The sequence below is a fragment of the Ursus americanus genome, chromosome 3 (assembly GCF_024610735.1).
Source record: "Ursus americanus isolate L20-20 chromosome 3, mUrsAme1.1.p, whole genome shotgun sequence".
Lineage (NCBI taxonomy): Eukaryota > Metazoa > Chordata > Mammalia > Carnivora > Ursidae > Ursus > Ursus americanus.
In genome coordinates, this window is record NC_142129.1 from 39,236,996 (window position 1) to 40,390,428 (window position 1,153,433).

General features: G+C 41.3%; 8 protein-coding genes, 2 long non-coding RNA genes, 1 other non-coding gene and 2 pseudogenes across 30 annotated transcripts in view; 7 read left to right on the forward strand and 6 right to left on the reverse strand.

Annotated features, from left to right (window-relative positions):
• Window positions 1-15,630: 15,630 nt before the first annotated feature.
• On the reverse strand, window positions 15,631-22,575 carry DNAJB9 (DnaJ heat shock protein family (Hsp40) member B9). 3 transcript variants are annotated; one of them, XM_045792857.2, is made up of 3 exons: window positions 22,440-22,575; window positions 19,928-20,154; window positions 15,631-18,949 (listed from the first exon to the last, which is right to left on the reverse strand). In XM_045792857.2, the coding sequence occupies exons 2-3, from the start codon at window positions 20,142-20,144 to the stop codon at window positions 18,498-18,500; spliced, it is 669 nt and encodes a 222-aa protein (XP_045648813.1). In that variant the 5' UTR covers window positions 20,145-20,154; window positions 22,440-22,575; the 3' UTR covers window positions 15,631-18,497. The 3 variants fall into 3 exon arrangements, with proteins under 3 accessions (XP_045648813.1, XP_045648811.1, XP_045648812.1); XM_045792855.2 differs by lacking the exon at window positions 22,440-22,575 and adding an exon at window positions 21,937-22,085; XM_045792856.2 differs by lacking the exon at window positions 22,440-22,575 and adding an exon at window positions 21,792-21,918.
• Window positions 22,212-29,112, forward strand: THAP5 (THAP domain containing 5). The gene is made up of 3 exons (XM_045792853.2): window positions 22,212-22,404; window positions 25,132-25,324; window positions 25,826-29,112. Exons 1-3 carry the CDS (start codon window positions 22,325-22,327, stop codon window positions 26,729-26,731), a joined length of 1,179 nt encoding a protein of 392 aa, XP_045648809.1. The 5' UTR covers window positions 22,212-22,324; the 3' UTR covers window positions 26,732-29,112.
• A 5,055-nt stretch (window positions 29,113-34,167) lies between these two features.
• LOC148110369 (uncharacterized) lies at window positions 34,168-151,373 on the forward strand. Its single transcript, XR_015723904.1, has 6 exons — window positions 34,168-34,281; window positions 69,684-69,754; window positions 129,398-129,456; window positions 129,982-130,033; window positions 141,680-141,742; window positions 151,032-151,373. It is a non-coding gene; the product is annotated as an uncharacterized LOC148110369 (long non-coding RNA).
• Window positions 50,089-89,267, reverse strand: GPR141 (G protein-coupled receptor 141). Its single transcript, XM_045792854.2, has 2 exons — window positions 89,142-89,267; window positions 50,089-52,338 (listed from the first exon to the last, which is right to left on the reverse strand). Exon 2 carries the CDS (start codon window positions 52,322-52,324, stop codon window positions 51,419-51,421), a length of 906 nt encoding a protein of 301 aa, XP_045648810.1. The 5' UTR covers window positions 52,325-52,338; window positions 89,142-89,267; the 3' UTR covers window positions 50,089-51,418.
• LOC123789066 (large ribosomal subunit protein uL16-like) lies at window positions 93,122-95,375 on the forward strand. Its single transcript, XM_087860629.1, has one exon. The coding sequence runs from the start codon at window positions 94,287-94,289 to the stop codon at window positions 94,587-94,589; it is 303 nt and encodes a 100-aa protein (XP_087716755.1). The 5' UTR covers window positions 93,122-94,286; the 3' UTR covers window positions 94,590-95,375.
• Window positions 104,086-104,268, reverse strand: LOC123789705 (U2 spliceosomal RNA). Its single transcript, XR_006778875.1, has one exon. It is a non-coding gene; the product is annotated as a U2 spliceosomal RNA (small nuclear RNA).
• Window positions 151,374-200,562: 49,189 nt separating the features above from the next.
• On the forward strand, window positions 200,563-728,364 carry ELMO1 (engulfment and cell motility 1). 10 transcript variants are annotated; one of them, XM_045792846.2, is made up of 23 exons: window positions 200,563-200,578; window positions 213,210-213,273; window positions 319,563-319,713; window positions 342,954-342,994; window positions 343,926-343,998; window positions 379,991-380,041; window positions 383,990-384,159; window positions 393,475-393,510; window positions 400,553-400,652; window positions 408,269-408,420; window positions 410,546-410,624; window positions 415,978-416,028; window positions 418,781-418,903; window positions 420,552-420,683; window positions 468,714-468,818; window positions 500,641-500,749; window positions 573,596-573,732; window positions 687,465-687,628; window positions 695,218-695,330; window positions 704,728-704,835; window positions 712,415-712,497; window positions 721,508-721,585; window positions 726,977-728,364. In XM_045792846.2, the coding sequence occupies exons 3-23, from the start codon at window positions 319,636-319,638 to the stop codon at window positions 727,175-727,177; spliced, it is 2,184 nt and encodes a 727-aa protein (XP_045648802.1). In that variant the 5' UTR covers window positions 200,563-200,578; window positions 213,210-213,273; window positions 319,563-319,635; the 3' UTR covers window positions 727,178-728,364. The 10 variants fall into 10 exon arrangements, with proteins under 10 accessions (XP_045648802.1, XP_045648803.1, XP_087717022.1 ...); XM_087860896.1 differs by lacking the exons at window positions 200,563-200,578; window positions 213,210-213,273 and adding exons at window positions 223,555-223,725; window positions 307,721-307,882; XM_045792847.2 differs by lacking the exons at window positions 200,563-200,578; window positions 213,210-213,273 and adding an exon at window positions 223,232-223,548.
• LOC123789067 (small ribosomal subunit protein eS21 pseudogene) lies at window positions 286,400-286,666 on the reverse strand (annotated as a pseudogene).
• Window positions 388,398-391,440, reverse strand: LOC148110370 (uncharacterized; annotated as a pseudogene).
• A 33,181-nt stretch (window positions 728,365-761,545) lies between the features above and the next one.
• AOAH (acyloxyacyl hydrolase) lies at window positions 761,546-1,012,305 on the forward strand. Of its 3 annotated transcripts, none has more exons than XM_045792859.2 (21): window positions 761,546-761,905; window positions 850,528-850,623; window positions 866,760-866,826; window positions 885,960-886,059; window positions 902,532-902,591; window positions 907,851-907,921; window positions 914,072-914,132; window positions 922,788-922,858; window positions 923,685-923,733; window positions 924,964-925,012; window positions 927,083-927,177; window positions 946,208-946,299; window positions 964,514-964,596; window positions 979,898-979,934; window positions 980,675-980,749; window positions 988,483-988,655; window positions 995,172-995,230; window positions 995,319-995,378; window positions 996,688-996,784; window positions 1,002,123-1,002,199; window positions 1,011,934-1,012,305. In XM_045792859.2, the coding sequence occupies exons 1-21, from the start codon at window positions 761,770-761,772 to the stop codon at window positions 1,012,060-1,012,062; spliced, it is 1,737 nt and encodes a 578-aa protein (XP_045648815.1). In that variant the 5' UTR covers window positions 761,546-761,769; the 3' UTR covers window positions 1,012,063-1,012,305. The 3 variants fall into 3 exon arrangements, with proteins under 3 accessions (XP_045648815.1, XP_045648816.1, XP_087717028.1); XM_045792860.2 differs by lacking the exon at window positions 761,546-761,905 and adding an exon at window positions 829,085-832,689; XM_087860902.1 differs by lacking the exons at window positions 761,546-761,905; window positions 850,528-850,623 and adding an exon at window positions 851,179-851,378.
• A 12,551-nt stretch (window positions 1,012,306-1,024,856) lies between these two features.
• LOC148110371 (uncharacterized) lies at window positions 1,024,857-1,040,997 on the forward strand. Its single transcript, XR_015723905.1, has 2 exons — window positions 1,024,857-1,033,961; window positions 1,038,779-1,040,997. It is a non-coding gene; the product is annotated as an uncharacterized LOC148110371 (long non-coding RNA).
• Window positions 1,040,998-1,046,977: 5,980 nt separating this feature from the next.
• The window catches only part of MATCAP2 (microtubule associated tyrosine carboxypeptidase 2), a 125,977-nt gene continuing 19,521 nt past the window's right edge, over window positions 1,046,978-1,153,433 (forward strand). Inside the window, exons 1-3 of one of the 4 annotated variants that reach the window (XM_087860906.1) lie at window positions 1,101,042-1,101,158; window positions 1,106,524-1,106,593; window positions 1,123,730-1,124,424. In XM_087860906.1, coding sequence (XP_087717032.1) covers window positions 1,101,042-1,101,158; window positions 1,106,524-1,106,593; window positions 1,123,730-1,124,424 — 882 coding nt within the window. Of the gene's footprint in view, window positions 1,047,059-1,101,041; window positions 1,101,159-1,106,523; window positions 1,106,594-1,114,051; window positions 1,114,186-1,123,729; window positions 1,124,425-1,153,433 lie in introns of those variants that run through there. The other 3 variants (XM_045792870.2, XM_045792869.2, XM_045792868.2) reach the window with 3 other exon arrangements.
• ANLN (anillin, actin binding protein) overlaps window positions 1,052,147-1,153,433 on the reverse strand; it is a 118,235-nt gene continuing 16,948 nt past the window's right edge. Inside the window, exons 1-25 of one of the 4 annotated variants that reach the window (XM_087860904.1) lie at window positions 1,101,072-1,101,212; window positions 1,094,404-1,094,560; window positions 1,091,955-1,092,269; window positions 1,087,572-1,087,957; window positions 1,086,164-1,086,392; window positions 1,084,007-1,084,197; window positions 1,083,617-1,083,724; window positions 1,078,929-1,079,055; window positions 1,075,729-1,075,839; window positions 1,074,907-1,075,115; window positions 1,073,837-1,073,982; window positions 1,071,816-1,071,963; window positions 1,071,027-1,071,162; window positions 1,070,229-1,070,411; window positions 1,068,611-1,068,737; window positions 1,067,896-1,067,944; window positions 1,067,745-1,067,801; window positions 1,067,258-1,067,296; window positions 1,066,970-1,066,991; window positions 1,065,961-1,066,073; window positions 1,064,916-1,064,969; window positions 1,060,939-1,061,025; window positions 1,055,941-1,056,048; window positions 1,054,913-1,055,085; window positions 1,052,147-1,053,457 (exon numbers count right to left, since the gene is read on the reverse strand). In XM_087860904.1, the coding sequence (XP_087717030.1) occupies window positions 1,053,334-1,053,457; window positions 1,054,913-1,055,085; window positions 1,055,941-1,056,048; window positions 1,060,939-1,061,025; window positions 1,064,916-1,064,969; window positions 1,065,961-1,066,073; window positions 1,066,970-1,066,991; window positions 1,067,258-1,067,296; window positions 1,067,745-1,067,801; window positions 1,067,896-1,067,944; window positions 1,068,611-1,068,737; window positions 1,070,229-1,070,411; window positions 1,071,027-1,071,162; window positions 1,071,816-1,071,963; window positions 1,073,837-1,073,982; window positions 1,074,907-1,075,115; window positions 1,075,729-1,075,839; window positions 1,078,929-1,079,055; window positions 1,083,617-1,083,724; window positions 1,084,007-1,084,197; window positions 1,086,164-1,086,392; window positions 1,087,572-1,087,957; window positions 1,091,955-1,092,269; window positions 1,094,404-1,094,560; window positions 1,101,072-1,101,089 (3,417 nt within the window). In that variant the 5' untranslated portion in view covers window positions 1,101,090-1,101,212 and the 3' untranslated portion in view covers window positions 1,052,147-1,053,333. Of the gene's footprint in view, window positions 1,053,458-1,054,912; window positions 1,055,086-1,055,940; window positions 1,056,049-1,060,938; window positions 1,061,026-1,064,915; window positions 1,064,970-1,065,960; window positions 1,066,074-1,066,969; window positions 1,066,992-1,067,257; window positions 1,067,297-1,067,744; window positions 1,067,802-1,067,895; window positions 1,067,945-1,068,610; window positions 1,068,738-1,070,228; window positions 1,070,412-1,071,026; window positions 1,071,163-1,071,815; window positions 1,071,964-1,073,836; window positions 1,073,983-1,074,894; window positions 1,075,116-1,075,728; window positions 1,075,840-1,078,928; window positions 1,079,056-1,083,616; window positions 1,083,725-1,084,006; window positions 1,084,198-1,086,163; window positions 1,086,393-1,087,571; window positions 1,087,958-1,091,954; window positions 1,092,270-1,094,403; window positions 1,094,561-1,101,071; window positions 1,101,213-1,153,433 lie in introns of those variants that run through there. The other 3 variants (XM_087860903.1, XM_087860905.1, XM_045792862.2) reach the window with 3 other exon arrangements.

Genomic DNA, 1,153,433 nt, shown 5'->3' on the forward strand with positions numbered 1-1,153,433 from the left:
GGTGCAGCTCTCTGAAAAAGTTTGGCAGTTACACAACAAAGTTAAACAGAATCAACATAATCCAGCAATTCCACCCCTAGGTATATACCCGAAAGAATTAAATATAGGAACTTAAATACTTGTAGGCCAATGTTCATAGTGGCATTATTCACAACAGCCAAAAGGTGGAAGCAACCCAATTGTCCAGCAGCAGTTAAAGGGATAAGCAAAATGTGGTACTTAAATGCAATGGAATATTATTCAGCCTGAGCAAGGAAGAAAATTCCAACACATGCTACAATATGGATGATCCTTGAAGACATGATGCTAAGTGAAATGAGTCAGTTACAAATGGACAAATGTAGCGTGATTCCGCTTATATGAAGTATACCTAGAATAGTCAAATTTGCAGTGACAGAAGGTAGAATCGTGGTTACGATGGGCTGGAGGGAAGAGAGAGTGGGGAGTTATTGTCTAGTGGGTACTGAGTTTCAGTTTAGGTGAAGAAAAAGCTCTGGGAATGGACAGTGGTGACGGATGCATGACAATGTGAATGTACTTAATGCCACTGAACTATACACTTAAAAAATGGTTAAAATGGTAAACTTTCTATTATGCATATTTTATCATACTTAAAAACTTAAGTCCTCAAAGCATTTTAGGTAACAGAATACCTGACCAAGGTTAAACTTTAGTCTCCCCTCCTCCTTTCTCCATCTGCAGGACCCGCCCTTGAGGCCAGAAAACTTGTAGTGGGGAAGTCCAATGCACAAAAGGCCATTCCAGGAGCACAGTATGAGATGAACCAAATATGCATACGAATCCAAATGAGGAAACGGGACACTGAAAAGGTATGTCTTAATATACATCAGGAATGCCAATCACGCATCCTATGTGTCCAAGAGCAGGGGACAGGTGGGGGTGGTGATGTGATGGGGAAAATGGAGGGACTGAAGGAAAACCCCTGCCTTCCTCACAGTGGAGCTTGTGCTAGTAACAGTTCTACCCTCTGATTTTTCCTACTGTCCCCGCTTCCGACTTGATCCTCTCTTTTATGGCCCTCTCCAAAGGACAAAAGCATGCACAATGTACAATTGATGGCTAACAATAGAAAGAGCAAAGGAACACAGAAGAAAAAGGAAAAACCCAGTAGAATGCTATGCATTTTATAGCACACTGCAGCGGCCAGGCTGTCCACAGCGTTAAAGCAAAGCAAGGCCTCCATCTAGTGGGGAAGCGGAGCTGTCCAATGTTAGTTGCAAATTTATGAAACCCTCCTCCACCCTCCATATTAAATTTGGCAGCTGTTCTAAAGCTATATGCCAACTAAATCATGCTTGACAATCATATTTGTTTCTGGCTACTTAATTCATTCATTTAGTCCAGTAATAGATATTAACAACATTATATTCCCTACAGCAATGCAAACAATTACAGACATTTGTAATGTTCCAGCTTCTGCTGTGTCACAGATGCTAATGCATCAGTGAAACCCAATGAAAAAATCTGTCCCTCAGGGAGTAGGCTAAATAGAATAAAGGTAATTTTTTCTTCTTTACCAGTAATAACGGAGAAAGTGAACAATCTGGCCATTTTGAAAAAAGTCTTTTCATCTTTGGGCAATATGTATTTTAATCCATCTAATTAAAACAAACTGAAACTACAAATCAACCAATATATACCAAGTGATTTTTATAAGAAATAATGGCAAAAGTCACTCTTTATGTTGTAGTTTAATGTGGAAAATTCTTCAAGATATATGAAAATTGGCATCTGACTACCCAAGACACAATCAACAAATAAAATTAAAGGTCTGAGAGTGTAGTCTACACCTTCCTATCACTACTCAGAGTAGCTAGGGGGAAAAAAGGGGGCTGGCTAAATGTGACCAAGTACCACCAATATAAGAACTTACTTGTTCAATGAGTGGTATGCTTCCATGTGAAATGACATTGAATTGAATTTTTCCGTGTTTTTATTATACAGCAGAAGCTGAGGAAACTGTTACAAGTCAACTTCTAATTAAAAGCTTTGGGCAGTTGATAGACAAATGATGATTTTTAAAAACGTGTTTAGAATTCAGTGGAAAGGTGACCAGAAGAAAATAAAATCAGAGAATGGAATAAAAAGAAAGCTTCCAACAAACTGCAACCAGGAGAGTTAAAAAAAAAAAAAACTATTTAGAACCCCAACAGAGGGTAAAGTCATGCTCATTCATGACAATCAGTGCCTACAGATGTCTTCAGAAATGAGAACCGAAAGAGTGAGAAGGGCCTAATGACTTTCACCGAGGTGGGAGATGTTGTCAAGAATAGAAGAGATGAGACTGTAGTTAGCTGGGTATTGCTGAAAGTAGATGCAAGGTGAAGAAGGGATCAGGGAAGTTTAGTGGTGATTATCAACAAAGAGGGAGTAGTGCTATATTGCTGGTGAGGAGATGCGCATAAACTTCAAACAATAGAAATCCTCCAGGAAAAGGACAATGGAGGGTTTTATAGACAAGGTTGTGAAGACTTGAAAAAGTATCTTCAAAAGAATATAAGTGAGCAAAATTCAAAACCGGTATTATGTAATTGGTAAGGAATTTTATTGGGTACAAATATGTTTCATGATACTCTGATGTAAGTACCTAATTTTGCAGATAAAATTAAATCTGGTTTGGATCCCTTACCAACCTGCTGATGGAGTGGTCAATATCATCATTATCGATGTACTCTGCCACCCTCTGAGAAATGTACAGGAATCCTGGGCTAACCAGTGACAGCAAAATGGGGCAGGCCTGGCCTTTAGTTCACATCTGTCATCGTCCTCCACCTGTGCTGCCTGACATTGCCGTTAAGCACTGAACCTCTGTCCTCTATGAGACGCCGTGTTTGTTTCCTACTGCAGGTGTAACAAACTACCACAAACGCTGTGGCTTAAAAACAACACACATGTATTATAGTTCTAAAGGTCAGAAGTCTGAAATGGGTCTCACTGGGCTAAAATCAAGGTCTGGCAGACCTGTATTCCTTTCTGGAAGTTTTGAAGGGAGAACCTATTTTCTTGCCCCATTCTGGCTCCTAGAGGCTTGGTGAATAGGTCCTCCTGCCGTCTTCAAAGCCAGCAAAAGTAACTCAAGTCTTTCTCCAGATACCATTTCTCAGATTTGACTCTTCTGCACTCTTTTTCCCATTTAAAGACCCTTGAGAGTACACCAAGCTCACCTGGACAGCCCAAGACAATCTTGTTATGTTAAAGTCAGCTGATTAGTGATCTTAATTCCATTTGCAAATTTAATTCCCCCTTGCCCTGCACCTGAACAGATGCACAGATTCTAGGATTAACATGGACATCTTTGGGGGGCCATTATTCTATCCACTACAGACACTATGATAGAAGCTCCACATGGCAATCCCCTTCTAGTGCTTCCCAACCTCTTTTTACATCAGAGAACACAGTGGATATGAAATATTTTGTAGCATATTGAGGCTATTTTACAGCAACTGGATAACCCTGTCATGCCCCAGCACAATATTTGGGCAGCCCTGCGGTCTACACTGATCACAGGATTGATCACAGGGGCTCACACTACTGCTATTAAGGCTGAGGCACTCATACACCTGCATGTACTGTCTCCATGGAGTCTTCCAGGGCAGCTGAGTGGGAGGGGAAGATCTGTCATTTAATTTGCCACTCCTACTTCCTCCCATTCTCAGGGGATCACTCTCTCCACCAGGCCAGCACATATTCATCTTCTTACTTGAGCATTACCTTCCCTTGTGTTCCTGTCTCCCCCCTTCCTTCTGTGGGGCAACTCAGTGTGATTCCTTGCTGCTCCTGACACTTGATGAAGGGTTTATTTGAGTGTTGAGTGCTAGAATTCAGCTCAGACTGTCTTCAGCAAAAAGAAGTCATCTTTGGTCTTCCATAACTAAAGACTTCAAGGGGAGTGCTGGCTTCAGGCATAGCTGGATCCAGAGCTAAAAGCCCCTGAAATCCTCTGTGGAAGCTCTTTTTCAGCTCCCACGAAGTAGCTCTTGGCAGAATTAGGTTCACGTCAGTCTTTCTGTTAGCAGTCCCAGGAGAAAAGAAACTTTATAATCTAAACGTGAATTCACTGAGATTTCTTTTGGCCTACTTTATGATCAATTTGAGAATATTCAAGAAGTGTTGGGAAAGATAAAATTCTTTTGTTTATAATTACCAAATTGGGGAAATTATCAGTACACCATTTATTTTGGCTTTAAAATGAAATATAAAGTATATGTTTAGGTTCCTATGCCAAGACACACAGCTCAAAGGGGTTGGGAGAAGAAAGATTCTTTTAACAGTTTTTAAAAGATAAGTTCCCACAGCCCCATTCAGGAAAGAATGTCTATCTAAAAAGAGCTAACACGTGACTTTAACTTCTTAACTCAATGAAAGTTTTTCTAAAGTTCCCCTTTGATCTTATAACTGAGGGGCAGTATCCTAGTTTTCTGAGTATCTAGGATCCATCAGTATCCATATATAAACTGATTTTTATCTCCTTTCAAGAAAAATTTCTCATGAGACAGTATCTCTGACAGTTTGGACATGGTATATGAACAGAAAATTATTTCCTAACACTAAAATGTCTGACAAAAAATGAGAAAAAATTAATAACAAAAGAGATGTTACTTGGGATAAAAAAAATTGCCAGATGATTGTCAGATTCTCAATATCTTCATCAACAGATGTCACTCTTATTTAGTATAGTCAAATAGCTCTATTCAGATTAATCTTTTATGAGATGAAGGATTCTGTAATGTTTCAGACAATCAAATTGCTGATATGTGCACTAAGATGTCAAATTCATTCATTCACCATTTATCGAGTATTCACTCTATAGTAGTCATAGATCTAGGCACTTAACACATACCAGTGAACAAAACAGAGATTCCTATCCTAATGGAACTTCTATTCTATCAAGAGGAAACAGATGATAACATACTAAGTAATCAAATAAGTGCTATGAAAAAAAAATGGAGACGAAGGAGATAAGGAGTGTAGAGGAGGATGGACATGGTGTGGTATTAAATAGGATGGCCCAGGAAGTCCATTGAAAAAGTAACATTTGAGCTAAGGCTGGAAGAAGGTGAAAGGGTTGGCCCTAGGGTAGAAGAGTGGCCCAAACTAGAAGAAACGATTAGTGCAAAAGCCCTAAAGAAGAAGCATGCCTGGCATGTTCCTGGAGGAGTAAGGAGTCCAATCTGGCAGGAACAGAGTGAATAAGGGGATAAAATTAGTGAGTTAAGGGGGAGGGGGTGGGATGATTACATAGGACTTTATAGACTATTATAAAGGATTTAGCTTTTAGTGTGAATGAGAAGGGAGTAAATATAAGCTCTGATTCACCTTAAGAGAAGAATACTAATTGCTGGTTTGATAACAGACTGTAAGGGGTAAAGGATGGAAATTTACCTTTACTCAAAAATCCATATGAGATGATAATGATATTTGCATTGGGGGTGATAGGAAGTTGTGAGATTCTGGAAATAGTTAGAAGGCATAGCCAGTAGGACTGGCTATGGGGTGCAAGTGCAAGAGCATGAAAGGAATTAAGTCACTCCAAGGTTTCAACCTGAACTGGAAGGATGGATTTGCAATCAGCTGAGATGGAATGGATTTCACGTGGAATATCACAAATCGTATTTTGGACATGTTGACAGGAGCTGTACTTTAGATAGTTGAATATATGAACATGGAGTTTAGAAGAGATCTGGGTTGGAGGTAGAAATTTGGAAATGGCAGGTATATTGACAGTTTTAAAACCAATAAAAGAGAACACATAAGTAAGAAGTATAAGCAGAAGAGAATAGAAGAAAGGAAACAGGAAGGAAAAGGAAGAAGAGGAAGGAGAAAAGAAAAAGAAAGAAGTGGAAAGGAGGGAAGAACCAGGACCAAGAAGATGCAAAGGACAAGAAGAATCAACAAAAGAGACTGCAAAGGAGCAACCAATGAGGGACAAGAAAGACAGTTTGTGCTCTGAGAGCTAAGCAAGGAAAGAATATTCACGAGGAGAGTGTTGAAGTGTGTAAGATGAGGCCTGAGAAATGATCAATTTATTTGATATTTGACATCAATTTTGCAAAGTGGAGCTCATCGACAAGAGAACACTGACAAGAAAGTGTGGGTGGAGTGTTGTAGCAAAACTTCTCCAAAGAAGTAGACATATGAAACAGCAAAGTGGAGTCAAGAGAAGAATTTGTTTTTAATGTGGGAGAAATAACAGTAAGTTTGCTCATGGGAATAACTGAATGGAAAGCAAATCTTGATAAGAAGGGAAGAATTTCTGGAGCAATGTATTGAATGCCCTGAGTGACATGATCCTGGGCACAGTGGAAGGGTTGGCTTTCAGCGGGAACATGAAGGGTTTCTTGATGGTAATGGGCTCATGCAAAAGCACAGAAAGTAGATCTTATGCTTTAGAAGGATGGTGGGAAACTTGGGAAGTTCTTTTCAGATTGCTTTAGTGTTCTCAATGAAGAAAGATCACCAGCTATGAATGAATACAGATACATTTGCCTTCGCATTTTTTTCCCATCCGTGTGAAGTTTCTAATTTCCCCAACACTGGCTTTCTATATTCATAATTTTTTTTAAAGATTTTATTTATTTATTTGACAGAGATAGAGACAGCCAGCGAGAGAGGGAACACAAGCAGGGGGAGTGGGAGAGGAAGAAGCAGGCTCATATTGGAGGAGCCTGATGTGGGGCTCGATCCCATAACGCCGGGATCACGCCCTGAGCCGAAGGCAGACGCTTAACCGCTGTGCCACCCAGGCGCCCCTATATTCATAATTTTTATGTCACTTTCCAGGTGGCAAACAAACACAGAGAAGTCAAAGAGCACTCTGGGAATAAGAAAAAGAGGACTTTTGGGCTCTTACTCCTTTTGAGATGCATTGCCATAATACAGGTATTCTATCTTTATGACCAACATCCAACTTTAATCTGGAGCTTCCTAATATTTGTAACAAAGAAAAGCAAGGTAACACCATACACATGTATGTTGCACTTTTAATATAACTCTGCTCAAATCACTCTTCTAATAAATTCCCTCTACTACCCAAAGTGGCTCTCTGAGGACATTAGTTCTAACGCTTCTTCATGGAAAGCTTTTAAAGGTTTATTTTTTATTTTTATATTTTTTAAAGATTTTATTCACTTATTTGACAGAGAGACAGCGAGAGAGGGAACACAAGCAGGGGGAGTGGGAGAGGGAGAAGCAGGCCTCCCGCTGAGCAGGGAGACCGTCGCGGGACTCGATCCCCCGACCCTGGGATCATGACCTGAGCTGAAGGCAGATGCTTAGCTGACTGAGCCACCCAGGCACCCTAGAGTAAAGTTTTTAGAAGTTTACCTTTTCTATAAATGTTTGTTCTTTAATTAGATTTAAAGATATGTCTAGTCCACAGTTTCCAAAGAGTATCACACAGAATTCTTTTACTTAACTGGTCCAGAAAGCTGCTGCTTGAAAAAGGGTTTCTTGTCATAGATTTTAGAAATGCCTCAAACTGTATCTGCTTCTTGGAGATATACAACATAAATTAGCATATTAATGACTTTGAGAAGTCTTAAGATAATAAGGAAACTTTCATAATCCAGTGTTTTCCATACTTGACTATAGAATTCTTACTTTCATTAAACACACATACAATGCACTTTGCAAAAAAACTAGCAGTATTCCTTCTATGGATATATAGTATTCCTAATAAAATCACTAGACATATTTTATTTTTCTAACATTTAAGAAAATGAATGTAACTAATACATTATTGCAGCACAGATTAACCCATGACAACTAACATATACCTCTACCTACACAGGAAAAGAAACAGAGATGAATGGATCATAAACTTCCCTGAAAAGCAAAGAAAGTTTTTCTCCCTGTCTTCTATCCCAGATCTATCTAGGCCTCTATTCCTGATCTATGTGTCAAAAAATGAGAATCAGTATTATCTAAATGACAGGAATGAATACAAATAACCAAATAATGTGCATTAGCAAACACCAGCTCATTCTATTCTTAATTATGAAATATGTAATATAGAACAGGCTAAGGTAAAACAAGAAAATGTAGTACTTTTAATTACCTATATATTAATACATTTAGTTGTAACTAAAAGTCAATTGTTAACTATCAAAGAGTTTTAATGACTTTTCCCTAATATATGTAATGAATCATGTAGTGCCTCAATGATTATTATTATGCAACATTATATTTAAATAATAGAAATTACGTTTAAAATATTGAGTAGTTGAAAGTTCTTGCAATACTGATTTAAACTGCTAATTTAGTGAGTGATAATTACATAATGTGTCACACCCCAGAAAAGATTCTACCATGAGGCATCCTTGGGGCCTCAGCCGCACAGGTTGGTCGGGGAACAGATGAAAGCAATGAGTTGGTAGGGCCACGATTAAGAGAAATAATCCAGATGTTGATTTGATTCCTTACAGGCCAGTAGATAAAAATTCAAAGCCAGTATTCTAGTAAATGAGGATAAATGAGGTTTCACTGAGGCACGATGGGGCAGAACAGAGAGGTGGGTGGCAGAAGATTTGATCAGGTAAATGGGCCATAAAAAAAAAAAAGGAAGAAAAAAATGGAATATAATAGCCTTAACTTTGATGAAAGGGACTTGGATCTCTAATTTAGTGAACACCATGTAGCAAATAATTTCACTCTTAAAATGCCTACGTAATTAACAAATAGAAACTATCCAAGGATATTTTGATACATAGATGTTGAATAGGTGGCTAGGCCTGCTTTCTACCTAAACAAATAGTAGACTAGTAAGGCACAGAATTCAATTTTGTACTTTAGAAAAATCACAAATTACTTTTTTATGGAACTCTGGGGTCTGTTCCAAAGAGTTGAAAGCATAAATGTTAAAACTACAAACCCAAGATTCTACAGTATTTAGAGTGCGGTTGGTTCCTAACTCAAACAAAACCTCAGCCACTATTTGGGGATACAGAGAGAAGATTCTATTAAAAATTCTATCTAAAGTAAAGAATAAATCATAAAGGAAGTAAAAATGTTCAAGACCACTGAAGTCATTATTTTTTCTTTCAGTATTCAACTATTCATGGTATACACATCCTTCCCCTCTATCCTTCCAATTCCTCTCTAATAGAGCACCAGATTTTTCTCCAGGTGTCAGTACTTTTCCAGGAAACCATGAGTTGTAGGGGAGAAGAGGCCCAGCGCATGGTCTTGACTGGCCAAAACCAATCATGGTGGTCATATTCCCCTTGTTAGTGATTGGTCTAGCTGTGGACATGTAGCCACATGAAACATTTCTGGCCAATAAGATGGGAGGGAAAGTTCTTTGAAAGCCTTCCAAAGAAGGTTTCATTGCTCATAACAGCCATGAGAATGAAGCCAACAAGGAGATCAGAGGACAGCTACAAAGAAGCTAAGCCAGATTCCTGGCAAACGCCTAGAGCTGCCTGACCTCCGGACTCTTTGTTAGACAAGAGAAGAAGCATTTTATTGCTTGTGTAAATTTAGGGGTTTTCTATTAGCTGTAGGCATCCTAACAGATAGACCAGATTTTTGGTTTTTTGTTTGTTTTTCTCTAAGTATATACTAATGTAGAAAAAAATGCATTCACAAACAGAAATTCAAACATCACAGGTTCATGTAAAATACAAGTAAGTTTTCCCTGGCCTCTCAGTGCTACACCTCAGAAATGATGATGTTAGCAGCTCTTCTCATGTTGGTCCTTAAAACTGCAAGTGATATATGCTTAAATTACTGGTCTTTGATTTATCAACTTTCAACAGAATCAACTGATTACCTACCACGAAAGATGGTAGAACTAATACACTAATCTTTTCTTCCACCTTGCCTTCTCTCCTTTTTCCTTCCATTTCCCAATACGTGAGGTACATTTTACATAATTCCTATAAAAATGATTAAATCTTTTGGGTATTATTTATAGATTGAAAAATATTTATAATTATGTAAACAACTTAGTTGTAAATTAAGTAATTAGATCCATGAAAGAAACAAAATTCTTATTTTTCAAATTTCCCAAGTGTCAAATTCTAATGTATGTTCTTGATTTCTTTCTAGCTTTCTTCATTCCTTCATGAAGATAAATACTCAGCTGCCACCCTGTCTCTTTTCCTCGTACCCTTTCTTGCACATTGTAATTTAAAGTAAAATTCAGCATTTCTTTCATAAGGGATACGTGGGTAATAATCTTTGAATTCTTGCATTTTTAAAATGGCTTCATTTTTGTCTTACCTTCTGTTAATAATTTATCTGGTTACAAAGTTCTAAGTTCAAAGCATTTTTTCCTAAGATCTTTGACGACATTGCTCCATTCCGCTTCAGCACCTGGTATTATTTTTCAGATGTTAAATTAATTCTTGCTACTCTGTAGGGAAACTTCTTTTAACCCCACTTAGCCAAACAATTTCTTGGCAGCTCTTCCCAACGAAACTCTATACACTGCTTTTCTAGGCTTGGTATCTTCCATCCTCTCTCCCCTTTCTCTCTCACCATTTTGTAATGATTTTTTTTTTTTTGGTGTGGTTGGGGTTGGAAGAGACACTAATCCTTATATTCTCTCACAAGATGAGACCATCTTGCCAGCACTTGCCAGAAACTTTATTACGAAAGTTGGTACTAGGAATAAGGTAATTTTTACTTATGCATATACAAAAAGGAATTAATTCTCAAAAGACAGTGATAAATTATTCACTATATTAGCATTTCGATCTGTTTCCATTTACCTCATTATTTTGCAGACACAGTCAAAGGATATTTCACCAAGAAAATGTATGTATACATATAGGAGCGGGTGTGATTATTCTATTCCTCACTGACTAGAAATAACCTCAGTTTATTACTCAAGTGTCAGAACCTGTTTGATACCACTAGCTGCTAATACTGGTCCAATTAGAAAAGGGTGACACCAAGAATCATTTGCTCTTTATCCTAATAGTCACATTTTAATTTTTGTTCTCAAATACTATCTTTTTTAAAAATACAATTTAGTAACAATGACTAGTTTTTATTTTCTTGGGAGAATAAAGCTTTTCATTTAATTAAATTGTACTGTCCCATTTTGCTTGGTGATGACTTTTATAGGTGTATAGTCCTGAAAAAACAATGTTATTTAAATAACTACAGCAGTGATCAAAAGAAAAGCATGGTGATGAAATGTAGGCAAGACTAAATAAACTCATAATGGGTCTGTAGGATCTTTTTCAGGTCATAGTTAATTCAAACAGATAGTTAATTCAAACAGAATGGAAACACAAGCACATCATTTTTGCTCTAAACTATTACTATTTAATGTGTTCATGCACACGTTCCAAAGATTCATTATGATTTTTTACTCAGTATTATTTAGGTCAGTATTTACCAAAATTTGTCGGTGGCGCACTTGGATATAATTAAATGGTTCCATGGTCCAGTAAATATGGCAAACAATAACTGGTGTATCTGCTAGAAATTCATAATATCGACTAGCATACTGAAAGCTCTGAGAAGCCAGTAACGGTATGTTCTAGAAGTCAAATTTCCAATACATGGGGGCATGTTTTCTCCCCACACCACAAAGCAATGCTCTGGAGACCAGCTGGGCGTCCTATAATTCAACTCACTTCTGACACTAGCTACCTGGAGACATCATCACATCCCACAGGTTAAGGGCTCAGTTAGTCCTACTAGACTGCCCCACTTCAGATGCCAAATGCAAGCCCAGCACATTACTTGTGTATCTGACCAACTGGCTACATGATTGCAGGTTCGCATCATTTCCTCCTCGGGTTTGATTTGTTTGCTAGAGCAGCTCACAGAACTCAGAGAAACATTTTACTTACCAGATTACAAGTTTTATAAAGGATGTAACTCAGAAACAGCCAGATGGAAGAGATACGGGACAAAGTATGGGGACAGAGCACGGAGGTTCCACCCCCTCTCTAGGCACACCACTCTCCCCAAACCTCCACGTGTTCACCAACTGGGAAGGAAGGTTTCTGAGCATTCTCCTTTTGGGTTTTTAAGGAGGCTTTATCACGTAGGCACAATTGATTAAATCATTGTCATTGGCTATTGATTCAACCTCCTGCCCCTGTGCCCTACTTGGAGGACCAGGGATGGGACTGAAAATTCCAACCCTCTAACACTTGGTTGGTTCTCCTGGCAGCCAGCCCCCTCACTGGGTGTGGTCCCAAGGTCACCTCATTAACAAAACAAAAGACACAGTTAACACTCTTCTCACAGGAAATTCCCAGAGGCTTGTGAACTCTGAGCTATGAACTGGGGACAAAAACCAAATATATATGAGAAATATATTATGATCATCTAAATGACCAAATACGTATTTTATATAATTCACAATATTGTACCCACCTATTAAGAAACATATCTGACAAGGTTTGAATCTTAATCCATATTTCATAAAATTATTTAAACATGATTTTTTTGGTAACATATTTATTAACATACTATAGAACACCACTCTGAAGAACACACTATTTGCTACACAGATGGAGTAATAATTGAAACTGCTAAAACCTCTATGTTAAAAATTCTGTCCAGAAATATATCCACTATTATTATTTTCCAAATAATTTCTTTAAAAGCACTTAGTTGGGCTGCCATTCTCTTAAACCTGCTTCAAACAGGTGGAGGAAGCCCTACCGATAGAAACTGGTCCTGTCAAAGTCATTTCTGACGTTTATATTGCTAAGGAAACCCACAATGGTCAGTTCTTAGGGATTATCTTACTGGACCTAGTGGCAGCATTTCACAAAGCTGATCACTTTCTACCTCTTGATAAACTTTTTTTCACTTTCTTCCAAGACAGAAAACTCTTAACGCATTAGCTATTTCTTCTCATATACCTTTGTAGGTTTTTCATTTTCTCCTTGTACTTTTAGAGTACCTGAGGGCTCAGTTCTTAGATTTTTATATATACTCCCTTGGTGCTTTCATTTAGTCTCAAGGGTTAAAATATCATCTGTATGTTGACAATTCCAAAATATACATTTCCAACTCAGCTCTCTCCCCAAATTTCAGACATATCTCCACCCTCTCGACATTGTCTCAAAGTTTGTATGCCCAAGTTGGAACTTCTGATGTTCCTTCTTAAATGTCTTTATCCTGTAGCCTTCCCCATCTTAGTTAATGGCAACTATCTTTCTGGTTCTCTATAAACACAAAGCTTGGAATCATCCTTTTCTCCTCTTTCATGCCTATATCCAAACCATAAGCAAATCTTGCTGGCTCTACTTGAAGATTATGTGTGGAGTCCAAACACTTTCCACCACCTCCACTGCTATCATCCTGGTGCCTTGTGTGAGCTGCACCAATTTCTCATTGTGGAATACTGACATAGCTCGACTGGTGTCCCTATTCCACTGTTGTCTTCTCTATAGTCCATTATCAACACAGCTGCTAGAATGATTTTTTTTAACGTGCGGAAGGTGAAGTCATTATTTGCATACTTCAGCTATCACATCATATTGCAAGGCCAAATTATTTACAGAAGCCAAAAAGCCCTACATAATCTGTCCTGCTCTCTACCCTTACTACCTTTATGGACTCATTTCCAACTACTCTTCCTTGTTCACAGGCCTCTAGCTACACTGGCTTTTTTGCTGTTCCTAGAACTTGTCATACATGCTTCTATTTTCCATGCAAACAACTCAAACCTATGCAAATTCACATTCTCAGTGAGGCCTATACTGACCATCCTGTTGATAACTGCAACACATGCGTGGCCTCCCCGCCCTCCCAATATCCCATATTCCTCCCCTGTGCGACATTTTTTCTGTAAAGTTTATCATCTAACATAGTAATTTACTTATTTACTATGGTTATTGCCTGTCCTCTTGCACTGGAATGTAAGCACTGGCACCCTATGACATTATTACAATATTCAATAAATAGGCCTGCACAACAAATTATCTACTATAAAGAAGTAAAAATAATTTTCCCTCTTCCTTTCCAGGTTCTTGACTGAGGCACCTCTTTCCTCACCCCCTCCCTCCGTAAAAAAAGATGGAATAAAGGAAGAAAAACAAACAGATGCTCAATAATATGTATACCTCCTGTTATCTGTGGAAGATACCCAGAAACACTGAGTAACTCTCCAAAATGGCCCAAGCTATCACCTTAAATACCGTCTCCAGAGAAAGACAAAAGATGTTGGGGTTGAGGGAGCCAGTTATGGAAGGTTTTCAGGTAAAGCACAGAAAACCAGAGTGAGGTTGTTAAACAGGGTTTAAATCCATGCCTTCTCCATTGATCAGTTTCTAGAGATTAGTCATCCTCCTCTTCCTAGTGCAGAGGGAGACACCCTAACAAATGGAGATTTTCCTTACAAATGTAAATGTATTTTACAAAGGGCAACATATTCTTGGTTTTCAGAGCTTCTATGGTGTCTACATTTTTTTTTTAAAGTAATCAGCCTAAAATAATTCTTATGCCTAAAAGGCATATTTTGAGGTGGCGAATTCTGGTTTTCTTCACTAGTTTTACCATAGAATAACATCTGAAGAAAAGTTTGGAAGGAATTTGAGTAGCAAAGTTGAGGTAAGAGGAAGAATATGAATTTGTAGAAGGGTCAAAGGCCTGCAAGGGTAGGGAACATATGTAACACGTATCTACTGTTATCTTCCAGTGACTTTGGTTGTAGTTGATGTACATGTAAATTGCTTCGTCTATCCTTTCGGACACCATCATCAGAAATCTTGAAGCAGGTTAGGTAAGACAACGACCTATGCCTGATTCACTGACGTAATATTTTATCAAAAGTCTGTAATACTACAATTTTATTTTATTTTATTTTATTTTATTTTATTTTAAAGATTTTATTTATTTATTTGACAGAGATAGAGACAGCCAGCGAGAGAGGGAACACAAGCAGGGGGAGTGGGAGAGGAAGAAGCAGGCTCATAGCAGAGGAGCCTGATGTGGGACTCGATCCCAGAACGCCGGGATCACGCCCTGAGCCGAAGGCAGACACTTAACCGCTGTGCCACCCAGGCGCCCCTGTAATACTACAATTTTAAATAATCTCCTAGTATTGCAATTATCTCCTGAATTATATTTCTTCATCAGGGTTGGATGTTGGGGTTTGTCTTCCCTGCTATTGATTTTCTTTAAATGTCTGATATTCCTTGGACATCTTTTATGAAGGACTACATCAAAACGCAGATAGGTGTGAAAAGCAAGTTTCCTCAGCAATTATTATCTATGCCTGCATCAGACATCCATTTTGAACAGAAGCTATGGTTCTGTGTTAAGTTGGCAGGACATTTCAACCAGCAGGCACCTACAAGTGAGTATGTGGGCAGCATGCAGAAATTATCGTTCCCTACATTTGCCCAAGTAAGGAGGCTTTACTCTGGCAGTGGAATGCTGCCATTACTCACCCTCCCCATCCCCAAGTGAAAATTCACTTTGCCTCTACTCTACTTTCTATGGCACCTTAATACCCTCACGAGGAGCCTCCCTATGAATAGGATCATCTGTATCTTTGAAGAGTTATTCTTTAAGGCTTTAGGGTAAAGCCTAAAAACTATCTCAGTAACAGTTTAGCTGGAAGAAAGAAAGGGTGGGGGTTCCCAGGACAATTCTTCAATGAATTAGCACGACTGAATATTGGTCCATTCCTTCTCTTTGTTTCCTCCCATCCCCAACCACCCAAATCTGAGCCTTAAAACTTCTCCAGGATACCTTGGCCGTGGTTCTTTTATTTTTCTCTCCATCCAATTACTTCTGCTTTATAACTCCCTGCCTGTAACATCTCAAAACTCTTGTTTTCCAAGCACTTTTATGAGTTCATTCTTATACTTAGTCATTGGGACCAAGAGAGAGGGGAACAATCATGGCTGGATGATTATATTCAACCTGTCATCTGGAACGGAAGGTACCAGCATTGACATGAATATAAAAACTTTTAGAAACCTACTGGTTGTACCAATATCTTCTTTATTCTGCTTGACAGTGGTCTCTTCTTCCCCCAGTGTGTTCTTTTAATTGCTGAACAAACTTCCATTTCAGAAAATTAAGTAGGAATGTACAAATTTCTAGTTGTCTTTGGGCAACCTCAATTTTCATAGAACTCAGTTTGAAACTGAAATTCACAGCACAAAAATTGCCTAAAATCAACCATAAGATCAGGAGTTAATTATGCCAATTCTGGAGCACCAAAAAAATCTTATGTCTACTATATCTATGGCATCCAATTCAAGACATATTCAAACCAGAAAACTTGAATTACAGAAATTTGTTCAAGACAAGATCTTTTGAAATTTTCATAGGTACAGAGCCTTTGTCAAATAAAGGACAGTAATATTTGGTTTATCCAACATTATTGTAGAATTAGTTTTCTAGGCAGTTCTCGCTTACCCTTGACCAATAAAACCTTGCTTTTTAAACCTAAAATCTACATCAAGCTCTAATCTAGTAATGTCCCCAAAAGACTAAAATTCATGTTATATTTATTACTACTTTGCCTAGAAGGAAAAAAAAGACTGACAGATTTCATGTGTTGATTTGCATAGGGAGTATAGAGCTACTGTATTGGTGATTTTTTAAGAAGTTTTCCATTTTCTATCTGTACACCTACCTGTACAGACTAAAAAGAAAGAGCTATTGAGGAAACTTCTATATTGATTACTGGTCTAACTTCCAGTTGCTTATCTATCAAACCACACACACACACCCCCCACACCCCCGCAGATTACCTAAGTATCTTTTTGATACTCATAAGATTCAGGGTCCATTTTTTCCTTGCAAAAATTATGCCAAAAAGTCAAAAGGGAGATTTAAAAAAAAAGAAAAAGAAAAAGAGGGGGTTCAAATAAATGTTCAGAATGGGAAAAACAAGGGATAATCAGTCCCTGAAGAAAAAGGGGACAGATGCTAATAATATAAAGTTAATTCTGATTTGAAAATAGCTTTTTTTTCCCTTGCCTCATTTGTTCTGTTTGATAGGCTACAGATGATCCTTAGAACAAAATTCAGGGTATGGCTATTTTCTTATTACCAACCAAAAGCAGTAGGTATACCTTTCAGAAAATACTTAAGATACACAAATTTAATAGAATTTCATTTTCTTCACAGTTTTCAAATTAAAGATTGTAATTAACAAATATAGCTTTATGCAATGTCTCTCCTTTTTCCCAATGAGGCCTAAAGAGGGAAGAATACTTGCTCCTAACAAGCAAAAACACCAAATTTATAATTAACAAAATATTTAAGCTACTAAAATTTGTGAAGGAAGGAGGATGATAAGAAAGTAAGAGAAATTACCAAATGGCAACCAAACAAGGCCATATCAGGGTTTTCAGGTTAGCCGAAAGTAACTTCTGGAAAATGGTCTACGGTCAGCATAAGCAGCTGCCTTGTTTATATACCCTCCATAGCTCTAGAATTACGGAATAAACTTTTAACAATAAAATGAGAACCAAGAACATCATATTGTAAATATTATATTTCTTTCACTCACATACAATGTTGTATGAGACATTTACTAGTTTTAATATGTATCCATAGGATTAATACTCATATGGAGTATAATGCAAAAAGTGCCGAACTAAAGAAATAAGTCTATGTGAAAACAAAAGCACACATTTCTTAGGATTTAAAAATATTGCACATAATAAGGTTGCACAGAAATTACTGGCTGTTTTTACAAACAGAATGAGGTATTAGTCAATCTCTAGATAAAGATGAGTGCAAAGAAGAGGAACCACACACACAAAAAAATACATGAATCCAAATAAGACCTAGAGTGCCAACAACTAAGAAAGAAATGTGAAAAGATGTATAAATTAGCTATGATTTCAACACTACAAAATCATTAGCCAGGGACCAAACATGTAACAATCTCTTGGTAATATTTCAAAAGTTTTTAACTTTCTTTCAGCCTAAATGGCTAAGAGCATTACAATCATTTCCTTTACTCCAATTTTACTGCAGAAAGGTATGGTTCTGTGGTAAATATTAAATCATGCCTTTCTGAAGCTTTCAGTGGAAAGATACTGCTATCCTTTGCTGAATGACTCAATTATAGTTTCATATACATTTAGCAACCCAAGTCAGAGATGCTGCAGAGCATGCAATTTTAAATTAGCAAAGGTTTCACTGCAAAAACCATTCAACTTCACACAATTTAAATCTACAATAAGTTTCAAAGTTTAACCTTTAAATATGTATCAGGCGAACTCAATCTTTTCTTGGTAATAAAACTGGCCACGCAAGTAAGCCCAAGGGCAGGTAGAGAAAAAAGACCAGGCAGAATTATAATATCTTTTTCTTAAAGAATCTTTCCTAATCGGGGAAATTAATAATTAGCTATTTCTCTACTGAGTGTTGCTGAATCTGTCAAAAACTCATTTAAATACATTTAATATCTATATCAAGTTAAGTGAAGTCATGCACTTGTCAAAATAGTTCACAGAAAATTGTTTTGCATCAAAGATATTGAAGAAAAGTCAACTAGTTGGGTTTAGTGAGAACAGAAAAATAGTGAACTACTGTCCTGAACAGTCAGTGTATGTGGTAACCATATTTCCTCTTCGTTGAGTGACAGTCCTGCAGTGCTTGCTAGATCCGTGGAATCTATTTTCAGTCTGTACTGTATGCCGATTGGTGGTGTCAAAACCACTAAAAGAAAACATTTTCTCCATATCTTCAAACATGTCATCAAAAAGTCCACCTCCAAAAGAAAACTCCTGGAAATGATGTCTTTGTCTACTGGAACCATCCTGGCGTGTCTGGAAGTGATTCTCAAAATGCTTCTTGGACCGAGTGTTTTGGTTTTGACCAAAAAACCCAAAGTCTTTAAATAAGTCATCAAAATTGAAGTTAAATGATTGCTCAAAAGGACTTCCGCTACCTCTTTGTCCTTTACCGTTAGTAAAAGCACTGTGTCCAAGTGTATCATACTCTTTTCGCCTATTAGCATCTGAGAGTGTTTCATATGCTGAGGGAAATAAAAATACTTTAGTAACTGAATATAATGAAAATTACATATACCCAAATCTCTTCAAATAAGTGAATTCAACTCTCTATTTTAGGGAAGGATTTCACACCACCAATAAAGCCAAAACATTACAAACATAGGAAAAAAGTTAAAATGAAAGTTACAAAAGGTAGGGCCTTTGTCCTATTTACTGTGTAGTATTATCAGCTGTTAGAATAATGTCTGCCCCTAGTAAATATCCAATAAATATTTGTTAAATGAGTGTTACCATTACTTACGAATAAGCATGTGGGCAAAAACTAGAGTTATTTTTCATATTATTTGGATAAAACCATGACTTGTATTCAATAATTTAACGGCCCAATATAACCAATTAAGAAGAATTCAGATTTTTTACTTCCTTACTATTTGAAGTGTTTAACTCCAACTCTCTACTCAATTACCTCCACCCACCATTAATTACTGAATGCTCAGGAGGTGCAATTTGTTTTAGAACTAGTCTTAAATAAAAATTCTTTCATATTTTTCCTTCAAAAGACAAAAGTGGCTTTTAAATACAGACGAAGAAAAAACCCAAAACATTTCAAAGTCTATTTAAATGTTTTATACTTAGTATTTTTATATTTAATCTCCATACTTAGTAAATAACTGTTCCATCTCAGCGTAGAAGTTTTGAGTACCTAAAATTCCTTTTAACATGGAAACAATAAGCAATTTCATAAACAATAGAAGAATGAAGTGATACATTTTCAACATTTTAAGATCTGACAATAAAAATTTATACTACCATTCATTCATCCATCCCAGAATCCAAGTAATTGTGATAAAAAGATAGTCTCAACAATCTCACTTTATTTAAATGTAGACTCCATTCTGCCACCCATCATCACAGTATCTCCAAATACATACACTTCTTAGCTATCATTCTCCTTTACTAGTTAGTATCTGTGAGACCTCAGACATAACCATTTAACTTACCTTCTGCAATCTCTCTGAATTTTGCTTCAGCATCAGGGCTCTTATTTTTGTCAGGATGGTACTTCATGGCCAACTTGTGAAAAGCTTTCTTGATTTGGCGCTCTGATGCTGATTTTGGCACACCTAATATATCATAGTAACTTTTTGACGCCAAAATTAATTCCGTTATCATTAAAATGCAGATTGCAAAGACGAAAACTGATTGGGGAGTAGCCATGTCTAATATCCTAAAAAAGAAAAAGAAATTATCCATGCAGCTAATTTCAAGACTTTTTCTTTTAAAAGAAACCCACTGAACTTTTAGGATACAAGGTATACTTAATGCAGAATCAAAATGTTAAGCATATAAGATCTTGTACTTATTCCCATGTTATTTCATTTTTACAGGCTTTATTATCTCTATGTTGGTTGTAACCTTGTCAAAAAGCAAATGTAATTCAACCAAATTGAGATAAAAATCTTTCTTCGATTTACCTTTTCACTAATACTCTGGTCATACATAAACACAAAAATATTCAATAACTATTTTTTACCAGTAAATACTGAAGACTCATCATTTGTAAAAATTGTAAAAAGGGTGGAAAATCCAAATAATTTTTAAAGGATGTCAATTTTCCTTTCAAGAATTCAAAGAGGATTAAAAGTAAAAGTATTTAATGTCACAGAAAAAAAAGTACATTACCAAGATAACAGCCCAGATTGTCTGAATTGGTAATCCTTCCTCCCAAAGAAAGCACCAACCTCAGTTTTTATTTCAGCAAGGATTGCAAACAGAGAATCTCAGTCTCATATTAATATTGACAATACAATAGAATGTAATGATTTTTTAATTCTAAGATCCCAAATATTTAAACAAAAAAATGTACAGATGGGTTTTGTTAAAAACTCATAATAGAATTTAAGATTTCTCCTAAGGCTACCAGAAAAATAAACTTTCATAGTCTGTACTTTAGATAAGTTACTTATGTTCAAACTTCTCCGTAATCATTAAAATATTTCTCTAACGTTAAAGAAGCTTTACCTAAGAATTCAACTTAGAATTCTGGATAGTATAGATTTAATGACTTGGGATGCGAAACGAATGTGATCCTGTCGTTTGAACTCTGTATTAGTTCTTAATAACCTATGATGACATAACGAGGCTGACGAAAGACACTATGGTTTGTGGAAATTGCCTGCCTTCCTCTCCTGTGGCCTCTCCTGAGCGTAATTAGCAGATGGATTCCTCCTTTCCAAAGAGTTACTCATAGTCACGGGTACTAAAGATCAAGTACAACCTCCTCATTTAAAGAAAGCAAACCAAGCGAGTGCTGTGGACGCCACAAAGACTGCAGGTACTTCCCTAGTCAAAGGGCGAGTCTAAAACTGATAGGGAGGCACATTACTGGTTTAATAAAGGCTATTCCACAGCCCAAGTTTATTATCTGACACTTTTTTTGTAGGCCCACTTTTGTATCATACTGACTTCTTCCCAAGAGCGACCCACGGGACGGCTGCCTGGGCCTTACTCCCCAAAGCCGATGGCCGGTTGGGTTGCACCTTCCAGCCTTCACCCCAAGACGACCGGTACTCGTCCAGTCCGTCCTGGCGCCGCCCTCACGGCTGTTCTCGGCCCGGAGGCCAGCCCTGGGAGGAGCTGTCCGACGCCCGAAAAAGCCAGCGGCCAACCCAAAACACAAAACGCCCTATTCTGTGGTTCGGTCATGTCCTTTTTCCTAATCCCTCAACAACACCAGACAGCCTGAGAGCCTTGAGACGACCGTGGCGGATCCCGAGGCCAGGTCAGTCCACAAAGACCGGCCGAGGCCCAGAGGACGCTCTAAACACCCCTCCCCGCGACCCCGGCCTCATCCCTCATCCGCACCCTCCAACCGCTGCTGCCCCGCCGCAGAGCAGAAGCGCCGGGAGACCGACGACTGGCTCCACACAGCTGCTCGGCCCTGCCCCTCGCCCGAGTCTCCGAGGCCTCCCGTAGCTGGCGCGCGCCCCACTCCCGCTTGCACACAGACCTAGCGCTCCTCCAGCCGCCGCCGCCGCGTCCCCTCTCAGCCCGCTCCCCACTGGCCGGCGGCCGCTGCTGCCGCCACCTCAGGAGAAGACCTACACGAAACGCTTCCTTATTGGCTCCTGCTTCCCCACCTGACCCTGGCGCCCTACGCGCACGTGGAAAACTGTTGTTGCCGCTCAGCCTGTGCGTCACTTCCGACCCCAACCTCCAGAAAGGGCGGTGCTGAAGCCCGCAGAAGCGGAAGTGAGTCGGCGATTGCGGCGCCTTTCCTCTCGGCCGATTTCAGCGCAGGCGCAGTGGCTCGGGAGGCCTGGATTTGCGCTCCACCTTGGCTAGGAGGTTACGCTGCCCCCGTAGCGGGCCGGCCTTTTTGGGGCCGCACCCGAGCGATGCCTCGCTATTGCGCAGCGATTTGCTGTAAGAACCGTCGGGGACGAAGCAGTAAAGACCGGAAGCTGAGTTTTTATCCGTAAGTCGTCCCTGGAGCAGAAGCGTCAGCCTTACCTTTGGGCCACGGTCCTGTGGCGTCTGGGGCTAGGGTTTGAGGTATCTGGAAATTCGTCCTCGGCTCTCCCGGTGTGGTCCTTCACTGCGCGGGAGAAGGACGTGAAGGCTCGAATTCAGTTTATCTAAAAATGTCCTAACTGAGCAAGGTCACGGGGCTGGTGACGAGGCATAGGGGCCTTTTGGGGTGTAAAATAACCCACTTAAAAAAGTACAGTTTGGGCGGTGCTCCGTGGTTTTCGGAGCGTTTCCCCACCGCAGCTGATCTTATGTCATTGACGTTAACCACCATTTAAGGTACACATCAAACCTGCCAAGCGGGAAGGTGCACCCAACAGTTAGCTTACACCTTCTCTGAGTTAGGTTACATAGATGTTCCTTAATTCCATTTTTCTCCCGAGGAAACTAAGGCCTTTCGGAAAGGTTACCTTGAAAGTTTTGTGAGAGAGCCAGAATTACTACCTATCTCCTGCTCAGGGCTCTGTATATACTCTTCTTTCTTCATTCGTACAGAGAACGGGCTAAGTGTTGTGCCGAATTACTACTGCCAGGAAATATTTCCCTGAAACCACGGGAAAAATAATAATGTCAGAGAAAGTCAGTTATAGATTTTTTTCCTCAAAATGTGAATTTACCAAAAGTAGATTTTTTATTAGTTTTTTGTTTCCGTATATAATCCTCGGAGTAAAAATTGTATTAATTTTATTCCCCTAGTAGCACTAGACTTGAAGAAGTGAATTCGTTAAATGCTAACACTGTAGCAAGCTGTACTGTATATTAATTTGAGAATTCACCCTTTGTATGCATATAGTGTTAAGTTTGTACTGTGATTATTTTATGCTTTTTGGGTAATTAATAAGACAGTGAAACAAAATTACCAAACAAAATGAACCATTGTAAAAGTACTAAGTTGTTTAGGAAACCTATTCCAGAGATTGCTTAGAGATTGACCTGCTGAGAAAGCATTGCAGTCCAGTTACCAACAAGTATATTCATAGAGTGATTTTTTAAAATTATTTGGTAACGTAGTGTATAGGAACTATAGAAATAATTTGCAAACAGCATCCTTATACATGAGATTACATGTGAAAATACTGTAAAAGGCATATTCTCATTTTAGATGTAGCAGAAAAGGTGTGAACTTTTCTATGGCTAACAGAATTCAGGTCCTCTGAAAAAATTCTCTTTGTCTTTAAATGCCTTTTCTGGCTACGTCTATATAATTATAACCTGAATTCTTGATGTGTGCAAGGTTAAGGAATTTTCAAACCATGTATGAACATCCTGTCTGTGGTAAGAACTTCCAGAGATAGATCATCTGATTTTCCCACGTGAGGGTATCTGGGTTAAAAATTATTTCCGATAAAGTACCCATACTCCTTTTCCTTAGCATCTTATAATGTTATCAATATTTGCTGGGAAGGAGGGTGAGGGATGCTATTATAAAGCATGAACTAAATGGTTGGGATTGAGAGGGAATGTACAGTTGCTGCTTTTTGGATGAGAAACCTTATGTTACTATTTTTTGAAAAAAGGGTATTAGACTGTTGTCATAAAATCATTGAAAGAAACAGAAATACTATTAACACAGTTTAACTGAAACCTATTTAGACTGGTAAGAAAGTTTTCTCTCCAATTCTGTCATTAGCTCAATTTTGCCTATAAAACACATTTCAGTGTGTTAGCACCATCTCTAAATAAAGGTTATTGTCAACACAGGAACAACACCTATAAAGACCTGTCTTACCTTTCTCTGTATTTTGTTTGATCTATTTCATGTTATAAAATATTTGAGTGTTCTTATAACATGTTTAGTTCTTGTGTCAGTTTTGTTTCAGAGCTTGAATTTTAAGGTTTCCAGTTAGAAATATTAGACTAAATTACATATGGGTAGAATTGAGGTTGATTGTGGTAAAGGGAATGGAATATTAGTAGTTTTACAGGATTTAGTATTCATTGTCCATTAAATCACTTGTTTGAACTAACTTCTTATTTTTAAAACGTTAATATAAATAAGAGCCTAAAGCTTAATACTTCCTTGAATTACAGACAAGACACCGTTTGACTTGTAGTATTAGTATAGAATACATTTGAATGGGACTTTGTGGTTTATGTAGTTCTAGGCAAAATACATAACAAAATAAAAATAAAATGTAATCCACAGAAAATATGAGATTTTATCCTTTGTTGGAACACACATATTTTACTTAAAGGGACTCAAGTTATGTTTTACTAGCCTTTCTTCTTCTTCTTCTTCATCTTCTTCTTCTTCTTTTTATTTTAAAGATTTTATTTATTTAGAGAGCAAGTGCGTGTGCATGCGAATGCAGGAGCAGGGGGAGGGGCAGAGGGAGAGAGAATCTCAAGCAGGCTCCGCACTCAGCGCAGAGCCTAACGTGGGGCTTGATCCAGGATTCTGAGATCATGACCTGAGCCTAAATCAAGAGTTGGATGTTCAATCGACTGAGTCACCCAAGTGCCCTTACCAGCCATTCTTCTGAAAAGCTTTGTCTACACATCTTAGAGCTTAGTCATCTTTACTGTGGAGATGATGTAGTAATGCCATGAAGGTGCTCTTATATGGTGTGAATGGTTGCTTTGCTTTTTTGCAGCACTCAATGCATAGGTTACCTATATATGCAGTCCCGGAATTTGCAAAAAATATAGCAAAGTTTTCCTTTTTTAATTTCAGGTTTCCTCTGCATGACAAAGAAAGACTTGAAAAATGGTTAAAGAATATGAAACGAGATTCATGGGTACCCAGTAAATACCAGTTCCTGTGTAGTGACCATTTTACTCCTGACTCTCTTGACATCAGATGGGGTATTCGATATTTGAAACAAACTGCAATTCCAACAATATTTTCTTTGCCTGAAGACAATCAGGTATTGAAGGCAGAGCATAGGGGAGGAGGGATAATACTGAGCAGGGTGGTAGGTTGCAGGGTGGCAGGTAATGAGGTTAAGGGAGGGAGAGGGAAAGGTGACTGCTGGGAAAACATATTTAAGAAAAAGGAAGACTAATTTATGCTTTTACTAAAAGTTTGATAATTAAACAAATTTAAACCATTAAAAAAATTTAAACTGAAGAACAAAAGGTAACATATACATAAATCATTAAGTTATTAATGTAAGTTAATGATCTAAGATTTTGTTACCGGTCTTTGAGTTATCAGAAATATTTCCATCATGTATTGAATATGCTTAATATTTTTAAAGAAACACTTTAAAGTGTATTTGAGTTGTTACATGCTTAGAACATTTTTTAACTGTGTAAATTTACTTGGCCAATATACTGCTCATAGTTATAATTAAATATTCAGCACTGACTAATAAGAGAATAAGGTTAGTGAGGACATCTTTAGATTTGAAAATATTATTTTCTAGGAAAAAGACCCCTCCAAAAAAAAATCTCAGAAGAAAAAGTTAGATGATGAGAAAGAAGTGTGCCTAAAAGCCAAGTCACAAGAATCATTTGCATCAAATGAGCTAAAGAAAATTACAGTTAATACAGATATCCTCCCTGAACACACAGAATTACTTAATTCATCTACCTTGGTGAAGCTACCACCTCCAAAACCAGAAAGTATACAAAATAACAAATTAACTCTTAATCTGGTTAAACAAGATATTGGAAAACCAGTATCTACTTTGGAAACATCAGTTACCCAAGACATAGGTGGTTTTCATACATCTTTTGAGAATGTAAATTCTACAACTATTACTTTGACAACTTCAAATTCAGAAGATATTCAGCCATCTTTGGAAACCCAAGAAGTGTTTGAAATAACTACAAATCATCTTGCTAACCCAAACTTTACAAATAATTCCATGGAAATTAAGTCAGCAGAGGAAAGTCCGTTCTTATTCAGCACAATCACTCAGACAGTTGAAGAATTAAATGCAAATAAACAATCTGTTATTGCCATTTTTGTACCCACAGAAAATTCCAAACCAATTAATTCTTTTGTGTCTTCTGAAAAAGAAACTGTGGAAAATGAAGATCTAGACACTGAAGACTCCTTACATAAGGATATAGACTATGAGACAGAAGTTCTACAAATTGAACATTCTTACTGCAGACAAGATGTAAATAAGGAACATCTCTGGCAGAAAGTTTCTAAACTACATTCAAAAATAACTCTTCTTGAGCTACAAGAACAACAAACTCTTGGAAGATTGAAGTCTTTGGAAGCTCTCATAAGGCAGTTAAAACAGGAACACTGGCTATCTGAAGAAAATGTCAAGATTATAGAAAACCATTTCACAACATACGAAGTTACAATGATGTAGTGTAGAGGTTTTAACGCTATGACTTTTATATAAGCTTTTTGCAGCCAAACCAAATTATATGTAAAGTGAACTTTTTCTTGTATAAAGTTCTCATCTTTAGCTAAGAAAGTGTTCTAACATCAAAAACTGCCTCCTGTTCTTGTAATGTTCATTTTTAAGAAAAACTAGAGAGTTGTTGGGCTGTAGAGAAAAAGTTTCCCTACTTGGTAATCTTCCAAATTAAAGTAGAGTGAATAAATAAGATGATTCATAAAATGAGAACATGGATATGGTGGAAGGAGCCCAGAAGAGAAATCAGGCTCAGGTATCAGTCCTGGTTCTACCATTGGCCTCAGTCTGTAATCTGTAAAATAAGGGCACTTATTAAATCTAGTCTGTTTGTTTATAGTTTCTCTCCTTTCTATTAAGATACTTTTTTAATAGAATGACTCTTTTATAAGGTAATATATACTTATATAATACTGTATGTTGGCTAGTATTTGATGTTATTTACTATTGGATTATCCTCAAAATTGAATTCTGTGGTGTTTGACTTGTTGATTACAATTATTTGTAATAATAAAGGAAAGTACTCCTTTTATAATTTTATTCCAGTTGAACTAAAATAACCTTCCATTAGCCCAGTTTGTAGGAGAGGTACTTTAAACTTGAAAGAATATGTATTTCAGTACCTTCTATGTAGCTGACCATTATAATACATAGTCACTTAATCTTAACATTCTGTATTATAATTTATAAACCAAAAATTTTAATGAGGTTAATTTTTAAAATGTATCTATTACTATATTTTAGAAATCATAGCTTGCATATGTTTAATGTGTAGCTTTTTAAAATGTGTGCTTTTGTCATCTTTAAATTCCAGAATGATAGAGTAGTACTTGATATTATACATGCCCACGTACATATATTTTATTAAAATTTATAAGCAAGAAACTATAGACATGTGGTAATGTTCTTAGACAAGTAGGAAAGGAAATGGTGATATAAATAAAAATACTGCTTATATCTGTATGAATTTTTAAAAATGCGAAAGCAAAGATTTAGTGGGAACAACAGAAATGTGAAAAATAATGATCTTCTAAAATTGGCAGTTAATATAATTAATGTTGCTGGTTATATTATTGAGCAAGTTCCTATTGGTCCAATTCATACTTTTCTCATCTTTTTTTATAAAAAATACTATTACCTATCTCAGAGGGTTTTGAGAATTCTGTGAGGCGACGTGTTTTTGGTTCTTGAAAATAGGAGGTGCTCAATAAACATTAGTTGACTGCACAGCAAATAGTACTAATTATTTTCATGGTGATTATTTTTGGCCACACTTCAGTTTTTTTTTAGTTTTTTAGTTTTTTTTTTTTTTTTTTTAGTTTTTTTCAAGCTAATAAAATTAATTTATATTATATAAATATGCACTAAGTACAAAAAGTTGATATAGAGATATCTTTATTATATGACCATGGGAGGAAAAAAAACTTAAATTTTTGCATAAATTATATGCAGATAATTGGTAGAATTAATATGTTATTTTTAGGTAGTCCCATGTTGCATTTTACAGTACTTCTTTAAAACAAATAGTGTAGATGAAAATAACTTTGATAAGTCATTATAAAATAATGTTTCAACTCTGTTTTTAATTGTGTACATTGTAATTTCTCTTTGTTTAAAGCTGTAGTTTACTCAGGAATAATTTAAACTAGTTGTATGTCTTCAAACTTAGTAAATTATAAATATGTAAGATATTTTCTTGGCTTGCCTGTATTCAGTTCAGGATGTTTTCAGCCTGTTAACTTCTAAATATATTTGGGGGTTCTGCCCAACTTTATTTCTTACTTGGATTATTATAGGGTCTCTTAGCTAATCTTGCCAATATTTTCAGTCCCTTCCATATCATTCTATATTCTTCTGTCAGCTTTTTACTTCAGCTGTAGATCTAACTGCATCATCCACTCACTACTTAACTTTCCCAGCTCAGAAATCTGAAATTACTCTTGAAAACCTACAGAATAAAGCCAAATTGTTACCATATATGATCCTCTGTGATTTTCTTCATCCTGCCACACTTGGACTACTTAGCATTTTCCACACATGCCATATAGGTGACTTTCTTCATGCTTATTTTATTCCCTAAATTCAACCAGTCAAAATTGCAGCTTTGGTTGAATTTTGTTTCCCTTTTTCCAGTCAAAATTGTTTTCTCTCTGATCCTACAGGGCTTTGTTTTATAACATTGTAACAATGTTTGCCTTACGCTTTTCTATATCATGATATCTATGGCTGTTCTTTTGACTAGATTGTAAGCTTTTTAAAGCAGGGTTTTCATTAATCACTGGTTTCTTTGACAATGTAATTCACTCAATAAATGTTTGGACGAATATTTTGAATTTTGCCTACTTGATTCTTGTCACTTAAAGTCAAGAACCTTCTTACAGAATTGGTCCTTGATACCTTTAGAATGTTGAAGGATAGACGTAAATCTTCACAATCTTTGAAACATTCCATGTCTTCAATGTACAGTACAATTCACCAGTTACCTGCTATGCTATCTGAAATTATTTTCTTGTGGAAGGCTATTCCCACCCCAAAATATTTGCTGTTTTCTATCCTATATAATTAAAAAGTAAGTTCAAATATGGCTACAGAATATATCTCATTCTATATTCTCTTCTGTAATGTGACCTTGTCACTCCCTTACAAAGAGGTGGAATTTATTTCTGTATCTTTTGGGCTATGTGAGTGCTTTGACCAATAGAATACAGTGAAAGTGATAACAGCCAACCAAACTTAGACCTTAATTGACCTGGCACCCTTCACTTCCTCTTTGGAACAGTATCTCTTAGAATGCCCAATGCCCTATAAAATGTGTGTTTTGAGACCAAGCTGGAAAAGCCAAAGCCACATGGAGAGGCTCTAGAAAATGAGATATCAGACATATTAGTGAAGAAGCCAACAAGCGACTCAGTTTCTATCACAGAATCATGAAAGACGGTAATTGAAGTCAACAGATACCTGGAATTGGAGGAAAGAGTGTGAAGAGATGTTAAAAAAAAAATACAATTGTTATTAACAAGCAGCGGTCATCCCACACAGCTTGGCCAGTGTCCCTTTTCTAAACTGTCAAAAGATTGGAAGTTCATTCTCTAGAGAGGATGAAACAAGTTCTTCAGAAAAGATAATGGGCAGGGATACTATACTGAAAAGGGGTATTAAGTGAAAGTTTATAAGCCAAATAGCTCCAACTCTACCTCTATCACATATATGGTTTCCAGAACTATGGCAACCAAGCTTATACCCTCTAGTTTTCTCTTGGGAATTTGACCACCTCATGAAAAAAGAACAAGAAGATTTTACATTGGAGGTTCCAACTGAGTCCAGCTAAGTCACTGTACAGCAGTGATTCTTAAAACTTCACTGCATCAGAATCACTTGAGAAGTTGTAAATTTTTTCATTACCCAAACTGATTCAATTGGTCTGGTATAAAATCTGAGTATCTGTGGTTTAAAAATTTTCTCCAATGAGTCTCATACACAGCAAAAGGTGAGAATTATTGCTTTGTAGTAGAGCTTATGGAAATGACTCATTCCTGAGTACAGAGATTTTCATCAGTGTCCTGCCAAATGACAGTCAACAGTCAACTGAAAGTTAGTATTAAAGATAGCAAAATGAGTAGAAAGCAGCAATTTAGAGAAAACACTACGTAAGTAGAAGAAATGTTAGGGAAAAGAACCCAACTATACTTAACATTTACTGAGAAATATGTTGCATCCTTGAAAACAAACAGTATGTTTTTTTTAATAAAGGAGTATTAATGAAAATAAAAAGAGCTCTAGTAATTTAAAGTGTGGTATTAGGGACACACCAAGGCACATTATTTTTAAAAATCAGTACTTTAGACACAAAAAGAGGATCTTACAGACTTTCAGCAAGAAAAAAACCACAAAGAGCTAAGAATAGAACAGCTTCAAATTTCTGAATGGTTACACTGGAAGCAAGAAGACAAGAGAGCAATAATCTGAAAATTCTGAGGAGAAAAGATTTCCAAAATAGAATTCTATATCCAAAGTCTCAAAATATTGCCTCCTCTGTATCCTTTAAGGCAGCTATTGGGAAATGCATCCTATGGAAATAAGGCCATAAAATAAAATGGAGAGAATGGCTTCTAAAGTTATTTCCTAGATGATAATTTATCATTCAGTTGATCTAGAGATTAGAAATAGGAAAAAGGAAATGACCACAGGCCTAGAAAGCCACCAGTCCAAATTGGAGTAGGTCAGAAGGCTCGAGGATAGAGTTCTTCAAGAAGATGAAGATTGACAGAATAACTAACGTGTTAACACCAGAGGAATCTCACATATCTGGGGTAGAATTGATGGTTGAATTAATAATAAATACAAAGAAAACTGTACAAACAAATCAGAACAAATGTTAACACAAAATATGTAGAAAGGTCAAGCCATTATATCTTAGTACATGCTGCATTTACATAGTCGAAATAGCGTAAATGCAATAACAACACCAATATATTAGGAAGATGGGGTATGTGTGTGTGCGTGCATATGTCTATGCTGGGGCCAGGAGCAAGGAGTGGGATGACGTAATTAAAAAAGCAAAGTTCTCATCAACCATAGTGGAATATCAAAAGATAATGCCTAATTGCAAAAACTTTAAAAATAGCAAATTAAACATGTTGAGATAAATAGGTAAATACATAAAGAACCCAAATATATCATTGGAAAGGGTTGACTTAGGAGCAAGAAATGAAGGAGGACTGCAATTTTTTTGTAGCAAGGCTTATAGAATGCTGACTTTAAGCATATGTTTAAGACTAATGGGTTTATTTCTTTTTTTAAAATAATTTTTTATTATATTATGTTAGTCATCATACAGTACATCCCTAGTTTTTTATGTAAAGTTCCATGGGTCATTACTTGCATATAACACCGAGTGCACCATGCAATACGTGCCCTCCTTAATACCCATCACCAGCCTATCCCATTCCCCCACCCCCCTCCCCTCTGAAGCCCTCAGTTTGTTTCCCAGAGTCCATAGTCTCTCATGGTTCATTCCCCCTTCTCTTTACCCCCCCCCCGCTTTCTTCCCTTTCTTCTCCTACCGATCTTCCTACTTCTTATGTTCCATAAATGAGTGAAACCATATGATAATTGTCTTTCTCTGCTTGACTTATTTCGCTTAGCATTATCCAGTCCCATCCATTTTGCAGCAAATGTTGAGAAATCGTTCTTTTTGATGGCTGAGTAATATTCCATTGTATATATGGACCACATCTTCTTAATCCAGTCATCCGTTGAAGGGCATCTCGGCTCCTTCCACGATTTAGCTATTGTGGACAATGCTGCTATGAACATTGGGGTGCATATGGCCCTTCTCTTCACTATGTCAGACACTTTTCCAATGAAGACATTTACCCTAATAGGTTTATTTCTATTCATCATTTAGGACTGATCTATTCATTATTTTGTCTGGAAAGCCTTTATTTGCCTTTCCAAATGCCCATTTTATTTAATCTATTGGTTACCTCTACTTAACGCTATCATAATACCTATCTTCCAGTATTATTATTGCTTCTTTTCTTGTTCTTATACCCCCAATATAAATTTTCATGCCTTCAAAGTGTAAGCTTTTTACAAACTTTTAAGCTTCATTGTGTAGCACAATTTCTTTTAAGATTTTATTTATTAGCATGAGCAGGGAGAGGCAGAGGGAGAGGGAGAAGCAGATTCCCTGCTGAGTAGGGGGCCTGTTGCAGGGCTCGATTCCAGGACCTGGGATCATGACCTGAGCTGTAGTCAGATGCTTAACCATGAGCCACCCAGGTACCCCTAGCACAATTTCTAATACAAACTAGGAGCTCCATAAATATTTGTCCAGTGAACAACTTGTCATGTACTAAATCATACTTCAGGAACTGCTTTGTTGGGTCTAATTCTGTCTCCACATTGAGACAGTCACCAGATAACCAATTTGCAGCTCCTTGGTGCATTATGGCCCCATTATTCAGGCAGGCTCTGCTAAATTCATTATAATATAAATAATGCTACTTTTATTTTTCAATTTTTTTATGTTTGGAGATGTTACAGCATCCAGTGCCTGCAGTTTGCGATCTATACAGACATTTTCTGATCTTTTACAAAGCTTGAGAACTAAGCTTTGACATGTGTAATGCTACTTTAAATTTTTCGTTGGCATGCTATAAATAGTGCCTAGTAAAGGTGAAGTAGCCTTCCTTTCAGACTTGAGTTTTGTAACTTGCAGTGTGAACTATCCAGGAGGGTCACTAGATGCTCTAAAATTTAATGCAAAATATTATATGTATAGACATTTTTCTGGAAAGAGAACCCATAATTTCTATTATGTTAGGAAAGGGATAAATGACTCCAAAAAATTTAAACAGTGCAATAATACCTTACATTTTACATCGTGCCATAAATCATAAATCAAAAGCTCTTTACATACTTTATTGCCTAAGCACTCTGAAACAAAAAAAAATGGGAAAGCTTCTATTTTAGATTTGAATACATAAAAAACCCACCAATTTAGCTACGTGGAGTAGAACTGAAATTAAAAGGAAAATTGGCCCATATCCAAAAGTGGGCTGGGTAAATTCTACACAGAATTCTTAAGAATTTCAGACTAGTGTTATTACATATTTTCTGAAAAATAAATTTTAATGTTCAAATTACTGTATAGACTATTAGAAAAATAAATCCAGAGATTATGTAAGTACTATTTTGATTATTGGAAAATACTATTATAAGTTCAGTTGACTTGTTTCTTGGTTACTGAAATATAATTCAAAATGAGAAGCAATGGTTCAGGAGCCAATTTCAGAGGGATCCTAATCTTTATTTCTTTCAGTGCATGGTTCAGGTTTTCCATTAATAAAAATGTGTGGTGTTTTAATATGTACAACAGACTAGAATATCATAAATGTGAAATGAGGTTAATTTTATTAAACTTGCTAACTTGCTTAGTCTAGATGAAAATGAATTTCCTGACATAAGACTAGAACATATCTGAACCATGGATGAAGAAGAGTCAATCAGTTCAATGAAGGAGTATTAAAGTATGGGAAGGAGTTTTTGAGGGAATGAGGTGGAGGAGCAAAGGGCCTCATTCAGATTTTCCAAATAATCCCGTCACTAAATAAGAAAGCATTCATCTATTCCTCTTTGGAATATTAAGTAATATGTTAAAGACGTTTGGTTTGCTTTGATAAATTTGGTGCTTTGGAGCTCTGAAACATCTTTTGGCATATCAGCTTGCAGTCCACCTGCAAGTTTAGTTTTATTAACTTGGGGAATGAGAAAATATGGAGGGAAAATATGTGGTAGAATACAGGAGGGGGACAGAGCTGAGACTCAGAAGCCTGAAAAATCTGTCTTGCTTCAGTAATATAACCTAGTCTCCTTTGTCAGTAGGCAGAAGCACATTACTGGGTATCATCACAGAAATGAATTTCTGAAGAAAAGTACTGTAATCAAAGCCTTTTAATGAGAAAAAAGCCAGCCAAACCAGTCCAAGTCACCCCGAGGTAAGCTGCTCCTTCCTTAGCAAGAGCAAAATACTGAGGAGGAAGAGACAGTACTACTAAGAATAGAGAGTGGAGCATCTAGTTTTAAACAAGTAATATTTGGTATGGGAGAAATTGCTTCCAAACTTAGATAATGTGGTCCCACAAATCTCTCTTGTCTTCTTTCATTAATCTGGGCAGAACTGAAATAAGAACTTCGTGGGGGGTGGGTTCTGTGTATCACTGAAGAACCAGTTCAGATGTCACCTTTTCGATGTGGTCACACACACACAACAGTTTTTCACTCCTCTGTCTTCACAAATTCTATTTATATCATTATAACTAGATCATTCTTTGCCGTAATTACCACTTATTTATCAGTCTCTGATTAAACTGCAAGTTAATGAGAGGTGGAGATTAACACTTACTCATCTTTGGCACTATAGAGGAAGAAAAAATTTCTCTGCTGCCTTAGATTCACTGTCTGGGCCTGCAAAACAAATTTGATAAAAGCTAGATTAACCAGAGAAAAACAAACAGTTTATTAGCACATACATGTACATATATGTGGGATAACTCAGTGATGAGTAACTCAAAGGTGTGGTCAGGACTTGGGGCTTATATAGCATCTTTTTTTTTTTTTTTTGAGAGAGAGAGGGAGAGGAAGAGTGTGTTTGCACATGTGAGCAGGGCAGGGGCAGGAGTGGAGTCGGGTGGGCATAGGGAGAGGGAGAGAATCCTAAGCAGACTTCGTGCTGAGTGTGGAGCCCGACACCAGGCTCAGTCTCATAATCCTGAGATCTTGACCCCAGCCGAAATCGAAGAGTCGGATGCTCAACCAACTGAGCCACCCAGGCGCCCCACTTATATAGCATCTTAACAAAGAAAAGTGATAAGACAAAGGAAGAGGGGTTGAGGTCCCTAGGGATGGCAAGCTGTGAGAAGGTAAAAATATGGAAGATAAGGGTTGTTTTAGTAAGGTTTTGTATGTAGCTACTCTGACGTTAAGAGTCTAGAACTGTCTTTGGTGATTAAGAATTATCCTGCTCTTCCTAGTGTAAGGGAGAGCAGGGAGGTTTTTTGTGTCTGCTGCTTCTCAGTTGTCTTCATCTGAAAACAGTCCTTATGTCAAAGTGGTATGTTTTAGCATGACATACTCTGAACCCCTTTAGCATCTAGTAGGTCCTCAATTAGTTTTGGAAAAGCATGATAATAATATGCTAACTCCTGTGGCTGTATTTGAATAATGGATGATGGATAAATTATACTGGATTATGCTTAGATCTAGTCACTTTTAAATGCTATAGAATGCTAACTTAAAAAGAATTTTAAATTGTTCGGTCTCAAAGCCTACTCTAATTTTGTGCTGGTTCTTTTGCCATAATGTGTGGCATCTCAAATTTACCTCTTAACAGCAAATAGAAGAAGCTTAAGATAGTTAAATAAGGATGTCACTCTTTTCAATTTGAGGCCCCACCCAGAAAGTCACAGAATATTTAATCCATGGATTCTCTTCTCAAATGCAAAATGTAGAATGATTTAAAAATAAATAAAACTCAAAAATCTAAAAATACAGTGGTACTAAAGGTAACTTATTGGCCATTACTAAGTCTTCCTTATGTTGGCTTTACCTTAATTCTAAACTGAAATTTTTTAAGTCAAGCCTTTAATTCTATACTAGATAATTATCTTCATCTTGAGTTATTTATCTCTTGATTTGGATTTTATTTTAAGAAGTTTAAACTCTACCTACATTTATTCTATAAGTTCAAAGACCTTCAAAGACATATTTCTAGGTGTTTGTTTCAGTCAGTCATGATTCTCACAATTGAACTGAGAGCATATTAAGTATACTTGGAGCTTTATAGAGAACCTGCCATTTGACTTTATTGCCATGGAATGTTTGCTGCTAACTCCCTTAGAGTGAAACGTTATTTACTGTTCATGATTGTTCTGGGAACTACACTTAGCCATTCAGACTTGAGAAGTCACTTTCCCTGCACTTTAACACAATGTGGCTTTTCTGAATGCTGCATCTTAACGTCAACAATGCTATGCTTCATTTACTGAGCTCCTTGAACCTTACATCTTACATTTTATGAAGCAATTCAACTGTTTTGTCATTCTTAGAAATGTGTCTGTTTTTTAAAATATAGCATCAAATTCCACATGAACTATGGCAAGTTACATTTCTCTGAGTAAGACAAAATGAAACAAAATATAATTTGGAATTATCTTTCCTAAGACATGTGTCTGGCAAGTTTGATTATTTCTTCCTCCTAAACTTGTTTTACTGCATTTCCTCTGTGGAATTTAAAGAGAACCTGTAGAAAATTTGTTTCACACTCATTTTTACAACTCTTTTGGGTTTTTTTGTCTTTTGTTTTTGTTTTTTTAGCTTATGTCAATGTCCTTTTTTATTTAGAAGATTGAAAGTTTTGACCATGATTATCTCATTTTCTTCCTTAAATGTTTGGTAGCAAAATCACCTGGGCCTAGAGTTTTTTTGTGTGTGTAGAGGTTTCTGAGAACAAATTCAATTTTTAAAATAGAAACAAGGCTATTCAGATTTTGTTTTTGATCTTGTGTTTGTATTGGAAAGTTGTGTTTTTCAAAGACTTTGTTCATTTCATCTAAGTTATCAGATTTATTGGCATATAGCTGTTCATGATACCCTTTTATTATCTTTTTGATGTCTGTAGGACCTGTAATGATATCTATCCCTTCTTTTATTCCTATTATTGATGGACCTCTGAGTTAAGTATCATCTTTAACCTCCTTTACATGTGGGAAAATAAGGCATCAGTGTTAACTTGTATAACTTGCTGGCTCAAGATGGCATGATTTGCTATTAACCTCTGATTTGCAGGGGACTACGTTTTTCCGTGTGTATGTTTACCTGAAATACCTCACAAAATTTTATTTGGCAAGCAGTCAAAACTGTAACTGGGATGAAAAATAATACGAGGGAAAAATCAGATCATGTAGGTCTTGGATACCCTTGGCTAGAATAATTCAGTATAGCTATCAAAAATACTTAGAAATATTTCAGACCTAGAATAAATTAAAGATCATAGTTGCTACAAATTGCAGCATTTTATTTATTTTTAAAAATATTTTATTAATTTATTTGTCAGAGCACGAGCATGCACAAGTAGGGGGAGCGGCAGGCTGAGGGAGAAGCAGGCTCCTTGCTGAGCCAGGAGCCCAACATGGGACTCGATTCCAGGACCCTGGGATCGTGACCTAAGCTGAAGGCAGATGCTTAAGCTACTGAGCCACCCAGGCATTCCAGATTGCAGCATTTTAAAGATAACTTTTCTTTTGGAAAGTAATCATTTGGTGATGCAATGCTTAACATTGGTCCCTAGTCATCATGATTCTAGTACTATCATGATGGTAGATGGCTGTCATTGATTTTTTTCCCTCCATGTACAAGCATGTCATACTTCCATCAAGAAGTAGCAGATAGACCTATTCTTCCCCTTGAATCCGGGCTGGCCTTAGTGACTTGCTTAATGAATAAAATGTGACAGAAGCGATATTCTGGGACTTTCAAAGCTAGATCATAAAAAGCCTTGCAGCTTCTGCTTGGGCGTCTTGCTCTGTCTTGGGGAAAACAGTTACAATATAGGAAGCTCACCATGTTCTAGAAGCCATGTGAAGGTGCTTCAGTCGATAGTAGCATTCTAGCCATATCCACCAAAGCACCAGACATGCAAGTAAAGCTATCTTGACCACTCCAGAGCAGCCAGTCTGCTAGCTGAAGGCCACTAAGTGATGTTAGTCACTGCCATATGGAACAGAAGCAGCCATGCCCAAATACCTGACCAATGAAATTTTGAAATATAATAAAATGTTCATTGTTTTAAACTTCTAAATTTTAGGATTGTTACACAGAAGATAACCAGGACAATGACTGTTATGTAAATGGTGGCAAATATCCCTACTATCTAGCTTAATAAAGACATAATGTGATATTCCTGATTAGTTGAGAAAGAACCTGGAAAAATGCCACCATCAAATCTGCCATGCTAAGTGGTATATCCTAAGCAACTTTGTTCTCCCCCACAGCGCTAAGATGGGAATATAGCTTCTAAAATTTATAAAAGTTCTTGCCAACATAATTATTTCAATTTAGCATTATTAACTATTTCTGGTGTTCAGCCAGTAAAGTCTTGATTTTATGTTTAAGATACTGTAATGAATAGGACTTTCTGATTATTGCTTGTCATCTTGAAGAGAAAATAAAAACATCCTTATATTTAATGAAATATTTGAGTTGTAGTGCAGGAGTTGAGCTTTCAGGTTTTGGCTGGTAAGTATACTGGGCTAGCTCAGATTTCAGGATGCTTTGAAACAAATCTCTGTGATTGAATGAATCTGTAATAGAGTATTTGCTTCCTGAGAGAATTATCTCTTACTGGAGTGTTAAAAAACTTTATGTTGGATGCCCATGGAGCCTCACGCAACTTTAGTCTGTGCTTTGCAGCTGCGTTAACCAGTAAGATCATAAACAATGTAACAAAGGTGAATGTATTAAAAAAAAAAATTACTGCTAAATTTAATCAAATCTCTAGTGCTTTTTAAACAACACCCTGGATCATAAATTACTTTTAGTAAAAGCCTAATACCTAATATGGCTTGGTGAGAACTTAATTGAAAAGTGTATATAGAGTAATTGAATATGTCTATTGTGAGTTTTTAATCTTTCTTTTTATTCTGTAATGAATAATAATTGTATAGCAACAGAAAACACAGTCAATATCTGAAATCATTGATTCCTTCTCATGCAAGAATCATTCTCATTAAACAAACAAAAAAATGTAGAGAAATAGTCATCATTAAAGAATCATCTCCTTGGGGCATATTAAAAATCATTATAAGCCTTCAACGAATGCCATGTTTGTATAAAGTTAGCTCTTTTTATTTAGCTTGAAAGTGATACTATCAAAATTGTTCAGATCACTGAAGAAAATAAGAGAAGGTGAACTGGCTCACCTGCCCATTGAAAGGAAACAGTTGAATGACTTAAACTTCCAGCCTTGTTTTTAGCTCAAAAGGGCAATTGTTGAAGTATTTTTCTATTGCCTTAACAAAAGTAATTAAATACAGGGCAGACTTTTTAAAGAAAATGGCTTGTAAACAATAAATCATATCTTTCCTAAAGCTCAGTGGTTATATAAGTTCATAATAATCGCCATTTTAGAAAGTGTTTGTTTCTCAGGATACACATAGGCCTATTTCAGTAGTGGAGTGGCTTGTATTTGACAACCGTTGTGGGCAAATGAGTAGAAAAGCTATCTTATCACTTGAGGCTAGTAAATTATAGAGATATTTTACTCACTGAGCAGACCAAATTGTTTCATGGCTTATGATTACGTTGTAATGCAATAAAAGCCATAATAAAAGCTGTTATTTCTGGTTATTTATGTACATATCAAAAGATACATTATGGATTAGGGGCACCTGGGTGGCTTGGTCGGTTAAGCATCTGCCTTCGGCTTAGGTTGGATTCTGGGGTCCTGCATCAGGCTCCCTGCTTGGTGGGGAGTCTGCTTCTCCCTCTGCCTCTGCCTCTCTCTCTCTCTTTCTCTCTCATGAAGAAATAAATAAAATCTTTAAAAAAAAGATACATTATGGATTATTCCTATGCATTGTGGAAGTTATTTCTCCCTTCCATACGCTGAAGAATTCATTAATTCATTCATTCTTTTATCAACATTTTATGAGCGTATATTGCTAAAAAACTATTCTATATTCTGAGTTTGCAACAATAAACAAACCAGGGAAAAAAAATTCCTGTTTTCTTGAGGCTTACATTCAATTTGAAGAGAGAAAATGGATTTAAAATTTCAAATAAATGTATTATATAATGCCAGAGAGTAAGAGATAGTATGAAGAAAAATAAAGCAAGATATGCAATACAGTGTAATAGGAGTATGTTTTTGGTGGGGTGATCAATGAAGGTCTTTCTGGAGATTTGATACTTTTGTTTGTTTGTTTTTAGATAGTTTGTTTTTGTTTTCTTTTTTTTTTAAGTAAGCTCTATGCTTACTTAAGAAAAAGTTTGAACTCACAACCCCAAGATCAGGAGTCATATGCTCTACCAACTGAGCCACCCAGGCACCCCGGGGTGACCCTTTAGACAAAATGTAAATGAAATGGAGGGGAAAATCATGGAAATATCTGGGGAGAGAGTGTTTTAGACAGAAACAGCAGGTGTAAACTCCTGAGGCTGGACCTTGATTGGTATTTCAAAGAATAGCAAGAAGACCTGTGAAGTTGGAGTGAAATGACCTAGGGAATGATCACCATGATGCTGGAAGAAATGGCCAGTGGCTTTGGATTTTACTGTGTGCTAAGAAGGCATTAAAAAGTTTTGAGCAGAGAAATAAAAGATTCCTTTAACTGCTGCGTAAGCGACAATACAGGGGCAAAAAGGAAGCCCTGAGAGTAATTAGGAGCATTTAGGAGGCTATGGCAAGAAAAGATAGTGCCTTGGAGGAGAGTATGTTCTAGATGTTTTCTGTTTGCTTCTCCAGATGAACTTTCCATCCTTCTCTATGGTGTTTTGTGTCCCAGGAGGCTGGTTTGATTCAGCCAATGGGGGACTCTGGCAGAAACTGGAGGGCAGGAAGAGAGTAAGGAGAGTGTCTGTTGTCCTGGCTCACTTTCTGCAGAATCACAGGAATTGGTGTGTTCCTTTACCCCTAGCTCCTCCCAGGCAGCCCTCTTCAGATGTTTATTCTTTCCAGGTTCTGTGACATCTAGTATTCACCCCTTCAAACCTATGCTAATAAGGGCTCTGAACTGTTGCTAACCCTGAGATTTCATACCATCTCTTGTTGAATTTCCTAACTCTACTTACACCTTTAAATAGTCCCTTCAATACACCCTCAAATTACCGAGCTTTAATGAGCCACCTGTTTCTTGCTGGGCCTTGATGGTACAGAGTGATGATGGTGGTAAGAAGTGGTTGGATTTGGGAGATATTTTGACAGGATCTGCTTAAAGACTGGTTGTGTGCATACAACATGAGATATGGAGAAGGGATACAACTTGCTTTTTCCCCTTAACAATAGGAGGTTTTCTTCCAAGTCAAAATAAATACCTCTATTTTCAATTAATTCATAGAATTCCAAAACATGGATACACCGTAGCTTATTAATTAATCACCCCACTTGACGACATTAAGTTCCTTTATGACTTTTTGTTAATATAAATAATGGTATAGTGTGCCCCCAGTGTATATACCTTGCAGTACACATCCTGTATATTTGTGCATGTGTGGATTTCTTAAGGACAGGTATATGAAAGTAGAATTGTTATACCCAAGAGATAGGTACCTTTAAAACTCCTATAGGTATTTCCAAATTGCTCTCCAGAAAGCAATATTAATATACCCTCCCAATAACAGTGACTTTTACTCTCACAATCAAGAGGTATTATCAAACTTTAAAAAATCTTATGATAAAAATGTTTTGTTATCTTATTTGCTTTTCTTTGAATGCTAGTGTTGTTGAACATATTTCCATGATAGTTGGCCAATGTTTGATGAGGAATATGATTACACAGATTCAAAATAGCTCCCACAAAATACTTATTTACAAAGAGAAAAAAAGAACTTCACAGTGGAGAAATCTAGCAAATATTACCTTAATCAGGTGACCAGGGCACCTGGGTGGCTTAGTTGGTTAAGCATTGGACTCTGGATTCAGTTCAGGTCATGATCTCAGTGTTGTGAGATAGACCCCTGCTTCGGCTCTATACTCAGTGGGGAGTCTGCTTCTCTCCTTTGTATCTCTGTTTCCCCCTCCTCCTGCTTGCACACTCTCATGCTCTTCCTTTCTCAAAGAAATAAGTAAAATTAAAAAAAAAAAAATCAAGTGACCAAAGTGAATGTCATCAGTAATGGGACAAGTCAAAATTGTGGTCCACCTAGTGGTAATGAGATATAATAAGAAAACAGCATCACTTCTGCGGTCTTACTACCAAAGATACATAATATGAATCTAATCGTGAGGCAAACCCAAACTAAGAGATAAACCACAAAAAACTAGTTTGTGTCAAGGTCACAGAAAATAAGGAATGACCAAAGAACTATTCCAGAGTGAAGGAGACAGAAGAAACATGACAGTTAAATGGGGTCTGTGAATTAGATGATAGTCTTGAATCAATATTAACTTCCTGATTTTTAAGTTTATGTAATAATTTGTAGGAGAAAGTCCTTGCTTGTGGGAAAATCTCACTAAAATATTAGGAAGTGATGGGGCAACAGGTCAGCAACTTATCCTGAAATGGTTCAAGAAAAACAAGTCATTTATATTCTGTTTGTAATTATTCTGAAAGCTTGAGATTATTAAAATAACAACAACCAACTTTTTAATATTAGAAATCATAATACATATTCCTCATGGGTACTTCTTTACTTGGCACCCAGTGGACACCATTTATTCTTGTGGCAGACAGGATAAATCTTAACTTGCTTTCTCTTCCCTGGATTTTTTTTTTCTTGCTAATAAAGGTTTCAACAGTCATAAATTACATCCTAGTGGTTAGAGAAATATGTCATCACACTATCTACAAGTCAGAAGAATAAAGCTTTCTGAGAGCTAGTCAAAGGCTGTCATTGGAGAGAAAGACTTAAGTAAGGTACAGATTTGCTCCTCATAAACTCCAGGCTTTTCAGGATTTCAAATGTAGTGAAGTTTCCTGAAACCCTGTCTTAAGAGCATTCAAACTATGGGAAGAGCACAGATGTCCATTGACAGATGAATGGGTAAAGAAGATATGGTATTTATACCCAATGTAATATTACTCAGCCATCAAAAATGAAATCTTGCCATTTGCAACGATGTGGATAGAACTAGAGGGTACAATGCTAAGTGAAATAAGTCAATCAGAGAAAGGCAATTATCATCTGATCTCATTCTTGTGTGGAATTTAAGAAATAAAACAGGATCATAGGGGAAGGGAGGGAAAAATAAAACAAGATGAAATCAGAGAGGGAAACAAACTGAGGGTTGCTGGGGGGGGGGGAGGGATAGGGAATGGGGCACCTGGGTGATGGACATTAAGGATGGCATGTGATGTAATGAGCACTGGGTGTTGTATAAGACTGATGAATCACTGAACTTTACCTCTGAAACTAATAATACACTATATGTTAATTAATTGAATTTAAATTAAAAAAATAAAAATAAAAGGAAGAAAAGAATTCAAATGTTACGCTAATTGGCAGGCATTCAAAACAAAACAAAACAAAACAAAAACAGGTCACCAAAATCCCAATCCTCTACAAAAACAATTGTGTACTCTACACATTTTTTGTAAGAATCAATTTAATTTGGGATAAAAAAATTAGTTGCAACAAACCATTATTAAAATAAAGTACAACAGTCTCTAAATATGAGCTAAGTCAAAAAATATTTGCTTTCAGAATTATTTTTGCTCTTATAGCTAGAGGTATATTATAACAGTATCTTCTCAGCCAACTAATCACAAGAAAACGAAGTTGCTATGAAATTTTTTTTTAAGAAAAAAACCACCAAACCTGAGAATCTAGTGCAGAGTTCTGAAAATGCTGAAAAATTTTTATCTTTACTTCATTTTCTCTTCTCTCCCACCTCCTGTTTTTAAGTATATTAAACTTAAAATTCAGGTAAAAGCTTTGAAAAGTAGATACAATTTGTTACTTTGGGCTGCCACCTAGTGTTAAAATAAAAACATTTGCCTTTCCTTTTTTGCCTTTGTAAACTTTTGTATTGATAGTATTTTCAATATGACAGAAGGCAAAGTTAATGCTATCATTAAAAGATTTTTTAATTTTTTAATTTTTTAAAGATTTTTAAAAAAGATTAATTTATTTTAGAGAGAGAGAGTGGGGGGATGGGCAGAGGGTGAGAGAATCCTGAAGCGGACTCCTTACTGAGTGGGGGAGCCCAACTCAGGGCTCAATCTCATGACCCTGACTGAGATGATGACCTGAGACAAAACCAAGAGTTGACCACTTCTAACTGAGTCACCCAGGTGCCCCAAAGATTTTAAGTGGTCACTACACCCAACATGGGTCTCGAACTCACAAAACTGAGATCAAGAGTGGCATGCTCCACTTCCTCATTAAAGGATTTTTAAAATAAAAATTAAATACATTTAAAGTGTATAACATGCTGATTTTATACATATATTCATAGTGGAATGATTACTATAGTAGAACTATTTAACATATCTCCTCACATAGTTACCATATTTGTGAGGAATATACTTGAAATCTACTCTTTTAGCATATTTCCTGTGTTCAGAATTAAATATAGTCATCATGCATGTGCATTAGATTTCTAAACTTATTCATCCTACAAAGCTACGCATTTGAACCTTTTAACCCAACTTCTCCCCATTTCCCCACCATCCCAGCCTCTGGTAACCACCATTCTACTCTCTGCTTCTATGACTTTGACTTTTTTTTTTTTACCATTCTACTCTCTGCTTCTTTGACTTTTTTTTTTTTTTAGATTCTACATACTATGTATGGTATCTTACATACACACGTAAACACACATATGCACACACACAGTAGACCCTTGAACAATGCAGGGGTTGGGGTGCTAACCCCTTACGTAGTTGAAAATGCATGTATAACTTTTGACTCTCCCAAAACTTAATACTAATAACTTACTTGGAAGCCTTACCAATAACATGAAAAGTTGATTAATACATATTTTGTATGTTGTATGTTTTATATATATATATATATATATTCTTAGAGAAAAAATGTTAAGAAAATCATAAGGAAGAAAAAATACACTTACAGAACTGTACTGTGTTTATTGAATAAATCCGTGTATAAGTGGACCTACTCAATTCAAACCCATGTTGTTCAAGGGTCAACTGTATATATCTTCTTTATCCATATATCCATTGATGGACACTTATGTCGTTTCAATATCTTGGCTATTGTGAATAATGCTGCAATCAACATGTGGGTACAGATACCTCTTCAAGATCTTGTTTTCAATTTCTTTGGATATACCCAGAAATTGGATTGCTGGATCATATGATAGTTCTATTTTTAATTATTTGAGGAACCTTCTTACTGTTTTCCATAGTGGCTGTACTAATTTACATTCCACCAGAAGTGCACATGGGTTTTCTTTTTTCCACATCCTTACCAACATTTGTTATCTCTTGTCTTTTTGGTGATAGTCATTCTAACAGTGTGAAATAATACCTCATTTTGTGGTTTTGGTTTACATTTCCCTGATGATTAGTGACTTTGAGCATCTTTTCATGTACCTTTTGGCCATTTGTAAGTCCTAACTGGAAAAATGTCTACTCAGTTCCTTTGCCCATTTTTAATCAGATTGCTCTGGGTTTTTTTGCTATTGAGTTGTATGTTCTTTATTTTGGATATTAACCCCTATCGGCTATATGATTGCAAATATTTTCTTTCATTTGGTAGGTTGTCATTTCATTTTGTTGATGGTTGTCTTCACTGTACAGATGCCTTTTAATTTGATGTAGTCCACTTTTTTATTGCGTTTGTTACCTTTACTTTGGATGTCAAATCCAAAATTTCATTGCCAAGACCAGTGTCAAGGAGCTTACCCCCTATGTTTTCTTCTAGGGTTTTTATAGTTTCAGATCTTAAATTTAAGTCTTTAATCCATTTTAAGCTGATTTTTGCACATGGCCTAAGATGAGGGCCCCATTTCATTCTTTTGTACGTGGCGGTCCAGTTTTCCCAACCTTTTATTGAGGAGACTATTCTTTCCCTATTGTATATTCTTGGCTCCTTTGTCATAAAGTAATTGACTGTATATGCATTGGTTTATTTCTGGGCTCTTTATTCTTTCCATTGATCTATGGGTCTGTTTTTATGTCAGTATTACACTGTTTTGATTACTATAGCTTTGTAATATAGTTTGAAATCAGGAAGTGTCATGCCTCCAGCTTGGTTCTTCTTTCTCAAGATTGCTTTGGCTCTTTGGAATATCTTATAGTTCCATACAAATTTTAGGGTTTTTTTTTTCTATTTCTGTGAGAAATGCCATTGGAATTTTGGTTTTGCAATGAATCAGTAGATTGCTTTTAGTGGTATGGACATTTTAACAATAATAATTCTTCCAATCCATCTTCCCATGCATCTTCTTCAGTTTCTTTCATCAAGGTCTTAGAATTTTCATTGTACAGCTCTTTTACCTCTTGGTTAAATTTATTCTAAAGTATTTTATTCTTTTTCAGTTGTAAATGGGATTGTTTTCTTAATTTCTTTTTCTGATAGCTTGTTCATAGTAGATAGAAATGGCTAGAAAGTAGATAGTACATAGATATCTAGATAGTATACAGAAAACTGTCTTTTGAATATTGATTTTGTATCTTGCAACTTTATTAAATTTCTTTATTATAATAGTGTTTTGCTGGTCTTTAGGGTTTTCTATATATAATATGTCATCTGCAAATAGAGACAATTTTACTTCTTTCTTTTTACTTTGGATGCCTTTATCTATTTTTTTTTTTCCATACCTAATTGTTCTGGCTAGGACTTCTAACACTATGTTGAATAAAAGTCATTAGAGTGGACATCTTTGTCTTGTTCTTGATCTTCAAGGGAAAGCTTTCAGCTTTTCAAGAAACCACTTATTGTTAATGATGTAAAATACTAGGACAAAATTCAAATAAAGCAGTGGTATCCAGCATCTTCTCATCTGCTGTTCAAAACTGTCTTTCTTAAGGGTTGTCTTATTTGCCCTGTTTTCCAAGGGCTCAACATCTTCCTGCTGTTCCTTGCTTGCTCAGAACTCCTAGCCAAGGCTTACTCAGGCCCCTCTGCTCTCAGCTACTTGTCATCAGACGCAGTCTTCTGTCCCTGATAGCTTCTGCTGGTTGTCCAGATTCCTCTCCATCTGAAGGCTGAGTTGGGCCTAAAGCATAAGGCTTTTAGCAGTTTCAGCATCCGTCCCCACCTTTTCCATCCTGACCAGCACTGCTAATCCTACCCAAAATGCGGTGCCTGCTGATGCTCACTGTGCTTTTACAATGTGTCCCATGTTGAAGCCTCCATCTGGTATATTTTGATATTAGGGCCCAGCTCCTAATCTCTGGAAGTTTCAGACAATACATTTCCTCCTTCGGGTAATAGAACTTGCTCATTTTTCTGAGTTCTGTGCATACCTGGCATGCCCATTCTTTCACAGAAATAGGCTCAGCCAAGCAATGGCCAACGTTCTTCTCAGGGTGCCTAGTTTCCGGTATCTGTGGATGCCTTTTTATATCCTGAGCTTTCTCAGCATTATCTAAGCAACTCCACCATCACTGTGTCCCTTTACCATAGGGTTTTCATTACTAACTATTTCCAACTCGCTGTAATCAGCCCCTATCACAAAGAGAGTTTCCTTGTTCTTCCCACTCCCAGTAAGTGTGAGAGTCCTTGGTCTGTGCCTCGTTTTATTAGAGATTAAGTGGGCAAAATCTGCATAATCTAAGAAATGGCAGCTTCACAGTTTCACCTCACTGACTTCTCAGGAGTTGATGACTGAGAACATCTTGGCTTGGTGCCCTCCTTCACAACTGCTTTATTAGCCTAGGAATGCAGTTTTACAGCCCCATTGAGGAGGATTAGAGGAGGATTTGGAGATTTTCACCACTTCTTGAATCATTCCACACAAAGCTCATTTCACCTACAGGTAAAATAGTTTCTTTCTCCCTAATTTATGTCAGGTTAAGGAGGAAAGGAACTCAAAGACCCTTTCAGAGGAAAATTAAGAGACAAACAAAGGCTGAGTAGAAAGCTATTTAATGGGTGCCAGAAGCAATCTTTCTTTCTATGCCTTAAAAATTGTCATTATCACCTGAGTTTAAAATCTGGTAGATATTGGGGCGCCTGGGTGGCACAGCAGTTAAGCGTCTGCCTTCGGCTTAGGGCGTGATCCCAGCGTTATGGGATCAAGCCACACATCAGGCTCCTCCGCTATGAGCCTGCTTCTTCCTCTCCCACTCCCCCTGCTTGTGTTCCCTCTCTCGCTGGCTGTCTCTCTGTCAAATAAATAAATAAAATCTTTAAAAAAATAAAATAAAATAAAATAAAATCTGGTAGATATTGACCATGAGCCAGTTTGAGAGTTGTGAGGGTTAGGGAAATGCCTTTGTCTTATCAAAAAACAAAAACAAACAAAAAAACCAACCCACATGTATATATTTTTTTAAATTGTACTTACTCTTTTAATCACTACAAAAAAAAAAAAAGAATTTAGAATTGAATCAAGCTGAGGTTAAATATTCCCAAAATAGGGGTGCCTGGGTGGCACAGTCAGTTAAGCATTCGGTTCAGGTTGTGATCTCAGGGTCATGAGCTTGAGCCCCACAAGGGGCTCCATGCTCAGTGTGGAGCTTACTTGAGATTCTTTTCCTCCCTCTGCCCCTTCTTCCCCCACCCCAGCTCACACACATGCACATGTGTGCATGCACTCTCTGTCTCTCTCTAAAAAAAAGTATTCCCAAAATACAGGAATATTTTTTCTGTTCGTAATGTTATAATTGGTAAATCTCCCTTTTAAACTGACTGTGCTAGCTCAGTTGGTCTCAATGCTTGCAGACCCAAAACCTTACTTTTTATCCCAAATATTTGGTAACGCTTTTACCGTTCTAAAACAAAATTTACAGGTACTATAACCCTCCTACAGTCTTATATATATAGTGTTCTAACTAACATAAATAATGAAGGAGAAAGTTATTTATAATAAAGTAATATATATTTTAATGTGTAAATGCTCAGACATGATCACAAAAGGAGACAATATCAGGCAGTCTGATGTTGGCACCTATATCTAGTATCTACCTGAATACAACAGCTACAAATATTGTTTACAGGTGTGTTGTGTTGTATTTTAATGGCACAGATGGTATTGATATTGAAAATGTGCTTTTCCAAAGGAATGAACAACTCTTGGTAAAGTTCTGAGGAAAACAGAATAAAATCTTTCCTCCATATCCATGGTACCTACATTTTGGGAAATTTCAGAAAATTAAAACCACACCAAAAAATACTATGTGTTTATGAAAGCTGAATAAAACCTGTCTAATTATTATAAGTAGATGTTTCATTTCATAAGTCTGGAAGAACATTCAAATACACAGCAAGACGTGATAATTATTTACTATGGAGAGAGTTGTATGCAAGGCAAGAGGTCTAGTCTCTGGCTCCAGCAACAAAATGCCAGTAACACACTCTTATAATTTTGATATCCAAAAATGGCCTGAGAGGCCAGTGATGCCCCCACTCCTGCATGAGATTCATTTTCTTAGCAATTAGAGACAATGAACAGACAAATTGAAAATTTACAATTATATTCTAAATATTGATAAGTTATTTTATATTATGGAATACTGCATCTCTATATTTTGGGTAGTATTGCTTATCGGTCCAAAGAAATAAGCCCTTTATTATAAGATATAATAATACAGGGAAAAGCATAATCTCTTGAGCTCAACATATTTAAAATCTGGAAGAGATTATAATATAACTTATAAGCTAACAGATAGTATGATAGTAAGACACAGATATATAAGAAGAGAAATTTGGTGTAATTTCCATAAATAATTGTTTAGAAATTTTAATATTTTACTATTTATATCATTCTATACTATTTTTACTATATTTTACTGTTTTCTTATTTATGGGTGTAACAAATTTCCTTAAAACTTCTATGAGTCTTAGAAATTTTCTTACAAATGTTTTAAGTCAGAATGAGAAGGAAAAAACTAAGAAAAAATGGAAAAAGAAGACAAATAAGAAATAAAGGAAATATAACTTAGAAAAAAGGATGTAAATTTTAAAACAGGAAAATTTGGGGAACAAGTCTATGTAGCATGTTGCTGCTTTTTCTTCCTCAGAATTAATTTCTATAACCCAGTAACTTTAGTGATTATAAAAACTCATAGGGATATTTCTTATTCATCTGGTAAATTTGTGGATCCATAGAGTATAACAAATAAAGGAAAAAGTCTTTAAATTCTGATCCTTTAATTTGCTGGGAAAAATTTTTTACCTTAATTCATTCTATTCTTCTATTTCTGTTATAAATTACTGTCATTCTGAAGCATGAAACTGGATCAGTTCCTTCAAAATTATGAAACTTTGGGAAATAGTAGAAATATGGGCAAGAAGGGAAAAAAGCCCACAAGCCTATATAGGTTTCAATTTAGCAGCCTGATCTCATAGTCTAAATTACTTTTTCTATATATTTCTCAAAAGTTCTTTTCTTAAGAATATTGTTTTTGTTTATTTAAAGACTCATAACCCTAAGGGTAGAAGGAAACTCTAAAAGAGTGTAACTTTCTGTTTCCAAGGTAAATCTAAATTAACTGTGGCCTAAAACATCTAGAGATTTTTCAAATAACAGGAAGGGAAAAACGTAATCACTTCCCTCAGGAACTCATTTTAATGCTTAGCAGCATATTGGTCAGAGATATTCTTTAACTTATATTTTCACCCCTATTCATATATGCTTAGTAAGCTTTTAAATGATTTTTGGAGTTATTGAGGATGTTGAGTCTGTGTCCTTAAACTTGACCTTTCAAAGAACAAATCTAGATAACCTTGTTATAGCAGAAGGTCACAAGGACTTCTGTTTCTCTTGATTTCTAGATAAGTGACTTCCCACCAAAGTTATGATAATCTAGAAAAGTTTCTTACTCTTCTCCCCCTTTATCCGCTGTTCGTCAGGGTGGGAGTTGAATGGGCATCTTATCTGGTTAGCCAAGTAGAGTTTGTGTCTTTGGGGCTGATTCATTGCCAGGGTTAATTTACCTAAGGTTAAGTAGAATGAAAAGAACTAGAGGGCTGAATTCAATCCAAAGCCTAAAGATAAAATCATGTTTCAAACCGACGAAACTAAAATAAACTGGTGAAACTCAGAAACCATTAGACCCAGAGTGCCCGAATGGGCCAAGTACACCTTTTATATTGGAAAATAATGCAGTATTGCAACTCCAAGTGGACTGAACATCACTAGTCTTTCTATAGGGCTGACATTTTATAGTCCTTTTGTTTGGCCACATTAAGGCATTGTTTTAATCAAGTAATGAAATAACCCTTCCTACCTCTCTATGCCCATTTTTACTCCCAATATAAAGGAATTCTGAATACTGTAGTTTGTGGCTAATGGCACAAGAGGCAATTCCATAGGTCAATTATCTTTTGCTTACAATGGCTTCCTCCAAGAACAAAGAGCAACAAGTCAAAGCAGCTAATTGCTGTTACACTCAAGAAGATTTCATTATAAAATGCAGCAGTGTCGTTACAGTCACGTGATTGTGCCACCGTGTACAGGTAGTAGATCCTAAAGAACTGGTAGGGAAGGAAGCAAACAAAGATGACTCCTATAAAAAATAGGTTTTTCAGCTGGGCCCAGAACTCCTGGTGGGATAGTAAGGAGTGCCGAAGCTTCCGCACCATTGACAGAATGATGAAGATCTGGAAGACTAAGAGAACCACTGTGGTGGCTATGACGATAGTAACTATCATATAGTTGATGACTTGCACATATACACGATCAAGTTCTTTGTGGAATTTAAAACAGTGCTGCTCATCATACACCTGGTGAGTTCCATACTGAGAAGCAAGAACGGGTACCACAATGACAATCACCAGCAGCCACATGCCAGTACTGGCAGCCACAGCATGCAGCTTTCTGTAGAATTCCACTTTGTCCTTGCGCTTGAAGAAGATGAGATACCTAATGACCAGGATCACCACGTAGAACAGGAATGTGAGGTACATGTGGATGTGCAGCATGGCACTCACAAATCTGCAGAAGGGTAACCCGAATATCCAGGTGTGCTTGATGAGATACGTCAGGCGAAAAGGCACTGTCAGCAGAAAAACACTGTGGACTACCACCAGGTTAACAACTGCTGTGGTAGTTACAGATCGGGTGTTCATTTTCACCAGCAGGAAGAGAATGGAGATGATGCCAGCCAGCCCTCCAATGAGTACCAGGAAGTAGAGCCTGGTTAAATGGGGTGTCAATATCGGACTGCAGGATGAAATGTTGTGGTGAGCCATACTTCAGAAGTCACCTGGAAGAGACAAAACACCAGTGTACCTGACAAACTTCCAGAGCTTTGTTCTTCTCTCCTTCTTAGCACTAGCAATGTGATTTTGTCATTTATCTGTTTCTATTCTTATGTACCTTAAGAATAAAGACTATGTCATATGCATATCTGTGTACTCGAGACTGAGAACATAGTAAGTCATTGATTCTTAAGCATTAATAGGTTAAAGACCTCAGCGACAGGCCCCCGGAAGTGTGTGTGTGTGTGTGTGTGTGTGTGTATACATAGTCAAAACAGTTTGCAGAAGGATATCTGGGTGGCTCAGTGGGTCTGTCTTCGGCTCAGGTCATGGTCCCAGGGTACTCTCTCTCAAATAAATAAATAAATAAAATCTTTAAAAAAAAAACAATTTGCTTAAAACTAGATTGCAGACCATCTGAAGCTGATACATGGATACTAGTACTGCAGCAGCCAGTGGGGGAAAAATTACAACAGGAAAGGAAAGTTGAGTGTGTATGTTAAGTACACAAAATATTCTTTTTAAGTATGATTCTAATTCTCTAATTCCTTTCAACTCATCAGCAAATGATTCAAGAATATACATAATTCACTTAGGATACTGATTAGCTTGAACAAAGAAAATTGGCTGAGTCAAAGCAACAACAATCAGTGGGAGTGTATATGTGAATTTCTTGTCATAGTTTTGTTACCATCTAGCAGTGAGACCTTGGCTAAGTTTTCATGGGTCCCACTGAAAATGCAGCATATCTCCCAATTCTCCCATTCCCACACCCTCAAATGCTTAAAGAAACATTATCATTTTTCCTCTGGAAAGATCCTTTCTCTAAATAGTCTTGGTCCCTTCTAACTCATTATACACATTCTAATTTATTATTTATTAAGTGAAAAATTAATGCTCTGTTAATTACACTGATCAAGTCTTTTCATTTTCTTATTTAAATCCCTTCAGTGGCTTCCTATTTCTTTTAAGATTAAAAAATCCTTCCGTGTCTAGAATGTTCTGAGTCATGGCAAAATCTGATCCCTTGAGACCAGATTCAAGAAATAATCTAGAGGGGGGGCACCTAGGTGGCTCAGTTGGTTGAGTGTCTTACTTTGTTCGGCTGGGGTCGTGATCTCAGGGTCCTGCGATAGAGCCCCACATCTAGCCCCACATCGAACCCCGAATCAGGCTCCATGCTCAGTGTGGGGAGTCTGCTTGTCCCTCTGCCCCACACCACCCCCCGCTCATGCTCCCTCTCTCTCTCTAATAAAATCTTTTTTTAAAAAATGGAATGTATATGGGGAAATGAAGGGAAAGAAGATACTTCAGTCACTCCTAGATTTCTTTTTTTTTTTAAGATTTTATTTATTTATTTGACAGAGATAGAGACAGCCAGCGAGAGAAGGAACACAAGCAGGGGGAGTGGGAGAGGAAGAAGCAGGCTCATAGCAGAGGAGCCTGATGTGGGGCTCGATCTCATAACGCCGGGATCATGCCCTGAGCCGAAGGCAGACGCTTAACCGCTGTGCCAGCCAGTGGTGTGGCACAATTGTGTGATTAGAAATCTGTTTACCGACAACAGGGAGACAGGATCAAATTTGAGGAAGAACTATACTTGAATTATACTCTTAGTACTTTTGTAACATATTTGCAGTTAGTTTTACTTGCTTCATGAATGTCTCTTGATATAATCAAAATTACCCAGCAACAAAAATGAACCACTGATGAATCAGAAAAGCATTGTACTTGCATACATGTAAATCATGTATTCTCAAAAGTGTGTTCTGGAGGTGTGAAAAAAACCTTACTTTCTATGTATAAAACATAAACATACCTAAGTACATAAACAGACATAGAGTATAACTGTGGTATTAAAATTTCATAAGGAGGGGAGAAACAATCAGGGAACAAATGGTTAAAAAGGCTCTTTACAAGGTTGATGATTTTTAAAGTTTAAAAACATGGTACTAAATAAAAGATGCCAGCCACAAAAGGCTACATATTATATAATTTCCTTTCTAGAAAATCAAAATTAATGAGACAGAAAATCAATATAACCCAGGGCCTACATTTCAGGGAAAGGGGTTGACTTCAAAGGGGTATAGGAGAATTTATGGAAGGAGGGACTCTTTTATATCGCGTTGGTTACAATTCTAGTTATTTGTCAAAGCTTACCAAATTGTACATTTAAAATTGGTGAATTTTCTTGCATATAACATATTTCTCAATAAAACTAATTTAAGAAAAAACAATAATAATAACCTGACCACAGGGAAGCTCTGCTTTTGCGGGCATGGAATAGAATTTCCATGTGATGCACTTAAAAGATTGCTTCGTGTTATACCTGTTCTATGTGATGTGTAATCTCTTCATTTGTCTTTTATTTTTCCCTTTGAAAAGTAGTTCCTTCAAGTAAACATGTAATTGTATTGTGTTTATATCTGAATCAGGGGTGAATGTGCCATCATTAAGTTCTGTCCATCCTTTTCTTCAGCTATTGAACTAGAATCTGGACTGACTTCTGAAAGAAGAAAGTATAATCAGTCGTCTGTCATCTGTCTCAAATCCTCTTCCTTTCTTATAAACTGCCATGATCTCTCTGTAACAACCAAGCCTGGTTCCAGACATTCCAAGATACTTTGTAAGGTATTACAGATTATAGACACCTTCTGCTTAAATCAGCTAAAGCAGGTTTTGTTATCTGCAATTAACAACCCTAACATACTTGGTTAATTCCTATTTCTCCTTCAAGAATCTACTGAGGCATCATTTCCTTCAGGAAGCCTTTCGTAATCTCCACTCTCAATTTAGGTTGTGGATCATTCCTCTCTTGCCCCATGCTTACTCCCTTTATGACATTTATCACATAGACCATAATTCTCAGTTACCCTTCCACCTTCCAAACAAGACTGACCAGGGAAGATTTGTGTCTTTCTTTTATCCACAGAAACTAATGAATTTTTTAAATTAATGTAAATATTGTTACTGAAAACTAACATACATATGTAGTAGAGTGCTCAGCTGTAAGTATATAGCTTAATGAATTTTAACAAAATAAACATATCCTCACCAAAGGTAATCTCTATCCTGACAAATAACACTATAGAGTAGGTTTGTCAACTTTGAATTTTACAAGAGTTTAATGTCCTTTCTTTGTGTGTATCTAGCTTCATTCACTTAACATTATGCTATGCGATTGATTCATGTGTGTGGTTTTAATTAGTTCATTCTTATTGTGGTATATTGTATGAATATATCACAATTTATCCATTCTATTTGATAATAGTATTATTTTCAGTTCTAAGGCCATTATAAATAATGCTACTCTGAATATTCTTATAAATCTTTTGTAAAAATAAGTATGCATTCTGTTGGGAATTTACCTAGGTATGGGTTTGATGGATCATAGGGTATATATATTTTCCTGGTTTCAAAGTCTATATACCTGGAAATGGTACAAATGTCTTTATTTACCCAGTCAATTATTTATTATAAGATGAACTGTTTGCAAATAGTATAGCTGATCTCTTTGAGACCTGAAAGAAGGTAAGGGATAGTTTCACTTCCATGGAGATGATCCATTACTAGTATAAGGAGCCAAGAAAGTTCTCTAAACAACATCTGCAACATTTATTTGCTGATGCTATTTAGATGTCTCATCCATATACCTTCATTGTTTTTCCTCTTCCCAAAATATTCTATCCTATTCAATCCCCTTTGTGTATCCTTGAGATCTAAACTCAAATTCCATCTCCTTCAGGAGTCCTCCCTGGTTCCTTTAGACATTCTCAGCTGCTTTCTCAAAATGCTTTTCTACTTAAGTGCCTCATTCCTTCCTTCACTGCTCTATTAATTCCCATTTTAATTCTTTATTTGTCATTTGTGTACCAGTTTTTGACATTGGATTTCTTTCAGAAATAACATAGGTTTTTTTGAGAGAAAGAGAGTGAGCGTGCATATGCGTACATGTGCGTGGGGATGAGGGGAGGGGCAGAGGGAGATGAAGAGAGAGAGACTCTTAAGCAGGCTCCATGCCAATGCGGGGCTCGATATCACAACCCTGAGATCATGACCTGAGCTGAAATCAAGAGTCAGATGCTTAACTGACCAAGCTAACCAGGTGCCCCAAATATTTTTTAATAGTAGGCACAAGTTGATAATTGAATGGGTGAAGTAATGGTGAAAAACTGCCTTGACTTTATTAAACATATTCTTGTTAGAGCCCCATTTGGATCTAATCCAGTAACTGATGTCAAGATCCCAGAAATAAACTACAGACCCAGAGCAAACTCTCCTAAGGGAGTGCAGCTATCTCCCTGTTTCTCCATGAACCTCCTTGCCTTGGCAGGGATTTCTTCTTCATCTGTGACTGACCCCTGAAACTCAGCAAGAAGCCTGGCCTCAAATTCAGTTTCCCTCTGCCCTCATTCACTCCCCTGCTTAAAATCCTTCTTTGGTTCCTTTGGCACCTACCATGTCTTATAAGCCCTTTTCAATCTGACCCCAACTTATGTTTCAAGGCATACCTTCTGTTATGCCCACCTTCCCCCTCCCATTTCTTCACCCTCATCCTATGCCCTAGACTTACAGACCTTCATGCCTTTCCTACAATGTTATCTTTCAAACCTCCAGTTTCTTCTCTCTGTAGACCCTTTGTAGACCCCAAATGCACAGCTAGACACTGAGGCTGAAGTCCAAATTCTATGATAAATGATTTTATATTTCTTCTTAAAAAACTTCCCCTGACCTCCCATTGTCTCTTGGAGATGTGTGAACTTCTTAGCAGGCCATGCTAGATCCTTTCCACTGGCTTTCGTAATTCTATATTTAGCCTCTCTGTCACTAGAGCACCAGGATTCCCCTGTCCTGTCTGAATGATTTCTTCATCATTCTGTTCTGACCTCAGTCTACGTACTGTAGAGCTCCTCAGCTTAGCCTGTGGTTTGGCTGGGGGCTATTTCTTGGAAGTTCCTTTGCCAGTGCTTTTTTTTTTTATAATACTTTTTTATTATGTTAGTCACCATCCCTAGTTTTTGATGTAAAGTTCCATGATTCATTACTTGCGTATAACACCCAGTGCACCATGCAATACATGCCCTCCTTAATACCCATCACCGGCCTATCCCATTCCCCCACACCCCTCCCCTCTGAACCCCTCAGTTTGTTTCCCAGAGTCCATAGTCTCTCATGGTTCATTCCCCCTTCTCTTTACCCCCCCTTTCTTCTTCCCTTTCTTCTCCTACCGATCTTCCTACTTCTTATGTTCCATAAATGAGTGAAACCATATTATAATTGTCTTTCTCTGCTTGACTTATTTTGCTTAGCATTATCTCCTCCAGTCCCGACCATGTTGCAGCAAATGTTGAGAAATTGTTCTTTTTGATGGCTGAGTAATATTCCATTGTATATATGGACCACATCTTCTTAATCCAGTCATCTGTTGAAGGGCATCTTGGCTCCTTCCACAATTTAGCTATTGTGGACAATGCTGCTATGAACATTGGGGTGCATATGGCCCTTCACTTCACTACGTCTGTATCTTTGGGGTAAATATCCAGTAGTCCTTTGCCAGTGCTTTGCCCACAAACTTGCGTGGGCCTCGGTGGTCATTGCCCATGACCCAAGGACTGCCTTAATATCAGAAGTGAGACATGGAAGTGGCTTCTGTAGTTGTTTAATAAGGAATCCATGATAGAACCAACATCAGAGACCAGTCTACAAAGTGCAAATCCTAAAAAATTTGTAAAGTCCTACAAAATGGCAGTAAGTAGTCCATGTCCTCATTAGATCTTAGGTCCCAGACCCCCTTCTTTCTAAACAGAAAAGCAGCTACAAGCAACTTGGGATTTTTCGTTTCATTTAATAAACAAGTCATGTCATTGTGTCTTTTGTATAGTGCATAGTGAAGATTCTGAGATGAACAAAACATGTCCCTGCATTTAAATCTCTTTCTATCTGATAGGGGAGGAAGAGGTACATAAATTATTTACAACACCTACCGGTACATAAAAAAATGCCACAAGAATTCAGAAAGGAGGGTAAGTAACTTAACAGACAGTGGAGAGTGAAAGCATCAGAATGTAGTGGCAATAGAGTAATTCTTGGGTACAGATACATGACAGGTTCTGGATCTTAAAGGATGCTCTGAAGTTCCAGATGCAGAGAGGAAGAGATAGAGTACTCCAGCTATAGACAAGAGTCTGAGAAAAAGCATGGATGCATGTTCAGAGAATTACCTATAGTTTGATGTACCTGGAACATTAGGTAAGTGAGTAGAACACAGGTGAATATCTGTAGATGTAGATGAAGCTTGCCAAATACATAGCATGTTGCCACTCTGAGGGTTTCTTATTTTATCCTGAAAATTATGAGAGATGCAAATTTTAAAATATAAAATGCCATTTAGCATTTCAATTCCAAAAGCTGTTTTTTTGTTTTATTAGAGAAAAGATTAGAGGAGGGCAAGACAAAAAGAGTGACACCATTAGAAGGCTATTATACTGATCAAGTTTAAATATCATAAGGATCAGTGCAAGTTGGTACCACTTAGGGAAATTTGCCCCCAGACTAAACAAAATTGAAGACTCTGGGGTTGGAAGGGATTTTTTTGTGTTTCAAGTATGTCCATTAACAAATGATGACATCCTCATATCAAATCAATGATAAAAGAACAGGAATAATCACTGAATATTTTAAGAGAATAAATGCCACATTAAAAAGACATCAAATCCCTCAGGCAAAAGAACTAAGAGACTAGTTAGTTTTCTAAAAGAGAAAAGAGGTAAAAGTAACTTTAAATGTAATTGATACTGTCAAAGAGAAGTGAATGATGAGAAATTTAACTATAGTTGTTATTGAATAAGAGATGTACAGAACCAACACAATTAGTGAGCTTGAAAGAATGTTCAGAAGGATTCTCACAGATGGAACAACAACAACAAAAAAAAACCCCAAGAAATAGAAGATTTAAAAGAAACTCTAAGAAACACCTAGGACATATCTAGAAGTTCCAGCAACATCTGGAAACCACAGAATGGAATGAAATACTCAAATAAATAATCAAAGAACATTCCTTACACATAAAAAAAATAAAATTTTTATGTGAAGGATCTCACCCAGTGCTGAGCTGAATTAATAGAAAAGACTCACATTTGGACACATCAGGATGGGATTTCAGATCACAAAAGATGAACTCATACCCACTTGGATGTCTAACAAACATCTCAAATTTAGTACATCTAAAGCTGAACTCCTGTTCTTTTTCTCGCCAGCTCCCAAACATACACATAAATTGTTCCTCCCAATATCCTCCCAGGCTCAGGTAATAGAAACTCCATTCTCCAGGTGCTTGATTGAAAAACCTTAGAGTCATCCTTGATTCCTCTTTTTCTCCCCAAATTCACCCCAACTTCTTAGCCAATTCCTATCCTTTCTCCTCCAAAATAATCCACTGAGCCAGAGTTTTTTCTATAAAGGACATAACTGAGACAATTGGCAGAACGTGAACAAATTCTATAGATTAAGTAATAGAATTGCATTAGTGTTATTTTCCTGACTTTGAGCATTGTCTGTCTTTATATTAAAAAATGTCATGTTATTAGGAAGTATACACTGTATACCCTAAAGGCATCATGTCTTCAGTGTACTCTCAGATGGATCAAAAAATCATAATATATATTCACACACACGCAGCACATATTCATACATCCATATATATAAAGTGAAAAGCAAATGTGATAAGTATTAAAATGGGGAATCCCGATGAAGAGTATATTTGAGTCCTTTGTACCATTCTTATGATTTCGTAAGTATAAATAAACATTTTTAAGTTAGAAGCACCTAGCTGGCTCATTCAAGTCTTGATCTTGGGGGTTGTGAGTTCAAGCCCCATGTTGGGTGTACAGATTACTTAAAAATAAAATCTTAAAAAAATTATTTCTAAGTTAAAAAATTATGAAAAATCAGAATATGTCTACTCTTTGCTTACACTGCTACAACTGTGATTCAAGTCACATCATCTTTCCCTGGGAATATCAGACAAACCCATGAATTTTCCCTTCTTTGACTCTTGTCTCCCCTACTGTCTATTATCAATTCAGCAACCAGAGTGCTCTTTCAGTGTCATTCCTCTTATCACAGTTTTCTAATGTCTTCTTATTTTACTCAGAGTCAAATCAAAATTTGGAAAGTGGTCTATTAGGTCCCACAGAATTTAAGCCTGACTCCCCCACATTCTCTCTCTTTGATCTTATCTCCTACAACCATCACTTTCATTGGTATATTTTAACTAAACATAGTTTAACTACTTGTTTTTCTTCAAACATCCATGGCATGTTCCCACCTCAGGGCCTTTGCACATGACGTTTTCTCTTCAGGGGTGTTCTTCTCTGAGATATCTGCATTGCTTGATCTCTCCTTTACCCCCTTCATGTCTCTGGCCAAAGACAGTAGAGAATCCCTTCCTGTAAGGGATTCTCTCAGTAATTCATTTCCTGGCTTTCATATTTAAAATGTCAGCGCTCCACTTCCACCCAGCACACCTCATCTCCTTTTCCGACTTTATTATTCCCATGTAAATCCTACCGCATTTACCACTGATGCATCATATATTTTGTCTCTTTGTTTGAATTCTCATTCCCTCCACTAGAATTCAAGCTCCTTGAGGACAAGAAATTCTGTTTTATTTAGTTTTTGACCTCTAGCATCTGGAACAGTGCTTTGCACATATTAGCTTCTTAATAAATAGTTGTTGAATGAATGAAACAAACACTTTAAATGTTCCCATAGAGTAAAAACAACTCGAGCACAATCTGTAAAAGAATTAGAAACAAACCAGCATTAGGCATTTGACATATTAAATGCTAGGGAAAAAATCTGAATGGTTTTGAAAGATGATTTCAAATTTAGAGTTCTGCTTTCAACCAAACCTCCATTCAAGAGAAAGAGAAGAAGAAAAGCATTTTCTGATACCCGAACACTCAAAGTTTACCTCTCTCAGATCCTTCCTGACTTATTAATGTATATTCCAGCAAAATTGAAAAGGATGTACCAGATCCCAAAAATACAGTAGTGAACCAAAATATAAGTGAAACACAATTAAATCTACATTACTGACCATACGAAACTAACTAAAATGGTTTCAGCATGGTGGGGGTGGTGAAAACAAAAGGGAGAAGTCGTATGTTAAGATTCTTGTTTTATTGGGGAGGAGATTAAAGGTAGTATTTAACTGTAGAGAAACCAAAAAATGTGAGTTCAACTCTTGCTGAAAATTAAGAATGGTCACTTGCTGAATAGCAGTTGGTATGGCTTACAAATTATAAGAAGAGAAAATGAAATACAGTAAAGCCAATAAATCTAAGCAAAGGAAGGGAGGAAAAAATAAAAACAAACCAGGTAAATAGATAAATTTAAAAAGAAAACAGTAAGTCCAGACACATCTGAAATCATAATCAATATACACTATAGTGTTTCTCCGATTAATACAAAGAGGAATTGTATGTGTCTCTGAACATACTAAAACCCACTGAACTGTACACTTTAAGATAGTGAATTTTATGGTATAGGGATCATATCTCAATAAACCCGTTATTTAGAAAGAGATGCTATCTGAACTGAGCCTTTGGTAGTGAGGAGGAAAGAGAGAATCATTATTGACAAGGCAAAGAATTAAGACAGAATCAATGGTACTAAGCAACAGACTGCTTTCCTGTTGGGAGCAGAGGAAAGAATTGTAACTCACAGGTCCTGGTTTAGACAGATAGCTCAGTGGCCACGGTGCCAGTGGGTGACCTGGCCAAGCCCATGATAAAAGGCCTGGTCCCTTTGACCTTACACTTCATTCTTCTTTGCTTCCCACTCCATCCCTGGATTCATTTCCTCCTACTGCATTCTGAACAGTTGGGACTGTGGGCAGATTCATTCAATATGAGAAAACAAGTTCTATCCCAGTCATTGTCTTCATAGTGCTGATCACTCAGTTTTTCCTTATGTTTCATACCCATCCTTGCCCCCAGAAATGAAGGATCCATAAATGATGTGTAATTCACCACTGTGCCACCAGGACCAGAGGAACACCTGTGCCAGGGATCAGACGACAACATCACAAAATCTTAGCATTAGAATGAAACCTAGAGATCATGGTATCCAGCACACCATTTAAACCGAGGAATACACTGCAGCCCACACAGGCACCTTTGTTTCCTAACAAGTAGTCACCATCTAAGCCTCCAGTCTCCTGTTCCAGTGCAGAATTGTTTTCATAACATGTGACCACTAAGAAAGACTCCAGAGACCCAGAGAGATGAAAGACAGCTTCTGAGTGGCAGTTCCTTGCTTTAGGCACCCCCAAGAATCCCTCTTCAGGGATATCAGTTAGGAGCCAGGATGAATATCCAGCCCAACTAGAAGAGGCAAAACAATGAGAAAAGGTTGTTGGTGGACAAACGGCTTTCCCTGCCTGTGAGACATCCTTAGAACAGATTATATTTTGTTACGTTTACTGAAAAAAAAATAGGAACATTCACTTTAATCACTCTGGGAAAATCAAGCAGCATTTTATCCAAAATATTTTGAGAAAAGACTCTGGAATGACAGCTCCACATTAGGGATCACCTCAGGGTAGCTTAAAAAAAACAAATCTGTCTAAAATACCAGAAGCAATATGGAAAACAACAAAACATAAATGTCAACTCTACAGAAATCCATTTGACAGAATGATATGCCTAAGTAAATATTTAAAAATCGCCCTGCATTTTTTGTGTGTGTTTGCAGTCTCTCACAGTCCTCATCCTTTGCTCTCCTATTTCTGAAGTTTGAAAGGAATCTCCTGGGTCTTCAACTAAAATTGTAAAAAATGCTTGCTTAGGCAATGTCAAATAAAGTTAGGTCTACAGCCTCACTGATCAAAAATATCAATCCCAACCAACAATAATGTTCTGGGTTTGAGCTATGATTTCTCCAGTTAATTGAGTTGTTAAACACTGTTGACTTTACAACTTCTGCTTACCCATAAGGGAAGTGAGAGCTGATGTCAGAGCCCCATGAGGTTGAAACTCAGAGGCTTTGTGTTTGTACAGAGTGAAAGTTACACTGCTTCATAAGCCACCTTAGCGCACTGTTTACCACATGTTTTCTCCCCAAATAAGGAGCACTCTGTGAGGTCTTTCCATTCCTAGAGAGAGCTTTGCACACATCTATAAGTCTGTAGGTATTAAAATGTGCTATGAAGTCTGAACCAACAGTATACTCTCAGCCCTCAGTGAGCAAAGCCAACAATGAAAGAAAACTGCCAGAACTTTCAAAGGTTCTAAAAGTTCTCCTGTTCAAATTGTGATTTCCCTTCCCATCTAAATACAGCTCTGGAAAAATCATTGACCTCTGCCTTGGAGCCCAATATAATCTGCCAGTGAGTCAAGGTGCTAATGGCCAATAGAACACCTGAGGAGGACTGGAAAATTACTTTAGAGAATGTTGAGCCTCTTTATTAAGGGAAAGATGGCATTTCATTTGAGAATTAACCACCATCTGTGGTAGGAGGGCACCATAGCTTCAAGGTAAATAGGAAATACAAGTTCACTCAGAGCAGAAAGACTTCCCTAAAGAAAAAAAAAAAAAGACTTTCCTCAAGTCAAAGCTGCTGAGAAATTAGCCAGACAATAGCCAAAAATTAGCCAAGGCTCACCCTCCTCCCTTCTTCAGTCCCAGGTACCTCTGAATTTATGCTTTCTTATCAACAGTGGGCGTGTCTATTGAACACAATTTGTTGGTAGTGATAGCTGCCTTGCCTCTGTTCTTGGCACTATGATGGAAATTTCACATACATTGCTTATAATCCTCCCAAGAAGTCTAGGGCATGGGTATTTTTTATCCCGAATATCAGGTGAAGAGATTGAGGCTCAGGGGGTGACTCAGTCGGCTAAGCAGCCGATTCTTGATTTCAGCTCAGGTCATTATCTCAGGGTCCTGGGATCAAGCCCTGCCTAGGCCTTTGCGCTCAGCAGGAAGTTGGCCTGGGCATTCTCTCCCTCTCCCTCTGCCCTTCCCCCTGTGCATGCACTGTCTATCTCTCAAATAAATAAATCTTAAAAAAAAAAAGAAAGAAAAGAAGGAAATTGAGACTCAGGAGAGTTAAGTAACTTTCCCATGGTCACTCAGCTAAAACAGTGGCTAGCACAGAAGCCCAGATGTAGAGTGTCACTTCACTGGGTTGCAGCAGTACAGAAGTCCTCCTGGACAAAAAGTGGACATTCCATCTCTGCTTGTTTCTCCAGTGTACTTGTTTATGTCTCGTGACCAGGGTATTTAAAGATAATTAATTTGAATACTAGCAGGAGACTTAGAGAAGTAATTAAAATAGGTCCACTCAATATTCTCTAATGTCAATAGATATTTGACAAGCAGTTCATCAGATTGCAATGTAATAGAAAAAAAGCTGCATTAAAATTTAACTACCAAAATTTAATTTGTCCTAAAGATAGATTCCTGAGCCCCTTGTTTAATTCCTTTTCACTTTTTGAACTATTGCGTCCTTAACACCCCCCCTTTTTGAGATTGAAAATCATAGAGAGAGATTGTTATGATAGGCCTTGACCAGCTGCTCATCCCCAGAGAGATCTAGCCCAGTAAAGGCCATCTGTACCCATTGATAGGCACAAGGGGATGGTATCTGCAAGTGCCTGCTGGCCTGTACCCAGGAATCCCTGGTTAAAGAGCTGAACAGCTGGGGCACAGCTCTCTCCTAGGAGTGCCAGGCTCGAGTCATGCCAGTTTTGCCTCTGACTGCTCTTTTGCCTGGTTCCTAGTTCACTTCCCAGCCTCCCTAGATCTTGAGCCTCCCCGAACCCCATCTACTTCTCCTTGTTTGGGCACTCCTTTCTTTCCCTCCATGCCCTCCCATTTATTTAGTTGTAGCTTTCTGATCAGTGACCCTCCTAGGACCAGTCAGCTCCTCAGATATTGGTTCCAGCCTGACTCTAAAGTTCTCTAGGGTCTGCTTCCCCAATTATTCCTGCCGGCCCCTGTTTCTAAGGACTGCTCCTAGTTCTCTTCATCCTTGACTTATTTCTAATGGAATCCCTGGAAGGATTCAAGATTTGCCTTATGCTCTTATGCTCTCACCTCTTCCTTTCAGAGGCTGAAATAGAACCCTACTGAAATCCCCAGAGAACAAAATGCCACTAATTTCCTCAGTTTCTCATCTAATTCTCAGCTTCTTTGTTCTTGGTTTGCTATCCAGCTGCCCCTGAACTGCACATTCTAACCATGGCCAAGGTGAGCTCAAGGATTAGACAGTTTAGGCCCTTCTTACAATAGTGACTCATGACTCTCAGATATATGTGGCAAAGGGTAAGTTTCAGTATTTTTGAAGAGAGGAACTAAGCCATTAGGAGCATTTTGGTCCTTTATACAGGAAGACAAGGACTAGTTTGTCTATTAAGCAGAGGGTAAAACCCATGTTAAAATAGAAGATGCTACTAACAATGCTGGATGAAGGAAGAGGCACCGGATATCCAAATATGGATCAGAAAACTTCTTGGCAGGTTGTTGTACAGATAATTCATCACTTAATCTGATGGTCAAATAAGATGACCAATCATGAGATTCTGTGATTGAACAAAGTCATGGGTTTTGAAGGTATCTCTTACTCCCTCTCTTAGCTCCACCTTAGGCTCAAACAACAGAACTACCTACAATAATGCTGGTTATTAACTTCAGTCTTGAAGGGCCTTAAAATAGAATATTCAAAAAGGACTTAGACCTTAAAGTTCCAAGACTGTCCTGGGGGAAAGGTGGCATTCACTAGAGATCTCAAACTTGTATCATTGACTTGGCTTAAATATCTTCCCCTGGATAATGTTTTTTCATCTCAGATGACATGTATTGCTATTAATGTTCTCTATTTTTTTATTATAGCTACAACTGCTATGTACAATGAGAGCAGAAATGCCTTGTCTTTCCCATATTTTCTGAATGGGATGGTGTAGTGAAGTTGAATGGTGGCCAGGCCCCAAAGATATATATCCAAGTCTTAATCCTCCAAACCTATGAGTGTGATTTGATTTGGTAAAAGAATCTTTGTAGATGTAATTGGGGATCTCAAGAAGAGATTTTCCTGGATTATCCATGTGGGCCCTAAATCCAATGACTATTGTCCTTACAAAAGACATGCAGTGGAGAGGCAGGAGAAGAGGAGAAGGCCATGTGAACACAGAGGCAGAGATTGACAATATGCAATCATAAGCCAAGGAGTGCCTGGAGTCACTAAGAAGCTGAAAGAGGCAAGGAAGGATTCTCCTTTAGAGCCCTCAGAGGAAGTGTAACCCTACTGGCACCTTGATTTCAGATGTCTCGTCTCCAAAGCTGTGAGGGAATAAACTTCTGTTGTATTAAGCCACCAAGTTTATGGTAGTTTGTTATGACAGCCCTAGGAAACTAATACAGGTGGCCATAATTTTGGCGTTTGCATTATCACCAGAAGGAAATCTGAATTGTGGCAGAACCTCTGGGTCTGTAATGTCAGAACCACCCACATCTGTGTGGACATGTTCAAGTACAAATTGTGCTGCATACCACAGCCTTCCCAGATTATAGGAGAAAGTTAAGATCATCTGATAAAACTCCCCATTTACAAATAGTAAAGTTTACTCTTCATGCCCCTTATAATGTCCCCCACAAAACCTATCAGGAAACCCTAAAATAGAAGAGTTTTGTGAATCTGAGCTCTGCTTGAGATACTGTATCTTCAGATTCCACACTGTTGGTGGGCATGTGAAACTTAAAATCCTTGAAGTATTTTTATATTCTCCATCACTCTTCTTATCTCAGAAGAACCCACACTTACGTGAGGTTCTCATCTCAGTTCTTCTCTCATTCCTGTTTAGGGCAAATATCATGTTTCCTTTGCCTATAAGAAGCTTTTTCAAGAAGTTCCATGAATGCCTGTCATCATTCCATTTATTTCAAATCAAGGCTGATCAGCAGAAATGACTTTCTAACCCTCATGTTCTCTAAAGCTTCTATTTTATCCTGAATCACCATTCCCTTTCTTCATAACATTTAATACAATGTCTAACTATAAATGTGCCTGTTATTTTGTACATTGATTGACCATTTCCCTCACTAGACAATAATCTCCCATGAGGGCTGTGACCATGACTATTAGTCCATTACCAGTATGATGGTAGGTTTGTAGTAAACATGAAATATTATGTTGAATATTTATTGAATTTAAGGCTTCTCATCTCCCTTATTAGGTATAAAGCTTTTAATGATGGCAACTTTCAATGTAATTGATCGATTTCATCCCAAAGAGAGGAAGCAATACATTGCAAAGCTATGAGAGCAGAGACCTATTTCCTGTATTACCTTTAAACAATTTTATTTAAGATGTAAATGTTTTCCCGAGAGATGTGTAAAGATTATATAGTAATGAATGAGGGGCACAAATAAGAGAAGACATTGTCCTGCCCCCAAGCAGCTTATCATCTACTCAAAGAGGCAGATAGATGTAGTAGAAATACATGAAGGTAGAATGCAAGAGTGCCTTGAGAGCAGACTAGTGGGAGAACAAGCAGAACTGGGAGAAAGAGAAACCCAGAAAGGCTTCACGGGAGAGGCTGCATTTGAAATAGAATTGAAGGATAGGAAGGGTTTGGTAGACAGAGTATGGAAGAAAAGGAGAAAACAGGAAATGTCCGGGGATAGAATAACACGAGCCAGGAAAGACAGACACCAAACTTGGGAAGGTTTGTTTAATGAACAGTGCGGTCTTCTTCGTTACAGCCTGAATACATCGATCAGCAAATAGATGACCTCTGTGTAGACTTTAATTATCTCGGCCTGGTTGTTCAGAGATGTCCTCAATCTACTAATGTGGGGGGAAGGAAGGTGACAGAGGTATATTTGTATTTCTCTTTTTATTGGTTCTATTTTAGACCATGTGCTCTAGACTAGAGGAAAGAAGCATAGCTTTTCTTGTCGTAGATTTGAAAGCAGCTTCTCATCCTCACAAGGCCTCAATCTATATTTTCTGGCCACATTTCCTGCTGAGGGTTATTATGTGTTTAAGAAATGACGTAATTGTTAACCATAGTCAGACACATAATTAGGAAGGCCCCTCTATAATCAGACACCCCTATGGTTTCGACATGTCCTTGTTCCCTGTTAATCACACCCATCATGGAAAATTGAGGCTCACTGGCTAGGGAACCTTTCACATATCTTCCGGGGCACCTTATATAGAGCTAGGTTCTAATAAATGTTTATAACACCCTTGGCCCCGTGGGAAGCACTTTATCGATCTCCAGTCTATAAGGGAAGACCTTCACTTTAATGTTTGGATACAAAGCTGAAGTTCAGCAACTTTATGTCCTCTTTTATAACACATGAGATAAAAGCAAATAAGTAAAGTTGAAACTTCATTCAGAAATAGAAATTCTTAGGGCGCCTGGGTGGTTCAGTCAGTCAAGCGTCCAACTCTTGATTTTGGCTCAGGTCATGATCTCAGGATTGTGAGATTGAGCCCTGCTTTGGGCTCCACATTGGACATGGAGTCTGCTTAAGATTCTTTTTCTCCCTCTCCCTCTGCCCCTCTCCACCCCCTGCTCATGCTCACTCGCTCGCTCTCTCTCTAAACAAAAAAAAAAAAAAAAAAAAGGAAAAAATATTCCTAAGAAGGGATCCTTTAAACAAAGAAATATAATTTGCAGTACACTGGCTTCCTGAGCAACAGAACTAACTCACTAAAGAATACAGAATTTACCACTTTCAGCCAACAAGAAATCATACTTTCATCCACATGTTTATTTTTTTGACCATCCCCTTAAGAAACTAATCCCAAATAAAACAGTGAAATAGGGTAATATTTTTTCTTCAGGGTGCTACGTTTTTACTAAAGCCCTGGCTATTACTTATTCTTATCTTTCTGTCCATCCTAGTCCCTAACAAAACTTATTTTTTCCTGTGTCCTGATTTCTCTCAGCAACATATCACACATGGCCAAGAAAATTCCTAACTAGGCCTTTACGTTCTAAGTCATCTTTCAACTCTTTTGAGAATTTTCTATTATTCCTCCAGAAATGTAATTATCTTTCCCACCTCAATAGTTGTACCACTTTTGTTTCACATCATTTCAAGTTTTATCATAGTTGTCAATTTAGCTCCTCCCTTTCCATAATAAATATATAGACACCTAGGGAAGGAACTATGTTTAATTTTTTTTTTTAAGTTTTCCCTCACAGTTCTTAGGAAGACAGTTTATTGTCTACATGGTTCACTGAAAGAATGAATAATGTGGATGGTTGTGTTTGCCTGCTTCCTCAGATTCCATTTCTGCCTTCCTCAAAACCCATCATTTCCATTTCAGGATCTATGTCATTCTGAAGAAGTTGACTCCATGTCTCAACTCCAAAGATGGGACTCTAATCTTAGGCTAAGGTAAACTGAGCAGAACATTTCATTCCCTAATTCACACCTAATCACAATTATTGGTTCAAGATGGATATATGATTCAGGATGGTCCAGCTGCAAAGAATTTCAGGACTCTTTCTCTTCTTTTTTTATTTACTTTTTTTGTTTGTTTAAAGATTTAATTTTTTTTTTACATTATTTGGGTTTTTTTAAGATCTATTTATTTGAGAGAGAGAGAGAGAGAGAGCGTGGAGGGGCAAAGGGAGAGAGAGAGAAGCAGACTCCTAGCTGAGCACAGAGCTGGACACGGGGCTTGATCCCACAACCCTGAGATCATGACCTGAGCCAAAATTAAGAGTTGGTTGCTTAATCACCTGAGCCACACAGGCACCCCAAGAATTTCTGGACTCTTTCTGGGAATGCTGGGCAAAGGCACGTTCTCTTGCTTTAGAGAGTGGAGTGTGTATATTTGAGACTTAAAAGTGCTGCAGTTAACATACAGTAAGTTCGTGATGTTGATACTGATACTGATACAACAGACAAGTTTAGGTATCTAGTATAGGAAATATGTTCTAATATAGGAGGAAATATCCCAGATTTTGAACCCATCAATGTCTGATAACAACAACACAAAAGTTAGAGTTTTCTTCAGTTTGCATTAATAAAAATGCCATTATTTCCTCATCTGTAATATGGGACCAATAAAGAGATAAATTATGTAGGGCACCCAGCATGGAGCTAGACAGTGTGCAGCTACTGCATAAATCTCAGTTTCTCATTCTTTTCCTCCCCATCTAGAAGTCTTTTTAAAAAACAAACCCCAAAACCAGAAATATATCAATAATGAAAAATTCTTGTAATAACATGTTTTGAAGAACTTGGGATGAGATAAATAATGCTCAGGAAAGAAACTTCATCTTCCAGCTTTCATGAGGGTAAAACTAACCCAAATCAGGACTCACTGAGTTTTGCGAAACTCCTAAGGAAGGCTTGAGACAGAGATCAATGGCAAGCCATTGCAAATAAGGTAACAGCTTACATCCTGTTTCTACACATCAGAGTAACAAACCATGGTGCAACAGTGCTTGCTACAAAAATGGCAGATCAAAACACAAAGGAAAGTAAATTCTTGATTCCTTGGACCAGATCTGTACATTAAAAGATGTTCATTGGAAATTGATTTATTTCAGTTTATTTGGATAAATTCAAGGTTGTTTGGTTTCTTTTTGGATTATTCCAGAAATTGAATTGTTTAAGAAGTTATGTAACCAGCAATTAGTTACCAAGACTTCCAAGTTATTGAAGAATCCTGTTATAAACCTAACACTCTAGAACCTAGTCGACTATAAGACTGAATAGTAACTCTCTTCTAACAAGATATTTTAAATTATTTTATTGTAATGCAAGGAATACTCTATTATTCCCAAATTCTTCTAGAGCCTTATAGGAAAATACAGTCCTTTGGAGTCAAGTTAACTGGCTAGTTCTATTACCAAAAATGCACACAGTCATTCTTTCAATTACTGGGATTAAATGTAGTAATTTAAGTGATGTAAGAGAAAAATAGCCTGAGCCTAGGTCCTAGCTCTGCCACTTATTAACTGTGTAAATCTCTTTAGTTCAAAGTATTAGCCCTCTCAGCTTTATAGAGGACAATAATACATGCCCTGCCATACCCATGGGCTCTCAAGAGAATAGAAAGGGTCCCGACCAACATTTGCCAACAAAACACCTGGCATAAAACCTATCCCTCAGTGTATCTCAGAGGAAAATCTAGAAGCCCAGGTTTGGGGGTAGGTGGTAGGTCGTGGGGAGGGGGGATGAAACAAAAGTCATGCAGAAAACAATAGGAAAACCATTGGCTTTGCTGAATACAACCATATTTGAATTCTGATACTATTACCAATTTGATCTTTAAGCAATTTATTTAATCTCCCTGGGTTCAGTTCCCCCATTTGTATAATGGAAATTATACTATCGATATATATATCACTATTGCAGAATTGTTAAGTGAGACAACAAAGAGATATAAAGGGCCCAGTATAGAGTCTTGCATTAAGAACTTGTTAATGAAGGGTCGCTGAAATTACACAGGATATTCAAGTACAGAAATAAAGTTTCAGTCATGTAAATATATAACTAATGGGTACTTTGAGCCATGAATTGGAGGTTATTTAGCAGCAAGACAGCATGTATTGAAGATGGCATGTACTTAGAGTGATGGAGCAGTTGAAGCTATAGAGTTGGGAACTTCTATTAACTAAGAAGACAGATGTCTTCTCTACACAGACAAATGTAACATTGGCACCATGTGGAATACAGAAAAAGAATTTAAAGAATCTAAACAGCAAAAGAGGAGGAGAAATCTAAACAAGAGATACGCCTTGGATACATTGGCTGAAGTATTTTTTGACAGCTTACCATAAGAAAGCATTATAGATTAGCATCAGAATCTAATGGTATTTTATCTGAATTTCTTATATGTAATAATATTTAATTTAATTGATAACACACTATATATATATTTGTGGCAGGGGCATTATTTGGGAGAGGAAGAAATCAAACCGGAGCAGCCGTAAGTCAAGTGGTAGCTGAGTGTAGCTGGGTAATGGGTACATGGGGGTTCATTGCTCCTGCTGTGCTGTGTATTTCAATTTTTCTATAATGGCATTTTTAGTTGCTAATCTGAAAAGAAAATAATAAAGACAGAAAACATCCCCCCCCAAGACAAACAATGAAAGATAGATATACTTGCATTTTCTATTATGAAGGGTGAATGTGGTTAAATTCAGTGCCTCCAAAGGACACATTGCCAGTGGGGGTCCCTCCAGATCACCAAGTGCTCTCACTTTCTGTACTTAGAACCCATCCTTGTTTTATCCTCTGCAGAGAGGGCTTTGTGAACAGAGAATCCATGCTGTGAAACAAGTGTTGAGCAAATGTTCTTGCGCACAGCAGGCACTCAACATGTTCACTCAATAAGAAATACCTCAAGTAGAAGAAAGAGAGGCCAGTTGACAAACAACAGACACATTTGAGTCCCTGCTGCTGTGCTCCCTGCTCTCACATTCAATCCCCAGGCCTCCCTCACCCTTAGCCCTTAGGTATTTACCACACCCACTGGGAGTTACTTGGGGTGATCTGATCTTTACCATTGGTGTTGGCAGAAACATCTAGTTGGTTTTCTTTAAGATTTTATTTATTGATTTGAGAGAAAGAGAGAGAGAGTGAGTGAGAGAGAGCACAAGCAGGGTGAAGGACAGCGGGAGAAGCAGACTCCCCGCTGAGCAGGGAGCCCGATGTGGGGCTTAATCCCGGGATTCCAAGGATCATGACCTGAGCCAAAGGTAGACACTTAACCGACTGAGCCACCCAGGCGCCCAGAAATATTTAGTTTAAGACTGCTCTTTACAGATACTTCTTTTATCTCTGCCCTTAAAAAATTGTGTTCACAAAGTAAAGTGACCTGCCGTCAATGGTTTTCAAATAAATGAAAATTAAAATGGTAAGATCTTCTTCATCTATAAAATTAGTGAAGTAAAATATCATGACAGTCATCAGTACTGGCAAAGATGAGGTGCCACTGTTCATTAGAGTTGAAATCAGCCCCACATTTCCAGAAGTCAATTTGGCAATCAATGGCTAGGTCACAAATGGTAACCATGCTCTTTGAGGCAGTAATCCCTCTTCTAGGAATTATTAAGGTATTATTAATAATACCAGCAATATGTCCAAAGTGTACAGAGTAGATGCAAAGAGACTGTTGATGGTAAGTTAATTATGCTATATGCATATAATGTATTAAGCCTCTGAAATGATGCTTAAATAAAATAAAAAATTCATGTGATAAAGAAGAGAGGACTGTTTATACACTGATCTCTCCATTATCTGAATATATGTACTTACTGAAAATGACTATATCAAATATTTAAGAGTAGTTGGTTTGGGCAGTTAGATTATGGATGATTTTCTTCCTGTATACTTTTTCAGTGGTTTTTATAAAAAATTTTTATAGTAATAAGAAAACTTCATAATTGTAAAAATTTTTAAACATTAGTTTTAATATTTCTTCATCATGCCGAATTTCTCTATACTTAATTGCCTGATGTTAATGACTTTTATGACAGAAACAAAAGAAAGCCATAGATACACTCAGGTTCGGTGCTATCGCTTGTGCGTTTAATGTAGTTTTCCTTGGCTCAGTTAAAAATCTAGTTTAGAAGAACTCCAACTCAAGGTCATTTGGATGATAAATGAGATACTATATCAAAAGAATCTTTAGGGGCGCCTGGGTGGCACAGCGGTTAAGCGTCTGCCTTCGGCTCAGGGCGTGATCCCAGCGTTATGGGATTGAGCCCCACATCAGGCTCTTCCACTATGAGCCTGCTTCTTCCTCTCCCACTCCCCCTGTTTGTGTTCCCTCTCGCTGGCTGTCTCTATCTCTGTCGAATAAATAAATAAATAAAATCTTAAAAAAAAAAATCTTTATAAGCCTTTAAGTTCTGACAGGATCAGAGACTAGATTCAGATTCAATCATTTTTCCTCATCATGCTTCACTATGGCCACTTACAAAATTACATCCTTAAATCTGGTGGGCTGCTATGGTGGTTTAAATAAGCTACCTCCCAGATCCAAACCCTCTTAGAGGTTACATACTATCTAAGAGGTCATACACACTCCAATGTTCTTTTTCACTTTAGGACATTTCTTTCACATCCAGACACTTCCATCACCATAGAATTCATACTCTGTTTTGCAAGGCAGTCTGTAGCATTGTAAGACAAAAATAATTGCTGGGAAGTTCTTTATTATATTGTACAAAAGTTTACCTCCCTATAACAACCCCATCATAGTTATAGTTCAGTTCTTGGGAGCTTTACAATGTCACTGTTTTTTTCCCTTCTAAATGATATTTCTTCATCAACTGAATATTCCTGTCTTTTCTCTTTTCTGTCAACTTCTGTCTATACCCTTCTGTACTTACTTCAGGCAAGTCAGTAAGATTACCAGCATATTGTAAAATTATAAGCTTTGGCACTGGAGTCCTGCCTTTATCATTTACTAGCTGGGCCGTCTTGGGCAAGTACTTCATTTTCCTCATCTGTAAATTGAATTATTATAATGTTGCATATTTCATAAAGTTGTACTGTTTCACTTGCATGCAGATAATCTACATAGAACCCATCAACAGGACTTGGTATAGAGATGGCACTCTATAAATGTTCATCATGAATGAGGGTGATAAAGATGGTATGGTTTATTTTCTCATATGGCCAGACTGTCTGGACACTCTGGTTAATCAATATCCTTCTTCAGTTATAATGCCGCAACTGGAGAAATAAGCTTGTATAGTCAGGAAAACTCAGATTTGGTGGGATGTGTACCACTTGATCTGGATATTAGCTATTTGAAACTGAACAAGTTATTATTCCTCTAAGCTTTTATCTCCTCATCTATCAAATAGGAATGATAAGATTATCTGCCTTGCAAGTTTGTTGTGAAAATTTAGGAATGATACTACACCAAGGTACTAAATATGTGCAAATCATGGTTCTAAGGACTATATTTAAACACACTTAGTGTGATCATCTTGGCAAGCAGTAAACATTCAATATTATGATGACAGGAGAAGATCTGGGAGGTTCAGAGTGTAGCTGTCTGCCTCTAGGGTGATATTTTTGCCCTGGGCTCAGAGTCTGAGGTTACTCCGCCCCTGAGAAACCCCACACATATCTAACCACAGTTCTGCCTGGCTCCACTGCCAGATACTTTAACAGGAAGGAGATAAAGGGAAGAAAAAGAGAAGAAGCTTGGGGAAGCACAGGGGAGAAAGAGGAAGAGGGAGAGACTGTGGGAGTGAGAGAGAAGTAGGGAACACAGCAGGTGGGTGGTTGCTCTCAGAAAGAGGGAACAGGAGAAGTGCCACTAACACGAGAAGGGGCATCTCTTATTTTCCTTCATCCATGCCCAGTTTTTTTGCAAGAGTTTATGGTCAATCATTATGATTCACGTGAAAAATTTAAAAAAGAACCCTACACAATCCAAACCGTCACTTGCTTTTAAAAAGGTAATGGCATGAAGAACAAAGAATATGAGCTTTGGTATCAGACACACTTTCCTTTTTTTTTTTTTTTTAATAGTTGCATTTTCATGGTACTCATCATTAAACCTTCCATTTGAATATCAGATTCAAAGTGTTCCCTTTAATTCATTGACTTAGATTCTTCTTTTGCCCTTTGTTCGTGAATTCTTTAGCCCTGCCAGAAACGTTAGGGCCCTGTAGGGGAGCGAAGATATTCCCACTTCCTCTTGGTACTTACAGGAGTCTGGAGGATCAAGAAAAATTGTCTCCACTGGGAGAGTTGAACCTCGAGCCTTCTTGAATCTGGATAAATGTTTTAAGAAATATTTTGATGTTCAGAGTCACTGATAGGCCTGAGCCCCCCTGTGCTCTGAGTTTTGGAAGTTTACCCTTCCTAGTCCGTGACTCTCAGCACCATTTCCCCCCTTCTCTGCATCCCCTAGACTTCCTGGCCAGAGTTTAGAGTTAGATGCTACTAGTAATAAGGGGTGTCCCTGTGGCAGTTTGCAGGTGAAACTAAAGAGAAGCCATCACCTTTCCTTTGTAAACAGGATGCAGGCCCAAGGGCTTCTGGAGAGAGCAGATAAGCCATTCTGGAGGAGGGCCTCAGGCTTCCACTGAATCACCCTCCTTGGAGCATAAGCAGCTGTAGTTTTCAATGGCAATTTTCTGAGATGCCAATTCCTATGCTATTTATTTTCTGAAGTTTCCAGAAAAAAAAAAAAAAAATACAGCACCTGCCCCTAATCTTTCCTCTCTCAGCCCTCCTAATGGTGTTGCAGCGCTGATACTCTACATCCAGTCCTTCCCTGTTTGGAACAATGGGAGTGGTTTCAGGTTTTGTTTCATGGTATTCTTGTTAATGCCAGCTACACAATAGAATTGCCTGGAAAGCTTTTGGAAAACATTGATGCATGGCTCCCACTCTGGAGAGGGGCCTAGGCATCCATATTTTTAAAATGCTCTCCAAATATTTCCGGTGGGCATGCAAAGATTAAAAGCCATTGTCTCAATCTCAAATTGATTTCTCAATCTCAGGCTTTGGTTTCTTTTTTGTCAGACTCTCATTTCTTAATAATTTCAAATCAACTTTATCAAGTCATAGAACTTGCTCTATCCCTTCCCTCAACATGTTTTCCCAACACATTGATGAGAAGCAATTTTCAAAGTGGCCTAGGGTTAGTTGGTGTTTTACAGAAGGTACCTGGCAGAAGCAACTCTCAATGCAAATTTAAAAATATAAAGAAATAAAAGAATATATTAAAAGTAAATGATTAAAAAGATTGACCAGGCAGTTTGAAAAATAACCAAAAATGTACTTTTGAAAATGAAAAATACGCCGCATCTCAAAGGACATATTAGACAAAGAAAATAAAAACTGGTGAACCATATAATAGATACAAAAAAATTCCTCAGAATGCAGCACAGAAAGAGAAATATTAAGAGCAAACACACTGTCTACCTTTCTTAGCACTTTACCTATCATTTCTCTTGTAATCTTTACAATAATCCCATAAAGCAGATACTGTCGCCTCCGTGTTTTAGAGATGAGGAAACTGAGGAATAGGAAGGTTAATTAACTTGCACAAATTTACATACCTAACAAGAGAGCCGTTATATTCAAACCAGAGATCCTGACCTCAGTTTTGTTACTCAGCAACTATGTTATGTTCTTATCAAGAACATTGAAATCACAAAAAACAAGTGACGTGGAGGCTAAATTTGTTCTAGAACAGAAGATAAAGCAAAGTAAAGGCAGTTTTTTGAGAGATAATGGCTGAGAATTTTCCAGAACTGATGAAAATAAGCAATCATCAGGTTCAGTAAGTTCAAAAAATCTTAAGCAGGATGAAGAAAAAAAAATCCATATTTAGACACAACAAAGTGAAATGCAGAATACTAAGGAAAAGGAGCTGCTGATGTTAAAGGCAGCCCATTAGAGAAGGCAGAGCACCTAAAAAGAAAATACTTTAGAGAGACAAGTGGCTTCTTATAAGCAGCAGCGGTGGCCAGAATACAGTGGGATATTATCTTAAAAACAATGAGTAAAAATAACTATTGATGTACGAAGTGTACCCAACAAAATTATCTTCCAAGAATACGGGCAAAATGAAGACTTTTGTACAAATAAAAATCGAAAGAGTGTAACACCAACTTATCTTTACTAAGAGAACATGTAGAAGATATATTTAAGGAAGAAAGAAAGTTACACAAGAAGGACAATCTAAGTTACAAAGGAAAAAAATGCTAATCAAAGAAACTGTAAATATGTGGGTAAATTTAATAGATTTTGTATAAAACAACAATATTAATATCTAATTTATTGGGTTAAAATACAAGACAAAACTAAAATACTGGGCAAAAATACCATATAACTTGGGAGGGGGCTTTCTGTCACTGTGTTCTAGAATCTGTGTATTGTTTGAGAGCAAAGTAAGACACTGTTTAACTTTAGGGCTCTTGAACTAATATGGAAGTTCATATTTCTTTGAAAGTTCTAAAAGAAAAAAAATAGAATGTATATTTTCCCTCTATCAAATAAATAAATAAAATCTTTTCAAAGGGGAGGGGAGTGCCTGGGTGGCTCAGTCAGTTAAGCGTCTGCCTTTGGCTCCGGTCATGATCCCGGGGTCCAGAGGTTGAGCCGCTCATCTGGCTCTCCGCTCAGCAGGGAGCTTGCTTCTCCCTCTCCCTCTGCCTGCTGCTCTGCCTACTTGTGCTCTTGCTCTCTCTCTCTTTATCAAATAAATAAATAAAATCTTAAAAAAAAAAAAAAAAGAACGTACATCTTCCAAACTAGTAAAGAGGAAAATTAAATGAAGAAAAAGCAAGTTCATTTGATTAAAAAGAAAAGAGAACAAGGAAGGAAATAAAGAGGGAAGGAAGGGAAAAATGAGACCTACAAAAGGTACACAAATAGCAACAAATTGAAGGGTAGGAATAGATGCACATTTCAGTAATAATTTTTTTAAGTGGACCTAACTCTCTAGTTAAAAAAGATTATCAGACCTTCTGTCTAAAAATCCATTAGAAGCCCATTATTTAGGACACACATTAAATAAAAGAACCTAGAAAGTTTGAAAGGAAAAAGTGATAAAAAGCTACTCCCCGGCAAACACAAACCAAAAATAAATTAATTAAATAAATAAATAAATAAATAAATAAATAAATAAATAAAAAGGGAGAAAAGAAAGGAAGGAATTGATATGTCTATACCTCCATGATTACAAAACAGGCCTGAAGTTCTATATAATGAATGCTATAATAGAAATAGGTGCAGTTTAGGGGTGCCTAGGTGCCTCAGTTGGTTAAGCATCTGACTCTTGATCTCAGTTCAGGTCTTGATCTTGGGGTGGTGAGTTCAAGCCCCACTGGGTGTGGAGCCTACTTAAAAAAAAAAAAAAAAGAACAAGAAGAGAAATAGGTACAGTCTATTGTGAGGGAAAAGGGAGCAGCACCTAAGTCTTTTCAGGGAAGTTAGGGGAAGAATTGAAAGAATTTTTTTTTTTTTAAGATTTTATTTGTTTATCTGGGGGGGGAGAGAATTTAAAGGAAGAAAAGGAAATAAACATTTGGCCAATGTTTGTTGAGCAGCTGCCTATTCGTGGCCCTAACCTAGGGGATTTATTTGCATTCTCTCCTTGTAATCCTTTGACAGCTCTCTACAATAAGAATTATTACCTCCTGATCAAGTGGGTTGCCTAGGCAAGGCTCATGCGTGGCTAAGCAGGGAACTGAATTCAATTCTATCAAACCAGTGAAGTCACCATGTGAAAACTGAGGTGTAAGTATTCGTACGTAGAATTGACAGAAAAAATGGAAGATACCCAGTTGATTTGAAATCCAGATAAACAACAAATAATTATTTTTGTACAAGTATCCCATGCAATATTTGGGACATACTTATACTAAAAAAAAGTATTTACCACTTATCCAAAATTCAAATTTAACTGGGAGTCCTCTATTTTTGTTTTCTAAATCTGGCAACTCTAGGCAGAGGTGAAATGAAAGGGAAGACAGAAGTGTGCTGAGAAATAATGGTGCTTAGCAAAGTCCCCCTCGTGTCATGAAGCGAGATTCCCCTTCTTTCCTCCTGTGACAACCCACTTAAATGTATGAAAAAATATTTATGGACTACTATTTTCTTAATTGTTATTTAAGGGGGGGGGTTTAACCTGAGCTTATGGATGAGGAAGAACATAGGCTGGATTCTTCTAAATAAAAGAATATTATCTAGTGGGCTATATCCATAGAAATATGTAGGAGCTGGGTATAACTTAATATATAAATATTATGTATTAATTTGCATGAAAATATCATTGTGTGATATCCAATTTTAAATTCAGTCATATAAATACTCATGTGCCAGTTACCCATACACACTTGTTTAACATTTCTGCACATTTGGTGAATGGGAGATTCTAATTGAAAATTCCTTTTAACCAAGAGCAGCGGCATAGCGTGTAGTTGGAGAGGTTCAGAGTTGAACATCTCTCTCAATGTGCCCCACCCCGTCCTTCTACCCTCAAGCCACAGATGGCCACAGTCCAATACAGTGGTGATAGGTGATCTTTGCTCTCAGCTGGCACACGATGTTATGCATTGCTAAAAGATGAATCTATAAAAAGGGGATTGGGTGCTGAGGCTGGATAACACAATGTTCTTCTGATGCTTTGGTACTGAATTCCAGTTTCCACATTTACTCCCAAACCCTAACTTTTCAAAAATCAAACTGTAACAAAATGCCCTTTGCCCTAAGTTTATTCTGATCATATACTCTTTCTTTGAAGATTCAGAGGTTAATGCAAGGGTCTTTTTATGCTCTCGAGCCACCAATTCAATAATTTATTAAAATTGAGACATAGGGCCCCTTCTGGAAAAAAAAAATGAGGCATAGGGTATAATGAAACAAATCTAAGGCTTAACACCAGCCCTACCGTAGTGTGGATAACTGAGGACAAGTATTCAACCTCTGAGCTTTAGTTTAGCTAGCAAGAGTTTTCCAGTAAGGGACAAGGAAAGGAAGCACAGAATAATTGTTAGGTAGGCCCTTTGGCCTCTTGAGAGGCAGTTCCCACTACACAGGATCACAGAAGCAGATCATGTGAGGCACCATCCTGATTCTGTCATGCTCAGAAATTGGTAGTTTGTTTAAAATATTTTTGGCAGTTTTTCTAGGCTCCAGACTGTGAGAAATAAATTTCAATGGTTTATTTAAAAAATGAAATAAAAGATAGTATAATTTTTTGGAAGTTTTATTAAAATAAACCACCACAAATTTATATTTACACATATTTAACTATTATATATATTTACAGTTTTTTAATTAACAATTTACAAGTATTTTTTAAAGATTTATTTGAGAGAGAGAGAGCAAGCTGCACACGTGCACGAGTAGGGAAAGGGGCAAAGGGAGAGGGAGAGAATCTCAAGCAGACTCCCCACCCAGTGCGGAGCCCAAAGTGGGGCTTGATCCCACGACTCATGAAATCATGACCCGAGCCAAAATCTCAAGTGGGATACTTCACCCAGTGAGCCACCCGGGTGCCCCCTACAATTTTACATACTTAATTTGATTATTCAAACTATAAAATAGATTTTTTAAAAATCCAAGTTGATTTGGGATTTCTGGCTGCTCATAATCTAGGTCAAGGGTTTACAAACTACAGTTTAACTCCAAATTCTTCCTACCAGCTCATTTTATAAGTAAAGTTTTATTAAAACACAGCTACATGCATATGTTCATGTATGATCTATGGCTGCTTTACCACTACAAGGACAGCCGAGTGATCATGGAAGGGACCATATGACCTGCAAAACAAAAATATTGACTATGATTTTTTTACAAAGAATTTTTTTTTGCCGGTCTCTGATTATAAATCAAAGGATTTTTTTTTCTTTTGTAAGTAAAGTTAAAAGCAATTTATTTATTTATTTAGATTTTATTTTTTTAAGTAAACTCTACACCCAGTGTGGGGCTCAAACCCACAACCCCAAGATCAAGAGTCACACACTCCACCAACTGACCCAGCCAGGCACCCCAAAAGCAATTTATTTAGAGTGATGGGCAAGAATTTATTCATGGGTTCCAATGATGCCAACAAGGCAACAGATTACCAGACTGGATGGAAGCTTTTGTGGTTAGAGGTCAGCTAGATCTGGCTTCTAGCCCCACCTTATATAGATAATACACTGTGAGATTGAGAGGATTAAAGCTTAGCGTAATGTTGGACATAGTAAGTGTCAATAAATGTTCAATCTCTTTAAACAAATATTAAAATAAGTATCAGCTTTTCCCCTATACTCTCTTTCATTTCAGAAGTGAGAGAGAGTAAAGGGGAGCAGTCAGGCGTGGTCACCCTGATAAACTGAGACAATAAAAGTCCCCTCTGTAATTTTGTCTAAGCACAGACAAAAACAAGGTCACTGAGCCACACATGAAGCACCAAACATCCCCTTTTTTAGTTGAAATTAATGACTGCTATTTCTTCACTAAAATATAAAATTGCCTCTGCTTTCTGACAGTGTCCAGTATGGAACAACCCCCTACTTTCTTAGATGCCCCTTCCCCCACCAAAAGACTACACCAAAGCCCAAATCCTATAATAGATTGTTTCTAACACCATCTTACTGAGTTACCCCATGGTTCCCCATGGTGTGTGTTCTCCCTCCCTGCAATGAGTAATAAACCAGAGTTATTCAACTACAGGCATCCCTGTGGTCTTTGACTGAATGCCATTGACAGATGGGACAGTGAGATGGGAATAGTTTTAGTTTGTTTTATTATAAGAATGATAAATTCTACAGTGGCAGTAGGAGGGAAGAAGGGTGATAATTATTGAATAATACTGTGTCCTGGGCATTTTTCACTTGTTAATACTTTTGACCCTTATTATTCTCATTTGAGTTAGATGTGATCTCTTTTATTGACACAAAAGCTGAGGCTTATTAGAGTTGACCAAGGAGTGGGGCATGGCAGATGTGTTTGTCACTTAGAAACATGCAGGGGCTGAGAGGCTCATGACTTTTTATTTTTATTTTTATTTTATTTTATTTTATTTTATTTTTTAAAGATTTTATTTATTTATTTGACAGAGAGAGGCAGCGAGAGAGGGAACACAAGCAGGGGGAGTGGGAGAGGGAGAAGCAGGCTTCCTGCGGAGCAGGGAGCCCCATGCACGGCTGGATTCCAGAATGCCAGGATAATGACCTGAGCCTAAGGCAGACACTTAACGACTGAGCCACCCAGGCGCCCCAGGCTCATTACTTTTTATAAAGAAAGCCTAGCTAAAAGGAATTAAGTTACGTCTCCCCCTGCCATAGCTTCTCTTGTATGTATAGAACAGTGCTGGGCACCCGGGCCAGGATGCAGAGATCGTCTCTCTGAATATTTTAGAAACTTCTCTATTCCTCCTTCTCGGGAGGCACAAGCTCTTGGAGCAGCTGTTAGTTATGTCCTTGCTATTAGCACTTAAAATAGAAGATTACGGGGCGCCAGGGTGTTTCCATGGGTTAAGCGTCCCACTTATGATTTCAGCTCAGGTCATAATCTCATTTGTTGTGAGACTGAGCCCCATTGGACTCCGTGCTCAGCAGAGAGTCTGCTTGAGATTCTCTCCTTCTGCCCCTCCCCCTACTCTGCACGCGTGCTCCCTCTCACTTAAATCAATCAATCAATCAATCATCAATCAATCAATCTTTTTTAAAAATAGAAGGTTAGGAACCCTAACCCTAACCACACAAGGAACTCATTCAAACTACTGCTTCCCCAACTCAGACCACTGGATCAGAATTTATGGGGAGACTTTGAAATTGGTGTTCTTAACAAGTTGATCAGGTAATTCTGACACAGACCACTTTTAGAATCACCGCCTTAATGTAACTGACTGTCACATTCCTTGTTAGGCCTCCAAATTTCACACATCAAGTCTCAGTTGAGAGTCCCAACCTTCTGACCTCTCCGTCTTCCCTGACCTTTCTACTCACTAAATTACCCCAGCGCTCAGAGTCCACACCATCCAAGTCATGCCTGAGTATGGAGGCTGCTGGGGAAAACTCAGAACTGGAAAACAAAATGCACTTTCCTGACCAGCAACAGTGTCCGGGTGACCTTGATCTTTGATTCTGTCATTAGCAGTGTAAAGGAAAAATGATCTAAACCGAGCCTGGAATAGAGTTTTTTGTGTAATCCACTTCAGTCTGTTCTTCTGGGAAGCAATTAGGATTCTTGATAAAAGGCTTTCCGTTTTTTCTAATAAGCCTTAATAGTACTAAGACCTGGTATAGAAAACTAGCTACCTACACATCATTCGGCTAATGATTTTTACTCAACATTATTTTTCTTTTTATGCAATTAATCTAACCATCTTTTTTTCTGTAAATGTCTGCCAAGAGCAACATCTTAGTATTGGCCTGTTTCAGATCTTTTTCTGTGAAGATAATTTGGCATTAAACTTTCAAGTTCTTTTAATTAAATTTTCTGAAAAAATTTAATAGTAAAGATTATTGTACCTACCTCCCACTTATAAGCCATTAAGAAATTTGACAAATATAGATTCTCATAATGACATGAACTTTGCATTTGTTTTACATGGATAAATTGTATCTTTCCAAATGTATTAATGTCTCCTAGATAGAAGGGGTCATAAACACCTTTGAGTATTTCTACATGTCTCTCTACCTGTAATATTATAAAGAGTGAAATAGGTATAATAATGCCTATTTTACTCTTAACATTTTTCCCCCTAAAAACAATTAAGAGAACCTAAAAAGTTTTGTGTGATATTTATTTCATGAGAAGAGATTTGAAACAGGCCAATTTAACAATTTTGCCTCAGGCTCTAGAACATGTTTTTAGGATATATTGTGTATAAAATGGTGTATGGAGAGAGAGACTGGGGGGCCATTGATGAATGAGGAATTTTTCATTCATCAATCTGCCGAATTTTAAAAATTCTTGCATATCTTATCCAAATCCCATCTAAAGATTCTCTAAGTTAGGCCCCTGCATAGAATAAAGTCTATGCTAGATACAGTCACTGCTCTGCAAAGAGATTACAACCTAAGGAAAAGATAAGACCTGCATTAAAATAATCTTAGGCAGTGTGTGATAAATTATAAGAGTGCCATTGTACAGATGTGAAATAATAAGAAATACATACATTTGTCTCTGCCCCCAGTCCCTGACACAGGACGCCCTGACCCCATCTAAATTCCTAAGTGATAGGAGCACTAGGAGCGTCTTCTGTTTCATGGTGGTGATTCTGGGTGGGCTCCCAGATAGCCTCTGGGTGGGGACTGGTCACGAGAAAGACCAAATCCCAGTTAGAAGCTTGGAATTATCAGCCGCGTGCGCCATCTTTGAGAACGGGGAGAGGGGCTGGAAATGGAGTTAGTAATTGTTCATGCCAAATGAGGCAGTCTCCATAATATCCCAAGAGAAGGGGAGTAGGGGCTTTAGAGAGCTTTCAGGTTGGTGAACATATCCACACTGGGGGAGGGGAGGGATGAGAGCTCCAGTGCTCAGGGCCCCCACTCAGACCTTGCTTTATGTATCTCTTCATCTGGCTATTCATTTGTTCCTTTATCATATCCTTTCATAAACTGGTAAACCTTGAGGAAGTGTTTCTGTGAGGTGCTCTAGGAAACTTTGAAGCTTTCATTTCCCTCTGCAACATTGTAATTTTTTCAGTTGTCATCAAGCCTTCAACATAGTTCGCAGGCCAGCAAGCTACAGCCTCTGGACCAGGCACTTGTTTTTGTAAATAAAGTTTTTGACTGATCACAGATATTCGTTTACGTATTACCCGTGGCTGCTTTTGCATGACACCTGTAGAGTTGAGTAGTCGTGACAGAGATTGTACGGCCTCTGAAGCCCAAGATATTTATTATCCAGCCCTTCAAGAAAAAGTTTGCCAAAAAATTTGTTATGGATTCAAGTTAGTTGTGTTTGAGACGGAACCAGAGGCGGCTTGTCCACTTTCAGGAGTGAAGCCAACCAGAAAGGGTCAGAGGTGATCTGTAGATAGATCCCAGGGCAGCAATCAGATGAAGCACACACACTGCCTTGGGCTTATAAAACATGGAAGCACTGCCCCAAGTGTCCCAGAAATCCTTCGGGAGGGGACTGAGCATCCTGTCATAACTTAAGAAAGACCTTGAATGTTAAACACAATTGCGTTATTTTTTTGAGATCCCATTTATTAAGGTTTTGGGTTTTGGACTATATGTGGACTAACCTCAAACCCTAAGGAGATCCAGGGCTATGACTTTACCACAACCTCTAAACAGTTGAACAAATGGTGCTATTTAATGCAGCGTGACACTGCACAGGCATGCTCTATAATTACAACCCAAAGTGAAAAGTATGTTGCTATTTCCTTAACAGCATTTTTTAAAAAGATTTTATTTATTTATTTATTTGACAGAGATAGAGACAGCCAGCGAGAGAGGGAACACAAGCAAGGGGAGTGGGAGAGGAAGAAGCAGGCTCACAGCAGAGGAGCCTGACGTGGGGCTCGATCTCATAACGCTGGGATCACGCCCTGAGCCAAAGACAGACGCTTAACCGCTGTGCCACCCAGGAGCCCCTCCCTAACAGCTTTCTGAGGGGGAGAGGGAGTGAAGGCAGGGACGGAGGTGGGGTGCACTTTTTTGAATAAGGACATTTCAGGCATAACTCCAGACATGTACAGGACTATGCAGGCTTTTCATTAACACTTCTTAAATTTTTTTAAGTCTTAAGATTTAAATTTCCCCAGAGAAGTGAATGAATCACAAACCAGCTATCGTAGCCTGAATTTCTCTTTCAGAAAATGAAATGATTCCTGGATAGAGAAGAGAGGTACATTTGGGTCACAAGTCATTCTCTACCCCATGTAGCTGTGGGGAATCACCAGTGAATGGTGCTTGGATTTTGGCACCATCAATTGGCCAGGCAATGGAATTTAGGCTGAACTTCTTTATTAGGAAGCATAGTGATACCCTTAATTCTATTAGATCTGACTTTTGGATTGCCCGAGAAAGCCTACCATTTATGCATAGTATTCCGGCTGGTACAACCTCTTACCTGGCCTCAGCAGGAAGGGCTGAGATGCTGAGCATGCTGCTATTCCTTGAACAAAACATCACTCTCCCGTCACCCCATCCCATAGACTAGGTTATTGGAACATCTGTAACATGTGAATTAAATTAAACAAACTTCACTCTTTTTTAAAAAGATGACTTAATCCCCAGGAACTGCAATCTTTAGTTGACCAAGTATTTTGAAATCACAGTTGTGTCTAAAGTTGAAAAGAGAAGCAATTTTTGGCCTTGGCAACTGTTCTTAGAGCATTTTGGGTTCTAAGCCTTCAGTATCTATGACACATAATCTGCATGATGGTGTCTTCATCTTTTCGTTCATTCATTCATTCATTCATTCATATATCCATTCCAGAGATGTTGAGCACTTAGTATGTGACAAACATTGTCTCCAAATACAAAGATGAAAAAAAGGAAATCATATTTTTAAGAAAGAGATTTCTGCTTGGGTTAAGTTTGATTATGATTGTCATGACTAATACTATTGTAATCAAAAACAAGATGAGACAATAAGAATATTTGACTAATATTTTGACATAATTCATACTATATTTGAAGACACTTTGCAAAGTAATATCTCAGAAATTTCTGACTAATTACAGTTTTTTTTCTCAAAGTTATTACTTTGAAGGATATCAGCAATTTGTACATATTATAATCTTCTTTAATATATTTTTGACATGTTATTTTGGTCATAATGTGTTAACATCTATTATAGTGTTAGCACAGTGGCTTAGACAGAGTAGACATCCAATAAACATTTCATTGAATTTTAGATTTGGGAAGCGTCTTTAGGAATCAGCCCTGTGGTCCTTGACCTTAATTGGGTTTTGGACCCTTTGAAAATCTGATGAAATATGTGGACCTTTTTTCCCATTAAAAAATAACATAATTACATACATCAGATTTTTGCATACAGTTTTAGGGGATTGGTGGATTACCCTATGTATCATCCATCAACTCCTGCATATTCCATTTTATAATTGATGAAAATCATTCCTAGAATGGGGCTGGAAAATTATGGCCTTGAGGCCAAATATAGCTCATCTCCCATTTTTATTCTGCCTGTGAGCTAAGAATGGCTTTTACATTTTTAAATGGTTTTTTATTACCGTCATATTATCTTCAATTTTGCTTGTTGGCCCGGGAGACCTACACTATTTACTATCCAGTTCTTTATAGGAAAAATTTGCCAACCCCTGGCCTAGAATGGTTAGAAAATATTTTCTAAATCACTCAGCCAATTACTAGAAAAATAGAAGACTAGGATTCATACCATCTGATTCTTCATCTATTGGTCTTCTCATTACTCCTGTTAATCAGTTAAAATATTGAGTAATTGATTAATTTAAGCCCAATAAAAAAGAAAACAAGGAGTTGTAATTCTGGTTCTTAATAAAATTCCTTAGATAAATAATTATGCAGTTATGCAGGAAATTGAAATCCAGGAGTTAAGTGACCCATCCAAAATTATATTATAAATTTATTAAAGGAGCAATATTAAACCCTCAAACTCAAGTTATACATTACTGACTTTTTAAAAGTTTATATTATATTCTATTTCACATATTTGAAGTGTAATACTTCTTGTAAAAAGGAAATAAAGGTATAAAAGCTTAATATAAATTATTTGAACAGATGTTGTTCTTAACTTTTAATTGTGTGATTTTAAAGTTATTTTCAGATTCCTCCTGTTATGTAGTACTGCAAAAATAGGATGAAAAGAATTACATAACCATTATTACACGTCATTTTGAATGTATTTCTTTTAGACATTTCTAAGTACCTGATTACTGTTGATTGTTTTCTTCTATTGATTAGGGCTGCCAGAACAGTTTTAAATCATATGTGAGGATATTACTGGTAATAGAGTTTAAAGATTTTCATAATGAAAAAAAACACTTAAAATAGAAACATTTCAATAATGTGTAAATGCAATATCAAATGCCCTAGAGATCTCTATGATGGTTCTAGCCAAACTTCCTTTTTCCTTTGTCCGATTCTGAAACCACTTTTGTTCATATTTAACCACTTAGAAAAACTAGGTGTCACCTTCAGAGCAGTGTGTACTACGCAGGAAGATGTAGACAATTCTTTCTATAAAGGAAGAATTGTGGTCAGAGTAAATAAGCTAGCTTTTTACAGCAAGACTGAAAATTCTGAATTACAGCTTCATTGGCAAGTTTAGCATGCTCTTTTTACGCATACCTTCATTCCTGAGCCCCCCACCCCAGGTCTTCTGTACTTACCTGAAAAAGCTAGACTTCTCAAGGAGTTGCAGAGATGGGCCACCTGTCTGAATTCCATATAGGATTCTTTTCTAACAGTAAGCCCGCTTGGGTACTCCCATGGTCTGCGCGCACTTAAAAGGCCTGGCCAGTTCACTAAAGCAAAAAGGAAACCAAAGTGTTCTAAGTTCCGCAGAGTGTTAACAGCAACCACAAAACCTCAAGACTATTTCAAACACACTAGCACTGAAAAACCAACCTCTTAAAATGAAAAGTCCAGGTTGCAAAATGGCAGCAAGGCCAATTGCCAAGAAATACTAAGGTTTACTACTGTAAGAATCCATTTTTTAAAAAATTCAAACTGAATTTTGTAGATAATAGGGGAAAAAGTGATATTATCAAAAATGAAAAGGAGAGATAAACTATGTGTTGTGTTTGGGATGAAAGATTATACATATATAATATTTCCTTTAGAAAATGTGTGGAGTTGTTCTGTAGCTCCTTGGGGACCTAGCACTACTATTCTTATAATGCATTTTGGTGATTATATACATATGTGTGTGTGTATATATATATATCTGTCATTGATATATAATATTGACTATGAGAAGAGATGAGTATGTTTGTCCACAGCCTCACTTTTTAGACTCTTAACGTTATCTCCAAAAGAAGATATGCACACAGTCACAGAGATAAACAGGAAGTATTAAAAGAAAAATAAGTTCCTTGGGGCCCCTGGGTGGCTGTCAGTTGAGCATCCGACTCTTGATTTTGGCTCAAGTCATGATCTCAGGGTCATGGGATCTGGCCCTGTGTCAGGCTCTGGCTTCAGCAAGGAGCTGGCTTGAGATTCTCTCTCTCCCTTGGCCCCTCCCCCCACTTGCTCTCTCTCTTTAAAATAAATAAATAAATCTTAAAATAAAAGTTCCTCAGACTGCTCTAATTTGCCTATCATACAACACTATAGTATTCTATAAATATTATAATTATTGTGTAAATCACATGGTAATGTTGGATAGAAATCTGTGGGGTAAAATTGCTGATTTATTAAATATCAGCATTTTAAATATACTCCAATTTTTAGCTCTAATTTGACATTTCTGCATTAAAAAAATATGCAAGTATCAAACACACTGTCCCTGGGTTCTCTCTACTTTAAAGGCCCTAATCAGAATGATAATTTTGATAATTTGTGATGATTTCTGGTCTCCTATACAATGCTGTAGAATATGCTTAGTAAACATTCTGCAGTTTCTGTTTCCTATTGTTCCCATTTCTCATTTTGAGCATAATGTTATTAGTGCACCTGACTTTTCTTTTTTTAGTTTCAAGGGAAGGCCTCTTTGTCTGGGAAGTCTTCAGTTTCTGCAGGTGTGCACTCTTTGTGTTATAGGAGTAGAAATGTTATATGTGTCAAAATAACTCATGCTGGAGAAATTTTAGTTTTTAGTTGTGAGGGAAGACTGTTCCAGACAAACCCACCTGAGAACAACGAAAAAAATTGGATAGAATATGAAATCTATTGGTTTGAAGGCTATAGACAGCTGTCCAGGCAGTGAGAACCTGAAAAAACAAAATCCCCAGGGAACGGGAAGTACAAATGGTGGACCTGATTCTTTTTTTTTTTTTTTTAAGATTTTAATCATTTGCTTGAGAGACAGCGAGGGGAGGGAGTGGGGGGGGAGGGGAGAAGCAGATTTCCTGCTGAGCAGGGAACCTAACACCGGGCTCAATCCCAGGACCATGAGGTCATAACTTGAGCCAAAGGCAGATGCTTAACTGACTGAGCCACTCAGGCGCCCCAGTGAACCTGATTTTCAACTCTAGTTTTCACTCAAGGTATTTCTGATTTGTAACTGGTCACTGAAAGGCGGAGAAATTGAGCAGAAAGGGGTAGCTAGGAAGCCCAGAAGTGAATGACACCTGGTTTTTGGGCAAAATTAGAGTTCAGGGACCACTAAGTAGGTGGTGCCCTTATGGCCAAGCTTTCAAGTGGGCCGATTGTAGGACTACATCTTTGGAGAAGACGTGAACTAGAAATGCTGTGCCATCACAAGGTTAAAGCCCAGTTTCTAAGCAACTAAATTAGTTAGGTAAATAGATAATCACCAAATAGATTAGGGGATTCACCATCATCATAACAGCCTCCCTCCTACCCCAAGCAAAAGTAATATCTGGAGAATGATAACACTATCTAGTAAATTAGCTATCAAAATTTTTACATATAATGTTCAAGTTTCAGCAAATATATATATATATATATTTTTTTTGAAGATATAATTGGCTTTATGAAGTGACCCATGGATCAATCAGCATCCCATCTAACAAGTAGGGGGGAGTTCCTCAAGTTTCAATTAACATTAACAGGCGTGTCAGAAGATAAATCATGAAAAGAAACACAAAATAGAAACAAATGCATATAGAGATCCAAACTGAGGGACTTTATTTTATTTTATTTTTTTTTTTTAAAGATTTTATTTATTTATTCGACAGAGAGAGACAGCCAGCGAGAGAGGGAACACAAGCAGGGGGAGTGGGAGAGGAAGAAGCAGGCTCATAGCAGAGGAGCCTGATGCGGGGCTCGATCCCGGAATGCCGGGATCACGCCCTGAGCCGAAGGCAGACGCTCAACCACTGTGCCACCCAGGCGCCCCTAAACTGAGGGACTTTAAAATAACTGTGATTAATAGTTTGAAGAAATAAGGTGAAATATAGAGAATTGTATATTTTATTCTGGGATCTATCTTTTAAAATTCAAATGGAAATACTGAAACAGAAAAATAAAATAATTAAATTATTGATGGGGGCTAATACACAATGAGACATAGAAGATGGAACTAGAATAAGTCAGAAGAAAATATCAGATTGAAGAATAGAGGAGGGAAGAGAGGGTAAAAATTACATGAAATCACAAAGAAGACACAGGAAAAAGTTCTTGATATGTTCATAATTGATGTCCTAGAAAGAGAGAAGAGAAAGAACTAGGCAGAAGCAATATTTATTTATTTATTTATTTACTTATTAATTTTTCTATACATTACTCAGTGCTCATCGCTGTAAGAGTACTCTTTAATCCCTATCACCTATTTTACCTATCCCCTTACCCACTTCCCCTCTGGTAAGCAGTTTGTTCTTTTTTTTTTTTTTTTAATTTAAATTCAATTAATTAACATAGTGTATTACTAGTTTCAGAGATGGAGTTCAGTGATTCATCAGTCTTATATAATACCCAGTGCTTGTTACATCATGTGCCCTCCTTAATGTTCATCACCCAATTACCCCATCCCCCACCCCCCTCCCCTCCAGCAACCTTCAGTTTGCTTCCCATAATTAAGAGTCTCTTTTGGTTTGTCTCCCTCTCTGATTTCATCTTGTTTTATTTTTCCCTCCCTTCCCCTATGCTCCGCTGTTTTGTTTCTTAAATTCCACATATGAGTGAAGTCATGTGATAATTGTGTTTCTCTGACTTATTTCGAGAAGCAGTATTTAAAGAGGAAATAAAAGAAAGAATTATATAACCCCCTAATGTAATAATATATAAATGGGTGAGCAGTCAAAAACAGTTTTTTAGACTAGATGAAAAAAGTACACATGACTCAGTGTTGATTAAGAGATAAACCTAAAATACAACAACACAAAAACCCTGAAATAAATGAATGAAAAAAAATTTTGAGGCCAGTATAGCTGTGTTTTATATATTTATCAGATAAATTAGACTGTAAGGCAAGACACTTTATTGGCAATGAACAAAGGACATTTTATTATGATATAAGAGTTAATCTTTCCAAAACATTAAAGTTGTAAATTTGTTGCACTTAATAATGAGTTTCCAACTATATAAAGCAAAATAATGATGCAACTAAAAGGAAAATGGACAAATCCATTATCATAGGAAGGTTTTAACAGATGTCTGTTAGAGAGGCACCTGGGTGGCTCAGTCATTAAGTGTCTGCCTTCGGCTCAGGGCATGATCCCAGAGTCCTGGGATCGAGCCCCATATCAGGCTCTTCTGCTGGGAGCCTGCTTCTTCTCCCACTCCCCCTGCTTGTGTTCCCTCTCTCTCTAGTTGTCTCTCTCTCGCTGTCAAATAAATAAATAAAATCTTAAAAAAAAAAAACAAAAAACAAAACAGATGTCTCTTAGAAACTAATATCCCAAGCAGACAAAAATTCAATATAGGTATAGTAGATTTAAACAATGCAATCAATAAACTTAACCTAATTTACAAACCTTATACTCAGCAAATGCAAAATTCACATCAAATGCCAAGCCAATTAACCAAATAATGAATCTGAAAGATATCTTAAAAAATATCAAAAAAGTAAAATTTTACAATGTACGTCTTCTGACAACAGTACAGTTAGGCTAGAAATCAATAATGAAACAAGGTAATAATAAAAACTTCATGTTTGAAAAGCACTCAAACATACTTCTAAATAATTCAAACACTAGGGACACCTGGGTGGCTCAGTTGGTTAAGCGTCTGACTTCAGCACATGTCATGATCTCAGGGTCCTCGGATCCAGTCCCAAGTAAGGAATGTCTGCTTCTCCCTCTGCCCCTCCCCCCATTCGTGCTCTCGTGCTCTCTCTCTCTGTCTCTCAAATAAATAACAATCTTTAAAAAATTATAATAATTCAAATACGAAAAAAAATGAATACAAATGAAAATCAGGAAATATTTTTCTTTGAATTATAATGAAAATTCAACTTATCAAAACTTTTGGAACACAACTAAAGTCAAACTTAAATGCTTTTATTAGGAGTAAAAAGCTGAAAATAACCTCTTCTTCACTGCATCGCTGAAGATCCTGGTGTCAACATGGGCTAACACCTCGCCCGGTGTTACCAGTATCATAAGAACACGCGGTTCTTACAGAAGTCTCACTTTTGCACAAGTGTCCTGGACGCCAAGATCTGCATCTTGGACCTGGGGCAGAAGAAAGCGAAAGTCAGTGAGTTCTCACTGTGTGGCTACATGGTGTCAGATGAATATGAGCAGCTCTTCTTTGAAGCCCTGGAGGCTGCACACATTTGTGCCAAAATGTATGTGGTGAAAAGCTGTGGCAAAGATGGTTTTCACATCAGAGTGGAGTTCCACCCCTTCCACAGCATCCTTATCCACAAGATGTTGTCCTGTGCTGGAGCTCACAGGCTCTAAACAGGTATGTGGGGTGCCTTTGGAAAGCCCCAGGGCACAGTGGCCAGGGTCCACATTGGCCAAGTCATCATGTCTATCTGTACCAAGGTGCAAAACAAGGAGCATGTGATTGCGGCTCTATGCAGGGCCAAATTCAAGTTCCCTGGCTGCCAGAAAGTCCACATTTCCAAGAAGTGGGGCTTTACTAAGTTTAATGCAGACAAATTTGAAGACATGGTGGCTGAAAAGCGCCTCATCCCAGATGGCTGTGGGGTCAAATACATCCCTAATTGTGGCCCCATGGACAAATGGCAGGCTCTGCACTCATGAGAACCTCAGCACTGCCCCCTTCTTATTCATGCCCACCAATAAATCCTACTCTTGTCAAAAAAAAGCTGAAAATCAATCATCCAAGCATCCATTTCCACTAGTTAAAAAAATTAACCCAAGGAAGAACAAAAAGAAACAGATAATAAAAATAAAAACAGATCTCAGTAAAACATAAAACAAATATGTGCTAGAGAAAATAAATCTAAAAGAGGATTTTAAAAGACTAATGAATTTCATAAGTCCCTGGAAAGACAGATCAAGAAAAAAAAATGCACAAAATACCAATATCAAGAATGATTTTTATAAAGAAGGGGCTTAATTATAGATCCCATAGTTAAGAAAATGAAAACAAAAGGATATCATAACAATTTTGGGGTGATAATTTCAATGAAATGGTGAAATAATTTAAAAAGCCATAATTTACCAAAACTGCCAAAATGCCACAAGAAGAAATATAAAATGTAAATAGTTTATTTAATATCTAGTAAATAAATTGAGTCTGTAACTAAAATCCTTTGAGAGAAATTTCCATGCCTGTCAATTTTATTACTCAATTCCTCTAAACATTTAGAAATAAAATCAACCTTACATATACTATTCCAGAGCTCGGAAAAAGAGGAAAAATTTTCCAAGTTATTTTTTGAGGTCACCATAACTTTGACAGTAAATACTAGTAAGAACATTACAATAAAGGACCTAAGAGAGGCCAACTCTCATTTATATAGACAAAAAAACTTCTACCTAAAATATTAGCACAGAAAATCCAGTGATTAAAAAAAATGGTAATAGGGCTGCATGGGTGGCTCAGTCAGTTAAGCATCTGACTTTTGATTTCGGCTCACCTCAATACCTCAGGGTGGTGAGATGGAGCCCTGCCTCAGACTGTGCTCAGCAGGGAGTCCACTTGACATTCTCTCTCCCTCTCTATCTGTCCCTCCTGCCACTCATGCTCTCTCTCTCTCTCTCTCAAATAAATAAATAAAATCTTAAAAAAAGATGATAATATATTATGGCCAGGTGAGAATTGTTCCAGGAAGGCAAGATAGCATAACGTGTGCAAACCTAATGCAGTTCACCAACATAAACAGAATAAAGGAGAACACTCATATGATCATCTCAAATAGAGACAAAAAAATCTGTCAATAAAGTTCAACATCAATTCATGCTTTTATTTATTTATATTTTTTTAAAGAGAGAGAGAGTGTACACCCACGAGCAGGTGGGGGAGGGGCTGAGAAAGAGAGAATCTTAAGCAGACTCCATGCTCAGCCCGATGGGGGGCTCCATCTCACAACCCTGACATCATGACCTAAGCCGAAATCGAAAGTTGGATGCTTAACTAAGTCGCCCAGGCACTCTCATTCGTGATTTTAAAAAAGAAAGCTGACTAAGAATAGAAGGATATTTACAAAATCCTACAGCAAACATCATGTTTCATTTGGAAATATTGAAGGCTGTCCTCTTGATATCAGGGGTAAGTAAAGGATGCCTTCTGTCACTACTTCAATTCAACGTGGTATTCTAATCTAGCATCTATTCTAACCCAGTATGATGAGGCAAGACAATCAATAAAAGGTATAAATATTGTAGGGGTGGCTGGCTGGCTGGCTGAGTGGGTAGGTAGAGCATGTGACTCTTTTTTTTTTTTTAATGATTTTTTATTATATTATGTTAGTCACCATACAGTACATCCCCGGTTTCCGATGTAAGGCTCGATGATTCATTAGTTGTGTATAACACCCAGTGCACCATGCAATACGTGCCCTCCTTACTACCCATCACCGGTCTATCCCATTCCCCCACCCCCCTCCCCTCTGAAGTCCTCAGTTTGTTTCTCATAGTCCATAGTCTCTCATGTTTCATTCCCCCTTCTGATTACCCCCCCTTTCTTTATCCCTTTCTTCCCCTACCGATCATCCTAGTTCTTATGTTCCATAGATGAGAGAAATCATATGATAGTTGTCTTTCTCTGCTTGACTTATTTCACTTAGCATTATCTCCTCCAGTGCTGTCCATGTTGTAGCAAATGTTGAGAACTCGTTCTTTCTGACAGCTGAGTAATATTCCATCGTATATATGGACCACAACTTCTTAATCCAGTCATCTGTTGAAGGGCATCTTGGCTCCTTCCACAATTTAGCTATTGTGGACATTGCTGCTATGAACATTGGGGTGCATATGGCCCTTCTCTTCACTACGTCTGTATCTTTGGGGTAAATACCCAGTAGTGCAATGGCTGGATCATAGGGTAGCTCAATTTTTAACTTTTTAAGGGACCTCCACACTGTTTTCCAGAGTGGCTGTACCAACTTGCATTCCCACCAACAATGTAGGAGGGATCCAGAGCATGTGACTCTTGATCTTGAGGTTGTAAGTTCAAGTCCCATGTTGGGTGTAGAGACTACTTACAAAAAGAAAACCCTCAAAAAGTTATAAGTATTAGAAAGATATAAAACTGTCTCTATTTGCAAGTGACATGATTTTATACATAAAAATTCCAAAGAGTACAGACATACTAATAGAATAAATTTATTAATTTGACAAAGCAAATAGTTACGTGTTAATTTGCAAAAATCAATTGCATGTCACACTTGCAACACATAAGCAGAAAATACAATTTTTAAAATATCATTTAAATTAGCATTAAAGAACATCAAAATAATCAGAAGATCAGCAAATCTTCTATGTAGGACACTGTATAACACTGAGAGAATTTAAAAAGACCTCAATGAATGAAAGACTATACATTACTTTCAAATAAAAAGATTCAGTATTGTAGGATGTCAGTTCTCCCCCAAACTACCTATATTCAATGCATCTCTTTTTTTAATTTTAATTCCAGTGTAGTTGACATAGTGTTATATTCGTTTCAGGTGTACAATTTAGTGATTCAGTAGTTCCATATGTAACTCAGTGCTCATCAAAGTAAGTGTACTCTTAATCCCCTTCACCAGTTTCACCCATCCCCCCACCCTCCTCTCCTCTGAACCATCTGTTCTCTACAGTGAAGCATATGTTTTTTGTCTCTATTCAATGCACTTCTAATCAAAACTTGAACAATTTTGTTTCTGTGGAAGTTGACAGGCTGATTTAAATACTTGTATGATAATGTAAAGGAAAAATGTCAAAAACAATGACATATTTGAAAGATTTAAAATACCAGGTATTGGGGTCCTGGATGGCTCTGTCGGATGAGCATGTAACTCTTGATCTTGGGGTTGTAAGTTTGAGCCCCACATTGGGTGTAGATACTACTTAATAAAATCTTTAGAGAAATAAATAAAATTAATTAATTAAAAAATAAAATACCAGGTATCAAGATTTGTTTTAAATCTAAAATAATTTAGACAATATGGTATTAGCACAATAATACACAAAGAGACCAATAAGTAGTATAGAGTCCACAAACTAATCCACACATATATGGACACTTAATTTACAAAAAAAGGTGGCAATACAGAATAGAGGGAAATAATGATCTTTTCAACAAATGGGGCTGGGTCAATTGGATATTTAAATGAAAGAAAAAACAAATCTTGACTCATTACCTCACACTATACATAAAAATCAGTTCCAGATAGAAAGTTGATCTAAACGAGAAAGGTAAGATAAATAAGACTTCTGTAAATAACAAAGAGGAGTATCTTTTTGACCTTGAGATATAGAAGGAAATTTTTTTTTTTCCCTTAGGATACAAAAACCACTAATCATTAAAGAGATACTAGATAAGCTGAGCTGCATTGAAATAAGATTTTTATGCCCAGCAAGGACATCATCAAGAGAGTAAAAGGGCAAATCATGGGGTAGGAACAGATTTTTATAGTTCATAAATTGACAAAGGACTCATATCAAATATGGATCAGTAAGAAAAAGATAATACAGTAAAGTTAGTATATACAAATACACAAATAGGCAGCTTGCAAAATATTTCCCAATATTATCCCAATAATAGAGACAAAAAACATATTAGTAATTTGGGAACTGCAAATAAAAACTGCAATGGAACACTACTAACTATACACCAGATAGCTGAAATTTAAATAAAATTTAATACCTCACAATTAAAATTTAAAATTTAAATACAGTTTAATGACTCCAAATATCAAGTGTTGCAGAGGATATGGAGTAAATAGAATTTTCATACATTGCTAGAGGGAGTTGAAAAGTGGCACACTAAAGCTGTGTTTTTACGGCTGAACATACAAATGTCTCATGAACCAGCAGTTGCATTTAAAGATACATACCCAACAGAAAATGCATATGTGGGTGTACCAAAAAGTCACAGGAATGTTCCTAACAGCAGTATGTAGAGCAGTCCAAATCTGTAACATCCCAGAGGTCAATCAAAAATAACACATTACAGAAACAAAAGTGTGGAATGTGTAAGATTGCTCTTGCCATGAAAATGAAGTAATGCTACATGCAAAAACATGGATGAATTTTGTAAACATTGTATTACTGTATCATTCCAATTTTTGTATATGTGCTGCCAAAGAGAGCCCAACATTGTATTAATATAAAGAAGCCAGCCACAAAAGAAGTCATTGAGGGATTACATTTATGCAAAATTTAAATACTGACAAAACTGATACAGGATAAGTAACAAGTAGGAGCGGTGACTGAAAGAAGGAGGGCTTCTATGCTATCTCTTGATCTGGGCGGTGGTTCCTCAAATGTGCTTGCTTTGTGGTCATTCATCTGGTGTTAACCTTACAATTTTTGCACTTTTCTGTCTATAGATTTTACTGAAAGAATAAAAGTTTATTTTTAAAAGTGACCCATACTGGAAATGCAGTGCTATAAGTTATTTAACGCTAACTATTTTCACAGTTCTATTTTTTCCAAATAAGACTTCCGCCAACATTCTCTTTTCTTCCTTGAGGCTTCAGATGGAATGTTCTCCTTTTCCAAATTACTTGCATGCTACTGATCCTTTTCCTAGGTTTGATGCTAACACATCCTCTTCCTCCCTTTGAAATATGTTTGGCCAGTGCTTCATCCCCAATGAAGTAAGTGCCAAAACAATTAGCTCCCAAATCCAGTTTAGGAGCTCATTTAGAACAAATTTGCATATGGCATTTATGAGCTTCCTTCTCTTACCTATTGAATCAATATGCAAAGTAAACTCTATTTGAACCCTGCTGCAGATATTCAAAATCATCTTAAGCACATAAAAGGAGTGATTTCCAATATTGGGACCCTGTGTAAAAGTGAGGCTGGTGATGATATCATGTCAAGTATTTAAAGAGCAGGGGAGGGATCTGTGAAGCTCAGAATCTCAGTGTTTGAAGATACACACTATTACTGGAAACACCCTTCCAAGTAATCAATCATCCAGTCTGCCTTCTCATCTTGTGACAGTACTGACATTTAAAGTGACTCATTGCTTACTAGCTGAAATGTCGTATCCTACTACCTACCCATATCCTCAATTCCCCCCCTTATAGCCACAGAGAAAACGCTTCATCCCTTTTCTGCACAATAGCCCTGCAAGTACCTGGTGACATTTGCCTTGTCCAGTCTTGAGTCTTCTCTTCTCCAAGCCTGGGGCTGTGATCTGTTAAAAGAATACTCATGTGGTGCGACTCTGAGTTCCTTCACACTCTTGGCCTCTCTGCTTTCAATACCCTTCAGTTTATTAAATTCTTTCTTCTTAGGGGTTCATCCAGATCTGCAGCAAATGCCTTTAGTGTGCTCAGACCTGTGAAATGATATCTCTTTATGTGCTGCTTTTTTTTTATTTAAAGAACTGCCTCCGTATCTCCTCCCATCCTGTGTTTTGGAACCAAGAGAAGACCTGTGCATTGATCTTTAGTAAGTTTTATTTTGGTGCAGGGTTTTTCAGAACTTCTTAGATCCTAAATCTGACCACTACATCTTTATTCAAGATGTCCAATAGAACAGAACTGAAGTTCAAGGTCTCAACCCATCCAAAAGTTTCCATTTGAGCACCAGTCTATTCATGAGTGTCCTGCGGGAAAGTTATTCTCCAAATATCATACAGCCTGTGTTTCCAGAATGTCGACGTTGTCAACAGAGACCTTGCAAATGCCTGGATGAAAACCACGTGTCTGTGTCAATGAATATTGTTCATCTTCATTCTGGTAACCTATACAAGATATCCCTGTCATAACTTAACTTTCCAGCCACAGGAATTAGGATGTGGACTCTGCAGTCACAGTAGAATGCAAATTGGAAATTCAGCTGCATTCAAGTTTCTCACTTTAACTAGTAAACTAGGTGTCCTTAGACCACATAGACTCAACTGAGCCTCATTTTACTAATTAAGACAAGGGGCTAATGGCTGTGCCTCCACCGCAGAATTTTTAAAAATTTGCTTGTTTTATGATTTGTGTGACCTTTGTCTAAAGCAGTACTTTCCCTTTAAGGTATTCCATAAATTTCAAACTCCACATATAGAATGTTCTGAAACAGAGACCGTCAAACATCCTCTTCAGTGCAGAGGCCCAAGATTTTCACCATTTAATGCATCCACACACTATATTTACTTAAAAAAAAAAATTGTCACCTGTAAAGAAATACTGTTGCAAGGGATGGTGACGATGATGACAACAATAATGATGATGATGATGATGATGTCCTGATCTACAAACTGGGGCTCCACCCTGAAGTGAAGTGTTGCTAGAATAACTGATGTCACTCACTAGGCTTCCTCCAGAGTATGAAGTGTTCTATTTATATGCATGTTAGGATATTATAAAGTATTTTACGGTAGTTGCTAGGGTTGACAAATGAATTTTATGGAGGAACCTCGAATCTATACTTCCCCTCAGCAAAGGACTAGATTCAAGGCTAATGTAATTTTCAGGAAACAAGTTTTACGGTACTATTTTTAAAGCACAGCTTGTTTTCCTAGAAGCAGAGCAGGAGCCCCTGCACTTTGGGAGACCACCTCCTATTGAGAAGAAATCTAATGATATAACTTACGAAGTCTTACCACATGGGGGAAGAATTCCAATCTTCCATGTGTTTATTCACCAGTAATTTACATACATATAGATCTAGTAACTGAAATCACCAGGCAAAAACCTTTATTCCAGGTTAAGCCAGGCCAGCGCCTAATTATAAGCTTCAAGCATCCTGGTCCTGTTTACAGAAATAGTCTTAGACATTTTCTCTTGACCTTCACCTTAATTTCTTTGCTTACCTTCCATTTCTACATCCACCTAGCTCTTGACTCTTTTGCTTTGTCTCCCATTAAGGACCCCCTGCTTGCTTTTTGTAGTTAAGGGTGGATTTGACTTCTTTTGTTCCAGGTAGCCTCCCCACCTGATTGAGCCCTAGCTTGGAACTCATCATCCCTGATGGCTTCCTTGGTTTCTTAACACTCACTCCTCAAGTGAGAGGTTCACCGTTCTGAGAATGGCCAGTTCTTGCCAGAGAAACTTAAGAGACAGTTATAGTGGGTCTTTACTTTAGCTGCCCCTAAAGTTTCATTTTAATTACAAAACAAAAAAAAGTCATCCCATATTTTCCTGTTTACTCAACACGTATGTATGTCTCAGTCCTTATTTGGTTACTGTACCTTTACAGTCATTTTTTTCTAGAGGATTAATTAATTAACTAATTAACTGAAAGTTTTATTTATTTGAGAGAGAGAGAGAGCACGCATGCAAGCGGGTAGAGGGGCAAAGGCAGAGAGACCGAGAATGTCCAGCAGACTCCTTGCTGAGCGCAGAGCCTGACATGGGGCTCGATCCCACTACCCTGAGATCATGACCTGAGCCGAAATCAAGTGGGATGCTTAACCGACTGAGCCACCCAGGCGCCCCTTAGGGAATGAATTTATTGATATACTCAGCAAATGCCTATTGTACCATTGTACTTACGTACCTAATAGCATAGCTCCAGAAGCTGCCTATTAGTTTGATTCTACCTTTCTGGGGAACTTGTCTCTGCTTATACAACACCATAGGCCTCATCATACTGGTCAGCACTCTGCTGGATGATATCGCTTTATTTTTGAGTTCCCTTTGCCTTGGTACACAAGTCTTCCCATTCACACACAATCTCTCATTTGCTATCGTTCCCAACTTGTGAATAAAAACCTTGATTTATCTACCATAATAAAGTCATATGTTTAAGTCAATATCCATATTTTGCTTATAATTTAACAGAAAATGAAGTCTATGAAATTAGGGACTATGATTTATCTACAATGAGTGTTCTTAGCACAATAGCACAAAACACTTTGCATATGCTCAATAAATGTTTGCTTAGACAGTAGATGGATGGATGGATGGATGCTTAGAATGTGCCAGGCTGATATTAAGAATTTCATTTAAATAAATAAGCCCTGGAGATGTGATGTACAGCATGATGAAAACAGTTAATATTATATATTTGAAAGTTGCTAGAAGAGTAAATCTTCAAAGTTATTACAAGAAAAAAAACTTGTAACTCTGTTTGATGGATGTTAACTAGAATTATTGTGGTGATAATTTCACTATATATGCAAATGTTAAGTCATTATATTTTACACCTGAAACCAACATAGGGTTATATGTCAGTTGTATCTCAATTAAGTAAATAAATAAGAATTTCATAATTTTTAAAATATTATCCCCTCAGCAATTCTTGTAGAAGTCATTAGTCTCATTTTATAGATGGGAAAGAAAACTCAGAAATATTGTGGTAACTTTCCTAAGACTGTTGTTAATAAATACTGTGATAACTTGGTATTATGTTAGAGGTGCATTAATGATTATGATTAATAATCCTATTAGCTAGCATCTGTTGAATACTTATGCCTCCAATAAGTATTTTCCTCACATTATCTTATATATTCCTCAGGGAACCCTGTAAGATAGGGCCATTATTATGTCCATTATGTGTGTAGTCTTCAGTGTCACATCCAAACGTGTCCTATCTGTGCATGACCATTGAATTGAGAGGTGTGGAACACTATATTTTCACTCACTCACACTTCTCTCTCCATGGCCAATACAGAAATTGGAGCTTACAAAGAACCTCTGCTTCTGCTTTCCTGGAAACGAAGTAAAATCAGTAAATGCCTACAGTTGCTCCTCCAGTTCCCCATTACTAGAAAGATAGTCATCCAGATTGCTAAACTGTCATCACTAAATTAATTTGAATCTATCTCCCATTAATGATAGGGATTAGGATAGGACTGCAAGGTTTTGACATGCTGTGGTAATATTAAATATATAACTATATATTTGTTTTCTCTTACATGTCATCTCAGGCAATTAAATAGTTAGCTAAATGGGGTGTTTTTATAAGAAAACTCAGCTATGAATTGGGTTCATCTAATATCATTCCTCATTTTATTTATTTTTTATTTTTAAATTTTTTATCAAAGTATAATTGACATATAACATTCTATTAGTTTCGGGTATACAACATAATGATTTGATATTTGTACATATTGTGAAATGATCACCATAAAAAGTCTAGTTAACATCCTTCCCCATACATAGTTACAAAAGTGTTTTTTTCTTGTGATGAGGACTTTGCAGATTTACTCTCTTAGCATCTTTCAAACATGCAATACAGTATTATTAACAATGGTCACCCTTTATTCTTAGATTGACTCTCTTAATTGAGTCTGATGGTTCTCATAGGGTTTCTTCACTTTTTATTAAACTGATAAGAACAGATACTACACTTGATCTTAGCCAAAAGGCCGAGAAGCAATTCTTCACTTTTTAAAAATTTAATTCTCTCTCCTTTTCCACCTGAATAACTTTGAAATTCCTATCCTCCAGGTTGTTTATTCTCTTTTTTCTTCTGATCTGTCCTATTCCCAGAGCTTTCTAATGCATTCTTCATCTTATCTATTGACTCCTTCAGTTCCAGAATTTCTGTTTTGTGGGGTTTTTTTTTTAATTTCAGTCTCTTTGGTACAGTAGTCCTTCTGTTCATTGATTTTATTCTTAGGTTTATTGAATTAATTGCCTTTCTGCATTTTCTGTAGTTTATTGAATTTCTTCGTAACAGCTATTTGAGGATTTTTGGTTTTGTTTTTTGTTTTAAAATTTTTTATTTGAGTATAGTTGACACACAATGTTACATTAGTGTCAAATGTACAACATAGTGATTCAGCATCTCTGTGAGATATGCTATGTTCACAAAGTACAGCCACCATCGTTACCATAACGCTATTACAATCTCATTGACTCTGTTCCCTCTGCTGTGCCTTTTATTCCTGTGACCTATTCATTCCATAACTGGAAGCCTGTATCTTGTACTCTTCTTTCCCTATTTTGCCCACCCCCACCTCCCTTTCCTCTGGCAACCATCAGGTTCTTCTCCATAACAGCTATTTTGAGTTCTTTATCAGTTAGATTGCAGTACTCCATGTCCTGAATAATCATCATCTTCTTTTTGTGATGCCATATTACTATGACTTTTCATAGTGTTTCATGAAATGTGCCTCTGCTGTCACATTTAAAGTAGCAAATTCCTTTCTTATTTATGGAAGGCTTCATTTACTTTGATTCTAACAGTTCAGGAGGCGGGCAATCAGAAGCCTTTCTTTTCATTTCCAGAAGGTGGTGCTATAGCACAAGTTTTTGGTTCTCTTACAGCCCTGACTGTGCTCTGCACCCTTCCACTTGCCACTTCTTCTGCCAGAGGTAGCCGCTGCCAGCTGCCACGCCGCCACCAGCACAATCCCAGCATGTTGCAGTGTTGGCTCTCAGGAGTGGGGCTGCCTCACCCGTTCCTTCCTTTCCTCTGACTCCAGAACTGTCTGTGTCTCACTCCAAAGACTTGTCAGGTTCTCCCATCAGGAGGGCTGGTCCTCCACAAATTCTCTATTTCCCATGAGTGCCCAGTGGTATACTCTCCAGATTACCTTTCTCCTGATAGCAGCAAGTGGGGGTGGGCCATGCTCAGACTCCCTTGGGTACATGGTGTCCTCTGAGGTCCTCCTGACCCACTTTTGGATGCACACGTGGGTGAATCTCCCAGTTGTCCTGGTGTACTGTGTAGAGGCACTTTTGTTCATTTCTGATGCCCAGTTAGTTGTAAATCAAAGGGGAGGGGGAGAAAAGGAACAACCCACACTGCCCTGATGCTGACCTCACTCTCATCCAAAACTTTCCTTTGAAGAGCGATGGCCCTAGGGTAACTATTTTCTTGGTTTGCTCAGAACTTGCCTAGTTTTAGCATGGACATCCCACATTCCAGAAAACTCCTCAGTACTCAGCAAGCGGGGATGTTGAGGCACCCTGCATGTCCGTTCAGACAAGCCTCTAAGATCTGATCCCAGCTCCACACAAAACTGGAGCTCCATGAAAACCTATCAGTCTACAACTCTGTTCTCAGATAAGTCACATTTCTGTTTATTAAATATTCCACCTTCTTTGAAAATACAAATCTAAATGATATTTCTCGGTCCTGGTCAGCCTTTATCCTGATGGTGATGGTGCGGAAAGGGTAGTCGCTCACCAGCTTGGGTGGGACTTGTGAAAAATGACGCTCATTATGTCAGGGTTCCGGCTGCAGGCCAGGGTGCATCTCCTCAGGGGTGCGCACTGGTCTCTGACCAGCGGACGCTGCGTTACAACCATGTACACGTACAGAAGATGAAACCCCCTGGAGCTGTGGTGCCGACGGACGGGGATACCTATGGGCACACCCCATAACATGGCCCGTGTCTCTGGCGGTTACACAGTAGTGACCCCAGCAGGCTTTAGGATCTTTCCTGGATGGACTCACAACAAAGGTTACTTGAGTTTGAATTTTGTCCGCACTGATGCACTCATTCATATTTTGTAGCACATTCACCACTCTTGTGCCCTCATTTGAATGAGCATCTTCCAGAAGCTTGTGTCATGTTATGGGATGCTCTAGGTAGGGGTCAGAAAACGTTTGCTGTAAATGGCCACATTGTACATATTTTAGGCTTTGAGGGCCCTATGAGCTCTGCCACAACTACTCAAATCGGCCGTTTTAAGTCAAAAGCAATCATAGACAATATACAAATGGCTGTCTTCTAATAATACTTTATTTATAAAAACAGGGAGCAGGCCAGATTTGGCCTGTGGGCTGTACTTTGTGAACTTCTGCTATTAACAGAAACAAATTATAATTAGTCACGGGGTTCTAGAGCAACAAATGTTGAAGCAAATCTGGAGAGTGTCATATAAGATCCAGTTTTATCCGTCTTCAGACCACTAAAGATCTCAAATCATTGGAATCTTGATCCAGTTGTTAAACTTTTTTTTTTAAGATTTTATTTATTTTTGCATGCACACAAGAGAGAGCAAGAGAGACCACGAGCGCACAAGTGGGGGTGGGGAGGGGCAGATGGAGAAGCAGAATCTCTGCTGAGCAGGGAGCCTGATGCAGGGCTCGATCCCAGGACCCTGAGATCATGACCTGAGATTAAGGCAGACGCTTAACTGACTGAGCCACCCAGACCCCCATCCATTTGTTAAACTCTTTGGGCCACTTCAGACATTTCAGTAAAGCACTGCCATTCTTACTTGTTGCCCAGGAACTTTGTGGGAGAATAGGTATAGATATTTTGAAATTCATCTGATTGAAAAAAAAAAAAGTTTTTCTCTGGACTGTCTTTGAGTATATAAACTGGACAGGACCTCTAGTTTAAAATGTTTTCCAGAATAAATATCTCATCTGAATGCTGGTCTTAATATTTTTCAAATTCCTCTTTTAACTTAAAGACGCTTGTCTGTTCACCGAGTACATAGCGGGCTTCATAATTGTTCTTGCTAGCCACAGTGCATAAAATCTCCCAGCTCCTCAGAAATTTGCCTGAGTGATTACAGATTGCTTGGAAGTATGAGTGCCCATAGCCCATTATAATCTTGAAGGACACTTTGTTCTGAAATGAATTTTAAGCTGTATGCTCACTCATTTTAAATTTTAGGGTCTCATTAAGCCAGTCAACAATTCTTACCTTAACTGAATCATTACATACAAAATGATCTCATTAAATATAGGCTTTTAAAAACTTACACTTTCAAAGATTTTGAAACCTATCCCCTAATCAATTTCCCATCCCTTTCCTCAAGATGTACCAAAATAAAGTGACCCCTATTTTGGCTACCCACAGGTCCCCAGAATAGTAAATCTATTTTCATACTGTCTGTGCCGTAGTCATTTTAGAGAACTTTGCCATAAGAAAAAAAAAATTACCTTCATTCACATAAGCCAAGTCTAGGGAGAAATCTCATATTTATCACATCAGAGAAAGTTCTTGCAGATAAGACCTATCTTGGGGACATAGTTCAGACAAGTCTCTAAGTTGGCAGGTAGCTCACTGGGGACACACGCATTCGAACCAACTCTGCTTTAATGATCTTACATAATACTCCCATAACATCTGCAGAGGCATCACCAGGGTATGAAATTGTGGCAAACTTTTCTATGAGTTTTTCATGGTATAAACAGTCTAGAGTTGCTATCATAAAATTAACAGTTTCTCTAATAAAACACAACATCTGCATTTTATATCCCACTGTGAGTTATCAGCCCCAGCCAAGATTTTGAGTTTGCCTCCCCTTCCTCAATAGGTACCAGGTACAGGAAAGCTATTCTAAGTTCCAGATTATATAGATTATACATACAGCCATCCACCAGAAGATATTTAGAAATAACCCATATCCAGGAGGCCTTTCACATCCATCTCACACATCGCTTCACTGGTCTAAGAAAAGAATTTTGAACAGTAGATGGTGGAGGCTGATGGTCCCTTCACATTGGCAAACAGATTCATACCCTTATTCTCTTAGACATAAAACCTAACATAGAGAAGGAAATAACATGAAATAAAATGAATTTCTATGAAATACAAAGCCAACCCTAGTAATACTAAAACCCACCCCGACTGGAGTCTCAAACCCCTACTTGGCCTTCAGCTCCCCAAATGCAAAGCGAATACTAGCTTTGCTGGTGGTAGCAATGCCCCAGATAACAATTTTTTTCCATAAGGTCAGAGCCAACCTCTGCCAACCATGTCGGCCTACTGTTTTCTCTGTCGTGAATTCTGGGAGATTTCTCTTTCAATCTCTTAGACCACTAATTCGTGTTTTAATCATGTCTACTTTGCAATCTACTGTTTTCTTTTAAATTTCCAAGAACTCTGTCTTGATTTATAACAGCTACAAATCCTCTTTTGTTAATTTTTGTTGTTGTTTCCCCCCATTAACTCTGCATCCTTGTGTATTTCTTGTGTTTTCATGATATCAGTGCCTCTGTTTCATGTTATTAGTTTTCTTGAAATATTTGAAAATTTAAAACTCTATGTCCCTATTTTTAGTGAGGGTTTAGACTTAAAGCTCTATTGGTTACAAGTCTATTTTCATTCCCAAAGAAGAATTCTTATTTCCCTGCTCTGACTAGAAGTCCTGGCTATGGACTAGTAGTGTTTATTGAGAGGGGGGTGTGGGGATGAGGCGGGGCCGAGTGCGGAAGCCTAAGGGAATAGAGTAAGGGTCCCCATTTCTATTACCCAGATGCTTCTCTGAGAGTCTCTGTATCAGAAATGTCTCTGCAGAAACTCATTCTTGGCTTTAATCCAGGGATAAAGACTGGTGTCTACTGTTCCTTTTCCATTTTTAATTCCCGGCTGTCCCCCAAAGCTGCAGCCTTATCTCTACTTTGCTTTGCCTTTTGGTCCATTCCAGAGTCTCCCCAGGGCTCTTCCTGGTGGGCAGTGTGAGCAGAGAAGAAGCAGGCTCAACTAGCCTAGCTATTTTGAAGGAAGACCTTTAATGAACTACCTTGATGGTTGTCTTATTTGCATTTGTTGAATCTGACTTTAAAATTTGTCTTTGGAGGGGCATCTGGGTAGCTCAGTTGGCTAAGAGACTGCCTTTGGCTCAGGTCATGATCCCAGGGTCCGGGGATACAGTCCTGTGTCAGGCTCCCTGCTCAGCAGGGAGTCTGCTTCTTCTCCCTCTGCCTCTGCCCCTCCCTCTGCTCGTGTGCATTCTCTCTCTCTCTCTCTCAAATAAATAAATAAAATCTTTAAAAAATAAAAAAATAAAATAAAATTTCTCTTTGGGGAGGAAGATCCCATCTGAGATACTTGTCTCTAACCTGTATTTTGGGTTGTATTCTTTTAGCTCTGATTCCTTCATAATTGCAATGCCTTATGACTTATGCTTCACTGATAGCAGACTTTCATATTTTTCCATCACTGTTAGGAATTATTTCTTGTAAATTACATTTTTCAGATCTGTCAATGAAACTTGGAACAGAAGAGAATAGAGGCAAGTGCTGCATCCTTCAACTTAAAGCAGAAGTTCCAAGAGGTTATTTAACCTTGTTAACAAAAGGCAAATCTTCGTAAAAATATATGGATTTACTTACCATTTTTTCCTCTCTCTCTCTCCCTCCCTCTTTTTCTCTCTCTCTGTTTCTGTGAGCTTTTGCATGCATGTGTATACACACATATATATGCGTACATTTTTTCCAAATCTTAAAATAATCTTTTAAAGTACTGGGTCATCAATTTTATGGATGAAGAAATTCAATTAAGGCTTAAGAACTTTCAGTTACCTTGATCTAATTTCAAATAAGTAGGAAGCTTTGTATTATACTTGACCTAGTACCTCCTTTTTTCTATTTTTACCTATTTTAAAGTGATTTGTCTCAACTAGACTTTGAACTCTATCATTTTGGGAAAATGGTTTATTTACCTCTGTCACTGCCTAGCAGTGGCTGATATGTACAGTAGGTACTCAACGCTTGTTTGCTGAATTCAACTGAAGTGAAAAAACCAGGATTCTAAACCCACTATGTCTGATTTCAGAGCTTACATTGTTTTTTTTACCTCACTCTATCATCCGAGCTAACAATTGCTTTAATTCTTCAGAGTTAAGACACCACTGTCTCCCAATGCAAATGTAAGGAAACTGCATTTTCAAGCAATCCCTTCCTCTAGCCTGAGGCATTTTCCCAAGTGATCATTCGCATAGTCAGAGACTGTTCTGGACAGGAAGCTCCAGAAGTGAGTTTTAGAGACTAGAACCCTAGAGAGGACAAGCAGCATGTGTCCTGTTTGCTTTTCTAGTTGGTTCCCTCATGCCACAAAGTTAATATACAAGTTGGAAATATTAACAAGATGTGAAAAATAGAATAATGTCAGGAGAAACAGCTTTGGAGACAATGGGGGCAACCAGTTTAAGCTGAGGCTGCACCAGTGCTGACATTCAACCCTGATCATGACTAGCAACCAGCACTTAAAGAACATCTGTTCCCATAGATCCACCTATGCTAGTGCTTTTGCTTTGATTTAAGAGGAAAACGGAGGCCATACATGCAGGCTTATATGGATATATAAAGGCTGAAAATGGGCCAATGGCATGCAACTTCAAGCATCTTCCCAAGATTGAATCCATGGGCCTCATTCTAAATCCTATGGAGAGTAAAAGATCTCTTTCCAAGGAACATTCTCAGACTTGGGCACGAGTAGCATTGCTTGGCTTCCCAGACTGTAGATAAAATGCAACAGAGTGAGTACCATGAGCACGGTCTTCATTTCTGTTCCAGACTCATTAACCATTGTGATTCTAGCCCTGTGAACTAGTGCATTGATGATGGAGGCTAGAGTAGTCACAGGACACCCACGAGGACCAGGATGTTCAGCAGGAGGTGATGCAAACCCAGTGGATACCTGTGCAGAAAAGTAGTAGTACCTAGACCACACTTGTAGTTATTGTAGACAAATGACGTATCTCGTGGGGGATCCCTCAGAACTTGTGTGGGGAGCCATTTTCTTCATTCCTAATATCATGTCTGTTTAGGCATAGTAGTCTAGCTTACTTAATAAAATAGTTCTGAATTCTAACTGCCCAGTCTGGACACAAAATGTTGCCATTTGCCAGTTGTGCCCTGTATTTACTCCTTAACCTTTCTGTGTTCACAGTACACATCTACAAAACAGTACTTCCCTCAAAGCATCATTGTGAATATTAAATAAAATAAAGGACCCAAACACAGTATAGGGTTTTGTCCAATATAGGCATTAGTTTGTGTTAGCTGTGTTGTTACTGTAATTAGTATTATCATCATCATTTTTTTTTTAAATTTTATTTATTTATTTGACAGAGATAGAGACAGCCAGTGAGAGAGGGAACACAGGCAGGGGGAGTGGGAGAGGAAGAAGAAGGCTCCCAGTGTATGAACCTGATGTGGGGCTCTATCCCAGGACTCTGGGATCACGTCCTGAGCCGAAGGCAGACGCTAAATGACTGAGCCACCCAGGTGCCCCTATCATCATTATTTTTGAGTTCATCTTCATTTGGAGGATTAGACCTGCTCATCCCACTCTACTTTTCATTTTCTCAACACTGTTGGGTTATCATAGACTTCAGAGGTTTTCTTAATAGTCATCTGGATGCAAATGCTAGACTCTCACTATAAATTTTCTCTTTTCCTTATGATAGTGGTATTTGTTGACATTTATTCCTTCACTATTTCCTGCATCACTTATTTACCTATTATTTATCATGTCTACTATATGCTAAGGATTCTTCTAAGAACTAGGTATACAGCATTAGGCTACCCTCAAGGAGCTTACATTCTAATGGTAGAGATAGACAATAAAATAAACCCATATGTAATGTAATGCCAGGTCAATGTAAGAGCTATGAAGAAAAATGAAGCAAGGTAAATGAAGAGAGAGTGACAGGTGATATCAATTTAAATAAAGAAATCAGGAAAAGCAGTCCTTTATTTGTAACAGAGCATAGGGAAGTTCAAGCCCAGGGGCATTAATGAAAGCAGTAGAGTTCTCTGAGGTGAGCAATTAGGAGTCTCATTTTTTTTTAAAGATTTTATGTATTTATTTGACAGAGAGAGAGACAGCCAGCGAGAGAGGGAACACAAACAGGGGGAGTGGGAGAGGAAGAAGCAGCCTTCCAGTGGAGGAGCCTGATGTGGGGCTCGATCCCATAACGCTGGGATCACGCCCTGAGCCGAAGGCAGACGCTTAACTGCTGTGCCACCCAGAAGTCTCATTAATAACAACCAGACAAATTGTTGAGCAGCTAGAAGAATGACAGAGGAAACCAAAAAACAAGATAGCTAAGAAGAGGTCTCCTGAGGTAAATCAAGCCTCAAAGACTACCCCGCAAAGGAGGCCAGCTTTAACTGGATCAGACTGTGGGACAATTTATGACCCAAAGTGTTGTCAAAAACGACAGAGAATTTGGGGCACCTGGGTGGCTCAGCCGGTTAAGCGTCTGCTTTCGGCTCAGGTTATGATCTCAGGGTCCTGGGATAGAGCCCCGCATCAGGCTCCCTGCTCAGTGGGGAGCCTGCTTCTCACTCTCCCTCTGCCACTCCCTCTGCTTTTGCTCACTTGCTCCCTCTCTCTCTCTCTCTCTGTCAAATACATAAATAAAATCTTAAAAAAAAAAAAAAGAGAGAGAAATCAGCTATTAATCAGTGGAGACTAACAGCTAGGTGTGATAACCAGCCTGAAGCTTAACGTGGGGCTCAGTCAAAGAGAAGTGGCTAGAACTGTACTGTCCCTGTGAAGGAGGCCAGAGAAACTGTGCATATGCCTAAGACAGATCAATAGAGATTATATAATCTGAAGAATGGAGAGGGAAAATGACAAGAACCACATGACAATCTTAATAGACACAGAAAAAGCATTTGACAATATTCAACAGCCTTTCATGAAGAAAAATTCAACAAACTAGAAATAAAAGGGAATTTCCTCTGTCGGATCAAAGGCACCTATAAAACTTCTGCAGTGAATATCATAACTTAATGGTGAAAAGCTGAAGGCTTTACTCCTTAAGATAAAGAACAAGACAAGAATGACTGCTCTCACCATCTCTATTCAACATTGCACTGGAGGTTCTAGACAGAATAATTAGACAAGAAAAAGAAACAAAAGACATCCAGATTACAAAGAAGTTGAACTATCTCTAGTTTCAAATGACATCATCTTTTATATAGAAAACCCTAAGGAATATCTTTTCTATGGACAATCCTAAGGAATCCACTATTAAATGAGTTAGGCAAGTTTGCAGGATGATCAACCTACAAAAACTGATTGTATTTCTAGATAGCAGCAACAAACAATCTGCAATAGCATCAAGAAGATTAACATACCTAGGAGTAAAATTAATAAATGAACTGCAAAACTTGTAGTGTTAAAACTATAAGATATTGTTGAAAGAAATTTAAAAATACCTAAATAAATGCAAAGACGTTCACATTCATGGATCAGAGACTTAATATTTTTAGGGTAACCATACTCCCCAAATTGATCTACTGATTCAATGTAATCTTTATCAAAATCCCAACTGACCTCTTTGCAGAAAAGACGTCATGAGGACTGTGGAGTAGAGAACAGGTGGAGGAGGAGGTGAAAGTGGAGGTGGAAAGCCCACTCTACAGGAAATTCTATTCATCTAAGTGAATAGGCTGGGCTAGGCTTGTGGTGGTGGGGATGGAGAGATGTGACTAGATTCAAGACATATTTACTGGGTAAGATCTGCAAAAATGTGAAAATAAACCTAGGGGTAAATAACATGAGTCTGTAAATGAACATGATATTGGAATAATTTACTCTAATGAGCTCTTCAGAGAATAACTGCCAGATGAATCTAAATAAATAATGAGAATTTGCTCATTGACTAAGCTGCAAAGCTATTCTTCAGTGAGTGTTCTGCATAAAGAGCAACATCTTTCTTAATTGTTCTTGGCAACTTCTCAGAAGTTCTCATGTAATTGTTTTATTATGGAGCAGTAAGTCTTGCTGTATCTTCCGAAAACTTCTTCCCAAAGTAAAGTCTTTAGCAGAGAATAGGGGGATAAAACAGCACAGGTGCTCAGGATTCCTAATAAAAAATAGAAAGTCACTTACTCAGAATGAATATTTAACACTATTATATTATTGACTTAAAGGATTCAATAAATGGGGGGTCTGAACTTTGTTTGATTTCAGTTTTATTGAGTTATAATTGACACGTACAATCATAAGCTATTTTTTTTTAAAGTAGACTCCATGCCCAGCATGGAGCCCAATGGGGGGCTTGAACTCGTGACCATGAGATCAAGAACTGAGCTGAGATCAAGATTTGTACGTTCAATTTACTGAGCCACCTAGGTGCCCCAAATGTAAGCTATTTAAAGTGTGCATCATGGTGATTTGATATATGTTTACATTGTGAAAGGATTCTCCCCATCTAGTTAACTAGCACATCCATCACTTCATATATTTGTCTTATTGGGGTGAGGGTAAAACATTTAACTTCTACTCCCTTAGCAAATTTCAATTACACAATATAGTATTATCAACTATCATCTGAACTTTTAAGCCATTTTTTTTCTGTCTCTCTTTAAGATCCTTTCGCAGATAGCAAGAAAGACAAATAGGTTAAGTAGTGGTTTTCTTGTAAATATGAGTTCATTCTCAGGTTGCTAAATCAAACAGATTAAACCTACTGCTGTCAATTTAATCATTTAACTGAGTAATGGCATATTTTAGCCTCATATTCTATACCTCAGGTTTGAGGTTTTTCCATCAGCAAAATTCATCCTTTTAATTTGTGACTTTCATTCTGACTATTGATTTTTATACAATTTATTTAGCCCTGTTTCTGTACTTGTGATGATCTCATTTGAAGCTCATCTTATCAAATATTATTTTAACACCTGATTTTTTGTGTGTGCTTTCAGAATTAGATAGCCTAGAGGGAAAATGCTTTGCTGAACCAATAATAAAAATACCATTTAAACAATTCTATATCATCAGATACAGTTGACATGGATTATTAGAATTTTTAGTTGACTATGGTTATTCTAGGATTTTATATTCACTGAAACCAAAGCTCATGTTTTTGCATTATCAGAAGGAACTACATTATTTTCTACAAATAGTTCCACCAAATTGAATTCAATACTAATATCAAAACTAATGTATTTTTATATTTAACCTTTCTGCTGTAACAGTATTAAAATGTAAAAGTTTTTAATGTGACATGGTTATAGAAATTTCAGGATCTGAAAATTAGGTATCTTTTATGACAGATAACGTTTTTGTTCTAAGAGTTAATTTAGTTTAATTTAATTCTAGGTAAGTAAAAATCAGGAAAAGTTTTGATTAATAAAGTTAAGGAAAGAAAAGAGTAGGTCCTTAAAGGAAACCCTGTGTGGAAATGTTTTTAAATCAAGTAATTTTATAGATATAATATATAAATTATATATGTATGTGTGTATATATACACATACACACATACCGCCATATATATCCATTTACACAGGCTCCAGATATAACCAAGCAAGTGTGACAGACCGTTATGCAGGCTGCAATGAGGCTCCACCTATTTGGATAATCATCCTTTGGCTTAACTCACACTACATATCTTTCCTTGACAACCAAATTAAGTTAGAGGGGAAAGAGAACATTAGCAGTTACTATGTGCTGATCATGGGGCTTGGTCCCAGCTTCATAAATTGATTTCAGACATTTATGACACCAGGAACTCCAACGTGTTTTTTTCTCAGTGAAACTATCTACAATTAGTAATAGCAGCACAGTTAACTCCAAAGATACCAGGCCAAATTATTACCACAAATAAAAAATAATGCATCCAGAATTATAGCAAAAAACTGAGATAGTAGTGTCAAGAAGCAGTTATGATAAATGTTAATAATTACTCACAAATATTACAAATATTTCTCTTGGTGTGTTCCATAGCACAGTGTAAGCACAGGGCACTCACTTTTCCAATCTGGTAGTATTTCAAGGGGAGAGGAGGTATTTTTGTTGCGTGTTCTCATCTTACTAGTCCTCTTTGGAAAAGGGTTAAACTTTAGATGCAGCTCTATAATTCAGTGGGTCACTATCTCTAACGTGATTTGGTCTCAGAGAAGCAGGTGTTTCAGAGCTTGATAAGCTACCCTGTAGGTTATAGATACATGATGGATGGGTGCATGGGTATCTAGACAGAAGTGTCTACTTCCTGAGTACTTGTATGCATCAGATATGGTACCAAATGGTTTGCATAATTACTCCTCACAACAGAACTATTCTCTCCATGTAAAAAGTGTGCAAACAGCAAGGTTTATTATTGTACCAATGTTAAATGGGGGCAGACTAGGAATCCAACTCAGGCTTGTCTGTTTCCAAATCATGTACTTTTAAAAAATCATTACATTGTGCTCTGTCTTATTATATTAACAATTGTATAGGAGATGTTTACTGGGTACCAGTGTGTTTACTCTTTGATCATATGTTGTATGTTTCAAATACATAATCTCATCTGAGCTAGGTATTATTTTACATATGAGGCTCAGAAAAACCAAATATTAGTTTTATGACCACCAAATCCTTGGGCTTCTGTGTTGATTTTCCAAATTCAATCACTTGGAAAATATGATGTCTTTACTCTTAAGAATTTTAATAATCAATGCATAGGAAGCAAGGGGCAGTATCTTTTCCCCACTTTTATTTTATTTTTATTTTTTTAAAAGATTTTATTTATTTATTTATTTATTTATTTATTTATTTATTTATTTAAAAGAGAGAGAGTGAGTGAGAGAGAGAGAGGAGAGCATAAGCATGGTGAGGGGAAGAAGCAGACTCCCCTGCTGAGCCTGATGTGGGGCTGAATCCCAGGACCCTGGGATCATGACCTGAGCCAAAGGCAGTCTCTTAACCGACTGAGCCACCCATGTGCCCCCTTTCCCCCCCTTTTAGATGAGGTAACTGAACCAAAAGGATTCAGTGACTTGCAAATTCTCCTTATCCAGTCAGTGGTAAAGTCAAAATTACAGCTCCTGGATCTGAATCATGCTGTTTCTCTGGAATGCTCCTCACCTGAAGAGACTGTAAGTCAGCTTTCGTTACTCCACCGCCCATCAAGCTTCCTGATTTTCACATTGCTTGTCTCCTGTTGGTGGTCTCCAGGGAGACCGGGAGAATACTACCTGTTAGAAATAGTGTCTGTCTTCTAATATACAGCAAGACCATGAGGGTCTCTCAGCAGCGTGGGGTTTTTCCCCATGTACAGAGTGTGTATGTGTATGTTTTGTTTTTAATAAAAGACACTTTTGGGGGGATAATGTGCTGGCTTAACTTCAGCTTTAAAAAAATCAGTTTTTCTGCTTATAATCAAAACACTCTCCAAAGATGTGTAAACCTGATAACAATCCATAATAAAGGGCGCGGAAACAGAACCTGTCCTGCACATACATTTCCCAAGGCGAGAACCAAAATGATTTGCAAAGCAGGATCTACAGAAAATGCAGTCTCTTCCACAGGCAGGAGAAGTGTGTCTACTGTGAGAATGCAAAGATCTGCTTCCCAAGTGGTCTTGGCAGAGGAGAACACTCCCTCTTATTACCATGACACTGGGTAACCTGGACTGTTAGCTGTAACGGGGGCAAAGTGGGGCCGGCTCCTCGTACTGAGCCAAGTGGCCACTGTTGGCAAGAAAGACCTGAGGAAGCTCACACCATCCTTGTTCCTATGAGGTTTAGTGAAAATAGCAAGTACTTAATCAGGTAACCTGAACTAGTTACCTTTCGTGGTCAGAAAAATGATGATCAGAGTAATGACAACTACAGTGGTGACCTTACAAGGAAGATTGTTGAGAAATTTTAAAGCCACTCTGGGTGTGTGTGTGGGTGTGTGTGCTGTGTGTGTATGAATGTGTATTGTGTACTCGGGCATCAAGCTCACAGCACCGTGTTCATGCACCGATTCACGTGTCCACTCAAACACATGGTAAGGGCTGGCTTCCTACGTTCTTTTTGTTCTGCCCCCTTTCCCTACCTAAACCTCATTTTTGTCCCAATGCTTGGGAGAGCTCTGAAATCCCTTTTTCTATTTTGATTTGAATTTAAAACTCATTTTGGTGGTTTAAAGAAAACATCATCTCTTCTCTTCTACTATGAGAATTATCACTTAGATGTTTCTGTCAGCTCTAAGCAACTGACTTTTCCTCAGTAAACCACTGAAATCGGAGGGTTTCAGGGCTTGGTTATCTTGCTTTTTGAGTCACAGACACAAAAGGCAAAAAAAGAGATAAGAGAACCAGCATTCCCCTGAATGTGTGCTGCTCTCTTAAAACTCGATCTTTTCCTCCTGCAACCTCATCTGCTCATCAGTCCACAGCATTCCCTCATCCCCATGGATATTCAAGAGCTGAGCTGAATTGGTTATCCTTGATGTTAGGGTCAGAGTATGTTTCCCAGTTAGAATGCTTGAAATAGCATCTCTAGGTAATGTCCTCCTTGTTCTCTGCCTCAGTGTCTTTACACAGACTATCCCTTCTGGCTCAGGCTCTTCAGTATCAGCCCTGCAACACTGTCAGCAAGCCCCAGGGACCCCTCAGCCCCTGTCCAATCCCCTCTTACTTAAGTCCTATGAAGCCTTCACATCCTAGCCAGCTGCTTAGGTAAATTGGATCCTCTTATTATACATTCTAACAAAAACCACATTTTTTCAATGCACTTGCCACAGGTTGCAATTATATGCGTGTGTGTATGTGGTTATTTGACAAACATCTGTCTTCTGCACAGCACCATAAACTACAGAACAGTGGAGTTTGTGTGTTTTCTTCTCTGTTATATCACTGTACTGAGTACAGTGGTGGGCACATGTGTGTTTGTTGAGTGAATACAGTATTGGTAATGACCCAGTAGGAAGACTCATTCCCATAAATATTCCAAAGCCTCAACTCCACCTAGGATAATACTGAAATGTCCCCTTAGAAGGGGTATTTGCTGGAACAATGAGTAGAACAGTCAGAGTCTTGGGAAAAATCAAGGATGTTTTTCAGGTCCATCATGGTTTTGTTTAAAACCTATTTCACATACTATGTGTGATGGCAGCTTGTATACAACACCCAGGAAATGGGAGCTGGTCTCTCTGTTCCACGACTGTGTCACCTGCCCTTCTTCTTCTTCTTCTTCTTTTTTTTTTTTTTTTAAAGATTTTGCTTATTTATTTGACAGAGAGAGAGGCAACGAGAGAGGGAACACAAGCAGGGGGAGTGGGAGAGGGAGAAGCAGGCTTCCCGCTGAGCAGGGAGCCCTACGCAGAGCTGGATCCCAGAATGCTGGGATTGTGACCTGAGCCGAAGGCAGACGCTTAACGACTGAGCCACCCATGCGCCCCCATCACCTGCCCTTCTGAGCAACAACAAGCACATGGAAGGAGAAGGGCATCAACCTCTGTAGCTCTTCTGTGAGGTGCCCAGCACTTTGCCTGCACCATTTCCTTAAAGGGAAGGACTGTAATGCTGCTTATTCCACGTTCCCTAAGACACCTCTGTGAGTCTTGGACATATAGCAAGCACTGTATTAACCATTCATTAATGCTTGTCAAAGACATTTCATTTATGAAAATAGGGACTCTATGACATGTGGGCAACTGTGGACAAACAAAAACAATGGGGGCTTATGAGGACATGTTTTACACGTCTGTCACTTAGAAAAGAGGACTGTAGCACAGATGAATTGTGAGAATGGAAAAAAAAATGTGTTTTCTTAGTGCTGTAGGAGAAAGTGTTGAAGTAAAGGCAATTAAGGATGTGTGCTAATCACGGAGATAAGTTCTTGGCTAACTGTGAAAAACTAAGATAACCAAACTTTAATAGGTGTGGATAAGGGGTGCTGATTACATGGCACCTTGCTCCAAAGACATCCCCTAAGGTGTCTGTTTGGCCTCAACATAGGCAAGCCCTGAAGACTTTTTTGTTCAATCTTCAGTCATTTTGAACACCTGGAAAATCTTCTTTCATCTACACCTCCACCATTTCTCCCCCAAATACTAGATTACTTTGAAACAAATCACTGGTATTATAACATTTCATCCATGAATATGTCAATATCTTTTAGGATTATTATACCTTAAAAAGAAAAAAAAGAATTCCTTAGTGTCTTATTCAATCAGTGAGATCTCCCAGTACATCATATAAATGCTTTTATTGTTTGTTGGCTGGTTATTTTTTGTTTTGTTTATTCTCACAGTTGTCTTCTTAGAATCAAATCCAAACAGGATCCCCATAATGCATTGGTTGATATATCCCCTGTGTCTCTTGTAATCAATAGTTTCGTCCTCCTTTGTATTTTTATTTGCAATTTATATTTTGAAGAAAGTGGGTCATTTGTCCTGTAGAGTCTTCCACACACCGCCTCTCATTACTTTGTCAACAGGATATTGTTTTTTGTTTTTTGGGTTTTTTTTTTTGTTTGTTTGTTTGTTTTTAAAGATTTTATTCATTTATTTATTTATTTATTTATTTTTTAAGATTTTATTTATTTAGTTGACAGAGAGACAGCCAGCGAGAGAGGGAACACAAGCAGGGGAAGTGGGAGAGGAAGAAGCAGGCTCCCAGCCAAAGAGCCTGATGTGGGGCTCGATCCCACAATGCCGGGATCACGCCCTGAGCCGAAGGCAGACGCTTAACCACTGTGCCACCCAGGCGCCCCAGATTTTATTCATTTATTTAACAGAGAGAGAGACAGCCAGCGAGAGAGGGAACACAAGCAGGGGGAGTGGGAGAGGAAGAAGCAGGCTCACAGCGGAGGAGCCTGATGTGGGACTCGATCCCAGAACGCTGGGATCACGCAGTGAGCCGAAGGCAGACGCTTAACCGCTGTGCCACCCAGGCGCCCCAGGATATTGTTTAATATGCTTTTCTGTCCCTTGTGTTTCCTATACAGTTGTAGTTAGAGGCTTGGTAGGTTCAGGTTCAATGTTTGGCAAGAATATGTTATAGCTGGCATTTTGTACTTTCTTTTGCATCACATCAGGAGGCACATAGTTTCTTATTGTCTCTCTTTATTGTTATGTTAAAATTGATCAGTAGATTCAAGTGTTGTCAACCTGAGCTTTTCATGGTAAACTTTTTTATTAGCTTTTCACCAAATGATTTTAATAATCTTTGTTGCTTTTTGCCTGGATCCAGTTTTCATTAAGGGTTCTGAAACGTTGATACTCCTAATTCTATCATTCTTTCTGTATTTATCACGTAGAAATCTTTTATAAAGAACATTCTCTTATCAATGGAATATGAATTTGTGTGTGTATGTAAGTATTCTTCATTATAATTTGTACACAAAATGCAGGATCAATGCCTTTTCTTTACCAGTTTTCAGATTGAGTGGGTTCAGTTGCATCTTCTAATGGTGATCACAAGTTTGGTTTTCTTTTCAAAATATCTATGATGTCATGGATTTAAACATGTTTGATATGATTCAACTCGTTGTGGTTATTATCCTTATTGATGGTTCAATTCTCCCATTTTTGAGGCAAGCGGAAACCAATTAAAGTCAGCTCTAGAGTTCTTTTAAACGACCCAATGATTTTCAATAACTTCCTTACTTTCAAGATTGAGGTGTCAGGGTTTATGTTGTACATTTGCTGCCGCAGACCTGGAATCAGCCATTTCTCCAGAGTTTTATTGGTAGTTTTCTTCTCTATTTCTAGAAGCTCTTTATACATGAGGTGATATAAGCAGCAGTATTTTTTCCCAGTTGGCCTTCTGTCTTTTTACTTTATATATGTGAACATTGCTTCAGAACATTGAGTCCTAAGTAGGAAAGTTCTCTACACTCTATAAAGGAATGCATCCATGTTTTCGTCTAGAGTATATGTAATTCACTTTTTAAACTTAAATTTCTAATTAACTTGGAATTTATGCTAGGACACAGTTGAGGGATAGATCAATGTCCTTTTCCAAACGGCTATCTAATTATCCTGATAGATACTTAGATTTATTAAAAGGTCCATCTTGTTCTTTTCTTCTCTTCCTTTTCCTCCATTTCTAAAACAATTACCTATTAAAGCCATTTAGTGGAGTATCCCCATGTAGAACAGAGTGGTGTGGGCTGAGGCTCAGTAGGGTGAGAAAGCTCAAAGGGGAAAGGACTTATACAGGATATCAGAGTCCAGATAGGGTCTGGAGGGCATGTGTGTGTGTGTGTGTGTGTGTGTGTGTGTGTGTGTGTGTTGGGTAATGATGACCCAGTGTTAGGAATCAGAACCCAACAATGGGAGGTAGACATTTACATGTGTGGGAATCAAGGTGTGAAATGTCAGGGCCCCAGCAGAGTGAGGAGGGCATATATATATATATATATATATATATATGGCTGGCCAGGCATGGGGTTGAAGCCCAAGCAGGGAGTGGAGGATGTCTGCGAGAGAGAAACCCAACACGGATTGTCAGCACCCATAGCATGATGAAGTCATCTCTGGCAGGGAGGAGTGTGGCAGCAGTGATGGGGGATTGATTATACCCAGAAGAATTGATCAAACAGGTAAATATGTAAAGGATTTCAAGAGTTGATTATCTCATTGTTGGAGAAGGGAGTCATTAATATAGAATGAAAGAAAACTAAAATTGTCACCCTTCACTGAAAACTAGAGAACAATGCAGAGAGAAATTAAAAATACCTAAACAATTGAAAAAATATACATTAGTGTATTGCAAAACTCATTATTTTTTAAATGTGAATCCTTCCCAAAGTGACTAGTAGATTCAATATCATCCCATTCCAAATTCCAGCATTTTGGTAAGAATTAACAAATGGATTTTAATATTTATAAGAAAACACAAAGGACCTATAACAGCCAAAACAATCTTGAAAAAAAACATTAGAAGAAGAAAAAAGTTAGAAATCTTTAACTAGGGGCGCCTGACTGGCTCAGTTGGTTAAGTGTCTACCTTTGGCTCAGGTCATGATCCCAGGGTCCTGGGGTGGAGCCCCGCCTCGGACTCCCGATTCAGTGGAAAGTCTGCTTCTCCCTCTCCCTCTGCCCCTCCCCCCATTTGTTCATGCTCTTTCTCTCAAATAAATAGATCAAATCTTTAAAAAAGAAATCTTTAACTATATGATCTTAAATCTTATAAAATTATAATAATTAATAAAGTATTTTTATTAGGGATAGAAATATATCTATGGTACAGATTATCTTTAATTTCTCCTTTGCGACAGTTTGCTGTTTTCAGTATAGAGATCTTACATGTTGTTTGTAAGTATATTAGATTTTTTATTCTATTGCAAATGGTATTGGTTTTTAAATTTGATTTTTCAATTGTTTGTTGTTAATACATAGAAATATAATGAATTTTGGGGCACTTGGGTGGTGCAATCAGTTGAATGTCCACTCTGGGTTTTGCTTTGAGTCATGGTCTCAGAGTCCTGGGATCAAGCCCAGCGACCGGCTCTGCACTCAGCGCAGAGTCTGCTTGAGACTCTCTCTCCCTCTGCCCCCTCTACAACCTCCCCCCCACTCTCTCGCTCTCTCTTAAATAAATAAACATTTTTTTAAAAAAAGGAATACAATTAATTTTGTATATTGACTTGTATCCTGTGTGCTTGCTATATTTCCTTGTTAGTTCCAGCGGTTCTTACAGATTAATTTAGAATTTCCTACATATATAATCATATCATCTATGAATAAAAATAATTTTAATTACTCCTTTCCTATGTATACCTTTTGTTTCATCTTAATGTCTTATTGCACTAGCTAGGACTCCCTGTACAATATTAAATAGAGTGGTAAGAATGGGCAACTTTGCCTTATTTCTGGACTTAGGGAAAAAAGCATTCAGTCTCTCACCACCAGGTAGGTTAGGTGTAGATTTTTTTGTGGATATCCTTGATCAGTTAAAAAGCTCCCTTCTATTTCTAATTTGCTGAGAGGTATTGTCGTAAATGAATGTTTAATGTTTTTTCTGTTATGTATTAGGATGATCATATGGTTATTCTTCATTCTATTAAGACGATGAATTACTTTGATTGATTTCCAAATATTAAATTTTGCATTCTTGGGATAGAGCTCACTTGGTCATAATGTGTTATTCTTTTTATATATTTCTTGATTTGATTTCCTACTATTTTGTTAAGAATTTTTCCATCAAGGGGCGCCTGGGTGGCACAGCGGTTAAGCGTCTGCCTTCGGCTCAGGGCGTGATCCCAGCGTTCTGGGTTCGAGCCCCACATCAGGCTCCTCTGCTATGAGCCTGCTTCTTCCTCTCCCACTCCCCCTGTTTGTGTTCCCTCTCTCGCTGGCTGTCTCCATCTCTGTTAAATAAATAAATAAAATCTTTAAAAAAAAAAAAAAAAGAATTTTTCCATCTATGTGCTGATAGATATTGGTCTATAATTTAGCTTTCTTTTAATGTCTGCTGTTTTATTATCAGGGTTATGTTGACCTCATAAAGCTGGTTTGGTATGTTTCCTCATCCTATGTTTTCCAAAAGCACTTGGGTAATATTAGTTTTATTTCTTTTTAAAATGTTTATAGCTAAACCCATTAGGGCCTGGAGATTTCTCAGAAAAAAAGCTTTTAATTATAGATTCAATTTCTGTAAGAGAGATGGAACTATTCACCTTTTCTGTTTAATTTTATGTTATTTTAGATAAATCTGTTGGTTTTTTTCCCAAGGAATTTTTCCATTTTATCTAAATGGTCAAAGTTATTAGCATAAAGTTGTTCATTATTTTTTATTATCACCTTGTCAGTACCTTTGAGTCTTATATTGATGTTCTTTTGTCCTTCTCAATGTTAGGAATGTGTGCCTTCTCTCTTTATTGTCTTGATCAGTCTGGTTTTTTAAAGTTTTTATTATTTATTTGAGAGAGTAAGAGAGAGCACAAGTGGGGGGGGGGCAGAGGGAGAGGGAGCAACAGACGGCCTGCTAAGCAGGGAGCCCGATGTGGGCTCAATCCCAGGACCCTGGGATCATGACCTGAGCCAAAGGCAGCCACTTAACCAACTGAGCCACCCAGATGTCCCTATTGTCTTTATCTGTCTTGACAAAGGTTTGTCAATATTGGTATTCTTTCAAAAACTGTTTTGGATTTATGATATTGTTTATTAATTAATTTGTGCTTTTGTCTTCATTTTGGTCATTATGTATCCCCAAATATATCAGATGCATTTCAATACTCAAATGTGTTAGAGTGACCTGTTCATGCACAGAGGCCAATCACTCAGGAAATGAACTTCTATTTGTCAAAAGTTACAGATTGACTTTCAATAGAAGCTGTTTAACTAACTGCTAAACACTATTCAATTAAGGGAAAAAAACAAAACGAACCCTTTAATAAACAAGAAAATGGATAGAAACATTAATATTATTTGATATTACTTAAATTTTACTGTAAAACCTAAATGGGATAAATTATTCAAATTCAAGCTCTAGGGCTGTAAAAAACATTTTATCTTCACGGTATATAATTTTTCAGAACCTTTTGACTCTTAATGAGAAAAAAGAATCACAGACTTAAACTTTGAGACACTGAAGAAAGTGGTTCGCAATTGTACATTTAAATGTATGCCATTGTTAATTAGTAAATTAGTTTTTAGTTAATTTAATAGGATTTTTTTCCTGAGAAGCTGATATAAAGCTGGTGATGCTTGTAATTGATTATATCTCTGAATTCAAGAAATAAGTATTTTGCAGAGAAACTGAAATTTTCATTAATATTGATGACCTTTTAGGAAAAAGAAGAAACCAAATTAAAGCAAGATGAGGAAAAAATTCTGAGCTGAACAATAATCATGGAAGAAAAAGATGTAGTTGTCAAAACGTAAAAGCTGCTGGCCCCAAGGGAGCCACTTCTCAGGCATGTTTGTTCAGATATTAAAGAAAAGATTATTTCTTTGCTATTTAAATTCCTTTTGATCTTATAAACAGATATAAAGCTTCCTTATTAATATTAGAAAGCTAGCATAATCCCGATACCTAATTCTAATAGAAATAACACACAGAAGAAAAAAACCAAAACACACTGTATGCTCATTTGTAAATGTTAATTCACAAATCCCAATAGAAAATTTAATTCTGAAATATAAATTTCAGAAATTCAATGGTTAATATTAGAATTTCTAGCTATATCATTAATTAGTTGAACATATCTTAAATGTCTTGATGGAATAAGAAGAAGGCAGAAAGCTGAGTTAAACAAAGTCAAAGAAATTTGCTGACTGTAAGTCTCCTCACAACTTTAATTTGTTCAAATACAAGGAAAAATTGTCTTCACTCTTTCCGAACTTAGTTAACCATAAACCTTTTTTTTTTTTTAGATTTTAATTTTTTTTAAGTAATCTCTACACCCAGCGTGGGGCTTGAACTCACAACCCCGAGATCAAGAGTCGCTTGCTCCACTGACTGAGCCAGCGAGGCTCCCCCATAAAACCTTTTTAATGCTAGACATAGTGTACTTTACAACTCAGTTTGAGAAATGTTGAAAACATCAGTGTATGAAAGGGGGATGGATAGCAAGGTGATCATTTTGATAGATGTTAAAACAGCAAATGACAAAAAAGAAAAAGAGGAGTAAACACATTTACATATTTAAGAACGCTTGGAAATTCTAACTGGAGTACTGGTGCAAGAAAAGAAACAACAGAAGCAAATACAAAAAAAGAAAAGAATATATAGTATTACTTTATAATGACTGGTTATCAGGAAAATAACTCAAAAATGTCAACCAGTAAATGTTAAAATCATAAAAATGTTTGATAAGATAATCAGCAGAGAGAAAATAAAAAGTATATTAACAAAAAATTAACTATTAGGAAATAGGTGGGATTAATATCCCATTTTCAATAACCACAAAATACAGAAATTAAATAGTAAAAGAATAAAATTATCATGGACTTACATGAATAAACGATTTAACTCCAATGAATGACATAAATGAAGACTTGGATAGTTAGACAACATGAATCTGACAAAAAGAATATCAAATTATCTAAAGAAATGCAATATAAGAAAAGCAAGTAGAGTTGAGGCATCTGGCTAAGTGTTTGGGGGGGAAAGAAACAATTAGAGCTCCACTTCAAATATTACATAAATATAAATACCATGTGGATTTAAAATGTGATTACCAGGATAAATCATGTAATATTCATATAATCATGCAGTGGGGGATCCCTTTCTAAGCCCAATACCAGAAGCAGAACCCATAAAGGGAAAGATTGATAGATTCAGTTATCAAAATGTTGGAAAACTTTTTTTTTTAAAGATTTATTTATTTGTTTTAGAGAGAGAGAGAAAGCACAGGAGTAGGTTTAGGGAAAGGGGGAGGGACAGAGGGAAAGAATCTCAAGCAGACTCCCCTCTGGGTGTGGAACCCAACGCTGGGCTTGAACTCATGACCTTAAGATCATGACCTGAACGAAAGGCAAGAATTGGATGCTTAACCGACTGAGCCACCCAGACACTCCAGAAAACTTTTTTCCTGTAGCTTCTATGCAACAAAATACCCATGAACATAATTTACCAAAAAACAAAAATATTTTCAATATATAATACAAAGAGTATATATCCTTAATATAAGATCTGATAAGAAAAGAATTAATACAATAAATGACAAAGGTTTTTAACAGACAATTTGGAAGAGAAGAGAAAATTAACCAACTGATATGTGAAAGTAGGCTTTACTTAATTATCAGAGGAACACAACTGACAATGAATTACTATGCTTTACCTATGACACTCTCAATTAAAAAACCTGATTGCTACTAAGTGGTTGAGGTGACGTAGGGCAGGAGAAAGGCTGGAACTGTGTTTTAGTGGGCAGTTTAGCAGCATATATACCAACATCTTTAAATACCTTAAATGCCACTGCGAATGTTTATTCCATGGGAATTTTTAGAGATCTAAAATCTAAACCTTTTAGTGAAAGGTTTAGCTATGGAAGTTTACCACGGTATTGTCATCTGAGTGAAATTTGGAGAAACATAAATGTTCATAATAAGAAATTGTTTAAATAAATAAATTGTACAAAAATAATTTATTCTATTATTAATTATGCTGTACATGAAATTTTGTGGTATGGAAATACTCGCCTGATACATTAAAAGGAACATACGGATTAAGAAACATTAAGCAGAGATTGACAAACAGAGATTAAGAACAGGATAGAGGGCGCCTGGGTGGCTCATTCGTTAAATATCTGCCTTCTGCTCAGGTCGTGATCCCAGCGTCCTGGGATCGCCCTCATCACCCCGCATCAGGCTCCCTGCTCAGCGAGAAGCCTGCTTCTCCCTTTCCCACTCCCCCTGCTTGTGTTCCCTCTCTTGCTGTGTCTCTCTCTGTCAAATACATAAAATCTTAAAAAAAAAAAAAAAAAGAAAGCACAGTCTTTTAAAAAAAAAAGAACAGAATAGAATCACGGAGAAGACAACTCAGATGGATATACACTAAGCTGTTTAACGTAGCTATGTGAAGGTGTTTGGGGTGTCTTGTATTTGTGTTTTTAATTATCTGTAATTTTTTTTTTAACAATCAACGTGCAATGTTTGTAACAATAACAAAAAGAAATAAAATGTGTAATCTCAGTTGTGAATAATAGTACACCAAAATATTAACAATTGTTAGAACAAAAAGACTGTGGGGGCTTTTCATTTATATTTTCATTTATAAGCCTTTCTTTATTTCCCTTTAACAGACAGGTATAACTTCTGCAATCTGAAAAAAAATGTAATTTTTTAAAAAACAACCCCGAGGTGCTCTCCGTTGCCCTCATGATAAAAGTACAAAATACATTAGACTGTATATAATTTTTTTTCATGATTTGGCTCTTGCTTTTACCACAAGCCAGCTCTCTTACTATATCCTCTACCGCAGTCTGAGGCTGGACAGAACAACTTTCAGTTCTCTACAAACAGCAAAGCTCACTCTCCTCTCTAGGCATTTGCTCCTGCCCATATGTCCTCTCCTCTCTTCTCACAACTCCTTTACTGGAAAACCTCCCTCACCCTTCACATGCTGCTTGGTCAGGAGCCTCGTGCATACCTACATCATTTCATTAATCACATATCATTTTCTTTTCTTGTCTTTCTCACTCACCAGGTTCTCAGCTCCTATGAGGAAGTACTTTAATGAGTGATCAACTATTGTTGTCAAAAGAGGTAATGAAATAAGAAAATGAAGGAAACCAGCCTCCATGTATCAGATGCTGCCGTGGGCATCTCATTTATTTTATCTCATTATATGAAGTAGGTATTATTTTGCTCCTTTCCAGATAAGGAGACAAAGGCCCAAAGAATTTAGGAATTTGGATCACCCTGAGCAGCCCCCAGCACATAGTAAATGCTAATAATTACAGAATACAATAACACACATAGTCTATGGTAATTTCTCTAACAGCGAAATGAAATGAAGAATTGAGCTTATTATTTGGATAACTAAAACAAAAAACACCTTGTTATGAGGATGAGGTTGAGAGTAGCAATGGGAATAGGTTGTTTATTTTACTTTTTCCTTTTTGTCCTGAATTATTTTAGATGGCTACAGAGAGGGTCTGGATTCATCTGCATTAAAACCCCTGGAGAATTTTTATAGGTTGAACCAAAACAGAATAATGAAATGAACCCTCCTAGGCAGAAAAGCAAAAGCAGACATGAAAGATGATTTCTCTGAATTTCCCTTTATAGGAAGAACCATGATGAGCTTCTAGAAAATACATTATTGATGTGATGTAATAAGGTGAGCTTTCTTTTTTCTTATTTTCTTTTCAAATAATGACTAATTTTATATTAACTGTGGTATGAAACATTGCCACTAAAGGTTGTTCTCAGCACAAGTGAATTGTATTTGATTTCATACCCTGCCTTTTCCATCTATTTCAATAGCTCTCATGTTTTGTCAATGAGTTTTTATTCATGTCATTATTCGATTTCCAGTTCAGCATAGATTCAATGGATTCAAGAGATTTTTCTTCCCCAAATCATACCCTCTGTTCCCTACACTCTTTCTTTGATTTCTAAGTAATGCCTAGTCAGTTCATGCTTATCTCCATATTTCATTTCCTTCTGCATAAAAATAACAGTCTTTAATTGCGTTACAGTTGAAAAATAGATGTTTCCAAATAATTAAGTATTTTTTTATTTTAAAAGGGCAGCCACTACTTAATATCTTGAAAAATATTAAAATCCACAGCCCTGTTCTCTTATTTTATATACAAATCCCACTTGCATTCAAGATTGTTACTGGAGCACCAGGACAAACAAACTCAAAATCCAATCGATAGAGGGAGAATGGTTCATTAGGGCTTGCAAATATTAATGTTCTTCCCATTTGATTCTTCTCATTATCATTCAGTAATGATTTATTTGTTGTCTATTTAGCATTCAGTTGGCACAAACATAAATACATACTGAGCAAATGTCCATTTTCTTCCTTTCTACAACAGAAAGTCTCATGTGCCAGGCACTGTGCTAGACACAATCTCTATTCTCTTGGAGCTTACAGTACAAAAGGAAGACGGATGAAGTCACACTAATGAATGTTCAATTACATATCAAGATGAGTGCCCTAAAGAAAGGGAATTTGGTTGGAGGAACTTCTCTGGGGTGGGTCAGTCAAGTGGCACACTTGCCAGACCTTTAAACTGTGGTCTCTGGCAAATCCGTAGCCTGCCTAGGCTGCCTGTGATCACACTGAAACACTTTCCCTGCTAAACACTTGAGATAAAAAAACTTGCTAGACCTGACCTGGCCTGAATTTTAAAATTCAGTTGGGAAATCTTCTGCTTCTACTGTTAGCACCATGACACATTATATTTTCAGGTTTAAAATAAGAAGTTTCATCTTGGAGGTGGCTGCCCACCTACCAAGGCATCATTTAGAACATGTAGTCCCGAGTGTTTGAGTACCCATGGCAAAGAAGGGTGTAGGACAAACACCAGAGAAAAATCTTTGAGTGTGTGGCAATGGCTAGGCAACATGGCAGCATACAGGGGCTTTGGCAGCAATGCATGTGTTCCCTCAACGATTCTGTCCTGTTTCACCATTGCTCACAAAGAAACTCCCTTTGCACGCACGTGCACACACATGCACACACACCCCCTCACATCAATGCATACACTTAATTAGAAACATTAGGGAAAAAAGTAATAAAGCAAGGTACTTGAGTCCATTAGGAAAACTTAAACCCAGGGAAGGAACTAAATAAGCAAAATGAAAAATTGGCCTTTTGGCAAATATTCATGGTCAAGGTAGACATTGTACTTGGGAATGATTGACTGGGTCTAAGGTTTAGTGAGTTCATGTCAGGTACTTGATGACTTCACATGGGACGAGTATCATCTTACCAAATTACAAAAAAATACAACTCAGAAAGTTAAGTCACTTATCCAAGGTCACTTCACTTCTAAGTGGCAGACTAAATTTAAACTTGCTTGTTCAGAGTTCTTTTCCCATCATCATTTTAGGAAAAAGATGTTGAAATTAAAAACATGATGAAAAACCCAGAGTTCATCTTGTGATTGCTGGAAAGGCTTATAGAAAGGATCCTGGGTGAGGAATGAAAGGTCTTATGTCCTGGCTGCCAACATAATAGGTCACCACATAAAGGACAAGCCATCCTTCTTTAGAGAGAACCGGTTATTTCTAGGGTAAAAAACAAGGCCCTTACAGACCAAAGGCATGGCCCATGAAAGAAATAATTGATAACCTGGACTTCATTAAAATTAAAAACTTCTGCTCTGTGAAAGACACTGTCAAGAAAAAGAGAGAACAAGCCGCAGACTAGGAAAAAAATATTTGCAAAAGACACATCTGATAAAGGACTGCTATCCAAAAATTCTTAAAATATAACAATAAGAAAACAACTCAGTTAAAAAATGGGTCAAAGACTTTAACAGACACCTCACCGAAGAAGATACAAGGATGGCAAATAAGTATATGAAAAGATGTTCTACATCATATATCATCAGGGAAATGTAAGTTAAAATAACAATGAGATACTTATTATACACCTATTAGAATGGCCAAAATCAGAACACAGCCAAAACCAAACACTGATGAGAATGTGGAGCAATAGAGACTCTCATTCGTTGCTGGTGGAAATGCAAAATGGTATGGCCCTTTTGGAAGACAGTTCAGTGGTTATTTACAAAACTACATATACTCCTACCATATAGTCCAGCACTTGCACTCCTTGGTATTTACTCAAAGGAGCTGAACACTATGTCCACACAAAAATCTGCACACAGATGTTTATAACGGCTTTACTCATAATTGCCAAAACTTGGAATCAACAAAGATTTACTTTGCTAGATGAACAGATAAATAAACTGGTACATCCAGACAATGGAATATTCAGTGCTAAAAAGAAAGGAGCTATCAAGCCATGAGAAGACGTGAAGAAATCTTAAATGCTTATTACTGAGAGAAACCAATCTGAAGTCTTCATACTATATGGTTCCAACGGTATGACACTCTGGAAAAGGCAGAACTATGGAGACAGTGCAAAGATCAGTGTTTGCTGGGGACTTGGGAGAGACAGAGATGAATGGGCAGGGCACAGAGGATATTTAGGGCAGTGTAACTCTTCTGAATGATACTATAGTGATGGATATATGTCATTATACATTTGTCCAAACTCATAGAATATACAACACCAAGTGGGAACCCTAAATTAATCTCTGGACTTTGGGTGATTATGTTGTATCATTGTAGGTTGATTGATTGTAACAAATGCACCACTACAGTGGGAGATGTTGACGGGGGGGGGGGGGCGTGCAGGTGGATGGGTGGGGCATACCTACCTTCTTCTCCATTTTTCCATGAACCTAAAACTGCTCTGAAAAAGATAATAAGGTCTTCTTAAAATAAAATAAAAAACATGGTCTGTATAATATTTTACTTTATCCAGTTCTCCAGTTGATAATCTCTGATCTAGAATCCAGTTGGATGAGTGATGATTTCATTTTTTTTCTCCAAGATATCCTTATGATGTACTCCTTTGCTCTCTCATCTCTTTTCTAGTTTTTATCCTGATTTCTATAATAATGTGAGTTCCTTGTTTGACAAATATTAGTTTATTATCTTGATTCTTCTATTCCTAAATGCATATTGTGATCAATACTGTAATAGCAACTTAGCATTTGTGGAAAGGGAAATTTGTAGGAACTTGTAGGAAAGAAACGTGTACATACTTACTAGTTTCCAAGCAGTTTACTTAATATAGAGAGCATTTAATCCTTATTACAGCACCATAAGTCAATATTATGACCATTTTACGTATGGATAAACAAAGACTGGAAATGAAGGTCGTATAGCTCATGTTCCCATATGCTATTTGGCATGTAGTTATTGCACTGTAACATCTAAATCCACTGCAGTAGGGAGAGGGTGGTATTTAATGATGGTAGCAGTGCCATAATATGACACAATTCAGGGCTCGGTTTTAGGTTGGAAGTTAATCTTCCCACTCCTGTCACCAGAGCATGCAGAACAGTAACCCTGCAAGAGGACACAGCTGGCAGTGCCACGACGCACAGCAGGGGCAGGGGCAGGGGCTGCAGCACCACCAGCCAATTGTAAGCTAAAAAGCAATAGCCAGACAAGAACAACAACAACAACAACAACAACAACAACAACAACAAGCAATAGCTAAGGACTGTGGAAAGGCCAGAAGGGGCTATTCCTCCATAATGAGGTACAGAAGGAAATGGATCAGATTCCCCCAGAACCAGGCCATTAGGCTTGTTGTTTAAGAGTTATTACCAGTTACACAGTGAGTGGGGTCTGGACCCTCTTGCATACCCTTTAGAACTAATCGAATATAACCATAGTTATTCCATCAACTTGTACATGGTTCTCATCACAGAGTACGAGCTAACTCTATAAATTTGATTGTCATCTTCATGAGGGCCTAATTTAGACACCTCTGTGCAGGTGTTTTTTTTGTTTGTTTGTTTTTTGTTTTTTTACCCTTCAGGGGTGCTCAAGTAGCACCAGATGCCACTAGATGGCCGCTGGGAACAGATCCTTGATTTGTTCACCATGATGATCGGGTACAAATGGCTGTTAAGAATTGGGGCCAGGTTGAATTGCTCTGCCTAATTGGGAAGGAAATTATTTTAATGAGACGAGAAGAGGAGGGAAGAAGAGAGCCAGTGGATGCTGTCACGGGAGAAGAAGAAGAGGCTGGTGTCCAGAGGCCATACTGCCAGGAGGTAACTTTAAGAACAGAAATCTCTAATGGGAGGTTTTAAAGTGATTTGCTGTGGAACATCTGATGTAAACACCCTCCTCTGCCCCCAAGGACTCTTCAGTAAAGTCTGCATCATTCCCCAATGCTTCTATCCGTGGCTTCTTAGCAGAGAATTAGCCAAGTGCTGAGCATCTGTGCGGGTGCAGGGTGCAGACAGATGCAAGAGGCTGGGGGAGATGGCACAGCTGGCATAGACCTCGCCTATGGAGGCCATCTCCGTCATCACTCAGAGTTGAGATTCTGATGTCTTACAGGAGGAAGAGGGGCAAGATACAGAAGAAGAAAAACAGAGGAAGAAAGAAGGAAAGAAATGTTGGGGGCAGCCCTGGCCTCAGAGTTGTTTAATTTCTCTTTGGTTGTGCAGAATTTGGGATTTGAACCCAACTCTCTCTGACCTCCAAGCCCTGTATGGTCTACTAAAGTGTAAGCATACAACCTAATCCGCATTTCTAAAAGTCAGCCCGCCACGTAAACTCAGTCCCTGCTGATGGCAAGAAGCAGAGCAAACTGTAATGGTTCCCAGGACACAGTGAAAACACCCAAAGTGCCAGAAAGGCTTTCCCAGCCTCCCCTCAAACAGCTCCAGACTACTGTCTAATCTTACTTTCGATTTCCAGGAACAGCTGTAGTCTGCAGCATTTCATGCTGTCGCTTGTCTCCCTCTGGGCTTCCCTTTTGCTTCTCTTTTCCACCCACCTGAGTCCTTTGTGTTCTTCACGTCCCTGCTTCCATCATCCCACCCCCTTTAGGAGGGCTTCCCAATTCCCTTCCTGATTCTGCTCACTCTCCCATACTTCTGTCGCCTGTCTCAGGTCTGAGGTCGACTTTAGCCATCTGTGCCTTCCCCCATAGACCCAGCACAATACAGAGCGTATAATGGGTTCCCAATAAATAATGTTTACATTGAACTTCAAGACGATGGGTCTCTAACTTTATTTGCAGCTAACCTTAATAGCCCCTAAAGGTTTCTCCTAAACAATAGGAAAATCAGATTTCAGTGGTCTAATGGAGAATTCAAATGCAGCAAACCCAGCATAGCTGTCTTGTAATTGGCACCTGTAACTCCTGGTGCTTGATTTAGAAGTTGCCCGCCCGGCCAGATTATATATTTATATGAGAGACAATTAGGAGGATGAAATGATGCTGGAGAGAAAAAGTTCTATTGATTCTGTTTCCAGCACCTCAGCCTATCAGCAGGGTCTGTGTGCCCGCCAGATCCAGTGCATCAATCACCAGAGGCTTGAGGTTTTTTGAGGTGAGCCACGAGCTCGAGTGGGCACAGTACAGGGGGCCCAATGGTTGCTCGGGTTGCTCGGGGAGATGCACCTGCTTAGATGCCATTGGAATTTCCAATTTTTTTGGCAAAGGTCCTTATACTAGCTGGAACCACAATTCCAGAAGATTCTAGGAGGGGCTCTCTGCACTGCCCTCAGGCTCATAGCTACCAGACCTGTTCTGCAGGAATCTAGAAAAGCAGTGCCTGTCTCTTCCTTAAAGCCTTAATTGGCACAGAGGAGATTTCATCCTCCCCAAAAGGCCACGGAGACCGACAGCAGTGTGGTAAATAAAGCATCCTGACCATTGAAATGGTAACTATTTATCCCATGAGCACTTACACCCAAATGGAAACAAACAAAATCATGAAGTGGTTTATGTCCTTATTTGTTATTGCCAACATTATTCTTTTACAACTACATACTGTTTTCCTTTACAAAGGCCCCAAAATGCTTCTCAGATGTATGGACACTAATATTCCTAAAAATGAGCAGATACTGTTGAGTGCCATATCTTATCCCTGCTTCGACAGGCTTCTTCTCTAAGTTTAGCATCATTTGAAGATGAGGTAGAAAAAGTGGTAAAGGGAGGAGCTAGACAGACAGACAGACAGACAGACAGACAGGGATAAAAGAGAGGAGCCAGAAAGAAAGACAGAGAATGAGACAGACACCAGGAAGGAAAGAAATAGTGTCAGAGTCAAAAATAGAGACAAAGTGATGGATGCACAGATGGAAACACAGAACCTGGCAGAGCAGACTGACAGACAGACCACTACGGCTGGTCCAACATAGCCTTCCCCCTAACCAGTGCCAGGGGTGCCTGGGGCTAAATCATGCCTAAGACTTTTTTCCCTCACAAGCAGCAATCTCTCTGTTTCCAGCCACATCTCCCCCTCTCTTCTCTCCCTCAAAACACATCAGCCCTCTAAGGCTCCTGTGTCCCTCCCTAACTGTGACCCAGTCTGGGGTTGGCAGTGACAAGGAGATGCTTCACTGAGTAATAGAGTAAGAAAGAGAGTCAAGAAAAGAGAACACAAGAAAACAGCTGTGGGGAGAAAAAAGGAAGGGAGAGAAGATGGGTGATATGTAATACGGATTTTCACATTACAAAGTATGCCTGCTGGGAGTCGAGTGGGCAGGGGGTGGGAGGGTTATCTCCTTGCTTCACCAGACTTCCTGGAAGGTGAGAGTGGGGCCTTTTCTGTGCTCCCTGCTTTATGACTCAGGTGCCAGCCATCTGGTGACCTCCAACTTCCCTAACTTTTAGGGCTGACCCTTCCTTTTAATAGTTAAGTGATAGTGGCTTATATTTAGGAAATACACGCTTAAGTTCATAGAGCTCAAATGTCATGATGTCCTGCAACTTATATGCCAATGGCTCCACAAAGAAAGAATAATACAAATAATAAAAATTAAAATCATACATAGAAAAGGAGAAATAAATCAAACATAGCCAAATGTTAACAATTCTTGACTCTGTGGTGAGCATACAGGAAGTCAGAGTGATATTCATTCAACATTTCAGGATGTTTAAATTTTTCATTTATAAGAGGTTGGAATTTTTTAAAAAAATAATAAAAAGGAAGAAATAAGTAAGTAGAAGGCCTTGCCCAGTGGGGAGGAAATCAATGCACTCCCTACATTTCCTCAGGGCTCACTTGCTCTGATTTCCTGTGCCTATTACATTATCTTCCTGTTTGATGGTGCCCCTTTTTCTTCCCCCCACATAGACCCAAACATGGACTACAGCCCCTTCTTCCTTGATTTCCACAAAACTCACCTGCAAGACAGGTGCGTACCATCACTTTGACCATGGGGTAATGTAATGATCCTGGAGCAATGGGGGCAGGCTTACATTGCACACATCATAGGATATACATGAAAATGGATGATTCTTAAGTCAAAGCCACAAACACTGTTTGCCTTTATGGTTTCTAAATAAGTATACGCTTTAACATCTTATTCTTGTAGTAATATTTTCAATAAAGTGAGACAACTAAAGGGTGATGTTTCTAGAACTTCCCTGGCTAGTCCTTCCACTAGGAGAGCCAGCTTTAGTTTTTCTGCTGGTCATCTCTTCTCACGACCCAGCCTCCTCAAGAATCATCCTCCTCCCAGCCAGCAGATTCTCTTTCCTCCTCCATTCCCTCCCTCTCTCAGTCTGCACAAACTCTGAATTCAACTCAATTTTTCATGCAGAACCACTTACTTCTCTCTATATTCTGTCCCCTGCTTCCAAACCTTAGATCTGTCTCGGTGGTAGGAGGGGGAGCTGCATTCTACAGAACCACAGATCTATTAATTCATTTGGTTAAGCGAAAGATCATTTGCCCCCTGAGAGCAATTATGCTAGCAGAGGGCAGAAACATCCATGCCGTGTTTATTTTAAACATCAGTTTAAAAAATTCTTGCTACCCTGAACTGTGGCTTCACCAAAGAACCCTGTTTAAAATGTGGCAAACACTCAGTAGCAATTTGTATGGGGACTTTGTCTGCAAAGCCAGCCACAGAAAAGCAGTCCTGTTTAAAATGAGCTATAAGAATGCTGCTGTCATTGTATTTTCCTGGGTCACTAGCCTGGGAGAGGACAATTGAAACAAAGTAAAGAAGTCTTGCCTCCGCCCCATTTTCCCAGCCTGGTGATCTGCCCAACTATCATTGGGATTTGACTCAACACCCTGGCCGACAGCTCTCTTCTGTCTGCTTCTCTTTGGGGCCTTACTTTGTTCTTTTTATGCCAGGGTCCCATGCCTGTCCTGGATCTCATCTGTTTCTGGAAAATCTGCTTTACCTGAATTGTCCCCACGTTGTCCAAGCTGTTTGGCTTCATGTGAGCTGGACTCAGTGACCTCTGTCCCGCATATGATTTTGCCAGACCCAACTTTCACAGCAACATGAAAACCTTGAGGAACATCATCCCTGCCCTGTTATTTCTTCCTCTGCTATCCCGACTCCTACAAGATGTTGCTTACCAGAGAGGCTTATTTCCATTCTCCACTTTGAAGGAAGCCAGTGCACTCCTGCACTCTCTGCCTTGCTTCTGGAACTTCATACCATCAGAAAGAACTTTAGAAACATTACTGGTCTACGACTAGCCAGAAACACCCTCGTTCTGGACAAGACCACCTTGGAGTCTTTTACTTGCGATAAAATGGAAGCTTCAGGACAGTAAGAAGTAGAAACGTGTTCAAAGGTCTCACTCTCCCATCCCCTATCAAATGAAGTACCAGAGAATATTTAAACAGCACCTGCAGTCTGGATAAAGGGGGGCTTCTTCAGATGCAGATCCTTCAGGCCCCAGATCTGCATGGAACCCCACTGAGTGCATGATGGTCCTTGCAGCAGCCACACTCTGTGAGTAACCAGCACAACCCTTTTCAGGGCAGGGTAGTCTTTTCCAACCTCTTGCTATTGCCATTCAGGCCAAAAGTTATGATCATCATCTTACCAGATTTGGGGCACTATGGGATAAATGTTATTCTAGTTTCAGTAGAAACGTAAAAGCAAGATTTCCAGACAAATGGGTTTTAGTTTAGGGTTTGCAAAAGTTACATGTTCTCATTCATTGTCATTGCAGTTGCCCTGCAGAGGAGCATTTAGACATTCTTGTGCTTTTCCTACAAATCTGCAATTAATAGCCACGGCCTGTTAATCCCGTTTCCCATAACTGACAGGGTCAGGAGTGTACTGAAACACCCACATGCCAGCAAGTGGCACCATTTTGAAAATATCCGCTTTTCTTGAGAACCCCATCCCCATCCTTTTATAGGTATATGACTACACTCTGCCTCAGTGACTGGTCTGGGGTTGGCAACCTCTTCATCCTGGAAATCAAAGTCCTTCCCATGGAATGAAGCTCAGGAGAGACAGCCCTTTCCTCTCCAGAGGGAAGATTTGGAAAATGTTGAGTCCAGAGCCACTGCCTGCCCCTGTGCCGATTCTATGTCCCAAGCCACCCTATAGAAAGAGAGAAGGAACCCAACACGAACAAGAAAAGCAGAGGTGAATGGTACCAAGGGGGCCCAAGTTTCTAGGGTCAGAAGTCCTGAGAAGAACCTTGGGTACGGCCTTCCAAAGGTTCTGCTTTTAAGTTGTGTTTTTCTTTTCTGATGTTGGTTTTGACTTTCTCAAGTACCCTAGCCCTTCCAATAAATATTTTTATGCTTAGGTGAATCTAAGTTTGGTTTTCTAATTCCTGGACTTCAAAGAAACTGACCTGACAAATGGGCCATAATTGATTAATCTTATCTTGACAATTGATATAATTACTATATGCCAGGAATTGTGTCAGGCCTTGAGCAAATGAAAAGAAGTAGGATGGCTTCCATCCTTCCTGTGCTCACAATGTGGAGGTGGGTAGCAGTGCAGGGAACATACCTGCATAGCACTCCTTTCTCTCAGTGCCTGGATTTACCACCCTATATGCCCATGACCCATTCTCAGGATGCTCCAGGACACTCACCCCACAGAAGTAGCAACTGCCCCTCGGCCCCTTTATATTCCTAGTGTTTAGTGCAGTCATAAAGACCTTCTGAATATTTGTTATGGGAATAAGTGAAATGCAGCCATGATAACAACAATGCCACCTTATGATTTTCAGAGCCCTTTCAGATAAATTATCTCAAATGTCAAGAATATCCAGTCCATGGAATCTTTATAGCAGAAAGTTGATGTTTATCAGGCATCACAGACACATAAAAACATCCCGTAAGACCTTCCACTTCCTTCCCTTGTCTTATCTAATCTTAATTTTGCTAAGTAGGCTTCCTTACTGGGAAAAGAATGAGCTAATGGCTGGGAGCAGGAAAGGAACAGTGATAAAAGTATCTGATTAACTTGGTTACGTTTCCTGAAAATAAAATTATTTGGTTTCTATTGAAGATGAATCTCAGGGGCTCAGGTACCTAAGAGCGTGATCCTCCAAAAGTGACCTGAGAGCCAAAGTTCAGGGTCTGCAAAGTTGCAACCCCAACGTCCCATTCACTCACTCATTCATTAAGCTCTGTTGGGTGCCCTTATGTACCAAGCATCATGGTAATTGTAATTGTCGGCACTCTCATGAGTTCACAACCTATTACAGTGGTTCTCAAGTTGACGTATACCCTGAAATCACTGGGAGAGCTTTAAAAAATACTGATACCTGAATCCCACCCCCCAGAAATTGTGATTTCATTAGTGTGGGGTATGATCTGGATATTTGGAGTTTTAAAATGTCCCCACGTGATCCTAAACATTCAACCAAGGCTGAGAACCACTGGTCTAGGAGAGAAAGATGAGTAAGCCTGGGATTATTGGAAAGGGTTTAAACCCATCATGCACTGGGACCCCGTGAGGCCCTCTCCACTCAGGCTTATAAGACCCTGTGCAGCTTCACAGAGGAGGCAGCTGAGACCCAAGGGATCAGGATCAATCAGGTGATAATGTTTGGAAAATGGGAGAAGAATATTCTGAGCAAAAAGAACAGTAAATGTCACAGGAAAGTGCACTGAAGAGAGGTGTTGAACAGAAATGACAGCAAAAGGGAGATAGGAAGTGATAAAAATCACGCTTGATGAGGTGAGCAAAGATCAAAACACAAGAATTGAAGTTTTGAGATGTAATTCTGAAGGCAGCGGGCGCTCGCTACAAAGCATGCTGCAGGAGAACGAAGGCTGGGCTGCGTTAGAGACTGCCCCGCCTGAAGCCGTCACTCATCAGAATGGCTCCGATGGCCACGCCTATAAATAGGGCAGCCCCATAGCAGCAAGGTTAATGTGGAATGGTGATTGTGTTCGTGATTTATTTTTCTTTTTAAAATCTCCTCTATACCTAGTCATAGTGTTTGATATATTTATAGGCTTCCTTTCCTCCCCAGGAGATCAAACTCACTGCACCATCCCGTTAACCTTCACTTGGCATCCCTAAAGGAGATGGCAAGGTAAGTAATATTAGGGAAAATTTTAAAACACTTAAAGTTTGAAAGACTTGCCAGAAATACAGTACAATAACCTAAGAAAACACCAAATTCTGGGGCTGCTTTTTCCTCCAGTTCTTAGGGTCCTATTTACCCGCAAGATGATGTTGTGGAGAACAGGTCAGCTTGGAGCATTTTTGCAGAGCAGGGTAGTGCTGAGTTTCAAGCTAACCTGCACTTAGAAAAAAATCAGAGGGGAATGAAATTGCTTTTTGCTCAGGGAAGCTCGTCCAATTTCAGTTCCAGGGGAAATAGTTAATTCATGAGGCGAGCTGTGAGAGAAATGAATGCACTGGTTCCCAGAGGAAAAGGGATCTGGCCAACTCTCTAACTGCTAATACAAATTTTAGGCTATTTTACATTTGCCCTCATGGGGGAGAAACTAGATATCGCTTATCTAAAACTAAAACATTTTGAGTTGGATCCGACCTGGTAGATTTTTGCTAACTCAGCCACCACACGTTGAGGTTGGCCCATTTATTCGGTTTTGAGTCAGTCAACTGTGTTCCCCAGCAAACTGCTAGCTCTGTCAGGGAGGCCCAGATCTGATTTTTGGCTGCTCTTGCCTGTATAAAGTTCCCTCTCACTTGAGCACCTGGACAAGGTAGTTTCAATTCACTTTCCGTTCCAGCCTGAGTTCAGACAAAGAAGTCAGAGTATGGGTTAGACCAGTGCTTCCCACGCTGTAAGATACCCCCAAGTTACCTGGGGACCTTATGAGGGTGCAGACCCCACAGTCTGCCCTTCTGCCAACTTTTTGGTGGTGATGCTGCTGCAGGTGCAGGAACCATGCATTTTCTCTACCTGTTCTGAAGCTTTGAGGTGACCTCTCCTCTCAAAACCATCTTCCCCATCAACCTGCTTCAATTTCTATCATTAGAGAATCTCTGAGTCTCAAAGGCCTTTTGCCCTTCCAGAGTCTCCTTTTTAAAACACTTTCCCTGGAGGATTAACATTTGATGCTCTCTCAGCTAACAGTATCAGGGATTAGGTTTCAATTGGTTGAAATCCAAACCAAAATAGAATGAGTTAGCACTGTGGATACTAAAAGGACAAAGGCAGCAGGGAATAGAGAAAGGGACTCATTAATGACACAATCTTCCCCAGTGAAAGGGAAACTAACAAACAAATAAAAACAAAGCCACTCTTTCTGTCCTCAGAGGAGTTTCAAACCAGAGGGCGTTACCTAGAACACACTGGAGAGTCATAGCCTTGGAGCTAAAATCCCACTGTGCCCTAGGATTCGGACTGGAGGCAAATTATGTAACCTTCTTAATTAGCTCCCTAATTTGTGGAATGGCTATGACAATACCTATCATCCACCTGGTGTTGACGTGAGGGTTAAATGAGATTTTCCATCTTAAATATTGCCAAGCAGCTAGTATAGTAGCCCCAATAGTCATTCAAAATATAATCCAAATGTAACTAACACAACTGGTGAAGTTTGCAAAGTTCAGATTAGTAGAAGGACTCAAGAAGGACTTTAGGGATCCAGTGATCTCCAGTCTGGGGATGAAGGGGATATCGTTGATCACACAATTTGTCCTGTCAGATCTTGTGTTCTATCTCAGCTCTCAGCCTGGAATGATGTCCTTTCTTCAATGACTGTCCCTGTTGAATTTACTTGTAGAGTTTTCCTCTAGAGAAATGTCGTATTCAAGAAGAAAAACTGCCCTAGCAGTTACTATGGATCCCTGTTGGTATACCTTGCTTAATTAGAAGGCAACACTGGAAATCGATTACTTCACTTGCCAGTTACTAGTTGACCTTGTGCAAATAACTAACTTTCTCAACCTTGGTTTCCTGTTCTGTGAAGTGGGAGGGACAGCAGCTGTCTCAGAGGGCCAAGGTGTGGCTTAAATGAAGGATTGTATATGGCCCCTCAGTCACTGCAGATGGCAGGCCCCCTCTTCCTCGAAATCCCCCGTCAAGATCACTTCAGCCCATGCGACACATGGACAAGTCCCTTGGGAGCAAACAGACCATGCTAAAGATTGATTCTGGCCTGATTTCTTCATTTTCCCCCTAAACTTGAAATGTTCACTCCTGTCCTCTCAACCCTTGCCCACGCTGATGCTGCCAGTTTCCCCCCAAATTGCAGCAGCCCAAAGAACTGTTGGAGAAGCTGAGTTGAATGTGATGTTTTAGGGCTGTTCTTTTTGAACAATAGATCCAAACAGGAAAAATTCACATGTCTAAGGAGGTCAGCATCCCAGCCACTCAACCTCAGGGTGGGAACCACTCCCAGGAAATGCACAATACTGATGGGGGCACAGTGAGGCCTGGAGAGGGGCTCTCCTTCTTCCCCCTGGAACTCAGCTGGCCCCAAGCCAAGAATTGGGAATCAAAATTGCCAACATATGGTTTGTTTCCCAACAAGTGATGTTCAATTAGGCCATGACAATTTTTCTAAAACCCCATTTAATATAAATTTTGTTTTATATGAGCTAGCAGATGGGGTCAGAGGCTGTAGAGCAGAATGTCTGTATGGTACGTGGTAAGTCATGTTGGTAGGGTGACAGGCCCCATGTGTCTATGGGGGGTAGGGAGCTGTTAAAACAAATAGGAAGACAATCAGGACCACCTAGGTATTTTGAAGGTGAAAAACAATCCTAATCTGGAAACCTAGGGGTTGTTAATCTGATTTTTCTCTTTTTTTTTTTTTTTTTTTTTTTGAGCTGGGAAATGCAGTGTGAAGATACAGTGGAATAGAGCACCACCTTTATCAATGCTCTTATCCTCTTGGGGCCTCAGTTTTCTCATTCAGAAAATGAGTTGTGTTTTGGGTCGGAGATGGTGAAGAGATGTCTCCCCATGTGCTAACTCTAACCTGGGGCACTGGCTGCCATGGGGTCTGGCCTGAGAAGTCTGAAGCTCCAGCTGGACTGGTGTCACAACAGATACTTAATATCTGTCATGAGTCTGGGGTAGAGTTGGCCATAGCTGTGCGAAACACTTGCAACACATGGACATTAGATGGTCTCGGAAGTCCCTTGCATTCTTAGTAATTCTTGGGTCTAATTCACCCACCATAGGCTGAAGGGCACAGGCAGAGGAGGAGCCAGAGAAGACTAGACTGGGAGACCCAAGAGAGAGGAGTCACCTAGAGATCACTAGGAGCATAGCTTTGGCTAAAAGACATCTTGAAGTTTGACTTGCCTTGTCACTAAACACCACTCACAAATTCAAGCTCAGGCAATAGGTGTGACACAGAGACCAAAAAACATTTTTTTAAACAACAAAGATACAGGTCCTCATGGTTCCCGGACTCTTGGCACCTATGATGAGTTGAATGGTGGTCCCCCAAAAGATTTTTCCGCTTCCTAATGCCCAGAACCTATGATTTTGAAAAAGGGTCTTTGCAGAAGTAATTAAGTTAAAGATCTTGAGATGTGATCAACCTGGATTACTCAGGTGGACCCTAAATCCAATATCAAGTGTCCTTATAAGAGACAGGAGAGAAGGCACAGGAAGAGGAGGAGGCACTGTGACTACAGAGCAGAGATCGCAGCGACACAGTCAAGGAGGCCAAGGAGTGCTGACAGCCACCAGCAGCTGGAAAAGGCAAGGAAGGATTCTCCCCTGGCCTCCAGAACTGTGAAAGAATTAATTTCTGTTGTAAGGCAACAAGTTTGAGGTGATTTTTACAGCAGCTACGGGAAATTAGTACAGCAGCCTGAGGAGTAATAGTGGCCACAGAGTGGCTTAGGTGGGCCAGAGGAAGAGGCAGGGCAGTGGCTTTGTGGAGAAGACATCAGCCCAGATCCTCACCATTCCTTCCTCCCTCCCATGCCCTCCTTTACACAAGATCTCTTCTGTAGCCCCCATGTAAGCTGTTCCTGCTTGGATTCTTCTGGGGCTTTCCACTCATCTGCCCCATCTTGGCCCTCAAATGGCCTCATCCAGTCCACCCGTCATGCCAGCCTTGACCTTGGCCAAGTTTTATAGTCAAACTCATCTACCAGCTTAATCATTAATCATAACTCTCTTTGTACAGAATGCTCCTGGCCATGTTGGAAAACACACTCTCAAGCTAGATGCCCTCCCCTTTATTACCCAATGACAGCTTACAACTGCATGCAAAATTACTGCCAAGACTACCAGCATTTGGCAGCTGAGGAATGGAGCAAAGGAGGAACTCAAAAGCAAGCGAACTCCCTTTTACCATGTTTGATAAGCATACATCCCTCTCTAATTTGCAGTAAATAATGGGCAAAGGGGTCATTTCTGAAATTTCATCGTTATGGCCTCAGAATTACAATCTATAAGGACAGCGATTCACAGTAGGAACAAGTGGACCAAACCATGAATTTCTTTTGATGCTGTTGTCCTTGCCCTACCTTTTTCAATGCTGTGTATTGCTTGACCATGCTGAGAAAATCTGGATTTCACCATATAGCAGCCCTCTCCACCAACCCAGGAACTTGCATAGTCTCACTTCCACTTTTCGTTTCATGCCCAGCCCCTTGTTTATACTGAGACTTCTCTAGGACAAACTGTCCTGTGAGCTCTGCGTCCCCACCACTCTCACGGCAAGGGGCTAATCTGGTTCGCATCTCTTACTTTGTGAGAGTTGTGGTAAGGAAAGCCCAGGCCGCAGATTCTAGTTACCATATGTTACCATGTGATATCATGTATTACTGTAGTCTACTATTTACCATCTGGGTGATGTGGAGCGTTTACTTAAAATCTGGTTGGCACTGGCTTCTCATCTTTGAGAAATGAGTTACAACAGCTTCCTTACATGATTACAATGAGAATCGACAGGGGTGCCTGGGCGGCTCAGTCAGAGGAGCATCGGCCTACGGCTCCGGTCATGATCCTGGAGTCCCGGGACATTGGGCTCCCCACTCAGCAGGCAGTCTGCTTCTCCCTCTGACCCTTCCCCCTCTCACGCGCTCTCTCTTTCTCAAATAAATGAACACAATCTTTAAAATATGAGAATCAACGTATCTGATCCAGGGCGTGACACTTCTGAAGTCCTCAGGAAATATTAGCTACCATGACTCCCATTGCTATTATTGTGATCATTGCCATTACTGCCCTCCCCCAACGATACATAATCCCTTACGTTCCCCTCCACCATTTCTGCTTGCTTCCATGTGTGCTCATATAATGACTGAGGGAGGGATGAAGACAGGAGAAGAAATGTAAGGGAAAACTTGGTGCCTGCTGGATCAAAAGAGGTCTGAGCCATTCAAGGACTAGGAGATGCATTTGAATCTCAACCTCTTTGATTATCTGTTTCATATTCTGTCCACAGAGTCCTTGTTAGATGGTTTTACTTCAGAAATCACAGCAGCCCAACTGGCACTGGACTTTGTTTCCAAAACCACCAACTGGCATATGAAATAAACACCAGCTCAAGAAACCCTTTTGTTTTGTGAACAATGAGACATGTGACTCCAGAATCACCCATTATGGATAGCCTCAATCCCTCCCTTCTAACTGACACCACCACTGGTGTCCTTTGGCCAAGGGCAGAGGGAAGGACTTCTGCTTCTGTCTCCACCAGCCTAATATTTGTCCACTGAAAGCCCCAGCCTTGTCCACCTTGGCGTGCTGGCTCAGTGCAGCACTTTAAACCATGATACCTCACACTGTACCCCTCCACCGCCTCAGCTCAGACTCCTCCCCTCAACCCGCCCACCTCTGCCCTTACCTCTCCATTCAGCCATGCTCTTCTGTAACTCTACACACCTGGTTCTTGACAAAAATGCAGGTTATTAATATTGCCTCTGAGCTCCTTAGGCCAACTTCATTCAGCCTTCCTGGTTGTTCCCACCAACTTAACCCCAGCTCTATTCTAAGTGGGAGCAAGACTCTGGGAAGTATGCCTGGCCATCCAGGCGGTGCCCCGAGTTCCTCCTGCAATCTCATCATCACCCTAGTCAAAAACTGACTTTCCACCATAATGTCAACCAATCTCATAGAAGTGTGTCTGATGAACTTGTCACATGGCCCCATAAATGACAGATGAGAAAGCAAAGGCACTACCCTTGAGACAGGTAACCCCCTAGGCATTCCCTCCCCCAAGAGGCATTCTTCACAGTCCTCTGTTGGCCAAAACATTGGGTAGGTTTGTACCTCCCCCAAAGTGGGTTATTTCAACAAAGGTCAGTCAGTCAATCAGTGTATTAGTTTGCTAGGGCCAACCTAACGAAGTATCACAAATGGAGTGGCTTAAACAACAGAAATTTAGTGTCTCGCTGTGCTGGAGGCTCAAGTCTGAAACCAAGGTGTCAGCATGCTTGCTGCCTTCTGGGGGCTATGAGGGACCGAATCCTTCCCATGCCTCCAGCTTCTGGTGGTCTTAGGCAATCCCCAGCTTGTAGATGGCGCTCTCCCTGTGTCTTCATGTCATCTTCTTTCTGTACAGACCTGTCTGTGCGTCCAAATTCCCCCATTTTATAAGGACATTAGTCATATTGGGTTAGGGACCACCCTAATGACCTCCTCTTATTTTGATCATCTGCAAAGACCCTATTTCCAAATAAAATCACATTCACAGGGTCTGGGGGTTAGAACTCCACCATCTTTTGTGGAGACACAATTCAACCCGTAACACTTAGGTACAGCATATCCTATTTATGTCAAGGATGCATTCCCAAAGACCTCTTGGAACTTAAAGCTCTCATAATTAACTTTCCTAAAGGAAAAACAATAGTTGAGGGCACGGTGGAAGGACTTATTATCTCAAAATGTATCTATTCACAAACATGTAACATGTTTGCCCTTCCATATTTCTTTTTTCTTCTCTCAGTATTTTCTCTAATATTTCCCTTTGAGAGTTCACTGAATTTACTGCTTGGCCTGTCTCAGTGGTTGTCCGGCTTCTGTAATGACGTTTTATGTAACTTGCACTGCAAAGTCACTGATTTCAAGACCTGGTTTTCAGCACTCACATGAGCCATATGACTTAATGACATCTTGGATGATATTGTTCTGTGATTCGGAAAGCTTTAAATGCTTAAGTAGCAATGAATATTAAAATAACAGCACAAAAGTGACCAAAATATTTTGCAGAAATTCTGGTGCATGGGAACATGAGGGTGACCCACAGTCCACTGACAAAGGAGGCAGGGTGTTGCCATCAAGCAGCCAAAGTGACACTGTCAAACGTGAACACGGCATATAGTTCATGTGCCCCCCTGCTTTTAAATTGTGTAATTTTTTTTTTTTAGTTTGAGGAATGTATTTTTTTTTTCAATTTAGGTAACCAACTGAGATAATTGAGATAACCAATACTTAATCTATAACGGGGTGCCTAAGAGATTCCTCTTAGGCAATATTTTCAGGTCACACTATCTCAAATTCACATAGTTCAAATTTGCATTAAGTGCCATTGGACTGTGTAATAAGCACCTTTACTTCAGTAAAAAGAATCACAGAGCAAAACTGCCCAGAGGAAGAAAGGCAGAGGGAAGCAACATGTCTAGTTACAGGGGCCAGCCTTGTGTCGATTAGGAATAAATGGGTTTTAGCCATGTCTCTGGCCCTTGGTCTTTAAATTATTTATTCCTTCATCCTCTCTGCCTGGCTCTGAAGTCTACTAACAAAAGAAAAACTACCTTTATTATATGATTTTTTTTTTGTCCTCTCCTGCCTCCAGCCACCAAGATAGGCCTTGCTATAAATGTTAAGCTCCTAAAGCAGAATGACACGAAGGTGACATGGGGCCATTGAGTAGTCAGCAGTGCTGTGCTATGGGAGGCCACAGGTCAGGAATCCTGAGACTTGGCTTTCAGTCTTGGCTCTGCCACTAAGTTATGCTTCCTGGAATGATTTGTTTAATTTCTCTGGGCTTCCATGTCTCTGTAGTGAATTGTTTTGTACGTTTTTGTTAAAAGGATGAAAAGCCAAAGACTATAGACAAGATGCACAACTATTTTCTTATGGAGAAAAGCAGCATGGGTCATGTGAAGGGAATCTCAGATCATGAGCCCTCTCTTCTCCCTACTAAATCCATGGTCCTCTCAAGTCCTCAGGTGGAGCTGAGGTCTCATGTGCCACAGGAAAACCCTGGGGCTGCTCTCACTGGTTTTGCCAATGGTCTCATTATGAATGGCCTCACCTGCCCCACCCTACCCCTGCTTTCATCTACACCTTCACCCGGCCCTGGTGGGGAAGGAAGGCTTATCTTTTTAGGACATTGTGCTGACCCTGACTTTGATTGCCTGGCAGGTCCTGGACAGGCCCACCCATTGGCTCCTGAATAGAAGGGCCCTAGGTAGACACGGTGTCCACATTTTCTGAACCAAAACTCGTGATTTGTTTCACGAGAGACTTATGAATTTTCAAAGTAAAATAATTAAAAAATATGAAAATCAAATATTTAATTTAGCCTCTAATTAATTGCCTTAATCAAAAAGGAACAAAATTACATTAGATTCATCTACCTAAGGAAACCCAGAATGAGTCACATGGCCACACACTTCCCCTTTCTGGTGAGGAACTAGAATCCTCTCCTCCTACCCAACTGCTCTCTGTTGCTAATTCCTTAGCCAAGCCCCATTTCTCTTTTTCCAAAATTCTTTCCTCTCTACATAAAGGAAGAAATTAATTTTCAGCTCCTGGAAAATAAACAAAAGGCAGAATACATCTTTTCCCGGTTTTTAGAAATTTCAATTTAAAAACATGTTCTGTTTGTAGAGCAAAGTCTTGTTATTTTCACTCCATCTTCAACAGCGGCGCTTTCCAGAAAGCTTTGGAATTGTACCTTTTGGTTTCATCTTTAACATCTGGATGGGTTTGTTTATGTTTGGTTGTTTCTCATCCTATGAGGGTGGGAGTGGAGAAAGAGAGGCATTCAATACTCAGCTCTTGCCTGCCCCACCAGCACTGGCAGCAACTGATATCAGTAAAGGAGAATGACCTGGGGTTCCAACCTCTGTGAACCAGGTTTCCTCTAGAGCTGATGCAAAAGTCGGAGGCGGGAGGGAGGGGTTGCAGTCAGGAAGACAGTGCCTTGTCTTTGCAAGGTGCAGTGGGGACAAATGACTTCTTAAGGAAGCAAAAAAGGCCTCAAAGGCGTGAGTATCATCCTATTTTCTTCTGGAAATAGTGCTCAGAAGAGGGCTGATGAAGAGGTCAGAACACACAGTTATTTTAGAGCCATTCGACAATTTTTTTCTGTACTCAACCAAAAGGTCATTAAAATTGCCAGCAGCTGATGTTACATGCCAACTTGTTTGCAGGAGAAACCAATTCTTACAAAGCCCTCTTGTCTCTGATCGGTTTACTGTCGTGACAGCTTTCAGATAAGAGGAAGAAGCAGATGTTTCTCACGCTCTGACTTCAATGGGCTTCCCACTGACCCCTCCAGCAGCAGAGATCTGATTTAAGCCCAGTGAGTGCCTCTGAACCAAAGTGCTGCCTCCCCTCTGGCATCTGGTCCCAGACCCCAAGCCTCTCTGGCACAATCAGTGGAACCAGGACACGGTCTCTTCTAAGTTGTGTTTGGTGGGTTTTTTTGTTTTTGTTTTTTTTTTTTTTAACAGAGAAATTATATTTTTCTGGTTTTGAAAATAACTGAGAGCTTGCAGCACTAACTCTCAAGGTGAACTTGGCCAGCCGAAGCCCAGTTGTAGACTCTGTGACCTGCCAACTTGAGTGACAGGCTGTTTACGCTCATTAGGAGACTCTAAGAATTGAAGGCCTCTGGATTTCTTGATTTTGGGGGGATACTTTTAAAAAATAGAGTGTTTTTTTTAAAAAGGGCATCATTTAGGAATCATCCAACTATCTTATGATTCCTAATCTGTGTATTTAAACTAATGTGGAGTTTATCAATACAGTAGAGGCATTGGTGATTAATAGTAGTGAGGAGCCATAAAGGTTCAGAATGTGTAGTCATTTAGAGGGCAGCACAGTACAGTGGTTAAGGCCCAGGATCTGGAGCCAGCCCACATTTGAACCGTGGCTCTGTGACCTTGGACAAGTGACTTGCCCTCTCTGAGCCTACTCCTCCACCTGTAAAAATGGCAGGAGAAAAGTACTTTTGCACAACATTGTTTTGAAGGTCAAGACCCAAGCATCAGTATTTTTCAAAACATCAAGATGATTCTCATGTGCAGCCAAGCTCTCCAGCCAGGGGTACCCCCTGCCTGTGGCCTTTGGCTGCTCCTCAGAGAATGATGAAGTGGAGGAGGCCGGATTCGATGGGACACCTGGTAGGCTGAGAGGATGGCAAGCGAAGTCCTGCACAAGCTTCTCTTCCACAGGCACTGCGTGCAGGGAAGGGGTCCTCTCTGCCCTCGTGTGCCAGGCACAAAAAAACCAAAGTCCTCCAACAGCGCCACCAGCCCAAGGCACAGCCATGGCCTTCCCACACGCTAGGTGGGGTAGCTCTGCTCAAAGTGTACCAACTGCGGAGTGCCTTTTCTGTGCTGGGAGGCTGAGGGCCAGGGAGGTCTGGCAGGACTCCCGCCAGGTGTAGCTTTAGCCACAAGTCTCAAAATTGGGTGCTTGCAGCAGTTTGTAGTGGAATGTTCCTTTGATGACTTCCATATAGCTGTAACCATGCCTCCTCAGCAAATAAGAGCCTCCTCATTATTTCATAACCGTTGATATAAACAATTTCGACTGAATTTGAAATCCAGTTGCATTATCAAGGCATTTTCAACCTAATGTTTGTCAATGAAAGAAAAGTAAGAGCTGTTTTGATTCTTCAAATACCATTTTTAATTATTGTTACATGGTTTTAAGATTTTTATTTGTAACCTTGAGGATAATGGTTTTTGTCAAGAATTTTTAAAGATCATCATTTAAAATCTTGGCCAGAAACTGCATGCATAAAACCTGATTTTTTAGATTCCATGTGGAAGTTTTATACAAATTCATTTTCATAACATAATTATGTAATATAAAAAATTTATTTTTTTCACCAATAATCATGAAGGTACCCCCAAATACCCTCTAGCATTTCCCAGTGTGCTGAGCAAACACTGTTTTCTGTGTGTGTCATGATGGGTCAGGAATCGTGGCCTTAAAGAGAAACTTTTGTGTGAAACATATGCAAGAATGTTTATAGTGAAACAGAAACCACCCAAAAGTCCATCAGCAATACAGTGGATAAATGATGGTGTGCTCATTCATTGGAATAGGTTGCAGCAGGGGAAATCAATGCATTTCAGCAACATGTCAACATGAATGAATCTCAAAACCTTCCTATTACATGAGGAAAAAAAGCAAGTCACCGAAAACCTACAAAGTTCAAAAATAGGCAAAACCAAACAATATATTTGGGGGAGAGAGGATTCATGATATTTTGAAGGGAAAATAGGGCCATCCATTCATTCATTCAAGTCTGCTCAGACCTCAGAGACTTGATGTTTGTTTTTTCTACCTGAATCCCCTTTCCCCAGAGTGATTCGGTTTGTCTTTCCCTGCAATTAGGTCTCTGTTCAAACAGTGCTTTATCTGTGTGAGGTCTTCCCAGACCAACTGACATAAAATCCTGCAAAAGAACATGCAACATACACACACCTAGCAATGTACACATGCATACACCACACACAAATACACGTGCACACATTACACACAAATACACATACATCTCTTACCCGCCTTATTTGACTTTTCTTCATAGAATTCAATACATGGCATACAGATTTGTTTCCTTTCTATCTCACCCCAGCCCCCAAGAGGGCAGGAACTTATTCTATTCACTTCAGTCTCTCCAGCACCCAGAACCATGGCTGGCACATACTAGGAGTTCAGTTAAAATCTATTGGCTCCAAATGAGCATTTATTTAGCACTTACTTCCTCCCAGTCTACCAAGTTCTGCTGCAGGTACAAAATTTAGAGTCCCCAACTTGGGTATATAAAAATGAAACTTCGTTTTGCCATAATTGCATTTTATTTTGTTCTCAAACCCCAATTTTCCCTGGTTGAGAAAAATCTAAAACTTTCCATTCCAAGGCAAATCTTTCCCTTTGGGGTTTTCCCTCAGGCTCTCCTTTCAGTAAATGGCCATTATAATATTTTGTCCCACTCATCACCTGGCCCTTGTCCCCCCCCCCCCTTGAAGATGAGTTAGTTCCCGGGGCATGGACGCTTACACTGCACTGGGAGGGCCCACCTCCTTGTCCTCCTATGCAGCCTGCCGCATGCTGACATCTATGACAGTGTCACTTGTCCTGCTAGATCTTTGTTCATAGACATCTGTCTCCACCGTACCCACTGATGAAATATTTGAATTCCTCCTCCGCTCTCTGCTCTCAGGAGCCACCCACAGTCCTGATTATTTTTGTTCTGACCACATGGCAGCTCCACCACCTGTGAGCCCCTCTGAGGGGCAGAGGCAACTTTTAGATAACTTCCTGAACCACCCAAGAATTGCAAGAGACCCAGGAAAAGGGATGCAAAGGCTTTTCTCTCACACCATCTCATGTCTACTGCACCTTTCCCAGGTTGATCTCTGGCTCTGCTGTCTCTTCAGACTTCACACAGAAAGAAGATGCTCTGAGGTGCCCCCAAACTCAAGGGGAGTCTCCCTGGTGTCTGCCTTCAGCATCCTCCTCTTCCTAGGGAATCATGCTTGATCTCAGCTCCCCACATGACAAAAACAAGATCTTCCATCATCCTGAATCCTTCCCTGTTCTCTAAAAACTCAAGGGACTTTGTCTCTCTCAAAAATCTTTGTTCTGCCTCTATTACCAGAGGTTTTCAAAGTAGTTGACTCTTCAGAAACTCGACTGATTCTAAACCCATCCTCTTCCCGAGCAGTGGATGACTCAGTGGGTGGAGAGCTGGGGGCAACAAGCGAAGTGAGGAAAAGAGGAACATCTGTTGTTTTCTTGGAGTTTTATCTCACCACAGCAGAACCCGTGGCACCACAAGAGCTTAGGAAATGGGTTTATAAGTTTAGGTAATGCTTTATTTATCTAATCCTTTGGGAAATCTGCAGAAGTTTTTTTTTTTCACTCTAACAGATGTTCACTACCTGCAATTCCCATTTTTTTTTGTTGTTTTTAACAATTCTTGATGGAAATATTTGTACCACATATTTCACACCTTACAAATTTATTCAGTGCATAATCCAGAAGAAAATGGCCTGATTTTCAAAAGAAAGTTGTCTTATCAAGAATATTAATTATTACCTCATGCTATTTGATAGTTCCGGGCACTGTCATGGGTTAGGGAAATGGGCAGGGTGGCTTGACTTCTACTACATCCTGGCTCATCTCTTATTCTTTCTTTCACCTCCTTTCTTACCTCAGCTTTTCTCAAGGCTGCTAGCATTTCTGGAGGCCAGGAGGAAGGCCCAGGCACCCTTTCTGCCGATGAAAGATTGTTCTTGCTTTGCCAGGTGTGGTCCTTGGGCCCTGGCATCAGCATCACCTAGGAGCTTTCAGAAATGCAGGATCCTGGACCCCTCCCCAGATCAACTGAATTAGATTCTGCATCTTATCAAGACCCCAAGGTGATTCATGGGCACGTTAAAGTTGAAGAAGCACCACTCCATATTCAGTGCTTCCCAAACCAGACTGAGTCCTGACCTCACTCCCAAGACATCTCAGTTCAGTCCAGGCTCAGATCTGAGCTAACGTCCTACCCACCCACCCACCATGTAATTGTGATAGATGACCTGTGGACCAGCACTGAGCTGACATCCCTAGGTATAGAACAATTCCCAGTATAGGCTGAGCTAGGACAATTGTCCCTCACCTAGAGTCTGGACAAACGGTGGGGCAATAAGTCAGGGAGGCAGCTAATAGGAAAAAGAATGATGGAAAAAAGCAGCCTCAGACACTTTTTTGTACATAAACCCCATCAGTTTTATTGCAATGATAAATCATTGCAATTGTGGTTACAAACACACGTATACTTTTCCCCTGCTCATCCCCCAGATTGTATTTTTGTGACTTATTTTTATCCATGAAATATCCCTTGGTATCTACCATGAATTGCTTTGACCTGAATTGCAATTTTCCCTGGGCTAGTAACATGAGTGTGGCCTGGAGGGGGGAGGGGCAGATGGGATGGGATCAGCTGGGCTCTTCTGACTCCTGTCTGGATCTCATAACTGTAGGTCAGGAGAATGTGTTCTGGAGCTAGACTGCCTGGTTTCAAGTCCTGACTCCCATTGTCACCGAATGGTACAGTACCAGTTTGTTCATTCATTCTCTCTCTCGCTGTTTTTTAAAGATTTATTTATTTATTTTAGAGAGAGCTTGCGCAAGTGGTGGGGGGTGAGTGGAGGGAGGGCAGAGGGGGAGAGAGAGAAACAGACACCCTGCTGAGCACAGAGCCCAACTCAGGACTGAATCCCAGGACCCTGAGATCATGACCTGAGCTAAAACCAAGAGTCAGACACTTAAACAACTGAGCCACCCAGGCGCCCCAGTACCAGCTACTTCAACCTTTGCCTCAGTCTGCTCATTTATAGTACAGAGAGGATCACAACTGCACCCAGCTCTCAGGGTGAGTGTGAGAATTATATGAACTAGTACATGTAAAGTGCTTAGAACCATTGCTAATACATAGAAAGTGCTCATTGTTATTATTATTTTTTAATGATTTTTTTTATTATATTATGTTAGTCACCATACAGTACATCCCCGGTTTCCGATGTAAAGTTCGATGATTCATTAGTTGCGTATAACACCCAGTGCACCATGCAATACGTGCACTGCTTACTATCCATCACCGGTCTATCCCATTCCCCCCACCCCCCTCCCCTCTGAGGCCCTCAGTTTGTTTCTCATAGTCCATAGTCTATCATGTTTCATTCCCCCTTCTGATTACCCCCCCTTTCTTTATCCCTTTCTTCCCCTACCGATCATCCTAGTTCTTATGTTCCATAGATGAGAGAAATCATATGATAATTGTCTTTCTCTGCTTGACTTATTTTACTTAGCATTATCTCCTCCAGTGCCGTCCATGTTGGAGCAAATGTTGAGAATTCGTTCTCTCTGATAGCTGAGTAATATTCCATTGTATATATGGACCACAACTTCTTAATCCAGTCATCTGTTGAAGGGCATCTCGGCTCCTTCCACGATTTAGCTATTGTGGACAATGCTGCTATGAACATTGGGGTGCATATGGCCCTTCTCTTCACTACGTCTGTATCTTTGGGGTAAACACCCAGTAGTGCAATGGCTGGATCATAAGGTAGCTCTATTTTTAACTTTTTAAGGGACCTCCACACTGTTTTCCAGAGTGGCTGTACCAACTTGCATTCCCACCAACAATGTAGGAGGGATCCCCTTTCTCCACATCCTCTCCAGCAATTGTTGTTTCTTGCCTTGTCAATTTTTGCCATCCTAACTGGCGTAAGGTGGTATCTCAGTGTGGTTTTGATTTGAATTTCCCTGATGGCTAATGATTTTGAACATTTTTTCATATGTCTGTTAGCCATTTGTATGTCTTCATTGGAAAAGTGTCTGTTCATATCTTCTGCCCATTTTATGATTTGCTTATTTGTTTCTCGTGTATTGAGTTTGAGAAGTTCTTTGTAGATCTTGGATACCAGTCTTTTATCTGTAGTGTCATTTGCAAATATATTCTCCCATTCCATGGGCTGCCTCTTAGTTTTTTTTGACTGTTTCCTTGGCTGTGCAGAAGCTTTTTATCTTGACGAAGTCCCATAAGTTCATTTTATCTTTTGTTTCTCTTGCCTTTGGAGATGTGTCATGAAAAAGGTTGCTTTGGCCAATGTCATAGAGGTTGCTGCCTATGTTCTCCTCTAGAATTTTGATGGATTCCTGTCTCACATCGAGGTCTTTCATCCATTTGGAGTTTATCTTTGTGTATGGTGTGAGAGAGTGGTCAAGTGTCATTCTTTTGCATGTAGCTGTCCAATTTTCCCAGCACCATTTATTGAAGAGACTGTCTTATTTCCACCGGATGTTTTTTCCTGCTTTATCAAAGATTAGTTGCCCAAAGAGCCGAGGGTCCATTTCTGGGTTCTCTATTCTGTTCCATTGGTCTATGTGTCTGTTTTTGTGCCAGTACCATGCTGTCTTTGTGATCACAGCTTTGTAATACAGTTCGAAATCCGGCATTGTGATGCCCCCAGCTTTGTTTTTCCTTTTCAACAGTTCCTTGGTGATTTGGGGCCTTTTCTGATTCCATACAAATTTAAGGACTATTTGTTCCAGTTCTTTGAAAAATGTCCTCGGTATTTTGATCGGGATAGCATTGAAAGTGTAGATTGCTCTGGGTAGCATGGACATTTTAACTATGTTAATTCTTCCGATCCATGAGCATGGAATATCTTTCCATCTTTTTATGTCTTCCTCAATGTCTTTCAAGAGTGATTTATAGTTTCTAGAATATAGGTCCTTTACATCTCTGGTTAAGTTAATTCCAAGGTAACGTATGGTTTTTGGTGCTATTGTAAATGAGATGGATTCCCTAATTTCTCTTTCTTCAGTCTCATTATTCGTGTATAGAAATGCAACTGATTTCTGAGCATTGATTTTGTATCCCGCCACCTTACTGAATTGCTCTATAACTTCTAATAGTTTGGGAGTGGATTCTTTTGGGTTTTCCATATAGAGTATCATGTCATCTGCGAAGAGAGACATTTTGACTTCTTCTTTGCCGATTTGGATACCTTTAATACCTTTTTGTCGTCTGATTGCTGTTGCAAGGACTTCTAGTACTATGTTGAATAATAGTGGCGAGAGTAGGCATCCTTGTCGTGTTCCTGATCTTCAGGGAAAGGCTTCCAGCTTTTCCCCATTGAGAATAATATTTGCAGTAGGCTTTTCATAGATGGCTTTTATGAGATTGAGAAATGTACCCTCTATTCCTACACTCTGAAGGGTTTTAATCAGGAAAGGATGCTGTATTTTGTCAAATGCTTTTTCTGCATCAATTGAGAGGATCATATGGTTCCTGAGACTTTTCTTGTTGATATGATGTTTCACGGTGATCGATTTGTGAATGTTGAACCACGCTTGCATCCCAGGTATGAATCCCACTTGGTCATGATGGATAATCCTTTTAATGTACTGTTGGATTCTATTAGCCAGGATCTTGTTGAGGATTTTGGCGTCCATATTCATTAGGGAAATCGGTCTGTAATTCTCCTTTTTGATGGGGTCTTTGCCTGGTTTGGGGATCAAGGTAATATTGGCCTCCTAGAATGAGTTTGGTAGCTTTCCTTCTGTTTCTATTTTTTGAAATAGCTTTAGGAAAATAGGTATTATTTCTTCTTTGAATGTTTGGTAGAATTCCCCAGGAAAACCATCCGGGCCTGGAGTTTTGTTATTTGGAAGGTTGTTTATCACTGACTCAATCTCTTCATAATTAATTGGCCTGTTTAAGAAATCAATTTCTTCCTGTTTCAGTCTTGGTAGTTTATAGATTTCCAGGAAGGCCTCCATCTCTTCCAGATTGCTTAATTATTGGCATATAGCTTTTGATAAAAGTTTCTAATAATCCTTCCAATTTCATTGGTGTTGGTCATGACCTCTCCTTTTTCATTCATAATTTTATTAATTTGGGTCCTTTCTCTTTTCTTTTGGATAAGTCTTGCCAGTGGTCTGTCAATTTTATTTATCTCTCAAAGAACCAGCTTCTAGTCCTGTTGATCAGCTCTACTGTACTTCTGGTTTCTAATTCATTGATTTCTGCTCTAATCTTGGTCAACTGCTTCCTCGTGCATGGATTAGGCCTGTCCCTCTGTTGCTGTTCCAGCTTCTTGAGGTGAGAATATAAAAACTGCATTTTAGATTTTTCTATTCTTTTGAGTGAAGCTTGAATGGCTATGTATTTCCCCCTTAGGACTGCCTTTGCAGTATCCCATAGGTTTTGGACCATTGTGTTTTCATTCTCGTTGGTCTCCATAAATTATTTAAATTGATTTTTGATTTCCTGGTTTATCGAGTCATTCCTGAGCAGGATGGTTCTTAGTCTCCAAGTGTTTGAATATTATTATTATTTCTAAACCCAAATAGAAAGGCTTAAGCCACTTTTATTTCCTCCTTGAGCCATTTTCTAGCTGTGAGACCTAGAGTCAATTTTTTTGTCTCTGAGCCTCAGTTTCCTCATCAGTAAAAGAAGATAAGCATGGTGCTTACCTCACAATGGACTAAGAGTAAAATGAGAAGATTTTTAAAGAAGCACCTAATAGAGTATCTGACACATTTGGGCTCTGAGCAAATTTTAGCTCATTTCTCTCCTTTGCCATGAAAACAAAGAGTCAACACAACTAAATATTATGTTACTTTACATGCAATTCCCATTCAAGATGCCAGTCCCAGGAAAGACCTATTCACCCTTCAGGACCCAACCCAGGGTGAAGCCTCCCCACCCTCCCTCAGGGACCCCATCACTCTCTATTCCAACCTCTCCCAAAGCATTTAGTGCACTGGTTCATGGCATGTCTGCTTGCCTGTACATCCCCTAAACTCGGCTGTGTACTGCTTGGGGGCAGGTATCCTATTTTATTCATATCTATATCTCCAGTACCCCACACAGGCCTTACCCAGAGCAGGCTGTGTTTGTGGCATGGAGAGGTGGATGAATTGGTCAGTGGGTGGGAAGATAGGTGGATCGACGAAAGCCTGGGGAAGTTCCTTAGCCCTCTTGACATGGAAAGATATAGAGGCCTATTTAGCTCCTGTTGTTTCACAGTTGTGTTGGATGACTGGAGCTACACGCTCCAGATAAAGAGTGCAGGACTCGACTATGCTATGAATAAGGAACACTTCATTTTCATCCAGGTGCACATACAGACAGAAATAGAAACAAGTTCTTAGAGTTTAGGTGGCTTCAACTCCATAGCTGAAGAGTATGTATGTATTAGGGTTATTCAGAGTTTATATAAACCCTTTAGGATGGTGTCCTAAGTCCTCTCCCCAACCTCTACTCCCAGTCTTCCCTTTTCACTACCTCCTGAGAACTGATCAGTCCAAGAGCATTTTCCAGATGCCCATCTCAGTCAATTGCCCCCTCTCTGCACACTCAGAACACCACTGAATTTTTGTCTTTGCTTTCTATTTTACAGATAAGGAAGTTGAGGATTAGAGAGATTAAGTAATTGGCCCAAGCTCACATAGGTAGTAAGAAGCATAAAGATTTGAATGTGGCTGCATAGCTTTAGAGCAAATGCTCTTGAACACCATGCAGAGAGCAGGGATATTAGGTTATTTTAGCAGGTATGTCAGTAGTACTCTGGAAAAAAGGTGCTGATGTGTTGCCAGAGTAGAGGCTGAAGTTCAAAGTGGGGTCAAATTAACAGTAACGATTATTCTTTCATTAGCACTTTTTCCTACTTGCTACTGTAGGACTTACAACCACTGCCAAGCCTCCCCAGAATCTGCTTATATTGGGGAATCCCTCTTTTTTAAGATTTTATTTTAAGTAATCTCTACACCCAATGTGGGACTCCGACTCACAACCCCGAAATCAAGAGTCACACACTCCACCAACTGAGTCAGCCAGGCCCCCTTCAGGAATCCTTTGAGATGTCATGGACATTAAGGCCATGTTGGTTACTGACACGTGATGGACCTTCTCTTCATCTGTGTTCTGGACACCTTGGATGAGGCTTGTTAATGCTGCTCACTAGTAGGACAGCATCATATTTCCCCCAATTTACCAAAACCATCTTATAATTGAGGTATAAAGCAAGAGAATGCCTGCCTCCTTTATTATTTCCCTTAGGACTCTGAACTCCAAAGCAGTTTTAGATTATCCCCATGTCCCCAAGATTTTAGCAAGACCAAGTCTTTTTGACGAGACAGTCAATCACTGGGCAACTGACCAGTCCCTAGGATGGACCCTCCACTCCCGTTCTCTAGATCTCTACCTTCTACCGCACTCATTGTCCTCCCTCTGTTTCCAGAACCAGACTCAAGGTCTGCATTTGACTTTGAAGCCTCTCTGGACTCTTGTTCCCTGTAAATTTCTTAGGGTAATGACACCACCTTGTATTTTTTTTATGGTTCTTTTCCAAATAAACAGTGCCTCTTTGAACTTCGCCTTATTAATCTTTGTCACTAACCTTGGAGATAGGCAAGCCTGGTGTTAATAACTGCCTCAATTTGTACGTGAGGGAGCACAGACAGGTATTAAGGAAATACAGAAAATAGCATATGATCCCTGAAGAAAGGCCAGGATGACCTTGTTTAGCATAGGTGGAGGTACCTGAGTCACCACACAAGCGTGCTTTTCAACTTCTATTACATTAAAGTCTCTTACCTAGTAGCTTGATGGGGACCAGATGTCCCTTTTCTAAGTTTAGGACAAAATGAAAAGAAACACTTTTCCTGCAGACTTAGAGTCAGTGTGTAGAAAAAGATGATGATGAATACAATGGAATGGCATTAGGAAGTGAAGTTGCAGACAATGGCTAAAATGAGCATGGACTTCCATTTCTTTGGGATTGCTTAAGGACTCTCTGAGAGTATAAATTGCGTGACCACAGGACTTTATCTTGTGATTTTGGTTCTTTATGTCATCCCATTCCCAACGTGACCAGAAGAAACTGGGAATAATATTTTCCAAAGAAGTTTCTGCTCTTCAGAGAAGAGTAGCTTATCTGTTCACTTAACTTTAGGAAATTCTGGGTTAAGAAAAGCTAAACGGGTTGTTTTTTGTTTTTGCAATATTTCTTGTTTTTGCTCTTGGGGATATGAATCTCTATGAAAAGAAAATAATATTTTCTATTTTCTCAAGTATTTGTCCACATAACTCCTTCCTCCCAGAATATTTTTTGTAGGGCCCAATTTCACAAAATGCACTTTGAGAAACATTGCCTTTGATCCAGTGTGTGGATGTTTCTGTAGAAATGTGTTTGCTTCCACCCTCTGCCTGCCCCCCAAAAGGCAGATACAGGCCCTTGAAACAAGGGATGAGAATTGTCTCTTGCTTGTGGGTGTTTCAACATTTTCCTTGAGAATGTCATTGTGTAATAAAATACAGTTTCTCCACCTCACAAGGCAAGGGAAGATGGGGATAAGAATGAGTAAGCCCTGGAATTGTCAGAAGGCCACTTGGAGTTCAATGAGAACATTAGAGACCAGGAAAGAGAGGGGTATGAAAAGTGACATGAGCATAATGGATTTTATCCGAGGTGGCCTCTTTTTTAAAATCCCTAATCTCTCTAGTCTGGCCTTTTTACCCAAGTCTTCTAAGACATACCTTTATCCTAAGCAACCCTTCCTTTTGGCCCTGCCAAGGACTAACCTTTTCCTAGGCAAAACCTTTTGAAGAGGTGGTAGAGTCTGCCCTTGGGTTTGCGACAGCAGAATGCCCAGGAATCCAATTAATTCTGAGGTCCAAGCTCAAATTCCCAGTCCCTGGCCTTCGTGGTTTCCGGGCTCTGTGTTCATTTCCCTGATCAGGCCATGTTATGGATGGAATTTTGTTCTTCCCTCCCCCAAATTCATATGTTGAAGCCCCAGCCTCCACTGTGACTGCATTTGGAGATAGGGCCTTTAGGTAAGTAATTAAGGTTAAATGAAGTCATAAAGGCAGGGCCCTAATCCAATAGGACAGGTGTTCTTATAAAAAGAGGAAGAGACAGGGGCACCTGGGTGGCACAGTCGGTTGGGTGTCTGACTCATTTTCGGCTCAGGTCGTGATGTCAGGGTCGTGAGATAGAGCCCTACGTCGGGCTCCACACTGGGAATGGAGTCTGCTAAAGACACTCTCTCCTTCTCGCTCTGCCCCTCCCCTCCCCCACTCTCTCTCTCTAATAAATAAATCTTAAAAAAAAAAAAGGTGGAAGAGACAGATACCAGAGAGCTCCCTCTCTCTCTATATGTACACAGAGGAAAGGCCATGTGAGGACGCAGCAACAAGATGCCATCTGCAAGCTGGGGAGAGAGGCTTTACCACAAATCAACCCCAGCAGTACCTTGAGCTTGGACATCCAGCCTCCATTATGGCAAGAAAATAGATTTCTGTTGTCAAAGCCACCCAGTCTGTGGCATTTTGTTACAGCAGCGCTAGCAGACTCGCACAGGCCATAAACATCCAAACAGGTCTCTTCAACAATTAGGAGAAATATCGGTGCAGTGAAATTCCCCATAGCCTTCTTCAAAGAAATACATTCCTGGGACTCCTTTTGCCCCATTGATTATTCCTTACTCACTGGCATCTATAATTCAGAGAAATGTTCCGCTGCCTTTGAGCATCCTGTAGAATAAGGATGCTCAACAGGAGAGGCATCACGTAATCTCCACCATAGAAAGACTCCCGCAGGGACCAAAGAACACAGGCAGAGAATTTCATTCTCCTGGCATCTCTGCTCCTGTGCAAACAGGGGTTGCTGGAGAAAAGATTTACCCCACCGCAGAAAATTGCCATGAAGTAATTGCTAATGACTTTCCAACGACTACTGCTTGGTGCAGAGCACCTGCAGCTACCCGACACAGCACAAATCCTGACATTTTGGCAGCATTTCTTTGTCTTAAATCATCTCATTTTCACAAGCAACTGGAGCTGCCAAAAGCCCCAGTGAACAAACACAGCCTGGCAGATGTCACGATGGGACCAAGAATACAAGGTCCTGGAAAGGGGACTGGCAGGCTTACACACCTCCTTAGGTCCCAGGAGATGTAGGGAAGGCAACAGACACAAACTGACCTGCATGTTAATGTCTCCAAAGTCCAGAGACTAGAACACGGGAGACATGGGAGGAGAAATTGATGTGGAAGTGTTTTAAAGGGAAATGACACACTTCTCACCACTCTAACCACTGAGGAGATTTTCAGATTATTCAAAGGCAAAGGCAGCCTATAAACAAGGTACAAGCACATAAAACATGTTTTTAACTGGAAAGAGCAATCCAGAGCTATTTTAAATGCTTCATATAATAGAAATATTTATATTTAAATAGAAGGAAGAAAAACAGTTAATTGGATTCTTTTGAAAGAAGGACAGTTAAAACATATTTTCACAATAATCGGTAGCATCTTGCCCAGGGACACTTGTGTCTCCAGGAGTCCCTCAGAGAGTATGGGAAATCACCCCGTCTGCAGTGGCAACCTCTTGGATATATCCTTTATACTGCTGCTGTGCCACCATGAGTTTTTCAAATGCAGAACCCTTTACGTCATCCCTTACTTAAAACCCAACAGTGGTCCTTTTTTGACCTCCAAATGCAATCTAAAATCATCAGCATGGGCCATGAGTTTCTTCATAATGGCTTTCTGCCTATCCCTCTGCAGTCATCTCCTGGCCCTGGACATCACCCTATAGTATCACTATCCCAAACTACTTGCTCTCTTCATCTCCACAACTTTGCATGTACTGTTTCCTCCTGTACTCTGCTGAGTGAATTATGACTCATTGTTCAAGATATGGTTCAAATTTATCCTTCTTTTCAAAGCTTCTCTGATGTCTCTAGGCCATGTTACTTGCTCCCCCCTCTACACCCACAGAATGCTCCATTCTTCTCTCTGATGTAAGGTTAGTATTTGGTACTGTGACAGTTAGGATGTATTGATAAATGTTGGGATGGTAGGCCCAGGGGGCAGATACCTTTCTTATTCCTCTTTGAACCTTTTTGATACCCTCTAGGCTGAGCACATCATCTGTTGGCCTAGAAAGATATTTTCATATTAAAATATGTAGAAACAAACAAACAAATGAAAAACACAAGGTGATTCATAAAATATCCCAAAGCATATGGAAAAGGTAATGTTTCCTGAAAACTTAGAACAGCATATATATATAAATGTGTTTCAACAACCAAGGAGAAAAGAAAGAAGGAAGGAAGGAGGAGAAAGGAAAATTTTAGAAGGCATTGGCTTGGTGTCTTTAAAAAGACATGGAGGACATGACCTCCAGAAAATAGGATCAGGGAACTACAAGGACAGAAAGGTTGAGATGCAAGAATAGATAAGATAGGAACTTGTGGAACTGGAAGAAAAAAAAATACAAAAAAGCAAGGAATTACAAAATGCAAAAGCAAAACCGAGACTGAATTAGAGCCATAAACAGCTATTTCTCATAGTTCACCTATGCCCACCTGGCACATCAGATCCTGGCTTCTTCCTTCTGCCTGGTCTATGCTGCAGAAGTCCTAACAGATCTTCTGACTTAGCCCTCTCCTGTTGTGACTCTCTACTATCTGAGGAATCTCAATTGAGGTACACGGTGACAGGAGGGGCATGTAACTAGCCTTCTTGAATAGGTAATCAGCTGCAACTCGGTCACTAGATGCCAAAAAGTTAAAGAAAATAAGTCGTCAAAGTGAGAAAAAAGAAAAACAAAAATAGAAATAGTAGTAAAAATAAGAATAGAGATAAGGATTCATTATCTTTACAAAATTGGTATTTTGCTTTTTTAAAGATAGTATATTAGGGATCTGAGTCCAAAAGCAAAGTCAACAAAAGCAAAAGGAAACAAATGGGGCTACATCAAACTAAAAAGCTTCTTTCTGTGCAAAACAAAGGAAATCATAAAGAGAAAGAGAAATCTGCCTGCCAAATGGAAGAAAATATTTGCAAATCATATATCTGGTAATGGGTTAATATCCAAAATATATAAAGAACTCCTATAACTCAATAGCAAAAGCCCCAATCTGATTAAAAAATGGGCAGAGGATCTGAATAGACATTTTTCCAAAGAAGACCTACAGATGGCAATAGATAAATGAAAAGATGGTCAATATCACTAATCGTCAGGGAATTGCAAATCAAAACCACAGTTAGGTATCACCTCATACCTGTTAGAATGACTATTATCAAAAAGACAAGAAGAAACAAGTGTTGGTGAGGATGTGGAGAAAAGGGAACTCTCGTGCATTGTTAGTGGGAATCCAAACTGGTACAGCCACTATAGAAAACAGTACAGAATTTCCTTAAAAATTAAAAATAGAACTACTATATGATCCAGCAATACCACCTCTGAGTATTTATCTGAAGAAAAAAAAACACTAATTCAAAAAGATATTTTTATTCCCATGTTTATTGTAGCACTGTTTATAATAGCCAAGATAGGGAAACAACGTAAGTGTCCATTGATGGATGCATGGGTAAAGAATATGTGGTTTGTATGTATGTATGTATGTATGTATGTCTATATACATATACAACAGAATTAAACTTTGCCATTTGCAATAACATGGATTGAGGCCATTATGCTAAGTGAAATAAGTCAGACCAAAAAAGAGGAATATCATATGATCTCACACATATGTGAAATCTAAAAACAGACAAACAAATAAGCAAAAAAAAAAAAAAAAAGCTCCTAGATATAAAAAAAAGATTGGTGGTTGCTTGAGGCAGAGGGTGGGAATGGGTGAAATGGGTGAGGGGGGTCAAAGGTACAAACTTCCAGTTATAAAATAATTTATGGGGATGTAATGTACAGCATGGTGATTATAGTTAATAATACCATATTGTATATTTGAAAGTTCCTAAGAGAGTAGACCTTAAAAGTCCCCATCACAAGAGAAAAAAATTATAACTATGAATGAAGACAATTATTAACTAGACTTATTACTGTAATCATTTTGTAAGATATATAAATATTGAATCATTATGTTGTAACCCAAAACTAACATAATGTTATATGTCAATTATACTTCAATAAAAATTTTAATAAAGATAATAAGTTATATTTTTATGACAAACACCAGAAAATTTGGAAAATACCCTAAAAGCAAGTATTAAAAAGAAGTAAAAACTATCCCCAAATTACCACTAACATTGTAGTTTACATTTTCCCAAATTTTTTCCATGATAATATGTAAAAAGTTACATAGTTATCCTATACTCATACTCATATCCTACATCATTTCCTTAAGTCCTTCTTGAAGATATCCTATTAGAGTAAATAAATCTAGCTGCTATAAGAGATAAACACAGAAATCTGCATCTAAAATGATTAAAGTGTTTTACTTCTTCAGATCACAGACCACTGCAGACAACAGAGCCATTCTGCTTGTCACACTAAGGCTCCTTTCAGCTTGTGATGCTAGGAGCTCAGAGGCAACATCTTCATCATGCCTCCAAGGCCACTGTGGCTGGGCTTCTGAGAGGACAGGGCTGGAAGAAGTGTGCATCAATTCTGCTGACATGCATGGACTTGATTTCAGTCACAGAGGTAAGGGTCTGACTCCAAAACCAAAGGTGACAAGAAGGAGTAAGGATATAAAATTTAGCTGCATGCACAACACAAAAGGAGACACACAGAGATTGGTGAGCAATAGCAGTCTTTGAATTGTGGATTTCAAAATATGTCCACGAATTATCTGGTACTCCTCCCTTCAAAAGGTAGAGCCTAATTCCCCTCCCCTTGAGTGTGGGCTTAAGTTCTAATAAAGAAATGCAATGGTGAATGACTTCCGAGACTAGGTCGTAAGAGGCATTGCAGTTTACGCCTTGCTCATTCTCTCTTCTTTCTTGAATCACTTATTCTGAAGGAATGCCAGCTGCCATGTCAGGAAGGCACTCAATTAAACAGCCCTGTAGAGAGGTTGAGGTAATATGGAATTAGGACTCCTGCCAACAGCTACCAGCAACTGAGACAGACTTCTTCTTAAAAGCCATGTGTGAGAGGGCCATCTTGGAATTAATCTTCTAGCCCCAGTCCAGCCTTCAGATGATTGCAGCCCTAACCAACATTATGACTGCAACCTCATGAGAGAGCCAAACTAGAAACACCCAGCTAAGCTGCTTAGATTCTGATACACAAAACCCATGTGACACAATAAATGTTTAATATTTAAGCCACTAAATTTTAGAATAATTTGTTTTGTAGCAATAGATAATTAATGCAGCGTAGATTAACACACACAGCATAAGCCTAGGCAAAGTGTCACCTTATCACCAAGCGGGACTTTGGGCCCAGACCCAATATCAAACCCTAAGGAAGCTCAGTGACTCAATTCTTAAACGTGGCAGCTATGAGAGTAAGGGGCAAAGCTGACAGACACCTCCTCCAAGCATTTCCCTTAGGCCCAGATGCATATTCTGACCCTGGAATTATTGCCATGGAAACGGGCAGGTAAAGCCATTCCAAGGGAAATCACACCAAAGAAAAGCAAAGAAGAGGGAGCTGGAATCTGAATCTGATCATTAGGTTCCTGGAGGTCGAAAGAGGAGGCAGCCCCTCACCCCTTTTTCAGAAGTAGCGCCAGGAGAAAGGAAAGCAAATTTTCAGAGAGGAAAAAGAAAAACAGAAAACTTTCCATTCTGACCTGGAATCAAAACCTCTTGTTTCTCAAAATTCTCTACATCTAAGTGCCGGGAGTCATTAAATACCCTTATACTCACATCCATTCACTTCAGAATTCTCTGACATGGGATGGGGAGGGTTCATGCAGAGGAGCTTTATGCCTCCCCTGGAGGCCAAATGGTGTTATTTCCTGGCCTCCTTTTCTGCTTTCTGATAATAAAGCCTGGAGTCTGGTTCAATTCTATGATAGAATAACAATTTCTACAAATAGCCTGTCTTCTCAAGTTCATTTTCACTTAACATCATGCTCTAGTACATGGAGTTACTCAAATAATCTACAAAGTGTTTCCAAATGGAGACCCTGCTAAACTGCCTTTAATGGACAGAGTACTTAGTACATTAATTGTTTATATCCAGCAACAAACATTAACTGCGCAAGTTTGTTACCGTCTTAAGTTCTTAAATGATTTTTTCGATAAATTAAAACTGCCCCCTTTCATTAAATTATCACTAATTACTTTCATCTTGACAGATAGCTCATATTATGCTTTGAGTAAATTATCAACAAATTCTGAATGTAGCTCAAATTAAAGAAACGTTTTACCAGCAATAGCAATTTGGCTATTGCCCAGCTGTCAATTTTATCCCATGTTTAAAAGACTAACTTGCATGGGTCACCTGGATGGCTCAGTCAGTTAAATGTCTGATTCTTGATTTGGGCTAAGGTCATGATCTCAGGGTCATGGGATCTAGCCCCATGTCAGGCTCTGTGCTCAGTGGGGGGTCTGCTTGGGATACTCTCTCTCCCTCTGCCCCCACCCCTGCCACTGCTCACACTTGCTCTCTTACTCTCTCTCTCTCTCTTAAAAAAAAAAAAAAGACTAAGCTTTAAAAAAAAAAAGACTAACTTGCCTGATAGGCCCTTTTCTACATGGATAGAAATAGGTAGATAGGTAGGTAGGTAGGTAGGTAGGTAGAAAGGGAAAAAAAAAAAACAAGAGAGAGAGATGGGTGTACAGAAATAAAAGGCAAAACTGAAACACATGGGAGACACGAAGTCCTGATTGCTGGTCAGAAAGCACAACGCCCTGGGGTCTGAGACCTGGTTCTATGTCCTGCTCTGGCACTTACAATTTCTTCACCCACAGCAAGTAACTGAAACCACTCTCAAGTCCGTGTCCTTGTCCCTGATCAGGAACACCACCATCCCATCCTGCCTGTGGTGTTGCAGTACTTTATGTTGGTGCCAGCGCTCCAAAAGAACCATCCAGAGTGCAAGAGATCATGGGGATGAAGACAAAAAGGCCTCAGGTGGCCTCATGTGGCCGCCACCTCCAATTCCTAACTCTCCACTTCCAAAATTGCTTTTGCTGCTCTAGTGGGAGTAAAAGCAGCTTCTCATCAGGATTCCAGAAGGGTTAGTTCCTTTGAAGCCCACCTCTCAGGGACCGTAGGCCCAGTCCCTTGAGGATGAGCCAGAGAATATTTGCATCAACGTTCATGTATATCGTGGTTCTTGCCTACCTCAAACCTTCACTTCCAGAGTGGATCCAAGCTCCTGCTAAAATAAAAATTAACTATAAAGGTCTTTAGTATCTCTAAGCACACAACAGCCAAGACCCAAACTATGAATAAATGCCCTAAACTCAAACCAGCAAGAGCACAAATTTGTTCACGCTTTCTCCTCCCTCCTCACGTCTAGGGTGTTGGAATGACCTTTGATGACATTTTCCTTCCCTCCAGGATTAATTTTCATCATGGTATCCCAGGGCCTTTCCCAAAGCCACCAGATTTGCAGCATTTTACAGACCCTCCCCCGAGCTGCCAAGACCAGCGCACAGTTAAAGTCCCCAGAGGACATCCCCACTCCCACCTCCCCCAACACAGGACTGTGCACAAAGAGCAAGTTCCCTGCCCATTTTTCCCATCACACCCTCTGCTAACCTGTGACATGGCATTTTGGTCCAGGCATCATCGAATGAATCATGAAGAGTGAAAAAGGATCCCCGCTTCACAAGTAGTTTTCAGCATGGGTGGCGCCTTACCTTAGTGGATTTGTCAACTGCTTTTTCAGGTTCAGGAATCCCAGCAACCTTAGCAGCACAGCATAGAGCTCAAGTAAAACCAGCCAAGAAACCATTCGTGAGATATAAAATGGCAAGTATGCCCGGGGCTGATGGAGGAGAACGCGTATGTGTCATCTTCACCAAATGATTCACAGCACTTCTTTTTTTTTTTTTAAGATTTTTTTTTACTTTATTTATTCATTCGACAGAGATAGAGACAGCCAGCGAGAGAAGGAACACAAGCAGGGGGAGTGGGAGAGGAAGAAGCAGGCTCATAACGGAAGAGCCTGATGTGGGGCTCGATCCCACAACACCGGGATCACACCCTGAGCCGAAGGCAGACGCTTAACCGCTGTGCTACCCAGGCGCCCGTGATTCACAGCACTTCTAGGTCCTCTCAGGATGCTCAGGACCCAGGAACACTCGCATCATCATTGCAACTGTTTGTATAGACAAAATAAGTTTTTCATTGGAAAAAAAAATACTCAGGGAGGATCGATTTCTGTTAATCCAGTCTGAATTTTAGGGGAGCAAGGGAATTCCAGGGAACTGTGGGTTTTTATCACCTGTAAGCAACCGACTGAAGCTACTAGTCACTTTAAGATCCTTTTCCACGAGCCAACAGAGTTCCATCCTCTTTGGCTTGGTGTCGTCAGTCCCGCCAGGAAAATCTCCCAAGCATCCACGCCCACTCTAGATCTTCATACCTGTGCCTCCCTCCATGACCACCTCAAAATGAGGCAGCTTGTCATGTTTTGGGGAACCTGGCTTCAGCTCAGTGTTGCCATGACTTTTGTGACTTTTTTTTTAAAGATGTATTTATTTATTAGAGAGAGAGAGAGAGGGCAGGGGAGGAGGGGCAGAGGGAGAGGGAGGGAGAAAAACTCCAAGCAGACTCGCTGCTGTGTGTAGAGCCCGACACGGCTCGATCTCACAACCCTGAGATCATGACCTGAGCCAAAAGCAAGATCAGACACTTAACCGACTGTACCCACCCAAGCACCCCTTGTGACTTTTTAGTTCCATTGCCACTACTGCCACCACAGACAAAGGATTATGAGAAACCAGATCTATTACTGTCACACCAAATGGTGGGACCAAATAAATTTGAAGGTCCTATAGGAGTGACTGTGTCATATTTTAAAATCAGGATGGGAGTAGGGCTTTGGTCATTTTCTTATCCTAAGTAAGAGTAAGCTCCCTGCTGCCGGAATCTGGCTCAGATTCATGGTCAAAGACCTGGGCTTTGTGGCCTTGAGCTTTCTCCACCTTCACTCCTTTGTTCTGAGCAGTGTGACACTCTGCCTGGGGCCTTCTCAACAAGACAGGTTGCACAGGGGTACACCCAGGGAGTGGGAGAGTAGAACTCTGGGGGGAACCTGGGTAAATGCCCAGCCTGGCCATGCGTGGGTGGGACAGTCCTGAGGCGTGCTCCACAGTTTCTCAGAAAGTTCCTAGAAGGACTGAGTCCCCTTGTGTCCCGCAGCCGCCTCATCTGTGTCCCCTTTGTTGGCTTTCTCACTGTCCTCCCTGCTTCTACTTCCTGGGATTATTTCCCGGGAAGCCCCCTGCACCTAAACTCTTGCCTAAGAGTCCGCATCAGGATGATCTGAAGAAAATAAAGACATTCTTATTTCCTTTATTTTGCTAAGCTGTGCTGGAAACTCACCTTCCAGGGGCAAAGCCGAGGGTGCTGGATGGGTGCCCGAGTCATGGGGAGTGTGAGTGTCAGGAGGACCCTGAAGAATGCCGAGGACATAAGCTGGATCAGCCGGTGAGAAGCCTGGCTAATGTCGACAGATTCCATGATGACAGTTATTAAGAGAAGATAGGCATAAATGTTGCCCTTGCTCCATTTTCCTGCATGGGAACTCCTCAGGGTGCTCCAGGGGCTGAATGCCAACCACGGCTGTGGCTTCCTGCACCCTTACCATTGCCTGTACAGGGAGGCACACTGGGCAGGATCTCTCTCAGTCCGGCAGAACTAGAAAATTCCCCCCCAACACTGCCAGCACCAGCAATGAGAAGGATTGTCTATCTGCTTATTGTTTTTAAAGAGATTTACAGGATGAGAACATTGCTTCTCCAGCTAATGCACACACTTGTCAAGCAAAGAAGAACACCAACAGCCAGGCATTAGAAATGCAGCAGATCATAAAAACTCTGACTTTCAGTGGGACTTGAAGCCCTTGCAAGGGGAGAACTCACCACACAGAATCTAGATGCCAGGAGTCCCGTGTCGAGGGCGTGAGAGCTGAGTGAGGGGCGGCAGCAGCAGAATCCGTGAGCCATGCCCACTGTTCCAACATGCTAGTGACCGGGTGCTAACCCTGGAAAGCACACCGAAATTCGCTTTTCTTTTTGTTGCTCAGTTGTTGGCTATACCTGTGCTTATTAAAAAATAAGCAGACGAAACAGGGTAGTTTGTCCCAATTAATCCTTTCGCCGATTCTACAGATAGACAGTTTAGAAGCTCCTCCTCACTCCTCCCTTCTAGCGTGGGAATAACCTTTGACGAGCTTTGCCTCCATTCAGGCCCTTTTAAAGAATCTTACTGAACCAGGGTAAACCCAAGTGACAATGACTGTCAAGATCCTGGGACCTCAAGGGGTCCAAGCTCCAGGTAAACAGCCACTCTTAAGTTATAGTGTTTCAGACCAATAGAGGATACTTGGGGATCAAGCTCTCAGAAGTTAAACATATTAAAATTAATCGATAAGTGACCAACCACATGTAGAGAAAACAGGGAGAAAGGGACATGTTCTTTATCGCTGGGAAATTTCTTAATGCTGTAAAAGATGAGTAACTGCACTAGAGGAAATTGGTTAATAAAATAAAAATATCAATGCAGTGAAACTTCAGAGTCAGAGAAACCTAGGCTCAAACCAAGCTCTGCCACATAGCAGCCGTGTTCCTTGTGCAATTTACTTACATGGGGCTTCTTTTGAGCTGAAGAGTTGGAACAGTGAGGCACTTGCCAGGCTTTGCTACACTGCTCCCTTATCCACTTGCCACTTTGTTTATGTTAACTCCCTGCCTCCTTCATATGCTTGCCAAATACTATGATATACTCTTTCAGTTTCCTCTCTCCTCATTATTACCTAGATATGCTTTTCCTATTTCATTATGAGCTTTAAAAATAAACACCAGATCACTAAAGGATGACTACTATACGAGGTACCTAGAGTAGTCAAATTCACGGAGACAGAAAGTAAAGTGGCGGTTGCCAGGGGCTGGGGGAAGGAGGAGTGGGGGAGTTCGTGTTTAATGGGTATAGGATTTCAGTTTTGCAAGATGAAAAATGCTCTGGTGATGGGTGGTGGTTGCAAAGCAATATGAATGTACTAAATGCCACTGAACTGTACACTTAAATAGTGTTAAAAGGGTAAATTTTATGTGATGTATGTTTTATCATAATTTTATAACTAGTAAAGAAAAGAAATAAACACCGGACTCACTCCCATGATATTTACCTATAAGATTTAGCAGAATGGAATTATTTGTCACATCCAGACCCACCTTAACATTGTTTTCTAGAAGGAATCGAGGTGGCGAAATCCACACCTGCCACACACTGCCCCTGACCCCCAGACAAGGAGGCTATATGCAATACCCAGCAGAGGGCAGAAGAGAGTCACGATGGCAATTCCCCCTGAATTTTGCTTTTATGATCCTTCTTGCATCTTCTCTAATTTGCTGTCTTAATTAAATGCCATCTTTAAAAATGAACGTCTTCCTAAGATGGCCACATTAGAGGACAGAGGATAAACAACTCTCCCACTGCGTATCTTGGTTAAATTATCACATCATTTAAATGATCACATGAAAATATTTGCTCCGTGCTGGGTTTTCTGGTGGTAACAGGGTTTCAACTTGGCTAGTCTTTTTTGTTTTATTTTGGTTGTATATTATTTACCCACATAATTTTGCAAAGTGCTCTATGAATACTCGTATTGATGTTCCCACAAAAGGGCACTCAGGACTGCACTAAGTCTCAGCAGAAACCCTATTGAAACACTATTATAAAACTGATGGGCTTTGGGTTTGTAGGTGTTTTCCTTCCACCAGCTGAGCTACATTGCCGTAACCAAATATCATAAAAGTGCTACATTGCCAAATATCAAAAAGGAAAATACCTTTCCTTCCCTTCATTTCCCACAACATATTTTCCAGTTATCCTTTATGCCCTATAATTACTTGGAGGAGTTTGCTTTTTGGCTTAAAAGCCTGTTGCCGTTTTATTATTTGAGAACACCAAGGGAATCATTTTCAAGCAAGAGAGCAGCGTTTTCATGACAAGGGTTTTCTCTTCTCTCTTGAAGGAAGCCAGACCCTTTGCTGTCACAGTTAAGGCTGCGGATTGTTTTCTGACTTCTGGTTTCAAACAGCCTGGGAGCAGCATGGATGACATATGGATTCACGAGGAAGGTTTTGGTTGATGGCACTGAGCAGCAGCTCTCTTCGCCTTTTCCCTTGGCTGCTGCTCGGCATCATGTTAAAGCAGGGGCGGCAGCAGTATCTGCCCAGGCAGTTCTGGTTCTTCCATTTATCCAAAGAATTTGGATGCAGATAGTCTTTCTCTTGCAAGCATCGAATAGGATGCAGGTTCCAAATAGCCATTATTATTTCACCTGCCTTGAAATGGGAATTGTAAGCACTCTGATAAATGATTTGAAAGACTGTCTAATTTCCGTAACTACCTCTGTCGGCTGTTAACTTGCAATTTTGTAACATCTAAAATATTCTGAAATTCCTCTGTGCATACCCGAGTGAGCTAACAGCCAAGTGTCCCCTGCATCACTTCTGCCAAAAAAAGGAAGGAAGGAAGGAAGGAAGGAAGGAAGGAAGGAAGGAAGGAAAGAAGGAAAGAAGGAAAAGAAAGGGAAGGGAAGGGAGTAAAAGGAACTATTTTTCTCTTTCTCTGGCGGTGAAAGAATACTGCACTCAATGAGACCAGCATGTGTGAACAATGACTCTTTTTCCATAGAAAAAGAAATAACAGGGGAGTCCATCACAATACACACTAGGTTGGGCTTAATTAATTTAATGTCTATTTCCAGAACGCTTCCTTTTCCTTTCTCAGAATCAAGGTGAGGGAAGAATGGGAGGGAACAAAGATGGGAAGCTGGGAGATTGAAAAAGAACAACAACACGACTCAGGAGCCCAGTGTTGTTTGAGAGGCTGAAAACCCTCTGAGTTGATGAACCATGTGTTGTGTATTATGTGAATAGTTGTTGCAACATAAAGATAGCTTGAGGTCATCTCTAAGCTCACCCTGCTGTACATGGTGATCAGCTGGTTTATTATAAGCTTCAGGAAAGCCAGCTTTCAAGAGGAGTCCGCCACATTCAGGAGCTCTGTAAGAGTTACTTTCATAACCTCAAATCCAGAATTTCCATGAGGACACTCTAAACAAACTGTATAGACTAAATAAACATCGTTGTGGGGAAGGGAGGGCTCCAACGTGGAAATCATGGCGACACATGCATTGGCAGGAGTTGCATGCTACGGTAAATTAAAATGTAAACAGCTCTCCTTGATAGAAAATCCCATATGGGAAATGGAAGCCAGCTGTAGACTATAGATCACATAAAACACCATGTCTCTGCGCTGAGTAGCAAAGCTGAAGAAGGCAGTCCGGGGGCGCTTGTGTTTATCCAGCCTGCACAGGCGAGGGTGAACGTGATGTGTTGAACTTCATTATAAAAGGTGGGTGCACAGTTCCGCAGAGGAACATTCTACTTCGGCTCAGGTTTACAAGCCAGAATTTGTTTCCTTGTGTCCCAGAGTAGAGATGCCAGCTTCTGACAAGGGATGTGAGAAAGCATCTGAATCCATAATGAGTCTTCCCTATATGCCAGACACTAGAAGAGTTTAATTAAACACTTAAAGAGAAAACCAGAAAAAATACAGAAAATAATTTAACAAGCACTGTCTCCAGATGAACAAATGTCAATATTTTTTTTCTCCTTGCTTCAGATCTTTGTGCAGTTGTACAAAAGAGGCAAAATATTCCAGTTAAGATGGAAGCTCCCTTTGCTCTCCTGAGTCCCATTCTCCTCCCTCCCTCCCTGGGGCAGAGAAGCCGCCACACTGCACTTGGTGAGTATCTTCCTCATGTGGATTATGTGACTGCATTACCTCATTCAGTCCTTCCAGCAACTCTTAGAAAAGAATATTATCCCCATGTTATAGATGAGGAAACTGAGACCTAAGGAGATCAGTATTTGCCCACAGTCACACGGCAAGTAGGGAAAAGAGCTGAGTCTCAAATCCAGGTTGCTCTTATTCAGAACTCGTGCCCTTTTTACTGCTTCCCGCATCTGGGGCAGCTGGTCTTCTTTCTCGTGCCACCTGAAGACTGTAGGAATTCTTCCCAGCTGAATCATTTCGCCTCTGTGGATCTTGATTCTTTTTTTTTTTTTTTAAGATTTTATTTATTTATTCGACAGAGATAGAGACAGCCAGCGAGAGAGGGAACACAAGCAGGGGGAGTGGGAGAGGAAGAAGCAGGCTCATAGTGGAGGAGCCTGACGTGGGGCTCGATCCCGTAACGCTGGGATCACGCCCTGAGCCGAAGGCAGACGCTTAACCGCTGTGCCACCCAGGCGCCCCTGGATCTTGATTCTTAAGCTTTACTTTCTGATTTCTTAATGGAATCATTTTTAGATTTTTGCCTTTTTGTAAAGCCTAAACATGAATCCAACCGGAGAGGGATAAAATAGAAGAATTACACTATCTTACGACATGCATTTGGGCATCCTATCTGTTTTTAAATATACCACTGGTTCATGATTACCTTCCTGAGGGCCAACAGTGTATCGCATATTTCACTAGTCCCCTGCCATTAGGGCAGCTATCTGTAAAGCAGTTTTTAAAACCCTCCATGGGTACTTATTATAGCTGTAACACTCAAGAAAAGCTTCCAGAGAAAGGTGGGACAAAAGCAAAGTACAACTTAGATTCAACCTATAGTAGATAGGCTACTATACAAATAGAAAGAAAATGCTTTTGTAAAGCAATTTGATAATATGTATCATGAACCACAAAATTATCCATAATGTTTGACTCTAAGAACTACATTCTGAGACTCTATCCTAAAGAAGTAACCCAAATAGTGGGAAAAGCAACATTCAAAACACTTCTAGTTATGTTATTTATTGAAGTCTGGAAGTGACCCAACGGTCCAACAAATGCTGTTAGATGTACCGTAGAAGGACCCGTTGACTGAATCATGTATTGTCATTAAATTGATAATCTTAAAGAAAAGCAAGGCACCCATCCTCACTTTGCTAATTAGTTGTGTTAAATTTGCCAAGCCGGTTAATCATTCTGATTTTCAAACTTTTCATTTGCAATATACAAAATACTGACATCTACATTAAAGATATGAGAAAATTGGATGGGCTAAACATGAAATAACTTATCCCACTTACTGGCACCGCATAGTACTCAATAAATTGTATCTAATAGAATGATTATCTATGAAAAAGGTGTAGATTTATTGCAATTACTACAAAATAGGTCAGTAAAAGAGACCGGATTCAAATATGTAAGAAGATAAACTAATTTATGTTACACATTTTTTGTTACAATGAAAAATTAGAAGTATCTGATTTGGGATAATGGTATAGGAGAGGCAATATTTTTATTCTACCCTCTTAGGTTCACGTCTTGGACCCTGCAAATTAAATATAAACTTAACACGTTGACAGGGAAACAACCAAAGCTTCTTTATATGCATATGGAAATACACAAAAGAAGTGGCTTTCTGAACAGTGAAGATGGGAGTTTATGCCATACCTAACTTAATGTGGGAGAGGGGGGAGGAGAAGAAAAGGCTTCTATGGGAGGAGCAAATGGATTTCTAGAACAAGTAAGAAAGCTTGTGATAATGTTTAGGCAAGTCAGACTGGCATTGGCCTTTTTCTTCACAGCCGTTAAGAATCCCCTCTCCAGGGGCGCCTGGGTGGCTCAGTCGTTAAGCATCTGCCTTCGGCTCAGGGCGTGATCCCGGCGTTCTGGGATCGAGCCCCACATCAGGCTCCCTGCTCCGCTGGAGCCTGCTTCTTCCTCTCCCACTCCCCCTGCTTGTGTTTCCTCTCTTGCTGGCTGTCTCTCTCTCTGTCAAATAAATAAATAAAAATCTTACCAAAAAAAAGAATCCCCTCTCCAGCCCCACTCCCAGAAATTTCTGTAAAGGAAGGCTTTTTGCTGCATCTATTAAATCTCAAATGTCTTTTGCTTTAAAATAATCTTTATATTAATTCTGGGGGGGCTAAAGGAGTCTCCACGTTGGCATTAAAACACCATCCCCCCTTATATATTAAACAAACTTGCTATAATATTGTTAGGCAGATTTTATAAAGTTTTAAAATAAAGCGGTATTTTCTAGGCTGTTACTTGTGTAATCTGTGACAAAGGAAACTTTCCAATACAGGAGAAAAAAGTACAATCTATATTCAGAGACCATTGCAATGGTAGAAAGAGCCCTGGACTGGCAGCCAAAGGACCTCTGGTCACATGATAGGAACAGGGTTCACCTCCAGTGTTCTACCATCCAATGGACTGGAACCTGCTGGTCCTCAGTTTCCTCACCTAGAAAGTAAGGATGATAATAATGTCTAATTCACAGATTTCTTAAAAAGAACTGAATAAGATCTGTGTAGTTTGAAAGGTCATTACATTAATAAAGACTCATTTGTATTATATTATAATATTTTAATACATATGATCTTATAAATAAGGTGATATTTTATTCATTTAATGAATAAGAGAAGAGGGATGGTGATTAAACCTGAAACTTAAAGGATATATATGTATTCACCTTCAGGGAATGGCAAGCTGACATTCACCCTTAGGCGTTCTGTGGTTATAGCTTACGTCAATGCTGTTGTTTTAAAGACGAACTTGTTTTTTTAAAACTGGAGTTAAGTAAGGGCTAGAGACCTTACTGAAATAAAACAGTAGCTACTTAAGGATGACCTTGAGCACCATGACCTTGCAAAATGAGACTGTTATTAGAGAACATTGCGCTGGATATTTTGGCCTTGTTATTTTCACAGCTCAAACCAGAAATGCCAGCCTCTTAATCCACTGGAGTCACTGATGTATTTATGAACAGAAACTGGCTGACAGTGGGTTCAGTTTTGCTTGGGCAATCATCAGTTAGACATGGGATTTATCTGCTAATTTAACCAATATTTCCTAATATAGCCCCCTCCCCCAAACTATCTATTATAAAGAATTTTCCCCAAACCTTACAGCCTTACCTGGAAAAAACAGTTGAGCCATCCATCAATGTAACTATTAGTATTAACTTTAGAATTGTCCTAACAAGGTCCAAATGAATATAAACATTGGAATAAAATACACTATGCACAGTGATTCTTTTATAATATGCTTCTAAAAATTAAGCTTTTCATGTGGAAATTATCAAATAAATAGCTGTGCTCATTTCTACAGAGATAAATAGCTCCAAGATTTCATTATTTGTTACAAATTTTCAAAAGAATTGGTTAAAACTCATATCTGGCTAACAGCCTGACACAGCCTCTCCTATTTTCCGCCAAAATACATACAAAGGGTTTTTTTTTTCTTTTAATGACAGTCATAATATACATTTTTTTTAAAAGGACTATTGCCAGAATCTGGGAGAAATTTTTCTAACTCCAAAGTCAAATGATAGACAAAGGCAAGTGACCAGTTGGTGCTTTACCTCTGATAATAATGGAGGCTTTCATTCTGAAATATGGACAGATATCCCTCATCCTTTCCCAGCTTCATCCTCTGATTCAGACTCTGCCATGCAGCCTCTGTTCTAATGCCTGGGTAGACATTTTTAAGACAACCAGAAGACCAGTAAACCGTTCCCCAGAGCACCTGTCCTTTCTCCACATTGTCAGAAACTGTGCCCCCCCAGAACGACAGGAGTCCATTACATCCTGGGCATCTCCACTTACTGATGTGCTGGAGAAATAAAGACAAAGGACCCGCATTGGTAACAGGACATGCTAGGGACTGTAAGTTTTTAACTTTCTTCATTTGCTCAGAGTATCAGGCCATCTCAAGCCTGTAGAAGTACACTAAATGAAAGGTCACTAAAGCCTAAGAAGTCCGTCCTAAACCTATATGAAACGTGGTGAACAACTATATAGATGCAGCATAGGGCCACGGGCAGCCATGTCTACCGTGTTAACAATCTCCAAGCCACTATTTATTTGAGGATGTGTAATACAAGTTGTGTGGAGGTAGCTTATAAAAAAAATGCAGATAAGAGAAAGAAAGTATCTTAAATACTCAAAGAAATCACTAATTCCTGAAACTATTTTACTGCAGGAACCAATAAAAGTCATTTTGGATTCTCTGTCATCTTCACTAGCACTACAATACTTGGGTTCCAATCTGGCTTCTCTATCGCCTTGGGCAAATTACTTAATCACTCTGATGTTCATTTATCTGTGAGTGAAATACAGAGGTAAAAAGTCGTAAAATTCTTACAGGGCTGTAGTAAGAATTGCATGGCATCATGTAAGTGAAATGCTTGAATGCTTAGAAAATGGAGACGACAGCCGTGGTTGTAGCAGAGAGGAGGTGGTGGGGGTGATGGTATTTTCAGCGAAACAGAGGGACCATCAAACACACAGCTTTATACAAAGCTACCTGTGCTAAAAATAAGGCTCCAGTAGGTAGATGATGAGTTACTAAATTGCTCTCCAGAGATGAGTGAGAGTCGGCTTCCCAATAACACAACCTCATAAGTACAGGGTAACATTATTTTTTTAATTTTATAGACAACAATGGAATTTCTTTGCTGTTTTAATCTATATCACCTCTTAACATTTTTTTTAAAGATGTTATTTTTAAGTAATCTCTACACCCAACATGGGGCTCAAACTCCCAACCCTGAGATCAAGAATCACATGCCCCTCCAACTGAGCCAGCCAGGAGCCCCCAGTCATTATTACTCCTTAAATCAGTACATGTTTAATGACTGTACTTTCTCCTTCATGAAATCCCTCTTTGTATCCATAGCCGATTCTTCTATTGGGTTCTTGTTCTATTTCATTAGTAACCATTTTAACATATTAAATACAGTATCTATTTTTAATAGATACTGAAAATATTTTTTACCATTTTCTTTTACTTTTGCTTATAGCTTTTTAGAAGTACAAAAGTTTTTAGATTTTTTTAAAAAGATTTTAATTATTTGAGAGAGAGAGAGAGAGGGCAAGCGCACATGAGCGGGGAGAGGGGCGGAGGGAGAAGGAGAACCAGACTCCAGGCGGAGGAGGGGAGCCTGATATGGGGTTGGATCCCAGGACCCTGGGATCATGACCTGAGCTGAAGGCAGCCACTAAACTGACTGAGCCACCCAGGCACCCCAAAAGTTTTTAGATTTTAGATAACATCTGCGGTCCTTCCTTACCTTTACATTTCATCTCGAATTTATGTTTAAATACCTTGTGAGGAAGAATACTTTGTGACAAATAGCCATCTAATTTCAATTCTGTTTACTAACCAATTCATCCCTGATCTTACTGAGCCTCTGTTGTCTCATCCGTAAACTGGGAATAAGAACAGCTCTAGTTCATAGGCCTGTTATGAGTATAAAATGTTCTGATATTCTCACTTCAATGTCTGAAACCCAGTAGACGGTGAGTGTGTTAGCTATTGTCCGTACGTCATTATTATAACTAATTCTTTTCTGTATTATTTCAATCTTTTTAATTAGCATATACTTCTTTTAAAATCATAAAACCACAAAAATATTTATTTATATTATGTACCTACTGTGTTCCAGGTCCTGATTTCACAACAGCATGAATGTACTGAATGTCATTGAATTCTGCACTTTAAAATGGTAATAACTGTAAAACACACGTAAAATAAAATTCACCACTTTCACAGTTTCTGAAGTGCATAATTCAGTGACATTAAGCACATTCACTCTGGTGTGCGATCATCCCCACTATCGAGGTCCCAAACATTCTCATCAGCCCAAAGGGAAACCTTGTACCCGTTAAGCAATCATCCCTTACTCCCCTTTCTTCCAGGGCCTAGCAGTCACTAATCTGCCTTCTGTCCCTATTAGCCTATTCTGGATCTTTCCTATAAGTGGAATCATTCAATATGTGGCCTTTTGTGTCCGGCTTCTTCATTTAATACCATCTTTTTCAAGGTTCATTCAATACTTTATTCTTTTATATGGCTGAATAATATTCTGTCGTATGAACAAACCACATGTTGTTTATTCAATCATCAGTTGATGGGCATTTGGATTAGTTCCACCTTTTGGCTATTGTGGCTAGAACTGGTATGAACATGTGTGTACATGCGTTTGTTTGAGTATGTGTTCTCAGTTCTTTGGGGGTATACATAGAAGGGAGATTGCTAGGTCATATGAAATTCTATGTTTAACTTTTTGAAGATCCAAAGTCTATTTTTAAGTAAAGAAATTGATTGCATAATAATATGAAAGCAGTAGAGAATAATGGAGCCAGACAATTGGAGTTTGAATCCTGGACCCACCATTTGCTAGTTTTGTCACGTTAGGAAACGTACCTCTCTATGGCCCCATTTCCTCATCTGTCATTTGGCATAATAATAATCCCTATCCCCTTGAGTTGTGAAAATTTAGGGAATTAATATATGTAGTATAATTAGAACAGTGCTATAGGCACATGTTGTTACCTATTATTATTTTGATCTGATCCCATTTATGTGTGTGTATGTAAGACTACATGCATAATTCTTTGCATCAAACAATTAAGACTGGTTACCTGTCAGAAGTAGATCTGAAGGATAAATGATAGGATCATGTCTTCTTTTATTTTGTTTGTGTATTTTCTTTCTGTAATGAGCATGTATTTGTTTCACATATTTTTTTAGCTAATGAGGTTTTCTGTTTAAGATGCATTGTGACCCACTCAGTCACTCGCTCAAAACCCTCCAATGATCCTATAGCAAGAGTTCCCAAAGGCCTTTGTGCTGACTGGCCTCATCAAGTCATCTGAAGAGCTTATCAGAAACGCAATTCCCCCATCTAACCTGGCCCTACTGGATGACAATTTCTGGTTAGTTCGGACGTGCCAAGATGTCTGAGAACCACTGTGTCCAAACTCCTTCCAGGACCTGGCCTCTTCCTACCTGCAGGTTCAGCTTCCCCTTTTCCTTCCTAATAAACAGGAACTCCCACCTGTTATAGGGCAGGCCCTTCTATGCCCAGAGCTGTCCTTTGCTTAGAGCACATGCCCCACTTCACTCCAATTCTTTGAATTACTTATCCCTATTTATGCTTCAGTATTCCACCCAAGCATTGTCTCCTTCAAGACCTATTGTCTATCAAATGAAATAAGTCCAGCAAATGAACAATTTCCACTTCCGTGATCTCCCAGACCATTCTGTAACTATAGCTCAATCACATCTTCTCTGCATTATACTCAAACTATCTCCTCCGTGTCTGCTTCTGCTCCCACCCAGCTGAGATCTTGAGAACAGAGCCCATATTCTGTGTAGCAATTCTCCACTCTAGATTCACCATGAAATGATGATTTCTGTTTTATGGTGGCTAGTTTAAAATATGTTTTTTAAACACTATTCTCACATTAACAGTAACTATGTAATAAATTACAGAGCACTGAACAATGGGCCAGTTTTTCCAAATTTGCATTTACTATACGCATGCACAATATTTATGTGTATGTGTGTAAAATACTTCTGTGTTAAAATAACTTATGAAGCCAACATTTCCCAACAGTTAGTTCCTAGAAACACTTGTTTCATGAGCTACTCAGTGAAAAAAGGGTAAATGAATTTAAATATGCTGAAATATCCTACTCTATGAATGTTGCTGACATTGTTGCATACGATGGTTCTAAGAGTTATTTGACTGTGATGCCACTTTGTCAAGAACACTTACAAACCTTCAGAGTAAGTAGAGGTCTGTGGACACACATTTTGAAAAATGCTGAGTGACTTATTCCAACCAGTCCTTCTGTGAAGGTGGCAGTCAGGACAGACACAGATATCATGGCACAGAGAGACGATTTTTGTTGGCATGGCTATACTCTTACTATAGCACAGCCAGAAGCAACAGACACATTCCAAGTATATTCTGTTGGGTGACTGTTCACTTCACCCTTTCCACTCCTAAGGATTCTACTCTGCTTTCACAGGCAGTCCTTTTAATTCAGTGAATAATGTTTTCCCCTTTTGGGGCATGTGTAAATGGATTGCCAACTGTTTTAAAAACCACTAATCTACAGCCACTCTGGAAAACAGTGTGGAGGTCCCTTAAAAAGTTAAAAATAGAGCTACCCTATGACCCAGCCATTGTACTACTGGGTGTTTACCCCAAAGATACAGACATAGTGAAGAGAAGGGCCACATGCACCCCAATGTTCATAGCAGCATTGTCCACAATAGCTAAATCGTGGAAGGAGCCGAGATGCCCTTCAACAGATGACTGGATTAAGAAGTTGTGGTCCATATATACAATGGAATATTACTCAGCCATCAGAAAGAACGATTTCTCAACATTTGCTGCAACATGGACAGCACTAGAGGAGATAATGCTAAGTGAAATAAGTCAAGCAGAGAAAGACAACTATCATATGATTTCTCTCATCTATGGAACATAAGAACTAGGATGATCGGTAGGGGAAGAAAGGCATAAAGAAAGGGGGGGTAATCAGAAGGGGGAATGAAACATGATAGACTATGGACTATGAGAAACAAACTGAGGGCCTCAGAGGGGAGAGGGGTGGGGGAATGGGATAGGCTGGTGATGGGTAGTAAGGAGGGCACGTATTGCATGGTGCACTGGGTGTTATACGCAACTAATGAGTCATCGAACTTTATATCGGAAACCAGGGATGTACTGTATGGTGACTAACATAATATAATAAAAAATCATTAAAAAAAAACCCACCAATCTGTGACGAGAGTCAGGCTCTGGGCAACAGTTAACTGAGACAACTTGTGAAATGATTATACCTTACAAATAGGAGGGAAGAAAGGAGGGGGGTTCTAATTTCTTTATAATATATTTACTTTTAATATCGTGTGTATGATATATATTTGTTTACAGTATCATATTTATCATATTTTCCCATTTAGGTTTTTTTTTTTAAATTAAGGCATAGTTTGGGGAAGTATGTACCAAAATGTACTCCTAATTTACAATTTTGGGTGAAACAAGGACAGAACTTAGCTTCTCCTATTTTATTCATGAAATCTTAGCACAGGAAATGCTATACTATCCATTTATGTTTGTGGCTTCGTATTCAGCACAAAATTAAGTTTTCTGCCTGGTGTCATTTGTCAAGTAAGCTTTTTAAGGCAGTAATTTTCCTGTATCCCTTATAAAGGCAGACTGTTTTTAAAACCAAAATGTGCCACGTTATTCAACAAATTATCGTTAAGGAGAAGGAACAACACGAGAGCTGGGAATTATAATGCTGACCAAGTGCAGAGCAAATAATTTTTTTTGACCAGCATCTTATCTCAAATGCAAAGACTCAAATATCAACTTTGGTAATAATTCAGAAGGTTAACTAACGTTCTGGCCTAAATCTGAAATAAGCATAACTACATTATACACAAAATTGTACATGTGTTGTGTACATGTACTTTTGTGTACAAAGGTGCCCAATGTACCATAAAATATACATGTATCATATACAAAATGATGAAATGCCAGTCTAAATATTTAAGAAATTTTGACTCTGAACAAAATATTTGTTCCAACAATAAATAATTTTAAATATTCGATATCATATATAATTGCTAAATGCTTAAGATTTAATGATGCCTTCAAGATATTATAGGGAGTCCATCTCTCATTGAAATGCTGGATGGAAAAGTCTGGTTGCTAAATCTCTACCTAAAGTCATAGAAGCATTCAAATCATTTTGCGTTTTCAAAGGAACGTGCAATTACCTCTCTTCACACTAGGTGGTGTAGTCAAGACCAAAAAAAGCTATCAAATGGATGAATACATTTGATTTAGCAAGGTCAAAACTAAAAAGCTTCTGCACAGCCAAGGAAACAGTCAAAAAAGCTAAGAGGCAGCCCACGGAATGGGAAAAGATATTTGCAAATGACACTACAGATAAAAGACTGGTATCCAAGATCTACAAAGAACTTCTCAAACTCAATACACAAGAAACAAATAAACAAATCATAAAATGGGCAGAAGATATGAACAGACACTTTTCCAATGAAGACATACAGATGGCTAACAGACATATGAAAAAATGTTCAAAATCATTAGCCATCAGGGAAATTCAAATCAAAACCACACTGAGATACCACCTTACGCCAGTTAGAATGGCAAAAATTGACAAGGCAGGAAACAATTGCTGGAGATGATGTGGAGAAAGGGGATCCCTCCTACATTGTTGGTGGGAATGCAAGTTGGTACAGCCACTCTGGAAAACAGTGTGGAGGTCCCTTAAAAAGTTAAAAATTGAGCTACCCTATGACCCAGCCATTGCACTACTGGGTATTTACCCCAAAGATACAGACGTAGTGAAGAGAAGGGCCACATGCACCCCAATGTTCATAGCAGCATTGTCCACAATAGCTAAATTGTGGAAGGAGCCGAGATGCCCTTCAACAGATGACTGGATTAAGAAGATGTGGTCCATATATACAATGGAATGTTGCTCAGCCATCAAAAAGAACGATTTCTCAACATTTGCTGCAACATGGATGGGACTGGAGGAGCTTATGCTAAGTGAAATAAGTCAAGCAGAGAAAGACAATTATCAAATGGTTTCACTCATTTATGGAACATAAGAAGTAGGAAGATCGGTAGGAGAAGAAAGGGAAGAAGAAAGGGGGGGTAAACAGAAGGGGGAATGAACCATGAGAGACTATGGACTCTGGGAAACAAACTGAGGGCTTCGGCGGGGAGGGAGTGGGGTGTGGGGAATGGGATAGGATGGTGATGGGTAGTAAGGAGGGCACGTATTGCATGGTGCACTGGGTGTTACATGCAAGTAATGAATCATGGAACTTTACATCAAAACTTTACAGTTAGTCACTGTATGGTGACTAACATAATATAATAAAAAATATTATTAAAAAATAAAAAAAACTAAAGGAGAAGACAATTTTAAACTCGAAAACAGGTGTGTATTTGATTAGAATTCCAGTGTATTTGACAAAAAATGAAAACAAAAACAAAACAAAACCACAGACCAAGAAACAGTAAATGAGGAATGGAAATCTTGTTCAAATAGCTCTGGGAATAACAGGACTTCTCAAGGAGTAAGTCACCCACCACCAGGAGTGGCAGTTAAAATGCACATTCCTAGGTCATGCTGCCACACTTCAGAATTACTGCATCAGAATGGTGAGGATGAAGCAGGAACCCGAGTCTGTTTTCTGAACATATACTGGAGTTGATTTTTATGCAAAACTCTGAGAACTGGATTTCGAGTGCGCTAAATCTGTATAGTAGCAAGAAACCCCAGTTGACAAGTTTTTGATGTTCAGAAACTTTTTTTTTTCAGCCTCCTATAGCTCTATCTTGAAGATCAGGGGTTATACCTTTCACTATGAAATCTCCAGGTGAATTTTTGCTAAGTTACTATCACTGCAAGAAAAATCAGAGTGGCAGATTCAGCCCTGTGTGTAATAGAATATTTGGAAAGCAGTTTGAGCTTCATAGAATGGGGAAAATGTATTTTATGGAATGCAATGAAACTGAATCTCTTCTGGGAGGAATGCGTGGTAGTTACATTAGATATTCAAAAGTCGAACCACATTGATCTGCCTTTTGAAGTAATTACATTGATATCTGGAGTTTAAAGAAATGTATTGCTTGTTCCCTGTGGATATTTTCAAAAACCTTTTTTTCTTAAACGAAAGCAGTTTTTTTTCTCTAGTTTTAGTGACAAAGGAAAGCATTTTCCTGAAGTGCAGCTAATTATTGTATAGGAATATGCATATGGGTGTGCGTGTGTGTGTGTGTGTGTGTGTGTGTGCTTTCCAGAACCTCCTGAAATGAGTTTTCTGTTTTTTATTTTAAATGAGATTTTTTTTTTTAGTCAAAATCTAGCTCCTTTAAACTCACTCGTTTTAAGATATTTGTAAATGGACAATATACTAAGAAGAACTTCCCACCATTCTAACTCAAATTGAGTATATCGAATAAAATTTAACCATTTCTTTAAGACTTAGCACAACCCATGGGATGCCCATCTGGCTCGGTTGATAGAGCATGCAGCTCTTGATCTTGGGGTCATGAGTTTGAGCCCTGTGTTGGGTGTAGAGTTTACTTAAATGGGAAAAAAACCCACTTGGCACAATCTGTGTGAAAATGTGTTCTATACAGTGTTGAGAAGCAGCTGTTTCTTCAGGGCTCATGAGGACTATTCCCCTACAGTACATGAAACCAGGCAACTTTGTTCCTTGAATTTTCACACCTACGTTTTATGGTTTTCTTATTTTTTCACCTTACTTTCAATTGTTATTTCATGTTGCCATCAATACGCCAAAGCAGTAGGAAGGACTCCTTTCTATTTACCTAATTATTTATTTATTCATTCATTCATTCGTTCGTTCATTCATTCATTCATTTTGGGGGGGAGCAGAGGGAGAGAGAGTCTCAAGCCCTCTGTGCTGAACCCAGAGCTCAATGCGGGGCTCCATCTCACGACCCTGAGATCATGACGTGGGCCAAAATCAAGAGATGAATGCTTAACAGACTGCAGCACCCAGGTGCCCGGGAAGAGTCCTCCTGTGTCTAATCTGCAGAGGTCTTGGAAGGCTGATAGCCACATTTAGTTTTTAGAAATGTGTACAGAGTGAGGAAGACTAGGGGCCCAGCAGAGTGAGGGGAGGCTGCATTTGTAAAGCGGCAGATCTACTCTGGCTATATTTTCTCGTTCTTGATATCCCAAAAGGTGAAGTTGTAAATGGTTGAATTGTGGATAGTTGAACTCTCTTACTAGTCTTACTAGTCTGTTTTTACTTGTGGTTATAATCATAACATTTATAGAAAAGCTTTGTGGTTATATAAATCCCCTCAAGTTATATAAATCCCCTTGTTTTATTTTTCATATACTAATAGCATAGTGTATTTTCTTTCTTAACAAAAATGTCTACATGCGCTTCAGAGTTTTCATTTCTAAACAAGCATATCTGCATTATTCTATGCGCATGGATGTGTATGTGCATATACACAAATATAAATGCAGATATGTGAATTTCAGTTTAATACAGGGCAGAAAAAGGAGCTCATTCTTCCACAGTGGGAAACAATTTCATATGAATCCCTTTTCTTTTGAGTCATTTTCATTGCTTGCTTAATTATCTTTATCAAGGTCACTAAATGGTAGAAATGCCAACAGGAGAAGGAATAAGGGTGCTTTACAAAGGAACAGTAAGGCCAGGACTGTGACTGTTTGTCTGCTCCCTCTGGGGCAGGGTGGGGGAGTTGGTGAACAAAAGCAACAGTTTCCAAGAACAAACAATGGCATTCTCTGTGACCTGGAGCACAGCTGGCAACACTGTATCCTGAAACATCAGCTCCCTCCCTAAGATGCAAGCTAACTTTTCCTGCAGCCGCTTCTACCAGGCCAGCCAGCATCTCAGACACTTTGGACATCCTGCTTTTTCTTTTTGGTTTTAAAAACCATTCCTTATAATGATCATAAAAAATAGCACTTTATTTTTTTTTAATTAAAGAACAACTCCAGCAAATTTCTAAACCTCTAAACACATGAGGGCCTAAGGTTCTTTTGTTGAGACCTTTATCTGGAATTGCTATATACTCCCCTGACCCTGAGCTCAATGAAGGTGAAGACAGGTTCTGCTTTGTTCAACAGGGTCTTCCTGAGTGGCCAGGGCCAGGCATACAGGAGTCCCACAACATTGTTGATCAACTAATTGACTGTAGTTACAGAAAGAAACTTGCCTGTGGGACGAGATTAAATTTAGCCCATACAAGGATAAGTCAGATCAAAACATTAATGTGTTTATGTTTGTGTCTCTTACAGATTTATTTCCTCTTGTTTCTCCTCATAGAGCTTTGAAAACATATTTAAATTTTATGAGGAGCAAACGACATGTCCCACTATGCCATCTCAAATCTTCTTTTCTGAATTCTGGTTTCATCTTAATTGTAGAAAAAGTAAACACAGGAAAGTATATTTTTAAAAATACCCATAATCTCACTGCCCAGGAACAATAGTCACTCACATCATTGTTGTTTCCTTCATATTTTTCTGTATTTATGTCTTTAATTTATATCTGTGTTCACGTAATTGAGGTGGTGTAAATATAATTTCGTTTCTGCTTGTTTCATGTTCTTTCACAAGCATATGCCAGTCATTAAAACCTCTTTAAAAAGCTTAAGTTTAATAGTCATGTTGTGTTCCGCCACAGACAGATGCCGTGTAATCAAGTTAGATTCATTTCTCTATTGTTGAACACTTAGACCATTTGGAATATTTTATCTTTATGACCATCTAAAAAGAGTGTTTGTGCATATCACGTGCACATAATGTTTGCGCGTAACAGATTACTTTCTTGGAACAGTTTCCTAAAAATAGACTTGACTATTTTTAAGGCCTTTGATTAAGTATTACCATATTGCTTTTGGGTTTATTATAATTTGTGGCTTAAACTTCTACCAGCAGTGACTAGGACTGTCATAGTAGCTCATAGCAGCTACCTCTTTTTTTTTTTTTTTTTTTTTTGGCTTGTGTGCCAGACACTGTGCTAAATGCTTTATGTGTGTTATCTCATTTAACTGTAACCGTAGCGATATGAAGTAGGTATTATTTTATGCCTATTAATAGATGAGAGACTTTTCCAACGTCATACAACCAGATTTGGGAACCAGATGATCCAACTTCAGAGCTCTGGCCCTCACTCTACTGAAGGAATCTGTACCAACGTTGAAAGGTAATGCTGTAGATCCAGTATTTTAATTCCTTGCTAATTTCATGAAAGAAAAGACAACATGTTGTTGTTGTTTCTAAGGTTCATTATTTTAATATTAGCAACTTTATGTGCTCTCTTATTACAGTAACTAGCAGTTAAATTTCTTCCAGTGTGAATTGTCTCTATCATTCGCTACTCAGTGACTCTTCTCCCTTTTTAAAAATATAAACTTTTTGAATATTAAAAATATTCTGGTTTTTCTGTGCCTGTTGATGGCTAAATATTGCTCCTGTGTGGCATACGATTGTATTCGATGTTTGAACTTGTGAAAATTCTTTGTTTTTAAGAAGTCAAATATATTATTTCTCGTTGTGATTCCTTCCATGGCTGATTTTATGCTCTGAAAGTATTCCATATCCACATATCAGATATTAACTTAATTTTTCTTTAAAAACTCTACACTTTCCTTATGTGGATCAACTGCTCTGTTTACCTAGAAAGTCTTGCCGGTAGCCGCAGGTTTCTTCTATTTGTCTGAGACTGGCACTGTTAGAATCCAAGTGGAAACAAATATTTTCTAATATTTCCAGTACTCTAAAAACACAATTCACAGAAATTTGAAGGCAGCAAATTTGTCTGTTCCCTCTCCCCAGAAGAGAAAAACCAACAGAGCATAGATACACATTGCTAGTGATGATGATTTAATACAGAGGATTGGGTTTTGGTCCTGGGCATTCTGCTTTGGTGGCACCAACACAAGTTTCCTTTTCTAGCACTGTAATTCACGTGCACTGGCTCTCGGTATAAGGAGTCAGAAGACTAGAATGACTCGAGAAGTGTCGGTTTTTGAGACATAAGCCCTAAAAGGACATCTTTCCAGTCACAGATATCTGCCTTTTGTGCTAAATCACTGTGGAGCAGTCTTTGTTTACAAAGCATCACACTCTCTGGCGACAACTGCTCATAACGCCACAATTAAGACGCCTTTCATTTTCCCAACACTATTTGCAGATAGTGCTTCACCCAAAAACTTTGAGATTTTTTTCATTCTACTAATTTATGCTGACATAAATGGGAGTATAATACTCTGTTTAAAAAGAACCATAAACATATTTTGGGAATACACTGTAAAATCTGAAGCCTAAAATGATTTACATGCAATTGCCAGTGATTTATTAATTAACAATCAACTAAAGTAGTGCTGATGTTGAAAGGGTAGATTTGCTATTGGTTCCTAAATTCCTTGAACTGCCAGGAAAAGAAAACCTACAATTAGAAGCAAGACGTAGGCAACCATGGTAACAGATCTACTTTTCACAACAAATAAATATTTTTCAAAACCAATTAATGTCCCTTAATGTTTGACTAATTGTTACAAGCACTTCCATGATATCTGTTACATTTTTGAAGAAATGATGTCCACATAACCATGGATCTAGATTCATTAACTTTAAATTAGTTATATGGACCTAGGTTATATTAACATTAGACTTGAAAGCCCTGTGACTGTGTTTTGATCCAATTTCAGACTATTTTATTACGCACATACCTTATCAACAATTAATAATCTGGAAGTTATACAGTGACTTATAATGCACGATGGGATATTGAGCAGTTACTATTTGAAAGGAATAACTGCAATGGAAATCCAAATGGTTTTCCAAATATGAGGAGCAGTCAATCTCCTCCAGCTACTTCTCATACCATAAGACTAGAAGATATTTCACAAATTATCTGGACCGGCTTTAAAGAAACTGAATGCAATAAAAATTACTTCCCAGAATACCCTAATCAGAAATGATTATTCAGAAAAACGGCTAAAATTTATTGATCACCTACTCCACGCCTGAGATTTCCAATCAATTGGCATGGATTTCTCAAGTACTATGTCATCTTCATTTTATGCTTAAGAAAACCAAAGCTTGTAAGAGTCAAGTAACTTGTTCAAAGTCAACCTTCTGATAAAGGGCAAGGCTGGAACTTAAACCCGACCTGAGTTCAGGAGCTGAGCTCTTGTCCCCTAAGTAAAAAATAAATGTCATCCGCATTTTGCCAACCCATCCTAGGTACATGAGTATTAAAAAGGCTGGCTTTTCTATTCTTCCTAAGCTTCATTCAGCCAACAAAGTGGTCAAGCTATCTGGGGAATTGGATTCCATAAAAAGATGCCAGACGTGATCCAATTAGCTAAGAACACCTATTTTTAACGGTAACTAAGATTGTTTTTGAAGGTTCCTTATTTTTGAAAGCCCCTCATTGTGAATAATGTACCACCTTTTGCATAGAATCTTTTCTGTGTGGCAACAGAGATCAAAATAGCCTGGAATGGCTTTTAATAGGATCCTTCTTTTTTGGGACACACGGAATGTCCCTGTGTGACTAATTTATAGCCATTCTTTAAGTAAATAAGTAAGTTTGGACCAAAACTCTGAATACTAAGTACACATTTGAGGCTTTTTAATGCTTGTTCTCCCTTGCCATGAAAATATTGCCAATTTCCTGATTGTGTTAATGTGCTTTATTATGTAAGATGGTATCATTGGCGAAAGCCGAGTAGTGGGAACATGGGACCTCTCTGTACTATTTTTGCAGCTCCTCATGTGTCTATACTTTCAAAATAAAAAAAGTTTTAAACTATTGCCAAATTTCCATCTTGCTAGGGAAATGAACTGCTGGGTTTTGCAGCTGGTAACTTTCATCCAATTAAAGTTCCTCTTGGGGTCTTGGTCATCGATATGAAGAAGCACTGATGTGTGAAATGGGCACAATTTGTTATCATACGAGAACCAACAGAGCACATCCATAAGCCTGCATCAGAGGGTCAGCCACATGCCCTTCTCCTGGTATCTAGCTGAGGGCCAGGCTGTTTTCTGAAAAGCCTCATTAGAAATGAACGTCAGCCTATTGAGGAAGAATCTCAACTGCCTCTACTGGCACTAATCTCCCTGCAAAAAGACAGACTCACCAGGTACAGGATGAGTCCCAGACACAGGTCTTCAGTGAGTTGGAAGGAGTTAGCTATGTTCCTTCGCCTGGCTGCTGCCTCTGGATATTTACTTATACATATCAGTGCCAAATCCTGACAAGGACAGATCACAGGAATGCTGGGTTCTGGGAAGGGAACGTGTAAGAGAGAGAAAAGCAGAGCAATCTTGCGCAGGCGAGCAAGGCCAGTCCTGAGCAGAGCTCCGAAATCTTACAGGGCCCCCCTCATTTGGGGGGAACTGCTCGCATGGTCCTCCAGGAGATCTACTCTTTGTAGGCTGCCTTGAGCAACTAGGAACAGTTCCCAAAATAAGACATTGATTTGAAGGATTGGTGGAGGGTAAAAGAAAAAAAGTGAAGATCTGTTCTGAAGGCACCTGCCTGAAAAGCAGTCCCTGCTTTTTCTTTGTTTATGTAGAAAGAGAGGAGGGAGAAGAACCCTGATAGTTAATGAGGCTGATTCTAGAAGTTCATGGAACTCACTTTGGCCCATCCTGCCCAGAAACACTGCCAAAAAAGGAGGTTTGCCCCAGTTGGTATTCAGAAGAACCTGTTCAAGGTGGCATCTGGAATAAGGTTGCAACTTTGAAAAGATGGAGCCCTCCACGCAGCATGAATTCGGAGGTGGAAGAAGATCTGTTAACAGAATTTGGGAAGACAAATGAGGGGGCAGGGAATACAAGGAACTCTCGCACGAGCCATTTCATAGGCTGCCCCGAAACTGCCCATTCGTCTTCTGCCGTCAACCTACCAAAAGCCCTATTGGCGTCCCTGGAAATAGATTGCTAAATAAGCCTAAGCTTTTTTGGTTCATAGAATTGGTGAATCAAAGGGGCAGAAGATTTATCTTATGCCTCCAAAGATCATTTATAACTTGGCTAAGTGGCCCAGGATAAAACCACAATAAAGGTGATTCATGCAGGAAATCCATTCTGTTGAGGCAGAAATGAAAATCCACATTAAATCACAGTCTATTCTGTGCACGGGAGAATTGAAGTGAGCCAAGCTCAGTGGATTCCCAGGCACACTGAAGGCTGAAAACCATTGTTCTTGCAAAATGGGGGAAATGAGACTCCTTTAAAGTGAGAATGCAGCCTCTAGCTCTGAGAGCAGGGAGGTACTCTTGACCGGGGTGAGCAGTTCAGTGGCCCTGCCAAGCGGGTGTCTGGGACTATATTCCCGGATGGCAGCCAGCCTGGGGATCTATTCAATTACTGCAAGTTCCTTGCCAGGAGGTTTTTATCAGCTGCACTATTTATCAAGACAATTGGACCTAGTACAAAACCCACCTTTGCAAATTGCCATGAAAGGACTGTCTATGTGGCTGAATCAAGGATGTCTGCTGCCTCTTGGCTTTTGAGCTCAACTGTAAAGTTACTGCATTTTCTCCTGGCTGGGATCACCTGAAAAATTTGCTTTCCCCTTTCCTTCACCTTTCCTTCTTGGTCTAGAGGTCTCGTGTATTGAGGGATGATGTAAGTGCCAAGAACAAGCTCACGGAATGATCACAGTGGACCCATTATTTTGCATGTGACTTATTATTCTTTGTGTGACATGTAAGTCTTCTCAGCTTCTTTCCCTTCCTACAGCTGCAACCACATTTCTTCCCTTTTTCCTTCTCATATCTATCTGTTCTCACTCTTGGGCATTGGTTATGACCAAGTGAGATGATTTCCAAGCCCACATCCTCACTTTTCAGTGAGAAGTTGACTGATGCTGCATCAGAAGGCCTCAGTTTTATTGTAAATTAACAAAAAATATAGAGTCTTTTTAGTATATTTAATTTGGGATTTTCCTTCTCCACTGGTTCTTTCCTTTACATTAGCCTTTATTCATACAGTAACATTGCATGTGACTTAAAATATAGTTATTCAGTCATTATGGACAATCTCTAATTTAGCAAGTCGATTGACAGCAAGGGAGTCCGAAATGGAGATAATCTACAAGTGCATACAGATCAGGGTGGCACTTGCCATAAATCATTGGTACTCATCTGTTGTCTTTACTGAAAGCTGACAGTGGCCACTGTGACACATTCTAAAGGGTGGTCTAATTTGCATGTTCCGAGCTGTGATACAGGTAGGAATTGCATCCACTATGTATTTAGCAAAGACAAAACCATCAAAGTAAAGCCCCTTCCCTGAAAATAAGTAAAATCTATAACTTGTTACACTCTTATCAAAAGTGCTGGTGTCCGCATAGGTGATAATAAGCTATCTTGTCTATTGACAAAACACTTGAAAACTGGATTTATGTGAGAATCATTGGCTTTCTTAGAAAATAATTCATGTCTCTTCTTATGCCTAGAAGGGATGCACTGCAAACATCAGCAATAAAGAAGGCTTATTTTATGGTGAAAGCAATCTGGTAGATTGTAGATAGAACACTAAATTTGTCTGGTCATACAAATCTTATGAGCACGAATTAAAACATACTGAATGCATCAGTTAACCAGGGTTCCTACTGGATTTTTTTTTTTTTTTTTTTTTTTGTACAAAAACTGTTTCTCTGGGATGCCTGGGTGGCTCAGTTGGTTAAGCGTCTGCCTTTGGCTCAGGTCATGTTCCCAGGGTCCTGGGATTGAGCCCCACCTTGGACTCCCTACTCAGTGGGGAGTCTACTTCTCCCTCTCCCTTTCCCTCTGCCCCTCCCCCAGCCCATGCTCTCTCTCTCTTTCTCCCTCTCTCTCAAATAAATACAATCTTTCAAAAAAAGTTGTTTCTCATCTCAATACAGGCAGTACTTTGATTCTTTCCCCTTTCAAAGACTAAGGTAACAGGCTGCTGCCCATCAAACTAGATGGAGAGAATTAATTTAATGAAGAGTTTCTATTTAGGAAGAAGCAGTAGGAGGAAAGGGCAACGGTTGGAGCTTCTACCAGGTTGGCTGGTGTTTTACATGCTGGAGAAGCAGCTGGAAATTTGGATGACAGTTTTGAAAGCCCGATGATAAGGAAAAGGTCACTGAAATTGAAATGGTGGGCGGGAAAGTGGAGCAGACCAGGATAATGTGGCAAACCTGAATCATCTCATGCGTGTTAAAGCTTTTAAGGAACTCTTTTCTTTTTGCTTCAAACAGTTTGCTATTCTCTCTAGTGACTACTGTCCCATGAATGGCATAGATTATTTGCCTTTTTTCCCTTCCACCTAAATCAATTCTAAAAGCAATTTTTAAAAGTTCAGTTTATACGATAAAGAATGTTCCCATCAGACCTGAGTCACATTGTGAATGTGTGTCTTTTGCTTTAGTATGTAGTTTTTTTTTTAAGCCAAAGTTGTTCCCAAACTACCTTAGAAACAATGTGTGTATTTACAAAAATAACAAACATTGTAGCTTGGAAAATTCCTTTGGCACAGACAAGAGCCTTCAGCCACAAACGCTCCTGACTTAAAAGCTGAACCAAATAAAACTTGACAGCAAGGCAAAATATTTTATAGGCAAAGTGACATTTTATAATAATGGAATAATAAATGCAGAAAGGAAAATGAACCAAAGTTGAAATATCATCTGAGATCCATTGGATACTAAAGGGATGTGAATCTCATTTAGACTTTTCCTGTTTTTATTACACTAATAATTATGTCTATGACTGACGCACTCTTCAACTTGGAGAACTCTAGTATTTCTAATCACATTGTCACGTATCACCAATCACTTGTCTGTATGAGATCTGGACGATGCAATGCAGAAGCCTTGGTAGCATGCTAAAGTGGATGGATACAGAAAGAAAGTGATGGAAAAATCACAGGACCACTTCATCAAACACTTCAATTTGCAACCAAATCAAGCAATGTTTAAATCAACCTGATGAACACAATCCAACCCAAAACGTATCTACAACTTGACATTAAATCAGATTACCAATGGGATTAATAAAGACCAAGGAAGCTTCCTTGCCAATGTCTCATCTTCCACCCTACTACAAAGCTCAGTGCCATCAGTTTAGGAGAATCAGCAAGGGTCTATCAACCACCTTTCTAGTCCATAGGACAATGGTAAAGAGGGTACAAATCATTGATGTTTTAGTCTAGGAAAGGAGAAATAGTCAAGGCTGGTTTTAACACTTGGGGTTAGATTAGGATGAAGAGAGAGCTAGGATTGCAAGGAAAGTTGGCGTGTGGGTCCTCCCCCAGGCCAGGAGATATGCGTCTGCCTTTCTGAAGTGCTGGTCAAATAAATGCACTTTGGGCTCATTCCAAATGGATGGACTCCAGGCTGGGAAAAGCTCATCAGTCCTCGTGTTCATCACACAGAAACAGATATTTCCCGAAAAGAATGACCATGGTGTAATGCTGAAGAAACAAATCAAGGCAATGGGAAACTCACAGTCATCGAATCAGTGGATAAAACAATGATTTTAGCGAATGTATTAATTATTCATTTGACAGACTTATCATTTAACAGTAGTATTAGACATCATTTGACCTACTTTTCCACAGTAATACAAGAAGTGCTAGAGGACAGTTGGAAATGCTGTAAGCATCATATCTCTGGATATTGCTTTCATTAGATCTGGAGTGGGTCTAGAAACAGGTTTGTTTGTTTGTTTGTTTGTTTGTTTGTTTGTTTGTTTGTTTGTTTTAAACTCCTCAGATGATTCTAAGGATTAGCCAGTTGGGAACCCACTGATCTGAAACAGAGAGTCTCAGTCTCTGTGTTGCCTGGTAGGTCAGAGAGGGAGCAGTGGGGAGAAACCAGAGCTGATGCAGAAAGCATTGGTCATAGCTCCAGTCTCTGTGCCTGTACAGCACAGCTGCTATAGGGTGTGTTGCTGGGGAAGACTCACAACTTTTGCTCCAAACACTATGTTACTGCTTAGAAGCTGTGAGACCAGGAGCAAGTGATTAAACTCCTCCAAGGGATACTTATTACACCTCCTTTCAGAATTGTTAAATGTTCTAAGTGCGATTGTAACAAGGCCTTGTCTGGCGCCCGGTCCATCAACAGGCTTAGTTTCTGTCCTCCTCCCTCGCATATGGTGTAGCCTTTCTTCCCCACCTCCTTTAATGCTAAAAATTGTTTTCATTCTCCACAACCCAATCCCAACCTACACACTGCATGAAAGTTTCTTGACACTTCCCCCACCCCCGCCACCAAGTTCACTGACTTCCCTCCTCTTTGTACTTCCTTGGCCCTTATATTCAGGATCACACAATCTGATACTTAATTTTCCTCCAATTTCTTCATGAGGGCTGCTTTAGTTTTCCTTTGTAGGTCTCCCTGAGCATTCGGACAATGTTTTCTTCATAGAGGTGCAAAAGAATTATTTGTTGGCTGATCATAAGTACCTGTTGGGCTGCTGCCATAAAAGACCTCTAAAGAGGAGGGGGAAACCTTCAATTTTCTGTCGACATAATGCAGTGGAGACCAGCCAACACTGCTATTGCTTCTTGCAGGCATTAGTATTCTGAAATAATCATCAGAATGCCAGTCTCCTTCCACCCCCACTCACTTATTTTGTTGGAAAAATGCAAAACCTGCATTTTCCATGAACCAGATCTCACTGTATGCACAGAGTGAATGCAGTGTCTGTGTTTAGCATCCCAATGTGATAATTATGCATTATGCTTACTCCATGGCTAAATCGTACATTTCTATACTAAAACACAAAGGAATGACTAAATACCCTAGTGTGTTATCTTGCCCTTCCTTACCATCGTGTTTTTTTTCTTATCATCTAGATTGCCCCCTTGCTGAAATATGCCTGTAAAAATAACAGAGAAACTTCAGATGTATATATGACTTAAAAGGTGAGTGATGAGAAGAGGTGAACTGCAGGGACATCTGTGCCAGCAAACACATGAGCATATTGGGAAGAGGTAGTACTCTGTGTGTGTGTGTGTGTGTGTGTGTGTGTGTGTGTGTGTATGCCTGTGGAGAAAGCAGATTTTTTTTTTTAATGAGGAACAAAAGCTGGGTTATGTAAGCAGCACTGTTCAAAACAGCTTGTATAGCAAGAATGGAAACAAGGTATGAATATTCATAAGTAAAATGGAGGAAGCATTCATTTGCAAGGAGGAAGTGGAGATGAAATTTTGGATATTGTTTGACCACAATTTTATCCAGGAAAGTTTAGATGTGTAGATCACATAACATAACATACAAACACAAAACCAACTATCCCCATTGCCTCAATGTTCCCCTTCTTCAACATACTAATAACCAGTTTATTAATATTTCTACACATTATTCAGTCAGGTTGTCTTAAATTTGAGTCTTCTCTGGACACGTCCACTAAAAGTGGAAGAAGACAGAGATAACAAAAATAAGAATCATATACAAAAATTAGCTCCAAATGAATCAAAGGCTTAAATGTAAGAGCCGAATCTATAAAACTCATACAAGAAAACATAGAAATAAATCCTTGTGCCATTGGATTGGGCACAATGGATTCTCACATATGACATCAAAAACATAAGCAAGATAAGAAAAAATAGATAAGTTGGATTTTATCAAAATGAAAAACTTCTGTGCTTCCAAAAGACATTACCAAAACAGTGAAAAGGTGACCCACTGAATGGGAGAAAATATTTGCAAATCATATATCTGATAAAAGCTTTGCATCTAGAGTATATAAGGACCCTTATAACTCAGTAGTAAAAAGTCGATAGCCAAGTAAAAACAGGCAAAGTATCTGAATAGACATTTCTCCAGAGAAGATGTACAAATGACCAATAAGTACATGAAAAGATGCTTAACATCATTAGTCATCAGGGAAATGCAAATCAAAAGCATGAGATGCTACACTCACTACAAGGGCAGTCATCAAGAAGTCAGATAGCAAGTGTTGGTGAGGAGATGGAGAAATGCACGCTTTGTACACCGCTGGTAGCAATTCCTCAAATGGTTGAACATAGAAGTAGCATTTGACCCAGCAATTTCCCTCCTACATATATACCAGGAGAAGTGAAAACATGTGTCTATGCAAAAACTTGTATACAAATATTAATAGCAGCATTATTTATAATAGCCAAAAACATATAGAAACAATCCAGACATCCATCATGTAATGAATGGATAAACAAAATGTGGTTATCCATACAATGGAGTATTATTCAGCCATAAAAAGGGAAGTACTGATTACGTGCTATACCACAGATAAGCATGCTGTGCTAAGTAAAAGAAGCCAGTCACAAAAGAGCACGTATCACGGGATTGCATTTAAGTGAAATGTCCAGAATAGGCAAACCTCTAGAGATGAATAGTAGATTAGTGGCTACTGAAGGTGGTGGAGGGCATAAAAGGGTGAGAGCTGAAAGGATATGGGGCTTCCTTTTATTTTTATTTTTTGTTTTTATTTTTTAGGGATTTATTTATTTATTTGAGAGAGAGAGTGAGAGTGGTAGGAGGAGGGGCAGAAGGAGAGGGAGAGAGAGAATCTTCAGTATATTCCTCAAGGAGTGAGGAGCCCAATATGGGGCTCAATCTCACGACCCTGAGATCCCTATGACTGAGCTGAAATCAAGAGTCAAACGCCTCGCCGACTGCGCCACCCAGGCTCCCTGGGGCTTCCTTTTAAAGTGATGGAAAATGTTCTAAAATTGACCGTGATAATGCTTCACAGCTCTGTGATTGTACTAAAAACCAATGAATTGCATACTTCAAATGGGTGAATCATATGGTATGTGAATTATTATTTCAATAAAACGGTTGCAAAAGAAAAAAAGAAAGAGAAGAAAAAGGAATAAAGAAACATTCACCATGATCTTGGACTCTGTTAGAAAACCCAAACTTTTTATCAAGCACATCTCTATCAATGAAATTACCAACGAATTGAATGATACATGAGAAGAAAACGATCAGATGAAATCTATGTCAACCTCTAATGCATTCTCAAGTCTTATGTACCATGATGTGCCTTTTTAATGATGGGGTCTTACATAAGTGAGATTTTTTTCCCCCTCAAGTAGAACTTTGATCCTTCATAACCTTGCCTTGTAGATTGGAAGCTCAGGGCAAAGTCGATGTAAACTGGCAGACTATATAAGGTAGCAGTAGTCACAATGTTCAATCTCCAGAGCTTAAACTTGGTAGTATTTTTCTTTTCTACATGAAGCCAAGGACAGATGAAATAATCTTCCAGAATTTGATTAGGAAATCAGTGGATCTTGAGAATGAGATGAAAGTTTTAACTTTGGTATCAGTTATGGTAAGGGCAAAAATTAAGTACACTCCAGCCTGTCCACAGTATTTAGATAATCAGCCCAGAATTGATCTGTAGGCCTGTGTTTTCAAACTCTAGTCTATGGAACCGTCTGTGGAGGAAGAGAGTCAAGGAGGGTGTGTTCCAGGTTCTCCATCCGGAGAAGCTCCACTTTTACCTGTTCTGAATACGGAGTTTCTGCTTAAGGAAGAGGTTCCATGGCTAAACAAACAAGTGTTGAAACATTCCATTTTAATTCGCAGAAGCATCCCGAGCTTTCCCAGCCTCACAAGGTTTTTGGCAAAACATGAGTCAGGTTAAGGTTCCAACTTCACTCACAGAGGAAATCCCACCAGTTCACAGAAGCCCTGCTTCCTGTAAAGGACCTCCCACCCCAAATATGTATCAGAGTCTCCTGGAGGCATTTTGCACACACTCAAGAACAAGTCACCAGGTATTCATTTAACAAGCATCAGTTTTGTGCCTGAAACAATGCAGTTCTCTGCCAGGGGTCAGGTGAGGACTTCCTGCCCTGCCCTCACCCTTGACCGTTGGTCTTTTGGTTAGGCAGGATTACTACTTTCAATGATGAAGGAGGGAGAACTTTCCAGTCATTTTCGACCAGCTACTGATAAAGAGATGACAAAACACCTGGAGGAAACGTGATCCTCCCTAATTCTTTCAACACAAACACATAACAAGATGTGGCTGTTCAAAAAAAAATCTAAGGGGCACCTGGCTGAATCAGGGGAAGAGCACGTGACTCTTGCTGTAGGGGTTGTGAGTTCAAGCCCCACATTGGATTACTAAAAAAAATAAATAAACTTAAAAAAATAAAGTATACAATTTAATGTGGTTTGTTTTTTTTTTTAATCTATACTGCCTTGGGTCAGAGATAAAGCTAGGATTTTCAACATGTAAGCTTTAGACTATGGAATTTCAAAGATTAATGGAATTTCATTGTTTGTAGAATAAAAGGGCTTTTGAAAATCTAACTTAAAACGAACCATTGCTGGTTTCATGTGGCATCTAACTAGCAGTTTCTGACTTGGCCTCATCCAGTGTCCCACTGAAACACCCATGGAAACTCAGAGAACAATGAACCCCCAGACAGACAGCTCACCTATTATTAGCACACGTGTGGCACCTGAACTAACTCATTAGTGGAGTTAATATTTGAAGAGCTGAAGCCGCATTTGCTGGAACCAACAAAGTATTTTGTGATTGAAAAAGCCTTATCCCTCTCACCCTGGCTCAGGGAACTGAGTCTTTCCCAGTCATAACTTGGATAAATGTTCTGCCTTCCCCCCATCAGGAGGGGAGGAAACCAACCTTTTTAGATCAAACTGGTTAGAAAAGATTAGGTATTTTTTTTTAAAGATTTTATTTATTTATTTGACAGAGATAGAGACAGCCAGCGAGAGAGGGAACACAAGCAGGGGGAGTGGGAGAGGAAGAAGCAGACTCACAGCGGAGGAGCCTGATGTGGGGCTCGATCCCACAACGCCGGGATCACGCCCTGAGCCGAAGGCAGACGCTTAACCGCTGTGCTACCCAGGCGCCCCAAGATTAGGTATTTTGATTTTGTCTCTATATTTTTGGCAATATTGCTTCTATATGTGTTTGGCCAACACTATGGTGAAATTATCTTAAATTATGATACAAGGAATTCAGTTTTGTTCACTGATGCATGTCTAGGACCTAGAACAATGCCCTGCAAAGAGTAAACACTCAATTAATATTCCTTGTTTGAATGTTTGTATGTAATTAGTTTTTAAAAGTCAATAGGACCACAATTAACTTCTAATCACACTTGTACTTTATTTTTTAAAGAGAATTTAGGTATAACATTCTTTAATAATGGTTAAATAACTTTATGAAGAATTTTATCATGAAATTCCCCAAGCGCTTAGAGAAATACAGGAGTTGGTTGAAAGAAGGAATACACATTTAACAGCAAGGGAACTAAAATAGCCTTTGTTTATTAGTGACCTTCAAGGAATCAGCCCTGTGTCCTCTCCCCGCCTAACCAAAGCAAGTGTTAACAAGCCTCCTCATTTGCTGGAGCAGAGCTGGGTTCCCTGTCAATGCTGCTGACACGGGAAGGAAAAAGAAATAATTACTTCTTAAAGCCATGCATTAATTTAAGCCCTTGGGAAAACTCAATTTGTGAAAAATAAAGCATTAAATGGGAACAAAAGAAATACTGTGTTTCATGTCAGAATAGAAAGGTTAGAGACGGGAACTCAGTGAACAGAATGAAGTGTGTGGTAACACAGTGCGCTGAAACCGATGGGGAGACCAACCCCACACTGCAGGGTGGCTGGCATGCACCTCTCTGCCTGTGAATGGGGACGTTACACTCTGCACACCACTACCACTGGCTTCCCTCTGTTTAGACAAGGTGCAGAATGCTCACTAACCTCCTGGCAACCTACTTGTTTTAGGAAGGACATTCATATCATGAGCACTGATTGGAGGTTTAAGTGTCCATGAAGTGAAAGGTAGCTCTGAGGCTTTCTTTATCCTTCTCTTTCCAACCCTGCACCGAGCTCCTGTGATTTCTATATCTAAATTACTTTCTTATGGTAAGGCCACCAGATCATAAGACAACTGCCCCTGAAAAGATCCCCTTGAAAAGATCCTTTAGATCCCAAGAGGAGGGTCGGGCCATGCCACGCCACAGAGGGCTACATGGGGAAGCACCAGGGTTGGTCAGGAGGCAGAGGGAGAGGGGAAAACTGTGAGCCAGAGCCTTTATTGTGATTTCTGTAGGAAGACATGGGCCTGACATGATAAGCAGGCTTAGGATTGACTAGTTTGGATAAGTTCAGTGGGTTCTGGGGCTTAGGATTTGTCCCTAGTTGTCTAGTACCTAGTCCTGGGTTGATCAGGGCACGTGGATAGTGGCCCAAAGTGTGAAAGCCAGAGGAAGGGCGGGGGGGGGGGGGGGTGAAGGCTCTGGATTGGTTGGTTTGCATTTGAAAGGCACGCTCAGGGGCCGGTTGTTTCCTCTCTCTAAGAATTGGCTAACCCTGGGAATGATAGTCCTTCCAGGTCAGCCAGGTCCCAGATGTCTAAGCATCAGATTACTGAAAATAAAAGACACAGTTAATACAAAAGGCACTTGCATAGATTCAGTTTACCCGAGTTGTAAACCAAGCATTTCTCACTTGGTGACTTCCATTACAATGTGAAACTCCAGTATTGGAAGGTCGGCCTACCTCTAAATTCAAACCCATAAAAAAGGGTTTCAAACTGGATATGAATGAACTGCTTCTATTGCCAGGGTCCATCCTCATCCTTGCCCTGGCCATTTGCCCTATCTGAGTACTAAGAAAAATACTGCAGGAGGACGCTCTGTGCTTTATTATTGACCATTAACTTGTCACACCGTGAAGGAAAAGGATGGTTTAGAACTGCTGATAAGAGCAAGAGGATTTTCTCTCTATCACAAGGTGGGAATCCAACCTTGTGCATCGATAGCAGAAGCTCTCTCTTATCACTCAATAGAAGTGCAGAGCTTTGGAGAAATGGGCCTGCAGGAAATTACTTTCATGAAGGAGAAAAAAAAATGACATCAGGTTATTGGTCCCAAATGGCTCGTCCTAACCTCCAAAAATAAAATACAGATGAAGATGTCAGGAGAAGGGAGACATTCAACCACATTTAAAACCAAGACTTTCTACCAGCCTATTATTGGAGTTTGGAATGAACACTCTCTAGCACTAACGCTGATGGAATTGGATAGAAAAATACAATCAGTGGCTCATTCAATGAATGCATTTGCCTAAGGTGGGAAGTGCTTGCCTTCATCCTGCCCTGGCTATTAAAATCCAAAAGGGGGTGTATGGATTTTTCGTCCTCTGGGGTGAATAGGCAAGCAAAACAAAAACAGACGCAAAATATGCCCGTGGAAAAAAAAAAGTGTTACCAAGGGATAAAGAATGCCAAAACAAGATGCTGAGAACTCCAGAGGAAAAATAAGCCTCTGAAATGACTTTGTTTCAGAAACCGAAGGAAATTGTTAAAAACTGTCAACCTCAGCAGGATTAAAGAAGACATATCCTTCATGAAAAAGCAGAAAAAAAAAAAAAAAGGAAGAAACAGAAGAATCTGAGGTGCAAAAGGAAATGGATAAGATAAGGAAGGTATTCAAGAAAACGAAAAATGTAGTAACGGCAGAGCCCAGAACCACAACAATTACTGGGACAAAAAACGAAACTGCTAATTCTGAAAAGCAAATCAGTGACAGAGACGGAAAGATTAAGAAACTCTTCAGGAGGACAGAAGAAGAGAATAAAGAAATTAAAAAAAAAAAAAAGACAAGAAAGAAGATGATAAGTGTCCAGGACAGAAAATAGAGGCAACAGAATAATCAGATGGTGTACCTGAAGAAAAATCAAAGGACAGAACAAGAGCAAGCCCGAATCAGACGTAAATGTATCATACTTTCAAAGACCAGAAAACACTGGGGAATTCAACTCAATTGGGTTTACCACATTTCTAGAAACTTAGATACATACTGACAAAATACTTGCTTTACAAGAACTACAAGAAAATGAAAAACAAGCCTATCAACTGAAAAGTGGGTTATGTGCAAAAGATAAAAATCAGGCTGTCCTTAGCCTTCACTTCTGTGACACTAAATGTTAAAGACAAAATATTGACAGGGTTTTGAGGCAGAAAATTGAGATGTAAGAATTTTATCGTGGGGCGCCTGGGTAGCGCAGTCGTTGGGCGGCTGCCTTCGGCTCAAGGCGTGATCCTGGCGTTCCAGGATCGAGTCCCACATAGGGCTCCTCCGCTGGGAGCCTGCTTCTTCCTCTCCCACTCCCCCTGCTTGTGTTCCCTCTCTCGCTGGCTGTCTCTCTCTGTCAAAATAAATAAATAAAATCTTTAAAAAAAAAAAAAAAAAGAATTTTATCGTATGTGAGGTTGTCTTCTTGCAGTGTGAAGTCAACATAAAAACATTTCCAGAGTTGTAAAGTTCTGGAAATATTAGCTTTTTACCTTTTTTTTTTTTTTTAAAGAGAGAGAAACGGAAAGAACTGAAGGCCGTAGATTTAAAGTCAACCAATAATGATAGGCAGCACTTAGTTCAAATAGCTGTTGAAAATTTAGTTGCAGTACCAAATGCAATTCTAAAATAATTTTTGACGAAGGTTTCTATGACCAAAGAATGATTTAATTCTCAAAATCTTAATCAAAAACTTCAACTTGTTACAAAATCTAAGAATTAGGGTGATTATGGTAGAAGAAAAGGTTTTTAAATTCCGCATTTCATATAAGGAAGACTCAGAGGATTGCTTTTCATTCTTGATTTTGATGTAAGAAGATTACAGTGTTTTCATGTTTATTGAAGAAAACCTTAAAGATAGCCAACAGCAACACAAAATGCACAATATATGACCTTCAAATCAATGAAGATAAGTGCCGACATATTACGATGTGATCCTAGTTTTAGTTTTAAAAATGTCTATGAAAATCTATATGTAACATGGCAGGATATATTTTTTTTTTCAATTTTCACTGTTTTCTAAAATGGACACATATTAATTTTAAACATCGAAAAAATTTTTTAAGAGATGTCTCACATATATAAATGAAATAAATTCATTGGCATTTTCCAGCCAGTTTCCATGAGCAGCATTTGTTTGCTTTGTGCAATTTGCCATCAGAACTGTCTTTATGTGCAGAATCAATTGAACATCCCGTGAGAAAATGGGCTTAGTGCAAACTTCCAGGTGTACTTTTGGAAAAAAACAGACCTGCATCACTTTAAACAACACTTTGCACATCAAACATCATTTGCACAACATTTGCACTGAGGTTGTAGAGAGGGTTCTTTTCTTTAAATCCTAGAATGGCAACTACTCATGTAATTTCATTAGATAGTGATCTCTTTCAAGCCCAAGATTATTTCTGTTTTCATTCCCACTACCCAGCCCTGGGCCTGGTGATATGTTTGTCACATTCGAGTGAAATGAAATGATGTAAATGAAATTGTTCTGCCAGATGACTGTTGCCGTCACCATGTTCATTCTCCTTATTGATCAAAAGGCACAACCTCAGATTTCTTGAGTTGCATATTGAGCCATTCCAAATGATTCCTTCCTCCGTATTTTTTTTAAAGTTTACTCACACCTGCAAAACCCAGGTGGTATTTGTTACTATATATGCTTTTAATTACCAGTAGCTTAAATGAGCCATACTTGTGCAATTGCATTTTCTGCTTAAAGTTAAAACTCTTTTCCCATCATCTGATATTATTTAGGTCCTGACTTTTCTTCCCCCAAGTTCTATGGAACTGCATTAATTTTATTTTCTTCAGAAAACTTGTTTGAGCTAACAATTTAAACATGGCATGCCTTTTCATACCCCCAGGCCTTTGCTCATGCTGTTTACTTGGCCCACGTATCCTTTTCCCCCCAGCATATTTATACTCATCTGAATTCAGATATCACCTCCTTGATGAAGCTTTCCTCCACCTATGAGTTTCCACTGCACATTGTGCAGTCATAAGGTTTATCAAGTAGCGCGGGGCCTGTACCTCCTTCATAAACCCCATTTATGGAGAGTTGTGTGCAAGGCCCTCTCCCAGACTCCCAGGATATAACATCGAACAGGAAATGGACTATGACACGGTACTGTCTTCATGGAGCTCCAATGCTTATCTAATAAGATAACGATTAGTTTTGACAAAGCCATGATCAAAGTAGACAGAATGATATTCATAGAGTGTGTGTGTGGGGGGGGTCTACTTTACATAGGTAGTCAAGGTAGACTTTTTGAGGGCAAACTAAGGCCACAGTCCAAAGTCCAAGGAGGAGCTGGACATGTAGAAACCAGGCAACTGCCTTCCCAGCAGAGAAAAGAGCAGATGCAAAGGTCTTGAGGAAGGCACAATCTTGCTCTGTTCAAGGAAAAGAAAAAGTTTAGTATGTCTGAAGCAGAGGGTGACAGTCACCCACAGGGTAGGAGAGTGGCATGAGCTGTCACTTAGGGAGAGGGACCCAGGTCATGATGGCCCTGCAGTCAGTGGGAAATTTTGATTTAATTCCATTAGTCAAGAGTCACCATTGAAGAGTTTTAAATAGGGAAGTGATATTACCTCGTTTTTATTTTTAAAAGAAATGAAAATTCTTCACTGGGGAAGTAAATTGGCATGAGACATATTTTGGGTGGATAGTAGTGCCATTTGCTGAAGTTGGGAAGAAGGTGGTGCAAGCGGTGTTGGAGCAATTGGGTTTTAGACACAGTATGTTTGAAGGTGGAAGAATCAAGTAGGTAGGTGGATTTATGAGCTTGTGGTTCATGGGACATGTCTGGCTCAGAGATTTAGTTTGAAAGATATTCTCATATGCATGGTATTTAAGTCTATGGGATAGGAATGGATTGCTTTGAAAGGAACCAGAATAGGACTCAGGCCAAGTCCTGAGGCAACCAAACGTTTGGAGGTCAGATGGAAGAGGGAAAGCTAGCAAAGGAGCTCAAGAAGGAGGGGCTGGTAATGTTGGGGAGTGTGATTTGAAGGAAAACGAAAGGGAAGTACTTGAGAAGGAGCAAACAGCCCAGTGTGTGGAATGCTGCTGGGAGTGGAGTAAATGAGGACAGATTTCCTTCTGAGCCGATACACCCCAGCTGGTTGGTGGCTTGTCCAAAGCAGTGTCGATGGGGTGTCAGGAATAGAAGTTAGATTGGAATGGATTGTCGACGGGACCGGGTGGAGGTGGGGAAGGAGAGATGATAAGGGAGTCGCTTTGGGAGAAACTTTGCTATGAAGGAGAGCAGAGAAATTACTTTCTGCCTATCTCCACAAGACATAGGTTTTTGAACACACTACAATACTTCTTTTCCAAGACTACTCAAAATATAAGAAGAATCATCTGACCAAATAGTAATATTTATAATAAATAGTGTGAGTTGAGAGAAGTCTTCTGTTAATCATAGTACTTGTTTTGTTAGTTTCTGTTCTATCCTACACAGCTAAATAAATAATAGCTGACATCTTAGAAACAATTGAAATTTGCCAAATAAAATAAATGATTTTTTTCAGCACTCGTAACAGCCCTATGAGGCAGGGGCTCTGACTACCCCATCTTATAGATGACGAGTCCAAGTTTTGGAGAGTTAAGAGATTGCATCAGACCAGAGACCTAGTAAGTGGTACAAGCTGGTTTGGAACCTAAGTTCTGACTGCAGAGTATGCATTCCTAAACTTTGCAAAACAAGAGTTGGAGATAAGAGAGAAGGTATTAATGACATAGGATAAGAGAGAAGGTATTAATGACATAGGATCAAAACTAGAATCTAAGCCACCCTCATTTACAGAAAAATGGTCTTGTCTGTTCACTCATAATTTTGGTAACAAGATGAATGCCTTTGTTAAATAATCCTCAGCAGTAATGTAGATAATTCTGCTGGTAGCTGAGAATAAATGAATGGAGGCCTTTGATGTGATCCCTCTACCCACCCCCCAACACACACACCTTTTTAATGCAAGCAGGAAAGAGATTTAGGAAATGCCATCAACGTCCCACTAAATCTGGAATTTTTAAGACTTAATATTCTAAAGTTCTCTAACATTATGCCCCAAACATTCATAAAGGAAGTGTCTGAGTAGAAGTAGTATGTCCTTTATTTATGGGATTTATGAAAATGTGCTTATAGCAATAACTTCTAGGTATGTTTAAAAAAAAAAAAAAGTTGGTTCCCCAAACATATGACTAACCAGAACCCACATTCCATCAGGGTTTAAGGCAACATCCAGGTAGAAAAGTTGAGTCTCGCCCATTGCCTAAAGAGATCATCACATATGTACATGTAAAGAAGACAGAGCTGGTGTGTGAGCCTGTGCTGGATGAATGCCCCCTTAAGACAGAACCCACTTGGCTCTCCAAACCAATAGCTGTGCTACTCATTGGGAGAGCAAAGAGACACAACTCAACTCTAATAAATGTTTAAGGCACACATCCATGCATTTAGTTATCTCACAAATGGTTTTGAGTTTTTCAAAGCATGTAGCATTGCAAAAGAGGCAGTTCAATCTTTTGAGGAATTTATGATCATCAGGAGGAAGATGAGTTCCTTGGCTTACCCGCCAAGTGCCACAGGAGTGATAGACACCAAAACAAGGTGGCTGTGAGAACAGAAAAAAAGAGTAGTGAATAGTGTGAGAGACTGCAAGGCACAGGTGTAATATAGGTTGTTTTTGTTTAATTTTTGCAAAATTTTCAAGGAAATATGTTGCCCACTGTTTAAATTGCAAAGAGAAGAAGTAAAACAAACATACAATTCATTCTCAGGGAGCACTGGTATTTCTGGGTATGCATTTATACAATTGAAATATAATGTACATATAAAAGTCTGTCTCTTTTTTTCATTCAACGATATGTTGTGTTTCCTGTCACATTATATAATTTTTGACATCATTACAAATTCTTCATATATACAGGCCATTTTAATGAGTGTTTAATACTCCATTATATGGATAAACTGCAACTTATTTAAGCACTGCCCTTTTTTTTTCAACTTTCTATTGTTGTAGCTTATAAGATGACTTGGGATAAACACTTCAGTGCTGACCATGTTTGTCTTTTTCTCTCATTATTTTAAGTATACAATACTAGAGTGAGTCGGAGTGCCTGGGTGGCTCAGTCAGTGCCTGGCTGACTCTTGATCTTAGCTCAGGTCTTGATCTGAGTGTTGTGAGTTCCAGCCCCACTTTGGACTCCATGCTGGGCTTGGAGCCCACTTCAAAATAAAAAAAATTAAAAACATCGCCAGAGTGAGTGACACTTCTGGATCGAAAGACAGGAACATTTTTAGGGCTCTTGTTAAATTATTTTCCAGAAAGACTGCAGCAATTTCTACTTCTTCAAGGAATTTACAGGTGTGTCTGTCTCACTAAACTCTAGACGACCAGAGTCATCATTTTAAAAATATATATATTTATGAGTTCGATGAATAAAACAGTTACACATAGTTATTTGAATTCTTTGAGTTCTTCACTTAAATTCTGTTAGTATTCCATCGCCACCTGCATTTTCCCTTTTATGAATAATCTTTTAATATCCCTTGCTCATTTGCTTTTTGGAGTGCTAGCATTTTAATGATGTGTTTGAGTCCATTGTATATTAAGAATCATAACCCATGATCATATTTGTAACAAACATTTCCAAATATTTCCCTCACTAATGGTTTGCCTTTCAATTGTCTTTGCTCTCTGTCCGCAGGTGGACAAAAGCAGAGGCAGAGACGCATGAGAGCATCCGATGCCTTTGGAAGAGGAGGATTCAGGTGGGTGTGGAGTTTCTGGACACATGTGTGCCTCTGTCCTGGCAGATGAGTCTGAAAAGTGGCTGTTAAGAGCTATGTATGGTTCGTAGTTTGGATTATTGTTCATATACAGTGAAGAACTATTGGAGGCTTAAGAGAAAGAAAAAAAAAAAGGAAGTGACAAAATCAGCCCCATCTCTTAGAAACGGAGGTCTAGCAGTAGGGAAAAGGATGAGTTGGAGGGGACAGGGACCATCCCAGTCTATTCCTGGACTGTTGACAGAGCCTCGTCCAGTGATCTCCTATGGTTAACTTACAGGACTTTATCTTTATGCTTCAATTTGAATATTTACATTTAAGCTAAAATAAAGAATGGAGTATAAGATGGAAATTTCTCAGAGAAAGAAATAAAATAGGTAAAGATGAGTGAAGATATCAAGGAATTGAAAGTGTTTGTGAGGCTGACATGAAAGGAATACATGACTTTCTTTTCTAAAACGTGCTTGTTTGGTGAACATATTTGTCTAAATCCCAGAAATTATCTAGAAAAGGGGGAGAGATAAAATCGTAAGAGATAGGCTAGCCTGAGAGCAGAAGGCATTAAGTGTTAGAGTTTAGAAGTATCTTTAGGTGATAGGTAACCTTTATGTTTTAGACATAAATAAAGTAGCGTATTGGGAACATTAACCTGGGAATGTGTAGAATGGATTGAAAAGAGGGAATAGAAGCAGGAAGATCAGTTATAAGTTTATCGCTTTGATACAACGTTACTGGAGGGCAGTTTGGTGATATGTAGCAACAAATAGAGAACATCCATCTTTTGATCCAACAATTTCATTCCTGGGAATTTATTAAAGAAATAATAGAAAAAGCGTTTAAAGTTGTATGTGCAAAGATGCTAACTGAACTGTCATTTATAATAGAGAAAAAAATTTTAAAACTAAAAATCCAACAATAATTCATAAGATGAAGTACTATAAAATTGATTAAGTGTCATGACACAAATCTGTATTTATTAACCTTGAAATGGTTTCAAAATATATTTAAATGAAAGCAGAGGGATGAAAATCAGTATATTTAGAATGCCTCCACCTTTACTTTAATCATATATATCATGTCATCCTGTTAATGCTTGTAGAATTGTCATCTCAGTGGTGGTTTCTAAAGCAAACCTTATTTAGAGTAAATTTCACCAAATACATTAGTCAAATTCCTCTCTTTCCTTCTTCTAAGGAATGAAATAAAATCAGATAGGGGCTAGGGCTTGTTTATATACAGTCCCTGATCCACACTGGCACCCCGCATATCTATGCCTGATGTTAAATTAATGCCAGTTCCATGTTCTGTAGGTTTGTAATATACAGTAATAGACCAGTTCTGTTTCATTTCAATAACTGCAAAGCTACTTTTCCCCAAATACAATTGATCATCTGATAGCCTTCAAACTCAAATCTTCAGCAGTCGCCATAAGTCAGCTGTAGAAGTGTGGCATGGATTTCTGTTGTAGCGGAGTGATCACGGTTCTGGTTTGAGAAGTCTGCTTTCAATCCTCATCCACCACTTTATAGTGAATTTGGCAAGTCACTTAACCTCTCTGAGTCTGTGTTTCATCCTTAAAATGAGGATAATAAAATATCTTTCCTTTAGTTGATGTGAATTGAACACAAATGAGAGCCCTTCCTTGACTTAATTTTTGTCTCTCTAGATTAGGAATTTCAGACAAGGAATATAAGTGCTAGACTGTTTTACTTTTTATATTAATTAAAAGTAACACACCCAGGGGTGCCTGGCTTCCTCAGTCAGTTGAGTGTCTTACTTTTGGTTTTGGCGCAGGTCATGATTTTGGGGTTGTGGGATGGAGCCCTGTGACGGACTCCATGCTCAGTGTGAAGTCTGCTTGGGATTTTCTCCCTTTCCCTCTCCCTTCCCCACTACTCCTCCCCCTGCTCAAGCTCTCTCTCCCTCTCTCAAATGAATAAATAAATAAAATATTAAAAAAAAAAGTAAAATACCAACAACCCACTATCTAAAATGCTGAAATATGTTTCCTTTATAATTAGTCTTTTTAGAATAAACCACAGATTATTTTCCTCAAATATTACAAAACTTTCCTATTTTCATAACTGTACATGCAAACTAGAGGATCTCACCTTAATTATGAGTATTTAAGATAAATAATTATGTTATTCATGTAACCTACCTCAGATTTATAATCAAATTCATAGTCTATTTTCCAGAAAAGAAATCCTACCTTCTTTAGGTTCATCAAAAACATTTTGCTCATGGAAAAAACATGCTATTGGAGATTTTTGCCATCAGGCAAATATATAAGGATTCCTACTTGCCTTTACTTTCCCCATTCATGCCCCCAGTACTAGACTCATTAGGGGAACAAATCCACATACTTGAAAGTGAGTAATTACTGTTCTTGGTCATAAACGCTGTTGTGTTAACATGAGATCTAATATTGTTCTTCCTCCTAATTTCACCTGAGTATTTAGCAAAACATTTTCTGTCTTTTTTTTTTAAATGATTTTTTATTATATTATGTTAGTCACCATACAGTACATCCCCGGTTTCCGATGTAAGGCTCTATGATTCATTAGTTGCGTATAACACCCAGTGCACCATGCAATACGTGCCCTCCTTACTACCCATCACCGGTCTATCCCATTCCCCCACCCCCCTCCCCTATGAGGCTCTCAGTTTGTTTCTCATAGTCCATAGTCTCTCATGTTTCATTCCCCCTTCTGATTACCCCCCCTTTCTTTATCCCTTTCTTCCCCTACCGATCATCCTAGTTCTTATGTTCCATAGATGAGAGAAACCATATGATAATTGTCTTTCTCTGCTTGACTTATTTCACTTAGCATTATCTCCTCCAGTGCTGTCCATGTTGCAGCAAATGTTGAGAACTCGTTCTTTCTGATAGCTGAGTAATATTCCATTGTATATATGGACCACATCTTCTTAATCCAGTCATCTGTTGAAGGGCATCTCGGCTCCTTCCACATTTAGCTATTGTGGACATTGCTGCTATGAACATTGGGGTGCATATGGCCCTTCTCTTTACTACGTCTGTATCTTTGGGGTAAACACCCAGTAGTGCAATGGCTGGATCATAAGGTAGCTCAATTTTTAACTTTTTAAGGGACCTCCACACTGTTTTCCAGAGTGGCTGTACCAACTTGCATTCCCACCAACAATGTAGGAGGGATCCCCTTTCTCCACATCCTCTCCAACAATTGTTGTTTCTTGCCTTGTCTATTTTTGCCATTCTAACTGGCGTAAGGTGGTATCTCAGTGTGGTTTTGATTGAATTTCCTTGATAGCTAATGATTTTGAACATTTTTTCATGTGTCTGTTAGCCATTTGTATGTCTTCATTGGAAAAGTGTCTGTTCATATCTTCTGCCCATTTTTTGATTTGTTTATTTGTTTCTCGTGTATTGAGTTTGAGAAGTTCTTTGTAGATCTTGGATGCCAGTCCTTTATCTGTAGTGTCATTTGCAAATATCTTTTCCCATTCCGTGGGCTGCCTCTTAGTTTTTCTGACTGTTTCCTTGGCTGTGCAGAAACTTTTAATCTTGATGAAGTCCCACAAATTCATTTTATCTTTTGTTTCTCTTGCCTTTGGAGATGTGTCATGAAAAAAGTTGCTGTGGCCGATGTCGTAGAGATTGCTGCCTATGTTCTCCTCTAGGATTTTGATGGATTCCGGTCTCACATCGAGGTCTTTCATCCATTTGGAGTTTATTTTTGTGTATGGTGTGAGAGAGTGGTCAAGTTTCATTCTTTTGCATGTAGCTGTCCAATTTTCCCAGCACCATTTATTGAAGAGACTGGCTTTTTCCCATTTTCTGTCTTTTTTATGTAAGTCTTAAGAACCATATCAAATTAAAGCCTTAAAATTGTCAATTAATAGTAAAATTACTACTCTGTCTTTAAATGATCTTTTCACATTTAATCTCTCCACCCCCTTTTTCCTTGGAAATGAAAGAAGAAGAAAAAAAAGAGATAAGGTCATATTTGGGGGCAAGCATTATAGGGTGTTGACAAAGAACTGCAAAAACTGGGACATTGTCTTGAAATAAAATTGATGGTGTGGTGGATTTTTGAGAGTTGAAAGTAACCTTCAATCAATCCGGGTCCTAAATCCAAAAAAAAAAATCAATGCATATAAAACTACAGATGAGCCAAGTTTCTCTAGGTATATATGTCTTTGGAGAGACCAAGCTGGTAGATGAGCTGAGGTGTGCTAACCCCCTGAATTGTATGTGGTGACCCAGGAGGGGAAGCTGGAAGATGCAATTATGATTCTTGGAGATGATGTAAGGAAAAATGTGGAAGAACAAAATGGCTCAGGGTGTCTAATTAGTGTGTCATGTGCCTGGACAAAGAGGGAACGGTGTTTCAGGAGAATTCTGAGTGCTCTCTAGAGGGTACAACTGAGTGTTCTGTAGACCAAAAGGAGAGCTTTTTAAAAATCCATTTAAATGAGGCATAATTTATATACAATAAAGTTCACCTTTTATTTAGTTTAAAGATTTTTATTTTGAGATAGTTGTATATTCACACACACTTGTAAGAAATATACAGAAATATTCCTTGAACCATTTCTCCAGTTTCCTCCAATGGTGAAACTAATAAAATATCACAATATTGAATATTGTGCAACTGTTCTGCACTGTATTGATGTCAAAGTCCTGATTGTGACATTGTATTCTAGTATCATTGTAAAATGTCATGTATAGTATACGGTACTACTGTACTGTGCGATATCACCACCAGAACATTGATTGACATTGACACACTCCAGATAAAGAGTGCCTCTATCACTGCAAGGATCCCTCTTGTAGCCCTTATACAGCCACACATCCCAGCTTCCCCCACTCTCCCACTCCACCATCTCTGATCCCTGGCAACCACAAATCTGTTCTCCATTTCAACAGTTTGATCATTTCAGGAATGGCATTTAAAGGAATCAGATGGTATGTAACCTTTTAGGGTAGGATTTTTTCCACTCAGCATGATTCCCTGGTAGTTCATCCAAGTTGCTGTAAATACCAATAGTTCATTCCTTTTTTATTGGTGAGTAGTATTCCACTACATAGATGACCCCAGTTTGCTTACCCAGTGAAGGACAAACGTATTAATTTTAAGTTTATATTTCTGATGAGTTTTGACAAATTGATACACCCATGGATCATTGCCATAATCATAAATGGGACAACAGTAATGAAAATATATGTTCACATACAGACTACATGAATGTTTGTAGCAGTTTCATTCATACTAGCTAGAAACCAGAAGCAATCCAAATGGCCAGCCGCAGGTGAATACATAAATGAATAAATAATCTATAGAGCACAACACCACTCAACAGAAAAAAGGAATTACTGAGGTAAATATCACACATAGTAAAAGGAAAAGACCTAAAAGAATACATGCTCTATGATTCTATGTATGTGGATTTCTAGTAAAGGTAAAGCTTTTTTACTGTCACAGAGCAGATCAGTGATTGCCTGGGGCTGGGTGAGCCAAGGGGAAGGATTGATTGCAGAGGGGCACAAGAAAACTTTTCATGGTTTAAGAGGACATATTTTAACCTTAAGCTGGGGAGAATCTGTTAGATTCTCTAGAATAGAAGAAAACAAGGAAGTGCTGAAAAATAAATTTGTTTATGGGGCATAGTAAAAAGAGTAAAGTAGGGATAATAGATGCCCAAAGAACCAAGGTTTAGAAGAATAATGAACCCCAAAGGTGAAAATAGAGGAAACTTGAAAGAAACTTATCAAAGCTTCAAACTGTAGAAAGCTAATTGGAGCATTGCAACACCAGGGATGTGAGTCTCACCTACTTGACATCAAGTTTGTAATATGCAGATCCTCCCTACTTGGCTTGTGATCTTTACACAGATGTGTGCCTTGTTCTTCTCTGGGTCCCCAAATAAAACTTAGCCCTGTAAATGCAGAAGGAAAGATTATGTAGCCCGCAAGTATGGAAATTCTGCAGGAAAATTGACAGCAAAATTCTCTTAATTCCACTAATTGTTAAGACATGAAGTTGAAATTACCTCCAAACGCAGAAAGCGAACAAGAAACAATTTCTTTGTTTTTCTTGGTATTCTTTCATGACAAAATACACTGTGATTTTTTCTACCAATGCCCTGCTGGGAGCCCTCTCCATTCCTCCAAAAAGTATGTAGTGCTGATATAGCAAACGGCATGCCCAGATGGAAATAAGATCTTTTAGCCCAATATATATCCCCAGATCCCCCCACCCTTGAAGGAGACAGAACTTTCCTTGTTGTAGGGAGAAAGACTGGGAGGAAAAACAATGAAAGACAATAGGATTGGAGATACGAGTTCAGTCTAAAAGAGAACATAAAAACAGAGGTCCAAAGCCAGGTGAGAGTAGGGGGGAAGGTAGCAATTCCAGGGAGCCTGGAGGTGGGAGAGAAGTAAGATATGGTTACTGGAATTCAGAACTGGGGAAATAAACTAAAGTAAATAGGAAGCAAGCCGGAATTAAACTGTAAGTGGGAAGACTTATTGGGAGGTGCTAAAACCACTGGGTAAAAGATCATTGTGGAATAGGATATTCACACACTGCGAAGTATCCTACCACACATTTCTTTTTTTAAAAGATTTATTTATTTATTTATTTATTTATTTATTTATTTATTTATTTATTTATTTATTCATTTATTTATTTGAGAGAGAGAGAATGAGAGAGAAAGAGCATGCTCCAGCGGGAGGGTGAGGGGGGAGGGAGAGAGAATCTCAAGCAGACTCTGTGCTGAACATGGAGCCTGATGGGGGTTTCGATCTCATGACCCTGAGGTCACCACCTGAGCTGAAACCAAGAGTCAGAAGCCCAACTGACTGCGCCACCCAGGTGCCCTCCCAGGACAGATTTCTTATTAATTGTAAAGGGCAAATGCACTTTTTCGCTGGAGTGATCTAGTTGTGGTGACACTTTAAGTGGTTAAAGTTAGTACCACGGAGAGTGGCATAGCCTGACAATGCATAATACTGTGATGCAGTGTCGAGTGCCCATGCCACTCTACCAAAAATGATTAACCCAAAGCTCAACTCCTACAGAAAAAGTACAAAGGTTAAAGGGGGCAGTGAAATGACACTGTAAGAAGTGAAATGACACCATAAGAAATGAACAAATCCAGAGTGTGAGCTATTCTCTAAGAGGGTTTGCCAGGGCCCTGCCCCTTATTAGTAAGAATGATTAGAAATATAGGTTCTAGATAGGAAGAAGGGGACATATTATCTCCTAATACTGTAGGCCATAGATAAAGTTAATGGACAAGTTAGAATCTGGATGACTAAAGAAGAAACCTCAGATAGACCCTTAGACCCAGTGCTTAACAGGAAAAAAATTGGAGGTTAAGAACAGGGTCTCGTTATATAGCATTTGTGGAATATAAGTAAGAGGGGGTGAAAGGAAAAGGAAAAAAAAAATAAGAGGAACTAGTGAACCCGAAAAATCTGATCCTCATCATAGCAGAGGGAGCCCCTTAGTGGGGTGTCATCCAGAACCCTAGTATTCTTACCTAATCTGTGGATGGGGGGAGACACTGGGTGTCTGCATCAAATCTGAAAAGACTTACAGAAGGTGGACCAGGGACTTTGGTCCCAGATATCAACCCCATGAGCACAGACATGGCCTGACAGTAACAGAGCAAAGAATTTCCGGTCTTTGCTTTGTCATTGGATCAGCAGTGAGATAGATGCATTTGAGAAAGAACTGACAAGACCCCAGGCAGTATTAATTGTTTTTAATGGTTACTTAATTTATATGACAGTTAATTTTTTTAAAAGGTGAGACTGGCATCCTTCAAGGGAACGATGGCTAAGATGAGAGAGATTTGAAACCATAGGATGTGAAAAGGAGTTAGAGTAACCGAGAACATCTAATCTTCAGGAGAGAATGTTTAGATAGAATTTGATGTCTGTCTTCAAAGATCTATCTGTAAGGTTATCTCTTGGAGGAAGGATGTGACTTCCTCCATGTTAACTGCAGAGGGCAGAGCTGGGACCAAAGGTTACAAGGAGGTGGCTTTGTCTAATTGCTGTGCAAGGGGAGACACAGAGTTCCCTATTTACTTTTGGAACAATTATGACAGCTAACATTTACCGAGTGCTCACGATGACTGAACTATAATTGAAATCTTTATATGCCTTAGCTAAAAAGTTGTGGATCAAATTCTTAGTTATCATTACAAGTGCCTCAGAGCATAATTTAGTAAAGGCTCCATTTACTAACTGCTTATTAAATTACTTCATTTTGATAGTTACCCTGTTTACTATTATATCATTATCATTTTACAGATGAGGAAATAGAGAAGGTAAATTACTTTTCTGAAATATCCTATTTTAAGTTATTGGCTTATAATAGTCTGGACCCAAGTCTTTCTGCTACTAATATTGTCTCCAGAGGTTATGCATATAATAAGAGGTCAGATCAGGGCTGTTTGTTAGAAATATAAGCCACTGAAGTGAGCCACTAATGAGAGCCATATGTGTAATCTTACTTCTATTAGTCACATTAAAAATGTAAAAAGCCTGGTTGGCTCAGTTGGTGAAGCATTGGACTCTTAATCTGCTGGTTGTGAGTTTGAGCACCATGTTGGGTATAGAGATTACTTGAAGAAATAAAATCTTAAAAAAAAAATTAAAAATGTAAAAAGAAACTAGTGAAAATATTTTAAATTATATGTATTTACATTTTAACCCAAGACAACCCAATTGACTCATCACATTTTAAACTATTATCATTTGTTGAAATGATGTAATCAACATAAAATTATTAACAAGCTATTTTACACTCTATTTTTCACACTAAGTCCTGTGTGCATTTTACACTTACAGAACACCCCAGGACTAGCCACATTTAAAGTATTCAATAGTTGCTTGGGGCTCTTGGCTGCTAATGAACAGCCAGCACAGGGTTAAAATTTAAATCTCCTTGGGGGAGGGGGTGGGACTGCAATTTAAAGAGGTGTTTTGCCTTCTACCTTAGATTCCAGTGCCTCCCTGCTCCAGATTTATCTCCTTTGCCAGTTTGAAGGGAATGCATTAGTAACCGCCTTTGTCTTTTCCGGCAGAGCCAATGTAGGTATTTCTGATTTTGGAGAGGGCAGGTGTTTCTCCTGCAACCTTCCAACGACTGTTATTTCCCTCCTGGCAGCTACGCTGGAGGTTAGTTAGTTAGTTAGTTAGTTAGTTTATTTATTTATTTATTTATTTATAGATTATTTATTTATTTATTTATTTATTTATTTATTTATTTATTTATAGATTATTTATTTATTTATTCGACAGAGAGAGAGAGACAGCCAGCGAGAGAGGGAACACAAGCAGGGGGAGTGGGAGAGGAAGAAGCAGGCTCATAGCGGAGGAGCCTGATGTGGGGCTCGATCCCGTAATGCCGGGATCACGCCCTGAGCCGAAGGCAGAAGCTTAACCGCTGTGCCACCCAGGCGCCCCAGTTTTTTAATTTTTGCTTTGAAAATCACTGAAGTAGGTTGCATTAAATAGTGTACCCCAAATACCAAACTGAGGGTAGAAAGTCTTGCTTTATGCAAAGTTATGCCAAGTTAGGGAGTCCCTGGTTTAACTAATTAGAAATAAACCGTGTAAATGCATAGTTGACTATAAGAGGGAGGAAAGGTTCTGTTATTTTCGCCACGCTGCTCAAGAGTAGAGGCAGAGCGTCAGAACAAATACATCAGCCTTTTAAAAGTAGCTTTAAAACAACCCACCGAAGTTTCCCCTCGAAATTCCAAGCCAGTTGCCAAAAATGAAAGCATATAAAAAGATGCCACGCGCTCTCGGCCTCCCGGAGGTGGCGCTATGACGGTGACGGAGTTAATTAGTGCCTGCAAAACGCCGCGTGTGAGCTCATCCGAGAAGTCATGCTCTGCACACATATTATTTATAGCCGATCTGAGGCGTGCACGGTGTTTGACATTTTCCTTCTTTTTAAGTAGGGGGACTTCAAAAAGTCGTGGGCCCCCTTCTCCCCCCAACCCCCCACAGGCAAAGTGCAGTAGGCAGGCTCCAGGGTGCGGGCGGGAGGTGGAAGCGCCAACCACGCGTGTCCCGGCGCAGGTGCCGTGGGCGGCGGCGGCCACTCCGCAGCGTCCGCTTGGGAGGAGAGTTCGCGGTTGATCTTGGGATGCCTTGCAGATGCAAAATGTGTCTCTGGCCAGCAGGAGGAAGGAAGAGGAAGTGAGAGCAGCGGCAGCCGGCGGCGCAGCAGCCGGCGGATCCCTAGTGTAAGTGCGTGTGCGCGGGCGAGGATGGGCACGGGATAGAGGCAGAGCCACCCACACCGCCGCGGCCCTGAGCTGGGGGACAGAGCCTCTGGACCCCCTTCAGTGGTCACGGGTAGCCAGAGCTCTGGTCGCGGGGAACGCGCGCCGCCACCGCCGCTGTCCTGCGACCCCGGGCAGGTTCGTAAAGTTTCCTGGGCTGGCGCCGCGCCCCCGACTCGCTGACCTCAGCGCGGCGGGTGAGGGAGCTGGGGCTGGGGCACGGGAGGAGGTGCCCTGCTCTGGGGGTTCTCCGGGCGCCGCGGAGACACTTTTGTTTCCTCCCCGGGGGCTCCGCGGCTGGAGAGGGGGTGGCCGCGGCGCTCTGCGGGGCGAGGGCTGCGGGCGCTCCCGGGCGCTCGGCAGTTAGGGAAGTCTGGGCAGAGCCTGGCGGCTGGTGTGGGAGTGGGAGTGGGCGCGGGAGACCGAGCGCAGGGCCCCGGGCCCGGGAACCCGCCGAGAGCATTTGGCCGGGGCTGGCTGGTGGAGGCTGCCGGGGGACAGTGCTGCTGGCGCGGGGGGACTGGGGACCGGAGAGTGTGGGATTTGGGGGTTGGAGACCCGAGAGGCTGCGCCGGAGGAGGTACTGGCGGCTCGGACTCTGGCTTTTCTCCGGTACTGGCAGATGGGAGGGAATCCCTCGGCTAGCGCGCTCCTGGGAGGGGACAGCGATGGGTTAGAAGGATGGGAGGGCCCGAAGGGGCAGGAGGGGCGGCTGGGGCGGCTGAGACCCTCGGGGGAGACAGTTAATACCCGCCTACTGGGGACATGCCGGGGTCACCCGCTGGGACCGGGAACGACGGCGGGGGAGAGGGGCTTCGATGGGAGATCCCGGCTTGGAAGGGGGGAGCACCCGGCGCGCCTTCCGGGTAGGGGGCAGCCGAGCTCTGGGGGTCCTGGAATCCGGGCTGCGAGCGGCGGCGGAGATCGCAGGAGTAGCTTTGAGGAAGAGGAAATACAGAAGTCAGCCGGCCCGGGGGTGCGCGCGTGTGTTTGGGGTTGGGAAGTCCGTGTTGTGTCGCGGGCGCGCGCGAGGGCGGCGAGCGTGTGAGCGAGTGAACGTGTGTGCGTGTGTGTGTGAGAGAGAGAGAGAGAGAGAGGGAGAGAGAGAGAGAGATAGAGACTGCGAGGGGCTCCAGAGCTGGGGACTTCCCGCCAAGTGAACCTCTCCCGCTTGGGGGCCGCTTGAAGTTGGCAGCTCCGGGCAGAGGTTGTTGGCGGTGGGACCTGTGTTGACCTAGAGCTGCAGGGCTTGGCCTCCCCCAGTGACCTGGCCCCGGGGGCCTCTGGACAGCTCCTGGGACTCACTGAGCATATTCTGTGATGCCCTGTGCCTCTCACCATGGGCCTGCTAACATCCCTGGCCATGAATGATGCGGGCTTAAACCCTTGTATTCAAGATTTCGGAGAAGCTAAGACAAGGATTTCTGCCTCGGGAGGCAGAAGCTGCAGGCTCCCGGTTTAGCGCTGCCCCTGACTTGGGTGTGGGTGGAGGAGGTGGGGCAGTGGAAGAATTTAGGAGTTTTTTGTTTGTTTGTTTGTTTATAAAATAAAAGTAATTAATGATCTGTATTTATGCATTCACTCTTTGAGGGTTAACTTTGGAAACTAGAGGAACTTAACCCCACTCAGGTTCACTTTTAGATAAAAAAGGCTGGCAGCAGCTATTATTAAGGGCCTCTCCTGGTCATGGTTTTTCATATCTCCCCTCCATATCTACTTCCCAAGGTTATTTCAAGGATTATCCTCCCCCCATTTGCAGAACCTCAGAAGCCTAGATCCCCTGCTGTCATGTGGCAGACTTTTTTTTTTACAGTTGCCCTTCTGAACCTCTGCTCTTTACTATGGTACATTTCCTCTCGCTTGAGGGCTGTGGTTAAATGTTGCCTTTTTTCCTACTACATTTATTACTCATTTTTTTTTTTTTAATTGGATGGACTGGTTGTCTAATTGGGAAATTGTGAGGGAGTGACCTGGAGTGTTGGAACTCTGCAGGGGGGATGGGCTCAGGAGGGAAGGGAACTGGGGAAGAAGCTTAGTAGATATCAGGGAAGTGGAGGTTGTGAAGCAGGCCCAGGCCTGAGTCTTGTGGAATTCAGGAGCAGGCATTGGGCTACAGGGTGGGTGGTGTTATTAATGGTCATATCTTCACCCCCATCCCCCATTCCCATGTCTTATCTTTCTGCTTATTTTTTTAAGATTTATTTATTTATTTTAGAGTGAGAGTGCAGGAGGGAGGGGCAGAGAGGGAGGGAGAGAGAATCTCAAACAGACTCCCCACTGAGCCACTGAGTGGGGAGCCTGAGGCCCAGGCTCCAACCCACAACCCTGAAATCATGACCTGAGCTGAAACCAAGAGTGAGACTGAGTTACCCAGGTGCCTCTCTTGCTTTTAATTGCAGCCATCTGACAAGCTTGCATTCTTTTTTTTTTCAACAACTTCTCTCCTCAGGGCCTTTGCACGTTTTACTCCTTTTGCACCAAGAACGTTTCCCCACACATCCAGATGGCTCATTGCCTTGCTCACTTCAGGTCTCTGCCCAGTTGTCAGCTTACAGGCAGCCTTTCCTGATTACCTCATGTTAAATAGCAACCAGCCTCTCTCTGGTCCTCTTGTTTTCCCGCTTAGCACTTATTACCCCCTGGCATTATATATTCATTTGTTTATTTGATTATGTCTGTTTCCTCCATTAGGATGGAAGTTCCATGAGGGCAGAGGCCTTGTGTATAGGTCCAGAACCTAGACTGATTCCCAGCAGAATAGGTGCTCAATAAATACTTGCTAATGGACTGAATAAGAGATGCCTATTATGGGAAATATACCAGGAAAATATTGCAGCATCAGTGGCAAGTGAACCCAGGTAACAGGCTTTTGTGGTTTTTTTTTTTTTTTTTTTCTTTTGTCCTTCCCACCATGCCCAGCCACTCCTCTTGCAGACCCTTTGTGCTTGAGCCGGACTCAGAATTTTAGCCTGAAGAAAGGAATAGAGAGGTGATTCCTTGGGAGAGTGGAAAACCAGTACAACTTATTGATAATGCATAACCACTTCAGATCTGGTGTTTGTTTTATCATACTCCTTGGAGAAAGTCTTTTCAAAGCATGAGTTGCTTTAGCCAAAGAAATACTCCCCTAGGAAGAAAGGCATTACTGTGTGTGCAGTGAAGTCAGAGATAGCCTCTGTGTCCCGCTCTGCCCTCCCAGAAGATGGAGGTGAAGGCAGAGGAGGAGAAGGGGGTAAGAGAGGAAGGACAGGGAGTCAGAAAGAAACTGGGTGGCAGATGCAGGGGAGAAGACAAATGAGAAATGTCTAGAAGGAAAATAAGATAACAGATCAGGGGCTTCTATGGTGCTTCTAAATCATAAGCATTTATGAAATTACAGTATTGAAATAGGACAATACGTAAGTGTTTTAAAGTAATTTACCCCCTTTGGGTATTTGGTGTGAATGCGTGGGGAGAGGTGGAGGAAGGGGGTGCTTTGAAGTCCTTGTAGAGAGGATGTGGCTGGGGCTGTGCCAAGGGGCTCTACTGAGTGCACACTTTGCTTACCTTATCACCTTTCTGAACACTGAAGGTTTAGCTTAGAGCTAATCATTTTTATGGAGGACATTTCCTGTCCTGATCTAAGACAGTGCATACCCTTAAGGTTTGTAACCGAAGCCTGCAACCACTTTTTAATGCCTGAAACCATCCAAGTGGGTAGTTTGGTTTTTTTAGTCATTCATTCTGTTGAATTGGGAAAAGGTGGGGAATTGCTCAACGCTCTCTGCATCACAAAGCCTCAAGTGTTTGCTGCTAATTACACAACTCCAGCTCTGCTTCCTTCTTGTCTGCTAGCGTTGTTGAAGTTTAGGCTTGCAATCCAGTGGATCAGACTATCAATTTATCAAGTCGAAACAGCAGTTTAAAACATGAAGTGGAAGAAAGTACAATGGCAAAGTAGAGTGTTTTACAAAACAGACACTGACTCTTAATGTCAAATGTATTGCTTAATGTGGTAAAAAAAAAAAAAAAAGTCTGGTTTAGTAATTCTGGAGGCTCTAGGAATCTATCTTTTCAACCAGTTTGCCAGGGATTCTGATGAAAGTGGTTCACAAGGCCATATTTTAAGAAATAATTAGCTGCTCCCACCCCTTACCAAATGCTATTGGTTTAATCTTCTGCAAGAGCTGCTGTTTACAAATGTTCAGTCAGATGCAGCAAAAGCCTCGGCCACGGACTTAACTTTTAAAATGCTCCTGCTGATAGAACTTGATGGTGTGGCAGGTCGTGATTCCACCATGTTGGCAAACTGGAAATCCAGGTGGTGTGTTTGTCACCTGGCGATTTGGAGAGGCAGCGGATTCATCCGAAAAACTTTTATCTTACTAAGAATGAAATGACTGAATGTACTCTTTTCTGGCCAAGTTTTAGTTCAGAGCTTGGGAGGTCTTTAAGCTTTTCAGGTGTTTGGAACTAGACTCTGCTCAACTTTTCCTTGTTTACACCTAGTATTCCCCATACGCCTATTTTAATTACTTTTGGACGTTTGCAAAGACAGTAGTCACGTTTTCTGGTGGCAACCACACAGGTGCTATGATACATAATTAGATAAAACATTTTAGGTGACTTGGGCTTGGGACAGGCCAACCAAAGAAGAGAAAGGATGAGAACTTGAGCTCTGTCTGAAACAAGGATGTTGAAGACCAAACACCCAGGCGACAGAGTGTGGCTGCCATGAAAACCTTTGACTGGGCCTGGCACCACGTTATCGGGTACAGCAAAGCCACCCCTGTGTGCATCCCACACACGTGTTGCAGTTTGCAGTCCTCCAGGTGATTTCGGTTGTCTGAGTGTTAACAATTAGAACTTACTTATAAGAGCCAGCTCTGAAGCCCCAAGAATGCCGTTAGGATGCAGGATGAAGTGAACTGTGTTTTCCACCCTTTCCAGGATAAGTGCAGGTACAGTTTGAGCCGAGTTCTGTCACCCACCTCAGGTGGGGTAACGGTGAAGTATCCAGTAGGAATCTGTGGGAGAAGGAATGCTGGCTCATCAAACAGAATTAACCACAGCGACAACCTGGCGTAGCGCTGACTGGAGAGATTAGTCACATGTATAAATAGAAGGAGATGACGATTCTCAGTCAGTGTTCTAGGCCCCCACAAACACTGATTTCCAGAATCTGAGCAGGATTATTATTGGAACCTCAATTTTAGGAATTGAGGCTACAGTTTTGGCTATTTTAGTTCTCACGGTTAATTCAGGGATCAGAACTTTCCTCAGTTAGAAACGTTTACTACTTGCTGGACTCCAGGACTGCTGTGTGTCTGGTGGGCTGTGAACCATGGTTCTTGAGGGCACCATGTTTCGGTAAGCCCTGACCCAGCATCGTCCAAGAGATCTTGGAGTCACAGGATCCATGTGAGATTTCCCTTCTTGCCTCGACAGCTGACACCCTTCTTCCTGGAATGCTGCTTTGGAAATGGTGGAGAACAGGCAGTAGAGTGTTATTATCCTATTTTATAGATGTGGCTTAGAGGACTGAAATGTCATGGGGATCGTTGGAGAGTATATCTGAGCCCACACCCAGCTTTTTCAGCTCTCCCCCCCCCCCCCGCTGTTCTTTTCCCAGGCACCCCAAATGCCTGTACTGGTGATTTTCTGCCCTTGTTGATTCTCCTCCCCTGGCCTGGTGTGAGGACAGGACCCCCGTGTCGAGCTATGCTACAGTGCATCCAGGGAGCCCTTCACTCCTGTATGCTGGTAGAAATGCTCTGGGTTCCAATAGATGTGCTCTGGGTTGCCATGGCTCCCAGGGAGGTATCTTCCACCACTGAGGCTGAGTTGGGCTGAGTTGGTGCCTCTCTTTGGATATCTCATTCCAAAGCTAAACTTCTTAGCCTTGAGAGAGTTAGAGGATCCTTCTCTTGGGGACAGCATGCCCATCACCTAAGCTCATGATATTGAAGCATATAAGCCAGAATGGAATTCATTAATCAAAAATGAGAACAGTGTTTGCCAAGGAGAATAGACACATATTCTTTAGCAAACACTTTCTTCCCCCCTCTGCAGATGAGTCATGGTAAAAGCAAAGGCATGGAACCAATTGGTGGTGGGAAGGGACCAAGTGGGGGTAGGGAATCTTTTGCTATTTCTCCAGCCCTGTAGATTAATACCAACGAAGGGGACCAGAGACTGGAGTCTTTAACCAGGGTGATTTCTCCCTTGGGCGATGCCAAGGCTACTGATTCTGTTTGTTTTCTACTTGCAGGCTATTGTCCCTTCTACGTTGACCCTTGATTTCAGGTAGTCTCAGCCTCAGCGCTCTTGACGTTTGGGGCTGGATAATTCTTTGTTGAGGGGGATAGCTGGTGCGTTGTAGGAAATACTAGCTTTTTCTGGCTTTTACCCTCTAGATGCCAGTAGCAACACCCATTGTTGATAACCAGAAGTGCCTCGAGACATTGCCAGTGGTCCCCTCCAGGGCAACCCCTCACCCCCACCCCCCTGGAGAACCATTGTTTTGTTTTCTTGCATAAGTTAAGACTAATGGTGTGCTGTCAGACAGGCTAGACTTGACAGCAATTATAAGTGCCCCAGTTTTCTCTTTCCTTGCTTAATCCTTAGACCCTAATGTGCTATATTCTCATATAGGTGGTCTCACCCTGTATGTTCTTTAATTTCCTCTAGACCTTCGGATTTCCTCTGGAGCTTCCGTCCCTCCTGTATTACCATTGTCTTCCTAACCCAGCTCCGTTTTGTTTAAATTTCACATGTGTTCCTTCCTGGTCTTCTGTGGCTGAAGAGACCGATAGCTAGTGATTTTATGTTTGAGTTCCACACAACGTCTAGAATCCTGGCCACCGGTTGCTGTGTTAACCATAACCTTGGCATAACGGGAATATGGGAAAGAAACGAGGGAGGTGGTTCACGAAGCTCAGTGTGGCTCATTCAGAGGCCTCTATCACCAGATTAAGGGAACGTCTGTGTGGAAATGAGTTAACGGGGTGAAATGCCTCCTGCTCTGATTGTACAATGTACCTTGGCTAGTTGGTAATAGATATTGATATTCCATTAGTGTGACCAGGACACTGTACCGGGCAGGGGAAAAGCTTTTGGGTGTGTCTCTATGTGAAGTCCTTTCCTGCTCCATCCATTAGATTTCTGTCCCAATCTTGCCACATTTATTTTCTTATGTAATTATCTGTCTACCTTTTATTTACCTTCGATGTCAGGCTGCAGTGGTAGCGCAGAGCAGCATCTAGTGGCTTAAGCAACACAGAAACCCTACCGGCTTGTGTACCGGCCCTGTGTCCCCAAGGCCGCAGCCTTCTTATAAGTCACAGCCCTATAAGCAGCCCTCCACCCTTCCTTCCGCCCTTTGTGCCTTTTTTTTTTTTTTTTTTTCTGAGTTTGCAATTGCATTTAGAGAGCCAGCATTTTGTGCTGTGGGGTTCTGTGGCTGAGCAGTACTGGATGAGCTATATTTTCCAGGCTGCTACACACAATTACCCTTAATTTTGAAGAGTAATGCATTTCAAAATAATTTTTTTTTTCTGTTTTCAGGCTCTTTAATCCAAACGCAGAGCCACAGCTGGCTTTGCCCAGGGCCCTGAAAAGGCATGTGGCTTGGGAAGTAGAGCTAGTGGAAGGACTTTGGTTAGATTGTATGTTTTTGGCCGAGTGAGGAGTGAATTCCAATAACACTCAGTAAGGCTGGTTTTTTCTTGACTCCTGACCACCTTCCCCCCTTGCCCTGCCTCACCATTTTCATAGCATTTTTGTAGTGGACCCTGTGCCTTAGTTAGTCCAACACTGGGCCGCTCTGTGGGAAGTGACTGAGTACTCAAAAATTCAGATTTGGGGGAAGGGGACTGTCTTTCATACACGTACTAGTAAGCATGTGTGTATGTATATATGAGAGAGAAAGATATACACGCACACACATCCATGCAGCTCTCCTAATAATGAAAGGTCTTTAAAAGCAAAGAAACTTATTATATCAGCTCCTAAATCCCATTTTCTCCAGTGCTTGTCATATTTATAGCAGGTTTCTACAAATCTCATTAAATCAAAACCTTTATCAAGAAATGAATATGTTTCTACCATCTTTAGACTTACTCTATTGCCAGAAAGTGACTTCAACTCATTAGGACAATTACTGTCCATTCTTCAATCAAGAGTTTGGGGAAACATTTGTCTGGGTTTATATGAGAGATGCACGATAAAGATTTATTAATTGAAGTATTTAAAAAAAAATAAATGTGTGGCTTACACTTAAAATGCATATACATGTTTTCAAGTTGAAATATTGCTAGGCTTACAGCACCCATCATAATACATTATTTACATTATTCATTCATTCATTTATTCAACTATTTTGATTGCATTTTATGCTCTATAGTTAAGGCACTGCCTGCACATTATAAGATCCAATTCATATGAGCAGTATGGAGAGGGGGGCTGTATGGGAGACAGACCCACTAATAGATAGTCATAATGGAGTGTGATAAATGTATGTGAGAGTGTTTGCAGATCAGAGAGGAAAGAGTTCACAATGAAGTGACTTTAAGAAAGATCTGGAAAGCTGAGTATTAAAAGAGAACAACATGATGTGTCCAAGGAATATAGCAATCAGGATAGTCAGGAGAAAGTCTGGAAGAGGCCTTGTGTCAACTCTTCTGGGAGCTGGGCATTTGGATTGAGTAGAAAAGTAAAACAAAGGATTTTAGGGAAGAAAAAGACACAATTGGACGTCAGTGAGCAATCTAACTCCCAGGGCAACAGAAAAGGTAGGTTAGAGGGTGTGGCAGGAAGGAGGTGCCAAGGAGAGATGGAAGCTGTCAGCTCCTTCCTTCTGGGCCTACCTTCACAAACACTCAATCTTGGTCCATTGAATAAATAAATAAAGCATGGTGCTTGCTGTGTAAATGCAACTTAAAAACAGGTCTCTTTGCCCCCATCTTCTAGTCTGAGTAGTGGACCATCCTCTTCCTTTAAGGAGACAACTTCTGGAGACCCACTGGCTGGATGTAAGTCAAAGAGAAAGGATGTTGACATTGATGGGGAAAAAAAAAAAAAAGATCTGGTGGCTGATTGGATTTGGGAAGAAGGGAAAAGCAGGAGTCTTTGAGTTTTAAAGCTAAATGTATCATGCTTGGGTGAGGGTACAAGTATCTTTTTGACTCTACCTGCTGACCTACTTATTGTAAGTTAATTATTCTCAGCCTCAGTTTTCTTACCATTCAGATACAGATAATCTAAGTCCCTACCTCTTGGAGCTGCTGAGGGCATTAAACAGAATAATGATCGTAAAGTAGGGTACCCCCAAAGCAGTGCATTGGATTTGCTGAGGTTATTATTGCTAATTCAATAGTTGCTATTCAAGTGTTTTATTCAAATATCTTGCTAAAATCCTTTAAAGACATGCATTTATTTATTTATTTATTTATTTATTTATTTATTTATTTTTTAAGATTTTATTTATTTATTTGACAGAGATAGAGACAGCCAGCGAGAGAGGGAACACAAGCAGGGGGAGTGGGAGAGGAAGAAGCAGGCTCCCAGCGGAGGAGCCTGATGTGGGGCTCGATCCCATAACGCTGGGATCACGCCCTGAGCCGAAGGCAGATGCTTAACTGCTGTGCCACCCAGGCGCCCCCTAAAGACATGCATTTATTATTTCATCTTCTCTATGAGTTGTAAGTAGCCCAGGAAATTCCTCCGAAGATTTTTGCTAGACTGTTTGATTTATGTAACTTTTCCTCAAGCACACAGAGAGGTAGACTGCTGAAATACAGGTCAGGGAAAATTACAATCGATTGTGAATTAAAAGAACTGACATAATGAATCCTATTAGCAACCTGAGGACCTAAAGAAAAGCTCTTGTAAATAGGTCTCTATCTCCCATTCACTTGGAACTAACCTGGGGTTTCGCTGTTTTATTTTATTATCATTTTGCCTTGTGCAGAAAGAATGGAGGTTGCTAATGGGACTCTTTCCTTTTCCTTGAATCCAGCTTTCTGGCGGGGCTGTTTGCACTTGCTCAATGTGGATGGAAGGCCAGTGAGAAACCCCCAGTTAGCAGAGTACTGGTGGAGGAGCCATTGGCAGGAATTTAATTCACTCATCTAATCACTGGGTTTCGTGCAATTGTGCTGCCTACTAAGGAAATTTAGTCGTTTCAATAACACTTGGTAAACGTCTCTTTTTGAATCATTTGGAACATTCCAGTAAATGGGGGACTGTTAATGTTCATTGACAGGTGGGCGGTAGTAAAGTGTTAATCTTTCTTCTTTGATCTGAGCCTATCAACCTAATTAGAAAATACTCTGGGGGGAAACAGAAAAATAAAGGTAGGATGACTATAGTCCTGAGTGTTAGACCCGGTATAGATCTGTTGGCCCAGCATAATGAAGTGTACCAACTTTCCCTTTCCAACGTGTCTCAGGTTGGACAATTCATTTGATAACCACCTAAGTAGAAGCCACCTGTTTCCATTTCTGCTTATTCTTTCCGGCTATTGCCAGTTTGTTTGGGTGACTTTTCTGCTTTATGTGCCTTCAGGAAGGCAACAACTAGCTTACAGACTCACCAGCTCATTAAGCAGTAGCTCATGTACCTGTCACTTGGTAATGGCTTTCATGAAGTGGAAGGAAAACAAAAAATCAACCTCAATACAGACATTAAACTGCGATGAGGTATGGATGTGCAAGAGAACTGTGCCAAACGGAAACTACTTCTCTAAACTTGTGCTTTGAAAGAGTGTAGCTTCCCCCGTCCACCGCCCCAACTACTATAGTCGTGAAAAGTCACTCATCTAATCACTATATGCAAATCTTGTTTGGTACTTGACAAATTGCACACTTTTTTCAGTGTAAAAGTATTTTCCGGTCACTGTCTCTTCTCCCAAGTAGGGTGTAAGTATGGGTTGTTCAGGTGCTAGATTGTCAACTGTGTGGCCATACCTCTACGCTATGTATTAGGACTGGCGTGTAACTGTACATAGGATCTGAGGTTAAATAAATGTTTGAAGACCCATAAAAAGATTTATATAGTGAAATACAGATATACAGTAATCACTGGAGAATTATATCCAGGCCAGACTACATATCAGTTTCACAGTGATTCAGACATGTTGACTTGCCCTGTACCCATTTTACAGATGAGGAAATCTATCTGTCAGAGAGGCAGGTTGCCCAACATCAGGCAGATCCAAACCAATGCTCTTTTTTGCAGCACACCTAATGCGAACTCTCCTGTGGCCGAGTCACCTCAGTCTGTCAAATTCATTTTTGCTTCAGTTGAACCTGTTATGTTGGGACGTTGTGTTGAGTGGCCGTGCTACTTGGTGAAGGATGGGGAACAATATGCCATGAGAGCTTTGCTTCGGGAGCAAGTGAGAGAACATCGTCAGGGTCATTACCTGAGCCAGGGCTGACTGCCAGCAAGATGGCAGAAAGAAGAGGGCAGTCATGGTGGATTCACTTATCTTCCCAGGAGACACTGTTCTGCTGTCATAGAAATTGTGTTGCGATCATTGCAGACTTGTGTAGGGCCATTTTCAGTCTTTGAATATGTTGCTAATGATTCTGGCATATGGAAGGGCCATGAAACAGTCTGAGAATTGACCCCTGGAGCTGAGGACGTTGAGGCACATGAAGAGGTTCAAAAATATAAGAAGCCAAATCTCCAGGTTTGTTGTTATTTCAAAATATATCTTTCAGACAACAAACAGGCTTTAGGGTAATTGTTCATAACCAGATCAATGCAAGGCCCAGAGAAATGGCACAGTAGCAGTTTTAATATTGAGTTTCACTCTTCTTTCAGACTCCGGGAATTGCATTATGAAGAGTTGGGCTCATCCATTTGAAGTGATAAGTGCCAAAGAAGGTATCGAGTATCCTATACAGGGGAAGGGAAACTACCGTAGGACTTTAGTCTTCAGGTTACCAGAGAGACATTGGAGCCCTTAACTTTTAAGAGAGGGGTCAGGGTATATTTGATGGCTACCATGGGTCTAATCTTGATTCGAGCATTTCCTTTTAAAATACTGTTTAATTCATGTGTTTATCCACAAATATTTATTGAGCACCTGCTAGGTACCATGGAGGGAACTAGAGGACACATGAACCATGGTGAGCCTCCTTCCTACGAAAAATAGCAGACATGCTGCTGCTGCCTTGGGCTGCTTAGATACTCATTAGCAGAGGAGAGGTACATTGATCAAACGATCACACCGAGGAATGTGACATTTAAGCTGGGCCCAGAGCTGGGGAAGCAAGGTGCTGATGTTGAAGGGATCAGTGTAGTCAGAGAGGGCTGGGGGAGGGCGGGCTTCAGTGGGGGAAGAGGAGTCCCTGCAGATGCCTAGTGTATGTAAAGAGCAGGCATGGGCATTGAAGGGACCGAAGATCAGAGCACCCAGGGCTGGGAGCACACTAGGCCGAGGAGGAGGGCTCCTGGGGATCCGTGGTCTGGGTCTTTATCAGAAGAGTAGTGGAAAGTCACCAGAGTGTTTTACCCGAAGGAGTGATGTGATCAGTTGTATGCACTGTGAAGGTCTTTCTGTCTTCAGTGTGTAAATTTTACGTTATTTAAAATCATTCACAACGTGACCGCACTCTTACTACGTTTAGAATCTAACAGTTTCTAAAAGAATCAATTTAGTCACTAGTGTCTCCTTCAGATTTTAAACAGCAGCTTAACTGAGTGATTTAGCATGGATGTCACCACTACTTAAGAATGATACAGTACCTAGTTCTGTGGTTCCCAGACTTCCAGATGCCCAAGCATTGCTGGGGGCCCAGAAACTGCATTCTGGTAGGTCCCTCAGGTGACCTGATGCCCGCGGTCCCGTCTCCACTTTGAGAAACATCATACCCAAAATGCTAAGGAGTGAAAAAAATATAAACCCTAAGGCAAAGCATTGCGCGGCCGCCTAGAGGAGGGAGCCTCTGTTCCTGCCTGGGTTTTAACTTGGACCTGTTCTCTCGGTCCTGCAGGGATTTTCTTCTAGTGCACCTGAAATGGATTCTAAATCCTTTGAGTTTCTTCTAATTTATTTCCTAATCCTTTCATATGCAGCTGTTTTCTCAGATCTGTGGCTTATTCCCTCTGTGTCTCTGATATTTCACTTTACATTTTGTCGCCATTTCAATAAGAATCTTTTTACATAAGTCCCAAATGAGGTTATGAGGCACAGAGGTGGTGGGGAAGGCCAGCCGGACGAGGAGGGGGATGAGAAGCCCCTCCGTGGATTTGCTTACTTTGCCCTGCAGAGCGGGAGGCTGAGTGTGTTCTGGAGTTCCGCCAGCGTGAGACCAGTCCGTCCATAGTTCCCGTAAGAGGGGACTGTTTTTGGCTGTTCCCCAGAGAGTGTAAGAGCCCAGAATTCCTGCTCAGGTGCAGCTGGGTTGAAATGACTATCAAGGGCAGACTTAGAGCAGAGAAGAAGTCATAGAAAAGGCATCAGACTATTTGGTGGGAGAGCCGAGAGTAAAAGTGGCCCAGACCCATATCTCCCTCTGGTCTCCATGACACAACTTTGTAGTCACCTCCTCTGGGAACCTTTCTTGATTTCCTGGTATCCTCCCCTAGGACACATAGAGTCCTTCTCTGTGCTGAGTAGATGGGAGGTTCCGAAGGTGCATATCCCCAGTGCTGAGCCCATAACAGGCGCGCTCAGTGAATGTTTCCAGAAAGAAGCACTATTATCCATGCATGTGAGCACTGTGTCCTACAGTCCGTTTGGGAAGAGCTCTTAAAAATGGCTTCTTTGTCCCTGAGTGAGGAGCCCAAGGACACGTGGTTCAGGGATGTAACTCTCATTGTACCCAGTTTTGCTGAAGACCAGTCCTGCCTGAGGTCCCCGTGACTGAGGCGTGGGCTGGACAGATGTCTGAGGCTGGGGAGGCGAACGGCCGTGGCTTTGCAATGCCTAATCCTGTGGTGGCAACGGTCAACGCCTTCCTGTGCTTCCACTGCACCCGAATCTACCCTGGATGTAATGAACTTTCCAGAGGAGGAAACTAATGTTTTGTCATTTGTATTACTGTCTGCAGAAGTACTTTTTACCTCCTGTAGCTACTTCTCATTCTCTCCTAGTCACCGTAAATCCTGTCGGGCATAGATATTAGAGACCATAACTTGTAAGAATGTAGAAAACATTGCTTGGCTTAAACCCCGAAACTTCTCTCCCTTTGTGCCTTCATCCACGGTTCAGCCAGTGTTGAATCTGGAGAGGATGTTTCTCTCTTCCTTCCTCTCCAGTGCCTGTGGGCGACCAGGCATTCGTGACACACACTGGGGGTTGGGAGCCCTACCACATATGTGGTTACCCACATTTCATTTATTACAATCTGAGAGCGCCGTGGCCTTGATAATTTATGTTTCTAGGCTATAATTGCACATTATTTTTCTAGCAGCTATCAAGGGTTTCAGCTAGCAATTGAAACTTGATAGGTGTCACGGCTCTTCATTGCTAGAATGATTAATCCTGATGTTCCAGCGCCGAGCCAAGCCCATTTCTTTTAAGCCAAATAGCACACACACAGTAAACCCCAAACTTCTGTGTTCTGAGTTCACTCCGAAAGTAGAGCATATTCAGGCCTTTGGAACCACATTCTCAGATCTTCCACAGCCCCTTTCTCCCTTAATAAAATAAACAAACAATGACTTGCTTTCCCAGTGTGGGCATTCTGCCAGTTGCTGAGTATGTCTGTTTCGATGATACATTCTGGAGCTGGAGAATAACCACTGGATGGGCTCCGGGACCTACTGGGTTGACTGTGAGATAGATCTGAGGTAAAAACCTCCACTGATCACCTGAATTCCAGAAGCACCTACTCTGGCTGGTGAGTCACCAGTCACATTTTGGGTCTCCTGGTATTAGCGTCAGTCAGAGCCCGTGTCTAGTCATCCCCAAAAGGTCTGATTCTTTCCTTTTCCCCAATTTACATCCCTCCTAAAGAAAGGCTGGAGGTCCCTTCATAGGAAGACTAGGAGAAGGATTAACAATATACATTTTTGGCATTCTACCAGGGTCTTCCTCAAGGGGACCTGGGCTCCCCTTCATTTAAGGGGTCCGGGGTCTCTAAACTGCTTCAAGCCTGGGGATTGTTGGAGAGGTCATGACTGTGCTTATGACTCAGGTCAGACTTTTGTCCACTTGACTTCCAGATTTTCTGCTTCTACAGATTAAGTAAGAATTTGGTAGGTTTCCTGTCTTGCCTTCTAGCAACACTGTGACTGACTAGCCAAGACCAGTATTCTGATTGGTCTTTGACTCTGCTGTCCATATGGTAACCGCACCGCACTGGAAAGTGCTTGGAGCCCCTGACCGGCTGGAGGGCTGACCTGCCTGCTCCCTTGGACACTTGGCGGAACTGCCTTGGGGGAGCACTGAGGCAGAGGGGCTTCACAGCCACACGGATGGAGGTCGAAATTACTCATCGTGTACTTGCTGGGGGCAAGATTCATTAAGTTCTCATGACTCCTGTTTCCTCCTATTGGAATGGAAATGGTGCCCATGTGTTGTTGCAATAACATGAAAAATGTCACCAGGGGATGGAGTTCTTTGGCCCCAGCAGGTGTGCAAGAGACGTGAAAGGGTATAATGCTTTCTGAACCTCTTCTCCAGAGCTGCGTGTTCAGGCCCATCAGATGGTTGGAAGGGATGGAATTAGGAGTCACAAACGGATTCCCAGGATGCACGGTTTGTGGCTAGCTTCCGACAGCCTTCAGGTTTGCTGAAGACTCTGAAGTATGTGCTCGATTTTAACTGCTGTAGAAAAAAAAATGCCATTTTATTAGAACAGGTTATGCCTACAAAAAAATTTCGCGTTTCCTGCTCTCTGCATTATGATTTAGATTTCAAGTTCACTGTGTTTTCCAGTATCGGAGTTTGATTGCTGGGTCTTCTCTTTCTCTCTTTAGAGAAATAAGTTGAGAAATAAGGTGACCTTCTTAGTACCCACCTGATGCTGTGGGGAGTCCTGTTTGTGGGCCCCATTTGTGGACTTCGTTCTTGAACTCATTCTTCAAACACTCGATGCCAGGGACATGGTGATACACGGGGAGTGACTGCTCCCTCCAGGGAAGGGGGGGCAGCAATGGACACACCATAATTCAGTGGGACTAATACCCCCATTTTGGCACCAGTGACTGTTGCTATTGGCCAAAGGCATGCTTTGTGGAAGATGTACATGGTGAGCTCTGTAGGCTCCGGTGGTCCAGGCATGAAATTCAGGATCAAGAGGCCCAGGTCTTAGTCACAGGCTGATACTGAATATAATCCGTGGCCTTCCTTGGTTGCCTCGGTTCTCTTAGCTCTATAATGTGGAAGGAGGGTGCTCGACAGGATGGAGAGATCCCAAGAAAGAACCATGGACCAGCTGCTTCGGGATCATCTCAGCACTTAACACAATTAGAAGCTGGGCCCTCAACATCAGAAATTCTGAGTCTGGGCAGGTTCTGGAATTTGTATTTACACAAAGACTCCCGGCCCTGGATGACTTCTGGTTGCGCTTCTTTCCTAGAGCTCCATTCTTCATCCTTTAAAACCTAACACCCTTCTTCAATGTCTCCTTCAGAAAGCCTTCTTGACCTCTGACTGATTGGCTCTTGATAGAGAATTCGTTCATGCGTCTGTCCAAAAAAATGCAAACAAAACTCATCAATGTGTGCTTGTGTCCGTTTCCGTCTCCCCTGACGGCTCGGGAGCTCCTGAGTGTATTGATGGCAGTGCCTTCGTCATCATGTCCTCTGTGCCCTGCTCACGGGCACAGAGAATGTGCCCAAAGGGGGATTTTCAGATGGCAAGACAGGAGAGCAGTAGACTGCACAGCAGCCCCTCTTTTGCTGCCTGTTAGCACTCCTAGAAGAGATTTCAGGGATGTTTCAAACAAATCACTCCAACATATTTGGGATTGCCCATTGAATTTCTTAATCCGTGCCAGCCCTTGCTCCCAATATCTGCCTGTTCGGGAAATGCCTGCATTCCTCCTGTGGCCTCGAGACCCCAGGGTGGATGTGGAATGGCTGAGAGAAGCGAGGACGAGAAGATGAGTTGGAAACTGACAGTTTAAACTCAGGTGTTTTGCAAATATAAGTACTCCCAAAATATTATTTGGCATTCGCCTCTCTTTACCTCCTCCCTTCCCCAATTGAAAAAGACAAGCAACAATACGTGGGCCCAAATCCTCCTGCGGACAGAATGGAGTCACACTGAGAAAAGGGAAGTTGATTTCCTGGTTGCCCTCCCACTCACCGAGTTCTGGGTGGCGCCATCCCACACTATTTGCATCACTGAACTCCACACACTGCCAAGACTGCATCTTCAATTTAAACATTTGGAGGAGGATAAAGAAAGCCTGAGGGAAAAAGGTAACACTTCACCATAAGTGGTGCGTAAGCGCTGTACATCGTATGTTTTACTTCTGCTTTTGGATTAAGGACAGAACGTTAATTAAAAAGTAAAAAACACATCTTCTGAGCAGCAATTAATTTGTGTTTGCTCTGCTTTCATCTGTTGAGTCTTTGAATTTTTGAACACATAAAGGCTTGAAAAATCTCTCCTAGGGGTCTTTCCAGCGCGCCTTCCCATTCGATTGTTTTGATCATTAGGCTGCATATTGACTTGGAAAGCAACCAGTGTTATAAAAGGAAGTGTCGTTGCAAGGTTCTGGCGTCTGATTGTCATCTGGATGACACAGATGTGACAGGGCTCTCAGCATATACTCTCTTGTTCACCGGTCCGGCCCAATCCTTGTCCAGAGTCCAATGTTCCGTTTAGCCAGGACCGCTAAGAAGTGACGTAACTGGATTCATTAGCCTGAGTTCTGAAAGCTCCTCTGAAGAGTTATTTTTGTATCATACAATTTTAATTTTTGGGGACAGGCTGTACCACTTTCCAGGTGCCAAAAGTGATCACTTAGATTTTTTTATTAGGTACTATTTTAGCTTCAAAAATATTTTATTTTTTATGGACTGCTTTGTGTCTTTGACCCAGTTCTCTTTTCCCTGGGATGTGTGTCCTAAGAGGATGAGGTTTATGATGTTAACAATACCTGGAATATTAATTCCTCTCAAATGAAATCTCTGTCCCCATCCCCCTCCCAACACACACACACACACACACACACACACACACACACACACACACACCCCACACATCTCTTCCCAAACATGCATCCTTCATATTGATGTAATGTGTTTGGAGCACGTATGGGGAAAACTGATTTTTCTCCCTTTTTCAGTGGGAGAAAGAGTAGACAGAGGTCTTGTGCGACACAGCTGGAGTAACCAAGGGCTCCTGATTGGCAGACGTGGGCCCTGTGGTCTTCGCTGCTCCTCGTGGCAGGACGTTGGTACTCCTAGTAGCTGTGCTGGGAAGGAGGGACCACAGACCTTGCAGAAATACGAGAACGTGCCATTTGCAGATGTGAGCTGTCAGCAGCCATCTCCTCAACTGTAATTTGCTACAGCCTAGAAATGAATAAGTGACAGCTATTAAAAGGGCTTTAGAATAATTGCAGTTAAAAGTAAAGATATTAATGAAAAGACATTTTAGACTACCACTTATGCTTACTTCTATTCATGAAAGGGCTGAATGTTTGCGGGCCATAAAATGTTTACAAAACAGAATCCTTGGTCATTTTATTTATGACTAGTCTACAGTGTTCTTTATGCTTCCCCTCCCCCCCCATCTCATAGTGGCTTTGGTTTTGCTGACATCTGAAGGAGGGCGGTATTACATTGGAGTGAGCTGTGACGCATTTTCATCATTGGTCTCTGCCAGCGGGGTGAGGTGACTGGGGGCTATTTCATCTGAGGTGTCAGAGTTCTTCACCATGTGCTTTTCCTAGGGGGAGGGGGTGGAGCAGGTGCTCTTGTTCTTGGCTGGGTGCCATCATCCTCTTATGTGCTTTTTGTGAGTTTTAGCTTTAGAATTTGAAGAAGTCTTCACCCAAAATATAGCTTAAAAAACATCTCCCTACCTCTCAGCTAATGTAGCACATTCTGGAGATGCCCTTCTATTCTGTAAATTGAACTGCAGTGGTTGTCCATTTTCACAAAACATTTTGTTCCAAATAAGTACACACATTAATTTGCTTGATAGAGAAAAAGAGTTGAAATATCTGAACTTTAGCGAGAGTTCTAAATGCCATTCTTGCCTTGAAAAGTCACAGAGTCAGCTCCATGCCCTTTGTCTTCTCTGATTTCCAGCTGCTAAATGATTTGAACCTAGTTTTAAAAAGGCCTAGTTTTGATAATCTGAACCGTGATCCTTCCTTAGGGGGATCAGGTTAGCTTTGGAAAGTTTAGTTTGTGATTTTTCAGGAGAGAAGATATAGAATATTTTATTGAAAGGATCTTGGAGATTCCTTTTTTCCCCAAAGATTTATGTATTTATTTCAGAGAGAGAGAGAGTGTACAAGCAGGAGGGGCAGAGGGAGAGGGAGAGAGAATCAGAAGTAGACTCCACACTGAGCATGGAGATGGTCGTGGGACTTGATCTCATGACCCCGAGATTACGACCTGGGCTGAAACCAAGAGTTAGCCACTCAACCGACTGCCCCAGAATCTTGGAGATTCTAAGTTAATGTTTCCCTGGCTATGATATTGAAGAGGGGTTAGGTACTAATGCTGGATTTTAAAGTATATTTAAATAATTGTTTATTCATTTTAATATGTATTAGAAAAAGTATAAGAGCATCAAACTATGATTTCACAGATTTTTTTGCATAGGATGAGACTAGGATGCAATAATCTTTTTTAGAAGATTATTTATCTGAGAGAGAGAGAGAGAAAGAGAGGGGAGAGGGAGAGGGACAAGCAGACTCTGTGCTGAGCATGGAGCCCCACATGGGAGGCTTGATCCCAGGACCCCGAGATCATGACCTGAGCTGAAACCAAGAGTTGGATGCTTAACCGGCTGAGCCATCCAGGCATCCCTAAGATGTGATAATCTTAATATTAAATATAATAGGGCTGGAAAATGGTCCTTGAAGGACAAGATTTTGGGAAACGCTGATGTAATCCAAAGGCTGCCTTTTGCCTGTGATGAGGCTAGGCAGGGATCCACTTGCCAAAGCCTGCTTAGTGGTGAAGCCGAGACTAGAATCCAAAGTATGAGACGTTTGTGAAGAGTAACAAGAACAGCTAACATTTATTGAGTGTTTACTGCGTGTGATGCAGAGGGATTTACGTACATTATGTGATTTTATTCTCACTGCAGTCCTTTGCCTGAACTGTTAATATTCTTATTGTATAGATAAGAAAACTCAAAGCTTAGAGAGGGCGAGTCACTTGCCCAAGGTCATAGAGCCAGAAAGGGGCAGAGCCAACCGGAAAGATGGCCTGCACAGCTGCTGATCTTAGGTCAATGAGAAGCGTTAACATCAAAGACGACCCTGGAGAAGGGATCCTTTTGTTAGGAGACTTTAAGGCCTGTGGAGCAAATATTTATTGAGAGCTTAGCATGTGTGAGGAACCGCTAGGTGCCAGGGGCCCAGAGAGCTGCCTGAAGACTCTGGTGAATTAAGGGTTTGGTAGCCTCACTGGAGCGGGGGACTCCCGTAGGACTTTCCTGGGGAGATTCTCTTCATATTTTTGCATGTTAACTGCTGAGGAGCCTGCAGTCAGAAACCTGTTTTCTTCGTAATATTGTTGGTTGTCAAACACAGTTAACCACAGGTTCCCTTTTTCTCCAATAAAACCTATTACATTTTGCAGAACCAATATTCTGTGGAGCATGCCCTTGGGACCTAACCTAATCCTTTTAAACTCATTTTACACATGAGAAATCTGAGGTCCGTGATGACTTGGCCAAAGTCAAAACTAGTCGTTGGCAGAGTTTGTGTCATTTACCCACTCATTCGACCAGTATCCATCCAGTGTCTCCCAGGGGCCAGGCATTCTAGGAATTGGGGCTTAGCAGTGAACAGATGGACAAGAGAAAGATATATGAAAACAAATCGATAATTTTAGGTAACAGTAAGTCTATGAAAATTGGACATTTTTACTTTTTCGGCATTCTTTTCAAGACAGAAGGCATGCCCTTTTCATCTTTGTTTTCTCAGTTTCTAGCACAGGGCAGGAATGCATTTTCAATAAGTATTTGTTGAATAAATAAATGAGCTGTTGATGATTTGGGGTCTTTCCTATTATGTAACAAAATGGTCCATTGAAAAAAATACCAGTTGCTGTTAGTTGTGGTGTGTATTACTCTTCGGGAAGTTAAAAATAAAATGTTCTGGGAGGTCTGCAGCCTGAAGTAGGTTTCTTGGTCACCCCTGCTAAGAAGCCCACGTCTGAACAGCATCAACTTTAGACAGTCATTAGACAGATACTTTTTTTTTTTTTTAAAGATTTTATTTATTTGACAGACAGCCAATGAGAAAGGGAACACAGCAGGGGGGGTGGGAGAGGAAGAAGCAGGCTCCTAGCGGAGGAGCCTGACGTGGGGCTTGATCCCAGAATGCCAGGATCACGCCCTGAGCCGAAGGCAGACGCTTAACGACTGCGCCACTCAGGCGCCCCCAGAAGACAGATACTTTATGAGAGAAGCCATGTCTGAAAATCATCTCTATAGGTTTCTCAGCATTGGTAAATTGTTTCATTGCCTAGAATTTTCAGACCACATCTGTTTTTTGATTCCTGGGCTTTTGGCCATGTTGTTAAAGTGCCAGAATCTCTAAGGCTCTCCCCAAATTGCTAATATCAAAAGATTCCTGAGGAGTATATAGCTTGTTCAGATACAGCGGAGGTGGGACACAGGATCTTATTAGCTGGCTGGTCCTTCATGGCTTGAATTAGGGCGTACCTGTGGGCAATCTGTCTGGTGATTTTTCTGAACTATAGAGCACACTGTGGCCTTCTGAATCTCTGCCCATGAATGCTGGAAAGGACTAAATGGAAGGATGCTTTATACATTCAAGCATTCGAAAAATGGCTGATGTTAGTACAGTATGAAGGTTGTATGAGTCCATTGGACTAGAGGTTCTGAGCTTCTCAGGTGGTCAGCACCAGTAGGAAGGTCTTGTCAAGAAGGTCAATAAAGCAAATGGCTTTCCCACTTGCATAACTCCTTCTCTAAGGAATTCATGACTGAGGAAGACCATTCTGCTATGGGGGAAATGATGGTCTGATACTGGCACATTCATGGCTCTTGCCACTTTGCCTTGTCCCAGGAAGAAGGGAAGTGCCATGCTGGACCTTGCTCTGCATTCCTCAGGGGACTCCCTGCTGCAAGGGACCCCCACCCATGAGGTCCACCAGTAGAGGCCTCAGGAAGCACTCACCCAACACATCATCTCAAGCAGATCATTTCATTTAGGCGGGCATTTCAGAGAAGGGCATTTTAGTGGTTAGAAATGCAGCCTCTCTGGTAGAGGGCACTTATAATTTAAAAGAAGAGAAAGGGAAATGAATCTGACACCGTCTGTCAAATTCATTTCTAGGTTTCTCATGGAAATCTAGGTTTCCCCAAGAGGGTATTTCCCTGAGAAGGGATTATTTCATTCTGCATGGCTCTGTGCATCACAGCAAAATCAGACATCTGTTTCTCGGGAAAAGAGTCAAAGAGAAATTGGGGTATTTGAGAAATAAAATAAAATGGAAAGCTGCAAGTTTTATTTAGCCTCAGAAGTGAAAGCAGGTTAGAGGTTAGGTCAAGAGACACAGGCTTAGTTGTATCTGTAGGAGTTTCCTGTAGGCTGGAAGAGGAATGTCGGACCAACAAAAAATGATGAAATGATGGCATATGTTATTGAAGGGAAATGGTGGATGTTGTACCCCTTCCATATTTTAGGTAAATAATCTGTAATGTAGAAGACATTGGTGCAGGGTAAAGAGTATGGTACTTAGAGCTGGAAGGAGCCAAGCCTGAATCCCACCTTCTCCATTTATAGATATGAGAATTTAAGCAAGTTATGTGATAGTTTTGATTCACAATTTCCTCATCTGTAAAATGAGGATAATACTACAGACTTCTAGAGGATGTTATATGATGCTTAACAGGCTTGGCACATAAAGAGTACCCAATAAATGGTAGCTTTTATTATGAACTATAAATAGAAAAATATCTAAATAGTGTCCACCACACCTGGAGTGGAGCTCTGAAATGCCCTTTGGAGATGCTTTCAGACCCTGTGACTTGATTCAGTATGGCATCATGCTTATCTGATTTTTTTTTTTAATTTCCCAAGAAATCTTATATTGAATTATTGCACTGTAAGAAAGAAGACATTTTGGAATTTGCACAGTCCATTAACTAATTCTAAAACCCTTTTCCAAAATAGGAAGGCAGGTGTTGCCTGCTGCATCTGCCTATTTGTACACCTGTTTCAGCATTTTGAAATCCAGCAAAACATTTAAAACCACGAAAGCCAATTGCTTCACGACTAAACAAAATTCCCTAAAAGTGTTGTGTGTTCCTGTCAACAGCTGAACGCTCCAAAAGAGGCAGGAAAACCACATGAGCTTCTTTGTTAATGCTGTTGATGTGTGGAGACTTGTATCAGGTCCCTTAGGCGAAAAAGAAGCACAGATTTGGGAGGGGGTGGGGATCTCAGATGAATTAAGCCAATAACACTCGATCTCTTGGCCAGAGAGATGTAAATTCTTTGTCTAAATGCAACAGAAATAAGGCTCTCAGGTCTGAAAAGACTTTGATAAATAATGCCAATTCATTGCCTTATTGAATTTGTTTCTCTGGATGCTATATACGTAAATGGGAATCGATAAGTATTGTTTGCTTGCCTTGTGAAATTGTTTCACATTGGGGTAAGGATGAGTCTGTGGTGTTGAAATAGAGGAAAGCCAATTTTCTTATGCTGGGATTGGCTTTAATCTTATTAGCCAGATGTTCCAACCATTATAGCTAACCAGTCAGACTAGGCCACAAAATCTCAGTTGCACAATATAATTGGATTGTGAACTGCATTCTTTAAAGGTCACCATTTGTATGGGACAGAGGCACCTCTTGTCTGCATTTTGGGAGCACAGGTTGGCTCCCTGGTCTCATTCAGGTCAGAAACACCACTGCCCGTCACTCTCGGCCCCGGCTCCTTGTGGTTAAATCCCAGTGCATTGGTATGCTCCAAGCACAGGGGCCAGTTTTGGCCAATGCAAGTGGTTCACCCCGCTGCCTGGCCCTCTCCTGCCTCTGTTTATGAGGCGCGGCTCTTTCCTCCCTGCCTGCTGGAAGAGCGTGCAGAACGATCCGTTGCAACTCCCGATTTCGATAAAGCCTTTACTTTTCCATCCTTTCCCTTGGCAGCTCCATCCATTTGCTGCGTATTCAACTCTGAAGAAGCTAGGGTTGAATTGAGGCTATAGTTTCAGAACGGCCTGGAGTTTAGAAGGTGTGATTATATTAGAGAATCTCCAGCCTCGAGTTGCTTGGCTTTGAAATCTGGAGGATTACACTCTCCTCACAGGGCAAGATTTACGGCCTCTGGGGAGACAGCACCGTGGCCCGAATGAAGTGTGATATTTTGACTAAGTGCTTGGGGAGGTTGCTGGATACAGAGCAGGGTAGGTTTCTGATGGGTGCAGGCAATCTTGAGCCCTCCTGGGTGATAATTACGAAATGTGTGAGCGCGAGCAGATGAGAAATCTGTGGCGGGCAATATAGAAAGAGTCGAGTTGGCTTAAATAAGGAAACAGGGAAAAGGAGCCGTTTGAGAGAGAACTTGGCGTCTCTTTGGTATTTGTGTCTGTTTTTCTCTTGAAATGGGCTGATGTGTTGGCAAGACGCTTCTGGCTGTTGTCAGAGATAGGAACATCTGTGCTCCTTTGCAGAAAACTCGGGGTTCTAAAGTGTTTGGTGGAAACTCCGTAACTGCCACTCACTCTGTCTCCTCATTAAGAAGTTAAGCCTCTACTGCTCAGAGTGTGCTTTTCAAAGGAGAGCTTGGCTTATGGCTCTGGGCTTTACTTTTGCACAGCACATGGCAGAAGAGAGTTTCCAGCTATGAAATCCAAGGCCAAGGCCAGCAGATTCAAGTGTGCAGACTTGAGGCAAATCAGTTTTCCTGGCTTGGTGGGAAATAAGAATGAAAAGATGCCAAGTCAGCAAGGTTTTTGTGACACAGGCCAGCAGGCGGAGCCAGCAAGAGGTGTGGCTAATTCTCAGAAGGCTTTGCTTCAGCCACTATTGTTAGGGGTACCTGCTGTTACAGTGATCCCAAAATATCAGTGAAAACACATTAAGAGTGTAGTGATTGGTCACCTCAAAGTCCAGTGCTGGTCAGTGGGGTCACCCTAGGCATCAACACCTGGCCAGCACACTCCCTGTCTCCTGTCTTCCTTTCTCCAAAACTCAGTCACAGTGACTGAAGGTAGAGGGGATTGAAAAAATGGGGTTTAGTGATGCGCTTGTGGAAATGCAGTGGATTGATTCAATGCATAGCATTGTCTCTACCACAGCCCTAAATGTTCTTGCCGAACAGTTGTGGATCCAGGTTTTGTGGGGCCTGAAGCTTAAGCAAGTTTGGGGCTCACTTTAGAAAATGATGCAAAGTTAGGTACAAAAGTGAATATTCATTTAGAGTGAGATGGGAAGGGATCCGTGAAGGGAGAGGCCATGCAGGTAAAGAATTCTTAGCGCCACCATAAATGCAGCTCTGTTCCTACATGTCCAAGTATAAACTGTATTTTTCCCCAGCTTGCAATGTAACGAAACTGTCCTTGCTCAATGCCTAACCCCCTCCCCTCCGCCACAGAGCACTTTGTGCTAGACGGGGTGTGCCAGGCCACCTACCTCACACTGCCTTCAGAGTGAGAATTGCGGCAGCCTTTCTGGGGAGCCACTTGGCTCTGTGCACTGAGAGCCCAGGACCCTTCATGTGCTCTGACTCAGTGGTGTTACCTCTCCTCCTCCGTGTGCTGCAAGGGGCTGAGGGCTTGGGTGTGGAGGCGGATCCAGAGTGATTGTAAGCCAGCCACCCACTGTTCACTCCCTGTTCCTTAATTTTTCCAGACTGAACATTCCCTGCATGGGTAAAATTGGCATAAACAGAGCAGGTGTTGCTATCATGATTAGTTGGGATCATGCATTAAAGTGCTTAGTGTAATGCCCAGAACTTAGTAAGAGGTTAATGCATTTGGTGTATTTTTATTACCATTCAGACTAGGCAAAGATTTATGTTTGAAGATGTTCAATCTGCATTAGTCACATGTAAAAAAAATGAAAACACTCTGATGACAGGTAAATGCTTGAATTATGTCATCATACGATGGACTAATACAATAATTACAGATGATGATAAAACACTTTATGCAAGGGAAAAATGCATATAATAAGTGAAAACAGAATGATATGAAATTATGTAAATACTGAGTAAATTAAAAAACACTGAAATAATGAAAATGTTAGCATTGTTCATTTCTGGATGATAGACATGACTAAACTGTATTCTCATCTTTATAGTTTTCTGCATGTCACAAATTATATATAATTATTTAAATAATGATATTACCGATCTTCCTTTATGAATAGCAATGTTGCAGCCTTAAATTTGCCTAATATTTACTGTTTCTAAAGGGCTGTCACATCTCATTTAATCTGCACAACGGCCCTGAGAGAACAACAAAGAAAAAAAAATTTGTATTTTTAATGGCAAACATATAAAGCAAAGAAACCCATCCAGCCACTGAAAACTGAATTTATTGAAATTTCCAGATAGCATAGTCACTTCATCACCTTCCTTGAAATTTCCATCTCCTTCCTCATGTTCCCCAATTAATTCTGTTCACCAAGCACTGTAACAAAGGTAAGTTACCACTCTCTTCTCAATTAATATGGTTTTCTATTTAGATTTTTAATTACAAATATTTTACAAGTATTGGTTTGCATTATTTTTTCATGGAAGTTCTAGAATAGAACTTGGAACCTTCGCCTTGTTCGATGAGAAAATGCTTTCTGCATTTCAGCCAAGGAGTTGAGGAATCCACACTTCGGGTCTGAGGCTGTCTGCTTCCTGAGCAGCTGCCTGTGCTCCCTGTCGCCTGCGCCCCTGCAGCTCCAGCCCCTGGGGCTGCAGAGGGGGGTGGTTGCAACAGTCTCTAGGACCATAGGGACCGGCACCTCCCCATCAGCTCATCCTGGATGCTCTTCGGCCCTGGCTGCCTGGTGTTCTGTACCTGGCTTCTGTTTTGTTCCAAGTGCCAGAATCCTTGCCAGAATAATCCATTGAGAGGGGGGCCTTTGGCTCAGACCGGACCCTCCTTCTGGCCGTAAAGGCCTTCTGCACAAGCTGACGTTTGCTTCCCACCAAAGCCTGGTTGACTCACGTCTCCTTATAAGACCTGTGTGAAGACTTCCCTGGTTCCGACTACCTGCTTGTACCTGAGCATATTGTGTTCCTAGATTTGCCCTCTCCACACTTGGCCCTGCCTGATGCTGCCTGCTTCAAGTCTGACCTGTGGGTGCTGACCCGGTTACTTGAGCTAACTCAGATGCATCCTTGGCATCGATATCCAGCAGGTAGAGAATTCCACCGGTGCAGAGTGGACTCCCTCCCAGCTATGGAAGCTGCCTCTCTCCTTGCTTTCGGCCTTGCTCACGCCAGGGACCTGGGCAGATCCAAGTCGAGGTTCTGAACTCTCCCATGGGTCTTACCTCCCTCACTGCAATTCACTGGGCTAGGCCATCAGATACTGCACTTTGAAAATACAATGTGTTTTGAAGTTGCTAAGGGCTTGGAGGACAGCAGAGTTGCAGGCTGCTGGGGGTGCTGGAAATTGGGTAAGCAGGGTGCTGATCTATACCTAAGGGTAGAATCCTCTTATTTTAACTGTAGTTGAAAGTGTCATTCAAAGCAGTTAAAAATATGTTGCATTTTCTACCTGTAACAGTTTCAAGTCCATTAAAATATCCTGGAATAGAAGTTTTCCTGTCTCTTCTTAACAGGCAGGTCAGGTTAAGTGGAAAGTGTGGGCAGGGAAGAGAGTATTCAGGGAGCCTGGGTTGCTATGTTAGATTCCTAGGGCTGCCTTAACAAATTGCAACAAATTGGGTGGCTGGAAACAAATTTGTTCTTTCACAGTTCTGGAGCTAGGAGTGCAAAATCAAGGTGTTCGCAGGGCTTTGCTCCCTGGGAAGTCTCTAGGGGAGGATTCTTCTTCGGCTCTTCCAGCTTCTGGTAGTTCCAGGCATTTCTTGGTTTGTGCACATGACTCCTGTCTCTACCCCCATCTTCATATGGCTGTTTTCTTTTTGGGAGTCTCTGTCTTTGCAGGGCGTTTTCCTCTTATAAGGACACCAGTCATATTGGAGTAGAGCTCACCCCAATGATCTCATCTTAACTTGATTCCATCTGCAAAGACCCTGTTTCCAAGTAAGGCTAGATTCATAGATACCAGGGATAGGGCTGCAGTGTAACTTTTTGGGAGTTACAATTCAACCCATAACAGTTGCCTATGATCCAGTCTTGCTGTACTCACTCCAGTGGTGTGGCCACCTGCAGGACTGCTTGGGGTCTTTGCTTCCTTGGCTTCAAGTGAGGGTAATAATAGTGGAGGTAATAATAATGGAGGTAATAATAGTGTCCTCTAATAGAATCGTCGAGAGCACTAAATGAGATAATGCTTAGGATCAGATCTGGCTCATAGAAAGTGCTCAGTAGGTGTTAGCTTTACGGCCAGTTACTTCCAGTCTTTTGATTTCATAAGCTGGTCCATAGAGAAATTGAGGAAGTGAATGAGTCACACACATAGTAACGCTATGGTAAAGCAGAAGGTTAATTCTTTTGGAGCTCATCTGCACACAAATTTTGATCCCAAGGTTGTGGTCAGGACTGAGTTTGCCCAAGTATTTGCTTGATCGAAATCTCCTATGCTGCTCTTTAAAGTGAATGCAAAATGACTCTTAGGTAAGTTCTAGAGAATCTAGGCCTTGAGCTGGAACGAGCAAATGTTTCTATCCTTCCAGGGTCTTTCCGTAAAACATGAGGCACCATTCATAGGGTGGCCTGTGTGAATGGCGCTGCTGCTGGCATTCCAGGGGTCATGGCCTGGGCCGACGTTGTGAGGTGACTCAGGGTTCTTTGCGGGGTTATATGGCATTGGCAGGTCACACAGCCGTAGCGTGAAACTTGAAACATATTCTGCTGGCTTAACTCTTTGATGGAAATGGGATTCCCAAGGTTCTAAACCATAGCCCATAGCTGTGCAGAAAAGATACATATATTATCCACCAAGGTAAAACCTAAGAGTTGATCTCAAGTCAAACTCCTGTTTTCTTCCCCCACGTTGTCTTTGTGAAGTTTGTGTCATCAGTTTTATAATTGGAAGGACATCTGACTTGGAACATAGATGCTACATGTTGAAGGCCTAAATAAAGCTTAGCTTTAGATTGAAGTCCAATAAAGGAATTATCTATAGTTCGTTCACTTATTTCTGTTATAAGTCGTTGCGAAACTGAAAATAGAGGCTTGAGTTTGCATGCTCATTTAGTGGTGTGGATCATCTGAAACGGCGATTATTAAGGAAGATTGTAGATTTCATTATGGAATATACTTTGAATGTAATTTTATGTGGGTTTATTGATGTTCTGGGAATTTTGTTCTGATATTTGTTGAAGATGTGCTGTAGCTATTTGGTTTATGAATTGTTGAGGTGCTGTTTATTTTTAATATACTCTGTTCTTTCTTCTTCCCAAAGCAAATAATCAAGAATTAATGTTTAACTTTAAGTGAGATTCATTTACTTTATATTGAGAGTTATTATTACTTTAATTTATGTTCCTTTTTCCTTGGAGTTCTGATGTCTTTTGGAAGATAAATCTTTTCGTGTACTTTTTTGTATATTAATTATTTTTCTTTTCAGTATTAATTATTACAACCACAGCAATGAATGTTATCGCACAAATTACCATATGCCAGTCACTGTGCTGACGGCTCTAGATAGATTATCCTTATTATTTAATTTTATATCAATACTAGATTTTTAAGTAGTGTCTGTTAGAATTCACATTTTATAATGAGGATCTGAGGCCTGGGCAGACAAACTTGCCAACATTGTAAGTGGTGGAGCCAGGGTTTGAGCCCTGATACGCTGACTTGGGGTCCCATGCTTCTTAACCCTGTACTTTTCGTATTGCAGATACTGTCAAATCTTTGTATTCAAGAAACTGCAGATGCAATCCAGAATTTTTCAGTGATTCAAAAGGCCCCTGCATTGTCATGTACTGTGAATTTTGGACCAGTAGATCGATTCACTTTGCTTAATTTGTTTTGGTCAGGTTGACATTATGCTAATTTGCACAGGCAGTCACTGAAAGCAGTGGGAATATCCCAGGCAGGCTCTGGGTTGCAGGGGGAAATTAGCATGGATTTAAGAAATTCAGAGGTTTCATACATAGATAAACCTGAGCATTGACTCATTGTTATTGAGTATGTGTTTCCAAACAGAATGTTACTTGCTTTTGTGTAATAAATAATACCAGGTCAAATCAACTTAGATAACTGGTTTAAAAGTTAAATAGGTTTTGTTTTGTTTTTACTTCAGGAATTTCTCAAGGCTTTGAATATATGCTATGTGCATTGCAATCCTCAGGAGAGAAGAAAACACTGTTAAGTGTTTTGGCAATGTACCTGACAATTGTTTGCTTGTTTATTTGATCTTATTTTATTCTGGCAGCTAAGGTTTCTCATAATGCACTTAGGAGGTGTTTAGATTTTTGCGGTGTACCAGTTAGGATGAATGTGATTGTAAGTAACAGAAGACCCAGTGCCAAGTGGCTTAAGCAATAAAAGCTTATATATGTGCAAAGGTTAGAGGTATAGTGAGACGTAGAATTCGTCTAATTCCACCACCTAGGATTTGGTTTCTTTTTTTATTTCCGTCCCTGCCACAGTTGAACTTTGGATCTGGACCTGGGATAGCTTCCCCTGGCAAATGAACAGGGTGGTGACCAAAGAAGGCCAGAAGAAAAATCCGATCATTTTTAGGAAGAGTGAATGGGTGCATGGGTGCTTGAGAGGCGGCCAACAATGGTCCACCATGGCCAGTGACTTGGATGTGCCTAATTTAGATTAAGGAAGATTTGATTCCAGTTTTTCTTTGCCTTGTATGTGTTGATATTCTACATGTGACGTATTGCCCCCCCCCCCCCCGCCAATATCTGTGGTGAACATTTCTGTGGTTACCTCTAAACACAGAAAAAGTTTCCAGCAGGATACTCAGAGGTACGGGTGTGCGTATTTCAGTTTTCCATGTGTTAGTCCCATAGATCTGGTACGACATTAGTGTTGGCTGCTAACATCCATTAAAGTTTGTAAGTTTTCTTAGCAAAATGAGTGCTGTAATGGCATTATACCCATTCAGTGCTATGGGACTCACATTTACACTTAATATGATTTTGATGTGAAAGTGTCCTGGTGAATGTAGAGTGACTTCTCTCAATTTACCCTTTCACTTTACTGCTTGTGTGTTTTCCCTCAGTTCTCAGAAAAGTGCTGACGAGTGTTTTACTGAATGACAGGTCAGGGACGACGAGAAAAGGAGAACGTGGGCTGTAAGTTTGCACGTCACACCGACACTCATGTTTTGGCCAGGGGGATTTCTTCTGAGAAGTGAGAAATGCCTTCAGTTGACTCGGTTCGTTTGCTGCTTGCCCTATTTATTTGCCGTACTGCACCAACAGCTATTTCCTTCTATTTTTCCGTTATCGGTTGAATGCCTGCTACACGCGACAACGTATTTTGTGTGGATTCTAGGTTGATCGAGACTTTCTTTAGAAACACAGCTTTCTTGGTCTTGCAGTCTGGTCAGGGAGAGGAGACAAGCACACAGATAACTAACACAAAGGATCAAGTGCGAAGGGAGGCTCAGAAGTTCTAAGAGGTTCGGAGGAGGGAAAGATTCCTTGGGAGCTAAGGAGTCATGTGTGAGTGGGGGAAGGAAGAATGGCGACTTCAGACACAGCAAGTGTTAGCCAAAGGATAAGTAATCTAGTTTGGCTAGAGCCTAGATGTTGTGAGTCAAAAAAGAAAACAACAGCAAAAAAAAAAAAAAAAAAAAAACTGGTTGAGTCACGTCTTGTACTAGTGATATATTGCTGTATAACAGTTACCCCAAAACTTAGTGGCTAACCCAAGAGGCTTCTATGACCCCTCCTCGTTTCCATGGGTCATGCGTCCAGGAGCAGCTTGGCTGGGCAGTTGTGGCTCAGGGTCTGTCCTGATGTTGTTCTCAGATGTCAGACTGGGGCTGGAACATTTGCTCCAAGGTCGCTCATTCACATGGCTGATAAGTTGGTGCTGGTCTTCTTGACAGGATGGCTGGCCTTCACCAGAGTGAAAGTTTGACATAGAGTCAGTCAAGTGGCAGCTGTATCCGTTTTATGAGCTAGTCTTGTAAATCACACAACATCATTTCTGAAACATTGTAAGTGTTAGAAAAGGCCAGTTTAAGGGAGAGGGGAACTAGGTGTCACCATTTATAGGGAGGAGTGTCAAAAATAAATAGAGGAGTTTCAAGGAACGTGCACAGATATTTTAAAAGCTATACTGTTCTTGAAAAAAATGACAGAAGCAGAAATGACAGTTGTATTGCTGTGATCTTTCTTTAGTTGTTTCTCCATAGTCTTTCCTCATATTAGTTGGCATGCTAGACTATTTTGATTGGTAAACCGTGGTATAAATACTGTCTTAAGTATGTTTCCACCTACTAACCTAGTTATTTAGAATAAAAGTTGGTGATTGATTCAAGGTATCTTGTGGCAGAAACTTACTACAAAAGGTAGTAGATAAAGCAGAAGTGGCTCGGGCTGAGGTGGAGGCAGAGGGGCGCAGCCTCCCCTGAGCACCCAGGAGGGCCCCACAAACACCTTGACCCCTGAGAACAGAGCTCTGTTTGAAACACATGCCATAGATCCTTCCAGTTCCTTTTTGTTTTTCCTTAAGAATTCAGTTTGTTCTTTGGAAGAGCTCTTTCCTATTTGATGATTTAGAACTGCTTTGTAAAATGCATTCTAAGCGTAAGAATTATTTCCAGTATTTTATATAGATGGTTGGGCCGTGGCATTGAACAATAGTATTGTTCCATTCAAAACGTATGTTTTCAGGTGGAGGTGGGAGGTGGTTGAAAGTGAGGAAGACGACTTTAAATGGAATTTTCGCCTCTGTGGAGCACATATTAGTTAAGCACATACTTGGGACTGAAACGAAAGGGTGGTGATTAGCAATGAGAGACATGAGCCACGATTCCCCGTGATATCAAAACTGAAGCCATCCGTGATGACGTAACCTCAAAGTGTCACAATATTACTGCTGGAGTGGGAGGCAGAGTTCTGAGAATAGAGACGATGTGTACTTTTGGCAAAGTGTTTTTCATAATTACCAGAGGTAACAGGAAATTTTTATGACCCAGATAAAGAAAATTGTGCTCATTAGTCATATGCATATTAGTTTTCTCAACGTAACAATATACTGCTAAGGTCCGTCCCCTGAAAAAAGCCATTTTTTTTTGTACACTGTGTGCAGGAAAAGAGACCCTTTAATAGAGAAATTGGAAAAGTAGATTACATTACCTCTCTTTAACACACTTAAAGGGAAATCGCCAGCAAAATTAAATTTTATTTGAAGAAATTTGAGGATGAAAAGCATGAAGATATTACTTTTTCTCTACTCTGACCTTCCTTCCTTCCTTCCATCCTTCCTTCCTTCCTTCCTTCCTTCCTTCCTTCCTTCCTTCCTTCCTTCCTTTCTTCCTCCCTCCCTCCCTCCCTCCCTCCCTCCCTCCCTCTCTCCCAAGATTTTATTTATTTATTTCACAGAGAGAGAGGCAGCCAGTGAGAGAGGGAACACAAGCAGGGGGAGTGGTAGAGGAAAAAGCAGGCTCCCAGCAGAGGAGCCCGATGTGGGGCTCGATCCCAGGGCTCTGGGATCATGCCCTGAGCTGAAGGCAGATGCTTAACAACTGAGCCACCCAGGCGCCCTTGACTTCCCCTTTCATTGCTGTTACCATGAACTTTACCCACTTGTTCTTGGAAAAGAAAGAACATGGAGCTTGCTGCAGAGATTTCTTTTTAAAATAAAGAGGTGTTATAGTAAACGTAGAAAGCCTAGAAGACACTAGGAGCTAGTGGTTAACGCAAGAAAGATGACTGCATTTGTTTTCTTTTCTCTCTCTCTCTCTCTCTCTCTTTTTTTTTTTTTTACAAAGATGTGTGTATGGAAGATTATTGTTCTTTGAATTCATCCATTAACAATCACTATTCATACCTGTGGGATTTCCCATTCAGAATATCGGTGAGGTAGAATTAGTAGCTCTATCTCCATAATTATTTCTTAAAATGGTTTTCTAAGAGCCAGTAAAATGCTATGCTACTTCTCCTTCCTCCTTCCTGTTGTGGCCGCTCCAGGTTTTATTATGAAAATGTACGCGTGGGAATAAAAGCCCAAGCTCTTACTTAGCAGAGGGCCTGGCATGGAACAGTATCAGTAAACAAGAATTCTTTTCTTCCTTCCCTTATCCTGATGCCTTCTGTGCTGCCCCCATCATTGAAGTAGGGAGACCATCAAAAAGTGCTAGAGTAGAAGTCTTATGGATAGCATCCTTTTCTTCATTCAGCCAAAAATCTTTCCACTATGTCTTCTTCCCTCTGCAGCTTTATCTGTTTCTCCCCAACATGCAACCCACTGTTTTTTATTTCTTCACCAAAATGTAAGTCATGTTGCCGTCGTTGAGAGCTGGACCTGCAGGCCCAATGATGGGATCTTGTTTCTCTAATTGTACTAGTTTTCTCTTGTTTGAGTGAAGAAAATTATTAGATATTTGGATTATTGTTCATTCTGTTTTCATTCCTATATGTCATGTATGCATTCATTTCTTTGTTCGGCAAAGCATTTATGGAAGGCCCACTGTGTAGGGTTGCATGTGTGTTGGGGTGGGGCATGGTCATGGAGACTGCTGTGACCTAGACAGCCGGCCCTTGGTCCCTGCCTTTCAGTAGCTCCCATCTGGTGGAGAGGTGGAGAGACAGACATGTAAATAAGTAAATACGTTTTGAATAAGTGTTTATCCAACTCCTGCTATGTGCAAGGAAATGACTCGATTTCATATAAGTACCAGGTTATGCTAAAATTGACCCTTTCTTTCAAGGGTGTTCATAGTTTAGTACAGAAGAGAAGACACATCTCTAATTTAGCAACAATTTAGAGACCATTCTTTATGTCAGTCACTAAACTACTATAGTTGGGAAGTTCCAGTTTATTTTCATGTGACTTACATAAAATGGCCCTTAGTATGCAAAGAAAGTAAGTATCTTTGGAGCTGGAGTACTTAGAGTGGGAATTGAAGAGGAAGTGGGAAACAGAGTGGTTAAGAATAGTTGAGTAGTTAAGGGCTCTGAACTCTGGGAGTCAGGTATATCTGGATTGGATCTTGGCTCTATAACTTAATAGTTTTGTGACTTTATGGGGGGGCAGTTAATTACCTTTCCAAAGTTCAGTTTCCCCATCTACAAAATGGGGATAATATTGATAATACTGTGGCAAATTGTATTTTCCACAGATGGCCAAACCAACATTTCTCATTCCGCGTGTTCTTACAAATGTCACTTTGACAGTCATCTCACTTAGTAATAGGGTTTCTGTCTCTTCTCTTTGATCTTGAGGGGAAGGTTATGACCATCTTGACCGACAGAGTGTAGCAGAAGTAGTGTTACATGACTTGCAAGGCAAGATCATAAAAATGCTATGCACCTCCATCTTGCTCTTGGAGGTCAGCCACCATGCTGTGAGGAAGCTCAAGCCACTCATGGAGAGGCTCAAGTGGGAGGAATTGAGGACCCTGGCCCACAGGCCTGGCTGAGCTCCCCGCTGACAGCTAGCACAGCTTGCCAGCCACTTAAGAGAGCCATCCTGAGTGGATCCTGCAGCAAGCCCCAGGTGAGTTGCCCTGGCTGACTCCACATGAGACATAGATTAGCCATGCCTGCTCAACCCTGCCAAATTGTACTGTCATGAGCAAAATAAATGATTGTTGCTGTTTGAAGCCACTAATTACTGGGACGGTTTGTTACACCGCAATAAATAACCAGGACATCTGCCATGTAAAGTTGCTACGAGAATTCAGTGAAATGATGCATATAAACCAGCACAAAACTAATGCTTCACTAATGACAACTCTTTTCATTATTGTTACTGGTTGAGACGATAATGGAAATCAGCATTAGTTTGAATCATTTAATGAAAATCAGCATTAGTTCAAAGTGAGGTCACAGTCTGAAGTTCCCCCCATGAACTTCTGGTATCTGGTAGGTTTTAGGGAACTTGATTTGTTCACTTTCTTGTCATTTGCAAAAATTGTTGTGTGTCAGCTCCCCAAAGTTCTTTTCTCCTGGGTTTATGATACTGATTTTGCTACACTCTGTCCTCCTTTGAGTCAGGGTTTCCCTCAGACTTTCAGTGTCATGACCGGATTTGTAATCAATGTTTAAATTTCCAGAATATTCTGTGAATGCTATGCTCTTGATGTTATTAAAAAATATTTTTAAAATTGTGGTGAGAAACATAACATAAAATTTATCATCTTAACCATTTTTATGTGTACAGTTCAGTGGAACTGAATATTGTTGTGCAACAGATCTCTAGAACTTTCTAGAGTGAAACTCCATACCAACTGAGCAGTAACTCCTCATTCTCCATTCTCCGTGCTCCCATCCCCTGGCAACCACCACTCTACTTTCTGGTTCTAAGAGTTTGACGATCTCATGTGAGTGGAATTGTGCAGTATTTGTCCTTTTGTGACTGGCTTATGTCACTTAGCATAAGGCCCGCAAGATTCATCCATGTCGTGGCATGTTCTTCGGGTATAAAGACATTTTGCAGAATGTGCTTCTTTTGAAGGCCGAATAGTATCCCATCGTATGTCTGTCCCACAGTTTATTTACCCGTTCATCTGCCAGGGGACATTTGGGTTACTTCTACTTCTTGGCTACTGTGAGTCATGGTGCAGTGAGCATGGAGATGCAAATATCGCTCTGCTGTTATTTTTCCCACCTCCCCCCAATACCAGGATCTCATTGAGATGCGTTTTAGAGAGGTAGAGGCTTATTTGTGTTCACTACCATTTTTTTCCCAATAGATCTTAGAGAGTCACACATCATTTAGATAGCCGAGGTGCCCAGACTCCTCCTGGGGGCTTCATCAGCATGGCTATCTGTTGTGTAACCTGAGCAAGATTAGAGTTACACTTCTCTTTGCAGGGTTTCTCCATGCTTTCCAAGCAGTTTCACAAGCATGATTTTATTTAACCCTTGCTGAACGATGACTATTTCTTTAATATGGGGAACATGAGGATACAATTACGGATGTAAATTCCGTGCAGCTGTGGGTCATGTAGTATTCATGTTCTCTACCAAAGTAGATTTCATTTACGAATAGATTTGACGTAGTTTTTTTACTTTGTTTTTTAAATTAATAGGTGTTATTGTTTTAAGAGAGGTTTTAGGTTTATAGAGAAATCAGGCACTAAGTACAGAGAATTCTCATACGCCCCTCTCCCTGCACAGGTTCTCCTCTTACGTCCTGTATTAGTGATGTACATTTGTGACCGTTGAACAAATAGATGATGCGTTATTTTTAACTGAAGACCATAGCTTACATTAGAGTTCACTCTTTGTTTTGAACAGTTCTGTACATTTTAACAAATGTATAATGTATGGCTGCATTGTTACAGTATCATGCAGAACAGTTTTACTGGCCTAAAACTCTCCTGTGTTCCATTTTTTCATCCCACACTTCTGCCCACCCCCACGCAGAGCCCCTGGCAACTCTTGGTTTTTTACTCTCTATAGTTTTGCTTTTTCTAGAAAGCCATATAATTGGAATCAAACTGCGTGTAGCCTTTTCAGACTGACTTCTTTCACTTAAAAATATGCATGTAAGACTCATCCTTTTGTGTGTGTGGCTTGATAGCTAATGGCTGAATACTATTTCATTGTGTGGACTGACTGGTGTTTATCTGCTCACCTGACGAAGGATGTCTTGGTTGCTTCTGACTTTTGGCTATTATTAATAAGGTTGCTACAAACATTGGGGTGTAGAATTTTGTATGGACAAAAGTTTTCAACTTATTTGTGTTAATCCCAAGGAATGTGATTGTTAGATCATATGGTGGAAGTATGTATAATTTTGTAAGGAACTGCCAAATTGCCTTCCGAAATGGCTGCACCATTCTGCATTCCCACCAGCATTAAATTAGACATCCTTTTGGTCTACATCCTCACTGCATTTGGTGTTGTCAGTGCTTTGGATTTTAGCTATTCCAATAGATATGTAGTGTTATCTTATTGTTGTTTTAACTTGCAGTTCCCCGATGACATATAATGTTGATCATTTTTTTCATATGCAACCCGGTTTTAGCTTTTACTTTAAAAATTTTCATATTGAGCTCATAATAGACATACAAGAAATTTAAAAAAAACAAATGCATATAGAGCCATCCCTTAATCCAGCTTCCCCCAATGGTAACATCTTACTGAATTAGAACATTATCAAAACCGGGAAATTGACAGTGCACAATACAATGAACTAGACTATAGACTTTGCTGGGATTTCCTTAGTGTTTTGTGCACTGATTCTATTTTTGCGTGTGTTTCTAGTTCTGTAGAGTTCTTTTGCTTATGTGGATTCATGTAATCACAACCACAATCAAGATATAGACCGTCTGTCACCACACAGACACGCCCTAGAGCTCTGCCTTCATAGTTGCGTTCCCTCCCCCCCCCCCCCACCGAACCCTGCCCTGCCCTAGTCTCTGGCAACCACTGTTCAGACACATGTTTTTAAATATCCCTGGAATTATTGATCTAATTTTGTCTCTGCATCAGTATAATAAGAGGGTTCTTGATTGATTGATCTTCCTTTTGACTGTTGATATTTATGGGCCTAGTTTCAGGTTAGTTAGAATGAGTACATACATCTTCACGTACCTTTTGGAACATGAATATTTTCTTCCTAGAATTTAGGTATAAAGAAATTTTGCAGGCTGTGTTACAAAGTTTTGAATGGGTAACAAAAAAGAGGGCAGTTTAGGGATCTTGAGTAAAATGAGAACACTGCAGGAACTTGGGACAGGTTTGACTTTAATATGTGTGTGTCCAGCTACAGATTCTAAAGTATAGTCATTAATCCTAAAAGCAGCAGATGAATTTGGCTGGGATTATTATGTGATAAAAACTTCACCAAAGTTTCATTAGCAAGTTTCTTTAAGTAAAGATTTATCTTGATTCATTTAAAACATGGTTTAAACTTACCAAAACAGGGACGCCTGGGTGGCTCAGTCGGTAAAGCATCTGACTCCTGGTTTCAGCTCACTCAGGTCATGCATGATCTCAGGGTTGTGAGATCAAGCCCCTTGGGGGATTCCGCACTGAGCTGGAGCCTGCTTAAGATTCTCTCTCTTCCTTTCCCTCTGCAACCCCCTCCCCCACCTGCTTACGTGCTCTCTCTCTAAAAAAATTAAATAAATTTACCAAAACATAATTTACAAGTAATTTTTCATAAGAAATTCCAACTGGTAGTTACTAACTAGCAAATGATACCACTATTTGACAGTAGGAGAATCATGGGAAAGACAGGATGAGATGGAAGGAGGGAGGGAGTCAGTGTGTGTGTGAGCCCATTTCAGGCCTTGGGATGTTGTTTGACAATAGTGCTGGAGCCCATAGAAGACATTTATTTAGCATATTAGGGACATTTTAATCTCTCAGGTTTCAAAAGGGAGAAAAATGTACTTGGGAAGCCTCTGGAGATTCTTCTTCTTCTTCTTCTCCTCCTCCTCCCCTCCTCTCCTTTTTCTTCTAGAAAAAGGAAGCATGGCATGTTGTATCTTGGACTTGGTAGCATCCACACTCCAGCCACTGGCTGCTTAGAAGGGTTATACATGCCAGGAAAGTCAAATTTATGCCCGGAGGTTATTAAATAATTAAAATCTACAAGCAACTGTATTTTATAATTCTAGAGCAGTTTCTCAGCCTTAGTGCTATTGACATTTTAGGCTAGGTAATTTTTTGTTGGTGGGGAACTGTTCTTTGTATTGTAGGATGGTAGCAGTGTGTCTGGCCAATACCCAGTGGAGTCCACTAGCCAACCCCCCCCCCCACGTCCAAGTTATGTCAAAGAAAAGTGTCTCCAGACATTGCCACATGTCCCCCAGGGAGCAGCAAAAGGGGAGTCACCCCTATCTGAGAACCACTGATTTTATTCATATATTTTCACACGCACATATCCTTGAAAAATATATAGTATTATTTTCTAATTTACATAAATGGTGTGGTATTTATGTATTGTCCTGCATCTTGTTTTGTCCATTTGTTATTATGTTATTATGTTTCAGCCATCAATGTAAATACACTTTATCCCTTAAAGTGCTATATATTGGGTGTATCTGCATGACATTTTATTTATCTATCGATGGACATGTAAGTTTCCAATTTTGCCATAAAAAAATTATTCCTTGATGTGCCTGGGTGGCTCAGTCGGTTGAGTGTCCAAATCTTGATCGCAGCTCAGGTCTTGATCTCAGGGTCGTGAGCTCAAGCCCGGTATTTCACTTCACACTGGGCATGGAGCCTACTTTAAAAAAAAAAAAAAATATTCCTCAGTGAATATTTTTGTCTGTGCCACCCTGAGCATGTATGTGATTATTAGAGATATTGAAGAAAAGCCCCACTGGATTTATTCAGCTTTACTCTTAAATTACCAAATTGTTCTCCAAGCAATTTTTTGTTTTGTTTATTAATTTATTTACACCCCCAATAAGAAGTATATGTCATCCTATTTACTCCATAATCCTACCGACACTTGATATTGTGAAATTTTTATTCTTTGCCCTGAATATCTTGGTGCCATGGTATCTTATTGCTATTTTAATTTACATTTTCCTGATTACTAGTGAGTCATCAAGTTTTAAACTGGAAGGCCCTTCGGGATCTTCTAGGCAACTACATTTTTTTTTTTTTTTTTTTTAGTCAACTACATTGTAAGATGAAAAAACAGTACTAAGAATGTATTTTTACTTCTTTTATGTGACTTTTATTTGCTAAGAATTTTTCTGTCTCATTGTTTTATGTCCCTTACTTTGTGGCTGAATTCAGCATCAGATCAAATGGAAACCTTTCACATTTGCAACGAAGGTGGGAAATGTGTATGTAGAGAAAAAAATAAAAATGTTGATAGTATAGATTTACCAGCCACCCCAAGATGATGGCTGTTTACTGAACCGATTGTGTTTGGCACGGGGCCTAGTCCAGGGAGGGCACTCAAGTGTTTGCCTGAATGATGGAATGAACCCTGAGATGTAAATGAGCTGAAGTCAAAGTCCTAGGAGCATTTAAAAATACCCTTAAAACCGGGTTCTCTCATCTCTCGCAGCTTGAGTTTTATTTCCTGAGTCTGCCCGTACCCACAGTGGACCTAAGAATTACTGATAAGGGGAGGAAGTGTCGACATTTTCCTTATTAGGATGGGTTTCCCAGTGAATTTTGACCCATGCTCCTGAGGGCAAGTCGTCCTGAGGCCATCCTCCCAGAGGCCAGCTGATAGGCCCAGCAGAGTTGACCCTCTGGGGTAGAGCACTGTCCTCCTAGGGACACGCAGTTTCCTCTGGAAAGGCCTCTGGAGACTGACTGGAAGAGGTCCAGCCAGTCTGCACTGTAACTGCCACGACACTAGTAAGCTTATCTTCCAGACAGCCTCATTCCCATTAACAAGCCCAGCATCCCGAGTCCCAGTAAGTACGCCAAAAATGATTTCAGTGCCCCACGCACACGCAAGTCTAATTGCTTTGTGGTTGCATAAGATGCGAAATGAAGGAACAGTATTGCCTACAAGGAATGCATTTGTGTTTGTGTGCAATTCAGGGCATCACAGATATTTGTGTCAATCAAAGCAACATGGAAATGTATTTGTTTTACTTTGTGATTTGGAAGAATAACTGCACATAATCAAGCTTTCCCTAGAGTTAAACTTTGTGGCTTATTTTTGTGCTAAATGATGCACATAATGCATGTTAATATTTTGTCAAACTGAAAAATATTTCTTGCTGAAAGACACTCTGTTTATAAAGCTTTTTAAATCTACCACATGGAGGATGCTATAAAGTCCTGTTTGTGTTTATTTCTTTTGTGATCCTTGTTTTGGGTAGGCATCTGTTGATGACCTACTATGGGCAGCACACTGTCCCAGCTGCAGTAGCTGGAAAGACAAGAGGGAGGCCCTGTCTTTCCAGCTTTTGGTCAAGTGGAGATAAAGACATGCAAACAGATAGTCACTGTGAAAGGTGATAGGTACCAGGTGATATGGGGCAGAGAGGAGGAACTGGATAACCACTTTAGGAAAGTTGCAAGTTTCTCACTGTATCCTGAGTAACGAATGTGGATGTGACAAAGAAGGAGCCAGGGCTGGGGCTGAGGCTGGGGGTGGGTATTCCAGGCAGAGGGAACAGTATGTGCAAAGGCTAGGAGTTGTGAGAAAGCCTGACATTGTGGGGAGAACTGTTAGTTATTATTCATTCTTGTTGTTTGGTCTGAATGTATTAAAGACACCCATGCCCTACTTGTGGGAATAATTCATTCAGATAAAAATCCCATTATCACCCCAGATCATGCTATCTAACACAAGCGTTTTAGTCCCCAGCTGGTGGCCCCCATTACCAATGCTTCATTGATCTGGCCATAGTGATTTCTCTCCAGGGAATGTTTGCTCAGCAAATGCCTTCTTCCGGCCAATTTCATAGAGTCTACACTTTCAGTGAGGATACTGATCATGTGCCCACTTGCATTTTATTCAGAAGAGATGAACAAGTTAAAAAAGAGGGGAAGAGATTTGAGCCAAGTAATCACTGCTTTTCTTTTACTAGATTTTGTTTTTTTCATCAAGTCACAATTATCCAGCTATAACCTCAGTCTGTTTAGAACTAAAATTTGAAGTCTGCCTTCCAGACCCTAGAGAAAACTGTGGAAGAAAAGATCTGAGAAACATTTGGGACTGGCGTGTGTGGGACTTCCTTTTTAAAATATGTATTGAATTCAGAAACTGCTCCCTTTCCGCAGAGAAGCTAGATCTCCACAGTGGTTGAGTTCTGGGCCCTGCTGTTGGGGAGCGGGTGAACGTGGCTTGGGTAGAAGACAACCCCTATGGAAACCACCTGGAGGGCTTGGGGATTTATTATTGACTAGATTATTACTTCCATTAAAGCAGGGAAGCATCTGAAGACCCCCCCCCCCCCCCCCCAGAGATGTCATTATCGAGATGAAAATAACATGGGAGCTGTAGGGATGCCTTGGAAAGCTGAGGGCGTTTGGGGGCGGTGAAGGGTGGAGAGAGGACCGTTATGCGCAGAGAGCAGCAGCACTGTGGAAATAATGGTGCGCCCTGCTGGAGAGCGCGGGGCATGCGCAGGAGCGCCCTGCAGTACTCGGCGTGAGGGGAAGATGGAGGACAGGAGGCGCCTGAGGTGAAGGTCAGAGATCCTCCTTGGTAGGAGTAGGAGGAGGTGGTTTGTGGAACAGTGAGGACAGAAGGTGCTGGTTCAGACCTTTCCATGCCTTCCTGAAATTGAGTGAGTTTCCAGACTGATTTGAGAAGAAAACTTATAATTTGAGATTCCTTCGCCCGCTTCCTTTCCCTCCTTCCCTCCTTCCCTCCCTCCCTTCCCGCCTTCCTTTTGTAATAGACTTTATTTTTTTTTATTTTTTAAAGATTTTATTTGAGAGAGAGAGAGAGAGAACGAGCAGGGGGGAGGGGCAGAGGGAGAGAGAGAGAAGCAAACTCCCCGCTGAGGAAGGAGCTCCATCCCAGGACCCCGAGATCATGACCTGAGCCAAAGGCAGAAGCTTAACTGACTGAGCCACCCAGGTGTCACTAGACTTTATTTCTTAGAACAGTTTTAGATTTACAGAAAAGTTGAGCAGATAGGACAGAGTTTCAATATACATTTCCTTTTCTGCACACAGTTTTTCCTGTTATCAACATGTTGTTTTAGTGTGGCTTCGTGAAGGAATTAATGAATCGATATTGATACATTATTATCATTAACATCCGTAGTTTACCTTAAGATTCACTCTTTGTGTTGTACAGCTCTACGTTTTTATTTTTAAAAAAGATTTTATTTATTTATTAATTTAAAAGAAAGTGAGAGAATGAGCGGGGGAGGAGGGGCAGAGAGAGAGAGAGAGGGAGAAGCAGAGTCCCTGCTGAGCAGGGAGCCCAAGACGGGGCTCCATCCCAGGACCCCGGGATCATGACCTGAGCCAAAGGCAGACGTGTAACTGACTGAGCCACCCAGGCGCCCTCTATTGTTTCGACAAGTGTATAATGTCATGTAGCCACCAATATAGTATCATACAAAATGGTTTCACTGCCCCCAAATCCCCTGTGCTCCGCTTGTTCTTCACTCCTCTCCCCTCGCCTGCACCCCTAGCCTCCAAACCCCTGGTAAACACTGATCTGATCTTTTTATTGTTTCTATAGTTTTGTCTTACCCAGAATGTCACATAGTTGTAATGAGACAGTCTATAACCTTTTCAGACTGACATCCTTCACTTAGAAATACTTATTTAAGACTCACCCAGGGGTGCCTGGGTGGCTCAGTTGATTAAGCAACTGCCTTTGGCTCAGATCATCATCCCAGGGTCCTGGGATTGAGCCCCTCGCCTGGCTCCCTGCTCAGGGGGGAGCCTGCTTCTCCCTCTTCCCCCTGCTCGTGCTCTCTCTCTCAAATAAATAAATTAATTAATTAAATCTTTTTTAAAAATAAGACTTATCCATATTATTTCATGCCTTTATAGCTCCAGCACAATTGCTGGATTGTATGTTAAGACTAAATATTTGGCTTTGTAAGAAAGTGCCAAACTTCCTTCCTAGGTGGCGGTACCATTCCTCCTTGCTTTTTAATTCCCACATGACTTCAGTTTGGGAATAGAAGTCAGGGATAATTTATGGAGAAATGCAGGTGCTACTTAGGGTGCAGCACACTGACTCTGAAGTGCCTGGAGGAGTGTTTTCTATTACATAGGATACAGTAGCAGAAGACTTGACCAACAGTGCTTTTACTGTAAGGACATTTATTGTTTACTTAAGCAGAAGTCAGGAGCAAGTACCTTCAGACTCATTAAATAACTAAAGGATGTCATCAAGGACCCAAACTCTTTTCTCCTCTTCCGCTTGCACACTAAGTGTGTTGGCCTTTTGTCTTTTGCTTGCACTTCATAGTCTCAAGATGGCTGCTGGAACACCAGGCATCACACCCTCACATGCTTAACAGGAATAAAGAGGAAAAGGAAACACCAATAGCTCTCCTCTTACTTTTTCTCTGCCATCAGAAAAGTGACTGTTGGCAGATTTCCTCTGACATCTTATTGGCCTCAGATGGGACATATAGTCACTCTGGCTGCATCAAGGCCAGGAAATGGCTGTTTCGGATCCCTCTAATGTTTGACCAGGCCTCACCCACCTATCCATTGGACTGTTGCCACTTGTCACTTTTTTTGGCTTTGGTTGTCATTCATCTGTGATGTGGTATTGGAGTGTTCTCTCACTTTCAAAGTGTGTTTCCATGAGCCCTGAGTTTCTGAAGATGAGCTTAAGGGTTCCTGCTGGGAAGGGGAGTGGGGATAGAACAAGCCAGGTTCTGGCGTCCCACTTCTGGACAAGCATATACTTCCAGCTTCCTCAGAGGTTAGGGCCCCTGGAGGGTTTGCTTTGATAAGGCTTTGCAGCTAATATTAAGAGTGAAAGCATCCTGAGTTAGATGACAGTGAATGTCTCTTTCAATTCTAAGAGTCAGATTTTTGGACCAAGGTGAAACAAGGCTATTCTTCTCCTAAGTGCTTTGTAAAATCCTTGGAATTTTTGTCTTGAAACCTTTGCCAGATGCATATGTCGAGCACCGGTTAGAAGAAAATTGGTTTTGTCCTCTGTCCTAAAGGAGGAGAATTTTGGTTTAAATCTTACTTCTTCCTTGACAAGGAAATGGTCTGGAGGTGGTAGATAAGAAGATAGTCAGCAGCTTGAGTGTTACCTCTAAAAAGTAAAAAATTTGATCTTTCTTAGTCTTTTCAAACATAGCTAATCAAATATCCTTGAGTCATTGGGGAAAAGGATGATTTGTGTTCTCTTCTGTCCTTTCCTAACTCCTGTCTGTGTTTATGTGAAATTTGTGGCCTTTCAGATGGGCATTTTATATTTGATGTTAGTTATTTTTTTTGTGTGCTGGAGAATGTTGTGGGCTATTAAAATATATTTGGTTAAAATGCTTTATAATCAGCATTTATGCACTGAAGTGATTTTATGAAATTTTATGGAATATAGAATACATTAAACAAAACAAAGCTAGGTGTGTGCTCCCTGAGGGTGAATGGGTGAATCTGCTGCCGAGTGAAGCTGACATGTTTTGTTTTGTTTTGCTTCCTTCCTTCCTTCCCCTTTCCCTTTCCTTTCTCTCTCTCTTTCTTTCTTTCTTTCTTTCTTTCTTTCTTTCTTTCTCTTTTCTTTCTTTCTTTTCTTTCTTTCTTTTCCTTCTTTCTTCTTTCCTTCCTTCTTTTCTTTTCTTTTCTTTTCTTTTCTTTTCTTTTCTTTTCTTTTCTTTTCTTTTCTTTTCTTTTCTTTTCTTTCTTGAAATAACTCCAGTAGCTTCGTGATTCACATAGCACACTGTGATATATGGACAGCATGCTGATGCTGATTCTAGCCTGGGTTCCTCCCATGAACCTGGGCAACCTGTGCCTTTCTGGTGTTACTGGTACAGTGTTTAAATAAAGAAACCCTGCTGTGTGCAAGACAAAGGGCCTCAGTTCTAAGTGAGCATATGCTTTCTGATGTTTCATGTCGACATGTGTCATCTCATTTACAACGCATAACTCCCTCCAAAGTAAGTGTTATCTCCTTCTGCAGTGGAACACAGTGAAATACCAGACTTGTGCCATATTGAATAACCAAGAAATGGCAGAACTAGAGATGGAGTCTACCCAGAAACCTGAACAGTTGCCACGAAATCCATTGCCCTGTCCTTCCAAAATAATTGGCATGTCTCACATAAATGCAAGGGAAAGAGAATTATTAATTTTTGGAACACTTTTTTTGTGCCAAATAATTTGCGTATTTTAAAATGTTTACTCCTCATAACAATCCTAGGGAAAAGAGAGTTTATGGTGGCATGTGGTATGAGGGTTACAGTATTATTCCCATTTTATGTCACAGCAAACTGAGGATTGAGAATTGTAGAGGAGATGTGTCCTCCAAGGACACATGAAAATCTGCTAAGGATGTTGGAGAAAGGGTACTCCAGATAATATGGCTTCGGGCTTCTGTGGATTTATAAAATCGCCCCAAAGCAATCACTTAGCTTATTCCTATGACTGATGGCACGCTCATGTGTGGTCCAAAAGGGAGGTGAATGTTTGTCTCCTGGAAGAAAAAGATAAAAACTTCAGCCTTTCCTCCTTTCCTACACACTTTCACAGGACTCGGGATGCCCCTTTTTGCCCGTATAGGGCTGGCATTGTGGCCAAAGCGGAGGGCGTGATGTGCTGGTGTGGTGTAACTCTTCACAGGGCCTTCTGAGAGTGGGTTCATGCCCTGGTGAAAAACAAATTGGTGGTCCCTCCAGTGAGGACTCACTGGCTGAAAATCTACATAAAATTGAGATTGACATGCAACAAAATTGCCTGAATACACCCCCCCACCTTCCCCAAGTCTTCGGAGAGAATCATTTCCCTCTTGCTCTTCTTTCCCCCAAGAAGTTTGTTGAGTGAGTTGAATAAAGGGCTTGATCCTAGCCCTCATAGTCATGTCCTGGCAGAGTGTGGTGTGCTAATGACATCCAGCAAGACAGATCAAAGAGGAACCAGAACCTGGAATGGATGTATGTGCCTCTTGGATTGAGGCAGGTTCCAGATGGGAGGGCAGAAACCATTGGAGACTGAGGATCTTTGTCCAGCCAAGTGGCAGAACATGGTATATCTACTGGAGGGTCTCAGGGGCAGGTGTTGGACGGTTGCCTTGTTAGGTCAGTGAGGGTACCTATGAGCGGTTGGGTCCTTGTCCCGTTAAACTTTAGCATTAATGAAGCTGGGTCTAGACTGGCTTCGTCTGGTAATTCAGTACATCTGAAATGGAAAGTCAGTTCTGGGTTGGAACATGCCAGCAAGGTGGGGATGATCCTTTTGGGAGGTCAGTCTTAAGCTGAGGGTGGTGGCTCCCAGAGAGGAGCTAGAAATAGAAAGATTTTCTGTGCCTCTGGGGATGGATATGGGGGCCCTGGGAAGTAGTGAGGGAGGGACTTACACACTGGGCACAGACCTGTTTAACAGCTCTATCAGGGGACCGAGTCTAGGAGAAATAGAATCACAGTGCCACGGTGAAGGTCATCCTTTATTTCTAGTTTCTGAGTGGAATTTATGGAGGAAGGCGAGGCTGACAGTAGCAGCAGTACACAAGAGTCTGCCTGTCTTCTCCCTCGCCTTTCTTTGTCATTCCCTGGGGGAGGAAACTTTTGCCCTTTGGTTTCCTTGCTTAGAAAAGTTTTTTTTTTTTTTTTTTTGTCTCAATTGTCCAAGAATCCTATGTCAGGAGGTAAATAAAATAGTGGAAACAAAGCAGGGAGATAAACAACGTTGGTGAAGTCAGTCCCTTTTGGATTCCCTACCTGAGTTTCCTTATCCTGTTTCTTGAATTAAATAGTGAAAAGAGCTTCAGAAGAAAGAACATTTGATGTATTAATTAAATGCTTACATTTAAATGAATATGTGATTGGGTTTTCATGTAAAAGAAACTTTAAAGTACTAAAGGTAGGAAGGGAAAAGAAAAATGAAAAAGATATTGACCTCTTTCCATTCTAGGTGACTGAGAATACAGTTCAAAAGCCCTTTCCTGCTTTTCATGTATTTACACATCTTTTAGAAAGGTGACCCTGGGGGCAGAAAAAAGTAGGACATATTTACTAGTATCTGTTGTGTATCAGGGACTGTGCTAAAGTTTGTATGGATGTGAGCTCATTTAATGCTCACAAAAGTCCCAGTGAAATGTGTGTTACTGGCCACGTTAGTGAGAAAATTGAGGCTCAGAGAGGGTATGTGGGCTGCCTAAAGAGAAATCACTGGTAAATTGACCCACGGGATTCCGACCCTGTCTTCACAAACATGCTGTCCGTAACCCTGTTGGTGTGTAGATGCTGCCGAATGGGACTGTCTTCTATAGCCATTACTTTTACTGTACATGTTCTGACATTGATTCAAAGGTGAGCTTGAACTTTCTTTCAGTTTTCTCAACCTTTGATAACTAACCCTTCCATCTTGAGCATGATGTATTTTAAGCATTGCTATTCAAAGGGATAGAAAAGTTAAGAAATGAAATTAAGAAAGTTTATACTGTGAGAGGCCATAAAAAAGTATTGTGAACTTCTGTTGGATCTTATTTTATTTCTTGTCCTAATATATAAGTAAATTGAAATTCAACTGATTATGTATTTTGCAGACATTCCACCTTATTTATTAGAGTTTAAGACTATGCCCAATTTTATATATCCAGCCAGTTTCTTTCTAATGAAAATTCCTATCTTCATTCTGTACTATTCTGTCTTTTTTAGGGTTCAGCTCTCGTATTTGGGTTAATAATCTTCATAACATGATGCAGTCATTTTTTATTTCTTCCTTTTTCTTGTTCAGTGAAAGCATTTGATGCTATGAATTTTCCTTTTAGTACATTTTGCCTAAGTCTCTTAGGGTTTTGTATATAGCATTCTCAAATAATTAGTCTCTGGCCAACATTTGTTGAACACCAATGATATTCTAGTATAAAGGAAAAATAAATATACTTAAAACTTGAAAATAGGCAAATAGGGGAAAGGGTGACTATGTGTCTCTTCAAAGTCATCCTAGATTATTGGCACTGCCCAAGGATTATATAATTCTCTAGATGTGTTGCCTTTCTTTGCTTTTCTTTTTACTGTTTTTTTTAAAGATTTTATTTATTTGAGAAAGAGCACAAGCAGGGGGAAGGACAGAGGGAGAGAGTAGTAGACTCCCCACTGAGCACAGAGCCCCACATGGGGCTTGATGCCAGGACCCTGAGATCATGAGATCATGAGATCATGACCTGAGCAGAAGTCAGATGCTTAACTGACTGAGCCACATAGGCACCCCCACTATTTCCTGTTGGTTAAGGTATTTGACAAGTAGGTAAGTGTAGATGAATACCTATAGGAAATGGTGCAATGCAAATGATTCTTGTCCATTAGAAAAAATAATCCCCCAAGATATAATTTTGCTGCCCTGCAACGCATTACCCAGTTTTGTATCTACTTCAATGATTTTATTTCAGCAGTCCTTTCAGTGACTATATATAAATATTTCTCTTCTCCTCTAATCCTCGGAAACAACTTTTCTATCCCGTTGGCGTTCTCACTGAATTAAATACATCTTTAATATGTATTCACCTTATATTTGTATGAGGGTCATGTTTTAAATGTTTTGAAAATTGCTTTACACTAGGAAAAATGTAAGAGGCTTTCACCAGTGTCAAAAAGACCCAGAGCTGGGCAGTAGTTAGAATAGTAAGCCTGATATTACAGGAACTATTGTAATAGGGGAAAAAGAGGACCGGGCTCAATTCCGAATGCAACAAAAGAAAGTGGAGATTTATAGCCATGCATCAGGGAGGGGGTCAGTGGATGGAAAATTACTAAGAGGAAACATCAAGAACAGGGGATTCTTGTGAAACCAACTCAACAGGATTCTTGCTGAAGGCAGACCATGGTGATTACCTATCACCTGGGGATAAGGGAGGATGAGGAATTTGGTCAGATACTGAGGGTGCGAATTCTCTCTTAAACTGATTTAGCAGGATTCTTGCTAAAATTGGACTCCACAGGAACAGAGGTGGAAGGTCATGGCTGGGCTTAGTTAAGCAGAGGACTCAGGAGCTTGACTAAAATTTGGTCAAGTAGAGAATCCTTGTCATATGCATAATGAAACTTAATCTTCATATAAATCTTAGGTGAGCTTATCATTGTCTCTAACTGTACTTAGGAAGAAACAGGCTCAGGAGTGTTCAGGTGGGTGTAATGTAGAGACACCAAGTGAGCCCAGGTTTATATGAATCAAGATCAACTTCACCATGTTACTCTGAGGAGTCACGTGCTTCTCACCGAGAAGAGCAATGACAAAGTGTGACCCAAGACAGTGCACAAAAGTATATGGGTAAATAAAAGGAAGAAATAGGTGAAGGGCAAAGTTTGAGATCACTTACAAAACAATGATATTATTGTGTTTTTCCTCCCCGCAGGTCAAAATTAAAGTGTGCAGAATGTCTATGCAATTGTAGAATTAGATGGGTTGTTCTTGGAAAGTCCCTATGTCCTGCCTCAGACTTGACTATTTCTCAGATATATAGAGAGAAGTGGTTTCAAACAAGAAGTAGCAAAGGTGCTTGCTTTACATTAACAAAACAAAATGTTGGGAGAGGAGAAGAACGGTGATTACTTCTAGACCCTGGGCAGACATTGGGTTTTCATCTTTCACTATGGAAACGTACAGTTCCAAAGCTTAGCTTTTTAACACTGTGGGGTGTTTTCAGTTTTTCTTGAGGATCTCATAAAGTTCTCAAAACAAAATTGATTATAATTCACTTTACTTAAAATTTATTTTTAAATTTTAAACATGAGGGGTGTGCTATGAAATTAAGTCAGCAATATGCTGCTTCAAGTCCAAAATCACTGGAAAGGATTAGGGAGACATAAGTGGTAGGTGGTAGCGAGAGAGGCAAGGATGAACAAGTCTGAAAACATCTCTCTCTCTCTCTTCCTGTAAAACTACTCCCAGCTATGCCCACAGAAATCACTGCAGCAGGTAACGTCAGGAATGCAAATATAATTAAAGTCCTAGGGCTGTAACTCAGCTCGCTGTGGTATCCATCTGTAGCTGCAAACTCTGTCCTTGAAATACTCTACTAACCGGGTTGAGTGTAACTTCCCTGGGATTCCAGATTAGAGGTTGGGAAATTGGTTTTGTGTCTGGAAGTGCTGAATCAGCAATACCTACTGTTGTTATATTATGGATCCTGATTACAGGTACCCCCCCCCCCCAATCCATTTAATCCAAAAGCCCTCTGGGCACTCCTGATACTTTTCTCTCCTCCACTTCTCACACTCCTGCAAAATCCTGTGGATATTGCATCCCCTGCTTCTGAAGAATCTGCCGCCTGTTGCCTCTGCACCGTTCCTGCCCTGGATGAACCCTCTTTGGCCTCTGGTCTGAAGATGACCTCAAGGGTCTCCTAACGTATGTCCTTCCCTCTGTTCCCTGCTTCTTCCCCTCTGTAAATGGGTTCCTCTCCTTGTTGTAAAAATACCTATATGATCTTGCCAGTTGTCTTCAAACCCTTTAGTGGTTCCCCAGGGCTTATAGACTCTTGCTGAGCATCCAGAGCCTTTCTGACCCAGCCCCCCGTCCACCTCGTTCTCCAATCTCCCCTCTCCTAGTGTTCACCTTTGCGCCAATCTGATCTGGAATCTGTTTACATCTGCTTCCAGGCAGAACATGCAGCTCTGTTGAGCCAGCCATTCCTGTGCTGGACTGCTTCCCTCTCAGCCTGGACTAGGTCAAGCATCTCCTTCTCCACACTGCACTGTAGCTGTTTGTTTACAGCATTTCTATAGGAGACCATGCTGTCCTCTGAGGGCGGGGCAGCATCCTATATGCATTGGTGTCCCTGTGCTTAACCAGGAGAGGCTCCCCAGAAATGTTTGTTGCTCGAATGAATGAATGAGTGAAATGGGGCCTTTCTTGAATGAAAAAACTTAATGCAAATAACCTCCGTTTAGCTCTGGAGAATTTGTGTGAGAAGGATCTAAGGTATTCTGTTATTTGTCCACAAAAGCATGTCATCTCTTCTTTCTTTTCTTCTACTTTATCCTATGTCTTTATATAAATGTATCTGTATAAATCAGTTGTCATTACTATCACTACAGTTCCCTCAAAGGAGGAGACATGTACACTGGAGTAGAGAGCGTACAGACTGAGATATGCCCAAGCCCTCCCTAGGTCAGCCTGACTTTGGAGTGGGCAGGCAGTCTTCATAGACATGTGCGGATTTGACCACCAAAAAAACAAAAAAAACCCCAAATCAAAAAAACCCCAAAACAAACCCAAGCTGGATGAAAAAGAAAATAAACGTCACCAGCAATGGGACAAATCAGAATCAGGCACCACCTGGTGACATGCAAGGAAAAGGATGCAGCTTCACTTTTCCGTGATTTTCCTGCCAAAAACTCATAACCTGACTCTAATCACAGGAAGCATCAGACAAAGCCAAACTGAAGGACGTTACACAAAATAAACAGCCTGTAATATTAAAAACTGTCAAGGTCAGAAAAATCAAGGAAAGACCTAGGGAGGTGTTTTAGGGTGAAGGAGACCAAAGAGACATGACAACTGAAAGCACCTTGTGATTCTGAATCAGATCCTTTTGCTGTGAAGTACATTTTGGGGACATTTGGTGAAATTTGAATGGGGTCCAAGGAGCAAATGTAGTATGTATTACATGTTAATTTCCTGATGTTGATGGTTATGTTGTGGTTATGGAGAAGAATGTTATTGCTGTAGGAAATGCACACTGAAGTATCAGTGAGTGGTGGATCTTGGGATTGGCAAGTTACTTTCAAGTGGTTAAGAAAGAAAGAAGGATCTTTGTACTATAGTTGCAGATTTTTTTTTTGTAAATTTGAGGTCGCATCAAAATACATTTTTTTAAAGGTTTATTTATTTGAGAGAGAGAGCAAGCATGTGCACAGGTGTGGAGGGGGAGGGGCAGAGGGAGAGAATCTCCAGCAGACTCCCAGCTGAATGAGGAGCCTGAGGCGGGGCTCGATCCCACAACCCTGATATCATGACCTGAGCCAAAATCAAGAGTTGGACACTCAACTGAGTGAGCCACCCAGGTGCCCCCCAATAAAACATTTTTTTTAAAGAAAAAAGTCAATAAACAAACTTGGACTTGTCCCCATAGACAGGTTGTCCTTATGAGATGTGACCCTTGGTGTATTTATGGTGATGGAATTGTGCTGAAGAGGGGCTTGGTTTTCCTTGAGCTGAATTGGAAGTGAAAAGGTGGTGAAGTTGAGGGGCATGGCTGAGGCCCAGTCCACATCCTGTGTCATCGTCTCCCCCACAACCAGCCCTCAGGAGGTCTCCTTACCTGAAAACAGGCTCAAAAGACAGACTGTCAGCTCCAGGAGAGCAGAATTACCTCCCAGGGGTAGGTGCAATTGGCAGGTTTCTAGCGACTGGGGAGCAAGATGCCAATTTGATGATGATTTACTGTGAGAAATGTAACCAAGGCCACTGGCACTCTTTGACGAGCAGATTTCCTTTGTATAGCAGACTTCAGGGGAAGCTTGGTGGTAATCAGGAGAGTGTGTGATAAACGAGGAATCACAATGAGAAGAGCTGGCCAGTGGGATCAGGGTCCAGAGGCATCCTGTGGGGGGAGCCTGATTCCTCCATTCTGCCCGGGAGTGTCACGGTTGGCAATGGGACGTGGAGGCGTGAATCTGTGGCGGGGCTTGTACTCCCTTGGGTAGAGCTGGGGAGGCTTCCCAGACTCCAATTTTTGTCTGCTTTCATGGTTGGCCACCTCTCAGCTTCTGACTGATGTGTTCATGCTTTAGATATGGTAATAGCCTCAGCCGGGATGTAGACTCTTAAATGCCTTTGCCTGTCTATGATTCTGTGTTGGCTCCTGGGTTGATTTTATATGTTCACTCTCAGAGGCATAGACTATTCTATTTGAGTTCCTTTGAGGTTCCCCCCTTGCCACTACTGGCCATGTGGGAACTTGGACTAGGAGAGGCTGCACTCTAGAATAGCAACTTCCCTTTTGCTGTTTGTTTTTTTTAAAGTCTGGAGCCATGTAAAAGGAAGGAAAGACTTAAAAAAAAAAAAAAAAGGCTTACCTTCTTGGAATATCTTGTTATCTTTAGAGTTCTTTAACTTCCCTAGGTTGCAGACTTTCTTTCAGAGATTTGGCCAAAATAGATACTTCTCCCTTTTGAGAACAATGTGCTGCTCCACTGTGAACCAAAGGTATTCAGCTTTTTGGGGCACAGTCCATGTGGGGCTGGCTGTTCTGTGTGTGTGGTGAAGAAAGCTCACTTTCTATAGCTGAGTAGTGCTCTGTTAGGCGTGAGACTCCCCGGCCTCTTATCCCCACTTCTCTGGAGTGTTTGCAGTTCCTTCTTGAACAGGTGGTCACATCTCTGCCAGGGCATTTTAAGACACCTGGGTACTTAGCCCTGGAACTTAAGGTTCCAAAAAGCTCCATATGTAAAAGCCATATGTCTCTGGGTGGGTGTTGCATGAGGTTGCCCAAACCTTGAGGCTCTTGAGTGCCAGAGCCTGTTTTTGAAGAGTTGCCTGAAATCTGAAATGCAAGTCAGCCTGCAGAAAGCAGCAGTGGTTCTGTATGGCTCATTAGTTAGAGACCAGCCAAAAAGGGTCTGGGTCCTTCTGGGAGTGATGAAGGGCTGGACGCTTTCAGGCATGAGCCCATATTCTTCAAAGGATGGATGGAAGGTGGTTGTGATTTTTACAGAGGAAGAGCATGTACGTGTATAGATTGGCTCGCACTCGTCTAACGTTAAGGGTCCTCAGTTTAGTGTAATTTTATATTTTGTTTTCTCCTTTGCCCATGCCATGATTAAGGCCCTTCACACAAATGCTTTTAGATATGATAATCGGGGCACCTGGGTGGCGCAGTCGTTAAGCGTCTGCCTTCGGCTCAGGGCGTGATCCCGGCGTTATGGGATCGAGCCCCACATCAGGCTCCTCCGCTATGAGCCTGCTTCTTCCTCTCCCACTCCCCCTGCTTGTGTTTCCTCTCTCGCTGGCTGTCTCTCTCTATCAAATAAATAAATAAAATCTTTAAAAAAAAAAAGAAATGATAATCAGAACATGCCTGATTTGGCGTTTCCACACCGTGGGAAATTGAACCCCAGGTTCAGTTGGGGATGGGGAAGCAGCGTCTACATGGTCACCAGGTCGGCTGCTGAGCTCTGGTGCGGCCATCTGTGATCTGTGGTGGATGTCTGCAACCACATCATCTTTTCATGTGAAAATGCTACCTCATGGAGAGCACTTAGCACCTGGTGGACAAACACAAGAAACTGGAGGGTGGGGTGGTGAGTGTCTGCAAGGCTCAAGGAGAAGACTTGGTTTCCATTTGCAAACAAAGCAAAACCGAAAGCCCTGAATGAATTCTGGCACTAGTCTTTGCCATCTGTTTGATTTTTTTTTTTTTTTTTTAACGGGGTCAGGGGCTGTGATGAGTATTAAACTCTGTGGGCCAGAGAAAGGATTAGAAATAGAATCACCTGAAACATGCTATTCAAAGCAGGTAGGGCCTGTGGTACGCTGAGGGACCTATAACTTTCACTTTCATTCCATCCCTGGGCCTCCTTGCATCTGGGAGTCAGAGAATAATAATAAAATAAAGGCAGGCAGTAACAAGAAATGTGATCCTTGGGGTACCCTCCTAAGCTGTGCCTCTGTCAGTCAGATTTCCTATTTGCTGGAAAGACTTCTGCCCTTTCCAGCTCTGCCAGGCATTCCCCTCAGCGAGGGGGCATGAGCTGGGTGTGAAACTGATCCCTCCTCTTGCAAGTGGTGAGGCTGACAGCTGTATAAGGAAACGCTCTTTGGAATGGGCTTCGGGTCTCTGCTCCATCAAGAGGCAGACTTTTACTCCCAATGACAGCTGCAGAGTACAGATTTATGGTGGGGCACTAGCTCTGAATCCCAATTACCACTTGAGTTTCCCTGCCTATGGTGCATTTTTACAACTTACCACTGTGATGCCCAATATACAGCCGTCCCCAGTTACTAATATTTCTAACCAAATGATTTACAGAATGAGAGAAGAGGTGATATATACTTAAGGCTCATTGTTCTTTGTGAGGTGAAAGTGCTGGGGAGTTTGCTCTGCATTTCAAGAGGTATGAGAGTCAGCTGAGATGGGGAAGGCTAGGAGATTTTGGAAGCTCGGTGACACCTGCGGGGCTGTGGAAGACATGTTTTTCTGTTTACAATAATTAATTTTTGTTTCAGAGAGCGGCTGAGAGTTAAAGGATTTTGGGGGACGGTTGTATTTCATGCTTTATGCACACCCATAGGTGTACGTGGTAGCGTTCGGTTCTGCAACTCTTGACGGTCTATTTCCTCTGTTTGAAGGATGGCTATGTTAGCTGTTGTAAGAGCAGGATATTGAGGGTCCGGAGACCAGCGTGTCCCTGGAGCCCATGCTGTTGTCCTTGCCTGTTAATGCTCCACAGGGCAGGAGGATGAAAAGTGTATCTTCCAGCTTGACAATCTGTGGCTCTTGGAGACTTGCATAGCCGAGATGTTTTAGCAAGGGATTGAAATGTACAGGTTTCAAGTAAGGACTTCTTTGAGTCTGTTAGAGGAAATCCACGTGTCTGTCCACATGCACGTCACAATGGAGGAAAAAATCTCAACGTTTTAAAATAGATCTTTAAAAACATTACCAACACTACTTAGTGCTTTAAAAAAAAAAAATCCTCCTTCTGAACTTTGAAAGTCTTTTTCTTCACACATAAAGGAAAGGTCTTATGTGGCTGTTTTGCTTAATGTGGGCTGGTTTTATTTTGGACTCTTTGAAACCCAGCGTGAAGACTAAAATTCTGTGTGGAGAAGTAAAAAATGAAAGGAATGGCGAAGTTTTGGTTGTGCTAAATTAAAGTGACAAGGTACAGATAACAGGGCACGGCTGTGCCCACAAATTAGCCCTCTCTAATTTGCTGCTGTGGAAAGTACTGCTTTGGTGTGCATTGTAATTTCTTTCTTGAATTAAAAGTTTAGAAAGTCTAGTTTGCTCAAAAGCAAAAACCTGAAAAACGTTAAGCCTTTCAGTTTTGAAATGGCCCATGGTTCCCTATGTTCAAGGAACTGTTTGGGCAAAATCTTGCTTCAAAAATATGTAAATTACATGGTTTTATTTTTGGAAGCCACACTGTGTGTTGCATTATTTTGTCTGTGTCTTAAAGTTAGCCTTTTCCAAAGTTTTTGTCTCAATCCAGGATGTGTTTTGTGTTGAGCAGGTGGCAGCTGTATTTTGTGTGATAACTTCTGTAAATGAGGTACCGTATCATGTTCGGAGTGGGTTTCTGATGGGGAGGAGGTAAAGAAGACCCAAGTTACTTTCTTCAACTTGCATGTAGTTCTAGGCAGCAGCTCAACATCGATGGGGAGGGGGGATGGCATTTGGTTTCTCTGACTACAACATGTCCTACCCTAAATTACAATATTCCTGTACCCCAAGGTCAACTTCCCAGAGGGTTGAAATGTCACTCTGTGAGATGAATTACCATATTGTAAAAAATTGGCCACATAGACTGTGGAATAAGACTCAGGATTGTTTATTACAATACTGTGAAAGGGGGTGCCTGGGTGACTTAGTCAGTTAAGCTTCCGCCTTCAGCTCAGGTCATGATCCCAGACTCCTGGGATTAAGTCCCACATCAGGCTCCCTGCTCAGTGGGGAGTCTGCTTCTCTCTCTGTCCCTGCCCCCTGTTTGTGATCTCTCTCTTTCTCTCTCTCTCTCTCTCTCACACACACACACTCTCTCTCTCTCAAATAAAATCTTAAAAAAAAAATACTGTAAAAAAAAAAAAAGCAGTTCATGATAATTTACCTTTTGTTTCTAGTTTCTGTGGGTGTTTTCTCAAAGAGAGACCCACTGCTTCCAGATCAGATGGTCCATTCCTGGGCACTGGGCACTTTCACCCTCATGTGAGGCTTTAATTCATCACACTTAGACGGTTATGGTGTTTCCTAAATTGTGTTCCATAGGTGGCTAATAGATGCAAGGTGGAAAGTGTTTCATGGTCGAATAGATTCGGATAAACAAAGCTGACATTGCTTTACTGAAAGACTTTTCTGGGCCTTGAACATGTATACATGCATGTTGTAAATTGTCGGGACAGTGAGTGAAGTGGACATCTGGCAGAGGAATATGTTCCTAAGTGCATCCTTGGGGAACACTGCCTCAACTTTTTGTTCTACCTGCCTGTTATGGGTTAAATTAGGTCTCTCCCAGAAAAGATATGCTGGAGTGTTCCCCTAGCCCCCAGTACCTCAGAATGTGACATTATTTTGTAATAAGGTGTGATTAGTTAAGATGAGGTTAGACTGAGTAGGGTTAGCCCTAAGCCATTATGACTGGGACCCTTAATAAAGGAACTACTAGAAGCTAGTAGACAAGCCTGGGATGGGTCTTTCCTGAGCATCTTCAGAGGGAGCATATCTCTGCCCACACCTTAATCTCAGACTTCTAGCCCCAAAACTGTGAGACAACATATTTTTGTTGGTTAAGTCACTCAGTTTGTGGTGCTTTGTTATGGCCACCCTAGCAAACATTGCCACTCTAGACTTGAGCTCGGTACCTCAGGCTTCTTTTCAGGATGGGCTAGAACCACATCCCTAGTTCTAGAAGCTTCCTAGCCAAGCTACTCTCTGATCTCTTCTGAATTGGGGGTTCCTTCTTTGTACATGCTGTTTGTGGTACTTCCATTAGGGCCTGGCCTTTCTTCCCACTCACCTGGAACAGTGACCTCTAGTTGTACAGAGGAATTATCTAGAAAGCTTAAAAAAATACTAATGCCTAGGCCCCACCTAATTAATTAGAATCTCTGGGAGTAGGGCTCAAGTATTTCCTTTGGAAGTTTTCTAGGTGATTCTAATGTGCACGCAGGGTTAGGAATTACTGAAGGAATCAAGGGTTAAGCTGTGAGTGTATGTTGGGGGGTGGGGGGTCCAGGTGATAGAGGCACCAGCTACAATTCAGCAGGGGATGGTGGGTCCTTCGTTGAAGCCAAAGAGCTGGGTTTGAACCCTGGATCTTCCACTTACCTGTGGTGACTGTGTCAGAGTCCTTTAGTGGCTCTATATTGTGGCTTTCTCATTTATACAGTAGGAATTATAATGCTACCCAGTAAGGCTGCTGGGATTTGTCTTAGCTCAGGCTGCTATAAAAGAATATGATAGATTGGTGGCTTTAAAACAACACTAATTTATTTCTCACAGTCTGGAGCCTGGGAAGTCTAAGATCAAGGCATCTGCACATTTGGTGTCTGGTGAGAGCCCATTTCCTGGTACATCTTCTTGCTGTGTCCTCATATGGTGGAGGGGCCAGCTGAGCTCCCAGGGGTCTCTTTTATAAGGACATTAATCCCATTTATGAGGGCTCCACCCTCATGACCTAATCACCTCCCAAAGACCCCCACCTCCAAATACCATCGCACTGGGAATTAGGTTTCAACATAGGGATTCTGGGAATGTGGACATTTAGTCTGTAACACGAGGGTTCAATGAGATGCATTGAGTCCAGGGTCTGGGTGATAAACATTAAAGACTGTTGGTAAACTAATCAGGAGACCCTGTGATCCTCTTTTCAGTGAGTCTCCCATGGCAAGAACAGTTTGTCCCTGCAACCTTATGTCCTTTATCTAAACCTATCCCTTGGTTACTCTTTCTTATTCCCCCCTCCCTCCCCAACCACCTGCACATTCGGTTGGCTTCCAAAACAAAGGAAACCTGCATGCTCATGCTCACACCCTCTCGTCACAAGTAAAAACCATTGGTTAAGAGAGCATGTTTATTCCTTAAGGAAGTGGGCTCCAGGCTGAGGATGAGGTCACTGTGGCCCATACCACCGTGGGCTGCAGGCATTGCTTTTATAGGTGGTCATTCATAGCCAAGAGTGGGCAGCTAAAGGATGGCATCTGAAACACTGCCGAGGAGTCCTCCAATTGAAGAGGAGCCTTGATCTTCAGTTAATAGGTAGCTTAGCCTCTTGTAAGTGACTTCTGGCTCCTGGCTCTGAATCAGAATTTAGTCTAGGAATGCCTGCTGAATCCAGATCTCCAGGGGTTGGACCTGGCATGTAGAGTTTCAAAGCTCTACAGGCCATTCTGATGCAAGGATGAAGTTGCCACCTTCCATATTCTCTATGTATGTATTATTATGTGTGTGTGTGTATGTGTGTATGTGTGCATGCATTTTGTCACGTGAAAATCTAAGCACTCCTTCAGTGCTTCATTCAACACATGTTTATTAGGTGTCAGTGTGTGCCAGGCTCTCTTCTAGATGGGATATGGTGGTGCACCAAACACTCATGCTCATTTGAAGCTTCTTTTCTAGTGAAGAATCCAGAACATAAACAAGTAAACAAATGCCTGAAATAATATCAGACTTTGAGGAGCACCAATAAGAAAATAATGTATGGGAGGCAGGTGGGGAAGGACAGGACACTGTTTTGCTTAGGGATCAAGGCAGTCTTCCCCAAGGAGGCAACATTAGAACCTGAGTAAAGCGAGGGAACAAGCCACAGGGGAATATGATCAGGTGGTGGTGGTGGAGGGGATGTTCTAGGCGGAGGAACAGCCCTGTGCTTGGTGTGCTGGAGAACAGCAGGGCCAGTGTAGCTGAACTGGAGAGGGGCAGGGAAAGAAGTGCAGAGAGGGGTGGAGGCCAGACCATAGAGGGTGACAGACTATAAATAGGGCTTGGAATGTTTTCTCAGTGTGATGAAATGCAAGGTTTTAGGCATGAGAGTGACTTGATCTGATCTATGTCTTAAATGGATTATTCTGGAGAATGGACTACTGTGGGCCAAGGATCCCAGAGTCCCAATGAAGCCAGCTAAGAGGTAGATTTTCAGTCACTGTCCAAGTAAGTTTATGCATTTGCTGCTGGAAAAATATTAAACCAATTCTTAGGCAGTGTTGGCTATGCTTAGAACTTCAAAACAATACAAAGTATAGAGTGTATGCCTTTTACACTTTGTCAAATAATTCTGTATATTTTTCAATATGATATCTGCAATGCTATTTCAACAACACCATAAGTTCAAACAAATTTGCGTTCATTTGCATTCCTATCTTTTTTCGTGTGTGCAATCCTTGCTAGTTTTATTACGGATTACAGTAAAAGAGGTAATTTGTCGGGGTCAAATTTCTGAGGCAGGCTTTTGACTAGATCTAGAATTTAGTGTTTTTCTGACAAATGGAGAATTTCATTTTCCTGCAATCTAATTATTTTCATCACTGTCATTTGTAAATATTATATCTTTTCTAATGACTGGTGCTTTTTATTTGCATCTGTATCACTTTATTAATCTTTTTGAATATAAGTCATTAAATGTATGTTATCGACTAAATGGTTGTGTCTCTCCGAAATTCATATGTTGAAATCTAATCCCCAGTGTGATGGCATTTGGAGGTGTGGGGCCTTTGGGAGGTGGTTATGTGGGAGAGCTCTACCCTCATGAATGGGGTATGTGCTCTTATAAGAGGCCAGAGAGCTAGCTCACTTTTTCTTTCTGCTATGTGTTGTTGAAAAGGAGAAGTAGGCAGTCTGCAGCCAGGAAGAGGGTCTTACCAGAATCCAGCCATGCTGGCAGCATGATCTTGGACTTCCAGTTTCTAGACTGTGAGAAAAAAAGAATTCTGTTGCTTATATAAGCCACCCAGTCTATGGTTCTTTGTTATAACAGCCCAAATGTACTGAGACAGTGTGCATATTGGCATATGATTCATTTGCATTTGTTTTCAGTTTGTATGACCAAAATGGGTATTGACATTCCATGAATTGTCTAAGCAACATATTCTATACAAACCATAAGTAAAATATAGAAGAACCCAAAAAACCCCCACCCCACCTATATGTTTGAAAATTTACCAAAAACTAGCATAATTTTATTTATTTACTTATTTGGAGGGTTATTATTTATGACAACTATCCCACATCCGTGATCCTCTCCAGTCAGAAGTTCTTTGAAACCATGTCATTGGCCTTGGCCAGTTGGAGGATGGAGTCATCTGACTCACCCATCCTGCAAATGGCCCCACAGGTAGCGTAGGTTTTAAATTGGCTGTTGAACCTGCCTGTTCCCTGTCAGCCTCGGTCATATTCACCTGGATGGACATGAGGTCCTTGGTGCCAGTGATGTTGCTGGCAGAGTATTTCTGTGATATATGGAGGTCCATGAATTCGCCAGCATCCTTCTGCATGTTGAGGCCATACCTGCTCCCACCTCTGCGAGCGCAGCAAGGAAGAGCTGCATCCCCATGGCCGCCAGAATGAACATTATTTTAGATGTTGCCTAAAATAACCTTTGATTAGACACTTTTCATGTAACACCTTATCAGATAAACAGGGAAAGTACTAGAAACATTATACTTGGTAATAAAAAGAATAAATAGATAAAAAACAAAGATGAGCCCTCAAGTAAAAACTCTGAAAATATAATAAAAAAATAGAAGCCATTGAAACTATGTAAGTAGACTCATTTGTGAAGTGTTTCAAAATTTTTGTGTCAGATGCCTGTAACATAAATGACAATTCATGAACTCACTGGGCAGATACAATCATAACCAAGTATTTAAAGTGGACACCCTCATCAATGGGACAAACCAACTGCATGAGCCTCCTGATATGAGGTATGACACCATTCCTGTCATATTTCTGCCAAAAATTCATTACCAGAATCTCATTGTGAGGAGACAATACATGGACCCAAGTAGAGGGATATTCTACAAAATACCTTTTGTAGATTTTACCTTACTTTTCAAAAATGTCAAGGTCAGAAAAGAAAAAGAAAGACTGAAGAACTATCCTAGATTGAAAGGGACGAAAGAAATTCTTAGAGCTCAATGCTGTCAGTGATTGTTGATTAGCTTCTGACCAGGGAAACAAGCTCTGTTCTTTATGATAAAGGACATCATTGGGATAGTTAGTGAAATTTGAATAAGGCCTATTGATTTTATAATATTGTTATCAATTTTAATTTCCTGATTTTGATAATTGTGCTGCAATTATATAAGTGAATGTTCTTGATCTCCAGAAATACACATTGAAGCATTTAAGGATACAGGAGCATCACGTTTGCAATTTTCTCATAGATAGTACTGGAGGAGGAAAAGCTCTTTTCCTCTATTCCTCCAGGTTCTCCAGCTGGGGCCCTGTACATTAGACTGACAAAAAATGGAATAATGAGAGAAAAACAAACAAGCCTATTAGCATGTCCAGCATGCATATACATGGGAGAAACTCAGTAATGGGTAACTCAAAGGGCTGGTTGGAACTTGGGCTTATATAGCATCTTAATAAAAGAAATAATACGTTTTAGAGAAGTGATAAAGACAGAGGAAAAGGGTTTTAGGCTTAAAGGTAGCAAATATAAGAAGGTGAATATGTGGGGCAACTACTGGAAGATAATTTAGTAAGGCTTATTTGTGCAGGTGTATCTCAGTGCCATCTCAGGTGATAAGGATGTCCTCGTCCTGGTTTGGGAAGCAGGGGACACCTTAATGGGGGAATTTATGTTCTGTTTTCAGGCAGGATGGCAGAAGGCAGAAAGCTCATTCTGTGTCTGCTCTTTTAAAAATTGCTTTCGGCTCACAATAATCCTTATGCTAGAGTAGCACATTTTGGGGGTGGCATATTCTGAATTCCTTCACTGTCCAAAAATAATACAAGAAAAAGAGATAAATCTGTGATAAGATGTTAGTATTGGGGGAATCTGGGCAAAGACTATATTTCATATTCCTATTGGAATTTTTTGGTGAATCTTAATTTATTTCAAATTATGAACTCTAAGTTGAGTTTAGGAGTTTATTTTCTGCCAATTTCAACCCCCCACCCCAACTAGTGTTTTCTAAATGGTAGGAAGAAGACTTCTTTTTTTTTTTTTTTTAATGTAAGTCAGGTATTTCTGAGATTGCCTTTAATATTTTATCAACTAGCTAAAAACATTTCAGACATCATCTTGTATCAATAGAGCAGTGTGAGTCTTGACATGCCAAGAGAGCCAGTTAGAATAAAGTGGACCAGTGGGAAGTATTTTTCTTATGCTTGATTCTTAAATAGACTTAAATAGTCTCAAATTCTTGAATGGAAAACTAATATGTAATTTAAAATATTTTGCTCATACTGATTGTAAACCTGCAGATTGGTCTCCTTGTTTTGAATGTGTTTTAAAAGAGGACATAAAAATTGACTAAGAAGTGAGAAATCCACTGTAGAGGGGACTTCCTGAATAGTGAGAGTGATCAAGTACTGGAAACTTGTCAAAGATTTTGTCCACCCTGTAGACTAGAAATAGGCAAGAATACTTGATTTCTCATGTTCTACACGTAAAATTACCTGGACATGGGTCTGTAGATGGTTCAAGCTTTGACTTCTAAAAACTTTTGTAATCACATAAATTCATATTTTGGTTAATCTTAGAGCCTACGTGGCGTTGAGAAATCACCCACTATTATTATAAGTAACTTGGGATTCCCTTGTGAATTGTCACTTAAGAAGTAGTAGCTAGTTCCTGCCGTTTAAATTTTTAGTGGTACAGAGTTGTAGATTACTGAGTACTTTTATACAGACTTTTGTCCACTTCATGAAGAAGAGTTTTATAGCTTTCACTCTGCGCTGTCTACTGGAACTTTGATAAAATGGCAGTCCAGGGGTTTTAATCATTATGGCCAGTCTACCTAGAGTAATGGTACTGTTTTTGAAAGAGCAGTTCTTTCCTTGTTAGTACTGATCTAATGAATAGACAAAGGCTGTGAAGTTGGGTGTTATCTGGGGTCTGTCCTCACTCTACAGCAGCTCTGTAGTCTTAAGTAAGCTCTCATCAAACCTTACTCTTCACGGATTTTGTATTTGTGAATTCACCTACTTGTGAGTATTTATTTATAATTCTACATCAGTGCTTACAGTGCTTTTGCAGTCATTCACAGACATGCAGCAAACTGAAAGTTTTACGCTGCTCAGGGAGCACACTGACTGCTGAGGTTGAACAAGACAACACTCTGCCTTCTTGTTTCCACTCTCCTGCTGTAAACAAGTGTCCTTTCATGGTCTGTTCATTGCCATGTTTTTCACATTTTTATGCTTTTTGTTTGTGATTTCACTCTTTAAAATTAGCTCTAAGTGTAGTGACAGAGTGCTGTCTAGTGCTCCTAAGTGCAGAAGGTTGTGCTCTGCTTAAGAGAAAATGTGTGGGTTAGATAAGTCAGGGGGACGTTACAGTGCTCCTGTCATGGGTTCAATGCTAGTGAATCAACAATATATATTAAATCAGATGTCTTTATTTTTATTTTTTTAAAAGATTTTATTTATTTATGTGACAGAGAGACAGCCAGCGAGAGAGGAAACACAGCAGGGGAGTGGGAGAGGAAGAAGCAGGCTCCCAGCGGAGGAGCCTGATGTGGGACTCGATCTCGGAACGCCAGGATTACGCCCTGAGCCGAAGGCAGATGCCCAATGACTGCACTACCCAGGCGCCCCTAAATAAGATGTCTTTAAACAGAAACACACATAAAATCGTTTATTGATTGGCTGACAAAAATGTGGCCAGTGGCTCACAGGAACCTAACTCTGTATTTCCCCTAGGAGTAATAGTTTAGCATTTGCCAATTTAGTGTTCCTGTTGACTTTATAGAGCATAACTACTGCAGATAGAGAGAACGGACTCTTTATTTGATCTCTCTGAATTTTAGCTTCCTTATAGGTAGGGTGACCACATATCTTACTCATCATACAGCCCAGAATGGAAATAGTTTTCTGGATCATTGGGTCTAACAAGGACTGTCAAGCAAACTGGGTCATATAGTTATTTTATCATAGGTAATATGGAACTTAAAATAGCTAATTTCAGTAGCATTCAGCAAATATTTATGGACTATCTCCTACTTTCCAGGTAGAGCATGAGGTAGGATAGAGCCTGACCCTTTCTAGGAAGAACTAGTCGCTGAAAAGTAATGAACAAGGAGAGAATGAGGCAAGATAAGGTCCTGTAAAGGAGTCTAAGAGTAATGGGAATCCACTGAGAGATTTTAAGAAAGAAAGTGATAAGACATTATAAAAGTTCTCTGTAGTTTAGGAATTGCAAGTGGAGGGGGAGGAGCAAGTGAATCCAAGGGACCTGTCAGGAGGCCACTGCAACAGTCCCAGCAGAAGTGATGGTGAAAGTGGAGGTGGAAGAAAACTGGAAGAGTCTGTTTGACCTTTTTAGGTGGTCGGATCTGTTGGTCTTGATGGTATATGAATGTATGGAATGAGAAAAAAAGCTATCGGAATGATTCTCAGATTATGTGAATAGAGGTCCATCTTCTGAAAAGAGAAATGCTGAAGGAGAAACATCATGGTGAGCAGAGTCAAGAATTTAGCAAGTTAGATATAAGTGTATTTACATGAATACATCTATAAATTTTAGTCTCCCCCCTTTTTATTCCTGGCAATAGCAATTTTTAAAATGATGTTTGTTTTTTTCTTCCCTTCTCTTTATCTCTGTGAATTTGTGCATATTGGCGTCCAAATCTGGTTACTATTCTTTAATTTTCCATATCAATTTTCTGAGCATTCTTTCGCACACATTAATTGGAGGTCCATTAATGCCCCATCTCTTCGGTTCTGCCACTCTTTGCAAAGGAGTTCTCCTGGTCCAGGTTTTCGATCTGCTTCAGGCTGCCCAGGAGAGACAGAACTAGGGGCCACATCTGGGATCTGGTCCAGGTGCCCACACAGGCCAGCCCACGCGCTCCGACATTGGCCTTCTAACGGTGTGCACACACCGAGCTGAACTGCTGCTCCAGGCTCCCTAGGCCAGCATGACTGTGGGAGCTTTTGTGGGATTTTCTCTAGACCCTGTTTTTGAACTTGGGTTCTACTTCTGACTTCTCCTGTCTTTGGGATCTATTGGGAGGAAAACTTTCCTCTACCCTTAGCTTCAAAAGGTCTGGGTCCTACCATTTAACTGACCATAGACAAATTAAGAGGCAAAAGGGAAGGTTTATTTACATGTGCATGCAGGAGTACCCAGTACTGGGTAATTTGCTGAATACTCAAAGGTAAAGGTTATGTACCAACTTAACAAAAAAGAGGTGCTGAGAACTTCAGTGAGAAAGTATGGAAAGTTCTGTTGGGCTTTTTGATGCTAAAGAACAGCTAAATTCATACTTCCTGGTGCTAAGGGTCAGTCTTCTCCCTCAAGTGGGGTGGGGGGGGGAGTCGGTGCCAGTGGAGGGTGTATTTTCTGGAGTCTCTGCGTAAGTTTAGATAATTTTCTTTCTGTGGCTGCTGATTGTTCTGATGTTTTCAGTTTAAAGTAGTTTTAATACCACTTTGGTGGACTGTTAATTAATCCCTTTAGACTCTAGGTTTCCTTTTCTGTCAGGACAAACCCTACTCATCAGAGTCTAATTAAAGTGGATGCTGTAAGTGAGGGATTCTAGATTCCTTTTTTTCCTGTAGGTAGAGCATAGCTCCTCTATCCCTATGCAAATGTATCCACCTTCTCTTCCTTGATCTACTCTGCCCATCAAGGAGTATTGGAAGGGGTAACCCTGCTCAGGTCACAAAAGGTCACTCCTCCTCCCCTTCAGTGGTACTAGGTCACCCCTCATTTGCATAACTGTGAGGCTGCTGTGTTGACTCATCTCTGAAAGATCTGCTTCTAGTGATTTATCTTTGTCCACCAAAAGACAGACACTTGGTCTGGCAGTTTCCCTTTTTTGAAACTTGTAAGACCTGCCACATCCTGTGGATACAGAGATTTTTAACTAATGTGTAAGTAAGAGATGCTGTGAATTATAAGTTCACAGATTCCTTGCAACATTTTGATCTTGGATAAATGAAAAATGCTTAAAAAACAGTGAACATGAGGTCAGGGCTTTGATCAAAGGTATAATCCTAAACCTTTGCTAACTGGTTCAGCCCTTCCCTTTCGAGCTGCATGAATCAGTGCTTTTTGGCTAGGAAACATTTGGTATCTGTTTACTGGTTCCTAAACACAGAAAGGCTTCTCTATTTCTGTTACCAAGTTTTCAGCAGAGAAAGGAGTAACCTGTTAAGATGTGATTGTGTGTGCTTTTGAGTACTGCTTTGTTTCCAAGGAGGGGAAGTATTAGAGGAATCAGGGAGATAGGAACAAAGAACCAAAAATTACTTTGTAGAAGTTCTAGATTTTTTAAAAAATGACTAACTAATGTTCCCTTTATCTGGCAAGTGGTAAGGATGCCTCAGATACAGTATATTCAGCTTTTAGCAAGACTTCCAAAAACATATTAATAAGTTCTTGGACAACGTGGAGAAATGGGAGCTGGCTGCTGATACAGTCAGACACAAATGGTTGCATAACATCACATCTTCTGCCGCCACCTCCTCTTTCCTTCCTGGACTTCTTGGGTGTCCAAGGCTCTGGCCTTTAGCCAGGACTCACTGGTATACTGGTCATGGCCAGCATCCCTTATGATTGGTCATCGTGGGCCCTGTGCTGGTGTTAGATATTTTAAGTGTGATCTCAAGATATAATAAACTAGAGCTCTTGGGAAAAGCTGGCCAAAGCTGGACTAGGGCCAGACTGGCTCCTTGGGAACTTCATCCATGGTGCTCACACCCCATATATAATTAAAATGAAAATCATAAAATAAGTGTCAGGAAATCCAACACAGTGCACATTTTCTCATGATGATGACCTTGTATTTTTTAGAACCATTAAGTAACAAATAATGTTGTATTTTCTCATCAATTGGATGCTCTTGCTTTGTTAGTGCCTTAAACACGAGGCTTGGTTGAACTCCGAGTGGGTCTTCTAAAGCAGCAAGGAAAGGAGAGAACTGGGAATCATGGATTGATTCTATTTACACTTTGAGCTTCTATCAGTAGTTGCGTTGGCTTAAAGTGAGTAAAAATTGTTTGCATAGCCATTAAGCGTTTATGATAACGTGTCGAGTTGTTTAAAAGAAAAGCACTGCTTAAATTAAAATAGCACCATGAACAAATAAGCCTTAGACTTCTTGTAATAGAAAGATGAAGCATAATCCTCAACAGAGGGATTTACCACAAAAGTCTAAATTTATTAAACTGCCACTTTTGCATATTGGTTTAGTCAGATTGTTTGCTTTTGGCTTTGGGGTAAGTAAGTGCGCGCTTCCCAGAGCAGACCTCCCCGAGTGCCATCTTCAGTTTTATAGCTGATTCTCTTGCTGTGAGGTGAGGCGCTGACTTGAAAAGCTGGCAGCATGGAGGGTTTTAGGTGAGGGTCTTTCAGGTGGTCTTTCCCTCGGGTGTCACGGCACACGGGGACTGTTTCTCAGCACTGAGGGTGAGATCAGAAGAGTAGAGGGGAATGTTCCTTTTACAAGCCTCAGCCACCTGGGCTGGCTGTGGCTACATTTGCCATCATTAAGAGCCTGCCTGACTGGGGAGATGATGTCTCATGATTATCGCTCTCTTCTGCTCAATGCCAGGTTGAAAAAGGGAGATAATTATGAAAAAAGACTGCTGAGGAGAGGTGCCAACTGCCAGATCCCTTGACGAGTGAGGGATTTATCTAGAAACACAGCTGAAAATACCCATTAAATATGTAAACTGTACTGAAGGGATTGGCAGAAAGGAGAGTGGCCATTATTTACTGAATTACTGCATTTTTATTAGTTTGGAATATACTTACATATGTTTCAGTTAGCCCTGGGGAGGAGAGAAAAGTTTATTAGTTTGACTCAATGTTATAAAAAGTGTTATTAAGTGGCTATAATTTCAAAAATGAGATGTGTAGGTTAGGGGTGGATAAAAAGGGAAATCTATGGAAAATTCTATTTTGGATCTTCCTGGCTTTGTGATTTCAGGACATAAAAACAATGACGGCATACTGAACATTTATTATGTGCCCATGTGTCATGGAAGCGCTTGGCATCATGTAATCATCACAGCAAACGTGTGAGAGCAGTACTACCCACATGTAACAGAGATACTGAGGATTACGGGATTTGCCCAGAGTCACCCTGCTGCTTAGTGATAGAGTCAGTTAGTGATCGTCACCTCAGACATTATGGTCTTAATCACACGATGCTGTGTTTGTTGCCTCAGTCACTTTTCTTGTAGCTTCCTTATTTTTAAAATGCAGGGACAGGACTAAATTATTTATAATAAATTAGTGAGTTTTAGAACTAGAAGCTCATTGCTTTTTTTTTTTTTTTTCAACCAAACAAACTGAACAGACCCAGTGTTCATCCTTTACTCACTGCAAAAGGTCAAGATAATGACTAAGTGGTAATTTCTAGCAAGTATTGTAGCAAATGAAGTCATTTCAGGATTTTCGTTTTGACAGATATTTTTATTATTTTAGTAATGGGGACATGGAAAGAAGGTACTTCTGAGCCTCCATCTCCGTTGCTTTCTCATTTCTCTCTGTATGAACCTCCGCCCCACCAACCCCATCGTCCTCGGGAGTTGCTAAATAATCACGACAAGCCATCAGCTCATCCAGGGAGTGATGAGTAAATGCAAAGGGGTGGGTGAGAGAAGGGAATTTCAGGCAAAGAATAAGAAACATGCCAGTGATGAAGAGAACCAGGAAGAGACTGCATTTATTCTGTGCTTTTCAAATGTGAAGGTTATTTAACTCTACCTCAGTAGAAAACATGCTCTTTCCTTCTTTGGGAAAGAAAAGATTTATTCTCTAGCAGAGCATAGATTGTTCTGCATCATGCAGTTTGTGGAGACGTAGCTACTTTAAATATATACAAGAAAGTTTAAAGGTACTTCCATTTTGTATTAGTATAGGAATGTCTCATTCGTTTCTTATGCTGAAATCTGGTGTTTCACATAAGTGGATTTTCTAGGTAAATAAATACCAACACTTAACATTTTTATTTTAATAAATTATGATAGAATTTTACATTTTTCTTAAGTATACCATATAGGCAAATGAGGATATATAACAGATATGTAGTGTTTAATGAAGAATTATAAAATATTAATACATACCCACCACCCAGCTTGAGAAATAGAACATTACCAGTACATTTGAAGCCCTGATCCGTTTCCCCTCCCTCACCTTTGTAACCTTTGTCCTGAATATTTCATTCATGATTTTTTTTTAATTTTTAGGGTTATGTAAATATAGACAATGCATTTTAGAACTTTATAAAAATGGAATTATTCTTTTTGAACTTTGCTGTGATTTGCTCAATGCTAACATTGTCTTTCTGATTTCCACCCATATTGATACATGTAGCTGTAGTTCCTTTTCACTCTTTATAGAGTATTCCATTTTATGAATATGCCACAGTTTATTTTTCTCAGGATAGACATTTATTTGAGTTGTTTCCAGTTTCTTGCTGTGAGGATGATGCTATGAATATTTTTGTATAGCTCTCCTAGAGTAGATGAATAAGAGTTTCTCTAGGATGTATACCCAGGAAAGGAACAGCTGTGATGTAGGGGGTTTACACACCTACCTCTTTACTAGGCAATGTTATCATGTTCCCAAAGTAGTTGTGCCAAATTAAATTCTCCCCAGGAGCACATGAAATTCTTGTTGCTCCACATACTTTCAACACTTGGTATTGTCAGATTGTATAAATTTTCTAGTCTCAAGGATGTAAAATGGTATTGCATTGGGGTTTCTTTGAATTTTCCTAATTACTAATGAGGCTGACCATCTTTTCATAGGTTTATTGACCTTCATGTTTTCTCTTTCATGAAATGCCAACATGACTTTTGGTTGCTTATCCTTTTCATATTGATTCATTGGAACTCTTTTTATATGCTGTATAATAAGTCTTTGTTGTCCTTATAAATGTTACAAATACCTTTTCAGTAAGTGATGTTAAAAAAAACAAAACTTAACCAACTAAATTTTTAGATCTCATTGGCCTTATTAAACCACTCATGAATCAGGCAGCATCCCATCTAACAAGTAGAGAGATTCTCTAAAGAGCTGTACAAAATGCAGAGTTTTCATAGGAAGGAGGGTAGAGTAAGAAAGTTATTAGCAAAAGAAAAGAAAGAATTGTTTCAGGTAAACTGGGTTGTCCTACAGATTACCTAATCTTGTAGTAGATCCATGAGAGAGATTACCTCATTGGTGCCTACTGGAAAATTCCTGACTAACCATTTACGATTACATTTTGGGGGAAATTGAATCTGCAATTAGGTTGGGTATTAAGTCCCAGTTTGGAGACTTGATCGAGCGTAACTGACTCCATCTTAGGCCTGTGGTTTTCTTTTTAACGGTGGTTTATGTTTGTTATTACATTTTTTCTTACGGTACCTTTTGATGAATGGTTCTTAATTATTTTGTAGATGAATTGATCTGTTTCTCTATTTTTTGGGCTATTTGTATCTTTCTTAAGAAATCCTTCTTACCTAATGATAAAATTAAGATATTCTTGTATATATATATTTTCTAAGATTTTCCTTTCTGTTCATTTATACTTAATCTCTGGAATTGTTTCATTTTTTTTTTAATTTTATTTTTTTTAAAGATTTTATTTATTTATTTGACAGAGATAGAGACAGCCAGTGAGAGAGGGAACACAAGCAGGGGGAGTGGGAGAGGAAGAAGCAGGCTCATAGCAGAGGAGCCTGATGTGGGGCTCGATCCCATAACGCCGGGATCACGCCCTGAGCCGAAGGCAGACGCTTAACCGCTGTGCCTGCCACCCAGGCGCCCCTGGAATTGTTTCATTTGATGTAGATTGTGATCTAGGGCTTGAGTTTAATAATTCCCTACATTGTTCCGGTGCTATTTATTAAATGGTCCGTCTACCTCAACACTAGTCCGCAGTGTCCACTTTAGCAGTTATTAAGCTGTCATCCGTGGGTCGGCCCTTCTCCTGCCTTACATATCCTTGTTGATGTCTTTACTGTATTGTTTCCTTTTACTCAGACTTTTATGTCTCTCCATCTATTTTGGGGTATTTAAAATTTTTCAATGAATTTTATTTTATGTAGAAAGCTCTTGTAAAATTTTGTTTGATATATTCCTATCTTTATTATTATTATTATTATTATTATTATTATGAAGTGTATGTTTAAAAGATTGTTCTAATTCTTTATTGCTGGTGTATAGAAATGAAAATAACTTCTATGTATTGATCTTACATTAAGAAACTTTGACAAACTATCTTATTAATACTAATAAAGTTTCTGCTAGATAATTATATCCTCTGAATAATGACAATAATGACAAATTTGCTTTCCCTCCTGAACCCTTTTTTTTTAAATGAAGATTTATTGATTTATTTATTTGACACACACACAGAGAAAGAGAGAGAGAGAGAGAGGGAGAGAAAGGGAGTGCAAAAGCAGGGGGAGAGGAAGAGGGAGAAGCAGGCTCCCTGCTGAACAGGGAGCCCGGTGCAGGGCTTGATCCCAACCTGAGCTGAAGGGAGATGCTTAACTGCCCCATCCCTCCCTAATCCTTATAATGTTTGTTTTTTTTTTTGTCTTACTTTGTAGGCTGGGATTTCCAACACAATATTTAATAGAGAGGTTGTGCTATTTGACATTTGTTTTCAATTTTAAAAGGAATGCTCAGTGATTCATAAATGAGAATGATGATTGCTGTGGATTTTTTTTAGACATTCTTTAGGAAGAAAGTTTACCTCTATTCCTAATTTGTTTAGTTTTCTAAAAGGCTTTAAGAAATTGTGATTGTCTTGTGTGTTAGTGATTCTGATGTCCTATTTAGCCATGGCAGAAGGGAGTTAGATTTATTATCAGTGATTGATGATGATGCCTGCAGTGGAGGTTAGTGTAGATGAGGAGATAGTGGGAAATAGTATATGGTTGCTGTAGTTTATTTCTGCTTCTTTTATATGCTGTAAAATAATTTCTTGTAAAGTACTGCATTTCAGCTATTATTTCTAGCTTTGTTTTTGTTTTGTTTTGTTTTGTTTTTGTTGTTCAGAGTATTCTGATTCCATGACTGTGACTGGAACCTGGGTCCAGTGCTCATTTTTTTCTATTACAGTCTGGTGATACTTATTTTACATCATGCTTAAGTAACCAATTCTTTCTTCTGTAGTCTTCCCCAGGCTCTCTAGGTCACACACTTACTGAGTTGAACCTGTTACCTGCTATTTTTCACTGTACTTCTGAGGAATTTCCTTAAAGTGTCTAAGAAATAAATGGCTTACCCCCAATCTAATCAGTATATTGATTTATTAGTTACTCATTCACCAGATATTTATTGAGAGCCTACTGTGTGACTAGAGGTAGAATGGTGAAGAGGACAGCATCCCTGCCTCACAGTTTACACTCTAGAGTGAAATTATGATAATAAACAAATAGGTGAGTTTATAGTATGGTGCAAGGTAGTGATAAGTGGGGAGTAAAGGAGGGTGAGGGACAGAGAGGGGAAGAGGGTAATTGGGAATGTATGTGTGCTGGCATGTGTGGCAATTTTACTGGCATTGGGTTATGTAGAGAAGGCTTCTGTGAGGATATGCCATTTGAGTGAGTCCTGAGTAAGGTGAGAAAGCAGCTATGGGAAGTTGTGGGAACAGTGGGTGGAAAGCATAGTATTTCTGAGGAACTTCAAGAAGTCCCATGTGGCCAGAAGAACATGAGCCAGGAAGAGTAGTGTAGGAGATGGGGACAGAAAGAGGAAGAGACCAGAAAATGTTGGGCTTGTAAAAATTCCTTATCAGAGAGATTTTGCTTTCATAGTCTTACTGATGTAATGGAACTTTGTAGGTATAAAGTATTTTAGTAGCATCTGCTGTCTTTTTGTTCTTTTATCCTTTCAATGATTTCTTTAGCCTGTTGTCTGGTTGCTGAGAATAACAATGTAAAGGCCTTGTGAGTAGCAGCCTGGGTTTCCTTCACTCTTGTGTCAGGATCTACAAGCTCCATGATTGCTGGAAGAGAGGCCCTTATAAATATTTGTGAAATGAGCAAAGAATCTCTCTTTCCCCTTGGAGGAGTTTGGAGAATGCTGTTACTTAGTTGGGGCTGGTTCTTTGCATCAGGTTGGGAGATGTTGCTATTCTACAGACTCTAGAGGAATGAACCCTGGAAAGGGCATGTATTAGCAACGTGTCTTTCCAGCCTTGAGTTGCTCTATGGATAAAACTCTTCAGTGTGAGGTGGAGAACTCTCAGTCTGACTTCCGCTCTTCAAAGAGAAACATACAATTTAGATAAGTGCAATTGATTCATACACAATCCCATAACTTTGTCTTATTTCAGCTACTGTTTTGAATATTAGGGGTTAAGATACTGGAATGAGTCTGATTGATTCTGAGCTGGGTCTTAACTTCTGTGCTTCAGTAACCTATTCACACGATCAGATTATGTGACAGTATTTGCTGACCTACCTCAGAGATCCTATGTGTGACGAAATGAGAAAGATGTTGGAAATTTGGTTTGTCTATTTTAATATATGATAAATAGTTAATGCTAAAGTCTGATAGACAATTGTTATTACTAATACTTGTTGTTGTCGTATGCAACACGATTTAACTTTGAAGAAAAAAATACACTGGATTTTCCATTCCTAAAGGATGTGACTATAGTTTCTTCCTTTGTCTTATAGAAGAATGGCACAGGTATGAAAATTCAGAGGCAAAAGTAAGGCAACTCTTCCTAAATTTTCCTTCTCATCTAGTCCCTTTGATTATGATAGGTTTTTCTGCTTAGAATTCAGAAACAATTCCTGGGTCATTTTAATAACCTTGGAAACCTCATTGGTGGAAAGGACCTTGTTAGTGGGGAAGAGAAGTGAAATCTTAGTCTGGCGATTCATTTATTAGATGTTTTCTTATCAATATAATTGTAATCTTTAGTCGGTCATACAATGAATATTAACTATTTTACACTTTTGTACTTATGAAGCTTAAAGTCATTGCACATATTTGGTATGATGACAACATGGGAAGGAAAGTGGTGTTCATGGTGATACTTTCTATGTCTCGATATTCCTAGAAAAGGTAAGTGATGAGTTGGAATAATTGTAAGCAACTGAGACAAGAGTCTACTATTGAGGAAAAGAATTTTCAGACTGTCTGCATTGATTAACTAGTTGGTGAGCTCTTCAGCTCTCCACTTTACCTCGGAAGCCACATTTTCTCCTGTGTCTTCACACTGGGTTTGAACTTTTATAATCACTGAGATCAAAGTTTTGGTCATAAGAAATAATGACTGAGATGAGTAGTTTGTATTTGAGAATTGGCTCTTTGGTGGTTCTGCAATAGATGATAGTTTTCTCTTCTGCTGCTTCTAATGAGGAGAGCTTCTTCTGGGACCAGTATTGAGCAGATCTCCCGCTGCCCTTTATGTCCTGCTGCTGCTTTGGTGTTGGCCAGCGCTAACTAGCAGGAGCTTGGATACCATCTCTTTCCTGTTGAGCTCTGAAGCTCCTGGCTTCACTCCTCCTCGCCACACTTCAACATGATCCCCTGCAGCAAGCTTGCGAATTGATTCACAGAAACAACTTCTTTCATTTCCAGGTGCTCATTTGAAGGACTCTTCACTCTGTGAAGTTTCACAGCCTTTGATTACCGTAAGACTTTAGGACCACATCAGAGAATTTAAAACACAAAGTAAAATGTGGCCTGATATTAGAAGTTATTTCAGTAAAAGTGGATGTGTTTTCCAATCCATGGGAGGAGACAGGAAAACTACTATTGCTTTCCCATTCCATGTAGGCTCAGATAGAAACCTGTGCGGACAAAGAGCTTTTTATGCGGTAAAAGCTAAAAACGTACCCACATTTCTCACCTTTCAAGTTATGACAGTCATTCACAACTGTCAACTATGAAGATGTTTTGGATACCATCCAGAGATCGTCTTTAACAAGACATATAAGAATTTATAGAAACTTTTTGAGCTTTCTCAAGAAACTTTCTGACTGATCTTCAGTAGGATTCACTTTCTGAATTTTTTTTTTTTATCAATGGTGATAGAAAAGGGAAATACCCTGAGCTGTCTTGCACCTGAAGGACAGGATGTGTCTACAAAAGCACTCTACTTTGCTCCCCTTTCTCAAATAAAACTTACAGAATTTTAAAATGGTGAAATGACAGAAAGAGCAAAGTTGGTTTGACTTGAATTTTTCTTATTTTAATTACAAGGATTAAGAATTCTGGAAAAAAATACCATAGCAGAAATAAAGACCAGAATTAAAGCATTTAAGCATGCCTTATAGAACTCATGTGTTATTTTTCCTGTTCACTAATGATTTTTAACACAAGCAAACATGAAAAGAAAGTATCTTTCTCCAATTGGATTAACATTTAGTTGAAAGCACAAATGGTCAAGTGTGAGGAAAACTCTTCAGGAGATTCCTAATTTAAGCGTTAAGTATGTTTCAACATTCTAGATTTTTGTCTGAAGCTTGGAACACTTTTAGTCATGGATTTAATACTGTATTTGGCAGAATCAATGTTAGACACAGCCATAAGAAGGTCCCCTGAGTATCTCCAAATTCTCATTTTATATTAATAAAGACACAGACAAAGACTATTTGGAGAATTTGATCCTAATGGAAAAATGTATTGAATGTTCCAGTTTGTCTTGCTGGGAGGATATCATCCTTTGACACCGCAGTGGCCCAGAGATGGGGATGTATGAGAGCATTCTCTGGCCTTCTGTCAGGAGGAGACTCTTTTACATCTGAGAGACTTATGGCCTAGGGCAGAGTCTTAGAGCTGAATTAAGTGAGGGATTCTTGAGGGATCCGGATTAAATACAGAAATACTGATTGGAGTGGGTGGTGGTGGTCATAAGCCATTAGAGTCCTCCCAGGGTATAATTTTCAGAGAACCCTTCCCTGGCCTCTTTGGTTTCCTACTCACTCTGTTTAATTCCTTTCCCCAATTCCCAAGCACTGGAGATAACTTCCTTTCTCTTGCTACTTTTGCCAGTGTTTAGATCTTATGGTATTTTAAATTCTGAGAGCTTAATCTTATCACTTCTCGAGATTTTTCAAGAGTTATTTTTCCCCTTCAAGTAAGAAATGAAAGGGAAGAAGTAAAAGGAGTAGTAAATGTGTTTTAGAGTGACTTCAGGTAGCTGGGGGCAGAAAGGAAAAATGGAGAGGAAGGGAGACTAAGTTCCATGGTAAGCATTTGGCATGCTAGAGCAACCGAAAGAGGGCCTGAGGGACTGAAATGGGATTGGCATGTGCGGAGAGAGAAAGGGAGAGTAAGAGTGAATATGAAAGAAGTCTGGACAGGTGGGCACTGGTTGGATTATATAGGCCTTTGTGGACCTGTTAAAGACTTTGGATTTGAGCCTGAGTACAGTGGGGAGCCATTGAAGACACTTGAAGAGAAGAGCCGTTAGAAAATTTTTGTGGTTTCCACTTTGGTGGCTGTGTGGAGAAGATACTGGAGACTTGTTAGAAGAGTCCAGTTGAGAGAGATTGTTTTAGCTTAGGGAATATCAGTGAAGATGGAGAAAGTGGGATAGATTTGAGAGAGTTTAGTTGGATTAGTGGTGGATGAGAAATGGCAGGTAAGAGAGAAGGAGTGTCAAGAAGGACACCTGGGTTTTTGCATGAGTAGCTGAAGTCCTTGTGTTACTCAGGGAAGACTAGGTCCTGCAGTGGTAACAACAGCCTCAAAATCTCAGGCCAATAGCGCACAAAGATTTCAGTCATGCCAAGTGAGCTACACATCCAGGTGAGCCTCCAGGGCAGCTGTCCTGTAAACTCAGTGATTGGACTGCCCACCATTTTAACACATTTGGGTCCACCAAATTTGCTGTGACAGGGAAAAGAGGACATGAAAGTTCATGCACGGACTCTTCAGTACTTCTGTCACTTCTACTCACATGTCATTGGCCAGAGTAGGTTATGTATATGGGTATACCCTTTTATTTCAAGGACTGGAAGTGTAATCATCTCCATTGCTCAGAGGAAGAGGAGAAATAGAAAAGCCGGTGGAACGCTCTACCACAATCCCATTTTCTGATATGGAGAACTCTGAAGCAGGAATAGATTCTGGAGGAAAGAGTTTCGTTTCAGATATGCTATTTGAGGTGCTTGTGAGATAATTAAGTATCTGTATCAAGTAGGCAGGTGGCTATTTGAGGAGGAAGGAAGGAAAGAATGAAGGAAAAGAGGAAAGGAGGTAGAGAGGAAAGGAAGGGGGAAGGGAGGAAAATTTGGGTTTGTATATATATTTAAAATATATGTATGGGATCGTATGAGATTGCATAAAGACAGTGTCTACAGAAAGACTAGGATGAAGAAACAAGCCCTTTATTAGTTAGTTACACTAAGCTATAATGTGGGTACACTATGGGTCATTGTGAGAGTCTGCCATTTTATACTGCACTGTCTGGGCGGAAGCTTGGTCTGAACATAAAATTCAATGTCACCTTCCCAGCACTTGGAAGGATACCTTGAAAGAGGTAGTACCTGGTAACACCTTGTAGGAGGTAGTAATTGATAAATTATATTATATTACATGTTCTTTCTGGTCAGCTTTGTGGAGATAGAACAAAACCAATCACTTTTCATTCAGCGAGTGTATCTTAACCAGTGTGTCCAGTCATGTAACCATCACCACAATCAAGATACGAACCATTTTCATCACTCTGAAAAGTTCCGTTGTGTGCCCTGTGAGAGTCAAACCCCTCTTCGCACACCCTGGTCACCACTGATGTGTTTTCTGTCAATATAGTTTGCCTATTAGAGAATTTCATATAAAGGGAATCATACAGTATGTGTTCTTTTGTATCTGGCTGCTTTTCTTTAGCATAAAGATTGGCAAACTTTTTCTTTAAAGATTCAGACAGTAAGCCTTCTTGTAGGCGATAGGGTCTTTGTTGGAAGTACTCAACTCTGCTGATTACGGCATGAAAGCAGTCTTGGAAAATATATAAACCGAAGGTACGCAGCTCTGTTCCAATGAAACTTTGTTTACAAAAACAGGCAGAGGGCCAGATTTGGCCTGTAGGCTGAAGTGTGCTGACCCTTGATTTAGCACGATACTCTTCAGAGTCATTTCTATTATTGTGTATAGTAATTTATCATTTTCTATTGCTAAGTAGTCTTCCATTGTATGGATGATATTCCACAATTTGTTGACCCATTCCTTAGTTGATGGCCATTTAAATTGTTTCTAGTTTTTGGCTTTTATGAAGTTGCTATGAACATTCACTTACAAGTCATTGTGTGAACATAAGCCTTTGTTTCTCTTAGGTAGATACCTAGAGGTGGAATTTCCGGGTCATATGGGAAATGTACATTTAATATTATAAGAAACTGCCCAAACTGTTTCTTAAATGAGACCTACCATTTAAAGATTTTCATTAAATTTATTTATTTGAGAGAGAGAGAGCCAGTACAAGAGACTGAGCAGGGGGAGGAGAGAAAAGCAAACTCGCCCCTGAATAAGGAGCCCAACTCGAGACCAGTCCCAGGATTTTGGGATCATATCCTGAGCCAAAGGCAGACACTTAACCGACTGAGCCACCCAGGTGCCCAGGAGACCAACTGTTTAACCAACAATGTATGAGAGTTCTAGTTGCTCTGAGTTCTTGGCATTGTAGTGAGTGTTAAATAATATTAATAAATTAAAAATTAATAACTTAAAGATTAATTAAAATTAATATTTGTTAATATTTAAATGTTAATAGATATAAATGAATCAATGAAAATATATTGGGAATATTGTCTAGTGTCAGATGTTTTAGATGTGATTTTTTAATGACTACTTCTTCTTATGGCTTTACCATAAATTATTAAATAGATGTCCTATTATTAAACCTTAAGACTTTTAAAAATTTTCCTGTTGAGAATGAAGTAGTCCCCATCTGTGTTCAATACTGCACTTACTGGGTAAAGGTACAGAGTGCAATTACTCTTTACTCTTCTTGACATGTCGTTACTTGCTACAACATGTACCTTTCCTCGTCGGTTGATCTGGGGATTGGGTTGAAATCCTATGGAAATTTGATGAGCCTAATTTAATTCCACTTTTGTGTGGGCAGCCACCCTACCTCTTCATGGGCATGTCAAGGAGTACCCTCAGGCAGATCCTGGATTTTTTCTTAGAAAGGTATTTTGTGTCTCTTGGTCCCCCAGTAATTTGTGCCTTAGCATGTAGCTAAATGAATTTTTGCCTGGACAGTCTATAAGTTAATGTCTGAAATGTCTATCTACCTCAGGTCTTTGTTTTTTTTTTTTAAATCTCGGTCAAGTTTTGTAAACTTCTACTTTAAGCTGTGTAACTTCCCAGTAAGCTGTCTTATACCTAAGTGAATTGATTTGCTATTTAGGTTTTTGCCAAAATAAGCTCATTAAATGCTGGGGCCTGATACCAAAAAGTCATTATTTCAGTTTTGAGTACTTGTTCTGAGGCTATATACTTAGACAGAGCTAGATGTCAATTAAGATTATTCCTTGTTAGTGGGAATAAAATCATGTTATCGGCTTATAAAAGAGTCCCTCTGTTCTTTGTCTAGGGTTGTAGGAATGTATATTCAACTCTTAAGTGGAAATGTAAAAACATAGAGGCCATCAGGACATTCCAGTTTTACCTGACCAGAAGTTATGCTGAGCCATGGGGTACTTTACCTGCAGAGCTCTCAGAGGTAGGGTCAAATTACAGGTTCTGTCACAGTGTCGAGAATTAAGTCTGTGTTGAGCCTGAAAGGCTCAGCCATAGATTCCTTCCATGGAGTCAAAGTCAGAAGCAAGGTTACTAAGTCACCGTCAATATTACGTTAGTACCAAGTGGGAAGGCACAAAAGGGTCCATAATGGAAAAGTGCCTAAAGCCTCCTTCTTCCTCATGAACCATATTTGTTGTAAACCCCTGGAATTTCAGAATAATAGAGCTAATATTGGCTGGCTCTCACCTTGTGCCAGGCCCTGTTCTAAGCATTTTGTGTGTATTAAGGTCAAAGGAAGTTCAGTGTAATGGTACAGACACAGGCTTTTGGGCTGGCTAGATCGTTAACCAGCCAAGTTAGTGGCTGGTTTCCTCAGTGACTGCATTTCTTCATTTTTAGAATGGGGATTATGACAGCTCGGATGTCCTAGGACTGTTGGGAGGACTGAATGAGTTCATATACCTGTATGGTTCAGGAGGGTGCCTGGAGCTTCGTAAGTCATATAAACACTAGCTGTTACCATCATCATCTTAATACTAATCTCAGGGAAGCTGTGAGATAGGTCTGTGTTTTCCCCCATTTTACAGTTGAGTCAGCTGAGGCATAGAGAGCGGTTATCCCAAGGCCACAAAGCTAAGAGGCAGTGAAAATAGGATTAGAATACATGCAATCTGAGTCTAATCTGTGGCTGTAACTGCTGAACTCTGATGCCTCTCAATTTACTAAGAAGGAAATGGCCATGAATTTTAGGTGTAATCTGCAGTGAAGCAAAGAGGCCCATAAGGAAGAGGTGAGGAAGAGGAGTGTCTCTTGTACTGTTGGCTTGGGCTTCACCACCGGTTCCTCTGGATGAGTGTATACATCTATTGACTTGATGGTGGTCAACAGATAGGCCGAGAGCGTATCTTCTATTTAGAGTAGTCCTACTTCAGCAAATGGTGTCGCCATCTCTTCTGTTAAGTAAGCCAGAATCCTGGGTCACCCTGAACTCCAGCTTTTCCCTCGTTTCTATATCCAGTATCATTAATTCCTGTTGATTCGCATTTTTTAAATGCCTCGTAAATCCTTCACCTTCTCCATTGCCAAGGCACTATATCAGCCCAAGCCACTGTCCTCAATCTCTTTCTTACCAAACCCCACCAGTCTGGCTATTCTTGCTGCATTCCAGTGTGTTCTACCAATAGCCTAAGGCAAAATGCAAATCTTATAATCTTATGCCCTGGCCTAAAACATTACCCATTTTCACATTCAAATCCAGATCTGTCCAATTTCAAAACCTGTCTTCTTTCTTATGCCATCTTGCCTCTATAAAAGTTTGGAGCAGTTAGCTTTGATTTGAAGAGATGAAAAAAGTAAGATTCTTAGGTGTCGAGTAGAATCAGGTTTTCTTTGACCTCATTCATTAAATTCATGCCTCAGATAATTAGGTCCTAGAATCTGACCCCATTACAAGACCTGTCAGCAGAACTCAAGTGTTCCACAAAGATTTATAATATCTGACCTCTTTTCTAGGCAAGGCAGAGTATATTGTAATAGGAAAGTGATAAGATGCATGACAGCCTTTTCTAATTCTTTTTCACAATCTCGTTCACTAATCTAGCTAGCTGGGTTTTAGTGGGTTTTTGTTTGTTTGTTTTGTTTTTTTGGTTTTTGGGGTTTTTTTTGGTATGTGTTTTTTTTTTTTTTAAAGATTTTATTTATTTATTTGACACAGAGAGAGACAGCCATCGAGAGAGGGAACACAAGCAGGGGGAGTGGGAGAGGAAGAAGCAGACTCCCAGCTGAGGCGCCTGATGTGGGGCTTGATCCCAGAACACCAGGATCACGCCCTGAGCCGAAGGCAGACGCTTAATGACTGAGCCACCCAGGTGCCCCTGTATGTGGTTGTTTTTATTATGATTGGTTTGGTTTTTGCCTGACTGAGTCTTTATCAATGCAGATATTAACAGGTTGAATACCAAGTTTGCTAGAACTGAGTGCAGATAAAAAAGACTTTTTTAAAAAAAGATTTTATTTATTGATTTATTTGACAGAGAGAGAGCACACAAGCACAAGCGGGGGGATTGGCAGAGACAGAAGCAGAAGCAGGGAGAAGGAGCCCAATGTGGGGCTCCATCCCAGGACCTGGGGATCATGACCTGAGCCAAAGGCAGACACTTAACCAACTGAGCCACCCAGGTGCACCTAAAAAAGGCTTTAAATTATCAACATCCTGTTCATTTACCAAAGTAAATTTTAAAAGGTACTCAGCAAACTGCCACACTGAATTAGAAGTCCCTCTGTTTTCTTCTTGTCAGCTTTTAATCTCCCCTCTTCCCAGGGCACACAAACTTAGTGTAAGGAACCTCTCCCCAGGGGAAAGTGAAGAGGAAATGAGCTTGCAACAAAAAAATCCATCCAGAACGTGATCCTCGGGTTGGCAGTAAGCAGACTGGCAACTCCAGGGTATAATCAGTAATATCGGTTTTCAGGACATAACTGCCGGCTATCTTTCCCCCGGTTTGTACTAGTTTTGTTTTCATTTTTTATTTTTTAAATGAACGTGGTAAGGAATTTCTAGATTCACATACATGCCTATGGAAGAGCAATCCTTTTGTTCACCAACAGCAAACCCTGGCCCACTGGATCCACTATGATCTTGGTGTTTGTGTGAAAAACTCTTCAAAGTGTGGCCCCTGTCCATGCTGATAGCATGTGCCCTGACAACATTTTATGTTAAGGCAAATTGCAGCAAACTTGTGAGGGAACCCAGATAAAAACCAGAAGAGGAGATTTCTATCATACAATCCTGGGAGTCTTGACAGAGCCTCCCAAGGTGAAGGAGAAGAGAGAGAAAAGTCAGGTTTTGGTTTTTGTTTGTCTTGCTGGGGGTGTGGGCTTATGCCTCATTACTGGAGGGATAAGCTGTCTAAAGCCCTGAAAATGGAGGAAATTCATGTTTTCGAATGGAAACTTTCCTGAGAAACATTTCAAAGTTCTGTCTAGAGGCAGGATGTGATACCCTAGTAGTGGTGCTGTGTCACCATTGGCCACAGTGCCTTGGTTCCTGCTAAAACCCCAGCTTCTGGGGAATGGTGGGGCCCAGGTCAGGCAAGCAAGCTCATCAGGCCCCAGGTATCTCACGCGTCCCCTCTGCCAACTTGCTGGGGGAAACATTGCCACTGTAGGGCTACTCACTTGGAAAACAGGACAGCGAGGTTGGAAGTCATTCTGCAGGGCTGCAGTGACATGCATCTGGGAAACTGTGCAGTGATAGTGGGGCAGGTCCCTCTCAGTGTAGAGAGCACCCCTTCCATCCTTCTTGAGGGATTTTTAACATCTAGTAGCTGAAGACCACACCCACTTGTCCTTGGAGAGAAAGGATCGAGAAGTCGAGTCCCTGTCACCTCTCTATACTTAGAGAGCTTTCCTGTGAGACATGGGTCTGGGGAGAAAATAGAGTCTGTTTTGTTCCATCAGGTTATCTGGTCAGGCATTTCTGCCTTTGAAAGGCAGGTGGATCCTTCCAGAATCTTAACACTAACCTTCCCCTTCCAATTCTTCCCAACCTAGTCACTCACCTAGAAAATTGTGCTCATCTTTTAGAACCCAGAAAAAAAAAAGGTGACCATATCTATAAAACCTCCATGGACTTGAAACCAAGTTATCTTTCCTATCTAGTGTCAGAAGAGTTTGTCCAGTTCTGTTATGATGCCAAAGGGAGAAAGAACCACCGTGCGGTGGGACCTCTGTGTGTTTCACTAGGGAGGCTACAGGGGGCTGAACCCAGGCACCCCATGCCTGCTAAATCAACACTCACTAATACTACCCTAGCTGGCCCTGTTATCATTGCTTTCTATGTTTAGTCTTCACAACATCCTATGAGAAAGGTTCCACTGTTGTTCCAGTGTCACAGAGGAGGACATTGACGGCTGGACGTGTTATGTAACTGTCCCAAGTCACAGAGCTGTGGGCATGGTGGGACTCAGCTTGACACCCAGGCGGCCGTCTGACCTCACGCTCACTCCGGCTCGTGCTCCTCTGGAGGATTAAACGTGAAGGACTGAGGAGGGAGAGAAGGGCAGGGGCTCGTGCCATCCTGTGTGTGCGGTGCTGCATCCTGTGTGCGCTGCCGTTCAGAATGACTAATTCTGTGCTGAGCTGTCAGGTGGCAGCCTATGGAGGCACAGCCCAGCACTCCGCCTTCTGCCAAAGGCCCTCACTGCTCATCTGATGCAATCGAATTTCCTAGAGTGGCCTTTAAAGTTCGGCTGTTGCTGGAGAGAGAGGGAGAAAGAAGTTTCACATATTGTTTTTTGATCAGCAGGTTTGGAAACTTTGAGTGTTTGGCTCACAGGATGGTGGAAACGCTCCAGCATTTCCTGTGGCCTCGAGTCTGGGTTCTGAGATAGAGAGCTGGGCCCAAGCTTTGCCTCCTCCACTGGGGAATGTCAGCACACATCATGAGTGACAAGCCTTGCCTGCCGGGAGCAGGGGAGCTGGGGGGGCAAGAGGGGAGCAGTCAATGGCATTACGACAACTGAAAAGGAATTTGAAAAGCAAATATACAAAAAAACCAGAATAAAGGAGGAAGTGTGTGCATTAGTTGGTAAAATAATGAACTTTCCAGTTGAGATGCTGATTCCCAAAGTGCAAGAGAGCTCCTAGAGAAGGGCAAAGAACCAGCTGCTCAGCTCCTGTCTCCCTCTTGTTTCTGACAGAATTTCTTCAGGAGGAAAACAGATCTGGAGTAGGCCCTATTCTCACTTCTGAGAGCCTCTATTTCTATTCCTGTCCAATGAGACAAATGAAAAGCTGCTGCTCAAAGAAGTGCCTGAAGGTTTTCTGAGAAAGGAATTCTGGATTTTAAAAATGCATTGTTGGCTTGAGTAATCCTTCACATTTTTTTTTTTTTAAATCTCTGACTTTGCTTTTAAGGAAAGAGCCATTCATTCATTTATTCATCCAGTTGTCTGAAAACTATTTATTGAGCTGCTATTTGCCACACTGTCTCATCAGGACTGAAGTGCTGAGATGAATAAGACCTATGACCCCCACTCTTGGGGGACTCATAAACTAATAGCATCAGGTATGGAAAGGTGTTCTGACGGTGCATCGCAAGCGCCTAAGACGACGCACGGGGCAGTTGCTTTTTAGCTTGGGTGTCTGTGGGGTCAGGGAAATCTCTCGGAGGACCTGGCACAGGAGATTGGCTTTGAAGCCTAGGTGGGAATGTTTGAAGCCAACCCAAGGGTGGCAGGGAAGGACATTCCAGGGAGAGGGAGTGTTATGAACAAAGGCAGGAGGCACAAGAATTTGCCATGCCCAGGAAACGGCCAGCAGTTTGAGGAGGAAAGAAAGCCGTTACTTGTCTCGGTGCTTTTCCTCTCCACGCCATAGAGCATGGCACACCTGTAGGTAATCCTCACCTGGCTGGTCTGGGACTTGCCTTCTGTATGCAGTGCTCCCCACAGCCCCTGCAAAAGGACTGTCGATGATCTTGAAGAAAAACCTATTTGCCGTGACTGACAGAGTTGTCGCGTGCATACTTGGGAGTGGGGCTCAGGGGTGCAGTCGGCAGGGAGGGTGCACTGGTGGTGCTCAGAGGCAGGTGGAAGCCAGGCTGTGATATAGACCCTGTTTATGTGATATAGGCCCTGAATCACCATCCAAAGTTTTTTTTTTTTTTTAAAGATTTCACTTATTCATTTGAGAGAGAGAGTGAGCGAGAGAGATAAGGAGCAGGGGGAGGGGCTGAAGAAGAGGGAGAAGCAGACTCCCCGCTGAGCAGGGAGCCCGATGTGGGGCTCAATCCCAGGACTCCGGGACCATGACCTGAGTGGAAGGCAGACGCCCAGTTGACTGGGCCACCTAGGCGCCCCACCATCCAAAGTTTTAAAGGAAGAAGGGAGATGTTGAGATTCAAGCTCTCACAAATACAAATATTCGATTTCTTCTGCTGTTTATCTTCTGCTTGTTTGCACAGAAGTTGTAGCTAATTTACTTTTTACTGTCCAATGTGAATTGGAAAGAGTTGCTCAAAAGAATTAGGCTGCTTTCGTGGAGATAATCCCATAGACGCAGGTTATGATAATTCAATATGGGACTAAAGGAAAGAGTTTTCTCTACCACTTTCCACTGTATATCTGGCCAAGACTATTCAGCACTTCTTTTTTTCCTGAGAAACAAAGGAGGTAAATGGTCTCAAAGCTTCATTTCCCAAAGTGTGTCCCATGTGAAATTGGTGCTGCAAGATGTTCTGCGAAAAAAAATTTTTTCTAGAAAGATACATTTGGGGAATATTATGTATTGCATATGAAAATTTCCCAGTACACATATTTTACATTAAAGGCCCAAGAAGCCCTATAGTAAAGGCACCTTTTTAAAAATGTGGTATAGTGATTAAAAGCATGGCTGTGGAATCAGACAGATGGGGCTTGAGTTCTGGCTGGGCTCCGTATTTGGATATGATATCTTGGGCAAGTTACTCAGTGTCTGTGCATCTTAGTTTCCTAGTCTGTAAAATGGTTTAGTAATGGTACCGATTTCATACAGTTGTACAAAAAGTATATGGTACATGAACTAGTTGTTTCCGTAATTACCTATTATTTCATTCTGTTTCATAAGAGATTTAACTTTTTCTTTCCTTTCTTTTCCTTTCCTTTTCTTCTTCTTCTTCTTCTTTTTTTTTTTTTACATTACATTACTTAATATCCAAAGGAAGTAGTGTTGTGTGGGAAATGCTGGGCTAAGGCTAATTCCTGAAATGCTTGCGTGACTCCTGGATGCAGACCAGGAAAGGAAAAGAAGCTTTAAGGCAGTGAAGGCTCCATCAGAAATGTGGTCATGCAGGTATCTGGGCTCTAGAACTGGTGGATAAAATATCATTACTATTTGGCTCCAAGGTCAGATTGTGTAACTTCAGTGTGTGTTTTGTGTGCCAGTTGTCTCTCAAGGGACTGGCAAGTTTATAACTTGGAGCAGTAAACAGATATGATAGGGTTGATGTATTAGTTAGGAGCTTTTCAATTACAAGTGATGGAAACCTAACTCAAACTCACTTAGCATAACAGGGAATTTATGGGCTCATATATCTAGGAAGAGTATTAGGAGAGCTCAGAGAATGGAAGAAGACGTGTTAAGGAGCCTGGAACTCAATATATTAGGACTTGTCCTCTTTTCCTCTCTCCTGTCTCTCTTCGCTGCTTGTCTTTGCTTCTCCTTGGCCCGTTCCTTCTTATCACCAATGGCCCTTCCCCACACGGAGGAAAGAAGGCTGCCAAAGAACTCCCGACAGAAAGACAGAATTCTTTCCTTCCACGCCTCATAGAGCGAGCCCCAGAAATTGATTCGCTTGAATCATGTGTCTGTCCCTCGGACCAGTCAGTCGCTGTTGCCAGGGAGATGGGCATTGTCATTGGCCCCACACATGCCCACTCTTGGTTCTGGGACAGAATCTGCCACCTCAAGAGAAGAGATGGGAAAGCTCCCTAGACGGACAAAAACCAAAGCTACACGAGTTCACTAGAGCTGCGAGTGAGGGAAAATGCGCTAGAGTAAAAGGTTACAAAATTGTCCTTAAGTGGTAGCAAAGTTTTCATGTTTTTATATAAATTCCCTTTTCTACTGATTTTAGCAACTTAAAAAAAAACCCCACATTTTTATCTGTTAAGTGATTCTTGTTCTACATCTCATCTGTCCTTTTTTTTTTTTTTGGCAGTTAAGATATTATATTGATGACTATTACTGCCCGCTTTGCAAAGTTGGTCCATATAATATGTTTTTATAAAAGCAAGATGAGAATCAGTCACCTCAGTGCCCTGCTTTTCAACCAGGGATGATTTTGCCCCTCAAGGGACATCTGGCAATGTCTGGAGACATTTTGATTGTCTCCAATTTATAAGCAATCATTTGATTGTGTAACTGGCGTCTAATACTGGTCAGAGGCCAGGGATGCCCGCTAAACCCCTTGCAGTGCCCAGGATGAGCCCCGCAGGATAGAAGTATCTGATCCAGATGTCATTACTGCTGTGGTTAAGAAACCCTGCTTCAGTGGTTTCAGGGGAACAGACCTAATAACCAAATTATTTCTCTACATCTTATGGATTAAAAAAATGAATTTTATTTATTTTTAAAGGGCTTTTGCTTTTGCTTTTGCTTTTTTTTTCTTGATCGTATCAATGTATGAGAGTGTTATTTTGCCCACATTCTCACCAATCAATAAATGTTTATTTCTTACCAGTGTAGTAGACAAAAAGGTATGATTTGCTCTTTTACTTTGCATTTCTCTTATTACTATTAAGGGCGATCTTTTGGGTACTTATTGATCATACATTTCCTCTTGTGTGGATTACTTTGTGTGTGTGTGTTTTAGGTTCTGCAAGGGTCTTTTTTTTTTTTTAAAATATATTTATAAGTGATCATTATTAAGGATATTTATACCAGGTTGCAACAGCTATTGCAAATATTTTCTTGATTGTTTATTATTTGTTTTTAAATTTTTATGGCGCCTTTTGGAATGGTCAGATTTTAAGCGTCTTTGTGTCAAATCGTCAGCCTCCTCTTTATGCTGTCTTCAGTGTTATATTGGTTTGCTAGGGCTGCCATTACAGAGCACCAGCATGACCTGGATGAGTTCAACAAGAGAAATGTATTGTCTCACAGTTCTCGGGGCTGGCAGTGTGAGATCAGTGTGGTGGCAGGGTTGGTTCCTTCTGAAGCCTCTCTCCTTGGCTTGTAGATGGTCGTCTTCTTACTGTGTCCTCAGATGGTTGTCCTTCTATACCTGTGTCCAAATTTCCTCCTCTTACAAGGACAGATAGGAATACGGTCCATGCTATTAACCTCATTTTAACTAAATTACCTCTTTAAAGGCCTTATTCCAAATACAGACATATTCTTAGGTACTGGGGATTAGGACCTCAACATTTTCAAGGGAACACAGAAGCCCACAATCATGTGAGAGGGGCCTCCATCACCTTGGGAATATGTAAATATTTGGGGGAAGTTATTCAAACTTGCTAACCCCCCTATTCCCATTATCATTATAACTTATTATTTGTCACCAGTAGATAATGCTGGCCAGTGGGGCAGAGGACAGTTTTCCTGGGGAGGAAGGAAGGGACAGAGGAGTTGAGGCAAATAATTTATCCAGCTGTTTGGTGTTTCTTTCCCATTGATCTGCCTTTTGGCTTCTACTGGCCCATCTGTCAGGCTCTTTCAGTGCAATCGTGGGGGCACACAGTTCACCAGGGCAAGTGTGTTAGTTTTTCCATTACACAGCTCCTATAGGAATGTCCTCTTAGGCTGATTTTTTTTTTCTCTCTCTCTTAATAGAGTTTGCTGGTTTAACAGAAAGACTAGAAATAGGATAAAAGGGTTTAAAGCCATTACAGGGACCCAAAGTGAAAACTGTATGGGAAATTAAGGGGAAAAAAAAAAAGATCAGGTATTTGGGAACTTTAGGCATCCCAAGACCTAATCAGATAGACTAGAAAACATGTAGAGATGTAACAGATCTTTAAGAGACTACAGTGAGGTGAGCTTCAAACTCAGAGATGTATAGAACTTTGGGCAAAGAACAATGTGTAGAGACAGATTTTTAGATGGAATCAAGACCGGTTTCTCTCCGTTGTCTAGGAAACGTGGCCCAAAGCTAAAAAGAGACATTCAGCAGAATGATAAAGAACATTTCTACTTGCTCAAGGGTCATGGAGTCCCATCTAACTGACACGTAGACTTCAGTAACTAACTCCCAGATAAAAAGCGACTCCTCCATCTCTCACGAAATTCACTCAACTATAAACAAGCCATTTGACATGCATATTAAGGTTGTGGAATCTTCCTGTTAAAATGGGAATAAAGTCAGTCAGTCAGCAGGCAAGCAGGGACATTGTAGAAGTCTCCACCCATTTCCTAGTTGCCTCCAGGGACTTGAGAGTTACCTTACAAGACAGAATGGTTGGAGTGTCTAGCCAGCTGCAGAGACTTCCCTTTAGAGGCTCTTAAATTTTAGTTTGCATAAGAATTATTATATCAGGCTGTTTACACAGATTTACGAGCCTCATATTTACTGGGCAATTTTGACAACATTAGGCTCAGTTTTACTGCTGGTGGCTCTGATGAGCTAGAATTAACTGTTCCTCATGCAAATATAAATTCAAGAGGATAAAGTGTGGACTTCTGAGGATAACGATGTGGACTGGATTATTCATTCTGCAATTGTGCAGCTGACCCTACCCCACGGGAGCCCCATCTGTGCTGTTTGTTAGTGTGGGCAACGCTGATGAGGTCTAATTGGACTTGTCAAGTAAATTCCCAGGGGGACTCCCCCTAGCCTGTTGGCTTTCTCAATGGCTCCTTTGTACACTGCTGCTATCTTATTCTCCACAGAGACTCAGGGAGAGCCACATCATTGTATTCTCACCTGTTGAACAGGTTTGGTCTCAACAGTCTTTGGGAAATAAATACCAGTTAAAGGGGAAGAAAAGCACTCTTGGTTGTTGATTCCTGGGTGGTTAGATGACCCCTTTCAGTGTAATTCTAGACTGTTTTGTGTAGAGGAGGGAAGAAGGGGCTCAAAATGCATTTTAATTTTCATTATGTATCCTCTTGACCCTCAAAATTGTGTGTTCTTTGTTTGAATAGTGTTACCTGATATTTATACAATCTATTTTCACATTAGAACCTGTTTTCTTAATTCTTATTCTAGGGTGTATAACTGATCTGGAGCCTGAATTGAAGTGATGTGGTATAGACATAATACATTGTCTGTAGAGTTCTCAAGTGAATAAAAGAGCATACATACTATGAAGAAGACGACCCCAGTACAGATCGTCTACTTGTATTTGCATACATGAGATTTCATGATTATTTAACAAAGTCCCTGTTGTAGAATATTCAATTGTTTTTAAGTTTTGGGAATCATAACCCAAACAGCAATTGTCATTGTTATAGTTAAGTGAATAATTATTTCTTGAGGAAATATTCTAGAAAAGTAAAGTAACTTAGAGAATATGAAATTGTAAGGCTTTTGATACAGTTTGCCAAAGTACCTCTGGAAAGTTGTACCAATTTATTCTCTGAATAGATGAGTATGGACACGAGCTTTCTTCTTTAGGAGTCATAAACCAAGAATGTCAAGAGTCAAGAGTATGGTGAATGAACCTCCCAAGTTATGATCCAACTGCTATTGGAACTATTTTTGCCCTTATTTGTTTTCAGCTGCTTGCCTATTTCAGGAATATGACAGGCCTGCACCTGCCTCAGGGCCTTTGCACTGACTGTTTCCTTGGCCTGCAACATAATTTCTCCAGATGTTCTCCTGGCTCACATCCTCATGTCTCCCAAGCCTCTGCTCAAATGCTGCCTTCTCAGTGGAGCTTTCCCAGATTTCCCTATTTACCATTGTACTTCTGCCCCTCTCACACAGATACGTTCACACACTTCAGATGCTCCTTCCCTGCTGCATTTTGCTCCATATCCCATTAGCTGTCTAACATCTAGATTTGCTGCTGTACCCCCAGCACTGAGAACAGGCCTGGCACAGAACAGGTGGGGCTCAGTAATTGTTTGTTGAAGGAGTGACTGAACCACTGCTTTGTAGGTTTGCTTTTGCCGGTTAGCACTGATTAGCCTCACAGCAGGCATCCCTCATCATCCTCTGCCAAAGAAGCAGCAGTTTTGTTTGTGTTCATTTCTGGTACTTGTCAGCTCGGTGAAGTTAGTTATTTCTATAACTGCCGGTGTTGTCCAGGCAGCCATTAGTAAGTCTGCCATCTCCTTCATCTCAGTGATGTCCAGCTGCCACTGAGAGGCGGGTAATAACTGACAAGGCCTACTCTGGTCTGATAAAGAGCTAAAGGCACATGTTTGATCAGAATCTTCATACACAGATCAATTTCTGAGAAGAAAGGACCAAGAACCCAATAGAAAAGGGACAAAAGATTTGGACAGTTCAAAAAAATGTAGACATGGGACTTTGCCTCCTTACATTCAACCTCACATTAAATACACATTAAAAGTACATGTGATATTTTTTTCAAAGCATCAGGTGTGTAAATGTTCAGTCTGTCGGTGAGGCTGTGTGTAAATAGGCAGCCTCTTCCATTGCTGGAGGGGGTGTAGATCGGTGCAATGCCTATGGAGGGATGTCTGGAAATGGCTATCAAAATTTAAAACTGCATATGCTCTGGATGCCTGTGTGGCTGAGTCAGTTAAGCAGCAGACTCTTGGTTTCAGCTCAGGTCATGATCTCATGGGTCGTAAGATCAAGCCCAGAGTCGGGCTCTGAGCTCAGTGCAGTCTGCTTAAGATTCTCTGTCTCCCTTTGCCCCTCCCCTTCAATCAATCAATCAATCATTCTTTAAAAACATAAAATAAAATAGAACTGCATATGCTCTTTGACCCACCAGTTTCACTTCTGTGCATCTATCTTAAGGATGTATCTGGACATGTGCAAAATGATGCATGCATGGGGCTCTTCACCACAGCCTCATTTATAATAGCCAGAAGTAGGAAATCACCTGAGGGCCCAGGTGATAGAGAACTAGCTCATCATATGGGATACTTCCATATAGAGAACTACTATGCAGCTGTAAAAGGAGCCAGGATCCTTTATTTTACTAATATACAATTATGCAAAATAAAAAAAAAAGGTATGGAATGCCGCCTCTTTTTTATAAAGAAAGGGGGAAATGTAATATATTTTTGCATTTTCCTTACATACATGAAGCCATGCTGGAGGGACATACAAGAATTGGAGAGCTGGAGAAATAGGGGTAAAAGTGGATATTGGGTGGATGTTAACTTTAAGAGGAGGGAGATTCTACACTGTATTTTCACACACACACGTAAGTTTTGAATCACATGAAATGTCTCACCCGTTCAAAAATATTAAGTTAAAGATCATCCTAGAGACACAGGCTAATCAGGGAGAGGCGGCGGAGGATTATCTTCCTTTGTGAACGCAACACTATTAATTCCAGTGAGAATTCAAGGTCTGTTCTGAATGCTGCACCATCCGCCTCGGTCAATTTGCTTCCTCCCCTGAAGGCGCCGTGTGTGAACTGGCCTTGGGGAGGGAGCGTGTGTGTGCATGTGTGCGAACCTCGGGGCATTTCTCCTTCCTCATGATATCCTGGTTGCTATAGTGCGGAGCTCTATTTGTGACACACAGAAAACACTTTAAAGAAATGCTGCTTCCTGACCATGACTTCCTGGGCAATCTGTTCTTCCGGAGACTGTTGAGCGCGAGAAGTTTACGTGTGTTTCTGGACAGAGTGAGCCCAGCTCATTCAGAGCCTGGGCACCGTGCGGAGCCCACCCCGCTGGTAAGGGACACGCTGTCCCTTGCAGGGGCCGCTTCTCCTGGCGGCTTTGACTCTAGGGCGTCGGCACCTTCCCCTCATCTGTCTTCTCTCCTCAGCAGTGGCTGGTGGTGCCGTTGGTGCCCTGTGTGTTCTGCACCCAGAGCCGTTTCTCATACCTAAAACCACCAGTGAAAACAGGAAGTGATGAAGCAGAATTCACCCTGCATCGGCACCGAGCAACTTTTCTTTCTTTTTGTCATTCCTCAGTAGGGGTAGACACGTGCGGCCGTCTGCACCGTAGGATTCCAGTTACACCAGCTTTGGACTCTCCGGGCTTACCATGCCGCCGCCCGCGGACATCGTCAAGGTGGCCATAGAATGGCCGGGCGCCTACCCCAAACTCATGGAAATCGATCAGGTCAGTAAGGCCGGCAGCAGCGTGGGGTTATTTGCAGTCTTCTGTTTTGGCGTTTTCACAGACTTTGGATGGTTCTTCCTCCCCCCACCCCGCCCTTCTCTCCCTGGCTGTGTTGAAAAATCTGTGCAATAATAGTTGCAGTGTAGTTTGATTTCTGTGCCACATACAGTGGCGATGGATGGGGTTTTTATATTCGTTCAACGTCGGCTCAGATTGTGTCAATACAGGGTTTGTGTCTGAGGCTGGGAGAGAGGCGGGAGGGCCTAGTGGACGGGGCTCTGGGAAGTGGACACGGTGGAGGCTGTCCCAGCCCTGCCTGGCAGGGGCTCATGAATATGTGCAGATTGTCTTATTATAGCAACACAGAACTTAATTTTTTGACTCACTTTCCCCTTCAATCTTTTCAGAACCCAACAAGTGCATTATATTAACAGCTTAACAATGAGATTATTATTTCTATAGAAGGACTCAGTCTTGCATCCCAGCCAATTATAATTTTGTTATTAGTGTAAAATGCACTGTGTGTTCAGTGTATTGTCTGGCATGTAATAACTACTCCATAAATATTTACTGAATGAAAAAATATCCAGAAGATGTTTTAAATGGCCTTAAAGGGCGTCCTTTAGCTTGGATCTTGACAATCTTTTGATGTGGCTTTGATTGGATTTGATTACAGGTTATCTCAGGAAGGTTACTTATGTCATTCCAGAGCAAGTGATTTAAGGGGGGAAAAAGGTTGAGACTTAACGTACACTTTGGGTTTCATAAAGCAAATAACGTAGGATTCTAGATGGCTTTCAACATTTTCAAAATTAGGGTACCATGGCAACTCCACTTTTTATTTATGCTCTCAATACTCTTTTATGATTATGATCTATACTTTTTTGCCCCCAGTCAGATTTTATTATCTGGCTGAAGACTACTGCAAGAGTTGTATGGCATTATGTAGATCCAAAGACTCATTAAAATAAATTATAAAGGTCGAATCAGAATTAGTTGGGCTTGAGTGTGAACGTAAGAAAGTGTAAAATTTTAGGATTGTCATCAAAAAAGGTATCATCAGTCCCTCTCATCATTGTCATTTTATTTTATTTTTTTAAATATTTTATTTATTTATTCGACAGAGATAGAGACAGCCAGCGAGAGAGGGAACACAAACAGGGGGAGTGGGAGAGAAAGAAGCAGGCTTATAGTGGAAGAGCCTGATGTGGGGCTCGATCCCATAACGCCGGGATCACGCCCTGAGCCGAAGGCAGACGCTTAACCGCTGTGCCACCCAGGTGCCCCCATCATTGTCATTTTAACTGCTCTCTGAGGTAGTTTTTGTGAGGCTCTAGAAGCAACCCGTGCAGATATAGAAGCCCGTATCGGTAGTTTTATCTGCGTTTGTGTCAGGTAACAGATGTTTGTCCTTTCTCATGTGCTGTTCGAGAGAGGATATGAGTTGAATTTTAAAATATGTCTGGGACTACTTGGTGCAGACTCAGTATACTTAGGATTAGGTTTGGCTACAACTGAGAGAACCAATGGCTTCAAAGAGAAGTTGGCTTCTCATACCCACATGGGCAGTCCTGGGCTGGCATGATGTTCCAGGTCATGGACTCAGGCCCCTTCTGTGTTGTTGCTTTGCCTTCTCCATCTGTGTGGCTGAGGACAGTTGCTTGGGCTTCACCTGGGAGCTCCCTGGAAATGCAGAGTCTCAGACCCCACCCCAGACCTGACCCAGAATCTGCGTGTTAGCTAGATCCCCAGGGAACTCCTGTGTGTAGTTAAGTTTGAGAAGTGCTGAGCTGGATACCTGGTGCCCAAGTCTGAGTCTTATCAGAATCACCTGGGGCACTTGTTTAAATGTTCTTGGGGACCCTCTGCCAAGAGATGCTAAATCAGTGGTTTAGTAAATTTCTTCCTTTTCGTTCTTCCTTTTCATCTGGGAACTTCTTCTGTAAGACAGCAGCTCCTGATAGACATTCCTAGGGGTTTGTGGAGTCTGTGTCCTGTTCTTGCCTTCTTGTTTTTTGCTGTGTGTGTATCTTGATACTTTTTAAAAATTATCTTTTATATTTTAGAACAATTTTAGATGTACAGAAAAATTGCAAGGATTATATTGAGAGTTTCCATAGACCCTTCACTCAGTTTTCCCTAATGTTAAGATCTTAATGTAACTGGTACATTTCCCCAAACTAAGCAATTAATAATGGCACGTGACCGGTAACTAAATTTCAAACTTTGTTTGGATGTCAGCAGTTTTTCCGCTAATGTCCTTTTTTCTGTTCCAGGATCTAATCCAGGAATGCCCGCCGCACTGTAATATAGTCATCATGGTTCCTTGGTCTCCTCCAGCCTTTGGTAGTTTCCCAGTCTTTCCTTGTTATTTCATGGCCTGCTAGTTTTGAGGAGTAACTTTATTTCAGTACAATTTCAAACAGAGAAATGGCAAAGAACTTCTGGCTACCTTTTATCCAGATTTTTAAATTATTAGTGTTTTGCTTCATATGCTTTGTCGTTTTCTCTGTTTTCTTTCTTTTTAATACATATCTTTTTTTCTGAACCATCTGAGGGTGATTTAAAGGCATCACCTTTCTTTACCCCTAAAAACTCAGTGTGTCTTTCCTAAGAACAAAATCATTCTCTTACATAACCATTATCTCCTTATAAAAGCCAGGAAATTGAACATTAGTTCAAAACTATCATCTAACTCCAAGTCCACAGTCCGTATTCAAGATTCATCACTTGTCCCAAAAAGTCCTTTATAGGTGTTTCCCCAGTCCGATATCTCTCTGAGATCATTTATCATTACATTTATCGTCCTGTCCCTCTGGTCTTCATTGATCTGGAATGTTTCCTTAGGCTTTCTTTATCTTTTGTGAGCTTGATAATATTGTAGAGTACAGGAAAGTTTTGTGGAATGTCCTTCGGTTTGGGTTTCTCTGGTGTTTTTCCCCCAGGTTTTGCATTTTGGGGGGAAATGCTGGAGAGATGATGTGTGTCCTTCTTGGGGCCTTGTATCAGGAGGTACGTGATGGTTCCTTGTGTCATTCTTGGTGATGATTCTGGTTTTACAAATGCAGATATTCAGGTTCATGGAAGTTAAGTGATTTGCCAATCCATGGAGACCAGGACATAAACCCAGGCCTCCCTTACTCTCAAGACTGAACTCTTAAACAGTGGGTTAAATTGTGGGCCTCCTGGCATTGCCTCACACAAAGAGTTAGAATCCCAGCCCTTGATGGCCGTGCAGCTGCTGAAGTTGGAGGGACAGCCTAGCAGCAGTGTTGGTGTCAGGTGGTGTTTCTTGATCACGTCAGACGTTGGCACAAGAATTAGAAACGTACTTGCACATGCAGTAAGGACTTAAGCGATGACCGTCACTTGGGTTTTCTTCTAACCTTCTCCCATGTTCCGTGAGCGTCATATACCCTGCCTCTCTCCCGTGGCACATCACCTTTGTTCAGAAAGCTCTTTGTCCCCTTTTAGCCTGGGTGGCTGCCGTTTCACTAAAAGGTTATTTCTGGAGGTTGGGCTAGGCATCGCTGTCTTGTGTTCTCCTAAAACTTAGAGTGTCCTTCCACTTGTCACCTTGTGTTATCACCGAGGGTTAACTTAAACCAGTGGTCTGACTCTATCTGGAGTGTGCCCAAGAATCACCCAGGGAGCTTGTGAAAAAGGCACAGTCGCAGCCCAGCCGCAGAGATGTTGATGCCGTTGGCCAGGGGTGGGGGCTTTTCACCTGCTTTGTGATGAGCACGCAGTGAGTTTGATGTGGGGACTCCCACACCTCCTGATCCAGGGGCTCGTGAGAAATAGTCAGGAGTCTGTCAGTGGCCTTATCTTTGAGTGCTGTTTCTCTAGTGCCCGGAGACCTGTCCGTCCTTAATACATGGATATTTAATTAATGGATAACTGGGAGAGGGAGCTTCCTGGTGAGTGGGGATCATTTCTGCTCAGCCTTGCTCTAACCATGCCTGTTTGGTTCAAGGGGATGTCTGCACGGACTAGACTGGTTTGTCTTTTTTCTAAATTGTGAGGAGACATTTCTGTGTTTCCACTCAGCAGGAAAAGCCCTGAAGGGCTTTCTACAAGTGGCGCTTGTGCTGCCGAATGAGGTGTCGGAGGAGGTGTAAGCTCTCCCGCTGGCGGCTTCTGCTTTGGCCTTCGCTGTCTGTTGCTGAGTTTTCACCCTCAGGAGCCACTTGAGGCTGCAGTGGGCGGTTGGGGGGGGCACACTGAGCCTGAAAGGCTCCCACCCACTCTTCGGGTTATCTCACTGTTTTCTGCATGGCGTATTGCTCATTCAAGAGCGTGGAACCCTCACCACTCTGACAAGAGGCATCTGCTGAGAGCTAGTGTGGCCTAACGGATGCCCTCCAGGCTCCAGGACACTGAAACCTGGATGGGAGCCCTGGAGCCCCCATTTCTGTAAGAGCCTCACTTACCCCCTTTGAGCCTCATTTTCTTCGTTTTGTTAAAGCTGACATCGTAATTTTCCACTTTCATGATTGTTGTGAAGATTAAAGGAAACGTGTGAAAAGAATTGGACATGGCCCGGCTCAGAGTAATAGCTCCGTAAAGGCAGTCCTCATTGCTGCTAGCTTAAGCACGTTCTCATTCAATTAGAAAATGAGACGCGAGGCGCCTGGGTGGCTCAGTTGATTAAGCGTCTGACTTCGGCTTAGGTCGTGGTCTTGGGGTCCTGGGATCGAGCCTCCTGTCTGCTTCCCTGCTCAGTGGGTAGCTGGCTTCTCCCTCTCCCGTTGCTCCTCCCCCTGCTTGTGCTTTCTCTCATACTCTCTAATGAATGAATACAATCTTAAAAAGAAAGAAAGAAAGAAAATGAAATGCCCTGGTTTTCCTTTTTACCCGCCCTTCATCATGAACAGTTCCCTCACTTTCTCCTTCTTTCTCTGCCTAATGTTTTTAATGTTTAGGAAGGAGAGACAACACAAGAGTAAGTAAGAAGCATCGTCAAGCAGTAAGGGAGAAAGCTAACTGGACACACAGCCAGTTTGTATTGTGGAATATTCACTGGATCCCTAGCACTCCTCTGCGATATCGTCTTCCATTCCTTGGCCACTCACCAGCATTCTGGGCAGCAGCTGTTCTGTTCCTGCACGTGCTCCTCAGGCCTCCAGTTGCTCCTGCCTCTGCCCTGCCCCCGCATGCCTTTCTTTCCGAGGAGTACACGGAGGCCAGAAAGCCTCCACTCCTGCCTGTGCCTCACAGCTCCTCTGCTGATGTGCTCGTACGCCTCCACGGAGCCTGTGACGCCTTTGTCTCCTGACGTCCTCTTTCCCCCCCACTGCCAGCAGAGGCGGGAAGAGGTGGTCCTGCTTTTTTCCCAGGGCGTTCAGTCTGCCCCAACCCCCGTCTCTTTGGCTGTTCACCAGTAAGTTTTTCTCTTCTTACCTTGGAAGACCCTTCTCTCAACCTAGTAATTCTCTTGCTAGTGTGTGATTTATTTTTGCTTTTCCATTCCAAGTTGATTTAAATGTTGTCAGTATATGCCGCCCCTGTGTGGCATCAGTAGCTACTTAATCTCAGGATGAGTAGTAACAACTTTCTCCTCCCCGGAGCTGCCTCTGATGGCCACAGTCTCTTCTGCTTTGATAAATCAAGTGGTCTTCACTCCTCACTCTGTTGGTCACACTTGGCAAAGCTGCTCATTCTTATCTTCTAGAAACACCCCCCTCCCTTCATTAAGCTGCGGTTCTGAGATTCTCCCACTTGTCTGATTAGGTGTCGTGCGTTTCCTTCATGATTCCACGTCTCTCCTTTTTTCTAAATCTGTCCCAACCTCAATGCTTAGCCCTCTGGTCTGTGTTTACTATGGATCCTCTTGGTCTGGATTCCATGTTTTCTCTGGGCTTTAGGTATAATTTCTATCGAAGGTAATACCAGCTCTGTCACCAGCCTGCCTGACTCGCGGGCCACCGTTCTTCTCTGTTTGATGGATATGCTATTCTCTCTATAAACCTTCACGTGCCAACAGAACACAAGCAGGTGGTTGGTGAGACTGCCCAGACGTAAACCTGCAGAAAGGCGGTCTCGTAGGTGTTAACCAACTTTTAGAACTTACATCATGTAGAAGACGGATGGATTAGATGTGTTGCTTATAGCCCCAAACAGATCTACTCCATCCTGCCCATATAAGGAGATAGAGCCCACTTCTACTCAGGAAAAGCTAGCACAGGCCATCTGGGTGGGGAAGGGGTCTGGATCATCTCTATTATCTGTGCACCAGAAAGATACTCAGGAAGACTGTTAGGTCTCAGGTTCAGGCCCAGAAAGGATGATGGGGAGAGATACATGGTTTTCAACCTTAGCTGGATCCTTCTCAAGGATCCTTCTCAGATGCTTCAGGGGTGAGGGGCGTATGCAGTGTGCTTCCAGGCTCTCCATGTTCATTCCTGCAACAGCAGCTTGTATTGACCTCTGTCATTTTTGGATGCTTTGGGGAAAGAGTTTGTTTGAAGAGAATATGCCACAATCGAAAAAAAAAAAAAAAAAAGTCATGGAGATGATTCTTGAGTGATCCTGAGACTTGAGTCAGATTGTTTAGCTTGACTTCATGTCCCGTTCCATGATTTCCCTTCATGTTATCCAGGGCTCACGGGATCTGCAGGTGTTATGTGCAATTTTCAAGTACCATCTTGCTTTAGAGAAGCTGCCCCTTTAGAAGTGTGTCCCTGTGCCTTTATGCGCTTGTTCATCTCTTGCTGCTTCTTTCTAAGAGTAAACCTGCTTGGATTCCTCCTGCCCTTGTGTTCAGCTCTTCATTCCTTTAGATCCTGGCTTTGCGACGCACTGCCCAGAGCCTCCTTCCTACTCAAACCGTTTTTTGTGTGTTATCATGCGGTTGTTTCTCCATCCTTCTAATTTCTTATACCATTTCCTTTGCCTGTAGTATTTATTCAGTTAATATATTCTGCACAGAATGTTACTTACATTTTTTTTAATGTACCCATGTCTTTAGAAGTAGATTATATGCTCCTGGTGGTCAGCCTGTGTTTTATGCACATTTGTATGCTATGATCCCTCACATTGATTTCTGTTTCTGTGTGGATCTGCTTTAGGTCTGAACTATGAACGGTAAGGATGAGGGTAAAACATTGATACTCTCCATCCTCCAAACAAAAATTATAGTATTACCTACCCATATATGGTTGGGGATTTTATTTCCCTAAAAGAAACCTAGATGATGTGTTTTCAGGCAAGCATGTACAGAATGACTTCCTGCATTTCCCCCTCAGCTATCCTATTTCTGTAGTCTATTTAAGATGTAATCTAATATGTATAAATTGGATTTACCCAAGACTTTCCTGAAGCTCGTTAATTGCAAAAAGTACGTTTACACTGTTGTGCTTGACTTTGGAGTAATGACAGCAGCAGTAGTGATGATAGCATGGACGACGAGACCAGAACATACGATGTGCCAGGCAGTATGCTAAGTGCCTTGCATGGGGTATTTCATGCCCTTACTATAGCCCAACAAAGCAGACTGTAGACTCCCTAGTTTGTAATTTTTCACAAGTTCATTAACCTGCCTCAGGTCACACAGCTAGGAAGCTCCTGGTTTGAATCTAGCACCACATGATGCTAAAACCCAGGCAATGTCTACTAAACCATAAATCTGTTTGATAGCTCTTTTTTTAAAAATTTCATTTCAGCTTTTTCAAGGTATATTGACATATAAAATTATAAGATATTTAGAGTGTACATCACAATGATTTGATGTACAAATATACCGTGAAAGGCTTCTCCCCCATTGAGTTAATTAACACATCCATCACTTCACATATTTATCTTTTGTGTGTGTGTGTGTGTGTGTGTGTGTGCGTGTGTGTGTGAGAATGTTCAAGTTCTACTCTCTTAGCAAATTTCAATTATACAAGACAGTGTCATCAGTTATAGTCACCATGTTATACATTAGGCCTTATTCATCTTGTGGATGATAGTTTGTACCTTTTTACCAGCCTCGCCCTATTTCCTCCAGCCTCTCCCCTCCCAGCCCCTGGCAACAACTTTTCTATTCTCTGTTTCTGTAAGTGTGATTTTTAAAAAAAAATCCACATATAAGTGATACCGTGTGTAGTATTTGTCTTTGTCTGACTTCTTTCACTTGCCGGGTAGTACTTTTTCAGATTCTCCATCTCTTAATGCCCCCTCCCCAGTCGACCCCACCGTTAACAGCAGCCTGATTTGAGCAGACACATACACCATTGCCAGTTTGCTTACTCCATCCACTCATGATGTGATTTCCAGGGACGCATTCTGTTCTGAAAGCAAAGATGGTATTTTTTTTTTAAAAAGTAGGGAAAATGTGGCAAGTGACCTGGGTTACTACAGAAGGAGCCCACCTGAAGCGAGACGTCCTTTTGAGCCGGACACTGCTTAGAGGCAGTTTGGCTTGGTGCTTACGAGCATGGACTGTGGGCAGACTCATAGGGACTCAAAGTCTGGGCTGTCACGTAAGAGCTGTGTGACTGGGGACAGCCTCCTGCTTTGTAAGGAAGAATTGGCAATATTCATACATCCTTCCTAGCATTGTGGGGATTCAGTGAGATAATCACTCAACACTCTGCTTCATAATGGTAACCATTAGGAGTCAATTATGAATTTTTCAGAGTGGTACATAGAAGAGAACAAGGTTTTTGTGTTTTGGGTAAGATTGGAACCAATAATACAAATGTCCCCGTTAAGTGCATTAAAGCCAGTTCTGTAGCCTGAAAACCCATAATTCCCTTGACATTTAAGTATTGACAGCCTGGTGAACTAAAATGACAGCTGAGCTCTAAATAAGAAATTTTGAATTCAGAGCTTTCAAGATTACATAGCACACAGAATACACAATAGGAATGTACTTAATACCACTGAACCATGCATTTAAAAGTGGTTAAAAATGGAAATTTTATGTTGTATGTAGCTTCCCACAATAAACAGTTTCAAAATTCCAGAGTGTCAGGAAAATGAGACTGAATTTCTGGAATGGGAGGTTCCAACCTTGCATGGCAAAAATTAAAAGTCATGTGATTTTCCTAGACTGTTCTTTCCCGAGCAGTTGGATTATATCAGGATTTCTCAGCCTCAGCACCACTGACATTTTGGACTGGATGATTCTTAGTTGTGAGGGCCATCCTGTGCATTGTAGGATTTAAGCAGTATCCCGGCCTTACCCAATAGGTGCCAGTAACATTCCCTCCCCCACTTAAAGCCGCCAAAAATGTCTCTAGACATTGCCAAATGTCCCCTGGGCAATAGACAAATTTCTCCCTTGCGGATGGACTAAATCAGCGGTTCCCAAGCTTGGTTCTGCGTTGAAATCGGGTATGAAACCTATTGAACATACGGACAGGATTATTTGTAGGTACAGTTGGAGGCCCAGGGATTCCTGTTTTTATCCAGCTGCCCGGTGATGCTGGTGCTCTAGGACCCAGATTTGCAAATCACCGTCGTGAGGCCTTCTAGATTTCTAATGCTCTGTGCTGGCGACCCCTCTGGTTCCCATAGTAGCCTTCAGCGAGTGCCTCATGCCTTCATCAGTAAAATGGTCCTACTAATTCCTCGCCCTCCTTGCTCTCGGAGAGTACGAACACCACCTGCAGGAGCTGCTTTTGTTCCACGTACCACAGATGCGCCAAAGCCTGTGTGCTGCTGTGCTAGTTTGTGATGTCGTAATAAGGTAGAATGACACTGTGACAGGAAGAGTCATCCCTCATCTGAGTTTTGCACTTGTTGGCTTCGGCATCATAGCAGTTATTTCTTAAACTTCCTTTAAAATAAAGTGACCGGGCTACTTCCCTTTCTGGTTTTAGCTCTTTCTCTCTGCGTGACAGAGTCTATCTAACCTCATAAAATAGAGTTTGCTGTGCTTTGGAAGAGAAAGACAGCAGACATATTTCTCCCCTCAATCAAGAGCTCAGTTTAATTGAGCAAGAATGAAGTCTAGCATTCTGCTTTTCCTTCTGAAAATGAATTGCAGATTTTAGATTGTTTTCTAGGTAGATTTCAGCAGGGAAATCTCTCTACAAGGGGGTGGCTGTGGTGAGAGGAACGTGCTTTCCTTGTTCCCACCGTGCATTCTAAATGTATTATTACATTTTGTTAATCTACTTTATAAAGATTTACTTTTGTCCTTCCATCAAAGCCATCCATAGTCAAAAGACAACCAGATGCCTTTTTAGATAAGATATATCCATTTTCAAAATGATTGTGGGGGTGCCTGGATGGCTTAGGTGCTTAAGTGTCTGACTCCCCTTTTTTTTTTTTTAGAGATTTTATTTATTTATTTGAAAGAAAGAGCGAGCATGCACAAGGAGGGGGAGGAGCAGAGGGAGAAGCAGACTCTCCACTTAGCAGGGAGCCCGATGGTGGGGGAGCCCTCGATCCCAGGACCCCAGGATCACTACCTGAGCCAGAGACAGACACTTAACTGACTGAGCCACCCAGGTGCTCCAAGTGTCCGGCTCTTGATCTGGGCTCAGCTAGCGATCTCAGGGTCACCAGATCAAGCCCCACCTCGGTCCCACCACAGGCTGCGCTGGGCATGGAGCCAACTTGATGTTCTCTCTCTCTCTCTCCATTTGCCCCTCCCCCCTCTAAAACAAACAAAGAAAAAACCCCCAAAACCAAAATGGTTGTGGATGGGTCATTACTGTGAGACAAGTTTATGGTGATCTGTTTGGATTTATCAGCCTCATCACCATAGGTGCTGGTCATTTCTGGCTCACTTTTTCCTTGACCTCCTGACCCATATAAACAACTGCCTATCCGCCCATTAGCCTTGCTCATCTATATGTCCCTTGCTCCACAAACTCAATATATTCAAACTGTCCTTATTGCCCCTTCTCCAAAACCTGTGTAGTTTTGCTTCAGAATCTTCATGTTTTCCTCGTCCCAGTGATAGATGTGAATATACACCCATTTTGCTGAAGCTGAAACCGTATGTCCTAGGCTCTACTATCTCCCTTAGCTTTTCTGTCTGATCAGTTATCTCCAAGGACTTGCCCGCCTCCGGTCCCTCTTCATCACATTTGCTGCTGCTGCTCTGGTTGGCCCTGTTCTCTCTGGGCTGTGTGGAGGAATGGAGAGAGAAACAAGGGAGGGCTTAAGCATAAGTGTGGCACATATCCCCCAGAGGGCAAAACTTTAAAAGAGAGAGGACAATGTCTACACAAGCAGGAGATTATGAGCACAAAGTAGGCAGATAAAAATTGAGGAATATATGAATATGGGAAAGAACCAATTAGAAATCTTAGAAATGGAAAATATAGGGGCGCCTGGGTGGCACAGCGGTTAAGCGTCTGCCTTCAGCTCAGGGCGTGATCCTGGCATTATGGGATCGAGCCCCACATCAGGCTCTTCCGCTAGGAGCCTGCTTCTTCCTCTCCCACTCCCCCTGCTTGTGTTCCCTCTCTTGCTGGCTGTCTCTATCTCTGTCGAATGAATAAATAAAATCTTAAAAAAAAAAAATGGAAAATATATACACGGTAAGTGAAATACAAAAAAAAAAAAAAAAACCCTACGAAAGATAAATAAAAACAATAAAATGCATAGACAAAGTAACCCTAGAGTAGATTTGGCTAAAGAGAGAATTGATAACTTGGAGGATGAAAATGAGGAATTTATCCAGAACATAGCCCAAAAGATGAAAGAATGAAAAATATGAATGCGAAGTTGTCTTAAAAGGGTACATTAAGAGATTTTGGCTTATGTCTAATTGGCAGTCCTACTAATAAAGAATGGAATGAATGGTGGAGAGGCAATATTTGAGGAGATCTTGGCTAATATCTTACCTTTGTGGAATTGAAGAGAAATTACACAGTGGGAGAGAGCTGGGGCTCTGAACTTGTCTGGTTGGATGAGTAGAGGCTCTGCTGTGAGGAGCTGTATGGACTTAGTACTTCGTCCAAGAGCCACAGGAAAAGGAAAGGTTTATAAGCAGAGTATCGCCATGGTATGATTTATACTTTTAGAAGATTTCTCTGCTGAAATCCACTTAGAAAGCAGCCTAAAATCTGCAATTCATTTTCAAAAGGAAAAGCAGAAGAGTTCATTTTTGCTCAGTTAAACTGAAATCTCAGCTGAGGGGAGAAATATGTTTGCTGTCTTTTTCTTTTTGTTTTGTGAGAGAGAAAATGAAATAAGATTAATTAGGCAGTCCTCGCAATAGTCCAGGCAAGAAATGATATGCTGTGGCTTAGGATAGTGATGAGAGACAGAAAGAAGTGAAACGTATGTCTCATCAAGATGTATAAGAAGATTAAATTAACAGGAAATTAATGATTAATATGAGGAGGGGTGGGAGGGAGATGGAAATGTTGATGATTTCAGGATTTCTTGTGAATAGCTGGGCAAATGGTTGTGGCAGCTATCACGACAGAAAACACTAGTGGAGGGGTATTTAGATGGACTCAAAGTCCAGAGCCTTTCAGATGGGTTCAGGAGAATAAGGCAGGTATCTATATAGCTGTACCTCCTTTCAGATTTTCTTTGGGTTTCAGTACACTTGGCCAATTTGTCCACCTGTGTGTTCTCTCAGCCTCCAGGGCAATCACCTATCATTAGAAAATGCACATTTGATTATGTCACTTTCCTGCTTAAAAGCTTGTGATGGGTCCAAATCATCAAGAGTTGTTTACAGGACTTAGACATCTTTCGCCTCTCGCTTTCTTCTTTGTTCCCTCTCTCCCATTCGTGCATATTACATTGTCAGCTTCTCCGTTTCCCACACGAACATCCATTTAGCCATGACTTTGCATTCACTATACCCTCAACGAAAAGTGCTCTGAGCATCTATTTTTAATTGCTTCTCTGTTCCCATGGGCAGAATAAAGAAGAAGGTTTAGAGAGTCACCTGTGAGATTGACTTGGTGGGGCTGACAGATAATCGGAAGGGCAGGGAAGCTGTAATGTTGATTGCAAGCTTATTTTCTGGCTAACTGGAAGAAGATGAGTAAAAGTTGAAAATTGAGAAAGAGAGTTTTGGGGTAAGGTTTGAGTTCGAGATTATGGAGAGATAGACACTCAAGTTAAAATGGCTGAGACAGAAAGGGACTATAGGCAAGTGAGGGCTGGAGGTGTGGATTTGAGATTAAGGTGAGAAGGGGACCCAAGCACGGAGAATTCTTCTACTGGATATCAAAAGTCTCAGGGTTGGGGCTCAGTTGATTGGGTGTCTGACTCTTGGTTTCAGCTCAGGTTGTGCTCTTATGGGCTATGAAATCGAGCCCGGCACTGGGCTCTGCCCTCAGCAGAGAGTCTGCTTGAGATTCTCTCCCTCTGCCCTTTTCCCCAGTCGTGCATACATGCATGCATGCTCTCTCTCTCCAATAAATAAGTAACTCCTAAAAAAAAATGGCTTAGTGTTGGGGCATGTGGGTGGTTCAGTTGGTTAACCAACTGCCTTCGGCTCAGGTCATGATCTCAGGGTCCTAGGCTCAAGCTCTGTGGGGAAATTGCTTCCCCCACTCCCTCTGCCCCTCCCCCCTGCTCATGCTCTCTCTCTCTCTCTCTCTCTCTCTCTCTCTCTCAAACAAATAAATAAAAATTTTTTTAAAAAAAGTTCAGTGTTACCTTAGGATTTCATCATAATTTATGTGGATAATGCCTGATGCAGGGTCATCTACTATTCTCATGGTAGTGCTAAAACATCGTGCCTTTAATTGTATTTATCATGAACTCACTATGTGCCAGTCTGTCCATAATTCCAGCACCCTTCCCCTTGGCTGTTAACTTTGGGCACTTGGGCTTGTTCTCAGTGACCAAGACACCAGATGTGGGCTGGAGTTAAAGAGCAAGGCTTCTGGAATTATATAGGTCTAGGTTCAAATTCTGGCTTTGTTCCATATACTTTGAAGCTTCGAGCAGCTACTTAATATCTCAAGATCCTCATACAGTTTTCTGTTTTGTAAAATAGACTTAGTAATACCATCTTGTAGGAGAAATATGGTAGTTGCCCAATAAGTTGCTACTACTATTATCATTAATATCAGAAAGGCTGGCCAAATGATAGATAATAAAAGTCTGAGTTGGTGATATGTCAAAGGTAGTAGGGTTTTAGAAAGTGTGTGAGGTCGTGGCCCTTGTTTGCATATTCCAGACAGTTCCAGAAGAGCCTGTTTTACTATTCAAGGCTATAGTTTAGCTTTAGATTGTCATTGTCCCATTCCTGGGACCTATATTTGAGAATTGGAAGCCCATGTCCTTCACTGCTTGCTGGCAGATGTCTTAGCACATCCATTACTATTCAAGAAAGAAGGACGAATTGGCATTAGTGCATCCACTCATGAAGAAGTAAATCCACTACATAGTGAAGAGAGTCAAGAAGTAAAAGGGGGGGGGGAACTGGAAAAGTAAACTCACTTCTTAAAACTCCCTTTACCACCAGTTCCTCTCAGTGTGCTTTTGACTGCTGTGTTATATCCAATCTCAGTTTCTTTGCAGTTGATAAGCCTTCATAATCCTGTGTTTAAATTGAACCTGAACCTTACTTTGCCTTCAGAGCTTTATCTGGCTTTCTTGTATCTCACCAGGTCTGATAATACCCTATCCATTGGGGTTGACAGTCATTTCCGTTTATCCTACTAAGCCTGCCTGCCTTTTAAATTTTATTTATTTATTTATTAAGATTTTATTTATTTATTTGGCAGAGAGGGAGAGTGAGAATGAACACAAGCAGGGGGAGTGGCAGAGGGAGAGGGAGAAGCAGGATCCCCTCTGAGTCTGATACAGGACTCAGTTCCAGGAACCCAGGATCAAGGCCTGAGCCAAAGCAGATGCTTAACTGACTGAGCCACCCAGGCACCCTGCCTTTTAGATTTTAAACCATGCACATAAATACTGTTCACTTCCACAAATGAACTTGACACCATTAGTCTATTTCATGTGAGTGAAGATAGGCAGACCATAAGACCTGGCTTGGTTTGCAGTGTGAATCCTTCATTTTCACATAGAGAACACTTGGTTGCAAGTGTGTGGTGGAGTAAAATGGTATGCCAGCCAGTGGAGAGTCATCTGGGCGTACTTCTTGGAGAGGACAGATATTAAGGAAGGTTGAGAAGGATATGGGAATTAAGAAATTGTTGCTCCCTGAGATATTGAAATTTGGGGAAAAATTGTTTCTTGTATCTCCAGCAACATTGGTATCAGGACAATATAAAATGGTCCAGGACTACGAAGGAGAATCACAGAAGATAACCGATATGAGTAGTGCTTCATTTTTGCATTGTTCATTTTTATATTTTTGTCACTTTCTAAAATTTCAGTTTCTCTTACAATCAAAGAGAAATACAGGGTCTGCTGAGAAGTATATCAGAATATCTAAGAGAGAAATGTTTTATCACTTGTCTTTAACCCACTAACACATGAGTGCCAATGATTTATGTCTTTGCTCATCTATGCAGTCCAGTGATTTTTGTGACACAAAGATTGTACTTTATATGCTAAAATGTATTATTTAATTAGTTTCATGAAGCTTGAAACAAATCATTGTAAGGAAACTATTTTTGAAATGAATCCTCATTTGTCAAGGAAAAGGTGGCATAGTCCGTCATCTTCCAGTTTTTAAAATTAACATGATACACAGGGTTTTACTACTCTGGAGATGTCGTTGTGAGCCCCTTTGTCACTTCTGACAATTCCTGCAGTCTTGTGTCAGTGAGTCACATTGGAACTGTTGTCAAAATACCTGCTTTCCAAGAACCAGCTAAATTTTCCCCAGAAATGTGTGGTTTTTGTCATTCTCCTGTAGATTATTTAGGCTGCTATTAGGAAAACAGAGGAAGCACACCCCTCAGAGTGTATCAGATTCCTCCTTGCTAAAGGTATATGGCTCCGAAGCATGGAGAGTTGTTATAGGGCTCATTGGGGTGGGGGGGGGAGATAGAGCTGTTCTAAGATGACAGGTGTCATTGACACAATGTCAGGAAGCACCTCCGGGAATGAGGCTGGTTATTGTACATTAAAGTTTCTCCAAATCATATTGTAGGCTAAGTCATAGTTAACATGCGTTTCCCTTCTCAGAGGTGTCCTGACGTTTGGAAGCTGGGTTTCTTTTCTTCCTGGGCCAACATTACTCATAACTGCCGTGCAGAATATGTTCAATGAATTTCCATTTATAAAAGCAAAGTAGAATCCCAAGTGCTGTGCTGTATCGCCTCAAAGTGTCAGAATAAAGCATCTGTCACATTCTTTTAAAGCATTGGAGAAAAGCGTTTTAATAGTCTAGGCCAAAAAACTTTTAAGTCTTTGTGGAAAACAGTTTTGCAATTAAAGGACTGTAAGGCGATGGCCATATGGAAGGGCCGATGCATGGCAGGGATTGGGGATTGCTTCTGCTTCCCTCTTGCTCCGTTCCGTCTTTAGCTCCTGCCTGAGTTTCAGCGGCAGTCAGAAAGGGACCAGAAGAAAGGGAAAGAAGCTAAAAGTCTGAAAAAAGAAGATGTGTTCTTAATCAAACAGTATGCATTAATTGCATGCCGTGCGGGGATCAAGCAGCCACTTGCCTGGGAGGTGACCGAAGGGGTCTCCAAGGTGGTCTCTGCCTCCAAAGCAAGTATGATCAAGTGGGCAGACGAAATGAAAATGAGCCGAAGGAAGAAGAACGGGAGGCGATGAGAGCCAAAGGCAGCAACGGGGCTGGAGTCACTCAAGGAAGAAAGAGGAATTGGGTATTCATCCATGTATTTGTGTAATCAACTTTTTAAAAAAATACCTGCAGAGTGTCCCAGTGGTATATGAGAATTGAAAGAGCCTACTCATTGGTACGTCATGCAGAGCCGTACTCTGTCCTAGGTGCTGTCTCAGAGGTTTTATTCATGCCGTCTCAAGTCAGACTCATGACACTGTAGTGTGTGAAGGACTGTTTTTGTTTTCAGAAAAGAAGACGGAAGCACGGAGGGAAGTTGTAAACCTAAGGTTACAAAACCTGGAGCTGCAGAAGTTTGGGGGTTCAAGCCCAGGAAGTCATTTTCTAAAGTTGTTCGAGAGCTCAGAGTTGAGGGAACATTTCCAAAAGCGGGGAGTAGATAAAAATTCAGCATTCTAAGTAGTTTTCTGATGTCCATTAACTTAATGTCATCACAGAAACATCCCCCCCACCCCACCCCGGGTCATTAAAAACATTCTAAACGAATGCTGTTTCAGTGAAGCCAGTTTTTCTTTCTGGGGGTTGTCCATTTTAGGACAAGTGTGTGCCTGAGAAGTGACTGTCAGGGGCAAGAACTGCAGCCCACCATCTGCAAGTGCTCACAGGCACGTGGTCATATCGGCTGGGGGTGCTGCCCACCTCCACAGGCCGGTGTCAAGGCTGCAGCGTGGGCACCAACAGGCTTAAAACCCCCGAGGTGAGCCTTTGGGCTCATCAGTCGCCAGGCCTCGACCAAAGGACAGGAATAGGCGGTTAAATAGGAAGTGTGCTCCTCAGAGGCATGTCAGGGAGGGGAGGCGGCTGCAGCAAACCGGTGGGGCTGTCTCAGGGAAGGAGCCCGGAGGCAGGCTGGACTCTGCACCACCCCCCCGCCCACCGCCCAAAATAAACAAGTAGGGATTCCCAAGGATGTTTCTTCTCGGGGTTCTCTGATGCCTTACAGGAACCATGTGGTTTGGGTGGGAGAACCAATATTTTAAGAGATAAAAGGGAGCCAAGAGGAAGATCTGGTTTAGTAAGGAAGATGAAGTGTTAAGCCTGAAGGGATGACGGGACCCACGTGGACCCGCGAGAGGGGTTATTGGAAATGCTGGAGACAACCTTAGAAGCGGGGTCAGAGTGAGAGGTGTGAATTCAGGAATTTATGATACTGGCATTTCATTAAAAGCAAGGGAGAGATAATAAAAAGGAAAGCAAAGGACCAACACCCACTTTAAGGACCAGAGAGAAGAGAATGTTGCCAGAGACAGAGATTAAAAATGAATTGTTAGGGAATTTGGCCATTCTCAAAAATCTAGCTGATTTTATGAAAAGTAGATCAACAAATCTTTTTTTATGGGAAATTTGCTTTCTGGACTCACTGCCTTGGGCAAATTAAGTTAAATAAAGGAATTATTTTGGAGAATAAGAGTTAAAAGTAAAAGGGAGGAGTAAATCTTAAAAAACAAAAAAAGCTATTCCTTGACTATAACTGTTGGCACATCGTACTTTGCCAATCAGATTCATATGGAAACGCATACTTTGTTTGACAAATAAAAATATTTCTGCCAACATTAAGATTTTCCCGGAATAATATAAAATGAAGAAATACTTTCGTATGCTGCAAGATGACCTCACCATTGCTAGGGAAGGAGGGAAAAAGAACGTGGTGGTCTGAGGCCATCCCTGATTCCCTGCATGTTGAAATCTGGTAACTGTCTGACCCTCCAGGTTATCCTTAAAAACATTCCTGCTCTTACCATCTCAGTTCACTGCTGAGGCCAAGAAGATAGTTTTGACCTTCAAAACAGAAAGCTTAAGGAATTTACAGTTTTTTAAAAATAATTTTAAGTAGGCTCCACACCCAGCGTGGGGCTCAAATTCACGACCCTGAGATTGAGAGTCGCATGCCCTACTGACAGAGCCAGGCAGGTGCCCCAGTTATGATTTTTTTTGATTATGAAAACATACTCAGCTAGTTAAAATAATTTTGTCTCAATATTCTAAATCCAGATATATTCAGAGTGTAGAATTTTATTTCTAGTTCTTTTAGGTTTTTGAAATCACAGAGAGAAGAATCACTTTTCAGCCTTTTAGACCACATTTTCTTTTCTCCTGAGCCTTTTCTCTCAATGAGGTGAAAGACAGATTGTTCATCGGGTCTACTGAAAGCTATCAAGATGTCACCCTACTCTCAAGTCTTAGCCATCTGGGCAGACAGGCAGAAGCCTCTTTTGTCGCCTGAGCAAATGTTAACTAAAACACGGGCAGAGCTGGTGTTTGGCTTGGAATTTAAGTCAGGCAGAGAGCTCGTGTTAGACTGAGGGCTGTATAAAGGAAGTGAGAAAAGCGGTGACATCAGACTAGCATGTTCTGCTTGGGGCATCTTGTTCAGTCCTGTGTATGGTCATGCTGCTCACCTGTGTGACCTTGCTAAGGGATGGTGACAGTCATTTGACTGGTATCTGTTTTATCATCTGTTGAATTGCGCTCGTCAGCAGCTAAGCTTGCTCAATGCTCTTCCAAGCCATCAATCACAGAACTCCTTCTAGCGTTGTCTGTGCAGGGAGTAGTGACAGCCTTCACGTGTCTAACCACTTATGGCCAGCAGCTGCTTAGAGCCACCCGGGGTAGTTTACATGGTAGGAAGGGGGATGTGTGCTAATAAATCCAGGCTATTCTTCAGAATAGTTTGCTTTATGTTCAACTTTTTTTTTTTTTTTTTTGGTTTGTTTTTAACAGAAAGTGAATGTGTGGATTTTCCATTAAATAGAAATGTACTGAGTCTCTTTGTAGATTTTATTAGCACCTGTATACTGTGGTAACTAGTACTGAAGGCTGGAGATTAAATAGATGAATTAAGATTTCTTGTTCTCAAGGGACAAGAAGATAAGACAGGCAAATAAAGATAAGACAGATACAAAGTTTTCAGGAGTGATTTATTTAATGTGCTAAGTACATAGAGGGAGTGATCTCTGTGTGGTTGGGGAGATAATGGACATCTGCTTGAAGGAGGTGGCTTTGACATGGATATTAGGGATAGTAAGTGTTCATTGTTAGAGCTGAAACAGAAAGAAGGAGAGGGACATTTCAACAAATGGTGTAAGGTGAAAGTATGGAAGTGGGATTTTTTTGTTTTTTGTTTTTTTGGTGAATCAGAATCCAGAAACATGGGCAACATATACAACATTAGTAGAAAGTTTGACTGCTTGAGCCCAGATCATGGAAGGCCTCAGATGACAAGTTAATGAAGGGACTTATACCATATAGGTAATGGTCATTGGGGATCTGTGGAGGAAATTAGAGCGACAAGAGTGACCTGAACAGAATTTGTAGGGAAAGTCTGATTTTGTCTGGTTATGGTCCTTGTAGGGGTTGGAGAGCAAGAAACTGGAGATGTGGAGACTTATTTGGAAGGATCTAGTGATGGGGTCCTGAGAACTCTTAATAATGGTGGTGGTAAGGTCTGGAAAGGATAAAGGGGAAAGAGGTTGTGGAGGAAATAATGATGAAACTCAGTGTAAAGTTGTATATCACAAAATAGGGTAAAGAAAAGGGAAAGGCAAAGATGAATTCTCTAGAAATATATGTGGGAAAAAAAACTGCCCAAAGTAGGCAAGTCTAGTGTCAGAAGTCATGGAAGATAGGAATGAGAGTTTGATGTGCCGGTGAAACATTTGACTGAAAATTTGTGGTGAGCGGTTAGTAATAAAGAGCTGGCACTCAGGAATGGTGCTGGGACTCGGGAGGCAGAGTTAGAGGTGACGACACTGGGGGAATGTTTGTCTGATAGCAGTAGTTGGGACGAGGAATGTCTGTATTTTAGAAGAGTAGTTAGGAGGTGAGAAGTCATGTGAAAATGCTATAGAGCCTTGTAACTAAGTTGACCTGTAGAGTGAAGGAATGAGGGCTAAAGATGTTCCCAAGCAGGAATGGTGCCCTGAGAGCAAGGCGTCATGGTGGGGGTGGGGGAGCTTTGGGGCCAGGCTATTGTTGGGGCAGATTGGTGGGTGAGCGTGATGGTTTTTGTTTGTGTCTTCCGTAAGATGCCTACAGGAAAGTCAAATGCTATATCTAGCAAGCTGTCAGGGATTTGCAAGAGAGTATTTGGGGCCCGAACTATATATATGCTCAGGGCAGTTGAAGTGAATGAGGAACTGACCGATTAGGTAAAAGCGGAAGAGACAAGCACAGAAATTTGGTGTTAGGTAGCTGGAGGCAAAACAGAAACATATGAAGGCTCTCTTGGATTATATTGAAGGTTTATTGTTTTAAATGCTAGGAAACTGAAAGAAATACTACAGGAGCTCTGGAAATACGGTTTCAAAAAGAAGGTAGTGGTAATAGTGTCCAATAAGGTGGCCTAATTGAGGGAGCTGAGGATTGAAAGGTCATTGCAACTAGCTTCGGGTGTAAGGGCTAATGCTTCGTTGGAACAGCAAGAAGAATGGAGGGGGCAGTGTGGGAAGCGGGTCCTGGAGCCAGCCCCCATCCTCACATGACGTTCAATTTAAGTGGCGAAGTCTGCATGATGCGTGCATTATGTTCAGTTAACTGTGATTCCTTTTTTCATTGGTAGTTTAGAGCTTTTCTGTAATCTTTGTTAAATTTCTGAGTTCCCCTGTGGTCTGTACTGCTTTCATATATTCAACTGAAGAATATTCTAAATATAATAGTACCCCATAGACTGCTGTCTTTTCAGATTTGTTTCCAAATCTATGAATCAGACCTGAATGAAAAATCTAAGAAATTCCTCTCTGATACCTCAGTGAAGAAGTCTAATTCTGGGAGCTGTTGTTTTAGATGCGTTCTCCTACGTCAGCCGCAATGCTTTCTTGGTCTGATCTGTTGTTGTGGTATAACTTAAGGCTGACACCCAGCCCTGTGATTTAGATTTCAGTTTTGAGGGGGCAAAAAGTAAGAGGAGGGGGCTTCTTGAAATACGATTAGCCTGGAGAAGGCTCTGACAGTTGGAAGTGCAAAGTCATCTTCTGGGCAGAGTTTTGTTCCCAAATTCCTTTGTTATCCGGTTGTGAGAAACCTTTGCCCCTTAACTCACTGCTAAAGCCATCAACAGTGGACAAGTTCTTACGAAGCCCTTGGCTTGTACAACAGGTAAGTTCATTGTAAAACCCAATCTCCATTTCTCATCTCATTCTAAAGGAGACCAGCTCAGGATGTTGGGATACCCAGGTACCTTTCCACTCCTCAGTGATTCTATGTGCCCTTTCTTCCCACTGGGTTTTTAGTCAGCCATTCTTTTGATCACATGGGGGTGGACTCAGTCACAGAGGCCAGACCTCTGGTGGCAGGGAGTTCATTGGAGGAATACTGAGGACCAAGCTTTTAGCTGGGGCTGGAGGCCCTTAGAAAGGACTGTGAACAGTGTTCAGAATTCACCAACAGGGCAGATATAGTAGCATCTTGGCCAAAGGCAAGGACGTGAGGAGAAAATGGAACCTATTCCGTGATATGAGAAGGTAAGAAGCCAGAACCCTCACCCTTTTTTGAATTTTTTTGCTCATTCAATTAATTCTCATTTAATTTAATTCTTATAGCAGCCCTGAGGAGTGGATGGGTCCTGTGCCCATTTTACAAATAAATTGGTTGAGGTTCAGCAAATTAAGGAAATTGTAGATTACACGGCTGACAAGTTAACCGAACTAGGATTTGAATCGGTTCTGCTTGATTCAGAATTTCTTTCCCCATACCATATTGCTCTTCAAAGGGACAGAAGCAGAACATGTTTATATGTAGACAGCTTTTTGTATGTTTGTATCTGAAAATCCAAGACCATGTGTTGTATTTCTTTGATTTTTCTTCCCCCTTTGTTTCTTGTCTGTGATTTGTCCTTTCGTTTGACACACTACCGCCCACCCCAGGGGACAGACAGGGTCTGTTTGCATCCAAAGTAGAGAAGTTTCAACTTCCCTGGGTGAGCTGTGTGTGTGTGTGTCTCTCTGCTGCATTCCTTCTCTGGGGAGGCAGGCGGAGCACAGCTGTGGCTATTGGGCCCAGAGCACAGCTGTAGTCAGCCGGCCAGTCGACACCGCGGCACATGGTGTCACGATCTCATTACTCAAGTGTGTCCAGCTCAAGCTGCTGCATGATTGGCTTTGGTCAGGGCCACGGTTAGGAGAGGAATTCTATGCACTTGGCAGGAACAATTTCGCAATGCTTCATATTGCATTTGCCACACGTTCTCGTAAAAATATCATGAACCCAAGCTTGTTTGCATAAAGCCAAACTGCTGGTTGCCAGCTTCATGTACTAATCCCGAGGAATTCTGGTTATCATTTGACCTTGGGGCTTTTGTTGCCACCATGTTTTCATCTTGATTTTAACACAGCTAAGTTAAATATGATGCATATTTTGTTCAATTAATAACGTTAAGAATAGAAAAGAGGACCACAAGGTCAATAAATCATTAATGTATTTGGTGGTGATGGCAGTAGATTATACTTTGAGAAAAATAACCGACTTATTGACAACAGCCAAGAATAGCAAATGTAAATTCTCCTTACTTAGATATCTTTTTATTAGGCTTCTTTTTCTTCTTCTTTTTATTTGAAATGATGAAATGAAACTAACAGCATTTCCCTTTTTTGCTATTTTGCAGAAAAAACCGCTGTCTGCAATAATAAAGGAAGTCTGTGATGGGTAAGTATTACTTAGGATTCATCTGAGTTGCTTCAGTCCAGAAATTGAGAAGCTAATAAAGTATTCCTGAGCAATTATAAAATGTTATTCCTAACATGAATTACTATGTAAGATTTACATGCCTTCTTACACCAAAAAAATTACTGTTGTTCCTCAAAGAGCAGAACGTGTGAAATGGCTGGTGAATGCACACTGGGATCGGTTTTATTTATTTTGAAAAGTTGTGGTTCATTCGTCCTACTCAGCAGGGAGCCATCTGAAGTTCCTGAGGTTAAATACACACCTCGTCTGATATAAATTGAGAGGACCATTTAGGTTCCCATAGAAGATAAAAGAATTAAAAGACAAGCCCGCGTGTAGTTTGGCTGCAGGAACTTCCTGGTGTTGGAGCTTTCTGCCTTGTCTTTGGCCCTAACAATCCAAAGGAGAAGCACATAGAGAAGTTGCATGAGGTTTTTCTGCTTTCAGAATTAGGAAGCGAGTCTTACTTGGAGTTTATTTAAGACCTGGGATACTTAAGGGGAATGTTTCCATCTGCAGCAAGCGTACTGATTGGGGGGTTGTAGAACATGGAGGGAATGGGAATGAAACAGTTATCAAAAATTTAAATCCCATTCCCTCTTTCTGCTCCACTCCTTCAAAATGGGGAAGAATGTAACTTTGTATTTAAATACCCTGGCTCAAAGACACAAAGACGAAATATTCCAGGCACTAGGCGAATAAGACCAAGAAGATCATGGTGATCCTCAGTAGGAGATGGTTGGTCAGACTAATGTCCTTTTGTTTTAGGAGCTGCACTGTGCTGGGGGGGGGTGTTGGTGTGGGCCCAATTCCAAGGGTAGGGTGCTCCATTCATCTAACTGTGTCATGCTGTAGAAATGAAAATGACCATCCTTTGTTTTTCTGATCAGTTCATGCTTGTGTTTTTAAGGTGGTCCCTTGCCAACCATGAGTACTTTGCACTGCAGCATGCTGATAGCTCAAACTTCTATATCACCGAAAAGGTAGGTCAACCACATTATTTGATCTGGGGCACTCGTATCTAAAAAAATGAAAACATGACTGATATTGCCTCTGTTCAGGACTAGACGAGACATAGTGGTCTAAATTTTAAATCCCTACTGTCCATGAAAATAGAGGGTACAGAGCAAACAACCGGTACTATAGTATTAACAAGGCAACATGCAGCCCGTTGAAGAGTGAAGACCAGACATGTTTCTGTATCCCGTTTTGGGAACTACCCTTGCCTTCTGACAGTGAATTCACAATAATTTTTCTTTCTTATTCCTTGGCATTTATTTGATATTTAATGACTCCTTTCTCAGACTTTTTGTTGTTGTTGTTGTTGAAGAACAGTCTCTAAGTCCGGTTTAAAGTGGTTGAAACGTGACAAGAAACCTTTCCAAAGGTGGCATTGTGTAGACATGGAGTGTTCTATGGCTCCTGAGAACTTGCTTTCTTCTTGGGTGATTTTTTTTTTCTTTATTCTTTAGGAAGCTTGGAGGAGAGGGAGGGAGTGGTAAAGACTACAGTTGTTCTGGCAGCAAGTAAAAGCAATGTCTTAGGGAGATCCTTGATAGGAGAAGGGAAAGCTAATATGGGCCAGGCCCGTTTATGGATTTATTCCTCAAGTCTAACCTGTCTAACGCAATACTGGCTTTGGATAACAGATAAGAAACTGAATCATAGAAGTCCGATGGCTTGGCCAATATCTCAGTGGTAGTAAATGATAGAATCAAAAAAGGAAGTCCAAACTTGGTACTTCTGTCACTTTGCCTTTTGGAAATTTCTAGAAGAGCTTAGCATTTAGCTCAGTTTTATGGAGAATTCACTGAAATAACATAGAGCCAGTATTGTCCTCGTGGAACTTTATAACCTTGTGGGCTTGGTGGGGAGGGAAGGGTCAGCCCTGTGAACAGTTTTCATTACAACAAAGTGGTCAGTGCTGGGACAGAAGTGAATACAAAGTGCTCCTGGTGGAGGGGGCAGTGGATGACCTCAGGCTCCAGGCTTTCTCCTCCCAAAGAGCAGTCCCTAGAGTGACTGTAAGTTTACCCATGAATCAAGTGTGGTGCAAGGTGGAGGCAGTAACAAGGGTCCTGTTGCTCTGTGAGGGCTTGCTTTCCCCAGAGGAGTGTGTGTGTGTTGAGGGGAGGGGGTTTAGGTGGGGGAGGGGCTTCAGTCCAGCCCAGAGGGAGTATAGCCAGAGGCCTGGAAATGCTTCTTAGAAATTGCTTTGTTCTTCCCAGATGGACCCTGGAATTTTCATAACTGATCATGTTTTCCTCTTCATACTAATTGACAGAAAGCTGAGAGTAAACAAGTAGACTAGATTTCCTGGCCTGTGTTGTATTTAATTTTGCTTGTTCCTTTGATTCATTCCACAAACACTTAATTTCCTGTCTTTATTTTCCCTTAGCTTCATTTTCTCAATATTTTCCATTTATTCTATACTGCATTTATATGCTCTGCATACTATTCTTTGTGAGATAAAGAGGATATAAATAAATAAGTTAAATATTTGCAGTTAATGTATTGCTGTGGCTATCTTTCAGCAGAATTCTGCCTCGTTTCAACTTGGTTAGCCTTTTAGAGATATTCAAATATTTCAACTTTTGTGGTATTATCAGAAAGGCGCTTGGATGGTTTTCTGCTATTTGGCGCATAATATAAGAAAGTATAAAAATTATTAAGTGATGCAATTATAGGATAATAGAAGTTATAATAGGGTTTTTTAAATATCACCAATTAGTGGGTGATGATATCAATGTTATTGGCTGCAATAGCATTAAAAATGAGAATATAATAGAATAAGTCACAGCACATCACCTATGTTGTCCGTAAATCCTTGTGTCGTACACACACATACACAATACATGTATATTGTGCTGGGTTTTTCCCCTGGGTTGTGGTAAAACCACAACCAAAAGTCATGGAATCACAAATATCCCAGCTTTTGATTCATCCGTATTGGCTTGTGTCCCCTGGGATTGTCCTGTCTTCTGTCCTCATTGTCAGGAGACCTCAGTTTACTGGCGATGACTATGATGAGACTGAAGGGAGAACCTTTCAGATATGTACGTTTTCAGATCCCACCCCCAGAGACTCAGACTGAATCGGCTTTGGAAATGGCCTAGGATTTTACATTGTTTTACAGCTTCCCTGAAATTCTAATGTGGAAACCCCGGGACTTGGAGGAGTACAGGACTGGGGCTGCTTTTTAGTACCAGTACCCTGTGTACCAGACTGTGCATCATGAACAGAGGTTATGCATGAAGTTTGACTTAGGAGTGTGTTTGTGTGCAGCCAATTCTTAAAATAATTTAAAAATTCAAATAATATTTATGCTTCTGTTCTAATTAAAATTAATGTATACTCAGAAAATTAAAACTACTCAGAACAGTGGGAAAATTGTTATTTTATCAGGCATTCCAGTAATTTTTTTTTTTTTTAGAAAATCTTGTGTTGCCTGAGGAAACTATTAATGTTGAGTTTGAAAGGGACCGCCATCTAAGTCTGTCACCCAGTCTGGCCATCTTCAGTGGGCGATAGCAGAGATTATTCTTCTATTAAGAGTTTAGGGAGTGAGAAGACTCATCTTCCCAATCATTGCCCTTTGTTTGTAAATAAAATGTCATCACTCTTCCTCCCGCAGCTGTTCCTGGGCACAGCTGTGTGTGCATGTGACACAGAACTCAACTTGACATGCATAGGGCAGGGGAGGGACCTCGGATCCTGGGTCACAGGGGTAAACGTGGGCTGCCTCCAGTCTGCTGTTAGGTCTGTCTAGGTCCTTGCAAGTACTCCTATAAATAGAGCCCGTTTTCCATTTTGAAGTAACGTATTTAGTATCATCTTGGTTACTTACAGCCCAGTGAGTTGTTAGGTAATATTTGCATTACCATAGTAACTGGTGACTAATTTTTGAAACTTATGCATTTTCTTCTTAGTTACTGATTTTCACTTGCATATGAGGTGGTCTCCCTCCTTCTGCCAGAGATATAATATCACCTGTAATTTTAAAGGAGAAGAAAAATTCTCCAGGCTCGACAAGCTAACACATTTTGCGACTGATGGATGGGTGCTTGGGACTCTCTTCTAAGAGACTCGGGGAGACACCTCCCCTACTTTTCTCATGTTAGCCAAGCATATTTTCCAAAATAGTCTTCATTTGCTTATTGGGTCATTAACTTTGGTTTTTCAGTGCAGTGGGAGAGATTGTCCTGTTGTTGGGTAGCACTCAGCAAAAGCATTGCATGCAAATGCCTTACAGAAAGTTAAGTCAGCTACTCACAAGTTCAAATTCTGCCCCAGAAACTTTTATGTTTCAGGGTGATGGAGGGGGGGAGGAGATAAAAAATAAAAAGTGAATTGTGTATCTTTTTTTAGCTTTATTGAGGTATAATTGACAAATAAGATTGTAAGATATTTAAGTGTACATCATGGTGATTTGACATATGTATACACCGTGAAAGGATTCCCCCCATATAATCAACACATCTATCACCTCGTCTATTTATTTATTTGGTGGGAACATTTAAGTTCTACTCTCTTAGCAAATTTCAGTTACATAATATAGCATTATCAGCTATAATCATATAGTTTACATTAGGCCCTCGACCTTGTTCATCTTGTAGCTGAAAATTTTTGTTCTTTTACCAGCCTCTCGCTATCCACTCCAGCTCCTGGCAACCACTTTTCTTTTCTTTTCTTTTCTTTTTTTCCCCCCAAGATTTATTTATTTATTTTAGAGAGAGAGAGTGTGTGAGTGGGGGGAAGGGCAGAGGAAGAGAATCTTCAGGCAGACTCCCCACTGAGCGCAGAGCCTGACACAGGGCTCCATCTCATGACCCATGAGATCATGACCTGAGCCGAAACCAAGAGTCAGACATTCAAAAGACTGAGGCACCCAGGCGCCCCAACCACTCTTCTACTCCATTTCTATGAGTTTGACTTAAGTGATACCATGCAGTGTTTGTCTTTCACCGTCCCACTTACCTCACTTAGCATAATGCTTTCAAGGTCCACCCATGTTGTTGCTAATGGCAAGATTTCCTTCTTTCCCATGGCTGAATAATATTCCATCGTATACATACACCGCGTATTTTTTATCCATTCATCTGTGGATAGACACTAAGGGTGTTTCTGTACCATGGCTGTCGTGAATAATGCTGCAGTGAATATGGAAGTGCATGCGGTCTCTTCAGTAGCCTATTTTCATTTCCTTTGGGTAAATATTCAAAAGTGGGGCTGCTGGTTCATATGGTAGTTTTATTTTTGAAATTTCTCCATACTGTTTTCCCTCTTGGCTGCACCAATTTACATTCCCACCAACAGTGTATGAAGTTTCCCTTTTCTCCACATCCTGGTCAACACTTATTGATGTATTTGCTGATGGCCATTCTAACAGGTGTGAAGTGATAGCTCATTGTGGTTTTGGTTTGCATTTCCCTGAAAATGAGTGATGTCGAGCACCTTTTCATGTACTTGTTGGCCATCTGTATGTCTTTGGAAAAATGTCCATTCAGTTTCTCTGCCCATTTTTTAAGGGGATTGTTTGTTTTTTTTGCCATTGAGTTGTGTGAGTTCTTTGTGTATTTTGGATATTAACCCCTTATCAGATATATGATTTGCAGTTGTTTTCTCCCATTCCGTGAGTTGCCTTTTCATTTTGTTGTTGGTTTCCTTTACTATCAAGAGGGCCTTTTAGTTTGACATATCCCACTTGTTTATTTTTGTGAATTGTACGTTTAAGTATTCCAGTGGAATTTGTCTTTCCCAAAACAGTTTTATTTATTTGACAGAGATAGATACAGCCAGCGAAAGAGGGAACACAAGCAGGGGGAGTGGGAGAGGAAGAAGCAGGCTCATAGCAGAGGAGCCTGATGTGGGGCTCGATCCCAGAACGCCGGGATCACGCCCTGAGCCGAAGGCAGACGCTTAACCACTGTGCCACCCAGGCGCTCCCCAAAACAGTTTTATATAGAGCGAATGCTAAGCATTTCAGCTCATTATCTCCTTTCCAGCAGGTGATGCATGTGTTATTGTGTCCATTTTACAATGCGGGAGACGAAAACGAGAGAGGCCAAGCAACAGGTTGTTGAGGTCATGCACATGGGCAGTGGTCAAGCTGAGGCTTGGACCCAGGTGATCTTTCTGCAAAGCTTTCTAGGTCATCTCCTGGAAACTCTTAGTCCCCACTGCCTGGGCCCCAATTTGTTCATGATGCCTTATCTCTCTCTACTGACCCCAGGCCAGTGATCCTGATGGTAACCAGCTCAAGAAAATTAATGCAGGAAGTTACAGCCTGTGAGCACAGCTTCAGTCTGTGGCTTCTTTATTCCCTAAGAGGATAACTTGGAGGAAGTTGTAATAGGTAGTCTTCCACTCACGGGGGATTAGCAAAATACAGTTGACCCTTGAACAACATGGGTTTGACCTACACGGGTCCATTTATACATAGATTTTTTTCTTTTTTTATACATACAGTACAGTTACTGTAAATGTATTATCTCTTCCTTATGAATTTCTTGATAACATTTTCGTTTCTCTAGCTTTATGTAAGAATACAGTATATAATACATAATAACATACAAAATATGTGTTCATTGGCTGGTTATGGTATTGGTAAGGCTTACAGTCAACAGTAGGCTATTAGTAGCTCAGTTTGGGGGGAGTTAAAAGTTACATGTGGATTTTTGACTGTGGTGGGGGTCAGTGTCCCTGACTCCTGTGCTGTCACTGGTCAGCTGTACATTTTCATTTGCCTTTGGTATGGATTGTATGATTGTCTAAGGTAGTATTATTGCACTAATACCGTTCTTTTAAGGGAAGTTGCCTGGTCATCCTTAACCCTAAGCATGCAGAGAGCATGGGGCATGATGAAGGCTGCCGTCAGTAGAGTGTATACTCTACTGTTAACCCCTACTACCACCTGTTTCAGAATGTATGAAGTATGGTGATACTCCTTGACAGGATCTTATTTAGATGAATTCTTATTGTGTAGTAACAGAGATGACCATGACTCATTTGGGCTCTCTCGGCAAAGGTGGTGCCAGCAACCTATGGGAAGGAAATGAGGTCATTTGAGGGGCACCCCTTTTTATGCCATTTTCACTTCCCAGGTGCTCTCGGTTCTCAGAGGCCTTGAGCCTCCCAGAACGTGGGCAGATAGGGATTGTGTCCCTGGGATTTGTATCCCTTGCCCAATCAGGAGACCACTTGATTATCATGTGGCATTCATTTCAGTTATCATGCATTGAGTCCTGAGCTCCACAAAGAGCATAGTGAGAAGAATATGTTCCATTCTCTGCATTTGTGACCTCAAGGTCTAGTGGAGGAGATAGTCTTGAAATGGGCACAGGTTTTGAGGAAGGGGAGGAAAGGGCCAAGTAATTATAGAAGAGAAGAGGGAACCAAAAGGGTCCTGGAGCAGGCTAGCTATGTCTGACCTGAATTTGGGAAATCTATTCCTTCAAAGACCGAACTCCCTTTGTGAGTTTTAGCACCCTGGCTGGCCAGTTTAGGAGTTACTTGGCTGGGGGAGCAACTGCCATGAACATTTGTTGGATGATTGTTATGTGGCAGTTTCTCCCTGGCAAGAGCTTCACATGTACTGTTGTCTTACTGCATCTTAAAAAAAAAAAAAAAAAAAAAAAAAGCCTATGAACCAGGTTTTGTTGTTACACATTGCAATTTCCAGAGGGCACAACTGAGGCTCAGGGTAAGTGAGCTGGGTCTGGGCCCTGGAAGACTGATTCCAGAGCCAGCGTCCCAGGCTATTAGGCTGTTCTGAGACAGGCAGGCATTTCGGCAGTTCTCATCATGCCATACCATGAATGGGAGGTATGCCAGCTCTCGGTGCTGGAGATCAAAGTAGATCTTTCCATCCTCTTCTTTTGCCTCCCCGGTTTCCTCTGCTGAACGTCCTCATTCTACCAGCTCTTGGTCCTCCAGAAAGCGTTTGATACATACACCTTTGACCTAGTAACCCAATTTGATCGGCATTGCTGAATCAAGTATTTCGCCTCAGAAATTTCGCAAAGGTACACACGTCACTAGTAGAGCTTCTTTTCCATTTGGGACAAGGCTAGTGAGCCCAAGGGTACTGGTTTCAAACTCTGTGTGGGACGGCCAGCTTCATACAGAGATGGTGGATGGCACCTCTGAATGGGCTCAGCTAACACAGGGGCACATATCTCTGCTGGTCGCTATACTGAATTAGAGCACGGCTGGCTCAAGAACACCATAATGAAAACGATACAAATTTGTATGTATGCCTTGGGTAAGTTTTATTTCAAACGTACCCCTTTTTGTGTGATGGACATAGGCTATCTAATAAGAGAGAGAGTAGGGGCATTTGTGTTAACCACATCTTCCTGTTTCGTGTTGGTGTCCTTAAGCACTAGACATCTCACGCCAACTTGGTTCATCTTTTAAAAGTGGTTAAAATTTTGTGGGGTTGGAGGTACTTCTGAGAAAAGATTGGTGAATTTTCTTCTGTTTTAAGTGTAATGTGAAAGTGTAAAACTTTTTGAATAATAAAACTACAGGACAATAGAATTAATAATATTTTTCAAACTGTAGATCATCACTCATTAGTGGGAATGAAATCATTTTAGTCAGCCAGAAGAGCTTTAAGAATGGACTATAAAAGTGTACAAAAATATCAGTCTATTATATGTGTTGTTCTGTGAAATATTTGCTTCTCATACATTCATAGATAATACGTGGATAGTCTAAGTTTTTCCCTTGCCTTGGGGTCAGAAATGTTTGAAAGTCACTGAAAAATCATTACAAGGGAGGGTTAACTAGGGAGAATAAAATACAAGACTGTATTTAAGTTTAATAGTTAAAGAAAGCCTCACGTTTGGAGTGTGCTCTTCCCTGAAGAAAGTAACACACATACACAGACCACCACCACCACCACCACCACCACCACCAAACAAAATACAGAGCCAACTGAGGCATGTCTTTTCCTGGGGAGCTGTCCTGCTCCTGGTTCCTGGGAGGAGCAGCTCTATGACCTGGTGCCGTGTGTCCTTTTCCTGTTGCCCACAGCTAATGGCTCCAGGAGCTGACACCTTACCCTAGCTGGGCCCCCATGTGTTCTCTTCTGGGAATCTGAAATTGAGAGGTGAGTGGGGTGATGGTGTTTGCTGGAATGGGTCCTATGGAATCACATTTGATGGCAGATAAATCTTCCTGCAAGCTTGGTGGACCGAGCTGTAAGGGCACAGAGTAAAACCAGCCTGCAGGAAGGATTGAGATTAAGTGGGGATGAAGTCTACTGAGGGAGTCAGAGGAGCTGGAGAGGGAGAAGCTTCTCATCCTGATTTCTCTCTCTGCCTTCTGTTTCCTGTCTTTGCACCCCTGTGAGAGGACCTGCGGGGGCCTTTCAGTCCTGCCCCTTTACTTAAACCACTTTAAGTTGGTTTTAGTTACTCTTGATCAAAGAACTTTCACTAGGATTGGCATCTTAATTTGAGCAAACCAGAACCCAGGAATGTTGTAAATTTCCTGACCCAGCCACATTACACTGGCTTTTCTGCTGCCTGTGGTATAAGATTCTAAATTTGTTCAGCAGAAGCCACTGTTGCTGCCTCTGCAAGCCTACCCCTCAGCCAGGTGTGACCAGCACGGGCCACCACCTGCAGACCTGGGCCAGTGCCCCAGGCCTGGCTCTCAGCAGGCAAGAATGCAAAGAAAAATGTTTCTGCTTTTCACCTTGCCCTGTGCCTTCAGCTCCCCTAGGGCTCCTGACTCCAAGCATTTCTCTCGTGCTGCCCCTTTGCTCTCTCCCTTGTCTTCCCTCACAACCTGGTGCCTGCTGTGGACTTGTTAAAGACTCCACATTCACACGTGCCTTGCTGCTGAGTTCTTTCTTTTTTGACTTGTGATTGAACCTGACTTCTGTTGTGGATGCTCCTTGCCCTAATGGCTGCTGGAATGCCTGTTACCAGCTTTTGGAAAGCACTGGACTCTACTAGACAGGCTACTTGTACTGGATCTGCCAGCTCATAATCCAGGTCTGTCAAACAGAAACAGCCATGCCAGCAGGAAATAAAAAAACACAACAACAACTATGTATGCATATATTCAATAAAAGAAACTTGTATTGATTTTCCCTATGTGCCAGGCACTGTGCTGAGCTCAAGATAGTTCCAACTTCTTGATTTTCAAAGTCCAGAATGGGAGAGAGACAGATAAGTATTTACCCCAAATTAGCCAGCTACAATTTTAAGTGTCACAAAGGACAGATGAAAGCATCCAGACCTAATTTAGCCTGGAACAGGTGACATTTAAGCAGAGATCTAAGACAAAGGTAAAAGGGGAGGCACTTAAAATGGGCAAGATGTATCTAGACAGTTTTTACAGAAGCCTCAATTGTCAAGGCCTTGTAAGGCCATAAGAGGGATTTTAACTTTTTTTTTTTTTAAAGCGGGCTCCACGCTATGTGCTATGCGTGGAGCCCAACACGGGACTTGAACTGAAAACCCTGAGATCAAGACCTGAGCTGAGATCAAGAGTTGGATGCTTAACCAACGGAGCCACCAGGTGCCCTTAGGATTTAAACTTTATTGTGAGAGCACCAGGGAGCCTTCAGAGGGTTTTAAGCAAAACCATAAATGATTGGACTGCAGGCTCCCCTGGGCTTAGTCTGAATGCACCATATGGGAAGAGTGGTCAGCCTATGCTAGAAATGATCAGAAAACCATTTATTATGGAGAGGAAAGAAATGCAAGGGTAGTTTGAAATATATCTAGAGACTGACATCAAATGCTGAGTGGCACTCTTGATTCCAAGGTGAAATGGGACCAGATAAGAATCTTCTTGAAATGTCTGCCTTTAAAAAGCTTGCTATCTATTAACCTTCTTGATATCCTGGCTAAGGTTAATAATAACACATTGCAGTTAAATAAAACTGCTCTTTTTATTTATTTCCGTATCTTCTTGATGAATTTGTTAATTTACACAGCCAGATAAAATGTTAAACTTACACTTACCTGACTAACATTCAATTTTAACTTCCCTCTTGGGTACTCCTAATTTAGGATGTAAAAATTTTCAACTTATATTCATAGGCAAATAGGTAGAAAAAAATCTGTAATAGATAAGGGCATAGGAATACAAGAGGGAGAAAATGATTTGCTCAGATTTGACAGTTAAACATGTGCTGGGGGAAAGATAATGAAGTGCCTGATTTCACAGTTTTCAGTCTGGAGGTAGACTGGATTGACACCAATTGATTATTGTGAGGGGTCACGTTTGGAAAGATTATTGGGAATATGATTTTTGAGTCAATTAGGTTTACGCTTTGACCCTGTGTTTTTGGACCTATATGATTCAGTACACATTAAAAAAGATCTTTTAAGTAGAATCTGAACTCTTCTGCTTTATTTTTTAAACATCTGACTCATACACCATAAAATCTGCCCAATTAAGATATATGCTGCAATGGTTTTAGTGTATTTATGGTATAACATGTAGTGCTTTACTCTCTAGATAATAAATGTGTCCCTTCCCCCCTGGGGTATTTTCATTGTCCATAACTGCAGCTCTCAGACTTAAATGTAGATCACGTGTTAAATTAGAGATTTAGATTCAGTAGATTAAGGCTGGGGTTCGAGCATTTTTAACAAGCCTGGGTGGTCCTAATGCCATATTTGAACACTACCACTGGAAGTGGGAGCAGCTTCTGGATCTTTCCCCTGATTCCTGCCTATGATGAAAACCCATATTACGAATTCTTACTGCCTTGTAGGCCTGTGTGCTCCCTGAACTGGAGGCATCATTCTGGTTGGTTTCTACTGTTGCTGAGAGAGAATGAGGTCCAACCTCCTCACTTCCTTCACCTGGCCATCAATGTGCATCACAGTCTAACCCCATGCAACATTTTCAATGTTGCTGTCTTTCTCTTGTTCCCTCAGCTTTAGACAAGCTGCCTTAGTGTTCTCCAAATAAACCTTGCTCTTCGAATTTAATCCTGCTCCTCCTGCCCCTCCCTCCCATTGTGTTTCAGGTACAAGGTAGGTGTTGGGGGTAAAGACAGGAAATGACATACTCCTTGCTTCTGGGGAGATGACTCTTAGCAACAAACACACATTGGAAACAGTGTTATTAAAATAACCACCACTTCAGGACAGCTGACCTCCTCTTCAACCAACCCTAAGTTGTTTGAGCTGGAAGAAACCTTGACTACTTGCCTGAAATAATCTTTTTTTTTTGTTTTTAGATTTTATTTATTTATTTCAGAGAGAGAGAACGTGTGTGAGTGTGTGCACATTGGGGGGGGGGGCGGGGAGTGGGGAAGGGGCAGAGGGAGAAGCAGACTCCCCACTATGTGGGGAGCCCTGCTCTGGGCTCCATTCCAGGACCCTGCGATTGATCATGACCTGAGCCAAAGGCAGATGCTTAACCAACTGAGCCACCCAGGGGCCCCTTGCATGCAATAATCTTAACCAGAGTTTTGGAGATTAGTTTCTTAATTTAGTCCTTTTGTGAATTTCTTCCCTTCTCTACTGCTGTCAGAATCATTGCTTCTTTAGGTTACTGTCTCTTAGGTTCATTTGTTAGCTAATCAGAACCTGCATCTCTTTACTGTTGCCTTGAACTGATATTTAACTATTTGTGTGCTGATTTGTATTTCTTCTCTGTGGGCTTAGAAATGCCTTGCAATCAAAAACTGTGTATTCCACCTCTAGATCCCCATTACAGTGTCTCACCTGGTTCCTTGAACAAAATAAGTAGGTGTTTGAGGACTGTTTGTTGATTTAATGTGATGCAGTTTTCTTTGCAAATAGAAAGTACAATTAGTCTCTTAATAAATTATGTATGATGTTGGTTAATTCAATTACCAGAATATGCACATACACTTTCAGATTATTTGCCGTGGAGGAATTGTAGGGTGAGTAAATGAATCTTACTGCTTCTCTTGGAGTCTTAAATCAGTGTTAAAAAGTTTCGACTGGCTTTTGGTCCCCCACAGCTTATTATCTTTTCCAAAATAAGTACAGTATATACATTCTCTCTCTCTCTCTCTCTCTCTCTCTCACACACACACACACACACACACACACACCTATACTTAGTTGGATATCAATTAAAAATGTTTGAAGATACATGAGTTTTCATAAAATAATAAACCAGTTGCATGGATTGAAGTACTTCCTGTTTGGAATAAATGATCCATTTCTGAGAATGTGGTCAACCTAAGGAATTTATCTCCAGTTCACAGCAATAGCCATGGGGAGGGAAAGTAAGAGCCCCCCCGCCCCGTACCTTATATTATACAAATAAATCTTTATTGTGTAGATAATCAGCCAGTAATCCAGTTTCAAAGTCAGTATAATCATTTTTTCATTGTGGCAAATAACAAACTCTAAAAAATCAAACTGTATTTGTGAATGATAATTTACCCTTAATTATGTGATAGTTCATTTCTGAGAAAGTGTGTTTTACTTTATCTCACTGTGGGGAACCATTAATATTCATGTGGCTCACCCATCTCAAGTTCTTTATTTCAGGCAATTGGCTCTGAGGAAGCAGTGGTTACAGGAGAGCAGAGAGAATGCTAGGCTTAAATAAATACTTCAGAGTTTCCGTGAAGGAAAATAGGACCCATGACTTAGGAACCTTGTTGGCATTCTCTACCCCACCCCCCACATACTCTTTTTCATTAAATGAAGGAGAAGCTTAGGATAGTCACACTCCACTGTGGTGACCCATTTTCCAATAACCAGTGAACCACTGAATGCAACTCTTTGCAGTTGGCATTACGTGTACATATGGTGGAAACAAGTCACCAAGAACAGAGGTTGGAGCAAGAATTTTGACCAATACAAAGAATGCTTTGAAATAGGTCATCTTGTATTTGCTTGTGTCTTAGTCCTTTCAGGCTGCTATAATAAAATACCATAGACCGAGTGGCTTATAAACAACCAAATTCTATTTCTCACAGTTCTGGAAGCACCTTCATCTTGGTGGATTTGGTGTCTGGTGAGGGCCTCGCTTCTTGGTTCGTAGATGGCCATCTTGTCACTGTACCCTCACATGGCAGAAGGGTAGAGAAAGCTCCCTAGGGTCTCTTTTATAAGGGCATTAATCCCATTCATGAAGGTAAAAGCCCACCTTCCCAAAGCCCCACCTTCTAAAACCATCACTTTGGGCATTAGGATTTAACAAACAAATTTTGGGGAGACATAAACATTCAGTCTGTAACATCTGGCCACATGCGAACCAACAGTGTTTTATAATCATCCCCAGACCTTACATTTTGAGTTTCTTCAAGTCAGGAACCAAGAGATTATTAATATGATTAACATTTAGATTTTATTAGACCTATTAGATTTTTCCCAGTTCTGCAGATGAAGACAAAAGGCTGGCGTTGAATGATGGGCAGCATGATAGCCATAGGGTGCACCTGGTATTTGATTGCTGTGATGTTGTTTGGGATAGGAATGATAGGTACTATTTCTTCCGTCAGCCCTTCTCAATCCATCAAGCCCAACTTGTGAAAATTGAAACACACACCACTTATGAAAGTTGAAACACACACCCCCGTACACACATACACACACACACACACACACACACACACACACACACACACACACGCATACATGCCTCGGATTGTCCTGAATTTTGCTCACAAGCTTTCCAGCCCTGGCATTGGGCTTTCACCAGCCGTTGCCTTTTCTGGGAATGTCATCTCACCTCTATCCTGCTGTTTTGCTCTCAGTGACTCAAACTAAATTGGCAGTAGACTTTCTGAAGTTTTCTGTAAAAACATTTTTTTGGGTGGTTTTAGAATTTCCTAATTAGAGTTCGGGAATTGGATGGGAGCTATCATTTTAAATCATTTGGTGCTTTTCCTCTAGGGAAGACTTGGAAGAATATATACTTATTTCAGGATGAAGGGGGGAAAAAAGCCAGTCTAAGTTGAGTCATATAAATGAGAGGGTGCAGGAGAGAGGAGGTACTGACTGCCATCAGTATTACTCAGATGTCAGTGGTTTTATGACATGTTATTTAATGTTTACCACTGACTGTTGGATAGAGGCTATCATGCTGATTACACAGGCAGCTAACTTTTTTTTTTTTTTTTGCTTAGGCTCCCTAGCTTGGGTTTGGTAAGATAGGACTGCTTCTAGAATTGCAGGCAAAGATAAATGCCAGAGGTCATGATAATTCCATGTTCTCTAGTTCAGCTATTAAACCAATGAATAGATTGACTCAAGTACTCAAACATTTAACTGTGTAATGCTCAGATACAGAATGAGTGACACACTCTGAAGGCAGGCACTTGCTTACCAAAAATGGCCCGGAAACACTAGAATACTCCTTCTAAACAAAGCTAACAACAATAAAAAACAAAATCCGATATCAGTAGAGGAGAATGGCTCTGAGACTCTTACAATGTGTTCCAAAGCCAACAACTTAATTGCAATTTCCTAAACACAATCTCATTTGTGTTTTTTATACTTCAGAAATGAGGTTTATTTTTATCTAGATTTTAGACTATGTTTCTCAAAGTTTTAGGATGGAAACACAATATAGACATCATGTGTTTGTGTCAAAGGATAAAGGATTCATGAAACATTACTCACTATACTACTTGGAAATTCTTTTTTGTTGTTAGTTTTAGTCTGTTATTTTCTGTATTATTTTTATTTTTAAAATGTTTGCTAGGACCCATCAGGATGATTTAGTGATTATTAATGGTGTGATTTTTGAAAACCTTTTTATTACAAGGTCAAGGACAAAGTTAGATTTCCTCACCTTTGTTATCCTAATATCTAGAACAATGCTCAATAAATACTTGTTTCATGAAAAATGAATACCCACTACAACAGTAAATCAGTGACCCAAGGGCAGACTTGAGGGGTGAATATGAACAAAGATCAAAAGAAAAAAGAGAAATAAAAAAAGAAAGAAAGTTAGATAGACAGACTGGGGAGAGAGCAGAAGAAAGATATCTTAACCTCCACCTGCTTGCAACTGTTTTCTGGCTGTGACAGTGGGTGACATAGGGGTTCTAGGTTGCCCACTCTTTCCACTGTGATCACAGTTTATTTACAGTACTAATTACTGTGTGACCATTTCTTTTTAATCTCCATTCCTCCAGTTATCTATTGTTGCATCAAAGAAACACCCCAAACTTAGAAACATAAAACAAAAACCCATTCTCAGTGGAAATGATTAGTTATACTCATTGATGCTCTGGGTCAGGGATTTGGATGCGGCAAAGCAAGGATGATGCCTTGCCATTGCTTGATGATGTCTGGAGTCTCATTTGCAAAGACATAAATATCTGGGGGATGGAATCATTTAGAAGCTTCATCACTGGTATGTCTAGCCTCTGGACTGGGATGACTCAAAGGCTCAGCTCAGCTGGGACTGTAAACTGGAGTGTCTACATGTGGCCTTTGCATGTGGCTTGGGCTTCCTCATAGCATGTGTCAGTGTTCCGGGAAGCTCCCTGAGAGGGTACTTCCTAAGAGCCAGTGTTTCAAGAGAGCCAAGCAGAGGCTGCATGGCTCTTTGTGACCAAGCCTCATAAGTTCTCCGGAATCTTCTGCTATATTTGATCGCTTGAAGCTGAATAAGCCTGCCCAGATTCAAGGAGAGTGGGCAGGAGACCTTCCTCTCTATGGAAAGAGTGGCAAATAACTCTGGGGCTTTTTAATTAAACCACTGCATGCAACATCTTTTTACCTTTCTCTTTCAGCGAAGAGCTGTCAGATAAGTTTACTACCTCCCAGAAGTTATTCAGAGATTAAACTCTGCCTTTTCACTGTTGCTAGATTTCAACGCCTTAAGCTAAGAGGAAGAAGAAAACATAAAGTAAGAAAAGTAGAAGAAATTTTACATTATTAAAACATAGAGCAGCAATGAGACGATTTTCTACATTGGTGAAAGATATAGGAGGAGGAAAGATCTATTGCTTCTCTTTCTTGGGGGGGGGAGAGGGGAATAGTGATTGTGTAAACTGAGGAAGTGTTCACAGGTATTTAGAGGGACTCCATTAGGCACATTGATATTTATACCTTCTTCTTTTGAGTACAATTTTGGGGGATAGATTCACTTCCTTTACCATACATGAAGTTTAAAGTTAAAAAATAAAAACGCTTTGTTACATCAGCTGGTTTTGTAAATTAGTAACTACTCTTCATTTTTCAAAGGTAGTCTTGAACTTGGTGCTGTAGCTAAAGAGAAAGATCTGAAAGAGACCTGGTGGATTAGTAGCAGTCCTATCAAGTCTCAAACTGGTGCAGGTTAAGTTAACCTTGGCGATCAAGCACGCTCTTCATTTCTCACTCCTATGAGGAAAAAAAATAATAAAAACCAAAAAATAGCTTTAAAAATGATTCATTTTGTGATCTTATTTAAGATTTTCCATTTTATTAAGAGATGAATAGGAAGGGATAGCTTCCTCTTGCGTTACGGTTGTTTAAAATGTATTTCTTCTTTTTTGCCATTCTTTCTCTGCTCCCTAATGTTTATTTTTTTTTTCTCCTCTGACCCTGTTTCTTTCCACTGATTTTTTTCCTTTCTGTCTGTGACTTCATTTTTCTTTCCCTCCATCTTTCCATAGTAACATCTTTAGGTTATTAGCCATATTTTATTTTATTTTATTTTATTTTTTTTAAAAGATTTTATTTATTTGAGAGCAAGTGAGAGAGAGAGAGAGAGAGCACATGAGGTGGGGGGAGGAGCAGAGGGAAAAGGAGAAGCAGACTGCCATCTGAGCAGGGAACTGAATGTGGGACTCAATCCCAGGACCCTGGGATCATGACCTGAGCTGAAGGGAGACGCTGAATCGACTGAGCCACCCAGGCACTCCTGTTAGCCATCTTTAAAAAAAATGTCTCTTCCTGATCTCTGTTCATCTACTTTTTTTTCTCTTCCTCTGTGTTCAGATGTCCTCTCTCTTGCAACTTCAGACTCGCATGCCCTGTAGTTAGGTTTAGATTTTTAGATATAAAAAAAATAACAAGGTGCCGCTTTGCTAATTTAATACAACTTATATAAAATAGTCCTTTTCCATTATTTGCTGCTTCTCAGCAAACCAATATGAAGTATCAAATTTCATTTAAAAAAATTTACGTAGAGTAAGCACTTTTGAGACATATTAGAAGAAGAGTAAAAATTGTTTAAATGATCACAGTCCTGTTATGCAGTGAAAACTGACATTTTAGTATACATACTTCAAACATAATTTGAATTTGGGTGTGTATTTGTTTTTGTAAAATGAGATCATATCTTACACATTCTTTCATAACTTGCATTTTAACATAATACATAGTGGACATCTTAACATGTTGTTAGTGTATATATTCTGTCCGTTTCATTGTGTGATGACAATTAAAATGCTTAATGCCAGCAAGACAGTATGCAAGGCGCCTAGCCCATGGTCATCCCTCAGTGAGTCATATTTCCTGCTTATTTGTCAAACTTCCTTCATGGCTGAAAGTATTCAACTCAATTTTAAAATCAGTTATTTTTGTTTGGACTTCTTACTTGCCTTTTTTCCTCTTCCTTTCCCTCTCTTTTTATTTTTTAAAACAATGCTAACATGTCTGTTCTTGAAACTGAGTCTTTTTGTAATTATTTCACTGTTTCCTTACAAAATTAAAGTTTAACGATGAATCAAAGAAACTGGGGCATCCTGCTTATGCAGTCCATTTATTAAGGACCCCAGGCGCTTTAATGGGTGATTTCATTTAAGCATTCAGGGCTCACAGAGGTCTTAGGGGCTTTGGGGCTTTACGTTACACAGCTTCTGAGTATCAGTTTTGGTACTGAAACCAAGATCTTCTATATATTTGTGAAGAAAGTTCCATTTCAAGGGTTTTCAGAGATGGTTCAGGAATTGCAGATGTATTTGATTTATATAGCCTTTTAAAATATTATTTTGAGCATTTTAAGCATGAGTAAAAGAATCAACATAAACTGTAATAATAGCTTCATCATTTTTAACTTAAGGTGCCGGGGTAAATTGACTTTAAACAGACCTCACTAGGAAGCATTTCACTTCCTCCATACCTGTGCATATATTTAAACTTCTTATAAACGTGTCTTTGACTGGGAAGGTTGTACTGTTGTACTTTAAATCAGGCATGAATCCATCCATTCAGGCAAAGTCATGAAGCAAGTGCAGTGCTGCTGCACCTGGGAGCTTGCTCACAGAAGGTCATGGTGGGTCAGGAGTAGGGCCTGTGTCCAGTAACAGGTGAAAATTCAATCTTATTCCATGCCTTTCTGTGAGTTTTGAATATTTTTTGTCTGACTTTGAATATTTATTAGGAATAAATGAGAGTTGAGATTAGATGTGAGGTATATAGATTTGAAAGAAAAAGTGTCACATTGTACCTTTTCCAAGCATCTGGAGAGACTCCTGAGATTTCAAGGTAAACTCCCATGAAGAGTTACCACTGACAGGTAGATACTTGTGTGCGGTTGGCAGAATCTAAGGTGGCTCCCAAGATACCCACCACTTAGTGTTGCATGCCCAGCATAACTCTGTCTCTTTTGAGCACAGTCTGGACCTGGGAATATGATGGGATATCACTCTTGTGATTCTGTTACACCGTACGTTACAAGGGATTTGCAGATGTAGTTAAAGTCCTTAATCATTTGACTTTGGCTTCATCAAAAGGGCAATTATCCTTGTGCACCTGACCTAATCAGATGGGCCCTTCAATAGAAGCTAAAGCATTGATCAGTAGGGGAAGAAAGGGATAAAGAAAGGGGGGGTAATCAGAAGGGGGAATGAAACATGAGAGACTATGGACTATGAGAAACAAACTGAGGGCTACAGAGGGGAGGGGGGTGGGGGAATGGGATAGACCGGTGATGGGTAGTAAGGAGGGCACATATTGCATGGTGCACTGGGTGTTATACACAACTAATGAATCATCGACCCTTACATCGGAAACCGGGGATGTACTGTATGGTGACTAACATAATATAATAAAAAATCATTATTAATAAAAAAAAAAAAAAGTTATAGAACATAAAAAAAAAAAAAAAAAAAAGAAGCTAAAGCATTACAAAGACGCTCTCCTGTTGGCCTTGAGAAGGAGCAGATTGTCATGTTGTGGAGAAGTCTCCAGGAGAAGGATGTGAGAGCAAACTCTGGTTGCTGAGCATGGTTCACGGTCAACAGCTAGCTAAAAAATGGGGGGAAGAGGGATCTTAAGTCATACAACCGTAAGGAAACAAATTGGCCAACAACTAGAATGAACTTGGAAGAGGCCTTTGAGTTGCAAATTAGGATTCAGCCAGTCAACACCTAGATTTCAGCCCAGTAAGACCCCAAGTAAAGGACCCAGCTAAGATGTACTTGATTCCCACCCCACAGAAACTGTGACATCATACATTTGTGTTGCTTTACGCTCCTGAGGGTGTGGTAGTTTGTTATGCAGCAGTCGAAAACTAGTCCACTGTGGGAGTGTATCCGGATTGTCTCCACATTGAATAAGATAACAAAACACAAAATAAGTTGAATGTGGGACCTTGTTATATTATTGTGATAACATCCACAATACCAGATATTGAATTTTTACGTTAATAAAAAAGCCTCCTTGTTCCTGTTGATTACCTTAATAAAATACACATTTATAAACCTAAGCTCATAAAACATGTTAATATTAATACACTACCTCTTTGTCTATTTTAGCTTCCGAGGCATCATCTGAGGGATTTTTCCCCCCTTTCTAGAACAAAAGGATTTCATTATTTGAAAACCACTGGCTTGACTAATACGCACTTTTTAAAAAGACTGCATTTTGGTTGTTTTAAGAATGTGACTGTTGGCAGGGAAAAGAAGAGCAGGATTTTGCAAGGCTAATTTATAGTCAGCACATTGTTTTTAAATATATGTTTATCCTTAATTATTCCCTCATTACAAAGTAATGCATAGATGTGAGAAATGCAGCCACTACTTTTGATTCAGACAGATGCGTTTTGCTCTACTGATACTGTTGTTTAGCAGAATTCATACTGTTGTTTAGCAGAATTGTTTAGCAGAATGATAATTTAAAACTTTATAATCATGCAGTGTTTCAAACATACCAAAAAAGCACAGGAAATGATGTAACTGACACCCATACACCCAACCATCTAGATGTTAATAGATATTAATAACTTGCCTATTGCTTCAGATTATCTTTGAAAAAAAAAAGTGTTGGTCTGGCTAAAGCCCTACTCTGTCATTTTTCCTGTTTCTCTTTCTATTCCTCCCTCACTGGAGGTAAATACTGACCTGAAATTGATGTACATTATTTTCATGCATGTTTTATAGGTTTTCTACCTATTTATGTTTTCATGAATAATATAGAGAATTGTTTAGCATTTTAAAATTTGAGTTATTGTTATCATACTGTAGGTAACATTTTGCTATTTAAGGTTTTCAACCAAAGTTATATTTTTAAGAAGATTTATGTATAATATCCCATGGCATGAATAAAACCCAGTTAGTAAGCTGTTGTTTCCCCAGTGTGGTTATCACAAATAATACTGTAGTGAATATCCTTGTACACGTATTCATGCGACCTCATTTCAAGGTTTCCCCAGAAGAGAATGTAGAAAGCCCTTGGGTTAGGGCGCCTGGGTGGCACAGTCGTTAAGTGTCTGCCTTTGGCTCAGGGTGTGATCCCAGCGTTCTGGGATCGAGCCCCGCATCAGGCTCCTCCACTGGGTGCCTGCTTCTCCCTCTTGTGTTCCCTCTCTCGCTGGCTGTCTCTCTGTCAAATAAATAAATAAAATCTTAAAAAAAAAAAAAAGAAAGAAAGCCCTTGGGTTGGAGGGTGTGTCCATCCTTAGCCTTCCCAGGAATTGCCCAACTGCTTTCAATCATCCTACCGCCACCCATAATGTAGAGTTCCTATTTCCTTCGTCCTAACCAGTGCTTGCTGTCCCAGTCTTGCCTGATGTTAGCCACGTGGATGGGGGTGCCATGCGGCTTCTTGTGGCTTCTTGTTAATATTTCCCTAACTGCCGAAAGCTGAACATATTTCCTATGTTATTATCTCTTCAGACCTTACCATTTTCAAACTGCCTGTCCGGTCTCTGTCCAGCAGTGGGAGGGGAGTCTTCTGTTGTTGATGGATAGGCGCTCTTCATAGGATGTGGACACAAGTTGTTTTTTATATATCTCCACTTAGTCCATAGCTGTTCGTTAACTTTTCTATGGTGTCTATTGTCAAAAAGAAGTTTAAAAATCATTTTAATACAATCACATTGATCGTTTTTTCCCTTAATTGCTTGGGTTTCCCAAGTCTTGTTTAAAAGCACTTTCTTTAGCCATCTGTCAGAAACATAGTCTCTTGTGTTTTCTTTTGAAAGCTAGAAAATCTTGATTTTTATTTAAGTAGTGTGTGTGTGTGTGTGTGTGTGTGTGTGTGGATTAGGTAGGCATCTAATTTTATCTTTTTTGTCCTAGCACCATTTATTGACAATTTGTTGCCTGTCTTCCCACCTCTGCCAGGAGTCAAGTTTTCTCAAATAAAGGCATCTCTGTGGCTCTGTTTTGTTCCTTACCATACAACTTCGTCATTTACAAGTTGGTCACAAAACTGGATACCTAGTAGGATGAACCTGTCTTCTTTTTCTTCATCAAAACCATCCTGCCTAGTCCATACTGTGCCATTTATATGTATTTTAGCATCAGCTTTCAAATCCTGTTAGGATTTTAATTAACATTGAACTAATTTATGGATTAATTTTGGGGAAAAATTGCTTTCTTTCGGATATTTTTTTCCTTAAGATTTTATTTATTTGACAGAGAGGGACAGCCAGTGAGAGAGGGAACACAAGCAGGGGGAGTAGAAGAGGAAGAAGCAGGCTCCCAGAGGAGGAGCCTGATGCAGGGCTCAATCCCAGTATGCTGGGATCATGCCCTGAGCCGAAAGCAGACGCTTAATGACTGATCCACCCAGGCATCCCTCTTTAGGATATTTTTCTATCTCATCCATGAATACAATATATCTTCATTTTTTAGAATGTTTTTTCACCTTTTTCAATTACTGTCTTATAATTTCTTCCTTTAATTACATTTAGTAAATATTTTAGTGTACATTTAGCAAAATGTATGCCTAGGCACCTCATAATTTTGTATCCATCATAAATTATATCTGTTTTTAAGTGTTTCCATTGTTTATAGCTTTTTATGTATTATTTATTGATCATTTGCTGTTTATAAGTTATTCTGTTGAGCTTAATTAATTTCTGCAAACACTTCAAAACCACTGAGATGTATTTACAAGTCAGTGTATTTCCTGTTTTTTTTTTTAAGATTAACAAAATTAAGTATCAGAGAGATTAAGTAACATTGAATATGATTGCATATGACTAATTGTACAGCCTGGATTTTAACTCAGTTTTATTTAAATCTTTACCTTTTGCTAAAAGCCATGTATTAAATGGCTTTTTAAATCAACCAGTGTTTCTCTGATGTATGTCATCTTGTTTCACAAGATCTTTTTATAGTGAAAAACCCAAAACCTCATTATAGAGTCTCTATGTGAAAAAAGGCATTTAATTCACCAAGTAGTTGTCCCTTCATACCAATTAGTTAATTCATCTGGATTAGACACATTTATGACAGAGAATAAGTCTATAAACGAAATGCTTTCTTTGGCAGTTATTTTTGGATCAACTCTTAAGGAAAACACCCTTCGTAATTGAATTGGCACGATCTTGTTTTTGCTGACGACGTCACTGGTGCTTTCCACGAAGGTAGAGTGAGTTCCCCCACCCACCCTGACAAGACAGACAGCTTCTGGAGACAAGGCCTGGATGTCTGAATGCGGTGTGGGTGCTCCAGTGAAAAAGGCAGAGGAAAGCTAAAATGCAGATGAGTTTTTAATACTATTTAAAGGTTTGACTGTTTACTTACCTCCTCTTACATCTATTATCCCTACTAGCTCCTCTAGAAGACTCAGTTTAAACTCTGATTTCACTCCTGGTGCAAGGAGGGAGAGGAGAGGATGGCATGAAGGCAACTCATGTGGATTCAGACCAAAGCCCACTCTTTCTTCGGTGTGCACTGCTGGGTACTTCCCCTGCCACGCCCAGTCTGCAGCCTGCTTTCCTAGGGCAGCCCTTCCACCTCTTTTCATCACAGGGCTCTTCTCTTAGCGCAGGAGCAGGCGAATCTCTGGGAGTGGTTCTGGACAGTCTCCTGAGCTGCAGAGCTCAGTTGTTGCAGAGCTCGGGGGCTGTTTGTGACTTCGCTCCTGGGCCCGGGAGGCCTGAGGCTGTAGCTCAGGTGAACACTGTGGTGGAATAGAGCCCATTTCCATCCAGGACACCCTTGTGGACGCAGGGATTGATATTGGAGCATGAGCAAATATATCTCAATTCTCTCTTTTTTAAAAATAAAGATTTGAGAGAGAGAGAACATGGGGGGCAGAGGGAGAGAGAGAGAGAGTGTGGAGCCCTGTGTGGGGTTCGTTCTCTCCCTGTGTGGGAGCCCTGAGATCCTAACCTGAGCCAAAACCAAGAGTCAGATGCTTAACTGGCTGTGCCACTGAGGCACCCCTCAATTCTCTCCTTTAAAAAAATGCTAAACGAGGGGCACCTGGGTGGTGCACTTGGTTAAGCATTCTACCATTAGTTTCAGCTCAGGTTGTGATCTCAGAGTCATGATATCGAGCCCCGTGTCAGGCTCTGCACTCAGCACGGAGTCTGTTTGAGTTTTTCTCTCCATCTCCTTCTGCTCCTCTCCACTGTGCACTCTCTCTCTTTCCCTCTCTCAAATAAATAAATAAATCTTTAAAAAAATGCTTATGCTTAATGATGCATGTGCCTCATAGTAGGCATGAAAAAATATCCACTTGTTGACAGAAGGTTGTAGAATAGGGAAGGGAAGGAAAGATGGTTTGAGATTTATTTGCATTTTGGGAGGAAGAAAGGGACTGTATTTCTGTCTTTGAAGACATAAGTGGCTTTAGTTTACAGATATATTCTGGCTCTCACTCCTTATTATGATTAAAATACCCATTCCATTCATTTAAAAAGTATTTCTTGAACACATTTCACCCACCAGGCACTGTTTTAGGCACTAAGGATGACAAAACGTGAAGATGCCCACTCTTCTCTTGCATATGTTCTCGTGTGTGTGGACACAGACGGGAAATTTTTAAAAAATGAGCAAGGCATTTATTTTCAGATTGGGGTAAGTGGTATGAAGGAAGTAAGTGACGTCTTGTGATAAAGCTCTGGGGGTAGAGTGTGGTAGGGGTTGCTATTGAGGTTTAGGCTGCTAGGCCAGCCCTAGGATACAGGCTCAAGAATGGCTCAGAAGTATGACATGGCTTGGTTCAAGTTAACAAATAACCAGATAAAAATAAAATAAAGCTACAAGAGTGTGGACGTGGTTTTCAGCAGCAGGACCTTAGGACCCTTGTTTTTCTAACATTGTGAGCCCCGAGAATAAAACTTATACCTCCTCTCTAAGCAGTGATTCTCCTGTAAGGATTTGTGCTATCCAAGGTTAATGTTTGGGTTCTGAGTCTTCATAATGGTGTAGTGCCAGCTCTAGGGCAATCCGTATCTCTCTGCGAGGCCCTGGATGTCCATCTGTGAGCTTTGGCCAGGGTTGCCATGAGGCATCAGGAATGTCTCCCTAATAAGACTTTTAAGCCAAGATTTGAGGATAATAAGGAGGCAGAACATAACATTTCAGGGAAGGAACAGCCAGGATGAAAGTCTGGAAACATGAAGAACTTGCTGTGATAGGGAACACAAGGGAACAGGATAGTGAGCTGAGGGGTGGGAAGTGGATCCAATGTGATTGGGAAGGTTGGCTGGGGCCACATCAAGCTGAGTCTTGTGAAGCATAGTAAGTATTTGGATTTTCTTCTAAGTGCAGTGGAAAACCATGATTTTCACCTGGGGTCCATGAACTTATCTAGGAGAAAAGTTACAGCTCTGTGAGAATGTGCAATTTTGCATTACTTCAATCATGAGTGTAGGCAGGAAGCCATAGTAGTATAAGCAGTAACTGTGCCAATGTTACCAGAAAAAATCATAGTATTTCCATTTATTACTGTTATTACAGATACCTCAACATGTCATTTATCATCATTACACTTAATTAGAAATTATGGTAGTTACTAGACCTTATAATATATCTTGTTGTTTCATTCATTAATACAGGAGTCAACAAACTAGCCTGTGGGCTGAATCCAGGCTGCCACCTGATTTTGTAAAGAAAATTTATTGGAACACAGCCAATGGCCATTTATGTATGTGTCATTGTTGCAGACCTTCTGGCCTGCAATGCTTAAAGTATGTACTATCTGGCTCTTTCTGGAGAAAGCTGCTGATAACTGCATTGATAAAGCAGAATGGATGTTACTATGATACAATTTAAAAAGTATGTGTGTAACTATTGTTTTTTTTTTTTTTTTGCAAGCTTATGCATTTTATTTATGTAGTTAAAGACATTATTCAGAGAAGCCATCCCATAGGCTTCACCAGATGGCCAAAACCTCCACGATCATGGGGAAAAACAGAAAAGGCGAAGAATCCCTGCACTGCAGTGTCCTAAAACAGATGAACACAATGGCCTGATCCATGTTTCCTTTGCTTCGGATTCTCTTCCCCCTTCTTTGTCAGGCAAATTTTCCATATTTTCAGTGCCCCTTCTTTATGAATGATGTGTTGTGTGCATATTGTGTGTAAGACAGAGGCTTTTTTAGCACTGTCTAATTTAATCCCCATGCCAGTACCATTTAGTTGAGGCAACTGTCTTTATGTGGCAGTGAGGCAGGCCCAGAGATGTTGTCCTGTGCATATGTCATTCATTTAACAAATTTCACTGAGCACCTGCTATGTGCCAGGTGCTGTGCCAAATGCACAGGTGACAAAGCTGTTAATGGCGAAGCCATGCTTTGAATCGGTTCCTTCCGCAGCCAGTGTGTAGGTGGGTCACACCACAGCAGGTTCCACTTGGGGTGCCATGTGACAGCATACTATCCGCTTGAAGCCAGCCAGCAAGCTTGGTCACTTCCCCCTCCCTGGTGTCTCCAGTCCCCTTTGTTCCACAGCTCTGTGCTACAGAGGTGTATGTCTTGTTCTCTCTCTCTAGTCTGTTGTTTGCACTAGCTCTGCCTAGAATCAGCCATGAAGTCAACATTTTCCCAGCTGTCGCAGCATCCTTGGTGATCCCTGCCAGTGCCCTTGGAATGGCCCTTGAAAAGTGTGTGTTTCGCAAGTGTGCGCTTCTTTCCTGTAAGTGGAAAGAGAGAATCACTTCTCTTCTCCAGAGCGTTGTGGGTTTCTGGGGCCATAGGCTTGAGCTTGCCAGCAACATTGTAAGCTAGGTTTAAACATCTGCATGGGACATTTAATTGGGGGGTAGATTAACATTGATGGCAGTGGAGAGGGGCTGGGGATCAAGTCTGTCTCAAATGGATGACAAAACAGGACTGCAGGGTAAGGACTGTTGCTGTGCTCACTCCAGCTTGCTGTGGTTCCTTCTGTCAAAACCAGGGAGGTTGCTCTCTCCCCCAGAAACATAGATCATCTTCATTAGCTGGGTTGGGCAAATACCCACAATAACTGGTATTTTTCCTTCTTTCTTTCCTTTTTGCACCTGTTGTGAGTGAAAAGCATTGTTCTTGTAGTTATCTACATGGGCACCGGTATTTTTTTGGTGTATACACACGTTATATTCCATCAATTTGCACTCATACTACAATAGTATTTTGCAACCTCCATTTTTCACTGCACAATATAATGTGACATGTTCGTGTATTATTAAACATTCTTTTATACCAGCACTTCAGTGGCTGTATTATATATCATCGGCCTGCCTAACCATATTTACTTAAATTTTCTTTCATATTAGGGAAGATTTGGGAGATTTTGTGTATCAGTCAGGGTCCCATCAGGGTATAGAAACCATACCATTATTTGAACAGGAAAATTTTATTTTAAAAATTGGTAACTGGTAGGAGCTGGTTAACTGCCAGGAAAGGGGTAAAAGAGAACTCTGATGAGTCCAGAAGAAGCAGTTGTAGCAAATCAGCTGTGGCCTTTAGTCTGAGGAGTAGACAGTTTGAAAACTAAAGACCAAGAGAGGGAACTGCCCTTCTCCCCAAGGCTCTTCAAAGAGAGCCTGGCTGCCACAGGGACATCACCACCATGGTAAAGGATGCAGGCCTGTGTTGGACGATAGAAGTGAGTCTATTGCCGGCAGGTTGAGTAGGCAGAGCTGTAGGGGGAAGTAGGGCAGGAGGCCTGAGGGCTTAACATTAAATAATAATGGTGGATGGAAAGAGAACTGCCCTGTTCTCTGACCAGGCAAGATCATTTCAGTGCCCTCTACTTAACATTCTCCCAGATGGCAAAGGGGAAATGCCTGGGTTCAGCTCTAGTGTCCCTAAGTGGGGCCAAGGAAGCTGGGTTTTGAGATAAGAAACAATAAATAATTGGGATATTTGGATTTGCCGTTAGTGTTTTTCTCCATTATAACCAGTACTGCACTAGACATCCTTTGTAAGATGTCTGCATCTCTGATGTTTCTGTAGGACAAATCCTTAGATTTTAATTTTGAACATTTTTAAGGCTTTTGTTAAACATGACAGAAACACCCACCAAAAATTTGGCCATATTTACTCTCTTTCAAGTTATGTATGTGAGGAAAGGCATATATTTTTGTCATAGACCTTAAGGCTTACTAGCTTTTCAGATCTTGGGTTCTTGTATTAGCTTGTTACCTTGGAGACTAGAGATGCCCGAGGCCAGTTGTCCTGGGGCTGGAGACTGCAGGCTGACTCGGGAAGTGCCAAGCCCTCCAGTGATGGTGACGGAGGCAGCAGTGTGATGCAGGCATCCTTCATCACCTCAGCCAGCCTCCTCCATTTCACTGCAGCTAACAGATTCATTTCTCTGAAACATCCCCTTCATCATGATCAGTCATTTTGCTCAAAAGCCTGAAATGTTTCCTCTTTGTTTGTTGTGCTGAGAATGAAAGAGAAGAGAGAGAATTGACCTTTGGCGCTGGGCCCCTTGCCCCATTCTGTTGATGAGGAAACTGAAGCCGATTGACTTGCCCAGGGTCACATGGGAAGTTCGCTGGCTCAGGCCCAGGCTGGGCTTCCTTCCTTGTGACCCACTGCTCTCTTCGGACTCCCAGACCCCTATCGGTCCATCGTGTTGACACCCTTACTGTTCTCCCAGGGCAGTGCCTATACTGAGAGGCCTCATCCCCACTGGTGCTCACAAATATGCCCTCGTCGGTGCTGATGCCACTATCTGGGTTGCTAAAATTGTCCCCCTCAGCTTCTGTGCTCAAGGGAACTGCCTCCTTTCACTTCAAGGCTGAATCTAAGGCTCACCTCTAAATAATATCCTCCCATTACTTCTTCACAAATTGGACTCAGTCAGTTCTCATCCTAGGGTGTCAGAGGGACCTGGATATGGATTGGATTCAACCTCAAGCTTTGGTCTCTGGGCCTGGACACCAGGTGAAGATAGGTGTGTGCTCATTTGTGCCACGTGAACTTGGCCAATGAAGCAAGCAACTTCCCTGCCTTACTGAAAGGCTGCGTGGTTTTCAGCAACAGCGAACATCTAATAGTGCATGTTCCTTTAAGATAAGACAAAATGTTCTTCTCCAGAAAAACATATTGTTCTTCATCTCTGTCTTCTACAAGTGGTTGATTAAAATGCTAAGGGGGACAGGCATTCTCCCCATGTTCTTCCCTTGGGGCTCACTACATCCTTGTTGACTCCCTGGGCTCCTGCAAGCTGTCTATCCACTTCTTTCCACTCCTTTTACCTGGGTCTCATTACCGATGGAAAGAGAGCAAACTGGTTCCTGTGCAACAGGCCCTCCACCTCCATGGTCTGTGTTTACACACCACAAATAGGTAGTTAGTGGATATCTTTCTTAACGCCTGCCTTGTTCTTCCTTCTCTCCATTTTGGGAATTGTGTACAGGAAGCCTGGGTGCTGTGAAAAGTAAAGTGATGGAAGAAAAGCAACCGAGAATAGAATCTAGTTAGGTGCCGGGAAATAGAGTAGAAGAGAAATCAAACCCAAATCCTTCAATTAATGGGTAGAGATGACCTGCTCAAGTTGTCTTGGGTGGTGGGGACATGGTCCCTGATGGTAAGCGAAACTGGGAAAGGCCAGAATGTTAATTACAGGAAATGTGCATTTAGAACAGGTTGCCACCCCTTCTTTCTTATCCCTCTTCCTCACGCACCGCCTCTCAGTCTTTTATTCCTGGTTTCGGAGGTTCAGATTTTATTTTAGGGTATTTCTGACATCCCTCCTCGAATGTTAGACCGGTAGTCCTCTGTCTGGAGGCATCGCTCTGTAACCTAGCAACCAGTATATCATGCACTGTCCTCTGCTATTTCCTTCAGCCTGAAGATTTGAAGCTCACTCAAATGGACACACAAAGGACAAAAGGGATCAGGTTTACATGCAAAATCAGTATTTGTGATGATTGAGTAATGGATGTGAAGAACAGTGTTATTTAGTAGTAATACATCCAAGGTGAGGACCCTGTCACATCTGGAGAGAGAGAGAAAAAGAGAGAGACAAAGACAGAGAGGAGGAGAGCTGGAGCCAGCAAGACGACTCTGGAGCTGCCTGCCCTCCAGGAGTCTGGATTTGCAGGGCTGTAAGCACCCTCTCCCCCTCTGACCTTCTCTTTTCCTTGCTAAGTAACAGGAACAGGGGTACCACTTGGATTTTTGACCAGGGAATAATTCTTAATTTGTCTGGCTGGAGAGAAAGTTGGCATACCGAGAAAAACAAATTTCAGAGGGAAAAATAGAGAACAGTGACATTTTTCAGCGGGATCTTATTATCCAACCCACACAGAAGCCGAGTCGCTGAGCTAGTTCTGTGAAGAAACACAAAGACATCCTATCGAGACAACTGTGAATGTCAGGGGGCTAGTCCAGTCTGGAACTGCTGGGCGTGAGTCACTACGACAGCGGGGCTTTAGCTGGCTTTCACTTGGTCACTTCTCATACACTGTGTGCAGTTGGGACATTTCCCTACACAAATGTTCTTGCTGCTGCTTTTCTCCTCTTCATTTTTGAGGAGCTGGCATTAGTCTTGTTTGCCTCAGACTTATTTCCTTGGAATTCAGAATACTTATTCTAAATGTGCTCTGTAGTCTTATGAATGAGGCTGGGGTGATTCTAAACTTTGTTGTGCATCCGAGTTATTTGGGATCATAGTGGAAATGCAGCATCCCAGGCCCCTGAGTCAGTGGCTCTGGGTGGAGTGAGAGCCCCAGCAACCAGCATTTTCATGTGCACCTGTGATGACCCTAAAGCAGATGAACTGAAGGTCGTGCAAAAAATGTAAGATTGCAGACTGTTTTCTCAGAGAGGGGCGGGGGCAGTTTCTTGGCCTGCGAATTGATGAATGCATTCTTCATTTTTGCAGAATACCCCTTTCCATCGGGGGAAGGAGTTGGCCCATTCTTTTCTTTTCTTCCCCACATGTTCTTATATGTCATTTAGTGGTGGTGGTCCTTACCTAGCTCAGGAAAGTGACCCTAAGCTGGTTGAACGCTTGCTGGATTGGCCCTGTTTACAGCTGCTCCCCAGGGGTCACCAGTACAACCTGTTGATGAGACAAAGCTGGCCAGTGCATTGCTCACTGCAGTAAGGGAAAACACCGCCAGACAAAGCTTTGGCAGTGTCTCGGCAGGTGGAGGTCAGGTATTGGCCAGGGTTCAACTAGAGATGCAAAACCAGTTGGAGATATGTGCTAAGAGGTTGATTGCAAGGAATTGGCTTGTGTGATTGTGGAGGCTGCCTGGGCAAATCTGAAATCCGTAGGGCAGAACTTCAGGAAATGTAGGCTGGAACTCTGGGGTAAAGGCTGAATCTGCTGTCCCCTGGTAGAATTTAAGGCTTTTCAATCTATGGAATCAGGCCCAGCCAGCTTACCTGGGGTAATCTCCCTTACTTAAAGTTAACTGATCATCAACTTTAATCACACCTGCAAATAACTATACAGTAACACCTAGATGAATATTTGGTTGAATAATTGGGGATGGTAGCCTAGTCAAATTGGTGTATCAGAAGACTATCATAGAAAGTAACATCAGAGTTTATTGAGAATTGGAAGTTTGATTTAGGTTGGTCTTTCAAAGCATGTATGGATCATGGTACACCAGTCCAGGATTCATGTTAACAGCAGAGAATTTCTAATTGAGAGATTCAGAGAATCTTTGGATGAAAAATTGATGTTTTGCACTGAAGAGTTCTTATAAGAAAATTCCTGTACTCCTTTCTAATGAAGGAAGACATACCACTTTTGTTCCCAAAGCATGAGCCTTGTGATTCTCTTCCTTACTTACGGGTAGAAGTGTTAAGCACAATTATGTCTGCCTCAGAGAGAGGATACATTCATGGACAGCAAATCAGAGCTGGAATTTCACGCCACATACACCTGCCCCTCCCTCCTTAAGTGGCTAAAGACCAGTCTACCTCATAAGTGTCATATCTTTCCATTCTTTGTGCATCTTAGGCTTGTAAGTGACCACACAGGACTATTCTCTGTTCTATGAGGATGTCTTGTCCTTTGCACTGTGCTGTTTCTTCTTTCCTGGGAAACCCTTGCTTATAGATTAAAAGGCCCTTTTGAACTTCACCTCCACTAAAGGCCTCCACTGAGTATCCTCTTCCTCTCCTTGTCACACATATGTGCTTGTACAGTGCTGGTCACCCACTGTAGAGGCCATGGCTTTTTCATGGTGCAGATATAACACCTCAGTCTTCCACTTTATTCAATTTCCAGAAGACAGCAGTTAAGTCTTATTTAACTTTGTATAGCATCTCATGTTTGGCCAGGTGAGTAATAGGTTTAGACTTTTATTCAACAAATATTTATTGAGCTCTATCCATGTGCCAGGCCACAGGTATTCTCTGTTTTAGGAAGAGTGACACAGCATCGACTCACGGAGGTGACATTCTGGGGATGGAGGGAGACACGCGCGGGTGCACACACACACATACACACACGTACAGCGCTTACTGAATGCTTGGAGGACTACATCAAGGAATGCCTCTCCAAAATTGAGGTAGAGGCCCAAGAATGATAAAGCAGCGAGTGCCGGCCTCCCAGCCTTTGGGTGAAACACACTGTGGGGCACAACTGCTTTGCCATGTTGGTGTGTTGATAGAAAATGCATACATTTGCGAATATTTGTTACTCTGCTCGATACAGGCTACTGAATTTAGGGTCTTAGACTTAGGATAACTTAGATTATACTATTATTTTTATTATAGAGAAGCTAGCTAAAAACAAAGATGTGCAGCAATGTACTTTTTGGGTGGTATTTTTCTACCTAATAATAAACAGCCAACTTTATTTTTTTTTGAGTGTTTGCCACGTGCCAGGCATTGTTCTGAACACTGTAAATGGATGATTTCAGTTGTATCATGTGATTTCAGCACAACCTCAGGAGACAGGTACTGTCCCCATTGTGTAACTGAAGGAGCTAACACAAGGGACAGCTGTGTCACTTGTACTGGATTCCCCGGGTAAGAAGTAAAATGCGGGTCACATCCAGACTGTCTTGCCTGGAGACCCCGCTCTGACCTGAGGCTCCACTTGGCGTGGACGGAATTTATGGCATCAGGGCAACCACCAGCCTTTTCCTTTGCTGCCCAAGTTAACATCCTTCGGAGGGTGGAAGGCGGCATCAGTCAGGGGGAGAAGAGTGTCATGTGACTGATTCTCCTGGTTGAACACAGCCCCCGAAGGGCCTGGTCGATGCTGTCTTTCCCTTTGGGGCTCATCCACCTTTCTTCTGGGACTTTAACATTTTTCATGCATATTTCATAGTTCTTCTACGTATCTGCTTTTATTCCAAAATGCAAAACACTGTTTTAAGAACAACTCTTTTAGGAAAGAGAGAAGGCGAACGAACTGCTGCCCGAGGAGACACAGGCAGAGGGATGGGAGCGGCTCTCTGTCTGACAGTGGCAGTCACTCTCGGTTTGAGCTGGTTCGAGGCCAGGCTTGGCACCTGTGTCACCTGCAGTTCTTACTGTTCTCTAAGCAGCTACTTGTTCTCCCCGCTTTAGGGAAGAGCAGACTCACATCAGAGTGGTTAAGTAGCTTGCACAGAGCACACACATCCGGTGGATGAGGAATTTGAACCCAGCTCTGCCCATCACTGGTTATCACACTGCTTTTGTTTTCAACAAACAATCCTCAAGACCCTTTCTTCAAAGAACTTGTCCCTTGATCCCAGAAAGTTAGGAGCCAATGTTGCAGGAGTCAACATGGGGGCCAGCTGCTTGATTTTACCCCAGTTATGCCCCCACCCAGTGTCCTATCTGTGACCTCACAGGGAGCCTCTGAGACTCCATGCTTAACTTCTTTGCTCTCATGGATATTGACCAGTTGATGAGGATAATGTCCCTCTGAGGATAAAGGCAAGAGCTTGGTCTTCTTCCAAACGGATAGGGTACAGCCTCTGGTGTCGGATCTCCCCCTCCCTCCAGGATGGGTTTACATCTGCCTTCCCCCTCCATGATGTTGGGCAAGTGTCTTTTCTTTAAAATGGGCATGGAGTTGGGGGTACCTGGCTGGCTCAGTTGGTAGAGCATGTAACTCTTGATTTCAGGCCTGTGAGTTTGAGTCCCACATTGGGTGTAGGGAATCCTTTAAAAAAATCTTTTAAAAAACGGGCATAGGATTATTATGATAGTTAAATAAGCATGACAGCAAAACCCAACAATACTTCAGCTCAGGGCCTTCCAATAAATGTTTATTGCTATTATTAGGAATCCCTTACCCCCACTCCAGATTTCCATGAGGAGACATTATCCTAAATCCTCCTGGCCGCTTTGTATCAGCAGGGCCTCTTTTTCTTCTTGACTGGCTTTTTGGGAAGAATAAACTGGGCCCCTTTTTCCTCTGGGAAGGAAACTGCCTTAGGTCCTACCTCAACAGGTCTGCCAACCTGAGGGCCCAGTTAGCTGTCTGCTGGTTCTCACTCTGAGCCTTGTTCTCCGTAAAAATTAATAAAGGGGCTATTTTAGGTTTTTCATCTTCTGACTCTGTTCTTTCTCAGTTCATTTAGAGCCTGGGCAGGAAAGAGGTATGCTATGTATTCCACTTCCTTAATATGAGTCTTTGCTGTCTTCCTCTCCCATTCTCATAGAGTCACAGAATTTTAGGGTTAAAAGATTTTTTAAATGACTGAAATTAATTTCACCAGTCCTGCCCACTGGTGGTCGTTCAGCCCTTGCTGGACCCTTCCAGTAATGAGGAGCTTGCTTTCTTAGGAGGCAGCCCTGGGTGTCTGGTTGGGGGTGGGGATGCTCTAGATTGGGCTGGAATTGCCCAAGGGGGTTTGGATCTGGCAGAGTGGGGCTTTCCGGCCATCCTGCGCTCGGTATAAAATGTTCAGATTAGGTTTTCTTTGGGAGACAGTACAGGCCTGAAGCCTGCTCCCTTTCAGGTAGTTATTTTAGAAAATTCATTTTCCAATGTGTAGTCAGAATTGGCTGAGGGAGAGAGTGAGTGTTCTATGTGCTCTTGGCATCTTATCCTGAGAAATTTCCCACTGCCTCAGTGTACCTGCTGAGCACATTCTAGCTTGTCGCTCGTCTTGAATGATGCAGGCGAATGAGCCTCATGGCACTTTATTAACTTCCTGGCCTCTGTGCTCCAGAGTGGGGCATGTGCTTGTGCGACTCCCATCAGGTCCCCTCCTGAAAGCTGAGTGTGGTGCGTACTCTGGTGGCAAGAAATAAAACTGCCGGTGAAATTCTACTTCAATGCCAGAGATGCTCAGTGACAGCTTCCGAACGCTCACCTCAAATTTACCTGCCCAGTGCAGGAGAACTGATTTGGGATCTGTTTATTTATGCTGCTTGTTCTTAACATTAGGGCGACACGCAGGGGGCACTGGGGCAGCTCAGTAGGTCAAGCGTCTGCCTTTGGCTCAGGTCATGATCCCAGGGTCCTGGGATCGAGCCCCACATCAGGCTGCCTGCTCAGTGTTTTTTTAATGTTTTCATAGATTTGTGAAATCCTCACCACAATCAATTTTAGAACATCTGCAACACTTGGAAAAGAAACCCTGTAACCATTAACATTCATTATCCTTAGCCCCTGGAAACCACTAATCTTTCTGTCTCAATGGATTTGCCTATTCTGGACATTTCATATAAATGGAATGATAACACATGTGGTCTTTGTGTCAGGATTCTTTCACTTAGTGTAACGTTTTCAAGGCTCATTCATGTTGTGGCACGTATCAATACTTCTTTTTATTGCCCAATAATATTCTCTTGAATGGGGATACCACATTTTGTTTATCCATTCATCAATTGATGGACATTTGGGCTGTTTACAACTTTTGGCTATTTTTTTTTAAAGATTTTATTTATTTATTTGACACAGAGAGAGACACCCAGCGAGAGAGGGAACACAAGCAGGGGGAGTGGGAGAGGAAGAAGCAGGCTCATAGTGGAGGAGCCTGATGTGGGGCTCGATCCCATAACGCCGGGATCACGCCCTGAGCCGAAGGCAGACGCTTAACCGCTATGCCACCCAGGCGCCCCAACAACTTTTGGCTATTATGAACAATGTTTTTGTGAGCATTCATGTACAAGTTTTTGTGTAAATGTATGCCTTAATTCTAGCAGAATTGCTAGGTCGTATTTTCTAAATAACCTTTCAAACTTGCTTTTTTTGTTTGCTGTTCTTGAGTCCTATATTCCTATTCTTTGGATTTATATTCACTTTTGTGCTGAATGCTGCCTATGACTTGATATAAAGTTAATACATCTGAGACCCAGTTTAAAGTTCTTTGTAGAAATAATTAAAAATTACTCAATAATTTTGAAAATAAAGTGATAATAAACTGAATCATAAGAATTCTTATTATATAGTGTTACTACTAGGTTATTTTTGCCTTTGCTCTCTTTTTTACCAAGCTTCTAAAATTTGAAGATTTACAAAGATTTTATTTTTCTTTTCCAGAATCGCAATGAAATAAAAAATGGCACTATCCTTCGATTAACCACATCTCCAGTAAGTTGATCTTAGTGTATAGCTTTCCAGTAATTACTTTGCTCTCTAGTTCTGCTATATGTGATTATGAGATGTTAATTTTTGAAGGTGACTTGAGCGCAAAACAGAAGGTCTCTGGAATGTCCGCACATGCAGATTCTGGACTAGCAGGAATGCCCTTCCTTGTATTTCCCATTACAGAGGAGGAAGTTTTTATTTCAGGTTATGTGCAAGTAAACTGACACTAAAGTTTGAGTTTGGTAGTCATTTCAATAATTTTTCTATTACAGGTGGGATAACTCAGCTCTGCTGATTGGTTTTACCCACCTGCCCAACATGTCCACCTAATGCCATCTGAGCAAATTTGGTCAACAAACAAAGCAAACAGAACCAAAGACAGCCCATTACTTCTCTTCAAAGTCAGGGTGTGTCTACGTGTAAAAGTGAGAGAGAGTGTTTAAGCATTTTCTAGTTTTGGCCAGTTATGATGACGATTCATAATAATGTAGTTTGAGAAATGTTTGCCCCTTAATCTGTTTCATTGACAGCTGATTCTAGATAAAGCACTTTCAAGTCTCCCAAATAAAAGCTGCTAAATGAAATGCTATAGAATACTTGGATTACTGTAGCTGGTTGTGTTGCTCATCTCCATCCTTCTTACTTCCTTGTAGATCCTTTGGATAGTAACATTAACATATTTAAACTAGATTATTTCACAGTGCAGTTTATTGCTTTCCTAAAAAATAATCTGCACAAAATACACCAAGTGTTACTATTTTCACTCTGCATATGTGACAAAAACTGTCTAACTCTTATTTTCAGTTTCCACTGAAGCCATGTGGTAGGCTAAAAATAAATTTAAAAATAGGGAAAAGCATCTGGCTAAAGTTAAATTGTGGGTACTGTAACTACCACACATTCTTCTTGTTGAAAATTACATTAGAGAGGCTTAAAAACTCCTAAACATTTTACCCAATAACATCTTGAACCTAAGCAGGGCGACAAGCGCTACAGAATGCATGGCTGGCGTTGGCCAAACCGTCTTTTGATGCCTTCTTTTCCTCTTACTGGAAATGATCATTCATACTCATTTTTCAGTGGCCACATGATGAGCTGAGACATTTTTGTCTGACTTAGCATTGACCTTACTTTAGTCAGCGTGAATTAATGCTAATTTGACCTTTCAAGACCATGGTTTCCGCTGGTTTTTGTAGTTTCTGTTTATCCTGTTACAATCGCTCATCTGCTGGCTGGGCAGAAAGAGTACACCTTGCCTTTTGTTAGGTCTTAGAGTTGGAAAGGCTCATTTTTTTACACCGAGATCTTCTCTAAGCCAAAGAAGTTAGTTCTTTTTATTTTTTTTTTATTGCCATGGGTTCATGAACAACATTTCCACAATGTAAGCCACTCCTCAGAAGAAGGTTAGGTGTTTGGCAGGGCGAGGTTTTTCAGTATCCCGAAAGTCTGTGCTCTTCAGGTCGTGACCTTCACATTCCCAGCACGGTGAGTGGTGATACTACAAGGCAGGATCGTAAGATGGGGTCCACCTACAAGAGACTGGTTTACGTGTTCTAAAGAGCATGTAAGCCTGAGTCATTGGTGGAACTCTGAAAATGCTGATGTTTGGGCCTCTACAGAGAAGCCGAATTATGGTATCTAGAAAGGAGGTCCAGGAATCTGCATTTTAAACAAGCATTATATGATTTGGTCTAGAACCGGGCATTATTCTATAAGCAAGATATTTTGGATCTGTAAACTTCACTTGTTGTTAGTAGATTTTTTTAAAAATTATTTTATGTTTAACTGAAAAATATGGGTCAGCATATGCTAACTCTTTCACTTTTTATGTACACATAAAAAATGTTAAAAAATATAACCGTCTCCATCAACTTTGCTAGGAAGTGTTAGTGTACCATAAAGAAATGAGCAAATGGTGTTAGAGCATAAAAATGTTCAGTTCTTTCATCTACCTCGGCTGAACTCTATAGCCAGACAGAGTGCACACACACCTACGTGTGTATGCATGTGTGTGCACATACACGTGCACACTCTTGCTTTAGGTAATGTGCAGCTGCGCTGACTTCCGCCTCTGTGACCTTGGGCAAGTTACATAACTTCTCTGCGCTTCAGTTTGCCGTGTTCAATGAAGATGATGATGACACCGACCTCATAGGATTACTGTGTAGATTAAATGAATTCCTTCATGAGAGTATTTAGAACGGTGGCTCATAAAAAGCCCCAGGTAACTTTGCTGCTTTTATTACTAGTATTAGCAGCACCAAACACTGTTAGTTAGCATTAATACTGACAGTGAGATAATCTTTGAGTACTCCTTATTATCATCATCTGTACAGTAAATGCCAACATCTTGCTTGGAGAAAAATGTATTTTTTGAGGAATTCACCCTCAAATTCATCCACATGGGTTAAATATATGTTAATGCTGTATGTCCATTTGAAAATTGTAAGAACAGTATATCTTTGAGTGATTTTAAAAGATGAAGTGATTCTTGCTCAACTCCCCATTCTCCCTCTTAAGAACATGGGCATTAGGGTTGGGTGATTTGTCAGTTATCTAGGGATCTGAATGAGTAGAGAGAGTTCTCATTCTCCTCCTTCCTTCTCCCCCTTCTTATTTCTGATGCAAGGTGTCAGTTGGTGGTTGTAACTATGATCGAGACCACTGTATGTCTCTGACCAATTGGCGGGGGGGCATGGGGTTCATTCCTGTCTTGGTCCCTGGCATTCGTTTCCCTGTTGGGTCCCCTTCTCTCCTAGGGGCTACTTCCAGTGAAGCGAAGGGGGACCTGGACAGGGAGGGAGAGAGGGGTCCTTGGCTGTGGAGCTTGTCGGGGCGGAGAACCTTTGGTCTCAGTACCTGTGTGAATTCCCTTCCTTCCTTCTGCAATCTTTTAAACCCATTATAGCTCACATGGGGCTCCTTGGATAGTTCTCATGAGTTTCTGTTCAGAAGATACCTCGCTGTTGGGGACAACCACCCCCTCTTCCCCTTTCTCTGAAATATAAGAAGCTTCAAAGGAGAAAGCAAGTGCCTAAGAGGGAGAATAATGAGGATGGCAATGGCACATGGCAGTTTTGAGTTAAATAATAAGTACAACAGATGTTGAGTTATTTCCATTAAGCAGAAATACAGGCAGAAAAATTTAATATTTTATTTTTCTTCCTGTCCGCCCCAACTGAAAAGTAGATATGAAAACCATTACTGGATGAATGAGAAATATAAACTGCAAGTTATTATCCAGAGGGTCAGCTCCTCCAATATATTTCCATTTCTTCCTGCCCTGCCTGTAGTAGCCAAGGGCAGATGCCTTAAAAAGAAGTCTAATTTTAGGCAAAGCGGCTAATTTGGTTTCCAAATTATTTTGTTTTATATTTATGCAGTAATTAGCCAATACATGTGAAACACATGGTGTTGAAAAGTGAAATTTATAAGCACCACTGTGTTGTGCTGGAAAATTTTCAGTAACTGGGAGAGATTATTTGGGCGTCTAATGAAGCTTTTGAACACGGTGTGTAGGCAGTTATTACTCAGAGTATTGACTGAGCAGGTGAATGTGTTGCATAAATTTGTATAATTGTTTAACTAAGCAAATAGCTTTTTGTCATTTGTAGATAATAATTTTACTTAAAAGGTAAACATTTCCCCCATTTTCCCCTCTTTACTGCCACTCCGGTTCTGTTTCTGGGGCTTTATTGTTTTTGTGCTCTTGCTTTCCCAAGAGTTGGAAATATGGGCTCTGTCAGGAAGGCAGTCAATTCCCATCATGAAATTAACAGCCATTGCCTGAAGGTGGAGTCATTAGGGTTGGAAACCTTTCCCTGGTATAGAGTATGCATATGGTCTTGTGCTTTCGGCCTCTGTATCTTCGTTTTTCAACGAAACGGTAGTTTTTTGTCTGTTGTGGTTTCCTCTGTGAACACTCTTCCCTTTGTTTTTGTCCTCGATGAGGCTCAAAACGCCCAGCAGCTCCATGAACGAATCCAGTCATCGAGTATGGATGCCAAGCTGGAGGCCTTGAAGGACTTAGCCAGCCTCTCCCGGGATGTCACGTTTGCCCAGGAATTCATAAATCTTGATGGCATCTCTCTCCTCACGCAGATGGTTGAAAGCGGCACCGAGTAAGCATCTTTCATTCAGACTTCGAATCTGTCCTATTTTTTCTGGTATTCTGGGTATTTGTTACTTTCTTATACTTGCCATTTCTAGTTTCAAAGACCAGAAATTGACCCCCCCCCAAAAAAAAATCCTTATGTTTCAAAGTCTTAGACCAGGTCAAAATAGCATCCCTGAAGCAATTTTTCAAAAATCATCATTTGAGGGGCACCTGGGTGGCTCGGTCGGTTGAGCGTCTAACTCCTGATCTTAGCTCAGGTCTTTATCTTGGGGTTGTGCGTTCAAGCCCCATGCTGGGCTCTGCACTGGGCATGGAGCTTACATTAAAAAATTATCATTTAAATGATGAAATGTATATCCTTAATTATTTAAAATTAAATACAATAAATGTTTATTAAGTACTACATACAAAGAGTGAAAGTTGGTAGAGTTTAAGAAGATATGAGCTTTGCCATTAAAAAATGTATGGTGGCAGAATTCAACTGCCATATAATTCCTTCTGAGAGCGGGGAGTCCAGAGGTTGGACCAGTTACAGCTCACATAAGCTGACAGAGGGGTGTCAGTGAATGGGCCTTGAAGGAGTTTGAGTTCTGTCATGATCAAGAAAGGGATGGCTGCCTTCCGGCTCTGCCCTCACATGGTCTTTCCTCTATGTCCACTCATTCTTGGTGTCCCTCTGAGGGTCCACGTTACCTTTTCTTATAAAGACACCAGTCAGATTGGATTAAGACATACCCTCACAGACTTATTTTAACTTCATCCCCTCTTTAAAGGCTCTGTCTCTAACTACTGTCCCATTCTGAAGAACTGGGGGTCCAGGACTCAACATATGAATTCAGAAGGGACACAGTTTAGCCCATAACACTCATCAAAGGGACTGCCATTTCTGCTTGAGAAGAGAGTGAACGCTGATGCTATGTATTTGTTTTGTCAACACTATTACTTATTATCTGTGTTATTGCCTTGCTCTGTAATGCATCTTGACGTGTAGAGGGGCCCCAGAAAACCACTACTCCTCAGACTGAGGATTGAGGAGGCATGTCTGAATTCTTTCTCCATGTTGCACGTGGATAACCGGAGAGGAGGTTGACACTGAATGTACTTTATGTGAACCGCAGTCATTGAATTCCTTTTTTTGAAATGGGTATTATAGTTATTAGTATTTTAACAATTTGTAATCCATAAGCCATGTTGATATGTTCCATGCAGCTGGGTTTCAGACAAATAAATGACTCAAGGTCAGATCTTGGCCGAGTTCTGATTTGCATTTATCTCTTATGCTTTCCCATTGCACTCTGTTACGGGAAGGAATGGTGTCTCTCTGGATGACGTTTGCTGTCCTCACTGTCTCACATCAGTTCAAAGTCATGCTACTTTCGGGGATGGAGGAAGAAGGCACTGGTACCATGCGGCCTCCTGCCTTGTTCTGCTGGGTCCTGCAGCTCATCTTAAGAAGCTGCTTATTTGATGCCCAGCTATTTTTCAGGTCTTTTGCTCAGATTAAAAAGATAAGAGGAAGGCATTTTTCTTATAAGGAAACCTGGCTTCTCAGTTAAACTTATAGCAAGACTTTAATTAATTAACAGGAAACTTTGGGAATAGAAACTGTACAAATTAAATAGATCCTGCAATTTGGAATGCATTTAGTCATGACTTCTGGGCAGATTTCCAGCTGGGGAAGGCAGAGGTTGCCTAAGTAAGACCTGTGGAAATTTTTAGGAAACACTGAAGAAATGTAGCTGGAATTTTTCCCCTTACTTGGAGCCATAATGAGATTCAAAGATTACTCACCTGCTTGTCATTATTCCAGGCTGAGCTTTTAAAGGTCTCTCTCTCCAGTTGGTCCCAGGAGAGGCCATGGGGCAAAACGAGCAACACAGGAGCAGTGGGAGTATCACTTTGGCAGAGCACAACGTTTAAAACTGGAATTGAATTTTTCCATCCTTGTGGAATTTTGAAATTCCATTCCTAGTTTAAGCTTGAAACATATGCGTGGAAGCAGGTGAGGCTGTGGGGAAACATGTCGGCTCCACCTGAGCAAGGCAATGGTGTCAGGTAAGGAAAGTCAAGGAATAGATAGTGTTTTTTCAAAGTGGATATTAAGAGACCTCTCAAGGGGTTAATATCCAAAGCATAGAAAGAACTCATACAATTCAATAACAAAAATAGCCCAGTTAAAAAATGGGCAGAGAACTGAATAGACATTTTTCCAGAGAATACATACAGATGGCCAACCGGTCCTTGAAAGATGCTCAACATCACTCATCATCAGGGAAATGCAAACCAAAACAACAATGAGATGTCAGCGTACACCTGTCAGGATGACTGCTATCAGAAAGACAGGAAATAACGAGCGTCGGAGAGCATGTGGAGAAAAGTGAACCCTTGTGCACAGTTGGTGGGAATGTAAATTGGTGCAGCCACTCTGGAAAGCAGTGTGGAGGTTCCTCAAAACATTAAAATTAAAACGACCATATGGTTCAGCAAATCAACGACTAGGTATCTAGCTGAAGAAAATGAAAACATTAATTTGAAAAGATACACACATTCCTGTTTATTGCAGCATTACTTACAATAGCCAAGATATGGAAACAACCTAAATGTCCACTGATCACCGATGGATGAATGGATAAAGAAGATGTGAAATATAGGTATAATGGAATATTACTCAGCCATTTGTGACCACCTGGTTGGACCTAGAGGGTATTCTACTAAAGTAATGTAAGTCGGACAGAGAAAGGCAAACACCATGTGATTTCACTTACATGAGGAATCTAAAAAACAAAACAAAACCAAACCCAGACTTATCGTTACAGGGAACAGATTGGTGGTTGCTAGAAAGGAGAGGGCTTGGAGGGTCAGCAAAATGGGTAGAGGAGATCAAGAAGCACAAACTTTCAAGTATTAAATAAATAAGTCACTGTGAAGTAATGTACAGTACGGGGAATATAAGCTATAATATTGTATTAACTTTGGTGATAGTAAGTAGACACCATGGTGATCATTTCACCATAAATACAAATGTGGAATCTCTATGTTGTACACCTGAAACTCACATAATATTGTATGTCAGTTACATCTCAATAAACAAAACGGTCTCTCAGAAATGACATATTTTAATTGAAAGAAAAAAATCGTACCTGCCACCCTAAGTCCAACGTAGTGAATAGCACTGCTTTTCTTGGGCTTTCAGTGAAACACCGTGCCCTTAGTCTATGCCTCTACGCACACAGTCCAGTGGACCGTTTATCCTGTGTCCTTCCAGTGCTAAACAGAAGAACAGGGGGAACATTTCCAAGAACGAAAGGGCAGGATTCTTATAGTTTCCTTCCCACTTGGCTATGTGACAGGAAAATTACGCCGTTGGAATATGAGTAAGCTGTAGCACCACCCTGGGCAGAAAAGTCAAGAGAGAAAAAAAGTTAAATTCATGTATTTACAAAAAACTTAAGACAGTCTTTTGAATTAGTTTTCTCTCCTTAATAAAAAAAAATTATTTAAAAAATATAAGTAAACAGAGGAGGAAAAATAAGAATCATTTGTAATCTGCCTTCCCAGAGACATTTTTAACATTGTGGTGTATGTCCTTTTTGTATTCTTTTATTTTATTTTATTTTAAGATTTTATTTATTTATTTGAGAGAAAGAAAGTGAGAGAGATCACAGAGGGAGAGGGAGAAGCAGACTTGCCGCTGACTGAGCAGAGAGCCCGATGCAGGGCTCAATCCCAGGACCCTGATATCATGACCTGAGCTGAAGGTAGCCGCTTAACTGACTGAGCTCCCAGGCGTCCCCTTTTTGTATTTCTTTTAGATATACACACACATGCACAGGCTTTGCAAAAGGAGAATTAAAATGTTCACGCTCTTTGTTGCCTGCTTTTTGTACCTAATAATATTTCCATGTAATTAATATTATTTCCATCATCATTTTTGTTGTTTGTATATTATTTCATTTTAAAAACTTTGCTGAGGTACAGTCGAGGTACAGTATGATAATTTGGAGGATGTGCACAGTATGATTAACCATTCCACTGTTGTTGGACATTTCCATTGTCCTGGGGTCTTTTTCACAATCGTGAACATTCTCTAATCAGTTTTTCTTCTGGTCAAAACTTTGTGAATATTTAAAGTATTTTGTTGGAGTACAATTCCTGATTCAGAGGATATACACGTTTTAAAGCTGTTTTAAAAAAAGAACAGCCCCGTAGCTCGCTGCAATATCCTCATTTATACTTTAACGCTCATGGAGGAGTCTCTCCATTTCTAACACCCTGGCCAGTACTGGACTGGTGGTCCCTCAGGGATTTCAGCTTTCCTAAGAAAAATAGCAGTGAGATAGTTGAGGGCTTCTCATTAATCTGGGGAATTTACAAGTGCTTTTTATTTTATTTTATTTTATTTTATTTATTTTATTTTATTTTATTTTTGGTTGAAGTCATTTCTCCAAAATTTGGTGGTATTAGGAATAGTGGAGAGAGTCCCAGAGTTTGAGAGATATGTAAAAAGCTCTCAAGTAATTGTCTTAAAAACAAACAATGTTAATTGTATAATTTATTAGTCCCCTTCCCATTCTGTCATACATATGACACAGATGAGGACCTTTGTGCATCTGTATAGCTATGTGTGTTTATGTTTATAAAAACTATTGTCATCATTCATTAACACACAGACAGTTTCATATGAACCTTTCATTACTCGAATCATTTTCTCCAGGCCAGAATCAGAGCTATAGCCATTCCTTAGGAGATGTGAAAATTGATGTATGACTTGAATTAAGCACCTGAATGATGTCTCGGCTTTGATGTTGCCTAGTACCCACAGTTGACATTGGATTTGCAGATTTTATTCATTTAGTAAAGTGTATATTACTTGAGTGCTGAGTATTTCTGACACTGTGTTAGGCACACGGGAGCAGGTATATGGGGGAAAACATGAAGATGGATATGACAGTTTTGGACTATGTATGACCTTTTTTGAACTTTCGGCTTCCACAAAATGACTCTGTTTTTTCGAAAGTAACTTCATTAACCTCCACGGACATGGATTATCAGCTTTAACTTAATGCTCTTATTTCTAAGAATTTGGTGTCTCTCATAAACCTTGGCTGCTCTGGAAGGTCCAAGCCAGGCCAAGCTGATCAGTGACTTGCTGTCTAGCAGCTAAGTACAGGTCACACAGTGCGTGTCCTGCACTTCACCTTGGACAGAGGCCACAGGGAGGAGCAGGCAGCTCCCTGGACCAAAAAGAAGCTGCTCTGTGTGGTCTGCAGGCCCAGCTGTGAAGGCTGCTGGGTCTCCCCAGATCTGTCTGCCGGATTTCTTGGATTCCTGCACTCAGCAGAGCGCAGGGAGTTCCAATTGGAACAGCCGTCCTGGGGCCTGGCCAGAAATGCGCATCACAAATACCAAGGAGGTCAATCATCTTGGGCTTTGTCAGCGGTTGTGTGGCAGAAGACTCCTTACACTGGATCTTTCCCCTTCCCAACACTCTTTGCTTTGTCTCTGAGTCTTTGCCCATCTGTGCAGCTACACGCCAGCAGACTCTAAGTCAAGGTAGGGTGAGGGTCCAGTGAGGCCAAAGAAAAGACCTGGAGACAGTGGTCGACACACAGGTTGATTGGGGAAACTTACAAACAAGGAGTCCAGAAGCAGTGAACTGGACAAAGCGTCTGCTGCTGGGATCTCCGTGCAGCAAGCTTTTACAGCACAGCAGCTTAGCCTGGCAACTCTCTTCAGCCTCTCCCTTCTTGCATGGCCAGCGTTCCAAGGAGATCAAGGCCTGCCATCTGGACACCCTTCGGTACCAGGGAGACACTCCGGGTTGGGCATCCCCGGGAGCCCCTGACCTTGAAGGCTGGACAACACATCCTTGTATACATTCTGCTTGATGGGAATAGAGAAGGAGGTGGGATCTGTACGTTCTCAAGATAGTGATTAACAGGGACATTCAGGGTGTGCTTGCCCAAATTAAAATGAAATGAAAATGGAAATGAGACAAGGTCACACAGCCTGTTTGGAGAAGAGACTATCTTCTGCTAGGGAACAGAATGCCACACCTTGGGCTCAGGTGAGAGGCTTCTGGCCACCCCGAAACATCAGCCTTTCTAGAATCATTTGTTCCTGCTCACGTTTCTTTTAAAAATGGGTATATTGAGAGAGAGAGAGAAAGAGAGAGAGAGAACTTCAGTTAGGAAAAGAGACATCACAACAAAAAGTTCCTCTTTGTTTATGCTTAATCTGAACCCAAAGTGAGGGAGTTGAGAAGAAGCACTGGTCAGGGAGAACCTTCCAAGGCCAGAGTCTGCTACAGCAAGTGGAACACATATAAAAAGCTGAAGGTACTCAGGCACCAGGCCAGAAAGCGATTTGGAAAAGTTGCAGTGATAGCTTTTTATATACTACATGCGCACATCACGCATGCACACACACATGCACACAGATACACCCTTCACATACAGTTATTTTGAACTGGTTCTGTTAAACAATAAACTGAAGCATATTAACATTTTTAAGAATTTATTTGAGCAAAAATCAGTTGGAAGTGGTCAGCGCCATACTGGAAGTGGTTAGGAGCGCTGCACCTGCTGGAGCCAGGGGAAAGACTTTTATAGAGAAGAGGAGCTTAGAGCCTAGCTGGATGTTTGTGATTGGTCATCCATAGATACTGTTTTGGATGTTTTGTTTTGTTTTTGTTTTTTGTTTGTTTGTTTGTGTTTTTGTAACCTTGTGGCATTTACAGGCTTCGTTTTGGGTTTGCTTATATAGGCCTCTGGCCTTAGGGCCACCTCAGTTAATGGCCTCCTTGTTTCATTAACTGAACGCCTCTCTACTTACTGGAAGAGTTACGAGATAAAGTTTCACACTTGTCTCTGTTGTGTCCTTTAATCCAGTCATTCCAGATAGCACCTTTGCACCATTTGTCCTGTCTCTTCCTGATCTCCTTCCGTGTGGAATTATTCCTTAGGGGTTCCTTTTCTCTCCTGATTTTGGCACTTTTTAAGATGATAGATCAGCCACTTTTAGAATATCCTCCAGTTTGGGTTTGCTAAAAGGTAATTCATTACAGGTGATTTTTAGGAAAAGATAAAAGCATGGCTCATACAGATATAAAAATGAACATGTGTTAAAACAATTTTACTCCTGTGATATGAGGGAATGAGGCAGATGTTTTAATGGTTTCAAAGGAAGAGTCAAAAGGGCACCAATTTATGTGGAGCAAAGGGATGTTGAAATGAACTGCAAATGGAGGCAGAACTGGATTTTTACCTGCAAGGAGGAAGTCCATTAAATCACTATGAGATGGGACAAAATGTACATATTCACCAGTTACCTACAACTTAGAGAAAACCGGGCTGGCATCTGATAACTCAGAAGAGTATGCACGGTTTCCCATGGGGACACAGCTTTTTTTCTACAGGCTTAGCCTGTGTTGTGTTCTTGTTGTAAACCCATGTTACGCATCTTTGGCTGGCATATCACTGATGCTTGTGGTTTTCTTCATTGCATCCTATGGCTGGCACATGATGTCCGTGTGTCTTATGACTGGTTTCACTTTGACCACTTAAGAGAGTGCCTTCCAGGGGTCTCTACTGTAACACGTTTACCCCACTTTGTAATTAATTAATTAATAAATAATTTTGGAGTAGTTACAGGAAGGAGGACAGAAAACAGTACAAATCAGGTTTGCATGTTTTCCTCCAGAGATTTGGCTCTGCTACAATACCAGCATGCCACTCCTTGAAACAACGTGGACTCATTCGGTCCTGTTTAATTCAGGAAGCTGTGATCTGTCACTGTTATTATTTATTTTGGTGCTCAGTCTGTCCCAGATTTGGCTGTGGAAGTTTCAAGCAGCCTTCTGTGCCCTTCTGACCTGTCTGCCATTATTCTTTGAGCATTTCATTCCTTTCTGGCTCAGTGAGCTGCTCTGGGCTTATCTAGAGCTTTCCTTGCCTCAGTCCTGGCAGGAGTCATTTCTGTAAGGAGCCCAGTTCCTGTTAGTGGACAGTAGTGTTTGGCCCTGGCAAGAGGACCCAACCTCTGCTCAGGTCTGCCTCCCTGTGGTGGGTCACCTATTACTTTCACCCTGCCCAGTGGCTTTTTGAAGGAGGGAGGGATGGAAGCTAATAATGTTTTTTTTTTTCAAAGGTAGGTAAAGGTGGGGGATGGGAGGAGGAAGAAGAAGATGGCTATACACATTTTTACCCCCATCACCCAACACCCCGCCCCTCGATTTACCAGAGACTAGATCTGATCTCCTTGTGGTCAGTTAGGTTTCTGAAGTGGTTACATTTTACGTGGATGAAAATGAAACTTCACTTCATCTGAAAAGCCAAATCATTCATCAGCTACTTATCTACTCTGCATATGCCTGACATATGCTCAGTCACAGTGCTAAGCCCCTGCCTTCAGGAAGCTGGAAGGACAGTGAGATGTCCTACCTAAGTCATACAGCTGATGTTTCTCTCACCAAGTACAGGTGTGAGTGCCACCCTCAGTCTGGTCAAGGAAGGGAAATCAGAGGTCAAGAAGGCTTCCCAGAGGAGCCCAGAATCTGGGGAGTTTGGAGTAGAACTTAGCTAGTTGGACAACCTGGTTAGAGCAGAGGGTATTCAAAACAGAGGGAAGAACATACTTAATGCCAGAGAAATTTGGCAGACTGGAGGGCTGGGAAGTGGATTGATAGGATGAACATTGCTTGTTTCCTTATCTCCTTGACCTGTTTTTTAAAGAGGCATAGTTGTCCTTTCTTGCAGATGAGATTTGTCCATTTTTTTGCAGGCTACCATCACAGAATTCCATCTGTTGTTCAAGACTATTGTAGTAGCTTGTGATGTCTTCCCTACAAAGAGGCAGTCTTTTCTCAAGAGGGGTCAAAGTAGAATGAGTGGGCATTTTCCCAAAGAAAGATAATCAATTATTTATTCACTGTTGAGCTTATACTTAAGAACTGGTCTAGTACCTTTTGGCTCCATTTTTTTTTTCGTTGAAAATATGCCCAGTCTTATATTGAGGGTTTTTCTCCCCATTGAACATATACTCACTCTGATCCAGATAGAGTGTTCTGTTGCCTTTACTCTTAAGTAAATGCAGTGGGTTCATTACAGTAGCTTAATCCCTGTCTTTTGATTGTTTCTTATCATCGGGGAACACCAGTTTATTACTTTGAATAATGTTTTGAAATGAATAAAGTCCTTTACATCATGGCAGTTAAATCTCCCCTATATCTAATCCTGAGCTTTCTTCAAGGTAATGTTCTTTGTGTAAAAATTATTGCTTTCAAACATGCTCCTCATATTGTTTTTTTCAAATTTTGCAGACGATACCAGAAATTGCAGAAGATCATGAAGCCTTGGTAAGAATTTGTGATCAATTAATATAGATGATGTAACACTTCCTTCTTCTCTGTATAATTAAACCCTGTCCTTTGACTGACTGTATAACTATGCATCTAGATATTTTGAGTAAGTGATTTTTTTTTTTGCTCATTTGATGTTCTTATTAACAGGTTCTTCAAAAATTTACTCCTCCCTGCCTATTTTTGCTTTGTGGTAGAAAGGATATTTTATGTTTGTAGCCACAAAATGATTACATCAGAATTGCTATCCTTCTCCTGGAGCAAGGCTAGGCATAATTTTATGTATTACTTTAAACAAAAACTTATTTTTTTGTGGCCTATGTGATGTTCAAAGTTAAAAGTCTTTGATTTTCTTCAGTGGCTCAGTATGAAAAAGATCCACGTTAAAAAAAAGCATTCAGGATTGAAGTGCGGTATGAAAATTATTTACTCGGAGTCTCAGAAAGTGTTCAGTCACCTATCAAGTGAATTGCATGATAATTGTGTCTGGAGATCTCAGAACTTTTTCTTAGAGTTTTTCCTCATCAGTGCCTTTCTTATCCACTGAACAAGGTGAGTCCAAATAGGGTCTAACAAACTCTCTACAGTAGGCAGAACAAATTTCCATTTTGCCAAGTTGTTAAGCAGATAATTTCAATTTGAGAAGCAAGACTGAACAGCATCTGAAAATGTGCACCTTATTTTTTCAGTCCTCAGAGGAAATTCTAGTCGCCCTCAGTGTGTAATACTGGTCTCTTTCCCTACCCTTCCCACATAGAAAAAAAGTATATACTCCTTAGTTATTAAATCCTGATAAAGTAGAAAGCACTATTGAGTTTTTAGGGTAAAATTTTAAAAATATTCTTTATATGCATATATATATTTAATGAAGTAGACACAATGGTAATGGCAGCAGAAGCCCTCTTTTATGAGAGTTTGTTCTGGGCATTGTCTCAGTGTTTACATTCATTTTAATTCACACTTGTATCCACTGCACAAGATCAGTATAATGAGAATTATTTCCTTGATGCAGAAGTTAAAATCAGGTGGTGGAGCTGGGACTCAAACAGAGTTTTTCTCTAACAACCTCATATGACTTGCTAACGTCGAGGAATTTGGGGGCTCTGAAACCAAAATAATTTCTTAAAATTTATCTTCCAATCATTTTAATCTTTTGGTATGTAGGGATGCTGGAAGTGTGGCTACATGTGAACCATGATTTTCATTTATCAAACATAGACAAAATCAGTGTTCAGGGCCTTAATGCTGGTAATGGCAGAATATCTTAATTAGACTAATACCGATAATGATTATAAAATTTGGACAAATTAGTGTAAACAAAAACACCTAAAAACAACAGCTTTAAGGAACTGGATAGCAACCTAAAGTAGACAGAAAGAGAGGGTGGTCAATCCTCGGAAGAATAAATGGGCCTCAGATGAGATTTGTGTGTTTGTAGCTTTTGCCTGAAGATACATGCTCATCCAGTTAGCATGGGGTGGCTGAAAGCCTCAGTTTTGGTAAGTTACTAATAAGATACAGTCTTGGGCTAACAGAGCAGCTACCTTATGAGGGAGAATCCATGAAAGAAGGGTATGATAGCCCATATGTACATGTCTACATCTATCCACCTATAAAATTGACCCAAATCAGTAGTGTGAATGTACATGTGTGTGAGTGTGTATGTGTGTGGGAACCCCCAAGGCCTGGTAAAAACAGCAACTAGAAAGGGCAAGAATTGAGAAGAGATTTTAAACTGCCACTCACTGCAGAATTTGGAGTTTGATTCTAGCTAGGTTTATTTCTGCTCTAACAAAACACTCTTCAGAAGAACAAAACTGGATTTTGAGACTTGGCAGTCTTTTATTCTCAATGTTCAGAATATAATAAAAAAAATCACTAGATATATGAAGACTAAGAAAAGATGACCCATTCTTAAAAAAAAAAAAAAATAAAGCAAGTAGTAGAAGCTGAACCTGCAGTGACCCAGGTGTTGGAATTAGCAAATGAAGATTTTAAAGCAACGCTTATAAATATATCAGAAGAAGAAAGTATAATGTGTGCACACACAAGAAGTCTTAGCAGAGAAATGGAAAGCATAAAAAATAACCAATCGGAAATTATAAAACTGAAAAGTATAACATTTAAAATGAAAAATTCACTGTATGGGACTTGAAGATGGCAGAAGAGATAGTAACCTTGAAGATAAATCAGTACAAATTGCTCAATCTGAAGAATGGATTAAATGGATAGTGACTAATTGATCTGTGAGATGGTAACAACTGATATAAAATACATTTAACTGGGGTCTCAAAGAGAGGAAAGAGAGAATAAGGCAGAAAAATATTTGAGGAAATCCTGACAGTTTCCAAAATTTGTTGAAAAACATAAATTTATAGAGCTAAGAAGCTCAGTGATCCTAAGTGGAATAAATAGAAAGAAAACTATTATCTGGAAACATCATAGTCAAACTTCTGAAATTTAAGGATTTATTTATTTATCTATTGAGATTGAGCGTGAGCTGGGGGAGGGGGAGGGGTGGAGAAGGGCAGAGGGAGAGAGAGAATTCCAAACAGACGCTCCGCTGAGTGTGGAGCCAGACACTGGGCTCCATCCCACAACCCTGAGATCATGACCTGAGCCAAAAACAAGATTTGGACAGTTAACTGACTGAGCCACACAGGTGCCCCCAATGCAATATGATTTTTTAAAAAGAAATTGCAAACCAATCCTAAAATTTAAGGAAAGGATCTGGAATAGCCCAAATAGTCTTGTAAAAGCAACAAAGATGAACCAAGTTGGAGGATTTCATTAACTGACTTCAGGACTTACTATAAAGTTATTAACACAGCGTGATGTTGGTATAAGGGGGTAGACAGATGAAAGGAATAGAATAGAGTCCAGAACTGATTTGCAGTTCAGTTTTTTAACAAAGGAGCCAGAAGAATGTTTGCACACGTCATGCTATGAATCTGAAGGCCAAGAGAATGTCTAAAGGGTGATTTAGAAATGTATAACCTTTTATGTGTATAATTTTTACCACATACAACAGAAAACATTTGGAAAAATTCAAAGGGCGGGCAGAACTATGTTCATTAACTTTAGGAATTAAGGATATATTGAGTATGATTTATCGATAACTTTAAAAGTGGCCTTTACTTGCATCTTATCTCCACTTTTGCCTTGGACATGGCACCCAATCGAAACATTTGGAAGCACTGTTCTTTTATAAATTTAGCAGCTTAAATTTGAAATGCTTTGAGATTGGCTGAATTTAGTTGGAATGAAGATGGTCTCTACTGAGTTGATGAGAAACATTTATTTGAATCATTCCAGCACACATGGTGTGTTGGCTGTGACATGGCTCTCGACCAGAATGTAAAGTTTGCAGTCGGCTTAATTTGTGGCAGTCAGTACTGCAAAATCTTTAGCTTAGCACTTTATAAAAAAACAAATAAAGCAAACAAATAAAAGTGCTCCCGCATGTGCCATGTGGTTGCTTTATACTTGCAACCCTTTTAGCCTGGATCTTGTGCACGCGGCATTGACTTCAGAAAGGGAGCCTTGGCTCCTGCCTTTGTCTTTGGAGCCTCAGTCTCTCCTCTAGGCATGAGAGTAAACATCTGTGTCGGTGTTTGATAAGGGCTTTTATAGCTGCACCATTTGAAATTAGATGATTGAGTCCCTTGATTTGGAATGTAATAAAAATATAGCATGACCATCTTCTCTTTGCAATTGAGGGTTTGAGGTTGAATTTTTAAAAAATTCTCTCTTGTGGAAACCTGGTATGCCATCTAGCAACCAGTCACAATGAATTGCATTTATGGTATATATGCACTATGTATACATATACACACACACATATATATAGCATATTGTATATGTGTGTGTATATATATTTTTATCATGTAATAGATAATACAACACCCATATATTTAATAACACTTTTATGTTATATATAATATAAAATAGAATTATATGATCTAATAACATACATAGAATATATAAAATATATGATGTGTGTAAATAAAATGGTATTAGATGATATTTCTATAAAATAGGAATATAAATAATGCAACATTTATAGACAGAGAGGCCTAACTGCAGTTGTAGAAATGGTGCTCCACCCCCTTCACAACCATGGAGATTGAAATCCTGGCCCCAAAAGCAAAGCTTGGAGATTTGGAAACCAAATGATACTCTTTCTCTCCATCTTTCATCCCAAGTCCTCACAAACTGTCTGAGGAGTCCAAGGGCAGAGTTCTTGAGCATTTGAGGAAGCGGGACAATCCCTAGGGGTTACTAAGGCCACTTGAATTATGGGCCCCTCGAGTGGGGAAGAGAGTCATTTTGCCTTTGAATAATTAGAGAGCATAAATATAACTTATTTTTGGCAGGGGTGGGTGGCGGTGCCTGGGTGGCTCAGTCGGTTTAGCATCTGCCTTTGGCTCAGGTCATGATCCCAGGGTCCTGGTATAGAGTCCTGCATCAGGCTCCCTGCTTGGCGGGGAGTCTGCTTCTCCCTCTGTCCCTCCCTCACCCCCACCTGTGCACTCATGTGCGCCCCCCCTCTCTCTCTCAAAAACAAATAAAATCTTAAAAAAAATAAATACAACTTATTTTTCGTTTCTTAAAGCAGTTAAGGAAGACTAACACCATCTCTGTTCTCAGCCTCAACCAGCTCCAGGGGATGTAAAGAAGAGTTTGACTGCAATAGCGTGTGCTTTCCTTTGTCACTGTCTGTATCAGTGCTTGTGTGTGAGTGACAACACGAGGCTGTGTTTGTGCTGTATGGAGGCTGTGGGTGCCATTCTCCAATGTCATTTACATGGGAGTCTTTTAGCAGGTGAGGTCTTTTAACCTGCCAGGTGTAAGCAAATGGCAACGATTAGTTACCATATGCTTGTTTTCCCCCTTTTTAAGCAAAAAGGAAAATAAATTAGCTAATAATGGTTACTAATAACACTATAATAATACATTAGCTAATATTGTTTACTACAAATACAATACATTATGTAGTAACGTTTTCACAGCACTACTAATGCCAACACACTTTATTAATAAATCTTACTAATTGCTTTTATACCTGGCTCTCTTATTTACCTGAGGCAGTTTCCTTTTTTTAAATTTTATTTTCCTTCCACAATCTGATGTTTGGATTTTCTTATGATTCATTGTAAAGAATCATTCCTGGATTTTTTTTTAACCTTTCTTGCTACTCTTTTTAACCCATTTTTCATCTTTCTACTCTTTATGTATTCCTTCAAGGAAGTTTCGGTTTTCTGGCTTGGAATTTATTTTCGGGGGGCATGCCACCTAAGGAGCCCCTGTGAGATTGGTATTGCCAGTCTCTGACCCAGAGAAGCCTTTAAAAAAAAAAGTATTTCTGGCCTGAATGGTTTGGCTTTCCTTGCCTTTTTTTCTCCCTGGCTCCAAGGCCAGAGAATCCTTGACACAACGAAGGCAAACATTTGAAGACCGTGGACGTCGTTTACCTTTCTAGAAGATCACTTTTGCGTAATGATCATAGCTAACACTCACATGTGGCTACTATGTGCTACACACCGCGGGAGAAGCTTGAAGTAAGGTAGCTTGTTCTGTTCCCCCAGAAATCCTGAGTAAGGTATCACCCCCCCCCCACCACCATCACTTTTAATAAGCAAGGAGACTGAGGCACAGCTTACGTCAGTAGCTTGCCCACTGAGCGCTGGAGGGGAAACTGCTGTCTGACTCCAGACCCTACCCACACCACGGTGTCTACCTAAAAGAAGCACATCCCATCCTCTCTGATCTCAGGTCCCTTCTGATCACGGTCTTCTCCTGAGAGCCTCGTGGCCTCTGAAGTGATGCAGGATTCCCAAGGTCATTCCCAAGCCTGGGCTGAGAGCCCTGGCAAGAAGGAAAGTTAGGAAGCTGTTTTCTAAGAAACAGGAGACTATTTTCTATCCTGTTAGCTGAAAATAGATGGGAAGATTCGGTCTAAACATTCCATGAGCCTTTGTAGTATAGCAGTTGTGGTTATGTAGGGGTCGAGAGATTCAAAATCTGAACAACCAACTATATTTTTAAAAAAAATCAGATGAATCTCTGAAGTTGCATACAGTGCAGAAATCCTGCTGGGCCTCATTCAGGGTACTTGGAGAGAGTACTTATCTTGAGAGTTAACATTTATTATGATGATAATTTACAGTGGAGGTGAATTTCCCTAAAAGATTCTGAGTGTTAAGTGTTGTTTTGAGAGCATTAGAAACCAGAATATTGTCTGATCAGGGACATGGGTGGAGCTGTTTTAAAACAACAGTGCTTTTGCTTGAGTGCGTCTGATCTCTGTTTTGATTTCTCACCCACACATTAGACCCTTCCGACAGCCTTCCAAATCATAGCAAGTCTATGGCTAGCAAATAATCATTATTTTCACAGATATTCTATAATAAAGATAAAATTCTGGCCAGTGTAACATAGAAATGAATATGCTTACTTACATATATATTTGTATCTATGTTTGTGTGTGTGTAAGCACTCACCCAAACACACACACACACACAAACACACACACCGCTCAAATCCTCTGCAAAGTGCTAACACTCTTACTAGAATTATTTCTAATTATTAGATACCCATGAATAATAAAAAAAGCACATTGCCCTCTCTTGGCTGAGAAGCTTTTCTTTAAGCTATCATTTACCGAATGCCTATATGTTGCACAGGGTATTAAGTGCACTGCAAGCAGCCCTACGTTAAATAGGTATCACTCTTCATTTTTTCAGCTGAGAAGACAGAGGCTCAGAAAGATTAGGGAATAGCCCAGTGTGACGTAGCTCACCAGAGTGAGAGTCAGTCCAGGTCTGTCCCACTGAGGCCCTGGCTTTCTTTGTAAAGCCCACCTGCCTCCCTCCCGTTGACGCACATTTTTGACGAAGTTTCCTATGGCCCAGCTGCTTATCTCAGTGATCTTTTACAATTCTGTTGTATTCACTCTTCTAAAGCCTTGTCACTTCTGTGCCTGTTCTTGGGCTCAGCTCTTGGGCACATCTCCATTAATCCCCTTTGTGTTTTCCAGCTTTGGAGACATGCTCTCTTTCACCCTGACGGCCTTTGTTGAGCTGATGGACCATGGAATAGTGTCCTGGGATACATTTTCAGTGGCATTTATTAAGAAGGTAATGTAGATTGTTCTTTTCTAAGGCTTAAATTACTTTCATAGATACATTGCTCTGCTTTGAGGATATTGTGTCATTGTTTCCTTTAGTTCTTTGTGTTAAAGGTAGGTGCGGCTGTTGAAAGTATTATGAATGTGGGGATCTGGATATCTAAATCCTATGTGGAGATGATGTTGTCTCCCCACCAGGATCATAAGGGCTTGCACGTGAGAACCCATAGTCAAAGGAAATCAAAGTGTCATGTTGTTAACACCACAGAAGCAGTCCCTGCATATTCCCTGTCCAGGACTCGGTTATTCTCAGGACCTAAGTAGAGTTCCTTCTGTCCTCCTTAAACCTCCTGCCCTCAATCAGGTATTCAGGGAACGGGAAAGAGACAGAGTATGTTGATTTCCTACATGCCTGGGTTTAAAGCAGGGATATAAGAGAAGGGGGTGTGCTTGGGTTCATCTTCTTAGGTTGAGACCACTTACTTGTAATCACGGTGCAGTAAATGTCTCTGGGATCGGTTCCTCCTTTAGGAGGAAGCTAATAAAGGGATGGGAAAGGTGGACTTGGTGTGGGAACAGAGGGCAGAGGAGCTCCCACCACTTCCTGCAGTTGAGTTGTGTAAAGGCACATCTGCAAACTTATAATTCCTTCGAACAATAAATATATAGTCCTGCCTTGATAACTATTAAATGTGGCATTAAATCATGGATTATTATTACTTATTAATTGGTTAATTTGTTTTTCCTCTCTCTGTAATTGTGAAATGGTTTATAAGAGTATTGGCATTTTTCTTCCTATTGTATTGGGAGTGAAGAGATGTTTGGAATTCATAAATTTATTTTAGAAGTATTGATTTCTGGGAAGGGTTGTTTAAAATACATTCAGAGAATCTGTGCAAAAGCTGAAAAGTCAAAGCAAAATCCAGAGGAGTCACTTGAATTTTTTAAACCTTTTATAGTGAAATCGTGGTAGACTTATAAAAAAGTTGCACAAAATAGTACAGAATGTTCCCATATGCCCTTCATCCAGCTTCCCCTAGGTTACATTTTGCATAATGATGGTACAATGAACAGTGGTGCGATACCATTACCGTTATTTGATTTCACCATTTTTTTCTACTAATGTCCTTTGTCTTGTTAAGGACCCGATCTAGGATCCAACATTGCATTTAGTGGTCATGCCTCCTTAGTGTCTTCCAGTCTGACAGTTCCTCGGTTTTTCTGGTCTTTCATGATTTTGACAGTTTTGAAGAGTCCTTTATTTTGTAGAATGTCCCTCGATTTGGATTTGTTTGATATTTGATGGTTAAATCAAGGTGATGCATTTTTGGGAAGAGTACTAGAGAAGGAACATTGTGTCTTTGTCAGCACATTGTATCGGGGTATGTCATGTTGATATGTGTTAGTAATGGTGATGTTGACCTTGCTTATGTGACTGAGGTGATACCTGCTGGGTCCCCTCACTGTGAAGTTACTCCTTCTCCTTTTGAAGTTAAGCCGTATCTTGAGGGAGGTGCTGCCTTGAATCGAAGGGCAGAGGAGAGCCCCTAGTCTGTTGATTGAGGGTGTTGGGAAGGGAAGCCCCCCAGATTGAACGCTTGCACGATGCTGCATATGTGTTTCAGACAAGAGCTGATTGGGAACCCAGGGCCTTCTTGACACACCTCTGAATTCTCTTTCCTTGTGTAAGGGCATAAAGCCAAGGGAGATGATTAATGGGAACCACTAGAAAAGGAAGCTTCTTTTTGCCTCTATTAGTCAGTGGTACGAATTGCTGAAGAGAAAGGAAACAATTGTAGATGAGAAAGCCAAGGAAATGGAAGCCGTAAATTATAAATGCAAGGAACAAATGTCACTGTTCTGTCCTTCTAGGCTAAAAGATCTAGAGAAGCAAGTTAAATCTGAAGATACTGGGCTTTGTGGATTTTTCATACTTAACAAAAAAGGTTAACTCATTCTGGATTTTTGGCAGGCCTTTCTTTCCTACATCCCAATTACCTAGCTTGTCTGTTGTTAAAGCCTCTTTTGCTCTAAAAACAATGCTGTCCTGAATGCAAATTCCTTGAAGTTGTATTGTGCTTTCATCCATAGTATCTCTCTCTCTCTTTTTTTAAAGATTTTATTTATTTATATGACAGAGAGAGAGAGAGGGAGAGAGGAGAAAGCACAACCAGGGGGAGCAGCAGAGGGAGAGGGAGAAGCAGGCTCTCCACTGAGCAGGCAGCCCGATGTGGGACTTGATCCCAGGACCCTGAGATTATGACCTGAGCTGAAGGCAGATGCTTAACAAACTGAGCCACCCAGAGGTTCCCATCCATAATATCTCTTTTGATCTCACAGCAGTCCTTTCCAGAATAGAGCAGGCTGTCTTGCTACTTCTGGCCAGGAGGCGAGGATGCAGTGGCTTGGGGAGGTTAAGTGATGTCATAGGAAGTGGAGTGTCATCGGTTCGGTTAAGGGCTCCTTCCCCCAGGTCATGCACCTGTGCTTTCGAGTGGTGGAAAAAATAGCTCCTGAAGACTTGTTGAACCAGCATCACCTTTGTTCAGCCCTCCCCAACCTCACTGGTATGGAGTTAAGTGATTTCTTCTGCTCTCCATTCTCCTTGGACCTTGTGTGTGTCCCTGTGCTAACACTTACCACATTCTGTGGATTCTTTGTTCTTTTTACTGGCTCCCACCAGACCATGAGTCCCAGGAGGCTGGAACCACGGCTTTCTGCATGACTTTATCCATGGGGCTTGGCAGAGAGTAAGAAGTTAATACATTTCTGTGAAATGAATGAGTGAAATTTGTTTTGGAAGCATATTTTTAAACCCTAAAACTTGAAAAAGAGAAGGAACATAGTGACATTGTATTTAAATATATTTCAAGTCAAATTTCAGTCATGAATGGAAGGAAATTACAAAACTGTCTTTCGTTAAATGATGTGAGAAGGGGTTAGAGAGAATGACAATAATTTAATATCTGACTACTTAAGAAAATGGTTTTCACTCACTGAAATTAAGTAAAAAAAAAATCTAAGGAAATAAAGTAAAAAAACCAATCTAGCAGTCTTGGCAGTTTAAATAAAAAATTAAATATTTTCTCAAAAGGTAATACATTTAACGAATGTCATGTTCTTATTCCTGGTCATTCTCTTTCCTTTGCATTGCTACTTACATTTCAATCCCTAATGTGAATCTGAAAAATTCTCATCAGAAAATGACTTTATAATTGATAGTTTTTGTAAGGTTAACTTTTTTATTCATTAGCTGGTTCAAATTCAGCACTTAGACAACCCAGGAATTGTATGCAGGCAACTATCTTTTAAATAGAGCTTTATCTCGACAAAACTCAACTAGGAAATGCACTGACAAAAGATGCTTATCTCTGTGGTCCAGACTTGGCTTCCTATTAATGCCAAATTCATACCACTTTGGATAAATATTTTTTCCCTGCCAGCCCCTGTCTTCTTCCTTACTATCTGTTTTCTCATGTGCAGATCTAGATTCTAGTTTACAAACTTTGTCTGCAATAAATAACATCATTTCATAAACGTTTTGAAACATAGAATTCCTTGACGCCAATACCTAATGTTGCATTTTAAAGTCTTGCTGCTTAGGGAGAGGGTAGGAAGGTATGGAGAAGAAAGAAAAGAAAAAAACCAAAACCAAAATAAAACAACACAAAAAAAGCTAGGACTTTCTGTATTACGATTTGGTTTTCCCTTAGCCAAGTATAACACCAGTGCCTTTTCTTGGAAGGAGTGTTTCATACAAATTCTTTTGCAACCTTAGCTCTGCAGGAAGGTCTGGATCACCCTACAGTGTTCTCCGTGCCTGGACAAACATCCAGCCAGTTCAGTGTAGAGACCCAGCAATTTTTGCCTTTTAAAAACTTGAGAGATTTATGGACCGCTGCTCAGATAATTTAAAATACGGCAGTGGAGCCGCATGTTCTTTATGGCTCTGGTCCAGTTTTGATAGCATGGAAGAATTTTAAGATCTCATTCTAAGTTATTCTACGAAGTGTTTATGTGCTTTTAATAGTCTATGTCATTGATTCATGCACTGTGATGCCCCTTGGCTTCTTAGAAGCCGTGCAAATACTCCTCCGTGTTATTTAGGTAACATTTTTAAATGACTGGAAACATGCGGAGGTCGTATATATAATTATCACTCTTCTTTCTTGTGGTACAGCCTTACTTTCATGCAGCTGTGCTTTGGCTTAGCCTAGCTCACCTGTGTCAGCCAAAAGTGCAGTCATGGATCCAGGAATAATCTAAAGGCAAAGAAAGTCATTACTGATTTTTTGACAGGGGTGGGGGAGGAGACAAGAGAAATTAAAATTTAACCAGAAAATCTTTAATGCTCTGTAACTATTAAGATCCATAGTTTTTTAAATAGACATAGAAAATAACATTTGTATTTTGGTGAATTTGTATGTGCACTAATAAGGAGCCCGTCCACAGTCATTATGTCCACTCAGTCAGCACTGATGTCTTGGTTATTAGTACTCGCTAGATGACAATATTGGGTCATTTAAATGTCTGGCTAAAACAACTGACACATAAAGACAAAAGATAGAAGTTAGTTTAAAAATGCCACTAATGGGGTGCCTGGGTGACTCAGTCAGTTAAGTGTCCGTCTTCTGCTCAGGTCATGATCCCGGGGTCCTGGATCAAGTACTACGTTGGGCTCCCTGCTCAGTGGTGAGCCTGCTTCTCCCTCGGCCTGCCGTCCTCCCTGCTTGTGCTTTCTCTCTCTCTCTTTCAAATAAATAAATAAATAAATAAATAAATAAATAAATAAATAAATAAATAAGTAAATATCAAATCTGTAACCTGCACTAGATTTACTGAAATGTTAGGTTCTATATATCACCAAAGAGGTGAGGTAATAGGAAAGAATAATTTTAAAGAATATTTTGATGACGGTAAGGGATTAGTTATATGGGAGAGAAATATATAGAAATGGCAAATGGAAATGGAATATGTATGTGGAATTCAAATATGCCTGAAATAAAGCAAAACTACGAACTATTTTATACAACATTGAGCAAGCCCCTTGGGAACATGACTGCCGATAATTTGTAGAGAACTTTAAAACCCATTAGCAGAAGGTGTACTTTGTATCAGAAAACATCGTGAGTTCTGGTTGGATATTTTGAGAAAGGAAATAGTATCAAAAGGTTATTTGTGAAAGTAGAGGATAAAATTGTGTTAGAGGGGAATCTTAGGAAAGTGAAGAAGATGCTGTCTTAGGGATCCAGGGATGAGTGGGACCCTGGGCCAATGTTGTGCTTGTACACCTGAATGTGTACCAAAGGGGGGACCTCATAAATGTGTTCACAGAGACAGAACATAAGGCACTGAGACTATGAATCATTAATGATGATGGCAAACTTGATAAAAGGTGATCATTGAGAAAGGAGGATTAAGAAGACAAAGAGATTGGTTTTCACACCATTTAATTTTAGGCTTTGTTGGAATATCTAAATGGAATTATATTTTTGGATGCCAAGAATAAGCAATTAACGTACTTCATAGTAAATGCCTTTTTATCTCTCTGTCTTTGCTAGACTATAAGGTCCTTGAAGTTCAGCATCCTGTGGGTTTTGCTCCTTTCTCTATTTCCAGAGCCTAGGACAGTGTAAGCCTGTTTTGTGGCACCCAACCAATACACATTTCTTGGATGAGTGAGAAGAGGGTGTGAAGGCTGCAGGGTGGGGGAGGGAGTTGACAGTAGGCTCTCAGGTGGAAGATTCTCCATGGAGCCTTAAAGGTACATCCACTTTGACTAAGGACAAGAAAAGGAGCATGGAAGATGGCATGAGTGCTGAGAAAATCAGAAGTATTGTCAACAAACTTCTGTGTGAGTTCTTCTAGTTTTTTTTTTTTTTAAGATTTTATTTGAGAGAGAGAGAGCACCAAAAGAGAGAGGCAGAGGGAGAAGCAGATTCTCCCCTGAGCAGAGAGCCTGATGCAGGGCTCCATCCCAAGACCCTGAGATCATGACCTGAGCTGAAGGCAGATGCTTAACCAACTGAGCCACTCAGGCGCCCCGAGTTCTTCAGTTTTTTAATAAATGCCAAGAATTGTGCTGGGATAATGGAAAATGGTGGAGGAGGTGTTGGTGAGGAAAGTGCGGAATTGACATTCTGTTTAGCAGAGGTCTAAAGGAAGTGTTAAACCATGAGCTCAGGATGAGGGTAATTGGATTTTTGTCAGAAAAAGATGGTCTTAGCTTGGTAGATTTGACAGAGGGGAGCAGACTGTGAGGATTAAGGCAAAGGCTTGCCAGGGACAGTAAACACATTGGAGAAGTTTATTAGCCATGAAAGGCGCTCAAGCAGCCTTTTGAGAATCTTAAAGTTCTCATACTCTTCCTGTACTTTGTTATAAAATAATAGCTTTTTGGAGTTATAAAATCATCATATTACTATACTATACTCCTTTCTGTCATGTATTTCCTACTTCTGAGATCCAGATGTGCCTGGGGGCAGAGAGGGTATTGTTATCTGTACTGGCTACCCCTACTTCCACCAAGGAGTCATTGGCTAGAAACAGTGGAGATGGTACCCGCAGTTGCCATGGGCTCCTTTGCATTTTATCTTGTCCAAGGATGGAGAGAGGGGATGAGGAGAAGGGGTGGATGGGACAGCAGAAAGGAAGAATCACCCCCCCCCCAAACTGGGCAGGGGGGTAAGCGAGCAAATGTCAGTTTGTCATGAAACCAAATTATTTAGCTTTTAAGAAAGCAGTCATTATGTTGATGTAATAACAGCCTTTTAGTGTGAGTTGTCAACAGACAGTAATAACTTTTAATGAGGCCTCTAAAATAAAACCTTTATGGTACCCATGTGTTTGGGTTACTGTGATCCATTATTCTAACCCTTATTTTACTTCCTTCTTACGTTGTGATTTATTATGTTTGAGGCCTCAGTGATTAATTCCTTAGAGAACGTATTTTAGTGCTTAAGCTATTATTTTAACTTTTAGCACTGCTAATTTAAATGTTTTCCTGTTTGCTAAATTTGAGATGAGAAGAATTTGTTTTAACCATAAGAAATTGGAAGAATGGGGGAAAGAGTGTTTCATTGTGGAATAACAAGGAGAGTAGCCAATGACTGAGAAGTTGCCAGTTGAATTGTGTTGACAAGTGTGATTTGTGGGAGTCCCTTAAGAATGTAACAGGGTCATAATATGAACATAAAAATCATGCATCGTGTGGGTGAAGGAGTAGCCTGGGAATAGAAGGGAATGGCTATTAGTATATGTTGAAATTACTGCCTCAAAGAAACACAGGGAGTCCTTGCACTGTATGTGTTGAAATCATCGGCCTCTGAAAGCTAAAACACAGAAGAAAAATCCCAGAGAAACCAGACAATAATTCCTTGAAGCTGTCTCCTTTTTAGAATTGCTTATTATTGAATTATAGAAATAAGACATCAATAGTGCTTTGTAATAATATGAGCAATCATCCCTGACTTGATGTGTTTCTTACTATTCAGCTATAATTCCAGAGACTTTTCATTCTGTGTCTGGTGTTTCTTAAGTGAGCTCCTGATTTCCTTGATTTACCCTTCTGTACTTCTATGCCCTGTTTACTTTGAGTGGTCAATTGTGTCCTCCTTGGATTTCCAGATAGCAAGTTTTGTCAACAAGTCAGGCATGGACATCTCAATCCTTCAGCGGTCCTTGGCCATTTTGGAGTCAATGGTGCTCAATAGCCACGACCTCTACCAAAAGGTGGCTCAGGAGATCACTATCGGCCAACTTATTCCACATCTTCAAGGGTAAGCATGTGGTCACCTCCCATGTGGGAAGGGGAAGTGATTCTGGTAGACAGCCATCATACAGCCCTGGGAAAGGTTTTTGATTGGTTTGATTAAATACACAGAAAAGGAATCTTGATTTGGTGTCTAACCACACCATGTACCAAACCAATCCCCCACCACACTGAAATGGTGCAGTGACTGGTCCCTTGTGGGGTGGGGGGTCCCATGCCTATTCTTGGCACCTTCTGTCCCCAGCGCCTGGCAAAACTGGCCTTAGTTTTGATGAATGTTGGTAGATATCGAAGGAGTTTTACTTTTAACATTATAGGACAATTTGCTGTCTTAAGTTCTCAACAGCATCTTTCCTTTGTCATTAAAAATAGTTTTTTCTGTGATATAATGAGTATTTTCATAGATAATTAAGAATTTTTTCAAGATAGTCTTCCTTCTTAGGCTTGAGGTGATTACAGTAACCTTCTTTTGTCTTTTCTAACGTATGTGTTTTATCTCTAGAGGCTTGAACTCTAAGACAAGGCACTTAGCAGCCTGCAGGATTTGGGGTTCTTTCCCCTTCTCTCCACTCAGGTGATCAGTAAGGTTGTCCCTGAGAAGGACACCACTGTACAATGCTACTTTATAAATTAAAGTATGTGGAGTTACAGGTGGCAACAAGCCCCCTGAGGTGGCTTACACAAACAGGGAGTTCATTGAAAGGATCCTGGGGGACTTTCTAGAGCCCAGGAATGACTTCAGTAGCTAAGCCTTGAGAAGGATAGAAACTATGGGCTCCTGGACTGGTCACAACAGGCCTTTTCTCTAGTGTACTGGTTGGCACTAATGTGACCTGACTCCCATTAACTGCCATCCCTGGTCTCTCAGGTCACATTTGTAAATTTCAAGAGGAAATCTGATTGGCCTGTTTGGGTTGAGAATGCAGGCTGGGGCTGTGAGGAAATATTCAGTAGTTCTCAATATACCAAAAATGTTAACTGTTGTGTTTATAATGCAAACCTACCAAAGTGCATTAGATGTTGCCTTCATTTGGGAGGGGGGAAGGTGACCAAAATGTAAAATTTTAAGTCACTCAAGCTGTGGACTGTGGCCTCGGGGAAAATGAGCACATGCTCTAAAATGATGCTTTTGTGTGAAACCGCTCTAGAAATAATACCAGTTTCACATTTCCCTGAATGTGAAATGTATTAATTCTACAGTCTGTGTCTTTTCTCTGAATCTCGAGGGCATACTTGTGCATTCACATACTTGTGCTCTGCCAGAGTGGAGAGTTTATTTGGCAAGTGCCATACTGAGGATTTTGTATACATTAACTCATTTTATCCTAAAAGCAGCATCTTAAAGTAACTGTGTTCTTCCCCAGTGTTACAGAAGAGCAAACTGTTTTGGGGACACCCCCTGACCCCATTCAAGGCCACATAGCCAGCCTGCGGGGTACTGGGCTTTGGATTCCATCCTGCCAAAGTCTGTGTTCTGCCCTTGGCCTCTCCCTGAATTATCTCTGAATGTAGCTTACCGGCTGCTCTTTGTTTCTGGCTTGGGTCCTTATTTACTGTTTACCATGCGGCTTCTTTGAAATTTTTGCTTCCTTTGGAATTTCTGATTTCATTTCAGTGAAAAGCAAATTTGCAAATTTTAAAAATAAAAACTTGTTCTTTTTGTTATTAAAAAGTTTCTATTTGGAAATAGATTTTTAGAATACGTAATAGCATTGCCATGGAGACAAAGCAGTTTCCAGGAGTGTAGGGATACCCACGTCTAGTCCCAGATATACTTCATATATCAGACAGAAAATCACAGTTCCCCACGTACATACACATGTACAACCCCTGGGTTCATGTATTTAAGACCATTAGAGAAGAAGAGGAGAGCCAGCTGACTACCTTTACTTTCTGGGTGATCTCTGCTGAGCAGTGAATTGTCCAGCTAGTAATAGTAATTGCCGCCGACCCTCCCCCCCAGCTGTGTTTCCTTCCTCATGATGGTTAAAATACATTCTCACTCAGTTGCCACCTGCATTTTCTAGGTCATCCCTTTCTCATCTTTTTTTTTGGGAAGATCATGATCCTTATCATGGTCTGACTCAGAGATAGCCTATTCTGACTTTCTGTATTGTTCTGTGTCTTTATAGGACAGATCAAGAGATCCAAACCTATACCATTGCAGTGATTAACGCACTTTTCCTGAAGGCCCCTGATGAGAGAAGGCAGGTAAGTTGCATTTCTTTGGTCCTAAGACTGTACTCGGGGCTGGCAATTTTCAGGGCATCAAGTGCCCTCTCCTTCCCATCCTGGGGACTCCTTGGGCCTCCCGGCTGCCCTGCAGTTTGGCTGGCCAGCCTGGGGTCATTCACAGATCCAGTGGGAAGTAGGTGGAGGTGCGTAAGCCCTTGTCTGAGGAAGAATGCTAGGAATGTTCCTGAGGCAGAGCCCTTGCATCAAATGAAACCCAACATAGAAGCTTGAAACATAAAAAGATGAAAGCCTTGCTGCTGTGAGGGAAACAGAGGCAGAAGGCCTGAGATCTTCTGTCATGCCCCTGAATGCTCCCTAGGGCAAGGGAGGGATTGTCCCTCTTTTCCTGATGAAGACACTGAGACCCTGAGAGTTGTCCCGCTTCGCCCGTGAAGTTTATTTAGATGGAAAGGACAGGAAGAAGACCACACCGTTCGCTGCCCCTGGTTGAGATAACTGTTTCTAAGTCAGGGTGGCTCTTTGCTCCATGACATTTCTGTGTCCATGTGTGTATGTGGCTGGGGGCGGGGGAAGACTGAGCAACCCATTTCCTTTCCTCTGTGTACACTAGAGAAGGGAACCCTTTAAGTGTACCTATGTGAAACCTATCCTTTGATACTCCCCTTTGTCTATAGATCTTTGGTTATTCTTCAGTGAGGTGTAAAGGATCCTTGTAGAGGGGGGTGGAAGAAGTAGAATCTTGTGTGTCTTGGATTGTAGCTGGCACCTCAAAATCCATTCACGTTTTTTTCCATCAACATAATATATACTGTGTACCTTGGTCACACAGTTTACTTCAGTTAAAAAATGGGTGGAAATATGAGCTCTTTCAACCAATAGAAAGTGTATTGGGAGCTCTGTGACAGTTACCACTAAATTGTTTTAGAAGAATTTAGAAGCTAGCGTGCTACTGAACACTGAACATTCGAGAATTTCATTTTTTTTCATTTTATTTTTTCATTGCCAAGGATTTTAAACCTCAGTGACTAAACGTGAGGGTTTCTGGTTTGTTTTTCATTTAGAATTGCTCATTCCTTGGGGCTATGTTTGCACAAAGAGTGGAGTGACTTTATTGTTTCCTGTGCATTGGGTTTGGTGTCATTGGGAGCCAGGAGTTTCCTGCCTTCCCTAAGCCTTATGCTCCAGGCTGGCTTTTTAAGGGTGGTTTTGCAGGTGGAATCCTCGGTGGGGCTGCTCTTTTTATATCTAAATCTAAATGCAGAGCTCATGATAACTTTTGGCAGCCCAGCAAATTGCCTGACAGAGCTCACACAGGCAGTCCTGACATGGCCCTGGAGAAGCTTGATCCTTCTACTGGCCAGACCAAGGACACGTGGCCAAACTGGTAGCTGAGAGTAGAGTGGGGGGCAAGAAGCCATCTAGTCTGACCTCATGGGCCTTTTCTTTTTCCAATGGAGGAAGAGTTTGAATTAGAGGAAGCAAAAACTCTATGATTTGGATCCCTGGATCTAGACATGCGTAAGATGCATACACTTTGTATCTTCCCGTTACACTAAGAACTACTGTTAATCTACTGAATTGGATTCGCATGAGCACGGAGAAATAGGGAACCAGCTGCCAATCTGTACTGACTCCAGAATAACGATCACCATGAAACATAATGGCAGACCAGTATAACATTAGGTTTGGATTCTGGGAATCAAATTTTATTTTTTGAAAATTAGACAATATTTGAGATGACACAGATTGGCAGTATACTGCTGTCATGATAATAAATCACAAAGGAGAGTCTAATAACGTTACATAATTTAAGAAAACAATCCAACTAAGAAAGATAGAGTGTATATAATCATACAGCAGCATATCTAGACTCTAATTTAGTTTTCGAATTAAAAATAGCAACACAGAAAATTGGACTTCATAAATTGTGTTGAATTGAAGATGAGTCAGTGACTATTGTTTGGAAAAGGAATATTTTGATTTTTAATTTAAAAAATATTTTTCAGTGAGTTAAGAGAGAGTTGGCTCTAAAAAACTAGTTTCAAGTTCGTAATGAAGAAAAGTTTGATGTTATTTTCTGAAGGCTAGTGGAGCCTGTGAAGCAGAAGACCAAGCTAATTGGGCATATCATCTGGGTTATATTATGTATTGTTATGGGCCTTTCTTGTGAAAAATTAAACGTTCTGAATTTTTGGGGTAAATAGAAAAATTTACCAAAGCCTGCCATCGATGATGATATTCTGAGAGTTTGCCTTGTGCCAGGCTCAGTGTTTAGCGCGTTATTCTCCGATCAGTGGAAAGCCTTATTTTGCCTCTTTACAAATGAGGAAATTGAGAGTCAGAGGGAGGAAGGAATTCGATCAGTTGCTGAGCAGATCAGAGCCCCACCTAGGCCTTGCACTTCTCTGCAGAGCATTCCATCGTCCAGGAGGCATCACACGGAGAACTCTCTGGTATTTGCTGAGTGAAGAACTCCCTGGAGCCTGAAAGACACCAAGCCCTGTTTCTCCAATTAGATTAAAACATAATCTAAACATTTATTTATTGGATTTACAGGAACAGCTTTGTTTGTTTTTTTAAAGCCTTAAGACATTGGATAAATTCCACTTCAGTGAAAAGATTTTATTTATTTCAACTTCTCTTCCCGACTTTGGGCCAGACACATTGGTAGGACTCCATTTATCTGGGTTTTTCTTTATTTTTCAAAATGTGTAAAATGAATTCATATGGATTTTAAACACCTATTTCTGCTTTTCCTGAAGAAAAATACCACCACGGTCAGATCATTTTACTTAGCAAGCAGACTGGAGTGAGTGGGCCTTACTGAAAGAGCGCTAGATTGTTGAGGGCTGGGTTTGTTGAGGACTGGGTTTATTGGGAGCCGGGTTTGTAGAGGGCTGGGTTTGTTGAGGGCTGGGGTAGAACTTCCTGCTTTGCCCAGACCCCCTGGGGGCCTTCTGGTTGGGTGGGAGGAAAGTAGGGAAGAGATGTCCTGCTTCCCCCTGCCTCCTGGATATGGGACATTCTCCCTTTCTCTACACAAATTAAGGGAAGGGGTGCTTGTTTTATGGAGGTGGGGGCAAAAGGATCCTTTTCCTTCAACTCCTTGCCATTATTTTACTCTTCTCATGACAAACATGTTGGTGAGGTCCCTTCCAAATTTCTCTATGAATATTTATGATTTTCATAAACATCATTAAAAAACCTTTTTACAAGTTAGAAGATTTGGTGGGAAAAGCAGAAAATACAGATTCAAAGGAAGAAGTTTAAAAGACTCTTCTAAGTGCGTGCCCCAAACAAGAGAACCCTTGCAACTAGTCACACTGCGTGGCCATGCTTTGTTGTGCAAAGAGTCTTCTACCTACATAATTTTTTCACTGGATGGGCTCATACTACTTGCACTGTTTATTTACTTATTTTTAACTCCTTTTAAAACTAAACAAGATTTTTGTGAACATCTTTCCATGTCAATATCCCTATATCCATATTTATATCTATCTATAGTTTTATATCATCTCGATGGTATAAAATATTCTCTGTGGAGCATCAGGTTTACTCAAACCATTTTCTAATATTGAACAACAGATCCATGATGTGCACAAGGATTTTTCTATTTTCTCTCTGACCAAGCTTTTCTGTTCCTTAGGAGGGTAGTAGAAAATATTCTTTCATTTTCAACCAAAGATTTACTGTCCACTCTTTGCCAAACATGGTGCTGTGGGCCCAGAAATACAAAGATGAAAAGGACAGTCTTTGTGCCCCTGAGGTGACCATGGTCTTATGAAGAAGATAAGCAATGTCAAAGATAATTACGACAATTGCTGTACATATTGGAACTGTATTGTCCCTTTTAACTTATTTTAAGATTTCAAAAATCAATAGGCTAAAATAGACATGGAGAATATTCTTTTTGTTTGTGTGACAGGGTATAATTTCGTTTTTATAAAGAAAATAAATTAAAAGAGCCATAGGGTCCTTTGGGCCCTTTGTTTTTCATCGGGTCTGGGAGAAAAAGTGGACCATTCTATTTGCATTTGGAAGCAAGCCCCACTTCCTGTGGACCATGGAAAGATAGGTTCCTTCTAGATTGCGATTTCCCTTGTTTCCGAATGCATGATTGTTCTTGTTTTCCACAGATTGGAAGGTGTCTTGAAACACCTCACAGTATTTGTGCACTTTTCTCTGCCAGGCAGTGGGTCAGCAGGGGTGTTAACATCAAGTTGTAACCTCTAACAGAGCGCTCTGAATTTCCATCCCTTCTTCTCTCCTGCTTGCTTTCCTTTCTGTGGTGGCGATGACGCCGTTAGGTTGGTGTAGAGAGCAGTGTTGACATCCTTGATTGTCCTCTGACTGTAAGTCCCCACCTTCCGCTCCTGCCCAAGCCTGCCTGCGTGTCCCCCTCGCACTTCCTGCCCGTGTGTCTGGGCTGTCCTTGCTTCCTGCGAGTTTATTTTCGCCATGATTGAATTCACGGTTGTGGTTTTGAATCGTAGACTAGTTTCTTCTCTACTCAGCAAGAGTAGCAACTCTAACTCTAAAATCCAGTCCCTCCCCGCCAAAAAACACTCAAGTGCCTTCCTGAATGAATATGAGCAGTATTTTTGTTTTTGAATGTTTGCACCAAGGTTGTACCCAACTTTATAATTTCAACTTCATATCTCTGTCTCGATATTTAGAAAGAGTGTCTGAATCATTTGTTTTAATAAAGTCACCTGCAAATCCTCTGTGCTAGGCAGGCCAAAGCCCCAGATACGACTTATAGAAAGGAGGCCTAGCAATGCGGAGTGTGGACTCCCGGAGATTATCCCCTGCTCAGATATTTGTCCCTCCCTAAAGTGCCAGAGAGTTGACTTGCCTAGACTGTTTTCAAGCCCAGGGGTATGTACCACTTGCTCTTCGGTTTTGCATAGATTAAGATGAAATGGATCTTAGACTTCGAGGCTTAAAGTGATGGTGCTTGAATATTGGGACTCCTTGGTGCAGGCATGTTTCCTAGCAAAACCTCTCTGCATATGTACAGTTGAAGAAAAGCTGATGAGCCTTTTGAATGGAGAACCACTGCCTTTATCCACAGTATTTGCTTTTTATTCCATGCTCACCTTTTCCTGGAAGGAGGAAATTCCTAAAAAAGGAGAAGTTTGCGGGTGCCAGATTTCCTGCCTTCGCTTTTGGACAAGGCTCTGTTACCTGAACAGACCATTCAAAAAGCAATGTGAATGAATACTACTGCCTGTTGGAGTCTATTCTTTCATAAGAAATACTGCTGATATCCAGTTAGGATGCACCCCCAGGATAAAGTCATTTGGGGCCATGTTGAAATGTATTTTTCTAACCTAAGGTTTTGTGTGGGTGTGTTTTTCCTCACCAGGAGATGGCGAATATTTTGGCTCAGAAGCAACTGCGGTCCATCATTTTAACCGTGAGTACCTATGCGGTGTGACCTCCTCATTGGGCAGGAACGGTTTGGTGCATTCATTAAGCTCCTCTTTTGGCTTCAGTTTGTGGTTTGTTCTGGGACTTGCTTCCATGATAAAGCAGTAGTAAGAAAGGAGGAAGAAGTGTGCTTTTGGAATTGGAATAAACAAGGCTTTCCCACAGGAATGGTCTGATATGATTGGAAGGATCAGTCTCTGAACTGCCCTAGAAAGACATTCTGGCAGGAAGGGGTGGCAACTTCTCCCAGTGGGGCAGGTTTATTACACTCACCATCACTTTATTTAATTTTTTAAAAAGATTTTACTTATTTATTTGAGAGAGAGCATGAGAGAGAGAGAGGGAGAAAGAGGGCTCTCACAGGTTGGGGGAGGGGCAGAGGGAGAAGCAGACCCGCCCACCTGAGCAGGGAGCCCAATGTGGGGCTCGATCCCAGGACCCCGGGATCATGACCTGAGCCGAAGGTAGATGCTTAACTGACTGAGCCACCCAGGCTCCCCCTCACCATCACTTCAGCTTTGCATTTAGGAAATCAGGGGCTCCATGACTTAAAAAAATGCACTGGTGTGAACTTACACTGTTTTTAATGAGGAAGCTAACTGGGGACCCGTCAGACTCTGTCAGAAACCCTGAAATTCTGACCAACATTTCCCTGGGCCCCTCTGCAAGAGACGGGCAGGAAAGACGTACATGGAATCCGCTTGTTAACTGCAATGCAAAAATGACCTGAAATGTCAGTGGAAAAGAAGCCCTGCCTGTTACACGGTGAATATTTAGAAATAAATCAAATGGCATGATTTCCTGAGGCCTTACCCGTTACTTGACTTTAACCAAAGACTGAAAGAAGCACACGTGATTGATTCCCAGCTTACCAGAGAAGCAATTTCTGTTTCTGTGATTTCAAAGAGGAGTTCTACAAACTCACAGTCACACACACACATGCGTGCACACACATTCCAATACAGTGAGGCTATTGAAAATTAAAAACCTTATGAGGGCAAACAATAAATATTCTAGAATCCAAAGCCAATAGCAATGACTATAATTTGTCACTGAGTTTGATTTTGAACTGCCTGGCTGATAAGGATAAAAAGAAACATATGAGTGTAATTTTCATTATTTGATAAAAGAGGTACCCCAGTTCTTCGGGGATGACATACTTCTCCCCCTGGACCTGGAATATGAAATAGGTGTTGGTAGAGCATTTGAATAGATTCTTGGACCAAGAATGGTTGGGTAGAGACTGCAGGAGGATTCATAATATGGTTAATCTTTATCCTGGTTCTTAGTAAAAGTGGAAAGTGCAATATTAGAGTGTAGTTCGGAGAAGGTATTTGTGGGAGAGGAGGAAGGTGGGGAGACAAAGGGTGAGAAATGTTAAATTAAGGTCTTAGCCCGCTGGTTCTTACCTGGGTGTGGCAGTCAGAGTTGGAAGGCCCAGAGATGGGGTGGGTAGAATGGCTGTTGCCCCTGTGTATGAAAGATCAGTTTGCTTCGATGGGATTTCTCCTATGAGACCTTAATGGCTGGAAGTTCAAGGCTGGCATTCTCAGGCAAAAACTTGGGAATGCAGATACTTTGGAATTGGTAATAAAATAGATGGCCTATATACCTCAGATATGAAACATATACTCTGAATTAACATTCTGTTCTGAAAATGGAAGGATGTGCGGTTTCATTCCACCCCCATCTCACTGCCTAGCTTCCCGTCCCCACCGCCCCCATTATCTTGTTTCAGTGACTTTTTTCTTTTCCTCATTCTTCTTTCCAGCCCTCCCTCTTTAACTGGCTATTTTGACATGGTACTTAGAGCCAGGGTGTGGAGTCCAAGTGCATGCTGGGTTTGGTCTGGACTCGAGAAAGTTCTTTCAGACGGCAAGACCGTAGTTGGTTCTAGCACATTCAAAATACCACATTGACTGATCCTTTGGCATTTTTAAGGCACAACCGTGGTCTCTGCTAAAGAGCACATATGCTAGGCCCAAGTGTTCAATTTCCTTTCTGACCCAGCTCCAGTGGGGGCAAAGGCCCCCATATCTAGTCCCCTGCCACTTTTATATTTGTTCCATTTTGGTTCTGTTTCTAAGGGGAAGGGTCATTTTATTTTTCATTTAGTTGTTAGCAGGCAAATGAAGTTATGCACGGGAATTCACTCATTGGGTTGTGATGGGTGGTCTCTGGATAGTTTCCACGGTGAATTAACTGCAGGCCTGATAGGTACTTTGCTTTTTTATGTTGCTTCTAAAACTTTTTCCCATTTAAAAGTTGGATAACCTGCCAGAGACAGGTGTGGGGTAAGATGATGGCAAAATTGCTTATAACACATAGGCATGATTTGTTTTTCTACTGCATGCAAGGAAGTCTTCTGTTGTAGAAATTCACAGCTCTCTTCAAGATACTCTTAAGTCAGGCACACTTTCTTGATTTATATAGCTGCAATTACCTATGCATTTCCAGTGCCTTCCTTTCTTATGCTCCCTGCTGCACACAATAGATCTTTACCTGGATTCTGGCCTAAACATCAGGAACTTTATTGGGCCCTGTATATAAAGAAAAGCTCCAAGGTCACCTGCATCCTCACCTTTCTTCTGAAGGGTGGTCCCACCAACCTACTTTCCCCAGGCCTCCAAGTGAAGACTTCTGGGGTTTTACTTGGCATAATGATGGGTGTTAAGTTAATTGTTGCTGGCTTCTTCTTTCTTCCTTTAAAAAAAAAAATTTCTGCACTATCTCCTCAGCATGTCATCCGAGCTCAGAGAGCCATCAACAATGAGATGGCACACCAGCTGTACGTGCTGCAGGTGCTTACCTTTAACCTTCTGGAAGACAGGATGATGACCAAGATGGACCCCCAGGACCAGGTGAGTGCTCACTAGACAGCAGCAAAAGCACATACGGGAGAGAAGGTGGTTATTAAAAATCTTTTCTTGGGCTACTCCCAAACCAGGAATTTGTAGATGATGATATTGTTTTATTATCATCTTAGAACTTGGGGGGAATAAATATATTTTTAAGATTTTATTTATTTATTTGAGAGAGAGAGAGCACAAGCAGGGGGAGGGGCAGAGGGAGAAGCAGACTCCCCGCTGAGCAGGAAGCCTGACTGGAGGCCCCATCCCAGGACCCTGAGATCATGACCTTAGCCGAAGGCAGATGCTTAATGGACATGTCCCAGAACTTGGGGGGAATGTATTTAAAATTTAAGTGAACTTAGGTCAGAGGATAAAGTAAATGGGTTCTTTCATTATACATCAAACACATGCATATTCTTCCTTTATTGGATAAGAAAGCCTGGTGTCACATGGCCACAAATCTTGGTCCTTGGTCCCAATACCTTGGATGGTAATAGCTTTGGAGTCAAGTTCCCAGACAGCTCGGGCCATTTGGTGGCCCTGTGTGATACTGGTTCAGGTTGAGGAAGTAATTTCCATTCTCCAGTGATCATTGCGGGGGGTAGGGTGGTGGGGAGTGGGGGATGGGGGCGTGTCCCAGGTTACACTTGATTTCTGGGCTTGCATTTTTGTCAGTTGGCTGTTTCTTATAATTCTCTCTAGGTCTCTGGTGGTTGTGCGTGAAAGGTTATGTGTCCATCCAAGAGGCTTTTGGGGGAACTTTACTGTGTGAGGACAGAGTGAGAGGAAACAGCTGGGAGTCCTGCTGTAGCCCATTTTCAACTTAAGCAGTGCTGCAGCTTTGGAAAGGAAAACACTCATTACTGGCACGTGAGGGCCTGATCTATCGCAGATGTGAGCTGCACATGCGAAGTGTGTAACTGCCGCAGCACTTCGTCCATGGCGTGAGGCCATGCGATTAAGAATGATGGAGAGGCTTGGAGAGGCTGTCCAACATGCCCCGGACTTTTGGCAAGGCCAAGTGTAATCATCCTGGAGAGAGGAGACTGTCAGCTTACCACTTGTAGTGACGGAAGGCTATGGATCTTCATGTGGAACAGCCCTCCCCACTTGGAAATGCTTCCTTATCTATTTATTGAAAACATATATTTATATATATTTTTTCTTATTGTGGTAAAATAGACATAACCAAAATTTTACCATTTTAACCATTTTTTAAGGGTTTGTTTCCATGTAGTCACTTCTTAGTGAAGTTAGGGATCCCTTGTCACTTGAATGCTGTTCAGAAGTCTGCACGTGCCTCTCACTCTGTTCCGGACAGTGTGGAACTCCCAGGTTCTTGAACTTGGCTTTCCCCAGATCCAATCTTTCCATCATATTTGGGACTCCGTTTAGAACTTCCAGGTAATTGACCTAAGTATTCCAAACGACTTGGCTGTGAGCATAATCGTGCAATGAAGCCAGGGCTGACCAGCAGGGAGAGTGGCAGGGGAACTATGCAGGGCCTTAACTTAGAACATTGGTTGTCTTTTGTCTGTTTTTCTTTGGCCTGAAAGTAGTGATTCATTTAGACCCTGCGGAAAGAGGGAGTATATGTAATGTCACACAGTGAAAGCAGCTCTTCCCTCCCCTTTTTTTTTCTCCCTAACGCCTTCAGGCTCAGAGGGACATCATATTTGAACTTCGAAGAATTGCTTTTGATGCAGAGTCTGAACCTAATAACAGCAGTGGCAGCATGGAGAAACGCAAGTCCATGTACACACGGGATTATAAAAAACTTGGCTTTATTGTAAGTAAGCTATCTGCAGTAAGTGCTCTCCTTCCAACATCAGGGGTCTGACCTCAGCCACAGAAACTGATGTCTCCTCCGAGCGTGTGGTCCTCTTGCGCCTCACAGAATAGTTTCCACATTTTCCAGATGTTTAGCTGGTTTAAACAGGATCACATGAAAATCTCTTCTGGCTGCAGTGCAGCGGAACAACTTGCACAAGTGTGACTAATACTGAGTTTGTTTATTCAGGTCTGATTAAGTGTAGTTAGCCCAGAATGCATGTAGATTTCATTAAATCTACATCACAAGATGCTTAGGTTCTATCTGAAATAAATGGGTGATGGCAGCTGTGGGATGGATCTTATTATTGGGTTAGTGCTTGGATCACTTATATATGTGGATTTCATATCAAAATCAAATTGAGAGTCTCCTGAAATGTATTCACGATGAGATTTATGCAATTTGTACTTTCCTAAAAGTTTTGTCTTGTTATGGACATTAATAAGACAGCTTCTGGATTTCCTTTTTTTCAGTTTGCAAATCAGAACACCGCTTTTCCTGAATATAATCTGTTGTTTTTGTTTCTACGTTGGTTCCATTCTGGCCTTTATCACCATGGCATTTCTCCCGTGACTTTGAGCTAATTAATCTCAAATTCTGAGGATGTAAAATTAGGTTTCCATTTTGGCCTGCATCATAAATGGCAAAAAATGAGGTTTGGCTTCAGTGATTAGACATCATTAGGCATTACTCTATGATTGCAAAGACACTCTTCTTTAGTACACACACACACACACAAATATATTAATCTTTATGTACATCAGTATCACGCTTTGTATGTTATTTGGGAAACCCTGTTTTTCATGGGGATTGTCTTTGGAAATGTTTCCACATTGGTTAACATGTATTGTTTTTCATTACTGAGGAGTTTTTCATTTTTTGGATGGACTACAGTGTATTTAACCAAACCCTTTTGCTGAGTAATTCAATGTTTTGAAATTACCAATAAGTCTAAAATTGACGTCTTTGCCACCCGATGTTTACGTGCATCCATGATCATGTTATTAGGATGAATATGTGGGACTGTCATTTCTATGGCATTTATTTTTTGAGGTTGTTGATATTTACCAAATTGCTTTCCACAGTGAGTCATTTCCACTTTAGCCCAATGGATCAGAGTGACTATTTTTTTTTTTTTTTAACTTCTCTCATGTTTCCTAAACTGAAAAAAAACCCCAAAACAATCTGGTTAAGTTATTGTTTTTATGGTGATAATCTTAATATGTCTTTTCTAGTAAGAATACTTGTCAGACGTTGTATTCAGCTTTGCAACTTACTTTACAGAGGTACTGGGACATCATTTTTATATCATCATATCTCATATTTTGATATTCCATTTAAATTTTTTAGTAGAATCTATTTTTTAAAACTTCAGCACAGTTTCTTGGCCAAGGGACCAGGTGAGAGCTCCCTGTACTTGATGTGAATCAATGGTCAAGGCTAACTGGTGGTCCCAGCCCTGCTGTCACCCATCTGTGTGTTAGCAGAGCCCGTGCATCAGGGATATAGCTGAGGAGCGTGGATGCGGCTCATGTCCTACCTCCCCACCCAGTTCTTTCCAGGTTTTACTTTTGTGTGTTGAGCAAGGCCTATCCGAATCACGTGGGAAGCTTCGCAATATCACCCCATCTCTGTTGCCATCCAATCATAGCAAAGTGGCCTGGAAGGAGATCAAGGGATGTGTACTTCAGGATGTTCCCAACTGGTTCTGATACCCTGTCCCAGTGGAGAGCCTGGGTGTAGGGTATGCCCGAGTTACTCCCATTTCATTGGCTTCCTCTGCTACTACCTGGATTTCCAGTGCATTTGAATTGTGTAGAAAATGCAAAACTCTAGTTCTTGATCCGTGGTGCCCCCGGGTCCTCATCGGGGGCAATTGCAGAATGCACAATGTCATTTCTCCTTCGGGCTGTGTGTCTGAAAGACAGAGGAGAAAAGAGACATTGGGGAAAGAACACTTGCTGGGATTCAGATTATTACAGGTTCCTGGGGTTATTACAGATCTCTAGGAAGGGTATATATGTAATGGGGGTGGGAGGTATGAAACATCACTCTTTTTATTTTCATGTTCTGGTCCTGTGTGAAATCATCAGGGTATTTCATGAGCCAAAGTCTGAGTGACTTTTCTCGGTGGTAGCTCCATCTGCGTTAACGTGATGTTCATTCCTTCCACAGTTCAGTATTAGAGCATATCTCTGTCTTAGTTTTCAGAGTCTGCTGAGTGTTCTGCTTCAAGTAGTTTAGGAAGAACAATGTATATTTTAACTGAAAGCTAATTTGATGTGGTTTTAAGACTTAGCTCATATGTAGCCTCCTTTCAAAGGACTTGAAAAGTCATTTTAGATAAAGCAAAGATCTGCAGCCTAGAAAAACCAAAAAGAGAGTGTTGGTTTCCTTTATTTTTCCATGGTTCTTTTTTTAGTTTTCAATTTTAGTCCTTCCCCTGAAACTTCTTCCAGGCCACGATCTTGCATCAGAAGAGTTGAGAAATTGGAAAGACTAGTTAGTAATGATTTCTAATGGTGGAAAATTTCCAACAGCTTTGAGGAGCAGAGATTTTCACTTTTGAATGCCCAGCCCGCCAGAAAGAGACAAGCCTCGGTAAATGAAATCACATGCTCATTGCGCCACCTAGAGACCATCATGCAAAAACGCTGGAAGCTGGTGGCGTGCAGGCATCTAGCCCTAAAATCTCTAGATGCTGTAAGCTGTCCAGATGCAGAATTCTCTCTGTGCTTCTGAAAGAGGAATAAACTTGCCTATTCCCTTAATGAACTCCTTCCTGTTGCCTCCTTTAGAAGCAGTTGAGGTTAGGATAATCTTTTGGATCTCGTTGAAGAAAAATTCAATTCGTAAGATGAAGATTCTTCTTTCTCATTTTCTGTCTCCCGAGTAGGCAGTGCCCAGGAAGTGTTAAACGACAAGTTTTTGGAGTCGAGTGGGCCTAGATTTTAATTCTATCTTTCCTAATTACCAGCCATTGGACCAGTGGGCCAATTGTTGAACCTGTTTGGGCATTAGGTTCCTCAGTTGTGCCACAACTCATCTATTTCAGGGTCATTGGAAGGTCATGAGAGATCATCCGGTAGTGCCTGGCACAGCATCCGGAATGGAGGATGTACCCAGCAAACAGTACTTCCCTTCCTTGCTTTTTGGAGAGCACATATCGTGGAAATCACCGGCAGCCTTTTCAGTTTTCCACAGTAGAAGGGGCAGTTGCTCCAACAAGGCAGGCAGAACAGTTGTTAAAGGATAAGAAAACACAACACCTTTGAGAAGGCAGATGGCCTTACATTCCTTCTCAGCACAGCCTCCCAACAGAGCAGATTTTCCTGATGAAATAATTCTGAAATCTCAATTTAAAATGGCTAAATGGCGCGTTACGGTTAGTCATAACACAGAAGAGCAGCTGCTTCTAAAACAAAGCTGCTTAATCTTCTAAGGTCTCCCAGTTAATGATTCTCTAGTTCCCAAAGGGACTTGTAGGTGCCCAGGCGGGAGGAAGGGTCAGGATTGTCTGGGATTATACTGTTCTTATTGGAAGTCAGAAGGCAAGGGCACATGTATTTCTCAAGGTGGCGGAAGGCAGATTCCAATACTTAGAATGGCTTTATTTTGAAAACCAGGGAAATGCCAGGATACAAACTGTACCCTGTTGATTATAATGACCAAGAACTGTGCAAAATGTTTTTCATACTCTGTGAAGAGTTGCGTTCCTGGCCAGAAACCCTTCAGAGTTTGTCTTGATGTCAAATTGGTAGCTTCTCTATTTGTGAATTTTACCTTCGTCCAATCTACTGGACAGTATTTACAAAGGACATACCTGTAGTTCATTTTTCTGATCTCTCTTGAACCAAGGCAGGCGTTGAAGAGACATTGAAGTTGGACAAGGCTGGTTTTTTTCCTAAATGCCTTTTCTTTCCCATTCTTTTAGCTTGACTGGGCCCCAAATAAACTCATCTTAAATGAATGAATGAATGAATGAATGAATGGATGAATGAATGAATGAATGGACGAACAAATGAATTTAGTAGGCTTCACACTGGGGTGGAGCCCAACGCAGGGCTTGAACTCCCGACCCTGAGCTCGAGACCAGAGCTAAGAAGCTCGAGACCTGAGCGGTGATCAAAAGTCGGACATTTGACTGACTGAGCCACTCAGACGCTCCAATGAACTCATTTTTAAAACAAATAGTTTCTGAACAATATATTTTAATATGAGAGGTTTTGATAAATATTTCCTCTAACATTTTCAGATTGTCTTAAAAGAGAAAAGTGACTAAAATGTGGAAGTGAAAAAAGGTCATGAGAGAAAGATAACTTAAGAATTAAGATTCTCTTTTAAAGCATAGGTTTGATTGTGTTTTGGTATGGGGAGGCCAGCACCCCACCTGGAGAAAAGATAATATATTTACTCATAGTTCTCAAGAGAGGGAGCGTGCCACACCACACAGGGCACATGGACAAGCACTGGGGTAGGGTCAGGAGGCAGAGGGAGTGAGGGGGTAATGTGGACAAGAGCCTTTGTTGTGGTTTCCACGCAAAAAGCAAGGCAAGATAGTGTAAGCAGGTTTAGGATTGGCCGGTTTGAATAATCTCAAGGGACTTTGGAGCATAGGGGCTGCCCCTAGCTGTCAGCCTTGTGGTGACGAGGGCTGAGGAGGGCTGGGGGACAGTGGCCCAGAGTGCAAAACCCTGATAAAGGAGATCTGTTGGGGTCTGGGATCTGGATTGGCGAGTTTGCATATGAAACGCATGCTTCCTATCTCTAGGAGTTATGAGTTAGCTAACCCTGGGAAGGGCAGTTCCTCCAATCCTAGCAAGGACCCAAGATATCAAAGGATCAGAGAATACAAAAAAATTTAAAAAATGACTAATACAGATTCATGTTAAAATTTTTAGAGGATTTTCTACTTCCCAGATGATAGAAGATAATTATGCATCTTTGCACAAGTATAATTATATGTAATTGCATATGCAGTGCTTGGTGTCATTTTAATATATTTTTTCTCAAATACAGATGGCAGGGAATGAAGTGAGATGCATATTTATCTATGTCTTCCTCCATCTCCATCTCCATCCCCATCCCCATCCCTGTTTCCCTAACACAGCAGGAAGCTTCCTGGTCTAAATGTGGCTAGAATTCTACTGTAACTGGGAGTGTGACTTGGGGATTAAACTTGGGCTCCAAATTCAGGCTGCCCAGGGTTGATTCCTGGCTCTCCCGCGCACCTGCTGATGACTTGGGCAGATTAGTTGACATTTTCGTGTCTTAGTTTCCTTATCTTTAATCTGGGGATATAAGAGTTCTCTCCGTCAATAAATTTGTTACATAAGTTAAATTAGTAAATACTTGTAAATCATACAGAACAGTGCCTGGCACACAGTAAGCAGACTAGGAATTCAGATGCAGTTATGCTGATGTTATAATTACTATTGATATTATTATTGAAGCATCGCACTGTGTCCCATGACCCTGTGACAGGCAGTGTTGGGAGGTGTATGAAAGTTGTAACTGTGCCAGCAGGATCGCGAGAAAATGCGTGGTTTGTAAGTATGAGTTACTGATGAAAGAGTGATCTGTGCTTGGGACACTGCAAACATGTGTTTCCAGCTGACATTTAGGTTGCACGGGGAGAGAAGTAGAGTTGGCTTTTGCAAATGACAGATTATAGAGAATTTTAAATTCAATAGGTTTTGAAATATTCTGTCAATCCTCCATCCTCACGGTGCATGGATTCCATATTTGCAAATCCAGCTATTTGCTAAAATTTATTTGTAAGCCCAAAATTTATTTGAAAGCTCATGGTGGTTTCATGGTCATTTGCCGACATGAGGTCAAAGCAAGGGGCTCTCTGCTTTCTTGTTTCAGCTCTCCTACTGTAAACGGGAGTCCTTTTCATAGTCTAGCCAGGGCCTTGATTTTTGAAATTTGCGCTTTGTGTTGGAGGTGTTGCTGTTTAAAGTGGTCCCCAAGCAGAGTTCTAAAGTGCTGCTTGGTGTTCGTAAGTGCCGTGATGTGCCTTATGGGGGAAATACGCGTGTTAGGTAAACTCAGGTCAGGCATGAGTTACAGCATCGTTGCTGTGAGTTCAATGCTAATGAACCAACAATATATATTAAATAGATAAAAAAATAGATAAAAAAGGTTATGTATCGACTGATTGAGAAAGTCTTGAGACCAGAGACCGGAAGTCACCTCACCCTGTATCTCCCCTCAGAAGCAATGGCTTTGTATTCGTTATCTCAGGATTTGTAATGATGTCATAGAACATAGCTGCCGGGTGTGTGTGTGTGGGGGAAGCAGAATGGACTGTACTTTGAGTGCTTGGGGAGTTTTCAATCAGGGGTAAGCCCTGGAGAGGAGAATCCTAGGCAGTCCTAGGCTCATTCCCTCCTAGCCCCATGGCCTGTATGTGCTAAGCGGGGAAGAGAAAGCCCACCGCTGACTAGCAGACAGATGTGTGAGGTGTAACAGGGCATTTGCCCTGCACTTGGCACACTGCTCAGGATGGTCACAGGGGTGCATGACAACCTACTGGGATTTGATTCATTTGTTTGAAGTCAGAAGCTGGCTTGAAACTGCTGCTATCCGGAAAATACCACGTCCTTGAGATCAGGGGAATTTTCAGTCCACAATCATTGTCCATAGAGGAGGACCCTGCCTCTGGTGGGCTTGGCTTATATTTCTGCATCATTCCCTACAGGACTTCCTCATAAGGTTTTGTTGCTGAGAATGTGTTTCAGTCCCTTGGAGTCCAAGGATGGTGTTAGTAAGAATCCAGAGTACATGTGTGGGAATTGTAGAGAGTAAATTTTGACATTTACTTGATTTTGTGGTGCTCCTCATCCCTCCCCCTCTTTGCAACAAATCACCTCTGATAACCACAAGGTAAAGCAGCTTTTTGAAAAGTAACTCACTTTTTTCCCATGTGAATGATTTAATAATTAGGATAGTATTCCTAACCAAGCACTTTGCTTTCAAATAGTTAAATATGTGACTCATAAACAATAGGTCATAAAAGCAAAAAGACAACGATTGTTTTTTTAAACTGTCATTTATTGAAACTCTCCGAGTTTTAGCCATACAGAATTCAGGAGGTCCCAGTGTGGGCTGGGGTGCTCTTCCAGGAGGCTCTGGCCAATCCTTGCCAGTCTCTCCAGCCCCAGACAATTCCTTCCACCTGAGAGATCCCTGAGGGATGTTGGTGAGGGATTATCAGTGACTGAGATTCCAGCGTGTTGGTGAATTCGCAGGCAGATACTGTGTGTACCTGCTCCTTGGAACCCGGACTTCTCTGTTCTGCTGCATGGACACGGCAGCCTGGTGCGTTCTGATCACACACTCCCCTGGGAGATTTCGTTATTAGTGAAGCTGGAGCAGAATCAGCCACCAGATGGCGCAAAACCACAGCCATGGACTCCCAGCCAGAACCCCCACCCTCACTCTGCCCCCAAACTTGGACAGACAGCCGCTGGGACACCCAGTAACATTGCAGCTCTGCTTATCAGTCTGCAGAACGTGAAGTTGTAGGACTGAAAGAGGGGCCTTAGGATCTTCTTGGGGTGGATGGGGGTCTCTAGCCTTCGTGGGGGCCTTTCAGGGACTAGGAACACTCTAAGATGCCCAGCTGGCCTCCCTGTTAATTGAGATTTGTCTGTTGTTCGTGGCAGGTGAGCTTTTATCTAGTACCTATATATTCAACTTTCATTCTCAGTTCTTTTTCCTTACGTTGTCAAGGCGGTCTTTTATATGAGGTCCAGTAGTCTGTGCATCTAGTATTATCTTTGGTCTTCACACGGACATGCAGGAAAGAATGTGCTGGAAATGGAAAATCCAAATGAATATTGACTGTAGAACAATAAAAATAATGTATTTTGAGTTAAAAATACACATAATTAAAATGTGTGGTGCAATAACATGGAGGGGGTAGGAGTGGTCAGTGGAGTCCTAGTAAACCAGCATTGTTGGGATGGGGGTAAGAAGCTGGTTGGGGAAGTCTGAGCTGAATTCATTTCTCTTGTCTTGTCTTTTCTTGTCTTTCCTCTTCTTCCTCCCCTCCCCTCTCCTCTCCTTTCCTTTTTAAATATTCATTTGAGAGAGAGGGAGAGAGGTCTCTAGTGAGCAAGGGGGAGAAGGGCAAAGGGAGAGGGAGAGAGAGAATCTGAAGCAGATTCCCCAGCAAGCACGGAGCCCAACAGGTGGCTCAGTCTCATGACCCTGAGCTGAGATGACCTGAGCTGAAATGGAGAGTCAGACCCTCAACCAACTGAGCCACCCAGGTACCCCTGAGCTGATTCTTGATACACATTTCTCACATGAGTAGAATCTTATAGAATCATTTTTCGACTTTCTCTTTTAAGTAGCTACTTTCTGAGTTATATGTTCAAAGATGTCATTGAGACTTCCGCCTTGATGACAGAAAGTACTTGAGCCTCGTGGAGACTTGTGGACAATTTTTTGCTTTTATCTCTGCCTTTGCCTTCCTCACACCAACAGACAGCAAGGAGGATTTGGAAAGGAACCAGCCAACTGAGGGCATTCTATGAGGCTGCCAACAGTTGAGGCAAAAAGTTGCAAGCAGTTGTGTTGCTCACTTCCTTGACTGGTGAGCGGGAGTTGTGTCTTTCAAGGGACTCCTTCCTTACAGGTGAAGAGAAGATCACCAGTGTCCTGTCCTTACATGTCTAGGGTCGGCTCAGCGGTGTCTTCCCTGGATGTTTTTGGTTAAATGCTATAGAACATGGCACACACTGTCTTCACCTTTGGTTTTAAGTGCAGAGACCATAGCTTTGGTGTTGTTGTATATGTAGAAGAGGAAATGCCAGCTCAGGAAGGATCTCTCTGGCAGAGCCCAGGAAGATCAGGTATTGGTTTGTATTTCCCATCAGTGAACCCAGCAGAGCAGATTACTGGGACAGAGCTCCTGCAAGGTGGGCTCTTCAGGTTGGTGCAGCCTCGTGGGGCCAACTCTCTCTCAGGTGGGCGTTATCACACTTCCTAGTGATGTAGAGAGATAGTCAAGAAGTTCCATGCAGAATACTTGCAGATCTTTTCTTCCCTGATCTTGCTTTGCTCTCCGGCTTGATTGGGGAAGGAAAGTTGAAACTGGTGCAGGGTGGCTTGCAGGGGCAGCCCCAGCATGAGCTCTCACTATGGGAGGGTGGACCCTCTTTTCCTCTGCCCTTCTCTTGCCGTGGGGCATGTGTCGCCCCCCCCCTTTCCATCAGGTCAGTGATTTACATCTGTGCCATGCTATTCCCCTCATCCCCACACTAGCAGGGGGCAGGAGGGGCAGTGGAGCTGGGGGTATCTCAGATTCATCTCAGAATCAGCCCCCAAACATCCAGCATTTACCTTACCTGCTGTGGATGCCCCCTGAAGATGGTGAAAAGTACATCTGTCCTTACTCCCGGACAAGGGACACATGAATAATTATACTTGGGGAATGCTTTGATATTTTAAAGGAAATATTTTAAAAGAAAACTTTTTAAAACAAATGAACTATGATTCTTTGTCATGATAGTATTTGAGCTTCATCTTCCTCTTGTATTTTTTACTGTAATTTATTTTAACTCTAGGCAAAATTTTATAGGGATGACTACCGAAAACTGTGAGGAGACAGGTTTCCCCTGCTCCCTCTTTTCCCAGCTCCTTTCCTGTTCAGCACCCATTGTATCCTAGGGCCATTTAGAGCTTCTGTTAGAGTTGAATCTGTTTTCTGTCACTAGGGGGCGCTCCTAACAAAGGGATGTGTATTCGTTGCTATCCAGGCTGAAGATGTCTTTATAAGGAACAATTCAGATGTGCTTGAGAAGGTAGAGTATTTAGTGGGGTTATTTTATTTTACTTTAGAGAGAGAGAGAGAACAAACTTGAGCGGGAGAGGGGGAGCAGAGGGAGAGGGAGAGAGAGAATCTTAAGCAGGCTCCATGTCCAATGCAGAGCCAGATGTGAGACTCAATCTCACCACTGTGAGATCATGACCTGAGCTGAAATCGAGTCGTACACTTAACCGACTGAGCCACCCAGGTGCCCCTAGTTGGGTAATTTTAAAAAGGTTCAGAAGAATCCTGCCCCAGCCAAAACATTTCACCTTCCATTTTTAGCTTAAAACCCACAAGAACTTTGTCCCTTTTAAAACATGACTGTGGCAGAAGGAGGCAGTTTATTGAACAGTGTTAGCCATTACCCTCTTAGAGTATTGTGCACACCTCTTTGGCATCCTTTCTTTATACATGGAACTTTGGAGCCCAAGGGCATGACCCATAGGTGCAAGGATGGTACATGGGAGATGCAGGCTTAGTGATGTATAAACAAGCCAATGTTATTTGAAACTATGTAGCACAGTGTTTGTGAGCACAGTCTCTGGGAGGCATCCCAGCTCCCTTGCTCATCAGCTGTGAGATCTTGGACAATTGATCTAACTTTTCTATACTTCATATTTTCATTAGTAAGATGGGCAGCATAATAGTTCCTACCCAGGCTTGCTATGGAGAATAATGAGTTAATAGTTGTTGAGTTCTTAGAAACCTGCCTGGCACTGAGAACATGTTAATAAATTCTGATTATTAATATAACCATTTGCATCTGATGGCCCTAATGAGTCCAGGGTCTGCATTTTCTCCTTAGATGACTGGGATAGTTCTCCATTTGACCATAACCAGCTGGGTCAGAGTAGAAATATGTAGCTTCAAAAGCAGAGCTAATCCTAAGGGGTGACATGTCCCAAAGTCCATGAATTCTAGAGGATTTTCCTAAGACTGCTTATCAGGGCATGAATTTTATACCCTTCGAAGAACCTCTTTAATGAAGAGGTGATTCTTTTTCCTCTGCCTTTGTGCTGCTCAGGAGCTAGCCCACAGGTCCGTGGCTAAGTATGTCCTCATGGATCCAGTCTGTCACAGCAGTCTACTTCTGTGAGAATTTCCAAAGGCAAGGAGGGCTGAAAACCACAATGTAAATAAAAACTTCTGTTCTCCACAGCAGGAAGCACTCTTCAGTTGGCTGACTCCAGCCCAGAGAACCATTTGGAGCTCCTTGAGCTCAGGCTGGACAGTACTAGAACCAGAGCGTTAGATCAGAGTCTAGAATAGAATGAGCAGTTATGGGGTTCTGGCATCTAGGATGAGTTGTTGCAAACATCCAGCACCTCTTCCCCTCGTGCTTTGCTCTCGTTGCCTCTCCTGGTGGTTTTGCCCCTGGTGGGATCCTCTCAGAGCACCCTTGAGAACAGTCCTGGCTTTTCTGGGGTGCAGGCAAGAGGGTGAAGAAATGGTCAGTCCAGAGACCCCTGGTACAGTTGCCTCTTTGCTGTTGACCTTCCTTTGACAGCCATGGATCAGCTCCCCATGGAGTTAGTGTGCCTTCTATTTTTATTCTTTTTTTCCGGAGACTTTATTTTTTTCTTTTCCTTTTTTTCCCAAATGGTCACCAATTGTCATTGTGTCTCATGGCTCTGAATTCGGTGTGATGTGACCTTGGGAGAGGAGGTGTGCGCACACCATCCAGACCTGTTTCATGTCTGGAAGGAAGTAATTTATACACCAGGAACTGGCTTCGTGGCGTGGGATTCTAATTCTGGGGATGGCATTTTGTATGTGTAGGAAGACTGTCAAAACCTTTCCAATGGGAAGGGACAAGAACCAATTTGAGAATAATGTGGTTATATAAAAACTGTCCTGGTGCAGGCATCTTGGCACACTTCCTGTCCTTGTTCATTCTGAAGGGGAGAGAAGCGGGGGCAGGAGGAATTCTCTGGTGGACTCCTGCAAACCTCCAGACTCTCCAGCGAGAAAATACTCCCACTCTTGAGATGGTTCTGGAGATCACATAGTTAAAAGGGTGACAGGTGTTCATTAACTTTTTTGCTTTCTTATTATTCTTGCCCCATCCTTTCAAAATGTTTACCAAACTGATCATCTGCTGAGAATAATACCATTTTTAAGTGGCCTATTGGGGTTTCCACTGGTTTTTTTTTTTTATCAGTAACAAAACAACCACAGCAGCCACCCCCCACCACTGCAGCATTTTGGGGGCACGTCCTGGGGCAGGGTCAGATGGCTCTCATGCAGTATTTCATTGCATCTCTGCAAAGCACAAGGCACAGTGACTCATCTTCCTCTTTTGGAAATGAAGAAAACGAGGCTTTTTAGCTTTAGGAACTTAAAAACCTGCCAAGGGGACTGCATTGTTTTGGCAGGAAAAGGACACTCTTGCAAACGTATTGTAACTCGTTGAGTTGTTTAGCCAAAGAAACAGACCACAGTGGAAGGGAGTTGGAGAAGTGGGTGAATGTATCGTATCTCAGCATGACTCTTTTTCTGGCCTCTAGGAGCACTGAGTGGGTGTGCAAAGCTGAGACATTCTCTACGCCCATCGAGTCCTGCCACGGCTGAGAAACCCACCAAATGCTTGTCTCACTGTGGCCTTTTCATTCTCAGAACATCACCACGAATTAAGACTGCACACCAACTGTCTGCTTGCTTTTCTCTCTCTCTCTCTTTTTTAAGATTTTATTTATTTATTTGAGAGAGAGTAAGAGAGAGTGAGCATAAGCAGGGGTAGTGGCAGAGGGAGAGGGAGAAGCAGACTTCCCGCTGAGCAAGGAGCCCGATTCAGTGCTTGATCCAGGACCCTGGGATCATGACCTGAGCTGAAGGCAGATGCTTAACCGACTGAGCCCCCTGGGCACCCCTCTGCTTGCTTCTCTTTAAGGGAATGTGTACAGACCATTGACTTTGCTGGTTCTGAAATCAAACCCAGCAAGAGCAAGTCCACATCCTTGTCCATGGGTAGAAAGTAGAGGAGTGCTTGCTTGTTCTTGAAAACAGAGGTGCTTCCAAACACTCAGGGCCAGCAAGCGGCAGCACCAGTGTTGAGTATCACTGCTGCCTGACTCCAGTCTCCTCCTCTGCCTCTAGGCTGTGCTGTCTGGCTATTTACGGAAGAAGGAAAATGCCAGATGAAAGGTCTCACTCTCTGGATACAGTTCAGGTTAAACAGAGAGGCCTTACTTGTTTCACTGCTGCCTGCTCCCTCCAAGTTTTTCAGTCATTTGAATTTCATCAATTTTGTTTCTGGGTTTTCTTTGCCCTTCGCCTCTTCTTCCTCCAGATTTGGAGCCTTTTCCACTCGGAGATGCTTTCTCTTTACCACACTGATTTCACCTTGCTCTAGAACTAAGAGCAATGAAGGAAAGCAAGCGCTTTGATGACCAAGGTCTTGAGTGCTCACCTACCTAACTTTTTGGAAATTCAGAAATTGGCTTTAATTCTCTGCCTCCTATTGCTCACAGAACCTGATAGTAGCAATTGTGATTTTGTTTCTCTTGACCATCCAGCCCTTTATATGGCTCTCTGAAATGTCATATATGTTCCTTCTTGGCTCCCAGGAAGGACTCTCCCACACTGCAGCCATTCCTTGTCACTTGTGAGCAGAGGGGGAAAGAGGACAGTCTGGAGAATGGAGAACAGGAGGAAGGAGATCACTGCAGTTTAGCTCTTGTTCTGGGAGCGGAATCTACCACAAACAGCATATTTGGGACCAGGTCTGTTAGGGGAAGAGCCGCGGCAGCCCTCACTGATAGGAAAGCTGCATTAAGAAGCACATTCCTCCCCTACTTGGGGAAAGCATTGAAAAGCCCAACAATTTTTGTTCATTGAAGGGAGACCCGCCTCCAGCTGGCTGGGCTTGGCTGAGCACCCATACTAGCTATCCAAGGCATGGGAGGAGGCGTGGCCCTGGATTTCAGCTGTCTAGCAGGAGTGGATCACTGAAAGATGGCACCCCATTGGGCACCTGCAGAGTTCTTTGATAGTAATGGATCAGGCAATGGAATAGGGGCATATAGAGTAATAAGGAACTCATGAATTGGCTCATTTTTTTTATGCAACCAATATTCACAAGCATTTATTATAATTAAGGCACCCTAGTCACAAAGATGAACCAGGCAGAAGCCAAGACCTTCATGGAACTTGGTGCTTAGTGAATTCCTCGTCCATCTGGACCTTCGTACATGGTATTACCTCCCCTTAAACGCTCTTCTTCTCTCCTCTCCAGTTCTCAGTCCAGTTGTGATTCTGGTGGGATGTGTTACATTCTTAGACTAGAGAAGGTGAGTCTGATGGGAGGTCCAGGACCTTCTCCTGTTTCAGCACCTGTCACCCCCATTATTTTCACCTGTTTTGCCAGTCTGATGTCTCCCTAGAGGGATAAACCCTTTCCTGTTTTGCTCACCATAGCATCCTTTGTACCCAGCACAGTCCCTTACGCTTGATCATTGGATAGGCATATGGCTGAGATTTCCCTTTGGAAGTATAAAGATGGCCTTTTGGTGCATATGCTCTTAGTCTTTTTACTCTGCGTGCCCATGAGGACGCTCTAGGACTTCTTATGGGCATCTTGGACTAGAACTGTGTTGAGTACCCAAGGCAGGTTCTTCTGAGCAGAACAAGGTACTAGACTTATGTGTTTATGCATGCACATTAAGTGTGTGCACACATGTCCCTGTGTGCGCCCATCCACCAGCAGGAACCAAAGTGATGGCTAGAGAAAATCAGGTAGCCTGTAACACCAGAACTCTCCGATTTATTTGTAAGAGCTGGGAAACATAATTAATACTCTTCCTATAGAAGACCATTTGCTAGTCCTATGTTAGTGTTTCCTAGTGATGCAACACTGTATATATAGTACTACCCTATTTTTAGTCCTGGGCATGGATATACTGCATAAGGCTGTTGGTTACCAAGAGTGTTGGTTCTTTAAGCTCCCAGTCCCGCAGGGGCCACCCTGAGTCGTGGCCTGTGGCTCTGCGTCATTCCCTGATATCCCTGAGCCTAGCAGAGCATATCCGTACACCGGTGGTTGATGGCTCTGTCCCCTTTCCCCTCCACTAATGCTTATCTAACAGCCTTTTGTTTCCACTCGGTTTACATCTCAGAAGGAATTACCTCCCTCTTAAAAGAGATTGCTGGGAAAATAACAGCCTGGCCAAACACAGGAAGCCAAGGGGCCTTGGTTGGATGAACATGATCTTTCGATCTTTCGGGTTGTGCGTTGTAACCCCGTCTGGCTCAGGGGCTTTGTGTGCACTTGGCCTCCTGGAGCCATATTTCTCACTTGTGTTCTTTCCCTTCCTTGCCGAGAAACCAAGGGGAAGACGGTCAAAAGCGTCTTCACAAAGTCCTTGGCAGTGTTGACTTGGTAGTGCACACGTGTAATAAACCACAAAATAACACTTGTCAGGTTAAATTCTTCAAATCTCTCCTAAAAATCTCCTCCCCAGATCTGAACACTTATCTGCAACATTTGGTTCTGCTTTTGGTACTTTGACCTTATGCACGTTCTCTTTCCACTTTTTAACAAGATTTCTCTCTGCTGCTCCATCTGGTGTGGGCCTTTGATGGAAACTCTAGAGAGCAGAGGCGAAGAAGCCAAGTAACCACACAGGAGACCACAAGAAAGTACCTGCATTCCCAGCCTCCGCAGGCAGACACTGCTACTGGTTAGCCTCTCTCTTTGCTGCTAATTCTGTGAACTCTGTTCTTGACAGTTGAGATGAAACTCTGTGTTCAGTTTCCTATCACTTCCATATGTCATCAGTAATCCTTGATGGATATCGTGTGTAGTGGCTGAATAACATTCCATTAAGTGATTGAACCGTAATTTAGTTAGGCCTTCTCCTGTATAATTAAGGATTTAAAAAATATATTACAAAAAATGATTCGGTAAACATACCATGCATAACTATTGGTCCACATTTAGAATTATTTCCCTAGGAGGGATTATTAGAGTTTTGGGCCAAAATGTAAGGACATTTTTGAAACCCTAGTTATAATTTTGTGTATTTGTATTTCTTGTTTTAAAATTCTTCTTCCTGCTTTCCATGAAGCAGATTTTTATTCATATCATTTTTACGACTTTATTCGAATTTTTGTTGTTGTGGTTTAACCTAATTCTAAAAGCAGGACGTGGCTGTTGCAGAGAATTCAGAAATATAGATAACCACAGTGATTTAGGTAAAAATCAGCATACTCCCTCACATGTAAATAAAATACTGTTAGAATTTTGGTGAATATCTTTTCAGATATTTTCTATACCTCTGTTGATAAATATGCTTTTATTAAAATTGTGATCATACAGGTTTTTTAAATTTTCAAAATCGGTTTTATTTATAAGGATTCTAGTGAAACGCTGAAGTGGGAGAGTTTATTATGCCATTTCAGTATCTGCTTAGATATCTGACAGAGCGCTATGAGAGATTTTCTTCTTTCATATGTCAGATATAAATTTTTGATAATAAAAATAATTCCTATAGAAAACATATTGAGACTTCTCTCTGCATTAGTCGTGGGGTTATTAAATGATAATTACTGCTATTACTTAATATCTACCTGAGACTAATCAACACGCTGCCTACAGAACAAATGAAGGGTGTCACCTTGGAGCAAAGTAATTTTTTTATGATCAATAGTCTGTCCTTAGCATAATGTTTATTTTATGCATTTGCAGACTTCTTATCACCTGAATTGTAGTTTATAAATATTAACCTATTGATCTTTGCTGCTCTTTCATTTGCTATTAGAGTTTCTGATAAATATCATTTTTTTTGTAGGTGAAGGACAAAACAATAAAGTAAATCTCTAGATATCTGATGATTGGACATGGCTGTTGAAAGATTCAGAATCCAAGGCTGCTAGCGACATAAATCCCTCAAACTTTCCTAGGGGCTTACATTCCAGTTTATCCGTACAATCCAAACTGATAATAGGTTCTCTTTTAAATAAAAATGTAGAGTGAGTACAGTAACATCACATACTTATTTTACCCAATGTGGTGATTGTGACTTTCATATGCTTTATCAACGATCAAATCCCAGGCTGAAGATGTACTTGGCTTTATTTCACCAAAATCTTCGGCCATTTATTTTCTTTCTCAAGTTTCAACAGTAATTTATTAAGCATTTTTCCTTGGAAAAGTGTCTTTTCGTTCCTTTAGGAGTTCATTCCTTAGGCTAGATAGGTATCTGATTCCATTAAGGTAGTGAAGATTGGCTCTTTGAACGACCAAAATAACACACCCTTGCATCCCCGAGAGAGTGGCTTCTCTCCTCATAGCTTCTGAGCATCAGTTCCCTAAGGTCTAAATGTTCATTATCTCTGCCCTTGGGTCTCATGAGCCCCCACTGTCTTTCTTGAGTTATAGCAAGTGTTAGGTAGACTCATTTTTCTCAAAGGTTTAGAGTTCAGGTAATTGTCCTTTTTTGGGTAAGCCACTGGGATCTCTTTCGGAATGATTTGTGTCCTTATTTTTTGCCATGGGAAGTGGTGATGATTTTATACACTCTTCCCTTACAAAGGTGTTACACATCAGAAGAGAGGGTACGCGCGTGTGTTTGTAACTTCTGAAGCATTGCGCAAATGATAGCAACAATTGTCATTGGAAACAAGATTTTGATGATTTTATTTTTAAAAACTTTATGGATAGAGTTTCTCGTCACAGAGTGCTAGGAACCAGTAAAGTGAAAAGACTACTCAGCACATATTTACATATGCAATACCACATTTAATTAATTAAAAATTTAAAAGATTTATTTTTTTTTTATTTGAGAGAGAGAGAGCATGAGCAGGAGGGGCAGAGGGAGAGGGAGAGAATCTCAAGCAGACTTCAGGCTGAGTGCAGAGCCTGACCTGGGACTTGATCTGTCAACCCTGAGATCACAACCTGAGCCAAAACCAAGAGTTGGGTGCCCAACCAACTGTGCCATCTAGGCGCCCCAATCACATTTAATTTATTATGTGTCAGTTGATGAGCATTGCAGTTGCTTCCTCCTTTTGGTTATTAGGAATGATGTTGCATATGAACGTTTGTGTAAAGGCTTTGTGTAAACATGCTTTTATTTCTCTTGGCTGTATACCTAGGAGTTGAATTATTGGATCACATGGTAACTCCATGTTAAACACTTTGAGAAATGTCAAGATTTTTCAAGGTGTTCACACTCAGTTTTATTCTCACCAGCAGCTTCTGAGGTTTCTAATTTTTCCACATCTTTCTCAACACTTGATATTATTTGTCTTTCTGATGATAGTCGTTCTAGTGGGTGTGAGGTGGACATTGTGGTTTTGATTTGCATTTCCTTGGTGGGTAATGATATTGAGCATCTTCCTGGGCTTATTGGTCATTTGTATATCTTCGTTGGAGACCTAGTCATATCCTCTGCCCAATTTTAGTTAGGTTGTTTCTCTTTTCGTTCTGTATATATTCTGGATTAAGTTCCTTATCAGGTATATGACTTGCACAGTTTTTCTCCCTTTCTGTGAATTGCCTTTTCACTTTCTTGATCATGTCTTTTGAAGCATACAGGTTTTTAATTTTAATGATATCTGTTTTTTCTTTTATTGGGAGTGTGTTTGGTGTCATAAAAGAAATCATCCTCAAGATACATACCTCTGTTTCTTCAATGAGTTTCGTCATTTTAGATAGGGAATTTCTATCCATCTTTTCCTTTTCTAAGGAGTTCAGCTTGAGGAAATAAAGATGTTCTGGAATATTAGTAGTGCCGTGAGAAAGTTGAGGATTGGGGAGTACCTGGCAGTCTTTGACCCCTCTCTTCTCACTGCTAGAAGTGTACTGTGTTCACACCTCTGCTTCTTTTCAGAGAGCAAATTCCAACTCCTCTCCTAGTTTATCTCTCTTCTCCACTGCGCCCCAAATAACAGGAGGTCAGCTTCCAGGGCTTTCTTATCTCTTTTCCTAATAGGAGTTGAATGAATGGGTACTGAACAAATGAGCAAAGCATTTGGGTCACTCAGCTACTACTGTTACCCCCTGCCTTTTTGTCATAACTGTCGTATATTTATTGCAAATGCTTTAGGGTGAGTTACAAGAAATGATATTGGTTACTGAAACAATATTATTTACAGAGTACAGTGGCAGAATGTCTGCCATTTTTCTTTATAATCAGGTTTTATTTTTGTACGACATATTTAATCACTGTGAAAATGAAGGTGTCAGTCTCTGTATATAAACCTGTCCCCCCTCCTCCTGCGCCTCCACTCTCGCCCGTCGTTACCTTCTACGGTATTAGCAGCTTAAATTCCTTCATTAGTCCCCCTGGGCCATTTTTGCAGGGTCCAGTCCTAAAATATTCCCCATTAAGATGGTGCCATAAAAGCGAGTCTACACACTGACTGCTTTCACCACACCCATCTTGGTCATTGCATTTTACGTCTAGCTTCTGTGTTTTGGCCATTTCTGACATTTTTTTGTAAGGCTTTGAAGGAAAAGAGAGAGTAGCAGAGGTTTAAGCCCTCTTTGTGGATTACCAGCCCTATTGGGGGAGGGGGAGGGAGAGAAGAACTAGAAATTTGTCTACCTGTTATCTTGTCTATCACCAGAGCCTCTCCTGGTGTTTGGCATACTTTTCCTTTTTCAGTCTTCACAACTACCTGGTGAAATAGATGGTTGGTCCCTTACTTTCTATCTGAAAATACTGAGGTTAAATAACCTGCCCAGGGTCTCCAGATAGTAAGAAGTGACATCAGGATTCAGTGATGATTTTGTCTCATACCCAAGCCATCTCTGTTTGGTGCTAAACCATGCTGTATGTCTCTGAAATAAAAGGTGGAGAGAACTCAGGAATGCAAATGAGAAAGCAGTTGTAGGCAAGAGTAGGTTGATTTAGTTTCCTGTGTAAGAATTTTTAGCCTTTTCCCGCTATGAAAGTACATGACGGATCTCATACATACCCCGTCCTTCTGATTTGAGAGCAGTTATGTTTCCTCTCTTGTTCATTCTCAAGGACACATCAGAGTGCAAGTGAATAGCTCCAGATGGTTACCATGAATCTGCTTGTGGTATTTGCCAGTGTAGAAAGCACACCAGTGTGTAAGATGCATGGCCAATGTTATAAAACTGGGGAGAGGGTGAGAAAGTCTGGTCTTTGTTAGGTTGTTCTCCTCACACTGCCAGGAGGGGGCAGCATCCTCACATAGTTTCCTACTTAGTGGGCATGTGGGAGAGACAGGGCAGTACTGTCATCAAATGACACCCCAAACCTGGTAGCTCTTCAGCTCCTATCCTCCAAGCCTGACCACCCAGCCTTAATTAGGCAAAGTGAATGCAAGCCAGTTTTCAATGTTTTTTTGTTTTGTTTTGTTTTGTTTTGAGGTGTGCAATGAAAAGGAAATACTCCCTGTATGTTAGCATATACACTAAAATATTTTGTACTTTATATGAACGGATGTGTTCTGTGTATTTAGGGTTCTTTCCTCTACTGAGAGTACCTGTTCCCTTTGCCACAGCTGCTGTGCTTGATGTATGTCTCAACCACAAGTTAAACCTTATTTTCCTAAAGAAACGCTGAAGTCTTACAAGGTGTTGTACAGCGTTCTAGCACTTTCGGTAAAGTACACTGTCCAAAGTGCTGATTTTAGAGTCGGCCAACCTGCGTTCAAACCCCAGTTTAGCCACTTATTAGCTGTGGGACCATGAGGGTTATAATACATTCCTGTTTTCTTTCATTCAAAGAGAGGTTTTTTTTTATACAGGTAGAACATGGTATTATGCTCTGTGTATAATGGTCTTTGTATATACCTCCCAGTTCAATGTCATAGAAATTGGCCTTTTCTTTCTGTAAATACATTTGTATTTCTGTCAAAAGCCCTGTCTGATGCAAGGAGATTCAAAGGTAATAAAATCTGGGAGTATAAAACCAAGTGACCTCAGGTAATGTCAAATTATTTAAGCTGGAGAGTGAAAGTGGAGTGACCTACCAGGTGCCCTTGTGAAATAGTCCCTGCAAGGGCAGGAAGTGGGGATCCTTTTCTCAGCAGCGTAGCCTTGCTACGGGTACATTCTGAGATGGAGTTCTTAGGGAAAGGATTTGACCCTTGTTTGAGGTGGGCTCTCTGTGGCCACTGGACATGTTTATAGCTTGCTGGCTCCATGTTGAGTTTGAGCAACTGTGGCCCCTGGGGACTCTCCTGGAACTCTCACTATTATTTTTATTTTTACTGAGATGAACTTCACATAACAAAATAAACCACTTTAAAGTAAATAATTCATTTAGTACATTACACAGTGGACAGCTGGCCCCTCTAATTAGTTGCAAAAACTCATATTTTTTAACCCTTTATTTTGATAGAATTTTTAATTTAGGGAGAAGTTACAAGAATGGTACAAGGAACTCCTGCATAATCTTCACCCAGATTCAGTTATAATGTCTACATTTTCCCATATTTTCTCATTGCTATGGTGTCTTGTTCTCTCCTCTGTCTAGATGTACACACACACACACTTTTACAATATACACATATATATACGTACATATGTATATGTAATATATGTAGTATAGGCATGATGTATATTTTCTATTAAATTTAGGATACACACATTATATATGTGTGTATATATACATATATATGTGTGTGTGTGTATGCACATACCCAAAATGTATACATGTATACATTTTTTCCCCTTGAGCCATCTGAAAACATGTTGGAGACATTTTTTTTCTCACTAATTTTTTTCTCACTAGTATGTATGTTTACATACTAATAAGGGTACATAATACAATTACTATAATCTGAAGATTGAACATTGGTAAATACTGGAATTTCATCAAATAGCTTTCATACCTTCATTTTTTCCCAATCCAGATCCAACCCACAGTCCTACATTGCGTTTAGTTGCCATCCTCTTTGCTGTCCCTTAATCTGAAGCAATTCTGCTTTTTCTTCTGTTCCTTGACCTTGACATTTTTTGAAGAGTACTGGCCAGTTGTTTTGTATATTGTCTCTCAATTTGAATTTAGCTAATACTTTTCGTGATTAGATTCAAGTTCTTAATATATTTTATACCATCTTTATGGAAAAATGAGTCCTGACTTCTGAATGCTAGACTTATGAGGATCATTTATCATATGACTCTTTCAAAAACCCGTTGTGTTTAGTTGGCATTTTTTAAGCCTTACATTGTGAAGATGCCCTAACCCTGTGGGCCATGGTGGTAGAATTAGATTTACCTTCCCTGGGATCACTGGAAATCTGTCGCCATGAGGATTCAGAAGTCATTAAGCTGTAGGTTTATGGCTTTAAGACTGGAAGGCAGTGACTGAGACTCATGTTGTGAGCCCTCTGTGTTAAAATCATTGTTCTTTGATATCTCAGAGCCAAATGGAGTTTACTGGATGTTCATTCACTTGTCAGATGTTGAATGAGAAAATGACAATTTGCAATGTAAATTGTTAAGATAATTAAGTCAGTCTTCTAGGGCATGGCAAAGAATACTTGAGGCTTCCTTGTTGGGCTCCTGCACCCCTATCCAGGGAGGACGGAGCAGTTCATTTCCCTGGCAGTATAATTTCCCTCTGCCGGGCAAAAGCGTGTTACTACTCCAAGAATAAAAAGCAAATCAACAAAGTCAATTTTGATATATGGCTAATTTCTTATGATTATTTTATTATTATTTGTACAGCTACTGTTAGAAGCAGACCCAGGGAAGTGAATTCTGCCCTTCTATTCTTATCTCTTCCTTTTATCCAGCCTCTCCCCAAATTTGCTTTTTCTTTTCCTATCCCAATGTAGTTGATAACTCAGCTTTTCTCAAAAATATTTTGGCTTTTGTTTTAAAGGTTGAAATGAAAAAAACTAATGCAGATTAAATTTAGATTATTTTTGGGACACCTGGGTGGCTCAGTTGGTTAAGCATCTGCCTTCAGCTCAGGTCATAATCCCAGTGTCCTGGGATTGAGTCCTGCATCGGGCTCTTTGCTCAGGGTGGAGCCTGCTTCTCCCTTTGCCCCTCCCCCCCACTCATGCTCTCTCTCTCTCTCTCTTTCTCTCTGACAAATAAATAAAATATTTAAAAAAATGAATTTGGATTATTTTTAAGTCACATGGACAGAATTCCCCTGGCTAGTCTGTTCCCACAAAGGAAAATTCCTGTTTTGTTGCTTTTAGCTTTTAAACTTTAAATTTTGAAATAATTTTAGATAAGCAGAAGTGTGGCAACTCTAGTACAGGGAGTTACTTAACCCTTCACAGGGCTTCTCCCAACATTAATGTCTTATATAATCATTGATATATGTATGTCAAAACCAAAAATTAACATTGGTATATTAGATATTAACTACAGAGTTTATTAGGAATTTGCCAGTTTTTCCACTAATATCCTTTCTCTTTCCCAGGATCCCAGGATCCATTTAGATGTTAGGTCTTCTAGTCTCTCCATCCTATGGTAACTTCTCCGTTTATATACGTGTGTGTGTGTGTGTGTGTGTGTGTGTATACATATATATATATGTGTGTGTGTGTATATATATGTGTATATATATATATATATAATAAACTTCCTTGTTTCTAATGGCCTTGACACTTTTTTTCAAGCTCTAGTCAGATATTTTATAGAATTTTTTCTCAATTTGGGTTTGAGATTTTCTCATGCTTAGACTGGGATTATGGCTTTCTGGAAAGAATACGACAGAGGTGAAGTGCCATTCTCATCACATCGTATGGGGGATGCATGTTATCTTTGTTGACTTTTGAAATGTTCTGATTTTCTTCCTCTGTTTTGCAGTATTAAATATCCTTTCATGATACTAAAATTATCTTTAAAAATGGAGCACTATGGATCAGTTACTGGGTTGTTTGTGCAAAATCCCTAGAACCCTTTAAGTTTTCTGTATAATGTGGGCCATCTCCAGGAAAGAAAATCAAATCAGTGTCACTCCCTCTTTCTCAAATACTTTCAACCTTTCAACTCCACCTGAAAAGCAGGGGTATACCACTTTGTAAAGTGTTTAGAGAGTTGTGGACAAACCATACCAAATCTTGAGATTTCTTTTAAGGTGATTTTTAGTGAACTGGATTCATACATGGGAATAGAAGTGATTGAATGAGTGAGTTCCGTGGCTCTGAACTCCCCACTGAAGCCAGACTTTTACCTTGACTTTCAGAGAGGGAGTTTATTTGGCTAAAAAGATCTGGTTTTTTGTTTCTTTTTTCAGAAAGCTGATTTTAATTGTAATATAAACCTCCCCTTCAAATATAAAGAATCACGTAGATGTGGGTTTATCTCATGTCCCTTCACTCATGAACTTTCTAGGTCCTAGTTTATAGTGAATATTAAACAGTAAGTCCAAGTAAGAAAGGGCCTAAGTAATCCACAAACATTGTCAATGCGTGACCACCACCAAGTGAAATTGTCACTCTCAAGCTTCCTCTAATTAGTGGCACACTTTAAAAATCTTTTATTGTGATGTCCCCTGGAACACAGAATGACAGAAATAAAATAAAACACATAACAAAAGAAAACAAATAGATACATTTTAAAAATAAAGTTAATCTTCAGAAGGAAGGCCATCCTTGTTTACTTCCTAAGATTTAATTCTAATTATGGCTCCCAGAACACATTCTGAATTATTATGGCGAAGCTTGACTATCACTAATTACCTATGTTTCCAATTGGGAAACAAAAAAAAAAAAAAAGAAAAGAAATGAAAAAATTTAATTAGCCCTGAAGTTTGAGAACTCTCGAAACAAGCACTGTTTCCATGCCACTTCTCTGCACTTTCTCTCACAGATGATGCATGTAATTGCTAATATTTCTCTCATGATGAGTGAATGTGTTTGGCAGCCATCACCACAGAGTTGAGTTTCATGAGCTTTCTTAAGTCACATATGTTCAGAAGGTTTTCTGACGGGGCAGAGGTAAAAACAACTCAGATCTCCTGCAGCCCGCAGTCTCCTGCTAGAACATGCCTCGTTTAGAGGACTGATGACTGAAGTTTCTAATTGGAAAGGTGATCTTTTAAAATTCCTTGAAGCTCTTAATTTCAGTTCCACTGAGAACTCTTCCTTCTGCATTCTGTCTAGTTTTTAACATGCGGTGTCTGTTTGCATGAGTGGGTCTGTTTCCCCACTGGAATATACATCTTTGCTCCTTCCTTATCATTTTTAATTGCTGTGCCGTCTCCAAACTTTCTCATTAAGCTGTGTGCTCCTCGTTGGTCTATGTCAGTAATGTATGACATTGATTGTATATTTTTCTAAAAGCTGTGAACTGTTTTTGCCTCTTTCCTTCTTTAATTTTTCTTTCAATTTCTGTTTATTGCATGAACACCAGCCCAACAGTAAGAAGAAAACAAAAGAAAAATAAGTTCTGTGTTCTCATTAAAATGGACCAGTTATTTTTGTTCTGTTTCTTTCTAGTTTTCACTCCATATGTAAATGTTGACTTCATTGTAGTCCCAAAGGGCAGATTCTTTTATATTTTACTTGAAGCATTTTATCATAAAGGTTTTTTCATAGTCTTGCCACACCATCATCCTAATGGCCATTTATTTCATTGAGTTGACACATTGCCATATATTTAGATATTTTCAATTGCTGGACATGAATGTTGCAGTGTTCTTCTATTTACAAACAGTATTCTTTTGTGTATCTTTGTTCTTAAAGCATTCATCTTTCCTTTCCAATTACTCACTGTGATAGCTCACTAACCAAAGTGCTTGAAGATTTTCGTGGTTCTTAGGCTCTATCTATGCTGTGTTTTGCTTGTGTTTGTTTTTAGCACAATGTCATTTATAAGAAGGCACTTTGTCAGTGTCTTGGGATGAAGTGATGTTAAGGAAGCCTATTTTGGAAGCAGCCTTCTTCTGTGATATTGTCGTTCGGATTCTGAAAGATGTCTTTTAGTGAAATAGTGAAAGGAAAGCAGCCACTGAGTCTTGGGGAGCTTGTCAAATCATTGGCTTGTGAAAGGCCATTCTGAAACTCATTTGTCTAGCCCACTTTAAAGTACACTGAAATTATTCCTGGTGACTAAAATGATATATTCTTAACAATATTCAAAAGCTATTTTAAAACCTGCTTTGGTCTCCTGTATATCATTCAAAATATCATCTGAAAGTTTTCTTTTATGTCTTGCCCAAATCTCAATCTGCTGTGGCAAATCATTTTCCAGAATTACAGTCTGACTTGCAATTAAATGTAGCTACATTCTTCTGCACCGAGAATAGAGGCACATCCTAAAGTCCTTTGTAGGGTTTTAAGCTGGGCGTGGAGGAGAGTGAAAGCAAAGCATCCCTGTAGGGTTAAGAGATGTGTTTGAAGGTGATCCTGGATACCACTCCAGGGCGGAGTCCTCTTTCTCGGCATCTCTCTGATTTCAGTTGTCCTAAGGGGAGGATTTGCTGTGTATCCTGATGATGCTTTCTGTGGTGGGTGACCATTGTTTTCTCATTCCAATCAGACACTCTGAAAATCTGAAGAAAAAATTTTTTAAAGATTTATTTATTTATTCCAGAGAGAGAGAGAGCACAAGCATGGGAGGAGGGCCAGAGGGAGAGGAAGAGAGAGAGAGAGAGAGAGCGAATCTCAAGCAGACTCTCTGCTGAGCGAGGAGCCCCACACGGGGCTCAGTCTCACGACCCTGAGATCATGACCTGAGCCGAAATCAAGAGTCAGATGCTCAAATGATTAAGCCATCCAGGTGCCCCTTTGCTGAACAAATTTCAAGAACTGTGGGCGGTTACTCACTTGTATTGGGTGAGGTGATGATCGTGAATGACAGCTTGCTCTAAAGGCCATATTCAGCATTTGGAAGTGGTAAACATTTTATTAATATGCTCATTCTCAAAACCTACTTGACCTTTATTTCTTTTTTACTTTCTTCTCTTTTTCTTCTTATTTTTCTCCCTCTCTGTTTCTTTTCTGATGTTTGAAATGCTGGTTTCCCCCCTTTCCTTTCTTTTTTCCCTTCCACACCTCTTCTATGTCATCCCTGCCCCGCTCTTTCATCTTTAGCACTCCCTTCTTTCTTGGTTTCTGCCATTCTTAATTCCTTTCTTTTCCTGTGGGAAAATAGGCCTTAAATTTTGAGTGTGCTAAGGGAATGCCATTTCATAGTGAAAAACTGCAGGATTCAGGGACTGCATTTGTGGCTTATTGATAAAGAGAGGCTGCAGGAGCTAGTGCTTATGGGGGTGATTTAAGGGTGATGGCTCAGTGTCTCAGGTGGACTTGATTATGTTGTGGGACAGCTGGATTCCATTTCAGCCTGATTTTGACCTCTCCTTGCCATGTAATTAACAGTGGGCCAGCCACAGATCATAAAGTGAGTGCAGTTCAATGAATAATATGTACTGGTGCCTGGAGTCTGTCTTACCCACGGGACCCAGTGGGTATGGGGTATGCCTGGATGTCTAGCCAGGAGTGACATTTAAACTGAATTGCCTGATGCTGGGTGATGAGAGCTCTGACATGCATCCCCAGACAGCTGCTCAATGCAGATGGCTGATGAGCTCTGAAGCTGCAGGCTGATGTGTCCAGGAGCCCAGGGGCAAACTGACCCTTTTGTCTTTAGGCACAGCATCTGTGTTGGCTGTTTAGAAATAATCAGAAGACATTTTAATTTGTTTTTCAGCCAAAGATGGGGGGGGATTGAAATTTTGGTGATTAAACTAGACTTCTAAACAGATTTCCTCTAACCCTGAACACCTTGAACAGAGATTCATGTAGTAAAGTGGGTTGGCCTCCCTTGATGAGTGTTGCAGTGAATTCAATCCTTTTCATGGCTGTTGTGTTGTATATTGATTAACAGAAAATGAGCTGACTGCCAGGTACATTCATAGAAAAAAGAAGTGGGGGGTTATTAATCATGGAGTAGATAACTCATTTACTTGAGACGCATAAAACAGATTGAGATAGAACGGGAAGGGTACAGGGCAGAAGATTCTCTCTCTCTCTCTCTTTCTCACACACACACATACACACACCAATCATGGTTTCATATACTACTAATTGAGGAATTTGGCAAGGTAGTTCAGACATATTCAGGCTAAATATGTAAACAGTCTTCCAGTAATCACCAAGGTATTATTCAGAACCCAAGCCAGTTGACTTCGGTTTCACCAGAAGTTGGGCACATATGGCCAAGTGGTCAGTTAGTAATTATAGGAATTCCCAGAGTCTGAGGGAGCCGCCACGATTGTGGTTTATCCTTTTCCATCCTCATGAAAACCAACAGAGCGGGTGCCATCTGGGTGGCACACTGGGGTTTGGGCTGGTGGTCCTGAGAGGAGCCCAAAGGAGAAAGTGGGGACCTTTAAAAGCAAAAGACATCTGCTCTCTAAATACGTTCTGAGTTTAACAAACTGACATAGAGGAAGATATTCACCTTGGGTTATGCTTCGTGCCAGCCTGTGGAAAGATGCCACCACAGGGAGGGAGGCGGACTCCTGATGAGAGCAGGATGGCGCCCGGGGCTTGTCCTGCGTTCCTTGCAGATTCATTTATTTCGTCACCCACTCCGAAATAGCACGGGAGGGGAACTATTCGAGCTTTTGCAATTTAGCTTCACTGGTTATTTTAGAAAATTTTTATTTAGGTGTAATTGACCTACAGTATCCTATTCGTTTCAGGTGTACATCATAGTGATTTGATATTTCTGTATATTGCAAAATGATCTCCAGGATAAGTCTAGTAACATCTGTCGCCATATCAAGTTGTTACAATATTATTGACTATATTCCCTATGCTCAACTTTACATCCCAATGACTTCTTTATTTTGTAACTGGAAGTTTGTACTTCTTAATCCTGTTCACCTATGTTGCCTAACCCCTCCCCCACTCTGGTAACCAAAGTTTTGTTTCTGTATCTTATGAGTCTGTTTCTGTTTTGTTTTGTTTGTTCCTTTGTTTTGTTTTTTAGATTCTACATATGAGTGAAATCATATGGCATTTGTCTCTCTCAGTCTGACTTAATTCACTTAGCATATACCCTCTAGGTCCAGCCATGGTGAGGCAAAAGAAAGATCTCATTCTTTTTTATGGCTGAGTAATATTCCTGTGTGTCTGTGTGTGTGTGTGTGTCTGTGTGTCTGTGTGTGTCTGTGTGTGCATCACATCTTTTTTATACTTTGTTGATAAACACTTAGGTTGCTTCTGTATCTTGGCTATTGTAAATAATACTGCTTTTTACTTTGGAATGAATTCTAAAGGCAGTTTTTTCAATACTCCATTCCATTGCTTCCTTCCATCAAAGAACAGTCATGAATTGGCCCCTAATACCTTAGTGATCCCTTTTTTGGACCCTCAGATGGTGACATGGGGTCCACAGGAGGGACACAGGAAGAAATGGGTGCTGTCCCATACACCCATAGCTGCCAGGTCTGAGAATAAGGGGATATTACTGTGGTCACTAGATCGAAGCTCTAAAAGTGTATCTCTAGAGTTAAATGAGTTTGTCTTAAATTCTGAATGGTTGCAGCTGATGTAATCCTTTGAGACATTTTATTAGGAAGATTAAGTTAAGATACAGGAAATGCTATCTCACATTTCATTGGACTGAAAGACAAGTCTTGTGAAAGTTGTTTACTATAACAGAAGGTTGTTGTGCATCTGTTTTGCTCAGTTTTCTCATTGTTTCAGGATCTGTGTTCTTGCTGCACAGTAGAAAATCCAGTCTGCTGGGAGCTTGTCGAGATGAGTAAGGGCCCTCTGCCAGTTGTGGGAGATTTGGGCTCAATGAAGATAGTCGGTGAAAACCTCTGTCTGCTGTCTGACTTAAATGCATACACAGAACCTGTTTATTTAGCTCCAGAACTATACCTAAGATGTCAGTTTTCCTTCTCGGCATAGCATATACATACACTAATTTGATGGTAATTGAGTAGTTGACTTGGGTTCTATTTCTGGTGGTGTTGGTGATGTGCCCTCCATCTGAGATGAGTTTTTTGGCTGCTGTAGACTCTAAAATCCCAATCAAGGCTGTCAGTACCTCCTGATAGCAGACTAGCTCCTCAATTTACTAAGTGTCACACCAAATCGTACCTTTTCTTAACTTAGCTAATGAAGTCTATGAAAGGATAGGGAAAATGAGAGACCGGTTTTGGTGTGTGTGGTATTTTGGACAGGGGGGTGGGGAGGAAGCAAAATGAGGGATGCATTGAAATGTTTCACATAGCCTTTCTTATGTAAAAAGAAATACTGAGAAAACGTTTCCTAGATATTGAGAGTAAATTTCTTCTCTGAAATATCCTAAGTGGCTCAGAAGAGGATTTCAGTATGAAATGACATCTTTTTTTTTTTTTTTTTGTAATGAAAGCACAGACAATTCTCTCTCCACCCTCAACCCTTTACAGAGTTTCAGAGGAGAGGAGAAATAGAAATGAAGTTGACAAGAGAAGCCATCTAAAATTAAAACTCTCCATATGGAATTGCTTTTTCTTTTCCTCTAGATATTGTACTCACTCTAAGTCCTAGAGACTCCGTTCCATCTTTGAGAATTTTCTTACAAGATGGTCATCAGAGGCTCTGTTAACTCTAGCTTCTATCATCGTGCACAATCTGTATCTTCTAGTGGTGAAAATATGTTCTTCTAAATGACAAGTTTTTATTTTAAGAACATCTTTTCTAACTTTACTTGTGTATTGAATAGACGGTAGTACAACATTCAAATGTTACAGAAGGTAAAAAATAAAATTTGTAAAAACTGTTCCTTTCATCCCTTTCCTTCATCCCCCCCTTTTCCCTTCTCCAGAGGCAAATAATATTATGCCCACTTTCTTTGTTTGTTGATTTTTAGTCTTTGGTTTGGAGGCTATTGTATCTAGGACCTAATAGGGTGTAAGTAGCTCTTTATACTAGATGTGCTTTATTGGTTCCCATCAATTTAAATGTAGTTGAAGACAGAGTAAGGCCTGGTTCTGGTAATAAGCTAATGGATCATATTTAGCTACTCACATAAGCTTACCTAGAAATCTCATAGGTAAATCTTCTTGCTGTTCTATCTACATTTATGTGCTTATATTTCACTGTATGAGATGCCATTGATTAGTAGACACACATTTTATGTACAACTAAAAAAGAAAAAAAAACCCTAAGTAGTTAACTATTACTCAATATTTCCATTGTTTTAGAATTTTAGAAAATATTCTGTTTATTGAAAGAACCCTACTAGACTTGATGATACGCAGGTGATTCAGTTTAAAAAGAATCTGAAAAAAGAATTAAAACTATTGGTGCTAAGCTCTTGAGACACCCTCCTTCTGCAATTTGGTAGAGCTAACATACTTCCGATGATCACTGGGCTGGAAATGTATTGAAGGAGGCCTGGTTTGCCCCAGCTTCCTGGACTCCCCACAGACATTTGGTGCTTGGGGTTAAAAACTGTTCTAGCATTGTCTCAAGGTTTATTCCAGACCTGGAGACCCATTTTGCTCATGTGATGCTGGTGTTTTTAGTATTCACACATGCCCATACAAAGAAAATTCCTTAGTGACTGTAGTCTGCTTGAGAGCAATTCATCGATGCCATTCATGGTGAAATTTTACCCAAATTTAGAACTGTTAAAATATGAAAAAGAAGTACATCTTAGAATTAATGGAAGATGGTAATATTAATTTTAATCCTATTAGTTAAAAATAGAATTTCTCAAATTTTTAATCTTTCACATGAAAAGTATCTCTAAATTGTGGACTTTTGCAGTGCTCATAAATCAAATCCTAAGTCATAAGCACTAAGCTTTGAGATTTTGAAATATCTTAGATTCTTAAGTAGGAACCTGCCCTTCCTTAGTATGCTCACAAATAATGATGACACATTCCTTTTTCAAAATACCTGGGGTTAGTCAATTTGAATATTTAAGTGGCAGGTTAAAAAATCTTTTTTGCCTCCTAACAAGTTAACTATTTGTTTTTGTGAATCCATAAGTCAGATATAAGGATGATCTTCCAATTAAAGAAGGGAACAACAACAAAATCTCTATTTGCAACCCAGCTTGTTGCAAGTCATAGCTATTTTTTCCTTTCTTTGAAATGTGTAGTGTTATATTCAATAGGCTACTAAGAAAAGTTATTCAAAACTTGGCAATATGGCAAAAATGTAGAGCAGCATATCCTTTCAATGTGACATTGCAGCAGTCAAAATAGTAATAATAATAATAGGCCTGACCAAGGACTATTGAATCTTCTAGGAGAACATCCTTATATTTGACTTGCTTATTTACTGTGTTTAGAACCCAGACACTGGGCAGTGTTACACTGATGTGTAGAGTTTTAGCTGGTAGAGCTGTCCAGTAGGAAAGCTTACCCCAAATGTTGAAATGCTCTGTAGGACATTGACCAGTTTTGTAGGTAACATAGCAATTTTACACAAAAATTCTTTTCGAACATGTGGCAAAACCCCTTCCCCCTCAATGCTCTTTGAATCAGCTTTACCATCCTGCTGCTTTCTTCATTATCGAGCTGAAGAAATCTTGACACCTGGTTAGTCTATATTTTTATAGAGTCCTGTTTTTAATTTTCTGAAACTTTTACTCTGTCAAGATTTAAATCTCTGAGGTGAAACAGAGTTATTACCGGTTGCTGTGATATATATATTCGTAGATTGACAAGTGTGCTCTGTAAGTGGTCCACAGTAACCTGACAGCATGCTAATGCATGTTTACCAGGTTCGAAAGTAGGTTGCCAAGGCGGTGCATGAGTTAGCCTTTATCCAGTGGTTCCAATATGAGTAGCAAATGATTCTATTCGTGTGGATGAAAAAGTTTCAGGAGCTGGAGCTGGGCTTGTGTAAGGAATTGCGGGATTCCATCCAGAGCTGGAATTGTAAAGAGAATTGTGAGCGCCTTTCCAGGAGAGCAGCCTAGGAGTACAAGAGTGACCATGGAGACAGATGCTGGTGTTCATTCCTTTAGCAGCAGGAGCAGGGGCTTCTAAGCTCTCATCCATGTGTGGAGTGGTTCCCTGAAGTTATCACCCTTGTCCTTCAGGGAATATCAGACACCAAATTCACTTAGTTCTGGTGCCCCTCCCACCCACCCCCCAATTAATCTTTGATTATCTCTCTCCTTCCTCCATTAGTCTCATTTTTCACCCTCTCTCCCTTTCTTCTATCTGCCTCCCTATCCATTAACAGATGTTCTCTGTATTGGAATGGTGTGGAAGATGACATCATGTTTAATCGGATATATATTTATTTGATTACTTCAGGGCTTTCTAGAATGCCTTAGTGGCAGCCTCCACGGTAAATGCCAATCAGTGAAACATGCACAGATCAGTGAAGAGAAATCTCCTATGTATTGTAGAAGTGCATGGATCACCTTATCTGGTAGCCCTAAGCCATTTTGAAGTGACAGGATACTCAAAGTACAATGCTGCGTTACCTTATATAACTTACCACCTGGCAATCAGGTAAAATGCTATTGAACGTACAAATGAGTGAAAAATGAGAAAAGCTATTGAATCATCCTTGCCAGAAGTCCTTATAAATAGAACAAGTCAGCAACCATTCAGTGTGTGACTGAAAATTTCCATGCTTGAATGCAGGAAGATGGAGAAGGTCGAATATCCTCCAGGATCTTTTGGGGACTTTTTATTCTTTAGTTAGTTGATGTCCGATCGTGGGGTGGGGAAATGGTTTAGCAGTCAGGAAGGAGGCCTCTTTAGCACAATGCTGGTGAGATCTAGGAGTAAGTATGGGCTAAGAGTAGCCCAGGGAATCAGAACCATGGGACCAGTGAGAAAGCCAGACTTCAAATTAGTGATGGCTGATGCCTAAGAACTCATGGTTGGTTGATGTCCTGTGGGCCACCAGGCCTAGAGTATAGACCAGGATTTCCGAACTTAGTGCTCTGACAGAATATGGTGGAGGACAGGGACGCCACTCTTGATGGAAAGTGAATAATTCCCAGCTACCATTTCCCTGGGGCTTACCTGGTGCTAGGCTGTGTTCAAGGTGTTCTCTATATGTTATCTCATTGGAGCTTCTCACCAGGCCAATGAGAGGGGCAATGCCTATACAGTCATAGGTGAAAAAGTGCATTTTAGAAAGGTGACATTTCTTTTCTGAGAACAGCAGCTAATATTGCATGGGAACCGGGTTAACTCTCCAAGCCTGGGCTGCTTATCCCCCATGCTGTGCTGCTCCTGACATGTGCTTGTTTGGCCTTGTGTGGTTGGTTAGTCAGGCTCTTCCCTGACGAAGTCCTATGAGGCTTTCCCGCCTGTGCAGAGCCAGGTGGGGTGGAGCATCCGGAGGCCACGCCCCATGAGCATGGTGCGCACAAGACCCAAGTAGTCTTTCTCCCAACACTGTACTCCCAGGGTGGGCTTTTCTGGGATCTTTTGGGGTGAGAGGCAGCTGTCCTTCCTTTGAGCTCTTCCTTGATTTTTTCCCTTCCCACCCCCTATACACAGGGCCTCTGAGGGAGGTACTACCTCTGCCAGCTTTACAGATGAAGAATGAGCACTTTGTGAATGAGCAGACCCATCCTGCCCCCTCTGCATGTTGTCTGCCACGTGAGAAGTTGGCAAAACTCCTTCACATCAGGATGCTGAAGAAAAAAAATGATCCTTGACTAGAAAATGGGGAATAGGAGAGGAAATCATGTTCTTTTGGAGACAAGGGAGGATTTTATATAAATATGTTCAGAATGGTTTTACAGAAACTGCCCCTATACACACGGAGTCTGTTCAAGAAAGATTCATTTGTGGAGGATTGAAATGTTCCTATTAATATTCCTTATCTAAGAGAAACAGAGGAGTCTACTGAATTTCACAAAAAGGTAGTGTGAAAACTGATCTCTGAGGGTCTTCTTTAATATTTTGCTTCCTCCTTTGTTGTTGAAAATATATTTCCATCCTTTACATGCCTGCCTACAGCAGAGAAAAAAGATAGCATAATCAGTATGAAAGTAGTAGCAGACGAAAAGTACCCATTTGCATTTCTGGCAATAACTACTTTCGATCTTACATGTATGATTCTGTAATATTTAAGGTGCAAAGTCCTGAAGTTATTAACCTACTTTAGTTTGCTGAGGTTAAATAAGATTAATAAAATGTAGACTTTCTAAATTTCAATTTTAATTATGGAATATTTTAATCGGAGAAAAATAACAGAATCTGAAAGGCATTCACGTACATACGCACCACTCAGATTTAACAGCGACTAACACGTTGCTGTATTTTCTTCAAACATCTTTATTTTGGGAGGGGAACTATTAAGAAAACAAAACATCACAGGTTCACCTGACACCCAACCCTCTTCCCATCTGTCCCCTCTCTATCCCTCCTTGGTCCCGTCATGGCTCAGATGTGTATTGTTTCCCTGCGTATTTTCTGGGCTTCAAAAAACCGGTTGTGGAAATATTGAGTGAAATTTTCTTCACAAACACGTTCTGTGATAACATGATCAGTTTAAAGCCATATGTAAATTTTCAAGTAATTTTTCTGGGAGGTATAATTATCAAAGCACCAGTTATTAGAGGAGGTTGAAGTTTGTAAATAACTACCAAAAAATAAGTTAGACTTTAAGGAGTCCGTTCCAGTTTCTCTTGCCCTCAACACTCTGAGAACCTTATAGATCGTTCCATGTGTGTGTGGAGGGGGAGCTTCTGGACCAGTTTCCTAGAGCACATGAGGTTCACAAGGACAAGGACAAACAAGAGCTTTTTTTTTTTTTTTTAACATAGTAGTTTTTAATTCCATCTAATCTGTTTGCTAAGGTTAGGGGCAACTTGGTATTCACATGCTATTTACTTAACATTTCCAATAGTTCTCATCCTCTTTTAGAGTTTATTGCCTCTCTGGTTGGTAGTGGTCTCAAATTCTGATTTTTCGGATCCTCATTCTCAGGAATGAGAAAGTCACGGCCACTCTGTTTGCAGATGGCAGATTTATATGGGTGAAACTGAACCAAAGGATTGCTCCACAGTTCTACTGGCTGTGATGAGTGGCACCCAGGAGGGGAGCTAATTCCTCCTCGGCATTGGCTGATTTCAAAGTGGAGGGACGTTGTGTCACAAGAACTGCTTATAAAAGTTTATTTAAAAAAGTAATTTCAGTAGTGATTTTCAAACCGATACTGTGGCACACCCTCTGGTGTTTTTATCGTCAGCTTCAGCTGATTCCCTTTGGAGTTGCTTCCAATTTATTCCCTAGAAAGCATCTCCTTTCAATAACTTTCAACATCACTGGGGGTGAATGCATCTATTTAGCTCAGTTGTTATTAGGTTGAACCTTGTGAAATTCCATTTTTGTAGGTCAAAAATGGTTGGATGTCAGCAGTTTCAGTTCTTCAACACAGTAGGTTGGGGGAACCCTAAACATTTACAGAGAGCTTTCGAGCTGATAATTCCCTTTAAGATCATATAGTTGTCCAAGTGCCACCATTTACAAGCCATCACCCTGGTGCTGGCCTGGGATTGCCCAGTTGTCCCCTGACAAACTGTGAGGTGTGGTGCAAACTGTCAGGCTCTAGCAGCTGCTGGCTTAAAAGGGTCAGGATAAATGAGGGGAGCTCCTTTAAGCCCAGAGGACTTTACCCTGGCAGGGCAGGCACATTGAGCAAACACCCTGAAATGGCCCAAGTTCATGAGGCTTCAGGACCTGAGTTTGCCCCGGGGTCTGAGAATTTGTATCAGACAGTATCTTTTCTGGGCTTCCTCCATCTGAATGAAACCCTTCTCATCTCACAGTGTCTGAAATGCTGTTTGTAGGATCCAGGCCATACACCTGCCTACACAGGACTCACTTGGGCAGGTGAAAATGAGCCTTTCTGCCCAGTGTGTCCCTCTGGCATAGCTGGATACCGACTTACAGGGAAGGCTTCAGAGCAGGGTCCTGGATAAGAATTCAAACTGTTTCTCATGTTCTTCTGCATAATGACCTCTGTTCGCTTTTGCTAGAGAACAATGGGCACACTTCTAATCAAATATAAGTAAAAATCAATGCATTTTCATTAGAGAAAATTAGATGTGTGGACAGGTAGAAAAAAAATCTCCCACTTTCCCACCACCATAAACAATTACTATTAATACTTGGTAGATTTTTTCTCACTTTTTAAAAGCGTTTAAAAAATTCCTAATTACATGCTAAGTCTATGTCTTGATATTGCTAATACATATATACTGTATGTGCTAAGAATATATAGAGTACTCTAGATAAAATACACATTGCCAAGGAATACATACTACTATAGAAATTCTACACAGAGTACAACATACATTTTATATTCCTATCTTTTCCACTTATGGTAACCAAATACTCTCTGAATACAATTTTTAAAGGCTGTGTAATATTCCACCAAGTGATTTTTTTTTTTCTATTGTGTAGTACCCATTTCTCTTTTTAGAATACTGCTTAAGAACATGAGTTCTGAACTGTTGGGTTCAGATCTCAGCAAAATGGTTGTGTGAACATGGCGAGATACTTAAGCTCACTATGCTTCTATTTCTTCATCTTTTAAAAGAGGCGTAAGAATTCTACTTATTCTGTTGTGGAAAAGAGACCATAGTCTCCAGGTTTATTTATTTGCTTATTTATTGGTTTAAAAACTTTTTTTTTTCATAGTCTCCAAATTTAAAAGTCAGGTTTTGCCATTTACAAGAGCTGCATTGAAGGGAGGAAGGAGGAGAACACTTACCAGCCACAATCCAGGTTCCTAATTTGGCCCCTGGGCTGTAGGAACCTCTGGCTCAGAATAGCTCTTGGCACCTATTACGTGTGGTGTGTGTCGGCTCCCACAATCAGAGTCGTTATCACGATCACCATCTCTATCCCAGGGCCACTCAGTGCCAGTCCTGGAGGAGGTCAGGGTGGCTGCACGCAGGCCCCTGCATCCCTTTGACCTCCTGGGAATCCGTCTGTAGCAGCTGCGGCTTCATCAGCTGTTGGCTTCATCATGGCAAAGTGCTCCTTCCCAAAGGCTGCTTGGAAAGCTGTGCTGGAATCTGGGGACCGCACTTCCTGACCAGTGAGCTAGGCCTGCTCGAGAGCTATGGTAGTGCCTTCCGTGTCCTCTGGCAGACCTTGATCCTGTGCTCTTGCTGGGCATGGGTGACGAAGGGAGACGGATACACCTGCCGTGCATGGCTGGTGCAAGTTCACATCCTGTTCAAAGTAACAAGGGAGGGGAGAAAAGGGGTTTCTGAGTGAGGTGGTAGAAACCCCAGCTAGAAGTGGAGGGAAGATCTCCCCGGTAGTGCGGAGTCACTAGCATGAGCCACGGCACTTGGATTGGGCAGAACCCTGTGTGTGCTCAGCTCCGTAGAAAAATTGAAGATATCTTTATAAACCTTGACAGCATTTCATTATTCATGGAGGCTTTTTTTTTTTAAAACCATAACAAGCTTCCTTTTAAAGGAAATTTATTCTCAAGGCATTTTTTAAATTGAGTTTTTATGGTAATTCTTTGTGTTGATTGTTGAATCAACATTCCAAATAAACTATTCACGTTTATCCTTTTATTCAGTAAGTCTCAACTCTGCCTGTTCAGGATGAAGGGAGAGGAAACCCAGATTTTTCTGAATTGTATACATGGCAGGGCATGGCCTTTTCGGACCTTCTAAGAGTAATTTTTAAAAGGGACATTATTTTTTTTTAATATTTTATTTATTTATTCAACAGAGCTAGAGATAGCCAGCGAGAGAGGGAACACAAGCAGGGGGAGTGGGAGAGGAAGAAGCAGGCTCATAGCAGAAGAGCCTGATGTGGGGCTCGATCCCATAACGCCGGGATCACGCCCTGAGCCGAAGGCAGACGCCCAACCGCTGTGCCACCCAGGCGCCCCAGGGACATTATTTTTTAACTAAGGAAATTTGCCTTAAATCGAGAATTTTTGGTTTGATCTTCCATTGTGTGTGCATGTGGAGTTATTTATGAATGTGTGTGTGTATGTGCGTGTGTGTGCACATGTGTATTTCAAAGCGGTATTGTGAAGACTTTTGATAAATATTGAAACAATTTTTCGAAGGCGATTACTATTTTATTTATTATTTTTTAAATGCCTCTTAAAAATGATTTTATTTTATTTTATTTTATTTTATTTTATTTTATTTTATTTTATTTTATTTTACTTCCACTATAGTGAACATACAGTGTTATATTAGTTTCAGGTGTATAATATCGTGATTCAAATACTATATCGTGTTAAATTCATCTTTGGATGAAACTGATCATGTCAGGCCCCATGTGCCTTGTGCAGGAATAGAGAGCCAACATTATTTGATGAGAGGAAGAATAAACAACGGGCTATGAGGCATCGAGAGATCATTGGCTCCAATCCTCTGCCCTTGTGTTGTCTCCGTGGCACTCCTTCTGTACATCCAGTCCTTGTCTCAGTATTTCCTCTTTTCTTTTTTTTTTTGAAGATTTTATTTATTTGAGAGAGAGAGAGAGAGAGACAGCAGAAGAGCACGAATGGGGAGGAGGAGCAGCAGAGGGAGAGGGGGAAGCAGGCCTGCTGAGCAGGGAGCCCCAGGCAGGACTTGATCCAAGGACCCTGAGTTCATGACCTGAGCCAAAGGCAGACACTTAACTGACTGAGCCACCCAGGCGCCCCCCGTCTCAGGATGTCTAAGGTCAGGAACTTCTCAGCTAACCCTATTTCCTTTAAGCTGCACAGAATAATATTCGTCCTTCAGATGACTCCAGACCGTAGGTGTAGTTCAACCCACAACGCCCATCCCGCCTCTAACACCACACCACCCAACCCTTTCTTTTCTCCCTGGGCCAAATAACTAAATTAGTTCCCTCCCCCCCCCCAACTTTTCTGTTATGCCTTCTGTTCAGACATTTCTGCTTCTTTCTGGCTACCCTGGTGTGCATGATTTCTTGCGTGTCAGGAGCTGGCTCGATGTGTGTGTGCTGGAACTGTGTACTTTGTCCAGATGGGACCTGACTTGGGACCAGTCCGTGGAACCTCCTTTGTTCTTCTTCTTGTGCTCCTCTTAATGAAACCCAGCATGTCAGAGGCTTCTAACTGCTATGTGAAATGGACTTGTCTTGGACTTTCTGTCAACTCTGATTCCTAGTTCTTGATACTATCAATGGTCTTGAACTCTCCTAGATTTCAGAACAGTTCCAGGGAGGGGGTTCCTTTAGTGACAATAGGTGGTTGCAGATGGTCTTAGAGTTCAGTTAAGCCAGAGGTGTTATCCAAATGTTAAGTGTGAACTTGCCAAACCAGGGGAGGCAGCCAGGTTGAAGGGCGGGAGGTAGCAGGTGGGGAAAATGAATGGCAGAGGCCAGCAGAGGTATTAGGCCAGGCAGGAGAAGAGCAGGTGCCGCTGAAATGTGGGGAACTGAGGTGGTTGAGAATCTGCTGTCCTGAACCCTTACCTTAGCATCTTACTGGGTATTTCTTTCATGCAGATCTTGTGTGTTTTACTAAAAGAATCAAATTTTAATGATGAAGAGCTGGGCTCTGGTGAATTATTCATAAGCCAGATTTCCCTTATTCTCTAGATGTGTGCTTGAATTTTTAAAAATTTTTTTACAGAACTCTACATTTTTCTGATTAAACTTCTTGCTAATGGGACCCATCTTCCTATTCTCCAGACCTTTTGAACTTAAATAGGAAAAAAAAAAGCTATAGAATTGAAGTGGTGACTCTGCCACTTACTAGCCATGATCTTGCACAAGTGAGGGGTTCTGACCCCCATCTGTACGAAGAGATGAATAACATTTATCTCATTCATAATACTCCTTCATTGGGTTGTCAGAAAGATGAAATGAAATCCACATTTGGAGTGCCTGGCATGATGCCCACCAGAGCCAGTCCCAGCTGGTCACAGATTTTTTTTTCTGCTTCTCAGCATATTCGCCATCTTGCCTATTTGTAGGACAGATTTGATAGGGTGCCTTCTCTGTATTTTAATCATCCAAACTGTTGATTTTTATTGAATTTAATGGGGATAGACCAGGGCCAGAATCCAAAGATTTCTAGAAGCTGCTTCTAGGATTCTTTGGAACATTGGTTGATGTTGGGGATCACCTTGGTTGATGTTGGGGAGGCTATTGAAAGCCTCCTTACATAAATGTGTCTTCTCCAAAGAAAACACACAAATGGCTAATAGACACATGGAAAAATGTTCAACATCATTAGCCATCAGGGAAATACAAATCAAAACCACAATGAGATACCACCTTACACTAGTTAGAATGGAAAAAATTGACAACAAACAACAAGTGTTGGCGAGGATGTGGAGAAAGGGGAACCCTCTTCTTTTGGTGGGAATGCAAGCTGGTACAGCCACTCTGGAAAATAGTGGGGAGGTTCCTCAGGACGTTAAAAATAGAGCTACCCTGCGACCCAGCAATTGCACTGCAGGTATTTACCCCAAAGATACCAATGTAGTGAAAAGAAGGGGCATATGCAGCTCAATGTTCATAGCAGCAGTGTCCACAATAGCCAAACTGTAGAAGGAGCCGAGATGCCCTTCCACAGATGAATGGATAAAGAAGATTTGGTTCATGTATACAATGGAATATTACCCAGCCACCAGAAAGGATGATTACCCACCATTTGCACTGACATGGATGGAACTGGAGGACATTATGCTAAGTGAAATAAGTCAGGCAGAGAAAGACAACGATCATATGGGTTCACTCATACGTGGAACATAACGAATAGCGTGAAGGACCACAGGGGAAGGTAGAGAAAACTGAACGAGAAGAAATCAGAGAGGGAGACAAACCGTGAGAGACTCTGGACTCCAGGAACGAAACAGGGTTACAGAAGGGAGGGGGTGGGGAGATGGGGTAACCGGGTGATGGGTATTGAGGAGGGCACATATGGTGATGGGCACTGGGTCTTACATGCAACTAATGAATTGTTGAACACTACATCAAAAACTAATAATGTATTATATGTCAGCTAATTGAACATAATAAAAAAATGTGCAGAGTAGCCAATGACAGAGTGGTGGGGCCTGCACATCCCACCTAGAGCAGCTTCTTTTTTTTTTTAGTAACAGCTGATTGATTTTCAACACAGCTTTATGTTTGTACATATTGAGTTAAACATCAATTGCATGCGATTTTGATGTTTCCTTTTCACACAATTCTTTTCTTTTTCGTTTCAAGTCCCAACCTAGACCCAGTAGAAACCTGAACTTAATTCAAACAGTTCTTTTTTTTTAATTTTATTTTATTTAAATTCAATTTATTAACATTTGGTGTATTATTAGTTTCAAAGGTAGAGTTCAGTGATTCATCAGTTGCATTTAACACCCAGTGCCCATTACATCAAGTGCCCTCCTTAATGCCCATCATCCAGTTACCCCATCCCCCCATCTCCCCTCCAGCAGCCCTCAGTTTGTTTCCTATAGTTAAGAGTTTCTTATGGTTTGTCTCCCTCTCTGAATTCACCTTGTTTTATTTTTCCCTCCCTTCCCTATGATCCTCTGTTATGTTTCTTAAATTCTATATGAGTGAACTCATATAATTGTCTTTCTCTTATTTTGCTTAGATAATACCCTCTAGTTCCATCCACGTTGATGCAAATGATAAGATTTCATTTTTTGATGGCTGAGTAATATTCCGTTGTATGTGTATACACACACACACACACAATATACAATGTGTAAATGTAAAGTCCTGTAAAAAATGTGTATATATACACACACACATAAATATATACCACATCTTCTTTATCCATTCATCTGCCGGTGGATATACGATAGAGCAGGCATTTCGATAAAAGTCACTGCCTAACCGAACCCTTGGCACAGGGAATCAAGGTTCCAACTCCATCGGCTGGTGGATTTAAGTCCCTAACACACTCTTGTGTTGGGTTACTGTGGCTTTAGAGCAGTGTTCTCAAAGTATGGCAACCATCAGCAGCACCTGGGAATTTACTTATACGAATGCAAATTCTCGGCCTCACCCCAGACTTACTGAATCAGAACCAGAGTGGGGGAAGGGGCAGCAATGTGTTCGAACAGACCCCCTAGGAGATTCCAATCACTCTCAAATTTGAGACTGATTTAGCAACATGTTCTCAACTGTGGCTGGACATTGGGTCATCTGGGAGCTTTAAAAATCCAGTTGCTTGGTTCCCACCCACAGTTTCTCATTGAACTGATTTGCGGTACAGCCTGGACATCAGTATTTTTCAAAGCTCCCCAGAGAATTTTCAGGTGCATCCAAGGTTGATAACTGCACTTCTAGGGAGCCTGTTGAAATGCCCACCTACTCCTTTCTCCTGGGTGGGAGGTGAGGAGTGGGAGGCATGTGTCGTTTGACAGAGCTCCCAGGTGATCTGTACCAATCAAACCCTGCCTCCCCTTGGAGAACATGACCTTAAACTACCAGCCTCATGAAATATCCTTGAGAGGGCTTTTCGTGGACTGAACATTCACTCGATGTGATTTGTTTTAAAGGTTGCTTTTAATGCCATATTTGTTCAGCAAATGTAGACGCTCATATAGCACAAATATTAACTCCTAAATTCTCAAAGGCTTTCCCCACAATATGCCATCTGGCAAGCATTATTGTAATCATCTCTTTATTATCCACACTAATGAAGGACTAACATGGCATTGGTAATTGAAAAATGCAGATCATTTAAAAATCATTCAGGCTAGTGCTGGCCCTGCTTCCCCAACGAGGAAGCATTCAGGGGTAGAAAATATTGACTGATGACAGTTCCCTGCCTTCCCTGTGGAGGTACTAATACATCTTATTTTAGTCAGAAATTTGAGCGATAGAGGAAGCGAGAGGCTTCTAAATTATAATTACTTTTTTCTGAATAAAGGAGTCTGTTTTCTCAATGAGAAGCCAAAAGCACAAAGCAGATAAACAGTGAATATATTTAAAATGCATTTGTACGTTGGAACTAGTGGATTCACAGTGCGCTTTAGTAATAGTTTGCATTGGATTTGAGGAATCAGTGGGTCTGGATTCTAGATCTTATTCTGCTATTGCTTGTGTTATTTGAAAGGAGCCATTTCAGCCACCAGTGGGGCTCCAAATGTCCCCATCTAGCAGCATCAGCATCTGAACCCATTATAATCCTTCTGAATCAGAGACTATGGGCTGAGACCAGGACTTGGTGCTTTAACAAGCTCTCCAGGAGATTTGAATGGCAGTTCAAGTTCGAGCATCACCACTCTCCACCAGGGTGTAGTTTTCGCATCTATAAAATAAGGCTACCAGCCTAGATAGTATCTGAAGGCAATTCCAGCTGTCCAGTGGCCTTGGTGTATGGCCTGGAACAGGCTGGAAGATTCTCAGTCTTGGGCCTTGAACCTTTCCTTGGATGTGTGATTGAAATAACTCAGCTAAAAAGTTAGCAGGTGGGTAGCAGAAGAGAAACAGATCTCTGGGAACTTGATACCCAAACACCCCCTAGAATGTTCACTATAAAATAAATTGTGCTATCTTCAACTGCTTGGTACCATTTTCCCAAAGTGAAAAACCCAGTGCTTTGGAAGGGGAGGCAGACGCTACCCCCTTCTCTGGGGGCCGAGAGCTGTCTGTTGTGATTCACGGAGCGGCGCTTCTACAGGAACTAACAAATGGTGTCTTCGAAACATGTACGGGGTACACAGGCTTTGCAGTAAAACAAGGAAATTTCAAGCTATTTATCAAAGCTCTTGCAGCTTCCATTTCAAGACAGGTGGAAAAAAATAACATGGAACAAGAAAAGAAAATAAATCTGTATCTACAGCATCTCATAAATAAGAAAGGAGTGGGGAAGCTGTTGGCCTTGCTGGAGTCTCAGAGTATTTTTGTCACAGCATAGAAAGCTTTCAAATGTTTTGGCGTGCAATTCATATACTTTTTTTCATTATCAAAACCTGCAGTTGTAAAATCATTTCACTGGCTATTAAAATCAAAAGAGAAAAAGGAAACAAGCCTTTCAGAGAGAGGAAGACTGGGAAAATGATACCTGAAGTTAAAAGAGAGCAAGAGGGAGAGCGAGAGAGTGAGAGAGTGCATAGTTCACCCACAAATACAGAATAGTTTTTTTCATCTGAAATGCAGTGATGCTTTATAATTTAGGGCAACTCATAGGAAATCAAAGGCAATTTTCTAATTGGCCTTTGTTTGGTAAGAGCCTATTTGTTTTAGACAATGGGGCATGGTTTATTGAACATGAGAGAGACTTTGTTCTGTTGTGTCTGGGAGGGATGGAAAAATTATAGCTTTTATTAAAAAGGATGGGTCACAGGTCCACTTTGCCTGAACGAATGATGTTGATGGAGTGGAACCACAGCCATTGAGGACCTGCATTGGTCGTCTTTGTGAAATTTTCAGCAGTGTCCTGTTGACCAATGACTTGCCACTAAAATCCTGGTTGAAAGCCTGTGCTCCGAGTTCAGATTCGGCCTCTGCCACATACTGGCTCTACAACTTTGGCCAGCTCCCCAGATACTCAGCCTGGTTCCTTGTCTTTCACAGCAAGATAATAACGGAACCTACTTTGTGGGAGTTTTATGAGGATTAAGAGTTAGCATATGCAAGGCACTTTACATCATGCCTGACGTGTAGCAGGCATTATTGTATGGGGGCTATTTGCCAAATAGCTATATGTCTCTTTAAAAGAATCCTAAAAATAAATTACATTATTTCTTGAGAGCAGCACCGCCCTATTTGATACCCTCCATGTGTGCCTAAGGAGGGGTATGATTGATAGGAGGCTCTGTGCGGATCCTGGGAGCACAACCGACACAAGACAGATGACTCTTGAGCCGTGGGGACCTGCTGCCTGGTCAGCTTCCCTGACATAGCTCTGCGGGGTTGTTCGAACTGGATTCGGAGGAACTAATTTTTGTCATTTGATTTCCTTTTTGTGCGTCTATTTTGGGAATGAACTCAGACCAACGCTAGAAATAGGTCTGAAGTAAATGTCATGTTTTTCTCGCTTACATTTGGCACACTCTCCTTTGTTGGCTGGGCCATGTTCATAGCAGCTAATATTGATTAGCCTGTATTTTTCTCAAATACACTTTTCTCAGGCTATGTGAAGTGTAAATGCTAGCAGTACCAAAATAAATGCATTCAACTTATAAGCCTGTGGTAGGGAACAGAGTAGGAACAAAAGCATGCTGAGACATATTGTCCAAACAAGACATTGCCTGTTCTGCCAAATCCAAGCTGTGAGACCCTGGGCGAACTCCTTGTCTCATCTGAGTGGCGGTTTCCCATCCATAAAAGTGGGGGTAATAGTAATGCCCGGCGCCTAGTTATTATTAGAGAATACATGGAAAGCACCAGCTAGTATTGGCCCTCAGGAAGTACTCAGTAAATACCAACTTTTAACATGTTACTTTAAAATGTTGAAATCTAATGTATCAAAGTCAAAATAATAAATTTATGTATAATGCAGGAATTCCACTCTTCTCTTCTAAAGAACTAAAGCCATCATAAAACCTTTCATTATAAGTTACTTTTTAGATAGAATCTCTGGTCGTTTATTTCCAGCCTTTCGATTCCCTTGTTATTGAATACAAGTCTGACCCTCTTATTCCAGTGAGTATCAGATGAAGGCTGAACCCCACTGCATTTGATCTGCCCAGTGATTTTCATTTTTGTTACAATTATATTTATTTTAGAAGATGTATCTTTCTTACCATAAGTGGTAGTACTTTGGTGTTTTAAAATCTTTCCAACATCTTGTTTTTTTAAGATTTTATTTATTTATTTGAGAGAGAGAGAGAGCACAAGCAAGGGGAGTTGCAGAGGGAGAGGGAGAAGCAGGCTCTCCGCTGAGTAGGGAGCCCAATGTGGGGCTCAATCCCAGGACCCCGAGATCATGACCCAAGCCAAAGGCAGATGCTTGACTGAGCCACCTAGGCACCCCAAATCTTTCTAACATCTTTAATTAGAGTAAAATGCTTAAATAAAATATTGAAGTCACTGCACTGACCTAACTTGCTATAGAGATATGGATAGAGATGCTCTTGAAATGGGCCAGTAGGCAGCATCACTGTCCTATAATTTTAGATGTCCTTTATTAGCGCATATTTTTTTTTCAAATCAGAATGGAAAAGACAGTTTAAATGTACTCTTCAATAATGTAGAAAAGTGTCGGTTGTTTGAAACTTGAACAAGTGAGCAAGAAGGCCTTCTGTACTTGAATTAGAAAAAATTGCAGTGAACCAAAATTTCCCTGGCAAGTCAGAGATTCAAGCTGTTTATTAAGAAATATTCAGGAACAAAACAAAAATAATGTAGTTACATACGAATTACCTGGGTTATGAGGTAAAAGCAGTATTCTTTATTATCTCTTTAACATTTCTTTTTCATCTCTTGAACACCAAAAAAAAAAAAAAAATGACTTTCCTTAAATCATTGACCATTTGGATCTGAATTTTCAGGACAGATCTTGGTGATCATTTTTAACAATTCACGGTGGAGAGTGGCTTGCTGCTCCGAGCAGCAGTCTTGTGGTGTTTACTGAGTGATCATGAGCATATGGAGAATTTGCTGGGCGTATTTGTAACTATTATTCTTTTTTTTTTTTAAAGATTTTATTTATTTATTTGACAGAGATAGAGACAGCCAGTGAGAGAGGGAACACAAGCAGGGGGAGTGGGAGAGGAAGAAGCAGGCTCATAGCGGAGGAGCCTGATGTGGGGCTCGATCCCACAACACCGGGAACACGCCCTGAGCCGAAGGCAGATGCTTAACCGCTGTGCCACCCAGGCGCCCCTGTAACTATTTATTCTGTCTCTGTGGCTCTTGGCACTGTGTGTAGTGACCACAAAACCAGAACGCTGCCCGACAGCAGGCTGATGTTGGGACCGTGTAGATGCCTGAATTTTATCAAGTGTCTGTACTCAGAGGCCTTCAGATGGTGTAAGCCTGGACAGATCATGAAGTCCATGGGCAGGTGTGGCCATACTTAGCCCTGACGCATGAGGATGAGGAAGTAAAGGCGCAGAAGGGTGAGTGCCAGAGATGTAGCCTCATCCCGGGTCTTTCTCCCCAAACGCTGTTAGTTCCACCAACAGCACAGCCCTCGGAAGTGCAGTTTTTACATTATTTTCTTTTCCCCACATAGTCCTATGTCTAAGAATAATCTTATATTTCGCTCTTCAGTGAGTTTCCTAACCCCGGATGGGAAAGTGCACCTGTAGAAGGGAGCGCCCACTGCCACCACAGGAGATTCACATGAAGATAGAAAATGTCATCCTCCTTGATTATTTGGAGCTTGAGAAAGAATTAACCCGATCAAACATTTTGTTTTAATCACAGAATCATGTCAACCCTGCCATGGACTTCACTCAGACGCCTCCTGGGATGTTAGCCCTGGACAATATGCTGTACTTCGCCAAGCACCATCAGGATGCCTACATCCGGGTAAGCACGAAGTCTTTCAGCTGGTGTAGGTTTCCTACTGAATTTGAATTTCTGACTCACAGATATGGAGGAATTACCTTTAGACGAGTGGCTCCAGAGTTTTGGCTTTCCCCATTCAGTAAAATAAATATTAAAATTAAATGAAATCAATAAGGACACTTGAAATCAAGATTTTTAACTTAAATTTTCTCACGTGATGACATTAAAAAAACAGTAGATACAGGAAAAATGTCTTGTATATAGTTCAATAATGGATTATGACAAAAACTCTTAGACTTAAATAGCAAGGAAGAGAGATGAACTATCCACCCCAAACCTGCACAATCCCAACTTTAGGGGAGAGACCCCTGAGGCTTATTCCACTTGTTGGAAAAGAGACCGAGGATTCTCTCTGTTCTGCTTCTGTTCAGTCCAATGCAGGAGGCACAATAAGATAAACAAAAAGAAAGAGAAGAATGGGAGTGATGGGGATGGAAGAGAAATGCCTTCTTTCATATTTCATAGCAAACTAGTGAAACTCCCACAACCGAGAGAGAGACTCCGTTGTGGGCGGGACAGAAGGAAACGGAAGTTGAAGTTGGCCGAGTGGTGTGCTGAGTGGGCCGCGCAGGTTTGGGAAGGACCAAGTGTGAACCAGCAGGAGCCTAGGGACGGTGACCTAGGGCTGCCCCACTGGAGGCCCTAGATTTGTGCTGACCCCTCTTCCCTGTCCTCAGGGAGAGGGGCCCAGATTCAGTGGGATTGAGGTATATCATCCAAGATTGAATTGGAGGAGGATATGAATAAATGGGCAAGGGAATTGGCGAGTGGTTAAAATGATGACTAGATCTCAGCTTAGCAAATACTTGATGAATGAATTGCCTAATGCAGTAAGAGTAAGGCTCAAACTAGAAGATGAGTTTATTATTCTGACATTGTCTATTGGATCCCTCTTGGCGGCACTGGCTTCCTGGACACTGGGGTTCAAGACCTGGCACCGTCGTGGTCTAGTGATGTAAATGTGCGCAATTCCTTTTGTCAAGTTTCTTCTCCAAACAAGGGATCAGTACTCCCCCAGGGGGCATTTAGAAACATGTGGGTAGATTTCGTCATTGCCTTGCCAGTGGGGTACTGCTGGCCAAAGCCTGTAATTCATGGGATACTCTGCATAGTGAAAGATTGTTCTGACCAGTAGCGGCCCCCTTGAAAAAAATCATGCCAGATTTCTGAGTTCCCTGTCGGCATGATATTTTAACTTTATGTGTTTTTCTATATATGCAGTTTGACAAGCTTTGATTTATACTGAAATATTATTTGTAATTTGATTATGTAAAGGATTTTATGCATTCCTGTGAATGGTCTGGATCAGGTGCTTGGTCAGAAATGCAGTCTTTCATAAGAAAATTATTTTTTCATGAAAGTTTAATTTGGCTTATATATGTGTATATTTATTGCACAGGTTTTTTTTCTAAGAGTATAATCTGCTCTCACAGTAAGTAGATTAAATTTTTGAGACCATATAGTATAGCCTTGGAGGGTTGAGTGTGTGTAAAAACAAGAAGCCAAATAGAAATTGAATTTACCATTAACTGATTAATCTTTGTGGATGAAAGTTTCTAAAATTAGAGCTTATTGATGCTGAATGTATTATTAATTGCATAAGAAGCATATGCCTCATGAAAAATAATTTAACATTTGGAGCCCATTTTCCTCAATGCATTCTCTAAACTGTTATAAGTAAAATCAATATATGGCCACCTGAAAGAACTTTATATCTGATTGGAACTTAAAAGAAAAAAAAAAAAACTATTTGTGAAGAAAAATGTGGCCCTTTTTGTCCACCTGCCCTTTTTTTAAATTATTATTTTTTTCACATGCTCCTTTCTTTACTGATTAGACAATATCTTTATGTGATCATATTTATATCTCTACATCTTTAACTGAGCTGTCTGTTATTTTCTCAAAAGCGTCACTTTCCTGATGTTTTCTGTGTCCCATCTTACTTTGGGGCATTTACTCCCGGATGGAAAGCCAAAGCTGTTTACATGAACAATTGGAGTTAGGGGTTCACATATTATATCTGAGGTTTCTGCAAGGAAGTTTTGGGGTAACTCTGGAAACAGTTATCTCAGTAAGTGAAATAGTGGTACAGGCGGTGGAAACCGTCAACCTAGATAGCTAATTAAATTTTGATCTATGAGCTGAGTGGTCTCTTTTGAAACATAAAAATGGGTTCTTTTTAAAAATAAGTTTATATTTTGATGAAATTTGCTTTGTTTTTGACCAGGTAAATCTCCTGTCTGAATGCAGTTATTCACTTATTATTTATATCTTTCATTTGATAAACTCTTATTCTGTGCCTGAATATGGCCTCACCCTTTCACTTTGCCAGTCACAATTACAGTTGAGATCTTTAAAAGGAATTGTAACACACACATACACACCTGTGCACAGGCACACACACGTATTTCCTCTTCGCCCGACACCCCTCTCCAGCTATCCTGTTCCCTTAAACACCATGTATTTGTATTTTTCCAAATTGTTCTCCTGCCAAATGAGAACAGCCCTCACCCCCCCCCCACCCCTCTACCTTCATTTCATCTGCCTTTCCATTGACAGTGGACACTGTTTGCCATTGACCAGTTTTTTCTTTTTGCCTGAAGCCAGTCCTGTCTGTCCTGGTTCTCTTCTTGTCCATTTCTCTTAGTCTCTCTGGTGGGTTTCTCTCCCTCTGCCCGTCCATCTAATGCCCACTGTCCCAAAGACTCAGCTGTAGACCTTTTTTCTTCTCAGTGACTCAGGCTGCCCAGCGGGGAGCTAGGTGATAGGGATACCCCAAGGAACAAGTCATTCATGAGTCCTGTCATTGAGGAGTTTACTGTTAGAGATGGAAAGGAGGGGGTAAAGAGGTAAATACCTGGCACGTTCCAAGCCACTTGGAATGTATTTTGATTGGCTAGTGGTGGGGCAGGGAGGATACTGGGGACACAGAGGAGAGTCACCAGCACACATGTGGGAGTCAGGTCTGGAAAATTTCCTGGAGGAAGTAACATCTACACTAAGACCTATTGGATAATGCTAGATAATTAGGTGAAAGGAGGGAGGCATGGGAGAGCAATGCAGGTGGAGGGAGACATGCAAACAAATGTGTAAAGAAGTGTGCCTTTTTTAGGGAACTAAAAATAGTATCCTATGGCTAAAATGGGGAGTGCTGATTCTGATCTTGGCTTGAGGCAGATGTGGGCTGGTTCATTAGGGACCCTGGAGGCTCTATGATGGTGTTTGTTTGGACTTTAACCTCAAGGCATTGAAGAATTTCTGAAGTGTTTTATGTAAAGATGAAGTGTGTTAATTTTAGAAAAATCACTTTCCTGCCAGAAAACAAATGTGAAAAATCAAGACTAGAGGCAAAAATAAAATTGGGGAACTTAAGGAGAAACTGAACTAAGGTAGTGGCAGGGGCACTGAGGAGATGCAGTTTGAGTGAATTATCTTTGAACTGAAATAACTGGGCTCTCTCTCTGAGGAAGAGGGAGATACTGGCTTGAGTGAATGGAAGGATGGTAGTGTCATTAATGAGACAGCGTGGGTCTGTGAGGGGCTGGTAATTCGGAGACATCCACACCCTTATATGCATGTGGGACATCTGTCCAGTGGATGTGTCTAGTAGGCAGTGAGATGTGGGCAGCAGAGCTTGAACCCAGGTAGATGCCACATTCTGTAAATTCTGCATCCTTAAACTTGATCATTACCTTTAATCTGTTCATCTAGATTGTTGCTGTATTATCTTAATGGCCTTGCTACTGAAGTCTGGTATCTTCATGCCCACCTTCCATGCCAGCTTCTAAGATGATCTTTCTAAACAGAGTTCAGAACACTTTGGGAACTACCCCTGGCCCACAAGTGTGCCTCTTGTGGTACCTGGCAACATCGTAGATTTTAATAATTTCTTGTTAATCGATTAGAGACTTTCTTTAGTTTTTATTTAAATGGCTTCTTGCCAAGCATTAATTCATTCTTATCATCTGAGAATCATGGGCTTCATTCCTTTTAACAACTACATAAAGTATATTTTTTGCAACATGAGTTTATTGACCAGCAGCCTGGTTTCTTGTGTGTTATTTAAATGTACTCTGTAACTGTGTAGTAATGAAAGCACTGGATGTAATTGAATTAGCCCACACTTGGACAGGCCTAGAACACGAGGAAGAATTGCAAATCTGAGCATCCCACTATGCCGGGAGTAAAATCTGGAGGCATAGCATGATTTCAGACTTCTGGGTCTTATTTACTCTGGGCATAATTGCTTTCGGTTTTTCTGAAGATGCTTCCCTCCCCAGCTCTCTCCACCAAAGCTCTCTCTGTGAGAGGTGGGGGGTGGCACTTGGCTCGCTCCCATGATCCTGCTGTCATTATTTCACAGACAGGATAATGGTACAGAGCTAAGTGTGTTGCATGTTTTGTTTTTGTTTGCTTTTTTGTTTTGCTTTTTTTTCTCCTCCCTGGAGTGGCAATTCTCAATACCTTGGAAGAAAGAAGATTAGTGACTCCACTGGAAATAAAACCTTTGGACTAATAACATGTATTCTTGTTGTATTTAATTATTCATTGGGAGCTGCTGAAAAACCCAAAATGACTCGGTTTTACATTTCGTAAGAGACTCATGTTGGCTATTGTGGGAGTCAAGATTGAGCCACAAAGCAGGAAGTAATGACGAGGAAATCTCTGGGCTCCAAAACACACAGCGGCCAGGTCTGAGAAAGAAGTAGGATCGTAAAAAACACTTAAGACATGCTACCCCTATACTTAAGTATACAGCTATACAAAATACTTCGGACTCGCTACAACTAAAAGAGTGGTTTCAGGATGCAGTTCAGTCTTCACGGTCCCATTTGTCATCCGCTGTTTGATCCCAGAAAATATGTCCCTAGAGAGGGTTGGGTAGCATATAACACATGTTCCGTAGATTAGCTCAGTCTTGAAGAAAATCCCCTGAGAGAAGCATTGTCATCACCATTTTGTAGGCTTAGAAACTGGGATCTGGAGAATTGCAGACAGTTCTACTAGGTCAAATAGTCAATAGACAAGCAGAACTTGCACTTAGGTCTTTGGCCTTCAAATCTCAGGCTCCTTCCAGTCTCCAGCTTCCTGTCTCTGGGCTTGGAGTGTGGTGGACACAGCAGTGCTGTTCTTGAAATGGAGGAAAAGAGGACAGAGTCCAAGACACATGATTAGAAGAAATAGAGAGTTGATGATGCCATCAAGGAAGTGTTGGTATTACTTATAGTTCCTAAATCTAGTATAATCAGGAAGTCATTCTTAAAAGTAAGAGAGGTGATCCCTTCTCTTTCCATTTAACTACAGACTTTGTATACAACATAACATTGTCTTCATTAAATTGTGAATCCTTTGAAAACCAAGGCTGTCTTTTTCCTATATGTTACCATATTACTGAATATGTGATTGAGACTCGAATGATGTTATTTAAAGGAATAAATGAGCCTGGCAAAGGTATCACTACAGAGCTTTCCAGATTTCTGATGTGGTTGTAAGTTTCAGACTAGTGACATGAGAAGTGACATTTAGAAGATCAGGGGAGCTTCAGAACCTATTGTCAGTCATCTGTCTCCCTCTTGGCATTGCAGCCAGACAGAAGCGTGCTGTGCATTAATCCCAGGCCCTAAAGACGTCAGATAAGCTATTTAAATGTGCAACAATAAAAGCCAAATGCATGCAAATGAGATATTTCTGTTATTGCTTACATCTTTTTCAGAGGAAAAAAATTCACACAGAAAAGGAAAACAGACCATCTTCTTAGATGCTAAAAAGCATCTAACTAAACAGAAATTTCTTTTAACATTCACATTTATTTATTCACTGACTCGTTCAGGAAATATTATTAAACACCTGCCATCTGCCAGGCAGGTGCCATGCACAGTGGATGTAGTGGTCAACAAAAAAGGCAGGGTCTAGTTCTTAAATATTGGAAATTAGAACAGCAGGCAGAAGAAGAGAGTACGGCTTGTTTGTTTTATTGTGTTTTCTTTTTTTTTTTTCTCTGCCTTGGGGTTTTCTTCTTTCCTTCTGGATTTTTAGATGTGACCTATCCTGGCCACATCTACCAAGTCACAAAACCTTTACTAGATAGTTCTTTGCCATTTCCTACAATATATTGAGCAGGTAAACATTTCACCATTTTATAAATTATGATGTTTAACTCTATCCAAGTCACTTAGGACTTGCTTTCTTAACCAGTGACCTAATTTTAAGCAAAAGCACTACTTCTTAGAGAAATATTCTGGTGTTGGGTCAGTGGGGACTAGAACAAACCTTGACCCCCTTGTATGTTTTCTTTGGTGTGGTATTTGTCATAAATAAAATGTTTTCTTAATGAAGCTGTTACACAACTAACACAGAATTTATAAAATCTTGAGGCTTCTAGTAACAAAATTTAAGAGTAAACACTGGAAACTACGTGTTTCTCATGCACCCTGCAATTCTTGTCTCCTAATTTATGATGAACATTTCATCTAATTGGAATATCTTGGCACCCTGGGTGACTATGCTAGACGATAATGGATTTCCCGAGTGGGGAAAAAACAGAAATCCCTTTAAAAATAAGATTAATTATAATGGTTTCATGCAGTTGGGAGCCAGGGCACATGTATGTTTCTAATGTTATACCAAATCAGAACAGAAATATTTATAATATGTCAAGTAAATTCGATTATGGGAAAAGGTGGGTATTTGTACCTAAGAATTGTTTTCTCAAGCTTCTTTTACTATAGTCATTTTTTTAGTAGATGAAAAATTTGAAGTGTGTTTACACTATTTCAGAACCTTTAAATGGATTCTTCTTCTTCATGATGCATACATAGTAAACAATACTTTTAAAAAATAGTTGGGAGAAATATTGGCTTAGACCCTAACTCACCACTGAGATGTGGAGACCTAGGTCTGGAGGCAAACTGAAAAGAAAATGCTCCAAGATGACCTGGGATGAGAAAAGCTGCCATCTTTTAAGCCTTTGCCTGTTTTGAGTATTTAACATAATTATTTGTAATCTTCCGTGCAGTGCTCCCAGAGATGGGAAGATAAGGTGACCCGGGTACTCTCTTCTTCCAGTACACAGATCTGTCTGTTTGCTGAGGCCCACCTCAAGTTCAAAGCCATTTTGGAGAAACTTTTTTTATCTCTCTCTCCTGCACCAGAGGGCATAAACATACTTGCGATCACAAACACAGAGCTTGCCATGAGATAACAACTATGCTAAGCACATTTATTAATCTTTCACAACACTCCTATGAGGTCAGCACTGTTGTTATTTCTATTTTACGGATGAGGAAACTGTCACACAGAGAGGTTAGGTGGCTTGCCCAAGGTCACACAGTGAGGAAGTGCCAGAGCTGAATTTAAAGCCAAGTAGTCTGCTTCCAGTGGCTTTCAGGGATTTGTAGATTCATATGGGGGTCGCAGCTGTGGTTCAGATGACTCTGTGGTTGTGTTTGCTCAAGTGGCACAGTATTTTTAAGGGGAAGAGAATTTGAATTGCCTGTAGGCAGGGCATGCTTCCCTCTTCCATGAGCCCCAGAACTCTCTATTATATTCTGTCTGGCTGCTTCATGCATTCTTCTTATCCACCTTGTACCTGAGGGACTTGAGTTAGCCATCACTGATACTGGTGGGCTTCAGTGAACTTTGTGAAGTTCTGGATATGGTATCAGCACACAGTAGGTGCTCAAACCATTTTATTGGCCTTTTCCCTTTCCCAGTACATGAAGCTGTGCTGGCTAGATTAATGTCTCATCTCCCTCTTGCTAAGAATAAAGGACTTAAATTTCAACCTCCCAAGGGCAGGCAAAAGGAATAGGCATGCTTCTCAAGTTCTCCAGTTGTAAATTTTAAGGGAAAAAAGTCATCAGATCTTATTATAAATACACTGGACCAGTGCTCTTGGGGCTCAAAGCATGGTCAGCCCTCCACACTGTATGTCAGACCATGCAATGGGTCCCTTGCTGCCCGCTAGCTGGCATTTAAGGGAACAGGAACCAAGGATCCTACATGCACCAAGGCAGGGTGCTGATGGAGGCAATGCTGAGTCTTTAAAATAAATTAAGGAACTTTTAACATTTCAAGGGGGAAATTGGCAGTTTCCCAAGCGGCATAATTACAGGACAGTGTGTAATGTGTAATTAAACTTAACTATGAAGCAAATGATTGGAATAAAGCTTGGTGGCACATCATTTTTTGTTCCCACAGTGCTGACAGATCCTCCCCTCCCATTGTCCCTGAAATGGCTTTAGCAGCAATTGCTCCTAATTTTTTTTAAATGAAATTATATGTTGCCAGTTAAACACACAGTTTCATGTAAGGGAACCTTTTTTATTTGAATGACGTTTTCCTTCTAGGTGATCTGTAGCACAGAATCAATTTGGAATAACAAGGACCCCAAGGCATAGCCTTGCTGGGACTTTAAAATGACTCTTTGTCTAATAATTCATTTACATACTTTATTCTTTGCTTTTATTTTTATTCTTTCTTTGACCAAGGTCCACAGCCCAGAGACTTATTTTCATGTAGCATTTTCGTGTTATAAAAATAGCGGCATTAATTTCATTGATTGTGAATAACCAAGCTGTTACTGCCAGTCAGGACCCCTTGAGAGTGTGAATATATGTGATTAGATTTACTAATTGCACTGGAAGGCAGAATTTCTGACTTCCGAAGTCAATGATTTGAATGGGATGCTTCAGGCCTCCGGATGAGATCATTGTTCAATATGGGCTTGGTTTTGTCTCGAAGACGCATCATCTGAGGGAAGGCAGACAGGTTCTACATACATTACTTGCTGGGTGTAACAGTGTACACGCTCTGTGTTCACCCCACCTGAGCTCTTTTGGTACTGGATTCAGTATCTGAAGCAGGGATAAAACATGATAACTATCTGTTTCATTCTCCTTTGCTACCAGCTGAAGCTGGGTATTACATTCAGAATTCTTTATTTAGCTATATTTGATGGTTTTCCTGTTATTTTTTATTTTAAAATGCAGTAGGACTTTAAAACAGTGATAGATCGCTTGAGAAAAAGAATGAAACCAAGCTACATGATGAACTCTATGTAGTTGACACACCGTAAACCTAAGCCCAGTGTGAATTACAAAGTTAGAAAGAACAAACACCCTCGCTAGAGGACCAGTGAAGCCCTGAGCCAACAGTCACTGACTGTCCTGAGGTCTCTTAGACTCAGTGATACCTTGCCATTCTTTCTCCATACTGGGCCTCCCTCAGTCCATATTGTCCATTTTTATGTCTCACTATGCTAAACAAATATTCTTTGAGTACCTGCTCTGTGACCAGCTGCCTTCTTTCTGCTGTTATTGACCAAGCTTCCATCTTTGATTATACATTTTTTACCTTCATGGTACAGAGCTCAGTAGCTAAAGTGCTGGGAATTTGCTGTGGTTTCTCCCCTTTTTGCTGTCATTGATGCACCATATTGCAGTGCAGAAATTCCAGAAGTTGATGAAGTTCCCTATCAGTATTAGTTTGTTAGGACTACTGTAACAAAGGACCATGGACTGGGTGACTAAAACAACAGAAATCTATTCTTTCACATTTCTGGGGGCCAGAAGTCTGAGATCAAGGTGTCAGCAGGATTGGTTTCTTCTAAGATCTCTTTCCTTGGTTTGTAGATGTTTGTCTTCTCCCTGTCTTCACATGGTCTTCTGTCTGTGTCTGTGCCCTATGTAAGGACACCAGTCATATTGGATTAGGACCCACTGTAATGACCTCATTTTGACTTAATTACCTCTTTAAATAACCTGCCTCCAAATACAGTCACATTCTGAGGCACTGGAAGTTAAGACTTCAATAAATGAATTTAGCCCAATTTATTAGCACAATTCAGCCAATAACACCCTCTATTCCTAATTTGCTGAGAGTTTTTATCATGAATGGATGTTGGATTTTGTTAAATGCTTTTTCTACGTTCATTAATATTATTGTATGATTTTTCTCCCTTTGCTGTGATGAATTACATTGACTGATATTTGTTGAACCAACCCTGCATATCTAAAATAAATCCCATTTGATTACAGTGTATAATTCTTGAGTTTTTTTTTTTAAAGATTTTATTTATTTATTCGACAGAGATAGAGACAGCCAGCGAGAGAGGGAACACAAGCAGGGGGAGTGGGAGAGGAAGAAGCAGGCTTATAGTGGAGGAGCCTGATGTGGGGCTCAATCCCATAATGCCAGGATCACGCCCTGAGCCGAAGGCAGACGCTTAACCGCTGTGCCACCCAGGCGCCCCAATTCTTGAGTTCTATTTGGTAATATGTTGTTGAGCATTTTGCATCTGTGTTCATGAGAGCTTTTTGTGTGTAGTTTTCCTTTCTTGTGATGTCTTTGACTTTGGTTTAGAGTAATGCTGCTCTCATAGAACAGATTAGGAAGTGTTCCTCTGCCTCTATTTTCTGGAACAGATGGTAGAGAATTGACATCATTTCTTCCTTAAATGTTTGGTGGAATTCACTAATAAAACCATCTGGGTGTGGTGCTTTCTTTTTTAAAATGGGCTACTAATTATTGATTCAGTTCCTTTAATTGATATGAGCTTGTTCAGATTATCTTTGTCTCCTGTCTTTTGAGGAATTGGGCTCTTTCATCTAAGTTATCAAATTTGTGGGCATAGAGTTGTTATGATAGAGTCGTTATAATATTACTTTATTTTTACTATCATGGGGTCTATAGTATTGGCTCCTCTTTCATTTTCAGTGTTGGTTATTGATCTTTCCCCATTTTTTTTCTTGGTTAGCCTGGCTACAGTTTTATCATTTTCATTGATCTTTTCAAAGAACCGCCTTTTGGCTTCATTGATTTTTCTTTGTTGATTTGCAATTTTCAGTTTCATCGATTTCTGCTCTAATTCTTATTACTACTTTTCTTCCACTTACTTTAGATTAAATTTTTTTTCTAGTTTCCTGAAGTGAAAGCTTAGATTACTGATTTTACATCTTTCTTCAAAAATACATGCATCAAATGCTATAATTTTCCCTGTAAGCATTGCTTTTGCTGCATCCCACTAATTTCTAAAAGCTGTATTTTCATTTTCATTTATTTCAAAATATTTTCAAAAAGTTTTTAGGCTTTTTCTTCAATTTAGATGTGTGCTGTTTAATCTCCAAATATTTTGGGATTTCCCAGCTATTTTTTTTTTTATTATTGATTTCTAGTTTAATTCCATTGTTGTCTGAGAACATACTTTGTGTGATTTCTATTCTTTTTTCTGTTAAGATGTGTCTTATGGCCTGGATTATGGTCTATCTCGCAAATGTTCCATGTGAGGCTGAGAAGAATGTATATTTGACTTGTTGAATGACGTATCCTATGCATGTCAGTTAGATCCAGTTGATTAATGGTAGTGTTCATTTCAACTATATACGTAAAGATTATCTGACCGCTGGATCTATCAATTACCAAAATATAGATATTCAAGTCTCTAAGCATAATAGCAGATTTGTCTATATTTCCTCACAGTTTCATCAGTTTTTGCCCAACATAATTCAGTGTTCTGTGGTTAGGTGCATGTATTTAAGGATTATTATGTCTTCTTAGACAATTGACCTCTTTGTCATTATGTAATGTATCTGTTTTCTCCCTGACAATTTTCCTTGCTGTGAAATTTGCTCAGAATGTCTGAAGTTAATATAGCTAGTTGTTTTCTTTTGATTTGTTTTACCAAGTGTGGGGTGCCCCAATTAGATAGGAACCACCAAATGTGGGGTGTCCCAATTGGGTGGGGGCCAGCAGTGCAGTTGGTGAAAGAATTCACCCAAGGCAGAACAAGAGAAGTTTGTTGAACACACTGCAAAGGAGCAGCAGGCGGGACAGCAAAGGAAAGACTGTCCTGACAAGGTAGTAGTGAGGGACCACAGTTAATAGGGTAGAGGAGGTATGGGAAAGTATGGAATTTTTCCTTTTTTGGTAATCTTAGGAACTGTGCCTGGTTGTAATTGGCAGTTGGGGACTGTGACTATTTTGAGGTGGGTCACTTAATAAGCCTGTTTGCATTGCCTTTTTGCATTCAGCTCGGTACCTTTTACCTTACTCAGGTTTCCATTGCTAAGCTTGTTGCCTAAAATTGGCCTTTACACCAAGATATATCTTTCTCATCTCTCTACTTTTATAGTTTACATATCTTTATATTTAGTGCAGACTTTTTGTGGACAGCATGTAGTTGGGTCTCAATTTTTATTTAACCTGACAGTCTCTGTTTTTTAATTGATATATTTAGACCATTCATGTTTAAAGCAATTGTTGACATAATTGGATTAATATCTACCTTATTTGTTTCTATTATCTATTTGTTGTCCTTTTTCTTTGTGTGTGTGTGTGTATGTATGTGTGTCTTTTCTTTTCTTTTCTTTTCTTTTCTTTTCTTTTCTTTTCTTTTCTTTTCTTTTCTTTTTCACTCTTATTTCTGCCCTCTCTGGTTTTAATTGAGCATTTTCTGATTCCATTTCTCTCTTGCCTTGGTATATCAACCGTACTTCTATTAACAATTTTTAGTTGCTGCCCTAGAGTTTGCAGTACACATTTACAACTAATCTAAGTTCACCTGGAAATAATATAATACCACTTCACAGGTGCTTTATAAGAGAGTATTCCCAATCCTCCCTCCTTCCCCTTATTCAACTCACTTATCTGGAAGCTGTAATCACTCAATGTATTATTGGTATTATTATTTTGAACAAACTGTTATCTGTTAGCTCAATTAAAAATTTAAGAATATTTTATTTTGCCTTCATTTATTTCTTCTCTAATGCCCTTTCTTTCCTTATGAAGATCCACGTTTCTGACCTATATCATTTTCCTTCTCTCTGAAAATTTTTAAAAAATATTTCTTGTAAGGCAGGTCTATTGGTGACAAATTCTCTCTCTCTCTCTCTCTCTTTTTTTTTTTTTGTCTGACAAAGTCTTTATTTCTCCTTTATCTTTGAAGGATAATTTTTTTGGACACAGAATTCTATGCTTTTTTTTTCATTCAATGCTTTAAATATTTCACTTATTCTCTTTCCTGATTGTATGATTTCTGAAGAAAAGTCTGATGTAATTCTTATCCTTGTGCCTCTTCTCTCTACCTCTGTCTTCTTTCAAGGTTTTCTTTGTTTTTGATTTCCTGCTGTTTGAATATAATATGCCTAGGTGTAGACTTTTTGGTATCTATACTGCTTGTTGTTCTCTGGGTTTCCTGGATCTGTGCTTTGGTGTCTTTCATTAATTTTGGAAAACCCTTAGCCATGTTTACATCAAATACTTCTTCTCCTACATTCTCTCCTTCTTCTCCTTCTGGTATTCTCATCATATGTGTGTTACAACTTTTGTAATTGTCCACAATTCTTGGATATTCTGTTCTATTTTTTTTTCAAAATTTTTAAGCCAACAAACCATGCTGATTCTGTAGAGTTAGAAGATGTTGCTGGAGAGGTGGACAGGGGACAGATCATGAAAGACCTTGTATGCTTTGCTAAGTAGTTTACATAATTTGGTAGAGCATTTTTGTATTTATTTGCTTTACATGTTGCACTTCTATGTGAATATTTCATTTAGATACAGGGTCTACTTCTAAAACTGCTATAGACAATGACAATGACAGGAAATTTGAGCGAGAGAGTGATGTAGTCTGATTTGCTTTTAAGAAAGATCAGGCTGGTAGTGTGGAGAATGAATTGGAGGTATCTGTAACTAGAGGCAGGGTCATTGTCATGGTCCAGATGAAAGGTGAAGAAGTTTGATGTAGAATAGTGTAGCAGGAATGGGTTTGAGATACAAAATTCTTTTTTCTTTTCAGCTTGGGAAGTTTGTATTGCCTTATGTTTAACTCACGGATTCTTTCCTCATCCCTGACCAGTATACTAATGAGCCCATCAAAGAAATTCTTTATTTCTGTTACAGTGTTTTTCATTTCTAGCATTTTCTTTTGATTATTTCTTAGTGTTTCTGTATCTCTGCTTACCTTGCCCATCTGTTCTTGCCTGTTGTCCACTTTTTCTGTTAGAGCCATTAGCATATTAATCACAGTTATTTTTAATTCCTGATCTGAGAAGCCCCAAATCTCTGCCATATCTGAGTCTGACTGGAATGTTTTCTTTGTCTCTTCAGATTGTGTTTTTTGCCTGTTAGCATTTCTTGTGATTTTTTGTTAAAAGCTGGACATAATGTATTGGGTAACATGAACCAAGGTAAATAAGCCTTTAGTGTGAGATTTTATATTTCTCTAGTTGGGAATTATCTTGTGTTCAAGGTTTGCTGTAGCTGTGGTGTCAGAGGCTGAAATTTCCTCTGGTATCCTTGTTTTTGTCTCTCCTGTTGTCTTTGTGTTTCCCTAGAGACTCCTTCACAAATAGGGTCCGAGGCTTGTAATTTTTTTTACCTGTGATCTCTTGTTATTATATAGGAGCCCTGTTGATGTGAAGGTAAAGTGTAGGAAGAAGGGAAGTATCCTATAGTCCTGTGATTACATCTCATTTTCTTTTTTCCATGAGCCTGTGCCTTTGTGCTATGACCTTCACATGTCCTTCTCAGTTCCCTTCTCCTCTTTCAGATGAAACAAAAGGGCTAAACATGTCTGTAATCTGGTATTTCCCCTCCCCCAGATTGGTTAGGTTCTGGTGAAATCTAGGTAGTTTAAGCTCTGGTAAAATAGCTTCCCTTAAGGGCAGGCTACTGTTAAAAAGAATGGAATGCTCTGAGCTTAGTCCAAAATACTTACTTATTCTCTCCCTCTGATTGAAGAGAGGATTTTTCTCTGATCTTTGCCTTGAGAACCTGGCAGTGCTCCTGGAGATATAACTCATGAAAATTTAGGGACCCCCCCCCCCCGTAAGGCTGGGCCCCCAGTTTTTCCATCTTAAGGCACATCCAGTCTCTAGCAATGTCAGTTACCCATTGAGTGCTCCCAACACGTCCAGCATTGGCTTCTGCTCCCAGTAGCTGCGATCCTCTGTATTTGCCTGTTTCTCCAGTTTTGAAGGGGAAAGTTTGCCCTGTGGCCTTACTTCTCTGATGGAACTAAGAAGAGGTGTTGATTTTCAGTTTGTTCGGCCTATTTCTTGTTGTGCATGTGGGAGTGATAACTTCCAAGCGTTTTACATGTCTGACAGGGAACCAGCAATCCCCTCCTTGGTTTTTTAGTAGGAAAAAAAACAAAACAAAACATTTGAATTAAAAAATAGCTGGCAATTCTATTCCATTGCTGTACTCAATTGTTCTTTTGCTACAAATTTCCTTCCAGGATCTACTTTCTTTAGGGGTTAAGCTTGGCTAAACCTACTTAGAACATTAATGTTTAAATGTTTAGTGGCACTGAGTGTGGGTTGCCACAGTAGACCCTTCCAGAAACTCTAAAATCCCTGGCTCAGAGGATTACTCTTTTATTTCATTAACACTCAGTTGCCATTAACATCCATCAACAAATTCTGTTGACTCTACCTACAAAATATACACAAAATCCCACCTCTTTTCCTACCTCTGCTGCCATTATAGTAATCTAATCTATTGGGGCACCTGGGTTATGCAATCTGTTAAGCTCTTGGTTTTGGCTTAGGTTATGATCTCAGGGTAGTGAGGTTAAGCCCTACGTTGGGCTCCGTGCTCAGCAGAGAGTCTGCTTCTCTCCCACTCTCTCTCCCTTTTCCTTTTCTCCTCCCCACTCCATGTGTGTGCTCTTTCTCTCTCTCAAATAAATCTTTTAAAAAAATAATGTAATCCATTAAATATCTCTCTAGTAATATTGTAGTAGTTTCTTAATTGGTTCTTCCTGCTTCCACCCTTCTTCTTTTTTTTATTATAATAATTTTTTATTATATTATGTTAGTTACCATACAGTACATCCCTAGTTTTTGATGTAACGTTCCATGATTCATTACTTGCGTCTTCTTGTCTATTCTCAACACAGTAGTCAGAATATTAGGAAACCAGAGCAATCTTTCTAAACTTTTTTCTCATCATGTCACTTCTCTGCTCACAATCCTCCAATGGTTCCCATCTCACTCCGTGTAAAATCCAGAGTCATTGCCGTGGCCCCTAAGGCTCTCCGATAGTCTGCCTCTCTGTCTTTGTCTCTGTTCCTTGCTCACTCCAGCCTCAGGGACCTCCTTTGTATTAGTCTCCTAGAGCTGCCATAACAAAATACCTCAGACTGACTGGCTTAAACAATAGAAATTTATCATCTCAGAGTTCTGGAGCTGGAAGTGTGAGATCAAGATGCCACCAGGGTTGGTTTGTTCTTTGACCTCCCTCCGCTTACAGACGGCTCCCTTCTTGCTGTGTCTTCACATGCTGTCCTGCTGTGCACTTATATCCCTGATGTCTCTTCTTCATACAAGGGAAGCAGTTGTATTGAATTAGAGTCCCTCCCTAAGGGCCTCATTTTTTCTTAGTTGCCTCTTTAAAGGCTTTCATCTCACAGTACAGTCATGTTCTAAGATGCTGAGGGTTAGACCCTCAACAAATGAATTTTGGGGCATCACAGTTTGGTCCGTAGCATCCTGCTGACCCTCTACCTACCAGGTGTACTCCAGCCTCTGGGAATTGTACTTGCTGCTTCCTCTCCTGGGAACCTGCTCCCTGGTTAGTCCTGTCACTTCCTCCCTCATTTCCTTTAGGCTCAGTGTGCCCTATCCTCATGACCAAATATTAAATAGTGATTTCATCCTTTTGCTCCCTGTCTCCCCCCAACCTTTGTTTTTCTCTAAATGTAATGCTTGCTTATTATACTCCAAATTTATTTTTGTATTTATTTCCTGTTTACCTGTGCTTGTATATAAGTTCCATGAGGGCAGACACTGTGTGTTGTGCCTCCGCTATGCCCCAGTGTCTAGAGCAGTGGCAGGCACACGGAGGGCACTTGGCATGTATCTGTTAAATGAAGGCCTAACTCAGTTGTGTTCTGGTATTCTGCCTTCTGGCTGGGATTGCCAGGCACTCCAAAGTAGGAAGCCATGGAAATAGGTTACCATCTGGAACATGCTATAGCCTTCCTTGCTGTAGCCTTTGTCCTTTGTACATCCTGGAATGGAAGCCAAATTAGCAACTCTACTGGTATGCCCCAAAATGGCCTTGCCCCAGATATGCTGATGCTTATACTTGGGTGAATCACTGCTGACTTTTGTTTTTAAGTTGTATTCATGTGACCAGAGTACAGCTGGTATTAGCAACCTGCCTACCAAATCAGAAGGCATTTTGTATTAGTACAATAAAATTTAGGTGATAATGTTCCCAAATGTCCCATTGTATATGATAAAAATAACGTTTTCCTTAGGAACTGTGCAATACACCTGGTACACCCAGGAGTGTTTGACAAGTCAGGTAATTTTATTTTTACATCGACTTTATTTATCAACTTTTCCCATGCATTGGTAAAATCCAAGATTCCAAGATTTAGTATAAAATCATAAATAATAGACAATATTTTTCTTGCATTTTATAAAGCAGTTTAAACACTATTAGTGACAGATATTATAGCTCTGATGACTAACTTCTCACTGGCTGGTTTATTAAATTTTATTTTGTATAAGGGTCCTTATACCTTATACTTGGAGGGTTTTGGAATCCAAGACCCCAGTGTATGTCATTCATACCTACCTACAAAGTCATAGTTACCAAGATCAGGGAGGCTAACTTGGCTAACTTTTCAGTTCTTGAATGGTGATGCTCCACTACCACAGGACCTTTGCACTTGCTGTTCCTTCTGACTCAGCCCCTCTTTTCTCTACCCCTACCCCTTAACTGAGTTTTCATTCTTTAAGACTTCATCCTTAAGCCTCCTTTTTTTTTATTATGTTTCCTTATTTCCTTTATAGCGCTTACTGAAATTAGAATTATATAATTGCCGCAACACCGCCTGCGGAGCCACAGCATTGATTCGGGAGAAGGACAAGGCACAGACAGGTTAGCTTGTGAAAGAGAGCGTGGGTGCAGGGGACGACCGCCAGGCGTGCCACTGCCAAGACTGCGATCGCCCCGAACAGCAGCAACCTCGCGTATTTATTGGCAATAAACAATCAAAGACAATCAAGGAAATGATCTGTATTACATCCTAGTGAATAGTAGTACATCACGGGGAAGGTCACGGGATTAGATGATGTAATGTTCAGCAAGTGAGGCCTGTTCTTACACATGTTTCTATGGACCCCGCGGGCTATTGTCAAGAGCAATCAAGTTTCAGTCGGGGCAGTGTTCTGCCCTGAGTGAGCCAGGCATTCCTGGCCGCTGGGCTCTGATGTTTACGCTAACGCCCGCAAGGTCACAAACATGTTTTCCTATTATATCCTTAGCATAAGCTCTCGGCCAGGGGCTGCTGCATATAATCATATGTTTTATTGTTTGATAAAATGATATCAGTTGTGTTCTGGTATTCTGCCTTCTGGCTGGGATTGCCAGGCACTCCAAGGTAGGAAGCCACAAAAATGATAATTTTTTTTTTGTCCTTTGTCCTCATTCCCTAGCACTGGACCATTTAAATTGTTTGATAAATGAATACTTAAGGACTTGACATGTTGACTACCTGACCAGTGTTATTTCCTTCTTTTCCCCTCTGAAGTCCTTCATGGCCATACTGATACATGTCAGAGGATCAAAACTGAAAACAGACTTGGAAGAAATCTGCCTTTCAGTGAGCTGGTGGGATCATCTAAATGGCCATAGTTTCTTAGGACTGATGAGCCTACATGGTATTAAGTCTCACCTAAAGTGTCAGTTATAAAAGCCATGAGAATATGTGTATGCTGCATGAGTAGACATGAGTTCTATATGAGAACATGACTAAGAAGACCAAAGTTTAGTTAATTATTTTGGCAGTGGGGTCAGTTCTGCTGATGGCCTGGTGTTTGGGGCTCTGCTCGTATATGGTAGGAACAAATAAAAGGTAAAATGTGTTGAGTAATGAATGTATACTAGGGGCTGCTGTGACTATTTTACATATATTACCTCATTGAATTCTTAGGACTCTATAGGTTAGACACTATTGTTGTCCCATTTTGCAGATGAAGACACTGAGGTTCAGAGCTGTTAAGTAACTTGTTCATTGTTATAAGTAGTAAAACACAGACTTGGAATTTCGACCAGACAGTTCTGGGGGTAACTTTTTAGTACTTTACATTTTATTCAGTGACGTGCTAGTCAGTAAGTTTTCAAACAAAACAAAACTGATTTGTCAATTCCTGTGTTATAAATACTCCCACTGTGGCTGATTTCAACCTACCAATGGTTTATGGCTTGCAATTTTTTTAAGTTAAACAATTGCTGGTTGGCTTGTTTTAGCACACCAAGCATGCAGTCCCTCTGGAGCTTTCGCCTTCACATCCATTATCCCATTTTCTCACAATATGATGAACCATGTGGAATAAGAGGGATTAACCTCAGTGTCCTGATCTTTTCAGTGGGTGGATGGCATGTCCAGTTCCCATTGCCAACAAGTGATGGAGTTGAATGAGGGGCACTCTCTCTTACTGACACTCCTGCCTCTCCACATGCACGACGTCTTCCACTGAGCATCACCCATCAGAGTGACAGATCATAATCACTCAAAGTCCATAGGTTGCATTACAGTTCACTCTTGGTGTGGTACATTCTATGGGTTTGGGTAATGTATAATGACCTGCATTTATCATTATGGTATTCTATAGAGTATTTTCACTGCCCTGAAAATTCCCTGTGCTCTGCCTGTTCATCCCTCATCACCATGCCTAACCCATGGCAGCCATAGATCTTTTTTACTGTCTCCAAAGTTTTCCTTTTCTAGAAAGTCATGTGATTGGAATCGTATAGAATGTAGCCTTTTTAGATTGGCTTCTTTCACTTAGTGATATGCATTTAAGTTTCTTCCATATCTTTTCATAGCTTGATAGCTCATTTCTTTTTAGTGCTGAATAATATTCTGGATTGTACCAGTTTATTTATCCATTCACCTACCGAAGGACATCTCAGTTGTTTCCAAGTTTTGACAATCATGAATAAAGCTGCAGTAAACATCTATGTGCAGGTTTATGTGTGCACATAAGTTCTCCACTCCTTCGGGTAAATACTAAGAAGTATCACGGGATTAGTATGCTAAGAGTATGTTAGTTTTGTAAGAAACCACCTAACAGTCTTCTAAAGTGACCATACCATTTTGCATTCCCATCAGCAAAGAATGAGAGTTCCTATTGCTCCACATCCTTACCAGCATTTGGTGTTGTCAGTTGCAGATTTGGGTGGTGATATGATTTTAAGGGAACGCTCTCCCATTTAAATGGAGTGTGAAATGACCCAAGCTTCTTGAATGATGATTTGTCAATATATTTTCCGTGGCAAAAATATTGAGATCGTTTGATAGAACACTTCCATTGCTAGAAATGTATTGAAGGGAAATAATTTGGAAATAAACATAGAAAGTGCTCCACAAGGATGTTGATCATTAGGCTTGGGTAATGTGCAAAGGAGAGCACTTTGGGGTAAAGGAAGGGGTCTGGACACAAGAATGTGAGGGGGCGGAGACTGGCGCCAGTGCAAATGCAAAACCACCATGCCTCTTTGCCTTGACAGCCTTATGTACTTTAGGATGTGTGTCTTTTTTTTTTTTTTTTAAGAGAATATTCTAAAATGAAGGAACAAATAAATTCTTTTTTGGATATAACAACTGTGAGGTAATTGCTCTCTCTGGTATTTAAACACTTAAACTCTTTATTATGTTGGCTGCTTGGGGACAAGAATAGCCAGCCTCTCTGTGATGCCCAGCGTGTGCCTCATGTAGCATAAGAGGGGCTTGGTTCATTCCAGAAGGCAGTTTTGGGTTGGTCAAGGTTGCTTCCTGGGAAAACCTCAAGCATTGCTTTGGCTTGCATTACTCTCTTTCCCTCTCTATCCATATCTTCTGAGATCTATGTCAATTACAAAGTAATTAAGAGAAATCTCATTAATATTGCTATAAAGGAATACTTTTGAATGTCTTGTTTTCCATTTCTCATGATCTACCTGAAAACATAGAATTAACAGAGAGGCCAGTCATCAGGCAAGGAAAATGGGGCTCACACTGAGGGCCTGTTTCCAGCTGGAACAGGGGACTTGGAATGAGAACTGGTCCCCAGATTGTGCAAAGGAGAAGGCAGGCCTACTGTGGGCATTATCACCTAGGAAACATGAGTAGGTTTCTCTTTCAGTACTTCAACATGGGATGCCAGCCCTGAAACTCCCTTTGCAGGTTGTCCCTCCTCTGCCACTGACCACCCATGCAGGATTCCCTTGTAACAGGAGGGTAAGGAGTGGAGCCAGCACACCCATGCAGGGTATGTGCAAAGAGATGTCTTTCACGATGGAAGCTGGCTCCCTGTCATCTCATAATACATTTCTTCCTGCTGGTTCTCACTCACAGTATTTACAGGAAGCATTTATAGCAAATACTTGCCAAGTGTTTTCCATAAACACAACTAAGGACATTTTCACACATTCCAGCAGCTCTGTAAATGTTTGTTTTCACAATGCACAAAGAAGGTGAGTGTAGTTTCCCTAAACAGGCCTTTGAAATGTGGGCTTTGCCCCAGTGAGAATTTGCATCTGAGTTGGTTCCTCATGGTGGTCACATCTCCCTGGGCGCACATCGGGCACTTGCAGAAGACTCAGTTTCAAGAGGAGTTTTCCTCCACAGTTTGATTTCTTGTGTGGCTAAGTTCTCCAGCTGTAGAGAAGCTTCTGGGTCCTGAGCACCCCCATGAGGAAGGAAAGGGTGAGGTTGGAGGTTGCTGGGAGCATCATGAAGTCATTGCTGCTGATGAAGTCCACAGGGAAATAGAATGGGGAATATGGATGGCAGGGATAAGAAGGTGATTATAACTCTGTGAAGATGTGTGAGAATGTACAGGAAAATTCTCATGTTAAAACCAGGCAAGTTGATTCTTGCCATAAAGGACAGAGATAGATGTCCACTGGACCCTTGGTGGTCACTGCCAGCACACTTAGAGGCCAGAGTTGTATCCTATGGTGTCCGTTCACTTGTTTAGTTACTGTCTCATTAATACGTGCCTAGCGTATGTGTAACTTGGCTACACCGTGAGGGATTCACTGGTGATTGAGATGTGGTTCTACCCACTAGCGAAAATAAGACACATACACTTTGCCACAATTCGGGGCAGAAAGGGAGAATTGCTGTAAGAAAGAGAAAGATAAAGGGCTTTCGGGTTTTAGAGGAAGGAATTGCGTAAGATTTTATGAAGAAAGTGACATTGAGTTGGGTCCAAAGGAGAAGGGAAATTTAGACAAATGCTGGAGGGAAAAGAGGGGTGGAAAGATATCAGGGGAAACAATCTTCATAGATGGGAAACCACATGGGGACCCACCCCTGTAGGATGAGTACCCCAAAGAAGAGATCTCTCCTTGCACAGAAGTAGCCAAGATTTGGGATGCTTATATAGAATGAGCTGGAATGAGATGAATTCCATTTAAAAAGCTAGATTTAATAGAAGAAAGATTTCCTTTTCACATTACTTCAAGTAAAACAACATATAGCCTAATTTCTGAATTGGGTTTCAAAAAATAATTTTTTCATTGTAGCTAATTTAATATGTGTGTAATCGGAAAATCAGCATTTTCAAACAGAAAAGGCTAATTATTGTCCAGAAGAAGGTGATAGGAAATGAAGAGTTCTCGCCTTTCCATCCCCACAAGTCCATTCTCCCCAACCAGAGTGAATTTATAAATATGTGAGCTAAGTGAGAAAATGAGGTGTGATCTGACTTGCAGGGATTCGTTTTATCACTAGCTCTCCTGGAATGTGTTTGTTTAGTAAAGTGAGTTATGTCCAAATATGTTTCAGACAATATATGTGGAGCGTAACTTAGCTTTAAGACTGCAATAACTGTTAAGGCAGTGGTGACAATTTCTCAGTAAGAAATCAGGCTTGAGAAATGTCAAGCCTAATTTTTCATCCAGCAGTGACTGTCAGACAATGCCAGCATCTCAGTGTCTTTGCATTCCATTGAAGGAGATGGAAGGCATTTGTATTCAGTAATGTAATGTTGAGTGAGTCAAATTCTGCCCCGTGATCTTGTGATTTATTGCTAATACTGCCCAACATGCAGAGGGGCTTCTCTGCCTTCATTCAGCATCCAATTCCCAGTTGCAATTAATCTTTATTACGTTCCATAGCTCACCTCTGGTCTGGAATGTTAAAAAGATGCCTCAGGAGAGAGTCTGGAATCTGTTTCTTCCCCTTCAAGGCTCACCCTCTCTGTGAACTTGACTCTGCTTGCCCATTGCATGCCACGTGCCCTTCATGCCAGAAAGTAATACTTCCTTGTAAAAAATGCAGACAATCTAGGAGGAGATAAAAGAAGGACATAGCAAGTGAAAGCCTGTCCACCCTCCAAATCCCATCCCCTTGCGTCTTCCAAATAGATTGCAAGCCCTTAAAATGGTATTTTGTTCATAGATGTATTTTTGGCAGTTAGCAAGTTCCTTAGCAATGGTGAATGCTTAAAAAAATACTTGTTGAAAAAAGAAGAAATAATTGTCGAATGAATGAATGAGTGAACGAATGAATGAATGAATCAAACAGTGGGGACTAGAATTCATATGACAGATTTGGGAAGTATAGTACCTTGCTTTTCAAAATGTGGTTTTCGGCCCAGGAGCATCAGCATCCCTTCGGAGCTGGTTAGACATGCAGGACCTCAGGTTCACCCAAGTCTTTTGGATCAGAATCTGTATTTTAACAAGATCTTCAGGCAATCCATGCAGTGCTTTAAAGTTTGAGAAGACTTGAGTAGGGTATGTCTACAAAGCAATATAAACGAGAGTTTTCACAAATAGATGCAAGGCAGTGCATGTGATTTGCGGGTAAGCAGTAAGCAGGGAGCTGCTCCCCATCAGTAGATACTGAGGGGTTTGTAAGGACTTCATGCTGTACTCCCCTCACGGGCCCCATGTGGCTGGCTGTCTTTGGGTGTCCTATAGGACTATTATCCTCGGCCATTTCTGAACCTCTGGGGCTTCTGTCTGGTCAGTCCTAAACCCCAGCTTGGAGATGGAGACACTTTATGCCACCCAAGAAGCAGTTCAAACCATAGCGTAGAAGTTATGAGTGCCGCCCGTAAACTCAGGATGCGGGCGCACCACATTTAACTGCTAGACAGCAGACACATTACTCAAGCTCCAAGGCATGGTTTCCTCATCTGTAACAAGTAGTCCTGCTTGATGGCTTGTGGGGACCAAATGAATTAAACACTTGAGAGTTTGCACATGGTAATCACTCTATCTGTATTCACTCTTGCTTAAATTGAGGTGAAATTCACATCAGATCAAATAAACCATTACAAAGTGAATTATTCAGTGACATTACATTCACATGTTGTGTGCAAACACTACCTCTGTGTGGTTGCAAGACATTAATTACCATCATCCCAAAAGGAAACCCCGTATCCATAAGCAATCGCTCCTCCTGCCCCAAGCCCCGGGCAATGACCAATCTGCATCCTCTATGGATTTTAACTCATTAATGACATTTTTCATTATTCACAGAAAAAAAAATCAGAACAATCATATTTATTTCTCCTTCATCAACTCTTTTTGCTTTTCATGTCTTTAAAAACAGGTTTGCTACTGATGGAAAATGAGAATATAGACGTGGCGTAACTTTAAATCAGTGGTTCGTAAAGTGTGGTCACAGACTAGCAGCATCCACAGTAACTGGGAACTTGTTAGAAATGCACATTTTTGGGTCTCCCCCAGAAAAGCTGAATTAAAACTCTGGGGCTGGGACCCAGCAACCTGTGGTTTTAATAAGCTTCCAGATGATCGTAGCACAAGCTCAAGTTAGAGAACCACTGCTTTCAATAAACAAGATGCTCCCTCTGCAAGCTTGTAGCGATGCCTGCAGGTGCCTGCCTCGCCTGGGCCATCCCAGGGCCCGGGAGCACACGTCCTGGCCTGAGAGGAGGTCTTCTAGCTCTGTTGCTGTGATGCAGGCATCAGCAGGGGCATCACTCCTGCTATCCGCTGGCCTTTGGAAGAGTCCACAGAGCTGATGTCTCAGCTTCTCTCAGTGACACTGGGGCCACTATACAGGCACAAACTCACGTCATCCCTGCTCTTATTTAATCTTTCCCTCTTGGCACCTCCCAACTCCCTACTTGGAGGGAGGGCCTTCCTGCAGAGAGTGGCTCTGATTGCTTGGTGTGTTTCACACATCCTGCGTCGGTTGCACTATATCAAAGTGCAGGCAACGCATCTTTTTGGTTGATTAATGTTCAATTTGAGGTCTATTATGAACCTCCAGGCTTTAATTACTACACCATTACCCAGTCAATTCCTTGCCATTTTATATTTATGGCTTTTATTATGCCTCTGTATGTGCAATTGCCTAGTTTTAATCTGGAAGGATTTCACCTCATTAGCTGGGTTTTATACCATTCTTCTCATTTGTCCAGATTGTTATTTATCTCAATTCGTTGTGTGCGTTTTCTACTCTGTTTTCTTTGCTAATCTGACCTCTTATACATTCTTTTTTCTTCTTTTCCTGGGATGCATTGTTCTTTTGTCCTTGGCAAGAGCTCTTGAAGTTTTTGTACACTGTGCTCTGGGTTTCTCTTCCCAGGTCATGCTCTTGACTCAGTCATTCCTTTGCGCTGCTTGGTGTCATTGGCCTTGTCCAAAGGCCTTGAGGCCTGCCCTTCAGCCCTGGACATACCATGGACAGCTTTATTATCAGATTTATTTCTTTTTCCACCCAACTTCTGTATGCGCAATTAGAAGGTGCATAGATGGAGGCTTTTTCTTTTTTTAAGAGTATGCTGCTGAAAATAATTTTGAAGTGTTCTCTGAAGTGCTTTGTAAGACACCTTCCCTCAATCCCTCCAGTGTCTCAGAGGAATCTATGGTTTGGTTGACCTGCTTGCGTATTTTGTTCGGTTCCACCTCAGACCTGCCAAATCCAACTCCGAGGGAGCAGCCCCCCAGTCTGCGTCTGGCAAGCCTTCCAGTGATTCAGATGCCTACTCAAGCTTGAGAACCACTGTTCCAAAGAGATGCTGAAAGAACCTTAGGAAATCCATCTAAGTCAGAAATAATATTTATTCCACCCGAGTCCTTCTTTTGCCAAAAAGCAAGATTAATAATCTCTATAACAGTTTTGTTTTGTTTTCTGTTGTGTGTTTTTTTCCAGCAGCTTTGCCCTAGGATTATGAGAATATTTCAGTAAAGTGAAGAGTAATCCTCTAGAACAAGAGCTCATGTAATTATTTATAGCAATAGTAGATCAGTCATCTCTATCGTTTGAGAAGTCTCAGGCACTAAGAGATCTTTACTTCCACTATGTACAACCCCTATGGATAGGTGTTCCTGTCCATTTTTATGGGAGAAAACTAAGATTAAGGAATGTGCATCAGGTCACCAAGTCTGTTAGAAGGAAAATTAGTTCTGTCCAGAGCCACAGTGCTCTCTGCTCATCTGTTACTGTGGTGAGGACTTCCCTGATCAAAACTTTGCTGCTGTCTCACCCTCCACCTTTCTCAGTAGGACACAGGTATGGTGTGTTTCCGTAGGAATCAGTAAGTAGGAATGTGTGCTCTGGTGTCAGGCCACCTAAGTTCATGAGGCAAATTTGCCTCAGTTTGTCCATCTGTCAGGTGGGGTGGTGCAGTATTTCTGTCACGCAGTAGGACATGTACCTTAAATGAGACAATCAGTGAAAGTGCTCAGAACGAGGCCTGGGAAATGAGTGCTTTCAGTAGATAGCAGCTGCTGCTTATCTTTCTCTGCCCTCTCGCCTGCAACTTGAAAGCCATCTCTTTTAGGTTCATTCACTCTGGGGCCTCACTTCCCTTATCTGTAGAATGGGGGCAGCGGATCAGGTGGATGAGCAACTGGGATTCTGATTTGTTCTGGTTTGTTTTCCTGCTTGGCATACTTTCTCTAATTACAGTGTTCCCTGTTTCTGCCCATTTGAAATCATCTTATTAGGGTTCGGCATGTTTGTTTGATTTTATGGACTTGCTCAAAATTCATGATCACAATTAAGTTCTTGTGCAGCTCCCTTGAGGCTGCTCAGTGTACTTTCTAATGCTTCTCTCTGGCTTTCTGGGACCAATCACCATTAGCACTTGGTACCATTAGTACCAAGGGGGAATGTAGGACAAGTATTCCCTTGTGGCCCCCAAGCTGCTGTGAGAGGACCCCAACCTGGGCTTACACTTTGACCTCAGAAGAGGTCTGGGTCTTGGTGATGTGATTTTCCTTCTGGGGGTGTTCATGATCCTGTTACTAATGTGAGTTCTTTCTGTGTTGGAGAGGAAACCTCACGGATACAAATAAGGGATTTTTTGTGTGTTTTATTTGTTGGCTTACTATAGGAGAAGATTGGCATTTCCTCTGGTGGGTCAGGAGACAGGTTTTAACAGAGCCTGTGAGGTTGACAGGACTCTGAGGACAAGTGTCCCGTGGTGGCCGTAACAGTTTTGTATTGGGATCTGTTGCCCAAATCATCAGACCATGACTGGTTCTTCAGGCTCCTTGCTTATTCCTGCACTTGACTGCTGCGTATTCCCATGGAAGACTTCCACTTGAATATGAGCACATGGGGCTTCCTATCTGCATTTTTGGTGTAAGCAAGTGAGGACACTTCTTTATTTATATGGTTCTCCTGCTGAAATGATGTGAGAGCCTCTGGATTACTTACCTATGGCCCCCAGAGACCCATTCTTGGTGTAGTCATGATTTTGGTTTAATTGCTGGTGAAAGCCTTGTGTGGATGTCGGCCAAGGGGTCACACAGGAATAGGAAGAGGGAGGGCAGTGAAGAGATCATAAACCACAAGTGGGTCAAGTCTATTTTAGGCACTTTGTCTTTGTTCTGTGATTTAATTTGTACCACAGTCCTAGGGAGTGAGCTTTCTGTAACTTCTGTGTATCTTGCAAAGAGGTGGAATGCCTTGTGCAAGTGAAACTAGTTTTGCTCGGCGCTGTAGATTCGATGCTTCTCCTAGCAGCTTTGTGTCAGAATTTGAGCAAGACGGACAATCCTTTCTTTTTGGAGAGGACACAGTACAAGTTCAGACACTGTCTTCGGTGGCCTGTGAAGAGACCACTGTGCTTGATCTGACTCTAAGAGTCAAAGCAGCATGTGAAGGAAGACTTCCTGGGTGAGAGGCAGTGGAAGAGGCCCTCAAGGCTCTCACCCCGGGCCGGCTGTGGGGAAGACAGAATGGCTTGGGCTCGCCCTGAAGAGGACAGCTCAACAGAAAGTGGAGGAACGTGTGTTGGAGACAACCAGCTGAAGAAGTCAGCAACGTGAGGCTGAGGCTGAGGCCAAGGCCGCCCTGGGAACCAGAGAAGGGTGAGTGCTAGAGTGTGGCTGGCCTTGCATTCAGCACTTCAGTGCCCAAGCCAAACAGGTGTGTGAGCTGAACCAGTGGAGAAGAAGAAATGCAGAGCACTCAGAGAGGTACTCAGAATTGAGAGATGGAAAGCCTGTGGGCTGCTCCACGCAGCGTTGGGTCACTCACCTTGACCAATCGTCACTGATCTTCATGGGATAAATGAGATAAGAGAGAACCTTATACTTTTGTCGGGGAGGAGCCAGGATTTATAGACCTACTTCAGTGAGATAGAAGAAATCGGTCAAAGTTCCTTAGCCTCTTTAGTCACGAAATCCGTTGAATTTTGTGACAATATGTACAGGAAGGCCATCTTCACAGGAAGAGATTTGGAGATTAAAGACTTAACAGTGAAATTCCATTGCTGACCTAGGCTAGCTCTATGATCTGAGCAAGTCTACTCTTCCCCTTGTGCCAACATTTTAAAGACATTCATAGTAATGCCTTCCTGATCAATCATTTGGCCCTGTTGAGGATCAGTTGATAGAAGTCATGTAAATATACCCTGCAGACCAGAAAGTATTTAAAACACATTTTGTACTTGATATGGCACCAGTATCCAGTGTTTTATTTTACAAGACATGCAGGTGATTACAGCTTCTTTTGGGGTATGGCATATTCTAAGATGAGTGATAATAGCAGGTTTTTGTGTTTCATCCATCATGGTTTCTGTTCCAGTATGTTTGCTCTTAAAACTAAAGAGTGAGGAAAAAATGAAGATGGAAAATACTCCTTGATATTTTCAAATGGAACTTTTCAAAATGTCTTTGGTGAACACGGTTAATACCAGAATATTGAAGTTGAGTAGAGATAGACCAATCGTTAATTTTGAAGCAAAAAGTTACCGTCTAGTTTAAGAATTATCTCTCACTGTCGTAATACCTTATTAGTAATGTTCATAATCTTAGTCTTTTCTGCAGAAATGTGGACCTTAAGATCCACGCAGGTAACTTTAAAGACTTGTGTCCGCCTTGTCTAAAGACACTCAAGAAGGAGGGTTTGTTTTCCTTTAGGTGGGTAAATATGGTAAGATGGATGGTACATTAAAGAGTAAAGAAGGGCTTCTCAGAGCTGATTTACATATTGATTACTTAAATTACTCCTTAATTTAGTGCCTGCTAATAAACAGTGCCTTGGAAATGTTTCCGGAACATTTATTGGCTGCAGTAATTCTGTCTACGGTATATGCAGATCACATCCTCATTAAATATTGATGTGCTCATGAAATGTTAATAGAATGTTAATGTGAAATGCAGGGGAATGTCCTCAGTGGGAGCTGGGAGCTGGCTGAACACTACCTGTCTTCTGTCTTTTCTTTATGTTGTCTTCTTGCTCTGTTGTTTCCATTCGTTCCCCTGTCATCAAGAGATTTGGATTTGCTCCTTGATACATGTATAGCTGTTCCAGATACAACATTTTTAAAACAGAAAGGTTCCCCGATTGATGGGAATTTAGTTGTTCTCCCCTCCTGCTTTCCTGAACTGGAATTCCTGGTTAGAACTAGGAAGAATTCCCCTAAACGGAAAAGGGTGATTCAGGCTCAACCTAATGAGTCTTCATGCTCAGGCAACTTGCCCGGAAGAGACTGTGAAGAGGGAACGAGCCTTTCAAAGAGTCTAGCACTGGTCCTTCCTTGCTTGGCTGGAGAAAGGATTTAGTTGGAGTTTACATTCAGCTTTCTCAGAGAAAAAACAATCAACTCATAATATGTGTTCTCTAAAGAGAGTGCAAGGAAGAGTTTTTATCATAAATCCCAAGGACAATAAAGGTTATGCTCTGATGATATTTAAGACATATTATTTATGTGAAACATATGTTCCAAACAGTTGAAAAGTCTCACAAAATGGGATGGTTCCTTGACTTCTTGGGCCATCATGAGGGGGGTGAGGTGGTAATGGGGAAGGCTGTGAAAACTGCTCATGGAACAAGTGGAAGAGAAGATTGAATGTGCAAACTATGTGGTGATTGTGCCTTGGTGTTAATGCAATGCTGGCAGAAATAGCCCTAAACAGTTGATTTGTTATTGAAGTACTGTCAATGCATATAATAATATATGTATATACATGTGTCTTACAGTGTTTCTGCAGCAAATAATTGGAGAACATTTTTATTAGACTCCTACTCCCTTGGTTTTGACCAATGCACCCGTAGTCAGCTCCCTCACATTAATTTCCTGTTTGGAAACCTGGCCATATCAATAAGATAACACTTTCATTTACTTTTCCTTCTTCCCCCTTTCTTCTTTCCTTCCAAGTATTCTTTCTTTTCTCTCACTTTTCTAAAAGGCTTCTGCTCCTTGCCCCCTTCATTCCTTGTCTGCCTTCCTTACCTTTCTATGACCACACTGTAGATGCCCCATGCATGCCCGGTCTGAGCCGCCTTCGTCTCTGATAGGGATACTGCCTAGGCGCTCCTTTCTTTCTTCCTCTCTACTGTCTATTCTCTGTACTCATTGATCTTTCCAAAACAAATCAGGCTGTGTCACTCATGTCACTTGCTTGCCTAAACCTCATGGTTAGCGTCTCAAGGTCTTAGAGTGACACCTTATGCAGCCCTGGGGCAGAGGCCCTGCCTCTCCTGTCTTTCTTTGCGTTTGGACTTGCTTTTCTTTTATTTCTTTTTTAAATTGCAGGCTCGCATTCAGGTAGGTCTGGCGCTCATACCTCTTGGGTACTGTTAGCACAGTTGGGCCATTTTATTTTCCCTTTCTGTAGGATAAGTCTCAGGGACGAACTCTGGTTGGTTCCATTTGTGTCACATGTCCCTTAGGCATGCTCCAGTCAATGAAGCCTGGGGTTTTGGGTGCCTCAGTGGCTCAGTCATTTAAGCATCCGACTCTTGATTTCGGCTCAGGTCATGATCTCAGGGTCATGAGACTGAGCCCCCAGTTGGGTTCCAAGCTGGGTGTGGAGCCTGCTTAAGATTCTCTCTCCCTCTGCCCCTCACCCCCCACTCACTCTCTCTCAGGGAAAAAAAAAAAAAGTTTTAAACTAATGCCAGGGGTAAGATCCTGTAAGAACATGGAAACCTCTGTGGGAGATACATGATAAAAATGTAGGAGTTGAAGGCCCAGAAGAGGTGCTATCCCAGAAAAAGGAAGATGTGACTGGGAGAAAAGAAAGCGGTCTTATCACTTCTGTAAAAGGTCTTTATTGCCCTGTTTTGAAAAACTCTCCATCCACAGGCACTTCTGTGTAAGTGTAAACTAGTGAGCAAAATATCCTCTTATACGGTGGAAAGTTTTAGGATATCTGGAAAACATGAGCATATTAGGTTCTAGATACTGAGAATATACTTAGAGTACAATCTTGTTTTGGCCCCAAGCCTTAGTTTGGTTCATCTGAAGTGGCTCTATTGCTTTGTTACCACGGAGCGAAAATTTTTGACGTGTTCCACAAACTGACTTCCCTTTCTGCCCTGTTTGTCCCCTTCTGCTGGCAGATTGTGCTTGAGAACAGTAGCCGGGAAGACAAGCACGAATGTCCCTTTGGCCGCAGTAGTATAGAGCTGACCAAGATGCTATGTGAGATCCTGAAAGTGGGCGAGCTGCGTAAGTAACACCTGTTTCTCACACGGGCTTGACGCTTGGCAGGCACCCCGCTTCCAGGGCTGTTCCTGGACCTACACGAAGAATTCCCGAGGGGCTGACAGCATGGGCATCCCCGTGGACCCAGCATGCTTTGACTCAGATTTCCAGTATATGTATTTCCGCATGTCTGTTCTGGGATTACACATTCTTAAAATCGACAAGAATGGGAAAATTGGCAGGTATTATGACTGAATTTCAAATATTATAAAAATGAGAATATATTAAAGGAGCCCTGCACTTAGTAATCTGTTAAGGAAAGAAATCTATGGTTTTCTTTTTTAAAATTCCAGGTTTTTAACCTACCAGTCGATCATTTTCTTTTCTTTCTTTTGAAACTATTTTTCTCTATAAAGAGAAATTGAATACCTTAATAAAATCCTCTTGCTCCCAGGATCTCACTTGTTTAGAATGCTTTCTCTAAGCAAGAAGGAATTATAGAAGAAAATGGGTAGCTGATCATGACAGATGTGGTCAGAGCTACGCTTATTGCTCTGTCTCTTACTTATATTGCAAAATTAGGAGAGGACACCCAGGAAAAAGAGGGTATAATTTTCCTGCCTTTTGCTCATTTGTATAATTTGGGTTGAATCTGTTAGGATGCATCTGATTTAACCTGGCCTGCAGTTGTTGTCAACACCGAGCCTCCTTCAAGTGGCTGACTTCCCTTCCTGCCAACATCTCTAGAGCCGACACACATACACATCTTCCCTTGTAGGCTTAGTAACCTGGGCGCCAGAGAGATGTTGGGTGTGTGGTAATGTGGTGAAAGCATAAATATTCAGTTACCTGCTCTGAGAGCTTCAAATAATGGTCTGAAATGAGTCATGGAAAGGAATCTGATGATTATATTGGAAAGGGGGTTATGCCTTATTTACTTCGTGAGATGTGACTGTAGGTACTGCTCAGGTAAACAGGGAAATGGAGAATGTAGTAAGGAGACATTAAGAATTTGAGTCTGTTTGACCAAGCACAGCAAACTGTTGTCATCCTCCGGTATGGGTGGATAGGGGAAAGAAGCTAAAGCTGACATGGAACTGCCACGAAAGTTCATGACTGAGGCCCAAATTAGGGCGTCTTTGCATGGGAAGAGTAGCAGCCTGACCTGCGAGATTCCTGTGTCAGTCCGCTCCAGCTCACTGATCACCAAGGTTAACATTTCCTTTTACCTGGATCCTTGACCCGAGTAGTTTCCCCTCCTCCTCTCCATCAGACTAACTTGTTGAGATTTACATCTGCTGCCGAGCTTACTGTTCATTCAGTTGAAGGATTAAAGTCCTGAATCAAGCAGATCCTACCGAATTCCTTAGTCTGATAACTGTGACTGTTTCATGTTTATGTCAGTTTTATGGGGGGAGCTGCAGGAAGTCACTTGCTGAGAAGCATTACAAGAACATCTAAGATTATCAGAAACTGGACGGCAGTCCTGCTGTACCTGGCTGGGGCTTGTCATGTCTTTGTTTTTGCCCCATGTGGCCCCCTTCCCTATGGCCTGCGATGGGCTATCAGTTCTCATCTTGATGGCAGCAGAGAGTGGATTCTTTCATGCTTCACTACTATCCCAGCCCCTGCTCTTTCCCTTTGCCCGGCCGACATGTATCTGTCATGCTACAAGTTAACACAGAACAGAGATACAGAGGAGCAGAGGGAAGATGCTGGGGCTAAAGGGGAGCTGGGTTCTGTCCCTGCCACGTAGGACCTTCGTGTCCTTGGGTAATGTACTCACAGACTTCATGCTCCTGCACCTCCACATTTCCCCCAGAAGTAGATTGGTAGTAGTGGGGTGATGATTTGAGTACTTGTGTTCATTTTGGCTTGGTCACAGGTATGGACCCTGGGAACAGATTGTATTCAGCCTAGGGAGACTAACTTGGAAAAGAGGGCCAAGTTCTAGGCTGTGTTTGGCAGGGAAAATGTGGATCCAGTTTGGACTCTCATCCATTTCAGTGGGGCCCTATTTGGTGGGCAGGGGAGTGGGGGGACTGTGGTGACAGGAGTCAGAGCAGACAGTGCCGCTTAGGTGAATGACAGCTCTGTGCTTCTTGGGATGGGGGTGGGTACAGAATAGTAACCAACCTCTGGCAGGTGCAGAGCAGCCCTCCCAGACCGATGAGGACCTGGGATGAAGCCAGCAACAGGACAGAACCCCATTCCTAGGGGCTGAGATGAGGAGTGGGGATAAAGTCAAATACTTTGGGGATCTCTGGGGGTGCCCCAGCTGCTGTTCTTGCACTGTATATTATTTCATAGCTCACCTTCTGCTGCAGAGAGGGTTTAGACTTCTGCTACAGCTCATTCAGTACCTGGTCAGGCCCATCTCTGCAGCGAGGTTGGGCTTCGTCACCCAGGGCCTGGCCTACTCATGGCAAGCTCCCTTCATCCAAGATGACAGTGTATTCATCTGTTTAATAAAGACCTATTGATTACTTACAGTGTGCCAGGGACCACAATGGACACTGCAGATACAAAGGTGAATCAGATATAGTCCCTGTCCCCAAAAACCTTGCACGTGAGAAAGTATGAGAATGATTTGGGAATGATATCTTCTACTGTTATAAATGATTACATATTGATTTTAAATGCCCATTATCTATTCTCAGGCATGATTTTTCCAATGTTCTGATAGTTTGAGTTTTCAGGTTGGCCTGTTGCTGGCACTGCAAAGGTCATTCTGGATATTTTGCAAGGCCTCCAGAGGACTCCACATTTCTGGAGTCTACATGCCCAAATGAGTTGTTCTCTGCTCATAAAATATTAAAGGATTGCTACATCTGATTGAGTGCTAGACAGCAAATGATAAAACACCCTGTGGTAGGAGGAAAATTGCTTTTTAATGGATTGCCTTTTGCCCATTGCCATATTAAATAAGTTACTAATATGGAAAACAAATCTGAGTGCACCCTGATGTTGAAGGAAATATCTCTTTTTCTTCTGAGGAAAATTAGTTTCACCTACAAATCCATCTTCCTTTGGTTTGCCTGTGTCTGGTTTTCTTTGTTTCTAAGTTCATGGCTCTTTTCAGATTTGTGTCAATAATTGACCTAGAAGATCATGGTTGCTCTAGATCTAGAGCAAGTGTGGAGATCAAAGAAGTACCCGTTAAAGATCTCACTGATTGAGAAAAAGACCTATACAAAAGTGGAAAGATTCAATTTTCTGTGAATGCTTTGTCCTTTGCTTTAACTTATAGTCTTTTGAAGAAACCCACTTCTGAAATACCGATTGTCTTTTGGTGTCCAAAGCTAGCATATTAATATTCAATTAAATTACTGATACCAAATATTTACACGCAGTGTTTTTAAGACTACTTTTTGAAAAGCACTATTTTTCTGCTTCCCAGTGATTAACATTGCAAGAGGAGAATGTTTCATAGTGTGGTATAAAAAACAGTATCTGATCATTTATATGCTTAGAGCACTTTATCAAGCTTATTTAATTGAAGCCTATTACACCCCCAGGAGTTAATCAAGATCAATAGTATCTATGTTTATTAATGAAAAGAAGACTTACGCTTACTGGATATTGTCTGAGGTCATTGAGCTCAAACCAGTGTTCAGGAAGCCCAAAGAATAGTGTAGAAAGAAATGGAAAAGTGGGGTGGTTGCATTTTGGCACTGGAATGACCCGTCTTTGAATCACAGATCAGTTACCTAATTGGATGCCTTGCGCATGTTTCCTGTCTGTTCTAAGCTTCTGGTTCCTTATCTCTAAAATAAGGATAATCCCTGATGCACACAGTAGTTGGGAGGATTCAGTGAAATAATGGGTGCTGCTTTTGTTGCAAGATAGATGGTTTCTTTGCAAATGATAGAATCTTGCTTTCTACAAGCAGACTTCAGGTTAAGTGATGGAAGAAGAACGCTCTGACTTAAGTAACAGCTGGAACCAGGATCTGGAACAATGACTCTCCTCTCTTCACTCTTTACATTCTGACTAAAATTATTCCTTGTAACCTGCTTTGTCCATGAGGCACTTTTGAGAGCAAGGCACTTGTTTTCCCTTAGTTTCAATTTTAAAGATCACAAAGAAGAATACTTAACGCATCTTGGTGTGGTCACAGATCCCCATAGTGTGGGTGGTGTAATTGGCAGCTCCAGTTAGAAGAACAGGATTGAAGTGGAGTGAAGAGCAAGTCTTCAGAACAGGTGTATTCGCGTGTGTGCGGTGGGTCAGGGTGTGGGGAGGTGGGAGATGGTGCGCTGACAGGAGAAGGGAGGCATATCACAGACAAACGCAGAGATGCTCGCTAGAGGTGTGAGAAGTCCTTAGGCTGATCCCTAGCTCTTAACTAGGGCTAAAGAGTGGTGACTGTTGTTTGTGTTATTATAACACTGTTCCTAAAACCAAGTAAGTTGTTGAAGGATAAAAGGAAAACTTGATTTCTGACACAATAGGTTAATTACTTATCTTTTGGATATGTAGCAACTCAGCCAGTTATATTCCAATAGCAAGTAGAGCAGAATATTTCTTTTTGCCTTTCTTTCTTTCTTTCTTTCTTTCTTTCTTTCTTTCTTTCTTTCTTTCTCTCATTCATTCATTCATTCATTCATTCATTTATTCAGTATCTACAGGGCTCTTCTCTATGAGTCAGGATCTAATCCCCGATGACGTGGACTTAGAACACACAAACCATCGTCAAGCAGCCTACATGCTGACTGGAGAGTCTTTCACATAAACAAATAATTAGAAAACACATTGTCACTTGGAGCATTATAGTTAAGTTATGTTAATGTCACTAGAAGGCAGTTGTAGGTTCTTTGTGCTCATGGGAAGTTGGACAGACTAAGGAAGGTAGAGTCTTGGGAAGTGTGACACAGAAAAGGAGATACTTGAGTATGTGGAATCAAGAGATGAAAAGAAAAACCAGGTGAGCACAGGTATGTGTATGGTGGGCAGCAGCTGTTAAAAATTTCAGGCAGTGAGATGTAGGTGAAATACTTGGAGGTTCAGAGAATTCTAGTTCCATGTGGCTAAAGCAGATAGCTTGAGGGAGCAAGCAAATGGAGGAGATGCTGACAGAAAAAGCAAGAGTTAAATCATCAAGATATGCCACATGGAGGAGCTTGGACTTTACAAGTAGTGGGAATTGATAGAAGGATTTTTAGTAATAAGAAATGCCCCTAGTCCTGAGCATAAAATTCTAGAATCAGATTATGTCTTCTGGCTATGACAAGAACTTGTGAGTGTGATAATGTACGGAGCCAGGATCAGGGACAAGCTTACCTCACTCTAGCCCCAGCCCAGCCAGGATAGCAGTTAGGAGGCTTTCAGCTGCAAGTAATAGAAATCCCAACTCAAAATGGCCTATGTAAAAAAACAAAACAAACCCCCCAAAACCAAAATGGTCTATGTAAGAACAACCTTTATTGAATATCATAACTGCAGAGTTGAGTAAGTCCTAGAGATGGTTAACTTAACTGTTCAATAATGCCAGCAAGGACCCAAGTCCTTTCTACATTTTGGTTCTTCCATCCTTGTTGTACAAAATTTGTCCTTAGGCAGGTAGAAACATGGTGGCCATCATCACATGGACTAGGGGAACAAGAGCTGTATCTTCTGGTGAGTCTCTTTTAGATGTATGGAAATGTTTCCAAAAGCCCTTTAGCAAACTTTCTCTCATGTCTCATTGGCAAACACCGTGGCCTATGCCTTTGCGTAACTGAGTCTTTGGTAAGGGGAACAGGATCAGTCATTAGCTGTTCCTTAGACTGGGCACGAAACCAGTCTTCCTTTTTTTTTTTTTTTTTAAAGATGTTATGTATTTATTTGAGAGAGTGAGCAAGTGAGAGAGCGAGCATGAGTGGGGGGAGGAAGAGATGGAGAAGGAGAAGCAGACTCCCCCTGAGCAGGGAGCCTGATGCGGGGCTCCATCCCGGGACCCCGAGATCATGACCTCAGCTGAGGGCAGACACTTCACCAGCTGAATCACCCAGGCATCCCGAAACCAGCCCTCCTTGAGAATCACAGGATGATAGGTAGCTAAAGAAAATTGAGTTTCTGTTCAGATAGGGAAAATAGCTACTTGCAGCCCTTAATTCTGTCCCTTTGCTTGGAAAACTCTCTTCTGCATTTCCCTTACTGCTGCAGAAAACTATAACAAATTGAAGTCAGATTACAGCCCTCTGTCATTTTGCCTTTACTGGGAATTGGGGACTACATTAGTATTTTTTTTAATGTAGCAATATTAAAGGTTGCAGAAAAATGGTAATTGAGGTTTGATTATAATGTATTTCATTTCTCATCACTAAGATGCTAGGGCTCCACTACCTTACTTTCCTTTTAGCAAATGTATATTTTTCACTTCCTCAATTATGCTTTTGTATGTGGGTTATTCTCAAATGTATTTTGAAGGGCAGGATGGACATATATTTGTGATTAAAGTTTTCATATTTCCCTGAAACAGTTTTGTCATCTTCACCTATTTGACCATATATAATTAGATTAAAATTTAATAACTACTCTGTTTTGAAAAATACAAGAATGAAATCTACATCACATGCTATGAAAATACTCAGCATTTCCTTACTTTGTCTTTCAGTGGCAATATTTATTATAACACACCAGTGGTGCTGAGTGAGGCACCTTGTATAATTCATCACCTAGACACCTCTGCTTTAGCAAGTAAAAATAACACAGATGAGCAATCTGAAGAACTCTTTGGAGTAGAGCAGCAATTAGAATAGACACTTAACTCTGGGACATTGGTGTTTTTGTACTTTGAGAAGTACCATCCATCACTTTCATTCTTAGAACATTCTGGCTAAAGAAAACTCAAGAAAAGTAGTTTTTAACAATTAATCCTCTTACGGACCTTTTCCCCCACCTCTTAATACTAGCTTATACCCATGCTCCATGGAAAGTTGAAGCATCTCAGATCTTGACTCTGTCTTGAATCTTTATTTTCGACTCTGCTTTCATATTATACTTCAACCTTAAGTTTAATGTAATAACAAACAAAAATAAAATAAAGTAAAATAAAATAAATTAAAAAACAATGTTTGAGGCCTGAGCCTGTATTGAGAAAGTTATATCCACTTTTGGGCCAAATTAAAAATGTCAAAGGAGTGAGTATAAAAGTCAGTCGAGAGTAGTGTTTATGATAATTATAAAACGGTTATCAGGATTTGTAATAGTATCACAAGACAGAAGGACCTAATGTAAGATTCTTGCATTCAGAATCAGAGGCACTTGGTAATTGGCATAGCTGATATAAGTAAGGGCTTTTGTGTAGATGGTTAGCCTTCTTGCTTCTTAGTCTCTCGCATTTGTAACCTGGGGACCAACATCATCACCATCACCACCACCACCATGACCACGAGCACCACCACCTTCATCATCGTTCTCATCTCAGAGTTAGATGAAGAAATATAGGTTGAAGTGTTTTGTTAGCTGTAAAATGCCTAATTGTGAAGGAGATAACAACTGAAACATGCACACATTTAGAGACACCGAGATGTAGCTCATCCTGTAGCGAAGTCAACTCTGTGCATTTAGTGACTGCCTTAAGAATTTGAAGTTCTGTGGTGATTGGTTGGTGTTTCAGAAGGCGGGACTTGTAGATCCTTCTAAAATCACAAGGGAATCCTTATCGCCATAGGAAGTGATTGCTGAGAGAAATTAAACTTGGCAGTTTAAAAGAATATCTCAAGCACATCTCAATTACAAATGGATGAAAATAATTCATATTTACCACAGGCATTTTTAGTACTTACTCCTTGTCACATCATTTCTGCGAAGATATGTAGCTGAGAGCATCCAGCATCCGTTACTGTTGTCTCTGAGGTTCTAGATTGAGAGGTGAGCCTGTCTCTGAGGTTTTCGATTGAGAGGTGAGCCTGGTAGGTTTGCCCAACCCCATGATGAAGGGAGACAGACGGAGACCTGTCAAAAGAACACAGATGCCCACTGTCTTCCCTCCCACCCTATAGAATACTTTTCCACCAGCTTCATCTCAAACCTCAGGTTTGGGTGACCGTTCTGATTCCTCCTCTGAGTTCCCGCTAGAGAGGGCATCACATCCTCCTCGAAACTCCTGTAGCATTTTATCTCTGCCTCTTTTATTATGCTTCTTCCTGTTTAAGAATACTTTTTTTTTCTTTAATTCCTGGTCCCGTTTCCCCTAAAAGTTGAGGTGGTTTATTATACAGTATAGAGATAATTTAAAAATACATGGTGAAAACAAAGGTAAATAAAAATTACAGCTAAAATGGATTATGAAGGTTTGCATAGCGTATGTTTTAAAGGCCTTTGTGTTTACCAGTGGTAGACTTTGAATTTGGCTCAAAGATAGTCCCAGGGAAGCAAGAGGGGCTCAGTGATAGAAAACAGATGAGTGCACATCTCATATGAAGAAGCTCGATGTGTAAACCCGAATGCTAATTTCAGTTAAGGGTAAAATAGTTAATTTCGGTTAAGGCTAAAATAACACTTAATATTTGTTAATGATGATGGAATAGACATATTCTTAGCATTATTTTTTAGAAGCTAAAGTAAAGGAGCCAACACTATATTTAAAATTGTGATAACGAAACAGTTTTCCCATTGAAAGCTGGAACTAAGAGTAGGGTGCTATCAAATGCTAATATTCACCAATATTATTTCTCCTTGATCTAGAAGACACAAATAGAGGTATAGTTCACTGACAGAAACAACGTATTTTAAATTATAGACAAACTATCTATGTAGAAATTCCTGAAGGAGCGAAGAAAAGCGAAGAAAAGTTAGAATTCATATAGTTCAGAAGAGTAGCTACACAGTGGGTAACAAAAAATTGGTAGCCATTCCATGTGTGTGTCAGCAGTAATTAGTTAATTATAGGATGGATAAAAAAGATTCTTTTTAGTAGTGTCCAGACAAATGTAAACTACTTCAGATTAATCCTAATGGAAAACATCTCAGACTTAGATGTGAAGAAATCTGTAAGACTTCACTAAGATATACAAGTTAAAAATAAAGAAATAAATGAATGTTTTATCTGGTAGGAAAACATTAATATTAAGATAAAGATGTGAGTTCCTCCAAATTGGTATGCCGGCTCTAGATCATTCCAGAGTACCCACAGAAACTGGGATGGAAACTCCACAGAATGATTGTGGGGTTCATTTGGAAGAATAAGGAGGGGAAATTGATAAGGAAGGACTGACAAGGGGAACGCTGCAAAACGAATGGACATAAAAATATATTCTTTTTTAAACCATTTTTTTCAAGGAAGTCCAAAGAACTCATTCATATATACCTTTCACCCAGGTTTCCCTATTGTGTTAATGTTTTCCACATTTGTTTTACCATTCTCTCTCTTTTTATGCGCACACACATGCACACACAGACATGCATTCACACATATTATTAAATTATGAAAACTTTTTATGACAGGAAAAAAATTAAATATAATTTGAAGAAAAATAAATTAAAAATGATTTTAAATTGGATCCAGCTCTGGCCTGTTGTCTGTTGGAGTGAAAGGTCCTGGGAGCCCTGCCTAGCAAGAGGCTTCCCCAGAGAGCTGGGAGGAGGAAGGTTCTGGGTGCTGCGGGATGAGCCATCATCACGAAGCAGTGTTGAGAGCCTGGCTTAGAATACTCAGCACCGGAAGTCTGAAAGAGGCTCGCCGCCAGCTGACAGCAACCCAGTACAGGTCAGGGGGTGTGTGCTGATGAAATTTATGCCCACCTTTCCTTCTGTTCTACAGCCCTGTGGGTATGGCTGACCTAAAACCCAGTAGTAACATGGATGAGGAACTATGGATTTCAGGACATATAGCTTCTTATAGAAGTTAAAACATTATAAAAAAAGACATAAAAGTAACAGGATCCCAGTAGATGAAAGAGACCATTTGCATGAATGGTACCTTCACTTCTCATCTGTTAAATCATTCTAGTATTAAAGTGCGTAGTCTCACTCCAAAAGTGTGAAATGTAAAACCATCTTTCCCTAGTTCTGTACCCTGGGCTTGGACCCACTGGCTGTTTTTCCAAAGCAGTAATTTAATCAGCCTCCCCAGCGTTTATCGTAGGATTGTGATGTGCCAGGCCATGAGTTTAAAGGTCCTTGTATGCCATAATAGTAGCATATTAATTTGGAAAGGAAGCATGAAATTAGAAAGTATAAGCAGAGAGAGATTCAAATCGGTGGTAAAGTAGACCACGAAGAGAAAGGAGTTAAAACAACAATCAGAATGCCAAACTGCACTGAAATAGTGGTGAAATGCTATCCTGTAAGGTTTTTAAAATCAAAACAGACATGAGTAAAACAAAAACAAACGCAAAACCCAGAAACACGTTCACAGCTTTGGTCTTTAACTCACTTGCCACAAACGTGCTTTTCCTCCTGAGGGAGTCCCCAGTGGTTGGGCGAGCAACAGAGGACAGAACGCTCTAGGATGCCTTTAACAACTTCTCATCCTTCACCTCAGGCCTTTGGATGGAGAGATTTTCCTGGTGGTTGGAGTAGATTAGGAGGTAGAGGCCAGTGGAGTCTCCCACCCCTGGGCTCTTGAATTTCAATCAGAAACCACTTGCTGCTTTATGGGACTCCTGGCTGGCTCAGTTGGTTAAGCGTCTGACTTTTGATTTCAGCTTAGGTCATGATCTCAGGGTGGTAAGATCAAGCCCTGTGTTGGCACTGAGCATGGAGCCTGCTTAAGATTCTCTCTCTCCCTCTCCTTCTGCCCCTCACTACCCCCACTTGTGTGCACCCTCTCTGTCTCTCTCATAAAAGAACAAACAATCCATCCAAACACTTGCTGAGGTCAAGATAGTAAAAAGAATTCATTTTTAAAAATGAAAATGATCAGTGCCATTTATTAGATGCTTCCTACATGGCGGGCGATTCCCTGAGGTCAATACTCTGTTAACCCTTTCAACATCTCCATTTACAGACGAGGGGCCTGGGCCCCTCCGACAGGTTAAGTAGAATGAGGTCACATAGGCAGTTAGATCCAGTAGCTGTTGTGGGATTCTGTTGTGCTCTTTCCTCTTCACTCTTGCACAATGCTGTAAACCACTGCTTTCATTTTTTAAAATGTCTCGTCTTCCTCACAGGCTGTAAGCTCCTTGAACAGGAGACTCAGTGAATTCATCTTCCATCCTACCCTGTAGTCCAGTGCTTTACGTATAGTGTGCACTTACTAAGTATTTATTGCATGAATAGAGTGGCTTTCTATTTACTTTAGGGTCAGCTCCAGAAATATTTTTCAGATATCACTGAATTTTTTTTGAACTTTCTGTGTTACCCTGAAACCTCTCAAACAGCATTTTTTTTTTTCCTAATAAAGTGAGAATGAGTTCTACAAAAGGGTGCCTCCTCAGTCCTCCCCCTTCTCTTCCTCCTCAGGATAATTTAGTGAGAAGGCCTACTGAGTCCAAATTTAAATCAGAAAATATCAACACTACAGTATGTTCCCCAAAGAGGAAAAAAATGATCTATTTTCAGTCTTGTGTTTCAGAACACACAGCTGTGTGACTTCCTAATTTATTGTATTCCCAACTGCCTCCAGACAGTTCTCGGCTTGCTTCTTCTTTCCTACCCACCCCGTGGATATGGGAGATGGGGCGGACTTTAGCAGTCCAGAATGAGGATGCAGAGAAGCCAGTGAATTGCTCCTCCAAAGACGCCTGTTGCCTGCGCAAGTGCGCCCAGCAGCTAGAACCTGAAGGGAGCCGGGTTTCCTGAGATGGCTGCTGCAGGCTAGGAAGCCAGCCACCAGCTCCTTTAGGTCAGTCCCAGCTGACTGTGTGCTGCTTTGGGGGGTGGTCATTCCCCTGCCTCTAAGGAGCAGGGCACCGCCTTGGATCCCAGCAATCAAGCCCCACGCGGCTTCCCTTAATTTGGCTTTCCAAGGGTTTGACCATGAGAACAGATTGCAGCTGTGGCCTGAGCGTCTTTAGAAGTGTGAATCATTTTTTTTTTTCTGAAGAAGCTATTTTGAGCTTTATAATTGCATATTTCATGTTGTTTTTTTCATAGAGTAAGGAGAATGACTTGCATTTTTTTTAATAGCTATCTGCTGGTTTCTTTGCTCTTCTGTCTTGTATAACCTAGGCCAGTGATTTCTGAACGCGGCTGTGCATCAGATTCATTTGGGGGAGCTTCTGGGAAATATAAATTCCTGCCATGGAATCCAGAAATCAGTATAGGATAGGCTGGTGATGGGTAGTAAGGAGGGCACATATTGCATGGTGCACTGGGTGTTATATGCAACTAATGAATCATCGAACTTTACATAAAAAAATAAATAAATAATAAAAATTTAATAAAAAAAAAAAAAGAAATTTGCCAATTCATTCCTAGGCAGCTGGCTCTCCTCTTCTAAGTTTGGGAATCTCTGTTGAAATTCCTTCATGGTAATTTGGATGTTGGTTAAATGGATATCTTGACGGGGTGGTAAAAGCTCTAGACTGGGCATTAGAAGTCGCAGATTCTAGATCTGGCTCCATTCTGACCAGCTCTAGATAAGCCTCTTCTCCTGTGTGGTCTCCTTAGTCTCTTCTGGTATAAAACCATTATTGCCCAGGTGGCTACCAGCTCCAGTGCTGCTGTGTTAAGCAAAGTCCTTTGTGTGTACCCAGTCTAGTGGCTCTAACCACTAAATAAGTTGACTAAAACTTGGCCATCATCAGTTCTTGAGTGATGTGTATAATCTAGGTTGGTATTGGATTCTGTGCCAGAGAATTAAAGAATGTCCGAAGACCTTGTTAGGAGGGGTTCCTGGTGATAAGACAACCTGGCAGCCTGGACCGAGAGGACTTGCTTTCTGCCCTACAGATATGACTGCTCTCACCTTCTGAGTGTAAAATTTAGTCTAATGTGCTTTTTCCCACTCTGAATTTTTTCCTCTTTTGAAATATCAACTTTCTTGCCAGCAAAGAGTTCTTTGAGAAGAATTAAACCTTAATTTTGCCAGAACAGATAAAGGAAATGGCAAAAAACATTCCTCTGAATTTATTCTTCCCTGCCTGGCTGATTTCACACTGTCGTTTCCCACCTTGATTCTCTCGGCTGGGTTTGGTGGCTCTTGCCTCTCTATCATGTGGCGGGGCTGTTGGCTGAAGCAGCTGCCTCTCCCATCTTTACTTGGAAACAGGAGAGTTTAAATAATCCTGAAACTTGGAAGAAGAAACAAACCTAAATCCAAATGCTGTTTAACATTTCTGCAAGTCATACCTATTCCCACCCTGAGAAACACAGCTCTAATGGTTCTTTGGCTTTTATTGGCTGTGTAATAGTTTGAGGAATTGCTTTGTACTGGAGCCCAGACAAAGCCGACCAAAAAGCACACACTTTATGTCCCATCTCTACATGCCCAAGTCATAACTAATCCTGACTCTTCTCTGTCTCATTTATGTTATCAGAGGAAAACCTCAAATTTAAAGCCCCATGGATTGACAGTTCTGATCAATTAACACACTTCTGTTTTGAGTTAGGCGTTTACCTTAATGCATATACTTTAACAATCTTTCCTATTCAATTTTATTCTAAAAATGAGCTAATACCATCCTTGGTCCTTTGTCACCTGATTCTTTTCACTTAATGTGTTACAGACCTCTTTCTTTCCAGTAAATGTATTCATTTGCAGTTTATTCAAACTTTCAGTAGTTTAATAGTATTTCATTTCATATGCGTATTGTCATATTGTGGATATAGATATAAACAGTACCACATTTTATGGAAGTATGGGTCTTTTATCAACAGATTACGTTGTTTACAAATTTACAAATTTTACAAAATTTGTAAAATTTTGTTTTTATAAAGAGCACCTGGATGAACATTTGGCCAGTAAATGCGCTTAATCAACACCTTAGTACTAGGGCTGTAGCAGGGAAATAAAACAGAATACCATCTCTTTCCTTAAGTTGCGTATATTTATTTTACTTAGAGAAAAAAACAGACAATAAAGAAAGAAGTGTGCCGCATGGTGGAAAGTGCAATGCAGAAAAATCAGAACAGGGAGGATGCATGACATTGCCTCACTGAAAAGACTGTGTTTATCACAAACGTATGAATCTAGTGAGGGAGTGGGCCAAGACAGTATCGGGACAAGAGTTTTCCCCAAAGAAGGAATAGCAGTATAAAGGCCCTGAGGCAGGAGTGTCGAGCTTAAGAAGCAAAGAGCAAGGAGGCCAATGTGACGGGAGCAGAGAGAAATAGGTGGGGAGTAGCAGGAGATAAGGTGGGGTTGGAGAGTGGAGACATTCTGACACTGTAACAAATTTAGCTTTTACCCTGAATGAAAAGAAAAGCCATGGAGCGGAGTGAGCATACCTGTGACATTATATAACTTACCATTTGAAATAAATCATCTGGGTGATCTGTGGACATTAGACTCTAATACACTCCATGACAGTAAGCAAGCTGAGAGGTGACAGTCATTGGAACCAGGGTGTTTGCAGTAGAGACACTGAAAAGCGGTCGGAGCCTAGATGCCCTTCAACAGACGAATGGATTAAGAGGATTCCAGATATATTTTAAAGGTAGAACCAAAAGGATTTCCTTGACAGATTGAATGTGGGTGGGAAATAAAAAGAAGAGTTGAGGATGGCCAGCCAGAAGCATGGACTTGTCATTGAGATTGATGGAGAACATCAAGGACCAGCAGTTTTGTTTCGGTTATGTTAATTTCAAGATGCCTTTTAGACATGGAGTGGAGATGTTGATTTCGTAGTTGGATATATATATGACTAGAGTTTAGGGGATGATTCTGAGCCAGAGATTTAACTTTGGGCATCATCAGCATGGAGACAGTATTTATAGCTGAGATTGGATGAGACCAGGGTTCAGCCATGAAATACCCTAAAAGTCGCTGGCTGGGGAGAAGAGGATGAACTGGGAGAGGAATCGTAGGGATGTAAGAAGCATATCAAGAGAAAGTTCAAGTAGAGGTGGAGGAGAGATTGCCTGTAGGAAATGCTGTAGATGGTGGAAGTACATGAGGACTAGGAATTGACCGTTGATTTTAGCGATGATCAATGCGGTCAGGGGTGACCTGAGCAAGAGCAGTGTCACTGGAGTGGTGGGAAGAGATCCTGACTGGATGGGGTAACAGCAAGTGAGGTACGGTACGGGGATTAGGATGGTGAACATGGAAGAGTGACAGCATGGTGTGAGGTGGGCTGCCAGGGGGGTGACGCAGAGTCAGCCTTCAGAAACCTTTGTAGCGGTTTGACATGGCCACGTATTCAAGCATGAACATTTTTCTAGTATTTTTATTTTATTTTTTAAGAGTGTCTGTTTCCAGTCAACACATTCAAAGGGAAAAACAAACTGGTCCTTCCCCTCATAGTTTGAGAGGTACCAGTGTAGGTGACTGTTGAAAGAGGTTTGCTTTAGAGCGGAGTAGAAAAATAAGGGGGAAGCTGGAGGGGAAGTTACAGTCAAGTGAGATTTTTTTAAAATGATGGTAGAAATTATAGCTTGTTTATGGCTCATAGGAATGATTAAGTAGAGAGGGAAAAAGTGATGATGAAGGAGACTATATCTCTGTGGCTACGTCTTTGCTCACATCTTTAATAATTTCCTTAGTGAAATACCTACCAATGGATCCTGAATCAAACAGTACATGCCTTTCATGTTTTTGTAATCCAATGTAAAATATGTGCATTGTTGGAATATTTTTAAATGTGGAGAAGGAAAACTAATAAATCGTCCATTATCCTATCATCAAGATAGGTTGGTATTTTTTTTCCCATAAAATGAGATTAAATTATGTTGTTTTAAATATTCTATTCTCTCCATTTAATATATTGTGACTATCTTCCTACAGCAATAAATATATACTTATATCATTATTTAATGCCTGTTTAATATTTCATTGTGGGGATCAACCATAACTATTTTGACCAGACTCTTACTACAGGATATTTAGGGATGTTTCCATTTTTAGTGGAACTAGCTCTGTGATGAACATCTTTGTAATTCCGTCTGATTATTTCCTCAGCATTAATTCATAGAAGTTTAACATGTCAAGTGGTCTGAAATTTTAAGGCTTTTTATTCCTTTACAGTTTTCCCCCAGAAGGACTGAAGCATCCGCACCCACTGAGCAGGCCTGTAGATTTTAGGACAAGGTTGAACACAATTTTTTGAACTACTGAGAAACTTGGGGGTGGAGGAAGAAACCTGAGATGGTGAGATTTGGGGTGGTGATATATAGGGAGACATTCAGACAGGTAGACACAGACCTAATGGATACAGACATGACAGAGATTTATAGAGTTAGATATGATCGATACTTATTTATACCACAGCTGCATTATGACTTTCATGAGACCTAGGTGCTTTTGCCTTCGTGGGCCTCTTCCTCTTTAAAACTGTGTTAAAATTTATAGTTTTGACTACATTGTAATAAAGATGAATATCATCCAGGCTGGCTTATTATATATTCATTATTATCCTATTTATGTTTTTCTTCGATTTTAACATTTCATGGGCTTCTAAAGTATCTCTTGCTTGCAGAACTGTGCCTGCCTGGCCCAATGTATGGGTCAGCCCTGATGATGCTTCTCTACGCTTTTAGTATTTCTAATAATGAATAGATATTACTTAGAAAAAATGACAAAATTTATAAATACTCATGGTCCCTAGTAGGTTTCTTTAGGTTTTTTTTGTGTTTTTTTTTGTTTTTTTTTCCACAAAGGGAGAAGATATTTTCCTCTTATATTCCCTCCCACTTCCTCCCTAGCAGTGGGCTGTAAAGGGAGACCTGGCTCCTGCTATAAAGAAAAAATAAATCCTAACTCACTTCCCTCCCAAACTTGGTGCTACTCCTGATCCCTGGTGTCACCGTTTACCTAATTGTTTGCCCTGAGACTGATGTCATCCTTGGTCACAGCCCCACATTCATGGCCAGTCAGTGACTCAAGTCCTGTCCAGTCAGCACTTAAAGGTTTTTCTTTTCTTTTCTTTTTTAAATTGAGATGTAATTGACATCTTACTTTGTATTGGTCTTAGGTGTGCAAATGTAATGATTCGGGAAGGGAAGCTGATACATGTTTATATTGTGACATGATCACCAGAATGAGTTTAGTTAACATCCAGCCCCTCACATAGTTCCACATTTGTGTGTTGTGATGAGAACTTGTATGATCTATTCTCTTAGCTCCTTTCAAATATACAGTATTGTTGACTATAGTCACCATGCTGGACCCTACATTCCCAGAAAGTTTGTACCTTTTGACCCCTGAAGATTTCCGTCTCCTGATTGTTCTATTTCCACTGCCGTTACCTGAATTCAGATCACCGTGGTACTGCCTCCACACCGGCCTCTCTCGTCCATCCCTGCTCCATCCTGCAACCAGGGCTTTATCTCAGGCATAAATCAGGTCTGTTTACTCTCATTTATTAAAATGCGATGGCTCTTGTAGGCTTCTGTTTTCTCTCAGAGTAAAGTCCAAACTTCTTTTTACCACCCCCATGCTCCAGAAATCGCACCATGATGTACTTCCTGTTTACTCTGGATCTTTACACACACTGGCTCCTGATCCTAGAACACCCACCCCCCACTTCTTTGTGTCCCCACCTCAGACCCACTCTCCAGCCCCCCACTTCCTGACAGCACCCTTCCACAAGGCTGCTCTTGACCCCTTATCTTTCCCCATTGAGGCACATCTCACACTACATGGAAATTACTTGTCTGTCTTTGCACATTTTTCTCCCTCCAGCTCCATCTGCTTCATAATTAGTGTCAGTTCCATCCAGATTCTTGTGTGAGGCTGTCCATCAATCAGCACAGATAAGAGGCTTGTCGAGGTTGCATGGGTGGCAGCTGGTGGTGCCATATAGAACTGGACATCAGACAGTTTTGTTGAACCGATTGTCTCTGGGGTTATAATTTGGACAGTTAGTAGTCAATAAAACCTCTCAGTCAGGACAAGCAATGTCATGTGGGATGACAGAAGGCAGTGGGATGGGTCTTAGCCGCAGCATCTGACACACAGGAAGAGCTCAGCAGATACTGTTTGTCACCATCATCCCGGTGGGGTGGCATTGGGAATCTTGGCCCACCAGGGCTTGTCCTCTGCTCTCTGGAGGCTGCCTGTTGGGTGAGGGGGCAGCCCCAGGCCAGCATGGGTTACTGTCAGTCAGATGGAGGTCAGAAGCCAGCAGGTGAATCCTCTGGTTGCTAAATTGTCACCGGCAGGATCAAGCTCTTTGTTTTCTTTGTGTGAGCGTGGGGCCCAAGTTTCTTTGCAGCTCTTGGCTTTGAGGAAAAATCAGAATCACAGCCCTTGACACTTACTGAGCTATTTTGGTTAGCTAGAGGGTTGGGTTTTCAGAAAACAAATGATGAGAAAACAAGACAAAGAAAGACCAGACAAAACCCAAATATATCTAATCCTCTGGCTGTTGACCCATTTTGTTTCTCTCTTAAAACATTGGCCATCATGGCTGGTTAGAGGGTAAGAAGAGGACCCTAGGACCTTTTTCTCTCTTTCTGGGGTCTTTTGTCCTTACTGCACCAGTTCCTATGCCAAGTGGTTGCCAGCATTTGTGCTTAAGATAATAATATAATTTGTATTGTTTTTGAATATTCTTTGTGAGTCATGACCTTGAGTCATTTGATTTCTAACTTTGAATAGTTCATGAGATGTGGTTGTAGGTATTTTATCTGAAGGAATAAGAAAAAATATATATCTGTAAGGAGGCAGTCAAATGGATTACTCTCTTGAAGTAATTGCAAATAGTGACTCATCACGGGTAATGAAATCACTTTGGTGAATTTTGAATAGTGTTTTAAAAAATGGAATAAAATAATTTTTCGAGTGCTTCACAAGTAGCAAAGATAAGTGTTTCATTAGATCAGTTTTTACATTCATCTGCATGCATATTGGGACGTAGCACAAAATGTGTCTCGTGCTGTAGGTCACAGGTGAAAAAATTTAAAAGCCCGTATCCCCTGCCCTGTCAGAAGGCAATTCACTCTGAAATTCCTTACTCAATAGAGCATTGTCTGTTTTTGCATTAATGTCTGCATCACTCCTTTTCTGACTCAAACATGTTATTCTGTCAGAGCTTATCCGAAAGGGTGAGTTGCCTGCCACGCCGTGATCCGAGTGAGGTTGATTATCATCCGTAGACATCTGCATGGTTCCTGCTCACATCTTTTCTCTTAGTACTACTCCTGGCTCTTAGTGATATCCCTGAATTCTCAGGCTTGTTCCTCTTAGAAGAGCTTCCTTATAGATTAGAAAATGAGAATCGTGTATGTTGACATTTCCTATGTATGCATAAGAGGGAGCCCCAAGGCACATCCTTAAATGAAAGGACGGTGTCAGTCCTTTGTGCCAAAAATGACTGGTACCTTAAAACAACTTTTGTGTTTCTGATTTATTTTGGTGTTTTCCCAGTGTTGTGTCTGAAAGGGGATATTGTGTTTCAAATAATTCCAAATAGAAAGCCATCAGCCGCCATTTATATAAAAGCCTGTATCTGAAACCCAAGCAGAAATGTCTGGTTCAGTGATAAACACCCTTCATTCCTCCAGGGCCCCCTTTCACTCACAGTTGAGGGAACGTGAATGAGAGTAAGTGGGGCGTGAGAAGGCAATTTCCAGGTCCTGACTAACAAGAAAATTGAATGGTCATTCTCTCCCGTGCAAACCCAGGACTGTGGAAAACCCGCTATTGCATGGGGTCTTTAAAAAATCTGGCCTCTGTCTGCTCTGCTGACCTCATACCCCTAAACCAACTTCCACAACCAGCTTGCATTTTGTTGAGCTAGAGCCCATTTGCAGCTCCCTAAGTAAGTCAGCCCTCCTCCACTATGCCTTGGCTCCTTGGCACAGTCTCCTGCCGCTGCTTTTGGTCTAATGTCCACCCAGCTTCTGTGGCCCAGGTTAGTGCCACAAAACATTTGGGGACCCTCTTTACTCATTTGAATTCACTGTACTTCTTTTGATCACCTACCATATTCTAAGAACAGTACTCAAGTATGATAGCAAAGAAAACATGATTCCTGTCTTCATCCTTTCTCCCTCCAGAGACCCCAGCTTACAGAATTATTAGACAGATATCTGCTGAGCATCTGTGGTGTCCCACATCTGTTCCAGGCACTGGGACTCCACTGATCTGTTGAAGATAATCTAAAAGTCAGCTGTGTAGAATTACCTTTATGCTCCTCATTAACTTATATTCTAGAAACAAAGTAAAAGACTAATAAGGCTATTTTCCCTGTGGTAATCCTTTGATTTCTATCACTGTTTAGACAAGTGATGTTTTATAGTATATATTTCTTTTTGAAATTTATAACCTTTAAAGAGGATCAGTATTCTAATTTTTTTAAATAAATGATCACACAATAATTGCCCTTGATTTTTTCCTACCATTTCTCTACCAAAAAAATCACATGAAACTAGCATCATATCATATATATATGTGTGTGTGTGTGTGTATGTGTGTATAATTAAGATTATAAAATTAATACATTAAAAATAATATTTTTAAGAAACAGTGAACAACCACTGTTGAAATTTTACAAAGTAGGAAAGACATTTCAGGAAGAAAATTAAAGCCACTCACTCTCCTGCACCCGGAGGTGACAGCTATAGGCACAGTGGTATGTTTCCTTCTACCGTCTACTGTGTCTCTATTTGTACCCACACATTATCTGTATTATACGTATGTTTGCATATACATGTAAATAGAAAAAATATGGGCTCATACTGCCTCTATAGTTCAGAATCCGGTTTTTCTCTTCACTCACAATGATCATATCTATAACATCTTTCTATAACTTCAAATATCCCTCAGAGACACATTGATTGATGACTCAATATCATTCCATTGTGTTGCTATATCATAATTTATGAAATAGGTGTTTACTTTTATATGTTGGAGTTTTTCCTAATTTTTACTATTATAAACACCTATAAATTATCCTTGCAGATAAATCTTGCATTCATCTTTAATCTTTGACTTAGAATAAATTTCTAGAAGTTAATTGCTTGTCATGTCCACCCTTAAGTTCTGGGTACCTCTTGCCAAACTATTCTCTGAAAAGGTCATCTCAGTATGTGTGTCCCCTGAACAGAATATGAGAAAGTACCTGTTTACCACACAAAGTACAGTCGTAAAAGAACAACAAAACCAAGAAACCAAGAAATCGTTAATCTGAGAGTTCAAAATGTTGTCTTGTTCGTGGCTATATCATGAGAAATGTTAAACAGTTTTTGATGTATACACTGGCTATTTTTAACTTTGTGTATCAAAATGTTTATGTCCCTTCTAATGACATGAGAATCACACGTCTTACATTGTATAAATATGGAAAAACAGTGACACTGTCAGGTGGCATGCGTTTTTCATACACAGTCTGGTAATATTGATTCTTTGAGATAATGAGACTAGGTGATTCTCCTTTGGAAAATGCATGGGGTCATGATTTATTTTACTTAGATATTTCAGGCTGTTTTAAAAATAGTAAAATGGAGGAACTATACATTGACTTGCATTCCGAAGTAATAACAGACCAAGTTGTGAGCGGCCAATCCCTATTTTCAGAGGGGACTCTTTTAGAAAAGCCCCCTTTTTAGGCATTTCATCACTTTGGGGGGGCTCTTCTCTATATTGAGTTGCCAAAAAACTGTGGGGTAGTTGGGGTAGTATTTAATTTTTCAAGGTTTTAGATTCTTCTTTATTTAATACTTTTATTAAAAGAGTGGCATATGATACTGTAAAGTATTTTATTTAGGAGATTTAAAATGAAGAGAATGCCTCTCTCTATCTTCAACTTGTTTCTTTTTGTTTCCTAGCTCTTGGCAGTGACTTTGATTTGATGGGCTCTGTTAGTGCTTTTTAATTGCATGTACTAATTGTGTGTGTGTGTGTGTGTGTGTGTGTGTATAATATCATAGAACTCATTGTTTTTAATGGATAAATAATATTCTAGAACAAGGTCTGATCTAAGATAATTCTTGAAATTTGAGTGCAAATAGTGTTAGGTTTATCTACAGGGAATTTTGTTTAATCTGTTGGAGAAATTGAAGGGCCTAGGAGATGATCTTTTTGGCTAATGTTAGTAGAGAAGATATGGTAGAATGAGTTTTTATTTTTTTTAAGTTATGCCAAATAAAGGAAGATGATACCAAACTTAATTAGCCTCTTTACTTGATAAATTTATTTAACTTTGGGAGCCTAATTAAATTTGGAGGAGAGGAGTAATAAACTGAATGTGCACTGTCAAGGGGCTGTCTCTGGAAATCTGTCTAGGAGAGTTGAATCAAAACATCCAAAATTGATTGCTGTTTTGGAACAATAGTCCCACTCAAAACTCTTCCATACAATTATGAAATCCCTTGCTGGTTTCTTCTTGAGAGTGTGAGGCTAGCTTTGAGAAGAGACATTTTTCCTAGGTTTGGGAGTATGGTGAGGAATATGAGGTGTGTTTGGATGTGAATGTGGATGGGAGGGATGAGTGAACCAGGTAAGCTTTATTTTGTTTTGCTTTTTTCCTTCTTTCTTTGAGTCAGGTTTATTGAGATATAGTTAGCACAGTGAAGTTCACTCTTTTTAGAGGTACAGTTCTTTAGTTTTGAGAAACATATACAGTCATGTAACCACCACAGTCAGGATATAGACTATTTCCATCTCCTCAAAAAGTTTCCTCTTGACAGTTTGCTTAAGTCTTTGATCAGTAGTTCTCAGCCAGGAGAGAATCGTGGGGGAGGAAGTAGTGAAGTTAAATCTAACATGACTGACATAAACCTCCAGTAAGTTTATATATTCATTTCTTAGACTTACACTACTATTCCTTGATGAAAGTGTCCCTCTACCCCCTTGTGAATCACACAGAAAGGAATATCACAGTAGAGAAAATAGATGGCATATTTTCCTTTCCACTAGATTACCACACTTTGCTTAATCCAGGTATGGTAGTTCCACAGGATGGGCCAGAACCCCTCCCTGACAACCAACCAAAACTGACGTCCACCATTCTGAAATTCACCACATCATCTTTAACTGGAAGTCAATAATGGCCAAATAAGAAAGACTTGCTCAAGAAAATGAGGGGTCATAGGTGACAACATGAAGGTAAACCCACTTCATTTGCTAGTCTTTGTACCTGACTGACAGATATGATCCAAATTTGAGAAACACAGGTTCTAAATTTTTCCACACACATGCACACGGGCCCACAAAGTTCACAGATGTCCATAGAAGTTACAAGGGGTGTGGTGTTCAGTGTACTAACCAAGTTGATAAATAGGTCCTTTTCTAGGTCTTAGCCCTCTGCAAATGAAAAAAAAAAAAAGAATAAAAGAAGATTGCATCTTTAAAGAGTTCTTCTCAGCCTTCCATATCCTCTTTAAGTCTGTTTATTGCACTCCCACAAGATATGGAAATCTCTGGAAGCACTGAAGAACGAAGTGACTTCAGCAGCGTGGCCCCTTCTGCCGTCAGACAGTGCCATGAACGTAGGGTAACAAGGATAGAAAATGGTGCAGTTGCACTTTTCCTCTCTTTTACCTCCTGCGATTGCAATCTTCTCACCCCCTGGCGGAGTAGCTTCCATGTCTAATCGGATGAGGTGAAGAAAAGAAAATTGCATTTATTTTAAGCTTAAAGTTTAGCCAGATGGGAGCCAGCTTAAGTTTCGTGTGAATGTAATTTGATTTTTCCCCATCGCACCAGCCCATGTTGAGTTGCTTCTGACAACTGATAAAATTCACATTTCCAAGCAAATCTCGGATTTAGATATAAATATGCAGAGTGAGCACGCAAATTAACTCATGTTCTCAAAGTTAAAAAGGGTGAAATCGGACTAACTTCACATAAGAAAATTTTCAACTTAATGCTGGTGAAACGGAGAAAAATAGAATATAACCTATAATTAGACTCCAAAATCTTTCAATTCATAATTTTTAACAGAATGAGTAGCAACATTCTAGCAAAGTTGATTATGAAGTCTGAGACCCATTTTCTCATTAATTCTTGGTATAAAATTGGAATGGGTTCCATTTGAGATAATTTCCCAAAGATTGACCTAAAAATTCTTGCTATGAAATAAATTTGGGAAACATTATGAGATGTGAAACATTACAAATGTTAGCACCTATTAGCAGTTCACATTACTTTGCTGCACCAAGGCACAATGTGAGCATTTCTAGGGAATTTCTTCATTTCATGCTTGCGGCTCCCAGACCTTTCTGCTCTTAGTTAACTCTGCTTCTGGATTTTTATCCTGTCTTGTAGGTGAAGGGTTTGGGAAGTGATGGAGTGGAATCTAGTTTTTCATCATCAGTCTGATTGAGGTTTAACTTTCTACTCCAGTGGTTTGGATCTAGAAACATATATATATATATATATATATTTTTTTTTTTTCTTTTAAATAGATCAGCCTTAGGAACAGACTTGCAAGGTACAGATTAAGTGAGCTTTTATACGCTTGAGAGGGAATGGGATAGAGTTTCACCTCAATGGCTGGGAACTACGTTAACTACACGGCCCATCTTGTATCTCTACAGCTTTAATTTAGGGCGCACCTGGAGAGGGGATGAGGCATGTGAACATTCGTATGTGTCAGAGTGGAATAGTTGACCCACATTCAGCTCCTTTTCGGTACGGTGGTATGTGCCGATGCCATCCATGGCCTGGGATTACCTTTTGGTCTCTTAGCTTAATATTTTGTCTCGAATATTCAAATGCAAATGTGTTCGGTACCTCCATAATGCTAAATTTGGTATTCTTATAACATCAGGCAGAGGTCGAACTATTTTATTTATGAGTGAGAATAACCTGCCTAGAGTTCATATTTCAAACTCGTCCTTTTGAGATTTGTGAAGGAATCCAATCCCAAGGAGAGCCTACAAGAACACATTTATCAGCCACATAACCTTCATTTCCAGGAAACTTTTTAACCTTCACAGTGTTAGTAACAGAAGAAAATTCTGCCTCCTTTTTAAATTTTATGTGAGTTTTCAAGATGGTCTAGACTAACAGTTTCTATTTCTGGATTGTTAATTTTCTGATTCTTAAGTTAATAGAGATAACCTAGAAGCAAAGCTGTTTTAATATTTTAGCAATCTAAAGCCATTTCTGAAATTATCTCCTTTTTGACATTTTTCTTAAGCAAAACTCTTTTTGTTGTTTTCTGGTGGTGAAACAGGCTCTTATACCTGAAAGAAAAATTAGGAAATGTAATAAAAATTAGAAAATGAAATAAAAGGTATCATCCCAGTAGCCATTGCTAATATACTTTGCATTTCTGCCAGTCTTTGGTGCATGTGTTTGTTTTCTTAATTTTTAAAAAAGATTTTATTTATTTATTTGAAAGAGAAAGAGAGAGCATGAGTGGGGACAGGGGCAGAGGGAGAAAAAGAGGGACAAGCAGACTCCCTGCTGAGTGCAGAGCCTGACACAGGGCTCCATCCCAGGACCCTGAAATCATGACCTGAGCCAAAGTTAGACACTTAACTGACTGAGCCACCCAGGTGCCCCTTTGGAGCATGTGTTTAGAAATTTTGTTCATTACTGTATCCCAGCATCCAGCAGACTTTCTCAAAGTTGTTAAGATGTTCTGCACATTTTTGTGGGCGTATGATCTTTCTTATGTTGATTATTCATTTTTTTTTCAATTGATGGGGCACCTTAGCACTATTTGATTGAAATATTTACTTCCGAAGCATCATATCTGCAGATCAGTGTGTGGGCTCCCTGCTGCCCCTCAGTAATTGGTGACATCCATAAATTTAACACCTTTATCTAAAAATGAATGGATGAGTTTCCATAGGATACATGGATCCCAATTTTTATGGGTTCCTTATTAAATTCTAGCAAGGTTTGCCTCATAAATACGTGTGCAAAATTGTTTCTGCCCTTAAAATTGCTCAGATAAAGAATTTATTCCCAAGTCCTCTTTATTGGCATCTCTGTTCAATCAATTGAAAATCTTGCAGGTTATTGCAACCTACTAGTTTTTCTTAACTGGGCAATGCAAGTGTATTTCCAAGTAGCAAGTCACAAATATGTTGCCCTCCAGTTTCTTTATTTTTAAAATTCATTTCATTCTCCCCTAAAATTGATATGAGTCCTTGAGTCCAGTTTTCTCAGTATGAGTAGCTCTTTGAGGCACTAAGGCCCACAGACCTGAAGCCATAATGCCTTCTCAGAGAATCACCCTTGAAGACCTGGGTGCTGGATGCCAAGGGACACCCTTGTTTTTGCAGCCAGGGGACCTGCATTTGTTCCTGGAGAATCACTTTGTGCCAAGGAAGATTCCATATTGTCTAGTTCTTGCCATTGCCCTCAAATTGCTGCATAGATTCAAAAGAATTGGGCCTCACACCCAGGCATAAATATTTATATTAATGGACATGCCACATTCAGTAGTAACTGCAAAGCTCAGTATCCTACAGATTTGGCTCCAATTCTTCCTTCAGTGACATACAAGATTGACTGTCCTTTCTTCCTATGTAGCCTGAATGCTGTTTGAGGCAGGCAGCATTCTTATTCTTGATTTGTTCCTCCTGTCTACTAGGATTATTGCGTTTTCACTGTCAAAATAGATACATGATCAGATCAGAGAACACAGAAGAAAAGCCTGAGCTAGAGATAATAAATTGGGAGTCATTGCCATATAAGTTGGTGTTAAAGTCACAGCATTGGTTAAGATTGTCTCGAGAGAACTTCAGGTGGCATGAGCAGGAGTCCAGGATGTAGCACCATGGAAAACCTTCACTTAGGAGCCTCACAGAGGAAGAGGAGGACCCTGTGAAGGAGAGCCTGGAGGCGGAAGGGCACAACCAGAAGACAAAGAGACACCAGAGAGGCTGCTAAGTATTAGGTCAGAAGAGGACTAAAATATGTCTGGGGGATGTAGGAGATCTTGGCCAGAGCAGTTTCCATAGAGGAATGGAGATGGAAGGCAGAATGGGGTGTACACCTAGTGGAGGAGAGATTTGGACGGGCAGAAGCCCTGAGGGAAAGAGCTCCTTCCAGGCACCTAGCCGGCGGGCAGGAGCAGGTTGGGGGGGGGGGTGATTCCTGTGAGGTTTTTTTGTTTTGTTTTTGTTTAAGATGCTCTTTGGTGTTTTTATTTGTTTAAAGATGAGAGAAATTACAGCATACATCAATGATGTGCTGGAGCAAATTATTAAATTTTCAGCAAGTTTGGTGGCCAGTTGTTAAACAGTTGGCAGTTTAATTGGGCATGGTGGAGGTATGCACATCACAGAAACTAGCAAAGACCAATACGCCCCCACCGAACACCAAGAGTTAGTGGTTAAACATTTACCAGCATACCTCTGGGCGTACCTGAATATAGATAGATAGGATCTGCTAGAGTAGGAAAGAGAGGAGGTGCTGATGGGACCTGGTCTCTGAGGATGGAAAAGGAAATGGAATCCAACTAGCTATGGAGAAATTGGCTTTTATAAATAGGAAGGACATGACCTCTATTTTAATGGGATGCCAAGAAAAGAGGATGAGAGAAGAGAGCACCAAGACTTATAAAAACAGCGGTAATTATCAAGCTACCATTTCTGAGTGACTATGGCGTGCCAAACACTTTTCCATGTGCTTTGTCTGGATTATTTCCTGTAGCAGCAACACGCCGAGGCAGGTATTGCCATGATGTCTTCACAGATGAGGCATCTGGAGCCCAGAGCGGTGAGGTGGTTGGCCAGGCCTATCAGTGGTTATATCAAGGAGCCAGGATTTGAACCCAGTTGTCTGATGCTGCAGCCCTTGCTCGTGGCCTCCATACTTGAGAGTGCGTCCCGGAGAATGAGTAGATTCTGTAGCCGGAAGTTGACCCAAGTTCTCTGCTGATTGCTTTTGTTTTCTCTCAGAAGAGTGCAACAACATCCATATCTCCTCAGAGTGAGGGGAGCTAATCAGAGACATTTAAGGAAAGTAGAAAATGTGTAAGATGATGTGGCCCGTGGGTGAGCAGGCTTACCAGAGAAGGCTAGCTGCCTGTGGAGTGAGGCCATCCAGTGGGATCAGTCACTTCAGCTGTTCTGGGTGGGCACAGACAAAGTGGCCTGTAGGGCTCTTCCATGGTTAGGATGATGACGCAGGGATGGGAAAGAAGATTGGAAGGACCAAGGAATTGAGGGACTTTGGAAGATAGAGCACAATTGTAGTAATGCACCATGGACTCTGGATGGGAGAATGAGAATGTGGAGGTGGGAGGGGACAGGTGAACTTGAGGTTTTGATGAGGTTGAAGAACTGTAGCAGTAGGAGTTCTTGAACTAGTTAGGGAAGTAAGAAAGGAGACTGTCTTGAGTATTGAATCTTTTTTTTTTTTAAGATTTTATTTATTTATTTGACAGAGACAGAGACAGCCAGCGAGAGAGGGAACACAAGCAGGGGGAGTGGGAGAGGAAGAAGCAGGCTCCTAGCAGAGGAGCCTGATGTGGGGCTCGATCCCATAACGCCAGGATCACGCCCTGAGCCGAAGGCAGACGCCCAATTGCTGTGCCACCCAAGCGCCCCTTGAGTATTGAATCTTGATTCTGGTGATAGCACATTTTCCTCCTTAATAGTCTCAGTTCAGGTGTGATTGTGGAAGGGATCGCCAGTGCGAAATGGGAGTCACTGAAGATGAGGCCAAGGGTCCTATATGTGGACCTAAAAGTAGTGCAGGATGAAGGCAGAAGTTGTGATGCAAAGAAAGACTATGACCCTGGTTCTAAAATATTATTAAATACCATGTCACTTAATATCTTTTAATGAATGACCTTTAGATATTGCTGATATTAGTTGACAGTTTTGAGGGTCAGTGGCTGTACTAATTTGTTGTGTTTATCAGAGAGGGAAGCGATCAGACTGTGTCCGGGGGTGAACATCATCAACTGGATTGACAATCACATAAGACTTGAAACGTTCACGTTCATACAAGTTTCAGATCCCTGCCCCATTTCCTCTCTTGAGCTTCCATTGAAACCTAAAGAGAATTGGCATTCTGAAGTAATAGTGTTACAGTGCGCTTACTGTGTCTCCTTTTCTCACTGGCTGGATGAAAAAAATCACATCCCATGCCTTGGTGTGGAGGGAAAAGGTGCCTGTGTTTATTCTCTTCGATCCGTCTGAAATTCCTGGACTCACATGCACTGCCCTGTCACCTAGTCAGGTGGTGCCAGTGGAAGGGGACAGTTCTCTTCCTGTAGTGAGTTACTAATGTGAGGGTTGTTGCCCCTGGAGCTCATCTTGAGGAAAGTGCGCTGCTTTGTTAATGCAAACTTTGACTGACCTGTGATTTCCCTTGCTTAGGGACAGCAGTTCCTTGTGCTCCAAGTGGGACTAATTTTCATAACTTAATTTACTAGGTCCAGGAGGTGAGCTGCAGTTGCTATGGGAACGAGTAACTGAATTTCCTTCCTTTAGTACACTTAGCACATCGACAATGATGCTGTCGCGGCATAGGTACGCCTTCCTTTCCCCGCTTTGATGTCCTTTTCCTTTTTAGATGGGTTCTTGTTGAGGAAGGGAGAAGGATTTAATTTCACAGACGAGTTTAGCTAATTAGTGTGTCCTGATGTTCACCTGGCCAGTTGTTTTCATGGGAATTACAAGTCCCAGGGGTGTATGTGTCTACGCTTTATTTCCCGCCTTGAGTTTGTGCTAGTTCTGGCAGCCTTTCTAACATCACGGAGGCCTTCGCAGAGAGAGAGAAAAAAATGTTGTTTATCCTCATAGCCTGGGTACCCAGCCTAGTGCCCCAAACTGAATAATTGCTTATTGAACTTAACATGGCTTTGTGTACCATGATAAGTTGTGTTCATTCACATTTCGTCTTGACCGCCATGCGTCATTTCTTCACTAAAATTGAAAGGCCTTTTGGGTTAGATATCTATAAGCACATCGAGTGTGATTGTCTGAGAAGTACTTGCATTGCATTTCTAGGCCACATAATCTTTAGCCTAACATTTGCATATTAATGGATAATTGTAAAACATTATGTAAATTATACATGGTGGTGAATATATTTCCAAATCAAATGACCTTTAGGGGTAATTACAGGATGTGCTGTGTCAACCAGGATGCCGCCGGTTGAATGCTGAACACTTTCCATAGAATGAGATATATAACCTGACTAGGGTTTATTTCTGTCCAAAGTCACGGGTTATCTTTCAGTGTGATTTTTCCTTTTGTTAAATGATGAATCTAACACTTGGGGTGATATTAGATGCAGAATATTAGAGATTAAAAGCACAAAATCTTGACTGAAATACATTAGACTGTGGAGACTTTTAAGGTTGATAATTAATCTTAAATATTTGAGTCACAGAGAAAGTCCCACGAGTATTTACGTCTTTCGTTGTCCTTACTCTAACATACGTTCTTTTTCTTTTTTTCTTATAATCCACACTCACAGTAACATGCAAGAGACAATGCAGCCTTCTCAAATTGCCCCACTGCTAGGTGACTTCGTTCCTTTATTGACTGCTTACCTGTGCCCTCCTTGAGGACCACTGTCTGACTTCTCCATGTGTCTAACTTGGTGTCTGTTCTGTATATGCTGGCAAGAGAACATTGTGGAAGGAAGGAATGAAAGGAATGGGGGGAAGGAAGGAAGTAGGGATGGACACAGGGAGGAAAGGAAAGAAGGGCATATAGCAGGAGGAAGAAAGTTGGGCCAATAAGTGCTATCACCATGGGACTGAATTCTGGGCAGCCGTAGCCATTTCTTGGTAACAGTAACAGTCGAACTGTCCTTTATCACCATTTAAGTCTGTTCCTTAAAAAAAATTTTTTTTTAATTTATTTATTTTAGAGAGAGATCGAGAGCACACAGGGGAAGGGGCAGTGCGGGGAGGGGAACAGGCTGACTCCATGCTGAGCCCCATGTGGGGCTCAGTCTCAGGACCCTGAGATCAATGACCTGAGCTGAAACCAAGAGTTGAATCTCAACCAACTAAGCCACCAAGGCACCCCAAGTCTGTTTCTTTCTAATCCCTTGTTCCTTAGAGTCCCAATCCTACTTGATTTCCATGCAAAATGACCTCCCACCCCCATTATTCTATTTCTGGTTCTCAGAGTTCTCTGTTCTGTTTGTGAAAACTAAAAAGGTGAAACATTTTATCCTAAAAGAAACCTGATATTATGGCAGGTATCCACCTTCCAGAACCAAAATGCAAACAATGAACAAATTTTGAAGATCAAAACCCAAAACCCATTGTGGACCAAAACAGTCGTTCAGATGTGTCCTGCAACTCTGAATTTTTGCATGAGGAACCTCTGAGATCAGAAACCGTCTGTGTCTGAATGTTCTGCTCCTCCTCTTCTGTGCTTCCCTTGGCCCCAGCCCATCACCAAATTGGGCTCTAATCAGGTGACTTGGGACTTTAACCCCCAATTTTTGACACATTATTTACTCAGTTTCACTGTAAATAAAATAAAGTTAACGATCTCAAATTATATAGGCAGTAAAACTCAAAAGAATTATTGACTGAAGTTTTTATATTTTGGTCAGTTCTAGAATTTTGTAGGCCCGTTTCTAACCAGATACAGAAGAAGGAGCTCTGCCTCACTAAGAGATTTTTCTTTTGCTTTTTTAGCACCAGAGTTCGGGTCTGATGGTTAAATGTCCCCCTTTGCCTCTTGCTGATTCTGTGACCTTGGGCAAATACCGACATAGGCCCTGCTGCCCTGGACTTTCCCAGTGTGGGAAATGATTGTAACTCACAGGACTTGTGGTGAAGGCCAAAAGAGATCACAGATATGAGCCCCTAAGAGAGGGCCTAATCCATAATGGGTGCTCAATACGTGTTTTTCTCTTGTGCCTGTCTTTCCTTGTTTCCTTCCTTTTCCGGTGATGATATCACAGAAACCTCTAAAAGTGATCATTGCTCAAACTAAAATGCCAACAGGCAGTAAGGTGTAAGTCTGCACCTGCCCTTGGGCAAGTCCTATATTCATCATCAGTTTGCCTTTTTTCCATTTACAGCTCAGATTTATAATTTGGAGCCATTGGGAACTAATGAGAAAATGAAGCGCATTGTTATCATTATTGCTCTGGTGCCGCGAGGTCTCCTGTGGGAAAATTTGAGAGAGGAAAAGGATAATAAAGGGGAAAAAAAAAAAAATCCTGCCCAGTATTAAGCTGTGCTATCTAGAGCCTCCCTCACATGACTTCAAAGCCACGTTTCCTTATGTGGGTGTTAAAGGTTTAATCTCCTTGCCAGTTAGAAATAATTCCTAATGATTAACATAATAGTGAATCATTTTTTAGCTCTGTAAGATACTATTGATGACAATACCGAAGAGCAGGGAAACACAGAAATGGCCTCTGCCATACAATGAAAGAAGAAAATAGAACAGTTAATTAATAAGCTATAGAACATTCTCTACTACTATGTACTAAAACTTTGACACACATGCTGTTAGTTTTCAACAAGGATAAGTTATCCAATTTTTATGGTGTTCCATATGCAAAGAGCTGATACACTGGTCCTAAGCTTGCATTCCTGCCTTGAAATCATTTTAATCTGACACTCGTGACAGGCGCTGTAAAGGATTGTGGCTAATTGGGCTCCCTGATTTACAGAGCCTCTGTATGTAAAAGTTCCCTAACTAGTGTGGTAATTGTCCCGGGCAAATCAGAATGAGCCCCCTTGGGTTCATTAAGAGAATTCATTAATATGGACACAGAGGAGTGAAGGTAAGGGAGCTATTTCAGGGTAGTTCGCTGGACATTGGAAAAGATTCTAGCATCCAGCTCTCATCTGAGACCCTTAACAGAGGGAGACCTCAGGTGCCTCAGGTGGCCCTGGTGGGAACTCTCAAACCAACAGGATGCCTAATGGATAGCAGAACTATGCCTGAAGGGCATTGGCCCCCTCCTCATAGGCCCCCAGAAGGGGAGGATTCCTACCATGGGTTCCAGAAATCCTTCTTGGGTATGGATGAAATCAGACCACCATCTTTAGACTTTTCAAACAGTTCACCATCGTTGAGGAATCCTTCAACCAAGTATTCTTGGATGGGGATATTGCCCCTGTGGACTCTAGGGCCTCTTGGTTTTCTGGAAGTAGCTTCATACTATAGTCAATACCTAGAGTGTGTCCTGGTCCTGGGGAACCACGCTAGTGGTTTCTGTACTGAGAGTCTCTGAAAGAGACATCACAGCATGCTCCCATGAAAGGTGTTCAGACCTTGCTGAATCTGCAGGAGTTGTCTATTGACTCATATGGCAGCACAGAATCATTTCCCATTTTCTCCTCTGGTTAATCTGATGAAAACTTAGCAGCATTCCTTTTCCTCACTTTTTTCCCTGGTACCCAGTGGATGCCTGCTCACTCTCCCCAATGTGGCAGGAGAGGGCCGGGGCAGTGGAGGAGTGCCCTTGAGGGTGAGAGAGAACAGAGGCTACATGGCTCCTCACCTTTCAGGTTTTTAAAGTGAATTTTAAAATCTACAATGAAAATGTGGTGAACCAGCTAAATCTCTCCCACAAGAGTGGGAGATTAAAAAAAAAAAAAATTTAACAACTCTGTTGCTTTGACTTGAGCGATATATCCTGGAGAATTTAACATTTGTATGAAACCAGCTCCACAGAATCAAAGAAAGTGAGAGCAAGTAGGGATCTTAGCATAACGGAGCCCAAAAAACTCTGGATTGAGGACCCTGGACAGGATTTTCACTGTTCATCAGCCAGCAATATATACTATGACGTATAATGTGTGTTTGTGCATGCGTGTGTGTGTGTGTGTGTGTGTGTGTGTGTGTGTGTGTAAAGTCTTCTGTCTTATAGCACCGAAGGACTAATCTTTTTATTTGTGCTCTGGCAATTTCTTTAGTTAAAAATGTCTTGCTCTTTATTAAGTGGTGGTGGTAACAATAGAGGACTTTTTTAATGGCTTTACTTGACACAATGGTAAATTGATAACATTATGCCAGTGTCCAAATTTACAAGAAAATGTTTGCTACTTTGTAAAGGCCCAAAATAGAGATCATTAACTAGCAGAACTGCCAGTACTCACTTCCCACCAAACTCAACTCTTCAGATGAAGCTCAGAAATGTGACGAGATGTTTTCTTCCTTACAGACACACGCTGAGCTATTTGAGAGCATGTGCATGTATGTATGTGCACACATGTACCCATGTACATCAAAAGCTTAGACTAGCCTCTCCTCTTCTGATAATCCTCTAAATATTCTTGGCTGAGGGGTTGGTACTGAGCTGGGTAGAGCTTCTGTATTTTGGAGACATCTGAAAGGAGGAATGATAAAGGGCTTGTAAGAAAAAACATCACGAAAGAATCTCTTTTGTAGACAATTTCGTGAGAGTTTCATGGCTTTCGGAGGACTTGACTTCTGTTTCCAAATGGTTTTACCATTTTCTGTCTGGAGTAACAGATGGCAGGACATCTATTGTACGAAGAGCAAGCCTGGTGGAAGTCACTAAAAGAGTCAGTCTCTAACCCTTTATTTTCTTTAATCCCAAAAATTTAGACATTTGCACAAATGGTTGTTAAAATTTAATTTTTTTTCAAAAGAATGGCAAGTCTGCCCCAGGATATCACTGATTTTAACCTTAAATTAGAGCCAGGATGCAAAGTCCACCAAAGAATGTATAAAAGGAATAAAATAGTATAAAAACTGCCATTGGTAATAAAATTGCCCTCAAAATAATCATAATCGATGTCTCTCTTGTTACATGTTTGCCTCAATTCATTTAACAATTATTTATTAATCACCCAACTTATTGTTTTCTCTGTAATATTTTTTTAACAACAGTAGTTTTTTTTTTAAAGATTTTTTTATTTTAGAGAGAGAGTGTGCAAGCAGGAGGGGGGACAGAGGGGGAGGCAGGGAGAGAATCTTCAGCAGACTCCCTTTTCAGTGGGTAGCTTGACATGGGGCTTGATCCCATGACCCTAAGATCATGACCTGAACTGAAACCAAGAGTCAGTCGCTCAACCGACTGAGCCACCTGGGCACCCCTGTGATACTAATATTTTTGAATACTTACCATGTGTTAGATATTTTGCTAAGAATTTTTAAGCCGATTATCTCATTTAATATTTAGCCATCCTATGAAACAAGTACTATCTTAATCTCCATTTTACTGATGAGAGACCCTGTTTACAGGTCCAAGGACTAGCACAAGATTGCACAGATAAAAGGTCCAGGTAACATGTGAAACTCTGGACTCTGGCTCTAAGCCTTTGCCCTTCGTACTGGGTTCCATCGTCGTGACCTTGAATGTATCATTGCATTTCTCCTCCTACCTTCCCACCACCACGTGCACACCCACACAAAGTCAAAAGAAGCTGCTTTGATGATGGACAATTCCATCTGCTAGTCCTAGAATACCTTTCCTCTATGTGTCCAGTGGGGGCCCACATTTGATGACTTACAACCCAAGTAGGCTGGGTAATCAAATCTCCTTGCTTAGGAAGAACCAGAGGCAAGAGCATATTTCTTTCATTTTCCATGTCATCCCTCTCATATTTAAAAATCGCCAGATTAAATAGACCCAACTTGTGATAGGGGTATCCTGTTTTGTTTTCTAATAGCACTTACACTCCATCCAGCAGACCATGGTTGGGTTTAAACTTTTTCATAGGAGCTGTGGTTTGTCTGAAAAAGGTGGTCGCAGTAGGAATTCTGAAGGTGCGGCACTCTCAGCATTAGTTATCTCATGAATGGATGCATGGAAAGCAGGCCCCACCTGACGCTTTTGTCAAGAAAGTCACTTAGAAGAAATTGCAACTCTTGTTGCTTTTTAATCTCTGCATGTCTTTCCTCTTGGGTACACTGACTTCATAAAGAACAAGCTAGGGATCTGTAGTCAATAAAAATAGCTTGTGTTTATAAATCACCTTTCCTCCAAGATGAAAGAACTACTCCACAAATTTTGCTGAAATTAAAATACTTCCTGAAATATTATTGAGGGAGGCAAGACTATTGCAAATCATAAATTCTTTTGGGGTAGGATTGTGCTTTTACATGTCTCTTGTTCCTTTCAAGGTACCAGTGTTTACTAAATATTCTGTAATTAATTGGTTCCTAATTAAGGTCAATGCTAAATCTTAATGGATTACATGGAAAGAAACATGAAAATCCAGGGCTGCCCCTTCTGTAGCAGCCCATTGTGTGTGGTAGGGTATTGCCCATCTGTAGGTACACCACTCACATGGCCTGTGGTCATTGCGGTGTCCCTTAGAACAGGGCACTGCTCAACCATATACAGTAATGCAATTGTGGGCACAGGAGGACCCATGACTAAGATTTAACACAGATGTGGTGAGCAGGTGCATTCCCCAGACAGCTTCTCTCTCTCAGAATCTCAGGAGATTGAACCAATGAGAGATTCCACCTGCTGGAGGGCTGGAGCTAACACCCTGTTGAACATGACACATAAGCTGGTTGGGGAATATCTTGCAAATGGATAGTTAGTGACCATGCTTTGTTGGTTCTTGGGAGAATATCTGGGTTGTGAGTCTGCAGGGGGAGGGTAGGTATCTTTTTTTTTTTTTTCTTTAAGATTTTATTTATTTATTGGAGACAGAGAGAAAGAGCACAAGGAAGGGTAGAGGGAGAAGCAGACTCCCAGTTAACAGGGAGCCTGATGTGGGGCTTGATCCCAGGACCCCGAGAACATGACCTGAGCCCAAGGCAGACGCTTAACTGACCGAGCCACCCAGGGGCCCCAGGGGGTAGGTATCTTGACAGTTTGATTCTAGGCTTAAACACATAACCTGAAATTCTTAAATTTATGTTGTAATGGACCCAGGAGTCTTTGGCTCCTGCTATCATGTCAGTTGCCAAAAGTTGAAGAAATTGAGGTTCAGAGAGGGAACTCCTTTTGTCCAAATTTCCATATCTACGAAGCTATAGAGATGGAGTTCACCCAAATCTTTAAAGCCTGTATTCTTTGCAGTATACTCTGTTGCTTCTAGTTTGAACAAGTTTTTTTTCTTTTCTCTCTCTCTCTTTTTTTTTTTTTTTTTGCTGTAGACACCCCAACTCTTTGTTTCTTGTTATCCTCTCTGTGTATTTTTCCACTGGCCACAGAAGCCATTTTCTCATATTCATTTTGATGTTCAGCATTTATGTTGAGGGATGAGTTGCAACTGCTTTTTGACATGGCTGACAGGGAGACATGGGTATCGTGGGGAAACTAAATGATAAGCTTCTTAGAAATCTGTTTCCTGGGTGATGGAATATGCTCAGCTCTATTGTTTGTAAGCAGTAGCATTATTGCTAGGACAAGAAATGCAATACATATGCTAATATGTGCATGAATGGTTGGGAAGATGTTTGAACCAAAGAAGCTTGTCTGTTTCACATTTACAGGCAATGGAAATTGAAATTTTTTTTAGCATGTTTTCAATGAAGGTGGGAGAGGTGCCAGAAACTGGAGATTGCTACAGAGTGGTGCCTTCCTCTGAATTACTATAGGTATGCATACTATTTGCAAGGGCTTGGGTAAAATTATTGTGAATCTTGAAATCCTGTGATTCTGTAAGATACTATGTAATAGAGGTTATACAAATCCCCCGGACATATTGAACATAATCAGAGTAAACAGAAATTCTTAAATTTAATTTGAATGAAGATTATACAGAATGCTAAAATCTTACCTCTTTTCGTAGTATCTCTTGAGATTTCCTTAAAGTATCTAATAAAATATTAGTACATTTTGTCTGTTATAGCTAACCCCAATGTAAAAGTGGCCCTTGTAACTTTATATATTACTTTATTATAGTACATATTACTGTTCTCCTTACAGTGTGATTCTTGTGCCCATAACCAATCCTACCTTCTTCCCAGATATTTGAAAATATAGGCCAGTTCTTGTGCATCTTTGTGGCAGGCAGGTAATCAGTGTATGCTGAGGGACTAAGGGTGAATGGTATCATTTTCATAATCTTTGAAAGTAGATTCTGAAAACTGTTTTCACTGATAAAATTTTTAAACAGATTATTGAAAAGACTAGTGTTTGGTTTTTACAAGAGAAAGTCCCAAATACTTACAGACATTCTGGGTTCCCTAGATTTAATTTCTATCAAAAATCACTTTCTTTTCTGTCATAAATGTTATCATGAAAAATTAGAAATGCTGTAAATATAGTGTATCTTGTTTCCAGCATGAGGGCATGTTTTAAGAATTTCTTAGAATCATTTTCCTGGAGGGAACATGAATCTATCCTTGGCTCTATCTTTTTAAGGATTTGAATCCATAATCTGAGTGAAGGCATGTAAATTGTACTCATCAGACTTTTTAGAATACTCAAATTAAGAGAAGCATTTCATAATTACAGATTTTTAAATGTCCTAATAGCCTAAAAACTTGGGACAAATATCAAGATTGATTAAACTTTGGTAAATTTCTTCACTTGGATTAAAAAAAAAAAAAACAGTTGCACTAGTTTAAAACTGAGGAAACTTTGATCAGTAACTCTGGATAAAGGACCTGAGCATTTTAGTTGATGACACTGTCAATCTAATCCCATGGTAAATGGTTGTTAAGTAAAACCGTGCAGTCTCAGATTACACTCACAGAAACAGAGTTTCCAGATCCAAGGAGGGAGTTAATAGTCTTGTGATGAATATACTTGCCTTAGACCATGCCTGGAATACTAGGAATCATTCTAGGACACATATTTTAAGAAGGTCTTTAGCAAGCGAGGAGCATATATAGAGAAATAAGTGATGATGTCTTTAAGCAACAATTGAAGAAATGGTGTATGATTAGCCTCAAGTCGAGAAAGCTAAGAAGAGGCACATTAACTTTCTTCAAGAATTTCAAAGATTGTTAAGTAGAAAGGTATTTTACTGCATACAACTTTAGAGGGTAAATTAGGACCAGCATGTGTGGAAGTTTCAGGAAACCAGTCAACAGTTTTTTGTTTGTTTGTTTGTTTTAAACACATGAAATTGTACTGCAAAAGTGTGAAGCAGGGCTCCTGGTCCAACCAAAATTACATGACAGTCTTTCATGAGTGTTGCAGTTAATAAATTTTTTTTAAATGGGTTTTTTCCATGTCTAGAAATGCAAATTCTTAGAATATTCTAACAAAAGTACCTCCAAAGATAGAAAACAAAGAGCCGTATGATTTCTACCTGACAATCACCACACTTCAAGACATCTGTTGAACAATCCTTAAAACACATACTGGTTCCAGGCTTTCTCTATGGAGGAGACTAGATAGCCATCTTGGTATGTGGGGCCTATGGTTGTTACTGTCCTTGGTGCTGAATGTAGGCAGGGACTTTGGGGCCTCTCCCAGGCTAAGGTTTACTTTCTTACCTGTCTCTGCCCTGCCACAATTCAGGTCGCACCTCTTGCTTACTGATCTGCCTTCATATTATGGCTGTATACCATTTAGATTACATCCTTACATCAAGATTTTTGATAATTTTATCTGCCTTTCTTAAATCTGACTGGCACCCAGCCTGCCTTGACCTCAGTCCACTGACCTCTCAAGAAAGATGAGTTATGGAAGAGATTTGAGATTTGGGTAGGGATCTACAGGAGATGAAACATGACATTCATAGATTTCTCTTGACCTATTAAGCAATTGCATTTCCGATCACTTGAAAACTCGTCTTATGGTTTATATTCATTGATTCTTACACATAGACATGAAGGCAAATAATAGATAAGGTGGGTATCCAGCTGAGGAAGAGGGGCTAGGATTTAATGAGGCTACTAATGAACTAGATATAAAAATTGGAGTTTTTAACCTACACTTTGTTTTCTCTCATACATATAAAAGTGCTGTTCAGTTCTTTACACTAACATGGCTTTGCATGGAAATGAAAAGCTTTTAGTAAAGGTCACCACATGACAACTAGAAGAAACACATTGACAGGACATCTTGACAACAGAAGCAGAGATCTGGGCTTTACAGAACAGACAGTCATGTTCCACAGATGAGAGAAGGACACTGCTGGACTAGCAGGGACAGGTACTTCTATCCTTCTGTGAGGTCTCACCAGACATAGAGAAATTGATGGGAGTATTATTCCCTATGGACCCACAGAGCTAAGACTGAGCTCAAATGAGAGAATCTTGGAAACCTAAAATTAAAAGGAAGAAAAGGAACTACTAATGGAAAAGAAGAACATGAAACATAACAGAAGGAAAAGCCTGAAAATCTTTTACATTGAATGATAATTAACTTGTATAAAAACTTGCACAGAAGCCAAACTACTTAAGGTTCATAAATTATATAGCCAGATTTTAATGGTAAAATTCCTTAAGGAAAGAATTCATTCAGAGTTCACTAGTTATAATTTATAAAACATTGCTATACCCAGTTATGCAGTTAGTAAATGCTTTCCATAATACATGTGATTTTGATAGGAAGAGAAAAAAAATCCCTTTTAAATTAAGGGGAAAAATAGAAACATAATTTCAGGAAATATAACAAATGAAACTGTTAATCCTCAAGATTCATCCACTGAAGTTTTGTGATTAAATAATATGTCGTATAAAGAACTTTGAAAGTGAAAGAATCTACACTGTTTCATAATTTAGACCAGTCTTTTAACAGCTGGTCAAACTCAAGGTCAGATTTATTAGTTTTAGAAAAATTATACAAATTGGGAAGAGTAACTAAAGAGGCAGCCCATTTATTGAATAATTCTCTTTGAAAGTTTTTTTTTCTGAATAAAATATTCTCCAGAGCTAAGGTGTCCCAGTGTCCATTTGAAAAGCCCTTATTCTCCTATATTACCCAATGTGATAAAAAACCAAATAGACAGGCCTATTTCTCATCATCTCCTCCATCCCTTATTTTTTTAACATTGCAGTTATTTCAAACATTTTGGTGCTACTAATCTCTACTCTGAAAGAAAACAATATTTGATAAAGCACTAGTTAGTACCCAGAGGAGGAAGAAAGCTGAACATGCCCAAGAAAGAATTCCGATGGGAAATTCCACATTTATGGCAGGGCACCCTGCCTGAAACCCTTAGAGTAAACTAGGCCCTCCATATGTGCTGTCCTCTGTGGTGAAATTGTCTCCCTAGCTAACCTCAGTTGGAGCACGCTAAATATCAGCAACAAATGTGTGACATTCTTCCACTGAAGCACAGATGAGACTGTTCTAAAAACACTTAAGGTTAGTCAGCCTCTGAACCTGGCTTCTATGTGTATCAAATGGCGGTCATATCAACTACCTCATAGAGTTGCTCTAAGACATTTGGGTCATTGTAGGGGCACAATGACTTGGGGTTTTTTTCCACTTTTTTTTTCAAGGCTATGTTAAGCAATATCACAAAAGAAAATTACAAAGTAAGTTTTTATTGTTGCCAAATACCTAAGTATCATTTGTCACTGAAAGTCTTAAATGTTCATACTCAGTAAAGTCTATGACGGATCCATCATCTCTGGAAGGGAGGGTCCAGAGGGTGGCTTACTTTGTTTGTTTGGGTTTTTTTAATTGTCTCTTTTTATTTAACTTTGAATATGCAGCGTTTACTGTGATTTAAAATGTGAAAAGCTGTAATTTCTTTTTTTAATTAACATATAATGTATTACTTGCTTCAGGGGTATAGGTCTGTGATTCATTAGTCTTGTATAACACCCAGCGCTCACCACAACACATACGCTCCCCAATGTCCATCACTTGGCCACCCCATTCCCCCACCCCTGCCCCTCCAAGGACTTTGAATACCATAATTGAATGTGACAAAGAAGGCTGCTGACCTAAGCTCTTGGTTTATCCAGTTGTCCTAGAGAAAACTGTAAAAGACATACTCCCAAGAGAAAGCCACACATGGAGAGGCAAGAGTCGACTGATTGATGTAATTCTAAATTCAAAATATATTAAGGAAAATAAGATCTTTTTCAGGGATCAGAATGATAGAAGGTGGAAAAGTAAGATTTAAAAACAAAAGGATAATGCAGAGTAACTGCTAATAGGTATGAGGTTTCGTTTGGTGGTGATGAAAGTGTTCTAAAATTATATTGTGATGATGGTTGCACGACCCTCTAGGTACACTAAAAAACATTGAGTTTCATATTTAAATGGGTGAATTTTATGATATGGAAACTATATCTCAGTAGAGCAGTTAATTTTTTGTGAGGGGTAAAAAAGTGGTATTCTCCAACAGCATGGGCACTGAAGGCAAGGCTTGGGTTCAGATCCCTGTAAGTTGATAGTTCATAGTTGGGTGGCCCTGGGTGAGTTATTGAATGACCCTGCAGCTCAGTTCCTTGTCTCTCAAGCAGAGACAGGAAGACCTACTAATGGAGCTGTCGTAATGATAATCGGGACAATGTAAGACATCTCCCAGAATGCTTACCTTAGAGAAAGTCCTCAGCAACACTAATTGTTGGGAATGGGGGAATTTGGTGGAGTTGGTAGTGTGAATAGAAGTAGGTCTTCAGTAAGAAAGGTTAGAGCCTGTAAGAAGCTCTCGTGAGAGAAAATTTGACAATCCCTTTTCAGGATGTATTTCTTCTCCCAAAATTGTATTAAGAAAAATTGAGTTCATTGTATTCCATCCATAAGCCCCTCTGCCTTCACCCTCTCCCTGGGCTGACCTGGAGACAGAATCAGCTCCTTCACTTATGTAACTATGGGGCTAGAAATCAGACAAAATTTGTAAGCTCTTCAAGGAAAGCAGGGCAGTTCTGCACCTTTAACATCACTCCCTACCCCCGACCTAATTTCCTTTACAATGGGAAAGCTGAGTTGGACAAAGAAAAAGGGTGTTGAACACATCCCCTATCTAAATTAGTATAAAAGGGCCACCAGCTGAATCCTTTCTGCAGCAGAATGGTTTTTTCATGGGAAGTTATGCAGCCAGAAGAGACCCCTTGCTGGAAAGCTGAACCAGGGACTTTGTGGGGAGAGGGCCCTGGGAGTCTCAGAGTAATACTCGCAGGGCTCAGGCTGCAGGAAGTTCCCCCTGTTCCCCAACTTAGATCCTGTATATATTTCCCCAGCTCATTCAGTATACATGTATTAAGTCCCAGCTGTGTCCAAGGTGGTACAGTAAGTGCTTAGTATTTATCCCTGAGCAAGACAGAGGTGATGGTCCCAGTCTTCAAAGCTGACATTCTGGTGGGAAGACCAAGAAAAACAAGTTAAAGAGAAATTAAATAATTGCAAATTGTACCAAGTTATGAATAAATCAGAGGGCTAAAAAAGAGAGTAACAAGCAAGTGCTTGCTTTCCCAGTGGGTCTGTCTGACCATATCACATCACTAGAGTAGCCCATTCCATCCATTTTCACATCTGTGAAAGAGAAAAGAAAAAAGTGACCACATCAAGAAATGTAACCCAAGCCCTTTCAGTGAATGCATGATATTCTGGGTCAACTGAACTTTAATTATCCAAATACATTACTTCTTAGGCTCTGTTTATAAAAATCTTACAGAATACAGTGACTTCAGAGTCCAAAGAGAGACAATGTGTAGAAAGCACCTTGAAAATGTTAAAGAACTTAGGTAGGAATCACTCTGATGATTATCTCTGGAATGTTTTAAAACATGTGTCCAGCTATGTCCTTCCACAATAACTTTCAAATATAAATTCTTTTATTTATTTCTTTGTTTTGTGAGCAGGATGGGGAGCTGATCCTAAGACAAAGGCTTCTAGTCTATAATACCACAGAGACAAGAATCTTTTTCAGCATTTCAGATAACAGAATAGTCATAATTATTGTGCAAATACCCAGGAAGAAATGCTTTTCATTTACTTGCTTATGAAATAATTAAAATCTATTTCTACAACAGATTATTTCATTTTTATAATTTAAGGAAATGTATTTTGTAAGCATGTAATATATAATAAAGTAGGTTTTCCACTAGATTTTAACGGCTTAATCAGTGGCTCTCAAGGAGAGTTAGTTTTGCACCCCAGGGCACGTTTGGTAATGTCAGGAAACATTTTTGGTTGTCACACTGGTAGGGATTGCTACTGGCATCACACAAGTAGCGGTTGCTAAAAATCCTTCAATGCATAGGACAGTCCCCTCTCAACGTAAAGTTATGTAGCCCCAAATGTCAGTATGTCAGTAGTACCAAGGTTGAGAAACCCTTTCCTTAATCAGTAAAACTTTTTATCATACATTTCAAGATGTGAAGATTTAGTTGTACAAGGGAAAAGCAATGATTTATGATAAAGTATAATGATTTTTCAGATAAACTGCCATAGTAAATATTTAACATGGTGACTTATATTTTGATCAAAGAAAGCAAGTTTCTCTTATTTTAAGATGTCTTTTTTAAAAAAAAAAATCACCGTTTCTCTTAGTAAGAGGATAGGGAAAGAGAAAACTATGATATGAATTCCTTTCCTGGGGACACTTAACCCAATAGCCTCAACTGAATGCAGAAAGATCTCTTGGTGACAGATAACTTCAAATTCAAGAGTTTAAGTTCATGAACTTTATTTAGGAAAGTCTCTCAAACTCAGGCACAGGGTATGTTCATTTGTAGGTTAGGCAGAATTCAGATATGTTTATGGTGGCAGGTTTGGTTACACATATGACCATTAACTGGAATGGACCTGTGACCCAGTCAGATAGAGTCTGCAGTGGTCGTGCAGCCAGAATCTTCCTACAGAGGAAGATTCTTGAATGCTGATGCATGGAGCCCATAGGGAACAATGACACTGGGGTGGCTGCCTCCATTTGTTTTCCTCTATATCCCTGGTAACACTCAAGTGCTCATAGGCCAAAATGGGCCCCGCTTAACTGGGGCCAAGCTGGTGTTTTCGTTCATTACCTAACCTGGACCCACTTTTGTGATCAGTCCTGCTCTCTAGGTTGTGTGTTTCAAAGCTCATACAAGATACCGAAAGTCGGCTATGTATAGAGAAGAAATTCTGTGACAGGCAGGTACCCTGATTAATGAGCTATTTCTGTATTTAACAAGCTATTTTGTTCAGCTGGCCTATAAAATGCAATGCCAGGTCATTTATATTCAACAAACATGTTTTGCAGACAAAGTGCTAGAGGCTGGGAACAGAAAGGTGAGGCAGCCCTAGCCCTGCCTTTCTAGGCTTTCACTTATATAGCTCAACACTTTCTTTTTCTCTTCTGCACGTTAAAGAAGCACCCACATCAACTGCTGACAACAAATGGTGCAGATAATTTTTTTAAGGGTAATGTTTCCTCCTAAGTTATAATTTCTTTATATGGGAATCTGTGACTTGTAAACACAGGAGGATTTCTGTTTCATTATAAGCCTATAGTGAGTTGTCCCCAGCATTTCCCAATCTCTTCCATAAACTGAAAGGATCTTGAAAACCCTTTTGTGCTTTGTACTGCAGTGGCTTAGAGAGTTCCCAGGTTCCCTTTAAAAAATCAGAAAGTGAATTTATATCAGCTGTTATTTTGCTCCAGAAACTCCCTTGATCTCTCAAAGATCTCCTTTCTCGATCTATCAAAATCTCATGCAAGGTACATATTGTTGCTTTCCCCTTGATCTCGCCATGAGTTTCAAACTGTTAGGGTTAACTGCAGACATTTGCCTCAGTCTTTGATTTGTCTCATGCTTTGATTTTTTGTTTTGTCCTGTTTTCATGATCTCATTCTCCCATTTGATTCATCAGTGATTATCAAATATCAAAACATGAAACCTAAACTGCTGCTCTAATGAGAGCAGACACACTGGGGTTCTTTCCTCGGCCGATCTAAAGCCTGGAGGGCAGCTCCAAGTGGGATGCTTACAGTGCTGTCATCCTCCAGTAAGAAGGTGGCTGGCCAGAGGCCTGGGCCTCTTTTTGCCTCACATTTATTCACGCTAACGTCTTGGGATTCCTTGTGGGAAGGATACAAAGAAAGCTTGATGTTTCTGGTCGAATCATCTGAGAGTGGTTCTGACTTCTAACAGACATTACTGTATATGTGTAGAAAACAGTTTTCTCCCTTTCAGAGGCTGACCTTGAGTTAGTCTGTTGAAAGTGTGTATAATTGCTGGGCAGTTACACATACTCTATAATTCAAAAAGGAGACAGGTAAAATATATGTCTTCGGCGACAGTGAAAGATCAGCTGGCTCTTGGCTTATTTATGTTTGGGAAGCAAGGAAGTGGTGTGTAGGCAAAGGTGGACACCGTGATTATAAACTGAGGATTGATTTAGAATTTGGCAAGATGTTTCCGTGGGCTTTATCCACAGAAGGCTGCCTCCAGGGTGACCGTGTGGGCTCCAGCGCCGGCAGGGTGGAGGAGAGGTCACGAGGCCAGCAGGTAGCCGACAGCCCTGCATGGCCTGAAGGTTTTACTTTGCCTCTGAGAACCTGTTTTCTCATCTCAAAATAAGGGTAATTCTCTTTCTTTTAAGATTTTATTTATTTATTTGAGAGAGAGCAAGAGTGCAAGAGAGGAACAAGTGTGAGAGGGATGGAGAGGGACAAACAGACTCTGTGCTGAGTGTGGGGCCCAACGTGGGGCTTGATCTCAGACCCTGAGATCCCGGCCTGAGCTGAAAGCAAGAGTCTGATGCTTAACTGACTGAGCCACCCAGGTGCCCCAAAATAAGGGTAATGCTAAGCCTCATAGTAGTTACCTGATGTATGATAATGTATGGGGAAATGCTTTAACTCTGAAGTACTGCATAAAATATACTCTTTATCATGGAAATATAGACTGTTTTGTAATTTTAGACTATTTTGGAGTTTAGGAAAAACAAGACTTTATTGAGCTATTTTCCTTTTCTCTTAATTCCTCTGTGGAAGAAGCAATGCATACATATATAAATAACTCTTCCTCCTCCCAAGTTCAAATACGTGGTATTTTTAAGATTTATTAGAGAATAAAGGGCAGGGAAATTGCTGTAGAGCACAAGCAGCCAGTGATGGGGAAAAAAGCATTTTTAAAAAAAGCTTTTGGACTGTTGCAATTTGAAAAAATGTATATACCATTTTATCAAAATAGAGAAGTTTTTTTTTTTTTTTATAACAATGACATGTCATAAGTTTGGGGCAGTAAGTAGACAATGCAAAATCTAAGCTTCTTGTGTCACTATTTTTTTTTTAACAAACTGTATTTCTTTAGTACAGTGTTAGATTTACCAAAAAATGCACAGATAGTACAAAGAGTTCCCATATACCCTGCACCCAGATTTTGTTCTTGTCTTAGTATGTTACATTCATTACCATTAATAATAGTAACATTAACTAAAGTTCATAATCTTTTCAGATTTCTTTGTTTTTACCTAATGTTCTTTTTCTGTTCCATGAGCCTACCCCGGACACCACTTTATGTTTAGTCACTGACTTATACTGTAGGAAGTCCAGAGTGTAGTCCTAGGTTGTGGTGTGTGTGTGTGTGTGTGTGTGTCACTGTGTTAAACTAGCTCCCCTTTCCCAGGGTCTCTATTGCTCATCCTTGTGAAGCATTCAGAGCCTCGCCCTAGGAGAGTAGCATTGCCTCCGTCACAGAGCCCAGCTGTGTAACCGCTTTATCTGAGCAACACGTGAGCAAAACCTAGCAAGCAAATTTAACAATAGCCTGGAACAGCCTCAGTAAATGACAGAGTGTTAACCATATTCATGTACATCACTTCAGCATTACTTCTCTAATTCATTTACTTATTTTTTTTTACACACATTCCTAACCCATTTCGTACCATAGAATATTTTGGAGCTTTCAGAATGAATCCCGTACCCATAAACAGCTGAAGATGACTTAAGATCCTAGAATAAATCTTAGAAGACCCAGAAGTTAGTGTGGATGAAAGTGTTACTCTTTTAATGATTTTTAGTAGCTTTTGAATTCAGCGTGATGGTAAGTAAAGATGCCTATGATCATGATAATAAGAATGTATTAAGTGTTCAAGGATGCAGCCAGTGAAGCTCAATGTCTAAATCTAGGCTCTGCTTATGTCACAGAAACTTTTCCAGAATTTTCTGTGGAGTATATAGATGAACTATAAATCATCTTTTTAAAGCTAGGAGGAATCAAATGACTCAATAATTGGGACTTACAGGGCGCCTGGGTGGCTCAGTTGGTTAAGATCATGATCCCGGGGTCCTGAGATTGAGCCCTGCATCCGGCTCCCTACTCAGTGGGGAGTTTGCTTCTCCCTCTGCCTCCACCTCCCCCCTGTTCTTGCTCACTCTCTCTCAAATGGATAAATAAAATCTTTAAAAAAAAATAATTGGGACTTACTATTTCACCTGGGCTGCTCCAAAGCCCCTGGGTGACCTGAGACAGAGGAATGGCCATTACAATTATTGTCCTTATTAATTAGTAAGTACACTCAGCCTCACCCAGGGGCGACGGAAGTAGGTACACTGGGACAGAGCTCTTCCCTGCCCATGCCTCACTGAAGATTTTCACATCTTCTCCAAAATAGCCTATTTGCTGTATCACAAACAAGCAGAACAAAAGCAAAACTTAAAAACAAGCATCTATTTATTGTAATTCATTGAAAAAAAAATTAAGCAGGTTGTAGCGTTTTTCCCTTATGAACCAACGTTCCGTGCTTCTCCCCCTGGCCCCGACTCTGTCTGATGCGTATAAAAAAGGCTACTCATTATCCCAGCCCCTTGTGGGGCATCAGGGCGAGCGTCACTGTAATGAAGTAAGGGAAGCACACATCTCACAAACCTCCGAAGTGAGAAGCCTGACTTCTTTCTCTAGAGCTGGCAGCATGGCTGGCCTTTGGCCCAGCCCCTTCTCTGTTGGCTTCCCCTCCTTTGTGTGACTGCTGTGTGGTCACGGGTTCTGGACTCACATCGGGCTCCTGGCTGCGTGTTCGAATAACTAGGGATCTTTTAAATCCTCTTCTGGCGCAGGCTCAGATTGTTTCATTCAAATCATCTGGGGTAGACTCTGACCTCTGCAGTTCTTCGTTCATTAGGTTTATTGAGATAAAATTTATACAGAGAAGAGTTGACCCTTTTCGTGTGTGTACAGTGCTTTGAGTTTTGACACGCACATGCAGTCATGCAGCCAACACCACAGTCAAAACACAGACGATTTGTACCACCCCCAACACCTCAGGGTGCCCTCATAGCCAGCCTGCCACCCCACCTCACCTGCCCTGGAGACTGCTCATCTGCTGTCTGTGGCTTCAGCATTTTTAAAAAGTAGGTGATTCTGGTGAATAGCCAGGGTTCAGAACCGTGGTCAGTAGAGCTGCCTCGCAGCCTTTAATAAAATTCGGGATGCAAGAGAGGAAAGCTGTGGTGCCCTGTCAATACATTCAGGGAATCCATCAGTTTATCTCCTGTCTCTGCTTCCTTTGTGACTATTAGCTGAGAAAAGACTGCTCTGTTGCTTATGGTTTGCTGGGGTGGTATGTTTGTTTTAGTCGTGGTTTGAAGAGAGAAGTTAATAGGGTGATTGTGGGGCTCTGAGATTCTGCCTGGGAAGGCAGACCTCCTGTACCTGCCTTAGTGGCAGCTTGAGGTCACCAGAAACATTCACAGTCTTCTCTGTGTTGTCTGCGCTGTTCTCAGCAGTGTGGACACAATGGGAGGCTGCACAGACAACAGCCATGCCCGCATGGGGCTTACTGCAAGTGGGTAGAGAGAGGCAGTGAATAAACATGTCATGTTGCAGAAGATGCTCCGCCTGGACCGAATCGGGTGATATGCTAGAGGCTACGTCATACCGGGTCTGACTGTGAAGAGATCACACTGTTAAGCTGAGACCTGAATGTCACAAGGAAAGCCACCATTCAGAGTTAAGGAATATTCCAGGCCGAGGAGACAGGCAGTGCAAAGGCCTTATAGTTGGAAATGAGATTTGTGGGTGTTAGGACAGCAGGAAGTCAGGGTGTCTGGATGTAGGAGAAAAGGAAGGGCTGTGATGAGGTGGGAGAGGCCAACAGAAGGCAGAGCTCCTAGGGCTTTGTAGAATGACATCTAAGTAGATTTCATTCTAAGAGTGATAGGCATTTGATTTGAAGCAGGAAACAGCACATTCTGATGTGTTTTAAAACATCACCTTTGGGTACTGTGTGAAGAATGGATTACGGCAGTTGGAGTGGGGCAGGAATGGAATGACGAGGTCTTGTTAAGAGCTGGTGAGGTGAGGTGACAGTGGCTTCCTTGCACTGGGGACGGAGAACAGTACCCCCATTCGTGTCACTGTTAGAGACGTGTGAGAGACCACTCCTGTGGATTTGCCGTGGCTTGGGTGTGGCGTGCCAGGGGAAGAGCAGAAGCAAGGCTGTCTCAGATGTGGAATTGAACTTGTGATCTCTTGTGGTAGATTTCCACTGGCTTCTCCCCACATAACCTGAATCTTTATTATAGCTTGCTGGGCCCAAAGACGTTAAGCTGTAATCTAATCCTGACGTCACCAATGTGGTAACTGGGCAGCTCAGCTTGAGCGGATGTGCTCCTGCAGATTAACTCAGGAAAGAAAGAAATCAGGCCATGACTGAGAGAGATCAGTACCAAGCAGGAGGAATGCGGTTAACAGGGAAACGTTTAATTACTACAATACCACCTTAAACAAACCAGGTTTTACAGAAAGACCTGGCTCTGCATATGCCTTTACAGTGAAATGCAAGGTAAAAGTCCCTGTGAACATGTAACTCTCTTGAGCAGAACAGAGCTGTTGAAAATACATTCAGCTCAGGTCACGATCCTTAATGCGGGGATCGAGCCCCACGTCGGGCTCCCTGCTCTTTGGGGAGCTGCTTCTCCCTCTCCCTCTGCCGCTCCCCCTGCTTGTGTGCTCTCTCTCTCTCTCTCAAATAAATTAATAAAGTCTTTAATTAAAAAAAGAAAATACATGGAAGCAGTTACTTATGTTGTGAAACATAAATCATGAATGCCTTTATTTTCAAAAGTATAATTAGCTACATGTATTTCATCGGGATAGCAAACAACGTGAAGAACACCTAAGACCACTTCAGGGTAACTGGATGGACAGCGGCTCCGTTCAGGTGTATATGTGCATGGGCAGCTGCTCTGCCAGCAGTAACTGGTGTGCTCTTGTGGGCGAGGTCACCCGTATGCATAGCTTGAGATTCACATTTTTGCTCCCCTTTCTTTGGCCAGTATGTTAGGTGTTGTGACTTCATTTTCGTTCACTGCATTCCTTTTAAACTTATGTCAAAAACTCATCCTTTTTGATAACAATAACAACAACAACAACAACAAAACTCACCCTTTTTTCTCCTTGGTAGTGTTTTTCAAATAATACCTCCATCCTACTCCCAATTCCCTCATTCTGGCTGAGAATTTCTGGGACTAAATTAGACAGTATATATATATATATCACCACTGTTCTAGTGGTAACTCAAGAGCCCACAGTAGATCAGCAAGGTGGGCAAAGACCTTCCTATTTGAAATATACCTTGTATATTTCAGAGGCCTGTAGCACAGGCATGATGAATAAGACTTCATGTGTTCAGGCTTATGGCTATAAAATGACAAATGGTAACAATCTTTGCACTGTTCCTTTTCCTTAAGGACATAATAGGGAAGCCAAGGTGGTGCAGTGATGTAACCTGAGTGTTGTTTTTCTTTATTTCCTTTCCTATAAGGAATGCTAACATTGCCTATTATATATGCTACGCTTTCTTTGATCTCCCCAACTTCCTTTCCCTGACTGACATAGAATCTTAATGATAGACCTGTAAGGAATGTGCAACACCCATTTCTCATGCCCACTATATTGTGGTTGATGGGGTGGGCTATATAATCTCTGGTAGAGAAATACACTAACTGGGGGTAGCATGATGTGAGAAACATGCACTTTAAGTATGTCACTGGCTTCTTTTTTCCAGGGCCCAAGATGAATGGAATCCTGTCTTGGGAAGGAGGGGGGATTTGCCCCTCTTAGAGTACTGCACATCACATCAGGCACACAATAATAGCAGCCAGGTGCTCTTGTGTTTACATTTCTGCTATTTCTGTGTCAGCTCATGTTATTGGCATAATACTGCTAAATCCTTTCCATGTGGATTCACTTCCGTTGGTCATGGATTAGAAGACCTAATATGTGAGAACTCACAGCAGTTTTTTTCTTGAATAAAGTCACCTGTTTAACCTGTGCCAAAGAGAGTACTGATGAGTAAAATGATCTCAAACTATTTCTGTTCCGTTTTAGTCTTGTGCTTTGTGAATGTTTTGTCTGATAGTAGGTGTCTAAGCTGAATATGCATCTTTCTAGAACTGCACTGCCCAATATGTTAGCCACTAGCCATGTGTAGCTCTTTAAATTTGAATTAAGTAGAAATAAATAAAATTTAAAAATTCAGTTCCTAGGGCGCCTGGGTGGCTCAGTCAGTTAAGCATATGACTTCAGCTTAGGTCATGATCCCAGTGTCCTGGGATTAAGCCCTACATCGGACTTCCTGCTGAGCGGGGAGTCTTCTTTTCCCTCTCCTTGGCTTCCTCTGCCCCTCCCCCTGCTCATGCCCTCTCTGTCTCTCTCTCAGATAAATAAAATCTTTAAAAAAAAATAAAATAAAAATTCAGTTCCTCAGTCTTACTAGCTACATTCCAAATGCTTAATAGCTCTACCCACCACACACACACAGATTTCCATCATCACAGGAATGCTTGACAGCATTATAATATAACAACTTTCCTGAGTAAAATGAAAATTTTACGTTGTTGCATTTTTAATTATCCTGGATTGGAGCCTACATTTTATCTTAAATCATCATTATGTTGATCATATGTAGAAAGGAGATAAACCTATTTACCTCAGACCATGGCATGTCATGATCTGTACATCTTACCCTTTGACAGGATGTAAAGGGCCCCCTGTTGTGTGAGCCTGTGTGTGCCCATGTGCATGTTCTTGCAAACAAAGTCACATTTACTTATAGCAGCAGGGATTCGTTTCCTTAAATCTTACAAAGAACTTTTTCTAACCCTTTGAAGGAAAAAAAATGAATCTTAGAGTTTCCTGAGATGGGAAAAGTAGTATTAGAAACCATGTAACCAAGAAACTTGTCATATCTCTTCATTTCCAGCCTCTGTTGCTAAGAATTCAAGGTGTAAGTGATGCTTAGAATATTTAGAAAAAGCAACAACTTTAATAGTAAGAATTAAGAGAGACCAGAAAGTCTGTTCCAAAATATTATGAGCATGCTTTGGGTCACTGTCAGGGACTTAATTCATTCCACAAGGTTCTATTAAAATAAGAGAAATTGTCCTGTGAAACCAGGGTACACTTGGGTGGAGTTCCAGGGACATGAGTCTGCACAGGCAGGTCAGAGACCTAAAGCAGCCACAGGGACTGAGTGCGCACTGTGTCCATGAGATTAGAGCCAACTAGGCAGGGGAAAAGTCAAGGCTGTTAGAAGCAAGGGAGACATTAAAACTGATGTAAACGGGAAGTGCAAGGGTGTGTATAAAGCTGGATGATCCCCGGGAGTTGTTGCCAAGAAGCTCCAGACTCATGCTTGTTTTCTTTGACTTCCATTGAGGGGATCTGTGTGGTTCCATATTGAAAAGCATGGGACAGGACAGTTAAGGGATATATCTTTTGGGTGTATGGTGGATTGTGGGCTGAGCAGATGGGTCCATTCAAGCATTACCTCTGTTAAATTGGAACTGTCATCTCTGGAAATATTTATCATCCTCTTTTTTTTTTTGAGATTTTATTTATTTATTTGAGAGAAAGAGAGAGCGCACGCATGAGCAGGAAGAGGGGCAGAGAGAGAGGGAGATGGACAAGCAGACTCCCCGCTGAGCAGGGAGCCCGACACAGGGCTCTATCCCAGGACCCTGAGATCATGACCTGAACCGAAGTTTTGATAACATTCATTTAGTCAAAATGAGAGTCCCTTGAAGCAAAAACAAAAAAACCTTTGAAAATGAGCTGTCTTGTTAGTAAGAGTTTCTGTCTTCTGTAAGAAAAATACTCAGAGAGAGTTCAGATTATAACAGACATGGAGAGAGAAAGGAGAAGTATTTACAGATACAGATTTTAAATGTTACCCACACTGACCCTTTGTCCTCTGTGTTCATGCACTTAGCAGCCTGACCTTGACTTCTGACTTCACGGACTTGGTTGGGTGCTGCTGGGGGATCTGGGCTGATAACTGATTTCTGTGGATTCTGTCACAGATTGTTATTTGCCTCAGCTCATGTCCCCTCCCTCCTTCTCCCTCTGTCTGAATTTTCTCCAGAACAGTGTTGGCCTTTGTCTCTGTCACATTCCTTTGCCAGAGGCTGCAGGCCTGTGTCCAGGCTGCTCAGGCCTTCTGATGGCCTGATTCCTGGCATGGCTTGCTGAGTCCTCACCACGGGAGATGGTTGTATTTTCCCAGGTAGCAGCTCAATTATATTCCAGTCTCCTTGGCCATAGGGGTTAGGGGACAGAATTGGCCAGAACCCAAGGGAAGAATGGCCCATCAGTTTTTTTGGCCGAATTGGAGAAGGAACTGCAAACATAGATATCAGCCTGGAGTAAAAACAAAAGCTTTTGAGGTTAATGAAAATAATGGGAAAACGTGTGTGACTCTCCCACATAATGCACAGGAACTGTTGGCATCAAACCTATTCCCATGAGAAACCTCTTCATTGCAGATTTTCTTCTGTTAAAACATTAAAAGTCACATGCTGCTCTTGCTGAAGAGAATTGCCACTTTGTTTGCTGTGAGAATGACTAGTGGATGCAAAAAATTCCACCAATAAACTTTCAGCTCCTCATTTTATTATTTTGTTAGAAGCTTACTTTTTGTTCTGTTCATTGGTGTTTTGCACCAACAAAGTCCTCACTCCTCCCCATTTTGCCACCTTCTTTCCTCCATCCAGCTTCCCATTTACACCAGCCATTTTATTCTCTGATTTGTGCAAACTCAGGCTCTCAAAGTGACTTTGTTTTTGAATTTCATCTTCTCTTCCATGTGCAATTTGTCAAAAATCTGTTTTGAATATTTCTCTATCATGGAAGTCCAAACCCTGGTTATATCACTTACAGGTTACTGGGTCCTTTCCAGAACCTTCCCTCCAACCCCAGTCTTGCATCTATTCCTTGGAACTCAGCTCAATTACCACGTATGATACCAGAACATCTTTGAAGATACTTTTTATACATTTTCTCCTTTGATTTTCTCAGCTATGTGAGGTTGTGAGAAATTAAGTAATTCACCCAGAAAACATATGTCTGTTCCGTATTGGAGAGTGGACCATTACTTAAGCCTGCTAACAGTCTGCTTGCTTTCTTTTACACTGTGCTGCAACCTAATTCAGAGAGTTTACTCTTTAACTGTTTACACCCTTTCTTTATCTTCTGTTGTCTTTATTCTGTACCACTGAATGTTCCGGATCACCTACCCCTTCTTGCTTTGGGCGCTGAATGCTTTTTCTCTGTGTCCTTTGTGTGTCCTCTTCTTGGCTTTTAGAGAATCAATTCTGATTATCTTGGATGTGGATTTTCGTACCTGGTCATGAGACAAATTGACTCACATTTCCTTTTGTAGATTCTGTATTCTGATAGGAACCCCTGTCATCAAAGACCCTACATTTGCCTTATTTCCGCATAGAGTCAACACACCCTGGATCATTATGCCCCTGCCCTCTGGGAATGAACATTCAGGCCTTGGCTGTGCAATGCTGACTTGCTCGAAAGTTATAGTCTAGTGTCTGTTTTTTTTTTCCTTCTGAACACATGTTCTAGACATTGTTTTTGCTTCATTTTCACCCAACATTCATGATAACAAAGCTCTGTTTTCATAGAGCACTTTTCTCCTTAAAAAATCCTAAGTGCTTTGAACATTATCCATCCTTGCAGTGTGCCTCTGAGGTAAGTGGGTGGTAGTATTTTTATCACTTTCTATTAAAGCAGAGGCAGAATTCACTGCACCAGGATCCCCTGGAAAGCAGAGCGATCTGGACTTAGTGAGTCTCTGCTCTGTTTCGTTTATTGGCCACCATAAACCTGCTCCTGATAGAACTGTTCGTAGAAGCATCTTTGCCGGCAGACTTCTATGCATGCATTTAAATGGCTTCCAAGAGACGTTGATTATGGAATTTGGAGTCTGAATGTAAGTGGAATTTGAAATGAGCCTGACTGGGAAATTGTTCTGAAAGAAAAACACATTCAGAACTATGAATTAGATTCTACCCACCCTTAAGTCCAATTCAAATGCCAATTTCTCTAAGAAAATAAACCCATCCTTCCCCTGGATTTCTCATAACCCTTTGCATGTTCTTCCTTTGTGGTCTGTAACTCACTGTACTTGATTTTGCTGTTCTTCGGGGCAGCGACCTTGCCTGATTCACCTCTGCAAATAGCCACTCAAAATGTTTCCTGGCATGGAACAAAAGGAATTAACCTCTATTGTTTACAGCTGTGGTGGAACCTAAAACTTCTTCCACTGGCAGCTCCGGAGTGCCCTAGATGGCATATAGAAGATGGCAGGCATTTGATTGTCCTCTCACTTTGCTTCACATTCACTGCTTGGCCACTGATGATGCTGGAGAACGGCTCTCTTCTTGGTCAAGGATTTGTATCATAACCAAGAGCAAATATCCAGCCAGCCATTTATCAACAGCAGCTCTGGGAGACCAGCTTTAGGAGCCAACCCCGCAGAAGGGTATGGTGCATGTCTTCACCTCTTTAGAGTGTTCCTGCTCCCCACTGGTGACAGGGCAGAGCGAGACTGACCAGCTACTCGCCTCCCGGGAGTGCTGTGAGCCTCGGATGTGTCGAGCCATCAAAGTATCTACTGCTCTGATGAAAGGCATTTTAAGCAGAGTTGCTTGTTAAAAATAAATAATGCCAATTCTTGAGCTGCCCCTGGCTCCCTTAGATGTTTCTAAGAGGTGCCAATGAAGCCCACAAAACATCAGTAATGAAAAGGAAGGGAGAGCAAGTTCTTTTTGTCATAACAGTGAACTGCGAGTCACGTCTCCTAACTCATCGCGAACATACAAAGGAAGCTAATCAGTGGGGGTGCACCCTAATAGGATGTTTCTCCAGTGACTCAGGCAGGCCTGGAATGAGGAGCAGCCTGAATCAAGCCCAACAAGGATATTTTTAAATATGGGAGGGCGCGCTTCCTGGTACAATATGATGATGAGTCCTGCACACTCACATGCTTATTTTAGCCCAGGCACTGAAATGTGTGGGCATGGTCTCTGCAGAACCTCCTCCTGTGGTCATGTTTTGTTTTGTCAGTGGGGAGGGATGTTTAGTGGTTAACAGGCACCGGCAAGAATATGTTCCAGTGCAAAACTTCAGTGTAAGGAGACCAAGTATTTTTGAGTGTTGTGGCTTCAGTCGCTTTGTGCCATCAGACGAGAACCACTTCACAATGAACCATGCATCCCACAAACATTTTTTGAAGACCTGAGTACTGAGGATACAAAGACGGGGAGGGCATGGTCCCGGGTCCCAGGATCTTGGAATTCCTATGGGGAGACACAAAAGCAGACAGAATTGGGAAATTGGCAGAGGGTGAGATGGAGAAGCTTGGAAGTGTCAGCCTCTAGATACTAGGAATAAAAGCATTCCCTAGAGGTGTTGACAACTGCATCGGATCCTAAAGACCTGTAGGGATTATCACTGAGGAGGGGAATGGGATGAGGAAGGGTGTTGAAGTCATACGTTGGCATCTCGAAGTATTGCAAAGGGGTATTTGGTCTGTTTGGTCATTTTAGTTTGTTCTTAAAATTTTTTAAGTTCTTTTTTCCCCTCTCCCCTGACAAATGCATTCTGGGAGTTTTATTTTTAAAAACTTGCCTGGAAATTGGCTTCTTCAGGGCGAGGCATGGTCCACATTTATTAAGGATTTTCGACTTTATCTGAGGGATTTTTAAGCAAAATGGCTTAATTATTGTCACTATGAAAAAGCATTAAAAAATTAAACTCTTGATATTGCTATATCTGTGTCTTGCTGTGGCTGTAGTTAGACTTTAACAAACTCTGTATGTGGGCCAGTGAGGAAAATGGATGTGTCTTGAGGGTGAGAGACCATTTTGTCATAATCTGGGAGATGAGCACTTGCGCCAAGACAGGAGGAAATATGTTTAGGATATGAGGGTGACTGGGAGAGAAGTCAAGGCTGACGTAGACAGCCAAGTAGATTAGTAGCTGAGGTGGAAAACCCAGTAAGTTTGAATAATGAGTTCAGTTTGGGTCACTTTGAGTTTGAGGTGACTAATGGACACCCAGGTGGACTTGTCCAGTAAGGAGCTGGTTGTCTGGAACTCAGGGGAAATACGTGGGCTTGAAGTGGAGATTTGGCCGCTGTGAGCATGGAATTTGCAGAACAAGGTGAGTTTTGCTAGGGCAAGAGTGAAGAGAGAGAAGAGAAAGGTGAGAACAGAACCTTGGGTAGAAAGGAAACCTGAAAACCAAGAACAAGTCTGTGAAGGAGACAAGCGAGAGCAGTGAAATTGGGAAGAAGCAGTTATCTAGTGTTGGTGGGCTGTTGTTGTTATGTTTTTCCCCTCTAAGATCCTAATGGCTGTTGGATAATTTTGAAGACATTCAGGAAAAATCCACCTGCATATATATGTGCCAGATAGAATGTCTTTCTTAGCAGGAATCATGGCGCCATATTGGGTATCTTGTGGTACATTCTAGTGACCATAGGAGATGTTCTGGTCTCTTGTATGTGTAAGAGAATAACACTTATAACAGAAGTGGGCTCTGTTTTTAGACAGTTGGAAAATTTTTATAAAATGGAAGTTCCTGAATGCATTCGTCAGGGGAGAGGGAAAGAACTCTCTCAAAATATCAAGAACAAGGGGCGCCTGGGTGGCACAGCGGTTAAGCATCTGCCTTCAGCTCAGGGCGTGATCCCGGCGTTATGGGATCGAGCCCCACATCAGGCTCTTCCACTATGAGCCTGCTTCTTCCTCTCCCACTCCCCCTGCTTGTGTTCCCTCTCTCCCTGGCTGTCTCTATCTCTGTCGAATAAATAAATAAAATCTTTAAAAAAAAAAAATATCAAGAACAAAATTGAATGACCAAAAAAGAAAATAACTGCCTACAAAGAACGAGAATTAAAGTGTCTGAGAGCATTAACTTTCATTTCGTATAGAAGGAAGGTCTGAGAATTTCTATCAGAATCTTCCTACTGAGACTAAAAGCACCTTATTTTTAGTCTTATCCTTATTTAGGTTTTCATTAAGATGCATCCTTATCTAAAATGACCTCTTTTTGGTGAGGGTTTAAAAAGAAAGAAAGAAGAAAAAGATGATGGCCAAGAACCTGGAGGCCAAAATAACTCTCGCTGAATTTGGTTTAAGGCTAATTCAACTGGAGACAAAGTCTGCAATTGGAAAACAATCACCCCAAAATACAGGGATATTCTAGAAGCTGCAGGGGTTAATTATCATTATGTTAGCAAGACTGGATGGGGGAGGGGGCGTAGTGGATATTCAGTATAAGAATTTAGATAACTAATGAAGGGTTAGAGTATATCTTCATCCATCAATTTAAGACTGAATTCTTCAGAAACACATTTCTAAGACAGAATCTTTGCATATGTTCATTCCAATGGCCCAGGGACAAGAAACCACTGTTCAATTCACTGGAATACTAATTAGTCCACAATGCTATGTAGGATGAAAAAAAAAATAGTCTCATTAAAACAATAACAAGAGCTTAAACCTAATTTTACTAGTGCCTTTTAATAGTGAAAATAATTTTTATCAACTACAAAACCAGATTCACTTCCAGGATGTGTTGTGTGCTCAAGACAAGGGGATATGTTCTGTGGGTCTGTGAGCACACCCTAGGGAATAGATATGCCATGTTCCACTCAAATTCATGTTGCAAGATATCAACCAGAACACTGACAGCTGGTTGTTTGTTGGTTTGTTTGTTTTTGAGTCTGTTTCTGTGAAATAAAGAGATTCAGTCCTAACATAATCTTTTTTGAAAAAGAAATCAGAGTGCACAGAACTTTTTTTAATGAGTGGAAGTGACATAATTTGGCTCTTCATTGATGAGAGAGATTCTGAAATCTGAGACACTGGGGGTGATCATGGATATGTGTGTGATCAGTCAGGGTCAGAGGGGCCTCGTGGTCTGATGTGAACTCTAGGCAAACTCTTATCTAACCGTGTAATAGTTAGCATAGCAGTAGCACAAGTATGTAGTTAAAAAGCTACTGGGGCAAGGAGAGCTCCGAGTGAGTGCACTGGTTATACACATATTGATCCAGGGCACAGCCTCTGCCCGCGATTGCCTCCTGCAAGCACATCTGGCTGTGTGACCTCGGACAAGTCTCTTAGCCTCTCTGTGCCTTGGTTTCCTCACCTGTGACATAGAGATGAAAATGAAACGTGGCTTATGTTTACTTCTCATGTGATTAAATCATTTAATCATTTTAAAGCACTGAGAACAGTGGCTCGTATATATTAAGCACTATATAATTGTTCGATGAAGAAAAAGATTGGTCTCACTAGCTTGATTTCTTAATCTTTCAGGATATTAGCCTGCATTAAAAGAGATAAATTTTATATCTTCTTTATTAGGGTAAGTATCTATTAAGCCAATGAGCAAATAAATATCCCTGAAATTAAGAGTCTACAAATTGTTGATTCCCCCCCCCAGCATGAAAACAGAAGCGTTTCAATGGGCATACATGTCTGCCATAGATAAATTGGCAAAAGCAGTTCCATCTTACCCACTGTAAGAATTGCATATCCAAAAATTATCCTAGTTAGCAAGATGAGGTCCTTGTTAAAATGGTGGGTCTGAGGAGGAAGAAATGGAATTACATTATTTTAAAAGCACAATAAATAGGCATTCTAGAAAGTATTCACCTTCTGATGTAAAGATCATGGGTGGAGGAAATCGCTGCCCAGTGAGCAGCAGGACAGCAAGGACTCTGGACCCAAACCATTGTGAAACCCTGGGTCTGCCTCCTGTTAGCTCTGTGAGCCAAGCCACATCGTTCCTCCGCGCCTCAGTTTCTTCATCTGCACAATGGGATGATAAGAGCTGCATCTACCTCATGGAATTGTTTTGATGATTAACTGAGAAAATACTTCCAAGGAGCTTAGAACAGTTCTTGGTACATGCTCATTGCGATATTCTGAAGTAAGTAACACCCTTTTCTAGGCTGCTCACCTTCTAATTTGCTGAAGCCGTTTCCCCCAAGTGTCTAGTTATTCAGATTATGTCCTTTTCAAGTTTTCCAGCCAGCTGTTTCTGGTTTGATATTTAATGCCTTATCCCTTAGTTTCCTTGTTTTTGGTAAATCTCAGTCAGGTGCCTGTGTAAAGCTTGACCTTTTCCTAAATCATTATGGTGATGCTTGAGGATATGCGTGGGGCCTGGCGTTATGTTCATACACTGATGCCTCTCCATCCCTCCACACCGACCTGCCCACGTAATCCTGGGCAAGAGAGAGACATGCTTCTTATCATGCTGTCTTGTTTAAGAGGACTGAATGGAACTATATATAGGCAGAAATATTAGGGACTTAACTCCGTTGCGGTTCACTGATATAAATCTCCATCCTCTCAAATCCCACATTGGCAAAAGCATGACTGTCAGTGGATTATTCCCTAAATATCCCTCCATATCTCCCTTAATTCCACCACCCAGGGTGAATGCATTGTTCACACTGTCGTGCAGTCCTTAAGGCTGTATGTTCCTTGCGACAGAGTCCAAGAAGGGCCCAAGATGAGCACTGGACCCAGTGTTCCCGCTCTGAGTGGGTGCACGGTGAACGAGGCGGGGTGAGAGACGGTGAAGCGAAGCCCCTGCCAGGGCCTGGGTGTTGGCAGTTGATCTACAGAGGAGGGTTACGCCTCTGTATTTTAGGAACATCATCAGATTTGTTTTTCTTTTCTGTTGAATTGGCATGATTAATTTGCTTCCTTTATAACATCCCTCATTGTTCTCCTAGGAGAACAACTATGAGGGTTCAGAAAATTGGGGGAGAGGAGGAGGAGGACTGGATCATTTTGCAGGTTGGACTGTTTTAAAGCAGGGGGTGAAGCATGTGTGGAGCCTTTCGAGTGCCCTCATCGCAGCAGAAGTGCGGAGGTGTGTGTTGTACAAAAGTGGGGGGCATCCCTCCTCCTTTTCTTTAAGCAGTGCCTGAAGCGGGGCATGATGGGAGCCATGGGGAAGAAAAGCATGTCACTGGAAGCACAAGGAGGGTCAGCAAGGAAGGACGTGCGGACGTGTGTTAGTGGGAGTCTGGCCATGTGAGAACCATAAAGAATGCAGAAGTTACTAAAGCCTTCTAGTTTTGCAGGCTCATAAGCAGGAGGGGGAATCCAAACAGGTAGAGGAGAAAAATTAAAGGTCTGCAGAAACACAAGGGGAGAGGCAGGTGGTCAAGGCAGAGTGAAGTGCCTTTAGCAAAGGAATGGGCTTTGGAAGACAACTCGGTGGGCTCCGTGAAGAGGGAAACCCAAGAGCTTAACATGTAGAAATACAAGTAGGGGTGGTTTATTTGATAAAGAGATAGAAACTGTGATTGATTTTAGGGTTCCACGAGAGGTCAGAGAGAAGTTAGAAGGAGTGGAGTAGGGCCAGACTGGGAAGTGCTAAATGACTTGCTAACACAATTGCATTTTATCCTAATAGCTATAGGTAATCACTGAGATTTTACGGGGAGTCATTTACTGAGCAGCAGAGGCAAGAAAGAATGATGTGATGAGCAAGCCTTGGCATGTTCTCTTCATTTTGTATCTATTGGATTCAGGATTACTTATTTTTAGCCCCTTTTGCCAGCTCCCTGGCTCTGGCTAAGACTCTGAGCCTCAGGTCAGGTGTAATCAATCCATGGTCACGGGATGGTGTACAGAGTTCTTGCTGGGTTTTCAGTGAGGCACGTCCCAGCTGCTCCTGAATCTGCCTCTATCCCAGCATAACCTTTGAGTGCCCATCTCACATGGTTGGACAGGCAATTATTTATATCCATGCTAAATTTGCTGTGTGACAGGCTCTTAATGTGCCACTTCTCAGAATAATTTTCCTTATAAAGGAAGTTTTAACAAAGGCATGCAGAGATTTGCTTCTTGACTATGCTCTTCTTTGCCCTGCCTTGGATTATTTACCACCCCGCTAGAATTGTTTTCTTTCCTGATCTTCCACTGTATCTCCCAATGCTCCAGCCACACCACCCCCAGAAGGTAGGTAAAATATAGTTAGCAAGGTAAATGTGCTTCACCCTTGGTTTTTGCATCCCTAACTCACACTGCAAACTTGATACTCCTTTGCAAAGAATTCCTTTTTTTTCTGCTCTTTTTTTCTTTTTGGGCCAAGAAAGAGCCCTTTCATAGACCTGTAAGTAGATCCAGAAACCATTATTTGCCAACAGATCAGGTGATAAGGTGTCAAGGATCCAGGTTCCGTTTTCCTGCATGTCTTAGTTGTTTCAGGCAGAGAACAAAGGAAAAGCACAAATGCAGAGTATATCAGCAAGACCATTTTTAAATTATAAGCAAACTTCCAGGGGTCACTTAGCTGGCTCTTATCGGAAATCGTAATGTAATGGAATTTCTGCACATTGTGTCTTTTTGTTAATGTCTCACAAGATGTCAATGATATTGTTGCTCTATAAGTTTCCAGAGAGTCTGAGTACCTTCACAAAGGGAGGTTCAAGTATATAAATTTCACCACAAGCTAAACCTTGTGTTCAATTCAACATTTGGAGGGGAAAATCACAAACCATATTTGTATTCTGCACAAGGTTTTATGGTTAATATTTATTGAGTGCTTATTATATGCCAGGCACTGTGCTAAGTGTTTTATGGGAATCCTCAGACTCTGTCTTCCCTCGGTTGTACAAGCTGTGAGTTACTGTTATTGTCATCATAATAAGGGACTTTGAGACATTACTGAGCTTGGTTGCGATACAAAGTTAAGGTGCAGAGGGAGGATTCTAGCCCCGGTCCTAACTCCAGAACTGACACTCCTAGCCACTTAGCTCTGACATTTTTATCTGGTTTACCACTCATCTTTAATATACTAAAATACCAAGTAAGTGGATTCCAGAATAAGAGGAGTCTTCAAACTACCTGAATGTTAATGCCATTAAAAAGAGAAAAAGTAGAGTAAGAAAGGAGAAGGGAAGGTGTTACTTTATCATGCTCCTATTTAAACCCCTGTAATGGCTTCCCATTGCAGGAGGAATAAAGCCTGAACTTTCAAAGTAGTCTTGTCTCCAAAGAGTTAGATGATCTGATTCCTGCCTGCACCGTCAGCCGCATCTTTTACTGATCTGTCTTTGTTCATGAGCTCAAGGTCATTGGGATAATGAATGGCAGAGCCAGGATCCAAGCTCAGACTGATTGGCCCCAGGGCTATGCTATCTTAACCACCTTGTTAGTTGGATGGATGGACAGGTGGACATGCACATGGACACATGGGTGGATGGGTGGATGGAAAGGAGGGAGGAAGAAAGGAAACTCGTTTAAAAGAAACTTGTGACTCTTCTTAGAGTTCATACACAACCAGCCAAATCTATTATAGCTTTTCCATCAGCATCTGCAAACTCTTCAGAGAGGTCAGGATCTTCATTTGCAGAAGAAAATGCAGACATATAGTTTTCCATCCAACAGATGAAATTATACTAGAGTCCAGGTGTGGAGTGGTGCACCTGACCAACTTTAGAAGCTGATACCACTTAGGTAATTGGACTAGGATGCCTAAACAGACAGGTTATATGCTTTTATCCAGTTAGTCAATCTGATGAGATGGGAGGCATTGTCTTTTTTTTTTTTTTTATCGAGGAAATTGGGGCCCAGGAGAGGTATAAGTTGATCAAGGCCACATTACTATTAAGTGGTGAGACCAAGTTTTGCGCCAGGGCCAACCTTGCTCCTGAACTTCTGCTCTTTTATTAACACACACTGCATTGCCTGGAATGGGCCTCGGCTCCTTCTTGCTGAATTGGCTGTCCTTTGGTGCTAGAGTCTGATTTTCAGTTCTAACACTATAGTCAGTATTTTTTTTTTTCTCTCTCCATGTCCTTAAAAAAGGCCCATAGGGAAGGTGAACAATGAAGCATTGGATTAGCTACACTGTGTCTTTTTCAGTGTGGGTTTCATACTATTTTTAGGCATGATAGAGGATAGAAAAGAATATCTAGAGTTCTGTTAAACCAGGCTTCAGGAGCTGGAAAGAACTGAGCAGGTTTCAGACCTCTGATCCCCTGTCCTGAAATGGTGGGGGTGGTAGCCTCTCTATTGGAGAAACTCAGCCGCGGTTGGGGAACTTCAAATTCTTTGCCCTCACTCTCCTCTTTTCACCTCTCCCACCTACAAAAGGTTCTGAACTTTCGGCATCTTCCCACACAGTACCAAACCCCCAAAACCAAGCCATGAAAGAATATCAGGTCTAAAAATAGAAAACTCAGAGTCTACAGGGGTACGATTTTCTGCAAAGGTATGAAGGTATAAGTATACATTTGCATCTGAGAATTCAGAAATATATTATCCAGACTGACCCACAAATAATTCCGATTTGAATTTCCATGCTGGGGATAATTAGTAAGATTTTATAACCACTCTGGCAGTTTTCATGTATTAAACACTTTTGTGTGTATATGATTTATCCCCTTCTTCCTGCAGCTCATAATTTTAGAAGAAAATGCCCTTTATGTTAAGCCAGTGCTTATTTCTTTTTTGGTAAAAATAATCAGAATTTGCCTAGTGCTTCCCAAATCTGTGTCCCTCCGGTCACCTGCAAATGGGTTCACGGTCTCCCTTAACATGACAAGGGTCATAGAAAGCATGGAACAGAGCTTTTCAGCATCTCGAAAATTCTATTTAGCTTACAAAATTCCTATGAAATAGCAGAAATTTTGTGCATTTGCCTATGTCATCTTGTCATTCTATCTGTAGTCAGGTAATTTTCTTATGTAATGGTCTGCATTAGGTGATATTAATAGGTTGAAAGGGTATAAAAACATCTAACAATTTTCTTATGAAAGACAGCATAAGTACTAGCTCATCAAATATTTTCCAAGCCTAGCAAATGCCATTTCGATGCCTTAACACCCTAAATGAAATGTGTAGCCATCCTGTCATTCAAAGAAATAATAATTTAGGAAATAATTCTAAGTTCAGCGCCGGTACAGCCTCCAGGTTGTATAATTGTTGTTGGGCATTAGGGAGTTGGAAATACATCATCTGGTGTGTGCACGTATGTGTGTGTGCGTAGTTGTAGAATTTTTTACTTGGCGGAAACTTTACCAGCCCGTCTCATTTACAGGTAAGAAATCTGGATCCCAGGGATCAAAGGTGACCCTGTGAAGGTTACGAGCAGCACTAAAACCCATTCTGTGTACACCTTTCTCATTGTTTCCGGGCTGTACCACAGTAGCCCTTGTTCTCTGAGACGCCAGTGACGATCCCCGCCTCATCTCGCATTATCCGATGGAAAATAGGAACAAATCTACTTTGAAAGGCAAAGTGTGACAAAAGTATACAGCATTCTTATTTTTATTTTTAAAACATATGTGCATGGATTATAGCTGCTTTCAAAGCTGGCCTATTTATAAATGAATTCGATGTCAGCAAATTAATAAGAACCCATTTTACCCTCAGCCCTGAAAATACCTTCATATTCCAGACTTGAAATACCATTAAGTTCTTTTTTACAAAGTAGAATCTCATTGTGTTAAAAATAGTGTGCTTAAAAACAATTTGGTTTTTGAAAAGTCTTACTATTTTTGTCCCATTGAAAGTTTCTCTGTAAATTTCATTTATAAAATCATTGCCTAGTAATTTCAACACTCTTTCCTTTGTGTTGTTATTTTTAAAAACCAATAATAGGTCTCACCCTCTGTGTTTTTGTTTGTTTAAACCTCTGAATTAAGGAACCCATTCTCGAGAGTTAGGCCATCCCTCTGCTGAAGCAAGCTCACACTTCTCAGTGGGATGGCCTGGCCCCGGGGTCCACTTGACACCCGGGCAGCATCATCATTCTTGCCTTGCACCTGCACTGGGCTTGCTTCTTATAGTCACTCTTTCCACTGAATCCTCACAGCAACCTGATGAAGTTTATACTGTTGTTGCCCCCAGTTAACAGATGAAAAGAGTGAGGTACTGATAGATGAAGTGACTTGCCCAGGTGACTCAGCAGTAGTGAAAGGACCAGGATTTGAACCTGACAGTCTGGCTCCCTGTGTCTTCGCCCCCTTTCTGGCATCATGAACTCTTGGGCAACCCATTTTGCCTTTCTCACAGCTCTTAACTACAAAGACAGGAAAGCAGATCAGACAGTCTGGATGGATTCTTCCTGCTCGATAAATTTCAGTCTCGAATATCTGTAATCCAAACATTTTAGAGAAAAAATATATTAATATTTAATGCTGTATCCTTGCCTCTAATACTGGAACATCCTTAAAACAAGGCATGAATCCCAAAATACATCAGAATCTTTTCATTGTTTCCCTCGTAACATGTCAAGGAACAAATTGTTTTTGATTTATTTTTATTGAAGTGCAGTTGACATACAATATTGTATTAATTTCAGATATACAACATAGTGATTCAACATTTATATACATTACACAGTGATCACCATGATAAATCTAGCTACCATCTGTCACCATACAAAGTTGTGACATATTATCAACTCTATTCCCTGTGCTGTACATTGCATCCCCGAGTCTTATTTATTTTATAACTGGGAGTTGTTTGCCCATTCCTCACTGCCAGGGATGAATTTTGAAGAAGTTTAGGATAGAGGTGCCTGGGTGGCTCAGTCTTTGACGCGTCTGCCTTTGGCTTACGTCACGATCCCAGGGCCCTGGGATTGAGCCCACATTGGGCTCCCTGCTCAGTGGGGAGCCTGCTTATCCCTCTCCCTCTGCCTGCTGCTCCCCCCGTGTATGCTTTCTCTCTCACTCTCTCAAATAAAACAATAAATCTTATTTAAAAAAATAAAGAAGTTGAGGATACTGTCATGCCAGTCCCTTCATGTGGAGGATGCAGGCACATCTCTGGTGAGAGAATGCTGGGTTTGATTCCAGGCCCTGTCACTGTAAGTGACTTAATTGCACTATTCTCACTGTCCTCCCCTGTGAAATACGGATGATAACAGTAACTTTGCTGTTACTGAGGATTCAGAGTTGGGTCAGTCCGAGCTCTTACAGCAGCGGCCAGCATATAGCTTCCGGTAATTGCTGGCCAGTACCATTCTTATAGTTCAGCTGGTCACCTTTATTCCTCAGGAAACCTCCATTTAAGTTGTGTTCTGCAGCGCTGCCATTCCTCACTAGGAACGCAGACAGGACTGCTCATCAGTCTCGAGAATCACTCCTGCAGGGAACATAATATGTCCTGAGGCTGACTCAGTCCTGCTGTTAGCTGTGACTGTCCTGTTCCAGTGTTCTTCAGTGAGGCCTGTGGTTTCAAAACACAAAAAACAAAGGGAAAGAGGGTACTCACTCTAGTGTCCATCCTGTGTGACTCCCGGTCTCCCAGCCTCTTCCACTTGCCCCTTCCTCCCTCGCTGGAAGGGGCAAGGAATTGTGCCCTCATACATCGACTTCTGGGGTCTGGCCCTCTGTCTGGGGACTATCCCACTGTTAACTTTTTAATGAACCATTATCAGTATTTCTCTCATTAGCAGCTTAGAAGAATTTATGAAACTTAGATATTATTTGAAGGTTTGAAGGAGAGGATGGGAATGTAGATTTCACTGTGTGTCAAGGCCCAACCTCTGCCAGACATTTCACTCCCTACGGCCCCAGGAGGTTACTAGCAGCATGTCCATCTAACTGATGAGAAAGCTGGAGAGAGAGATGCTTGCATCACCGACCTGGTGAGAACTTGAATCGAAACTCACCTGATTCTGAAATGTATGTTCTTTTCATTATGTAACACAGTGGGAAGGAGCCAGGTGCTATTTTTCTCTGGAGACAGTGTTGATCTGCCAGTGTTGATGGGTACATCTACACTCAGCATGTGAAAGTTCAGCTTTAGGATCTGAATATCCCATAGGATTTTGACATAATCTGTAAGAATGATTGGTTGACCCTATCCCTCCCTATCGATAGGACCACAAAGATCATTCACTAGATTTTTCTTCTTCCCTTCCTTATCTCCTAGAAATGTTCAAATCTTTAAGAAGCCATGTAGTATACTTATACTGAAGATAAAAATAATACTTAATAGACACTGTTTACTAAACCTATCTATGTGCTAGGTATCTTATCACGTACTTTACATAGACTAATTTGCTGCTTATAAATTTTATAGGGTCATATATTTTACAGATTTGGGGAGTTTCATGGTCTAAGGTTATATAGTATGCTAGGGAGCCTCAAGTTTGATCTTTGAATGTGGTAGTTCTGTTTGACTGTAACCATTACACAGTCCTTCCTCCTCATTCCTGCTTACTCCGTGGCCTCCCATAATCCTGAGCGTGTGTTCTCTTATGCTAATATCTTTGTGCTTGCATGAGTTTAAGTTTCCATATTGGTGATTTCATATGTCTAAGCGTAATGGAAAACCCGAGAACAGTGACTTAAATCATATACATGGAATTCCTTAGAAGGTCAGTTTGGGGTTGGTCTGATGATTCCACAGTGTCCTCAGGCCTTATAAGTCTCCACTTGAGAGGATAGCCCTCACTTTTATGCTGACAGAATGGCTGAAGGAACTCCAGTCATTACTGGACATGAAGTTGTGTTCTGAACTTGAAGAGTTGAGGTGTGAACGCAGAAGCAAAAGGAACAAGACAGTCTAGTGTCTTTCCTCTTTTAAAGGTCTTTCCTGGAAACTCTACCCAGCACTGTCCATGTATCTATCACTGAATTGGATTGGCTCATAATGATCACTCTTAGTTATAAGAGAGACTGGGAAATGTACTTTGTTTAGGTGGGTGCATTGTCGCAGTGAACAAAATTGGGGCTTATTAACATGGAACCCAACCTGCTGATTTCTCGAAATAAGTTAAATAAATTCATCTAGTGTCACTCTTCCCCAGGGACTGACTATCTAGGGGAAACTTGGTGTGTTCCAGAGGCTGAGACTATCTTGAGAAGATGAAAAAGTTGGTTCAATAGAAGCTTTAACCAAGTAGACTATGTCTTAGGTATTCAAGAGAGTTGTCAGGAGTCAGCATGACCCAACCCAAGGAAAGGGGAGGTAAGATCCAGAAGAGGAGTATAACCCAGTGATTTGAATCTAACTCCACTTAGACCAGGACTAATGGGGGAAAGGAGAGGAATCCTAGGTTCTAAATATACCCTAAGCATTAATAGTTAAGGTCATGCCACTTATAAGATTTTACTTCATAAATATCTTCTATGGATATAAAAGCAATTCTTTCGTATTTGTGTTGGCTGGGGGAGGTGCAGTAGAGGCAGAGTTAATTGGGAAACAGAATCAGGAAAAAAGTATAACCAGACAGTGATGGGCTTTGATGATGGGAGTTGGGGTCCCAGCTGTACCACTTGCAAGTCTTGCGACCTGGGGCCTTGGAGAAGACACCTAACCTTTCTAATCCTCCTATTTCTAGTTAAAAAAAAAAAAAAAACACAGAGAGAAGAGAAATTGATGAACTCTTCCTCACATGCTTCTTGTAACATCTAACAACAGTGTAGAGCCCAGTGCCTGACATAAGGTGATGGTGGTGGTATGGCTGCTGTTGGTACTATCACGTTGCAGGTGTTGTCCATCAGCAGGGGCTGGCTGTATACTTGCTGTGAGTCCCTCTGGACTGGGAGGTCAAGATCCTGGTTTCTCTGGAAGAAGCCGTGCAAAAGAATCTGGGAGAGTGGGTGGAGAAGTTAATTTCCAAAGCAGCAGTCACAAGGAAATGTCCTGAGCTCTTGTCAACTAAGGCAGGAAGCCTGCTGGGTCAACTAAACGGCAGGTTTCAAATGCTCATTTGGGACCTCCTAAAGAAAGCTCATGATGGAAGGTTTAATTTCTCCAAGTTTTACCTTCCTTATATAGAAAATGAAGGTAAGCATAACGCCTACCCTCCAGGTTGTGAGGATAGTACCAGTAGAGTCCCTGGGTGCTTGATATGTACCCAATAATATGCTCTATTATTAATGATGTTTCTTCCCTCCCTCTTCACCCAGGCAAGAGCAGGGCTGGTTGGTCTCAGTTTTGTCTGGTTATCGCAGCTTCAGTAATCCCATAAAAACTTTAACTGGGGCATAAAGCACACATATAATCACACTGGGCCCCAAAAGGTACTGTGATAATGTGATTAATAAGGAGTTCTTGGATGGCAGTCGTGTTTTAGAGCGCTGCTGTAGCCTTGTAAATCCCATTGGCTTCAGTGCTTATGAAAGTGAGACTGACAGCTCATTGCCCGGGGCAGCAAACACATAGTCCGCCTGTATTTACATTCCAAGTTCTTTAAATAGCTTTGTGTCCCAGGTCAGAACTTCACTCTCACCATTTTTCTGCCAGTGACACAGGCTGGGGGTTGGGGTGACATACGTTTTTGCTTCTCGTTTCTGAGATGGGAACAGGCTTGACTAGGAACTGGGGGAAATCAAAGAACAACCCATGTTCTTGGAAACCATGCACTGGCACAACATTCATTATCATCGCCACCACCTTGCTCCACGTTCGCAGCAACTTCTGTCCTTTCAAAGCACTTTCCCATGAGTCATGTCATTTGATCTTCTCTAAAACCTATGGAGATGGACAAGGAGATGTCATTAATATTTTTTTTTGGTTAAGAAAATCGAGGTTCAGAAAGGTAAAGTGACTTGCTCCTGATTGGCACAGGCTGGACTTGCACCCAAATCCTCTGTCCTCAGACCCAAACCTTTCCTATGTGACTGCACATTGCTGCTAGCCTGTGTCCTTACTTCATCTGGAGGAAAACAGCATTAATGTGTCTTCATATCTACCCTTCTAAAAGTCTGGAATCCACTAAGATAGAAGAGGTTGGTGCATCATAGCTTGTGGCCCAGCCAGAGCAGACTGTGTCCCCTTAGGTTTGGTTAGGGTTCTCTTGCTGGGGCCAGTGCCAGAAGATTCTCTCCTTGTGGAATCAGCCACGTGGCAGGCACAGGGCTTTCCCCACCTGCAGAAGGTCTTTGCTATAAACCCCTCTCCGGCCCTGTCCCATCCTCTCCTGGGCTTGAAATTCCACCATTTCGAACCTTGAAGACTAATTGGCCTTTAAAGAGATTCCAGTTAAAACCAGAATTCTTTCACTATACATAACAGCTTATATTAAAAAAACAAACAAACAAACAAACAAAAACAAAACTACTTAGGGTACTGTTTTGGGTGGGAGGTAGTCACAAAACCTGGCTCCTTCCAGTGTCCTCATCCATGAGGCATTAACCAGAAGAAACATTGTAAAGATCCCATGAGATATAGGTACAAGGAATATAAAAGTGTAAGCGGCCCAGGTAGCAGGGAAGAAGAGGGTGGCTGGGGTGCTGGTCTGGGAAGGAGGAGAGAAGTAGGCACAGCTAGAGTTTGGAGCGGTGGCTCTGACCCCCAGAAGCTCTGCAATGGGGAGGCACGAAGGTAGTCTGGCTGATGTCACAATTTGTTCCAGGACTGGACCATTTGTGGCCTCCAGAGCCATTTGGGTTGCTTTGACCTCCAGCCATCTGTGTCTAGGAATGTAAAACAAATGGTTAATGACATCAGCTGGTATATGATCTCAAATGTCCGTGTCGTTCCCCTCCCTGCCCTTACTGCCATAAGAGGGAAAAGAGCCCCCTGGAGAAATCATCAAGGATGCTATTTTCAAAGTTGCAATTAATTGTATGCTGAGGAAAGGTCATTCTCTACCACTTATTCTGTCAAGAAAGGGGAAATTAAGGGTGATGGAGCTGTGACTGAGAGACTAGTTTGAATCGTCCTCATAACGTCAAAGAAGAAGACACAGAGCCCATATTCAACACCAAACTTCCTTCAGGTGAAATATGTGCCTAGGGATAGGTCTGACTGTCTGACCTTAGACTTCACAGTTGCACGGGGACTGTCATCAGGTTGCTTTTCAAAACGCCTCACGTCCACTGTGGCTTGAGCCACACATGCCTTCTGTCCTCTCTTTGGGACCCCTCCATGTGGCCGTGTTCTCTCATTTCATTCTGCAAACTCTCTCTTCCAGCCAGTGAGACCTGCAACGACTTCCACCCAATGTTCTTCACCCACGACAGATCCTTCGAGGAGTTTTTCTGCATCTGTATCCAGCTCTTGAACAAGACATGGAAGGAAATGAGGGCAACTTCTGAAGACTTCAACAAGGTAAGGTTGAATCTGAGGCAGAGGCAGCAGCTTCCTGTGTCCCCAAAGGAGCCCTGACTCTGCGTGGTCCCTTAGCTGTCATACCTGTATGGACATGAGCTGTGTGTTGGTGATGCTCTCATCTCTGGGGGGGGTAAGCGTGGTGCAGCTTTGTTCCTTTTGGCTAACTAAACTGGAGCTACCCGCAGAGACCCTTTCTTGGAAAAATATTGTCTAGGCTAACTTTTTCCTCTGAGGGCATTGGTCCTGGATGCCTTGTTATGGCAACATCCACTGGGGGAAAGACCTCCCCCTCCACCTGTGTGGGCGGCTGTTCGAGAAGGAATGACATCGGAAAGGCTGCTCTGTCTAGGTGACTTGGTTTCTTTGTGGATTATGGACGTGTTGAGGTTATCTGCCCTTTCCTGTGTCAAAAAGAGTTTTTATTCAAATGCAAAATCTCTTTCAGAAAGTTGAGTAAGTTTATATGGAACTTTTTTTTTTTTTTTTTAGTTTACAGAAAGCGTTTGATTCTTAGAACAGACGTCTTCTTTGGTTTTCTGTAAAAGTGCGAATTTTGTGTTTCTCTTTGTGAGTGAATGTCGGGTGCCGAGAAGAGTGTTGACCGATTTAGCAGAAGCAGAAGTATCATGTGAACTTTTCAAGAGAAACAAAATCTTTGTTTAACAAGAGGCCTTGTTAATGACAGTCACATGACTGGTAATAACTGATGGTTGGCACAGGTATATTTAGGAAAGAATATTAGGAGAGGTCTTCAGTACCTTTCATTTGCTACTATTTCTGGATCTAGGTTTGATTGGTTCCATCACCCATGCCTGCTGACCCGGGTCTCGGGACATAACTGTCGCTAAGAGTCTAAGGGTCTGATCCCACAGTCGTCCTGTGGGGCCTTCACTGCTGGTGAACAGAATGTCAGAATTCCAACTGCACTTGATGTTATTGTTGGTCTTTGCCTCCCTGTCACCTTTCCTCTGAACTTACATTCCATCCTTCTTTTCCGCTATATTTCTGGTTCGTGGTATCTTGAACTGATACTAGTTGAAAGGAAAGAAAACCAGGAAAAGGAAATAATACTCTTTGCAAGCCTCAGTTAGGTTCTGACCTGTCTCCATCGGCACGATGATCTTCCCTGCCGTTGAAGCAGACAAACGCAAGGTGTCTTAGACACCTTGGGCCATCTATTTAATTCATTGAAATAGGCCCTAGTGATGCCCCTCTGTGGAGAGCACTGATCTGCCAGCTATAATCCAGAGCTGCCAAGGGTCTAAGCAGTTATGCCCAGGGACAGGCATGACTGAAGAAGGGAAGCGAAGGAAAGAAATCCAGTAATTCTGCAATCTCCTAAGTGTACTTCACTTGATTATGAGGGTCTTTGCAATTCAGGTGCAAATCATCCCTGGGAAAAAAGAATAAAGGCACAGGGAGACCTTTGTACAATCAAGCCAAAACAAGTGGAGAGTTAAGTAGTCTCTGAAATGGCCAAGGCCCCTTTGCCCTGAATCAGATTAGTTTTTCACGTACTACGGTGTTTCTGAAAGCCGTGCAGTCCTCAGCTCCTATGTGTATGGGACACCTGTTCTTTTAGGAGAATGGGACTCACTGGCTGTCATGTGCTCTGCTATCAGGTATCTGTCTGCTTTCTGAGAGGATTTCATTCACCCTGCTTCTTCTGAATTACAGAAACCAGCATTTTTGTAAATGATAATAATGCAAATATTGTTGTTGACCTATGCACAGATAAGGTATATGGACAATATTCCCAAATTCCTATGGAGGAATGGCTCAAGAGGGTTAGCACTTAGATGCTTAAATCCAGCAGAACGTACAGCTTACAAAACGAAGCCCCGAGAATACATCATTAGCAAAGGGAACCAGAGGCCTCCGTCCGGAGGAAGTGAGCGTGGCTGTTGGGTCCGTGTTCATCACGGCCAGGTACTTGGGTCAGTGGTAATGATATCCTGCTTGTGCAGGGTGAGGTCCTCAAAGTGTCACTCTGAAACTTTTTTCATAATTAAATTATGTGGCTGTAAAAACTGCCTTTGGCAAGATCTAAGGGCCAGGATTGGGGCATAGTTTCTTATCATGGCCCTAGTACCGTCTTTTTGCGTCGTTTGCCGATCATAGACATCAGTCTAGTGTCACATACGTGAAGACAGTTTACGGCTGTGAAGAGACAGTCGGAAGCCTGAGAGGCAGAGGGTCCTGTCCTATGTACACATATCCCTTGGTCAAGAGTGGATACCAGAGGAGGGTCAGGAATGGGAATGCCAAGGGATTTAAATTTTGTACATGAAATATTTTTGCTTTGTTTGCTTTTTTTTTTTTTATTATTACGCACACCTTACTTCTGTAACAGAAAAGTCTATCAGTTATATACTATTTTGTCATGTGTATACTAGTTTTCTAGGGTTGCTGTCACAAATTACCACAGACTTTGTAGTTTAAATAGTACAAATGTACTCTCCTGTGGTTCTGTAGTTCAGAAACCAGAAATGGGATTCATGGGTTAAAATCGAGGAATCAGCAGAGCTGTGGTCCTTTTTGGCCACTCTAGGGGGACATCCATCTCCTTGGCTTTCCAGGTTCTAGAAGCCACCTGCATTCCTTGGCTTGTGGCCCTTTTTGTTTATCGTCAAAGCCAACCAGCTGCAGGTTCTGCCCTTCTCACATCACACCTCATCACTCTGATCCCTCTTTGGCTTGGATCTTGCACTCTTTTGGACCCCTGTGATTACATTGGACCACCTGGATAATCCAGGACAATCTTCCCTATTTTAAGGTCAGCTGATTAGGAACCTCAATTCCATCTGCAACCTGAATTCCCCTTTGCCATATAACATAACATATTCACAGATTCTAGGGATTGGAATGTGGACATCAATGGGGGGTGGTGCATGTTTCTGCCTATCATAATGTATATTTAATTTGTAGGTGTATTACATTTGTATCTGTATTTTTGTGTATCAATTTAAAGTATTGAAATGTGGACAGATGTGCTTTTTGTTGTTGATTTATTTGCTGGTAGACCAGCATAATACCAGTCAGAGTTCTGCCAGTGGCTGCTCAAACACAGATTTAGCTATGTCCCTTTTCTTTTATGTCCCCGTTCTGCCTCTAACAGGCTTTTGAAAAAAGATGGGCCCTGTATGAGGGCCTCTAGGTCAGTTCTTCCTGATTTTTTTCCTGCTGCGTGTCGATCAGCCACTGCTCTGCTTTGCCAGATAATAAATTGGAAAGGAGAGAAGAAGAGCTGAAATTTTCATCAGTTCACTTTTCTTCTTGTTATTAACTTGATAGCAAAAGCTATTGAATTTAGGAACAAGAGTGGATTTGGTGTTATTGGTAGATTTAATGTTTTTCTTGTTTCCAAAGATTGTCCAAATTCGAATTCAGATTATCTTAAAAGAGCCCAACATGAGACACACTTTCTTTTGAACATTCTTGGACACCGTCTCAGACTGTGCCACTTTGAACAGAAGCATGGATGGCGGATTTGCTTGTCGACCGACGACCCGGGTTCTGTAAGAAGGGGCTTAGCTCTCTGCCTTCTTCAGCTCATTACTGAAGAAGCAGTATCCCTCAATCCAAAATTCTGATTTTACAAATAATAACTAGATTCTAGCAGATGCAGGAATTTCTTCTACAACCCAGCTTGCTTGGGACACTAGTTTGTAGATAAGTTTGTTAATGCTTCTGCTGGAAATGAATGTTTGGAAAAGCAGCTGCCTTCTTACTGCTCAAGCCTGGGAAAGCAGAAGATGGGATGTTTCTTATTTATGTGGAAGAAGTAGAATTAGAGAGTGATTAAAATATTTATGCTTTGAAAAGTACTTTCTTCCAGTTTCCCAATATAGCAGTCTCTGCAGAATAATCCATTGATTCAGGCCATTGAGTTTGTCTTCTGTTTTTGCCTTTTATTACCAATATTTTAGAGCATGCATTATTCATTTTTATGGGCATTAGAGAAGAGCTTAAACTGCAGCTGGATAGCTCGGCACACAAGTGGCCCCATAATCATTTCATTGAAGCCCTCATTTTTTAAGCAGTGTAGGAAAGAAGACACAAGTGATTTGGATATTTCAGGTATGGGAATCTCATTTAAAGCTTTTGTTGCAGACCATGCCACTTTAGAAATTCTAACAAGGGTATACCCATCAAAATCGGTATTTGTGTGTAGCGGTGTTTCTCAACCTTGTCAAACTTGCCCGAACCTTAGAATCACCTAGGGGGCTTTGGAAACCTCTGTCATCCCAGTGCCCAATTGTACAACATACCAATTACTTCTTTGGGGTGGGGCCAAAGCTCTCAAGATTTTTCATGAAGGCAGATTTGATCACCAAAAGGTGAATCACATCCATAGAATGACCATCAGTTGATACAGACCACCAACTAGTACAAACCGTGTGCATCGGTGAAGTAGTCTGTCCGTTGGTTTGTAAGGCCCAGGTTCTCACCCTGGTTCTGCTACTCAGGGACTCTATGCCTGAATATTAAAAAAAAAAAAAAGTGGATGCCAGTATCTCATTGCCTTCTCTTATGGTGGTGTGATACTAAATTGAAGTAATAAATGTAAAAATGCTTTGAGGAAGTAAAATGTCATATGCAGTTGTGTTCTTTTTATACATTATACGATAAATCCTGTCTATGAAAAATGAGTAAATTGCCCTTTTCGAAAGAAAACATTTTTGGGGGCCATTATGTTAAAAAACGAAGGAAGGAAGGAAGGAAGGAAGGAAGGAAGGAAGGAAGGAAGGAAGGAAGGAAGGAAGGAAGGGTGAAGCTGCTTATGTACCACAGATTAAGTTCTGAACTGAATGAACTATTTTAACTTTGGCAGAAATAGGGTTTAAACTGAAAACGTCATGGGTTTGGGAAGAAACAACTTTATTAGGTACTTTAGTTTTCCATGTGACAGGCCATGGGTAGCAGCCTAAAAACCAGGTTTCACAAAAGCTCTGGTGCTTAATGGCTGGAGAGAGTTAAAGCCTCTGTAGCCATTACCTAGCTGCACAGACCTCTCTAGGGATGTCTGAGCCTTTAGATACCTTCAAAATACTTGTTCATGGCATTGGTGTTACTTTAGATGCTATCAAAATCGGCATTAAAAACAAGATCAAATGACTTTGCCATGCTTTCAAATTGCCAAAATGGAAGAAACTAATGGTTTGAAAAATGTAGTCATTCTAGAGCAAAAGCACTATTTTGAAACTTCACCCAGCAGCATAATATGCAAAGCACACACGACAGAGGTTAGGATCTCAGGCTTGCAGATGAGAAGCCATCCCTTAAAATAGGAGAGCCTGTGCACAGGGAGAACCCAGGCCCATCAGACAAAGCCGCAGCTGCCCCTGGCTAGGCTACGAGCTCCATCTGAGTCAGTGGGGGAAAATCTCAATTAGGAAGAATTGGAGAGCAGAACAGAGCAAACATCCTGGGAAGTCCCCTGGAAGATTATCCATGGAAAATAGCCACTAGCTAGTCACATCTAATGGATTATGGTGCGGTGTAGAAAAGGGATCGTTTGAGAGCTTGAAGGCAGTGATTGCATGAATGAGAAAAGGAAATATGTTCACTCCCCGAACTGTTTCCAGCTTACTGACTTTCTGTGCATGCTTTTCAGGGGGCAATTATATATTCCGGAGTCCCCTTCCTAGGCCAGCTCAACTTCACAGTGGTGCAGACGGCGCTCTTGTTGGTTAGCTGAGCTGGCCTAGGGAATGAAAGGTGGTCTGTAACTCTCGCCATGAATAAACATGAATCTCCTCATTTGCATGAGGCAGGTGACTGTAAAATATCTTGGAGCAAGTTGTGAAAGGAGGCTTTGTGCATCCGTGCCCAGGGGAAGCTGGGGAGGACTCAGTGTTGTTTATCTTCATTAGAATTCCATCTAGGGCTGCTGGTATTGATCTGAACCGGGCCTGGGGTAGCTAATAAAGTAGGTGTATGTTTTAATTGAAACATGAATATTTAAGTAGAGGAGAAGTCTTTTAAAGGGCCCCGATGTCATACAAGGAGGTTATCCATTTTTCAGCTGTCTAGGCCATTTACAAGTATTTATTCAAAAAGCTTCTCATGTTTCACAAAGGTCTTTAAGGTTTGACATGAAGGAAATTGCACTTCCTGTAGAAGCAAATGCATTGTACGAAGAGATTTATTTTTTTTCCTTTGATGTTTCCTGTTGGATAGGTAGCAAATGGTTTCGTGTGTGTGTGTGTGTGTGTGTGTGTGTGTGTGTGTGTGTGTGTGTTTAAATGAGGGCTTTTAAGCTATTCGCTTAATGTAGTGTTAACCTTTTTTAATGGAGTTTGCTACTCCCATTGGGACAGGAATCCAGGTATGTTTCCTACCGTCCTCATCAATATCAATAGTGTTATCTAGAGACGACAGAAAGACAGAAAGAGACCAACTTTACGAACTTAGTTTTTTACAAGAGGTATCTTTTTAAATAGACCCCGGTAGATGCACTTTCTAAAAAAAGTGCATTAATTGCAGGTAACATGGGCCTGACCAAGACAGGTGGTATCAGAGGGTGTTATTTCCCAGACTCTTTTGCATTACCACCCCTCTAAGGATCTCTTTTAGACATTTCTCCTAATCACCCTCCTCCTGAAATTTTAATTATGCAAACACATTGTTACCTGTTTATGTATTGTTTGTATATCTGTGCTTTATACATTAAGAAAGTAAGAATTTTTTTTTTTTTTTTGGCTCCTCCAAGAACCAGATTCTTCCCCCTGGGGGCACGATCCCCTGCCCCATTGAGAATACCAGCTGGAGAGGAGAGAACGGAGGGGAAGGCTGAGCACAGCAGGAGAGTCCGGGGGCAGTCCTGACCCAGGCACTGCTCACCAGCAATGTGTCCTTGGACATGTCCTTCAGCCCCCAGAGCCCTTCTCACCTGTAAACCGGTAGCAGCAAAACTAACAACAACAACAACAACAATAATAACAATGGTATTTCCCCAAATCACTGTGAGGATTAGGCCCTTAAAGGTTGGCTTTGTAAATTGCCCCGTACAAATGGGAGGTGCTGGTGTCAACAGACAAAACCTAAATTGACAGTCATTTGCTCTTGGTCTTGTAGTATAATTGAGCTAATTTGATTTTCTAAGATAGTTTGTTCAAATATCTAGAAATACAGATTTTCCCATTCCTCTGTGTGGAAACCCACTGAACTTTAGTTTGGCTGCAAAGGGAGACTTTGACTACAGCGGAGACAGATCCCTAAGTGAGGAGGAAGATCTCTGTGTGGGTTCCGGATGGCAAGGGGTGCCCCTCCCCAGCCTGCCCACAGACATACTGCAAATGACTGAGGGGCTTAGCCGCATCTCAGAGGCACAGCACAGTGGTCCTTCAGGAGCCCAGGTCTCCTCAGCTGCATAACCCCAGCTGCATACCCTCGTACAAGGGATTCAGCCCTCTGAGGTCCAGATTGCTCATCTGTGAGATGGGGACTGGGATGACTGCCTGTAGGTGGGCTCTGAGCCCTGGACCAAATCCGGCAGATAAACTACTTAGCTCAGTCCAGCCTGGAGCAAATACTAGGTGACACCCGCTTCTAAATGCCTCTGAAAAGGAAAAGGCTAGTCTTGGCAATGCTGATGGCAAACACTTTCAGAAAAAGACAAGCTTCTCCTGTGGATATAGTGATTAAGTTAATAAAACACACATCCCAGCATGCTGTCTTGGTGCTCCCGGCAGCACAGGGTCTGTGCGACTTTCATGAGAAGCGTGGGGATCATCATAAAGTGGTCCATTTCCAGGGACTCTTCTGGGTCATGCTTTTGATAGCCTGGCCATATCTCCTTATGAAGGGATTGTATCCGGAGTCATACAGAAAGAGGTAGATTTTGTTGACTCTGTTGATGTAATTTCCCTAAGAAATGGTTAAACTGTTTAAAATTTGTTTAAAGATTAACTGTTAGGTTCAGTTGGCTGAAAACACTGCTAGCATCTTTTGCTTTCTTGACATTTGCCATAACTGGAGCATGTATAAAAAGGATAATTACCGTGATTGAGTCTGATGAGTAATTTCGGATAAGCCCTGACAATAGTAAATATACATCTTGGAGGTTGCTTTGCATGCAAGATGCTCATTTCCGAAGTCTTCCTAGAGTCAGTGTATCTTTCTTTGTATCTGTAACATGTGCTAAGCTGACATTTGCCAATGACAAGAAAAAAATAATTGATAAGGTACTTCTACTGGGCAGCAGCAAGATCCGTCAGTCGCTTGGTTCAGCTGCAGACTATCCCTGATCATGGAAGTAACGATGCCTCTAAGTTAGCTGCTGTATATCACTCTGTTCAATGACTTCTGAAACTTCTTCCCCTTTTGTTAACTACACTTTGGGGCGCCACATGAGTTGTTAACTGGTTCTGATGACCTGAATTCCATATTCCATTGTGGATTGTGTTAGGGATTTGATAATGGCACAGAAATCATTTTATTAGCATATGTCCAATTAAAAGGAAATTGCCTACATTTTAAGTAAGGTGTAATGAGATTTAGGCATTTTAAATTAAAGGACAGATAGGAAGCAGAGTTGGATAGCTAGGAAGAGTACCATTAGATGGGAATCTCTCATGAAATACGAGTCCTCCTTGATTTAAAAGAAAATATTTATCTTGTAATTGCAGAGAAAATGATGTGCTATGGGAGTTAGGAACACAGTTGTACAAAGGGGTATGTTTCCTAAGGTAGAACAGGAGAACATAAGGGTGCTGTCATGTGGGTGCTCTTTATTGCTGACTCAGGGTGCCAGATGTTAGGAAGAGGCAAGGGACGGAAGGCAAAGAGGTGCCCCAGATGAGATGAGAGTGGAGTCAGAATGAGAGAGTAGTGTCAGAAGTCATTTGTTAGGACTCCAATATAAGAGCTGGGAGAAGTGAGAAGATCCCAAGTGAAATTTCTAAATATCTCCTGTAAGAATACCAGACCTAAGGGGTCAGAAGTTTAAAAATATATTTTATTATTTAAATGTGTATAATTCACCTGCTAATCTAAATTCCTTCTAGCTGTGCAGGTTTTTCAAAAGTGTACTTTTATATCTGAGCAGCGGTGAATAATGGGTTGAGCAATCCCCCTGGACTTACCAAACAGGAGCCAAAACATTCACTTGCTGGTCCAACACCAGATACTAGCTGCCCTCTCCATCTCTAGCATAAAGCTGAGCCACTAGGCCAAATAGGTCAAAAGCAGGAGCAAAGGTGGGGAAGCAAGAAGAGGATACCACAGCAAGGCTGAATTTGTTATAGGGAGAAAAAGAGACAGGGAAACTTGAATTTGAGAGATGAGAATTATAAACTGTTCGTTTCTTCTTCTGCTCTCCTCCCCTCTGCCCCTCCTTTTGTTCTTTCTATGTGTTTCCCATGGGGTTCTGTTGAAATGAAAAATAATAGTAGGTGCACAGTGAAACTATGTGGGAGGAAGTCATTTAGGCGGGTAGTTAACTCAGATATCATGCCCACATAGGGCCTACAGCTTCCCTGGCTGGCTGTTGTCACTTGTGGCAACAGCGTCCTCAGATGTCCCTCAAGGGATCACCTTGCTCTGGCCCTATGAATAATACCGTTACCCTAGACCTTACCACAGTGAACTGCAGTTGTCTGTTTAATCCTCAGACTCCTTGAGAGCAGAGCCTGGCTTTTTCTGTATTCTCAGGATCTACTCAGTGCCTGGGAGGTTGACGGTGTTCAGTGTTACTATCCCACAACCATCATCCACACAGCATGGCCATGTCAGCGTTCCATATCTTGGTAAATCGTGTCAGTATTTAGCCTACACTTCTAATGCTGTCCATTCTTTCAACAAATATTATTTCGTGTCCATGACATGGAAACCATGGCACTAGGCACTGGGAATACAAGTGGGTTCTGCCTTCATGGAGCTGGCAGTCCAGTGAGTTTCTATTTAGAAGTTTACAGACTGGTTCCTCTTTGTGAAACCAATCAGCAGCCAAAGTCACTACAATCACGATAAGGTCCTCTGCCTTCTCATTATGGCCTTAGCTCAGATCTTCCTCTTTCCTCACTCCAAATCTGCTAGGTGGAATGGCTGGTTGCAGTTCTTTACTGCTCCATAGGAGTCCTTGCCACAGTCTGATGGGAGTGAAGCCTATTCCCCCTGCCCTTTAACTTTTGACATGGGTCAGTGAGGTGATCACAATGTGCAGGGAGCAGAGGCCTGAATATTGCTTGTGTGGTTGGCTTGGGCTCTTGCACTTCTGCCTTCACCATGAGATAGAGTACATACCCTGGGTAGCCACTGCCCCTAAGTGTAGGTCTCAGAATGAGGCATATGGAGCATAGTTTCCCCAGTCAGACCACAGAATTACAGCTTAAAACTGCCACCTCAGCTGACCTATAGACCTGTGAGTATGAGAAGAACTTCTTAGCTATTGGGATTATTTGTTACACGGCATTCGTGTGGCAGTCACTGACTGAGACACCAGCTATTGCAATAACTTACCTCCCAGCTTTGAAAACTTCCCACTTTTCAAACCTCCTCAACATGCATCTGACCATATCATTGTCCCTTTTACTCCATCTGTGCCTGTCCATTGCCTGCCTCATAAAGTTTCATGGCCTTAGCAAGATGTTTAGATTTCTTTTTAATTAGCCTAATGTACTTTTCTTGCTTCATCCTCATGTCTTCACCCTGTAGCTGCTCTAAGCTCTGCATATTTTGAACTGCCCACAATTCCTTGTGTAAGCCATGTCATATCACAGATACGTATTCACTCTTATTCCTTTTGCCACTAATGCCTTCCTCCATCTGCTCGTTGAAATTCTATTTTAGGATTTTACACATGGCCACCTCTGGGCTACCACCTTGGATGGTTATCATCTCCCTTTCATTCAGAATGAAATTCTGTACACCTGCTCCCATGACATGGAAGTCTGAACTTCTTTTGGAAAATATCTTCTAGTTGTACAGTAGTAGTTGCTTATTTACAAACTTCTCTTTCTCAATTAAATCAATATAGTGTAGGGAGCAAAGAACTATAGCTTTAGACTTTAATATTTTCCAGATGTTTTTAAAATAGGATCTGCCGAGTTACTTTGGGTTGAATGTCAAATGAATAAATGGCCAGAAATGTTTAATTCACACATTATTTAAAACAGTCTGCCTAACCAATAAGCTGAATTATTTTTTACACTGTTTTAATATGGGATGGTCCCTCTTGTTCAGTTCCTGGAGACCATAGGTATTCTGCAGTTCTACAGAATGAAGAATTCTCTTGCCCAAAATGCCAATAGGCCTTATTGAGAAATACTTCTAGATCTTTCCATTGGAATCTCTTCTTCAAATGTCAATACTTTGAGGGAATTACAAAATGATTTTGCCATTCCTTTCTTAATAAAAATGACAGTAATTATTTTTCCACCTACATAGCTTTATATAAGGTAAATGAAAGTCTCAAAGACATAGAACAGTCACAAAATAAACTGAATTTCTCTTCTGAGGAGAGTGGTTGGATCCCCTCATTAAAAAAGAAATCCCTCTGTTTCATTTCCCCCCCCCTTCATCTTAACCCACATACGCTGGCCATTTGGGGAGTACTCTGTTTCCCACTAGTCTTATTTCCAGGCCAGTGAGGAAGATAATATCAATAATGGTGCTTATCCTTTCACAGGATGGCTACTGAGAGACCTTCAGTGCAGAGGACAAACATGCCTGCTGGCAGTCCACCCATTTAGGGGACTGCTGTCTCCCTGAGTACACTCAACAGACAACTGCCTGTGGAGCAGCCACATTCAATAGTAAACGTGAGCACACCGTGCCATTCACAAAAATTGTCTTTTATGTTTTACCTTTACCTCCCAAAGTGCTCTTAAATTAGAAAAAAAAATTGCATTTCCAAGACTGTCATAAGAGTAGGAAGATTTGATTCTTGCCACGGATTGTGTGTTTTAGGTGCTGGAGGCGATCAGCCCCCAAGAACTTTTCTGGTCCTGATTTCCTTATTTCTCTTTCACATTTCCATTTGCGTGGCTTGGCTGGATCTGAGGTGTATGGCATATGGCTTTTTGCTGCTTGAGCTGCCACAGAAGTGAATGTCACTGGCATCTAATGCCAGATTTCCATTTTGTGAATCACAGAGCGTGAGATTCTGTCCGAAAGCTCCCAGGCCACTAGCAGAAGCAGAAAAGGGTAAGACCTATGCCTCAGAGATGCTGTTCCTATTAAAATGCGTCTGTCATGATAGAAGTGCATATAAAATAGAGATGCTCTTGCCCCCGAGTGTGTTGGAAAAAGCTGCTTTGGCTTGTTTTACTGTGGGCAGTGCACCAGGCAGCCCTGGATCTTTGCTCCCAAGTCTCAGCTAAGCAGACCTGGTCCATCAAGGATGTAGGGTTGGTTTTGAATTTTTTCAGATAGATAAGAATTCACTTGTGCACATACCAGAAAAATAAGGCTGTGAGTAAAAGATATCGATGGCTTTTGGATGCAGTTTACCAGCATTTTGTATTCATTGAATTTTCAAGTTATAAAATGCTTTAGGACAGAGTTGGATAATAATGGGGAACCGAAGCTGCCACAGACATAGCATCAGCCTCGACTCCCCACCTCCACCCATCACTCCACACCCCCCCTGCTCCCTGGCTGCCTCCTGCACCTGAGGAATCAAAAGAAGGGTTTGGAAATTCACCAAGAAGAATAAGTTCAATCAATGAATTAGTACATTTAGTCAATAGATTTAGTAAGTCAAGAGCAGTGACCTTGGACTCAAGGAGTGGGCTTCAAACCCTAGCTCCATTATTTCCTTGCTGCATGACCTTGGGCACAATAATATCCTTACCCTGTTTTTCAGCCTTTTCATCTGTGAAATATGGAACTTTATATGTGTGTGTGTGTGTGTGTGTGTGTGTGTGTGTGTGTGTGTGTGTGTAAACGTATATATGTTGTGAGGATTAAATGAGCCTATATTAGGCTGATAATATGCAATGGCCAATACTTGACCCATGTCTGAATTGGAAAATTTTGCTTTATGCTTTATCCTAGTATATGTAAAGCACATGGGCCATTTCTATGAGGTTCGGAAGTATAAAAATGATGACACAATGCTCCAGACTAGGTGTGGGAAGACATGGATTCTAGTCCAGCTCTCCCTCGAGCTGACGACACAACCCCAGGCTTTTCTCCAACATCTGCCCTCACCACCCCTCTCCTTTCTAGATGAAGATGTCCCTGGTGGCCCCAGAGATGGATTCTTCCTTCCTCGCTTTGAATTCTCTCTCTTCTCATCCACTCTGGGACACCACTTGATCAGTTCATCCCGTCTGGTCCTTATATCATTAATCTCGTCCTCTTGGATGCTATCTTCTTACCAGCATATAAATGTACTCACATGTCCTGTGTTTGAAAAAATAAGTAGATAAGTCCTTCTTGATCTTCATCCAGCTCTCACCCCAAGCCAGATTTCCTCACATAGTTGCCTCTGTTTGCCACCTCTTCTTTTCACTTCCCAGTCATTTATTAATCCTGTCTTCGGCCCTCACTAAAAATACAACTAAGCAGAAGAGGCGCGACACTCTAAAAAGCACTAAATTATATTTCAGTACTTGAAAACCTCTTCAGCCACAAAAGCCATTGGTTTTGATGAAGTCAATAATGACCTCTGATGAACATTTTAAAATCTCTTTCTTGTTTGCCTTCTTTGCAGCCCTTGGTTCTCTCCTTCTTAAACATGATCTTCCTGTGGCTTTGGAAATGAACACTCACACAAAATAGATACGTGACACACTATATATATTAAAGGAAGAAATAAGATAATTATCATTGTTCCAGTTACTAGTGATATTTTTAGAAAAAAATTAAAAGGTAACTAAACTATATAACTAAGCTCAAGAAAAGAAACATGCCACTGAAATGCCTTAATAGGTGTCTTGAATACTCAAAAACCTCTTTAGCCACAAAAGACATGATTTCTAAGAGGCAAGTGGAGAATGAGAGGAATTGTTGAGTTGTTCTAATTTAAGACTGGAAAGAAGTCACATTGTTATGACTCCCTGCTCTGATGAAAAAGATAGACATCAAAAAATTTGTAAAAATAAATCTTTTATCCCTTACATTTTTATGCTTATTGGCATCTTTTCTTCCTCCCCCTTGATTTCGTCTCTTCAACCTAAAAAGCTACCCAAATCTCTCCTATCCATAAAAAAAATTTTTTTTCACCCCCGTTCCTCTTTCAAGTTCTTATCCAATCTCTTTCCTTCCCTGCACTGCCAAATTTTCCAAGAGAGAATGCCATCTCCACTTGCCTGCCTCCTCCACTCCCTGTGGTCTGATGTTCACCCACGTCCACCCACTGAAATCGCTTTATTTAGGTCAGCAGTTACCTCCTCAGTGTCAGGTCTCTTCCCAGTGTTGCTCCCGCTGCATTGCCCTGAAGCACTGGCTGGTGTCTCCACCTGTGCTTCCTGGGATCCTGGCCATTGCCTGACTCCCGAGGCACCACTACGACCTCTCACTGACCCTTATGTTTATGTATTCCCCAAGCCCTTCTTTGTGATTCTCTCCTACTTCCTCTCCACTCATAGTCTCCCATCTTCAACCATTCTTCCACTCAAGGAGTGGCATGGCATTCCACCTCATCCCTTAGACTCGGAACCTTGGGGTGATCCTTGGCTTCCTCTCCTTTCCTGCTAGGTCCCATGTTCTGTGGATTCGCCAGTGCATAAAAAGGGACCATCTGGCTTGTCCTGCTATACCCCTGCTTCCCAACACCATCATCTCTTGTATAGACTGTGTCTGTCCTTTAATTTTTCTCCCTGAATCTGAACTCAGCCCACTTGGAAGTTCTCTCCCCACCAGAAACACCTACCTACCTTCCATCCTTCCTTCCTTCCTTCCTTCCTTCCTTCCTTCCTTCCTTCCTTCTCTCTCTCTCTCTCTCTCTCTTCTTTTTAAGATTTATTTATTTATTAGCGAGAGAGTGAGTGGAGCCAGTCCAACTCAGGGCTCGATTCCAGGACACTGAGATCGTGACCAGAGCTGAAATCAAGAGTCAGATGCTTAACAGACTGAGCCACCAAGGTGCCCCCAGAAACACCTTTATAGAACATAATTCTTCTCATAATACATCTACACTAAAAAGATCTCAGCCTCCCTCTTCTTATAGCATGATAATAAAAGCTCCATATTCCATTGCAAACCACTTTTCCAAACAAAATGCACTCTTCAACACACCCCTACTAACCTCTAGTTAATCCTATTGATGGCTCCCTGAGCATGCCTTGTACTTCCAAGTCTCTGTCCTTACCCAAGTTCCCTCAGCAAGGAAGACCCTTCATCCCTCAATGCCTGGCTCATGGCCTGCAGAGCTCTTCCATGAAGGGGGAATTAATTGTTTCCTCTCAGGCACGCTTTCTTTTTCCCTGCTTCGTAGCACTTAACATACTCAGTCATACATTGAGTTTGAAACCTCCTTTTGCCAAATTAGCTTGCTTAAAACGGGTCCCTGGCCACCCCTTGTCCCACGTCATAGCTGCTTTGAGACCATACTGCAGAATCCTAGAGGAACCCATTGAAAACCATGGTCATGGACTATACTTAGTTATCTACACCTTCTCCCCCTTATTCCTCAGAACAAGGACAAATTCTTCCTCACCCCTCCACCCCAGGGCACCTACCAAAAAATTTATATAGGTGCTCAACACATGTGACCTGGAATGAATCTTTTATTCAGCCACTAATGGAAAAAAGGAAAATCAACAATGCTTGGTTTTTTTTTTTAAATAAGCTGATAATGTTTTAAAAGGAAAAAGTACATTCTAGAACAAACTTTTCAAACTGTAGAACAAATTCAGTCCATATGTGAAGGGCATTGTGTGGCTAAGATAGGATAGGCAAAGAAGTGATTCTTCAGAGTGATGATTTCTTTTAGGACCAGGAAAAAAAATGAAGCCATTTCCAGAAGAGAAAAAAAGGGGGGGATTGAATTTTGTGTGTGTGGCATAAAAACACTTTAAGAATTTATTTTGGTGGTATTTACTACCTGACAAAAGCCAACTGATTTTTTCCTGCTGGCATGTGCCTCCTGCACAGAGCCCAGGGGCCAAAATGCTTGCAAACACATTCATATCTCAAATCAGGCAGTGGCCGAGTCTGGGAGACCCAGCCTCCAGTTGTTTGTGAAATCAGTTACCCCTTCTCTGCCCCTCTCTTGTTTATGTGGGGCAGAAGACCCTGGAGCTCCTTCTATAAAAAGGAAAGGAAGGCTTGCCATCCACAGTGGCATCAAAGGGCCCCTTGCTACTGCTCTCCTGGTAGAAACCTTGACATTTCAATAGAATTTTAAGAAAGCTGTTGGGACAAAGTGCTATTGGGAAATTCACCAATAGTTGATTACTTCATTTATAAGTCGTGCAGTACAATGTGGCTATTTAGAATCAAGCCATTCTGGGGAGAAAAAGAAAGGTATGCATATAGATGTTCATTTCATTTTTATTTATAGCAGCAAGAACATGGAAAATAACCCACAGGTCAGCAAAGAGGATATGATAAATTAATTTATGGGCACATTTATTGATATGTTATAATTTTCAGTCATTCAAAATGACATTTGTGAATGATATCTAAATATAAGAAAACATCTTTTTATATTATGCTAAATGTAGGGGAGCAGAATGCAAAATTGCATCTTAACTAGTAAAAATAAAAACTAAGAAGGTTTAAATCTCTTTAACAATGGTTTCTTCTGCATGGTGTAATTAATTATATATTTTTCTCTTTTATTATGTTTTTAATGTTGTACATTTTCTCTACGGCACACGTATATTCTTAAAGTCATGGTTTTAAAACCAACTTTAAAATATGGGGATGTAGAACTGTCACCAGGCTCCAAATCTGGTATGATTAGTGGTTCTGGTCTAGAGGGAATTCTTTGATCTCAACACCCCACGTTATAAATTCAAGCAAAGTTTTGTTTATTCTTCCTTGAAATAAAGCATGGGTTTAAGCCAGCTGTACTGGCTTATTCAGTCCCTGCATCTTTATCCTGAAGTTGATTGGTACAAAGATCAAAAGCCCTCTGAGGCTCCATTGGAGGAAGACTCATTAACTGGAAGGGAGTTCTGAACAGATGTGACATCCTTGAGAGAAGGAGCCAGACAGCAGACAGAGCTGGGCCCGGCACCTGGACTGCCGAAAACATGCGTTTCCAGAAGGGAGGTTTCAGGAGTGCTTTCCAGCGCTCACTCTTCCCTCTCAGGGATTGCAGGGGTGGGAGGAGGGAGGAATGGGAGACACATGAAATGAGTCACTGAGAGGTTTTCAGAGATATCCTAACTTTATCCGTGATGTTGGGTAGAAAGACAGAGGAGCTCTCAGAAAGGTTTTGTAACTTCTGTTAAGTATAAAGGTTTGCAATAAGATTTTGTATTTTGGGCTAAGATATCAGAGTCATGTAGAGATGGTGTTCCTGGGGTTGTGTTAATAAATGTGACTCCCAGGAGTTCACAGCAGTGGGGAAAGCTCTGGAAAGAGATAATTATGAAATAACATGACACATGCGAGAGCGCAAGCCCATGCATTATATGGAAGTAACTCAAAGGAGGGAATTCCATAGAGGAAGGACCTTCCTTAGGAGGGCTTGAATGTATGGATAGAAGCTTACCTGGTGAGCAGAACAGAGTCGACTGCGGAACAAAACATGAAATTTAAGAAATGCATGAAGAGAAAACTTAGTAAGTTGCCTTTATTTCTAAGATATTAAGTCTACATTCTTGAATTCCCAAGACTTGAAGGAAACATGTGGCAACATGTGAAAGTGCATTATAGGAACTTCTTTTTTTTCTTTTAAAGATGTATTTATTTGAGAGAGAGAGAGAGAGCACGCATGTGCACGAGAATGGGGGGTGGAGGGGGGAGCAGGGGTTCAGAGGGAGAGGGAGAGAATCTCAAGCAGACTCCCCACTGAGCATGGAGTCCTGACACAGGCTTGATCTCAAGACCTTGAGATCATGACCTGAGCTGAAATCCAGAGTCAGACACTTAACCAGCTGCGCCACCCAGGCGCCCCGCATCATAGGCACTTCCTAAACTTCGGTTGAATGAATGGAGGCCAATTTTTTACTTCCGAACTGGACATTTTGGTGAAATATATTTTTTCTGTGTATGCACAGAAGAGCTGAGATGTCTCACACACAATAGATTCCTCCCAAATATAAGCAAGAGCCCTTACTCATGGTTGAACGTGTGTGATTATTTGAAATATTTGCTCTACAATTCTCATGCCTGTCACTGTGTCGAGAGAATTGTAGGCGATGCATTTTAAAAATCATGTTTCATATTTGCCTTAGGATGACTTGGAAAAGGAGGATTTTTGCATGTAAATGGATTGGTTATTGCCCTTTGGGGCCAATTTTTATTTATATTATCAAATTAACTCCTTCCTGCAGTTGCTAGCTTAAAGATACAGGCAAGTACTGAGCAATAAAATAAAATTATATTTTTGTGTGAATTTAATTGCCACACAAATTAGGTTTCAGGGCTCATTCTTTGTGAGAGTTGGGAATAACCTGTCAATATCACTTGCCTAGAGGGTTACGGTTCACATTTCAAAGCTTCCTTTAATTGGAAGTACAATAGAGAGCAGTTTGAAGTGATCTGGCTCTTACAAGCTGATGGTCTTGAAGAACTGAGTTTAAGAACAGGCCTGTCCTTATGGCGGCAATGCTGGTTCGCCAGGAGCAGGCACACTCCGAGTGGGTTTTCCTAGAGAGGTGCTGGGCTGTTACTGATATTCGTTGAAACTCTGGGTACGTTGTTGTGATGTGACTGGCTTCTGGCAATGTCAACTTCTTTACCATGGGACAAAGTAAAAATAACTGGTTTTAAATAGGACTCACCCTAGAATTCCATATGGTGCTCCTCCTGGTCCTGGGGGTATCTTCACCTTGTGGCTCCGTATCTGGCCCTGTACAGACCTACTGGACCCCCTTTCAAGCCCTCAAACTCCTTCTGCTCTGCCCATCCCCTTTTGCATCTCAGAACCTGACCCCCAGGAACTGACTGCCTACATGTCTAGAACCTCCTCGTCCTCTTGCTCGGGTGAACTGCACCTACTCACCTTCTTGATCTTGGTTTCCCTCTGGCACAGCAAAACCTCCATTCTTCCCCCTCCTCTCTGGCTTACCCTGTTCTGTTGCAATGTGATCCCTGTTGTAACAAGAGACCAGGACCACGGATTATCCACGAATCTGTGAGCAGAAAGAGCAGAGAAAGTAAAGGCATCAAATGTTAACTATTTGATAAACATAGATTTAATCTCTACCAACTGCTGTGAAATTGGTTCTCTTATTGAGAATATCAGAAACTAATTTTTTTTCTCGAAAGGTGGAATTACTTGTGTGTGAAATTGATATGTGTTTCAGAATTGAAAGAGGTTTACTCATGCATGAGAGCTGAAAACCAAGAAGAATGTGATAACATCCCCAAAGCTTCCCTTTTCCTAATGGCGAAGAAGCTGTTTCTCATTTTGTGTCACCTAAAGAATATCCTACCTTTGGCCCAGTAGCTTTTTGCCACCATATTGCCAGTGGACATGCTTGGCAAGGCTGAGTTAAGGATTTTGGCATTTTCATTTTTCCTTTTGGCATGATTTTTCATCAGCCTGCATTTCTGGAATGCATTTCCATGGTATATTTGGAAGATTCAAGCTGGCAAGATGATAAGCTTTCAGAATTTCCCCCACTCTTCCTTTGAAGGCACTCCAGAATTACAACAGAGGCATCACACTGGTCCCTGCTCTTCTGGCCCCCATGTTGGTCTCAGGTCGGTCTGTTCCATTTGGTCAAGTTTATCACACCTCAAGGACTTCCAAACCTTGACTGTCCAACCCCATGAATGCAAATCATAGTCACCTATCAGAAGTCGAGCTCTGCAGGAGGAAAGAATGAAAGATTTATTTATAGACGTGTTTGCATTTTGTAGAACTGGTTTTATTTTGATGTTTGTAGGTTTTGCTTATATTTTAGGCATTTTTATGGGAAGTGCAAAAATGGCAAAGTCCAGGGGAAATAAACCTACTCACATTAATGTCTCATAAATATGATTTACAAAATATAAGTCGGCCTTAGAATGCTATTGGAATAATCCCACCTGCTCCAGACAACTTGTTTATGGGAGCTTGGAGGCAGTGGTGTAATAGACTGCTGTGGTACTTCACAGACATCAGTTTGAATCCTGAGTCTCACCCTTACTGGATGGTGACTATAGACATAGTACTTAGATGTTGTGGGTCTCAGTTTCCCTTTTTGGAGAATGGGCATTTCTTTAATGGTATTGGCCCATTATAGCAGACTTGGTAAGTTCTGCTTATGGCCCTCTCCCCATGAGGGTAGGAAAAAAAAGAAGCATCTCCCTTTGTGTGGGGATTTCCTATGGAATATTGTTACAGTCATCTCCCCTTGGGGGTAAAAAAGATAAGTAAAAGTTATCCTGGCCATGTTTAGTTGAAGTTTTACGTATGTTTTGGTTTTAAAATGTACCATGTAAGAAAAAAAAAGAGAGAGAGAGAGAGAGAGAGAACTATCTACTGGTTAAGCCCAACTCACTCAAGAAATATGTCTCTTGAATGAAATAAAACAGTTGAACTGAGCCAGTAGTAATTACACTTCTTACCTATTAGGGCAGAGTCGCTACCTCACATCCTTGGGAGATATAGTCTGGTTTGGGCTTTACTGGGCCCGTTTCTATTTAGGGTGGAAGTGAAGTCAGTGTGTGTGTGTGTGTGTGTGTGTGTGTGTACGCGCGCGCGTATGTGTTTGTCCGTGCGTATGCTCACATGCATGCATGTTTGTGTATATGGTCAGGAGAGGGAGTGTGCCTTGAGAAAGCTAAGATGTAGTTAGAGGTAAGCCTTCTACAATATATACCCTACATGTTCAGAATTTTTTTGAGGCTCAATTTGACCCTAATGACCTCCTTCTTAAGAATCAATTGACCAAACAAAAGTGGGGTTCAGAGTAGCCATGTCATGAACTAAGGAAGTCATTACCATCACATCCCTTACCAGGGATGAACATGCAGCCTGATGAAATGGATGCCCAGATTATGGAAGTAATCTGTTTGGGACCAGGAGCAAGAAAATGGAAGGATTTACTATTAGTGCCACCTTTCCATCACCCAGTACGTGAAGGGGTTCAGCTCCTTCTTAAATGCTCATTGTAAATGGTGTTCATTTTAGTTAAGACCAATAGGCAAACTAAGGGAAATTTAGCCAGGTAGTTTAGAAATCATTCTACAACAGTCACTTTATTTTCTGATCCAAAAATACATACCATCTAACAATTCTTTTTTGATTTGTTAATTTATTTAAAAAGCACTACAAAGGTATATGAATTATACATCAAATTTGGTAATAATATATTCACTAAATCATGTTTATGGAAAGAAATAGAGTTTAATTAGCTTGAATCTAACCCAAGAAAGTGCAGGGTAAATGGTACGAGCAGTGCCTACCCAGCTCAGAGCAGAGAATACAGGCTGTAATGTGCGGGTGAAATGGAAAGAGCTTTCTTCTGATTTTTATTCAGATGCCCAGGGGTGGTTTTCCCCCTATCTTCCAGATTGATGTTGTGATTCCCTTCTATCTGTTGACAGCACATAATAAATCTGAATGTGTCCAGAAGCGTGATGACATACCACTGATAATACATTTTGAGCCTCTATAGTGAAGGGCCATTATACTTCATACCAAGTCTTGGGGGCTTTGTTTGTGTATCAGACCAATAAAATGCAGGTTTACCTTTTTTGAGGTTCAACAGCAGCTCTGAGGCTTGTATAGACTCTTTCATTGCAAGTCTAGAAAGGAAAAAATACACAGCAATGGCCAAATTAGCTAACAGCCTGTGATCTCAGTTAACAAAACTACTAGACAAGATTCTATGGAGAAATTCTTTGGAAGTTTCCCCAAAGACCGTGTAGCTATTTGGTATAAAGTGACCCCTGTGGAAATGTAGGTGAAGCAGCTTATTTTTCAGAACTAACACCTTGACTAGTTTGGTGAACCGAAGGCCCTGCTTGCTAGCTTTTGAATAGATGAGGAGAATAGAACAGAGTGAAGGACAAAAAATATTCTCTGTCTACCTTGCAATTTTGTCTTAAAAATAAACTTTCTAGGAAAAATTACCTGAAGAAAACTTACGACATTTCATAGTCTCCACAATGCTACCTGATCTACCTGTCTTACTGTTGGCGGGTCTGACAGCATCTCTACCCACCTAGTGAATCTGGTCTTTAAGAAATCCCATGTTCTTTCTTCGCATACCTGCTACCAAGCCCCCAAATCTGCAGCGGTACCCACCCTCAACTCGAGAATTTGTAGTCAATCAAATGAAGGTAACCTTGGTCTGATATAGATGTGTCCTTTGAGATGGCTTAGAGTAGTGAGCTCTCCAGCTCCCCATTCTCAAAAAAAAAAAAAAAAAAAAAAGCTCTTCTCCATTTTGTACATTAAAAATGAATTCATTTCCTTTATGCAAACACCTCTTAGCAGTGATTCTCAAGCTCTGGTGTGTGTAGGAATCCCCTGGAGAGCTTGAGGAAATATTCCTAGATTCCATTCCCCAGGATTCTCGTTCAGGAAGGAGGCAGTAGGATCCCAGCAATCTTCATTTTGAGGAGAACTCCCAATGATTCTGATGTAGGTGATCCCTGTGGATCACACTTAAAGAAGGTGGAGCTAGAATCCCTTGGTTCAAATCCCAGCTCTGCCACATTGTATCTTGGTCAACTTGGTCAGGCTACTTAGCCTCCCTATGCCTCAGTTTCCTCATTCTGTACAATAGGGATAATGGCAATACCTCACAGCATTTTTGTGAGAATTAAATCAGTTAATTCATATAAAGTGCTTAGAATGCTATCTGGACTATTAATTTCCCAGTAAATGTTAACTAGACCAGTCCAACAAGATACAGATGCCTTGAAATAGATTCATATATAGAGTTACATTGGTGTTTGGGGGGAGGGGGGGAGGGGATCATTTAATGGAGTACTTCAGTGGTTTGTCATTGCAAACAGGATGAAAGCCAACGTCCTTAATGTGGTCTGTAAGACCCTACAGGTCTAGCCTTTGCTTACCATCCAAGCTCATCTCATACCATCCTTTCAGTCATTCTCACTGCTGTCAGCTGCATTTGGCTTATTTCAAGTTTTCCAAGGACACTGTGCTCCCTCCTAGGCAGTGTGCATCTAGGCAGGCCCTTCACATGTGCTATTCCTTATGTCTGAGACACTGTTCCCCTCACTTTTAGTTTATTAATTTTTACCCTTCTTTTAGATCTTAGTTCAAGTATCACTTCCTCTGAGATACTTTTCCTAACCTTACTAAGTTAAATCTTTTCATTTGTGCTCATGGCACATAGATCTCCTTTATATCCCATACGAAAGTTATACTTTCATATTTTTTTCCTCCTCTGCTGAAGTTATTGTCCCCTAAGGCAAAAACCACGCCAGTTTGTTTGGTCACTAGCACAGAGCTTGGCATATAAACACCCGCTGTGTATTTGTAGAACAAATGATTAAATTTTGCTTGAGGGAAGACCAGGTTGGAATGCCATGTTTCTGCATAAAAACAGTGGTGATTTGGGTGGTCTCAGGAGGGTGGAAGGGAAGGGGGTAGGTGTTCTCATGGCAGAGGAGAGTAGGCAGAAAAGGTTAGAGATATTCCAGAAAGGCAGTCAAAAAAAACCTGAGATATCCACCATCCTTCAGGGTGGATGTCATCTGGACAGAGCTGAGAAAGATTGCCAGAGTTGGGTTTGGGTGCCAGAGAAGATGAACATAGGTGAGAATTCCTATCCAAGCTCCTATCCAAAAAGAGATAAAATGGAAAACCAGGATTCAGATTCTTGAAGGGACAAGTCCAACATCGAGACCACTGTGCCAGAGCTGAGCACTTGGAGATAGAGGGGAACGGGGTTTGGACTGAGAGTCCTTTCAGAATAAAGGAGGCCCAGGGCTGCTGTTGCTTATGAAACTGCGGGTGTATGGTAGGTGGATAGTTCACCTTGGCTTCAAGAGCCAGAGATGCGCAAAGCCCCCTCTGATGCTTGCTCCGTGTCATTGATGGTTTGAGGGCACCAGGTTTGCAGAGACTTTCAGGAAAGAGAAGGTTCTCCTTGATATTCATGATGATGGAACAGAGAATAATTCCTTTCTCTCTAACTTAAGCCAGAGTCATAGCCTTCTTTGACATTTGCCGTCTTCAGTCAGTCTGTGTAGAGTTGAAGGCTCCGACAGGCACACAGGTGAGATTACCACCATCCCAGTCCTCTCTTGTATCTAACCTCGCCATGCAGCCATTCATTGCTCAGTGGCGGCCCCTGCTGTTAAAGAGAAAGATAGCACATCCAGAGTCTGATATTAACTCTGGTACCTGTAACTAGGAGAATTTGGAGCAAACAGGAGAGGAGGGGGGGGGGAATGTAAATGGACTCAGGACATCCCCAGGGAGAACCCCCCTCCCCATGTTCAGGGTGCCCTGTGAGCTGCTAGTGCGAGAGAAGCTGAGCCTAAATATTTTGTGCTTAAAAATCTTCTACAAGCTTCTCCGTTTAATCACTTCATTACAAAGGTTTACTAGGAACCATCACAGTGCCCTCTGAGAAATGCCATTGCAAACTTTTCCGTGGGGACTTTAGGGCTATTAGGTGACAAGTATCTTAAAAGACACCCCACTCACTCTTGAGGTTAACTTACAGTAAATTTTCATTAGGGGTGGAGGTGCAACGTTCATGCTTGTTCACATTCTGGACAGGAATCAGAGTATAGATCCTTCCGTAGGAGTCCTGCTGGGATGCACTCCTGCGTGCACGCGTTTCTGGGCATGTGAGCACCTCTGGCGTGTGTGTGCTACGTGTACAAAGTAAGGCAGTTACATGCCATTTCTGGACAAAAACTGCATGTGAGAGAAGAGAAAAAGCAAACTCACAATCAAATAAAAGTAGGGAGAGGGGGAGAGATGAGATTGCAGTTGATTATGGGTCTGGCAGCAGATGTTCTACACGAATCCAACTCTCTGCAGCCAGTCTGTTTCCATGGCAACAGAATCAGTAATTATTGAGCCCAGGCGCTCCCCCCTCCTCTCTCCCAACAAGGTGGAGGCTGATGAATATGAACTATCTCTAGCCCATCACCAGCTCGTTCTTTTTCTCCTTTTTACTCTTTTTCTTTCTTTCTTTTTAAAGTTCTTCATAAGAAAAGTGGAGGTATTGAGGTACACCAACAAGAGGAGCTCTATGCCTATTGATGAAAGAGCATAAGGCACCAAAATTGAAATGCAGTTATTCTTTTTCTCCTGTGATACTATGAGAGAAAAGCTCTTCCTAGAAAAGCCGATGATCTCTGAAGATGCTAAATAAATGAGCAGGAGTTTCCCTGAAATGGAGACTCCCTTTGATTGGCTGATCTTTCTGCGACTCCTGCCAATCGGAGCACCCCTGGGCTCGAGCTCCATAAACATAAGCAAAGGTACATGCTTATTCTTCTGGACTTGAAGTGTGTACCATTCAAAGGTGTGCGGCAGGTCTCCATTCACATGGCTCAACTGGAAACCTATTTGGTGAACAAGCTTACTCAGGAACCATCTGGTATTCCATCACATTGTTCTTCTGGGGGACGACTCTAAGGCACTGGTGGCGGCAGCAGCTTAGTAGCAGTATTTGTAGTTGGGAAAGATGGACTTACGGGAGCTTGGTGAGTACACCTCAGTCTTACACATCTGTCCACCGGTGTTAGCAGCCGGAGCTGAAATGCAGCTTTGTCCTATTGTCTGCCGGGAAAACTATGAATCGGAACAGGCACATGGAAGCACAGGCATTCTGGGGTTCCTGTGATGTGTGAGCTTCTGTATTCCAAAGCCTGCATGCGGTGCTTGGGTAGGATCGGATTTGTAGTTGACTGTGTTATTATAACTGGACCATTGGCTTGTCTAGTTAGGATTAGTATGAGGCGTGGAATTTTGCTTTATCTGCCTGGGTATAGATCCATTTCAAAAGAAGATGCTTTTAAAACTAAATTAATAAGAGTCAGCCTTGTGCGTTGCTGGGAAGAGGGAGAAAGGTGCAGGCACGGAGCTGAGCGGTGAGCAGCTTGACTGTGTTGCTGGTGTTTGCATTGTGAAGGGAGATGTTATTACAGTGGTCTGTCGAGCACTTCTTCAGACCCCCAAGCACAGAAGGGCGCATCTCTTCTGCATGCTCTGCTGATCTCGGCTTGGGAAGTGTGCGACTGAGCTAGGTCATGCCCCTGACTTCTTTCATGAACCCGGTCTCTAAATCAAAATATGTTCTCTCTCTTTTTAAAAACTAATTCCAAAGATGAGCTGAAGTACAGTCAGAGGGATTTTAGCTGCCAAAAACCACGCTTCAAAATGATTCTGTTTTGCATCCTTTTCAAGCCCTGGAAACCAGACAGGATTTGCAAAGTTATATTCAAGGATTGGCTCTTTGCCAGGGAAGGGTTGCTCTGAGCTATTGCTTTGCTCCCTGGGGTTTAATTTTCTGACACTGGTGATGAAATTCTCGATTTCTTTGGGTAGAAGCAGGAAAAAATAAGAAAGCAGTGCTGTAAACAGTCAATGGAGAGGCAGCATGTGGAAGGAAAAACTCTGCTTTTGGAGACCCTTCTAGCCGCAAACTTAAAAATATATGTGGCAAGACAGAACTCAAGCACAGTGTAGGATTCCAGAGGAACTATAATCTTTCCGAACATGGAGAGGAGAAGCATTGCTTCTGGCGTGGGTGCAGAGAGCGGGGGCTGAACTTGGGGCTTCCATCTCTGCTGAAGAACCTCTCCCCAGCGTCTCTGCTGGTTTGAGGCTTCATCACTGTTACTTTTTTTTAAATGTAATTCCCTGTCTCATGTGCCAGGAACACTGACAGCACACTGCACATCTTCTATTTACAGTTCACTTGGGTGCAAACAACGGAGAGAAAGAGAGAGGAAAGCATTATCATCTGGTTCAGAAATATATGCACGTGAACTAGTTGAACATGGGAAATCTTCCCGGCTAGTCCTTTATAACAACGTCCTTTTGACAGAAGAGAGTGTTGTAGGTCTTCACATGGCTATAAAAGGGAATTTACTGTGTCCTAAATGGGCTCTGTGATGAGCGGGTAAAGAAACAAAAGAGCTAGGAATGTTTCGCCTGGGGAAGACCCGAAAGCAGAGTGGGGGAGGGGGCGTAGAAGAGACCTGACCTGCTCCTCTGACCTGATGCCACGGGAGGAGATGTCCAAGTTTCTTCACCGTGGGTGACAGTACACAGCCGAGGGGAACCCAGTCACTTGACCAGATCAGTGACCTGTTATGTTAACTGAAGGCCCCCCTAGAAATGTAGGCTGTCCTCTGATCCCAAGTGACTCAAGATGGGGTGCCAAATGGAGAATTCCACCTGATCGGAAGCAAGTGTGTGCACGGGAACTCTCCCTATTACATCTCACTTCTAGGTACACCTTGACACCCACCCAATTTTGAGGAAGTCTGGTTTCTAGAGGGTGTGCATTAAGTGACGTCATTTCATTAGAATGACCCTCCATCCTCTTTTGGTCTCTTCTCTACCCCAGTAGCGTCACTGACGCGAGTGAGGCACTGGCACCTGTTGGCAAGAATGAGAGAAGAAACAGCCTTTTATGGAAGCACTAAAAATGTTTAAAAAAAATTAAGAGTAGTTACTAACCTATTTTTGGATCATGGAAGTCTGAGAATTTGCAAGCTGTGAAACTCTCCCTGGCCCTAAGAAAATACATGAATGCATGATCACATAATACTCTGATGACAGCCCCCATTTCAGGGTCATGTGGGATCTCCATCCCAGGTAAATACCCAAGAATTTATTATACCCTCAAGTTTCTTATCTCCTTTTGGCAAAGGGTCCACTACTAAATACTGCCACAGTCCTGTGCCAGTCGACTTCTGACCTAAGCGGTGGCTTTAGTACCTGAATGAGGTCCTGTGTGTTCTCACCGAAGGTTGGAATTGAAGAAGTCTTGGTACTAATTCTAGAACATGGTGGTTTTCTCACTTCTCAGCTTGTGGTGTTGGTGAAACTAGGGTCACAGGACTTGAAATGAACATGCCCCTTCAAGCTACCAGAACAGCTACCAGTTTACTCCTGAAGGAAAAGGCTTCTTCATACTGCCTCTTCATGGCATTTGTGGGATGTAGGAAACTTAAATATAAAGATAAAGAAAAATGAATTCCCTGAGATTGTCACGTGACCATCAGAGTTGCCCGATAGGCCAAAGTGAATATGAATGTGTTAAATCCAATCTCTGACATTCAGTATTGAGAACTGGAAAGATAGAATCCTTCATTTCTCCTAGCAATTGGAATGTAATCAGTCACAATGGGAAAAGCTAACCTGCCTCAAGCATTTACGGTGTGGCAGGCACTGTTCAATACAATGTATGTAAACGTCATAACTCACTAAAGCTTTAAAGCAGCCCCAACAGAATGATTTTTATACCTAATTTCTAGATGAAGAAATTGAGTCACCAAAATATTAAGGAACTTGCCCATGCTTACCAAGCGAGGATGTGGCAAGTGGTTTGTGTTTTCACACATGTTGATTTACTTGTTTGCTGCATCCATGGGTGGAAGGAGTGTGAATGGACAAGGGAAGGAGGTCTCCTCAGCTATCAGTCAGTCTAGTGGAATGAGGCCACGGGGAATTGAATTCAACAATCACTGTGATACACTTGATCTTAGCCAAAAGTCCGAGAAGCGATTCAACAATCACTGTGATAAAGTCAAATTAGAAAGGCATTTTAGGGTGGTTGGGTGAATTCTTCATAATGTCATTTAGGAAAAGATGTTGGAGGTAAGTAAAACCTTGTTACCAAAATGCCCCATTTGTTTATCCCCTTGTGTTATTGTATGATATGCCACCTCATTCCAAGGACTGTTTCTTTGACTGATATGAACTAGGTCAGTCTCTATATGAGAACGGCTCCTCCTGGGCCATCTGTGAGAGGGGGAAGGTCATCAGTTCCACGGCTGCCCTTTGCTCGCATTTGCCATGAATGATTTGCAGTTGCCGTAGCAACAATGAGGGTCATGAAGGACCATGAACAACAGTGCAGTCGGTTTGGGGGTGTGCATGACCTGCAGCGGATGTGGGAATCACCAATGCTACCATGCTTTCTGAACACCCTGCGAACAGGCCCAGCTCAGAAAGAGATTCCAGGTGGTGGCAGAGCAGCTGAAGACTCAGAAGATTAGACCTGAAAATCATTGCATGTGACATAGTTTTCAAACCATGTCGCTTAGAGCTGGGGGCGTTGATGGGACTGGGGCAATGTGGAGTGGGGGGTGGGAGGGGAGTCAGGGGTGGGAGTCCTCCACTCCCACTTCAGAGCATCTCCATTTCTGTTTTATAAACTGCCATTCCCACTGAAGACTTACTAATGAAAAATGGAGGGGAAGGAGTCAGTCCACTAGACAGAAGAAGAAAAACTATTGATGTCCTTGAAATTTCTAGTTTGACATATAAAGAAATAGCAGACCAGAGCATACAAGCAAGATTGCATTGCTAGATGGAAAAAGAATCTGTAGGGATCTCAATAGCAGGTTTTAAAAACATGGGTTATTTGCTATGCATGCCTAATATTATGCGCTTTCTACTATTACACTAGGTATGTGAATGTGTGAAGACAATTTCAATAGCTATTCAAAAAATAATGTCCTACAGAGATAATATGGCAGATCTCTTTCTAGACCAAAACTGTCTAGTGGAAATATAATGCAAGTTATGTATGTAATTTCAATTTTTTTAGTAATCACATTTAAAAAGTAAAAAAAAAAAAAAGGCAGGTCTATAAATTTTATTTTTTAAAGATTTTATTTATTTATTTGACAGTGATAAAGACAGCCAGCGAAAGAGGGAACACAAGCAGGGGGAGTGGGAGAGGAAGAAGCAGGCTCCCAGTGGAGGAGCCCGATGAGGGCTCGATCCCAGGACTCTGGGATCACGCCCTGAGCTGAAGGCAGACGCTTAACGACTGAGCCACCCAGGCGCCCCTATAAATTTTAATAATATGTATATTTAACTCAGTATGCCCAAAATATTTCAACATGCCAGTACAAAATTATTAACAAAAATATTTATATTCGATTTTTTATGTTAAGTCTTTGAAATCCAACATGTAATTTACACTGACAGCACAACTCAATTTGGATACTGAATTTTCACAGGAAATCTGTTTTTAGATCGTAAAATTTATATTTAAAAAGGTCGATTCACATATCCAACTTGTTCCAAACATACACGAAAGTTTTTCAATAACTAAAGTATCAATTTTTTAAATATAAATTAGCTAAAGTTAAATAAAATTTGTAACTTGCTTGCGCAGTCCTACTAGCCAGTGACTAGTCTACTAGACAGTGCAGTGCTGGGCTCTGAAGAGCTCTCCTGATATACCAGGCCAATGACTTGTACCTCATTATCGCACCATGGCACCTTCCTCTTTTCTACCCCCATGAAGTACCTTGAAGACTAGCCCTGGCAACAGAGACAGAAATAGAACATTAATATTTACAAACTTGTTTACTTTTGCCCTTAACCATTGTACATAGAACACTCAACATGTAGCAAAATCTTGGTTTTTCCATTACTTTGTTTGGCATGGGGGAATTAAAAGGTGTGCCATTTCCTATTGCAGAAAGTCAACATTCACCATCTGTGGCATTTTTCTGTCCCCAAATATTGTGGGCCCACCTCTCACCACACTTTGGGCCACCTCCTTCAACTCTGTATGTTCAGGACACATGGGTTTAGTTTTAATAATAAGCTAAGCAAACCTTGATTGAGAGGGTAACTCTGCTGCAAACAGAAAATTCTTTATGAAGACAAGTATAAATTGAGGCCAAGGGATGATTTAATTGCTGTCTTCTTATTCAATTCTGCAAATTTTGTTTAGCTAGAAAATATTGACTAAGTAGTTCTTACAGTTAATTTGGTCTTAAAATCCTTACCTTCAACATCATATGTTATTCTATTTATCCACTCCCCCAAGGTTTTTTTGTTGTTGTTTTGTGGGTTTTTTTTTTTTTTGATGTAAAACCAATTATGAAAATGTAATCAACCTTTTCAGGAAGCTAGATCAAAATTATGCTGCAAAGCCTCCTTACAGGCATCCAGTCCCAGCCTCCTAGAGATGTCCTGACATTGACAATTGCAACCAGATCTGCACGTAGAAGGATAAAGCTCAGTCTCGTTTGGTCCTCTTAAACCTTTGGTTGATAAAGAGGTCTTTTAGGAATGTCCCAAAATACTGAGAAAGGGAGAAAAAAATCCATACTGTTCAATACCATCCCTAACGTCGGGATGCCTTTTGGTCCAACTATACCCATTTCCTGCACGTTGAACAGAATCGGCTTCGTGCACTTAAGCACTCAACGAATGTTTGTTAGATTAAGTTATGTGGCCCTTTGGCGACTTCTCTCTTTCCATGGCAGGATCTTATCATCTTTCTGAGGTAACACTGGCAGACCAAGTAGATTAAACCATAGGCAGGGTTGAATCTAAGAGCGAGATGACTTATGAATCTGCTGATGTTTGGCCACACCAAGAACTATCATGAGTGTAAGGAAGTGCTGTGGGATTTCAATGAGCACAGAGACACTGGGAAATAACAGTATCTTACAGAAGTGAAATTAGTATTATGATAATTATCTTTGACTTGCCACAAGATTTTGAAGTCCACTAATTTGCTAACTAATTTTAAACAATCTATGATATTCTAGAAATCCAGGACTAGAAAAGTATTGTATTGATGACAGAGCAGTAATCTAGAACCTAAGGCCTTGAATTATTGTCTATAGTTTAGCAAATGAATTTTGTAAATCATTTAACCTTTATGCTCCACAGCACCTATACATGGGTAGAAAGAAGTTTAGACTTGGCGATTCCCAAGGTCAAGCTTCAGAACAATCTATTCTCTAGGGCCCATATTGCATGGATCATAACAATCTTTTCCACTGTACCCAGCTGGATCCTCAGAATCCCTCTTAACACAGCATGAAGTCAGCCACTACCAAGCAATCAGAACTGGCTTACAGCTGAAACTGATTTTTCATCCCTCTCCTATGTCTTTTTTTCAGCTGTGTGCATTGTGCAATACTTTGAAAAGGAACACACGGAATTATCATCAGTATGCAGGGTTTCAGGGATAAGGGAACGTCAGTTCTTTACTCATCTTCTTGCTCAGCTGTTCCATGGAGGTGTTGCCATCTGACAAGGAGGGCTGTAGCCTGGCACTTTGGGAGCTCACTTTTCCTTTCCTTTGAGCTATAAGTGATGAGAGACCTGTCAAGGAGAGCAGTTCACTGGCATCATTCCCAGACCTGGAAGCATAATGAAATAAAGTTTCATTCTGACTTGGTTGGAATTTTTATAGCTGAACATTTGAGATAGCATCTGGGGCAGTTCTAACATCCATTTGCCTGGTTGGAATGAAGCACCCATCAGCTAATGGAACTTAGGCCTTCATACTGGCAGCCCATACTGACAGACTTGACCTTTGGGCGAATCATTTCTAAGTAGAGCCAGCCAGGCCACCGGTCCTAGCAGCTGAGGTGGAGCTCACTCATGTCTAATGGTCCAGCAATGTAAAATACGCATTATAGAAGTTTTATCATATACAAAGAATGATATCAAAGCAGGAACTGGTCTGAAAGCCACCCACATTTGTACTGAGCATCAATTTAGACCACTTAATGTTAAGGGTTCAATCCAAGGCTTAGGCTCTGGGGATACTATGTTGGTACGGTCCACTGGCACTCTTCCTAGTACCCACACCCTTCCAGCTTTAGAGAACAGAGGGGGTCAATGGACAAAAGCCCCCACTCTGGATTCCATAAGCCGGGCTCAAATATATCTGCAAAGTAGACCCAAGAAGTTTTGCAAATACCACTTGATGGGAGATCCCTCTGTCCTCCATAAAATTTCTTGAGGACTAGGTAGATGACTACTTAACCCCTCTGAACCTTAGTTCCCTCATCTGTAAAAATGGAAGTAAAGGTGCATTTCTCACAAGGCTGTTGGTGAATGAAAATTAAATTATGGTATCTGTGTAAGTGTTGAGTACACCATAAAGCACTTTGCAAGGAGAAAATAGTATGATTACATTCCTTGGGTGAAAGCCATTTATTTTTTGTATCTCAGAGAATGTCTAGCTCAGCTCTTTGGCTATGGAAGGTTCTCTAATTGGACAGCTAGAGTGCTAGGAGGGCACATACTGTCTGCTCTCAGATCACTCTCCTGAATCCTCAGAGACTACCCTAGCTCTGCTAGCACCAGAGGCCACCCAGAGGGAAAACGACACTGCCCTTAAAACAAAGAGCCTAGGGTGAAGTCCCAGCTTAGCCACTAGTAAGATTTAGGTCTTGCCATATTGCCTCTCCAATCTTTAGTATCTTTTTTTCTCATGTACAAGATATAGATAATATCTAGCCTATCAGATACATAGAAATGTTCAGAGAACAAATAAATTAACATATCCCATGTGCTCTGTGGATTGTACATAAGGTAATATATATAAGATATTACTATCATTACTTCAAATCTAATATCTCTTAACAACTTAGCCATGTTTCTAGAGGAGGAATCACTGGAAACATGTTTTTGGAGCGAGAGTTCCAGAAGCTCCAGGATAGTGATATAAGCTTTTCTGATTTTGGAAGCCAGTCAAGATCAAACGATATTGTGCTTCTTGACAGATGCCTTGTGGCATTCAGGAAGGCTGTTACCCGTCATGAATAATTGGTGGCTTTTACATTTGTAAGTCAAAGATGTTCTTGGTCTCTGCATATGGCCCATAAATCTTTCTGGATTGCCAAGTTTTAGCCATACTGCCCCAACTCTGTCTTTCTTCTTCATGAAGACATAATAAAGCTTTGGAAAACATACATATTTTTGGTTCTTTCATATGGAGGTTCCCAGGCACTTCTTGGTAGCTTTCTTCTCTCCCCCGTCCCTCCTAGCCATGTACTTTACACTCCTGAATTACGTATTCTGTCAAGAAAGGAGAATGGGTGATGTCTTCCTTTGTTATGTCCAGTTACCTATTTACTATAAACCCATCACATTCTAGATCTTAAAGAATCCTGAGCCCTGGAATGGCAAATAGATTCCATCTGGTGACAACTTGGGTGTTCTGATAGAGGCTGCATAGGGCTGTCATCTGGACTCAGTGGGCCGTTGGGTGGGGAGGGAAGGGTTGCAACGTGCAGTTACTTTATTATAGGTGAAGAAAGTGAGTCTCAGAGGAATTAATTGACTTGTTAATATGTGTGTTAACAATGGACAGTGTTTACATTTCCTTGCTCTCTCAATTCAGTCAACAACCACTATTTGCTGCATGCCCGCTCTTTATCAGTTCTAAGTCTTGATATTTTCTATGAGCATAAATAATCTGTGAACATCTATGGATTAACCTGCATGGAAGTTTATTTTTCATGCAATCATTAGCCTCAAAGTTGTCCAGAATTGAGAGGCTACAATAACAAAATTCCCAATGAACCACTTATTTATATAAGTTGACCCTTGAAAAACACAGGTTTGAATCCACTTACAGGTGGGTTTTTTACAGTACAGTACTATAAGTGGATTTTCTCTTCTTTATAATTTTCTTAATGACATTTTCTTTTCTCTAGCTTATTATAAGAATACAGTATATAATACACATAACATACAAAATATGTCCTATTTGATCACGTTACCGATAAGACTTCTGATCAATAGTAGACTATTAGTAGTTGAGTATTGGGGGAGTCAAAAATATATGCAGTTTTCAACTGTGTTGGTGCATCTAACCTCCACCTTGTTCAAGGGTCAACTGTATTCACTAATTCATTTGTATATTCACTTATGCATTCATTTTCCTGTCCATTTACATAAGGAATAAAAATCCACTTTTTAAAAGTTGGGCTTTTGTAAGAGTTCTTTCAAAACAATTTGAAAGTGATTGATAAAAACAAATTGGCCAATAACTGCCCTTGATTTTTGCCTCTGTTCCTCTTGGTCTGCTACTTTATATGGCCTTGCTGGCACAGAGGTGAAAATGAACAATGAAGAAAAACTAATCCATAAAAGCAAACTCAAGAGCTGTCCACTATCCTCCTTTTTGCAAAGCGGCCTGGAAGATGAAACATAGACAAACCCCAAAATTTTCACTTTACCAAACCAAGTTTCTGAACTGTTAGAATTGTCAAGGGGGAAAGACTTTGCAACGATGGTGATAGAGAGCTGCTGCAATGCCATGTCACCTGGGGAGAGGTATGAGTAGCAAGGGGTGGGAAAATCTTTTAGCCCTCTGAACAGTGTAGTAACGCTACAGTAGTGACACCCATAGTGTGTGGTCTGTCTCTCTCTCTCCCATCCCTGGTGTAGTTGTAAAGGCTCACTCCCAGTCACTGGCTTCAAGGCCAGAGCAATGTCAGAAACACTTGCCTGGTGTGGTTATAAGAATTGTGTCCTCTAGGTGCTAGGCATTTTACATATGCATAGGTCCTTTTCATGGAACTTTCCAAGCTGGTTTTTTTTTTTAATTATTCTTAATGTAGCTGTTATTTTAAAATTACTACATGTAGCAGTCTGTCAAGATACAGTTTTTTCCCTGGTTTTATTGAGAACTAATTGACATACATCACTGTAAGTTTAAGACGTACAGCATGATGGTTTGATTCACACGGGTGTAGTGATGACCACAATAGGTTCAGCTAACATCCATCTTCTCATATAGATACAATAAAAAGAAAAGGGGAAAAAAAATTCTCCTTGGATGAGAACGCTTAGGATCTACTTCCTTGACTTTCCCATATACCTCACAGCAGTGCTGTGCTCATTGTGTTGTATATCACATCCCTAATATTGACTTATAACCGGAAGTTTGTGTCTCTTGACCACACTCCTCCAGGTCTCCTTTCCCCCCCACCCTTCATCTCTGATAACCACTAATCTGATCTCTCTTTTTTTTTTTTTATGACTTTGGTATTTTGTTGGGGGTGGTTTGTTTGTTTAGATTCCACATATAAGTGAGATCATACCTTATTTGTCTTTATCTGACTTATCTCGCTTAGCATAATGCCTTCAAGGTCCATCCGTATTATTGCAAATGGCAGAATTTCCTCATTTTTTGGTTGGTTTTTTTTTTATGGCTCAATAATATTCATTGAATAAATATACCACACCTCTTAGGTTATTGGTTTTTATCAGAGAGCTCATCCCCCTATCTTAATAGGACGGAGGGCAGGTTTCAGGGAGGCTTTAGCACCGATTCTCGACCTCCGTCCTTTATGCTAATACATTTCATTGCAGCATTAAGAGTAATGTTAAAAGGCATTATATCCCATTTTACAGATAAGGAAACAGATGTAGAGAGCTAGCTCATTATCCTTCCTGTAAGTGGCAGAGTGAGATTCAAATCCAGGTCTGTCTGAGTCCCAAGCCTGTGTTCCTTTTTCTGAAGTCTAATGCTTTCATTTCAGCGTCACTCCCTGTACATTGATTTATAACTAATGCTTTAGAAAAGTAGTCTTCAGTCTGGAGTGCTCATTGCCCTGAAGAGAATGAAGACTTTTCAAGGGAAAGGCAGGCATGGATAGTTCTAAGGTGATTCATTTCCACATTCTCAGTTTTCACCTGTTCATTAAAACCCATAAATGGGTTCCCATCTTAATAAGAGATGGGGTCCCAATAAAATCTTTCCCTTGGGTTTAATAATCATCAACATTTGTAATGTATTTGTTCTAATTACTTTATATTAATAATGGTACTGTTAAACTCAATGCGGAAGAATATTTTTATCACAGCCTCCTGTTCACAGAAAATGTATTTTAAATTAGGTTTTAGTATATAGATGTTTTTGTTTCAGAGAAGTGTAATAGTATGATTCACAGTTGACTTTTAAGCATAAAATTCTATCATGCTAAAATTCTGTATGAGTAGAATTGAGGTAGAATGGGAACAATAGGAAGTGGAATGGGAATTTGAGTTCTAAGACAGGGTGGCAAACAGTGACCCATGGGCCAAATCCAGCCCACTGCCTATTCTTGTATATAAAACTTGCTGGAACATAGCCATGCCTATTCATCTGTGTGCTGTTTAAGACTGCTTTCATGCTACAGTGGCATCATCGAGTAGCTATGACAGAGACTGCTTGGAAAGCCTAAAATAGTATTTGGCCTTTTACGTAGAAAGTTTGCAGACCTGTTATTAAAGGAGAAAAATGATGTAAAATTTCCAACTATTAAAAAAAGAGCTTATTCATATATTTTTAAATGAGTAATTATAGGTATAAAATCCCTATTGTATGTATACCCAAGGATACATTTAAAATAGTGATGTAACAGTTTTATTTTTTCTATCAATATTGTAATATGCTGAAAATTATGTTCTTTGCAACTATTTCAACTGTGATGAAAAATTTCAACCATCAACTTAAAAATGTGTACGTAGAGATATGCATAGATTTTTTTTCAAAATAGGGAGGAGACCACTGCCCTTGAAGACAGGATCAGGGATGTGACTTTCCATAGTTTAAGGCCATCCTATGATGGATGGGAGCTTGTCTTTTTTTCATGGAGCAGAGTGAGCCCCATGTGAGTACCTCAGCCGTCACTGGAGCTGTTCTCCCACAACCTTGGTGGGTAGCTGAGGGAAATGTTGGACTCTAGCAGGACAGTGTCAAAGAGTGGTCTCTTAAATGTCCGGGCTCAGTCTTAGAGATCAGAAAAATCCTTCACAAGCCCCTATGTTGGCCCTTCTATTGGCCAGCTAGGGGAAAGAAAGAACACCAATGCCCTTCCAGGAGGTAGAAGGCTGGGTCTTTTAAGATGTCCCTGCAGACCTGATGGGAGCCTGTGCTGTCCTCCGGTCGCACTGATGGTGGATTGCACTACACAGGTGGCTGTTTACACCTGCCTAGTAACCTTGATGCATGTTTTGGGTTGAATTCTGTCTTCCTCCAAAAAATGAGACGCTAGTCTTAGTCACCAGTACTTCAGAATAGGACCTTGTTTGGAGATAGGGTCTTTACAAAGGTAATCGAGTTAAAATGAAGTCCTTAGAATAGGCCCTAATCTCCTTGTGTCCCTATAAAAAGGAAAAATTTGGACACAGGGAGAAGATGGCCACCTACAAGCCAAGGAGAGAGGCCTGGGACAAATCCCTCCCTCACAGCCCTCAGGAGGAACCAACCCCGCTGACACCTTGGGTTCAGACTTCTGACCTCCAACACTAGGAGGCAATAAGTTTCTGTTGTTTAAGCCACCCAGTCTGTGGTATTTGGTACTTTCTGAGAGTAGCCCTTGCAAACAAATACAGTGCACTGAAAAGCACAGGTTCTTTTAATGGACTTTCCAAAGCCCAGTGATTTTTATGTTTAGCTGTGTTTTGAAATTACTACATGACATGGTCCATCAGAGCACAAGTTGTTATCAGAATGCATCTAAAGACAGAGGACTGGAACCAAGGAGACTTTGATTCTGACCCCTAGTCTCCTTCCTTCCCCCTAGAGCAGTCCAGCAGAGCAGTTAAGATCAAAACCTCTGGAGCCAGAGCCCTTGGGTTTAAATTTTACTAGCCATGTGACTTTGGGGCCTGAATGGCCTCACTGTTAAATTGAGTAATAACAGCACCTGCCTTGTTAGGTTATTGCGAGGACCAACTGAGTTCATAACATGTAAAACTCAATGCTTGGCCCATAGTAAATGTTCAACAATCAAATGTTCATTGTATTATTGAGGGACCAAAAAGAACAACCTCTGCCTAAGACCACCCCAGACCCAGGAATCACCTAGCAAGTACTGCTCACATGTCCCCTGAAATTAGCTCTAAGTTGTGTTTGTGAAATTGCCATATGAATGTTAGAATGACTTTTTTTAAAATCTAGGATTGTCTTTTCTCTTGTTTTATCCTGTCTTATTCTTGCAAAGCCTAATATTTGAGAATAGCTAGCATGCCTTATTAATCCTTAAAAAAGTGTCTGCTCCAGCACCAGTTGGCAGTTAGATTTCATCAGTCACTTGAGATTATGGATTAACTCACTGATCTTTTTACCCTTCGAGCTAATTAGCCTTTGGACAAATACAGCTAGTCACAGAAGCCAAACACAGCTGACCAAACACATTTCAAAGAGTAAATTTGGTGGGTAAATAATGCCAAGCTTAGATCTCTCAGTAATATTGCTTTTCTGAGTCACTGGAATCTTGATGATCTTTCCTTCCCAGTTGGTAGTGAGGTGTTTACAACCCTTCAAAGCAAAAGGGACAATGTGACCAATTAAACCAGCTAGCTCCTCCCTACTTAAGTCTCTGCCACCCCCATTTAAGATGATTCTTTCTCTGATGTTCTCTAATAATTGGCCCAGTTTGACTTTAAATGACTGAAGTATATCCTTTGGGACCCCTGTTTAACAGACAAGGGAGACTTTCCTAGATCCCCAGCTGAAATGTAATTTTACTCAATTTAGTATAATTACCGCTACCTGCCAAGACTTTCTGACACCTCCATAAAGCACCTTAAACAGTTCATGCCTCACCCTGGTGCTAAGGCCTGTTAAGTACTTGTAGATAATTATCACATCCTCTTAGACAATGTTTGGTGAAACTCAATATTTTTAGACCTTTCATTCTTTGCTAAAGAAGACCTCTCCAGGTAGACTTTTTCAAGCTCCCTTTAGTTGAAATTATTCCCACATTGTAATAGGCACAACCTCACCAGTGAATTGCAGGGAGTTGCAGGGGGAGTCTCTCCCTGCCAGCCCCGTGGTAATGGGCTGGAATAGTGTGCCCATCCTGGTGTCCAGCTCTATTGGGCAGGCTCCTGGCCCCTCCTCTGATGTCCCCTTGCGTGGGCAACCTTACACTGTGTGCATATATGATCTTCCGAGTGACCATTGCTTCTTTCTGACCTCACAGGGCAAAGTTCTGGTGAAAGGGAGATTCCAGATTGAATGACAGCTCTGAGATTGCACAACCACATCCCTACTCATTTGGGTTTGGTTTTTGTTCATGCATTCAAGAAAACAGAAACAGGAAATGGTTTAGCTCTTATCTCAGAAGAGTAGAAGTGTGATTGCTTTGCACTGTCATCAGTATTCATTGACAAAAAACATTTGACAAGCGAATAATAAGTGCCTAGCACTGTGCTTTGGTAAATAGGAGGAATCCAAAGAGATTACAATCTAGACTTTGCTCTCAGGGATCTTAGAAAACAGTGAAAAGCTTACAAGATAGTAAATCATATTGAACAGTGTTAATCTAGCTAATAACAGAATTGCAAGCTTCAAGTGAAGTAAGTCCTAGGCCACTATTCTGTAACTAGTTCATTTGGAAAAAATATCCCATGGTGAAGAGCACCATATGTTACACTTGCGTGGGCTTTCCCAAACCAAGATATCGTGTCTGATACCAAGTGGCATCTGTCTAAACGAATTATGATAACACGAGTTTATTATACAGAATGAACTGTATATGTATTTGACAAGGAAAAATGACCGAGAAATATTTCTCAGTGAACAAAGAAGGTAATATGATAATATACAGCATATGATCCATGGGGTGTGTGTGTGTGTGTGTGTGTGTGTGTGTGTGTGTGTGTGTGTATGTTTTGGGTGTATGAATAGATGAAATGTTCATGTTCTCACAAAACAACCCCCCAAGCAAATGATAGAAAAAAGATTTAAAAGGAAAAATTCAGCGCACAAATGGGGAAAAAATAGGAACAGCAATATGGACATCAAAGAAGAAATGAAGCCAAAAACCTTTAGATGGGAAGAAGAATCATTTCATAGAATAAACAGTCAAACTGACATACAAATAATCATGAATCTTTGTTCACAACAAAACAGTATCATCAGAATGAAAAGAAAAAGCTAGAAATACAAGAAGAAGCGGTCAAAAATACAGCTTTGAGAAAACATTATTGCATTATTGTTATATTTCAAGTGTAATATATAGAACATTTTAATATAATTAATAAGTGTCAATAGGTACATACTGAGTTGGTATCTTCCACTGGAAGCATGCCTTCTTCTCTAAGGATCCATGGAACTTTTTAAAAATATGCCACTTACATGGCCAAAAGTCCTCAATACATTCCTAAAGTAACAGGCTTCTCAGTAACTACTGAATCAAAATGGAAATTGAAGCTGCTCTTAAAGGCTGTTTAGAAAATGATGACCGTGAAAACATGGTGTGACAAAACTTATGTGACACAGCCAAAGTGTCCTCAAATGGGAGAGCCTAAAAATCGTTCTTTTAAAATTATTATTTTTATAGAAAGAGTGAAAATAAATGAACCAAGGATTTAACTCAAGTTAGAAAACAAAAGCAAAGAAGGCAAGAGGAAAAATATAATAAAGGTAATAAACTAGAAAACAGAGAAATAACAGAACCTTAAAGTAAATCCAAGAACTACTTCTATTAAATAACTAATAGCCAGTGACAATTTTGTCAAAGAAAATATAGAGGAAACATGAATTAACAAATTTATAATTGAAAATGATATTGAAACTGGCATGGAGGTGACTAAAACATTGTTAATGAGTTCTATGGGTGGCAATATGTGAATAGACTGGGTAAAGCTTACTTAGCATGTACACACACACACACAAGTAAAATAATTATAGGCCACTAGGTATGCATATATTTGGAACAAAATATACAAATTGCTGGCAGGCGAATTCTGTTACTTAGTTGGTTGAGACATATATTTGTGTGTTCTTCCTGAAAATGGCAGTATCAAGAACTGAAAAATTCATATAATCCTTGACCCTCTTATTCCAAATCAAGTAGCTTATCATAAGGAAATCAGAAATGTGGGACAATATCCTTTGATAAGAGACAGATTTTAGGAAGACTGATATCATGGGAGTGTGCTGATGATATTACTCTTTGTGTGGGAAAATACAAAAATAGAATGATTTCATCTAGAAAACAAAACATGTCATTACCAACTGAAATGATTCTGACTGCTCCACAATGTTAACACTCATTTTTTTGAGTGTAGGGATTACAAGTGATCTTTATCTTCTTCCATGTATTTTTGGGTATCTTCCAAACATTTCTCAATGAGATTGCAATCTTTTGTAACTAGACCATAAAATTACTAAAGTAAAAGGAGAAATTTTAATATAAAATAATAGAAAAACATTTGACTGAAACAGGACGTACAAAAAAAAGCATGACGTGTATGTAAGCCTATCAAGACCGAGAGTGCCAAAAAACCCTCTCTTGTTCACTCAGTAGTTTGTATGCTTTACATTCCCTTGAAGGAGACACGGATGAGAGGTGGAGGGAGAAGGTACTAGCGAGGACATGTTCTTCCCAAAACCTAAGGTCTTGGGTGTTACCAATGATTCTGAGGGTGCCATGAGCACCCCCTCCCTTTACCAGAAACATAAAGTTTGGTCAACACTCCCCCTAGTGGCAATTTAACAAATCTCCTAAAATTCCTTACCCGAGAGTCAGGGGCTGAAAATGGATGCGAAGTTCAGTTAATTGAGGCACTTGTTAATGAGACATATATTGCTGGACTCTACCTCAGGAGTATGGCTCAGAAATATGTATTCCTTTTTTAACGAGCTGCCCAGCTGATTAAAATATTCAAGTATGGAATCTATTGACCTAGATTATACATCCCTGAATTGTTATAGAAAAGAGAGGCAATGTGAGAATTAATTCTTGTAATCTAACTTGGTATTAACTTCCAAAAAAGAAGGGAGGCCAGAGGTGTTTGTATTAATTTCCTCTAATGATCATTGTGAGAACACTAGTTGCTACTTTTTATTCCTTGTGCTATCTACAAATATACGGGAGTACAAATTAGAAACAGGTGAGTTATACCTGGTCATTGTTGCTTAATTATTCTCCATTCATATTTCTCAACATCCTCCATACCTTAGATTTTCTTCCCAGGTTCTAGACAGCCAGCCCATTTGGAACAGCTCACCAATTTAATCAACATGCTGCTTGTCATGTTTTCCAGATGGTTAATGGATCTCTTAAATAAAACTGGCCCTAATTCTAACTGGTGTTTCTATTCTGGTCCCTTTTGTAGAATAGTTTGTTTCAAGGCCAAAGTTTCTTTTCATTATTTCTCTGTAGTCTTTGGTGATCCCTTTTTACCACTTCTTTGTTCAAAACTGTCGAATGCCACATTAATTCAATTCACTCATGTTAATCATACATGCAGGAAAGAGGAGACTGTTCGTATTAATATCAACATGCTACCCAAATCATTTGTCATTTACATATAAAGTTTTAGAGAATAGGTTTCTCATCATTATCGATCTAGAGAGGAAAGAGCTTGCTTGTGGAACCACAGCCTGCTGGTCCCATTGCTGCTTCTGCTTTGAGAAGGAGTGTTCTTGTCATATGAAACAACATTATTTGGGGAGCAGTATCCATGTGTCGACTTTTCAGGAGTCCTACTTGAAAAACCTGTGGTCTTAATATTCAGTGCTACACAAAGGATTCCAAATATAAATAACCTTTGAGCTGACCCATAGATTTACGTCTGATTCCCATTTCACAAACGGTTTCCAAAGTATACAGTTAGGTTGTATAAAAGTGACATTAAAAATCATGTTGGCAGAATGCCATTATGGCATGACTTCTGCAATAATGAATGTCTGAAAGTAGGCAAGATAATGTAAGATTTGAATGGGGTTGCATTCTGAAAGGAAGGCAGCCAGAGGTCCTGAGAACTAATGGAGGAGCTGCAGAAAAAAATATGACTCTATTACACCAAGCACTTTCCTCTTTTTCTTTCTATTGCCTGACTGAGATGATTTGGCAGAGTTTAAAAATAAATGAGCTGTATTCATTTTTCCTTCAGAGCTTTGCTTTGAAGGCATTCTCTAAGGAAAAAGAAAAAGAAAAACTAACACAGGCAATATAGGAGGGGATGGAGACATGAAAATATAAGCATTCTCTCCAGCAGTATCTATTTAATAGCCTAGGACTCCTTATGAGGGGAGATATGCCTGGTTCCAATTAAGGTCATATCATACAGGCAAATGTGGTGGCTTCAAAGAGGTGCTAATGATCTACTAGGTAATGCAGAGGAAATGCTGTTTTGAATGGGCTTCAGCAGCATTTGAGCCTTTCCACTGTCATCTGTACACTGTACCTACAATGACTGGGACTAGGTTTCTTACAGCAACTCGCTGGAAATTTTCAGTGCTAACTAGAGGCAGGATTCCTTTGCAGGCATATCATTTATGTTGATCATGGCTTTTTCACATTTTTACTTTAGCTGCAGAACCTTATTTTCGACAGAGTGGACTCTTAACTATAAAGCACATGAAAGTACAGTTCTGCTGGAAACCAGGTTGCCATCTCAAAGGTTCCGCCCCCCAGCGCCCAAGCCTCCGCCACCCCCCACTAACCCCGCACCTAGCTCTTCTTCCAGCGCCGCCCCCAGTGTCCCTGTGGCAGAGCTCAAAAATAGTCTTCTGGGAAAAAGAACAAGATTTCTTCCCTATAACCTAGGGAGGGAAATGCCTTTAATTGTTCATTCTTTGACGGGACAAATATTTATTCAGTGCCCCCTTTGGAAACCAGGCCCTTTTCTAGGCACTGGGGATGGTGCATAGGCAAGACCAACAGCCTGCTCTGCTCTCCTGGAGGCTGCAAGGGCGGCACCGGGCAGCCAGGACATGTTGGGTGCTATGAAGAAAATATAAAGAAGGAGGCACAGGGAGAAAGGGGTTCCAGTGAGGAGGCTGACAGGGAGAAGGGTACAGTCTGTCTAAGAAACCAGGGCGTTGAGAAAGAGTGGCCATAGCCAGAGCTTGGGGGTGTTTCAGACGAAGAAATCTCCTGCAATCCCTGAGGCAGGAGTATTGGAGTCACACTGGATGTCACCGCCAGGATAGGGGAGTGATGGCAGCTGTGGCATAGGTCAGAGGTAAGCAAGCTCCTTTGTGAAGTGTCTAATAGGCCATGATGGAAATTCCCTATTTTACTTTTTATTTTAAATTCATTTTCAATCATAGTTTAATTATTTATATTAAACTACTTGTGATTAAGCTCTTTATATTTTTTTACAGATTTATTTATTTTTATTTTTTTATTTATTTTTTAAAGATTTTATTATTTATTTAGTTGACAGAGATAGAGACAGCCAGCGAGAGAGGGAACACAAGCAGGGGGAGTGGGAGAGGAAGAAGCAGGCCCATAGCAGAGGAGCCCGATGTGGGGCTCGATCCCGTAACGCTGGGATCACGCCCTGAGCCGAAGGCAGACGCTCAACCGCTGTGCCACCCAGGCGCTCCCAGATTTATTTATTTTTAGAGAGAGAAAGAGCGAGCGAGCATGGGGGGAGGGGCAGAGGGAGAGGGAGAAAAAGAATCTTTTTTTTTTTTTTTTTTTTTAAAGATTTTATTTATTTATGTGACAGAGAGACAGCCAGCGAGAGAGGGAACACAGCAGGGGGAGTGGGAGAGGAAGAAGCAGGCTCATAGCAGAGGAGCCCGATGTGGGACTCGATCCCGGTACGCCGGGATCATGCCCTGAGCCGAAGGCAGACGCTTTAACGACTGCGCTACCCAGGCGCCCCGAGAAAAAGAATCTTGAGCAAACTCTGCTGCACTGAGCGTAGAGCCTGACATGGGGCTCCATCTCACAATCCTGAGATCATGACCTGAGCCGAAATCAAGAGTTGTTTGCTCAACAGACTGAGCCACCCAGGCACCCCAAACCCTTTATATTTTTATTCCACCAGCTTCCAAGGTAATTCACATACGTGATGCCGAAACACCGGTCCCTTCAAATAAACGCTCAAAACCAGGTGGAGGGTGAATGAAGTAATAGTGGGATTGAAAATGAAAAATGTAATTCTGTGTTCCATCAGATCCGGGGTTTAAAAAAAAGGGGGGGGGAAGGAAGAAAATGGTGGCTTCTGTAATTCCGATTAGTTAAAAAGGAAGGCTTATCTGTTCTTAAGGGAAGAAACTTCTAAAATAAATTCTAAACATAATGTATTCCATTGGGCCTTATACAAGAAACATCAATAATTCTCTTTATGAGTATTGAATACCTAAAACATGCAAACTGTTGACACTCTGGGGAATATAAACCTTAATCAAACATAAATTCTGCCTTCCAGGAGCTTGCAGTTTAATACGGTCTATAACAAATGGACACAAATAACTATACCATAAGGCAGGAGATATAAATATTAGTTTTCAGAGTCCTTAGAAATGGGCATAACAGGTATCACAGTAAAGCGTGACTCTGGAAGCATTTCAGGGTTAGGGGAAAGAGTTAAAGTGACCAGTCAGGTTTATGGCTTTCCCGTAATTCAAGGATCTCCTGCATAGTGCTCAGGGGCCAGGCAGCTGGGCTGGTACCTTAGGCTGTCTTCCTCTGCTCTCTCATCGCACACCTAGGAGCTGGTCCTCATTCAGTTCAGAGAGGACTCTTTGTCAGGAGCCTGGGAGGCAGGTGTTCTGCTCTGCTAATTTAGAGACATTCATACTTTGGATATTGGGTGTGTAGGTGACAAATTGGCTTTGTTATGAAAATGGAGTTAAAGTAGAAACTGAGCATCATAAAAGGAAAAAAAATGCCTATAATCCATCTATCCAGAGAAATCTATAGTTGATTTTCTGGTCCTTATCCTCTCAGACATTTCTCTGTGAGTTTGATGAGGAGAGAATCACACCATCTAAATGATTCTGTGACCCCCTTTCCTTACCTCCTTAAGCTTTAAGACATGCAGTCAGTGATATCATTACTAATTGCCACGTGGCACTCTGGTGTGTAACTGTATCATAACTGGCTTAACCAGTTTTCTAGAGGTGAGACAGTAGTTGTCCCTGTTTTTTTACCACTAGAATCAACACTGGAATGAACATTCTTTAAAATACATTTTCCCACACCTTTCCAATTTTCTGGAGTACTTTTCTAGAAGTAGAGAGAACAGTGATTTTTGGTAACTGTCCTAGTTCTAACTGAGTTACACAAATACCCAAAGCTTTTGCTTTAGACTTTTTTGCTCACTGGCTCTAACTACAGGCAATGCTAAGCTGTCCTTTTCACAGAAGGAAGGGGGCCTTCAAAGCACTGAACAGGTTCCTGAATTTTAGATTCTCATTTTTTCTCCTTTCTTCCCATTTCAACCTCACTAATTGCTCTAAGTCAATAACCTAAGCCAGTGCAGGGACAGCATCCAATTAGTCACCAAATTCCTTAAGTTCTGTCTCCTAAAAAGTGTCCTGGATCTGTATGCCACCCTCCTCCAGCTTAGGCCGTGACCGCTGACCCTGGATCCCTATAGAATTTCCTCCATATTCTTCTCTTCTTGGGTTTGCCTCACCCTTCAATTTGTCTTTCATACTTCATTTCTATGTAAATCTGATGATGCCGGTGCTCTGCCCCAAAACTTGCAATGACTCCATATTGCTTTCTAGATAAAATTCAAACCGTATGGCTTAGTGTCAAGTCACCTGGGCAGAATCCTGAGAATCTGTGTGTTTTAAACTTCCCCTGTGATTTCAGTGCAAGCAGCCTGGCCCTTCATGAGTCCCAAGGTGGGCGCTTAGGAAGCACTGCTCTGCTTGGAACCTAGTCTAGAGCAGAGGCCAGCTACAGCTAGAAGTTTCTCTCAGCCACAGCTTAAAATGATCCAGCACACTGTGATTATTTTAGGAAAAATTTCAAAAACATTCCACCAAAGAGCAACATGTTTGCAAGTATAGATTATAAAATCATTTCCACTTAGGAAGCCTAATTTAATTACGTGCCAATTTTTAAGCTCTGAAAGCTTTTCCTGCTGAGTCAGGATTTTCTTCTATAGGTTAATGCAAAGCAGGTAGTTGAAATTAAAGACTGGCTCCAGAGACTACTACGTGCTTGGCCGCGTCAAGTTCAGAGCATCAAGTTTTGTTCTGTGGGACAGAGGGACGAGAGGGCATTTTGTTAAAAATCTTATTAAAGCACTGTGTTAAACTTTTTTTTTCAATTAAGACATTCAAATTTTAGGTTTCTTAGAAAAATACTTAAAAGCCATTGTATTCTTTGTATGTCTTATAGGAAAGGGTATTTATTCATATCATCAAATTGTTAGAAAAGAAAAGAAAGAAAAAAAGATTTTTGAGAAGTTTTGTGTTTCCTTGGGATTAATGGTGAAGTTGTTAAAGAAAAACTACATTTGTGAAACTGAAAACACTGCTACAATAATAGCAGTTTATTTGATCTCTTACTAATTCTTAAGGAGTCTGGTGGACTAAAATCCCTAATTTTCATAGCAGGTTATGTGAACACCCATTATTATATAGACATTAATATCATTCATATTACTCCTGAAAGATACAGAGTTGGGATTTAAAACAATTTTGGTTACTTTTCTTTCTGTCTCCTCCACTAAAAGGTAATTTTTACAAAGCCAGGGTCAATGTCTGTCTTGTTCACACTGTGTCCCCCGCTCCTGGTTCATGGTAGGCATGGGGTAAATATCTACTGAGTTATGACTGCATGCCATAGAATGAAAACTTTGCGTGCGTCCTCCTCTAAAGAGATATAAGAGGAGAGAGAAATTTGATTCTTGACCTGAAGAAAGCTTATAATAGTAGAGAATACCTTTTCTTCAAATCCATCTGATTTATCAAATTGTTGTCATGCTGTGTACATTACAGCATGATTCTCAATAGAAAATGTTTTGTCTTCTTTCATATCTATCCTGCCTTATCGCCCTTGTTGCACATATCAATACATATATTCCAACATTGTCATCAACGTGTATCTTATTTGTGTATGTATGTGGTAGGGGCAACCTCCTCACAGTACATCTTCTGGTCTCCAGATATGTCAAGACATTAAAAAATCATTTTCAGAACACCAGGCAAGAATTTGCAGGAGACACTAAGCCAGATGATCTGTATCAGTGCTATTCAAAGTGCTGGTCACTGAACTCTTTGAAACTGATCTGCAACAGGATGAGGAGCTTGTGCTAAAATGCAAATCAGTTATGTCATTAAGCACACAGTTTAGTTCAGTTCATATCCTTTTCCTGGTAAGATTTTCTCAATGAAGGAAGCAGGGTGTTGGCTCACATTCTCATACAAGCTCTGCATCTTGTTCTAGACCAGTCTAAAACAGTTGAATCGCGCTACTCTATAACCATCCTTTGAATAGCACTGCTCTCCATCAAGGTCTTGCCTACTTCAAAAAATCTCCAAACTGCCTTTTAAAAGCATCATTTTCAGTCTGTTAAATGGTTATTTCTTCAGTAATTAATTGTACAATAATAATTAATAGAAATCTAGTAATTATTTAGATAATGTTATGTCAAATAGTAACAATGTCATGGAAAAATAAATAAGGGTAAAGGATTAGAGAAGGATGGGGGCTGCTTTTTTGGTCAGAGTGCTCATGGATGGTTTCTGTGAGGAGGTGACATTGGAGCTGTGATAGCTGGGGAAGAGGATTCCAGGAAGGGAGAAGTAACCTTAAAGGGCTTGAGGTGGGAACAAGTTTGGTATGTTTAAAAACAGCCGGTCAGCATGCCTGGAGGGAAGTGAGCAAGGAGGAGAGTGGTAGTGGATGGTGTCCAAGAGGCAGCCAGGTGTCAGGCTTGGTAGGCCACAGTTAGCACCTTGACTTTTGTTTTAAGTGAGACAGGGAACCGTTGGAGGGTTGTGAGCACAGGAGCAACATGATATGACAGGCTTTAAAGGATCACTGTGCCTGCAGGGGAGTAAGGGTGAAATGAAGCAGATGAGAAGGCTGTTGCTTAAAGCAGGTCAGATTAGGTGTGACTGATGGCTTAGACAAAGGTGGAAGGGTTGGACATGGTAAAGACCAGTCATGTTCTAAAGTTGTGGGGTTTTTTTCCACTAAGTATTTTATTAAATGCTTCTGGCATTGTATATAAAATAATTACCCTTGGGAAATAGGAATTAATGGAGTTTCGGAGAGGTGGGTGTTAAGGACTGACAAAGCAGGAATTTAGATAATATGGCACGGGTTACAGGGATAAGCTTTAGTACAGGCTTCAAATTAAGTTCTCCTTTGAATAGTCACTGGTTCATGAAAAGTGGTTTAGAAAACCATCCAAAGACTTGTTTTACTACAAAAAGGAACAGCCTTTCTGGGGTCTGAGGGGATTCGTCCTTGGGGATACTCCAGTCAGCAGGGGGTTGTCTTGAGCACTCTGCAGACAGAATTGTTTCCGATCTGCAGCTGCCTGGCAAACCCTCACACACTCGAGCCCGCCTCCAGCAGAGCTGGTGAACCACTTTCTTCGTGGTATTCGCCAGAGCCGGGCAAATTCGTCGGTGCATGGATCGGTCAGGCAGTGGGTCCACAGGGCAGATGGCAGGGCAGAGCGGCCCTGAATTTGTTTTAAAGGCAGAACCAATAGGATATGCTGACTGGATATCGTAGAGGGGATGTGGGATGGGAGAGAGTGAGTGAAGTCAAGGATGATTCTGGGTTTTGATGGCACCATTTACAGAGATGAAGAGCATGTGGGAGGAAGGGACTGAGGCAAGGAAGAAGAAAGAGTTGAGTTTGGACCTGTTGGGTGTGAGATGCCTGACAGACTTAAAGGTGAAGATGTGGAGAGTGCACTGCCAAGGTATGCCTCTGAGTCCAAGGAAGAGGTAGAATTTGGGAGTTGTCCATACATAGAAAGTACAAGATCAGATCATCAAGGGAGTGATGGAGATAGAAAAGAGGTCCAAAGACCAGACCCAGGGCACTCCCAACAGCTAGAGGTAGGGAAGAGGAGAAGAACTCAGCAAAGTAGACTAAGAAAGAAATGCCAGGGGTAGGAAGTATGCAAACAACAGCAAAAGGTGATATTGTGAATACCAAGAGAAGAAAGGCTTTCTTAGAAAGAGGCAGTAACCATCTGTTTCAAAGCTATTGTAAAATGAAGACTGTAAATTATCTATCAAATTGGGCCTAATGGAGGTCACTGGTACCCATGATTAGAGCAGTTTCAGCGCTCATTCACTGCCTGATTAAAGAAGTTCTCTTGTGATTGGTTTCAGTTTCTTAGTGAAATGAGAATCAAAGTTATCTGATGAAAACTGAGGAGGTAGGGGTGGGGCTCCAGAGGTTTGCTAATGGAGGAGAAGCTGTGAAGAGCAGATCAACTGGGGATATACAGTAAGAGTGCCAAACAGAACTAAGAACTCATTTGTTAGTTAAGGTGATAGGTTTAAGATGAGCACCACTGTATGCTTTTCTCCAGCCATGTTCAATCGGGTGGAGGCAGAGACTAGGATTTAAGGAAGATCAGTGTTTTGCCAGGCAAACATAATGCAGGGAAGAGGTTCTAGAGATTTGAGAGTGAATGTAAGGGAGTGATATACAATCACAGCAAAGGATGGCTCAGGGGAGTTATAATGGTTGAGATCATTGGATTGAGGGGACAATGGAACTAAGAGGCTAGAGGTTGGGTGGATCATCTGTGAGGATATTGAAACTACTGAGAATGATAACAGAATGGTGGCAAGGAGAAAGAAAGTGTAGAAAATCTTCAATACATTGTGGCCATGAACAGGAAGGGAGCAAATAACATAAGGAGAAATAACATAGTGCGTACTACAGTCTGATGGCAGGCAACTCAAAGGAACTGACTGGGAGGGGCTTAGGCAGATGAAACATGGCGGTCTGGAAGCAGCAGGAGGAGCGGGAAGGACGGCCTATCCAATCTCCAAAATCACTAGTACCAAATGTGGGATGCAAAACTTGAAAAGACTGCAAGAGAAACAGTCTCCTGGAAAGTCAACCAGATTTCTGTCAGGGCAAGAAAGAGAAACAAATGCTTGGAGAAGATACAGGAGAATTCACTGATGACAGACGGTGGGTTCCAGAGGACACAATGGAAAGGTTTGGAGATGGGGGCAGGGGTGACCAAAGCTTCAAGCATTTTAAGGAATAAGCAGAGCCTTTGGGAATGTAGATCTGTGAGATTCTGGGTGATGGAGGATGAGCTGGCTTCCTGGGAGTGCATTCAGGACTGAGGTGTACAGGAATGAGAGGTATGATGGGCTGATTCTGGTGGAGTCTCAGAGAGAGTGGAATACTCAGTAATAAAAGTAGTTACTTATTGCATCTGGTGTCTTTGGTGGTTCTTACGGTGAAGTGGAAGAACTGGAGGAGGGAGAGTGGAAATTACACCCGAAGGCCGGTGTGTTCTTGCTTGAGGACTCATTGGCTGCCAAGGGGATTAGTGTGTCAGGGGCTACAGAGCTCTAGGGATTTTGCCTCATTCCAGTCAAGGACAACCTCAAGGCTTCCAGAAACCATACTCCTTTATCTGTCCATTACCTTCTCTAGATTGGAAAATTGTCACTTAGTGATTGAGGTCTTTGAATGTATTTCAGAGCTGCTAGTTTGGTTGAATGCTTCAGCAAATACTGTTTTCATGAAGAGCACTGCAAATTTACATTGTAAAAGAGCTGGTGCTATTCCTTTCCACAGAAACAAGGCTGACAGTACCTAAATAGCTTTGGCTATCTCTTGGGGAGATCACAGTTGGTGGGAAATTGACAACATTACCATGGAACATAACTTGGAAATGATACTTTTCTTTGCTCACCATTAGATATTTTGGTCTTAGGAAATTCAGATTACCCAAGAAGTAATTAATGTGTGAGGGCAATGGGGACATGCTTCAACTAATGATTTCTTGCCATTTTTTCCTGCACTATAATCAAATCTATGGACCGCTTATTATTTACCTATTATAAGTTCAGCTTTCTTGCTTTTCAAAGTAGTCATTGAAAAATTGCCCAACTGATGCGTTTTATGTAGGCAAAACATATTTTTGGTGATAGTCTTTCCAAAAACTGCTATCAAGCTTTGTCACTACAGGCTGTAATCGCAAGATGGCCTCACTTCATAGTCTTAAAGTCTAATTAGTTTTCTTGTATGCCTGGGTGCATTTCTGAGCTGTAAAATGAAACTCTTTGGATAAAGTGACCTTTTTTCCTACATGCAATCTAGCTGATTTCAGAATTGTCCTTTACAAACACATAATACATTGATCTGATGGCATTTGGGTCTAAAATTACTTCTTGGGTACAGAAGAGAACACGACCTTGTTTTAAAAGTTTCTGACTTAATTATTTTCTTTCAAAAAAGAGAAGGCAAATTCAAGAATTTGAAACGAATTATAGATTTTTGCTTTGACCTGTTCCTGAATCAAAATGTTTATAGCCTTAAGGACACTCCAGACAAGAGAAGGTTTTTAGAAAGGGAACAGATATTGGGACAGATAAATTTGAATCAGGCACCTATTTATGTGTCAAGCACTGACTAAGAGGGAGATATAAAAATGAAAAAGGGATCTCATCTCAAGCATAGAATGGTCTAGCAGTGGAGACAGACACATAAACCAGTAACTGTTGAGTTCCATTAGACTTAAATGGAGGGTGTGGGTCCTCTGGGGGGGAGGAAAGAGGGAGGAGATGGAGGGTGGGGAGCTGGGAACCTACCAAGAACAGAAGATATTTGAATAGGGCTTTGGAAGATGATTAAGAATTTGCCAAATGTTTTGGATAGGAGTGGAGTGGGGTAGGTCATCTGAGAGGGAATTCAAAGAGGAGCCAACAGCCTGAGGAAAGGATGGATGCATGAAGAGGATAGCCTTGGGGACCCTGTGGAGGCAGCAAGGGGACTCTGATTGAGATTCCTGGCACCCTACCTTTGACAGATTTAGGGAGAATAAAAAGATGTATACATGTTTCCAAGACATTATGGAAAACACCCATTTTTATTTGTTACTCAGAAACTTTCAGAAATCTAATTATTGAACTGAATGATATGGAATTGGATCATTTTTCTGTGATGGGTCTAAATAACTCATCTGGTGGGTGTTTTCATAAAGGAAGGCTTTACACCTGCTCAGTGTGCTGTTTTACTTGGGAATTTGTTCTTAAAAATGGCTTCTCCATCTTTTGGTGAATGGGAGCCAGGGGGCTTAGTGATGGGAATTACGAGAGTTAAGATGGTGTAGAGGAAGAGAAAGGGTTTGAGCCAGGAAGGGGTATTTATATCCTCGTGTGAGCAGTTAAGAGCTATGTAGTCCTAAACTCACCTGACCTCCTGGAGTTCATTCCTACCTCTGCGGAGGAGCAGCTGGTGAGTTGTTCTGAGACATACGACAGCATGTGTGGGGTAACATGAAAGCCCTCTAGCACAATAGACACGAGAGTGGCTAGTCATACTAATCTCTCAGTAATGAACTTGGCTTTATTAAGGCCGCAGGGTCATAAATTGTAGGATGAACTTAGGGAACGGTTCTCCAACTTTGGGAATGTCCCCAAAACATTTCTCACACGGTCTATTTATAAAAATGTCAAATCTTAGGAACCTCCTCCGGAGTTTCCAATTCAGTAGGACTGAATGGAGATATGGCTTAGGAATCTGCTTTTTAAACAAACACCCCATGGGATTCCAAAGAAGGTGATCTAAGGAGACAATTTTTAGCGAAACCGTCCCAAAAGACCTTAAAAGATGTATGCATCCAGCACAATCAGGCCAGAAAGTGCCCAGCCTATTAATAAAGCCGTGGGTCCTTACCTTCTGAGACAAAGTACGCATACTCCTTGTGGAGCCGCTGCAGACCCTCTCTGACAGGTGTCACGGCTAAAGTTTGCCTGGCTACCTTGAGCCAAATCAAGGAAGTGCTGACTTTTTTGAAGCACTGTGATTGTGCTTGGGTTAAGGATTGAAGAGCACAGGCTGTGGCCCTTCGGCTCCCGGGGCTCTTTCCCAACATGCTGATCCTTCTCGTGGCAGCAGTGTCCCCTGCCGAGGACCAGCCTGCCTTCTGGAGGCGCCTCTCCCTCCCTTGCTTCTCCACCAGCCCTGCCCCAAGGGCATCTGCCATCAGGAAGGTGCTCTAAGTGTTTGGCCCGAACCCTCATTCTGATACTCAGCATTTCAGTGACCTCCAACAATTCCCTTACATTCCCCATTTCCCTTTCTCAACCGTAAACGAGGATGACAGAACCTAGCTCGCAGCACCACGATGGAGATGAAACAGGATGTGCTCAGTGCTCTGTGTGAACCTGCTGTGTGCGCTCCTCCATCCAGACCGTGAGGGGCTCGTGCACAGCGACTCGTGCGTCTACGCTCTTCTGAGCACCAACAGTGCGACAAGGGTGCCTAGGAGTCAGAGCACGGTTCCAAGTGTTAGGCATGGAGTCAAGAGCAGAGAACAGCTTTACAATTTTCACTACAAGTCTATTAGCTTCTGAATAAAGATGGTAATTTTGGGTGTTGCTATCGGAGTATAGCTGACACGAAATGTTCCAGTAGTTTCAGATGTATGGCATAGTGATCGGACAGCTCTATACGTTATGCTCTGCTCACAAGTGCAGCCACCATTTGTCACTATGCAATCCTATTACAATACCGTTGACTATATTCCCTATGTTGTGCCTTTTATTCCTGTGACGATTCATCACATAATTGGAAGCCTGTACCTCCCACTCCCCTCCACCTATTTTGCCCATCCCCCACTCCCCACTCCCCTCTGGCAACCATCAGTTTGTTGTCTGTATATATAGATCTGAGTGTGCTTTTTACTTGCTTATTTGTTTTGTTTTTTTAGATTCCATATGTAAGTCAAATCGTATGGTATTTGTCTTTCTTTGTCTAACTTATTTCACTTAATGTAATACCCTCTCAGTTTATCCATATTGTCACAAATGGTAAGATTGCATCCTTTTTTTTGGCTATATAATCCTGTGTGTGTGTGTGTGTGTGTGTGTGTGTGTGTGTGTGTGTGTGCGCGCGCGCGCGCGCGCGCGCACCGACGCATGCGCATGACATCTTCTTTATCATCATCATTCTTCTATCGATGGAATCTTGGGTTCCCTCCATATTTTGACTGTTGTAAATAATGCTACGATAAACATAGGGGTGCATATATCTTTCCAAATTAGTGTTTTCATTTTTTGGAGTAAGTACCTAGTAGTGGAAATATTGGATCATGTGATATTTCTGTTTTTAATTTTAGAGGGGAACCTCCATACTGTTTTCCACAGTGGCTGTACCAATTTGCATTTCCACCTGACAGTACACATGGGTTCCTTTTTCTCCCCATCCTTGCCAACACTTGTTATTTCTTGTTTTTTAATTCTACCCATACTGCTGACTGGTATAAAGGGTTATCTCATTGTGGTTTTGATTTGCATTTCCCTGATGATTAGTGATGTTGAGCATCTTTTCATGCTTCTGTTGTCCATAAAGTTGACAAATTGGGATTGGAACATTTAATTCTCCTTTGTCCAAAATTCCCTTTGAAATAACAAAACGCGTGCGTGCACGCACGTGTGCACACACACACACACACACACATACTGTACAAGTCCTGGAGCAAGAAATAGGGCAACCTAGTCATTTGTTTAGCAACATGAGACATATACACCCATGTGGTGCCAGACTCTCAGTGGGCCCGTGTTATACTGGCTAAAATAGGAGATAATCTACATGTTCAGCAATAGGAGTGAAGTTAAATAAATAGAAAACTGTGCTTTCCCTAAAGATGGTGGTGCATTAGCATAGTTATTTATATAGAAAAGGTGTTTAATTGTTCTATGTAAAAGTTTTGAACATACTATATACAATATTATACTAAAACTATTCTTATAAAAATTTCTAGAAAGATATGCATCAAAATCTTTTACAGTGTTTTTTTTTTGGTCGGATTAGAGATTATTTTTAAAAATAGTGCTTATCTATTCTTTCTAACTTAATTACCCTGAATTTAACAAACTTCTGTAATAAACAAATATATTTAACCAATTGTAACAGTTGGGGCCTTCAGACTTTAACTTCAGACCTAAAAAATAATTGTGCACCTAATTTGAGGCTTTGGTATGATGCTTCTCTTTCTGTCAAGAGAACAGTATCTTCCATTATGTGGCACCCTGACCTCATTATATGGAAATGTCATGAGAGTCTTGTCATCTTCCTGTGAGTCCCCAAAGCAATGCTTTGGGGGTAACAAGGAGATTTGTCTCCCCCAAGAACAGAAGCAACTTTAGTCCTCTTATGCTGTCTGTATTATTTTCTTCCCCATCTATTCACATACCAGAAGAATTTCTCTTATGTAAGTGGACCTCTCTTGAGGCTCTTCTGTGATAGAAAAGAATGTGTTGTCTTTTTTCTCTCTTTTTTTAAGAACACCATTACAATTCCCACTTTCCTTCCATTCATTTTCATAACTGAGTCTAGAGTGATTGCTTTTTCTTTGAACCTTGCTTGAAAGTGTCTCAGCTCCTTTACAAGAGCCTCTGTAACCTAGGGCCTCGAAGGTGAGAGCGGTGATATGGAGGTGCTGTCTTATTAATCAAACGTTTGCTCCGCGCTGGGCATTAATCATATAAACCTGCACAGCTGGATAAGATTCATTAGTGTCATCTTTCACTGCTCTTGTCTACCCATTCTGCTCACTGTCTGTGACATTCATTAAAATTCCACTGATGCTTTGGTGGCTGCCTCCATCTCTCTCTCTTACCTCCCGTGGCCAGGTGCCATGTTTGACCCCCCGGGGACAGGGAAAGATCACTAAGAGGTTACCAAGCAGAACATTTAATTAAAGTGCCTCTGATGGTCTCTTTGACTGATTTCCTTTCAAATCTGCCTGGATCCTCTGGGAGCTTCTTCTCAGGATCCGTGTTCTACACTGAGCCAGATGGCAGACCCCAGGGGTGAAGATGGTCCTTGGCATGAGGCTGCGCATCTGTATGCTGTGGGTTTGCCAGTGAGACACACCTGTTCACCAGTCACTGCCCCTCCCCTGGGGATACCCTCCTGGTGCCGAGACCCTCCTCCCTGGCTCCTAACCACTTCCTTCTTCAGTCTACTTTCTAACTTCTATGTAGGGGTCTTTGAGTTCAGCATCCCTTGCTCTGGCCTTTAAATCCCCCCTTTATTTAGTCATTCTTTCAGCAAATACTTATTGAGCACCTTCTATGTGCCGGGCCCTACACCAGTCTCTGTGGACACGATGCTGAACCAAAGAGACATGGTTCTGCCCCACGGAGCTTGTATTTTAGCAGGGGAGACGAGCAAAACAAAGGAGTAAACAAGGCAAAATTGTCTCAAGTGTAAGAAGTGCTGTGAAGTAAACAAAGAAAGGGCAGAGACAGAATCTGCCAGGGCTGGCAAGCCTTAGTGTGAATAGCGTGCTTGGAGAAAGCTGTGCTCCCTGGACTGGCACCTTCCGTGTCACCTGCGAACCTGCCAGAAATGCAGATTCTCAGACTGTACCCTATGCCCCTGAATCAGAGACTTTGGGGGTGTGCCCAGCAGTCTGTGTTTAGTAAGCCCTCCAGATGATTCTGATGCCCACTCATGTTGGAGAATGAGCAATTTCGGCTGCGTCTACACAACGGGAGGAGGTAGCCATACGAAAGTGTGGAGGAGAGTAAATTCCTGGCAGAGGGTGCAAAAGACCCAAGACAAGGAAAAAGTTTGGTTTTTTTTCAAGGAAGTGAAACCAAGACTGCTTTGGCTAGAGCCATGTGAGGGGGGAAATGACAGAAGATGATGCTAGTAATGTGAGCAGGGTCAAACCATGCAGGTTCTTATAGACCAGGGGGAGGGGGCTGGACTTTAGTTAAAGGGAGAAAACACTGAAGCATTTTAAGCAATATCATGCACTGATCTGAATTACTTTTAAGATGATCTCCATTGCTGAGCCCAGAGCAGATTGGAGTAGCATCAGAGTGCGAATGGGGAGACCAGTTAGGAGGCTGATGTACCGGCATGGGTGCCCTGGGCTAAGGTGGTAGCTGTGGAGATAGAGGTAAGAAAGTATTTCCAAGGTATGTTTCAGAGAGAAGTTCAAGAAGACTCGCTGGTGGTCTGAGTATAGGTGGAGAGTGGCTCTGGAATGGGGAAGGGTCACAACTCTCCCCTGTTTTCTGCATCTGGGTAGATAGAGGTGTCACTTACTGTCTGAAGACACAATAGGGCAGGCATGCATTTTTGGCCTTTAATCTCAGACTCTCCTAACGTGTATGGGCAGGCATCCCGCTTTTAACAGCATCAGGGAGCCTAACCTCAGCTTGGCTCACAGGCTACCTCCTCAGTACAATCAGACCCCCAGAACAGGAGCCATTCAGACTGATCCCCCATAAGGTCTCTATCCCTTTAGCACAGTGTCTTGTGTGCCTGAGGGTTTGTGGAATACCTAAATGACAGTGTCTGCATGTAAAGCAGGGCCCTGATGGAAAAGGATTGAGTCTCTCCCCAGTCTTGTTGCGAGGTGCATACTTGTTATCTTCACCTTAGGAAGGAGGAAACAAGTAGAGAGAAGAGAGAGAAATTGCCTGGAGCCATGAAGCAGAGACGCTCTAGAATCCAGTGGGAGTTGAACCAAAAGAAGCAGAAGATAGGAGTGCCCAGGGGCAAAGGCAGAAATGAGAGAAATCTGTGGCTCAGTAGTGAGTGACCCTTTGCTCAGTCACCTACCATGAAGAGGGAACTGCAGGAGGGGATAGGAAGGAACACAGATTTTTAAACTCTGCATCTCCTGTAGAGAAGGTGGGCTGGTTACATAAAAATCTGCTTGTGGGCTGCTCAGTTCTTGAGCCTTGCTCATGAGGCTAAAGGAAACGTCACCTCCTCTCTTACACCTGTGAATAATGAGCATGTCAGTCAGTCTAGGCAGTCAAGACTCAAACCTCCAGCTGTCCATGCTCCTTCGTTCATGCGCCATGCATATACCTTGTCCCATCATTGTACCTGTCTGTTTGGAGTATGCAGGTGGCTGCGTCTTCTAGCTTTAAACCTTGAAAAAGATGGTGAGCTACAGGGGATGGGGATGGGCAGATGTAAAGAAGACACAAAGGAGCATGGGGAGAATGGAGAGCTTGGTAACTCTGGCCCCAAGAGCCATGATATAAGAAGGTGGGAGGTTGATCCAGCAGAATCAGCTTAACCAGGAGGGTCTTAGGGAATTTGCCTTAGAAATATGTTTGCCTCGTCTCTGCGATTGGCACTGAAGACTGGTGGTTCTCAAATTAGGGGAGGAATTTACCCCAGGGGGCATTTAGCAATGTCTAGAGACAGTTTTGTTAGAGTTGGGGGGGGTGCTACTGGCATCTAGCAGGTGGAGGCAAAGGATGCTACTCAACATCCCACAAGGCACAGGACAGCCTCCAGAACATGGAATTATCTGGGCCAAAACGTCCATAGTGCCGAGGTTGAGAAACGCTGGGCTAAGCCATGCGACGAGAACAGAACGAAAAAGCATGGTCTGATGGCTGTCACGAGAAGGGGATACGGCAATCCACATTGGGAAGGGTGCATCAGCTGGTCTGCCATTAGAGAAACGAGACGAGGAAATTCAGTGAAATCCCAAATAGAATTTCAGCTCTTGTCTGAGTCTCCTTGGCTGTCAACAAAGATTTGCTGCCCTCCATCTGTGCGCAAGGCATCAGGTGAGGGGATGTGGGAGTGCTGGGGGCTGTGCTAGCAGAAAAGTCAGAGGTAACAAGCCCAGCCCATTTAGGGAGAGTCTAGTAGGCCATGATGGAAATTCTGTATGTCTCATCTACATCGTAGAACCTTTGTAAGGGTAAAATGGTAATATATGCGAAGTGCCTGTACCTGGCTGACATGCTAAGCAGATGCGAAAGCTTCTCCTTGCTTCAGAGTTTAGCTGAAGGAGTCCAGCTTCTTCCACCCACAGTTATGTGAATTTGGATCCCACATGTGGCCTTAGTTTCCCCCACCCTCTTCATCAGCACGGAAGCAAATCCCCCCTTCTCTGTCTATCTCACGAATTTTAAGAACAGTCTTCTCTAAAGTATTCCTAAGCTGCTCTAAGAGAAGTTTTCATGTTAAATCAAGATCCTATTCATTCTGGTTATGCTTTTCACCATTTTTACTGCTTAGTTATACAATCTGCATTAATTGAGCATATACTGCATGTGAAGAACTGTCCTAGAAGCTAGGGAAATTAAGTCAAAGAACTTATCTCCCACTTGACTGTGTTTATCACAAACAAGTGTTTGCTCATCTTCTGTCACTTGAAACTCACCTTCATGAATTTTGTCATATTCTTTAACTGATATACCCGGGCTACATCCTGAAGATGGGCAGTCATCCAGAAGCATCCGGGGGGTAGAGGGCACTTGTGGGACATTCCAGGCAGAGGGGGTGGCCTCCTCATGGCCATCCAGGTGACTGGTCAGAGTGTGAATAAGTCAGGAGCAAGAAATGCAGCTCCAGAAATGAGCCAGGTCAGCTTGGAAAGAGCCTTCTATAATCTGCTGTGCAGTTCGGGCTTTGTCCCATGGTTACTGAAGATTACAGAAATATTTTAAGACAAGGAGAGATATGATCAGATTTGTGCTTTAGAAAGATAACTCTTAAATTGAAAAGTCCAAGATTACTAGACGAGAGACCAGTTAGGAAGCGGCTGCCTAATCCAAGCAGGAGATGATAAAGGGCCTGAATCAAGGGAGTGGCCAAAAATGGGAACTGGGTCAATAGATGTTTAGGATTTGGAATCAACAGATTTGGATGATTCATTGGAAGTAATTGAGAATGAGTTGGAGAATGAGAAATTGAGGATGATTTCTTGGCGGATTTTGGAACCTCCAACCCAGATAGAAGATATGGAAGGGAGTAAGAGCAAATCAGGATTTGGGGGAGAGAGGAGTTCAGTTCCCGAGCTAGCTGTGAAGTGCTTTGGTTACATCTAAATGGAAATAATGTTTTGCTCAAAGCTAAAGCATCTCATGAGCGAAGGTGAGTGAGGGGCTGGAGACACAAAATTGGTGTCACAAGCCGGAGCTACAATTGCAAGGCATTTGAACAGATGAGGTCACCGAGGGAGAAAATGAAGAGTGAGAGGGGAAAGAGAGGGCACAACTGTGCACCTGCATCTGAAGAGCCTGCAGAAGAAGGCAAACCCACAAAAGACACTGAAGAGGATGATCAGAGAGGAAGAAGAGATGGCTGTTTGCAGGGAAAAATAGAGGGTCCCGATGCTTTCAGAAGGAAGATGTGGGTTTTTATGGAAAACCACCCCACCCCCATCCTTACTCTAGATATCAGTCTTCCCTTGGAAGGCAGGGAGCAACACATACACACACACACACACACCGTTATACACACACACACACACACACACACACACAACGCACAACACAATACATGTAACATAGAGGTTGTTGCAGAAAATGCCATTCTGGTTTTGACCAAGGGTGGCTTGGAAGCTTCAACCCCAAAGAAGTAATGGGAGGATTTCACTTTTTTGTCCTGACAACCCTTTATCCTCACAGCATAACAGGAGGGTCCTGTGGCTGCTCGGACAACAGATGAACTTTCCTGTAACCATTAATACTACTCATTCTCCTACCTACCTGGAGGGAGTGGAACCCTCATAGCTACCCCATGCCTCTCTTCCTGGTGATGGAAATTTCCATTATTGACGGGGAAACAGCAGGCTAATGGCACAGATGAATTGTAAATTTTGACAGCCCCGACAGGTAAATATTGGCTTTGCACAAACAAGTTTCTATAAATAACCTGTCTGCTGTAGAAACTCCACAGATGGCAGCAGGGCTGCCCAAGCGTTGATTTTCCCAGGGCGCTCAGTGCAGAAAAGCACAGCTGTCAGCTTTGCTGTTCTCGTCGAGAGCTCAGGCCGCCTCTGCTGTGCCTGCAGCCGGGCCCGATCCCATCCTCCTTTGGCAGGCAGAGGCAGGGACAGGCAGAGATCAGTCATGTCAGTAACCCGCCTTCAGTGCCTTTCATGCCAGGATGGAGAAGGGATTTCTTTAAAAATGTCACTTCTTCAGGTTTGGCACTCAGAAGTGAGAATGTGTCTGATACGGGGATTTGTTGGCCCCGTGTCAGTAAAGCTGGTCCTCCATGAAAAGCAGATCAGGTGAAGTGAGACACAGAGTCACTCTGCACTGTGTGCCATGGGGCTGCGTTGCTAAAAATAGCACTGTCAAGGGCTCTGGGCAGATGTTGGGCTATTGTCCTCGGGCACGCCACGGACACTGACGTGAAGGGGAATGTGCACAATGGGGAGGCATTCACACCAGCGAGGCATCTTGCTGGGAATTTTGTCCAGTGACCATCTCTCCCCACGCAGGGAGCCAACAGGAATGTTGTAAGCCACCATTGGAAAAGTATAGAGGCGTTCTCATTTCTCAAATGTTGGGCTAAGGGCCCATAGCTGAATAATTCTGACCAAAGCGATAGCATTCTAGAGATGCCCAGAAAGCTTAGTGCTAAACTGAACGCTCTGTCCTTGTGGCTGGACCCTAGTTTGGGGTATGCCTATCACTCCCTTTCTCCCTAATGTTTATTTTCTGCTGCTTCTTATTTCTTTGGGCACACCGATGTAGTCCATTTTATTGTAAACCCATTTAAAGTCTTCTGGGAGTAGACAAGGTAGAAATCAGAGAAGGCGAGTCAAATGATTCTAGAAGGTGTCTAAGATAGCAATAGTAATCAAAAAAATTACTATTTTTCTCCTTCTACAAAGGCTTTGGGAAAACAAATGATAATAATAGACATTGTGCAATTAGACAATTTGTGATAGAAAATTAGGAGGAAAAATATTGTGGAGAAATGTGAATAAGGAAGTAATGAGTTGTCACACCCAAAACAGAGGTGTCTGTGGTGTTTTCTTTAGCCTTATCCCCAGAAAGAAGAGCAAAGCTGACATGGGTCGTAGTCATTATAAAGTATAGGATGCGTTTGCCATGCTCTGTGTTTAGAGTGAATTCCAGACTTTTTATTCCTGCTCCTGGGCAACGGATCACCATTAGCACAGTGTCCTTTGCTTTTTAGTGGAGTTCCTTCTAGCTATAATTCTATGTTCTGAAGAAGTACTAGTCTTTTAGGGTTTGGGGCTTCGGACTTTTTCTCCTGTTTTGTCTCCATGCAAGATTCTGTTTTCAGGAATGGCCGTGAACCCTTGGAGCTGGGCTGTGTCCATGCCTTCTGCTTCCCAAGCATTCCATAATGTGCCTGGTGGGCCAGCAGGCAACAGATCAATGTTTGTCAAGTGCAGTAGACACAATGAGCGCTGGTTATCAGGGGAATCTAATTTCCATATTGGGGAAGAAACCAGAAATATTTTTCATGGCTCAAATTACTGCTTGATATTCAGTAGTATAGTTGAGCAAGACGCTCAGCAGAGAAAATAATGAGTCATCTTCCACTAAATCTGTAGAAGGATGGAACATATAATCCAAGAGGCCCAGTAGCTTTGTAATCAGACAGACTAAATTTTGAATTATGCACTCCCTTCATGTGGACTGGTGGACTCTGGCCAAGTTATCGAGTCTCTTTGAATCTCAGCTTCTCCGTTTTTAAAAAAAATAAATGATAACAATCGAATCCTTAGAGTTGTGGCGCCCACAAGGCAGTGTAATGTCGCTGTTGCAAGCAGGGACTCCGGAGGCACATCTCCAGCTTCACATTCCTGCGCTGCCACTTACAAGCTGAGTGACCTGTAACAGATCTCTTCACTTTTCTGTGCCGAAGTGTCTTTATCTTAAAAATGGGGAGCATGGCTGTGTGGAATAAATAATTAATAGGTGGAGAGTGCTTAGAATAGCAGGGCATATGCGCGTTCACTGTGTGCTTGTGACAGTATCAGGAGGCATGGAGAAGGGACAGCCTGCCTCGGGTGCGCTCTTCCTCCATCTTACTCTCTCAAGCTCCTGATTTTCCAAACAATTTCCTGATCATTTTATTTCCTAAAGGATTGCACAGCCCTCGTCTAGTACACGTGGCCACTCGAAGAGCGGGCTGGGTCAGCTTCCTCATAGAGCCAGGAAGGCAGCCTCTCAGGTTCCAGGAGAGAGGGGCGTGAGTGTTGTTATGCAGTGCTGGAGTTAGGGTTTTGTTCCTTTTTTGTCATTTTGAAAATATGTTCTTTAATTGAAAAATAAAGGGCCAGGTGTTCCAAAACCCTTATCTAGTAAGGGCTGAGTGAACTCTATGGAGGCATACTGTATACTTCAGTTATTCAAGATGTTGATATACACTCCATTCATTTGTTCAAACTTTCTTTTTTTTCACTATTCTTAGATTTTATTAATACTGAATTTAGTTAACATACAGTGTATTATTAGTTTCAGGGGTAGAATTTAGTGATTCATCAGTTGCATGTAACACCCAGCGCCCATTACATCAAGTGCCTTCCTTAATGCCCATCACCCGGTTACCCCATCCCCCACCGACCTCCCCTCTGACAACCCTCAATTTGTTCCCTATAGTTAAGAGTCTCTGATGGTTTCCCTCCCTCTCTGCTTTTATCTTATTTTTTCCTTTCCTTCCCCTGTGTTCATCAGTTTTATTTCTTAAATTCCACATATGAGTGAGATCATATGGTATTTGTCTTTCTCTGACTGATTTATTTCACTTAGCATAATCCACTCTCGTTACAGTGGGTCCTATGCCAGGTGCTGGGGATAGAAATAGGAACAGGACTGTCTTTGCTCCCCCCATATTCCAATCAAATTGACAATGTCAACTAATGAAATTTGATAGCACAAGAAATTGGACAAGATCTGTTCATGATTGATGATGCTGGATGCCAACAGGAAGATTACAAAGGGAAGGCAGTTAGCCTTATGTTAGGACTAGTGTAGTAACTTAGCTGGAACAGAGCATAAGAGAGGATGTGGGAAAGGGAAGACTGAATTAATACAAACACCAACATTACTTTGAAATTTTAAGAATTAAAGAAAAAATAAATGATTATGAGTGGCATGATGGGAGTACTTGATGGGTGTGTTTCATTCTCATTTGCCAACTCATTGTCCTCGAACCAGGTGGTCAGTGGCGTCCCCACTGTACAAATGAAACTGGAGCTCAAAGAAAATTAGGAGATAACACTCACAGGGAGCCCCTCTGAGACGGGAATCTAGGCTCCACAGGTGGCTGCAGTCCACAGTCCACTGTTCCACGATGCCAACTTACAGCAGTTGTGATCTGAAGGTGGTTGGTCAGGATGGCTTATCACTGCAAGAGCACTCTGGGATTTCTCAGTGGCAGGTTGTAGCAATCACCTTTCTTTCTTCTGGCTCCTAAGGTATCTTCTCCCTTCCTTCCTGGGAGCATCTTATCAGTTAGTATAACTCTTGGGCTTCCTTTACTGCATGTTCCTTTTCTCAGCAAGTATTTGTCATATGTGTAGGATTTTTCACAGAACCTAAAAAATATCCTGGCCGGGGCAGTCAACCTCCTAATTAGCATGCAATGCCATGTACGCTTTCATGTGATAATTCCTTCAGGCTAAAACACAGTGAACCTACCATCAAAATAAACACTTCCTTTAAGAGGAATAAATCATGCCATTTATCCAGATTTACTCCTTCATGGCGTAAATCTGTGGCTTTCATGTAACTAAGACAATCCACTGTCTGCAGCAAAGCAAATGCCCTCTCTGTATCTCTCCAGAAATCCCCATCACACAACCTAAGCTTCCTTAGATGGCGGCGCCACCAACCTGTCTCCTGAGACGAAGAATGCGCCACTTTTGAGCCTGGGCACAATTTGAGGACTGTCACTTGTAATCACTTCATGTTTCTATTTCAAGGGTTGTTGACTGATGCTTTGGCAAAATCATTTTGTTTCCTCCAGATATAGCTGAGGGGTCTTAGAAGTGACATACAGCTGCACTTCCTGGTAGAAGATGAAAGATATTCTAGATGCAGCCGAGGAGGGGACCACTTAGCGAGTCAGGGCTGGGTACGGCTCAGTGACCTCTGCTAGTCTTTGTTCAGTGTGGAGATCTGGCCTAACAGGGAGTTTGTGGAGCTATCTTATCTTAAAAATCTCCCTCTCTAAATATCTACTGATGAGATGATGACTGTATAACCCATTGGCTTTATGTAAATTACAGATTGCTGTTTGTCTCTGCCCCAAAAAACATTTGTTCCCTAGAATTATCCAGAGCTAGACTAAAGAGATGCTAGCTTCCTAGCACTATTACGAATCTAAGGCAAATAAGATGGAATGAACAGGGAGGCTTAGGAAACAGAGTTGAAGTCCTGCCACCTCCCAGTGGTACAGTCTTAGAGACATTGGTTAATCTATCTGAGTTTCAGTTTGCTCATCTGTGAAAAGGAGAGGAATAAGGCCCACCTCACAGGATGTTGTAAAAGTCCAGGTAAGGGTGTTTTATAGAGTGAATGCAGCGCCTCCTAAATGGAGAAGATGAGTTAAATCGTTTGGAAGTCCATGTTTGATCATCTACCCAGGAGTTATCACAAAACTGGAAGCCACCAACCTTTTTCCCTAGGTTTCCAGATTGCCTAAATGGGTTTAGATTTGGCATATTCTAATGACCCTTTGGACATGCCATGGCAATTCCTCAATTTCCAGGTTGAACCAGAAATTAGTACGTATTGTGCCAGAGGATACAAGTCTTACATGCCCAAATAGGTTTTTGATATCCTAGGTTTAATAAGTTAGATAGATTTAACTTATATATGCTAATATGTGTAGTGAACTTCCAGGAGGGAGATAGAAGAAATGAAGTTTCTCAAAACCTTACGTCACTGAATTCCTTCCTTCTTCTCACACTTCTTTCTTTCTCCTACCCCATCCAGCATGTCATGGAACTAGTGTTACCCAGAGCATGCATTGAATGAAAAATGCAGAGCCAGGGGAGTACCCTCAGCTCTTTACACCTGTGGTAATAGAAAGGCACAGTGTCATAGGTAATGTCAAATACCAAACACTGTATAAGGTACAAACACATGACTTTGGAATATACCATGTAGGAAGTGAAGGTCATTGGAGCAATAGGCTTTTTTTCCTACCTGGTCTCTGTTTAGCTGATATTTCAGAAATCAATTTATTTTTTCTAAAGCCAATATGGATAAGAGTAATGAAATTTATCCCAAGAATGTATTGTATAATTGGAAGCTAACTCAGAATTTAGTTTACATTGGTTAGGGATACTTCATAAGGCACATAGCTGAGGGGCACCTGGGTGGCTCAGTTGGTTAAATGTCTGCCTTCAGCTCAGGTCATGATCTCAGGGTCCTGGGATGGAGCCCTGCATCTGGTTCCCTGCTCAGCAGGGAGTCTGCTTCTCCCTCTGCCCCTGCCCTTCCCCCCACTTTTGTGCTCATGCTCTCTCTCAAAGAAAGAAATAAAATCTTTAAAAAATTAAAAAACAAAAAACAAAAAACACATAGCTGAGGGTCAATGCCACCTCCTTCATGAAGCTCCCCTAAATTCCCTGGCTAGAAGTTATACTTTCTTCTTCTCAACCTCTTGCCACACTTTACCTGTACCTCTCCTGTGCATTTATAATTTTCCACCTCACCCAAGAGCTAATCATGTACGTGGATTACCTCTCCTGCTGATGAAGAAACTCCTCTTGTGGAGTGCTTCTTAGAGCCTCACAATGTCTAGCAGAGAGTTTACATGTGCTAGACACTCAGATGATTGACTTGATGAGAGAGTTTCTTATATTTCCCTAAGATTATTTATTTACTTTTATTCTTGTTGTTAGCTAGTATTTTTGAACATCTACTATGTGCTAAGCACTTTGCCTTGATTATTTCATTTAATAATCATAACAAAACTCTGAGGTAAATACCTTTTTCCCTTAGTTTGTAAATAAAAAAACCGAGGCTTTAAGAAATTATAACTAACTTGCTCAGTATCAGAATCAGTACTCCAAACTCTGGGTGTCTCTTGCCTAAACCTGTCCTGCACATCATTAAGCATCACCCTCTCTGGGGCTAAAGAATAGACAATACCCACGGTCCAAAAAAGCAGCCTCAGAGGTACCTTTGTGGTGCCCATTGTCCTTAAGCTCCAGTGTACAGATAATCACATCCAGAAATGAAAGACTTGTGGGCCACCAGCCAATTGCTTTTTCTCCTACAGTTTGAGCGTGGAAGGTTCCCCTTGGCCTGTTCTGTCTGAGGTTGCTTTCACCAGATTTGCCCTGCTGTGACTGTAAGCCCTTGTTAAGTTTGGGTTAATTGCCAATTTAGGCAGTGTTCTCCTTTAGAAAATCCCTCCAGAGAGAATGGCCTCAGAACTGGGAAATGGTTGTCTATTTGCTCTCCACTTGCCCAGCTGCTAATGGGGTTAGGAAGATGCCAACAGCATATGCCACTCCAGATTCTTCTCATTTACAAAGTCTTAATGATTTCTGCACCCAGTGATTCCCAGCCTATTGCCACCTGTGGAGTCAGGATGTCCAGTTAGCACTATTTACTAGACACATGACCCATGTAAGGATAGGGTGGCACTGTGAACTCATTCACACTCATTTTGATTCTTCTTCCTGTTTGCTTTTGCTAGAGCCATACAGTATGGAGAGTAAGACAGGAAATTTGAGTTCTCACTCTAGATCAAATGTCCCTCCATGCATGCCATGGGCAAGCCACTTGGCATCTCTGGCTCCCAGTCTCGTCTCCTCAGCTAAAAGCAGGATGGGTTGTCACTCTTCCTGTTCTCTCCTTCTTGGACTGGCTTTCTCATAGTGGGTGCAGCTCCCCAGGGAAATGGTTTATCTGGAATCTGAATGGGAATGGGGACGCTTGTGTACATATGAACAGTCTAGAACTATTGCAGTACCACTGATATGTTTTATTTACTACTTCATATCTGAGAATGTTCAGAAAAATAATTCTTGTTAAGTTAATGAAATCAAAACAGAAATCTAAGTTGGAGTGGGATTTATGCTCCGTAGACTTTTAGTTGCAGACGGTGAAACATTCAGAGATAGCAGGTAGAGCCACTCTAAGGGAGCTTCCCCTACTCCCCACACACCTGAATTGGGTCAGGTTGTATAGCAGGTATCTTTTCTCTGTCTCTGGTGAGTGACTGAATCTTTGACTTAGATATGATATGACCAGGAAGTCAACAAAGTCCTTTTTGAGACTCATGCCCATTATACAATTATACCCACAAGGAGATGGTTTATAGGTCAATTTCCATTTTTTAAAGTAGTTTTATAAAGTTATACAAGTAGGAGCACCTGGGTGGTGCAGTCGGTTGGGCATCCAACTCATTATTTCGGCTCAGGTCATGATATCAGGGGTCCTGGGATCGAGCCTCACATCTGGTTCAGTGCTCAGCATGGATTCTGCTTGGGATTCTCTCTCCCTCTCCTTCTCCCTCTGCCCCTCCCGCTCATGCAATCTTTCTCTCTCACTCTGTAAAGTGGATAAATAAATCTTTAAAAAAAAAAAAAACTAAACAGGTAAACACATGTTCCTTTTTTAAAAAATTGACAGTATCTATTATGTTTTGAACCAATAGAATTTTTTAAAAAATGAACGTTACTGAACAAGCATTCCCTCCCTCATGGAGCTTACATTCTAGATGGCCATTGACGACTGATGTAAAAAAGCAGCATTTGCCCATCCAAAAACAGAGCATCCAAAATAAAGCAACTGCAGTAAAGACCCTCTCACCCCATGCAAGTGGACTTGGCAGCTGATTAGTTAAAAAAAATGGTTATGGTTAATCATAACATGATTTGTGTGTACCTTCAATTTTTTATTTTAACTTGAAGCATATAAATGCATGTTCACGTCCCAATTTTTTTCATGTAAGACCAAAGCATTCCTTAGATTTGCTGATTGGAGTTTTTAATGGCCAATAAACCATACCTAAAAGTCACCATCTGCAATTTTCAGTTCCAGCTTGCTTAAAATGGAATGAGATCTTGAAGGCACTTACGAAGCCATCTCAGTACAGAATCTTCCAGTCTTTTGTGGTTGACCCACCCACACCTGGTTTGCCAGCAGTTTTTATTTTGTTTTAGCAACTTTTTTTTTATCCACTGTTCCAAAGCATGCAACTTAGAGCATTTTCTTTTCACACTTACATTTCATCAGTGTATATAATCTGCAACCAGATTACGTAATTACACTAACAAGACAAACTGGCAGAAACAGGTTTGAAAACAGACTCCAAAATCTCACATCTCAAGCGGTGGAAGCAGAAGCACCAGGGGCACAGCTCATAGATTCGGCTTGGGTATCAGTCACTATATTTTACAGAAAGAGTGGAGAACATTTCTTAATTTGGTGAGTCAGCTTTGTGGCCATCAGTCAAGAGAACTCCTACTCTACTTCTGAATGTGGTGGTAAGCGCCCACAATTTACATTCCCTAGAACAGTGTTTCTCAGTCCAAGTGCTGTGGCACATGGTTCCTCGGGTGTGATCCAGGGTCACAAGAGAGAGTTGGCAGCAGGTCTGAATCTTGCCAGTTCCCTTAAACTGTAGGAGCTGTACTTTTATCTATTTTACATAGCTGGCTACGTCATTTAATTTCGTTTTTTAAAACAAGGATTTAGAGAATGGTCAAACCTTTAAATAAATGGATATTGGGAGGCTTTTAGAGAGAAAATGTTAAAGTTTTAACTGCCTGGCATAAACTATCCTGGGTAGGGGACACCTGATAACATTTATAAGTCTTTTAAAAAGATAGATGATTGACAATGTCTGGTTTCCATCTGATTTCTTAGTATTTCTGAATAGACACTGTCTTTATTTCTTAGAGCTGCCATAACAAAGTACCACAAACCAGATGTCTTAAAACAGCAGAAATTTATTATCTCACAGTTCTGAAGCCTAGAAATCCAAACAAGGTACCAACAGGGCCATGGTCCTTCTGAAACTTGTAGGGAAATCTTCCTTTCCTCTTGATGGTTCTTGCTGTTCCTCGCTTGCAGCTATGTAACACCAATCTCTGCCTTTGTCGTCACATGACCTTCTTTCTCCTGTGTGTCTGTATCTTTGAACTGCCATCTCCTCATAAGAAAACCAGTTATGTTGGGTTAGGGACCCACCCTGCTGCAGTTATGGCCTCATCTTAACTCATTACATTTGCAGTAACCCCATTCCCAAGTAGGGTCACATTCTGAGTTACTGACTTTAGGACTTTGACTTATTTTTTTTTGGGGGGGGGACACAATTCAACTCATAACTGGCATTAAGGGTCCTTTGGATATAGTTCTTTCTGCCCCAGCACCCTCAATTTTTAGAAACTGCCAATGAGTAAAACAAAGCCTCTCAACATTTGTAATGCCAGAGATGTCCCTGTGCTTGAATAAAACTGAAATAGATCCTCTGGGAGAATCCCTTAATTGAGATGAGGCAGTGTTGCCAGAAAAGATCCTCCAGTGAAAGGAGCTATCATGTTTTGAGTGCTTACTCTGTACTTAGTTCCATGTTCAATGCAACACATTCTCTTTTTATTTATCTCCCCCCAAATTCTAATAGCTATCTCTATTATTTTATATACTTTAATTTGCAAGTAATGGAAAACTTAAAATTTTTAATCATCTTCAACAAGAAGAAAATTGGCTCATAAAACTAGAAGGTAGAAATAATGTGGACTTTAGGGCTGGCTTAATCCAGGGGCTTCATTTTTCTGCAATTCCTGGGGCTCTGCCCTCCTCTGTGTGGCAGCTTCAGTGGTGTACATGGCACACCACAACATCCAGTGAAGGAGGGGTCACGTTAGGACATGACCCCAGAGGAGGCGAGAACATTCCTAGAAGCACCCAGTCAACCCTCTGCTTATCTCCTTGGCTTGAATTTGAGCCCACACCCAGTTCTGAACCACAGTCTATACCAAAAAAGGTTGGGTTACACTCAGACCAATCAGATCTACGTCTGGAAGCAGGGTCAGCATTTACTCAGGCTCAAGGACTGCCCGGAGGATAGCCAGACACATGAATAAAAGTAGGAAGAAGGAAGGCAACCATTAGGTAAGCCACCAGCAACTGCCCCCCTCAGCAGGCCCTGTATTACAGATGAAATATCTCAGATTTAGGGAAGATAATCCCTTCTTTGCAAAGTCACACAGCTCGCGAATGTCAGTCGAGCGTTCAGCACCAAATGCCTCTGACTTGCTCATGGAACACGTTATCACAAAGCACTTCGGAGTAGTTTCCGAGGCTCCGCTTTTTAGAAACTTTGTTCCACACCCTTGACTGTGTGCTTTCGAATAAGAACACCAAGATGGGGCGCCTGGGTGGCACAGCGGTTAAGCGGTTAAGCGTCTGCCTTTGGCTCAGGGCGTGATCCCGGCGTTATGGGATCGAGCCCCACATCAGGCTCTTCTGCTGTGAGCCTGCTTCTTCCTCTCCCACTCCCCCTGCTTGTGTTCCCTCTCTCGCTGGCTGTCTCTATCTCTGTCGAATAAATAAATAAAATCTTTAAAAAAAAAAAAAAAGAACACCAAGAGCCTCATAATGTGGAGTGTCTCTGTGAGTGAAAAATGCTGTTGAGGTGTTGAGTGTCAAGAGAGAATTCTGGGAGGGCTCGTGCTGGGAGGATGGAGTCCCACCTCATTGACGGCCGCAGTAGGGCCACTGAATTGGTAGTCATGCCTTGGGCTTTATTGCACTATGTTCAAGATACCAGGCAGGCTGGCTCTCTGAGTAAGGATATCAGAGAGAGAGAACAGCCTCCCTGCAACTTTGCAGTTAGGCTAGTTGGGTACCTTTTTTAGAAGAGACAGGGCAACACCTCAATAACCTCTCAGAAGTTTGCAGTGGTGGTGTTCACTGTGGTTGAGCAGGAAGCAGAAACTCCAAGATGGAAGGTTGGAAACTTTCTTACATGCCTGGCATCTTCACTCTAGTGACGAGAAATGGGGGAAGAGTTTCCTCACACTCAGACCTGGGGGACAACCTGGGTTTTTGGCTCTAATCCTTACTTGAACTACTTCCCTGAATTTTCTTTAGAATTTATCTGGCCCTTGACTATTTGAAGTTTTTTCTAGTGTCTTCAGGGAAGGATTGCAAAATAGAGAAGTTTTTTCAAGGACATTTCCTCTTGTGAGCAACTGTATTGTCAAGGAGAAAAAAAATTATTTTGCCCATTATTAACCTTCATGCTAATTGTTTTTTTTCATCCCTTAATCATCAAAAGCACATGTTCATTTCCATTTCAATCATTTCAATTAGTTGTATCCAAAGTAGAAACAATCCCAATGTTATTAATTTGTGTACTGCCCAAAAGGAAACAGCTCTCAGCCTTCCCTAGCCATGCCCAAAGGTTCTCTTCCCCCTCCAGGTTTGGTTTCCCAGGTGTGTGGGGCGAGAGGGATGGATATCATGTGAATGCTCTGAGCCTGTGCCCTTCCCTACCTGCAAGCTCTAATGCAAAGGCAGATATCCTCTCCTCAGACCACTCTGGCTCCTGAGCTAATTGGAAAAGTACTTCAGCAGCCTCAGTCCCACTGTCTAGGTTGGGGGACCAACTGAATTAGATTTGCAAATAATAAGCCTGATTTGCAGAATGCCAGAAATGTGACTTGCCATCTGAGTTATCCCCAGTTCTCCGCATTGTTTGTCCCTTGCTGGGCTGGCCCAATCTCTTTAAGACCTTACTCCTGCTTTCTGGTGCTACAGATTTCTTCTAGGAATGAGACCTACTCTCAACCGAGACCCCTTGGCTTCAGTCCCACAGGGCTCTTTCCAGGCCCCTACCCACCCAAAGGCTCTGGGATCCAGCCAGGAGAACTAGATCAGCATATTTCAAACATTTCCACAGCCAAACCCTTCTTTCCTTCTCCAGTGGGAGGGAACAACTTGAACTCTTGGCCTTTGGTCTTCTGAGATGGAGTCCCTCACGTCTTTTGAACACAGTATAGAAATCATGGACCTGAAAGCACAAGATCACTGCTTGTCTAGCTGGGATCCTCAGCTTCCCCTGCACTCTGCTCCCCAAGCTCCCTGCCCTCTCTGCCTAGCAGTTGGGAGACCCCAAACTTCCCCAAGTTCATGTGCTTGGAAGACTCTCATGGAATTGCTCTTCTTCCCACAGAGATCCAGCCCTTGCATGCAGAAGAGCTTTGCCCTTATCCTGTTACCCTGGTTCTGGATCTCTCTCATCCCAAGGACTTATGTTGGTCACACGCCTCTCACTGTAGCTCACCCGCCTCTCACTGTAGCTCACCCAAGCCCAGGAAATATTTCACAGAAAGCTTTTTAAAGTGTGTGTTGATAGACAAGCTTGGGTCACTGTTGCTCATAATCGTATGATTATGATTTTACCACTAATTTCTCACCTTGGAGGGTTGAGGAGAACCCATGTTCCAAGAGAAGAGCATAGAGTTAGATTCCTCCCAGTTCTTCAACTAGAAACTGCCCGGTCTTCCTAGAAAAAAGTGTCTAGTCATTCTTATCTGGGGTGCCCTGGACCAAACAAATTGGTATCCTTGAAAATGCCACAGTTGCACCCCGTTCCCGTAAAGTTTTAGCTACACGAAGTTTGTGACACTGTGAATAGTCCCTTCTAAGCAAGCGTGGAGTACAGTCACTCCCAGCCTTCAGCCTGTGAGAGGCATAAAAGGTCCTTTCTAGCCCCACATGCTCTGAGCTGCTTTGAGGCAGGCGTTACCTCAGTGAGCCTCTCTGGGTTGCTATAAAGAGCAAGGTTGATTCTTCTTGTCCTTTCAAGGCCAGTCTAAACAAAATTCCTGAGCCATGGCTGGAGCACCAGCTCTGAGAAGACTTTTCTCTTTACACTGTCTCTGTTGCCTGCAGGAGGAACCCTGAGGTGTCAGACAGGCATTTCCCATTCATCTGCCAAGTCAGCAAATGTTTACAGAGCCTTTTCTGTGCTGGCCACCGAGCTTGGTGTTGGGCGCTCAGAGGTGAATGAAGCACACAGGAGAGTGTTGTCAAGTTACTCAGCAGGCTGAGGGGTTATAGGGAAACTTCATCTTAGAAACATCCAAGAGCTTTTTGGGTGTTTGAGACCTAGAGAAAAGAACAAAATCAGCTCTGTCCTTGTGCTCTGTCTCTGCTCTCTGGAACTTCTCAGCCCATTCTTTCTCCCCAGTCAACAAAAACATATGCCAGTGGAACTTTCCAGCTATGTCTCACTTAGTATTTCCTTAGCATTCTAGCCTCCCACCTTGTGCCCCTACAAGGGTAAGCAGAGGCCACCCTTTTCCTAATTACAAAGTCTTTCAATTCATGCGGTCTGAATTAATAGCATTTTTTATACTGTATTTCAGTATTCCATTAGAACCCAAATAGACTTCTCAGTCCTAGCACACTTTTTTCGCCTCCATCTGCAAATCTGGAAGTGACAGGAGGGCGTCAGCCATATTGCTCTCTGTTAGCATTTACCCCCCATCCTCGAATTGATTTTCACTTGTCTCCCAGTTAATCAGAGATCTCCTGGAGGAGGAAAAGAAGGAAACTAATACTTCTAGTTAAAGATACTGAGCCAAGAACTGTGTGGAAGTTCTCTCTCATGCATCAACAGGGGCCATGTTTTATTAAACTGTGTCTAATGGTACCTTGCCTGCCTCCTAACACATGCATGATAAATGTTTAACGAATCAATGAATGAGATTTACCTTCTAAAGAGCAGGTCATCTTATATCTCAGTGCATGTTTGCCACCTGAGCCCATGCAATTTCTTCTGTATAATATCTGGTTACCTGAAACAATACCTTGTATTAGACAGAGCTTTCTGATGGTCGCTTACGTCCTTAAAGAGAGACACATACACACAAAAGTCCCTAGCACATAAAATTTGCTCAATTACTCTTTGATACCTACAGATGGTCATTAAAAGAATTCTGTGAGATACGTAATGCCATTCTCCTTTTCATGGAGGTAATTTTGTGTGTGCCCAAGGTCACACAGCTCATGTTTTTGATTTGTGTTTCAGTTACACATATTGAAGACCTACTATGTGTTGGGTGCTGTCAATGTGTTTGTAATCTAATCCTACAACTCTGTACAGTCTATATGAGATTGGGGAGATTATGAAACGGAGGCCCTGAGAAGATAAATGAGTTTTACTTAAGGCCACAAATCCAAACATGGCAGGCCCCTTTCCCAAGAGCATTCATTACAACTCAAGCAGCGAGTCCTGGTCCTAGGAGATTGACCCTCTTGAATGAATCCCAAAAAGACACCTCGCATGTTCTAAAGGAAACACCTCTCTTTCCAAATTTACACCCACCTTTCTTACTATAAATTGGCATTCAATAGTGCAATCATGGCCAAAGTTTCCATCTTTCAAATTTTGCATTATTTAAGACTCAATGTATCAACTATAAAATTGATGCTAATGGATCAAGTGCAATAGGAAAGCCAGAAACTCATTTCCATTCTGACCTTTTTCAATGACTAATAACATGATAAAGATGGAGATGGAGAGAAAGAAACTAAAAGTGCCCACAATCTCACCTCACAAGTAAGTCTGTCTGAAAAGTCACTGAATTCATCTGCATGCCCTCATTTTACAGTAGAAGAAGCAAACCTTTACCACTCTAGAGAACACTCTCTGGCCTTTTTTTTTTTTCTTTTTTCTTTTTCTTTCTTTCTTTTTTCCTTTTTCTTTTTTCTTTTTCTTTTTTTTTTTTTTCACTTGCCTGATTGGAAAACAGCTGAAATTGCAAATATGACATGGTTGGAATGATAGACTTTCTCATTGAGAGCAGAAAACGGAGCCAAGTTTACTTAAATTATGAGCATGCCCTGTAGAAGGTGATTTTATCCTATTTTAGGGGGTATTTCAATTATGGCTTAATCTTAGAAGGAGCAATTCTCCAGAACACAGGAGTGAGTAACGGAGCACAGTGTGTGGCTTGGGAGATTTCCCAGTAAATGCAACTCAGCAAATTAAAAGCATAAGTAATTTTAATGATAGCATAAGAGAAACGAACCTTCAAAGGTTAGGAAATTTTAGCTTTAACTTGGGGGAATTGCACACAGGTAGGCTTTAAGCTCTTTTTATCTTAAAAAGCACCTTCTAAAATATTACAATATATGCCTGTGGAATAAAATTTGTCGAATCTGTAATTTGGAAGCAAAACACAGCTTTTGAATTTCCTAACATTGGCCTGCATTGATTATATTAACAAGACTTCCTCAAGCCCCAAATAGCCCATTTAGCATTTTTAGACACATCCGGGGCCATGGCTACTCCCTGGTCAATGGCAGCTGGCTGGGGGCTGGGGAGTCTTATGCAACAGGGTGGTCAGTTCAGTCGCAGTACAGTGAGAGAGCTCATGGCTGCTCACTGACTGGATGCGTTTCCCACCTCTTTTCGCATTGGGTTGACCAGTTCTCCACACAGCAGGAATGCTACCTAATGAGCAACATAATTTAGGCCCTTGTGGAGATGCATTATTTCGTTAGGCCATGTGGCTCTCATGGAGCAGGAGACTATTCATTTTCTCAGTTGCTCCCAAAGGGGTGTGCAAAGCTGATGAACCTCCTTACTTACACTTTGGGAGTAACTCATTGACCAGATAAGCACTGGCCCACATCCAGGGGACTCATTGGGAAGCAGTGTTGTTCAAGTGCATTTGGAAGCCAATACAATGGATTTGGACATCGTAGTCTTTAATATTTAATATTTTAGTACACCCTGCCAGCTACTTTTATGTTGTTCTGCTACAGCGATTTTAAGACCTACCTGCTTTTAAATCCATCAGCTGATTGATCCATTCATTGTTCATTTATTCAACAAGTATTTACTGAGTGCCAACCATTCAGAGCTGGGCCACGCTGAATATCAAGCTAGAGGACTTTAAGGGTGCTTAGTAAAGGTTTGAGGGTGATCCTGAGGGTCAGAGTATATTTGCCCATTAAGAAATAGCTATATGACAATTTTAATTCCAACCTAGAGTGAGAAATTTTCTAACTAGTACCTTGATATGGATTCACCTTCCTTCAGAAAACAGATATGAGAGGCAGGAGGCCCAACAGAAGAAGGGAAACTAGGAAATGAAGAGCATATGACAGTAACTACTGAAGCCTCCACACAGGAGGGAAGGCAGGGCTCAGCGGTATGGCCTGCCCCTGGACATCGGGAAGCGAGCCTGGCAGGAGTCCATATCCCAGCCTGTAGCTGCCCAGACGGAGCTAACTCCTCAAAGGCAGCAGTAAGGAGTATGTGCTTTGCTGTCCCCTGGAGCTGTTGTTCAGTTCCCAATCGGATACTTACTAATTGTGTCACCTTGAGTAAAGCTCTTACCGTCTCTGAATTGACCTTTCTTGGTCATGTGGAGACAGTAATATCTCTACTACTAGGACAGGTACAGCACTCAGCTCCATGGCTGGCCAGACAAAGCCTTCCATGAATGTGGCTAAGCTGCCTTGCTCTCCGTTACTGTTGTCCTTCTAGCCCATTGTCGGTGACCTTGCACCTGCAAAAGCTCCCGCACTCACTCTGCAGCTCTGTTTGTATCAGATGTACAGAATGTACACTTGGGTACATTCTTGCCATTCAGAAAAGCTCGTTCACAGTCAATCTAGTAGAAAAAGGCTCCTACTTTCTCTGCAGGGGTTGTCTCATTCCTGGGGCCTCTCCAAACAGCCCCGTGGGGTGGGATGACTGACTGCTTTATAGACCATAGTTAATATTTACAATCAGGACTGGGAATGGGGTTGGGAGGATGGCTGGCCAACTCTTTAGAGGCGAGTGTTATTAACTAGGCAGTGGGATCCAAGCAGGGCCTGAAATATCTTTTTGTTTCAGGGTGTTGCAGCTCCTGCTGCTTTTCTTGTCAGTGCTTCCTCGATGGGGGTGAAAGAAAGATGGCAAAGTATACCGTTCTTATCAGAGACTCAACTTTTCAAATATAGAATGCTATTTGTGTGCCGCTGATGCTGTTTTAATTGCCTTCTGCACCTGATTTACAGATGGTTCTTTTTGACTGGTTACACTAAATGATTTGCTTAAAGTCCTATTGATTAGATGGGGAAGAGTAGGCATTACTGCCAAAGCCCTGGATTCTGCAGAGTAGCAGCTAGAAGGAGATTCAGAATGTCTTAAAATCATCCTATTCTTGGATGGAAAGTGCAGGTAGCAAGAGACAGCCAGCTTTCTGTTTTCTAGGGCTGAGGGAAGACACATTTATGAATCCTGGACTTAATCTTGAAGCCTCACCTGAACCTAAAGGAACTTATCTTCTTGGTTAACAAGGGGCAAAAAACAAAAACAAAAACAAAAAAAGCTTCAGAATCTTCTTTTTCCTGATTTGCCTTTTGAGCTTTTCAGAGATTTACCAACAGCCAAGGTTAAATTCATGTCTGGCTTCCCAGAAGAGTTGAGAGACCATTCACCTACTTCCTGGGATTTGAACCCCAAAACTTCTCTCCCTTGAGCCTATTACAGTTGTTGAAATGACAGTCTTTGAAATTCAGTAACCAATTTCTTTAAATATGTAAATTGCCCATGGGCCTCTGTCAGTCATTCTGTTTCCTTCAAGTTTGATGTCTAGAGTCATACTAATGATATGGGAAGAAGGGCCATGTGTTTTACAAAAAACAAGACAGTTTGGTACTGTCTTCCAAAAGTAAGACTGGATGTGGTACTGGAGATAAAGGGGAGAAGCTGATCACTTTGCTACACTGGGAATGACGGGGCATTCATAAGCACAGGCTTCATTCATTCACAAAATATTTATTGCCCTGTACCTGGGGCTGCATTTGGGTGTTCTAGTGCTGGGAGCAAGAAAAGGCATCTAGTCTTTACTCCAGCCATACCCCAAAAGAAATGTGCAAAATTGTACCTTGATGATACATGTGAGAAAGTGTGGATTCAGCTTGCCGGAAGTCACACAACTGAAAAGGTCAGCTTAGGATTCCCATCTAGCTCTGCCTGACACCAGCTTCCATGCATACCCCTATACACCAAACTGCTGCCCTCCTGGAGCTCCGAAGTCACTCTAAAACTTCCAAATTTCAGCTGTCTGTCAGGGGATACAACTGGTGATTTTAAATGTTTGAGTAAATCTTGCTAGTTGTGGGTTCCTCTCACTGACATGAAAAATGAAAATTAATTTACAAAGATAAGTAACAGCAGCAAACACCCCAGCTGTGAGCCTTGGAGCCTCCTCCAAGGATGCCACGTCCACCCAACGGCATTGCCCACAGTCCTGCGTCTCTCCCATGGGCCGGCCCGTGGGTTTTGGTTACCAAAAGTGTCAGGAGCCTGGATGTGCTATTTGGCAGCCTCATCTAGCAGGAGTCACTCAGATTCTTTAAGCTGGAGGCAAATATCCACTCCAGGGGAAATGGAAGCAGCAATTTCCATAGCGTTAAGGAGAGTGAAGAAAGACAGGCTGAGCCTAGATGCATGGAATGTCTCAACCATTCTTTTGTCATTTTCCAAGCCCTGGTCATTTTTGGTTTGATGGAAAACACAGTGTACGTTTTATGTGGTTCTAGATACTCCAACAAAAATAAAAAATAGAGAAGTGAATCACGAAAATCAGTAGATTAAGATATACAGGGATTTATTTTTCTCCAGCGTCTGTAGAATTAGGACACAATTAATTTAAACAGCAGGAAACAATAAATTATGGGATTCCGTTGCATTAGATATAGAGAAAAGTATAAATCCTAAGAGTCTAATGGGAATTTGAACATGATAGTAGTTTGGGAACTAGAAGGACAGCCCTCTGGGCTTCAGACATTCACATATGAAATGGAAGCACGCAGAGCAGATCATACGGCTCCTGCTTGCCCCTCTGTGTATTGGGAGCGTGCGTGAATGCAGCCTCCTGGGGAGGAAACACAGACATTGAGAGCTGGGTTTCCTCTCCATCCTCTCTTTGCTCACAGTGAGGGGAGAGGCAGGAGAGGGAAAGCTTGAATCGTGTGAGGTTTAAGTGCAATCCCCAGCAAAGGCCAAAGCTAAAAAAGGCAAAGACCTGAGATCCCAGCCTCAGTTTGAGTGGGTCGCTTCGCCCATGGGACTCTGGAGGACCATGCAAAGAGCCTCTAACCCTACCACACATAAGATGAAAGGAAAAATTGCCCACTTGAATTTAAAAATTCACGGCCATACCCCGCAGAGAGTCTGGAGTTCCAGTGAGACCCAGGCCCTATCTGAGTCACTAACTAAATGCATGACCTTGAGCAAGTCACTCCAGGCCCAAACCCGGTTCTTCATCTGTGAAATGAGGGGGTAGGCCTGAGTCTTACCCCTGTCCTCCTGTGGGACAGCCTGCCATTGTCCTGAGGACAGTGAATTCTGCTGAGACTACACAGCAGGGGAGAAATGAGGACGGAGCCTTGGTCACGAATTCAGCGTTCTTCCCCCCCCTCCACCTCCTTGCCTTGGGCAGCTGGGATCTTCCTTATGTAACACGGTCAGGAAAAGGAGGGCAGGAAGGTAAAAATATTACCCCAACGTTGTCGCCAAGCCAGTACTGCTCTGGGTTCTGGGGACAGAAGAATGAAGATGAAGGGGACTCGGAGGGAAATGGGAAGGAACAGAGCACGCGTAAAATCGAGATTGATTCCTCTGGCCCAGGGCACTCATCTGTACTCGGTCCTCCATGTGGCTGCCGGGTCTGCGATCAGAAAAGAGGCCATGGGGGTGGGCTGGAGGGGAGATGCATCCGTCACATTGTTCAGAGTGTTTAATTTTCCAGAGACTGTCATTAAACAAATTTCTGCTAGAGTCTGGCAGGCCTCACAGACATTTGTTGGAAGAAAATTACGAGGAGGTGATTTGTCTGAGGTAACAGCCAGCCTGGGCTGTGGATTCTTAATGGCATATAGACCTTTTGCCTTTAAAAAAATTGCTTGTTAGGAAGTTCATTTTCTGGCTTATCTTTGCAATCAGAGTCAGAGGGGTTGGGGTGAAGCTGCACAGACACTTTGCTGGGGTTTCAGGACTGGAATTAGGGCCCAGGAAAATTGAAATGAGTAGGGGCAGCCTAGGGACCAAATGCTAGGGATTGAGTGATAGGATGGAAGGGATTCTGGGCATTAGGAAGGATGCCTTTCCTGGAAGTTTCTGGCTATTACCTGCCAGGAATAGCATCCTTTCATAAATTAAGGTCTTATCTCTTGCTGCAGCAGCCGTCCCAGAGAGGCCGGGGAGGCGCGGCGCAGGGAGGATCTGAGGGGCTGGGAGCTATGTATAGATTGCAGGGTTGCTCTTCCCAGCCTTTGGAAATGTTCAAGCACTGAGAGAGTCACGAAAAAAAAAATGATCGCTCTGTTTGTTCCTTGAAGTATAAAAATGGTTTTATTTTTAAACATTACGGTGTTTTTTGTTTTGTTTTGTTTTTTTAATCTACTGGCAGTTGTCTTCAGACACAGCCATGGAAAGTAGAATAGTGCTGCCAAGGGTGGGCACAGGCAAAAACTTTGTAAGGGATCAGGGTTTTCTCAAGCCTTCGCACTACTGACACTGGGGCTGGGTAATTCTTTGTTGTGGGGGCTGTCCTGTGCATCCTGAGACGTTTAGCAGCATCCCTGAAGGCCAGTAGCACCACCCCTACCTCCAGTGGCGATGACCAAACATTCCCTAATATTCTCTGGGGAGTCGGAGCCGGGGTGGGGGGCAAAATTGTCCAAAGTTGAGACTGCTGCCCAGAAAGTGGTCTCTCCCATGTGCCTGCCTTCCATTTTTTTCCTTCTGGTTGTCCCCTGCCAGCCTCACCCCCGTGGAGGCACCCTTCCCACTCGGTTCTCTGATTGCCTCCGTCAGATAAAGGGTGTTCCACTCCTACCTCCTGCAATGCATCGTAAGTTTCATGCACCCTGTTCTTGTCATCAGTGTTTGCTTTGTATTTACCAACTTTATGTCCTTTAAGTAGAAGTTTGCCAAATGTGCCGCTTCAGCAAGAGAAAACACATTTCCACTCAGTGTTTCCATTTGGTTTTGTTTACGTGTGTTTTTTAAGGCAGTGCCAAGAGGACGTATTCGTCCTGAGATCTCTGTGGTTCTGCTTTTTGTTAAGGTTTCTTTTACACTTTCCATTATCGAGGGCCCCAGAATGTGAGCAGGGAGACAGGCTCTGCCAGCGGTAGGACCCCAGTTTCAAAGCACCTGTATATGAGATGGTGGTGATGTGTACTGAGTGGGCACAGCTTCCAGCCCGTGCACTTGCAAGCCTCTTGCTCCTAGATGCAACACACATCCAAGGAATAAAGAGAGACATTCGTCCTAGGAAAGATGAGCTAAACCATGAGGTCCAGGCCAGGGCTGTTGGGCAACAGTTGAAGATCTAAATATTTAGTAAGATCCAAATTTAGGATTTGAAGTGGAGTCTGGCTGGAATAGGTGGTATTTCGAAGGGCAATTTTTCTAACACACAACTTTGGTGGCCATGTCCCTCCCTGTGTAGAGAGCCGTTTGGTGGTTCCTGCAGGAGGAGGCCAACCTTGGCCTGGAACATAAGGTTTCTGTGATTTGTCCACATAAGCCTCATTGCCAGTTTCCCCTCTGGCCAGGTCCCTCACTGTCTGTGTTCCAGCTAAGCACAACTGTTCTCAGTTTTCCCATGTGCCAGGCTATTCCATACCATGCCTGTAATGTCCCTCTCATCTCACTACCTGGGAAATTGCTACTCATCATTCTTGACTCACCTCCAACATCTCATCTTTGGTGCTACCTCTCTCCTAATAAACTATGGTATATTTAAGGTTCTTCTCACAATACATTAGAATTATTTATGATTTTTTTCTAATTTCCAAAACTTGGTAGAGAGTACACCCTCCCTGAATGTAACTGAATGAATTGATTAATGATCCCAGTCCCCATAGAAGTCATTTAAGATTTGCTATTCTTAGGAAGGGTTTCTCTCTTTTCTTTTCTTTTTTCTTTTTTTGAAATGCATTCATTTTAGAACTTCAGTTCTAAATTCCAGCAGGTCCCTTGAAAATTCCAAGGTCCCCACCGAATTCTTCTTTGGAAATCCCAGCCAATGGGATTGCTAAGCCCATAGGCCAGGCTCTCCACTGCTGTGTATCCAGCTAACACAAGGGTGTTTAATGATGGTTCCCCTTCTTATAGGGTTTTCAGTTGTCATGGCATCCTTGGAACTGTTATCCCTAAACTGAAATTGAGTTAACTTTCTACCTTTACTTTCCTACCTGAAGATATAATATTGACATACAGGGTTTTTCTGCAAGATGTGAGCCCAATTTCAGAAGGAATTTCACTTGTTACATTTATGAACCCATAAGTTCTGTAAGTTGCATTCTGTCCTATGTGTTTGACTAATCTTTTTTCTCATTCATTAATTAAAGAGTTCCACCACCAGGAAGCCCACAGTCCAATGAGATACCTATTTCCTTTAATATGTCCACTGCCCAGAAAACATGCTCCCATCATCATGTGCTGGGAGTAGGGAAAGCCCATTGGGGAGAGAGATACAGTTTGTACGCAGGTCCAGACAGACCGCACAGAGAGGGGATTGGGCTATGAGTTCTAAAGGTCCTTAGATGCCTGTGGCATGCCCATCTCAGTCTCAGTTCTTGTCATCCATCCTCCTAGACTACTTTAATTGTGGGTATTCTTACTTGTTATCACCCTTAAGACAGACAGCAGGTATGAGAGGCTCTGAGAGCACGTTGTAATAGGAAATATGTCATTAGGATGAAGTTTTAAGCTGACGCTCACCATTTTTTAAAAACTATCATGAAAGATGAATGTGGAATGGAGCTACTTAGACCTTGATTCCTGCTGGCAGCCAAGTGCAGCATCTACAATGGAAGCTCGTCCTACTGTCTGGAACTCAGCCACCATTTCCCCTTGATACCTCCCAACGGAAGAGAGTTAATTATTAAGTCACATTCATTTACAAGATGGAGGTTTTCATATTTTTCTTTGTCTTCCGTGTTTTTCACTTTCCTTTCTCTGCCAAATCATGTTTGTGAAGATTTCGTAATTTCAGAGAGAAAAGATCCAAGATATACCATTTATCTCAATTAAAAAAATCGAGACATCGTGGGGATCATTTCATAATGTATAAAAATATAGAATCATTATGTTGTACACCTGAAAACTGATAGGATATTATATGTCAATTTTATTTCAATTTTAAAAATCCCAGAATCCAAGAATAAAACTAACTGTAATGACAAATTAACCAAAATGAGAAAAATGACAAATAATCTGTGGGCTGAAATTTTCCCAAAAGCCAGGAATAAATAAAATGTCTCTTAAAGTGCTTAGTGGAGGAGGCTGATAAAAGAATCTCAATTATCTGTTGTTTTTTCTTCAGTCTGTGATATCTAACTTTAAAGGGGAAAAATAGTAAAAAAAAAAAAAATTAAGTATATGAAGTAAAATAATAAATAGAAGTTCATGAGCTTCTGTGAATTTCCAGGTTGAGAGAAAATGTATTCATAATAAAATAGCCAATGAAGCTGTAGATTTGCTTCCAAGAATAGCATCACTCAGCTTAGTCTCCTCTCTTTTATAAAAGTTAATTTGCTTCAGTTATACAATTGGACACCTGACCACCTACGTATTATTATTGGAACTCTTACCTGTTTTACTGTAAATAGATACCGTATTTGTTTCCCTGAAATTTGTCTCATTCCCATAAGGGAACAGAAGAAAATGATCAAGGAGCAAATCTATAGAATTCCAAGTGTTAGATGGAGAATGGGAAAAGTTCCACAAGAAAGGGAAGGAGATTCGGACAGTGTCAAGTAGGCTAAAGCCCCCCAAAATGCTGTAGAGACAGATGTGGTCCTTCTTCAGAGGATTTTGTCAGGAAATAAGCAACCCTGAAAGATAAAGGACTGCCATAAATATGGGGGGGGGGGGTTGCAATGAATCTGCTATGGTCTGAATGCTTCTGCCCCCTCTCCAAATAATTTGTTGAAGCCCTAACCCCCATAGTTGTTGGTATTAAGAGATGGGAACTTGGGCCCTCACGAATGGGATTAGTTTTCTTGTAAAAGAAAACCCACAGAGATCTCTAACCCTTTCTATCACCTGAGGACATGGTGAAAAGATGATGCCAGCTGTGAACCAGAAACAGGGACTTCACCCAACCATGCTAACACCCAGATCTTGGACTTTCAGCCTCCAGAACCGGGAGAAATAAATTTCTGTTGTTGTTTGTATGCTACCTAACCCATGGTATTTTGTTAACAGCAGCTCAAACAGACTAAGAGAGACTCCTATCTGAACCCTTTCTTCATTGAAGAACATTTTGGGAAATTTTCTGTATTGAAAATAAGGGTTTCTGGAGAACTCAGTTGATAGTTATTGAATGTCGCAGTAAATCAACAATTATACTTGACTCTTGAGCCAGGTGCAGGAAAGAGACCCTCATCTAGCTGTTGAGGAGGTCGCAGACTAGATAGGAAGAGAGTACTAGTAGTAATAATAATACTAATGATAACAATAACTATTATTATTATTATTAACACAAGGTAGAGTACTATTATTTCAATTTTATAGTTGATGTAACTGAGGCCAAGAAACGTTAAGTAACTTGACAAGGCCGCATAGCTAGTAAGTGGCAGAACTAAGTTCTAAAGGCAGAAGGTCTGATACGGTGGGCCAGCTCTTAACCACAGTGTGACTATACTGCTTCTCAAGGGCATAGACATTGAAATCCATCATCTAAATGTGTTCGTAAAGGCCTGTGGGAAGAGCTTTGGAAGTACAGAGACTAGAGTGACTAGTTGGGGAGTCAAAGGAGGGTGACATTTCAATAGGGGCAAGATGGTCAATCTAACAGCAAATGGTAAAATGGTAAAAAAACAACATGGAAAATTTTGTTCTTAAGTTACCGTTTTGGAGAGAGATTTAATATAGGTATGTTTTATGCCAGATTTTTAAAAAACCTTTAATGCATGAAACCATAGTAGTCAATTGATATTCATTAAAAGATGTGTGCATATATATATATGTGCATGAATTTCATTATGTAGATATATAAGTTAATGTGCTGGGTGAGAGATTATGTTTCAGGATAGAAACCAAGCACCACGTTGTGATTAGATTTTAAAGAACCATATAGTTTTGGACATTGTGGCAGTTGTTTGAATCTCCACACATCAGCTGAATGGGAAAACATGAGCCCTTCAGAGCTATACAAGGTCAGTGTCTCTCTCCAGAGGCAATGCCAGGTGATGGTTGCCTGCACTGGGCAACAGTCCAAGCACCCAATCAATCCAAAACTCATTCAGAAATGAAGAGTGACACATTTCATTCACTGCATCGCTTTATTTTCATGGACTCAATGACTCGTATTCAGCAAATATTTTTTGAGTAGGTTCAGAACCCTATATGTTGACTCTTGAGTGGCTTGGCCAAGGGACATATTACCCAAAGCCAAAAGGGTGGGATCTGGGTCTTGCAGACCAGGCTAGAAGATGAGGTCTTAGGCTGGCCCTTGGAAGAGAACAGTATTAGACGTTACTCATTACTTTGGGCACATTTTAGTTCTGGATGGTCCACAGAATCTAAGATATCAATTTCAGACATTGTCTGGAGATTTAGTGATGTTAGAAACTAGGACCCCAAGGAAAGGTGGCTGGTAAGAGTTAGATGGGTTGTTCCAGTTACAGCCATGTTGGCCATTGAGTGGGTTCAGGGAGGGTTCCATTCTCACAAGAGCTTTGGATTGCAGAAACTCTTCCCCATGAGCCCAGCATGTATCACAGAGTACAGACATATAAACTGAAGCTCTGAGAGCACTGGGGGGCCAGAGCTTTCACAGAAAGACTAGCTACCGACTTTGTAGCAACCCCCCCTGGAGCCGCAATAGCTTCACTTCCATATTTTCCAGGCCATGCTGTTCCAGGCACTGTCCATTCATTTTCTCATGTTCACAGCAACCCAGCAAAGTTGATGTCATTATCCCATTTCACAGATGAAGAGGCAGAGACTCAGCCAGCAGGTAACAGAGTCAGGTTTCAAACCCAGGGTTAGTGGACTCTAAAGCCTGCATTTTTTCTGTTTTACTAAATGCTGCTTCTCTCAAGCTAGTTGTAGCCTCAGCCACTGGTAAGGAGATTGGTTCAGGAATGTATTGGTGATAGCCTTAAGCCTCCACGGTTCCAGCCTGCTTCTGAGCAGTGCTGGAAAAGTCAGAGATTCCATGGGAAATAAAATAGAAGTGAATGATTGTCCTACTCCATATTAACCAAATGCTGGATTCCATGAAGCACCTAGTGACATCCAGCAGAGTTACCTGAACCATCCTCAGTACATCCTCAGTACTTTATTTTAGCCCAGGTGTTGGCTGAATGACGAAATGAATGAATGAGTGAAGGCACGTTTGCTTGCTCTTATAGATTAGCTTTCTTGCAATGGATAAACCAAAGGAAAAAATATTTTCCCATACTCTCTAAAGCGAGTCTACTTTGTTTTGTGGGAGGTAGCAATTTATAGACCTATCTACACATTATTTTCTAAAACTCAAGTATTTTGGAAGAACAGATGGAGTACCATACTGTATACACTAGTCATATATTTTGAAATACATTTCTTTTTGAGCAATTTGGTTCTGCTTTATTTAGCAAAAGCCGTTGAAGTTTTTAAAAGCAATGATGCAGAAGACATGAGTGGCTGAGATCACAATAGACAGACCCTCAGGCACAATGCAGTGCTTTTCAAATTCTGCTCTGCAGACCTCAGCCCAGGTCCCCATTGCCTCCCACCCCTAGAGGTGATAATCCACTTTGTTCTGGAGGGTGACGGGGGAGGCTGTTTATCTGTATTTTTTTGGTAAATCCTTAGGATTCTGATGTGCGACCTCTATACCCATGTTTGAGTGCTATTCTTTTACCCCATTTTCTTGAGACCCTCATTTATTTTAATCTATTAAATTATTAGAGAAACAAAGGAAAGAGAACTCCATTCTTTCTATATCTTCTGAGAGTCATGGGGGAAGGAAGCAAATTATATCTTATTTAGCACCTCTTATTTAGCCAGGAAATTTGGCTTACAGATTCCATGTAATCTTCATAGAACTTAACAAAATTAGAAGAATCAGTGGTCCTCAGATATAGAGTTGAATCATGCAGACTCTTCAGCTCATAGCTCGTTATTATCATAAGTCCCTAAAAGACTTTCCCATTATTTTGTCATTGTTCCTCTTTCCCCTTGCTCCCCAAACCCGCTCCCCTTCCCCAGTAGAGAACTACCTAAGTATGCTGGAACTAAAATGTGCATGTGTCCCTATAAAATATATCTTTTTATTTTTGTATGTGTATGTTGATCATTATGTAAATGATACATCTGTAATATAGACTATAAAAAAGTAAGAATTTTTGTTATTTTTTTCACTCAGCATTATGTTTTCAGATATATCCCCATTGCTATGTAGACTTCCAACATTTGCATAGTACTTCATTGTCTACGTTCACTCCATTTGATTTATATCCTTCCCAGTTGATACACACCCGTGCTACCTCCAGATTCCCACTGTCACGAAAAATTCTGCAACTAACATCCTAATTTGTGATCCTCGGGGACCTGTGTGAAAGTGATTTCTGGGATGTGTGCCCAGGAGTTGGGTCTCAGAGTCATAGGATATACACGTATTTAATTGCAGATTGGTCGTCTAAATCGAAACAGTACATGAAAGTTCTCATCTCCCTGCATCCCCACCGACATTTGGTATGAACCATCTTTTAAATGTTGATCACTCTGATAGCTAAGAGTCATTGTTGTTTTCATATTTATACCTTGGATTACTAGTGAGTTTGAGCATCTTTTCACGTGGCTTTTACATATTTGGACTTCCTCTTCTGATGATTGCCTTTTTGTGTTCTTTATCTACTTCTCCATTGCTTTTTATATTCTAGACATTCCTCTGTCAGCTTTAGCTGCTGCAATAATTAACTCCCGGTTAGTTATTTGATAACTTATGAATAATTTCTATATTTGAACAAAAATCCTTACTACTTAAAAAGGGCAATTGTAACACTTTTTCATTTTATGGGACATGATTTTAAGATCCTTTTTTATGAGATACATTCCCACTTAGAGTAAGGATTATGATTCACATTTATATAGACAAGGAAACGGGATCCCAGTGTTGTTGCTCAGGGTCACATTATTGGCAGTGTGATTGGAAACAACTAATGAATTAGCTGTTAATAAATTAAATCATGGTATTCACAACACTTTTAAAGCGACCAAGTATTGTTCGCACTAAAAACAAGCAAGCTTTCAAAAATTGCAACCTACAGCCTCTCTGTCAGATTTCACTGAATTTTCCTTTCTGCTCTGAAATTCTTACAAAGTGTCTCAAATTGCATTACAACCAGGCTGGTCGTAATTACAGCTTTGGCCTTCATTAAGCTAATTACTACTTGTACTCATATTGAGCCATTTCACTCAAATAAATACCATAAGCCAGTCCTTTCTCTGTGCTGTCTCTGCCTTTTCTAGGAAAGTACAGGGGCTGATATCAGAGTTCTGTCTCCGCAGAGCAGGGGATTTCAAGCTGTCTTTCTCCAAGGAGCCCTGAGGGGCAGCTCAAGTGTCTTCACAGGCTGTGTGAGAAGAATGGTAGGAGGAAGTCAGGGACCCAGAGGGACGCTGAGCCCAGACCCCCTCCTCCAACTGAACCCGATACAGGCTTTGCCTTTATTTGTTGTATGTGTTGGATAATATGTAAGACCTACTTGAGAAAGGATTCTACTGCTTTAAAAGGGGCGGCGGGGGTGGGGGGTGGAGAAGCACTGCCTCGGAGAACTAGACTACTTAATATAAACTGATACATTTTCATCTCTCGGCTTGTGTTACATTTATATAGTGCTTTACATTTTGAAAAACACTTTAACATGATTTGAATTTATAAAACCTTGTAAGGTAGGCATATTTTAACAGCTGCCACAAAATCTTCCCACAATTGAAGCTCTGTATTGCGGTACCCGTTCTTGCAGGCAGGCTGAAGGGCCATATGTCAAGAGATGGTAGAGATGATCACCAGCTTGGCTAGAAGGCAGAGCTAGATGATCTCTAATCTCTCTGTTTGTGCAGAGATGTTATCACTGGAAATGATTAGAGAAGAAAGTAACATCAAAAGAATTACCTGCACTAAAGGCTCTTGTGTGTTGGGGGTAAGACCATTTATTGACCTCGTGTTCTGGTCTAGTCCCAGGGCTAGAAGCCTCATTGCATTTAATCCTTACCGCCACTCTGGGAGGGAGGTGTTATTGTATCCATTTCAAAGGTGATGAAACTGAGCCATGTTGGGTTAAGTGGAAAAGCTCAGAGCCCACAGTTCTCCAGCTCCCAAACCAGGACTTTGTCCACTGCATAAGAACGCCTCCACAGAAGCATTGTATCTTTTTAAACAGTAGCTTCCCTGAAGTTTATGTAAGCAGTTATTATTTTTGGAAGGAAGTTCTTAAGCAGTTCTCTGTCATGCCAGGCATCGTATTCACGGCCCCGTCCTCTCCCTCCTTCCCTCTCTCAGGTCCATACCTCCTGCTTTGGATCAAGCCACATCATCTGTCATCTGTAGCTGCCCTCAGCCTCCTAACTGGCGAGGTCACTTGCCATGACTCAGCTGTTAGCATCTTCCCTTGCTTTGATTTCCTGGGTTTCCAACACCAGCTCATGCTGTTTTGGGTTTTGCCTCGGATGGGAAGATTGGGAAAACAGCAGTCCGGCCTTCTGGCTCTCCAAGTTGTTGATTCGATTTGGCTTTCTCTCTTCATTCATGAATTCTTTCTGTGCTGCAAGCTGAGAAGGTTTGCATGTTTGAAAGATTCTTCTCTCTTCTAGGAGGGTGCACGTCAGGGACACACATGGGGGCCGAATGCGGTGGTTACCTTTGTCGCCACGCTTCCAGTGGGAATCCCTCCAACTAGTAAATCATCCTTTCCCCTCCTATTTCTTAAAGAGAAGAACAAACATATCGAATAATACTGTTGAGTAGTTTCACTTCAAATAGGTATATTTAATCTTAGTCTTTTATTATGAGGGCAAATAGTTTAATAAACTGTGCTCTGTTAAATTAAAGCTCTCCAGATTTCACAACTTGAACTTGTGGAATCTTGCATTTTACACTAAGAGCCAGTTTATTCGAATGTTTCTGATCATTCTAAAACAATGGAGAGTGAGAATGTACAATTCTTTGTATAACACCTTAACCGTTTATGAAGGGTTTTCGTACATGTTACATGTTTTCCTTTAATGACTCTACAGGGCAGGTCTTATCATCCCTGCTGCACATCAGCACATTCAGATGAAAAAGCCTTAAGCTTTATAATAAAGCATTCATTTTGAAAAACAACTGTATGCACAGAGATTCATCAGAGTCACCCAGACCTGGCACGTGCAAATCATTAGCTTCTTTTGCCACCAACGGTGCTGCGTTGATGAAGAAATGTTGTTGATTTGAGGGAGAACTGATCCATATAAAAAATTGAATAAGGTTGAAATGTCATGCAGCTGGCTGACTCTCAGGTTAGAGTTTTGGTGCTACAGGGCTCATGGAATTAAGCAGGGCTTTATATTCTCCATGTAAAAAGTCAGGACCTTTATGAGTGAACTGTTTTGCTCCTCACCTTTTCCTTTCAGTATAGCTCCCTGCTGCTATCTGCTGTTGGCCAAGACTCCAGAGCAGCCATGATACTTTCAGGATAACCCAACCAGAAGAAAATGAATACCCTCACAAATTCTCAGCAGACTAGGCAATATTTTAGGTATTGGGGGTAATGTGATTCATAGGAAGTGTCCTTGCCCAAAGAATATAACAGTATGGTGGAGAGCATGGGGTTGTTTGCTTAAATTAAGCCTTTAAATACAGTGGGATCAGGCTGTGATGGGGTGACAAGCCTGCCTGAGTGAAGGATGAGCAGTGAGCCTGGTAGAGGGGGCATTTCAAAAAGAGAAATCAGCATAAAAGAACAAGGAAATTACCAGTATGCTGGGGTCTCTAGAAGGCAGCATCTGAACTGAGAGATGGGAAATGGGAGGCAATGAAACAGGGAGACACAGGCAGAGGCCCAGTGATAGAGAACATTGTTTTCATTATTGAATAATTTGGCTTTTATGCTGCTGAGCACCTGGATCCATGGGGTCAGATTTGTGTTCAGCTCATCACACTGTCTGTCTGGGGAGAAGGGATGGGAAGGATTGAACACAGGAGGAGTGAGATAAGCTAGGAGCCTCCTGAAGAGTCCAGATAAGGGCGTTGAGCCTCAGTAAGCAGAGGAAGGAGGAGTAGAAGAAAAAAGACAAAACAGAAACACTGAAAAGGTAGAGTCGTAACTCGATGATTAGATACAGAGCACGAGAAAGGAAAACATGTCCAAGATGACTTCATTATTTTTGGTCCAAAGGAGGATACTATAAAACCTTATAGGAAATGTTCCAGGAAGGACATTTTAAAAAGAAGATAATATGTTGAGTTTTAGAATGTTGTGTGAGAGGTGCTCATGGAACACTTCTAGAAGAAAATGTTCCATAGACAAAGAAATCCATTTGTAGCCCAAAACTAGAAATGCAGCTTGGCTCTGGTTTTCATAATTCTTTTTCTCAGGCTACCTGTTTAAATCAACGTTTCTTATGGACTTGATCACGACCAACTTTGAGAATAAGGAAAGCGACAGATTCCCTGGGGGTGGAAGAACACATTTGTGCATGTTCATGAGATGTGACACACCATTTCAGGTAGTTCGAAGAACTCCAGGTTAATAATCTTTACTTTAAATAGGACGTGGGGCTTTCAAACTGCATACAAATCTCTGAGCTTCCAAGTCATACGTTGAGAGTCTATCAAGAGTCCTCTGCCGCTGTTGTGTGATTGGAGGAGTCCAGTTACAGCCACGTGGTTTATTATCAACACAAATCAATAGAGGATCAGCCAACAATGGCAGTCAGTACCCAGAAACTGTAGCACATAGGCTCATTTTAGCTCTTCCATTCACTACTCAATATCTTTTTATTATGACCCCGTTCTTCACCTGTGGCATAAACTCCTCCCCAGATTCTCCTCCAAGGCAGAACTAGTAGAACACATATTCAGATTCTGTTGCTATTTATTGAGGTTCTTGTGGTCTTTCTTGTTACAATTTGTTTTTGTCATACAGTGAGGATCCTATTGTGAGGACAGTCAGCTCTCTCTCCCACTGTATCCTCTGCTCAAGTTGGTTAGACTGTATCTGTGCCCGGAACTCAAGTCGCTTTCATTTTTACTACATTCTGTAGTTTTCACCTCTATATTTTGACTGTTTTCCTATAAGCTCCCTACATGTTCCTCTGAAATACATTTTTTCACACATTCTGTTCTCCCAGTGAACCTTGTTGACATTCTCTCCTCTAATGCAGTAGTCTTTCACATCGGCAGAGTACCCCAAACAAATACAAAGAGGTATTAAAGTATCCTCTTATTTAGTATTTATTCAGTACTTGCCATGTATGAGGTCTCCATTGAGGAATCCAGTCTAATGAATGAAGCAAATGTGGATTTATAAATCATATACAGTGTGATCATTGTGTTAGTAGAGAAGTGGGACCTGGGGGGTCATATTGTACAGGCTGTACTATCCCTTGCCTGGTGCACTTTGCAGTGAGCGTTTGTGTACGTCTCCTGAGCAAGCTGCAAGGTGCTATGGAGGTAGATACTCAGACAAATCTTGAACTTGAAAAACTTCCACAGCTTAACAAAGGCAGACAAAATAAGCTACAATGGAAGCTACATGTGATACATGCCATAAATGTGAAGAAAAGAAAAGTGGAAATGACAATTATTGAATACCTAGTATGCATCAAGAAATATTTTCGGTACTTTTATTTACATTTTCTTTTTTCTTTTTATTATGTTCAGTTAGCCAACATATAATAGATCATTAGTTTTTGATGTAGTGTTCACTGATTCATTAGTTGCGTGTAACACCCAGTACTCATCAGATCACATGCCCTCCTCAATACCCATCACCTGGTTACCCCAGCCCCCCAACCCCGTCCCTTCTGGAACCCTCTGTTTCACGGGGTCCAGAGTCTCTCACAGTTTGTCTCCCTCTCTCAGTTCTTCCCATTTAGTTTTTCCCTCCCTTTCCCTGTGGTCCTTGGTGCTATTCTTTATGTTCCACATATGAGTGAAACCATATGATAATTGTCTTTGTCTGCTTGACTTATTTCATGTAATATGATTCCCTCCAGTTCCATCCCTGTCAATGCAAATGGTAGCTATCCATCCTTTCTGATGGCTGAATAATATTCCAAACCACAGGAGACTTTTTTTTTCTTATAATAATATTTTTTATTATATTATGTTAGTCACCATACAGTACATCCCTGGTTTTTGATGTAAAGTTCCATGATTCATTAGTTGTACTACAAAGCTGTGCCAGATTTCAAGCTGTACTACAAAGCTGTGATCACAAAGACAGCATGGTACTGGCACAAAAACAGACACATAGACCAATGGAACAGAATAGAGAACCCAGAAATGGACCCTCGGCTCTTTGGCAACTAATCTTTATTTACATTTTCTAACTGAATATTCCAAATTATGTTTTCAAGTATTATCCCCATTTTACAGAGGAGGAAATTAAGGCTCAGAGAGGATAAGCCAGTTACCATAGATCTCCTTGTTTCTAACGCTCATGTACTTCTACCTTATATAGCTAAAGAACCTTAGGAAATATATCAGAATAATAAAGTAAGAAAGGATATGACCCACTTAGTTACTACCTAGTGTTCCACTTTCTCTTAACTTCATCTGTCTCTTTCCCCCTGCCCATTATGGTTAAGTATATACCCTGGAACATCCTTAGGGTTTGTCCCTTACCAGCTCTAACTATTATTAATATCCTGGTAATTTAAAAAAGATCCCTTTGGATGTGGCTCAGAAACTGTCCCCTATTTTCCTCCCATGATTTACCCAATCCCAGATAGCACTAATAATAGAGATAATTAAGTGTGCTGCCTTTACAGGATGATTGTCCATGGGCATGCCATCTTTTTTCTTTTTTAACAAGACATGAACATTTTTTTTAAAAAGATTTATTTATTCTTTTAGAGAGAGAGAGACAGAGTTGGGGAAGGGGGCAGAGGGAGAGAATCTTAAGCAGACTCTGTGCTGAGCACAGGGGTGGAGCTCAACCCCATAACCCTAAGATCACGACCTGAGCCAAAATCAAGAGTCAGATGCTCCGGAAACCGGGGATGTACTGTATGGTGACTAACATAATATAATAAAAAATCATTAAATAAAAAAAAAAAAAGTCAGATGCTCAACTGACTAAGCCACCCAGGTGCCCCAAAGCATGAACATTTTAAATAAGACATAAACATGGCAGGTACCTTTTCTTGTAATTCAGGGCGTCTTATGTCCTTTTTAACAAAACCACTAACAAATTCACTGGTATGGTTTCCTTTACTGGATGGGAATTATTACAGCTCGGCTACATTTATCCAATATCGTAGAAATTGCTGAGTCTACTCCCTAAATGACCCAAATTTTATCCCCCTTTCAATTTAACACTTTAAATAAATGCCAGCAAGCTTCAGTGCATTGGAAAATTACTATATGTCTGAAACAATTTGGATATCAATATTTGTCACACAACCTTCCTAGGTGTAACATCTGAAGCAGTAGTCACTTAGCTTGTTCGCATTCTCTGTGTGCTATTTACCCAATAGTCATCACTCATGTGTGTTCATTAGGTCTTGGGGTGATGAGCCAAGCCACTATTCTCAGCTGGGCCTGGAGCCTGTTTAGTTTGGCACTGATTAATGATGTGCGGGGAGTGAGCAGTTTGCAGAGCTACCTTAGAAACCCAGTTAGCCAAAGACAAATAGCTGAAAGTTGGCTGTTGAGAGCATGGGAAGTGGGCTTTTGAGAGAGGGGAGTCATTTTGAAACACCAGTATGACTTTTGGTTATCCTAACTAGGGGAGGGACAGGTTTTGTAGTCGATGATGCTTTTGGGTCTGGTTTCTTGATATGCACCCCAGGATAAGGTGTAAGGCGTGTCATTGATGTGTTCATCCAGCCACATCCTTCTCTATGCCTTGGTCCTCAACATTTATAAACTTGCTTACCAGAGCCTACCTGCTTCCCAGTCACCTTCAAACAAAATGCCCTTGTATCAGTAAAGTATCTTGAGATGTTCTTTTTTTGAGGATCTTACGCTAAAAAAGCAAGGATTTATAGCTTTACTTTTTTTGTACCCACTGAATCTTATACTGGGAGGAAAAAAAAGTTTTTAAGTGTAGTATTTATCTTGACTTACGTACTTCCTATCTCTTGTTTTTCCTTCTCATTCCATTCACCTTTTTCACCATGTTGGTTTGGCATCTATTCTTTACTCAAATTTTCTCCTTTTTGCCTCTTTCCATTCTTTGGGTGGGGCAATGAAGAGAGATATGTTGATCTTGAAGTTGTAGAGAAAATGTCTCAGTTCTCATTGGGGTGCTGTACTTTCAGTTGCATACCAAAACTAGGCACAACACATTTTTTGTAGTCTTTTCCAGAATAGACTCTCCCTATTACTGACAGGGAACTGATGGAAAACTTATCTAAATTTCCCTTGGCAACTCCCAGGTAGAGACTTTATGAATATCTATTTCATAAAGATAAATAACAACTTGTTTAGAGGGCTTTTTTTTTTTTCACTAACCCAACCAGAATGCTCAATTCAAAAGTTAAGAGGATGCCCATAGCCATTGGGGATGGGGAGAAAAAGCAGAGAGGTGGGAAGATGTGCCCAGGGTTACACGGGAGGCAACACAAGAAGAAAGATGCAAAGCCAAATAAACACCTGGCTTAATTATTAATCTTTGACTCTATCACTTAGTTCTTCTCAAGATCTTAAATTTCCACCACTTCCTGCAAAATACAGTTCAAATTCTTTTTTTTAATATTTAAAAAGTGTTATTTATTTATTAGAGAGAGAGAGAGCACAAGTGGGGGGAGACGCAGAGGAAGAGGGAGTAGCAGACTCCCCCACTGAGCAGGGAGCCTGACACAGGGCTCAATCCCAGGACCCTGCAATCATGACCTGAGCCGAAGGCAGACTCTTAACCGAATGAGCCACCCAGGCGCCCCTCAAACAAATTTTTCTACTTGGCAGTTACAGACTTCCATAGTTTGATTTCAGTCTATTTTCCACTATATCCTTCCTCTCTCCCTAAGTGAATAAGCATAAAGAACAGCTATCATTTTTGTCTGGTCCTGTAAAAGCTGCTTGGCAAATACTCTTTTAATCCTATATCACATTGTGAAGTCTATACTGTAATTTCCAGTTTATTGGGGGAGCTCAGGCTTAGAGAGCTTCAGAAATTTGCCCCAGAACACATAGATGGTAATAGTGAGAGCGCCAAGAATCAAACCCAGGGCTTGCTGTTTTCCTTTGACCTTTCCCTAAATTCAAAGTGATATTGAGCAATTGCCTTTCTATTGACCTGGGAAGCCCTAACCCCCTCACTCCTTTTTTCAGATCTAAATTGTACCCATCCTGCAGGACCCCACCCAGAATCTGCTTTTATCCTACAGTGTTTTCTAATCCCCCAACTAGAAGTGGTCTTCCTTCCCTTGAACCATAGAGTACGTGGTAATGAACATTTGACATCAGTGCCCCAGAGCAGGTAGCATGAAGCGGGTAGGAGTCAGGAGCTTTGGCGTCAAATCCCTGCTCTGCCAGTATCTACTGTGTGATATTGATTAAATCATATAATTTTATCTTAGCATATGCTGCAATCTGACCCCTAAAGTCCCACCCAGGCCAAAATGCTAAGATTCCGAAGTTGTATTATATATATAATTTATTATATGCATTGAGTCCTATCCATCTTTTTATTCACTTAGTCATTTATTCATTTATTTACTGAGGATTGAATTTCAGCATTGATCTCAGAAGCACCAAGATCTTCTAGAGGCCTCACCTCCCCCTTTAGACAATAGAGTTATTGTTTTTGGAATAAAGTCCTTGGGGGCAAGGACTTTTCATTTTTTTATACCCAAAGCAGATAAAACAGAAGGAAAAGTCACTTTGACAGGATGAGAGCTCAGAAAAAAGAAGTTTGGTCAAATACCAATAAGCACTTTGCTAACATTTTCAGTGTCCGAGTTTTTTCAGCATCTCATCAATCCTTCTGCACCTGTACATACAAGCTTGTAGTTACCAACCTGCCAAAAATGGAAGGGGGGTTGGTTACCAATTAGTTGACGTCACCAGATTTCAAGTTTGGTTTCCAAGGACTATCATCTTCTATGCCACCTTTAGTAACACTTGTCCCTTTTGGCTCCCAAAAATCCTCAAACATTCATTTTAGCAGATGGCAGCTCTGCTTATCCCATCAGCAGACACCATTTTGCAAAGTAGATGTAATCTTCCTCCCCCCAAGGCCTCAGCAAATTCCTTGGACCCCATTTTTATTTGTCAGATGTTCATGCTAATTCCCGGACGCCCTTGTAACAATAATAATAAAAGTAAAATTCTCACCTGGATTTTACTTATAAACACTTCAGGAGTTTGCTTACTACTTGAGTGCTTACTAGCTAGCAGGAGCTATGTGTTGCTTGCCAGTCTTTTCACCAACTTAGTGCGGTAGCATTTGTTAACTGTAGGTTAAAGTTGCAAACATCTTTCATTCAACTCTCATATTCTGAAATCAGCTGCACCTTGGTATTTCCATTTTAATAATTTAAAACATAGGCTTTCTTTTTTTAATTTTTTTTTTTTTTGAGAGAGAGAGAGTGTGAGCAGGTGGGGATAGGGCCAGAGAGAGAGAGGGAGAGAGAGAGAGAGAATCTTACGCAGACTCCACACCAGCGTGGAGCCTGCTTTGGGGGTCCATCTCATGACCCTGAGATCATGACCTGAGCTGAAATCAAGAGTTGAACATGTAACCGACTGAGCCACCCAGGGACACCTAAACCATAGATTTTCTGAATTCAGAACTTGGATTCAAGTCTCTCCCCTGTTATTTACCAGTAGTTTCTGGAACTGAAAGAAATGAAGGGTCCCTATGTGGTAGGATTGTTATGAAGAAACAATGAGATTAATGATACCAAGCTTAAAGCACTGTACCTCCACTTAGTAAACCACTGGTAAGCACTAAGAGTCACCTTTCCATTGCCTCTGATAGAGAAAATGTGCTTAATGAGTACCTATCCCATTTGACCCTTATGACTATACCTGATTAAGTAAGGGAGAGGGTGGATATTAAATTTGTTTTTGGTTTAAAACTATATTTTCTAATTCAAGAATGCATGGTGGGATGCATGGTGAGATCCAATATAACATGCGTACATTTCTTAGGTGAGAAATTGAAAACTGTCATAGGTATAGTTTCATGTGTTTTTGTTTTTTGAAGCTTGCTTTGCTTGTACCACTTTACATGATTCAGGCCTTTTTTCACCTTCGATCACAATTTCTTTAAAGAAAAATAACAAAACTCAACAGAACATTGACTCTTCAATATATCTGAACTCTAATACAAATTATATCCTCTTGGAAATCATTTCATTTGTTTTTAATAAATAAGTAGCAAGAGGGTTTGTGATATAGAAACAGATATTACTCCCCAAAAATCCTCAGTTGATTTCACCTAAATTATAATTCTAGGAAAGTTCCTTAAACATTGGTTGTAGTCAGAAATTTTTTTCCAGAGTTATAAAAATCATGGAAATTTGAAAAGAAGGAAAAAGGTGATTGTGTTCAACATCAGAAGGTTTATAATTTGACCTAGGAAACACATGTCTCCCCACTCTTTCACCACGTCAGCAAATAGGTCAGCTCTGAGTGTCTGGCACTATTCTAGGATGAATGATCAAGTCCTTACTGCAGATAGTACGCCATTTCCAGAAGTGTTAGTATTCATTTCAATCACCGAGATGGTGAGTTGGATAGAAAGACTGTGTAGTTACTGAACAACTTTTGCAAGTACATAAAATTGAACACAGGTCCAGGCCCTGAAAGGACTTGGGCCAATCCTCAAAGATACTGGACCTTGGGTCTTTTAAGAAACTAATCCAAAGTTATTGAACAGTTGGATGTGTTAGGTAAGATTAACTGTTGATCATCTACATTGATTTCTTCGGAGATGGAGGATGGGTGCCATCGTGAATGCCAAATTCAGCTGGTCAAGGTGGTTGCCTGCAGGCAGAGTCCTTGTTCAGCAGGGAATAAAAAAGTGCCCTAATATATTAGTGATGCCCACCATTGACATAGGAGACATTGACATATGCCATGCAATTACCTTCTATGGGGTTTCCTCCAAAGGACGCATCAGTAGGCAATGGACCACATACAAGTGAAGTGTGGCAGATGGAGTGGATTTTTGGAAACCGTGGGAACAGTTATGTTCCTCCAGCTGTGAGAGATATAGCAAATGAGCAAAAAAGGGAGAGGTATTGAGCAGAGAAAATAGGAGCCATTTCAGATCTTTGGGCTCATTGGATCCAAACCACCAAGTGACTATTGGGATTTTGCAGAATCAGAGCAGTCTGGGCTATTTTAATTGTCTGAAATTTGTGCCGTGGTGGTTGACAGGTTCTCCTTTAAAGATAATAAATGGCTCACAATTACTTTAGTTTGGAAAGTGCTCTTCTGCCCTGGGACACTGTAATAACCAGCCATGGAAAAGAAAAGGCCTGGGGATTTATGAGGTGTCCCAATTTACAACCATCTGGGAAAAATACAGCAGGACGTTGGTATAGCAGTGTGTTAACCAGAGTTAATCTATCATTGCTACTGTTATAAACCCCTCTTTCCTTCTGCTTAAAACTATCACAGGGATTCATCCCTCGCCTTCACAAAGACGCACCAAAAATCATTTTTTTTTAACATGCAACTCAGAAATATAGTCTAGTTGACCTTTGCTTTACTGGACTGAGTGGGAAATTTTCCAGGTATGAGGGATTTTAAAACCCACTAGTGATAAAAAGATAAATGAGGTATAGTGTCTTCTTTCTGCAGGCTCAAGGTCCTATTGGGAGACCAGTAGTGAATACATAATTTCAATACACTCTGAGAAGTGCCATTGTTGAAACAATAGGGTAGTAATACAGTAGAAATACATTTATATGTGCAAAAAAGTGTCGTGTGCTTAATAATCACTTTGTTTTCCCTGACCCCAGATTATGTTGTTAGCCCATACCTATAATAGGACTTACTAAAGTCCAACGTTACTATTTGTTTGCACATCTACCTCCCCCTAAGGGCGAGTTTTGCACGGTGGGCACTGGGTCTGGTTCTTTGTCTTCCCAGCACCTCACCCAGTGATTAGCCCATATTAAGTGCCTAATAAATGTTAGCTGAGCAAGTACAGGACTGAATGTATACTTCTAAAGCTTGTAATACCATTTAATACCAGAAATTGACAATTTATTAGGTAAAACGTAGAAAATCAAAATACAGTTACTCTTAAGATATTCTGTTGATGATTCAGATGAATTTATTTGGAAATTAAAATGCATACCATGGGGTTTTAAATTTCTCAGCAGAGAATGGTCCACTCAAAATGTCACACTGTTAGTTGGATGAGTAGTGAAAAGGAGAAAGTATTTGGAGAAGGATAAAAAGAACAATCCTTCCCCATATATATCACAGAGTAGAGACCAACGGGCACTGCTAGATTTTAAGTCCCACTGTGTGGCCAGCTACCCTGCCTCATCTGTCTGCTGAGGAGAATCTACCAACACCTGCATTTTGGTGGCACTGTCCTTCTGGGGTGACTCGCTGAAGCAATGATTCTGATCTCCCTGAGGTTCGGCAGCCTTGCCTGATGGCTGAGCTCGTTTATGGGAACCAGACCTCATTTTTCCCACCCTGGATCCCCTGTGGTCTTGCCTGAGCAGTCTGCTTATGAAAAGTTTATTAAATCTCCCTTCCAGCGGGGCAGATTGTCCCATTTCATTTGTCACTGTGTAACAGGTTATGCAAAACATGCGGGGAAATCTCAATGTGCAGACCTTCTGGTTTCACCTCCACCTGGGACAGTAGACATTTCATTTATTTCTTAATGGCATCTAATTTCAGAGTAGTTTGAGGCTTAATTTATCAGCGCCCACTGATATTCCTAATCTCCGTCTTCCTTTAACCTATTCAGTCACTCTACAAATATTTATGAAGCTGATCCTGGACACACAGAGATGAATTAGGTGAAAGCCCACCATCCATAGAGATTGAGACACACCAGGGTAGATCAACACATGAGCAGACATTAACTACCATTCACTCCTTCCCTTCACACCTCGCAACGAATGAGCGAGGAAGGGGCAGTGAGTTGATCCCAGATTTGTTGGTAAATAGTCCATAGTGTTTAAAGGGATATCTGTGGTTGCCATTTATCCATTAACAAGGACAGTCGGGAATTGCTCATCATTTAGCGGTGTGTATTTTGGCCTTATGACTATGTAACTTAAAAAAAAAGGAAAATCCTCTGAGGCTCAGTTATTTCTCCAGAGAAATTCCTTCTCTGCTTTTGGGGACCTCCCAGGAGAGTCAATCTACCACCACTCTTAGTCATGGCAGCCACAGCTGCAAGAGAACAACACCTCAGTAGGGACTCCAGTGTGGGAGACTTTCCCACTGGGAAGGTCATTGTTTGTGACTTGCAGAAGACTTGCAGAAGACTTTGCCTTCCACATCCATGCTTGACACAGTATGGCTGACTTTGGTGAATGAGCATTAAAAAACCAACAGTGGTATAATTATTTAAAAAAATCTTAGCCATAATAAAAATAAATAAATAAACTCTCATTTAAAAAAAAAATTCTTAACCATTTCTCCCAACCCTATGGAAGAGTTCCTCAACTTTTGTAAGCAAACTAGCCCCATTGGTTTCTGCCTCTTTCTCCTCACATAGTCCCATGTTTTGACTGATTTGCTTGACATGTTGTTTGTTCAAAGCTGTGGATTAAATGTCACCCACTAATGTGATTTGCTCAGACTCTGCTTGCCTGAGGCTGACTCCATCAGACACTGGTGAAAATAGCTTCCTGTTGTCAACCAGGGTCTTCAATTAGCTGACCAGCAAATCTGCCCTGATTACTGTACTAATTTGGCTCCCTATTTGCAGTGGAGAAAGGAAGTTTGGTCACACCGCTGTTTGTCTCTTAATTGCTATCCCTTCAAGGGCAGGCTGCAAAGAGAAGGTTGTGATCCCTAACTTCACCTTTGCTTCTCCTCTTTTGAGCTGGCTTCCTGCGGCTGCTGAAGAAAGTGAGAAGTGTGTTGTTTCCATATCCATTGTTCTTCAACAGACCCTGTGCTAATTGATTTTAAGGTGAATTGCTGGTTGAAGGGTTTATTTTTTTTTACTGGCCATAAAGATGCCTTAAGTCTTAAGTTAAATGCCCTCTCATGAGGAACAGGACAGCTGTTAGTGCCATGTGCCTCAGTCTTCGGAATGTGAACTCACCCAGTTAGCTCCTGCACGGGACTGTGGGGTCAGGCCTTGTCTGACGAGTTATTTGGGGGACTAACACCGAGGCCCTCAAAGCTCTCAGTTTGGATTATGATCAGATTCTCAGGATGCTTGAAGCTGCCTGAGTGTGTCTCTATCTCCTGCCATCCAATTCCTCTTTTATTAGCAGTTAAAACCAGAGGAAGTTCTCAAGTAAGGGAACAGTGCTGAGCAGCTAGCTTCCTTTCTAACAGCTCCAGTGCCATCTGCTTGGCTCTCAGGGTACGTTTGAAAAATCACCTCTCATACTCTCTAATGCTAGTGCTCCCTCAGCTTCCCCAGGCCCCTGTGGACCCTGCCGGCTGCAGGTTGCCTACTCTGGCTGGCACGCAGGGCTGCTGCCCTGTGTCAGGGAACACGGATGCTAATTGCTGCCCAGGGGATTGTGGGCTCATTGGGAAGACGGTGGCTGCCCTTGCTGCAGGGGGTCCCTACACAGCGCTTGAGCCAGGCAGGCATTTGCCCACACCATGGTGGCTTTAGCTGCCTCCGTGATAAGGAGAGTGGTCTGTCTCCTGGGTAAAGGTGGCTTCTCAAAGCGTGCTCAGAGCCAGCATGGTCCCCTGACCACCTCTCTGACTGTCCCAGGTGAGAACACTCATCCTGCCCACACGGTAGCTACTATCTGAAGACCAAGCCTTGGGGGAACTATAGGCAGTAACAAGCTGAGGTCTTGGTTCCTCATCTGTAGGTTGCATTGGACAGTTTAATGAGAAGGCAAGCATGTCCCTTCTCTCTATTCCCTGGAAGGGCAGCGGTCATCGCTCCTTCCTTTCTTCATATGCCTTCTCATTTAGACAGTAGACCTCAAGCCCAGCTGCATGTTAGCATCCCCATGGGGCATTGTAAAACATGCCCAGTGTCTGGAACCCATTGCAGACCAAATAAATCAGAATCTCGGGGAGGGTGAGGCCAGGCCAAGGTATGCTTTAAATTTTACTGTAGGGGCGCCTGGGTAGCGCAGTCGTTAAGCATCTGTCTTCGGCTCAGGGCATGATCCTGACGTTCCGGGATCGAGTCCCACATCGGGCTCCTCCGCTGGGAGCCTGCTTCTTCCTCTCCCACTCCCCTGCTGTGTTCCCTCTCTCGCTGGCTGTCTCTCTGTCACATAAATAAATAAAATCTTTTAAAAAATTAATAAATAAAAAATAAATTTTACTGTAGACTGAGGGTTGAGAATTACTGATTTTTTAACCTATTTCTTTTTTTAATTATTGATGAGTCCATTGGTCATAAGTTAAATAGATATTTTCTTTTTTTAAAGATTTTATTTATTTATTTGACAGAGAGAGAGAGCACAAGCAGGGGGAGTAGAAAGCAGAGGGAGAAGCAGATTCCCGCTGAGCAGGGAGCCCCATGTGGGGCTCGATCCCAGGACCCTGGGATCATGACCTGAGCTGAAGGCAGAGGCTTAACCCACTGAGCCACCCAGGTGCCCCTAAATAGATATTTTCTCAGTAACTACTATGTGATTTGATTGTACGGACTCTGGATATGCAATAGTCAACAAAGGACACAGTTCATGGTGTTACAGTACAATCCCGTGATGGGAGAATGGGGGACCAACACCGACTTCGGGGGAAGGACAGCAGGTCAGAGAAGGATTTTGTCGACTTGAAGAATGAGCAGGTACTAGGAGGATTTTAGTCACAGGTGGAAGGAAGAGCACAAATGAAGGCACAGGGGTGAAGTTCAAGGCACTGAAAGGATCTCAGTGTGGCTAGATCATGGAGGAGGAGAAGTCTGCTGGAGCAGGCGTTGGAAGGCCCATGTGTCACACTAGAGAGGCTGGTCTTCATCTGCAAGCGCTGCTTTAAGCAGGTAAATGATGTGCTCAGACTTGCATTTTTGGAAACAGTCCAGCTTCTGGGAGCAGGGGCTGGAAGCAGCAGAGTTAAAGTCAGAGGCATATGGGTAAATCAGGACAGGTAATGATGGGTCAGAGGCCCAGGGAGGGGCTAGTGAGAATGACACAAAGTAGACAAAAGAACAGCTATTCAAGAAGTGAGTCAATATCACAGCGCTCCTAAACAGTATAACCCTCGGAGCAAAATTCCCACTTCCAAGCCCAAGTGATTCTGTGATTTTGATCGTTGCTACATAGTTTTCCATCACTCACTGAAGGTAATGCAACTCAGAGTTGCATTTCGGTCACAAGTACAGATATATGGCCCCGGAAGAACAGACCTCGACTTTCAGCAGTCTGCATTCCAGGCTCTAACTTGAGAGGAGTCAAACCAGTGGAAAGTTTGGGTCTGCACTGAACTCTTCTTTCTCTCAGCGCTGGGGTATATATCCTGCCTGTGGTGGGATGCCTAACAAGCCTAGCTTGTGCTGGGTTGAGAAATACCATCTCAGAGAAGAAAAATGGCAGTAACCTCACTGCCCACGTCACACACAGCACTGGCCTTTGGCTCTGGATTCAGTCATCATCACCCCCTCAGACAGATACCCTAGGAGTTCAGAGCTTGGAGAGCTGTTAGGGACCCACTAGAGAAACAGGCAGGGAGGGAGAAGTTAAATGACTTGCTGATTCTTATTATGATAGCCTGCAAAGATCAGATCATGTCTATCGTGAAATGCAAAGGAGCTTTTCTGTATTTATTAATGAACAAGTTTTTCAAATTCTTCTGGTATAATCGAGGACACATGATGAATCGAGAGGGGCTGGGGGTGGCACACCAGCTGGGCTGATCCTCCATGATTTCAGAACAGTTTCTGTCCACTCCCATTAAGCCTGACCCCACAGGGCCCCTCACCAGGCGACTGCACTGGTCAAATCCCAGCAGGAGACATGGCAGGAGGGAGAAAGGGCAGGCCAAAACATCTTCAAGGCCCTGAAACCATTCAGGGAGGACAGTTGAGAACACTGTTTTTGAAAAAAACAAAAACTTTAAAATATCAGAATCTGTTCTCTGCACAGTGCAACTTAAATATAACCTTGAACCGCCTTACACGTGTTAAGAACACACTGTGTCGTCATGAGGTGGTTTGCATGCTGCAGGGAGGAATTTTTCCTTTGGATAAGCTGTCTTTAGGACTGGGATTCACAGGAGCCCTCATACTAATGGGTATAATGTTTGGGCTTCTCCTGATCCTGACTGAAGATGATCACGTCCACTTTATAGATAAGGAAACACGTTCAGAGCTTCTGAGTGACTCACCTGGCTCAGGGGGTCAGGGAGCCAGACTTTGAAATGAGTACTGCCTAACTCTAAAGCCGGATGTTTTTCCTCTGTCCCAGGGGTTGCCAAAGTACTGCCCACCGGCCAGATGTAGCTCGCCACCTGTTTTTTGTAATCAGGTTTTATTGGAACGGAGCCACACTCATTCATTTACTTCTTGTCTGCAGCTATTTTCAGGATGTCCAGGCAGAGCTAAGTGGTTGCAGCAGAAATGATCTGGCCTCTAACAGAAATTTGCCAACCTGTGCTCCATGCCCACACCACCCCAGAATAAATACGGGAAACTTAGATGCTACTCCTTGGGTCCAGAGAGCATTTTTTTCTCTCCCCTTCATTTAATACTCTTGACACCATTCAGCAAACACTCTCATTTGCGTGGACAAACCTAGGCAGTCCACACCCCAGCTGTGGCAGAAGTATAAAGGAAAGCCATTTTTAGTTTCCAGAAGGTGTCCTAATTTTAAAGACCTCAGGGGGCTGGAGGGGAATCAGCAGCCTGCATCTAGGTCAATACTTGTCCCTGACACGTATGTCACCAGTTTTTACCCGAACTTCTAGTACTCTCTCTGGGCAAGGCTGCTTCTCCCCTCATCTTAAGCTTGGAGAGTTAGCTCTGCAAAGTGATCCCTGGCTTCTGGTAAGTTACCTGTCTGTAGATGAGCACCTAGACCCCTCTCCAGGCAGCATCCTTCCCATTTTTTGGTCCTTACAAGTCTTCAGTCATGTTGTCTTGTGTGGAACATTCTTAGGAAGAAAAATGGTCTAGTGCCAAAGCCCAGCAATGAAAATTCTCCCACACGACTCATTTTTAAGCTGGACTGTGTTGACATCTGTCTTCCCCGAGACAGCCTTTTCTCTTATTATGAAGATAAATCCGTTTAATGGGTTGCTACTGATTGGGTAGATTGTACATTTTTGGAAGTGCTGACCACCACCCCTCCCCCCGCCGCCTTAAGCAACAATGCCCAGTAGTGGCTTCTCCAGAAACCCTTTGCTCAGCTTCAGACCAGCCTTTTCCAGCTCAGCCTGGGAAAGGAAGCCCAAAATGACCTCTCAAACCCTAAGATAGCATTTCAAAAGCACAGACTTTAATTTTTAGGCTTTGTAAATGTGCACTTTGAAAACGATGTTAACAGTCTTATAATTCTGTTACGGATGTAGTTGTTTAATTCTACAGATGACAGGTGGGAGCCTAAGAAGCTTGGGCATTGAATATGTCAATCATTATTACAGCCTGGAAGGTACTTTGTTAAGTACTGGGGGCCACAATGTAAATGAGAAACAGTACCTGCCCCCTGGGGATTTACAGTCTAGGCGTAGACTGTAAATAACCAACTTAACTGCTTTATTGTGATATGACAAGAATCACCACAGACACCATGCTGAAGGCTGAGAAGTGGTGCTGGACCTTTGCTGAGACCAGTGCTTCTCACATTTGCGTGCTCGCTGGAATCACCTGGAGGGGCTGTTGAAACACTGACTGTAGGGTTTCTGATTCAGTAGGTCTGGGGTGAGTCCGAGAAGTTGCATTTCTAACAAGTTCCTAGGTGATACGGATGTGGTCTGGGAACACTGTCGAGGATATTTTTTATAGGCGAAACCACTGACATAAGTCATTTCATTCTCAGAAGGTAAGGGAACATGACATCACATTTGTTGTGTTTCTAGTATGTTCCATTCAGTGTATCGGTACTTTTCAAGTAATATCTTGTTTGGATTTCGCAACAACCCTATGAACCCTGAACTATTACTTCCACTTTATAGTGAGCAAACTAAAGCTTAGGAAGGGAAATTCATGTGTGCTAAATATCCACAAGGTACCATAAAGGATATGAGGCTTTATCTAACGAGCAACACCTCGATGAGTTCTAAATGGTTACTACTTATGGTTTATAGATGATAAAACTGAGTCTCAGAGGGACTGAGTATCTCGAGGAAGGTAGGTCACAGCCTGGCTTTACAGTTGTGTGTGTTGGGCCCTACAGGCTGAGAAGTCATCCTGCAACCAGTAGCATCCATTTGCTGAAAGCTGCTAACGTGGGCTCCGAAAGCATATTTTGTCTAATGCCTGAGTCATGCACTCCCTCCTTCCAGCCTTTGCTCTTGCTGATCCTTCTGCCTGGACTCCCTTCCCTGCTTCACCTCAGGAACTCCCATCCATCCTTCAAGTCCCAGCCAGTTTTGTCTTGGCCTTGCCTCCTTACCTGACTGATTCTATTTTAAAATTGCTTCTTCATTTTTGGTATTCTGATCGCTCTGTCTTTGTCTTTCTTACATGTCCTACCTCCCATATGAAGGTCAAGTAACATTGGGAGGTGATAATTATCTCCTTGACCCAACTCTGAGTTTCTCTAAATGGGGAAAGGGGTAGTTCTTGTGATATCCCTCTCATGAAACAGCAAAGTGTTGTAGTTCAGCCTTGACTAAATTTAACCACCATTTATACCACATGATATAAGATGGTCACAATTTCAAAATTTGTCAAGCATCCCAAATTTAGCATTTTGCTTGAGTGAAAAAAAGCAGCAGATTAGATGGAAGGTCAACTGGAAATTTTCCTTGATGCCATTATGCTGGGGGCAGGAAACAATGCTTATGTAACTGGTTCCAATTCAGATGCAGCCCAGGTTCAAAGGGGTTAATGGGGGCTCGTGTTCAGGTTATTCATCTCTTCCCACAGGGTTAAGTACCCATTCTCCCTGCAAAGCCCATATCATGTCTTCTTTGAAATGCCTCCCCACCTGCCACCAAAGGCCACCAGTCCGTCTTCTCTATCACATTCACTCTTCTGTTGTCATGATCATTGCTCATGTCCCATGTCTGGCCCTCTTATTAGACCACTAGTTCACAGCAGGCAAGGGCCATACCTTATTCACCTTCGAGTTCCCACTGCTTCACCCAGTATAGACACATGGTAAGTACTCAGTGATATGTGTTGTGTTGACTTCATAGCTAATGCTTCTCAAGCAACTTTTTATTAATTCCTTCTATCAAATACTGTCTGGTTTATGGTAAGCTGGTAACCAGTGGATTGAAGGACCCAGCCATGGTCCTCAAAACTCCCATGAATCAGAGGACAAGAGGACAGTTGCCTTTATGTCTTTACACCGCTGCTATCACCAGCAACCACCCCTGGACAGCGCAGGCATGGCACACGGGTCCTTGGATAAAGCAGATCCATGAGGACGTAAAAGAGATCTGTCATCCCTCAAGTTTTCTTCTGTAGTTTCCTGAGATTCCTGCCATTAGATCCATTTTTTTGTGATAAGACACTACCTCCCAGAAAGCCCTCCTGAAAATGCAAATATGTTACCTAGTGGAGGGTATCCTTACTGCGAACTTGGGTTCCTGAATGTCAGAAGCATATAAATAGGAAAAGTGAGGGTTGATATCATTTGAACTATTTTCTAGGTTTGTTTTTATTCCCGTCACCTATGACTCATCATCCCTTTAGTTCAGTCATTTTCAGTTGACTAAAGGAAAATGTGACTGAGCCAAGATCCCTGGAATATGGGGGCACTGGAAGCAATGGGTCAGCAGATGACCAAAGCATGAGAGCACCTGGCATCCCTGACATAGGGGTTCACCTGCAGCCTCCTGGGCAGCACCCAGCTTTTCCTGAAGGCCAGATTAATTTCATTACCAAGGAGGATGTTCTACCTCCCAGTGTCCTCTAGGCCCCCACAGGTCACTAGATGGGCCCTTATGTGGACAGGACAGCTATCAGAGAGACAGATACTTGGAGAAAGAAACCTGAGTGGATTGCTTAACAACCTGCACATTGGAGAGGGGCAGCACCATTAAACAGAGCTCAGCAAGCGCAAGGAGCCATCAGGTGTCTGCCTGATATTTTCTAAGTTGGTGAGATTTTCCCATCACCTAGCACTCAGGCACATTTGGAAGTTCAGGTTTGCCACAGTCTTTCCCACGCTGTAAAAGTGTTCCCTCTGTTACAGTAACGCTTCTTGAAAACACATCTCAGGGTAAGACTAGTCCATGAGCAATTGCTGAGTACCTACCGTGTGTGATTTATTCAACGAACAACAGATGAGAAGACATAAGGAGTATAGTGGGATCATATTCACAGTGATAAAGGATAAACAGCATGCCAGGCTATTCAACATCAAGTGCATGCAGCATCCATCATGGGGGGCTACTCGGTGTCATAGAATTCAGCTAGATATGTGTGGCCTTGGGTTAGTCCTCAGTCTTCAGTCTCAGCCTCTTCATCTTTCAAATAGTGATAATAACACCTATTCTGTACTGGAGGGAAGATTAAATGAGATGATGAATAAACATGTGTCTGGCACAGGATCTAGCATATAATTGAGGTGCATTTGTGATTTTCTTTCATTTTACATTACTAAGTGACCCCAACAGTGATGGTATGATTGGCAGTGGAGTAGCGTTCAAATCTCAGCTCATCCACCTACCAACCAGTGGTATGATTTTGAACTAGTTACTTAACATTTTGAAGCCTCAGTTTCTTCTTATGTAGATAGAATGATGACCACGTCTAACTCCTAGGTCTAAGTGAATTAAGAGACGGAACATACATAAAGCTTCCACCACAGTATAGGGCACATAGTAGATACCTCGTCAGTGGTGGTGTTCTCCTCTGCAGTGGAGGATTAAAAAAAAAAAAAGAAGAAGCAGGAAGACTACTATACATCCCTTGGATGCCTCTATGTGTTTTCTGGTCTTTTCCTGCTTTATAAATTCTGATGAAGACGAATCCACATTAATAGAGGCAATGTTTAATTGCCTCCTGTGGGCTGGACCTGTCCTTAGGCAGGACATTACCATGTTCTTTTTTCTTAAGGCTTCCAATGGGATATGTCTGTTCTATTTAATAGACCTCTTTTTTAGTGCCTGGCTCAAGAAGGCAAGAGCCCATGCACAGTTTCAGGTCCCTCACATGTATAAACACTAGGTCTTCACTACATGGGGAAAGCATTTTCGGAGGGGTGAGTGTGGGTATCATTTCATGTTCGTTTGAACCAGTGCCAACCAGACTTCCACAGTTAATTGTATCTCAGCGATCTTCTTCCAGAAAAAAAAAGTGGTGATGCAGACTCCTAGTTGTTGCTTGGACTAATTTCGCTTTTGAAGTTTGCATTATTCGCAGTGTCATTTCAGCAGTAGTCCCGTAATATGTTGAGCAAATGGATCACTCCCCCAGCCAGGCCTGCCCACCCCCCAATTCCAAGTTTGTCAGTCCGTCTCCTTCCTTGTGGTTCCAGCAGCACAGGAGAAAGATCTGGAAGATGTACATTATGGTAGTTTACTCTTTGGAAAAGCACTCTCAGGGTTGGGCGGAGAGTGCAGGTGAAGGGAAGCAGGGGGCTGGGGAACAGGAAGGCAGGGAGCCGTTCACTCTAGAAGATCTTTCCAAATGAGCAAGGACATCCCCCCAGGAAAGTTATGGTCTTCCTTTCATCTACAGGTAATGCAGGTGGTGAAGGAGCAGGTTATGAGAGCTCTTACAACCAAGCCTAGCTCCCTGGACCAGTTCAAGTGCAAACTGCAGAACCTGAGCTACACTGAGATCCTGAAAATCCGCCAGTCTGAGAGGATGAACCAGGAAGATTTCCAGTCTCGCCCAATTTTGTAAGTACCGTTTCCGGTCTGAAGGCCTATCACACACAGTGCAGTGGGCTGTGTTGTGAGCTCTTTACAAGGCCAACAGAAGACACTCTGGAAGACCTCAGTTGGGTTCATGAAGTTTCAGCAGTTCCCTGAGGAAGGTGGCGCAGGGACGGTCGAGGGGAAAGTGGGGACAGGTGCTGGCAGCAGGACCTAAACCAGGAAGTGGCCTGGTTACTGACGAGTCCCCTGAGAATTTGTAAATGAAAAGCGGGGGGGGGGACCTTTCCTAACACTTGGGATAAATTTTTTTTTGCCCATGAAGCTATTTCTTGGGGGCTGCCTTTGAGTGGCAAGATACTCCGCCCAGCCAGAGCAAGGCCCACTGGTAATTCAGGCAACATGAACATTGAAGTAGTGAGTGGGAGGAAGAGAGACATTGAGAGGAAGAGAGAGATCTACTTGTCCCTGCCCCATCCATCGGCTTTGCCTCGCCCCAGGGCATCTTGCATCGCCCCCGTGACTACCAGCCTACAGGCCCGAGGTCGAGAGCAGCAGGGCCCCTGCTTATAGGACTTCGCAGCAGGGGCCACTTGCAACAGTCATCATGTCGAGTACCTCCGTCTTTAGAATGCTCTGAACCTCCAACACGAAGACCGTTTGGTTTGCTTTGTCTTTTCTTAGAACTGGCCTATTTATCTTCCCTTGTCCTTTTCTAAGAGCTAGGTCAGCTCTGTTACCCTTATAATTTATAGGGCAGGAAGCAGGAGAGAAGGCGGGGGTGAGGAAAGTGTGTGATATGTACCGTCGTTCGTCCCTCAGCAGACTGGACATGGCTTCTTCTGAACTTTTGTACGAAGCCGACTTACAACACAGGTGTCATTATGACATTAACCCCCGCTCTCTCTGTTTCTGATTCTTTCTTTCTGCCCCTCTTTCTGTCCTTTACGCTTATATATATGACATTTTTAATGCTTGGCAATTTGCAAAGCAGCCCCTCCTGGTATTTCGTTTCCTCACATCTATGGGAAGGAGGTCAATCTTATTCCCATTCAAGGAGCAGGACTAGTTCAGAGAGGAGAGAGGGGAGCAGCCGGGACTCAAACTCCAGCCCACGGATCCCTCACCTCATGCTTTGTCCATGCCAGCAGAGCTCCTTTGCAAAGTGCAAAACTAAGATGGGGTGTAAAAAAGTTCGCAGGCCTGCAGCTCCCTACAGCGCGTTTGCTTTCAGGCCCTGGGAAGCACGGTCAGAGGCTGCAGAGCGGAAGCGCAGACTTGAGTGAGGGTGACGCCGGGCATCGGGGGGGAAGTGCTTCCTGGGCCTCTTTGGCTTGCGTCATGGTGAGACCCGAACCGGACTTGCACTGAGCGCCAGCCCGCTCTGCAGCAGGCGCTGCTGGGGCTTTGCGTGGGTCCTCAGCCGGAAGGTACAGCTAGAAACACCAAACAGAGAGCCCTTCCGACAAATGCTGGACTCCTCAGAGACACCGTTTCTTACCTGCGGAGAGGACAGCCCCAGAATGCTGCATTTCCTGAGGTGTTTCAGCACACACGCAAACACACGGGACTTCACTATGCTTTTGACAGAGGCTCTTAAAACCTAAAGGGAGACTTGAGGAACCACTTCAGTCAAGGCCAAGGGATCCCAAATCATTGTGGGACCACGACTTGATTCTAAGTAAGAATGTTAACTGCATGTGAAGTGTGAACACTTTGCTCCTGTTTTGGCTTCATATCTTTATTTCCTGAGGCTCTGCCCATGACATTCTGATGTTTTCCCCTTGATTATAAGAAGCTCTTCTGTTTACGTTTACCATGTGAGGAGAAACAACGCAAATATAAAGGAAGTCTTCTGTATGCATGTTGCTTTGGCATCGTCGTTCGGCCACGGGACTGAAGAGCACCGTGGCTCACTGGAGTCCTGTCGTTGTTGCAATAAAGACTTGTCAGAAACTATAGCATTTAAGAGGAATGCCAGGAGCCAGCCTGATCATTATCCCAGCCTCCGAAATGGGCAGGGGGAGCCAGCCTCCAGCTGCTTGTCCAGTGATGTTTTGCCTGTTAGAATGACCTGTTAGACAGGAACTCGTTGTGGGATCGGATGAAGCCTAAAGGCTGCCGACCTGGCTCACAGGACAAACCCACGTCAACAGAGAGAAAGGGACAGCACATATATGATGGTTTGCATTCGTTCACTCATTCATTTAACAAATATGTCTTGAGTGACTCCTGCCCGCCAGGCCCTGTGCTGTGGACAGGCAGAGAACCAGAGACACTTGACCACCCCCTCCCTTGTCCCAGGTTGTAAAACTGGGGTTGGAGGGTTGGCACAGACCGTGCTTAGGTGAAGGAAACACAGGTAGGTGTTGTCATGAGAGCACACTGGGGACACATCTCCCCAAGCTCAGGAGTTAGGATATTTGAAATTTAGAACCGAAAAACGCCTTTAAGGTCATCTAGTTCAAACTTCTCAGTTTGCAGACTGGGACAGTGACTTGGCTGGGGCTTGCCTGCTAATGCAGAACCCTGCTGGCCATACCCTCACCAGCCTCTTGACCCCCATAGCGCTCTCCCCATGGCCTGGCTCCCCCTGTGCCTGCTGCACACAGCACAGTGGCAAACCTAAGTGCCCCACAGATCCTTTGAGGTACACGTCCCATTATTATAAACTGTTTATGTTTCCTGAGAGGAAAAATGCACACTCTGTGTGAGCAAATTTTGGGGGGAATATTTGGTGGGTTCAAGAAGCTCTGTTGTATTTCTTAGCTCTTGACTGATTATTTCAGAGAGGAGGTATTTGTTATTTTCCACTTAGCATGACTTTACAGGGAAGATAAGGCCCTCCACACAATTAATCCGAGTTAATGGATATAAAAATCTTGAACAGTCCAAAAACAGGTCATTTAACACTATACTTGGGGGAAGGAGAGATGCAAGGATAAACACCAGTGAAGCATAGTAGCAAAAGGTAGAAAATCCACACCCAGGGAGCTAACCGATCTAGGATTAGACTCCAAGGCCACTACTTGGACATGTGGGTCCTTAGACAAGTTACATAACCCATTCTAAGCCTGTTTTTCTAACATCTAAAAAAGAAGATGATTAAAGTGTCCACATCGTCATGCAGTTATGAAGATTCAATGACATAGTGCCTGAAAAGCACTTAGCATATATGCCCAGCACATAATACCCACTCAGAGAAATGGTCCCTCTTATCATTAGCTGATAACCAGAATGGGACATGTTGTCACACTGTTGATACGTAAATGCCAAAACTGATGCTATAAATCTATTTGTATATGCCTTGCCTTATCTCAGAAGGTACAGTGGAAGTATAGTGAGAAAGGAAAAGTAAAAACGGAGCCAGAAATCAGGCTAACGCCTACCCTGCCTACCTGCCTCCTCACTAAAGATTGGCCACAAGCTTTGCGCAGGGCCTTCCCTCAGCAGGTTCCAGCAGGATGGTCTGGTCAGGTACACAATTTTCAGTGTTCAGTGCACTTGACAAATGCTTATCAAATGCCTGCCACGTACATGGTACTGTTCTGTGTGTTGGTGATTCAGCCGTGAAGAGGACAGACGCAGTTCTCGCCCTGGAGTGATTGTATTTTAGTGGGGAGACACAGACAATCAACATAGTAAATAAGATTATAGCATGTTAAAAGAGGATAATGACAATGGAAATATAAAGCAGGATAATGGAAATGGAGACCTGGCAGCCTTAAGTAATGTGGTCAGAGTAGATCCCTCTAGTTGGGATGGAAACATTTGAGTTAAGATGCTTAAGGGACTAAGGGAGCAGGCTATGTGTATATTTAAGAGAAGGGTATTCCAGCACAGAGAAACACCAGTGCAAAGGCACTGAGGTAGGAGTAGGTCCGGGTGCTCAATGAATAAGAAGGCCAGTGTGGCTAGAAAACACTAAACAAGGAAGAGAGCAATAGGAGTTGAGTCCAGAAAAGTGGCTGGGAGTGGATTATGGAGGGACTTGTTTGGGAGCCATTGGAGGGTTTTGAGCAGAGAATTGATGTGCACTGACTTGGGTTTCTAAATAATCCCTCTTTCACTGTATTGGGGATAGACTCCAGAGAGGCAAGTCTGGAAGCAGGGAGATCAGTAAGGAAGTTAATTCAATAATACAAGCAAGAGATGATTCAAGTGATTAAAGTCTCTACTATAGATTAGATAGATTTTGAAGATAAGAAACAATGGTATTTCCTGATTGATTGGATAAGAGAAAGAGAGGAGTCAAGGAGCAGTTCATGGTTTTGTTTGAGCCGAACAACCAAAGGAGAGAAGGAGTAGAGGAGGTCAAGACAGGGGGTCAGGAGTTCAGCTTTGGACCTGTCAAGTTTGAGGTGTTGGTGAGACATCCAGATCTGGCATGTCTCACAGTTGGATTGATGAATTTGGAGTTCAGCTGAAAGGTCCATGTTGGAAATATAAATTTGGGAAGCTGTCAGCATAAAGTGGATATTCAAAGTCTTGAGTCTGTAATATAAAGAATAGAAGAAATATAAGGACTGAATTTGAAGGCCCTCTGGTGTCAAGACAGATTGAGTGCCATGGAACAGACACTGTCCCTCAGCCCACCCAAAGTCTTCACAGAACCCTTTTAGATCAGAGGTCGGCATAGTATAGATAGCTCTTGGGGCAAATCAAGCTCACTACCTGTTTCTGTAAATGGAGTTTTATTGGAACACAGCCACGCTCATGTGTTTACCTGCTGTCGACTGCTTCCACTCTACTATGGAAGAGATGAGTAGTTGCAACAGACAGCTATGGCCCCCAGAGCCTGAAATATTTGCTGCCTGGCCTTTACAGGAAATGTGTGCCAACCTCTGTTCTAGGCAGACACTCTAGTAGCAGCTGAGTGGGGCAGATCGCTGGTCCAGGGAGGCAGCTCACCGGTCCAGTGGTGCCGCCTGTCTTCTGTGTGTGGCTCTAGTCTCACTGGCCTTGGACCTGAGATTGTCTCCCAGAAATGGTGCTGGACCTGGAATTGCTCTTCACACACTCATTTACCCTACCCCCTTTAATCTTCCTTCTTTTATTTATTTACAAGGCCTTTAGACAGAATTAGAAGGTTATCTATCAAAACAAAGGCAGTGAACCCATACCTTGGCCTCATTGACCCCAAACTGAGAATCTCTATTCCCAGTTGCAGCCCATGGTGCTATTGGCTGGATTACGCTGAGGTCCAGCCTCATCTGCAGACACCCCATGTAGGTGTTATATATGTTTTCCTGATACGAGTGCATTTTATAGCAAGTGGGTCCATTTGCATGGAAAGAAGAGGAAATCACTTAGAAAAAAGAAAAGTTGTCCTCTTTTTCTCATTGCTCAGTCATGTTTTGGAGGCCTGTGGGGTTCACAACAAGGACAGCTAACTCTTGGAGCAGCTTATTCACGTACTCTGGAAGTGCCTCCCCAGGAATGTTTCCATAACAGGGTGTGTCACGATGTGCACATCTGGGTCTTACACTAAGATGTCATGAATCATCGACTAAAATGACTCGGAAGTACTTTCAATTATTTCCTCCTTTTGGTCCTCTTTCCTGCATCTTTATCTCCATTTTAGTAATTCAACTCTAGCCTACTCAAAGTCTTGTGTATAAATACATCACAACCTAAGAATCAGTGAAATTCCCAAACCCTTTCTCCAGGGATTTCTCCATCCCTTGGTGCTGTCTTGTCCTCTCTGCCCCATCACCCTGCCTTGGAAGTCAGGAGCAGTGATTTATTGTCACATGTGGCTGCCCTGGCATTCCCCCCCCCCACCTTCTTCTCCCATTCAGAGCAGGGTTCATCAAAGTTGCAATATACTAAGTTCATTTTATAAAAGGTGAACACTGATAATAAATAGTTTTAGTGATCTGAAAGCCCGAGGTGAGACGCTGGAGGTCTGCACAGGAGAGCTTTACAAATGTACCAAGGTGTGTTATTAGGGCTCGATCTCCATATTATGCTTTATAAATGTTCAGTTGCAACAGTATCAAATGGCAGGAGGTTTGAAGCCATTCGAGTTTAAAATATGTATTAGCAGAGTACGGACACACCCATTAGATGGCCAGATCCTTTGATGTGACTTTTTAATTCTCTTTATCTCACATGTAAATAGAAGCAGTTTGTATGCAGAAGATTGAGTTCCATGCTTAACCCCTGTGAGCTGTTTCCCCCCCCCTGTAAAATGAAAATAATATTACCCATTTATTAATGACACTAATACGTATTCCCAAAACTTGGAGGTTTTTGAGGGGGAGTGGGAAGGGGATGTTAGCTGAGCTAAAATCGGATGGTACCACTACCTGACTACAGTGAAATGTGGGCATATGGAGAGTTGGCCTGAGGAAAGGAGAGAATATTATCAAAGCAAATTCAGTAATAACCTCGCATTCCTGCCCAGAGCTTATAAAGCACTTGCATTCATACCATCTCCTTTGGGAGTCACAGCAGTTTCCCAGAAAAGATTCTTATCCCCATTTTACAGGTGGGGAAACTGAGACTTAGATGAGCTACATGAAATGTGAGTCATGTGCAGTCTAGATCGAAACCCTAGTCTTCCTAGTTCTAGATCTATGTTCTAATCAATACTTTAACACTACTGAGGTTCTCCCTGTCCAGCATCAACTAGAACAACTCTAGCTTTACTTAGACTCAAGTGCTAGAGCACTACATAAAATTTCACATGATTAAAAACAAAAAAACAAAAAACTATGCTCTTGAGGCATCTGCATGTCCCAGTTGGTTAAGTGTCTGTCTGACTCTTGATTTCAGCTCAGGTCATGATCTCAAGAGTTGTGAGACCGAGCCCTCCATTGGGCTCTGCACTCAGCGCAGAGTCTGCTTGTCCCTCGCCCTCTGCTCCTCCCCCTGCTCGCTCGCTCTCTCGCTCTCAAATAGAATCCTTAAAAAAAAATTTTTTTAAACTATGCTCTTAGAAAAAAAGAGATTTAAAAATAATTGTTCTCTGTTCTGATATCTTTAAGGCATAGTACATCTAAAACTAAATTATATTCTATTAGCTTGACTCAAGATGCAAATAATCCCTAATTTATCCCATCATTATCCCAATCTCTGTGGGCTAGAATGGGGGATGACATGTTGCTCCCATTTGTAAGTGATAGAGTGGAAAGCAAAATGTGGTCCTGTGGTTTGCTGTGGAATCAGTAATTACAGGGCTGCCCGTTATTGCTGTTTGGTCAGATCACAAATGTAGCCTGGGAGTTTACGTGCTTTTGGGGGGGACATGTGACTGAAGATTTATTGTCCTGGCAAAGCCAAGTGAGTTTCTGCATGACCTTATATCTGTGGCTCTGTGAAACAAGTGAAGAAATTTCTCAGGAGACTTTGGTGTAGCAAAACGTCACTGAAGCGGCTGGTGCTTTGGTGGGTATTCTGTAAATGTCAGAGAATCTATAATGTTGTTTTAACAGATAACCCTGTCCACTAACTCTTAATAAATAATTCTCTAAAGCACTGCCTTGGGAGGTATTGGGATGGTCGTGGGAAGATGCAGCTTGCACTTCCCTGCCCCATCTGCCCGGATGCCCTTTCAGCCAGGCGCTGTTCTCAAGGCATGCTGTGCACTGCGTGTTTGTCCTTCACAGGGAACTAAAGGAGAAGATCCAGCCAGAAATCTTGGAGCTGATCAAGCAGCAACGCCTGAACCGCCTTGTAGAAGGGACCTGCTTTAGGAAACTCAACTGCCGGCGGAGGCAAGGTATTGTGTCTGGGGCCACTGTGCCCCCAGCTAGGGTGAGCGGTGGCCTGCTCCATGGGGAAGCATGGCGCATGGGTGCCGGTTTAAGAGGAGGCCTTGCAGCATTGGACTCAGAACAGGTATAGCAGTCCAGGTAAGTTCTGACTCCCCATGCGTACCTGGGGAAAATCAAAGAATTACCAGAAGACCCATGGTACTGAAAAGCCACCTGAGCTCTTTGGTGCCACAAGTCTGCTAGTAGGTGTGCAAGAACAGCCAACATGTATCGAGAGCTTACCATGTACCAGGTTCTCATTTTACTTATTTTAATGCATTTCATCCTCATGGTAACCCTAGGTAACCCTGTGATTATACCCACTTCACAGATAAGGAAACTGAGACACTGAGGAGTTAAATAAGTTGCCCAAAGTTGTGGAAGAGCAAGGATTCATACTCCAGCAACTCTATGGCCCTTTCTTTCATTTTATTTTTATTTAAAAAAAATTTTTTTTATAGGTTAATGACTCACTCTTCTGTCAGGAGAGCTGGCCCCCATAGCTGGACTTGATCTTGGAACTTCCAGCATGGATGGCCATAATTCTCAAATCCCCATACTGATTCCCTCCTAGGTGAAAATTACTTTATCTGGAGATAGAAGCAACAGTGAACCAAGGTGGGATAGAATCGGTTTTCATAATCTTGCAAGAGGAACGTCTGAATTGTCTCAGTGAATTTTAATCCCAAAATACCATGTCCAAATGGGTGCCATTAGACTAGTTCCAAGAGGCAGGAGGCACTTCCAGCTGGTTCTCAGTCAGGGATGTAAAGTCCTTTGATTGCTTTCTTCCTCTCTTGACAGGCTGCTGATTGCAGAGTCACAGGATTCATATCATACTGTCCTCTAAACAAACAGAAAATAAAACTGAAAAATAAGATCTGGGGAGAGGTGACGAGATTGAGGGACAACCAGGAATGAGTCTAAGCAGTAGAACCTCTACCAGGAAGAACACCCGTTACGGCCCAGGAGAAACTCTGGCAGATATTTCTGACAATCAGTGGCTGCTCTGCCCAGATGCAGAGCTCACCCACTAATGACAAACATCATTTCGTGTTTATGCCGAACCCCTCCCCTGGCCATTTACTTTAGTGGCTTTGTGCTGAATATTGAGTAAATTCAAACTATTTCAAATATTACGGTTAAAAATCATGTTAAGGAACTTCCAAAGGCAGAACTTCCTTGAGAAATGAACACGTAGGTTGTTCCTGGAGGATGGCAAGCTATGGCACTGAGCTTCCAAAGGGGCCTCAGGGGAGAGGACAATGGGTAGGATAATAATAAGAGCTGAGTTCCAGCTGGGACTGAGAAAGGCTGGCGTTGGGAGAGCAGCTCCCTCCTTTCTCACCGCATTCCTTGCATCTAGACATTGGTCATCAGGGCAAATGCTTTTCCAGAAGATAGTGTGGCATGGTGGTGACAGCAAGAACCCTGGGGCCAGATGAAATGGTGCAGTCCTGCCTCTCCCCCAACCAGCTGTGTGACGGTGGGCAGTCTCCCCATCAGAAATGGGGATAACAGTGCCTGTGTCCTGAAGTTAGTGTGAGGAGGGAAGGTGATCATGAATGTAGCCCTCAGAAAGCCACAACAAAGGGTAGTAGCTACTCTTCTAGGAGATTGTGTAGGAGAAGAGCAATGAGCTGGGAGTGAGTAGACTTGACTCGAGGCTTCACAACTCTAAGTAACCAACTGAGTGCCTTTACACAGACACGTGACCTCTCAGGACTACAATTTCCCATCGATTAAGTGGGAGAATTGGACTAGATGATCTCTTAGCTCACTTAGCCAGATAGTCGATTCTATGCTTGATCTCTTCACCACCTTTGGAAAAATCAATAGTCAGGACATACTGCTCCCATAAGATGATTTATAAAGTTTTTATTTACTTGGCATGGGCAAAGGACATAGAAGTGGGAGGAGGAGAGAGGAGACGGCACAGGGATACATACCATCCAACGCCTCCACTGATGTCTAGCTAGAACCCTCCAGAACGTAATTCAAAGAGCTCAGCTTAACCTTCTAGTCTACTTTACCATGAGTCTTCCCTTTCTAGGCTGAAATGGATAAGATTCTACTAGACTAATACTGTTTCTAGATATAATAATGACAGTCTTTTGGCTTAAGAAGTATTAGCCCATTATCCGTAAATTTTTCCAGTTTTGTAAAAACGAATTACCTAATGAACAAAAAAATATTAGCACCTAGATTATGAATTCATTAGTTAAGCTCCATAGGGAGGCTGGCCATCTGTGTTTAATATAAAATTATCCTTCTGGGTGCAGAACGGAAGGCCTTTTGGTGTTTGGTAAATGGATTTAAAATCTGTGTGCATAAAAGTAGGGATTCAAAGCAGACGGTGATGAAATTTGTTTCTTACCACCCCATTGAAACATTCCACTTAGATTTACACAGATTAATGAGGATATGACGTAAAATCATTTTTTAAAAGATTTTATTTATTTATTTGAGAGAGAGAGAGTAAAAGAGAGCATGAGCAGGGGGAGGGGCAGAGGGAGAAGCAGACTCCCTGCTGAGCAGGGAGCCTGGCTCGGGGCTCCATCCCAGGACCCTGAGATCATGACCAGAGCAGAAGGCAGACGCTTAACTGACTGAGCCCCCCAGGCACCCCCGTAAAATCATTTTAATCCCTTCGAAAGATGTGTACTTCCACAGGAGCTCTCAGAAGGCAACAGACACATGCCCTCCCAGGTTAAAGAGCAAGCGAATTATAAAGGAATGGCGGCCACACTCCATTTAAACTTGTTCAGCAGTGAGTCAGATACAGATGAGCCCGATTTAAGCATTAACTGTACAGGGGATAATATGAAAAAGCTTTCTGTCCCACAAAACCAGAAAGCAGGGGAGCAGACAGAGTCCTTTACCACACCATATTTGGCTAGAAGACCCAAGTTAATACCTACCCATCCTTCTGCCTGCCTCACTCGCAGCTCTGCTACTTGGTTAGACTGTTGTCGATATTCGCAAATCTGGGTTTCTAGGAATTCTGGCCACATTAGAACTTGGAGGCAGTAAGTCATGTGAGACACATCAAGAGGCATTGAAGTCCCTGCTTCCCCACTCGCTAGCTGGGTGGCCTTGGGCAACCTACTAGATCGCTCTGTGTTCCTATTTCCTCATCTGCCAAGTGATGTCAGTTGTAAGTAAGGGTTAAATAAAATCCTGCATTTATAGCAGTCAGTAGAGTGCTTTGCACATCGTCAAATATGCTTTAGTGATATTTAGCATTAATTTTAGCTTGTAGATCCTCAGAATATAGGTTTTTAAACATAGGTGGGAGAGTGGCAATGGATGTCACATACCAACCTCACTCCATTCTGTTCCCACCACAGAGTAGCTAAGGTGCCTGTCAGACTCCTTTACAATGAGATCGATTGGCTTGCTTCTGTGTCCTCTGGGCTTCTGCAGAACCGACTTCAGATGAAATTCCAGAAGTTGTCTATGGTAGAGCCATTATTTGCATCGTGAGAATCTGCAGGATCAGGAACTACTCCCTATTTTCCTTATATTTCAGAGATTAGAGTCTTTCAGGATCCTTCATGTTGAATATTCTTGGTAAGAGCCCAGGGCTACACATTGGAGTGTCATTACAAGAAATGATCGCATGAAACGTTTGCTTCTCATTGAAAACATTGTCCATTTTGTTGGCCAGCATCCCTTCTCTGAGCAGTAACACAGCAACCTTCTCTAAGCACTAACATGGCAAACTTAATTTGGAACTTGGATGCGAGCAAAGCATGTGCCCCGAGGAACTGGCGCTTCCGTGTCACTGCCAGGGGTGATCTACCTTACCTTGGTCTCTCCGTTCTCTCAGAAAACCTAGAGCCAACTGGTATATTCAGGCACAGTAACCAAATGAACCTTCCCTAAGAGCAGGCTGTTTCTTCCTCTATCCTCCATTGAAATTTTTGTTTACTATTTAATTAAACTTTATCATAATTCATTTTTATTTAAAAAAATGGGATAAATCACATATTTTCAAAGGAAGAAAATCCAGTTGATTTTCAGGGACAACGTACTTTCCAGTAGCTCAAAAGAAGAGATGATCGTTGTTCTCAGAAGGTGAAGGAAGCAGGAGTGGACAAGAGGGGTTACTGTTAATGGGAAGCACAGGAAGATGCTAAAAGCTGTGAGCCAGCTCTGTGCAGGGTGCAGAAATGGAAATTTTATATATGTTTTAGATAGTAATTAACATTACTTAACAAAACAGGAATAGGGATCCCTAAGGTTCTTACAGCTTGGCCGAGGCTGCTTAGCTGATGTATGAGGGCCGGGTGGGGAGCCCAGGTCTCTATGACTCCAAAGCAGCAGTTAGACCAAACCATCTTCGAAAGGATTTGGAGCTCTGGAGTCATCTTCTGTTGTGAAAGGAAGCAGCAGTCTGCAGGGGGCCGGAATTCAGAATCAGAAAACCATCCCTCGTTCTAAAGATTCTCCAGTGCAATGAAGATTTGGAAGGCAGGATGACCTCTGTCTCTGTCTATATTCATTGTCTTCCTTTACTGGACCAACAGAGCAATCTGGTATCTCATCACCTCAAAGAAGACATCTCCCCTTAAAAACATGGCTGGGGTCCCTCGTGTTTTATGACTCGGAAAGCTTCAGGCCTAGGCAGGAAAAAGAACTGAACACACTAAAGATATTGCACATTTTAGGCTAACCTACGAAAGCTCCAAAATCCTAACAGAAGTGCTCTAAGATTTTACTTCAGTAAAGGCCACCTGCTTCCCAAACACAGAACTCTCAGGGCTCCCTGGGCCAGCAGCCACCTGCCAACTGGGGGCTTTGCACCCAAGACAAAGATGTCCCCGTGAGTCCTCGGCAGAGCCGATCAAGACTCCGTTCTTGCTGTGCCCTGTGTCTCACTTACCCGCCCAGCGTTTCACACTCAACAATGGTAGCTAGTATTCAGTTTGCCCAACTGCCCTGCAGTCCTGCTGGCCAGCCCCAGACGTGTCTCTAGCCTTGAATGCTGAAGACTAATGGTCGGTCGTACTGTTGGGTATAGCTACCTATGGCTCATTTAATTGAACTAAAATACAATTTAAAACTTATTTTCTTACTATTTGATAAGTATCTATGGAGTATTTCTGTCATTGCAGAAAGTTCTTTCAAACAGTGCTGCAAGAATTAACAGTTGTCCGTGGTTATTAGCTCAGTAATGATCTGCGCGACATTGGGAATAGCTTTAATCAGCCCTGGAGACCTTACCAGTCTTGTGAGCTCTGAAACCAGCTTTTCTCTCTGATCCTGCACACACACACACACACACACACACACATGTGCACACACATCCATGCACGCCCACACACACGCACTCATACAGAGACAGACCAAGAAAGTGAAGCACACAATTGTCTCCATCTTGTCAGTTTTTTAATTTGGAAAATGAGGAAATGGCTATTAACGTGCTAACACTTGTAATTGACTGGAAGACCCCTATATTAACTCCTGTTTATTCTTTAAATGCTAGTAAGCAATCTTTGATAATGTTCTCACTGCTTCCTGCTAATTGCTTTTAGTGACACAATCCACTCATTCATTGCCCAGAGGGCTTGAGGAACTGGTAACATCATGCTGGGTTTTGAAAAGAAATACACATTTTTCTTACCATAAAAAACTGCAAATCAAGCTGCTGCTGCTGGCTGACACAAAAATTGTCTCACGCGACGAGCCGGCCTGGTTTGTCGCTCGGAGCTGCCAGTTCCACTGTCCTTGAGACAGACACACACCAGTTATGATGCCTCTAAACCTTCCCCGAGCTAACGACTCCAGGCTTTATACTGAGGAGAAGGGCCTGTCATGGCATCTACCCTTTTGTTTATGAGTCAAAACAGCCTCCCCAAGACTTTTCAGCCCTGTCTCCAGTGTCGTCATCCATCCAAGACTTGCTGTTTGATGGGGAGGAATGGAACAATTGGTTACATGCATGACGTACAGATCTTTTCGCTCTCTCCCTATTTCAGTAGTGGCCTGAGAAAGAGAAGCTCATATAGGACAGGAAAGCAGTTAGCCGGAGGTAGGAGGACATCGATCAGCCACACACCGCAGGCTGTTACAGCGGGGTTCCAGGAGGTTTTTTGTGTTTCTCTTCAGCGAACATCCACCACAACTTTGCAAAGACGGTGGTTGCTTTCCTTGCAGGAACCCTGATAAATAGCCACTGTTCTCTCAGAGTTTCTGAGTAGAAGGAAGAACACACCACACAAGACACCTTCCCTATTCCTATTTTCCCTGCCATAGAGTCAGAGTTGCTGAGTCCCTGTGCGTACTTCCCAAACCAGGAAAACAAGCGTTTCCACCATGTTTCTCTCAGTTGCCACCAAGAACCGAGGGAGCTCCTCATCCTCGAACTTCTTGGCTCTGTCTCTCGTGTCTGCCTTTCACCCTGGTAATTTTTTGCTGTACACAGTAGAGTGCTGTGTGCATGGCGGGCACTCGGCAAATATTCGTTGGATAAGAAAACGTCCCTTGAAAGCATATGCAGCAGAAATTCTTGAAGTCTTACAAACGCATATGAGTCGTGCATTTTACTTCACAGCATATCTGCACTACTTCAATTTTGTTATGCTCCGCCAGTATCCTGACAATGAATGATCTTTGGTTGCATCATATTGGCCCTTGGGCTTTACGTTACTACCGTTACCCCTAGAGCTTATCCCAGCTTAAGAAGTGAGGAACCCCTGAAAAGAACAGTGTGGGTCCTCACTCAGAATAAGACCAGCGTGTCCCAGTGCACAGCTCACCGACTTCCTTGCCAGCTTTCTGTGACCCATCAGTTGCTCACTTAGTTAAAAAATCCCACCGCCGATGTCTCAGGGGAAGGAAGCTTCATAGTAAATCTCTCCAGCCTACTTTGCGCAGTCTCAGCAGGCCGTTTAGGTAAGGTGAGAGCTCCCTTTGGGGAGGAGGAACCGACACAGCCTGTCATGCAGGCCCCCCGAGAGCACTCTTGATGGTCATGGCCAAAGCACCGCCTGCTCCTTTGCAATTCACAGTTCCTATTGTGCATCACGAGTCTGATTCCCAAATGTGTTCTCCTCATGGAGAACTGGTGATTATATGTTTGCCTAATTGAAATGACTGTAGATTAGTCAGGGAGTAACTTTATTTTCTCCCTTTGAAATAGTCTGTCAGGAAAGTGACCTGTGTTGTATGTGTAGATATAACATGATTTTGAAAATTGAGCAATGCCAGATGTTTCCCTAGCCATCAAATAACTTTTCCTTTCCTCTCAAATTTTTCCAGCAGAGTTCAGATTCTTTTTAAACTATATGGATTGCCATATTCTGACTACATCCAAGAATTCTCAAACTCTATTTATAGATGAGGAAGATGGGAATCACAGAGGCATTTTGCTTTTGTGAATCAAGTTTGGGCGTTTTCTTTGTTCATTTTGTGTCTTTTCCTTCCATTTTTAATACTTTATTTTTCTATTGAAAGAGTCCAAGTTAAGACGTAAGTTTTGCAGTAAAGGCAATTTTGGATAGGAAAACACTTTCCTTACAATGTTACGGAGCACTTTCTGATCAGAGTAGTTTCAAAACAATACGTTTGTAGACGCAGTAATGAGGTGACTTGACCAAGGCCACCATGTTCGCCAACTGTGTAACTGCACAGAGGGGCTTACAGGTCATAGATGCTTTCAAGGTCATACATGCTTTGTGTCTTAAGTCCCCTTGGGTCCTCATTTATCAATTTAGCCAACACCAACTGTGCTACTCCTATGTGCCAGGCACTGTGCCAAGAGATTGGGACAGTAGCATTATGAAGACAGGGGCCGTCATTAGAGAGCCCTGGCTTCTCCACACTGTCCGGGCTCATGAGTATCCTGAGTCCTCTTCCTTCAGTAACTATTCACAGTACACGTGCTAGGGCAAGTCGCTTACCTAAGGTTTGTGGCAAATAATGAGAAACACCACGATGTAACATTGTATGGTGACAGATGGTAACTACGTTTATTGTGGTGACCATTTTGTAAAATACAGAAGTATAGAATCACTATGTTGTACACCTGAAATTTAAAAATATTTTTTTTACTTAAGACAAAAACAAAGAGGGGCGCCTGGGTGGCACAGCGGTTAAGCGTCTGCCTTCGGCTCAGGGCGTGATCCCGGCGTTATGGGATCGGGCCCCACATCAGGCTCTTCTGCTATGAGCCTGCTTCTTCCTCTCCCACTCTCCCTGCTTGTGTTCCCTCTCTCGCTGGCTGTCTCTATCTCTGTCGAATGAATAAATAAAATCTTTAAAAAAAAAAAAAAAGACAAAAACAAAGAAATAGACATGACCAGGGCCTTAGGGTCATTCTTATAAATAACTCCCTCAACTTAACCTGCCGTGCATTCCAATGTAATAAAAATGTATAAGCCTGTGAGATAGGAAGAAGTGTGCTTTTGGAATTGGAATAAACAAGGCTTTCCCATAGGAATGGTCTCATATGATTGGAAGGAGGAGTCTCTGGAACTGCCCTAGAAAGACATCCTGGCAGGAAGGGGTGGGAATCTCTCCCAGTGGGACAGGTTTATTACACTCACCATCACTTTATTTTTTAATTTTTTAAAAGATTTTATTTATTTATTTGAGAGAGAGAGAGAGCATGAGGGGGGCAGAGAGAGAGAGCACAGGCTGGGGGAGGGGCAGAGGGAGAAACAGACCCGCCCAGCTGAGCAGGGAGCCCAATGTGGGGCTCTGTCCCAGGACCCCGGGATCATGACCTGAGCCGAAGGCAGACGCTCAACGACTGAGCCACCCTGGCATCCCAAATCCCTGAATTATTTTAAGATGATTTCCTCATGAATTCCACTCCTTGTGTGTATCACTAGCATCCTAACAATTCATTCTTGGATTAATCGATGTGTATTAGTCCCAGGGGTGGGGGTCTAGTGTACCAACTCAGATATGGCACACAGCTATCTCAACAGTCTTAACAGCTCAGAGAAGACTGTGGAAGCAGAAGAGTTCCAAGAAACTTGGTTTTTCTACATCTCCCTCCCCACTTTTGCCAGGCCTACATGGACAAGGAGTCCATTCCCATAGTCATTACAGATACTGATGAAATAACCCTCTGGAAACCACCACCTTGGAAAACCTGGTGCCATTATTCCTGAAGGATTTAATAACCTCCTGAGTGGTTAACAGGACAGTGCTAACTAAACATCAACATCAAAAGAGGACTTATTACCCAGGGCCCTAGAATTCCTTCCTTCCTGAAGACTTAAAATCAGACGCTTTGCTTGTTCTTCTAGGCAAGACTATTAGGAAATAAATTTGTCGATATTTTTGGAAATCAGAATCACTTACCTTATAAATTTGTGTGTGTGTTTTGTTTTGTTTTTTTCCCTTCAGACAAATTTTGGTACTGTCGACTTTCACCCAACCATAAGGTCCTACACTATGGAGACTTGGAAGAGAGTCCTCAGGGGGAAGTGCCCCACGATTCCTTGCAGGACAAACGTAAGTGGCTCTCCTGTGTAGGAGGACTGAGTTTGGGTGGTTGGTTTAGCTTCCTGGTCACAAAATAGCATGCAGGAAAGCTACCAACCCAAATTAGACAACCCACTGGGCATGTCTCATCTTGTTCAGTCCCAGCCTGCACATTCTCATCATGCATGAGACCCTGATGGATTAGGGATTTGGGACTGAAGAGGGGAGGGTGCAGAAGGAATCTTCACATATCTTTCCTGAAGGACGTAAACCTAGGGTTCAGACATCCACTTTTGCACTACTTTCCAGGTGTTGTTTCAAGGAGCAAAGACGATATAAACTTGACTCCGTCAGTTGTCTTTTTCTGGTGACCCAAAATGATTTTTAAAAAAATGGAGCACTGGGTGTTATACGCAAACAATAAATCATGGAACGCTACATCAAAAACTAATGATGTACTATATGGTGACAAACACAACATAATAATAAAAATAAAAAATAAAATTTTATCTATTCATTTGAGATAAAGAGTGAGCAAGAGAGCAGGAGCAGAGGGAGAGGGAGAAGCAGGCTCCCTGTTGAGCAGGGAGATTGACGTGGGACTCGATCCCAGAATCGTGGGATCATGACCCGAACCAAAGGCAGACACTCAACTGACTGAGCCACCCGGGCACTGCGACCCAAAATAATTTCACATTTATTCATTATAGGTTAGTGTATCCCATCATTATCATGCAGAGCTAATGGCAGACCCCAGTATGGCTAACCTACTTCAGAGAAGTAACTGGGACACTTAGAAAAATCCATGATCAGTTACATTCTACTGTCAGCTAACTATTCCCTGAAATATGTATTATTTGTATTTATTTGCTGTTTCTGTATGATGTCAGTTTTAACGTGTATGTTTTGGAGAGCCAGTAATTTTCTAGACTATTTTAGCCCAACACCAAACCAGGTTCCAGGTTTTTAGACTGTAATAAGTGTACAAATTAAACAGGTATTATAGAAACATTAAAATACACAGGGTGATGAATTAATTTGGAAAAGAAATGAGATAAAATGAACATAACCTCAGAGGATATCCCAGGTAGAAAAACCAACGAGTGAGAGATTGAGAAAACAAATAAAAACACTTTTGAATAGACTTCAAAATTCACATTGACCCTGCATGGGTCATATAAGCATGTCCCAGACCAAATCCTTACCCCTACATCCTAGCACCTTTCCGCTTGTCACCCCAGGGCGCACTGAAGTCAGCTCTGGACTGCCTTCCTTGCAGCCCGTGGCCACCAAAGGCAACAAGTAACCACAAGTGAGAAATTCCTGACACATTCAGACTCTGGGCTGACATGTCAGGCAGATAGCCTGGAACATTCTCCCTTCCTCTAGCTTCAAAATGAAACAGTCTGGTCTTTGTAGAGTCATTTAGTTCAGAAAGCTATCTTGTTTGCTGTCATAAGAGCACTGCCTCCCTGGCCCACATTATTGGCCCCACTGGTGGGAAGAGCAGGAAATCTGAAAGGCACAACTGCAGAGTCTGGGACGGCGTTTGTGCATCCCTACTGTGGCGGTGTTCTGGGCCTCTGCCAGTAACGAGGACCCTGCACCATCAGGTCTCAGAAAGCCTTCCCCTTTCCACCATGGACAAGCTGGACCAGTGGTTCTGAGGGTGGTCCTTGGACTATGAGCAGCATCTCCTGAAAACTTATTAGAAATGCAGATTCTCTGGCCTCAGTTCCAGTCCCACTGAATCAGAAACTGGGAGTGGGGGCCAGCAATCTTGGTCTTCATAGACTCTAGGCAATTCTGATGCACACCCAAAATGAGAACCCCTGAGCTGGATACTGCCTGATACTCTTCTCTTCATGGTGATTTCCCAAAGTTGGCTTCACCAGTAAGTAAATATTTTAAAAGAACAAAAAAAAGTGAATTGATGGTGGATTAATTTGGGGGAAAAAAAGTATTAAAAAATGAGATCCAACTAAAATTTATTATCACATTCCTTTCATTAAAAAAAGGGCTCTTGATCATGAAAAACAATAAGGAAGACCTGAAAGACCTAATCTTGGAATATAGGACAGTCCCGTCTACTAAATTAAATTAGCTTTATTAAAAACTCACAGCTGTGTCTTCATTTTCCTCTCTTTGCTATTAACTGGTAAAAATTCACTGGTGAAACCTCCTTCATGAACTTGGAGCTGTCCAGAGGCCAGCAATTTGGAATCACTGCTCTACAGTGGTCAAATGAAGAGGTAGAGGTTACTGTTGCTCAAGGCAACCAGAAGTTCCATACAAAGTCTTCCTTAGTCTTGTTCTTAACCTGCCCAGGAGATAGGGAAAGTGGCCTGAGCAGAACACACACACGCACACGCACATGCACCCAGAGCTTGAGTCATCGTTTCCCCACGTGGGCCAGTGAACCGGCTCTCCCACTCACTGGACATATTATTTATCCCTATATTTATAGGGACATAATCCTCTTCTCAACCCACAGATAGACATTTGGTTGGCACTGTTTGCAGGTTTTATATGCAGGACTCCCATTCTAGCTGGTTCTGTTGCTTAGGAAATTGGTAGTTCTACTCCTAGAGAAGGTCAAGGCTCAGACAACACCTGAGTCTTGTAGGGGAAGTTCCTGGGCTTACCTGCAAGCAGATACCCCCCAGCTGTAGCAAGGCCTGCACCCCCAAGAGCCCAGGGTGAAAGTAACTAGCTATAAACCCGGAGTGGCAATGCCGGGGAGAACCAGCTTGCCAGAATGGTTGCAGAAGAGCAAGGCCAGAGCTGCAAATCTCCACACAGCTTTTGGTTGTGGCCATGGAGTGATATTGGTTCTGGGAAAGGGTTACAATGGTCCCCTCTGACAATGGCTCCAAAAACTCTAGACTTCCCCTTCCACTGCAGCCTTTGAAAGCCCGTACCTCAGAGTTCAGAAGAGCTGCTCTCTCAACAGTTTATCCATTGTAGGATAAACCAGGAATGCATACCGGTATGGGTGTATGCACATAGGAGGGGGGGTGTGTGCGTGTGTTGGTGAGATTGTATCTGTATGCACATATGAGCCAGGGAGGGTGTGTATTCATGTGAGAAGTAAAATGGACCTAATATGTGCCTGGGATAAGCAGGCCCCAGCTTAGGAAACTCAATTTGGCTGCTTCAGACCTGCCACTGGTTTGCATTTAATTCCAATTCTGCATTCTGCCCATCCTCTTAGAGCCCTTAGAAGTCATAAACCTCATTCCACTAGAAAAATGAAATGTTCCTTTAATTAATATCAAGTGCCATCACTCTTGCCGTGTTCGATTGCCCTCTCCTGAGACCAAGGGGGAAATTGTCTTCCGACCCTTGAGTTAATCAGTGCTGAATATTGAGATATTGATGAATCAAAGAGTATAATTGAATCTTCTTAATACAGAGAGGGTGAGTGGAGATCGAGGGCCTCTCCTTAGCTGTCGTCACCCTTAAAGGCTTAGGAAATCTCTTCTCATATTACTTCTGTTTGGCAGGAGATATGGCCCCACATCCCAATCACCACGTTTACAGGCTCTCATCACCCCCACTAGACACTAGACTCCGCAGCTTTCCAGCCATGCCCCAGGCCCCTCAGTGCTGCCCTTTGAAAGAATCTAGGCCAGACCTCCTCACTCCCACATCAAAGGGGCCAGGGAGGAGAAGGCTCACCCCTCACAAGGCGATTAATCCTGTTATAGAGGATGAGAGGAGCAGCTGAAACAGCAAAGCAAAGTGGGCAATTTGGGTCACCGAAGCACAGTGAATAATTCAGGTCCCTCGATCTACAGAGACAATTAATTTTGATTATTGATAATGAGAATAATTGTGAACAACATTTATTGAGTGCTTACTGTATGCCAGGCACTGTGCTAAGAGCTCTACATAAATTACCCTCTTACCAACCTGGAGAGGTAGACATCATTGCCCTTCCTTTACAGACAAGGAAACTGAGGTACAGAAAAATTTAAATAATCTGTTCATGGTCCCATGGCTAGTAAACGGTAGAGCAGAGATCTCTGCTACCTTCCAGCTCCGTAGCCCCGGCTTCTACCCACAACCCTGTCCTGCCTAGATGAAAAGCCAACAGTGATCCCGCTCCAGCACTAGGATATCATTCTTGGAGCAGCTCTGTGACGCAGCTGCTGCTGGAGCTCCACATGGCAGGCGAGGAGGCTTAGGCTCCAAGCGCTTCGGCCCAAAGGGAACAGATCCAGGGGTGGATCTAGAAGTCAAAGCCAGTCTGTGACTCCAAAGGTACGCCCCTCCCACTGCTCTGTGCTGCCAAGTTAGAGATCAGATTCTTCACTGAACCGTGCAGGGGTAGGACCCAACTGTGCCCCTCTGTATTGCCACTCACAGGAACGTCTGTGGAGCTGTGTGTACAGCAAGTGCTCATGGCTTCCTAGCTACTTCCTGGGGTAGTTTCTGCCTCAGTCGGGCTCCCAGTGGTGAAACCTAAAACTATTTTGGGGGCCCCACTTCCTTTTTCAAATGTATTTTTCTTTCAAATCACAATTCCAGTGCCTTCCACAGATATTAGCGGTCGCAGAATTTCCTGGAGTATCTGAAGTGATCACCACATCTGGGGCTGTGTTCAGCATGATTTGGGGTGCTGACACCTTCCAAACATAAGGAGAAGCCATGACCAAGCTAGAGAGCATAGAGTGGAAGAAAAAAAAGTCCCAACTCTGCCCCCCACTATGTGACATTACATAATTTACTTCCTCTCTTTAGACCTCAGTCTTCCCATCTGTAAAATGGTAGTATTAAATGAGATTGTCTCAGTCCAGCTCAAAGTGAGAAAAGGATTGGAAGAAATGAGGCCATGCCCCAAGGATTTAGAGTGGGGGGTGGGGCACCAGCAGGGACCCTTTTATCTCTCCTGTCTCTGGGCACCACTTCTTTATACTGCCCCCACATAAAAAAGCATAATGGAAACAGTACCCTGACTTTGAAGCAATCAAGATCCCTCCTCTGCCTCCTCAGAGTGTAGCTTCAAGAGACATGAGTCTGATTCTGCTCATGGGAATAGAAAGGACAGCGTTCTAGCCCTTCTGATGCCTAATCTTCCAGCGCATCTAGAGACAAGCTATGCAAAGAGCAACCTTTAAAAGCCACACTGTATTTTTAGAATTTTGTGTTTCCTCTTAGCCATAATCCTGTGAGTAATACAGCAGCTTGTCTCCTTGACAGGGGACAATACATATAAAAAACAGAATATGTACTGCCACAAGCACGGCGGAGAAGTGCCTTTCCTCCCCTGAAGCCTTCTCGTTAGAGACTCTGAAACTACTCCCACTGTGGACTTTGTGTTCCTCTTGTCCCGTTCCATATGATAGGTTTTCAAAGCCAAAGGGTAACTTAGTATTTATAGGTTGTAGAAACTCTTTCTAGTTCGTTGACTGTGTTATATAGCATACAACAAAAGATTTTTTCCGTAAGGTACTTGTGACTTGAACTCCATCTGAAGCTTGAGAAGGCTTTTGAATGGGTAGGTTAACTCTTTCACAAATTCACTTCGATGCTGGAGGTCCAATTGAAAAGTAAACACGGAGTCAACCCAATTTCCTGAGGTGCCCAAATGTCCCCTTCCTGGGGTAGTGATTAGGCAACCAGATTGACCACCGAGGGGAACAGGGCTGATTATTGGTTATAAAAATGGATTTCAGGAGAGCTGAAGTCAGTGAATGTTGTGGTCAAAGTAGGTCCAGGAATTATAGAGACCACGTATAGGAAGCTGCCAATCCAAAGGGGCAGGAAAGGCATCCCAAGTAAAGGATTATGCCACTCAAGATGGGCCACATTGCTGCGTTCTGCTGCAGGAACAAGGCCAGATCTCAGGGGCTTACGACAAGAGCTTCTCACTCCCGTTACATAACTGACATGGGCTTTGAAAGGACTGTGCCACACAGTCCCTCGGGGACACAGGCCAGTGGCTGCTGTGCCATCCCACACCTGTGCCATCCCACACCTGTGCCATCTGGATGGAATGTGTGGCCTGTTCAGTTTCTGAAGAGGCTGGAGGAAGTGGACTTTTTACACAGGCCAGTGGCTGCTGTGCCATCCCACACCTGTGCCATCTGGATGGAATGTGTGGCCTGTTCAGTTTCTGAAGAAGCTGGAGGAAGTGGACTTTTTACTGCCTCCTTCAGGAAGAGACATGCATGCCATTGCCTTTCACATTTCACTGGCCAGACCTAATGCTATGGCCCCACATAAATGCAAAGGTTGCTGGGAAGTGTAGTCTTTCATACACCCAGAAAGGGAGGAAAGCCAGATATTGGTCAGCACAAGTAATACCTGCCAACATGATCTAGAATCAGGACTGCAAGATGAAGGAACAGATGTGATGGGACAGAGAGCAGGGAGTATGTGCAGAGATTCCTGAAGAGTTCATTACAACCCTACTTTTCTCTAGGGTTAAAGAAAGCTCTAGGGCTGTCAACAGATTTGAACAATGTCTTAGCAATTTTAGCGTACCTGGAAAATATCAGCTTTTAAAGGGCCTTCCTGTTGTATCATTTTTATATTCTATATGTTTCATAATTTCATCTTCATCTAAATCTCTTCCCCACAACACAATTCATCAGTAAAAGTATGTGAACTTTAATTATGAAATCTCTCATCATCTTCCTCATTAAGGGAGACTAAGGCATTGATTACTCGAAGTTTCTGCAGATCCTAAGTGGGTCCCTAGATTCACAGTCGCTTGTGGAACTAAAAGATTAGGGATTGAAGAGGGACAGGTGACTTCACAGTTTTTTAAAGTGTCGTTCCAAACCATCTTACTGTCTTCTCTCTCAGATGATCTTGACAAAAGTTTGAAATGCACAAACCTGTCCATGTCTTTTATCTTCCTCCAAGTCCTGAGTAAGACATGAGATAACATCATTTTATCTAACTGCATTATTCTCAGAATCTCCAAGATAAATACCAGCTACCATTTCCCTATCAGAAAAGAATGTTCCCTTTCTTTAATTGAGTTTACTTTCGTTGTCTGTAAAATGGGGATTTAAAAAAAAAATACCTGCCTCACAGAGTTGCTGTGAGAATTAACGAGATGGTAGAGAGCGAGAATTTGGAGAGTGAGTGTTCAGATCCAGATCAATTTTTTTTGGGGGGGTGGGGTAAGGTTGCTTCTCCTCATTATCCAAAACTCAGAAGCTAATAGATGCAGCTACTGTAGCAGGAGATCGCAGTGTGTGCAAAGCACCTCATGTGTTCCTGGCAGCAGGAACTAATACCAGTACTAGTACTGCTAGTAGTAGGATGATTACTGCTGATTCTGATACCATCACTTTTACGTAGTGATGATGGGTTTTCTTAGGGATTTGTTTTAGTGAACCAAGTTCTGCCTGTGAACATAGATTTTTCTCCCCAGGGATGCTTTTTAGCAGAATATGAGAATGCATTTTAGTTTCTGGTCTTGGGATTTTGCCTGACTTCTCTTTCTCTTTTTATCTCTTTTCTTTCCTCGTGTTGCAGTAGTTCAGGAATGACAGCTGTGCTCGCAGACTCCATGCTCAGCCCTGCTTCTTTCCTGACATCTCAGCTCTCCCACAGTGTAGTGACTTTCATTTTCTCTTATGAATTGCAGTGCCGGTGGCAGATATCAAAGCTGTGGTGACGGGGAAGGACTGCCCTCATATGAAAGAGAAAGGTGCCCTTAAACAAAACAAGGTATGATTTCCAAATTCTTGTGAATAGTGCTGTCTGCACAGTGCAGTCCGCAACGGCGGGGGGGCCCAGTCCTGCGTTAGTAGCAATGCATGTGTGCGTGCATGTGCGTGCATGGCATGTGCGTGCCGTGCTATTGCACGTCACTTACTCAGCTCTCCTTTCCCCTTCCCTGACTGCTTTTACGTCCCTTAGCCTTATGCTTTCACTGATCACTTCCAAATCCCCACCACCACCTCTTCCATTCTTTCCCTTCCTGTCTCCTGACAGCCCTAAGAATTGCCCCCCCCCATTGTTGTCACCCAAGCCACCCTCAAGCCTTCTCCGCTTATCCCCATCCATTCTCTGGGTCTCTCCTAACCTCCCGTTTATGTTCATGTTCTCCATTCCCTAACTTCCACCCCAATCTCTTCCATTTCTCCTGCTGTCCTTACCATCCCAGTAGCCTCTCTGGAGTCTCTGTGAAGCCAGGGAAAAGCAGAGACCAGAGGATTCGAACTTAAGGGCCTGATAGCCTTCAGCATCATGGGAAATACTGTAAAATAACTAAAACCCAGCTTAAAGGAGAAAATTTCCCCAAAGGTGAATATTGCTTAAATCCTCTTCATATCACAATATTTTTCACCCTCCCCTCCCAGTTTACCAAGCAGCTGTTCATCATAACAGCCCATGTTCCATACTAGAGGGCATGGGAGGAGGCACTATCTGAAAAGATGGAAGAATTTCCTTTGCCCCCACTTTGAAGATATTTGCCCTTGGAAGGGCCACCAGGGGGCCAATTCTTTGTTTCTACCTCACGGCATCTTGTAATACATAGTACCCATCCATGAACAAAATTATCTAGATTGATTTGGGTGCTCCAGCCACCTTGGTACCAAAAATACCCCATAGATCAATTGTACTGCAGGAGTACTATTTAGGAAGATAAAGGGGAGCAGATACAGCCAAGAAGGCCGATAGCAAGATCATTGCTTTCTAAGTCACGTAAGTATAACTCACCTCAACTCTATATGAATTCCTTCTTTGTCACACCTGTCACAGCACCATCATATAATGCGCTTAACTGACAAGCATAATGATATAAGGGCATGCCTCTGAGTCTGTGGGTCACATGTTACACAGCTCTTATCTCTTCCTCATGATATGGGGAAACAGGGATGTACCGCGCTCATCACATCTCAGAGGAACATCCTTAACTACACCAGTGAGTTCCCAGTCTTCATGGTTTGCCTCCTCTACCACCTGATATGCACAGCACAGTCTCAGGAAGCACTGGCTCTGCTCAGTTCCAGCACTGGCTCCACTCAGCCCCATGGTTATATGACAGTTGGAGCTGAGCAGGAAACAATGTGGGGAAATCGGCAGCAACAAGAGTTTATAACCCAAAGAAGGCCAAGAAGGGTGTAGCTGGCAGCAAAACAGACTGCCAGGACTCATGCACTCTGAGTAGGGATAGAGAGAATTAGGTAAAATACGTGTGGGACTGGTTTCAGTCCCAACATGTAAGGCACTTGGGAATTGTCACTCCTATCCTTGTAGTAAGAAGAAACCAAGTAAAGTGAAAGTCAACAATTTTCTTGGACCTACCAGGGAACTGAGGTTGCTGGGCACATGGCCACCCTGGAATCTAGAGAGTCAAGTGCATCCAGAGAATCACAGCCAGATCTACTCACCTGGAGCAGAATCCACTGGAGCTATATAAACCGTAGGATCACTTAAATGACAATTCTGACTAATTGCTGTAGGCCGAGTATGGGCTAGTGTGAGGGTGAAAAACTTAGGGTTTCAGTCTCCTAGGGGCCATACTTTCATGGGCTTTACCTCCAGTAGCCCTGGCGGATTCTCACAGTGAAGAACTGGAAAGAACCATCCCTTGTATCTCCAGCAGCATAAAAGGAAGAGTAATCATGAAATATGTCAGAGCCTTCTCCATAACAACATCCTGTTCTTCTGACCTTCTTTTCCTATCTAGGGGAAGAGCATTTCTCCCATTTTATCTCATTTTAGCCTTTCTGTCTTAACTGTGGGATTGCAGGTGGGGGAGACATAGTCAACAGCAGTCAGAGCCTCAAGGAAATCCGTAGGAAACTCTACAGCCAGGAAAAAGGGGAGAGGGTGGGTGGCGAAGGGGAAGCCTATACCATTTGAGACAGTGACAGCCAGAAGATATAGTGACCCTAAAAGATGAAGATTTAATTGGGAAATTATAGAATGCTATTCACCCATATCCTACCACCACACTAATAAGACTCCAAGATAATATAACATTGGATTAGGGCTGAAAGATCTGCAAGACATAAACACTCTGAGGAGGAGTACTTAGGGAAGCCCAAAGTAAATAGAGACGAAAACAGGGACACTAGAGGAATTTGAGGTCTCTGGCACTTAAAGCTACAGCAAATATTAAACATATCCTAATTCCTTTCCAGATTAACATAAATCATCACCATAAGGGTCTGTATATCTCACTTCCTGTTGCCTGACACAACATGTCTGGATCTCAACAAAAATTATAGGCATGCCAAAAAGCAAGAAAAACAGCCTGAAGAAACAGCCATCAGAACCAGACTCCATTATGACACAGATGCTGGAATTATCAGACAGAGAATTTAAAGTAACTAGATTATAAGTGTCTTAGGCTCTAATGGAAAAAGGAGACAACCTGAAAGAACAGATGGGTAATTAAGCAAAGAGACAGAAACTCTAGAAATGAATCAAAAAGAAAGGCTATAAATAAAAACACTGTCACAGAAGTGAAGAATGCTTCTACTGGGTTTATCAGTAGACTTGATGTGCCAAGAAAAGGATTAGTGGCTTAAAGATGAGTCAACAGAAACTTCTAAACTGAAATGTAAAGAGGGAAAAAATGAAAACCCCAAAGAACCGAGAGACAATTACAAAAGGTATAACATATGTATAATCTGAATAGCAGAAGAAAAAAAGAACGATGCAAAAGAAATGTTAAATCAAGAATGGCTAAGGACAGTCCAAAATTAATGACAGATATAAAACCACAAATCCAGAAAGTTTAGAGAACACTAAGCAAGAAAAATATGCAAAACAAAACAAAAAAACCCACCCACAACACTTAGATGTGTCATATTCCAACTGCAGAAAACCAAAGACAAAGAACTAAAAGGAGACATTCCCAAATCCATTATTATATGGGGATTTCAATACACCTCTGTCAGTAATTGATAGATGAAGCAGACAGAAAATCAGTAAAAATATTGATGATTTAGAGCAGCACCATCAGTCAACTTGACCTAATTACCACTAATAGAAAATCCACCTGACAACAGCAGAATGAATACACATTCTTCTGAAACTCACAGGAGACATTCACCAAGACAGACCACATTCTGGGCCATAAAATATATCCTAACAAATTTAAAAGAATAGCAATCATACAAAGTATGTTCTCAGGCCAGAGTGGAATTAAGCTAGAAATCAGTAATAGAAAGATAGCTGGGAAATCTCCCCAATATTTGGAAACTTAAGAATACACTTCTACATAACTCATAGTTCAAAGAAGTCACAAGAGAAATTACAAAATAAACTAAATAGAGTTAAAATGTAACATCAAAATGTGCAGGATGGGGCAAAAGCAGTGCTTAGAGGGAAACTTATAATATTAAACACATATATATTAGAAAAGAAGAAAGATTTAAAATCAATAAATTTTCCACCTTACAAGGTGTAGAAGAGCAATTTAAGCCTAAAGCAAACAGAAGAAAAGAAATAATATTAGAGTTGAAATTAGTGAAACTGAAAACAGGGAAAATCAACAAAAGCAAAACTTGGTTTTTGGAAGAGATTAATAAAACTGATAAACTTCGAGCCTGACTAAACAAAAAATTGGGAGAAGACACAAGTTACCAATACTGAAACAGGTATGGAGATGATGATCTCATTTGAGCATATGATATGTGTGGATGGATGTGGCCTTCCTGTGTCAGACTCCTCTCCCCATAGAGGAGACCAACAAAACAGTGTAAATGACATTTTCCCATCTATTTTTGTTTTTGTTTTTTTGTCATGGCGCTCATGGAAAATTGGATGGGTGGATGGATAAATGGGGCACACTGCTATAAACACATAGATAAGATAGCAGGTGGAGGCTATTCCCTGGTATTCGCTGGTCAAGATGTTCCAGTCACCCCCAGCTTTTCCAGACTACTTTGGGGGCTGAGACAGGCAGCCTGGTGCTTTCATTGCATGCACATGAAAATTGTTTGTCTTGCAATGTTTTGAGTGTTCTTACACCTGGTTCATCAGGCAAAACATCAAAAGGCAGAAAGGAAACCCATGGTTCTAAGAATTTCCTTCCTCAATCCCCCATACCCACACCCCTTCTCCTAGTACTCCATAGGCCTGCTGCTCCCTACCTCTGAGACTTCTGGTAGAAAAGGGTAGCCTGCAGCTTAAAAGGAGAGCTGACCAAAATTTGTCCACAGGAGGTCAGTTGGTACATGATAGTGGACAGTAACCAACATGTGTTGCTGGCTCTTCAGACAGTTTTTCCAACTAGAGGGTAGGCTCTGACATTTTGTGCCATGGGACTTTGGTTAGTTTAATCGATGAGCAAGGCAAACTGAGACATTAGGATCCATAAGGGAGACACTTCGTTAATAGCAATACATTGGTAACTGACAGGACTTCTCATTCAACTTCTGAGACGCACTGTCCAAGGTCCTGAGAATAGAAAAAGGAAAAGAACCAATCTGACCAGATCTCACTGATACAGATAGGAATTTATTTTGACATAGCAGAAGCTTCCATCTCACCATGTCCTAGAATCCAGCTTTTATTTTTCCAGTGTGATTCATGAACTTGAAATAAGAAGCTGATTATACTAGAAGCTAATGTTCTAGCATCAGCTTGAAAACCCTGGTCTTAACCCAAAAGCCTTCTATTGACGTTTACTTCATTCATCATTCATACTCATATGAGATTGAGTGTCTTCTTTCTACCAGGTCAGTACCAGGAGCTAGGAATTCAAAGAATAACACAACCTGGCTCCTGGCCCTGAGTGTCTGGTAGGTAGAAGATTTATGTGCCAACATGCAATAGTAATCCAATGTTGTCTATACTCTGGGACATTTAAATACAGGGAGAGCCCAGAAGACTTGAGAAAGGCTCCTGAAGGAAAGGGTGTCTGATCCAGGTTTTGGAAAGAAATTGCTAAGGGGGGAAGTGAGAGGAAGACTTTGTAGGAAGAGGAGAGAGTATGTGAAAAGGCACAGGGTCCTTCCAACATATGAAAGAACATCCTCTGATTGAGAAACATTGAATTCAGAGTATAGGATTGAGAGACAGAAGACAGAGAGACAGAGGACCGAGAGATGAAAATAGGTTGGAGAACTATTGGCTGATAATGCTAGGATAGATTGGGGCCAGAAAGTTACATCTGCCCGAAGAAGGCAGTATCCTCTATTATTATGTACTACATGAATGAGTAATTTTTGCCTTCTAAAATAGAAACTCAAACTCATAGATCTATAGATGAGCAGCAGTGTATTATAGCTATGAAATCTACTGCTATGCTTATGGCCACATTTAACACTCTCACATGCCAAGTTATACACTGTTTCTTTGCCCTCAAGATGACCTGAATAGATGGTGGAGAACCAACATAGTTCAATGGAATGCTGGCAAAAATGGTCAAATGAGACCTGTCACCCCAAAACAGTAAAGGAATGGTGTCCAGTGCCATATACTGAAAATATGTTGCATAAAACTCTACTCTTGTATTCAGCCTGTCATTTGACCCCTGGAAAATGGCAGTCCTCAAAACAAGGTGCCATCCATGCCTAGAATTTCTCTGAGCCTCCCCTGACCCAGCATGCCTTGTCATTGCTCACAGACCCAAGAGTTGAGGTTGGGGTCCGAGGCCCCAGGGCATGGTTGGGGGAGGGATATTCAGATTCTCCTGCCCCCTCTACCCCCAGAATTCTCCATCCTGGGCCTTCCTCCACATGCTGAGAGTTGTGAATTAATGGAATAGAGGATGAAAATAAGGAGCTCCTGAACATAATTTTTCACGGAATTAAATCCAGAGGGAATAGGGGACCTTAGGTCGTGTGTAGCAAAGCCCCAGAGTATCAGATGTCTGAATGCTGTGGAGTGTGATGAAACCCCTGAGGGGGACACTGCCCCATATCCATGACTGCTCCTCTACCAGCTCCTGGCACCTCTATCCCTCACAGACGGTTTGGGCAGGTGGCAGCTTCTGGAGTGTTAGTGTGAGAGGTGCCATCGCTCCCAGCTCTGTAGCCTCTGTGCTCGAAGTTCTGAAGAGCTGACCTCCACCAATGACTCAATGACAACAACCCAGGGATGTCAGTAAAACTCATTATAGGCAATGGCAGCCTTTAATGCAGACGTGTGGTTCAGAGAATTAACTCCTCCCACCCTTCCCAGGCAGCTTTGCTGAAATGAAAGTGGGGGTTGACATTCTCATGAATTTCCCATTTCCTGCCTGTTTTTATCAGGAATCTAGGTCATAACAACTCCGATCATTCACGTCCTCACTGGTTTGCGCCTTAGGAGGGCAAAACCCAAAGTTTGCAGGCCCCCTCCTTTCTCTTCCTTCTCTGTGCCTCTGCAGAAGAGAAAGTGTCACAAAGACAGCCACACTGACACTCTGGCCTCAGGTGACTTCAACACCTAGTCCAGAGGCTGCATCTGGGCTCTGGTGGTGTTCGCACTGGCTGTCGTTAGCAAGAGGATGATTCACACGAGCACCGGTTGTCCAGTGTCAGCCCAGATATCCATTTTTGAATCTCCTCTTTTCCTAGTGTCCTCCAAAGGTCGCCTACAGCTGTCGCCATATACTGACTGGTCATTCACAGCAAAGCCCACGCTCTCCTTTCTCCCCAACCCCTCAAGAATGAGTCAGGGAGTTTTCCTAATGAATGACACTGGGATTTGTATGAAATCATCATTTATATCAATGTTCCTAATCTAAAAATAATCTTTATGAATTTATGAGATCAGAGCTTAACATTTTATGGAAAAAAAAGTTTTATGTTTTTTAAAAGAAAAAAATAATCATCTATGATCCTAGCCCCTTAACATAATTATTTTCATTTCTCATTATTTGCCTCCAGTCTCTGTCCACAGGTAGACATGGTTCGTATTTTGATCAGTATGTAAATAATGTTCATTTCTCCTACTTTTTTTCCCTACAGATCACATCTTCATAAATCTCATACTAAATGGCTGGCTGAATATATTTCCCTGCTAATTTGTGATTTCTTTAATGGTTTACCCAAATTGGGGAAGACATTTATTTAGTTCTCATGTTATATTTTTATAGGTAACAATGTATATGGCATTTGCTTGCTTTTCGATTTTTGAGGAATAATCCCAGGAATGGGATCCCTGGTTCTTGATATGGATTGCCTGACTGGTTTTTTTTAAAAGGTGATACCAATTTATGATGCCACTAGTAGGGCCCATGACAAACTAAAAGACCCAAGAGAGATGCCAAAGTTAATGGAAAAAAAATGTTTTTGTTTGTTTTGATGAACTTTTTTTTTTTCTTTTTAAATATTATCGATCTTCACTGGTCAGGCCTGGATGGAGGCCTAAGGAAGAAGTAATGAAAATGAGAAACCAAGGTAGTTTTACAGAATAGCACCCGTTCCTGACTCGGCAATCTTTCCTTCACTTGCTCCTATTTCTGGCAGGGTGAGGAGGCCGTAAGAGTTTGAGATACCAGTAGGTCTAGGCTCAGAACAAGAGCTGCTCCCTCTTAATAAGGGGACAGCTGGAGGCAAGTCAGACACAGACGAACCCCACGAGAGCCCAAGTAGCCGGAAAGTTGACTGTGTCAGAAGAGGCATCCAGTGAATGGCAGGCCTTCAGAGTTCACTTGGCAAGAATTATTTAACCCATTTGAAATTCTGAAATCTGGAGGCATTGACCTCATCTGTCTGCCTTCCACTTCTTTCTGGGGCCTTCTTGCTGTGAGTTACTGGACAAAGGCAAATCCTCTGACAGCTGTTAGGCAGAGAATGATGTGGAAAGATCTGCCCTCCTAAGAAATTATGAAGTATGTGTGTGTTGTAACAATGCAGAGCACCAATGTGGGTACGCTTGGCCCTTTCCCTCCAGATGTGGAGCTTTTAGGGTGCTGAGATGTGCCATGACTCTAGTCTTCCAAATGTTGTATCCTGCTGACTGCTCAAACCAATAGAGTCATTGTACCCAATAATGTACAGCACATATAATTTAAGAAGTGTATTTTAACATACATATTAGACATGACACTGAGTGTCTCAGCCAAGCTCATATAGCTACAATGAAATGACAGTGTCACTTAGTCCTTGGCCCTTTGGGTCTGGCTCACAGCCCACACTACATAGACACTCACCAATGAACGAACCTACATATTCTAACATCAGGCCCTTGCTTCTCCTTTATGCTCTGCAGCTTCTGAATAATATCTAAGTTTTATGTAGCCTTGCTCTATAGTACTTCAAAGATCAAAGGATCTAAAGATAATGAGTTCACCCACAGGCCTCATTGGCTCCCATGTAGCTTCCATGTTTTAGGAAGTTCATACCTCTGTGGACATCTATCTGTTTGGGGGTGATCAAGATAGAGTAGCCCTCATCTGCTGGTTGGGGAAGAGTTTACTGTTTCTCAGGGTCACCCTGGACCTGGAAGGGAGAAGCTGAAGAAAGGAGAGTGGCGTGGCTTAGGGGTTATATGGCTTTGGACAATCATTTAACTTCTCCAAACTCCTTCCCATTAAAGAGGAATGATCACACTTGCTACAAGGCCTATCTTGAGAATTAAATGAGTTGGTTCATGCAGCCCTGCCCTGAATAGAAGGACATTTGCTGTGAACCTTGAAAAAAACAAAAAACGCTCCTTCCTCCCATCAGCCTCACTGCTGCCCCTTGTGTCTGGACTCACTCCGTGTTCAGTCCGCAGCCATTTGTAACTGCAGAATGAATGTGCCCATTTTCCTCACTGTGGTGTTTTCTCTGATCTCTTGTAGGAGGTGCTGGAACTTGCTTTCTCCATCTTATATGACTCAAACTGCCAGCTGAACTTCATAGCTCCTGACAAGCATGAGGTAAGGGCCTCTGTGGGGTTAATTTGTGAGAGAATGTCACTTTTTTTCCCTAGAAAAACAAGCAAGAGAGAAATATTGGAAAGAAATTTCATTAAAAAAAAAAAGCCTGCCTAAGAAAAATCATGAACAAAGGAACATCTCATTGATTTGGAATAGAATGGAAACTTCTTTAAAAACTGCCAGTTATAACAGATTCAACCTCTTACTAGCTTGACTAACAGTTCATGGTAAAGAAAGAGAATGAACAAATGCTTTGTACGCAGCAAGGGCATAATTTTGTCAACCCCAAGGAAGAACCAGCCCTGATGAAGCTTTGGTCTTCATTGAGTGTTGAATTTTTAGTCAGGATCCTCCCAAGATAAACTTGTCTCTATTCTTTAAAACATTTGATGGAGTAGGTTTCCTACATGTTTCCTTAAGTTATTTTAAGAGATTTAGGGCTGTCTCTGCTGTTGGAATTTTATTTTTGAGATGATTTTATTCCTTTCTGACATCTTATTATATGTATAATTTGTTTTTCTTCTTGAAGCTTGCCTGTCAGCTATATTTAAAATATTTAGCATAGATCTAGGAAGATGTATTTGTAAGGTGAAATAGCAGCTATAGTTGATGTAACTTGCTCTCTTGTAAACGAGAGCCCAACATTATGCTCGAAACTCTTATTTTTAGATGATACCATTCAAATTTTTGTTTTACATGCGGTTGCATAAACAGCTTTTAGAAAGGAAGGGAACATTTCAATAGAATCTGACTTTTGTTTCCCATTTCCCCTAGGAGACTCTGCTCATTTAGAAGTTGTTCAGTATCTGCTTTTCACTGGTTTAAAGCTTTTGAATAAAGTTGTACATTCCAAAGAGAGAGGAAAGATTAGATGCAAATCCTGCATTTAGAATGGTGCTTAAATGTAATTCTGTGTTACTTGACATTTAGTTTGCAAAAGGGTATGACTTTGTCTTCATCTTTCTGAAAATAGATACTGAGGCCTACCGCTTCTCTTTTTAAATAAATTGTGGTAATACACAGGCAGGCCACCGTATTTAAGAAGTACACAGCTGTATGGAAAACTACTTTAGAAAGTAGAACTGTGGGTGTTATTCGAATCTATTCAAGGCTGTTTTATCCAGTGTGCATTAATTCCAGATAAGGATAAATGTTCTTGGACTGCCAAATTTTTATTTGTAACTGCCACCTTTTATTGATATGGTGAGGAGAAAAATGCCATACACTTGTGAACACTTTTAATTTCTTCAGATCTCTTTCATATGTATTACCTCATTTTATTTGCATAATCACTCAATAAAATAGGAAGTCCTGTTACAGATATCTTCATTTATCACATAAGGAGAGAGGCCTCCCAAAATTGAAGACCTCAACATTAGTAAAGATAACAGTAATTGCACTAGCCTGGATTTCTGTGTGCCAGGCACCATCCCGTGTCTTATGCACTTCACCTCACTTAATCTTCATTATACCTCTGAGAGAAACAAACTATTAACACCCATTTGATAAGGAAGGGAAATGAGTCACAAAGAGGTTAAGAAACTTGTCCAAGGTCAAACCAGTAGTAAGTAATAGAGCCGGAATTGAAACCGTGGAGCCTTGCTCCAGGAACCCTGTCTTCTTGGCCCCTGCACTGTGTAGCTGGGGAGGTAGGAAGCCGGACCCGACCTCCTCGCTTCCTGCCCGTGCCCATCCTCCAGTGTCAGCAGTTAAACACCTCAGGGCCAAAGCGGCGCCATCTGTACCCACACCCACACCCAGCTGCCTCCCTCCAGATTCCTAGCAAAGCAAATCCAGATACATCTTTTATTTGTAAATATGTGTGCATCTCTAAATAATAGCATCCCTTTTGAAACCAACTACAATACCATTATCACAGCTGATTCTTTAACATTTTGATACCACCATGTGTAGTCAGTTTTCGGACTTCTCCACTTGTCTCCTTTGTGTGCTTTATTTCTTTTGTACTTTGTTCAGATCAGAATCCAAATAAGATCCATGCATAGCAATTGGTCAACATGTTTCTTCACTTTCCTTGAATCTGTGGGTTCCTCTCCCTCTCTCTCTCTCCCTCTCTCCCCACCCCCCCCCCACCTTGGGAGCATCTGCTTGTGCTTTTTTTTCTTGCAATTTATTCATTGAAAAACCAGGTCATCTGTCTGGTAACCTTGCTGAGAGTCCAGATTTTGCTGATTATAATTATGTGCATGAGTTTACTGTAGCCGCTGCCACAAATGACCACAAATTTAGTGGTTTTAAAACAACATAAATGTATTACCTTACAATTCTGGAGGTCAGAAGTCTGATGCAGGTCTTTTCTGGGCTAAAATCAAAGTACTGGCAGGGCTGAATTCCTTTCTGGAGGTTCTAGGGGAAAATCCATTTCCTCGCCCTTTACACTTCTGGAGGCCACCGGCATCCGTTGGCCACGGCCTCCATTCGTCCACAGTGGTGGCGGTCAAGTCTCCACACCACCTCATTCTGACCTCCTCTTCCGTAGTCAAAACTCCCTCTCTCTCCCTTCTCTAGCTCACTCCTATCCTGTTTCCCTCTTCTACTTTCAAGGACCCTGGTGATTACGTTAGTCCCCCCTGGACAATCCCAGAAGACCTTCGTATTTGCAGGTCAGCTAATTAGCAATTTTTTAATTCCCTTTGCCGTGCACCCTAATGTACTCACAGGCTCCAGGACATGCTCTCCCTTCAGAGGAGGGTGATCTGCCTGCCGCAACCTGTGCTGTTATTTCGCATGGTTATCTGTCTCCCATATTTCCTATTAAGTGGCAGTTAGAGGATTCATTGAGTTGAGGCTCAACTTGAAGCAACAGTGGTATTGTATTCTTCTGTGGTGTCTGGTTGTCTCTCTTTGGGGGATGTTAGCGGCCATTGATGATTTTTGCCTAGATCCTTAGACCCATTAGACATTGGAAAGGCTGATATCTCAATTCAGTCACTCCTTCTTCATTTATTAGTGGGAAACTGGCCTCATATTTGAGGTTATACAGTTTATATATAATAAGCAGGATAAATACTTTATTCTCCTTGTCAGTCTTCAAAATAATGTGCATCTTCCAAGTGAGAACAACAAGGTGGTTTTGGTGTTTGAGTATCATTATGAAGTAATAAATGTAAACATATTTGTGTTTTAATGGATTGCAGTGATTGTCATGATCAGTGTCCAAAGTATCCTGTCTAGAGAAAGTAGGAGCACCTTCTGGTTGGCTTCTGAGTCCTAGTGACATGACCCCAGATGTCTTTGACAAACTTTCAGTCATTCTGCTGTGACAAAATATGCCAGGCTCACCTCGCACATTTCCTGCCTTTTCTCTGTGGAGTCATGGTCCCTTTTGGTAGAAAATGGTACTTAGCAACCAGAATCTGGGCATTAGGTGTGGTTACTATTACTTGGTTGATCATTATTTTTAGGCCTTTTTATGGGCAGAGCTAGGAGTTACGTTATTTCTTTAAAGATAAAATACACTGTTTTTTCATCTTGATACTTTCAACTCAGAATCAGTTGTACAGAATTTTTATTTATTGGGTGATGTACTCTTTAGTAAAATCTCCCGTGCCTGCTGCTTCTCAAAAGCAAGGCACCACAATGTGTTCCTGTGGGTTAGATTAATCTGTCCTAGGAAGCTGGCCAGGACTGGGATAGCTGCACAAAAAGCAGTAATCCCAGTACTTAAGGATTTACAGTCAAACAGCGTTAGAGCTGGAAAGGGCCTCAGAGCGCATGGAGGTCAGTGGTCCCCATATCTGGAAGTATATCAGAATTAGCTGGAAGCTTTTCTAAGTAAAATTTATTCACCCAAGGTCTACAAGATCAGGATCTCCAGGGTAGGATCTTAGTATCTATTTTTATGAAGGCTATTTATGTGGAAAGGAATGTTTAGATGAGTTCAGAATCCATCTAAGGGATTCATGAGGACATGAATACTTCCAGATGTCTCTTAGCACTGAGCTGGTGTTTAGATGGGTTAAATGCTTTGGCAGAGATCACACAGCCAAGGCAAAGTTCTACGCCTCAAGCTTCAAGGCTGCGCTACCCAGACATACACCCTCATAATATACCCACAGTGCATCTCCTCAGCTTAAAAAAGTGGTGCCACTGATGTGCATTATGGTGAGATTTCCAGATCACTGTGACTTAAGATTCGTAAAGTGCTTACAGTCCTGTAGTACATTTTATGCTGACATCTGCTCTTATATTCCAGAGCCTAACCCATGTAACAACAGTGCAAAGGACAGGCTAAGTGTAGGGTCTGGAATTGTAACTTGACCCAATGAGGGCAGAAAAGGGGAGAATCTAGAGCCCATTCTAGAAGGAAGATTAGTCTGGCAGTAAGAACAGAGAAAATGCTATCACAGAGGTCTTACGGAGGATGAGGATATCCTAAACGGTGAGCGGAGCACAGCTTCTAGAATGCAGGCAGTTTTCTCAGATGCTGGCAACACAAGCTGGTTCGGCCACCAGGTATCATGGCTGTAATGCCAAGTTCCAGGGCTACAGCCTCTGGGAGGAAAAATGACTAGAGCAAAGCATGTCCTCAGATAAACAAGGTAGAGTTTCTGTCCTCAAGGAGTTCATAGTCTGCGGGAGAAACACAAGGCATCATCAGTTTTAATGAGAAAGGAAGAACCAGATTCTTAATTGAGTGCTCTGGAGGGCTTCCCAAGATTGATGATGTCCCCAGGAACCAGGCTTCCCAGACCCGGAGGAGAAAAAAAACCTGGAAACTGGAGACTCAGGGAGAAGAGACAGGCAGCCAGCCCACCTGTCATGAAGATCAGCCAATAATTGTAGCCATTTTGTCCACCAGACACCGGGCAGCAGAACATCATTTCCTAGCCCTTTGCTGAGAAATGCCAAGGTGGGACTACCATCGGCTCCAGGTTGGGAATGTACTATCGTCGTGAACATTGGGAATCAGAGAGGAGAGGCAGACATTAGCCGCTAGACTAGAAATCGTGCTTGGAGTCAGGAAAGAAGCAGGCTCGACCTAATGCTGAATCCAGGCATGTTGGGATATAACCTACCAATAGCTTAAAAGCAGACTCGCTGGTAAGATGTTGGAGGTATGATGCTGCAAGGTCATGCAGAACTCAGATCCTCCTGCTGTTACATAAGAAGACAGGTGCACTAGAGTCAGATGGGCCTGAGTTCCAGTTCCACCCCTCCACACGCTACCAGCTTCCTCGGCCTCTCAGCGCCTCGGTTCTCTCATCTGCAAAACAGAGGTGATAACAGCAGTGTCAACTTTGTTAAATGGTGATGTAGGCAGAGCACTTAGCACAAAGCCCGGCACACATTGAGTGGTCATTATTAACCACTATCACTACTCTTGTCATTGTCATCAGTAGTTACCCTTGTCACCTCCTTTTCCACTAGTACTGTATCTGGACGGATGGGCTGAATGCGCTGCTGGGGAAAGACATGATGAGTGAGCTGACCCGGAACGATTTGGACACGCTGCTCAGCATGGAAATCAAGCTCCGCCTCCTCGACCTGGAAAACATTCAGATCCCCGACGCACCCCCACCCATCCCCAAGGAGCCCAGCAACTATGACTTCGTCTATGACTGTAACTGAAGTGGCCGGGCCCAGAAGCACCCCCTCCAAAACTGGAAAATCTAGCTAATGGGAGAGAAGAATGAAAACACACCCACGCCTTGGAGCCCTCTCGTGGTAAAGAGAAGCTGTGGGTCAACACTGTCTTTGGCCTCGCCTCTAGCCCCAGCATTCTTCTGCCTCATCCTGGCATCTTGCTCACTGCCCTGATTCTGTTTCTAGACTCCGTTGCTTTAGGTCACTTCACACTGCTGCAGTCTATTGGTGGGAGCAGAGCAAAACCCACCGCCAACAAGAGAGCCAAAGGGCCCTTCCATCCTAATCCCCCAGCAGGCATGTCCTCCCTCCCTGGAGGGCGCAAGCCCCAAAACCTGCCCGTCAGACCGAAGGGAGTGCCCCAGAGCTTGTGTCTGGAAGAAACAGCCTAGCTGCTGGAGAAGATCAAACCCCACCTCCTCATTCCCCTTCTCTCTAGAGTCCGCTCACACCCCCAATTCCCTGTGAATTGAAATCTGCTTTCAAATCCTTTCCCTCGTCCATGCAGGCCTTTGTCTTGTGCTGTTCCTCTTGGTTCCAAGAGCAGCAGCAGCAGCCTCGTTCTAGGTGTGGCCCACACCAGGTCTCCCGGACACGGTCCCAGGTCCTGTGCCCACTTCACGTCTGCACTGTGACTGTGACCAAACTTCCTTCCTCGCCAGCTAGTCTTGGGTGTCCTCTCTCTGCCCCAGCCCACACCTGCCTTCTTCATGCCTCACACCCTTCCAGCCCCTTAGCTGAAAAGCACAAACGGTGAAGTCGGTCATCACCCCATCTCTAAGATACTAAACCTTAACGCCCCTGTGGCAGGCAGCCCCCCTCGACAGGTTTGCTGGTACCTTCTTCTGGGGGTCCTGCTCCAACACAGGCCCCACAGGATGGTGAAGCTGTCAGACATCCAAGTTTACATCATTGTAATTATTACAAGTATTGACAATTTGCAAGGGTTTGGGGTTGGTTGGTTGGTTGTTTTTTGTTTGTTTTTTTTTTTGCTTTGTTTTTGTACAAAAGAGTCTAACATTTTTTTGCCAAACAGATATATATTTAATGAAGAGAAGAGATACATAAATGTGTGTACTTTCAAGGTTTTTTTTTAATTATTTTAATCCTAAACATCTTCCTGAGAATAACATTCCCTTACACATGCTGTGGAATAAAATGAATTGTGATGAGTTGGGGAGCTGGTGTTTTGATTTGGTGACTTGGGTGCTTGCTGCTCAGTCCTTAGCATCACTGGTGAGCTTGTCAGAAACATCTTCAGCCCCACCCCAGACCCGTAGAACCAGGTGACTGGCGTGCACAGTAACTTTTGAGAAGTGCTGGCTTAGGGGACTCAACCCCTGCTAGGTCACCATAGACTCCGAGCATCAGTAAAGCCTGTTACTTCTAAGAAGACCATCTCAACTCACGGAGAAAATCAGACCCACTACATGAAAATATGATTATTTTTCACTGTTGCCTCCTGACTGGAACGTTCCTTTTTTCTTCTCCCTTACCATTATATGATGTACAGAACTGACGAAAGTAAACACATCACACTTTGAGGGAGAACATTTAGCCACGGAAAAGAATGCAGACCCATGGAGCAGAAATAAATTAAGTCAAAAACGAAATAAATCTAACTACGAATTAATAAGATACGGGTCAGAGCCCTGCAAAGGATTTTTCTGAGGTCAGTTCCACTAGAGGCGTATCTGGATCATAAACTCCGAGGGCTGCGGGGGATGTCAGAAAGGTCCAAGCGTGCAGATGAAGCATGGTTTGCAGCACAAGCCACTCCGGACTCGACGCAGAAGTGTTCGATGCCTTCAGGTCACTGCTTTGGACCGTTATCAGGATGTGCAATTACAAACTGACTGGAGTTAAGATGACATGGTCCAGAGCCCTCCATAAATTGCAGGGAAAAAAAAATCCTTTCTAATCCATAGTAATTCACAGGCGCTATGCTTCCCATCAGAGCACTCACACCTGACTGTCAAGTCGATGCGTCCCTTATCACGAAGCTCTAATGACGTGAACCCATATGTCCTTCTTGTCAGGAGCGCTTATTGATCTGCCCATCGTCATGATAAGATGACAAATGTTAGGTAAAAGAAAGTAGACAGAGTCATACCGTCCTTTACTTCGGAGTTTCAGATCTGTCCTGGAGAGGGAAATTCTTCGGAGCAAAATATCTGAGGTCCTGGGACTCTGGGTTTAAGAGACTGATCTGTCCTATCCATAACCCTTGCTGGGAAGAACCAGCCCCTCTCCCTTTTGGCACTCGTGCTTTGGTGCATTAAATAGAAACTAACCCTTTCCAGACGATGAAGAGAGCCTTCTACCTCCCCCTGAGACCCTCCGTCTACGGACGCGTGAGATCTGGAAAGTGTGACATCATTCCTTCATTTTGCAGCCGTATGCTGCAGGCTTGCTGTCCATATCTGGACAGCTCATCTCGTATGTCTCAGCTGCCAAGGCTTCCCAGACTGAGCCCTGCCCCTTCAGCTCAGCTTCTGCTGCCTCAGGTTTCCAAGCTGGGACGAACCAGGAAAGCCAGAGGAGCAGTGAAGTAGGAGGTTGATTTTGTCATCAGGTCTATGCTGCATTCTCCAGTTTGGCTTTACCTGAAATAAAACTGAGCATTGCATTTGAAACTGCTGATTTTTAATTCTTGTCTAGTTTTTCATTCAGAATCCTTAGGGGGAAGGGTAATTAATTGGCCCCCTCAAACTCAACTACTTATAAGGGTAAGAAAACCTAACAGTCATTACAGAGGAAAAGTGCCAGGTTGAATGTTTCTTGATTCTATTTGCAAATCCATCCTAAACCATCTTCCAATTCTCAAATAAAGCACGTCCTACCGCCTGCTCTTACAATGAGCTCAGCAGGTGTCCTGATGACATACACGCCTTTCATCTATTTTGTTGTAGTTATGCAATATTTTACAATTAACATAAACCTTTAACTTGAAGGAAATAAAATACCCACGCCATAATAAAAAATGTGCTCACAGCTAAGCACTAGGAATGCAACAAGAATAAAATATGTAAATCTAAAGTTTGAAAAAAAAAGACAAAATTTATGAAATCAGGAGAGTTATAATCAAATAAGTTGGTGAAACATAAAACCAATTAATTGCAGCACAGTATGGTAAACGGTACTATATAAATATGTACAGCGTAGAGAACTAGAAAGAGGTTGTGCTCAACATTTTTGATAATGGAATAAAGGGAAACAAGAAAGGAATAGAACTTTGAGTTAGGTCTCAAAAGACAGCAGATGTTCACCATGCAAGAGATGAACACTCCATGCACAGCAAAGTGTGGAGGACGTGGAGGCATGAAAACCCTCGACTGACTATTCACAGATCTGTAAGTCGCTCGGCGTGGCTGGTCTGTAGGATGCATTCAAGAGAGAGTACTGCAGAGGAGGCGAGGCACAGATCCTGAAAATTCTGACATAGCTGGCAAGGGACTTTTACTTGAGAACAAGAGAGTGCGGTCAGATGAGGAATGTTGTTCAGATTGCCACTCGGAAATATCACAATGACAAAACACCCAGATGGGGGAAAGACTGGAGTGGGAGAAATTGAAAGCGGAGATATTAACAAGAAGGTGATGGAAATAGTTCCAAGCCAGAACCACAGAGCCCAGACTCTGGTACAAGCGATGGGAAAGAGGAGGAGAGCAAAGGTATTAAAGAGGCAGGACGAGCTGCCTCTCAAGTGACAGAGAGAGAATACAAATGACTCCTCAGTTTCTGGAATGAGTAAGCAGATAACAGAGCTGTTTTTTTCTAAAATCAGGAAGAGAAGAGGAACAGGAGATTTTAGGAAATGACAATGAGATGAGATCATAAACTGTGAGTTTGTTGGACTTCTCCAAACAAAGAAATAAAATCTTGGGCAAGCCATTTAACCACTGTGAGCTTCTTACCTTGTTAATGAAATGGAACTCTCATTACTTAAGAATACTAGGATGGGGTGCCTAGAACCATCAGTGTTCAGGAAGTAAATCCCCTCCCTTCCCCAACCATGGCTTCCCCTTTCCTCCCACCTCTTCCTTTCCTTTGGTTTGAGTGAACCATCTCTAGTACAGCTCAAACTAAATGACATGTTTCGACCAATGCAGCCTGCTTTATGAGAAAGAAAAATAAGTAAAAGAAAGGAACAAAGGAAAAACTGAAGATATTAACATACTTTTGAAATAAGGATTTTGATAACTTGCAATAAAACCATAATTTAAAATAAATTTGAGGGAAAAGGAGGTATGATATAATCCCATACGAAAATATACACTAAATTTTTCTTCTAATGTAATTACATGTTTTCTGACATTAAAATGTAAAATGAACACTTCAAGTTAAGTGGGCTTTTTTAATTCAGAGAAATAATTAGAACACATCCAGGTGAAGGAAGGAAATAATTCTACCAGAAACATCATGTAAAGAGAGTTGTCAACTTGAACATTAAATCTAAATTTCCTCCTGGAAGCCAGTGTAAATAAGGGAGCCAACCGGGATGTATAGCTCTCGTTTTCTTAGTACAAATTTTATTCGGCCATAAGAAAACCACCTTTCCCAGGCACCAGGCACCATATTTTGGAGGAGATGTGCTATTCAAAGCACTTACCACCTTCAATAGGCACCTCTTAGCAGGTGCTATTTGTCTGTCACTCTGTTTTGCAGAATGAAAGGGGTTGCCCTTGTAGCCCCTGAAAAGATGAAAGCACACAGGAGCTAGAGGCCATCTGAGTGCTGGCGTGGGTACAGGGACAGAGTGATAGAAGAATCAGAAGAGGATTTTGGGAGTAGAGCAACCAAAGAAGGCTTGGCTAGAGAAAGAGGTTCAGAAAGCATGGAGCAAGGCCAGGGCCAGAAGAGGAGCTGCTCAGGAGAAGAGCGGGGTCTGGGAACCAAATTCCACTGAAATGTGACCAGGTACTCGCTATGCACCAAGCACATTGCACAGGGATATAAAAATAAGACGTGGACTCTGTCTTCAAGAGGCTCATAGTCTAAGACAGGACAGAGAGGCAAATGAGTACAGTCCATGGCTGAGACCATAAAGTACAACCTACTGAGCTGGCCCTCAGAGCAGGTCATGACCTCCTCTGCCTGGGGGATGGGAGGTCTGACAGAGTTGGACCGGGACCTGGAAGCCATCGGGTGATAGGGGAAAGAAGGACAAGCTTGCTCCCTGCTTGTCCTTTGGGTCTCACATTGGTCATCACTTTCCCTGGAAAGCATTCCCTGGATCTCAAAGTCAAGACTGAAGATTCCGCTGTGCTCCCACAGCCCCCTCTACTTACCCTGTTGTAACTGAATCTCTCACTGTCTTCCTAAGTGGCCGGTAGCTCCGTGAGAGGAGGAACCAGGCCAATGGTTCTCACCACACTTGTGCGCTACCTTTAACACAGTGCCAGGCACTTCACTGGACTCCAGCAGTACTTTCTAGAATAATTCTAAAGGGCATTTCTGGAAGAGGTAAGAGCATGAGGCCTTAGAGAGAGGAAATGTGTTATGGCTGAGACAGAAATGAGCATGGGAGAGAGAACAGTAGGAGACAAGCTTGAAACAGAGTGAAGAACCATGAATGGCAGCTGGAAGTGTATTCTTTCCCTCACCTGGGGCCACTGGCATACACACAGGTGACTGGCATGACCAGATTTGCATTTTAATATCACCTCGTGGTCCCTGGAAGCAGCACAAAAGACAGTTTGGACAAGAGTGGGTCTGGAGGCAGGCAGATTGGGCTGAACCTGTGTCAAAGGCACTTCACTTTTAAGAAGCCTCAACGTGCCAATCCATCAAATGACGGGGATCGCACTGTGTCCAGCAGGGATTATATACAGGTGCTGTCAAAGGGGTGAACTTGACCATCATTGCAAGGACAGGAAAAAAAAAGGCAAAAGAATATGTTTTTGAAGCCTAATGTATAAATACAAAAATAGAGATAAGACCAAATCTTCCTCAGACTGCCTGTGAAAGCAGCATCTGGACAAATGCTGGTTACAGAAAACATAGGGAGTCATTGGCAATACAGAGATGGGTAAGATATACCGGCAAACACAGGGTCACGGTGGTGCACCCAGGAGGGAGGTGGCAGGGAAGGAGCAAATAAATTTCAGACAAGTAAAATAGAAGATAAAAGACTGTGGAAAAGAAAAGTTATTTTGTAATTCTCTTTGACATCGGTGCAATTTACCATGTTGACATCACTGACAAGAATGTCTAATGCCAAATAAAATGACTCTGAAACACACAAACTAAGACTATTATAAGTACAAGAGAATTGATGAGCACCATACTTTATGTAGAGACCTTAAATAATGGCATTAGGCTTGAAGTAACACGACTAACTGGATTCAATAGATATTTCAATATATATAATCTACAATAAATGTACATTATTCAAAGATCTTTGGAATATGTTCAGAATTAATTGTGTAGTTGTCTGCAAAGAAAATCCTTATCCCGTAAGATAGGAAGTACATAGGAAGGATTTTTGGCTCCATGACAATACAGAAAACATCCTCCAAAAATTATTCTAAATGTAACAAAATGTTTAACTACAATAAAAATGATTTTAAATGATTTTACCTGAGCTTGTAGGAAAGAAAGCGAAACCCACAGTTGCCCACGATGAAGAGAGAACTCAATCGGAAGCACTAAGCTGTGGCTGAGGGGGTTGGCAACTTGACAGGGGTGCGGGCTCTCATGCCCAGGTGGGGAAGGAGACCAGGCGTTGTGTGCAAGCCAGATGAGAGGTGGAAGTGGGCTCTTCTGGTAAAAGAGAGGGCTCGGTTGCAGGTTAGAAGGGGAAAAGAATCTATCCACTGGTACAGGACGATAACATGAAATCTTGAGACCCTCAGCCTGTGACTCCTATGGTTTCAGGCTCCCATTTATACTGCCCCCATCGGTTCTAGAATGCCCACTTGAGAGACTAACAAAGAACATGGTCCTGGGCTGGGCAGAGCTGGACTCCTGGAAGAAGGAAATGAAAAACTATGCTGGGTGTGACCCCCCCACGAGCCAATTTACGAGGGATTTCCACAGAAGAAGCATTAAAAATTGTGCTTATAATCAAAAGTAAAACAACACTTGGAAGCCATCTGTAGTGGATAAGTGGAAGATTATAAACTAGAATTCTATTCCCAGTTAAAATGGCAATCAAGAGTGAAAAAAAAAGTCATTTTCTAACAAGGTTCAAGGGAGTTTGTCACACGCAGATGATCTCTGAGTGTGGGAAGAAAATAGAGAGTATTGGGAACAAATCTAACAACAAAGGGCTGTGTACAAGACAATAATAGTAATAACTAATTTAAGGTGTATTAAAACAACATGGAATTAAAATGCAGGATGACAAGGACATAACCTACAATGAAAGGGCATAATATAACTTGAAGCATTTTAATCTTTTAACCTTCAGTATGTTAGAAATACTGACCATCTTTAGACTTTAAATCAATTCTGCATATTAAAAATTGGGGAGTAACTACTGAAAATACTAGAAACAAAAATGTGTGACTTCCCTATCAATAGAAGAAAAAAATGTAATAAAATTAAGTCAACTCAATAATTTAAAAAGGAGCACCCAAAATATGAGTGATCCAACTGACAACTGTGCAAAGAAAATCAAACCGGTAAAGAAAAGATATTCACCACCACACAAACTGAAGAAATGCACATTAACACAAGATGCCTATTTGGCCTACCACATTGGCAAGTGGCTCCATGATTACAGGTTATTTCTCTTACTATGTAAGTGGATCAATTAGAAAAACAGAGTAACCTAACACAGAATAACCCAAAAGAAATGTGGGTTAACAAGAGGAATAAGTACATCCTCAAAGAATCATGAATATACAATGAGCAAAGAAAGTGTTCATGGTCACAAATAATTTTAAAGGGCATGTTGGTAATACCTTAAGACGGAATTTTGTCTAAGAAATTTTTATACATTCAACGATGGATGGTAAAAGGATAATGAAACAAGCTCTCACAATCTGCTGGAGAAAAAATCGGCAATATATATCCAAAGTTTTCAAGATATGACTGACTCTGACCTTGTACTTCTCATCAAGCAGAGCTGCTCTGTTGGTTTTGCTTTATCCATTTTACACACTAGGCTCCTGTGTATGATTTTGTTTTAAGAAGACATTCCGGTGTTTAAAAATATATCTTTAAAACCTCAGGATTAAATAACTTACGGGACATCTGTTTCCACCATGACCCACGACTGGCTCTCAAATTATATGAAATGTTTCCTTAAAACGGAAGATGTTAATAAATTGTTATCTGAAAAAAATAGGTTATAGAATAGTAGGAATACGTGTATTTTATTTTTAAATGTAAATGTGTATATTAAATATGCATAGAAAAGGATTTAGGAGAATATATACCAGGGTGTTTATAAAGGTTTTCTCTATTTGGATGGAATTCTGAGAATTTGTTTACCTGTTTGTTTCTGGCCAAGTCTGTGTTTCAGATTTTTGTCATACATAGGCCCTGCCTTTGAAATAAGAACAACTTAATTTTGCTTTTTTAAACCCATTGCCAGTAGATTAATGACCTGAGCTAATTCTTTTTTAAGATTTTATTTATTTATTTGACAGAGAGAGACAGCCAGCAAGAGAGGGAACACAAGCAGGGGGAGTGGGAGAGGAAGAAGCAGGCTCCTAGCGGAGGAGCCTGATGTGGGCTCGATCCCAGAACGCCGGGATCACGCCCTGAGCCGAAGGCAGACGCTTAACGACTGAGCCACCCAGGCGCCCCAATGACCTGAACTAATTTTATCCACTCCAATCACTGGTTGCCTGTTGCCCATACATTCTCGTTTCCTGCTTTCTTCTGCCTCCTCCAATCCTCCATGTCTTTGTCTGTTGCTGCAATTGACCTCACTTAGCTGCCCTTGTCTTCGACATCAGCTCTACCTTCTCTGGGCTCATCTCACTCCTCCTCCAACCAGCCCCTCCTGCAATGGCACTCCTGTCACCCCCTCTTGTCTGCCTGTTCCAGGTTCTTACAAAAGCTGTCAACAACTCTGAGGATATCCACGTTTTTGGATGGTGAGCCTTAATGGGTCAGATCATCTTAGTAGTCAATGAATCCTACCTCCCATCCAAGTGTAGACGCCCATCCTCAAGCAAGCCTGTGCTGGAAAACTAGAGTGCCTGGAACCCAACCAGTCACCAAAATGTCCCCTCCTCATGCAGAAAAAGCAAACAGCAGCCTCCTCTTGTCTGAGGGGGGTACATTCCAAGACCGCCAGTGGAGGCCTGAAACTGCAGATAGTACTGAACCGTTTATACACTGTGTTTTTTCTTATACAGACATACCTATGATAAAGTGTAACTTATCAGTTTGGCATAGTAAGATGAACGGCAATAACGAATACTAAAATAGAACAGTTATAGCAATATACTATAATAAAAGTTATGTAAAAGTGGCCTCTCTCTCTCTCTCAAGATATCTTATGTACCGTACTCACCCTTCTTCTTGTGATGATGTGGGATGGCAAAGTGCCTCCGTGATGGGATGCAGGGGCGTGAATGACACAGGCAGCAGCATGAGGCTACCACTGACTTTCTGATAATACATCAGATCTTACCCCCATAATACAAATCTTACATACAATACAAATACAATACCCCCATAATACAAATACAAATCTTACCCCCATAATACATCAGAAAGAGGGTCATCTGCTTCAGGACCGCAGTGGAGTGGAGGTAATTGAACCCCAGAAAGTGAAACCATGGATGAGGGGAGATTACTGTACATATAAGAATAAAAGAACATTCATTACCTTTGCTGACTTTCATCTACCAGACCTGCGTGCACCGCTTAAGGCCATATGCATACATTCCATCCATCTTCTTCATGATGACCTTTAAATACTTGAAAGCAGCTATTAGGGTCCTTTTTAGTCTTTTCCTATTTCTTTTGAACCTTCCTATGTGACATAGTGCTATGGATCGAATGTCTGTATACCCTAAAATTCATCTGTCGAAAATATAACGCCCAAGGTGGTGGTATGCGGGCCTCTGGGCCATGATCAGGTCATGAGGGTGGAGCCCTCGAGAATGGGATTGGTGTCCTTCTAACAGAGGCCCAGGGGAACAACCTCACCCCTTTCCATCCCATGAGGATACAGTGAGAAGCTGGCAGTCTGCAACCCAGAAAAATGCTTTCCCCAGAACTCTTCCGTGCTGCACCCTGATCTTGAACTTCTGGTTTCCAGAACTGCCAGAAATAAATTTCTGTTGTTATAAACCACCCAGTATGTGGTATTTTGTTATAACAGCCGGAAAGGAGTAAGACACATGGATTATAGCTCACCATCAATAAATAAACTCTAGTGTGATGGGTTCCACGTAAAATATGTCGCTTGAAACCAGTTTTCTAAACGTGTTTTGACAGTCCAGCAAACGAAAGACCTTAAGTCACAGAATATTTTTTCATGAATAAAACTTAAGAACATGACTTATTTTACTATGTTTTATTTTCATTTCATTTTTTTTAAGATTTTATTTATTTGAGAAAGAGACAGAGATAGCAAGAGAGAACAAACGGGGAGGAGAGGGAGAAGCAGGCTCCCTGCTGAGCAGAGAGCCCAATGTTGGGCTTGATCCCAGGACCCTGGAATCATGACCTGAGCCGAAGGCAGACGCTTAACTGAATGAGCCACCCAGGCGTCCTCATTTGATCTTTAGAACCCCATAATATTATTGACCAAAGATCCTAAGAGATTTAGCAAGATCTGACGATATGAAATATATGTTTTAAAAATAAATGCACTGGGGCGCCCGGGTGGCACAGCAGTTAAGCGTCTGCCTTCGGCTCAGGGTGTGATCCTGGCGTTCTGGGATTGAGCCCCACATCAGGCTCCTCCGCTGTGAGCCTGCTTCTTCCTCTCCCACTCCCCCTGCTTGTGTTCCCTCTCTCGCTGGCTGTCTATCTCTACCGAATAAATAAATAAAATCTTTAAAAAAAATAAAAATAAATGCACAAAATTGGTCCCAAAATATAATAACTCCTGAGTGTTTTTCTAGCTAGTTGTATGTGTGTTTGAGAGAGAGAAAGAATGTACATGCATGTTGAGGAAAAGCCCAACTCTTGTGCAATGTCATGGTTGTAGAGTTGTTAAGAAAATACAAGCTTTGGAATCCTGTGTACCAATTCCAGTTCTAATGCATGTGTGACTTAAGGTAAGTGATTTCCTGATTTGTGAAACTTTCTCTATAAAATCCTTTTATAACAACTGTTGAAGGATTATATTAATATTTATTAATTTCATAAGAAAGTACCTAGACTATAGTAAATTCTCAAAAATAGTAAATGATAAATACCCATAGCAGACATTTCAGATACCCACAGGCAAGCACATCTACACTGGGTCCCTCTGAGTTTGAGAATCAGGTCACACTCCACTCCTCCTCCCAGGCTTGCTGCTGACCCCATGGATCTCATAGTTAACTGTAACTTTCACACTTTTCCTCATGAATTACTATTAGACCTCATCTCATTAATCAAATCTTACCCCCACCTTCCTGTGTGGTAGTGGCAGATGCTGGATACGTGGACCAGACCCAGGACCAGTGGTCCAAGCTGCAAGAATAGAGCCAAAAGTGGAAACTGAGTCAACATGCAGGAGTCAAACACAACGGCAGACAATGGAAGCCAGGTGAGGAGCTAAGGGGTATTCCAAGAGGTGCCAGGAGTGGTGGGGTAATCTCTGTACCTTGCCTTTATTGGACAAGGGAAATGTGGTGCCTGTGTGGTTCTGGCTACCCTTTACTGACCACCCGGTGGCAGGCATTATGCTAAAGGCTTTCCACTCATTCTGTCATCTCCCTCTCAAGGAGGCTGGTAATGTTACTTATCTCCCAGATGAAATGTCCAAAGCTCTGAGAATATAGGTCACTCTCCAAGGTCGCACAGTAAGGAAGGAGGTGAATCTGAAACTGAGTCAGGCTTTCTCTGATTCCATGGGCTCTATTGACTCCAAAGGACAGTTGTGATGGACCTTTATCCCCTGATACTCAGACTATTTTTTTTTTATTCTAAGTTTAACTTTCAGTTCTCTCTTCAATGGGGGAAAGCAGGCCATTGCATTTTGCTAATGGAATCCCTTACCTCCAAAATTCGAGGCTTCTCTAGAAACCCCATGAACTGTGTGCTGTCCCCTAGCCTGCCTGGGATCCTGCAGTCCCTGATCCCTCAAACCATCATGTGTGCAGCCTCACATCTGAGCAAGTCTCCACAGCTGCATCAGTTCCAGATCTTTCACCAGGTGTCTATAATGCCTTATCCTGGTCATTCATTGTAACAGAATTTCCTCACTGTTCTCAGAATTTCCCCAGAAACCTTGATTTATTTATCCTGGATTCCACCAACTTTTCTCCTCTTGGCCCATCTCTGTCTTTTATATTTGCTCTTAGATAACTTCTTTAGCTACCTCCCCATTTTCTGGGGTCATCATGATCCTTGAAAGTCAGCAGGACAGCTTTTTATGAAGATCATATTCCAAAATATATGCCCAGAAACTTGCGAGGAGGTGCTTCAAACACAAAAGCAAAAAAAAAAAGAAAAGAAAGAAAGAAAAAAAAAATGACCCTTCCCCTATCAGTGGGTGCCATTGGGTCATTCCCTTGTGACAAGGAGCATCCATGGCTTTTCCTATAATGGGCTTTCCAGCACTTCCCCCCATTACAGACTAGTGGCTCTTTGAGAAAGGAGACCATTCCTTCTCAAGACTGGATTTTGTGTTTTCCCGTTTACATTTGGAAAAGAGCGATATGCTATCACCACAGAATGCAAAGCAGAAGGGGGAGTAAGAGCCAGAATGGGAAGGGAACTCTGGGCCCCAGCAGAGCCTGCCGTAGGGCCGAATTCCCAGGCTGGCACATTTGGCAGGTGCCACCGCCCTCTAAGAGCAAGCACCCAGGGCTGACTCTGCCTCTGCAAAGAGGAAGGCCGTGTCATGTCATTCCTTCTTCCCCATCGTGGAGCTCTCTTTTCTGCACCTACTATGAGCAAAGTGAGGAGCAATAAAGCATCATACGTGCAATTTTGTTTGGCCCAATTCATTTTAGCATCTGTAAAGCAACGATGAATTCATCTATCACCAAACAAAGTCATTATCGAAGCAGCTGTTACCCAGACATGGCTCCTAGCTGGGGCGGTGGGAGAGCAATTTATCTCTTAGCAGCAGCTTGCCAACATCTAACTTGCAATTTACAGAGAAGGAGAAATCCTCAAAATGTAAGGTTCAGGCAGACGTGTTGAAATGGCTCTTTAAATTCTTTTAAAAATAATATCTACTGTTTTTCAATTTATAGAATACTTTTTGAAAATTTGGAAAATTCAGAAGCATGTACACAGGGGAAAATGATCTAATCAAGATAACCATCATTGATATTTAAACATAGTCCTCTTCCAGGCATTTCTATGTATATTAACAGATAGATAAACAGATGATAGATGATAGATAGATAGATAGATAGATAGATAGATAGATAGATAGATAGATAGAGTGTTATTGAGAACATGCTGTATATTTGTATGTATTTGTATCAGCAACTGAATGGAAGAGCCAGGGAAAATGCATCTCTTCCCTTCACTCTGCCCTCAGTTTAGCCAAGTTTCCTTGGGGTCCAGAGATTCTATTCATCCTTTTCTAGTGTTTGGCATCTGTTTCATGTGGCCACTCTCCCACGACTTCTGGAGAAGTCCCCTGGCCAGTCTGAGCACCCTCAACGTCATACACCAGGGTATCTCTCTGTGTCTGGTACTAACAGATGAGGATAACAAACAAGTCAATCCCATAAATCAAATGGGGAAAAGTCAAAGGAAATGATCAGGATATGAGAGAAATGTTAACAGAGCCCAACTTGAAGACCAAAGAGGAAAGAAATACGGGACAAGTCAGACTGAATTGTGATCCCTTCCCCTTACACTCGATAATTAGAGCAATTCCATTTGAATACTTTCCCAGTGCTCCTTCAAACCTTCTTCATGAGAAAGCAAGCTGTGTAAGGCACATTCCTTATGTTCCAGGAGTTCAGGGATCAGAATGTATACCATCCTCTAGGGCCAGGTCCTCCCCCCTGGCACTCACGACATTTAAGGTCAGATAATCCCTCGTGGCGGGGGCCATTCTGTGCTCTGTAGAATGTTTAGCAGGCTCCCTGGACTCTACCCGCCAGATTCCAATAGTACCCCCCCCCCCAGTGAGTTGTAACAACCAAAAACATCTCCAGATCTTACCAAATGTCCCTTGGAGGGCAAAATCATCCCCAGTCATAAACCACCAAACTAGATGTAGACGATGGGGACAGGGAGACACTCCCAACTGCCTGCTGACGTCAAACAGAATGATCCTATTGGCAAATCCTGAAAAAAATGTCAGCAGCAATGTCCCTAGGGACATCAGGGCTGCAAGCACCCAGGGCTGTTCAGGTTTGGGAAGGACAAAGGACGGAAAACTGATTCACATATCTTATTTCTTTTAAACCACTCAACAGTCCCTCGAGGTACACCTTATTTCCCTCCTTTTGCAAGTGAGAAAACGGAGGTTCAGAGGGGATAAGTCAGGGATCACAGAGCTGCTGAACAGTGGGTTCCCCGCCCTACAAAGCTATACCCAGACAAAAAGTAAGAATTCCTACAGTTTGGACAATGGAGACCTTATAAATTCTAAATTTATACATTCTCAATCAGAAGACCTGGAGCATAAGGAGATGGGTCTGACCAGGGTCAGGCTTTAGCAACACCAAAAACTGAGTGATCCCTCAGAGAAGATATTACCCCTTCAAAATCCTCTGGTTTGTTTAGATTTATTTTGTCAGCAAAACTGTCATCGTCGTATTTTGTCTACTGATTGGGCCCTGCAATTAAGCCTCCCTTGATGAAGGCACGTTAAAGCTAATTTTAAATCTGATTACCGTCAGCATGACATCTACGTGAAGCTGGTTTTCAGACAAGTGGCGGCGATTTTCCTGGGGATGCCAGTTCAGGGTTTGTTGCCAGGAATCTCCGCAGCCACATCTTCCTCTCCCGCCGGGGTAGCCCCCTCCAGACGCAGCCAGTTCACAGCATGTTGAGCCCAAAGTGCCTCCGCCAAGGAACGTGCCAGCCAGTGCTTCTCTCCAGAGCCCAGAAATGCCTTGGTGTCTAAGTGCTGGTCTGAGTCAGATAGCAACGGGAGATTGTGTGTCTCATCAGACCCGTGAGACCAAAGGCTCTGGGCCGTGTCCTGAGGTCCCTTGCCTTGGATCCTCCTGTATTAATAACAGTCAAAGGGGACTTGTGTAGCCCTCTGCTCCATTGTGGAGTGATAAAGGCAGAGATGGACTGATCGGATCGTTGAAAAGCCTCTTGGCCCCACAGCCTTCCACTGTCTCTCAGATCTTCTGGTCTTTCTTTGAATAAAACATGTTAAGCAAGACAGGAACTCTGAAGACTGTCTCTCCAGACCCTCTTCAACCAACGGAAAAGCTGACATCCTACTTCTAATGCTTACATTGATCCCACGTCCATTCAAGTGTGTCAAGTGGGGCAGCACCGAGCACGCCCAGTGCTATGGAATCAATTCTGGATTCTGCCCATTGACCTGGGTCCAGGGCTAATCATCCTTTTTCTGACTCAATTTTCCCAGTTCCTTCCTATCCTCTGCCTTGGAGATAATACACATCCCTGTAAACTATAGTCTTCTCAAGTTTCTGGCAGCAACACAAGGAGCCTAAAGCCATTTGTGTCCAGGCCCTTGCTTATCTCTTCGGACTCCTCTCACAATGAGGGCTTGATGGGGCTCCTGGGTGGCTCAGTCAGTTAACCCACCGACTCCTGGTTTCAGCTCAGGCCATGATCTCAGAGTCATGAGATCAAGCCCCAAGTCCGGCTCCGCACTCAGGGCAGAGTCTGCTTGAGATTCTTTCCCTCTTCCTCTCCCTCACCCTCTGCCCCTCCCCACCCTCGTACTCTCTCTAAAATAAGCAAATTCATTAAAAATCTTAAGAAAAAAAAAAAAAAAGAAAACAGTGAGGGCTTGACAAGCGCAGAGGTGACAAAGCCAGAAGACAGATTTGGAGGTTAAGAGGCAGCGCCTGGTGGCCGTTGGATGTGGGCATAGACAAAAGGGAACAGTCCGGAGTGACTCCGAGTTCGCTTGCTTCATTGATGAGGGCAACGGTGTACGTATTAAACAGCAGAATGAACTCAGGTTGGGCAGGGTGGCGTGGGAGGAACACATCTGCAGGAGGATGGGTCGTTGAATTTAGGTCATGGGGGCCGGAACACTGAGGGCCACTCCAGGGACTGTTGCCGGGGGAGAAGATCAGCTCCCTCTGCCAGGAAGGCTGATGTCCCTCTACTTCTCCCTTATCACTGCAGCAAGCCCGATCACAGCTCCGTTGGCAGGAAGATTTCTTATAAGTGGGAAGGTGACCTAAAGGGAAATGGCAAGTCAGGGTCTTAGTGTAAGATTTTTCATGGTGGGGGAAATGGAGAGAGAAGAAGAAGGCAACTGGTTTCCTCCTCATGTTTGCAGACCAACCAAAAATGGGCATTGTCTAAGGGACTTGGCCTTCAGGCTCTGGAATAGCAGCTGGGCCACAGGCTGGTCATGAGGACCTCAGTCTCAGCCCTAAAGAACCCAACCTAGGGCCTGGAAGAGTCGGCAGCCGCCGCCAGATGCAACCCACCAGCTTATGCTTTTCATTATTGGTATTATTATTATTAATATCTCAACATTAAAATGCCTTTTTGTTCTGTCATTTTAGTGTGTTTTATCCTCCTTTCTAAAGTTTCTCATCTTATTTACCTGCTTTCCCATTTAATCTTTAACCTCCTGAGTTTTAGAACCAGTTTCTTTCATTGGTTTTTCATATTTTCATTACCGTGCTACCTTACCTTACATACATTTGAATTGGTTTTGATTTTCATTTTAGCTTTTCAGCTCTGGGTTTTTTTCAATTGTTTAAATTTTTATCTCTAAAGCTTTCCTTGGTATCTATTGAAATTTTTACTTTAATTCATTTACTGATTCATTTAAAAATTCTTTTTTTGTTGTTTTATTCATTTTCAAAATCTCTACCCTTAAATTTTTAGCCTGTCTCTGCCAATCATTGTCTTACTAGGTTTTCTCTTTCTAATTTCTTTGTTTGCTTATTCTTAACTTTAAGTGCATTTTTGCTCCATTTGTGGTGGTGGTTGTCGCGTAAAGGTTTTGGAAATAATTCCCCCACTTCCTATGCTAAACAGAGATTGGATGTCTTTTTCCCTCTAAAAGTGTACCCCCTTCCTCTCTGTCTAGCTCCAGTAAATTTTTCCATATAGATTTTTAGAAAAGACCATTCTAAAATAAAGTGGGCACGTGCACATGTGCGCGTACACAAACACCTCTGACCTTACAAGATGAAATTGCTTCACGTCCATCATGCCGCCTCTGCAGATCGCACATCCGAAGAGCTGGAGTGATGGTGTGTCACATGATCACATTATAAGGAGCTGTGGGTTTTACAATCTCTGTCTGGCTCCAGAGAATTCAAAGAACAGAAGAGAAGGATTTCAAGGGGCTACAGTTCCGTCTAGGAAGAATGCATGTCCTGGGAGCCACGGAAGAGGAAATGGAACCAGTTAGAGAGATCATTGGAATGCTAAGGCAGGGTGGATTGGGAAGAGCAGTTTGAGAGAGAGACGTTCTAGAACCCCTGCTAGGAGCTAAAGACACTGCACTGTCTGCTTCGTAAGCATTGCCCCCTTCCATCTTTACAATAACAACCCTGCTTTGGAAGGTATTACCACCATTTTACAGATTACAAAACTGAATCTCACAGAGGTCAAAACTTCTTTCTATGACCCATAGATACTAAATGATGGAGCCAGAATATGAACAAGTTCTCCCTAGTTCTAGCATCTGTGTCCCAAATACCATCCTCTCCTCTTCCCTCAGTAAAGATAAAAGAGCAAAAGATTGCAGAGGGCACCTGGGTGGCGCAGTCGTTAAGTGTCTGCCTTCGGCTCAGGGCGTGATCCCGGCGTTCTGGGATCGAGTCCCACATCAGGCTCCTCCGCTGGGAGCCTGCTTCTTCCTCTCCCACTCCCCCTGCTTGTGTTCCCTCTCTCGCTGGCTGTCTCTGTCAAATAAATAAATAAAATCTTTAAAAAAAAATTGCAGAGCAAAAAGTAGAATACAGGAAATGTTCTCCAGGCCTATAATCAGGGCATTTTGGAACACTGAGGGGTCTTATAAGTCAGGCACGGACGAGGTCCACTAGGTGCTTCAGCAGCGGGGATGATCTGGAGGTGCCTGGAAGGAAGAGGACCAACGCACAAACTGCAGACTGGACAGAAGCCACACGAGTGGGGGAATGGCGGTGAGAGCAGGGCTGAGAGAGCCCCCGGCCTGCTGGGACTGCGCCGTGCGAACGGGAGCTGCTGTGCACACAAGCCCAGAGTGGTCTGCAGATATGGGGGTCTCCTGGGTCTGTCATAACAGACTCCCACAAACTGGGTGACCTCAGACAGCAGAAATGTGTTCTCTTACAGAAGCTAGGAGTCCAAAAGCAAGGTGTCAGCCAGCTTCTGAGGATTCCCAGCAATGCTTGGTGTTTCTTGGCTTCAGCGACAGTACTCCAATCTCTGTCTGTCATCACGGGGCTGTCTCCCCCTGTGTCTGTGTGGTCACACGACATTCTCCTCTCTGTGTGTCTGTGTCTGTGTCTATCCTCTTCTTATAAGGACACCAGTCATATTGGATTAAGAGCCCACCGCACTTCAGGATGACTTCATCTTACATTCACTGATTACATCTGCAATAACCCAATATCCAACTAAGGCCACAGTTTGAGGTTCGGGAGGAACTTATGTTTGGGGGAGGCACTATCCAACCTCCTATAAGGTGGCAAGCAAACAACCTGTAAGAGCCTGCAACGCTCCATCACCAAAATCTGAGTCTGGGGCTCTCAAACCTGGCTGCGCCGGAGAATGGCCAGACTGCTCTAACCGATTGGTCCCCACCGCCCGGCCCCACCCCTGGAAATTCTCCCTGAACTGGTTTGGGTGCAACCTGGGCTTTGGGGTTTTGAAAGCTTCTCAGTTGAGGTAAACCCATAGTCAAGTTTGAGAACCACTGTGTGGAAGCTGTTGGAGGTGAGACACCAGGCAGCCTCCAGTGTCCTCACAAGTTAGGTGACCGAGGGGGCTTTATGTCATAACCCGCAGAGTGGGGGCCACCGGATCTCAGCGGGAGAAGCTCTGCGCTCCGTCTCACAAGCAGCTGTCGGTTCAACTCCTGTTTCATTAGCTATGTGCTCTCTCTCAACCTCAGGCTCTTTATACACAAGATGGTTGTACTAGATGTGTTCTGAGGACCACTGATGCTATTAGAAAACCCTTCTGGGGCACATGGGTGGCTTAGTTGGTTAACTGCCAGACTCTTAATCTCGGTTCGGGTGGTGATGTCAGGGTTGTGAGATTGAGCCCCATGTGGGGCTCTGCACTGGGCGTGGGGCTCTGCACTGGGCGTGGAGCCTGCTTAAGATTCTCTCTCTCCCTCTCCCTTTGCCCCTCACCACCCCCTCCACTTGTGCACTCTCTCTCAAAAATAAATAATTAAAATTTTTAAAAATTTTAAAAATTTTAAAAATTTAATAAAAGCTGTTATTATAAATTAGACCTGTTTATTATTTAAAATGTGATATTTGCCCCAGCCAACCTGTCTCACTCCCCAGAAGTAGCAATTATTCATCATAGCCTCAATCTTTTTGTGTATATCTATCTAGATATAGATAGAACTGTTTTAGTACAACAAAGCAATTGTTCTCAAACTTTGATGTCAATGACACAACCATCTGGGAAGGTTGTTTCAAACGAAGATGCGGCCCAGGTTGTTTACAACCTGGGTGATGTCGATGCAGGCGTTCTGCCCGCCAGCCTCCGTGATGGCCCCCCATCGTTTACGACTCCTGGTAGACGGGCCCTGCGATTCCCCTCCCATAGCGAGCAGGGCTGACTTCTGTGACAAGTAGAACAGTGCAGAGACAATCAAGTGTGCCTTCCATAGCTGGAGCTGTTGGAGCCCCCACCTTGCACGCTTGGATTACTCGCTTTGGAGGAAGCAGCTGCTGTGCTCTGAGGCAGTCAAGCAGCCTTGTGGAGAGATCCTTGGGGCAGGGGACCGAGACTTCCCGACAGCCAGCACCAACCTGCCAATCCTCTGAGTGAGCCACCTGAGAAGCAGGTCCTCCAGCTCCAGTCACGCCTTCGGTGAGCAGAGCCCCAAGCCAACTTCTTGGGTGCAGTCTCAGGAGACACCCTCGCCGGAATCAGCCAGCTCAGCACCCCCGCCCCTGAACTCCTAACCCACAGAAGCTGTGGGAAATGATAAATGTTCGTGATTTTAAGCCACTAAGTTTTGTGGTCATTCCTTACAGAGAAATCGATAACTAAAAACAGTTACATATTTTGCATCATCTATTTTATGCCACAGGTGATGTTAATACTCAACATTATGGAAGCTAAAGTTTTTATAGATGTAAATTAGTTTGTTTCCAAATGTTACTGGTACTAAACATGAACACTTCAGAGGGTGATCTTTCCTGCTTTAGTTAACAATACTATAGTTCTCTGGCTGAGGTTAGACATAGATCTCAAGACCTTCAAGAGGTTGTGTGTGTGTGTGTGTGTTTATGTCAGTGATAAGCCCAAGTACATCTACATAAATAATTCACTATTTATTAGCAAACACTATGCTATGTGATTTACTTTCATTATCTCCAACTCTTACTATTCCTTCACTAGGTAAATATTATTACTCCCATTTTAGGGGATGGAAGTTCAGAGAGCTGAATTAAACTCCTATACTTTCATAGAGTGCCTGGTGGCTCAGTCAGTTACATGTCTGAATTCGGCTCAGGTCATGATCTTGGGGTCCTGGGATTAAGTCCTGCATCAGCTCCCTGCTCCGTGGGGAGCCTGCTTGTCCCTGGCCCCTCCCCCTGCTCACGCACTTGCTCTCTCTCTCTCTCCCGTTCTCTCTCTCAAAAACATAAAATCTTTAAAAAAAATAAATTCCTACAATTTCAGCTGGTAAGAGGAGGAACCAAACCTACTATTTTTAAAATTTCAGACCCAGGTTTTGTTATTGGCATTTGATTAACTACTGTGCCACAGGTTTGGGTGGGAGCCGAGGCAGGTTATCAGCACTGGAACATTCTTTATACACTAACAATCAGAGAATCAACAAATATTTTTTGAATCTCTTTTGTGTGCCAGACACTATGTAAGGGCTAAGAAGTCAGTGGTGGAAGAATGAAGATGTGGGCTCTTCCTCCACACAGTGTATAAATTGGTAGGCAGATTATATCCTCATCAGTAGAAGTCACAGAAGCTAAGAATTCCTTTAGCATATATTCAATACTTGCCAGTAATTAATAAAATGATATGAATGGGGTTTTTTTCTTTTTTTCTGTTTTTTTTTTTTTTTTTTTTTTTTTTTTTTTTTAGAAAGAGAGTGTGTGCACACCCAGGCACCCCTCTACATTCTATATTAAAGTTGAAAGAGATCAAACAGTATAAGACAACATCCAAAGGGGTGTCTAAAAATGTTTTAAAAATTGTTTAATTGGGGCACCTCGGTGGCTCAGTCAGTTAAGCCTCCGACTCTTGGTTTCGGCTCAGGTCATGATCTCAGGGTCATGATATCAAGCTCCAGGTCTGGCTCTGCACTGGGCATGGAGCCTGCTTAAGAGTCACTCTTTCGGGGCGCCTGGGTAGCGCAGTCGTTAAAGCGTCTGCCTTCGGCTCAGGGCGTGATCCCGGCGTTCCGGGATCGAGTCCCACATCGGGCTCCTCCGCTGGGAGCCTGCTTCTTCCTCTCTCACTCTCCTGCTGTGTTCCCTCTCTCCCTGGCTGTCTCTCTGTCACATAAATAAATAAAAAATCTTTAAAAAAAAAAAAAAAAAGAGTCACTCTTTCCCTCTCTCTCTGCCTGTCTCTCTCGAAAAAGAAAGGAAGAAGGAAGGAAGGAAGGAAGGAAGGAAGGAAGGAAGGAAGGAAGGAAGGAAAAGAAAGAAAGAAAGAAAGAAAGAAAGAAAGAAAGAAAGAAAGAAAGAAAGAGAAAGAAAGAAAAGAGGAAAGAAAAGAAAAGAAAAAAGAAAAGAAAAGAAAAAAAGAAAGTAAACCAAGTTACAAGGACGTAGCCTCTAAATACTGACTTTGTCTCCTGCTATTAAGACAGAGGTTAGAATTCCATGGAGTACCACTAAAGGGAATTCACCTGCTCTGGCCCTGCTATTGGAAGCCAGTCTAAGAGGGACAAGGTAGCCCAGTTTCTCTTCCTTTCCATTTTTTTTACTTAGCTTCTATGTGTCCACAGAATAGAGATCACACACTTTGGCAGAGAATGCACTGGTGCGAGTGAATGAGAATGTTCTTGTTTTAACACTTCAGCTGCTTTCACTGTCCCATTTCCAAACATTTATTTACACAGCCTCCAGAGATATTTTCAGATCAAAGCTCCCCAGATGATTTTAACCGGTCGAAGCCAAAAGCTTATCTGTGTTTTTTCTGGCGATCTTAGGGAACGTCAGGCCCTGAGCAACTGGGGTAAGTATAACAAGACTGGAGAGGAGAGGGGAAGAGGAAGGACCACTTGAATTAGTGCCTTCGGCATATCTGGCTTGGTATTTATGATATCCCATTACCAATATTTTTCCATTCTCCAGTCAGTGTGGGTGGGCTGGGATAGGGTGGGCAGGTTGACTCCCTCAGACCCAATAGTGCCCACAGTCACTATTCTGTGCTGGAAGACCTTGGCTCCATCCCTGTTTGTTAGTCCTTTATTGTTTGGGCAGTTAATCTGAGTAAGCATCTCTAATTATCTCTTTAGGATAGATTCCTAGAAGTAGGATTACTAGGTCAAAGAGTGCAAACAACTTTGAGGACATTGATTCATGTCCATTCATTAGGCAAGTGTTGACCAACTATAGACGAATGTTCTGTAACAGACATGTGTTTATGGGCACATGAGTTATAAATTATTAGAAATAGTAAAGCTTTAATGCTCTTTAATGTACATAACACTTCACTTCCCCCAATCTGTTGGTTTGGCTTTAAATATTTCAGATTGTTTGGTGGTCCACAAAGCTTTCAATGGCAGTGCCACCATCTGTGTAAAAGAAACATGTAGGATTCCTGGTGCAGGTATTCAGACCGACGTGGAATCTGTAGTTCAGATAGGCCAGGCGCACCGTGTTGGCTAATCAATAAACTAAAGAATCTGTCAAGGAGTGGAGTTGCTAATTCATAGGGTGAACTTATATGCACTTTTAATAGATGCTACAGAATAGTTTTCCGAAATAATTATACCAAGGTGCCATCTCACCTTCAGTGTTTGGGTGTTATGGCCGCTTCACATCCTTGCCTCACAGGGCTTATCTGTCTTTTTCATTTTAGCCTCCTGGTGAAGGTGTGCTGGTATCACATTGTAGTTTACAACTATTTCCCTACTGATTGATGAAGGTCGGTACCATATCATATAGTTATTGGCCATTTAAAGCCCTCTTTTTTGAAGTGTCCTTTCAGTGCTTTTCCCCATGTTTCTTTTGGTTTGTCTGCTTTTTTTCCTAATTAATTTGGGGGAATTCTTTCTATTCTGGACTCGGATCTTTTGTTGGATGTAGGTATTACCAGTAACATCTACTTTGTCAATTGCCTTTTCACCCTCTTAGTGGTGCCTTTGATAAACAATTTAAATTTTAATGTAGTCCCAATTACACATGTTTTTCTTTATGGTTAGTAATATTTTTATATATCATGTTTAGGAAAAATTTTCCTACCCCAAGGGCATGAGATTGGGTTTTGATTTGTTTGATATTGATGTGCTTTCTATCGAAATGTTCATTAATTATCAACTTCATACTAAATTGTGGATATATCTCTGTTATGGCCCCATCAGGAGGGCACGCAATATCCTTTTTTTAATTCAACAATTATTTATTGAGAACCCATTTTGTGGTTCAACGCACTATCGTTTCCCATAGACAGTGGGAAAGGAGACCAGATAAAGAAATAGTGAGCCCCCAGAGGGGTTGGGATTACCCTGCCTTGTGGGTTTGATGGGAGGCAGGTAAGATGGAGGTAGGAGTGAGAGATGTTCTGAATGGAAATACAAACAAAGGAACAAATCAGAGCATGCAATCTGCCAACACCCAGCAGAGATAACGTACCTCTCTCCGCTCACCTTTAAGGGAAAATGATCCAGGCTTTCTTTCAACTTACTGTTTCCTGTTGTATTTCTAATTCCTTTCCAACTTATACATCATCATCATTTGTCACAACAATTAACTTTGATTCATAAATCTTTGTCTTTTTATCTAAATATAAACCATACTTCATGACTCCATTAGTCAGCTTCTAACCATCCAGGCAGGAGAAAGGAAATTTGTGGAAAGGACAGCTCAACCATGTTCCAATAGATTTATCTCTCCTATCTCTCCCTTCTTGAGGATGCCAAGTGTTCTTTCAATTACCAATCTGGTGACACGTTGAGCCGTGCTATAATTTATGTCACAGGGTGTCTAGGGGGCAAGAAAGAGAAATCAGACAGATTTTCAGTGGCATTGCACTGTCACATGAAACAGGAAAATTGTGCACAGGCCAGCTTCTCTTCAAGGGTCATGGCGCCTTCCCGGGCTCACCCTGATACACACAGTATTGGCATCAAACTAACAGTGATGATAGACTGCATCACACCGCAAGCGCAAAACATACCCTTCCTCCAAATGAACTGCCGCTAAATTATATGATCGGACAGAGTGGCACAACCAGATTGCTGAGGAACGAGTGATTCACTGGGTGTTCAGAACAGCTAGCCAATGCTTTGGAGGAGCTCATGCCCTCACAGAGCACAGCAGCTGTATCTCGCAGTGATGATAAGCTATTTTAAGCTTTCCAAGCATCAAGAAGAGAGGCAAGACTCACAAAATGGAACCATGGGAGAATTAGTGGCAGTAAAGCAATGAAACACATGGTCAAGATGACATGTCTCCATTCCAGTGACACTACTCAGTTGACACCAAAGGTGTTGAGTACTAAGACTGAGGGCCACGGAATTGCTTCCTCAGAGGCTGGGCAAGTGAATGGCTCAAGAGGATGTGACAAAATATACTTGATCTTGTCTCCAAAACTCGTGATTTTTCTCAAAGTTTTGGAAGAACAGGTAAGAAGCTGAGAGTATAAAAAAGTGCTTGTTAAAAACTGCCATGTTGGGGAGCCAGGGATTTCTCAAATGCTATTTAGTAAAGTGGGCAATAATATCTGTAAAACAACATTCCAATAAAATAATCTATAAGAATATTTCCTGCTGTTCTTCAAAAAGTGCCAGGGATCTTGGAGGAGAGAGGAAATTGTAATTAACAATATGCCAAAGCCAAATACGTGGTTGCTATGCTGTGAATTAGCGACACGCTGAAGGGAATGCGGCTCCCGTGGGCATCATCACCTAGGGAGCCTTTTTCAGGAGGGAGCCCTGAGTTCAGATAGGGACTCTGAAAGGAAGGATTGCTTTCTGCTCCACTTCATCCTTATGGCCTGTTGGAGGTGTTCATTGATAGGACATGACCCCGGTTGACCTGTGAGCTGGACCTGGGCGATTAAAGACCCGGACTCCTCATCCCTCCCCTTTCCTTGGAATCTGCATCCTGCTTGCCTTCCTGCTCCCAGAAGAGAGTGATGTGGTGCTGAGACCATCTGGATGGTAAACGTGACTGAACCCAGTTAAGACCTCCATATAACCTTGAAGATTCTGGCAGGTGGGTGCAGAGATCTGCTTGTCTTACAGCTATCCAGGACAAACCATGCCAATAAGTTCCCCTACCACCTACCAATCTAGAGTGGCCTGCCTCTTTCTTGGGTCTCTCCTCGCCCTTCACAAAGGGAGCTGGTTTCAGATTACTCCTGGGAACTCCGGAGGAGAGTTTGAACCAACAGGCTTCTCTTCCCAGGCCTACCTTCTTTTTCACCCCCAGGTCTCAGCTTGAATACCACTCCCCAGGGAGACTGTCCTGCCCAGCCTCTCAAGAGAAGCTGCCTTACCACAGCCCTGCAGCTGGTTACTCTCACTCAGCTCACCTGTTTATTTCGTCATGAAAACTATCACTATATGAAATTACCTTTTCAGTTCTTCATTTACTTTTTAAGGTCTGTCATCAGTAAAATGAACCCTGCACAAGGGTAGGGACTTTGTCACTTTTGTTCATGCTTTATTCATGGGGCCAGAAACAGAATCTGGTATTGTAGGTGATTAAATATTTGTTCAGTAATGAATCAGAGTGACAAAAAAGATTAGTTGAGAATTACTAGCCAATATTCTAGAATATAAATAATATTGTCTTAAATTGGCAAAAGCATCAATATATTATAAGTCGTAAAGGCAGAGAGCAGTTTCTGATATTAAGTGTATAAACCTCTCCACTGTAGAGCTGTCATGGTGTATTATCTGTTTCTTTGCAGGCAATAGCCCCTGAACGTAGCAGGTGAAAACAATAAGCTTTTGTAATCTTTTCATTTCTTGGGGGTCAGGAATGTAGGAGTGGCGTAGCTAGGTGGTTCCTGCTCTAGATCTCACACGAGGTTATAATTTGGTGCTACAGTCTCTGAAGAATTGACTGAGGCTTACCCATCCATTTCCAAGCCTACTTCACATGGCTCCTGGCAGAAGACATCAGTTCCTCCCCACGTGGGTCTCTCCATAGGACTACCCCCAACATGGCTCACCCTGGAGTGAGTGATCCGAGAGAGAGGGAGAGTGCACACAGGCAAAGGAGACAGTGCCCAAGATAGAAGCTGTAGCCTTTCACAACCTAATCTCATAAATGACATCTCATCACCCATGCCATATGCTCTTGGTCACACAGACCGAATGGGTACAGTGTGGGAGGGGACTCTACCAGGGTGCAAATAGCAGGAGGCAGGGATCACCGGGGGGCCATCTTGGAGGCTGGGCACCCGATGAGGCAAAGCGAGTGCTCTTCCTTCTGGTCCCGTCTGACTCCCTCTCCTCTCTGGATGGTCTAAGAACTGCGGACCCTCTGGGGTAGGTCCTGTTGTGCTCCTGCTCCGTGTTATCTGCCTTGGGATGTCTGTGCTTTGAAGCAGGGTTCCTCATCCTCAAAAACTAGTTCACTTTTCGCTTTAATTATTTCCATTTTCATGATAAAGAGATTTTACTTCTGTCCAATGCAGCCTGCAAAACACTGGCCACTAATTACTTTTCTCCTCAAGTGGGTTCTGTTGTAGTATATGGCCCCTCTGCTCTGTGCTGGGAGCATCTCTATTCTGTAACTTCAGGGTCTGTCCTAAGTTCAGCCTGCTCTGCACACGGGAAGTAGAGGTTTTTCTGCTTGCTTTTGTCTGAGCTGAGGGCAGGCCCTGCAATGGGCAAACACGTGGAGACTGTGAAACCTCACACGACCCAGGCAAACGTCTGCCTTTCTGCAGCAGAAAGCTGGTCCTCTGACTCCTGGTCTAATTAATGGCTGCCACAGTTTAAGCAGGCCCATGAATTCCAAACTTGGCTCCTATTAAGAACCTCTCGTGGGCAGCTTCTGAAAAATACCCATTTCCTACATCCCATTCCCAAGTTTTGGGGTTCATTTTTTAATCTTCCTCTTCCTCAAAGCTCTTCAGGTAAGTCTGATGATCAAACAAGTTTGGAAACGGCTGGGGTAGGTGAGAATGAAAACCAGACCCTCTCAAGCCTCATGGAATGGGTTCTCCACCGTAAAGGGGGTTTATTACGAGAAGATGGGGGAAAGAAGAACAGGATAAGCCCATGGAGATGCACACCACAGAGAAGTTTCTGGCATTCTACAAGCATCTGTTCAGTGTTTAGCTCTTAGTAGTGTAATCCAGCTTGGAAGGAAGAAAAGACAACAGGATACACTACTTCTTCAAGCCGCTTCTGCAAGTTGGGTGATAACAAGTTTGAGAATATTTGAATGATGTCATGCTGAATCAGTTTCTGGGAGGATATCATGGTGCTGCATAGAAAATATCTTGGTGCCTGTGTTTTTTTTACAAGAGATGATTTCAGCTCCAGCTCAAGCCAGAAATGACTTTCCCCTCCGAAAGGAGTTTAAAACATCCCTCAGCTTGTTACAGTAGGCCAAGCACATGGTCACCAGAGCTGAGAGCACCGGGTGTAACAGCCAGAGCAGAGACTCACGGAAGCTACACCCACAGCTAGCACCAGTCAGGTGCATTGGAGGCTAGCGATGCCCATGCTAGAAATCAGTGAGGAAGACTCAGAATGTAAACATGGTATTTGTAGGAGACACAACCAACAACTAAGACTTCTTAATGAAGTTTTGAAACAAAAGAGAACAATTGGTCATCTCCTTTGTGGGTCAAGAGCAATGTATAACACCCAGGAGAAGAGCAGGCAAAAGGAGGGATGTTTCAGAGACAAGAAGCCAGGGATTAACATCAGATTTTACTGTCTATTTTTTGGTAGTTTATTGCATATATGAATACATGTCTGTCAGCCACGTGCGGTTTTCATTAATGGGGTGGGTTTATCTCTGGTCATCTCCATCCAGTCTGAGCTAGAAAATCTTAGGACCGGGAGTTCCTAGCCACACAGTGGGAGTCAAAATTCCAGGGTTCAAATCGAATGCACACTTTCCCTTCCAGAATTCTATCCTCAACAAAGCTTATTTCTTTCTGGGAGTATGCAGCAGTCTCCAATACCATGCTATGATGCAAATAAAAGTTTATAAATGGTCGTTAATTTTTAATCAACCAAATTTATACATTTTGAATGCAAATTTTCTTTTTAAAAATATCAGATGGCATTTAAATATTTATTTCATTCAGTGTTTCTTTGGTTGATTTGTTTCAGAAACTGACGAGAACTTACTGTTAATTATGTTTATAAGTTTTCTAACGAATAACAGATTATCTTCACAATGATAATGATCAGATTGCCCTATTTATAGAAAATGAATGCAAAACAAAATAATAGTCATTTCCATATCTCAATTATTTCATCCTCACAATTCTGTTACATTCTAAAGAAGAACTGTTTAGTTCTATTTTTAAAAACTTAATATCTGTTTGTGGTTCCTTTAATGAATTTCATTATTTTAGCTTGTTTCTTGTCTTTTCTTATAACCAGCACATTATTTACTCTCTTGCTGCTTACAAGCCAGTCTACATTAATATGGGTGGATATGCCTCTCTTCGTTTCAGCACATGTAAGTGAACGAACACAACTTAGCATGCACGCATGCATGTGCGCACGCACACACACACACACACTCTCTCCACACCTGTGCGATCACATGCAGAAAGAATTTGTCTCCCTTAGTCTTGGAGTTCATACAGAACAATAAATTACCAGGGATATGAAGGATGGTGTTATTGATCTTCTCCAGATCAAATACCATAATTTTTATAATTTAGTTTTTATTTTTCTCAAAGTTATACATGTATACATACAGAGTCAAATAGTTCTACCAGGATTATCACCAAAATCAAACCAAACCAAGCCAAAACAATCCCATTCCCCACCCACAATCTCAAGTTTCCATTTCTAAGAGGCCACCTTTTGCAACGGTTGAAACTGTGAGTCTTGTTTTTCACCTGCACATCAATAAATTACATCCTGCTCTTAGCACTCTTCGTCATTTCTGTGTGAGGCGGGATGAATTGACTTCCTATCTCTTCTTTACTCTTCCTCTCACCTCTCTCCTGCACCCATTCTTGAACACACACACACACACACACACACACACACACTCCTTCCCCTCAGATCCCACTTACACCAAAATTTTTATTAATTCAGTGTTTAATGTTGACATTATAACTATATAAACACTATTCTCAGTTGAGTTGCCTCGAATATGCACAACTATTTGTTTTCTCTGAAATTAATGACAGGCTTGTTTTTTAATTTAGTTTTCTTTGTATTTGCCCAGACTCAAACTGTAACTCTCCCCCAGTACTTTAGAACACATCAGGAATAATGCCAATTTCATCTTCTCACGGACACTCTCTCAGAGTCTGCTCTCTCAATCTCCCTTCACAGTCATCCAGAGGATACTTTGGGTTCTCTCCAGGTGCATCTTTGGATTCCTGGATCCCAAGTCTTCTGCTTTCTTGGTTTGCACCCTCATTTTGGAATTGTTTTTTATTGAGATAAAGTTCACATAGCATTTATCGTTTTAACCATATTAAAGTGTGAAATTTGGCATTATTAAGTGTATTTATGATGCTGTGGATGCTGTGCAACCTTCAGTATTTAATTCTAGAATATTTTCATCTCTTCCCCCACCAAAATACCTCCTTACCCTTTAAGCGATCACTCCCGTCTGTCCACTCCCAGTCCGTCCAACCACTCATCTACCTTCTGTGTCTATGGATTTGCCTTTTCTGTACATTTCATACACATGGAATCATACAATAGGTAACTTTTTGTTGCTGGCTTCTTTCCCTTCACATAGCGTTTTCAACGTTCTTCCGTGTTGTAGCACGTAGCAGTGTTTTCTTCTTTTTATGGATGACTGCTATTCCGTCGTAAGAATACACCACATTTCTTTAGCTATTTATCGGATGAGGGACATTTGAGTTGTTTCTACTTTTGGCCATTATAAGTAATGCTGCTGTCGATATTCATGTGCACGTTTTTGTGCGAACATCTGTCTTTAGTTCTCTTGGGTGTATGCCCAGGTGACGGAGTGCTCCTCATAGGGAAACTCTATGTTTACTGTTTTGAAGTACTATCAAGCTACTTTCCCCAGGAGCTGCCACATTTTACGTTCTCATCAGCAATATGCAAGGTGTCTGGTTTCTCTATATCCTTGTCAACACTTCTCATTTTCCATTTTATTTTATTATTACTGCCATTGTTGTTATTATTCTAATGGATGTGAAGTGATTCTGACTTGCATTTCTCTAGTGGGTAATGATGGTCACATTTGTATCTTCTTTGGAGAAATGTCTCCTCGAGTCCTTTGCCCAGGTTTAAAATAAGTACTTTGGCTTTGTGTCATTGAGTTTGAGCTCTTTATATGTTTCTGCTACCAGACCCTTATCAGATGTATGATTTACAAATATTTTTTCCCATTCTGTGGGTTTTTTCACTTCATAATAATATCCTCTGATGCACAATTTTTACAAATTTTGATGAAGCCCATTTTATTATATTTTCTTTTATAGTTTGTACTTTTGATGTCATATTTAAGAAAGTATTGCCTAACCTGAGGTTGCAAAGCTTTACACCTACAGTTCCTTCCAAGAGTTTTATAGTTTTTGCTGACACTTAGGTCTTCTATTCAAGTTTATTTTTGTGTAGAGTCTGAGGCATAGGTTCAAATTCATCCTTTTGCACATGAATATCCAGTTGCTTGTGCACTATTCCTTCTCCACTGAAAGGTCTTGGCATGCTTGTTACAAATCAATAAACCATATATGCATGGCTTTGTTTCTGGACTCCCAATTCAATGCCATTCATCTACATGTCTGTCTTCAGGCTGGTAACATACCGTGTGTGTTAGCTTTGAAAACAAAGCTTTCGAGCACGTTTTGAAATCGGGAAGTGTGAGTCCTGCTTTGTTCTTTTTCGAGATTGTTTTGGCTATTCAGGGTCCCTTACGGTTGCATATAAATTTTAGGACGAGCTTTTCCATTTCTCTAAAAAGGCTCTCGGAGAGGCCTGTTTGAGAGGGAATGCCATGAATCTGTAGACTGCTTTGGACAGCATTGCCTTGTAACAATATTAAGTCTTCTGATCCATGAACACATGTCTTTCCATTTATTCTGGGCTTCTTTAATTTCCTTCAACAATATTTTACAGTTTTAGTGTACAAGTCTTGCAGTTCCCTCGTTAAATTTATGCAAAGGTATTTTATTCTTTTTGATACTATTGTACATCCAATTGTTTTCTTAATTTCATTTCGGAGTGTTCATTGTTGGTACCTAGAAATACAACTGATTTTTGTGTATTGATCTTCTATTCTGTACCCCGAGGAATCCCTCCCTTAATTTGAATCATTTTTAATGGATATTTTAGGGCTTCCTATGTATAAGAACACGTTCTCTATGGTTAGAAACAGTTTTAGGGGCGCCTGGGTGGCTCAGTCATTAAGCATCTGCCTTCAGCTCAGGGCGTGATCCTGGCGTTATGGGATCGAGCCCCACATCAGGCTTCTCCGCTATGAGCCTGCTTCTTCCTCTCCCACTCCCCCTGCTTGTGTTCCCTCTCTAGCTGGCTATCTCTCTCTCTGTCAAATAAATAAATAAAATCTTAAAAAAGAAAAAAGAAAGAAACAGTTTTAATTCTTCTTTTCCAATGTATATGCCTTTTATTTCTATGTCTTGCTAATTGCACAGGCAAGAACTTCTAGCACATTGTTGAATTGAAGTGGCAAAAGTGGACATCCTTGTCTTATTTCTGATGGGAAGCTTTCAGTCTTTCACCCTTAAAAATGGTGTTAACTGTGGGTTTTTCATAAATGCCCTTTATTGGGTGGGAAAGTTCTCTTTTATTTCTAGTTTGTTGAGTGTTTTTATTATGAAAGGCTATTGGATTTTGTCAAATGTTTTTTTCTGTGTGTATTATGATAATTGTATAGGTCTTTTTTCTTTTCTTCTGTCAATGTGGTATATTATATTGGTCAATTTTCGTATGTTTAATTACTTTTGTATTCCTGGGAAAATTCTCCTAGGTCATGGCATATAATCTTTTCAGTATGCTGCTGGTTTGCTAGCATTTGGTTAAGAATTATGCATCTATATTTTTAAGGACATTGGCTTGTAGTTTTACTTTTTCTTCTGATGTCTTTGGCTTTGATATCAAACACCGGCCTCTTAGGTTAAACTAAGAACTGTTCCTTATTCTATTTTTTGGAAGACGTTTCAAATAATTCCTGTTAATTCTTTAAATATTTGATAGAATTCACAGAAAGGCCATCTATTTTCTCCTCTCAGGAAAAATTTCCATTTACACTCAGTGTTCTGACATTTTATTATGATGTGCTTTGGTATGGATCCATTTTCATTCAAGATTGCCCGTGGAATCAACTTCTAGCCAGAAGACAGAAAATGAACAGAGGATTACACAAAAGATTTTTATGGCCTAGACCCAGAAAACTGTATACTTCCACTCACATTCCACGGGCCAAAACTCGGTTACATAGCCACGAGATAAGACATTTAGTTTTGGATATGTATGTTTGAGATGTTCATTAAGTATCTAAATAGAAATGTCACATTATTAGACGTATATATGAACCTGGTGTTCAGGAGAGAAGTCTAGGCTGGAGGTACAAATGTGGGAGTGCCAGCGTATAGATGATATTTAAAGCCATAAGACTATGAGATTCCCTTATATGGAGAGGAACACAGAACTAAATACTTAGTTCTGCGGCATTCCATGTAGAGTGGGAAAAAGAGGCTATGGAGGGATAACCACTGATATAAACCAAGTGAAGAAACCAAATCAAGGACAAAAGAGATCAGCTGTGTGAAATGCCGTTAAGTCAAGTTTAGGATTGAGAATTAACCCATATTTTAGCACTGTGGTGGTCACGGACTATATTGACAAGAATAGTTTTATTAGAATGTTGGAAATGAACATCTATTTAGAATCTGATTCATTTATTCATGCAACAAGTACTCAATGTTGTCAGTAGCTAAAACTTGTGATCTGATGCCCTTTCCCCCAATAATTTATAAATGGAAGGAATGTTACTTTTAGATTTAACCTATAAAACCAGGGGCACCTGTGTGGCTCCGTCAGTGAAGCCTGATTCTTGATTTCGGCTCCGGTCGTGATCTCAGGCTCCTGAGATTGAGCCCCCAGTCAGGCTGAGCTTAAGATTCTCTCCCTCCCTCCCCCACCCCCCACTTCTCTCTGTTTCTCTCTCTCAAATAAAAAAATAAATAAACCATAAAATCAACACCTAATTGATCTATGGGCAATATACAGAAGAAAAACATAGCTCCCTGGTCAGCAAGACTTGAAAATTACTTGGCAAAGCATATTCATAGATCCAAGGATGGAAATGAATTGACAAGGAAGCATAGCGAGGGACATCTCTAGTAGCGGTCGGTTCGATCCAGAGGACAGGAAACCTTAATAAGCATCAGGTGTTTCTGAAACGTAACAGTGAGTTTTCATTTAAGTCAATAAATTGGCAGTTATGGCCAATACGTCAGGCTCCCGAGTGTGATGAACGTGAGTCGGCTTCTGAGGAATGAAGCCGCGCTCGCTGTGTGTTCAGTAGGTCAGGTTCTGAGCCGCGGCACTGAGGACTGGCCTAAATCCCCTCCTCCCAGCACCTCCCCCGTCCCGGGAGCCCTTTCACGAGACAGCCTGCAGGCTTTCTTCCAGGCAGCCATCTTTGCACTGCCGTCTGAGTATCTGCACCAAGAACTCTTTCTGTGCCTTTGACCGTGAATGTAAAATTCTCAGAGAAGTAAAAGAAAACTCTTGGGCTCACGAGCTCACAGGCTCCTAAGGACAATGATACGGGCAAAGCGGATAGCAAGAGAGAAGGGCAGAGCAGAAGGGGAACGAGGGCCAAATGAGAGCGTACAGACGAGAGACTCGGCCAACCCCTCTGCCCCGCCAGCCCCTCTCCTCCCGACCTGGAGCCGCCGTTGCCAAGAGTTCAAGCACTGAGAAAGGTTTTCAAAGGACATCCTTCGGCTTCGAGCAGAGTGAGTATCACTTTTCAGTCTTTCTTGTTTCATGTGATGTAGTGGAAAGATGCAGTTCCTTTGGAAGCCGACAGAGCTGGCTTCGAATCCTGTCTCTCCCATTTAATTGTGTAACACTGGGAAAGGCAATCCCTCTCGGCAGCGGTTCTTCATTGAAACTGCTTTTCCTGTAGGGTCGTGCTGAGGATTAGAGAAAAGGTATGGAATAGTCTAGGAACAGAGAAATTTTTTTTTAAAAAACAGGTTGCTAGTCTTATCATTCCTGGTGCTTAGGCAACTCAGTCCGATCATTTCCCTCTGAACCAGTCTGTCTTAGCTCATGGACTTGAGGAATTTGCTGTGAGTTCAAGCTGAAATTTACTACCTGTGTAACCTGAGGCAATTCACTCAACCGCTAAGAATGTCAGTTTTCTCTTTTGCAATGCGCGGGTTTTAAAACCCTTGGGTTGTTGTGTTCAGTGAGATGATGTCAAAAGTTGTATAGTGTCAGGCCTAGAGTCAGGCACAAACTCAGAGTCCCCTCATCTTATCTTGCTTCTGGTCTCCATCCAGCTCTTCCAGGTTCCTTAGGGAAATGGGGCAAGGTGGAAAGCGGCTGAGCGTTCAATGACCCAGGTTAAAGAACCAGATTCTCATTTTTCTTTTCTAGAAAATCAACGAGTCTTTTGACAATAATGTTAGCCAAATCTGTGCCTTGGGCTGTGGTCTGTCACGTGGGAAATAAAGGCAGAAGGAAATGTAGAGGGGCGCCTGGGTGGCACAGCGGTTAAGCGTCTGCCTTCGGCTCAGGGCGTGATCCCGGCGTTATGGGATCGAGCCCCACATCAGGCTCCTCTGCTATGAGCCTGCTTCTTCCTCTCCCACTCCCCCTGCTTGTGTTCCCTCTCCCGCTGGCTGTCTCTGTCTCTGTCAAATAAATAAATAAAATCTTTAAAAAAAAAAAAAAAAAGAAGGAAATGTAGAGAAAATTAAATTTCCTTATAACCTGCAGCCCATGGACAAATACTTGAGGTAGAGTAGAATGTTCCTCCAGGAAACTCCCAACTATCTTAATGTTAATGCCTTGCTAGAGGGGAAACACCCTTAGCTTGATCATAGCAAGGCCTCCAGTATCCTATGGGTCTTCTTTAGCATATGGAAATCCTTTTGGAGACGTCCCCCTGCCTTTACCTCCCACGACTCCATTGTATATAATCGGTTGGTCCTCACAATCCTGGCCCCGCAGCCCTTTCTGCGCAAGGGTCCTGTCCTTTAATAAAACCACCTTTTTTGCACTAACTCTTTCCTCGCCCTCGGCTCCGAACCCCACTGCTCCAAAGCACATCAGTCTGCAGTGGTGAGTTACAACTCTAGAATCTTTTACCATTTGGTGAGATGGCTTACTTGGAAAAATACCATGCCGTTCGTGGGCTGGGTGAAGTTTATCTCGGCCCTTGTGTCTGTTTGTCCATGGAAACCTCATGGTGACCTTGGAGGGTGACTCCTGTTCTCTATACGGTCGTGAATCATGCACGGGTGAATCATGCACGTGAATCATGCACAGAGAATGTGTGCAGAACCAGGAGGAGGTGTCGGTTCTAATTAACTGAGTCTTTATTCCCCTGCACTTGCTGGTCCGATGAGCTCAACACTACCTCCTTGAGAACGCTGACGTTCTCCCATGAGGTTCTCAGAAGTCTGGTTGGAGCCATTCATTCTCCCAAAGTAGCTCAGGCAGCCCCTCTGGTCCCTAGGAAAGTGGTCTGGCCAATCCCTGGCCTCTGATTGGACCTGAAATAAGACAACTATGAAGGCCAAATGCTTTAAGTTGGGGGATGTGAGCTGGTTATTGAGAGGATTAAAAAAGAATCACTGTTGTGTTTGGGGAGGGCGGGAGGGGAGTGCGTCCTGCAGTGGTAATGTCTAATTAATCACACCGGCTCCGGGCTGCGGGCTTGGCTCTGTAAACAGAAAGCAGGTGCTGCTGTGGGGCTGCCCAAGGAAGGAAAATAGCAGAAATGGCTGCAGGCTGGGACAGCTTCAATGAAAAGGATTTGAAGAAATAATGGGGAAACTGTTAGATATTTTATTTTATTAGAAGTAGTAGTGGGCCTGTATAGCCTCAACACCTTATTCTTTCCAGTGGAAAGCTGCCTGAAATATGTTTCAAATAAACTTCCCCAACCTCCTTCTCATGAACAAAAAGATGTGAAAATATAGATAATTATCAATTGGATTTAGAAACCAACCTATATTTACCAAGTGCATCCTCGTTCTCTCAAAAGTAAGACACACATTTCAAGCATCTACCATATGCCACAACTTTAAGGCAGATATCTCTTTGAATTCTCATAAAAATCCTGAAAGGGTTGGCTTTTATTTTTTTCTAAGTATCTTCCAGATGAGGAAAGAGGGGCAGAGAGAGCAAAGAAGCAAGCCGCTCGGGGTCACACCCGGGCAAGGGGGAGGGCTAGAAGAGGCTCTGGGCTGACGGGCAGAAGATAGGGGTGAATGGGAGCCCCCTTGCCGGCTCCTAATCCCAACTCGGCCCTTACTAGCTGTGATGCCTTGAGCAAGTCACTTAAGCTCTCTGTGCCTCAGTGCCCTCAACTTTAAGGTAGGAAGGAGAGACTGAATATACAAATGGACAACAGTCAGACCATGTGTGGCAGTAGAACCGGGGCCTCTCCCTCTGCAGCAACCAGCCCGGGGAGCCATCACCAGGTCGGCCGCTGTCAATCCAGAGCTGTTAGGATGTGACCAAGGACTGCCAGCCTCTCTAGTTTCGTTGCCCTTCCTTCCGGCTCAGAACCAACCAGAGAAAGCCAAATATATTCTCTCCAAACAAAGCACATCCGATGGCAGCCCACCCCCTGCTTCTTCATGCTCCATCAGAGCACACCTGAAGATGTGTGCTTCCCCACTCCCCCCGACCCCCTCTCAGTCCAGCAAGTGCAAGTGCTGGTGGCTGACCCCCTCCTGTAGCAGATCTCGACCAGCCTCTGCTTGTTCTCCTCTGGGTGGTCTTTGTTTCCACAGGGGTCGTAATAACACCACTTCTGTCGGATGGCCACATGGATAAATGGAAGCAATGCAAGTAAAGGGCTTAAAGCAGAACCTGGCACATATTTAGTGCTCACAAAAACAGTGGTTTTTAAAAAATTATTAATTTCACAATGGAAAGTGGTAAGGCAGATTACAATACGTTATTTGCACAAGAAACAATTTATGAACTGCTGAGGGATGGAGGGATTTGGGCAGATATTTAGCTGAGGCTCTTCTCCTGTGCTGGGCAGTACTGTCACTCCTACTCTATGGAAGAGAGATCTGAGACACAGCAATGTTGAAATTTGAGGAAGAAGTCAAACTCCTAAAACCGTGTTATTTCTACTTCCCATGCTCACCCCCTATAATGATTTTTTTAGAAGTTTCTCTTGGCAATGTCTACCTCTTAGGGGTTTGTGAAATCTTGGCCTTCGATGAGAACAGAGCATATAGGTCATGTGACTCCCCGATTTATGACTCCAACAATCATATTCATATCATGCAGTAATTTTATGGCAGGACTTGCTGAAAAGGTAAAGATGTCACTGGGTTGAAGTTAAATGGTTTAGGTTAATCCTCTAGAGAGCAGGACCCAGAACAAAGTATTTCCCAGCCCCTGGCACAGGGATGATTGGATATGAGTTAGGAAACCAAATTAATGGGTGACATCTGTGTTTTATTTCCATGAATATTTTCAAAATATTAAGATAGACAGTGTCCGGTACTTAGATAAATGGTTGATAGATGCTAGATAGATACATAATAGGTCTGGCTTTTGTATTGACAGATTATAGCAATTACTTAACCCAAATCAGGAGCAGTTGGAGATAGACATTGTGCATTACCATATTAAAGACTGTTTAAAGGTGACATAGGAAAAGACAGGAAAGTCTCCAGAGAGATGAGCCTTCTAGCTTCAGGTGGTGCTGTTTCTAAGGGGAAAAACGGAAGAACTGTTTGATGACTTTGGAGCAACATGAAGAATAAAAATGAGTAAGGGAGATAATGGACACCTCTGTTTCACAGTGAGAGTCCGTTTTGCTATAGGAAGCAAAAAGCTGTGAAATGGCCCTGGGAAGCCCACATGTGGGAGAAAGGTGAATAAGCAAATACTTTACAGAAAAGCTTCAACAGCTAAGTTAGTAATGAAACTTAGAGTACGCAGGAGGTATTTACATTCTTTTGACGCAGGAGGTATTTACATTCTTTTGACACATATTCTAACTGGAACATTGTATGGCTTTTAAGCAAAAGTTATGGCTTACTAATCCGTTGCTTTTGTATAAATAAATAATGTTTTCTTGTTGAAATCGGTAGGTTTGATGAGGTCTATGGGAGATCCCATATTTAACTCCCTTCCTTCCCTAATTTCCATGATAAAGAAAAAAAAAAGATTAAGAAAGGTCTGGAACATGATGATCTGACACATGAATATATGGTGAAATGATTACCAAAATAAGATTAATTAACATCTTCATCCCCTCACATAATCATTTTTTTATGGTGATAGCTTTTAAACTGTGCTCCCTTAACAATTTTCAAGAATATAATACAGTATTGTTTATTAAAGTCACCATGCTGTATGTTAGATGGGATTCTTTTTTAAATCCTTCAAAAAAAAGAATAAAGAAAATATTGCAGTAGCGTGATAATTGTTGAATCTGGTGCTGCTAATATGAGGGTTTGTTATGCTGTTCTCCATACCTTTTGATGTGTTTGAAAATGTTCGTATTAAGCGTTTTGTTGTTGTTGTTGTTATATCTGTGACATTTTAGTCAAAATGGAACCGAGGATGTTTCTCAATGATCTGTTTACTCCCAAAGTCACCACACATGAATTCCGTAATATTAGATGCGTAGGTATCGGTGTGCGTGGCGGGTGCTGTGAGGCTGTGTCTCCGTGCACCTTCAGGATAGAGAGACTGTTTCCTCCGCTGCACAGAGGGCTCCCTGCCAATGTCTGAAAGCCGAAACCCTCCCCAGGAGCTGTCAAGGGATCTGCCTCATGCCAGGTCATGATCCCTTCCGGGGCAGGTCACATCCAGTTTCTGGCTCACATGGCCCCCGGCCCCCTTATTCCAATTTGACGCGAGTCTGAAAAGGCCTAAAGCCCTCCGGGAGCCGGCTGAGAGCTTTGTTGTGGCTGCATTGCAGTTTAACTTCTGTTCAATCCCGTCCTCTCCTCTCCCACAGGTGTTATTCCTAAGAGCAGTAGCCAGTCAGCCCCCTCCACGCAGCTCGCCCCCGCATCTCCTGTTGCCCAGGAAACCTGACCTAAGCCAGCGTGGAGGGACCTCCACTATCTGTTACTGAATGAAAAACACAAATTGCAAAACAGTATGAATAGAAAGTTTCTTTGCAAATGATAAAAAAAAATTCAAAAGCATACATCTCTATATGGATGTAAATATACAGAAAAAGGTATGGAAATTCGCACACCCCCCCCCAGACACATAGACATCTTTCTAATTGGGGGAAGGGAAGTGAGTTAGGAAGGTGTTAGGGCAGTTTTTCATTTTACTTGAATCGCTTTAACCTTTATCAATAAGATGAATTAATCTGTTATTTGTATTACTAAAAGTAAGTCAATAGTTTGTTCTTTTAAACATGCAATAGAAGCTGCCTTCAACAGCTGGGAAGCTAGAGACACATGTGAGTGCATAAGAAGATGAGATTAAGGCTCCCAAAACCCAGGCCAAAAAAAAAAAAAAAAGGAAAGGAAAGCTAATGTGCAATGTGCAGAAATATGAAAGAGATGAAAAGTAGACCCAGAGGATTATGTGAGTGTGTATGTGTGTTTCATCTGAAAGATTCCAGAAGCAAGGCAGAGCAAAGGAGCAGAAGCAATCATTAAACAAATAATAGAAGAAAAACGCATTAATTTCAAAAGACTGGAGGCTTCAGAGCAAAAGGGTCTCTAAGTACAAATATCTGAAAAGAAATACAAAAGAGTCTCCAGGCAAAATATCTGAAAAGGAATGCACATCTATATGGTAGAATTTTTAAACTCAAATGACAAAGAGAAACATCTTACAGGAATTCGGGGATTAAAAACAGGTTGTCTTCCAAATATAAAAATAGTTCAGTTGGCACCAGGCCTCTTAAAAATACCAAATGCTGAAAGTCCACAGGGAATACCCACAGCATTTGCGAGGGAAATATTGTGACCTAAGGGTTTTGCGTCTAAGGAAGTGATATTTAACGTGTGCAAGAGCGTCAGAAGAGAGCCTCACATATACAAGAACTAAGGAGCTAGCGTCCACATACTTTCCTGAATAAAAACTACTTAAAGAAATATTGAGGCACAAGTGCTCCAAACCAGGAACTTGAACCTGGAGGTTTGATAGGAAATTAATGGTGATGAGCAATAGAATAAGTAGAATTTTGAAATAATCTAAATAATTATAAAAAATAATGCAAATGTCAGGAGTAATTATTTAATGTTCATAACATAAAACTCAATATTCTTATTAGTAATCGGAATGAAAAGCCACTGTTTATTGTCAAAACCTAAGGGGAGGTGCTGGATAAGATGGGAGAAAGGAAAGAGAGTCTGATGGCACTAAGTATCCCATGTTTATACAGATCTCAAAAAGACGTTATTTTTATCCTTGGTACTAACTGAGAAGTATGTTTTTTCAGTTTAAAGACTAACACTAGTAGACCAAATTACAACTTTTAATTTCTAAAGAAATAGGAAAAAAATGATGAAAATTTGGCCTATGTAAGAAAAAAAATAGGAAAAGAAAAGAAAGCAATAGATAAGGAAAATATGTTTAAAAGTACAAAATAAGGGACTTCTTGATGGCTCAGTGGGTTAAGCATCTGCCTTCGGCTTAAGTCTTGATCCCAGGGTTCTGGGATCAAGCCCCATGTCAGGCTCTCTGATCAGCGGGGAGCCTGCTTCTAACTTCTGCCTGCCGCTCCCCCGCTTGTGCTCTCTCTCTCTGCGTGTCAAATAAATAAATAAAATCTTAAAAAAAATAGAGTACAAAATAAGATGACAAAATCAGAAAGAAATTATTAAAATGAATATGAATATAATAAGTAGAAGTATTAAAAACAAGAAAACATTTCGACTTAGTTTAAAAAATTCAATTATAGTGGTGCGTGGGTGGCTCAGTCGGTTAAGTGTCTGCCTTCCCCTCAGGTCATGATCCCAGGGTCCTGGGATGGAGTCCCGCCTCAGGCTTTCTGCTCCAAGGGGAGCCTTCTTCTCCTTCTCCCACTCCCTCTGTGCTCTCTCTTGCACTCTTTCAAATAAATAAATAGAATCTTTTTTAATAAAATTCAATTATATAGGATTTTCCAGAGACTCAACTGCAATTAATTAAGAAAGATTAAAAATAATGTGGATAAAGACACAATGGACAAAAAAAAGAATGTAGATATGGCAATAAATTATATCAAATAAGGTTGAGATAAAAAGAAACCATTGCTAAATGGGACAAAGGGGCTTATATATATATATTTTTTTAAAGATTTTATTTTTATTTATGTGACATAGAGACAGCCAGCGAGAGAGGGAACACAGCAGACGAGTGAGAGAGGAAGAAGCAGGCTCCCAGCGGAGGAGCCCGATGTGGGACTCGATCCCGGCACGCCGGGATCACGCCCTGAGCCGAAGGCAGACGCTTTAACGACTGCGCCACCCAGGCGAAGGGGCTTATATTTTTTAATAATATCTACAATAAAGAATTAATGGTCATGAATGATGACTAAATCTATTCGTTGAATCACATAGCATTGAAATGTTAAAAAAATATATTAGGAGAAATTGACAAAAAATATATCCAATAGGAAATTTTAGTGTGCCTGTCCCTGAATCTGGAGAGTAATAGAGAAAATTACTAAGGATTTATAAAACTACGATAATTAATAAGTTTATAACTCTATCTATCATAAATTACACTTACAATTATTCATTGTACGTTTATAAAAACTGGTATCTTGAGTCACAAAGCAAATCTCAGTAATTCCAAAAGAGACACTATACTAGCTGATTTTTAGCACAGTGCAATAAAACTGAAAGTTAATGGCAATATTTTTTAAAAATTCTACTTGGAGGGGCATCTGGGTGGCTCAGTCAGTTAAGCGCCTGCCTTGGACTCAGGTCATGATCAACCTGGAGTAGGGCTCCCTACTCAGTGGAGAGCCTGCTTCTCTTTCTGCCCCTCCCTCTGCTTGGGCTCTCTCTCTCAAATAACATCTTTTTTAAAAATTCTGGAGTCAAGAAATCAAAATTGCAGTTAGGGATGATTTAGAAAGTGATTATAATGACTAGAATGAATTCATTTTAATGGGGTATGACCCAAGCTATCTCAAAGAACGTTCACAAAGAATAAGGGTGCGCCTGGGTGGCTTAGTGGGTTGAGCATCTGACTCTTGATTTTGGCTCAGGTCATGATCTCAGGGTCATGAGATGGAGACCAGAGTTCGGCTCTGTGTTGGGTTTGCAGTCTGCTTAAGATTCTCTTTTCTTCTCCCTCTGCCCCTACTCCATCCCCACTCATGGGCACACACATGTGTGCACTCTCTCTCTTAAAAAAAAAAAATACATGACTTATTCTTTTTTTTAATAATAATTTTTATTATGTTATGTTAGTCACCATACAGTACATCCTTAGTTTTTGATGTAATGTTTCATGATTCATTATTTGCGTATAACACCCAGTGCACCATGCAATATGTGCCCTCCTTAATACCCATCACCGGCCTATCCCAATACCGCACCCCCCTCCCCTCTGAGGCCCTCAGTTTGTTTCCCAGAGTCCACAGTCTCTCATGGTTCATTCCCCCTTCTGTTTACCCCCTTCCTTCTTCCCTTTATTCTTTTACCAAATATTGACCCAAGAAAATAATAAACTTATAAACTGAAATTCAAAAATTTGAAGTAAATTAATAGATAGTAGATTTAATTCTGAGCAGGCCAGCCAAGAAAACAAAGGAGAGAGAACAAAAATATACAACATTAAGTGTGGAAAAGCATATATTACTGTAGAAACAGAAAAACATTAAATTCTTAGAGATGACAGGAAAGAGATCAAACAATACAAATAAATTACTTTCCTTGTTATAAGACAAAGGTCTTCACATTGTACAAGAATTAAAAACAAAACAAAAAAGAACTAAAGCAAATCATCAGAAAATTTTAAATGAAAGAGGGAGGCCGAGATCTACCAAGTAAACACAAACACACGAAATTTGAGGTGGTAATATTATCTGACAACGTAGAATCTACAGCGAGGGATGAAATAAAACAAGCTTATTCGTAATGGATAAGAGTATAATTGCAATGGCAATACGGCAGGTACGCACTTACTTCTCCATGTCAAATAACACAGCCCACAAATAGATAAAAACCAAAAGACTTGAAAAACAAAAGATCACAATTGCGGTATGTATAGGAAAACCCTTGGAAATCTCGTTTTATGGGCTAGGCTTCTTTAGCATTGCCATGTGAAAAACCATCCTTTTCTTTGAAAACAAATGGAATTCATAAACCGTGGCAGTTTTCCCAAGCTCCGTATTCCTTCCCAGAGAGACCGTGCAATGTTTGCAAAATTCCTTTGAGCACTCCCTCCCTCTAAGCCTAGAAGTGATACTCGCTTGCTGTTTAAGCCTTCTATTAGAGAAAAAGAAAAACAAAGATGGTCCCTTAGCATTTGAAATCTGATAGCATTAAGATTTGATGTCATCCTTAGGCCCTCTAATTCCACCCCAGGAGAAATAATAAAAGGGGACGTAACTTTAACCTCTTTGAACCAGGACCCGCTAGAGCCCATCAACATTGACTCCCGTGTCAAGGTAAACGCCTTGTGTCCCCCTTCTATAAAAGGGAACTAAACTAACATGGGAGTTTGGGACTGCATGGAAATAGGAAAACCCATTCTTTTTCCTTCTTAGTGGAAGGAAATTTTAAAAAATTAAAGCAATTTGGGTAATATTGTCCTGAAATGTCACATGTTGTTACAGTGACAGAACTAAGCACTGTGGGACAGATGTGAGCCCAGGGGAAGGAAGTGGCTAGGCAGGAGTGGGGCTCATGATTCCACTTCCCATATATCTTCATTCTTTCCCAGGATCAGCCAGCTTCCCTACGTGCAAACACACACAGACCCACTCGGACTGTGAGTGAAGACGTTGCAGGTCAGAAGGAGCCTCTCATACCATAACTCTTCACACTGCAAGAGCGGGGCCCATGACTTCTCTGTGTAGTCTTGGCTGGGAAGCTCAGGTGTCCAGAATGTGGTCAGTGTGGGCTGATGTGCAGACAGGCCTGGGATCGAAATTTGGTATCACCATTGGCTTTACAACCTCTGGCAAGTCATTCAACTCCCCTCAACAGGCCTTAATGCACATCCTAATCCCTGGAGATACAGTGATGATATAGTCATGAAGCTTACAGTCCAGCAGGAATCCTGTATGTGAGAAGACAGCAACCTTGCAGGACTGTAGGAAGTTTCAATGGGTTTAACATCTGCAAAGTATGAGCCTGATATAGAGTGGGGGCTTAAAGATTACCCCCTTTCTTTACCCCACCCCTTCCCTCACTGCCTCATTTCTTTTCTTCCTGGGGCCACTCTGTTGCTCAGTAGCCCCTTCAAATGAGACTGGGGACCGAGATGGGAAAAGGCAGGAAATCCACATTAACGAAGATTTCTATGGCTAAGAAGACTAAAGTACTGGTGAGATTGGGAGATAACTGGTCTGCTCACAATTCAGCTAAAGGTTATCTGTGGACTTCTGAGTATAAACATCTCTGCCCATCGTGAAGTCTTGTCTGAGGGTTGACACATCATGCATTTACCGAGTTACAAGTTAGGATGTCAGTAGAGCCAGGATTAAAACAAAAATAAAAGTCACCTAACTGTGCAAACTGTAATGAGAATAGATCCTTAAAGAGTTGTGTTTAGTCTTTGTTGTCTTCTGGAGTTGACTTTGACACAGATCTCTAATCTCAAAAATCATATTAAAAACAGTACACACTAAGTTCATATCAAATACATAATGGATAACCTGGCTAATGGAATCTGGCTTATTTCCCTGTACAGACATTTCTTTCCCTACTGAATAATAGTAATAATGATGATGATGATGATGATGATGATGATGTAGTTCATTATTATTCAACTTCCACAGTATCTCATCCTCAAATGAATGCAGGCTTCAGCTCTTCTACCTTTATGACAGCACTGAAACATATTATATGTAAGATTCTGAGATTTCTCAAAAGACAAAGGTGAGAAATTTCTCCAGTAAGATGATCACGCAAGAAAAATCATTGAGAAATAAAGAGTGACTTTCTACCTGATGGACTAGCGGGCTGATATGAAGAGCTGTGTAGCTAATGACATCCTACAAATGCACAGTCATAATTATTGTAGAATTTCAAATGGAAGGGGGTTGGTGGCAATTTCCATTTGTTGTCATTGCAGAGGGTCCTGGGGGATCTCCAGGGCAGCAGATTCAGCCCCTTCTCATTACCCTCTTATGAACCACTCGAGGAGACTGCTGCTCCCTGGGTATCTCTTTCAACTCCCAACTTAGCCCCCTCTCTGCTCTACACGACAACCACATATCAGTGGGAGCACTAGTATTGTAGCTATTGATTTCACTACTGCCTTTCTTCAGCACCCATTCCGTGCGAAGCACCACACCAGGGCATTACATAATTAGCTTGTTTGCTTCTCTCCACCACCCTGTGTGATTGGGATTATTATTGTCCTCATTTCCCAAAAAAGAAACAGGCTTAGAGCTTGTATGAGTTCCCAGCGCTGCTGTAACAATTACCTCAAACTTAGTGACTTTAAACAACACAAAGTCATCACCTTATAGTTCTGAAGGTCAGAAGTCTGACATGGGATGCACCGGGCTAAAACCAAGGTCTTGGCGGAGCTGCATGCCCTCTGGAGGCTCCAGGAGAGACTAGGTTTCCTTATCTTTCCAGCATGCTAGAGGGTGCCCATGTTCCTTGGTTCCTAACCCACTTCCATTTGCAAAGCCAGCGATGGTGAGTTGAGCCCTTCTCACATTACATCACTCTGATTGCTTTTCTGCTTCAGTTTCTCACTTTTAGGGATGCTTGTGATTACATTGGAGCCACCCAGATAATCCAGGATACTCGCCCTTTCTTAAGGTCAGCTGATCAGTACTCTTCATTTCCCTCTGCCCTGCATGCAACATTTTCACAGGTTCTGAGGATGACCATGTGGACCTCTCTCAGGTGGCCATTATGCTGCCTGCCACAGAGATACTACATAACTTGCTACAGGTCGTGGAGGTAATAAATGTTATTTTCTTGACGCCAGTCTTAGTCTCTTGATTCCAAGGCCTCTGCTTAGTATGCCCAGCCCACACTGCTGCCCAGTAATATTCTACCAACAATGTCATTTTCTAAGACTCTCTTCTGTGGCAGGCATTATCCCGGATACTGGTGGTTCATATATGAATAAGAGTTCACCTCACAAGGTTAGGGATGGTAGGGAGAGTGGCTTGTAAATGCTAATAAATAACTCTAATGGTAAATGGGAAGTATATGTAGAAGACTGTGGGCACACAGAAAAGGGAGTAATTAATTCTACAGGAGTAGAAGACAGTGTGGGATGGGGTTGGAGAGGATATGTAATGTGATCTGAATGATAATTAATTCAGTAGGCAGAGAAGGCGGTGAAGAACTCTTCAGACACAGAGAATGAGGGGAGAAAGACTGAGCAATGGAAGCTCCTGTAGGGAAAGTCATTCACTTTGGTGGAGCCAGGCTGAATATCGGAGGAGAAAGTGGAAACTGAGGTTGGAGTGGGTTCTGACAGAGAAGGGCCTTTCAGGCCATCCTGAGAGATCAGGGTTCATGGTGGAGAAAATGGAGCTCCATCCAAGGGTTTCAAGGAAGGGAGGATCATGTTCAGACCTGCACATTGGGAGCTCCACTCTGGTGTCCCCTCAGAAGACGAATTAGTTGGCAAGTTGTGGGGAATCAGTAGGGACTGAGGTCAGCATCCAGATGAGAGGTGGTAAGAAGCAAAGGATGGCCTGTGGCCATGGGAATAGAGGGAAAAAATCATATCCAAGACATTTCTGAGATGGATGGACATTAGTAGGTGTATAATGGTGAAGGGTTATGGGGCGGGGGACAATGAGCGAGGTAGTGTCAAGAATTACCCATAGGATCTCTAAGTTAAAGGTAGATGGTAGCACCCTAAACAGAGGTAGAATTTCATATGAACCCACTCCATCATTCATTGCCAAGCATATTTGTAAACAGCGTCATAGACTTCTGGGGAATAAAAGCTTCTCTCTGGAGCTTGAATTTCTTTACAAAATCATGTAGAAGGAATTGCTAGTGGTGACTGTGGTGATTGGAGATGCTGAGGGGTGTGTGTGTGTGTGTGTGTGTGTGTGTGTGAGAGAGAGAGAGAGAGAGAGAGAGAGAGAGAGAGAGAGAGAGAGAGAATGAGAATCTTTGGAAGGAGCTATGCCCTTTCTAAAGCAGCTGGTCGTATCACTGAAGAATAAGGCTCCTTCTCCCTCCTCCACACAGGATCACTGAGTGGAGAATTATCAGCCTTCTGCTTCCCTCCCAAGACACTTGGTATCTCCCCAGCTCTCTAAGGAAAGCTAGGACAGGTAATCTGAAGAGCAATCTGGCAGTGGCAGAATATTAGGAGGGACTAAATCTTTGGAGTGTATGTGTCTGTGTGTGTACTTGCTTATGTGTTCTTATATGGGTTTCTGCACATATACCTATGTGTTTGTTTGTGGTAGAACTGCCAGGCACACAGTTAAATTTGAATTTCAAGTAAACGGGCAAATAATTCTCCTAAGATAAGTATGTCCCATGCCTGTGTTTGTGTATAAAATACTTAAAACTTATTTATCCTAACATATTAGTCATTATTTGCCTGAAATTCAAATGTAAACCCCATGCATTTGTGTGTATTTGTATGTGTATTGTGTGGGTCTCTGTGTTTATGTATGTTTTGTGTTTGCTTACGTGTCTTTGTGTGTATGTTCATGCATGTGTGTTTTTTATGTGTTTTTATGTTTGTGCGTATATGTGTGGATCTGGGTTATAGAATGCCTAATAAGAGGTTTATATTACCCATTCATGCCCTGGAAAAAATAGAACTTTTCACATAGAAGGAAAAAAGCAATCAGATTTTTTCTATTATTAATTTTGACTTTGAACGAGTCACTGCAAAGTAAAGAGTTTGAACAGATTTATCCATTTAAATATTTATTGACCATTCTAGGAGCAGAGGGTGCAAAGGCAAATAATTCATAGAGGGCTCACAGTCTAGAGAAAGGACATCTATACAACTGATGAGGTTACGACATAGTAAGTGCCACGATAAACGTGCCAGCCACGATCCCAGTGACTTAGCAGTACCTTTCAGTTCTTTGTGTCTGTGTAGCCAGGCCAGCATGAAGGCAGCAGATATTTCAATGTGATGCTTTTATCACTTGGAATCTTTAAATTATGATTATTGGAAGCATGCGTGCTGCTCTGCTAAGCACAGATGATCACCCAGTCATTCGGCTGAGGGAAGCATTGCTGTATTTGTCAAGTTTGTTTGTTTTTAATACTAGCACTATTCATGAAAGCCAAGAAATGTCACTGACTTCTGCATCAAGAGCATTTCTTATCAGCTCTCCTGTCATCTTGGAGAGTATATCTTGCGGCTTTAAAGGGCTATCTGCTTCCCCTCCTAGGTATCTGAGCTCCCCTGGTGTTGGTTCCAGATGCTTCCCTGCCTCTCCCCATTTTTGCACTTCTTTGTTCACCCACCACTTTCAGGATCTGTCTTTCAAATAAAGTTAGCTGGCTAAGTGAGATATTGGCCATTCTGGCTTGAAATCTGTCTCAAGTGAGCATTCACACCCTTACAGAAAGCTGCCTTCATGTAATAATTGAGGAATTATGTAGGAGTGTCTGCATTCAATGGTGTATAGTTAGAAGACAGGCCAAGCTGCTACATCAAAGAAGGCTCAGTGGTGACAACAAGACAAAAGTTTATTTCTCACTCACATAGTAGTCTGAGCCCAAGCTGTCTTGGCTGACACACAGTCCCAGAGGGACAAGGAGCCCGGTTCCTTCTGGCTTGTTGCTCCACTGCCTTCGATCCATGGCTGCCGGCCCACGGTTGGCTCTCATCAATGTGGCGGCATCCTAGCCTGCAGGAAGAGGGAGAAGAAGAGCAGCGTAGGTCCAGTTCCTTTCAAAGGCCAGACCTGGAAGACGCATCAGCACCTCCCCCTCACAGCTGCAGGTGAGAACGTGGCCACACTTGCCTTCAAAAGAGGCCAGAAATATGATCTTCACCCAGGCCATCATGGAGTCAACAAAGAAACGAAGAGTGGATATTGGGGCAACCAGTAATCCCTGCCCAAAGAACATTTGCCTTAAACTATGTAAGAGCACTTAGGGCAAATAGGCTTCAGCATACACGTGTCTGTGTATAGCTGGGAGAGGCAAGAACCAACACCAGCTGGGCATTCACTGTGTTCCAGACTGTGAGAGACATTCAGGACGTTGTTTTACTTAACCCTGATATGCAAAGAGGCTGAGAGGCAAAATGAATTACTCACTGATAACTCTAGGTGCCAGAGGGAGCATTTGGACCCATGACCTTTCGCACATATCACCCTGCCTCATAGAAACTGATGGTGACTGAATGAATCCCTTGGCTATGTGCTGGATTCTTGGTTGTCGGCTTCGAACCACTACCATCCCCTTCTAGGTTGCCACTGCATTGCAGAAGCAAAGCAGGAACTACATTTCCCAGAATTCCATTCCCTTCCAGGTAAGAGTACCAGTGAGCTATCTGGAAGGCAGAGGAGAAGCAGAGGCCTTTTTACTGCAGCGGTGATTGTATCCAGACGCATGGGCAGATGCGGCTTCACTGCAGCTTTCCACCCATTCCTGAGAACCTCTCCAGCTGTAGTGTTTCAGACTGAGATCATGGCAGGTGGCTTCTCTGACGTTCACACCTTGGCCTTTCCAATGTTTACACAAATCCCTGATGACTCTGGAAAACTCTCCATCCCTGGTGCACTATAGACTGATCCCTCGTAGACACAGAATGGAAGGTGGTGAGATCAGGCAGAGAATTCTTTTTTTGTTTGTTTGTTTTCTCTTTTTTTTTTTTTATGATTTTTTATTATATTATGTTAGTCACCATACAGTACATCCCCGGTTTCTGATGTAAAGCTCGATGATTCATTAGTTGCGTATAACACCCAGTGCACCATGCGATACGTGCCCTCCTTACTACCCATCACCGGTCTATCCCAATCCCCCACCCCCCTCCCCTCTGAGGCCCTCAGTTTGTTTCTCATAGTCCATAGTCTCTCATGTTTCATTCCCCCTTCTGATTACCCCCCCTTTCTTTATCCCTTTCTTCCCCTACTGATCATCCTAATTCTTATGTTCCATAGATGAGAGAAATCATATGATAGTTGTCTTTCTCTGGTTGACTTATTTCACTTAGCATTATCTCCTCCAGTGCCGTCCATGTTGCAGCAAATGTTGAGAATTCATTCTTTCTGATAGCTGAGTAATATTCCATTGTATATATGGACCACAACTTCTTAATCCAGTCATCTGTTGAAGGGCATCTCGGCTCCTTCCACAATTTAGCTATTGTGGACATTGCTGCTATGAACATTGGGGTGCATATGGCCCTTCTCTTCACTACGTCTGTATCTTTGGGGTAAACACCCAGTAGTGCAATGGCTGGATCATAGGGTAGCTCAATTTTTAACTTTTTAAGGGACCTCCACACTGTTTTCCAGAGTGGCTGTACCAACTTGCATTCCCACCAACAATGTAGGAGGGGTCCCCTTTCTCCACATCCTCTCCAACAATTGTTGTTTCTTCAGGCAGAGAATTCTTTGCGTATGGCTGAAAGAACACCAACGTTGGAACTGGATGAACTGGATTTGAATCCAACTTTCTGAATTCACTTAGCATGTGCTTGAACATACCACTTAAATTACGGGAGCTTCCATGGTTTTCATTTATCAAATGGGAATACCAATATCTATAAAATCATTCAGAAGATCACGTGATAAAATATTTAATAACAAGTAGCACAACAAGAGAGAATGCTATTGTCATTATTACTTCCAGTAATAATAACCAAGCATATTATTGGCATTATTTCATTTAATTCTAAAACAACTCTGGTTACTATTATCATTCCTATTTTACAAGTGAGAAAACTAGGAAACAGAGAACTGAATTAACTTGCAAATGACCCACAACTAGTTCCTGACAAAACCGGAAATTGAGTCCGTCTCTAGTTCTAGAGCTCACACTCTTTTTTTTTTTTTTTTTTTAGATTTTTTATTTATTTATTTGACAGAGAGAGAGACAGCCAGTGAGACAGGGAACACAGCAAGGGGGATGGGAGAGGAAGAAGCAGGCTCCCAGCGGAGGAGCCCGATGTGGGACTGGATCCCGGAACGCCGGGATCACACCCTGAGCCGAAGGCAGACGTCTAATGACTGCGCTACCCAGGCGCCCCTCACGCTCTTAACCACTATGTGTTGAGCTTCCTGTTAATAGACGTTTCAACTAGCTTGTTTAGTTCCGTCTTCCTCCTCCACAAACAGTTAACCAGAGTTGCCAACGTGGACAAAGACTAGAGAAGAGAAATTACGGACATCCATATATATGGAATATTCTCCTAATAATTTCAAAAATCCGATATAGAACTGGTAAGGTGCTTGGTCCCTGGGTACTTTCAAGGAAAAGCCCGAGGACGACTTACTTAAGGGCAGAGGTTTTCAACCTGGGATGACTACAACCTCCAGAGGACAGCTGGCAATGTCTGAAGACATTGTCACAACTGGGGATCAAGTACTAATGGCATCTAATGGGGAGAGGCCAGGGATGTTGCTTAACACCTTCCAGTGTACAGGACAAGCTCCCCACAAAGGATTATCTGGCCCCACTCAATAGGTAGTGGTGGTGTTGAGAAATCCTGCTTTATAGGAGGTGCTATGAGATTTTTAGCCTCTGATACGGGTTACATGGGGCATTCTCTAAGACGGTGTCATCCGATATGGTAGTTACTCACCGTGTGTGACTATTTAAATTAAATTAAATCAAAAGTTTAATTCTTCAGTCACTCTAGCCACATTTCAAGTGCTCAATGGCCAGATATGACTAGTAGCCACTGTATCAGCCAGTACAAATTTAGAGAACATTCCATTTTCTCAGAAAGTTCTTTTGGATAGTGCTGCTGCAAGATCTTCTTTTACTCTGAAATTCTATTAAACATCTCAAGCTCCAGTTCCTTGCATGTTACGAGAAACCAAATATTAAAACGATGATTTTAAAAACAGATAAAGTAGGGTATATTTATTTATATTGTAAAAATGATCTTTCAAATGTGAATGTTTCTAATATATTTCATGGCTTATCTCCTTGTTAAAAGTCTGATTTATTTGGTTACAGATCATTAAAACTGGGAGGAGGGTAGAAACTTCAATTGGCAGGGCCACTATCAATTGAAGCTCAAGGAAAGGACCTGACAGCTCGGAAATTGCGATCTAAACCAAAGATTTTTAAAGAAGTTGTAGAATTTCTTAGTTTAAAATAGGGTGTGCCTAGTATTTCTGGTTTAGATTTGTATAATTGTTTTTAGGGAACACAAAGTTCTTGGAGATCCCCTATTTGCAAGTGGGAACAGGCACATACAGATATGTACAGATACAGTTGTCTTCACAACACGTGCAGTTAATGACTTCCTAAAGTGCAGGAAAACCCTCTGTTTTCCAGTTGATCTCTACCAATGAGGAAACTGAGGCCCTGCAAAATCAAGTGACATGCCCAAGTTTACACAGTGACAGAACCTGAATCAGAAGGTAGTTAGTCTAAATTTCAAAACTTAAACATTCATTAAGAAATATTAGTCTGGGGCGCCTGGGTGGCACAGCGGTTAAGCGTCTGCCTTCGGCTCAGGGCGTGATCCCGGCGTTCTGGGATCGAGCCCCACATCAGGCTCCTCCACTATGAGCCTGCTTCTTCCTCTCCCACTCCCACTGCTTGTGTTCCCTCTCTCGCTGGCTGTCTCTATCTCTGTCAAATAAATAAATAAAATCTTAAAAAAAAAAAAAAAAAAGAAATATTAGTCTGGGGACGCCTGGGTGGCCCAGTCAGTTAAGCGTCTACCTTTGGCTCAGGTCATGACCTTGGGGTCCTGGGATTGAGCCCCGCGGGCTCCCTGCTCAGTGGGGAGTCTGCTTCTCCCTCTCTCTGCTCCTCCCCCTGCTCTTGTATTCTCTATCTCTCCCAAATAAATAAAATCTTGGGGAAAAAAAAAAGAAATACTAGTCCATATAAAGTAGCAGAGAAACTAATCTACTGTGTGATGTAAGATGTACTATCCAAATTCTGCTTGGCCTCTATGAAAGGAGAGGACAGGGCAGTGCTTAAAAAGCAATGAACCAGGACTCCGAAATTGCCAGAGGGTAGAAGAGAGAAATGCAAGCGCGTTCAGTACTCCACAGCCTGGATCGCGTAGCTCTGAATGAAGAGGCGTGTTCTGTAATTTTTGACTTTTATTAGAACGCTTCTTTTTTGAGAATCCATTACCTTTCTCCATACAACACGTTTCCAGTAATAATAACATGAGCTCATCACCCAAATGCCTCCATATTTCTCGTTAAGGCTCAGGAAGCACAGTTTGTGAATCCCCCTTTGAATAGCTCATTAAGTTATTTGCTTTTGTTCCTGCCTCCTATCTCCTGTGTTCTGTGTCCTTATTTGTCCTTTTTCTTAAAAGCCAACAAAGAGCCTGGAAACATCCCTTATGTAAAATTCCAAAGTTCGACTGTGTATTTTACTCCTGAGCTTAATTATAAGAAGTCGTGCCTGTTCTATACTTAACGGCTTTTCAAACGGCACTGTTATGTAGAACAGCGAGCAGAAGCAAAATGTGGCGGAGCTCATTGGAAGTCTAATCCGTGAAGTGCTGTCCTTATTGAAATGCTGTAAATAGAAATAATATTCAAGAAAACAGAGATTTCCTCTAAAGCTGTGCCCAACTAATCGACTTGCAAGCCCCAAACGAAGTTTAGGGAATCAAGTACACTTAGCCCAGTGTCTGGAACATAGCAATCAGTTAAAAAAAAAAAAAGCTGTTGCATGAATATATGATTTTTAGTTCCCCTTTTGCCATTCATCCTCTGTTCTCCGCCTTCTTTCGGTCCCTGTCCCGACCCTTGTAGACAGCATCACCCAGGCTTTCTCGCCAAGTGGCTGCCCATTGGCTACAGGCATCCGGAGGGTGGAAGGTGGCAAGAGAGACACAGTAATTCCCTCTTCCCATGCCCCTCTCCTGCACTCTGCTTCTGGGATGGCTGTGTCCACAGCCACGGGGCCCACGGGGTGGCCCCTCCTCCATGTGCCAACTCTTCCTGGGCTCCACACACACTACTTTCTCCTCTCACCCCTTTAGGTCTGAGGCTGATTACAGCTTCCTACACTGCTAGTTCCCGAATGTCTCCACATCCTTGTTGGTTCCTTCAACCCTGCCCACATCTCAGCAAACCGTTCATCTTCGTAAGCTCGGGCCGCTATAATAAACTACCCTACATTGGGTGGCTTAACTAACAGAAATTTATTTCTCACTGTTCTGGAGGCTGGGAAGTCTAAGGTGAAGGCATAGGCTGATTCTGTGGTGAGAACCCACTTACCAGGGAGTTGGTGTTTTGCTCCAACCTCATCTGGTAGAAGGGATGAGAGCTCTCTCTTAGTGGTAAGGGCACTAATCCCATTCAGGAGGGCTTTGCCTCTGTGATCTAATCACATTCAAAAGCCGGCTATCTTGAGGGTTAGGGTTTTGACATATGAACTTTAGGGGGACCCATTCAGCTCACAACACCATCCCTTCATTAAACTCTTCAGTTGAACCAGATGAGTTAAATTTTATGCTTCATTATCCTATTATGGTGACTATATGAAATAGATAAATGAAAAGATTGAGAACATCAGCTTTAAAGTAATTTTGAATGTACAATTTTTAACATTAAGGAATAAAGCTATAAATATTAAAATCATTTCCCAATATGTTAAAATTTCAATTATTGAAATTCTACCTAAAAATAAGTTTTAATATACAAAATTTACACTCATGTTTATATAACATATGCCAGGGATCAGGGGCAGATAATATAATTGAGAAAATCGATCTAGGTGAAGCATTAGAAAAACAGTGCTAAGAGCATTAGTAAATGACAATTGACAATTAGTTTATACCTCCATTGTAGACTGGAAGTTTACTACATGTATATATGTATATATGTATATAGTCCCAACCAGTCATAAAATTGACATAACCTGGTATATGATCCATGGTCCAACTTCCCACTTAGAGCAAAATCTTCTTCTATTATAACTACATACATAGATTTAAGGAGGCAGGGTCCAAATGGGGCTCAGATTTAGTTAGTTAGTTAGTTAAGTAAAACCTATAAAAAAGTTAGTTAGTTTCACGTTATACGTATGAGCCATTGGGAGACACCTCATAGTCAAAAGGACTAGTTATGGGGCACCTGAGTGGCTCAGTCATTAAGCATCTGCCTTCAGCTCAGGGCGTGATCCCAGGGTCCTGGGATCGAGCCCCGCATCAGGCTCCCTGCTCCACTGGGAGGCCTGCTTTTTCCTCTCCCACTCCCCCGCTTGTGTTCCCTCTCTTGCTGGCTGTCTCTCTCTCTCTGTCAAATAAATAAGTAAAATATAAATTAAAAAATAAAAAGGACTAGTTATCCATCAGAAAATAGGGCTTGAATTACTTTACTGTAGAAGGCAGGTCGAAAGCCAGGATCAGAGTTTAGGTCCTGGAGACACCAGTCTGTCTCTGGATGAATGTTCTCTTTCTTTTCCCATAGACACACTCCTTAGCACACCCCGCTTGCTCTTTTTTGCTCTGACTGTCTCATTATAGTACATAGTGTTTATTTTTCTTATTCTAAAAAGCAAGAAATAATCAACATAGTAAAAATACCTTAGAAATAAAGATAAGCCAAAAGAAAATAAAACATAAAATGACCAGTAATCTCTCCATACTGAGATAACTGGTTTTCACAGTTTGGTGCATAGACTTCAATAGGTGTGTGATTGATGGCAAACTAGGTGAATAAATGATAGGCGGGTATTTCCTAGCAAAAAATAATCTAATGTACATGTTTTATAACTTGTTTTCACTTAACAATGCATTTTAATATCTTTCCCAGTTATTGCCTACCCTTCCAGAGCATCATTTTACAGCTGAAAAATATTCTATTGTATGAATTTGTCATCATTTGTTTACCCAATTGTTGAAAATTAAATTCTTTCCCATGTTCCCCCACTTTTAACCATGCTATAAAAGATATCCTTATGATTGGTTGCTATTTCAATAGCAGGGTTATTGTTATTTTCTGGATATTTTAGAGTAATGGCAAAGAGCTTTGCTTACCCTTCTTACCTCCAAGGTATGGCCGTGATTACAGAAAAATACAATAATCACAGAATCAGCTTGGTTTTAAAGAGATGTTCAATCCATTGTTGCCATTATTGCAAGCCCTCCCTACCCATAGCCCTTTCCCCACACACTGCAATATTGACCAGGTATTCTTGGGGAATTAGTTAAGATTTTATTCAGTATTTCTTTTTTTCTAATGAATACAAGGTGGCAAAATGAAAGGAGACACACGTTCTTCTCTAATTCTTTCACATACCCACATCAGCACACTACATGTAACGCATTTCACAAACTTGTGTGAGGATGTGTGTGTATATGGCGGAGTGTGTCCACTGGTGGCTCGTGCTGTCGTGACGGTTTCTGTGCAAGACGTTCTTAGACACCATTTGTTTTGGACCACTTATTCCACTATTCTGGCTACAACCTAATAAATCAGAGGTTTATTCTAAATGGTGCAAAGTTCCCATATACAGCTGGCCCAAAGCTCACAGAGTGGCTTGACCAAAACCTGCTGCCAGGGTGCTGTCTTTTGCAGAGTTACTGTCAAATTAGCATAAAGGTCTTTGCTGGGCTCAGTCATGAGCACCTCTTGCTCTCTTAAGGCTGTGTCCTTGGAAGAGCTCCCACTGTAGGAACTGTAGGCAGAGGGTACATTGCAAGGACAGGATTGGGAGTGAGGAGCCTCTGATTGCCTGGGTCCAACTCTCGAATCAAGAGGCAGTCACATCCTCTTGGTTACCTCCTCCGACGTGACAACCATTTATTGAGCACTTACTATGTGCCAAGGGACTTTCTGTGGTTACCTTATTTAACCCTATCAACCTTATGAGAATGAAGCGATTGAGGAAGAAAGATTTCATAACTTAACCAGATTCACAAGGCTAGTGGGTAGTGAGTGTCATATAACAAAGCATGTTTCCCAAATGCTACAACAACTTGCCACCAGGAATACTAGGGAATGAAATCCAGCTGTATTTGGCTGAATCAATAAATAAACAAAACAAATCAAAATTGGCATTTGCTGCATAAATTAATAGCCTAGATCCTTATTTGGTGATCTCACAAAACAGAATAACTTTAATCCAGGTGCCTCCCCCAACCCAAAAAAATTTTAGTGAAGGTGATTTATCAAAATCTAAACGTGGTTGTTAACAAGGTCCTGGAGAATACTGCAGGGGGACTTGTTTCTGCTTATTTTTCTTTGTGTGCTATGTGCTTTTCACGCCTCTGTTCCTTTATGTATGGAATCTTATCTCTCTGTAGGTCCTTTCCTTCCCTCCATTTTCCTTTTTTTTTAAGAGAGAGAGAGAAAGAGAGAGTGTGTTCATGTACACACACACACACACACACATACACAAGTGGGATAGGAGGGGCAGAAGGAGAGGGAGAGAGAGAATCCCAAGGAGGCTCCAAACTCAACGGAGCCTGATGTGGGGTTTCATCTAACGTCCCTGAGATGATGACCGGAGCAGAAATCGAGAGTCGAGTCTGATGCCTTACCCACCCACCAAGCCTCCCAGGCGCCCTCCCTTCCCCTCCTTTTATAAATATTTACTTATGCCATAGTTATGCCTCCCCCATTCGAAAGTGAGCTCTGTGAGAGAGTGAAGGGAGAAGGAAAATCAGTGTTTGAATACCTGCAATGAACCCCACTGGGAAATTCCCATACATCATTTGGATGGGCAGGAACCAAGTCCAGTACCTCTTTACAGGTTCCGGACTTCTTACACTGCACGGTTTTGCCGCCGGTAGGCCAACACAGACTGCTTCTTTGTCCTTTCAATTCTGATGCACTTTGCTGCATGTATGCATATTTACAGTTTCAAAATCGTATATTAATCGACTTGGTACCAGAAGGCAAAGTCTGAAACTAACAGACTGTTGATGTAATGCAAAAGACACGGTGAAGATACTAAAATGAAACTAGGCTGTCGATGCCTAAAAGATCTGCGAGGAAATGCTGAGATAACAAAATGGAATTCAGTGAGTTAGGAAGGCAGAAAAGGATGCCACAGGCAGAAGAACAAACCAAGTTAAAGAGGGCCCATCATTAAGATGACTTGGTGCAGAATCTACATACGGGGAACACACTTGGGGATATGGGGAGAAGAGGAATGGGAGGAAGCGAATTGACACTCCATTGCGTCCCTTTGAGACTGTTAAGATAATTCTGGTTGTACCTGCAGGGACTTAATTACATCTCATAGTAAATCTTAGACTCAACTCCTATTGTAATCTTTGCCTTGTGGTCAGATTTACTAATCGCTGAAAATTGGCCTGCATCTAGTCCTAACTTTTTGCAGCAGAGGTAAACACTTAGACCACAGATGGACCTTATTGCCCTTGGCTTACTGTCTTCCATCTTTATGCTGACAGTTGGCAGCCTCTCTGGCATTTTCTCTAAATGTCTCAGTTGAAGGGAAAAATGGGCTTTTTTATGGCTCTGGGTCTATCTTCTGTCACGGAATTTATTTCCTCCCTGGGGCTCTGGATCCTGTTCTTTCTCTCCTTCTAACCACTGTTGTTCGTTAATTACTCCTTGCTCACATTTATCTGCAACCCTTCCATCTCCAGGCTCTTCTATATTTAAAAAAAAAAAATGCTGCCACCATAGCTGCCTCTGTCATAGCCAAACATCTGAGGCAATTTTCTCTATTCCTTATTTCCAACTCTCCACGCCCTTCTGTGCCACCCCTGCCCTGAAAGTCCTCTGGCAAGTTGACCAATGACCCCCAATGCCAAACCCAGTCCTTAATTTGCTTGACATCTTTCTAGCATTTAACAATTAAATACATTTTTACTTTTAAAACTCTCCTGTATCTGTTTCCACAAACTGAATTCCATCTACTCTTTTCTTATCAACTCTCCCCTGGGTTCCTGCTAAATGCATCTTAAATGGACGTCCTACTTCTTAGACGAGCTTCTGTCCAGTCTATTATCCTTACTTAGTGCTAGAATTTGCATTTTTGAAATGAAATCTTTCACCCCTTAACCATGTCTTCTTGCTCTCAGGATAAAGTTTGAATGTTGTCACATGGTCAATAATGTCCTCCTAATCCAGCCCTGCCTTCTTTGCCTAGAAGGAAATTGCTTGCCCCAGACTTCTTCACTTTCTACTCCCTGAAGCTGGGACCAAACATTGCAGTGACTTGTCCTCAACTGTGCAAAAGTAGAGGAACCATGTGGCTCCAGAACCTCCTCATAGAGCAAAGCTATTCACCAGCCTAGCCAGCAAGGTAGTTCTGTAAGAGGGAAATGGAACCCAATTCTATTCGGGGTGTTGTACTTCGGGGTTCTTTATTACTCTACCCTAGTCTTGTGAGTATCTTGCTGGCAGGGGCTGTCTTGTATCTCTGGCATATAGTTGGGGCTCAGCAAATGTGTTCTAAGTGAGGAGTCAGAGAAGCTCAGTATGTTCCAAGTTTCCCTGGAGAAAGTCTGTGTGTATCTGTGACTATGTATACATGTGTCTGGGATTGAGCCATCTTAACAGAAGTACCAGGAGCCTAACAGCCAGAGGCTGGGAGTGTAGCCAGCATCATTAGAGACTGCTGAAGAGCAAGCTGGGGCTAAGGGCTCAAATGCCAAGTCCAAGGATCAGGAGCAAGGGAGATCAGGAGTGGAGTAACCAGGACAGTATTATAGAAAGCAGGATAATGGCTCTTAGAGATTCCATGTCCCAAACCCCTGAACCTGTGAATATGTTTGGCTACATGGAAAAGGGGAACTCGTGATGCAGATGGCATTAGGCTGCTTATCAATTGATCTTAAAATAAGATTATCCCGGATTATTCTAGTGGGCCCAATGTAATCACAAGGGTCCTTAAAAGTGGAAGATTGGGGCAAAAGGTGGAGAAGCAGGGAGATGGCCGTGTAAGAAAGACTCAGTCTGATCTTGTTGGCTCTGGTGGTGAAGAGAGGCCATGAATCAAGGAATGAGGGCAGCCTCTAGAGTCTAGAAAAGGCAAGAAAGTGGGTTCTCCCCTAGAGCCTCCAGAAAGGAAGACAGGCTTGTTAACACCTTGATTTTAGCCCAGCGAGACCCATTTCAGACTGAACATGTGTTGTTTTAAGACACTGAATTTGTGGTACTTTGTTGCAATAGAAATAGGAAACTAATAGAAGTATTATCAACTGAATGAACTTGGCCAAGACATTTAATCTCCCTAAGCCTCCTGTCTCCTCTTCTAAATAGGGATCATACTCACTGTGCACTTGTAAGGATTAAATAAGATATTGTATCTAAAGATCTTGGTAATGTGCTTGGCACAGAGTCAGTGCTCCATAAATAGTCGTAATTTAATATCATCATTGTTGTTCACTAATTTGCCTAATACATCTGGGGTGGAAGGGAGGAAGAGACAGAGAAAAAAAGATGGGAAATAACACAATAAAAGTCTATTTTGGAAATCTGCAGGCATATTTGGTTTTAGCTCTTTTGTAATGTGTCTTCTTAACTCACAGAATGTGCTTCATTTCCTTCTGCTTTCTCTCTCTTGCTCTAGGTATTAAAATCTATTTTAAATTTAGTCATTTCAAAGTCTCCTTGGCATCGTGTAAATGTCACACCATTAAATATATATTCATTGAGTGCTCGAGCAGGCTGGCTTCCCTGCCAAGAAATGGAGTCCCGTAGGTGGGCAGGTGGAGGAACGACAGACACCACCACTGCACCCCCCACCGCCCATAGACTCTGCTGTCCTTACTTAGCAGAGCTGTGCTTTATAAGCTCTAAATCAGAATGTGTGGTCTGACAAGCACGTTTGCTCCTGAGTTTTAATTTAGCGTTAGGAAAAGGCTTTCACAGGTATTCAATTAAATCACATGAAACTTAGTGGATAATCTTTACTGCGAAGAATCAAATCTCAAGTAAAACTTCAGGGAAAACATATATCAGTTTTTATAATATTTGAAATTTGAATTATCCGTGGCAATCTAGAAGGGAAGGTTTGGTAGCCATCGGGAGGGTTGTGCTTCCGTTTTGTTTTGTTTTCCTCTGCTCTCAGCTGTCCCCTTCCCTTACTCTCTCCCTCTGAGTCACGTGGCCTCCCTTCTAATCAGGTGACCCCGGTGAACTGCCAGACCCAGAACCCCAACTTCCGGATGACAGAAGAGACATGTGACACTGGCCCAGCCAATCACAACAGCCCTTCACCTGGCCAGTGACTGGTCCCACGAACAGGCATAGGATCCAAATAGAGCCAATTTCATACAGATGGAGGAAGAACATGCCTTTCTTTCTGCTAAGATGACAAGCAGTGGAGAGGTATGTCGGAACTGTTGCCTGCCATACCTGCTACCACCAAAAGGAAACACATCTGCAGGAAGTGAATGAGGCCAAAAACCAGAAAGAGGCAGCCCTGAGAAATGGAGAGGAGAAAAAACCCTAATGACATCTCTGAGCCCTCGGACCCAGCAGTGCCTGACACCACTTATTCCCCATCCTTCCCTGTACATGAGCCAATAAATCTTTTTTAAGTGGGATTTCTGCGACTTGAAATTGAAAGAGCCCTGGCTAATACACGGGGTCATTGCAAACACACTGTCAAGACATCAGAAAAAACCGACCCAGAGGTGGGCGAAACAGGGACAGGAAGAAAAAAGAGTGGATAGACCAGGCAATAAGGCAGAGAAGAGCACGAGACTTAGAGTCAGAACACCAGGGTCTCTATTCCAGCTCTGCCATTTACCGGTGACCTGGGTAAGTCGCAACCTTGGGTGACAGCATAACATCTCCACCTAATGGTCTGCAGAGTGGATGACTATCATATCGCTGCCGTGTGTAGAACACGACGCGCTGGGGGAGGCTCACCTGAGAGGATACACGCGAGCACTCTTTGTAAACGTTACGTGCTTGCAAATGGCACTTACTACATAGAAAGCAGCACTGTAAAAAAAGACTTTGGACTGAAACAGAGACTGAAAAGGAAAAGTTAGGCTCTAAGTAGCTGAACTCTTGAGAGAGCAATGGGGAAACCGACCAGTTAATGATTGGATCTTCTCTAAGGCATCTAAAGGACGCAGAATACTGAAGGTCACTGGGCTGAGTGAAAACAAATGCAAAATCTATGCAAACACTAGAAAACAATTCTAAGGCCGCATGTGGGATAGGAGTGGAAGCAAGAGAAGAAAGGAGAATCAACGTTTGTGAGGCGTCCACCGTATCTTGCTAAATGCCACATAAGCTCTGACGTGACCCATGGAACAGTACTGTAAGTGTCAGGCCTTAGTGTCCCCGGTTTATATTTGAGGAAAATAAAGCTCAAACCCAGGTCTTAAGATTCTACAACTGGATCTCTAGAGTATACCACTCCCCGGTTAATACATTGGAAGCTAGACTTTGGGGCTTCGATGAGAATATGCTTAATTTTCTTTCCAGATTATAAGGATCAATCAACCAATATTCTAAAGAAGTCTAGAATTTATTTAAATTTTAAAATTTTGGTTGTGAATGGTTTTCTGATAGATTTAAAGTCTAGTGCTTTCAGCAGTTACTAGAAATTTGTGTCTTCTCATCTGTGTTTGAAGAACTGTGAAGGGTCTGGGATTTTTACCCTGCTTAGAAATAAATGAACTAGCCTGTTACTATTTTGTGGATGCTGGCAGAAGACATAAGACTCTTGGTCGGAGACAAAGGACTTTATTATTCACAGCAGAAGTAGTAGCCAGAGCTTTCTGTTGGTTTATGTTGGTCTGTTCCCAATCCCCACGGACCACTAAGGCCTATGAGGGTGACAAAGAGAGCCCATGATGAGTGCCCACACATGCTATGGGTTGTGAGGAACACTGAAATTGGGAATTTATTGCTTTTATAGCAAGGGAAGGCAAGCCTGTTCTTTGGGGAAGATGTTACCTCATCCCTCAACATTGCCTATTTGCAAACACAGTTCTGAGAAATGGCCTAGGTAAGAAGCAGACTGGGCCTTGCATTTTGGGCATACCCAGCAAGAATACGTAGGGAGGCTAAGGGCCCATAGTGAATTGCTCCTTCCAGTGCTGAGTCCTTCTCTAGACAACAATGAGGTCCTGTTCCTACTTACTCTGACTGCAATTTCATTCTTTTGCTCTCCGTCGGAATCAATCCTTGCATATATCTCTTCTAGCTCCTTCTCTCTCTTGTTGCAGGTGTCTCTCACTTTATTCCCAAAGTTCTTAGAAGCACTGTCTTTGGGCACCTGGGTGGCTCAGTCGGTTAAGTACTTGCCTTGAGCTCAGATCATGATCCCAGGGTCCTGGGATTGAGCCCCCACATCGGGCTCCCTGCTCAATGAGGAGTCTGCTTCTCCTTCACCCTCTGCCCCTCCTCCCGCTGGTGTGTTCTCTCTCTCTCAAATAGATAAATAAAATCTTAAAGAAAAAAAAAAGGAAGAAACACTGTCTTTGTGCCTCCACTGTTTCGCCCCTGTGTGATGCCTTTGTGATGTGACGGCTAGGCTGAGTTACCAGAGAATTATCTTTCTGGTATTTCTAGTTAGGGCAGGCTACAAGGGATATTCTCTTGTGTGAGCTGAAGTACAGAAGGGCAGAAGCAGCTGTTTTCTCATGTTCTCCTACTTAAACAAATACCATTCTAGATGCTACTGTGAATGGATTTTATAGATGTAAACTACAGATGTAAACCCCTAATCAGTTGACTTTAAGTTCATCAAAAAGGAGATTATCTTGGATGCGCTTTACTTAATCAATTGGAAGCCTTTTAATAGAGAGCCAAGGCCTTTCCTGAGTTAGAGACCGCGGACAGCAGCTAGCTTTGCAATGGTTCTCCTTTTGCATTGAATCTTCCTGCCTGCCTGCCTGCCTGCCTGTGGGCAGTAAGTTTCAGCTTGAGCCCATGGGGGTTCTAGCCTGCACGTGGTCTTCTCTTCCCATCTGCCTGTTGTATGGACGTCAGGGTAGCTAAGCCAGTGTCCACAATTGTGTAACTCAACTTCTTGTGATAAATACCATAATATATTAATAAGAATTAATGTATTATATTTATCATTAATATTATTAATAATGGATACATCTCTATTAATATTTACAATGTATATAATTGATGATAAATATTATAATTCATAATATTTATACTCAACATAAGTATCCTACTGTTTTTGCCTAATTGAACCCTGACTGATTCATGTGCCACTTCATGGAAACTGCTCATTTGATGAGACTGAGACCTCCTTCCTGCCAAATTCAATGGCATTCTTAGTCCTCATTTTGCATGATGGCTTCAGTAACATCTCTTCTTTAGATTGCTTCTTCTTTGGTTTTAGAAGTACCATTGAGGCTCTCTTCCCAATCTCTCTCTCTCTCTCTCCTATTCTGGTTCCTCTTATTCCTCTAACTTTGGTCATTTTCCTAAGAGTATTCTTGCCATGTATTATGTCCCTTCCTTCTCTCATACAAGTGGCTTTCAATCCTCATGGTCTTGACTATACTTAATACCGATGACTCAAATATATTCCTCTCATTTTCACCATCTCAGAATCTTTATTAGCATAACTCTTGCCCAGCACAGTTCATGAAAGCTGCATCAAAAAGACCAGTTCCAAGGCTGTTTGAATTTTCTTCCCCTCTGGACTCTGAACTGCCTTCATGGTGATGATAATGCTGATAAACATCTTTACCATTTATTGAGCCTTGATATGCACTAGACACGATTGAAGGTGCTTTACATGATCTCATCTAATCCTTACAACATCCTTATGAAGTCAATATTATGATTCCCTTTTTTTCTTACACATTTTAGTATTTGTTCTAGTTCTGCGAAATATGCTTCCCATTTTTCTTACGAGAAACCTGAGAATTTGGGAAATGTTATGTAACTGGCCTTGGGACCCACAGCCAGTAGATGTCGGGGTCAGGATTTACACCCTTGACCCAAGTTCCAAAGAACTGGCAATATTGCCTTTGTCAGAAGATATAGACAGTGAGGTCATAATCAAAGGCCATTTAAATTTGTAGGATCTAGCCAAGCATGGCCGAGCTGAACAGGTAGCTTCATTTTAAAGGTTGGCGGTAGCCCTACGGCGACTACTGAAACCATTATAGCCATGAGTCTCATCCAGCTGGTATAATCAGAAGTGTTCTTTGTCCATGGTTTTTAATGCAGCTTTGCAGTTTCCCTGAATGCCATTGTAGACCCTCAGACAAAGGATAGCCAGATCTTTCCCTTGCCAATCTGCCTATCTCCAATGAGGCACAACAACCCAGCTGTCAGACCATACTATTGTCTCGCTGATACTGCTTTACCACTCCTGATCCGTGACCTTGACACCACTGAATCTCAATCAAACTATATCTGGCAGACCAACACCCAGGGGATTTAGTGATCATTCCCTCTGATGTCAAGTCAGTGCAGTGTTTTTGCAGAATCGTGGTTCTTAAAACTTCCTGCAATAGAGAGCAGCAGAAAATTGATGCCAATAAGAAAAATCTGCCGTCTTCCCAAACAAGAATTTTTGGCAATTATTTTAGTCTTGGCTAAAGCCTGTATATTTTTGGCTCAGTATTTACTTTATGGGCCAATCTTCAAATCCTGATGTGGCCATGAGTAAAGATTATGTAGAATATGAAGAACAAATTACAAAGGTGGCCATGGAAGCAGCCTTGCAGAATCCAAAGGCGTAAGTGCCAGGATGGCAGAACATCTTGCAGACACTTCCCTTGGAAGAGAGGGAATAGGGTAATTACTACCAACTCTCGGGACTTTACTTTCTGCTTCTCGGAGGAAGTCCTTGATGAATATTTTACGTTTATCCACTTCCTTTGGTGGAACAGTTTGTTTAAACGTTTGTTTCAGTTGGTTGTGAATTTATTCCAGTATTTTCAGAAGTTGGTTTGACAAGTTCACTGTATCAATTACCCCAATCAGTACAGTGACCACTCCCCTCCTTCTTTGTTAGCTCAGTAACATGAGGAGCTCAAAAATGACTTTGGAATAGCCTCAGCTCCCAATTAAGTTGAACTATGACACTGTTTTCTGCTAGGACATTCCTCCTTAGAGTACGGATCTTAAGATTCTGGGGATAACATCAAACATTACTCCAGTAACTCTCATCTCTCCCCCCTAGTCCCATTCATTCTGCCTACAGAGAAGATGGTACCAGATATTGGCCACTGGTTTAAGGCACCTGCTTGTAAAGGGTTTTCTTCATCAGGCCATTCCAATAATATATCAAGCCATCCGCTTCTAAGTCACAGGGGAGTAGTGAATATCAAAGAGCACATTGCCATCCCTCCTTTGCCATCAAATAAGTGCCTTAGATAGCTGTGACATTTTGTGAGATACAATGTCAATGGATAAGTCATCCGTAGGTCCACAAATAGGAATGCCAGCAGAATTCTGAAAGGAAGGCAAATGTGTATCTGCGATGTGCATCCATTCCTGTGAGGACAAATCACTGCTCAGTCTGTGCTTTATTAGGGACTCAAGAGTTGACTGTGGCTGCTGAAAAGTTAGGCAGTCAGCAGTGGCTCTGGCCAAATAAGCTTTGGGGATGAGAAATCCATGGTAAGCCTCCATCTTTGTCTCTTTGCCACTTTCTAGTTAGGCTCATTGAATAAGTGCCAACGTGGCCAAGGAAGGAGAGTGACTGACAGCCACCTTTCCCACTTGTTTCTTGAGAGCATTTGCATGCCAATAGCTGGAAACCAGGTGCCAGGAGTAGTTATTGATTTTTTTCTCATAAAGGTACCATATCCCAAACCTCAGCTGTGATTGCCATAACCACCTTATTAAGTCTGGAACGATCTAGCATTATTCTCTAAGACCCATCTGGCCTTTGCACCTGCCAAACAAGACTAGTTAGGTAGGAATAATCACCCCTGCATCTCCCAAGTCTCTGATGATGCCATTAATCTTTGCAATTCCTCCAGGGAATGCCACATTGCTTTGAGCTTATTATTTTGGGGCTTCCACTTGACTCTTCCTATCAATATAATCTTCGTTCCACATAGTAGAGAACTAATGTGAGTATTCTGCCAGTTGAGTATATCAGTTCTCACTATACTTTTTGGAAGTGGGAAAATAACGAGAGAATACACGTCTGCTTGCCAAGGATTACTAGTGTCTTATCCCTTTCCTTCTCCTTCCATAGAGGAGGTTATCTATGCATTCCTCAAATTTGAACAATCCAATCATAGAATCTTGTTTTTTTTTGAGAGACCGTGTCTTGGGCCCCCTTCTCCTAGTACAAATTGCTGTGTAACTCAAGATTCTGGCAGGAAACATACATCCAAATTAGGGTAACTCGAGAGTATAATGAAGGGACATTTTACAAAGGTGTGGGTAGATTTAATAGACACCAATAAGGGATAGAGAAGCACCATGGGGTTAGCAACATCAGGGAGTAACCACTGGAACTCAAGAAGAGAGAATAGTTATGGGGACCCAGAAAGAGCTGTAACCTCCGGTAAGGATTACAGCCATTGCCAAACTGTGGCCTAGCAAGGAGGGAGCCAGAGGAATTAATATCCTGACCTCAACGTGTTACTTCCCTCAATGTCCTTATGACGTCATCGGTAGGCCTAACCCCATGTGAAGCCAAAAAACAAGAGAGACTGTTGGCGCAGCCCGTATAGGTCTTCCACCGCAGCAAAGAGCAGGATGAAGGGCACAGAGTAGGCCTGGAGGGGCTAACAGGGACTGTCAGTATATCATCTCCACCAAGAAACCCACCCTGAGCTCTCTAATGTATCAGTACGTCCCAGGTCCTGGAATTCCCCATCCTCCTTACCATGCCCTGCTTTTTCTTTTCCCATGGCACCGTTATCATCTACCATATGTAATTTACCTACTTATTACATTTATGGCACATTTTTTATCTCTCTAGTAGAAAGTAAGCTCTCCTAGCCCAGGCATCTTTATCTGTTTTGTTCCCTGATGCTTCCAGATTACCCAGAACAATGACTGGTGTGTAGTAGGTGCATAGATACATAATAAAATATGTATGTATAGATGAATCTATGTATCTGTCTCTCTCTATAGAGATGAATAAAAACAATGCGTCGCAAATAAGCTAAGAAAGAGCTAGACAGAGAACAAGGCAAACCTAAAACCTAAGAGCTGATGTATCAGTGATGAACCTCTAACCGTCCAGATGTCTTAAAGAGAGGAGATGGAAAAAAGCTAAGGTATAGAAAGAAGGGAGAAAGGAGAGATATAATTTGTGTCAGAAAAGGAGAGAAAGTCTGTGAGGAATGCTTTTGATTGTTGTTTCTAGTTCATCTCATAGAAGTATCAATATATTATTTAACATGAGGATTTTTAAGAGAAAGTGACCAGCACTTGAAATGGGCACACCTAATCTGGTGAATTATCCGGAGTCTCTCGCGGGGTTCCTTTTGTTCCCCACCTTACTCAGCATCTCCCCTTCCTTCTCTCAGCCTGCGGTATTATAGCAATGGAGGGAAGGAATGGAGCTATGGATAACTGAGAAGAAGCTTCACTCCTCTGGATCCTAAATCTCCTCCCCTGAACTCCAATATATTTATACCATTAAAAAACAAAATTGCACCAGTTAAAAAGAATTATGATCAGACAAGCATGTTTGTGTGTATGATGAGGCTGCAGAAGAGCAAGGTTGAGGCCACCTGCTGTTCTTGCCTGTCCAAGCAGCACTTTCCCTTTCGTTTGGTGACAGCGTCATTTGTCATCTTGAGCAGTGTTATGGACTGAACTCTGTCCTCCCAGAATGCCTGTGGTGAAGCCCTCTGCCCAGTGCCTTACAATGTGACTGTTTGGAGATAGGGCCTTTAAAGAGGAAACTAAGATTAAATAAGGTCATAAGGGTGGGAAGCCCAATTCTATAGGACTGGCATCCTTAAAAGAAGAGGAAGAGATACCAGAGAGGCACACACACAGAGAAGAGGCCATGTGGGGACACAGTGAGAAGGTGGCTCTCTACAAATCAAGGAGAGATGACTTCGGAGCAACCAAACTTGCCAGGACCTTGACGTTGGACTTACAGCCTCCAAAACTGTAAGAAGATAAATTTCCTTTATTTAAGCCACCCGGTCTATGATATCTGGTTATAGCCACCCTAGCAGACTAAAATAGGGGACTGCACTTCCCCGTTTTCCATGGCATGACAAAATCAACACATACCACTCCCAAGCCATGATCCCCCAAGCCAAAAGGCTTCCTATCCCAGGCAGACTAATTCTCTCTCTCTCTTCAGGAAATCATAGTTCTAGAAGTGGAGACGGTGTAGCAGACAGTACAATGGCACTGTCCAAAACTGACCATGCTTGAGTTCTTCTACTTTCCAAACTCGGTGGTCAGCCTTTTCTTCAATTCATTGAGCTACCTGCCTCCTTCTGTGATCTTTCTTTCTTTTTCTTTTGCTTAAATTAACCAGAGCCAACAATAATTTACACATAATTCTCAAGTGGCCAAAAAATGAAAATGTTTCTCCCAAAATCTAACTTCTGGCCAAGAATTCATTCCACTTAATGTTCCCATTCAAACTCAGTTTCCATAGAGCATGTTTCAAGTGATGGATCCTGGAAGATGAGCCAATACGCCAAAAGAAAAGACAAGGGAAACAAAATGATCTGAACCTCACCTTCCAATGATTTATAAAATAAGACGTGAAGGTTATAAGTCAAGTCCACTCACATCAACAACAGAGTGAGCAGAAAGAGGTTGGACTACACTCTGTTGAAAGAAAGGCACCAGAAGCTTCTGAGCACGGCCCCTCCAGCTTGTGCTTGTGCAAAGATTTTTAAGTAGAGGTGAGACAAGCAGAACTATTTTTAGAAGGATTACTCTGGCTACAGGATGAAGGAGAGGTAGACTGGAAGATGGACCAAACTGGAGTTTGCTGCAGGATCCAAGTAGGAGAAGGCACCCAAGTAGGGCAAGGCCAGGGAGGGGCTCCAATTTCACAACAGGTGGGTGACTGGAGGGTTTGCCATCAGGTCATGCGGTGACTGGAAGGGTAATTCAGACATTATGGTCTGTCTACACTAAGACAAGCAAGGAGATAGTTCATTCCTTCTTAAAAAAAAAAAAAAAGATTTTATTTATTTATTTATTTATTTATTTATTTATTTATTTATTTATGAGAGAGAGATAGTGAGAGGGAGCTCAAGTGGGGAGGAGAGGGAGAAGCAGGATCCCCACTGAGCAGGGAGCTGACACGGCATTCGATCTGAGGACCCTGGGGTCATGACCTGAGCTGAAGGCAGATGCTTAACCAACTGAGCCACCCAGATGTCCCTCATTCCTTCTTTTTATACCCCTGAAATGTGCTTATTTCACTTTGTAGACATAAAAACAAAACAAAACAACAAACTTAAAACAATCTAAATATCTATCAATTTCGTTGGAAAAAGAAACAGCATTACAGTTATGCAGTAATAGGGAGATCTGTAGTTCTATGGGAAAACGATCACAGTATCCAAATGAAAGGCAGAAGCTGCTGATGGTATGTAGAGAATACTACCATTTCGGAAAAACAACAAACAAAAATGTGTGTGTGTGTGTGTGTGTGTTCCCAGATTTATAGGAGTGCATGTGTGTGTGAATAGAAGAATTCAGGAAAGAACTTCACAGAAATGTTAATGGTTGTTGTGTTTGCAGATTACTAGATGGGCAATTTCTAACTCCTTCTCCATACCTTCTGTGTCATTTTAATTTTTAACCACAAATATGTTTTATTTTTATAACTGAAAAAAGCAGAAAAAATATGTTCTTCTGGGATACAAGACCAATTAAATAAGGACATTGCACATGATTATAAGCAGAAGCTGAGGCTAAAGCCCTCTGGGACATTACAGCAAGGACTGCTGTGGAACAAGAATGCAGGAGGCCTTAGACACGAAACTAGAGGCTGGAATACACCAGACCATTCTCTTGGTGATGGCAGACTAAGGCTTTTTACCAGTCTTTTGGTGACATTAATGCAAGAACCCCACAGATGCTCCTGAGGGAGTGTCGATCGTAAAGACATCTAAGTTAACACTTAGATGTTAACATCTATCATAACTGTGCGTGATTTTTAATCCTCCTATTTTATTGTCTCTGCAAGATTTAAGAATTTTAAAAATCTACACAAGTAAAGTAAGATGTAAATACCCATGCCTTCCTTGACTACCGTTGTCAATGTTCTGGCGGGGAAATTCAGCAGGACCAGGCATCAGAACATAGAGTGGCTCTGTCTGGCTCTGCTTCATCATGAGGGCTGGTTGCACAGATGGGTGACCTATGCAGCCACACGGGGTCAAGTTCAGAAGCATCTGAGCCTGGTTTAATGTTCTGCTGTAGTCATTCTGAAATTCTTTTTGTTTTTTAAGATTTATTTATTTATTTAGAGAGAGAGAGCACAGGGAGGGGCAAAGGGAGCGGGAGAGAGAATCTCAAGCAGACTCAGTGCTGAGCACGGAGCCCCACACAGAGCTCGATTTCATGACCCTGAATGATCATGACCTGAGCGGATATCAAGAGTCAGATGCTTAACCAACTGAGCCACCCAAATGCCCCCATTCTGAGATTCTTAATAATTTTATCTTTGACTTGTGTTTTATAAGTGAAGTCCGATGGGCCCCGGGAATGAGCAGAGGTGACTGGGGCTGTGTGCGGGTCTTCTGGCCACTGCTGTCGCATTTGCATCAGCCTTTGAGATGCGCCTGAGTGGAGAGTCCCAGAGGACCCCCAGTGCTGGAGCTCAGCAAGCCTCAAAGCCAATACAAGGAAGCCTGTTGTGTCTATGATGGAGTGAGTGGTGGTGTTGACGGCCCTGAGAGCCATGCTTTCTGTTCAAACCAGCAGTTGCTTTGAACACAAAAAGAAGGTAATAGCGTTCTAGAAAACATGAACACGCAAAGAATCCTGTCATGTTCTTTCTTACCCTTCCTCCTTCCCCGCAGTAGCCCACCACATACTGAAAATGATCACAGAACGAAAGAAAAAGACATGGCACCCTACAGTTCCTTTCCTTTCACTCCCTTCTCACAAATCAGGAAGCCAGAGGTACAGAGCATCAGTAGAATTGCACACATGAAATGAAATAAAATAGTGAGGGGTTTCTTGTGCAGTATATCCAGTGTTGTGTAAAAATGAAACATACACGTATGAGATATGAAATAAGAATTGTATAATTTTGGTGATTCATGTAAGAGTTAAAAGCTCTTATATTTGCTTTTAAACTTGGTATTGCACAGTATGAATACAAATGGTAAATTCAAACTGATAATGTAGAATTTTAATTTTTCTTTACTTCTAATACTAAACAAAAAAATTAAAAACACCATGACAAGGTAAGAAAGAAACTGTGGAGGAAAGAACAAGGTCTGTATTTTAGGACCTTTCATGGTATGTTTTTCCCCCTTTTTGAGCAAGAAGTCTCACCTTTTCGTTTTGTACTGGGCCCTGCAAATTATGCAGCCAGCCCCACCTGTGACTGCACGGCCGTCCATTCAAGCGGCTCCGGGATGTTGTGGTTGTAACTTGATGGAGGCAGGGGTGGAGGCTGCGAAGCCGCACAAACATCACTGAGGGACGCGGGGGAAAGGGGTCCAGAAGGGAGGTGGTGGCATCAAGTCCTGTCCTTTAGCACTGTCCCTTGCGCAGCCTTCCAGAATGACAGGGACACCGCTAAAGAGAGACGCTAGGTGTAAAGAGGCGCGTTCATCCCTTTAAACTGCACGGATTTCTCTGCAATTTAGTGCTGAGAAGTGATGTTAGAGAAAGGCTCTTTTCTCATATGATCGCTGATAACCTTCTGTCTATTACTTGAGCTCAATACCGGCCTGTATTTGTGCAGCAAAGCTGAGCCCTTGCTCTCAGGAAACCCAGCGAACAGCATGATAGATCAATTGATTTGTCAAGCCTTGGCAGGCAGAAACAATTTCCTCGGCTAGACTTGTTAATGCAGATGGTCTCCTCCTTCACCCTCTAATACACCTCATCCTGGTCATGGGTAATATTCCGGAGAAGATGTCACAGTCTCCCTGGAAGGCTCTGGGCTCTTCCTCTAGGCATTTGGAGGAGGGGATAGCGCTGCAGGGCACAAGCCTGAGAGAGCCATTAGCATAAGTTGCGCGTGCCTGGGAGAACAGACAGGTTAGTGATGTGCCGGCCAGTAGTTGCGGGGATATCTGATCCTGCCCCCGGTTCCTGTGTCCAGTCATCCACCGGGGCATCTGAGGCTCATGGGGGAGAGAAGACAAAGGACACACCAACCAAACATGGGCTCCTTATACTTGGAGCATTGACGTCCAGTCTCTGTCTGATGGACTGGGATGATGGGTTGTCAAGAAGCACATGACTGTGGGACCTTAGCAGACCATGTTATTACTGATTTTACTGCTTTGAAGGCAGGAGAGAGAAGAGGAGAGAGAGCCTCCCACCCATCCTCTGCAAATACTCATATTCTTCACGTTAAGTCTCCAGCCATCTCTAGTCCTCGGCAAGTGGGGGTGGGGTGGGAAAGGGCTGAGCTACACTGCAGGATTCTGACAACAACACTGGCTCAGAGTTCCCTGCTTCACCATAGCATTTTGCCCTCCATGCCTTTATTTACCAGAATGCCTTCCCTACTTCACTGCCAAGGATTCATCCATTTCTTCTTCTTCCTGGCCACACAGAGAAGACTACCTTTCCCAGCCTCTTTTGCTGCTAGTTATAGCCACATGACTGGGTTCTAGCCAAAAGAATGAGAGCAGAAGTCATCTGTGTCACTTCCAGGCCTGATCCAAAGGACTCCTTTCCTCCGTAGAGACTAATGCAGGGACCACAGCACCAGGAGAGCTGCGTGATGGAGGTGGTGGGGCCACAAGAAAGAAAGGATTTGGTCCTTTAATCTCCACTTAGAGGACAGCCCTTGGAGGATCAGGCCTGCTGATCATCGAGAATACCTATTTTGGAAAAGGAGAAATGAACTTCCTTATATTTAGGGGTTTTTCAGCAGCTGGGGTTACCATAACCAGTAACAACTGACTTCCAATAATAGTCTCCCTCCGCCTGGGAATTTAGCCACAGTTGCAGCTCAGACGTTAACTGCTCAGCTGTCCTCCAGCTGGCTGGAAACTCCCTGGGCTTTAATATTTAATTTTAAAGGCTGAAATTCCTTCAATTTGGGGGGAAATCATGGCTCTCCTCCTCCCACCTCCATCCCTACCAACATCTCCTGGGTTTCCTGAAAGTCTTACTTTTCTCCTGATCCCATCTTGCTCCGATAACACACAAGTAAGAAAGGACACGATGAGGTTCTTTGGTCTTTCACGTTTCTTTGAGGACTATTGTCCTCCTTCTATGTTCCAAGTATGTTCTGGTTTGAGTGGAAGGTATGGGAATTGTTGGCTTGTTCTCTTTGAGCCCTGATGAAGTGCCATGCACCAGGGTCCCCCCAGATTCTGTACTAATGGGGTACTGCAAATACCGATTGTGACTGGAGAGGCAGGGGACAGGGGATGTATGCATGACACCTGCCACCTGAGTTTGGGCACAGGCTCTGTTGTCCTGTGAGACTACTTACAAAACAGGTTCCCAGATAAAATAGTCACCATTTTAAGAGGACGAAAGCAGAACATTAAACCTTGTAAGGGCTTCTTCGCTCTTGGGCCTTGTGCGACTGCATGTGTGACGGACTTATGAATCAGCCCCAGAGCAGGGCACCGCTTCTGCCCTTCCTCTCACTGGCTGGCGGGGCAGGTGAGTGAGGTCTGGGGAAGAAGGGACAGATCAGAGGGGACCCGATGCAGACTGCATGATGGAAAATCCTCTTCTGACTCTTCTACTGAAGTCATCGGTGACGAGATCTGTGAAGTACATTTTCCTTTGGGAATGTAATTAAGTGCTGTGTCATGCTTCAGGCCTTTCGTGGAACAAAAGTATAGCCAAAAGATGGGGCACTGGTCCCAGGCTACATCTGCAGATTTGGGGCTGGGGATGAGCACAGAACAAACAACTTTAATTGAATAATTGATCCCTGTTCCTTAACATCCTTTGCCTGACCTGCCACTGGGAGCTTTTTCTCTGGGGGTACCTCTCCCAAGTCCCAACTCCTGGCCTCTCTGGGTCCTTAGGGTCCTCACTCTTTCCCCGGTCCATTCATTACCAACACCCTCCCCCCACCATTGCCTTTGGAAATGCAGATGTTTTCTGCTTTATTTGCAGAGCAATGATTTCCACTTCTGACTGATCCTGACCTGATAGGCCAAATTATCCTACCAAGTTAATTGTTTAAGAAAACAAAACAATAAGCAAAAACATGGGTTATTTCCTTTAAGAATTTGGCTGCCAGTATTTACGTATTTATTTTTCTCCTAGATACTCCAGTAACAGACCTTCTTGGCATGGCTTTAAAATCCTCAGAAATCCCTCCCTGCCCCCTAGGTGGGTGCAGAGGCTCTTCCTTTGGGCCCTGTTAAATCTGCGCATACCTCACAGATACCCGCACATAGACATTTCTATTACACACTACACGTACATGGAGTCCAACATCAACAAAGCCAGGCATTAAAAAGCTGAAACAGATTCTATTCAGTAACTATTGAAAGCTGGGACAAAGCTGAGCTCCCTTCCGATTTGTGCAGGGGTGACGGAACACTTAAAAGGGGAATGAGGGAGAGGGGAGAGCGGGGACTCAGTAGTCAGGGAAGTGAAAAACTACAAAGGGTTGGTCAGCTAAATGCGGTCAGGACAGCTGTGTCTGCTGGCTGCTAATTACCCAAATCAGGATTCTGTCCTCCCATCTAAACCGAGGGACAGAGACCCTACCCTTCCCGATGATTACGTGCCATAGGAACGGCTTTCAGGTCCTTGAGAAAGATCCCTCTGAGTTATGGGACATGCATAGTCTCAGGTGTAAGCCCTTCGTAGTCTATTGCAGAGAAAGCCGTGTCATGTGTAGTCTTCTTGGCCACATAAGAAAGGGTCCTGGGCCTGGAACCTTCCTTACCCGGGGATAAGGAGCCCATACAGTCTGCACTGGGCTTATTGCCCCGCGTGGGCGTATCTTTCCGGTTCCGGGCCTCCTGCGCTGCTTTGCTCTGCGTGGGCTCGGGCGTCAGCCGTCTCAGGCATGCCTTCAGCTTGCAGTATTCCCGACTCCGGGGGCGTGGAGGGCCTTCTGCCGCCGCACCGGAGGGGTGCGGGTAGGCCAGTTGCTTTGTGTGGACTGCCAGCCAGCTGCACTAGCCATGGGGTCCAACACACATGACTGGAGCTGGTCTAGCTCTGTCTCTCCTCTTTCCACATGTGGAAAGCACTGTTCCATCCAGGGCTTGACTGCATTAGCAGCACTGAACTTTCTCAGAAAAGCATTTAAGGGAGAACTGGGGTCATCCTAGGGACATGGCCTTAGGCTGCTAAAAGCCCTGCCCGAGGTTGGCCATCTCTTAGTGAAGGAAGAAGTTTGGCTGAAGTCGTGATGTGTCGGAGTAGCCCTGCAGCTCGTAACATACGCGTGTATACACACATGTACGTATATAGAGATCCACATACATGCACATGTATAAATACATACAAACACACACACGAAATCTGTTTTCAGTGAACTCCCAAATCTGCTCGTACCTCAGGCATGAGGCAACTGTGCCTGCAGGAGGTCCAATTTTACAGGCCGTGCTCTAACCCCAAAGGACAATAGAGAAAAAATTGCAGATGCAGGACAAAATATTGTCCCTTCTGAAGAGCCGCTGTGGCCCTCCTGTCCCACAGCTGTGAGCCATGTAATTCATCATGTTCCTCCTTCCTCCACCAGCTGCCAGGACCCTCAGGTGTTTGTTGGTTGGTTGAAGATTTATTTATTTGAGAGAGGGAGAGAGAGAGAGCGAGTACACACATGTGGGAGGGGAAGGGCAGAGGGAGAGAGAATCTCTTAAGCAGACTCCAAGCAGAGCTCCGGAGCTCGGCTCCTGACCCAGGGCTCCATCCCACAGCCCTGAGATCATGACCGGAGCCTAAATCAGGAGTCCCACGCTTAACTGACGGAGCCACCCAGCACCCCATGACTCTCAGGTTTAAGGGAGATGGTTGATCATAATAACTGTACTAGCCTTTGTGTTCCTTTTTTTCTCTAGTGATTTGATTTCCTGTTTATTTCTATAACTATATTGTTTGTGTCCATGAGGATGAGGATGGTGAGGCAGGAAAAGAAAGTACAAATATCTGGCACAAGCTTAAGTTTCTGCCTCAAACATTACCTTGATTGTACCTGCTATGGGTGGGGAGCATAGAAGCCAATCTGTGAAGAAGTCATGGCGTGAGTCTTCAATGAGCACGTACTCTGTACAAGGCACAGCTGTCAAGGCAGTCCAGTGGGGGAGGGACGTGTCTTACATTTCTATTGCTATGTAACAAGTTACCACAAATTTAACTGCTTAAAATAACATACACTTATCAGTTCACAGTTTCTGAGTAGACTCCTAGCACATCTTAGCTAGGTCTTCTGCTTGTGGTCTCCCAGGGCTACCGTCAAGGTGTCAGTGGGGTGCAATCTTTCCCAGAGGCTCTGGGGGAAACCCCCTTCCGAGTTCACTCCGATTGTTGGCAGAGATCATTACCTTGTAGATGTAGGATTGGGGGCACTGGCTTTCCCCAGTGGTCAGCTGGAGGCCACCTGCAGTCTTTGCCACCTGGACTCCCCACCCCCCCTACACACACAATATGGCCCCTTACTTCAACAAGCCAGAAGGATCATCTCTAGGGTGAGTCTGCTAGCATGACAACTAGCATGATTACCTCAGGTAATCATAGGAGTTAGGATATCCCATCACCTTTGCTATATTCTGTGGGTTGGTAGCAAGTCACATCTTGAGTCCACACTTGAGGGGAGGGATTGCACAAAAGGGTGTACATCAGGACTCAAGGATTATGGGAGAACATGTTGGAATCTCTTCCCAGAGGTTATAATATAAAGATTATAAATTATAGTTTCTGGCCTCAAGGAGCTTACCATCAAATTGAGCTTACCATCAAATAGGAATGTATGATCCATAAGCAACAGCAACCATACTAGTTTACAAGCTCATGAACATTTTCTGACGGGGCGCCACCTGGGCTGGCGTCTGTAGGCAGGAGAAATTTTGTGGGAAGAGAGTCTGCAAAGATAGGGTGGGACCAGATTTTGTTGGGTGTTAAGTGCCAGGATTTTGAAATTCACCACGTAAGCCTCTGCTTCCAAACATAGAGTAAGTGGTGTTATGCCAGGAGTTGATATTCAAACCAGGTAAGCAAGGCCCTTCATGGAGCATTGGTTTTACTAGAATACTTTCTGGGGAGGAAAACACATTATTTTTTAGATTAGAGGAAGTGTCATGGAGTAGAATGCAAAATTGAAATTTATTTTTCTTAAGATTTGAGACTCCACATCATTTTTCCTCTGGCTCTGGTGGAAATTTTTGAGAAGCAGCAGTCCTGAGTAGCTGCTGGTCAGAGCAGGCATCAGAGACGGAGGTGCAGGGCAGGGGAGCCAGAGAGACATGGCCAGGGTGGATGGGAGTCAGCTCTGGGGTCAAAGAAGCTTCCAAAGTCTCCCTGAGCTAACCCGCACTGTTTCTTGCTAGTGTGTGGGAGAGAAACAAATTTAAAACTGACAGTAGAAATCCTTAGAGCACGAACAGGTTAGGCATGTGAGGACTTTTTTCTCCCAGGGTTAGGGCCACTTCAGCAGAGAGAAAGGGAACATTCTACCTATCTTGCACTTTTCCCTTGCAATTGCGAAGAGGCGAGTACCGAAGATTTAGACCAGTGACTGTGGCAGACCAAATCCATTGTGAGCTATGCAATGGTGTTTACATTTTTAAATGGTTGAGGAGAAACAGAAAAAGAATAATAAGATATCTTGACACAGGAAAATGATATGAAATTCAAATTTCAGTGTTTATAAATACGGTTGAATTGAAACACAGCCTAGTCAGTCCCTTATGTATCATGGATGGCTGCTTTCACAGGACAATGGCAGAGCTGAGAAGTTACAACAAAGAACGTGGCCTACAAAGCCTAAAATCTTTCTGGCCCTTTACAGAAAATGCTCGCCTGGCTTAGAACCTTTATGAGCGGGGAGGCTCCCACGGACACTAACCCTCTCCCATTTGACCCTGTCCCCTCTGCTTTGTCTTCTGCGATGATGCCTGTCTATACACACGTTTCCCAAACTGCTCTGTGAAGTGATAATAGGTGTGTTCCAGGGAACAGAAAAGGCTCTGTAGTAAATAAAATCCTGGGTTTTTTTTAAAAAAAGGATCAAACAATTTTGCTACCGGAAATGTTCTCAGTTCTTTAAATATGCTTTGCAGCCATCCAAATTGGGGAGGTAAATTTTAGCATTTCCCAAACTTGTTCCACCACTCAGTAATTTCTTTTAAGGAATATTATTATTATTTCCAAGTATTTCACGCGATGCCAGTTCATCAGTGCTGCTCCACATCTTTACCAGGCGTCAAGCAATTCCCTTCTAATCTGGAGCAAATAAGTCCCCCTTCCTAGTGCCACGCCCTTGATCATCCACTCCCCTCTTTAGACACACGAATTTACTGGAAAGATTGTGCGTGGCACCCCTTCCCTCACTAGAGGCGTGCTCACTCTTTCGCCCACCCCCACCCCCAATCTGATCTCATTCTCTTCCCTTCATACACATCTCCCCCTCACAGACATGGGAAGATGGCAATTTTTAAGCTGCAAGTTATAATCCAGCAATGGGTCATAAAATTGATTTATAGGGTCAGTGACCAGCAGTTAAAAAATAGTAAAATAAAAAAGGATATAAAATATCAGAGCACATTGCAATATTACTTGGTGAAATTTTTGTATGGGTTCCAGGTCACAGCATAAAATGTATTTCTTCCTTTGGGCCATGGTCAAAAATGTTTGCAAGCCACTGTGCTGAGGTGCTAACAAAATAAAAGAACATAGCAAAGTCTTATAGCTAACCTTTGATTAGCAAAAATGTCGTAGCTGCCCTGCTATGAATTCTTCTCAGGCGTTTCCACCCCAGGGTGTCCATTTTAAATTGCAAACATAAGGACCCAAAGACTACATCTTTTGATTAACCTCTGTATCTTCTACCCCTCACTGTCTGTGGGGCTCATTTCCCTACAGAGGCTGCATAAATATTTGAGGTCGATAATGAAATGAAAGGAAAAGCTAATAGGATAAGCTCTCCAGTTCCTACCGCCACTACCTGTTAGGGGATTGGAAGGAGCCCTCAATGCCATGTCCACTTCTACATGGTCCTCCAGAGCCCTCTACACACCATCTAAGATGGCCCAGAGGGCAGTTCTTCTCCCTTCTCCCTGCACACCGTGGCTCCAAGCTCTTCCCCAGCCATAGCCTTCCCACATGTCCTCTCTCGGCTCTCCCGCCCCCTTGCTGGCCTCTGCTCCCGCCACTGTCCAGGAACCCTCATGCCTCCGCAGACGCTGTTGCTCCCTCTGCTTCCCAGCTCCTCCCTCCACACTTTCCTCTTGCTGAAAGTCCATGTTGGATAGACATCTCTGAAGCCTGAACACAGGGAGCTACTTGCATTATTTTTCGTGGCCCCCTGGGACTCTGTTCGAGCAGCTGTGCAGAAACAGTGACCCCCCCCACCCCCCAAATTGTAAGTTTTGATATATCTCTTGCCTCCCCCTGCCACCCATTGGCTTCTCCAGGGCGAGGGCTGTGTTTTCTTTCTCTCTGAATTTTCCATGGCTGGCATGGTGTAGCTCAAAGTAGGCGCTGATAGTGTTCAAAGTAGAAATGAAAAAGAAGAGGTGGTATGAAATATCAGGGGATGCCAAGTTTTCTTATGGGACACCCCATATTCCTTTCTCCCCCGCCTCCAAGCCCTGTCTCGCACCCAGGACAAAGCTGCTCAGCAGGCTGCAGAATCTTCGGGTCTGTTTGTGGAATGGAGATTGGATGCACAGGTGCATTCCAAGTGTCTTGGGCACAGAGCGGTTGCAGCTGCCTCTTCTGCATGGACTAACCCTCCTCAGATTTACTGTCGGGCCATTCTGCACGCGAGGGAGAAGTGGGAAATGCCCCTAGAACTCTAACGTGACCACAGGTCTAGTACCCTTAGTAGCAGATGATGACTGACTTGTAGAATGAGCCCAGGTGCACGCTTCATAATAGCTGCGAATGGTGGGAACTGCTGAGTTAAGAAGTTTGGCTCTGAACCTCCTGCAAGCTTTTCTGTTTAGATCCCACTCTCTTACGCAGCCTCCTTCCACCCCACACCACGCATCCAGCAACCCCCTTTGCTTTGCCCCAGAACGAGAACCCCGCTTCTCACCCCCAGCCCAGCAGGACGCCCTGCACCTTCTCCGACTTGTCGGGGTGGCGACAGCATTTCATGCCGCTGCTGCTCAGAGTGGTGTCTTCTCCGCAGACGGAGTCACCAGAGGCCAAGAGACAGTCCACAGGAGCTGCCCCACCGGAGCCCGAGAAGTTGCTGAAGATGGGAAATGGGCAAACCACGTGTTGGCTTCCACCAGGAAATCCACGCAGAACTCTAGAAACATTTACCTTAGCCACATAAATTCCAGACTGGAGAAGGAAAAGAAATAAGGCCCCTAGGAAAGTGCTGGCCCTCAGCCAAATATGAAGGGAAAGTTATCTGTGACCTTTATTCTCCTTGGGATCCGTGGGTTCCAAAGAAGCAGAACTGAGATTATTAAATTTAGTTGTGAGGTTGCTGGCACCAGGCACAGAGGTCAAGAGGCACCGAAGAGGAGCAGACCATACTTGATGGAGGCTGACAATGAATTCCTCTTACTTAAACTTGACGCAGGGGCACCTGGGTGGCTCAGTCGGTTAAGCATCTGCCTTTGGCTCAGGTCATGATTTCAAGGTCCTGGGATTGAGTCCCGTATGGGGCTCTCTGCTCAGCAGGGAGTCTGCTCCTCCCTCTGTCCCCTCCCCCCTCACTTGCGCATTCTCTCTCAGTCTCTCAAATAAATAAAATCTTAAAAAAAAAAAACACACAGAAAACTCGACTCAGTGGGCAATCCACTATGTGCAGGGACTGTACTCAGCTGTGGGGCCCCAAAGGCCACTAATACCTGAGTGTCACAGACACTGCGCGGCAATAACGCCAATGCCTGTCGCCTTCCTTCCAGGCATGCTTGCACCTGGTGACCCTCACCCACCTCAAGGCACCGCTCTCTGTCTCACTGCCCAGCCCAGAAGTCAGAGTCTCATCCCTGTCACCTCTGCCTCTCTCACTTCCCTCAAAACCTCAAGACTTCACTCCCAAGATATTTATAAATTCCTCCCTCTTCAGTGGAACCTTCCAGGTCCATTGTACGACCAGCCATTCCAAGCGACCTGGCTGTGCCTAGCTCTCCAGCCTCAGCCCTCTCACCCCCCTCTCCGACTTGGGGTCTGGTGCTTGGGGCCCTGCCAGCTGCCCTGCGGAGCTCTAGGAGAACTGCATCAGGGAATATAAGAAGAGACAAGTGCAAATGGGACAATATCTGTAGCATATATGAAAATCCAACGGTTTGCATGCATGTGACATATATAAATGGCTATTACAGACCAGTAAGCAAATCAGAGCTGTCCAAAAAGAAAAACAAATGTAAACAGGCATTCTCAAAAAGAAAAATATAATCTATGTAGGGAGAATAAACATAAGGGAAAAAAGCCCAACCTCAATAGTAACAGAAGAAATACAAAATTAAAACAACAATGACGTATTTTCTGCCTTTGTAGGCGAAGTACGGGGAGAATGAAGATCTCTCCTATGCAGCTGATGGAGTGCAAATTGGCCAAGATTTCTCATGGGAAACTTCACTACGTGCAAAAAGTCTTTAAAAAATGTGTCTAACAGTGACAAAGCAATTCCACTGGTACACATTTATCCTAAGGAAATAATTAGTAGGTTGAGAATTTTTTTTCACTTTGGGGATGTATAACACAGTGTGGTTTTTAATGGAGAATATATGGAAATTATCCAAAGTTCCAACAATTGGGTATTTTTAAAGTAAATTTCATATAATACACTGTATGCATCTATTTAAAAGGGAAATATGGAAGTATAATTGTTAACATGAGACAGATGTTTATTAGTAAATTTTTAAGAGGAAAGAGTTTATAAAAATATGACAGTATTTTTTATTTTTAAAAAATGTACAATCATAAAATGCCAGGGATATATATATCTCTCTCTCTCTTTCTCTCTCTCTCTCACACACACACACACACACTCTCTCTCTCAAATAAATAAAAAATCTTCAAAAAAGATAATAAAATGCCAGGGAGAGTATATACCAAACTATAAATACTAGTTATATCTAGAATAGACTTGCTGGTGAGAAATTTGGGGGAAACCTTTCTACATTTTTCCATCCTTGAACAGTAAAAGTGATTTATTTTTATAATAAAAAGTGGTTTAAAAATAACTCAAACAAAGTTGCCAAACTTAGAGTTATTTATTATTGAAGGCAACGACTTGAGCAACTTAATTTTTAAAATAAAGTCAGCAATTTACTTCAATCCAGAAGACATTTACTCATCTCAGAGCCGAGCATGGTTGCATGCGGGTGTGGGGAGCACTGCATTAAAATGGTAATTCACACAGTTGCTTAAATAAACCTTGTTAAATTCCAAATTATGAAAATTTGTTTGATTTGTGAATGTTGACTATCATGCCAAAGCTATTTCAGTGTTGATGAAGTTAGGTGATAAGGAGAAAATGCATTAAAAACATAAAGGACACAGTTACACGAGTCTACATGTGTCAAGACCAATGGAACCACACATTTAAGTTCGGCACATTTTGCTATATGCGAGCATACCTCGAAAACGTGAAGGCAGAAAAAGGAAACATTCATAAAAATGACATAAAATATTTCATGTTTTTCATCTTGAGCTTTTAACGGGTCTCTAATATCGAATCAATTCGAAGCCGGACACAGGAGTACTTCTACTTCGGACCGGTGGAGTAGTCGGTGTCAGACAAACCTCCCACTGAAGACAAATACAGAAGCTGGATGCGATAAGAACACCTGTGTGAAGGCATCAGGGAAAAACCAAGAAAGCCACGTTTCCTTAACGAGGAAGTGAAAGTCCTGTAGAGAAGGGAGTGCATTGCCATGAGCCTGGCATTCTGTGCACAAACCCCTCTTGAGGCCCTTTCTGCCCCTGTGTTGTGCTTGCATGGGGCTAGATACTGAGAAGCAAAGAAGAAAGAAACTTTAGAGTGGGTAAAAGCTGAACAGATCTTTTGATTTCTGTAAATGCGAGAGAGAGAAAAAAAAAATGAGTTGAGAACACACAAAGAAGAAGCCCTGATAAACCTCTAAGCTTTTGTCGAAAGTCTTGAAGGACACAACTTATAAGCAGGGGAAACCAGAAGTAGACCTGACTCCACTGGACCCAGATAATCTGCCAATACTCTGTCCGCCTTCTAGAAGTAAACAGCATCTTCTTCTGGAAGAAAGTAACATCATCTGGAGCTCCTACTTTTTTTCATACCTTTCGGTATTCGATAAAGAATTGATAGGCATAACAGGAAATAGAAAGAAATCATTGAAAAATAAAAGACGAAAATCCCAGAAAATTGAATGACACACAGAATCACGTAGATATTTGAGTTATCAAATACTAACTTTGAGATAACTATAATACATACAAAAAGAAAACTAATGAAAATGAAGAATTTTACCAAATAATTGGAATCTATGAAATAAATCAAATGGAAATCCTAGAACTGGAAAATGCAGTAAATGATATTAAGTATTCAACAGATGGTTTTAACAGCATGTTAGATAACTAGATATCTAGTTAGATAAACTAGAGTAATGAACTAATTTAACAGAAAGTTGGACAACAAAAAATATCTGGATTGAACCACAAACAGAAAACAACTGAGAGAAAAAATAAAGATGGAAAATAAGAATACAGAGAAGAGCAAAAGAGATTCAGGGAGTATATAACTGATGTTCAAAAATGGAGAAAAAAGAATGAGAATAAGGGCACCTGGGTGGCTCAGTTGCTTAAGTGTCTGCCATCGGTTCAGGTCATGATCCCAGGGTCCTGGGATCGAGCCCCGCATCAGGCTCCCTGCTCGGTGGGGAGTCTGCTTCTCCCTCTGCTTCTCCTCCCCCACCCCCCACTTGTGCTTTCTCGCTCACTCTTTCTCAAATAAATAAATAAAATCTTTACAAAAATGAGAATAAGTAAGACATAATATTTGAAGAGACTGGCAAAGAAATTTCTAAAACTGTTAAAAAAGAAGAAGCAGCAGCAGCAACAGCTAGGTTCAAGAAACTCAGTGAGCCCTAAGTAGGATAAATACAAAGGAAACCATGCCTAGGCACGGATAATTAAATTGCTGAAAACCAAAGACAAGGCAAAAATCCTCAAAGCAGTCAGAGTAAAAAGGTACATTACCTACAAAATGTCTTAAGTCTATTCTTTAAACAGAAATTATGGAATCCAGAAAATAAAACAAAAGAATAAACACAGAGCAAATATTACATTTGCCAGGGAAATACTGAAAGCTTTTCCCTGAGACTGGGAATAAGAAAAGAATATCTGCTTTCACCACTTCTTTTTATCATTGAATTCAAAGTCCTAGCCAATGCAAAAAAAAAAGCAAAAAGGAAAGGTTAGAAATAGGAAGACTCGTAAGAAAGAGGTAAAAGTGTCACTGTTCACAGATGACATGACTGTAGATGCCACTCCCAGAGGATCTAGAAAAGCAGAGAGGGACACAAATCCAAGACTAAGGCACGGGGCAGACAGGCTAGGAGTCCATTTGCCACCAGTAATTTATAACATGGATTAGACACAAGGTTATGACGCCCGGTCCTTTTGGAGCAATTAGACTTTGCCAACTGTGACATTAGCTCGGGAGCCTCTGCAGAGGCCCTAGGAAGGACACTATTAGCAATTTTTAAAAGCCCTGAGGCAGCTCATTGTGTATAACCAGCCCGGAGCACTCGGGCATTCAGACTCCAGGCACAGTCGTCTCAGCCAGTCCAAGTGGAAATAGACGAGCCACTAATACCGCAGCAGCATGGGCCCCTGTGAGGCAAGTATTTTAAGCCCTTTCTGGAGCTGATGTTCTTGAAGGTCTGATTTACACTCAGACCACACTGAGAGTGTTGGTTGGTCACTGAAAGGTGTTAAGTAGGCTTGTGTTCATTATCTGAACACCATACCTCATCTGAGTAGACACTGCAAATGAAGAAAATTGAAAACCAGTCTCTTTACCGCCCAAATAAGGACAAGTTGTATGCATTCCATTGCTGAGCTTCAGGTTGTTCCCATGGCTGGCAAATGCGTGTCCTTTGAGATAAATGTGTCATCTCCTAAAGATCAGACTGGGTCATTTTTGCATCCAGGAAGTTCTGCTTCCTAATACAGTACCTATATGTGGGTATGCCGAATATGTGCCAAGCATAAGCCTGGCTTAAGACATTGGCCCACTGCTGCTCTTAGTCGAGAATTTTATTAATGATATTGGTCATTCCTATTTTAGACAAGTGCCATATGCTTCACTCAGAAAGCTTAGGATGAGCGTCACAACAGCAATGCTTGAGCTGAAATCTAGACTGACTCTGAACTCGGAACAATGACCACAATGACTGGTGGGTAAACAGAGGGCAGAGATAAGTGCGCCCAGCGTCTCATGCACATTCATTTCACTCATGATCAAGAGGGACCTAGTGCATCAGAAAGCCACAGATAAGCCAAGTGTAGACAGAATATTGGTGCATGGCTTGGAATGTGGGCAGCGGGTGGTCCCTAGGAACAGTCTGTGTTTATTTCACTTTTTTTTTTTTTTGAAGCTTAATGTGTAATAAGCATCTCGTGAAGTCCATGAGTCTTGAACTGAATTTTTAAAAAGTGAATGCAATCATGTACTTACCACCCAGATTAAGAACATTTGCATTCTAGAAGCCTTCTCTGTGGCCCAAACTCTGTATTCATTGAACAACTCCTCATTCTATGAATCTGACTACTCTAGGTACCTCTATAAGTGGAATCATATAGTATTTGTCCTTTTGTGACTGACCTATTTCACATAGAATAATGTCCTCGAGGGTCATCCACTCTGTCGCATGTAAAATAATTTCCTTCCTCTTTAAGGGTAATATTCCATTTTAAGTCTGCACCCTAGTTTGTTTATCCATTCATCTGTCAATGGACATTTGGTGTTGCTTCTACCTTTTGGCTACTGTGGATCATGCTGCTATGAACATGGGTGTACAAATAACTCTTTGAGACCCTGCTTGAAATCCTTTTGGGTAGTGTATAGTAAGAAGTCAAATTGCTGGATCATATGGTAATTCTATTTTTAACTTTTCAAGGAGCTGCCATGCTGGTTTCCACAGCAGCTGCACCATTTTTCATTCCCACCAACAGTGCACAAGCGTTCCAATTTCTCCACATCCTTGCCAACACTTGTTTTTTTGTTTGTTTGTTTTGGTTTGGTTTTGGTTTGTTGTTGTTGTTGTTTTTATAGTAATGATCCTAGTGGGTGTGAGGTGGTATTTCATTGTGGTTCTGCTGGACTTCTTGACCAGCGCGCCCACTGTAAGACCCAGCCCCAGGAAATGGCCTGCCGTGCTGGCATCTTGGCCAGGCCTCTTAAGGAAGAGTCTGAACACAGCTGGAAAGGGGACACTTCTTAGAACTCATAATTGCTTCCCAATATGGTCATTTGTTGAGCTGAATTGTTCGTTAACTCTAAGGCACACTACGTATGTCATGCACAGTGAAGGTGTAGACCTGGGGGGGAGGGGAGTGATCAAATTAAGATGATTTGCTGAGTATGCGATTTTGGGCGCGTTGGTACGTGTTGGTACGTGGTTGGTACGTGTTGCCGGTTCTCCACTGCAGAGAAAAGGAGACATCTGGCCAGAGGTTATCCAGCTAGACAGCTCTTCCCCTTGTACACGTAGCATGCCAGTGGAACGACGTGGCTCCAGTACAGAATAGTAGGGATAAAGTGAAACAGACCCTCCCAACAGCCAGACTAGAGCCCCGTGGGGAGGTCTGAGAAGGAAAAGAGAAACTACACTTGTGAAACATAAGCCTTCCTCACAAAACAGCTCAGTCGTGCCAGACTGTCTCATGTGCGCAGCACAGACCATCGGAGCTCAAAGTCTTGAAACACCAGCTCCTTCAGACCCGTGGGCACCAACGAAGCCCATGGAGAGACCGACCTAACGGTAGCTCCACACAGACTCATGTGTCCCAAAGATAAGGACGCTCCCTGGCTTTTCCAGGAACTCCCTAATTTACAAAAGCCCATCAGATCCTGCCAAGACCTTCTTATGACTAACTTCAGCCCCTAAAACCTTGTTAAGTACCCCTCCCTCCCTCCCAATCCTCCCTTTTGAGAGGCTCCTAAGCTCCCCAGGGTATGTATTCTCCCTTGCTGCAGAATTAGTAAGCCTAATTTTGTTGACTCCAGTGGTCTTCACTGCAGGGCAATGCTGAAAGTCAGACCGTAGATGATGCCTACAGCCAGCTCTCTGTGATGCCACGATTCTGGAAAAGAGTAAAGCCACTCTTTCTGGCTACTTCTCACTTTCTCCCCACACTTATTTCCATCCTCTTTCTCCAAACTCCTGGATACCCCAGGCCTTATACTTTTATTTATGCAAGCTTCTTATAAAAACAAATAATTTAGCATCACGAGAAACTTATCAGGTTGACCTAAGAACAAAGCAATCAAAGTCACATTAAAGTTATATCATGATTTTTCCCTAAGACTCATTAAGGAGCCATGAGAAAATCAGTACAGCAACCTCTTGTGAAATCCGGTGTAATGTTTAACAAATTATCTGCCTTCGGATAACTTCCTCACCATTAATTTTCTTTCCCCTTACTGAAAGTTTCATTTAATTTCTTTTAGGTGACATGAAAAAGCAAAATACAATGTGCCAGTGGTCCTGTAGCCACCCCCTATCCCTTTGCTTCCCGTCTTCTGGCCAGGAGAGTGCTGACTCTGCTTTCCCAAGCCCAGAGGAAGTTGGAAGGGGCTCTCCTCTGCCCACTCCCACTCCCTTCCCTCAAGTTATTCTCCCTGCTCTCTAGAATTTGCTTAACTCAGTGAAGAGAGGACCAGACCCTTCCTAGTGGCCTGGAGCGAGGAGCCGAGACCACTTATTCATACGTGGCCCCTCCCATTTTATGCACAACGTGGCTTTGGGAGCAGTTTTGCACTCCTGACCTCCCTCTCTCCTAGCCAGAGTAGATGGATCTAGAAGAGGTAAAAGAGTCCCTTCACGAAGAGTTTCACCTGAGACAGAGAGAAACTTGGTCCTGCAACATATAAACTCAGGAACTATTGGTGGCCTTTCCAGGCTGGAAACAGGGGAAGATAATCCAAAGCCGAAGGGACGAGTGAGGGGGAGGCTCAGAGAAAAACAGTGAAGATACCCATTCGGATCCTTATGGAGTTCCGGGGTCCTGTGCTCCTGAGGCCCCATGGCTTTTCTGTTCTTGGCATCCATGAGCTTCTGCAGTATCCCTCCTTCGAAATTTAGGTTTTGCTCAAGTTGGCCCCCATGGGTTCCTATAACTTACAACCCAAAGAGCCTGAGGAAGGTGCCAGTTTCCTGGTGTAGGAGGGCCTCTCTCGCTGGGAGAAGTGAGCACATTAGCCCCCCCAGTAACTGTACCACCTCCCTTGGTGAGGTCCTTTGGCCCTTTGAGCTGAGTTAGCCACTCTTGGCTCTGTACTCCCCAATTCTCCTGACATGACTCTGTCATGGCCTTTAGCTCTTCACTCTGTGGCCGCTCCCAAGCTGGACTAAGACATGTCATTCAAGGACAAGGGCTGGGTCACCCCCTTACAGACCCCTCCTTCCTCATTATCATTGCCATGTTGCCTGGGGTCCAAAATTGTACACTCTGCCGGTTTATGTGAAAAAGATGCAGCTTCCTTGTTTTCTACTAATGGTGCAGACTTCCTTTCATCCCGTGACTAACGCACGTAAAGGTTACCCTTTATTTTTTTTTAATGTTTACATCTATTTTTTAATACAGTTGACACACAATGTTACATTAGTTTCAGGTGTACCACGTAGTGATTTGATAAGTTGATATATTACTATGCTCACCACAGTGCAGCCCCCACCTGTCTCCATATATGGCTAGTACCGCATCATTGATTATGTTCCCTACGCTGTGCCTTTTATCCCTGTGGCTTAGCCATTCCCAAACTGGAAGCCTGTGTCTCCCACTCCCCAGCACCCATCTTATCCACCCCCTCTCCGGCAACTACCAGTTTGCTCTCTGTATTTATAGGTCTAATTTTGCTTTTGTTAATTCATTTTTTTGTTTTTTATATTTCACTTATGAGTGAAATCATATGGTATTTGTCTTACTCAGTCTGATGTATTTCACTTAGCATAATACCCTCTAGGTTCATCCATGTTGTCACAAATGGCACAATCTCATCTTTTTTATGGCTGTGTAGTATTCCATTATATATAAAATGTAATATAAAATCTCTCTCTCTCTCTCTCTATATATATATAGAGAGAGAGAGAGAGAGAGATCTGTTCTTCTATTAATGGTCACTTAAAATGCTTCTATATCTTGGCCATTATAAGTAATGCTACAATAAACATGTAAACAATGCTGTATATATCTTCTTGAATTAATGTTTTCATTTTCTTTGGGTAAATACTGAGTAGTGGAATTACTGGATCATATGGTATTTCCACTTTTAATTCTTTTGCGGAACCTCCACACTCTTTTCCACAGTGGCTGCGCCAATTTACATTCCCACCAACAGTACAGTAGGGTTCCTTTTTCTCCACATCCTCACCAACACTTGTTATTTCTTTGTCCTTTTGATTTTAGCCATTCTGACAGGTGTGACAGCATCTAGAGTCAGTCAGTGAGGAGAACCAACCACACACACCTGAATGAACTCCAGAGCATCTTAAATTACAGATGTTCTAGGCGACAGAGCACAGGTAGGCTTCTGAGGAAGGGAGATCTTGCCTCTACTTTAACCCTTTGTTTTTAATAGTTAATAACTGTATCAGTTCCCTATTGGCACGTAACAAACAACATACAAACTTAGTAGCTTATAACCACACAATCTATTATCTTACAAGTTCTGGAGGTCAGAAACACAAACTGGGTCTTACAGACTCAACTCAAGGTGTTGGCAAAGCTGCATTCCTTCTGGATTCTCTAAGGAAGAATCCATTTCCTTGGTTTCCCAGCTTTTAGAGGCTGCCTGCATTTCTTGGCTCATGGCCCCTTCTTTGTATTCCAACCTCTCCTTCCGTTGTCCTATCTCCTGCTCCCAGTTTGACCTTTTTGATCTTTTTGCCCCCCCCCCTTTTGAATGAGAGAGTGTGTGAGTGGAGACGGGGTTAGGGGCAGAGAAAAGGGAGAGAAAGAATCTTAAGCAAGCTCCCAGGGCTTGATCTCAGGACCCTGAGATCATCACCTGAGCCAAAATCAAGATTCAGATGCTTAACTGACTGAGGCACCCAGGTGCCCCTCTTTTGCCTCTCATTTAAGACCCCTCATGATTGTGTTGGGCCCACCTAGATAGTTGAGGGTGATTTCCCTCATTCAAGATCTCTAATCAGATCTGCCAAAACTTTTTTACAGATTCCAGGATTAAGACATGAATATCTTTGGAGGGCCATTATCCAGGCTACCACATTGACAAATGAATTTCATAACCAATTCTAAATTCATGTGAGCATTCTATCCTCTGAAAGCATTCCCTTAGGGCAGGAGAAAGGGAGACAGGCCACACTGGTGGGCGTCCACCTGTTCGTTCTCTGGTAGGCGAAGTTAGGGTGCTCAGCAGATTTTGCAAAAGGCAAAAAAGGGAATACACATTGAAATAAAAGAGCTCGCTCAAATATGGGAAGTAAACATACAAAGGAACTTTGGTTTTATTGCCATAAACTGGAAAGAAGAAATGAAGGCCAGTGTATGGTGTCTGGCTTGGGGAAAGGAGACCAGACCTTGAGCTGAGGTTCCGCACACATTGCTTCATGACAACAGCCCCTGTCTCAGAGGACAGGGCGTGTCTGCGCTGGTGCCCTTGCTCAGTAGGAAAGGTTGACATCACAGTGCTCATATGGAAATAGGTTTGCTCAAACTTTGTACAATTTCTCAACCCAACTGGCTAAATTTAAAGTGGAAAACTCCAGTTCATGGAAATTTCACATCTGTGGAAAACAGAATAAGAAGTTGAGAAAAGTAAGACTTTCCAGACCAGAGGTTCTTGACCTCAGATCCAGGAACCCCTATGGGTTTCAGGGGTCCATAGTATTTTAAGTTCAGGTATAAAATTGAGTGTGTTTTCCTGGTTTTCCAGAAAGAGGATCCATAGTGTTCATCTGATTGTCAAAGGGGTCTGTGATTCTATAAAATATAAGATATTTCTATAAGGTGATCAATTAAGAAAAGATAAAAAGTGCTTGTGTCATTAATTTCCTGATAGAAGAAGTGGTTTCGTGTTATCTATGAACTGTGCTCACAGTGAACATGGGTACCGATCTATATGTAAGCCCTGGAGTCCATCCTCAGCACCCGCTCAAAGAACAAAGTAATACAAAGAAAGCTGGCTTTCTGCTCTGGGGAAATTGTGGGGTTTTGAGGTTCCCAGGGAGGGGCTGTGCTCTGATCATGTGGATGAATAATGACAAAAAGCAAAAGCGATTTAACCATAGTTGAATAAATTTATTTGCCAGAGGGGCATGGCAAGGCAACCGTGAGTCCAAACAATGCGAACTCAATGACGGCAGAAGTCTTGTAAGTTTCCCACACTCTCATGCCTACAACAATGTCTGACTGTAAGGTGATCAATAGCAGGTGATCAATACATATGCACAGAATGCATCAATCAACAGAGAGTTTATAAAAACCTACAAAGACCATGGGTCCAATTAAATTAGGCTGGCTTTTTAATGTATTCTACCACTAATAAGAAATGTGTTCGATTTTATTCAAAAGCCACATGTCGGCACTGAATAGAAAATTTAATATTTTATTTATAATTGTTTTCATGCTGAAAGTCTGAAAGCTGTTCCCTGAAACATTTTGATTTTCATCAATGCAGTATGTTCTTATTTTTATATTAAAAACTCACATATGTGAGAAAATGGGGAGGCAAGGGCTCTAACTCATTCTTTCCACTCGGAATCATATAGTTTAGGACTTTTGACTCCGTGGAAATAGAAGATCTAAGTTTCAGAGCTAACAGTGACAGGATGAAAGGTTTCTGATGTTGTTGATTGAAAATGAACTATTTCCCTGCACGGTGGAACTCAAGTGCATTATTCATGCTGTCCTGTGTGAATTGGATCGTCTTTGCCAGAGCTGGTATGAGCCGAGCATGGATCACTTCCACATGGGTATCTTATGTCAGACCCACCAAATAGCAGCCTTCTAAACCCACAGGTCTGTGTTGAAGTCTGATCACTTTTTCATATTGAAGAATATAAGGAAAGTTTCTGAATCAGAAATTAAGTAGATTTCTTATATCGTGGCTTGCGGCCAAGAGGTGTTTGGACAGGACAGATGTCTCAGCAGAGTTTTTGAAGCAAGGTGCTGGCTGGGTGCTTTACCTGGACTGGTCAGTTTGTAGGGATATGACTTCAAATGAGCCTGATTACAAAGAATACCTGGTTAGATGGTCTTGTTCTCTTTTGGCTTGAATTATGGGCAAGTAGAGTTGTTGATACCACAGAACAGTGAGGACATGGTAGCTTTGGAGGAACTAAATCACTCCTGAAACATATTCCAGCAGAGCAGTGAATTCCAGGGGGAGTGGATGGTCTAATGAATGGCATTCAAGAGTCTAGTCCCAGGAGAATGAGGGATGAGGGTCTGAAGGTCACTCTTGGTTGGTCAAAGCAAACCGGGCAAATGTACTTGGCATAATGGCAAATAGCCATATCTGAGATGTTGGCTGATTTGGCAGCTGACCACCATCATGAGCATTTACAACTTTTCTGGGGAAGGGTGGGGGAGGAGGTGTTGGAATGGTTCAAAATTGTGGTTCTACCTAGAGTGATTTCAAGCCTGGGACTCAGGTATCTCAGATGGCCTTGGGTGCAAAACCAACTAGACTTTAGCCTTGCAGACCAGTGAGAATGGAACAACTCGCAAGACCAAGACAAAGTTGAGGTGGCCCCACCACTACTGGTGAGGCTGCCTCTGATCAAGGCAGATATTGGGGCCAGAGTCTAGGATCTGATGGGTAAAGACAGCCTGAGCTTATTTCGGGCAGACACCAAGAACCCAGGAGAGGTACAGCCCAGGAGGCGAGGCATAACTGAAATGCAGATAACATAATACATACAGTCATGTGAGCAAAGGGGATGTGGTTTGAGAGGTCAGGCCACACGCAGTGAGACTCCAGCAACTATCTGCAAGGCGGGGGAATGAGGCCTTCTAACTCCATAAGGAGGGGCAAGAGCTCGACTGGTGTCAGGAGCCTAGTGGAAATTCAGGTCAGCTTGGCACCTGGAGAGCTTAGTGGGAACAGAAGCAATGTCAGGCCCAGACACTGAGCCAGGGGGCAGCACAGAGAACCGGTGACTCTAGGGCTCACCCCAAAACACAAAGCCTTGACATATACTAGTCCCTAATTTCAGACCTCCCCAGCAGCAGCTAGCTACCTTCCTGCTCTGGGATAAATTAGATGAGGATCTGGGAGGACTGCCCTTTCAAGGAGAAGCCAGGGAAAGCAAATTTGACATGTTTGGAGGGAACACACATCCCTGTCAACCTGGAGCAACTCACCTGGTTCTGTGTGTCCCTCAAGGTCTCAGAAAGATCCAAACTGTCTAACGGAAGGGACAAGGAGGCTGAAACAAACCGCACCTGCACCTGAACCTTTACCCAGTGGCAGTGTCCTTGTCTGGGACTCGCGGCCTAAACACATGGAGTAAAAGAGAGGAGAAATTGTTTTAGCAAAATGTACTGCATCAATGATTTCTTTTAATGTTGAATTTAAAAATCATGTAGTTATACTAGAATAAATTTATTTTATCCTGATTATATTATGACATTTGGGTCCTATTTAACAATTTTATGTAGATATAGGTATATATATTTAAATATTTTAAATATTTATTTAATATATATTTAAATATATATTTAAACTTTTACATCCTCTGTAAAACATTTACTAAAATAAAATAGAATAAAATAGGGGAAACTGGGTGGCACAGTCAGTTAAGTGTCCGACTCTTAGTTTCGGCTCAGGTCATGATCCCAGGGTCGTGAGATGGAGCCCCACATTGGGCTCTGTGCTCAGCATGGTGTCTGCTTAAGACTCTCTCCCCCTCTGCCCCTGTGTGTTGTCTCTCACTCTCTCAAATAAATAAATAAATCTTTTAAATAAATAGATAATAAAATAAAATAAAATAAAATAAAATAAAATAAAATAAAATAAAATAAAATAAAATAAAATAAAATAAAATAAAAGTAATGGCCCCTGAAAGCAGAATAGAAGAAACAAGTCTTTGAAAGGATGTGGAAGGAAGAAGCAGAACAGATTCTGGATTCAAAATCAGTATTGGCATTTCCATTCTGGGCTTTGACTCCAGAAAAGTCATCTTGACCTCTCTGGGCCTCAGTTTCAGGAATGTTCTGTGCGTGTTACCTGCTCCTAACCTGATTCAGGAGAAACAGCCTCCCTTGAGTTCTGGGGAGAATGGAATCAGGGCAAAGTTCCTCCTTGTTTGCTGGCTCTGAGATTTGTATCAACCTCCTGGTGTTTGGGGGCCGGAATGTATTATCTCAACCCAGTTCAAAGGTAGCAAATGTTAACAAAGGATTCTACGACCTAAGTCCTTGCTCTAGTTGCAACATATTAACAAGCCCCAGGCAGATAACCTCTCTTCCTTCACCTCACTCTCCTCTCCTTACCTTCATTGCAATAAAAACCGATATACCTAAACAAGGAACAAAAGTATTCTCAGGACACTTAAAAGGTGTGAGCCAAAAAAGGTGACCTTTGCTCTCAATTTGAATATATTTGCCCTTGCAAGTCTCACATGGTCCTTTCATCTTCTGAGTCTGGGTTACTGTCCCTTTGAGACATGCAGCAACCACCTCTAATTACTAGAAAAGTCCAGTGCTTTTGCATTGGTTTGATCTCAAATGAAGGACCTTAAGAGTTCTGAAAAGCACAGCCCCAAAGAAATGGGGCGGATATGCCCAAACCCTTAACACCTGGGTGATGCAGACTGGCCAACCATACCTAATCTCCAACCTCACACACTGTTCTGATTATCTATTGTTACATAACAAATGACCCCAAATGTAGGGGCTTAAAACAACTATTTTATTCTCTCTTTTCCTGGCAGGATTCCACTGGTAGATTTTTCTGCTTCAAGTAATATCAACTGGGGGGGGGGGGGTTGGTGGAGCTTTGTTGGCATTGAGCTGGCAGCTGGGCTAGTCTGGAGGGTCCAAGATGACTTTGCTCTTATTTGAAGGTCAAAGGTGGTCTCACTCCCATGTCTGGTGCCTTTGGAGTGACACTGGAAGGCTGAGTCAGAAGGAGACTTCTCCCTCTCCACGTGGTCTCAGGGTCTGCACATGGTCTCTGTAGCAGAACAATCAGATTTCTTACATAGAAGCTCAGAGCTCCCAGAAACCAAAGCAGAGGCTTCCAGTCCTCTGAAAGTCTGGCTCTAGCCCAGAAACATTCCTTCCAGACTGCATTGGTCAGCAGTCATGAGCCACCCAGATTCAGGAGGAGGGCAAATGGACCCCATCTCTCAATAGCAGGAGTGTCGAAGAATTTGGGACCATCTTCAATCCAACAGACAGATGCACACATGGACATACACACATACACTAAAACTCTCCAAAAAAAAAAAAAAAAAGTAGATGAGAGAGTGACTTTTAAAAGCATTATTTAGGATGTGGGAGGAGGAGAAAACTGCGGGTCAATTCAGACTGACCTCGAGGTGTCAGTCCGTGTGGCAGGGTACCCGGGCCCACTGCCTCACCTCACTTTGCTCCTCTGTGATCTGCATTTAAGTCGGCCATCCTGCTCCCACCCCAGATCATGGCAAGAAGTAATTTGTAAAGGCGGTTCGAGCATCTCCAAGAGGCAAGAGGTCCTGCTACAGCAGGTGAGGAGACAAAGGCCCCTCTGTCTTCCTTCCCTGGAAGGTAAGTGTGGTCCGCTGAACCCTTCCTCATGGCTCCTCAGAGCAGCTCATTCTAGCACTTAGCAAGCCAACACCCTTCCCTCCTGTGCTTCCCTTCCCTGCTCCCCTTCGCTGCCTCAGGCCCAGGAAATCAGCGTTACCACTTTATTACAAAAACTGTGAAAAACCAGGAGGAAATTGCATGACTCTAGATTTTACCCCCTGACAGCATGACTCTCTCACTTCTTGTTTTCTCTCTACCCAGTCTTAGGACTGCCGCTCAAATTCTACTTGGAGGCTCAGCCCTTCCCTGATCAGACTCGGAAGCATTTGCACTACAGTTTAGTTCTGAACCCCAAATATACTGCCTGTCTCTAATATTTCTTCCTTTCACATAATGCTCCTGAGAACATTTTTTAAAAAAAAATATCCTCATTGGCTCCATTGTTCTGCTATAATAGCTGACATAGTTTCTCTTTTTGCTCACTCCTTTTTCCCCCCATGAACATTGGTTGAGTACCTGCCATGAGTCAGGTGCATGTTCTGTGGAGACAGTGCTAAGTAACCTCCCCTCTAGGAACCACCAGCTGGTGGGGGAGTCAGATGCCTACCCTGGTGGCCATGCCACAGAAGCGAGGGCTAGGGGAGGCTTGTCCATACTGTCCTGGGAGCACTGAGGGTGGAGAGAACACTTGTGCTTGGCAAGGGACAGGGAAGGCATCTGAGAAGAGGTGGCCTTGAAGAAAAAGGAGTTGTTGTCCTGGAAGATAAAGAGAGAACATTCCAGGCAGAGTGAAAGCTCATGCAAAGGCACCGGGGCTTAAACAGCTGGGAATGTCTGGGGCCATCACTGGTAATTTGGTGTCACCAGAACATAGACCACATAGCAAAGTGTCTAGAAACTTGGCTGGGGAGATAACAGTCTCCAGATGACGAGCAGCTCTAACAACCTTCTGAGGAATTCAGCCTTCCATTTGGTGGCCCTGGGGAGTTTTGAGCCGTTGAAAGCAACAGGATAACATGATCTATTGTGTTTTGACTAAGATGAGTACTTTTCTTTAACTCTACTTTTATATTTAATTGAGCTATTATCTTTCTTTTTTTCTGAAGGCCCATATTATTTTAACATAAGGTTATTCAGGGGTATATTTATTCTGCTTATTTATTTCCCCAAATCTGTGTTGATCCCCACCCCCTTCCTCCCACCACCCTCCCAGTGGAAACACTGGCAGGAGTTTGGAGACCACGCTTGATGCTCCGCTCTGTGCCAGGCACTGGTGAACAATCCCCCCTCGCTCTTTCACTGACTCCTGATGCGATGACGTAGCGAGTCAGCGAGAGACCGTCAGTCTTGATGCAGGAGCTCCAAAGAAGCCTGTAAGACACAGGCTGGTCTGAATTTGCTGTGCACATCTGGGGCCCACGCCACGAAATAGTCAGTGTCCCCTCAGGCTGAGGCAAGTTGGAGGATTGCCATTTGTTTAGCCACTCAGTCTCCCAGAACATTTGACCATGAGCCCTCTGGTCGACCACGTAATCTAAGGGCCTTCTGCCAGTGCGGCGTCCTGCACATGAAGCTTGAAGCTGCTTTTAGCATTTTATTTACATTTATTATTTACATTTCATTTGCACCTTACTGCATTTTCCTTAGGGTCCCTTTAAGAAAGTATTTCCAGAAGAGATTTAATCCATGAATTTGGTTTTGTTTTTTTTCATGTAGTGGTGAACTTCCTAGTACAGCAGGAGCCTGTCTTACTCGTGATGGTCCCTCGACCATAGGTTGGCCCATCTCGTCTCAGCCTCAGCTGTGATTTTCATAAGGATTTTTGCCAGCTTATTTTTCCATGAGCTCTCTAGGACAAGAGTTGGAGGGGGAAGGGCCTTTGGGGAGCATCAGTCTGCCCAGCATTCCAAGAAAACCCCACTGAGAAGAATAGGACAGGCCAGAATGCCTGCTCATTTTATCTTCCAAACACTCACACAACCTAACCAAACATATTCAATTCAGAAAGAAAAATGTTTATATGCATTTATGTGTAATATACACCGTGGGCAAGGGCCTCCAGTGCAATTTCTCCTTCTTTTTAGAACGCTGGTTTTTAGCTGAGCCCGTTTCCACCAGAATAAAGGTCACCTGCTCCAGCTTCCCTTGCAGTTAGGAGTGCTCATATGACTCTATATCCCAGCATCCCTTGTAGCCAGGTGTGGCTTTTGCTTACGTGAGATGGAAGCAAAAGTGTTGGGGGAGGTTTGGGAAGAAACGCCTTTATAAGGGAAGGTGTGAGTTCCACTAGCCTTCTGCTTTCTTCTACTCTTAGCCTGGAATGTAGACACAATAGCTGGAGCACTAGCAACCATTTTAGACTTTTGCTGACCTTGAGGATGAAAATCAGTTCTAGGATAGTGAGACAGAAAATGAGGAGCTTAGGTCCCTGAAGACATCATGGGACTGCCAGACTCCCCCTGAACTGCCTAACCTCTGTCTTCTTTTATCTAAAAATGAATGAAAGAATGAATGGATGAGCTTCAAGCTTATGTTGATAATGTTTATTTGATGTTGTTCCCTGTGCATTCAAACTTAACTCTACACTTCGGAGATGTATGTCAAAGTGATTGAAGACTATACCCCCCCCCCAATCTATAGCACATGAGAGTCCAAAGCTCTCCACCAAGATACCTGTGAAATCCTGAGCTTGTATTCTCTTGGTCCTTCTGCCTCTGCACCTCCTTTTCTGCTTGTGCCTTCTTAGCTCTGCCTTGCTCTGATCCAAACAGGAAAGTTGTTCCCATTGATTTCCATGAAAATCCATTCAGGATCTGGGCAAAGTATCATTTCACACATGACACAGCAAACAACTTCCAAATCTACATCAGACCTTTCTATTAGCTCAGTCTTTTGCCACCCCACTTCCCAGCACTTCTCTCTTGGTTTTCCAGCCAGAAAGATCCTAGTGTCTCATCTGTCCTGCTTCTCCCTTCACTCTCATTTCTCTGCTCCTACCCAAATTCTTCTGCCTTGCTTATGAAAAGCAGTTCACTCACCACAGCTCTTTCTACCAAACTTTTATTGGGTTCCCAGCAGACAAAAGAAGTGATACGTAAGAGAATGCACCCTCCTTAGTAGGCTGTGGTTTTAAATGGCATACCCCGGCCAGGTACATATCTCTCAAAATCTCAACACCTGGAAGTGTGTGAATGAGTGGGTGGGGTTTGTGGGGAGTGTTGGGGCACACATCCTGTTGTGTGTCTAGATTGCTTTGCACCACTGCGGGGCCACCCATCGCTAGAGGATCATTGGCTTATTTCCTGGTGCACGGCTCTTCCTGGTGGTAGCTGCCAGCATACCTCTGGGAGAGGCGTTCCTGGTCTCCACACTCTCGCCCACTGCCCACTGTATGTTTACTACTCACATGACATCACAAGTGTCCCCCACCCCCTTCCGGCCCACCGACCAGGGATAGGACCTGTGGCTGGGCACTCCTCTGAGGCTTTCTGAGCTCTGACTTTGCATCTACTTACATGCATTACTAAAACGGAAATCCCTTTCAATGTCCTCAGAAAATGTACAAAGCAAAGCACATTAAAATTCCAATATTACTTGAGAAGGATAATGTTAATTGATTGTTAGCTTTAAATTTATCTAACATTTACTGTTGGGTTTTTTCACTCTCATTGTCTCTTTAATATTCGGAATTTTTCTATAATATTGGCATCATATGACCCATTTCCAGTGACATCAACTAATCCCAGAGAGGTGGATCTGTTGCCCAAAGGCACACAGCTAGGAAGTGGTGAAGCCACGATGAAAAGGTAGGTCCCCCCTCCTAAATTCATAACTCTTTTAATTAGCAGATGTGCAGCCTTGTTGTGGATAAATTTACTATTTTGCTGGCACAGAACAGAAAGAGGATTGGCTAAAGCTAGAATAAATCAGCTCTGACCGGGGAGGAGAGGATCAGCAAAGCGTCTGGGGTTGGTGGGTCTGAACCGAGCACCACCACAGAGAATCCTGGGAAGCCAGAAGCAAAGAGAGGGACCCTTGGTGTCAGGAAGAGGAGAAAGTCAAAGGGAAGATATGCTTTTGTGACAGCACCGGCTTTTACAGTATCTCCTGCCATCTAGGTCTTTTTTTTTTTTTTTTTTTCCTGATTTAAGGGACTTGCTGTGAATGAGATGGTTGAGGCCAATGCAGGTCAAAAAATAATCAGGAAGCATATTCAGACAGAACAAACCAGAACCACAGGTGTAGCACTTGGGAATTATAAAGCCTCAGCCTTCTGCTACAGGGACTGTGGTTTGAAACTCCCCAAGTAAAATTATAGAATGCTGCAAGGAAGAAATCTCATTCCCCAAAGCAGATGTGGAGAAAATCCAGATTGGAGCATCTGACAACAGTAGTCCTCTAGAGACTTCGTCCAGGGTCCAGCTAGTTATTGTAAACCACGGGCAGATCCAGGGCCCCTCAGCGAGTTGCGCAGAGATCCTAGGTCTTGTGCGCTCAATACTGAACGGACAAAGGCAGCCCTGCTGAGGGAAATGAGAGCTGCCAGTCTGAGGGATGCCTCGAGGAGCCCCCATCTGGTGACAGGGTTTTGGGGGAGTGCAGGCACATGTGCTTACTTCAGCATTAGTTAGCAAAAATTGCTTCCTGATTTCTGCGTTCCTCTTTTGACCCTGCCCAGTAAGAACTTGATCTTCAAGCATGAAAAGCACTCTGGAAAACCTATCACGTGTCCCTATATAACTATGACACACCTGCATAGCTGAGGAATGTCCCCCCTGGAAATAGTAAGGGACTTGGTCGGTGCTGCACAGTTAAGCCAGGAATTCCCAGTTTGGCCAGCCCGGAAGCCTGAGCACCCCAGGTTGCCTCAGGGCTTACTGTTCTTTTGGAGGGGGGGAGGTAGGGTTGTAGGCAGAACTGCCTGTGTCACATACACATTGACCAAGCCTTAAAACTTGCATTCAGTGTTACACTGAGAAACTCCTCTCACCCTGAGAGGCCTGCTTACAGCTATAAATCTAGACCAAAAGAACCTCAGGAGGCCCAGAGCCTGTGCCAAGTGCTCTTCCGGAACCTGCCTGAAGATTCCTTCCCAACCCATGGGTTAGCAAACGAGACTGTGCATTCCTGGAGTGCTGCCCGGCACACAGAAGGCATTCAATGGAAGCTGCCTCCTCCAATCCAGGCCATTTCCCCACACCTTGGCCTGCAACTAGCGCGGGTGTCTTATCGTTCTCTCCAAGGCTGGCCTGGGGAGCAGATTTCATCACGCTCCTGCTGGAGTAATAACCAAAGCTTTGATTTACTAAGCACTCTCTTCTTGCCAAGTATATGGCTTTATAGTTCAATTACATCATCTTTTTTAGTCTGTCCAGCAACCCTGGAGGACAAATATTATTGTTATCCCAATATAAATGAGGAAACTGAAGCATTTAAAGGTTATATGACTGCTATAATATATTACTCAGAAGTAAGCAGTAGGTGTGATATTTGAACATGGGTCTTTTTTGTCTTTGCAGTATGGGCTCTTACTCATTCCTAGAGAGCTCTCCAGGAAGTCTCTGGAACTTCTCTAGGCCCTGCCCCATGTGGTGGTCCTGGTGACCTCCTGAGCTTTCCTTGGTCACAGGGTCAGGGAGCTTGAGGACCAGCCTCCAAGGAAGTCATAGGCCATGGTGACCAAGGTTATCCATGGCATCTGTTGGTCCAACCTGTCCCGGGACATAAGCAGGGAAACACTCTGTCACGTGATGTCTCTACTGCAGATTCAGAGAGTTGACAAATTGGCATTTATTAAACTAATGCCTACAAAGAAATCTTCAAAAAACGTGGTATTTCCTGCATCCTGGAAAGAATACAACTCTAAAATTCTGCCTGCTATTTTAAATGCTATTCCTTAAGTAAAAGCAGGAGGAGGAGGAGGAGAGCTCTCTACCAAGTCTGATAGCTTTCATAATATTTCATGAATTTTATAATAAGCTTTCCTCAGAGCCTAAACAAGGAGAGTAAAAACTGCAGGATCTTCCAGGCTTATCTAGATTGTGGTACTTTGGCCCAATCCCCTTATCTTGTCTGAGAATGGCATATGACTCTGCTGTATCCTGTTTCAGAACAAAGCACTTAGATGATATGTCTTTTCTCTATGATCTGGTTCAGTTTCCCCCTCCCCACCAGAAAAACAGTATTTGGTTCTCATCTTCAAAACAGAAAATCAGTCTCTTAAAAGTGAACAAATCATCTACAGGTGGAGATATAAACATGTTTTGAAATTCTGGAGACAAGAGAGGCATCCTACACAGCCAAGTAAATATGAAGAGGTTAATTCCAGCACATCCCTTTCTCATTAGATTTAAAATCCAGCCTAGCTGACTGCCCATTACTGTCTGTATTGCTTGTTTCCTGCACACCAGCCTGAAGGCCGTGAGAAGACTTGACCCTCGGAGGAATAATCCAACTTCTCCAGAGGAAAATAACTATTTGACCAGAATATCCTTTAGCAACAGAATAAGGAGCTCGATCTCACTATTCAAAATTATTTAGAGGAAAACTAGATAACTTCTGAATAGAGCAAATTATAATTTCTATAATGCGTAGAAGCTGCTGGTCACATTACTAAAGGGTGCGTGTTTGTGGGTTTTTTTTTTTCTTCAGTTTTAGTTTGGTTTCATTTTGCAAGAGTGAAAGGGGAAGGGCCTCCTAACTACCGCACGGGACGATTCCAGCAAGCGTCGAGGCTCCCCGTGCTTCTGACTGACTTCAGCTGGCGAGCACAGAAGGGCACGTTGCCGCGGCTGCCACCTGGGCTTGTCTTTTTGCTGCAGGTTTTAACTCAGAAAACCTGCCCACCAGGCACTGCTCGCAGCTCTTTCCAGGCACAGGCCTCTGGCTCTCTCTCGGGGTTCTGCAGGAGGAACGAGTGGGTCTGTGTTTATTTATCTAGTCCCTTCACACTCATGAAAAGTGTGTATATGTGAAAGTGTGGGGAGTGTGTGTGTGGGTCAGAGAGAGAACGGAAGAGAAGGGGAGCTACACCCAGAGCGTCTGTGGCCCCGGCTTCAACGCCCTTCAGTGGGCAGCCTCTGTAGCCAGGCTGGCCTCTCCTGGTGCACGGGTCTGAGATGAATTCCCTCTGGAATATCCTTCTGGCGACAACTCTCTTCTTACTCCTGCCCCTTCACACGTTGGCCTCTCCAGCCTCCGACGACCAGCCCATCGCCAGATACTCCAATGGCCATACCTGTCTAGGTAGGTAAGCGTTTTGTATATTTCTCAGGTGGACATAACAGTGGGGCCAAATGCTTTGCTTGGGTAATAAATCCCCTATTTAATGACATCAATAGCTATGAATTCCAAGTCGGGTGCCCGTAACCTCACCAACATAGAAAACCTTTGAGCCTGAGCGTTCGTTCACACAACTGCACATAAGTACTCTATACAGTTGCTAGTTTGAATTAGTTGTAGAAGCCTTCCACCTCAGTGGTAATTGGAATTCTTTTTTCTCTTGGATGGACAACCCTTACAAGAGCCTGAAACTCTTACCGCTTTCAGAAGGACAGTGGGCAGCATCGCACAGTAGAAATAAGACAGCCTTTGACCTCAGACAGCGTCATTCCTGCCATCTTCTCTTGCTCAGGGGGGTCCTGATTCCTCCACTCAGGCTCAGCGTTAGGGGACAGAGTTCCCTCCTTTTCACGGGCAGTGTGGAGGAATTTGTGGCCCTCCCCATTAGCCATGCGTGTTCATGTGGTTTCCTACGCAAATACTCCACGGCCCCAGGGAGTCTGCTGCTGGCTAGGCTGGATGATGGTTCAGCACGCATTTGCCCAGTTCACAACTTCCGGCTAACTCTGCCTGGAGTTGTTGATCTGTCCTCATGGTAAGAAGAAACGGGAGTGCCAGACGAGTCCAGCACGTGATCAGCATGGACTCGGCACTGACTGTGCTGAACCAGGGCTGCAGGCGGTCCCATCCGGGGTCTCGCTGTCGGGACTGGCTCCTTGGAGAAACAGAAATGTGTGCACAGGGGAGTTTGTTGAAGTATGCTCTTGGGGGAAAACACCGTGAAGAGCAGGGAGGAGGAAAATACAGGCTATGCTACAGACACACACACACACACCCTCTGTCAATCCCACAGAGAACCCTGGAGCTAAAATGGCTCTTCTGAGTGGCCTCAGGTGGGTCTAGACCCTAGAACTGCCACACTGAATAGTCACTGGCCATGAACTGACCCCAGTGGGGAGCTCCCTTGGGTGGAGGCAATGCCTGCAGAGGCACTTGGTGAGAGCCCTTGACACCATCAGTCCCGGCAACAGGGAGAGGGAGTATCTCCTAAAGGGAATCTGGGGGTGCTCTGGTTTACAGGGCCAAATGTGGGGCGTGTCTTAGGAAGCAGTGAGGGAAGCTCATTCACAGCTGGTGGTAAGAGGAAGAGCATCATGGAGGAGGCAGGAGAAGAGAAAGGATGCTGGCTGGGCTTCTGCTACTTTCTGATGAAAAGCAGGGAGATATGATTTCAAATCCATTGGCACAAGGCACTTTCCTCCATATCCACTCCCCACATGATCACTGAGTGGCCACCACATGCCAGGCCCTGTGCTCTGAGCTAGAGATACAAAAGTGAATAACAGTAATTTTTAAGATGCCTCTGTCCTCAGGAATTCACTGTCCAGTTAAAAAAAAATGAGAATCTGGACCATAAAGATGACAGTTCTTTAAGATGAAAGACAAACTGGGCGCTTAGTGCACACGGTAATACCCCACTTCCCAAGAACCCTGTTTACCGCAGTGTCCATGGGAGAGCTAGCAGAAAGCCAAGACACACGAGCAAAGGCAGACCATTTCCCAGCAGACAACTGCTGACTGCAAGAACCTCATCATATTCCTAAGGTCGCCAGAGGAAGGTGAAAGTATAAGCTGGGAGAAAAGGAAGAGGAGTGGGGTAAAGTTTTAGAATTTTAGAAGCGTTTCTACCCGCGTGTTGCCAAGCAAAGAAGGAAGCTTCAGGGGTCTCAAAGATTCCATTGCCATTACCTCCCTCTTGAAAGGCACTGGGCAACAACACTCTCCTTGAGAAAAGCTAGTCAGACAGTTGGATTTCTGCTCATCCAATTGAGCAGTAGGGAATCCTCTTTGTTCGGCGCCAGTGATCTTCCTCATCACCATTCCAAAATAAAGTTTTCCCTTGTTCATAAAAGTATACACTGTCCTTGATTTATAAAAGCGTAATAAAATATTTATAGTCACCTTCTCAACACATGGAAGTAGTCCTGCTTCCCAATTTTCCATGGAGTTCAGTTGAATTAATTGGGTTCCATCGATTTTGATGAAGATGCGCTTTTAGTGTTCGTATTTGTTTCTTACTCATGAAAATTTTTTTGCTACTGGTCTGCAGCCGTTCTTGCAGCTTCCCAGCCTTTCTCCATGCTGCCCTCCATCTTTTCTCTGAGTTACGTCTGGGCTAACTGGAGTGGTGCATGGGGAAGGGAAGGGTCCTTCAGCTGCAAAAATTACATTTGTAAGTTATTAATTAGGAGACTACTAACATTTATTGAGCACATATTGTGTAATTAACAGTCTTCCAGAACATTTATATGAACTATCTCATTGAATCATCAAAATGATCTTATGGGATATATATCATCATTATCACCACTTGGCAGGAGAAATAATTAAGACTTAGAGAAATAAGCAACTTGGCCAAGTTTACACAGCCAGTTAAAACTTGCCTTAGATTTCACTGTAAATGTGATTATGTTTGTTTTTTTAAGTGATTAGATTGGGGCAATATATTTCTTCCCCATATTTTTTTAAATTTTATTTTATAGCTTTGTTGAGATATAATTCACATTCTATAAAGTTTACCCTCTTTAGGTATAATGCTTATTTAGTATATTCATACATTGTGTATCGATCACCAATATTTAATCCAAACATTTTTATCATGCTAAAAAGAAACCCAATATTTATTAGCAGTCACTCCCCATCTCCTTCCTCTTCAGCCCCTAGAAATCACTAATCTCCCTTATGTCTCTATGAATACTTCCTGTAAATGGAATGATATGATACATGGCCTTTTGTTATAGGCTTCTTTGACTTAGCACAATGTTTTCAAGGTTCATCCATGCTGTAGCATGCACCAACTTCATTTCTTCTTATGAATGAATGATATATCATTGTCTGCATATGCCTCACCTTATCTAGTCATTGTTGATAGACATATGGGTTGTTTCCAGTTCTTAGTTATTCTGAATAATTCTGTTACAAATATCCATGTACAGGTTTTTGTGTGGACATGTGTTTTCTTTTCTCTTGGGTATATACCCAGGAGTAGAATTTCCAGGTCATATGCTAACTCCATGTTTAACATTTTGAGGACCTTTTCTAGAGCTGCTGTACTGTTATACATTTCTACCATCAGTGCCAGAGGGTATGATTTTCCCACAGCCTCACCAATACCTTGTTATTACCCATCTTTCTTATTATATTCATCCTAGTGGATATGGAGTGATAACTCCTTCTAGTTTTGATTTGCATTTCCCAAAATAATTGATGATGTTGAAATTCTTTCCACATGCTCATTGACCATTTGCATATCTTCCTTGACAAAATGTCTATTCAAGTCATTTGTCCTTTTATTTTTAAGATTTTATTTAAAGCACATAAGTGGGGGGGGGGGAGAGAAGGAGAGAGAGAGAGAGAGATTCTCCAGCAGACTTGATGCTGAACACGGAGCCAGAGCCTGATGCAGGGCTCAGTCCCAAGACCCTGAGATCATGACCTGAGCTGAAATCAAAAGTCAGACCCTTAACTAAATGAGCCATCCAGGCGCCCCTCATTCGTCCATTTTTAAATTGGGTTACTGTCTTTTTATTGTTTAATTGTAAAAGTTCTTTATATATCATCTAGATATATATATCCCTCATCAAATATACCATTTGTAAATATTTTCTCCCATTCTGTAGGGGTTTCTTCACTTTCTTGGTGGTATCCTTGGAAGTATAAAAGTTTTACATCTTGACGAAGTCCAGTTTATCAAATTTTTTCTTTTGTTGTACTTTTTATGTCATATCTAAATCCCCTATTTTAAAACATTTCTGTTTTAACCATTGTCTTCCTATTGTCATATGCCCATCCCCTTATCTTGTTTCCCAGACATTGGATTTTGGTAAGCCCAAGTACAACTCCCGGGGTTTTAAGTAACAGGAAATAACTGGAGCTGAGCTAGGGTAAGCAAAAAGAAAAAGGAAGACGTTTTCTTATGAGAATCTCAGGAATGAATTTTAGAACCAAAAGGCAGAAAAATAGGGCTGACTCTGTTTTTCTAAATAATAAGCCAGGATCCAAAAAGTGGCTGCCAGGGTCCCAGGGAGTTCTCCCTGGCCTTTCAGTACTGCCTCCCTCTCTGACCCTACAGACCAGCTGGTTTTATTGCCCTTTGGCCGATGATGGGCTCCCACAGTCCCGAGTTTGCCTGCAGTCGTTCAGCGCACCCAGAGATGGACTCTCCTTCTCTGGTGTTAATCCAAGAACCTGGGCCAAGTCATTAGACCGCTGAGTAAGGGGCAGGTGGCAGTGAGGAGAGCTTCCTGTACAGATGTGTTTGTCAGAGCCATGGGGTGAGAAGACAGCTCTCACGGAAGTGGGGTTGCTGTGACTGGAGAGATACTGTAAAAGAAACCACCACAGAAGTTACTGAGTGATTGAGCCAACATCCCTATGTAAACAAACACCTTCAGCTTCAGACCCAGAAGGAGCCTTTGCAGTAGGGACCAACCGGCAGACGTGGAGGGCATGGTCTTAAATTCCAAAATCAAGCTGTACAAAGCCCTCGTGGCCCCGCTCCTAATTTACCATAATTGTTTGCACAGAACTGTACATCCCATTTGATCACTAAGCAAATGCTGATTCTACTGTGCTTGGATAAGCAGTGCCTCTTTCTGCCACTTTCCAAATGTTATGGAATCAATAATAAGCCATGTTCATTTCTGCAAAACATTATTTTCTTTACATGGGGGATTTAGGGGCAAAGTAATCTTTATGTTTCTAAATCATTGACATTTTAAATTAATTCATTGAGTTTTGAGTTTTTGTGGGTTTTTTTTAAAGCACTATGTGGTGCTCAGGAAGCCTTCTAAAAGATTTAAAAAAAAAAAAAAAACCCACTTTTCTTCCCCCTCATCCCTGTTGGTTAAATATGCAAAATGCCTTCAGAGTCCTTTACCCCCTTCTCCCCAATCCCCACTCCCGACATCCCAGCAGAGTGGTCAAAGAGGACTTTATAGTTGGGATGATAAAGAGAAAGGGGTGAGTGGTAAGATGACAGTGTCACTGACAAAAACAGGAAAGATTTAGAGCCGGCAGAGAAGTTTGAAAATTTATGATCACAATTTTATATCCAGAAATTTCATTTTCTCTTTTCCTCTGTACCTGAACACTTGTTCCTAAGCCACCACTGCTGCCGATAGCAGAAAACATTTCATCTTACCCCTTCTGCGTTTGAATTGCCCCCCCCCCCTTTCAGGGTTCTCCTCCTCTTTCCTCTCTGAGGGTTGGTCTTAGTTCTGAGGAAGGGCTTATGTGCCCCTCTGCCATTTAAGTTCTCGGCCTCTGAGGGCGGGCCTCTGTCCGCAGCCCCCAGAGCTCCCGCACACGGGGTGTCCCCGCTGCTGCAGCTCCGGGGCTTATCTCAGCCACGTGATCTTCACCTTCACTCACCTGTGGCTCACGTCCGCCTTCCCGGGTCCTGCAGACGGAGCCGCTCTAGTGGGTCCCCCACTGGTTCCCAGATGCAGCTGCAGCCCCCTGCACTTTGTCCCCCACTTTTCACACCTTCTCCTCTCCTTAATTCCCCTACTTTTATTTTTAAATTATCGTAGAATTTAACCCCACCCTTAGCACAAATGGTAGGTTTCCGATCCTCTAAACTTTCACTACATCGACATTTGCCTTTTCTTCCTGGATTGTTCTGGGGTCACAACTCTGAAGAGAAACACCACAAAGACACTCTAGAGAGAGAGCCACAGCTCTCGGCAAAAATCACAAAGTGAGCAAAACCAAAAGAACTCAAGTTAACAGTATGCTCTTCTTCAGGAAGAATATGAACAAGTTTGGGGGAGGAGGGTGAAACTAGATCATGGATCAAATGTACTATGGGAAAGAGGAAAGAAAAGAATGTTACAAAGTATTAAGCGAGTAGAGGCGCCTTGGTGGCACAGCGGTTGAGCGTCTGCCTTCGGCTCAGGGCGTGATCCCGGCGTTATGGGATCGAGCCCCACGTCAGGCTCCTCTGCTGTGAGCCTGTTTCTTCCTCTCCCATTCCCCCTGCTTGTGTTCCCTCTCTTGCTGGCTGTCTCTATCTCTGTCGAATAAATAAATAAAATCTTAAAAAAAAAAAGTATTGAGTAAAATCCCTGTAAAGTTATGATGTGTCCATCTCTCTATTTATACAGCTATTTATATAACTCCGCCGTATGTGAATGAACTGCACGTGCCAATCAAAAGACAAGATCCAACTATATTCTGTCTCCTGGAGACAGTTTAGATTCAAAGACAAATAGGTGAAATGTAAGATAGTTGGAATAAATAAATTATTAGCAGACAAAATATACTTTAAGATAGGAAATAATCCTGGGGTGCCTGATTGGCTCAGTCAGTTGGGTGTACAACTCTTGATTTCTACTCAGGTCATGATCTCAGGGTCAGAGGATCAAACCCCACATCGGGCTCTGCACTGCGTGTGCAGCCTGCTTGGGATTCTCTCTCTCCCTCTCCCTCTGCCCCTCCCCTGCTCACGCTCGCTCTCTCTCTTTAAAAAAAAAAAAGATGAGAAGTAATCCTAAGACAAAGAAGTATCTTCCATAATGATAAAGAGGTCAATATATCAAGAAAGAAGTAACAATTGTTAATATACATACAATTAATAACAGAGCCCCCAAAAACAAAAATTTTAAAATTTAATTAAAAATTTAAAAAAAAAGTTGAACAATACAGTTGAAAAGGTCAGTGTTCCTCCCCCTGTAACTGATAGAACAAGGGGATAAAAAATAAATAAGGCTATAGAAGACCTGAACAACACTAACGACTAACTTGACCTGACATCTATAGAACACTCCATTCAGCTACAATAAGGTACACATATTTTTTAACTACACATGCCACAGTGTCCATTATAGACCGTATACTAGGCAATGAGACAAGTATCAATCCATTTTTAAAATCTGAAATCATACATTTTTCCAGTTAAATTAGAAATAAGAATAGGAAGAAATCTAGAAAAAAAAGTCCTATGTGTGCAAGTAAGATAATACACTTCTTTTAAAAAAATAGATAAAAGAGGAAATCGTAGGGAAATTAGAAAATAGTTTGGCTTAAATGAAAATGAAAATATATCAAATTTCATGGAATGTAGCTAAATCAGTGCTTGGAGGAAAATTTAAAACTTTAAACACTTATATTACAAGAAAAATCCAAAATTGGCAAAAATCCTTGACAAAATATTAACAAACTGAATCCAGCAACATATAAAATGAATTATACACCATGACCAAGTGGGATTTATCCTAGATATGCACAGTTGTTTTAACATCTGAAAATTAATGGAATATACCGAATTTGTAGAGTAGAGGCTATAACTACATTAGCATCTGAAAGAAATAGAAACATTATTTGACAAAATCTGTCCCCCATCCGTGTCAAAAACACTCAGTAAATATGAAATAAAAGGGAATTTCTTAACCTGATAAAGCACATCTATGAGAACCCTACTGCTAGCTTCATACTTAATGATGGAAGACTGAATGCTTTCCTCCTAAAATCAGGAACAGAGGAAGGATGTCTACTCTCACCACTTTCAATTTTTATTGAAAAGTCTTTTCAGTTGAATAAAGAAATAAAAATAATAGAAGCCTGCAAGTTGGAAAGGAATAAGTAAACCTGTCTTTATAAGTAAAACTGTCTTTATTTTCAGTGTGATCCTGAATCGAAAATCCTGAGGTATCTCCAATAAAATGACTATAATGAGTAGGGAAGTTTAATAAGATTGTAGGATTCAAGATTAATATAAAAACCAATTATATTTGTTTATATTAGCAACAAATTTTCAAGAATTGAAATTAAGGAAACAATTCCATTCACAATATAATAAAAAATACCTAGGAATAACTTTAACAAAAGGAATGCAATTACTCTACACTGAAAACTAGAAACCATTGCTGAGAGAAATGAAAGCATGCTTTACAGAAATGGAGAGAAGCATCATGCTAATGGATTGGAAGAGTCAGTGGTGTTAAGATAGCAGTACTCCCCAAATTGACCTATAGACTAAACACAATTCCAATCAAAATCCTAACTTCTTTTTTTTTTGGTAAGAATTGGCAAACTGACCCTAAAATTTAATGAAAATACAAAAAAACTAGCCAAAAATTTTGAAAACCACTGTTGGAGAAGTGACACTATCCATTTCCCTATTTCAAATCACGCACAATTATTAACTCAAAATTGATCATAGGTCTCAAGGGAAGAGCTAAAACTATGAAACTTCCAGAAGAAAATGTAGAAGAAGATCTTTGTGATCGTGGATTCACAGATTCTCAAATATGACACCAAAAGAGGTATACAAAAGGAAAAAATTTATAAATTACCCATTATTAAATTTAAACATTTTTGCTCTCCAGGAAATGTCATTAGAAAGTGAAAGGAATATTGTGAGATTTTATTGTGAATTATTATTTTACTTAATGTTATTGACAGTGTTCACTTTCAAGATCCCATATTTTTTTTTAAAGATTTTATTTATTTATTTGACAGAGATAGAGACAGCCAGCGAGAGAGGTAACACAAGCAGGGGGAGTGGGAGAGGAAGAAGCAGGCTCCCAGGGGAGAAGCCTGACGTGGGGCTGGATCCCAGAATGCCAGGATCACGCCCTGAGCCAAAGGCAGACGCTTAAGACTGAGCCACCCAGGTGCCCCATTAAAATCCCATATTTTAATATATTTCAGTGTGACTCTTAGACGCATATAGATTTCAAGGTTCAACTGATGTGGATTATTATCACTTAGCCAATGAGCAGTGGAATCTATGCTTGTTTAAAAGGCCTTAGATATGTTGTTTAACTTCTCTGAGCCTCATATTTCTCATCTGTAAAATGGGAAGTAACAATCACATGAGGAGGAGGATTAAATGAGACACAGTTTGCAAAAACAGTTTTGCAAAAACAAGAGAGCTGAAAAAAATGAAGGTATTCTAGGAAACGTCATTTCATGTTTTCGTAGAGCTTAGTAAGGTAAAGGGCAACTATTAAAAAGTTTATTCAATGAGAAATTATTTGATAAAATACAATCTATTGGGTTTTTTTTCCTAATTTTAAAAGAGTATGTAGCTTTCATAGAGATTTTAGAAAATAAGATTTTTAAAGAATAAAATCAACTGTGGGACGCCTGGGTGGCTAAGTTGTTTAAATGTCTGACTTTGGCTCAGGTCATGATCTCAGGGTCCTGGGATCCAGCCCTGCATTGAGCCCTGTGTCTGGATCTGTGCTCAGCAGGGAGTCTACTTGTCCCTCTGCCCCTCCCCCTTCTCATGCTTCCTCTTTCTCCGTCTCTCTCTCAAATAAATAAAATATTTTTTTTCAAAAAAGAATAAAATCAAACTGTAAACCCAAAACCCAGATGAACACTATTGATATTTTGCTATATTTCCTTTCAAAATTGTCTAGGTATGCATTTATGGATCTTGTTTATTACTTTCGGATCTTGTTTATTATTTTGTTTGATTTCTAAATCTGGATGGCTAAGAAAACAATCTAAAATCAAACACTTTTTTTTCAACAAAACATTTGTAAGAACTTTGGTAGTAGTAAGTCTTTGCTAGCATGTGGAAATTTTTCAAGTTAATAAGTAGGTTTGTACATAAACACTGTTGGGCATAGTCAAAGATCATCTAGTATTTCTGTATATCCAAAAGTCATCTATCTACCTATCTATCCCTCCATCCATCATCAGCCTATTCTTCTTTCTATTCATCCATCTGTCCATCCACCTACCCACCCACTCACCCATTCATCCATCTGTTTTTCTATCCATCTGTCTTCTATCTCTAAGTATCTATTTTAGAATTCAAATACAGAAGTGAAAGGAAAAAATGAAGCCATACATTTTCTGAAATACAATCTGATTAATGGTTTTAATGATAAGGTCTGACTTGCCATTTCGGATTATACAGAGGACATTTCTCATAAACTGATGAACTAATTCTGCAGCTCCAATTTTGACAACATATATGAAGTATGCATTAAGATAAAAGATTTTACTTAAAATATTATATAGGCAAAACTGTATTGAAAAGAACAATATTTCAACTTCCCAATTCTTTCTGAGTATATTAAGTTCTAACAAGCTCTCTCTAGGTGAGTTGTAATAGGTATAATTAAAAGAGGAGTCTTAGTAAAACTTTTTCATATTTTAGTATACTTCCCAGACATTGAGAAAAAGAAAGACTCCATTGATTAGGTAACAAATGTTTTTGCAAGTCAGGTGGTTTCTAGTTCTTCGCTTTCAACACAATTGAAGGGGCACTTAATGGAGTTGTCAGGTGATGGATCATTTGGAATAAATTCCAATGATAGATCACTTTAAGATTTCTGACATCTAACTTGGAGTAAAAGAATTGAGTGACATTGCTCTATCAAAAGTCCTGTTACTTAAGTAAACATGTTTTCTCAGCACCTACGTCTTTAAAAATGAAAAATAGGAACACATGTGATACTGAGCCTTGCCTGTTTACATCAGTAAATACTATTCTTCAGATATAAGTACTAATCAAAAAGGCCAATCATCTCATTAAGAAGTGCAATTCCAATAAAATTTTACTTTCATTACTTAGGAATTGTTTATCAAATTGACAATACATATTGCTTAGAAAAGTTAATTTTACTAATAATGAAAACTCTATCCAGAAGAATGTTTTAATACTTAGAGTTATAGTCACAGGAAATTAAAGTTTTCATTTAAATTTTATTCATATTTTAAGTGTTAAGAAGTATAACAGTGCAATCAATAAAATACTTTCAACTGTAAAAATATATTACATTGGGATAAAATTCTATAGTGGAAGAAAAATTCAAGGAAGTAGACTTTTTATTGAAATATGAATTCAAGGAGAGGGATTATCAACATAAATTTCTCACTGTGAAAGAAGAGTGTGAGCTTATATTTTTTTTCCATGGATGTGAGTAGGTATAAATCACTATAGTATTTAGATTCCTTTGGATACATGGAGAGTAATGTATGATTTCTACTATAATGTTTACAGTCTGCCTAGAGTTATACTCTTTGCAACTATTTAAATTGATATCCATTAATAAGACCTTAACATCCACTAAAATGTGGAAGGGGTACATAGCTTTTCAAATTTCCTTTAGGGGGTACAAAGCAAAAAATCTGAAACCATTGGTGTACATTCTAGACTCTAGAGCTTTTGGAGCCCATGCTCTGTGGTCCGCCCTTCAAGGCTCTTCAAGACAGGACCTCTTCCTATCTCTCACTCTGTCTTTCCCACAGACATTGGGACTTGGCCAACTCTTCTCTTTCTCACACCCAAGTCTTTAAAAATGCGACGCCTGTCTTCCTGAAGGCCTTTCCTGCCTTCTTCTGTTGCATGAGGTCCCCCATTGTCTAACACTCAACTCCTCCAGGAAACTGTCACCAGGGACTCAAGGCAGAGTTAGTTTCTTCTCTGTGCTTCCAAAGCATTAACAGTTCCCTGTACCATAGTGCTTATAGGCTGCCGGGACTAGACTGTCTTTCTATCATCCGGCTTCCCTCCTGGTCTGTGACTTCTTTTACTCATGTTTGTATCCTAAGCCTCTGAGCACGTAGCAGGTGCTCATAAGTATGCACTGAATTAATAACAGGATGGGATGGCTCCTGTCCTTGTACTCTCATTTCTTTATTATTAGCTTTTTATATATTTCTAAATTAGCCAAGCCAACCATCCTGCCTCTCTCAGCAGTTTGCTTATTTCTTCTCACCACCATTGCTTGCGCTCTGCTCAGCCTTGAATGCGCTCAGCCTCTCACCAGGAAATTGCCTTCTCTCATTGCCAAAGTTCTCGCGGAAGTTCGAAGTTTGGAACTCACCGAGCATTTTCTCATAAAGACGATGTTCTAGGTGATGGTCGGGTTAGGCCAGGGAGCCTAATCTGCCCAAATGGAGTGAAAATACCAGCTATCAGCAATCAATCAACCTTCAGCCGTAGAAAAGTAAACGCACTATTGATACTGCAATATGTTTCTCAAAGACCAGTTTCTATTTTAAAAAGAGTCACGGAGAATATGTCTTCGCCCTGTGGTCTCAGCAGTTGGAATAGAAACTGACAGGCATTTGTGAAATGCCGACTCTGCTAGACAGTGTGTGCACGGATCACTTAAGTCTCACAACGCCTTGGCCGGGTGTGTCCAATAGCCTGTACTGAGTAACAATCCACTCCACACTTCCACGACAGTCATTCGTTAGCTTACAATTCTGTGGGCTGGCAATTTGGGGCTGGGCACAGTTGGGGGGGTCCTCCCGCTGGTATCCCCTGAGTTCACTCCTGCTGATGTATTCAGCTGGTAGACGGTGGAACGACAGGGGCTGGATGATCTAGAATGGCCTCATTCACAAATGTAGTAGTTGGCAGGCTGTTGGCTGGGGCACCTTGATTTCCCTTCACGTGGCCTCTGCTGCAGGTTGGCTCAAGCTCACAGCTATGAAGTTCTAAGAGGGAAAAGTGGTAGCTGCAAGGCCTCTGGATGCTGGGAAGTAGGTTGCCCCTCCTCCTGGGAAGAAATGCAAAACCATCATGGCCATGCTTAGTGTACCACACACGTGGGCATTATTATTCCATTTGGTGGGTGCCAAAATCTGGGTTCAGAGAGGTTAACCATCCTGCCAAATACATCAGCTCACAGGATGTGAGTCCAGGTCTGTCTGACCCCCACATTCTTCTACTCTCTCCTGAAATGTAGCTTCTCCCTTCTCTTCCCTCCCTTCCATTCTCTTTTCCTCTCCTACCTACCTCTCCCTCCCTGGGGTGGGTGCTGCCATCTCTGGCTTAGTTACTAATAGCTGAGGAAAACTAGACGGAGAGTAGAATAATTGTGAGTGATTATTTTCATACCTTTCTTGCTTATTTCCCTTTCTTTTCACCAACAAGAGAAAGGCCTGGGATAATGTAAATGTGTAAAGCCGTGTCCTCTGCTCCCACCCAAGCAGAGAAATCTGAGGAGAACAGAATTGAGGGGCACTGTGGGGGCCGCTTGGGTGTACAAAGTTATGTGGGTCCAATAGGGATTCAGGGGCCCAAACCTAGGTGTGGCATGTCCCAAACCGTGCTCTGCCCCTCCCGGGGCCCAAACCAGGAACGAAGGAGTCCGTTTTGATTCTCACTTTTCCTCACACTTCTTTCCTTCACACATCACTTCATTAATAAATTGTATTGGGTGACCCTCCGCAATAGATGCCAGATCTGTTTTTCTCTGTCCCCCTGCCACTCGTTAGTCTCTGTGATCTACCGTCATCTCTCTCCGGGACCAAAATAGCCTCCTACTTCATCTCTCTGCTCCTACCTTTGTCCCCTAAGGTCCTCCCTCCCCATGACAGCCAGCATGATAATTTAAAGACATAGATCAGATAGCAGCAGCCCCTTTCAACAAAACCCAGCCATAGCTCCCCATCGCTCTCTGGAAAAATCCCTGGAAAAATCTACAAATCCCGTGAACCTGGCCTCTTCCTTTCCCTGCACCTCATCTTTCACCACTGGGTTCTGGAGCCAGGCTTTCCTAGTTTTACGCCATGAAGTGGGCACCCGCAGCCCCCACCTCTTACAGAACCTGTCCCAACTCCTCATGATCCTTTCCATTATATTAGCCATTTGTGTGTGTTCTACAGAGAAGCCTTCTTTATTGACTCTAGCTAAGGTTTATAACACCCCCATCCTCCTACCCTCTGCTAATTCACCCTGTTCTTTTTCGTCATAGCACCTAAAATTATTTTTAATTTTGTGTTTACTTGTTTACAATCACTTTTCTCTAATAGAGTATAATCTCTAAGAGGGTGGAAACTCTATCAGTTTGTTTTCAGCATGCACCCAGAGCCCAGCCATAATGCCTCCATCTAGAAGGAACTCAATACATACCCTGTTCCAGTCCAGGCTCCCCTGCTTACTAGCTACATATTTGGCAAGGTACCTAACCTCTCTGAGCTTCTGTCTGCTGGTCCGTAAAATGAGAGCAGTAATTCCTACGTCTAGGAGTGGTTGCAAAGTTTGATAATGTATGCAAAACACTTTGAAAACTATAGGGCAGGGGCACCTGGGTGGCTCAGTCGGGTAAGTGTCTGCCTTCAACTCAGTTCATGATCCCGGAAGCACCAGTGCCAAGTGCTTTCCAGGCTTTTCCATGAAGTGTGGGCTTCAGACAAATGGGAAATCTTTTAGCCTGCTCTCCACAGTGGCTGCATTTCCAGCCAGCACGGATATGATTATAATTAGACTTGCAAGAGTCCTGTTTCATTTCAAAAGGATTCTGAGTGTAGTCTGCAGCCTACCTGAGGTATGCATCCAGAAGCAGATCCCTGTGGCAGATGTTTTTATGTGGGCCCATTCACGTCTTTTCCTACAATATCAGGAGTGTCTGTTTCGATTACACTCATTAGTCTCAGAAGCCACGTGAGAAGAGATTTGCCATATGTGAGGTTTCAGATGGTGACCACTGAGCAAAATGCACAGCTCTCACTGGCTCTCATCACTTCCTAAATGAACAGTAGCTTGGACAAACTCACTTTAGCAGAGCCGGGCCTTTTATTAGCAGCCAAAGAATGGTCTGTAATGGGAGGAATTACTCTGCTCATGCATCTCTCCCAAGGAAAACATTCTTTAGCTTGTCAGGCCCATGGAACCTCTTATTAGAAACTACAGCGAAGTCAATTTCTCCATTCTTGCCAACTGAAGGATTCAGAACACACCTCACTGCAGACGCTAAATTAACAATCCAGCTGGAAGGGGAGTTGAGCCCACTGGAAATGGGCGGGGATGTCCAAGTGGGCAGGACTCAAAGCTGAGCCCAACCTGGGTGTTTACATAGTTCAAACCCCATTACCCACTTTTCTGCAGAGCCCTTTTGATCATAACTCTCCACTAAGGCAGAGTGAGGGTAACGGCAAGATCCACCCGATCTTCAGAGACAGTTGACTTTTTTTTTTTTTTTTGGCTCCTTTTTATCTAATGATTTCCAATTTTAGCAAGCGGTGCTAAGAAGCCACCAAAGTCATAAGAGTCCTTGATGGGATTCCTCCGAGTAGAAGAAAAACCCATATCTATAAGTACAAAGAAGCAGGTTGGTTTTGAGCAGCACTATTCGCTTTGCATTGATCCTTCCAAGCCCTGGTTAAAACAAAGGCACACTTGTATTTCAACTTCACGCTGGGTGAAGCCGTTCATTGATGAAATGCCAGATGAAGTGATTGTTATGCAAGATTTCAACCCAATCTCCACCGCCTTTTTTTTTTTTAAGATTTATTTATTTGAGAGAGAGAGTGCATGCGTGCACATGTGCAAGTGGGGGAGGGGCAGAGGGAGAAAGAGAGTCCCAAGCGGACTCCCTGCTGAGCTTGGAGCCATACTCGGGGCTCGATCCCATGACCCTGAGATCATGACCCAAGTCAAAGCCAACAGTCAAACGTTCACCTGTCTGAGCCACCCAGGTGCCCCTGCGCTGCCTTCTTTGATCCTGAGCTGCAAGTCATGACTATTTGCTACAGAGTGTGCTGTTTGACTCAACAGAGCACTGGTTGCTTCACACCACAGTGGGAAGTAAACCATGCCCTGTGCCTGGCAACAAGACAAAACAGAGTAAGCAACATTGTTGGGGAGAATGACCGAGTTGGAATACAGCTTCACGTGCACCCATTAAGCTTCTTCTATGCCATATGTGAGGTTTCAGATGGTGAACTGACAACTGCAGTGTCACTCCAGTGGTTCTCAATCAGCTTGCGTCAAGTCAGCAGACCTCTCTGTCCCCAGCTTCAAACCAGGCCCTACATCAGGCACTCAGAGTCAGAGTTAAGGCCCCATTCCCACCCTCCAGGAACTTATGGTCCAACTCTAAACTCTCAGAAATGAAGTTACAGAAGAGTAGGTAACTTGCTTCAAGTTGCACTCTTTGTAACTGACTGACCCAGCATTTGAACCCAAGCTTACTTTTTAATTCAAAGCCTTTCCCTTTTCAACGATACCACACTGTATCCTCTTACCACACTGCAATATAATTATTTATAATTGTTTTTCAGTTGCAGCTATTAAAATTTATTTGGCTTCACCTAACTTAGGTGATTGGCAGACGTAAACTAAGGTATCAAAGTATATTATAAATGTTGAATATATTCACATACGTTAAATATATCTTATATATTTAAAATAAAAATGAAATTGGTTTATCTCTGGGTGATTTAAATGATGTTTATCTCATTTACACTATTCTGTATTTTTTGTTTTCTAAACTGAGATTGCATTGCCTCTGTATTTTTGAAATGTTTTTAAAATAAAATATATATGAAAAAAATATATATGAAAATGCTTTTTAGACTTAAAGTACTAATAAGTATTAGCTACTAAATTCATTGCATGTAATAAAACCCTCAATGCATGGATTAGGTTAAAAGCACAGCTAATCAACCTTGATAGTTGATGTTGATAAATGCCCGGGTGCTCTCAGAACAGTAAGACTGGTTTTCAAGATCACACTATTTCAGATTAGGTAAGTTCAGCTTTGTCTAGCTTTATCTGCCTAGAAATGTTCAATTGTACTATCACATCTGTTATCAGCTACCTTCCCTCAAGGGGTCCTGGTAGAAATCTGGTTTTAATGATACTGCAAGTGAATTTGGGTTCCCAGCTCCTTGAGCAGATGGATAATAGCAAGCTTACTACTGGACCAGGCACCCTGGAACTTCTTCATTTGGGATATAAGCCTTCTTTTGGCTCCTTAGAAACCAACCTCTGCTAATAAATGCCACTCCTCTTATCTCAAGGAGACCTAACAATTTCCTCTCACAGACTTACTGATCTTTGGCCAACCAACCCTTTGTGTATAGAAGAAAGAGTCCCCTCCCTTTGGAAAAAGGAGGTTTGGGCTTCCCCAGGCATTCAGGAGATCAAGACTGGTGAAAGAATTTTCTAAGGAGTGTCAGCCTAGCATTTCTAGGCCTATACACTTATATATCAAGGTAGCTGAAGGAATATATTTCTGATTTAATCTGAGGTTCCTTCTAGACACTTATTATATTGGTACATGCTTTCAAGCAGAGTGCTTTACAGCTGGGAGGTAAAATGATATTTTACAATAGTGTTATGATTTCAAAGGCACATTCATCGCACTGTTATCTCCCTTAATCATTACAGCAGACCTATAGGAAACTTATTACCTACTTTGCAGTGAGGAGACCAAGTCTTAGAAAGCCTGGATGGTGAGTCCAAGATTCAAGGGCAGGACTCCATACCAGGTCTTCTGACTCCAAATGCTGAGCAATTTCCACCACTTTTCTAAAATTAAAAAACTGACCCTAGGTCACAGCTGAGCATGTATGGGGTGGGAATGATCCTATTCACAATGAAGCCATCTACTGCAAAAAGGAAGAAAAGGAGAGAGGAAAGCAGCCAATGTCTACTGAGCTTCTACTCTGTGCTGGCTGATTTATTTCTGCACCATCTTCTTTAAATGCCATGTCTTTCTCCCATGTGATCAAAATAGAAATAAACAAAGATTCAGTTACCTCCCCAAAGTCAAATAGCTTCCAAGTAGCAAAACTGAACTGACAACCAGTCTTTCTGATCCTCAAACACACCATCTTAGCACACTTCACACTTCATTACAACTCCCAGTGCCTTTATGCACATAGCTGATTTTAAAAGGCTTAGCAAACAAAAGTTCTGGGTTGTGGAAAGGCTGGTATTCCTAAGGACACACATGTATCCCTTACTTTCCCCTGGCCCTCCCGCATGGTTTTCTTTCTGACACCACTGATGTGTTCTTCTGCCCCCTCCCCTTGCAGCCTGTGTGGCGGTAGTATCCGTGATTGAACAGCTCGCTCAAGTACACAACTCCACGGTGGAGGCCTCGATGGAGAGACTCTGCAGCTACCTGCCAGGTAAATACAGAAAAGGTCATGCAGCTGTGGGTCTGCTTCTTCATTTGATTTTTGAGGCATCATGAGTGAATTTATACCCTACACCTGCTTATGGAGAAGAATGTGATTATTTATGTGAGTTGATATTCTTATGAGGCTCATAGAAATTAAAACAAGCACACACACAAAAACCACTCTAGGTAGTTTTGTTCTCCGACATTTATTTTCCATCATGGCAGGATGAGATTGCTGTGAACATTTAGGGAATAAAATGAAGAATGGCTAATTGTTGTTTCGTGTGTTACATTTACAAGGATTTGCCCAACTGGGGTTCATTGCCTTAAGTACCAAGAAGGTCAAAATAATTTAAAAAATGGATAATTTTCAATGATTTATGTTAATTTAACCACATGCACATTCCCAGACGCACCACAGCCCTACCAACACAGAGCTTTGTTTAGGCTGAGAAGACAACTGGTCTTAAAGCCCCAACTGGGAAAATAATCTGGGAACATTCCATGGATTTGAACAGGATCTCAAAAAAATCATCTTACCCATCCTCCAAAAAAAAAAAAAAAAAAAAGAGGAACTAATTGATGATTTAAACAAGCTGTGGGTGGGAGGAGTTAAGATGGCGGAGGAGTAGGAGGACCCTGAGCTCCTCTTGTCCCTCAAACACCGCTAGTTACCAAGTCATTCTGAACACCCAAGAAGTCGGAGGCCTGAGAGAACAAAACTGCAAGTCTGCAAGTAGAAACGCCACCACCTTTTGGAAGGTAGGAGGTGCGGAAATACTCTGGGGAGACAGAGCTGTGGAAACCGGGGCGGGGAGGGAGCCTGCTTGGGCAGGCTCCCGTGAAGTATTGGACGCAAAATCTGAACTTTTAAGTTCCCTACCGTGGGAGACGAGCCTGGATTAAAGGTATTCAGGTGGCCAAGAGGGGCAGAATCCCGGGAGTGACAGGGCGGTCTGAGAATCCCCTGGGTCGCAGGAAGAGTGTGGCACCAAGGTGCTGTTCTGTTCCCAGGCGTAGGAGCGGGAAGCCCGCAGAGAGCAGCGGGTCTTGGTGCCAGCTTTCTGCTATAAACTGTGAGCCGCCGCGGGGTCTGGGGACCGCTTTCCTGGGACCGGCAGGCAAGCATGGCGAGAACCTCCCCCAGGGGAACAGTGTGGTCCGAGGGGCGGGGGACCCTGAAATTTGGTTTTGAAATTTGGTTACCCGCCTGAGATAAAAAGGCTTGGACACAGGCAGGGTGAATGCAGGGTTCTGACAGAAACCGGGGACACAAATAGGGTGACTGATTGCTTTTCTGTGAGGACTCACAGAAGAGTAAGTGATGTGAACTTTCAGCTCTGAGGCTGGAGCAGGGTAGCGCCATATTCATCCCCCAATCAGCCCTAAAAGCCTGCAGGAAGCAAAATCAGCGCCACCTAGTGGAGGCTGGAGCCCCTACACCAAGCCTCCCCCCCCCCCCCCCCCCCCCCCCCCCCCCCCCCGCCCCGGGCCCTGGAGAGGTGTTTCACAGGGACAGGTTAGCCTGAGAATCAATGCAGCGGGCCTCCCACAGAAGACCAGCATAACCAGCTAGCTCCCACCAAGTTTATGGATCATAGAGTGCTGCAAAGGTTCAGCTCTAGGGGAGATAGATCGAGCTTCCTTTTTACTTTTATTCTTTAGTTCTTTTATTCTTATTATTTTTTATTTTCTTATATTTTCCAATTCCTTTTTTTAATGTTTTATTATTTTTTCAATGTTTGTACCTATACTTTTCATATATATATTCATATATATTTTTATATATTGATATATATATATATATATATATAGTCTACTTTCATTTTATTTTATTTTATTTTATTTTTTATTTTGGGATCTAGATTCTTTTAAGAAGCAGACCAAAGCACACCAGGATCTAGTTTGTTTTTTGGGGTTTTTTTTTGGTTTTGGTTTTGTTTTGTTTTCTGGTTTTGTGGTTTTGTCTTGTTTTTTATCTTTTTCTTTGTTTTTGTTTATTTTGTTTTTGTAGTTATTTTTTCTCTTTCCTCTTTTCTGGACAAAATGACGAGATGGAGGAATTCACCCCAAAAGAAAGAACATGAGGTATAACTCATTGCCAGGGATTTAATCAATACAGATATAAATAAGATGTCTGAACTAGAATTTAAAACAATGATTATAATGATACTACCTGGATTTTGAACAAAGCATAGAAGACACTAGAGAATCCCTTACTACAGAGATAAAATAACTAAAATCTAGTCAGACTGAAATTAAAAATGCTACGACAAAGATGCAAACACAAATAGAGGCCATAAAAATGAGGATGGGCAAAGCAGAGGAGTGAATCAGTGATATAGAAGATAAAATTATGGAAAATAAGCCAACAAGAAGAGAGAAAGAAAGGTAATGGACCACGAAGGTAGATTTAGAGAATTAAGTGACTAGGTAAAACGTAATGACATTTGTATCATGGGAGTCCCAGATGATGAAAAGAGAGATAAAGGGGCAGAAGGTTTATTTGAATGAATTGTAGCTGAAAACTTCTCTAATCTGGGGAAGGACACAGACATCAAAATCCAAGAGGCACAGAGAACTCCCATTAAATTCAAAAAAGCCAGCCAGCACCAATGCATATCATAGTCAAATTGACAAAATACACAGACAAGGGAAAAATCCTGAAAGCAACAAGGGAAAAAGGTCCTTAATCTCTAAGGGAAGAAGACAGATCAAGTTCCCACAGAGACTTGGTGGGCCAGAAAGGGATGGAAGGAAATATTCAACATGCTGGGTGGGAAAAATATGCAGCCAAGAATCCTTTATCCAGCAAGGCTGTCATTCAGAATAGAAGGAGAGATAAAGAGTTTTCCAGACAAACAAAAACTAAAGGAGTTCATGACCACTATACCAGTCCTGCAAAAAATTTTAAGGGCGACTCTTTGAGTTGAGGAAAAAAAGGCCAAAAGCAACAAAGACTAGAAAGGACCAGACAGAATCACCAGAAACGCTAACTCTACAGGTTACACAATGGCACTAAATTCATATCTCTCAATAATCACTCTGAATGTACTTGGACCAGATCCTCCAATCAAAAGACATAGGGTATCAGAATGGATGAAAAAACAAGATCCATCTACATGCTGCCTACAAGAGACGCATTTTAGACCTGCAGATTGAAAGTGAGGGGATGGAAAACCATCTATCATGCTAATGGATGTCAAAACAAAGCCAGTGTAGCCATATTTATATCAGCAAACTAGATTTTAAAATAAAGACTGTAATAAGAGATGAAGACAGGCATTATATCATAATTAATGGGTCTGTCCATCAGAAAGATCTAACAATTGTAAATATTTATGACCCCAACTTGGGAGCACTCAAACATATAAACAAATTAATAATAAACGTGAAGAAACTCATTGATAATCATATAATAATATTAGGGGACTTTAACATCACACAGTAATGGATAGATCATCTAAGCAGAAAAATCAATAAAGAAACAGTGGCTTTGAATGATACATTGGACTAGATGGACTTAATAGGTATATTCAGAACATTTCATACTAAAGCAGCAGAATACATATTCTTCTCGAGTGTGTATGGAACATTCTCCAGAATAAATCACGTACTGGGTCACAAATCAGCTCTCAACAACTATAAAAAGATTGAGATCATACCATGCATATTTTCAGACCACAATGCAATGAAACTGAAAGTCATCCACAAGAAAAAATTTGGAAAGACTTCAAATACATGGAGCTTAAAGAACACCTACTAAAGAATGAATGGATTAATGAGGAAACTAAAGAATTTTAAAAATACATGGAAGCAAATGAAAATGAGAGCATGACAGCCCAAAACCTTTGGGATGCAGCGAAAGCAGTCCTAAGAGGGAAGTATATTGCAGTACAGGCCTACTCAAGAAGCAAGAAAATTCTCAAATACACAAGCTAAACTAGCTCCTAAAGGAGCTAGAAAAGGAAGCGCAAATAAAGCCTAAAGCCAGCAAAAAGGAAATAATAAAGATTAGAGCAGAAATAAATGGTATAGAAACAAACCCCAGCAGAATGGATTAATGAAACTAAGAGCTGGTTCTTCAAAAGAATTAATAGAATTGATAAACCCTTAGCCAGACTTATCAAAAAGAAAAGAGAAAGATAAAATCACAAATGATAAAGGAGAGATCACAACACCACAGAAATACAAACAATTATAAGAGAATCCTGTGAAAAATTATATGCCAACAAACTGGGCAACCTGGAGAAAATGGACAAATTCCTAGAAACTTACAAACTACCAAAACTAAAACAGGAAGAAATGGAAAATGTCAACAGACCCATAACCAGGAAAGAAACTGAATCAGTAATCAAAAATCTCCCAAAAAAACAAAAGTCCTAGGCTGGATGGTTTCCCAGGGGAATTCTACCAAAAATTTAAAGAATAGTTAATACCTATTCTTCGCAAACTTCTAAAAAATGGAGATGGAAGGAGAACTTCCAAGCTCATTCTACAAAGTCAGCATTACCTTGATTCCAAAACCAGACAAAGACCCCACTAAAAAGGAGAATTACAGGCCAATATCCCCGATGAACATGGATGCAAAAATTCTCAAAATACTAGCAAATAAAATTCAACAGTACATTAAAAGCATTATTCACCACAATCAAGTGGAATTTATTCCTCAGCTGCAGGGGTGGTTTAATATTTGCAAATAAATGAACTTGATACACTGTATTAATGAAAGAAAGGAAAAGAACCATATGATCCTGTCAATAGATGCAAAAAAAGCTTTTGACAAAATACAGCATCCTTTCCTGATTAAAAAAAAAAACAACAACAAAGTAGGGGTAGATGAAACATACCTTCATATCATATATGAAAGACCCACGGCTAACATTATCCTCAATGGGGAGAAACAGGGTCTTTCCCCTATGGTCAGGACAAGACAAGGATGTCCACTCTCACCATTACTATTTAACATAGTACTGGAAGTTTTAGCCTCAGCAATCAGATAACAAAAAGAAACAAAAGGCATCCAAATGGGCAAGGAAGAAGTCAAACTTTCACTATTTGCAGACAACATGATACTCTATGTAGGAAATCTGAAAGACTCCACCAAAAAATGCTAGAACTCATACATGAATTCAGCAAAGTCACAGGATATAAAATCAGTGTGCAAAAATCTATTGCATTTCTATACACCAATAATGAAGCAGCAGAAGAAGAAATCAAGGAATCAGTTCCATTTGCAATTGCAGCAAAAACCATAAGATACCTAGGAATAAATCTGACTAGATAAGTAAACAATCTATACTCTGAAAACTATAGAACACTTATGAAAGAAATTGAAGAGGACACAGAGAAATGGAAAAGCATTCCATGCTCATGGATCAGAAGAACAAACATCATTAAAATGTCTACACTACCCAAAGCAGTCTACACATTTAATGCAAGCCCTATCAAAATACCACCAGCATTTTTCACAGAGAACAACAAACTCCTAAAATTTGGATGGAACCACAAAAGACCCCAAACAGCCAAAGCAATTCTGAAAAAGAAAAACAGAACTGGAGGCATCACAACTCTGGATTTCAAGCTATACTACAAAGCTGTAGTCATCAAGATAGTATGGCGCTGGCACAAAAACTAGACACATGGATCAATGGGACAGAATAGAGAACCCAGAAATGACCCTCAACTCTGGTCAACTAATCTTTGACAAAGCAGGAAAGAATATCCAATGGAAAAAAGATGGTCTTTTCAACAAATGATGTTGGAAAACTTGGACAGCAACATGCGGAATGAAACTGGATCACTTTCTTACACCATACACAAAAATAAATTCAAAGTGGATGAAAGACCTTAATGTGAGATAGGAAATCATCAAAATCCTAGAGGAGAACAGAGGCAGCAACCTCTTTGACCTCGGCTATAGCAATTTCTTACTAGAAACATCACCACAAGGAAGGGAAACAAAAGAAAAGTAAACTATTGGGACTTCATCAAGATAAAAAGCTTCTGCACGGCAAAGGAAACAGCAAAACTAAAAGGCAGCCTATGGAATGGGAGAAGATACTTGCAAATGACACATCTGATAAGGTTTAGTATCCAGAATCTATAAAGAACTTATCAAACTCAATACCTAAAAAACAAATAACCCAGTTAAGAAATGGGCAGAAGACATGAATAGACACTTTTCCAAAAAAGACAACCAGATAGCTAACAGACTCATGAAAAGATGCTCAACATCACTCGTCATCAGAGAAATACAAATCAAAACCATGATGACATACCATCTCACACCTCTCAGGATGACTAAAATTAATAACACAAGAAACAACAGATGTTGGCGAGGATGCAGAGAAAGGGGAACCCTCTTGCACTGTTGGTGGGAATGCAAACTGGTATAGCCACTCTGGAGAACAGTATGGAGATTCCTCAAAATGTTAAAAATAGAATTACCCTATGATCCAGCAATTGCACTACTAGGTATTTACCCAAAGGATACACAAATTCAGATTCAGAGGGATACATGCACCCCAACGTTTATAGCAGCATTATCAACAATAGCCAAACTATGGAGAGAGCCCAAATATCCATCAACTGATGAATGGATAAAGAAGATGTGGTATACATACACAACGGAATACTCCTCAGCCATCAAAAGAGTGAAATCTTGCCATTTGCAATGACATGGATAGAGCTAGAGTATATTATGCTAAGTGAAATAAGTCAGAGAAAGACAAAATACAATATGATCTCACTCACTATGTGGAATTTAAGAAAGAAAACATGAATATATGGGAAGGGGGAAAAGAAAAAAAGGAGAGAGGGAAACAAGCAATAGAGACTCTTGATAAGAGAACAAACTAAGGGGTGATGGAGGAAGGTGGGTAGGGGGTGGGATAGATGGGCAATGGGTATTAAGAAGGGCACTTGGTATGATGAGCATTCATTGTATTTAAGTGATGAATCACTGAATTCTACTCCAAAAATCAGCATGCATTGTATGTTAACTACCTAAAATTTAAATTAAAAAAAGGAATAGAAAGCATACTTAGCAAATTTACAGATTTGGGTGGAATAGGTATTATGTTTGATGATTAAATCATAATTTAAAATTATCTCCATGTTCTAGAATGATTAAAAATGATTACAAAAAAAAAAAAAAAACAAGTTCTGTATTTCTCTTTCAATCTCAACAAAATTGAGAAAATACTGATTCTGTTTCCCCTGTAGAATACTATTAGGTCAACAGTCACATTGGGTAAACTTCTTTGAGAGTCAAATTGTCATTCATTTAATGTTAAGAAACAAATTCATCAAGGATGAATTTTTTTCAAAGTAAGGAAGCTAGGCTAATGGCGGTTGTGTCTTAGATTTACATAGCACGCTGTGCCAACAGCACCAAAGCATTTCTGGAGGATTTATTGCATTCAGTCACAATATGTATTCACGAGCTAAATTTCTTGGAATTCAAACTAAAGACCAAGAGAGAATAATACACAAACACGTGTTTACAATGTCCCAGATTGACCATTGCTAACGTTTTGACATATTTACATCATCTTTCTTTTATGGAATTAGAATGTGGCAGATAAACTTGAAACACCCTTTGGCTTCCCCTTACCCCCAGTTCCATTCTCCTCCCATCTCCTTAGAGGGAACCACTCATATGAACTTGATGGGTATTGTTCTTGTCAAGGTTTATACTTTCACTTGCATGAATCTATAAACAATGTATGGTATTGTTCAATGGGTAATTTTTTAACCTGTTTTTGGTAGAACAAAACAAAGGTAGAAAGCCACACAGAACAAATGCATAGCTTTATCAGTTATTAAAAGGTGACTTACCTGGTAAACATAGCCCAGGTCAAGAAGGAACAGATAGGTAGCTACTCCAGAAGCCCCATCCCATCATAAATCACTTCTTTTGCCTAAAGGAACAACATCTTGAATTTTACTGTACCCTTTTTTTTTGCATTGCTTTATAGTTTTGTCATCCACGTGAGCATTCCCTGCACTATAGTCTTGCCTAGTTTAAAATTTGTGGTATGTCTTTTAAGTCTATTTTAATCTACAAGCTTTCTTTCCATCCCTTTCTTTGCCATGTAATTTAATTGTGGGATTTGCCCTGTAGAGTTTCCCACAGTCTGGATTTTGTGGATTGCTTTCCTGTGGTGTGTTTGAGTATGTTGCTCTGTGTTCTGTATTTCCTGTAAATTTGGAGCTAGATCCAGAGGCTTGATCGGACTCCAGTTTGATTTCTTTGGCAAGACTGTAAGTGGTGAGGTTTTCTCTCATTGGGAGGCAATTAAATGTGGTTTTCTCTTTTTTCTTTTTGTGATATGAGTAGCTGTTGATGCTCAATAACCAGATCTGTTAGTTCACTGGGAGTTGCAAAATGGTGCTATTCTAATATGTCATTTATATGATATTTAGCGGTGGAAATGAGTCAGAGACACTTTCCCTCATCCTCATATTTTAGACATGTTTTCCCCACAGTCACTCATGGTATTGTTCATAGTAGGAAAGGCCAGATACATGCCTGATTCCTTTGCTCTACTTGCCAGTTTTCAAATAATTCATTGCCTTTCTATGATCATCCCATAGTAGTCAATCACTTTTCTTTAAAATATCATTATGAACTCTTGAATTTATACATATTTCATGAGTTTTGGTCTATTTCAATTACTGTCCTTTTGTAACTCAAATTGTCTCATGTTTGACCACTGGGAACTTCTTCAGGTTGGCTCCTGAGTCCTTTTGACACAAGCCTAAGTAACCTTTGATAGCTTCCTCGCTAACTGATATGGCAAGATGTTCCAGCCCTGTCTTGTACATTTCCAGCCAAGCTTGAAATCAATCATTTCTCTCAAAAGCTCTGATTTCCGTTAGTGAAATAGTATTTTAAGACCACAATCTGGGTGCGTAGAAATGTTCATTGCTACTGAGTTGGTCATTCTTTCTAGGCCTCTTCAGTAGACAATGCTAGAAAAAATACATATATTTACATATACATATATTTACCTATATTACATATAATTTTAAGACAAAATGTCTAATGAGTTCATACTGACACTTCAAATTCAGGACTACAGGATTTTTCCCCCCACAGGATTTTCATCTTAATCTCCTCTCTATCATATCTTTATCTCCTTCTTTCCACACTTGAAGTCCTAATTCTCAAGGACAAAGTGATAAAATATCCCACAATTACTCATTCACCTATCCCTCATTACACATATAACAGTCTCAGAATATCAATCCTAGTACTGCTACCATTAATATACTTTATAATCACAGAGAGCAGTTAAAATTGTTTTTTGCGTATACTTTTCCCATTTCTCCACCCTTTATAATCATTGTACTATATGACCTGAGCATACAGCTATTACGTACAATACCCATTCCCTGCCCACCCTCACTTTGGCTCAATCCCATCAGCAACTATTTGATCGATGTTCACCATCAGCCCTTATGAGAATGCCTCTCTAGTTGAGTTGCTGTCTAAAGCTCATTCCTCAGGAAGGGCTCACGGGAACAATATTCCCTGAATTCTTGCATGTCAATAGCAAACTGTGCCCTTTACACTTGAAAGTCAGTTGTTTTTCTAAAGGGTATATAAATCCTTGGCACACAGTTTCTTTCCCTAAGTATCTTAAATGTGTCTTTAAAAAAACTTATAATCTAATTCCCTTTTTCTTGTAAGTCACTTGCTATTTTCGCCTAGAAATTCAAAGATTTCTTTTTCCTCTTCTTCAGTCATTTAACTAGAATGTGTCTTGGTATTAGTTGTATGTTGATGTCAGGCATGCAGTATGCTCTCAAGTGCATTTGGTTTTTTAATAATTTCGGGAAAGTTGTTTACTTGTTCAGTTTCCTTGATTTGGTTTTCTTTTTCAGGGATTTCTAATATCCATATTTTGAATCTTCTTTGCCTCACCTCAGTATGTTGCCTCTCTCTGGAATACTTTCTATCCCTTTATTTTTTATCTTGAAAGTTTTTCTCTTTTTCACGTTGTATTTTTCTTAAGACTTTATTCAGTTCTTGTGTTCACTCTAATTTAGACTTCATTTCTCTTACAATCTTGTATTCTTCCCTGAGTTCTTTTAGTCCATGTCTGAGTTATTCTAATTCTGACTTCTGTTGTTCTTTCATGACTTATAGCATTTTATTAATGCTTCTTAGCTCATTTCGAAATACTATGTTATGTTTTAATCCTTTTTTGGGCTTGATTTTCTGGCATGCTTTTGCTCTCTATAGGGATGTGATTCTGTTCCTTATTCTTTTTTTTTTTTCTTATAATAACTTTGTATGGGAGTTGACCTAGATACATTTCTGTTGCTCATTTTTATGTGAAATTAGTTTTCCAAAACTCTTAAAAAGAGAAGTGGTTCAGGGTACTTTTCTAAATGCACAGAACTTTTTCTGTTGTTCTTCTGTAGTGTTAACACGCACACACGCGCGCACACACACACACACACACACACACACACACACACAGCAGCCTGCTTTCTGAGAGAGTTTCTGACCGTTCCCCTGCACACTTTTATCTGGATTTTGCTCTTTCCTTTGCTTCTGTCCAGCTCAGTGTTGTTTCCAAACCCAGCAGTTCCTCCTCAGTGTGTACGCTGTTCTGGGGGGGAGCTCTGGCAGGTCAGTTTCTACAATCTGTAGATGCCTGGACAGGCCAGCCCCTTAGTCCTTCTGCCTTGAGCCCCTTGCACTCATCTGCTGTCAGAGTGGGCAAAACCCCTCCCGGTGTCACCTGCTGTTCTTTCATTGGCCTGCCATACTTTCTAGGTAATACCTATAGGCTACCTGGGGATTCACCTATTCTCAGGTTTCTCTGGCATTCCATTGCTTCCCTTTACTTTCTTCCACGTGGACATTAATAACCCACAAATCTTATAGCTGTGAGTGGTTTATCCTTGCCTAAATGGGTTTTGGGGTTCGTGGAGATACCTACTCTTGTTATAACAATTGTCCATGGGTTTTGGGTTTTTCTATCCAGGAGCTTTCCACCGCCACCCCCCCCCCCACCACCACTTAGGTAGAAATTCAAAGAAATTCCAAAACTCTACTGCCTCCAACATCATCTTTCCAGAATCCTCCCCATGTGGGATTTTACTTTCATATTAATGTCTACTATATGCATAGCTCTGCAACTTCTGTTTTTCACTCAGCAATATGTTTTTGAGATCTATAGATCTATGTTAAGACATAGAGACTTAGGTCAAGCCTCTTAATTACTCTACAGTTCTTCACCACATAAATGTCCCATATTTTACTGACCCATCCCCCTATTCCTGGACATTCATAATCTATTATAAACCTTGCTTTGTCTTTTCACATCTCTGAATTAAAGAAGAGAAAAATATTACCATTTCACAAAAAGGAAAAAAGTGAAAAATAGTCATAATTATCATTAAGACTTGTTTTGATTGGTTGTCATTTCCATGTAACAGACCACACTCACACATATCACCATTTGTACCTGGTGTTTGATTTTCTCTTTTTAGGCAAAGTTGTATTTTTTTTATTATAATAATATTTTTTTATTATATTATGTTAGTCACCATACAGTACATCCCTGGTTTTTGATGCAAAGTTCGATGATTCATTAGTTGCATATAACACCTAGTGCACCATGCAATACGTGCCCTCCTTACTACCCATCACCGGCCTATCCCATTCCCCCACCCTCCTCCCCTCTGAAGCCCTCAGATTGTTTCTCAGAGTCCATAGTATTGTTCAAAGATGAAAGGCTCGGTAAAAATCTTCCTTCCTAGATGACCCTGCCCTAATGTCCTAGAATGTTGTAACACAGCATGGACCAAGATTCCTGGTCTTCAGTGTCCGGTCTGGGCTCCTGCTAACTCAGCACAGGACATTTCAGAGTCTTCTGAGGTAAATGAGAGGCTGAAATTCAGATTCTGGTAAAATAAAAGTTGGTAAAAAAAAAGTTGACACTTTACCAAGGGAAGCAAAGTAGGTATTTCAGTTTTCCGCAGTGGGTTACCTTTCAGTTGAAGGAATTTCAAAGGATTAAGAATGCTGCTTGGGGTTATTTTCGTTTTATGAATTAATGCTTTACCTCTGGATAGAAATAAGGTATTCAGTGCTCTTTCATTGTAATGCCGGTGGGCATTACTGTTTCCATGTTATGGATGTGGAACCCAGCATGCCGAATGGCCATGCAGATTGTAGAGGGTGGCAAAGATAGTCAGTCTCCTAGCTCAGGATTTCTCCTTCTTGAAATCAGAATAGGCCTGAACCATAGTGCCTAATTGCACCCAGTATTGCCTCCTGTCTGGTGAGCCAGGAGAATGGGGGACAGAGGAAGTGAAATTATGGACTTCAACACACAGGTATGATTTTAAAAATTATTTTTAAATTGTTTTGCTTTTACCTCCAAAGCAAAACAAGTTCAGAAAACATAACCTTAGCAGACTGAAAGCATGTAAGCAACATTCTTGAGAATAATCACTCAATAAATCACATTGGCCTTTCCTTGCCTGGGAAAATGATTTCTTTTTTCTTTTCTTTTTTTTTTTTAATTCTGCAAAGCATTACTGACCTTCAGTTTCACCTGCTGCTTTTGCCTCTGGCTCTCATTAGTAAACACCTTGGAAGAATCTCAGAATCGTTAATGGAAAATGATTAATGGAATCATTCTCCCTAGGGGTCAGCAGACTCATACGCCCTGAGACCTTTGCTAGAACTTCACTTTCTGGGGTCACCTATGCAAACATCTTATCTTCGTGGGCTATGATAGCTAAAAACTCATGTAGATTTAAAATGAGGAAGGCAACTCTCCTCACGTTCTGGAGGTTCTGAAAATCTACAAACAAACTAGAAAACATAGCCTCAAAACTAGCTGTGTGGTCAGTTAATCTCCCTGTGCTTCAAATCTCTCACCAGTACTTAATGTATCACAAAGCCTGCCATACCTGGAGTAGATGAAGCAGCAAATAAAATGTCCTAAGTACGCTGAAATGCACATTACAAATAACATGGGCTTTTGGAGTAAAAAATTTAATCTCTTACTGAACCATGTCATAGATCTGTGATTTGGGGCCTTAAGCTCTCTAAACCTTAACGTTCCTCCTTATAGAACAAGGGTAAGAACAAACACTTCCTCAAAAGATTCTTATGAGAAACTTCTTCATGGTAAATGTGAAGGTGACTTACTACCTATAATGTTCTGGGTTTTATTCACACACACGTGTACACCTAATGTATGATGATGGCTCACTTGCCCCTTTTTAACCCTCCTTTGCCCTTGGGAATGGCCACATTTTTTTTCTCCTGTGCTGTTCCAAGTCTGACTCTGTAGAAATTAAATGCTCTTGTACCTTCCTGGTCACAGTTTAACTGTATACATTTTACATCAGTAACAGTCTTTTCCGTGATTGTATCAGTAACGGTGAGCTTACATCTGATCATGCTGACTGGGCCCTATCCGGCTTGCTCTGGAGACTTTGCCTATCTCCACTCTGTGCTGATCTAGAATTTAGCTGTCAAGGGGCCATCTCATGCTGCTGTTGCTGTTGCTCCAGGAGCCCCCCACTCTTAATCATCACAGAATCCATCTGAGAAATGATCACAGAATCCATTCGAGAAATGGATCATTCGGATGGTCCAACTCAGAGAACACAGAGAAACTTGCAGCCACTCGTTTCAACTTGAGAAAAACAAGGTTCTAAAAAAATACACACACACACACACACACACCATCTTTTATTTTACCAGGAAGAAGGCATATTTTCTCTTTCAAGCAGTACTGCAAGAGGAAAATATTGCCCAGCTCTCGGCTAAACTAGTTCTACGTTAGGCATGCTTGAAACTCACTTGCAGAGTGCTTTGCCAATTCATGTAATTTTGAATGTCTGTTACATAATTCTCCCAAGTTCCTAGATGGGCTAGTGAAGGAGACTGAATCCCTTTCGCACATTTTTCAGATGAGGGAATTGAAACCCAGAAAGGGTAAACCACTGAAGGGCAGAAGCAGGTCGACAGGGGCTGAAATCCAAGCTCTGAGTCCTATGACATCAGAGGCTCTTGACGCTCTCCACTGCAGTGCCCCTGAAAGGAGCACCCAGGGGGAAGAGATGTTTTTACTTTAAAACATGTGTATTAAGGTATAATTCACATACTATGCAATTCACCCATTTAAAATGTATAACTCAGTGGCTTTTAGTATATTCCCAGAGATGGGCATCCATCCCCACGATGAATTTTAGAACGTTTTCAGCATACGAAAAAGGACCCTCGCACTTCTGAGCTGTCACCGCCCCAATATCTATCCTCCCCAGACCTAAGCAACCACTAATCTATTTTCTGTCTCCATGCGTTTACCTCTTCCGGACATTTCCTTTCTTTCACTTAGCATAATGTTCTTAATATCCATCCATGTTGTGGCATGTTGCTTCATTACTCTTCACAGCTGAATAATATTCTATTGCATGGATATAGCCCACTTAGTTCATTCATTTGTAAGTGGACATTTGGGTTGAATTGTTTCCACTTCTCAGCTATTTTAAATATCTCTATGAACATTCGTGTACAAGTTTTCGTGTGGATGTGTTTTTTTTTCTTTTGGGTATATACCTATGAGTGGACTTGTTGTATCATACGGCAACTGTATGTTGAACCATTTGCGGAACTGTCAGACCATTAACCAAGGTGGCCGCACCATTTTATGTTTCTACCAGCAGTGTATGACGATTCTAATATCTCCACATCAGTACTTGCTATTATCTGTCATTTTTAATATAGCATATCATAGTGGGTATGAAGTGGTATCTCCTTGTGGTTTTGATTTGCATTTCCTTAATAGCTAAAGAAGTTGAGCATGTGTTTATTGGCTATTCATATATCTTCTTTGGAGAAAATCTATTCAGATGCTTTCTTTAGGTGTTTGGTACTAGTCACCAGTGAAGCCATCTGGTTCTGGGCTTTTCTTTGGGGGAAGCTTTTGATTACTAATTCAATCTCTTGTTATACATCTATCCAGATTGTCTGTCTATTCTTGAGTCAGTTTTGGCAGCCTGTCTTTCTAGGAATTTGTCCATCTCATCTAGTTATCTAATTTGCTGACATCAGATGTCATGGTATTACCCCATGCTTCTTTTCATTTCTGTAAGGTCAATGTGGGGATATAGTTTTAAATTCCTACCTCAAAAGCATAGTATGTTTGAAGTTCCTGCTTTATTGTAGAAAAAAAAAAAGTCCTATGAATAGATCTATGGTAATACAAAAGTAATATTTACATTATTTACTATTGAGCACAAATGAAGTCCTAGAGAGATTTCCCCGTATTTATCCTGTTCTTCCACTACCCTGTCCTCCAAGCAAGGTGTGGGTAGCCCAGTTTGAGATAAGCATGACAAGATAAATTCTCACCAGGGAGAGATTCCCAACTCTTCCCAGGACGGCCCATCTGTCCTAATTGTGCTAAGGTTCTAATTCCCAAGGTTTCACAGTGGACTCACAAACTGGAAAAACAGGACTAGAGAGTTCACAAGTTTCATTGTACAGATCAATCCACAAAGCATCCCTGTACTGTCACAATGGAGAGGAAGGAGATTGGTTTGTGTGTGTGTATGTGTTGTGTGTTTGTGTGCGTTGGTGGGGAGTGTCTGTGTGTCTGTGTTCTCTGGGGTAGATGGAAGTGCAGAGATCTTGACAGTCTCCTAATTCTGGAATACCAAGGCCAAAAATAAATAGCCAAAATGCGATCTTTTTTTCCCAAATGAACACGAAAGAAGAGCATTTTTAACAAAGCTGTATTTCATATTGTTTACTTTAAAGTGAGTCCTATTTCTTTTATTTCAACAAAGGAGATCTTAAGCAACATTCAGAGGTTCCTTGATATACAAAAGAAAATAAAACCCAAAAATTTAACTGTATTTTTGTAATAAACTGGTGATGTTTATCATATATGGTAAACAAAGTGGCATTCACATAAACCTAAGATGATGTTTTAATGAATACATTAACTGTAACATTTCCCCTAAACCCTTATAATCACTTGAATTAATGATAAATTATTCAGCATCAATTCCTAGTAAAGATTATTTTTAACTCATGTGTTAAAGTCATCAGAATAAAAAATAATCTATTTCCCCTTCTTTATTTCTTCTTAGAGAAGCTGTTCTTGAAGACCACCTGCTATTTAGTGATAAGAATGTTTGGACCGGACATCATAAAACTGTGAGTATGCTGGCACATTAACCTGGGTCAGTTGCGGGGACGTGGGGGCAACAGGAAAGCTGCCAGGCAGCCGGTTCCCCTTCCAGCAGGATGTACTCACCGAACAAGGGCTTGAGCTGTGTTTCTGTTCTTGTTAGTAGTGGAACATTCAGACCTGACTCAGATCTGTTGTCCCCCAAAAGCTCCCCTTGGGTCACAGTGTGGCCCCTGGCTCGATTTCTCAAGAGCCTTTCAGAAGGAATTTTACCAAGAAGTAAGCAGAGCCTACGTCCGGACCTAAGCATTTAGCCCCTTCTCCTGAGCTCCCCAAAGAGTCCCAGCCTTTCTCTTCTCTCCCAGCTTGGGTCCCAGGCTATGTTCTTAGGTTCTTCTCCTCTCTCCTCCCTCACGGGCTTCCTGGCCCTCTCCGCTTCCCTAGCCCCAGCTGGTGCCCCTCAGAATCCCGCACAGGTGCCGTTATAATCTGTCTGCTTCCTTCATTCTCTTATGTTTCTTTCCTTTTTGAGCTTAGGTGCACTGGATCAGATAAATCATATTCCTTCCTATTCAGGACATTTTCTCATCAAGGATCCATACATGGCTTTCTTATATTTATTATTTAGTTATTTATTAACTTTGAATAATGTGATTAGCTTCCAAACCCACCATCCCAAACTAAGTCTAGAAACTTGGTTATAATTTAACCATCCAGTCCCTCTGCCATTCATTCTCATGCTTTTCTCCATCCGTGTAATAAAACCCATGTTCATCTTTCTCTTGCTTTCCTTTTTCTGTAGTTTTAGTATATATGTATATATACTTATGTTAATATATTATGTTAAATTTCTATATGTATTTATGCTAATAATTGATAATGACATATTAATTACAATTAGCATATAAGAAGTATATGTCAATATAATGTAGAAAAGTAATCTTAATAGAATATTAATGGATTAATATCTTAATGATTAATAATTATAATTAATGGTAATATAATTACATAAAATAATTAGAATTTTACTGTATTTATTATATATATATTTCTTTAAAACATATTTTAGTTATTTCTTTAATTTATGAAGAGAGGATAACATTGAATATAATCTTTTGGGACCTACCACTTAGATTTATGTGTCTAAGTTTCATCCATAACATAACATAGTGTCATTGCTGTGGTTCATTCCCTCTGACTATATAGAATGTTGTGTCTCTACGAGAGTCTATTCTTTCACTCTCCCATATGGGTTTTCGGGTTGTTTACTGGTATTATGATGAATATTCTTACGTGATTCCTCTTTTATATGCCATTAAGCCTCAAAGCAGAGAGGCTCAGAGGCATCATTCCCCACAAGTAGGTAGCCTAGAGCTGCAGAATTTTAAAGACAAGAGGAACTTAAAATCATACGGTCCACAGTGGTAATCAGTGCTAGGGCTTGCTGTGCACCTGCCTGTATTAATATGTACCTCACTCTATTATGGTAAATGATTTCTGTTGAGCCCCAGACTGTGAGGGTTTGGAAGGCAGAGACGCTTTCTTTTTAACTCATACTTCCTAACTGGATTCTAGGCTTGCGGGCCTGCCCGTTGGCCTGCAGGTCAACAATCCGCATACTAGTTGGCCAAATATCTTTTAAATACCAGACTAATGTGGCACGAACATAAAATTCTTCAGTCTTCACACTTTTGCAGGATTCTGTAGTGACACACACAGGGCTATTTATAAATCAGTCCCTGAGGACATTTTCAGATTCATCCCTCCACACTCCAGATCACTTGTAATTCCCCACACACACCAAGAGGTTTTGGCCTCGGGACATTTGCATAAGGTGTTCCCCCTGCTTGGTGCATCCAAAACCTCCACCCCGGACAAATTCTACTTTTTTAGACCTCAGCTCCAGGGTCACTTCCTCTGGAAGCTTTCCTGACCCTCTGCAGGCTAAGATAGATGACATTCCCACTGCTGACACCACACACGCACGCATACACACACACACTCCTGGGACCCTGTGCAAACCCTAGCACAGCACGTACCACATCTTTGTGTAAATTCATCCTCCATGGACTTTTGTGAGTCACTAACTAGATTGAAAGCCTTCTGAGAGCCAGGACTGCATTTTATTCATCTCTGCATCTCTAGGTACTTAGCAAAATACTGAATACATGGAAGGAAGGAAGGAAGGAAGGAAGGAAGGAAGGAAGGAAGGAAGGAAGGAAGGAAGGAAGGAAGGAAAGAAGGAAGGAAAGAAGGAAAGGAGGGGAAATAGAAGGCTTTGTATCTTCAGGGCTTGGTGCTATATTTGAGTCTTCAGTATATATTGAAGGCCTGCCGTAAATGTTTGTTGAATTATTTTAAAAGAACAAAAGTATCACTACAGATGAGCTATGACTAGACTGCTCCAAAGAAATTGAATCTGCTTATATACCTAGTATGAGCCAGGTACTCTGGAGGAAATGTCAGCTTTACCAGACAGGTCCTGCTGGGTCTAGATCAGGGAACCTGAGAGGCAGGTGGGAAAAAGTCCCAGAAGCTAAAGAGGGCAATGCATGCAGATACTCAAAAGGGGGAGCCAAAGATTAGCTATCACGTGTGCTGGGAGTAAAAGGGCTGTGGACTGGATTGGTTGAGCAACCCATTGCTCTTCTGTAGCTGGCTGGAGAGTGGCAGATGCATGAGACATTTAAGCACAAGGATCAGAGAGGACAGACAGACACTATCCTAGGTACTGCAGATGTGAACTGTACAAGGGACAGTCCCCACCTCAAATGACAACAAATGAATACAAGGTGTTAGAGAAGAATGGTCCCAGCAAACCACCCAAAGAGGGCCACTCCCTGTGTATGGCCCTCTTTTTTTCTCCTTTGAGATGACTCAAATTCCTAAGATAACAAATTCTCATTAGTATGGGGTGGGCCATTTGAAGAAAGACACATGTAGTAAATCATCCCTCTTCATGGTTCTGTCCACCATTAGTTTGATTTGTGAGTAATTTTCAAGTACCCATATTAGTTGTTTGCTGATAGACATTTTTCCTTTTATTTATTTATTTATTTATTTTTTATTAATAATGATTTTTTATTATATTATGTTAGTCACCATACAGTACATCCCCGGTTTTCAATGTAAGGCTCGATGATTCATTAGTTGTGTATAACACCCAGTGCACCATGCAATATGTGCCCTCCTTACTACCCATCACTGGTCTATCCCATTCCCCCACCCCCCTCCCCTCTGTAACCCTCAGTTTGTTTCTCATAGTCCATAGTCTCTCATGTTTCATTCCCCCTTCTGATTACCCCCCCTTTCTTTATCCCTTTCTTCCCCTACTGATCATTCTAGTTCTTATGTTCCATAGATGAGAGAAATCATATGATAGTTGTCTTTCTCTGCTTGACTTATTTCACTAAGCATTATCTCCTCCAGTGCCGTCCATGTTGTAGCAAATGTTGAGAACTCATTCTTTCTGATTGCTGAGTAATATTCCATTGTATATATGGACCACAACTTCTTAATCCAGTCATCTGTTGCAGGGCATCTCGGCTCCTTCCACGATTTAGCTATTGTGGACATTGCTGCTATGAACATTGGGGTGCATATGGCCCTTCTCTTCACTACGTCTGTATCTTTGGGGTAAACACCCAGTAGTGCAATGGCTGGATCATAGGGTAGCTCAATTTTTAACTTTTTAAGGGACCTCCACACGGTTTTCCAGAGTGGCTGTACCAACTTGCATTCCCACCAACAATGTAGGAGGGATCCCCTTTCTCCACATCCTCTCCAACAATTGTTGTTTCTTGCCTTGTCTATTTTTGCCATTCTAACTGGCGTAAGGTGGTATCTCAGTGTGGTTTTGATTTGAATTTCCTTGATGGCTAATGATTTTGAACATTTTTTCATGTGTCTGTTAGCCATTTGTATGTCTTCATTGGAAAAGTGTCTGTTCATATCTTCTGCCCATTTTTTGATTTATTTGTTTCTCGTGTATTGAGTTTGAGAAGTTCTTTGTAGATCTTGGATACCAGTCCTTTATCTGTAGTGTCATTTGCAAATATATTCTCCCATTCCGCGGGCTGCCTCTTAGTTTTTCTGACTGTTTCCTTGGATGTGCAGAAACTTTTAATCTTGATGAAGTCCCATAAATTCATTTTATCTTTTGTTTCTCTTGCCTTTGGGGATGTGTCATGAAAAAGGTTGCTTTGGCTGATGTCGTAGAGGTTGCTGCCTATGTTCTCCTCTAGAATTTTGATGGATTCCTGTCTCACATCGAGGTCTTTCATCCATTTGGAGTTTATCTTTGTGTATGGTGTGAGATAGTGGTCAAGTTTCATTCTTTTGCATGTAGCTGTCCAATTTTCCCAGCACCATTTATTGAAGAGACTGTCTTTTTCCCACCGGATGTTTTTTCCTGCTTTATCAAATATTAGTTGCCCAAAGAGCTGAGGGTCCATTTCTGGGCTCTCTATTCTGTTCCATTGGTCTATGTGTCTGTTTTTGTGCCAGTACCATGCTGTCTTTGTGATCACAGCTTTGTAGTACAGCTCGAAATCCGGCATTGTGATGCCCCCAGCTTTGTTTTTCCTTTTCAACAGTTCCTTGGAGATTCGGGGTCTTTTCTGGTTCCATACAAATTTAAGGACTATTTGTTCCAGTTCTTTGAAAAACGTTCTCGGTATTTTGATCAGGATAGCATTGAAAGTGTAGATTGCTCTGGGTAGCATGGACATTTTAACTATGTTAATTCTTCCGATCCATGAGCATGGAATATCTTTCCATCTTTTTATGTCTTCCTCAATGTCTTTTAAGAGTGATTTATAGTTTCTAGAATAAAGGTCCTTTACGTCTCTGGTTAAGTTAATTCCAAGGTAACATATGGTTTTTGGTGCTATTGTAAATGGGATGGATTCCCTGATTTCTCTTTCTTCGTTCTCGTTATTCGTGTACAGAAATGCAACTGATTTCTGAGCATTGATTTTGTATCCCGCCACGTTACTGAATTGCTCTATAACTTCTAATAGTTTGGGAGTGGCTTCTTTTGGGTTTTCCATATAGAGTATCATGTCATCTGCGAAGAGAGACATTTTGACTTCTTCTTTGCCGATTTGAATACCTTTGATCCCTATTTGTTGTCTGATTGCTGTTGCAAGGACTTCTAGTACTATGTTGAATAATAGTGGCGAGAGTGGGCATCCTTGTCGTGTTCCTGATCTTAAGGGAAAGGCTTCCAGCTTTTCCCCATTGAGAATAATATTTGCAGTAGGCTTTTCATAGATGGCTTTTATGAGATTGAGAAATGTACCTTCTATTCCTACACTCTGAAGGGTTTTAATCAGGAAAGGATGCTGTATTTTGTCAAATGCTTTTTCGGCATCGATTGAGAGGATCATATGGTTCCTGAGTCTTTTCTTGTTGATATGATGTATCACGCTGATTGATTTGCGAATATTGAACCACGCTTGCATCCCAGGTATGAATCCCACTTGATCGTGGTGGATAATCCTTTTAATGAACTGTTGGATTCTATTAGCAAGTATCTTGTTGAGGATTTTGGCGTCCATATTCATTAGGGAAATCAGTCTGTAATTCTCCTTTTTGAGGGGGTCTTTGCCTGGTTTGGGGATCAAGGTAATATTGGCCTCATAGAATGAGTTTGGTAGCTTTCCTTCTGTTTCTATTTTTTGAAATAGCTTTAGGAGAATAGGTATTATTTCTTCTTTGAATGTTTGGTAGAATTCCCCAGGAAAACCGTCCGGGCCTGGAGTTTTGTTATTTGGAAGGTTGTTTATCACTGACTCAATTTCTTCATAATTAATTGGCCTGTTTAAGAAATCAATTTCTTCCTTTTTCAATCTTGGTAATTTATAGGTTTCCAGGAAGGATTCCATCTCTTCCAGATTGCTTAGTTTATTGGCATATAGCTGTTGATAAAAATTTCTAATAATCCTTCCAATTTCAATGGTGTTCGTCGTGACCTCTCCTTTTTCATTCATAATTTTAATAATCTGGGTCCTTTCTCTTTTCTTTTGGATAAGTCTTGCCAGTGGTCTGTCAATTTTATTGATTCTCTCCAAGAACCAGCTTCTAGTCCTGTTGATCTGCTCTACTGTACTTCTGGTTTCTGCTTGATTGATTTCAGCTTTAATTTTGGTCAACTGCTTCCTTGTGCGTGGATTAGGCCTGTCCCTCTGTTGCTGTTCCAGCTTCTTGAGGTGAGAATATAAAAACTGCATTTAAAATTTTTCTATTCTTTTGAGTGAGGCTTGGATGGCTATGTATTTCCCCCTTAGGACTGCCTTTGCAGTATCCCATAGGTTTTGGACTGTTGTATTTTCATTCTCATTGGTCTCCATAAATTGTTTAATTTGATTTTTGATTTCCTGGTTTATCGAGTCATTCCTGAGCAGGATGGTTCTTAGTCTCCAAGTGTTTGAGTTTCTTCCAAATTTTTCCTTGTGGTTGAGTTCCAATTTCAGAGCGTTGTGGTCTGAGAATATGCAGGGGATAATTTCAATCTTTTGGTATCGGCTGAGACCTGTTTTGTGTCCCAGAACATGGTCTATTCTTGAAAATGTTCCATGGGCATTAGAATAGAATGAGTATTCTTTGGTTCTGGGGTGTAGTGTTCTATATATATCTAAGAGGTCCAACTCGTCGAGTATGGCATTCAAAGCCTTTGATTCTTTGCTTAGTTTTTGCCAGGGTGTTCTGTCTATTTCTGAGAGTGGAGTGTTGAGGTCCCCTACTATTAATGTATTTTTATCTATATGTCTCTTTATTCTGGTTAAGAGTTGGCTTGTGTATCTTGCTGCTCCCCTGTTGGGGGCATATATATTTATAATTGTCATATCCACTTGTTGAATACTTCCTTTAAGAATAATATAGTGCCCATCTCTAACTATAGTCTGTAGTTTAAAATCCAATTTATCTGATATGAGAATTGCTACCCCAGCTTTCTTTTGAGGTCCATTTGCGTGAAAGATGGTACTCCATCCCCTTACTCTCTGTCTGAATGCATCTTTGGGTTCGAAATGAGTCTCTTGTAGACAGCAAATGGATGGGTCATTTCTTTTTATCCAATCTGCAACCCTGTGGCGTTTGAAACCAGAATTTAAACCATTAATGTTCAGGCTGAGTACTGAGAGATATGCTTTTAATTCTACCATGTTGTCAGTAAAGTCTTTGTTTGTATTGGCTGTGACTTTCTGTTTTGTATCACTCTTGGGGCCTTTTTACTTTTATAGAACCCCCCGTAATACCTCCTGTAGGGCTGGTTTCGTGGTTACGAAATTGGCTAGTGACTGTCGATTCTGAAATGTCTTTATTTCTCCATCAATTCTGAATGACAGCCTTGCTGGATAAAGGATCCTTGGCTGCATGTTTTTCTCTGAAAGAGCTTTAAAAATGCTCCCCCAACCCTTTCTCTCATTCCAGGTCTGTGTAGACAGGTCTGATGTAATTCTGATGCCTTTGCCTTGGTACGTGAGAAATTTCTTTGCCCTGGCCGCTTTCAATACTGTATCCTTGGATCTCATATTTGCGAGTTGCACTATGACGTGACGTGGTGTAGGTCTGTCATGGTTGAGCTTGGGAGGGGTCCTCTCTGCCTCTTGGACACGAATTTTTGTTTCCCTTGCTAGATTAGGGAAGTTTTCAGCTACAATTTGTTCAAATATCTCTTCTAGACCTCTGTTTTTCTCCACCCCCTCAGGGATGCCGATGATTCTAACATTGGATCGTTTCGTTGAGTCAGTAATCTCCCATAGCCAACATTCGTGGGCGTGGATTTTTTTAAGACCATCTTCTATTTTTATTTTTTCCTCTATTAACCCATCCTCCAATTCACTAACCCTTTCCTCCGCTTCCGTGACCCTGGCCGTCAGAGCCTCTAGTTTTGCCTGCATTTGGCTCATAGAATTTTTAATTTCTGTCAAATTCGCTCTCATTTCCGCCCTTAGGGATTGTATATTCTCAGTAATATTTTCCTGAATACTTTTTTCAAGTCTACTCATTATCTTGACCATTGTTACTCTGAATTCCATTTCTGATAATTTGGTTACATCCATATCCGTTACTTCTGTGGCAGAGGCCACTGACTCACTGTCTTTTCTTTGCTGGGGGGGGCTTCTCCTTCTTGTCATTCTGATGAAGAGAGGTTGCGGGGTTTCCAGAGCCCAAAATTATTGACTGGGTCCCAGGCCGTGTCCCTTGTTTTATAGGGATCTTAGAGATGTGGGCTTCTTCTTTAAAGATTTTATTTATTTACTTATCTGAGAGAGGGAGACAGACAGTCAGCAAGAACGAAACAGAAGCAGGGGAGTGAGAGAGGAAGAAGCAGGCTCCCAGCGGAGGAGCCCGATGAGGGACTCCTTTCCGGAACGCCGGGATCACGCCCTAAGCCGAAGACAGGCGCTCAATGACGGCGCCACCCAGGCGCCTCTGGTTGTGGGCTTCTTGATTTTTCAGCCTGCCTTCTGGGGGAGGGGCCTGCCGCGCCGATACTCAGGCAGCCCTGTTTGGTTAGAGTCTCCGTGTCCCCTGCGAGGGAGGATGGGGATTGGCACTCTCTGAGCCGGTATTTCCAGGCTTTTGTTCTCTGGCGGCTTTCCCTGGCGGCCGGCTATGCCTCTTCTGAGGGTCAGAGCAGCAGAGGCTGCATTGTCACAGAACAGAGGGATTGCGGCCCGTTCTCCACTGATGTTCTGGCCACTTTAACTCTGTTACTGTTGGTGCTGCTCAACCCTGCGGCGTCCCGGGATGTGCGCACCAACTCGGCGACCCTGCCCTCACTTCCAGGGCCCGCGCGTCTCTGTCCTTTGTGTTTCTAATGCCGCCAGCCACCGGGCCCGCTAGTCTCTGTCCTTTGTGTTTCTAATGCCGCCAGCCACCGGACGCCCCGCGCGCTCCCGGGTCTCCCGGTCTCAGTCTATGCCTGGTGAGCACACCTCGATTCAGGAGTTTCGTGAGAAGCCTGGTGGCGCGCGCACCCGGTTCAGGGTCTCTCAGTCTGCTGTTTCGCGGGTGCCGACCGCTAGTCCGCCCGCTCCCCCGTGCAGGTGGCCCGCCAGCCGCCCCGCGCGCGCTCCGGGAGTTCCCGGTCTCAGTCTGGATCCCGTGAGCACACTGGGATTCCGGTGTTCCGGGAGATGCCTGGTGGCGCGCGCGTTCACGGCTCACCGGTCTCAGTCCGCTCTCTCGCGGGTGCCCTCTGTGTGTCCGCCTGCTCCCCCGTGCAGGTGGCTGCCGCTTCCCGGCGCCCAAACGCGGCGGCTCCCTCCCTCTTCCATTTATCTTCCGATATCCGTGCACGGTTTATAGCTCCCCTCTTGGTACCTCAATACTCAGCGCTGGAGATGTTCATTTGTAGAGATCCAGATGCATCATCCTGCGTCTCAGGCTGATTCCGTGGTTATTTAGGCTGGTCTGGTACCATCCAGCTCGACTCAGGGGACCGGCTGAAAAAGGGGTCCCCTACTCCTCCGCCATCTTAACTCCCTCCCCCGACATTTTTCCTTTTAATAGTGCCAAACTATATAGTGCCTTCCTCTTCTTACGACTTGTTTTAATCAATCATTTACAGTTTTGGGTTGATATAGGTGCTGAAAGTGACAACCTTATGATTTAGTTTTACCTGAATTTCAGGCTTCCAGTATTAAATGTGTTTCCTAACCCAGAGGGCATCCCCCCTCATTATTTCATACCAGTCAATTCTCAATGATTCATGGACTAATTATTCAGCAATTACATTTCCTGCCCATCGGCAAGCCACAGGATGTTTTTGGGAAGTGGGACACCTGAGCACTCAGGCATTCCCCCAAGAACCTGGGTCATGCAGGGAGGGGCTCTTCCAGGAGCAGCCAGTGCTAGCCAGGGACCAGGTGCTGAGTCCTCCTCTACCTGGTTTTGACCTCCGTCATGCCATTGGTTGCCATAGCAAACCTGATCCTTGTCTTCTGTGTATCTCACCTTGCTTCCAGGGATTTATTTATGCTTTCCTCTAAATCATAAACTCTTGTATTCCAAACTAGGATCTCTCATCAGGAGAGATCTAAACTACTAACATTTTTTAGAAGAAAATGTGTAACAGGATTTATAACATAATATGCCTTAAATGTAATTAATGTATTTTTTAGACACCAAAAATACAAAACAATATCTGTGCCATTCACAAAATAATTATAGCAGTCCTCCCTATTCAGAGGGGATACATTCCAAGGACCCCCAGTAGATGCCTGAAACCAGATAGTACTGAACTATATATACTGTTTTTCCTATACATACATACATACTTGTGATAAAGTTTAATTTATAAATTAGGCACAGGAAATGATTAACAACAATAATAAAATAGAACAAGTATAACAATACACTGTAATATAAGTTATGTGAATGTGGTCTCTGTCTCTCTGTCTCTCTCTCTGAAAATATTTATTGCTCTGTACTCACCCTTCTTCTTGTGATGATGTGAGATGATAAAATGTCCACATGATAAGATGAAGGGAGGTGGATGACGAGGCATTGTGATGTATCATTAAGCTACTTTTGACCTTCAGACGATATGTTAGAAGGGGAATCATCTGCTCCCAGACCACAGCTGACCACTGGTCACTGCAACCTTGGAAAACAAAACCACAGATAGGAGGGGGACTACTGTGTAAGATTTGGGGAAATTAATAAATTCATAGTGTGCTTTGAGTGTGGTCCAGAAATGGGATATAAGTATTAAGTTGCATGAGGAAGATCTTCTTTCAGTGTTGTGAGTATATCTCTGTGACTATATATTAATATATAAACTTTCTTTGAAAGTGATGTGAAGGTCTGAATTTGAGAGCTTTCATGTGTGGAAGGCCCTGTCCTCACTCCCTGCCATAGGCTGTTACTTTGACTGTTAACCCTGACCTTGCTCCCCTCTTTTGATTTATGGTGATGATCATCGTCATTGACTTCATTCTACTATGATCCTAATTAGACTTGTTAATTAGCTCTGCCAAATGTGTTGATGTCTCCTCCCCCACCACCCCTGGTCCCCTACCACATGCCTCATTCCTGCACACCTCTGTACCAGTAAGGGTAGTAAAAGGAAGTGAATTAAAATGTGACTATTTTGGTCTTCTTGCTGCCGTTGGGTGGGAATGGTTATTATGAATTTGGAGATTTCCTGAGGATTTCACATGGTATGCATCACCTGGGCTTTCTGTCCCACGGCTGGTGAAGAGCACATATGCTGCTTTGCCACTTCTTTGCATCTTGTACATTCTAGTGGTCTTACACGTGTCTGGATTTATGAGACTCAGCATTTTCTATTCTTGTATGAAGGACCGTTTCTCACTTTCAGTCTTTTGATGATGAAACTCTGATCTTAGAGGACTCTGGAAAGAATACCACATACCTAGTTCTCCTCTCCTATTCCTCAGTGTAAAGACCATCAGCATCACTCTTTGACTGTGGGGACCCCATTTCCACTCTTGTAATCAAGTTCACTTACTTGAAATTGTGCTTTATCTGCAGAGAAAATGAGTAGGTCTTGGATATCATATGATTAGTTAGTGGTCCTGGATTACCACAGATGGGATATTGGCTGTAGGTTAAAAAAAAAAAAAAAAGGTTAAGCAGAGCCCTATTTATCACCCTCCTGAGCCCACTAAATATTAGACCCCCATAAAGACAGCAGTCATCAGTTAAATAAATGAACCATTAAGTTCAGAACCATTAAGTTACTGACCCTTAGTAGACATTAGTTTGCTAATGGACTTTATCTGCTATATACAGCTTGCCCCACAAATTAGAAGATGTGGCCTCCTTTTATACTTTAAGTTACCTTCCCCTCCACCTCTCATGAAGAAGCCCTGGGGCCAAGCAGATGACTCTCTTTTTCCCTCTTAACTCAAGTGCTCACAAAAGGTTAAGAGGCCATCTTGCCAGACCTCACACAGAGATGGAAATGGGACTTGGAAGTCACCACAAACACAGGGTAACATTCTCCCCAGGCTTCCTCACTGCATACACTGGGTTCTGATGTCTGAACCACATCCTACAGATTAGCTTTCCAACTGCTCAGTCCACGTGGCAGAAAATAACATTATAGTCCCAAGACACTACAGCTCCTGTTATTTTTTAAATTTTTTATTATGTTATGTTAGTCACCATACAGTACATCATTAGTTTCTGATGTAGTGTTCCATGACTCATTGTTTGCGTATAACACCCAGTGCTCCATGCAGTATGTGCCCTCCTTAATACCCATCACTGACCTAGCCCAATCCCCCACACCCCTCCCCTCTGAAGCCCTCAGTTTGTTTCCCAGAGTCCATAGTCTCTCGTGGTTCATTCCCCCTTCTGTTTACCCCCCCATTCTTCCTTTCCTTCTCCTACCGATCTCCCTGCTATTTCTTATGTTCCATAAATGAGTAAAACCATATGATAATTGTCTTTCTCTGCTTGACTTATTTCACTTAGCATAATCTCCTCCAGTCCCATCCATGTTGCCGCAAATGTTGTGTAATCATTCTTTCTGATGGCTGAGTAATAGTCCATTGTGTATATGGACCACATCTTCTTTATCCATTCATCTGTTAAAGGGCATCTCGGCTCCTTCCACAATTTAGCTATTGTGGACAATGCTGCTATGAACATTGGGATGCATATGGCCCTTCTTTTCACTACGACTGTAACTTTGGGGTAAATACCCAGTAGTGTAATTGCTGGGTCATAGGGTAGCTCTATTTATAACTTTTTGAGGGACCTCCACACTGTTTTCCAAAGGTGCTGTACCAACTTGCATTCCCACCAACAGTGTAAGAGGGTTCCCCTTTCTCCACATCCTCTCCAACATTTGTTGTTTCTCGCCTTGTCCATTTTTGCCATTCTAACTGGCGTACGGTGGTATCTCGATGTGGTTTTGATTTGCATTTCCCTGATGGCTGATGATTTTGAGCATTTTTTCATGTGTCAGCCATTTGTATGTCTTCATTGGAAAAGTGTCTTCATATCTTCTGCCCATTTTTTGATTTGATTATTTGTTTCTCGTGTATTGAGTTTGAGAAGTTCTTTATAGATCTTGGATACCAGCCTTTTATCTGTAGCATCATTCGCAAATATCTTCTCCCATTCTGTGGGATGCCTCTTAGTTTTGATGACTGTTTCCTTTGCTATGCAGAAGCTTTTTATCTTGATGAAGTCCCAAAAGTTCATTTTATCTTTTGTTTCTCCTGCCTTTGGAGATGTGTCATGAAAAAAGTTGCTGTGGCCGATGTCAAAGAGGTTACAGCCTATGTTCTCCTCTATGATTTTGATGGATTCCTGTCTCACATCGAGGTCTTTCATCCATTTGGAGTTTATCTTTGTGTATGGTGTGAGAGAGTGGTTAAGTTTCATTCTTTTGCATGTAGCTGTCCAATTTTCCCAACACCATTTATTGAAGAGACTGTCTTTTTTCCACTGGATGTTTTTTCCTGCTTTGTCAAAGATTAGTTGACCATAGAGCCAAGGGTCCATTTCTGGAGTCTCTATTCTGTTCCACTGGTCTATGTGTCTGTTTTTGTGCCCATACCATGCTGTCTTGGTGATCACAGCTTTGTAGTATAGCTTGAAATCAGGCAACATGATGTCCCCAGCTTTGTTTTTCCTTTTCAACATTTGCTTGGCGAATTGGGGCCTTTTCTGGTTCCACACAAATTTAAGGGCTGTTTGTTCCAGATCTTTGAAAAATGTCATCGGTATTTTGATCGGGATAGCATTGAAAGTGTAGAATGCTCTGGGTATCATAGACATTTTAACTACGTTTATTCTTCCGATCCATGAGCATGGAATGTTTTTCCATCTTTTTGTGTCTTCTTCAATGTCTTTCAACAGTGATCTGTAGTTTCTAGAATATAGATCCTTTACCTCTCTGGTTAAGTTAATTCCGAGGTATCATATGATTTTTGGTGCTATTGTAAATGGAATTGATTCCCTAATTTCTTTTTTTTTCAGTCTCATTGTTCATGTATAGAAATGCAACTGATTTCTGAGCAATGATTTTGTATCCTGCCACATTATTGTTCTATGAGTTCTAGTAATTTGGGGGTGGAGTCTTTTGGGTTTTCCATATAGAGTATCATGTCATCTGTGAAGAGAGACAGTTTGACTTCTTCTTTGCTGATTTGAATACCTTTTATTCTTTTTTGTAGTCTGATTGCTGTTGCAAGGACTTCTAGTACTATGTTGAACAATAATGGCAGGAGTGGGCATCCTTGTCATGTTCCTGATCTTAAGGGAAAGGCCTTCAGCTTTTCCTCATTGAGAATGATATTTGCTGTAGGCTTTTCATAGATGATTTTTATGAGATTGAGGAATGTACCCTCTATCCCTACACTGAAGTGTTTTAATCAGGAAAAGATGCTGTATTTTGTCAAATGATTTTTCTGCATCAATTGAGAGGATCATATGGTTCTTGACTCTTTTCTTGTTGATATGATCTATCACACTGATCGATATGCGAATGTTGAACCACATTTGCATCCCAGGGATGAATCCCACTTGGTCGTGATGGATAATCCTTTTAATGTACTGTTGGATCCTATTAGCAAGGATCTTGTTGAGAATTTTGGCATCCATATTCATCAGGGATATCGGTCTGTAATTCTCCTTATTGATGGGGTCTTTGCCTGGTTTGGGGATCAAGGTAATACTGGTCTCATAGAATGAGTTTGGTAGTTTTCCTTCTGTTTCTATTTTTTGAAACAGCTTCAGGAGAATAGGTATTATTTCTTCTTTGAATGTTTGGTAGAATTCCCCTGGGAATCCGTCAGGCCCTGGACTCCTGTTTTTGGGGAGGTTTTTGATCACTGCTTCAATCTCTTCATAATTAATCGGTCTGTTTAAATAATCAATTTCTTCCTGTTTCAGACTTGGTAGTTTATAGGTTTCCAGGAAGGCATCCATTTCTTCCAGGTTGTTTAATTTATTGGCATATAGTTGTTGATAATAGTTTCTAATGATTCTTTCTATTTCTTTGGTGTTGGTCGTGATCTCTCCCCTTTCATTCATAATTTTATTAATTTGGGTCCTTTCTCTATTCTTTTGGATAAGTCTGGCCTGTGGCTTATCGATCTTATTTATTCTTTCAAAGAACCAACTTCTAGTTTTGTTGATCTGCTCTACTGTGCTCCTGGTTTCTAATTCATTGATTTCTGCTCTAATCTTGGTCAACTGCCTTCTCATGTGTGGGTTAGGCCTGTTCTTCTGTTCCAGCTCCAGCTTCTTAAGGTGAGAATTCAAAAACTGCATTTTAGATTTTTCTGTTCCTTTGAGTGAGGCTTGGATGGCTATGTATTTTCCCCTTAGAACTGCCTTTGCAGTGTCCCATAGGTTTTTGATCGATGTGTTTTCGTTCTCATTGGTTTCCATAAATTGTTTAAGCTCTTCTTTAATTCTCTGGTTTACCCTATCACTCTTAAGCAGGATTGTTCTTAGTTTCCAAGTGTTTGAGTTTCTTCCTAATTTTTCCTTGTGGTTGAGTTCCAGTTTCAAAGCACTGTGGTCTTAGAATATGAAAGGAATCATCTTAGTCTTTTGGTATTGGTTGAGACCTGTTTTGTGACCCGGTATATGGTCTATTCTGGAGAAAGTTCCATGTGCATTCGAAAAGAATGAGTATTCTGTTGTTGTGGGGTGTAGTGTTCTGTACATATCTATGAGGTCCATCTGGTCCAGTATGTCATTCAAAGCTCTTGTTTCTTTGTTGATTTTCTCCTTAGGTGATCTGTCTATTGCTGAGAGTGGAGGGTTGAGGTCCCCTCCTATTAACGTATTATTATCTATATGTCTCTTTATTCTGGTTAAGGGTTGGCTTGTGTATCTAGCTGCTCCCCTGTTGGGGGCATAGATATTTATAATTGTCATATTCACTTGTTGGATGCATCCTTTAAGAATAATACAGTGTCCTTCTGTATCTCTAACTACAGTCTTTAGTTTAAAATCTAATCTGTGTGATATAAGAATTGCTACCCCAGCTTTCTTTTGAGGTCCATTGGCATGAAAAATGTTTTCCCATCCCTCTACTTTCAGTCTGGGTGTATCTTTAGGTTCAAAATGTGTCTCTTGTAGACAGCAAATGGATGTGTCATGTCTTTTTATCCAATCTGCAACCCTGTGGCGTTTATGGGAGCATTTAGGCCATTCACATTGAGAGTGATTATTGAGAGAGATGATTTTAATGATGTTATGTTGCCTGTGAAGCCTTTGTTTCTATAGATTGTAAATTTCTGTTCTGTATCACTCCTGGGGTCTTTTTACTTTTATAGAACCCCCCCCCCTTAATATTTCTTGTAGGGCTGGCTTGGTGGTCACATATTCTTTCAGTTTCTGCCGGTCTTGGAAGGTCCTTGTCTCTCCATCAATTCTGAATGACAGCCTTGCTGGATAAAGGATCCTTGGCTGCATGTTCTTCTCACTTAGTGCTCTGAATATGTCTTGCCAGCCCTTTCTGGCTTGCCAGTTCTCTGTAGACGGGTCTGATGTTATTCTGATGTTCCTCCCTCTGTAGGTGAGGATTCTCTTCCTCCTGGCCGCTTTCAAGATTATATCCTTGGATCTAATGTTTGCGAATTGTACTATTATGTGACGTGGTGTTGGTCTGTTCTCATTGATCTTGGGAGGGGTCCTCTCTGCCTCTTGGACACGAATGCTTGTTTCCTTCACCAGATTAGGGAACTTCTCAGCTAAAATTTGTTCAAATATCTCTTCTAGACCTCTCTCTTTCCCCACCCCCTCGGGGATGCCGATGATTCTGACATTGGAATGTTTCATTGAGTCAGTAATCTCTTGTAATCTACATTCTTGAGATTGGATTTTTTTGAGCCAAGTTCCCATTTTTTCCTTCTTTTCTATCATCCCATCTTCCAATTCACTAATTCGTTCTTCTGCCTCATTTACCCTGGTTGTCAGAGCATCCCGTTTAGACTGCATTTGATTCATACCCTTTTTAATTTCTGCAAAATTCACTCTCATTTCTGCCCTTAGAGATTCTGTATTCTTGTTAATATTTTTTTCAAGCCTACACATCATCTTGACCACTGTTACTCTGAACTCCATTTCTGACAGTTTGGTTATATCCATATACATTAGTTCTGTGGCAGAGGCCACAGTCTCTCTTTCTTTCCTTTGTTGAGGATTCCTCCTCCTTGTCATTCTGATGAGGAGAGTTTGTGGGGATGTACAGAGCCCAAATTATTGACCAGGACCCAGGCAATGTGCACTTGTTTTATAAGGACCTTAGAGATGTGGGCTTCTTGATTTTTCAGCCTGCCTTCTGGGGAAGGGGCCTGCCGCACTGATATTCAGGCAACCCTGTTTGGGTAGAGTTGCCCTGTTCCCTGCGAGGGGAGATGGGGATGGGCACAATGTGAACCGGTATTTCTGGGCCTTTGTTCTCTGGAGGCTTTCCCTGGTGGTTTTCTGTGACTCTTCTGAGAGTCAGAGCAGCAGTGGTTGTATCCTAGCCTCTGTCTCAGAACAGAGAGATTACAGTCTGCTCTCCACTGAGCTCTCCTGGCCACTTTAACTCTGTTTCTGTCAGTGCTGCTAAACCCCACAGCATCCCAGGTTGTGTGCCCCACAGCCACTCTCCCAGTCCTCACTCCCAGGGCCCACACATCTGTGTCCTTTGTGCTTCTAACACCGCCATCTGCCCCCAGTTCCCGTGCGCGCTCCCGAGCTCCCTGTTTCAGTGTGGTTCACGCGTGCTCTGGAGCTCCCAGTTTTCAGTCTGGTTCGAGTGAGCACTCCAGAGCTCTGGTTTTCAGTTTGGTTGCCCACACACACCTGAGCTCCCGGTCTCAGTCTGCTTTCTCAGTGGCTACCAGTCCACGAATCTGGCCCGCACCCCAGTGCAGGAGGCTACTGCTTCCCCGCCCCTGAGCACGGTGTCTCCCTCCCCCTTTTGTTTATCTTCCGATATGTGTGCGCAGATTCATGGCTCCCCGCTTCATACCTCAATACTCAGCACCGGAGATGTTTGTTTGTAGAGATCCAGATGTATCTTCCTGCATCTTGGGCTGATTTCGTGGGTGTTCAGGATGATCTGGTAGATCTCCAGCTCGATTCAGGGGCCCAGCTGAAAAAAGGTCCCCTACTCCTCCGCCATCTTTTTTCTTCCTCTCAGCCGTGTTATTCTGGGAACAGCCCAGGATGAAGCTGAAATCTTTAGTACTAATTCTAAATTTCCATAAGAGAGAATCTAACAGATCCTACTTGTCCAGTGTTGCCCAATGAGGTCCAATCAACTGATCAAGAGATAGGGAGTACAAACACAATTGCTAGGAACCTGCCCCGGTGGGTGAAGGGAGACAGTTAAATGATCATGTGAGCTGGGAGAAAACCCCAAAAAGTATCTTCTAAAATCTAGATCTGTTTTTCTAAGATTAGTCTCTAGATACTACCAACATGTATTTATGAATTCTTTTTGTTGTTTTGGTCTGGGTTCGGTTGGGCTTGAATCAATGATTTACTTGGAAAAGTTACTAAAAATCCATATTCTACTTGTTCCTTCATTTGAAGCAGCACATTGTTCTCATTCTTCTTAGTAAGAAGAGTTTGGGGAGTGTCAGGTAGAAAATGGATATGGAGGGTTTGTTTTAGCCCCTCCAAACTAGACATAAACCAAAATGTTTGAAGAACACTTTCCTTACACCATCCTTGGGGGGGCGGGGAAGTCAACTATATTGTATTTTCTTCCAAAAGAAATATATTTATTTTAAAGGGAAAGAAAGGATTTAGATTATGCCTAAAAAATAATTTTAGGTGTTTAAGACTTTATCACACATGATACTTTGCTGTAAGTCCTAGCAAACTTTAAAATATTGTTTCCATCAAATTATACCCCTGTCCATTTTTTCTTTCCCAGTTTTTCTTGTGGCTTCTCCTGAAAAGAATCACAGTGCCAGTGTGAGAGGCTGACCACAGCTCAGTGCTGTCCATCCCCCTTCCCACCTCCAGGACCTTATTCTAAACAGAGCAGAGAACAACACGGCAGGAGAGCCTTATGATCAGGCAGCTACATGGGGCTGGACTCAAACACGGTGTTAGAATCCATTCCGGGGATTTACCTTCCTTTGAAACAGGTTCTCCTAAATGCCCGAGAGATCTTAAATAGTCTTTGTTTTGTCCCCTTTCCCTCCAGGCTTAGCACAGATATGAATGCTGATGTGGTGTGTCATACCCTGGAGTTTTGTAAGCAGGACCCTGGCCAACCATTGTGTCATCTCTACCCGCTTCCCAAGGTGAGTGGGTTTTCACTTTGAATGTCAGATTATGGTGACATGCAAGCCCTTTGGAAATGTTGTAAAGGGAGGTTCAGCTTCACTGGCTCAGTGGTTTGGGAACAGAGAGAGGCCAGATGACATTTTCCATTACATCGTGTGAAATAATATTGTCCAGTTTCAACCTAGACCGCCCCCCCGCCATGCTGCCAAAGAATGTCTTTCCTACTTAACTATCATGGACTATAATCTAGAGCTGGCCGACAGTAAGTTGGAAATCTAACCAGCCAAGAAGAGAAGAGGTTAAATTTCTCTCTACCATTTAAAAATCAAGCAGGTCACTTTTATAGAAAGATAAACTCGGCCATTTTGCCCAGGACTTTCCTGGGATAAGCACTGAAAGTCCCACATCCTGGGAAAAACTGAGCAGTTGGTCACCCTAGTCTGAGCTTTATTGTTCTCACCCATAAAATGGGTATACTAAAATGCCTAAAATGCCTCCCTCATAGGTTTGTTGTGGGAGGTAAGTGAGCTAATACACCCAAAATGCTCAGCAGGATACCTGCTACATAAAAAAAAGTATTAATTAAAGTGGTAGCCAATATCATTATTATTCAGGATAACTCTTCAGAGCACCCTGTGTGCATTATATCAAGTTGGACAATTTTCAATTGGAAAGCAGCAGACAGGGCTGCAAATGTTGACAATATTCTCAGCACATTCTGAGTGAGAGTATAATATTAAATCTAGTTAGGCCTCAAAATATTGATTTTTCAGAAGCTTCCTATAAATAAAGTAAATAAAATAAAATTCTATGCCTTCTATTCCAGAATTATAGTTTTTTTGTGTATGGCACAATAGGTTTTTGTTTTATGTAAATTCCTTTTTTATTCTCATTGAAATAAAGTGAGTTTAACACTTTGTGGCCTAACCAATGAATGCTCTGCTGCCGACTGACAGCATTAAATATCATAACCTTTCCCCTTGAGAAGGAAGAGAGAGGTGCGAATACCTGGAGTATGAGTGCATGTCATGCTTCCTAGGTTATTGACTATGTGCCAATTACATTTCCCCAAATTCTTAGAAGCTTTGAAATCCAGTCGTTTCTAGAAGGGGTAGGCACTTTCAATTAAAAAAATTTTTTTCATGTGTTCATATGGCATGCGAATATGGTATCATAATATTCACCATTTGATAATGCACAGAGGAAACGTGTCTCTATGTACAAAGGCAAGCGATGCAGGTTTTTTGTCATTTCCTTAAATAAAAATCACGTTATATATACATCACACCGACAGTTATACATAGTCACAAGATGTTCAACTTTAAACTATCCCATGTAAAATGACATGCTTTATTTTCGTACCCTATGGAGTTTATACTCGGAATACCATTTCCTTGTCTTCCCATCACAACACCCTTTGCAATTCCTAACTCGGGAGCCTTTCAGCCGTCCTTCCTGGCTGGGAGGGAGGGGGAGGATTTCACCCTGGAAGTGCTCAGCTTGTACCCCAGCAGGGCATGCTCCCTGGTCAGCTTGACCTTCCCCCAGTTGCTGTTCTGGACCTTCTTCCTCCTTTTCAAATCCCCATCACCAGTCACCATCCCTACAAGTGTCCTAGAGGAGGGGCAGTTGGTGCAAACATGGACGGCTTCACTCTCTTCTGCCTCCAAGATTTCTTTAATAGCAACAACTGATGCTTCCTGAGGACTCACTGTCTTCCAGGGCACTGTGCTTACCCTTCACCTTATTTAGTCCCCCAGACAATTCCAGGGTGGAGTCACCATTGTCCATTATGACCCCTTTTTTAATGTTGTGGAAACTGGGGTAAAGAGGTTATGTAACTTGCTGAAGGTCACTCTCTTAGGAAAGAATAGAACTAGGATTCGTATCTCTATCCTACTGAGAGCAGTTGGTTAATCTCCTATCCGTTGTCAGTGTTTTGTTTTGTTTTTTTATAATTTTTATTGTTATGTTAGTCACCATGCAGTACATCCTTAGTTTTTGATGTAGTGTTCCGTGATTCATTGTCATTGTCAGTGTTTCTGAAAATCCTTCCCGGGTTGTCTCTTCACATCAGTCAGCTGAAATCCCACCACCACAAATAACCATGTCAAAATGTTGGACGTTTTCCTTTTAATTTTTAAATAAATTATTATTATTATATTTATTTTTTGAGAATTATGATATTGTATATGTAATTTTTATCCTACTTTTCCCCGTTAACATTACACTTTGAGCATGTATTTTTTTAATGATATATATCAGACCTTCTTTTCATTTCCATGGCACACAAATTACACCTACAAAGCAGGTGTGAATTAGTAGGGAGAATTACCTACCTACTACAGATGTACATAATTTCCAGCCTGCTGCCAGAAGCCTCCCTCATGACTGTCCCAGTCAATACCTACCCCTTAGTAAACTAAACCACGGATTAGTTCACTCATATAAAGTTCTGTTCTTGAATGTCATATAAATGGACTCATACAATATGGTCTTCCCTGTGTCTGGCTTCTTTTACCTGTGAGGTTCGTTGTGTTTTGTGTGTGTAATGGTACCACCACATGAAGGATTCCAACAGTCATCCTTTGATGTCACTCCTGCTCTAGCTTCCTAGTTAGTCCAACCCAATTCTGCTCTTGCCTGCTTTCCAAAAAAATTCTCCACCCTGATGCTAGAAAGGCCTTTTATGAGGTAAATTTGATCTTGGCACTCCACCTCTGTGCCTTGATGTGGAAAGCAATTTCTCCCTCATCCTTCAACTGAGTGGACTTCCCATCCTGCAGATCTCAGCTCACATGTTGCTTCTTCAGGGAGTGCATCCCTGACTCGTTCTACATACCCCTCTTGTCGAAGCTCTTGTAGGTCCCTCCACGGAACCCGCCTTGCTTTAAATGATAGACCCGGGTGATTGCCTGTCTATCCATCTCTCCCACTAGGCTGTCACCTGCAGGAGGACTCTGCCTTGGTCACTACCATACACCCAATGCCTCACATATAACAAAGAAGTATTTGTTGAATGAATAGACAAAGTGCCACTAGTTTCTCAATTGCAACACTGATGGAAATTCTGATTTCCCTTATTTCATGGGCACATTAATTTTCCCAGTGCCTATATCTGTGCCCAGATTATGATCTCTATATTGCCTACTCAGTGAGGTATACATTTTCACTTAGAGTTTCAGGATTCTCAAAAAGCCTTTCTAGACTTCATGGTTCTCTTGTGTATCCCCTGCTGCAGCCAAAATGGAGTGATTGACTCTTTCTTGAGCTCGCCTTAACCTTCCCACCTCTGTACCCTTCTTCTCAATCATTCCCTCCAGCCAGGACGCCCTGTCAATACCAGGCCCACCATCCGAGTTCATGTCTCAGTCACTTTCTCTGTAAAGTAATTTCGTATCCTCTCCACAAAATATAAACTGCTGCTCTCCACCAGCATCATAAATACCTTTCGAAGTACTATGATGTGCCAGTGTTGTTCTAAATGTTTTATGTACATGAGTCATTTACTCTTATGAAATAGGTATTGTTGTCTACATGTTATAGATGAGGGAAGTATGGCAGAGAGATATTAAAATATTAAGTTTACATAGATTTTCTTATTAAGATGTAAGCTTATCAAGGTGGCGGGTCTGCATCTTGCCCATCTTTGTTGCCTCCATTGTGCCAGGCACTTGTCTGGTGTCCGGATAATATACCAGCGCTGCATTTGACATGTGTGATCTCATTTAACAGTGCTCCTAGGGGGTGGGGGGGTTGTTTTACAGGTGAAGAAACTGAGTCTAGGTGAATTTAGGAGATTACAAAGCTAATAAGTGGCAATGAGAGGATTCAGCCCCAGGTCTGTTTGTCTTTAAAGTCCAAGCTCTTCCCCACTGTGCTGTAGGCCTCACTGCTACTCCTGGGGTATAGTCACTTTTAATTGAACCACTGATCCTGGACCAGTAATTCCTCACAAGCAGGACTCTGCACCCTCAGTGTCCTGCTTTGCATGCGTTTCTGATTCTGGTAAAATACAAATAACGTGACACAAGCCATTGTCCCCGTGAAATGCATGCTGCAGGGTGGAGGGAAGAAGGGAGTCCTTCTGCTCTGGGAAGCTAGCTGGTGGGCAGAACCCAACAGTGTAGAGCAATGGGGTCTGACTTCAGTGGGAACAAAAGTAAAAGTGGAACGACATTTAGGGACCTTAATAAACTGCCCATTCGTCATCTACAGTGCAGTTGACATTCCAAGCCTACTTTTTGCCTATCCTTTAGTTACGGGCTCATATCCTTATCTACCTTGTGTTCATGACGAACGTCATCCATGATTAACTGAAGCAAGAAACAATCTACAAAATTCAGCTGGCATTAGGAGTGGGGGTATGTAGAAGTGGGGGGATGGAAAGGAGGACAAGACAGGATAGGAAAGGAACAGAAAGAGGAAGATTGCAGCCTGCATTGTAAAGACCACCCAGATGGTTTTGTGTTACCTACTTTGAGGGGATTATTTATACCACTCCTAGTCTCATTTGCATACAAAACAAGGCAATGCTTGCTGCTGGAATGCGCGTGTGTGCAAAGCAGCACTCTGACACTGAAAATTGAATGTGGTTCCTTCTTGTGTACCTTGTCACGCTGGAGTCGTGTCTTTATTAGATCAGTGTTAGAGTGCACCCATTGGGCCAGAAGCAGAGCCTCCTCGATTTATGCTGCTCCCTCCAGGCACACCCTGTAACTTGGAATAGACGCCCTTCCTAACCACCCGTGAGCTGCAGGGACATGCTACATTCACAGACATCTCAAAGGCATAGTCAAGACCTACTTCACACCACTTTGATCCACATTAAAAGAGAATTATATTCAGAGCGTGTGCTCTAGTGGAAATGCATTCCCCCTATTTCCCTGGGGCCTCCAACCCATTTAAAGGACTGCAAGGCAGTGGGAGGGGGAAATCTAGAATGAATTTGCTTTAAGATTCCATTCTACCAGTTGTGCTTGTTCAATGTAAACATCACAGATAGGAGAAGGGGACTCAAGCAAAGGAAGAGAGGTAGCCAGATGCGAGCTCTACAGGGGAAAAGAAACGTAGATAGATTTATTTATCACTGGGTGAGGGAGAGTGGGAGGGAGGCTGGAAATGGAGACAAGGGGCAGATTGGAAGGTCTTCCAGTGCTAAACTAAAGAGTCATTCAAATATTGGAGTAAAAATTCAACTTATTTTGGTATTTATTTCACATAATGAATTTTAAGTACTTGAAATCAGTAAAACAGAATATTTAATACATTTCAAATACAAAAATTCATAAACAGAAGTAAAATGCAAATATACTGAAATATACATTAAACATATTCTAACATAAAAATATCACTTCAAATAAGTACTACATAAAATAAAGTTTAATTGGGGTTAAACATGAAATGATGATCTTTTTTAAGTCATGTTAATCTATCATGAGGTCATCCTTGAGCTATGAAAAACTTCCCAGTTATTTCTCATTTGTCTTCATCTTCTTATCTCATCTTACATAAATGGTGATTCTAATGCAGGCACCATATTAATACCAATTTTTAAAATTATTTTAGAAAAATAATAAACTGCTTCGAAGGGACCTGTTGCCTTTGGAAAGCAATCCAGACTTTGAAATGGCTCTTCCCGAGTGAGTCTGATTGCTGTAGGAACCAGAAGTTCTCCAATGTTGAGTGTGTGGGAGTGTATGCATACACGGGGAACCATGCTTCCTTGGGACCCATATTACCACAAGGCTGACATAAAAAGATTTCGGAAGGAGTAAGTTTGTACTCTTTTTATGAGAAAATGTCACATGACAAATTCTTGTTCAACTGAGAGAGAAATAAGCTGATCTCAGGAACTTACTTTCATTTTTTAAACATTAAGTGCAAAATAACATATCTAGCATCTCTTTTAATTGAAGATCTCAGGTAGTAAGGTTTAGGAAAAATTACAAATGGACAGGAAATTGAACATTTTCTAAGATTCGTGAATCACTACATTTCATTCTGTACAGTCACCTGGGCCCTTCTGTTCCTAATGATGAGCTGAGCTCTGCGCACAGTGCTTTCAGCTGTGTGAGCTAATCTTCCCCTCACTTTTGCAATGAGTTCCGTTTTGTCCAATATGGTGTGTACCTGTGTGTGTATGTATTGGGGTAAATTTCTCCGCACCATCTCTGTTTAACAAAACCCAAGTCTCTAAAGTCCACCTTTGTCCTCTCAACATTGTAATTATGACTTGCCTTTTGTGTGTGTGACGTGTGCACAGAAAATAAAAATGAATTCAGCACTCTCAGTTAAACAGAATCTCTGTGTCAAACAAGGAAGAAAAAATTACTTCCTCTGTCATCATCACCTTATTGGAGCCTCCATGGCTACTGCCATGGAGAGTTCTAGCAAAATAATAGCTCAAAACGAAACTAAACAGAAGCTTCTCTTCCTATTTGGTTGTCTGGTCAACCTTTCCAGCTTCTATTTGCTCTTCCCCTGTACCCCACCCTAACCCTGTAGAGTATGTGAATGTTTTCTCACACAGCCAAACTTAGGGGGAAACAAATCATTCAATAATAAAGAGCCATTTTTTGTCATCATCAGAGTTTCAGGTTAAGGAAATTTCCTTCTTGAATGATGGCTGATCTTCAACTGTGACTTGGCGAACTATTAGAAAATCCAGTTTTACTTGTGAAGGGAACATACATTCAAGGAAGAATAACCCACAGTTTTGGAGCATTTTTTGGTGTGTGTACCACCTCAATACTCTGGAAGAGTTAATAAAGTTTTCCATTGTATAAACCCATGTTTGTACCTAGAAGGCAACCATATCTTTAGTAAATAGGACCAGAAAGGGTACTAAGGTCAAAAGTGTCTTGGGTAAAATTGATAGGCTTTTAAGGCATAGACAGTCCTTCTTTTATTCTCATAAAATACATTTACTAAGCTCCTGTTGTGTGACAGGCACACATTAGGGCTGACTGATAAAAGGCAATGGCAAACACGATTTGAGTTGTTACACCCATACCGAAAGCTGGCCTAGGTACTTGTCATATAGCATTTAAAGTCTTTCCACACAATTGCAAGCTTATTCTGTTATCCTGATTTTACAGATGAGAGATCAAAATTCAAACAAATTGCTGGTTGTGGAGTTGTTTATTTGACAATGTTTGTAAAGTTCCTATTTAAACATCTCAGAAAATTTTGAACAATGAGGTAAATGACAGGGGGATCTAGCCTTCTAGATGTGGGAACAGCTGAAAAGGAAACAGAATATACTGCCTAAAAATAAGCCCAAGTGCGTTGGAGATTCTTGTTTTTGATAAAAATAGCATTTTAAATCAGTGGTACAACACTGGCTTATTCAATAAATGGATGGAACTAAAGACTAGCCATTTGGAAATAAAATTTAAGCTAAATGTTTAGCTATTTCCTACAGCAGAATAAATCCCAAGTGAATTAAAGGTTGAAACATTAAAAATGGAACCATAAAAGAAAAATCTGAGCAATTTTATTTGTAATTTGTGATACAGAAGTCACAAAGGGAAATATGAATACATCTGACTAATAAAAAACCTGCCGTACACAAAGTCAAAAAAAAAAAAAAGTAAACGGGGGGAGAATGTTTTTGTAATATGCCACACAAAGAATTATTTTTCCACAATTCAAAGAGTTTTTATAAAATCAAAAAGAAAAAAAATGAGCAAAGGCCACAAACAATTAGTTTGCAGAAAAAGAAGATCAAAGGACCAAAATGTAGGGGGAACCACCAATCTTCTCATAACTAAAAGAGTGAAAATTAAATGAGATTCCAACTATCTCTTATGTATTTTGCCTCCATGAAACTCTTTGAAGGTCATTAGACAAGAAATTATCGCAGAAACAAAGGCTTTAAATATCAGAGACCACTAAATTAAATTGCTCCCTGAAGACTCGAAGGCTTAAAACTCTAACAGAACTGAGGAAAGCATTAAGCCCTGTGCTTGGATATACAGTCTACTGTTCAATCTTTTCCCTGGGCATTTTGAGGTATCTTGACAAGGATACCATGCTGTATTTTGGTGTAAGCCCATATTTGGAATCTTGGAGAATTTATCTACTTAGACTTGTTTAAAGACTAATTTGGAGGTCATTAAACTCTTACAGATCTTAAAAATCTTCAAAATATAGCAGTAACAATGCAAATTTAAGTTATCCTTTCTACTAAGTAGAAAAAATCAAATGATTTCAAGAAAGGTATATGGTATTCAAGATTTGAAAATGTTTCTTGCCTACTTTAGAAAAGTTTAAGAAAATAACTATTTCTTTCTTGATAATATGCTTCTTTCTTCCCTTAGCTCAAGAAAAGCTAATGACTAGTGAATTCAGACAGTTATAAAAGATACTTCAAAATTTGAAGTTTTTTTAAAGATTTTTTAAATTTACTTGACAGAGGGAGAGCAAGCAGGGGGAGCAGCAGGCAGAGGGAGAGGGAGAAGCAGGCTTCCTGATGAGTGGGGAGCCCCACGTGGGGCTCGAGCCCAGGACCCTGGTATTATGACCTGAGCCAAAGGCAGATGCTTAACAGACTGAGCCACCCAGGTGCCCGTGAAGTTTTAATCAGCCGTCTCCCAATATCCACTCTTGGCCCTCGTCTTCACCTAAATAGTCACCCACATCAGAACTCAACTCAGAAGTCATTTCCTCTCAGAAGCTTTTCCTGACGCCCCAACTTCCTTGGCTTTCATCATATCCCCTCCTTCCAGAACGTATTACGATTGTAGTAAAACAATTGCACAGTAAGCTAAATAACTTTGCAATTATTATTTAACATCTGCTCCTTCTGTTAAGGTATAAACTCCATGAGAACAGATAACCAGCTGTTTTATCCCCCAAGCACATGCTGTTCCATGTGATTTCCCCAGAGCCCAGCACATTCACTGCACTTATTAATCGCTCAGTAAGTATTTGTTGAATGAACAGTGTGCTATACAGAACAGTGGTCCCCCAAAGAGGTCCACATCCTAATCCCCAGAACCTGTGAATGTGACTTACATGACAAAAGGGACTTTGCAGGTGTGATTACGTTGAAGATCTATAGATGGGGAAACTATCCTGGATGATCTGGATGGGCCCGACATCATCAAAAGGGTCCTTATAAGAGATAGACAGTAGGATCAGAATGTGAGAAGAAGATATGGCAACAGAGATAGAGTGATGAGGCCATCAGCCAAGGAATGGGTGCAGCCACGAGACACTGAAGAGGCAAGAAATGGATTCCCCCTGGAAACTACAACTGTTAGCCCAGCTGATACCTGGTTTTAGCCTCCTGAGGCTCATTTCAGGCTTCAGACCTCCTCCGCAACTGTGACATAATAAATTTGTATTGTTTGAAGCCACTATGTTTGTGGTAATTTGTTATAGCCACAAAAGGAAACTAACACAGATTAATTGTGAAACATTGGACAAGACTCATCTAGCAACCTGAATGCAAACAGAATAAGAATAATAAGAAGAAGAATAGCCCATAGAGTCTAGCACTGGAGAACTTATGCACATGCACAGACTCTAGGGAAGAAACAGTCAAAATGTAACCAAAGTGTTGATTGTGAAGCCTTGGACTATTCCAGCACTGGCTCTTGGACTTCTCACCTTTAACTCGGGATTAAAAACAGTTAATTTCTCCCCCGCTGTCAATATAAGGTGAAGAGATCCAGCACATACAATGCCTGGTACAGACCTGGACGCATCGAGGAGTGTTTGTATGTGTGCAGTGACGGTGGTGGGGGCGAGGGTGGTAAAGTCGATGGATAACAATGTCAGAAAAAAACGCGGAACGGGAATAGTGCTGTTTAAAACAATGCTTTTTAAAAAGGTGTTGTCTGGGGAAAAGGATAAGGATAGTAAGATTACATATATTAATGATACTAATAGCTCTACAATGCAGAATCAGCCCAGGAGGAGAAGAGAAAATTTAGCTAATGATAAAATATGTATGAAGAAGAGATATTCAGTGATAAAAGGGAATGCATTTAAAGATAGTTGCTTTTTTCTTTCCTTTTTTCCCTCCTTCTGCCTCCCTCAATTCCTACTTTCCTTCCTCCCTTCCTTTCCTTACCCTTTCCTTTCCTTTCAAGAAGAGAGTGGCATGAACTGACTTCATTTTTTTCCACACAGCTAAAAATCATAAATGCCCTTTAGAGCTGGGCATCATTGGAACATGAAAGTCAAATTGGGTTTTGGTAGACCTCATCCTACATATTGGCAAATCACTGTAGGATACAAGCAGAGGAGCTTCCCGCCTTTGTCTTTCTACTTAATAGAAGTCACGTCAAAGCACTTTCCCCCCCTTTCTCTTGGCTCTTCTTGTCTTCCTTAACTGGAGTTATTATGCGCTTACTGCCTCCAGTGGGCAGTCAAGTCCTTGGAGATAGGTTCTCTCAAATCTTGCTCTATTTATGAATCAACTTATACCATTAAATTTGGGGGTGTGGAAAAAACCTGTCCTAATAAACTTCTAGAAAAGATCCAAGTAGATCAGTGACCTGCTCCCCCCCATACATGCCTGCTCTTCAACAATAAAAAACACACATCTAAAATCATCTTTTCACTTCCCAGGGGCTTTTTACTTTGTGGGTACCTGTCATTGCTGTCAGGAGTGTGAAGTGAACAAAAGCACTTTCTGTAATTTTTAAAATCTACCTGCTGCTATAATTGATAGTAGAGAACGCAATCGCTAAAAATTGTTCACTGTAGAAACTCATGCCTAAAAATACTATTTCTCTTTACTTCCTTCACTCCTGAGTGCACCAGGATTTAATTATTTAACATCACAAAACCTGAGAAGGCCCAATTAATGAATGCGTCTTGGCCAATTCACCAATACTCTTTAAATGTCGGGAGAAATTATGAGCATTCCCTGTACACTGTATTCTTTACGTGTTTCCCCATCATAGACAATACGGTAGGTCTACTATGCTTTGGCTGAAAGTTTTGAATGTTTGGGAAATGCTTTTCTAAATAGTGCTTCTTGCCACAAAGTGGCTGAAAGCCTTGAATATGCTAATGTGTGTTACGGCTCTCTCAGAGGAGCATTTAGTTCACAGATTTCCCAAACTTTTTCAACTTAAAACAACAACAGTTTTCTTTTCTAGCACACCTATTAACATCTCCTAGAGCGGGATTAAAAGCACGGGTTTTGTGCCCCAAGAGTCTGAACTGAATCTCGACTGTGCCACTCACGGCTTTGTGACTTTGAACTTTATCCACTCCAAGACTCAGTTTACCTCATCTATAAAATAGGAATAATGGTAATTATTACTTAACCCTTGCTACATTGTATTCTAATTACATTTTATTGCCGATCCTCTCTCCCAGGTTATAAAACCCTTGATGGGAAGGGTTATGTCTCATTCACTATTACATCCCTAATATATAATCTGCCACACAGTATAAATAGTAAGTGTTTGTGGAATGAAGGAATGAATGAATGATTGCACAAAGAAATGACTGAATGACTACTTCTTTCTCTTTCATGATCAGTCCTACGCTGCCTACTATGCCTGTACTTGCATTTCCACACAGGTGCGTAGGTTGTTGGTGTACAGAGCCAGTTCTCGCCCCTGACCCTGTGATCCTTTGCATTAAACCATCCACACTCCATGTGAATTCCCCTTGCCATTCCCTTATGCGCTGGCGAAACCTGAGAAGTCATATTTTCTTGCTTGTGTTAAAATTTCAAGCTTGCTTTTTTCTTGGAAAACAGTGTGGTCACGGTGGAAAGCGTGTTGGAGTCTAGAGACTTGAGTACTACCGGCTCTGTTTGCAGAGTGGCCCTGCTTATGTTTTGTAACCTCTCTGCTTTCCACTCAGCGCGGTTTTCAAGAGCATTGAAATACAGCCTACATTTTTGTAGGCTGATGTTGTAATTATTGTAATTTTTCCAGCTATGTATTGGTGATGTAACAACTCAAAACCATCAATTGCTGTTAACACTAATGTCATGCTTACTCCATGCAAGGCACTATTGCAAGTGCTATCTTGTTCAATACACACATATACACAAGCACAAACAATTATCCCCATTTTGCAAATGAGAAGAGTGAGTCTCAGAGTGCTTAAGTAACTTGCCCAAGGTCCCACAACTAGTGAATGGCAAAGCTAGGATTCAAACCCACAAGCACTCTGGAGTCCAAACTCACTTTAAATAGAAGATGATGATGGAGGGGCGCCTCGGTGGCTTAGTCGTTAACCGTCTGCCTTCGGCTCAAGGCATGATCCCGGAGACCTGGGATAAAGCCCCACGTCAGGCTCCTCCGCTGGGAGTCTGCTTCTTCCTCTCCCACTCCCCCTGCCTGTGTTCCCTCTCTTGCTGGCTGTCTCTCTCTCTGTCAAATAAATAAATAAAATCTTTAAAAAAAAAAAAAGATGATGATGATGGAGACCATGACCTAGCGATCAATACAACATTTAAATATCTTCCACTAAAGATCAGTACTCACCAAACCTCTCCTCTTGTCTGAAGACTTTGGGCTGGCTCTGGTTTGGATGGACACTTAAATCATTCTAGACAAAAGTGTTCCATGAACTACCATGGATATATGTTACCATGTGCTCCGATGATCAAGCAAAGGGTCGACCTCTCCTCCTCTTGTAGCCTGCTAGGACACTGTGCCATATTGTCCTTGGAATTTTCCAAGTTCTTGAGTAAAGAAATACATTCTACGTATCCATGGTTCTTCAGACTCTAAGCTCCCATGCTTAGGGCTTATCTCTCTGTAAGTCTGTGTGGGGGCCTCCTTGGCAATCCACTCATGAGAATGTTAAAGAGACCCCAAAGGGGATTTGAAGCTGGAATAGGACACACTATAACCAGAGGGAGAAAGTAATGAGAGACTGGAAAGAGTTGACCATAACCAGTTGCAAGATCAAATGAGCACTCCGGAACCAAGCCCCTCATTGTTCATGGAGAATCTGCTTATGCCTCAGATGATTGGTCTAGCTGAGTCATAAGCACCAGTATGGCTTCCGACCAGAAAGGTTGCACATGCAGCTCACCCCCTATTCCCGAACTTTCTTTCCAACCCCTGATTATAGTTGCGCCCTCTATTCTGAAGTCCTAAGTTTTTGGAGGATGCAAGAGTGGTCCTCATACTTTAGAAGTGTGCCTTTAGCTCCAAGATTGCCAAGTGAAAGGTTACCGAGGAGAGAGAGCAGTTCTCTTCATTTGTACATTGCTAACGATCTGCCCATTTGCCTGTATCACAACAAGCAAAATATTAGCTTTTCCAACTATCTTTTTTTTTTAAATAAGATTTTATTTATTCATTTGAGACAGAGAGATACCGAGAGAGAGCATGAGCGGGGGAGAGGCAGAGGGAGAGCGAGAGGCAGACTCCCCACTAAGCCAGGAGCCCGAAGCAGGACTTGATCCCAGGACCCTGAGATCATGACCTGAGCCGAAGGCAGATGCTTAACCATCTGAGCCACCCAGGTGCCCCTCCAAGTACCTTTGAATCCTTACATTCCATTTTCTTCTGGGGACAGATGATCAGACCTGGTATCTAGATTCTCTTTTTTATGTTGGCATTTGCGCACTTGAACTGTGGGAGCAAGTGATGCTCTGGTCGAGCCAGGTCCTGACGAACCTGCCCTCGGCCTTCCAGGGAGAGCGACAGAAGCATCATCACGTGCGGCACGAAGGGGGTCGGAAGGCGTGTGGTGCAGCCCTCGTCACTGGGCAGTTTGTTTGCTTTGCTTACTTGTCTTTATCCCTCACTACACTTGGTCCCCTCAGAGAACCGAGCTGGATGAAACACAAATTAATTCCCTCAAAGGGACCCAAGTGGCCTGTCCTCCAAAGACCCTGCCGAGGCCTCTCTCTGCCCCTCTCACTTCTGCTTGCTGGGCTCCTTCCTGGTCTGTCTCCTTGGTGTCCCGGAAGCCCTGGGAGGGCAGGAACATCTCTTCACACAGGTCTCTGGGTTCTCACTGCGTCCCTGTGCTGGGAGCCTGGTTTTGTTTCTTCAGGAAGAAACAGGGCAACATGTATTGAGTTCTTTTTAAAAAGCATGTATTGCTGAATTTGTGCTCATGATTGAAAATTTAGAAAACACAAGAAAGGACCAAAAGGAAAAAGGTCTCATCCACCTTTTTATTTATTTTATTATTATGGTATATTTCTTTGCAGGATTCTTTTTTCTGTGTGTATAATATCTGGTAGCCTGTTTCCTTGGTTAACGTAATATCGTACATGTTTTCTTTCACTTTTTATTTCCATATCCGTTAAGCACCTACTATGTAGCAAGGACTGTACTGGGCCCCTAAGATACTTGAGCTGGGCTTTAGGAAGGGGTGTTTCCAAGCAGAGAAGCAGGGAGCACGTAATTAAGGCACAGGGACACCAACATCATGTTGTGGTATTATGGAGAATGAGTCTTAGGCTAAGGAGAGCAGCCTATAAGGGCACCATGACAGAAATTTGCCCCTAGATCTAGGTTCTTATAATGACCCTGCCAGAGAGGGTTACTTACCAGAGAGTTTCCAGGATTTGTCAGAATTTCCAGAAAAAGCCAAAATTGCATTCAGGCATCTCTGTTTTTAAAGTGAGGATTATAATGAACGGTTTTGGGCCTTTTGTCAGCCAATCAGACTGGACATGGGTGTGGTGTTGGGGCCCAGTCTGCAGGTGCCCCTGAGGCTATACTGCAACTTTGGCCCCTTTGTGGACTGATCACAAGGAAGTCTGGGGAGTCCTAGGGAGAGGCTCTCTGGCCAGGCCCATGGTGGGGACACTCAATGGCTCAGGGACATGATTGTCCACCAACTGGTACATTAGTGTTTCAATGTTTTAAGAAACATACACTGTACAAGGACATCCTGGTGACCAGACTGACCTGGAGAGCGGCTTCTCTTCTCATGTTGCTAACATGCACTCTTAGATGTCAGCGGTCTTGCTGCCTGTGACACAAGAGCCATGGTTTACCATCCTTTGAATTTGAGCTGGAGGAGTGTGATTTGGGGTAGAAGCTAGGGAGAGGGTTTCAGAGCCAGACCACAGAGGGCAAGCTGTGGCTGGCTCTGCTCTCCTCTTTCCTAAAGCACCTGCTAGAAAATTGGCTGCAAACCAAGCTCACACTGAGCAGTCACTTCTCTACCCATGTTCACCCAACATGGCTGAGGTCTTCAGAATAGCACGGAGCTCCATGATGGAGGAAGGCATCTCCCTGGGGGTGAAGAATACACAAAGGAGTCAAGCAGGGACACAAGTCCTGAACGTCCATTTGCAGCAATGGCTACATCTCCCAGGAGTCCTCTCCTGCTGACAGCCATCTCCAAAGTCCCATTCCAGAACCCGTTCTTTCTGCTTAAACACAGGGACAATGCTCTCAGTTTCCTGGAGTGAGAACTATGGCACTCTCCCATAATCCCAGCTTCCCTACTGATCTGGGTAAGGGGAAATCTGGGGCTGAAACAGAAATTTTCCAACCAACCCATCAATTATTGAGCTGGGGATTACTGGGGCAGTCGTTGGCCTAGGGCTTTACACGAATGATGTCCTGTCATCCTCACGGCACCCTTATGAGGTGGATATCATTTCCATGTTACAGACAATAAAAATAGGGCTTTCTTATATGTTAAGGAAGTAAGTGTGTGGATACTGAAGGGCTCAGAGTTTAACTTGCTCAAGGACACACAACGAATATGCAGCAGAGCTGGGGTTTGATCCCAGAGGGCAAACCATTACCCAGGCTCTCCTAGGTCTTATAGAGAGAAGCATGAGGAAGAATGTGGCAGGGTCAGGACATGAGGGGAGTACAGAAGATCTGGGAAGCTGTGCTGGCAGCAAATACTCTCCACCCCCTTCCCCCAGGGTTACTTTCCTCCCAAACTGCCCACAAGTATACAAATATGGAATTGTGTAACAAGAGTCATTGGTCATAATCACCTAACTCTTTCTACTTGCCATGTGAACTAAATGCAGCTGGATGCTCTAGACTTGGTTGAAAGAACGGGGTTGTAGAACTAGAAGAGCTGGCAAATGGGGGATGGGGCGTTACCTTATGTGGGAGCAGTCACCACTCAGGTGAGCTGTTGGCCACCTCCTGCCATGGAGCTTCCAGACACAAGGATAAGGGACCTAGAGATGTCTGCGCAGCATAGCAGGCCGGGAGGTAGAAGGTCAGCCTGGGTCTCTGCCAGACACTGGCTCTGCGACCTTCAGCCAGTTTCTTAGCTTCCTGCATTTCAATTTCTTCATCTATAAAAAGGTCGTATCTCTCAGAGCTGTTGTGAAAATTAAATAAGATCCTGTTTGCAAAGTACTTAGCCCGGCATCTGGCACAGAGTAAATCCCTTAATAAAGAGTTATTAGCATGAAATTGCCTTCTTCCGAATTATCTTATCACAAATTTATGTAATAATTTCTTTACTGCAAACTTACGGACTTTAAAAATCCTAACTTCGGAAAAACATAGAAGAGATGAGACACATGCTGTAATGTTGTCTAACTTTGTTTTTATAGGAGGCATGGAAATTTACACTAGAGAAGGCGAGACAGATTGTGAAGAAATCCCCAACTCCGGTAAGCAACGGATGAGAAGAATATCAGTGTTCTGCTTGGCGCCTTCGTCTTCCCCTTCCCCTGCTCTCCCACCCCTAAGGCCAGGGGCTACTGCAGATCCCAGCCCACAACACCGTAGCTGCAGTGAAGTTAAGTAGGAAAGTGAGCCCCTCCCCCCTTTTTTCTCCTCCCTCTCTCGACAGCAGTGTTTCTGAAACCGGGCAGTACTGACATTTGGGGCTGGTTACTCCTTGGTTGTGGGCACTGTCCTGTGCACCATAGCAGCACCCCTGTCCTGTACCACAAGATGCCAGCGGCCGTGTCCCCCTTCCCCACTCATGACAACCAAAAATGTCTCCTGATGTTGCCAAATGTCCTCTGGTCCTCACAATTGAGGACTGCTACTCTCCAGTAGACCATTTTGGAGGAGGCTGTATCCTCCCACCCCTCCACTTCCTAAATATGTGACCTCAGGCTGAGCCTCGGTTTTCCTGGCAGCAGGACAGAGACGGTGGTAATGTTCTTCGTCAAAGCGTGGGTGTGAGGACTAAGAGAATGGATGTGTGTCGGGTGTTGGTATCATGCCTGGAACTTGCCCAGCACTCAATCAATACCATGTTTAGTTCAAATCAGTTATCGTGGAGTCAAGTATTTGACTTAGGCCCTGGATGCAAATGAGCTCCAGCTGAACAGGAAGCAGAGAAGTAACCCTCCAAAGAACCAAGTCCCCCTCGATGCGAGAGATCCCGGCAATAAGGAAGCATTCCTCAGAGATGAGAGGGCATGGCCTTCGTCCTTGGCCTCTCCCTCATCACCCTGCTCGTCATTCACCCTGATGCAGTCCATTTAAGGTAATCTTGATTTGGCAGCACAGAAATAAGGAGGAGGAAAAGCCCTCGTGGCTCAGCTTGCCAGATTTAGCAAATAAAAATAGAGGAGACCAGTTAAATTTGAATTTCAGATAAACAATGAATAAATTTTTAGTATAAGTATGTTCAGTGCCATATTTTATCTGGCAACCCCACTCGTGGGGGGTATATGGGTTTTGATGTACAAGGCTGGTATGTGGTGAATGGCAATATTCAGGCATTTCTACACAATCAGTTAATCTATCACAATGCTGTGTTGCCAACCATTATTTAATTCAGTGAGTAATTAAAGACCAACAGTAACGGGTTAGCTAATTTGCCGAAGCCACGGAACAAGAAATTGAAACACCACGGGAAACTCTTGACTACCTTCAGAACTCTAAACAAAACTAGAGAACAAGATTCTTCTTTCCTTCTCCACGCACACCTAAAAACTTCTTCTCAGAGCATTGTTAACTCCGCTAGCACAAACTGCCTTGGCATTAACTCAAGGGCTAATTAGGATTTTACAATTTTTCATTTCTGTCATCAGAAGTGCAAGCATAATTCATGCGGCCGGGTTCCAATAATTCCTTGTAAGAAGCCAAAAAAAAATCTACCGAACAACAATACAAAACTCCTCCAAAACCTCCTACAATTTATGTACACTCTAAATTAAAGCTATCAAGGAAAAAATAATCAGAAAATGCAAATAAGGTTGTCTGAATTACTGCTCAGATGGTATTGGCTACGATTAATTCCATAATTCCATTGTGATGGCTGGTCTAACTGCAGACTGAGCCAGGATGCAGAAAGAAGCACACAGTAGGCCACATATCATTTCAGCACAGCCTGTCAGACTGGGGGAAAGTGTGGTATTGTCAAAAGGAATGTTCCAGGAAATATCTGCATCTCAGTGAGGCCCTTAGAGGCTCCTCATGGATCTGGCAGAAAACTGAGCATCTAAGGGTTTAGAGTACCTGAGTTACGGAATCAATTAATTATCACAAAAACTCATAGAAAATAGATAGTATATTTTTGTTTTCAACCCGATTTTACAGACAAGAGGACTAAGGATCAGATATATTAAGTAATTCGCTCATTCCCCATAGCTAGGAAGTGAGAAACCCATCATTTAAATCCAGATCTAGCTACTTCCAAGTCCTTACCTTCTCCACTATGCCAATAGCCCTCAACCAGACCTCTTCAGCACTAAATTTCAGGAAGCACCACTCACATCACGGGCTATGTAGGTTAAAATTATGCAGCACATGACCTGCGCAACTGTACCTGACATCCCTGATCAAAAACCTACCTACTTAATAGAATCATCTTCCCCAGTGCAATTAAACCCAAGTAAAGTAATACATAGCAAGGGTTGAAAAGCACTTCACCATGCAGAACTTGAACTTCAGTTTGGCTGTGTATAGACGAGAAGTTGTTCTCTCCCCTTTGACCTTCTGTTTACCCAGTCACCACATTTTTTCTTTATTCAACCCCTGTGTATTGTTCTGCTTTCATTTAACATCCTGGTGTGTGGGAAAGCTTAGGATACAAGCAGAAACTGGTTCAAACAGATTGCTAAATGAAGATGCTGCATGACTCCTATGCCCAGGGACAGCCCAGATTGGGACTTTCATTTAAATGGGTTTATGTGCCACTAGGTGCAATATTTTAAAACCATTGCTGAATCAATAACAGCCTACATTTTGCCTCTGTCTAATGAAGTTCAAATTGAAAGGAAGGGGCTGGTAAACTGCAAAGGAGGACTTCTGCAACATTATTCTGTGTCTGTTTCATTTCTCTTTGCAAGTAAATGATAAGAGGTTCGTCTTTCCCATGCTAGGTGATGAAAGGACTGGATAATTAAAACCTCTGTCTGAACAGGAGGAGTTCGGTGGGGGGCGGGGGTTAGGGGCAGGTAGTCCCTGGATAAGCTACATCATCTATTGTCCACACCCTAGACCGAATTTCTGCACAATGAATGTCAGATATAGCCGCAGCCTTCTGTTGAATCCTGACAGTGAACAGCTGTGCAATTATAACACTTAATTCTTTTGTACCTCTTGTGCAGTAATTCTAAGGCTGTCCATATAAATTATTTTGATGTATTGGTTACATCAGTGTTAAAATCTACCTTGTCGTTAGGTTAATTACACCAAGGCCTTCAGATTCAAGTAAATATTCAAAGATGTAACTCAAACATTCAAATGCAACCTGACTTCGAACTCTGAGTCTCAAAATGTGTCTATATTTCCAACCTGCCACCAATTTTGAGGTATGATTTCATGCTGGTGTTTGTTTTACGGTGTGTCTACAGTGCTTATCTCCATCAGTTACCAGGTCTCTGGACTCAACCTTCTAAACACCCCTCCTTTGCACGACCATCCTCCCTCCTCCTGCCTTACAACAGTGGTTCCCAGTCAGTGGCAACTTTGTCCTCCCCACCCCTCCCCTGAGGACATTTGGCAATATCTGGTGACATTTTGGGGCTGCTTGCATCTGAATGGCTAGATGCCAGATATACTGCTGAACATCCCACAAGGCACAGCACAGCCCCACAACAGAGTTATTCCTCCCAAAATAGCACTAGGGCTGAGATGAGAAACCCCAAGATCAGGTCTCAGGGTCTTTATCTGCCGATAGGTCTCTCTGCCCCAGCTCACCTCCTCCAGGCCACCGTGTCACCCCCAGGATACCTTTCTGAAATATGAATGTGATCCCTCCGCTTAATACCTTCAGGAACCCCCACAGGATAGCACACAGTGAGGTATCCTAGTCTAGTCATGACGTCTCCTTCCCTCCATGGTTCACCATGTCCTTGTGCTTCGCTACACCCCCGCCAGAGTGGAAACATTCGGTGGCCCCCGAGATGCCACACCTGCTCATACTCCCACAGCACCTCACGGGGTGTTCCCTCTGCCAGGAGCCATGCTTCTCCTGCTTCAACAATTCCTCCAATAAGCTGGGACCTTGATGACACATAGACTCTGATTCAGCAGGTCTGCTGTGGGGCCTGAGACTCTGCATTTCCAAAAATTCCCAGACAACATCCATGCTCCTGGTTTGTGATCACACTTTCATCAGCTAGGGCCTAGAGCAGTGGTTCTCAAATTTTAGCTAGCAGCAGAATGACCTGGAGGCTCAGAAAACCCTGATTCCCGGGACCTACCCCAGGCTTTCCAGTTCAGTAGATCAGAGCGGGGCTCACAAAGTGCACCTGTAGCAAACCTGTGGACCACACTTGGGGTCCCAAAGCCTAGAACATCTGTCTCTTCCTTCCTGCCAGCATCCTTCCTACATGACTTCTGGGTCATCTCCTGCCTCCTCCTCTGGGTGCCTAGATAGCCGTGTTAATGCTGGGACACTGCAGACATCCCAAAGCATGCTAAGAGCTGAGATACTCACCCCTCTGCTCCATTAGGCAGTCAGCTTGATGAGGACAAGGACAGCCTCTTCTGTCTCCATGTCTTGCATATGGATGGTAGTACCAATCAGGAGTGTTCCTCCCATCCTAGAAAGTGGAGCAAACATCACAAAGGTTTGCTCAACTTTGATTCATAGAGTGAAAAGGAGGTTGCTGTTCTCTGCGAGGGTCAATGTATCGCCAATGCTAATGATCCAACTCATAGCCATCTGAAGGACTCTTTGGGCTGGCAAAAATCACCCATCTCTCCCACTTCAATGATAAATGCTAGCTTCTAACTTTTTCTAGCCTGTTGTCTTTTTCTTTCATCTGAGGAAAACATCATGGAAACCACAATCATTGTAAACGTACCTCTTAGTAAAAAGCCGGGGCTTTTCATTTGTCGCACAGTGAGAACCTCTTAGTAAAAAGCCAGGGCTTTTCATTTGTCGCACAGTGAGAGTCTTATGGCAAGTGCTGTCTGAAGTCCCTTCTCATGAAGCTTGAGGAGCTTTGTCTTACACCTCATCTGCTCCCACAGCACCCCCCAGGAAAGGGGACTGCCTCCTTCCTTCCTCCCAAGCCCTGGCCATGTCTCTCCTATTAGTCTTGATTTTCTCTCATAATAGGCTGGGATTACTCCATTTGGACATGTTCTTTATTTCAAACCCTTTCTCAAAGCCGTTGAGTACAAGGAGGGAGAGGAATGTTGTCGCCCAAGTGGAACAGACCACAGTGGGCCAGACCTTTTGGGGAAGAGGTGGAGCATAGGTGCAGGTCGGGGTAGCTGGCAGCGTGAGGAAGTGGAGAGCTTCAGCAAGAACAAAAGCACCGAGACGGAGTGAGGATGGAGTGCGGGGACAGAAACAAGAGGTAAATTTAGTTAACTGAGATGGCCCAGGTTCTGAAGGAAAGAGGCTCCCGAAATCCAGACTATGGAGCCAGCAGGAGAAGAAGGGCTTTTACAAGTTGCAGGGCTATTCCTTGAACTAAGCAACTCTTTTTTTTTTTTTTTTTCCTCTCCAGGAATATTCCAGAAGTAGTTCTGATGTTTGTTCCCTCCCATTTTTGGCCAAGATCTGTCAGAGGATTAAATCGTACGTATACTATTTCTGCCTCCCCAACTATGGGCATGAGATGGCACCCTTGGTTATCCCTGTTGTCCAATGACTAAAATGATCATCAAATGTAAAAGGCATCTTCCCGAAGGTAAAAGTGTTTGTTGCTCGTGACTAGTACCATGACGTATATAGAAACTTAAAAACAAATGAGCTCTGCATGAATTATTTTGGAAATCCACTGCATACCAGGATGCTTGAACCTCAAAACCTGACTTATACCCAGGCCAGCACACAGCCTGCCCGTGAAACTTCTGGGCAGCTCAGTGCACACCCATGCCACACATGGGGACAGCCCCTCCTTGCTGTGTAAGACACAGACAAGGTCAAGGTCGGTGCCTCATCAAGGAAGGGACTCTGAGCATCTCACTGCAAAGCACTCACGAGGCTGGAAAGGGACCTTTTCTTTTTTTTTTTTTTTTTTTTTTCCACAGAGCTCAACCCATTACCTAAAAACTCTGGCTCAGATATGTATGAACAGTGTTGCCCATACAGAGACACTGTCCCAAATTCCCAGGACTTCCCGTCTCTGTTTAATTCCCATACCCCAGCTCTATTCTGAGTCTGAGGTTACGCTGGGTGTCACCCTAATCACTGTCTATAGCATTAAAAGATGGAACGGTGTGCTGAGAGGGACATTAGACCAAGAGGCAAAATAGCACAGGCTCTACCTTGCACTTGACCACTTCCCATGTGAATTTGGCTGCTGTCCCGTCGTGTATGGTCAATGCCATGGGTGCCACACGTGGAACATGCAAACATGTCCGCGTGAGTTCTCACAGCAACTCCATGAAGTAGGGGTTGTTATTATTCCATTTCACAGTGAAGGACACTGAGTCTTAAAGAAATCACTTCTCCCGGCTGCCAGGAGTGTCTGGGTGGTCTAACTCTCCTTGTGGGGGCTTGGAGGTGACTCAGGCTGCGCATCTGGACTCAGAGGCCATATTCATTTCTTAGGGCAGCTGTAATATTATACCTACAAACTGGGTGGCTTAGAACAACAGAAATCTATCCTCTCCCCATTCTGGAGTCTAGAAGTCTGAAAGCGAGGTGCTAGCAGGGTTCCTCTAAGACTCTGCTCTCTCTCTCAGATTGCCTCCGACTCTCAGGGTCAAATCCTTCCTTGCCTCTTCGCTTCTGGCAGTAGCAGCCAGCTATCCTTGTTGCTTAGCTTGCAGCTGCAACACTCCAATCTCTGCCTCCAGCCTCCTCCGGGCCGTCTTCCCTGTGTGGCCATCTTGTCTTCCCTGTGTGGCTGTCTTTTCCTTTTATCCGAACGCTGGTCATATTGGATCAGGGCCCAGTCTAATGGCCTCATCTTAACTTTGTAACATCTGCAAAGACCCTATTTCCAAAAAAGGTCACATTCATAGGGACTAGGGGTTAGAACTTCAGCATGACTTCTTGTGAACACAATTCAACCCATAAAAAGAGGCACTTTTCCTGTGTTCCTCCATCCTTCATCTCATGAGTTTCATGGGAGCTCAATCCACTGAACATCTCCTGTCTGCTGTGAAAGCTTCTCAGGAAAGAAGGAAACTATCTTCTGGCCGTCAGTCAAAGCCTCTTGGAGATCCAAGAGTTTTAAAACTTTTCCTGGTTCTTCTGCCCACATGAGTTCGTGCAAGCCAGCTGTGCAAAGTGCTGACCTGGGTCCCAGAAACAAGATCAACACCACTTTTCATGAATAGGGCTGGTTGCAGAGACTACCAGGACATGGGGAACAGAGGGGAAATAGACATGAAAGAAGATGCTGGAAAGCTGAGATGCAGGCAGCTCCCCAGGCCCACAGTCATTTCATCATGCCTAGCTGTTACTGAATTGAGACACCTGTCCCCTCCTTGCCAAAAGTATCATTGCATTTTCTATGTCAAACATGGGCCAGCAGGACCCAAAGTGACAACTCTTCAATTGAACCACCTTTGAAAAATTGAATTCAAGAGCATCTGTGACCAGGGATTTTCCTGGCGCTATTTAAAAGGGAAATTTTTCTTTTATGAAAAAGCAAAAGCAGTGTGTTTTTTTCTTCTTTCTAAAAAAATCATTGTGCTTTGAGTATAATTTGCACCAGCTCACAATTTATTCAGTGCTTTATGGTTTACAAAGCGCATTTAAATACAGACTCATTTATTCTTCAAAACAACCTGTGGCTTAGTAATAATAACAATAACTGAAAGTTACCTGAGAAGGTCTATGCACTAGGAACTCTTCTCAGTGGAACCCTACAAGGCAGATGGCATTATTGTCCCCTCTCTAAAGAGGTGAAGTCTTTTGCCCAAGGCCGTGGTGCTAGTAATCGATAAATCTGACATTTGAACCCAGCAGCCTGGTTGCAAAGGCCAGGCTCAGAGTCACTCAATTGTCTATCCCTCGACTCTTCACCCCACTTTTGGATGAGCAAGTAGGTTCTAGCGCATTGAATATCTGACCCACTAAGCACAGTCAGCAGGTAGTAGAGACAAGACCTACATGTCTTCTATTACATAATCCTTCAATCAAATCCCTTCTAGTAGGAATGCTTTTCCTGTTCTATGCCTCTCCTGCCTCATCCTGTTTGGTCTAATGCCTTCAAAATACAGTGAAGGTGTTCCCACCATGGGCAGTTTTCCAGCTCCATGCTATCAGGCATTTGGCTAGCCCTCCATACCCCGAGCTCACCAGTGCCTGCTCCTGCACCCCATTCTTCTACCGCCTCTCCCCATCAGGCTCCCATACCACCCACAGCTCTTAGAGGGTGGGGACACCATTTCTTAATAAACCTTTGTCCTTGTACTTAACACATTGCTTTGACTTAGTAGGGACTCAGTGAAGAAACACGGGAATAAATAAAGAAAAAGCACTATTTTACTAGAAAAAAAAATATGTGGGACACCAAGCTACTCTCATAGGGCAATCAAGTTTTTGTTCTTTTTTTGTCTTGTGCTGATCAGAATTCACAGTGCCTATGCACTATTTTTTATTGTAACAATGGTAAGTCAAGAGAGTCCCCTCTTAATAATCTCTTCTTTTTATTTAATTTCCATATGCATAAACCCACATATGGATCATTTCACATAAAGGCATACAGACTGTCCTAGCCTATGTTAATTACCTTTAGTTCATCATTTTTTTCTTTTCTTTTTTTTTTTTTGTTACTTCTTCCCCATGACCTACACCTTCCAACCACGTTGGTCCCTGTCCCTGCCACCAAGGTGAGCCCTGGTGTATTCTTTCCTGGTGTTCTCTGCTCTCATTTCATCTTACAGAGAGGCCTCTAACACATCCACATGCATATGAAACAAACCCATTCCCAGCCCTGGAGTGCTGCTGGGGACTCAAATGTGAGATTTGAGGAAACTTTCTTCTCCCTAGTTTTCTTTTGTTGTAATGCCCCAGTTTCATGAAATAATTTTAGGGAGTTTGAACTTGAATAACTATTCTATTATGTAATGAATAACATTCACCTGCAATTACAATTGCTCACTGGATCAAGCCTGCTAGCTCGACAACTGGCCATCATAGAGCAATGGCTCTATTGGAAATATATTTTATATTCATCCCCAAGCAGGTGATTAGCTGCCCCAGCCAACAAGATAGCTGGGTAGAACATTGTGTGCCTGGAAATCTGAAAATCTAAAGAGGGTACATGGATTGGATTTGGGATGGCTCCAGAAACTAAAATGCCATAGGAGCAGATACCTGACTCGTGTTTGCCCTGCCCTAGAAATCATCCTTGGAATAACTGTTACCATTGCACAAAATAAGAAGAAGAGCTAATGTTTTGTGAGTGTTTACCACATGGTTGGCACAGGTCTTTATGCTTCCCATGTAGAAACTCACTTAGTCTTTACAACAGCCCTAGGAAGCTGGGACTAATATTGGCCCCATTTTATGAACGAAGAAGCAGAGGTACAAAAGATTAAATAATCTGCCTAAGGTTATATAGCAAGTAGACAGCAGACCTGGGATTCAAACCCAGAGAGTCTAATTTCAGAACCAGAACTGTGTTAAAGGGTTTCCCATGACTTTTCTTTCCTACTAGAACATTCTTCACCCAATTACATGCCTTGAAAATGTTTTATCCTTTAAATTTAAACTTAAGATTGCCTTCTTCCCTGTATAGCATTAGAGTGTTTTCCTTCTTGTTGCACAACCCTTTATAGCATTTTCTCCATAGCACTGTAGTTGCATATTGGTGAGTTCTTAGCCCCCATGAAGCTCCTCTAGCTCCGGAAATATATCTTATATTCATCCCTAATATCTAACACGGTGTCTGGCACACAGCAGGGATTCCAAAAATGCCTGTGGAAGGAAGGAAGGAAGGAAGGAAGGAAGGAAGGAAGGAAGGAAGGAAGGAAGGAAGGAAGGAAAGAGAGGGAAGGAGGGAGGAAAGGAGGGAGGGAAGGAAAGGAAAGGAGGGAGGGAAGGATGTTTCAGCATACAACTAGACATCTATAAGGATACATGAAGTATCAGATTTAGATACAGTTTTGCAGAAGTAATGTTAGTAAACATCAGTAATGTCTTATCTGCAACCTTGGAGCCAGATGTGATCTGGAATTCAGAATTTTCCAGATTTTAAGAAAATCAACATATAGTGACCATAGGTCACCTAACACTCTCAGTACCTTCTGATTAAACACATTTATATTTCAGCAATGAAATGTATAAACACACTAAGTAGGGTAAAGCTGATGAATTGGCTTATATCAGTTCAGATCAAGTTTTTACCACCAAATGAATTTTCTGCAAAGTTAAAAAAAAAAAACCCAACAACTCAGTTTTCGGAACACTTTGGATTGGAGACTATGACTAAGGGATTGCGGGGTTTATGTAAATTGCAGTTTATGCTACTTTGGATGACCAATCTACCATACTGTGTCTAGAATGTATGGTTTGGGTTAGTTAATTTGAGCCTTTAAAATAAGCAGATCTTCATCTGCTTATTAATTTGCTTCATTTGTTCATTAATTTAATGAACTCACTTTCCAGTTCTAGAGACAACTCATTGTTCCTTCAAACTCCCATCCTCAGGATGGCAAGGTGGGGGACAGCTTTGGAGTACTAGGTGGGCCCTTTCACCTAGCACTTTCCCAGGCTGAAAATATGACTATTTGAGTCTGTACCATCTGTGTGTATGTGTGTTGTGTGTGTGTGTGTCTTTCCTCCTCTTCTCACCTAGAAAACTATACTAGCTCTCCAAGAGGTCAAACATGTACATGGCGGGGGGGGGGGGGAACTACCTAGTTTTATAGGAGAGGCCATCTCTGGAGAAGCTTATGACCTAGACTTCTGGTGGGTCCACCATCCCAGAGTTAGTAAGACAGGCTCCATGACACCAGTTAGGCTCCATGCTGGCTCTTACTAAATCCATTTGCCTTGAGGCTCTCACAGCTGCTGGAGTGCTCTTGATTCAAAAGACCATTTAGTAAATCCTGTAAAGGCTCATGTTACTCTCTACATTCTAGGCTCTGAAAATAGCTTCACCCTGCCATATGATGGCATAGCCTGCTACCCCATGAGAGATTTTCCTAGAGGGAAAGCAGTGTTTGCTATTCAGGAGCTGGGAAAAGTTTGGTAGTGAGGACACAGGGGGAGAGCCTCCCTCGGGGGAGGGGTCTGTGGCCTTAGCATGACTTTGCTTGGTCATCAGTCACATCCGAATCTTTGGTTTTCTAGGCTCATGAATGGGAGTGAACATTGCCAGCTCAAGTGCCTCAAGATTCTTAGAGTTAGTGGTTTAAAAGAGTAGATGTAGATTTTAAGAAAAGACTTCCATCACAGAATGTGTAAAATGGCACAAATTCAATCTGTAGTGCTGAGCTCATTGGACCAAAAATGCAGTCTCCTTCTTTTCTGGGCATCTCAACATCAATTTCCTAAGTTCTCCAAAATGTTGATGTAATTGTTTCACTTCCCCATATGGGCCAAATTAATATCAGAGAGAAAATAGTTCTAATTAAGTGGAGAGCAGAGATTGGCAAAGTTTGGCTGGCGCTCTTCCATACCATGGAGGCGCTTCATTTTATTTTTAGAATGGACTTCTATCACATACTCAACATAGCCGTATCTGAAATGTCTCTGTTTGTTTTCACAAACACAGTTTCTTTTTTTCTTAGCTCACCAGCTGTTTTGTTTTCTTTTTTCTAGAACTATAAAAAATTCTGTGCCATTCAAAGATGTAGATTCAGACAAATACAGCGTTTTCCCAGTAAGTATTGTTAAGAGTAACCAGATGTTAACTAAATATTACTAAATATTGCTTTCTACAAATACCTTGCCTTTAATAAGACAATACTGAATTCCAATTGAATGTATTAATAATTTGATAATACACCTTTCCATGATTTTTGTGGACTTTTTGGCATCTTAATAATACACAAACCATCAGGGTGGGTCTTAAGGCCGAGACTGTTTTTATTCCTGAAGCCATTCCCAGCTGGGTATTTCAGTTGTCTTGAAAGGTGTTGAGAATTATTTTGGAAATTCTTAAACCTACTTTTAGAGTGTGTGTGTTGTGTTATGTGTAGGCACATGTTTGATTTAGACAGTAAGGATGTCAGGATGTTCTCTGCAAAATACAAACAAGCAATTGGCAGATGTAACTCCCCAAAGTTGGTGGGATCTCAGATATTCTACCTGGGAATGGGGGAAATAAAAACATTGTTTGATATTATTATGACTCTTGATTCTTTCAAATCAAGGAACGAGACAGGTCAACCATATAATAAATCCACATAATTAGCCTGCTTTGCTAGAGATTTTTAAATTATCCATTACAATGATTAATCATTTGACCAAATAAGCCAATTGTTTTGGAGGCTAAGAAGACTGATGACTAATAAAGTTCAGAGAGTTGGATGTTCCTGCTGTTTGTGGAAGTGTACACGCAGACACAAACACACACACACACACACACACACACACACATCTACAGATGCACATATACGTACAGCATGCATGCACGTAGCCACACCTGTGAGTGCACACATGTCCACATACCTACACATTCACATTGCATACACTCCCATGCACCCCACGTCTGGACACACACCCAAAAGCACATATACACACACTCATGCACACACACTACCACCCGGCATTGGTGCTGGGACTCTACTACATTTTACCTCACACAGCATGTCTCAGCATATTAATCTTAATTATTTTAGTAATCTCTAGTGTTCCTAGACAGTATTGGAATTAAGAATTACACATGTCAGGGAGAGGGAGTTAAGATGGCGGAGGAGTAGGGGACCCCTTTTTCAGCCGGTCCCCTGAGTCGAGCAGGATGGGTACCAGACCAGCTTGAACATCCACAGAATCAGCCTGAGATGCAGGAAGATACATCTGGATCTCTACAAATGAACATCTCCAGCGCTGAGTATTGAGGTACGAAGCAGGGAGCCGTGAAACCGCGCACAGATATCGGAAGATAAAGGGAAGGGGGAGGGAGCCGCCGCATTCGGGCACCGAGAAGTGGTAGCCATCTGCACGGGGGAGCGGGCGGACTCGTGGACGGCACCCTCGAGACAGCAGACTGAGACTGTGAGCCGGGGAACTCGCGCCACCAGACTGAAACCAGAGCTCCGGTGCGCTCACTGGAACCAGACTGAGACCGGGAGCTCCGGAGCGCACGGGGGCAGCTGGCGGCTGGTGGTGTTAGAAACACAAAGGACAGAGACGCTCTGGCCCTGGAAGTGAGGGCTGGGATGCCGGGTGTGGGGCGCACATCCTGGGACGCTGCAGGGTTGAACAGCACCAACAGAAACAGAGTTAAAGTGGCCAGAACATCAGTGGAGAACGGTCTGCGATCCCTCTGTTCTGAGACAGAGGCTGAGATTTGGCCACTGCTGCTCTGACCCTCAGAAGAGGCACAGCAAACCACCAGGGAAAGCCGCCAGATAACAAAAGCCTGGAAATACCGGCTCACAGTGTGCCCATCCCCATCCCCCCTCACAGGGGACACTGAGACTCTACCCAAACAGGGTTGCCTGAGTATCGGCGTGGCAGGCCCCTCCCCCAGAAGGCAGGCTGAAAAACCAAGAAGCCCACATCCCTAAGATCCCTATAAAACAAGGGCACACTGCCTGGGTCCCGGTCAATAATTTGGGCTCTGGACAACCCCTCACAACCTCTCCTCATCAGAATGACGAGAAGGAGAAATCCCCCCCCAGCAAAGAAAAGACAATGAGTCTGTGGCCTCTGCCACAGAACTAATGGACATGGATATAACCAAATTATCAGAAATGGAATTCAGAGTAACAATGGTCAAGATGATGTGTAGACTTGAAGAAAGTATTAACGAAAATGTTAATGAGAATATAGAATCTCTAAGGGCGGAAACGAGAGTGAATCTGGCAGAAATTAAAAATTCTATGAGCCAAATGCAGTCAAAACTAGAGGCTCTGATGGCCAGGATGAATGAGGCAGAAGAACCTATCAGCGAATTGGAGGATGGGTTAGTAGAAGAAAAAGCTAAAATAGAATCTGGTCTTTAAAAAATCCATGCTCAAGAATGTAGGTTACGGGAGATTACTGACTAAATGAAACGTTCCAATGTCAGAATCATTGGCATCCCTGAGGGGGTGGAGAAAAACAGAGGTCTAGAAGAGATATTTGAACAAATTGTAGCTGAAAACTTCCCTAATCTAGCAAGGGAAACAAACATTCGTGTCCAAGAGGTAGAGAGGACCCCTCCCAAGCTCAACCACGACAAACCTATGCCACATCACGTCACAGTGCAATTCGCAAATATTAGATCCAAGGATACAGTATTGAAAGCGGCCAGGGCAAAGAAATTTCTCACGTACCAAGGAAAAGTTATCAGAATTACGTCAGACCTGTCTACACAGACCTGGAATGAGAGAAAGGGTTGGGGCGGGCATTTTTAAAGCTCTTTCAGAGAAAAACATGCAGCCAAGGATCCTTTAGCCAACAAGGCTGTCATTCAGAATTGATGGAGAAATACAGACCTTCCAGAATCGCCAGTCATTTACCAATTTCGTAACCATGAAACCAGCCCTACAGGAGATATTAAGGGGGGTTCTGTAAAGGTAAAAAGGCCCCAGGGTGATACAGAACAGAAAGTCACAATCGATAGAAACAAAGACTTTACTGGCAACATGACATCATTAAAATCACATCTCTCAATATTCAGTCTCAATGTAAATGGCCTAAATGCTCCCATAATGCCACAGGGTTGCAGATTGGATAAAAAGAAATGACCCATCCATTTGCTGTCTACAAGAGACTCATTTTGAACCTAAAGATACATCCAGACTGAAAGTAAAGGGATGGAATACCATCTTTCACGCCAGTGGACCTCAAAAGAAAGCTGGGGTAGCCATTCTCATATCAGACAGATTGGATTTTAAACTAAAGACTATAGTTAGAGACACAGAAGGGCACTATATTATTCTTTTTTTTTTTTTTAAGATTTTATTTATTTATGTGGCAGAGAGACAGCCAGCAAGAGAGGGAACACAGCAGGAGAGCGGGAGAGGAAGAAGCAGGCTCCCAGCGAAGGAGCCCGATGTGGGACTCGATCCCAGAACGCCGGGATCACGCCCTGAGCCGAAGGCAGATGCTTAACGACTGCGCTACCCAGGCGCCCCTATTCTTAAAGGATGTATCCAACAAGTGGATATGACAATTATAAATATATATGTCCCCAACAGGGGAGCAGAAAGATACACAAGCCAACTCTTAACCAGAATAAAGAGACATAAGATAAAAATACATTAATAGTAGGGGACCTCAACACTCCACTATCAGAAATAGACAGAAGACCCATGCAAAAAATCGACAAAGAAACAGGGCTTTGAATGCCATACTCGAGGAGTTGGATCTCATAGATATATATATAGAACACTACACCCCAGAACCAAAGAATACTCATTCTATTCTAATGCCCATAGAAAGTCTCAAGAACAGACCATGTTCTGGGTCACAAAACAGGTCTCAACCGATACCAAAAGACTGAAATTATTCCTTGCATATTCTCAGACCACAACGCTTTGAAATTGGAACTCAACCACAAGGAAAAATTTGGAAGAAACTCAAATACTTGGAGACTAAGAACCATCCTGCTCAAGAATGATTCAATAAAACAGGAAATCAAAAATCAATTTAAACAATTTATGGAAACCAACGAGAATGAAAACACAATGGTCCAAAACCTATGTGATACTGCAAAGGCAGTTCTAAGGGGGAAATACATAGCCATCCAAGCCTCACTCAAAAGAATAGAAAAATCTAAAATGCAGTTTTTATATTCTCACCTCAAGAAGCTGGAACAGCAACAGAGGGACAGGCCTAATCCACGCGCAAGGAAGCAGTTGACCAAGATTAGAGCAGAAATCAATGAATTAGAAACCAGGAGTACAATAGAGCAGATCAACAGAACTAGAATCTGGTTCTGTGAGAGAATTAATAAAATTGACAGACCACTGGCAAGACTTATCCAAAAGAATAGAGAAAGGACCCAAATTAATAAAATTATGAATGAAAAAGGAAAGTCACAACCAACACCAATGAAATTGGAAGGATTATTAGAAACTTTTATCAACAGCTTTATGCCAATAAATTAAGCAACGTGGAAGAGATGGAGGCCTTCCTGGAAACCTATAAACTACCAAGACTGAAACAGAAAGAAATTGATTTTTTTAAACAATTAATTATGAAGAGATTGAGTCAGTGATAACCTTCCAAAAAACAAAACTCCAGGCCCGGACGGTTTTCCTGGGGAATTCTACCAAATATTCAAAGAAGAAATAATACCTATTCTCCTAAAGCTATTTCAAAAAATAGAAACAGAAGGAAAGCTACCAAACTCATTCTATGAGGCCAATATTACCAAAGCAGGCAAAGACCCCATCAATAAGGAGAATTACAGACCGATTTCCCTAATGAGTATGGACGCCAAAATCCTCAACAAGATCTTGGCTAATAGAATCCAACAGTACATTAAAAGGATTATCCATCATGACCAAGTGGGATTCATCCCTGGGATGCAAGGATGGTTCAACATTCGCAAATCTATCAGTGTCTTAGATTTTATCCAGAAAGAAAAATTCAAAAATCATATGATTCTCTCAATAGATGTAGAAAAAGCATTTGACAAAATACAGCATCCTTTCCTGATTAAAACCCTTTGGGGCACCTGGGTGGCATAGCGGTTAAGCGTCTGCCTTCGGCTCAGGGCGTGATCCCGGCGTTCTGGGATCAAGCCCCACATCAGGCTCCTCCGCTATGAGCCTGCTTCTTCCTCTCCCACTCCCCCTGCTTGTGTTCCCTCTCTCGCTGGCTGTCTCTATCTCTGTTGAATAAATAAATAAAATCTTTAAAAAAAAATAAAATAAAAAATAAAAAAAAATAAAACCCTTCAGAGTGTAGGGATAGAGGGTACATTCCTCAATCTCATAAAAACCATCTATGAAAAGCCTACAGCGAATATCATTCTCAATGGGGAAAAGCTGGAAGCCTTTGCCTTAAGATCAGGAACACGACAAGGATGCCCAATCTCGCCACTATTAGTCAACATAGTACTAGAAGTCCTTGCAACAGCAATCAGACAACAAAAAGGGATAAAAGGTATCCAAATTGGCAAAGAAGAAGCCAAAATGTCTCTCTTCACAGATGACATGATACTCTATATGGAAAACCCAAAAGAAGCCACTCCCAAACTATTAGAAGTTATAGAGCAATTCAGTAAGGTGGCAGGATACAAAATCAATGCTCAGAAATCAGTTGCATTTCTATACATGAATAATGAGACTGAAGAAAGAGAAATTAGGGAATACATCCCATTTACAATAGCACCAAAAATCATACGTTATCTCGGAATTAACTTAACCGGAGACGTAAAGGACCTATATTCTAGAAACTATAAATCACTCTTGAAAGACATTAAGGAAGACACAAAAAGAAGGAAAAATATTCCATGCTCATGGATCAGAAGAATTAACATAGTTAAAATGTCCATGTTACTCAGAGCAATCTACACTTTCATTGCTATCCTGATTAAAATACCGATGACATTTTTCAAAGAACTGGAACAAATAGTCCTTAAATTTGTATGGAAACAGAAAAGGCCCCGAATCGCCAAGGAACTGTTGAAAAGGAAAAACAAAGCTGGGGGCATCACAATGCCGGATTTCGAGCTGTACTACAAAGCTGTGATCGCAAAGACAGCATGGTACTGGCACAAAAAGAGACACATAGACCAGTGGAACAGAATAGAGAACCCAGAAATGGACCCTCGGCTCTTTGGGCAACTAATCTTTGATAAAGCAGGAAAAAACATCCAGTGGAAAAAAGATAGTCTCTTCAATAAATGGTGTTGGGAAAATTGGACAGCTACATGCAAAAGAATGAAACTTGACCACTCTCTCACACCATACACAAAGGTAAACTCCAAATGGATGAAAGACCTCGATGTGAGACAGGAATCCATCAAAATTCTAGAGGAGAACATTGGCAGCAACCTCTATGACATCGGCCAAAGCAACCTTTTTCATGACACATCTCCAAAGGCAAGAGAAAAAAAAGAAAAAAATGAACTTGTGGGACTTTATCAAGATAAAAAGCTTCTGCACAGCCAAGGAAACAGTCAAAAAAACTAAGAGGCAGCCCACGGAATGGGAGAATGTATTTGCGATGATGCTACAGATAAAACACTGGTATCCAAGATGTACAAAGAACTTCTCAAACTCAATACGCTAGAAACAAATAAATCATAAAATGGGCAGAAGATATGAACACTTTTCCAATGAAGACATACAAATGGCTAACAGACACATGAAAAATGCTCAAAATCATTAGCCATCAGGGAAATTCAAATCAAAACCACACTAAGATACCACCTTACGCCAGTTAGAATGGCAAAAATTGACAAGGCAAGAAACAACAATTGCTAGAGAGGATGTGGAGAAAGGGGATCCCTCCTACATTGTTGGTGGGAATGCAAGTTGGTACAGCCACTCTGGAAAACAGTGTGGAGGTCCCTTAAAAAGTTAAAAATTGAGCTACCCTATGATCCAGCCATTGCACTACTGGGTATTTACCCCAAAGATACAGACATAGTGAAGAGAAGGGCCATATGTACCCCAATGTTCATAGCAGCATTGTTCACAATAGCTAAATTGTGGAAGGAACCGAGATGCCCTTCAGCAGATGACTGGATTAAGAAATTATAGTCCATATATACAATGGAATATTACTCAGCTATCAGAAAGAACGAATTCTCAACATTTGCTGCAACATGGATGGCACTGGAGGAGATAATGCTAAGTGAAATAAGTCAAGCAGAGAAAGACAATTATCATATGATTTCTCTCATCTGTGGAACATAAGAACTAGGAAGATCGGTCGGGGAAGAAAGGGATAAAGAAAGGGGGGGTAATCAGAAGGGGGAATGAAGCATGAGAGACTATGGACTCTGAGAAACAAACAGGGCTTCAGAGGGGAGGGAGGTGGGGGAATGGGATGGACTGGTGATGGGTAGTAAGGAGGGCACGTATTGCATGGTGCACTGGGTGTTATATGCAACTAATGAATCATCGAACTTTACATCAGAAACCAGAGATGTACTGTATGGTGACTAACAGAATATAATAAAAAAAACATTAAAAAAAATTATAAACCACTTGCTTCTTTTGGAGAAATGCTCCTGGTCTAAAATATCACCACCCTCACCTGTCTCAATTGATTTTCCTCTAGCTCTGTGGACATCTCAGCTCCTTCTCTATTATATTCTTACTGCAATTTACTCTATCAATTCCCTATCAATTCCCCAAATTTAGGTTGGCTTTAACTTTTAACTATTAAAAACAAATTAAAACACAAAGAAAATAACAATGAATAAAACACAATGAAAAGTATCCTTAGAGCTAAATATTGTCCATATTCATGATTTCTTACATTGGATAAATCCCAGAAATGTGATTATTGTGTTAAAATTATGCACAACTTTAGGAAGTTGTGTCCCCTAGGAAGATTCCTATTTCCAACAGTGGATAATACCACTTAAATGCCTGTTAACTTGATGGTTGAAAAATACTTTCTTAATTTTCTTTTGAGTACTTGTGATATCGAGTGTTTTCCAAAATTATTGGTCATTTATATTTCTTCTGTGGTTTGCCCTGTTCACATCATTGTAGTATTTTCTACTGTTGGGTTTACTCTGTAATTTATTTTTAAGAGTTTTTAATATATTGAGAATTTTTATTATTATTCTTTGTTTCATATGTGCAGTAGGCAGAATTCGAGATGGCCCCATGATCTTTGTCCCTGGTGTTGCTTCTGCGATTTTGTTATGTCATACAATAAAAGAGATTATGCAGATGCAATTAGGGTTACTTTCAATTGGCTTTAAGATAGGGAGATTATCTGGGTGAGCCTAATCTTATCAGGAGCTCTTTAAAAGTCTATCTTTCTCCTTGGCTGGTGGCAGAAGAGGAAATCAGAGAGTTTCAAAGCACAAAAAGGACTTGACCAGCTATTGCTGACTTTGAAGGTGGAGAGGCCATGTGCAAACACTGGACAGCACTCTATGAACTAAGAACCACCTCCGGCTGACAACAGCCAAGGAAATGGGGACCTTGGTTTTACAACTACAAGAAACTGAACTCTGCCAACAACCTGAATGAGCCCAAAAGCTGATACTTTCTCAGAGCCTCCGGATAAGAGCCCAGTCTAGCCAACAGCTTGATTTTGAATCACTAGATAATAAACAGCTATGTTTTAGGTTAAAAAAAAAAAAGAATTACACATGTCAGTACTCCTGGGACAGCTCTGACTGCCCTTCCTTGTGGATAACAAGGGGCAGAAATGAACCCTTCCTGTGTGTGCTCTTCAATTCCAGACACTGAGGGGCTACCACTGGCGAGGGAGAGACTGCAACGACAGCAACAAGATGGCATACCCGGGCAGAAGGTACGTCTCTGCTCATCACTGATTCGGGAAATTACCTTCTAAAAAGGAGGCAGGAGGTGTCATTCCAACCCGAGCCTAGGGGATTTGTACTTATAGAGAGAAGGGACCTCCGTGTCTCCACTGAAGTAAAGCTCAGTGAAGAAAGAACAGCATTCCTTCATTTGTCCAGGAAACACTCATGGAGCACCTGCTCATTGCCAGGCCCTCTGCTTCGTGTCGGGCGGTTGACAAAATGAAGTAGGGCCTCCCCTCATGGAGCTTACAGTCTAGCGGGAGGAACACGAGAGTCCGTAGGGTATGGGGACCTGTGTCCAGCCTCCTGCACGAGGTCTGTGCGCAGGACCGAGGAGTGAGGACAGGGCTCCTGTGACTGGACCACATGTCACATTTTAGTCCCGGGCTGATGTTCAGCCAGCCACATCTCGGACTTCAGAAAGTAGATATGCCAACCTTCATCTTAACAGTGAGTGCAGGGCCGCAGCATTCAGTTTACCAGATGTTTGGGATTTTAGAGCTTAACTGTAATGGCTTCATCTGTCTAAAGTGGGCTACAGGTTCATTCCCTCTGCTCATCAAAATCATTCCACAATACAGTCCATGAATAGAGGCCACTGGAGTTGGTCCATGGTGCCCAGAAAATATCCAAAACTGAGATGATGGCAGAGGCCACGTGGAGGCTTCTGTGTGCCACTGACAATCAGTGTGGCACTCCTTGAAGAACCTGTTGTCCATCAGTGACACTTAGCACTTGTTCATTCATTCATTCAGCTAACACTCATGGGACAAGAAGTGTATGCTGAAGACAATGTTGATGTTTTCTTCTTAGGCCAGACGACTGGGATGTACATGAGGATTCAAACTGTAATGGCATTTGGGTAAGCAACTAGATTCAAATCTAGCCCTGTCCTCTGACATTCTGCCCTCCTTAAAAGCCTATTTGCTTTAGTCAGTCCTATGGAAGAAGACAACAGATGAAAGCAACCTTTTTCTGCAAATTGGAAGAGAGGTATAGACTCCGATCTCACATGACATATGGCAGGGATGTAATGAGAGTTGAGGGTCTGTCAGTCACAGCCCCTTGAAGTCACCCACATCTAACCCCTTTATTCCTTGTTGAGTCAGGCGAAATTAAATGAAGAGTGCTGTTAGCAAAGTTTTACAGCGACCCAAACAGCTGTTGGAGCAAACCTCTTGGCCCACCTCTTTGAGGCAGCCATTTTCTTTCTATTCCATAAAGCTAGTCAGGCAGGGTGGAAATTACCCTGTAGTTACCCCACTATCCACATCTCAAGGCATTTAATACTGGTGCTCCTGCTCTCCGCGAACAGCAGTTTCACAGCTTTCAGGAAGAGAAAGGGAAGAAAGGAGGAAGCTCAACCAAACACTTATCTGGAGACAATGCAGCAGACCCATGTTTTGTGGAGTCTTGAGCTAATATATGATTTGAGGGTCCTTCTGAAGAAAAAGAGTACCAAATTACAAATACGAAATCGAGGATGAAAGCAAATAGTTAATTAGAACAATAGAAGAAATCCCAACAAATTCCTGGAGTCTTGGAAATTCAGGTCCCTTGGAAATTGTAGGATGTGCAGCAGCATCCCTGGCCTTTACCCACTAGAGGCCAGTCGCTCCCCCTCCCCATTATCGAAACCAAAAATGTCTCCAGACTTTGCCAAATGTCCCTTGGGGTAGGGGTGGGGGGAAACCAGCCCTGTTGAGAATCCGTGCTCTGGAAGCATCAATCCTTAGGGAGTGGAGATGTCAGGGCCCTTAGAGCTCCAGCTCAGAGACTGAGGAACACATTCTGACCTTGTGTCCCTTTCACTCAGTGGGCCCACAGCGCCCCCTCGCGGTGATTCAGGCACTGCCTGGCATCCTCTGGACTAGATGGTCGGGGTTCTGGATCTCTCCTTCTTCTTGCCACAGCTCTGTAAAGCCCAACTATACACAGAGTGTTGCTATGTTGAATGAAGGGCTCAAGAGACTTTAATGGGTTTTATCCACTGATTTGCCTTTGTACTTTTAAAGCCACTAGGGAAAGCCTCAGTGTATGTTTCTCGTACGTTTAAAAACAAACTACTAATCTCATCATTTCTCTTTTAAAGGGCGTTGATCCAAAAGATGGAATACCGTATGAGAAGAAGTTCTGTGAAGGTATGAATTGTAGAGTTAATGTACTTATCACAACAGGGACACTCTTTTCTAGTCTGAGTCAGATTGAAGCAACCAGACCACCTAGGTGAGGAAGTGCCTGATGCTACAGCTTAAAGTTGACCAATTTCCATTTATTTTCATGAAAAATCAGAAAAAAAGACATGGGAAAGCTTGTAGAAAATGGAGGCAGAATCTAGAAAAAGCAAACTGAATTTGTCTGACTGCCTCCTTTACATGGGGATTGAAAACTTGAATGATGATGCCAGAAAAGGCGGCAGGAGAGAGCACAAGATAACAGAAACCTAGCGCTTCTCCAAATAAGGAAACAAATAGAGATGCTTGTGTTTCCTCTTTCTCCATGTCCTTCTCAATACATGACAAGGTCAGGCATCTGGGCTTGTGCTGACAGATCCCTGTGGCAGGCAACTGGGCTAAAGATTCATATCTGGGTGACTTGAGAGAGACCTCCAAGTTATAGCCATTGGGAGTTCCCAAAAATAGCTGAGCAAAAGCTCTGTATTCTAAATGCCCAAACGCCACAGACATCTGAGCTGCCAGTACTGTTAGGAGAAACCTATGGTCACCCACATACTACTGAAAATATGTGCCTGGTGATACCCAAAGTGTCTCAGATCAGACCCTCTGGTAGCATCATTTTTTACGTTTAGGCAGTGCTTTTCTCTAACACTGAAAAAACTCTTTCTTTCTTTCTTTCTTTCTTTCTTTCTTTCTTTCCTTCCTTTCTTTCTTTCTTTCTTTCTTTCTTTCCTTCTTTCTTTCTTTCTTTCTTTCCTTCCTTCCTTCCTTCCTTCCTTCTTCCTTCCTTCCTTCCTTCCTTCCATCCTTTCTTTCTTTCTTTCTTTCTTTCTTTCTTTCTTTTTCTTTCTTTCCTTCCTTCCTTCCTTCCTTCCTTCCTTCCTTCCTTCCTTCCTTCCTTCCTTCCTTCCTTCCTTCCTCATTCATTCATTTGACAGCTATTTCCTGAATGCCTGTTCCTGTTATGCACCAAGGGCTATACTTGGCTCAGAGTTGTCCTGAGCAGATGTGATACAGTACTTGCCCTCAATCAACTTAGTCTAATTGTCTTTAAACTCTCAGAGGGATGGGAGGGGCGTAGAAAATACACAGAACCAGCGCAGTGCATAGTTATGCAGTTTAGAAATGCTTGTTGAATGAATATAAGAATGAATGAACAAATGACTGATAAATAAACTCAGATCTAAGCGAAAGATCCTGGTGTGAAGCCTCTTGGACTTCCCCATCCCAACCCCTCCTGTATGTCCTGGGCCTTCTCAGTCCCCATTTATGTGGCCAAGTGCTGTCACAGAGGCCCAGGATAGGGAGCCACTGAAATGAGGCTAGACCACCCTCCAGCATGAATTGGGGGACTTGGGGCTAAGGGGAAAAGGCGCCCCTCTCTGACTCTGGAGGCATCAGTTGATTCTTTCAGGATCTTAAGGGATTTAGAAGAGTACATGCATCACCCCTGGGTAAATGAATTGTGTAGATGGGCCTTGGAGGCGGATTAAGTGATTCCTAACCTCCAAATAGGGTTTTGCAGAGACCTTTATATCTTCATCTCCCGTTAATCAGCCAGAATTGTCCACCCAGTGCTTTTGTGTATATGGATTAAGGGCTTTAAAAGGCCATAATATCTTTGAAAAGTCAAATTGCTCCATGAGATCCCTAATTCTTAAAGTGAATTACAACAGAATTCAAGAGAGTGGTTTTCAAAACCAAAACTTAGGGCATACTTCTGAGTTCAGATAAAGTTTTGATTCATTGATTCATCCGTCATTCACTCATGAGGTTGCACGGCGGTTTTATGCTGAGCTAAGAAACACACCTGCATCCGTACAGCTTAGCTAGCAGTTTCGATGGCCTAGAAATCTCATTCAGCTCCTAAATGCAATCTCCCTGTCTCCCCAACACTTGAAAAGTGGCAATGCATCACGGTTATGATGCTCTGTGCATGGAATACGCACCAGGGTATCTGCTCTCCTTACCACCCAATCTGGAGGCTCCAAACTACTTGAGTTATAAATAATGCAAATAAATTGTGCCACCCAGGTTCGCAGCCCAGGGGAATCATTTTGCTGGGAGACTCAGCTGGGGCTCATTTTCACATCTCTCCCGAATGGATCACAGCTTCACAGATGTCTTTGGTAAGTAATTTTGGCAGTAATCATCCCGGATGTGCCGGCCTTTGTGTTTGTTCCCCCCTTGCTCTCTCTAAATGCGATGCCAGCTCCAAACAGGTGCAGATTTCCCTCCTCAGCAAAATCTGTTACAAAAGGCACATCCACAGCCATTTCAACTCTGTTCATTTCAAACAATGTGATAAGAAATGTGAGGCCACTGTCACAACAGGCTCATCACAAGAACCCTCCTGTCCATTAGAGAAGGGGGATAATGCCTCTGCGGGGTGGAAAGGAGACTTGGGCACAATGGGGAAGTCCTTGTCATATGGCCACCTCAGGCATGGTTCTCTTCTCCTTCTCCAAGAACCCTGAAACTCTGCTCCAGAGAAATCCAACTATAGGAATTATAAATTCTTCCTTGACCCCTTCTTCTCAGACTAGAGAAATTGCACATACACCTAAACACTCCAACTGAACCTGTCCCAAATCCGAAAACTGGACAGATGTGGACTTCCCTTTGTAAAGATGAGCAAGCAGGGAAACATCTGGACATATAGCAAATGCTCATGATCTCAAAAGAAGAGTGCTCTTTTGGGGAAAAAAAAAAGCTTGCTGTGTTTTGTACAATATGAAATTCAGGTTCTCAACCATAGTTGACAAGAGATTGAACCCATGACAAAGGAGCAATCTGACATCAGGAAAGACTACTTTGGGGAGAAAGAACAATAATCACCTGATGTGAAAATCCATTGGCAGCATTGACAAGCAAGTTGGACAGTGGAAAAAACCAGAGGAGCAAACCAGTCCTCCAGCTGGGGAAATTCTGGAACTCAGAGAAGAGATATACAGGATGCATTCTGGAGATTGAATAGGAAACCCAGGAAAAAGAACATGTCAGGCAGAGAGCAACTGGTGACCAAATAAACAATAAAAGATAACTAGCTTGAGCTGAGGGAATCCTTGTCTTCAATCCCAAATCTGCACTGAGCACCAGGCCAAAGTGTAAAATAGACTCTCTTTACCATGTCTTCCTTTTTTTTTTTTTTTTAATTCCAAATATAAAGAAAAAGCTTGCAATCATTCTGCCCAACAACAAAAAAAAACCCAGGGTACTTACTAGAAGGAAAAACCCTTTTGGCATCAGACTTACCTCTCAATGCTAACTTTTAGAAAACAGTGGAATGACCTCTACAGGATTTTGAGGATTGTGTGTCAGAAGTGCTCTGACTGCCAAGATACTGTTTGTTCTTACATGAGGGCCTCAGAAACTTATTCTCAGTTTTTCAAAGATTCAGAAACATAACAGACATATGTCCTCCTGAAAAAGATTATTTTAAGAGTATTCCAGATTACTATTCCAAATATTCCAAATATTAATTTCATTATATAACATTTTCAAATGTATACAATGTCAAAAAATCCATAAAGTTAAATGACAAATGAAAAGCAAGAAGAGTATTTATAACACATAAGGCAATATTTAAATCCTCTAATAATGAACAGCTCCTGCATATCAATAAATTTTTAAATTTTTTAATCAAGAACGTAATTACTAAATATAAACATAGTTTCATCTTTAATAGTAGCCAAAGAAACACAAATTAAAACAATGGAATATCATTTATCATCTGTCAAAAGATAAAGATTAAAAAGTGATAAAGGCCTAGTTTCAGCAAAAATATGGTGAAATGGACGTGTTCTTTCACCACCAAGACTGTATAAGTTGCTAGAACTTCTCTGAAAGGCAATTTGACAATATATATAACGTGACATTAAAATGTTTGTGGTTTTAACCATTAATTCTGCATCTGGAAGTTTACTTCTAAAACTAATTAGTCATTTCAAGTCATCCAAGATTTGGGGTACGTGAGTTTTCCTCAAAGAGTTACTTGTAAGAGGAAAAATTAGAAAAGAAATTAAAAATTAAAAAGCCAGGGATCAGACATCCAAAAATATATTCTGTCCATAAAATGAAATGTTATGCAACCACTAACACACATGTTGTAGACCTATTTCTTAGCAAGAGATATATTAATAATAACTCATTAGGCAAAAACACGTTATAAAATAGTGTGCATGAACCGGTTTTGTGAATATAAAAGTGCATCTGTGTGTGCAAGCAAGGAAAATAATCGGAAGGTTATGGATCAGTACGTTACTGGTACGTTTGGATTGTAGAACACTGGGTAACGCTTTCTCTTCTTTTTCTTCAGTGAATTTGTACTATGTATGTACCAAATATTGTAATCCAAGATTTGGGGTATCGTTTTATTTTGTTTTGAGCAAATAGCTAAAAAACACCAAAGCACTGCTTTCCTTAATATTTGTAAAATCCCTCTGAGGTGGGTGTTATTACAACATAGCTTCACTGTACAGACACTCAGAGAGTTTGAGTAGACTGTCTAAGGTCACCAAGCTAACAGGTGCAAGAATCACTTCTTTGTATTGTCATCTTGAACAAGCCACCTACCCAGAGACTCTGTAAATGATGGTAGGAGCAATCTCAGGCAAGGCCATGTGTTTCATGATCTAAGGGTGGTGAAAATGCTTTGGAACTCTATGTGGGATTCAAACCAGACAAGAAATAGATTGACACCCAGCTCATGCAGTGCTGTGGTAGCAGCTACCCAGGCTGGTCCATGTCCTTGTGCTTGTCCTTCTCATCCCACACCTGGGCCTCTGGAGGCTGAGATGAAGTGTGCCTCTCACTTTAGGTTTCTCCCGGAGAGAATGGCCTCTCACAAACTCTCAGCAGAGCTGGCAGCTAACTCTGCAGTGCACTAAATCTCTGGGGAAGAGAAAGATCCACTGAGAAGCCAGTCCAGCAGCTGGCCTCATCCTGGAGTCCTGACCATTGGGATTTGAATTGTAACTTTTTTTAATCTACTGTTTGCAACAACAAATTAAGTGAAGTACTGCAGCTCAGCATTGTTGGTTTGGGGTTGGGTTACAGGTATCCCCTGGTTTCTAAAAGTTTGTTTTAATGCCACTTTGCTTTTACAGAAGACCTATATTAATACCCTTTTCTTGCCAACCAAAAGAAATCTAAAGAAGATTTTCACTTTAACAAAAAAGGCTGTTACCATACTAATGTAGGTCTTTCAGAGAAGCAAAGTGGCCTACCTCAAAATTTCAGAACACTCCGTGTTTAGATAGCCTGGGAAACCTGTATTTCCCACCCCACTCCCCTGTCACTTTTTGGCAGTAAATTGTAGCCCTGAAAAGTGACCACAAGAATGACAATAACATAGAGCATTGATATGGAAGCCAAATTGGGCATAATGGTAATTGGGATTGATGAATCTCACCAACATGTTAATAATGCTGTTGATGGTAGGGACAACACTACAGTTTTAGTGTCATTTTGTCACTTGTTTCAAGCCTTTGATGTTCTAGTGTTCTTAAAGTGTCTCATTTCTCCCCGGGTTAACACACTTCTCCAAGCTAAAAATCAATCCAGGCACTCCAAGCCTGGGCCACTTCTGTGTTATGCCATTTATAAGATGGAAGATGAGACAAGGATAAAAGAGAAATATTTTGCTTAGAAATTTATCACAAGTTATTATCAAAATAATACTGTACAAACCGCCCCAAGTCTCACTGACTTAAAACAATCCTCATTTCTTCTCACTCACATATCTGTGGGTTGTCTAGGGTCAGCTATTTAGGCTGGACTCAGTTGGTCTTGGCTCCAAGCTAAAGGTTAGTCTAGATCTGTTCCATGTGTCTCTCATTTTTCTTGGTTGGGTAATCTATCCAGAAAGTATTCTTTTCATGGTAATGACAGAAGTGCAAGAGTACAGTCCCCCCCCCCCCACCAAATACATTTGCTACATCATGTCCACCATCAATGCACTGGCCAGAGCCAGTCACATGGCCATGCCCAAGATCAATGGGGAAGCAAGTATATCTGCCCAAGTGAGACAGGAACGAAAGTAAATATTTGCAGTATTGTTTTTGTCTAATTATAAATGTTAAATATTCAATGGAGAAAATAAGCAAATACAGAAATTATTAAGAAATCATTAAAATTCTCCTTAATCCTACCACCCAGGGAGAATCATTTTAACATTTCGGAGTATCAGATTAGTTTTAAAATATTCTTTTAATATTCTTCTTATTGGGGGAAAAAAGATATGAAGTCAATATTAGAACCAATTTTGAGAGGTAAAAAAAAAAATATCCCCACCATCTTGAACTTTTCTCAGTGTTTTTCCATTCTTTCCTAGAATCCCACCTCCACCACACACACACACACACACACACACACATATACATTCTGTAGTCAAAAGAGTAGCAAGTATGCAATTGGCATTTTCCTTTTTTCCAATTAGCACTAATTATAATCATTTTTCTACATTGCTACTTAGTCTTTATATTCATTATATTTGTCAGTGTTCTATAGTATCCTTCTCAGGATACTATACAAGCCATAATCTAAACCATCTGGCCACGACTGGATATTAAGCTGATTCATTTCTGGGCTACTATGGATCATACTCCTTTAAAAAAAATACTTCTCATTTTTCAAATTTATTACCTATAGAATCTGTTCATTTGCACAGGGAGTCAGCCTGTATATGACTACAGTGCCTAGCAGACAGCCGTGAGGTATGTGGAGCTCTGGTGTCTCATGTTTTGAGGGCTTTTAATGCTTGTGGCAAGTGAACTGAATAATGCCAAATACTAACCTGGGACCTGTTGTGTACTAAGACCTGTGATAGGAGCGAATGACACAGAGGTGAAGGAGATGGAAAAAATCAGGTCTTCTGAAGGCTTCAGGCCTCGTGGAGAATTGCAGACAAGCAATTTCCAGCACTGCCGCGATGCATATGCACTCCCCAAACTCGGGGAAAGGAGTTCAGGCGGTCTGGTCCTTGCAGAAAGGAGTGTCCTAGCAGCAGGAAGCGTGCATGCAAAGGCTCACAAGGAAGAAGGTTCAGCATTGGGAGAAGAGATCAGCCTCCCTGAGCCAGATGTCCCACCCGACTGGGCTTACCCCAGCACTAGGAGGGCATCCCTGCATCTGGAGAGGCTCCCTCACTGACCTCACCCCCCGAATGCAGATCTTCCCTGCAGGATTAAAGCCAGTTTTTGAGACTCTACTGGAAGAGTCTGTCCCCCTAAGGATTTCTGATGCCTCTGGTTCTTCTGCACCTACCCCCAACTCCTAATACTTACGGTGAACTTATAGTTCATTGTCCAAACCTGAGGAAAGAGGGATTACTATTGGTAATTTTATGAGGATAACAGGCATTAACTTAGACTGTCCCAGATAAATTGGGATGTATGACCACTCGACTGATAGCATGACAACCATGTATGAAACTGACACCTTGAGCCAAGAGCTCAAAAGACGATAGTTAAAAAATGGACTATTTATTTCTACCTATGTTTCAACTGAGGCCCCAAGACACTGTGGGCCAACTATTTCCACCTTCCACAGTCAAATATTAGAAGGACATCAGCAGGACATGCACAAGAAGGGAGTGAAAATCATTTCTGCAACCTGTAGCTGAAGGCCCACCTTGAAGGTCTAAGAATTGAGGCAGGGAACGGCTGGTGTCAGCATGGCAGTGGGGCCCAGTTCTCCCCCCAGGGGAAGGGTGGACCTGCTTTCCCCTCAGAGTAGGCAACCACCAGTAGACTTGGATAGGTCTCCGGAGACTGGGGTCACAAGGGCTGGTGTCCGACGCTTTTGTGAATAATGCAAGGGTGGTGACTAAGGCTGAAGGATAGAGGGAGTGTATGTCCTGGGGGCAAGGACGTGGACCCCAGGAAGGGAGAGCCAGCCCGGATCATTACAAATCCTGGAGAAGATTGCCTGGAGATGGCTTCACCGTGGAGGGTAAACTCCAGATGACCAGGGCCTGGAGCATGAAAAGTAAAAGACTAGTGGGGGTGAAGAGAATACACCGACTGCACCTGCGAAGTTAGTCACGTGTTCCAGCAGGGCCTCTCAGAGCCCCCATTAGAGAGAGCCACCTTTGGATATCTGCCCCTCCAGGAGACTCACATCTTCTCCCTCCATCCACCTGCCACCCCGGCGGTCAGAAGCCTCAGCTGTGAATTATTCATTAATTTATATGACAATAAAAACAATATAACATTTTATGATATATAACTTTATTTTCCAAAACAAAAGACAAGTTAGAAGAGTAGTTTTCTTTTCCATTGTTGTGGATCTCTGATATCTGGCTAAAGACAGCTGGATCTGCATACCTGCTTCCCTCTCCAGTCTGCCTTACTATATATGTATGTAGCCTCTTGAAAACTACATTGTACCCTCATGAGTGAGATAAAAAGGCAAATGAAACAGACAAATCAAGTCTTAGGATTATGATGAAAATGTGATCTCATAAACTGTGAGGGTCTCAAAGATCCCCAGGGGTTCCCAGACCCTATTTTGAGAACCACTGTCACAGAGTTTTCCTGCTGCCTCTAATGTCCTAACTTTGAGGATTTACAAAAGAAAGATGTGGTCGTGGAGTACCACAGTGTGATTTCCAAAATTGTTTACATCTAGAAATGCCAGAAAAGAGGTACTCTAAGAAAGTTTTAGGGCAAAATGGGAAGCCATCAGCATAGTGTGGACTAGCCTCTCAACCCAAGAATTCCAGAGCATATGGGGATATGTGAGGTTCCCCAAGAGAGTGTCCACTGAGAATGCTCACTCTGCCAGGCTGTGTGTCCTCAGTCCCTCTGCCCATGGGTTCTATTTGAGAACCTTTTAGTAATGTCACCACAAAGGAAGAGAACCCCCAACCTTTTGGCTAATTCAGCAGGTGAACCCCTTTTAAACTGGGTTTCTAGTCAGTGTCAGAGTCAACATTTAGCAGGGACCAATCAGGAAAATAAAAGTATTCCAACAGAGGGAATTTAATACAGGAGATTGGCTACACAGTGTTGAGTTTAGTACAAGCAACTGATTGCATAGGTATTAGAACTAAAAGGGAGTTTCTGACGAGATTAATCATTGCTGATGCCAGAGCTAGGGAACAAAAAGGAAGATGGGGTTTTATTAGAAGCTAGAGCAAGGGGTGTGGCTGATGCTTGAACCTTCTTGGCAAAGCCTGTACTGACTGCCAAGGGCACACAGACAAGCTGCTACTGGGAACACTGTGGGGTGTGGAGATGAGCCGGAAGTAGCAAAGGAGGCAGGAGGCAGGAGGCTGGAGGCCAAAGGCTGCTGGAGGCTGCTGACCTCAGCTGGAAACCAGAAAATAGTTCCTCTTCTCCTCCCACATGCTCCTCTCCCACCTGCACCTCCCATTGGCTGTGGGACACAGAGGAGCCTGGGAAGTGTAGTTTGCAGAGTGCAAGCCCCCTCTGCAGAACAGAGACTAGAGGCGTGGGCTTGGAGCCCAGAGGCACTTGGTGGAATGGGAGGCCTGGTTGGCTGTCTGCACGGCCTTGGCCCATTAGAGCCTCATCCCTTGATGTCCTTTTACCCTGGGACCTGTCTCACCCTGAGAGTCCCCCCAAAGGCTGCTGTCCATCAAATGCCAAGTCATTCCCTTCTCAACTGCCTTGAGGAAGCCTTCCCTAAATGACCAGAAGAGGGTGAATAACTAGGAATCATCTTTGAAAATGAAGCCTCTGGACCTTTCTCTGACGGGTTTGGGTGACAGAGGTTCTGAATTTGGATTCTGTAGCACTGACTGTGAAACTAGGGAGTACCCACTGGCCCCTAACCCCACCTTGCAATCCCTCCACGAACTCTGGTTCCACGCAGGAACCCTAGTAACCACCCAGCTGTGCAGCCTCACTCACGGTCTAACAGTGGGGAAAAGGTATGGTCAACGAAGACCCTTCAGGACCCCCCGGCATGTTTGTTGCTCTGCGTTTGCTGCTCCAAGTCATACATCATATCGTCTGGAAAGAGCCGAGAGTGCTGAAGAAAATCAATGCTTCGTTGTTTCATAATAGGCCATTCTGCCCTTTATGAGACTACTCAACATTTCTTGGCCTTTTGTCTCCCTATAAAGCAGAAAACACTCCTGCAAATGCATCACCCCATCCCGACTGTGCCTGTGGAAAAAGACTCCACAGTCTTGGGTGTCTTTCCTGCCGCAGCCTCCTCTCCTCTCCCCTTCTTGCCATCCTCTCGTTAAGCAGTATGGCACCCGAGAGGCCTGTTTACAGCTAATTAGATTAAGAGTGTGTTCATCTGGAAAGATATTTGTAGTTCAATAAAGAGAGTGTGAAGAATCACCCTACTGGTTCCACAGAAACAAAGATTCTGAGCGTCATTCGCTGAGGGCAGAAAGGTTTGTGCCCCCTCCCGCCTCAAAAAAGCCTCGCTTCTCTCCAAGCCATCGGTAGTCGTCAGATTCAGGAGGCGCTTCCCATGCCACAGGAAAGATCTCAGCTTAGAGAGATGGCAAAGCAAAACAACGAGCAAATTTGAAAACATTTTCATGCTTTTTTTTTCCTTTCAAAGGAAAAACAATCACTGCTTGAGATGTTTTGTTGAGAAAGAAAGGGAGGCAGAGAGATCATCAAGGCCAGCAATAGATGCTGCCCTCCTGCCTCTTCCCCATCTGTTCGAAAATTATTTCCAAAATATTAAATGCTGCATTTCACAGAACCAGAATGGCATGACGGGTTGGGGCTGGGGGAGAGGGGAGGGAGACGAGATTCTGAAATACAGTTTCCCAAATGTTTATTTTGCTAGCGAAGGCTGTTGCCTGTACTATTATAAAATCTTAGCACGACCCCCGGCAGGCTGTTGTCTGTAGGGTAAGTAGGCGCAGATTGAATTTCGTACTGTGTCAAGGACAAAATGAATGCTTAATCTGGCTGCAGAAAATGCATATTCACCCAAGAGCAAAGCATATTCACTCCAGTCTTTCAAGCCCACATGTGCTTCATTCCTTTCTTTGAGATGAGCGTACAGGTCAAGTTTGGCTGCCCTTTATTAGCCCACAGACAGCCCAGGTAATATCAAAGCCCACACCCTGACTCTCCCTCACCTGCCCCACTTCCCACTCTCAGGATTTAACAGTGAGCGTAAAGCTTCCGTTAAGCGTAAAGGCTGATTTTCATGGTGCACATGAAATATGAAAATCCTACCTCGGCTAACTTCATGTCGACTCCAGAAATATTTAAGGGTTAGAATACTTTATTATTGTTTTTCCACATGAGGAAAGGCTGTAGTTCAGTAAAATTGGACAGAATTACATTTTCTGCTCCTCTGACGTCTTGCAGGCTGGCAGACTAAGGATGCTAAGCGGTGAGAAGAGAAGCCTCAATCCTAGTTACTTCTCATTTATTCTGTCAGGAAAAGAGAGTTGTGTTCATCCCGGTGAATCCTTTTCTCCAGCAGCTATCAGGCCACAAGAGACAGAATGTTCTTCGATTCCCATTCCCTGTTCATGGGCACAGGCCAGACGGGCTGTTGCCTTGAGGCCTGATCAATGTAATGCCCTTTTCTTCCTGCTCAAGGTGAGCATCTGGGTCTCTTACCTTCCAGCAAAGTAGGGTGTTCTTGCAGGCTCATTCTTCCAAAAACGTTTGTCATCTTAGCCTTCACTAGCTTCTGCAAGAATTAAAAAGACAAACACTCGTTGTTATGAAAAACTACAAGAGGAAATTATTTTAAGCTCCGTACTTCTGAAAGGCATTTATAATTAGCCAGCCCACATGCCTGCTCTAGCACATTAGATGGAGATTTCCTCGGAGTTACACAGCATGAGCCCATAAACACCTGTGCGAGCCAGCATGCTGCTAAGACTCAATGCAATCTCTTGCCCTCTGGTTAATTATATTTACCACTTTGCTTCGCTCTCCCTCAAGTTCCTCAACCATGAAATGGGTCTCAGGGAACTAACTCATCACAGGAAAAACGTTTAGAATCTCGAAATCAGTGGGGATATGGAAAGAGGAAAATTCCAGCATTTAGAAATAATTTGGGATGGTTGGAATTGATCGCTACAGCCCATTCATTCATTAGCTCATTCAGCAAATTCCCTCCATGCCACTCCTTGGGGTAATAAGAATAGAGATTGCCCAGCCAAGCGCTTGCCAAATGCCAGGCTTCAGAATGATTTCCTAGGGATTTTCTACTCAAGACAGTGCTGGCAGATTGGTCAAAGGTGTGAGCTAAACCCTAACTCTTAGAGAAAAATAAAGGGAAGTATTCTGAAACACAAGCCCAAAGATTCCAGACAGATTAAGAACAGCAACACTGAACCAAGAATTTAAAGACTGATTGCTAAAATGCCCAAAGGAAAATAGATCAATAAGGAGCAGAGAGGTCGTGTTCTCTTGTCGGTAACATAGTTGTGAGCCAGCAAGTAGAAGGGTAGAGCCCTTCTTAAAAGACTAGTTATTAAGCAGGGTATAGGCTCAGCTGCTGTAACAAAGAATCCCAAAATTTAGTGAATTAAGATGGAGATGTGTTTTCCTTTCATATAATAATTCAGAGAGAAGCAGTCCGGGGCTGGCAAGATGTCCAGACCATCCGCAACATGCAGCTTCCACCTCTGGGTCCAAAGGGGCTGCTCCTGCTTTTGCCACCTCCCACCTGTAGGAGAGAGAAAGGGCCAAGTGAGGAGACGCACATCCCCTGGGAGAATCTCACTCAGAGGTGGCACCCATTACTCTCACATGCCTCACAGTGCAGAACCTAGTCACATGGCCACACCAGCCTACAAGAGCGGCTGGGAAGTATAATCAGTCCCTGGCTGGGCAGCCATGTGCCCAGCGAACACTGTGGGAGTTCTATTAAAGGCAGAGAAAAGGGATGACGGTGGACAACTGGGGCCTTAGACATGAAAAGCAGTCTCTAACCTCAAGGAGCTTAAAGTCTACTTGGGAAGATACACAAGTAAACTCACAATTATAACATTAAGCAAATATTACCATGTGCTTACCAACACCAGGCATTGTACTTAACATTATCTCCTTTCATCCTGAAATGACTCTATTATGTATATTTTATAGAGGAAGAAACGAAGACTTAGAGAGGTTAACTAACTTACCCAAAATAATGCAGTTAAACATGGAATCCAGATACAAACTGATTCTGTCAGACTCTAGAGCAGAAGTCAGCAAACTACAGCCCTTGAACCTAATGCAGCCCTTCACTTTTTTTTTTCTTTTTTTTTTTTTTTTTGGTAAATAAAGTTTGAATGAAACACAGCATGCCTGTTCATTTACATATTGTCAGTGGCTGCTTTTGTACCACAATGGCAGAACTGAGTAGTAACAACAAAAACCAAATGGCCTGCAAAGCCTAAAATATTTCCTATCTGCCCTTTACAGAAGAAGATTGCCTACTCTGCCCTAGTGCTGGCATGTCAGGTGTAATTAGCTAGGCATGCACAGGATGTGATGAAAGCTGGAGGAGAGCCCCTCACAGAGGGGAGGTGGGCCAGTCAAGGAAGTCAGGATTTAGCTAATCCTTGACCAGTGAACAGCAATTGATCAATAAAGACAGTGGCATAGGAAGAAGAGCTTGTGACAGGCCTGGAGGTCTGAGCGGCCCCCAGGTAGCTGAGTGGGGTGTGAGAAGAGGTTGGGCCAGTGAGTGGTACAGTGTGGAGGAGGGTACTGAATAGCTACAGTAGCTCATAGAGCAGCGTTTCCCAAACCTGGCCCATCGCTGCAGCCATTCAGGGCACCTATTAAAAATAAGGACTCTAAGACTCCACCGCAAATCTACCCAAACAGGATCCATATCTTCAAGAAGCTCCCCACAAGATTCTGGAATATACTGCTGGAGATGGTAGGGGGAGACTGAGAAGGCCAGGGGCCCTGGCCAGAGGCTGTGGTGGTAACCTAGGTCCATCCTCTGTGCAAGTTGGAAGGCTAGAAGCAGCGAGGTTGGTGACAGCTTCATGGAAGAAGGTGAAAGAGGGGAGAGGAAGAAAATGAGATCATTTTTTCATGAGTGAGATAGTGGGGAGTGACACCCCAGTTCTGGCCTGATCATGAGGTATCCCCGTGATGGCTTCCCCTATTCTCATCTCTTTAGCTTGACGGTGGACTTCGGGCTTCTAGAGTCTAATGCTGGATCTTACCTCTCAAAAAGGGAGAAGTACCCCATCCCAGACAAGTGGCAGCCTGACTGCCTCAGAAGTGACCAAACCTTTACAAAATCAGGGGCGCCTGGGTGGCACAGCGGTTAAGCGTCTGCCTTCGGCTCAGGGCGTGATCCCGGCGTTGTGGGATCGAGCCCCACATCAGGCTCTTCCGCTATGAGCCTGCTTCTTCCTCTCCCACTCCCCCTGCGTGTGTTCCCTCTCTCGCTGGCTGTCTCTATCTCTGTCGAATAAATAAATAAATAAAAATCTTTAAAAAAAAATTAAAAAAAAAAAAAAAACCTTTACAAAATCAAATGAAGGTATCTGAAGAGGGGACTTTTATGATGCCATATGCAGGCCTTGTTGCCTGTTCCTGGCCCTTAAAGAAGAGTTATTTTTTCTGTTTGTGAAAGAATTTGTTTCACTGGCTCCATGAAAGAATTGAGTTGTGATTATTTCTGCATAACAGCGGGACACTTTAAACTCTTATTTTCTCAGTTTTATGAATTTGGATACAGTTCTTCAATCACTCTGGAAGTAATGATGGAAGGAATTGAATTCTGTGGAAGAAATCCAACTGCACATGCGTTTTCATTTGGTGTGGGGCAGTTAGAGAAATGCAGCCCTCGACTCATTCACTGAATAAATAAATCATGGGGTTAGAGCTTAAATAATAAATAAAAGAAAAGGGGAAAGAAAGAGAATAAGAGGAGCTGACAAGGTGAAAAAATAGGTAAATAAAAAAGAGCTATATGCAGGCAAAATGATGAAAGATTGTTGCCTGCCACTCTGTCCTCTTTATATTTACTGGTCACATTTTGCTAGAAATGTTTATTTGACTATTTCTTCACTGCCCCATAAGGTTTTGGACTGGCGTAGGGTCAAGAATGAAATGCTATACCTTTTCCCTGAAAATTACTTATTTAGCGCTAGCTGAAGTCTAAATGTGCCTTCAATAGGCATCATCCCAGGAGCTGCGCAGTTACTGTTACTGGTCATAATGACAGAGAGAGCAGTAGATAACTGGCACACTGGCTGTTTGGGTTTGTTTGAGGGAGACGTTGTTGGTCTTCTTGTGCGTAACATGAAGAATTCAGCCTTGGAATTTTGCATATGGTATTGCCAACACTTTAACTCTTTTTTCCCCCTTGCCCTTCTTTGCCTGAACCTCACAGTAACCTTAGTAACTCACATGGGGTAACGTTTCTTTCAAGATTCCTTCCTCAGCCTCCACACGTGGGATAGCTGTCCCTGCTGGCACTCTGGACTTCCCTATCAGTCCAGCTCACAGCTGACTTTCATTGAACACTGACAATGCTGCACTTTATGCATGGATTTTCCTTTCCAATCCTCTCAACCACCTGATGAGATAGGCGCTATGATTAGTCCATTGTACAGACAAGGAAAGTGAGATATGGAAGAGTAAAAGCAAGTCTTCAAAGTTACCCAGCTGGGAAGTCTTTGTTTTCTAGCCTGTGAACTCCACAAAGGAGAAACGTGTAGCTGCCTGGTACGATGGTCAACAGAGTGCCTGGCATGGGCTGGCATTGATGTGTTTCTCTCTGTCTCCAACTCTCTCTCTCTCTCTCTGTCCCTCTCTCCCTCTCTCTCTCTCTGTCTCTCTTTCTCCGTATGTTTAATGAATTATAGGGCCACTGGGACCTCAATGGGAGTCTCACTTCACTGCATATGGGATTCTGAAGTTGATGAATCAAACTCAGAGTTACATTGCATTCTTGAAGTTGTCTATATCAAAGCATTAGCTTATGTGAATGTTGCTACCTGACCGAGTTAAGTCTGAGATTGCAGAGGCAGAAACCAGATGAAATACACTTTCCCTGCTCTCCCAGAGTTTCATCTCCCAGGCCGCACTGTGAGATACACTTCCAGATCAGCAGTGTGTGTTGTGCTCTATGGCTGCCTTTCCCCCGCAGATGTGAGGACAGAACAGCCTCTGGGAATATGTGAGTGGGGTATGTATGTAGGTGTCTGCATAGGGTCACATACCATTTCAGCATGTATCCCAAAAATATTCATTCAGTACTCCTCATAAGCCACTGTGTGGCTTCCATATAAAAGAAACAGAGAGGAAAAGATGGCGGCCACTCCCGGGTTCTATGTAGATTTCTGAACTTTTAACCCAGAGCAGTATCTGATAGACCATCCACTCAGTAGACACCCAGGAAGCCTCATTTTCAACAACTGGCAGACCCAGCTTAGCCAAGTTTGTGATTCCATGAGATTTGGCAGCTTAGGGGGAAAGCAAGGACCAGATACAAGTGGGTTACTGAAAGCCTATGTTGTTAGAACTCTGGCCTGCTCCAAGCCTCTCCCTTCCTAGTCCCACCAGAGACTAGAGATCTGAAGCCAGATCCCTGCCCCCTACTACCAGCTCCGTGATCTTGGCAAGTCACCCAAACTCTCTGAGTTGTTTGCCATAGTTTTCCTGGGTCCTGCACTGCCCAGTTTCTGCCCCCAAAATACAGACTCCTCTGTGGCCCAGAACCAGTGATAAGAGGTGTCACCATAAAAGGGGCTTTTTCAGTATGTCCAAGTAGGTTGAAGCATGCTCATTCAATTTACTACTGTTCATCTGAGGCCTGGGTACTCATTCCTTTTTTGAGAGGTAGTGTCCAGCATCTGATCCATGGTGGTTACTCAAAAAGTGTTTGCAGAAGGGGGAGAGGAAGGAAGGGAAAAGACTAATCCCTGCCTCACAGAGATGTTTGATGAAGTTAAACAGTGTGTATAAGTTTCCCATCCCAGTGCCTGGCACATAAGTGGGATTCATTATTCGTTCCCTTCCCTACTCTGGCCTAAAATGCAGAAGGTATCTGGGAAACGTAGCACATGCAAGCACCATGAATGGATATACATTCACTTACCGGACTAATTCACATACCAAAGCTTAAAGGAACGGGACCAGAGCAAGAAAGTTTGCGTGAGGGTCAAGGGCACTTAAAGTTTCATGACTTGGTATTCCTATAAGGAAAGGCACTAAGGTAGTGGCAGTGATAGGAGGAGGAGATGTGGGGGTGATGAGATTGAGACCATTGAGACGCAAGCAGAAGGTGGGAAGTAGTATAGCCCGCCTTTGGGATGGAAAGGCAGAAAGTAGGAGGACGCCTCATCTACGCCATCTGGAGGACAGATGAAGTAGTGGCAGACCAGCGGCGCTGGTAGACTTGACATCCCAAAGCTAAACAGATAGCAATTTCTGATTCCCAGGCCTTGCGATTCTTGCTCCATGATCAAAAGACCAACCTAAGAGCTATTTTCTTCTTTGAGTAAAACAACAAAACCTGTCTGCTTTGAGAGTTTAGTTCCTGGGAAATAAATTTTAAAATACTTATTTAACCGAGGATGATATTTTTCATCTTTTTCCAACGGAAGTTAGCTGCAGATTCTTCCAAGTGACTTTCTATTATTTGAAAATAAAAAACTTTTTATTATTTGAAAATAATAAATAACAGTATTGGAAAAGGGAATACACTGTGCAAGTTGTTGCTGGATAGGGAGGGCTCAAATGGAACAGTGAAATAAAAGCATCAAGACTATTCCCTTTATCGTTGGAAGATTGGCATGACCAGATGAATGTGTGATTGATGCCATTACTCTCTTTCTCTCACTGAAGATGGCTTTAAAAAAACCAAATATAAGTTGCTTGTTGCAGTTAGGGCTTAAAATATACCCAAATCCAAAGTATTATGTTTACCGAATATGCATTAAAAATGAGAACCAGTGGGCTTTCTCAGTGCACACACACACAGAGAATAATGTTAAAATATTACACAAAAATCATGTATACATGCCAGTTATGACATAAAAACATTTTATATCATTCATAAAATCAGAAAAAAATCTGAAATAATGCTGTAGTTGACTTAGTGCTCATTGAGTTTCTGATGCTCTTTACAAATTGGGGAAATTTTTCCGGGTGAATATGAAGTCTTTACACATATGTGCATTTAAGGTACGTTTAAGACAAGTTCCCCGAGAACATAAATGCTCAAGAGGAATAAGCAGGAGTTGATGAGGGAGATCTTAATTTTCATCTTTCCTGCCTTAAATGCCTGAAATATCTTGGGTATAATGTTGCGTGAATAAGGCTTTTAGTGTTTAATGTGATATGACTTAAACAGTCTCTTTTTGCTAGGGTCTATAAAACCTTTGCTATTAATGGCCATTACTTCTCATTTTTATCTACCAGATTTACTAAGGAAGAAAAAGTATGTCGAGGCTTCCATTTGTCTGCTCAAATCTTTTCTGTTATCTGGCAATAAACTTCACTTCTCTTAAACCTGGGACAATCCACTTGGCAAGGGACACTAGGTGATCCATCCAAACATGATCCTTTACATAGTGTAGGGCTTCTACTTGTCAATCTGCTCTCCTTGCTGTTTAGATCCTCCCAACCTTATTCTAGATAGAGTAATATTTGACAGCCATCTGAGATCCCCAAACTGACACAGTGGTAAAGCTTCCCTGATTTTGCACAGCTAGGAATAGTAAAACTTTGCCATAACACCATAAGTGAAGTCTAAAACAGTTAACTAGGAAAACACAAATGTGCATTATTTCAGGTTAAATCGAATGACCAGGGGAAACCTATGCAGCTGACCTTCCTGGGCCTTCCAGGGCTCCAGCAGTGGGATCCAGACCCACCCTGGTCCCCGCTATGATTCAGCATCAGCTGCCATCTGCTCCAGCTTAAATCCTGGATGATTCCAGGACTGGTTGGGGCCTTTTTGAGAGCAGCAAGGAGTCCCAGATTGCCCCAGGTATTTGAGATCCATTTCTTCAGATTGATCAAGAGACTGATCAGTTGACTGAATTGAGAGACCCCACTTCCCAAGACAAGGGCACCGGCCATTTCCTTGCCTGTCCTACCCCTCCCTCCACATCTGCTCTTCCCCGGCTAGGAAGATAGACACTTTGTCAGCCACCCCTGACTGAGAATGGGGCTGGATGGAATACGGAAACCACTTCCAATGTGTCATATCGAAATCATGGAGTTTCACTGTGTTGGTAGAGCCAGACACAGAAGCCAGAGCTCCAGGGTTTCTAAAGTAAAGCCTTTTCCTACTTGACACACTTCAGAACTGCCATCCCCTCCGTTACTGCTCCAGGCCACAGAGAGTATCAGACACACCTTCCCGTGCCCCAGGATTCCTGTCTAACTCCCTAGGATAGGGAAAGCAGGCCCGCCCAGAATCAGAAGCCTAGTTCCCCAACCCAATCTGGGATTGTCATTATGCAGATGACTGAGAAAAAGGTGATTAGAGTCCTCTCCGGGAAGGTTAACTTCCAATGTGTTCTACGGGCTGCTAGCTTACTTAATACAGCACACAAATTCTGTCTACGTCTCACAAGCCACTTGCTTATTCACTATCTCCGATTAACACGTCTTACGAGTTTCATCCTTTCTATTTGTTTTTCTTGTCTTCTCTGGAAGAATTGAATATTCTCAAATCCTACACCAAGCACACTTTGTAAGCAGAAAGACCTAGAAAACAAATAAAATTAGAAAAAAAGAGAAAACATTTGACTTATAGTGGCAGCAGAAACAGAAACCAAAATGGAAAGTATCTGACTCACAATAATGGTGGTTTTGAGCAGAAAGTGGTGAGTGCCTCCAGCTAAGGGGGTGTCAAAGTGCCAGTCACTGGAGCTGCATGGTGCTTCAAGACTCATCAGGAGCCTTCTTTCCATGACCTCGTCTCTGCTCCTTTGATGGAGATAAATCGTAATTAATACATTAGTATTATATGATTAATACATAATTATTATAATTATTAATGATAATACACCATTGTTGTTGCTAATTAACATAGTCAATCCCAAAAAGCTCTCCTTCCCAGTCACCTCTCTTCCACTTCCAGCCTCCACTGTACTGGAAATCCCACTTGGGACAAGAATAAGGAAGGGGCCCCCATCTACCTCCCCCACATCCACTCCCAGCCCCTGGCAACCACCTTTCTACTCTCTGTTTCTATGAGTTTATGAGCTCTAAATACCTTATGGAAGTGGAATCATACAGTATTTATCTTTTTTGTGAAACTGGCTTATTTCACTTAGCATAATGCCCTTAAGTTTCACCCACGCTGATTCAGAATCTCCTTCTTCTTAAAGGCTGAATAGTATGCCATTGTGTGTATACACCAGTTTGTGTATTGAAACTCAAGTTTAACTGGGCATCCATTATTTTTACCTGCTAAATATGGCAACCCTATTCTGAACACATCAGTCTAGATAAGCTTTTTCTAGAAATGAGACCAGAGTAGAGGTTTACCTCAGAAGGCATTTATAAAATGAAAATGAAAAAATAAAATGAAAAATAAGGGCACATAGCTGACATCATTTTTCTGCTATGATTTTGCACAAACCATAGAATCATGGTTCAAATGAATCCTGGTTTTGTCAACACTCTGTGTCAGGAGTTCTTGAACTGGAGTCTGTGGTGGAGAGGCAGGGGGTCTGTGAACCACTTGAAATCATATGCCATGTTGAGTATATGTGCATCTTTGTGAGTAAAGGAGCCCAAATTAGATTCTCAGAGGTGCTTGAGACTCCCAAGGGGGTCAGGAGACACTATCTTATTGACTGAGAGCTTAGCTTTGAACTCAGGGAAGGCATTTTTGCTGGGGGCTTGGGTATTATTACTCTTTAGACAGTTGATTTCCTGAATATCTAAACTAAAATATGGAGAAAATCTCAGCACATTTAAAAGAGTGGAAAGTTTACCCATCTACTGAAGCATCCCTTTTGAATGAAGGATGAGTCTAAGCTGGCATGCATTTCGCATCTTTCACAGAAGCTGAATGGAAGCCAGTTCATGAGTGATGCTAATCTTTGTGAAGTTTCTCATGATAGAGAGGCATATACTTCATATATGTCAAAGTCCCTGAAAGAGAGAGATTAAGAAAAATAGAGAAAGAAAAAACAATGCCTAGGCAATGAATAATCTTAGTATCTGTAAAAAACAAATGAACATTTTTATAATCACCACTTTATTTTTTCTTTAGAAATCCTTCATCAATTTACCAACAGCTCTTACCAATGAGCTCGACTGGCCCCAACTCTCTGGTGCTACTGGGTTTCTGGACTCCATTAATGGGTATGTATGTTCAAGTAGCTTTAAACATTTCAATATATCTGTGTAAGGAAAGAACAAGAGATGGGGCTTGCTCCCAAGATGTTGAAGTGGGAATTATTAGGAATTGCTTCTAGAACATGAGTAACATACAAGGAACCCACCCCTGACATAGAGTCCATTATGCAGTGGGATGTAATGCAAATTGTATTTTATCAGTGCTAGCAAGGAGGGAGTATTCCTGCGGCAGGGGCTCTAGAGTTGACCTCTAATAGAAAATACATAAACCCTTCACCAAATTTTTCTCATTCAAGGGACAAAGATGTTTATTGATTATTCACTCTCAGAAATTAATATTTATAAAGGTAATGGCCAAAATTAACAGGCAAGTCACAGGGTTCTGACATCACCCTGGCTTTAATGCTCTGTATTTAAAGGTAGAGACAATGTATGGCAAATCTGAATGGCGTACAACCCCAATTTGCTGTGTGTGATCGGGTGTTGACTCAGAACATGGGGACGGCCATTCATAGGTTAGCACCCCATTTTTTGATTTAATAGAGGACATTGTGTATCATGAATAATTTATTTGCTTATTATCTTATTATCTTTACTCATTCATCTAAAAGTACTTATTAAATACTTACTATCTCTTCAGGCACAGATACAATAGTTGTTTCAAAGGTAAATAGGACTTGCCCTGTCTCTACAGCCAATTACAATCGAGTAGGGCAGGTAAGATACTGCACAAATAATGATAATAGAAGAGAGATGTGCCAAAAGACAACTCTTAACACAGAGCTACAGATTCATTGAATAAATAATTCATAGGATTAAACAACAGCCACTTCTTTGGGGGATGTTAGGCAAGGGGCCTAAGCCCTAAAGGATTTATGAGATCTGGGTAATGAAAAAGGTAGAAAGGAAACTAGGAAAGGTAACCAACCTTAAGGAAAGGGTACTCATAATATGTAGGAATCATCTGTGAACGTAAGGAAAGCAGAGGAGATGCCCTTTCAAGTTTAGGTATAGGTTTTCAAGCTTAGTCATGTGAAGTATTAGGTTAGTATGATAATACTAACCATATCAGTGATAGGGAGAGTAAGAAGTAAACTTCATGAGGCATTCGCTAGATACCAATCACTGTCCTGAGTGTTACGTAGAGATTTTTCTCATTTCATGTCTTTGGGAGGAAAGTGCATTAATTTCTGCATTTCACAGCTGAGGAATCCAAGGGTTAAGTAGACAGGTTAAGAAACTTGACCAGGGTCCCACATTAATAAGAAGTGGTGCCATCTGTCATCATGGAACCTGGTGGGCCGTTGTCCCAGAGAGTGATTTGGTGAGCAAGGGTCCTCCTAGCCCCCAGCTCCCAACCTTTATGTGCTGTTTTCATACCACTTGTGGGAACATGGCTCTCTAGAGTCTTTGTCACTTTGTCTGAGAGAGTGGCTATGAGCTGGAGGAATGACTAAAAACTAGAGGAGCGCTTCCCTGGGGAGATGTGGCATGCATCACCTCAGAGGTTGATCAGGGGGCCCCTTGCTGAGGACGCCCATGCTCCCAGCCTCAGTCCCTCTCTCCTAGCTGCACCTGCTCTTGTCTTTGTCACCTGGAACATATCTAGAGATGGCGTGGCTGGGAGCAACTTCCTGGAAAAAAAGACTCTTGTTGATCTCCCCACTGCCAACATTGGAACTGAGAAAATAATATTTAAGTGACCTCCCAATCCAGCCATGTATAAAAATACCTGCAGGGGTGCCTGGGTGGCACAGCGGTTGGGCGTCTGCCTTCGGCTCAGGGCGTAATCCCGTTGTTGTGGGATCGAGCCCCACATCAGGCTCCTCTGCTGTGAGCCTGCTTCTTCCTCTCCCACTCCCCCTGCCTGTGTTCCCTCTCTCGCTGGCTGTCTCTCTCTCTCTGTCAAATAAATAAATAAAATCTTTAAAATAAAAATAAAAATACCTGCAAGTTTCTCTAAATTAAGGCTTTTAGGACAATAACAAAAGGAATTCATTATGAGTGAGAATTGGACATAGTTTATTATACTTTTAATGGAAGCTTAACTTTAAGTCGAACCCTGTAAAATTCAGTCACTTTTTGACCTAAAGCCTCACAAAGTTGCCACTGAAGAAATACCAGTCCGATGTTTGAAATTAATTGCCAAGTAGCTTAAATCTTCCCTGGAGTCATGCAAAGAATGAAAGACTTCACTCAGCAGGCCCAGCTGAAGTGAAAACTCGTTTCCTCATCTCTTTCCACTTATAGCTCACGCTCACCAACAGGTGCCCCACATCTCCTGCATCTAATTTTCCCAGAGACTCTACCCCAAAATAGCCCCTGCTTCTAAGCACACTGTTCAGTTGTTTTTAGGATTTTTTTTTCTTTTTTTTGCAGGGAGTGGGTGGGGGGAGCCAGTGTCCTTCTTCCCTTCTTTGTCTCCTCTGTCCTCACACTAGGGGTTTGCTCCCTTCTCGGTGTGAAATCCCACTAGCCCTCCAGTCCCACAGCCGGGTCCACTGTGATCCCATCAGAGCCCAGCAGGCAGACAGATCTTCCATAGGAGAAAGGCAGTGGGGAGAAAGGGAGAGGGAAGTTGCCAGTCTTCAGACAGTCATAGGTTATAATCCTTATAAGGGCTGTGCAGAGACATTCTGACAGCATCTCACAAAGGAAGTGACTGTCTAGGTGCATTTCACGTGAGCATGGGGTCATCCTGAGCTAGGCTGTGCTGACTTCATCTTGTGTGAGACTTTTGTGTTGCCATATCCAAAAATTCAGTCTGCTTGCGCAGCTCCCTCAGTGTAGACGCTGAGTACTGTCCTTATCTGCTGTTTCTGAGGAGGTGCGCACCCCAGCTGGTGTGCTATAGGGTCACCCACCCTGCCAGAGCTTTCCTCTCTCTGTGTTTGCGGGGCCCCAGGCTACCTAGTTGTCTCTTTTTGCCACCTGCTTCTGTGTGCTATGCCTGTTCTCTGCCACCCAGCTGGAACGGGGAAAAAATACACAGTTCCTTTCGATAGGAAAGGAAATTCTCTGTCTGGAATCGGAGTTGCCGTGGATACCCCCACTAGCCAGACACAGCAGCATGAACCCTGTTGCGTGTCACCATTCAGGATGTCTTCCCACCCCCCACCAAGCAGGAGGTCCTGTGAAACTCTCTCTATAATCTCATGCAAATTATACCTGCCAATAATCTATGCTGGGCCAATCTCCTTCTTAAAAGAATGAAACTTTGTAAAGTGTGTAAAAAATATGAAAGAAAGATTAGAGTCTGATGAAGATCCTCTTCTGGTGGAACCGGGAGAACGAAAAGAATATTGACCCAGAAGCAGCATTTGTGAGCCATGTAGGCAGCTTCCACAGGCATTTTGAGCCAAGGTCCTTTTGAGTCCAAATGCTTATCAACACGGGATAGAATGTATTGATTTCTCTGTTCAACTGGATTTCTAGAAAGTGCTTCCTATTATCTGTGATCGGCCTCGTGCTTTGGGTATTAACAATGTTCTTTGGAAAAGGTACCTTTGAAAGTAAAAGAATGCAATCTGGGAGAGAAAATTGTTGCTTTCCTTGTCTTTTTCCAATATACCCTTCACCCCTCAAAATTTAGTATCTTTTTTACAAGATAAATGTAACTAATTGAAATTACATGTATGCGTTAAAAGACAAACACAACCCCTTATTTTTACAAATCTTTACATTCTGGGGTGCCTGGGTGGCTCAGTTGGTTAAGTGTCCAACCTGATTTCAGCTCAGATCATGATCTCAGGGTTGTGAGATGAAGGCCCGTGTCAGGCTCTGCATTGAGCCTGGAGCCTGCTTACTGTTCTCTCTCTCTCCCTCTCCCTCAACCCCTCCCCCACTGCTAGCATGTGTTCTCTCTCACTCTCTCAAAAAACAAAACAAAAACAAAAAACCACAAATCTTTATATCCTTCAGTTGAGTCAACATTAACAAAACTCTGTTCTCTTGACTCTCAGGCTCCAGAAAATTCAAAAAGTGATATCCTTTAAAACCATGTGTTTTGTCTTCCCAATGTGATTCAGAAAACAATTGAGTGATCCAAAGGTAGAAAGAAAAAAACAAAAAAACCCACCTTGTGAGGTTGGTAGCTTGGAGGCTGGGAGCCCAACAATAACTAACATCAGGGAGAAGACTATAACTGTGAGTGAGAAGAAAAAGGTATTTTTTCTAAAGATTAAAAATAGTACTTCATGTTCAGATCACCTTCAAAAGCAATTAATGTAAGTGCAAAATCCTATGTAAGGTAAAGAACCCAAGGCCCAGTAACATATATGGAAATATGGGAAACAATACCAAAATTCAGGAAGGAAGGACTTCTAGTTTAGAAGCAATATCTGAAGTTCTAGAGCCCTGTGAGTCAGTGTGGTGGAAAAGGAGGAAGACTGTGTTTACAGGTACAAGGGTTCTGATTCTGTATGGCCCTCAGTGGAATGGACCTCATTTAAATGTTGAAGTTGAGTTGTACCTAGCCATCTCTGAAGTTCTCCCCAGTGTTAGTTTAGTGGCTCCAGGGCAATATGTTCTTAAGGTCCACAACATCATGATGCTACTTGATTTAGAAGCATTGGAGGAAACTGGTGGGGAAATATGCTCCCGCTTCTCCTCACCAAATGTTTTTCTCCACCCCTTAGCTAGCTGTGCCTTCAGACAAGACCTGGCTAATTTAATGGGTCAGAGCCTGAAACATTATAGGAACCATGTTTCTCTAGGACCAGCGTTGCTGTTCCATAAAGTTTCAATCCCTGAGTAGTAAGCCCTCCACTGTGTGATACTGGATGTTGGACCAGCTATTAGTTAAAGTGGCACTCCATAATTGTCCTTTATGGGTACTGTTTCCTCCAAGCAAACCTCAGAAAGGGAAACAGATAACTCCAAACCCTTAACAAAAATAACCACTTGAACCCAACTGCATAAAATCTGAGCATTTATGGTTGTCCAAATCCCCTTCTGAAAGTGGGGCCAGGGACGGTCCAGTCAGTAGAGTTCTGCAGGCCAGGGCTAAATGGTAGAGAAGTCCTTCAAAGCTGGAGGGCAGAGGGAACTGGGAGGAAAAACAGTGTAGCAATCAGAGCTTTAAAAAAGAAGGTAAGTTAGCCATAAAAAATCATGAAAGCCAAAGAGCCAAGAGCAATTACCAAAGTTATGTCAAGCTGGAGGGATAAGAGTGAGATCAGTGGGTCAACATAAGTGGGTGCAAACTACATGGAATTTTCTAGAGTAAATGTTGCTCCCTCTGCCTTTGGCTTAGACTTGCTATTTGGGGCCAGAAACATAGCACATGCTTAGAAAGAAATAGACAAAGCTATTGTGAAAAGTGGCACAGTAATGCTATTCAAGGACATTTAAACACACATCTTTGATGAGAGGTGCCCTAGAATCTGAGTGTTAAAGGTTATCTATTCTCTCCAACCTAATAGACATTATATGAGAGAACAATTTTGAAAAGCAGTGTATAATTCCGAACCAAGTCACTTGGGGCGTTAAAAACAGAAAATTGGAGAGAAGGGATTTGTAGCTAAGATTTGCTAACCTAATTTCATGTTTAAAAAAAAGACATGTAAGTACTAAACACTAATGGGCTTAATAACCTTATTAAATCCATTATTCAAAAATTACATGTGATATAAGTGCCAATGATTAGCCGTCTTATAATTATACTTTGCAAAACAAATAATTAGCCAGAGAGTTGGTCATTTGAAGTTAGCTGAGGCTGATTGGAGTGGAATATAGTCTACATCAGTGATTTTCCAAGTGTGGTCTGTGGACTGCTGGGAGGTGGGCCTCTCGGACCTTTTCAGGGGATCCACAAGGTAAAAACCATTTTCACAACAGAATTAAAACAGCGTTTGTCTTTCGCGCTGTGCAGCCATTTGTACTGACGCGCAAGAGCAGCGGTGGGTGAAGGTACTGACATCCGAGCATGAATGAAAGTGGTGACACCGAATGACATTAGTAGTCACTTTGGTCTTCACCTCTACACGGTCCTGGTTTTAAAAAAGAGGCGGACATCTTCCCCTGAAAAGTTCACCTATAAAGCAGAAAAATTATTAATTTTAGTAAAGTATATACATGATTTTTTAATACTTTCATCTGATGAAATGGGAAATATACATAAAGCACGTTCGCTGCATAACAAAATATGATTGTCTTAAGAAAAAGCACTTGCATAAGGGAGTTCAGAGCTATATTCCACTGCAACCAGTTTTTCATGGAACACCAGTTTTATTGAAAAGAACTAGAAAATAAATTATAGTTATTCAGATTGGATATGTGGCAGATATTGTATCTGAAATGAGGGAACTTCAAGGAAAACAACTGACAGTATTGATTGTCGATCATAAAATTGAGCTTTCAAAGAAAATTTTGAACTTGACAGCTTCCTAATACTAAAAACCTTTCTAATAGATACGTAGTGCTAGCGACAAGTATGATTTTTCAATATTTTATCATAAAATGTATCAATATTTAGAATATCCGCATAGCTCAGTGAGCCAGTATTTTCTAAATGACCAGTATATGATATGTAAAACCATGCACAGGTAAAAGATCCGCTCAAAGTACGAGATAGACCAATGCATTTTAATGTAATGTGGTGCAAAAAAAAGTTCATTGGTGGAATTTCAGATTCTACATTGCAACTAATCAGTCTTTAAGAAAATACCACATCTCGAGTTTTGGTATAGAATCAAAGAAGGCTATCCATACTTATCTAAAAAAGATATTGAAGTGTTGCTCCCTTTTCCAACTACGTGTATGTTTAAGATGAGATTTTCTTCATATAATTCCATCAAAACAACATATCACAACAGATTTAATGCAGAAGCAGAGATAAGAACCGAGCTGTCTTCTACTAAAGTCAGACACTGATGAGATTTGCAAAATTGTAAAATGATGCTATTTTACTCACTAACTGGAGGAAGTGTTAGAAAATATATATTTTTCAGAAAAAAAAATGTTACTTATGTTAACATGTAATGGATTTATTATTATTATAAATGAGTTAATAATTAAATATTCTTTCAAATTTCTAATTTTTAATTTCTTACATATAAATACTGACAGCTATAACTCACATAAAGAAAAACTCTCTGGGTTCCTTAGTAATTTTAAGAGTATAAAATGGTTCTGAGAGCAACAAATTGAGAACTTCTGTGCCAGGGAGTGAGTGTGAAAGAGAAATGTGGCTGTGGATTGAGGCTGGGGGATGCCAACATGCAGAGGTTTGGTAAGAGAAGATAAAGGAATAGTTCTTGAAGTAGAGAGAAAACTAGAGGGGTTCAGCATCCTACAGACCAAGATAGTATTTCCAAAGGATAAGTGCCCTTCAGTCAAATGCTGCCAGAAGCAGAGGAGGAAAGGAATGGAGAAAGACCACTGGGTATGCAGGGTGGTGATCAGCAGAGACAGGCCAGAAATATCTCAGGGGATAGAGATGGGAGCCTGACTGCTGAGAGTAGTTTCCAGGAGGTGATAAAGGAAGTGAGCATCAACAACTCATTTAACAAATTTCACTATTAAAGGGAACAGGGAAAGGGGGTGATAGCTGGTGGGGAATAAAAGATCAGGGAGACATTTTTAGATGAGAACTCCTACAGCATGCTTTTAGGGAAAGGAAGATCCAACAAGGAGAGAAAGGTGAATGAGGGAAGGAACCAGGTCCTGGGGAAGGCAAGAAGGGGTGCAGTGCAGGGCAGGGAGGCACTGCCCCTTGAACAGGAAGGAACATCTGTGGACACTGTGGCTCCTAGCCACAGACTCTTCCTGCCATACACTGATAACATCTCTCCACCTGCAACAACTTCTCCCTTGACTCTACTCATTTATAAATTTTCACTTTTTAATTTAACTATTCAAATCATGAATACATTTTCATCTTACAAAAAATACTGAGATATGTAAAGTAAAAAGCCAAAGCTTTCTCCCCATTTCAGCCCCTTTCCCAAGAGAAAGCCCTGTTATCAATTTAGTGTGATTTTATTCAGATCCCTCTTGTGTGATTACATGTGTAAATCCGTATATCAAGAAATAAATATTTCATTGGGATTTCCCCATAAATAACATTATACTGTGCATAACATACTGTAAATTAATGCTTTGCTTTAACAATACTCTTGAAGCACTTTCTATTCTTGTGCAGTTCTGCATGGTATTTCATAGTATGGTCGTTTTGTTCTCCTACTGAAGGACAGTCAATTCCAGATCCTCATTATACCCAATAATGCCATAATGAACGTTCTACAGTTCTCTTTAGGAATACATGGGAGGATTTCTTTAGGAAAAAATGGCTAAATCCGAATGTATACATTCTTAATATTTTCATCGTCCATCCAAAAAGGCTATCCCAATTTACATTCCCACAAATAGTATATGAGAACACTTGTTTTCCCACATCCTTGCCAATACTGAATATTGCCCACGTTCTTAATTTTTTCCACTCTACCAATATTTTATTGTTGTTCTAATATGTAGCTTCCTGGTCACTATTGAGTTTGAGCATCTTCTCAGGAGCCTTTACATTCACCATTGTCTTATCTAGTTACTCTTTGTTCATGCTTTGACACTCACCACCAGGAGTCAGTTCTTTTAGACAGCCTCCTCATGCCAACTCTGTGTCTAACTGGATGGTTCTCTCCTGTACTCCTATTGTGCTTCTTCAGTACCAATGTCACCTCACTCGTCATAACTGTTTCTGTATTGTTTTTCCTCTCCACCCACCCCACACCAGACTCAGCATCTTGAATACAGGAATCAGGCTTGACTTCGTTCCGTAGCCCTAGCCCCTGGCACATTATGTGGCCCTGTGGAGGGTACTCGATAAAAGAATTACTGAATAAGTTCATAATGATATCACTTTACATTTGTAGATTTCTTTCCAATCTGCAAGGCTTCTTCCCTTGCATTTTCTCAGATTGCCTAAATCAAATCAGATTTGCAGGAATTAACATTTCAGAAAAAAATGCTAGGGATAAGGGAGGAGGAATATAAACAACATGAATCGAATCACCAGCTGCATGATGTGATGCATGTAAAAATAAATCAGTGAAACTTAAGCCCTTGGACTTCTAAGTGTGTTGTGTAATAAATAGTCTACAAGAGATTAGCACAATTCATTAAAATATTAAAAATATTAAAATAACCACACGGTCAACAATAGCGAATTTCAAGTAAAATATCAATTCAGTAGCCAGGTAGAAGGAATAAAACAGATGAGAGATCTGCTACAGGTGAATGTGGTCAATTATAGATGACTCAAGCCTTGATGTAAAATTTTGTCCAGAATGATAAAATTGTGCAGTGTAGATTGATCAAAGCAAAGGAAAAACCTCCAAGTTTCTCTAACAGGATTCCTGTAACCAACTGAACCTGAGATTTTAGGCCGTCTCCATGCTCACATACAGATAGAAATAATTCATCAAGATTCTCCAAACACTGTTCTGTGAAAGCCTAGTTGCACAAGCTGTCACACACATTTTTCAAAAGATTCCTAAGTCAACTAAGTTTTGGAAATGCCGGTTTGAATGAGAAACACATTTATTCAGTATAAGATAATAAAAGCCTCTAATAAGGCAAAAAAAAAAAAAAAAACCAACTTTGTATATCTCCAAGGCTTAATATGGAACAGTTCCTAAATTCATTTACTTGCTTGACCACAGAACTATGTAGAATCTCTCCCTCACTCTCTCTCTCCTTCTGTGTGGGTATGTGTGTATACTTTATGAGAAAGAGACATCTCAAGAACCTGGTGTTTCACAGCATCCTTTGAGAAATGCTGTTTAGATTATTAAAACAATCTTTTGTGCATCACAAGTGATCTTTCTACCTTTATAAGTGACCACACCTTAGATCTTTCAGTTTTATCATAGTTTAATGTTTATGCTGATGCGGTGGCCTAGAATCAAATCTGAGGTCAAAAAAAAGCCAGGAGGGAAACAGTTATCACTGCTCCAAGCTCTGAAAAGGAAAGAGGGAGGAATCTTAGTGGGAGGTTAACTTAACAGGTAGGAAGCCTTCTCTGAGTACAGCAGCTCATGAATTATTGAACACAAGGCCGATGAAGTCTATTTCCCTGTATTATTTGCTGCTCTAAATTCAAAATCTATCATGCTGTCTGACTAATCTTTTCATGTCTGAACTCCTAGGACCTCCTCTATACCCATCCTCACCCCTGCACACACCCCTGCATAATTAGCCCATTGCCAGTCTCTCCGAATACACAACGAGTCCTATTCTGCATGTTTAGTTCTCTCTGAGGCTGAAATCTTGATTGTTCTGTGATGTGGTGAATTAGAGGTTACACAGGGATCTAGTATCAAAGGACTAGAAGGAATTCTAAAAGTTCTTTAATCCATCTCCCTGGCCCCATGCTGGTCTGACTTCCACCCACATCAGAAAGAAAACTATCCACCCTTTTCTTAAAATTCCTAGCAGTAGCAGTCCCTGGATAAAGCCATTCCAGGCTCTAAGTTATTCAATTTTATCCTAATTCACTCCCCTGCCCTAAACCCTTCACATCAGATGTTACCATTTTTCTCTCACTGACCCTGCTGCTAGCCTTCCATGCCCTGGTCTTTTTTGTGTGTCTTATTCCCTATGATGCAACTTAATTAGGGTGTCAGAATTTATACCCAAACTATCAGTGCTCTGCAGAGAGTCAGAAGTTGCCTCAGAAACTTCACAGGGACCTGATACACTACTGTTGCTTCCATAATATCATACTTGATCTATCCCCAAAACCCCTGACATGCTAAGCCTATTGGGAAGCTGTTCTGTTGCCTCTCTCCAAGAAGGTTTGCTTTGAGTCAACATAGGAGGTGATGATTTTTTTCACTTATAAATCAACCCCTTCAGTTTGTCTGTATCATGCTTGAGGCTCATTCTTGGTTTTATTCTTTGTTTTGTTTTCCATTTCTTCATAGTAAAATGGTATGCGGATAGTGGGTCATAAGGCTCTCAGAGAAAGTGTTTTTTGTCTGCTACCTGAACCCACATCAGGGAAAGCAGCCAGTAGACATTCTGTGTGAGATTTACCTGTTTTGAATTTTGGTGTCAGAAATCAAAAGCTGACAGTGTGTCCTCACATGAAATACCCCGCAGTAGACGGAGTTTGTCAGAGTGGGGCTTTAACATGGTGTGCTTCCAAGCCAGCCCTGTAGGTTGAGGACAACAGCATCTTAGGCACTGGGGAAAGTGGAAGGAAGAGAACTTTCAAGTACTTCAAGTACTCCTCCTTTGCACCCCTCAAACTACACTATCACCTCTTCTACCAGCCCCTTGGACTTGGTTTTACTGTACAACAGAGGGGAAAGGGAGAAATGAAAGGTCACACTGAGAAACCTGAGTCCAAGTAGGGGTAGGGAGCAAGAAGAGTGGGGATTCGAAACCAGAGAGGTCATCACGGTTAACCTTACTATGCACAGTATCCTCAGTTCCTTCTATGAATTCAAATCCAACTGACCTTGTGTACAGATGACTTTCCATCAAGCATTCCTCTCAATTTGTTAGCATCTCAAAAATACTGTGCTATAGGCTTCTCAAAATATTGTATTGATTTTTCTGTTTTTGGAATCTTGAGCACTCCATGAGACATTCAATCCTTAGAATATATATAAGACAGATTATGTATTTGAGGTGGGATAAGAAAATGTTATCTTTGATTATGGGAAATATTTTTCAGTGTCTAGTACAAAACCTTAATCTCAAAATTCTACATACTATTTCTAGTCAGAAATATTAATGAAACTATTCACTGGTTGGCAAAGATTTTGTATTCTTTTAAAGAAAGATACAATGAATTGTATCTATAATATTAATATCCACACTATTTATTCTCCATGAGCAGGTCATGAGCAAAACAGTATTTTGGTACATAAATTCCATTTTTAGAATTATCAAAAATATATTTATGACTAAGTATTGGTAACAATTACTTTCCCAAAGGAAAATAACCCCTCTTTATTGACCGTGAAATTATTTTAGCATTGAACTCAGATCATGTCCATTTCCCATCTGCTTTTTCAAAATATAATAAAATAGCCAAGGCAGAGGGCGTAAATGATGCAAAGTATGAAGTATTCATTTCAGGCTTCTGGGTAAGATAACAGATTGAACAAAGCATTTATTTCTCTCCCTTGAGAAACCCCAGTAAAATGACAGTAAATGAATTGGTCTACAAGGACAAAGAGAACAGGAAGAGCCATCAGCCACAAAACGTTAGAAGCCAGAAAGCAGGACAGGAGGTAACGACCTAGTCGATTCAGAAAGTTGCACCCTAAGCCAGTAGGAAGGAATCTCAAGAAGCAACCCAGTTTACACTGCAGCCCCCAAAAGACTTGGGGATCGACTACATATGGTAGCTCTAGAAATGGAGGTGAGGGTAAAAACAAGTGTCAGTTGAAAGACTACTGAAGAAACAGTTAGATCCTTAGACTCTTTCCAAACTTTACACAGGTGGGCAGCTGCCTACCCTTACTCTTGTATAAGACTAGAGGTTTACTATTCTCTGAAGATGCTAAAATCAAAGGCTTTGGGACTGAGGGACACCAGACATAAGTGAGGAGAGGAGCACCCCACTAAAACACATGCATGCTGAATGCAGAGAACCAGCTCCAGAGTGCTGGCAACCTAGCTAAAGACCAGAAGAGCCTTCCCAGGGGAATCTGTGAATCCCAGGGAGGAAATCTCCAGACACGGACAGCAGGGGTTCCCTGAGAAAGTCCCCACCAACCCATGCTACGGTGAGGACAATAGCCAACAATCCACACCCAGGGGTCCATTTTCCAATCAGCTTTTAAGTTTTCACCAGTTTCCACTTTTAAAATACAAGCCAACAAACAATCCAGGATCATCAGACATCCAGGGAAAACTTGAATGTGAAAGACAACACAAAAAGAGAAAAAGCAACTTCAAGAAAACAAACCATTGCTCTAAGGAAGAAAATGTTTTTCTTAGACTCTAATTGATATCCTATTTATAAAAAATAACTAGAATTAATATCTTCAAAAAGATAAAAGGTTTCATTCATGTAATGTTATGCTAAAATTAAAGAAATATTCGAAGAACAAAATGTCACTTGGAAATTATGCTAGTGACATCAGATAATTTTCAAAAAGGAGTTGAGAGATAAACTTGAGGATATCCTCCAGAAAATAGAGCAAAAGACAAAGATAAGGAAAATAGGGCAGAAAAACTAGGAAAATCAGAAGACTAGAGCCCAGCTGACTCAATATACACATAATAGGGGTTTTAAGAAAAAAAGAAAGAAAGAAATCACCAATGAAATAATTCAAGAACATCTCTGACAACTGACAGACATAAATTTCCAGGTTAAAAAGGTCCATCAATGACTGACACTGTGAATGAAAATAGAGCCACACCAAACCTGTCATCACAACATTTCAGAACTCTTGGAACAGATGCTACTGTAGGCTTTCAAAGGATCAAGGCACAGAATAGCTTCAGACAACAACCCTAGGAGGCTAGGAGCCAATGAACTGATTCCTCCAAACTTCTGATGGAAAATGATTTTAACCTAGAATTCAATAACCATCTGTTCTGGTTATCTATTGTTGTGTAACAAAGTACTTCAAACTTAAGTGGCTTAAAACAACAACCATTTTCATTTTATCTCACAGTTTAGGGTATCAGGAATTCAGGAAAAGTTTGGCTGGCCAATTGTTCCTCTCCATGTGACATTGACCATAATTATTTGACGGAATTCACCTAGTGGCTGGATTAGAGGGTCCAAGATGGCTTCACTCACATACCTCGTGCCTGGGAAAAGGCAGTTAGAAGACTCAGTTTATTGGGTCCCTCTTTCTTTCCAGATAGGGCTTTTTTTTTTTTAATTAGACTTTAATTTTTTAGCAATTTTAGGTTTACAGAAAAATTGAGCAGAAAATACAGCATTCCTACATACTCTCTCATCTCTTCAATTTCCCCTATTATTGACATCTTGCACTGGGGTGGTATATTTGTTTTAAAAAGAGCCAATATTTACATATTATTCTTAACTAAAGTCCACAGTTTACCTAAGGGTCTGTTCTTTATGTAGAACCTTCCATAGGTTTTGACAAATGCATAATGGCATGCATCCACCATTACAGTATCATATAGATGAGTTTCATTACCCCCCCCCCAAAAAAAACCCTGTGCTCCACTTATTAATCCCTCTTCCCTCTCCCAGATCCCTGGAAACCACTAATCTTTTACAGTTTCCATGGTTTTGCCTTTTCCAGATTGTCATGTAGTTGGAATCATACAGAATATAGCCTTTTCATATTGGCTTCTTTCACTCAGCAATATGCATTTAAGGTTCTTCTATGTCTTTTCATGATTTGATAGCTCTTTTCTTTTTACTGCTGAATAATAGTCCATTGTATGGATATACCACAGTCTGTTTACCCATTCACCTATTGAAGGACATTTTGGCTACCTCCATTGTAGGATCTTTTTTACATGGTGTCTCCAGCAGGATAGTCAGGCTTCTTACATGGTAGATCAGGGCTTCAATAGACTAAAGTTGCCAGGTATCTTAAAAACCAAGCCATAACTAGCACCAAATCACTTCTACCATACCCTGTTGGTCAAAAAAGTCACATAATAGCCAAGATTTAAGGGTAGAGGTGTCAAAGATAATGAGGCCATCTCTAATCTACCACACCAGTCAATGAGATACAAACTCTGATGGTCCTGGAGGCTTATATCCTTCTTCCTATTGATTGCTTAGCAAGAAGCTGATTCATCATGTTTGGGACTCCTATTTAACAAAATAATCACCTATACCATAAATCTGTTATTGTTGCATAGTGACTTATGAACACCAGAACCTTCTTTCCCTAAAAATATATAGGGTGTCCTAGATGTGTCTAGTCTAGCTATGTCCTGTCTAAAACACCCTTCTATAAGGTAATGAAAGTTCAGGGACCAAGTGCACACTGTTACTTCTCTACTTGAAGTTTTTCCCCAACAAGTCTTATTAACCATATTTATGTTTATATTTATGATGTAAGCTGTGTTTCTGGGCCTACCTTACACCTCACCAAATCAAAAAATAGAAATATTTTTAGATATACAAATGATTAAAAAAAAAAAGTTACTTCCCCCACATCCTTCAAAAGTTACTTAAAAACATTCTCTATCAGAAAAAAATGAAAATGTGGTCTTCTAGAAAATAGACCTACTAAGTCAGGAAGAGGTGAAGAGAATCCTTGGGTTGATGAAGATGGGGGCTCCCAGGATATCTACTGAGCACCAGGGTGAGAGGACAGCAAGTTCAGAGTCATCAGGTCAAGAGGTTTCAGGAGAGATTTCCACAAGACAAAATAAATATTGAAAGGGGATCAAACAACTGTAAAAGATTTGAGAGTAAATTGATGATAAATACTTAGAAAATTAAGCAAAGTAACAAAAGGCTCCTATTAACTCCGGGGAAATAGAAGAATTTGGACGGGAAGGAAAAGCAATCATAGATCAATTGTGAATAGCTAAATCTTCCTCTTGATGGTGGGAAGTGAATAGGTAATGCCAAAGACTACAAATCCAGAAGTGGACTTGAAGGTATGTTATTTATAGATAAGAAAAAAAATGCCCAATGACTCAGTCAGTTAAAGCTGAAATTAGTTGCCTCTGGGAATGGAGAAATGGGGAGGGGAGGGTAGTATGGGATTGCTGTTTATCACTACAAGCCTTATAGACAGAAATAGCTCAGCTGTCTTTGTTCACACTCACCTTTTCCGTGAGGCTTGCTCCAACCACTCTAACCCTATTTCCCCTGCCTCCTTTTTTTTCATAGCACTTACCACTTCTAGCATCCTCTCTAATTTGTTCATTCAGGATGCTTATTAGTTTTTTTCCTGATAGAATGTCAATAATACAGGGGCAGGGGTCTTTGTCTTCCTCATTTACTGATATGACCCAGGTGCCTAGAAGAGTGCCTGGAACATAGTAAGGCTCAGTAAACATCACTCCAGTAATACAAATTTGACTTTTTAAAACTATGTGCATGGGTAGGTTTGATTTTTAAAAATAAAATAAATCATTCTCCTCAAAACTCCACCACAAAGCAAAAATCCCATGCTTAAGGTATTGCTCAGACATCATGCTCTTCTTTTTTTTTTTTTTAAGATTTTATTTATTTATTTGACAGAGACAGCCAGTGAGAGAGGGAACACAAGCAGGAGGAGTGGGAGAGGAAGAAGCAGGCTTCCAGCAGAGGAGCCTGACGTGGGGCTTGATCCCATAACGCCAGGATCACGCCCTGAGCCGAAGGCAGACGCTTAACGACTGCACCACCCAGGCGCCCCAGACATCATGCTCTTCTATCAAAAAATATTATCATTAGTTTTCTCAGACTTCAAAAACACTACTTTCAGTGCATTCCAAGTGCCCAAACCTGATACATGTTTACCTTTCTGAAGCACTGAGAGAGCTGGCAAGTTCTATAATACAATAAGCGAGACTCATGTAACACTTACAAATAAATGGTGATTTATGTAAGGTTGTGAGATATGAAGTTATTATAATGAAGAGAAGATACAGTACATTTGAGGAGTAATCAAATACTTCTGAGCTTAATTATTATTCATTAGTCTATACCTAGTCTTGTTTCAAAAAGGATTTTAGAGAAGCCTATAAAAGTATAAAGAACATAACATTAAATTACCTTTAAATTAAATTAAAGCTTGGCAAAAGAAGATAGAAAATCAAAGATGGAACAAAGAGAAGCCAAGAAAATGACTTAAAGTATGTGCAGTTATAACCTGATACTGGTCACAAATTTATCTCTAAACTCTGTGTCCGTTAGTATTGGATTCAGCTACAAATTGCATAGAGACCCCAAATATGGGGAGGTTAAAATAAGATCATATTGAAGTATTTCTCTCACACGTAAAATTACAGAGATGTGTAGTCCATTTCTGGTATGGGAGCTCAACTCCACTGGTTCTCAAGGATCCAGGGTCCTTCCAGCTCACCTCTCTGTCTTCCCAATGTAGAAGTTATCCCCACTGTCCAAGATGGCAGCTTGCCTATTCTGGGCAGCAAAATGGAGAAAGGATGAAGAAGGAGCAAAGGTCACTTGCCAGTTGTTTTCTTAAGAAATGTTCCCAGCGGGGCGCCTGGGTGGCTAAGTAGTTAAGTGTCTGCCTTTGGCTCCGGGCGTTTTCCCAGCGTTCTGGGATCCAGCCCCACATCAGGCTCCTCCGCTATGAGCCTGCTTCTTCCTCTCCCACTCCCCCTGCTTGTGTTCCCTCTCTCGCTGGCTGTCTCTCACTGTGTCAAGTAAATAAATAAAATCTTTAAAAAAAAAAAAAAAAAAAGGAAATGTTCCCAGAAATTGGATACTTCTACCTCATTGTCCGGAAATGAGTGAAGTGGCCCCTTGCAGCTGCAAGGGAAGGTGGGTAAGCAGTCACCATATGGCATCATCATACCCTACTAAAACTTCCATTAAAATGAATGAAGGGAAGAGATGGATCTGAAGATCAACAAGAGTGTCTGCCACAGCTTCATAGCTGTGAACCAAAAGAAGAAAGGGTATAAGGTCAGGTTCAAAATGACTGAACAATGTATAGAATCGTTGAGTCACTATATTGCACACCTGAAACTAATTAACACTACATATTAACTCTACTGGAATTAAAATTTAAAACTATTAAGTTTTTTAATTTAAGTTTTAAAATAACCACGTTTGTTAAAGATGACCAATTGCTCAAGAAACTTATAGCAGCTCTTGGTAAAAAGTTTAGAAAGGGATGACTGCATATGGGGTTTAAACAAAACCACATTTTTACCCATCAATTAACTGAATTCAATGATGATTTAAAAACTCAACATTGAAAAGTTTATTCTGCATATTTGCGTTTGTTTGGGTTTTTTTATTAATAATTATAAGGTTTTGGGACATGACCAAAGCCTGAAATTTAAAAAAAAAAAAAGAAAGAAAAGAAAGAAAGAAAAGAAAAGAATGATTCTGGAGGTCTTCACAAAAAGAAAAAGTTTAATCTTATTACATTGATGCAACCCATTTTATAGGACTGCTTCTTGTAACAACTCTTAATAACGTATTGACAATTTAGAGAAAACATGTCTGCAGAAAATTGATTTTTCTCAGTTCATTTGAACCACCCATTTTGAAAAATCATAACAAAATCCTGTTTTTTGAACTTCATTATGTGAGTGTCCTGATATTAAATATGCACATATATATTTATTTCAGAATTAAAGAAAACTCTATTTACCGTCAATTACGGAAAAGAAATCACTGCAATCACAGAGACTACCAGAATATTTCAAGAAATGGTATGTAGCTTTCCACTTAAGCCTTCAGCAGTGTGCCTTTAATGATTGATTTTGTTTCGTAAGTGTCACAAAAGCTGCGAGTTAGATAACAAGGGCCACATAATAAAATGAATAATCTCCTTTTCCCAGCTCTGGGACCCTCTCTATAGAAGGGCCCTGGGATTACAGCATCTTATCCACAGCAGAGGAGAACAAGAACAAGATGAGGTCAATCCTCCCCCAGACAAGTTCTAGAAAGGCCAAGATGCAGGGCCTTCAAAGCTCAGGAGGCAAGACTTACGCGAGCATTAGCAGAACAAGGGCTGAGCAAAATCGAAGTGATGCAAAGGCTCTGTCTCCTCTGTGCAAAGTCTCCCACACTTCTCTTGGGGCTGGAGTTTTAAGAAAAATGGCTAAGTGATTGTGGCTGAAATCCCCAAAGCCATTAAGGAAAAGAATGCGTTTTCAGAGTGCTGTGGACACTGGCAGGTCTCCGTCATCTTCCCGTGTTTACCGGAACATGAGTGTGCTCTGGGCTTGCTTCTTACCAACGTGGTTCTCAGCTCCCGCCTTGGACTCAGAGGCAGTCCATTGCCACAGGACCTCAGTGAGACTCCTCATTGAGAAACCAGTGTCTGGCTAATGCTGAATGACTTGCCAAGTAATGTTTTGTGCCACCGTAATGCAGAGATGGCAGACACTTAGGGTGTGTATTGCCACTCCATCTCCCTAAGATATTACTAATCAGCCTTGGCGCTCTTGTCAGCTACACCCAGATTCCGCCTCAGCAGTTCACACAACCCAGCACGTCTGACAATCATCGTCAGCAGATTAGACTTGGCACATAAAGTTAAACCTATTTGCCATCCCCGTGCCATGTCTAATTAATAAGAGTGCTAAGACATTTTCCAAACAGTTCAAGTTTTAACTAAGTATATGACCTGCAAATAAGGTATGTCTTATAGTAAATATTCTACACAGAATATTCTGCTATTCTAAGAACAATATAAGTTTCTGCTATTTATTGCTCTCTTACTAAGTGCTAAAAATATTTTATGTGTAATATTTCAGCTGATGTTTTTCAACAAACTGTAAGGCAAGTATTACTATATTTCTTCAGTTCTAAGATACCACTGGTTGTAATAGCTCTAGGGAGTGTTGAAGGAGGAAAAAGGAAGGAAGAATTACAATGTACTCGTTGATTGTAGCACTCAACCTAATATCAAACGTGTTAAACTGTATTTCTCGGAATTGAGGGATTATCATGATATCCACACTGTTGCAGCTGAGAAAACAGAGACATACACAGAATACCTGAGGTCACAGACAGAAAGTGGCAGGGCCGGAATTTGTAGCCAGCTTGTCTCACTACAATCAGACACCAACAAAGGTACTCCAGTCACTGGTCTGTGCTCTGAGGTGATCTACAGAAAGAGACTGGTCTCACCTCTCTGCATACGAACATATCAGACAATGTAGCAGAAAGTTAGAATTGAACCTGGCTATGAGTCATCATAGATATAAAGTGAGCTGCAGCCCCTGCACTTTCTCTTTTCCTTCAGTGAGATAATCAAACAGCCCCCAGTGCTGTCAAAGGCTCTCCGTCAATGGAGACTGTAAAACACAAAGAATGAAAACACCCGTGTTGAGTATCATGCAGCTCTAGAAAATGATGGTTCAGAGTCCATATATTTTTATTTAGAAAAACAAAACACTGCCAAAAGAAAAATCAGGATATAAAGTTGGACAGCATAGCTTAATTTTGACTATATTTTTAAAAATAAAAGGAGAAACTAGATGTGCATAAGATCGGTAGAAAATACACCAAAATCACTACGTTTGATAAATTATGGATGATCACTTCCTGTCTTTTTTTTTTACTTTTATGTTTCCTGAAGATTTTCTTTTTACATAGAAATAACCTTTAAGAAAAAAACAAAACAAAACCTAGAAAGAAATTGAATGTAGGAACAGTGAAGGGCTTGCCCAAGATCCTGTAGCCGAGGGTGTCAGGTGAGGGCGAGAATAAGCAATAGGATTCTGCCAGAAACGCAGGCTGTATGCTGCTCTCTCCCTGTGCCTAGGACACCAGCATTTCCATCCCTCACAAGACCCAGAACTGTCAGCTCAACATTACTTTCTACCCACGACAAATACAGAGATCTTTTGTAAAATCAAAAAGACCAAAGGAAGGTACTCCAAAAAGTACAAAGTACAATTTGTAGTAGACGTTTCTCCCTTTTGTGGTATGCTGTCTTGACAGCATTCCTTTAAAATTCAGATCGTGGAGATAAAACAGGAAAAAAGAGATGGGAGGGAAGCCGAATCATGAAAAAAACATGCATGTCAGAATGGGATCAAAACCTGTGCCTTCTGTCAGACATACGTCTAACGAATAGGTACTGGGGTATGGGGGCGGGGGGGGGGGGATGAGCTTCTTCCTTTTCTTGAAATTTGCAATTCTTAGAAATATCTAGAATGTATGCTTTGTCTAGTATAACTTCTTTGAAGATGCTTCTCGACTCTTGCTAAGGATGCAATTCTACGAGGGTTTTTATTGCTGTTGCTGCTGTTGTTTTAGTTTCTCATAATTACTCATTATTTAATGTTCTGGATTTATTTCCAGCCCTTCTTCCTCTTTGTGATTGCTTTTCCTCACTGTGGGTTTTCTTTTGATATTATGCAGCATGTAACCGGACTAGCCGTGCCAAGTTATTTCAATTACTCCCCAAGGTGTTTATTGGATGTAGGAAAAGTCAGCCTTCTATGCCCTGCATATTTATGGCTACACTTACGTTTCAGAACCAGTGGGAGGGGGCGGGTGGAGAGAGACAGAAAGGAGAAAGAGAAGGAAGAGTTGAATAGAATATTAAAGACTTTCTTAAAAACTGTACAGTAAGAATTAAAGAAACAGCTCTTATTTTCATCTTGATGTTTATATACAAGATCTGGATCTATAGATCTATAGATCCCTCTACTGTGAACCACTGATCCAGTGATTGCCAGTGATTGTAAAGCATTTTAAAATGTAAAATGTCAAAGTCATCTTTAATTTGGGTACCAATTCTCCAGCACAGGGATTAGGCACAGCAAGCTTCCTGCTAAATCTTTACTAAAGTCAGCAAAGGAGATAATTCACAGAGGCCTCCTACAGCTTGCATCTTGCCCCAAGGGCCCCAGGTGGAGGAGGGGCCCCCTAGTGAAGGGGGAAAGGGTCAAAACCCCTCATGGTTGGCTGGCTCCTCACACAATGTCACCTGACTTCTCAGAGACTCAAAGCAAGGCCCAGAGAACAGACAACAGAGGTTTCCCCTTCTAGTTACTTTATAAAATCTTCTCCTTTCCTTGCTGTGTAAACTAGTAGACTGGTTGTGAATTTAGGCCCTGGAATGGGTGTGTGACTGGGACAAATCGTTTAATTTCTCTGACCTGTCTCTGCATCTATAAAATGGGGGTCATGGTTCTATGAACACAACTGCCAAAGGTGACCCGGGATGTCATTCTGGGTTGCCTAGACAACAAGCTAGCTCCAGTGGGCTGCCTTCACCCTATTTTGCTGGGGGAAAGGCTGCACCCAAAGTCAGTCTGATTATGGGGTTCCAGGAGCAAACCCTGCCTCGTAAATTTGCCCCTTCCCCAATAAAGCCAATTTAAAAACAAAACAAAACAAAACAAAAAACCTGTTTTTAAACTATATCATGTGACATTGTGGAATTTATCACGAACCCCAGATGGGGCTCACTTTGCACAGTAGGGATAATAACAGGCCATACCTGAACTTCACAGGGCTATTATAAAGTTGAATAGGAAAAATGCAGTGTTTCCTCAATGTCCATCATCATTGCTAACTGCACCTACCACCTGTCCTATTATTTCCTCAGCATTTTTTTAAAAATCAGTCACTTTTTCAGTGTAAAGGGTTTCTTTAAAAAAATAAGTAGATTTAAGGGGCGCCTGGATGGCTCAGATGGTTGAGCCTCTACCTTTGGCTCAGGTCATGATCCCAGGGTCACGGGATCAAACCCTCCCCCCATCGGGCTCTCTGCTCAGCGGGAAGCCTGCTTCTCCTCCCCCTCTGCCTGCCCCTCTGTCCGCAGCTCTGCCTACTTGTGCTATCAAATAAATAAATAAAATCTTTAAAAAAAAAAAAGTAGATTTGAAGATACAAAAATACATTTAAAAGACACATATCCATGATGGGAAGGCCTATTGCTCCCACAGTGCAAGGACGGAAAGAGGGGGCATCTGAGGTTGGGTCTCCAGGCCCCTTGAGACAGCAGTGGGCAGGGAGGTAATGGGAATGCGGGAGGGACAGCTGGCTGGACCCCGAGAATTTGACAGAAAAAGAGGGCTCCCTTTAGGAGGAAAAGGTTGGGCTGAGGATAGGAATGGGAACAATGGAGCCCAATAAGCAGCAGGTCTGGGATTGGCCGAGGGGAGCTGGGGCCCACGGCCAGAGGAGAAATGGGTGGGGGGCGAGGGAGCCCTGGGAAATGGGAGCTGAGTGCAGCCTGGGTGGCAGGCTAGGGCTCCCCTTGCAAGGCTGGAGGAAAGCAGGGCGAGGGCAGGATAGGGGTGGAGGGGAGTACGAGCTGAGGATGGGGCAGCTGAGGACCTCTGAGGACGGGTGGGGCAAGGGATGGAAGCTGTGGGGTGGGAGAGGCTGAAGATCAAGCCTCGACTGGCTGAGCCGGGAGCTCTAGAACATGCTACAAGAAAGAGAAACAGCTGAGGGGTTTCGAAGATGATCACCTCTCAGAGGCTAGACCTACAAGTGTGCATGCCAGTCAGTATCCAGCTGGGAGTCCGGCGAGGCAGTCACGGACCCCAAACCACCTCCCATACCCGTGCTGCATGTTCCATTTTGGGGGGCCTTGGTATTGGGTCTCAGGGCCTCGTGCTCAGTGAAGACTCAGTGAATAGCTTTTATTCAGCCCTCACTGTCCTTGCCTGACCTCTTTGCCCCCCCATTCACACATCCAGCAGAGCCAACCTCCCACCCCATCACAAAAGCCCTTTGTTCCTGCCTCTGCTGTCACCCTTTACTTGGCTTGTAGCTGAGTTTCTTGCTTCAAGTCTGACTTTCCATTGTAACAGCGAGCTCCAGCCCCAGGGGACCCATATTTGTACTCCTAGCACTGAGCTCAGCCTCTGCCGCACGTAGTAGGGACTTGTCAACCCGACACACTCTCTTTTAAGCCCAAATACCTTTCAGGAGTTACGTTCAGCCTTTGAAGAGAAGAAAAGCACACACAGTAATCCTTTGCCAACCTGAATACCTCCACGGTGGGCAAAAACCACCATTGGCAGGATTACACTTCATTTTTAAAACAAAGGGTAGAAGAAAAACAAATGTTAAAGAGCTATTCAATATGTATTTTTAAGTAAATAAAAGTGCATGAGTACCCACTTCTAAAATAAACAAGACTCAGCTGCTTTAAAAGGCAAGCAGATCACAGCCCCTGAACCGCTGTGGCCCGCAGCACACAGCCCACTAAGGAGGGCACTCTGATGGACCGGTTTCGGGATCTCCAAAGGAGACTTCACTAGCTTGGAATGTCCTTTTCACTGGCAGCTTTCCTCATTTTGTTTTTGCAGGGGTAGCAAAACCTTAGTGTAAACACCACTTTGGGGTTGTTTTGTTTTCAGAAAGTCAAAAGTACCTACAAGAATTTTTTTTCTCCAGGCCCAATCTCCCATATGGTGTGAGGCCACCCCTCTCTGCACACCTGGGCGCTCACCCACTCACCAGGAGTGGGAGCAGGGGACTAGCCGGCAGCGCATAGATAAGAAACATGGAGGGTTTTAACACGTGGCCAAAGTGCATGTGTGCCAGCCTCACCTACCCAACCCCACCTCAATCCCTTGGCTGCAAACCAGATTTGAGTTTGAACTCCTACTTTCTCCCCATGGTCCTTCACTCCAAGAACTTCTTGCTGGGCCCCTTCTTTAGGCTTGTGTTAAACCATCTAGAGAATGGGAGAGAATCTAGCAGACTGGAGAAACTAGAGAAAAGGGACAAAATTCAGGGCAGCAAATAAAATTTGTGTTCAGGCCATCTTCATGGTAAAGTGCTGGGAAAGCTACGCGGGAGGGGGAGGTGTGGGGAGCAAAGGGGTGAAGGAAGAGATTCTTGGGCAGATCGAGGAGGGGGGCCCTGGAGCAGAAGCCGACGGAGGGGAGAGGGGGGAAGAGGAGAGTAGGGAACTGCGTGTCCATGACGGCTATGAGCTCAGTCCTTGGCTCCCTCCTGATGGCTGTTCGACTGTTCCTTCTACACATCACTGCCCTGAGATGAACTCCACGAGATGACCAATAAAGAAAATCACCTTATTCGTGTTCCACAGTACAGTACAACTCATTCCTGTTGCTCTCCAGTGGAAAGTTGGGGGAGGGATGAGCCCTAAATTCATCTCTATGCCTTCATTTTCTCTGCTGATATTTCTGAGCACTAGTCACTCTAATGGGCACAGAGGATAAAAAGACTAAACATTAATGCGTGCATGACCACCTTCCAGCCCTGACCCCTCACTGGCTGGCTCCAGAGCCTCAATGAATCCCTCCCCATTCTGAGCCTCGGTTTCCCTGTGTGTAAAATAAAGGGCTTCAACCACATAATCTCAACCTTCATCCAACTCTATGACTCTGAAATTTTAAATCAGACTTCAATCTTCAGGCTCACTCCATGTTTAAGTGTTTTGTTTTTAATTGGATTGTTGCTGATATTTAAAACTTGAGAGCTTTTACACAAAAATCCAATTTTTATTTCTCTCCAAAAATCAGTAGCCCTGGCAACACAGCCACACTCCTGCCTGGCGAGAGTTGGTTGGAGCTGAGCAGTGGCCTCCCCTCCAGGTATACTATGGGTTTAGAGACCTGGCCCCCCTCCCAAGTCTAAGGGGCTAGGAACTGTGCAAGGAAAAGTAGGACTAGGACTTCCATGCACAATAAGTCAGAAGGCGCCAAAGTGGGGAAGAGCTCCTTCAAGGTGACCGGGCCCTGGCTGAGAAGCAGGAGGAGAGAAGACATCTCTGGGAGATGTTCTAACAAGAGTGGATGTGAGGGAGCCGTCCATCCTGCTGTTGGACTTAAAGAGATGCGCCAGGAAGGAGTTTGCTTCCTCAACAAGCAGAAGACCTGTTGAAGGAGCTTGCCCGGGACACAGAAGAGACACCACGAGTCAGGCCTTACTCCAAGCCAGAAAGAATACACCGATGTCTCCTCAGAGCCTCGGCAGCTAATTAGTTATTCTAGCCGGGAATACAGTCCAGGACTGTTGGCCAGGGCACTAGTCTCCATTATGGAGAGTTGTGTGAGGCTAGTACTATTATTACTTTTATGGATTTTAGCTAATAATAAGTACTGCCTGCTTCAGACAGCTTTAACAAAAACCCCAAAGCCTGAGTGGCTTATAAACAACAGAAATCCATTTCTGAGAGTTTCAGAGGCTGGAAGTCTGAGATCAGAGTGCCGGTTCTGGGTGGGAGCCCTCGCCGGGGCTGACTTCTTGTCGTCTCCTCTTGTGACATGGCAGAAAGAAAACACACTAGCTCTCTGCCTTTTCTGAAAGGGCACCAGTTCTACTCATGAGAACTCCATCCTTCGGACCTGATTTCCTTTCAAAGGCCCCACCTCCAAATACCTTCACAATGGGGTTTTGATTTCAACATGAATTTTAGAGGGACACAAATATTCAGTTCACGAAAGGTACCTTCTCTCACCCAGACACTATGCTAAGTACTTTACATAATCTATCCCCATTTGATCCACAAAGCAACCCTATTTTACAGGTGAGGACACTGGGGCTTGGAGAGGTTTAATAACTTAGGTGATTAATGGTCCATTAGCTTGTCAGTGGTAGAGCTCAAGCCTGGGTCTGAATCATACCAGCCATGTCAGAACATGTCTGCCCTGCTCTCAGCCACACCATGTTGTCCCCCTTTCAGAGTCTGGCCTCTAAAGCCACCATCTTTACTACATCCTTACTATCTTTACTTCACTGTCTAGAACAACCAACACCTGTCCTGGAGAGGTAGGTGATCTGAATTAGACACCCCAACCCTGCATTCTGTGCCAGCCTCCCTCTTTATCAAAAGTGGTCCTCTCAGAAAGGGATAGGCAAGAAAAAAAATAAAAGAAGAATGAAAAAACAAGCTATAAATGAGTATTAATCCAGGCTTCGCTGAATTCAGTGATACATGCAAGAACTTATTATTTTCATTACCACCACCACCCCGCCTTGTGATCTCTGTTCTCCAACAAAATAGATTGTGTACCTTTCACTAGCTAACTGAGCATCTGCTATTGTGTTCTTGACAAAAATGCATAACCTGAATTTAATCAGGAGGAAGCATAAGACAAACCCAAATTCGAAGGACACTCTATAAAATAATTGGTCAGTACCCTTCAAAAGTGTCAAGCTCAAAAAACACTGAGGAATTAGTCCAGATTAAAAGAGACTAAACTGACACGAGACTGAATGCAGTATGTGATCCTGAGCTGGACTGACCCAGAAAGAGTTGGGTCTGAGTTGGGCTGACCCTCCAGTGGGACAATCAGTGAAATCTGAACAGGTCTATAGAGGAGACAATAGGCTTGTACCAATGTGAAGTTCTTGATGTTGATCATGGTACCATGATTGTGAGAGATGTTCCCTCTTAGGGAATTTGGGTTAAGGGAAGGTGCAAATCCTTTGGTCTATTTTTGTACCTTTTTACAAATTATTTCAATCTTTGTAAATGATTGCAACTTTCTGGAAATCACTTCAAAATGAAAATTTTCAGACAATTTTTTAAAAGCTACAGAGTCTTGGGGCACCTGGGTGGCACAGCGGTTAAGCGCCTGCCTTCGGCTCAGGGCGTGATCCCGGCGTTACGGGATCGAGCCTCACATCAGGCTCCTCTGCTATGAGCCTGCTTCTTCCTCTCCCACTCCCCCTGCTTGTGTTCCCTCTCTCGCTGGCTGTCTCTATCTCTGTCAAATAAATAAATAAAATCTTTAAAAAAAAAAAATAAAATAAAAAAATAAAAGCTACAGAGTCTTGGAGAGAAGCAAAGAAGTTACCTTGCCAAGTGGAAGTAGGCCCTCAGGAAAGTATTTAGTGAACCCAACTCCTGGGACAAGTTTTTGGTCTCAACCCAAAATGTTGAGAGGAGATGACAGAAATTATTTATAACAAAACAACTAGGACATTTCTATTTGGGAGCCATGATCCAGTGTGCTCACAGCAATAAAGCCCAATTTTAATACCAATTTTTGAGATGTTTGATCTAAAAGATAAATGCAGAATAGGCTCAGTGCCTGCAGATATCAAAACTTGCTATTTCTCCTAAGGACCAAATGTATCTCCAAGATGCAACGTTTGATTATAATAGAAACTTTTGAAAGAAAAACATTTCAATCTGACACATTTCATATAGAGGAACACATTTCCCTCCTTTTAATTAGGAGGATTTATTCCCTTTTTTAATACTTTCAAGGCTTTCAGTCTCCAAGAATCATTAAACAATGGAGACTTCCTGATCCAAGTGGCGCGATTTCTTAGGATTTATTTCTGCAGCCCTTTCTGGCTTCTCCTTGTTCCATGCAGCTCGTCTAGTTTGAGGCAGAGCACCTGGCAATGATCATAATGTGAAGAGTGTGAGCTTTCCATTCTTCTGTTAGGTCCAGATTTCCATCCTGTACCTCTTGAACTTGCACACCTACAGATGGCAAATTCAGAAGCAAATAGCTTGTACTATTTCATGTCGTTGTCAATGTCAAGGGTTCCTACAGTCCTGGGGGTCTCCTTTCAATAGATGCCTTTTATTTAGGGCTTGAGATAAGGGACCTCTTGGGGAAAGCCCACTGCTACTTGTGCTGATAGCTTACGTGAACTTGCTGGGTTTTTCATCAGCTCCAAATCTTGCTGGGATATGCCTTTACCTCTGGTCTTCTCTTTTACTTTCCTCCTTCTCATTTTCCACTTGATTTTGCCCCCACCACTCCCTCTGTTTCCTCTCCAATATTGTAATAGCTGCTAGAAATAGAAAGATGAGCAGGACAAAGTCCCTGCCTTCAAGGAGAGCATAACTAAATGGAAAAGAGGGACAAATAAGGGAACAACTATGGTTCCTGTGAAATGACACTAAAAGAGAGGTAGGATGAGGTCTCTGGAGGTGACAGGCGTCCACCTCTGCCTGGAGAAGGACAGGAAAACTTCACCAACAACGTACCTTTGAGCAGAGCGCCCTGCAGAAAAAAAAAAAAAATAGGAATCCAAAAAGCAGAGGGAGATGGTGACTCAGTGCAAAGAGGCTCCAAGGGCAAAATATCTTTGGGAAAGAGGAGGAGAGACGTTCAGCATGGCTGAAGGATATTTGTGAAGCTTTATCAAGTTTTTAGACTAGGAGGCAGATGAGTGCCATGCTGGGAAGGCTGTTAAATTCTTTTAAAAATATATGTTTGGGGGAATCATTTATCTAGTTTGTCACAGAAATTCAGAACCACACTTGTGAATTTGAAAGCATTTTCAGTAGTAGAAACATCATCAGAAACTGTCACAACAAACAATTATTAAATGCCTACTATTTTGAGCTCAAGGTCAGTGTATTAGTCTGAATGTTTCTACTTATCACAAGCAAACATTTTTAGAGAAAAGAAGGAATTTAAATTTCTCATGGCTGATTTTTTTAACTGGATTTATATAAGTCGTACTCTTCAAAATGCTTCCTCACTTATAAAAATGTGAGACAAATCTGCATTATTTAAAATCTGATGAAAGTTAAAAAACATTATTAGATTTACTTTAGGTCCATGTATGACAACACCTTTTCCATGAACATTTTATACTCTCTGTAATGCTTTTTAGGTTTCTGGTTCTGGGTACAATAGAGTAAGTACACTCCACCCAGTCTGGCCCATGGAATACAGCTGTGAAATCTGGTCAGATTACTGTGAAAAGTAAATAGTAGCAAGTTGATTGAAGAAGAAAATCAGAATTAGGAGTACCACCAAACTAGCAGTGAAGATAGCATTTTGTTGTCCTCTGATATCTCCCAACCTAGACTCAAAGCCACCTGGTCTATTTCAGTCGTTGCTGATGTCTGTTGTTAAACTGGCATCTGAAATGGATTACTGCTTACTAGCTGAAGGACCTTGACCAAGTCTCTTTCTGTCTCTGGGCCTCATCTGCAAAGTGGGCTGCCTGATCACGTGCTCTTGGAGGTCCCACCCAGTGCCAATGCTCAGGACTTCACACATGGCATCTAAGCAGCACCAAGAGTCAGAGTGATTAGCCTAATGAGGCTGCAGCTGAAGGGCAACCCCCCTCCCCCCAGCCTGGTGACCACATGAGTTTGTAAAATTTGCCAACTTAAGATGTTTAACCACAATTGGTTAAGACCCTTGTCTCTTTCCACTGTGGCTTCCCTTTGTGTCAGGTCTCATTTTCATGTTTTGTGTCCTTTTCCTTAAAGAGGATCCCCCAAATTATATAAGCTTCAGAACTTGAAACCTGGATCTGCCCCTGTCCTATTCAGATAGTTTAGCCAAGATGGCATTCAACTAGCGATTTCTGTCTGAGTCATGTGTAAGAATGCATCAGATATTTTATTGGAAATTAACAAGTTCTTGTCTTAGAACTTTAAGAAAGGAAACACCTGCTTTTCTTTCAGTACACAGCTTCACATGACTTTTTCAGGGCTCCTCAGAATCCTAACACTTTATGTTCATTATCTGTTTCTTGACTATAAGCTTCACAAGAATAGGGAAGATGTCTTTTCTATTTGCTGATGTGTCCCCAGCATCTGTGGCAATGCCTGGCACAGAGTAAGTACTCCATAAACATTATCAAGGTGATGCATTAATTTATGAAGACCTATATTTAAATATACCTTGTCTTTTTCCACGAAGAATTTGAGAGTGAGCACCCCTGCTCTGGGCCAGGTGCAGAAAATCGCAAGCTCATTTAGAAGACCATTGAAAGTGTCTTACCAGTTGATTTGAATGCCCAGGATATGAAGCATTTGCTGCTGTGGTCAGCAGTGATCCAGCAGTGGAAATGTAAGCTGAAATTTATTTATGGAAGGATGACGAATGCTGAGAGTATGTGAAAACCTTCCCTCTTCTTGCAGTGCACTATTCCTCATTTAAAAGGCACTGAACAAACCAGAATTCTGACTTTGATGGCCAAAAAAGACTCCCTTCTTCCCTTAACTGTGGACAGGTAGATTCTCTCTTGGGCCACCTTGATGAATCAATCAAATGCCCCTCTTTCACAGTCACATCTTTTCCATTTCTCTAAACTATAATTGTAGAGACCAGACTATGGACCTCTCAAGGGTGATGGCAGTTCTTCAAATGCCCCCCCCCCTTTGTTTTGCCACATCCCACAGGCTAGAAGCTGCCTTTCTTTCCTGCTCACGCCTTCCAGGTCCAGCTGCTTCAGTATTTTCTACAATGGCAGCAGCAGAATCAGCAGCTGAGTAGAAGTCTATATCCAGGAGGAGAAAGACAATAGAGCTCGGAGGGAGAGAGACAGCAAATGTTGATGGGGCTTCAAAAGAATAGCAGAACAACAGGAAAAGGGAATTAAAGAGAGAAAGTGATGTGGGAATTACCTAAGCTAATTACATAATCTCATCAAAGGAAGATTCCCAAAAGGAAATGTAAATTGTGGAAGGCTCAACAACTCTAGAGCACGGAGAATTCTGTGCTTATATTATAAATATTCACCAGGAAAAAAAATTAGCATTTGGGTAAAGAAGAGTAGGCATGTCCCCTCCCGTTGAGTGGTTGTTTGTGATTGCTGTTTCTAAACTCGCAGCACCGGTTGCGAGAGGCCTGCCATCCTTGTCCCCAGCGGCAAAGGGATGTGGGTGGTGTGTGCAGGGGAGGGGGCTGCCTTTGTGGCAAGCCATGACAGATTCTCATTTTGATTTTCCTCAAGCTCTGTGGGTGCTCTGCACCTCAAATTCCCAGCTGTACTCTGGATAATGAGGAAAATTATTGGCCTGACCTGGTCCTTTAATTTTTGTCCCGCTCATGGCTTGAGCTTTCATTAGCTTTCATTTCTCATTAAGAGAAAAATCAAAGAGTGAGAATTAAACACCTCTTGATTGTTATTCTACTGAAAATGGGAAGTTGAGAGTTATGGGGTTGGAGCTGAAGGAAAGGCCCAGCTGAGATGAGCGAGCCACGGTAGGATATGTCAGCAGGCATTGGCTGTCCTCCTTCTCCTCCCTCTTGAGAACAATAGGGAGCAATCTTACACCCAGAAATACTTGGAGTCTCTACATTTAGGACTCAGTGTTGTAAAAATCTGGCACATTCTCTGAGCAGAGATGAGGCTGAAATCACATTGGGCTTTTCTCTTCTCAAGCATTGGGTTTGGGATTTACATGAAGCCTTTCGCCAGTGCTCAGTTATGTGTTTACCCCTATAGATGCTCCTCCTCAGGCATAGAGGCTGTGTCCAACCCATCTGTCAGTTTCTTGCGTGGCAGTGTGTCAGCACGTGGCAGGTGTTCAGCAAATGAATGGAGAGGGTGAATAAATGCACGCGTGCTGACATGAATTGACTGCTCTTAATATCTATGTTTGTGTGCATGTTGAATATACCCCGCCTCACTACATAAAGGAAATAAAAACAGTATGGTGGTTCCTCAAAAAAAATTAAACATAGCACTACCATATGGTCCAGCAATTTCAATTAGGTATATACCTAAAAGAATTGAAAGGAGGGACCTAAACAGATCCTTGTACACCAGTGTTTGTAGCAGCATTATTCACAATAGCCAAAAGGTAGAAACAAAGCAAGTGCCTACCCACAGATGAATGGACAATCCGGATGTGCATATCCATGTAATGGAAAATCATTCAGCCTTTAAAAGAATGGATATTGTGACACGTGCTACAAATGGATGAACTGTGAAAACTAAATGAAATAAGCCAGGCACGAAAAGACAAATATTCTATGATCCCACCTGTATGAGGTACCTAGTTATTCTTTAATGAGTACAGGGATTCAGTTTGCCATGATGGAAAAGTTCTGGAGACGGATAGCGTTCACAGTCACACCATAATGTGAATGTACTTAATACCACTTAATTGCATGCTCAAAAGAAAAGTTAAAATGGTAAAGCTTACGTGTTGTATATTTTACTGCAATAAAAAAGGAAATAAGGCAACATTCGTTTAATGTACTGACATTCCTAAATCAACCCAGAGAACATCAGCGCTGCCCATATCCTTTGATTCCAGCTACATGTGAAGAAGGGGCAGTCACTGAGTGGCCACACTGCTTCAGCAGAACGTGGGCCTTCATGGCCTTCCCATCTGTGCAGGCCCCCTTTTCCCATGTGGATCCATAAAAATGCCATAAAATGCACCTTCCCCCAAGCTTCTAAGGCTGGAAATTACAGGAGAATCTGCCTTGTCCCATGAGTTGTACCACCCACCTGATGATTGATTACTCACTTGTTACTGCAGACCAGCCTCCAAGGGACAAACTAGCAGGAAACCTCTTTGGATTCACTCTTTCTAGACTCCCAGCCTAGAGGAGAGCTCAGCATTACAGACAGAAGGGACTGGGTTTAAATTTCAGTTCTCCATATTATTACTTGTGTGGCTTTAGGCAACTCACTTAAGTATGCTTCAGTTTCCTCATCTATAAAATGGGAATATGACTGTACCTTCCTCACAGAGTCGTGCGAAGGCCTAAATGAACTAATAATATAAGTGCCTAACAGAGTGTCCACAATAAAATGAGTATTCAGTGAATACAGTTTTCATGGAAGAGGTACGTTACAGGTGGTAACGGGTGGAGTAAAGATGGTCATTCATTTCATCACGGGAGTTGAAATATAGGCCCCATACAATCTGAACCTTGCACAGGCCAGCCAACCAGCATGAGCCTCAGGAGTGAGCAGGGATACCAGCACATGATTAAATGGGGCTTTCTGGGGGGATGTGTAGTGCTCAAAGAATCCTTTTCACTTCTCATTCCTCACCCAATTCCTTAATCTTTGGGGTAGTTTCCTTTTGGAGATAGATTTATATCATTTTTTTCACATCTACTAGAAAGTTTACTCATTCATGCTTAGGAAATATCTTGAGACCTGAATATCCAAAGAATTAAGGATTATGTTAGCATAATGCCAAGTAAATAGAAAGCCCATGAAGGAGAGTTCCAGGATGAAGTCATTCCTGTCCCTATGGTGGTGCGGATGACCTCTGGCTGCACAGTGATGCTTCTCCATGCTTCCAGTCAATCAGACTATCATACTGATAGTGTTGAATTGAACTCACTAACTTTACTTATTTTCTTAATTTTAATTATTCAGGTGCATCCTCCCGGAACCTGGAGAAATTTCTAGAAACGTAAGTGAAAGAGGGATATACGAAAATGTTTTTGATTGGGTTTTTCATTGTGAAGGAAGAATGAAAAACTTCTGTTGTCACCCTGTAATCACTTGTACTGAGCACCAGTATCTTGCTAGTCATTCCCAGACACTGGGACCTTATCACTTCTTGGGCCAGTGGACATAGGAAGTGATTAATTTGCATATGTCCTTAAAGAAGGATCATAAAAATGTATACAAAGCAGGTCAAACTTAAGTCTAGCCAAAGTAGCTAAAAAAAAGGCAAACAAAAAAAAAATTACTTCCTTTTCCTACTTTATGTGCTCATTTTGAGCATAAAATTCAGAAGCAAGGCCCTCAGTGCCCAGAATGGAAACCTTGGGAAATCCTGGAATTTTGAAAGTTCGATACAGGAGCTCAGCCATCAGGATGTCCTACAAATCTGGACGGAAGGAAGCTAGTTAACACTTGAGGACAAATGCTGTAAAAAATCCTAAGATGATGGTGCCGTGTGTGCCTCCTGGAGACTTCAGTCCGCTCTCTCCAATTCTATGCACTTATGTGGTCTTTCCCTTGTGGGGAAGTAATTTACAGATTATACAGAAGAGGGTGGAAATGGGAAGAGTGATCCTGGAATAAAAGAAAAATAGCAAAAAGTTACCAAAAGGGGGGCCATACAAAATCCTTCATGGGCCCAGGCTGTGACATCAGCTGTGACAAATTTCGGTTTCTAAGGGTTTGCCCTCTCTGGCTTTTCAGTTTGTCTAGAAACCAACTGTTGGACCATCCAGCCATTGTCATATATGCCATGATTGGAAATGATGTCTGCAATGGGTGAGTTATGGAGAAAGAAGGTTTGGAAAATGCTTGGACTCTGGGTTCTCCCTCTTCTCTTCTCCACTCCACTGTGTTACAGTAGCCTGCTGTTGAGTTGAATTTCTCTTAGTTAAGTCCTAGACACATGTGAAATCGATAGAACAACCCATAAAGCTGAAAGACCCTTTAAAAAATATCTGATCCATTAATTCTCTGCTCTAATTGCAAACAAATGGGTATGTCACCATACAAGTTCTCAGTTGTATCACAAGATACATGCTGCTACTAGCCAAGACTCTCAAGATTGAATATCATGGCCTTTTAAGTGAAATAAGGCCAAATCACAGCTATCCCATAAGAATAGCTTCCTCACTCACATTCTGATGTAGGTATTCATGTGGTAGAGACAGCGTAGACTCAGAGCATTCGCAAACAAACTGTGTATAATTTATGGCCAATCCTATATATGCCCATGGCCCATAGTAAGGAAGCAGTTTTTCTAAACTGCTAATATCAGTAGTGATTTCAATTCATGTTGAATGCCTTAGTCTCCCACAACATTTTGGAAGGTTTCTCAAAAATTATGTGTACCCCTAAGAATATGCTGCACATGTGAATGCCATCTGTCCTGTGATTGTGGCCAAAAAGAAAGAAAAAAAAAAAAGGTGAAATCAGATCTGGAACAACTCCCCAGTAGCCACCCACCCACCATTTTAGAAAACAGAAAAGTAAAGCCAAGAGAGATTATGTGACCTGCCTGATTAATTGATTAATGGCAGAGCTGGCCTCCAACCCAAGTGATACTAGAAGTAGGTCATCCTAAACTCACTGTCCGTCCTTTGCTTTCACTCACCAAGCTTTCTAAGCCTGTGCTAAAAACCCAGTTCAATATTACTAGTGTGTTTGCCCTCACCAACACCTCCATGAGGTAGGAGAGCCCTGGAACTCTCACAGTGAAGGAGGTGTAGACCTAATTAGTGAAGTGAGTTCAGGTCAGGAGATACCATGCTGCGATGCAGAGATGCTGATGTGCCAGACCCCACCTTGGCACCCCCCCGGGCTGGTCTACCAGCCTCCCCAGACCCCCAAGGCTCCCAAGGCCCCACACTGGGGACCCAATTCCCAACTTCTGTGATGAGCCACGTGGAACTCTCTGGTAAATAGCAAACACCTCCCAAACTCTCCATGAACCAAGAGTCATGCCACAGCAGCCTCAGGAGGAAAGCATGATGGTCCCTATTTTATAGAAAAAAAAAAAAACAGGTTTGGCAAGATTAAGGAGCTCGAGTGTGTTGCTATGAGTAGCAAGGTTGAGAGGCAGACTAGGTTCTCTGACAAAGTTCTGTGCTCTTTCCATAGTCCACACCTGCCTTAACTGCTTTCTTTTAGGCAATCACTTTTTTAAATATATGTGTTGACCACCTATGATGTGCCAAATGCTGTGCTGGGCTCTGGGACATAATGGCAAAGAGGCCACAGTGCCTGACCGCAAGGAGCTTATGGAAGAAGAAGCACTGAGCTGCAGCCGCAGCCCCATCACAAAACAGAATGAATCTATGTCACATCAGCCAGTGCCCCTCCAGCCTCTGGATCATGTTCCCCCAGAGGGGACACAGAGCAAACTAGGGATAGTGAGCCCAGAACACCTGCAGAAAGAGCCTTTGACTCCAAGAGCCCAAACCCCTGCAACTGCACTTTTCCAGCAGAACCTGCTTTCTCAGAGGCCCTTCCAGCCCAGTCCTGCTTTTCCTTTTCCAAGGAGCCAAAGGGTAGGCAGACATCAGCCAGAGACCTGCGCCAGCCTCTCCCCCCGCCAGGGATCTGGGCAGAGAAGCAGCGAGCATTTGGGTGAAAGAATGGGGTTGGCAGCATGGGATGTCCCTGCAGTGCCCACTTTGCAATGTCCTGTGGTGGGGTTAGAAAAATAAAGACAGATGGCAGCCATACCTCCCCATCTGCCAGCACGTCAAGGTGGAGTAGACAACCCAAAATGAGCAATGGGATCTCATAAAAAGCTCAAGCCAGCAATGAGTTGCATAATAAGTCCGTCCTGGAACAAGTTCGGGGATATTTGCTTGACTTTTTTCTTTCCTTTTTTTATGATGATGCTAGCATTTACTGAAATAATGCAACCATGCGCTTCTTTCTCAATTCTCCAAACTCACGCAGTCATTCAATAAACACGTGCTAGATGAATGAAGGTCATGGTTGGAAGATAGCTTCTTCATGTCTGGAATTTAAGAAGAAAGGTAACATAGACAAACACAGCTTTCCCCCATGACTCTACTCAGTTTGGCCAAAGCTAATCCAGCTTCCCCTATCACTGCCCTCGAAAGCTAAGGAATGTCTATGATACAAAAGGAGGAAAATGCCTGGAAATAGGGCAAATTTGAGTGAGCTAGAGCAGCGGAACCTTGAGGAGCAGGGGCAGCCTGGGAAAGGGAATGGCTTTAAGGGCCTCAAATCATAAACCCTTCCTCCATCCCCCACCATGACATCCCTGAGAAGAACATTGCAATTGCCAGAAATGAGATAGAATTATAAAACATCTAATAGTAGCCACATATATTGACATGGTTCCATTTTTTTTATAGTGGACCTAGAAATAATTACTTGTACATTTTTCACCTAATGGAAAGAGCCAGACCCACTCTACATGGGTTGTCTGTGTCCGCCAGTACCCAAGCACTTTTTTCTCTGCAATGCCAAAGCTTCCAATGTCACCTAGGGCAGCCGATCAGCATTGCATTAAGAGGAAACCAGCAGGGATAACTGGGTGATGGACATTAAGGGGGGCAGGTGATGTAATGAGTACTGGTTATTATATAAGACTGATAAATCACTGACCTCTACCTCTGAAACCAATAATATATGTTAATTAATTGAATTTAAATTTTTTTTTTTAATTTTAAATAAGAGGAAACCGGCCAATGTGCTGATAAGTCACTGGCCCCAAGGAGCCTGCACTAGCAGGAAACAATCCATTCCATCCAATCAAGTGGTAGAAAAACCAGCAGGGAAGGGAATGCTCAGAGGAGTTCTTTCTCCCAGCCTCCTCTGTCAGGGCAGGGGTGGCCAAGGGAAGGATAAGGAAGTTCCCAACCGGCCAGCACATTCCAGGTCACCCCCACTTTCAGGGACCCAGGATCTCTATGCAAGGGGTAATTTGGCCCAGTGAGTCCCCAGCTCCTCCCCAGTCTGTGTCAAGATGCCTCCTCGAGGGGGTGGGAGGCCAGCGATGTAATCACAGCTGGCTGGCCTGAAGGAAAGGGCTCCCTGTGTTGCCTGGCCGCTAAGGGAACTCAAATGCTAGCTTGAGTGAGCACTCAGTCGTGATGCATCTCTGGGCTTTAGCTCTGGTTCTGGGAAATATTTTCCACAGAGGCTGTTTGCCTTCTTCCTTAAAAGGGGGCACATCTCTCTGGCATCAGCCAGGTGAAATCTGGCTGGAATAGCTGCCAGGTAATGCAAGGATCACAGCCGGCCCTGCATCCAAGTCACGAGGCTTATTTTCAAGATCAGACACAATTCATGAGGACAAGGACAGGCTCTGAGCTACCCAAGGGGCGAGGCTCTTTCTCTTCAGCCTGTCGCATGTTCCTGACCTGTGAGAGCACAGCCTGGATGCCTCTCTCATCATTTCCCTGCCACCAGCATCACAACTCCCAGGCTTGCCCTCTGCAAGCTCAGCACCCCTAACCCCTCACCTCTCCATCAGAGTGACCAGTGTGAGCTCACCGGTGTGTGCAGAAGGCTGGAGGGCACTGGGGAGCGCAGACAAACCTGGGCTGGCAAAGTGGACCCCATGCAGGCTCCAGCACACATGGGCTGGGAAGGGTTAGACGCTTCCAGCTCAGCCCGTCCAACCCACAGCGGACATCAGAGAAGTCCTGGGAGATGTTTGCCAAACCACTGGAACTCTGGTCTCCAAAATACTGGTGCTGAGTCTCCTCAAAGACCACCAGATGAGAAGGAGAATGCAGATCAAAATGGCATTGAGAATTTTTCAGGGACAGAATCAGAAGGCACCTTCTAAGGCATCCAGAAGGGGTGACCCACCACCTGTCACTTAGACCGATTTGCCTTTGCCTGAACTAAGAATCAGTCCATTTGGGGGTGCCTGTCTAGCTTAATAAGTAGAACATGCCACTCTTGATCTTGGGGTCATGAGTTCAAGCTTCACGCTGGGCCTAGAGCTTACTTAAAAAAAAAAAAAAATCCGTTAATTTTGCTAAGCACATTAAAGGGTTTAACTGACAACGCACATGTGTAAATTACGTAGCTGTGCATAGTGGAGCAAAGATGACTGGAGAATGTTCCTCCAGCTGCACCAAGGCTTCCATTTTGATTTCACTTAGTAACTAGCCATTTGGGTTATGCTTTCTTCAGTCTGGGGTGCTCCTGCAAAAGCACAGATGAGCTCAGAATATTTGTTATCATCAGGGCTGTGTCTCTAGCCAAAAAATAATCATTAAATAGGGAGTTTGGGAGACTTTTCTCCATCTTAACTCATCTTGGCTTTATGTGATTGGAGAGCCATAGCTCAGCATAATTGCTTTGGGCCAAAGTGCTAGTGTATCAGCAGGAAAAGAAAAAAAAAAAAACTGAAGTGCCAAGGCAAAAGTTAATAAGCAGGATGTGCTAGCCTTACCGATGATGGAAGGTATGGTGTAGACACTGGCTTGCTTCCATTTCACCCCCACTGTCACACAACACACACACACACACACACACACACACACACACACACTCACACACGGTGAGTATCAAACCCGGTCACTCTGGGTGGGTCCTCCTGGGCTGAGCAAACCCACAAGGCAGCCTCAGTCCTCTTCACAAACTGGGATCCTTCTAGCACTTCTGTACATATGCAAGTCGAGCCAAAGCCCCTACCTACCCTTCTGCCCTTAGTAGGTAGGCAACCTATTCTCATATCTTTAGGAGAGCTTTTTATTCAGGTTAGAGAGATTTTTACTCATAAAGTAGTATAATTTTCCCCTAGGTAACAGAAAACATGAATTTAGCATTCTGTTCTATATGCTGGGGTTTTGTAAAATAGAACATCTTTTCTTTTCTTTTCTTTTCTTTTCTTTTCTTTTTTCTCTTTTCTTTTCTTTTCTTTCTTTCCTTATATTTTTTTCAGGGCAGGGTGAGGGAGTTCCAAGCAACCCATTAGATAGTATAGAAGTACGTACACCACCCATGACTAACACCTTGCTGGCAACCCCTAACCTCAGCTTTGCTCTGCCTTCTCTGTGCGGGTACATATTGCTTGTCACAAATGAGCCAAAGTGATCTTTGCATCTGTGATCAGCCTGTCACCTCTGGGCAGCAGCAATTTAGAAAGTGATTTTATTTGACTAAGTGAAATAGGTGGGGATCAAATGACATAAAATTACAATGCTTTCAGCTCCTTCCATTAAAGCTTAGGTGGAGTCCGGGTTTTTTCCCCCTTACTTGAGAAAGAATAAAAATGAGAATCTGTTTTATTTTTATTATTTTTATGATTACAAAATAACATCTGTTGCGAAAATAATACAGGGTGTAGAAAGTGAGTTTCCCCATAATCACTCCATACCACCCCCCACCAGCCTGCTCCAAGCTAACCAATGGAGGCAGTTTAATGTACTTGCATCCAGATTTTTTCTATGCAAATTCTAACTTACAGACTGATTAATATTCATTGAAATGAAATAATAGTATGCTTACTGCTCTGTAATTTGTTCTTTTCAATCAACAATACTTTTTAGCAGTCTTTTCCCTGCTAATACATACAGACTACTTCATTATTTTTTAATTTTTTTAATTTTATTGAGTTGAAATTTACATAATATAAAATTAACCATTTTAGAGTGAACAATTCAGTGGCATTTTGTAATTCAGAATGTTGTATAACTGTCACCTGTGTTAGTTACTTCTTTCTTTTTAGTGGCTGTATAGCCTTCTACCTCAAGGACTTACTATAATTTATATAACCAGGCTTTTTGGCTTTTTCTAACTTTACACTATTTTACATAATATGGCAATACTTGTGTGTACATCTTTGCACATTTGTGGAAATGTTACTGTAAACTTCAAGGTCAAAAGTTAAGCCAACTTCAAATGCTGATACTTTTTTTTTTGAGAGAGAGAGAATCTCAAGCAGACTCCACTGTGTGCAGAGCCCAACTCTGGGCTCAATCTCATGACCTTGAGATCATGACCTGAGCCAAAATCATTAACCAACTGAGCCATCCAGGCACCCCAAATGTTGATACATTTTGAAAAATTCCCTCCAAAATGGCAGTATTAGTGTCCATTTAGGAGCTCCCTTCGAACTGATAACAGTGGACGGGCGCTTTCCTGCCTCAGTAGGTAAAGCATGTGACTCAGAGTTGTAAGTTTGAGCCCCATGTTGGGTGTAGAGATTACTTAAAAATAAAATCTTAAAAAAGAAAAATCAAATTTTTTTAAAAAGTGTTAATACTGGACACCCCTGGGAGTTTCTTTCTGTTCCTTCCTTTCGTGTCACTTATGCCTCAGGTCCAGCCTGTGAATAATAGACTTACTTTTTCTGGTTTGGGATCTGTATTAAGTTCCTGAAAGCTGCCATAAGAAAACACCACACACTGAGTAACTTCAGACTCACAGTTCTGGAGGCTAGAAGTCCAAAATCAAGGTGTCAGCAGGGCTATGCTTTTTCTGAGAGGTCTAGAGGAAAATCGTTTCTTGTCCTTTATGCTTCTGGGGGCTCCTGGCAATCCTCAGAATTCCTTGGTTTGTAGGAACCTAATTACTGTCTCTGTTTCCAGCTTCACATGGCCTTCTTTCCTCTATGTGTGTTTGCATAACACCTCTTCTTGAAAGGACACTTGTTTTTGAATTTAGGGCCATCTCTAATCTAGTATGACCTCATCTTTACATTTGCAAAAACCTTGTTCCGAATAAGGTCACATTCTGAGGGAAACTATTCAACCCATTCTAGGATCATTATGTAAATTTGGAATTTTAAGGACTCAAAATAGAAAACAACTTATTATTCCATTTAGGTTAACAAAAGGCAGTTTAAAGAGTAGATGAAAATCTTATAGAATTCTACAATCTACTCCCAGGTTAATGCAGGTTAGTATCTTAACTCGAAGTATTCCTAAAAGTGTGTAAGTTCAAATTCAGTGTAGAAAGGAAGGATGTAGTGTGGATACATAATGTCATTTTATTTCTCAGTAGAGTTGTATTTTCTTAACTGTGATATATGTGAAAAGTTTAAAAGACAAAGTTACAGATCTCAGAGGGTCAAACAAAGAATATGTAATACCACACTTCTTTGATTCTATTAACGGTGTGTATCAGTCAGGATAGGTAAGGTCATGCCGCAGGAAGAAACAGCCTCAAATTGTAGTAGCATAAAGCAACAAACATTTACTCATACTACATTGTTGCCCAGGGGTCACCGTGGGACTCTGTTCCAGGACTCAGATTAGTGAAGCAGCTGCCATATAGAACATTGCCCAGACTCATGGCCGAGAGCATTCTAGAGGCTCTCATATCAACAAATGTGACACATGTCACTTCTGCTCACAACTGATAGGCTAGATCAGTCACATGGCCCACCCAACCACAACAGGGTCAGGGAGCCTAATATATTTCGCAGATAACACCCATAACTACTACACTGTGTGTATGGGGCAGGGGGAGGAGGGATGGGGAGATTAATGTATGTGTATGCATTTATCCTTATCTACTAAGATATTTTTTGTTTCTTTCACCAACAGGAAAGCTGACCCAGTCCCAGAAATGACCACTCCTGAGAAATTATACTCGAACATCATGCAGACTCTGAAGTATCTAAATTCCCACCTGCCAAATGGCAGCCATGTTATTTTATATGGCTTACCAGATGGGACATTTCTCTGGGATAATTTGCACGACAGATATTATCCTCTCGGTATTGGTTTGAAGATAATTTTACTCTTTAACAATGTCAGTTATAATATATGTAGTTCAAATATATTTAGTTCTAACCATATAGGAATACACCTAAAATGTCACCACGGTGCATAGGTCAGAGCTGGTGAAGGCAAGAGCCCTGAGGTGTGGATCTAAAGGTCAGTATCCAAAGATGGTCAGAACCAGATCCAAAGTCAGAAAGGGCAGAAATTTTTAATGTAGAATTAGGACAAATTGAAGGGTTAGAGTTTAAATCAGGAAACTCCTTTAACAAAAAGTGAAATCTAGAATAAGCAGATGAAGCTCAAGTCAAAGAGAAGGATTTCTCCGAACCTCAATGGTGAGTGCCCCCTGGTGGCCAGAATTCTAAGAAATTCTGCGGACCCTGGTGGCCGTTAAAATTCTACCCAATGCATCCTCCAGTGGGCTTGCTTGCTGCCTCTACACTCTCTCAGCGTCCTTGACTCTGAAATGCTTTAAATATCTGCGGAAACTTCCAATAGCATCTCTAGCATTCCAGATGCTTTCTAAACATTGTAAAAGTAATAGTAATTCACATCAGGAAGGGCTGCCATGCTGATCCTTAAAACAATCCTGTTCATCCAATTAATGATATTTTTTTAACAAAATTGAGTTCCATTTTATAGATGAAAAGCCCAAGGCTCCAGATGTTGCATAGCTTATTGTATATATGATCTGGGTATAGTAGGGCTCTCTTTCTCTGTGTTTGGGGGAGAATGTCCTTTCAAAAAATATTTATTATGTGCCAGGCCCTGTTCTAGGCACTGCGTAAACATCAGTGAACACAATAATCAAAAATCCCTGCCATCATAGGCTTGTATTCCAGTAGGAGTATGCCAGAGGATAAGTGTGACTAGAAAAATTAAGCAGGGTAGGAGGTTAGGAAGTGCTGGCCTCAGGCCTCTCTGACAGGCATCTACGATGAGGGGCCTGGGTACCCTCCCTTCAGCCTCATATCAACAACACCTGTGCCAGTCTCTCATTAGAGAGATGGCCCCTTCCCTGGTATTGCCATAGCCCCCTCTTTAGGCCCCCTGCTAAAGTGTTCTGGAGGTCCGAGCAGTTTCTAATGAGTCCGATGAGAAATTCAAAGGGAAAAACCTGAAACTCCTTCCTCAGTGTCCACCTTAGGGGGAGGGGGTAGAGCGCTTTTCCTTGCATTAATAACTTCTCTGTACCTTTCCAGTCTCCTCTTCTCCTCCTGTAGTCCCTGCTTAAGCCAACCCCCACCACCACCTCCTTCAGGAAGTTCCAGCCCTCCTAACACACGAAAAGAGCAGGTCCCCTTTACCTAGTTCTCAAAGGGCTCTGGTCCCTTCACCAGGGGGACAGCAGTAAAGACCTACTTTCTAGGCTTCCCACCAATAAGACTGAAGACAGTTTTCCTCTTCAGTTACCAAATGCACCACAAATATCATTCTCATCCCAGCAAAACACTGTCCAGCTTCCCAAGAGGAACGTATATTCCTTCTGTTCCCACAGCTTTGACTGTGACCCTTGGAAATAGTAGCATGGTCACACAGAGAATTTGACTCCATTCTGGGCTTCCTTGAGCATGTGAAGGACAACCACATGGGCCAAGAATGTCTCTTTGAGCCATTGGGGTTGAAAATTTGAGTTCCCCCAACAGATGTTTTCAGATTCCTAGATTTCTCTCATGCGAAGAAATGCTTGGGGAAAGAAACTTGAGGACAGGGGAGATGTGCTTCCAATTTACTCTGTCACATCCATGAGGACTTGACTTTGGGTTTTCTGACTTTAAATCCCATTTTCTTTCCGTGAACTCTGGTTAGACGATTCCATAAATTCTCTCAGCTATGCCACATAATTCGCCTGACTCAACCGCAGTAGGTAATAATGACACCATACAATTTGGAAGGGAGGGAAAGAAGGTGACTGGGGAGACTTATCAGTCACTCTGGTGGATTCTCTAGGCCAGCGGTTTTCACGTCACCCCTACTCATTATCACAAGTGGAGAAGGGGTGCTACTAACATCCAACGGGTAGAATTCAGGGTTACTCCTAAACATCCTGCAATGCACGGGACAGCCCCCCACAACTAAGAAGAGCAATAGAGCCAAGGTTGAGAAACCCTGCTTTAGGCTGTGCCTTGTCCTCAAATGTCCTTTCCCCAGCCACTAGTCAGGCACTAGCATTTCACAGCACAAAAAAGGAAGAAGGAAAAGGTAGAACGAGTTTGTTCTATATAAACAACCCTGGTTTTGAAAAAAAAAAAAAAATCCAATTAGGAAGAAAGTTGAAACCATCTAAAATTTGTTTAATGTTTTTAAGTTATTATTCATATCCTAAATTATCCCTGCTGCCTGGTTGCCATGGGAAATAAATTATAAATTCCTCCACGAAGCATCAGTATCCTTCCTAGACAGCCTGGGGAAGTAGGTAGGATTTACCCAGCTTCTTCATTTCTCCTTTGGCTGGTGCATAACTCACGTAAGATGAAAGGCTTGAGGGGAGGGCTACTGCCCTCCATCTCAGTTCTGCTCTGGCTTCACATCCAGTCTTTGGACCTTCACTCCCATCAGACGTGAGCCAGTAGTGAAGTAAGTTAACGCCAGGCCAGTCTCAGGGTTTGGCTGCTCTGCCTAGGTTAGGATAGGTCTCATCTTAATCAATAGCCAAACACCAAGTCTGGTTCCCAGGGCACTGTGCTAAGGATTGTGTATGCAAATAAACAGGGTTTTCCATTTATTTCTATCTCTGAGCCTAGAAACATGGTGATGATGCTCTCTAGACCTGACATGAGCTACCCATTAAGGATTAAGAAAGAGGTCAGGAAGCAGGAGCCAAGCAGAACCCCTGGGTCAGTGGTGCATTTTCTGCTGCCTCAGTAGGACTGGTAGGAACTTAGCCTGACCATTCTCCTAAGATAAGGTTAAATGCCATAGCACCAGATCAGCAGGCAATGGAGGCCCAGGGCAAGAATAGATTTTTAGCTCGCTCCTGCCAAGGAGGAGGGGTTAATAAATCCCTCCTGGCATCTCTTAGCCATGTTTGAGTCACTCCCCAGTCAAAGCCTGGCTGCCAAGGGCTGCGACAGCTCCACAGTCTCTACCAGTAATTAAAATTCCTAACAAGTCTTTTTGAGGAATAATTACCAGAAAGTAAGTCTCGCACATTAGGATTCTACTTACATAGATCTTTTCAAGCTTGACCAGGGATAAGTCCTCTCAGACACAGTCTATGAGAAAGGCAATCTTTCCATAAATATGTCTGAGATACCTATTACGTGCTTTGGGGGTAAAGATGATACTAAAATGGTGTCCTTGTCCTCAAAAGAGAGAGAAAAGACAATTCCACTGGGGAAAATACTGTATAGATCCTGACAGTGAAATCACCTTGTGCCACTGATACGAGTACAAGCCATAGTCATTCTGGGTGCTACCGGAAGGGTTAGATTATAGTCAAAAAGTCCAGGATTGCTGCTACAAATAAGTCTGCAAGTAGACCTTTCTTGAAAGGCCTCTGCCACAAAACATCAACAACTTAATTTTTCCCCAATTACTCTTAAACTTGAAACGTACTATGTTTTAAAGTACCTTGCAGTATACCTCTTATTTTATTACTGGCTTACTCCCTGTCTGAATTCATAGGGTTTTACTAAAGTTTTGTACTTTCAGATGGTATTTCATGGAGGTGTGGCTGATCTTTGTTGGTACTAAGCTTTTATTTCAGTGGCAGTCCCAGCATTAAGTAAATGCCGAAGACTCTGCCCTAAAGAACTAATAATGACTGAGATATGAGCTGCTCCTACAGCCACTTGGGGTAGAACATGCCCTTTAATCTTTGGGGGGACATATGGCAGCCACTGGGCCGGCGCACTGGCTCCCCACCCCTTATGCGTGGGCACACGTGCGTGCGCGCATGCGCGCACACACACACACACACACACACACATACTCACTCACTCTGATAGTTCCTCAGCCTGATAATTCCAGTCCTCTTGCCCCTGTCCTGGGCATTTTTGACCAGCTTTCTTTACCAGATTCACTTCTGACCAGAATGTTGCAGACACTGCCTCTTTATAGGTACGACATGTAGGTAAGATCAATCTTTATACCAGGGCTCCTCAAGATGCAAGAATACCATTGAAAAGTAATACCTAAAAAGAAAGAGTGAATAACCAACTGACAGCACCAGTTAGTGGAGAAAAGCATGAGAACTATTTTCCCTTCTCCCTTTCTTTAAACCATAAGTCCATCATAAGCACTCCCAACTGACCTTCCACATGGCCAGCTCCAGAGTCACCCTACCTTCCACAGCAGAAATCCCAGAGAGAAGAGAAACCAACTCATTACACCTTTCCCAGTTCCCTCCCAACTGCAGCTAGCATGCCTTTGTCCTATTCAACAGACCTACCTACTCACCTAAGGATTTTTCCTGAACCAGCCTTGTCTAATTAGAGCTCGTGCCAGAATAGCAAGAAGGGGGAAAGGGACAGGGATTGAGAGAAGGCCCAGAAGGAGGACACACCTTGTAGTCTCATCCTAAGGTGTGCTGGGACCCCAGCAGTAGGACAGCAGGGAGAGAGGAGTAAGCCAGGATGGACAAGGCTATGGCTGGACTTAGCCTGTAGAGGGGAGCCGGCAGATGAATTCCCAGTATCCAGTAGCAGGACAAACTCTGGTCCCCCTGGATAGCAGAGCAACCAGCCTTGCTGGTGGGAAGGGGGAGGGTGCAAGAGTATTACTTGTAATCAGGGCTTAGGTGGCACCACCCACAGGTTAAAAAGACTTCAGCCACTGGGCAAGGGAAAGAGAGAGGGAGGCCAGTTCTCAGGGAGAGGGGATTCATCAGGGCCAAGCAGGTTGACAGGGTGCCAGCCAAGCTGCTTAAGGTTTATTACATGGCCCCAGCCCAACAACAACAACAAAAATAAGATGGTGGAGGGAAGGCTGCAGTGGGGGGCAGTACCAACAGGAGGCAAGAGCCAAGTCATTGGGACGCAGAGGATGGAGGATGGGGAGTGCAGGTAGGAGGTGTTAGTCACTGTGGCTGGCTAGGCTGAGACAGATGGGGACACATACAGAAAGATAAATTACAAAACACACACACACAATAGAGGGAAAGAAGCCTCAGCGGTGCAAAACGGGATCTTGGAGAAAGATGAGAGCTCAGGGCTCCATGTTGAGCATAAAATGAAAGCAAAGACAGAAGCTAGTGGCTTGGGATTCATCTAAAATACAAAGACGCAGACACCTTTGAGAACAGAGGAGGCCTGGTGTGTCATTGTGACTGTAATGGCAATAATAAGCCTGTGGTTTTCCAGTCTTGGGATTCACTCACCCACACACAGAGAGAATACATATTTCCTTTATGACAAGAAAATTGAGTCTATCTACCAGTCTAACTGATCTGAGGTATAAGTGAAAAATAAGACTGTGTTCCATCACCTTCAATCTTTCCCTTCACTCTGAGATAGGTCCTTATTTTCCTTTATTTTTTCAAGTGTGAGAGAAGTATTAATGGGTAAGACATCAGTCGTTCACCCCTGAGATTTGGGAGGGCCTCGGTTTTGTGTCTCAGCCACAGCATGAAAGTTGATTCACCTCCGGGGGTGAATAGGCTAGGAGGTGGGGGGAGAGGGGAAGTGTGTGAAAAGAGAGAAGAAATAACCCTCACAGATTCTGGGTCTACAACTGATGTTTGGAAAGATTGGATGAACTCACCTATGGCACTTAACGCTTTTATTCTTTTTTTTTATAAGCTTTATTTTATTTTTGTTGTCATCTCTATGCCCAATGTGGGGCCAAAACTCACAACCCTGAGATCAAGAGTTGTGTGCTCTTTCAACGGAGCCAGCCAGGCACCCCCACCTTTATTCTTATGTACCTCTTTAACCTGTACCAAAAACTAAATTAGAGCATATCTAGTAATTAGGGCTCAAATAAGATGTGCACTGGGCTGTGGAGGGATAGCACGTGCTGTCCTCTCCCATTCAGTGGCCACTGACGCACTTGTGGAGGCTTGCAGTCTCCCAAACTGCGGGGCAGTGCGTGGTCAGAACTTCAGACACCTAGAATGTCCTGGCAGGTCCTCAGCATGGGATAATTGGGCAGATCTGAGTGTTACATAAAGTCGTGAAGGAGGGTTTGGCCAACTACCACCTTGCATGCTCTCCGTACCCCATGGGAACCTGGCATCTCATACCATTGCCAGGAGAAAGCCACTACTCCGCAAGTCCTTTGTTAGTGGTGTTCCAGTCTGTGTGGGGCCTTCTACTGGGGTCCAGAAAAGGGCAGAAGCTCGAGATGGGAGTAAACTCCTTAGGACCCCTCCCCAGCTCAGTCTGATTTCTATGGCACTCAGAAAGAAGGAATGCTCAGGCATTCTTCAAAAGCAATGCTGAAGGAAAACTCAGGGCAGGTCCCTGGAAGTGCCGCCCTTCTCAGGAAAGGCAGGATCACCCACAAGTGTCCCTAATTGGCTGCTAGATCTGAATAAGTACAACATACCAGACCTCTGTGTCTTCCAGGCCAACTAAATAAGGATGTGACCTATGCACATTTCTACTCCTTCCTGAACTGTCTCCAGGTAAGCCCACAATGACTTGTTCCAAAGCCACATTCCCTGGTACTGGCCTTGTTCCTCTGTAATCAAAGCGGTGTTTTCTTACTCTCAGGTCAGCCCCTGCCACAGCTGGATGTCCTCCAACAAGACACTCCGGACTCTCACTTCAGAGGTAGGATGGTAGCAGCTCCTTTGATAGCATCTTTGATCATCCTTTCCCGGTGTTTACTGCAGCATTTCCACTGGGAAGGGGATTTGGGCAGGGCAATGGCCTCCAAGCCGATGAATAAAAACATCAAACTGCCAGGATGTTTGAGAAGTCAAGAGAATGTGGGGTGCCCTGTCCCTCTCTTTCTGCCACACTCTGGGTCTGGGGCTCTGGCTGTGTCTCTCAGTCACTGTCTCTGTTGTGTGCCTTTCTGTCTTGTACGCACACATACGTGGACACATGTATATCCCTTTTAAAGCTGGTCCTAGGTGTATTTGTAGACACAGAGAGGAGTGAGCAAGGTTAGGCCCACGGATGCCTGGCATTCTCTCAAGGTGCATGAGGACCAGGTGCTCCACAGCCTTTCTCTCTTCTCTGAGGGGATCCGTGGTTCACGTACTTCTTTCACGGATGGTGAATAAATCTCTTTGTGAAAGATTTATTGATTGTCTTTACAAAAGAAATATATTTCAATTTAAAAAAAACTTGAGGAATATAAAAAAGCTGAGACACAAAGAATAATAGCAAAAATTACCACAAATCCCATCACCCAAGTCAGTAAGTATGTATGTCTTTCCAATATGACTTTCATAGATATTTGGGGGGGTTGCCTACACAGTATCAGAGTACAGATATTGTTTTGTGCCTTCCAATGTGCATAAGTTATTCCTCCACATGATAATTTTGTAATCATTTTAAAGCATGCAGCCCATGAATGTACTGTGATTTATTTCACCCCTTGGTGCTGGACATATAGGTTGTTTCCAGTTTTTCACTATGAAAAATAGCATTGCGATGAACCTGTATGTGTGTGTGTGTGTGTGTGTGTGTGTGTGTGTGTGTATTTCTATACTGTGTCTATTTCCTTCAGACAAATTCATAGAAAAATTATTGGGTCAAAGGGTGTGCCATGTATAAGGGTTTAATCCCTGTTTCCAAATTGCTGTCTAGAAAGGTGAAACAAATTGACATTCTCAGTCACATCTCCCATGGCAATATTCTAAATTATCGTGATTATTCATCTTTTCTTTGCCAATCCCATGGGAAAGAAGTGGTATCTTATTACTTTAATTTTCGCTGATTGATTCCTAATGAATGTTAACAGTTTTGTATGTTCGTGAGCCATATGTGCACGACGAGAATTTCACGGGCAGAGTTTCCCTCCACTGGTGGCTCCGAGCGAGGGTGGGGACTATCAATGTCTTTGTTCTGCCTGAGTCGTCTCACTAAAGTCTAGTTTTCATGGAATTCTCCCTGCTTCTTTTGTATTCAGAGAGCAAAACAACTCTCCAATACACTGAAAAAAATTGCAACCAGCCAGAAATTTACGAACTTCGATCTTTTCTACATGGATTTTGACTTCCACGAAGGTAAGTGTTGTTTGGAGTAGGTATTGACCCAAGAGAAAAGTAGCCGCTACAGTGTAGAGCCTGACTGAGCAGAGCTTTTATAAGCCAACAGGCAGTAGATCAGGCAGGGTGGTCCCTGCACATTCTGACCCACTCACAGCTCTGAGTATTGAAGAAAGATAAAGTGTGAGACCCTTTCAGGGAGGGGAGAAGCTTACCATCGCCTCCTCATTTCGCCATCATTTTCGAATCCCTGAAGCAAGAGAGCCAATGACCAGTTGGAGACAGCTTTGGGCCCAGAGCCAGTAGATCGATGGATTCGCCTAGCTCATTCTTGCCAGTTGAGCAATGCCCTGCTTACCTGTGGGCTAGAGATGAGAGTGAGCAGGAATAAGGGATAAGGCAGTGCCTCCCGTATGGACACTGAATGACCTAGGGACTCAGTGGCAGCGCAGAGTCCCAGCCCCCACACCTGATGTAATTTATCAGAGTCCTTAAGGGAGGGACCTCAGATTTGCCTGTGGCCAAGTGGACAACCCATATCCCAGCCTTCTGGAAAGAACGTCGCTGTTTCTTTTCTAGCATTCTGTCGGAACACAGGGGTCACTGATGAGTGGCCACCCAAAAGTAGGCGTGATTGTGGGAGCTACTGATTTATCCTTTAAGTTTTGACTCTGAAAAATTGTTATTTATTGACTTTAATCCTCCCAGTCTCATTTTCATTGCTAAGCACTTGTTATACAAGAGAAAGGCCTCCTGTTGATTGACTGCCAGCTGAGATGATGCTAATGGAAAGCTTTACAGTGTATGCAAATGATGGAAGAGGTCTCAACCAGAGTTTATCATCTCTCTCTTCCTGCCACCAACACCCCCAGCCCCAGCATCTGGGATGAAGCAGATGGCCATCATGAATTATCAAATTTTACATTAGCTGACACGTATTGCATTGCACACTCTCCTACTTCAATCCTGAACAGCTTTTCAACAGGACTGATCTCCCTTAACTAGATTTCCTGCCTAGGTGATACATAATTCTCTCCTGGGGAGAGACATTTTGATAAATAACCTCTCATTAAAATGCAGAGCTAAAGACTCATTAATGAATTCCTGGTGTAAACAAGTGCACCACCAAGTGATCTTTGATGATCATCAACCTTGAATATAGATAAAGTTATTAAAAATATAATAATGTCTAACATTCACATGGGACTTTTCATTTTCTAAAGTAATCTCTAGCTCTGTCATTTATTGTCTTTGGGAATGTAGGCAATTCCCTGAACATGTCTAAACTCTCCTTTCCAGACCTGGAATGGGGCTACCACATCTACATAACAAATCTTTGTGATGATTGTATGGAAAACGTGTAATTCTCCTACACGCTGTGCCTGGTACGTAGCCGGTGCCCAGGAAAAAGCAGGGTCCCCTCACACCCTTGCTCCTCAATGTGTGGCTCAGGATGAGCAGTGTCCACATCCCCTGGGGGCTAGTTATAAATGCAGAGCCCCAGGCTCCAGTCCTAATTAGGACCTACCGAATTGGAATTTGCATTTTGCCATAATCCACAGATGACCCATATGCACGTTAAAAGTTAAGAAATGGAGCTCTGTAATGCTCCAAGGTTAAGAATTTAGTCATCCGATTTTTACCAAGTCCTACCATGTACTGTGTAGGTTCTGGGAATATAGCTGTCAGGAAAACCAAAACAGCCCTTATCTTCATGAAGGATAGAGAAGAGTTTACGCTTGACTCAGTACACCAGCTTTCCACTGGTGACCTAACAGGCTTGAAGCAGAGGCTCATCGGCCCCTTCTTGTCCTCACAGCAACAATAAATGCAGTATAAAAGCTAGAAGTTCAGTTAAACTGAACTGAACATCCTAGATCAAATGGCAGTGGGTCACCTTACTCAGAAACCTCCTCCGTATTTGTCCTTACTTGGCAACAATCATCAACCATTCAAGGAATTTCCTGAGAGACATTTATTAAAAATAAAATCTGACGATCCAGTTTTGGTAGAAGGCCTTCTTTGCCTTCCCCATATGAAGTCAGTGGGCACTTGGCTAGGGAAGATGTTTGGGCTCAGTGGGAGAGAGAGTGCAGACAGAGGATCTGGCGGCCATGAACAGCTGAGACAGCGGAGGACTCATTCACCCCCAGATCCCTCTCTGTGGTAACCGCCATGCCTGGGAAGCTCAGCATCCCAGAAACATGGAGGTGCAAAGTGCTATTGTAGAAAGAGCCCAGTATTCGCCACCAGATAGAGCTGTGCCCCTATCCCAGCTCAGACATGGAAAGACTGCGTAACCCTGAGTAGTTAAATAATCACTCTGTTTTGTTCCCTTTTGTGTAAGGTAAGACTAACTAAACCAGGGAGCAGGTGGGGGAGGACTTGGGGGTGATGTGAGGATCGAGACAACACTGCAATGTAGTGAGAACCCTCTTAGCTGACATCCTCCCACCACCACTGTCATCGATGTATGCAAAGCACCTACTACGTTCTTCTAGGGCTTATCATAGGAGAATAAATGTTGATTCTCTTCCAATGTCCAACCCACCTGCCATCACCAGTCACACCCGTGGACCAGTTTGAGCCCCTACAGGAAGCTATGGTGGAAATGTGTCTCATTAGCACCATGGTCTTGTGTTAGCAGACATAAAAACCGTATAGCCACTTAGGAAGCCTGCAGTCTTAATGGTCACATGGAAATCTCCCCTCTCATTTCAGTGCTGTATTTGAGCTGACTACTGCATCACAAACATCGTCATTTTTCCTAGGAAATGTACAGTTCCATCCCCTGTGACAGAGCAAGCTGCCGCTGAGGGTCGCTGTCCCTTGAGGGTAGGCATGAGCCCTATCTGTTCTCCACTCTGACAGCGTCAGTCCCACAGTGAAAGGCAATTGCTCATCTCCAAAGACTCTTTTTTGTCTCTTGCTGACTCATCCTCTAACTGGTTATGAGCTAAACAGAGGCAGCAATTTTTTCTCCCTTCAGGAAATGCCAGCTGGAGCAGGTATTGTCCTTTTTCTTTGTCTGTACCACACCTCCCAAACGGAGGAAGGACAATGCCACTTGGCTGACAAGGCCATTTTTACACTGACAGTTTAAATATACCAGCTGCCCTCAGTTTCCAAGACAACTCAATTGGAGTAAACTTGGTTCTTAGTTCTGCCCCCGTGTATGTTTGTAAAACAACCAGTGATTTCATGGTGCTGACCAGAATTCAGACCCCTTGTTTGAAATATCTGCTGCTGTTGCTGGTCATCAAGGAGCTACCAAGGGATCGTGACTCTTCTTCAATGACTTCTGTTGCGTCTCTGAAAAGCTGGTCATTAGCAGAGCTACTTTGTCTTTACAGATACAGAAAAGACATTATGTACCAAATCCCCAGAGATCATTCGTGATCATTCAAGAAGTTTAATTCAGGTCTTCTGAGCAAATAAGAATTCATTTACCTATTTTTAATTGTGGTCCCAGGCAGGTAGAAAACAGACCAGCTTACCATGCTGCCCCTGCTTGGATCTCCTCCTTAAAATCAGTCAGAGGGCACCTGGGTGGCTCAGTCGGTTAAGCATGTGCCTTTGGCTCAGGTCATGATCCCAGTCTTGGGATCAAGTCCCATGTGGGGCTCCCTGCTCAGCAGGGAGTTTGCTTCTCCCTCTTCCTCTACCCTTCTTCCCTTCATGCTCTCACTCCCCCCTCATGCTCTCAAATAAATAAATAAATAAATAAATAAATAAATAAATAAATAAATAAATAAAATCTTTTAGAAATAAATAAAATCAGTCAGAGAAGAAATAGAGACCACTGGTATTGCATTTATTCTAGGAAAGCAAAATTTCCCCCTGAGATCAACAAATGTAAAAGGATCACTCTGTCTAACACTGGTCACAATACAGATAACACCTTAAACTCTTGCCTGTGAGTTTCTGATTCTCCCTTTAAGTGCTATAATACTGATGTCCGCAAATGTGCAATGACTGGTAACCCTCACAGACACAATAATCATGTGAGAAAATGATGTTTTTCACTCTGAATAGACTGATGGTAGCCTTGGTAACCTGCGGCATTTCTTTTAATGCCTATTGGATTATTCTATATGATAAGCCAGTTCTTCTAAAGACTGGACTCCCTTGTAGTGAGGGGGGAGAGGGATTTGTGCAGCAGCAGAAACACGTTTCCTGGCAGGAAGGAATATGTTATCACTGACTCCCAGTAACACCCAGATGCTAAATATGAAGCAGTGGCTCAGTGGCAGCCATTTTGCAGAAGAAGCCAACAGGAATTGGTGATCCTGTGTGTATGACCAGTAGGAGTTTTTTCCCTGAGCTCTGGGAAGGGCAGCAGTATTTGCAGTCCCTCAGGGAACTAGGATCGGGTAGCAAGCAGGGGTGGCACGCTGTGGTGGTAGGACTAATTACAAAAGCAGCATCGTACTGGTTCAGCTCTGGGACCGGCTTCCCTTGTACAATCAAAGCCTCCGGTAGCATTTACATTCCTTACTTTGAGGCGAGATGGGGGGAACCAAGAAGGCACACATCCCTGCTCTTGAGTCTTTGTGGGGTGAAGAGAGAAGAACTTGAAAATCGCTGCTGTGCCTGCTTCCGTCTCCGGACACCAAGGAAGTGAGGGCAGGAGTGACGCTGGGAGCAGCCAGTTTCAAATCTTTCCCTCTGGAGGCTCTCTAGGGATTTTGAAATTCCCCAGAGGAGTTCTTCCTGACTATATAACATCACAGTATAGAGTTAATGGTGCCGTTGCCTTAGAGCAACTGACAGTCCTATTGAAGGGCAGTTTTATTGCTTTTCATCACTTTGGGGCTCATCGTATTTCCTCTGTAGCCATACTCCAAACGTGATGTTGAGATAATTTTATGTAATCATATTTCTGAGAAACTGTATGATTTTTAATGGTGACGGCTTGACATATGCAGGCAGTATCTGGAAATGGCAGCCCACATAGAGATGGTAACAAAATGTTTCATTCTCCCCCCCCCCCCCCGCAATACTCTCCCACTGAGAAATGAGATGATTTTACATTGGTGTTGAATAGTTCAGAGCTCACCTTTTCCCACCACCCTCCTCCCTGCACAAACCACATTCACCCAACAGCCTCACACATTTTCTTCCTGAGTTAGAAAATTAAAAAGAAAAAAAAGAAAAGACCATACAATAGGAAGGTCATTCCTGTTCAGACAGCCTCCGGCCCGGGATAATAGCCCAGAGCAGCCTCGACCAAGTAAGCACCAGCCAGGCAGGCCCCGGGGCAGCTCTGACCTTGTCTACATGGTCCTTGCTCTCCAGCATGGACCGTCACTTAGAGAAGCGTGTCGCTAACCCTCTGTGTGTGTGTGCCCCGCAGTTATCGAGGAGTGGCGGAAGAGAGGCGGGCAGCCCTGGCAGCTCATTGAACCCGTCGATGGATTCCACCCCAATGAAGTAAGTGCAGTCCCACGCGGTTGCTGAAGGCTACCTGTTAAGGTTCTTTGTAAAATATAGTTATGGATCCATATGTTTGTTTTTGTCCCCTTTTATTCCAGAAAGATGTACTCACATGTCTAAGATAGAAGATTCAATAAAAACAAACTGAAAATTAGAGTAAAAGGCAAGTGAGATAGAAATGATGCCTGGCTTCCTAACTTAGTGTCTACAGTTCATATAATGTGCACAGGGTAGTCCTAGAAACTGCCAGCGAGAGCCTACAACATCAGCTCTGTTTTCTAGGGGCTGACGTAAAAAGGGCATACGTCATGGCCTCCATAAAAAATGATAATAAATACTCAAAAAAAATCACAAGGATTCTTGGAAGAGAGACCTATGAGAAATTTCTTCTATGGATCTTTCCAGAAAGGACACTCAATGAGAGGAAAACAGTGTTCTTAGCAATATCCTGCAGTAAGTGCTGTTTCTTATCTAAGACTCCAAGGTACAATTCTGGAAAGTAGTTCTACTCTGGCCTCTTCACAGAGCAAGGGGAACTGGAGGGTAGGACTCTGTTCTGTCCTACCCTCACCCTATCCATTATCCTAACTTCAACTAGGGAAGCTCTGCTTTTATCTGTCATACATATTGGACCTACTTGGGATGTTTCTTCATTAAAAAAAAAAGAAAAGAAGAAGTACGGGAGTAGTTCTGCCACTTTTCAAATTTTGAAAACTAGCCATTCTTTGCAACTCTAGTCTTTCTGGCCTAGCCTTTGGTAAGGACAATGTGGCAGTGACAAGGCCCTAAACCAGAGAAGCAGTCCTGGTGTGCTTTCCCCATGGCCCTGGTCTCAGTGGTCAGCCAGGCCAGAGGGAGGGCTGACCGTCCCCTTGGGAGCCTGAATGGAATGGGCAGTCCACATTCCCTCAAGCTGTAGGCTCGCCGAGTACCTGCGGGCAGGGCTAAGAACTGTCTCAAAGGAAACAGAAAAGAGTGCCACTCTATCTACGAATGAATAAACAGTGGAGTCCCATAAATGCTGGGTAAATTGAAAGTGAGCATCACATGCCCATCTTCCTGTTTTAAACAACTGAAAAAATAAATCTGAGTAATGCATCTCAGATTATCTAACTTTCCTGTGTATTGTGTGGATTAGCTGATCCAACAGAATTATTGGCTGGAAGCTGGTTAAATATTAGAATCTGCTCCCTGCTGAATGATGACTTTTGTCTTAGAATGGTTTTTAATATGGAGACCTTCTTTCTGGCAATAATTAGGTAGTGGTTTTTGTCATTCCTGCATATCACAGAGTTTTACCTTTCTGATTCTAGAGAGAATTGTGGATAGGAAGAAATGGTCAGAGAAGGAGTTTATTAGGAACAAACTAAAAAGGAGAGGGTCAAAAATAGCTTTGTTTTATCCTTTGGGACATATTTGTCTGCTCCACCAAAAGACCATCCTGTCCCCGACACTTAAAATAATATTAGGATTCAAAGTCTGTCACATTAGGGCTCTATCTTGCACTCAGACAGCTTTGCCTATAATGGATTATTGAGAACAGGGTCGAAAGCTGAAAATCAGGAGGCGGGGGGCAGCACCTGGCAGGCTCAGTCAGGTACAAGATGCCACTCTTGATCTCAGGGTCATGAGTTCAAGTCCCACATTGGGCATGGAGCCGACTTAAAATGAATGAACTAATTAATTAAAAATTAAAAAGCTGAAAATCGGTGTGGGCCATAATCCTATGTTATTCCTGGGAGATTTTTCCCATGCTGGTCGTAGAGGATGGCATGGTGGAGTCACATCCAAAGTGAGCGGCAATGGGTAGCCATGCGCAAAACCTGCCTAGTTATCGTATATATTGAGCTAGAGTCCAGACTGCAACTTGCAGTCCAGACTGCAACAGTCCAAAACTGTTTATTGAGTGCCTAACACAGTGAGAATTCAATACTGAACAAGAAGCTGCCCCTGCCATCTAAGGAGATTATAGTCTAGAGGGGAAGAACGACCAGTGAATAGATAATTAAATATAAAGCGATCGATGCCTCCAGTCGTGTGAGCACGGGCCGTTGGGAGCACTATGGGGGATGGGATGGGAGAGAGCGCGTTTGGAAAAGCTTTCAGAGGGGCTCACTTATACATAAGAGTAGGAGCTAATCAAGTACAGGGGACAAGGGAGGGGCTACACAAAGTGCTCCGAGCGGGGGAAACTGCGCGGGCCAAGACCTGAGTGCGAAAAAACAAGAGAAAACAAGCCCGTGGGGCCTGCTGGAGGACATAAAAGAGCCGCAGTGCAGCCAGGTCATACCGTGTGGGCGTGGGGTCGAGAGACAGGGACCAGGAGTACTCGCTCAAGGACCACATCACAGAAGGTCTGCACGGAGTTTGACCTTTTACCTGTGGGGGAGGAGGAGCCACTGAAGGTTTTCAAGCAAGAAAGAAAAATGACAAGACTCGTGGTAGCAGCTGGAGAATGGTGTGGGGGGACCATCCTAGAGGCAGGGAGACTGTCTGGAGGATGCTTCTGTGTGTCAGAGGTGATGGCCCGGGGCAGGGGGCGGAGAGAGAAGGGTGTGCATTGGACAGATTCACACAGCTGAATCAACAGAACGTGGCCATTTATTGGACGTGAGCGTGAAAGAGAAAGAGGTGCTAAGCATGACACTTCTTTCATGACTTGGGAAATCAGGTAGATGATTCTGTTGCTCACAGAGGTGAGGAAGGCAGAGGACGGGGTGGTTTGAGGAGGAGTTTGGCATACCTTGGATTGAAGGAGCCTGCAGGACATCCAAAATGGGAGTGTCTCTTTAGCAGATGACATACAAGCCTGGAGCTCAGGAAAGGGTCTGGGTGGGAGCTACAGATGTGAGCACATGAGCACATCCTGACATAGAACCTTGAAGAGGAGTCTCAGCATACCTGCGAACTCCCCTCCAGACAACGCACCTTACGGCAGAGGCAGTGCTGATGGATCCTTTTAGAACCTTATGTTATTACTTTAAAAACTAGTAACTTAAAACTGCCACACATGCGTATACACACACACACACACACACACACACACACACACACACATAAGCAAATGGTCCACAAAACATAGTGAGCCATGGGAGTCCACATCTTTTCCATCTTAAAAGAGCCAGATGAGCAAGGTTGGTCTAAGGACCTCATGCCAATGGCACAAACATAATACCAACTAAAGGAGTAGGCTCAGGCCGTGTTCACATGCCCTCCCACCAATTCCTGTTCATCTGGGCAAAAACAGTTGGCACTGGCCCTTAACCACCAAGGGGGGAGAGGCTTTATCCTATTGGCCTATTTCTTTCTAAAATCCTACAAGAGAAGTGGTGGGAGTGTCGATTCAATTGCTCCAATTTTCTTAGGAAGACAGGTTTAATTAAGTATAAACATGAGTTGTGTTGAACAGTTCAAATTTATGATTGATACATCTTAATTTTTTAACCAAATTATATCTATCATCTAAACACTTTGCTTATATTTTAATGGAAAATAACCAGGTGTAGAAAAAAATCTTAGTATAGACTGACAACTGCTTTACTTTTGCATCCCACTCCCCAAGTGTAGAACCGAAATGTTAAGAAATATCTTCTCCAGTGGGAGGGGGGAAACTAGGTTATAATGCCGGACTTGACAGTTGATGGCATTTGGTGGGCGGGAAGGAGATGACTCACAGGACTGGGCATCTGGATGAACAGAAGTGAAAAATAGCAAGGCAAGGAACCCCGAAGAGGAAGGGGCAGATTTGGGCATTCTGAATTTGGGGTGGCTGCACAATATCCAGATATCTAATCACCATTAGATCAAATTGATGGGTTCTGATCTCAGGAGAGGGGCCTGGCCTGGAGACACAGGTTTGGAAATCATCAGTATCTAGTTGAGAACTGGAGACACTTGCAGAAATGAGATTGGCCCACGGGGTCAAATTATGACCATTGCCCATCAGAGAAGGACTCATTGGAGAGGAGACCCAGGAGACCGTTTGATGCCTCCAGTAAGAGCAGGCATAGTAGAGACGGGAGAACAGCTGACCAAATGCAGAGAAAGTTTGACTTATAAAAGAAATTATATGGCCAAGACCCACAACCCAGATTTGTGGCCTATGGAAGCCACAGCAATTCTACCAATTCAAATACTCACTTTTTAAAATCTCTGCAAAGCTAAGTCTCTGAAGAGGTACTTAAAAGATCTCTGGGCCTAGAACCAGACAATAGTAAACAGAAAATGTTGGAAGAGCCACAGACGTACATCAAGTCCAGCATCCTTGGCTACTCTGAGACCACCCAGCTAAGCCTCCCTGACACGTCCTGCCGTAGCAGCTTTGCCCAGCAGAGCTCTCTGCAAGACCACCTCCTCTCCTCTCACGATGCCAGTAGCAGCTCAAACCATCCTCCTGAAACTCTTCCTGCAAGCAATGAATTTTCCATGACATCAACTCCCCTACTTTCTCTTGAGCCCTGAACCTTGTACGTTGCTGGAGGCAGACATAAGATACTAATCAGTGGATTGGTTTTACACTATATATATATATATATATATATATATATATATATATATATATATATATATGGCTTTAATATGTATTATGTGTATAATTGGTTGTTAAATGTTAACAGCCTTCAGGTCTTTGTTGCTCTCAGCATGTGAGCCCCTGGGAACCCACGGTCCTGAGTGGACTTGTGGAGTCCCTCAAAGAGGGAAACGATGCTGGCAGTGGGGAGGGTGGAGAGCAGGGCCTTCTGGGCTGGGGAACCTTCAAACACTTTAGGCTGGTCCTGCCCATGCATCAGGGACCCTGTCTGTTCAGTTTGCTCTATACATAAAGCCAGCTAGCAACAGTGGCTCTGGAATGACACACTGAGTCAGCACAGAGAGGCTAGAGCTGGAAATTTACATTTTCCCATAGATGTAAATGTTTAAATACCTCTTACACCGTTGGCATGTTGTTGGTTTACAAATTTAAAATTAATTGGGACAGGGATGCTTGGGTGGCTCAGTCGGTTGAGCGTCTGACTCTTGATTTCGGCTAGAGTTGTGATCTCAGGGTCGTGGGATGGAGTCCCATGTCAGCCTCTGCACTGGGTGTGGAGGCTGCTTAAGATTCTCTTTCCCCCTCTCCCTCTGCCCGTCCCCCTGCTTGCTCACGCATGCATGCTCGCGCTCTCTCTCTCTCGCTCTCTCAGAATAAAAATAAAATAAAATTAATTGGGTCCAATAGACCATGTTTCTGGGCAAATTGAGAGCCCAGAGAAGCAGAGCTATGCCTTCCCTGTGGTAAGGGCTTCCCTGCAGGCGTTTAAAAGCAATCTTACCAAGATAGCCCAGAAATGTTCTTCCTATAGGAAAAATAAATTCACAGTATATTTTTAACTTTGGTCTCATAAAACCCCAGAGTTAAATTTAGCAAGGGTTCAACTTAAAAGGGATCAGGGATGATAAGTTTTTGGTGAAATCTATGCAATCTTGCTTTGAATTGCATTTATTTTTTTTTTAATATTATAAAAAGGTAGTTACTGTTTAGGGTTTGATTTTATAGTTGTCTTACTAATGAATTCTATTTTTGTAGCAAAATACATAAAATTAGTTTATGAAGTAGGAATGTGAAGGGGGATTGTGTGCGGCTGTGACCCTGCTGGGCTTGCACGGTGTCCAGAGGTGTCTCAGGAACGTGTGGGGTGAACCCAATGGCGTGTACTTACGGGGAGGACCAGGCGCTGTCCTGGAGAGGGGCTCAGCATAAGTCCAAATATGGTTAGGCAAAGAAGTGTGGCTCCTTTTAAAAACTGTCATCATAAGGGAGAGAGTCTAGAAGCCATATGGTGGCTCTTACCAGAAACTGCACCAGATTCCTACCCTTCCCCTCCCCCTAGACTCATGCCTCGATCCTGGGGGATTCTGGGACTGCACATCAACACTGAAAGATCTGTTTTGCCGGACCCACCTAAGACAGCAGGGTATTAAATCCCCCTGCTTTGTTGCCCCTTCGCGGAGAATTTCAAAGAGGAAACTTTACAGTGGACCAGGGACCATCATGTGATTTGGGCACTGTGAGCGCTTCTCAGCACCAGCAGCAGGCAGACAGGTGGGTGGCATATTCCACAAAAGCACTGGGGCTGCAGGAGTGCCTGCGAAAAAGCACCAGGGCTCCTCAGAGGGTAGCCCGAGGAAGAGGCCCACCTGCCGGACTCTGGAGTGGGTTCTGCGGGAGAGCAGCGCCACCCCGACGGAAGCTGTCTGCACTCACCGCAGCTGGGCCCTGCCGGAGCTCGCAGGCAGCCCCGTCCACCAAGGGAGAGACTCTTTCGGGCCTGACTCCGTTAACCAGAAAGTCTCACTGAACCAGAACCTCCTATTCCCCAGCATTCTGCTGGGCCGGACGTCCACTCACGCGTGTGTGTGGTAGGGTAGGTGAGCCACGCAGCCTACGAACCCCTTCCGTGGGCACTGTCTCTGTTCCCCTGTCCTGAGGACAAACGTGCGGGAGACGTGTGACAAAAGTCTCCGCTGGTGAAATAAATTAGCTTGCGCCCATCTGATGGAATACCGTGCACGGAATAAAAACCATGATATAGATCTACCTTTAGTGACACAGAAATATGTTTGTAATATAGAGCAAAGTAAATAAAAGCGGATTACAGATTGTGGGGGCGATTACTCAACTGTATGCATTTGTCAACACTGGCGAAGCTGCTTATCACAAGAAGTTAATTCCACTGTGTGTGAATTATCCTCAGAAAGAGTGGACTATAAAATGATATTTACGCAAGGATCCAATTTGTGCGTGCGCGCGCATGTGTGTGCACGTGCAAGGCTCTACACCCAGTGTTAACGTGGGCTACCTCTGTTATAATTACAGATGACTTTCACTTATTGTTTTCTCTTTTGGCTAAATTGCCTTTTCAAATTTTTCTCAGATGAGTAGGGATTGCTTTACTATGTTAAACTACGACCAGGGAAGCATAAAAGAATATTCCTGTTCAGGGAATAGCTAACCCGGAGTAATGAGGGGAAGGGTGGCGGGGCCTTGCCTGGTGCGTCATGGGAGTTGCAACAGGAGGTTGGTTGTAAGAGAAGCCCACAGTAGATGTTCAGTAAATGTTTGTCACATGAGCGAGTGACTAGAGTGGGTCATTTTACCATAAGTCTCTAGTTTAATAATAACCATGCCATTCTCGCTTTAGACCTGATGTATTAGCAGTGCACACTCATAAATATTTTCATCTCCATTAGAGTGACAACCAGCTAATTGCTTTCAAACCAGTTACCTCATGCACAAAGCTGAGCTCCTTCCTTTTAACTTTCCTCTTCTTATCCTCACCCCATCTCCTCCTTTATTAATTTAGATTGGGAAATAAATAACCACAAACGTCTTGGTTTCACATAATTGTTAGGAAGGCAGCTTAGGTGTACCAAGTAGAAATGCAGAAAACAAAACAGAAGAACCAGTAATTTTCCACAGACCTGGCAGCAGCCTCCTTTGTTGAGAAATAGCAGGAAAAACAGCCACAAGACCAGTCTTCTGTCTTCCAAGACACTGATTGCTTGGTGTCCTAGAGACAGGAGCAGCCCCTTCCTGGAAACCTGCTGGCTTGATAGTTAGCCTGGAAGGGGGGGTGGCCGAGGGAGGAGGTGGGGTATGGGTGTAGGCGTGTGTGTGTGTGTGTGTGTGTGTGTGTGTGTGTGTGTGTGTGATTGGGAGAGGGTGGATATGGTATGCGTGGTGTGATGTGACGTGTGTGGTGTTGGGGGGTGTGGTATTGGGGATATGCACGTTTGTGGTAGGGGTAGGGGTGGTGTGTTTCTGTTAGGTACCACATGGATATAATCAAGATTACATTGTTGGATACATAGAATTTGGGGTCCACCTCAAAAGGCTCAGGAATATATTGAAATACTGGGGGTAATTAATGTAGCAACTAAACCAGTTCTAGTTTTTTCTAACAGCTGCTAAAACCTTACACACAATTTAGACCCAGAAAGCTCTCTATTTTTTTTTAAGATTTTATTTATTTATTTGAGAGACAGAGAGTGAGAGAGAGAGAGAGAGAGCAAGAGAGGGGGGAGGGTCAGAGGGAGAAGCAGACTCCCTGCTGACTGGGGAGCCCAATGTGGGACTCGATCCTGGGACTCCAGGATTATGACCTGAGCTGAAGGCAGACGCTTAAGCGACTGAGCCACCCAGGTGCCCCAAGGTCTTTAAACCATATATTCTAGCCCACTCATTTTGCAAGTGAGAGAATTGCAGCCCAGAGAGTAGAAGGGGGCTGCCCAACATCACACAGGGACCTGGCAGCACTGCCTGTTGGAATGGTGAACAAGACCTGCCCTTTGGAGACAATGTCCATATGCTTCTGAATAAGGTTAGGGACATCCCCGAGCACCTGCTCTGAACAGTGTGTTCCCCCCCCGAAAGGCCTTCAGCAATCACATTTCTCTTTCAGCATTCCCTTTGCAGATGTAGCCAAGTTAGGGCCTGGAAGTCTGGCCAGGCCCCATTTGCTAAATAAGGGCATTATCTGCAGAGAAAGAGTCCTCATCAAAGGCACGTTAATGACAAGCCAGAGGATTAGACAACCAAGAATGGATCCTGTAAGCCCCACAAATAAAGGGAAACCTACTGTAAAACCAAGCAACCAGAGAGTGGGCGTTAAGCTGGGAAAGCCAGACACAGGCCTTTTGTGCATCAAGCCAATGATTCCTCACCCTGGCACCCAAGCCACACCCTTCATGCTTACAGCACCCTTCAACCCAGTTACTCTGCATCCTCGTTTCCCAGGAGCCCTTGGTTTCCCACCATGCCATTCTCTTCCACACCTCTGTGCCTTTGCACAGCCTGGGTCCTCCACTGGGTGCGGTTTCCCACATCATTCATCCGGATGAACTCCCCCTTGAAAACTCAGCTCAGCCATCACCCTCTTTAGGGAGGAGGTGTCGCTTCCTCCACCCAGCAGAGTCGGCACCTCCAACCCTTCCAGCCTCCCACAGACGGCCCTGTGGGTTTGGTGGTGTCGTTTTGCATGTCTGGAGTTTCTTGAAGGAAAGACTCATCCAGTTCATCTCCAAAACCTAAGCCCTAGGCCTGCAGTAGATGTTAGCTCTCCACAGATAAATGAAAATGTGCATTTGCTGTCTGTTACTAAATAGAAAAACCACCTCAGAATGAGCAGCTCAAAACAATACCGAGCTTGCAGTTTCTGTGGGCAGAGTGCTGGCACAGTTTAACTGGGGCGTCTACTTAGGGTCTCACAAGGCAAAAATCCGGGTGTGTCATCCAGGCCATATCCTCATCCAGAGACCCAACTGGGGAAGAATTGCTTTCAAGTTCACTTAAGTTGTTGGTAGAGTTCATTTCCTTGTGGTTGTAGGACTGAGCACCCAGCTTCTTGCGGGTGTTAGCCCCTTGCTGTGCAGGCTTCCTGACAAGCTTTCTTCCTTCATGCATCCCACAAAAAGAGTCTCCCAAGAAGACTGCCAGTAAAGCAGAGTGTGAGATAATGTTACATAGTCACTGAAGTGACATCATTTTACCTTCACCATATTCCATTGATTAGAACCAAGTGCGAGCTCCCACCCACAGCAAGGGAAGAGGATTCTACAAAGACAAAGCGAGGAATCATGGGGGACCCTTCTAGAGTCTGCCGACCACACAAAGAATGCAGTAAATCCTGCTATTAAACTCTTTACTTTGTTTTAATTTTCCTTTTATTCCTCCTTTGGGTTCTCTCTTGCAGGTGGCTTCACTGCTGTTGGCAGATCGCTTCTGGAAGAAGGTGCAGCTCCAGTGGCCCCAGGTTCTGGGAAAGGAGAATCCATTCAACTCTCAGATTGAACAGGTGTTTGGAGACCAAGGGGGCCACTGAGCGCCTTCAGGATGTGCACTCCTGGAAAGCTCAGGGAGGCAAGAACTTGGGTAAATTCATCCAACAAACGGTTATGGGGCTGCCATTTTGCAGGCACATAGAACCCTCTTTAGCAGCAACTTGGCAAAGTGCTTTTCTCTCATTTTGGAGTCTATCTAAATGACAGCATGATTCGGAGTGTTTCGGGGAGCAGTTCCCTCCATTTGTCCCTCAAGTCACTTTAATAAAGTGTTTTGGATGCCATTCCAAGCAAGAGAGAGTATCGGTGCCCTTTAACAGCTTATTGTTCTAAAATCAAATTAGAAGTCCAGCAATGCTCGGATCTTACCCAGGGTGTTGGTGCGCCAGGACTGAGCCTCACTCCGGTGCTGCTGCTTTCGGATGGCCAGCAGGCTGGGGCTGCCCCTAGGAAGGCTGCTGGCTGGCTGCCAAGAGCTCTCACAAGAGAACACAGAACTATAAACACAAAATTAGGTACAAACTTGGATGTTTATTTAGAACGAGAAAAGAAATCACAACAAATGGCAATTTTTTTTTAAGTTGACAAATAGCATAAGCCCCACAAAATCCAGACGATTGAAAAAATGACAATTTTTCTTTGTTTTAAAGGTTTTCTTACATTCTTCAGCTGCATAGTCTCATCAGCTTTTCCTATAACAATGATTTGGTGATATCAGGGTCTACAGAAAGGACAGAAAAGTAAAACGTGTTGCTTTTTATTGATAATTTAGAAGAGTTTCTTTCAGTTGCATAACTCATTGGTAAAGTCATGTAAATTTTTAGAATTGTTGTCAAATTGGGAGGACCTCTATCAAATCTCTTTTGAGTGAGAGCTATAAGAGACACACTCCCTATTTGGAGTACTGTTAACATTTTGTGTGCGTGTAAGCCTGGGAATTCTGGTAAATTCTATCGCACACCATTCTCGTTGGTGTGTCACTTCCCTTGCCCATCTCTGACACAGCCATGGATTTTGGGGGCCAGTGGGTATATGCCCAGACCCACATCGCACTGCCAGCACCCCACTTCACATAGGCACATCTTCCTACATTCTGCCCTCAGAAGCTTGCTTGACACAGCCCAGAGGTGTGGGGCAGTTCCACCCCAGGCAACCCAGGAGCCGGTGAATAAATGCACCAGCCTCTTGCTTTCATGGTCAGTTTGGGGAGGCATTCAGTGTGCTTCTCAGAGGCAGAATCAGCCCCTTCGTTCATGGCAACGATGCCTTAGATGGTGCTTCCTTCTACTCTGTGTCACTCTCCTTGCCCCCTCATTCCTGCCCTCTGGGATGCTTCCCAAATAAACCACCTGCACCTAAGTCTTTGTCTCAATAAAGACAACATTAAAATGATGGTGTGTTCATAATTGTGTATGCTTTATTACTGAATATATTCCTGATATGAAGATACTTCTGTTTCAACTAGGCACCAATGCAAACTAAACGTCCCACTCACTGTACACCGTCCACTGCCATGGACCAGCTTCTGGCTTCATGCATTTACACCTTGTTTCTCCTCTGTGATCCACCACTTCCCATGCCGGGAGCTGTAGGATACTTTCATTCTGTGATCTGCCCATTGGCCCTAAACCCTTGTAACCATGCTGATGAGCAGTAGGAGCATATCTAGAAGCCCTTCCTATACCTGGATGGCTAGCGGTCACCCAGCTGTGCACAGAAATGACTGCAAACTACATAAATATTTCAACATAAACCCACCTTAAATGGATCTCCACTTCAACTGCCCCAGAATTCCCACGGCTAGCCCACAGCCACCAGATAGAAAATAAAGTACACAGAGAAGAAGCAATTGTGTTTAAAATATCCTACTTTTGCAAATTTTAGAAAGCGTGTGACCATGTGAATGTATTGCTTGGACCCCTTCCAAGGCTTTGGAAGGGACCCTAAACTTAATCTTTTTTAGACTTATGGTCAGTCTACCTTGGCTCACAAAATTAATTTGCGAGATGGTGTGTGAGCTCCGTTTTAGGGGCCAAAACACTTAAAATGTTGTCAACCCACTAATTTCTGTCACCTGGACAGAACCCTTGGTTCAGCACAACCAGGACATGTCCTGGAGAGGTGGATCAACAGGGGGCCAACATGCCATCAGGAAGCTGCTTGTTTCCAGCAGGAAATACAAATGAGGAGAGTAAATTGGAGAATACGAGGTATGGAGGTGTGGGACTATGGAAATCTGGTATATCTGTCTCCTCCTGAGGGATGTGTCCACTAACAGGGTCTTGGTAAGTACATTTCTGGTTTTGGTGTTCCAACATCTCATGTTATGTTTAAGCACCAAAATACTAATACTTGTTGTAGTGTTGTGTTTTTTCATCTTTTTTTTTAATCTGAAATCTTGATCATTTAGTCTCAAGATATACCCAGAGAACACTGCACTAAAATTTTGTATTCCTTTAGAAAGAATTCTATTTAATCCTCACTCTGTTTAAGATGCTTTCAAGTTACTTTATCACTATTCTAATTTCTACTTCCCAGACTACTTGTGAAGCTGATAATCTCGTATTGCTTTTGCAGTCTCGTTGTTGGAGGGGATAGAGAATTCATTTTAGGTCTAATCATTTTCCAGAAGGCCCTGAAGGACTAGAGTTGTTTTAAAAGTGTGGAGTATATAGGGAGATGCAGAAAGTACAGGGAAGAAGTTCCCAGACTGAATTGTTCTGAGACCAACCACATCCTTTCTCCCACCCTAGAAGTCATCTCTGTCCCTGCCACTTTTTCCTGTCAAATTCTCTTAGGAACAGAAGCCCCCACCTTAGGGAATAGTTTCACCAGTACCATATTTCCCCTTTGTCACTTGAACAGGTTCAGATGGGGAGAGAGACGTGCCTTCATCCTGAGCCCTGACCTCACTCCTGGGGCATGGCATCCCAAAATCAAAGGGTAGGAGAGGATGGCGCTCCCATCTCATTTTTTTTTTTTTAATGAAGCACCAATACTGCACAAAGTAAGTACTAAATACCGCTATTGTCTCCTCAAGAACTGGAGTCCGAGGCCAGGCCCTCACCCTGGGGTCAGGAGCCTCTGGGTGAGGCGAGTCCACTTCTGCCTCCATCTTTATACTCCACACCAATCCAGACACGTTCTTTCTTTGAGATTCAACCACATCTTTCTCTCTGGCTTAGGGATGTTCTGTCCCTGTAAGTTGCTTTATGTACTTCTCATAACTTCCAAGTGTCCAGAATTTACAAGATAGCTGCAGGGAACAGCTTTTATGTTGTATTTCTGCACTGGTGCCTCTTGAGATCCTGTCTTCAGCCTCCATGTTTTCAGAATCATAGCGTGTTCAATGCTAGCCTCTGAGAGGCATGTGAAGGACTTTTCCAGGTGGGCTCACATCCCTCTCCATCTCCTTCCCCCATTCCTGCAGTGGCTTCCTGATGAGACGCACCAGAAGAGATGCTCCAGGAGATAAGAACCTGGCCAGTCATGTTCCCTCCTGTATCCACAGCCTTACAACAATGCCAGCCCATGAGAGGTGCTCAGTAAGTAGTACTGACTGGTAAGTGAGTGAATGAATGAATGAATGAGACATTAGTGTTGCCTTCCAAGTCACACTTCATTATTTCTTACTATTTAAAAACAAAAAAAGAAGCCTCTTTTTTGACACATTTAAATTAGCCATTGGAGCACACTTGTGAATTGAGCGGGTAAGAAAGAAAAGCAATTAGTGAGAAGATGCCTTCCTCCCAGAGACCCTCCGTGGGGAGGCTTGGGCTCTTCTGTAATCTTCATCTAAACACCCAACACTCTGTTGTCATTGGTTTCTCCTATTTTCAGATTAAAGACCTATCTAGCCCTTGGCTATTGAAATAGAGCTCCTTATTTTCTATATGAACAATTATTAAAAACTTCTATTCTTCCCACCACCACTCCTGGACATTTTTCATTTGGGATAGAGCCTTCTGGGCTCAGGCCTTGGTGAAAAAAATTTCCAGGGCCCCCAGCCAAAGCAGATCAGCTGAAAATCTTTATATGTGACTTGTACTGATACACAACCTAGCAGGACTTAAGCCCCAGAAACCTGCACTGCTTCCCCACCCCACTTTCTCACCAAGTTAACCCCACTAGAAAAGGGATTCTTAACTAAAGCCCATGGGGACCTTACTCCCCCAGAATTAAAAATGCCTATGAACTTGAATGGGGAAAAAATTGTATTCAAGACCCTCTAAAACAGTATTTCCTTTTATTATGAATGTAGGTAACAAAACAGCTGTATTTTTGTCACAAATATTTACATATCACATTACATTTGCTGCAGATACAGTCAATTCTCATTATTCATAGGACTTACGTGCCATTAAGTCATCTTGAAGACTGAATTAGCAAACACTGAACCATTGCTCCTAGGGGACATACAGGGTTACGTTCCTGCAAGCCTCTGGTCATGACATTATCATTCAGCCAATCAATACATAACCTTGTTTCACGTGTGGTTTTTGTTTAAAGACACCTATTTAATTTATAGTTGATTAATTAACCTTGAACTCATAGCCAACAGCACTTTAACTCCCATCCAAATGGAGATTATCTACACATCTATTTTCTCTATAAGGCACATCACAGCCTTCTCGCAGGAACCCCAGATGACACTTCAGCACTGCACTTGCATTTTAAACAATGAAATCACCAACAAAAAGCATAAAACTGCCCAAAACATGACAACAAATATACCATGAAAAGGATATTTATTTACAGTGTAAAAGCTGAAACAAGAAGACAGAGCACTGCCTTATTCAACCTCACGTGGGAACATACAGGTCAGGGGACTGAAATTTTTCCTGTTCAAATGACTGCAAAATTGCCATGGGTATTTATTTGGGGGTTACAAATAAATTTAGCAAGTAGGCAAATTCACAAATATAGAATCCTGAATAATGAGGATTGACCATTTTTTTTAAAGATTTTATTTATTTGAGAGATGAGGGGGAGCACAAGTAGGAGGAGGGGCAGGAGAGAGTGAGAAGCAGACTCCCCACTGAGCAGGGAGCCCGATGCGGGGCTCATCCCAAGACCCTGGGATCATGACCTGAGCTGAAAGCAGATGTTTAACCAAATGAGCCACCAAGGTGCCCCAGGGATTGGCCATTTCTTAAAATATCATTTATAGCCATAAATGTTTTGAAACAACTATAGTTATTAGACCCATTATAAAAGAAGCACACACACACACACACAAAAAAAAACGTAAAGAAGCACGTGTATTAATGTATGCCCATTTTTGATATTTCAAAGTATTGTTAGTAGTGCGATATTTGGTTTCCTTTGTAATCCTATGTGTTTTATTTTTTGGATTTAAAATTGTTATTCTGAAAAAGGATTCCCCAGGCTTCCCCAGCCTGGCAAAGGGATTCATGACACAAAAGGTTGTATGCTCTTGGGTGTGGTGCCTTGCAAAGGAAGAACCCCACAGTCCAAAAATGCTGGAAGCACACCATAATTTCTCTGCCTCCTGAAAAGTCACAGGGTGGGAGTTCTATAGTGAAGAAGTCTGTTGAGCGCATCATTTACCCCACATTTATGACCTAGAGACTTTTCCCCGTATGATAGCTATTAACACCCTGTAGGTACCGCGCTCTATGGAACCACCTTGGGAGATGCTGCTTAGAGGAATTAGCATCTGTACCGCGTCCTCACTGGCATGTAAGAGAGCAAGCACCACGTCCTCACTGGCGTGTAAGAGAGCAATTTCCCGGGTATATCTAGACTCGAATCCCCACTCCGCAGCTTCTCTGTGAGGCAGTGTCTTTGGAATCCTTCTCATTGCAACAACAGCTTTCCTGGTCGAACTTAAAATGACAAAAGCAGCACCTCTCCGGGGCCCAGAGCCCCAGGGCACATTCACTGTGCTTTATGGATTTCCTGACGAATGGATGCATCAATATGCTATTAACATGTCAGTTTCTCATTAAATCTGAGTATGGAATCCGTGTTTGCCCGGCAGGATGAACTCCTCTAATCTGATCTGGCAGAGGTTCTAGCATAAATATTCATACAAACTAGGTCTCTTTTAATCTGGTCCTTTGCTTGGGGTAAAGAGGGTGGGGAGAGGTTGCTTTTAAAGGCTGTTTCTGGGTCACTTCTTAAAACCACAGTATCAAAAAATAATGGCTTCATCGTCACGAATCTGTCGTTAAGAAGGATTACACTTCTGAAGCTCTCGGATGGATAGAAATGCAGAGGAGAAATAAAGAGCACACAATGAGGCTTGCTGAGGATTTCTTTGGGCATTGGGCTCCTGGCTGGCTGCTTTGTTTATAATTAAATACACAGAGCATTTACGGGAACCCTCTTCAGCCTCGGAGCACTACAAATGTAACTCGGGGTTCACAAAGCCTGGGTCAGTAAGCTGCAGCAGAAGGACCGGCAGGAGGGGCGCACCCAGTGCTTCTGAGGCAGGCGAGGCTTAAGGCAGCTTCAGACCCCAGAGACTTTCAGTCTTGCCTGAGGACTCTGTCTTCAGAGATGCACACTTTGCAGAGGCTCAGAAAAACCCCAGGTGTTAGTATTTTTACAGTGACCCCCACATTGCAGTTCCGCAAATATCAGCCAGAGTGTGGACGCGGAGTGAGGCTGCTGGCAAAGCAGAGAGCTTTTGAAGAATAATAAGTGGAGACTCCAGGCTCATTCAACTCTTGTGGAAAGGACAAAATTCTGTCCTGCTGCCTTTTGGAGCTGAGAGACACATCGAAACACAACGAGTGGGGACTGCATGAAGCAGCAGGCTTTGGAGGCACTCATCTGGGTTTGAATGTTGTGGAAGCCCCTGGTGCCTCCGTCACTTTTTCTTCAAAATGGGGGCAGTAACACCTGCTTCCAGCACCATGGTGAGCATTAGCAATAAGCACTGATGCTTACAGAGGCCTAAGTGACATATATAATTGCGCTTAACCCTTACACACCTGTGTAATGCAGGTCCACCATGATTATCTGCTTTTATAGTTAAACAGAGGCAGAGAACAATTAAGTAACTTGCTGGAGTTTGCACAGCCAATAAATGATGAATCAAGAATTTGAAGCCAAGCCCTCTGGCTCCAGGTTCCATACTGCTAGCCATGAGGTGACACCACCTTTATTAAGTAAGACAATGTTTATACAACATGGCTGAGTAATCAGTCAATGCTTGCTCTCATGGTCTCAACAACCAGAGTGTAGTTTGGCCACCACACATGCTGGTGTCTGCTTTGTCTAAACAGTAGAACCAGAACTCCTCAATTGACACAGCCCATGCCTCCGCAAGCTCCCTCCTTTCCTGTCCCTTCTTTTATCCTACATCCCAGCCACAGGAAACTTGTCATTAAAAACGTGGACAGTGGGTAGGTCTCCAAAGATGGCTGCCAGCCATGGCTACCCTCCCTGCATATGCATGCTGCTCCTTCCATGAAGAGACACCATCTATTCCCACTCCTTGAAGCTGGCCTGGAGGTGCAGGAGAAACTTCCACACCAGGCTTAGCACAGGACACCGAGATGTCTCTTTACCTCTTAGGTCATAGAGTCATACTGAAGGGAAGTTGAGGCTATGCTGCCATGAGAGCCCTGGGGGATGAGACACCATGTGGAAGAGAGAAGCCACACCTCAGAGTGTGAGAGAGGCTTTCTTGGGACTTCCAGCCTAGTCCTCCACTGGCTGGATGTAGCCCAATAGGCAATCCCAGCCAAGACAACATGGAGCCCAGCCAACCTACAGAATCATGAGATATCATACATTTCTTGTTCCAAGTCTCTGCATTTTTGAGGGGGTTTTTGCAGGAACAGTGCAGGAACACTGAACCAAAACACAGGCCTAGCCCTCTCACAGCTCCATGTCCTTCCCCAGGCTGTCTCCTCATCCTGCACACCCTTCTCTGATTGGAATACTCTTATTCATTCTTCAAGACCCAGCTCACAGCACCGTTGTCACAGATGAGAAAATACAGACACACTCACAGTCTGCTGGAGGGTATAAAAATCTCTAGGATTAGGTTCAGCTGCTTATGAGTGAAGAAATAACAGTGATTTTAAAAGAGAGAAAATTATTTCTCACATAAAAGAAATCCAGTGGTAGGCGGTGCAGGCCTAGCAAAAGACATGTGAGACCTCTATATCAAAAACAATATCTTGCTGAAAAAATTTTTTTGACGATATAAATAAATGGAAATAGATAACTTATTCATAAATTAGAAAACTCAATATTATTGGGGAGCCTGTGTGGCTCAGTTGGTAAAGCATCCGTCTCTTGATTTCAGCTCAGATAGTGATCTCAAGGTTGTGGGATCGAGCCCCATGTCAGGCTCTGCACTCAGTGGGGAGTCTGCTAGAAATTCTCTCTCCCAGTCACAACCAACACCAATGAAATTGGAAGGATTATTAGAAACTTTTATCAACAGCTTTATGCCAATAAATTAAGCAATCTGGAAGAGATGGAGGCCTTCCTGGAAACCTATAAACTACCAAGGCTGAAACAGGAAGAAATTGATTTTTTAAACAGGCTAATTAATTATGAAGAGATTGAGTCAGTGATAAACAACCTTCCAAAAAACAAAACTCCAGGCCCGGATGGTTTTCCTGGGGAATTCTACCAAACATTCAAAGAAGAAATAATACCTATTCTCCTAAAGCTATTTCAAAAAATAGAAACAGAAGGAAAGCTACCAAACTCATTCTATGAAGCCAATATTAGCTTGATCCCCAAACCAGGCAAAGACCCCATCAAAAAGGAGAATTACAGACCGATTTCCCTAATGAATATGGACGCCAAAATCCTCAACAAGATCCTGGCTAATAGAATCCAATAGTACATTAAAAGGATTATCCATCATGACCAAGTGGGATTCATACCTGGGATGCAAGCGTGGTTCAACATTCGCAAATTGATCGGTGTCTTAGATTTTATCCAGAAAGAAAAATTCAAAAATCATATGATCCTCTCAATAGATACAGAAAAAGCATTTGACAAAATACAGCATCCTTTCCTGATTAAAACCCTTCACAGTGTAGGGATAGAGGGTACATTCCTCAATCTCATAAAAACCATCTATGAAAAGCCTACAGCAAATATCATTCTCAATGGGGAAAAGCTGGAAGCCTTTCCCTTAAGATCAGGAACACGACAAGGATGCCCACTCTCACCACTGTTATTCAACACAGTACTAGAAGTCCTTGCAACAGCAATCAGACAACAAAAAGGGATAAAAGGTATCCAAATTGGCAAAGAAGAAGCCAAAATGTCTCTCTTCGCAGATGACATGATACTCTATATGGAAAACCCAAAAGAATCCACTCCGAAACTATTAGAAGTTATAGAGCAATTCAGTAAGGTGGCGGGATACAAAATCAATGCTCAGAAATCAGTTGCATTTCTATACACGAACAATAAGACTGAAGAAAGAGAAATTAGGGAATCCATCCCATTTACAATAACACCAAAAACCATACATTACCTTGGAATTAACTTAATCGGAGAAGTAAAGGATCTATATTCTAGAAACTATAAATCACTCTTGAAAGACATTGAGGAAGACACAAAAAGAAGCAAAAATATTCCATGCTCATGGATCAGAAGAATTAACATAGTTAAAATGTCCATGCTACTCAGAGCAATCTACACTTTCAATGCTATCCCGATCAAAATACCGAGGACATTTTTCAAAGAACTGGAACAAAGAGTCCTTAAATTTGTATGGAACCAGAAAAGGCCCCGAATCTCCAAGGAACTGTTGAAAAGGAAAAACAAAGCTGGGGGCATCACAATGCTGGATTTCGAGCTGTACTACAAAGCTGTGATCACAAAGACAGCATGGTACTGGCACAAAACAGACACATAGACAAATGGAACAGAATAGAGAACCCAGAAATGGACCCTCGGCTCTTTGGGCAACTAATCTTTGATAAAGCAGGAAAAAACATCTGGTGGAAAAAAGACAGTCTCTTCAATAAATGGTGTTGGGAAAATTGGACAGCTACATGCAAAAGAATGAAACTTGACTACTCTCTCACACCATACACAAAGGTAAACTCCAAATGGATGAAAGACCTCGATATGAGACAGGAATCCATCAGAATCCTAGAGGAGAACATAGGCAGCAACCTCTACGACATCGGCCAAAGCAACCTTTTTCATGACACATCCCCAAAGGCAAGAGAAACAAAAGATAAAATGAACTTGTGGGACTTCATCAAGATAAAAAGCTTCTGCACAGCCAGGGAAACAGTCAAAAAAACTGAGGCAGCCCATGGAATGGGAGAATATATTTGCAAATGATGCTACAGATAAAAGACTGGTATCCAAGATCTACAAAGAACTTCTCAAACTCAATACACGAGAAACAAATAATCAAATCATAAAATGGGCAGAAGATATGAACAGACACTTTTCCAATGAAGACATACAAATGGCTAACAGACACATGAAAAAATGTTCAAAATCATTAGCCACCAGGGAAATTCAAATCAAAACCACACTAAAATACCACCTTATGCCAATTAGAATGGCAAAAATTGACAAGGCAGGAAACAACAATTGCTGGAGAGGATGTGGAGAAAGGGGATCCCTGCTACATTGTTGGTGGGAATGCAAGTTGGTACAGCCACTCTGGAAAACAGTGTGGAGGTCCCTTAAAAAGTTAAAAATTGAGCTACACTATGACCCAGCCATTGCACTACTGGGTATTTACCCCAAAGATACAGACGTAGTGAGGAGAAGGGCGATATGCACCCCAATGTTCATAGCAGCATTGTCCACAATAGCTAGATTGTGGAAGGAACCGAGATGCCCTTCAACAGATGACTGGATTAAGAAGTTGTGGTCCATATATACAATGGAATATTACTCTGCTGTCAGAAAGAACGAGTTCTCAACATTTGCTGCAACATGGACGGCACTGGAGGAGATAATGCTAAGTGAAATAAGTCAAGCAGAGAAAGACAATTATCATATGATTTCTCTCATCTATGGAACGTAAGAACTAGGAAGATCGGTAGGGGAAGAAAGGGATAAAGAAAGGGGGGTAATCAGAAGGGGAATGAAGCATGAGAGACTATGGACTCTGAGAAACAAACTGAGGGCTTCAGAGGAGAGAGGGGTGGGGGAATGGGATAGGCTGGTGATGGGTAGTAAGGAGGGCATGTAATACATGGTGCACTGGGTGTTATATGCAACTAATGAAGCATCGAACTTTACATCAGAAACCAGGGATGTACTGTATGGTGACTAACATAATATAATAAAAAAAAAAACATTAAAAAAATAAAATTAAAAAAATAAAAAAAAAGAAATTCTCTCTCCCTCTCCTTCTGCCCCTCCCCACCCTTGCTTACACTGCTCTCTCTCTAAAAAAAAAAAAAGTAATAAGAAAACTCAGTATTACTAACTTGTCAATTCTAAAATTGATCTATAAATTCAACATAATCCTAAACTGAATCCCAGAGATATTTTTGGATAAAATTTGAAGCTGACTCTAAAATTTATAGAGAGATACACAGAACTTAGTTTAGCCAAAGCAGTTTTGGAAAGAAAAGTAAAAAAAACAATGAAAGTGTTTCATTACCTGACTTAAAACTAATTAAAAAACTACAATAATCAAGATAGTGTGTTACTGACATCAAGACAAATGGCTCAATGGAACAGAATATAGTGCCTGGAAACAAACTTCAATATATATGGTCGTTTGATTTTTTTTTACAAAGTTGCCAAAGAAATGCAAAGGAAAAGTAAAGTCTTTAATAAGTAGTACTGGAACTTAATATTTTTTAACAACCTTCCACCTCAATAGCATACCATATATATAAATTAATTTGAGATGGATCATAGACCTTAATGTAAAAGCTAAAACTAAAAAGCTTCTAGAAGAAAATATTTTTTAAAATATATTCACAGTTTGGGGATAGGTAAGGGTTTGCTAGTCAAGAAACAGAAACAATCGCAGAAAGAAGAAGGAAGGAAGGAAGGAAGGAAGGAAGGAAGGAAGGAAGGAAGGAAGGAAGGAAGGAAGAAGAAAAGAAAGAAGAAAGAACGAACTGACAAACTTTAGACAGAATTCACATTATTCTGTTAAATTACACAAAGTTTAAAACTCCTCATCCAAAGGCACCACAGACAGAAAATATTCACAAAATGTATATCTGACAGATGACTCCAGAATATTTAAAGAACTCCTACAATTCAACTAAAATGATAAAAAAAAAAACAGCCAATTTTTTTGGTGAGCAAAGATTTGAAAATATGCTTCACAAAGGAAGGCATATGAAGAACCAAGTATATGAAAAAGTGCTCAACATCCTTCATCATCAGGGAAATGCAAATTAAAACCACAATAAAATACTACCTCACATCCACCAGGCTAGCTAAGAAATGAAAAGATTTGACAGCAGCAAGTGTTAGCAAGGATGTGGAGCAACTGAAACTCTCATATAGAAGCATTTTTGAAAAAACTTTTTATAAAACACTGATTCAAAAAGATTTATGTACCCCTATGTTTATTATAACATTATTTACAATAGCCAAACTACAGAAGCAGCCCAAGTGTCCATCCATATACACACAATGGAATATTACTCAGCCATAAAAAAGAACGCTATCTTGCTGTTTGCAACAGCATGGATGAATATAGAGAATCTAATGCTAAGTAATGAAAGTCAGAGAAAGACAAATAACATATGATTTCACTCATATGTGGACTCTAAGAAACAAAATAAATGAACAAAAGAAAAAAGAAAGACAACCCAGGAAAACAGACTCTTAACTATAGAGAACAAACAGATGGCTACTGGAGGGGGCAGGTGGGGGGATGGGTGAAATAGGTAAAGGGGATTAAGAGTACAGTTATCTTGATGAGCACCGAGTTACGTAAAGAATTGTTAAATCACTATATTGTACACCTGAAACTAATATAATACTATACGTTAACTATACTGGAATTAAAATCTTTAAAAAAGAAAAATGTTTTTCTTTTAAAACTAATTATAAGTCTACCCTAGGACCCAGCAAGTTTATTCCTCATTATTTACCAGCATATGTCCACAAAAAGACTTGTATGCGAAAGTTCATAATTCCTAAAATCTGGAAACTGTCCAGATGTCCATCAATAGGAAAATGGCATAAACACACAAAATAGCACTCATCGATATGGAAGAACCTACTGACACAAACAGGAAGAATGAGTCTTACAATTATTATGCTGAATAAAAGAAGCCTAACACAAAGAGCATACCACCTTATCGTTTATATGTATGTGCATACATATGAAATCCCAGAGCAGGCAAAACTAATCTATGATGAAAAAAATCAGAAAAGTGTTTGTCTGAAGTGAGAGAACTGAGGAAGAACATCAAAGAACTTTCAGGAAGGATAGTTCTATCTTGATAAAGGTTTCTATTACACAGATGCGTGAACTTAGCAAAATGAAACACTTCAGATTTGCACACTTTATTGTATGGAAATTTTATGGACGGATGGGAAGCAAGGTGTGCAAATGCATGACTCCCTGTATCTTCTATCTTCCTTTATAAAAATAAGTCAAGGGTTTTTTTTTTCTTAAGTACCTTAAGCATGACATATAGATATATGTACATCTATATAGATGAATCATTTTTCTAACAGGACTTGAAAGTCTATAAAATGTCACTGAAAGAATCCATTAAAATGCTCCACAGTTTATTGTAATTTGTAATATTTTTACAAGAATATAAAAAAGAGTTTTCTGTCCAGGCAATTGCTAAGCTATTGGTTTCATTATAAGAAAGAAACATCGGGGGAGAGAAAAGACTGTAAGCCTCTAAACTTTAGAGTATAAATAGGATTATAATTTGGAAGAGAGAAAGACATAAAGGAAGAGAGAAAAAGGATAATTACAATGCAAAAAAAGGAACATGGCTCATGAATTACTTTGAAAGCACAATTTTAAAATATGATTATCTTAATTCATTCCCATCATGAGAAAATGTACAGGAAAAAAGCCAAGGGTTCCTCCCTGCTGACAACTTTATTAAGCCAAGTGACTTCTGATACACCGATTCAAAGAAGCAGAATCCCTTTATGGGAGGCCAGGCTGGTGCAAAATCTGCAAAAGGAGGCCAAAGACATTAATTAGATGTTGGATCACATTGCCGATGATGTCAGGGCTGATCAGCTGCGCGGACCAAGTACACAACAGGAATTCTAACCACTGGAAAATCTCACATTTGGAGCATTGCCAGTTTGCTCTTCAGTACTGCAGCCCTGCTCTCTCCCTAAGCAGGGGGCCTGCTCTGCGCAGATGCCAGACGGAGGCTCTACCTCTATCCATTACGGTGGAACAGTTCACTATGCCATCTTATTCTTTCTCGTGGGCCACCAGGAAAATAGAGAATAGAAAAAGCCAAAAGTTGGCAAGGAAGTTAAAGCATGTTTATTATTTGACAATATTTAGTATTTTGATGAAATATAGGAAGCAATGTAATACTTTGCCTTTTAGAATCAGGCCAAAGTTTGAATGTTGGCTCTGCTGTGTGACTCTGGGAACGTTACTTAACCACTCTGACACTCACATTCCCTCTATTCTTATATCCTTATATTTAACACAGGCCATCTATGAGCATTAACTGAAATAGCACATGGAAAGCACTTAATTACAGCCCCATAATACCTTATCTGCATTCCGCAAATCCCAAAACTCCTACATCCAAAGGTTTGTTTCCTAATTCATTTGGAGGCACAACCTGACCTGTACCCTGACAAGAGGCCAGTTGGTCTTTATTTATCCCACTTAATGTGAATATTCATGTTTCTCTGAAGAAATATGAATGTTTTGAATATAGGGAGTTGCCTTAGACCTTCTGGGGCATTGCATAATATATGGTATATACACCATATGAGCTTTATAAATTCAAAACATTCTGAATTCCAAAGCACACCTGGCCCCAAGATTTTCAGAAGGGATAGTGAACCCATAGGACATCCTTATTTTATTGTTACTTTATAAATGTCCTATTCCCACTTCATGGCATGTTAAGACCTCCTATTGAAAGTTGTTCAGAAGGTCACTCCTAATGCACGTCCCAGCTCATCAGGGTGCTTCCTGGAGTTGGGCTCTTGGCACCAACTATGGACTCAATAGATACGGATTCAGCTTATCTCAAAACAGTCTTTGTGAGTTGATTATGGTTGCTTTTGAGTAGATTATAGAACATCAGGATGAGAATCCTCCTCTCATCTTCCAAAAGAGAATCACAGTTTCTGAGCAAAGCAGTTTGCTACCTCCAGACAGCCCTCGAGTCTCCTGGACACAGGGGGTCATGATACAACCACTCTTGTCCAGAAGACACCATTGAACAAATGAGTGGAGTCAAAGAAGGGGAAACAAAGGAATGGCCATGCCCTTGGCTCATTCCATCATGAAGACTGAGAAGACAGACAGGTGACTTAGTTCTGCCTCCCAGCTTAGACGCCACCAGCCCCACTAAAGGAAGCACCCTGATGAGCTGGGATGTGCGTTAAAGAGTACAGCTTCTGAACAACTTTTAATATTAAATATCTGGTCTACAAGGCAGCAGATGGCACGCAAATGGAAATTTCTAAAGATCTCACTTGTAAAAACTGGTCTTGGGAAGTTGTATAAATTAAATATAAAGTGTGAGGACATTTATAGGAAATAAGTAGCTCTCCATTCATTTCAGGCGGATTTCTTTGGCATAAGTGGTTCTGAAAGATGTTATACGTGTATACTCATTTCTAACGACATATAAAGTTGAATTAATAATAAAAACCTTAACTTGGTGAAGAGCGTTAAGTAACCCGTCTTTTCCCTGTCTCTCAAATGCCGGATTGAGGGGATGGGTACAAAGCAGCTTGGCCAAACCTACCAGAGAGGTATTGGCGCCATCCTCTGGTAAAACTGAAAACTGCAAGTGTACTTGAACAACCTGCAGCTGCTCCAAGCTCAGACTTTAACCAGAGAGGTTATTTATCAGTCAGCCCGTGTTACTTCTTCAAGTGCTGCCCTCCTTCCAGAATTTCTATAATCACTGCAAATTCACAGTAGTGGACTGAGATATTCGTCAAATTTATGCTAGAAGAAAACTCACATGAAGAAATTTCATAAAGAACTAATATATAGGGTGTCTTGGTGGCTTAAGCGTCTGCCTTGGGCTCAGGTCATGATCCCAGGGTCCTGGAATCGAGCCCTGAGTCAGGCTCCCTGCTCAGTGGGGAGCCTGCTTCTCCTGCTCCCTTTGCCCCTGCTTGTCCTCTCTCTCTGTCAAATAAATAAATAAAATCTTTTAAAAAAGAACTAATATATAAGAATTAAAATCCAGATATATATATTCCCTAGTCCCCAACATTCAATACTTGTAATCCTTTCACTCTGCCTCAGAAAACTTTAAATAGCATTTAATATATTAAGGAAATTATAAAGACACAAATATTTTGAGTAGTCATTTCTAGCAGAAAATGTTGCCTTTGGGTTAAATGTAAGAATTAGGGAGATCAGAAAAGCTGTGGCAATTGTGGAAATAAACAATACCACTCAAATGAGAAGAGATAAAGGGGACTTGTGTCAGGATTGCTGTAACAAAGGAGCCAGCCACTATCCCTTGTGTTGGCAGAAGAATGGGAAAGCTCTATGGTGGGAAAAGAGGAGGGCTTAGGTGTGCCCTGTTTGGAGGCTGTTGGCATGGGGAAGCTGTAGGCAGGCCAACTAGGATAGCATCCCATGTGATTGGCTGGGGGTGCATATTTCGTTTTCTCAGGTTGGTCCTAAATTGGAACTGGGGATAAGAATTAGGGAAGCTGTCAGTGATTAATCAAGGCCTGATCGTCTGGGACCAATTATTACCGAGGTTACTGTTTGGCTTTCTGGAGCAGGTACGAGAGCTGGTGGCCTGATTTTCGACACGTTTGACTTGTGGACAGCAAGCTGGCTTCCTGGGCTGGTTTCTGTAGGTACTAAGTGGGTTTTCACAGCTCGCTGCTACAGATGGTGGGTCAGAGTTCTACACTGTAGAATAAATTCCCAGAGATGGACTTCCTGAGCCAAAGAAGACACATTTATAATTTTGACAGATACTGCCAGCTTGCCCCATCGGGGTTATCCTGTTCTGTATTTTTACCAGCAATGCAGCTCTAAGCAGGGGCTGGGACAAAGTACAGCGAAGACCTATATCCTAGTTACATAAAAGTATATGTAAAATTTATATATTAAGCTAACAGGCTGCTAAGTAAAGTATGTATGCCTTATCCTGATGCCATGATAAATATACCTTTCTGAGGACCTGGATGTCCAAATGTGAATTTAGAAACCATGCATTCCTCCGAGTTCTACATCAAAATGCGGTGAGCAGTCTCTGGCCTACGGCTGCCACCTTCTCTCTCCAGAGCTGTCTCGGTTCGGGGGGCCTTGTACTCACACGTGTAGACACCCCAGCTCGCACCGCCGAGCTCTATCCACACCACCCCATACACAGCCACTCGTCAGGGTCAGGGAGACACAGGCATTGGTCAACCCTTGAGAGGATGACCCAGGGGAAAAACTCCCACAGCTGCTAGAAGCAGACTCTGGTCATTTGCACAAGGGATTCTGTAGACACGTTTGCCAGGAGCGTGGCCTAGAAGGGGAGATGCGGGTTCTGAGTGGGCACGTGCCCCAGGCCTTGCAGAGCAGGGGCATGGCTGGAGGCAAGCCAAAGCAAGAAGGGACAAGCGTCAAGAGCTTAGAGCCCAAAGAAGGGGCTCTCTTGTCTGGGAAGCCGCTTTCTTGAGTCTTCCTAAAGGAGCAAATCGCCTACAAGGCTCTTTCCTCACTTTCTAACCTTACCTGCAGATTCTGGACAGGATTTTGAATATTCCCTCGGCTGGGAGACATATCTGTCTTCTCCGTAGGCCTGGCTAGGGATAGAATAGAAATATTACAGGCACCCCTTCAGGCAGTGTCCAAATTCAGATCCTTAATGCTCTTAGCCACAGCCACAAGCCCTTCTTTATATAAATCCACAGCAAAAGTGAAGTGAATGTCCCAGTTTCAAACAGTCTGTCCCCACTGGTAAGCCAGTTATCTGGATTTTTAGTTCCAGGGATAGGATCATTTTATGTGTTTGTATTGGCCATCAGCATTTCATTATGCCTTAAGACGGATGTGGGTTATATAAGTTAAAGGAGGAGGGAGTGAAGAAGGAAGAGAGGAAGGGAGGGAGGAGGAGGGGGGAAAGGGAGGGAAGGAGAAAGTGAGGGATGAAGGAAATCCTTCCTGGGAGTCCTTTGTTATTTAACTTTTATAAATTAATTCACACTAGCCAGTAATTCTTTGTCAAGGTCGGCAATGACAGTATCTTCCAACCCTGTTATGTTATTCATTTGAAAACATGTCAAAAGCTACCTGGAGATGACTTTCCGATTTCGTTGTCAAACCTATCATTTAACCCTTCAACTATTCTTGCTGCTGCTCTAAGACAAACAGAACTCAAGAGTTAGCTTTATGACAAGGCCTTAGAGCTTTTCCTAAAATACTTCCAGCCGGTGAGCACAAAACATTCCTTTTCTTAAAAACAGAACAGAAATTTATGCAATCTTATTGTGACAGGGGAAAAAATGTTGAAATTAAAATTCAGAAGGAATCTTTTTATCTAACACAATCAATTAATTGAAAAAGCCAATTAAAGTGGGAGCGCATTATAAAAGATTGCACACACGTTTCAAATATTCATTTTCATTCATCAAACATATTATAAGGACAAGGCCTTTTTTTTTTTTAGCAGAAGTCTGCTGAGTGACTTGTGCAGCTGCTTTCTTACTTAAGCAACCAATGTGCTCTGTGCCAAAACCCCTCCAATTTAAAGATACTTGTGAAGTAATCTCAGAGGCATGTCCTCCTAGATTTCTATTATTTGCCCCTGTTCTTCTTAATATAACAGCAGTTTCTTTATAGACCCTCTCATGGTTCTCATAGAAAAAACCTTTCTTTCCACACTTTCAGTTTATGTAAGAGTTAACTATATCATTTACAATAACATTTACAACTGATATGATCAGATTTGGGAAAAAACCACAATGACTCTTCTGCCATTTGCTCGTGGAAACAAATGCATACACACATTGGAGAGCAGCCTACTGGCATCTGGGTAGTTGTTAGTCAATAGATTTTTACCAAGGGAATGAGTGAATTAATATAGTGAGATGGGTGAATGAGACTTCCAGCCCATTTATGATGTATGCACAGACACACACACGCACTCCCTTGTTTCTCAGAAGTGTAAATCCTAAGGAGAGGAGGGCACATGTTGTGATGAGCACTGAGTGTTGTATGCAACTAATGAATCGTTGAACACTACATCAAAATCTAATGATGTACTATATGTTGGCTAACTGAACATAATAAAAAACAAAGATCCTTAAGTTTGATGGGAAATGGTGGTTTATGGAATACAAATGAAAGAAGCCAAGAGGGCTAGAGGGTTTTGCTGGGTAACACAGGAACCCAAACCAAGCAGTTTGAAACCACACCCATTTATTATCTCATGGTTCCAGCACATCTAGAGTCCAGGCTGACTGAGCTGGCTTAGGGTCTCACAGGCTACGTCAAGGGGCCACCCGGGTTATGTTCCTTCCTGGAAATTGGGGGTCCTCTTCTAAGCTCACATGGGTGTTGGCAGAATTCACTTCCTTATGGTTGTAAGATTGAGGCCCTTGGCTCCCAGAGGACTCCGCGGTTTCCTGCTGTGTGGCCCTCTCTGTAGACAGTTCATGTGAGAGCAGCTTGCTGCTTAGAGACCGATGGGAAAGTCTGTCCCTTCAATCTGCTACTAGAGAGTCTTAGATAATGAAGCACGATCTTGGGAATGACCTTCCATCACTTTGGTCACATAACAGAACCTAATTAAAGGAGTAACATCCCATAAACTTTGCCATATCCTATTGGTTAGAAGTAAGTCACAGTTTCCTCCCCCCATGCACCCAGCGAGGAGATTATAGATGTGTGTAAGTCACTGGAGGCCACCATAGGATGTGTCTGCCATAGGAGGGGAGAGGGGTCAGAAGAGCCTGGGGACAGGTGGGCCCTGGAAGGCAGTGAGCTGGGAGACAAGGAATTTAAGCAGGAATTGGGGAGACACAAAGAAATTTATAGGGAACATTTTGTCAGTTTGGCATGATAATCCTCTCTATTCTGTCTCTGAGAATATTCAGTAAAAATCTACATTGCTCTTCAAAAATTTTGGAATCGGTATTGTTCTTCAAAAATTTTGAAATCAGGTTTGAGTTATTGTTTTTCCTCGTTTCTATTTAGCTGGTTAAACGTTTAAGTGTCAAACTGACAAAATCCTACTTCTCTTACAAATAGAAAACATAAGGCAAAGTTTTGCTTAAATCTTTAAGGAGGAAATCGATAAAAGAGCTGACAAGAAGAGCACTTGAAACATGGGGATGTAATAGTAGGAAAACGAATGCAGAAATGAGAAAGTCTAGTTAGATATAAAACCGAATGACCTTCTCCAGAGCAATAATACTATAATATTTGGGGTCGTCCTCTATCAAGTCAACACATACACACCATATCAGCTTTCTGTAAGGTAACCTCTAACTTTATGGGGCAGTTAAAATGGATGGACCTTCATCAGTCGTGGCTAGTTGACCGAAGCATGTTACAACCCCAAGAGATCTTACCAGAAAATAGCATGATATTGGCCCAGTTATATTTTGGTTAAATATTTTGCTACTTAAGGCATAGATTAGGAAACACTTACTAATGCTTTTAAACTGAAGAATGCATTTAGTTCAGTATTATTACCAGTTTATAGATAATGAAACTAAGGTTAATTACATTGCCTAATTAGCAACGGTGAGTCCAACTCCGTTCTCTCTTTCCACTGTTGCAGAAAAAACTATTCAGGTAGCTACTATTGGTCTAATGTAGAAAAATATCCACTTTTTGTCCCTAAAATTTCAATTAAGTAGAAATTCAATGAGTCGCTATGAGAACATAAGACTTTTGGAGTAGTAATCACATAGTGTTTCAAAAGGCATTTTTCTCACCAAACGTGAAAGCATTTCACAGCTTTATCTTTACACAAGAAAGCTGATGACAGATTTCCTGAAGGTTTTGAACTGGCATGTGTGTTCCTTGTCAGCAATAATAATTTATCACTTATGGTATAAGAAAGGAAACTGTATAGTGCATGAAGAGAATGCTATCAGAGTCCCTGTACCTTCTTCCTTAAAGGAAGAAAACATTAGCTTTCTCCTTATGTGTCTGTCAATTTCAACTGAAAGTCATGTCTCAAAAACCATCTGAAATTAGCTGAGACTTGGAAATAGAAAAGATTACAGGGTGCTTGTGCGGCATGCCATGCTGGGCTTGACTTCCTATTGAAGGAGCCATTTCACAAATCTCTCGGGGCAGAGGTTAATTTGTAGATTTTTGTCTAGTGGAGATGTAAATAATTTATGTTTAGTGGAACAGATAACCCCAAGGGTTATAGTTTATTGCCCTGTTGGACATTAACCAAGTTTTGTATCTAACCTAGCAACCTTCCCCAAACACTGGGTTCTAAATACCTTATTCCCTGAGTGCTCTTCATCCTGGTGTTAGTATCGTACCGGTTCCCTCATTAATTAGTGAGTTACAGCAAACCTCCGACACGTGCTTATTTTACAGTCATGAGAAAGTCATGGTTTTACTTCTTTGGAAAACACACTTGATCAGTCACCACGTGGAAAGTGGGAGAAACTCCGTGGAATGACCACTGATTGAAGAGCTGAAACACCTAGATTCTATCACTTGCTAGCTACGTGATCCTCAGCAAAACACTTAAGCTCCTTGAGACTCAGCTTCTTCACCTGTTAAGTGGAAGTAATAGGAGGGCCTTCTCGCAGGACGCTTCAGAGTCACGCAAAGCCTGGAACAGACTCCGGGAGGGAATCTCCTTGTCCCCAGGTGAGTGTTTACTGACACCTCTTCAGCTTTCCTAACAAAAGCTGCTGGTTTCAGGGAAGGGGGGAATGGTAAGAGGATTCCACAAAGGTGTTGAGTTTGAGAACTGAAACCTAGAACTGACCTTTCACCCGCGGAAATGAGTCCTGCCCAAAAGAAGCAGGACGCACAGTGGCCCCGGGGAAGTAAACATGGGCGCTTCATTCTCCACGTTTCTGCTTAGGAGTTTGTGTGCTCGAGTTTGTTTCCTGGTTAAACAAGAGAACGGTAATCTTTGCATTTTTTTTTTTTAAAGATTTTATTTATTTACTTAAGAGAGAGAGCACGAGCGGTGGAAGGTGGGGGAGAAGCAGAGGGAGAGGGAGAAGCAGACACCCTGTGGAGCAGGAAGCCCGCCCTGGGATCATGACTGAGCCCAAGGCAGACGCTTAAGCAACCGATCCACCCAGGGGCCCTGGAATCTTTGCATGTTAAGTAACTTGAACGGAAACCTAGTGAAGTCAGAGCAGAAGACAAATCCAACAGGAATCACCATGCATTCCCTACAGTCTCTCCAGCCTGCCACCATTTCATACGGACACGAAAATGTTTGCGTCTTGTATTTTTTAGATCGTACTTTACACTTAGTGAGAGGATCTGAATTTTTTTCACTTTCTTGTCCAACTCTGTTAGCTAAATAACTACTGGGAGACCTCTCAGCCGGATGCTGAGCTGGAGCCAGAAGCAGGCATGAAGAAGCCCAACATCGGGCCTTCAGGAACCTCCAGCCAGTGGTCAGACATGTTCAGTGTTTTACTATTGGTTTTTATTTATTTTTTAAGATTTTATTTATTTGTCAGAGAGACCACAAGCAGGGGGAGCAGCAGGGAGAGGGAGAAGCAGGCTTCCAGCTGAGCGAGGAGCTGGTTGTGGGAGTCGATCCCAGGACTCCGGGATCATGACCTGAGCCGAACGCAGACGCTTAACGGACTGAGCCACCCAGGTGTCCCTGTTCAGTGTTTTAGATCACAGACGTGGTGGCTGCAAACACTTCTCTGCCTCCAAAGTGCGACCGTTTCATAAAGAAGCTCAGAGCTACGAGGCAGGAAAGCCCAGAATGGGGCAACTGTGACACTGTCCCCCCCCCCCCCCCCCGTCTGTCCATCCGGGACAGAGACAACCATAAGCACCACCTGCCAGGAATCTGTCATCAGCTTTCTTTGCAAATGCACTCCTAGGCTGTGGAAAGTCATCAGGTTTTATTTCAAAAGGCACTGAGCAACGGAATAGCGTGAGGGCTCTCAGGAGACACCGAGAGACGGTGGCCCCAGTGACTCTTCCTCCGTAACTCTTCTATGTTGAGGAACCATAGCTGGAGATACAAGGTAAAGAAAGCTCAATTCTCCCACAACTGGACGAAGAGCGTTTAGGTATCCAGATGATTCTCTCATTCCTTCTTCATGTGACTCTGAAGAGAAAAGAAATTTCAATTCTGAAACACAGACGTTTGTCTTTAACTCCCTGGGGCAAATATAGAGGGTTGGGTGCAGGCCTTGCAGAGCTAAGGCCGTGTCCTAGTCAATAGCACATCTCCAGACCAGAGCCTACATCTACCAGCTGTTCGGTAAGAGTTTGTTATGTGAATGAAGAAACAACTGTCAAGTCTCTCCATAGGGAAGCTGAGTCAGAGAATTATTTTAAGTTGGGTAACCAACAACCCAGTTTTGCCCAGGACAAGGACTCCCCAGGATGGTTAATGCTACAACAAGGAAAGTCCCAGGTGAACGTGGACAAATCGGTCACCCTGCTTGAGGCTTTCCAGTAATATCCACGAGTCGACATTATGGCTCAGATGTTTTTGAACTGATTTGGTAGAATTAAGTCAAATTTACAATATTTTAGGGAGAAAGTAAATAGTTCCCTCCATTAAGTCAGGAAAGTCCAGATAGCTTTGCTATTCACTTTCTAACCCTGCTCTCTGGTGTTCTTCCTTTCGTACCTGCCCCAGAGCATTAGGAAGCCCCTAAAGCTTCCTTCTAAGCCACACGCACTCTTGAGCTGAAAATACTTAGGAAATGTCTTGACCATGATGTTCTCTTGACCATGTAAAACATAATTTGGAAATTCAGAATAGGTCAAGAGTGAACAAAGGATGTCTGCAACTCACTTTCAAATGGTCACACAAAATATGTTGTTCTAGATACAGATTTAAGCTTTAAAAATCGAGAGGTAGATAGATAAAGCAATATGGCAAAATGGTAACTGCTGAATCTCGGTGGCAGGGGTATGAGTACAATTCATTGTGATGTTTTGTACTTTTCTGCATGTTTGAAATTTTCTTTTTAAGGTTAGTGGCTTGGGGAGGAGTGAAACTAGACAACAGCCCATTTTCAGCAAACACTAAGAATCCCTGTTAAAGGTCTTACTCTCCTACATTGACTTTGATAAAGTGATTTCAAATCTTTGCCTAGATGCAAAGATTGTGTGCACCTTTTCCAAGCAGGAAACATTTCCACAAGTAAAGGGTAGAGTTAAAGAGTGGTACTTCGGTATTTTTGGTAGATGCCAGTGTGTTGAGTATGTGGTGTTTAGAGTCTATGGCAATGGATATTACAATCTTGAACAAAACAATGTGCTTTACTTTTGCTTCAACAGCTGTGATGGCAGCAATTCTGGGGCTATCATCAATATAGGTGCTCCTCTTCCTTTCAGAGGTGGCAAGAGCAAGATAAAAGTAGGGAAATGGAAGCTGTTGGTATGTATTTGGGTTAGATTTGACAACATCTAACAGAAAACCCAAGGTGACAATGGCCTAAACCCACAAAGGTTTATTGTCTCCCATAAAAAAGTCCAGAGATAGTCTAAGAAGGTGTGGTGGCATCATTAAACTTCAAGGACCTATGTTTATCTTATATTTATGCTTTACTATGCTAAGGACATGTTGTCTATCCTCTTGACCCAACATGGCTGCTATAGCTCCAACCATCATGCCTTTATTCCAAGAAGCTGGAAAAAGAAAAACATTTCCCTGGTTTGACGTCAGTCCCTTTTGAGTCTTCTTACATATCATTGACAGAACTACATCATATGGCCATATCTAGATACAAGGGACATTAGGAAATGTAGTCCTAAATTTAAGCACATTGCCCTACCCTTCTGATTCCCACACCTTGCCCAGTTATATAGCAATTCTGACGTTAAAAAAAAGAGAAAAGGGGCACCTGGGTGGCACAGCGGTTAAGCGTCTGCCTTCGGCTCAGGGCGTGATCCCGGCGTTGTGGGATCGAGCCCCACATCAGGCTCCTCCGCTATGAGCCTGCTTCTTCCTCTCCCACTCCCCCTGCTTGTGTTCCCTCTCTCGCTGGCTGTCTCTATCTCTGTCGAATAAATAAATAAAATCTTAAAAAAAAAAGAGAGAATAAATGTTGGTAAGCATCTAGCAGTATAGACCACCATAGGTTTAGCTGCCAGGAAGATAAGCCGATGGTCCCTCAGACAGACTCTCTAAGCATTACCGTGCATGCGATGTGTTCTACGTGGCTGGGGCTCTCTGGTGTGTCTCCTGGCCTAGCTTCACCTGCTGCCCAGGCCCCACTCAGAAGGCCTAAGGAAGTCAAAATTGGAGGCCAAGTGAAACTAGGAAGAATGCTCACCTAAAGCAGCTTAGCCAGAGTAGAAAAAGCCAGAATTACAGCCCACAGAAGGCAAATAGAGCCAAGTATTACACCCAAAGAGGAGCCAAGATGCAAATGGAAGAAAAAGCAGCAAACGCAGGACTTGGGAAGGTTGGCTGCAGGGCAGAATAGGGAGTTAGGAAGTGGTCAAAGGTGATTCATGATGTAAATGGCAAATCCACCCTGGAGCTTAGCTTCCTGTGATCTAAGGTATTTCCCGAGCAAACGAGAAGCCACTTAAAGGAATGACGCAGGACCAGGAATTTGGGAGAGGGGCTCTACAACCTCCATTTCAAAGACAATGAGAAATAGTTACTGGTGCTGGATGCTCTTCTCTGGGCTGATAACCAAAAATCCATCCTATAAGTGCCATGTGTCTGGCTGCAAGTATAGATCTTTCCTAGAGTCCAAAACTCCCTGAGAAATAATAGGTCTTTATGCTGTTATCGAGCACTGTCTCATGGAGTGTGGGAGAGAGATTGTCAGGACCCTGAGCCCTTGGGAAGGAAGGTCGCAAATGCACAAGTTGAGGGGCGAGCCTGTCCGGCAGCTGCTCGGGGTGCCAACTCGTAATGGGTACCCGGCTATCACTGCAGGAGGAGGACATGTGCCAGGTGGCTCAGATTTTCACTGTAGTTCCCTGCTTTATTGGGAAATATAATGGGTCCTGCTCTCACCAACTCCCCCAAAGAGGAAGTGGACATTTGAAAAGCGATCCTCCCATGAGCCAATCGCACAGCGGCGCTTTCGGCCCCTCTGTCAGTGATGGGCTCACAGTCGTCCGCGGAGCTCAGAGAGAGGCAGAGCTCTGGGACCTGCTTCAGTGTATGTAGTGCAAGCCTCCAGTACGCCTCCCAAAACCCTGTCCGAGTCAGGAAAGACTAACACCGAAGGAATACAGGATCTACCCATGAAATGGAAAACGTTTGCCAATGGTGAAAGTCATAAAAAGTTGTATTTTAATACAACTTTACAACTATATTTGTTTGTGATCCTTTATCTTGAGGAAGCATGAAGAATGTTATAGAGTTATGAGTGGTGGGAAAATTGTGAAATAAAAGACATTTCTAAGAAAGTTAAAATTTTATATTTCATTTAGACTAATAAGCCCTTAATTTGGAAGAAAGACATACAATTTTTAAAACAGAAAATCCGTCTTTCCTTCAGCCACCAACTAACTGAATGTGGAGCAAACGTGGGACGTCCATGGGTTTGGAGGAGAGCTGCATTCCTAACCTGCCTTGGGCACCACGTGTCTGTGCACAGCCCCAGCTTACAGTACGGACTCCTGGTATTGTTTTTTCTTTTAGTTCTGGGCGAATGCATTTTATTCCTTCATTCAGCAAGAGTATCAAGGGAATGTCAACTGCATGTCAGGTGCAATCCTAGGTATTCTCAAATATTGTCACATTGTATCTTCACAGCTGTCCTATCCAGACTTTTACAAATGAGAAAATGAAATTTTCTGAAATTCGTTTCAGAAGCTAAGAAACTTCCCAGACTCCCAGACACAATATTAATTAATTTATTTAATGAGGTGATTTTTTTCTTTCCTCGCCCCATTCCAAAAGGGATTTAAGGCTTTTCATTTAAAAATAAAACCCGGGGGCACCTGGGTGGCTCAGTCAGTTAAGTGTCTGTCTTCGGCTCAGGTCATGATTTCAGGGTCCTGGGATCGAGCCCTACGTCGGACTCCCTGCTCACTAGGGAGCCTGCTTTTCCCTCTCCCCCTTGCTCATGCTCTCTCTAATAAATAAATAAAATCTTTTAAAAATAACAAACATAAAACCCAGGGAGACTGACTGGCTTGGTCGATAGAGCATGCGACTCTTGATCTCTGGAGTCATGAGTTTGAGCCCCACGTTGGAGTGGATTCTGCTAAAATAAATAAGTAAATCAGGGGTTCCTGGGTGGCTCAGTCGGTTAAGTGCCCCAGTCTTGATTTCAGCTCCAGTCATGGTCTCAGGGTTGTGAGATCAAGCCCTGAGTTGGGCTCTGCGCTAGGCAGGGAGTCTGCTTGGGATTCTCCCTCTCCCTCTGCCCCTCCCCCCACTCGTGTGCTCTCTCTTTCTCTCTAGAATAAATAAATATTTTTAAAAAGTAAATGGATGACTAAATAAATAACCCTACATACGATGGTGGAGTTTCTGATTCATGATGGTGCATCATGCCAGTGTGTTCACCTTGGCTGTCTCCTGGAGGCCCACAAAATGACAGCAATGAAGTTGTGGTAAAAAGACAGGGAGTTACAGAGTCAAAGTGAATGAGAAAAGAAATGGCAGCAATGGCATGTGGAGAGTAAAGTAAAGCAGCAGCTGACTTGGCAAAGCCTTTAACACTGCAAAAGGGAGCCGCACGCTAACACACGGAAAGAAGAAACCTAGGGGAAACAGGAAATGCAGAGGGAAGAAAACTTTTGAAAAAAACCACTAAGACTCTCAAAGGAAGAGAAGATATTGTCCATAAGTCCCAAGAACAGAACACTATAAAAAAGAAATATTCAGGAAACAAGAACGTTGCAATATAGAGCTGAGGAGTATAGTGAACAGACTTCCAAAAAGTGTCCTGCTAAGATCCCCACCCCTGGTGATACAAATGTAACCCAGGTGCCTAGGAGGGACTTCAGGTTACTAAGTAAGGTCACTAAGCAGCTGGTCTTAAAAGAGGGAGCTGATCCCAGCTTATCAAGAGGGGCCCAGTGTAATCACATGAGCCCCGTAACTGCAAAAGAACGCAAAAGACTGAGTAAGAGATTTGAGGTGTAAGAGGGTCTGCACTGCAGAGGTCTCAGGCAAGGCTGCTACCTGAGAAAGGCCACTAGGTGCTCGTGGAAAGCATGGGAAGGAATACTGGCCATTTCTAGGAGTGAAAATCAGCCCCTGGCTGACAGCCAGCAAGGAAATCAGGACTTTGACCCCGCAACCACGAAAACTGGATTCTGCCACCGACCAGAAGGAGCTTAGAAGTAGATTCTTCCCCAAGCCTTTAGTCAACACCTTGATTTTCGCCTGGTGAGATTCTAAGCAACTCTGCTACATTGTGCCCAGACTTCTGACTCCTAGAAAACTGGGAGATAATAAATGGTAATGTCTTAAATTCCTCAGTTTGTGATAATTTGTTATGGGAGCAATAGAAAACACACACGTAATTCAAGAAACAGAGTTAAAGCATAAAGAGAAGGAAAGCCAGAGTCAAGAGATGCCATGAGAGCACTGACCTAGAAGATCCAGAACATTCCCCCCATTCAAGAAACAGGCGACTTAGAAAATGCAGAAGAGGAGGTTATCCAAAAAAACAACTCATTTGAAGGACATGAGTTCCCACATTACAAATGCCCAATTCAGGGGATGTAAAAAAAAAAAAAAAAAAAAAAAACAACCCACAAAGGCACATCATTTTCCAGAGATTGTAGAACACTGGGAGCAAAGAGAAGATGCAATAGAGCTTCCAGAGAGAAAAAAACAAGTCAAATCAAAGGGTCTAGAATCAGAATGTCTTTGGACTTCACCAAGTGAAATGTTGGAACCCAGAAGCCAATGGACCCAAGTCTTCAAAAGTCTATGTCTATGTAAAACTATGTCTAGTCTAGAAATGGCCAAATCACCAGTTGAGTATCATGGTAGAGTAATGACCTTGTCAGACAAGTTAGCTCTCATGAATGTGTTTCCCAGCATCTTTCCCAGGTGGGCCACCAAAACAGAACCTACGCTGAGGGTGAGGAAGACACAGGGTACAGGGGCCATGGGAAGGGAGACAAGGGGGCAGGGAAGTGTTGATCTTGTAATAAGTTTTAGTAAAATGTCAGACCCTTAAGATTTGATTAAAATAGTTTTTTAATACATACATTGCAAAAATAAAAAAAAAGAAATGAGGAAATGAAGAAAATAACCTGGGGTAAACTTGGTACCCTCAGATGCATACTGTCTGGCCTCAATTCCAAGAGCTGGGTCACAAATTCACAAATTTGGTCCATTCTTTCGAGTTGCTGAGACAATAGAAATACACAATCAGTTACAAGATTTATCATGTCCATAGGACAAACACACCGCAGATGTTCAGCTGAAATGCAGCTTTTCCTGATACCTGAGACAAATTTCTCCCATGGGCCCTCATAAAAAGGACACTGTGTAATGTCGTGGTTGGTGTCCTTGAAACAACTATCCCAACGATGTTTACAACAGTAAATTTCACATCACTTTTTCTTGTCCATCGAAATAGGCAGATGGCAAAAAATGGAAATACAATTTAGTACAAGTCCCAGAGCCAAAAGCACACATTCCAAGGGTAACGTTTAGAAATGGGTGCCTTCAGTCTGTCCTCGGTGAACATTACTCCTCACAACCTGGGCTTTTTTTCCCCCTTGCATCTCCATATTTACCCCAGGTGGCAGTTAAAACAGGAGGCAGATCAGACCAATTCAGGTAGGTAAAGGGGCTGAGATTGTCCTCCTGTCAGCCTCACCAGGTGGCCTGCCACAGTTTCATGGATGCTGACAGAAGATACGAGACTCCTGGGTCGGAGACGAAGGACTGTATTACTCGCAGCAATAACAGTAATCCAAGTATCAGCGTCTGTGCTGGTTCCCGGGCAAAGCCAAGAGGGCTGGGTGACACCTGCGAGTGCTCTGCAGTGCATGACAGGAGAGGAGACCTTCCCTGAGGAAAACTGCATCTTTGGTAAGGAGCAGTACGGCTGCCTTCTGCACCCCACAGACCTCGTCTCTGTCTTCCAAGGTTGTAAGCAAACTTGCTCTTTGCTCCAGAGGCGGGCACTTTGTCTTCCAAGACTGTTCACTGTATAACATCCTTGAAAGTCTAGAACAAAGGCAGTCACTGCCTCTCCAAAACTAGCACAAGTTGTGCAGAAATGCAAGAGAACCACGGAAACCACCCCCCACCAGTGGGTGGGACTGAGCAACGCCAGGAGGCAGGTTCGAGAGGAAGTCCCAAGGGAAGGCTTTGGAATCCCAAAAAGAGGCATCCCAGGCCTCAACAGGGCATGAAGTTCGGATCATAACAACAGTTCCCACTGGTGTATACAGCTGGAGCAGAAAGGGTGCACGGTGAGGAACGAGCGCAGGGCGGCCACACGTATCCAAGGAATCCTGTTCAGGTCACTGCTGGAGGAAGTCCCAGGAAGTCTACATAAGATTGTTAAACCTTAAACGAGGGCCCCATGTAGAAAAGGGCTGCAATTCAGAGTCATGGAGAAGAGGAAGATGGCATTGCTGGTCGCCTCGCGTCCAAAGATGAGGTTACATTTGTAAAAATGAAACCTCACTTAAAATTACATCAAAAACTAGGGGTGTACTGTATGGTGACTAACATAACATAATACAAAATTATTATTTAAAAAAAAAAAAACGGGCGCCTGGGTGGCACAGCGGTTAAGCGTCTGCCTTCGGCTCAGGGCGTGATCCCGGCGTTTTGGGATCGAGCCCCACATCAGGCTCCTCTGCTATGAGCCTGCTTCTTCCTCTCCCACTTCTCCTGCTTGTGTTCCCTCTCTCGCTGGCTGTCTCTCTCTCTGTCAAATAAATAAATAAAATCTTAAAAAAAAAAAAAAAAACAGAGCCAGAAAGGCCTGAAGGGGGCGCTCACACACACATACCACTCCCTGCAGCCTGCCTAACCAACAGATAGAAGAAAGAACCATTTGGACAAGGGAGGGCACTTTTCACACAGGAATTTCTCGCCTGCCTTTAAGAAAAGTAAGTAAGAGCTTTCCCTGCCTGAGCATCAAAGCACCAACCACCGCCTGCCGCCAGTGAGGAACCGCCGCCACCTGGAACTCTCGTTCTCCAATGACCTTTTGTTCAGAACAGCCCTCCCTGGGTTCCTCCTAAAACCTAGGAAAAACTCACCTTCCCTTTGTCTCATTCGACTTGCCTAAGGTTCACCACAGCTTGCTTGTCCCGGATTGCGATTTCTCTGCTGGTCCCAAATAAACTCATTTTGCAGATAAAATAGGTTATTTTATTTTTAAGGTTGGCACATTTCAGTTAAGCAGAAAACTGACCCCCATAATGTCTACATTTGGGCTGCCACAGGTCAAACCGACCAAATAATCGTGGAATTTTCTAGGAATCAATGTGTTTTCTGCACAGGTCTCCAGTCCGTTCTGTTTTCAGTATCACTTACGAGCAGGTCAGACCTCCACCTCATTTCCATTTGGTCCAGATGATCTTTTTTTGAGAATCTTCCATGACAGCAGCCTTGGTATCCAATCCAAACCACTTACCTGCCTCTGGAATGGCAACCTCCCAACTAAAAAAAATCTCCCTGGCCTGACCCTGGCTCCTGGTATTCCCTCTCCCAGGGTAACAACAAAATGAATTGTGAAGGAAGACACAACAGCCTTAAATGACTGCCCATCAGAGCAGATGTAAGCCCAGTGGTGTGTTAGTACATCGTGGGAGGGGACTGGGGACCTGATTTTTTATTTGTAGGGTTTTCCCGTTTCCCTGGTATGAATACCCCCACCATGCTGGATTTCAAGCTACCAGTACACGGACTTGGGAACAAATGCCTGCAAATTCCAGTAAGAATCGGCTCCAGCACGTTAAAAATATGCCCCCCAAACTCCTCACCTCCAGATTGACCCTCAGATGCAGGAGCTATGGGATCTGACAGTGCTAGAGTGAGTTTGAGAGCAAAAAAGAGAGGAGGCAGGAAAAAACACTAATGCTAAAAGGCCAATTTCTGATTAAGTGGAAGAAAATCTCTCTCTTCTTCTGAGCCTTTTTTCCCCTGTGGAAATTGTTTTCTCTTCAATTTCTCTCCCCTCCCCTACCCCCCCCCATGTGTGTTGATATTTTAAGAATCACTCAGGTTGATCTCAAGACTCTGAGAGTGGGAAGATGGGCATGGAAGCTCAATGGTCAGCAATAGTTTGCAGGTCATGTAAAACAGAGATAAATTTGTCTTCATTCACATATCTTTGGTGTCCCCAATGCTCTCAAGATTTCCGCATATTTCCAAGGGCTTCCATTTTCTGGGTACTCAAAGCCCAATTTCCTTGTCCTTGCTGGGTTCTCAATTTTTCTTTCTTTGCACATGAAGTCATTCTGTTTGCTGTTCTCCTAGTTGACCTGGATGCAGAATTCAGTCCCTCTCCTTAATTCCTACCTAATCCACAGAAGGAAGGGAAGAAGAATAAAAAGAAAAAAAGAAGGAAGGAGGGGAGAATGTGAGCCACTGCTAAACACAGTTTTGAACCTTGCTACATCAGAATGCTGTGTAAAGACCCTTACAGACCTGGTGTTATCTGCTAATTTTCCAAGCAAGCTATATGAAGCCTAGAGAATGTGATTTAACCAAGATCACGTTCAAATTCGTGTTATATTGTAATTGGTTTACTGCAGCTTCATTTGGTAAACACTTATTAAGCACCAATGTGTGTACCACACACCATGATGAATGTGATTCTCTCCTCACTTAATGAACAATACCTCGTTCTTTCCATTAAGGGGCTCACAGCTGTGTGCCCCAGGTCAAGAAGCATCACAAAGGATTTTTCACATCACGAAACCTCCAGAGCTTTTTTTGCATTTTACAAATCAGGAAGCCAGAGTTTCAGAGCAACAGAGTAGTTTGAAAAAAGCTAAGCACAAAATTAAGCCATAGAAAAGGAGCTCATACCCAAGTCTTTCTTTGCATTCCCCGTTTGGTGTTCTGGGCCAACGTTGTGCTCTTTCATTATGCTATTCCTTCCTCAACTGAGGAAACAAAAAGTGGATGAATGATTGGATCAACTTGCATTTTTCCTTTGGTTTTGATTCTCAGAAGTGTTCTTATATGAGATTTCCTGCATTTCTACAAGTTTTTGTTTGGTACCGTTATAGCTCTTTGCACTTTTTCTCATCGACTTTTATATTTGCTTTGATTTAGACTACACTGTTTGGGGCTTCATATTCTAAGATTTCGTTACAAGCTTTCCACTACAATCTGGAACCGGAAGATGGGAAAATGCCCTCCCTATAATGCTTATTTCAAGTGCACTGTGGGAAGTGGAGTCAAGCAAACTGGACATTGTGCTATCCGTCTCAAGGGGCACATAACATTTCTAAATGTTATGAACAAAACAATAGGGAATATGGGGCATCTACAGTATGCCCATAATAATAACTTTTCTATCCTCTCCTAGTCCTCCTCTTTCCAGCCTGGAGCCTCACGTTGTGTTAAACATATACTACCCCCAAACCTCAGAATCTTGTGAAGTACCTGTTATTTTTTTTTAAAGTACTTCATCCACACACACAAAAATAACTTTTGCAAGAAAACAAATTAAGTCTTTTTTACACATCGTTCTATAGAAGTAAAAGTTGTTTTAACTTCTCAAGGAAGAATTGAACACATACACAAAAAATGTTATATTGCACGTAGACAATTCTAAAACTGTGGTAGTATAGTTCTTTACTGTGACAAAACTTCGAGAAATGCCACAGTGTTATTCTTTGCCAAGTGAATTTCTAGCCACTTTCAGATTCCCAGCAATCTCTAACTTCAGATGGAGTGGAAAGCTTGGTGTTGGGAAGACAGCTAGCCCAACCAGATTTATATCTGCTTCTGTCCAGATCTTCCTGGCCTGCTAATTCCACAATAAACAATCACTGTCATTTATTAGGAATCTACTTTTTGCCTTTTTACTGGTCCGAGGCCTTAACATTCATTGTCTTATTTAATGTGCTCAACAGATTTTGTGGTAAGTACAGGGATCTCCAATTTGTAGCTGAAGAATGCATAGCTAATAAAGGAGCTGATTATAGACTCAACTACGTGTAACCAAGCATTAATATCCCTAACAAACAACCTTATAAATCAGTTAATAAGGACAAGTGAAAAATAAAAGACACAAACATGAAATTCACAAATGAGAGGCACCTGCTTGGCTCAGTCAGTTAAGTGTCCTGGGGTCATGCCTTGCATCAGACTCCTGCTAAGCGGGAATCTGCTTCTCCCTCTGAGCCTCCCCCACCCGCTCGTGTTCTCTCTCTGTCTCTCTCAAATAAATAAATAAGATCTTTAAAAAAAATTCACAAATGAATAGGACCAATAAACACATGTAGTTTGAAAAAAATTTAGATGGAGATATTCAACCTTACTAGAATCTACCAAAATTGCCTAAGTAATTAAAAAGAACTCATCAGCTTTGGGACACTTCTTGATAGAATTGATTAAAGAAAAAAATTTATTCCATAATAGAGAGGATCATTTAAATTAACATAATTAAACCCCACAAGATGTGCTTGAGAACTCTGGAAATTATAAACTGTTAAAACTCAATCAGCGGCACCAAGATGGAGTAGCTGTATTTCTCCCTTTTTTTCCCCTCTATGTGCAGCCAAAGCCCTGGGCATTATGTGAAACAAACATCAGAAGACTCTGAGGGGTGGAAAGAAAAAGAAAGCCCATCTAGAGACCTTGAGACCCAAGGAACAGCTTGACGGTGAGTTCTCAGTGCTATCTTTTTATGTGATATATTCTGGACTGAATGCCGTGCGCGCAAAGGAAGAACACACTTCCTGCTTCTCCCCACAGTCACTTTCCTGGGATCTAAAAACCTCCCGATGCCAAAAGAAACTGACAATTCAAATAGTAGTTTCCTGGACTCTCAAGGCAGAATAACACATCCTTTTGCAAGATGGGTAGCTTTCATATCCTTGCTTTTAACAAAAGTGAAGGAGTTCGAAGCCATGGCAGGGCTTGCTGGTGGCCCCCGAATGCCCCTTGGTGCATGTTTATAATAGAAACCTCATGCATCTCCGCAGGGTTTGAGGGACACTCAAAGAAAGACTACCTTTCCTAGCAACAACAAGGTATGGCTATGTGATTAAGTTCTTGCAGGTTGGATGTAAGAAGCAATGCGTGCAAGTTCTGTGTCTTGATCTTAAAATGACCAGTGGTGAGCTCCCCTCTCTCTTCTTTCCTGGAAGCTGACTCTGGAAGTGATGCAAGGGAGCTAGCTTTGACTGTGAGGGCAAGGCCGCATCCCAGGCTACTCTAGGTAAGGTCCTTGGTCCTTGGACACCCTGCTAGTCACCTCTCTGCCCAGATGGACCACCTTACTAAATTCTCATATGAAAGAGAAACTTCTTTTTTTTTTTTTTTTTAAAGATTTTATTTATTTATTTGACAGAGAGAGAGACAGACAGTGAGAGAGGGAATACAAGCAGGGGGAGTGGGAGAGGAAGAAGCAGGCTCCCAGCGTAGGAGCCTGTGAAAGAGAAACTTCTATCCTGTTTCATTCACTGTGGTTTTGTTATTTTCCATTTTTTATGATAGCACAGTGCATGTCTTGCCTACTGTATCAGCTAAAAATACTTGAGTTTATCATTAAAAATAATTTTTCGTATATCACTTGAAAGTCCAGAGAATTGAGTGATTTTGCAATAGCAAAGCTTTCATTTTCATCTAGTTAGGTTTTCTGTAAAATGAAAAAAAGAAATAGGACTGATGCTGAACCATGTCTCATTCTAAAAATAAATGGTATTTATCCATAGATACATAAGCCAGTTGATAAAAAGTCTATCCGTTTCATTAAGAAACACATTTCCTATAAAGTTTTATACTTTATGCTTAAAATTTTTCAAATGTCTACTGTAGTTTTGATCATTTGTGAATAATAAATGTAATGATAATTCAGTTCAAAATAATCTTTTAACATTTAAAATCTTATGTTGACAGAACATTTAAAAAATTCCATTTCATGTTATTTACACATTTTATTCAAACACAAAATATAAATTACATTAGTATAAAATTATGTGAGAGAACCAAAGTAAAAAGAATGCTATAAAATTTCCAAAAATATCCTATTTGTGAATGTTTAAATTGACAGTGAAAGAGGTGATAAAATGGCACTTGCACTTAGATTCTGTTGGATTTGATTTTAAAAATAATGTAAAGGGGCACCTGGGTGGCTCAGTTGGTTAAGTGTCTCTGACTTCGGCTCCGGTCATGATCTCAGGGTCCCCAGATGGTGACCCGCCTGGGGTTCCCTGCTCTTTGCGGGGAGTCTGCTTCTCCTTCTGCCCCTCCCTCTGATCGTGCTGTTTCTTAGTCTTTTTCTAAAAATGTAAAAAATTTTATTCTGAAATGTTAATATTTCCAATATGATGGAAATTCCATCCCCTGCCACTTTTTAAAATTCTAATGAACAAGTTTAGGTATCAACTTGAAAGTGGGAGGGGCGTGTATAGTCTCTTTGGGGTTAGTATCTTTAGGGTATGAGCTCTCTTAGAGTTTAGAGATGATTGCCCCAGACGCCTTCGCAGGCTCTCTGCGTCTGCTGTGGCTGGCGCGCTCTGGCTCCCTATTCCAACCTCTGTGCAGTTGTTGCTCGCGGCTCCCACCAGACGGCACACGTCCCGAACGAGAAAGGCCTGCAGCTCATTCCGCGGGACCGAGTCTTGCATGACGGCCCACTTTGGATGCCCCATTTCCTCAATACTGACTCACATTCCCTTCCCAAATGCTGACCCCTGGGAGGGGGTCTGGACTCCACCTATCACCCGGGTCCACTCACCCCTCATCATGCTCTGCAAAGGCATCTTCCCTCATCTCTTCCGCCCCTGTTGACCACTATCCTCAGATCCTCCCTTCCCTCTGCTCTTCCCCACCAGGGGACTACCATACTCAGTTCCTCATCCAAACCACCCGTCGGTCAACATTGCCCCACCACACTGTGGTCCCAGTGGTGCTGCTCGCTTCCCAACCCAATAAATAGCCTGTAGTCTCTACTCAGTCGGCAGCTCACTCCATGCTCCATTCTGATTTTCATTTTTGAAGTGTTTGTAGGTCCATGTGCATGAGCAATATGAAAATATTCTCATCATAAACATATCAAATGTTCTAGAAAGAGTCAAAAGTCAAAGCATTCCTCTGCCCAGCACTGCTGCCAGCCTCTGTCCCCTGTCCTTTCCCATGTAAAATTTGGTGTGGTGCCTTCCACACTCTCCTGTAGGTATTTATGTTACATTATGTCATGTGGCACAGCAGAACTCTTTTTCCTATAAATTGTTCTGGAAAATTGTTCCAAATATCTATACATATATATTGTTTTTCTTGAACACTGCATGATGTTCTGTAGAAATTATCACCAGATTTTCCTATTCGTGGGCTTGTAGATTTTTTCTCATTTTTGTCCCTTTTGGATTTTCGGGTTATTTCCGATTTTTCCCTTTAAAACACTGTCGTAATGATCATCCTTTCATGGATATCTTTCCTCACCTGCAAGTTCATGTGAGAGGAGTGGGAAGGAAGGAGTTAAAGCAGCTGGCTCTTGGTTCCAGGGAAAGAAGGCAGGTGACACATCTAAATTCTTGTAAATGTGCTGAAAACAGGACCTCCTGGTGAATAGACTAATGATATTTGCTAGATCTCTTATCTGTGGAATGCTCTTAGAAGGATGTGGCTGGTTAAGGATAGTTTGTTGTAAATAAACTTAGAATTTATGGATCTGTGAGGCAAGACTCCTGATAAAAGGCATACATGCTATAGGACTCCTATATAGGGTGTAAAATGGCAGACTTCCTCACCTACAGTGTCCCTCCCTGTGAGCTCTTCCACAGAACTCACGTGACACCCTGCCTATTACCCTGGGCCAAAGCCAGTATCCAATGTGGGGATGAAAGACCTGGAAGGCACACAGGCTGATGCAGACTTCTCCCTGCTTCACTGGGCCCTTGATTGCTTCTGTCCTTGAAATTACAAGGAACGTTCTGTATGGATGAGCTCTCTGATGCGTGGGAGTCTGACCCTGCGTGTGTGAGCAGAGATCACTGGAGGTGGCCAAGTTGCCATCCAAGAAGACTCTACCGGTCCCTATTCTCACCACATCTGACTTTGTTTCTCAGCAACATTGACTACAGACAGTTTCACCAATCTGGGGGCCAGTGAGGCAGTTAAACCCGTTTAAAATTGTATTTTTCTGCCCATTCATTACTTCAGTTATCTAAGCTTTAGTGTCCTCATTCGATGCCTATTTCCTAAGGTCTGGTGAAGATTATACGAGATAATCCATACAAAACTCCAAGAATATCACCTGGTACGTAGAAAATGCTCAAACAGTGATAGCTAGGCATTGGAGCTCTTAATATTAAATTTTACACATTGATTATTAAATATGTCGTAAATATTTTCTCCTAGACTGATGCTTATGTTTAAACTTTAATTACAGACATTTATCAGGCAGGAAATTTTTTTTATCCAATTAAATCTGTCGTTCTTTTCCTCTATGGATTTTGTCTAACTTGATTTTTTTTTAATCTGAACTATTTTATTGAAGTGACTGCTCCCAGTTTCAGTTGCCATTTTCTTTAACTTGCCTTATGATCTTGTGGCCAGATCTTAAGATTCTTCTTTGGTCTCACTCTAAATTGGTCTCTCTTGCAAAATTAAATGACAGGAGGGGACAGAATTTAGTGTTTATAAATGAGATTGCCAATAACGTTAACAATTCGGAGAAGAAATTCAAGACATCTCTCTTGTATTTCTTTTGTGGGCCACTCCGTTTTCTCTTTTCCCCTGAAGAACACATTCCTTTTGTTCTTGCTTCTCTTTCCGGACCACACTCCCTGGATCCTCTTACCTACTCTAATGGTTCCAACAACCCCCTGTGTGCCAGTGACAGAGCAGTAGTTTTCACTTTTACCAGCTATCTCTAACTTGATGTTCCACAGCCATCTTAAATTAAATTTCTTCTAAAACTTGATTTCACATACCTTCCCAATACCCTAGGAAGGAATGACTGAAAAGGGACACTCTGTTGTGCTTTTTTGTCTTAACTTAGAACAAACAGTATGTTTGGAATATTTTTAATGAAGAAAAGAATATATATCTGCCTACGTATTATGCTTAGAACCATTCTAGGAAGACACACAAGAACTTAACGTGCTTGTGACAAGGGGTGGAGGCATACTTTTCACTTGAACTTCTTTGTGCCTTTCGAATTTTGTGCCATGATTGGTAATGCCTCTTCAAAGACAGTACAAGTTGGTCACGGGGGAGATGGGAGAAATAGGTGAAGGGGATCAAGAGGACACTTACCCTGAGGAGCACGGAGTAATGTAGAGAACTGTTGAATCACTGTATCGTACAGAAACTAATATAACACTGTATGTTAACTATATTGGAATTACAAGTAAAAAAAACAAACAAAAAACCCCCAAATAAGTACAAGTCTATAAATAAATAAAAGGGACCCTCTCATCAATCCCATCCAACCAGCTCCCTGTTTTGGAGGGTGATGTCACTTTGCCCACCCAGTTTCCGCTAAGCACTCCCTGCTGAGCCTCTCCTCGAAGTACATCTAAGTACCACATTCTGTTGAAATGCCCCAGAAATGGATCCTTCATCCACCAACTGCTTCGACAAGGACCCTAAGGACACATAATAAGCTGAGCACTGGGCTGGAGGTAAAAAGATGAATGTGATACCATCCGTTCAGTCCCCTCCAGAAGCCCCACAGCCCAGGGGCCCAGCAGCCACACGGCGCGTTTCCATAGTGTTTTGTAAACAACCGATTCCTTAAGTCCTTTGCAAGCATTTATTTGGGTAAGAGATCATAAAATATATTTTTATAATACACATAACAAAACACATTTGAATGGATACAAAATTAAAGGACAGGAGGTGACAGAATTTAGTGTTTATAAATGAGATCGTCAATAACTTTAACAATTCAGAGAAGAAATTCAAGGTGTATTTAAAAGTTGTGACCATGCTTTATAATACTTTATAATAAAAAATAAAGGATTAGGCTTTCAAAGGTAATGCATGACTTAAGTTTTTCAAAAGATTTCATAATGTGCTTCTAGACGCTGTCATATATGGACAAGAAAAAAAAAAGACAAGAACTTTGGCAAGCAAAGTATTAGTCTGTAGCAGCTTGGTAGAATTTACTTTTATACAAAGACTCTTCAATTTACATTGATTCTTGTTACAGGAGCAGAAAGAACTGATATGCCAAGTGGAGTCTTAGCTTTATAGCAAAAATAATTATTTTTAAAAGCCTGTACTCTATGAAAATGTGCACCACACAGCATCTATAGAAACTGGGTACATGTAAACCATGAGATTATTAACTCTTCTAAAGAAAACTAGCCCCAAATCTCACATGATAGCCCACGGCCACATCTCTCGTTTGAAGGCAGCCTCAAGCTTTCAACTCACGTACACTGGCTATTTAAAAACTTCTTACCTCCATTACTAAAAATGTTTCTGTCAAGTCCCTTGGAAGTCTTTTCAGTAGTCTACTAACAAGATATAGCATGATAAATAAACGATCACAAACTTTAGAAAGAAGTACTGAGGATAGAGAAAGGATGACCAAGTTGGAGGTTTTTGTCTCCAAACCCTGGAAGACCTTTCTACTTCGAGACCCACAGCTCCAAGAAGATGACTCCAAATTCCTTACATTTAGAAAAATACTTTGTCATGAATAACTGAATAATTAGACTTCTAGGAAAATGAGGCATTTAAATTAAGATTTAGCAAAATGGACTGTAATGAATTTTCCTCCAATCATTTATGAATGACAGAAGAGAAATCAATCGAACTTTTACATACAAAAGATATAAATACTGCATAATATGTAGTGAATATTGGCACATACCCATTTGTATTTAAAGCATAAAATGCAATCAGCAAATCTGATGCTCTTAAGATACATTTATGACACAGCTCAAAAAACCTCTACATGGCCTGGAAACGTCCCACAGTTTAAGGCTTCCCAATAGGTTTGTAGCAAGCATCAGGTTGCCAGAGGCGAATATCAACAAGAATTTGATTGAGTTTTTGCATCCAGAGATCCCGCTCTTCCTTGGTATCTGCAGACAGCCAGTTCCTACAGGAACAAACACACAAAAAGTCAGGATCCTTCCCCCATTTTATACCGCCCTGTTCTCTTGCTGGCCAGGGGGGAGGGAGTCTAAATAAACCAGTAAAATGAGTTACTCTTTACCAGTTTTTAACAGATGCTGATCAAAAGCCCTATAGTGAGGTACTTCTTCAATTGCGATAAAGGAAAATAATCCCCATAGGTTGGTTAACGGAATCAAAATTCAGTGATCCCATTTGGTTCATGAGGGAGTCTCCACACTAAAGAGGGTAACTATCTTGTACAGGTGGTCTGGCCTGGGTAATCTGGTGGTGCCGGACACCCACTGAGTGTGGGCCACTTCCCAGCGAGAGCTAGCGCAGCACAGGTCTTTGTCTGGGGGCTTCCCAAATCCCTCAGATCCGGGCTCCCTGAGAGCTAGAATCACCAGCTCGGGGACCTTCCCCTGGCTCTACATGTAATGCTATTTTGCACCGTCTCCCGTTATTTTGTGTCAGTACTGTGTTAGTAGAACATGATATCTACAACAAGTGATCTGAAGATCCTAAAACTTTGTCTGTCCTAACCTCTCCACCCAAATCGGGAATCACTTCTTTGCACCCATATTTAGCCACAAGTTGAATCACTAACTAGTTGATAGGGCAGGTTAAGGGTGAGGAAGAGAATTCCCTAACTCACAAGCCAGATCATTCTTCTAGAGAACAGCAGTTGTCAGAAGGTTTGTGTAGTGTACTCATTCTGCGTCTTTTAACTTCTCCCCCATTGGTACTAGAAATGGGATAGCAGTGATCTGATCATCTCTTAGTCAATGGAGAGAACGCAACACGTACAATAATAATAGTGACCATTTGCTGGGCTCATGCCATGCGCTCGAGACTGTGCTCAACGTGTTTACTCATCAGTCTCTGTTGTCAGTCTATGGAAACCTATGTTTACATCCCGACTCAGCGTCTTTCTTACCAAATGTGACCATGGCACGTTACTTTACTTTGCTGGCCCTCACTCCCAACCGTTTATTCTCTTACTCTCCAACCAGAAATTTGCAAAGTAGCCTGAGATTGTGTATTGTAAGTCACCTGATTTCATTGAGGGCATTTTGGGATGGAAAGGAAGGGACATGTGGAGTCCCTTTAAATAATACTTGCCTTCTCAATTATACACAAAATCTTCAAACTTAACCCAAAGTACATTAGCTAACTGCCTTGAAAATGGCTACACTGTGAGTATATTGGAAAACAGGGTTAGCTAAGATACAGCTTGAATGTTAGACTTTTTTTTTAACTATATTAATTTAGATATTAGATTGTTCCCTTAGTGATTGTGTGGGTTTTCTTTCCTAATTAAGATTGTACTCATTTCAAAGACAAGGACCATCTCAGATATTTCTTAAAGTGGTAAGAACATGGTGGGCAATCAATTACTTACGGACAGAAGTGTTTATATTTATAGCCTAATACGTACTTGGTGACACAGAGTGTGTCCCTGCATTGGCTGACAAGAGTCTCTCGGTCATCTTCTCTCTGTGGTCGGACAGTAATTAATTCAAACGTATTGCGTCTTGCACAAAATTCTCTGTTGGCCGGTTCTATTTGATGGCTTGTACAATTGGCCAGATTTATCCTTCCTATGGGGTTCTTTAAAAACAAATTAAAAGCAAATTAATAGAAAATAAACAAGACCATTTACATCAATAAGCATTAAGCAGGATTTAAGTTGGTACAAACTTAAAATTAAAAAGCCATTAATTTAAAAGTTAAAATGTAATTGTAATAGGTTTAGAGAAACATACTTATTACATTATTGTTTCTTGCTTGGAAAACAGAAACCAAAAGTATCAACTGGAGCTTTTAGCCAACTTAAAAAATAAACTCTTTGTTATGGAATACTTCAAAGAGATGCGAAATCAAAAGCGCAGTATAGTAAACATCCACATAACCCATCAACCAGCTTCAACAATTAGAAATACACATTACTTTGTAATTCTGTTTATTTCTATTTCTCAGTTTGGGGATAATAAATAATCATACTTGAGCAATAATAGTGAAACTTTTAAAAATGAGATACAATTTATCACATAAAATCCTATTATCAAATTTTAGAAACAAAATCAAAATCACTATATTCCTGTGATGGCTTTCCATTACTGTTTTATCCCATATTTACGTAAGTCAACTATTAATAAAGTCAAAAGTGAATTCATATTTCTGGCTAAAAATGTTATTAAAACATAGTATGAAACATTCTAGGAGAAAAGAAAGACAAATACATGCCTTAAGGTATTTTAAGAGTGGTCAAATCACAGGGAATGGAAAAGACATGAAAATTTTACACAAATACACACATAGGTCTTGCAACAAGAACATTTTTAATGGCTTAGTAAACATACTCAAAGGGGAATCTGGGTGGGTGTGGAGACCAGCGGGAAGCTCTGCATGAAACACTACATAAAAGTCAGGGCTTTCAGCACTGACCAGGGCTATTAATAGTACCTTTCGTTTCTCATCATCTGGATAAGTCCAGTAAGAAATACAGTTTCCAGAAAGAACACACCATCTTCGATGCCAGGCACCAAAACCACTAACATCTTCAAATATGGTCTGAAAAGTCAATGAAACGTTAACTTTAGAAATTTGAGGATCGATTAAATGATCTGTACGTTAAACTTTAATATGTTGCCATACTTCATAGCTCAAAATCCACTTACACGATTTTCACCATCTTTTACTCTAGTAATGAAAATCACTGATGGCTAACATCCAGAAATTGACCCTGAATTTCAATATCATCTATAAGCATATAGCACTTAAGAACTTCCAGATATTCATCCCAAATAAATACCTCTATCTAATTTAGACCTTTTTATTTTTTTATTATAATATTTTTTAATTATATTATGTTTTTAAAGCAGACCTTTTTAAAGCATCATGTCCCAAACCAAATGCTCCTTAAACAAGAGAAAAGTGCTTTAAGTGTTGTAGGGTAGAATAATGAGAATATCATACCTTATATGTGGACAAAACCAATAATAACTTATTTCAACTTATTTTATACAAAAGACTGGCATTTAACTTCTATTCAGAACAGAACAGGATTAGAAAAGAGTCAACTCATGATTCTATCTATGCCTTGACTGATGGCTGTGATAAACATCAGAGCTCCTGGCCCCTGTTGAGCCGGCAAGCACACCTGAGTAGAATCTCCCTGCAGTCAGGCCGCTCGCGCCTTAGACACACAAGGTACGTTCTAAAGAGAGGTGACGCAGTCATGGAGGTTAAGGTCAGGACTCTGGGAAATATAACTAACAACATGGGGCTTTTTTCCCACAGTACTTCTATTTAAACAGTGTAAGTCGAAGCTGCTCCCCCCACCTCACTATTTTTTACTTGCAGTCCTAATGATCCTTAATCACATAAAAGTCTGTACTTTGCATTTAAAAAGAAAAAAGAATTCCTTTCGGAAATACTATTTTAAAGAACAGAGCAAGGTAAAATGTAACAATGCTAGAGATCAGAGGTTGGCAAACTTTTTCTGCAAAGTACCAGAGAGTAAAGATGGTAGGCTTTGTGGGCCAACGGGTCTGCCACAACTATGCAATTCTGGTAGGGTAATGCAAAAGCACTCATAAATAGTGTGTTAACAAACGAGCCCACGTTCCAATAAAACTTTATAAAAACGAGCAGCGAGCCACACATTGCTGACCCTAGCTCATACAGATAATCCGAAAGCATCTTCGTGTCTGATTTCAGAATGCATTACGGCTTTTCCACATTCACATGGATCAGCTAAGCCTTACACCAACCTTAGGATAGCAGACATGCACTTTTCTCGATTCACTAATTTGTGTGAGAATTTACCAAAAGTTGGTTTGAGATAGAGGAGTACAAGCTCTGGCCATGGAGGAAAGTTACTTTGTATGAAGAGATGTTTCCATGAGAGAATGAAATCTGAAATTTATTAGCTTAGTTAATTAACCCAAATTAATTAGCTTACTCTAACCATATATCCTCTTACCCCTCCTTTCTATCTTCCTCCCCGGTTTATCCTCTTTCCTCCCCAAGGCATGCTTTCTCTAGGCCACACTGGCCCACAACCACCCAGGAGATAAAAGACAGGAATGTTGCTATTTCAATCTCAAGCACAAATTAGTATAAATGGCTCACCAGCTCCCTCTTATGTTTATGCTCACCCTTTACATCATAAAGCTAACAGACAAGGAAAAGTTTGATGGGTAAGAATAACGCATTATTATTATACACAACTGTAAGCAGAGAAGAATACACAGAGGACAACATTTTCATTTTGATAGCTGAGGAAAGTTCGGGCCAAGGAACTAAATGACAACACATAATCACAAAGCAGAACTGGAACCTTCTAGCTAATCCTGAACTTCCCTCACTTGTTGCTCCTCAGTCAAGGCAGAGATAGACCAGCACCACCTTAGAATCACTTAGCAAGTTTCTCTGGTTGGTAGTCCCCTTCCTTCCGGCTGTCCCTGGCATATCAGGAAGGAAAACGGAACCAAGCAACTTTAGTTTCAATTACTATCTCTACTTTATAGAGGGTAGAAGTAATTAAAAGGCAGTTTGGCAGGGGATAGAATTTATTTGGGGGAGTTCTGAGTAGTTTCATACCACATTTTTTAAGTGTGGATGTGATAAGAATGGGCTATAGGGCCCAAGACAGCAAACCTAGTTAAACTAACACTAGCCTAGTTAAGAGCGGCACTCAAAAGTTCAGCCAGACATTATATGCAAATGAACTAGTGGCCATAACAGAGTCTGTCAGTTGCTAAAGGTATCTATAGTAAAATTCTGAAATATTTACGTTAAAAGAAAAAGTCAGGAGGTAAACACTGCCTTCACATCAGAAATTGATAAAAACACTTGAAGAACATCGAGTGCCATCTACTGGACGTACATGTGAAAAAAACCAAGGCAGTCTGGTTGATGGTTGCGTTGGCCACGGAGCTCCTTTCTGGCCCCTTTGACAGCCATTGCAAACTGATTTTGTGACGTCCTTTGTATCATTCAAATTCTTGCTTCACAAACAAAACCAAAGCAATCAGATTTTCTCTGCTTTGTGCACCATACCCACAATCTTCTATGTATTCGACACACATACATTTCTCCTCGGATAATGGAAAAAGTATACTGTTGACCCTTGAAACAGCCCAGAGGTTAGGGGTGCTGAAAATCCACATATAACTTTTGACTCCCCCCAAACCCACCAGAACTGAACTAATAGCCTAGTGTTGATCAGAAGCCATATGGTAACATACGCAATTAACACATATTTTGCATGTTACACATATTTAGACTGTATTCTTACAATAAAGTGAGTCGGAGAAAAGCAAATGTTAAGAAAATCATAAGAGAAGATACATTCACTGTACTGCATGTATTTATTGAAACAAATCCACGTATAAATGGACCCACATAAGTGTTGTGCAAGGGTCAACTGTACGTCTGAATAAGATCAATCCCGTGAACGGAGGCTTGGGTCTTATTTCTTCTCACTCTCATGACCTCGTCCCACATGTTAGTCCTTAACCCTAGTGCAGTTTCCCCAGTGCATCTTTAACGTCTCTGCCCTATTAGAAGCCACCCATTTGAATTTAAAGATTCTCAGGTCTCTCTGATCTTATTAAAATGTCAGCCACATCCTCCTTCCACCCTACCTAGCTCTGCAGGTACCATGGTCTTATCTCTTTCTCCTTTGCAGCCAAACTTGGTTTCCAAGAGCTGCTAGTACTCACATTCCTTACCTCCCTCCCTGTCCATAACCACCTGCAATCCAGCTTTGTTCTCTGCCTTATAAATGACTCCCACGGTCTCTGATAACAGGTCCTGATCTAACTTGACCACTCCCTCTTTCAGATTTTCTCTTTCTTGGCAACCATGACACACTGTGCTCCCTGGTAGGCTCCTTTGAGAGCTTCTCTTTCTAGGTCTGTGGTTTAAAAGTTAGTGTTCCTCCTAGTTCTGCTTTGCTCAACGCTCCCTGCCCTTCAATTACTATCTCTATGATGCCGATTTCCAAACCTTCATCTCAACCAAAACGTCAATCTTGAGCTTCAAACTCAGATCTTTGGAGTCATCTAAAATTCACACCACTTAAAACTGAACTCATCCAAACTTCTCACCTTGGGGATAAAGGAACTGGCATGAGGGAACTTTCTGGGGCAATGTTGTAGATCTTAATAGAAATTTGGGTTATACAGATGTATGCATGTGTCAAAACATAGGGATGTACATTTGAGATTTGGAGGAACACGCTAATGTCTCCAGTATACTTTAAAATTCTTCCCCCAAAATATGGTATTTTCAGTAATGGCCAGAGGAGTAGCTAAAAGGATGGCTAGGTAGTAGATACATGATAAAGCAAGGATAGTAAAACATGTTAAACCCACATGTTAAATGTTAAATCTAGATGGTGGGTATATGGGTGTTGGTTGTAAAATTCTACCAACATTGCTGTATATCTGCAATTTTCCACATTAAAACTGGGGGGGGGGGGCAAAAAACACTTTCTATCCAAACAGGCACACTTGCTCCTCCCCCAAGATCTCTTATCTCGGTGGCATTACTGCCACCCAACAAGTTGTGCAAGGCAGGGATCTAGGTGACATCCTTACTTTTGCTTTTCCACTCCCTCTGCCGCCCAGTCAAATCACTGTGCCTGCCCTCCCTCCTGCTTCATCTCTCCAGGACAGTCCCCATCACCTCTAATGGAGTGACTGTCTCACTAGTCTTCAAGGCCACCGGTCTCCAACCTCCCCTCCACATGGCAGGCAGAATGACTTTTCTAAACCCCAAATATGATGTTATTCCTCTGCTTAAAATCCTACAAGCGTCCGTCCCTGGCTTCAAGATACAGTCCAAATTCTTGCAAAGGCCCTTTAATCCCCAGCCCCATCTCCCCTAACCACACTGTCCTCCACAATTGCTCTCCTCCCTGCCCCTCCTCCCCACACACACCCATACCCTAAGCACCTGCTGAACTACCTGCCTCTGTCTATACCATCCTTATCTTTGGTGGGGGTGAAAGAGGGGAGGGCCCTCCGGGCCACCGTACATGCTCTTCCCTTTGCCTGGAGCACTTCTTCCCTCTCTTTCTCCCTGGCTAACTTACTCAGCAGTTTACAAGCTACTCTTCCAGTGGCTTTTTTTAAGGCCTTATACCCATTTTGCAGACCTGATGTCCCACCAGCTACCCCCAGGCACTCTTCTCTCCCACCTATCACACCACAGCATTGCACTTGCCAGTTTACTTGTATTTCTCCCTACTAAACTAAAGTTTCTGAGGGCAAGGATTATTTTTTGTTAGATTCCAGTACTGGCACAGTGACTGGCATAGAGTGGAGAGGCAACAAATCTTTACTGAACCAATGTATCACGTAATCACGTAGGTTGTCATTCCTACACGAAACCAAGTTTATACTTCACAACATGGAAAAAGGAAAATATAGATTAAGTGATGTTACTTACTAGAAAACCCCTTTCTTCAACACTTGAATTCACTTGACATTTTATTTTTAAATAAATATGACCTTCCAAAGGAGATAAAAAGGGCACCTGCAAAGACAGAGCGTAAGTTATTTGCAAAACAGTTTCAAAGCATGATTTTTTTCTTGATAAAACATGTATAAATCATGAATAAAGGAGATTATGCCTTGAAAGCACAGTATTTTCTAAAGCTGGAATGTAAAACAGGTGGCCCCAAAGGCCACTGGTTCCTTAGCAACGAATGCTATTGAAGAATAAATTCATTCAAGGTAGAGTCTGATAAAAACAGAACCCTAAGTCCCAAGTTAATGTGATAAAGAAAATACAGATTTAAGAAGAGATTACATGTGCTTATCCATTTTCCATCAACAGAATATACTCCACTGGTAAATTAATACACTAATACTCAGCAATAAAGAACAGCTGCAGAAATGGAAAAGCTGATCTCCAAATTCATATGGAATTGCAAAAGGTCCCCAGTATTTATATGCAAAACAGACGTGAACAAAATTGGAGGAATCATACTTCCCAACTCCAAAACTTAATCCAAAGCTACAGTCATCAAAACACGGTGGTAAGAGCATAAGGAAGATCTATAGACCAAAGGAACAGAACTGAGAGCCCAGAAATAAACCCATACAGCTATTTTCAACAGGGGTGCCGAGGCCATTCAGTGAGGAAAGAGCACGCTTGTACTCAAATGACGCTAGGGACCCTGGATACCTACACGCAAGAGCGAAGTTGGTTCCCTATCTCATATCATACACGAAACCGAACTTAAAATGGATCGATGACCTAAAACCATGAAATTCTTAGAAGAAAACTAGGAGTAAATCATGATCATGGATTCAGCGAGTGTCTCGGATAGGACGCCGAGGCATGAGCAACAACACGAACAACAAAACAGATAAATTAGACCTTACCACAATGGAATGCCTTTCAGTGAGGTTTCTCAAAAAATTAAAAATTGAACTACTACAGAATCAAACAATCTTACTTCGAGGTATTTATCCAAAAGAATTAAAACCAGATTCTCAGGGACTACGCGCACACCGGTGTTCACGGCATCCTTCCCAACAGCAAGTGGGGCAAACCGCCTACATGTCCCTCGACAGATGAATGGACACAGACAATACGGTACCGAATCCCTTCTCCCCACTTCTGAGTATGAGGACTACTCTAGGCCCCCCAGATCTTGTTCTTCTCAAAGCGGGAGGTCTGTCTGCCAGGCCCTGAAACTCCCCCGTGTACGGTCTCTTTTGTGCCCGAAGCCAGAGCCCACACTTTGCACAGCAGATTCCTGAGAACAATTTCGTGTCTTTTTCGTGTTTGTTCTCATAGCCTACTGCCAACTTCTATCCAGGCATTCAACAAATGTTTGCTAAAAGGATACGGTTTGGCCAAATAAATACCTAGTTTTTCTACTAAAAAAAAAAATACAGAAAGAAAATGTGGTACACAGGTAACCCCTGGATTTTCAAAAGCCTGCCCCCTTCACTTTTACAACAGACTTACGTTAGTGCCTGTTTTTGCTAAATGAAAGAAATCTGAAGTGGATTTTCACTTTTACGAAAAAAGCCAAAAAGCAAAAACAGCATTTAGCATGGTTTTGCAGCTAGCTGTCGTGGAGGCAATGTGCACCCCACACAGCCAGAGTGGCACCCAGCTCTTTCCCTGGGGACCACACGCAGCATCTCAGCATCAAGCCGCCAGAGCTCTGAACTGTGTCTGTGAGCCTCTGGGCTTTATCTCGATTTATTTTGTGCATCTTTTAGCAAAATGTGTCCTAAGGTCCCAGAAAAGCCTAAGAGAAGTTACTTTTGAGTGGAAAAAACTTCTTTTGGGTGTAAAGCTAGTTTCCAACAACTCAGTCCTCCAACACAATAAAGATAAGTTAAAGGGGGAAATCTTGGCCAGCAAGTGTAGATTTCAAGAGACTAATTCCATGAGACAAACATCTAACTTTCCGAATTTAAAAGGCCTCCATAATGTACAATCAAAACATCATGTGCCTCATTATCCCTCTTGTTATAAATTCCCTCGCTCTTTTCTTTTCCATATTGTCAGTTTTAAGTTCCTAAGGCTCTCAATGCTAATTAATAGAATTCCACTTTAAACCCAGAGAATGCTGCTGGTAAAAAGAATCTCATAAACACTAGAAGAAAATGTTCACTCTTACTCTACAGCTGTGAAAAGCTGACAGTATTCTTGGTCAGAAGCTTGTCCTGATGAGGTAAATTGAGAATATTCACAAAAGGGTCAATATCACTACCCCTGCTGAGTGTAGAAACAGTGTGAAAATGTATGATCCTATTCTGTTTTCTGTTTAACAAAAGGGTCTTTGAAGATATTCACACTTCTAAGATTATTGTCAAGAGCTATAAAATCTAACTTATAACCAGGGTGGCTGTAATTTTTCGTACAGAGGAATATTTCTGAGAGAGGGGGTACTGTTAATAATTACACTGAGCCAATGGGCGTATTAAATACCTATGAGGTTTCTTTAAGTCAAAAGATGGGCTGTGAGATGTCCTTCTCCCTTTATCCATGAAAGGGTAATAAAATCTACGGCTATTTTGGACTCTCTGTTCAAAGAAAGGATTTGAGAGCCTGTGACTCATTGAGATTCATAATTTAAATTGCAGGATGCCAGATTTAACCTCAAATAGGAAAGCAATTGCTATCAGTGGTATCCTAAATCCACAGAGCAAACAGTCTGGGTAAACTTCAATAGAAATTCCATTCTGAAGGTGATCTCAGAGATAACCTTTGTGACTGTTGTATTGTTGGTCACAGCACCAATAAAATAAGCAAACACTCCCTTCTATCACTGGTATCTGGGAGGACATGGGTGACTTGTCTATTTTCTCCAAGTCAATTAAGTAGGGTTATACAGAAGGTCTTCCATTTTTCTCACCAACTTAACATCTAACTTAACTATTTTAAATATTCTCCTACATCAACTATAAACTATTAGAATAAATATTTGCTTCTTCCTGCCACTCAAAAAAGCACATTTGGGACAAATTTTATATCTGATATACTGTATTTGATTCAGAAAGAGACTTTAGAGTATTAGACACAACCGATTAAATTGAGTGATTTGATTTTGTACTGAATCATGTGGTTGGCTATTTAAGTTTTAATTTCAAAGAAATTAAGAGAATGGAAATACCAGATTTTTATTAATTTGTGTGATATTTTGAATTAAAATGGCACCCAATTTTAAGACCAGTCTATATTTAACATACATCATTAAAATCTCTTTGATTTTAAAGACTAAAATAATCTCTTACACATGTAGAAGTTGGCATTTTGTAAATTTCTATATACCCACAGAATGCTTGCAATTGATCTTTGCAAGGATATTAAAAATCCTAAAAAAAAAAACCCTTCTAAAACATGATTATAGTTAGTATAATTTTAGTGTTAAATGCATTTTAATTTCAAAATCACTACACAAAGCATCATCTACATAGCAATATATCTATTAGCCAGCTGAAACCAGTTTTATCTGAAACATCACCAGTAGCTCTTTCAATATAGGGGAGGTCAACAATATTGAAGACATTTTAGTTTTAGACAATTGAACACACTGAATACATTTTAGTGTTAGTTATTAATTTGGTATTTTAGTACCCGGAAAATCAAAGTCCAAGTGACTATAGAATCTTAAGGAATTGTAATGTGAAAAAAGAATATAGAAGAAAAGCCCAAGTACCAAACATGCATGAAAAAAAGGAAGAGGACTATCAAAAGAAGCTTTAAAGAACTATAAGAGTAAAGGAAAAGATGCCCATCTGCAAGATTCTAAAGAAAGAATAATGTACATCATGTCTTTAATTATTTAAAATAACCAAGAACACATGAGAGTGGTTAGTGAAACGAATACATATGACCCAAAACGTCAGGATTGATTATTTAAGCTCATTAGTTTCAAGCAAAGAAAATATGGCAACCTTTTCCTGGAACATATAGCCCAGTAGCTCTCGCTCTTTTACATCATAATTTATCTAAAACAAACAAAATAAAGGACAAAAAGAAAAAAAAAGACCCAAGATCACTCAATTTGTTAAACTAGCCGAATTACTAAATAAAAAGTTATATACATTCTTTTAAATTAGCATGTTAAAACACATTTATGCATTAACAATAATCAAAATTTCAAAGGTTGTTTTTTGTCTATCAACTAAAAGGAAAATATTTCATAGAAGTTTAAAGGTAGATTGTTTTAATTCAACCTAATATTCTCTACTGGGAAAACAAGATCCCAGAGTAATGAAGTGACCTTGCTCAATGTTAAAAAGGAAATTACGAGCAAGGCCAATACTAGAAACCAGGCCTCCTAATTTTTATACTTCCTCACCTCCATATTCTGACTAGGAAAAACTCTTAAAATGTTTAAAAATATCCCTGTATTACACCACAGGAGTCAGCCCAAGGACCAAAGTTTGCCACTAGTTCTCTCACTCTTTAAATGGTCTTGTCTATTAAAAGTTAAGTCATACCACATTATGGTGAAAAAGCACTCAATAGTGAGAGAACACAGATGTGAACTTTGAAGCTTTTAATTTGGGGAGGAAAGTATGGGAAAGAAATCCCTTCGATTCATGAGTACTTTCCTAAGAAAGTAACCTATCCTTCCCTATCTTGTCAAAACTAAATCTCTACTATAGTATTCATTTCAAAATATCAGTCCAAATGGAAAAGCTACCATGTTTAAAACTGTAAGCTTAACATCTACATGCAAGAAGTAATAATACTCCTGTAGTCAGAAGTAACATTTAAAATGAATCAGCATACACTACTTTGAAGATTTAACTATTAAGAGACAAGAGAGAAATATTTCCAACATCAAAAATGTAGGGACACCCATGCCTAGTTAAAATGTACAATTCTAAGAGCATACATTTTCAACCGAAGATTTCAAATACTTGAAAGTGCTGGGGCATTTCCATTGACCCAATTTTTCTAAAAGTAAATAAATACATAAATTGGGAGTACCTTGTCCAGAGCAAATTTAGTGTTTCCTACTGAAGCTAATGACAGCGTGTAAGATCCAACCAGGGCAAAGTTGCTGGTGCGCACAGCATTGAGACCGCCTGGACTGGCCATGACTGTAGAGAAAGGAAATGAAGTTTAGTTCCGAGTGACTTCTGTGAGTGTAAATAACAATTCTTCACCACAGCCCAAAAGAAAGAAATTAAGTTGTCACAGAGAAACTGCCTCATTTTCCTCCATCTCTAAAGAATGAAAGAAAACTGTTGAGTACTTTATATTTAATTTAGCTGAGGTAGCATCGACATTCCTTATCACTCCTTTGGGATGATATATTTTTAAGACACAGAACTCAAGAATGTATACATAAAGCAGCTTTCCTAAAAGAGATGTGAAAAGGCTTCACTGCTCTAGTCTAGGATGACATGATTAGCAGCAAAGACTGTCTCTGCAAAGCTCTTCTTAGTTACCTTCTTGTGCCAAGAAGAGACCAGAAGCCACAGGAGGCGAGTGGAAGGAGCGCCATTCTAATCCCCTTTGGAAAACTCAGGCCGAAAGCCACTCTAGAGAATGCCTTTCCTGGCTTCCTGGCACCCAGGTTCCAGAGAACTAGAAGGATGCTTCTCTGACGTGATACAATGCCAGTCATGATCAGTAAAGTTAAGAGAAGTCAAGTCCATCCACAGTGTGGAAAGCACAAAACAAATCTACAGAACCGACAGAGCTGGGGTGAAGAGTGAAGCCACTGGCTGCAGCGGTGGCCGGGTGACTGGGTATCACACGGGTACTGCCTGCTAGAGCTGGAATGACGTGATGCCTGGCGGCCTGTGACGACATCTGACAGCATGCCATTCTGGCCAGTAATCTTATATGTTACTAAAAACCACACAGAAAATATTACTCAAAGGAGACGAAGGTGAACACTCATCAAGATGCCTGTTTGCATAGAGCACGTGTGCTGTTGCTTAGCTCATTTCCTTATTCTGTTGTTTGAAATAGTTCATGATCCACTCACCTGAAGAATGAAGGCTGCTTTTCTTTAAAAAAAAAAAAAAAAGCATAAGTTATTTTCTTTATTTGATACAAAGATTTAAATATTAAACATTAAACTCTTTAACACTGCAAAGGCTACATTTCAGAAAACAGTATTTTCCCCTACTTAAATATCAGAGATTTCCTCCCCAGTAGTATATTTTAAAGATTTCTACAGTGCTAAGGGTTTAGAAATGGCTAACCAATTTACAATCCTGTGTGTAAGATGCAGATTTCTCAAGGGAGCTAAATTTTTCAAGAATTTACTTACAGTGGTTATAGATGTAAGAAGTCGCTTTGGGGTAATCGCCTAGAAGAAAAGATAACAGTGTCTTTCCTGCTAAACACTATGATTCAGAGCTTAAAACTAACCAACCTTGAGATGCTCCCACATAGAAAATAATCCTGAAATATGAATACGTTATACTTGAGTCCTCTATTAAGGCTTTCCCCATACTGTCATTCCAATTTTTATTAGAACTAAGATAAAATTCTGCTAGATGATGACTTAGGAAAAGCACATTTCCTGGGAAATGTGGAAAGCTGGAAGTCAACCTGCAGATGCTACTGCTTCCGTGTGCGGGTCAGTCCTAAGTCCTGCTTCACCGAGGACGTGGCAGGCAAGAGTGCGGGAGGAAGGCTTGGGAGACGTTTTAGCAGGTTATACAAGCTGGTTGTCAAATGAATGTAGAAGCAATTAAAACTGATATAGCTATGGTTTCTGATCATGGTACTTTTACTGGGCTTTTCATTCTCACCTTGGACTTATATGCCTTTTTCTTCTTATCAGGGCCTGAGAGATCTTTCTTTTGTACCTACACACAAACCCAAAGCATAATTAGGTATTAAGAGCTAATATTTCTAAGAAAAACATAATATTGGTTATTTCAGAAAGCTTTCACTGCTTACCAAGCTGTAAACTTCAATATTTATTTCAAAGTCATTAGACACATCTTGCCTGGAAAAATAAATCATTAAATAAAACAGTAAGGAAAACAGACTTAATGCCATTAAAAATAATGCCGCTGATAGTGTTGCATTATTCTGGGAGGAAAGGAATTCACAGTGTTTTTAACTACAGGCAGTTATTATAAACCATTAAAGAATATAAAAATTGATATGAACAGTCTATTTTTCCTCTAACACAAGTCAAATATTTTCTTCAGTGCTTTACAACAAGATCTTTTTTTTCTAACTGGATTTTGACTCTGTGTTTTCACAATAAATTTGTGACACTAAATACATCTTTTCAGGGAGTTGGAATATTAAGTACATTTAAGATGTAAAACATATAAGAAATTAAGGTCCAGATTTTATATATATATATATTATATATATTTACATAACATATCTGGGCCTTAAATATTTTTATGTTACATATGTAATATATATTTATATTTTATATATATATCAAAACATTAAATACCTATAATCACATGGAAGAAATGTGCTATTCAATGAAAGAAATATCAGAAACATGTAAAAGATTTAAATCAACAAATTGAAATGGAGTTATTTGTCCATATAAGAATGTAGATACTGCATTTCAAAGACTATACATTCTATCTGTATTCTCTATTAAAAGAAAAATGTGTTTAAACTGTCAAGAGCCTAATTTACTTACAGAGTAAACGTAGTAGTAAATGTCAGAGCATCACCATTAAGAGAATTTGAAGTACATGCTAATGGTGTGGCTACCATATTTTCAGCTCCTGCTTTTAGTATAATTAAGAAATAGTAATTTGCTGCATCTGCAAAAAGTAATCACATTACATAATAAGCACAAGCAAAATCAGATTTGGCTAATCAGCATTCTGGAAGACCAAAGGAAAAAGTAATACTGTGACTAATTAAAGTAATTTATCTAAAAATTACTAAAATCAACTTTCCAGATACAAAAAGCTAATAAGTACATAAGCAGATAGTCATATTCATCATCAATAAGCATCACCAAGGTCTCTCCCTGTCATTTAAATGAACTGAAATAACGTCACTCCATATCCCTCAATTTCTGCTGACTTGAAATTTTGCCTATTGATTCCTAAATCTTTAGCTAACAGTATATTCCTCAAAAGGGAAATTATGGTTTATTATTTCAAAACTGAGATTAAAATACTATATTTCTGTGAAAGTTACTCAGAGATAAATTCTAATAGAAACACAGAATGTTTCCTTCACTATGTTAGTAAATACCCACGTCCCAAGGTACATACTATATTACCAATAGATTTCTTCCAGACCACACCAAAATCAAACAACAATCAGAACCTACGTTACCTTGTTCCTACAAGAACGCTCTAACTTTTAAACATCTCCATTCTTTATTTTCCCTATACCTTATATTCACTTCTCACCTATGTCTAGCCCTCCTTCTCCTCCAAAAGAATGGTCCATGCAAATGAAAATATAAAAGAATGTTAAAAGAACTTCACCAGAATTTAATGAAACTTTGATTTTATTAAGCTTCTATATAAATACCCTGCCCTGTTTTCAGATCCCTATTTCTCCTTTGCCCACTTTGCTATGATTTATCATAGACTAGAAAAGTTCACTTATTCAATCTAGAGTGACAAAGGCATAACAATTTCAATAGAATCATCTTCACTGTAGTGGTCATCTTCACCTCTACAACCAATAATTCAAGATTTGGGGGATGAATTTTAAACAGAAAAGAGTAAGTAATGTAGATTCTCTTCAATTTCCCAATACTTTCCACAATAAAATTAAATAATGAAAGTGGAATGATCTGCTGTCTCAAGATATCTCATCTTAGGAAAGTATTTTATGCTCAAAACTATGTTTAGGGGCACCCGGGTGGCTCAGTTGGTTAAGCGTCTGCCTTTGCTTCAGGTCATGATCCCAGGGTCCCGGGATAGAGCCCGGTGTCAGGCTCCCTGCTCAGCGGGGAGTCTGCTTCTCTCTCCGCCCCTCCCCCAGCTTGTGTTCTCTCTTGCTCTCTCTCAAATAAACAACATCTAAAAAAAAAAAAACAAACTATGTTTAACTCACCTTCCTTTCAGTTAGAGCCACGTATATTACCGTGTGGATCAGCAACCCCAAATATGAAATTTCCCCTTGGTTATTTTTATGTATATATCTTCATTAAAGGAACTAAGGGGCCAAGATACAAGCTGCGCATCCTTTTGCATGCTCTATTTGCTCCCATTTGCATAATTCCTATCTAGGTAAGGTTCATAATTTAACACAGGATCTAGAAGTGATGCAAATAAAAATCACCATACCTGGTTTCTGAACCGTACCGCAGACAAAATCTGCTTTTAGAGGCAAGCGGATTTCTGACAAAGTAACTGATCCTTTGGATGGGACAAATTCACTTGCGGCAATGGGAGCAGTCTTATTCTTCCTCTGAGGCCCTTCATTCTTCAATTTATTCAACTCATCAATCAAAAGTGCTCTCTTCTCAGCTATGCAAAAATATGCAATGTCACAAATATGAAAACTGCAGCTGTTTCTACATGAGACCAATTTAAGAAAGTGCACTGATGTGGCAAATGTACTTAAGACCAGTGCTTCTTTATACAAGCAGCTGGTAGCTAGTTGGGCAAAACCCTGACTACTCATCTGTTTACAGCGTGCTTATAATTTAGTGCTTGAACTTTTTGCCAGTTTTCTCATGTGGTATAATCTCTCCACGCTAACAGGCCCTGTCATCCATCACTACACATACACAACAAACTTCACATACTGTTTCAGCTACGTGCAGATAGCTAGGTGCAGAAACAGAGTGTGTGCATACGAATACATGCACACATATAAACATATTCGTATATTCATTTTTGGCATACTCTTCACAACTACATTTCTTCAAATGCATTTCCATTCCTTTTACCTTTCCTGCAAACTACATTTTATTTTACGTGCAGAGTATTCACAAATGTTATAAGAACAAACAGAAACATAGATCAACAGAAATAGAAAAAGCCCTTTCTTTAAAATAAAGATGTCTAACTATCCTAGACAAAATGAGTCTTTCCTGGTTTGAAACTCTGTTGGAATTGTTTCAAGTGTATCCCACGTACTTGCAATGAGGAGAAGTCTTTCCGCTTCAGCTTCCTCTAGTGACCCTTTTCCGTGATCTTCATCAACACAACAGTTAAGAGCCTGGCTAGCTTGATAGATTACTGTCTGCTGCAAATTTATTTCATTATTGAGTTCCTAGGGAAACCAACAAAAGGAGGAAAAAAACTCACATTTTTAATCGCCATTTTTACTTTATTTAAACTTCAGTTCTTACCAAGCCTACTGGATAATTTCCAAAATATCCAGAGAGTAAAGTCAAAATGTTACTGTTTCACCATTCAGGTATCTACACTCTGCACCAAAAACATTCAACATGCTGTAATAATTACACTGTAAACATTCTTTCTTATGAAAAGACTTTCCACTTGTACTTATTAAAATTATAATTGGGGCTATGTTCAACAAAGTAGTAAAGATTTAGAAATTATCTGATTCATTTTATTTAAATTACATGTATGTTATACTTTTGAAAATGCCTTCCTTAGCGTAAAATAACCTATAAGAGCGAAATAAATTTCACACTTCACCACCATCCCATTTATAGTTCTACTTTAAGGATATTTATGACAAACATGTTTAAATATTTCGGAAATATCAAATAAGCTTCCAACGTTTCCAACAAAGACCTTCCTTTCTCAAGTTACACTGAATTCAAGAGCAATTTACTGAGCCCTCATGTCTCAGCCAATGCTCCAGTCACTCGGGGTGTAGAGATGAACAGGCTGGGCCCTTGTCCTTAAGGAATGTGCAGCAGACATTCCAAATCTCCTTTCCACCGAAGTACATACCTGCATCTTCTGTTTGATATTAACTTGACCAGGAAAGGCATTCTTTTTCTCATCTAACTTTGAAGTAACATCTTCCTTCCGAACAATCACCTGCTTTATTGAAGGACGTTCTGTTTCTTTGAATCTTTGAGATCTGTATGCATCAATGCTTCAAGAAATAAGGTATACTCCATTAGAAATCCAGCAACACATTGAGCGCTCTCTTTTATTGAACATGTGGAATGGAAAATGCCATTTGGTAAAAGAGAGGCTGACAAAAGTCATTGCAAAGTTTTACAGGTGAATTATGAAGAACATTATAAGTATAAATTGCCAATAAGTATAAAATACCAATGACATTTTTCAAAGAACTGGAACAAACAGCCCTTAAATTTGTGTGAAACCAGAAAAGGCCCCAAATCGCCAAGGAACTGTTGAAAAGGAAAAACAAACCTGGGGGCATCACAATGCCAGATTTCGAGCTGTACTACAAAGCTGTGATCACAAAGACAGCATGGTACTGGCACAAAAACAGACACATAGACCAATGGAACAGAATAGAGAACCCAGAAATGGACCCTCGGCTCTCTGGGCAACTAATCTTTGACAAAGCAGGAAAAAACAGCTGGTGGAAAAAAGACAGTCTCTTCAATAAATGGTGCTGGGAAAATTGGACGGCTATATGCAAAAGAATGAAACTTGACCACTCTCTCACACCATACACAAAGATAAACTCCAAATGGATGAAAGGCCTCGATGTGAGACAGGAATCCATCAAAATCCTAGAGGAGAACATAGGCAGCAACCTCTACGACATCGGCCACAGCAACTTTTTTCATGACACATCTCCAAAGGCAAGAGAAACAAAAGATAAAATGAACTTGTGGGACTTCATCAAGATAAAAAGCTTCTGCACAGCCAAGGAAACAGTCAAAGAAACTAAGAGGCAGCCCATGGAATGGGAGAATATATTTGCAAATGATGCTACAGATAATAAAAGACTGGTATCCAAGATCTACAAAAAACTTCTCAAACTCAATACACAAGAAACAAATAAACAAATCAAAAAATGGGCAGAAGATACGAACACTTTTCCAATGAAGGCATACAAATAGCTAACACACATGAAAAAATGTTCAAAATCATTAGCCATCAGGGACATTCAAATCAAAACCACATTGACATACCACTTTACGCCAGTTAGAATGGCAAAAATTGACAAGGCAGGAAACAACAATTGCTGGAGAGGATGTGGAGAAAGGGGATCCCTCCTACATTGTTGGTGGGAATGCACTAAGTTGGTACAGCCACTTTGGAAAACAGTGTGGAGGTCCCTTAAAAAGTTAAAAATTGAGCTACCCTATGATCCAGCCATTGCACTACTGGGTATTTACCCCAAAGATACAGACGTAGTGAAGAGAAGGGCCATATGCACCCCAATGTTCATAGCAGCATTGTCCACAATAGCTAAATCGTGGAAGGAGCCGAGATGCCCTTCAACAGATGACTGGATTAAGAAGATGTGGTCCATATATACAACGGAATATTACTCAGCCATCAAAAAGAACGATTTCTCAACATTTGCTGCAACATGGACGGGACTAGAGGAGATACTGCTAAGCAAAATAAGTCAAGCAGAGAAAGACAATTATCATTTGGTTTCACTCATTTATGGAACATAAGAAATAGGAAGATCGGTAGGAGAAGAAAGGGAAGAAGAAAGGGGGGGTAAACAGAAGGGGGAAATGAAGCATGAGAGACTGTGGACTCTGGGAAACAAACTGAGGGCTTCAGAGGGGAGGGGGGTGGGGGACTGGGATAGGCTGGTGATGCGTATTAAGGAGGGCACATATTGCATAGTGCACTGGGTGTTATACAAGGATATATATATCCTGGAACTTTACGTCAAAAACTAGGGATGTACTGTACGGTGACTAACATAATAAAAAAAATATTGAAAAAAAAGTATAAATTGTAACGCGACTTGCTACATCTAAACCATGAGTCCTAGTTAAGTGAATGCCTTCTGAAAACATTCTTACCTATAAAGAAGATCACGATCTTCAGAACCAATACTATCACCTGACTCAGCTCGAGGGACACGGGTTCTCTGGAATTTTCCCGGCTTTGGACTTTCATCACTTACACTGGCGTCTTTCAATTCCAATCTAGGTGAGGAAACTAAACTCTGCAGTGAAGCACATCAGGTGTTAGTAGATTCTATGGGTGACAGGGATTCTAAATGATAATTCCGAGGAATCGAATAAATTCTCTATTGTTAGGAAATAAACATCCAATGAGTCAACTGAGTCATCATAAAAACAAGGCCAACTAAAATAAGTTCCTAAATAGTAAATGAATAAAAGTTCAAAGACAGCTAAAACCTACATTTGAACTCTCTTAAAAAATATTTCTAATTGAATCAATTTTCCAAGCTGTAGCTATTCAGTTTAGGGTGATAGCTAATAACAATAGTCAGCTCCTAGTAAATGTTAGTTCAATGGTGCTAAATACTAATATACTAATGATGTAATATTCACATAAACCCACACTAGTTTTAACCTCGTTTAACAGGTGAGGAAAAAGTGGTAAAGAGGTTAAAAAACTCGGTCAATAAACATCAATGCCAGAGCCAGGATTTGAGCCCACATGTCTGGCCTTTTAAACCATGTCACAGGGGCGCCTGGGTGGCACAGCGGTTAAAGCGTCTGCCTTCGGCTCAGGGCGTGATCCCGGCGTTACAGGATCGAGCCCCACATCAGGCTCCTCCGCTATGAGCCTGCTTCTTCCTCTCCCACTCCCCCTGCTTGTGTTCCCTCTCTCGTTGGCTGTCTCTATCTCTGTCAAATAAATAAATAAAATCTTTAAAAAATAAAAAAAAAAATAAAAAAAAAAAATAAACCATGTCACAGTTTGGGTTTTATCTAAGGTCGAAGGAAACCATGGAAGCCTTTTAAGCTCTGTTTTAAGAGAACTGACATCAGAGTTCCAGAAAGCCTCTGGCTATGGAGGGCCAAATCCCCATGTACCAACTAAAAGGGGATCCCATTATAACTGTTTCTTTGTGTCCCGGGCCTGGTGACATCTAGTCTCTCCTTACCTCTGGACTTACCACACCAACTGTCTGTGCTAATGGAGCAAGTAAAGACATCGAGGAGATATTCAATGCATCTTCCTGTTCCTCTTGGTCCATCTCCTCTTCGCTCTTTTCCACATCTAGCTCACCTTCCACCAGGACATCACTGAAGATGTCGTTAATTACTTTTGAGCTATTGATATCGTCATCATCATCCACACTCATCTCAGTCTCACGTACCACTTCTGGAAAAGATTTCAGTAGGTGGATTCTGTGACTCAGACCTTTACAGATTAAAGGGATAGCAGAGCAGACCTCATGTTCACGTGTTTACTAAATAAACAGCAAAGCAATACAGGTTGGAACTGTCAAAAGCCAATTCAATGCTTTGGGTTTAAGAAAGAATATTAAGGAAGAATGCAAACGACAAGATAATAGCCCAAAGCTTCAGACTTACAAAAAATGTTATTTCAAGTAAATCTTTTTCTATTTTTGGGGAGTTCCCTTTCACATGGCAGTGAATAATAGGGAAATATTAATATCACTTAGGGCAGGGTTCCCAAATAATCTTCAAGAACCACTAATTCCTCTAAGACTATATAAAGAGGGTGGAAGAAGGACAGCACATTTCCTTTCCCTGTGAAAGTGAGTGATAGCCTTCATCACATTTTCACAGGGGTCTGTGACCTAAAGATAACGTAACAGTGCTGTCTCTTTGTGGAAGCTAGAGTATTTCCTAGTTAGAGCGAGAGAGAAAGGATATTACAAAATCACAAGACATTTTGAAATACAGGACACTATATATTTGAATATGTGCTCTACCAATATATTAATAGGAAATAAAGCATAAAAACCAACCAGTCTGCTGCTCGACCTTTGGGTCTGATGTTACTTTTAAAGACTTATCCTCTTCTAAAAACAATGTGATTTTCAAAGGGCTAGACTTCGTCATTTCACATTCAGTGAAACCTAAAAAAAAATTGTAAGAAAAATCATATTAATATATGTTAAGAACCTAGAATTTTTCAGTTAAGGAACCTTATGTATTTTTTCTTATTATCAAACTATGCATTTCTAATCTAGAAATGGATAGAGAATCCCAAGACAACTGTCCTCTCTTCATGTTCCCAATGCTCTCTTCCTCCCCAAAGAGAAAGGGGACACCAATATTACCAGGTTATTGTTTATTCTTCCAGTCTTGCCCCTATGTATGCAAATGTGTACATCCTTTTGTTTTATCAGAAGGTAATCATACTATGCATGCTGTTCTGCATTTTGTTTTTCACTTAAAAAAAAAGTGTCAATAAAAACACTTCACAAACTAGCAACAGAAGGAAACTACCTCAACATAATAAAGGCCATACAGGAAAAGCCAATGGCTAACATGATACTCAGTGGTGAAAGACTGAAAGTTTTTCCTCTAAGATCAGAAAAAAGACAAGGATGGCCACTCTCACCACCTCTATTCAGCATAGCTTTGGAAGTCCTAGTCAGAGCAATAGGCAAGAAAAATAAATAAAAAGCATCCAGATTTGAAAAGAAGTAAAATTACCTCTGTTCATAGAATAAAATACTTAGGAAAAAAAAAAAAGTAAAATATTTAGGAATAAACCTAACCAAGGAGGTGATCGACTTGTATGCTGAAAGCTAGAAAACACTGCTGAAAGATATTAAATAAGATAGAAATAGCTGGAAAGACATCCCATGTTCATGAATTGGAAGACTTAATATTGTCAAGATGTCAATACTACCCAAAGCAATCTACAGATTCAATGCATTCTTATCAAGAGCATTTTTTGGAGAAGCAGAAAAGTCCATCCTAAAACTCATATAGAGCTTCAAGGAACCTTGAACATCCAAAATAATTTTGTAAAAAAACAAAATTAGAAGACTGACATCTCCTGATTTCAGAATATATTAAAAAGCTACAGTAATCAAAACAGTATGGCACAAACACAGATACACAGACCAATGGAATAGACAGAATAGAGAGCCGCAAAACAAAACCTCACATATTTGTCAAATGGTCTTTGACAAGGCTGCCAAGATGATTTGGTGGGGAAAGGAAGTCTCTTCAACAAATGATGTTGGGAAAACTGGATATTCACATGTAGAAAATGAGGCTGGACCTTTATCAGACACCATATACAAAAATTAACTCACAATGGATTAAAGACCCAAATGTAAGACTCCAAACTATAAAAGTCCTAGAAGAAAACATGGAGGAAAAGCTTCAAGACAACGGATTTTGCAATTTCTTGGGTGTGACATCAAAAGCACAGGCACAAAAGCACAAATAGACAAATGGGATGACATCAAACTTAAAAACTTTTATGCATCAAAGGATATATTCAACAGAATTACAAAGACAACCTACAAAATGGGAAATATTTGTAAATCATATATGTGATAAGAGGTTAATATTCAGAATGTATGAAGAACTCCTATAACTCAACAACAAAAATAAAATACCCAGATTAGAAAATGGGTAAAGGACTTGAACAGACATTTCTCCAAAGATGATATACAAACAGCCAACAAGCATATGAAAAGATGCTCAGCATGACTAACGGTGAAACAAAAAATCAAAATCACAATGAGCTATCACCTCACACCCCTAAGGAGGGCTACTGTCAAAACAACAGAAAATAACAAGTGTTGGCAAGGATGTGGAAAAACTAGAACCCCTGTGCTGTGTTGGTGAGATTGTAAAATGGTGTGACTGCTACAGAAAATAGTATAATGGTTCCTCAAAATTTTAAATAGATCCACTATATGGATCTACTGGGGATATACCAAGAATTGAAAGCCGGGTCTCAAAGAGATACTTGCATACCCATGTCCTTAGCAGCACTACTCACAATACCTAAGAGACAGAAGCAACCAAAATGTCCATTGATAGACAGTGGCTAAACAAATGTATATATACAGGATGGAGTATTATTCGGCCTTAAAAAGGAAGGAATTCCTGTCACATGCTAGGACATGGATGAACCTTGAGGACATTACGCTAAATGAGCTAGTTACAGGGGTGCTTGGGTGGCGCAGTCAGTTAAGTGTCCAACTCTTGGTTTCCGCTCAGCCTGTGATCTCAGGGTCATGGGACAGAGCCTCGTGTTGGGCTCCATGCTCAGCGCAGAGTCTGCAAAAGTTTCTCTCCCCCTCTCTCTCTGCCCCTCCCCCCTGCACTCCAGGTTTCTCTAAAATAAATAAATCTTAAAAAAAAAAAAGCTAGTTACAAAAAGATAAATACTATATGATTACACTTATTTGAGGTTTCTAAAGTAGGCAAATTCATAGAAACAGAAAGTAGAATGGTGGGTACCAGGGGCTGAGGAGAGGAGGAAATGGGGAGTTGTTGCTCGATGTATATAGTTTCAGTTCTAAAGATGAATAAGTTCTAGAGATCTGTTCCACAACGATGTGAATGTACTTAACACTACCGAACTGTGCACTTAAAAATTGTTAAGATGGTAAATTTTAGTAATGTGTTTTTTACCATAATTTTAAAAAACAAAAAGTTTAAGTGTCTATGATCTATTAAATGTCATTCCATACAAAGCTATCTTACTGTTTTGAGCAGCTACATAATATTTGGGGACATGGATTTAGCACCATTTATTGAAACAGTTTTCTACCGATGGACATTAATTACACCTTATTACTATTACAAACAGAGCCGCAAGTCATCTCTTTGTTTATACATCTTTGCACACTAGGTTTAAGAATTCAACTTATAGAAACACTTGTAGAGAAGCTAAATTAAGGAGCACGCACACTCTACAATTCAACAGATCTGACTGCATCTTTCTCAGGAAAAAAAAAAAAAAAAAAAGCTGTAGTAATTTATCCTCCCATAAGAGCATGAGTTCTGAGTCCGGAAAGAGAACAAAGGAAGAAGCATATCGCATGGCTAGAAATGAAAGAATGAGCAGCAATAAAGAAATTAATCTATCTTTTTACATTAAAGCAGTATTTCTGGGCTTTCCGATGCAATTTCCAAAACTATGGTAGACGGAAAGCTACATTTAAGTGGAGCAGAAGTAGAAAATGCTGACCTGTAGGTTCTGTGCGAGAAGGTTTTCCTGGTGTCTGATTTTCTGTCACCTTTTCTGATACTGGAAGCGATGGGGTCTTTGAAACAGCTGGATGTTTTTTGAGGGGAGTGTTCTGACAGTGAATTTCCTACAAAAAGCAAATGACTATGTTATTTCTCAAAACTATATTTTTTTTTTTCTTTTTACGTGTTATTAAATGAAACAAACACGAGCCATTATTCTATATAGGCTTGCTCAGAACAAAATAATGTATGAGAAAGGTCCCAGCCATGTTTAGAACACCAGAAGCGCTCGCTGGTTCAGTATTCTCGGCAATTCCCAGGACGTACTTTAAGAGACTAGGAGGCAAGAAGGAAAATTCGCAGCAGCATCAGAGTTTTAGATAAACCGATTAAAGTGAAAGCCACACACAGAGAAAAGCAATTCCCCTAGGCCGCTTATCTCATCCCACACCTATAAAATCTACTGACAGTTCCTACATCAACATTCCCCTTAACATTTACTCAGTGGGTAAAAGGCAAAGAAAACAAAGAACAAAAACAGAATGTGGGAAAAAGAGGAAAGAAAAAAAATCCCTCATCTGAGTCTTTATTAATCATTTGCAAGGCCATGGAAGAGAAACATTCATTGTTCGTTCTTGAAAAGGCTTTATGATTAAAGCAATAGTAGAAATAATCAAATAGGAGTAAGAATAACAGCAACTAATGCTTAATAGAGCCTAATACGCGCCAGTCACCTTTCTAAGCACTTGACATATTGCCTCCCCAGTCCTCCCAATAACCCTGTAAGTTAGGCGCTATTACTTCCATTTTACTGATGAAAAGATCCAGACACAGGAGCAAAGTGACTTGCACACTTAGCCAGTAACTGGCAGGGTCAGTTTATAAACCCACATATTCTGATTCCAGACTATTTTGATTCTCAAATTAGAAGGAGATTTTGATGCACGAACACAGAGTAAACCATCGAATGCTGTGCTGTAGACTGACTCCCCTGTGAAGGCGGGACTTACCTACAGCCTTCTGTAATACAGGTGGTTCTCTCCCCTACACCCTGACAACATGAGGGAGTCTCTAATTCCAGGCTCTTAGTACTTCTCTTCTCCTGCTCATGCCATCCCCACTTCTCCAGTCCAAGACCTGCCATCATCTGGGTGGTATCGGCAGCCGCAAGTACCTTCTAGCCAACATCCTGGCCCCTCAGTTGCGTAAATGCTTCAACTCCAAAGACCTTCACCACCACTCCAATTCAGCCATCCCCTGGAGTCAGCTTCCCCCCTGAAACCCTTCAATCTCTCTAGCTCTCTTACTCAGCAATTCCTACCAGATCCTGTTCTTTGGCCTCATGGGGACCTCTGGCCATTTGATGCTTTTCTTCCTGTCAGCCCTGCCTATTTTCTTACACCTCCATCCAGGATAGACCTCATGACCCTTCAGTTCAACCACGATCTCACCAATATCTTCAACTCCCTCACCTCAACTGTATTTTTATTCCTTATGTCTAGCAAACCCTATCCCTAGAACAACCCACCATCTCCATGTTTATATCCAGGCTCTTTGGACATATCTTAGAGGAAAAACTCACAACTGTGAGATTGATTCTACTAGGAATGTATGCTCTCATAGCCCCCCTGACTCTCAATACTACTCCTTAGTCCTTCTCTTTCCAGGTCAGCTCTCTCTCCCATTCTCCAAGAGTATCACACCTGTCACCTTCCCTTCCCTAAGGATGAACAAAACAGAAGTAACCAGATAGAAATTCTACCAGTTTTCTGTCACCATAATTCTAAAATCACCTGTCCCCAAACACTGCTTTCCTTTTTCCTTCTTACCACACCGGGAGCCTGTCCTAATCCTTTCCCTTCATGATGCTCCGGAGTTCCTCCAATCCACTCTTACCTCTTGAAAGGTTTACTCCATCTTATCAATCAGCGTCACTTATTCCTCTATCATAAACCTCTTACTTTTTTATTTAAAAGAATTTATTTATTTAGAGTGCAAGCACATGTGCAAGTGGGGAGGGGCAGAAGGGGAGAGAGAATCCCAAGCAGGCTCCACACTCAGCATGGAGCCCAAGGTGGGGCTAGATCCCATGACCCCAAGGTCACCACCTAAACCAAAATCGAGTTGGATGCTTAACTGACTGAGCCACCAGGCACCCTATAAACCTCTTTACTTTTGACATTAAAATTGATTTAAGTCTCCTTAGAAAGAACAAAATAAACACAACCACAAACCATACTTCACTTCCTCATCCCCTTCCAGCCATCACCTCCTTTCTCCCTTCCCTTTTAGAACCAAACTTCTGAGGCCTGCCTCTGCCCTCAGGCCCTGCTCCTCACCCACCACCACCTGCATTCCCCCCTCACCACTTCACTAAAACTGCTCTTGCCAAGTAACAACAAGCTCTTTCTTCCAAAACCCAGTGGTCTCCCGGTGGTCTCGGTCCAGTCCACATTTGACAACACATACTTGACAACACCAGCCATTCCTTCCTTCTGAAAGGTTCTTCCTTTGACTCTAGTAACACCACACTCAATTCCTTTTTCCTCCCACCTCTTTGACTGCTCCCTTGGTGAATACCACAGATGAGTTCTGAGTGAGGCAGACCCCTGAATCTGCTGTTATTGTGTCCAGAATGTTCTTTACATGCAAATGTGCAACCAACCGAGGAGGAATTCCACAGATTTAGCAGGAATTCTTTAGCACAAAATAGTTGTCCTATATTTCTAGGGATGTAGCAGAAAAGCCATGATATGATATACTGGCAACCAAGCGAAGAAGGTGCTTCAAACAGAAGAGAGTAATCAACAATGCCAAATGCTGCTAATAGGTCAAGTTAAATGCCTAAAAATGGATGACTGAAGATCTTTGGTGAATTTGATAAGGAGGTAGTGGTGACAGCCTGAGTGGAGAGACCCAGAGAGAAGGGAGGGGGAAAAAATGTAAGCAGCAAGAGATAAGTCTTTTGGAAGAGCCTGAATGAAAAGGAGGTAAAGAAAGGGAGGAGAATAGGGGGTCCAGAGAGTTGTTTTTATTTTAAGATGACAGACACAGCTTGCTGTAGGCCGATGGGAGGGATTAGCACATTCATTCCTTCCTTCAAGGACAATTTATCGAGCTCCTCCTGTGAGCCAAGCCCTGAGAACACAGATAAAGACAGATAAGGCTCTAGCAGACGGTGGCGGAAAGCAAAGGTGAAACAGTTACGGGGAGATAGATATTCGGAGGAGGCAAAGAACAGGATGACGGTGGAAGAAAGAAGGGCCTCTAAGGAAAAGGGCCAGGTAAGGATTTCCAGAGGGGATTAAAGTTTGACCTATTCCTCATGCAGTAGGAGCTCACCATGGAGATACTCCTTGCAGACAGAAATAGCAAGGCAAAGACAAAGAGATCTGAAAACATGGGTCCATTTGAGAAACTGCAAATAGTCTGCGTGACCAGATTGACACACACATGTGGAGAAGCGGTGAGAAGCCAGATTCCGGTTGATTCTAGATGGCAAGCCAAGCACTTCAGACAGTTTTCTGATGCTAGCTATGGAAAGCTGTCCAAGGACCTTAAGCAAGGGAATACACAGATATCTGCCTTTTAAAAATACTTGTCTGGCAGCAGTGGGTAAGAGGGACGGGAGAGTAGCCCGACTAGAGGCAAGGTTTTCGATACAAAGCTCTGGAAGTGATTAAGGTAACAGTGGAGGAAAACAGAGAGGACAGGCAGCTTGCGGTATATTGGCTGTGTATGTGTTCGTGTGTGTGCCAGGGGAAGACGTGGTAATAAGACGAAGGAGGCAAGGACGTACTCCCAGACTGTTCTAGATGGTGAGGTACAAATGAAGCCCTAGGTGGAGACAGAGGCTACATGGAGAATATACTGCTGCGAAGTGCAGAGAGCTCTACCAGCCAACCAGGCCTGGAGTTCCGGAGAGAGGGGAATACAGCACAGTCAAGCACATTAGCATGTCTGCGAGGACAGAGAAGAGACGTCCCAGGGCAAATGAGAAGAAAACAGGGTTAGGTCAGAACCCTAGGAAACACGATTTGTTAAACAAGAGACCTGATAAAAACCAAAATCAATTAAATAGGTCTTTCTCAGAGAATACTGGTTAAATGTATTTTTCTATTTCTACTGGTACCCACTTTAAATGTCATTCTATTATTTTTAGCTTGAAAGTATATCCTAATACAGTATTTTGTACATGTAAATGAAACAGAAAGTAGTTTATAAGTAGGGACTTTGCTGAAGGCTGATGAATGAAATTTGACAGTAAGTAATGAAGGAATAAAGAGAAATTTGGTACATATTTGATGACCTGAAAGGATTATGGATAGTCTAACAGTGTGGCATCTGGGGAGAGTATGCCATCATTAATGAAAAAAGTAGATTCTGAGAAACATTTTAGAACCAGCATCTAAGTGGAATATTAAAAGAAATATGAAATCAATTGAATGATGAGAGCACATTTTAAAATTTTGATTTTAAGTAGGTTATCAGTGAATACATTAAGAGTTCTACTGAATGGGAAAGTATCACAAGAGAAAAGCAGAGTTGGTATGAACATTGAAGGGGTTTATGAATGGAAAATGGCACAGTTAATTGAACAGGATAAAGAGCAGTTTGACAATGCAGGACCACAAGTTAGTTCCCAGCACTACGTGTGGTTCACTTCATTTTTCTTGTTTACACTACCTGTTTGGTGTCTACTTGTTTGCTTCTTGAGTTTTCGCCTTTTTCTGCACTCCATAAATTGCCCTTGTCAAATCGGCCACGAAGACATGCTAGTTCTTTCTCACGTTCCTAAAACCACCAAAAGCTGTATTTTAATACAAGAGCCAATGGTATGTTTAAGAATAATATTCCGATACTACTAAATTTTGCTTGTCTTCAGTTTTAAGATTAAAAAATTCACAATACGCATGGAACACAAGACAATAGTATTTGCTAATTTGAAGTAAGCGATACAGGGAACCAAGATGCTACTTATCACTGTCAAAAAGACTGGTATTGGAATTCACAGTTTGATTTCTAGGTTCTATGCCGAGACCATGTAATGAATAATGTTAAAGCAGTGAGCCAGACCTGCTTGAGCTGTTGTGCTAAGTGAGTCGTAGATGAAGATGTGTTTTGCTTGAATAATCTTTCTTGGATGGCCCTTGTATTTGGAGTGATAACGGGGGTTCTATGGGGTGTGCTCCGAGCGGGACTTTGTTTGCTGTGTTCTTGACAACGCTCCCCAAAGCGTTCCAGGAAAGGCTTAATTCCTACTCCTCCTACAGAAAACACACACATTTTAGAGGCTCTTTAGAATAAGTAGGAATTATAATTTGTATTGAAAAAGTTCTGAAATCCAGTATGGCTCTAAATTGCTTCGATTCTACTTAAACTACTCATTCGGAAAGTAAACAGTATGAAAACAGCTTTAAAAAAGAAGTGTACCATATCATTCTATTTAATTCCATGTCTTGAAAGTCATTTATCGGAATTAGTTCTCTAAAGAAAGAAGAGGAGGGTCCTAGCCATGATAACTACTTCTATTTCTACAGCCCAGTTTATTTTATCTTGCTTTTAGGAAGTCCACTATAAAATACAGGCATTAAATCCTTTTTCTCTCTCAAAAGAAAAATTAGAGATTATTGACTTTTATCAAGGGATATCTTGATTCTACAAAGTCTTAAAACAGTATTCATTTGAAATAATATGAGGTACATTTAAAGTAGAACAAATGGGATAGCGTTGTGCCATAAAGAGGTTTATCTCTGTCAGATATCAGCATTTTCCTTCAAAAGGCCAGATAGTAAATATTTTGGGCTTTGTGACCACTGTCGTAACTACTCAACTCTGCATTGAAGCATGAAAGCAGCCACAGACAACATGTAAATAAATGGGCATGGCTGTGTTCCAATAAAACTTTATTTGCAAAAACAGGTAAAGGGCACAATTTGACCCATAGGCATAGTCTGAAGACGCCACATGTTACTTCATACCATATTGCAAACTAGAACTAGAATGCATGAAGAATACCAAGAAACATGTAAATTAAATATCTCTGAGGCCCTGATAATATATACTGGGCATAGCCAATAGCCAAGAATAAAAATTTAAAAAACAAAGCTTCTTATCTATGCCATAAGTCTTCAGAAAATTGAGAGTAACTAGTTCTCATCCATGTGGGGATTCTGCAGTTGTTTCCAGCTCATTTCTCATTTCGGCTCACCCGGAAACTGATTGCTGGTTTCCTAGCCCATAACTGATGGATTCCCACTCTCATCTCTCGGTCTACTTCTCTTTTATGAGGAACTACAGTATCCAGAGAGATTATATTTTTAAGAAGTTAAAATTTTGAATTAAAAGTTCTCCCAGGGCGCCTGGGTGGCTCAGTTGGTTGAGCATCTGCCTTCGGCTCAGGTCATGATCCTGGAGTCCCAGGATCGAGTCCGTATTGGGCTCCCTGCTCGGTGGGGAGTCTGCTTCTCCCTCTGACCCTCCCCCCCACTCAGGCGCGTGCGCGCTCTCTCTCAAAAAAAAAAAAAAAAAAAAAAAAAAAAGTCCTTCCAAAAGCAATTCTATTGAAAACAGAATATAGTTCAAAGTGAACTTTATCTCCAATATATTTGAACCATATTTTTTAGTGCTGTGTTTCTCAACCAACAGCGTGTGGGGGTATGCCAGAAGGTGTAAATCCCCACAAGATGAATACAGATTTCCAGGAGCATCAGTTTACTACAGGGAGTAATTTGGAACTTTCACATGTATTACTCACACACAATATACACACATACAAATATAATTGGGAGTGGAGTCATTTGTATACACATTCACTTTCCTTTGCTATTAGGTGTGCCTCCATATTGAAGTTTGCAAAGCATGGCTCTGCATACTTGGATACAAGAATGTTTCTCCATTTTGCCCTTAAAATGTGATTTCCAGTTGTATATGCTTTGTCTCCATCAAAAAGTATAGAAGAAAGTATCTACCATGGTCATTCTAGAAAAAACCCACGTTTAAACTGTTAAAATGTAACAAGTTACATACTTGGACCAGTAAATGGGCAAGTCTCCACTAATGAATATTCATTCAATAAATTAAAGCTGAGTTTGAAGAAGTCTCATGTCCTACATTCAGGCACTTGCCATGGCAAACCAACACCGTACAATTCACAACTGGATATTTAAAATGCTGAGGACAGACACCCTGAAAATAGTCAGCACTAACTAGATTTTTTAAAAGATACATAACCTGATGTTGCAGATTTGTCTTTAGATTGAGACTGCCGACAAACTTCTCTATTTAGTTCTTCTTTGGGCCGAACTGTCTGGGACACGGTTGACTTCTCAACTGGTTTCGATACCTCTGTTTTCAGGGGATTGACAGGAGTTTTCTGAAGTAGCTCAGGGTTTTGTCCCTCACAATTTTTAGCATCAGTAATGGATATAGTAGAAGATTTCACTGGGGAAGAAGCAGCTTTCTGAAACACGATAACACATAGGGTAAATAACAATATGCACGATATCTAAAGGTAGTCATAACAAAACGAGTCTAATTCTATTTGCTTAGTAGCCTTTATGTAAACTTATGAAAAAAAAAATTCTTTCTCTCTAATAGGTCAAACCAATTTGGAAAGTTTGATAAAAAGTCAACTTAGAAAATGCTATTATTCAAATTTTTCATATGTAGTTTAGCATGTATAATACACCGACGAGTAATTTCATAATAAGGGGTGGGGTCACTCCCTATTTTAAATAACAATTTCTTTCAGATTATCTCACTAGCACCTTTATAAATTTTAACTGTATGAGACCACATTGCATATTTTTGTCTTTTAATTAAGTCAATATTATTATTAATAATATTAATTTAACGAAATTATCATATCATGTACTTGATGGCTAACTACAACATATTTTTAAGTGCTATGTGCCAAGCATTTTACTAAAGGTTTTATGCACATTTTCTCATTTAATCCTCCCAATAACCCCTCTTTCCCCATTTTACAGATGGGAAAATAAGGTTTTGCAAGATTAAGTAACTTGTCCAAAGCCACACTTTTAATTGTGTGACAGGGCTAGGATTGAATGCAGGTCTCTCTAATGCCAAAACCTGGCTCTATATTTAAAAACGATGCTCAGAAACATAATACTTTCCTTTTCTTTTTTTTAAGATTGTTTTTAAAAGCTGAAGACGTAATTCATGTGCAAGATAAAACTTTCAAACATTTCAAAAGGCTATATGGTAAAATTATCATAACCACCCTTAACGATCCTGTTCAGCAATTAGCCTTTTGAAGGTAACTTTAGCTACTAGTTTATTATATGTCTTTTCAGAGAAATTCCATATCTTATATTACAAGCACATACATAAAGCATTCTACAGAGAAGGTAATGTTCACTGCTCTCCCTGATGGCTAAGAAGAGGCTCCCTCATTCCATGATTATACATCTTGGAGTTGTATGAAATTAGTGTAATTTACTTGTCAACTACTAATTTATCTTGGGATAGGCTACCAAATTTACGGTTTTTACTTTCTATGACACCAGTTTCTAAAAACACAAACACACTACATATACGTTCTAAAATACTACACATCCATATACATTATTACTCATAAGGAAAAAAATTTTCCGAAGACCAATATTGCATTGCTTACCACAGAACTGGAAATTGCAGCATTATTCAAAGATACACCCACAGCACTCGAGGATGGAGCTTTATTCAAAGAGGCCTCGCCGTCCCTTTGGGAACAGCATGTAGCTTCCTGCTGAACACTGCTGCTATTGATCCTAGCAGATGCTCCACTTGCAGAGGGAAATTTGGATAAACAAGTGGTACCAGGCTGTTCTTGTGCACTGTTCTGCTTTGCAGATGAGTAATTTACATCATCTTCCCACGAGCAAATAGTTGCTGCAAGGTTGGCTAGACGGCCCCTTCTACCAACTGGAGTTGCTGAGACGTCCGAGGGGGCTGGTTTGGGAGGGGAGGCAGCCCTTTCCTCTGATGGCATCGGTGAGATGAGTGAGCTTTCGGGTATATCATCTGGAAATGTTTTCAGGAAAAGAGTTAAAACCCATGTTCAAGAGTTATGCATATGGGTAATACCAAGATCACTCCCCTCAGAACTGTTAGTTAGTAGGTTTAAGAACTAATAAAAAGCTCTCGAATGCATGAAACTACCACACTGCTTAAATTTGACAATATCTTTTCAAATCAGATGACAGTCTAAATTAAAAAAAAAAACACACAAACTTCTTACACCTATTTTTTCCAATTTTTAATGGATTATGAATGCTTGAAGGTACCATATGCTTAGGTTATAATTTTAGAATTAACTCATGATGTTATAAGACGGCACAATTTAAGATTACATAGTCCACAGGCACGTATTGTTTTAAAATGGATGAGACCAGTGCTGTACAATAGAACTTTCTGCAACGATGGACATGTTCTATATCCATGCTATCCAGGACAGAACCACTAGCCACATGTCGTTCGTGAGCACTCGAAATGAGGCTAGGGCAACTAAGAAACATTTCACTTCATTTCAACTGATTTAAATCTTAAAAGCTACATATGGCTAGTGTCTACCCTATGGACAGCACAGGGTTGGACTAAAATGTTTTCCCACAGTTACTTCATGTGGAGATAGATCTCGAATAGATCTATCTACTCCCTTATGAAGGCCTGTATGCATAAAGCACACATAGGGAAACCAAAAATCACAGCACTTTCTACTCCACAAATTCAGTCAATGGAAGAGGTACCCTTCCTACTGTCTAAACCTTATACTTCTCCCCGAATTCTCAATTCTACCCCTCCAAAACCTCTTTTATTCTCTGCACAAAACTACACTCATCTGTCTCTAGCTCTGTCTCATCTGAGAGCTAAAAATAAACACCCTCTCATCAACATACACTCCTTTTTAGCTACCGTCCCCCTTGCCCTGCACAACATTCTCTCACCACTCAACTCACTTGAACCCGCCTCTGCCTACACCGCTGCCTTGGAGTTGCTTTTGCTGCTGTCACTAGATGCCAATACACACTCTGCAGCCCTTGTGCTTCCATCGGTGACATCATCCTCTACGAGTTCTGCCCGTGGGCCATATCCTCCGTGGTCTCCTTCTACCTACCAACCACCTCCATTCGGCTGTTCCCCAGGCACCCCGAGCAACATATGTGACGCTGAAACTGCCCCAAACATGTTCCTCCTCGTCATGGCCTCTTTCTCCTTCTCCCTTCTCCTCCTCCACCACCCAGACAACCCAGAGATTCTCCCTCCTAAATCTTACAGATCCCGCCTCTCCTCTTCACTTTCGCGGGCCGTCATCATTCCGCACCGGGATTATAACATTAACCTTCTAACTGGTCTTCCTGCTCCTGCTCCAGTCTCTGCCCTGTTCAGTCCCTTCTCAATTCTGATGCAGAGTGATCTCTCTACCACATTTGTCTACTTAAACTCTCCCAGTACCTCCCCGTCACTTCCTGGTTAAATTCCATGTGCTCTGGACCCTGCTGCTTTCTTCAACCTTATCTCTTGCTTTTCTACCAGAAAATACCTACTCTTTATGTCTGTGCTGTTTACAGTACCTCTGTCCTTTTTATGCATTGTTACTTCTGCCAGGGATACCTCCTCCACTGTCTGAAGCCAGCAGTCCCTCAGTGTCCAGGTTGATTGCCTCTGCCTCCTCTAGAAAAGCTTCCCTGACTACCACCGTCCCTGCAATAGCCTTTTGCATACTTCTCTGATGTTCCTGAGAATAAGTCCTGTCCTCTAAGCAGATGACAGTTTTACTATCATGTTTTAGGAATGGGCTTAATAGACCTCTAGCTCTTCTATCTATTCTTTATCAGAAAAGAAGCTTCAGGGGCACCTGGGTGGCTCAGTCGGTTAAATGTCTGCCTTTGGCTCAGGTCGCAATCCCGGGGTCATGGGATCAAGCCCACAATCGGGCTCCCTACTTAGCGGGGAGTCTGCCTCTTCTTCTCCATCTGTCTCTCCCTCAGCTCATGCTCTCTCTCTCTCAAATAAATATATAAATAAATAAACAAAAAGAAGCTTCAGTTATATTTTAGTACAATCCCTCATTTAACTGGCTTATACCCACAGTCCTAGAGAGCATCTACATCATTCACCACAACCACTCTATTTTCAAGTTTCAGTACTTAAAATTAGGCTGTGACGCCTTAATGAGATTGATTTTCAAGGCTGAGATAGGCATTTGTTAACATTTGCTTTCAAAATGTTCAAAATCGTTGCTGCAGTGTTTTCTGTCCTAGAATGTTTATGGCCTTGGCTGTTCTTCTGACCATGCGTTAAATCACAACCCTCTTTCTACTTCCCATAGAAATTTCCTACCAAACAGAAATGAGACATCCTCGTGTTTAGACACATTTACCGATTAGCCTCGTGAGGCATCATAAAGGAGCACGGTTAGCCCTCACTACTAAAATCACTAGCTATAACAGACCGCACGGAGCATCTGCACCCCCTCCGTGCCCGAGAACATCAGGTTGGCCACAGCAGGCAAGAGCTGAGCCCTAGAGTCAAACAATGGAGGTTGGAATTTTAGCTGCGGATTCTGGTCAGGTGTCTTAGCCTCTCGGAACCCAGTTTCCTCTTCTATAACATGAACAAAAAAGTGGTATGTAGGTTATGAGATTTTTATAAGAATTAAATGCTATACTCTATTAGGACAAAAAATATTTAGAATGCCTAGCGCTTTACACAGTTAATTTTAAATGCTCTGCTGTCCAATACTTATCAAAATTTCAGACCAAAGGCTGACATTTATGAAAGACTGCCTAAAACCTATGTAGTCCATCCATTTCTTCAGATCACTTGGTCTCCGTTCTGGCTATGCATCAGAGTAACATTCAGAGATATAAAAAAAAAAAAAAGAAAAAAGACAAAAGCACACCCCAGGGCTCCACCACACTCCTGAGATTCCAGTCCAATGGTCCAAATGTTTCTGTTACACAGGAGCCAGGCTGAAAGCCAAAGCTTGAGGACCACTTCCTTGGGTGAGGCCCCACTGCCACTGAGCTGTCCACTGTAGTCTCCTGGCTCTCTCTGGAACTGTGTTCACGGAAGTGAGCCTGGAGCCAGGCCACCTGCCCATCCTGAGTAACCTTACACATTAACTACCTTCTAGAAAGTCATCCTTGAGGAGCCAGGGAGGAAAGTTCTCTTGGGTCCTAGTTCCAGCCACGGTTCTGCTTTAATCTTATAAACAGTAGTCATACAAGTGATGGTGTTTCACCTCCTTGCCTTGGCTGCTAGCAAGTTCATAACTCTGGCAAGTGAGGTGGACCTTAAAGCCTGTATTTTGCCTTTCCCTTCTTTGTTCTGTCTTCTCTTCACCCTAGAATTTCCTTATTTTTCTTGTTTTGTAATACAGTTGTTTTTGTAAGTCATCTCAAGGCTTTTTTTTTAACAAGATAGGAGACAAAATTGTTCACAGAACACATAACCCTGCTGCACGACTACTGATTTGCTCTTAGACTCTCCTCTGAGTATGAGCCCACGGGAGACAAGGATCAGGTCGCTTCAATGGTTCCCAGCACCTGAGTGTAGCATGCGTTGTAGGTGCTAATAGTGTTTACCTTTTCTCTCCCCTCTACAAAACAGCATTGCATACCTTAGCCCCTCAAATTTATTTAATCAGTTAATCCACGAAATAGGATTTCTTAAAAATATAGAGCTGAAGATCTGCAGTGCTAATAATGCCGAGGGTATAGTTTGTTCTCGATTGTTTTTTACTGCAAATATAATTCCGTTATGAGACCAAGCTTTTGTGAACTGGTCTAAGAACCAGGTCTTAGCATCGACTCAGCATCTACTTCAATGAGAACACAACCAACTGATAAAGATACTCCTGATATACAAGCTATTTGTAAGTGATGGACACTGAGGAGATAGATAAAACAGGAGCATTGGTCTTTCGTGTGTTAACCGACATGTCAAATTGTCAACCTACCCAGTTGCATCTGACTTAAACAGATCTGAAGGACCACGCCATCCATATCATTCATACCTGCCAGATCATTATTATCCCAACGGCGCCGCTGCTCTGCCAGCTTTTGCATTCGCGTTTTCACTGAGGAGCCCGCTGCTGCTTCCAGTCTTGAATTGAGCCCTCTCCTCGCACCTGGCACGGGTGCGGGGACAGCCTCAGCGTCGCTGGTGGGAGCAGGGGCTGGGGGCTGTGCCTGAGGAGGTGGAGGACTTGGAGGACAGGGTTTGGCGGAAGCTGCCTCAACCGGTTTTTCATTTTCCAAGTTAGAAACTTCTACTTCGGTGGCGTCAGAACAGCGTTTTTTTGATGGTGATGGTTTTGTACAAGACTTCTCTAGATTAAAAAAAGACAACCCCCCCAAAAAAATTCAAAATTCCGTAATATCTCATAGCCTGAAAACTAGCAGCAGGTACTTAACAAATTAAAACATGATGCTTCTCTAGTCTCTTTAAATGATTTTCTTACAACAAGAAATATATAAAATTCTACTTTCAGTAGGTTAGAAATCTGATATGAGATATTTCTTTTTAAGCAGACATGTAATTTATGGTTTAAAACACCCGAATGAAAAGATATTCAAATAATATTCTCAAGATACTGGCCTAATACTTTATGTAGTCTTAAGACACCAGGAAATAAAAAGCATATGCATAGAATAAACAAATGTTTGGAGTGATTTTAAAGATTACACAGCCCAATTACCTCATTTTTAGATAAGGAAAACCAAGCCCAGAGCAATTACGTTACCTGCCTAAAACGACACAGCTAAGGGTAGAAATGGGCTTTCTGTTTTTAAAACAATTTTTTGTGAACAATAATAAGCAAGGTTAGAAGAGAACCTGGCTCAAGGTGTAGGAAAGGCAGGGAACCAAAAAAACAACTGATTTATCTGGTTAATACCAGGCAAAACCATTGGCACAACTGTTTTTATATTTTCATAACATTTCACATTTTAAGCTGCCATGGACACTTATAAAATAAATTTAAAAGTCCTAAAATAAAAAGGAGCTACCCAAACATAAGGCATATTATTTCTACCCAAGAATGACTTTTAATATATCTCCTGGGAAATTAACATTTTAGGATATAGGAATGTAAACTGCATATGAGGCCAGTTTCCTGGCTGTCTGACCCAGTGTTCTTGCTCTGGCAGTACCCGAAGTTCTGTTACGTGCGAGTCGTGATTGCCCTCACAGACGTCAATCTAATCAAACAGACATTATGAAACTTTCTCATCTTCTGTAACTCACTTATGGATCTATTTTTTATTAACTCATCATTTTTTGAAAGTGTTCCTATTTTAACATGTATCACCACCTGGGAATACAGAATTAAGTTTATAGTTCTCATATAAAACAGGAAATATTTCCACTGAAGCATCAAAACATAGTTCCAGCCACTAAAGTACATGGTACTCAACATTTCATTGTATAAGTTTGTGTCACAACGAAAACAGAAAAAGATCCTGAACTGGAGCTAGGCCTCTATTTTCCTGACCGAATACCATATATACCATGTATGTCTGATATAGATACCACATATGTGGAATACATATACCACGTATATGCATATGTAACATATGTTCCACGTATGTGTAAAATATATATACCATATATGTGTATATATGGTATTCCCTCTCTTCAAAATATACGTGTAAATATACGAAAATAAGTTCCCATCCCCATTCTATGGTTAGCTTACAAAATCACTGTGAGCCTGCCTGTGCCCTCATCACTTTTGTAATACTGATTTTGCCTTCTGCAATGCTCTCTTTCTACATGCCTTTTTAAATTTATGCTAAGGAAAGTTATTATCTCCAGATGATTCCACACTCTAGGAAAAGACCAAGGTGGCTAACTTACTGATACAGGCGGGGGATGCCAGGATTTAGGGAAGAATAAGATAAGTTTCCAGGTGTGTTTAGGTTTGTTTGTGTATATTTATTTATTTTTGTCTAATTCACCAGTTGTTAGATTAACCACCTGTACTTTGAGCCTAGCTCTAAAGAGCTGGTTCAACAGACAGGATGAAGAGGCTCATTAAATTTCAAGATCTGCAAGCACGTCTGCCTTTCATTACTCTGCTCATTGCCAGAGACCAGCTGAAAACTTGGTGGTCAGCTGTTCGGCACTGTTGAGGTAAACTCCACACCACCACCATGTATGGGGCCCTCTGCTCCTTTACTTTTCTCCCTTTGGGGGTTTTAAGGATAACTCTGGGTTGAGGAAAATGAAGTTCGACCGATTAATTTGAAGTATTTATTGGATACTCTGGTCTGGTCTGGTCTGGTAGATCAAGGCCTAATATAATTGGCCTGAACTAGAACAGAAGGCTCATCTTTCCCCCAGAGGCCACTATTACATTTGTCTCCCAAAAACCTGGGTTTTTCTACACACACAATGAAATGTTTGGGGCTTATCTCCTTTAAAAGATGCAAATTTTATTTTTCCCCCACACAGTCTTTTACCTTCACTACCAGGTAGGGGTTGCTGTTGGTTACTTGCTTCTGAAAGTGGCTCTCTGGCTCTCTTGGCGTGAGTCACAGACCTTGCGGCTGCCGTGGGCCTCTCAGCCATCTTTCTCTGGAGGTTCTCTCGCCTGGCACGGGTTCGTTCCAGCAGCTTCTGTACATGTAATACAGCAGTGTTAAAACACAAGTTCAGGGGCACCTGGGTGGCACAGCGGTTAAGCGTCTGCCTTCGGCTCAGGGCGTGATCCCGGTGTTATGGGATCGAGCCCCACATCAGGCTCCTCCGCTATGAGCCTGCTTCTTCTTCTCCCACTCCCCCTGCTTGTGTTCCCTCTCTCGCTGGCTGTCTCTATCTCTGTCGAATAAATAAATAAAATCTTAAAAAAAAAAACAAAACACAAGTTCAGTCAAAACTTCGCAGAACTTGAGGTACCTTCTAAAATCACCAGTTGCCATATAGGATAATATTAAATACATTTCCAAAGTGAAATCCTATGTAAGTTAGGTCAAAATTCACCAAATAAGCACCCAAATGTCAAAATGATTGCAGATGTAATATGAATAAAATGTGTAAAGTTGGTTTGGTTATATGAGACTTAAAATGGCCAGAAGTTTTTTCTGCTTCCATCCAAAGGTAGAATCTATTTCCACACCCTTGCACTGGGCTGGCCTTATGATTTACCTTAACCCACAGAATGAGGCAGAAGTGATACTGGGAGCCTTCCAAACTGGGGCTTCCGAGGCCTTGCAGTTTTTCTCATTCTCTTGGAACACTGCCACCAGGTGGAGAAGCCCAGGTCAAGCATGCTAGAGACACCTGGCCCCGCTGAGAGCCAGCATCGACCACCAGACTTGTGACCATCTAGTCCCTGATAATTTCCCAGATCCCAGTAGACTCCGGCATGACCCCAGGGGACACCACTGGAAACACAGCCTCGCTGAGCCCAACACAGATTGCAGAGCCACTGAATCGTGAGAAATAACATGGTGGTTGCTTTAAGCGCTTTGGTGACAAGAATAATGGTCTCCAAAAATGTTCATTTCCTAATCCCATCAACCTGTGAATGTTACTTTGCTCTGCAAAAGGGACTTTGTTGATGTGATTAAGAGTCTTGAGATGGAAAGATTATCCTGGATTATCTGGGTGGGCCCAATATAATCACAATTGTCTTTATGAGACAAAAGAGACAGGAAGGTCAGAGATGTGACCACAGAAGCAGAGCTTGGAATGATGGGATTGGTGGCTCTGAAGACAGAGGAAAGGCCCACATGCCAAAAAATGCAGATGGCCTCCAGAGCTAGGAAGGGCGAGGAAACCCATTCTCCTCTAGAGCCTTCAGAAGGAACACAATCCTGGCAACACCTTGATCTCAACCCAGTAAAATCCATCAGCCTTATGATCTTCAGAAGGTAATTATAAATATATGTGATTTTAAACCACTAAAAGTGTGGTAATTTGTTATAGCCACGAAACTAATACAGCCACTAAGATTTGGTATAATGGTAAACAAGAGATAATAGACATATTCAGTCCTAAAAACATGACATTTCCTAAAACAACAACAAACACTAAAAAAAAAAATCCCATTCTATTTAACTCAATATCAATGTATAAAAAAGTAACTTAATTTGATATCTTAACCCTTCCATAAACTCATGATTACTCTATTCTTCCCCTGAATCAACTAATGCTTCTATTCGAATCAGTATGGTAGAACAAACACAAGAGCCTGTCAATTCTTTTTCTTTCAAAAGTACCCAACTAAAGGAGGCATGCAAATTATTGGCTGGAGTTTATATGGCCTGCACACACAGATACAGTGTTAGTGAAGACTAAGGAATTATACTCCCATTTGACCTTTTTAATTTCCTTAATTAAAGTGGAATAATCTTTAAAATTCCTCTGAGTATGCAAAAGAAACATGAGCTAAATTTGGAAGGTATAACTCTCTACTTTTCTTAGGAGTAATTTCCTCACTAAAAGAAGTGAGGCTAAATCTAACTGCCGTGTCACTGAAAGAGTTAATTTATGAACCAAATGCCTCCCGAAACACAAGACCTTCACTTCACCCTTTATTTTTTTTTTTTTTTTTTAAAGATTTTTTTTTTATTTATTTATTCGACAGAGATAGAGACAGCCAGCGAGAGGGGGAACACAAGCAGGGAGAGTGGGAGAGGAAGAAGCAGGCTCACAGCAGAGGAGCCTGATGTGGGGCTCGATCCCATAACGCCGGGATCACGCCCTGAGCTGAAGGCAGACGCTTAACCGCTGTGCCACCCAGGCGCCCCTCACTTCACCCTTTAAATAAAAGTCCTCAGCAAACTCAAGAGTGATATTGTTACATAAATTCATATGTATATGATAATTTCCCCATGATAAAATATATCACTTACCAGATACAAAACTAGCCTAATTTTATTCATTCAAGGACATGCCCACATTCCACTCTGGTCAGTTAGAATACTTGTGAGTCAGTATATCTTCAGTTACCATGAGCAAGAGGTCGGTTACAAAAGAATGTGGCTTTGCCATTCAAACATACACAAGTACTCTATTGTCTACATTAGATTCAAAGATTTCAAAATTTTAAAAAAACTGAAATAGACAAGCAAAAGTTCCATAATCTATAAAATAAGGACTAAAGATTAATTTAAAAGAAATTATATATCTAAGGAACATAAAGTTCAATTAACCTAAGTCTCTATAATAATGCATCAGGAATTCAAGGGTTCTTTATTTATAAGGTACATTCCTTCAACTATCACACCTCCTTCTTTAAATAATAGCATAAAGAAAGAAAAAACTACAATAACTAACATAACCGGGAAATAAGATATTCCACATGGATGAATCTAAAATAAGCAATTTCTGCCACATACACACCTGAAATCATTTCTGACAGAAATCTTTCTAGGAGGTATTACTGATTTCCCTACTTTCTTTTTTTTTTTTTTTAAAGATTTTATTTATTTATTCGACAGAGATAGAGACAGCCAGTGAGAGAGGGAACACAAGCAGGGGGAGTGGGAGAGGAAGAAGCAGGCCCACAGCGGAGGAGCCCGATGTGGGGCTCGATCCCACAACGCCGGGATCACGCCCTGAGCCGAAGGCAGACGCTTAACCGCTGTGCCACCCAGGTGCCCCTGATTTCCCTACTTTCTTAAGCAGAGTACACTCAATATAAATTAACTTATTATTTTCAATATGCTCTAGGAGCATTCTTTCCCAAGTCAATACAGAGATTTTCACTTAATTCTCAAAAATAAGAGAAATTCCATTCAAAACAATAACAGCAGTTTATTTATTGCACAAGAGAAGACGCTTTACAGAATATTTTAATTGTGGCTTTTCTCCTTTAAAGATCCCACACAGAAAGCTCTGACTTCGCACACCTAGCTCGGGGGTTCTCTATGGCAGTCTCAGTCTCAGACTCTCCCTGTCTCAAATAAATAAAATCTTAAAAAAGATGGGAAAAAAAAATGGCAAGGCAGGATTCAAAAATCAGGTTGCAGAGTCTGGGCTCTTAATCACTTTGCTATAAACTGTCTTTTAAATGGCTCAGTCGGTTAAGCGTTGGACTCTTGATCTCAGTTCAAGGTCATGAGTTCAAACCCCGCATTGGGCTCCACACCCAAACTGTCTTTTGACTAAATCCAATTGCTCTTTTTAAAAACTTATTGTTGGGGTGCCTGGGTGGCTCAGTCGTTAAGCATCTGCCTTCGGCTCAGGTTATGATCCCCGGGGTCCTGGGATCGAGCCCCGCATCAGGCTCCCTGCTTGGCCTCTCCCTCCCTCTGCCCCTGCTTGTGTTCCCTCTCTCGCTGTGCCTCTGTCAAATAAATTAATAAATAAAAATAAAAACTTATTGTCAAGAGAACTAACTTCATATCAACATAACTTTTTAAATGTTACCAGCTGATCATAATGATCAACATCTGTCTTAACTTGCTTGTTTGTCCATGAATCAAGATGGCTTCTTTATTTCTGGTTGGTCAAGGAAGAATATAGAAAGACACTGCCCTGTGGACCTTGTCTAGATCCTTATTCAAACAAATTGCGAATCCATGAGACACTTCAGGAAATCTGAACATTGACAGAATATTTGATGATATTAAGGAATTGCGTTAAATTTTTAGGGGTGATAACATCACTAAGATTTTTTTCAAGTGCTTAGTGTTTAATGATAAATACTTAAGTATTTATGTTTGAAATTATATGATCTCTACAATTTGCTTCCAAATTACTCAGTGGGAGGGTTTGGAGGGGAGTACAGTGAAACAATATGGCCATGTGTTGCTGGGCGATGAGTCCATGAAGAGTTATTATACTTGAGAATTTGAAATTTTCTACAATAAAGAACATGGCTAAAATGTTCTAACAGTTACTGCTGTATATAATTATTTGTTTGTAAAATAATTTGCACTGAATGGCTCTTTTCTTTATTATTTCAGCAGAATGTTTTTGGATGTGCTTGATGTTAGGGAAACATCTCTCTGAATAGGAAAGAATAGGCCTGCATTCATGGTGCTCACATTCTGGCAGGAAATATATTCAACAGGTAACTCCAAATCAGATGAGCATTGTGAAAGGTGATCTGCCCTCTGAAGAAGGGAAGTCAAAGTGCAAGCTAGAGGTTAAATGAGTTTGCCAAGCAGAAAGGGGAGGGAGAGAGGAGTATGCCAGACAGCGCCAGTGACAGCAGGGAGAAGCAATGCACAACAGCCTTGTCTGAGGAAAAGAGAGTTTAGAATGGTTGTAGCTTTCTCAACCGGAGTTACCAAGAGAATTAGTCCTAATGCCCTGACATTAAGGCAACGGATTCACATCTCTCCTATGCTTGTAGGATGGCATGGTTATGAATCACCTTTAGGAAAATTAACAAAATAGTCTCTCAAATCATTTTCTGTGGTTCTGATAAGGAACTCTGGTTGAGAAAATCACTTTATTTTCAGTCCTTTAAGACAAATAACTGTACCAGTTCACTTCCCAGTGCAAAAATGTTATGAATGCTATAATTAAGCACCTAGTCATTGGAACCAATTCAAATAGTTCACTCATTACCAATTAAGGAAAAGATGTCAAAGCTGTTTATTCCAACTGCAACTGATCTAACTTTTTATAATGTAAACCATACATGTTTCTGAGCACACTAAAGCGAGAGGTTTCTTTCCAATAAAAGTTTCTTTCAAATGAGATTTGCACTAGCTTTCGAATTGACATTTTCAAGTAAAATGAAATACAGTTTTCAGCCAACTTTCAAAATGCGTTGTTCCTGTCAGTTACTTAGGAGAATAACAAGAATATTCAGGACACATAGGAATATTGTTTTAAGGAATCCTATCCTAGCTTAGTAACATAACATATCCCTTTTAACTTCAAAGTATGTGAAAAATATATGGTGCATGATCAGCCCTATTCTTTAAAGCTAATACAAAAATGTGTCCTGGGTTTTCTGCCAGAATCCTCAAGTAAGGTTAACAAATTAATGTTTTCCCCTAAATGAGAATTTGAAACAAAAATAAATACTGTTATGTTTGAATACAAGTAAACTGTAACTGTTGAAACTTTTAGCATCTTAGACTTATGCATCTCCCAAAAAAAGAAATATTTCTACTCTCCATAGCATTTAAATTTTTAAATCTAGTGTAGAGACATTTTTAGGCCCACTTTGCAACAACTCAAGAAATAACAGTTTGAAACTTGCACGACACCCTAAAGGAACAGGAACTGTCCTGGAAGAAGAGGGAGTGGACAATTGGCAACACCAAACTCCTAAGTATGCCCATGTACATTCCCAACAAGACTGGCCAAGGATAAAGAAATACTTGACACAATGACGTAATTAATGCATATTCAATTCCCAAAGGACAAAAGACGAGTTAAGTACTGCTGTAATGTTATGCTCCGTAAACACACACAAAGAAGTTTACTATTTCTTTACTCTGCTTTTTTAAATTGTCGGCTATTAACTCTGCTTGTATATATTCGGCTAGCACGGTTTCCTTTCCATTCAAGTGTCAATCCCAGGACGAAACTTCTTCCTTAACTGAGAAATCAAATCTGAAGAAACTATTGACTTTGTAGGAACGGATGCAATGATTTCAGGTACTGGCTTATTTTAACCTTTTGCTGTCATTTCGGTAACAGCACCCTTCAAATGCATAGCATTCTGCGGGGTGCATGAATCCCGCAAATCACATTCCATTTGCAGGCGGTGGCCGCACACAGCACTGAGTCATTCAAGGACCCGACTCCACCCTACACCTTATCCCCGCTTTCACTTCCAGCAGGACCAGTTCCACCAGGCCCCAACCTCTCCCTCGGAAGACATAGGGCTCCACTACAGAGGGGTGGTACAATAATCGGGGCTGACAGCAGGCTTTTCGCTACCGCCCTTTGGGACAGACTCAAAACTTTCGTCCCTGAGCTTCAGCTGCAGGACCGCAATACGTAAGCCTCGGACCCACAGCAGCCGCTGAGCCGGCTGCGTCCTCCCCCACCCCCTTCTCTACAGCTCTCTCAGGCAGACCCCCCGCGCACACACGCTGCGCACGCGCGCGCACGCGCCCTCCACCCGGTGGGCCCAGAGGTCCACAGAAGGTGGGAAGGGTTAGGGTAGGGGCTGACAGCGGCTATGGCAGGCTGCGCCCAGAAGTTTTCTCACCTCAGTAAACGGGTCCATCGCCCTGGACTTCGTGTGTCGATTGCGAGACGACGGAAACGGTGGTTCAAATTCAGAAAAAGAAAAGAAGTGAGTCTCGGTTCAGTGTGTCACTTGGAGAAAACCAGAAGGCCGGCGGGAGGGGGGAGGACTCTCCCAAACTACACTCCTCTACCCCTCAGTCTCCTGTATCAGATTCGGCCTCCTGCGGCCGTTCAAATTTGAATTTCAGCGCCTGTACAGCGCGCCTGCGCGCGGGGCGGAGCGGGACACGCCTCTGCCCGCCCCGGCTCTAGGTCACGTGGCCTTGCGGGGCCGCGGGGGTTCCCGTCGGTAGCCGGCCATCTCTCGGTCACACCCCAGCTCCAGAGGCCGGAATGCGGCGGGAGGTGCGGCGCTCCCGACACTCCAGCCGCCTCGGGGCTCGAAGCTCCACCCCAACGCTCGCACAGCCACCCTGTTTAAGCTGATCCTTTGGGACCCGCGGTGCTTGGACTTTCCCGCCTTCCGTCGTTCCTTAATGTAGAATTAACAGCCCTTGTGTTTGAAATCCCACGGGCCTGGTGGACTTCTGTAGCTTTCCGCCCGCCCCTACGTCGCCCTAATGGGGACTGGGGGCTTGGTCTTCATGAGGGGTTGTTGTACTGTGGGTCCCCGGATATTTGGGGCTAATGATCCACCTCGGGCGCTAGAGCCCTTCCTCTTTGGGAAAGTAAGGCTAATATTAACAGACTGTGAAGAGTTCATACTCAAAACTCCTGTGGTGCCTTTCTATTTTAAATCCCATCCCAATTTAAACACTGTTAGAGCTGGAAGGATGAAGAAGCCATCCACCTTCATGATTTTACAGCCGAGAGTGGGGAGACCCTGAGACAAAGAACTCTTGTCCAGCAGAAATGAAAATCCCATTCTCAGCTCGTGGTCTCTTTCCCACCACGAGAACAAGCTGTGTCTCACGATTGTTCTTTACTCAGAATTGTAAAATACGTTATGTAATTACTGTATCAGATTCATTTCTTCTTCAGCAAGTCTATGCTAGGACTTAGAAAGAAAACAGTTCTTGACTTGTTCAGCTGAAAAGCAGCACCATGTAGATGAAGGAGTGGCTGCCTAACGGCTGAACAAACCAAAACTATTCTCCCAAGTAAGATGTTTTGGTATATTTAATAACCTTTCCATCTTAGCAGTCAGTAGACATTACAAAAAGTATTTCACGAATAATATCTCTAATTTGAATTTTGATGCTATAGGTTGTAATACAAAGAATTCCGAGTGTGGAGTAGAGGAAATTGCTTGGAATTTTGGCTCCACAAGGACCATGTGACCTTAGGCAAATCATTTAACCCACTATTTTAAAACCTTTTGAAAATACAGTTAAAGCTGACGCTGTACGTAGAAAAATGCCCATTTAATCATAAAGTATTTGACACAGAATTTGATAAAGTTCATGGTCACCACGTTAGCAACTTATGGTTTAGCTTCTCTGGATTTTAGTTTACTCATCTGTAAAACAGGAATAATCAACCGCCCTGTATTCCTCAGAGTTGTTAGGAGGATAAGACGAAAAACTGAAACAGAACCAGAAGTATTCTGTAATAAGCCACTACTCAAGTGTTTGGTGTATCAAATTATTAATATTTAACTCAAAATATGCTACTTATGAACCAAAGAGGAAGAGGTGTTTGCATTTTTTTTTCACTGCTAAGCAGGAAAGGCGTGTGTATGTGTGTTGGAGGGGAGGGAGAAGAGTGTTTTAAACAACATTGGAAAAGAAATAATTAGAAATTCATGTAGACTGTGTGCCTTCCCGCTTTGGCTTCTGTGAGCCTTAGGTTCTTTATAACCAGATTCTAGTCAAGACTAAAAGAGATGCATAAAGCACATAGTGCAATAGAACTACTCCAAATATTTAGTTTCTCTTCCTTCATAATCCCCTTATATGTTTGGTCTTTACCCTGATAATGATGACGGTGAAGATGATAGCAACCACCAAAACAGTAGCTACAGCATGTTAAACACCTCCCAGCTGCCAGAAACTGTGCTAGATACTCAAGTCTACTCTTCCTCAGGTCTACAGCCATTGTCACCTAACATGTCTCCTTTTCTCCATTCTTACCCCCTGGTCCCTGGTACTTCATTCTTCAGTTTATAAGCTGGAATTACTTTTCTCCTTTAAATCTTGTGTTATCAAATATTTCCAGTTTACAAAAAAATAGTAAATAAGACATAACCATGTACCCACCACCTAGCTTAAAGAGATACATAATTTTATTCTTGAAGTCTCCTGTGTGTCCCTTCTTAATTCCATTCACCTTCTGCTCCCTGAGGGTAAAACTATCCTGATTTTAATGTTTACCATTCCCGTGAAATTTATGTACTTTCATTACATCTACATATATATCCCTAACAATATATTGTGATCTACATAAACTTTTTTTACTTTATGTATCTTTCTTCAATTATTTATTTTTCTGCTTCATATTCTTTTTATGAGATTCATCGTCACTAATAGCTGCATTTCATTCATTTTCAGGGCTGTATTGTATTGTATGAATATACTTGCAATTTATGTATCCATTATCCTGTTAATGGATGTTTAGCTCATTAACAATATTTCATTCCAAAGATTCCATGAGGCTATAAATAATTTTATGTATCCTTATATACACATGCAAAATTTTATCTACAGTAATGTACCTAGGAATTATTTTGATAAATATATTTCAATATTACTGCCAGATATTAACAATAAATTTACTCTTCAAAATGATTGTCACAATTTTTACTTCAGTCAGCAGTACATGAGCACTCCTGCTACTGCCCGTGCCTCCCTAACACATGGATACTTTTTAGATTTTGCCATTCCTGTCTGCGTGCACTTCTCTTACTCCTGAACTTGAGCATTATTTCATGTGTTTATTGGCCTTTTGGTTTTCCTTTTCTGTGAATTTCAACTCTATATCCTTTGCCTATTTTTCCATGCAGTTATTTAGTTTTTTCTTATTGATTCATGGACTTTTTGTTGTTTGTTTACTGTTTTCTGGAAAAATAAGTATTTTTAGCTTGAAATTATTTTTTCGTAGTTTATGGTTTATCTTTTCACCTTAGGATGTTTTGGATGTACAGAAATGTTTAATATTAATGTAATTAGATATATGTATATTTTCCTTTAGAGATTGTGCTTTTTATGTCTCAAGAAATCCTTCCCTACTCTGGGGTTATAAAGATGTTTTCCCATATTTTCTACTAAAAAGTATTGTTTTCATCATTTCATCTTTAAATTATCTGGTTTGATGTTTTTATTTGGATAACCAAATGTCTTAGCAGCACTTATTTGTCCATTTTTTCCCCACTGACCTGTAAAGCCACTTTTGTAATATATCAACTTTTTATGTATATCTAGGTCTATCTTGGAGCTCTTTATTCTGTTCTGGTTCATTTGTCTATTCTTCTCCCCATATCAAACTGTCTTAATTATAAGTGTTGATATCTGGTAGGCAAGTTAAAAATTAAATTGGCTTGGCTAATTGACTTGGCTAATTTGGCTCCTCGTTTTTACAATTTACGATCAGATTGTCAAACTCCGCAAAGAGAAAAAGAAATCCTCTTGAGATTTTTATTGGAATTGTACTGAATTTGTCACATAATTTGGAGAGAATTGACATCTTTGTAATATTGAGCCTTTCCATTTGTGAACATGGTAGATCTTCATTAATTTAGGCCTACTTCAGTATTTTCTGAAAATGTTTATAATGTACTTCCCTACAAATCTTTAAACTGATTTATTCCTTTGTATTTTTGTTGTTGTTGCTACTTTTACATATGATATCTTTTTAATTGTTTTTAAATCATCACTGGTATGTAGGAACATAACTGATTATTGCAAACCTACTCAACTATCTTATTAGTTTTAGTTATTTATAGAGAAGGATCTTTTTAAAATGTGAATTATGCCGTGCCAATTCCTTATTCAGAACTAGTTCCTGTCTGTCATTGCAATTAGAATAATATCCAAATTCTTTATCATACCTACAAGGCCCTAAATAATGTGGACTCTGTTTTCCTTTTCTACCATAGGCCAAATATCACAGTACTCTCCCTTTTCTTCACTAGGCTCCAGCCTCATAGGCTTTTTTTCTGGACAAAAAAAGACCAAATTCCTTTTTTCTTCAAGAATTTTCCACCTCTTAGACACTCCTCCTCTAGATCTACCCATGATGTCTGGCTCCTCATTAATTGAGTGTGAGGTAGTACATTCTACCTCCTCAAAGACTTCCCTGATTGGCTGGCCACACCCTTCCTCCCTGCCCCCTCTCCCAGTCTCTTTCCATCCTATCAAGCTGATTTATTTTCTTCATTGCATTTACCACCTATGTGGAATTATTATTATTTTTTTAAGATTTCCTTTATTTTTTTATTTGTCTGAGAGAGGGAGAGCACAAGCAGGGGGAGCAGCAGGCTGAGGGAGAAGCAGGTTCCCCGCTGAGCAAGGAGCCTGACGTGGGACTTGACCCCCGGACCCTGGGATCATGACCTGAGCCCAACGCAAGACGCTCAACTGACTGAGCCACCCAGACATCACTATGTGGAATTCTTTTTGTTATGTATTTATGTTTTTTATCTGTCTCTCCTACTAGAGTGTAAGCTATGGAATGGCAGGAACATGTCTTATTTATAGCTGTAATCTGGCACCTTTTGGGAACATGAGTTCAGTAGATGTTCGTCGAATGAATGAGCATAAAATAACTATTATTCCCATTTTAGAGATAGGGAAACTGAGATACAAAGAGGCTAAGTGATCAGACCATCACCTAATAATTTGAACCAGATCTTCCTGACTTCAAATCCTAGACTGTTTATATTTTTGACATTTCACTTAATTTATTTACTTGGATCACCAAAGACACAATAATGATGTAAATGTGCCCTCGAGCTACATCCATAGGCCTAAAAAATGGCAACCTGCTTTTCTCTTGGAATTGCTGTCTTTAAAAAATATTTTTTTTAACTATTGAAAAGAAATGTATGCTATAATCACATGATTATTAGTAGAATATGCAGTTTGGCTTAAATGATATTAATATTCTAAAAGTCATCAGAACTGTCTTGCCTGTTTTTTGAATGAAAATCTCAACCTCTCAAGTTATTTAGGTAAAGACCACAGTTTATTACATTAACTTAAGAATAGAATAAAGGCTATGTAGATTAAAGGTGACACTTATAAATGAGTATTTGCTCCTTCTAAGATCCTTCCTTTCCAACAAAGGAAATAATAATCATATCTTTCACAGGTAAAATTGATGGGGGGCTAAAAACACAAGCATTTGAAAGCATTTACTCAATAAAGACACTCCAAATGTTATATATTTACAGTTAATTTTTTAAAATACATTCACACTCATTCTCATTTCATTCACAAAATGATACAATGATGTAAATATTCTTATTTTTACAGGGAGAGAAAAGGCCAAGGTCTAACCGCAAGGCAGTGGCAAGAGGGATTAAAGTCAAGTTCTCTACTTCAGGTTATTTGGCTGAAGGGCCACTTCTTTTACACATTTATTATAATGAAGAAATAAGAACCATCAAAGGATGTTGTATACATGTTACTGGAAAGGGCTGTTTTATTTGTTATGACCTCTGCTATTAATCGTCCCCAGCATCACATTTTAATGGTTCTTAGCATCATATTTTTTTTCTAATTTAATCAATGAAAGTATTTCATATTCCAAAGTGAGGGAAAACAAATTATGCTTTCTGAAAAAATTGTATTATTCTTAAAACGCAATGTAACTACAGTCATACTAGTCTCAAAATTTATACAGCTTTAATCTCCCTTTTACTTTCTCAAATGGCGAGTAAGGGTATTAAGAGAATTCATATTTAAAGGACTACAGTAAATCCTTTCATAAGGAGGAACAATTCTTTTGTGTACTTATCACACTATAATTTATATATTGATAGGTTTATTTTTCATATCTAGATTTTTCTAAAGCTATATTCACAGAGCCTATTTTTAGATGTTTAATGATCCATATTAAAAGCAGTTCTTTTTTTTTTTTTTAAAGATTTTATTTATTTATTCAACAGAGATCGAGACAGCCAGCGAGAGAGGGAACACAAGCAGGGGGAGTGGGAGAGGAAGAAGCAGGCTCATAGCGGAAGAGCCTGATGTGGGGCTCGATCCCATAACGCCGGGATCACGCCCTGAGCCGAAGGCAGACGCTTAACCGCTGTGCCACCCAGGTGCCCCAAGAAAAGCAGTTCTTAAATATTACAGAGTAGCAGAAGCCAATGTTTCTTAAACATCAAAGCCTCTCTATTGAATATCAAAAATCAAATCTTCTTAAAATGCATGTCAGAAGAAGATTCATTGTACTCCATTGATGTCTGTCATGTACTTCTTTATCTTCCAAACACTTTAAAAATTTCTCTTCACATACTACTTTTAGACCATGGTTCTTCTACTCTCTCATTAATGCTTCAAATTTTGGCATTTGTGACATCCACTTTCACACCCCACGTGCTTGCTTCTCTCAGTCAGACACCATCCTGGTCTTCCTCGGCACCATTCAGGCCTGACATGTAACAGGTCATCGAGAAATGTTTGCTGATGAACACTCAGAGGTTACACACTCCTACACCCTGACCTCACCATTCCTCAAACTTTCCAACTAGACTGACCTCCTCCTCTCTTCTGCTCAGCCATCACGGGCCTTAGTACTCAATTTACACCACTGTATTTTGATATGATTTCAGACTTATAGAAAAGTTGCAAAAGTTTTATACATATACACATAGAAAAAAGCAGAATTCCAGGATGCCTTTCAACCAGATTCTTAATATATTAACAGCTTACTATATTTACTTTATTCTCATAACCTCTCTCTCTCTCTCTGTACACGCATACATAGAGATACACATATTTACATATATATGTGCATAATCTAAAGTATTTAGGGGTAAAAGGGCATCATGTCTACCAGCTAATCTTAAACAGGTCAGAAAAAAACATATGTATATACACATATACGTACATATAGTTGTATAGTTATGTATATATCACTCTCTGTGTGTGTGTGTGTATTTGAGAAAATAACTTGTCGGCTGCTCTTCCTCTGTTCCACAATTAAATGACTAAGAACTCTAAATTCTACCCTGAGCTCTCCTACCTACCTACACATACTCCCTGGTTGATTTCATCAGTCCCATTGACTTAAAATACTGACCTTATACTGATGTTTCCTAGATTGATTTATTTCTTTAGCATGATCTCTTTCCTGAGCTCTGAACTCTAATATCCAAGCACCTACTTAAAATCTTGATGTGGACTTCTAACTGGCATATTAAACTTAGCATAACCAAAATAGAATTCCCCACTCAACCTGTTTTTCCCTCATCTTCTTCATTTCTATACATAATACTACTATTCACTCAGTTGCTCAAGCCACAAACCTGGAGTATGTTCATGTCCTTCTTCCTCTCCTCCCCACATACCCAACCTACTGATCAACTCCTCTAAATTTATATGTTGGGTCTTCTACTTCTTTCTCTCTCTTCAGCTCCTATTCCACTCCAAGCCATTATCACCCTCACTTGGCCCACTATAAGCCTCCTATCTGGTTTTCCCACTTCCATTCTCACTCTCTTATCCATCGCCCTCAGAACAGTCAGTACAATCTTTAAAAACAAATAATCCATATTATGTCACTGCCCTGTTTAAAATCAACCAGTGGCTTTTGATTGCATTTTGAATTAAGTCCAAATTCCTTTCGCTGGCCCCTGCCTACCTCTGAGATCTTTTCTCCTTCCACTTCCCCCAGCTCACTGGACGCCAATCATGCTGACCTTCATATAGTTCCAGGATCTTGTCAAGATCATTGCCATCTCAGGGCTTTTCATTTACAATCCCCTCCACCTAGAATGCTTGTCTCCCCCACCCCTCCAAATTTACTATGGCTGACTCTTATCCTTCAGATCTCAGCTCCAAAGTCTGTCAAAGAGGCCTTTTCAGACCCCGCCTATGTCAAGTCACCATCTAGCATGCTTCCCTGATTTACTGTACTTCATAGCACCTATCTGTATCTGTAATTATACATTGGTTACCTTGATTCTTTGTTGCTCCCACTGTGACATATGTTCCAAGAGAACTGGGACTCTCAACACAGCATCCTTGGTGTATGTACTCAAAGACTGGTTGATGTGTGTACATCATGTTGACATATGTGTGTTTGTACTATGAGGGTAGGTATCATGTCTTCTGCATCATCTTTTTGCCTTGTATGTAGGAGGCACTTAACAAATCGCGGAAGGAGTAAACTAATGCGCATCTTGTTTTTTTCAAAATATAATTAAGACAGGCACATTTTTTTGCCTGATTAAAAAATATCCTTCCTCCTCCAATCATTTACAACAAAACATCCTATCAAAAAAAAAAATCAGTGTTTCTCAGGATTTCTGTGCTGTTCTATTTTCATTGAGGTGAAAAGGCAGAGGAGATTTCACAAAGCATTCTTTGATGTCTCCCACTTAATGCTTTTCATTTTCCTGAAAAAGACATACTAAAAACATTCCATTCTCTCAATACAGACATCCTGAAAGCATTCAAATGTCACTCAAAATTTTTTTTCAAAAGCACAGAAACCAACTATTCCTTGGATTTTTTTCTCTTTTATGAGTCAAGGAATATTGTTTACAGCTTGTCCTGAGGCTTCTGTTAATGTTTGTTAGAATGGGGTGTTGCAATTAGAGTTCCTCTGTTCTTTTATAATGGCAGACTGCTGCAGATTAATTTTCCTCAACTCGTATTTTCAATGACATAGAATGTTATAAATTGCTTCCAATAAACAGGAAGGAAAGTCAAAACTATATTCTAGAACCTTCTCCTGCCCCTATTCTTTTAAATTCTTATCTAAAATTTAAGTGAATAAATAGTATTTTTATGCTCTAATTCCTTTTAGTTACTGAGATAACTTCTTAAGAAATAAAACTTTTTCTCAGTTTCAAGCATAATGTATACTTGACCAGCCCTTAACAATATGAACCTTTTCTATAGAATGTGAAATACTGTAATTATTTGTCTTTCCACTAGCGCTAGCAATACTTAATTAGCAACCTTCTCCAGTCTTCCCCATCTCTTTCTTCCTTTTTCTTAGTCTTTATTACACAACTCCCCCATTCAAAGTAAATGATCAAATCTGTTTAAGTCTTTACAAAGGTGATTGTTGATCTGTTTTCTAAAACAACAACAAAAATGATCCCCTCTTATTACAGAGATGTTTTGACTTCTTTTCAGAAACTCCATGGATTATGAATAGTTTACTATGTAGCATGTACATGAAATATACAGATTAACATATGAGTTAAACAAAAGTTACTGAGCAAATAAGAAAGATAAAAGCTCTTTTTCCATAACATAAAAATCCCACCACACAAAAAAGGATTTCTATCACAATTCCTATTTTTCTATCATCTTTCATATTTAAAATTGAACGGAAGTCATCATTAAAGACATTCAGTAAGCAAAATGATCCACAGTATGATGTTGGTAGTGTACGTAAGAATGACTATAAAAGCAAAATGAAATATAACGTTGTAGTAGGATAACTACAATGACATCCTTAGCTACTGTTGGAAAACCTAAGTTTAGTAAAACTTTAAAAAGAGGGGAGGTGCATCCTTAAAGATAAACATAAATTATTAAAGGCAGTTTTAATAAATTCTTAACTTTATTTTACAATCAGTGCTTTGAAAATGGAGTAGTAATTGATAATCACATCAATTCTTTTGTCTCAATATTAATGGTTTATATAGAAACGGATATAAAGAAAAGTTTCTCAGAAAGATGGAATTGTTCATTGTTCTGGCGGATATGTAAAAACAATGCTGACTCAAAAGCAGCCAAGTGGACAGCTGCAGATGCTGTGCCCAATGGAAATACTGAGTAGGCATAGCACCAATCAATAATTAACAAAGCAGATGTATGAAGCTTGATGAGGATGAATAATTGCATAGGCAGGAATGGTAAAGCGAGCTGAGAACAGTACTAGTTTTGTCAGAAATTAGATAAACTCTTTGTATTCCCAAATTTGTTAGCAAGAGTACTTCAATGCCTAATAGTACACAAAGAATATCTTTTCAAATTGCTTTGATTAAATTGATATGCACCTTAAAAAGCACTTATCACTAAAGATATTTAGAAATGAAAATTATCCACAAGGAAATATTGGTAGGGTGACCATAAAAATAATTTTACAAGTCAAGAATGAAATAATGTTCTAGGTGCATCTAACTACAGGGGTATCAAATTGTTTATTTTTGAATTCTTAAGTTTAATGGAATGTTGAAGAGGGAGGTATACCTTTAGGACACATCCTTTTCTGAATTTAGTGTGTGTGTATGTGTGTATAAACACTTTCCTAACTAGTCAGTAAGTTTCTGAGGATAATTAACACGTTTTATAATGTACTCTAAAAGCACTAAGCCCAATGCCTTAGTGATAAGGTAAATAAATAATTTTGATTTCTTCGGAATATAATGAAAGTGGACAATATGATTAAATATGCTTTAATAAAAGCATTCAGAATAAATTATTTACATAAATGCTGAATATATGACTTGGAAATATCTTTTAGGAGTCTTTTTTTTTTTGAGAAATAACAATTCTTAAGTTGCAGTGACTTTAAAACCTGGAAATTTGCAGTGGTAATAGATGCATTTTTATAACAAACTTGGAAGGCAGGTTTCAGAGTTTTAGTTACATAAGGAAGATAGGTGTGTAAGGCTCATTTATAGCCTTTTATTTTCCTTAAGACATGTTGCAGGAATAACTGCCCTTATGAATGCAAGGATTCATGGCTCAAAACTCTATCAAGTGCTCTAACCTGAAGAGTCCATCTTTACATGGCCATTTTATACCATTCTATTTTCTTTGAGTTATCATTGAAAATGCATACTTTCTATTGTCTACTTATTCATTAATTTACAAATATTTATTGAGTACCTACTGTGTGCCAGGCACTATTCTAGATGTTGGGAATATAGCAGTGAACAAGCAAAAATCACTTTACTTATGGAAATTTTATCCTAAGGATGGAGACAAGATAAATCAGTAAAATATTTGCTAAATTAGTGTTGAGTACTAAGGGGAAAAAATGAAACAGAGAAGTAGGGTAGGAAATCTGAGAAAGAAGTAGAATTTTAAATTGAGTGGCCAGGAAAGGTCTCACTGAGAAGTGACGTTTGGATTAAATCCTGAAAGAGGTGAAGGAGCTAGTCCTTTTGCTGTCTGGGGGAAGAGCATTCCAGGCAGGGGAAATCCCAAATTACAAAGGCCTTGAGGTGAAACAGTGCTTGGCATAGTTGGGAAATATCAAGGAGGCCAATGTGTCTGGAAGAGACCAAGGCAGAGAGTGGGGGGAAATGAGATCAAAGAGATGACAGGAGGCTAGGTCATAAAGGACCTCATAGGTAAGAAGGGAAGCCATTGACGTGTTTTGCATAGAAGAATGACATCTGACTTTTTAACAGGATCACACTGGCCACTGAATTTTGAGAATAAAGTGAAGAGGGTAAAGGTGGAAATATGGAGATCATTTAGGCTATAGCTATAATCCAACAAGAGATGGTGGTGGCTTGAACAGAATGGTGGCAGTGGTGATAGTGAGAAGTGGCTGGATTCTGGATATATTTTGAAGAAAGTATTCACGGGATTTTCAGACAGAATATGATGTAAGGTTATCTACTATTTGTGATAGTTAAAGTTCCACTGTTCCCTCCTAAATGATCAAAAAGTTACAAATTCTCACACATTTTCTGTCATTCCTAGATTATGTTAACATAACTTTTGTTCCGGAGTTTGAAAACATATTTCAATGATTTCTGTTCCTGTCTCAACCTTGAGGAATGGTAAAGAGAAAATGTGGCTCAGAAATTTGACAGTGCCAACACTATCTAATGAGCTCATCCTAAACTGTAAGCTCGGGGAGACTTAGTTCATTTACCTTATGTCCTCAGAACCTTGCACACATTGGGTTCTCAAAAAATGTTGAATGATATAGTCTCTACATTTTCCATGGAATGACAAACAGAAGACAACATCCAGCGATATCAATTGCACAATCATAAATTAAAATTTGTATTTTAGGGGTACCTGGGTGGCTCAGTAGGTTAAGCCGCTGCCTGCTGCTCAGGTCATGATCCCAGAGTCCTGGGATCAAGCCTGCTCAGCGGGGAGCCTACTTCTCCCTCTCATTTTCCCTCTGTGCCCTCTCTCATTCTCTCTCTCAACTAAATAAATAAAATCTTAAATAAAATAAAATTTGAATTTTAGTATTAAGGCTATTAAGCTGGAATACTCAACTGATAAATGTATTTGAGCTTCCTCAAATAATGAAGATGCTCATTAACACCTTTCAACCTAAACTTGTTTGTTTTTTCTAACCTTTAAACTAAAGGACAGAGGAGATTGGCTTTGTAATATACAGCTAGAGCTGTCATGTCACACCATCTCTCTTGTGAAGCTACCGCAGTGTTAAGCCCTCTTGACACAAACGTCTATAGGAAAAATCAGAACAAATTGCGGGTATACCAGTAGCGGGAGACCCAAGCCTCTCCCCGGGCCCAGCCCACACAGATCCTGGAGGCATGGACCTACGCTGTGCACGCCGGGAGTTGTAGTTTCCCTCCCTTCTCTCACTTCTTTTCTAGCCTGGCCGCCGGCGCGCTAGCGCCCCAAGCGGCGCGCAGGCTCTAGTGAAGCGCAGAGCGCGCCGACGGCGAGGAGCGTTTCCTAGCAACGGGGGAGCGGCAACGTCACGGCGGCGGGTTCTTAGCGCAGCTGCCCACTGTAGAGACTCCGTGTGTACCTTCCGGCACCTGCGGGCCGGAGGGAGCGCTTCTCACAGCCGTGTCCGAACGTTCCTCGTCTGTCCTTATCCGCTTTATCCTGCCCCAGGTCGCGGAGAGCAGTCTCCCGCCGCGACCCACCTCTGAGGCCCGGGCCAGAAGCTAGAGGCGGTCCGGCCGGTTCCCGCTGGCCCTCGCCCCCCGCGCCCGTGGAGCCAGCCAGCCCCCCGCGGCCTCGGCGGGACGATGCTGGAGTCCATTCGCGTGACGGGTGAGTGCCGGGAAGGGCTGGCCCTTGGGCTGGCAGGGGCGGCCAGCGTCCTCCCGGCCGCTGGCGGCGGGTGTGGGGTGACTCGGGCCCCAACCGCCCGGAGGCCGAGGTAACGGTAGGACGTGGGCTCCGCGCGGGGCGCGGGCGCTCAACCCGGCTCCGGGAACAGTGCGCGGCGTGCTGGAGGTGCTCAGGGAAAATCCGGGGAGGGAAGACAGAAAAACGGTCCCTTTTCTTTTTGTCGCTTATTATCAGTAAGCACGTGCCGTGGAATCTAGGGAAGTAAATTATGATATACACATTACCGACCTACAAATGTGCTATCTAAACATTTCATTTCAAAGCCTATTAGGTATTGTAGTTACTGGCGTCTAATTTTCTAGAATGTTCAGAAAAATCAGAGCTAAGCAAAATAACACATTTCTAATGTGTTTACGCAGCGCTCATTTCTCTCTGTGCTTTAGTTCTTAAGTCAAACGTTTTGAGTTGATATTATTAGTAGGTTACTCTATAGTATGTATTATACCAACCTGAAGAAATGGGTGTTCAGACCCCAGGTCAGAAAGTTTACTTGCCTTTTATTTAAAAAAAATATACGGATGTTAACCATTTAAATATTATCTTACGTATTAGAAGGCTTTTCTTGACCATTATCCCGGCATTTAATTCTGTATAACATTTCTGCAAGACAGGGTTCGTGGTAGTCCACTATCATGACGAAGAACAACAGAGTGAAGGGAAATGCCTAATCCTCAAGCTAGTGTCAAAAAAAGGCCAGAATTTTTTACTATCAGGCATTGCAATACCAAACAGACCAATTTTTTTCTATCAGTTTTTAAATTCGAAAACTGAATTCCTTTCCAATGAAAATACTTGTGGTCTTAATTTTATGGTGTTTTATTTCATGTTCCGTTTTTTTAAAATAGGGAGCTGATTTTGTACTTTATGTCATCGTTATTTATGTTGACAGGAAGCGCAGGATCTAAGATCTAAGAAGCAACTTAAATTAGCATTAGAGTTTTTTAAAATGTAATTTGATGTAGACACTGTTTTTTCACCTTAAATTACAATGAAAAATTTGAAAGTTACTTAAAAATACCACACCTTCTTTTTGTTTTGGAGCAGGGTCTCTCAGCTTTGCCACTATTAACATTGAATTGATGGATAATCCTTTGCTGTGGAGGGCTGTCTATGCATTGTAGAATGTTTAACAGTATCCCTGGACACCTGGGTGGCTCAGTCGTTAAGCGTGTGCCTTCGGCTCAGGTCATGATCCCAGGGTCCTGGGATTGAGTCCCACATCAGACTCCCTGCACAGTGAGGAGTCTGCTTCTCCCTCCCCCACTCTCCCTGCTTGGGTTCCCTCTCTTGCTGTGTCTCTCTCTGTCAAATAAATAAAATCTTTAAAAAAAAACAAACGCAGTATCCCCGGCCTCTACTCACTAGATGCCAGGAGCAACCCCCCCCCCCCGCTCCCACACACAGTTGTGACAACCAAAAATGTCACCAGATATTGTCAGGTGTTCCCTGGAGAGCAAAATTACTCCCCTCCCCATTTGGAAACCACTGCCTTGGAGAAAAATATAGTTTTATTCCGTCAAAGTGAAGGTTTTTAGATGACGATTTAGAAATAAAATAATTTCCCCAAAACAAAAACAATCATTGTAGAGAGAGAATATGATTATGATAATAATAGTATTAAAAAGTGGGTATTCTGACCAACCAGTCAGCAATAGAAAGTGGATCTCCTGCTTTTCAGTAGGTGGAGTTGGAAGTTTAAGAAGAGGTGCTTTATGAAATAGTAGACTCATTCCTCTTGTCTCAACTCCGTTTCTGTAATTTAGCGGCAAAAATTACTCCCAACTCTGCATGTTGCATACCCTGAGATAGATAATTTTGCAGTGAATTTCTGTAGTTCAGTAAGAATTAAAACAGCCATTTGCAGCATTTAGAGCATCAAATTTACAACCCCTTTAAAAATAATTGACCAAGTGGTTTTTCAAAATAGTTTATTTCTGTTGCATAGTACTGGACTAGTTAAAATGGTAGTTTCAGAACCCTATGACAAGCAGTTTCACTAACATAATAGCCCAATTTGGACAGCTAGAAACTTTATGAAGAGAGTATAGCTGAAAACATGCCCCCCTTTTCCCTCGCTATCCTCTCACTACTCATTGATACCTAAGAAGCCCATGTTCTTCTGGTGGTTTTTAATCTCAGGAGTGAAGCAATTAAATATTTCTGAAATCTCTTCCTGTATAATATCTTACTTTTGACTTATTAGTCAAAATTTAATATATTCTGAATATAATGTCCTGGTAGAACTGCTGACTGGGGGAGTAAAGTAAGATGTCTATGCTGTGTATGCTGTTTGAAATGGAATCAAATCAGAAAAGTGTTTGCCTTCTCAAAGCTTTTTAAAGCTAGATTATTAGACTAAAGCTACTAAAATGTTGATTCTAGAATGTAGAAGTAATTACTTACTGTAAAATTTACCTTGGAAGTCCAAATGTAATGATTCTAAATATTTTCCCGTTTATGTTATTACATGGAGTATTTCTGTAGGAGCTAAATATAATATTGAATACTACAGACTGGCACTGTTCTTAGCACTTCACGTATATTACCATTTTTAATCTTCACACCAATACTATGAAATACGTAGTAGTATTACCCCATTTACAAATAAGGAAACTACAGCCTAAAGAAGTTAACTTTGTCAAGGTCACAGCTACTAATAAACAGTCAAGATTCAGATTGCAGAAGTTCCATTCCAAAGCCCATGTTTTCAACCACTAGGAAAGGCAGAACTAAATTACAATGACTATATGTTGATTTAAGCCACAAAGTTCAACATGAAGATCTCATTTAACATCAGTGGTATATTAGGTGATAGTTTACTCAAGGTGTAGCTTTTTAAGTTTTTATCACAGGCAAGCTATAAATAAGTTTTGTCTGGAAAAATCGTACTTTACTTGATTATAAAATTTTCAAGATAGAAGACATCTGGCTCATTCAATGAGTAACAAAAAGCTGTCAGAAGCCATATATGATTATGGTACTCTTTGATTTCCTACTGCCCTTATTTTGTATGGGATATAAGTGATTAATGATAAATGATTATTGAGTCCTCTGGAAATGAAGCTCCTTTGTAACAAAAGTGAATGTTTAAAAATACTGGAGACAAGAGTCATCTTAAGGCCACTGTTTGGCCATATGGGATGAATATACTTAGCCCCATAGCTCCAGTAGGCGCCTGCCATTAAAACTTGTCTCCAGCATCACTGTTTCATTTTTTTTTAAATGCCATCTTGGTGTGATTCTTTTTCTCAACCTTCAGGCATTCAAATCCTGTATCCTTTCCTTCCTCTCATATATTATCTTCCCTTGGCTACCTCTCTGGCCATCCTTTATAAGCAAGACAGTGAGTGAGCCAAAACAAACAGGTGTATGCCATAATGAGACTTAACAATTTCAGTATTGGAGGAGGTCATCATACAAACAAATGTAAAACTGGGACCGTGACAGGTGCTTCAAAGAACCTTCTGGGAAAGGTGTCCTGAATAAGTGATATTTGAACTGAAGGGTGAGTGAGAATTAATGTAACACGGGAGGAAGGGCTCTCCAAACCTAAGGAACAGTGTGTGAAGAGGTGTTGTGTCTGGGGAGAGAATGATGAGTGTGAGGGATTAACAGAATGAAAGGAAGCTACTAGAGTGGACTGATTAAGGGGAACATGGTGCAAGGAGGCCAGAGAGGCAGAGTGACCTGACCATGAGTGACTTCACATGCCATGGGTAGGAGTTTTGTCTCCATCCTAAGTGGAAAGCCATGGGGAAGTTTTCTGGCATGTTCATTGTTATTTCAGATAGTGTTTAAAGTGGGTGTTTTTTGTTTTTTTGCCACAGGTATTATAGAATACCCTGCATATTTTGAACTGTAAAATAATAACACACAGCAGTTTCTGACCAAAAAATGACAGTGTCACATTATAAAGAACCATTGTTACTAGTTGAGTAACACTGAAGTGCTCCTAACTGGGAGTTTGACATTTTGGGGAATCCTGAAGTAAAGTTGACTTTCTCAGTTCCTGAATGACATGAGCAGTGCCTTTTCATCTCTGTCTCTTTTAACTTAACGATTGAGAAACTATATTGGGTTGTGTTGAATTTAGAGATACTAAAATTAGTAGATTATCCGTTATAATGCAGACAAATTGGACAGTAAATATGTTTTCAAAGATTCTGATTTTTTTCGTATACCATTTAAAAGATTAAGGTGTAACTTACACTCAGTAAAGTTCATAAGTCTTAAATGTGTAGTCCAATGAATTTGTGCATATGTAACCACTGCCTAGAAGAAGATACAGAGCACTTCTAGCACCCAGTACCCTGGTGCCGCTTTCTAGGTTGTAACCCATCCCTCAGTGGTAACCATTATTGTGATTTCTAATACCATAAATTAGTTTTGCCTGTTTCTGAACTACGTAAAAATGAAATTATACAGTATGTACTGTTTTGATCTGGCTTCGTTTGCACAGTATTGTCTATAAGATTCATCTGTATTGCTTGCAGCCTCAGCTGCTGTTCAGTGCAATATAGTGTTCTGGTATACAAATTACCATAATTTATTGATTTTTTTCTGCTGTTGATGTCATATCATTTTAGTTTCAAGTGATGAAGAAGTACTTGATAAAATTAAAGTGTTTATTTTATTCAGGGACTATATTATTTTGTTTTGCCTTTTCTTCTGTTTGTAATCAAGCAACCTGTCATCTTGTTACGTAAAATTATGCCAGGTTCTCAAGTTTCGTCAGTATTAGTGAACTGTACAAAACTGTCATTTCGTGGGTCAAAATTGGTTGAATGGTATTTTCCACCAGGCTTTGTTTCTGGTGATCTAATCTTCCTTTCAGCCAGGGACCTCATAATTACTGTGAAACCTCACCTCTTCACAGTTGTGAAAAACAAAGTTTAGTGAGTCCCTCTTTCCCATTCCTTTAGATGAGGAACATGAGGCACTGATGGGTTTAATGATTAGGCTAATATTACAGAGAGGTCATTGAAAGAACTGGGAATAGAAGCCAGAAATACTGGTATCCTTTTCTCCTGTTCTAGATACAAATTAAGCTTTCATTGTGTTGGTAATTTCAGTATATTCACAAGTAGGTGAATATACTGAGTATCAATTTTAATATTCCTCTTTTTTCCTTCGATGAGGTAATCAGGTTGAGGTGAATGATTTCTTTTATCAACAAATTATTTTTGTTTAAGGTTGTAATGAAGTAGATTGCTGATGGCTAAAATGTCCTATTGCATAGTGAGTTTTAGCATAAGAAAGTAGGATTGATTACCTTGTTACTTTTCTGAGAGAAAAAGAGTACATTTCCCCCCCAAGGAAGCCTGCATATGCTTTTAACAAGTTTTGGTTTTTTAGGAAAAAGAATAGGATGTTCTTCAATGAAATCTTGTTGGCCTTTTATTATGTTTTTACACAAGTTTGAAAGTCATTTTTTCTTAAACATTAATAGTTAAAATTACAAAAACAACCTTTAGGTTCTCTAATAGTACATTTTAAAGCAACTGAAATAAGATCAGTGTGACTCTGATAAATTAATTTATATTCATCTTGTTTGAGTTATTTGATCACCTGTCCCACTTTTATGAACTTCATGGGTGATCAGCATTTGGCAGGATTGGTGTTTTATTAAATAAATACACCATTGGCACTCCCAAACCTTACTCATCAGCAGATGGAGCTTAAAAAGGACTGATGGTAAACCTCTCAGGTAGATAATTAGCAAGTGAGCTGAAATGCTATGACTCCTGGGGGGAAGGGGTTCTGTCCTACACACACAGTCACCTCTCTCCCATACCCCATTCCTGCCATTGAGGGATTTGGCAGATGGTTTAGGATTTTTGTTAAGTATCCCGAAGTGTATAGGTTGTTTGAGATGAAACAAAATTCTGAATTTGGAGGTCACTGATGCTTTATGACAAAACAAAAGAACTCCTGGGTTCAGCTCTGTAGTCATAGAGCTGCTAAGTCTTAGGAACCAAAGAAAGCATTTTTTTTTAAGATTTTATTTATTTATTTGACAGAGATAGAGACAGCCAGCAAGACAGGGAACACAAGCAGGGGGAGTGGGAGAGGAAGAAGCAGGCTCATAGCAGAAGAGCCTGATGTGGGGCTCGACCCCAGATCGCCAGGATCACGCCCTGAGCCGAAGGCAGACGCTTAACCGCTACGCCACCCAGGCACCCCCAAAGAAAGCATTTTTACACTGAATATTCATTTTTTTAAAAATCAACAAAATATACATGTAATAAGCCATCAAAATTAGGAATTCTTTAGAATAGTTTTATTCACTGATTTTAATTTGGTTTAACTTTCTGCCTTTTTATTATGAAGACCAAATGAGAAAACCCGATTACCTCCCTTTACCTTCCTGGCTGTGCCTACTCCTCACCTGACTTTTCTAAGTTTGATACCCTTCTTCTCATCTCAGTTTTCTTTTTCTTTCCCTTTCAGTGTTCATTTCAGTCTTCCTTTCCTAATTACCTCTCATCTTGTAAAGTTGTATCTTTTTAGGGAAACTGACATTGTTTATGGGCATTGGGCTACAGACTGGGTTCTGCTGTTCTTAGCCTGTTTGCCCAGCCTGCCCAAGGTGGACTATCATTTGGTAACACTTAAATCTGAAACCCCTGAGGAACTGAGGCGTACCAGCCTATAATGAAAGTTTTGTTTGCTCTGTTTATTTTTGGCTGGTTTTTTCCATTTATTGAATGGCTTCTTTGTGCAGTCAACCTTCAACCTGACCTTGTGCAGTCTAGCTCCTACCTCTCAGCTTGTACATGTAGTAGACATTTAGCCCCTGCAAATTTATACTTTTATGTTATCTTTAAGACACCAGAATTCAAATATAACGTGTTGGCCTACAAGATGTTCACTGGAAGGACTTTTAAGTACCTTACATATTTGCATTATTATCCAGTTTTGATCTGGTACTTTACCAGGTCTTTACCCTAAACCCTATGACTTCTAAGCTTTAAAAACTTACGTTTAGGGCAGGGTCTCTTTATCATAGCACTATTTTAGGATGGATATTTTTGTCGTAGAAGTCTGCCCTATGCATTGCAGGGTATTTAGCATCATCCTTGGCCTCTACCCACAAGATGCCAGTAGCACCCCTCCCTTGTTGTGACAACCAGAATGTCTCCAGACATTGCCATATGTCCCCTGGGGGGGGGGGCACAACTGCCTCTGGTTGAGAACCATTGACTCAGGGTTTTTCCCTGTTATATTTTCACTTCTGCAGTGATCTCCTAGAACTGTAGAATGGTCCCAGAACTACAGGTACCTGTTTATTTAGAATGGTTGGAGAGTGACATGTTTAGGATCCTGCCATTCATTCATTCATTTATTCAGTGTACATTTATTGAATGTTTAGCAGATCCATGCTAGATGTTGGAAGAAATGAATAAAACCCAGTTCTGGTACCTATCTTAGTACATCAGTTATTCAGATTACCATGTCTTATTAGGGTCTATGTTCTGTACAGAGGAAGAAAAGGTGCAGTGCTGTGGATATAGCAGACTTAACATTGAATATCTGCTGATAGTTGAATGAATGGCCTTGCGTAACACAACAAGTATGGACTCTGTAATCACATACACCCACATTCAAATCAGTTCGCAGCTTATTACTTTATTGTCATATAACCTTGAGCAAATTATTTAACATTTCTGAGAGTTAAGTGATACAACATGTACAGTTTTCTGTGAAATCTTAAACTCACATAAATATGTCAACAAATGCTATCTGTCATTATTATTTATTACCGCTTATTATAGAAAGGATTCCTGAATGTCTAATCTTAAATGAGTGACAGATGTATGTGGATAAAGTTTTCAAAAAAAGGAAATAAATTAAATTGTGTTTCTTGGCAAGACAGGCATCTATCCACGTCGGCTAACATTGAAAATGTTTCCATAAGAAGGAAGGGAAGAATGGAGGGGGGGTAAACAGAAGGGGGAATGAACCATGAGAGAGTGTGGACTGTGGGAAACAAACTGAGGGCTTCAGAGGGGAGGGGGATGGGGGGATTGGGATAGGCTGGTGATGGGTATTAAGGAGGGCACATATTGCATCGTGCACTGGGTGTTATGTGCAAATAATCACGGAACATTGCATCAAAAACTGGGGATGTACTGTATGGCGACTAATATAACAAAATAAAAATTATAATTTCAAAAAAAAGAAAAGAAAGAAAGAAAGAAAAAATGTTTCCATAGTAGGAGCCAAAGGTTGGGAGCTAGAGGCATAAGGGTCCATGAGACTTGGAAAAGAGAACTGGTTGAGAGAATTACACGTCCCGTCATTTGCAGAAAGTACTTAGGAAAGGTTTATAAGCAGTCTTGGCCAGAGGTCAGATATATAGATAGGAGTTGGCCTGGAATCTAGTTTTGATAAGGAGGACTTAAGACAAACTTACTTTGTCGGTTTAGAATTAAATCTGAAAGTTCTTAAGGGTATAGGTGTAATCTCATCTGTTTCTCTTCACGTTGCTTTCTTCCTTCTTTGATTTTAGGTTATTGTCTGTATTTTCTGTTTTTCACATTTAAACTTACACTACCTTGTATAATTATTCAAATCTTCATAGGACAGCCTTGCCTTCAGAGCCAGATTAGAAGCTGGTTGAAGGCAGGAACAGTGGATTTATAAAGATGTTTCTCATAGCCATGTACCTAATTAGTAGTACTCCATGTATCTGTGGAATGAAAGAATGCAGGTCAACATGGTTTTGAAGTGCATGAACATTAGTACATCAAGTGATTAGTACCTCTTTAAAGCACTTGTGAAATCTAGAGGCAAAGTTGACCTCTCCTTCGTTTACCATATGATATACTAATGTCCATGTAATAGTAATTATAATTTTTTTTCAGCCTTGGCAAGAAAAAAATCTCAATTTTCTTTCATATTAATCTGTAGCCTAGAATTAAGAAAATCAACCAATCGAGTGACATTACTAAAACGTGGTTTAACATACACATATTTAATTTTAAAAATTATTTTTGAGATAAATAAGGCAGTGTCCTTCTTTTACTAATGGCTATCTTTATTTATAGAATCCAATTTCAAGATTGTGTAGGTTTTGAAAATACCTTGAATTTTACTTTGATGTTGGTGATACTATTGAAAATTATATCCTTTCTGTGAAATCATATTCTTTGGTAGAGCTGACTATACAAATTATTTATGTGTGTTATCTCACACTGATACTAAACTTTGATCTTCTAAATAGTTTGAAGCTGAGGATTTTTATAGATAATTTAGCATATATATGCTGTATAGACGTGACATTGTCTAGCGTGACCAAAGTTTAGTAACATATTTTTTAATATTTAAAATGTCTTTTCTAAAGATTATTGCAAAGTTATAAAGTTTATAGAACCTTCAGAATGCTTTTTGTGTAATAAGCAATTTGCTTCATCTGGTATCTTTGTTATTTCTTTTGTTTTGATTTTGTTTATTAACACAGAAAAGCTTCACTGGCCTGAGCACGAACTTGCTAAGAAGTCTGTTCTAAATGCAGAAGAGTCATTGATCATTGACAGCAAAAGAAGCATTTCACATTTATCTTCTGGGATACTAAAGGACATTTTCACAACTGGAACCAGTAGTTACAATGTCCTACTACAGAGCAAAGAGGAGAAAAAGCATCATTCACAAAAACAGTCTTCCTCCACCCACTCCAAAAGATGTAGAAAACCCAGCAAATCTCCTAGTTCTTCTCGTAGTAAAGATCTTCGCAAGATGAAAGCCCCAGTGCCTGTGATGAGCAGTGGTACTTGGTACTGCCTAGAAAGGCAGCCTGGTGTTTTTGTCACTAGTTCGGTGTCGAGTCCTATAAAGTTTACACATGATATCTCTGTTACAGGAAACAGCATAGTACTGCCACCTAAACCCAAAAACAAGGTAAAGCGACGCCATTTCTCTGCTCTGCCAAAGCCAAAACTGCAGCCTCAATTGTCTAGAAGTTTTGAAAAAGGAGATGACTTTTCTGGGAAGAAATTTTGTATACTGACTGCTATAAAGCCCACCAACTTGGAGAAGGAGAAATTGAGATTCTTCAAATCTGACTATACCTACAATCCTCAGTTTGAGTATGCAAACCCATCTCTGCCAAGTGTGTTAGCCAAACACAGCAATGCATCCGACCGATTTCTTAAACAGGTAAAACACTACTTTGGTAGTGGCCTTTCATTTTTATATAACTGAAGCCATTATCCGCAGTCTTATAAAAAGAAAAAAAAAAAAGACTTTAAAAAATATTTCAGTTATTTATATGTTATAGTTAAGTCCCATCCAGGACATGTAAATATGTGACAAGAAATCTCCAGGTGACTGCCCTAGCTTATATGTAAACTACTTTGCACTAGTCAGAATCTATGAAGAATCTGTTAGATAGACTTTGTGATAGGAAGCACCTGTATTTGGAATAAGCTTCAGATTCTGGTTCCAGGCTTTCATTTGGTAGTTACCTACTTGTAGCCCATTAGCCAACCCACAGACAAGTGCTGTGTAGCTCACACTGTGTGTGTGTTTTCTATTTGATTTTGAATATGCCTTAGATGGCTCATACACTCTTTGGTTCCCCTGTTGTATTACATTCCCACTTACTTAGGCTCCATAGGCGTTTGGGGGACCTGGGCTTGACACTTGCCCATGAACTTTTTAATACTTTATTGAAATAGTTTATCATCATCAAATAAATATTCCAACACTCATTTAAAGAAGAAAATAATGGAGTTTAAAAAGTTATTTCCAAGGTTAGCAAATCATGAGGTAAATGATATGAGCAAACACTTTCCAAATTGCTCAGTTTAGACACTTAGCACAGTTTTGTGTGTCACAGGGCTTAATCAACTTCGAAATCCATTTAAATTATTGAGGAGAAATTGGCTGAAGGCCATAATATTGACATCATACAGGTAGACTACATTTTGTTAAATTAACTTTCTCCACGTTTTTATAATACATGAAGTTCAACTCGGCTTTGTGAGTGATTGAAAATCTGTTTGTAGGCTAGGTAAACCTGCATGGTTCCATTTGCCTGTGGTGTGTGCCCTATTTTAGCATTTTTCCTACAATACAGTTCTTTGGACTTGTGGCCAGCAGATGATTTTTTGTTATAAATGACAGAATCTGACCAGTCTTTTGAAGCCGTTATGTAAAGCTTATTTTGGGATTACAGTAATTTTAGTCTTCTATTTATTTTCCTTTGTTAGAAGAAATCTTTTTGTCTGCTTCTCTGGATTTTTAATGGGTATTCACTTTTTATTTAAATGTGGTGAGATTCTGCTAAACTAATAAAAAGGTCAGCTATTATTTTTATTCCTGTTTTGGCAGTCATTTTCTGATTTTTTTTTTTTTTTTTTTTGGAAATTGCAATTGATTGACTAGGGCTTTCATTCATTTAAAACTTATGATCATTATAAAAATGCTATTTGCTTTTTCCACCCATTAGTGCTAAGAGAGATGGCTGAGATTTACTTACCAGTATTCTTTAATTTGGTATCCTACCCTAACCTTCTTCCAGTTGGGAAGGACATTTCCCACCATTGGATCAAAATGAATGTTCTCTCATTTCCCTGGAAGACAATTAGGAAGCATTTGCAGCTCCACAGACTGAGAATTGACACTACTTGACCTGTGGCTTTACAGTCTATTTTATCTCAAGTCCAGCTTGAGGAGATAAACCTATACTTAGGTTGCTTGAGTACGTAGCGCCAGCAGTCCTAGCTGGCTGTGCTTCAGTGCCACCATTTGGGAGAATGTTCCCAACAAATGCCTAGTGTACTGTTTAAACCACTGTAATCAAATAAAACGGATTCATTAGAACAAGCCCTCCATAAAATAGGCTTAAATTCCTATTCAGCATCTGAGTGAATTATGACATGATGTCATACATTCTTCCCCTCCCCAGCTGTGAAGCAAAAGCACACCTTCAGAGCTAGTCAGGATTCAGAAACATGTTGCACAAAGAGACCAGGAGAGCTAAGTCACCCACTGGTCTCTGGCCTCCTCCCTCAGGGCCTTGTCAAACTCTAGCAGATCATCTTTCTCGTGGCAAGATCTGAATCCTTCTGTGGCAGGCAATCTGTACTGTTGTTGGAGAGTGACCATGGTCCTCGAAAATGCACAGAACAGTACAAAATTTTCCATGCATAGGTAAGTCTATCAGAGTAGAACCAAAGCAGTGATCAAGCTCTGGTCATTCCCAATTGATTGTCCCATCAGTGTCAAGGAGTTCCAGGATTCAGGTTTTTGTGGTCTAGGCATTTGGTTCCCCAGGAGACTGTTCAGTCCTGGAGGTGGTTCATGGGATCTAGCATGGGCTATAGGACTTGAATATAACTCTGGGGGGAACCTGCTGAACCCTTCTCAGCCCCTTGCTGACAGCCATGGTGGCCCTCAGCTCCCCAACCCTTGAGTGTGTTTAAGCTCGACGGAAACTGAGAATATCTCTTTCCTCTGGCTCTGGACCTTTGCGGGAAAGAGTGCAGTGCTTCCTGGGGGCTAAGGGATCTGGGATGAGAGAATGCTGAAAGCTGTAAAGGGTCAGGTGCATCCTCACTAGTGGGTCAGAAGTGGATCCTTACTGGCACCTTTGCGCAGTAAAACTGACAGCCAGTGCACTTTCTGTCCTACTTCCAGGGTGCTGACTACCCCTGGGAAACCTAGATACCAGATCCATTTGGCTTTGCACTCTGCACTTTGTTGAGTAAGATTGATAGAGATGAGAAGAGTCTTCGGGGTGGTAATAAGAGTCCTTGAACTATCTTCAGTATTTCTAGCAGTCAAATGGAAATTATATATTTACATGATAAAGCCAATGGACAGCTTAAGTGATTTGTTTTCTACCTCCGGCTGGAATCATATTTCAGTGTAGATCCAGGCTAGCTCACACTAACTAGAAGTTCTGATTGGTAGAGTGGTATTTAATAACATTGGGAAAATAAGTCAACTTTCGCTTGGCTAGATAAAGGTTGACTTATTTTCTTATGTGTTAATAAAACTGGAGCAGTGGGGATAATTAGCAGTTGGTAAATGGGAAGCTTTTGTGTGAGAAGGCTTTGGGGTGTTGGGTAAGGACCTTGGGACAAGCTTACCCTCTGGCTGACAGGGAAGAAAAGTTAAGGGTAGGTGTGCAAAAGGAGCTGACAGAGCTGGCCTGAGACTGCTGACTTTAGAAAGGTCTGCTTCCAAGATTAACCTTGGCCTGGTGTCTGGGAACTTGACTGGTAAACAGTTTCATACCCTGAAATAAAACTTTTTCCTAAATGGTAGGAGTAGCTTGCTGTGCCTGAACTGTGCAAACAGTGTTTATATTAACACTTCTTTTCCTTTTGGGAATCTGAAATTTTGAAACATGCTAGGCATAGGGGTACTTATGTACCAATCTCCAATAAAAACCTTAGGCGCTGATCTGTAACCCGTTTCCTTGGTAGACGGCTCTTTACATGTTCTTAAAACTCAGTTGCTGGAGAGGTTAATTGCATCCTCTGTGACTTCATTCAGAGAGGACTCTTGGAAGCTTGCTTCTGGTTTCCTTCAGACTTGACGGGTTGTAAGAAATGGGGACTGGTGGGCTTAAGTTGATCTCTTAAAGGCATTCATTTACATTCAGATTTTAGACAGAAGAAAAAATTCTGTACTCAAGTAAGACATCTGTTTGGGCTGTTGTATTCGCTGTCGGTTTGAGATTCCGGATCAGTTCTAAGGTCTGATTTCTATAGCTTTGTAAAGGGCCATTGTGTTACACAGTTCCAGGGGGTACTGTTCACAAATTGAACCTGAGCCCTACATTTATACAATAGGGTTAATATTTACCATAAGCATGCGGTTCTTTGGCATCATAATACTTCTCTAATACTTTTTAGGTGTGTGATATTTGTATAGAAGTTCAAGTAAACTTAAGTGTATGCTAAGTTAGAAATTTTGCATTGCAGGTAGCTGGGGAAGAGTGAACAAAAAAAGCATATTTGTTTTCTCTGTACTTGTATTATTATGAAATTGCTAACACTGCCTTCTTTTTAAGGACTCTTACACCTCTGTTATTCCATTAAAATTGCTTTAAAATTTAAGGACAAAGTCACATGAACCATCAGTGTGTGACAAATTACAACTAGCATTGATAGGGTACTTAATACTTGTTTGTTACTCTGTTTGCTTAGTACTTTGTACCTATAATCATCTTTAGTTCCTCACATGAGATGCAATACTTGTAGTTTTACGAGTTGAAAAAAAACCAGTCTAGAGAAGTGAAGTAACTTTTCCTGAGGACACACACCGTAAATTGCAGAACCAGGAGTCTGTTCCAAGTACTACTGGTTTCTGTACAATGGCATGTTGGCAAACTAGCACTCAGTGTCCATAATGTAATTATGAATGCTTCCACCATGATCTGTTTCAAGTAATGTAATATCAACTGGCTTGCAAATTAATAACAATTCAGTCAGCTCTCACAAGCCAATATGATAAGGCTCCAGCATATACTGTTTCACACAGTGAGGTTTTAGCCTGGCTTTTCCAAACCCTGAAGCTGCTTCCTGCTCCCAAACGGCACCAGATGAAAAGATCCTCTCTTTGCTGGCAAGGATCCATGCCTCTGGCATGAGCTTATTGTAGGGACATTGAAGGTGTGTATTTGTTTTTTTTTCTCTTTATGATGTACGTATGAAATAGTGATTATTACTGGTTTTTGGAAGCTGTAAAACAAAATTTTCTCCCTGTAAGGGCATCTTTCAGTTATGGCTTCAGTCTCAACTCAGTACACTGGTAATTAGCGCCTTAGGAATGATTGCCAAGGTCAAAACTGGGCTCCTAGTCTGTAAACTGAGTAAATATTTAAAAGAAGCAAATAAAAGGGCTCCCCAGAAAGACTCTTCCACATTATTTCTCTCTTCTTGCCCCTGTGACTGCTAGGAAACAGAGCAGAAACATCCCTTCCATTAAAGCTTCATGATGTATACCTTTTGTCTTTTACTACTATCCTAACTATTGCATTTCATTTCTTCTCTTTCTCTTTCACATGGAGTACACACAATCCATAACTGACAAGAGTTAAAATAAAATTAAGTAATTAAAATGAAACAAAATAATTGAAAATAGATTTCAAAAATTTCTTCTATGATGAAATAATGTATCCAGTGTTTTCCTATTTCTAAGATTTTATAGTTTTCAAAATAACTCTTTGTAAAGGTAGTTTTTTTTTTAAAGTTTTATTTATTTGAGAGAGAGTATGGAGGGGAGGGGCAGAGGGAGAGAGAGAGAGAGAGAGAATCCAAGTAGACTCCACGCTGAGCAGAGCGCCCATCTCGGGGCTCAATCTCATGAGCCTGAGATCATGACCTGAGCTGAAACCAGGAGTTGGATGCTCAACCAACTGTGCCATCCAGGTGCCCCAGTAGTTAGTTTTTTATTACCCGTCTTAATGGAAGGAAACATTTGTATGAATTAGCCAAAATAGGAAGATATTCCCTTCTCTCTCTTTATTGAATAGTTCTCATCAAAGCAGCCATTTTTGCTTTCCTGCTGGGACAGTGCTACACCAGCCACGAGTAATTCATTAGGGTCAGTAGTAGATAATAAACGCAGTAATAGAAAAAGCCACAAACAGCGGCATGAAATGGAGATTGTGGAAGGAAATAATGCTTAAAATCAAACATCTAAGTAAAAATAAAGCACTGAATTGATTTATAAAGAAAGCTTTTGAATTTTGATTTAGTTCTAGACATCTTGCATCATAACCTCTGGGGGAAAAGATGCAGTTAGGAAAGATGCAAGATTAAGTATTGAGGAATGTTAGTATGGGTGAAGAACAGATGTTAAAGGCTTATAGTTACCAGAAGAAATGCACAGGTATGTTTGAAAAATATTGTTATGTCAAAAACATACAATAAAATATTTTCATCATGTTTCCATTGTAGCATACCACAGTACTCCATAAAGGTGTACTTGTTAATCTTTCTAATATCTTAAAACCTAACCCTCTCAACTAATAGCAAAATGGATTTTAGCTGCTTATAAGAATTACTATCTTAAATATGAGGTTTGTCAGACATTTAAATGTAACTAAGAAATTGGAGAATTGCCTTCTTTTAAAAATCGTCCTTGATTTGGGATTGATTTGTAGGAGTTTTGCTCTATAGGAGAGAGATGGGCTCAATCTCTGAAGTTTTCTTTGCACATTATGATGTGGAATGAGTATGTTTTAATTTTTGTCCCCAGGCTACATACCCATGTAAATATTGCACAATTCCTGCTTCATTTTTCCCATATATATATATTGTGGGAAATAAACTAAGTGATTATTGAGAACTGTTTCTAGGACCACACAGATCTCTCTCAGTTGAGACCTAAAAATACTGTAGCTAATTAAATCACGATTCTGTTTCCTGTCACATTGTATATCTAGTTGTGTCATTTTGTAGAAACATTTAGCTCTTCTTCTACGTTACATACTAATCACAGAAAGGCTCAGTTTCTACCAGCTTTGTTAACGGAAAATTCTTTTATTTCAGATAACGGTGCTTTAATACAACATAATCGGCAAATGATTTGGTTGGTTAAAACTAGTTTTCTAGGGGTGCCTGGGTGACTCAGTCGGTCAAGTGTCCAACTCGATTTCAGCTCAGGTCTTGATCTCAGAGTCGTGAGTTCAGGCCCCATGTTGGGCTCCACGCTGGGCATGAAGCCTGCTTCAAACAAACAAAACCATAAAAAACTAATTTTCTAAATAAGTGAAATTTGCTTCTCCAAGTACAAAAACCTAAAAATTAACCATTTCAATGCAGTTCTTTCTTTGTGTATATTCAATTTGACGACTCAGGAGAATGCTTTTCAAACTTCTTTAAGAGGGTGACCTGATAGCGGAGATGTAAAGAGAATAATCCAGGAAATCAGGAGCAAATCTATGTTTTATCTTAAATTCGTGTGAATTTTACATTATACTTTATAATGTATCTTTTTTTTTTTTTTAAAGATTTTATTTCTTTATTTTACAGACAGAGAGACAGCCAGTGAGAGAGGGAACACAGGCAGGGGGAGTGGGAGAGGAAGAAGCAGGCTCCCAGCAGAGGAGCCTGATGTGGGGCTCGATCCCAGAGCGCCGGGATCACGCCCTGAGCCGAAGGCAGACGCTTAACAACTGTGCCACCCAGGCGCCCCCCCTATAATGTATCTTTATGCTAATATAGAAACATGTAAATTGCTTATCTTCAAGTAAATGTTGACTGCTAATTCAATTAAACAAAGGCTGTCCAGACCAAAGAAAACCTATTTGTGGGTCACATTTATCCCTTGGGTTGCCAGTTCATCACATCTCTTTTACCAGATCTGTAAATATGAGCTCTATTGTATTGGGACCTATGGTTAGCTTAACATTAAGAAAAGGACCACCATGAAGTGTGGTCCTCAGAAAACAATGTCTTATATAAATGGAATAGATAATTCATTGTTATATTAAAACTCATGCATTGAAATGAATACATAATTTCACATCATGTTCTAAAGCAAGACAAGTATTTATTTTCCTTTTTTGATAGAAGCAACTTAAATGGAAATCAGACCCCTTCACTGATAGCAGGATGTCTTAATATAATATTTCTTTAGGGCTAAGTTTTAATTATACTAACATTGGAGGTGCTTTATCTTGGTAGACTCCAAGTTGTTCAGACTTAAAAAGGGGAAGGAAAAAGCAAGTCTCCTTTAAATTAGATCTCTCCTTCATGACAGTTTTCTGTTTAGCAAATCACAGACCTTTCACAGATAACCTAAAGTTATGAGATTTTTTTTAAAAAATTGAGTTTACTATGGTACATATTAGATTGGAGAAGAGCGATCATTTCTTAACCTAATAGCAAGGAAGATTTTCTTATATTCAGAGATGGAATATACCCCATCAGTTGTGACCTTGATGACTCATTGAAAGAGCACTTTGTTGATTTGCCTTTGAAAATTTGCCTAACATGTATTCTTAGGTTCTTAACAGGGTCTTTGCTATGGAATAGCTTGAATATCTGCTTTTTCCTGGAAGGTGGTAAAAGAAGAGTCTTCCTTTACTAAGCTGTTTATAAATATCTTATCCCACTAGCAGTTACCTTCTGATATTCGCACTCACCATTGTATCCATCCAGACTACCCCCAACCCTGCTGACACAAACATGCAGTAGGGGTGAAGGGGGTGGAGAGAAGGCTGCAGGTGGCATCTTTCTTTGTCCTACTGGTGTTCTTTCACTTATTCCTTCATTGATGTTAGATTCAGTGTCTCAGATCTATATATTTTTTGGGTTCTGCATATGCAGAATATAATTTTTGTGGGGCGCCTGCATGGTTCAGTTGTTAAGCTTGTGCCTTCAGCTCAGGGCGTGATCCCAGAGTCCTGAGATCGAGCCCCACATCAGGCTCCTCCGCTGGGAGCCTGCTTCTTCCTCTCCCACCCCCACCCCCGCCTGTGTTCCCTGTCTCGCTGGCTGTCACTCTCTCTCTGTCAAATAAATCTTTTAAAAATTTTTTTTTGGAAATACTTTTATTATAATATGATCATCGTCTGCTGTCTATTTTATAGAAATCTGAATAATGTATTGGCGAAAGTATTTGGCTCAGTCTCCCCTGCTCTCCATACTGCATCAGTGTCTATTTCTACAAGACAAATCTGATGTCATTTGCCTTCCTGAAAAACTTCAGGGCTCCTCATAATTCAGGATTAAGTCTAGAATCTGTAGCATGGCCTATTGGTGTTTCATCTTTCGTGATCTGGCTTGTGTTTACATTTCCAAGTCTACTCTATACTACCAGCTCTGTGCATCTTGTGCAAATTATCTATCATAGCATTTTCACACTGTTATTAACAAGTTTCCTTTTTTTATTTGTCCTCACCACTGGACTGACTTCTTTGATAAAAAATGTATTTTATTTATTTCAACTATTCCCAGAATCTAGCACAGTTCCTGGCACTAAATAAATGAGTCTCCTGATGCCTCTTCAACCTAGGAACTCTGTATTTCACTTTCTTTACTTCGTATATGCTTTTGACTCTATTCTTTTTTACTGGAATGCCCTCTATTTCCTCTAGTGCCCACTTTTATTTACCTTTCCTTATAATCGCACAATATTGATTTTTATGTCGTCTTGGCAGTCTAATAGTTAGACAGGGACTTATAGTCTAAAATATAAAATGAAAAAAGTGTCAGTGATTAGGGGTGCTCTGCTGGCTCAGTCCGTAGAGCATGCAACTCTTTTAAATTATTTATTTGAGAGAGAGAGAGCACGCATACAAGCAGTGGGGCGGGGGGGGGGGTGCGGACAGAGGGAGATGGACAGGGGGAGGGGGAGAAACAAACTCCCTGCTGAGCAGGGAGCCCCACACGGGGCTCGATCTCAGGACCCTGGGATCATGACCTGAGCTGAAGGCAGATGCTTAACCAACTGAGCCACCCAGGCACCCCTAGAGCATACAATTCTTTATCCTCGGGGTTGTCAGGCAAGCCCCATGTTGGATGTAGAAATTACTTAAAAATAAAATCTTAAAAAAATAAAAAAGTACCAGTGATCAGCACAAAGAAGATGAATGAGTGGTCTTTATTGAGTATTCTAGAAATGTAGTAATGTACTTTTCAAATAGTGAATCCATATTTGTGGCCCAAGGGTCAGGTTTAAGCTGAATGCATGTTTTTTGGAGGGATAGCATTGTGTTTTTTTAAAACATTGGAATATAAAAGATGCTCTTCTGTTGTTTCTCCCAGATGTTATACTCAGTGGCTTTACACAGTGGTTACTGCTTGCAGCTGAAGGTATCTGAGTGTATGACTTCTGCTGTAATGATCAGTTTGTGGCTATCGTACATTGAAAGAAGGTCTAATGATCTGATTGAGTAATCCAGATCTTACTTATTTTGCTGCCAATAAGCAATAGTTATCATTGAAGAATTCAGCATTTGGGATTTTGCTTTTTATTCTAAGAATCTCAAAGTACCAGAGTGTGTATGTGTGTGCGCGCGCATACGTACACCTCATACTTATAAGCATTTTTTTTTTATTTTTTATTATATTGTGTTAGTCACCATGCAGTACATCCCCGGATTCCGATGTAAAGTTCGATGCTTCATTAGTTGCGTATAACACCCAGTGCACCATGCAATACGTGCCCTCCTTACTACCCATCACCGGTCTATCCCAATCCCCCACCCCCCTCCCCTCTGAGGCCCTCAGTTTGTTTCTCATAGTCCATAGTCTCTCATGTTTCATTCCCCCTTCTGATTACCCCCCCTTTCTTTATCCCTTTCTTCCCCTACTGATCATCCTAGTTCTTATGTTCCATAGATGAGAGAAATCATATGATAATTGTCTTTCTCTGCTTGACTTATTTCACTTAGCATTATCTCCTCCAGTGCCGTCCATGTTGCAGCAAATGTTGAGAATTCGTTCTTTCTGATAGCTGAGTAATATTCCATTGTATATATGGACCACAACTTCTTAATCCAGTCACCTGTTGAAGGGCATCTCAGTTCCTTCCACGATTTAGCTATTGTGGACAATGCTGCTATGAACATTGGGGTGCATATGGCCCTTCTCTTCACTACGTCTGTATCTTTGGGGTAAACACCCAGTAGTGCAATGGCTGGATCATAGGGTAGCTCAATTTTTAACTTTTTAAGGGACCTCCACACTGTTTTCCAGAGTGGCTGTACTAAGTTGCATTCCCACCAACAATGTAGGAGGGATCCCCTTTCTCCACATCCTCTCCAACAATTGTTGTTTCTTGCCTTGTCTATTTTTGCCATTCCAACTGGCGTAAGGTGGTATCTCAGTGTGGTTTTGATTTGAATTTCCCTGATGGCTAATGATTTTGAACATTTTTTCATGTGTCTGTTAGCCATGTGTATGTCTTCATTGGAAAAGTGTCTGTTCATATCTTCTGCCCATTTTTTGATTTGTTTATTTGTTTCTTGTGTATTGAGTTTGAGAAGTTCTTTGTAGATCTTGGATACCAGTCCTTTATCTGTAGTGTCCTTTGCAAATATATTCTCCCATTCCATGGGCTGCCTCTTAGTTTTTTTGACTGTTTCCTTGGCTGTGCAGAAGCTTTTTATCTTGATGAAGCCCCATAAGTTCAATTTATCTTTTGTTTCTCTTGCCTTTGGAGTTGTGTCATGAAAAAGGTTGCTTTGGCTTGTGTCGTAGAGGTTGCTGCCTATGTTCTCCTCTAGGATTTGGATGGATTCCTGTCTCACATCGAGGTCTTTCATCCATTTGGAGTTTATTTTTGTGTATGGTGAGAGAGTGGTCAAGTTTCATTCTTTTGCATGTAGCTGTCCAATTTTCCCAGCACCATTTATTGAAGAGACTGTCTTTTTTCCACCAGATGTTTTTTTCCTGCTTTATCAAAGATTAGTTGTCCAAAGAGCCGAGGGTCCATTTCTGGGTTCTCTATTCTGTTCCATTGGTCTATGTGTCTGTTTTTGTGCCAGTACCATGCTGTCTTTGTGATCACAGCTTTGTAGTACAGCTCGAAATCCGGCATTGTGATGCCCCCAGCGTTGTTTTTCCTTTTCAACAGTTCCTTGGAAATTCGGGGCCGTTTCTGGTTCCATACAAATTTAAGGACTGTTTGTTCCAGTTCTTTGAAAAATGTCCTCGGTATTTTGATCAGGATAGCATTGAAAGTGTAGATTGCTCTGGGTAGCATGGACATTTTAACTATGTTAATTCTTCCGATCCATGAGCATGGGATATTTTTCCATCTTTTTATGTCTTCCTCAGTGTCTTTCAAGAGTGATTTATAGTTTCTAGAATATAGGTCCTTTACGTCTCTGGTTAAGTTAATTCCAAGGTAACGTATGGTTTTTGGTGCTATTGTAAATGGGATGGATTCCCTAATTTCTCTTTCTTCAGTCTCATTGTTCGTGTATAGAAATGCAACTGATTTCTGAGCATTGATTTTGTGTCCCGCCACATTGCTGAATTGCTCTATAACTTCTAATAGTTTGGGAGTGGATTCTTTTGGGTTTTCCATGTAGAGTATCATGTCATCTGCAAAGAGAGATATTTTGACTTCTTCTTTGCCGATTTGGATACCTTTTATGCCTTTTTGTTGCCTGATTGCTGTTGCAAGGACTTCTAGTACTATGTTGAATAATAGTGGCGAGAGTGGGCATCCTTGTCGAGTTCCTGATCTTAAGGGAAAGGCTTCCAGCTTTTCCCCATTGAGAATAATATTTGCAGTAGGCTTTTCATGGATGGCTCTTATGAGATTGAGAAATGTACCCTCTATTCCTACACTCTGAAGGGTTTTAATCAGGAAAGGATGCTGTATTTTGTCAAATGCTTTTTCGGCATCGATTGAGAGGATCACATGGTTCCTGAGTCTTTTCTTGTTGATATGATGTATCACGCTGATTGATTTGCGAATATTGAACCACGCTTGCATCCCAGGTATGAATCCCACTTGATCGTGATGGATAATCCTTTTAATGTACTGTTGGATTCTCTTAGCAAGTATCTTGTTGAGGATTTTGGTGTCCATATTCATTAGGGAAATCGGTCTGTAATTCTCCTTTTTGAGGGGGTCTTTGCCTGGTTTGGGGATCAAGGTAATATTGGTCTCATAGAATGAGTTTGGTAGCTTTCCTTCTGTTTCTTTTTTTTTTTTTTAAGATTTTATTTATTTATTCAACAGAGACAGAGACAGCCAGTGAGAGAGGGAGCACAAGCAGGGGGAGTGGGAGAGGAAGAAGCAGGCTCATAGTGGAGGAGTCTGATGTGGGGCTCGATCCCATAACACCAGGATCATGCCCTGAGCTGAAGGCAGACGCTTAACCGCTGTGCCACCCAGGCGCCCCTCTGTTTCTATTTTTTGAAATAGCTTTAGGAGAATAGGTATTATTTCTTCTTTGAATGTTTGGTAGAATTCCCCAGGAAAACCGTCCGGGCCTGGAGTTTTGTTATTTGGAAGGTTGTTTATCACTGACTCAATTTCTTCATAATTAATTGGCCTGTTTAAGAAATCAATTTCTTCCTGTTTCAATCTTGGTAGTTTATAGGTTTCCAGGAAGGATTCCATCTCTTCCAGATTGCTTAGTTTATTGGCACAAAGCTGTTGGTAAAAATTTCTAATAATCCTTCCAATTTCAATGGTGTTGGTCGCGACCTCTCTTTTTTCATTCATAATTTTAATAATTTGGGTCCTTTCTCTTTTCTTTTGGATAAGTCTTGCCAGTGGTCTGTCAATTTTATTGATTCTCTCAAAGAACCAGCTTCTAGTCCTGTTGATCTGCTCTACTGTACTTCTGGTTTCTGATTCATTGATTTCTGCTCTAATTTTGGTCAACTGCTTCCTCGTGAGTGGATTAGGCCTGTCCCTCTGTTGCTGTTCCAGCTTCTTGAGGTGAGAATATAAAAACTGCATTTTAGATTTTTCTATTCTTTTGAGTGAGGCTTGGATGGCTATGTATTTCCCCCTTAGGACTGCCTTTGCAGTATCCCATAGGTTTTGGACCATTGTGTTTTCATTCTCGTTGGTCTCCATAAATTGTTTAAATTGATTTTTGATTTCCTGGTTTATCGAGTCATTCCTGAGCAGGATGGTTCTTAGTCTCCAAGTGTTTGAGTTTCTTCCAAATTTTTCCGTGTGGTTGAGTTCCAATTTCAGAGCGTTGTGGTCTGAGAATATGCAGGGGATAATTTCAATCTTTTGGTATCGGTTGAGACCTGTTTTGTGTCCCAGAACATGGTCTATTCTTGAGAATGTTCCATGGGCATTAGAATAGAATGAGTATTCTTTGGTTCTGGGGTGTAGTGTTCTATATATATCTATGAGGTCCAACTCGTCGAGTATGGCATTCAAAGCCTTTGATTCCTTGCTTAGTTTTTGCCAGGGTGTTCTGTCTATTTCTGATAGTGGAGTGTTGAGGTCCCCTACTATTAATGTATTTTTATCTGTATGTCTCTTTATTCTGGTTTTTATCTTGCTGCTCCCCTGTTGGGGGCATATATATTTATAATTGTCATATCCACTTGTTGGATACTTCCTTTAAAAATAATATAGTGCCGTTCTGCGTCTCTAACTATAGTCTCTAATTTAAAATCTAATCTATCTGATATGAGAATTGCTATCCGGCTTTCTTTTGAGGTCCATTTGCATGAAAGATGGTACTCCATCCCCTTACTCTCAGTCTGAATGCATCTTTGGGTTCGAAATGAGTCTCTTGTAGACAGCAAATGGATGGGTCATTTCTTTTTATCCAATCTGCAGTCCTGTGGCGTTTTATGGGAGCGTTTAAACCATTTACATTGGCACTAAGAACTGAGAGAGAGAATTTTAATGATGCCATGTTGCCAGTAAAGTCTTTGTTTGTATTGGTTGTGACTTTCTGTTCTGTATCACTCTTGGGGCCTTTTTACTTTTATAGAACCCCCCATTAATATCTCCTGTAGGGCTGGTTTTGTGGTTATGAAATTGGTTAATGACTGGCGATTCTGCAATGTCTTTATTTCTCCATCAATTCTGAATGATAGCCTTGCTGGATAAAAGATCCTTGGCTGCATGTTTTTCTCTGAAAGAGCTTTAAAAATGGCCCCCCAACCCTTTCTCTCATTCCAGGTCTCTGTAGACAGGTCTGATGTAATTCTGATGCCTTTGCCTTGGTACCTGAGAAATTTCTTTGCCCTGGCCGCTTTCAATACTGTATCCTTGGATCTAATATTTGCAAAATGCACTATGACGTGACGTGGCGTAGGTTTGTCGTGGTTGAGCTTGGGAGGGGTCCTCTCTGCCTCTTGGACACGAATGTTTGTTTCCCTCGCTAGATTAGGGAAGTTTTCAACTACAATTTGTTGAAATATCTCTTCTAGACCTCTCTCTTTCTCCACCCCCTCGGGGATGCTGATGATTCTGACATTGGATCGTTTCATTGAGTCAGTAATCTCCCATAACCTACATTCGTGGGCGTGGATTTTTTTAAGACCAGCTTCTATTTTCGTTTTTTCCTCTATTAACCCATCCTCCAATTCACTAATACGTTCCTCTGCTTCGGTGACCCTGGCTGTCAGAGCCTCTAGTTTTGCCTGCATTTGGCTCATAGAATTTTTAATTTCTGTCAGATTCGCTCTCATTTCTGTCCTTAGGGATTCTATATTCTCAGTAACCTTTCGTTAATACTTTTTTCAATTCTACTCATCATTTTGATCATCGTTACTCTGAATTCCATTTCTGATAATTTGGTTACATCGATATCCATTATTTCTGTGGCAGAGGCCACAGACTCACTGTCTTTTCTTTGCTGGGGGGCGGGGGGGCTTCTCCTTCTTGTCATTCTGATGAGGAGAGGTTGTGGGGTTGTTCAGAGCCCAAATTATTGACTGGGTCCCAGGCCGTGCCCCTTGTTTTATAGGGATCTTAGGGATGTGGGCTTCTTCTTTAAAGATTTTATTTATTTATGTGGCAGAGAGCCAACCAGCGAGAGAGGGAACACAAGCAGGGGAGTGGAGTGGGAGAGGAAGAAGCTGGCTCCCAGCGGAAGAGCCCGATGAGGGACTCCTTTCCGGAATGCCGGGATCACGCCCTAAGCCTAAGACAGGCGCTCAATGACTGCGCCACCCAGGCACCCCGGGTTGTGGGCTTCTTGATTTTTCAGCCTGCCTTCTGTGTTCTGGAGGAGGGGCCTGCCGCGCTGATACTCAGGCAACCCTGTTTGAGTAGAGTCTCCGTGTCCCTTGCGAGGGGGGATGGGGATGGGCACGCTGTGAGCTGGTATTTCCAGGCTTTCGTTCTCTGGCGGCTTTCCCGGGCAGTTTGCTGTGCCTCTTCTTCTTCTTTTTTTTTTTTTTTTAAAGATTTTATTTATTTATTCAACAGAGATAGAGACAGCCAGCGAGAGAGGGAACACAAGCAGGGGGAGTGGGAGAGGAAGAAGCAGGCTCCTAGCGGAGGAGCCTGATTTGGGGCTCGATCCCATAACGCCGGGATCACGCCCTGAGCCGAAGGCAGACGCTTAACCGCTGTGCCACCCAGGCGCCCCTGCTGTGCCTCTTCTGAGAGTCAGAGCAGCAGCGGCTGAATATCAGCCTCTGTCACAGAACAGAGGGATTGTGGCCCATTCTCTACTAATGTTCTGGCTACTTCAACTCTGTTACTGTTGGTGCTGCTCAACCCTGCAGCATACTGGGATGTGCGCCCCACACCCGGCGTCCCAGTCCTCACTTCCAGGGCCGGCGCGTCTCTGTCCTTTGTGTTTCTAACACCGCCAGCCACCAGCCGTCCCCACGCGCTCCGGGAGCTCCCAGTCTCAGTCTGGATCCAGTGTGCACACCGGGATTCCGGAGTTCCGCGAGATGCCTGGTGGTGTGCGCTCCCGGCTCACAGTCTCAGTCTGCTCTCTCGTGGGTGCCGTCTGTGAGCCCCGCCCGCTCCCCCGTGCAGGTGGCTACCTCTTCCCGGCGCCCGAACGCGGCGGCTCCCTCCCCCTTCCGTTTATCTTCCGATATCTGTGCACAGTTTCACGGCTCCCTGCTTCGTACCTCAATACTCAGCGCTGGAGATGTTCATTTGTAGAGATCCAGATGCATCTTCCTGTGTCTCAGGCTGGTTCCGTGGTTGTTTAGGCTGGTCTGGTACCTTTCCAGCTCGACTCAGGGGACCGGCTGAAGAAGGGGTCCCCTACTCCTCCACCATCTTAACTCCTTCTCTGAAATAAGCATTTTTAAATTGATTTTGAGGGATACCACATGAGAAAAGAGGGTCATGTAATTTGGAAAACACATAATATTATTAATTACTCATCCCTAGGATTCACCATACATAACATCATAATAAAGGCTTGGAAGAGTCTTATTTAACTTTGTTTAATCCAGTATTTCCCAAACATATTTGGCTATGAAATTCTTTTAAAAATGATATCTCGTTAACCACTTTTCCACAAGAAACAGTTTGGAAAACACTGGCTTAAACGAAAGGACTATGTGATGTCCCAGGGGGATTATTCAGTATTTGGATAGATGGGGGAAGGGGAAGAATTCTAAATATTAGAATTTACTAATGAAGGGAGGGTTGGGACTGGATGGAGGTCAAATCAGTTACCTTAACTTCTAAAATTAAAACCCAGCTGTCTTCTGTTAAAACTATATACAGTCACATGAGAAATAGATTACAAAACACATTCACAGTCTCTCTTTCTTGGTTTGTCTCTATCTCTAACTTCATCCTCATAACACCTCTTTGAGGTAAGCAGGGCAAAGATTTTCATCTCCGTTTTGCCAGTGAAGAAACTAAACCTGAGAAAGGTAAAATGACATACCCAGGATCACACACGTAGTAAATGGTAGAGCATTAATGTAAAACCAGATCTGATGACTTGTAGTGTTTCCACAATATCACCTCACATGACTCATATCGTATTAGTATCCCTATGTATATAGTTTTTCATTGAGTGGAAACCACAGTTGGGAAGGGAGATAGTTTTTTAGCACAGGACTGGTGAGGTGACTCGTGGTTGATGGTCAGATTTCCAAAATGCTAAACGGTAAACAGAATTAGTAAATAAACCAGAAGCAGTCATTTACCAGAATGTTGAGATTTTTCAGAAAGTTTGTTAAATCATCTAAGATAATGCTGAAAGTTTTATAGAGAGATTTTTTATTTTCTAGATTAGTGGTTCAAATGTTACAGTATGCTATTCGGCTATTTTTTTTAACAGCTTTATTAGGATATAATTCACATGACATACAGTTCACCCATCTAAAGTGTACAGTTCAGTGATTTTCAATGTATTTAGAGTTATTAATTCATCACCACTATCAAATTTGAGGACATTTCATCACCCCCAAAAAGAAAACTTATGCTCTTTGGGAAATACTCAATATTTCCCATCAACCTCCCAGCCCTAGGCAACTACTAGTTTACTTTCTCTGTATGGATTTGCCTATTCTGGACATTTTGTACAAATAGAATCATATATGACTCATTGTGACTAGCTCCTTTTACTTAGCATAATGTTTTCAGGACTGATCCATGTCCTAGAATGTATTCAGTACTTTTTATTGTTGAATAATAATCCATGTTTATGTGTATATTACATTTTATTTATCCATTCATCATTTGATAGACATCTGGTTTGTTTCCACTTTCTGGCTATTATAAATAATGTTGCTATGAACATTTGTTTACAGATTTTGTCTGGACATACGTTTTCAATTATTTTGGGTAGTAGTGATTCATGCTAATTGGTCATATGATAGTAGACCATATAGTAGTGGGTCATATGGGAACTCTAGCTTGTTAGCCTTTTGAGGAAGACTGCTGTCCAAAATGACTGCACCATTTTATATTCCCATCAGCAATGTATAAGGGTCTTAATTTCTCCACATCCTCATCAACTCTTGTTTTTTGTTACTGTTTTGAGAGCCATTTTAGTGAATGTGAAGTGGTTTATCATTGTGGTTTTGATTCACATTTCTCTGGGGACTAATGATGTTGACCATCTTTTCGTGTGCTTATCAGCCATTTGTATATATTCTTTGGAGAACTGTTTATTCAGAACTTTTGCTCATTTTTTAATTGGGTTGTTTTTATTACTGAGTTGTAGCAGTTTTGTTTTTTTTTAAGATTTTTTATTTATTTAGAGAAACTGTGAGCAGGGGGAGGGGCAGAGGGAGAGAGAGAATCTGAACCAGACTCTGCTGAGTGGGCAGCCCAATGTGGGGCTCGATCTCAGAACCCTGAGATCATGACCTGAGCTGAAATTAAGAGTTAGATGCTTAACTGGCCAAGCCACCCAGGTGCCTGAGTTGTAGGAGTTCTTTATATATTCTAGCCATGAGTCCTTATCAGATAAGAAATTTGCAAATGTTTCCTCCCATTCTGTGGGTTGTCTGTTTACTTTTTTGATAATTCCTTTGAAGCACAAAAGTTTTCAGTTTTGATGGAGTCCAACTTACCTATTTTGTTGTTTGTACTTTTGGTGTCACATCTAAGAAACCATTGCCTAATCCGAAGGTCATGAAAATTTATGCCTGTGCTTTCTTCTAAGAGTCTTACAGCTTTAGCTCTTACATTTAGGTCTTTGATCCATTTTGAGTCAATTTTTGTATATGATATAAGGTAGGGGTCCAACTTGTTTCTTGATACAGCTATCCAATTGCCTCAGCACCATTTGTTGAAAAGAATTTGATTACTTTGTGTGTGTGTGTGTCTGTGTGTGTGTGTGTATTTGTGTGTGTAATATCTATTTTACTTATTTTAATTGCAGTGTAGTTAACGTACAGTGTTGTATTAGTTTCAGGTGTACAATATAGTGATTCAACAATTCTGTATATTTCTTAGTGTTCATCAGGATAAGTGTGCTCTTAATCCCCTTCACCTGTTTCACCCATTCCCCCACCCACCTGCCCTCTAGTAACCTGCTGTTTGTTCTCTATAGTTAGGAGTCTGTTTTTTGGTTTGTCTTTTCTTTTTTCCCTTTGTCCATCTGTTTTATTTCTTAAATTCCACATATGAGTGAAATCATATGGTATTTGTCTTTCTTGACTGGCTTAATTCACTTAGCATTATACTTGGTAGATCCATCCATGTTGTTGCAAATGGCAAGATTTTGTTCTTTTTTATGGCTGAATAATATTCCATTACATATATGTGTGCGTGTGCATGTGTGTGTGTAGTACACACCACATCTTTATCCAGTCATCTATCAATGGACACTTAGGCTGCTAATTTGGCTTTTGTAAAAAAATGCTGCAATAAACATAGGGGTTCATATATCCTTTTGAATTAGTGTTTTTGTATTCCTTGGATAAATACTCAGTAGTGTGATCTCTGGATCATAGGTAGTTCCATTTTTAATTTTTTGAGGAATCTCCATACTGTCTTCCACAGTGGCTGCACCAGTTTGCATTCCTACCAGCAGTACATAAGGGGTCCTTTTTCTCCACATAATCACCAACAGTTGTTGTTTCTTCTGTTTTTGATCTTAGCCATTCTGACAGGTGTGAGGTGATATCTCATTGTGGTGGTGTTTTTTTTTCTGTTTTCTCATTGTGGTTTCGATTTCCTTCTCCCTGATAATGAGTGATGTTGAGTATCTTTTCATGTGTCTGTTGGTCATCTGTATATCTTCTTTGGAGAAATATCTATTCATGTCTTCTGCCCATTTTCTGTTTAAAGATTTTATTTGAGAGACAGTTGTGTGTGTGAGTGGGGGCAGGAGCAGAGGAAGAGGGACAAGCAGACTCCAAACTGAGCATGGAGCCTGACACTGGGCCCCGTCCCACAATCCTGAAACCATGACTTGAGCCGAAACCAAGAGTCAGACACGCAACTGATTGACCCACCCAGGCGCTCCGCTTCTTCTCATTTTAATTGGTATTGAGTTATATAAGTTTTTTACATATTTTGGATACTAACCCTTTATTGGATATGTCATTTGCAAATAATCTCCCATTCAGTAGGTTGTCTTTTTGTTTTGTTGGTTTCTTTTGCTGTGCAGAAGCTTTTTTATTTTGATGTAGTCACAGTTTATTTTTGCTTGTATTTCCCTTTCCTCAGGAGACATATCTTAAAAAAATGTTGCTTTGGCTGATGTCAGACACATTACTGCCTGTGCTTTCTTCTAAGATTTTTATAGTTTCAGGTCTCACATTTAGGTCATTAATTCATTTTATTTTTGTGTATGGTTTAAGAAAGTGGCCTTTTCATGATCCCAGGGTTCTGGGATCAAGCCCCGCATCGGGCTCCTCTGCTGGAAGCCTGCTTCTTCCTCTCCCACTCCCCCTACTTGTGTTCCCTCTCCCACTGGCTGTCTCTCTCTCTGTCAGATAAATAAATAAAATCTTTTTTAAAAAAGAAAGAAAGTGGCCTTTTGCATATAGCTATCCAGTTTTCCCAACACCGTTTGTTAAAGAGACTGTTTTTTTCCCATGGCATAATTTTTGCCCCTTTTGTCAAAGATTAATTGACCAAATAATTGTGGGTTTATTTCTGGGTTTTCTGTTCTGTTCCGTTGATCTGTGTGTGTGTTTTTGTGGCAGTACCATACCATTTTGATTACTACAGCTTTGTAGTATAAGTTGAAGTTTGAAATTGTGATACCTCCAGGTTTTTTTTTTTTCCTTTTTCAGATTGCTTTGGCTATTTGGGGTCCTTTGTGGTTCCATTCAAATTTTATGATTGTTTGTTCTAGTTCTGTGCAAAATGCTGTTGGTACTTTGATAGGGATTGCATTAAATCTGTAGATTTCTTTAGGTAGTATAGACATTTTAACAATATTTGTTCTGCAAATCCATGAGCATGGAATGTCTTTCCATTTCTTCATGTCATTTTCAATTTCTTTCATCTGCGTTTTATACTTTTCAGAGTACAGGTCTTTCACCTTTTTGGCTAAGTTTATTCCTAGGTATTATGTTTGGTGTAGTTGTAAATGGGGATTGTTGTCTTAATTTCTTTTTCTGCTACTTCATTATTAGTGTATAGAAATGCCAACAGCTTTCTGAAAATTGATTTTGTATCTTGCAGCCTTACTGAATTCATTTATCAGTTCTAGTTTGGTGGTGTCTTTAGGGTTTTCTACATACAGTATGATGTCATCTGCAGATAGTGAAAGTTTTACTTCTGCCTTACCAATTTGGATACCTTTTACTTCTTCTTCTTGTCTGATTACTGCAGCTAAGACTTCCAGTACTGAGTTGAATTAAAGTGGTGAGAGTGGACATCCTTGTTTTGTTCCTGACCTTAGCAGAAAAGCTGTCAGTTTTTCCCTGTTGAGAATGATGTTAGCTGTGGGTTTTTCATATAAGGCCTTTATTACATTGAGGTATGTTTCCTCTAGACCTACTTTGTTGAGGGTTTTTATCATGAATGTATGTTGTACTTTGTCAGATGCTTTTTCTGTTTCTGTCGAAATGGTCATGTGGTTTTTATCCTTTCTCTCATTGATGTGACACATCCCAGGATTAAATCTCAGTTTTAACAAGGCGCACGTGTCCTCCATAGGAAGTGCTGGCTAGCACTGGAACTGAGGCCCCGCAAAGCCTGTAGTCAGCAGACCAAAGTGTTGGCAGACTTGCACTGGTCTTCTCGGGGAGGGGCTCACAGCACTGGGACTGAGGCAGGCCTGGCTGGAGGGGGCAGGGCAGGGTCTAAGCAAGTTAGGTAGTGAGTGTACTGATTCCTCCAGGTGGCCATGTGTTTAATGCTGGGGGCTGGAGAGGGGAAATGGCCTTGCCAGCTCCTTTGTTCCTGGAGAAGCCTCCCAGTTTAATCTGTCCAAGACAGGCTCTACAATTAGAAAATAACTCTCCTTCCATTATGTCCCAAGCATTTTCTTTCTTTCTTTCTTTCTTTCTTTCTTTCTTTCTTTCTTTCTTTCTTTCTTTCTTTCTTTCTTTCTTTCTTTCTTTCTTTCTTTTTTAAGATTTATTTTAGAGTGAGTTTGCACAAGGGAAGGGGAGGAGGGAGACAGAGAATCTCAAGAAGACTCCCCACTGAGCATGGACCCTACATGCAGGGCTCAATCTCATGACCCTGAGATCATGACCTGAGCCAAAATCAAGAGTTGGCTGCTTAATGAACTGAGCCACCTAGGCGCCCCCTCCCCCATGCATTTTTCAAACTCCGGCTTCTATTGCTGTATCTCTCCAGGCTATTTGTTGTGCTGTGTGCTGAAAGTTGGGGACTTAGTTTTCACTTGCCTTCCAGGCTCTCCCAGAACTGAGCCTGCTGATAAGTTCCAGGCTTAATGTCCTGCTGGTTGTAGAAACTCATGAAATTCACGCCCTCTGGTTTTCAGAGCCAAATGCTATGGGGATTCATCTTCCCCATGTGGCTCCCCAGTGTAAAGGTCTGTTTCTCTCCCCCACTCTGCCCCGACGGTTCCCTCCTGCAATGGCCCCCTAAGTCTGTTTAGCTCCCTACTGCGCTTCTGCCCTTCCTGCCCTCTTCGATATGGCCTCTTCTCTACCTTTAGTTGTGGAGTTTCTTCTACCAGTCTTCTGGTCGTTTTCTGGGTTATTTACACTGATGTGAGTGTTATCTAGTATCCGTGGGACAAGGTGAGCTTAGCGTCCTTTTACTGTGTCATCTTCCTTTGATTATACTCTTATGTTCATAGAGGAGAATAAGAGTGCTTCAGGGTCATGGGATGGCAAGCATTAAGAAGGTTGCTGTTCTCTTTTATGTAACATTATAAATGACATCCAGATCAGGGGACAGATAGGACCATTTCCTCCATGCTGAACAATTACTCATTTTGTATTTACTTCCTTTTTGCAGTAGGTTTGAGCTCTCTGAAAATTAATTTGGTTTGATGCCTTTAAGATATACAAAGTTTTAAAATATCCTCTTACAAAGAGGGAGGATTCAGAAATAATTGTTATGAGCAGAGATAATGTGTTGATTCATAAGTTAGCAAAAAATACCTGGTTTTTGGTCCAAATTTTTAGAAGGCAAAAATATGTTTGGTGGCCTGTTTCAGCCCATTTTTAGCAAGAAATCTTATCCTACGTGATACTGTTTCTGTGGAACTCAAGGGTAGATTCTATTATATATGTCATTTTCTAACATGGTGATGGAAGAGTTGGCCAAGTAGTAAGATGGACAAAAAAGAAACGTACAAAGTCAGATTCCTGCAGATTAGGGGACTGAGACCTGGACAAAGGATATATGTGTATATTAAGATGTTTTGGTTCCAGAAGTTTTAAAACTGATCAATAAAACTATGTAATGTCTGATTGTTTACTATGTATATTTGCTATTCTTATAGTTGGAAGGAAGCAGAGAATATATTTGATGCCTATGGATAAATCAGGGGTAGCTCTCCACATGGCTGAGGGAGGTGGCTGCTTGCTCCATGAGTAGGCCTCAAGAATGCAAGCCATACCAACTCTTCCTACCAGCAATCTGCTCTGCCCAAAAATTGCTATAGAAAAATATTTGTTTGAATTTTTAGGGTTTTTTTCCCCCATGTGTTCTTTTTTTAAATACAGATACTCCAGAGAAAGGATATCAATGACTGACTAGCAAGTAGGAGAAAGGTGTGGAGCCTGCTTTAAGATTCACTCTTTCCTTCTCCCTCTGTCCTCCCCTCCCTCTCTCCCTCTCTTTAAAAAAAAAAGTATAGAGACTAAAATCCCATAATACCGTCACCCACAGATAGTCACTATTCACATTTAGTGTGTTTTCCTTGTCCCGTGCCTAACAGTGTTCATAATTGAGGTTAGTATACTTTCATTTACGTATTTGTATTTTCTCATGTCATTAAAAGCCGTCAGCATTTCTTTTTTGTCAGCATAATTTTCACTGACTGTATATATTTAATAAAATGGGTATACAGTAAGTCAGTTGAGTCTTTTACTTGTTCCTACTAGGATTTAAAATTTCATAGTTGTGTTAGTAGTCCACTTTAGGGGGCTTCTTCCTGTGAGCCATGCAGTGGAGGTGCTGACTGAGATAGGCCTGCACCAGCATTTAAGTCAAGGAAGGAGGACCATACCTGAACCAGTTACATAGAAATTGTTCTTTCTTCCTCCCAGCCCTCAGTATACTGAAGGGAAAGAGAAGCCCAGAAAACTGGGGAGGGATGAGAAAGAATCAAATCGCTATTTAACCTTTCTTTCTCAGCAGATTCTTTAGGCCTCAGGCCAGGCCTGTCCTGGGGGAAGGGAAAGAGCTTTAAAATAGATATGATTGACATTTTAAACTGGATTAAACTGGCTTGAAGTGGACTTTTTCTGAATACTTGGAAATTATTGGAAAGCTAAAGAAACTGGTTAAGATATTCAGGGATAGGAAGGAGAAATTCTGGATGGCAAATAGCGATGATTGGAGAAAATAATTCCCCACCAAGTAATATTGGGAAATGTTTTTTGATTAACTTTAATGATGATATTAATGGAGGAGAGAGATTGGACATGAAATTTACTGCCTCTAAAAGTAGTTAGCCATGTGGATGAGGTATGTGAAAGTGTGATTCTCCAAGTGGTATAGATATGGATTCTCTGAACTCAAGGGAAAATGGATGATCTCCTTTCTTTTTTCTTAAATAACAAAAACAAAAACAAACTTGGTAGGGGGGATGAGGAGATGTTGATCAAAAGGGTACAAACTTTCAGTTATAAGTTGAGTAAGTCCTGGGGATGTTATGTACAAGATTATAATTAATCACTCTGTATTGTATACTTGAAATTTGCTAAGATCTTAGATGTTTTCACTATACACAAAAAATGGTAACTACATGAGGTGATAGATGTGTCAAATTAACTTGATTGTGGTAATGATTTCATAATGTATACATATATTAAGTCATTACATTGCACCCCTTTAAAAAAAAATCACATGGTATGACCTAAATATATATAATTTTTGTCAGTCATACCTCAGTAAAACAATGACTGTTTCCTCTTGATCGTAACACTAATATAGTCATATTGTAAAGAATTTTAAGAGTTCTGAAAAGTACAGGTAATAAACATCAATGCAATCCATCACTCCATCCCAAACAGGAACAGCAGCCTTTGGGTATCTTCTTGCAGGCTTCCTTGTGCCTTCTTAAATTGCTTATTGCCTTTTCCTTTTTCCAAAGTTGAGATCTTACTCATAAAATTTTTGTGGCCTGCAGTTTAGGCTGCATAGGGAAGCAGAAATTGTAACACGAAAATATTCACTGATGAAGTGACCACTCAACATTTATGATTAAATGTAAAGCTTGAATTTATTCTCCTGTAAAGCCTGAATTTATTCACCCATTTAACCACTGTTTCTGTGTCTATGCCAAGGGCTATTATAATGCAGATGGATTGGGAAGTTATTTCTTGAAGTCAGGGAAGGATACTGCAGATCTGTATGCTCACTGACAAATCTGTCTAGGTTGGACCAGTTGAAAAACTGATGAAGAAATCAGTAGAGATGATAACAAGATAGGCACTTTATTTTTTTTTAAAGATTTTATGTGTTTATTGGGGGGGGGCGTGGGAGAAGAGGGTCACAGGGAGCCTGATGCGGGACTCGATCCCAGGACCCCAGGATGTGATGTTCATTGTATGTCATTTTGTTGGAAAAATTAAACCCCCCCCATAAAAACCCACTATTTTTATTCATTCTTTGATCCAATATTTAGTACACGGGTATAAATGTTGCCTAAATGTTGTTAAACTGCCGAGGTATGTTTTATCTTATATTTATAGGGTACTTTTTCAGTATACATTTCCTATCAAAATTTTCCCCACTATGAATATGAATGAATACTTCTTATGAATGTGAATACTTAATAGCCTTCTACTAGTACTGTTTATTGGTGATAACAGGGAACGCTGTACTTAATTTCTTCTTAATTCTCTAAACTGTTTATATCTGCTGTAATAAACACTGTAGTTCCCCTTATCTACGGTTTCACCTTCTGCAGTTTCAGTAACCCGAGATCAGCCTCGGTCTGGAAGCAGATGATCCTCTTTCTGACATGTCAGAAGGTCAATGGTAGCCTAATGCTGCTGCCTGTGTCACTCACCTCCTTTCATCTTATCACACAGGCATTTTTTTAAATAATATTTTTTATTATGTTAGTCACCATATTTATTATGTTAGTCATCCCTATTTTTTGATGTAAAGTTCCATGATTCATTACTTGCGTATAACACCCATTGCTCCATGCAATACGTGCCCTCCTTAATAGCCATCACCAGCCTATCCCATTCCCCCGACCCCCTCCCCTCTGAAGCCCTCAGTTTCCCAGAGTCCATAGTCTCTCATGCTTCATTTCCCCTTCTGTTTACCCCCCCTTTCTTCTTCCCTTTCTTCTCCTACCAATCTTCCTATTTCTTATGTTCCATAAATGAGTGAAACCATATGATAATTGTCTTTTTTCTCTGGTTGACTTATTTCGCTTAGCATTATCTCCTCCAGTCCCGTCCATGTTGCAGCAAATATTGAGAAATCCTTCTTTTCGATGGCTAATATTCCATTGTATAAATGGACCACATCTTCTTAATCCAGTCATCTGTTGAAGGGCATCTCGGCTCCTTCCACGATTTAGCTATTGTGGACAATGCTGCTATGAACATTGGGGTGCATATGGCCCTTCTCTTCACTACGTCTGTATCTTTGGGGTAAATACCCAGTAGTGCAATGGCTGGGTCATAGGGTAGCTCTATTTTTAACTTTTTGAGGGACCTCTACACTGTTTTCCAGAGTGGCTGTACCAACTTAGTGCATTCCCACCAACAGTGTAAGAGGGTTCCCCTTTCTCCACATCCTCTCCAACATTTGTTGTTTCTTGCCTTGTCAATTTTTGCCATTCTAACTGGCGTAAAGTGGTAAGTCAATGGGGTTTTGATTTGAATGTCCCTGATAGCTAATGATTTTGAACATTTTTTCATTATCACACAGGCATTTTATCATCTCATATCGTCACAGGAAGAGTATAGTTCAGTAAGATATTTTGAGAGACTACATTCATATTATAGTATATTGTTATAATTGTTCTATTTTGTTATTGTTAAACTTTTACTATGCCTAATTTATAAATTAACCTTTATCATAGGTGTGTATGTATAGGAAAAACATAGTGTACTTAGAGTTTGGTACTCTGCAATTTCAGGCATCCACTAAGGTCTTAGAACATATCCCCTGCAGATAAGGCGGGACTACCATACCAGATAACCACATCTTTTCTAGTGAGTAAGCATATGCCAGAAAAGCTAATTTTATCCGAAATTAAGTACATACCTAAAAACATATAACTATAGGTTATAATAAATTTCTTTAACCTTTTTTAGGTCTAAATATCGGTCCAGTGTAGAAGGTACCACTTCTCTCTTTCCCGGAATTAAGGCCAGATTTCTCATATTCTTCCCACTCTGTTTGTTATATTGATGACTAGTCATCATTAGACTGGTGTATGCAAAAAATCTTTTTTTTTAAGCCATTACTTTTATTTATTTATTTATTTATTTATTTTTTAGGTGACTTTTTAAAAATTTTTTTTATTTTTTATAATTTTTTTTTATTATGTTAGTCACCATACAGTACATCCCTGGTTTTGATGTAAAGTTCCATGATTCATTAGTTGCGTATAAAACCCAGTGCACCATGCAATACGTGCCCTCCTTACTACCCATCACCAGCCTATCCCATTCCCCCCCCCGAAGCCCTCAGTTTGTTTCTCAGAGTCCACAGTCTCTCATGCTTCATTCCCCCTTCTGATTACCCCCCCTTCTTTATCCCTTTCTTCTCCTACCGATCTTCCTAGTTCTTATGTTCCATAGATGAGAGAAACCATATAATTGTCTTTCTCTGCTTGACTTATTTCACTCAGCATTATCTCCTCCAGTGCCATCCATCTTGCAGCAAATGTTGAGAAATCATTCTTTTTGATGGCTGAGTAATATTCCATTGTATATATGGACCACGTCATCTTAATCCAGTCATCTGTTGAAGGTCATCTCGGTTCCTTCCACGATTTAGCTATTGTGGACAATGCTGCTATGAACATTCAGGTGCATATGGCCCTTCTCTTCACTACGTCTGTATCTTTGGGGTAAATACCCAGTAGTGCAATAGCTGGCTCATAGGGTAGCTCAATTTTTAACTTTTTTTTTTTTAAGATTTTATTTATTTATTTGACAGAGAGAGAGAGACAGCCAGCGAGAGAGGGAACACAAGCAGGGGGAGTGGGAGAGGAAGAAGCAGGCTCCTAGGAGAGGAGCCCGATGTGGGGCTCGATCCCAGGACCCTGGGATCACGCCCTGAGCCGAAGGCAGACACTCAACGTCTGCACTACCCAGGCACCCCAGTTTTTAACTTTTTAAGGGACCTCCACACTGTTTTCCAGAGTGGTTCTACCAATTTGCATTCCCACCAACAGTGTAGGAGGGATCCCCTTTCTCCACATCCTCTCCAACATTTGTTGTTTCTTGCCTTGTCAATTCTTGCCATTCTAACTGCCATGAGGTGCTATCTCAATGTGGTTTCGATTTGAATTTCCCTGATGGCTAATGATTTTGAACATTTTTTCATGTGTCTGTTAGCCATTTGTATGTCTTCATTGGAAAAGTGTCTATTCCTATCTTCTGCCCATTTTATGATTTATTTGTTTCTTGTGTATTGAGTTTGAGAAGTTCTTTGTAGATCTTGGATACCAGTCTTTTATCTGTAGTGTCATTTGCAAATATATTCTCCCATTCTGTGGGCTGCCTCTTAGTTTT

Coding starts and splice junctions, on each gene's coding strand:
- THAP5 (XM_045792853.2), top strand. CDS start 22,325: ATGCCTCGCTATTGCGCAGCGATTTGCTGTAAGAACCGTCGGGGACGA. Junction 22,405..25,131: donor CGGAAGCTGAGTTTTTATCC/GTAAGTCGTCCC, acceptor TTTTAATTTCAG/GTTTCCTCTGCATGACAAAG. Junction 25,325..25,825: donor CTTTGCCTGAAGACAATCAG/GTATTGAAGGCA, acceptor ATTATTTTCTAG/GAAAAAGACCCCTCCAAAAA.
- LOC123789066 (XM_087860629.1), top strand. CDS start 94,287: ATGTGGGGTGCCTTTGGAAAGCCCCAGGGCACAGTGGCCAGGGTCCAC.
- AOAH (XM_045792859.2), top strand. CDS start 761,770: ATGAGAGCGTACAGACGAGAGACTCGGCCAACCCCTCTGCCCCGCCAG. Junction 761,906..850,527: donor ATCCTTCGGCTTCGAGCAGA/GTGAGTATCACT, acceptor CTCCCCTTGCAG/CCTGTGTGGCGGTAGTATCC. Junction 996,785..1,002,122: donor GGATTTTGACTTCCACGAAG/GTAAGTGTTGTT, acceptor TGTGCCCCGCAG/TTATCGAGGAGTGGCGGAAG.
- DNAJB9 (XM_045792857.2), bottom strand. CDS start 20,144: ATGGCTACTCCCCAATCAGTTTTCGTCTTTGCAATCTGCATTTTAATG. Junction 18,950..19,927: donor ATTCAGAGAGATTGCAGAAG/GTAAGTTAAATG, acceptor TATTTCCCTCAG/CATATGAAACACTCTCAGAT.
- GPR141 (XM_045792854.2), bottom strand. CDS start 52,324: ATGGCTCACCACAACATTTCATCCTGCAGTCCGATATTGACACCCCAT.
- ELMO1 (XM_045792846.2), top strand. CDS start 319,636: ATGCCGCCGCCCGCGGACATCGTCAAGGTGGCCATAGAATGGCCGGGC. Junction 416,029..418,780: donor TGCGGTCCATCATTTTAACC/GTGAGTACCTAT, acceptor CTATCTCCTCAG/CATGTCATCCGAGCTCAGAG. Junction 712,498..721,507: donor GTGCCCTTAAACAAAACAAG/GTATGATTTCCA, acceptor GATCTCTTGTAG/GAGGTGCTGGAACTTGCTTT.